Raw genomic sequence first — 1133326 nt, 5'->3', positions numbered from 1 at the left:
TGAAGGACATGGGGCCTGGTGGAAAAAGGATCCCAGGGCTGGCGGTGCTGCATGGGGGAGGCTGATGGGGAACAGCTGGAGCTGGACACGCACATCTGGTGGAGCAGGGTGAGGGGAGAGGCAATGGCTGCTGTAAGCACCATGCCACTGGCCGCCACACTTGGCATGGTGCAGCCCTTGAAGCAGCAGGGCAAGAGGGGCTGATGATCCACATTCAGGGTGATCTTGGGAAGGGGGCACGGCTCCATGGCCCAGCCCTCAGCAGGGATTTACCCGGTGGCGTTCAGGCTCTCCTGTGCCAAGGGGTCCTTGGGTGGAGAAGCCACTGCCTCTTCCGCCATTTGCATACATGTAAATAAGCAATCAACATAATGAGGGTGAATGCAAACCAGGCTTTCAGTTTGCAACCAAGTCCTATTTTTAACCTTGGAAAAGGCTTTCAGCAAGAAGCGGCAGGCCCTGTCCTGGTACCCATCAGCACATCCAGCCCTGTGGGTGCTCACACTGATCCTTCACCCCAAAACACCACCGAGCCCACAACCACCACTGGGTCAGTGCCTGTTGCACTCTGTTCCTGTTACCAAAGCAAACAGAAATCCCACATCTTTGTGGAAAGTTGGACCACACCACATCACACCCTGCCTTGCAGGAGCCTTTTCAGGCAGCTCTCCCACCCACCGAACCCCAGGTCCTGCTTCCAGCCAGGGTGTGCACCCCGGGAATGCCCTCAGCACCTTGGGAGTGAAAGCCCCATGCTTAAACATGAGGGTATATTTAGACAGTGTCAATTTAAGTTTGCACATGAACCTTATAAATATGAAAGCCCATCTCCACGAGATGTTTAAGATACCTCATCAGCCCTTGGAAAATACGCGGGAATATTAATTAGTCAGATTTGGGTATTATCTCATAATGAATAAATTAAGAGATGAGCTGCCTAAGATGAACCACTGGTGTTTCACTGGGCTTTGTTGCTTTCTTTTAAGAAAATTGTGTTTCTAAGATAATTCACTCATTTTAACCCAGGATGGCACAGGGGCTCAGAAGATGCAGCCACGCAAGGGCCAACCAGGGTGGGACACAGCAGACTACTCCTTACCTGAAGGGACCCTAAAAGCTGGTGCTTTACACCCCCTAATTTGGCCCCAGCAGGCTGCCTTGCCTCTGGAGACAGAGGGACAGGGGCAGGGTTGGAATCCTGTCCCAGCTGCAGCAGCCCTAGGCCCAAGATGGAGGTGGAAAATGCAACCCCACTTGGCAAAAAACGTATTTTTTGCTTCTTCCCTTCCTGCCCTCAATCCTCGCCTCCTGCCCTCCTGCTCCGTTCCCCTGGCTGCTTCACTCCCTCCAGCTGGGCCAGGATAGGAACTTCCCAGTTCTATCTGTAGAAACCCAGATGAAGGACACACTTCAAACAAAAATGCCAAACAAGAAATGGCTTTGTGTGCACCCGGATGGCCGCTTTTCCTTGCCAGGATGCGGTGGCTTTGAGGCCCTTCTTTGGGGCACCCTGTGTGGTCAGGGAGAGCTGAAGGGACAGGCAAGGCTCCCTCATAGCCATGAAAGCTTGTGTTAAGCAGTGAGCAGAGGCTGGGGGTCACTGGAGATTGCACTTCAAAGGGTGTCCATCACCCATGGGATGCTGCACTGCAGCCGCTGGGGTTTTGACATCCCTGCCAGCTCTGACACCATCTTCCCCTCTGATCCTGCAGCTAAAACACCCCTGGGACCCAAGGGACACCACGTGATTTGCAAGACTTTGGGGTGGTGGAGCAGTTTCCAGCTGGTGGGAAGACGCTGAGAAGGGGGCAGCCGGGCAGAGGGTGGGGACACCAGCACAAGCCTCAAGGTGAAGGTTGGATGGCTTAGGCGGTGAGCCAGGAGGCAGAGCCATGTCCCGTGGGCACAGGGAAGTGGTATCAGGGCAGCGGGGTTGGGATGGACCAGCCAGCAGCCGCCGTGGGCCAGAGCCATCCCGGGGCCCCCCCGGCGCGTGGCGGCTGGCGGGCCAGGGCGGCGCGTGGGTGCGGGGCGCTGCCGGCTGCCGGAGCTGCCATTGTTTGCCTTCAATCAAGATGTTTCAGGCAGAATCAAAAGCACCAACTGGGGAAATCATCATCACAAAAAATCTTGCGCCTGCAAAATAGGTCAAGTAAGACTCCAAAGAGAGAGAGCGTCTGATCTGCATTGCAAGGAAGAATAGCAACAGCTGTGATCTCCAGTATATATGGATGGGCTGGGGGGGGATAAATATATATATCCATGCATATGTATAACCGCTTACAGCTGTTGGGCCGTATGTTCATTAGGGCCAACTGTTTTGGAGGCAGAGGGATCAGCGCTAATCGGGAAAGGGAGTTTATCATCACATTCAGAGGCAAAAGTGTCAGGAGCAACTGCGGCTCCCCCGCCCCGCAGCCCGCACCAGCTGTGCCGCGCTGAATGCACCCAATTCAGGCCCCCCCAACCCCCACGGGCTGTGAGAGCTGCAGCTCCTGCCCCAGCTCCAAAAGCAGCCGCCAGCCAGGCCCAGCTCTCTGCCCAGTCCCAGACCCAAGCACTGTCCCCAGGTGCAGAGGGATTGCCATGCTTGTTTCCCCATTCCCCAGACCAGCTCTGCAAGCTCACGCCACCAACCCAGCCCCTCACAGTATGGACCCTTTGCTTATCCCTTCCTGGCTCTGGACTCACAGGTGCCAGCTATAAAAATGAACCCAAAATACATATAAATCCTCCTGTCTGACATCAGGGAGGGTGATGGAGCCGGGACAGGACAGCTGGCTCAGCCATCCCAAGACGTTGGGCTTTGTCTGGTCAGTTGGGACCCAGCTGTCGCAGCCTGGGGACAGCACAGTGTCCCAGCCCACAATGATGCTCTTGGCAGGGGGGGACACGCTGTCTCCAACAGTGTCCCCCTTGGCACCCCGAGCTCTCGCCAGACAGAGAAGCGTTAAAGCTTGCAGGCTGTGGCTCCCATTGGTGGCATAAATATTGTGAAGCCAAGTAGCAAGGACAACTTCTATTTAAAAATATCTCTCATCCAGGTGATTTACTTGCAGGGCATTCCTGCCAGCTCCTAATGCAGCTCAGACCTGGGGCCTAACCCACCTGCCAGCTCCCCTTCCTCCAGGTTTATTTACTTGGGACTGCGTTTGGCTGCCTGGCTGTGCCACAGCTCAGAGGCGTGTGGTCACAGCACGTTGCAAGCGGAGGGGCTCCTTCCAACCCTCCCTCTTCTGAATGAGATTTTTTTTCCCCCTTTTCCCATTAAAAATTATACAGATACTCATCTTGGTCAGACAGCTATATAGGAAATGCAGAGGGGGCACCCCCCACCCCATGCTGTTTCCAGCAAACCTTTGACAGCGTCCCCCAGCACAGGCACAGCCTGACCACAGCTTTACAAGAGTTTTGCTTCCAATCAGTACTGGGAAGGGAAATAAGTGAACAGATTGCAATAAAAAAATCCAACAAGCCCAAATTCAGCCAACTGAGCCCAAAGCTGCCATTTCGACAGGAGCCAATCACGAGGCTGCGGTGCGAGCTTGTTTCCACTTAAACAAACCAAAATAAAATGAAAAAAGCTTCAGCCAGTGCCTGGGTGGGTGCCTGGGTGGGTGGGCTGGAGCATGGCCGTGGCCATCGGTCCAGCTGCCCTGCTCCAATGTGTCCCAGCAGAGCAGGCCGGGCTGGGGGATGCCAACACGGCGAGAACGCGGAGGCTGAAATATCCGGCTCTGCTGCCACAGACCACTTCTCTGCGCTGATAAAGGCAGGCGTCCGGGGGTGCGAGGCCGTAAACAGGGAAATACTGGTCAAAGAGGAACAAAAATCTCAGTGTTTTTTTTCTCCTGCAGGCTACAGATTATTATTTTCTTTTTTTTTTTTTCTCCTCCCCACACCCAATCTGCTCGGTTCCTTGTCCTTACGGGAGCACTAAATTCATCATGTGGATGTGAAGCGGGGTTTGTGCGGGGAAGGGACCCGCAGTTTGCTCGAGCAGACGCATGCAAGGTCACACGCAGCCTCCCCATCAATTACCACATCCCACCGTAAACAGCAACAGGAGAGGGGAAGCGCAGCCACTTCGGGGGCCGGGGGCCGCAGGGGCCGATACATAACGTTGTGACAAGTCAAACAACTCTCAGGGTGTTCACTTGCCAGAGAAATATTTTTCACATCCAATCCATTAGGCAAACAAGATGAAAAAGTATTTCCTACTTCGCTAAAAAAATACCAGGACTGAGTATAAAGCGTGCCTTAAAAAAAAAGAGAAAAGAAATTAAGTGTGACCATCTATAATGTTTTTTTTCCAGTGGTTCTGACAGCCTTCCAGGCATCCTGACTGCACAGGGAGGGAGCTCTTGCTTTAAAGAATTCTAACAGTTTCTTGCTTTTTGGCCCATCTGGGTGTTGCAGGAACAGTAATGAGTCAGATTAGTTGGAAAGCAACAGATTTTCTTCCCTCCCTCCTAACCCCCACCCAACCCCATTTCACTGAACCAAACCTAAATACTTTGCTGCTTTCCTTTTTCCCCTTCCCTTTTCCTGCCAGGTCAGTGGAGAAGGTGTTTCATGACATGCTTTTTTTAACCTCCAACACAATTTTTGGAAAAAGAAGATCCTCCCAGAATTTCCCTTTCTCACTGGCTGACTTCTCTGATAGTTTTGGAATAGTGAATATCCAATGGAAAAACACTTCTTGAACAGTTTTGATCACTTCTAGTACCAGCAACCATTTCTGGTGGGATGACAGGAGTAATGGAAGAGCAGCTTTGCAGCCTGACTGGGGGCTCCTTGCAAAGAGACAATCCTGTCAGAAGATGAACCTGCTGAAGGAAAAAGGATCACCCCCAAACACCAGTTGTCTTTCTACTAAATTTTAATTTCTTTTTTTTTTTTTTGACAAAGACATCTAAATTATACACTGAGTAACAACAAGATCAGATATTGCAAATACCCCTTTTTGGTGAAATACAAAAAGGGAACATAAAAGAAAGAGCTTGCATGGACCTGACCAGCCCAGGGAATGCAACAGCCACCACTATTTGCTTTTGGAGAAGAGTGAGCATGTTGGAGTGGGCTGGTCTCCTCCCAGTACACTTCATAAAAAGAGTCTGGTGACCAGTTATAGTTTTGACAGAGAGAGAAGTCATTAATGTGCAAGAAATGTTATAGGTAGTGGGAAAAATGGGAGAAGGTGGCAAGGGGCTTTGGCAAGCATTCTCCAAGGGCAGGAGAGACAGTCTCCAGCAAAGCTGCAGTGGAGGACACGGCCACAGCTGGGGGAGGACATGAGTCCCCACACCCAGCACTCATGGTCAGAACAGCGGCTTGGACTCAAATTTTCTGACATGCCCTTGGAGAATTTCACTTCTCCAGCACCTCTCCCCTCCAGGGAACACAGCGGCGCAGCAGAGGCTCCTTTCATCTCTCACAAAGGTAGAACCAGATTTAATGATGTGAAAGTGAAGCACAGGGAGGGGAATTAACCCCTGTGACAAATATCCCGAGGTCTGTCTGTCACTCGGAGCCTTTAAATCATGACGGGGTTTCTTTCTACCAGAGGGGCTCTGGTTCAGCCGTGAGTGACCACGGCGGGGTGGGGTTTAACAGGCTGTGGTATGCGGGAGGTCAGGAAAGAGGAACACAGCGGTCCCTTCTGGCTTTAAAAATCCAGAATTGATGTGACGTGTGGCAGAACTCCACCCATACCAATGAGACGCTTGGTTCCCCCAGCCTCACTCTGAAGAGGGTGAAGCTGACAGCGCTGGGAGGACGGAGCCCTGCGTGTGCCACTGCCATAACCAGGGCGGGGCTGAAGGGCTGGCAGAGGGACAAGGGCTGCATTGATGGGCGGCGGGCGTTTCTGGCTGGCCCCAGACAGTGGTCCAGGTGGTTTTTAGCCAGGTGCTGACCAGGGTAGAGAGCCCTGCACAGGCCATAGCAGATGTAAATACATTCAGATAAGGAGCAGCAAGTGAACAGAACCTTAAATCCTTATACATTTTCACCAGGTTGCACAGAGAAACGTTTACAATACAATGAACATTTACAGCCATCACTGCAGGATGATATACTTAAGACATGGTCATTTTAACCCCCCACCTCCATCCTCCCAGCACAGCTCACTCTATCACAGTCTTCCGCTCTTACCACCCAACACAGGAAAACCAAATTAACTACTGGGTTACAGGTGACACTCTGGCAGGTACAGATGCACACAACCAATACATGTGGCTACAAGCATACATAACAAATGAGCCAGCAAATGTTTGTGGATCCTGAGTTCAATAAGGCAATTTTTCCTTCCCAACTAAAGTGATAGGAAAATTACCATATATTTATTTTATACACATTTCCAAGTTTAACCAACATGAGACTTAAAAAAAAAACCAACCAAAAAACAAACAAAACAAAACAAAACAAAACAAAAACACCCTCCAGGATGCTTTTGAGCCCCAGAAGCCAACTGTGCCACTGGTGGGTTGTCACAGACTAGGTTTGCCACTGCTAAAAGAGTAGGGAGTGGGAAAGCACCAAATCAAGTCCTATCCAAGTGTGAAAGATCAATGCCTGAGCCCCAAAGGGTGCTTTACCCTGCCCTGCCTGGGCGAGAGGAGAGATACCCAAGTATTTCCCTCTGCATCTGGTAAGCAATGTAGGCAAATACAAAGCTTGGGAACTATCTGTCACAAAGCTCTGCCACTCAGCCAGTACAAGCCTGCCCACAAGAAAGGGCTGCAATTCTTTACATTGCTTGTATCAGGCAAATGCATTATTTGCAAGGAAAAGGTGATGCTGGGATGAATTTTTCCTCCTTGGACTGACCCAGGAACATGCCATGCTCAAATTTGCAGCGTTCCCGACAAGCCTGCGCAGCTGGGGAGCTACCGAGCAAGCTGCATTTAAATGAACATCTCATCTTATGACTCCTTACTCAATCCATGTAAAGCCGGAGCTGTGTCACTTTGTGTCATTAGCGATTGCTTAACAGCTCACTTGAGTCCGCTCTTCCCCCCTCACCCCGCTCCCCAGTCGTCTGGTTTTTAAAGCAAGGCTCTGCTATTCCGGCATGCATGTCCTGCCTCCCTGCTGGAGACAGATGCACTAGCAGGGTGCTGACTCACGGACGCAGGCAGATTAAAGTTGGATTGCTAAAGCAGTTGCTGTCCCAGCTGTCTCTGTGCCCCCGGCCACAGCAAAGACAGCTGAACTACACACGGATCATCCCTGAACTGCTACTGTACATCCTGATGTATGGGGGGACCTGGAATGAGCCCCAGATGATTTTAATATGCCAAGCTGTAACACGTAGGCGGCCAGGGGCTGCTTCAAGTACAGTGCAGATGTTTGTGCCGTGAGCTGAAGATGTCCAGCGGAAGGGAGGAAAAAAGAGCTGGGAGCTCCAGGGGTGTCAGCCGTCTGCCTGGGTCCATGAGTCAACTCGCTGACGCGTGGTAAAGCCACATGCTTTAGTACATGCAGCTTTCCCCATCCTGCTCGAACGTTCGTCTCCAAGAGGTGGAAGGGGTAATGCAGTCCCCAGTCATTCTCTGGCCTTCCGCAGGCAGGCAGCAAACAAAGCTGGCAAGCAGGGCAGTAGGATTATTTTACCATCTGTGCATTAGAAACTGGCCCAGGAGTCACCAAGCTCGCTTCACACAGGACATGGCTACTTTGGCGTGCTAATCGTTCCCACTCCCTTGGCAGTTTGGGGCTAGATTTGAACTGGGGAGGAGGAGGTGAAAATCACATTCTCTTTCCTGTTTCAGCAACTGTCCTTTTAAAGGGAAGGCAGCCCAGGGAAGAATGAATGCTCGTTTTACAGAGCACTTCCCATCTGCTGTTCACCAGGATGCTCACCCACCATCCTGGCAATCCACAGCGGGCACCAGGCTGAAGGACCTCAGGCTTTGGACAGCCAGCCTGCCATGGAGCAGTCCCCCAAGTCCCTGGAAGCGCCAGGCAAGGCATGCTGAGGTTGTGGGGTAGGAGAATACATTTTGCACATTTCAAAGAAGGAAACCTGGGACCTGATATCTCATTCTAGAAAGTAATCATGGACTTAATTGCATTTTCCTGCAGAGTTGCCTTAACATCAAGGGAAAATCAACAGGGATTGTTCAACATCAAGACTAATCTCACATATGGAACTTATTGAACGGAGGAACAACGATTTTGCTGGCTCAAGGTGAAATGCTGGGCTAAATTCTCCTTCAGCTGCGAGAAAAGCCCTAGGCACGCTCATCCTGCATTATTTCAACTGTAAAGAGCTTCAATTATACACATATAACCCTTCTCTCCCTTCTACAGCAGTGTCGCAATGCAACAGTGCCTCGTTATCATCAAACTCCTCTTTTATGGCTATAGGAATATGTGGAAGTCTTCTACCCTTGTTACACAAATGACTCCTTAGCAGCTTTATTTTAAGAATCTACCCACAATTGGTAACACAACTGCATTTTATCTGTCACTAAGGGGAAGCTGTGACTGATGCCCCAGCCTGTCCTCAACAACCACGTGTATTAGGGCAGCTCCTATGCATCTAAGCCACTACTGTAACTCACCACTCCCTCTGCTCCACACTGAATCAGTCTTGCTTCTACTTACAAACTTGCTTGCTAATCAGACATTTAATACTACTTATGCATAAGGAGGAAATATGCAATTCCTTTATTGGGATAAAAAAAATCATACTAAAGAGCAGGTCAAGTTCCAAATCCAGCAGTAGGTTTAAACCAGTGTTGCTCCCTTTTTTCTCTTCCTTTTTTTTTTTTTTAACAGCTGTAGCTGTGCACAGATGGAAAAACATTTGGTCAGAAAGCAGCAATTTAGTGTTTTCAGGCTAGAATTCTGCTCCCACCACTCCTCCATTTCCATGCAGCTCAGAACGCTTTACTTCTTCTTAGCACTGACATTTTTGCACACCCAGTTCATGCCATCCTTCAGACAGAGAAAGGTAATGTTAGTCAAGCAATGGGAGGAGGAATTCCCCAAGCCCACCCCACCACCATTCTGCAAGCACCGAGTTCTTCCTCCTCATCAACCCCCTGCCTGCCCTTCTGTCCCCAAAACCACTGTGGGTTAAAAAAATAAGTGCTTCCTTGCTTGGTAGATGTTGTCACACAGAGGTTATTAAATCTTTCATCTGATCATAAAAAAGTATCATCATCTCATCACGTCGTTATGTGTAGGTCCTTCGAGGAAGGATCACTTTGCAGTCAAGGTACGTCAGTGGCAGATGAAGGCTCAGTTCCAGGTTCAGCTACAGATGATTTGTGTAACATCAGGCAAGTCATCTTATCTTTGAGTCTGGATTTTAGGGGACTGTTTGTTATACAGTCAGCCCCCTGTTAAGAAAACAGCTCTAATTCTCTGCTCATCTGCAAGCCTTGAAATCCAGATCCATGAAAGCCACTGCAATAACCAGACCTGGACCCTGCTCCTCAGGGCCCCCACAGAAAATGGACACTCAGGCATCCTACAGGGGTTCAGTGAGAAGCTATGTGGCCATGTTTTAAGAGGCTGATACTCTTTAAGGTATCTCTTTAAAAATGTGTGGATGACTTCTCTGGCCAGTGCAAGCAGGATGGCAACACTTGTGCTGTGAATACCCGATTTGTGAGTTTATTGCTGAGATCCCAGAATGGGATATGCTATTGAAAGTTAAAGCAACACTTCATCTGCTCCTGTCATTTATTTGTTAGGAAACATGCACAATGGAGTACAAGATGCATGGTCTCTTCATATTGGTGTCCCATCAAATCCCTTACCTCTATCCTACCTAAGAGGTATCTCTGCGGACAGGGAGGCTGAAAGCAAAAGGTAGGGTTTTAGGGATGAGAGGGGAGCAGCACATCTTTGTGTTTGGAAGTCAGGCAAATGTAACCTCAGTTCAGAATGGAGGGATTTCTCTGTATTATGTTCAGTGGTCATTTTTGTATCATTACAACAATAACATTAGTTAGACCCTAAGAAAAGTCAGAGCTTTTGGGCAAGCATCACTGCTAGCACCACGGTAGCAGTGTTGCTGGTTTCCTATACCCTTGTTGCCAGACTGCCAAAAGATTGCCAAGGACCTCAACTTCTCCAAGGACAGACAGCCCAAGGCAAAGTATGGCAGGCCTTTCGGGTGAGCTGACATTCACTGCCATGCCTCTATGTTGTCCCTCAGTCACAAAGCTGGTGGCCATGTCAGAGGGGAGCTAAAGAGTTAAGAGGGAAGAGAGGGAGTCCTCAGGGCTTAATCAGAAGCAGAGAGGTTCTCACTTGAAAATACCAATTCACCTTGATAACTGTGCTATGTGACACTTCTTATCTGAAGGGGAGCAGCAACTTTTGAAATCAGCCCTTGTTACTGTGTTAAATAAAGAATAAGTGAGCCCAGTTTATGCTGGGGTGCACGAGGCCCTACACTAATAACACTTCTAACTCTAACCTTGGGGAGGGTTGGTGTTTCCAGTTTCATTTATTTATCTCCCCAGCAGAGATCAGTGTAAAACAAATTGTCTGAAATCCTAAGAGCAAATGGGAGAAGATGAGCGGCAGATTCATTTTAAGGCTCGGTAGCTTTGTGTCTTCCCCTTTCAATAACACTGATAACCTAGGTGTAAAACATGTAATGCCTTAAGCAATCAATAGCATGGTTTAAAGCTTATCACTTTAGAGAGAGAGGGACCGAGTGATTCTCAGCATGAGGAATGCCTGGGCTTAACAATGGGGCTAGAAGGAGAGGTGTCAAGCCTTTGACTTGATTGTGTGCTTTAGAAATCTGCATGATTGCCTGCAAAGAGTATAAATAAATAAATAAATAAATAAATAAAAATGCTCCCACAATGATTTCAGCTTCCCCTGCCTCGGAAGCAATAATCACATTTGCACACATCATGGCATACAAGGCAAGCAGAGCTCCTCATTCATTTTGAATGTAGGTTTATTTGCTGAACCAGAACAGCTGAGACAGCTTAAAGTAATAAATATCAGCTGACACTCTCTGCTATTCAGCACAGTAATCCCAGAAACAATACATCACTGCAAAACAACAAACATGCATCCTATCTTCTACCTAATCTGACCACAACCTGAATTCACAGTGATTAAAACTCTGCCTGCTGCCATTGGGGAGCTTGGCAAGGGGAAAGGCAGACCATTGCAGCACCAGCGCAGCGAGGGTCATAAAGCAGAGTTTATGATGGGATTTACCATGCCTGGGAGCCTGGCTGCATGAAGCATTTAACGAGGGCAAAAAGAATGACATAGCAAAATGCAAGAGGAAAGGTGAACTCCAAACATGCCTGAAATATGTAAGTAGGTCACCAAACTTTTAAAGCAGGAATAGATTTTAAAAACTCTCTTTGGCATGAGTAAATTGACAGAAAAAGAATCACATTTAATTGTAAATATCCCCCTGCCTGACAGTGATAAAGGGAAAATTAACATGTTCAGATGTATGAGAAAGGTGTATGTGAGATGCCTTCCTCAGCTATGTCTGCAGCTTCTGGTGCAATTTGTTTTTTGAGGGGAGGGGTTGTTGTTCTGCAGTGTCCCCAGATGCTTTGGAGAATACCAAATGCAATGGAAAGCAAAAAAAAGTAAAAGGTACATCTGTAGTTTTTCTACCTAGGGTGTGAAGCAGGACAGTGCATTGATAAGATAGAGAAATCCAGGGAAGTCACTACAAACACAAAGAGCTGCTATGGGAAAGGCACATGGGAAGGAGGAAACAGTGCTTGAAAGAGTCAAGTCCTCAAGGAGTCAACCGTTGTCATCCTTTGTCTCCGCACACTCTGTCCCTATATCTGCATGTTTAAAAGATGGTTCTGTGAAGAAAGTATAATCCCTACAGTAACATTTAGATCTTGACAGATGTCCTTGTGCTGCTTTGTTGAGACACAGAGACATTGGCAGGTACTCTGAGGATCCAGGCGGATACAATATTAGTATTCCAGCCTCAAGTCAACCCTGGGAAAACTTAGCCAGGGAAAGATTTCAGATCTTTCAGCTTTGCCTCTCTTAGCTCTTTAACAAGCAGCTAGTAAACTTTACCAAAGCAAAGAGAGAGAACCCCAGGGAAGAGGATAATGCTCCTTGCAGAGAAATGCTGCTCACACAACCCTGCCTTGCTGCAGTCCCATCTGCTATTGTGCCAAGGGAGTTGTACTCCAACGCCCTTTGGGAAAGTACTGGTAGAGCCTTCCCTGGGAGAAATAAAAAGTCCTGCTTAAGATTAGCCCGCTGCTTGCTCATTCTTTGCATTATCAGCTTTGAGGCTATGGGAATGAAGTAATCTGACTTCAAACACAGTGAACAAGTCCTTTCCACCCCATAAAAAGCATTGCAATTTCTGCTCCCCTGCAAGCCTGGGATCAGGCAAGGCCACAAACTTGTGACCCCTAATGTGACCTTAAGGACAGAAAAGCTTAATCCTTTCATGTAATCCTCTGTCTGCCATAACAAATTGGGTCAGGCAACTGCAAAATTCTCAATCTCTAGCATTTTTGGTATGCGTTAGTTTAACTGTCACTTTCTTCTCCCTCTGCACAGCCAGGACTGTGCCTTCATTATCTGTCATTTCCTTGCACCTCCAGTGATCATACAGGCTCATTCTTACAGGATCCTGCCAGTACATTATCCATTAGTTTTTTGGGTGAAAGCTTATTTTCTTGTCCTCTGAGACCTTGTATCCCTGGTGCAGTACTGTAGACTCCCTCCTTAGCCTACTTAAAAATCAGAAGACACTGCACTGTAATCTGGAAATATGGTTGCTTTTCCTCAACATGCACAGGCTCTGCCTGCCCCAGGAAAGCTGCTGTCACCAAAATTGGTTTTAAGTCACATTTACAAATAGCTCCAGAAACTTGTTAAAATGTGGACAATCCCCATCCAGCCTGTCCTGGCTAAGACTAAACCTAAGCTCTGCAGATACCACGTTGGCAGAGATGTTCTTGCTCTGAATCCTGCCCTTATGAAAGTGTTGAATTGCAGCATAGACATAACTTAGGTCTTGGGCTTCATTCTCAACTGGGTTGAAACAGCCAGGGAGGAGACAGAGGCTCAGCCCTTCCCACAGTCCTTTGGGCCAGATGGGCTCTGGCATAAACTGGAAAAGTTTAGTGGCTACTCTCAGTTTCACTGGCTTTTAATGGTCTCCAGAGGGTCATTATGTTTGGGAGACTCTGGACACAATACGCTGCATCATCATTCTGGAGGACAGTTCCTCAGGGCAGGCTGAACTCCTGTGGCCTTGATTGGAGAATCTTGTTTCAGACAAGAAACAAGCTGCAGAGCAAACATCAGTCGCAAACCTTGAGTCATATTGAATATGACACCCTGGCCCCTAAATAACACCTCAGCAAGAGAAGAGGCAGCAAAGCAGAGGGGTCCTGCTTGCTTTCACACCACCCCGGCTGGCCAGGGTGGAATGTATGCAGCTTTTGCACACCAAGGGCTACAATGTGAGATCTGGTCACAAATACAACGCCAAGAGAGCCTACGTGGCACCAGAGAGTTGCTGTGAGGCAGCAGCTCCCTTATGTTCCTCTGCTGTCATCAATAATCACCTCCCTCACTTGCTGTACCCTGTGCCAGGGTCTTGGTGTAGGCTGGTCAGGACTCGGTTCCAGAAGCAGAGCCCAGATGGCTGTGGCAAGGAGAAAAGGCTTTCTTGTTTTTTAACTGGGGCTGAGTATAAGATCAGACCCAAGCAGACATTTTGCTTGAAAAAGCTTCAATGGCACCATGAAGTCTGATTAACAAGACAAGTGCTGCTCATGGTTATAGTCAGGAGGTAATGAAGTCTTCAGCTGGCATAACACAGGCTGCCAGCTGGCATCCAGAGACACTGCATGGAGTTTCCAGTTAACCCAGTCACCTCTCTTCTGAGCCTGCTCAGGACACTGCTAGGCCCCTTTTCCAGAATCCCTAATGGTTAATTTTAAAAGAGAAGATAACTATATAGATTCCCCCCTTAATTAAGAATTTTATTAAATAACCCATTTCAAATAATAGTTAAATTCTCTAAATTTATATCATTCTATTAACCATAATCTAATCTCATTAACCTTGAAATCCCCAGTCTTAAACTACCCAGTTCTATACACAATGGTGCTAGCTGCTAAACTAATTAAATGACCTTCAAACTATTCCTGCTTCATGTATCAGCATTATTTATCTTTGCTCATTGCTCTTCTTTCAAGCTATCACAAACATCTTCCCATATTAACTCTGTTTCTGCATGTGCTCAGTACAAGATATGCCACCACTCTTCCTTGCAAAATTCACCAGCAATGTCTCCAGTTCTACTCCAACTAATACATTCCATCACCTGCGATGGTTGGTGTGCTCATTCCTTGGCTTTCACTCTGAACACCTGATGCTTCAGTCTCCATTTATTTTGTTGCTACTCATTGTCATTTCTCAAAGAAGTCCTTAAAGTGGTGACCTGAGACTTAACCACACATGGAAGGCTCCTGTTCTGAGCCTCTGGTATCTGTGGCCCTGGTGTACCACAATCTTCAAAAACATCTTTCCTAATCTCACTCCTTAAACAAGTTCTTTGATTCTCCTAAAGTTTGACCTCTCCTTAACATCCCAAGACTGAGGACACTATTTTTTCCTAGGCTGGTCTGGGTTTACTTTAAAAGCCATCTCCCCAAACATTTTGTTCAATTTGCAAGGAAAGGGAGTGCTTGACATTCTTGATGTCTGATTTGACAGGGCTAAAGTTATGGCTGAAGAGAAATGTAGGGGCTCTTCTTCTACAAGCTATAGAGAGTTTGCGATTTTCCTGACTTTTCTGCAGTAATCATTTATGGAATAAGCTGCAGTATTTATGGCAATGAGAGTGACTACAACAAAGTGGGATGTTATCTAGCCTGCATCTAAACTAATTTGTGTAGATAAACACGATGAACAAAATATACAGGCCTACAAATACTTTTATTTAGTTCTGGTATTCTGTTTTCTGGAAGTGAATGCAGAAGCAGATTTCATTTCCCTGGTAGAGGGTATTGGGCTGAGTATTTTACACTACTGGATGATTAGGGATGTACTCTGCTCCAGGGACGAGGCACGGTAAGAAAGTGCTGTCAATGGAGAAGTATGCAGCCCACTCCAGAGAGCCCACAAATCTGCCTGAGAAGGAACCACATTTCAAAACCCAGGAAGGAACCACATTTCAAAACCCAGGAACAGAAAGCGACACTTTGTATCGTTTACTTCTTCCACATCCAACACACATCTCTGAATTTCATCTGTCTCTTTACTGCCCCTTTCCAGCTGGACTGATCCCTTGCACTTCCATAACTTAGAGAAGGGCCTGAAGTGGGGAGGAAGGTGACCTATGTTTGCCTGAAATCCTGTCAACTGCAGCCTCATTTTCCTGATCAGATTTCTTTGGATTGGAAACTTCAGAGCAAAGATTAGAGCTGAAGCCTTTCACAACACTGGCTACAACATAGCTGAATTTGTAGCTCAGCTAACTACAGGTCCTTTAGGGAACACCACCTACTGCATTCAGGTTCAGGTCTGAAAATAAGGTTGAGAATTTTAAATCAGAATGGCTGTACTGGGTCAGACCAATGATTCATCCAGGCCAGCATCCTCTTTCTGGATGCCAGAGGAAAGATCATGTAGAAACAGGATCTTCCTTACTCTGTTCCTCCCTCCCAGTTCATGGTCCAAGCTGCTCCTCAGTCAAAAGCTGCCTCTAGATCTTAGTGGTCAGTGATTGCCTGTACATCCCTTCTTCAGAAATTTATTTTTCTGATACCTCTTTTTCTTTTTTTTGGATGCCTTTGGTCTCCCCAACATCCTCTGCCAACGAGATACAGAATTTAATCATGTAACTTGCAAAGAAGCATTTATTTTTATTTCTTTTAAACCATTTTCTGATTATTTCATTAGGAACACTCTTCCTCTGGCAATGTAAAAATAGCATACGGTCTATCTGACATTTTTATACCGTATTTTATAAATCTTGAAGACGTTCCCACTCGCTGTCCTCTCTCTTCCAAACTGCTAGTCCTGATTTATTTATTATCCCTGTATACAGATGCCACTCTGTGCTGCTGATCATTCCTGACAGAGGATCCTCAAATCTCTCCTAATTCTAAGCAGATACATGGACCATATTTTTTTCTGATTAGGGTAGTTAAGAGCCTAGAAGAGGTTACGTAGAGAGAATGTGGAATTTACATGCTTAGAGATACCTATAACTTGACTGGACAAGACTTTCAGCAACCTCTTCTAGACTCACAGCTACCCTGCTTTAAACATGAAGTTGGTCTAAAGGTCCTCTGAAGACCCTTGTATCTATTTTTTTGTTGGACTCTATGATTCTATTACTTCTAAAACCTTTTTAAATGTTGCAGAGACAGAAATTGAGGTCATGGGCCCAAGGTATGGGCTCACAATGATTTTAACCTGCTAGAAAGGATGTTTCTTGTTTGCTTTCTTGTAATTGTCTAGCATTTGAATTTTCCTCTGGTCTTTGCTGAGCTCTGTTCCCAAGGATCTGCATCTGAGTAATGGCAGCTAATTTTGAGTGCATCATCGTATGTGTGTAATTAGGATTGTTGTTTCTCATGTGCATTATTTTGCACTTGTCAACACTGAATTTAATCTGCCATTTTACTGCCCACTCAGCATGGAGGGCTGCTTCTGTGACTCTTCACAATCAGCTTGAGATCTGACTATCCTGAACTGCTCTGTAGCATCCGCAAATAAGGTTTTACTGAAACTACAGTGAAGATAAATGTCTTCACCATTCTGTTTCTTTAAATATCAGTGAAGGGAGTACCCAGATTTCTAGCTCTGCAAATACTTCATTAATTCAGGAAAGCCTAAGAGTGAAATAAACAAACCTAGGTCCCATTTACATTACAAAGAGCTACTATACTGCAGGAACTGACTACATCACAGAAGCCCAAAACATAACTATTACAGCTCAGCACAAGGATACAGTGCAGACCCTTGGGTGCATTTTTGCTGCCCCACATGCTAACATTAGAAGTGGTCATTGCTCCATGTGCTACTCTTGCATTTCTCTGGAACAGAAAAATTGATCAGTTTTTCTCCCTAGTGCCTGGGCTTAGTAAAATGCCAAATGACATCAGTAGCAAAGGTAAATCAGATTTCTAGAGTGCACACTCGTACCAGTCAAAGGGTTAATAGTAAAAGACGATTTGTTTTGTGAGAATGATTAACCTGACAGCAGTCTCTTTAAAGGAAATCAATGTCTTCATCTTGGCCAGCTAAAGACTCCTGGGTAGGGAGGCAGTCGCTCTCCCCTTTACCAGGGATGGAGAGATCCCAAGGGCCCACAGCTCTCCCTTCCCTTTGCACAGGACCCAAGACACACACACACACCCCCCCGCCCCGCGTTTTGTACTGCAAGGCTTTGGCTGTGCTGACCCCCATTGGTGAGGCAGCCGGTCCAGCCCCACCCTGCAGATCAACAATCTCTTACAGATGGCCTGCTGGCACAGCAAGCCATCTGCAGAGCCTCACCTGTACTCCCTCTCCCGAAAGAGCTGAACAAGACTGGATCTGCCAGACTCTGTCCCGGATTGTGTGTAGGTTCAGTCCCTCGGCAATCTCTGAAGCAGGGGCAGCCGTCAGCAAATCCTGCTTGTTAGCAAATATGAGCACGGGGACTCCACTAAGCTTTTCTTCATCCAAAAGCTCAGCCAGCTCCTGTATCATTTACAAGGGAGTGGGGTGGGGGGAAGATGGTGAGAGGGAAGGGAAGAAAACCTTCAACCACCAGTGCTTGTCTCTAATTAGAAATATATTTAGGGCAAATGCTAGAAGAGTGTGTTCCAGTAAAACCTAGAGCTTATTATAAGAGAGCAAAAATGTATACAATCATCTCTGCCCAAGGTTCAAAAGCTATTTCTTCCAATTACAGGTTAGAAAAATCTTCCTTTAGGTCTGAAATTAGCAGTTGCCTTAAAGGCTACAACTCTGTGTTTTACCAGTCTCTGATCCAAGGAGACCAAAACTGATGAAACAGCAAAAAACCCCATGTAAATTGGCAGTATGAGGAATCTGTCCTAAGTTATTGCCTGACTGACGCTTGTACCTGAGAACCGTTGACACTGGCCCTGATATCTTTGCTAATCAATCATGAGTTTCAAGGGGTTGTTTGAAGTCTTAATCACTGCAATTTAAACAGAAGAGGATTTCCCCACCCCCACCACCCTCCCCAAAATGGAAATCTCCCTCCCACAGGAAAGTGCTGATGCTTTTAAAGGCATTGGTTAGCTGAAGACAAACTAGATCAGCCTTAATAGCTGGATTTTGGCTCCATATGCACAGCACACATTGGGTGGCATCTTAAAAAACGGGTTTATTCAAAAAAGGTTGACTCAAAAATATTTTTTTAATAGCTCAAATCTGAATCTGCAGTGGATCAATGGTGGCTGAAATACTTCATGTCTAGGTTGTGCAATGGTCTCATGTGAAACCAGCACTCAGTCTCAAGTCACTTCCCTATGGGAACATACAACAAACTCAGCAAAATACGAACCTGTAGGGACTGCTGGCATGGCAAACAGATGAGTACAAGAGATTTCTGTGGCCTCCTTATTTAGCTGGAAAGGTCTCATGCACTCAGATAATGTTCTAACATCTTTTATCCACTGAATAGAAACTTCTGGATTAAACAAGTGTAGTTGGAGAGATGCTAAACTGCAGTGGAAATACAACTTCATCTCACCAAGAGCAATGTTTGGTTTGGAAGTCAGGATGAGAGGATGGAATTATAAACAGAACTGGCTGGGAATTTTTCAAGAAAATAGGTCTTTCATCTGATATGGCTGATTTATTGAAATCAAAAATGTTTGCAGAAATATGAGGAGGGGTCTAGGCTGGCTCCGCCTGACTCGGGCAAGTGATCTAAGCTGTTGCTTCCTTTCCATCTCTTTTGCCCAATGACTATTTAATTACTGATATAAAACAAAATAGCTCCAGCAGGGGAAAGATTCCCTCATTCCTACAACAACCAACAGTTCTGCTGTTAGGGTGTGTCTGTGAGACTTGAGAGGCAAAAGATCAAGTGTCTCCTTCAAATCAGGCAGAGCAGAAGGCTTTAATCTACATCTCCCATTTCTGTGGGGTAAATCTATTGCTAGCTGGTTTGGGATGTTGTCACTTTCTGAATTTTACACAACAAAGTTTAAAAATCCTATTTTTGTTTCAACCTAAACCAAAAAATGTTACAAAATGTCAGAACTTTGCAAAATGGAAGTCTTATTTTCTGGCCAGTATTAGTTAGAAAGTTCTTAGCTTTTTTTCAATTGCATCCAAAAGATGATCAAGTCAATAAGATTTCCATTTCAGCTTTGTAAATAAGAAAATATGATTCCTCAGGGTCTTGGTTTGGCAAGATTTAAAGGACTTAGAGAAGTTTGTGCTTTCAGTATTAGGCTCCATTTGCTATTATTGTATAACTTTAATGAACACTGTTCTATTTAAATGGAATTAGGCTACCTATTTTCCTTGTTTCACATCTACCAAAATAATCTGTATTGATGTTGAAAGGCAAGTCTCTTGAAATGCAAATTTCCTTTATAAACAACAAAATCCTCTTCCAAACTTTTGAGAGCAAGGGGCACTCAGAAGCACTGAGTTACTTCAAAGGAAGCTGGGCATAAGTAACTTACCTGACCTGTTTCTTCAAACCTCTTCCTATCTGCACTGTCAATGACATAGATCTGAAAAAAGAAATTACAGGAAAAGTTACTCTTCCCAGAAGACACTCTTCCACAGTAGCACACGCTTAAGTGAGATGAACCTACTAATTACGCTTTTGGGCACAAAGATCCTTGCTATTATTTGCAGCAAATGTTGACAAAACTTCATGATGTTCTGAAAGGAGAAGAACCACCTCTTTTAATACCTGGGGAGTGGACAACCATGTGGGTAGAGTCAGAAAGGGGCTGGCAGCAGTACTGGGCATGCTGTCACCATGTCCGTAGCATAAATTATCTGAAGAGAACAGGAGACTGCTGGTATTGTTTCAAACTTATTGTTACAGGCCAAAACTGAGCATAGGAGGGCAAAACCTGGGGAACCAGACATGGCCTTTCATTCCAGCCAAGTGTACAAATACTGGCCTGGTGTGACTGTGCCATGCTGCCCTCTAGTATCACCTCCTCAGTAAGTCGCCAAGGCACACAGTGGCACTCAGGGGACACATGAATGTGTTAGGGACATCGAGTTCATCTCTATCAAGCACTCCTACTGCAGCTTCCTGGAGAGAGTGGCTGGGTGTGAGGGCTGGATTCAGCCTGCAAGACTCCATCTTCAGCTGCCTTCTAAAAAAATAGGGAACCTCAGTACAACATGCAGGCAAGAATAGACTAGTAACTATTTTTCATTGCTTGATATGTGAAGGTTTTTGAAGAAGGATGCTGGGACAGCAAACAGGGACAGGACTGGTGACAAACACGGAGCATTTTGCTTCCAGTCGCTGCCATTCCCCATCAGCAGTGATTGAAGCTGCTAGCATGTCAGCTTTGGTGGCTTACAGGGAGCAAGTGTCAGCCTGGTTTTCAGGGCACAGCACCCCGCCATCAAGATAAATGGCATCCTTGCAGGCAGTCTCAGCATAAGACTCCATGCTTCCAGGATAATTTCAACCAAATAGTAGGGGAAGATCTCTAGCAGCAATATCTGTTAAACTACAGGCACTCCCTTAATGAGCAGCATTTGAGTTGTTTGAAATGGGACCAAAGACGCAGCAGGAGAATCTGTATGCGAGGCCTGAGGAGGTAACCCAGCAACCTCCCAGCCGCTCTGCAGTTCACTGGGGGCTAATGTGCACTGACAGAGGCTGGGGGACACGCGGCAGGGTGGACGCAGCTGCGTGGGGATGCGTCAGCAGAGCACCCACCCGGTGCCACGTGATGGGCACCAGCCCGTGGGCATGGTGAGACACACAGGCCTCTCCCTGCAATGTGATCCCAAGCACGTGCACCAATACTGGATCAGCTACGCATGTCCTCCCCACCCCTACCAAGCATCCACCCCTATGCATCCATTTAGAGTAGAAAACACAGAACAAAACAAAGGAAGAAGCTGCAGGGCTGGCAGTTGTGTTCCGTGGCAAGACTGGTCTGTCATCTGTGCTCCCTCAGGACATCTCTGGGGAAGTCCACAACACATGAATGCAGTGGTCAAGTGCTGCTTGTGAACTGAAAGGTGGCACCTTCCATATTACGGTGTTTCTCTAACTGGGAAGGGATAGCTCTGGGTCCCATCCGGTCAGGCTTTCTCCTGCACCGCTCATTCCTCACTAGGGAGCTGTTTTGTAAGATGAGAACTAGAGACAACAGTGCTTGGGGCAAAAGCCACAACAGCACAGCACAGAGAAAGTAAAGTATGTGCCGAGTGCCTGCTTCCAAACCAGCAAGCACTGTGCCAAATAGCTGCAGGTGCCTGTCTGAATATGCAATCAGCCAGATATCCACACCTTATTTGCCTGAGTTAAGCTTCCAAATATCACAGGTGTGTGATGCAAGACCAAGCTCTCATTCAAAAGCACCTGCATGGATTTGAATTTGTAATTACTTCCTGCTTTTTAATACTCTTTAGAGGGTCCTTTCTGTTTTATGCAATACAGTTTAGAAGAGAGAAGCAGGGTGTCCTGGGAACTGTAGTGTATCTCATGTCCAACTTCCATTTATGGCCAAGGCCACACAAGAGCCTGCTTTTGGCTGTGGTGCTTGGTAACAGATTTGAACACCATATTGGAGAATGGAGATTTGAGAAAGAAATTCCTGTAAAGCTGGGTACCTCCTTTGAGAAACAAGCCAAAACACAACCTGGAGTAAATGGGTTGGGCAGAAATTGCAAGTGATAGGACTAGACAAAGAAATAGCATGAGGGATAAGTTGGCTCAATTTATAAATGCACAGTCTGCATGAGGCTTGTCAGAGGGTAAAATTACTAGCTAAAACAGGGGTGAAGACTGGCAGAAGGCAGAGCGAGCCACCAGCATATACGTGATCCCAGTTTTGGTGTGTATGGAAAGAGCAGAGCACTGCCCCAACATGCCAACATCTCCCAGTTTGGGACTGGGTGTCAGCATGAAGTGCAGATAGGGGAACTCAAGTCCATCTGTGCAGCGGCTATTTCTCTGAATTTACACTGCTGCTTCCCCCAAACTGATTCTGCTTCTATACACCCATTTTCTTACTCATATGAAAAGAAGGGGTTTCTCTGTACATTGCTTTAACTGGGGTGAGAGAGGGGCAGAGAAAACAACTGCTTTCATCTCCTTCAGTCTTCAAATTTACCTTTATTTCTGCACCTCCCATTCAGCACACACTGGGAAGGGTGAAAGCCCACAGGCCAGTGTAGCTCATTGACTTTGCCAGCACAGCCTTCCAGATATTGTTTTGTGGTTGCACAGCCTCTGCAGCCTGAGCACCTGCCACAGCAGGCAGAGATCCCAATGCTGCTGCTTTGCAGGGCTGACCTTGATCTTCACACTTACTGCCTCCCCACCACACACAGTGCCAGAGCCTGGGCTCAGTGGGCACAGTCGCCTCACACCATGTCTCTGTCCTCAACAGCCACAGAGGACACCATGTGTGTCCTGCTCGTTTCTCAAACCCAGATCTTACCCCATGGAAAATCTCACAGTTCCTCTCTGCAAAAGCAATCAACCGGGTTTATGCAGTGGTGGCTGTCCTCAAACTTTAGATTCCAAAGAAAGGCTCAAAAATTAAGATTGGCAAAAGAGAGTATCAAGGATTTATTAGTCACATTTAAATAACAGCTTAATTTGGACAGTGTTTTCTAAGCCTGCAGGCACAGCCAGTCATTTCAGCAACTGGACACAAGCCTTGGTGAACACAGTCTATTCCTAGTTATACTGACCCTTCCATGAAAGTGCATTGAAGCTCGTGACACATTACTGAGTATGTGTGTGACAGGAGGGAGGAATGTGTCTTTCTGAGAGAGCTTCCCACTTTCCCATAGGAGCCTGCAGACCTTGACTTTTCTCTGTTCCCACAGGCAGTACTGCTTGGGGCAGAGAGAGGCCTGCAGCCCCCAGTCTGCCTTCGTCCTGGCATATGTGGCCGCATTCTAGAGGTGATCTTTGATACTAGCCAAGGCAGCACCTGGAGGGTCCCAGGGCAATGTCCCCTGGCATGGAAAAACAAAGGTCCTGCACTGTAAATATAATTGTGGTCATCTGTAGCTAATTGTAATGTAATTACAGCAAAATTGTCAAAACCATTAAAAGACAGTCTTATGATTAAAGGAGCAAAAGAAAAGACAAGGGGTCTTTCTGTGTCCCTCAGTCAAAAGCTTTCCCATCTGATGCCAGTCAGACCATTTAATTCTTATGCCTCAGTTTCCTCACCTATAAAACAAGGGCACCATACTGACCTATCTCTACACATGATGTTTAAGTCACTAATGCCCATGACAGGCCTTTAGAGTCTCCAGTGAAAGGAGCTATAGATAGGTAAAGTAGACGTTATTAATGTTTTCATTTGAAAGAGACTGAGATGAGAGGAAAGGAACTGACTATAAACAGCACCATCCTGTGAAAGTAAAAACATGCAACTGAATGATTTCTGCAAACATGACTGTATTTTTCTTTCTGCACTCAACCAATCTTGCCATTTAGCTCAGAATAACTCCTGTTACAATGGCAATGGTGTTGCTGAGGGCTGGGACATTACATTACTTGTTTCTGAATTTCTGGCGGAGACCTTGGAAACCAATTGCATGAACACAGCATTCAGCTGCAGCCAATACTCACAAGGATATCAGTGTTTTCAAAATAGTTCCTCCAGTATGGTCTGATCTTCCTCTGTCCGCCTATGTCCCATACATTCAGTTTGAAACCTTGAGACTGTACACTTTTGATATTGAAGCCCTGGAAAGAGGAGAAACAAAGCCACACAGAGCATAAACCTGAATGGCTGGAGCATGTTTGTAACCAGACATTAACACCTTAAATATCCCATGCCTACAACGTGCAGTGAGATGGGCTGGGCAGCCACAAAGATGGATCAGCTGTGGGAGAGGCACCAGCATAAGCAGCCGCTAAACCATCAGTTTGTCAGTGTTCTTGGGTCAAGGGTTGATGCTGTCATGGCTATGGAGACATATGATGCAGTTAGTGCCCTGAGAGGGCTCAGGAGGGTGGGTGCAGGAAGAAGTGGGAGAGCTGCAGATAAGGAGAAAACAAGGGCATTGTGAGAAGCAGGATTGAGCTTCTGAAAGCTGAGTAGTCAGTCACAACTAATATGAAGCCAGAGGTCTCAGCTCAATTCGACACGACACAGCTAATGCTGGGCTTAAAAGAGCAACAGCTGCACGTCTAAAGGGTCCATTTCATCAATTAGGGCACCAACTGAAAGTGCATTCAAGTAGAAAAACAGGATGTGGCGTGGGCTGGCAATGTGCTGCTACACCACCCAGGGACCAAAGCTTGGAATTAGGGTGCCAGGGCTGAAAGCTTTGGGAGGCAGCTACAGGGTGGGGGAAGCATCTCCCATAGCTCTCTAGCAACCTCCGCTGGAGCAATGCTGCAGTGCTTCTGATGGGAGCCATCACTCTCCTCCAGCCCCAGAGCTCAACAAAAGGGCATGAAAGACATTAGGGAGGTGCACTGGTATATGCAGAACCCTTGGAGCTGGTTGGGCGAAAGAAGCAAAGAGACAAAGGCTCGTCCAGTGCTGCAGCATCCACTCTGTATGTCCCCTGTTTGGCAAGGACAAGGAACGAAGACACATCCATGGAACCCTAGCATGACTCAAAAGCCTTTTGCAGGACTCCACAGCACTCATCCACTTTTGCACTATCTGACCGATCTGGCCTGAAGCTCTCTGGCTCCTTCAGGAAGCCTCCTCTTAGGCAGAAAAGACACAAACTTAATGGTGCACCAGGCTCCAGTTGTTCCCCCTTTTACTGAAAGACTCCGATGAATCATTAGAACTTTGTATAACGTGGCAGGTGGGACCACAGTAACTCCCTCAAGAAGGAAAGGCCTTCCTCACCTGTGTTGGGGTGATGTGGCTGATGTCCTCTGATGCCAGCTGTTTCAGGAGCGTGGTCTTGCCTGCATTATCCAGTCCCAAGAGGAGGATTCTCACCTCCTGGTCTGGGGTGCTTTTTAGTTTGCGTAGGATTGACAGTAAACCCTAAATGCACAAGAGAGACCACAGCTGTTATTTCCCCAAACTCCTCCCTTGAAAAAGATTCTGTCTGGTGGTGGGTCCAAGACACTCTGAATACCTTTCTGCAGTGCCTATTCCCATTTCATTGCCTACTCCTCCCTTTGCCCCTATTTTCTTCCATCTCAGAGTATTAGCAAGGTCTCAGCAGAAATGTCACGCAGTGGAGTGCCCTGCTGGCTGCACTGCTTTTGTCACACAGCTGTTTGGCATTCCCTGTGCCAGGGAGACAGTGCCTATGTGCAGAAGCTGCAGATCAAGTCCTTGCAAGCTCTTAATTACTTTTATCAGAGGGAAAACTGCATTAATTTGATCTGCCTACTAGGTAACTGCAGGTTACTATGTACCTGACATTGGTTCTTCTCATAGTTTACTCCCTGGTCATCTCAAACCCCGTTTATCTGTCTACAAATTGCTGAACCTATGGGGCACGTGCAGTTCTGATTTTCAGGATGTAGCACTTAACAACTGTTTCAGATCACCACACATCCTTGCTAAGAAAAGCACAGTGGATTCCAGTCATTAGCCAGGTTCAGCTCTCTGAGCTGATAGTATCACTCAGGATTAGGAAACAGAATATGCAGGTCAGCTCATTTACAACCATGCACCTTACAGCAGCACACCCAAGCTTTTGTCAGTGCCACCAGTCAGAGACCAGCACCTCTCTAAAATGGCTGAGAAAATATTCTGGATCCTGGCATGTAACCAAGAGATGCAAATAACCCCATTTCCACTTGCCTCTCACTGCACAGAGCAGCCCACCCCACAGAGGAGGGGCAGTTGCAGCCAAGGGGAGAGGTGCAGGCTGTGACACCAAGAATGCCTGGGTGTCTCTTTTGGGCACACTGCCACACTGCTCTGCAGCCCCTGCATGTCAGGGACCCTTCCTCAGAGCCCACGCAGCACACACCACACTGAGACCCTTCCTGCAGACACAGGTGCTCTTGCTACTAATTCACCCGAGAAAATCCAGGAAAGAAACACACCTACAGCTCCTCCTGAAGTCCTCAGCATTCCTGTTCTGTCTCTCCCAGACAATTCCCTTGCTGAAGCCCACTAAGACCAACAGCCAGGAAGAAAGTTCAAATATCAGCAGAAACCTGAGCCCATGGGGCCCATATCTCAATCCTTTTTGTTTTCCAATAGCAAAATGGAGACAATGCTTCTTGTCGACCTGCAAGGGGGTAATCAGTTAAATGTCTTGAAGTGTTGTGTTGCTATGAGGAACAAAACCCTCTAAATATTCCTGCTGAGAGCCAAGGACTGTTTGAGCCTTGAAGGTTGCTCCTGATCCCCTCCAGATTGCAGCAATCAGAAACTTGTCCTCAAGATAAAGAGCCGCACGTCACAGTACAACTGTCACCGCTGCAACGCGTCCCCCGTCTCCAGCAGTGTCCTGCCCACTTGGGGAGAGCCCAACCTCAGCCATTCAGCAAACTCTGCTTCTGACTGTTCACCTCACTCCCAGGTGGGAGTGCTTTGGAAAGGACTCAGTACTACAGGTCATGATGCTAAAGCTTTTAGTAACGCTCAGAGATTCAAATGCGTGCAACATCTGATCCACCCCTGTAAGCATTTTTGATTTCAGAGTAATTTATTTGGTTTCTGTTAAATTATCAGCTACAGCTCAAAAGACATGTGCAATGTGTAAGAAACAGGGAGGAGAGAAGGAACTTCTTTACTGGGTTTGAAAGGTATCCGTAGAAAGCTGCAGGATTGCCACTGTTGCTGTTCTTTCGAAAAGCACTGTGGAAAGCTGAGGTTCAGAAAGCCTGTGCAAGCAACAGCAAAACTGCATTCTTACTGCCCAATAAGCAGGCTCAAGGTATCACCCATTTCATAGGTGATAGGCAGGTAAAAAACTGGGAATCCAGGCCCTGCTCAAGAGCTGTGAGTTAGAAGTGGGCTCTGCTTGGCAGAGAAGTGCCGTGCCTGCTCAGTACAGGCACAGTAAATCCCCAAACAGCTTTTAGTTGAAGTGTACAGGTCTGTAACACCATGTACTGGGCCCTCAGGGCCAGATGCTCCCAGCTGGCTCTCACCCATGGGCCCATGGCTAATGAATTTGAAGGGCTCTGTTCAGTGCAGCCAGTCACTGCAAGCTTGTCTCCCTGGCCACAGTGCCCAACCCATGTTCTGCCCTGATGATGATCTGCACTTCCACACATCAGAGGGAAAAGGAACAGCAGCAAAAATACCTCTACCGGATACTTGTTTATATGCATGTCCTAAATGCCCTTGACATTATTCAAAAGCACAAGTTTTAACTGCATGACTAGCAACACATTTTCTTTTCACCTGCCGTCAAATTTACAGTTGTGTTTGTTGGCTTGTAAATCCATGGATTTCAGCTCACTGTGGACAGACTCCATAGGAGCAGGAACTCTAAAATTCACACATTCTCCTTCCTTTCTACGATAACACTGAATTTCCCATTCTTATGGGCCTGACCCAAAGCCAGTGTACATCAGCCAAAGCACTACTGCCGACTTTGGAGAGCTCTGAATCAGGCCCTATTATTTTAGTTTATTGCTCACAGTTAAAAAAAGAAGCTGTTGAAATGCTAATCCTATTCACAGCTCCACTTGCTAAGAGCAGAGCAGTGTATCCCAGAGCAGATCAGGATTAGGTGCCTTTATATTTCAGAATTCAACTCCAAAATACTGAGCGCAAAGAAATGTATTACAAAGTATTGCTTATCTACCACAGAGCAATTCTCAAGGGTCGGGAAGAGGAACAGTTGTAAATGTTAAAAGAGCTTCTCCCATTGTAGATGGATGCTATTTCTGGGCTAGTATGACAGCCTATGAGAAAACGATCAGCATCGTTCCATATTCTACTCAAGTGACACTGCTGCATGGCTGATCACAGGATTATCGCGGGTAGCCAATAGAAGAGAAGATATATATAGAAATAAAAGTATTCTCTAAGGTATAAAGTAAGCTGATTTAAAAGGCTGGAAGACAAGCAAGCCAACATAGAGAAGTGGACTTTATTTCAGTAGCTGCCAGCATAGGTTACACGGTCTGTATATACAACTTAAATCAAGAGCCAAATAATAGTATTGGTTCCTGTGACTGTTACTATTTTGTAAACAGTATTTAAAATGTGCATCAGGCATTCTCCCTGTAGTTAGCAAAGATTTAAAACTAAGGAAAGCCAAGCCCACATCGGTTTCTTATTTTTTTCTTTTTATTTATTTATTTTTTTAATTTGCCTTATGAGCACACTGGCTAGAAAGACAGAAGGCATTTCCTGACAGCTTAGTAGACTGGAAAAAATAACTCAGCAGAGTTCCCTGCTGCATGCCACCACTATGTGGGACAAGCAGCTCGTTACACACACACTGATGGACAAGCACTCCTCTGCTGGCAAACACAATGCTGAAACTAAGGGACTGAGGAGTCAGAAAGCAATGCCTTGTCATTGATGGGAGATGTCAGGTAGAAAGACGTGAAATGGGAAGATCTGGTGCAAAGAGGATGCACATAAGCGAGAGGAGGAGCAGATTTTTGAAGCAGGGCAGGAAACAAATGTCTCATGCTGGGACTTAGCCAGTGGCAAGAAGGGAGGATTCCCAGGGTGCCAGCATGGCAGCCAGGCCAGTGGCACTCACTCACTGGAGTGGTCCAGGGTGAGAAGCAGGACAAGGCTTGAGCAGGCCAGGATAGACATGAGGTGGCTGAGGAGCTGCAGAGATGCCTCACAGGAGTGTAAGGGCAGCGTGTCAGCTGCACAAAACTAAGCAGACTGCGGCATCTGTAACAGAGAAGGGAACTGCAGATGCTGCTCAGATAATGAACAGCACAGCATGGCAGCGTGTGCAGCCTTTGGAGAAGGGCAGCCAGACAGAGCAACCTCAAGGCTGGGCACAGTCAGCCAGCAACCATTTCTTGGTCACCTCTGGGTTAAGCAAACTATGTCTTATATCAGATTGGCTTGTTTAAAAACATCTTTGTCCTTGGTGGAGAGGGTTTTCTTTACAAGCACCATGAAGAGACAGACTGATGGGGTCAGCAATGAGGAGACTGTATTTTCCAGACAGTGAGAGGGGACATACAATAAGAAAAAGAGACTCCTGACAATTACTATGAAATCAGAGTGGGGCATTAAATTCGGAGACGCAGCTAAATGGGCAAGAGCACTCATAAACACATCAAGCATGAAAGCAAAGCTAACCATCTTATTAACATCCTTCAGAAAACAGGGATGTGTGGTTTTATGAAAGTATATTATTGCTAGGTTTAAAATACCTACCAAATTATCAAAGGACTTTCAATTATAGCTGCATGCAGTAATCCTATTCTCTCTCTCAAAACAAGTCCTACATATATAAAAAATACAGTGGCATTTATAGTCCTCACTAAGTGTTTTGCGAGTTTATTCAGTTTTAAATCCATGCTGTATATGGGTCTCTTGAACTAGTTGATGCATGTAACTACATCCTGTACCACAGAAGCCACTGAAAGGAAGATTCACTTTACAGGCCAAAGCAAAAATTGGTTTGGGACAAACAGAGCATTGAGATAATCTGTTTAAATATTGTATCAGATTGGCAGTATAAAGCCATAATGAAAGAACAATTTTCCCCTGTATTGAGGACTGGATACATGGGGCATGGGTAAAAAGCGTGGCCTGCAAGCTGCTGCAAAGCACAGTTGATTCTTATTAGGAAAGAGAAGTAAATGTATTCTGTTTAACTTTATTAGCCACAAGGCTCAGATAATGAATTTAAAATAAAACCACCCTCAGTCACCACCAATTGCTGATCTACTAGATGTGGATATTTAGGTAAAATCAATTCACTTCACCAAGATGCAATACAGCCACAAAGCTCAGCAGCTCAGACTGCCATTATGACCACATCTCCCCCATCTCTACACCCCTGCAGAGATACCCTCTTCCCCACTACTGCAACCACAAATCACTCATCTTTGTCCTCAAGACTCATCTCAGCCAAGCACATTTACATTGAGATGACAGCTCGGGTCTCCCCACAGCTCCCCAGCACTGCTGAGCTCTATTCTCAAACTTCTGTGACTTTCCTACAACCATGGGAGAAACTTCACAAAATACCCATAAAATCAGCCCATGATTCTTCTGTTAATTCCTTCTCTGCCACACCTACAATCCTTCATGAGGTTTAGGCAGCAAACATGTCAAGTTCAAACCTGTCTTGGATTCTACTTATTCATATCAGTTGGTTATCTCTCACCCCAGACAGAACATATTTCCATGGCATGGCAGCACCTCCATGCTCTGCCGGCACAGCACCTAGCACAGCTCCAGGCACCAATTCATTCACTTTCAATTGAGTAATATGGTAGCAGCTCACTATCTTTGAAGAGTAAGTTAAAGACGGAGGGTACACGTGACAATTTCAGAAAGTCATGCAGGAGGAGCTGACACAGGGAAGGATGAGGGGCTTAGCTGAGCCAAATATCCTGCCTTGCACAGTGGATATATGAGGCTACATTTGTCATCCAGGGTGCAATCCTGAACACACAGAGCTGGAGGAGGGGAGTCCTTCCTGACAACTGCACTGATTAGCTGGTGCCCTGAAGAATGACATCTGATTACCTTTATCTTCGGCTGCAGAACTGCAAATGTCACTAATGGTCATAAAATCATCCAGTCTTTTTCAAAACACAACCAAAGTAAATTAATCTATTGAGCACAGTTTATTCAATACTTCTTACTCTGGCAAAACTCCCAAAAAATCATTTGCTTGCTGCATGTCTCCACCATATGGTGTCATTCAATGCAGACTTTTTTCCTGCATTGAAATCCAAAATTTAATGGAGTCGAGTCACCTACAGAGTTTTTCCAGCTCAAACCTACTAATGTAGTTTTCTGTCAAAGAGGTCACACAGCACTCTCCAGTTTGATACATAAACCAATACCAGCATGAATCCTCCTTTCATAATTAAAATCAAACTCCTCTGGTTTCAGCAGGTTTGAAAGAAGTATTTTGCGCTGTGCAGAGAAGAGCCAATGCCCAGCACTGGACAATGTCAGCAGTCGCTGTCTGGTTTCAGAACTTCAAAGTCCTGGCCAGTGACTGGTATACTCTCCTATCTGCAGGTGATGTCTCGTATCAACCTCTCAGCAATCAGAAAAATAAACTAAAAAACATGACATTGAACTGTACTGAAAACTAAAGTAGTGAGACCCATAATCCTTGAAAGCATTTTTATGGGGCCATTTTAAATAGAGCCTTACTGCCAAAGAACAAGGGACAAAAGAAAAAATTTCTAGGTATGAGGTACACCTAGAGCAGGCAAGACACAGATGCTGGTTTTCCTAGAAACATGAGCTCAAGACCAGGAGAAAGATGCCTGACTATGCATTTAGCTATGCTGGTATTTTATCCTCTTCACCATATGTCAGCTAGACACTCTGTGACTCAGTTTCCTCAACTATAAAACAGGGCCACACTTTGATAAATCTGGTTTTGACAGAATGATGTCATCTTCAACCAATGGTTTTAGAAAAACACTGGCCATCCTCTGGCCCCAGCATCTATCAATAACATACCATGTCTCTTTGTAAAGATTGCTATTACAGTGACGAGGAAGCCACAAGATGTGCTTCACACAGCATTTCCTAAACTTTGGAAAGCAGCGTATCCTTTCATGTAGCAGCCTCCCTTTGCCCTTGCCATGCACCCACTGCAGATGCTGCCTAATGGTGCCAAAGACTTCACCACTACACATCTCTTTGTAGTTTTATGGTTCATCCTTTCCTCTGTGCTCCAACTATGACCTTCCACAACCCCTGCCCCACAGCTGTGAGAAATGCTGGTACGCTCTGCAGAAGAAGACACTTCCCCACTGTACTTACTCACTTGGATGAACACTGAAATAATTTAAACCTCAGCATTAACCCTCTTATCACTGGAGTTGGAGCAAGCAGTCATTGAGGGGAGTTTAAGCGCTTCCCAGTGCAATCAGGACATGGCAGGAACATCCCCATGAGCAGCTACCACTGCTCAGATGACACACAGTAAATTGTTACATCAAGCTGTCTGGATGATTTCTGACTGCTGACCCACACCCTCAGACTGCCATAGCTGCTTTGGATATATCTGCTGCTGTTTCAGAGTTTCTACCACAAATGATTATTCTGTTTTAGTGAACGTTGAGAATCTAGAGAGATAGTGCATTGCTCTCCAGTCCTCTGCCCAGTCCAGCCAGCCCACCAGGCACCCCAAAGTGCCACCCACCCTGCCTGAGAGGCCATAATTCGAAAAACAATTCCAAGAAATGGAAAATAGACAAAGAGGCAGTAAAATGTTGTATCAAATAACACGAACACTGGAGAACACCCAGTCCACCCTCTCCGCACACAAAGCGCCAGGATAAGAGCAGCCAGATCCCAGACTACACCAGCTTATCATGACACCATAAGGCAGAAGAGCAGATCTGGCAGCTGCAAGCCAAATGTGTCCCACAACGCACTGCACTGCTGGAGGCAGCTGCCCTCATCTTTACAGCAGATGTCCATCCTGTGATGGCTTTGGTGCCTGGTGTGACATGCCCCATCACCAACTCATCTAAAGTAGAGCAGATCCCACAGGCTTTATCTCAACCTCCTTCTCTGTGGCCCAGCAGGTAGGGATGCAGCCAGAATTAATCCAGTGAAGATGAGAAGCTGCATTTGGTGCTCTTGCTTACATCTTCTCCCATGCATGCATCCCTCTACTTGCACGAATCCAACTTGTGTCCAGAGGGCTCCTGGACAAAATAAGGCTTTGCCCTTGGGAAAGCTCCTTCCCCGTTGCTATTTCCTTCTGCTTGCGCTATCTCTTCATGCAGCATCCTCATGAGTGGCTCCACATCCACAGCAGTTCTCTCTCACCACCCCTCACCCATAGTTCTAACCCCTCCTTCCTGTCCTCACTGCACTTTGCCATCATCCCACTTGTTTCACCCCAACTACTCTGGCACTTAAACCCAAATTGTTTCCAACAGCTGGACGACTCTGTCCCATCATCCAACCTTTCTCCAACCTCAGCTTAGACTGCACTACACCCTCACCACCTCGCCTGCCTCCCAGCATTGCCCTCTAACCAAGACACCCAGTTTTTTTCTGCAATCCATGCTGCTACCTCTCAAACAACTTATTTCTCTCTTCCAACACTCATTTTCTCTCTGGGACCTTTCTTTCTCTCATCAACATAAAAACTCCACTTCCAGTCTTTTCCACAGTTTATTCTTATTTCTTCTTTTCAACCCAGACTGTCCCACATCCTGCCAGCCCATGGCAGAAAACCCCAGAGCACATAACATCCCAGCAAACTATCCTAGTCAGCCAAACATTGACTTGGTTTTCCCACTGACTCACTCACCAGACTGTCTATCCCACCCAACTGGCAGTTTTCTTTCAGTCCCTGAGCACTTTGCCCTGGCCATCTCTGAACACCTAACCCCTTCACCCAGTCTCTCTCTGCCATCCCCTTCTAAGGCTGTGTATCAAAAACCAGCCCTTCCACCTCAGCAAGCTTGCTTCTAGCTCCCTCAATTCCTATGGCCAGGATTGAAGTCCTAGGGTGGCTTCCTCCCACCTTGGCTGGGTTGTCCAGTGCCCCTTTAGAGCCACAGCTGCTCCCAGACTCTTCATAAGCAATCTCTGAACACTGCTTTCTATCCTTGCCAGGCTCTTCCATTGCTCCTTCCCTCCTCAGGCCACTGCCATCCTGGTCCCCAGCTCTCCAAGGCACCCACCCCTCCATCACACCTTTTACACCTTGACTGAATCAACTCCTGGCATGCTGATTCCATTCCAACAAAGACACCCCCCCCCCCCCAGCATCCTTGAGCCTCTCAGCCTCTGTCTAGAGCTGATTAGCAGAATCATAAAATCAATTACATTGGAAAAGACCTCTGAGATTACCAAGTACATTAGAGCACGGCACCAAGTGCCATGTCCAATCTTTCCAAACCCTCCCTAAACACCTTCAGGGATGGTGATTCCACCACCTCCCTGGGCAACTCCTTATATTGTCTAATCACCCCTCCTGTGAAGAAATTCTTCCTAATGCCCAGTCTGACCTCCCCTAGCACCGTTCGAGGTTATTTCCTCCTGTCCTGTCACTTGGGTCACTTCTACCTGAGAGAAGAGGCCAACCCTCTTCTTTCTACAACCTCCTTTCAGGAGCTAGCTGGAGAGTGATAAGGTCACCCCTGAGTTTCCTCTTCTTCAGACTACACAATCCCAGCTTCCTCCACCACTCCTCACAGGATTTGTGCCCTAGGCCCTTCACCAATTCTGTTGCCTTTTTTGAGACTCAACCACCTTTTTTCGTGTCTCCCATAATGTCTGTATGCTGCCAGGGCCTCAAACCCTTCCCTGGCTGGAGGCCCCAGACTTATCCTGTTCTCATCCCTTTGTATGGGTGACCAAACCTGCACAGCTCCAGGCTCCTGTTCCTGACTGGATGCCCCAGATGGGCACTCAGATCCCAGGTTGGCCCTATCCCTGGGTGGGTGTCACACAGTCACAAGATGGGTCAGGCTGCAAGAGACCACAGTCAGTCATCTGGTCCAACCTCCCGCTCAGGCAGGCTCATCCTGGAGCACATGGCACAGGATCGTGTCCAGATGTTTCCGGCATATTTCCAGTGAGGGAGACTCCACAAACTCTCTGCACTATCTGTTCCAGTGCGTGGTCACCCGCACAGCAAAGCTCTTTCTCTTATTCAGGTGGAATTTCCTGTGCATCAGCTTCTGCCCGTTGCCTCCTGTCCTACTGCCCGACAGCACCGAGCAGAGGCTGGCTCGGTCCTCCTGTTTCCATCGCCTTGGTACCCCCCATCATGGCCCAAGGCCTGCCCGTACCTGCAATGAGCCCGGCCGGGCCCGACAGACCCTCCGAGCCCCACCACCCCACCCCCCGCGAGGGGATCATCCGCGGCTTCATGAGCCCCCGGCCCCGCTGGCTCTGGCGCTGGCCCGGGCCCCCGCCTCGGCCCCGCTCGCCCCCGCCCCGCTCACCATCCTCGGCGCTGCCCGGGGTTACCATGGGCAACTGCGTCACACCCACCCCGCGCGCCGACGTGCCCACGCCAAGGGGTGGGCCAGCGGCGGCTCCGCCCACGAAGGGTGCATGCGCACGAGGGGCCCTCCCGGACAGGTGGGCGCGGCCCCTCGTGGCTCTGTGGTTGGCTGAGGGCGGCCACGCACCGGAGCGCGGGGCGGGTGAGCGCCACGTGGGCGGGCGGAGGGAGAGGGGCCCGGGACCGCAGGTGGGGACACGTGGGGACGCGACGGGACGGGACGGGCAGGGCAGGGATGGGGGTGTGCCGAGCCGTGCCGAGCCGACGTAAGCCGTGACCGAGCCGCGCCGGAGGTGTGCCGGGGCTGTGCCGTGCCGTGCCGAACCGAGCCTGGAGTGTGCCGAGCTGTGCTGTGGCTTACAGAGAAGGGCAAGGAAATTGGTGAAGAGTCTGGAGCTCAAGTCTTATGAGGAGTGGCTGAGCTGGGAGTGTTTAACCTGGAGAAAAGGCTCAGGGGGACCTTATTGCTGTCTATAAGTACCTTTGAAATGAGGTTGTAGCCAGGTGGGAGTGGGCCTCCTCTCTCAGGAAACCGCTGACAGGATGAGAGGATATAGTGAGAAGCTGTGCCAGGTGAGGTTCAGGTTGGACGTTAGCAAGAATTTCTTGACAGAAGGATGATTAGATGCTGGCAAGGACTGCTGAGAGAGGTGGTAGAGTCACAGTCCCTGAAGGTGTTCAAGGAAAGACTGTGGCACTTGGTGCCATGCTGTAGTTGACATGGTGGTGTTTGGTCATAGGTTGGACTCAGATGATCTCAGAACTATTTCCCCAACTAATTCATTCTGTGATTCTGTGATTCAGCCGTGGGTATGTGGTGCTGCACCCCGGGGAGCACGCAGGATAATGCCATGGCAGTGCAGAGCAGCATTAGAGGGATGTGCAGGCTGGTGCCATGTGGGGCATAGCACAGTGTGGGGGTGCCGTGCTCTGCCTACACCGGGGCTGCAGAGTGTGCCCCTGTAGGAGTGCCTGCAGGGCAGCCTTGTGGAGGGTTGAACTGGTCCCTACGGTGCTGTGCAGCACCATACTACCCCAAGGAGGAGGTGCCAGGTGCTGTGGGGTGCAGCACAAGTGGGGCGACCTCAGGCAAGCAGTGATGTGTGAAGGAGCAGCCTGACTGCAGTGTTCTGCCAACAGCAGGAGTGCAGGGGCCTCCTGGGCTCAGGGCTGCTGAAAGTCCAATCGTCCTGTTAAACATAAACCTGCCATGGCTCTCACCCAGATAACTGCTCCTGTGGCTGTAGCAGGTGTGCACTCAATGAGCAAGCAAGACAGGATCCTACTGAGCAGCCTTTTCCCCCTGCCCAGACCTACGCCAAGATGGACACAGTTTCCCTTGGCTTCAACATTGACTCCCCACGCTGGGACCAGAGCACCTTTGTGGGGCGCCTGAAGCACTTCCTCAACATCACCGACCCTCGGACAGTGCTGGTGCCAGAGGAGGAGCTGGACCGGGCCAAGGCCCTGGTGGAGGGCTGCAGGTGAGGGCAGGGGTACAGATGGGGCAGGTGCTATCCCTGTGTTCCTGGCCATCCCAACCACTGTGCAGTGTTGCCGGGGGATGGAGGCAGTCATTCTCAAGCAGGTACGCTGTGATGTAACATCTCTTGGAGATAATTTTGGGGGGATTTTCCCAGGCTTCTCCCAGGAGCCTCAAGCTGTGACATGCATCCTTCTGAGGAGATGTTTCCTCTGACTTTCATATGGTGCCTGGAGCTCTGTGCCTCGGCAGTGCCGGGTGCTGACGGGTCTGTGCAGCTTCCCCTGATGGGCTTTGGGCTTGCAGGGCCGGGCTGGTGCCACCAGGAAGCAGCCAGGAGCAGTTGCTCTATGCCAAGAAGCTGTACGACTCAGCCTTCCACCCTGACAGCGGTGAGAAGATGAACTTCATTGGGAGGATGTCCTTCCAGGTGCCGGGCGGCATGGCCATCACTGGCTGCATGCTCCAGTTCTATCGGTGAGCTCCTGGGTACACCAGGTTGGGGACACAGCTCTGACAGCCCCCAGCCCCTCTCGAGGTCCCTGGTGACACGAGCACAGCCAGTCTGCCTCCTCTGGGGCTGGGTGCTGCCCAAGGCATGCCCATGGCTGCTGTGGTTGCCTGTGTCCTGCGGACAAACCCAGTGTCTCTGGGCTCTGTCCCCAGCACCCAGCCTGTGGTAGAAGCATCACAGATCTCCCTGGCCCCTGGCATGGCTGGAGATGGTCTCACCTCACCCTGAGCTCAGCTGAGCTCTTCCCAGAGCCCCTGGAATGACTGATACAGTCAAATCCTACTTGATGCCTGCTCTTGGTCTGTGGCCCATAGCAGTCTGGAACTGAGGACCAAATGTGCCCTAGGCCAGGCTGCTTAAGCATCCTCAGCCCCTGCTGATACTTCCCTGCATTTCCCTTCTCCACCCCCTGCATTCCAAAGCATGCTTAGACCCTCATCTCCCTATATCCCTTCCTGTTCCACATCAGTGTCCCTGAGACACCAGTAGAAACCCAGGCACCCTCGTTCCCCAGAGCCACTTCTGTCCCCATGTATTCCCTCCTTGTTGCTTGCTTTGACAAAGGCTTATCTCAGCCCAGCAGAGGATGGCTGCCACCCTGCTGAGAGCTGTGTCTCCCATCCCTGCCCAAATGTCTTGCAGGACTGGGGCCCCCCTTCTTATGTTCCCTAGGGCAACCAGAACTCTTGGGACCATTACCCAGCTCTGCCAATGGCTTGTGATTTTGCCACAGTTCCTCAGTTTTCCTTTGGAGACACCATGATGAGTGGACTGCAGGCATCTTGGCTGTCTCCCTTCCAAGCCTGGCCCTGGGCAGAGGCCATGTGTCCCTGACAGCCCTTGGGTGTTCTCCTGGTCTCTTCCCTCCACAGGACAGTGCCTGCTGTGGTTTTCTGGCAATGGGTGAACCAGTCGTTCAATGCCTTTGTCAACTACACCAACCGCAACGCTGCCTCCCCCATCTCTCTGAGGTGAGCGGGCCCCCCAGGATGGAGTGTGTGCATTTGAAGCAGCCCTGGATGCCCTGTAAAGACCCCCTATGCCATGTCTTGGGCACAAAAGGAATTGGGCTGAGTCAGAGTTGGTAATTCTGTTATCTCCCTTCTTATAAAAATCACTGTGCAGGCAAATCGGGGTGGCTTACGTCACAGCCACTGGTGCAGCCCTCGCCACTGCAGTGGGACTCAACCTCTACACCAAGGTATGCCAGGCCAGGGCCAGCTGGGGCAGCTGGGTACATCCTGCTCTCCTATGTTGATGCCAGCCTGTTTCCCACAGCGAGCCCCCCCCTTGCTGGCCCGCTGGGTCCCCTTTGCAGCTGTCGCTGCTGCCAACTGTGTCAATATCCCCATGATGCGGCAACAGTAAGTGTCACACGTGGCTGGGGTGCTTGAGGGACCCAGCTATCTCCAAAGGCAAGCTGTGGCAGCCGAGCTCCTGGGCTGCCTGGCCTCCCTGCCTTGGGTTCCCATCCTGGGAGCTGGAGGGAGGTGAACTGGGGTCTGTGCATTTGCAGTGCTGTGTCTGTGGTGGAGGGTGCTGGGTGGGATGGCTCAGCCTCCGCCTAGAGCAGGAGGGGGATTTTCAGCTGAGGATAGCTGTTCTGGAATCTGTGCTGGAAGATCCCTCAGACCCAAAGATCTCCTGCATGTCATAGGAGAACCCCAGTCCATGGTATCCTGATGCTGGGACACTCCAGTTGGGTTTCTTGTGGTGACCTGTGGCTGCTGCTCGGGGTTCCCCACAAGTCACGGCACAAGGAGCTCAGGTGCTGAGTGAGGGACTTGTGCCCTGGCTCAGCTGCCTATCCGGGGCACTGTCTGTCCCTAGCACGGCCAGATTCTGCTCACAGCTGTGCCCTGAAGATGGCAGCATCGGCTGGGTTGGGGACTGCGGTGCCCCGGGGTGCTGGAGCCCTCTGCCCTGGGGGCATCTGGGGTTGCTGGCATAGAGGACTCCCCTGGCACCCCCTCACCCTGCTGCTGCGTCCTCATGTTTTCTCCACTCCTGGCTGCCTGTCCCCTTCAGGGAGATCATCAACGGGATCACAGTGACAGATGAGAACAACAACGAGCTCGGCCGCTCCAGGGTGAGTCTGAAGATGGGGATACGGGTTGGGGTGCGGCGCTGCCAGGGCTCACTTGCTGATTTTGCTTGCAGAGGGCAGCAGTGAAGGGCATTGCGCAGGTTGTGCTCTCCAGGATCACCATGGCAGCACCGGGCATGAGTGAGTGTGGGGGCAGGAGGGTGTGCAACTGAACTGGGGACTCTCCAGGACCCACCACCCTACCCTTCCCTGCTTTAGTTTCCCTCATGAAATAGAGGGAGGGTGGCCTTGCATGCCAGATAGCATTTGCTCTCTTCATCCAGCCATTTCCATCACAGGCCCCCAGCCCCTTCCATGCCAAACCACAGCCTGGGAGACAGGGGGTGCTCCTATGGCAGTTTGGCCCCACAAGGATGCATCTTGTGCTCTCTGGCCCTAAACCCTCACGCTGCAGCCCTCTGCTCCTGAGACCCTTGACATGCTGCAAGCCCAGAAGGAAGCACAGGAGCATGAGGAGCATAGACCATGCTGCCCAGGTGATGGATGTGTGGGGGTCTTGTGTCAGGTCCTTGCTGTCAGCAAACACCATTACCCCCAGCATAACTAGCTGCTGCCATGGCCTCCAGGTGGGTGGTCCTGCTGGGACAGCCCTGCAGGCTAACTAGTAGGATAGCTGTTCCAGGATCTGGACTGACCTTTTCTCTCTGTGCCTAGTTATTTTGCCCATCATCATGGAGCGGCTGGAGAAATTCACCTTCATGCAGGTGAGTGCATGTTTCTCCTGCCAGTGGGGTCTGTGGTGCTCCAGCCCTGCTTCCCACCTGGAGGTGAAATGGGGAGTTGTAGAGCCCAGCTTGCTTTGCTCCCTACTTCAGTCATTGATACACCAGTGGCCTCTCAAGTGACATGGGGAGGCTATGGGAGGGTGGAAGGGTTTGGTCCACACCAGAGGTGTTGGACATTCAGCCCTGCTGAGGGGAGAAGTCTGCCTACTCTGTGAGTGGGTCTTGTGGTGAGGCGAGGGACTTATTCCTGGCTGTTGTCTTGCAGCGGATCCAGGTTCTCCATGGACCTCTGCAGGTGCTGCTCTGCGGGGGCTTGTAAGTATCTCACTGCTCAATTGCCTGTGAGTATCCAAAGCTCCAAAGGGATGCTTGAAAAAAAACTTCTTTCCCAGAGGAGACTGAAAAGCTGCTTACCTTTCAGCTTGGGCTTTCTCCAGTTATTGGGAGTCATGGGGTGTGAGCAGCACCTCTTAGGCTGAAGTCCGTATGGCTGGTGGGCAAACAGGCTGGGATCCCCAAGATTGAAGCTCTGTTCTTTTTTCTCCCACAGCCTCCTGTTCATGGTGCCAGCAGCCTGTGCCCTCTTCCCCCAGAGATGGTACCTTTTCCGCTGCTTCCCCCTTCTGCATGGGATCTCGGGAGCCTTCCTCCTCCCCTAGTTCTTCTCTGCCAATCCCAGGAGAAGCATGATGGGCACCTACCCTTCTGCCCAAGGCAGTGCCTGCCTGTACATGCTGGTGCCCAGGGCAGCAGGAGAGCATGTGCCTGCCCTGCTCTGTGAGCTCTGTGCTGGGAGCAGCAGGACACCCGGCTCCATGGGCAGGTCTCTGCCTACCAGCACCAGGAGGGAAGGGTGGTGCATCTTGCCATGAGCCTGCAAGATCCTTGGGACTGCAGAGGCCTCAAATGACAATGAGGAGGGAAGGTGGCTTGACTGGTTGTTGGGGAGGAGGATGATGGCTCTCAGTGTGTATCCCCTCTCTCCACAGCTCCCTTGCACTGGCAGACCTTGAGCCGGAGCTGCGTGACAGTGTCATGGCCAAGCACGGGGACAAAGTGTCATATGTCTATTTTAACAAAGGACTGTGAAAGGAGACTACCTCAGGAGCCATCGCACCCCTCTGGCCTCCTGCCACCACCAATCCCACATCCCCTGAGCAGAGGCACAGCCCAGTGCAGTCCAGCCCAGATCTGCCCCCCCACCCAGCATCTTCTCCGCAGCCTTCTTCCACTGTAGAATCAGGATCTGACTCTGTGTGTCCAAGTTGCAGCACTTTGGCTTGTCCTGAGCCATCCCCATCTGGTGCTGGCCATTTCCCAGCCTTCCCATGTCCCTCTTGCCCTGAGGGATGCCTGTGCTTCCTGTGCCTTCGTTTGGCCCAGACTGTCTGGGCCTCACTGGGTTTGGCCCCACGAGGCATAAGGCTTTCTCCCTTGGGGCTCAGAGCACAGTTCTACCTCCAAAATCAGATATCCTGCCATTGTACCAGCAATCAAACCACATTCCTGCCTTAAACCACCACAGTAGCCTCTTCCCAAGATCTGGATCATGTCTTGGCAGGTGTGAAGGGACCTGTTCTCGCTGCACCATGGGAGTGACCATCCTAAAGTTCAGAGACCAATGCTTGCACTATACGTTCCTTGCTCTCAGGTTCAGGTTGTATTCACTCTGTGATTGCCATAATCCAGGAAAAAAATAGCTAATTTCTTTAGCTCTAATTTTTTTCATTCCTCTGAGCACTGTCACCCTTGTCCTATATCTCTGGTTCCCATAGTAGAATTATGAAACTGCAACTTTAGGGGACAATTGTCTCTGTCCCCCTTTTGACTTTGGGTAGAAGACACAGAAATCAGAGAATCGTTAGGGTTGGAAGGACCTCTGGAGGTCATCTAGTCCAGCCCCCCCCTGCTGAGGCAGGGTCACTGGAGCAGGTTACAGGAATGTATCCAGGTGAGTTTTGGGTATTTCCAGAAAGAGAGAATCCACAACCTGCCTGGGCAGCCTGTTCCAGTGCTTTGCCAGCCCCAATGTAAATAATTTCTTCCTCATGTAAAGGTTGAACATCTTGTAGTTTAGTTTATGGCCATTGCTCCTTGTCCTGTCACTGGACACCAATGAAAAGAGTCTGGCACCATCCTCTTGGCACTTGCCTTTGAGACATTTACATGCATTGATGAAATCCCTCTGAGTCTGCTCCAGACTAAACAGGCCTGGCTCTCACAGTCTCTCCTCATAAGACATGCTCCAAATCCCTCATCATCTTTGTGGCCTTCCACTGAACACTCTCAAGTAGCTCTTCTCTTTCTTTTCACAGAGCTATCAAGGCATTAACTCAGGCTCTGAATAGCAGCACTGCAAACAATGGAGGAAGGTTGAAAAATAAATGCGGTGGTTTCTAAAAAACAGCTGTGAGTTATGCTTCTGGCTCATCCCTGTGTCTGGTTCTCTGGGCTGAGCTGGTACATGGGTCTTATGCTTGCCTTGGAAGGGAAAGGTGTGGGCTTTGTGACTGACCAAGCATCAGAGTCTGTGAGCAAAGGGGCCAGAAGGAGAAGAGTGTAATGGGTGGCATGAGCTCTGAAACGCCTGGGCATTCAATGGCAGCCTTCCCCAAGAGGTTCTTGGGGCTGCAAAGTCCCATGGCAAGTGACAAAAGGTGATTGTGCTGTGCTCATAGTGACACTCATCCTCTTGTGGGGCCTGGGAGGATGACACTGGGTGACCCTTCCTACACCCATACGTGCTGTTTATCTTCATGGCCAGGCAGAGTTTCATGATGCTATCTTGGGTCTTCTATGAGGCCTCTCCCATCCCAAAGGAGAGCAGCTTGAATGTGCTGCAGCCTTGTTTGGGAGAGAAAGGAACCCAAGTCCTGGACTAAAGCCCTTGCTTTCAGTCAGCTGTATGCAGGCTCTCTGCTGATGAACAAATAGCCCTTGGTGGGACAAGTGTGTTTCTAACAAAGCCATGTGACGAGGCTGCTCTGAGAATCCCATGGCCCAGTGGATGATCCATACTCCTCCCTCCAGTTAGGGATACTCTGATCTCTAGGGTAGCAACATTCTCACATCAGCCACATGCCTGAATAGAGACACATTACCCATTCTGCTTCAGACAGAGTAGCCAAACCCAAAAGGCACTTCTTGAAGTGCCAAGCTCTAGCCACAGCAGATTTGCTTCTGCCAAAGCTGCAACAGGCAAAGGATAATGTCTTCCACCACATATAGCTACTGGTAGAAAGCTGTAGAAGAGATCTGAAATAATTAACAGCAGAGCAGAAAGTAGCAAAACATGTTCAAACTTGTATATCTGTTTCCTGGGCATTATTAGATCTCTTGTTAAAGCACAGTTAAAGTAATTGATAAAGACATGAAATGAAACAGATGTCACTCCTGTTGGGAGTGGAGAGAAGCCACAAGGAGACATCTCTGCTCTCTGCTTTTCTTAAGCTTCTTAGCTCATGCTGCTCTTGTCCTATGCCCAAAACAGTGTGAGGACTTTCAGAAAAGTACCTGTAGCAGTCTTTTGGGTCCAAGGTGCCTCTGGCGGGCTTGGGAGCATGGTCATGTTTGTAAAATTATGTGCTGTAGCACCCAAAACCTGTCCTTTCCCTGTTTTTGTTGTTCACCTTTCCTGCCTTGGTAGTTTGGAGGGGTCCTGCAGGGCAGGGAGCTTTGTGGCCAACGATTCTGGGGCAGCAGCCGCAGTAAACCAAGCTTGGGACCATGACAGCAAAGCCTCAGCTGTTTGGCCACTGCTTTTTTCCTGTCCCCAGCCATACTAGAGGGGTAATGGAGCACAGAGACCCCCTGAAGTGCTGTTGCCATCTCACATTAGCTCTTGTCCTGCCCTGGGGAGTGGGACATGGTGCAGTTTATTGTTAATGGACAGAGTAAGAGATTTGCTCTGGGCTTGTAGAATTTCTGAGCCATCCTCAAGACAGGCCTTCCCTCCCACCTCCCTGAGCTTATAGCAGTGGTTTTTCTCTTCAGACCAACAAGGATTTATGCCAGCTGACAGTTCAGCTCAGCAGGGTTTCTCGGTTTCTAGGTTGCAGCTGGAATCTCCCCCCAGGATTCAAGTCATCTCAACAGCTCACATCACTCTGGACATGGTCACTGTGCCTGCCAGCCCTCCCCAAAACCACATTAAGTCTGTAGCCTGCCTTGATCTCACCAGGGAGCAGAGGAGTTGGTGCCAAGCTGTGGCCAGCCTGGCCTCCGCTTCCCATTGCAACAGGAAGGAAACCTCATTGCAAAGAGTCAAAGCCAGAGCATCCCTCTTGGGAAGAGCAGCATGTGTTAATTGCTCTCCAGCAATGAGTCACACCTGATCTGGGCTTGTCCTGTGCTCCCCTGAACTCCATGCCTTCTCCCTGCTGTGCCTCTAATTTCAGGGCTAGCTGGGAACAGGAATAAAGCTCCTTCAATAACTGTGTGTGGCAGAAATGTCAGTGTTCCAGCATGTTTACAACCTCACTTTAAATGGCAACCCCTCCAAAGATGTCATGTTGGTCTGCAGCAGAGCCTGAGCAGGGGCTGGGGAGGCTGCTGGGTTCTCCTAAGCACTGGTAGTACCAGCAGGAGGGCTTGGTCAGGGTGGAGGCTGGGATTTGGCTGCCACAGGAAGAGGAGCAAGCATGGTTAAGGTGTGATGGGTGAACGCTTGCTGGCCCACCCTAGTAGCAGGTGGGTGAGCTGATCTGGATAGAAAAAAGACAGGGCAGGAGATAAGATGAAGATGCTAAATCAATTATTTTTTTCTGGCCTTTCTCAATATGTTATCTGAGCATCTGATGAACCTCATCATGCCAATCCGGCATGGAGACCGTCTGGCGCGCTGGGAGCAGCAGTGTAGAAACCCTCTGACACTGCCCCAGAAACATGGGCTGTCTCTCCTGAGCTGTAAATCAATGCCAAGTGCTGATGCCCCAACTCCTGCTTGGGAGTGTACTCAATCACTGTGTGGGGACATGCTGGGACACAGTCACAGTGGGAGATCCTCTTCTCCATGCTGCTTTTGTTTCCCAATGGTGTCGGCACCAACACATTGCTACCCACTGGACACCTTGAGTCCAGTGCCATGCCGCTGCTGCCATCCCTTTCCATTCCCGGTGTTCCCCAGGTCCGGGCGGACTGTTCGGGTTTGGGACAATGTGAGTAGGGAGGAGGCTGAGCAGGGGTCATGATGAGCAGCAGTGCCCAGCTGAACGGAGGATGAGTTCCTGGCGGCCACAAGGAGGCTGTGGCTGAGGAGGAGGATGCCCGTGAACCCCCTTTTAGCAGTGTCCAGTTGTGCTCACTGGGTTCCATTGCGGTGTGAGTGCGTGCGGCCCCCGCGCCCCTCTCCAGCCAGTTCCGCCACTCTCAACATGGTGCCAGAGTGCGACCTCAGGCTCCCTCCTCGCTCTGCCACACTCAAAATGGCCGCTCCCTGTTCGCAGACCCCGCCCCTCCCGGTTTTGCCCTAAGCGACATCTCGTTGAATCAATGGCAAGCCCAAAGCCGCGTCGGCCGCCCAATAGACGAGTGTCGAGGGCGGGTCCGGGCGCGGGGTGCCCCTGGACTCCCGTCCCGGGCCGCAGTCGGGCCGGGGAGGCGGGAGCGGGGGGTGGGGGGGGATGGCGAGGAGGGTCCGCGCCGCCATGGCCCTGCTGCTGCTCCAGGCCCTGCCCGAGGGGCTGCCCGCCGGCGCGGAGCCCGCCCAGGTACGGAGGGGCCGCTCGGGGGGGTCTGGGGTCGTGCCTGGGGCTGCGTCCCTGGGAAAGGGGGCGGCTGTGAGTGCGGAGGCTGCGCCGGCCCTTGGGACAGGGGCTCCGGCGGAGCTGGCAGGGTGTGCATGAGGTGCCAGGGGGAAGAAGAGGCTTTTGGGGGCCCGCCTAAGGTTTGGGGAGCCCCGTCCCTTGAGTGGAGCTGGAGGAGACGCAGAGTCTGGGGGGTCCTGTGTGCCGTGGGGATGGAGAGGTGGTGTAGGGATGCAGGCACGGGTGGCAGTGCCGCTTGCAGGGGCTTTGTGCGGCAGAGTGGCTGCAGGACGAAGGAGGAAGGTGTTTGACTGGACACCAAGGGAAAGGTGGCTGTAGTGAGGGCAGGAGACTGGAGCTGGCAGGTGCGCAGGGGCCTGCGAGTGGAGGTGCAGGTGTCTTTTGGGGGGTGGTGACAGGGAGCAAGGTGACCTGTGAGGGGACAGGGCTGAAGGAGGTTTGGAGTGAGCTGGAGGGTGGCAGTGGGGCAGCTGGCCAGAAGACATGGGTCAGCAGGAAAGTGAGACTTGTGTGGTACTGCCCAGGACAGGTGAGCTGGTCTTTCCTTGACAGGAACAGTGGGGAAGGTTTGGTGCAAACCTGTGCGCAGCGGGAAGGAAGTGTTTTAGCTGGGATGAGGGGGACCAGGCCTTGTCTTTGTAGGCTTTGACCACCCAATTACTACTTCTGTCATGCTTGGAAAGGGTTTTAATGAAGTTGGCTCCCTCTTTTTTTTATCTCTTTACTCTGTTTCCTGTCTATGCTGCAATATGTGCTGTTCACATCTCCAGTGATGGTCTTGAGTCCAGCTGTGTAGACACCTGTAACTTCTCCCACCTTGATGAGTATATTCAGTGACATTCAGTGAGGACTGCACTTTGCCGAGCAACCTATGTACAACCTGGATCTTAGTGGTTTACGGAGTCAGCATGTCTTTTTCACCCCTTGGAGAGCATGGATGGAATATGATGACTACTGGTTTGATATGGTGTATTCTGTATAAAGTGCAAGTTGCAGTTTGCATTTGTTGAAGGTCAGAGATAGTGAGATGCTGATCTGTGACTGTAGGTCACAGGTGCCATGAGGTGCATTGTGCTTAATGTCACAGGGATGCAGATGGATGTGTCCTTCTGGAAGGCGTCCACTAAAATACTTCTCAATATTTCTGCAGAAGGAGGAGGCGAGGAGTTTGTCTATTATTACAGATGTTATGCCTCTTTTGAATCCTGCTCTTCTTTTGGAGGTGTTGAGAGCACCAGATCTGCTTTAAAAGCTGTGTAATTTGCTGTCGGTAGAGCCATCCCAAATTCCCTTCAGTCACTCTGAGGCTAAGGCTTGGCTGTTGTTGCCCTAGGGAGCCAGATGCAAGATTGTGTTGAACTGTGTGTTTTCCACATTGTCTCAACTGCCTTTAATAGATAGAAGTCCCGGTGCTTGCTCCATTTCACCTGCAGGCTGAGGTACATAAACTAAACGTAAACAAGCACATCTCAGAACCATTTTGCTCTCTGGTTGTTGTGGTACCCAGCTGTGAGCAGTGGTCAGGTGGTAGAATTATCTGTATGGTAGCTGTGAGTCTCTGCAACCCTATACATGCTAATAAAAATGTCATACCTGCTCTGAAGACTGTGCAAGATGTTCCCTGCCTCAGACAGTTTATACATTAGTCAAACAAATAGGAAGTATAAAAGGAGGAAAGGAAAAAGGAGGAGAGCATGGAAGCAATTGTACCTCTGGATTGCATGTGGAATAGTGGCATCTGTGACTTGTGGATATACTCTCTCGTCAGTGCACCAGAAATAATCCTAAAATAATATGTCTTGAGTGGCACAATACAAGAGAGTGGGGGAGAACAGCTTTGGTTGCCTACATTTTCTCTAAGAGCACTTGGATAGGCATGCATCTTTTACTCATTTCCTTTCCATAGTTTGTCTATATAAAACCCTCACAGCTTTTTTTTAGATCTTAAATATATACTCTGTCTGTCAAAAGGCTGCTATTATCTCACTGCACACTAGAGATTGACAGCTGCCCACTCAAAAACCAGAGTGGTAATATAGGATCTTCAGAAATTAGCATGTAACAAAACTTCATCTGCTGGTGTTGCCTTAGAGCCTGATTTCATGAGAACCAGTGAGTTCATCGAGAAGATCCGTAGCAGGGCAGTGCCAGACCTTGAAGATCTCTACACCAAAGATTCCTGTGTTTCTACTTGAAACCCTGACAGCATTTGTCTCTTGTCCTCTCCAGAGTGCTGTTGCCCTTGCTGCCTCTGGTGACTACTGCCTACTTCCATATACTTTGCAGACATTTGCTATGTCCCGATTGCTTCTGCTGTCAGGGAGAGCTTCTTGCTCAGGGTCTGTGCCTGTGCCCACTTGCCTGGAAGAGCTGTACCACAGACCCGGTGGTCTACGGCTGGGCTGCAAGAAATGTGTCCTTTAAATAATTCAGGAGGTGGAGCTGTACTGCCTTGCACTGAACAAACATTCAGGAGAATACACTGTACTCTGCAGGAGTGTCTGATTTTTCAGGTTAGAATAAGTCCAGGCTGCCCAGTATTGAAGACCTTTCTTTTAACTAAGGTGTATCGCAGAGAAAATGATGAGCTATTAAATTATCCTCTATCCCAAGTCCAGGTTTATCTGTCTCCATGACTATTCATTGCAGTTTCACTTGTAATCGGAGCATAAAACTTTGTTAACTCGAGTGGAAGCATTTATTAGTAGCTTACAGGCAGAAGTATTCCAATTATGTTGTAATAAAATCAGGAAAAACATCACAGGAAGAAGAAATCTAGCCATGTTCAGTAGCAGCTGTAGAAGTAGAGTCATAGCACACCTCAGCTATGTGCTTCCTCTCAGTTTGAGGCAGAAGGAAATAAGAAATTAATATATTTCAAATGACTGGATGAAATTTGTAACGAAAAACTTAAAACAATAATCATTTTTCTATTGTAGTTTGTCTCCACAGGGCAGAAAAAAGGTTATTTGACCATCTCAACTATCTGTCTGCTTCCCATGCCTGCAGCTTAATTATCACATAGTTTTCTCAACTGTTGTTTTCTTTAAAAACAAGAGATTTAAGTGAATGTTAACTATGTGACAAGTCTGTGGAATCCATCTTTCTCTAATAAGGTGGTTTTAAGCCAAAATCGGGCAGAAGCATATTCTTAAAGAGCGATTTCACCCCAAATTAAAGAGTTTGCTTGAAGTACTGTGACTTGAGGCATGATTCATCATATGTAACAAAGAGGACAGATCCTTGCTTTAAGGAATAACTCAGCGTGACTGTCACTGTGGCTAACACCTCTGTAACACAGAGTTTCTGTCCAAGGCTGTGACTACAGCTCGATTGCACCAATGTGGAGTTACCTCGCTTCATCCAAGACTTGGCTGGATTCATGCCCTTTCAGAGCATCACTTCAGGTAGTCTGTGAACAGAACAGCAAAGTTTCAATTCTCATGTAACAGGCTCCTCATCTGTGAGTTTAAAACAATGTTTTTGATTGAGGTAAAGGTAATTAGTTACAACTGCACTTCTGTGTCTCCTGAAATGCACCAGGTTCCTTCAGGAGGAGAGCTGTTTGTGTAACCATAGGATGTATTTTGCCTGACATATCTTTGTGACTCTTGGTTTTTAGGCTTGCTAATATCCACAATTTTGGCAGGAGGCAGCAGAGATCAAAGTACGTGGTGTACTTGCTCAGAACGGGATCCTCTAAATAATTGCAGGCTGGGTTAAGGACTGCTTTTTCTGTGATTATTACACCACTGTGAACTCCAGTGTCTCATCTGTATAGCAAGCTTTCCTGCTGATTAAATTTTGTTTGAGAGCTGCACTCATAATTACACAAAATGCTGTAAGACTTTCAACTTGCATCTCTGCAGCTGGGCAGCAGAGGGAAAGCCTGGTCTGAAAATGTCCAGTGAACCCTGTGGAGGAGAGTGGCAGATTTCTTCACTGAAGTCAAGGCATCTCTGTGTCTGGGACCTGTCATTGCATTCTGAGAATTTGTCTGCCACCCTGCAAATATTATTTAAAAATATATATATAGCACCTCTTTAAGAATGAACTTGGGCAACTGTTGCAGAGTTGTGGTGTGCCAGAAGGGAACTTGGAAGGTTTCATCTACCAGACTTTTTTTGCTATGCTTGGGGGTTTTCCCATCCTCCCAGCCTGCTGGGCCAGGTCAGTCACATCTGGCTAGTGGGAGCATCCAGTACTGAGTGTCCCTGAACATTGGCTCTGCTGTATGAGGTGCTGTTCTGCAGAGGGATCCTGCCCAAAGTGGTGATTTGCCATTGGTCTGTTAGGGAGGCAGAGGATGGATTCATTCAGTGTTTGGCCACATTTCACAGCAGTTATTCAGACCTGGCTAAAACATCCACTGAACCCTTGCTTTGATTCCCAGAAGTGCTGCTCCTCTAAGCATCTTCAACAGCTGCTTTTCTGCTGGCTAAAATGGAACTTTGCTCTTTTATATGTCTCTGTCAGCCTGTATTAACTTACTGTTGTTGACGTTCACCTTAATCTTTCTGTGATATTAGAAAAGCGCTAATGTTGATAATAGTTTGTGTTTCTTTATGTTCCTCCATATGGCCATCCTCTGAGGTAATGGGCAATATATTTACTAAATGCAAATTGCCCACCTTTTCTTTTTGCCTTTTTTTTCCCCTTTAAGTCACATTGGGAGGATTGGCAGGATTGAACAGACTTTTGCTTGTGGCAAAAAGCTATTGTTGGGCTAATGATCCTGTGGCCTACTTCTCCATGCAGTGCTGTCACGGATGTGCCCTGTGGTTGTGGCTGTGCCTATGCAAAGGTCTCCTGGTCAGGCATGTCCACCATTTTCAGTAACGCCGAGCTGCACGTGGCCTTTTGTTCTGTCTCCTGACAATGTGTACCTGGTACCAGATTTGGGGATATTCCTCTGGTCTGAGCTGCCCTGCTTCACAGGGTAAGAATTTGCCCTTTGGTTAGCTGTATAAGAATCCTCTGAGCTTATTAATGCATATAACCACTGACTTTATGGCTCTTAAACATTCCTGTCTTGCATTTGTTTCAGTGGGTTCATGAGTCCAAGACAAGCAGGCAAGCTCTGCTGCTGTTTTTGAAGTGTGGGGGAAAGGACTCAGCGTGTCAGATCTTAAAAGCTGTCTCTGAGGCAGGGCTGGTGACAATCCTGGAAGGGCCATTAGTCATGGCAAGGTAGAGATGCTCATTGCACGTGGCAGGACAACCTGATTGTGCCAGGTTTTGGTCTGTGCTTCTGAGTGAGAAGGAAAAGAGCTCAGGGTGAGGAATGGTGTTCTTGTATGAGTTCATTGAGAGATGCTGACAGGGAAGTTGGATCCCTCATTCCCCCTGCTGTCCTGTGTGATTAGAAAGCCCACAGCAAAGATGTGACATTTTGAGATGCCAACACCTTGTTGCTGTGGCAGTGGAGCTCTGACAGGTGATTGTGTGGCTGGGCCTGTGAAGAGTGCACATAACAAGCGTGCCTGAAATAACAGCTGGCTGGAGAGGACAGGCTTGCCAAGCAGGAATTGCATGCCCCTACCTTGCTCGTTAAAAGAAGTGTGTTGGTGTGGCAGTCACAAATGAAGCTTTTTCCATGGTTTCAGCAGCAGATACTGTTTGACTGCAAAGGAAAGCTCAAGGTGCTGCAGAGACCTGCTGTTTATCTGCTTGGACAAGGAAAAGCTTGCTTCTTCTCTAATGATGTGATTATCAGTGGGATAACCACCTCCAGTATTATTTTTAGATGATAGGTGTGGTCTGTGCAGTGGCTTTTGGAACTGCAACAGAGCAGTTCGCATGTAGGGGTTTGTTAGGTGCAAAGTGAGGTCGGTGATGGTGGCAGACTGATGCAGCAGGACAAACATTTAATGCTAATACTCCCTGGCATGCTGTGCCCTGAACATCTGCAAATAGAAGGGAGAGACTGTTATTTTGTGTGGAGGCAGCTTGTGGTGCTGCTTGTTTGCAGGCCTTCTCTGCTGAGCCAGTATCCATCCACCTGGCATCACCCAAGGTGGGTCCAAACTCCCACAGAGAAAAAAAGGATGTGAGAACTGGGTTGTGTAAGAGATTCAGATGCAGTTTTCTGACAGTTCCTTTTTCCCAAGCACTTTTATACTGGCATATTGTAAACCAAATCCAAACACTGACAGTGCATGGGGAGCTTATGAGGAAGTGACTGAGAGGAGATCCCCAGTGCAGGTGCCAAGGGGACAGTGCTTTGGCCAGCAGCATTTTAAATGGCATCTTGCTGACAGTGGGTTGCAGAGGTGTCGGTGGATATGGGAAGCAGCTACCAGAACTAACAAGTTTCAGGGTGCTAGGTTTAGGAAGCAAGAGACAACAGGGACCTTTCCTTTTCTCTCAGAGGATGAAGACCTTGTGTTCCTGACTGCAGTCTTTAGGACTAGCAGAGGATAGAGTGAACCTCAAGAAAGGAAAGATTTGCTAGCAATAAAGAAGAGGTTTCTCCCATCTTTCCTCTTTAATCTTCTCCATTACTATGAGGCGGAAGTTTTGAATTGTAATGGTGATGTGTTTTTATTTCATCTCTAGTTTTGGTGTGTGCAAGGCAGTAATAAAAATTGCAGAGGCAACTCGAGCAGAGGTTGATGGGGTTTGGTTTTTTGTTTGGGTTTGTTTTTTTTGTGTGTTTTGGTTTGGGGTTTTTTGTTTATTTTGTTGCTTGTGGGAATTTATTTTTGAGATCTGGGAAGGAACATGGGAAAAGCAGAAACTAACCCTCTCTTGGCTCTACTTCAGGCTGAGGGAGCTTGTCAAGATACTGACATTTGCTAAGTGTCCTGGAGAGGGAGAGAGAGTGACTTGAGCAGGAAAATGGATTTTGTTAATGAAAGAAGATAATCCACAGGAGAAGGTGAGCTTTATGTAGTTATCAATGTCCATCTCCCCATCCATTCTGAAGCTACTGATCACCTTGAATGAAATTGGATAGGAAGATGCATAAAATTTCAACAGAATTCCTGAAAACAGATAGGCATAGAAACACTTTTAAAAACCAACCAAACAGGGAATCCTTGAGTGAGAAGCTACAGTAATGAGCTTATTAGCACTGGGAAATTTGTGAGTTGGGTTGACTGACATGATACATGTCCTGCCTCTTACCAGAGCCTCTGCTGGAGCTCACAGTTTGTGAGCCTGCAAAGTCAGTCAGCCTTGTGAAAAACACTTATGGGAGGTTAGCTCCAGTGTTTACAGAGCTACTTTTATTTTTCATTTTGTCTCTCACTGGCTGAAGAGCAAATCGAAGTTGAAAAGGTTGATAAGTGTAGAAACAGCTATGAAGAGTGTGTTTTGCCAGGAATCTCACCAGCCATCCTGAGCCTTCCCTGTGTTAAAGGGGTCAAGTGTTCCTTTGGAAGCAGGGAAGGCACTTGACCATTAATGACTTGCCTGCAGACAGTACAAAGGCTTTTTAGTGAGCAGAACTGATTCACTCTTTTCTCTCCTGTCCAGCATGCAGATGTGACCAGCAGGACAAGTACTGGACAAGTACTGTTGTCCACAAGACACCTTTTTTTTTTTTTTTTTTTAAAAAAAAAAAAACTTATTCTGGAATCACAGCTCATAATCAAGACCTTCTCAGATAATGCTTCCAGTCAAACAATGGTGCAATTGTGGCAGCCACACCAGAGGCCTGATACAGAAAGAATGCAAAATATGCAGAAGTCATCTTCCTTTCTAAGTTCTGTATTCCTCATTCTTTCTAATAAGCTTTTTATTTGTTTACACTGTCTCAGGAGTTGCTTGTTTTTTAAAAAAACAACCTCTTTCTCTGTTTGGGATACTCTTTAAATCCCAGGTGATGGATGACTGCCAACAGGAACCCACGGGAACCGCATGTCTTCTGTCTCCAGCAGATGATCAGGCCATCCTGTTGCATAAATTATCCTCTCTGACAGCCATTCCACTGGTGGTGGGCAGAAAATTTGTCCCACAGAGCTAGCAGTCGGTAAAAGCAGCTTTTAGAGCTAAGCTAAGCAAGAATTGGGAGTGACTGGTGTGGAATGAAAGGGTTAAATGGCGACTGAGATCAGAATGAGCCAGGAGGTAAGGGAAGGACCGGAGGAGGTGGTGGGCATAGTACAGGGGTGTTGTAAACACTGAACAAAACCTTTGAGGAAGGCAGAGTCTTCAAGGCCACAACACTGGGCTGGCTTCATCCTGGGCTGACTTCATCACATCCTGTGTATTAATTTTACCTATAAAATTACCAAACTTGCCTCTCTTCTTGGGGGAAGGAAAGAATTTTCTTCAGATATGATCTGAAAGACCTTCACTCTGCTTGGAATGCATGTAACTACCTGAATGCATGTGAAAGTCATGACTCATGTCTGGGTCTCCTGTGTGCTGAATTCCTCCTTTTCTTAGCGGTTGCCTCATTTGTTGTTTGCAGACTGCTTTTCAAACTGAATTCCTAAGAGGAGGAGGGTTATGCCTGTGATGTCTTCTAATTCCCTTGTCGTTTTGACTTCTGTCTTTTTAGAAGATGAAAACTTCACAAACAGCTTGAATTTGACTCTCCAACCTCCTGTGATCCAAATCTTAGATAAAACAGGCTAGCAGACATCTTGTCATTGCTGATTGTCTTCATTTACTGACACTTAGCACTTGAACTCCAACAGAGCTTATCTTAAATCGCTGTGTCAAAAATAAGAGCTCTTATTTTGCTCTACTTTTTTCCTAGCTATATTGTTGTCTTTGTGTCTCATTGTTTTGCTCCTTTTTCCTACTCATCTCACTAGGAATTTTTGCATCTCACATACTTGGTTATTAATATCACTCTCATGTTTGTGGCTTACTGTTTTTACTGAGTTTTTACTTTTTCTTGCTTTTCTGCTCTCTGTATCTCTACTTTCCAGAGTCTGTGATCATGCTAAACCAGTGGTCAGGCTGTCAAAACAAGAGTTGGGAGATTTTTCTCCTCAGACCTATTTTGTGCTCTTAGGCCCATCATTTGGCTGCAAAGTCCAAAGATCATTCTGCCAAAGATGAATTCAGGAGGTCTGGAGCAATCGTTTTCAGTTCTAAAACTTGCAGTCTGCTTTCTCTAGTTGGACTGGCTGGAGAAGCAGTCCTCCTTTATTTTCAGCATGATACGTATTTTTTGAGAAGCATTATGCCAGGAAAACTTTAGTTTAAAAGCCAGACAAACCTGTTGCTGCCTTGCTTCACCTTTGCTGGTATGAAATGTATGAGCTTGCTGTATTCCTGGTGTGGATGAGGCACAGAGTAATCTCCTTTTTCACAGCCTTTAACAGAGCAGATAAACTTTGGGCAACACGAAGTGGTGGTTTCTTGTCTGTGTTATGCTATCTAACAGTATATAACCAAAACTCTGCTTGCTGTAATCTTAATCTAAACTATTTTAGAAGTGCAACCAAAGGATTAAATACATTCATTGTGTCCTAATAAAACAGGACAAAATCTGTGTATGCAAGCCAGTGAACAGTTTGGCTTCAGCTGGAAAATGTAGAGGTCTTCAGGGGAGGAAAGCAGCACTAGACAAGATGTTTACAGTGACCTGGCTGGGTGGTGTGGGCCCCTTGCATCTCGATCTTTTGGAAGCAAACAAATGGAGGGTGTATTTGTGCGTACGAAACTGTGTACCTTGCATGAGTGTAGCCTGTAGGCTGGCTGAGTGCTGCTGTTGATGTAGCCTTTATCATTACACAGAAAAAGTTAATTTTACAATTCTGGAAACCTTAAGTTCTTAGTGGCACTTCACAAGCTGGGACAGACTCTGAAATGAACAACCCTAGATTTTGTTTATTTGTGTTCTTGTGCTGAGAGCTCTTATTATCCGTGGCTTTTCTCTCGCACAGGCACTGCCTGCCAGCAGTCCTTTCTCTGAAGGCACTTTCCTTCAGGACAGGGTACAAGGTAAAACTTACTTATGATTTCAACTAGTGTCTCTAATAAAGATCTGGTCTTTAACCATACTTCTTTTATCTGGTTCATTTACAAGTCTTGCACTGCTTCTGTGTTGGTCAGCTTTTTCCCTATCCTGGCAGCAGGAGTCTTGCATATGCTTCAGTCATGAGGGCTCTTGAGGGTGAAGTGTCTTGCTATTTACTTAACCCAAAAGATTAGTGCAAAGGTAAACAATGGGGGGAAAGTATAATTTTTTTTTTTTGTTTAGCTGTTGTTGTTTGTTTTGGTTTTTTTAGCGTGAATTTATAATTATTATTAGAATTATGTTCTTTAAAAGCCCCAATATACTCCCTTTGACACACAAGTAGTTTTGCAAGAACTCTTCAGTTGTGATCCTGGCTTACCACATGATGTTAAAAGAACTTCACATTTCTCATCTACAATGGGGACGTTAAAATGGCAAATGTAGTATGAACTGTATTTTTTTGTATCAGAATACCAGGGGATTGTGTGGTACTCATTGTATAAATACTGTGTAATTTTTGTCTTCAGTTGGGTGTCTGGGTGAAAGTTTTCAAGTCTAAATTATTAATTGTTAACTAAGAAACACTTGCTTTTCTTCTGCAAGGTTTTGGTCCAAAGGTTTTTAATGTGCTCAAGTACTATGGTCAAACTTTACCTAATTGTTGAGATTCAGTTTTATTTATTGTTTTTGGCTTCTTCTGTACGTGAGTGGAGACTGATCTATTTATCTGGAAAGCATTACTGTAAATAATCGACATGTGAAGACACATGAGGATTGAGCTTTAGTGCCCCTCACGAATTGCACGTGCTCTGTTTACTGCATGGAAAACAATTAGTTCAGGTGAAAGCTTTTTCTTCTTTGCAGCTGAGTTAATTGGTTCTGTGGCAAAGTCTAAACGTGGAATTTCTTGTATCTTATTTCCCCTTGGAGACAGCACACAGAGATGGAGGTTTGGAACCAAAGCAGCAGGTTCAGTGAGCAGTGCAGTTGAGAGAAGCTCAAACAGGCTGAAATGCAAATGCAGAATGTGAAAAGGGAGTGCAGAACCCAAACTGGCAGTGCAGACTGTTTTCACAGATGCATTTTGGCTTCTGGATGCTTAGTATAGGGTAGTCTCTTTTCTAGACTTTTGAACTGCATATCAAAATGTTCAGGTGGCCATGAACCACGAGAGCCTGCCATGCACACATTGGGAGTGAAAGGGAGAGGGAGCCTGGAGCAGGTTGCCAGCAGATCCTGATCATTGCGGGAAGCTCTTGGGCTGGGCAGGTAGAGGAATGACTTCCAATTGCCCATGAGATTTAATGACAAAAGCTTGCCTTGCTTGCTTTGGCACCAGGAATTTGACTGCCCAGCTGCTGGGAAGGCTCAGACATCTGTGTTAAATTCTTTACAGGATGAGATACGCAGCCTTTCTGCAAAGAGTAAGATCATCTGATGTGTCTAAGGAGGATATTTTTTATGTGCACACTGAAATGACATCCTTCATTTTCAAAGAAGCATGTTTCTTGCACTCTTGCTATTTTACATTCTCCTTTCATTTGATGATGAAATGAGCATTCTAGTTTAACTTGCTAGTTCTTTAGTGCTAACCTGTCTTCTACCCAAGTGTGTGTGCCTTCCATGGAGCAGAAGTCTTTCAGATAATCCTTCCAGATAGTCCTTCCCCAAAGAGGCAGAAGGCTATTTCTGTGTGGGTGGTGGGTGTTTGTTCTTGCATTTGTTGCTCTCATTAAAGTGAGAGCTTGTTCAGTTTGTGTCAAAACACTTTTGATCCTCTTATGTAAAGGGAACACTGGGTATCCTACAGAAACGACCTCTTTAAAGTGCCTTGCAATGTTATGCTTCTACACGATGCTTAATAAAAGTTCGTAAATCCATACTGGACTGGAGGCCAAGTATAGTTCTCTGTATTGTATTCTGCAGCACACACGATTTATTATCAGTTGATTGACCTCATGTGGACTTGTCCCTGTGTAAGTAGCAGCTAAAATCAGTGGTCTGAGCACCAATCTGCAAATTGCAGACAGTAGGTTATTTAGTGAGAATGCTCCACAAGCCTCTTGCTGCAGCATTTTCAGTCAAAAAGGTCACTTCCATGAGTTTGTGCACAGCTGAATTTAATGTTCTTTCTCAGCAAGGCAGGCCACACTGGAGAGTGCATAATTATAATAAATACAACTTTGTTCTCAGCTGAAAAATCCATCTGAAATAAATTTTCCAGCCCTTCCAAGAAATGCTTTTAGTAAGATAAATAAAAGCAATTCTTGCCGATTTCACATTCATTCAGCAGGAATGTTGGTGGGTGTAGGGTGCCTCCACTTAAGCCACTCATCACAGTGCCTTCTGGGCTCAGTCATATTCAATAGCTGGCTAAGGACAGCATTTGCAAATTGTGTTTCTCACAAACCAATTAAACCCAAGTTCATTATTTCTTACTTGGTTTGAATCCTGGTTATTATTTTGAGTAAAACTGTTCTTAGCAACAAGTACAGAGAGTTCAGTTACACTCTCAACTCGGACAAACTTTAAACAATGCTTTGATAGGTGCATCTGGTTTTTGGGACATGCATTTATTTATACAAGCTTTTGTGGCTTATTTTCTGGTTGGCACTTCTGTGTAGTCAAAGAAGATTTGTTTTCTTCTGTGTTCCGTTTCGCAACAGTGGAAATACTGAAAACGTCTCAGCCTAAATATGGAAGGAAAACTAGGAGTTGATATTTTCCTCCAAAACTTCTAAGCAAGTACTTTTAAAAAAATCCCCTCTTTGCTTTCATCTTTCAAGAGACTGAGCAGAGTGTGAAATGACCTATCCTCTCCTTTTTTTTTTTTTCTTTTTTTTTTTTTTTTTTTTTAACCTAGGTGTAGCAAAGAGGCTCTGCTAGTTGATTGGGATACTACCAGTGGAAGCTGAATTTTTTCATAGTTCTCCTGGGTTCACAAGCAGGTCTTGTTACCTTTGAGGTTTCAGAGGGGCTCTGCAGGATGGTCCTTAAATGTCTTTTTTGCTTTCCTTGCAGAGACTCTAGATAAGCAGTTTCCAAACTCCTCCACTCAAAGCTACCACAACTTTTGGTTTAGGAACTACCTGGTTCCCAACTGGTCCTGCTGTTGTACAGCTGGTTTTTGCTGCAAGGTCACTCTTCTGCAGGACTCTGCTGGGATCTATGAGACTGCAAGGCAGAAAAGACTCACATGGCAGTGTCAGTCGTAAATGAAAGATAACACAGTCATTCTGCACTTGTCCTGAATTTGGACAGCCCTGTGCTGTACTGCTTGGGATGAAGAACTACCTGCATGTAAGCTGTGGTACCTGCATGTAAGCTGTGGTACCTGGTATCTGTCTTGTCTTGTTTTCTTTTCACTTTGGAGAGAGGTAAGCATGGAGGCCTTTCTAAAGGAAAGAAGAACCTGATATCTAGGAAAGAAGAAACTGTTGACTTTGAAGGGGAAAAGCAGAGGGAGGTCACTGAAATCTGAGTAGTCTGACTTCATTAAATGCAAGTGATAGTCCTGGGTCTGAGGATGTGGGGTGGAAATTCGAATTTACTTTCATTCACCTTCTGTGTGCTAAATTAGATAGTCATCTCTCAATGCCTTGGTATTTCTTCAAGCTCCAGTGGGTTTCCATTGACACCAGAGAATGATCAAAGGGAAATACGCTCTCTCTTGCTAGACTGGACTTGTGCCTTATGGTCACATTAATTTAATATCGATTGGGAGCAGTTTTAATCAGCACTCAGATCATGATGGTCTGCCTTTTCTTCTCAATGTATTATTTTCTCTCCTTGCTTGTCTACTTTATTCCACTGCCTTCCTTCTCCTATGCAAGTCTTTGTGTTCTCTGTTTTATCTGTTGAAGCTTGCTTGGCAAGTGAGAAGGCATGGGAAGCTCACTTAAACTAGGATCTCTCCAGGCACCCTGACCCTATGCACAGACATGGTATGTTTTGGAAAAATTTTCTTAAGTTAGAAAATCAGCTCTTGTTCAAAAATGAAAACACATATTGATCACCACCTGAATTTCATGTAGGTTGTGTAAACATGTAATTTGCGTTGGATCTGGGCATTGGAAAATATGCAACACTGTTGTCCAGGAAGTTCCAGTGCAAGAAATGTGGGGAACTTCAGAAAGTCACATTAACTCTCTCCTTGGGGAAGTGCCTCAGAAATCCTGACCTCTGCGTTTCTGCTATGTGTGTGACGCTAGTGGAGATGATCACTTGAGCAGTTGCAACATTCTTATATATGTGAGTTTGAATGACATTATGAACTGTGGAAAGAATAATGCTGTGCTTCCCAAATCGCCCCACAGAGACTCTCCCTGCCCCTGCAGATAAGCTTCATCATCAAAGCACACTCTGCTTGCATCAATGCCGTGTTTCCTGTGGTCAGATCACAGAAACCTGTTTCTAGGGGTCTATGCACTTGAATTTCTAGGGGCTGTGGTGCTCTTTGACACCTCTGCTCTTTGCCAAGCCACCATCCAGTGTGTAAGGTTTTGGGCTGATGTAGATACCCTGTTCCTGTCCTCATCCGCTAAAGGTTTCCTGTGCAAGATATTAGTTTTACTCTCCTCTTTATCAACCCTGACAAAAGTTGTTACTTAAATGTTGCTCAATATTTTCAACATGATTTTGGGATGACTGCTAATTCCTTCAATGCCTTGTTTTGTTTTAGAATTTCTAATCCCATTTTCTATGACTAAGTTCAGTTGCGTGGTTTCCCCAGCAAGGATTAGGGCTTACTGCTATAGGTACGTCATCCTGCCTTTGAAGCTGCTTGCTCATGCTTTCCTTGGCAAGCTCTGGCAGATGTGCTTGGGAACAACAGAGATGGTATCTTTTTGAAGCTGTAGAAGGGTTAATCAGAACCATGTTTATGAAATCAGGTTGCTCACCCTTACAAGCTTTTACTGTGATCTTTTTGAATGCTTTTGGAAGATTTATCACCTGCCATTGTAATTTCTATTATATTTTCCTTTCCTTTCTTGAAGCTGTTTTAATGCTATGTGTGATATTGTAAAAATGGTCTATGATAAGTACCTTTTCTTGGCAAGTCCTTAATTGCACATCTCTTGGATGCCAACTGGAGAACGTGACTGTCTTCATGTGGATGGCCTGACAGTTCTGGCTGGTATTTTTGTGATGGCTGAAGGAGTGTAGAGCAGCTGAAGCACATGTGTAGTTCCAAAACAATCCCAAGCAAAGGACTTTCATCTCCCAGCAGGCAGATTGCTGTTTGTACAGATGATCCTTCTCAAGAGCCTTTTTGTAGGATTGGTCACACTTGTGGCTGAGTTTGCATATGCGATGGGGAGAGAGGCTGACGGCTGTTCATGGGAGTATTATTTTTCATCAGGGAGATTAAAGATATTGCTATTGATGAGGAGATGGCTTTGCAGATTCTTCAGTGAAATGGAGTACCTGCACATATGCAGTACTTTTTGAAAAATGTTAAACAGCATCTGCTCTCTGGTGGGAATTGTTAATTGTGCTTTTGGCTCTATATTCCTCGCTGGCACGTGTACCATTGTGAAATTTTTACAATCAAATAAAATATCAGAGAATGGTTCTCTTCAAGAGGAAGCTGATAGCTGCCTCTTTGAAACCAGGTGAGAAGCATGTGCTTGCCTCACTGGGAGCTGCACTTACATGCACTGCCATAGCACCAGGACATTGATGCAAGGCTCCTGGAATCCAAAGAGCCTGCCTGGATAGTTCTGGTAGGGTAGATGTTATGATGCCAGGCTCTGCAGATGTACATGATGCAGTCAAACAAAATGTGAAAACTTTGGTTCCTAGTAAGTTGTCTCCAAGTGAATTTATTTGTGCATTTTCATACAAAATATTTCTTCAGTTTTAGTAAACTTCTAAAGCCATGACAGAGACTATTGGGACTTGTGTTTACTCCTGTCTCGTAGTGAATGCAGAGCTTTGCAAGTACTGGCTTTTGGTACAAATTAATGTGTTGTGTGCTTGTAATATGAGGGTCTTCTAGAAACCCATAGGAATCAATGACTGTTTGTGTTTTCTTGCATATTAAAGTTGTACAAATGTAGACTCTTACTTCTGAAGATTTAATTTCTTCCCAAGGAAGTATCATCTCCTGGGATTTAAGTATTTGCTGATGCAAATCTCTGTGATCACAGTTAAAGAACTACTGAATGTCACATCATTAGGTCACCAGTTCAAATCTAGCCCAAAGAGGTAATGGCGATTTTTACACCCCTAATGTCTTTCATCAGGATTTATGTTTACTTGCTTAAACTAAAATTGAAACATCTCCTATTCAAAATTATGGTTCAAGTGGAAAATAAACACTAGAAGCAGTTCCTTCTATAGCAGAAAATCCTGTTTGACTTGTGTGTTTGACAGCACACATTTAGAAGGAATAAAGGTTGCAGAGAAATGGATGCATTTAGTCAAGTCTAGTATTTTTGGTGTGCTTTTCTATGACTTTTTAATTGCAAGAGCTTTTGAATAAAATATAGGAGGATACAGATTTTGAAGGCAAAGAGATTTTGAAATTGAAAATCACTGGGAGAGTATTTTGAATGGCAACTGAAACACTTTTGGACAAAGTATTTCTGAAATTCTTCCAGGCAGCTGCTCTTCTAAAGAATGATGGTTGGTGGATTGGTTGGTTGTCTTTTTTTATTCTTTCTTTCTTTCTTGTTTGTTGCTTCCCGCATTCATGTCAGAATCCTTGTACAAAGCTGCAGTGCTAAATATGACCTCTAAATTCAGGTTTCTGGTCCAGAAGTGTGGACTTCAGTGTAGAGTAACATCTGGTACTTGTGATAACACATTGGACTGTACCTTGCCCAGGCTGCAGAGTGTTTCAGGGGTTCAGTTCAGCCACACAGGCCTTTGCAGCTCCGCGGTTCTTCTTTGTCAAGTTGTTACTCTGAAGTTGGGAAATCTTGCAGTCTCTTTGAGATGTGTTGGGATATGGAAAGCCCTGCTAATCCCTGCAGTCAGGGGCTGACCTCTTGTGTGCTGATATCTGCCTGCAGCCACCTCTCTTCCAACCTTTTCCTGAATGTTTCCTGAGAGCTCTGTGGATTGTTTCAGGGACCAGCTTGGCAATGTTATCAGGAATCAATAGCTGGAGTCCTTCAGGAAAGAAGGTGAAGATACTGAAGTATGAATTCTGGTGTCCTGATTATTAGAATCTGTTAGCAGAGACGTCAAGATGTGAAGAAGAGAGATGTGAAAGCTGGTACAAGTGTTCTTTTATTTGTGCTCCTGAGTTGAGAAATTAGGATTTAAGCTGGCTTCTCCACCCCAAAGGCTGTTGCATAGCTTCCCGTGCATCTCATGCCATGGGAGATCACTGATAACTTTTGTCAGTATTTTGAAGTACAAAGAGCAGGTTGTGAGATGTGGAGACAGAAAAATTATATATTTAATGGCATGCACAAATATTGCCTGTAGAAATTGACTCGTCACTGTGGCATTTTGTTATGAGGGTTCCAGTCCTGTGAGTCTGGAACATATGTTCTATGTATGGTTACTCTGTAAAGAGTCATGTGAAGGTCTGAATTCTTGGCACTTTGGGAGAAATTATGAGATAATTTATTTTCAATCCTGATATCACTTATTGCTACCGTATTGCTGGTTATCTCAGAGGCCATTGGCAATGTATTTATGGCTTCCTACTTTGAATATTCAGTTACAATCAAGTACGTCAGAAGCATTGAGTACATGAAACATGACATGTTTCTGCATCTCTTTTGATGTTGATTTTATAAAGGCAGTACTGAAGTTCTGCATTAGCAAAGGAACACCAACCACTAAACTATTTCTGCCAGTATTTTAAATCTCTGATTACTTTTTGGCTTGTAACTGATACCAGCCAGATAATTATGCATGGCTAGGAATTTTTCTAAATTATCACCTATCTTTTTGCTGGAGACCAAAAGAGGAAAGTTACTGAAGTGGAAAGAAAACTTTTTTTTTTTTTTTAAAGCTGAGTCATGAGAAGATTGGCAAATTGCAAGGTGTTTGCTTACTATAGCTAACAAAGAATACCTCCTTTACAGAAAATTACTAGAGTGAATTATGCTTTCAGTCTCCTTGATACTGTGGAAGAATAAAAGAAAATAGAGTTTTCTTGGGTTTTAAATTTATTTTTAATATGGACTTTTGGTATAGGACAGGGGTAAATAAAAGAAGATGCTTCTTTTTACTGACAGTTCTCCAAAGATTGACCCGAAAAATATGGTCATCATCAACAATTACTAGTTTTCATAAACAGTATGATTTTGTATTTGCTTTCCCTTATTACAGTCAAGTAACTAAATCACAGAATGTCCTCTTCTGAAACTTGTGAGCCTTTAAGAGTTCTGTCTGTTTTCAGTACGTATACAAATAGTAATAGACTGAACTGGTATAAAAAATGAAATACGTCAAATCTTCTGTGTAATGTAAAGTAATAGGTGTTCTCTGTAAACATTAATGACTTACTCTATTTCTGATAGAGTAAATTATGTTCTTATTCTGCTAGTAGAAAATGAAAGAATAGAAAACAGTGACTTTGGCAGACATGAAGCCTAGCAGAGTTTGAGAATGGATGACTAGTTATTTGGAATCCTAGTTATGTTTATTATAGAGGCTATAATTTGTCTTGCAAAAGAAACCTGGCTAATGTAAAAAAAAAAAGTGTTATCTGTCTTTTTGAAAATAGATTAAATAGGTTACATAAGAACATATTTGTCAATGGGAAGTAACCATAAACTTAGGAGGAGTGCAGGCATCAAGTACAGCTGAGCAAGACTGCAGAGAATAAAGACAGAACCTCCTCCCCCTTGCTTTTCAGGCTATAAGTGTGACCACAGAACACCTTTCATAAGGGTGAAGCAGGCTTTTCCATCCCCTTTGTGTGTGCAGTTTCTTCATGTTAAGTCTTGGTGCCAGGCTTTCGTGACAGACTGGGGACCACATGGAGTGAAGCTGCAGGTTGTCACAGCACTTGCACTCCTGGTGACAGAGGAGTGTTTAGGTGTTAGTGGGATTTGATGTAGGTCAAATGGAACATGAGAATTTCAAGGTGTCCCTGTGCAGATTTTTGTCAGATGCTGCCAGATGTGCTTTAGTGAACTGTTGCATGTAATGAGCAACCTTTTGTGATTGCATTGATCAAGATAGTACCTTGGGCGTGTTCCTCCTCCAAGGGGAAAAGCGAGGTCAGTGGGAATGAATGTTGTGCTGCAGCTTAGACTGGAAAGGAGGTACTTTGGTGTCCTGGGAAGAATAAATCTCAGACTTCTGCTGTTGGGCATTCACTCTAACATGGCATCTTAATGTTAATGTAATGCAGGTGACTTTCCTGCATTCCTTGTTGGGCTGCCTTGTTGGGCTGCCCTACCTGTTCCAGTGATGACCAGCTCTGTACTTCGTCCTCTGCTTTTTCCCTCTGGCAGGCAGTCCTTTCTTTTGGCCTGTTTTACGTGTGCTCCAGCCTTGCCTGCCATCTCCTGGCTCAGAATTGGGCGCTGTGTTGTTCCTTGTACATGTGGTCATGGGTACCACCCTTCAGAAAACTGGAAGCCTGGTTTTAAGTCACCTGCACAAGCTTTTTGGATGTTATGCATAGCATGAAGAGCCATTTGGATGTTGCTCTTTCAGATGTTTGGATATTGTGGTGGGAATGAAGGCAACCAGAAAAGCAACAGGCAGGAAAATCCTTCTGTCAGCTACATCTGCCAGTAGCCCTAGAGGAATAAAACTGTGATGTTCTCTGAACTCCTCCACCTTTCAGGTTAGATCTGCTTGTTTGTTCAATGAGTGACGAGTATTATGTTTCAGAACATGTGCAGAAGTGGGATGGTTACATGTAGGGCTCTCAAACACTCAGAGAAGCTAATGTTGGCATGCTCATATTTTAATACTGACACAGTGACATTGCTGGCAAATTGATGGCCAAATACAAAATCTTTTTATTTTCTTGCTCTTCTCCACAGTTTAACTGTCCTTAGAAGTTTATCTCTGATCAAAGGATATTAACAAAATCTTTATCTTCTTGGTTTTACAAACTTGGCTTAAAAATTCTCTACTTCAAACTTGGCAAACATTGCCTTAGTATGCAAACAGTGGAGATGGGGTAGGGGAAATCTCTTGGCTGTTGAAAAGCTACATATGGGAAAGTCACATGGAGGTTTCAGTATTTTATTTATAATTCTGCAAAGGCCTCTTCTTATTTGAAAAATAGGAGAGACCAAATTGTGGCATCTGGAAAGCAAACAGATTCTTCCATGAGTATTTTTAACACAAATATTAACTTCACAGATTGTGACACTCTTCTCCTTAAATAGCTGTTTTTAGCCTTCAAGATGTATAACTGATAAAGTAACATTGTGAAGAAAACTGTAACTCCTTCAGCATCTGGTTTTTTAAATCCTAATTGTGGAGCCACAGGAGATGCTTTGTTTTCATTTAGCAAATACATACTGAATTTCCAGGAAGGTAAAACTTGATTTGAAGTAAGCATACCCAGTGAAAACCATATGCTTTAAATGTTTGTCTTTTATTGAAGGATTAGAGTATTTATTTCAAAGTCTCTGTTTCAGAAGAGCACTAGTTCAAACATTACCATTAAGTAATACTTAAGTAAGAATCTTTTGCATTTTCAGATTTGGCTGTATATGTGAAGAGACATTTCCAAACACAAGTCCTTGAAAAGATTTTACTAGTTAATAATGCAACCATGAGTTTTATGTCGGCTTCATTTTAAGCAGTGTTTTGCTGATACCAGTATGAGAAAACTGTATTACGTGAAACTGCTTGAACAAAGCTAAAGAAGCAATAAAAGTGATCTGCCCAGAGGCTTTAGCATTCTCCCTCTGCTCAGATTGCTGAACATGACTAAGTCTTTGCAGAATGACATCTAAGGTTACACTTGGAGTCATTAGGTTATAAACAGTCCATAAAATGTTTTACATACTTCATGTTAATATTCCTCTGAAGATCAAGATTCCCTGGGGAGAAATGAGAATATGCACCAAAAACATTCTCAGTCTTGAGGTTTATCCACAACTTCCTAGATCACTAAAGATAGCTGTCTCATGAAGACATTATTGCAGAACAAATTTTTATGGTGCTCTGAGTGTGTATATATGGGGGGAATCTACTGGGCAGCCCCCTTTCATGTTTTTGCTGACTGGCTGAGTTGTAAATTACATTTGAAGATCTTTCTGACTTTAATTTGGTAGATTTATGTGAACCTTCATGTTCAAGAATGTTTTTTAGCTCCAGGCTGTGTTGGGAAAAATACATGGTAAAAAGTGTTCAGATCTTGACAGAATGTCTGAATTTGTGTTATTGAATAGATAGAGGGTTTCTTTCATTTGTTTTCATTCTTAGTAAGGCTTAGAGGCATTGGGGGTGAGTTCTTGACCTTTCTTGAAGATGCCTGAGTACCTCTGAGAGATCTGACCCACCGCAGGTTTGTGGTTTTTTTTTTTTTTTTTTTTTGTTTTTTTTGTTTTTTTTTTTTTTTTGGTTTTTTTTTTTTTTTTTGTTTTTTTTTTTTTTTTTTTTTTTTTTTTTTTTTTTTTTTGTTGTTGTTGTTGTTGTTTTTTTTTGGCCAAGAATAAATCTGTCTCTACTGAGAAAAAAATGGTTGTTCCTAGATACAATCCAATTAAAGCTGGGTCTGTGGGGAGACCCAGTTGAAATTGGGAAGATGGTCTGGTCTTTTGTTCTGGCATTAGTGTTGCCTGCAGATCCTGAAAGCTTGACATCTGCAGTGGTACAGCAGCAGCCTTGTGCTCCTTGCCTGTGTGGTCAGCTGACCTAGGGCAATGCTCTGAAATAAAACAAAACCTCCAGACCACCAACTTGTCCTTCAGAAACTAATCTTATTTCATATTCCACTGTTACTTTGTGAAATACTGGGATTTATAGACCTGGCAGAATGACTGGCACAGCTATCACATTACAGCAAGATCTGGGCTCTCAGTCAAACCCCTGACTTAAGTGGCATTTCTCATACCTAAGGACACAACTCACGAGGGATGTTCTTGGCATCTGCGTGCATGGAAATTTCTTCCAGGTCATCTAAGTGAGAGCAAAGAGAGGAGGACTTGAACAAGAATCTGGTGAGAACTGCTGTAAGCAGCAGACACTCCCAAGCTAGCTGCAGTTCATGGACTGTAGGAGCCACTGGTGCATCTTCCTCCTCTTGGGGAGTTTAGGAAGAAGAATTTTCTGTGTGTGTATTGAATTTTTGGAGGCCTGGCTGTTCCTCGGGGTAGTTAAAAAGCTGTCTGCAGACAACTCAACAGCATCACTTCACACTAATGAGGGTTGTGTTTCCTCCAGCCTGCCTTGAAAAGGGAAGTAGAAAGGCTCAGCTGTGCAAAGCTACAGGATTGCAGAGCATAAAACAGCCTAGAGACTTTTCTGTAACAGAACATCTCAAGAATAGATTAGCGGCATGTATGAGAATTAACCCTTGTCCTGTGTGCTTTGTCTGACAGCAAAGCTGCTTGATTTGTCTGTTGTGGATCTGGTTTCCAATCTGAATCCTTCAAGCATCTCTGAAAGTCTCTATTGGTAGATGGTAGATGCACTGAATGCCACTGGTTCTGCTGGCTTGCTTTGGCAGATTAAAGTTCCATTTCACTAATTGGTTTTTACATTTACAGAAGATGGGTTTAGCTTTTTGGATTTTGCTTTGCTTTGAATTTCCCAAGAATTCTGGAACATTTTTGATGGTCTCTTATTTTCTTCATGGTGACTTCAAGTCAGTGTGAGCTCATACTGCAATAGATAGTCCACTGCTGTGTTGACACTGTTAAAAGATAAAGCCATCCTGACAGTTCATGCTGAATTCTTTCCACAAATGGAGTATATGTGGTAAAAGTTCTTAACATTTTTCTTTCTCATGCCAGACTTGCATTTGAAAAGGATTCTGAAATTTATTATCATCTTCATTATATTTTGCTGATGTTAAAACTGTCTACTAAACCCAGCCATCTAGAACTGAAGGGACAGTAAAGACTTAACTGATTGTGTAAGTTAACCTTTGGTGTAAAAATTTTATTGCAGCTAGTAAGGAACACACAAAGGCTTAGGAAAAGGTTCTGCAAAACAGTGCTAGATATAAGAAAAAGAAAGGAATCGATCTAAAATGTAATGAGTAAAGCAAATGTACAATAGCTCAGTAACTGATACAGACTAAAAGGGTTTGCAGCTCTTTTGGTTCTTGAAGGAAAAAAACCCCAAACAGAAGGTGCACAAACTGCTGGCTGCAAATCTACATATATGAAAATAACTACTAAATGTATAGGGGGTCAGATTAAAGGGAAAAAAAAAAGAAAAAGTTAGAAAATTATGAAATGCTTCAGTCTCTACTGAAGTACTAGAATAAATCCCTGAAGATTTTATAAGCATCTCTAAGGAAACAGGAAATGAGCAGTGTGGATTTATCAGGAGCAACCTCATGGGAGGAGGCTGATTAATTTAATTTGGTTAATTCAGTAGATGTTTTACAGCCCAGCCTGAGTGAGGCAGCACACTAGTTACAGGATACTGAGTGAGGATCTGTGTCCAGGAGGGTCCATTAAGTGATGAATATTTGCTAAGGAGTGTCTGTGGTGGTGACTGGAATCCTGGAGGGATTTGTTCTGCCTCTCTGCCAGCAGTTTGGGAGACAAAGAGAAAACACTGGAGATGCAGATGGAAGATTGTGTGTGTTTTTTAAAACAGAAGAACAACTTGAAGAAATAGCCTGAAGCCTATTTCACTTTTCCCCAAGTAAAAATTCAGAGTACTTAGCAATGGAAAAAAGTTAAATAGTCTGGGATTTTGGACCAGAAATTGAATGCAGTTCTTTCAGTAGAAAGTCTTTAACATTGTAGAATTGTCCTGTACAGGTATTTTGTAATACTCTACACTAGTAACTGATATGCACCATTTTGGATCCCACATTTTAAGATGGGTTTAAGTTTCAGACTGAGAAAACCAGCAAAATCATGATTTAATCCTTGAAGTCTAGGAAATAAAGACTTCTTTTGTCTTCTGGAAGCAGCTTATAGAGGAATGGAACAATTTTCCAGGTGAGCTAAGTTAAGAAGATCACTATGATCAGTCGTCTTGTTTTTAGTGGAGAAGAAAAAATTACTGCCTTATCTTTGCACTAAGGCCTGAGTTAATGGGAAAGAACATTCTTATGTTTAAAGGGCATCAAGCACAGGAGCACATCCCCTGTTGAGGCAGTGGGTACACTAGTGATTGCAGTTTCCTTAAGAATAGGTTAGACAAATGTTGGTGCTTTGGGTGCAGCAAATCATTCCCAGAGCAGTTTGACAGCCTGGGTTTGCCTCCTTGATTTTCAAACAGTCCTGACTTTTGAAGCCTCTGTTAAGGAACAAGTGCTGAAAAGAGGACAAGTCTGATGGTCAGTCTGTAATGAAATCCACAACTAAATCCTGCTCACAAATGTTGCTGTCTGTCCCTAAGTTCTTTATGTATTTTTATCTGGAAGATGTCTTTTCAGTGGTCTAATGACTTTACAAAGTGCAGGCTGGGACTCTGAAATTAAATTGCGGTTAGTTTTCTCACTTGTTTCCAGGAAATGAGGGTTGGTATCCCCGTGCTCCAAAGGAGATGTTCAGAATTTCTACTACCCAAACGACCCCCAGCAGGAGGGAGTATTTCTAAAGATTGAAAATATTTCCTTGTCTTAATCATTCAGCAGTCACCCACAGGGCTGTGAGGTTTCTAAGTGCTGAGGGTGATTTCTATTGTTCACCTTTTGGAGAAGAAAAGGTTTTGCTAGTTGGGAGTTTGGAGGTTTGTTTTGGTGTTTTTCTGGAGTTTTTAAAATATACTGTTTTACTGTAGTCACTTTAATTAGCACCAGCTACTTTCCTGTAAAAAGGTAGGATGTCAGTCTGGTTTTGATCTGTTTTGATTTTTTTTATACTGGTGCATACAGACCATTTGGTTTATGCTATGGGAGAATTCCAAAATAAGCAATGGTTGCAGGAGTAAAAGGTCACTGGTTTTGTGATTTAAGAGCACATGCATGTCTGGGAGGCAGGCCTGAGCAAGGAGAAAAAGTAAGTGCTTGGTCTTTTCTGTTTTCCTACAGCCTACAACCTTACTGCAGAGAAGTGCATGAAATAAAGAGGTAAAACTGTGTGGGTCATCTGGTCCTGCTGCTCTGCACAGCCAGAGGAGCGTTCACTTTATCTGCCAGTGTAGGAAAAGCATTAATGGAAAATATTGCAGTTTGGATAAGATAATGCCCGTAAAGGCAAGCTATGGTTATCAACGTTTCTTCCCAAAATAAAGCTTAATTAAGTTTTTAATTACTACACTCTCCAAAATAAACTTATGCACATGTTTTGCATACACCTAAGAGGAAAATCCTCCAGATACCAGGAAGGAAGGGGAGTGAGACCACAGGGTGTCGGAGGTATCTGCCCTTGAAAGGACAAAGCCACCTGGCCAGCAGGTTTGTCACTGAAATTTAGAAACTGGCTGTGATTCCGGGTGCCGCCAGTGCCTTTAATGCTTAAGCAAAGTGCAAACTGCGTAATGCCAGGGCCGGTGCTGAAAGGCGACACCGGGACATCGCTTCCTCCCAGCCGCTGCTCCTTACGTAACTTCGGGCTTCCCGGGGCGGCCTCGGGTGGGCCGAGCCCGACAGGAAATACTTGGGTAGCCGGTGGCAGTTCTGCTAGGCATAGAAAGAATAGCAATTAATTGTATTCCGAGTCCAGTGGTTGTAGTTCCTCAGGCGCTGTCCCCATTCTGCGGTTAGGGAAAATGAAGCAGGATGGTGAAGCTGGTGATAGGAGGCACTGAATTTTTGCCCTGTGTGCTCGGATTGAACCAGTTTCACCTGCACCTGGAAACCTACATCTGTCAGCTCAGGTTCATGTATGGCACGTTTTCTCCAAACATCTCTCTTGTGAGAAATACGATTCGTGTATATATAAGGATGAGATTGTACTGTGAGAATGAGAGCTAATACATAGATGAATTCTAAAAAACTGCCGGAGGGGAAACAACTGGACAAAATATGGTGAACAGTAGGTGGAAAACTGAGCAAACCAGTAACTATATGAAACTGCTTATGTAAGCAAATAGCACGAGACTCAAAATATCAATAAAGAAGATTTCTGAAGACTTCACCTTCCTCCCAGTGATAAAAAAGCTAAAAGACCACCAAAAAAGGGACCCACACATGCGCAGCTTGTGCGGCCCAAAAACAATAGGCACCACAAGGAGAAATGGGAAAGGGGAAGGGTGGCTGCTGAAAACTGCTGAGAAATACTTATGCACATGTATAAATATTTGCAGAACTAACACATCGGTGTGCACAGTGGTAGAGCGAAAAGACTCCTTCTGCACTCACCTAGCTGCCTTGCTCGCTTTTTGCCAAACATGTTTTAATAAATAACTAAAATTTTGATTGGAGGTTGGAGTACAGGTTTTCATTTCTAACACTCAGGTTTGCAGAGCAGCAAAGTGTGTGGCCGCCTGGGGAGATTTTCTTGCTTTCCTGGTAAAGATGTCGGTCAAAACAGAACCCGTACCGTAACAGGAGAGAGATTAGATTTTATATTTATTCTCTTTCAGAGATACAGGTAAACTCAACTTGAATCTGCCCTTCACCATACACAATGCTGATTTATTCCTTACGTTTGTTTACTCATTTTTTTTCTTCCAAGTGCTTGGAGAGATCATAAGCAATGCAGTAATTCAAGTTAGGAAATGTTAGACAGTCTTTTGTTTAAAATGAGGTTTTCTGAAGTGTTTTTCCATAAAGTTACATTTTTTAAGGAAGTGTTAAACTGTGGAGTTTAAGACTGGATAGCTCTCACAGAGTTTTGTCTAGAGATTTAAAAGTGATGTCTTTAATACTGTTTTGCTGTGATCTTTTAAATGCTTGTGGCATTGAGCTTTCTTATTAAACTTGTGATTTCCTTTCATTCTTCATTTTGGTTGTATGAAGAAATACGTGATTTTCAGTGCCCTTCAGTTTGGAAGAGGAGAAGTCTTTCTGTCTTTTTGCTAGTCAGACCACCACGCCATTTGGAGGAGCTTTCCTCATGCTTGTGCCAAAAACTCCAAGCCTCAGCTTACTTGTAGCCATACATATGAGATTGTGATTCTGCTAGACAACAGAAATCCTGTAAAACTCCAGGTACTGCACAGCTCATTGGGTTGAGAGACTTTTAATTTTGGGAATACCATATTGTGGTACTCATGTATTTCCTAAGAGGAAGAAGATGCGGCTAAACCAATTGTTTGTAGTTTGAGTGTAGTTTGAGTTTGCAAACCCAGTCTCCTGCAAACCAGAATCTGTTTATCAGTGGAGAAAAAAGGCAGGGCCTGGAATGGAAAGTCCAGGGTTAATGGGAAGGTTCTTGAGGGTGCACATATGTAGAGAGCAATTCAAGGACCTTTACCTCAGCCTGTGCGATATTGCTCTGCACTGTAACATTGCCAAACCATAAAGTCCAGCAGTGTGCTCAGAAAGAGGCAGCTTCTGATGTCTTTTATTTTCTTTTTCTTTTCTGATGGATTTCCCAGAAAATCTGTTCCTCCAAAAGAAGGGTTCAAGCCACATAGAAGTGGTATTCTGCTGGAGAAACGTAATCTCATTAAGTTCACAGAACTTAATGAAAGAACCTCTTGTAAAACAAGCTGCAGAAAACAAAACTGCTGGGATTTGAGGGGAGCTTTTCTAAACTTCTTCAAGCTGTAAACTTATGCTTAGGAAAGGCCAACAAACGTAAGAGAGATCTGACTAGACTATATGCATAACAGATCCTCCCAGCAAAGTCTTACATGATGATAACACCTTTTTAACCAATTGTTTACTTCTTGTCAGGTTAACCAATGCACTGTTCCTGAAGCAAGAGCTGAGTGTCTTTGGGCAATCAGGTGCCCATTTGACACCACTGTTTCTGAGCAAGGTGTGGGTTGTTTTAGATTTACAGGAAAAGCAGCAGAGGTTAACATCAAATTACTTTGTAATTTGCAGGGATACCATCACTTCAAATCACAGGCATCTTCACGTGTGATTGCCTGTCCTGTCTGCTATCCGTTCATATCTCTGTGGGTGTTTCCCATAACCAACATGACTGTGCATCATGTGTGGGACTGGGTTTTATCTGAATATTGGTTTTTCACACAGTGGCACTTTGTGAGAGTGCAAATGGGGCAAAGAGCTATTAACTTGCTTGGGTTTTGTCTTCTTGCTCATGGTAATGTAAGGCAATTTGGCTGTTCCCTGACCTTTTGCTCTCCAGACTTCTGTCCTAGGTATATCTTGGTAATAAAATATAATGTAGCCACCCTTATCTTAAACAGATTGTCTGTTTTTGTGGCAGGTCCTTTATAAACACATTGGCAGACTCTGAGAGTTCATGCCCTGCCATATCTGCAGCAGGCTTTGGCCTGTGTAGTTGGGCCCTGCAGCAGCAATGCTGCATCCCAAATAATTGCTTCATGTATAAAAGTATCCTACTCTTCAAGGATCTCCAAGTTAAGACTGTCTGCTGTATAATTCTTATTGATTTTGCCTATGATGAAAAAAATCCATCTTCTAGGACCTCAGAAGGTATTTAGAGTAGCATTATCCCATGGAATCTAGAGGCAGTAGAAGAGTAAGGAAGATTAAAACCTTGAAGGCAATTCTAGTCACCCCAGCACTAGTGTTGTTAGTTTTGGCAAATCCTGTCTCAACAGTGAAGCCAGCTGCCATTTTGGCATCAACACAGAAAGACTTGGCATGATCCCCTCTGGCATCAAAAAAATGCTTCGTGGGAGCTGGCACCAAAGCTGTGAAACAAGGGTAAGTAAGGCCCAAGGGAAACGCCAAGCAGACATGAGATGAGCACTAAAAATAGTGAGTTGCTGTCATTTGTAGAGAAATCAAATAGCACTTTTAAGAGTAGGGCATCCAAGATCTCCATCAAGGTTGTGCTGGTAAGCATCTTTGGGACAATGTATGTCTGTGATGATGTGACCAAAGGGCACACACAGGCTGTATTTTTGGTACCCACGCGGTCTAAGACTCTAAAACTAGAACAGATGCTTACCGTCTTGATTCTGTGCATAGGGGATCCTGTTACTGTCTGCAGACTCTTCCCTGTCTGGAGCAGATTGTCTCCTCTTGAGCCATTACCAAAGTCCTGTTTGCATACATGGGCATCAGGAAGACAAGAGCTGTAGTGCCAAAAAGCAAGGAGCCAAGCTGGTGTCCTTGTACCACCCCAGATACACTTGCTCTCCTGAGACAGTCTCGTCAAATATTTAACAGCTGAACTCCTCACTCCCTCCTCCTTCTCCCCGTCCCAGCAGGGTTAGAGAAAACTGAGTAGGCTTTACCGTGACTTCATTACCCACTCCAGACTAAAAGTGAAGCCTGACATCTTCATGTGGGCATCTCAGGTGCCCAAAAACCTGAGAATGCTAAAGGGGCAGAATCAACCCTATCTCTTTTGAACCACTTCTCAGTAAGGCATTTTCAATCCTTTAGTCCCTCTGTGTCTCAGTGAAGAAGAACTGAAGCTTTTTAACACCTCTGGGCATGGGTGTTGAAGGAGTGGTCATACAAAAGTAGATGATTCACACAGATTTGGGCATTAGGGTGGCACTGGTGTGGCCACAGCTGTGTTGCTGTGAAGAAAAGCACGCTGGACCTGTGGCTGTAATTTTCTGCTCTGTGGGGAAACAGCAGTGGGAACAATGTCACTGAGGGCTGGAAATCTCAAGCTACACTTAGGAAAAAAACCTATTTTGGTCTTAGAGAAGAGCCTGGGCTTTTCATTGCCACCACTCTCCCATCAGCTGAACATCAGAGTGCATAGGAGTGTCTGAACAGCCTGGATGTGGTTGCTTTTATCTCCTTTGTCAGATGGGTGTTGGAGAGGACTCTTCTTGGGTATGTCCTCCACAACCACCTCTTGTCTGCTCCCTGCCCTTTCCTTGAGTGCCCTTAGGATAACTTGATACAGAAGGCAGCTTCAGAGGAGGGATTGCTTTCTGTACAAAAGTGCAAAGGGAAGTGCTTTACTGTTGGCATTTCTTCGCCCACAAAGCAGCAGTGGAGGACAGGCTCTCACTGAAACAACAGATGATGGAGTGGGTAGGGGCTTCCTCTGTGCTGCACACTTCTTGAGTTCAGGGCTTACACACAGCTTTTGGGTGGAAATGTGGCACGTATTTGTACTTGTCTCTTGTCTTCTTGGCTGACAATTGGTGCTTGGGATTCAGTTGGAATTGAGAATCAGTTGGAATCAAGCATGAGCTGTTGCTATTGGGGCTCTCGGTAACACTGAGAATATTTTGAAGTACACAGCCTCATCCTCCCTGGTTAACCAGTTACTCAGAGAGAAAGACAGATAACACCCATGACGTTGAAATGCACTGTCTCTACTTGATTAACTTACTAAGCTGTAAAGTTTTCTGCACTTCTGAATCACTGAGCTGAGAGAAGTGGCAGCCTGTGGGGAAGAAGCACAGCTTCTCACCACTGCAAGTCCTTGTGCATAGTTGCACATTAAAATTTATTGATCCATCAGACTGCTGATCCATCAGGTTGCAGTGCTTGGTCACCCGCCAGTTCCAACATGTATGGTGTCTCTTCCTGAAATTATTCTTTCTCCAACAAAGATTAAGACAGTTTGGCCTGAAAAATAGTAAATGCAATGACTCCAGTGTTCTTGTTTTGTAGTTGATGTGCATGTGGATTGAGGGACCCACTTTACGTACTGGTAAACAATACAGTGATACTAGACAGAGTGAAAGGTTTGTTTTGGGCCATTTGTCCCCTGAGCAAAAGAGTAGATATTCTAGATCCTGCAGGTACTGGGAAGGTACCAGACTGACCTCTTCTTCTTGGTCCTCTGGAATTTGTTGATGGCATTCTGGGTGGGCTGTGCCAATGCTGTGTGTTACATGAACCCGGGACACCTGGTCCTCACACTGGAAAGTCATCATGTTCTTGTAATTGTATCATTTGGGTGGGGAAGTTGCCTTCACTCCTCAGGGATCTACAAGTGCACAGGTGGGCAGACAGAAATGGTTTGTAGGCAGATTTAGCATTGCATTTCTGTTCCAGGATTGGTGATCTCCTAGTGTCTCATGCTAGTTTTGCTAGCAAACAAGTCCCTTTAGAATATTTGCTGTCAAGGCAGATGGAGTTTGTTGTTCCTGGATATTGTCTTATTCTAGAAAAACAGAGATCTGCTTTTACACCTTTCTGAATGTTTCTTTCCTTTTTCTTTATTCTCCAAACCATCTCCAGGATGGGGAAGATAAAGTCACCTTTGTTGAGGTTGATCTTTTCACACTGTGTTTTGAGTTCGAGCCAAATTTGTAAAGTCTCAGTCCTAGCACCCAGAGCTGTAGGCTGACTAACAAAAATGGATAGCTGGTGCTCCAGAAACACTGCTCTCATCAACCTGAAAATAACAGAGTGCACTGGGGCAAATGGAAGAATAATTAGATTAAGTTGTTCCAGCTTTATGGTCAACCTGTGTATGTAGCTGCAGAACTGTGCTATTAAAGTTTAATCAAGAAGATACTACACATCATCTGTATTTACTGTTCAAAACCTCTCTCTGCCTAGGACTGTAATAGTGGAGCAACTGAGACCAGCCTCATGCTTCAAGCCTGACATATTTGAGGTGTACAACATCAATATTTGTTGCAATCATATTATCATAACTGGATCTCCTCAGGGTGTATCAAAATGAGTACTATACCTTGTTTAGTTACCAGACCTTCTTGTAAGCATCTCCCAACAAACATGGAAAGTGACTCTAAAATGGCCCAAACAACTTCCATCGTGTACTTCACTTGATATCTGAGGTCATGAGGCACAGTGTATTGACCTGTGAAGGCACTGAACACCATCCTTTGCTGGACATAATGTTTGGGGCAAATGACATGTTATGGAGCAGTATTATAAACTGGTAATGCCTAGAAGCTTCTATTCCCTCTTTTCCAGTAGAAATCTGATGAAAAAGCAAATTTTGAAAGTAATGTAGATCCCATAATCTGTCTTGACATTAGTCCTGACTTTTCAGAGCCCTCAAGAGAGTGATCTACTGAGGGACTGTGTGAACAAACAGGAAACTTGTGTTGGTTTTGTTCATTGTATCTTGAATAGACACACTTTTGTGTAGCTTTTGCAGATCTTAAATTTCAGGTTTGTATAAAGGAAGTGGACCCATGCTGAGCCTGCCTTAGAGCTGCTCTTGCTTTCATTAAAATAATTATTATTTCAGCTCTGGTTTCCCCCAAGCAGAGAGCAATAGAAAATTAGAAGGGTTTTGGAAATGGGCAACAAGCAGCTGAAGGCTTTGGGAAAAAAATTTATATTAAGAGGATAGGGGAGATTGATATCTTTTATAAGAAGATAGCTAACAGGTATGGAGTAATGAATGGGTGAGAAGATGGATGAGGACTTCTGTTACCACCTGCTAATAATATGAAAGTCAAATTAGAAGGTGGTGAATTCATTCCTGATGAAAGAAACTATTTTTTCACGACCACTGTCTATGAAACTCACTGCTGGCAAGGCAGAGCTTTGGGGCAAGAACTTACGAACTTAAATAAAAAAACAGAGGAGGGGGTAAAAGGATACCAGTTGGTATATACAAAGCAATTGCAACAATTAGGAGAACCTAGGTTTTATAAGGGTATGAGCTGCCTTGTCCAGTTCTTTTATTTTTTTTCTGTCCCTCTACAGGGTTTTTTCCTGTAGTCGTCTATAGCAGAGTTTTGGAGCATGTTACTGGCTGCTGTCACTCAGGGACTGCAAGAGAGAGTGGCTGCTCCTGCTGCAGTCAAATGTGGTAATGCCTGCTTGCAAACCACCTTTTTTATGTCAGTCTTTCCAGGATTGCTAAATTCACACATAAATTAGGATGCTTTTGCTTTTCCGCCAAGTGACTGCTTTTGATAGTCCTTCACAACTTGTCTTAGATGTGGAGTGACGCTTTGCTTTTTGAGTGTGTGCTGGGGCAGAGGCAGGTGGTTAAAGTTAGATTCCTTCTGACAGTAGGGATTTAGAAACTGCTGCATTGGCTCAGCCCTGGGATCTGCCTAGTCCAGAGCTCTGGATAGCAACAGCCAGAGTCGGATGTTTCAAAGGCCAGTGTGAGGCCACAGAACAGATTACTAAAACAGAAAGCTGCCCTTTTATATCACTGGTGTTTGGCCATAGAATTGGAAAAGCAAATGTTGAGCGTTTGTTTGATCCAAGAGCACGAAAACTGGAAAATCCTATTACCTGGCTGATGCTAGTTAATGCTGATGTTTTGTATCCTCCAGGAAATAGCTTCGTTGCTTGTTTTCTCTTAGGGAAATCAGGGATGTGCTTACCCTTAAACAGTATTTTTAGATGGTGCTTTTAAGTTGGTGTAAAAATGAGTAATGCTTGCGTGTAGTCTCAAAGCCCAGTTGTGGAGAGGACACAACAGAGTGGGGTTCTCATTTGGGAAACCACTCTGGGCTGGACTGAGAGGAGACAACAGTGGTGGTCACTGAGTGGTCGCAGTGGTTGCAAAATGGGTGTCTTTTTCTGACACTGCTGAAAGCTGTCTAGCTGTTGGGTGGTGAAAGGTGTCTGTTCTGCTTTTGCCTTATTTTTTTTTTGTGTTTTTTTTTTTTGGTTTGTGGTTTTTTTGGTTGTTCTTTTTGTTTCCTCTTTTTTTATTTTTTTTCTCCTGCTTCATATTAGCATTTGCAAGAACGTGATGTGATTACTCTCTCTCTCCTGAAGTACTGAAATTACTATTAAAACTGCTGCTAAAAAAGGCATTCGGTGAACTCACTATGGAAAAAAAGTGTATTCTATTCCTTGACATAGATTTTAATGTGTTGGGCTCCAAACCAAAGAGCGCACAAGTCAGGGGAGTTTGTCCTCTGTCAAATATCCATGGAGCTGCTACTGGGGCATATGGGAGTGGTGATGGTGTCCCAGTCCCACCCCCCCCCCCCCCCCCCAGACAGACGAGGACAGCTGCTGATTAAAGAGAAGAAGGGAAAAAAGATGTTGCTGAACTTTCAAAGTGGAGGTAGAAAAGGGAGTTAAATTTAGATTACCTTCTGCAGTGTCATCTTCTGCACCACCGAGGAACTTGCTGTCCTCCTTGCTTGGGGGAGGACAAACAAGACATGCCATCCTGGGCACCGGATGATAAATTTGTTTATAAGGCTTAATTGCCCCTTGGCATGAAAATGTGAAATGAGCTCAAGTAGAATGAGAAACCTTTTGACAGAGCTAATCAGATTTTCCTTGGGGAGAGGTGGATTTGAAACTCTTCCCATCACCTGTCTGATGCTGCAGGGGTCCAATCCTGATCCTTCTGGAATCAGGGAAGTTGTTGCTGTTTCTTTAGAGGGACAGTTGTTATCTGGAGGGGCTGAGAGTTGAACAATGCCTTGAGTCAGAAAAAGTGGAACGGTGGTGGCAGGCAGAAGGTGCCATGGAAGTGCTTTGGATCTGTGAAGACTACCCAGGGTCTGGAGGTACTTGGAGAAACCATGGCGGTGGCTTCTAGGACTTCAGTGCTGTCCAGCAGGCAACATGAAACGTGGTTTTCTTCTCAGAAATAGATGAGCTGTCTATTTTTGCTTAATGAGATTTAATCATTACCATGCTCATGACAACATTTTTAGTAGACTGCCCTCCATTGCAGCATCCCCTTAGCAGGGAGAAGAGCATTTTTGCACTTGTGCTCCACCAGAGCTCCCTGACAGGTCCCGTTTGCAGCGACCTGCCTGGTGTCACCCAGCAACTCAGCAGTCTTCAGGGCTGCTTTCTTTTTTTTTTTTTTTTTTTTTCTGGGGTGGGATGGGACGGGTTTATTTTATTTGTGTTGGGGGTTTTGTGTGTGTGCGTGTGTGTGTGTGTGCGCACGCATTTTTGCATTTTAGTTTTTTGGGTTTTTTGTTAGGTTTTGGGGTTTGTTTTTTTATTTTTTCAGAACTGCCCGACCTGATGTCATTTCCCTGTTGCAAACACCCCGGCTGGGCTGTGTCTGAGATATGTCACAGGGAGTGGGAGGAGGAGGAGGGGGAGCCAGCGAGTGCGTGCAGTGTCCCAGGACCCTGTTTATTTAGCATTCCCAGCTGAGGAAGCCTTGGTTTAAATAGCATCGGAGGAGCGGGCTGCCCACAGCAGATGAAGAAATGGTTGCTGTGGGGCTTTAAATTCCTGCCTTCCCATGTGCTGGCGTGGAGGATGAGCCTGCAGAATGCCTTTCCTCCTGGGTCTCAGACAGGTAACCAGCCGGCTTAAGTGCGGTGGGAGCTGCTTGCTCAGGTGGAGAATGTGACTGATTACTTTTATTTTTATTTCCCGCACCTCTAAGGATATGATTTCTGACTTTCCCAAAACGGAACTGTACAATCGGCACTTCCTCACCGGTGGTGTGTGAGCGGAGAGCACAGTTGTGTGAGAGAGGCTTTTTATTAGCAAGGAAGGAGCAAAACTGTTAGCCAGGGATAGAAACTTCCTTGTTGTTGTTGGAGGCTTTGCAGCAGAGTGGCTCTTTGTGTCCTGCTCTTGTGCAGTTTTTTGTTTGGTTGGGTTTTAGGGTGCTTTCCACAGTCCTTAAAATGGAATTGCGTTTACATTTCTTAAAAACATACCAAACTTTGAACTTGTACGGGCATTATCTTGTATGTAAAACTGTTGTGGTTTTTTTTTTTTTAAGAAGACAAACCAGAAAAAAACCCCATAAAATATGCAGAAAGAGTATTTATATGTGCATCTGTTTGTGTGTGTGTCTCATCTCTAAGAAAAGTCACCAAATGAGAAATGGCAATGTGCTGTGACCCGCAGCTTGGTGATTTTGTAATTGTTTTGAGAGAGTTTGAGCTTGAACAAGAAACTTGGGATAATTTAATAGCTGGTAATATCGAGTGGAATGAGAAATGGTAGCAACTGCTCAGCTGCTCTCTACTGGAGGAGGTGCCAACTATGTGTTCCTAGGCTGGGGAGAGCAAACCCTTTTTTTGGTTTGGGAGGCACGTCTGTAGGGGAATCTAACTGTAAACTCTTTCCAGCACTGCTGTGATCTGTAACCCACAATAAATAAATACTGAATGATATCAGAGTGCTGCTTGCAGTTTCCAATTTAGAATTAAGAAGTCGACATTGGACCATAGCATGCTTTAAACTACCTACTTTCAGTTGTTTAGCAGTGCTTAAAGACTTCAACGCGCTGCTGAGTAAACAGTGCTGTCTCTTTTTTTCTTATCAGTTCGGTTTTGGTGAAACGCAGATCTCTCCCCACCCCCACACCCCACATCCGAAAACAGTTTTACATAAGAAACTACCTCTAGCACAATGACCTTCTGTGATTGGTGCAATAGCTATAAATAATAGTTCACTTGTTAGCACTCAGGGCAAAGAAACTTGCCTTAAAAATTCAGAACTGAACCAGAGGAGGACATTCGGGCACAAAGGCTGAATGGCTTTAGGTAATTCAAACTGCAGTGAGATGTAGCTGCCTCAAATGCTGAGATTGCTTCAGGTTCATGGGTGTGTTTTTCTCTAAAGTTCCTGTTTTTAAATAGTTCATTTTGCTTTAGAGAAATGTTCAGTGCAGTTGGGGTGCTGCATAAGGTGTTAAAGTAGAAATTAGGCTTCATTTGCTGGAACAGTGAACGTCTGGTAGTCTCAGTGGATGAATGGTACTTTTTTCTCTGCTGGTAACTTTCAGCATCAACAGAAGCATTTACAGGAAGCAGGAAAAAAAGGTGTTGCCTCAAGAACACAAGAGCAAAGTTTTTGACTATTTTTATACACTGATAAAGGATATAGTGAGAAAGAGATGCTTGAACTTTTCTTAGCTTTAATAATTTTTAGTCTTAAACAATTAAATCTGAGTATTTGCGATTGTGTCCTTCATGCAAATACTATTCAGTAATTTCTTTTTCCAAGGGTTTTTACTGAACAGTGCTGTTTAATCGAAAGTGTGGGAAAAATTCAGGAATATCTCATCACCTCCATTGTTTTTTGTTTTTTACTTGGTACTTTCGGACTGTAAACAGTTGGCTGTCTGGGATGCCCTTCGTTGTTCTCACTCAACACAAGGGATGCTGATCCTGGGCTGCAAGCTCAGGGAAGAGGTGCTGAGTGGGGTGCCCTCCCATGAGCTGTGTAATGAGGATGGAAGGATCAGAGTGAGACCTTTGGCTCCCCAGGACCAGCAACCCTGTTCTCTGCACCCCTGGACTTCACTGAAGAGCTGCTTTTCTTGGATATGCCTTAATTTCTTCTTTGGGAGCCAGCAGCATTGTAGCATTACAGATGGACCTGGTAAAAGTAAGGTATCTGGTTGATTTTGGTTTTTTTATTGTTGTAGTAGGGATGCTATTTAAATGCCAAAAAAGCTAAGTCAGCACTATCTGGCATCAGTGCACTGTGGGTGCTTTAACTCCCATCCAAGGAAACATGGTTGTAGAGGATCTCTGCTTTTAGTTTTAAGTGAGCATTTCCTCCTAAAGGTGAAGGTGGAAGCTCGAACACGTTCACCTAGTTCACTGCATAGCAAAAAAATGAAAAAGAAGAAGATGTTGGAGTCCGAACATTTTCAGTTTTAATTTTAAGTGCTTGAGGTTTTCATCAAGGTCTTCCGTTTGATGGTTTAAACCAACAACATGCAAGACAGCCTCCCCAAAGCTGTAATTTCCTAGAAGTCTAGAAGTGTGTATCTTTAATGTGAGAGGGCTGAGGACTGCAGCTGGGAAGCTTCTAGCAAGGGGTGAGGAAGTAAACATATTAAAACGCTAATGTGTAGTTGTGGGAATCTGAAATTGAAACTTGCTGTAAACAAAAATGAAAACAGCTCTTACTGAAATATATCAAAGTGTCCATGATCTGGGAAAGGATAGTGTCCGTTTAAATATAGTTGGGGTATTTGTCCAGGATAAATGGATGCAACAAACCAATCTGTTCCACAGATAAAGGTTAATAAAACCTTGGAGGTTCTGCATCTGCTGGGCGTGAGGATGGGTCTGGTGTGGCTGATTAATCATGGTGATCTAAATATAATTCTGATGCTGGCATTAGCGAAGCAGTAAATGTTGTGGATTAGAATTCCCATTTTGGAGATCCTTGTTGTGCCTGAGACAGCTCAGAGGCATCATTCCTCCCCCACTTATTATACTTCTAAGTGTTTGGATATTTGCACTTACTACACTTTTTTTTTCCACATTCAGCAAAACAAAATTTTTGGTGGTGACTTATAAAGAAGCGTCCAGACTTGATTTATTTCCTGGCCTCAGCTGTGTGTCATAAGGCAGGGTTACAGGAATCTGTCCCCTCTTGTGCTGGCAGGGCCTGGTACGTGAGGTTCCAGTAACTCCCAGAAATCAAAGCCACTTTCATCTTTGGCAGTCTTAGGTGTTTTTGTTAAACTGAACCCACCAAAGACATGACCCACTTGCTCAGATAGTGGATTTTTTGCTTTTATGTTCCAGAGGACTAACAGGTGTAATGTTTATGTAGGCAGGAGATGTCTGGAGGCTGTGGTGCAGGCTCAGCTACATTGGTGTCTGTGGGTCCTGAGCTGCCCTGGTGATCCAGGGTTCCCCAGCAGTTTTGCCTGTCCTTGTTGTGATCCCACCTGCTGTCCTTCTCTGAAGGGTTCTAGTGAGTTTTTATTTAATATTAACTCTGATTAGGATCTGGGGGGCTGCTGGCAAATCAGGAATTGTAAACTCTATGGCAAGATGGGGTATTCCAGCATAGTATTTTCAATAGCAATTTTAACCTACTACCACTTGAGTGCCTTATCTGACAGAGATCATTTTCTTTGGTAGCTCTGTGTTTGCATTCTCATGAGCTGTTGCTGATGCACTTCGCTAACCAGCACTAGTGATAGTCTGATATGTGGGATTGAGTAACAGCCAAGTGGGAACTAATAAATAGTGGATATCAAATAGTTGTTTCTGACATATTTAATATACTAACAACCACTTCTATTCTGTTACTCAGAATGTAAAGAATATATATGGTTCAAATACTGATTGTGAGTTACTCAAAATAACGTGTATTTTCTGAGTGTATTTTTCTGAGGATAGTGTCACTTGCTTAAATCTATCCTGCTTGTTATGGGTGCGGCTGGATACTGAGAGCAAGGGACTGGTGCCTGCATTTAATGAGATTAGTGAAATAACTAGGTCAGGATTTTGATTTATTATTAAATAGATGCTTATTACCAAAGTCCCTATGAGAGCTGTGAAACCAGAAGGTCTGGAGTGGTCACAGGTTGAGCCCAAGTCCTGTTAAAACCAGTTGTATCTTGCCCTTCAGCAGATACCATTTTGCATTGCAGTCTACCTTCATCCTGTTGCTGGGCTTATTCTCTTGAGTCTATCTGTATGCCTCTTATTCAGGCCTTCACTCACCCCTGTCATGCTGTTGTTATTCTCTATCTCTTCCTTTTAAACTAGTAATTTGCGGCATTGTGTCCTGACGAATGCTGTAGTAAAGCTTGGAGAAATGAGGGCATTAGAGTAGGTCCAAAAAACTAGCTAGCCTAGGAGACAGGAATGGCCTATGAACTGCTGTCAGTAAATGCAAATCACATTTCCAAGTGTTGCCCTGGGTATTACCACAGTTAGGATGAATGGATACTCTGGCAGTTTGAATGAGACATAGAGACCATATAAAGGTGCTCATATTTAGGGTAATGAAGTCTGGATTTCTGTGGAAAGAGGAGACAGAGCAAAAAGGTAAAATGGTTATTAGATTTCGTGATGCTGGCCACGGCTGGTTTTGGTTACCTGATTAATGCCAACTGAGGAGTCAACTTCTGTAAGTGGTTGGCTGCCAACTATTCACTTCTGAGTGGGCTGTGGTGTTTGTTGCTGCAGTTGCACATATTAATTTTCAGCTTGGAAAAGAGCCATGCCAGCCTGGAATTTGCTCATCTTCATCTTTCTCCCTTCTGACTTAGCAGCAGTACATGCCCAGGTTAACTGCTGACTTTTGAGAGTAGAAAAGAGAGAAGTGCCTTGATCCATTATGGTGATGGAAGTCAACTGTCAATCAGTTAATTCCCTTCATTTCCAGCATTGGCTTCAGACACAATAAATCCTAACAGATTTACAACTATTAAACCCAACTGTTTACTACTGAAAACCTTTACAAAAGTAGGACAAGGAGGTCTCTTCCATCCTTCTTTGCAGCAAGGAGCAGCTCAGTCAACCTACAGACCTTCAGGAATGGCTCTTGTCTCGATTGTGCCCCAGATTTTGACCTTTAATTTGTTACACAGACCTCCAGTAAAGGTCTAATACTAAACTGGAATGTGAAAAGAGTAATTGGCTTTTTTCCTTGGCACTGACGTTACTGTTTGCTGTGTCTTCAGACGTGACAACATACAGCACTGCCTTGAGCTCTCTTATATCTACCACTGCTGGATATTTTAAGGACTATTTGTAAAAGCATTTGACAGCAAAAGTGGACTACTGGCAGAGTTGTGGAGTTGTCACTATGGTTGTAAGTTTATCACAAATGCCAAATATCGACAAGAAAATAAGTTAAAAAAAGAATCTTACTCACTGTTACTTTTTAAAGGTTATGATATTTGAAAACTAATTCAAAATGCCACATCTTAATACAAAGAGACTCTCAGAACGCACCAGGTGAGGTCTTCCCAGCTCAGCCAGTTTCATGACAAAGAGCCTGCACCACATATCACAGATCCTTTGTGTTGGACTGGACTGGGAGGGAGCACAGGCTCCGCATCTGCACAGTGTTCTCCCAAAAGCTCCTGGCTTTTTGTGTGTCAGGGACCGAGTGATTCCAGCTTCTCAGACCAGGCTTTAAGATGGTACCACGGAGGCAGTGATGGACATGCAGCCTAGGGTACAAGCTGATTTACAGGACAAAGTGAATCCACTGAAACTAGCTGGGAATCTCCTAGGCTTTGCAGGTGGGAGATAATGGATGGCATGTTCTGGCTTCTTAGATGTGAAATGAGACTATTCTGCTCTAATGGAGTTGAATGCTCTTTGAGAGCAGAACTATGTAGATCCTGCTTAGTAATCCTGCCTGGAGGCATCTGCAGTTAGCTGAACAAAGGCTTGGGGGGAAGGGATGTGCTGGCTTGCCTGGACAACAAGAAAACGAGGCTCTCCTTCAGCAGGGAAGCCCACTCTGGAATGTAATAGCCACTGGCTATTGGGAAAGAAAGTGCTTTTGGAAAGAAACCCTCCCCCTTCCTTGTTTTCCTAAGGCTACCTTAAAAATACTCCAAAACCCCTCTGCAGTAGTTCAATAAAAACTCCATGCTTATAAGAATGACTAAAAATTGCTATTACAAGTGCTGCTTGCAGTGGAAATTAAAAACAAAGGGAGGTCAATAAAATATGAATGCTCCAACTTTGCTTCTATAAGGGCTTTTTCCACCATATGTTTTTTCCTTATCTATAAAATTACTCTTTCAGCCCTGTGCCTTGTCTGTGGCTCTTAGTGTGAAAAAGGAAATACATGCTTTCATAGCACAAGTGCTGGGGATTTTGTTTCCAGGAGACATTTAGATAACTGTATTGCTGATACATCTTAAGTAGTTAGTTTGGCAGCCTATGACACAAAGAATGCATGGGAGAAGGAAGTAGAAATAATGAAATACTACTGGTATGAAAAGTGCAGCCTGAGATTTAAATAGAAATTGAAGTCAGATCAAAGAGCTTGGAAGTAGGTATAAATTTCTGCAAAGAATGTCATCGTCTCTGTCATGGCCAGCGTGGCTCTACATAACCTCTTCCTTGACTTGCAAAAAAAGGAGCAAACTATACAGTGGCTCAGCTTTTCACAGAAACGAGTCTTGACTTAAAAGAGGAGACTGAAACACTTGTTCCAAAGGAGTCACCTGTAATATATCCCAAAAGAATGCTCTCCTTGTTCCAGAATCTTTCCCTACTAGACTTCTCTTTGTGAGGATCAGTTGTGTTTGCCTTTTATCTCTTTCCCTGTGCCAGGCTGCATAACCCAGTGTTAGAGGTAGCCATGCTCCGAGCAGTAGTAGGACCATGTGAGCTGCTGGGATCCTTTCCAAACCAAATTATTCCTTGATTCTGTGAAACCGTTTGGAAACCGGTGACAGTTCTTGGTCCGACATGTGGCCCCCGAGTCTGACAGCTCCATGTTCCCAAAAGCCTGTTGGTGGCTGGGCTGGCAGAGAGCTGCAGAAAGGCTCCAAAATGAGCTGCTTGGACTTCGAGGAGCGTGGCTGGTGGTTGGCACTGCAAGGGCTTCAGAATCCCTTGCTGTTCTGGACTGTGGGAGCTGAAAGCCAACTGTGGGACTGTTTGAAGGTACAAGCATATGTGCATTATCAGGGAAGAGCATTTGCCTTGCTCAGTGTGTAAAGAAGCTCTGGAGAGTAAGACTTCTTCTCTGCTCTAGATGGGAAGCAGGATGTTGCTTGAGACTTATCTCCAGGAACAGCCGTCCTGACTGCTCAGGATCCTCTGTTGAGAATGTCCTGACACACCTGTTGTCCAGCTGGGTTAACAAGGAGCAGCCCTGCACATAAGCATGTGTGGAAAAGTAATATCAAATATAATGAGGTTGGCAAAAGGGAGTCAGTAAGTTCACATAAAAGGATGGTGTGATGAAAGTCTCTGAAATAGGACTGCTGCAAATCTTTAAGTGGGAAAAATATTGTTGAAGGTATTATGAGTTGCTGCTGCCCAAAGACACTGATTTGTTCCTTAATGCTACTCTTTGAAGCAGGCAGCACTGAATGGATGAGATTTTTGGGGAGTAAACCAGAAGTATTTAAGGATGGATCAAGTGTGATGCAGAGGAGATGGTGAAATGGCACTGTGAGACTGGTTTTTCACCAGCTTCATGTGATTCATTTGCTGGTTCATCAGGTCACATTGATCTTCATGTGTCACAACCACAAACCTCAGCCAGTCATCCTCTGACTTGAGCATGTCAACAGGATTGCAATTTTGCAATGGCATATTAATTTCTCAATTCTCTTCATATGAGAGCCAAAATCTATGCTGTTCATCAGTTACATTTGCTCTGCAAGGCCAACAAAAATGAGGAAAAATGTAAATAAACTAATAGGAACAGATAAGAGAATAGATGTGCCCTATTTCTAGTTCTTTTGCTGGTTAAAATTACAATTTTTGGAGTCAATACTGTGCTTGAAGCAGAAAATGTTGTGCTGGCTCAGCAATATCTCCTAACAGTTGCCACCAGTTAGAGATGGAAACACCTCCTTACTGTATGGGAAAATGGTGTTTCTACTGTTGGCATGCCAACATCTCAGGACAAGAACCAGATGTTTGCTTTAGCTGCCTATCGTGTGTTTGTCTCGCCCTGAAAAATAGAGGCAGGTACCCCCCAACTTTTTGCCTCTATGGGTGAGTTTTAAAGGTGCTTTTTAGAGCCTTTTGTGGAAATCATTATATCCATGGAAGGAAGGGAAGCAGTACATCATATGCTGAGTTGTGTTTGCTGAATTGTGCCCTCACATGATCAAAACACTTTCAAAAGTTGGTGTGACTTCTTGGGAGAAAAGAAGTGGCATGGGGTGTTTCCTGTGGAGCCTCAGATAGCAGGAGGTTGTTCTGCTCTTAGAAGTTACGTTGCTGCTGTAATTTGGGTGCTCAGGTGAGAGACCTGTGTTGGGGAGGTGTGGCTCCAACCAGGGTGCTGTGTGGTGGGGAAGTGCTGGTGCTTTTCCAGGTCCCCAAATACACTGAAAACTTAGTGCTGGACTCTTCTTTATTGAATCTGCTTCCTCGCATCACTTGTTCAGTGAGGTGGTTCAGCATTTGAAATAATGCACTTGGTGTTTTGCATGTGTGTTGGCTCCATAGAGGTTTGTGAGAAGTGTGGCCATGGTGCACTCACACAAAAGAGAAGAACAGTGCAGTTCAGCCAGTGCTGGGATCCACAAATGTGCATCTCTGTCTCCTACTGGTCAGGTTTTGTTGGGCTTTAGTGGGTTGGTGTTTTCTTATTTGCAAGTTGGTAATTCCAAAATTATTTTTTTCAACACAGCTTTCAGTATAAACCTTCCCACATTTTTGTTTCCTTATAATAAATTTCAAGTAAAAGAAAGTGAAAATAAGAACTTCGTTACAGTGGTTTTAATTAAGATTTGTTTGTTTCTTAAACTCCATAGTGTTCTTTGAACTCCCAGGTTGTTCCAAAACCTATTAGAGGATGTACAAACCACAGCCTGTAAAATTCTTCTGTTTTCTTGTGTTTTGTACTTTTCCCCAGCCATGTTTTCAGACTAGCAGGAAAACACGGGCTTCTGGGAAGTGATGCACCATGTGGGGAGCTGAGACCTCATACCATAGGCCTTTTCCATTTTAGGTGTCTTGAGGACCTGCTGAGTGATACGTTACAGCTGATTTGGCTCTGCTTCTGGACTACTTTGCTATTCCAGGAAGAAGTTTTACAGCAATGCTGATCTCACATAAAGCACATGGCTAATTACAAAGGAATCATTTTAGATAGGAATCTTGTAGGAACATATTGTAGTTGTCATTTAGATCTAAATGAATCCAAGCAGTCTTTTCTCAAATTATGACATTCCCTTTATGAATGCTTTTCTTCACTTGGCATTCAGCCCCAGTAATACAGTGATATTGTGTACAATGTGGAACAAATGTCATCTCTTCTTTTAAGAGAATACTTGTCTCCCAAAATGTGGTAACTTTTAGTGGAAAAGGAGAGGGATGATGAGACAGCAGCGCTGACTTGGGTATGAGATACATGGATTTTCTTCTGAATGGTCCTTTGAGTTTTTTTTTTTTTGTGGTCTGTAGATGTCTTTTCACCTCCATATGTATTTTAGTTTCCAAAGACCATAACTTGTACTTTTCAAATGCTTTCAGATCATTGAGTAAAACATTTGCAAAAGATACTGACAAAGCATCTTAAAAGTGTGTCTGTTTAATTTTAGGACAAGGAAACCTGCATGGGTGTCAACAATCAAAGTTACATATGTGAAACGGGCCACTGTTGTGGACAATCCCAGTGTTGCAACTACTACTATGAACTCTGGTGTAAGTCCTTCCGTTTTGTATGGCTTCCCTTCCTAATCTGCATGGCTCTCATACCATACTGCAGGTCTGGCTTGTGTCCCATGGGGTTTTGTATTCAGCCATTGTGCATTGCCATTGCATTTCACTACAGCACAATCCAGAGCTGATGTGATATGACAAGGAAATAGGGTTGTCACAGTGGGTGCCTTCTCAGGAGTAAGGGGTCATCTTGCCACTTTTGTTTGCTCTTCTCACTGATTTGGGTGCTCAAGATGACATTATACAGGAGTGAGGAAACCAGCTTGAGGGAGAAATGCTGTACACACAACACTAGAGCTTGACACACTCAAGCAAGGAATTAATTCAGTGTCTTTCATCTTGTCGGTTTAGTTCTTTGCAAGCACAACAAGTTTAAATCTGGTATATCTTTTTAAGGATGTCCTTTCAAGGAGGAGGGCCAGTGTGCTTATTCTCTTCAGGACTGTTCAGAGTCCTTGTGTTGAGAGAGTCTTGGGTAAATCCTGTGGGTTTGCAGTGCTTGAATACCATGCTGTATGGAACACACATTTCCCATTGCAACCCCTCTTATCTCCTCCTTCCCAAAATGTGAGATTTAAAAATATGAAAGTTTCCAGCAAATGGTTGAGTGACTGTACCTGCTGAGTCCCCTTGGATGGCAGCAGGCAGGTCAAAGCAGGTCGCCAGCAAAACTTGATTAAGATATATGGAAAAATGGAAAGCTGAAAGCATAAGAAAGTAATAAATGCTGAATTTCGAGGAAAACTAAGCTTGTTGAGTCTGATGGTGTCTTCTTTCTTGAGGAGGAGCACCAAAGGTTGAACACTGATGTTGTGCTGTTGTACTGTCCTGAGCCTAGGCTGGGAGGGCATCTCTGCTCCTGGAGTTTGGAAATGTGGTGCTCTGAACATTGTACCCTTGCATTAGAGGCTGGAGATACCTTCTTACCATACCCAATGGTATCTTCTAGTTTTTATGCAACTGCACTTTCTACTTAAACCCTCTGTTGTGCCCACAGTTTCACTTCCCTGAAGTAGCTTGTGTGTGGAAATGTGTTACTCATACAAAGACTGTCCCTTAACCTGGATCCAAGGACAGGAATAGCTGACACGTCATCCTTTCGTCTAGAAATATGCTTCTGCTTCTTAAATTAGCCAATGAAGTATAAAGGATGTGGTTATATACTGAACAGGACTTTATAGTAAGCATCTTCAAGACACACTGTGCTCAGACTCCAGCAGCTGGCTGTGTAGATACTAATGGCAGGATTTCAATGTCTTGCAGACCTTTTACAGCAGGCCTTTTTTCCCAAATGTCCAATCAGTTCAAGAATCAATTCAGGATACGGGGCCAGAGGCAGCTCCAGAGACCATAGCAGACTGAGAAACAGACATGAATATACTGGAGCCTTGGAGTGCCTGGATCAGATTGTTGCAGTCAGCAGCACAGGCAGGACAGATGGCAGGAATTTGTTCAGACTAGAGGGGGATGCATGGACAGAGCAGAATGGGGAAGGTCAAACCCAGTTTTGAATTTGTGTGGGTGGGAATGTAGAGGAAGATGCTTGTGTGCAAAGGCTTACAGGCTCCTTGGCAAGCAGGATCTAAACTGAGCAGCAGCATGAAGTGCAGCTGCACACTGGAGCTGGTGACACAGTCCCCATGTTTCTCCCATGGACATCTTGAAAGAGGGGCTTAGCTGAATTGCATATAAACAGTCTTGTCCTAGCAATAGCCCCCTGCAATTTTAATGGGATAGTTTAGCTCTCTTTGTGCTCTCAGTATGGCACAGACTTTTGTGCTTGGCAGTGCCTGGCTGCATCATAAAAGTTCTTGGAAGGCAAAACCAGATTTTGTTAGAAGGAGTCAGAATATTAAAGGCTTCTTTTTAGAGCAGACTCACAGGTCACACTGAGATAATGAAAGAAACATATTGGTCACACACACTGATGGATAGTTAGTTCCTCAGGAGAAATAGGTTTCTGTGTGTTCACATTCCTTCTGCCTCACAGAGAGCATCGTGTACCACACCAAAATGAGGGGAGTAATTAAACATGAGACCTGTTTTCTAGGCTTTTTGCAAATTCAGGCAAACATCCAGCACTGATTTAAAATCAGTTAAATGTTTTCAAAGCTTGCTTTGCCATTATGAATGGTAGGAAAAAAGTTTCTTTTGGATGGGAAGGAGTCATAGAGGGAGCACATCCTTTAAGTGTAAACCCATATTGTAGAGCTAGTGAGCTTAGCTGCTGCTCAGGAGTTGTGGAGTATCTTTGATAGGTACATATGCTGAGACACTCTGAAGGCCTTCAAGGTGAAAAGTGTTGATAGTAAATGTGAGTAGTCTTAATATGAGCAGTGGCGAGCAACAGCTTTACATGCTTGGGAACATGTTAGCTTTTTAAAAGTTAATAATAACTTCTGGTTAATGAGCAGTTAACAGAGCAGCACCTTTTAAGTATGGCTTCACAGTTGTTCTGTTTTGATTTTAACCAGCATATGCATGTACTGAAGTCGCTTTTGAGAAGTTTTTGCTTCTCTTGACCTTCTCAGACCACCAGTGTGTGTTTCAGACTTCTGTGTGCATGAAAACAGACCTTCTTGCTAGTCCTGTTGAATTAAATCCTGGATATGTCTACCACCACAGCTTTGTGGGAAGAAGTAGAGGAGGATGGCATTTGAAATGGAAAAGAAAACTAGCTTTGCTGAACATGCATTCTGAAACATGATCCTGTTTTGTGGCCACTTGGAATTTTTCCTGTACAGAGGACCTTTTTTCCTGTTTAGGAATTTGAGGGAAGTTTGTCTTTGAAAATGACTGATCTCAGCAATTCTAGGCAGCAAGAAAGATTGTGGTAATTTTAAACCAGTCATTGAGGGTAGTGGAATAGGATGTAAAATCAAGGTATTATTTTGTTAAGGGGTGGAGTGGAGGAAGGGAGAATATGATATGCCAAGCAGGTGGATGGCCTGTATTTAAAATTAGATAACAGCCCAGTTCAGATTCCCCATCCATCTCTTAAAAAAAACAACAAAAAAACCCCACAACAACAGTGCTGTGTTGCCATATAACAAAATTATATTCAGATGTATAGATATAAGTCTAATAACTATGTAAAGGTCTAATTTGTTCTTCTAATTCTTGAGTTCTAGCTCAAGCTTGGTAGCTGGTAATGTGGTGGGGGGAAAGCTGCATTATGTCTTTTAATTTTTCTTGGAACATAATAATAAAAAATAAAATGGAAAAATTTACTTTACTGTTGCATTTCCTCGCATAGGGAAAGATGTTTGCATGGTGGAAGATCTGGGTCAGCATTTTAATTGAACAATTTATTTGGGCTCCCCAGAGAACTCATGGTCCCCAAGGGGGAGAATGGCAGCAGCCACTGGATTTTGCTTCCCAACAGTTTTTATTCAGGTCTCTATGATGTGATTGTGATTTGCTGGAGTTTTCCAAAGTTGGCCTTTTTCCAGGCCTGACAGGTGTCTTATTGCTTAAACATTTTCAAAATACAGGGGAGAAGGTAATCGAGGAATGTAGTTCCTGAGTTTTGCAGACTAAGAAGTAAGGCTCAGAGGTTCTGAGTTTTCCCAGGTTTGAGAGTATGATGTGGACTGAACGCTAAATCCAGATCTCCTGACATCCATCCTCCTGTCTCTCCTTGTCTTTGGAATCATTAAATGATTCCAGAGCTCTGAACACAGCAAGCAAAACTGTAGAGAGTACATTTAATTGTGTGGTTGGAAAAATAGTACTCTGTGCTTCAGGAATCACGGGGCATGGAAACAGGCAGCTGCTCACTGCTTGCAAAAAGTTGCAGGATTTAGAAGTTCAAGGGCTTAGCTGGGTCATTTAGGTGCTGTACAGCAGCCCAGCATTGGCAATGAGTGAATGTTCTTAAATTGCTTGTGCTTTTGTTTCATTGTCTTTTTTAGCAGTGATACTGAACCCCTCTGTTTCTGAAAGAAAGAAAGAAAAAAAAAAAGATCTTGACTGTTTAAGTCCTAGTGGAAGGGTTGTACAGGAAAAAATGTTCTGTTTGCAAGCAGCACAGTCAATGTTTTTGCTGATTTTGAACATTCTGCTCATTTCTGCACGCTTTCCCTTGGAATCTCTAGACAGCTCTTTTCCCAAAAAGCATGCTGCCAGAAAATTCTGGCAAGGATCCGGTTAGTTGCTAAAACTAAAGCAACTGCTGTACCACGTACATATTCCAGGAGGTCAGCTTTTTAATAGGAATTTATGTCCAAGAGTTTGCTGCAGTCTTCAAAACAATCAGTCAAACAATGCACCAGTCCCATGTTTGCATCCTTACCCTGTGTTGTCTTATCCCATATCTTTTTTCAAAGAGAGATTTTTGCTGGTCTTTGCCTTTCACCCAGCCTTCTACGTGGTTGTACTCACTTCTCTTTCCTAGGTTTGCCAGACTCCCCTTGGGCTGCTCCTCTTCAGCTATGCTGCAGCAATAACCCTGCCATGACAAAGCTTCACCAACGGTATAGGACAAACAACAGATGTCACAACCACACTGAAACTCATAATAAATGGGGTTACTGAGGGAGTTATTTCCTGATTTCCTTGGACTTCTTGTAGCTTAATCCAGGCAGCCAAATCACCTTAAGTTTGTTTTGGTCTGGCTCAGTAAAATTCCCACATCCAAAACAGAAGGCAAGCTGTCTAGCATATCCTGGCTGTGCAGATACTGACTTTTGCCCTGTGTGGCTGCTTCCCCCTGTGCTGTGTTAAACAGCGTGGAAAGGCAAGAGAACTTCCTGGTGTTGTTTCACCCCCTGCCCTACATACCTCCAACCCAGCTTGTCACAGGTACCTCTAGATCTGTTGTTCTGAGGTGCTTCAGGACATGGTCTCAGCTGGATGTTCCACTCTGGTCTCTGTTATTGTTCAACGTGCATTTTACCAACACAGATCTCTTGGGTGGGACTGGACTTACAAATGTGTCATCTGGAGCATGGGAGCAATTGCCCATGGAAGGCTCACTCCCTGGGAGAGAGGCATAAAAGCAGTGTCTGCAGTTTTACTGACTCTCATTGCACGATAGGCAAAGGATTTTTTTGAAACTTTTGTTTTTCTGTCTTATCTCTTTGCAGTGGGTGTACCATATATAGTGGACACTATTCTGAAAACTAGAAACCAGTTGCAGTTAAAGTGCATCTCCTTTTGTTACCAGTTTGGGAGCAAGCGAGCAGGAGTTGGAGATGTCTTCAGCTTTTTTCTTTGCCATTGTACTCTACAAATACTCAGTAACTTTTTCCTGCAGTGAGGTCAGGCTGGGACTGCAGTTCCAATAACTTAAACTAACATAAAACTGTCACTGAAAGTCACAGTCTTTCTCTTGCTGCTGCTGCTGTGTTTGCCAAACAAGTTTCAACCTGCTCTGGTTCCCTCAAACCAGTTCAAACCACAGTTGTTGGGAACTTTGTGCCGGCACAAGAGGTGCTGGAGGAAGCAGCAGGAGGTATGGTTGAGACAGGCAGGAGAGGATCGCATCATTTAGTGGCTTCTTTTATTCCTTCTTAAATTGTTCATGGGCCTATGGCCTGGATCCTTCATCTGGCATTCTTGAGCAGCAGTGTTGGCTCATGCCTGCAGTGGCAGATGATGATGTGACCTCTCTGCCAAAGGACATGATTAAACCCAAGGGCATCCAGGTTGTGGTACCAAGTGAATTTCTCTTCCCTTTTTTCATTATAGTGTTGGCCCTGCAAAAGACAATTTTTATCCAGCCATGACTCACTGTGAGGCCACCATTTGGGACACTTAGTCAATGAAATTGTCCCGCTTCTCCTTCTGTTCAGAACCAGCTCTCATGGAGCCTAAGCTATTACCCAGATGCTTGTCAGGCAGACACAAAGGCACTTTGCAGTATGTTTTGGCTTGCTTTTAGGGAATTTCCTGCCAGTAGAGCCATGGCATTTGCCCAAGTTTGCCATGAACTTGAGGGCAAACTTCTCTGTTCATACCCTTGGAACACTCCAGAAAACATTTTCCATTTTGCACGGGATAAAAGGAGCTTCCCTCAACGGCATTGCTGATGGCAACATCCCAGGCAGCAAATACAGTACAGCATCAAAGCAAACATTGCTCCCTCCTTTTTTATGAGGAAGGAGTGCTCTGGTTTTTAATTCTTAAACTGTTTTATTCTTACTTATTTTGAAGTTTAAGCAAAACTATGGTTAGTCTCCTACAGGACTCCTAGAAGGAGTTTTCTTTGAAGCTTTAAGCATGTTCTTTCACAGCTGGTGGGAAATACCTTTAGAGTATGACCATGTGATGGGGCTGCCTTTCCCAAGAATGCTGTAAATGTAGCAGCCTTTTCTTTCCTCAGTATTTGCTCTGGGTGTGAGAGATGGCTTTCATGGGACCTAATTCCATTCCCAGGTGTTTCTGCAGCTCCCATTCTGACTTCCTGAGCTTCGTGTTCATGTCAGGCTTATAGCTCTGAGCTTACTGATTGGTGCTGCTTCTTTTACTTTTATGAAAGATTTTGGTGCTCTGGCAGGGAATTCTCGTGGCAATAATCAGCTCCTCGGCTGTGTCTGTTTCACCTTTGCTTGCATCATTATCCACCTGTAGGCATCACCAGTGAATTTAACACAAAACATAGCAGTATTTCTCAGGACTTGGTCATTTTCTGGGCTGGAAAGTGTTGCAACTTCTCACTCTTCCATAAACCAAGAGAAAGACTGAAATTGCCTTCAAGCTTAGTGGTCTCCTGGTGCCTGTTTTGTTCCAGACTGGTACTTTGCTTCTGCTCAGGCTGTCCATCAGAAGTTATATTTCCAAAGTCACTGTTTTTTATCTGTCACGTTGTCCTCAGGTTGCCACAAGCTTTTGTTCCCAGTGGTCACTGCCAGGTGGCTATGGAAAATATTCTCAAATAAGACATTTTATGGCAAATTTGGCTCAGAATGTGTCTCCCAACTATTTTTCTTTTTCCAGTGAATGCAGCCATAGCTCAACACAATGCTGCTGAAAAGCAGCTCATACCCATTTGGGAAGAAGGTGCATGTTGAAGAGCAAGAGGAAAGTGTTTGGCAACAGTGAAGGCTTTTGGGGACATTGAAGACAATCAGAAGCTTTACTTGGCTTTTAGAGGCTCTTTAATGCTAAACTTTAGTTGCTTCTGTACATCTTACCCATTTTCAGCACAAGGCAGAATTGGTACCTGTTTTTACCCTGAAGGAGGTGTTAGTGTGTGCTGCTGCTGTGCTTGGCCCCTGCGTTTCCCGTTCATCTAGTGTTGTCTTTGGGTGAATTTGCAGTTTCCCTCCTGCCAAACGAGCTGCTGGCTGCACAGGCCAGTAGTCTGCTCGGCTCACCTCCCTGCTGCTGGTTTGAAGCCAAGCTTCACCAGGTGTACAAATGCACAACTCAGGCATGAACATCTTCACTGTTTACTCTATACTTTTAGACATAATATTTACAATTGCACTTGGCCTTGGAGCATAGCTTTATTCCAAATAAATGACCATACTATATATTTTCTAGGCTTTTGCAATTTTCTGCTCTGCAGCCAAAACTGCAGCTGTGCCCAAACTCCTGGCAAGGGAGTGTTGTAGAGCCTTTTATGGAGGCCCTGAACTCCCAGCACTGTGCTGGGCTTGCAACCAGAGCTGCGCCCAGTCCTTCTCCCCAGACTGGTGCCTCTGCCCAGGTGACAACCAGCGAGCCCCTCGTGTGCCTCAGCTCCCATGGGTGTTCCATCCTGTTGCTTCTGATGCACTGGGGGCTTTCCATCCCTGCAGTGCAGACGTGCTGTTGGGTGTCGAGGTGGGGACACAACTGTTAAAGAGGATGCCAGAAGCTAGGCCAGCAAATGGCTCTGGTGGGCACTGATGCTGATCTCCTGTGATCATCCAGGCAAGTCCTCCATCCAGGCTCGTGCTGAGTCAGGGATTGAGTAATTCCTAGAAGCTCTAGGAAGTGTCAGCGGTTAATGAAACCAGGCAATAATGTGGTATTAGTGGGTTCTTTTTCTGGAAGTTCTTGTGAAAAACAACAGATCTCATCCACTTGCATTTGCGAGCATGCACAGACCCTTTGCAGGAGAATGAAGGTGGTGTTCCTGGCACCATGGCCAGATTGCAATCCACTGAATTACGGTGTGTTTATTTAAATGCCACCTGCGGTTTCAGTAGAATCCAACATTAATTTATTATCCTCAACTGCTGTGTGTTGTTACTGCGTATTGTTAACAGAGTTGCCACACCTCTTCCCAGGAATGGCTGAGCTTACTGTGACCCCTACTCTGAGCTTGTGCATCAGGTGGTGTGCAAAGCACTTTGGGGCTTTTTTTGGAACAGGTAGAGAAGTTTTCTAAAGGAAAACTTCTTTAATCTTCTGGATGCAGGCTTGGGTGGGAGCAGTTATTCCCTGCAGAAATATTTGGCTGCTACAGCTGAGACTGCTTAACGGTGGCAGTTCTCCAGGACATCTTAACTAATTAAGTGCTGCTTGCTACCATTGTATCTAGACTCCTTGGGAAAGGACATGATCAAATGTGTTAAAAAGCATCTGTTTTCATAAGTGTAGCTAAAATCGCTGGATAGCTGGGTGTAATTTTCTATTGTTACTGAACTCATGATCGTGGGCTGCTCTTTGAAAATAAGGAGTACTTAGAAGATGAACTGCAGGCCTGCCTCAGTGCATGGTGGCATGCTGTGCCAATGACCTGGTTTTGATGAGTGTATTCTTGCATCCTCAGCAAGCAAGAGCCAAGGGACCTTCTCTTAGTGAGAAATAAAGTGTATTTATTGCTGAGAGTCTTCAAACTGAGACAGTTGAAGTATTGCATTTGTGTACCAAGATTTTGGCAGTGATAAGAGGCTACAGGAATGGTTGCAAATGTTTGGCTTTGGAGGGAAGGGTGGACTGGATCAATCCTTTTAGTTTATATAAAAAGGCTTTTTTTAGAAACAGGAGGGTATTTGGAGGTCAGTGGCCACATTCTCATTTTGGTTTGGGAAGTGCAGAGAGCATCTTGAGTACTTTGTCCTTTGCTTCTCTGGCGTGAAGATCACAGTCTCCTCTCTGATCATTGTGGTACAGCTGAGCAGGCTGGCCAGAGAAACTATCCAGGAACCTTCATTTCCAGCCAAGGAAAAAAAAAGGCAGCGGGAGCGAATATGTAACACCTTCATTTGGTAGCAGGTTTTGATAAGTTTGGTGGTAAGGCAGGTTCCAGTTGATTAGGGAAATAGATTGCATAAGGCAGGAGAGAGATTTCAATTTGCTGTGCCAAAATACACGAGGAATTTGGGTTACAACACAGGGAGGTGAAAGTCCTCACTCAAAATGCTCAGAGACACAATATGGCACATCTAGTTCACCTACAAACAGCCCAGTGCAGGTCTCGGAGATGGGTGATACAATCAGTTGTCCTTTGTCCTAAGCCAGAGCAATACTCCTTTCATTCTTCAAATTCCTAAACTGTTCACCTTTCTCCACCTAGCTCTTAGCAGAGAAAACATTGCAAACATAGTAGGGGATGCTGAAAACATCAAGGTATTGTAAAGGCATGACTAGAGGACTTTAGTGGCAAGAGAAGAGCACTTTGATACCACAGAATAGACTGGCCATCCTGAAAAGGGGCTGTGGCATTAGGAATCTCCATTTTGACTGCTTGGGAATAGTGAAGAGTGGCAGAGGTGTTACAGAAAGAAAAACAGTATTGTGATCTCTAGTGAGGAGTGGCTGCCAAGCCTATGTGTTCTTAAGGAAGAGCTCTCCCAGTATCTTTAGTATCTTTAAGCTTTATCCTGAGCTTAAAAAAGAGCTTACAGAGACTGTGGGTACGTCGAGCTGTGGGCTGCAGTTGCAGGAGACAAAAGCCTAATCAGGAATGAATGTTCCAGCTTTTTCAAGTGTGTCTCGGAAACATTGTGTAGTGCATGCAAGTGAGAAATTGGTGGAAAGGAAGAGTTATTCCACATGTTGGAGGGTGTGGGTAAAACTCAGGAAGTGGTATTTTAAAATTCCCTTTTAAGGAGCAGTGTACATATGGTACAACAGTGCACAGGAACCACCCATGACCGCAAACAGAGCAGAAGTTAGGTTTCTTGAGGATTCAGAGAGGGAGGCTAGTTTAATTTAATTTTGGATAATTTAAGACTTTGAATACAAAAATAAGTTTTAAAAATATTTTGAGACATTTATGAAAAAAGAGCATGTTTTTGTTAAACATAACAATGGAAGATTTGGGCTGGAAATTAAAGAGCAGTGCAAACAAAAGCAAAACATAGTGCTTGGGGTTTTTCTCTTCTTCTGTGGTCAATCTGCAGAGTGACTTTTGTGTCTTGATTGTTATTTTCAAACCAAAGTGGCTGTGGGAGGCAAGCTCAGTACTATTCACAGCTCTGCTCATTTTTGTTTAGGAGAAATGGTAACCAAAGGGTAGGAGCAGTGGAGGAGGGAGCGCCCTGTCTCCATATTTGGTTCTTCTCCAGAGCTTACCTATCGAACATGAGCCACATTGTACCCAAGTGCATTCAGAGTTACCCATCTGTGGCAAGGCTGTTGGAGTCGCAGCGTCCCACACAAGCAGGAAGGTCAGTGTTGAAGCCTTCTGGCCTAACACATATTTCTGCCTTTAGAACAGTGCAGGTTCAGATCCAGGCTTTCACATGATCTTGTCCATTGGCTTTTTGGGGTTTCCTGGTTTTGGATGCAGCTGTCACACAATGGCTAACATTTGCTCTCCTCTGTTGCAGGGTTTTGGCTGGTGTGGACCATCATCATCATCCTCAGCTGCTGTTGTGTTTGCCATCACCGCCGCACCAAGCACCGCCTCCAGGCCCAGCAGCGGCAGCACGAGATAAACCTCATTGCTTACCGGGAGGCCCATAACTACTCAGCCCTGCCCTTTTATTTCCGTATGTACCTCACACTGCAGTGCCTGGGGACCGTGGGGAGGACAGCAGCAGCGAGTTTCCCATGTTAGGTGGAAGGAGGAGCAGTAACTGGGCTCAGCAGGAGGCTGGGCAGCTTTGCTGGCTAACCATGGCGTGCAGAGAGGAGATGGTTTTGGATGCATTTAAACCTCTTTGAGTCTGGAGTTGGACCACACCAACTTCAGCACCTTCACACCCACCCCTGAGAGTGTGATGTTTCCCTGGGTGTTTTTCTGCAAAGCTTCCTAAAATACCTCATTCAGAACTTTGTGGATGTTCCTTCTTTCCAGCGTGGACTTGCTGCTGGTGGGACTGAGGTGTGAAGTGACTTCACAAAATTTGGTCACACAGACGGGGAGAAAGTGGAGTCTCAGCAGAGACTCTGCTGGCTCCCACCTTGTGCTGTGGTTCCCAAGCCACACTGCTGGTGAGCAGCCCTAGGACTGCATGAAGGAGCTGTTGCCCACAGCTCAGGGAAAGTACAATCACTTTGTGCTCTCCTTGTGTTCTGCTGTGCTGTGCTAGAACAGCAAGTCTCCTTCTGACTGGAGGTACCACAGCTGAGGTTCCTGACAGACTGTTGAATTGCACGTATGAACTTGCTTTTCTTTTTAAACTCTGGCAGTCACCTCAGAAATCATCCCCAGCAGCCTTTTCCTCCCCAGCCCCAGGGATATGCAATTGCACATGGAAAATTGCAGTGCTGTCCTTAAATGTTTCCAGTGTTTTAAGTACATTCTGTCTATATAGACTATTTTGTTGCCTCTTAAGAAATAAACAGTTTTTTTCATGGGTTTTAAAGGCTGTAAATACAATAAGCCAAACTCTTTTGCCAGTACTGCCAATTTATTCTGACTGCACCAGAAGAATTGAATTCAGCATTAAAAAGTAACCAGAAGCCAGGATCTCCAAGTTCTTTGTAACTGCTCATGTTTCTTCATATTTGCACAATGCTTTGTGAGATTAAATCTTTGCTCTTGAAAGTGGAAATTCAGCTGAGAAGGCAGTGTTAGAGAGGGCTGGGGAGCTGTTCCCTCCAGCCAATACAGGCCATCCTTCAGCATGGTTTGTGGGGTTGTATTGGGCTACATGATCCGAGGAGGTTTGCTTGGTAGGTATAGAGAGAACCAGGAGATCAGGCTGCTGTTCCCAGTTGTGTCCATCTCCTGTAATGGCTCCCTCCTCTGCTGTATTTGCTGCTTCTCTTAACACGTGACATGCCTTACGTGGGACAAGTTCTGGCATTCCTTTGTAGAGCCTGTTGTGCTGTTCAGTGGGAAGGTGCTGGTAGGTGGCAAATGTTACACTAACCTGTATTAGTGACCTGTTTCCTGAGATAAGATGCTCTTGAAATAACTTCTACTCCTTGCCTCCCACTTCTAGGGTTTTTGCCAAACTATTTGCTACCTCCCTATGAGGAAGTGGTGAACCGACCGCCGACCCCCCCGCCCCCGTACAGTGCCTTACATCAGCAGTGTGTCCCAGCAGGCAGCAGTAGCACAATCCCAGACACGCCCAGAGCCCTGCAGCCAGCACAGAGCAGCTCTGCAGCACCCAGCAGCAATAACAGCAGTACTGACAGCACCGGGGCGCCCGGCCGCGGGGACCCCGAGCCCTCCACCACCGTGCTGGGCGAGAGAGCCGTGGCCAAAATGCAAAGCATGGAGCCCGGCAGTACCAGCACAGGAGCCGAGCTAGTGGAGAGGGCCGGTCCCGATAAGGATACAGAGTGCAAGGAGGAACTGCTGAAAGGTTACAGCTCTGAGAGCTTAGAGCAGAGCAGCGCCATTCCCGACACCAAGGACAAGACGCCGGGCAGGCAGCGCCGTTTCACCGGCGACTCGGGCATAGAAGTGTGCGTGTGCAACCGGGGTCATCACGACGACGACCTCAAGGAGTTTGATGGGCTCATCGATGATGCTCTGGACGGGCCCCTGGACTTCTGTGACAGCTGCAGCGGCCGTCCCCACGGGGATGAGGAGGAAGGGCTTTTCAGTGCCACGGAGGAGCAGCACCGTGAACACAGCCACCACCACCTGCCCCGGCAGCCGGTGTGTGTACTCTTGAACACAATAAATGAGCAGGACTCTCCAAACTCTTGTACCAATAGCTCCCCCAGCTAAGGAGTCAGAGTGGAAGGGAGAATCGGGGGGGGATAAAAAAAAACCTAATAAAAATGGAGTAAGAGGATTAAAACTTTAACAGGAGGAAAAGGTGATAAAACCTTATTTTTTTGTTTATTTTTCTTTGTCCCCTGCAATATAATATGGGGACTAGACCTCGAAGGCCCAGCTTGTGGGGGACGGGTCACTCTGGGTTTCATTAATCGTATCTGCCCTGCTCCATGGAGCAGGGACTGATGTTTCTCAATGAGACCTTTTAAAAAACGGAATTTTTCCAATGGTGATTTTGGTGATGGTTATTATGAGTTTGTTGGTTTTAGTTTTCCGAAATACTGCTTTATCTTGCAATCAGTAAAACTCAGCAAATCTCACCCTGGGAGGATACAAATCACCATAAGGCTTCAACCTCCAGGTGTCTTCCCAGAAGCGAGCAGCTTCTGACAGTGCCGGCAGTCAGTAGCCCAAGAGTTCTGGTTTGATATAGTGCTCTTGAGGCATTGGGGATTTCTTTTCATCTTTTTTCCTTCCTTTTTTTCTTTTTTTTCTTTTCTAATGTTAAGTTTCCCTGAAGCTGGTGAATGCCCAAACACATCAGCCCTATAATCTCTGGTGCTTCAGTGTTTTAAGACAGCAGGTAGGAAATTTCCCACTTGAAGCTGGTGACTGAAGGACCAGTTTCTTTGAGAAGGAGAGTTAGTCTGCCTTAGGCAGTTTGAAAAGAAAGGGTTTGCAGAAATTTGCCTTTATGTGTCATTTTTAAACGCAAGTGTGTTCCTTCAATGCCTCCAAGAGCACAGTTAGCAGTAGAATCCAGGCAGCTGGGCTGCCTTCCAAGTACTGTGGTCTCCGAATGACCTTTTCCCGGTGTGCTGCAAAAGGGCTTGGCTTTATTTTTGTCCTTTTTTTGCACCCCGATAGCAGCACACTGGAGTTCAGATGACAAAAGAACAGGGCTCTCCTTGGCCAGCGTGCCTTCAAGCTTTAGTGATGCATGTTGAACAAATGGAGACGAGAGCTCCGTCCATTGCGAAAGGGATGATTTACCTTGTAGATGTGGAAGACCTGTGCAGTATTTTTTTTTTTAATCCAAAAGCTTGGTGCGATTCTAATTATGACCACTAAAAGAAGTGAATGTCTGTTTTCTTTCTCTTTCTTTTTGTTTTTTTTTATGGTGGCAACTGGCTACTGTATAATGTCTGTGAGCGTGTATGTATGACTGCAATCCATGCATGCGAGTCCTACTGGTAATATGAAAACCTGCTGTAAGACTGCAAGAAAATTTACTGTAGCTTTGCTTTAATAAACAGTAGAGATTTTTGTTAGTAACAACCTGAAGGAAGAAAAAAAAAAAAAAAAGGATGAGCTGAAACTAACATTCCCTAGAGTGCTCATGTGGAAGAGAGCACAGTTCAGACTGTGTAACTTGTTCTTGGGATTTCTCCCCGTCCCTTTTATAATTGTGGTCGTCCAGATCATTACTGTTTTGGGGAAAAAAACATTGAAACCTGAACTTGGACATACTCAGATCTGATTGATTGAAAACCAAAATCAGTTTTAACTAAGGTGGAAACCAAAATATAATGCCTTTTCTGATAACTTGTCCATGTGTATGTGTATCATTTTGTGAGCTAAGAACAAGATCTGTCTTTAGTTTGTGAAATGGTTTTGTTTTTCTATCTGGAGGTGCGTTGGCACTGCCTGGCTACAGAGCAAGGGAGGTAGTGCATGTGCCAGCGTTTTACCAGCACGTTTCAGGAGAGCACTCTTACCTTACAGGGTTTGGAAGAATCTCCTTTGCCCATCACAGCCTTTCTTTTCCCTCAGAACAGCTGATAAAGACAGCTCTTCAGTTTTTGTCTTAGTGTGCTCTTAACAATGAAGGACTTCTGATTTGGATTCAAGAGACCTCATTCCTGTATGTCTGGAGCCTGGAAACCTGGATGAGTGTTAACAGAGATGCCCTGCGTGTCCCGCTGCCTGGGGCTGGTCACTTCCAGCTGTGTACACTAACCACATACATCTTTTAAGAAGATAATTAAAAATCCCCAGTACCACCCCCAGGAATTCTGTATGTATTGGCACCTGGTTTTGTTCCTCGCACCACAGAGGAAGCCAAAAAGGCACATAAGGGCATGGGAATCCTCTGGACATGGAGGCAAGTACCAGTAAGCCGAGCTGATGCTTCTAATTTTAAAAAGTCATGAATAAGCAGTAGTGTGCCTTTTATGACTCCTGGAGTTTTTTTGGCATTTAGAGGCCATAAAGAAGTAAATGGGGTGCAAACCATGTCTCTTCAGCTCACAAGTGCCTGAGGAGCAGGACTGTTTATGGTTTTCAGTGCTTTAGGATTTTAGACCTGCAGCCAAGGGGCAGCTGGTGTGGGGAGGAGTGGTGCAGGGCAGGACATGGGGCAGGTGAGCTCCTTGGAGATACCCTGGCTGGTGCCTCTTCAGGCAGGCAGAGGGCTCTCAAAGCTCCAGCTCTGGAGCTTTAGAAAGGAGCTTGACCCTCACATGTATCCCTGTGTAGGAAGCCAACATGGCCCAAAAAGAACTCTTCTGCAAATAAACACCTAAAATGCTGTAGGTCTAAGGACATGGGCAGATGTGCATCTCCAGCACTGGAGCACCAAACCCCACCCATTCCCAGCTATAAAGGGGTGTTTTATTGGGAGTCATGAATAGGTCTTTTGAAACTGAGTTGCAATAATGCAGCAGGTTTGACAACAAATTACTGTCAATCTAGTGTTCAGTGTTCTGCTTTACAGTGTGCTCTAGGTGTGGCTGCCAATACTCCTTGAAGTCTGTTCTTGCTGGAGTCCATGGCAGTGTGGAGCTGCTTACACAACGTTTTTGGCCCCTGAAGCTGGTTCTGAGGGCAAGGACCCAGCAGGTGTCCTGGTGGGCTGGGGTTGCGTTGCCTGTGGAAGGTGATGGTGGCTCAGTGAGAGTGTCCCCTGGGCACAGCAGGGGCTCCTGGGATCAGTGGGTCTGATCTCCTACACTGATCTCCTTGGTGTTCCCCAAGGGACTCGGCAGCTCTGCAATGATGACGCAAACACATCTACCGAGAGCACTGGTGTGATCTTCCTGCTGTATATCATTGCATGTTTGTACAACCCTGTGGATGGAGGAGGAGGGAATTCTGTCTTGATGCTTGCTGGCAGCCTGCTCTCAGAACTTTGCCTGCCTAACTGGAGGCTAAGGAAAGCCGAGGTGCAGTTAAGCCTCAGTGTCATACAGTCATCAAAAGCTTCCTGGGGCAGGAAGCCTGGAGAGAGGCAGAATGAGCGGCTCCACTGTCAGCATGAGGCTGTTCCAGCGAGCGATGGGAGTTTTGGGTTCCTTGGGCACCCTCACCACTTGGGGATGTGAGTCAGAGGTTCTGAGTTTCTGCTCTGCACAGCCTGGGCTCTCACAGCTGTATCTTTTCTGGATCTCTGCATGCCCTGGCTGGGCTCATCCCAGCCTGACCTGCTCCCGGCAGTTTGGCAGGGAGCTGGGGCACAGTCCAGCTCTGGTAAGTAAACTCCTTTGCTGTCCTGAATGAATGGTTCTCCCAGAAGACTGCTGCTTCCTGCACCCCCCCCCCCCCCCCCCATCACCTGTGCACACATCCTAGGGAGGCTTTTGCTGCTGTTTTATATTTTGTTGTTGTTGTTGCTTTATATAGGAAAAGCCTGAACCAGGCCGGGACTGGGGGCAGACAGGCAGCCCCTGGCTCAGGCAAGCCCCACAGCATCCCACAGTGGGCAACTTGGGAAGGCGAGGATGAGTTGCCTCTTCATCAGAGCTGATTTCCCCCCATCTTTGCAGCACAGATCTGTTTTTATCAGATGGGACGGGTGCCCGCTGCGGGGCCGTCGAGACGGTGGTGCAAGCGCTGCAGTCTCTGTTCCGGGTGGGTGGGGGTGGGGGGGTTAACAGGCTGCCGGCTTCCTTCTCGATTTGTTTTCGGCCGGCAAACAGCTGTGTCCTGAGGTCTGTGCTTATTCAGCTCTCCTGGCGCCATGCCTGCTGCAGAACCTGCAGGTATTCCAAGCGTCTCCTGCTCCTGCTGGGATGGCCATCACTCTCCGGCAGAGCCCAGGGTCAGCCGGTGCCTGGTGCAAAGAGAAGCCTCTCAAACTTGGAGGGCTTCTGAGCTGAGCCCTGTGGCGCAGCTGGGTCGGACAAGTGCTCTGGGGGTGGCTGTGCCCCCCAAAATGAGTTTGTACAATGGAAAGGCTCAGGCTTGCTCTGCCCAGTGCCCTCAGCAAGCTGCATATCTGCTTCATGGTGTACCCACGAAACAGTGTGGGAACAGCCATGAAGGAAAAGCCTTCATTCTTTCCATTGTCAGCAATTCCTTCCTTGCAGACCCCCTTTTCCTCAGGGAGCTGGAGCCAGTGGCCCAGGTGAAGATTTCTGGTGGAGCCAAGGGGGTTGAGTGCAGCAGCACAGCCCCTGAGCAGCTGTCAAGATAGAAATACCAGCCGGATGATTCAGCAGTGTCTGCCCGCGCTCCCGGAGCGGGGGAGCAGCCGTGCCAGGGGCTGTTTACCAGCTCACAAAGTGCCACGGAACTGGTTCTGTGCACTGAATTTCTCCAGCAGCATCTTCTCCCCGTGAGGAGGAGGGGGGCTGGGTGGGGGTTATGATACCCTGCAGCAGGGCCCAACTTGGGAAGCTGGGATTTGCAGCACATGCTGGTCCCCTGGCCTAGGACAGCACATGCCAGCCCTGGCAAATGGGGAAGGTGGACTGTAAGAGGCTGTGGCTGGAGGCATTCTCCAGGTTGGAAACATCCCTGGTTCAAAGGTCTCCATCTCTGCCCCGAGGTGCATGCTGGCTTTTAGCACTTGTGTGAGTGCATTTGCAAACAGCAAGGTGTTGGCCCTTTGTTCATTCTGGCAAGGAGAAAATCCCTTACCAGGAGCAAAATCAAATGCCTTGGTAAATGGGCACAAATGTGCTGGAGGTTCTGTTGATGCTCCTGGAGGCATCACAATGCTACAGGAGACTGGAGTGGAGCCTTCCTGCCACTGACAGGATCTGGGGCAGGGGAAGGACAAGGCTGGCATGGAGGTGCCAATCCCCAGGGAAGCCTAGAGCACTGTGTTTTCTCAAAGCCCATTCTGAGTCCCGTCCCCCTTCACCTATACAGCTTCAGTGTGTCATAGCAGAAGTGGAGGGATTGGAAACCCAGTGGCACCCCTGGTGTGATGGAAACAAGCAGGAAAGCAAGAAGGTGTGTGGGGCTCAGCCCTTAGAAGCCATCAGAGACTGTGCAGCAGCAGTGAGGCTGGGCTCCTGCTGTGGTCCCTCTGCCCAGCTTCTGGCAGGTCAGCTGCCTAAATCAGCCTGGGGATTGCCCTTGGGACAGGCATGTGCATGGCAGTTCTTCCTCCAGCTCCTCCCTATCACCCTGAACCCCGAGGAAAATTGACAGGGAGGAGGAAGGATGCTCCAGGTGCTGTGCCAAGCTGCAAATGCATTCCCTTCATCATCACCCCCTTGCCACAGGCTGTCAGGACCCATTTGGCATTGGATGCCAATGTTGAAGGGGCTGCATGAAAGCCAGGTCCTGGGGGTTTGAAAGAACTCATACACACTGAGCAGGAGGTTCAGTGGTGGGGAAGTTTATGTCTGTTTTCCTGCCTGCTAGCAAGAGACAGAGTAGGGAAAAAATGAGGGGGTGTGCAGTGCTGGGGCATCAAATTGTGCTGGGGCTCTGTGGGGCTTTCCCCTCTGTCTTGGCTGCTTTCCTTCCAGGGGCCCTGAGCCATAGCTGTGCAGCTATTTAGTTAAATATTAAGAGGTCAAGTAATAGAGAACCAGAAACCTAATTACACGCTGCCCTCCATGGCACAGTAGTTTTTGGCAAAAGCAAAGCAAACACGGCCCCTTGCGTTACAGGAAGGTTGTGCTGCTGCTGGAGCGATGGCCAAAATCCAGCCAGACAGTGAATGCTCAGGACAGTGAGCAGGCAGGAGCTACCACACTAATGCAGAGAGGCCACAGCCTCCCAACTGAGCACAGTGCTCCCAGCAAATTGTGGGGCCACCATACATCTCACACTTAACCCCGTCCTCCATCTCCTACCCAAAAAAATAGCTGGAGCCATGCTGTGTTGGGAATAGCTTTATCTGGACAACCCCCATCCATGGGGCAGCCTCTGTGATCCCCCACCCCCTGCCTGGGATCCAGGGCTCCTCCCCATCATGAGGCAGCTCTCCAGGCCTCCCTCAGTCTGGCCTTCACCTGAAACTTCTGCACCTGAAGCACAACACCAAACTTGCCCTCAAGCGAGGGCAAGGGCTGGTCGTCAGGGCACTCAAGTGTGAACCTCTGCAGCACCCAGGCAAGAAAGAGGAAGAGCTCCATCTTGGCCAGGACTTTTCCCAGGCAGACACGGATCCCAGCTCCAAAGGGGAGGTAGCTGGGTGAGGGTGAATGGATGTACTGGCCCCGCTCATCCAGGAAGCGGCCTGCAAGAGTAAGGGGCACCACTGGCATCAGCAGGGTGATCCCTTCTGCCTGAGACCTGCCCGAGTTCATCACATATGTGTCCCTCCCAGGAGATGCGAGAGCAGAGAGGTGTGAATGCCCCAGACAGGCAGGAGCAGGATCCAACCTCCCAGCACCAAGCCTTCGCCAGGGCGCAGCCTCTCCTGCTGCACCCACCCAGCCATCCACTTGCCCAGGAGAGGATGGGGATCACACAACCCACCAGGATTGAACTCCTCAGGCTTGTCCCACTCCTTCTCGTCGTGGTGCACGGACCAGAGGTTGATGATGACCCTGGCACCCTTGGGGATGGAGTATTCCCCAATGCTGCAAAGCAGACACAAAGTGAGGCAGTTGCTCCCTCCCCACAGTCTCTGCCCATGACCTGGATGTGCCCCAGGGAGGTCTCACCTGGTGTCGGCAAGGGACACATGTGGGATGAGCAGGGGGGACACGGGCCGGATGCGCAGCACTTCGCTGATGGTGGCCTCCAGGTAGGGCAGCAGTGGGCGGTCGCTGAGGTGGGGGTGACGCACCAGGCCAATCTTGTGGTCCATTTCCTCCTGGATCTTCCTCTGGATCTGGGAGGAAAGCAAAGACTAGTGTGAGAGCCCAGAAGCAGGGTTCCCTGTGCACAGTGGAGTACACCTAGCATCACCAGCATGTCCTGTCAGGCTGTGTGGGGCAGAAGTGCCCACAGCCTGAGCCTGCTTATCTGCAGAGCCTGACTTCTCTTTCGGCACCTGACTTCCCCAAAACTCCCTATGACATCCCTGGTGCTGGAGGGAATCCAGGCCCCTGCTGTAGGGTGCAGGCCTACCTCAGGATAGTGGAGCAGGTAGAGCACAGCCCATTTGAGCACAGTCGTGGTGGTCTCCACACCAGCCCCAAAGATGTCCCCCACTGTCATGAGGAGGTGGTCGTCAGTCAGCTCCAGCCCTGGCTCCAGAGGGCTGTTGTTCTCAGCACTGAGCCTCACTTGCAGGAGGGCATCCATGAGGTCCTTCACAGTGTCTCTGCAGAAAGCTTCCTGCCAAGGGACATGCATAAGCCAGGCTGTCCCGGGCACAGTGCCCACCACCTCAGCACCAGCATCTATCTCCCTGTCCTGGCCCTGCTGGCACCTTGTGTTCAGTGAATTTCTGCTGGAGCAGCTGGTCCCGGACCTGGAGGCATTTCTTCAGCAGGGCCAGGTCTTTGTTGGGAAATATCTGAGGGAGAAAAGCACATTACAACAGGCTGCAGCTCAGCAGAGCCCCTGCAGGCCCCCAAGCAGCCACTCCGTGCCCACCAGAGTACTGGCTCTTGTGGGTCACCAGGACAGGGACCCTCCTAATTCAGGGGGGATCCTACAGGACACATCCCAGTTCCTTCCTCTCATCTGAGGTGAGAAGAATGGGCAGTGTACATGTTCCTGCTCACCTGGAGCCAGGGGAAGATGTCCACCAAGCTCTCCTTGGCCACGGTGTCCACGATACCCTGGCTGTACTCCAGCATAGCCTCGAACTCGGGGTCCCCACGCTGGTATGAGGAGTTGAAGCAGAGGGAGCAGACCACGTTGGTGACAGCCCGTGTGAGCTCTGGGGCCATGTCCAGGGCTGTGTCCTGCACAGCGCTGAGTGTCTCGCACAGGGAGGCAGCCTCCCGGCAGACTGGAGTGGAGGAGAGGCATGCCAGAGGGTGATGAGGGAGTGATGATTAAGCCAAGGGGGTGAAAGGGGCAGCTGGAGGCTGGAAGCAGCAGTGCCCTGCTCATTCAGGGTATGCAGCCTGCAGAGGGCAACCCCCTGACAGGGTTGGGCCCTGAGGGGCTGGCATGGGCAGAAGGGACAATGGTGGGTGCTGGGGAGGAGCAGAGAATGGAGATGTGCAAGGACATCCTCCTGGGCGGAGTGGGGAGCTGGCTCTATGACTCAGTTTCCCCATCTGTGAGTGAGGGGAACTAAAGTTCAGGGTAGAAAACACATGGAGAGGTGTTAGTAAAGTACAGGGGATATAAGGAGGGGGACCGAACCTGGCAAGCTGAGGGGATACCAAGGGGCATGGGCTGAGCCACTGTCTTTCCATGGTTCCCAGGGAATCAGGGCACTTAAGAAGAAGTACAGCGTGAGAGGGAACCAGAGCTGGGAGAAAACCTGGGGCTGGAGGGAGGCACTTACTGATCCTCTCGAGGGCAAGCGAGCCCTCCCCGAACATGGAGAGGGCAGTGTGCACCAGCTTGCGCTGGAACTTCCAGAGGGGTCCGTAGCTGGCAAAGGCGATGTCCTTGCCTCCCCGGGACAGCAGGTCCGTGGTCACCTGAGGGACAGGCAGTCCCAGGGTCACCCCGCTTCAGGGCATCCCAAGGGGCATGGATGATCATCTCACCCCATCCTAGAAATGGTCTGGGGGGCTGGAGGTTAATGCAGGCAAGCAGAGCACACAGCTCATGAGCTTTGCTTTCCCCCTGCCAAGGACTGATAAAGAGGTTTGGGGCTCTAGGATACCCAGGGAACTTAAGGGGTGCAAGGAGCCTGGTAGTACCCGAACCCACATCCCCGTGCCCCAGGGATGCAGCCAGCTGCAGGAAAAACAGGCACCCTTGGGATGGAGGATAACGGGGCTCACCCTGGGGAACAGGGTATGGAGGGACTGCCCTGCTCCTACCTTGCTACAGGCAGGATGGAGAGGGGACACGGACCCAGCTGCGTGCCTGTGTCTTTCTTGGGAGCGTCCCCCGCCTCACCCCATGCCACAGTGGGAAGGGGTCCCCAAAACCTGCTGCCGACTCACGGTGCGGGGCCGTCCGGCGAAGTCTTTGCCCTTCTTCAGCAGCACCTCCCTGGCGTGCCGATAGCTGTTCACCACCACCACGTAGTGGGAGCCCATCCAAAGGGCGTAGAGGCTGCCATAGTGTCCCTGCAGGCGCCACAGCCGCAGGTGGAGCTGGGGGTGCCCGGCCAGCTGCAGCAGGCTCCCCACCAGCGGCAGGGCCGGCAGGCTCCGTGGGCGCCCCAAACCTGTCCCTGTGGCCATTGCCAGGGTGTTCCGCCTGCGGGCCAGCCCCCAGGTGCAGAGCAGGGCCAGGGCCAGCAGCAGGGCACCCAGCAGCGGCATGGCGGGCCCGGCTGCAGGCTGCGGCGCGCGGGGGGCCCTTATAGCGGCTGCGGGGTCGTCTCCTTGACTCTGAGGCGGGCTCGGCTCCTTATCGGGGGGACGAGGAGGGGGGAGCCTGGCGCTGGGCCCGTGGCCAGCTCTGCAGCTGTGGGCACATGGCGGGGGGCGAGGGCAGCGGGGCCACGGCCACCCTGGGTGGCCATGGGGGAGCTGCTTCCAGCGTGCTGGGGGCCAGGGGATGCCCAGGGTCGGATCCGTCCTTGGAGTTCCATCCCCAGGGCCCTGTGGTGGGCCAGGGCTGTGGGGATAGCTGAGCCCTCGAGGTTTGTCCTGGGTGCCCTGAGCACAGTCGGGGGGTCTGGCGGGGCACCGGAATCCATCCCCAGCCTGGGAGCATCTTGGCAGATCCGGGAGGGAATGGGCAGCACTAGAAATGCCGATAAGCCCGGAGCATCCCTGATCATCAGCTCTCATCAGCACTGGCTGGGGAGACACGGGTAGCACTTGACACTGCTGGGAAAGCCCTCGGCAATGCTGGTCAGCCCCTGGTACAATTGATTAGCCCTGGTCAGTACAGTACAGCACAGCCTGGTCAGCGCTGGTCAGCCTTGGTTTGTACTCGTCAGTGCTGAGCAGCCCGTGGATGTCCGTGCCCCAGGCGATGAGGTGTCCTGGAGGAGTTCTTTGGGAACAGAAGCTCCTCCCGGCAATGTCCCCGGCCACCGCAGGCTCTGCGCCTTCCCGAGCCTTCCGGCCCCCGGCGCTCGCCGTAGCGGCTCCCGGGGGTAGGCGGTGCGGGGCACGGGCGGGGTAAGATGGCGGCGGGGGGCGCGGCGGATGCCCAGGCTCGCTTTGGCCACTCGGTGAAGGGGCTCCTGACCGAGAAAGTGACGAGCTGCGGCACCGACGTGATCGCTCTCACTAAGCAGGTGCTAAAGGGCTCCCGTAGCGCCGAGGTGAGTGGCTAGTGCCGGCGGGCGGCCTTTTACAGGGCCGGAGCGGAGCTGGGAGCGGGGAGAGCGGCGCACTGCATGCTGGGAGCTGTAGTCCGCGGAGGGGAAACATCCGCGTGTCTGGGTAGGGACGGGGACAGCGGGACCGGAATGCGGGCACGGCTGGGCACTCCTCGGGACTCCGGCGGTGGCAGACGGGAGGGTGCTGCCAGCTCTCCAGGGTGACAGGTGGGAGCGGTGCCTCAGGCGCTCCCGATGGATGTGCTCTCACGGCACCGCGGGGATCCCCGCACGGTGTCACCCCAAGTGTCACCCTGCCAGCCGTCACGGGGACCTTGGGAAACGCAAAGCTGCAGCGTCACAGCCTGGTCTGTCTGTTTGTCTTTTAGCTCTTGGGTCAAGCTGCGAGAAACATGGTGATGCAAGAAGATGCCATCTTGCACTCGGAAGATGTGAGCTGTGTTCTTTTGCTCGAGCAGCAGTGTTTCTAGGGACAGGAGGAGAGGAGGGTGGTAAGAATAGTTTGCAGCCTTGCTACCAGAGCCCTGGAGTGAAATACATGGCTTCAGGCAGCAGGGCTGATGGCAAATATAATTTAGTGCTTTCTCAGACCCAGTGCTGCTGCACTCCTGGTGTCCTGCAGGCTGGCCAGTCCTCAAGCTATGCCCTCTCTGACAGAAATATTGAGGGACTGTGGGCTGAAACAAAGCCCACGGTGTCTCTGCCTGTCACTGGGAGAGGAGAGGGAAGTGTGCCGCTGCTGGAGGAACTCCCCAGGGCATTAGGACGGCTTGCACTGTGATTTCTGTTGGCATTCATTCTTTGTTTTATTCTCCACAGAGTTTAAGAAAAATGGCCATAATAACTACTCATCTACAGTACCAGTAAGTAGAGGATACCAGTAAGTAGGTGTTCTCTCTTGGGGGCTGAGTGGATCCCTCAGTCCTTCTCTGTTCTCCATAGAGACTTTGCATGAAACTGGCAGTTCAGGCTGATCCCTCTTTTTCAGTTCTTCAGAGCTGAGCAGGCCCTGGAGCTGGAATTTTCCAGCCCTTTTCAGGCTGTTTTGTGGTAGGAGCTGAAATTTTTGCCTCCTGTTTGCCATGCACTGTGTCTCCCATGAGTGTGTATGATGCACCTGGGATTAAGAAGGAGAAGCCGGTGCTGCTGCTGTCCCCAGAACTTAATCCAAAAACACCCTGGAGTTTTAGCCTGTTGAGCCTTTGTTCAATATAACATAAACCATGACTGAGATTTTGTTTTTCTAATGCTATTTTTGTCTTTCTTTTTCTCATCTAGGCAAGAGGCAATTCAAAAGAAGTGAGTTCTGGGAGGACCTGGGGGACACATGTGTGGGGGTGGAAAGGGGAAGGAGTTGGATGGGGGAAAGCAAAATGGAAAGGTTTTTGCAGCTGCTTTTGTGGCAGGTGCTGGCCAAGCAGGATAACGCTTCAGTATTGTGAAGAGATGAGAATTTGATGAAGAGATGGGATTCATACCAAGACTTCCTTTCATTTCACTGATGTGATAGAGCATGTGAGGCTGCTTGTGAGAGGAAGTGTGGTGGGAGCAGAACTGTGTACAGCAGGGTGCATGAAGTGAGGTTTACTTTGTGGGGACACAGAGGGGGTCGGGGGACCCAAGGGTTTCTCTTTGCTGTACTGTCAGCTCTAGAATATCTCTGGTCCCTCGGGCACAGGCAGCACAGCACAAGTCTGGGAGCAGATCTCACCATGAATATCCTCTTGCTTGGTGCCTAGCGTGGAGCGCTCGTCAAACCTTCAGGACCAGCTGAGTCACTTGCTGAAATGAAGGGCATGAGGAAACTCAACCAGCACTGAGGGAGTGAAGCGTCCTCTCCCTTCCAGCCCCTGGATTCAGAACTATGTCTGGATGATGCTGGATGTCAGCTGAGATATGTGTAGAGTCTTTGTTTCTGGGCATGTGGCCCCTTCTTGTGTGCCTGCATCCACACCTCTGCTCTAGAATGCTCACCCATACACCTGCACCTGGCTGAAACAAACTTCCCTGAAACTTTGCTCCTCCCAGTAATTCCTGTGTCTGCTTACTTCCCATGTAGTGTGAGGTGCTTAGCCCACACCAGCACCCTTGGCAAGAAATGCTGAGTTGAAGCATAGCGTTTAAATGCAGGTGCCTGCAGTTGGCCACTGGTCTATATTTAGCCACAGAGATGGCACAGAGTGCAGTTTATTTAGGGCAATTTAATCAGTGTGAGCTGTAAGTGCTAGGGTGGGTGAGAGGTGCTTCAGTGTAGGCTGAGGTGCCAATCCCAGCACAGAATTTCTGAAACCAGGAATCTAAGCACAAACATCTGCCAGTGGCCTAGCTGGACATGGTTTGGCCATCATCCTCCTCAGAGGTTATCTTATTTCCCTCTCTGCCAGAGTTTGGAACATCATCCCTTTGCCAGCCCATATGTGCTGCATTCAGCCTTCAACTGCATTCCTTTTCCTGGGCTGCTGCTCCAGCTTCTGATGAAGCAGCCTTGGCTGTGGTGTGTGTTGGTATCTCGTTGGGAAGGTATCCAAAGGCCCATCTGGGAAGCAGGCAGGAGAGCATCACAGGCTGGTGTGCTCAGTTCTGTACTGCTCTGTTGAAGACTAGTGACATGTTCATGTCGAGGAACAACTATAAATACTGTGTCTTGTTTTTGTTAAGTCACTTAATCTGGAGCACTTGAAGTGCACGGGAAGCACTTGTTTCCCTGAGTGTGCTTTTCACCAGCTGATAGAAGCAGGCAGGCTGAGAGCTGACACTGGCCTGCCACATTCCTGTTGGAATGCTGCTGGAGTCTGGCTCCTGTGCTGCAGAGCCTTCCTGGGCTAGATTTCACCATCCCTGCCAGTATTTTTGCCTTGGGTGACATTCTGACCCCAGCTTTGCAGGTGCACTTTGGGAGTGAGAGTTTTCTCTGTGACTTTCTTGCTGGGAATAAAAGCTGTCCTGACCACCACCAAAATGCAGCAGTCTGTCCTGAATTCTGTTGCTGCCAGTCCCTGTGCATCAGGGAGACTGTGAGGGGTGGTGGGGCTCTGCCCCCCCAGGATCCCCCATTCTGCTTCAGCTCAGAGGGCTTTGCAGGAGCAGTGTAACCTTGCTGCAGGTGGCTTGTCCCTTCCAAGGCCCTGTCCTCTGCAAAGGCTACAGCAGTCCTGTGGCATTAAATTCATGTCACCCGAGCAAGCAGGGGCAGGGCTGCATCATGGAGCTGTAGAGCTGTTGGGGAGCAGGCAGCAGGGTGGATTTTGGGGGTATGGGTGCAGCAAGAACCATGAATGATGGCAGTGTGCTCGCCATGGGAGTGGGGCCAGCAATCCCTGTGTCCAGGGACACGGCAGGGCCGTGTGCCAGGGGCCTGGGCAGGCAGGAGCCGGTGTCAGGACGGAAGCCAGGCCTGGGCAGTGTGGGATGCTGGGAGAGCACAGGGTACTGGGGAGGAGCGTGGCCCAGGCTGGGCAGAGTCCGACTGAGGCGCTGCAGCTGGAGGCAGTACGACAGCCCAGGGCCTCTGCCAGGGGTGCTGGGGCTGTCCTTGGGGCCAAGGGCTCTCTGCAAAGCAGGGGAGGGCGAATCTACCCTAGAGGGATGCTTTGGGGGCTTATCTCTTCAGGGCAGCTGGGCCTGGGATTTTTTGGGGTGGGGGGGTGTTGTCAGGTGCTCCCTGGAGCATCCTATTAGACTGCAAATCTGGGGGAGTTCTCAGGATTCTGCTGGGGGAGAGCAAAAGGTGCTCTGGTATCTGGGAGAAAAGGGGGATTCAGAGCCCTTGGGAGTGGTGCCCATCTCTGTGGTGTCGGCCACCAGCCCCACATTCCCGTTGCAGTGGCGACTCCCTGCAGAGAGCAGATCCACCAGGAAGTGCAGGTGAGAGGCGTGGATGGGAACCGGTGGAGGGATGGGCCAATTGGGCAGGGGGTACATGCCTGGGCTGTGCCAGAGTTTCTGTTGCCGTTAGAGGATAAAACTTGTTTCAGGGTCCAGATGAAAATGCCAGGTGCAGTTGGCAGCTTTGTTCCTGTTGCACACAGGGATGCGGGGGCTGAGCAACCTGGCATTTCCCTGACCTTGTTCCCTGCACCCTTCTCAGCCACGGAAATGGTGGTTGCAACCTGCAAAGTTACTGAAAACGGGAATTAAATTCCCTCCTTCACAAACACATCGGTGCATGTGAGCAAAGGGAGCTGAGGAGGATGGGGGCAAAAGGATGCCTGATCTTAGCATAGATTTTGGCTGGTGGAAATGAGAATTCTAGTGCCAGAGGACATGTAGGCATGTACAGGCCGAGTGCAGGCATGGCCCTCATGTTTTAGAGCATGTGGAGCTCCCAGGGCTCAACTTGGCACAGTTTAGTGGCCTCTGTCCTTCCTATCTCAGGATTACTATGGCAAAGAGCTGCAGAAGTCAGAGGACCTCAAAACCAATGCGTGCATCACCTCAGCCAGGCCCCTTCCCAAGATGGTGAGAGATGCTATGGAGCACATCCATGAGGAGGTGCTGGCCAGGTAAACCCCAGGGTCTCTCCTCCACTGCCACACCCCATGGGCTGCAGCTCCTTCTCGGCTGTGCCATGGGGCACTTCCATCCAGCTCAACTCAGCATCCACCCAGGTACTACGGCTGTGGTCTGGTGATCCCTGAGTGCCTGTCATCGTGCCAGATTCTGGACCTGGGCAGCGGCAGCGGCAGGGACTGCTATCTGCTGAGCCAGCTGGTCGGGGAGCAGGGCCATGTCACCGGGATAGATATGACCGAGGGCCAAGTACGGCACAGATTTGGGGCATCCTCTCATCCTCCCAGCAGCACCCCCCACAACATTCCCTTCCTCCTGCCAGGTCGAGGTGGCAAAGAAGCACATTGCCTACCACATGGATAAGTTTGGCTACCGAAAGCCAAATGTGGAGTTCTTCCATGGTTACATGGAGAAGCTGGGTGATGTCGGACTGGCTGACGAGAGCTACGATATTATCGTGTAGGTGCTGTGCAGGGCACAGTCACCCCCAGTCCTGATGCTTCCCGGGGCTGTGGGCTGGGTCTTCATCCCAGTGGGTCACCTGCTTCAGAAGCATGTGTTAGAAAAAGGGAAATCCCAAGCCAGAATCTGGGCTAGAGTCTGGGAATATAAACTGCCTTTTTCACGGTCAAATTGGTGTTTCCAAATCCTGTGTGAAGCGATGGGACACACAGCAGCTGCTGGTGCTAATTCTGCAAGAGGGTGCAAATAAGTCTTGGTCTCCTCCTCCACAGCTCCAACTGCGTGGTCAACCTTGCCCCTGACAAGAGGGCTGTGCTGCAGGAGGCCTTCCGTGTGTTAAAGGTGATGGTGGGCTGGTGCCTGTGGCAGCAAGGCAGGCTTGGGATAGTCCTGTTGTTGGAATGCCACAGAGAAGCACCAAATGGGATCCAGCAAGGCGGGGATACAGGATGGGGCCAGGGGAGGGCAGCTCTGCAGAGGGTCCCAAACAGGGTAGGAATAGGGGATTCCCCATTCTCCCTGCCCCTTTTGTTCCTTTGCTTCTTGAGGTCTCCTTTCACTCCTTGCTGCCCTTCAGCCCGGGGGAGAGATGTACTTCAGTGACATCTATGCCAGCCAGCGCCTGAGCGAGACCATCCGGAAGCACCGGGTGCTGTGGGGTGCGTAGGGCTGTGGGGTGGGGGTGACATGGAATGGGGGTGCTGGACCTTTGCCTCCATCTCCCATGTCTGTGGTCTTATGCCAGGAGAATGCCTGGCAGGAGCCTTGTACTGGAGAGACCTGTACAGCATTGCTGAGGAGGTGGGATTCAGCCCCCCATGCCTGGTCACAGCCAGCCCTATCACCATTGGCAACAAGGAGCTGGAGGCCATCGTCGGTAAGGATCCAGCCAGGGAGTGTCAGATCTGGGAAGCTGTGGGAAGCTCTGCTGGGATCCCAGCCCAGGTGTTCAGTACCCAAGCCACCAACCTCTCCCTTGTAGGCAACTGCCGCTTTGTTTCTGCAACTTTCCGCCTGTTCAAGGTGCCAGGTGGCAGCTGTGCCGGGCCAGGACAGGTCATCTACAATGGTGGGATTGTGGGGCACGAGCAAGAGCTGGTGTTTGATGCCAACTTCACTTTCAAGGTTTGGGGAGGCCTGCTGGGGCTCTGTAGGGAAGAATTAAAGCTGATGAAACTGCTACTAAGCAGCATCCTCTGTGATCTGGGGGACAAGTTTTGGTGAAGGGGATGGTGGGTGGGAGCCAAGGGGCTATGTAAACCCAGGGGAGTGCAAATGTACAGGAAAGGGAGACAGATGCATGCATTGCTTTGTGGTAAAGGTAGAAGCAGGACACCTATGGTGGCTTCTCAGAATGGTTTGAAGCCTGGTGCTTGGGTTTTGTGGGTGTTTCTTCAGGTTTTGGGTCGAGATGTGCTCTTGCTTTCACTCTCCCCATCATCTGGTTGGGTGGCTGGAGTACCCTGGGACACAAATCCAGGACCACAGGCCTGTGACCATTCCTCTGTCCCCAGGAAGGAGAGGTGGTGGACGTGGATGCTGAGATGGCTGCAATCTTGCAGAGCTCCAGGTTTGCGGAGGAGTTCCTGATCCGAGCTGGCGGAGCCAACGCTGCAGCACTGCAGGGCTGCTGTGGCAAGGGAGTGAAGGTCAGTAGAGGGCAGCTCCGTGGCTGGGTTAGGGAATTGGGACATGGGTGTCCCATACCGTCAGAGTTGCTATGGGGTATCTGAAGGGCTGTGACATGATATCAAGACACCTGAGTCCTTCTGGGCTAGGCAGGAATTCATGGGACACCAAGAGTGGTGCCTGGTGCCTGAGTCAGGACAAACTGTACCTCTACCCAAGTTGGAGCCATTCCAAGGTGGGGCCTGCTCAAACCACCCCAGTATGTCCATGGGGACTGGTGAGGCTGACACCTTGGACTTCCCTGAGGTCTCCCAAGGGGAGTCATCCTTCCCCTGAGGGGATGGCTGTGCACAGCCTGCCTCAGGGAGATGGTGGCCCATCCCCACAGTTTCTTCCTGCCCATTGCTCTCCTTCCTGCTGATGGAAGAGCAGGCTGGCCCTGGCTGCCAACCCTGACCCTGCAGCACAAAGCATTCTATCTGCTGGAAGCCTCTCTCTTCTCCTTGGTGGTCCCTCCAGCCTGTAGATGGGCCAGGAGAGACAAGGGAGATAACACCCTGCAGCTGCATATCCCTGAAATATGTACAAAATATACAAAAGCCTTGTACTTAGAAGGAGAGATTTTCTCAGGTCCCTGTCCAAGCAGGAGGCATTTCTCAGATAAAAGCAAAGCAAAAGTCCTAGACAAGCTCTTGGCTTCTTCCTTGCCGCAGGGAAAAGCAGCTGGAGTGACCCAGGAGCTCTCCCCCATGACAGCTAAGGAAGGTCTGCTTGGGTTGCTCTGCTGGCAGGGATTAAGCCAGGGACAAATGCCACTTTCTGAGGTGCCTCTTGCTTCCCACTGACCTGATTCTGCCCTGGGTTTTTCTCTGTCCTTCAGGAGAAGATCCGTGATCCCTTCCAGCTGCTGGAGCGCCTGACAGCCCCAGGTCCTGCCTGCTATCCTGGTGGCACCTGTGGTCCCCCAGGGTGCTGCTGAGTGGCAAGTGGTGTCCCCACACCACTGTTGGAAGTCAGTGGGGCGAGAGGATGTGGCCCCAGTGACATCTTCCATCAGAGAGCAAATACATGTCTGAGCTCAAAGGCTGTGTGCTTGTATCTGCCACAGGGCCATGGGTGCTGTGCTTCCCTGGCAGGGCTGATGGGGCAGGTTGTGCCTGGCTGCAGTGAGGGTCTGTCCAGTGGGTCCCCCCACTGTGGGGCTGGCAGTGGCTGCCAGCTTGGGCACACAGGCAGGGACAGTCTCTGCCCTTCAGGCTGTTCCAGGAGATGGGGATTGCTCTCTCTTTCCCTGTGCAGCACGACTGACATTTCTGTTTTACCCTGGGCTCCATCTAGTTGCAAAGCACTGAGTCCCCTGCAGGCATCGCACCTGCAGTTGTGCAGGGAAATACAGCAATTCTGGAAAAACAGAAACACATCCAGTTGCATCCCACAGCAGGCAAAGAGCAAAGTGCAAGGGCTTTTAGGCTGTGGTGGGAGGTAATGGGCTGCATTCCCGGTGTCCAGCATGAATCCCACCTGGATTCATGCTGGACCTGGGCTGCAGAAGGTGTTTGGGAAAGGCTAGGGGCTGCTGAACAGCTAAATTTAGAAATAAGGGACCTTTTCCACCTCTCCTCACACAGTGATTTTCCAGAAGGGACCAAATTTCCTATCTCTGACATGTAAGCATCATCTTGCTGTGTCATGGGGCAAGTTAAGAAGCAAAGCCCAATAAAATTTGGGTTCAAAAAGAAGCAGTGGTCAGTGCCAAGGATGCTCTGTTGTAGCAGCAGCAGTAGCAGTGGCTGAGGAGGGTCCAGGTGTTCAGGACACCTGAAATTGTTCTGTAATTTTGTGGAATTACTTCACTGATGGGACCTTGGGAGGAAGAAGCCATTTAATACACACACCCCACCCCCAGCCCTCTTCCAAGATTACTTAGGAAGACTTAATCCAAATTCCCAAACAGCTCATCATGGGAGGTTTGCAGCAATTAGCTCCTGCTATCAAAGACAACCTTCCCAGTGGGTGATCAGGTGGGGCGGTCCTACCTGCAAATCCCTTCATTAAAAAGACATGAGTCCCTGGCGTGGCCTTTCAACTTGCCTGGGAAGAGCTGCACCCACAGCGAGATCCCCACTCTGTGCATACAGAAAAAGGCCACAGCTCAAATGTCACTGCATTTCCATAGCATTGTGTTTTTCCCAAATTCTCAGCATGTCAGGCAGGAAGCAGCTAAGAGAACTTGACTTTGATGTGGATCATTAGAATCCACGCTGTGGATGCAGTGGTGTCCTCTCTGCCTGGCTTTACTTGTGCATGCACAGCCTTGGGGTTTTCAGCTCCCAATGTATGAAAAGAGGAGGTCCAGCAGCTCCTTCCCATGTCAGGAACCCCAGCGTAATCTGTCCAACACCCCGGTCTCTGTATTTTGGTGATTGTAGAGATGGCCCAAATCCTGTTCCCTTAGTGTGAAACTCTGCAGCATTGGTGTTCTCCCTCGGCAGGCAGAGAGGGTGTTGTGAAGGCAGCAGCCAGAGGTTGTGGTGGTCTGATTCACTCCAAGGGAAAGGATTCCTGAGTCCCTGCTAACCATGTGGTTAACATGGTGTCGCTGAGGTTCAGAGACATCTGCCACTTCCTTAGGGGAGCAAGCCTGCAGAACTTCCCTTGGGATAAGCTCAATGTTTGGGCCCATGGAAGATTTGTGACAACAGCCCCCAGAGCATTGTGCTCTGGTCCACACTGTATTGGGTTGCCCAGCACAATTTATTCTTCCATTTTCCAAGCACTTAAAGAGCAGGGAGGCTGTTTTACTGCCTCTAAAGCGTGTCGGCCACCACAAACCACACTGGTTGCTCCCATGGCTGTTCGTCTCTGGCTCTCCAGGACGCTGAACTGTTTCCTGGCTCCCTCATCCTTGACGGACATGGAGTAATGATGGCCAGGTGTGGGGTGTGTGCTGTCCCAGCTGGGATTGAAGCACAGCAGCCGAGCCTTGGAACCAGCCGCGTTCTCAGGGCGGTGGGACACAGTAATTTACAGGTGCATCCGTGAAATGAGGATGAGCGAAGCGGGACAACTGGGGCGGCTTTGGACAGCCTCAACGGAAGCTCCAAACCCCGGCTCCACTCACCCTACGCCCCAGCACGGCGGAGCAGGGCAGAGGTAAAGGAGGAGCGCGCCCGTCCGTATTCAGTATTTAATGGTTAATTCCGCTCTCAGGCGCGACACAAACGAGGACATGTCGGGGCGGTGGGTGCCCGGGGACCGCGGTGCGACAGCTCGATTTCTGAGCACCGCACGGTACTGCGCCGGCGGCGGCTCGGGGCCGACTGGGGAACGGGCAGAGCTGAAAGAGCCGCTCTCGCCGCAGCAGATCCTGGCGGGAGGTACCGGGATGCGCCCCGTCGGGCCGGGCCTACGAGGCGCGGCGGGCCGCCAGGGGGCGCCGCGCGACCGCCGACCGGGGCGGCGGGCGGACGCGGGGCGGCGCTCCCGGGCCGCTGAAGGGGGCGAACGGTGCGGCGGGTACGAGGGGAGCGGCGGGGGGAAGCGGGATCGCCCGGCCCGTTTGGCCGCCCCGTGCCGCGGGGCTGCCGCTCCCAGGGCCGCCGCTCCCGGGGCCGCTCCTGCCGAGCGCCGCGCGCGTCGGCCGCACCGCACCCCCATTGGTCGCGCCCTTCCTAGGGCTCCGCCCCCTACGGTCCCCAGCGCCTCCCCCATTGGCCGCGGCCGCACGGCCGGCCCCACCCCCGCGCGCCCGGCGTACACACCGGAGTCACGCGCCCCCGGGGCTGGAGAGGGGGCGGTGCGGGTTGGGGGCGTGGCCTGGCTCTGATTGGCGAGCAAGCGGGCGCTGATTGGTGGCGCCGGGCAGAGGCAGCTCCCCCTCACGGCGGGCGGGGCGGGGCGGGGCGGGCGCGGGTAGAGGCGGCGCTGGTCGGCCCGGCCCGGCAGTCGCCGCCCGTCGGGTCCCGCGGGCAGCTGAGCGCGCGCTGCGCCCGCCGCCACTGCCGCCGCCGCCGGGGGAGCCGGGGCACGCCGCAGGCGCCGCGCGGTGATGCGGGGCCGCGGCGGCGCTGAGCCCTGACTAAAGATGGCCGTGCTGCCCGGTGGGAATATGGCGGGGGGCGGCCGGGGGGCGCGGGTGCTGCTCTTGCTGCTGCTTGGCGGCTGCCTGGGCCGGCGGCCCCCGCCCGCCTCCGCCGCCGCGCCGCCCGCCGCTGTCGTGCCCCCGCCGGCGGCGGAGGAGACGGTGATCATCGGCCTGCGGCTGGAGGACACGGACGACGTCTCCTTCATGGAGGGGGGCGCGCTGCGGGTGAGCGAACGGACGCGGGTGAAGCTGCGGGTCTACGGGCAGAACATCAACAACGAGACGTGGTCGCGCATCGCCTTCACGGAGCACGAGCGGCGGCGGGGTGGGCGGGCGGCGGCAGGGCCGGCGGGGCGCGGCGGTGGCGGTAGCGGCGGCGGGTCGGCGGGCAGCGGTGGGGCCCCGCAGCGCTGCGGCATCCGTACCTCGGACATCATCATCCTGCCGCACATCGTGCTCAACCGCCGCACCTCGGGCATCATCGAAATCGAGATTAAGCCCCTGCGCAAAACGGAGAAGAGCAAGTCCTACTACCTGTGCACCTCCGTCTCGTCTCCCGCCGCCGCCGCCCTGGGGCCCGGGGCTCCCGGAGGGCTGGCAGGCGCCGAGGGGCCGGCGGGACCCCCGCCCTGGGGTGAGACCACTTGGATCTACCATGACGGCGAGGACACCAAGATGATCGTGGGCGAGGAGAAGAAGTTCCTGCTGCCTTTCTGGCTGCAGGTCATCTTCATCTCACTCCTCCTGTGCCTCTCGGGCATGTTCAGTGGCCTCAACCTGGGCCTGATGGCCTTGGACCCCATGGAACTGCGCATCGTGCAGAACTGTGGCACGGACAAAGAGAAGAACTACGCCAAGCGCATTGAGCCTGTGCGGCGTCAGGGCAACTACCTGCTGTGCTCCCTCCTGCTGGGCAATGTGCTGGTCAACACCACGCTTACCATCCTGCTGGATGACATTGCCGGCTCTGGGCTGGTGGCCGTGGTGGTCTCCACCATCGGTATCGTCATCTTCGGCGAGATCGTGCCGCAGGCTATTTGCTCTCGGCACGGCCTGGCCGTGGGCGCCAACACCATCTTCCTCACCAAGTTTTTCATGATGATGACCTTCCCGGCCTCCTACCCTGTCAGCAAGTTGCTGGACTGTGTCCTGGGCCAGGAGATCGGCACGGTCTATAACCGTGAGAAGTTGTTGGAGATGCTGCGGGTCACCGACCCTTATAATGATCTAGTCAAGGAGGAGCTCAACATTATCCAAGGAGCCCTGGAACTGCGCACCAAGACTGTGGAGGATGTGATGACTCCCCTCCGAGACTGCTTTATGATCGCTGCTGAGGCTGTGCTCGACTTCAACACTATGTCCGAGATCATGGAGAGCGGTTACACCCGCATCCCTGTGTTCGAGGGCGATCGCTCCAACATCGTGGACTTGCTCTTCGTTAAGGACCTGGCTTTTGTGGACCCTGATGACTGCACGCCACTCAAGACCATCACCCGCTTCTACAACCACCCGCTGCATTTTGTCTTCAATGACACCAAGCTCGATGCCATGCTGGAGGAGTTCAAGAAAGGTGGGCTTGTGCCTCTGGTGGGGGTGTGGTGGGGAAATGCTGCTCTGTGGTGGTCAGCATCCACCTACTTGCAGCAAGGGTGCTCCTCAGGGGGCTCTCAGATTCCTGCTCACCAAAGGCTGTGGGAAGGTGTGTTCCAGACTGTAAGTGAACAATCTGCCACATCTGCTCCTTCCCTGGGCCAGAAAGCTGATCCACGGCTGGGATGTGCCCGCAGCCTTTTTTCCTCCCACTGCACTAGGATGTGTGTGTGGGCATGGTGCCAAGCAAGGTTGTTTTCCTTCTTGCTTTTCCGCTCATCTGTCTGTTATAGTGAGAACCACTAATGGGAATCTGCGCCCATTCCTTGGCTGTGTCTTCTTTGTGCTTTTTCAGCTGGCCTGATGGGGAGGAGTGGGTGGGCTGCTTGGGTGTCTTTCAGGCTCAGTGCACACACGTGCTGAGATAAACAAGGCATTTTAGCTTCATTCACAGGCTCAGCCAGCTGACCTCAGCTCTCTGCTCCTGTTCCAGTTACTTTGATTGACACTTTGATCTTGTAACTCATAAATCATTTTGATGTCTTAAAATATATTCCAAAGCACCTGCTGGTGCTGCACTTCAGAGTTACAGCTCGTTTTCCCCAGGCTACCCTGTGTTTCAGGACTACAGGCTCAGTAGAGGCGTGACCCTTTCTGCCTCTTTGCTGTAGCTTTTACATCAACAGGACTGAGGCTTTCGGCCTTTCCCTTGATTGTAGGTGGTGCTGACTTGACAAATGCATCTTAATTCTTGTTAGAAGCTCTTGCTTATGAGAAAGGAAAAAACATCTTTGTTTCCTTTTAAAATCTGTTCCTCACTGCAAGCCAAATAATAATTTCTGTGGCCTGTGCAGGAGGGAGCTTTCAAAGTAGTTGTGAAATTTCGAACAGTTTGGATGTGTGGACTTCTGTGCTGGAAAAAGAAAGGTTATTTGGAGTGCCACCAGACTGTTTCTACCCTGGGAGATCTGATCAAACTACCATGGAACAGCTTGGTTCCTGGGGTTGATTTGCTTGAGAGAGGAAATCTAGTGGAGAATATTTGAGCTCACTTTTTGTTAACTGCATACATTACCTTGGAAAAAACCTTTGTGAGCTGGTGAATGTTCTTTCCAGGTAAGTTTAAATTACGACTTAAGTTTCAGTTGCTTTTTTTGTTCACATGCTAAGCTCTTATGTCATGGTATTGGATGTTAAGCATCCTGCTTAACTCAGTTCTGGGAGTTTGAAGGGTTAACTCATCTTAATTTCATCTTTGTGGATAGAGGATGAACATACTCCTGCTTTTTACTGACAATGCAGCGGTGGTTATCTTTATCTCTTTCAGCCTGTGTGTAGAGATGAGGAAATCTTACTTGGTTTTGAAGGTGTTGAAGGAGAGATGGAGATCCTCCTTCAGCTGGGGTTTCTACACTGCAGGATCTGCAGCTTGGATGTGGGAAACTCAGTGATGTCACTTAATCGTTGGCTGGTTAAGGTGGATTTTGCTGCATGTGTGAGTGAAGGGTAGTTCTTCTTCCCCTCTGTCCATGTTGTTCAGACTCCAGATAGCATAATAGGGTTCTTAGCCTGTGGTGAGACTTGTGGGTGTTTTCTAGTTCCTTATGCAGCAATGTGTCTGAATGAATGCATGTTATGTTTATTTCCCTGGTCTGAAAGGATGGAATGCACTTTTGTGTGTTAGCATAGCAGTCCTTTTATTTAACAGCTGGGAGAATTAGGTGTGCACTTTAATCCTGCAAGAGTGGCTAAGCCAAATTCTTCCTTAGAGTTCCTGAAACTGGTGTTTAAAATAGGCTGCTTAAAAATTCTCCTGGGTGGTTTGGAAGGTGCAGACTAGAGATCACTTTCTCTGGTAGCCAGTCTCTTGCCTGTGCTAGGAAACATCCCAGTAGCACAAGTTCAGGATGACCTCCTAATGTGTGTGTTCCCTCCTGAGATTCCTGAGTCCTGGAATAGTCTCTGTAGTTGGGAATTAATTCAGACTTGTTTGAGCATACTTAAATATTTACTCCAGAGTCACTATGCTGGTTGGTCTGTTATGGGCAAGCCCTGTGTTAGGATCAGCTTTGTCCTAACTGGCTTCTCTTTAAAAAGTGCAGATATAGTGGAAATAAGTGGCTTCCTTTGTGTCCTTTCAAATGAATGTAAATAACTGATAACTGGCTTGATCTGGCATAGCGCACTGTCTTTTGCAAGAGCTCTTCCAGCTTTCTTCTTCAGGGCAGCCTTGCCAAATTCCCATGAGAATGTACAAATTAAGGGTGAGAATCAAATTGCATGTTACTCTCCAGTAGAGTGTTGGAAAAAAATAAGCTTACAGTTTTTAATCATTTTCTTCCCATCACATCGATCTTCTGCCACAACCATCTTGCTTCAAAATTCCTAAATGTGTCTTTTTTGATACCCAGGCCTCTGCTACCACTGTTGGGTGCAACAGGCAGCTCATGTGATAATGCTGTCAGTTAATATGGTTATTTGAGGAGAGAGGATTTTTTTTTCCCCAGCAAGTTTGGTAATTAGCTGGGTAGGTGGGGTTTTGAAACTCACAGTTTGGGCAGAAGCAAAACCTTCTTAACTTAAATGTGGAATGGAGGCTTATAAGGAGACAATTAAAAGCCAAACACAGCAGGATGTGCATCCTTATACTGTTGCAGATGAAAGTAGTTCTCTGGTTGTTACTAGTGCTTAGGCCAAACAGCTGGAGGATTTGGTGGTGGGCCTATTATTAGCATTCTTTGACCACAATTGCAAAATAAGTATCTGTTTCAATTCCATGCTGCCAGGCAAGAAACTTAATTTTAAGAGAGCTTCAGCACATTCCCACCCCCTTGCTGCTCTAGTCTCCTAAAGTGTGAATAAATATGATTCCTGCAGCAGTCCACAAACAAGCTTCTTCTCTAAAAAGCATGATTTACTTGCAAATAAATAAATAAGTGGCTTTTGAAATAGGTGTGATTTTTCTAAAAACGAACCTTAAACTTCTACCAGCGCTATCAAATCCACCTGTGTGCAGGTTGAGCAGACAGTGTTTGAGTTCAATCATTCAAATTCAATGCAGGGGAGTCTAAGGTACCTTTTCTACTGGCCTAGGACAGGACCTGCCTGACTTTTCTCAGAGCAAAGCAGTATCTCATTTGAAATGAGTTCACTCCCAGCTAATCTAATGTTGGCCATTGCTGTAAAGGGGAGCGAGCCGTTACCTGTTCCAGGATTGATTTGTGTTGTGGTTTCTAATCTGCAGCAGGGATCAAATAAGCCACAGAGTCATTTTTGGAAAGAAGCTGATGAACAGTCTCCACTGATCTTTTTCTTTTTGACATGTGTGGACCTTGCTTTTAAAATTTTTTTTTCTTGTTTTCTTTTCCTTTTTGACAGTCTCCCTAGGTCTCTGCTTAAATGCTCTCTGGCACTTGCTCTTGGTGTTTTTCACAGGCAGATCTCTGCCTGTGTGATCCTAAATACAAAGTATTCTATTTCTAGCTCTGTCAGCTGGAGCTGCAAAAATTCAGCTTGAAAAGCCTCATGTTGTAATACTAATATTTCAAGATTGGCCCACCTTCTGCAAGCCTTTTGACCCACCTTCTACAGCTGTGTTCCTGGTGACCTGGATGGCTTTGGAGTTTCTCAGTTGGAGTCCTCCTTATCTGGGGACTTTGAATCATATGTTTTGATCTTGTTTATATCTGTTTCCACTATTTTATACAACAGATCAGCGCTTAATAACCTGTTGTAAAGAAGCCACAATAACTGTGCAGCTCTCATTTTCTGAATCACATGGCAGCCTTGAGAAAACTCGTAGATTTCTTATTAAAATCATTGCCAACTGGACCGTAAAAGATTTTTTTTTTTTTCCTAAAAACATTGTCAGATTTAGCTTGATGATACTTTCTTCAGGCTCTGTTGGTCTGGTATTAGTAGCATGAATGTTTGGTGGTTGATTTAGAGTGGACATTGGGGAAAAATGTTGTCCATTTCTATTCTAGTTCCTCCTCCCCATTGAAAGAAAACCAAGTCCCAGCAGCCTGAAACATAAACTCCTGACTTCTGAGTGCAGGGAAGAATACCTAGATCTACTTTTCTATTGAGCACATAGATCCTCATTTTGGAAACAGGTAGGATAGCAAGTAAGTTGTAGCCCAGGGATCTGAAGTTTTCCATTACTACTGTTGGTCTGAGGGATTTTTTTCTATTATTAGGTCACTTGATCTAAGGGGCTTTTTTTTTTTTTTTTTTTTTTTTGTTATTAGGTCACTTATGTTTCTGGTGCAGCTCTAATCCAGGTTTGTAGGTGGCTTCTTTCCTGGTTCCTTTCAAGTTTTATGACCTGCTGAGTCTGAGTCCAGTCTTCCCTTGAGTAGCTTTGATTTAGTAGGTCTGAATGCTCACTTTCTGGTTTATCTAGCAGGTTGTCTGTCTCCTGGGCACTTTTTCCGTGTAACCCTGTGACTGCAGCATTATGAGAGACTGGAAGAAACTACATAAATCCTTTCTGGGATTATGAAAGGCACGTAAAACTTCTTGGAAAACAATATCGTTTTCAAGGCTGCTTAGCTAATAAAAGGCACCTCCTCTGATCCTTTTGGGGAAATTCATATAACAGAGAGTGTTGAGGAGGTCCTGTGTGGAGACTTTTCTGTGTGAAGAGAGTAGGGGAGTGGTAGGTGGGAAGGAATTTGCCACCAAGAAACAGAAGTCTTAGCATGCTATGCCTGCAGATTTATTCCCTGAACAAAAATTGCATGTGGGGGTGGGGGTTGCCTCGTGACAAACTGTTCCTTGGCTGTCTGAAAGCACAGCACCCGCAGGTACTGCACTGCCAAGAGCTGTGCTGGCCTTGCAGAGCTCCTGGGGGATGCGTGCTCGTTCCACTGGAGAGCAGCAGATGTGGGTTACTGCAGGCAGCCCTCCTGCTGGTATGCTGAGGGAGAGGCTTCAAGGGGAATGCCTCAGGGAGCAGCCCCAGTTCTTCCTGGGCTCCCTCCTGGGAACATTTTATAGGGACCAAGAGAAGAGAGGCTACTAGGAGAGCAGCCTTGGTGAGGAGCCCAGTTGTGGAGTCCTTTTGCTGATGAGAGTTGGAAGAAACATGTGTTTCAGGTGGCTGGCAGGGAGAGGAGGAAGTGAATTAAATGGCTTGAGCAGCAGAGGTTTGAATTTGATGCCTGTGTTGAATATGATTCTTTAATTGCTTTTTAACCAATTTGACATTTGACAAACACAAGAAGTTGCCGTTTCCTCCCCTCAGCTGTTTGCTCAGTTAGCAAATGCTTTTCTGTGCTGAAGCTGGTGGGAGTGAATTCTACCACAAGTGAACCATGCTCCTATCTGCTTTCTCTGTGTCCATTATCTGTAATAGACACAGATGTAAACTTCAGGTAGCCAGTTTTGGAGCAGGATGGACCAAAGAGGCAGAATATCAACTTCTGAGGAAATTCATTAGTGTAGGAAACTGATCAGGTAGTTTAACCATCACAGTGTCCTTCCAGGTCCGTTTCATTTTTTTCTCTGCTGACATGAGGTTCTGAGGAGCAGGACATTTTCTCAGTGAACTTCAGTTGACTCTGAGGGCATAAGAACAATAACAGCGAATCCTCTGCAGTAGGTCATTTCTGACAATGGCTGGGGCTGCTTAGAGAAAATATTAGAAAAGAGCCAATTTATTTTGTTCCCCACGGAAGCTTACTGATCTCATCAGGCTGTGATTCAGGAAGTTCTGGGACTAAAGATACTGTCTTTATTAAATAGCCCTAGATGCTTATTTCTCTCTGTGAACAAGTCTAATCAACACTGAACCTTTGTCAGCTCTTGCGCAGAAACAAACACCAGTAGTGGGTGTCTCCTGCTGTAGTTGTGTAGTGCTAGTGGCAGAGAGAGATGGGTCTGGAAGTACATTTCTGATTGTCAGTTCTGTGTGAAGCCATCCAAAGGAAAGTTTTGTTTTGTCATGCTATGGTATCACTCTAGCTGGTAATTTAGGAAATGAGGGTGTAAGCCACCTCACACTTAATACGTATTATGAGTCTGAGTCTCCTCCCTGTTTTATTGAAGGAATCATTATAGTGGGGGGAAAGTATTGTGGAGGTTATTAGGCTGCTTAACTTGAAGCATCAATGCCACTAGACTGTGACAAGAGCTGCTCATCTTCCTGGTGTTGTCTGGTGTCAGATTTTGTCTTGCTCACTTGGAGGGCACACTTCCTCGTGCACAGGAATCAAGGCCTGGAGTATTCTAAGTCTCACTACTTCACCTCTTTTAAACATTTAATGTCTGCTCAATATTAAGAGTCCTAAGTTAGTTTTACAGCAGCTTAGTCAGGATCAAGTAGGACAAGAGTGAAAACAGTGGCCAAGCAGTGTTAAGCGTATCTATAGACTACTAAGCTGTGCTTTTTTTCATTACTACCTAGCAAGAGCTCACTTTTACATTCGCTTATGTGCCTCTGCAGAGCTGTGGTGCAATTGCCAGTCTAGGTAGGCCAATGGCACTTCTACTGCTGAGTCCCTTCCAGTTTCACTAATGGAGCTTGTAAAACTAGCCCTCAACACAGAGTACTCTGAACCATATCCCAGTGCATGCAACCTGGCACTCTTGTTAATTTGACAAGGTCCTGAATTACAGCCTACCAGCTACAAATAGGAGTGTAAATACTTGGTGCTAATGAGCTACTGCCCACAGCACATGGCTAACAGTCCATACCAGGTGGTTAATCCAGCCTAGCTTTTCCCAAGGTCACAGAGTCATTTCAGGACTATCAAGCAATGGGGTCTTGTTTCACTTTTTACCACAGTCTTAGAAAATGAGACTCATAAATCTGTCATCAACCTTCTTCTCGAGGATTGCACCTTTTTCCTTGGCCAAGAAATCTGCATGGCCCAATAGTTGGTAGAGTAAGGTATGCTGGGAATAAACTAGGGCTAGGTGTGGTGATATACAAAGCATGTGTGAGAAGGACATGGAAAGACAGATTCGTTAAAGAACTATAAGGGGAAGAGATTACCTCATCAGTGTAGGTGGTCTTAAAGAGAGGTAGATGTAGGGAAAAGAAAGGAAAGGCTTGGAACAGGTGAGGTGTTCCTATAGTGTTCTAATTAGCTTTTTATACAACATAGATTAATAAAGCTCTGATTCTGCAAAACATATTGTTATTAATTGAGGCAGAGGAACTGAAGTTTTCTCATATCTTTTTAAAGAATCCCAAAGTGCAAAACCAAACAACAAGAAACCCACTGAAACTCCCTCTAATGTTATTATTCCAGGACATCAAGCCATACAGTGTCTTTCACAAAGTGAGCTTAAAAGAACTAGGTCCCTATTTGGCACTCTGTCTTGAAACACAAAGTTGCAGTAGTAGAAGGAGAGATGGCAGTGGCATCTGTCGTGCTTGGAGAGGAATTGAATGTTCTTTTGACTTGCCACTGCAGTTGCATGTACCAAATGTTCTTAACACAGTGGTCAGGTTATCTTATCTTTGCATTCTTGGTTCTCAATAATAATGAAGCTTTGATTTCCTAAAATTGTCTCCGTTAACTCTTTCCTTTTTTTCTTTTTTTTTTTTGTCCTCTTTTATCCAGAAGTGTTTTCTTCCCTGTTTGTGTCTTTGTCAGTAGTAACTTACCACTCTGAAGGGTCATAGGTAGGGATCCTTGGAAATCTTTGAGCCGTTGTTGTTGTGTTTTCTGTTAAAATTGTCTGGGAGCCTTCCCGAGTCTTGGTAGACAGATGGTTTTCACTGAAGTGAAGAATAGCTTCCAGAATTTTCCACGCTACTTTGCTGTCTATGGGGCATGATAAAAGTTGTTTGCCTTTGAGGATTGGGTTGTTGTAGTACACAGTCTGTAATGCCAGAGGTGTTTCTTTGTCTTTTGGCTGGCCTGTTGAAATTGGGATTCTTACATGGGTGTTTGTGGTTGTTTTTGTGATTTAAAAACATGACTCAGACTTGCTCTTCACCTACTGGTGATGATGACTTCTTGAATGGGCTAGTAAAAGAATACTAGAAAAACAACTTGTCTTGTAACCTACTTGTCTTAAAATATCCAAGTCCTAGATTAAACAAAAACCTCAAAGCAACGAAAGCTTATGTGGTTGTGACTTAGTTGTCTCTCTTTATATTAAAGCATTCACTTGTGAATTGTTTGGTATAATAATTTCAGTTTCTATGAAACAACAGCCCTTCTCATCAAGGAATTGTATTTTGAACGACAGAGTAAGTATCAAACCTGTCAATCTGGGAGCTGAAACCTGATCATTGTGGAGGCTGCAAGAGTTTAAAAGTTAAAGGAATCATCTGCAGTTACTAATTAACCAGGCAAGAGCTTTGCTTCAGCCAAAGGCACTGGGTCCTGGAGATGAATGCATACATTCAGCACAAAAGATCTGTATAGTTTTGATTTCTATAATGCTTTCTGTTGGGGTTATGTCATTGTTTTGCTTGCAGTCCCAAAAAGAGCTGCTTTTCAAATGAGAGTAGTGTGGTAACATTGCTCTCTGCAGGATGAACTGTGCCCTCAGACTGGGCTCCTGCTTCCTTGGGGTTCTTTCCCACAGCAAGTGTGAATGAAAGTTGAGGTTTTCTTTACAGTGAGTTTTTTTATGGTGGTATAATCTCTTATAGTGATGTGACAGAGCCTTTTGTGGCATCTGATCTTAGTGGAGCTGAGCAAGTCTTTATTTTCCCCATTTGTCCATGGGTAATAAGGGCAACAAAAATGCTGATTCTGCCTTGCTTGGATACCCTGCTGCTGGCAAACAATTTTAGGAAGGATCTTGCCATTTCTGATTTTCTTCCAGGACTCCACCTCCAGCTTTCAGAAGATTGTCCTGCCTACCCTTTGCACTGGGGGGTTCAAAGTGCAGCCTGCGGGACCCCTTTCCATGCAGCAGTTATGTGAGGACAAGGACGATCAGTTGCCTGCTTTTATTGCTTGTGAATTGCTTGTCAGCAATTTCTAGGTTCCTACAAATAGGAAGAAAATCTGCCAGTGTGAACTTGCTCTTGATAAAAATTTACAATCTGGCATTGAAAGCAGGTGTGGCTGTGGGTTTTAGGCAAGCTGCAGGCTTAGTTCTTCCTATCTTGCCTGGGACATCTTTCCATTGGAAGCAAGAACAGCTCTTTCAGTTACAATTCCCATACACAGCAAGTGCAGACAGGGACCTTCAGCTGATATTACAGGGCATCTAGTAAAGAGGCTTCAGTTCGATTTTTTTTTTACTTGTGGAAGTAGGCCAGAATTGTGAATTAGAGTTACTCAGTAGCTTTAACTTGAACTCCAAGGGACATCACTAAGTTTTTGATTCAATGTGGATAAATTCGTCTGATATATTTTGCTCTGTGAATTTTTGTGGGTTTTTTTTTCTTTTCCCTGCTGTGTAACCGAGGTATGTGTACAGATAAAGCTTTTTGGTTTTTTTGACTTTCAGCTTTTATTTAAACATCTTGATGCAGTTTGTGAGGATTGAGTGAGGGGGAATCTCTCAAAGTATCTTGAAGAATCACTGCATTAGGTCTTCCTTTTCCTCCAGCACAATAGAGGAATGAGAGATGCCTCACTGGAAGCTGGGGCAGTGGACCTGTGAGTCCCTCACATGTGGACTGCATAGTTGTAGAGGTTTGGGATTTATGCTGTTTTTCAGATGTGATCTTGTCTTGTTGTGTGCTGGTTCCCTACCCCCATGGGGAATAACTTTTATCTTCTTGTTGATGTTCTAATTTGCCTGGAGCTTTTTGGAGTGGTTAGGTTTGAAAACACTAATTTCAAAACAGTGAATTTCAAGAACTTCACACTGCTTACAGGGAGTATTTTTTTTTTCCTTCTCTTAGTGTTGAAGGATTGCTTATACTATATGGATGGGATTTCTCCTAGAGAAATCAAGATCCCTGTCCAAATCATTGTCTATATATCTCTCTTAATAAAAATGCTGTACAGTGTACTTCAGACTCAATGTCAGCTACTAAAGGTTTGAATGCTCACTTGCAAGAGAAATGGGAGACTTTCTTGTATGTCATGTAGGGAAAAGGCAGTTTCTCATCCTTCTGCACTAGTATGTTTGTGTTTCCTTGTGAGCCTTACAGGGATCACAGCACAATTAAAGCTCTGATCCCATATGATGGACCCAGCCACTCCATTGTAATCAGGACTGGCAGTTTTCTGGGTCTTTCTGCTCATTTGACAAAGGCCCAGAGGGGATCTGTGATCCCTAATACGAAACTGCTTTACCAGTAGTGTGCTAGTTTAATTCAGCTTGCATTGTGTTGTCTGAAGGCTCCTAAGGAGAACCTGGAAATAGAGAATGCACAGTTCACCCTGTAGGCACTCTTGATGGGGGGTGAAGCTTCCCAGTGTGGGAATCCCCTGAGGTTTGAGCTTGAGGAAAGCAGCTGTGGCAATGAATAAACTTAATTACCTTCTGGATTCAGGCCCCAAGAATTACAGCAATCTGTTGCTTGATGCCAGTCATAGAGTTGAACCTGTGAATGTGGTTGTAGTATGTGCAGTCAATGAGCAAGCAAATAGAGTAGCTTTCTTTTTTTCCTGTTTTCTTCAATGCCCCTGGTGTTAAGGGTGGGGATGAAGGTTTCCCTGTGCTTTATGATGCACCATGGATGGGAATCCCAGTCTCTGCTCCTCCTCTCTGCATGGGAACACTTGCTGTGCATGGGATGAGAGGTCTACCAGGAGAGCTCTCATGTCAATGGCTCTATTCTATTAATGTTTTTTTTTTCTTTTCAGAGCAGCTGTTTTGAATTTTCCAGTCTTTGCTGTAATCTTTGAACAAGCTTTGTTTTATTATGAGAGAGAGACTGCAGAAGCGTGTGGGGTAGAGTGAAGACATGCATACATTTCAGTGTTGAGGGCATTTTCATTTCTGATTCCTGGCCTGGAAACTGGGTTTAAACTTGTTGCTTGCCTGCTGTTTGAACGTGGTCCAGTGGTAAGAGGCTTTAATACATTTCTTCTTTGCAAATCATCAACCTCACATCTTCCAGTAAAGGAAAGAATTTGGGAGTACAGCTTCCAAGAGCAATAGCCTTCTCAGCCCTATGCAATGCACAGGCTCCAACCAAAAAGTTCCAAGGAAAACACTCAGAAAGGGGGAAGTTGTCTAGCTGTAATTCCTGATGGTTTTGTATTTAAACTATTTGGCTTTCCAGAGACATCAATACATGCTTTCTTCAGACAGATATGCAGCCATCCTGGAGGTAATAACTATGTGGGCTATCTTAATCCAAGCGTGTCTTAGAGAAATTAAGAAAATTTCTCTTACCAAGTTTGTATTGATTATATAGCTCTGTTTGCTATTGGTCCCACTACCTGATTGATCTCTACTTGAAACACACTTGAAAGTATTGGAGGCTGTTTCTAGGTACCCTGTTTTCTACTTGAATCCACCTCCTGATCAATAGAAAAAGTTGAGTGTCTTGAGCAGTGCTTGAAAGGTTTAAAGGAAGGTGCTGAGCAAAGAGCCACCATGAAGAAGCTGGTAGGCTTGGGGATTTAGTGGTGTCTGTGTCTATTTCCTTTGACAGCAGTGTCCTGTTTTTAGAGTGAACATTTAGGAGGGAATGAAATGCTTTAAGCTCTAAAGATTCTTTTAAGAAATGAGATTATCTTAACCATCCTCTCCAATGCTGCATTTAGTGGTTGTGACAAGGAGTGAGTGTGTGCTGTGGTTAAGCGTACTCTCACAGTTAGAGGCAGCGTGTAGCTCCTGAGAGGAAAAACTCTTGCTGTGGTAATGCTTGTGAACAATTCTCCTAACAAATGACTGTTTTCTGTGACTTTGAGGATGACTGGGTCTGAAAAAACAAAAACAAACCAAACTAAAAACAACAAAAAAACCCCTTAAGATAAGACTAGATGCGGAAGTTCTTACAAATAGGAACAAACTTGTTTTGGGTTTTTTTCTTTTTTTTTTTTTTTTTAAATCGTTGTAAAACTGAGACTTAATTTTGCTATTCTTGCATTTTTTCCTTCATAATGGAAAAATGACCCAAGGAAATCAGTGGCATAACTGCTTCAAGTGAGTTGAGATCTGGGCAAGGATAAAGTGGTGGGTTTTTATCTTTTGGACTTCCTAGCACTGTCCAAAATTGTAAGTTGATTTTTGTGCCTTTTCTTTGTGCTTCAATTACTTTGCTGTAGAATGAGGACTCATTTTTGTCCCTTTCCCTTATATCAACTGAATTGGTTTTGTGGGAGCCAATATGTTTCAGCTTGTCTACTGTAATTTAGGTTCTATAGCAGGAGTTTGGTTTAATGTTAATGTCATAGCTTCATTGCATGATGATTGCAACTTTCTTTATTTAGCCCCTCCAGAGACTCAGATTTTGTTTCTCTTGCCCTGAATTCCTTGACTGTCAATGTCTTCAGCATTTTCTCTCTCCTTTTTCAGATCAATGTGTAGTTCTCCTGGCACTATTTGTTGGCAGTAGGTGAGGAAAACCAGAAAGAGACTAGGTGATAGATGAGATGAGGCCATCCACTAGGCACGTGTGTAGCGACAGTTAAGGTGAATGTCCCATGATTAGTGCTCTGTTCTCTGCAGTTTTATGGCTACTAAAATTGCTGCTGTGGAGTTCATTGTTGGGTGCTTTCTTACCTCTTACTGACACAGAGTGGCTTGATATGTTTTTTCTTTACTATGTCAGAGATGCCAGTTATCCTTTAATCCTGTGCTGCTTGACTTTTGCTTTCAGACAATTTTAAACTAATGTCCAATTTAGGATTAGTTCTGTACTAAATACTTTCCTGTTTTTCTAGGCTGAAAACCTACTAAGCAAGTCTTTTAGGTGGCAACCCTGTTAGTGCTTAAATTCTCAGTGTTAAGGAATATGTAGGTGACTGTCCTTTTTTCTTGTCGGTGGTGAGGTGGTAACCCAAGTATGATTAAATATGTTGGTTCCCTCATGAACCAAAAAGTCTTGAGCTCTTAATCCTGGTACCACTGGAAGAGTTGTTCTTGCACCATGGGCAAGTCAGTTATGCCAGAGGGTTCCTTACTGCACCCATTCCAAGGAATCTTCAGCACCTGGCTGAGAGGGATGCAGTGACACAGATCCAAGTCTGTTTTCTCTTCTGGTGAATCCTATTGATTTGGGATAAAAATGATGGCTTAGCTGGCCTCTTCCCTTTTTCCATGTGGGGTGATGTGGGGAAAGCGCAGCTCACCAGGTATTTGTCAACAGCTAAGACTTCTCCTTGTGATGGTCCCACCCTGCTCTGGGATGGTGCAGGCAGGCTCTTGCATATGCCACTCGCTGTTTTTTCTGAGGGTGTTGACAGACTGGGTTCTGTCATTGCTCTGGTGGTTGTTCCCTACGGTGGACTTGACTCTGTCACACAGAATTGAAAGGACTTGTGTCCTGATGATACCATTATCCTATGTCTCTTTATTGTCTCTCACTGTTAGTGACTGATGTTTTATTAAAATGTCTGTTAGTGCAGAAACTTGGTGTTGACTCATAATCCAGGGCACCATCTTTTCTGGCATGAAGAGATGTGCAGTGCTTGTGATCTTAATGACCTGGCTCTATATTGTTTTCTTTGACATAGGAGATAGGAATAGGAGGGAGGAGGTGAGAATTTTCCTGCTTGTCCCATTCAGAAAATGGATGTGACTGGGAAGGCTTGATCTGTTTTCTCATCCTTCACCTCTTCACTCCTTTAGGAGTTAGGCTTGTGCAGGGAAGGTGGGGACAATGGTTAGTTCATTCTTCCTTTGGACTCACTAAATGAAGAGGTGAGTGAATGGTAACCTTCATAAAGTGCAAATTCAGAAGTGTCATTGAAAAAGCTGCTACCAAAAGTAACAGAAATAGATTTCTAGTTTTAGATAAAATTATTTTTCCTTAATTTTTAATGCCTTTGTGTTGGAACAGGGAGCCAAAGGGAGTGATGGTGGGACTAGGTAGGGCAGCCTTTGCAGGCAAGGAGATGGGAGTGTTGCAACCTTTGAGTTGTTAACCTTTTGAAGTGGCATGGGGTAGATGTCTCATTACCCTCAGCACAGGTACGGTTTTATCTGTGACATACCAAGCAAATTGCCTTTTGCCTCAGAGACGGTGTAGGGCTGTTAAACCTGTTTGGCTTCGAGGCAGTCATTCTGTGGATTCTCTTTATCTGCCCCTGTGAGGGTCAGGAGGCATGCGGAGGCCACCCTCATCTTCCAGGTCTGATGCCTGCTCTGCAGGACCAGCGCTTAAGGCAAAAACTCCTGTGTTGGGTTAGGGCTTTTTTAGTAAGTACTTTCAAAAATAGCAGTAGATGGTCCCTCCAGGGTCAGGTGAGGGAGCTGCAATGCTTGGAGGAAATCTGCAGCCTCAGTTAGACAAACCAGGGGCTGCTTTGCCTAAGGGCAATGTTTAAAGATCTAACTAGAGAAATTGAATGTTAAACTAGGTTTGCGGTTTGATTTTAAATTTGATGCCAAATTCTGGTAGCCAGTTGTCATCTTTTTTTCTTATTTCCCTGTCAGAATAAGCTGTTTTTAACGTAAATTACTCACTGCATTAGTGTCAGTCAAAATGTTAACTTCAGCATGAAGAAACAATTGATCTGAATAATGATCTCTGCCAAAATGCATATGTGGGTAAGTGTTTCTTGGTATGTCACATGTCTGTAGCAGGTGGCAGTAATACTGAACAACGTGGTGAGCATTTGTTTGCTTTTTTTTTGTCTCCCAGCTATTGAAAACTCCTGTGATATTGTTGAGACAAGCCAGTATATAGGGGTGGTTGAGGAGAATCCGGAAGCCTTGAGAAGGGTGGGAAAGTAAGAGAACTGCAACTGTTCAGTACATGGGAGAAGTTTAAAGCATAAAACACAGAAAATGCAAATAATCCTAAAAAGACTGGTAAAACCTACTGATGAGAATAATCACTAAAGTGTCTGACCTCCCTCTGCTGCACTTGTCAGAGCTAACATGTTTCTGCCTTGGTGTTTGTGCTTGCTTGTGTTTTTGGTATGTGTCAGTGATCCACTTAATGTTACCAAAACAGGTGCCACATAGACACAAGCTGAAAGGCTTTCTTACTGTTCCACCAAAGGATATGACTCATTGCCAAAGGGATGGTTCATTTTGCAGAGCAACTAAACTAAAAATATGGAAATTTTCAGGGTTGCCACTGATAACTCTTCGTTTTAGATATTTTCTGTCTTATGGATGCAACTTTTGACTGTGGGCATTGGTCTGTTAGGAATTGACTTGTGCTAAGTTTAATGTATGAGAATCTCATAATGCAGGTGACTGCTTGTTAGGGGAAGTTGAGCTAGATTTCAACCTGTAGAGGGTTATTGACTTGATATTTTAATCTGTCAGCTCATTCTTCATTCCCCTTCTCTGTTTGGATGTTGTCGTTTTGAGATGTTTTTGGAAAGAGTACTGGGAAAACTTGCAAACATTTTTCAAACAAAAGATGGTTTGTCTTCATGGCTGGGAGGGTTCATTTGGACACTTGCTCTGATTTTTTTCTTTTTTTTTGTTTGGAAAGCTGAAGTTCTTAGAAGTTAGATGGCCTTGGCTTTCTTTGTTCTTTCCTCTGTCTCAGACATCTGTATCTGCTCTCTCACCGAGCTCTTTATCTTACTTGGCTTTTCTGTGGATGCCTGGAGGCCTTGGCTCAAATTCTCTAGAGTGTCCACTGGTTCAAGAAGCCATTGCTGCTATCAAATTACCTTGACAGCTGTTGTCCCATTTCATATTTGCCATCCCCTCCCCCTGGCTCCCTTGTGATTTTTGGCAGAAGCTGTGGCTATTGAGCAATAAAACTTGGATCTGAGAATCGTGTTGCTGGTGGGAAAATGAGGTGAGAGCATACTAGTTAATGCCTTGCAACTTGACTTCTTGCTGATGTACAATCAGTAGCATCTTTATTTGAAAACAAAACCTACCACTAGCTATTCTGTTGGTGGATTGAGTGGATGGTTCATTTACTGCTCCTCTGGAGTTGAGCCATAGGTGCTGGTCTCTTAAAATAGCACACTCTATAGCTAGTTGTTTAAGACCAGACAAGCTCTTGATTTGGAGCCCTTGACAAGTGCCTATGCTTAAGGACTGCAAAACTTGTATATTTATGTTAATGAAAGTAATCCATAAAGGCACATCACCTTCATCTTAGTTTTATCAACGATTCTGCCTGTGTGTGACCTGGAACAGAACTCCTGTAGTGCTGTTTTAGTACATATTAGAAATGGCCCTTTATGATTTCGCTTGGATTTTAATTAATAAAAATATAGCTATAACATTTATGGGCTCTCCTCCTGTGTGTGTTTGGGGATTTAATTGCCATTTTATAAAATGCAACAGAAAACACTTTTGACAGTTGATGGAAATGGTAATGATCTTGGGGTCAACCATTGTAAGAGAGCTGCCATCTCTGTAAACCTCCCCTTTCAAGATATTTTGTGTTTTGTTGTCAGTTGTTTGAAAAGTTGGCTGATGCATGGCAAGCTTTAATCTCTGCTGATCGTTCCTCTTGTCCCTGTTGGAACATGTCAGCAACTAAATTTTGTGTAACATACTGGCAAAATTAGGAAGGAAGGAAGGAGCAGATCTTAATTGGAAAGATGACTGTCAGAAAACAATTAATGTATCCGGAACACTCAGATAAGAGGAATGCATATAGGAAAAACATAAAAAATTCTTGTGCTTGCAATGTGTTTGATTTACTTGCTGATAACATCAGTGTGAAATGTAAAGCTTGTAAAAGGCTGGATCGGACCAGCCTTAGTGCTTGTCTTACAGCTCCTAAATTGCTGTGCCAAAGTCGGAAGACTCGGCTCCTACTGAAACATGTGCTGCTCTGTTTTGTTCGTGTCTGGGGAGAAGGGTACTTCAAACAGTTGCTGGCTGGCTCTGCTGTGTATGAGTGAAATCATGAGTTTAGAGTGGCTGTAGCTGTGAGGGCTGGGGCCTTGGTGCTCCATCATGGTCAGAGCCAGTGGCACATGATATGGTCTCAGCATCTCATGTGCTGTGGAGTCCTCTTGGGCCCAAAGAATGGCTGGACTTGTAGTGGGTTCAGCTGTGAAGTCAGGGGGAAAGCTCAGAAAACAAAGGGTTGACGATGATCGCAGTTACATCAGTACCCCCTGGAAAAGGAGCAGAGGTAAAATAGAGAATGGATTACATCTAGATGAAAAAAGCATAAAACTGTAATGTTTGAGTTGCAGGGTGGGATGCATGGGTTTTCTGTTGACGTGTGGGGAAATAACATTTTACTGACTATCCTTTCCCCCCCCCGAGCGAAAACAAACACTCATAATGCCTCAGTTTGGTGCAAAACTTGATTTAAGCAAGGTTTTGTTTGGGTTTTTTGTTTTTGTTTTTTTTTTCCCCTAATTTTTTTTTAAAGGAAAACGGTGGCAATTTATCCTCCCTGCCCCACATTCCTGGCTATCCTGGCATTCAGCATAGGTTTAAACAAGATGCTCCTTGGCCTGATCTCCCCATGGAGGTTTCAGAAAGCGCTGGAAGGCTTGAGCTTCCTGCGATCCCTGGCATGTCTTCCGTTACGCAGCTACGGTTTTTGTAGCAGTAGGGGACTTGTTAGTTTTCCAAGTGCAGTTCCCAGCCAATGTGTCCGCTCTGCGGTGTGGACTCCTGCATGTTCAGTGTTAAAATAGTTCTATAGCTTTCAGGCATCTTGCATTTCAAATATGGGTGGAGAAGCAAGTGTTGGCCTTTAAGGCAGAGGTTTCAAAGCTTTCTGATATCAAAGGCCATGTTGACAACTTGGCAAGCGCTTGTGGGCCCAAGTGTGTTAGATCTTTAGGACAGGAGCTGACTTGCTGCAGGCATTGGAAGGGATGTTTTGCATTGTTTAAATGTATTGTCAGGTGTATTATGCCCTTTCTCTGCCGTGTGGCTGCTGAAACGTCTCCTCCTTTTGTGCTAGGTTCAGCTCACTTTCCCAGAAGCCAGGGAAGGGGTTAATTTGCTATTACAGCTCACTCTAGCTTGTCTCTTGCTGTCCAGTGTCTTCTCCCTAAAACTGCTCCTGTGGGGAATCCCATCTCGGGAGCCCTCAGCTGTAGCAGCTCACACTGGCTGGGGAGGGTAGAAGGGAGCGTTTGGGGAAAGCATTCAGCTCAGCTGGCAGGTGGCAGGGTGGGAGGATGCATCTCAGCTGTGAGCCCTTTGCAGCCCTCTCTTGGGTGTGGGAAGCAGGTAGGGTCCTGCAAACTTAGAAAAGCAGCTGGTTCTGGCAGGGCAGAGCTTGTCTATCCTGGTCAAGGTCTCAGAGGTCTTACCAGGTTACTTGCTGCTTGTTGACTGTTTGAAATACCAGCGTGTGTCGCTTCCGCTCTGCTCTTGTGCTTTCCAGCCTCGCCGAGCTGCAGCTCTGCCTCCTTGCGTTGGGTGCATTACCTGCCTTGGTTTGCTGTGGGATTTGAGCATCTTGGGTGCTAGACAAACACTTCACCAGTGCTTGGTGCACTGTGCTTGCATCTATAAGAAGCTTAATTTTCTCTTCCTGTGTGAGGCAAGTGGGGTGAAGAGGACAGTGCAATGGCACAGTGCAGAAAAATAAATGCAGTGCATAGAGACATACCAAAACTTTTCTTACCTCAGCCCTGTTGTAGCCAGTGTGGCTTTGAGGTGTGGAGTGCACCCAGGCTAATTGTTTGAATCACTGTCTGGTTCATGAATAGAACCTGTCCTGCACTGAGCTCTGGCCGAATGGCTGACTGGAAGGAGCAAAGCTGGCACGGATGTTTCAGCTTTTAAATGCAGTCACAGGTTTTGGTCTGAGGTCAAAAGGTACTTTAAGAGCTACATTGTTTTGCATGAAAGACTAAACAACAAATCTGTAGCCATGTGGAGGAGAAGCTAGTTTTCCTAACTCCTAGTCATGTGCTTTCGCCACAAAGACCCCGTTTCTTCTTTTACTTAACTGAAGAATTCCATTAGATCAAAAGCTAGTTAAGGAAAATAGAGCCCCATGTGGTCCTGTGTGGTTACTTAGGCAAGTGCTATTTTTAGGAATCCAAATTGAGTAAGCCCTGATTCTTACTGCTGTTAGAATCCATGGACGTAAAATTAAAACTTCTGTCTTCATCTCAGCTGCATGTAGGCCACTAGGCCCCAGCCATCCGGGTTTTTTTTTTTTTTCCTTTCCCCTCACTTGTGCCTCCCCCAGCACATTCCCTGCCTTGCGGGGATTTTTGCCTTTCCAAGTGAGAATTAATCAGTTCTTTGGGCATGGGAGACTTGGAATAAGGCAGGTAGGAAGTAATGAGTTGTTCCCAGGTTGTTCCCCTTGTTAATGAGCGCTTGCCCTCCAGTCCAAGGGTTCAGCCTAAATCTGCTCCACTTCTCCTCACTTCAGCTTTTGTGTCCCAGTTTCATTGATCTGCAGATGCTTCTCACCCTTACCAAGAGCAGAGAGCCCACCAACACCAAATGTGACATACTTGCAGTTCTTTCTTTGTAGTGCTGCTGAAGAATACTTTTTGCTCACAGAATTTTGTACACAGACCTGCTAGACCTGCCTGATAGCATTTGGGATGGTGGGCATTGATAGAAGTAATACAGTTAGTTCTTGTATAAAGATATAAGAATACAGTTTATTTTCTGGAAATAGTTGCTTGATGGTGACCAGATACCTCTCATGCCCCAGCTTGCAACATGCAGAGGTTTCATTGGTTATTTTTGTGAGTATTCTTCTGAGTAAAAAAGTAGCAGGGAGGTAAGGCAGAAAAAGAAGCTAAACACTGAGAAAGCTTTGGCTGCGTGGCACCAGGGGAAGCCTGCTGAATCTTTTTGAGCTGACTGAAAAGGCTGAAAACTGCAAGCGCTACTGTATTTGATTAATGCTGTTTGCACATATTAACTTTTCCATAATTTCTTTTATCTAAAAAATGTGAGGAAAACACTCTGTCACAATTTTAAGGCCCTTTTTAAGAGCCTGGAGATTTAGCTAAAGGATTTGATTGACAAGTGAGAATCAAAAGTGTTCTGAATTTGAGAAGACCCTGTGTTGGCTGATAATTTTCTCCAGGTTGCATTGGTTGACATTAACTACTTGCTAATATTTCATGTCAGGATGGGATATTAGTCAGGGATGATATTTGTCTGTATTGGTATAAATGCAGTTAGATGGGCAATGTTTTCATAATATTTCAGTTTTCTCCATTTTGAGATCTGGGTTGAGTTTGGCCACCAAAAGTGATTTTACCAGTACAAATGGTGCGTTCCTTTGGGTACCCCAGGTACGTGTGATGTGCACAGAGGCCACAGGTGATTTGAACTGAACCAGTGCCCTAAAACAGCACCAGGAAAGTATTAGTCTTAGAATAGTTGTGGATCAAAATATCTTTGATTGTGCTTAGAGTATGTAAGGACTGCTGTGTCCTGGGTAGTATGGATGTGACTGTGTCAACAGATAAGGCTCAGGGGTATTTAGCAGATACATGAAGATCTGTTGGCTAAATGATTGCTTTTCCATGTGTTATCAGCTCTTTTCTATAGCTGTGACAGTCAGTCACTTCCATAGGGCAAGAGGGTCTTCAGATCAGAATGTGAAATCCTCACATGCAGAAGATTGGTTCTTGTGGCTGTTGAGGATTGTACTTGTGACCCCCTTTCATGCTGGGAATCTCAAGTCTGTTTCAAGACACCAGCTTCCCACTGTTTGCTTCATGTCCTGCTTCATGCTTATTATAATACTCTCATATATAGCTGCTCTACCTAAACTCAGCTTTTTGCTGAGTATTTGTTTGCATAACCCTCAAAAGGAGGTTGTGGTTAACTCTTCCTCAGGGCTAGAGTAGTTTTCTGTCTGGACAATTTGGGGGCTTTATGGCTTCCCACCAAAGAATGGAAACACAAATAAATAATCCTCAATTCTTTGAAAAATGTGGAGTAGTTAAGGCTTAACTGCCCTTCAGATGGATTGGGGATCAGAAGCAGCATCAGTTTTTCACCTGCTGTAAAGGTCAGCTGTACAAAGCTATAGGACTGAGCCAGGAATTTTTGTCATAAAATATTGATTGCTTTCCTTGCGGAAAAGGAAATTGAGGTAATGTGTTCTTACTGCAGTCTCCTTGCTGCAGCTTAGCTATAGAGCAGACCACTGTCACACCACAGAATGGAATTAAGGGATGTGATGTCCTACAGTGACAGCCACTAAACTGACTGGAAAGATGTGATGACGTCGAGTAAAGTGCACATGCATAACTTTTGTCCTTGCAATTGGAGATGAAAACATGAGTTTCTGATGTTTTCAGTCATCAAACAAACTAGTTTTGTAAATGTGCCTCTACCCCTGTCCCCAGCCTCTCACTTTCTGGGTGGCACTGTAATGGATGATCTTGCTGGCTAGCCTGCAATTCAGTTTTGTGTGTTTTGCTTTCCTCCCCAGTGTTGTTTCCCTAATAGTATTTTCCAGTGATTTGATGTTTTGTTCTTAATTATTCTTTGATATCCAAACCCTGTATTTTGTGTGTTAACTTTGGGTGTGTTTTCACCTGAAAATCCTACTGGGAATTGGGATGATCTAGGTATGCCTTGTAGAGTGTCTTTACTTTTAAAAAAGATCCTATTTAAGGACTTGTCTCTTGCAAGAGGCAAGTGAGAACTGCATTTTAAGAGCAGTTAAATCCCAATGGTGTTTTTTAATTGTTTTCTTTTGGCGGAAGTGTATTTTGGTTGGGTTTTTTTGTTGTTTGTGTTTTTTTTTTTTTTTTTTAAGAAACAGCTGTGGAGTATTAGCATGTAGTGTTTCAGAGCATTCAAAGCAGAATGAATGCAAAAGGTGACTAACAGAGATGTGTGGGAGCAGTGGTGTTCATTCTGTGTCGTATTTGGCACCAGCCAAAGTGAGTGGAGAGGGTTAGTCCCCAAAAAATTGCCTTAAAATGGTTGATAGCTTGGCTGATCTTACTTTGCTGTTGTTCTGTGTTCCCTGCTATGGGAATGGAGTGACTGCTGCTTCTGAGAGTTTCATGGGTGTGAGAAGGTGTGCAGAAAAAAGAGTTCTGCAAGCAGCTGGCAAAGAGCAGTTCAGCTGCGAGGGCTTAATTCTTGCACAGGCACCTGTCAGGTAAAGCACCTACAGGTCTTGTTCCCCAGCAGAGGAAATAGTGAATATGAAGTGGAAAAGACCGTGTTGAGAATTATAACATCAACAGATTGCTTTGCTGTGTGCAGGGAGAGCTGACTCACACCAACCTGTGTTACAGCCTGCTTTGGGTAGAGCAGTTGGAAAACTGTGTCACTTCAGCCCAAGAGAACTGTAAGATCAGAAGTGTAATATATTAAAATTACATCAAAGGCTCTGGGAGATTTTAATGAGATCAGCCCCATATTTATTTTCATGGTTAGGAACAGAAATAACTGAATCATGTCATGGAAATATTCTGGAATGAGGAGATGTAACAGCCAAGACTGTCTCTAAGCTGGTCAACGGATTTGTTAACTCCAGGCAGGCTGCTTCATTTTAGGGTAGTGAGAACTTGCAGATGGAGGATTTAGGCAGAGCAGAGACTTGGCTAAGGTCCCAAAATATGAAAATCAGGTGAGCATGGCAGAGTGTTCTTTGCATCAGCAGCAGGGCTATACCCTCTTTACTGTTCTGTCTCTCTATTAGTCTGGGTTTCCAGGATGGATGAATCCAGTGTGCTGGAGCCAATTTTGGGGGTGGTTGGGCCCAGCTCCCCGTGCCAGGTTGCTGCAGTGATAGCTTACCCCAGCTCACCTCAGCTCCCAGGGCAGCTCTCAGCTTAGGTTTTCCTTTGCAGCTAACTAAAGGGACTGCAGTGGGGTAGCACTGCCAGTTGTTTCAAGGCTTTCATTTTCAAGGGTGCTTCATATTGCAGGGGAATTGGTGCTTTTGTTGCAGCCCCCAGAGGGTGTCAGGGACCACTGCCATCTTACTATCTTCTTCTGTCTTCCTTCCCCCACTTTAGCTCTTGGCAAAGCTCTGGGCCTGTTGGTACTCATGTGCCTGTGGCGTGTTCAGGATGCTGCAGGATGTGTGTCACAGAGCTGAGGGTGTAGAGCTTTTTGTGCATGTGTCAGCAAACCTTTCCTAATGGTTGAGTTTGAGAAGGTTTCTGCACATTCTCTTGATTTTCTGTGCTCTCCTGGGGCCATGTATGCCACTGCTAGTGCTGCATGCACTGTATTTGAGCAAGTAGGAACCTAAATGTTTTCTCCAGGCTTTGCTGAAGGAAAATGTTGGTTTGTTTTGTGGTTTTTTTGTTTTTTTTTTTTAAATTTCCTTTGTCTGAAATTAAGGGGGATGTTACTCTGCTGATCTGTTTTGTTGGAAGCAGGGCTGCTGCCTATGTGTGGCTGTGATAGGGGTGAACTTACCTGCTTTGGCATTCAGCTCAACCTGTAAGGTTGCTCTGCAGCTTGTGGGAATTATCTTTGAAGGGCATTTCAGTGACAGCAAAGCTTTTTGGCACTGGAGCTTGAGTCCTACCCTTGTAGTTGTGGGGAAATGGATCAGTTCCCATTGGACTGGATGGTGGATTCATCCCAGGGAAGCCACAGACTGAATGAGCAATGAATGGCATTTGCCAATAGATTTGCACTTCCCGAATTAGTGTTGAGACACTGGTGGCTTGCAAAGATGTAGATGTTAGGCAGGAGAAGTCTAGTTTTCCCATTTTTAAGCCAGGCAAGAGTATGAGAAATGGAGACATTGTGAAGTGGAAACCACTTCTGTTTTCAGAGTGACTAAGCTAGGAAGCCTTCAGGAGGATTACTTCTTAGGAAGCATTTTCAAGGTCCTATTTGGGAAATAAAAAATAGTTCTGTTCTTTTTCTAGCGTTATGTTACTGTTGTTGCACTGATTTTAGAGTTGAGCCTCCAAGGTACCTGAAAAACTGTATCTCTTTTTGGTAGCTAACAATATTCTCAGAAAGTTTGCTTGGTTTTCCTGCCTCTGAAATGCTCTTCCTCTTGCCTTCAGCCACATAACATCTGCCTTATTAACATTATATTTTCTACAGAGTGAGTTATGTTCTGAAACTCGGTAAAGGCACAGAAGAGTTGCGTGTAGTGGAAAGTTCTTTTATAAATAAATAGAGAAATTGCATTTAAATAGTCCTTTAGAACTTTATTTTTTTACATGTCCTGAAGATGCATATAATTTAATGTAGGGGGCAGAGGTCAACATAGCCTTTCAACAAGTAGATAACCAAAGAGAATGCAAAAATTTGTCTTTAGCCTTGGTTAAGACAATGGAGTAAAACAACGTGTTTTTTGTTTGGTTGGTTGGTTTTTTGTTTGTTTTTTTTTTTGTTTGTTTTGTTGTTGTTTTGGGGGGGGTTATTTTTTGTTTGGTTTTTTTAAGTTTTCTCTCCCTTTTGGACAAATACCACCTCAGATAGGTGAATTCTAAAAGGAAAGCAAAGAAATTCTGTCCCTGAAGTAACTGCTCATGGCATAATGCTTCTATTCTTCCAAGAGGCAAGTTGCTTAGAAAACTAAGTTTACCAAATATTAAAACTCAGTATTATTCTACAGTACTTCACAGTTTAACCTTGATGTCTGCATCCACAAACTTACAGTTCTGTCACTTTTAACGTCTCAGTGGACTTAATTTTGTGCCTTATACTGGTACTTTCCTTTCGTTGTGCATATGGCATGTTAGGAACAACACAGTTGTTGAGACAATTCTCTGATCTTTCTCATGCCAGAAGTGATACCTGATCTTGGTCCTGCTATGCTTTGTAATGGCTAACATTGTACACTGAATTATACTTTAGTGAGCTCTGTTGCCTTGGAGAGGGCCAGTGATACCTGTCTGCTGCTTATAAACATTTAGGTTTGTGTAAAAAGAATAAATGACAGACACTCTGCCAGAGAATGAGTAAATAGGGGGAAAGAGGAAGGAAGATTTTGAAATGCGACTTGGCTCTTAGTGCTGCAGATCTTTAGGTACCCATTTTCTGTGGACTTTGAAGGGAGCACTGCATCCTGAAGTGGATTTGATACGAAGACACTTTTGTGGAGCAGTGTTAGCCCGGGTCCTGGTCTTGTACATAGACACAGAAGAGAATTCCCTCTGAGGACTGGATTATCTTTCTTCTGCCTTCTTTGGATGCAGACACGGTTAGACATCATAGTTGGTCCCTAAAACATTACTTTAATCTGTCTTATGTCTGAGAGGAGATGCTTTTCAATTTCAAAAATGCTTTAATTGCCTTCCATATTGTCCTTTTTTGGCTTAAATGGGACATTTAAACATGACTGCCAAAGATTGAGTCTCCGGGCTCTTCAAAGTAGAGCATGAAGGTTTTCTTCATGCTGAAAATGCTGTGTTACACTTTGATAGAGCATAATAAAATGTGACTGCCTGAGATGAGCAGTTGCTTCATTGTGCATGACAGAGCAAATCAATTTTCCTCCCATTGCTTTTCCTCTTGGGAGATAACATGCCAAAATAGTCAGTACCCTGTACTATGAATGTTCCGGGAGAGACAAATTGTTCACTGAAGTTAGTGGGTTTTTTCCCTTTCCATTTTTTTCTCTCCTCCAATAATGGTTTAAATAATATTGCCTTTGGAAGTCTTAGCATAGGATTTCAGATATCAAAAAATTTGTTGTGGGTTTATTCCTTCACTAAAAGATTTTTATTGGCTTTTTTTCTACTGTCAGCTCAAATATTTTCTTGTATTTGGGAATCAAATAGTAAGTGTGGCTGCTCTGAAAGGTTTAAGGTTGTTGTGGAGGAGGTTTGGCACAGCTATGTATGTTCTGTCTAAAAAGAGTATCTTCTGGAAAACACAGGTCTTCCTCATTTTCTAACTTTACAGGATTATACAGTAATATAGACCATTAAAAGTGTTGTGGTGAACTGGCAAACAATGCTCTTCAGGGAGAGAGAAATGAGATGCAAATCATTTCAGTCTGTCAAATTTTGTGCTGTAGAAGGAGCAATGCAATCTAACATGAGTCACTGTGAGTTGTAAACAGAGGTAATTTGAGTATGGAAGCTATCAGTGCATGTGGAAGAGGCCAGGAAATGTGCTGAGCTTTCTGGATGTGCAGGACTATGCAGAGCAGCATTTCTACAGGTGATGCTATTTGGTTTTCTCTGTAGTCCAGTGTACCAGGGAAGGTATCAAGTTTTCAGGAAGGGTTGAGTGCTTGGAAAACTGGCTCTCTGTGAGGGGTTGGTTTGAACAACCAAGATAGCACCTGAGAAATATAAGCCATAGGATGAGAAGGGACATTCTTGAAATCCGAGAAGTTAACTTGGCTGGTGGTACAAGTACCTGCCTGTGTACCTGTGATTGGCTGGGATTTTGGGTGTTGTGTTTTTGTTTTGTTTGGGGGTTTTTTTCTTCCCTTCCTAAAACAGCCCTGTTTCTGCTATCGTAAAAGGATGAAATAATAAATCTTCCTCACGACTTCTTGCTTTTCCTGTGGTAGACAACAGTTTGACTGCAGCACAAAGTTAGGGAAATGTCCTGAAAATCTCAGAAAAAAATAGCATGATCAAGAATATTATTGAATAAACTTTGCATTATGAGAAGGTAGAACCTAAAATCTGGCAATTTGAGTAACTGTCAAACAGCTACTCGTAGAAGCTCCTACTTAGCAGTAACTTGTCTAGAGGGCCAAAATGCTGCTGTTTATGCCTGCAGATGTAGGATTTGTAATAATGGAATAATGGAATCAGAACCAGGTGTGTCACAGATGTTGGGACCTTAAAATAACACATTCAAGGCTTTGTCTTGGATTCTTCTGTAAGACATTTTGCACAACTGAAAGTGAAAATGGTACATAGGAGATGATGGACAAAGGGATCCTTCTTGATGTGTCAACCACTCTGGGTTTTGGTGTGTGTTTGGAACAGATCTGCAGCTGAAGGCAGAGCCACTAGTGAGCTGCAAGAGCAAAAGAGACTGGTGGTTAAGATATGTTTAATATGTGCTGGCTTTCTGGGCCTGGTAGGCTACAGGATGCTGTTGGCTCTCTGATGAAGAACTTCAGATGAATTTCAAAGAGATCTCTGAGGTTCTGTGAAGACTTCAGACTGAATTATGCATGCTTAACAAAGACATTAAAACCAATTGAACTTCAAGCAGTAGAATCTGGTGTGTTATAATGATACCACATATTGTGTTATTATTAGATCTGCTGAAAAGGGGCAAAGTGAATAATGCAGAAGTTGGAGTTTGAAGCGTCTTAGTAAAAGTGCATCTCTTGAACACTGTCTTGTTGGTTTCTCGATAGTTTACTTGCTAAATGTGTTAAATGACAGCATTTCAGTCACACACTCTTTTTCCTAGATTGAGCTAAGGGGAGAGGCATTACTTGGTTTTCTTGGTGTATGAGGTTTCATGCAGACTCTTTGTAAATGAAAATGAAAACATGCCTAAACATGAGGTGAAAAGATGTTACAGAATGTGACATCTTTTTAGTGATGCCTTTGTGGTCAAAATAGCAACAACCAGTGGTGCAGCAAATCTCTGCTATCTCCACAAAACTGAAAAACTGAGACATCAATTAAGTGACTTATCTAAACATAAAGCTTACTTTTAAAAATTCTACTTTCCCAGGTTATTGCCAAATGTCTGTTTTGAGACATCTGAAGCCAGCAAAACTGCTGGAATGGGCTATGGATTAATTAGTCCAAAGTGAAGGCAATGCATGCATGTGTATTTTCCAGTCAGGCTGATGGTGTTCTGGTCTCCCTTTGTGGCGCTTTGTCCTTGTAACCCAGTTGGAAGATTTCTGGTGGAAAGAGATCCTAGTGTGGCTCCCAGTACCCTGTCTGTTCAGTTAGCTTATCAACGTAATCTTTTAATGTTGCCTTCACCAGAGGGGGAACCAACACAGCATGAGGATAAAAGCTGCTCTCCATTTGTTTTATCTGTAGCCATTAATTAGAAACCGATGAAAGAAGCAGACTTCGTTTCAAGGCTGATTCATTCTTCTTCATCATTCAGGCATCCCGAACACAGAAACGCTGCTGCTCTATAGCCAAGTAGAGCACATAGCTGAAGCTCAGATAGCTGGGTTTGTTCACACAGTGACTGAGGATTTATACAAATTATTTAGATGCTGCGCTTCCTGATTGCTTGTAAACAGAGGCTCTTGCAGGCATTCTGAGAGGTCATACTTTATGTATTTGCATGCCTTAATCTTCCAAATGGCTGGTGGTACAACTGTGTGCTTAGAGCCTTGGGGGTTTCTAAGTGACTTTTGCCATATATTACAAATTGCTTTTCCTACATCAAAATAATTTTGAATACTAAGGGTGAGGGAGGAGATGAATACATTAATGCAATATGGTTTGCATCTTACTGAAGTGTGTTGATAAGACTTCTGCTGAGCTCTGTGGTGTGTAAGGAGGGGATTGAGTACGTGTCTTTTCCCACTTGTGCGCCTTGTCTAAGAGTAGCAGTCGCATTGAAAGTCTGCTTTGTCTGTGTCCACAGATCAGTCACGGTGAGGATAACTCCATCATGTGCTCTCTAATTACAGCATTGCATTCAATATTTTCCATCCCTTTGTAGCCATATAGGACGGGAAAGTAGACAGTCTGTCTGGAAAATAAAGGAAACTCAGGCTTGGAAACTCAGCATTGCATTATGTTCCTCTGTGGTTCATCTGCTTTCAGCCCTGACTTCTCTCGTACCATCTGCCTGCTACAATTGCGCCCTGGATTTAGCTGAAGAAAAGTATTTGTAGTGGAATGAGGCAGAAGTGTGAAATCACCTTCTGTGTCCTCATGAATGCCACTGAATTTCTGGGCTGTGTTATCTTCCTGCAGCCTCTCCAGTCTGCAGAGATATTTTTCTGTTTCTTCAGGTATTTACCAGTGTGGGGCCTCTAGAATTCTGAGTTCAGCCAGTCTGGAAGGATGTTTTTTATTGCTGGGTGTCAGAATTCTTCTGGAGAGGTTAGATTGAGAGAGATCAGAGGATATCCTATGAGGATGCAGACACAATCTAGTCTGATAAAACATTATCTGAAAGAGACATAACCTGTTATCCTGTAGAGCTTGTCTGTTTTTGCAGGCTAGAGAATGGGTACAGCTACTGTAAATGTGGATTTTGAAGATAAATAACTAGACTTGATACTTGCATGGGTTTATATATTGGCTCTATTTCAGCTTCTTCACAGAGATACCCTTAACCTAATACTACTTCTAGTTCTGGTCCCTGGGGCACTTCAGAGAAATTCTTCATGTCTATGAAAAATATAAAAGCAAATCTAGGAAAGATGTGGTTTCTTTAAATTAAGGCTAGTCCCCCAACAACCATTGTTCTGGGAAGTCATGGTCTCATTGCTGCTTTCTTGACCTGAGCAGAAGCAAATACTGATCTCTTAGACTAACATACCACCTGCACAGCACTCAGCAGTTCCCAATACACCCTTGCAACAATGCCTGCTTCTGCCAAATGGCTGAACTCTGTCTAAAGTTAAGTGTGATCAATTCACCTGGGTAATTTCTACTGGAAGACTTTGAATCAGATGGGGGTTCTTCAAGATGCCTGAAGGCATCTCTGCTTATATTTCCTCTAGTTTTTTATAGCAGCATTAAGAGGCTATTGGGATATGGTTCTCATCTAATTCACTTCTGTGCCTCTTTCTAAGACTAGGTAAGGGAGCACAGAAACTGGCACAATGTCATACAACAATTAGGGTTGTAAGAGGCCTTTAAAGATAATCTAGTCCAGCCACTTTGTAATGAGCAGAGACATTGTTTACTTCTGTTCAGCTGTGCTGATACATTTTTAAAAGTATGTACTGAACTTTACTCTTCATAGCCATTAACTCTGCCCTTTCTAAGGGCATCCATTGGGGTGCTTGGTGGCCAGACATCCATGTCTGCTCTCCCTGCTCCTTCTACTGCAGGGATGCAGCCAGAGGGGACCATGGCCTGCAGAACCACTTGCCTGTTCAGGTAGAAATTCAACTCATTTGTTGTCCTTCAGGATACTTTTGTAAAGGTGCTTCGCTAGGTAAGAAAGATGTTTTTCTGAATAGGCACATATCCAGTAAGCACCCAAAGCCACGATGCAGAGAATACTGTGCTGTGGCAAACAGTACTGGTGGTCGAGGACATTCTTTGGGTAGATACATTCACAGCGATGGGCCTGCAGTTTAGCAACTGCAGTGAATTCAAGTGGTCACTGTGGCAGGAAAACAAAGCAGAAAACACAAACAAAACTTTTCTTGGGCTAGCATAGAACAGCAATGTGATTTAAGGTGGAAAAAACACCTTTTCCTCTCCTTTGAGTGCTGTTATTTTATCTGTGTGGTCTCAGTAGTGGCGAAGATGATTGAGGATTAGAGAAACTGTATACCAGTGATTCCTTCTCAGGCTGGAGAGGAGGAGCTAAATCCTTCTAGGGTTTGTGATCAAAGCAGCAGCACTTGGAGCTGTGTCCTCTTCTTATTTCATGTTGGTCGCTAGTGTAAGTTTAGCTGGCCTACCAGGGTGGATGGGAGATGTCACCTAGTGTACAATTTTATGTCTGAGTTGGCAACCCCATGGGAACTGGAGCTTGTTACAGTGATGGAAGCTTTATTGGATGCTCTTGATGTCACTGAGAGGGCAGGGTCTCTTTCTTGGCAGGAAGCATGTATTTGACCTTTCACAAAGCTGTGGTCTTCATGCTGGTGGTCATTAATTCCATTCCTTTTAAGGCAGTGGAGAGATTATCTTGATGTCTGAACCTTCCTTGACTCCTGCCGGATAGCACTGACCTGGGTGTAGTCTGGAGCCTGTTAGTCTGACTGTCACTGTCTTCTCATGGCAGTCCATTGAGACCCAGTGTCTGTTCTTGTGTTGTTAGCTCTTGTCAGCTGTCTCTGTAGCTGTCAGGTGGTGTTGACACACCTTTCCTCTTCTCTTAGGTGATCCCCACAGACCAGTGTTGAGTAACTCTTATCCCCTGAAACTGCCTGACGCCATGGTACTGTCAATACCTGAAATTGAAAGAGGTGCATAAGGTAGCCCTGTCACTGAACTTTCCCCTCTCCTCTGTTTTGTACAGGTGTGCTCTGAAATTCATCCTCCATAAACTCTGAAACTCCTCTGTATTAGATGTAGTGTATTCCTTGGTGTATTTGGCCATCCAGGGAGTATTAGTGTGCTTCTCCTATCCTGTATTGGAATGAGTCTTACTTGGAAAACAGATCAAGTGAGTTGTGCATGTAGAGAAGATGGAAATTGGGTTGAAGCCTGTTGTCAGGGAAAACCATTTTCTCTTTTCCTCTGAGCCATTGGCGTTCAACTGTCCCTTTTGCAGCAGCAATGTCTGCACAGTTCTGCCGTGATCCCTTTTCCACCCATCGTGATAGGTGTCATGATAGGACAAAATGATAGGAGGTCAAGCCTCAGGGTTAGGTTGACAGAGGTGACAAAATCTGTCACCAAAGACAAGCCTGTTTTGTTTAGATGACATGCAGCAGTCCCTTGAGATGACCATGGTACTGCAGTGTCTCTTGCTGTGACAGGAATCTTTTGTTTTTTTTCCTATTTAAAAGATTGTCTCTTGGTATTTGGAGTTGTCCCAGACTTTCAGTTTATTGTGGTTTGTGTATAATTATGTGATAACAGTAACAGCTAACACTGCTTCCTCAGAAACTGACCTCTGCAGGGTCCCAGTGAGGGTGAAACTGCATTTTGCATGTTTGTATCCTCTACAGTGCAAGTAGCTTCTCATATGACTTAAACAACCAAGTGGCAAAGTGGAGGTTCAGAGTACAGCTTGCCCCTTTCACAGCAATTGATGTGTGTAAGAAGTGTTTAGAAATTACTTTGAACTTGAGCAAAAAGCTCCTGATGTGGAAAAAGGTACTTGCCCGTGTGTCATGGCAAATACTTGGAATCTTGCTCCTTTGGGACAATGATTTCTCCGACTAGTCATTGCTAGAAATTCTTTGGCAAAGAATTGGTAGAATGGTGTAACATTGCAGGTGCCATGGCTAGAAGTAGGAAGCACACCTGTTAAATTGTTACTGTTCTGGAAAGCAGCTCAGCAGCCTTCTTTGCAAAGACTGACCCTACTGTCCTTATTCTGCAAGTTCAAACCTGATAACATGGATGCTGAGTCCGAGTTCCACAGAGATGACTCGGACCTGACTTCTATAAATCATCAGATAAAATTGATATAGTGGCTGTAAATAAACACAAATACATTCTACTTAAAACAGGAATTCAGAGTTTTGATCCAGTTGCTTATCTTGGAGCTTTGCCACTATCCTAGGTAAGTCTACACAGAAATGTTAATAAATATTGCAGGTATAAATTGACTTTAATCCTGGATGCAGGATGGAATATTGAAGGGGGAGGGGGAAAGCAAGTTGCAGGAACTTGGAGGTTACTTAGAAGACATCTGCTTATTGGAGAGGTGGAAAATTACTGTGAGAATATACAGCTTTGGTGTTGTAGGCTGCATGCACTTAATTTGGGGCAGGTTAGTAGGGAACCATCATATGCTCAAGGAGTTAAGTATGCAAATAATAAACCCATCCATGGAAATGATGGGCCTTAATCCTGCCCCCAGACTTGCACAGCCAGTCAGGCTTCCCATAGGAATAAAAAAGTGCTGTTACTCTGCAGACTTCATAATCTTCAGCTGAAACTGTCTGAAATATCTTACTGCTCTAGGTTTTGTAGTCAGTTGACTCCCACTTCATTTTAAAAACATGGTGAGTAAGTAACTCACCCTTTCTCTTTTATTTGGAAACAAAGTGCAGCATGTAACTTGTGCTTTGTATAGCATGCAACCATGTGTCCTAACTTTTGGTGTGTATTGTTTAAAATCAGGCTTCTGTCAAGCACTTGCTAACTTTTTTCCTTGCTAAAACCACTGAACTCCATAGACAGCCTTCAAGCAGCTCGTCAACCACTGACTTCCCGTAATAAAATACGTTGACTAATGAAGCTAAGCTAAGAAGTAATAAACTCTAACTGGAATTAGGAATTCTACTTAAGAATAACAAGGAGATTATTTTTGGCTTGTCTTATCTGTTGTGTTATACCAGAACAGTATCAAATCCATAGCAATGTCACCAGTTTGCCCGACTTGATCATCTACTTCACCTGATCTCCTGCAAGCAGAGCAAGGAGTCACTCAAAAGCAATGCAGTCTTTAGTGATGACTTCTCCATAGTATCTGTGATGTAAAGAATGAGTTCATGTAATAGTTACAGTTGGAGTTCAGAATGGAAAAGGTCTGGCAGTCAGCTCTGCAGGTTAAGGATGCATCTCCTTAGCTTACAGCTTGATTATTGATAAGGAATAAGCAGGGAAAACTGACCCTCTTTAACTATTTATTCCTGCTCTTTATCTTATAAGACTTCTTTGTGGCTTTACTCTGGACTTTCTGCTCAGTGAAACACTGCCTGCAGGCTTGTGCAGGAAGGTGGGGAGGGGAAAAACTTAATGTATTCCACTCTCTAAGACATTCTCCAGATGATTTAATAGCTTGTCTTCAGCTGCTTTTCCAAATTGCCCTGATGCTTCAGTGGTAAGGTCAGTACCTAGGACAGGAAGAGTGCTGATGAACATGTTAAGATTTGCATTTATTCTAAGCCCTTTGGAATAAGGGAAGTTTCTGCTTCCAGTTTTCTGCTCTTTCAAGCTACTTGGAGAGAGTTATGTCGGTCATGTATTCATGTTTAGAACTGCGCTAGGGTCATGTGTTCATGGTCATATTCTGTGGGGGCAGCTTGCAAATTAACCCTGCTTTGATATCCCACATCAAATAGGAAAGCATATTTTATGTCTTTCTGAGCACAAATACAGCAAATCTCCTTGCCTTCTTTTTCAATAGGGCTGAAAATCTGCTGTGTCAGAAGCCTGTCCCATAGCAAGGTTGTGTTGTGTTTCTGGCAGCTGGAAGACTGGCTCTTTTGGCCTCTCTTAAGAGTCTGGAGATGGTCTAAATTTTTATCTGACTTGAAGGAAGGATCAATACTGATAATGTTTGAAAATTCTGCACACGAGGAAGGAGTTGATGCATCTTCACCCTGATACTTCTGGACTGATTTCACATCAGACATGTGGCTTCTGAATGGAGCTGGTGTGGGAGCTGTGTTAGAATGCTCTGTAGCCTTGCTGTAGAGGAGTTTTTTTGATTTTACACTTCTGAAATGTTGATGCTCCTGTTCATGTAAAAACAACACTTCTTTTTTCACTGGATAATGACCAACAGGCTTGTGTGGATATTAAATATTAAGTCTTACTCTGAAGACGTAGCAATGCTGTGTCTTAAGCAAGAGCTACTGCCTGCTCTTTTCCCTCCATTCCCACAAATTCCTCTTCTGGTAGAGAATTAGATCTGATCACAGTGCATGGAAGCCCTTTAGTCATAACTAAAGTGCTGCAGTGGCAATTTCTGTTGTGGCTGTCTAAGCTTATGCTCCAACTCTCAAAACACTTAACATGTGAATCCTCCAAAACACTTGGAGTAGTTCATGAAGCAATGGCTATTGATTAAAAGAAAACAAACAAAGTCCAAATGCACCAGTAAACAAGATTAAATTTCAGAAATAGTTGTTTTTTCAGAGGAGGGGGGGAATTTGTTAGTCAGTCAACTTACATTGTGCTTAAGGACCTATTTTTAAACAGAAATAGCTACATTAATATTCACTGCTCACATCTGGTCTGTTGTCCCTGTTTCATGCCCAAACATAGCAGCTTGTGCTTGTGAATTGCTTGAATTTTGCAAGAGCTGTGGCTGACTTTTTTTCTGACTCCTTTTCTTCATCCACCGAACGCTCAGCAGCGGCACCAAAGTACATGTCATACCCCTCAGAAAGTGCTGCTGCTTTACAGCTTGGCAGCAGTCATACACAAGCCAGCAGGAAAATAAAGATGACCTTTGAGATTTGATGCTAATAGAGCGATTGTCCTGACGTGTAATCCCAAATTTCAGAACAAATACCTCTAGTCAGCTTCATTGTTAATTGACACAATTGCTGCTGGTGTGATCTAGCAGTAATAATAATCTCATGATGGGCTGGAACATCTCTGCTGCCATCCCTGCTAATTGGGGCTGGGTGAGCAGAGTGCACTGCAGGGATGTGCTGCCCAGCAGAGCATGTCCTGGCACTGACAGCTGCCCAGGGTTGATAAGAACACTTCACTTCTCTTGGTACCAGAATTGCTGAAAGGCACAGTCCAAGGGGTGGATGATCCTGACACTTGAATTTTCCTTTTTCGTAGATTGGCTGCCTAGTAACATAAGCACAGCAGCTGTTAATATATGCAAACAGTGTGTTGAAACTTCTATTCATACTGATTTTTATAAACCAAGTTATGTTCTAGTTATGTGTGCTGAGCTTCCAACAAGGCATGCCATGCAGCTGCTTGGCTTATTGATCCCAATCACGGCCTGATGGGAGTAAATTTCCCTAGTGTACAGACAGCAGCTAAACTTGTGCTACAGACTTCGGTAATGCAGTTTCTAACTTTGTCAGATCCCTTATGGAGAAGTCTCAGGTAATTAGACAAAGTTCTACCTGGTTGCTGATTTAAGACCCATGTTGGTACTTCTATTTTTAATCTAAAAAACTTCAAATAGAAGAAAACTTACTGTATTATCTACTGGGGCTGTGAAGGAACTTGAAGTCTGTGGGAGAAACTGAGGAAAAATGTGTCTGGAAGGCTTTCTTACATTTCTGGCACATCTGCATCTGGCCTTTCTGCCCCTGGAAAAGAAACGTTAAGAGTCCTTAAAAAAATCTGTAGCTCTCAACTTGTTAGTTTTTCCTGGAAAAAGCAACTTTTAGATCCAGTATGTATGTTGCACAGCACTTCTTGGTGTGTCCTGCTGCTGTTGCCAGCCTGACCACAGGTGATGGCTGCTCTGAAGCTTTCCATGAGACACCTGGGTGTGGGGGTTTTGTGTTTTGCTTTGTTCCCTTTTTTTCCTGCTTTATCTGTCTTGTGTCTTCATCTTATTTTGTGTTGTGCTGGGGAGCAAGATGCTTTATTTTTGAGGGGAAAGGAAAGGGGCAAAACTGGGACTGGTTTATCAAAAAGTTGGTAGTGTGTTCAAGCCTTGCCACCACTGCACTATTTGCTGTGCCTGGTTGCATTCCCACAGCTTAACAGAGACTGTGGAGCTTTTATTAGTAATTAGCTCGTTGTGGCTTTAGGGCTTTCAGACACGAGTAGTTGTTTTCATTGGGGGTATTAATTATGAATCACAAACCTGTAAACAGCTATAGCCAAGAATGTGCACGTTTGCAGATATGACTGTTTTGCTGTTCAGCCCTGGGTTAGCTCTGCACTGCCCTCATTGTTGTTGCAGAGAAGTGTATGGAAAACATGTTTTTAACCTCCTAGATGCTATTGAATTCCTGCATAGCAGTCTGTAAAACTGTGGGAAAAATGGCCTGCTTATTTGTTTTCTAAGCAATCTGATTTAAATATGATGGCTTGAATGGGTCAAAGTAAGGACTTCGAGAGCCCACTTCTCCAAAGGCTTTGCTTTAAGATCTTCATATAAATACACTTAAAATTATATGATTTTAATCTTCTGGGGGAGGAGGGAAGAAGAGAGTGTTTACACTTGGCAGTCTTACCAGCCTGGCATTGCTGATACTGACTTTATTTCCAGAATTGTTTTCCTGATTTTCTGCAGGCAGTTCTTGATTAAGAAATCAAATTAAATTATCTATTAAACTTGTTAACAGATCTTTTTACTTCAGCGTAGCTTAATTTCTCCTCTTTAATGTGGGATGAGCTTGCTCGCTACTCAGAGAGGTAGGATCCATATATACCAGGAGTCTTGGGTGGTTCCTGTGGGTGGTCAGATCTAAAAAGAGTGGATAGCAGGGACTGGGGTGAGAATTCTAGTAGAGATAAAGACATAGTTGCATTTCTGCAGTGGAAATGTGACCCATATAGTCAGATTTTCACTGCACCTCGAACAACCCAAACCATGATTACTGTTTTTTATAGTTCTGTGGTCATGAATTATGAGAAAGCAAGAACTATTTCTCAGTGCATGTTTGAGTTGTTGATGTCTGACAATAACTGCTGCTATCTGGGGAAGAGCAGTACTGCCCTTTGCTAGCTCTTCTTTCATCACTAGAAAAGCTGCATCTTCCTTTGTTAGACCCTGCTTCATGTGCAGTCCATGAGAAAGTCTGTACTAGACAGGTTTTGAGGGATACCAGAAGACTAATTGGTGGTGCTAGGCTTGCATTTTTTCCAAATACATTTCCTTCTCACCTTCACTTGTTCTTCTCTTGATTTTTACTAAGAACTCTCCCAGTACCTGCCTAAGAAGAAAAAAAAAAACAAACTAAAACAAATTTGACCTTGAAATGTTTTGTAGAGGTAATAAAAATTGAATCATAAGCTGGCTTTTGAGAAGTAATTTTCTTGGATAGATCCTGAAAGTGCTTTCATTACTGCCGGTATCCTTTCTTTAAATGTATTTCGTTTAGGAGAAAACACAGACAATGTGTGCTAGCTAATTTGGAGTTTATTGCTAAGTATTTCTCTCCTTTACATTTATGTAAAAGGCAAAGGTAAGGTGTTTTTATCCAGTTTTCTCTCCTCCCCTTCCAAGAAACAGATGGCCTGACCTGTGTAATGCTTTAAGTGTTGGAATTGGCATCAGTGTCTTCTTAAGGATTATTTTTAAAAAAACAAAACCCAGGAAACGTATCTGCTCAGTGTGAAAGCTGGTCTGTACAAAAATAGCAGGCTCACAATATGTGACTGAGATGATTCCCTTGACCTAAATAAGGAAAATGATTACCTGACATTTGGAATGTGGCTTTGCTTCCAGCGTTTCCCCCTGCTGTCAGGTGGTACTTGTACCTACCTTCTCCTTCTCTGCCTGTGAGCACACACTTCTCAGCAGTGTTGCAGCTTCAAATATCTCTGCACGCTTGGATTTACAAGTCTAAGTACATCTAAGTCCTGGCTATTATTTGAATGGCAAGGTTTTTGCTGGAAGTGAGGCTGGTCTGATAGGTACACATGCACCAGGAAGGAAACTGATAGAGTTGTTGATGATGGAAGGTAATCTTGGTATGGAGGGTCAACCACGAGTTTTAATTATGCCTAAATATTTGTTTCCTTTTAAAGTTAATATTTCCTGAGTATAAAGGTAAGGTTGTTGCTATTCTTAAATACAGGCAGTTGATTAATTGTTCTTCACAATGTGGTGGAGCCCAAGCCCAGCAGAGCATAGATTCGTATTGTTTTCTGTAATAAGTGCATTGATCTCTGAGGGCTATTGTTGGTGAGGAAGAAATTATCACAACTGAAATCTGTTTAACTCTGTTAGGTTTTACTGGTGTTGTCATTTCAGTTAATGAGATTCTAGATTGAATCTCAGAATCAAATCAAGTTTTATCTGTGCATGGTTGCTAAAGGAGCATTTGTTATAAAACAGGCATGATTACTGTGGCTAAGAGAAAGGAGTCGATGATAACAGATCCTAAAATAGTGTGCTTTGATAAAAAATGAAGATGCTGAGCATATCCTGGTGAAATATCTTGGGAGTGGTCCTTGTTTTCATTTGTCATTATGATTCTTGGTAGTCTTTATGGATGCACTCATTGCTTTTATTGAATGAAATTGCTGTCACACTTGTAATTTTTACTGCATTTTTAAAACCTTGCTTCAGTTTCATACTGCTGTATGGAAATGTTTGACCTGAGTTGGCCAGTGACTAGCCAAGAAGATACATTTTGAACCTTCATTTGCTCTTCTTACCATTTGCTGTACACTATAAAAAGAATAGGAAAAATTCTGTGGGCTAATTTCTGCTAATAGCCAGACATCACCAATAGCCCATGAACGGAATTGCTGGGGGCTGGAGGAACATCCTTTGGAAGGCTGCTGACTGCTTGCTGTGTACTTCTGTTCCCTTGGCACCTGCTGTTGGCCCTGCGGAGAGAAGAGTTTCTGGTCTGTGGCGTGGTCTTGGATCACACTCCTTGCAGCTATTTCTACAGAAAACCCATCCTACTCCGCTGAAGCTGTGGGCATAGCTCTGCTCTGTTAGCGTGGATTAAAGATGATGCTTTGTGCTCATTAAACAAGGCTGCAATGGTGGTGCAGGTGGAGAAGAGAGATGTTTTGCTCTTTATTGCATTGCTGCCTTTCTCAAGGAGAACACGAGAAGATTGTCCTTTAGGATGCCTCTTTAGCCTACTGGTCACCATGCTCTGTTCTGAATAGAGTCCGTCACTCACTTCTCATTGCCCTCTGTGGACAACTGTCTTGCTGCAAGTCCCTTGTTTGTTGGCATTTCCTTAAACAAGGAGCTCTGTGTAAAAGCATTCATTTTGTTGCAGCCGTCTTTAAAGAGAGATGTTTGACACATTTCTAACCGAGGCCAAGCAGTTGTTGAGCAGAGTGAAAGTTGTTTGATCTTGCTTCTGTTACAGTATGTGCTACCCTGAGCTGTTACACTCAGAGCAACACTGGCTTCTGTTTCGTGCGGCAGGTCTGCCCAGGCAGCTCACCTAGGCGATAAATAACATGCTAATTGCAACAGAGCTTGACCCCTGGGCAGAAGTGGAGATGGCTGCCTTGTGTCACTTCGAGGGAAGAGTTTCCATATAGGCATTTACCCAGTGGAGTTAATGAGCTGTGAACACACACTTCCCCTGGTTGTTGTTCACTGTTTGTGTCACCACAGCTCTGTCGCTCTTGTGTGTGTCCTAACTTCCTCAACTCTCCAATCTTTGGGATTGCATCTGTGCCAGTATTCTGCTTCTGTGTCTATCTGTCTATCTTGTTTGCAAGAAACACAGATTTTGGTGTGATTTAAAGTCAGTTGTAATAATTTTTTGTTTTATATATAACGTGTCCCTCTTAGTCAGGCAAGCAAACTTTTAACTGAGTTTCAGGCATTCTGTAGGTTTAATTTAGTCACACCCACCTTAGGATAGTTTTGCTGAAACCTAAAATAATTTTGCTATATGTACTTAATGCAGATATTTATCTGCTGTTTCAGTTCAGGCCTAGTGGTGATGTTCATCCACAGTGATGTGTGATTACATGTGTGGACGCTTACAAATGATCATCAGCTCTCTGGTATTTTGAAGGTCTTTTTGTGCGATTTTGCAGACCGTGGCATTTTGTATGGGAGTTTTTGGGGACATAAGGCTTTTGTGTAGTTTTTGGGGATTTTTTGCAGGTAGGTTAGTAATGAGAAGATGATTAGGGCACTAGGGAATAGCTTTCCCAGTGGAGCTAGTATGTTCTAATGAATCTTGTTCATGGGGTGTACTTTTAATCTCATCAAGCATAACTAGCAGGTCTGGTTTGGCAAAATTAACTGTTCTGCCAAGGCTTTGAAGTCACTAATGTTGTATTCCCTTCTCTTAACAAACCCCATTACACTTTCCATAGTCTGACTGTGCATTTGGCCAGGCTGCATTGCCTGGGGAACAGGGATATAGATCAGCGATTGTGGAATAGCAGGACCCAGAGTTATCTAGGATCCAGGAAAGGCGTGATTGAAACCAAGAATGCTTAGGAGAAGAAAGTTTTAGGAGCAGGTCTTCTGTGAAGGCTTACATGGATAGAGCTTTTTTTTTTTTGTCTGTGTCTTGAATTAAGTATATGACAACTTTCAAGGGATTATGAAATTGAGAGGTCTTTGATTTTACAGTCACTGTGAACTTTTCACCGAGTCTGTTGGAGTGGGCCAAGGATGAACCATGAAATTCTTTAGCAAGACAGGCTCATCTTTTCTTCTATTTTGGTGGAGAAATGGTTCTTGTGTGAAGGCGTTTGATGTGGAAGTTCATAGAACTTCCCTGTTGGAAAAGAGCTGAGTGTCTAATTAGCCAAAAGACTTTAATCCTCCTGCCAGACTACCTGCAGATAAGCCTTCAAGCAAAGTACATGTTGAATTTCAGCTGGGAGTAGTATTTGGAAAAATTAAGAAAATAAAGCAAATATGATACATTGCTCTAATATACCAAAAACTTAGTCCCTTCCTCCTCTTGCTCTCTAGACCTTCATTTTGGATGTCACTTACTGTTTGGATTATGGTATGTTATTTCAGAATTTCTAATTAATTCTTATTTGAATTTACACCACTGTGACTTTTAAGTACTTTAATGGGAGCTGCTGTTATCTCTGTAACAGAGGAAAGATTCTTTCCCCCCCAGCCCATCCAAATATTTGAGTTCTTTTAGGAGGGCATCACAACTGAAAGGTACAGTGCTACAACAGTTTCTACTTAATTTCTATAGGAGCTACTTTCTAATGCTAATTTCACGCTTGATAAATACAGTCCCTTGTTGCCTAGGCAGCAAGTAAGGCACAAATGTTCATTACTGCTCTACTGGTTAATGAGTCTCTAGTGTTCTGAAGAAATTAGAGCCAGAACTAAGTGGGTTTACTCACTTTAAGTCACCCCCAGCCTAAGAAACCAATCTGCAAATTGTTTCCAGCTCAGATGTGGTACCTGAGCGCAATAGTGGTTGAGTTAGCAGAAGAACTTAAAGAAGTGTTTGGTACAGCACCACCAGAGTAAATGTGTGCAACACTTCTGCCTTGGTTGTTCTTTTCAAGGTCTGCTGGTTTACAAGGATGTCTTTGCTATGAACAGCAAAATATATAAAATTCTACAACTGAGATATCTAGAAATACACTTCTTGTCAACATTCGTAGTCTTTCTTAGCATTGTCTGGCTTGGCCAAGCGAGCCTGACAGTCTCTAAGCAATTTCAGAGTCATATTTTTGTGTGCTGACAGAGCTTTGTGTCCTGTCATTCCTAAATTTTCTGTAAAACAAATTAGGGCGTACTTGGTTTGATGTCTTGAAGCAACAATAATATTTTCTGATATGAATGTGTCAAGGTAGCTTTTGCCAGTGGCTGGTTTTGCACCAAGTTCTCAATTTCCTTTTTTCTTTTTTCTTCAGATCTCGTTTGTATAGATTTGTCCAAGTTGATTCAGTTCACATGTAATTAAGGCAAGAATTCCTTGGTGTTCAGTTGGTTGACAGTGGGCTCTGCTTGTTGACCTTTTCTTTGGTGACTCAGCATGGAGAGCTCAACACTTCCCTGCCAGGCAGAGAACATTGTTAACTTCTATCCCATTATTATTTTTCATTTAAAAGCTAATTTGCTCTTTTGCCTTCAATCCCTGTCATACACATTATTTCAACTGTTAAATAATATGAGAGTTTGTCTTTGGCAGGCTGCACATGTCATCTTGCCTTGGGAAATCAAAGGGGAAGATTACATAAGAGCTGACAGTGAATTTGGCTCCAGAATGTCATTAAACTAATGAACGTTGTGTTTTCTTTCCGAGCCACAATATTCTTGAGTTCAAAACTAAAGTCTTTTAATGTGTAATCTAGGGTGCATGTAGGTGAACTGCAAAACTTCAGGAGCTTTCTGATCCTACACTATAAACCAGAGCATAATCCTTGGTTTAAGAACTGGAAGTACAATCCAGACATATGGAAGTTAGTGGTTCCTAAGTGAATTTAGAATAATTTAATTTTAAATTTATTTTTCTGTCTCTAAAGTTACAGCTCCTTAAATTTGATGTGGGCTGGTATTTGCTCTCTGAAGGACTCCCATACTGCCAATTTGAATGCAGGAAAACATTGTCTTTATTTGTGCGAAGTGTTAAAAAAATTTATGAAGAGGAAAGACCTGGTACAACCACTGACTTATTACATGGTTTTAAAAGCTCACGAAGACCTTACAATGAAATTCTATAACTGTAATACGTGTATTAATTGAAACATAAAGCTTTGGCCTAGTATTGCTAAATTCACCTTTTTATCATTGGAGATCCTTAATGCTTCTATATAATGAGAAGAAGGGAAGTGATCACTTTCATGTAGTTCAAAAGCATAGTTTTGTGTGAAGCAGCAGTTTCCCATGTCTCAGAACTTTTCCGTTGATATTTATTGAAATAATATATTTGACTGCACATGGGGTTTTTTTGCACCTGGTTCTGCTGGCTTTGTGCTGGGGCTGCAACATCATAGCTCTGTTGTTTTGCTGTGTTATAAACACTGTAACTACTAAAACATCAATACAAGTCAGAAAGCATTTTGTACCAAAAAAAAAAAAAAAAGTCTTGCAGTGCTCTGTTGACTCTTGACATGTTTGAAAGTCTGCAGTAGGCAGGCATTTACAATTCAGAAGAGAATATAATAGGATGCATGGGTGTGCACTGCTGTGTTTAGGATGCTGTTTGCTATAATGCACTTGATTACTCCTGCTTAAGAGAAGAAGCTTGTTTAACACATAAGTCATGTTGTAATTTTTGTTGCCATCTGTTATGAGAAAAAGAATATCAGTGCATTTAGAGACATTTTCTCTTTTTGAATATATGAGAACAAAATTGAGATTTTGGTACTTAAAATGAGCCTGTTCTGAAGCAAAGCCACATGCCTGAGATGAATAGTGATGGTGCCATGGAGCAGGTCCATAAGCCCACCAGTTTGAGTTGTCTCTAAGTTGAAAGATTTGGATCTTCGTGCGTGTGCATTTCAACAACCCTCATATGAACAGAGGGTAGCTTTGTTTGAAGTGGGGCCCTTGTTACTTACCTCAGACTTCAGACTTTTCTTACATAGCAGGGAAGTTTATTTTGCAAAATAATTAGGATCCCAGGGTAGATGAGATGCTTGAAACTTCTACACTTACAGGTGTACTGACTAGTGCAGCCCAGATATCAAGGGTAGATAATGGAAAGTACCAGATAAAATAGTGGCATCAAGGATAACCAGATTTGTTAAAAATAACTGGGCATTTGAATATATCAGCTTGGGTAAGAAGCCTGATGCAAAGATGTAGCCTATTTATAAGACACAACCATTATAAGTAGCTGTGTGTTTATTTTTGGGTGATAGGGTAATTTTCTTTAAAATGTACCATTTTTTTCTCTTAAAGCTGTGGCAAACTTTTCAGGGCTTCTGTAGCCATGTCTGTTCATTGATCTCCTGGTGCCTTCAAATTTGGATCTAGTTTCTTTCCATAGAACTTGTCCCTGTTCCTGTTTCTCCATCAAGAAACTGTTGTTTTGTGCAGGATCAAGGCAAGTGACTAATGTTCTCTGAAAATCTATTCAGATTCGGAATCTGCTTAAAATTAAGAGCAAAATAAGCAGCACATGCTCCTTTTGGATAACTTGGTGCTTGCAATCTTGTGCTTGTGCTGCACAGGCAGAGTGGTCAAGCTGGAAATTGGAATTGCAATTGAAAAATATATGGTCCTATTTACTCAGTATTTAAACCTGTAGTAAATCTTATTTACTGTTCTGCTTGCTTTGTATGCATAGCCTACCCTGCTCAGTATTCAGAGGCAAAAAGTGTATTAACATTTAATATAAAATGCTTCAATCTGGACATAGTGTTCAAGGTGCTTGCTAAGTGTACAAAATGTTTTGTTCAATGTTCAGGGCCACTGCCTCAGGGAAAACGATTCCAAGTATACTAGAGCAGTGTGGTAAGATGTGATGGGCTCCTCTGCCACCACCAGCACCAGATTAGTGAATCTGGGTGGCTGGATGAAGTTGGGTGGAGTCAAAGTCACATCTTGGTGTCCTCTCTTTGCTGAGGTGCTACCAGGTTGTGTGTGTGCAGTCACACATCCCACTATACCTTCTCTGCCTCCAGGCACCTGTGGCTGCAGGCTTTACAGAGGCAGAAGCACCATCCTTGTATTTAGCAGCATTCAGCTGACTTATTTTCCTTGAATCAATCCATTTTATTCTTTTAACTCTTCTAACTTAATCTCCACAGTATCCTGAGACACTCTCATCCATGGCTTTAGTGAATGTGGCTGCCTACCTCCTTGATTGTTTTGACCTTGTTATCATGCTTTGTTTTAAAAACACGAGAGGAATAGGAGTACATTTGGAAAAGCATTTAGGAAGGCAGGATTTGAAGGTAATCTAAAGTGCTATCTTGGCTCAAGATAGGTTCAGCCTGCAGCTAGTACAGTGCCTGCTTCTTTAGACTTCTGTACTGGCCAGCCAGAATACTTTGTTAACCTGTTCTATTACCACCAGATGTGGGGAAAATACTATTTTAGAAATTAATTGTAAGCTGCGCTATAAACAAATATCCAAATGTGAGTAGTTTCAGTGTATTAGGTAAATAATGACCATCATTTTACTGATTCAGTCCATGTGTAGTTACGTGATAATCCTTGACTTGCCTGGCTAAATTCCTGTTCACCTCCCCACTTACTGAATGAACATTTCTTTTCTGAAAAGAAGATAAGCATTGTCTCCCTTTCTATTTATTTCTTCCCCCTCCTTTTCCCTCGTCTTTCAATATCAGTGTTGGTTAATGGTATGTGAGAATTTAAAAATTCTTCTCCCTGCTTAGTTATTTAGTTAGTTTTCATTGTATTCCTCTAGGACTTTGTGACTTGTCTTCAAAAATGCAGACCAGGGGCATAAGACCATAGTTGAAAGGAGTATGACACAACCTATAACAAGGTTTAGCTATGTATTGTTTGACAGAAGATGGGTTATTTTTATACCAACAGTTACAGAGAGAGCTAAGCTGACTTTCCTTGGGCTAATCTTAAAAACCCAAAATACAGGAGATCCCCGTGCTGAGATTTTCCTGACTGCCAAGGGCCTGAAGCTATCACATCCTGTCTATTTGTGCTAATCTGCTGCTCTGCTTAGGATAACAAGCTACAGGGTCTTGCAGATCTCTCCTGGATTGAGTTGTCGCTGTAGCCTGTTTTCTGCTGTAGACATGCTCTTTGCATGTGCCTCATGGATACTTCCAGTCCTATATAGGATCTGCAGCTGGGAGTATGGTGTTGTAGGGCTTGTCTCTTGGCTGGAAGCAGATGGTGATGATAGTTTTCCTTAGTCTTTTTCTCCCAGCACTTTGTGTCTTGGTGTAGTTTTCTGATGAACTTCAAAGTGATTATAAGTTTACTAATTTATTGTTGTTTTCAATCTCCAAAGGACCCTCCTCTACTTCCCATCTTGTAGAGCTAAGAGTAAAATTTCTGTGGGTGTTTTCAAGTTCATTTGTCTCTTGCTTTGTCTGGCACCATTCTACAGTTTTCAGGGTGATGCTTAGTAGCTTTGAAACCAGATCAAGCTCTTGCTGACCATTTGTGCTGTGTTGTTTTTACCCAAGGTGCATTATAGTTAGGGTAACTTAAATGATGTCTCATCTTTCTATCTGGAAATACTGTTCTGGTGAAAGTTGACACTGACTGTTTTATCTAGGTTTTCTGAAGAAACACATCCTATCGTTTATGGATGTCTGCTTTTTTTTTCTTCTTTTTTTTTTTTTTTTTTTTTTAAATATACTGTTCTCTTTATACTGTTCTCTTTGTGCTTTTATTGCTCACTTTCTCTAGTGTTGTCCCTAAATGATATGGGCGATCCCAGGGTACTTTGCCCTCTGAGCAACCTTTGCCTTCTCTGTGGATTTTGAATGTGTTCTTTGTAGTAATTCTGCTGTCAGGATGTTATTTCATCCTCTGGCAGCTACTGCAACATTAAGTATGTAAACTTCTTTCAGTGTCAGAGGCACATGGGCACTGAAAGCAGAAAGGAGAGGCCTCAGGTGCATGTAAGGGAAAGGTGATGCTTGGCCTCTGCATAAGCCAGGTTATATTTCAGTAGGAAAACTTGCCTTGGACCAGATAAGTTCTGTTATCTCTTGAGCTATTTCTGAGGCAGCATCAGACCACAGTACCTCTCCAGGTGCATATTGTTTTCAGGCAATTGAGAGCTCCCCTGATTTGATGTGTGTACTTGTTCTGCTGCTGCTGGTTCACTGCCTGGCATGCTGAGAGCCACACTGGGAGGGAATGATAAAGTAAAACCATCTGTGAGGGCACCTTTGTGTTTATTACAGCAGCAAGGGTTGGTTATCCTAGAATAAAGTATTGTGCTGTAAAGATACAGAATGCAGGGTAATGCCTGCCTTGACTCCTCAGGACTCTGCAGTCTGTGGTCTGGGGAGAGGTCAGTGATATTTGGCACCATAGCTACAAGGAGGCTTTTTGGGAGCAATGGTTTTCAAAATTAGGGCTGATGGAGGGCCATGAAGATTGGTCATGTGAGAAAAGAGCAGACAAGCAAAGATGAGGGCACTGCATTCAGTTAAAGCAGAAGAAAGTATGAAGGTTTCTGAATTGCTCAGCTGCTTTCTAGCTGTTTAGCTTCTCTCTGTAGCCTCGTGTCGCTGGGAGGAGAGAAGATGCTGGGACAGCCTGATGTCTTGTACAGAGCTGTAAATTGGTCTCACTTGTCTCATTCAGAGTCCAGTGATATCTGGAGTGAGATGAACAGCAAGCCTCCTCTTCCATGCTCCAATGCAGGGACACCCAGGTCTGTGGTCTATCTGGGCTAAATGTGCAGTGCCAGGGATACCTTTCAGTGTTTGCAAGCATCTGATCTCATTTTGCACAAAGGGGCATGTACTTATAACCCAACTGGGCTCTGAACCTTACGTGGCATCCAGCCTGTGGCTCTGATCTTGCAAGCATGATGTTTTTTGGTGATAATACTAGGTTTGAAAGATTTCTGGAGCAGACTCTCTTTAGTGCCTTTTTTTGCAAAAAAATACAGACTGGACTATGACCAACCTTCTCATTCTGGTCGTTCCATTTCCAGAAGTTGGTTAGAAGTAGGCTGGAATGAATGTGTGCCTTGTCCATCTCCTCCCCTCTTCTGCAGGGAGAAACTCTGTTTGAGGGGGAGGGCATGGCACTGCTCGAGCTTGTCAGCTTCATGGGGGGAGGATCTGACCTCACTGCTATCTCATCATGGGGAAAAAAAAAAAAAAGGCAAATTTAGTGACTCTCTGGAAGGAAATTGGATTTTTGTGTCTAGAACTGTGCTGAGGTTGTGGCTCTGCCTTGCTTCTGCCAAATAAGCTCAGGATAACTAATGAACTTGAGCAGAAACCTGCCTGCAGGAGCTGCAGTGGCACTTCTTGCACTTTACTATTAATATCGGATTGCTTTTTTGCAGCTTTTCCCTTTCAGGGTCTTGCTGCCATTTCTATTCTGCGTCCTACACCTTCCATTTTTCCTTGCATTTTCTGTTCTCTAACCCTTCCCTTTATACACCTGTGTTTGGTGTTTTTCAGTTTGCCAGTGCCTTATTTCTGTCTTGTGAACTTGTTCCTTTCTGCATGTTGCCTGTGTCTATGTGTCTTTGTGTGTGCAGTGCTGGTAACAGTGGGACAGGCAGAAAAAAACAACTCTGGAGCTGTAACTGTAGTGGTTAAAAAGGTGAGACCTCAAGTTCTCCTAACATACAACCAGGTTGGTATCCCTCCCTCCGTTATCCTGGTCCAAGGCGTCCTCTTCACCACCCTGCCCAGTGCAGCTGTGATCCAGTGGGTGACCAGGGCTGTGTGATGCTGCGTGGGGGAGTTCCTGGGGCAGCTGTTGTATGGCCAAATGCACAGAAATCTAGCTGGATGGAGAAGTAAAACCTGGACATCTTGGGAGGATCACAGTCACAGTTTAGGGGCTACAGGTATGTTCTACTGCACAAAAATGTAACAGTAATGACTAGAAATCCCTGAAATATGCAATTTCAACTATAATTGCTTGTGGCTCCTCTGGCTTTTGTGGAGAACTGCCATTTGACAGTAGCTGTTTTCCATGGAGATGTCTTGTAGTGTATTCAGTGAAGAGCATCTTCTGCTGCAAGCTCTCTATAGGTTTGAATCACCTGAATCCCAGGATTTCAGTGGGAAAAATCTCCAACAGTGTTTGTGCTATCTGTAAGCGATCTTGTGAGCTCAGATACCTTGGGAGATGGAGAAAGCATGGCAAGTGCAACAGGGCTGTCTCAGGAAGCTGTTCACTCCTCTTCCCTGCTGCCTTGGTGCCACTGCGGTGACACAGGCACATGCTGACACAGAACTGGTGGCCAAATGCTTCTTTCCCTTGCTCCAGTATTAACCAGCTGTCATTTGTGGCTGCAGACTGCAGTCCCTGCTCCAGCTTGATCAGTGGACAGCTTTCAGGGAGGGACTGCCAGAAGAGAGATAAAAACAGAGTTACAGGGAAGAGGCACTTAGAGAAATTCCTGTTTCCTCAAGATTTGTGGCTGTCTGGACCCACAAGCCACCAAAAGCAAATTTTCCCAATCTGCTAAATCCCTTTAGGAGAGGAGCAAAAGAAGTCTTCTTTCCATGGAGAATGGCTACATGGCTTGGGAGTGCTGCTGTGTCCCAGAGGATGCAAACCTGAGCAGTCCCTATCCAGCTTGCCTTCTTGCTGCCTGAGGGAATGGAGTCTGATCTGTCATTAATAGCATTTGAGTAACTTTATTTAAAAAAAAAGTAGTTTGGGGGTTTTTAAATGCCAATTGTTTGTTAGTGTCCCGCTAATTGCTCTCTGTAGTATTATGGCTGTTAGCTGGGAAAGGTTGGCAGAAAAACTCCTGACTCCCTCCTGTAAGCTTCTTGGTCTGGAATTGCTTACGTGGTTTTGGTGCTACAGTCTTCACACTGCAAAATTAGGTTTATCCTCATTTTCATGAATCTTCTGTTTTATCACATGCCATTTGTTTTTGTCATGCAAAAACCAAATCACTGTTCAGTTTAACTGAAATACAGGAGGTAAACAGTACAGATGGTAGCATAAGTCAAATCTTGGACTAGCTGAATTTTAAATGTTACAGAGATATAATTTGAAAACTTTTCATAATAAATAAATAGAAATCCTACTCACCAGTGGCTTACTGCATCTGATCAAACACTGCTAATCAGAGAGAGAAAATGGTGAATATTCAAAGGACCTGCTGAAGTTGTGTGATCCAGTCTGGCTGCTTTATCATCCACTTGTACTCTGGCATGTTGGGTGCTATATCTGGACCCCGTGTCCTATAGAGGAGACATTGCACTGTCTGGAGCTGTGGGTTTTACATGTGGGAAGGATGTGCTGGAAGGACAGGCAAGGGTTTGTGTGTTTTACTGTCATTTTGGCTTCACAATATGCATTTGAATGAGTGCTTAGAAGTGTCCTGAAAAGGCATAGAGGACCATCGATGGCTGTTGCATGGGATGGATGTGGAGAGCATTGAAGGCTTGATCTGGTGAATATTCTAATGAAACTGCCATCTTGCACCTCCATGGAATAAATATTTGATGTGAACAGCACCTTATACTTTAAGGTTACCAGTTTCCATTTCTCTGTGGTGTTGAGTGGCTGTCCTGTGACAGTCTCTATAATCAAACATGATAATTCCTAACTCCTTAGGCTTGCTGTGTGCAAGAATGAATGCTTGAGTGGGCTGTCTAGTTGTGCCCGGGTCTGGTTTTGACTGGCCTCTGGAGGAGCAGCACAACCTGGTGCTTACACCCCTGTCAGGGGGAACAGGACTGTGTGCTGCAGGAGGAGGTGCTGAGGCAGAGACTTTAACTTCAGTCCTGCCGTCCTCATGTCTGTGAACCTTGTCCCTAATTATAACCTGAAAACTGTAATATGAAAAGGCTGTGTAATCAGCCTTTTTTTGTCCTGCCTGAGAGATTGAAGTTAAGGTACTGGTAAATAGGAAACAATCTCTGCAGCTGGGTTCTGACCCTGTCAGACATGCTTATACTCACTGTGGTTCTTTCTCAGAACTTCCAGTAAGTGCAATATTGGAGGCTTCTTTAAGCCTTAAAATAAAACCTTGACTTAAGGAAAAAAGTTTGCATCCTAATTGCATTTTCTGTTTAGTCTCACCAATAAATATGTTAGAGACTGCTCTCCCAGTGTTCAGCAGCCCCAAACTGCCTCCTTCAGCCCTGGTGACTCATACAGAAAGGCCAATTCTCAAGATTTCAATCTCTTGATGTCCTTAGAAAACCCCTTAGGTCAGTGGCCACCCACACAATCCAGTAGCCAAATGAAAATTGAATTCATTATGAAAAGATTCTGTTGTTGAAAGGCCAACAGTGGACCAAGGGGTTTCTTGGAAATGTGTTTCATACCTGTTCCATTAGTAGCCTGTCTTTTTAGCCTTTTCAGGACTCTGAAATTCAGGCCAAAAAAAGGAGCACAGTGTTCCAAGAAAATGAAGGAAATTGGGCAATGCTGATTGCTGGTATATGCTAGTGTCTCTCTGGAGATCTTTCTGATCATGTTAAAGAGGTAGGAATTTTTAAAATCAGCTTTATTTTTTGTAAATCTTCAGAGTTAATTATTTTTCCTCTGCCAGTCTAATTGCAAAAATAATAACAGCTATTTTGATGGATCCTGCATGATTCTTCTGCTCCAGGTAGTCTGAGGCTCTCTGATGTTTTGAAAGCACTCTGAATGTTTATAATGGCAGAATTGGAGGAAATTCAGTATACAAAATGAATATGGAAATGAGTGTGTAGTTTGATAACTGGTGCTTCGTTGGAGAGGCAGTGGAGGGCAGGCAGTTGCCTACAGGAACTATGGGCTTGGGTGGCATCCAAAAAGATGCGAAACCTTTCCTGTTTCAGGAAAGGGGTGGTTGCAGGGGAGTGATACATATTGGCATATGTAACTTAGTGAAGTAATGCAGGGACTTTTGATAAGGGCTAGAGGAACAGCCTGCACATCTTCTTGGTAGCTATTTTGGCTCATAACTTTTTGCTGGTTCACTGATCATGTAACCATTCCATCTCGTTCCCCATCTCAGAAACATACTCCTATGTGTATGAAATATTTCTGCATATCTACATTGATGCCATCCTACTGTTTTTCACATTTTGGGGGTTTGTCTTATCTGCCTGCTGCATTGCCATAACACAATTATTCTACACAGCTTGCTGCTCTAAGCAATACTTTTTCATTTCATTCTTTGGTGGCTGCAGCAAATTTTTGTGAGTGCTGTCCTGATTGTAGGTTTTTTGTTTGTTTTACCCTTTTTTTTCCCAAGAAATCTTTAAACATGTGTTCCTGACAGCTTTTCATAGAATTACAGAATGTCATGGGCTGGAAGGGACCTGAAGATCTAGTTCCAGCCCCTCTGTTATAGACAGGGGTACTTTTCACTGGACTAGCTTGCTTCCAGGAATGGGGCATCCCCAGGTTCTCTGGACAGCCTGTTCCAGTGTCACCACCCTCACAGTAAAGACTTTTTTCCTAATATCTAATCTAAACGACTGTCTTTGAGTTTGAAGTAATTTCCCCTTGTCCTGTTACCCCAGACCCTTGTAAACAGTCTCTCTCCATCTCTCTTTTGGGCTCTCTTCAGGTCCTGGAAGGCTAGAATTAGGTCACCCTGAGGCCTTCTCTTTTCTGGGCTGAACAATCCCAATTCTCTCAGCCTTTCCTCTTAGGTGAGGTGCTTCATTGCTCTGATCATCTCAGTGGTTTCCTCTAGACCTGCTCCAACATGGTCCATGTCCTTCTTGCATCTTTCAGGAGGAGGATGAGGCCCATTGTGCTTTGAAGGGCTAATGGGTTTGATTGGTGAGTAGTAAATTCTGGGGGGATTAGTGGATGGGTAAAACTCAGCCCAATCACCTCTAATCTTATTACAGAGCTCAGCTGATTAAAATCAGTGGTGATTCTAATGGGGATACAGCTTTACCTAACCCATTTGCAGGTCTTCATGGACACAGTTTTGGAAGCTGCCCTGTGCTGTGTGATTCACTTTGTTACCTTGTACCTTACACAGTTGAACCTTTCAAGAACTTAGTGTGTAAGCATCACTAATAATAGTATTTAATTGACTGCAACAGTGCTTGGATTTTACCCTCCTGCTTTCCTGTAATAAAATCCTCGTTAATTGGAATATGTTCCCATGGTTTCTCTTGAAAATTTAAAATCCTTGAGAAAAGAAAGAGGAAGTGAGTCTATTTGTTACGGAGGAGAAACTTGCTGGCTTGCCCAAAATCAGTGCATCTAGAAGATTAATACATTTTAATAGCAAAAGAAACACTCCCTGTGTTTACTCTGTCTTGGATATGACCCTTGGATATGACTGATCCGATTGGTGCCACATCCACCAGGAGAAAGTCCCAGTGCTAAATAGTGCAGTGGATGTGACAGCCTGTTAGTGCTACATGTGCCATCGTTAGCTGGGTACAAATAATCCCTTGGATAAGATGGAAACTTTCAAGCACCTGTGCAGCCTTAAGCGTTTTCTTGTTTCTGTTACTTTTCCTGCAAGCTTTTGTGGGTGTTGCTCAGTGAAGGTCTGTGCTCATAAATTGGTATTGGTGCACTGAGAAGACAGAAGAATATTGGTCTGGAGGAGATTTATGCAAGATCATAGAAACACTGAATAATTTGGATTGGAAGGGACCTTCAAGATCATTTTGTTCCTACCCCCTGCCATGGGCAGGGTCACTTTCCACTACACCAGGTTGCATCTGGCCCCATTCAGCCTGGTCTTAAACACTTCAGGGATGTGGTATCCATAACTTCTCTGGGCAGCTTGTTCCAGTGCCTCACCACCCTCTGAGTCAAGAATTTCTTCCCAACATCTAAACTAAATCTCTCCTCTTTTAGTTTTAAACCATTCCCCCTTTTCCTATCACTGTCTGCTTGTGTAGAAAGCCTCCCCCTCCTTCTTTTTATAAGCCCACTTTAAGTGCTGGAAGGCCTCAATGAGGTGTCCCTGGAGCCTTCTGTTCTCTGTGCTGAATAACCCCAGTGCTGATGAATCAGCTACAGAGTGGAAAGAGAGTTAGGTTCCCCTGACTCCTATGTTTCATTCCAATTGCTGGACCATCCGCTCATCATGTTTTCATGGCTCAAGACTGGGTTCATGCATGCAGTCACTTCAATGCTGTGGAGCTCATCTGTTTGGGAATTTTAACTATGGCTGACATCCACCTCCCACTTAATTTCCAAAAAAACTCATGGAATTACACATTCCAGTCTTCATAGCCAGAGCTTGTTTTCCTGCAAGCTGCCTGGCTGCTGGGAACAGGGGTCCATGTCCTGCCCAGCCCTTCAGGAGTGGGTGGGAAAGGACTCTTCCCTGAGTCAGAGCTTCTCTGGTGTTGTATAAAAAATAAATTATCTGATTTGTAGGGACCATCATTTGTGATGCAGGAAAAAATACATTTTTCAACAAAAAGACCCTGAAAATCTCTCAAGGGTCAGTACCAAATCTCAGTATTGGATAGTACCCTGTTGCAATCATATTCCTGGAATGCTCTGCCACCTTTTGGCCCCACTAAGACTCTTCATTTCAATGTTGAGAGCTGAGGGTAACTGAAGAGATACTATATATACACTTTCAAGGTGGGTGAGACTAAAATAGAACCTCTTCTGCCCTTCCTTTTCACCCTGAGAAACCCAGACCTCTTTGAGAGGTCAGACAAGTCAGTGTCTGCCTAATTCCGTGAAACTGCTGCTGGAGAGAGACCAAGGGTGTTGAATGCCATCTTCTCATCTTTCATTCTACATCAAATGTATTCAGTGTTGTAAATCACCACCACCTTCTCCACATCACCTTTGCCCATTACTTCTGTTCCCTTCTTGAAGTGGGCTGTGGATGTCTGTCCATCAGCCTGTGTATAGCTGTGCCTCATATCCCTTCTGCAGCAGAACTGGATGGGGCATGTTAGGATTTTGAGGGGTTTTTTTATAACCTTTAACTTGTCTCAATTTAGATGGATACTAAATCTTACCAGTCACTGTGTGTGCCCAGCAGTTGTATCTGTGTGTGTGTGTATGCCCATGTGTTGTATGTGATCTTACATATACATTAAATGTGTTTCCATAAAGGGTTAAACATTTCTTTGTGAAGTTAAAAATTAATTCAGTCCAAGAAATACTGCTATAATTTGTATAGCCTAAACTCCCCAGGCCTTGAGGAACAAGTAGCTTTTTCTGGCTGATAAAGAAGAATCAGTTTTTCAGTGATATAACTAATTCATGTCTTGCTCTGTGCAGTGCTGGTGAAGTGAGTTTTAGGGCACTATAGTCAAAATTATTATAGGTGTAAAAGTGACCCTTCCCATACAAATAAGATATGTTTGAACTTGGATTTCTCAATTCCAAGGAGACATCTGTTGCAAGCTTTAGAGGAGGACCCTGGACAACTTCACTATTTCCCTTGTACCTTAGAAGATTTATATTAATCAAAGGATTTGGTGCCAGAACTCATTTTTCTGCCAACTGCTAATTGCTGGGCACTTTGGAGCAGTGATTGCAGGGAGCTGTTGCCCACTGGGGTTTCTCCATTGTTTCTCCCAAGCTGACGTAAAATTAACCAAGGTACTGAGAATGAGGGCAGCATACTTGGGAGAGAAGGGGGAATTATGCAAAAACCTGGCAGATTTTTTTAGAGAAGAGGGATCAAACTAAGGAGCTTTACCAACACGAAGCAGTGTTGGGGTCACTGACCTCTGCCAAGATGTATGCCAAGTCTGTGGCAGGCTGGCTGCCTGTGGTATTGTTCTGATGGATTTTTCTATATAAAGCACTTTTTCATTAAAGAACGTGTATTGTATTCAGCTCAGGCTGCATAAATATCTGTTATTTTTAAAAAAATTGAAACTCAAATCTTTCATGTTGTACTTAGGGTTTTTGATTGTGATGCAACCTATTCAAGTAGTGGTAGCTGTCTTAATGAGACCTACACTCAGCCCATGTGTCCTTCTGAAGTTTAAAAGTCATCAACTGAATTTGTTGAGGTCACTGGGTGAACACTCAGAAACGGAACTTGTTTGAAGTAGTAAAGCAACTTTTGGTGACCGTGACATCATAGGAGAGTATAAAAAGGAATACAGAGAGGCTGTTTTGATTTCTGAATTTTAATGACCAAATGAAATCAAGTTGGGAGCTGAAAAAGCAGGGTAAAAAAGTAAGAGACGTCCATCCATGAATAAAGGAGTGGGATTGAGATGATGGCATCTGCTGGTTCCAAGAGCTGATTATCATATGCTTCAGACAAGTTCCTTCCCTGCAGACAAAATCTCCTCTTTGATGCAACAGTTTTAAAATGTAAATCATGTCCAGGTGAATTTAAGCATTTAAAGGCTATTTATCTGATGTAGTTAAAACATGAATTATTAAAATAAGATTAAATGCTGTCATCTTTTACATGTAAATTCAAGTCTGCTTTCTTTCTGGTTTGATACAAATTTTAAGTTTAAAAAACCCAAACTTCTAGCACCATTTCATAACACATAAAGAAGTCAGGAGGAGTAAGGTATGCTTACCTTGTTCCTTAAACAGATGTGGTTTGTGTGATCACTGAACCATTTGGTTCAGGACACTGGGACAGAGAGGGATGCTTGTTCAGCCTGTCCTGTTGGCTGTCCCTGTTGCTAAATCTGAAACCACAGCTAGAGGTCTCCCAGTAATTTTAAAGATCCAGGATGTTTGGAGGTTTCTAACGCCACCCAGGCTGGTAGCAAATACTGTGCATCTATGGCAGAGAACCTGGTTTCTTATTCAAACTATCTGTGTTTCTTTAGATTGAGGAGAATGGAATTTCAGTTCCTGGGGTTCTTAATAGGAATTTTCATTCTAAGTTGGCTACCTCGTTTTCCCTGTCTGAAGTTCTGTCTGATTAGCTGACTGATGCCTTGTGATTTACTGAAGCTGTTTTTTTACCCACTGCTTTGTAGTCTCTGAATGCCGCCCTGAAATCCTGGTTTTAAAATAGCATGAAGCATTAGTCTCAAACTGTAACAGTTCACAAGATATCTGCTAAAATCTTGATCTGCTCTAACCGTGAAGCCAAAGAGGAACAAGATGATGTGTAACATGTCCTTATTTTAAGGACTGGTGTGTTTTTTTCATTACCTGAAGCACTTTAAATGATCCCGAAGAACGCTACTACTTTTCCAAGTTTATCCTACATCTCTGAGGAGACCTCTCTGGACAATCTATTCTGTTGTTTTTCCTTGCAGGGAGGAAAGTTTGGAAACTGGTCCTAAACTGGGTTGTACCTGCTTGCTGTGTTTTGGTTCTCAGTGGATTAGAGGAATCTGGATTGTAGAGCATGGTATTACTGTATGTGTGCCTTGGAGGAATATTTGTACTCTGTTAATACATGTTTATATCTTGCAGAGTGAGCTGCTTGCTTTTCTGGCTGTGGACATCCATGTTTCACTCTGGAGATATGATACCTGGAAGACCCCAAACAAAAAAGCCCACACTAATACTTGGAAATTTTTTAATCTGTTCAATCTCCTTTGAGATTTTGGCTTGCAAATTTGGGGGTGTTGGGCATTAGAATAATGTGTTGGAACCAAAGCCTAAACTACTGCTGTTATTCCACAGGAGATGTATAAGTAGAACTTTCTTTCTCCTCACTGGGCATTGCCCAGATGCTGCTGCTGTGTAAGGGCCTGTAAGGCTGCATCTTTACTTTCTTATCTGTTGTTCCTGATTTGCCTGTAACAAACCCGTAAGGCTCCTTTACTTGCTGCCTCTCCATTCAAAACTGTTCTGTCCGCAAAAAGAAATTAATTGCCCAGAGGCATAAGTACCCTTAAGTAATTTTCTTTCCTGGTGAGACCGAAACAACATCTTTGCAGCTCAAATCCTTTTCCTACTCTTTTTCCTGTGTGCTGTCAGACCCATAGCACTCTGCTTTGTCATGAGGTAAGAATGTGTAGAGGTCAGTCACTGTATCCCAGCTGAGTAGGGGACTTCCAGCTCTGGGAACACAGCTTCCTTAGGCATTCTGACATGCCTTTAGTTATTGGCTCATTAAACTCAGGGAGAGTAAGTACATGGTGAGATTTTGACAGGTAAGACTGATTTAACAAAACTGACAAATTAAGTACCCATTCCTGTGATCAGTTGCGTATTTAACTACTGAAAGCACAGCCTGTTAGCAGGAAAAAATGGGGTTTGAAATTGTAATATTTTTCCAAATCTTTTTTGAAATGTGTGTACTTCCTCCACATTCTGGGGGATTCCACACTGGAATTCTTTTACTGAAAGCATTGAATGTGTGGTGAGTGCTTATGTTGTTTCAAACGTGTATCTGTAGAGTAAGTCAATACAGCTGTTGGGCAAAAATGGGCCCGTATTTATCTCTTGATTTTAATGAAACAAAGACTGCTAAATTAAAGAACTTTTAATGACTGAAAACAACACAGAAAACCCTGCTAATAAAGACCGCTTACTGCTGAAAGCCTGTCTTGAAGCACCAGGTTGACTTCTCACTGATATCCCTGTTCAGGTGTTTTGGAAATGCTGCAGAACTCATAACTCTGTGAAGTTTAGTGATGAAAACTCCTTTTCCATTTCAAAGAAAAATCTCATTTTCCAAGCTTCCCAACAAATCTTGAACATTCCCCAGATCTATGAAAATGACAGATCCCATCAGTCGAATGAAAACATTAGCTAATAAAATTGGATTAATGTTGATTTAAAACAGGACCCTGTAATTAGGAAGTTCTTGCAGAGTTGGGTGAACTTGTCATCGTAACATCCTCAGGCTACAAGTAGGGTTTGACAGCCCTGCTGGGACAGAATTTGAAGTTGTTAAGCTTTACTAAAGCACTTGTTTTTCTGACAGCTCAATGAATTACATCCATAAAAGGCAGCATGTACCGATAGATAATGTGGACTGTCCGTGCCTGCTTGTGGTCTGCTTGGCACTGTTTTTTTGATCACCTGTTATATAATCCCTGTCTAAGCTAGTTCCCCTCTGGGGTGGAAGGAAGTGAATACTCTGCTTTTGTACTCCAGGGTACCCTTTTGCTCCCAAGGAGACAAACTACTCATGGAGTAAAGTTGGAAAGTAGTGCTATACTATTGTCCAGTATCATTCTCTAGATGGAATTAAAAGAATACCAAAGGAAAAGTCAGGGGGTGCAAACATCTATTTTCATATATCTATTGTTGCTGGAATTAGAATGTAGTCGCCCACAGTACTTTTAGCAGACATAGTGCCATTAAGTTGTTCTTTCTCTCAGTATTAAGAGTTCTTACAAAGAAATAAAAAGGCCAAGGTTAGTAATGACAAGTTCTTAATTTTAAAAAAGGCATAAGAAAAGAAACCTCAGTGATACAAAATTCTTTCAGAGCTGATGTAGAGCCCCCACTGTTAAAATTAAGGTCTTAATGCAGCTTTAATGGAGCAGAAGGAAATTCTTTGAGTGGTTTTGAGTAAGAAGATCAATTCCAGATGCATTATTGGACTTTATGAGCTGCTTGAATCTTTAAGGTGCTCTGGAAGGGAAAAGCATGATACAAGGTTAGTCAAAATTACTTTAGAAAGTGCTGCCTTGCTGAGATGTGTTCGTTATGTTCCTCAGCCTCCCTTTAAAATTGTTGGTGTTTTACATTCCAAGGTATGCAATGGTTTGGTTTGGGTTTCTTCTTATGGGGTGCAGGAAGGTGTGTTGGAAGTTACAAAATTATTTATTTTGGGTGTCCATACAAGCGTGTATCCTGTAATGGTGCTATCACCTTTTGGTACAGGAGGTCAGGGCTTGGGGCTCATGGGTGTAGTCAGCACGCAAATAACAGCAGTGAGAACAGACTGGAGAGAATGCAGTTATAGCCCCAGTGAGCTCCCTCTGTCTACACTCTTTTGGGAATTAAAAATGCTGTTTTCAGTCTATTGCATGACGTAAGTCTCAAGTTTGGACTCAACAGATCCTAGCACCATCTGTTGTCAAGACACCTCTTGATGGCAAGAGTGAGACAAGAAACCTGCCCCAGTAGCCTGTATTTCTGTCAGCTTGGTTTTACCAATATCACTGTCTGTAGGCTGTAAACTGAGTCAGGGAATAGAATTGGATTAAAAAAATTATCCCCCTCTAATGGTTATTTTTGAGTGCTGTTCATTCCCTATGCTTCCCCATAGCCCCTGGTACAGGAGCTTGCCAGGGAAGCTGATACGCAGAGCACTTCTGTCTCATTAAATGACATAGTCTCTATTGATGCCTGTCACTCAGTGCACAATCCTTCAGTTTTGAATTTTAAATCATAAATCCTTGCTGTCACAGCTAAAGGACAAGGAGTGAAAGAAGCAAACTCTTGCAGCTTCAGCAGTGATGCAGCCCTGTGGGGGGCAATCAAGCTGTCAGTGTATGTCACAGTGGGTCTTTTGTACTGGGTCACATCACCCTTTGGCATCTGGAAAGAGCTGGGTTGGTGCAGCAGGTGGTTGTGGTTCATGCACATATGCTGTTTCCTGGTCCAGTATTCTGGAAGTGATGATTTCTTCATTCTTAGCTCTTTTTCCTTGGGTAACTTTCTCAAGGGGAAAACTGCAGTGTCAGAGTTAACTGAGAGGCAGCTGTGGAAGTGGTTATGATGTGCTAAGGGAGGTGGAAGAGGCAGCAGGACAGGGCACACAGGAGTGACAGTTTTGTTACTCTCTGGTAACTAAATGGGGTGGGGAAGATGCTGTACTAGGGTGTGATTCTGAACACTGTAAAACCCTTGGCAGATAAGGAACTAAGGACTGCACTGTTTAGAGCCATTGGTGGCCAGCGTGAGCTAAACCAGCTTCACAGAGCTTTTGTGAAGGGAAGTTGGGTTTTACAAGCAACAAATTATTAGCAGTAAACAGCAGCAGGATAAAAGAGATTGCTTATATGACTCTGTAACTGGTTAAAGCATCAGAGGTAAAGATGAAATGATTGGTTTTCTTAATGAAGAGGAGATGTTAGTGCAGTTTCCTGTTTGTCTGAGCTGAGAGTTTTAATCTAATCAAGTGCAGTGAAAACCAGAATCTGACAGAAGTGCAGAAGGACTTTGTGATGGTGAGTGTTAAACTGTAAGGTTAAATACCTTGAGGGAAAACGTAGAGTCAGGAACAAATAAATGTGGGATCTGAGTCAATGATGTATCGGAGCTGAGAGAGTTGAACTCTGAAGTTACTAGAAAGGTAGGTATGGCCTCTGGTGAGAGGGAATTGGTCTTGCAACACAGTAGGTACTTAGAGAAATCTTGGAAATGGCCTGGTTTCTGAGGAGAGTTTAGGCTTAAACCTGGGGTGCTGCTATTCAGCAAATCCCAAATGCCAACAGGGAGTAGAGGGGCCCATACTGAGACTGTAGCTGGTGCACAGACATAGACAAGCACTTAGGGAAAGTGAACCCTGTAAATAAACTGGTCTGCAAGCTTGGTGTCTTCCCCAGAGTTTATTCAAGAAACAGCTTTCTGCAGCTTTGCACTCAGTTGTTAATTGCATGAGATCATCCTCTACCCACTCAGGGCCATGAGAATGCACTTTCTATTAAAGAGAGCCAGGTTTTTTTTATATAAACTGAAATAACAGGTTTTGGATTTGATGGTTTCTGAGAGGCAACTTTCACATCTAGTGGGGGAATCCAGAATGCTTTTAGCTCCATCACTCCAAGAATCTGTTATCCATCTATGACTCTCACTAGCTGTAGCTGGTGATCCTGCCTGCCTCCTTGGGATTACCAGTGTGAGTGAGGGGATGGAGAAACGAAGGAATTTAAAGCTTGCCTTGCTTAGCCTAGGTAAACAAAGGACAAAAATCAACATATTTGTTCTCTATAATGAATAAGAAGGCTAGACCTGAGAAAAGAGAAGAGCAAAGTAAAGAACAATATAAGAGCAAGAATCAGTTGGTCTAAAGTGGCTATGGATTATTTCTGCTGGAGGTGGGGGGAATGTGCTTTCCCTTACAGCAGTCAGGTCTGGAATGGCGTGGCAGTCATGGGAACAAGATCACAGCAAGATGGTGTTTAAAAAAAGGGCTGTAAAGCAATTTGTCTATAGCTAATGCCACATAACAGCTCATCCAGTCCTGCTACTGTGTGAAAAAGTAAGATAAAAGTTGTAAATAAATTAGTGTCTAGACCAGTGTTTTCACCTTGGAAAATGGGGAATATAAAATTGTTTTTACTGAGGGGATGAGCTACATACCCAGTTAAACCTCCCAGACAAACACAACCTCATTAGAGCTATGCTTGGCTGCTTATTCATTTGTGGCATTTGTGATTAAATGCTTAGGAAGACAAGACTCATTTAGTATTCCCTGGTGAACATTTGGTTCAGGCATTATGATTTTGATGGAAAAGCAGCTGTTGACCAACAGTGAATTTAGCTGTGTTGTGAAAGAAAGAGCTGATCACAAGCAGTTGATAACAAACTGAAAGGAGAGGATAAGCTCCAATCACTCCTACCACAGAGGAGCTGGGGAAATACTCTCACTTCCTCCTCCTTTACTATCTGCTTATAAGCTCCTAATTGGGAACAAACTCACATTTTTTAGCTGAGGCTCAGGATCCTGCCTAGATGAATAGCCTATCATGTCTAATTACTCTTTAAGAACTGGGATGGAATTTGGGCAAACTGAAGGTGATGAGACAGAAATATGCAGGGTAGTCAGCATTCAGTTACAGTGCCTTTTGGGAATTTGATTAGAATAGATTTTTGTATTCTATAATATAAGTGTGGTATTGCTTTATTAAGTGCAGTGTTACTTGGCCTGTGACTAGTGTTCCTAAAGTCTCTTGAAAGAAGTGGTAGGCTGTGATGCTGCTATCAGGAGATCTGTGGATGTGAATGCAACTTTGTTACGTCTTTAGATTTTTTGGAATTGAGCAGGGTTATTTCTGATCAAGAGTAATCTCAGAGCAGTGAAGGTAGAATGAACATTCCCCCTCATTTTACTCTGAGTACTGGATCCCAAATTTAGCCAGTGCTGATATTGCAGACACAATTCTGATAGAATTCTTTTCTAGTGATTGAAACTGATGTAATGATTGCAATTTGTTGGTATTCTGTTAATTCTAACCACATACTCTTCTCATTTTTATCATGATTTTTTCTTTTGTAGTTTCAGTAGATAGTTATCTTATTTTCACTTCGTAATAATGTGGTAGACAGTCTAGACAAGAAACTTCTTGAAAAGAAACCATTCAAGAAACTTCTGCTTTTGATGTAGATATGGATAAAATTGCTATCAGTAGGAGTATTTAAGTACCTGTGATGCCCTGATATTCAACAAAGTAGGGATATCTCTAAGGGTCCCTCTAGTACTTTCTGAATTTAATTTTCTTTTCAGGGTCTAGAACTCAACACTTAAAGGTCTTGGCTATAATTATTCTCTTTGGAAAGTTGCAGGAATTCTGTATGTGTATCTAAGGGCAAAGTTTCACCCTTCACTAATGAGAATCAAAAAGAAAAGGATTTTAGTAGTTATGGTAGGCTGTGATTAAATACTTATCACATAAATTTGTGCAGCTCAGAGGAAATAAAATTAAGAAGCAGCTGGTGAAATATAAATACGCTATAGACTGAATTTGCTGCTAATTATCATGAGCCTGTTTGAGCCAAGTGCTTTCCCTCTTCATGCATGCCTTGGGAAGTGCCGAAGCAATGAGTTATTATTCTTACTAAGAGCAAAGGGTAACATCTACTGCTGTATTTTCTAGTCAGTGTGTTTTTATTGGATGTAAAACAGTTGCAGAGAAAGTAATAGAAATACCACACGGCTGAGAAAAAGGATTCTGCAGATTTTATTGCATTTATCCAATTACTGACACTGGAGCCCTGACTGTAAATCTTTGGACAGAGACTGGCTTCTTGTGAGGTTTCTCATTTGCCTCCCATAGGAATTGCCAGACAAGGTCATAACCGAGGTCTGTCCAACCCACCGTCTTATCTTCAATAGTGGTAGGGACCAAATGCTTCAGGGAAATGTGGAGCAACGATTTCTGTGTTAGGACCCATTTTCCTACTAGATCACATCCCGGTCTACAGTACAGAAGGTTGGATGTACAAAGTATTGTGATCGCTCAATGTTTGATGCTTCTGATCCTCCTCAGAAGACCTTTTCAATGAGAAAGCGGGAACCTTAGAGGACACTCAGCTTCTCTTTGGTGACTCAGCACAAATCTAAATTGTTTTGAGCTTGTTTTTTCCTAAAGGGGTATTTTGGATAGTGGTACAGTGCCATCTGTAGGGAGCTAGTTAAAGAAGCACAGAAAGACATAAACTGGAGTGACTGTGTAGGAAAACAGATAGTAAAGGGAATGTCCAACTGCTTCCCATTCAGCCACTGTACACTGTATTGCATACACACTTGGATTTTAGTGGGAATAAGCTACAGTTGTGCACCCATTAGGCTCAGTGCTGGTTGTTGGCCCCAGGATACCCCATATATGAAAGTCTGACAGCCAACCTGAACTAAACCAAAAAGTGGTCAGAAGCTGAAGAGTTTATAAATGGGGCTGAAAGTTCTAAGTACCTGGAGTTTCAGTAACATTTTCTTATGTGGATGATTTAAGTGAAATGTAACTTCTCTGCCTGGGATCTGGTGTGAATTTAGCAAAAGGACGTAAGTCCTCATGGAAATCCATAGATGTGCTTGGCATAGACTGGCAAAGAAACAGGATTATGGCTTTACATGTCCCTTATATGGTTATGCAGTGTTGGTGATACAGACTGTGACATTGTCTCTATCGCTGAGCCTGAGCATAGCCCACACATTCCTTTGATTCACTTTGCAGGTCCATGCTGAGTGGGCACCTGTGGGCCCACTCTTAAGAATTTCTAAGAATTTGAGGAGTATAATAACCCCAGGGGAGAAAGTTTCACTTGGTGCTGCTGGGACAAATATAGATGATGCTAAATAAAGAGGAATGCAGGCTGAGATCATCTGCAACATAGGAAATAAAAATTGCTTTGCAATAATAAGTGACAAAGTTTCTCTTTCAAGGATATCAGTCATCTATTTCAAGAATATCAGCCAACTTCTCTTCACCTTTCACCTCAAGTATCTATATGTACATAGGAAGGTTAAGATGGTACTTCCCAGACAGCATGCCTGATTTTTTTTTTAATTTGCCCAGATGTCAGCCTTCTGTCTTTTCCAGTTTATTGTCTTTATATGTGAGGCTCTGAAAACACATATCAGATATTACCCTTATATCTCACAGATTTGTTCTAGCAAGAATTATGCAACTTTTCAGGCAAGCCCTCCAGACTCCTGTTATAAAGTGTTGGTATAGAGACTCCCATTTAAAGTGTTCTGTTGGTCCTGGTGTGCTAAGCAGTGTGTTAAATGCTAAATGTCCTCATCACTTTGAGAGAGGGCTCTTAACAAGGGCTGGCAAATGACCGTTTCATTTGCAGTCTTTGTCTTAGAGGGAACTTGCCATCTTAATCTGGGTGCCCTGTGTAGCTATAAAGAGGCTGCAGAGTAGATTGTGGTCTGCAGCAGAACCAAGGCATTTCAGGCTCTGTGCCTGCCTGATTAAATGCAATTGCTCTTAGTTCTGAAATGGCCTTTCCCATGTTGAGGGTGGAGTTAAATACCTGCAGAGGTGCTGCCTGGACCTCAGGTTTCCCAGCTCTCCAATGTTTGATGTGTTGAAGAAGGCAATGCTTCCCTCTTGCTTGACTCCTGCCCTCTGTCCCCATGACCTGCACTAAACTGGCACATTTTGTCATCCCTGAATAATATGTTTTCATGCCTGACATTCAGAGCTTGTAAAAGCTATCTCCTGGATCTTGTGGGGTAGTTGAATATTTGTTTTTCCAGATCTCTACAGGACCAGATGAAGGCAATAGCTCTACTTTTCCTTTTTGTTTTTCCTAAGGTCTCTTCCAAGTGAATTCTTCCAAGGGAGGAGCTTTGCACCTTGTGTAAGTGCAGAGTAGTGTTCTGAAGGAAGCAGTTGGGTGAAAACCTCTACTCCCCTAGTAGAAGGGACAAAACATTAGGTAGGAGCTCTTTGGATGGGAATCCGGGACTCTTTCTGTTGACAGAAGTCTTCTTATGCTTTGATTCAGTTTCTTCAGGAGAAAGAGGGAAACTGTCAAGCTTCTAGGAAAGTAGAAGGAATTCTCTAGCTATTCTTTTGATGCTTGAGATTACCCAAAAGTTACTGCTCTGATGAGGGTGCCTATAATATTGTTAACGCAAAACTGCATTTTAGTGAAATATTGATATTGAGCAGTTGGGGATATGCAAGCCATGCTGAATGATTTTGTCTTCCATTTAGTTAAAAAAAATCTAGAAATTCTAGTTTAAAGCATTGATGATTGTTCAAAGGTTCACAAAGGTTCAAACCAACAAGTAAATATTTGAGTAGACAGACTCTATTTTTTTTGAAAGCCAGCTTTCAAGTTAACTTGGGATCTGCCTGGGAAAGGGGTTTTTCTTCGCTCTTACCAAGTCAGACCTACCAATTTTCCTGTTGATGGAATGTTTTATAAATTAGTGTGTTTTGCAAGAGAGGGTCAGGAAAGTGTCAGCTTAAGGTTTATGATGGAAACCCAGTGACATCCTGGCTCTGGAGGGACTGCTGTTCCTTCACAGGGAGATTGAAGGAGTGTATATTCCATGGTGGGTCAGGGAGTGTGGGCTTCAGCGTCCCTCACCTGAGTATTAGCACAGGGCGAGCTGCAAAGGGATGGTCCACATGCAGATGTGGACGGGGTGGAGTCCTCTGGCTGGAAGGTCACTGACTTCTTCTCAGAGGCTGCGTGACCGCTGGGAGCAGAACAGCCATGAGCTCTGAAGCCTCAATGCCTACAGAGACGGGGAAAAACGTAGTGCACCTTGACGCCAGCAGTGCAAGACTAAATGGTTGTGAATGGAACAACTTACCAGCAACATTTTCCATTTGCAGCGCCATGGTGAGGTAATTAGCCCAAATGAACTCAAACTGCTGGAAAACTGCAAGAGCAATGGAAAATAAAAAGGTCACTGTGCATTGCAGGGGTTAAACAGCTGGACTTGAATACCTGCAGTGCTCTCTGCATTAAAGGGAAAACTGCAGTCATTCGGTGGGTCTAATAACTCACAAAAGAACTTCTGAGATGCTTATAACTTTTTGTTTTCTTCTCTTAATTTCGTTGTTTGAATCAGAATTCTTTATAATTCTCCATAAGTTTGCCTTTAGCTTCATGGTTGGTGAAAATTCATCAGTGATGACTACCCCATGATTATGCATGTTAGGGCCTGGTTTCAGCAACCATGCCAAAAGTAACAAACAGCACAGTGGCCCCTCTTCAGCATCCCTGTCCCACCAGTCTCATGGCAAAGAACTCTATTTTTAAAATACCTTAATTTTTTTTTTTTAAAAAGAGGACAAAGCAGTATGTGTAAGCTGACATTTTCCATTAGTTTTTTGCTCAAAGATTACTTCTTTAAAAGGCCAAAGTTGTGAATTTTTGCTTTGAAATTCTGTTTTGGCTTAGTTAGAAATCTGGTATTTAGCACTGGTAAGGGGAACAGGGTCTGTCCTGAGTGTGTTTTTCTGCCATGAACTCTGTAGTGTTTCCCATGAAGGAGACTTAGCTCACAGGTATCAATTGATGCTGTTGCTTTCTGAAACTAAGAACAGGATTAGAGTAAAGAGGCTTTCAGTAACTGAGCGTAATTGCTCTAGAGCCCTTCATAGTAGAAATAGGAAACTGCTGATGAGAAGTTATGAGGGGATAGGAAGGGATATTGGATTTGGAAAGCAAGCTTACATGCGCACATACTCTTGCTTAAAATCTGTTACTCTCTAAGTCTGCTAAAGGGAAAGTGTGAACATTTGTACTGTTTGACCTACTGGGCTGTTGCTGTCATGCAGAGTGGAGGCTTTGCTTTGCTATCTCTGTTTACCTGGGGATATGTTATTTTTAGAGAAGTGGAGCTAGCAAAGAGAGCTCCTGGTTTTGTCCATTTGATAATTCTTTCCTTTGATTTCTGCCTGTTCTTTAATCCAGTGGCAACTGTTTTTGCCACTGTAGATGAGTTCTTTACCACAAGCAGCTCTGCTGTTTTCAGCCTGAGTACTGAAGACTGTAAAAGTGAAGAAGCCCTACAAGCCCTCAAGTAGAGCCCTCTCTTCCTTCGTGTCCTCTTACCCCTCTTCAGTTCACATTTGTTGCTAGGAGGTGGAGTTTGCACCTTGTCTGTGCCTTGGTTCTCCCCTCCACACCATGTGATAGGCTTGTGACAAATAGTTCTGATCATTTCCAGTGGAGGATTATAAGGAGAGCAAATTCATATGCAGGTCAAATTCCTAGAAACATGGAGGAGAAAATCAGGGGCTGTATTTTCAATCCTGTTAGAGACAAGTGAGCCATGAGAGATTTCTCACCAGTTCTTGAGTGTTCTTACAGCCCCAACTGGAGGTGTTTCTCCCTGAAAATTTACCAGAAAAATGGAGCCGGAGTCAGTGGTGGTGGTTTGAACTGTATTTCCAAGGGGCTCTGTCTCAGTTGTGTGGTTTTTCTTTCAGATGGTCTTGCTCTAAATTACTTTTGGCAGCTGCAGGTACTCCTAAGCCAGAGAGTCCTCAACTCGTTATGTCCTAGTTGATCTTTCAGCTTGTTAGAGAGCAAGGACCTGCATCTTACTGCATGCAACAGAGCAATTGATAACCACCTGATACATGTCTGGTGCTCCCAGATACTAATATAATACAGAAAATTCATGGTAACGGTTAATTGCAAGCTTACTACATGCCTTTCTTTGAAGGAACAGTAATAAAAAATTTAAAAATAGCATTCTGTTCTGGTATGTGTAAAGAAGAGTCATCAATTTGAAATGCTGGTTGGTTGTATCTGTATGTATACTTCTACCCTTGGGTCCTCCTATTTTTATTATTTAAATATAAAATTCCTCTTTTTTATGTGTTGTTGTGTCAGTCCCACAATGGCCACCCCAGTACTTTTCCATACCTATTCTAGTGGTGAGTCAGAATGGTGATCTTTTTTCCCAGATGATGCAGAACCCAAAACTACTTCTGTTTTTCTTTTTTCCCGACACTTTGAGAAATGTCATTTGTTGAGGTGGGGAAAAATGTTTTGTGTCTACTAACAAGTAAGATGTGAGACTGAGTGAGTGAAAGTTCTTTTTGGAAATCAGTTGAATCTCGTACTGATTTAGGCCTGATAAGAAGACTTATCTCTGCACACTTGATAAGCCACAGCAGGTCCAGGGACTTCTTTACCACACATTTGCATTGGTAAGGGGCTGTTCCATCACTCTGTGTAAACTAAACCACCATGACTGACCAACTCTTCTTGCAAAAGGGATCAGTACACTCCTGCCTTTGAGTTCATGCCCATACTGGTACCAGTTGGGTTGGTGAGCGGGGAGTCCTGCAGGGCACATGCCACACATGCAGTCCCTTTACCTCTGTGAATCTGTATCTGGGCAGGGAGTGAGACATCTCCATTCAAGGACATCAGTGTGGCTGCAGTGCAGTGTATCACATCCCTGCATTCAATCCTTCTCTGCCTAGATGGCTGCAAAGAGAAAAATATTTGAAAATTTAAAAAACTAAAAGCATCTTTCTTCATAATTTTGGGTAATCTGTCTGTTAAAAATTACTTTCCCAGGTGGGATTTTCTGACATTTTCTGGCTTGTCTAGGTTTAGTGGGTGTGCCAGATTTTAGCTACTTTATTATGGAGGAGAGAGTATCTGTGCCTCTTCCTCAGTAATCTCAGTCAGTTTGATCTGTTTGGTTTGCTAACCTCGTGCTGCTACACAGGACTTGCACTTCATAGAGCAAAAGCTGAACAGAGTGATTAATGAGCTGGGAGGATCCCAGGGCTGGCCAGCTCTCAGTGGCACGTTTGTAATTCCCTCTCTCTCTTTTCCTGAAAATCCTAGAATGGGCTATGACTCCATGTTTGAGCAATGTGCAGGAATATGTAGAAGTGAGGTCCAAAGCAGAAGTCTCTTGCCTTTCATTTTAGGCTGTTGAGTTCCCTTCTGTATTGTCCTCCTCAGAACTTAGCAGGCTAAACCCTTATACTTGGGATGATGTTTGTCAAAACCCCCATACACAATCCCTTCTTCCTGCAGATCCAACTCTTCTGAGAGATAGTCCCTTATCATAGAAGAGTTTGGCTCGGGGCATTTAAAGGTCATCTAGTCCATGTACCTAAAGAGCACAGCAAGCACCAAATTTCCTGCCTGCCCACCCAATGTCCTTCCTGCCAAGCAATGATCTTGCATTGGAGTGGAGCAGGGACAGTTCACTGGAGAGCCCCCCTGTAGTGAGGCTTGGGCAGCTTTCAGTCTGGTACTCCGTGTGCTGGGACCTTCTCCCATCTGGAGCCACAGGTCACATTCCTCCCAGCTCTTACTCTAAAGCAGGGGGTTTTGGTTGCCAAATAAGTGTTTTCAGGCAGGAAGGAATGTTTTGTGGAGGGGATTTACCTGTTAGTAGATTAGGCTATCCCAGAGTCAGTGGCCTTGCCAGCTCCAAAGAATCTGCCCACTGCTGCCTACTTTGGAAGCTTTTCTCTCTTGCCTGTCTTGCAACCACGCTCTGCAGGACTCTGCTGCTAGTGGGAAATTTGCTTGTTTCCCCAAAGTTTTGAGCAGGTAAGTCTAGGAAGGGTGCTGATCAGGACTCCTGTTCTCAGGGATGTTGTTACACGGATGGGAGACCAGAGCCTAACTTCAACAGGACTTTATAGCATGTTGTTGAATCTTAAGTTGTCCCAGGACCTCTGAATGACCAACCGTCAATTAACTCTGACCTCATGTGGTTTCAAAATCTGCATCCCATTGCTGTGGTTGGACTCTGTCTCAAACCCCTGACCACAGTTGCTATTTTTGAGCAGGGATGGAAGGCTGTGATCTTCTGGAACTCATTAGCTTTCCCCACAGCGTCTCTGCCCAGCTCCTTCCCTGTCCATCAGAGACATCGCTGTGTTAGCATGGACGGCTCATCCTGTTCATTGTTGTTGTGGCACAGCAGGACTGCAGCTTGAGATACCTGTGCTGCTTTTGTGTGGTGCTAAAGCCTCTCCAAGGGGGTTCACTGACTTAGGAAGCAACTTCCAAGCACAAACTGCCTGGTCTTGGTGTTCTCTTCCTTCACCGTGCCTTGCCCTTCCTCTTCTGTTCATGTTTTTCTTTTTCTTGGGGACATCCAGTGGTGTGTTTGACCTCCTATGGGTCAGGGTAGAGCTACAGGCATTCCTGTAGCTCCTTCCTCAGCAGTCTGGCTGTCCACACCACGCTTGTTTTCCCATGGCAGCTGACCACCTGCTGATGTCCAGCTCAGCCTCTCCTTACAGAGCGTTAACTTGATTATTGGATTTGGGATTAAAATAAAGGCTCTGGGAGCACAGCACAGATCATGGCATTAGTCCACTAAGACGTGTGCCTATCAGCAGGGGTGTGTTTCCCTTGGGTTTCATATTGGATTGGAAATGCTTTCTTTTGGGGGCCAGATTGTCATTCTCGGGCACCGTGGTCAGTCTTACTGTCAGCCCCATGAAGACTAAATATCTAAAGGAAGTGACAGAAATAGATGTGTTTGTTTCCAAAGCAAAACCTTTTGGTCCAGAGAAAAGATACCTGCCTCTTGGGAAGGAGGAGAAAACTGCCATCTCTCCTACTTATCTGAGCTCAAGGTCTCTTGTCCTTTGTCTTTGACTTGTTTCCCATCGCTTATCATTTGCTAGAAAAACATTCCAGCATCTGTGCAATGCTAGACCACCAAAAATGATGAAGAGATGGATGTACTGCTGCTTCTCTATTTATAGGAAGAGAGAGATGAACCAAAAATGAGATGGGAAAATCCAAATCTTTAAATACTCTGGGAGAAATTGATGGAAAAAGGGCTGCTTTCATTGTTCACATGGTCCAGGAGACTTTCTCGTGAATAGCTTAGCATAACCCCATGGGCAGCTCACTCATATGACCAAGGGGATTTCTGTGTGCAAACCCCCCTCTTGTTTTGATGTATCTTACTTGCTTCAGCAAGAAACTGCTACAGGAGTTGTACTTTCTTGTCCTAGTGTGTTCTTAACTTCCATCTTTCTATGCTCATCCTCCAGAGTAACCACATACCAGAGACCACATAGCACTACTGATCCTTTCCCTCATATTCATGCTCTTCTTTCTACCTAAGTTTTGCACATTTTCATTCCAGTCACCATTTCATAATCCCTTAAACAATGAAGATATTCCCTGTCTCCTTTCAGAATAGCAGGATTCTGTAAGATGTCTTTTTGTCCTGTCAGATCAGTGAAATCTCTCTCAAGCTCCTTTCTTGCTGTATTTCCCCTTCCCATTTTTTAAATAATTTCCAGGAGCACCACAATCTTCCCTCAGATCTCCTCTGCAAATCAAGTTTTGCTATTTTGCTATGGTGTTTGGAAAAACATATCTTCTATATTAAATGGAGACATTGCTGTAGTATTTTCTTGCAGATCAATGGTTCCTCTAGATCAAAGATTTGGACCTCATGCTTTCTGCTCTGTCATCAGGTTGGCTCAGACTCATTGCAAGGGAAAAAGGAACTGTTTTCATTCTGGGCTTTTGAAAGGGTGTTTCGTGGCAAGGTGTTAAACTGGGAAGTGTAAGGGTAGAGTGTGATGTTGCCTTGAATGCCATGAGGAATTTAAGGCACATGATGGAGGCTGGGAACCTTGTCATTTTGGGTGAATGAAGGGTGGCCAAGAGCTTCCCATTTGTTCTTGGACCATTTTAAATGTCTTGCCCCTGCACATCTAGGACAGAATCAACCTCAGCTGTGCTCTCTGCCTCAAGATCTTTGACACTGCTCCTTTTGCTCATAAAACGTTTCCTAGCATTAGCTGCAAAGCCTTCCCTCAGATCTCATCTCTTGTGATTCTGGCAGGAAGCAGCCATTTCGCAATGGTCACGCCACCAGGCCAACTTGCTGATATTTATATCTAGTGAAATGGTACATGTGATGAAACACATCAGTGCTTGAAACAATCATACTCTCCCTGCCATCACCTTCCTGCTCCTTCCACCGACTGCTCCCTTGCCCCCAGTGAGGCTGGGGAATGCTGGCCTCTCTCCTTCTTGCCTTGCAATGGCTCCCACGTGGATTACTGTACAGGAGCAGGCAAATTACTAGGTACTCTAATGAGCTGGGGCAGAGATGGTGGTTTGAGCATGGATTCAAATCCTCCCACAGTGGAAATAACATGAATCTAATATGCAGTTCTCAGAGTTCCTCCCTTTCCTTCCCTTCCCCTTCTGTGATATTTTGTTTCTGTTGATAATTCTCTAAATGCTACCTTTAACAAAACCACTGTCTCCAGTCCCTAATTTCAGCTTCAGCTTTCCTCAGAAATATACCCATGTGGGATGCAGCACTGAGTGTCCCTCTCAGTGTTGTGTTTGATCTCCCTTTCTGCCCAGGCTCTCTGGTGACCAGCGCTCCATGCTCCCTCTGGCCTGCAGCTCTTCTGCTGTTGAGTTCTGTCATTTGACCACTCTGTGTGATGATTGGTCTCCATGTTCATCATGTAACCTCAAGCTAAAGTCACAAGGAAGAATATCTTCATTGTGTAGGGACCTGTAACAATTTGATTTCAGGCTCTTATGTCTTGGTTATTGTATACTGTAAGGAAGATTGCGTAAAATTTTCCAGAAAATTATGCAGTGTGGTGAATTTATTTTTTTTAGTTTGCTTCCAAGGACTATTTTAGATGTCTCAATAAAAGATATCTTAAAAACAATAAGCCTTTTGTCAGTAGAGAGCTCAATGTTAAGGCTTCTGCATTCCCACTGAGCATTTTTAGCTGTCCATAAATTGAAAAAGGTTGAAGACCATTGTTGCCATCAATTTGGCAAGTCACTTTCTTTGAGTTATTGCACTGCATAAATATTTTACTGTCCTGCCAAGAGCTGTTGTTCTGCCAGACATGTCATCATCTCAATGAACAATAGATCTGAGCTCCTGATCACTTGTAGTCTTAAAAGAACTTGGTGTTCCTGTGAAGCTGAGTAGATGTGCAGTTCCTGGTCCCAGGATACAGAACTATTCTTGTTCTGTGGTCACCACACTGATCTAGTCTTGCTCTAGGTTAGAGAATGCTACCCTTGCATTGTGCCCTGAATAGCTGAACCAATTATATAATTAATTATTTCCAACCATCAAGAAAGTTATAATGCTGTGAAGTGGGACAGAAATCTGTACAAAGTTTTGGTAAGAAAAGCCTGACATGTTGCTGTTTCATTTGCACAATTTTTATTGATCCCCAGTCCTGTTGGCTTTTACAATTATTTGATGCAATAGCAGTTACAGAGGAAGAGAGAATACAACTTAGCATCAATAGCTTTTTGGTAAGAAGGGAATCCCGTTGTAATGGAAATAAGCAGGTGAGATGCCACAAGCCTTTAAATATGGAAATAAATACTGTAATTTCTGTAAAGCCATCTGCCACTCCTGTTACACACAGCTATTGCCCGAGTCCCTTCACTAAGCTCCACAAATAGTGCTTTACATTAGTTTAATTTAGAAGAAAACCTTGATCTGCTACTCATTCAGGTCGTGCAAATGTTCTTTTTATTGATGGTAATTGTTGTGGAACCACTACAGAAGCGTGTGGCCTTTATTGCTGAAAACTCACCTTCTCACCAGGGTTTTGTACTCATCAAGGAAGACATTCAAGCAGGGGGTTTGGACTATGTTAAAACAGGCTCCTGGGACACTTTCAAGTACTGAAGTGGATAGGATAGTGCTTGGGTAGATGTGATGAGATGGGTTTGAGAGTTGGAGTATTCTTCATCCATTTTACTAATTCCCCTGGAGGAATGGAAAAAGAATTTAGATTTTATCTCTTCTAAAAGATGTCTCTCATATTTTCTGCTTGTTTTGTTTCCCTCAGCTTAAACACCAAAATGGATTAGTCAATTTTACATTAATCTTCTGGTTAAATGCAAGAAATGGGGTGTTTGGGACACCAAACCATGGAGGAATAATTAGAGAGTAGAAGTCAAACCTTTCAGAGTTGTGTAAATAAGTTTTGAAGAACTTCTGTCACCTTCATGTAACTACCAAAGTATATTTTTTCCATACAGATAGGGTATTGCAGTGTGGAGCACTCTCAGAAGGGCAACACTTGTGGTAGTCATTTGAAATGCTTTATGTTAGGGAAGCTGATGGTCTTCTGTTCCCCAGGAGGTGAGCTTTAAAAGAGGACCCCAGGAAGACCTGTTTGTGCCTCTCTTGTGGTTCATGACAGATTTTGTTGGAATGCTGGAGGAGAAAAAAAAAAGGAAAACAGTGAACTAAATGTCTCTTCAGTGAGAGCATCTTGGACTTGTCTCCTCATTTGTTTACTTTGTTGTTTATTTCTTGTCAGAGAAGTTCTCAAGGGAATTTACCATTCAGTATTTCATGAAGAGCTTATCATAAATCCAAGAGGTTTTTTTCTGCTTTGTGTACTTTATGGCAAAGCTTCCTGGAACTTTAATTCTTTTTGTTGTTGTTGTTGTTATTGTGTGTGACTTCAGTTCCATGAACTAATATTAGTTACACAGTGAGGAGACATCTATATATAAACATGGAGTTTTTTTATGTTTCCATATATACTCATGTTTCTATATATAAGCCAAATCCTTTCATAGGAATATTTTAAAATATGTGTCACATTTTGTTGTGTATTTTATGGTGGGAAAGTGTAATCGGAAAAAATGCATTTAGATCTTGTGGGACAGTAAGGTAAAATAGCTACTTGTGTGAACTGGATCTTTTTTTAGATGCAGACACTACAGAAATAGCCAAGTGATAGCCCCTCTGTGAACTCCAAATGCATTTTCTTCTGCCAGGGCTCACTGATCTGTCTAACCCTTGTAAGGACAGGGATGCAGTGACTGTGGCCAGGCTCCTGGAAGGATGGGGACCTTCACAAATGAACCTGCTGTATGTTGAGATACAGAGCACTAGATCATATGTAGTCCCTAATATTTAGACTAAATGTGTATTTGAGCTCTACTCAGAAATAAATGTTGTTTCACCTAAACTGTGCATGGTACAAAATCAGGGTTTATATAATCATTTTTATTCGTGTCTTTCTAGTAAATTTGTTTGGGTTTTGTTCTTTGCTATTGTGAAAGAATGACAGCCTCTTCCTGCAAGTGGAAATTATACCAATATTTTGCAGTTTGTTGTTTTCTGTGATTTGGCGGCTGGCATAGGGACTGTGCTTCTACTGCTGTGAAGGAGGCTGCTTGGGGGGATTAGTGGAGGTTTTTTTGTCTGGTTGGTTTTATTTGGTTTGGTTGGGATTTTGTGTAGTTTAATCAGTTTGTTGTTTTTTATTTTCCTTACCTGCCATAGTCCTCCATAGCTTTAAAAATAATTGATCTGCGAAAGTCAGAAATACCATGTTTCTGTAAGTTTCATGAAAGTGTCTTTGTGGGTAAGAGAGAAGATTTTTCCTCTTGCTCCCCTCTGAGGCAGAGATGCAAGCTCAGCCCTGACCTGTTCTTTCAGGCAACATCACCTGACTCTAGCTGCATTTGTGGCAGGATCTTTCTTGAACAAACAGAAGATGCAGGAAGAAGCTCGAGAGTTGCAGACCCCAAGAAAAGGTCTGGCTGGTAATCTTTAGTTTTCCAAACTCTAGTGTCCCAGTCTGTGGATATTCTTCTGTGAACCACATACAGTGACAGACATCCATTCTGCTATTGTTGATATGCTAGATAAATACTGTTGTTTATACTGTAGATTTAACTGCAAGTCCTCAGAGCCTAGTAGACTGGTTTTCTGGTTGGGATTTGTGCTGCTGTGGTGTACCCAGGATGTTTGGATCTGCAAGCAGTCACGGAAGATAGCATGAAGCATGTGTATTGTATGTTGCGTGACTTAGTTGTCCATGTCTCTTCTAGCAGAAGTTTGAGCTATTTTACTTTAGCGTTTATGGGGATGTATAAAAATTCATCCTAATCCTAGCTAAAAATAAACAAATGCAAGGCAGAAGTCACGGCAGTAGGACACTGTTTCTCTGAGGCCATTTCTATGCTCAGAGTGTTTTAGGGATGCTGGTATTGCATTCTTAATGTGGGTACAGTTTTATGGGCAAACATGCACGGATTGCTTGAGTTTTAATTCACCCTCTGCCCTTCACAAGGGATGCTAAACTGCCCTGTGAAGGTGGGTTCAGCCGTGGTAATTGAGGTTGTCTCCAAACCTAGTGGAGTTATGCTTCGCTGTAACTTGTGAGTGTTGCAGGAGTTGTTGAGTACATCGCATGAATGGATTGAAGCTGTGTGTACCAGATAATTCACACAGACACTTTTGAGCCTTTGTTGTCCTGAGATACCTGGATGCAATGCTCTTGCATGGTGTTAGAGCTTAGACAGCTCTATCTATTTGGCTTAAGCAAAATCAAAGAGATGCTCTAACACACACATTTGTGAACAAAGGTGAGCAATCAGTAGAGATCTGTCCCTTGCCAGAGGAGATTAAATGAAAGTGTTCTGCTTAGATCAATAACCCTATTCCCTATGAAATGTTATGCCACAAAGCTTGTTCTAGAGTAAAATTGTCAAAATAAACAGTCTCAGATGTCAGGGATATTAAAGCTGGTAGTTAGGTTATTTGCAAGCAAATACATTCAGATTAGTTTTGGATGGGGCTAGAATAATGGTAAAGATTTCTGCAGGATAATAAAGCAGAGCTGCCTCTACTACATCTTCCTTGAACTAAGCATCATGAAAGAAGCAGTATTCTTACAGAATTCCTGTTATGTCACTAAAATATTACAGCTCTTCACTTAATGTAAATATTTGACAAGGAGAATTTGAATAATATTGTAATGTAGGTGTGAGTGACATGTTATCCCCTGTCATCAATACCCAGTTGGAGAACTGCTGAGCAGTCCTGAGTTAGTCTTCTGGAGCAAGGGAACTCTTCATCACAGAAAAAATACCAAGTGGCAAGTTCACAAATTCAATCTCTTAAGACTCCTTTTTTTCCTCTTCATTTATCTCCAGTGTCTTCTTGCTCAGGGGCAAGGCTCTTACTTCACCTTATCTCCAGTTCTCTCCAGTGGCTGTTGCTGATGGAGCAGGGCTTTGCTGTCTTATCTGAGAGGTTTCCTTCCTCCTTCAAGAGCTCTGGACAAACACAGCCTATCAGAGGGCTATGCAGGGTGCCCCCCAAAAAAACACTAATTAGATGGTTGTTCACAAATGGAAATTTTAAGAAGTTTTTTATCAAGTCAGTAATTAAAAGTATTAATAGCATAATAGCCATGGAGATTGATCTTTGAAGTTCCCATTTCTGAAATATGACCCAGTAGTGCCATTTTTCAGAAGATTAATCTTGCCTTGTGTGGTTGAAAAGATGATGTTATATTACTAATTCACTTGAAGATCTTACATTTATGAGTAATTGATAACTCCTAGGAACAAAGCCAGGCAATTTACATTTGTTCTTGGAAAAGAGTAAGAATGCATTCAAGTGTACCATCAGGATTGTCATTCTTTCACACAAGGCAGTTGTCTGTAATTTTTCCTTTTCCTGGGGATGAGTCACAGCATTTGAACCAATTCTTTCGGCCTCTTTGTGTGATGGGCTTTAAAACTAACACAAGATCTATTTAATTTTGCATTTTGCTAAGGATTTAGAGGTTTTCCCCTTCTCTGTATATTATTGTATTATTATTTCGCAAAAAACCTGCTGTTTGCAGGCATTTAGATATCTGTGATGCCCAGTTCTGAAATCACAGGTGCTCTTCTGTACTTCTGCTTTGGTGTCCAACAATTACAGTATGTCTTTGGGTGGTTTAAATTGCTTCCTCCCCCTCCCAGTATCCATAACAGTTGCTGTGCACGTGTTCTCAATGAGGGGGCATGGATCTGGATCCAGCTGTGATCTTGTGTCATTGGCATGGATCTGGATCCAGCTGTGATCTTGTGTCATTAGCTGAAATTGCACCAAAGCAAAATGAAAACGTGACCTATGAAAGCTTGAATCAGTTGCTCCTACGAAATCCCGGGTTCTGTAGTTTTGAGTGCCTTGGCACTTTTCTACATTTAGCTGTGCCATACATTTAGTTTTTAAGAGTCACTTTCCAGCCAGAGGATGTTCCCTGTTCTCCCTGAATTTGCTGGCAGTGTGAAGCACAGTTTTGTGGCAGCTCTTCCTGCAGTGCTGCCCAGTGGGACCTGACCCAAACCAAAAGCCAGTGGAAGAAGGTGGCTGTGTTTCTTGTGTCTGCAGGTTGCTGCAGTGTCCTTGGTGTTGTGCTGCACAGCTTGGGAGTTGCTCTGTAATGGCAGAGTGTGAATCCCTGTGCCCATGTTGCGTTCCAGAGAAACAAATGTGCAGTGTCAGAGCTCACGTGGCCCCGATCCTGCGCTTGTGCAAAGTCAAGGTCACTGGCACTGGTTGTGTTTTAGGGCTGTGTTTATCCCACAGCTTCGGGCGCTGTGGCAGTGCACACACCTAAGTGCTCTTGGACTTGTACAGACCCTGCTGGATGAAGGTGGTGTCACCAATTTAGAAAGTTAACAGGGTAGCTTTTTGTTAATCTTCCTCTGGCTTCTACCACAGTATAAATTTGAAAGCCTTGCACTGAGTTTGAAAAATCTGATGGCGCCATCGACCAGGCTGGGTTTGGAGCTGCTGGAATTGCAAACTGCATGTGATATAAATGGCCTGAGGTAAAACAAGTCATTAAAATAGAATATTAATGAACTAAGATGCTGGTAACACAAGAACCCTTGTAAATTTATATCCTGAATAGTGAATTAAAAGTAAACTATAGCAGCTGATGATGATAGTAAAAAAAAAAAAAAAAAAAAAACAGAGAGAATATATCTAGCCCCCAGTTCCTTTCATGACCCACAGTCCCAAGATGCTGCTCTTCCTTTTCAGCTCATGTTCTTTGCTCTCATCATGGTTTAGGTTCTTATGTAAGCATGCTGGCCTCAGCTAACCTTCTCCTAATGTCCAAACATGTTTCTGTTGTGCCTTCTAGTACTTTACCTTCGTCGGATTTAAAATCCCATGGTGTAGATGCCAAAATCTAGAAGCTCCCTGAATTATACCCAGTCTGTTCTAGGAATTGAGGTAGGCAGGATTAAAGGATGGATTAGATCAGTAGGATTTTTGGCTGCAGTGATATAGAACAAGGCTGTTGTTTCCGTTGGTGTTGTGTTTTGGTAACCTGAACATCAAAGTCATCCGAGTAAATCGTTGTTTTGGATTGGCTTCTATTTTTGTTGCTCATAAACGTATACCTGTCGATGTTCTTGTTTGCATTTAGTGGATTAACTCTTGGTTTGTGGTAGCAGCCTGTTGGACTGCAGGAGACTAAGGAGGTGACAGTTTCTCTCCTGAGCTCTTATGAAGGGCTCAAGAAATTGTCCCTCCCCTAGGGCAGGGAAGTCAGAGGAAGTTGGGGTGGGACAAGTCATAGCAGCAGTGCAAAGCTGCAGGAGGAGATGCTGAACAGGCCATGGCAGACAGGGGTCATTGCTCTGGATCCTAGGCTGAAGGACACATCTCCCAAATGATTCAGCATCCAGCTAGCAGCCAGGCCCCACCGATACCAGAATCCAGGACTCTCTCCATCTGCTGGACTGAGGTCTGGGGAGGTCCTGGAACATGGAGCTCAGCAAACCCAAGGTTTTGCACTCCCTCTGCTGGCAGCACGTCTGGAAGCCAGTGCCTGCTCTTCGTTCCTGAAGGAATGCTGAAATCAGTGGGACAATCTTGAGCAAACAGGGAAGTAATAAAATTAGTATGACTTCTTTTTAGGGTGCTTGAACAGTAAAAAAAAAATTCCTTGTTGATCGTGCTGTGAGGTGCCAGTCAGTGAGGAGATGGATTTCTTACACTTCTTTCCAAAAGGTGCCTTGGGAAGTGGGGACTCAGCGGAAATCACATCAGCATAAGTCACACTTCAGTGTCTTTTGAATCCAGAGTGGAACACTTGAACCATGACCAAGAATGACTTCAGTATTCTGTTTGCTTGCCTTAAATTTTATCTGAACTTTTTTGTTCTGTGTCAGTCCCAATAGTCCTAGGCCTCTCTCCAGATTCAGTATTTTCTCTTCTTGTTGCCACCTCTTCTCTCAACTTTAGTTTGCTGCACTTCTGAAGTGGTTCCTTAATTTTGTTTTTATACTTCCACTCTGTTTCTCATCTCAAGCCACCTGTGTCCTGGTGTCACATCCTTGTACTCAGGTTAGAGCCTCAGACTGGTGTCCAAAAATACTTTTGTTTTTGGGAGAGGTTTCTTTCTCATGTGTTAGGTTTTCCTTCTCTTCCTCTCCTAATTCAAATCCAGTGGATACTTCTCTAAGACGGAAAAATCCTTCTAGTTCTGGGAAGCAGCTTAACGTTTGTTCATTTACTAGGCTGAACTCAAGAGTTCTGGCCAGCACTGGCAGCAGCCTGGGTAGTGGTGTGCATTTTGCACCCTCATGGACCCTGGTTATTGTTAACCCCAGCCATATTCAGCACAAATTTCCTACTGCAAAAGCACTGCCTCACTGGGAAATTGCCATGCTGTTCATGGCAAGGGAGTCATTAGTAATGTTCAAGGAGTTTCTGAAACTTTTTCTCTCTACTTTTCAATTTTATTCGTGATGCCTGCCTATACTTGTAACAGTTTTCCCTAAATATTCTCACATCTGATTCTTCCCTAAAAGTTCTGCTTTGATAGCAGAATTCTGAGTTTGAATTATCTTTTTTCCTTACACTCAAGTTACTTCTGGCTCCCATCTAATTTCTTTTTCTCATGTACCTATGGAGACTTCCCAGCTTCTGATCTGAGTTGGTTGCCAGGCTTGGTTCAGTTGCAGGTAAAGCTGCAGCTTTCTAGAACTGTGTTCTCATGTTCAGAAGCAGCAGCAAAGCAAATTAAATTTGCCAGTGTGTCTCACCAAGATCCTACCAGAAGGGATTGAAGGGAAGGCAGCAGCAGCAGAGTTGGAGTGCCTACACCAACTGATAGGCTGGTGTAGATGGAAAATGTTAGCTCATTGCTTCTCTTCCATCTGCCACAGGTCACTGGAGAATTACTGAGTCCTTTCTAGGAGCTTTGTCCAGTCAAGTTTTCAAAGTTGCAAGTTACTGAGCTTCTGTCGTTTCCCTTGGGAAAGTATTCCTTACAAATACAATTCACTGTCAGGAAGTAATTCTGCAACTCTCCCTGATTTTTGCTTTTTTTGGTGTCCTCCCACTAAATGGACTTTAACACAAAGAGTCTATTTAAAGTGCTACTTTTTTATTTTCCTGTGAAGGCTGCTGTGGTTTCTAGTTAATGTTTGTAGGAGACTGAGCTCTCTGGTTTAAAGGAGAATCACTGTATTCCCAATGGCTGTGTTGATACTTTCACTCATTTCCTTTGAGGGTCTGGATGATTTTCATGTGGCTGTATTAAATGAATGTTAGTTATGACGCTCCCTTCCGAAATATGTATTAAAAATTATATGTTTTACTGCTGAAAAGAGCAGGATTTAAAAAGCCTAGTCTAAACCTAGATTATGGTTTTGCAGAAGTTTTGGATTTCTCTTGATTCTGTGAATGGTATTGTGTTATGAACCCAAAGACAATGTGCACCAGTTTGTGCTGTGTATTTAGAGAATGTAGCAGTCTGATTGCCCCATTGAAAATAATCAAAGTGAAAAAGCAAACAGCTTGAATGCAAATTTCTGCTAATAGAAGGGAGATTTAATGTTCTTGAACTGTGGTGCAGAGAAGAAATTTAGGAAAACACTTTTTACTTTGGTATAATTGCTTGCAAGCCAGGGCTACTCCAGAGGGAGTTATTTTTAATGGATAAATTATACAACACGTTTTAAAATTGATTGTATTGAATAATGTGCTGTCAAACCTGTGAGTCTCACTGACAGACCAGTGTTTACCTTTGTACAAATCAGTCAAAACAAAAACACTTCGGTAAGTTAGCAAATTCAAGGGCAGCTAAGTACCTCATGGGATTTTACTCCATGTCATTGAAGGCATATTAAACAGGCTATGGCTTAATGTTTCAGGGCAATAACCAGCAGCAAACTGACTGAGATTTAACAGAAATGGACTAGCCTGATTCTTGTTTTACCACAAACTGACTTAACAAGAATCTTGCATTTTATAAATGTCTACAACAGCTTTGATTTAACACTGATTTTTCTTTTTGAATTTTTAAAGGAAACCAGGGGGCTTTAGTGAGATGTGCTGCGTGCAGGTGGAAATAAAACGTACAAACCCTCCCAGTTACTGAGTTCATAAACCTCCTTCAGCAGAAAGAGAGGCATTTCAAGTTGCTTTCTCATAGTGTAAGCTTATACACATCACTGCAGGTTGTGGCTCACTGCTTAGAGCCCCTAAGTTGCACCTTTGCTGTTGGATCACTCATTCCTAGGAACCTGTGTTTGCTCTAAATCTATGACAGCAGTATTCAAATTTTCTGCAGCATAGTCTGGCTAGCAGCATCATTTTGTTACTACATTTGGTCACATACAAGGCCAGGTTGTGGCATTCCAGATCAGTAAAACTTGCTGTCTTTATATATCCTTATGTACTGAAAGTTTTGCAATTTTTTTAGAAATTCAGGAGTGAAAATTCAGCAATGAAGTTTGGCCTGGGATTTCAATCAGACCTCCCTTCAGACTCTCATAAAATCACTGGCTAATTTAGGAAGGGACTTTTGGAGGTCATCTGGTCCAACCTCCTCTTTGGAGCAGGCCACCTTTGAAGTTAGCTCAGGTCACTGAGTTTTGAATACCTCCAAAGTTGGAGATTTCACTGCCCCTCTGGGCTCCTGTTCCAGTGTTTGACCACCCTCGTGAGGCGCAAGTTTTCATTATTTAAAGAGAGTCTCCATGTTTGAAATTTGTGGTTTTTGTCTCTTGTCCCATCAGTATCTAGCTTAAAGGACTCTAGTTTTGTGTTCTCCATAGCCTCCTATGAGGTACAGAAAGACTTCTAAGTCCTTTTAGCCTTTTCTTTGTGAGACTCAGTCAGTGCAGTGCCTTCTGCTTTTTCTGCACATCACAGGCTCCAGCCCACCTTAGGATCCATCCACGGAAACAGTTTGAGTTTCTTGATGTCTTTCTTGTGCTGGAGAACCCTAAACGGAGTGCTGGTGCTGCAGGTGTGGTTTCACAGATGTCACATAGAGAGGAATAATCCATTCCCTTGACCTGCCAGCTGCACGTGTGCTGATGCCAGCGCACAGTTCCTTTTCATTGCTGCAGGGGCACGCTGCTGACTCCTGTAGTGTGTTCACCCAGCCAGTGCCAGCACATGGGGTTATTTTGTACCAGGTTTATGACTTTGAATTTGCAATTATTGAACTCCATAATGTGTCTGTCATCCCATTTCTTCTGTCAGTGGGGAAGTGACATGTCAGAGTGGGGTGGGTAGAGCTCCATCCAAATGGCAAAACTCTTCATGGAGTCAAGATCCTGTGACCAGAGCAGACCTGGAAGAGATGTTTTCATATCTGGTTTGAACTGCATGACAATATTCTTGAAGTCCTTGCTCTAGATGTATAAATGCCTCAGGATCAATGGGAGAATTTCCCCCTACAATATATTTTTCAAGAAATTGTCATGGTACAGTAAGAGAATGAGTATTTCAGGCATTTCTTTGTTCCAGTCTGTTTTATGTGGTCAGTAAATCACATGGACTCCCAGGAGCTCATTCTAGTTCACTAACTCATGTGGATTTAACTAAGCATCTTCATGTTTCTTAATTAGCGTAATAAATTAATCAGTAGTTCTACAGAGCAAAATCTAAGCTGGCTGGCAGGGTTTTGAGCAATGGGATGAGACTGGATGTATGTTTACCATGGATTTTACTGATGTTTACTGGATGTATGTTTTACTGTTTGGTGCTTTAGTTGCCTGTGAATGTAACTGAGATATTAACATTTGTGTCAGCTGGTGCCTTGGGCTGTGTACAGGTATCAGCTCCACACAGCCCTTGGTGGTGTCACTGTCTGTCACTGCACAGGGGGAAGCTGAGGCAGAAAGCAAATGCTGCCTGCTCGTGCTCACAGTAAGAGCTGTGGGTCACACATCACGTTTCTGCCTTTATTGTCAGACCTGGCAGTTTTGCAGAGCTTCCACTTGTTAAATCTCATTGTATCAACTCTTAAAACAAGGGATTAAAGAAGCATTAATGTCATCTATGAAGTGTGGTTAGAGTACAGAACTCCCCATACTCTGTTTAATTTGTGTTCTGCTCTCAAAGCCCTAAGAATTTTATACGCAGTCCAGATTTTCTTATCTGCTGGATATTTTCTTTGTTCAGTTCCCTACCAGATCTGTACTGTATGTCTTTAGCAATGGAAAATACAAGCTGAAACCACTCATTTTCAATTGAATAAAATAGTACGACAATTGCCAGTGGCCTGATAAAGTCTTTGAATAAAACTGTAGCCAATTTCAGTTTCAAACACTCAGAGGAGTCATTATTTTACTTACAGGCCACTTTAACAGTTGAGCACATGCTGTGTTGTGCTCTTTTACTATGTATAAAGAGGTCTTTGCACTCCTAGCTTTTCTTTTAGCCTTTTATGTCTTGATTACTTCCATACGTGCAGGGTATTTTGCAGTCTTCTGTGGTGAGAGGGCAGCCAGTCTGGGAATGCATCTTCATAACATCTCCATCACCACCTCTGATGTGTGTTCCACTGTCTGGTGATTGCTTGAAAATTATTGGATCTGGGTCAAAATGAACTTGCAAAGACACAAGAAATGTGATTTTCAGATCTGTTCTGTGTTATCAAATAATTTCATAAGTGTTGCAGCCAATAGAAAGGAAGGAGAAAACTTGAGAGCAAAAGGCAGCCTTTTAGGGACAGCTTATTAGATTGGCTTAAATTCATCTGACCCCAGCAAAGTGTTGGGTTGAAAGTCTGGAGCAGGAAAACTTGACAGTCAGGAGGGAAGAAAGGATAGTGTCACCCTGTGTGTGGGTAATTTATCTGTTCTTAGCAGATAAATTCTCTGTAACATGTAGTTTATTTAATAATGAGCATAGAACTGAGTATCGATGATACCCACCCAAATCCAGTCATGATGACAAGTTTCAATGGTCTTGATGCTTTGGATGATAATTAAAAAACCTTTAAAATCAGAGATCATAGCAGGGACAGAAAAAAGTGTCTTTAGCCTTCTTTTTCGTTGTGGAAAGTGCAAAGTGCCTGATACCTCTCCATAACTCCTGTCTTACCAGCTCACTTTGCTTAAGAGGGCAGATGCTGGTACAGATTTTGGTCACTCATCTCACATTAGGTGCTGTTGGTTGGGTCAGAGTCTTGAAGCTGCTTGAATGGGGAAAACACAACATGTTTTAGTGATGCTGAAATCTTGGTGGGGACCACTCTGATGGGAAGGGCTTGCAGCTTTTGTTGTGGATGAAACTTGTGCACAGCTTCCCATTGTATTCCTCAGGTCCTTCCGCAGTCCCATTTTCATAAATCTCTGATGTTGCTTGTAGATGTGTTCAGGACTCCATTGTTAGAAAGACTTCATTTCAAAATTTCAAATTTCACCACTTAGTTCAGTATTTTCATAGGCAGTGCAGAAGTGAAGGAAAAGGCTAGAATTTGATGATTTTTTTCAAAGCTGAAACATGAGTTGATAGCATTGCCTTTTGGCATTTTTGTTTGGCTGGTTTGTTTTGTTTTTTTTTAATTTAACCCACTTGAACAGGTCTTGCCATTTACTAATATATGAGAACAGATACCCTGATGAATTAGCACCTGAATAAGCATGTACTAATGAGCTGCTGTGGTGTGTGATAGAAACAGTTTTTGAAGGAGCAGTGTCTTTTTACTTGAAAGCAAATATACTAATACCTGAGCAGGCACTGGAAAATAAATATTTGTTTTGTCTGTGGAATTTTTTTTTTTTTTTTGCTGCAGTTCTTATTTAACATTGTTATTGTTGAAAGGATATGATTGGAGTAATATATTACAGGGGAATTGCAGTAATAATAGTGCTTCAATATTTCATGTTTTTATGAAATCACTTTAATGCTGTTCATTGAGCAGTAGAAAGAGCTGGAAGTTTTGCAAGGAATGCAGAGACAGAAAACCCATAAAACCTGGCACAGTGAAAGACTTTCTGTATAATATGAATGTTGGTACTTTAAAAATCACAAATCATCTTTCTATTAATTCGCTGTAGAATAAGGTCTCCTCAAGATAAGACTCAGCAGTGCTGTGTAGTTGGTATTTAAAGTATGTCCATCTGCATCTAAACGAGTAGCTCCAAGACAATCAGATTATGCAGTAGTTACTTTGGTGAGAATATCGCCTAAGTGGAATGGAAACTTCATTTTGAGTCTAATATTAGACCCTGCTTTGGAAAATTCCTTTTAAATGATCACAAGCTGGGAATAGCAAAAGAATTTAACTTTCGACAGACAGCATTCACCAAGAATTTGTTTTTAACTGCTTATGTTGGGTCCCTGGGAAAGCAGATGTGAAAAACTTACCAAAGTGAATTGACTTGACCTGATGCAGTGTTTATATCAGTAGTTGATAAGTTTTCCTCCCTTGTCTAATTTGTTCGGGATATTTTCATTCTTTAAGCATGACTAAGTCTGGGTTGGAATAGTTTACATGCTTGTTAGTCTAATAATCTGAATCTTAAAACAGGCAGACATTATTGCATATAAAGGGGTCTAAGCAAAGTTGAACTATTTTGGTTGTCTTCCACAGCTGGGGATATTTTTTGAGATCAGAAGGAAGAGTGACACTGTTTCTTACCCTCCTGGTAGTTCAGAAAGCATAATGATATCTGTGTATTTGTACTGCAAAATGCCACTTACTTTTGGTGGACCCTTTGAATGAATGCTGTTATTTATGCAGCTTTACAAAGGAGTGGTTTTCAATGGCAGCTGGAGAAACTGGCAACCAAAGGTATAGAGGCCAGTTTGAAGGGTCATGATGATGATATTCTTACTATCATCATTCCTGTCACAGAAAGGACTTCAGGAATTCACTGTGCATGATGCACAGATCAGGAATGTTTAGAACTACTGCTTAATCTCTTCTTTGCTTTTCTCTTTGTTGATCAGACAATTGCTTTGAATATTTCAGTTAATTAATTCCTAAATAAGGTGTCATTACCCCATATGGAGAATATATAAATAAATTATTTTTGAGGAGGAGAGGGGAAAAAGAGGAGCTGATGGATGGGGCTGACTTCTCCCTAGCTCTGTCCTGTCCCTGTGCTTCTGTGGTTAGGTTACTGTTGCTGTTTTTTTCCAGGCTTGAGGAAAACATCCATGGGATGTCACTGTAAAGGAGGGCTCCAGCCTGGCCTTCCTCTGCCAGTGCATGAGACAAGAAGCAGAACAGCAAGATAATATGGTGAATTCAGTGCCAGGGCGACAGTTTTGTGTGAAAAGACATGAGAACAACACCACTGATCTCTTTAGCTCTTTTTTAGGGCACAAGGTGCATTTATGTGGTGCAGGAATGTGTATCTCAGACAGAAATCAGATTATGATTTTAAGCATCTGTTAAACTTTACCCCCTTTTTCATAAAGCCTGACACCAACTTTTTTGTCTTTCTATTTATACCTGCATGTCTCCACTTCTGCTATAATTTCTGATGCTTCAGAAATTTCTAAAATGTCTAAATTGCTGATCTGTCTCCTTGCAGGCAAGTCTCATCTGGCTATAGTGCAAAGAGTAAACAATGAAGGAGAAGGTGATCCCTTTTATGAAGTCCTGGGAATTGTCACTTTAGAAGATGTGATTGAAGAGATCATCAAGTCTGAAATTCTGGATGAAACAGATCTATACAGTGAGTAGAAATATTTGCAATTCGTTTATAAATAAGAAGAAAGGCTCCATCCAGCAGCAATTGTAGCTGTATTTTGAGAGATGTTATGTTGCTGATTTAAAATATCAGTAGTCAAATTGTTGAGGCAGTTTCCTTAGCAAAATGACCTGCAGATCCCTCAGATGGTCAAAGTAATTTTTGTTTTTGTAGCATGGGGACCTCACCCTTTAGGCTGTGTTAATTCAGAAGCAGGACAAGTTTCTATATTTTTACCAGGAAAGTTTACATCGGCAACAATCTGCTCTCTCCTGCCAGCTCTTCACCACTGAGGCTTGTTAAACCTTTCTGTTACAGTGGTCATGATCTCCCACATTTTCCCCTCTTGTCCCTCTCCCTCAAGGCCCTGTAGTCTGTGTACTACCATACTTCAGCAAGAGGCAGGCAAATACCATGCCTCAAGGAAGAGGAATGGAGTCTCTTTAGAATATCTCTCACTCACTGAGAAATCTTGAGAATGGAAAGCCTTCCTCAGGGCTGAAAACCAGCCTGTCCTAAATGCCTTCTCTTTTTATCACTCAGCACAGCTCTTTCCTTCTTTGTGTTAATGTCTGTTAAGGGAGACGATGCTGCAGATCAACCACTACCTGGGACTTGAGAGATCTGGACCCTTTTCTTCCCCAGATTAAAGCTTGGCCAGTTACCCAAAGTGTCTGCTTCTCCCCCCATCTGCACAATCTGGGCTGTGCACACAGGACTTCCTTTCAGTCATTCTTCATCTGTCTTATCTGTGGTTTGATCACTTGCTGGCAGATGCTATTTTTCACTGTGTTTGCGTGCAGGGATGTCTCCAGATTCTGTTATAGTACAAATAATAATTTTTAGTGTCTTTAACACTGTTCAGCTCCCCTTTGCTTTCTTTCTCTTTCCTCAAAGAAGGGATTGGAATGTTTCTACAGCATTTTTCAGGCCAACCCAAGCATCTTCAATCCTCCCTCCAAGGAGCACTTTATACTGCGGGGTAGACTTACTTGTTTTTGCCTGAAATGCTTTCTGTACCTAGTCAGTATTTTATCAGTATTTGTGTACCCAAATGTTCATATAAATCACAGTTGTGTTTCACCGTGTGCTGAACAGTCTAATTACTATGTAAATCACAGAAGTCCAGTTAGTATTGATTTCTTTTCATACCTTCACAAATTAATTGTTGGGCTAATCAGTTACAACATAATGCTTTTGCAGGCTGAATTCAAGCTTCCTTTTATACTCCAGAAAGATCCTATCCTTATTTACCTTTGAGCTATATACATGCATCTATGAGGGAAGGCACTGCATATGCTTTCAATTTCCACCCCCCCCCCCCCACCTTGTTTGTTAAGAGAAAACACATAGATCATGCAGTGTTGTTCTTCAGGTAAAAAAAAAAAAGGTTTGCCCATTAATAGGATGTTAGAGGACAGGGAAACAAGAATTTAATTTTAATTTTACTACCTGAAGGCTTCCTATATTAAAAAAATAGAGCTGGTGAACATTGAGTTCACTTGAAACTCTCCTTCCTGGGATAATTTTTTACTATTGAAAACTCCTCATTCAGAACAGGAATGAGACTTCCTAGGCTTCCTGAAGGATGCAGGAAATTTTAGGCGGTGACTCCTGCTAAGTACCATGAAGAACTTCTAATTTCTTTACAAAGCACTGGAGATCATTCCACTGTTTAGACTGAAGGATATTGTAGCAGTAAAGGAGAGAGCAGAAATCCCAAGAAGCTGTGAGGATCACAGGTAGTGTGAGAGGGTTTGGACTTGGGCAGCCAACCTCCAATTGGTTTGGTGATGAGAACATGTGTGAGAACATGGGTTTACTGAAGGTACTTCATTGTCCATGATATGTTAAGGCAGGTTATTTTTGGTGTTGATATCATAGTGTCACTGTTAGTAACCCCACCTCTGATTTTGTTCATTATTACAGCAGTCTGGCTTGCTCCAGCTCAGAACAAGTGAGCTTGAAACCTTTGGACTGATTTGCTCTGTACTAGGTGTTTACTTTAAAAAAGAGCTTTTGAAAAATTCTGGCAGCGTTGTTGCACTTTGTTCTGAAGTTTTAAAAATGTTTTGTTTTGCTTTGATGGAAACTTGAAATTTGATGAAATGGCTGACCTTGTTGTTGGAGCCATGCCTTTCTGTTGTTTCCATGAAAAAACATTTGAATTGTGTTAAAGTGGTAGCAATAGTATATTTACAGGTTTTGCTGAAAGCTGCTACTGCTGAACTCTGCAGCTGAATTTCTGGACATTGCCAAATAAATGTGTGGTATGTTGTCATGTGGCTTTATTCTGCTGTCACTTGCAGAGCTGTTGAGAGCAAGGAGAAGAGGGAGCAGGAAAAGTTATTAAATATGTCTGACCCATCAACATTTGAGTAGACTGAGTACTTCTGAAGATTAAACTTTGTATTGGGGATGCTGAAGGGATGGAGAGATGATGTTTCTGTCATGGCACGTGACACATTTCAGCCCATATTATATTGAAGAGCTGCCAGTGTGTTTGGCTCTTAGTACTGTAAAGTTGTAGCATTTTTTTCATGGTTGGCATGCTACAGGAATCTGTCCTCTGCTGCCATGGCTCTATTATGGTGGGAGAGCATTTCTCAGCTTTCTCAGAGAGAAAGCTGCATGTTCTACGTTAGACTGCACAGACTGCTTGTTAATTCTTCTGGTCCAGCTTTGACTGGTGGCCTGTCTTATTTAGCTTTTTTTACCTGAAGATGAGTTTCATCATCTTTTTGTATTGTCTGGAGCTCACTGCAGATGTCTTCTCTTTCCTAAAGACAAAAAGCACAGGAGGAGAACAAGGACTTTCCCCAGCAATTGCCAGGGTGCATTTGCAGTGCCTGTCAACCTGCCTGCCTCTCCAGCTGAATGGGTGATCTGAGATTTGAGCTGCCTGTTCTGTAGCTGTCTCCAGTCCAAGCTGGCTCTTTCAAGGAAATTCATGCAATAATTAATCATGTTATGCATCAGGCATCAAAGTTTTGGTTATTACAAAAGATGTCACAACCTTAATTTTGTTTTGACCACTCATCCTCTGGAGTTCCCTGCGTCAGCCCAGAGTTCATGGTCAGGCTTGTTGCCTATGATTTGAAGGAGAAGTCTAAAAATTCCCAGAACCCACTGAAGATGTTTGCAATATTTGTTGATATCTCACCAGAAGTTGTAGTGAGAGTATCCCTTAGGCATCTCATTGTTCCTGTTGCAGAACCAAACAGCATCTCAACACTCTGTAACCAGAGATCACTTTGGCATGCCAAGATAACTTCAGTGCCTGCATCTCCATCTCACCAGAGAAAGGACACACAGGGGATACCTGGTTCAGATTCAATTACATCAGTCACAATCCAATCCTTGGTTCTTAGGTCTTACAAGAAGCTCAAAAGTTGTTTGGATAGCAAAGAACAATTTAAGATGATCCCTTGCAAAAATAGCCAAGATAATGGGTTTAAACCATGTGGTTCTGCTATAACCATGTAACATTTTTCTTGAGGGAAGATTTTTGGATAAACTGCCAAGTCAAAAAATAGGAGGAGTTGAATTGCCCATCATTTGAGTTAGAGCCAGGGTCATCTTACCTTGATGACTGTTTTGGACAGAAAGATTTAACACATCTTCCCACTGTGTGATGCAGGTCTTGTTTTCAGGAACCAGTAGTGCAGTGTGAAGCCTGCAGTGTTACAGCTCTTTTAAAGGAAAAGCACAGAGATGTTTCCCTGTCCCAGGGCCAACACTTGTACCTGTGATTTTTGCCTCCCTGAAGAGAGCAAGGATGAAGCTCCTTGTGAGAAAACACCTCAGATACAGTGCTTTTAAAATAACATTCTCTGAGCTTTTCAGAAAAAGCAATTTCTATTCTTCTTATATCTTACTAGAGATAGGACCTAGTGAGAGCTTCTAGGATACTTTTTTCCTATTAATTTTCCATTGCTTTGGTATGCATCTCTCCTTTAAGTACAGATAAGGTGTGTCTCAAACTATATTCCTAAGGCAGGGATTGTTTTTAGTCTGTAGCCACTCCCTTCAGTGTTTTCTATTCCTGCTTTTGAAAGAAACTGCAGTCCCTGATGTAGTCCAAGTCCTGGGTGAAGTACTGCTAGGGTAACAGGGTTCTGCTTTCAAAGAAGAAAAAGGGCATAGGTCATCATTGTTCTTCTCCATGTACCTGGGAACAAGTATCTCAAACTTTCTGATTTGCACTGCTCACAGAATACACTCTAGATACCTCAAATAGATAAATTGCTCTTAGGACAGTATTGCTGTTAAGTCTGTGATAGTCTTGTAGGGAAGGCATGTTCATAGGAAGCTGAGGTTCTAGATGTACTCATGTCTAAAAGACTAGGTAACTTGGGAAAATCCAGAAGCCTATAAATTACCAGTATTGTGTATTTCCAGGCCTCAGATTCAGCCACTCTGAGCCTAATGTAATCTGTAGCATGTATTTGGACTTGTAAAGGGCTCCAGATCTCAGTGGCTTCCAGTGTATCACTTTAATCATCTTTGTGTGTATAACTCAAAATCTCAGCAAGCTTATGGGAATATGTGCAGTTTCACAATGTCAGCTTCACCTACACCTCTTTGTGTTCCTGCCCAAATCCTGTGCCATGAATTGATGTTCCTGTGGTCCCTCAGAAGCCCAGTCATTTTACACCAGTTGACTAAGTGGCTGATAGACAAGTAGCTGCAGTATTCTTAGGGTCTTCCCCCTCAAAGGCCATAGAACCTGAACTGTGTCTCATCTTTGAGGGGCTCACAGGAATTGGCTCAACACTTGGGTTTCCTGCACTCTGTGGTGCCTCAGAGCTGTCTGACCACCTTCTGATGCTTACAGCCACTGCCACCCTACATGTGGTGTCACCAGAGAGGAGCAGCCCCCTGCCATCTGAGCAGGGACCTCTTCTCCCTGGAACTGATGTATACCATACCCCAACATACCCAGAGCTGTCCACTTACCTGGTTTCCTAAACATTTTTGGGGCATCAGCTCAGGGGGTGGATGGTAATTCCTGGGTTGTCTGTGTGTCTTTCACATTGTCTTTCACAAATGTAGATTCCTCACCACAGAACCTGTTTTAAGATGCAGATGAACCAAGTGGCAAATTTTTAGCTGAATAAAAGACAAGAGTCCAGGATCACTAGCAGACAAATACCCATATCTGAACTCCTGAAGCTATTCTGTACTTTATTCTGGTGTCAGTGCCTGTAAAGTAGCCAGAGATTCCCACTCCAGGCTGTGCATCTTGCCAACTTTTGCTGAAGTTTGGACAGGACAAAAGAAACTGCATATATCAGGCATTGGGAATACTTCAGCCGAAGGCATGCAGATTTTGCCACAGCTGTGCAGAGTCACTGAAGCCAATGGTGCAGCAAAAGAAATAAGTTATTGTCTATTTCCTCTGTGTACATGCTGGGAGTTTTCTAAGGAATGTATATGTAAAAAACAGCTATCACAGGTATGCTTGTAAAACAGCACCTTTTGATGTTGGGTAGTACTGAGCAGGACTTTTCCTCACTTGAAATGTAGCATGCAGAGCTGCTCTGCAATCAGGTGTTTGCAAGCAGTGACTTTCCCCTGACCAAAGTGACAGAGGCTGGGGTGCCTGGCTGTGCAGGACAGGGTCCCATGGCCACACAGCTCCTGACTGTCTGTGGTTTGGGCTGTGTTATGGTGAGCTGGGCTTTGCAGAGGGGTCTGCCTGCACCCTGTGCTCCGTGTGGCCACCCTGGCTGACTTTGGCCAGCTCAGTTTGTTTTGGACCCCATTCTAACAGAAATCACTTCCTTCCTTTCTTCTCCCACCCTCCCTTCCCCAGCTGATAACAAGACGAAAAAGAAAGTGGCTCACCGGGACAGGAAGCAGGACTTCTCTGCCTTCAAGCAGACAGACAGCGAGATGAAGGTTAAAATATCGCCGCAGCTCCTCCTGGCAATGCACCGGTTCCTGGCAACAGGCAAGTGTGGGTTATCTCTTTCTGTGATCCTGCCAGAGCCTCGGAGGCAGTTTGTCAGCAAAGGCCGGTGAGGTGGGTGGGACAATACAGGCGGGAAGGGAGGCTGGATTGTGGGGTGACAAATAATGCCACTGTTGTGTTTTTCTTTTTAAATTCTCTCCTCTCCTGTGTTCAGTGTCGGCATGAACCCTCTGAGACATATACCAGGGGTGGACCAGTAACTTTAAATTGGTCTGAAAGGTAAGGATGAATGCCAAGTGCCGCACTGCATGTCTAGAGTCCGTCAGATTAACGACTAGCAAGTACACCCCATTAGGAAGAGCTCAGGGAACAATCCAAAGAGGACTCGATACCACTGGCCAGCTGGCTGTAATTGCACTCTGGCGCCTTCTCCAGAAAGAGATGCTGGACTTTTTGCAGGAAGGTCTAAACCTGTTCCATGAGACTTTGACTCCAAGTGAAAAACTCTCCTGACACATTTAAAGCAGACTGCACGGGTGGTTGAACTGTACTCTTTAAAATGGATTTCTGTCTGGCTTGTGTGACCTCCGTTGATGACTTCAGAGGTTTCAGAGGACAGTTGTCTCCATCCCAGAACACCTTGATGTTTTAGCCCTTGGGTGGGCAGTCTGGCAGAGAGACCAGGGCCTTGAATGGTTTCTTGCGGCTGGTATTGCCTTTCGTCATAAACTTGGTCCTTTCACCTCAGAGATGAGGCCTTTAAACAGGAGAGCTTGTGGAAAAATGCCTCCCTATTGCTTGTGCTGTCTCTCTTTGACATATAAAGACTTGGTACATGCAGGCGTTTCAGACGGTCATATTTTCGCTGCCATGTTCAACATAAATTCGTGGGTGGAAAATTATAAAGTTGCTTTGTCTGAAGTTTGCCAGCTCCACTTGGACATTAGTACTTCCCCTCCTCTAAGATGCAGTAACTGCCTGCCTAGATGCTCCTAGTCTGTCTTCATGCTTTATTTTGCCTCTGTGACTTGAAAGAAATATGTACATGATTGGTTATCACATCTCAGCTGAGGGGCAGTAATTCCTTAGAAGGCTTCGACTCCTACGGCTCATGTGCACATGAGCGTGTCCTTGGTGAAAGGAAGCAGTTCAACAGGAAGATGTGGATTTAACAGCAAGCAAGGCGTTGTTCATGTAGTGTACAAGATTCCATGGAGTTCCATAAACACCTGCTCAACAGACATAGTCTTACAGTGCTGCTTCTCTACTTGTTTTGTGGATGAAAGGATTGTGTAGCTTAAATACAGGTCTGTCGGTGAAGCCACTGCTAAGAAAGATGAAAGCTACTGTTCTGGTTTCTCTGTTCTAAATTGAGAATAGTTTCTTTAGCAGATGATGAGTTGTTAATGGTCCTGTTCTAAAATGAGGTGTTGGGAAAGCTTGTCAATTTGCATGTGTAATTCTCGTCGTCCTTGGCTTACCTCTCCCTCACACGGACGAGCTTTTCTGCATCAATCAGCTCCTGTTGGAAACACTGAAGATCAAGTGGATAGGGATTGTGTTCTGTGTGTCAGGCATTAATCCCACACGGTTTGAACTGACTTGTACTTCTCTCACTTTGAGCAGCATTTCCCATATGAGCCATGGCAGCCCCAGTTGTGTCTGACTTGTGTAAGAGCATCTCTCTAAAGTAACTTCCTAGGGCCCTAGCAGTAATTAATTATTTTTTTATTTTAATAAAGTGCAGTAAATGCAGTGACTTTAATAGATTTTAGGGAAGGAAAAAAACAAATTCAGAGGTTCTCTATGCCCCAACTGTAAAGCTCTTCTATTTATAGAACTCTGTGACTCGGAACTCTCAAGAGGGCAAGACCATCTTCTTTTCCCTTTCAGATGAAGACATGATTTTTGGTTGTTTTGAAAAATACTTCAGTAATGGAAGTTGGGGTGTTACTGTGTTTTTTTTCTCCCCTTTTACAAATCTAACAGTCTCAAAAGACAGGAAACCTGCAATTCCATAATGGATCTCTCTGCATCTGTGTGTCTTTTATAGGCAAATGCTTATTAACGAGTATTGCGAACTTCTTGCCAGGCATATGAGGTGTAATGCCAAGTTGTATCTTGTGTTATAGAAGTAGAAGCATTTGGTCCATCCCAGATGTCAGAGAAGATCCTTCTCAGGCTGCTAAAACATCCCAACGTCATCCAGGAGCTGAAATATGATGAGAAGAACAAGAAAGCCCCAGAACACTACCTCTACCAGCGAAACAAGCCTGTCGACTACTTTGTTCTCATTTTGCAGGTCAGATATGCGATTGTGTAGATATGTGCAAAACTTTTAATCTCCTGATATAGCCCCCTCTATGCCTTTTCCAGTTGTTGAAGTTTGTCTTCTTTCAAACATGGGAGGGGAACTATGGCTCCTGGGAACTGCTTCTGCCTCCTTTATGACCTTGCCAACCTTGAAGAGCTCACTCAGCTGCTTTCACCCTCCATTAAACCAGTTGTGAAGGATAGAAAGCACTTCCCACTTTCAGTCACCTGCCAAAAGTTACTTAAGCTTTCACTGTCCCAAGGGTAGATAGTGCAAAGGAATCCCCACTGACGCTGCTTAGAAAATAGGGGTGCAGAAAATGCCACTTCATAGGAATTTGGCCAGCATACTTTATCTGCTGTGCCCTTTCCCTTTGCAAAAGGAGGCATGGGGTGTGTGATGATTTAGAGAAATGACATTTTTCTGTTCAGTTTTGAAGTCTGTACCTGAGGTATAGTGAGAAATGCAAGTTTCAGTGGGGGCCTTGTGCCATCTACTGAACTGACATCACCTCCTGCTACAGCTTGGCAGAATGCAGACCCTGGGATCCCTGCCATTCAAGCCTTTATCCTGCCCTGAGATCCCTGCATTGGTGTGGCTTTTAGATTGGAGCCCTGGGTGGTGCAGGAGGACTGTTTTCTGTGTGTTCTGTACAGGACTGCTTCCAGTGCTGGCATCTCCCAGGTTTTGTTATCAGTCAGGAATGGTTGAATGGCTTAGGTAAAGCTTTACACAGAAATTTAGTTTCTATCTAGCACCATTTAAACAGGAATAGTAATTTCAGAGAGATTTTGCTGGAAATGTTCTCCTCTGTCCTGCATAACTGAAAAATCAGTTTTGGTTGTAAAAACACAGGCATTGTAGCTGAAATTTTAGCACAGAGCTTGAAATCTTAACATGGTCTTTAAAATAGAAAAGGGGAGGGCATGAGTTTAAACACTCTGTGATAAACAGCTATGAAAGCACTGGGATATTATCTTCTGTTGTTTAATTTTTTTTTTTCCCAAGAGTTTTGAGGAGCCACTGGTAGCTCTTTAACTGCTCTTTCTAACATGCTGAATTGTTACAATCTGAAATATTCCAAAGGCAAGATAATCCTCCTGATGTAATGCTGCAAAGATGTAAATTGAGGACATGGGGATGCAAAAGAACAATCAGTTCTTTCTGAGCTATTTTGCAATCAATAAGTATTTAGCAAACACAATTTGCCAGGTCTATAATGCATTTGGAAAAGTGAATGTTGCAGTAAATACATACTACAAAAATGGTAACAAGGTTGGTTCTGCCAGGATCAAGAGGGAATAAATATTCTGCTTTTTTATTTAAATGGATTTAGGATTATTCTCTCACACAGAGGGATCCAGAATGTCTTCACAGTAAATGCATGCCAGTAAACAATTAAAAGTATATTCTTCTTGTATGTAACCAGTCTTTGTCTTGGTGACAAAATTGTACCTTTTGGAAGGCTTATAATGAAGAAATAAGCTACTTTTGTGTCATAGAGTGAAATTGGTTTTAAAAGGGATTTATATGAAGCTGTTGCTTGTGATAGCAGAAAAGTAGATTTGTGAGCTGGGCACTCTCTTCCTGCTAGGCAGATTTTGTGGTTTTTTTTCATCTGGGACAGTTAGATAAACTTACTTGCTATTGGGGCTCATGCAAGTTGAGCTCATTATCACCTTTTTCTGCCCTTGTCCAGTACTGTAAATTTAAAGGCATGATTATTTATTTTAGATGGAGCTTAATGAAATAAACACTTAGAGATAAATAATACCTTCTGGCCTCGTTTTCACCCAATTGTGTTCAGATGATGTTCAGTCTTCTTAGTACACCTGGGATGGGCAGTCTGTCTCCCCTTCCCAACCTAGCCAGAGGAAAAGCATTGCAGGTAATTATGTTGTTTGCCTGAAATTCAAAATTTTGTATTGTTCAGCCTGAAAGCTGGATGAGATCTCTTCTGTCTGCAGTGGTGTGCTGTGAGTCTCAGTGCAGTAAGGATGGATGGACATTAAAAACAAGGCCCACAAAAAAGACAATTACTTTTGTCTACTTATGTACCAGAGTGACTGAGATGTTTTACAGCTCTGTGTGATGTGGTGAGTTCTGTTCTGTAGTCCTGTGTAGGACATAATGTTATAAATTTGGTTGAGCCCACATCAGAAGCAGGTGTACTTGCATGGTAGTGTAGTTTTGTACAGCTTGGGAAGCACTAAGGGTCATTTGTAGGCAAGACTCTGCGAAAGAGCAGGATCTTAACGGTACTGGAATCTGTAAAACTGCTGGAAATCAAGACCAAAGTTGCCCCAAGGCTACTCCTTCAGGAATAAGGGCTTTATTTCTGTGGGAATCTCATCGGTGTAGGCAGCCAGCCTCCTCACACATTATCTCCCATCTCCCTTCCTGTGTTTGTCTTACAGGGAATTCTGTGTGAATGTGAGCTGTGCCCCAGAATATCTAGGTGCTTCAAGATCCCAGATGATTTAAGCTTGTTGTGCTACTGCTGGAGTATTTTTTCACTTCGCAGTTAAGGAGAACAGCCTGGCAACACTTGGAGCAGGACAATAGTGACAACCTAAAGCTGTGTGGCGATCCTGATCCTGCTCCTCTTCAGAGACTTATGGTGGCCACAAGGCATCAAAGACCAGGCTAGCTCAGGGCACAAATCCCTGTTGCCCTTTGGGGTCTGTCCCTGTTCAGGCACTGTTACAAACTGCAGGGACCATGACACTGCTTAGGGATGTTGGGCAAAACTATCTTTCAGGGTTCAAGTCTGATCTTGTGCCTTGAGACCCATGGTCCCTTTTAATTGCAGCTCTCTCTCCTTTTCCTTAACAGGGGAAAGTGGAAGTGGAGGCTGGGAAAGAGGGGATGAAGTTTGAAGCTGGTGCTTTTTCCTACTATGGGGTGATGGCCCTCACAGCATCACCAGGTATGTCCTCTTATCTTCTGCTTCTGGAACAGTCTGAGCTCCTGCACAGGCCTGCCCGGCTGTGTCTGTGGGGGCTGATGGGATTGTCACCTCCTTGGCAGCACAGCCTGCCACACTGTCCCTGGGGCGACTGGCCGGTGTCAACGCTGGCTCTGGCTCCAGCACCCAGCAGTTGGCAGCGGTTTGCCAGCTCCTGGAGGATGTGAGTGTTGACTTTAGCAAGGGATGTGGTTGGTACTGGTGGAAAGCTTTGTAGTTTTGTTCGTGGCAGGGTAGCAGGGAGTGAATTAACAGGAATAAATAATTAGTGGCAGAGAGACATCTAGTGGTGCGAGGAGCAACCGCCCGGTTCGGCTGGGGATGGTTCTCTTTACCAGTCGGTGCCTCAAGCTGTCTTGAGAGAAAGGATGGAGCAGTGCCAGAAAAGCAATTGCTCCTGTCAGCTGGTGTGAAAATGTACCTGAAAAGTCAGTGAGGGGGAGGAGGTGGTGTCTGAGGGTAAAGTGTGAGACACCTACCAGCGCACAAGTGGTAGCCACACAAGGCACCACTTCACTGGCACTGGCAGGCTGGGGAATTCCCATATAATCCACCAATTATTAGCTGGCTTCAGTACTACATTTCAGCATTTGGTGATGTATTTTATTGCCAGAAGTGTTACCACTTATGTCTTGACCTCAGCTAGAAATGTACAGCCCTGCTGGGTGAGCTGGGGCACTGGAGCTGGTGTTGGCCTTCTGCTGACACAAAGCCACTTGTTCAGCTCCAGGGAGAGATGTTTCTCATACTGAAATTGTGTCCTGTCACATCAGGGTTTACATTCCACTTGAGAGGCAGATTGTGTTAATTGTACACTCAAGAGTGCTTCCCTTATATGTGTGTACCTGTATGTACAATATCAAATAATGGTGGAATGGAAATGGTATTGTGAGTTATGAGTGTAACCTTTTAAGACTCTACAATCAGCAGCATTCTCTAGACCTCTGTGAGCTCACTTCTACAGACAAGACTAATTCCTTGATTATGTGCATTTTAATTTGGTCAGTAGCTTATACTTTTTGAGATTTGAGAGATTTTAAAGCATGCAGAGCACTGGTTGGATTTTATCTCAGTAATAACAGCATGTTCATGAGGAATTGTGACGTGTACAACTGCATCATAGCCTCAGCTTTGGCAATATGGGCCAGGCATGGAGCCAGGGTGATCAGGCATGGTCACTTCTACCAGGCTTACATTTGGAAATCACCTGTGGCATTCCTGTTTTGCCAGCATTGTTCAATTTGAATGTTTTCATGTGTTGTTGGGTTTTGGGTGTTTTTTTTTTTTTTTTGTTTTGTTTTGTTGTGTTGTTTTGTTTTGTTTAATGTTCCTAACCTTCCCCACAACCATGCCAGTTGTCCCTAGTCCTATCAGGTCAAATGATCTCCTCTTTGTGGGCCCTGAAATCCATCTTTAATTTCACCATGTCACACTTAAGAATATGCACTATTGTAAAGCAATCTTGGCCAATCTTGAATTTACCTTAAATTGGCTGGCTTTGGTGGCTTTTTTTGGGGGGGGGGGGGGGGGGAGTGGGGGGGCGTTTGGTTTTTTTCCCCTACCTGTAGCAAATCTCTCATTTTGTTGGTTTTGCCTCCAGGTTCAGGGAATTTATTTTATAATGTCTTGTGGCATCATGGGATTTCTGCATAAAAATAAGTTCCTGTTGCTCTGTGTAGACAGGAAAGCTCAGGGAAAGTATAAGTTATTGTAGAATGAAATAAAACTTCTCTTGTGTCCTAAATAAACTACACATGCTTGCTCCCCCTACCTGGAAGATGAAGTCGCTAACAGGAGAATAAAACACTAAAACCAAACCACAAAAAGCCAAAATAACCCCACAAACAAAACCAAAGAAAATAAATTAAAAAAAAAAAAAAGGAAAGAGTGAAGCTTTTCTTTTTTTAACTATGGCTAGGGAAGGATTTGCAATAATGGTGAGCAGTACAATACCCATCCCAATAAGGATGAGCTTGGAGAATCACAGCCTTGCTTGATATTTCACTGGAAACTTGAAGTATCTTTTGGTTTTATTTCTGTGATTTGACTCCCTTAAGGAAGAGCACCCCTGAATGTTTTCTGGCTTGTTTTAATTCTTACCTTCTGGGCTGGAGTGGGCACCTCTGCTCCTTTTGAACTGTTTTAAAAAATGAGTGTACCTTGATGGACTGTTTGGTGCTGGATGATCATTTAAAATAGCAAGTGAAAATTATTTACTTCACTCCAATTCCTTGGTCTTGTTTTTTGTTTTATTCCTAAATTTGATTGTGTTTTTTGGTTTTGCTTTTGTTTTAACCCTTTGCTTTTTCACAGTTGATTTGCACTTCTGGTTTTAGTTTATCAGTTTGTCAGCTGGCTCCTTCCCCTGTCGAATGTGGATAGCTGCCACCTTTCTGGTCGTGATCTCATCCTTTTTCTCTCCCTCTTCTAGTTCCCTTGTCCCTGTCTCGTACCTTTGTTGTCAGCAGAACAGAATTGTTAGCAGCAGGTTCTCCAGGTAAATCTGCATGCTTCTATTTTCACCATTCTTGTGACTGCCCTGATGCCATGAAAAGTCAGCTGCAGTCTGTATTTGTCTGACCCCTTTGCTCGTTAGGGAGAAGTGCAGCACAGAGTTGTGCCTGACAGGTAGGTATCCTGAACTTTTGTTTATGGTAACTGGTCAGTCATCAAAGTGGGATGAACTAAAAATGCATTTAAGAAAATGTATCTGGTAATGTGTTCTTGTTCTTTTTTCTCATATGAATGCTGGTGGAAAATTAGGAGGGGGAATTTTTTAGAAGAATGTATTCTCCCCCAAGATGAGGCATAAAAAATTCTGAGGAAAATATGTTCGGCAGAGGGAGAATGTCTGCTGTTAAACTGCCATAAAAGGAAGACTTACTTAATGAAAGTGTTTTATATTCTCTTGTGGGTAAATTCTATGGTTTGTATACAGTCTAGCCATTTCAATTCCTGGAAAGCTTTGAGCTTTCTCTCAGTGAGGTTAATGTCCTGTGCCAGGGACTGGCACTGTGATCTGCTGAGTGGATGGATTTGCAGTGGAATGCACTAGAAGTTTGGGAGGATTTTTCTGGTTCCTGTTGTGCTTAAGACCTTTCATTGCTGTATCACCAAATTGACTGGCACAGAAATTCTTCTGGAGTACAGAGACCAAGAAGGGAACAAACTGGGCCAAAAAAGAGCTCTGAGATGTGATTGAGAGATTGTAGATTGGGAAATATCAAGGACTGAGCTTTCATGCATGGAGTGGTTGGGAAAAACGGAAACCCATCAAGAAAGTCTGTAGGAAGAGAAGAATCCTAAAATAGTTTGGGCCACAGTGAGCATATGTCTTCCTTTTGAAGTTTTTTCTGTTTTTTTTTTTTGTCTTTCCTCAGTACTAAAAACAAATAGAATATGATATGCATATTTAAGTGAAACATATCTTAAACATTAATGCATGTCATGCATTTTATACACTTTCACTATCTGCTTCCTGTATTTCACCCTCTTTCTTTAACTTTAGAAAATATATTTCATCATTGGTCCCTAAATTATCTTCAGGCACGTTCTGAACAAACTACAGGTTGTTGCCTTTCAGGGTTTTCTTTTCCTGCCCTGTTAAAGTTTCATGCTACTAAACACCAAAGAAGGGAGAGAAATTTAATCGTTCTTTAATTGAAGTATCTGATGGCTCTCCTTTAAGCTTGGCAACTTCAAGTTTCTTTCTTGTTTTGGTTCTTTTGTTTTGCCAGGTCTTCTTCTTTTACTTTTATTTTTCCTTTTCCATTCTACAAATAATTATACACTTTACAAAGGTTGTTTCCAGTATAAATGCCAAGCATACTTTCATAACTTTTCCCCCAGTTAAATAAAAAAAATACAAAAAATAAACAAAGGAAAATAATAGTGTGAAGAATCTCCTTTGTAAGGAACTGATAGTGTAAGCCTGGTCACTGTGGCAGTGTGGTTCCAGTTTTAATGAAACTCAGCCCTTTTGTGGGGTGCTTACGAAAATAATCCTGTTGTTTAAACGTATATTTGTAATGCACTTGTACTGATGTCCTTCTTGTGGCTTGTGCTCTTTATCCCCTCTATAGAAAGGTGAAGAATATGGGAAAACCTGGGTAGTGAAGCTCTAATATGGACCTGCCTGGTGTTTGTCATCTGTTCTTTCTGTGCCCTTTCCTCTTCATTATTTTCTCCTTCCCTGGACTGAATGTGATCCAGAACTTATGTTGTTTCCCTCACATTTTTAGGAATAATACCTTTTTGTTCTGTCCTTTTGTCTCACCTCTCCCTTTTTTTCTTGTAATGCTTTGCCATGTTGCTCTATCTCCTTTGTTTTTTTATTGGTAATGTACTGTAAGATCCCTGGTGGAAAGAAAAGGCAGGTGCAAGTCGCACTAGTGTAAAGTTGTTCCAGATGGAAGCCTTTATGCCAAGCAGCAATGATGCTGTTCTTGTCACACACAGCCATATTTTGTATATACAAAGATGTGGGAAGAAGGAAAAATTCATCCAGCCTTCACAGTTCCTTGTTCTCCAGTGGGAATTTCAGCATCAGGCCCTGCATGCAGGTAGAGTTTTGGCCTGGCAGCAGTTATTGCAGCCTGCTGTGGCTTTCAAGTTGACAAGTTGGCACAGAGGAAAACCTTGCAAAGCTCTGAGTGCTTCCCCCTAAGCCTACACTTGGTGTTACAATAGTGTAGAAATGGTGGGGAAATTATCAAGTTGTCAGAACCTGTATTTTTTTGTTCCCCTTTTTAAAATTGCAAGGAAGATAACATCAGAAGGATTTAAAGTAGGGAATGAGAATCAGGACAATTCTGCATTCTTAAGTGTTAGGTTTAGGAAAGGCTGGATTCGGAGATGTGGAACAGGCTGTCATGTGGACAAGGAGATACTGTATTTCTAGGGATTGAGTGGCAGAGGTAGGGTTAAATTTAAGGGAGGTTTTTTTTGGGTTTTTTAAGAAATAAAATTATATGTAGAAAAGTCTTTAAAAAAAAGAATTTGAAAAGCTTGTAAATATATGTTTGTTGATTTGCCCAAAGAGACTTTTTATTTTAAGATTATATGGAAATTATCTTTCAGCTTGAGAATGGGGATCATGTGGTAAGTAGCGTAGTTTACATCAAGTTTGAGTTTGGGCTGGCTGAATGAGTTTTAAGTGCATTAAGATCCAAAAATTCTCTCACCCCAAAGATAGTTCTTTGATCAGTATGTAACTATGTGTGTGCCCAGGGAGCAGCCCTTCTGCAGGAGGAAGGACCCCTGTCTTCTGGGTCACTGCGTGGGTGGAAGCCACAGATGCAGAATGTCTGTGGTGTCCCAAAACCACTTTTGCTTTGGATAGACTGTATCCAGTCACACTCACAGGGGTCTTCACAAGTGAAACCCTGCAGGACTTAAAGACCAATGGTGGAAAATTATGTCTGTAGTGTTCTCCTTTCTTGGACACAGATTTTTCTCTGTGGTGTGGGCTGTTTTGCCTGTGTCACTGGCTGGCATGTACTACATAGAGTTTGCTTTCCTTCACTGAGGTTTTGCCACTTCAAGCACTAAGAGGAAATGTTGAAGTAATTGTCATGTGCACAGCACTCTGGTCCACTGAGGGCTCTGTTACTCCTACTGAAAATGTCTGCTCTAGCTCAGGGAACAATGCATATGTAGGTACTAGATGGAATGAAAGGGGGTAAAGTTCAGCTGGGACTGACTGTGGATGAAAGTAACAATGTAAGAAAAAAAAAATATTAAGCATGGTCAGACTATCAAGATCTGCTGTAAGGGAGCCTTGGGAAGTTACCTTTCTGTGGTAGTTTCTGCTCATCAGCTGAAGCACTGTGTTCTCAAGGCATGTCTGTTGCAGCATAAACAACTTCAGGTTTGTTTAGGGCATACTCAGTGATGCTGGCTACTGTGTACCATTTTTCAGGATAATTTGATTGTTTAGCCGCATATCTACTTATGAATGGATTAAGCATTTGCAGTTCATTTGTGCTACGTCACAATTTATTATGTCCCTTTGAAACTGGTGACTTTAAAAGTTTTCTACTTGATTTAAGAAATCTCTTGCTCTTGCCTGTTTCTTAGCCGAAAACAAATCTCCACCTCGGCCCTGTGGCTTGAATCACTCAGACTCTTTAAATCGGAGCGATCGCATTGACGCAGTGACCCCGACGTTAGGGAGCAGCAACAACCAGCTGAACGCGTCCTTCCTCCAAGTGTATGTTCCAGACTACTCAGTGAAAGCCCTCACAGACATTCAGTTTGTCAAGGTAGGAAAAAAGCTAGAAAGACCCTGCTGGAAAGTCGTGTTTGGCTGGTAGGATGGAGAGCCTGGGGAAGGGAATTCCCTCTAAATTCCTCTGTGAGTAAATGGCATTATGAAAGCAGCTGTTTAAAAGTTACTTTAAACCACTTTTTTTTTTTTCCAATATCTGCTGTCCACTGTTTTGTCTTCACTGTTCTTCTCATTTGGACTTGTAAGTAGGTTGGTCACATAATTTTCTGGATTTCAGGTCCTTTGAGGAAATATTATAGAAAATAACCTCTCTGCTTTTAGTCAAACCAATCCTTGTGAAGCTTTTGGATCCATCTGAAATGGAGACCTTTTATTATCAGACCCTGTCCCTTTTCTAAGGGATGAGACATTTACTGTTGGTTGCAGTTTTTATTCACTTCTGACTTTGGTTTCAGTTTGGGGTTCTTGATCTTACTTTCCGACTTGCCATCCTTCTTCTGCTTGGAGAAGTCTTGGACATTTCTCTTTATCTTAACTTCACATGTATTAGGCTCATGTCTCATACTACCAGTGAGTTGCTGCATGAAATACAGCTCTGTCCCCCAGCATGGTGCATCCCACGCTGAAATGTGTGCGAGTCCTGTGGGAGAGGAAATCTAGCTGAGCTGAGGAACAGCTGATGCTGGCAGCAATTCCTGCCCAGCTGGCAGTCCAGGGAAGCTGATGTCCCATGGCCAGAAGTTGACATTGATGCTTTTCTTAAATTAAGTGCATGTTCACAGTTTGTATGCAACTCAAGTGATTTGTGAACTTAGCTTCTGTTAGTTAATTCAATGTTTAGAATGTGGAAATAAGGTAGACATACTGGAATGCTTAACTGAGTATTCTGTATCCAAATTTTAAAAGGAGAATGAAGTCTTGCTGTCAAAACTATGAGATGCGAGCGTACTGGTCAATGGCTCAGTCCTTCAAAGATTATATCAGTAGATATTTATCAGTGAACAAGTGATTCTCACTACAGATTTCAATGGCTAATCTGATTTATAGAACAGCTGCTCACCCTGTACTGGTTTATATGGAGTCCTTCCAAATCTCACTGTGTTCATACTAAGACTAATGAATGTTAATGAAACTGTCCTGGTATCTCTGCAGTCAGACTTGCACACCTCCTGCATCACTCTGCTTTACGTGTAGGTCAGAGTACTCAACATTAGTGTTTTCACTGTGCCACATGGTCATTCATTCAATTAATACCTTGTAAAACCAGGGTTGTGACCTGCTCATGCATGTTTGGATTTTGCTTTTGGAGTTGTGACCTGGTCCATCTGACTCTGTCCATTTCCAGTCCCTCTTCTTGTGTTGCTAATGAAATATATGGTTTTCTGTAAATCATTTCATCTCTTCCACCTTCCTGCCTGCCAAGATCACCCACTGCTGTGGGTTCATGGGGCTGCCAGTGCACATGTATCTTGCTGCCTGTCCTGGCTGAGCAGGTTGGCCTGGAGGAGTTCACAGGGCTGATTGCTTGTGACTCCAAGAGGAGTTCTGCCTTCCACCACCACGTGCAGATGTGTGAGGCTTCCCTGTCCCTGGGGCATCGTGGGCACTGACACTCTGTGCTCTAGGCCAGCTCCTGAAATCACAGTTCTGCCGAGTGCAGACAGTTCTTGCAGAGACCAGTGGAAAACTTCATGGGTTGCTAATTTGGACTCATCTCTGTGGGCATCCCAGTGTTTTCTAGAATCAAATGTCCTTATGTATAAGGCTGTAGCTCTGTTTGCTGGCCTAGACAAGAGCAGGAATGCTTGTACTCTATACTTGTACTATAGAGCTGGCTTGGCTCTATAGGGACACTTAGAGCCTCACCAGGAGCTCACTGAAGTTGGGAGAAAGACTTCACTGATCTCTGGTTCTGGTCCTAAAGGTGTGCATGGTTAGAGGGAAATGTAGGTCTGATTCAAAAATCTCTGCATAGGAATAAATCCCTGCCTTTGAACAGCATGGTGATTGCACAGCACTGTTCTTCCACCCTCCCTGGAAATGTCACCATGTTGTGGGTGCTGAGCTGGGATGCTCTAGGCTTGCACAGTGCAGGGATGTTTTATGGAAACAGGTAAAGAGGGGTTGAAGTGTGGTCATCTGGACGGGGAGGAAACTTTATCTTCTCTGTGTGTTCCACAAGAGATGTTGAAATGTAGATGACTTTTTTTTGTTTCTTCCCTGTTCTTGGAGCAGATCTCAAGACAGCAGTACCAAAATGCCCTGATGGCATCCCGGATGGACAAAACACCTCAGTCCTCGGACAGTGAAAACACTAAAATCGAACTGACTCTTACGGAGCTGCACGATGGTTTGCCAGACGAGACAGCAAACCTGCTGAATGAACAGAACTGTGTGACTCACAGCAAGCCCAACCACAGTATGCACAGTGAAGGAGCCATCTAGGAGCTGACTCCCCACAATCCACCCATCCCATCTCCTCAGCAGGACCAGCCCTCGCTCCTTCCTGCCTCCTCCCCGAGTGTGAACACCGTTAGTGCGTGCTTGCAACACTGCTGCATCCAGTGTTCTGAGACCAAAGACTTTTGCGTCCGTTCTGGGAGCAGAAGAGGAAGAAACAGGAAGAAAGGAGCAAAGAGCAAGAGAGACTAAAGACCCAAACATAATTTGGGAATGGTGAGCCACCCTTGAGAACGATGAAAATTCTTGCAAAGTAGAATTATGTTTATTTTTTATCTGTACTTTTGATCCTTGTTGGGTTTTTCCTCCTCAAATGCATATGGGGAAGTTTAAAAGCTCCCCTATTATTTTTTCAAGAGAGATCATGTTTTTAAAAAGTATTTTGAAGAGTTTTAAATTGTTTCTGTCCCTCATGAACCTCAAATGGGCTCTGTCATGGTTTTGTGAATTGGCTCCAATGTCCTTAGGCCTCTTCTCACCCCTCTGTGGTCCTTTTTGTTGCCCTGTTGAAAAAGTTAGTAACTGGTACTTGTATGTTATTTGTGTCCTAAGAATGAGCAAGCTTCAAGGAACCTCTGGTTTCAGCCACCTGGAGGACCAAGACATGAGGATTATTATATTCTTGCAGTTAATTTTCAGGGAAGGTGTGGTTACTTTGCTATTTAATAATGTTTCAAGTTTCGGAAAGTTTCTTTGTTAAACAGACAAAAGCATTGTTACACTTACAGTTTTGTAACCTCCAAAACCTTTGTGTGTGTTAAAGATGATACTGGGGGGAAAGGAATTAATTAGCAATACTGCAGTCTGGTGAAATGAAAGCTGGGTGTGATATTCCATAGTGAAGTAACTGGGTGATTTTTCATTGATTTTCCTGACAATTGCATGGTGAAGTAATGTATGCACCCTGAGACACCACGTCTTTAAACACTCCCGTGCTGTAGTGGTCTGTGCACCATTACCTTGGCCAGAGCAGATGGTCCAGCCTTTGCTGAGTATCAGGACATCAGTCCCTGTCCCCCCTGTAATCTCTAATATTAACACAGAAGATGCTGCTACAGTTACACCCAAAGTACATGCTCCAGGTGACAGTAAACCTCTGCCAGTGCAAGGATGGCCACTGCTGAGGAACCAGAGCCATCCTCTCCTCTCCAAGGGCTGTCAAAACTTTCCAGACGCGAGTGTATTGCACTTCAGGGATTCAGAGAGGTTCATTTCCAGGCTGTTCCCAGCCACATTCATTCCCTTGAGTGGATTTAGTGCATTTCCTTCTCTGTTGCCCCTTTTAACAGCCATTGTAGGGATTAGCAAGGTAGCAGAGCAGAGATCCTCCCTCCAGTGCAGGGTAACACCTGCCTTGGGCAGCAGAAACCAATTCCTCCACCCCAAAAACCTGGATGCAGACTGGGTGCCAGCAAGAGACACCCTGTGGCAGTTGTGCATCACCCATTTCCATAGATGGAGTCAAAGATCTCAAATGAATAAAAAAGGAAAGTTGTTCTCCCTCAGTCCTCTCCCCTTCTAATGCTGTCTCAGACAAAATGTGAACATTGTCCTCAGTATCTGGACTGATGAATCAGGCTTTGTGGTTTCTCTGTTTCAAGACCCTGCTATGGCCCCTGGCTGTGTAGCATTTCCCTTTCTTTACACATGGATAATCTCTCTGGGGACACCCAAAGAAGCCCCCAGTCCCAAATGCAACTGCCAGAGCTCTCTGTGCCTGCAGGCCTGCCCCATCTCTCCTGCTCTTGGGCTGTGAAAGGCACTCACTGCAAATTCCTGTGGTCTGTCTGTGTGCCTGGTGGCTGGAAAGGTGCAATATTCCATTGCAGGATCTCCCTATGGGAATTGGAGTGTGTGGTGTCAGAACCAATTGGGTTTGCCTGTCTTCCTCCTCTTCCTCCTCTCTCTTCCAAGCTTCAGAAAGCAGTCCTAATTTTTGCTGTCCACTCTGCTGGGAGCCACCCATGAGGATGAAGTCCCTGCAAGGGACATAGAAATTGCACAGTATCCAACTTGTTCAGTGAGGAGGAAACAGGCCCTCCAAAGTCTTGCTCTCACATGTAGCTTTTTGACTTTATCCCATCTGAAAGTGTTTTCTTAGCCTCCATCCCACCCTTGCTCTGATGTGCACCAGCCCAGCACTGCTGAGAGCACAAGGCTTGGCAGCAGCATGGGCTGGCCTAAGCCTTGAGCCTTCCCAGAGAGCTGCCAATATTGCACCTTTCTCAGAGAGCAAAATGTCCAGATGTTACAGCATTTGCAGTTTTTATCTAGGTTGCTGAATGTAAAAGTTTGTTTGACACAGTGGTGAACTTGAGATGCAGTATCCATTTTGTCAAACCTGCCAAAGGAGGGAAGGCTCAAGTCAAGGCAGCTCTCTCCAGGATGAGGTTGCTTGCTGGATCTGACTTCTGCTTCTTCTGGCAGGTTAAGGATTTGTTTCAATGTCTGTTTCCCTTTTTAAAAAAAAAAAAGAAAAAAAAAAGAAAAATACAAAAAAAAAGCGCCAGTTTTTCCAACCAAAGCCATGTGATCCCAAAGCAAATGCCTCCTGCTTCTGCCCATGCTGCACTGCTCCAAAATTTGCAGGCGATTTTTTGCATGACTGTTTTTCATCATTTGTACAGATCAAATAATGGAAAGTGAAGTAATTTCACTTAATTTCTATAAAAATAGTTGATTATAGATATGTTTCATATGGAAAATACGTACCTGACCCAGAGGGGTTAGGAGCTGCTACTAATTAGCTTGAAGAACAAAGCATGGTCCTCTCCCTGGAGGGGAAAAAAATCCAGTGTCCCTGTTCTCAGGGTATTTACAGTTTTACTGTTTAACAAATGCAAGGGGTTCCCAGCTCTCCTGGTGGGAACCATCACAGCAGAGGAGCCCCGTGCCCAGCTCAGGATCCCTCTGAGCCTTGGGACGGTGTTTGTGATGCCAGGGCTTGGCTCTCCTGACTGCAGTGGAGATGCCGTGGTACCTGATCCGTGCCCTTGCAGGGGTGTCCTGCCCGAGCAGATCTGCCCCCTCTGCCTCGCGGGGCACTCGGGTGCCGTGCTGCAGGGCCGTGGGGACGCACGGCTGGTCACCACAGCGCAGGGCACCAGCTGGTGGCTTTGGGAATCCTTGGACTTGACCTCAGACCTTGGCCAGGCTTTGACTTGTAGAAAGGATACTGCATCTTCCTATGTCAACTCCTGCTGCTGCCTTTGATCCCCTTACCCGTCTGCCTCTGGGTGCAGGCAGCAGGGTGGATGATGGCCTGTTGGCCAGGGGAGGCTGGGAGGGCATCTAGCCATGGTTTCTACTGTCAATACAATTTTGCACAAGAGTTCTTTGAAGTGAGATTTTCAACACTAATATCTTAAATGCACAACTGTGAATTATATCTTTTACACTCCTGTTGGTTGAATTTCCTTTAAATGAAATGAACCTGAATCTGTTGTAACTATGATTTATTTTTTTAAATTCTGTATTGCCAAATCTTTGTAAAGAGTGAAGGAATGTTCTTGCTTTCCAGGGAGAATCTTTCTCCAAATGAGACTGACTCTGATGATGTGGAGATCATATGAAGCACGTTAGTTCTGAGAGGAGAGGGGCTCAGTGAGGGGCTTAGCAAACCAGCCTCAGCCACTCTGTGCTGCAAGTTCAGACCCTTCAGAGTTTACAAAGTGCTTGTTGTTCTGTTCCCAGCTTGTCCACTTCCTGAAATCCTGGTGCAGCTGGAGACTGCTGCCCTGGAGGAGCTTTGGTTGGGTTATCCCACAGTGGGATGAGGAGTGCTGGCAGGCTGGCTGGTGGGCAGGGGCCCCAAGGCTGGTGTGGCAGGAAAAGGTGCTCCCCCCGTCTAGATGTAGCAGGAAAGGAAGCTCCACAGGGCAGATCCTTTTGCTCACCACTTCTGTTCCAAACCTGTGTCATGTATAGTTCCCTCTCACATTCTTTTTGCTTCTGTAAGCTCCTGCTCCTGACTGAGCAGGAATGGGATGATGCTGAGACCTGCGCGGGGGCAGCTGGAGCTGACTGCTGCAGGCGTGCAGTTCTTAGGCCTGTTGGAAGAAGGGTTAGCCACTCGTTCACATTGTGCTCGCTTTTCTGTTCCTCCTCTCTTCTCCTGGACTCACTTCCCTTTTCCTCACCAGTGGGGGCTTTTTTGTTTGTTTTTCTTCTTTAAGTGCCTTTTTGTGTGGGTGGGGCTGGCAAGAGTAGGAGTTTCAGGATGTGGCCCTTTGCACTCAGACCTGGAGAAAGCTCAGGGCTAGCAGGGCGAGTTGCCCCCATGGCCTACACACATCACCCATTGCTGCTTCTCAGCCTTCAGGGCCCAGCTTGGATGAGGATGAGATTTGGCACTGGTGGTGTCAGGCTCTGCTTCAAATCAGCCCAAAGAAAACCAAAGAGATAGCTTTGTGTGAGGGGCTGCTTGGGCAGTGGTGGTGCTTCCTGTGATCTCTGCAGAGCTCAGCCAAGGGGTGTAGGGGTGCTGATGGCAAAAAGCAACCCTTTCCTCCTCATGAGCATCCTGTGTAAGCATCCTACGTGATGGAGAACACAGCCACATTCTCCAGGACCCCTTGGAATTTGCATCTTCCTTGTGCAGAATTACATTCTCTATAGAAATCATTCCCACATGAAAGATGTACCATATTTTATACAATATCTAATACACACATCTGTGGTTGTAAATCTAGTACCTGTGTACCAATTATCAAGTTATCCAGTGTCTGGATTACCAGTAGAAAACTGGGGCTGGGGAAGGATGCTGCAGTGTACCTCTTGTGATGCTGACTTGAGGCTTCATCCCAAAGGTGCCCACCCAGCACTGAGGGGTCCCTGTGTCCACACTGTGCCCTCTCCCAAGGCAAGAACCCTGTCTGTGGTGTGGTACAGCCCCAGATGTGCTGCCTGTGCCACCACCTGGCTTTACACTGGGGCTCTACATAAGTACATGTTCCCTGGATACTGAGGGTTGGTTTGGCCCAGCAGTGAAAAGATGAGCTTAACCAACACAATCAGGGATCTTCCCATGACGTGGATGATAGAGCAGCCTTCATCTGTCTTAGCCAGCAGGGAGGACAGGCTCTGCATCACAAGCTGGGCTGGGCAGCCACCTTCATCCCTGCACTGCTGTTACGCTTGGTCCATCAGCTGCAGGTCTCTTGTTGGTGTGATGTCTGTGGTGATTCTGGCCTCGCTCCCATATGTGGGCAGCACAGGGGAGCTGGACATTCATGGCTTCCTGCAGAGCCCCCTCAACAACCCTCTGTGGTGTCTTCCTCTTCACCTCCAGGTGAGCCTGGCTTCATGCTGGGTTGTGTTCCTCTGGGGTCAGTCTCAGGGCTGCATCCACATGAGGAGATGCTGTTGCTGTGGGTCCAAGGCAATACAGCTGAGCTTTTCCATCTGGTGTTGTGCTTTTCTTCCTGAGCTTTAGGGATGGGAAGGGTTTGCTGGAAAGCTGCCTCCAGCCAGTGGCATGGTACAGGTGGCAGATGGGGTTGTTTCATACGTTGGTAGCACTGAATTCAGTCAAACTGATGTCTTCTTCCTGTTATCCTAAGGTCAGACTCTGTAGAAGTTCTTCACATTGGAAATACGGTACTCAAAGCTGCTGATCTGTCTCCAGCTGAAAAACATCATTCTCCTCTCAGGTTTTGCCTTTGGGCTCTGTTTTCCTCTGAGTGGGGCTGATCATCACTAGGATCCTGCAGTGGATGGTGCCCTGGCTGCTCTTGCTCCTTCAGTGCAGATTTCTGGCTAAAGGAGTGTTTGGTGTTTGATCCTCCCCCAAAAGCAGAGGTTTGGCTGGGCTTGGCAGAAGTGGCCTGCCATGGAACTGGGCTAGAGGTTTGTCACCCGTTGTGAGCTTGAAACATGAAAAGGCTGCAGGTGGCTCCAGCGTTCAAGGGGTAGATTTGATTTCTTTGTTGTCTTCTCCTCCGGAGAGCAGCGTGGCAGTTGGTTGGTAGCAGGATTTGCTGGGCAGGAAGGGCTTGTCCCAGCATTTGGTGTTTGGTGTAGCAGTCTAGCTACACCAAATCCCTTCTCAACTGTTTGCTGATCACAGAACTTTATTATAGGAGGTGGTGTTTTATATTTGTTGAACCAAATCCTTTTAAATGCAAGAGAAAAACTAGTTGGTGTCAGATGCCTTTAGTTGGAAGTGCCAATATGGAAATCATGTCCCAAAGATCACTGTGGAGTGGGTGAGGGGTTCCTGATGAGCTCCTCAGCAGTGACAGACTGTCCAGGCCTAGATCAGCTCTAGTGTCATTCCTGCTTTAAAATCTCAGGTCCAGCAGGCTGGGCTGGGCTGGGCTGGCTTGGCTGGTGGGTTTTCACCCAGGGTACGTAGCTCTGTCCTTCTGCATTGTGCTGGCTTGGATTCAGCAGTGTGGCTTCTGTGACAGCTGTGTCCACATCGGCCACAGCTGCTCCTCTGCTCCGCTCACTGGGCTTTAGCTGAATGTTCAGGAAGGTGAGAAGGAGGGGCAGCAGTCAGGAGCAGCCATGCTGCAGCCATTCTGCCTTCATTTCTCATACTGAGGAGATGCTGCTCAAGGGACACTGCCTTCCTTGGAGATCACGTGGAATTTGGTGAGTGGAAACCCACCACAACCCCAGCAGCAGTGCTGTGGTCCCATTTGATCCATGGTCTCCTGAGCACAAGGGTGGCTTACCAGCAGTTCAGGGTCAGGCCCTGCTGAGGGACCTCAGAGCTTTTTGGAATATTTTTTTTCCAGCAGAGCCAGCCTTTACACCTGAATCACTGAGCAGGTGCCTGGTTGCCAAACACAGTTAATCTGGAACCCCAAATACTTGATATGTGTTCCTGGAAGCCATGAGCAGCTGGTGCTCAGCAGCCAGAGGTCTCACACCAAACCTTTCTCCTTCCTGGCTGCCCTGAGCCCTGTCCTGGTTGCTGCTGGCTTGGCCTCGGTCCCCCCATTCCAGAGCATTTGCATGGCTGTCTGATCCCACTCCAGCCAGCTCTTCCCTGTGTCTTATTTGCCATCATATGTAGTCTTTGCGAATTGTATCATATTGTACATGACTTCGGGTTTCCAGAGTTGTAGTATTCTGACTACAGTATTTCCGTGTGTGTACATAAACCTGAATAAGCACAACTGAAATCCTGAATGAAGTGTATACGTTTCATATACTGATTGTCATACAAATTAATTTTATAATTATTCCAATTTTGTTGTAGATTTCCAATCTTTCCTATTTATTTTGTACCAGATTTATTTGTATATTTTGTGATTTTGTTTTAAAGCATTTTGTTTATTTCTATTCTTTTTAGATAAATGATGATTTTTTTTTTCTGTTGAACATTCCAGTTTATGCATTTTTCCCTCCTCTATGCTCCCCCCTCATTTCCAAGGGACAGATTTGGGTGGTGGGCTGATGTCTGTGATCCTGTACCCAGATCTCTGCTACTGGCACATTTAACAGTCTTTTATCTCCACTTCAGCTGCCAAGAGCCACAGAGAGGCCGGATCTTTTTCCTTTAGAGGCAGGTGTTGCTCTTCACTTTGGTGGGTCTGGGCCTGTATGTCCTCAAGCTGGGGAGGGCTGTGCTGGTGGCTTTGCTGATGAGGGGCTGGCTGGGAAGCTGGTGGCAATGGCAATCAGCTGACTTTTTGAAGTTCCCTCAAGGGTGAGGGTCTTTTTCTTTCAGTAATAAAAACCCCTTATTTACAACTTATTCTCCATAGGTCATGTTTGTCTCTAAGTGTAGATGGCGTCTGTCGGTAGCGTGTGCTCCTGCCAGGCAGGGTGTGACGGGGTCTCCAGTGTGGGATGTGGCTGGGGATGGGTGAAGTTTGGTGGAGTGAGTCAGTCCATCTCCCTGCACTTGGCTGCTGCTGCCTTCTCCCCCTCATGTTGGGGTTTCAGCAGTTGGAGCCTGCAGCAACAAAGACATTTCTGAGCAGGAGAGCGAGCCTGTGCTTAGTCCCTTGCACACCATCCCCTCCAGCTCGCTCTGGTGGAGGACCAGCTCCTTTTCTGTGTGTCCATACTGTGCTTCTGCCATCCTTCAGGCCCTTGCCTCCTCATAGCTGCTCTCCCTGCACCCAGCTTTCATCATGCTCAGCTCTTGAGCTGCCAAACCCTGGGCTGGCAAGATGGGCAGCAGCTGCTCAAACCTTGTGGGGATTTTTTCTGGGCATCCCTGCTTCTGTGCTGCAGGATGGCTCCCCATAATGGACAGAGTGGCAGGTCCTTGAGGACTCCTGCTTCCCTGTGTGTACCTGTCCCTGGCAGCATGATGGTGGGATGCTACAAGCATGACATGAGTAGAATTAATGTGGAGGCCAACTTTTGGGGCTGGCTTTGGTGGTAATGAGCAGTAGGAAAGAGGAGCAGGGTAGAGAGAGCCCAGGACGTCTGGAAGGGAGGGTGTAAGAGAGCAGATCCCTCTGGGAAGGTGGGATGGGTTTTGGCTGCTAGGTCCAGGCTGCTGCTCCAGTGCCCAAAGCTGTACCCAGAGTTCAGTGTCCTCGAGGCTCCAGGAGTACCTCCTGCCATGGCCAGGCTCCACAGCCTAGTGGTCCACAGGGCTGCTGTCCTGGGGGGAAAGAGCCCTTGCGCAGGGCCAGGGTGGACCAGTGGCTCTGCAGTTTGAGTATTTCTTTATCCATGTTTGCTGTGTTGGGGCTTTGAGCCAGAGGTTGGAATGGCTGATGCTCAGGGAGTGGCACAGAGCTTTGGACCCTCCATCACAGTCAGGCATATCCTGACACTGAGCTGGGTCTTGCTGTGCTGGGTGAAGAGGTGGCATAAAGGAAGAGGAGCTGGGAGCAGCTCTGATGGCTGTGACCTGGTCAGAAGTGGCGGTGCCCAGCCCTGGTGTCTGCAGGGTGTAGCTAAGAGCCTTGGGTTCCTGATGCTGGTAGGGTTTGGTTTGTGCAGCCCCTGTGAGCCCCCTCAGGCTCCATGGAGCAGGGAAGGAAGGTGATGGGGAAAGTGGGAGAAACCCAAAATCAGGTCAGTGAGAGCTGGGGGTAGGGGGTGAGGCCTGTTCCCCCCATGCTCACTTTGCTCCCACAAGGCTTTTGCTGCAGGAGAGAATACTGCTGGTAGGCAAAAGTAAAGCATGTCTGTCCCTGGGCTGGGAGACAGGTTGCAGAGAGAGCAGCAGGAGCTTTCCCTGAGGCTCTGCAGAGTGACTGGAGACACAGGCACTGCCAGGCCACCAGCTTCTGGGAAGCAGCACCTGATGCAGATCAGCCATGGGCAGCTGCCTGAGGAAGGTGTGGGCTGGAAACGGGCTGTGACTGTCCCCAGTGCCAGCCAGGACAAGGAGCTTCACCCTGGCTCTTTGTGACTACAATTTCGTGGTGGAGCCAGTACAGGATGGATAGGATAGTACAAGGCCAGGCAGTGCCTGTGTGTCTGTCAGGATTTGCCCAACATTTTCCCACCATGAAGTGAGGGTCAAATACTTTCCATTGCTCCAGCCTTGAGGACTCTTCTCCCTATCTCAGTCAGAAATAGCCCTGGGCTGGGAGTGAGCTATTTGTGGTGACTGATTGGGAAGGAGGAATGCATGGAGCTCCCCAGACCTCCCTTTCCACAGCCACATGCCTCCCCCAGCTGCTGAGCTAAAGCTTAAAAAATTCAAGTAGCTATACTTGGAGAAATGAAGTTTAAACATAGCTGAGTCCAGCATGGCCTTTGGTAAAAGGGCTCAGGAACAGCTCCCTGGAACCCTTCCTGCAGCCAGCCTCACTGTGGGTACATGCTAGCTACTCTGCAGACCCCAAAACTGAGGTGTCAGGGACTCAGTGCTCTGGAGTTTTCAGCAATCCCTTAAGTATTGAGTGTTGGTCACCAGCTGTTGTCATTTAGCGTTGCTTTTCTGTCTGGCACTTTGGGCCCTGGTACTGAATATCATTCTGTGGTGGTGCTGAGGGCGGGACCTCCTCAGGTCTGGTTTGGTTGACATGAGGAGTTTGTAGGGGAGGGTTGAGCTCAGCAGTGCCCAGGGCTGCCTGTCTTAGCTAGGCACAGCCTTGTGTGGCAGCACTGCCCTTCCCTGGGTGTTCTTGTCTAAGCAGGTTTGCAGCTCCTGGTGAGCACAGGCTGTGCTGTGCCCTGCTGCCACCCTGGCCATGTGTCTTGCAGGGGCAGAGGGGCAGGAAGTGGTCCTTGGTAATGTCTGTGGGAAACAGCCCTGGCAACACACAGTGCTGGAGGTGGTGGCAGTCTAGGGATGTTCCCCTTCCCACCATGAAAAAGCCCTTCCTCACTCTCTGTGTCCAAGATAAAATGTTTCTCTGCCCTCCCCATGCTTTCCTGGCTGATAGATGGTGATGACAGAAGCCTCATGGCCCACCATTGCTTCCTGGAACAATGTGAGGACCAGGTGTGCCCTTACAGCAAAATCCACTGACACTGCTCCCCAGTGCTTCACATGACGAGTTCCCAAAGATGCTCTCACTGTTCCCCAGTCACCCGTCCTACTGGGACCCCACAGACCAGTCCCATCTCTTCCCACAGACTCCAGCACAGCCCTCATTGTCTCAGCAACACATTGCAAAGCACCAGGCATTTCTTAGAAACATCATCATTTATTGACTTGAACAACTGCCACTAGAGCAGCAGTGTCCTGCTCAGATGTTGGTGGTGTGGTTTTTCTTCTTTTATTCTCTATTAAGGTATTTTAAAATGAAAAAAAATAAATGAGTTTATGGTACTGAAACAACAGTCAAATTCATTACAAGAGGGCCCTCGTTGTAATCCCTTTGCAGCGAACGGCAGAGGCTGGAGTAAGGGAGGCTGCACCCATGACTCGGAGGAAAACCACAGGGCACTGCTGCCCAGCTGTGTGCCAGCTCCATGCCTTCCCTGGGCTGTCTTTCAGGCACAAGGACTACCTGCCCATCCCTGGGACACCCCCAGTCCCCACACAGCAGCCGTCACCCTCCTTGGCCAGGGACGCAGCCTCGCCCACTGTGGCCGGCACTGAGGCTCCGCTTGCTCCGCACCAGACCAAAGACCAGGGCAGCTGCTGGATGGCCCCACCCTGGGGCTGGCCCTGGGGCATATCCTGTTTCCTAGTTTAGGGCAGGCCCATTGTGGCCTGCAGCCTCTGGCACAACAGGCCCTTTCACTCCGGATGGTGGCTGGGGTTGGTTTTGGGATGCTTCACTTAAAGGTGAGAGGACAGAAAGGTCAGGAGGAACACAGGGTGACTAATGTAATACTAAAGCAGCAGCTTCAGGCTCCTGGGTCAATATTTACTGCTGAAACTGGAGGAGTTGAGAACAGAGTGTGCAGCTCACCTGTTTGAGAAATGCCCTGGAAATTATGCATCACATGCCAAGGGTGAGAGAGCTTGGAGACACTGGGAGAGGATAACAAGCGGCTACGAGGTGAAACGTGTATGGCAGCAGATGTGCAAGAGCTGGAATCTCACTGCCATCCATGATGGTTGGAGGAGTCAAACCACTTACACAGAGAAACTCACACCAACAGAAGGTAAACTGAGTGCTGGAAGGCACAGCAACACCCTGGCTAACATGGGGAAAGGGGATTATGTAACCCAGGAGCAGAGAGTTAAGGGCAGCAACCAAACAGGCAGCAGGATTTGGATAATTTTGTCTCCTGCAGGGCCCAGCACATCCCTTCTGTTTCCACAGAGAATGTAACAAATGTCAAAAACCGTTCACAGGACACTGTTCAAATGAAAACCAAATGAAACACACCATGGGACAGGCAGAAACATGCAGCATCCCGAAATGTAATGGGAGTAGCATGACAGCACAGGCGGGCAGTCCAATCTGAATGCACCACCCAGTTAGAATCCATCAGCTTTTTGAACCGTCTGCAAAACTGAAAACAAGGGTCTCCTCCTAATTAGTGTTAATTTGTTAGAAGTTTCCAAATACTTTCAAAACGTGCCTTTGCAAGAATCACACCCCCCAACCCATCACCCCAAGGGCCCCAACAACAGAATCCATTCCTGATCACTGCTAGAGTCATGGTTTATCTTCAGAAATACTTGGGTTTTTTTCCTTCTTATTCCTCTTCCTCCTCTTCTTCCTCCTCTTCCTCTTCCTCATCATCATCTTCATCGTGGCAATGTGTGATTTCCTGAGGTGCCTGGGGGAAGAGGTTGGGTGGTTTGATCTCACTGATGGAACGGGTCAGCTGGTGCCGCTTGTAGTCAGAATCTTTGAAATCCACCGAGGTGCGATTGCGTGTGGCCATCGGCGACTCCTTCTCATTGATGTCGACGTGCGTGTGCTCTACTGTGGACTCGTGTGGCATCTGCACATGGAACAGAGAGAGGAGGTGACAAGGGGTGTCCCAGTCCCAGGCTGCCTCCCTGAGACACATGGACAACAAACCCCAGAATGCAACCATTTGGTCTACAGTCTGTCAAATGCCACCAAACCCTCCAATGTGCTGTTGCATCCTGTGGAAGTGATCATGGACACAAGCAAGGGCACCTCTGGGACCCCTGCCCACCTCCCTGGGATTGCAACTCACCAGAACATGGGCGGCTCTGAAGAGGTAGCTGAAGGGGTAGTAGAGGAGGTTGATGAAGGAGGCTGCATAGAGGTCAGCGTAGCGCATCACCTGGCTGGCAAAGAGCGTCTGCCGAGAGCCGCTGCGGAAGAGGCTCCCCATCATCCCATAGCACATATCCATGTCGTGGGTCACTTTCTATGAGGACAGGACAGGTTAGATCCTGGGCCAGGCAGGCAGCACCTCAGAGCCACAACACTGAGGCAGAGTGCCCCGAGGGCTAGGGGCTATGTGAGACCTACAAGGATCTCCAGCAAGGCTTTCTGTGTTTGTATCCTGTGGTGCTGTGCCCCGGGTAACAGAAAGGAAGGTGGCAGCAGGCTCAGGGCCAGCACTGCCCTAAGCTGGCACCCCAGGGCTGGCTGGGCCAGAGGCTACAGCCCCTCTGAGTCTGTGTGCCACTGCATTGTGCTGCAGCAGTTAGCATCCTCAGCCAGTGCTGCTTGCAGGAAAAAGGAAAGGAACCCTATTCCAGACCAGGCTGCCTTTCAGGAGAGCCAGTGACACCAGAGATCTGAGAAAAAGTGGCTTTGCCAAGCCTGCTATGCCCACCCAAAGGCAGAGCAAAACATTTCAGGACTGAGCAGTGGGGTTGGGTTGTTAAGCCCTTTGGGATCCAGAAGGATGAAAAGGGATTTTGATGATTGGTACCTTAATGCGTCTCTGGATGGAGCTGATGTCGGGGCGTTCATTGCTGCTACTGTCCAGATGCCTAGTTACAGGCGAGAAGGTAAATACATGGTGTGAAAAGTCTTTCAGAACCAGATGCTGTGGGACGGGGCTCAGGGGAGGGAGGCTGGTCTGGAGGGGAGGTTGGTCTCGTGGGCAGCAGTGCCATTAACCCAACCCCAAGGTTTTGTCATTGCCGCTCGTTAGCTGGGAGAGGCAGCAGGAATTGAACACTCACTTGTACAGCTCAGCCAAGAAAATGTCCAGACTCTGCAGCTCTTCAAAAAGGGCTGGAAAATCCAGAAAAGAAAAGGGGAAAAGGGTAAGTTTAAACTATAGAAATGAAAAGTGCTGAAAGTGAACCCACTCCCCTGCCCACTCCCCTCACATGGCAGTAGAGGGACACTGGAGCAGGGACACATCTCATGGCCTCTGGGCAGTGAGAGGGGTCAATCACATTCTGTGCCATAGGAAGAACTTTGGGCTTGTTTTCTGGTTGGCCCTTTTGTTTTCGAGGCTGAACCTTTGCAGCTCTCACCAAAGCCTTCCAACCAGCCACGGGGCAACTTGCATAACCCCCAGCCCTATTTACACACCAAAGGGCAAACCTGGGAGAAAAGCAGGAGCGCTGGAGGATGGGAAACACACAGCACTTTGGCGGCAGAGCAGCAGAGGAGGGAGTGGGAGGAACGAGGAGGAAGCAGCTGGTGAATAGGGACTCCCTGCAGATGGGAGAGCAGTCATGGCTCAGGCATTACAGGGAGAATAACCCAGGTATTGTCAGATATTTTTTAACATAGAAGCCAAAGCCACATGTGTGCAGAGGAGGAAGAAGTTCTGGGGTTACTGATGAGGAACAACTCAACCCCACCCAGCTGCAGCTTCTCTCATGGCCAAGGCAGCACTTGGCTGATTACACAAATAGCCAGAGAAAGAGCACAGGAAAGGCCTGGGACCCCAAGGCCAGCCCACAGAGAGGCACCCCAGCTCCTGCCACCAGCATCCAGACCCAGTGAAAAGGGCCAAAAGGAGAAGTGGCAAGCCAGGGTGATCTCTCCCCTGCACCCCTAAGCCCTGGCGATCTCAGGGGTGCAGCATCAGACAAGCAAGAGCAAAGCCTGGCCAGGGGCTTGCCCGGCTCCTGACCGCTTTTGTCTGTCCAGACGTGCAGCTCCTGCGCCAGCTCAGGGATCACCAGGAAGGTCCGCCAGCCCTGGCGTTTCTTGGATTTGAGGATGTCTCCAAAGATATGGTCTCCGATGTACAAGATATCCTTCCCTTTGGCCCCCAGCAGGTCACAGACTGTATCCGAAGAGCCTGAGAGAGGAATGGCATGGCTCAGAACAGTGCACCAGAACAGGTGCATTTTCCTCCCAGAAACCTCCACTGCTTGACCATGGCTGCCCTGGACACTGCTCGCCTGCCTGGGAGCTCACCCAGGAGCAGCTCTGCCTGTGCACATCCCTTCATGAAAGGCAGCAACAGAGGCCATGCTGCATCCCCCCACCATGTGAGAGTAATGGAGCCTTGGGTGTCACAGACAGCTTTGTATCCATCCACTGCCCTTCCCTGGCTTGGCAGAACCTTCCAAACATGTTCACACTGGTGGCAGCACCTTTAAGTACAGCTGGGGACACCGCACTGGGCTAGCTGCAGCCACCCCTCCACCACAAACCCCTGCAGGCATTTCCCAGACCCTCTCTGGCAAGGAATAAAAGGACATTTGAGGAGGAACAGGTCCATCTCTTCCCTGCACTGTGCAGCTCTGATCATGGAGAGCTTCTGCAGTGTGCAGAGGGCACAAAACAGTGTGCTTTGGGAAGCTCAACCTTGCCTGGCACACAGCTGGAGTGGCTGAGGGCCATGTCAGAGCCACTCCACACAACATGAAGGGCTTCTGCCTCACCTCCCGAGTACACAATGCCATGCTGCAGCGGGCCCGTGTAAGTACCAATCTTCAGCTTCCCGGTCACCTGTGGAAGGAGGTGTTGTGTTAGTGCTGAACAGCTGATGGTCTGGATCCTTTTTCTATTGACACCACTGATACATCACTCTTCGTCTGTCTGACTCCCAAACCGCCCAGAGGTAGTTTTCCTACTGTCACCTGCAGTATGTTAGGGAAACCAGCAAAGCCTTGGGGTGATGGGGTTGCTCAGGAATCAGTAAGAGGAGATTCCAGCCCACAACCTCTAGAGTAGGTCCTGTCCAAACGCTGCATTGCTCATTGTCACTGAGAGATGCCATACAGGAGGTGCAGGAGCCCTTCCAGCCACAGAGGAACCCCCAATGAGCACTCACCGTGTCCACCTGCCGCAGTACAGTGCCTTCCCCAAAGAAGAGGGGTTTTCGTGCATCCACCAGGATCAGGTCAAAGTAAGACTGCCATGGCCGATGGGCACTCCCAGGCTACAAAGGCAAGAACAAACCCCAGAATCAAGCATGACACAAAAAACCACAGGGAATTTCACTGGAGTGTCACTGTCCATAGCCAGAACCTTGTGACATTGCTGGTCCATCAAAATCCCTTAGCTCATGCTTCCCATGGGACAAGGCTGGGTTGCCAGCACCATCTCCTAAAGCATTCCCCTTTTGTCACAAGCCCATCCTATCCCAGTCCTAGCAGTGGGGGTTGAGGACATGGCGTGAGACAGGAGAACAGCACTGAGGGCACAGCTGTCATGTAAAAAGATGCTGTAAATGACACCCTGCCACTGTTCCTGAAGGTGACATCCTGCACAGATCCAGACACATGCAACTCCATGGCTTCAACTTACAAGGCCATGATGGCATTTTTGCCAAGAGCGGGAAGATGCCTGGATTCTATTCCACAGAGCATGGCTTTGAATCACAGCCCTGCCCAAAGGATACCAAGCCCTTTTGCTCCACACTTCCACACTTTGTGAGATCAAGACCACAGCAAGGGGCTTCTTTAGCTGTCAGTTGTGGGGAGTATCTAGGCTCTCAAAATTTCCCTCTTGGCTGCCTTCTGCTTTTAAAGCAGTGTGAGAACACATCTTTTGAACATGAGATGGCCTCTCACTGGGAGACTAAAAGAGCAGTATAAATTTGTATCATAAACCCTTCTCCAAAAGTTGAAGGGCTGAGTTTTGACCTCAGAAAAACAAAAACAACAACAAAAAAACTGATTAAAACTTTTGGAGTTTAATTAAGGCACAGCACAATCAGCCATAAATATTTCTGCTGTTTTATTAAACGACTTCCTTTCTATCCTGGCTTTTTTAACAACGTCTAAACCACTCAGCCTTATTTCTAAGAAATCTGGCTACAAAATGCCACAGTTGAAATGTTTTATCACTGAAATAATGTTATCGTTAACACAGATTATCATTTGAGACCAGATGATGCCCCTTTTCTCTTTGTTGTATTGTATTTGCTTTGATCCCATTCAAACAGGACACAAAACAGCAAGTGTATTTTAACCAGATTAAAGCAACTAATCCCATGCAGCGGATGAAGCAGGATTAAAATGCTTTCCAGCTACACAGATAATTAGGCACATCAGTGTCTACTGCAACTGCAGTCTAGAATTCACATACCTTTGGTCCATGTGGAAAGTCAAACAAGTAAGTCATAATTTTCTAAAAGAGAGAAATAAAATATTCAAATATGTGCTTTTAAACATTTATTTGTGAAGTTTATAAAAGCATACTTTTCTGATTTTATCTTTTCACATTACAGAATTTTATTTGTAGAATTTACACAGAATTCAGCATAAGATTTAGAGACAAAATGAATGGTACAGGACAATGATAAGAATCAAAACACTAATAATATAATTATAAAATCAAATAACACAGTTGCCTCAGAAAACTGCACACTGCTTCAGTCATATCTTGCAACGCTTTAAAATGGCATATAAATCTTTGGATTAGCAGTGTTGCCAACATCCTGACGTTCACCTGGAGCTGGAAGTAAGTGTGTTTATTTCTCAGCTTAGCAGACAGCTCTTTCTGGGTCTCAGACCTCTCCAGAATCTTGGTTTGGTGACCTGTCTGTACTCAGACTATCTGTCTCACTTGAAAGGGAAAGTCTGCATTTTAAAGGATGCTAAAATCCAAAAGTGGGTATCACTTTCCCTTACAGCCTTTGAATTACTGAGGAACTGAGTGAAGCACAGAGGGACTTAAACCAGGCCTGTACTAGCTCAGCACCAGAACCAGGACAACAAAAAGTGACTACTTAAGACTTCATCTGCACCCACCACTAACCCTTCCTACACACGGATTAGAAATCACACAACTCTCCACCAGAAGATGTCCAATCAAAACCCTTCCAAATGACTGGCTGGCTTATGCCTATTCCATGATATCCCAACCCAACAGCTCAAGCAGCACTTACGTCTGTGTATTTATAGTCGCTGTTTGTGACAAGAAACACCTTCCCCACTTCATTCATGCGGCTGAGCAGCAGTGGCAGCTTCCCCTGGAAGCCAAGGGGAGCATCCAAGTCACACACAAAAGTTACAGACATTTATCACGGGAAAAACACTCAACTATGATCCCACCAGACAAAAACAAGGCAAATCAAACCATCGAGCAAGGAAACTCACGTGTTGTGCACTGGCCAGAGCCAGGACAGCTGCTGGTCCATCCAGGTAACCCCTCCAGAGCACAGCCCAGGGGAGGAAGGCGAGGGGGAAGGGCTCAGCAGGGCTGCAGTGCCTTTGCCAACCACAGTGCCAGGCACCCTGTGCTGCTCCCACCGATCTGCTCCAGCTCCAAGTCCGTTCCCGAAATGGGCCCAGAGGCAGGTGAAATCTGAGCTCACGAGCCACAAGTTGGAATGCATTATAATTCCAACCTCAAATTAGGGAGAATTTATTCCTGGGGCTATTTTTATTGAATCTGAAATCTCAGTCCATTGCCAAAATAGCTGATTACCTCACTGAACACTTACCTAAGAATTCTGTAGGCGTGTAACTAGAAACAAGGTTAACTGCTTTAAAGTGATAAACTACCACAGAGCTCATCTAAACTAAAAAATACTTACTCTGTAAGTGGTCCAGAGGGGCCTTCCACACTGCAGAGGTGGCAGGAGTAAGGGAACCACTGGAGCTTGCTCAATTAGATGTGCTGAACACACATTTTGGGGTTATCAAGAGACTAGACACCGGTGAGTCTTTCAGGATCTTTCCCTCATGGCTAAGTGTAACTTTTTTTGTCATGTGGCTAAAAAGATGCTCAACTGTTGCTTTTTAAAGAGAGGTTTGCTTGGGCAAAAAAACATGGGCAGGGAACACAGCTGCTTTCACCACTGAAAGAAACAACATCAGCTTTGCCAGTGTGTTCACCTTGGTAACATTTCCTCTGGCTTTTATATTTTACGTATAAAACTATGCACATCAATACAAAATCATATGGCTCACTGGCTCAGAATAAAGGCTGCATCTGAACTTTCCACTTTGCCTTTGGTTATTACAATAGAAGTCACAGCCTTATCTATTTTGTGATTTAGTAAAGCAAATCAGCATGTTTATTTCTTGCCTGCTTAATCAGTACTAAATGTCATGTAGTGCAAGTAAAGTAACTTCACACTTACATCTTTCACCACATACTTCTCCAGATTCTCAAGGGTCTTTTCCTTAAGAGATCCCTGAAATAGAAACAACAGAACCCAGTGAGGTCATGGAAACTTATGATGTAAGAGACAACAAAGTAATGCCAACTTTCACACTTTAAAATGCTGTGAAAGTACAAACCAGGGCGAATCTGAACCAGTGACTCTAGAGATGAGAGGCTTTGAGTAGCAGGGACCATCACAAACTCTGTGATCCATCGATTCCCTCACCATGGTAAATAATCCACTTCAACAGCATTTTAACCCTTTCAGAAGGGAATACAATAGAAACAAACAAAAAATAGATTTGCCATACCAAACAAGACAGTTAATGACCTGTCTCCAACACTGACCATAATGCTTTAGTCAAAAGCCAACTCCAACATGTATCACTCAACACTGCATAAGGAAAGAAAAATAGATTCCTGACTTCTGCATGGGTAAAAGAACCACCACAAGAACAACTGTGAGCAGAGTTCTCCTGTGATGGTTCTCCATCCCACCCAACAGACTGCTTGAATGAAGGAGAACAAAAAAATCAGGTCTTAAACCGTATGTTAATGCTCACACAACTATATTGTAAATTTGTACACAAGTGTATGCAGAAGATTAAATGCTTCTCTCTAATTAGAGAACAGCTGATCTATTTTTCTCTTTAATGCCAGTACTTTTTAGACAACATAGGATAGTGCCAATGTAAACAACTTGCAGTAGAATACTGCTTTAATAATTAGGACAATGTAAAAGTTGTGGACTTGAAGTGCAAATACCCTCGTGGCATCATGCTCTAAAACCCTTGAATTACAGTACAAAATGAAATCTGAGCACAATAAAAAAGAATAGGAAGCCAAGCCAGATATGTTCCCATACTAGGAGGGCAGTTGAGATCTTCACTTGCTCCCACACAACTGCAATCTATTATTTGCTCACTAGGCGGCAAAGCAGGGTCCTTGCCCAGAGCAGAGAGAAAACTAAACTCCGAATTACAAACCAGCCCCTGCAACCCAGTTACAACCACACACATCCCACGGAGTTCTTGCAGTCACCTTGTAATGAACCCAGTCAACAGCATCTCTGACATCCTGGAACATACTCCTGAAGGACATGAAGAGATCTCCATCCTTAAACCCTGTTTCACAGCTGTGAGGAGACAGAAGAGAGGTTCTAGCAGCCAGTCACAGCAGGTAAGAAACCACCAAGGAGTGAGACAGTTCAAAACGCTGTTTGCAGCTTGTGTTTTCATCTTACCATCATGGATTCTTATCTGCTACTTAACTGCAGCTCAGACTTGAAAGAAGGCTACAACCACAGTTTAACAGGAGCTGTGTGCTGCCTAGGAATATCTGTGGCTCCACAGCAGCACCACAGCTTTCTATGACTGAAACACTTACTTCTCACCCACAGTACAAGACTAAAAGACTGCAGACAATTGCAAAAATGCCATTTGCAGCATTTAACAGAAGATTAATGGTACTGAGGGAATAAACAGAGTGGTGCTCTTTCTCCCTCTTTCCAGCACTCAAGAACGGAGTGTAATGGAAATCAACTAAATGCAGTGCTGCTGAGAGGAGGAACTTCTTCTGTGTTGAACGCTTAGAATTAACATCAGAAATTACAAGATACTCTGGAGGTATCTTTGAGACAACATGACAGTTTACAATGGAAGAAATCAAGAAGGATTACACAGAGCTGTATTTATTATGACAGCAATCATCATGCCTCTCCTGAGAAAAGGTACTTCACCTGATGGATTGCCAGCATAAACAGTTCCTCTGCTCCCACGTGAAATCACATTAAACCTTTGCCTTCCACTCACATATATGCAAAGATGACCCATCACATGAGGTGATGAAAAGCACAGCAGCATCACATTTACCAGTTCAAACCACAGCTTGTTTTCATGCTTATATGTTTTTGAAAGCAAGGTAAATGCTCATGATGCACAAACAGCCTTTTATACCACACTGAGCACTTCACCTCTAAGTGTGCAATGTCCTTTATTACAACATGAAGCACTTGTGGTAACGGGCTGAGGAAATTCAGCCGTTCAGTTACCAGTTCAGACATGGCTCCAATGGACACAGGTCCAAAATGAACTGAATGGTGCCTGTAATCACCCTGTAAAAAGTGTACAGTCCTAGAAGCTGCCCCAAATACCAATGTCAGTCAGGATTTGGTACTGATGTACCCTGTGAAGGAAACCTCCAGCCTCTGCTGCACACACAGATCAACTTAGCACCACAAAATTATAGGAGGCCCACCAAAACCACTTGAGGGGCTTCCGCTGATACTAAGAGCAGCTCCATCTGTGCTGTACTGCTCTTGTAAAAAAAACAAAAAAAAAAAACCCAACAATCTTACTGTTCCATCACCATCTCAAAGTGGAGGGAATACGAACCTCGTGTACCGGTCACAGTTGGTAAAGAAATCCACCAGGCAAGCCAACAGGTAGGTCTCTGCAAGAAAAAAGAGTGAGATTTTAAGACAAGGATAACATCATACAGCCAGCTAACTTTAGACCTTGTGCCCAAAGGAAGAAAATGCATGTTAAAAAAACCCAAACAGAAAAGCAGAGCATGGCATCAGCAAAGTTTTACCGGCTTAAAAGGCACAGAAAGAGGCCTGTGTTGGCTCACAATAGACTCACCTGGTAGATTGAATAATGTGTTCAAAATGTAAAACCTATCTGTGTCATCCCTCTGGATAAATTTATTTGGATATTGCTCCCGTGTTTCAGGCCTGAGAAAAAATAAAGTGGAGAAGAATGAAATCACAAAACATAATGGAAGATAAAATGTGCTGACTTGCAAAACGGAGCTGTAGGAGGGTCCTCTAACCAAAATCTGCTGTGCTTTAATCAACACCCAGCCTCCCCACATGCACTGCTGGCACAAGAGCAGAAGTGCATCCAGAGGTCTTCCCTGGGCTGCACTGACTCCAGCAGAGCCAGGGCAAAGCCCTCGTTGCTGAGCCAGCAAACTGAGCAGAGCCCACACAGGGACAGTGGTGGTCCAGAGAGTGGTCCAGAGTCCTACAGCTCGACCTTAAGCCCCATGCTGACAGCTAGGAGGATGCTTTAAATCATCTGCGCTTTCACTGTCTGCTTATCTTAAACTCTCCCCCACTTTCCATGTGTTGCTTTCCACTCTCCCAGCAGATCTCAGCCAGGGGCATGCAGGGCTCTGCTGGAGGATTGCTCCGGGTTACTCATCAGCAGGGTGGTAATGACTGAACTCATATCATTATTCTGGTCTCCTTTATTTCTGGAGCTACTAAAGATCATTTTAGGCTCAAAGAGGAACGTTAAGTGCACATTTAAGGGCTTTTTTCTAAATTTTGGAGTCCTGATGCAAAGACTTAGAGGCAATGACAAGGTTTGTCACCCTGGTGCCCCTGAGCTTGCTTTGCCTTCCATTCATATGCCCTTGCAGCAGCAATGTGGAAGGGAGGATTTGCTGGGACACATCAGGAACATGGCACTGCAGACACTTCTGCTTCCTAAGGCACCTTCTCCAGGACAAGAAACACAAGCAGCCAGGGAAGGCTGCAGGAAGTGGCATGCAGTGCTCAGTTCTGACACCCTCAAAGGTCAGAAACACAAAGGGGTAGAGCAAGATTGTTCCTACCTCAAGCCAGCTCATGCCCTCACACTTTCTTAGCAATGGCTGTGGAGCTGACAGTCTCATGGGGCACAGGTCCACATGCAATGGCTTTGTCTTGACTGACAACCTGCTGATGTTAAACTGTGGCAGGACAGGTGAACAGCCCTTGGAAGATCCCATCAGCTCTTCTCCACAGCACACGGTTCCTCTAATCCTAGCACAGCCCCTTCCCTTGTAAACATCTGGGCTGTTGCTGTACCTGAGACCCTCAATTCATCCACAGCTAATCCTGGAGCTGTAGGAACAGCAACACAGCTTCTGCTGTTAGCAGAGTCCATGTGACTCCATATACAATGGGTGCCCTAGGGATCATTGAAACAATAGAGTGTATTACATGAAAAAGAAGAGCCTAGAGTCTGCACTCACCCTCTGAGGAAATTAAAGCCATGTGCACATACTAGGAGGTTCCCATAGGCATCAACTTTCAGCAGGTTTCCATAGTGGGTGTCAAACACCAGGCCTCTGTTAAGAAAGCAATTTAGGATGTGAAAGGCAAGTGCAATAAGGGGTGACCATTTTTAACAGCAGCTAGAACAGCTCTAGAACAGTTTTGCTCACTTGGCATGGGGCATCAGAACAGAGCTGCTGTTATGATGCAGATGGGGTCCCTACTGTCCCTTTTACTGGCAGCAGGTGAGCAACCAGAGCCCAGCACAGCCAGGCAGGAGAGATACCTGACCTACTTCCCATGGCCCCAAAAGTGTTTAACCTGAGAAGCTCAGCTGTGCATCCACCAGTGAGCTGTGGGCTCTTCCACAGGGTCACAAACCCTGGCACCTGTGGGGCTGCAGGGAACAGTGTGGTGTGATAAAGGAACTTCTCTCTGCTTTTTCATGGCTCTGTCACAGACAAAGCCAGATGGGGTGTGTGACCATGGCACAATACTTTGGACATGCCCAATTCTGACTCTGACAGAATTCTGTCTCATTTATCTAGCAGCTTGCATCTGGAGAACACAGCCTTCCCACAGAGACATCCCTTCTGTCCCCTCCTGGGATGAAGGTAGTGGATTTAACTGAGCTCTCGTCACAGGTTTGTGAGGGGCTATGCCTTGTTACCAGCAAAGGCACAGCCAGCAGCAACTCTTGGTGTAAAACACGCTGAGAGGAGGGAAGGAAGGAGGGTGCCAGACTGAAACTGGAACAAACCGATAGTCCCTCTGGTCCAGTCTTTTGTAAAGAAATTCCAAAGAAGCCAAAGAAGCAAAATCCAGCAAAGGCACAAGTGGAAAGAACTTGAAGGTGCAAGAGTTAGATCAAAAGTTTTGTTCAAAACAAACAATACCCTTTTCATCATTTCCACCAAAATAAAAAAATAGGAATTTAGTAATTTTGCACCATTAACTTAGTGTGAAGTTATAAAATCAGTAAGTTACTAAATCAAATGCTTTTGACATTTGATGCATCTTGACAAGAAAATTGGATTGGTCCCACTTCTATTATTGTTTACTGTCAGCTTAATTTTCAGGATGTCTTATGCACCACAACACTGCTAATTAAAATCATCAAAGAAAAATGTTCTGAGACATCCCAGCAGCCTCTTGGACAGTAATGGCTCCTTCTCCCCCTGATTTTGATTTCACTCCCAATCCAATTGTGTCTCTGCTGTCTTTGCTTTGAAGGGCTATTTTTGGACCATGTTTTCAGTAGGGTTCTTTTATTGCACACTCCCTTTTTGCTGTCAAGGGTTCATGTATGCAAAGGTCCCCCACGTACTGCATTAGTCTTCTCCCTTCCCCATGATCTTTAGGCTTCACATCCACAACTCAAAACCTGGCCTCACATGTCACCTGTGAACTTCACAGAACAAATATTGGAGGCCTCGAGCAGGCAGGGTCGGTATCTGTTAGTCATTTACCTGGTAGGGAATGCAGGATCATACACAAAATTGAGCAGCTCATGAGGGTATCCAATGGAAACTAATCTTTCTACGGTCAGGTCAAATCCAAGAGATTCGTATTCAGGGGATTTATACACTGTACCAAGATGAGATTTCAGTTAGAAAATTTGAAAACAGCTAGGGGGTTAAACAAGAAGGCAATTAAAAGTAATGTACCCATTCTCCCTCCTCCCTCCTCCACATACCATTCTCTCCTTGGATGCCTGGGGTCCCCGAGCCCAGAGCAGGGTGGAATTAGCTCCTGCCACAGGGCTGAAGTGAAGCAGAGCTGCAGTTTGAATTTCAGCAGCAGAGTGCACCAGATGAAATATCCCTCAGTTTATCAAAGCTCTCTACATCAGGAAAAATGTATTTCAAACAGCAGCTCCTCTCTCTGCAGTCCTGTTCGGCAGATGCATGAACACTCCCTGTTCCATCTGCTCCAACAGGGTTTTGGTTTGCTATGTTTTTGCAAAGCCAATAAAGAAACCAATAAATTGTGGGAGCACATGTATTCGAGGTTAGAAAGCCTTAAATTCTTCTCTTCTGTGCTACTGTTACTGCTCTGGATACAATCCCAAAGTTTAGTATTGCTCCAGATTTCATCTCAAGGGAATTAATGTTTGCTGCAGACTAAGTTAGCATGAAGGTAGAGCTGTCAAGTTAACATATGATTTGTTTGTTAATAACACCATATGGTACTGCAAAAAATCTGTTCCTTATTACCCTTGTACATCAAAATGCTACTTTTTTAAGCAAGCTCACTGCTCTCACATGTCAGAGGAGCTGCTCATCTGGGACACACACCTTCCCTTTGCTCCATGCAAAAGGAATGGACTTGTTCAACTAAGTCATTCCTACCATGTGGCCTCTCTTCTTCCTGCAAATGACCTTCCCATGTACTGAAAATGTTACTGTTTAATCACATCATTAAATTACATCTAAAAGGCAATCAGGACAGATGGAAATCACAGGGTTTCTCTGGCAGCGTGTTTATGCTCACTGCATGTCTGCAGAAGCCCAGAAGATAAGGGGCTAATGTGCATGTTTCAAACACTGAGACAGCTGGACAGTCCTGAAGCTGACCAAGGATTGTTGGCAATAATAGCCAGGGATTGTGGTAATAACATGTTGTGAGAAAGAACAAGATGTGGCTGGAGAAGGGGGCTATGTGGAGGTAAGGGCAGCACTTTTCTGGGGCAAATGTCCTTGTTCTGGCTCCCAGAGATAAGCACAGCACAGCTCAAGTGCAGGAATGAGGTTGAGAAGTGGGCATGGACTGTATGGGGGAGATCAAGGATCACCCAAGACCCTCTGATCCATTTCCTGAAAGGTCTGAAAGAATGGAGTGCACATGATAACTAATTTCCATAGAAAGCAAGAGCCCTGTTTTCAAGGTGAGGAAAAGTCATCTATGAGAAGATAACCCCACAAAGCCCAGGTGTGTGTGTGTGTGCCCCAGGACACTGGACATGCCATCAGTGCTGTTGCCAGGACTGCTGATCTCTTTTTCTTTCTTCCTTTTTCTCTATCTTCCCCTCTTTAATTCATCTCTTTCCCTCTTCCCTTTTACCCTGCCCCTTTATCCAAACCCCACTGCTGTGTGCTTATACTAGAAGGTCAGGGATTAACATACCAATTTTCATGCCAAGTGCAATTTACTGATAAAACTTTGTAAGCTTCTGTGGACCCTCTGACTTTTGTTGTTCCTTTCAACCATAAGCACCTACAAATCCCAGGTGCTCCCTTCCCCTTAGGAGTGAGACACCATAATGTTGCTGCCTTAAACTGGTGCTAAGATAAATAAATACAACCCTTGACTGCAATGAGGGTTACCATGGGTTCAATGGGTCCAACTGCCTCCAATACTTGAATATTTCAAATTTAGCTGAAAATGTGCCAAGTTACACAGTAAACTCATTAGAGGACAGACTGCTTTTCTTGAGAGAAATCTAACACATTTGTGGGCCTAATGTTATATATATTAATAATCATTGTCTACACTGCCCAGTAATCACCAGCATATATATACACTGTGGGATACAGAAGTTTAATCTGAGAGACGAAAGAAAATATATAAAATACTAAAAAAAATTTAAAAAATTAAAAGGCAAGGATTTTAGATGAAACAAGACTGTCAAAAGACTGAGATCACAGTACCCGTGACAGAGGGCTTCTGTTCCTCTTAAAAACCTAAAAAGCACCAGAATCCCAAGAATTAATTTTCCCCATTAGACTAACAGCATTAAAAATATAATAAGCAAACCTGTAATGGTCTTAAACAGATAACTAAAATCAGTAAAGCAGTTATCCAAATCACCAAGCAATATTATACCAGTGGCAAACATCAACAACATGGCAACAACATTCAATGCACGTAGTCTTTTCTATCCTTTAGAAAAGGAAGGATTGATTAAGCTATAGATAGGAATAAGCAATCAAAAAGTACAGCTAATGAAGAAAGCAGTGACTGACAAGGCAATTCTGGGGAGTGAGCTAGAGTTGGAGGGAGCAATAGGCAGTTAGGTGATGAACGTAATTGTGAGAGTGACACCAGAGCATCATCTGGAACAAGGAATTCCTCTGATTTAGGACAGTAAAGGCACTTCCCAGGGAAAAGTCCTATAAGTACACCTGCACATGTTCTCAGAATGTGAAAGCTCTGCAAGGCTCCCCTTTATGAGAAACAGACTCCAATCCCCCCCTCTGTCCATGAAGCTGCTGCACTCCTCCTTCTTAGCCTCCTGGGAAATTGACCCTGCTACCAACTTAATCTATAATACATCACTTCCAAACAAAACTTTTCTCCGAGTAAACCCTGGTCTTTCTGAACTCACCAACCATGGTGATGCTGCCCAGACAGGAACCTGGGCAGGAGCACACTGGCATCGCCTCGGGACAAGCAGAGATTGTTCATCAACAGCTCCAGCAGAGCCTTTCCAGGGAAATTGTAGGGTTTTCTGATGAGCAATCTGTATCTTTTTAACTCTCCACCAGGGAACAGCTGTGTGGGACACAAGGTCAGCTGCTCACAAAATACCCTCACACAAATTGTTTCCTTTTGTATTTGCCTCTCCCTCTTAGGAAATCACCACAGACCTCCTTTCAACTCTCTAAGAAAACAAGCTGAAGGACCATTAGGAAAAAGGCTGAAGAAGAGGTATCAACCTCAGCCTTCATCATCTCAAGTCTCTGATGAGGCAATACATTAATTAGGATTAATCTAAATGTTTCTTTAGGGGGGACAGTTATTCTTCTTACTTCTCTCAGCCCTAGATTTTGCTTCCTTTATGTCTCTTTGAATAAAACTAAACTATTAGCTCATTCATGTCTCAGATCCCATCTCTATTTTTCTACTACTATACAATATCTGGAAAATGGGAGCCTTCTCTTTGACACATGAACTAAACAGAGACACAGGAAACTGGACTGGTGAAAGGGACAATAAATGTTCTCTAGTTACCAGCATACTTACAGTTCCAGATAAACTTTGCTTTAACTAGACACACAGCTGGGAATGAGAGCTCCCTGAGCCCACCCTGACAGGACCCTACACTGCAGCACTGGCTGCATCAACTGGAACCACAGTCCCCTGACATTTCTCCTAAGCCTATCTGAGGAACTGGAGCTTCCTCTGGGCAAACAAACAATCCACCTCCTCAGATCAAGAATGGAGAGGCCAACATCGCTGCAAGTATGGCAGCACATTTGGGAAAGATGCCGCAGTTACAGGTGTTACTCCATTATCTCAATAGTGTACTCGGGACTGGTTGTTCTCTCTCATGTCTTCAGGCAGCCGTGAGGAAACAGAGTAGAGAGGACAGATCAATACTTTTTTTCTGAAGCTGTAAGATGAAAACATGGTTTTAAACTTTGCTGGAATATCCCCTCCTTCAGACCTGGCTGCTGAATCCTGGTACCTCTGATGGAGATAGTTTGTGTGTCATGGCAATGTCATGAATTCTGCCATTTGTCATGCAGCATCCTGTGCCCAGCTCTTTCACCCAGCTGAGAAGGGCCCAGTCTTTGAGCATTCCCAGCTCTGTGACAGGGGAGGAGGCAGAGCCACAAACACATTTTCACACCGTCCTTGCCCAACACACACGAGATGACAGTAAAACCAAAGCACGTGCTACAACTTGTTCTGATTTCTTTTCCTTACTGCTTGATGGCCACGTCTCTGCCACAAAGCCAAGTCTCCAGCTCCAGAGGAATTGCTATTTTAATAGTACTGTTCCAACACAGGCAAATAAATGCTTCAGCAGCACAGGGCAATCAGCACTCGGTGCTCATGGATTATGCAACCAGGGTGGAAAGAAAACAACTGAAGGTTTATAAAAAACAGAAGCCAGCTGACAGTATTCCAGCTTCCTCTTAATACCATTACTTGGTTTATCAATACACCATTAAAAGGTAAAAAGCAGTACCCCAGAGTGAACACTGCAAGCCTTCAGGTCTGTGATGAGTGCAGGCATCCCTGACTGACACAGGACGTGCTAGGAGGGAAGCTGATCTGGAATGAGCAGGGGTTGTGCAGTAAGGTATGCAATTCTCATGCATTTGTGTGGTTGTGTTTACCTTTGCTGCCAAGACACATACAGTTACAATTTTATAGCCTTCCTGAAAAGGAAAAAAAAATAAAGAAAAAGAAAAAAAAAAGCTCTCTACAGAGGCTCCAGCTTATGCAAAATGCTGCTGCCAGGATTTTAACTCACATGAGGCAGATGCAGATTCAGAGTGTCACTCCAGGCTTGACGGAGTTACACTGGGTTCCCCTGTTAAAGAAAAAAATCAGACTGATTTTAAAACTGCAACAGCTCTGTGCCATGTGGGACTGTGTCTGCTGGAGCTCTGTCCTCTGGCAAGCTCAGAAGCTGGCCTGGCAGTTATTCCAAATACACTTACAACTGATTTATAGAAGAGGCACAGTTGGTAATTGTGCATCTGCAGGCAAAATTCTGTCCTCATATCCACAAAGCAGTTTTACATCATCAGCACAGGGATAATTAGGAGAAAGAGGCTACAAGCACATGGCCCAAGTGATACAAATACTTCATGTTTCTCTCAGACACAGAGCAACTGATTCAAGAGAAGGTCTTGTGCTCTTTTTGGGGCTTTGCTGTTATTGTCCATTCCTCAGTCAGCAGCAAATTACTCCTTTCAGGACACTCCCTCTCACACCATACAATGCCTGCACATGTCAATGCAGGAGACTTGGGAGACTGAGTCAGGAGCTACTCTGGGAACCTGAGAAGAGAATTTTGCCCTACACCTTGAAGGTGCTCCCAGCTAGAGCCTCGCACACCGGGTCACTCTGTGGTGCATGTCTGCATTTAAATGTACATTTGGACACGCTTTTACTTGGGCTTTCGCGGGCAAAGCACTGCAGGATAAACCAGCACCAAACCTGCACGCGGAGCTGCACTGCAGTGCTCCCACTGGCAAGCACACACAGGGAGAACACCAGAGATATTTTGCAACTTACAGGTATGCACAATGTAATCAAGAATTATCTTTGAGATCAAATTTGCACTAAATACAAAGCTGAACTGGTTGGAATGATGTTGCAAAAATGACTCACAGAAGTATGCAGACCTCCTGGAAGGCTTCTCTGAAAATAAACGTTTAAAGACTGTTTTGTTTCAAAATGAATAGCTGGAGAAGGCTGAAGTGCATGTGATGGCTCAGCTTAAGCTGTGGGGAGGAGAAAGCCCTTTAGGGGCTGCCCATATCTTCCCCTTGTTTCTCCTACACACACAAATTCAGGCAGGGAAGCTTCTCATTCAAGATGTAACATGGTTTGTTCCAGGGCTTGCCAACATTTCTTGCAGGCTACTCATGGATCTTGGGAGAGAAGCAGGAGCTGAAGTTAAAATAATGACCCCTTTCTGCATTGCTTCAGTCATCTCCCATTTGTGAGATGTATTTTCTGTCTCAAACTGCACACCTGCAAGCAGTCCTGCCTGCCATTTTATTTCCAATCACTATGGATTTGGTGCTGGTAAAATCCCTGAATTTGGAACAGTGACAACATACTGATTTCCCATACCACCAAGGCAGCTTTGGGAAAGCAGCTCCCCTTCACCAGAACCTTCACTTAGGAGGGGAAAAACAAGCTCAGGAGGTTGTTGCAACAAAAGCCTGCAGGGAGAGCAGCTCCTCCAGGCAGAGAGGCAGAGCCAGGACCACTACATGATGACCTCGAGTATCATTTGTGCCTGCCTCTGTTTTTTCCCCATCTGTTGCTCTCTTATGACACCCTATCACCTCCTGAAGGAGTTTCATCCCTTCCATCTGCCAGTTCCTCACCTGCATTTCCTCGCAGCCGGAAGGAAAGAACAGCCCAGGGAAAAGTGCTTGTGATGCCCCGCGAAACAAACCCACACTGTCAGAGCACTTCAAGGGAGCAGCTGCTTCCTGCAGGTGGTGCATCCCTGCTCTGATCCCTTGGGCACACACTGTCTCCCCTCTTTCCCCAGGCAGGTGCTGAGAGCACTGTCTGTGCTGTTGACTTTCAGGTACCCAGATAAGATCAGTATTTATTAAACTAGAGGTTATGACCTCCTCCAAAAGGGTCGCAAAAAGCTTTAACAAATACTCAATCTTCAGAAATGTTACCCACTCTCTGGGTTCTCCAGAGGTCACACAAAGACAGATAAGCTAATATGTACACAGATAATGCATAGGGTTTTGCCTTTTCTCTGAAGCACAGGAAATGCAGCCCAACTACTTTGTGTTAAGTCTTGAAGAATTGAAAGAAAAATAACTAAAAACAGGTTTTTTCAGTTGCTGCTTATTCTCCAGTGAGTAAGGCATGCAAATCAGGCAGTTAGGGACATACAGGGGCAAGATGGAGAGCTGGTATCCAGAGTTACATGTCTCAGGCACGGCATGCATAACTGGGCTTGTACAAATACATTTCTGAAATTATACAAACCTAACTTAAAGAGAACAATCAAAATGTTGCTCTGAATTGCACCACAATTAAGTAACGTGTAGTGGGTTTGGTTTGCCAAGTATGCAAGTATGTATTAGGAATAGATTTATATCAGTGTTGTACTGACAACTACTGCTTAGTTGAAGCCTTGAGGACTGAGATCCCCTTTTACAAACCCATTCCCTGTAACAATATGATTATCTATGCAACCCTGCCTCAACAATGTCTATCAAATGAGATCTTAGTGTCCCAGAACAGGATAGAGCTAACCCCAGAGCTCTCCATTCTGCCTCTGCACATGGCTCCAAAGCCAGGCACTTAGTGTCCACTACACTGTGTCTGTGACAGTCACCCCTCCACACCACCACTGGCTATTTCACACAAACTGCTCAAACTCATCTCATCCCCTGGCACTTCTGATCACCTGACCTGCATTACTTACTTACACAGGAAGGAATCTGAAATGTTTAAGTTTCACACCTGGGTGTTAACTACCCTTAGTTCTGACAGTGCAATCAGACTGCTCAGCTCTGATGAGAGTCCAGACTCACGCTTGGCTTGCACAGCCTGGCAGGGTGCTGTCACTTTGCACTGGAAATAAGGCTGAGGATTTTCTTTCCCATGACAACTAGAAACCCTGCAGAAGTACCTGTACTGTGAGACCCTCTGTAGACACACTCAGCTGGCTTGGCAACCCCAGGAATGGGGGATAAGCACAGACCTCCAGATCCCTCGGCCTTGCATCTCTCTTTCCAATGGCACATCAAGTGTTACCTCCAACTCCTGCCACAGCCACTGAAGGCATTTCACTTCACAGTATCTTCAATGGACATGAAGGGAAAAACACTCCTATTTAAAGCTCTGCTGTGTCCAGCAGTGGTTGGGTCATCTCTGCCCACATAAACACGTGTGCAGGCAATGGAGTTGAGTACCTCTGTGCTGTGCTGGCCTGGGAGCTCAGTAAACAAACTGACAAAGTGGAAACGTGCCTGTTTGCAACCACAAGAAATCCCAAATGAAACCCATGGGACAACTCATATGTTTTCAGTTAGGAACGTGGTGAACTTCTGACTTGACATTTATTTATGAACTCAGCTGAACTGTGACCATAAAGGATTTGTCTACAGTCAAATTCAGTTGAAAACCAATTAGGAACAGACCCCAGTCCTCTTGACTCCTGGGGTTTGACTTTAAGCACTAAACCATAAATTAAAATGTACGGTACTATGGAAAGCAGAATTGCAGCATTTTAGCCTATATTTAAATTGACTTTCCATAATACCAAACAAAATGGGTAGTAACACTGGTTTGTTTATTTGAATTTTTAATTTTTCAGTCCAAATGAGAAGAAACTGCTGCCATATTGAGTATAATTTTCACTTACCCATAGAAACCTTTTCAAACACAGAAAGTGACCTGTGCAGTAAGACAAAGCCTAGCTTTAAAGCATAATATTTAATGTCCCTTTTCTATTTCACTAAAAATTATGTATTTGTAGTGATCAGCAAAAAATACCTTGACAAAACATCCAGGTGCATCCCAGAATAGTTTTGTATGCTTAACACACAAGTTGCTCTGCCCTTCGTGAGCAGCCAGATCTTGCAGAGCGCCTTTGTGCCCACAGATGTTTTTGACAGTAAATCTGATAACAGAAACTAAGGCAAGGGTCACTAATCATCAGAGGGTTGAATCTTTCAGATGTGAGCTTCAGTGGCTCCACAGCACCCTTTTCTGAAGACCCAAAACAGGGGGCTCTGGGTGGAAACCAGAGCTCCCCTGCAGAGCAGCAGCAGGGCTCTGCAGTCCCCAGCCACAGCAGAGCCCATGAAGCAGTGACGCACCCACTGCAGCCTAAGAGCAGTGGAAAATTCCTTACTTCTAATGCTCCTGCTAGCATCCCCAAGTGCACAACACAGCTTTCAGCTCTAAAACCTCTAACCTGGAACTGTATCAGCTCCCCTTCTCCTGCTGTGCATGCTAACAGGGTGTGTGAAGACAGAATTTGTTGTTGCTTCAAGGACTGACACAGCACTGTATGTGCAGCCTGGCTGTGAATTGCTGGGTCTACACTTCAGGTTGTTCCTAGTGCTGTATTTCTACTTGTATCAAAAACAAGTGTTGTCAAGTATCATCAGCTTTAACTCTTCCCAAAGTAGACTTATTAATGCTCTCATTGGTAAATTCCAGATATTTTTAGCTCTCTGCTGCTGCACTTTGTTTGCCTTCGATGTAACAAAGATTTGGGTTGTTTGAATATGCCTCAGAGGCTGGCAGAGCAGAGCTTAGTGTTGGAAAGATTTCTTCTGCTGAATAAAAATGAATGGCTTGAGGTAAGAACAGCAGCACTGAGGTCACATTGTGCATGTTGAGAGAAGCAACTCAGACTCTGCATTTCAAGGAAGCTTCAGTTTGTCAGTAGTTGGTATAACCTTCCTTTGCACTGGATTAATATTTTAAAAATTACTACAGAGCCACCTGCTCTTTCACAGGAATTTTTTACAGTTTCCCTAACACAAGAGAATGCTTTTCATGCTTAACAAATGGCCTTCACAATTTACCTCTCTCAGACACAGCCCACTGTGAGTTATAATCCCATATTGGAAATATCCCTGCATTTCCATGGAAACAAACTACTGTGCCAAAATATGGGCTTAGTTCTTCAATAAAGACTTACGAACAGGGAAGAAATAGTTGCTTGGGCTTCAGGTCCAAACATAATTTGCTAGCATCTAGAAATAAGAAACAAATTACTTAAAGTCCTAGTAGTCATTAATGCAATACATCTAAGGCAATTTTCAGGCTTATCAGTGTCCAAACAGATCCAGCTTCTTATTTTTCTCCATATTCACTGAAGAGAGTGAGCCTCCAAGGCTACACATTTGTTTAATAGTGTGCACCTGGGCTTAGATGCAGTACAAGTGCCCATGCTGGCAAGAAGCCACATACAGAAGATCTTCTGTACTGCTAAAATAAGGCATTCACAAAGCAATGGCACACATGTGATCTCAGAGTTAAAGCCTTCTGTACTCCCAGCTTTGGTTCCTCCTACAGAGTAAGCTGTTTGAGTCATCACAAGGGTATTTGCAACTTAATAGTGCTTCTGTTGTGGTATTAAGATTACTAGATAAGGGGGTCGATTAGATTGAAAAATGCCTCCCTATTTTCATCTTCTGTCGAGACTAGAGCTCGCCTTGGCGTACTAACAGCCTGCTGACCCAGCTTGGTGTTATCATCATGTTTTTAAGAGCAAGAAAACAGAATATAGCAGCTTTTGGAACTTTCCTTACACTGTGAAGACTCATTCTTTCGGCAGCTTCTGTTTATCACTCTGATTCTTCAAGAATCCACGGACAGCAGATTCGCAGTTTGTCAGTCAGTGATTTACTGGGACAGAGCAAGCAACACATGCTTTCTCCACGCCTCATTCCCAACGCCAGCATGTGAGAACCCACAGCTCCAGACCTCATTTGCTCATTACACAGCTTTAAATGGTCAGGCTCTGAAGAGCAGCAACACAAAGAGAGCAGGGACAATAACCACTGCACTGGTATTTGGAAAGACATCCAGCTCAAAGCATACTTGGAACAATTTGGCTTCTCCATCTGCCTTTAGCTTTAAAACACCAATGGCTAAACCAGCCTCTGAAATCTGCAAAATCTGCACCTGTCAAGCTGGCAATGTGCAAATGTGAAAAGGCAGACAGCAGATGTGCAACAGTCAGGGCATCTCCCGGTCCTGGCTAGGAGAGCTGGAAGGCTTCTCCTGAACATCTACCAATTCCTTTTTCCACAAAGAACTGTATTATCTAGCAAACTGGGAAAGAAGCAAAACTGCTTAATATCTCCCCAAGAGAGCCTCAAAGCCTGTAGCCCTTACATCACAATGAAACTAAAAGCAAATATTTAACCTAAGCAGGAGAGCCTCGATAGAACATTTGCATTAGAGTTCAGCACTAATAAACAGACAATAACAGCACATGAACTGACATTCAGATAAGCTGTAGTTGTTTACATTACAAGCTCAGTAGTTTTTCAGTTCAGTCTTTCATGTATAAAACTCCCACATTTATAATTAGTTTTTCATTTGTGCAATCCAGAAATTTTTTCATGCAAGGTACAAATTCATGAGTCACATTTCTCAGTTGTGCAAACTGAAACACAGGAACCTGATAGACTCAGCTACAGCAAAAATAGTAGATGGACTGAAGAACCAGTTCTCACTTCTGCTGTCACCTTTTCTCCTAGATCACACACAGCAACAATCCAATTCTGCCTTCTGGCTGAGTGTATCTTTTCCAGAGTCAACAGGTAAAGAAAAGCATTTTAAAAATAAGATGAGGGTGTGAAAATTTTTCCTCTTGCAAATTGCAAGGATGGCTTTGACACGAACACCTCCCTAAGGAAAGGGCAAAACCTGTTTATGTGTGTCACACTTTGGATGGAGCTGGGAAAGACTAAAGCTGTCTTTCCCATATCTTTTCCCATGTGATGAGAAGGGAAATGCTACAAGCTGAAAGCATAAGCAATTCTGCAGTAAGATCCTCGCAGTGCACCAAACCTTGGCATTAAATTGGCAATGTTTCCAGGACACAAGCTGTATTCCAATCAGATTATGTTGCATTAATCACATTTGCACACAATAAAACCAGTATTTTTCAAGCTTCATTTCCCCTCCTTTTTTATTGAAACCGTTTTCAGCAGCCATTGATAATTTCATTATCAATTTCTGGAGAACACAGAAGCAGCAATGAATTAAGCACAGGAAAAGCATTCCAAATGAAAGCATCCTGTCTACTGATATTACCTCTTATCTACTTCAGAGATGGAAGATAAAACTTTCAACGAGGCTGTAACTTTTGGAGAAGAAGAGTAGTCACAGAGAATCTTTTCAAGCACAACTGAGTTTGTTATTCTTATTATCCCTCTCCATCTGCCAACAGCCCAGTGTGAAATTACAGCCACTTTCGGAACCCCACTGCTTTAGCTCTGCTCCTGTCAAGGGACATCTATCCATCACCTTGTGCAGCCTGTCCCATTCAAGAGCTGGTAATGCCAAGGCCTCCTGCATTATTTGGATCCAGATCTAATAATTAAGTGTAGCTCACACTGAGTAGGAAGCAGCCAAATAAAATGCTGTGTGAAACCGATCTCTCTCTGCTGCATTTCCAATGGGTGTCACCCACTGAACTCCTCAGGCTCACATGAGTGTCACAGTGAAGACCTTCCACTGACATGCTTTTATTTTACTTTCTGCATTTAGCAGTAAACACAAAACGGAGAAGGCTGTGCATCTTTTGGGTTGCATGCAACATTTTCCTTTACCAAAGCACAGGAAGTTTTGACATTTCTGGTGAAAAAAGGCAGGCAGACCAGAATTGTTAGTGACTGTTGATCTTCTGGCTGGATAAACAAGCAGAGATGAATCATTCAGATAATAAATGAAATTACTGTTTAGCAAACAAAAAATAACTACAAAAGGATCTTCAATCTCTCTAATTTAAACAGGAATCATTCAATAATTCTCAGTTCTGTCCAGAAAGCAAATTCAGCCCTGGGTGTAATGCCATGGCTTCCCAAGGAGCCCGGGCACCACAGGGAACCAGCACAGCCTCGCTCCCAGGATGGCAGGCAGCAAGGTCAGAGGCAAGGAATGAAGGGCTGCATAACATCACAGAAACTTGTCTTAACCTCCACTAACAGCAAGGGCTGAAATAGCTGATGACTCTTGCTTGTGTCAACTGCTGCAACACTTCAAACAGCAACTACTTAACTAAGCACACAAACCACAGTCAACCCCTGCTGCTCTTCCTGCTCCTTCCACTTGTCTCCCAGTAACACCTAGCTTTAAAAAGCATTATTTTATGTACTAAATGTGATTCCCAAACAGATTGAACAAGAAGGGGACAGCCAGTTTAACAGATTTCTGAGCCTCTAGTATTAGCGCATCCAGAACACAAACCCAGGGAGATTTGGGAATTACTCACCCCATGAGAATACAACAACAATCCTTTACGGGAAAACAAGAAATCTAAAACCTGTGAGAGTTATTTCAATTTGCTTTCATTTTATTTCCCAGAAGCCAAAATTAATTCTTGATGTAATCACTGTGATTACAAATTCAGTTATTTAAGGTCCATAATTTCTCAGAAGAAAAAGATAAAACCTTCAGGCTCTTCTACACAAAAAAAAACCTGTTTCCTCAACCCAACCATTAACAGTATTTCTCAACCCTATGCAAGGAAAGAGGCAACCACAATCAGGGAACACAGGAACTATCTACAAAAATTAAAAGTTTAACCTAATTTTGGCTTGAAAGCAAACAAAACCACTGTGGAAATGCTGTATCAGACAGCCTTGGATTCTTTTAAATTCTGAGTTAATAGGTTCTTTAATTAAATGACTCTAAAAAATACTGCTTTATAAAATAACACATGAAATTGTACTTTATGTGTAATGTAGCATGCTGATACTAAAACTTCTCTCAGCTGACATTCTCAGACATGCTGGTAGTAGAAGATGATCACTGCAGTGTGTGCATGGTAGCTGTTACTATAGAATTCCAAAAGGAAATGCCATGTCCCTACCAAAATTAAGATTATTCTAGACAGCAAAGACGGTTATGGTAAGTAGATCTGTGCCCTTAAATTCGTAAGGTGCAAGAATAAAACTGTCTCAAGCTTCTAAAGTTCAAAATACATTAAATGGTTCTGACTTTTCTGGTACTGAATCACCTCCTAAGGCAGACTTTTGGGGCTACCAATGATCATTGATTTGGAAAGAAGAAAGAGACAAGACAGGACTACTTCTTTACAAGACAGGTAATTCAATATGTTCGATTATCAAAATAATCATTCTTCTGAGCTGGCAAATGTATGACTGTCATCAGTCTATTTCTGATGTGAGAGTACACAACAGAAGGGGATGTCACATACAGATTTTGGCAGGGTCAATGACTCTGCCTGCCTTAAGTCGTTGAATATGAAGATTGTGCCTGGGATATTTTAAAAAAACTTTACAGAAAACTGGCCTTGCGATGTCTGAAAGTATAAATGCAGAAAACTAGACGAGGAGCTAATGACACTGGAGAGGCCTCTGTCCTTTTCCTTGGCCTATTTATGTGTTTTGAATGGTCTCCAAAAGGCTTCTGCTCAGCATGCACCATCTGGTATGCAGATACCATTTCCAGATGTTAAATTACACATAAACTGGCTTTTTATATTGCTTTTTTTTCTTTTTTTTTTTTTTTTTTTTTTACTCAAGACAAGTAGTGTGTCCATGTGAAAGAGTAGGTAAAGGATAACATGACCAATCAGAAAACACAACAGGGTCTCATGAATGCACTGACTATAGCATATTATTGTAATACTTCACTTGTCCCACTTCTTCATTATCATTTCAAATTAATTTATTATAATTGTAATCATATTCTAACACTGCACTCCTTAAAGTCCCTGCAGTGGATAAGTATTTTTTCTTGTATATAAGCTATAAATAGCTAATAGTGGTCAGATAATAAAAGCCCACACCGAGAGGAAAGGATGACTCTGAGACATAAGAAAATAAATAGGCAATTTCAAAGGTTAATTTCCAGTTTGAGTGGAAAAAAGTGAAATAATACTTACCAGTTATAATATTTTCCATCTGCAAAAGGCTTTCCAACCTAATTACATTCTCATAACAGCTAATGAAATGATCTGCGACTATTATCTCTGTTTTACCATGGAAGAAGCCACAGGACAGCAGCTTACCCCAGAGGGGTCCAGATTTTCAGTTTTCAGCTCAGACCACATCCCATGTCTTTTTCTGCCTCACGCCCAGTCACTCAACTCCCCAGAAGGCACTGACTCAGCTGGAGCACTGTGATATTCCAGCCTTGAAAGCCCCAGATTTTTATGTCCCTGGTACTGCTTTAGGATGCTTGAAACATTCAAGAGTTTTTTCCTTTCATCAAATTAAGCATAATTTTGTGGATAACAACACATTTTCTCTATGATAACAGGAACAAGGAACATTTGAGTAAAATGAACAGTCAGATAAGTGAGGACAGTGCTGAAGCTCTCTTTCCGTCAGGATGAAAATTAGCAACAAACTTCATGCTCCACACCAGCCCCACTGGTATCACCCGAGTCCTTGGGAAGTGCTGCCATTTCCTTTGCACAAGGCACAGAAGTTGTTTTTCTGTTACTGAAGTGAAACCCATAAACCCACAACTTTTCTTTTTTTTTTTTTTTTAAACATTTATTCTTGAACAACTGTTTTTCATGCACCCCTTAAAAGCACTGCCATAAGACTGTCACAGCTGGGAAACACAAACAGAAAGCATGTGCCTGCAGTCATATCCAACACAGATTAACAATGATACACTTCATTACTTAAAAAGTGGCAAGATGTACCAATAAGGTGTTTATCAATCAAACCTGTTCATATGTAACTACTTCCTTGTAGATAAAAGAATACAAGGAACTGATCTAAATATAAACTGCAATTACCTGCAACACTCTCCAAAACTGCTCCTTGCAGTTGCATCATGAGCCTATGTAAACCTTCCTGCCCTTCATTTAGCCTCTGACCCCAGCTCTGACCCTCACACTGTCCCCAGACACTCATCTCTCATTCAGCCATCATCTCTCATTCCTTCTCACAGTAACCAGATGACCATAGCTGACATACTGCATTAACTAATCTATTATTAGGTTACCCGGACACTCTACCTCACATTTTCTCAGCTCATATACACAGCAACTCTAAACTGAAATATTAATAGTGATAGGAACTTCTTATCCATAACCTTGGAAGTGGTAAAGAGATAGAAGGCAGGATGGTACATGACATCCTCAGTTACAGCCTGTGTGATACTATAACCTAGGATAGTGGGAAGTGAGCTTTTCATCTTTTCCTTCCTTAAAATGCATAACATGAAAGTCTGACTATGAAGAAAATGGTAGCTTTATTTCCTCTTATCAAAAGTCAGAGGGAACTTGCCTGTTGAGTATCTGGAAGATGGAGAAGTCATGCAAACAATTTTATGAAACTAAAAGATCTCATGCAACCTCCCAAAGCTTATCTGTCACAAAGAATGGGCAAAGTTTTACGAATTAACTCGTTCTGCTGACACAAGCCACACCCCCTGCCATGCCTCTTCTTGAAATGAGTCACTGATGTGGCTAGCCCAGGTAGGGGAAAGAAGAAAACCTATTCAAAAATTACTCTCCCAGGACACAGGAGAACCTGCTGACCAAAGGTGTAGCCTGCTGTGTGCAACAAGGATGAACGAAATCACTTTGTTATTCAAAGTCAAGCATGCACAAGGGGCCTTGTCAAAATACTTAGTGGAATCTAAGGAAGAAGACTTATTAAGCTTTGGTTTTCTCCACACCCATAATCACTTGAAACTGTACCACAGTAACATGGCTTGTGACCAAATACAGCTTGCAGGTTACAAATTTAAGGGAAACACCTAAAATGAAAGCGCAATGAATAGTGAAATATACATTTACTAATAGAAGGAGCACCTGTTAACTGGAGTAGCCCAATGAGCTTTTTGCTGTTCTTTGCTTAGCTAGAAACAATATTCCAAACTAAGTCAGTATTCAAAAAACTTAAGAAGATACTCACCAGCAAGTGTATAGTCCATATCAAAACCGAAGCACTTTATCTTTTCCATGGCTAAACTTCTGTTTACAAAGACCCTGAAAAGAGAGAAGAAATATCACCAGATGTACGAGCATTTTCAAAATACTCACATTTTAGAATGAACACATTCTGCCACTGTCAGGATGTCTGGCTTCCATAGGTCAAAATCAGGAAATATACCTGAAAACAGAGTCAAGTCTTGTTTTTTGCGAGTTCTCCTGAGGCAAAGCCATGACTTTGTGGAATTATTCTAATTATTGGTATGCTGTCCAAAGACATACACGCATGCATGCACACACACACACAGCCTTCCATGTGACCTGCAAAAATTCCTAAGAATACCAGTGCAAAACTCCTGAAGCAGAATTCAGACCTCAAAGGATATGAGACTGGAAGCAGTAGATGCAAAGCAATAAAATTTGCTCGATTAAAACAAATTATTAGTAAGAGGTAAGAAGGAAAATAATATTTCTGTGAACAAATCCACAGCATTTGCCTCCTCTTTGAAACTATATCTGGAAATTCAAAGCAAACCCAAACAGATCCATTTTTATCAATACCGTTAAAAACATTTAATACAGCTCTGAAAAAAAGCAACTGAGAAAAATTTTCATACACAAGATATTCCATTTATACAGTGATAATTTTTATTTATAACTCCTCTGAAACTTGGCAACTGCTATTTTGTAAATTTGACTTTTACCATTAATGCTTATTATAATGAGACACTAGGCTGAATACTTCCAGGCCCTTTTAGATGACAACATTAATACATGATATCCAATTTAGTTCAAATAAATAACACAGTAAAGAAATAGGTCAGAGAATACGACAAAAGCTTTTCTTGCTTCCTGTTCCAACTACCACAGTAAGTAAGCTGCTTATGTTTCCCCAGAACTTTAAAGCATAAAGCAGATCTGTAATTCAACAGGACTTCTTTCCCCTGGATTATCTGAACTTTAAAAATGAGTCAGAAAAAGCAGATCTGTAATTCAACAGGACTTCTTTCCCCTGGCTTATCTGAACTTTAAAAATGAGAGTCAGAACTGGTCTGCGGGAGGGAAGCTGAGCTTTTCAGCACCCATCTCAGACCGAAATCGCATCCACTGCTCGAGCTGTGATGCCAAGATAAAATTCTCCCGTATGAGAGAAGTCCCAGAGCTTTTACTTGCATTCTGATTTCAGCATGTGAAAATTCTCAAAATATTTACTAAGTGCACTGCCCTCAGCACAGAAATTATCCTCTTAAGATGCGGCATGGGCAGCGCTGCCGGGCCGGAGGCGCGGCTCGGGGACAGCGAGACACAACGGGGACAGCAAGTGCAGAGCCGAGCGCTCCTGTGTTCGGGAAAGCTGGGAGAGCTGGAAGGGGCCCCGAGGAGGTTCTGCTCCTGTGTTCAGGAAAGCTGGGAGAGCTGGAAGGGGCCCCGCAGAGGTTCTGCTCCTGTGTTCGGGAAAGCTGAGAGAGCTGGAAGGGGCCCCGAGGAGGTTCTGCTCCTGTGTTCGGGAAAGCTGGGAGAGCTGGAAGGGGCCCCGAGGAGGTTCTGCTCCTGTGCTCGGGAAAGCTGGGAGAGCTGGAAGGGGCCCCGAGGAGGTTCTGCTCCTGTGTTCGGGAAAGCTGGGAGAGCTGGAAGGGGCCCCGCGGAGGTTCTGCTCCTGTGTTCAGGAAAGCTGGGAGAGCTGGAAGGGGCCCCGTGGAGGTTCTGCTCCGCACGCACCTTGCGGGCAGGTGCCGGCACAGCGCGCCCGTCCCGCCGGTGCTGCCAATCCGCCTGAGCCCGGATTTTAACAGCAAAGCTCACTCCAGGCTGGTGTTCAGTCCTCTTACCTCATCTCTCACCGACGTGCTCCTTGCTCAGCTCGCAGCAGTCTGATTCATCTACTTGTCTGAATCGTATTACAGAATTCCTTTAAAGCTTCCCTGGTACCCATGCAATTTTGCTTGGATCTGATTTGACTTCAGAAGATCATTATGCCTGAACCAAGCCTTAAAGTACTGTATATATCTTCTTGGACAGTGTTCTAGAAAACACATCTGTGGCTAATTTAACCAGTCACTGGATATTGTTGTTGTTCCACACAAATCCACTCGGAATACAGCTTCTCTGGCAATAGTACACTTTCCCCCTAACCTTGCACACTCTCTCTGGGAGTCACTGTTTCCTGGCAAAGTGCCTGCCTTTGACAATGGGGCTTGTCACTAAGAGGCCTTGGAGGTTATAAATGATGCTCTTTTCTAATAGATTTATGTAATACCTGAAGAAGACAAAGTGATAGGATGAACACTGGAAACCGGTAAAGAAATGCCTTTTGGAAATATGAGATGGGCTCTTAACTCACTAAAATTCTCTCCTGAAATAGTTGGCTTTTGAGTAGGTGGAGCAAATTATCTGAATCTGCAATCTGAATCCATGTTTGTCTTTTAACATCGAGACAGTTCTGATTTACAAGAGACCAAGGAGAAGCACTATTTAGTACTAAATGCAGTCTGATACTTTGTATAATGCATATGATTACAGCTGCTGCTGCTGTCAGGAAACATTATTTATTAGCCAATTCAGGCACCTAATTTCTGATCTCATGTATGTGCAGCTTGTTTCTGAGAATGCAGAGCTTTAAGAAGGAATAACATACCTCCAGAAGACACTAGCAACATTTTTTGTCTAATCTGCAGAGTCCAGTTCTGCTCTTGCCTTTTGGCTTAATCCCTGCAGCACAGTTTTCTGACTGTCTTTATAGGAAGCTAGCAAGAAGGGAAATTTAAAGAAGATCACAAGATCATTTCAGAATTGCAACACTTGGTAAGTTTCCCAAATGAGGACAAAAATCCCAAAGTACTAAGACATAGCTGAATGCACTCACAAAAAGGGTAATATGACAGTGCCTGTGAAAGGCAGAAACAAGGGAGCCGTGACCCAAGAGATCTGTTCCAGTCCAGCTTTCCCGTGTTTAAATGATGACACCAAACTGACCAAAAAACACAGAAAGATCTCTAAACCTCTGATAGATTGTCATCCCTTGCTTTTGTAGTGTTTAGAAACTGAACCCAAAACCAGCATACCTTGAGACTGATGATCTGGGAATGTTTTCTGAAGAACAAAACAAATGGCACCCATTAGTATATTTTTGTTCCAAAATAAGTCTTTTGACTGAAACGTGAAAATTACCATAGCAGCACCCTTTGGGAACAGCTGGTGAAGATGCCTCTTTCTCCACCAATTTACACTTATTGCCTATGACCTATAAACTGCACTGGCAGGGTCTAATCCCACCCCAACCTGGCAGATTGCAAGGCATCCTACCACCTGATCTGATGTGGTAATTACTTCACCCACCAGTGCTGCAGTGAGACAGAGAGCAAATATTAAAAAAAGCTAAAGAAAAGAAAGCTATTACACAACATGTTCAGGACAGGAAATGAGAACACTTTAATCAATTTAAACTTGCATATGCCTTGGCTGATTAAATGCAGACTAAACAGTGGTAAAAAAAAATAAAAATAAAAAAGGGGGCCATTTTCACTTCTCTTGTGAAGGCGCAGATAGATATTGGTTTACTTTGTAGGCACTCAGGACCTCAGTTTTAAATCCTGATAAAGAAATCTCCCAAGTAGCTACTTACAAATATTTACTCCCAGAAACTGACTGGCTTAATTTGGGGCTTTACTCAAAGTAGTAAATATCTGCAGTGTCCTAGCAACTAAAATTAAAAGCTGAGATTAAATCTCTAGTACAGTTTCTGGCAAGAACCAGGTGTTTCTCAGAAGCTGCAGTCTTAGCTCATTTACACTCAGCCTGACTACAAGAATACCAAATCAAATCATAGCATCACAGAATGGTTTGGGGTCAGAAGAGACTTTAAGGATCATCACATTTCAAGCCCATGCCACAGGCAGGAACACCTTCCACCAGATCAGGTGTCTCCAGGCTCCGCTCAACCTAACACTGGGTCTCTTTAGCTACAAAAAGGTTACATCTCCTCAGCATAAATACTATAGAGAATTTACAAGAGCTGTTTTTAATGACTATAAAGCAAGAGTAACCTGAGGGCCCTAAGAACCTCGGGCACCTGAGGGAAAAGATCCTCAGGTCACAAAAGGAAAGGATGAAATAACAAGTTTTTTACAGCTCATCCAGATGAACATAAACAAAGAAGCTTCCAGGTTACAAACATCGAAATAATGTCAGAATAATAGGAAGACTATAATGATCTAACATTTTTAGGCAAGGAAGTTTTAACATAGAATAATTTATCCACTTGCCAGAATCAGAAGAAATCACACTCTCCCTTCCCCTGGATTTGGTTTTTCCATTTAGAAAATAGACACTTTAAGTGGAAGCACTGGAGTTAAAATTTACGCTGATCTAAAAACTTAACAGCACTGGGAAGTAAGACAAAACAAACTGCAGGCACAGCATGAGAACACCCTCTGCATTCCCTGTGCTGAGGCAGAGGTGAGTATTGCCTAAAACCAGCTCCACACCCAGCTGCACCCAGAGCATCTCCTTAAACAGGACACTGTCTTTCTCTTGCCTTCACCCTTTCCTCCTGATGAAAACCCAAGCTTTACATTTCTATTATGAGAAATATCCCTGTGAGCCTCCTACATTTTGGACTCCCAGTGCAGTGTGGCTGGAGTGTCACAAAGTGTGGAGGATGTGGGGAAGGTGGCTGAGGGACCATATTCCAGCTCCATGGGCTCCCTGAGCACAGGTGGGACTGGGGGAACAGCGCCTGGACTTGGGGTGGCTTAGCCTGGCACATATCCCCACCTTTGGACAAAAGGACTGGAGGAGCTGTTTCAGGGAAACCTCAAAGCATGTTTCCTCCCTAATGAGTTCTTCCTCAAAGATTAAACCCTGCAACTTGGCTACAGCAGAAGGCTCTCAATGACTCCAGTATTTATTTTCTTTTTGAGCTCTACAGATTGTGCTGGGTAAGAGAAAAACATGTTGTATTGCAAGGAAGAAGGAACTGCTGAGCATGCAGCAGGGGAATCACACAGTCCTGATAACCACAACTCTGCAACTTATAGTGCTTTATATTTTACAAGAGAACTGATCTTGGTTTTGTTACTGTTCTTGTCAATCAATTCTGAAGCCGGAACCTAAATCCCAACTCTTCTCAAGTAACACTGGAGAGCAGCAAACACAGAGAGGGAGAAATTGTTTTATTTGTGCAAAATCTCTAAAGGATTGTATGCCCTAAATTAAATTGGCATGTGTAACAGTCTCGTAGTTTACAAAAAGAAACAAAATGCACAGAATTTTACAATTAAGGAGGAACATGGCTCACAATTCCTTATAGCGAGGAAATGAAAATGAACAATATGAGGCAAGGTTTCTGGAACACAGCACTTAATAATAATTATCCAAATGTGCCTAGAAATATCTTGCAGCAATTAGCATTTTTCTGGGCAGTATGTTTCACTGGAAATTAAATAAATACAAAGAAAACTGCAACACTGCTGAGTGGAACAGTAAATACAGTGGGAGCTGGCTAAGCATGACCTACATGTGTATTTAAAAAAGCCTGTGTTGGACCACTGGGCTTGAGCCAACCACAAAACAGGGCCTAACTAGCCAGAAGGCTCAGATTCCCACTTACTCAGGGTTTAGGAACTTTGGTTAATCTTTGCTTTATGGACAACTTCCATTTTTTAATATGCTAGAAGAGTTCAGAAGAAATAATGGGAACTAAATGGATTAGCATTTAATAGTCTCCCACACCCAAGTTCCCCACGGCCTCTTTAAAAAGGCAAATAATGAAATAAACATCCCTCTACTGTTATGACAACTCAATGTTCTTAGTACGACCAGCTAGTTTCCAGATGTGCTCTGCTTGGGGATTTGTGTCACTGCATGACATTACAGTTCTGGTCACAGATGACTTCCACCAGCAGCAGCAAACTTCCCCACTGACCTTATTTATCTGGTACAAAGCATGTGAGCAACCTAAAGAAGATACTGCCATATCATCAAAATATCTCATGTTTGAATGCTGGATGTTTTGGTAGCTGCCTTAGAGAAGAAATAAACGGCTTTAAATTTTCAAAACCAATGAAACTGGCTCTTTTGCTAAATCGTGCCTCTTTAGGCAGGTATTGACCATTCCATATATTAGTTTTTATCACACCATTTTGGTTTTATTTTTTAATTCTCGATTTTTGGGTTATATTTTTTATTCCTTCTTCAACCAAAAATGAATATTCTGAATATTTGTAATCATATTTAGAGATTGTATTTGGGCTTGAGATAACTTTAGGGGATGAAATAGTATCAGACAGAGGAAACAAAAGAAGGGCATAAAAATTTCCTGGCCACTTTTAGTAACGTTTCCAAGCCCCACAATTTCACCAGTATGACTGTCCTTGCACAGTTATAGTGACATGAAATGGAAAATCCAGTAATGACTGGAACTTCAAAGCATGATGAGGCTGTGTTCAGAAACACAACTATGAGCACTTCCCTCTGAAATTCCACAGGAATTAGATGCAAAGAGATAGCATTGCCCATTTCTGTTTTCTTTGTTTGGGTTTTCTTCCCAGGCAACAGCTAAGTGCCAAGAAGCTCACATATGGATTCCATCCCAAAATAACACTTGTCTGCTCCCTGAAACTATTAAAGCTAAGGATCATGGGACATTTACAAAGTAATTTCTTTATTATTAATTTGGCAAGTGGTGTGCTTTTTTATAAGCTCACCCGTTCTGCAGTCTTGACAGTCCCTCTCCCTGCTGCAGTGTCTAAAGCACTAAAACAAAACAGAGAGAGCCACATGCTGCCCTCTGTCACACACATGCCACCACACAGGTCCGAGGATGTGGCCAGCAGAACCTCCAGAGCTACCCAGTACATGGAAACACCACACATGGTCTGTCCAAATGTGTTTCATGAAAAGAGCACTTTCAGACTGGTGAAGATTTGTTCTCATTTTCCACCTCAATGAATTGATGATTTTGAAGCAATTTTAAATACAGCCAACTAAACAGATGAACAGTTTCAAGTCTCACAGCCTTGTTTATACAACATTTCCACCTGTTTGCAATCACTGATGATCCAGTAACAATTAAGTGAAGAAACAAGATTAGCAGTGAATAGCCCAGAGTCTACAAATTTGAACAAGCTAAAGTACATCTTTAATCCATGAAATCAAAACAACCAATTGGCAATCCTTTTGCTTTGTCATTATTAAAGTATACACTGTTTTTAATCCAGAATCTCAGTGTATAGTAACAGCTAAAATCACTTATATAACCACCATAAGATATACTGAAAGCAAACTGAAGTGCAAAACTGTGAAGCAACTTATTTAATACTCTGTCAGCATCAGCAGGAGAATTTGGATTAGGAATCATGATGCCATATGCCCTGCACTAGTCAGTAAACAAAGAGAGCAAGAAAAAGCCCCAATAATTAAAACAACAACAGAAGCCTCGCATTCAGGATGAGAAGACTCAAATTATTCTGATGAAAAATGGTAGAAGCATTCCCAAAGCCAGTATGTTTAACAAAAAAGGCCATTTCAGCCTTACTGCTCTGTTAAGCCAAAACCACAGATAAATAAATATAAGTGCAAATACCTGTTTCCTGGATCTTGGTAACTGTCAGTAACAAGAGTGGATGGAACACCAACTTTTTCCATTATTTGCTGTAACTAGATGGGGTTGCTATTTAAACCCTAAAGAGCTACGTGAGATAGTCCAGAGGGTGCCTAGAAGTGTTCACTCCAAGTTAAAAAATAGATACTAGGGCAATTTGGTGGCTCAGAGTCAACCTGGTTCTTCCCTAATTACAATCACATTAAATGACAGTACTCCTCCAGAACAAATGATCTAGTGATTATCCTCTACCAGGAAAAGTCAACAAGCAGCACCCGAGGGAGGTGGCCTCACAACCAGGCACACCAAGGAAAAGCCTCCCAAGAACTATACATCCATTTTATTTCTGAATTAAAATCTGTGCTGCTGATAGCACAGTAATGCAGTATCCTCTTACCAGTGACCTCTGCTAGAGAATGAGTAACATGTAGCTTGCAAATTAATTCATCTTCAGACCTCACCTCCAACAGGTGCCAGCAGTGTTGGGTAACAAAGTCTGGCAGCAACACCAGCTAAGCAAAAACTTTCATTAAAGTTGTTAGAAATTCCCTGAAGATAAAACCCCACCATTTCTCCTCCCCAACAGATTTTTCTGATTCTCTAGCTATAAAAATTTGATTCTGAACATTCTTGCCCATGGCATTCAGATATGATTACGATACAGTCATCGTACTCTGAGTCAGTATGCACTACACCAGTTAAACCAGTCTCCACTGGGACTTCTGCCAACAATTATCACATGTTGAACATCCATCCATCAATTATGATACAATTAGAAATGCAGCACCTGAAAAAACACATTCCAAGTAAGAATGACCACTGTAAACTATGACTATTAAGAGTGGCATCTTCAGAGGTAATTTTGAATAAAAGTTTCATGACCACAAGAACATTTATATATATTTTTAAGGTAAGCTATTTTGCTTTTGGAAGCTTTCCCCTTTATTTCATCTGAATTAATTTACAATTCAAGCATATCAAATCTGGTGTACTTCATGAGAACAAGAACATTAAATTGTTTGGTCTAGGTATCCCTACTGGTATTTAAGTAAGCATGAAGCAAACAAACAGTGAAACAAATTTTTTAAATTTCACACTTCAGAAAACTAAGCATTCCCAGCAGCATTTAGAAAATCTGAATGACTGAGCTCAACTAGGCTTTCAACAAAAGCTAGTCCACTTATGCTCATCTGTAAATGTGGTGTAGCTGCCAAGCTCCTCCAGCCTTTCATATTGGGCCCATAAAATAACTTTGACCAGCTTTAAGGTAACAAAAGCATAATAGGTTTCAATTCAATGTTCTTATTGGTTTTGCTTATAAGTCACTTTAGATTCATGCTTTCAAGGATCTTTCCTTTAGCTACTGGACTAAGAAGAGAGAAAAAAAAGACTGAAAGAAAAAGAGAAGAAAAAGAAGAGAAAGAAAATAATCTTGACAATGACACCTTGTATTTCTATTTCTCTTTTTTCATAAAATTTGCGGTGCTTCAGCAATATCCAAGAGTCAGAGCATACCTGGACCTTAGTGAAACACATCTACATCCTACAACTCATGGCTGTGACCAACACACGTATTCTGCATCTGAAGCATTAATAAAACACTAAAAAATATAATATCCAACACCAAGGGGAAGTAACTTCAGTCATACTCTATCATGTGAAATTTGCACTTTTTAAAGTAACATTACATCTGTTAACACTACAACCATGAAAAGTACCAGAAATAGAATTCTGACAACACTCCCTCTGGAATGAGGTTGTTTCTGATTCTCACAATACTGGATTATCAAAATAACTCCCATGAAACTGGTATACCAAAGCCATTAATAGCACAGATTTATACTACAGTCTTGGTATCAGGTTCTCTCATTCTCTCCCATTGCCTCCCTCCCTCCCTCTCACTCTTTGAAAGAGGATAGCAATTCCAAAACAAAAATGTGCCTCCCCTTAATGTATTTCCAATGTTGTGCTTTCCATGAAAATCTGAGATGCTAGCAGCATTTCTGCTCAGTATGTTTTACATATGACATTTCTACATGCTAAAAACAGGTACCTAAACTTTACCACAGACTAATTTTGGGTTACCAGATCCCAGCTCCTAGTGGGAAACCCTCCTTTATATGACTGCACTCCCATCCTCCATAATGAAATTCTTTCTGAAAGTAAGGATTTCTTACACAAGTAAGGATAAACATGATGAGGACTTGAATGTATGACTTCTTAAAGACAAGCACGCCTTCCTTTGGATCCTGTACAACATTTAGCAAATTGTCAGCACTTAACCACAACAAATGTTAAGGAAATACTTAGAAAAAAAAATATGCATTACTCTGACTTGATTTCCATCAATCTGAATCAGCAGTAACACAGCTGAAGTTTTAAATAAATTTATGACACAAAGGTAAACCTGTCAATGATTGCAACAAGGTAAAGATTTTTTCACAGGGAATGGTATAAAATCCTTGTCTTTTTACATGCTCTATATAGTTATATTCATTAAACGCTTCCACATCTGACAAATCAGCTGACAGATTCAAATAATGCCACCACTTAAGACTTGTTGCTCAAACATATTAATTGGAAATTGGAAAGCTTCAGAAACTCAACACGGGATCCATTATTTAGCCCTGGACACTGCAACTTGCAGAACCTGGCAAATCCTAAGATGCACTAAGGCTTTTTCCCAAATTAGATTCCACTTAAAGAATCAAAAGATACCTAACAGTTCCAAAACACTTCCCCAGAAATACCACCAATGTGAATCACAAATGCAACATGGCATTTAAGCATGAGGTTGAGAAACTTGACTTCTGTTTCTACATCAGACACACATTTCCCCTTCTGCTGAATATCTCGATCATCACACTGTATGACTTCTCAAAATAACCAAGCTAAACTTCAAAGATACACCTCCCACAGACAGAATACTGACAATTACTAGATGCTGTTGTTTTTAACTCTGTAGCAGTCCAGACATCTGATAAGGAGACAGACTTCATCCATCTTTTATATGCTCTATGCTTGGAACCTTGAGAGCTGTGGACTAAATTCTTGGCTCAACCAAACCTCCAATGTGATCTTGTAAAAACAACCTAGTGCCTGCACTTTGATTCCCAAACTATAAACTAAGAGTGATAACATTTGAACTCTTCTTTACTTACTGTAATTGTTTTACAGCAAAGATGGTTTTAGGTACACCTAATAGTGAAAAGGCTGGGCCCTTGCCTAGTGCTCCTGCATGCTCCTTTGGTCCCACAGTTAATCACACTAGGTGTAATTCTCAAACAATTTCTGACCCCATTTGATTTCCTCCTTATTCATATTTGTGCATTCCAGTGTCTAAGGCTCTGCTCTCCAAGTGTGCACTGCAATAATTATTACAAAACTTCTGAGTATTTACTGACTTTAAAGCTTCTATCCAACATCTGACTCTGATTAATCTTTTCAGTAAGAAGCATATCCTCTCTCACTCTAGTACATGTATTTCAACTCAGTTGTTTGCAAGTTCCTGCAGGACAATACTGTACCATCTCCTAAGTTCTCTTCTACAAACACTTCCATGCAGAAGAGAAGAACAACCTTCCTGTTTTACTAACAAGCCAAAAAAAACCCCAAGAAATGTGGGGTTTATGTTTAGTTTTGGAGCTTCACGGACGACTCACCGGTGATAGGCTTCCCGGCGGTACTTTTTCAGAGCATGTCCATCCATGTTTGCAGGGAGATCTGCTGCATTCTGAAGTCGGTCGCTCCATGAGGTTGTCATCTTCAAATGCTTACTAATTTCTGAAAGAAATAGAGAAGATTGCTTAAGTTCAAGGTTTGTTTTGCCAGAAAATTGTCTGTTTCCAGGTATGAAGGAACTCCTGGGCCACTCAGGAAGTCTTGAAAAGTGCCCAGTGGAATGACCTGAGTATGCAGGTCAAGTAAGATGCTGCTCTTTGAGATGTTAAAACAGAGCGCTAGGAAGGCTGTTCTGCATGGCTGCAAAGATATTCCTATCCACTGTGGTGAAAATGCATTCACAAACAAACACATTTACAAAGAGACCTTGTTTTCAATGCTAAAAAGGGGTATTTTTGATGCTAGAGTTACCAATATGCATTCGCTGTAGGTGACAGAAAACCCTTAATACATGACATAAATTCAGCAATGTAAACCATACAAGCCCCACTGGGACTGACCTTGCCCCTTTTACCACAGAGTGAAAACAAAGAGCCTTGTCCCTGGCCATTTGATCTGTAAGCAAAGACAGAGCTTCAAACTGATGCTAAATTAGCAGAAACAATTGGAAGGAAAGTAGAAAGATGATCCTTTGTCCTCTGCAGGTCAGACACATTCAGGCAGAGCAAGAACGCACTGTGAACCTGTAACATGAGTAATGCAAATACTGACCAGCAGATCTTCACAAACATGAGCACCCCTTCTCAAGGGCTGGCTGTCACAACCAAACCACACACAGTCCTCATCAGGAGGGCCCAGTTGTGAGGAAAGAGGGGCACCTTTCCCAATTCTGCTATTAGCACACTGGGCCAGTGTGCTTGCTTGCTCCTCCAGCCAGACACATGTGCTGCTGCATTCCCTGGCACCAGGTGGGGTTATGAAGCAGCCCATGGTGGATCAGTTCAGCTCACCAGTCCAAGTCCTCATCTATCAAAACCAACAGACCAAAGGTGAGGAAAGGCTAGTAGTCCCCACTGGTCAGCTGAACCCAGGCTGAATACTGCTCAACCTGCCACAATGCTGTCATTAGAGCTGGTGGGAAGAACAGGGTGGGACACACAACCCACAGTGATACCAAATTAGATATTACATGAAACCACATTCTTGTGTAACCCACACAACTGCTGGACTGAAGGCCTTGGCTTGTTTGCTCTTCTTAAAAGAAACAAAACCACCCACAAACTACATAGGTAATAATACAGCAACTGCATCTGGACACCTCTAACACATGACTGCATTCATTTTACAGAAGGAAGTTTAATGATTCCAGCAACGTAGAGAGCAGAGCAAGTGTTCAAACCAGCGCTAGAAGTCACAGCACTCTCAGTGTCACACACATGCTCCTCAAGGAAATCTGTATAACGTTTTCATTTTAAATTCTATTAAAGAGCAACAGTTCCAATTGTCACAGCACTTCATAGTATATTTACCTACTAGCTGCTGGTCATAAACATCAAACAGAAAGCAAATAGCTTGTCTGTAAAAAAATATGTTCCTCCTCCTCTTCCAGCATTCTCTGCTTGTCTCCCAGTCACTATAGCCAAGGTTTACAAATGCATCTTCTGCCACATCCTAAAGGTCACCAAATTCAGGCCCTGGCAGGCAGCCCAAGAGACCACATGCCATTACTAAGAGCTCTCCCCCTGAATTCCCTGCAATACACCCAGGAGAAGAGGTCACCACAGCAAGAGGGTGACTGGCCATTCCAGCCAGCCACAACTTCCACAACAGGGCATGCAGAGAGAATCAGCTTCCAAAATAGCCCCAGCCACAGCTACCAAGGGCTTTACAAGTAATTACCAGCTATCTATTTAAGCCGTGCCCAAAGGCAGAGAGAAGGCAGCACAGGACACAAAACTCAACGCCCCTCAAGCACCGACCTGCTCCCAATTTCACTGGGAAGGCAGGGCACCGCCTGCAGCAAGGCTCCTCTGGGACAGCAAGGGCTGCTCAGGAGAGGAGCAGTGTCCCTGCAAGGCTCACAGACTCAACCAAGACATGCAGCAGAGGGGAGTGATCTCAACACAGCAAACTACAGAAAGGACTTGTGCTCTCTGAGGGTGGAAAGCACCTACCCCATGGACATTTCAAGATGGTCCAGATGATCACCACCTTGGTCTGTTTTAAAGCTACTAGCCTAGAAGTCCAGATTTGGATCCCAGAGACATACTCATTGAAGACTCTAAAATGCACACTAAAAAGCTCTGAAAAAACTGTTGCGTGGCTGGCCTTAGAAAGCTCTGGGTCTAGATCTTCCAAACAAGTCCAAATCCAAGCTCCTGCTGTTTAGAAGGGGTACACCACCCAGGCAGACACATAGAAAGATTCAAAGATTTACACCCACAAACTATACCAGAGACATTGTGATCTGCCAGCCTCTTCCCATTTATTCCACTTCCCATCACCACACCACCATACCAGATGGTGACACAGGTACTAAGCTAGGACTGCTTCCAGAGGTTATCCATGCCAGACAGCTGACAGTACACACTGATAGTATCCTACAAAATGCCCTACAATCCAGATGGCAGGAGAATTTTAGCAGGCTACCTTTATAATATCCATTCCAAATTAAGGAATCAGTGAAGCAGTTTGAGCTCCTATGTGATGAAACCCTCTTCTACAGTACAAGAAATCAGACAGCATCATTTTGTGTGTGTTGAGATTCAAAAGTCTGAGACTTGAGGAAACCACAAAAATTTGAGTGTCCATAATTAAGCAAAGCAGGCCTGAATTATTTTAATAATCCAGCAATATTTTGCTGTAGATGCAATCAACAGAGTCTGCAGGCAGGACAAGGTTTGTAGACAGAGGCAGTATCTTTTATTAGACCAACTGGTATGGTTGGAAAATATAGACAGGCTCTTGGGTACACAAGCCTACATGAGTTTTCAAATTCTAAATGTTCCTCTAATGAAAAATATTCTTTATTTTCAGGTTTTTCCCTGATTTATTAAAATATTTCTTCTGATGTTCACACAGCATTAAGTAGCAAAAAATTATGCTACAGGTTTCTATTACACATACTCAAAGGAAGGCTTACAGCTTAGCAGGCTCCACTGACACTGTGACAACAGCTTGCTGCCCTGAAACAAAACAGTGACAACTGACAAAATATATTGTGAGGGATCTTCGCCACCCAAAAGTCTTACTCATGCAAAAAGCCCCATGGACTTCACTGAAATTATTCTGTGCTTCAAAGGTACAAAAATCAGCCTGCTTGCATGGGTAAGAAACCTGGGACCTGAATGCAAATTCCCTCTTCCAAATAGAGAGAGAAAAACAAGGATAGAATCACTCCATACGCTTGTAAGCCACTGGAATAAACATCTAAGAGCAGGCACAGCCGGGCAGGATTCTCAACTCTAAGCAACTGAAATCTGATGCATCTTTCTTTAGTTACAAATCTATTTTTGCAATCAATAATCTGTAAATAGCTTCACATAAAAATAGAAATCTTTACATAGATAAAACATGTCAGAACACATCCCCATAATTTATTGCAAACATGCTCCTTGCTTGTGCTGTCTTAATTAAGCATCTGATAGCATTTCTGGCACAGGATTCCTTCTGAAAAGGTATTTAAATCTCAGCTCCAAAGTTTGATACAGTTGTTGGCCAGCACATATGCTTTGGTCCAAAAGAACGTGAGATTTTTAGCATATATTTTGAATTAAATCCGTTTGTCAGATTTTAGATGATTTAAAGTATTATCCATACTGTATTTCTTCAAATACTCATATAAATTAAATAAAATGCTCCAAAGCATTTCCCTTCAAATTTTACTGTTACTTTTTAAATCTTTTTTTGGGCAGCAAATAGGTAGAAATTTCTGCACCTGATAATATCTGACATGTTCATGCTAAACGCACTGACTGCCTCTTTTTTTTCTGAGTTCATCTTGACACTTTGATGATGCATTGCCAAATCAGAGGCACACACACTAAAATGCAGAGATGAACAAAACTAAACTCTGGTGACAATCCCATTATTTCAAGGATATTCTCTGAGAGCTTATACAGCCGAAAACAAAAGCATCCCTAACTAAAGCCAAGGTTGTAGCGTACTCACACTGACTCACCGTGCACTACATCTGCCTCTTCTCACACGTTCTGCTTCAAGAATCATTAATACCTTGGCAGCACAGCCCACACACGTACGTGCACAGGGGAAAGCGAATACAGGGAAAGCCATCACACCCAACATTCTCTCCTTAGGAGCTCTGTGTCTAGTCGGAGCCTGTGGGAGGACAGACGAGTCTCGTGACACCCTTGCCAAGCCTGGAGCAGCTCCTGGCTCCCCACTGCAGCACTGCTCCACTTCAAAGTGCTTTGTGGGGTCTCAGCAAGGGAGGAGTGAACCATCCTAAAATTCTGAGGACTGGCAAAAGCAAAGGGAGCTGGAATAGGGCTGGCTTGTTCATGACTCATGTCAAATTCCTGGTCTGGGTCATGACACAGCCTCACAAATAGGGCAGGGGAGGGGAAAAGTGATCTTTTCTGCAGCTTAGAGGACCATCCATGTAAGTGTGGTTAGGAAAAGCAAGCGACTCCCTTTCTGGAGCATTCCACTCCCTCCACTGAGAGCAGAAGTAGCTTGCACCTCGTTCAGGCTAGACACTTGGGACAGCAAGAACTGAGGAGGCGAAATCCGCTCAGGTTAGCATCGTACCTCCTCCATTCTCTGGGATGGACAGCAAAAAGTGGCCAGGACTGTGTCATCCCCCTCAATGGCACCTCCCAGTGCCACTGTGTGAGCAGGGGCTGGGCAGGCTCCTGGCCTCACCACAAGTGCCATTCTCACACCTGCAGTCCCAAAGCACTTCACCAGCTCCCGGTCACATAATACATTTACAGGCAGCAAAAGTACTGTCCCCATTTTGTCAACTAAGAATAGCAAGGCACAGAGAAGGTAATAACACAGAACAAGTGGGAATCAAATGCAGAAGCACTAATTCCTCAGTCCCTGTGCTAAAAGTCAGTCTGAGTTCCTAGTGCTGTCAGGATGAATCACAGGTACACTGCATGCTCCTAGCACAGTATACTTTTACACAAATTCAAATTTCAATACTTGGCATCAACTGGCAGACAGAGAGGTCAGCCTGTACTTGTGAATGACAGAAGCTACAGAACAGCAGGCTTCTGATGGGCTCCAAGACATAGGGATTGCATGGAGGCCAAATGATGCTTTGATTTTATTCTGAATTGCAGCCCTAGACACTACCTCTGTTAGTTCATATAGCTCCTTCCCTCTCCTGCACAGCCCTGTGATGACAATTCAAACCACTTTTGTCTTTTACTGCCAATACTTCTGCTTGATGGCCAAAGGGAAACTGTTTCCAAAAGATGTTTTTAATTAGTGACGCTTTCAGAAAATTACTGTGTCCATGACTTGAGAAATAAGCAGCAATGCTTGTAAATTATCTAAACCAGAAAACTGACTCTTTTTTTCTCCTCTCTTTATGTCTAAAGTTAAGTTCTTCACTTGAAGATCTTCCACGTCAGTGTGGTTGCCTATCTGACAGCAAGGCTTCATGTTCCGTATGGCAGGACGAGCAAAACACATCCTTCATATCAGAATATTAAATTACTTCCAAGAGACACTTCAAAGTGTACTCTCACTCATGGTAATTAAGGTTGGGTTTAAGCAGGATAATTCTGTATACTGATTACAGGGTATTAAAGAGGTAGAGAGATGATGTTAAGAAGCTGTTAAGGTTAACCACAGACACGTGTAGTCAGTTTATAGGTGCCACTTGTGGTATCCAAAGATCCACTGGATTACATTAGATTGATAACACTCTCCTTGCTCCACGGATCATACTAAATCTCCTAGCTCCAAGCCTACAATCTCTGACACTGTCTCTGACTCTTCCTACAGGAAGGGGGTAGCAGTTACTCTTGGACACCACCACAGTGCTTACATCATGAAGCTGCTTTTTCAAATTTTTTAGTGAAATTGGTAAAGCATTCATTCCCAGTCGTATGTTCATTTGACCATGGTCTGACTGATAGACAATGGTAACTCATGGACTATTTCTGAATGGGTAAGATATAAGAAAGGAGAATTCTACTCATCCAATTTATTATGGGATTTGATCTCATTTCAGACTGAATTTTATCTGTTTTAAAGCCAGATACTAAAGTAATGTCTGTGTATCAAATACACTGTAAAATATATTTAACAAAACCCTATTTATTTTACATGGATTTTTTAATCATAATATTTCTAGTGACAACCACACCCACAGAATGACAGTGCAGCTCCTAGAGCTCCACCAATACCCCAGGACCCAAATTCACTAGACACACTAAAACCCAGAAATACCTTAATTTGGAGTTTCTTCTTGAGTCCATCCATTTCTACCCATGAAGTTCTGTTCTTTCAGGAGTTCCAAGAAGCACTAGTTCATTAAAATATTTTAAGTATTGTTTAATTACCATCAGTGTTATGGATAGCTGGAATAGAATTTTAAAAACTATGGAATTTGCAGTGCAACTCTGAGGAGCAAACCTCAAATCTGACCCTCTGAGTACCATGAGACTATCCATTCTCCTCCTCTATCTACAAATTAGTTTAATGCCTTGAAACAGGAAGTCCATTCTCCAGTGAGCTAATAAGCATATTTTCTGCATTCCATATAGCTCGTGCTTCTCACTATCTCTTCCAGAATTACCATATTAGTTATTTCAAATTTACTGCTTCTTACACAAAGAGTTTGTTAGGGGTAATGGTATTTGTCCACTTCTCTAACTCTAATGTGCCCCATCCTTCCAGCACTTAAAAAGAGAAGGGCCACACTTAAGGAAATGTGAGACTTGATCCAGAAGCACAAGAGCTACGCCACAGAGAAGAATTAGCAAACATGAGCTCCCAAAGAAATGCTGCAGCTGCAGGTCAGATATGATCCTTGGATGTACAAGACTACCAAGCAGGACGCCATTGTCTTTCTCTGTCACTGACACCAACTCTGCTGGAAAGCTGTCTTCAGCCAGCTGTCCCCATCCAGAATGACACTGATTATACTGAGAAAGAAGTAAAGCTGGGAGAGACAGTAAGGCTGGAGTGGAAGGCTGCCAGTGTACAGAGATTAGCTCTGCAGGTGATATGAAAATGGTCTAGAAGAATTTGCACACAGGCAAGCAGCGTGACTGTGGAGGGCTCTCAGTTTAGCAATGACAGAACAAGACCCCGTGACTGGAAGTTAAATAAATCAAACAATACAAAAATATTAACAGAGAGGAGAGTTAGCAAATTTCTGAAATACGTTTTCCATCATCAGAGGGCTCTAAATGAAGTGTGTGGGTGCTTTGATCAGCCCTTTTTGTTTTCACAGAGTCAAGAATTAATGCAGAAAAGTCAAATGGTCTGAGCTATACAGCACGGCTATCAAACTGAGTATCATGCCTCAGGGGACTCTTCCTCACCTCATACCCAAATGCCTCAGTGGATATCAGGCTGATGCACAACCAGTATTCAAAAGAAATCTCAAGAGAGTGGTTTCACAGGGACAGAAGGTGAATGGATAAACGAAGGCTCTTCTGAGCCAACACCAATAGAAACCATTCACTCTGATGGCCCTGGGAAACTTCCTCGGGAAAAGGCCTTCAGCAGCCTGCAGCAACCTCTGCCATGGAGGTTCCCAAACTGCTGTCCAATTGAGCACCTGCCAAAGGCAAGCACAAAGCTGGCTACAATGATGTTCTCACTGCCTTTTGTTTCCAGCTGTTAAATTCCAGCAAGAAACAGGTAACACAATTCAAATACTTTACTCACATTGTTTTTCCCCCTGTAAGCAATTGCTCTAGTTGCCCAGAGTCCTGAAAGATTAAAAACTAGAGATGAATTCGATCCTTTTGTTGTCATACAGCTCACCCTATAGAAATTATTTATAGTATTTTTATTTTGAAATATTTATCAGAATTCCCATATATTTGCTTTAGCTGAAAAATTGGGCAGTAAACTTTGATGCCAATGCCCACAACAGGAATTCAATGTTTGATTGATACCTGCAAATACTATCTTTGCTGCACAGATGAAGTCTGACAGTGTGCCAGCCAAGTTGTAGGTTAACACAAAGATCACAAAAGGCAGAAATGTCAGCAAGAAAGTATATACACTGAGTTCTGCAAATCAGAAAGGGAAGTCAAGATAATTTTTTTTTTAATTCCAACTATGTTTTTTTACATCAGAACAATGTGCTGGCAGGAATAGACAAATGTAATCCCTGGTACTCAGCAGTCAGAGCACTGCTCCCCACTTTCAAAGGGAACTGCCAGTTTCTCTTCCCTTCTCTTGTCACCCCTAAGTAGTACCACTGATGCTCAGCCTGTTCAAGGGTCTATTCCCAACTGAAGACAGCTGAATGCCATGTGAGTCACAGTTCCCAAAGGGAAGAACAAGATGAGACGTGCCATCCCCAGAGAGAGAACTGGGAAGCCATCCTGCCACATACCAATTTCAAACCAAGGAGCAACTGCCACTCTAACCTGCTATTAAGGATTACACAACAGTAGCTCTTTTGGCAGCAGATCAGAGTGTTTCAAAACAATGATGCTTTTCCTTAGATTCCACTGGGTTTTGGGAAGCAATCACGTACCTAACAGGCCTTTCCAGAAGCATGGGAGCAACTAAGAAAGCATTTGAGATGCACAACTGGGCTCAGTGGCAGTCATTCTGAGAGCATGCAAGCAGGACAGCTTGGATAACGCAAACAGCCAAAAGTTCACTTCATCTTCTAAACACAGAAGCTGAGGGAGGACATTTTTATTTTTTGCTTACTGGCTGAGCTTACTAGCAAAAAAACCCTTCTCTCTGAAGATCACATCCCTGTTTCATTAATATTTTATGGGCAAAGCAAGGATATTGAAACTTCATTCTAGTTTTTTTCTAGTCTTTAAAATGAAGAAGGATGATTTTTTTAGAGACCCTTGAACCCTCTTCCATGCAGGATGGGCCCTCTCCACACATTTATGGGCTACATAAACAGATGTGACAGCAGAATCAACATCTGAACCATCTCTGCAGGCTGGAAATATGAACTCACATCTCCCTCCAGCCCCAGCAGAAAGCATTCCCTGCTCAGCCTCAGTGAAGAGAGCCAACTGGCTGGTCAGCCTGAGTCCCAGGGCTCTAGACACAACACTTGCCAAGGGACACGCCACTGAGTAAAGAACTGGGGAACACTGGCTCCTCTTTCATTAAAAAAAGGGATTGGAAAAAAACACTGAGATCAACAGCTGAAAACAATCCAATAATTCTGAGAACTGCTCTGTCAAAACCAGTGAGAACTTTCTTTCCCTGCTAAGAGTTTTCTTTCCCAGTGCCATTCCCTCCTCCTCCCAGTTTCTTTAAGGAAAAAGCTGACCAAATGCTCATATACTAACCTGGTTTCTCTTCTTTTTGTAAACTTACCCAATACCAAGAGACAGATCTTTGACAGATAAACCCATCTTTCAAAAAAAAGGATGACTATGGAACTATGCCAGACATAGAATAATACCCAGCAAAGCTAGGGACTTCATACACAAAACTCCAATAGCCAATTTTCAACTTGCTATTTTTTCACAAAACCCAAACGAAAATAATGAAACTCCACAGCTGTAAAGGGCACTGTGAAAATAAATACAGAGATAATTTAGTAAGGAGGATCCTGATTCTCTGCCAGCCTAACATACAGGGCTCCAGACACATACTAGCCTAATAGACTTCCTGCTTTCATCCATAATAATGGTTACCCATCTCCCTTCTAAGAAGCCTTCCCTGAGGCTGATCCAGCCTTTCAGGTGAGAACAGTCTGTGTGCAGGCTCAGCTCATCAAAATCCACCCTGGGATAGCTCTCATACTCTCCTGAAGTGCTCACAAAGGCCAGAAGTACAACATCCTCCTGCTCTGTGTTCCTCCTAGTTCAGTACCTGCAGGTACTCCTGCCCTGCAACGTGCAACACACAGAAGTCCTCTTTCTCCCCAAATCAGAGGCTGGCCAGTACCTAGCACTCACTATGGAGACAGATCACAAGGGCATGTACCCAAAACCTGCCCTGCACTATGCTCTCTGCAGGCAGCAGCTCCCTGCTGACATGAAACAAGCCACACAGACCTACCAACCCAGCAAGCACACAGATGGAAAGTCAGGGAATGTGAAGACTGTATGTGTTTGGAAGTGCTCTTACCAAGTGAAGTTCCCCTCTCCCCATAAGGAGAACAATTCATTACTTTTCTGACCTGTTTTTTTAATCAGAGGCAAATATAGTAATTATAGTCTGCCTGATTACAACTGAAATTACGAATCTGTCCTAAGGGCACAATACTGTCCCCACCTAGATGTTATCAGTCCCCAAATCTCATTTAATCTTGAAGATGTGTAGTACTGAGGCACCACTACAGGAAACTCCACAATTAATTTTACAAGTACTTTCTTTGCAGCATACGCAAGCTCTTCCAAAAGACTGCTAATTTGTACAACTTTTGTTAGGCATACTATATGACTAAATTCATCAGTAAAATAACTGAACATCTATGATGACTTTGAGCTCTTGCTAAGTTTCTGGTTTCTCTTTGATAACCTAACGGACTCAGCTTTATCAAGTGATTCCAAAGACCTACATTAAACCGTTTTCCAACTGAATCAAGCTCTTTTCTTTGTAAACTTCTTATAATCTGTCCAAGCAAAACACAAACCACTACGTTAATTTGGGGAAACAGCCACCTTTCAGCTGTTCAGGTCCCTAGATTTTAATATTAAATCAGTCCTGCTGACAGAGGAGACTGTTCCCTGGCAGGAGCAGAGGAGGACACAGAGTGTTGTCTCTGCATTTGTCTCAGCACAAGCAGTTCTCAGAAGGAACACGATAAAGTGACAGATCTACTTCATCAGCTGCAAACTGGAAGAAACCTGCCAGCCTGAAGGGTGAGAGAACATTAACAAACAACTAAGAAGGCATCATCAGCACATCACCTGAGCTGAGAGTTCCCAACACTGAACCTTCCCTCTGGCCAGGACTCCTCTCTTCAGGGAACCTCAAGTACTTTGTCAACGTAGACTTGCAGATGCATTCAACAGCACAGTCTTGTCCTGCTGCAGATGAGCAAACAGCTTGGATCCCCTGGGTTCTGAGACACCTTTTTAAAAATCTGTCCCTAGCAGAGCAATATGAAAAGCACTGATTCACCCAGGACTTCTTTTTCAGCTGTTACCTGACCTGCTGTAAAAAAAAAGAGCTGACAACACACCCAGTCAGCAAAAAGCCTCCTGGGCAGCCACAGAAATGCCTCCTCCTAATTGCTTTCAAATCACCAAATGAAAAACCCTCAGCCTTGCTTTGAGCGTCATAACATGAGAACACAGTTCTCTGCATGTTCTAACCTTTCCAATATTTGTTCCTAACCCCACCAGCACATATTGATTTATGAGGCCTCACAGTGTGTTTTATTACTGTCTCTCTCAGTATCTACTCTCCACATGTCTGTGAAGAAAAATGAGTGGTAGATGAGTAAAACACTGTTAGTTTTTCATCATCTGTTCCCTCCTGATTGCTCAAGTTTAGCAAGCAGAGTATTTTGGCCTTGGCTCATATAACTGCCAGTGCAATATTGAAAGAGAAGTTAAAACACATGTAAAACAAGAGGTTAAGAACCTACCTAATCTCTTATCACATGATAAAAAAAGGAAAGGTTAAATTGCAAATGTGTTTTAACTAACTCTTAGAAAGGCTACAGCGTTATTTTGATCAGACATGAAAAAGTCCCTAAATTATTGAAAGCTATAGATAGACACTCCATCTCAGATCACAGAAAGTAAAATTCTTTCCAATTTGTATAAATCTGCTCATAAAATATCACACAGATCTGCTGATGATTCCAGGGATGATATTTTAAACATACTTATCTCTATAAAATCATTCTATTCCAGTACCACTATAAGGACGATTCTATTAAACAACAGAACATGTGCAAGACACATTCTGCTCAGGATGTCTGCAGTCACCAAGTGGTTAAGGGTACATGGAAGCTAATGCCTTCCAGAGGCTAAAATCACACAATCAACTTAAAAGGACTTAGCAGAAGGTCATCTGGTATACCAGTATCCGCTTAGGAGAGACACTTTTGGGAAGAGCACGCATTTTCAGGTAGAGAAGATGGAGTTTATCTCTACTTACCTGAACCACTTACAGCTCTAGGCAAAAACACTCATTTTTTATCCTTTTTCCTTAGCAGAGCTCTACCTAGCCCTGTCTGCTGAAGTCTTGCTTTCAATTACAGGTGGAATACAGTGGCCTGATGACCACTTCTTCCTTCAGAGAGACCTGGTTCACATGTTTGCATTTTCCTTTAGTCTATACTTTATATTCCTTTTTAAATTTTTTTTAAACAAAGGTAAGCAATAGGGAAATGCAGCATGCTCAAACACTGAAAGACTTGAGACAGGCTGTCTTGCTGACCTGCCCTTAAACATCACTGATGCACCAACTGATACTTGCAGCAGGAAGCAGAAAATGAAATTTGACTCCTGCCTCAGTTTCCAAACAGCAGAACTAACAGAAGATTTACTAGTCTGGCTTCCTTCTATACTAAATTCATCTTTCCAGCTTCACTCAACCACTGGTATTCAATGATGAGAAAGCTACAGGAACTGAACTGGAAGAGCAGTTTCCAGGGTCAGTCTCGAGTTAACTGATGCTCAGAACACATGTAATTTATGGTCAACTGATCATTTTTTTTCTCTAGAGAATGAATTCATCCTGACCCAAAAGAACACACAGAGTAACACTATAAAAGTGAAACTGAACAAGCAATGAAAAAGAAACAATTATGCAGCTATTGTGGGCATCTATTCTTAAAAGCTCTCAGGGAATACTGCACAAGGTGTCAGAAAAGATATGATTTAAGCAGGACACTTGGGACCAAATTTCACAGCCTGTTCCTGTGACTTTAAAGGCCACCTACATATTTGCACAGTCTTGAAATGGAATTGCTTTGTAAAATCTAAAAAGATCAGAGAGAAACATTTGAAATACCTTTGCCAACTCGTCTAGCTATTCCTTGGGGGGGGGGGGGGGGGGAGGTATCTTGGAGACAGACAAATCAAATAAAATCAACATTAAAAGATTATTTATTTTTGAGTGTAACTGTTCTATTTAATGACTTCCAAAATTACCTATGCTGCCTGCCCTTTGGTAGCATTTATTCTTAGATGTTGTTATTGGTAATTGCTGTGTTATGATTACAAAGCTCTGGCATAAACCTCAGAACCTCTTTTGGGTTTCTGAGAGCAGAATTTTCACATGCTCTTCTCTGACCTCATGTTCCTAATTATTCACTGTGCATGCCTACATGTAACTCACCACCAACTGAATCAACCGAAACACCAGAAGATTTCAGCTAGTTGAGAGAACTCTAGGTGATTTACGCTAAACCATCTTGAGTCTTTTGAATTTACCTTCCTTTCCAGATTACTTTACAAACTGACTACAAAGTTTCTCTATTATACACCAGGGCCAGACACACCGCATTTGATGCAAATGCCAAGAAGAGCATGGTCCAAGCAGTATAGTATGAGCTGATTCCCATCCACAGCTAACATTCTCCAAAGGAGATGAGGAGTACTGATTTCAGCAGCAAACACAGCTAAACGCTTCCTCCTGAACCCAATGGACACAGCTGGAATGCAGCTGTTCCTACCAGAGCAGTGCAGGCAGCAGCTGCTGCCAGGGAAAAGGCAGCAGCTAGCACAAGAGAGGGACAACCCAGCCAAGAAGGTCTCAAAATCCAGATCTGGCCACTACAAGCGCCAAAACTGGACCACACCAGTTGGAAAATATTCTGGGGAAGCGTACCTTCCTGGAAAGTTCAGTGAGAAGTTGTTTTCTGAAAATCTAGCAAGAACGTATCTTAAGAGTTTTATCTATTATGCCAACCTTAACAGGGAAAACGACAAGGCCTGGGTCAAAGCCAGCTAACCCAAAGGCCCACTCTTAAATACACAGTGGAAAACCACTCTACTTTAGAGCCTCCTACGGAAGTATTTGTCTGTACCTGACCCTGTACAGGAAATCTCTGTTTTACCCCTTCCTCTAAACCAACTGCACCAAGCAAGGTTCAATGGTAATCTTGTAGTAACCACATAAGCAAAATAGCAAGTCTTTGAAAATATCTGAAACACAGCTAGGAGCTGGGAATACTTTATAAGTAAATTAAGCTAAGTTTGAACCACATAATGACTTCAAGGAGCCTTTATTTTTAAATAAATAATTTGTGGTGAAAAGAGCCGGAATGGCAGTTATAGCAACCACAACTACCTTCTTATTTACAGGCTGGGTACAACAGGAGCTGCACTAGAGTACACTGCTTCTGCATATCTGTTTCTACGAACCTCACTTTGGAGCCACCTTCCAATCTCAGAAGAATCCCATCTCCTTGGACCTCCCTTTCTTCTTCCATCCACCTACAGAAGCTCTGCCCACACATTTTTCAGTTTCAAAAGAGAAATCAACAGGTTTCAGTCCCAGCATCACTTCTATAGGTGTCTCATTACTGTGGCTTCTGCTCTCCACATCTGACAGACTCACTCACACCTTTGCAGAATTTAAGTCAGTTTGAGCTGGAATGATGCACAGGGTAAGAACCCACTTGTTTTCTTCCTTGGTTGTTAAGAGAAGCATGTAGATGATCACAGTGGAGTCTCCAACCTCCCCAGGTTAGTCACAATGGTGTCTCTAGTGAAACCACCAAAAAAAGGCTGACTGTGCTGGTAAATCCCACAGCAGGTACTCATGCTGAGGATGATAAATTAAGGTCACCAGCAAGCCACAAGTTTAACCTCTTCCATGCTGTACCAGACTTGAAACAGTGACACAACTAAGAGTTCTGGCACACAGCCAGTCACTGCTCCTATGTCTGAGGACCCAATTTTCCAGGAATTAAGAGTCAATCTGCTTTTGACTTTAGAGTATAGTGCACACGCAGTTACACGTTCAGGTAATAGTAAAGATTCAACACAGATTGTAGTGGGTTTTTAGGTTGAATTACTCAGGCTCCCTCCTTGATCTCATACTGCCGTATAAAAAATTTATTTCTCCAGTCATGGCTTCATACAGGCAAGTCTCCCCAGCCCATTTTTAGCCCTACAAACATATGCATGAGATTTAGTAATTACATTTATGTAGGCAGATTTAGATTGTCAGCTTCTTACAGTGGCTACCTTTAAGACTGATACAAATTTTTCCAGATATTACTTAAGGTCTGTTTACCATACATAAAGTTCTATTTATTGTATAGACTGGACTTTCTCTGCAGTTGTGTTAAAGAAGCAGATTCATGTTATACGCATGATCTCTGTGTAGAGTGCAAAGTCCCAGGTTTTAGGAACCATTCCAGTTAATAAGTCATAATGATTAAAAAACAAAATACCCTTTGCTCAATGCTACAAGCATCATAATCATCACACATAGTATTTTATTTAATATCAAAAGAGACATTTTAAAATAGGAAATGTATCAATGTGCTCTTCAAGGTACTCATAAAAGAATACGATTCAGCACAAAATAGCCAACCCTTGAAGACTCAGATTGTGGCCATTCCAAATAAAATTCAAATTATATTTGTGCTGCTGACACTAAATAAATAAAATTTTAAAAGCAAATGCAGTAAATACAATAAGTGAGGAATTCCCATAAACATCTCTTCCCAAATACATCCCGAAGAGCCAGGCAAGTCTTCCCCTCCCAGGCACATTCTGTTCAGTTTACTCTCCTATTATTCTCACTGCTGAAGAAGCCACAGCTGTTTTATATCAGTGTTTGTGGGCCACCCCCAGGCAGGGACCTGGTGCAGAGCAGGCACTGCAAGCTCATCCCAAGGCACATCACTCAGGCTGTGCCCTGCTGGGTACAGCACTGTCCTCAGTTTCCCTTGGTAGAGCCAGAGTGCCCTGCTCTCTGCATGGCTTTAAGCTGGATGGAATGTATTTATTACCCTGAGGTGTTCTTTCAAAGGAGTGAAGACAAGCCACAGGCCTGCAGAACAGCGAGCCAGTTCCTATGACAACTTTCCACTGCAGCCTGGCTAGAGACCATCAATTCACTTTCCCCAGGCCAAGCAGCTTCTCCGTGGTAACACTGCTTTGTGTAGGATTGTCACCAGTGCCCAAGCAATGGCAAATTCCATGGTACTGACCCACCCAGACTCCACAGCACCCCCTAATTCAAAATTCCCGCAAAAAACCCCTACATAACTGCACTTCTGTCCCTTGCTCAAGATTTTCAGGGAAGAGCTGTGGCCAGCCCTTCTTCCTGCAGCTCCTCTCAAGTCTGTATCTACAATTCCTGCAGGATTCAAAGGCTGCAGACCCTCAGACCCTCTCATCCTGTCCTGGAGCGCCAGACCTGCTCTGCAGCCAGCCTGCACCATCCCCAGATAACAGCTCACACTGCAACAGCTCACCCACCCACCTATCACTTTTCAACAAGCATTAGTTTATTGCACTGAACTGCAAGAGTTATGATGTGATTAAATAAAGCTATCTGATTTTTCAATAAACATCATTTAAACACCGTATTCTGAGTTTGCTTCCCTTCTACTTCCAATGCAAAAATAATATACTGGTATATATTTGAAGGAAATAAAACACTCCTTTCAGTGCTCCCCAAAAAGCACAATACTACAATGTTTACCAGTAAACACCACACCAAGCTTTCTGTTAAAAAAAAATCCCCTGAAAGTTAAAAAAAGTCTAGGATAAATATTTCTAGCAATTTTAAGAAGGATCTATTAGCTTTCTCATCAAGCTATATTAGGAATAAAACATGACAAGGAGTGACAGTTTTAGGGGGGGATATATCATCATAATCATTATGGTGATTAAAAATTGCCTACAAACTGGAAATTTGCCTGGGAAAGTTTCAGCCTGCGTCTGATTTTCGCCAGCGTATATCCTAGAATCATCATATAACACTACTGCTACCAGTGCAAATATACTAACAGGCTGCCAATTTCAAACCTCAGCGGAAAACATCTCTCCCATTCTTACAGCTTTTCTCCCCATTTCTCTCTGCAATTGTACTTTATTCAATAGAGCATTCTAAACGCAGTTCGGTGGTGCATTAGCCATACAATTTGTTTGAATGACACTGTACAGAGTAAAGGTTGTATTGTGCTATATAATAAAACCACGTCTATGCTTGAACAAACCCCAACTGCTGTTAATCAAACCAGCAAGTTCCTGAACGATCTTTTGGACACTAGACTAATGGCAATAGATTATTTTAAACAGCAGTTCCACTCTAAAATATGTTTAGGTTGACACAGGCTGACAGGGACAGTGACAGACTTCCTGAGCTAAGCTGACTGATTTGCATGTAAAACACTGGGATTTTTGCTCAGTGCTGGAACTACAAATTCAGCACTTGAACCGCAGATCAAAATGCAGTTTTGTATTTTGTTTCAGGTTTTCAGTGAAACTACACAGCCCCTGAAAGGCCCTAAAAATCTTCATATATTCAGTTCAATCACTAGTGACAAATGATTGTTTGGATCAATACATTTCAGTTGCAGACAGTGTTACTCTGAACTGACAGGGAGACGTTTCTAAGCGACTACTTAGGGATCATTTTGCAATCTTTGATGTTTAAGCAATAAAAATTACAGAGCTAAAAAAAAATATTTTAAAACGTGAGCGATTATGGCTTGGGAGAAATGTTCTCAAGACCACGTCAAAGAGGAGCCTTAGCATCCAGCTTGGCAGCTTTTAGAAACACTAGCAAGGGAATAAACTTCAGCGTTTCATAATCTCAGTGGTTCCAGGAATTTTCAAAACTGTGCTACAAGAAGCAGTACTGTCATATTAAGTCATCTGGTCTATCAGAGAACCAATGTAGGTTTGTTTCCACCACACATTTTGCAACATTATTTTTGGCATGCAAGGAGGGATTAAAAAAAAAAAAAAGTAAGCAAAATGCGAGGAAAGCAATCTTACACCGGTTTATTTATTTATTTACTTGGTGCCTCGGTCCTGGGTTATCGGCTCCAGCCTGACACAGCCGGACTGCCAAGAGCAAGTCAAACGGAACGGAGCGGGAGCGGTGACAGGGAAGCCTCGCCCCGACCCGAGGCTGCCCGGGACCGCGCCGCTCCCTCCGCGCCCAGGGTCGCGGCAGCGCCGCTCGCCGCCTCTCCCAACAGGGCTGCGGCCGCCCCGGGGGCACCTGCGGGCGGGAAGGCGCCGCCGGGACCCTCCGGTCCACGTGGGGAGGAAGGAAAGCGGAAACGGAGGCACCGGGTGCCGGCCCCGGCCCTGCTCACACGCACCGTGCCGGGGGCTCGGGCGACGGAGCGGGCACGGAGTCGCCGCCCCGTCGCGGGCGGGCGCAGCTCGGGAGGCTGAGGCACGGCGGGAGCTGCCCTTCCCGAGGCGGGACGGGGCGGCGGCGGCTGCCGGGGCAGGGCCGGGCAGGACGGAGCAGAGAAGCGGCGGGCGCTGCCCCGGGGGTCTCTCCGCGCCGCCCCGGCCGCGGGCTCGGCACTCCCCTCACCGGGGCGCGCGCCCGAGGGAGTGGGCGCTGCCCCCCGCCCCCCCCCCACCGCCATCCGCCCCGGCGGTCCCCAGCGCGCTCCCGCCTCGCGCGCGCCCGCGGCCGCTCTCACCTCCCGCCGCGCTCGGGTGGAACTGCCCCGCACCAACTGCCGCAGCGCCCGCGCCGTCCGCACTGCGCAGGCGCCGTCCGCGCCCCGCCCCGCCGGCAGGGAGCGCGAGCAGTGTGCGAGCCCCGCGCCGGCCGCACAGCCCGCGGCCCAGGGACCGTCGGCAAAGTGCGACACCGGCCGCCGCTGCAGGGGGACCGGCGGCGGCCGCGGGGATGAGGAGGAGTCTGGAACGTCCCCCGTGTGAGGATACACTGCGGGAGCTCGGCCTGTTCCGTCTGGAGAGGAGAGACTGAGAGGGGTTCTCATCAGTGCACGTAGATGTCTCAAAGGCGGGTGCCAAGAAAATGCTGCCAGGCTCTTTTCAGTGGTGCCCAGTGACAGGATGAGGAGCAATGGCGAGAAACTAAACCACAAGGAGTTTCACCTCAGCATGAGTCACAGAATCACAGAACGGGTCTAGTTGCAAGGGGCCACAGTGGAGTGTCTGGCCCAACCTCCCACTCAAGCCAGGGTTATTTGCGACATGGCGCAGGATTGTGTCCAGATGGTTCTTGAACACCTCCAGTGAGGGAGACTCCACAGCCTTCCCGGACAATCTGTACCAGTGTGTGTTCACCCACACAGCACACAAGTTCCTCCTCATGTTCAGGTGGAGCTTCCTGTGCATCAGCTTCTGCCCATTCCTCTTGTCCTGTTGCCCGACACCACTGAGCAGAAGCTGGTCCATTATCTTGACACCCTCTCTTCAGATGTTTTTACACATTAATGAGGTCCTGTCTCAGCTGCCTCTTCTCGAGGCTGAACAGACCTCAGGCTTTCCTCATAAGAGGTGCTCCAGACCCATAACCTTCTCTGATGAAGAAAAACTTTATGCTGAGGGTGACAGAGCACTGAACAGGCTGCCCAAGGAGGTTATGGAGTCTCCATCCCTGAAGACATTCAAAACCCAGCTGGACATGTTCCTGTGTCACATGGTCCAGGTGACCCTGCCTTGTCAGGGGAGTTGGACTGGAAGATCTCCAGAGGTCTGTTCCAACCCTAACAATTCTGTGATTCAATGTAGCAAGTGACAGAACAATCCTCAGCAGCTTCCTCCAGGGCCTGGCATCACTTCAGACAAAATCTGGCCTGCACCTCCCTGGCCTGCCTGAGCTCCCACAGTTCTGTCAGCCAGCCTCTTGTTGCTGTGTGCCGCATAATGCTCATTTTCAAAGTCCCTTAGGAGGCTAGTTTGTGTTAGTTTGCCATTGAGTTACATACAATACCTTGAGTTGTGAGCTTAAGGAAGCACAGGCTTCAGTATCAAATAAAACCCTAGTCACTCTACTTTGACATCGGCTCCCCATGCTGCACAATGTTCATTTATTTTTAAGCTCTACAATGGCTGAGAGAGCCAGAGGTTCAGTTAAAATGATGTGATTAATCATTGATTCTCTGGGGAGTGTGTCTTCAGCGTGGGCTGGGACAAGGCTGAGGTCAGTGTGTGACCCATCTGCTGCCAGGACAGTGGTGAGGAGGTCCCCAAGCAGCTGAGGTGGCAGGGGGTGATGGCTGGGGGCTTGAGGGACAGTGACCACAGCAACATGCAGGTGTGTCCCATCCCAGTCTACTGTGAGCACAGACTACATCCCTCACACACCATGACCATTAGGTTGGACAGGCTAAGAGGATTATTGTGCAGAGCAGAAACTGCCCTGTGACCCATGCTGGGTCAGCACCGCCACAGAAACTGCAGAGCAAAACAACCATCCCCAGAAAAAAACAAGCCTCCCTTTTTCTGTCTGTTTTTCCTGACCCTGGAGGGGTGGAAAAAGCCTCACACTGGGATTCTGGCACCTCAGGTTGATCCCTGCCAGTGACAAGGGTGATGGCAGCCATCTATCTACCCCACCTCGTCCAGGCCCACATTGCTGTACCAAGCCACTGGAATACTCTTTCAATCTCCTTTCCCATGCCTCAGTGGTAGCTAGAGGCTGGGACTGTCTGCCTCACTCTGGCAGCAGCTCTTTTGTCCCCATTGCCATGATGTTTCCTTTATCTCCCCAAGGACTGCCTCAGCTTTTCATATTGCCCTCTACTCTGCTCCAGGTGATAAGGCTCTGCCACCACCCTCTGGCACAGGGACACACAGCTGGGCAGGGTTTTGTTGACTTGGATGCACTTGGCCCATTGTACCTCTGCAGGCTCTGTCAGCCTTGCTCCATCCCCTTCCAAGGGGAAACAACCAACAGCAGCAGAATTATTAGTTCTGGCTTGTAGCAAAGCCAATTTTCGGTGCCAAGCCTCTGGAGAGGAGGCACTGCCTGCCAGGGAAGCTCAGCCTGTACTTCCCAATACCCTGGGACATCTCACAGCACCTGCACCGGGCCCCCAAGCAAGACTTTTCACTTGGAGATGAAGCCACCTATATTTGTCTTTTCCATGCATCCTCATGGCAAAGCCCCTCCTGAAATGTCTGTGTGTGCATCTTTCCAACACAAAACTGCAGAAGAGTCACTGAAGCCAGCAAGGATGATTAAAAATGTGAAATGGCTTTTCTGCAAAGGAAAATGAAATAGACAAAAACCTTTCAGCCTAGGAAAGAGGTGAAGTGGGGTAACACAGAGGTCTGCAAAATTCTGCAGTGGGAGGTGGATGGGGAGAAACCATATCCCAGCTCTTCCACTGTGTTCCACAAGCCAGAGACATGGAATGAAGTTAGCTCCCAGCCACTCTGAAAAATGAAAAAATATATTTTTTCTTAGAGTGCATTATCAAACTGTGGATTACAGAACACAATGGCATGCAGGACATGAACTTGCACTGATTAGATAAGGGCCAGCACACAGAGATGTGACTGCTGTCTGGGAAGCCCCAGAGCTGCAGACAGACAGAACCAGAGAAGTTATACTGAAGAAGCATTAATCTCCCACTGTGAGAAACAAAATCCTGAGTTAAAGGGATCCAGTACAGCCATTTTCCTATTTTTATTTGTGTGTGTGTGTGTGTAATTAAGCAAATGCATCCATTCTCATATGTGTATTTACCACTCACATGTTTTCTCCCTGCCTTTGCTGCCCTGATCCAAAGAGCTCTCCCTCCTGCAGGGGGTCAGACCCACCTATGCCACAGGAGATCTGGCAGCAGTGTCCTGGAAAGACACTGGGATATGCCTTTTTCCTACTGCTGGCAAACATTTCCCTCTCACAAAGCCGCTGTGGTGAGGATGGGTGGTAAAACAGCTCTCCAAAGCATTAGTTTCACGGGCTGTGCTGGCCAGGAGGTGTGTGTCCCATTGCCATGTGTACATAGCTCAGAGTATGGTTTTTCTCTGTGACTCACAAGCCCAGGCAGTCTGCAGCGCAAGAGATAAGTTGTTTAATGAGCCTCGTCAGCAGGCAGAGGCTGTGCAGAGAATATCACAGAGCTTTAAGGAGTCCTGCTGTCTCACATGCAAGACATGATTTTTGAAGTAACTAGGAGGTATGGAATGGTCCTGGGTAATTTAATCCCTAATACAACCCATTGTTGTTTCATTGATGCAAAATTCTTGGCTATGGGACTATTTCTCTTTGGTTTTCTGATTGTTTTCTAGCCTTATAAAGTTGCCTCTGATGCCATGTGTCTTTGTGTCCCAACAGTTCTCAAGTGTCAAGGTTTCCTGATGCTGAACACATCACAGGCACTGCCCTGCTTTTGGTTTATGCCCACTTGTCCAGCTTGTCATCTCATTTCAGGTCTGACATTCCACTGTTCATCTTTTCTCCAGCCACTGGGTCACAGCGTTGTTCTGCAGGACAGCAGTGCTCACTGCAATTTAGTGACTCTGACTCTTTGAACTCATTCAGCCACATGGTTCCAGCAGTCACATCAGCAACTGGCACAGGTCTCAACTGTTTCATTCAGCCTCCTGTGTGTGTAGAATGATGTCAGAACACCTCGACCCATTGGGAAGCAAAGGGATTATCCCAGGGTCTTTCCCCATGGAAGTCAGCAGTTCTACTACCATGTAGTTCTTGTGCTGGAGGAGACTGACACTCCCAACCCAGCTTTTAGGGTACATATGTATGGCAGTGCTAAAACAGCATAGGTGAAGAAGGCAGGGTGAGCTGCACTCCACTTTTTCATGACAAAGAGAATGACAGAAGCCTCTGTCATCAGTAATAAGCATCAGAGCAAAGTCATCAAAGCAATGTCATGCACATAACTAAGCAGAGCTGGAAACTTCCCAGTTCTGTGATCAGTTACTTTCAGTAGTAAACCCTTGACTTAGGATATTGTAATGCAAAGTAAGAGATATTGAGGAAATGGTAAAATGCACCTGTGTGTGGGGAGTATGTGAAATAGCTGGAAGAAAAAACAGACCGAGGAGAGGGTTTCTGCCCTGGCAGTGTGAGCTAGGCAGCCCAGGCCAGGACGAGCCTTGGCAGCTCCACCTGCACCAAGGCTCTCTGCCTAGGATGCTCTGCCATCAAAACATGAGCTGCTCGGATTATGCAAGTGTGCAGCTCACGCTGCAGCTGCACATCGAGCTACCTGCACTGAAGGTGTTGCTCAACCACAGCAACTGTTCTTTTGGAAGTCACAGCTCTCTCCAATGCCAGCTCTAGCTTGTTTGTTCTCACTGCTCCTTTTCTGGAACTCCCTCATGCTGTCCTCTGGTCACCTGTGAGGACAAACAGGGATAAGTGGAGTAGAGGAATGGGGCATCACTGCAGATCTCTGTGGCACAGAGATGCGCAGCAGGGGAGAGGATCCAAATATTTGCTCATTTCACTATGTTTCTCTCACTTAAATCACAATTAAGTTGTTTTTCCATCTCACAGATGTATTTTGTGCTGTTGCTCCCAGAAATCAGTCACTTCTCACTGATCTCTTGGAGGTCCTGCACTGTGGTGCAGGCAGTGCACTTGGTGTGGAGGTGGGGTGTGCATGTACCCACCTTCCTGTCAGTGATGCAGCCCTGGGTACTCCCAGCAAACCCTAGCCAGTGGGAGGACCCAGCCTGCTTGCGTGGGCAGTAGAGAGATGGAAGTGTTTCAGTTCCTGGGAAACAACCTCAAGGCAAAATCCTCCCTGTGCATCACCTGTGGTATATCTGAACTGATCATTATCAGACCTTGTCCTAGTCACACCTTCCTCCAGGCATATCCCCAACTCTGCACCCCAACAGCCCCCGTCAACATCCCATGGAGATCTCACACAGCCATAGGCACCCTGGTCCTTACCAGAGAAGAGGGGCTGGAACCACCCCCCCGCCCCAGACACCTTCAGCCCAGACACAGATGCACAGCACAGCTTCCCTTGAGCACTGGAGGGGACAACTGGGTATACCCCAGCAAGAGTGATCTCTGTGTGTGTATATGTGTGTGTGCATCTGTGTGTCTGCCTTTTGTCTCTCTGAGTGCCTGCCTGACTCTCTCTCTCCACCTGCCCATTTCTGCCTGCTTCCTTCTGTCTCTCTTCCTTTCTGCCTCTCCTTGTCAGTGCATCTGTGCGTCTCTCTGAACGGCTGCTTGTCCCTTTGTCTCTCTGGCTCCGAGCATGTGGACGTATTGTGTCTCACTGCGAATGTGCCTGACTCTTTTCACATGCCTGTCCATCCGTCTCTTCGTGTGCGTGTATGACCTGGTTCTTATGCCTGTGTATGTTTGCATGTTCCTTCTGCGTCCGTGGGTCCGTCTATACCCACCCCCCCAATCCATTTATCCGGCCGTCCCGCTCCGTGCCCCGCCCGCTGTCACAGCCCTTCAGCACCGCGGCGGACGGACAGCTCCTGCCGCCTCCTGCTGCGGCGGCACCGCACCGCACCGCACCGCGCCGCACCGCACCGCACCGCACCGCACCGCACAGCACCGCACCGCACCGCACCGCGTCGCACCGCACCGCACCGCACCGCACCCCCTCCCCACGGGAGCGCTCCGCCCTGCGCCCCCTCCGCGCCGCGCCGCGCTCCGCCCCGCCGTATATAAGCGCCGACACCGCCGCCGGTCCCGCTCCGCCGCCATGAGCTACAGCGCGGAGCCGGCGGCGCTGGCCGCCTCCTACCGCCACCTCTTCGCGGAGGCCCCGCGGCGCTCCGAGATGCCGGCGGGCCGGTGGGCGCGCCCGGGCGCGGAGCCGGAGGCGGTGCGGGAGCGCGGCGCGGAGCCGCGGCGGGCGCGGAGCAGCGAGAAGGAGCAGCTGCAGGGCCTCAACGAGCGCTTCGCCGGGTACATTGAGCGGGTGCGGGCGCTGGAGGAGCGGAACCAGGCGCTGGCGGCGGAGCTGGCGGCGCTGCGGCAGCGCTCGGACGAGCCGCGCCGGCTGGGGCAGATGCTGGGCGGGGAGCTGCGCGCCCTGCGCGCCCGGCTGGAGGAGGCGCACGGGGAGCGGGCGCAGGCGGCGCTGGAACGGGCGCGCCTGGCCGAGGAGACGCAGCGGCTGCGGGCGCGCTGCGAGGAGGAGGCGCGGAGCCGCGCCGAGGCGGAGCGGGCGCTGCGCTCCCGGCAGCAGGCGGCCGAGGCGGCCTCCCGCGCCAGCGCCGATCTGGAGCGGCGGGCGGCGGCGCTTCAGGAGGAGCTGGCGGCGCTGCGCAGCGCCCACGCCGAGCATCTCGCCGAGCTGGGCGCCGCGTTCCCGGCCGCGGCCCCGCCGCCGGCCCAGCGGCCCGACCTGGCCGCGGCGCTGCGGGAGCTGCGCGCTCAGTACGAGGCGCTGGCGGCCCGCAACCTGCAGGCGGCCGAGGACTGGTACCGCGCCCGCTGCGCCCGCCTGCACGAGCGGGCGGCCCGCAGCCAGGAGGCCGTGCGTGCCAGCCGCCGGGAGGCCGGCGAGTGCCGCCGCCAGCTCCAGGCTCGCCTGGTGGAGATGGAGAGCCTGCGCGGTGCTCACCAGTCCCTGGAGAGGCAGCTGCAGGAGCTGGAGGAGCGGCACAACGCCGAGGCCGCCGGCCTGCAGGTGAGCCGGGCGGCGCCGGGAACCGTCACTGTCCCCTCCCCTGGCACCGGGCAGCGCCGGTACTGGGAGGCACCGAGCATCCTCCTCCCGCTCCATCCGCACCAGTCGGCACCTCCATCCCAGCAGCATCCCACCCTGTAATGTGTAGTACCGGGAATCTCATCCCATGCGAACACCCGGCGCGGCGCCCCACCTGTACCCGCGACCCCGCACTTTCTCTGCCCTGGTCCTTTGCAGCGCTGAGCATCTCCGCGGCCTGCGAAGTGATGCAGAGCAGCTCTGTCCCTGGCAGCAGCCCACCCCCCCCCCCCCCCCCTCAGTTCTGTGCAGCGCTGGACACCCCGGCCCCATGCGATGCTGCCCCCGCCCCGCATGGCTCAGCACCATCGCCTGTGCTGTCCCGATCAGTGCCGCGTTACACAAAACACCCCCACACAGAACGGCACCCACCCCCCCTGCCTTGCGCAGCACCCACCCATGCAGGCAGTGCCCCTGCAGCGCTGCGCAGCGCCACGCATCCCCGCATCCTTCCCAGCATTGTGCCTCTCTGCCCTGCACACAGATCCTGCCCCATCACGGCATTGCCTGTTGCCTTCACCCTTTATCCAGAGGCAAAACCCCACAGGGCAGGTTTCGGGAAGGATGGCCAGGACACTCGGTCCAACTCTCCCTTCCTGCAAGGGAAATCACTGCACACGGTAGCACTGTTTGGGGCATCGATCTGTCCGTGTCCTGTCCCTTAAGGATCAGGTCCAAAATTGCCTACACATCGTTGTGGGTAATTCCTCGAAGCTGTCTGCCCAGGCTTGGCCCTTTGCCCTGTGGCCTGGCTCTTGGCACCTGCACTGCAGAAATTGGAACTCTGCAAAGGTTAAGTCTGGAGTTGCAGACATATCCCAGCATCTTTTATGTCTGTGGAATTGCTCATGTAAGACAGACACTGAGCGCTCCATCTCTTATTCCATTTTTCCATTATTGCAGTATTGCCATGTTTTCTTGTTACAGGGAAATGTGCATGATTTACAATAAAATGAATCGTGAGATTGTTCTATTACATGGCTGTTAAATGATCTGTAATTTCTAAATCAAGCCATTTCCTTTTAAATACTGAAACAACTGCCTTTAATCATACCTGGAGGGCTCAAGTACTGCTTTGTCATTTCCAAATTTTGCCAGGTGCTCTAGAATTCATTACTTAGTTCCAAGCTGCTTGCAAGCTTCCTGAATAGTTGAGGTGGTCTCCAACAATTTTTATGGAAATAGGCAATATAAAATATTTTCTATAGTGAAAAAAATATACACAGTAATCTTAGATACTCTTGATGCCATGTGAAAGAGCAGCCTATCAATTGGGGAAAAAAATGAGGCAACTGGATTAAACAGCACCATAATTGAAATTGCTTTAGTGACAGCATGGCAGTGCTTTCCTATATGACCCTCAGGATCTGCTTTATGTGTAGCAATACTTAACAGTGTTTTGAGCAATGTGTATATGCTGCACCTAAGTAATTTCCCTGGCTGCAAACAGTGGAGAAGGTTTGGAAGCGTGTCTTAAAAGAGAATGCTCCTATTGTCTGAGCTTTTAAAATGATCCTACTAAAGCAGGGGCATGTCTTCATAATTGTGGGTTGCCCAGTCAAATATGATCCAACATGCAAGAGCTTTTTTTTAAGGGAAAGGTTTGCAGTGGTGGTGGTGGTGGGGTGTTATTCTACCAGCTAGTACAGCTGGGGTGTGGAAGACAGGTGCGCACCAGGAACAAAGACAATCAATTTGGAAAGATATTTTTGTTCATGTGGACTACAGGCAGAGGGAAGAGGACTGGAGGCACAAAGAGTCACAGAAGCAAGAGTGGAGCTGTTCCAGGGTGGGATCATCACAAGTCATGCCTTCCTGCCCTGGCTCAGTGCAGAATCAATCTGCATAGGAGCAGAGGCTTTAACTTGCACAGCAGCAGCCGTGCATGTTCTGGGGCTTTTCAGCTGATGCCCCAATGATGTCCTCAGAGGCACAGTTTCTTGCAGATCTTTTGCTGTGGAAAATGGTCGGGGCAGCACAGGTCAGAGCAGAGACCACAAGGATGGCTCCTAACTCTCCTGCAAGGCTGATTGTGCCCAGATAATCCAACTGTGACATGCTCCATGCTGCATTCAGGATGAGCTGCTACTCTGAGGGGCTCTGCTCAAATGGGGCCCACTGCATCACTGTCAGCACAGCTCCCTGCTCCTTGGGCAGCTCCACATGCCATGACTGCCTCTGCACTGTCCATGAGGAAGGTTAGGCAGGAGAGGAAGCTGTGGACATGATAGGAATGGGAAGGGCACAAGATGAGGATGATATGACAGGACAAAGATCATTTGCTTGGAACAGAGGATCTGGAAGCAGTTGAAAAGGCCTGACTCTGGGAGGGGGGCAGGAGAGTGGAGGTTGGCAGTGGCCATTGCAGGGAGCTGTAGGAAGGGCTGCATCGTGCCTTAAGTGCAAACTGCTGACTCATTCCTGTTCCAAATCACGCTCCTCTGGTGGCACAGTGGGGCAGCTGGCAGCAGGAAACCTGATTGGGAAAGGTTTCACTGCTTTCAAGCTGCTGCTTAGATACCTAGATGCCTGCGGGAAAAATACAGACTGCATGCTTTCCGAGGAAAAAAAAAGAGAAGAAAATATTAGTCTCCTTTGTTAGCAGGAACTCTGGCCCTGCAGTCCTCCACATCACAGGTAGTACTGGTTATAAGGGACAAAGGGCAGGGCAAAGCTGACAGGAAGGATGCTAGAAGGACACCATTGTCCAGCTGAGCACCCTGGCCCCTGTCTCTGTAACCTCCCCAAATCCCTGCATTCATAATCCCCCACTCTGGGGCTCTGAGGCATTTTCCCAGGAAGGTGACAGACATCCCCACCTGGAGGGAACGCCTTGCAGCAGCACCTCTCCTTCCAGCTCCTGGAAGCTTGTCTCAACCCTTCTTAAGCCCTGCAGATGGAGACTGCAGCCTTTCTTTGCTGCTGCAGTGCGGGGTGCTTTTACTTGTCTTGTTGAGCCACTGCCTCTACTTTGATAATGTTTAAGCCAAAAACTTCTCTCTGTAGCAGCCTGCCTTGTCCCCTGCAGGACTGACACTCCCTCCACCACCAAATAATGATTTGCCCATCTCACACACCCCGCTGCAGATGGGAGAAACTACATAAATCCATCAATGACTAAAGCCTCCCCCACTGCACACGCTCACAAGCCATGCCTGGTCTCTGCCTGCTTCTTCATCCCTTCTAGCATGAGATTTCATGGTCCCAAGCTCCTGGTGGGATGTGCCATCAAGTGCCCACTGCAACTTCCCTGTCTCTACAATGGGCAAAGCAGAGTGGGACTGTGGGAGAGGTCCCTGTTCCAAAATGCAGGGCTGAGCACCCTTGCCTTTGCAGGACACCATTGGACAGCTGGAGGATGACCTGCGAAACACCAAAAATGAGATGGCTCGGCACTTGAGGGAGTACCAAGACCTGCTCAATGTCAAGATGGCCCTTGATATCGAGATAGCTGCTTACAGGTAAGGCTGCTCTATTCCTGCTCTACCTGGACTTGCTCTTCCCAAGCCCAATCCCCTGACCCCACTAAGCTGGGGTGTTTTCAAGGGCCCAGAAAATACTTGAGTATACACACAAGGAGCACTACAAGCATGTTGTTAATCTCTGCTGCCTGGATGTGCCACACTTCTGCCTGGGGAGCAGCCACAGCTCCATGTCCAGCTGTGAACCACATCCCTCAGCCATCCCAGAAGCAGTATTTTTAATGGGGACAGTTTGGGTTGGAAACTTGTCTCTCTTGCAAAGTTAAAGGTAAATACAAAAGGCTGTGCTTCAGGTATTTATTTTCCTGATGTTTCTGGAAAGGAAAGGAGGGAGAAAGTTGCTCTCATGTACCCCATATTGCAAGTCTTCCAGAAATGGTTGACCAAAAGATGATTTTGAATCAGTCTCATGGTGCAGTGTGCCCTGTGGGGATGGCTTGGACTTGCCTGCATGGCACACCTTGCTCTCAAGTTTTGCAGATGTTTCACATCCCCATACTAACCTCTTCCATTGTGATGTGCTTTCAGGAAGCTGCTGGAGGGAGAGGAGACCCTCTTCAACATGGGAAGCAGTGGCCTTCCATCACTCAGTTCCCTTCACAGCCCCACTTACTCATTCCAGCCAAGGAGCTTTAGTTCCTCTACTTTGTCCTTCAAAGAGGAGGAGCAAGGAGAGGTTATTAAAGTGACCTCTAAAATATCATCCAGCAGGGCTGATGTGATTGAGGGGACCATAACCTCTGTCAAGAAAAGAGGGAGGTTAAACCTGCATGAAGGTATCCTTGCAAATGCAAAGATGTAACCATCCGGACCCTGTTCACAAGCATTTGAGGGGGAACAGTCTCCACTCGGCCTTGAAATTGCTCCTCTGGGCACAAAGCTGCACTTGGCTCGCAGGAAGCTTCCCTTGAAAACACATAACCCCCCCAGGGACACCCAGGGATGGCTTCCTTGCGGGTCCTGCCACACAGAGGCCGAGCTTGGCACATTGCTCCCTTTTAAATGTGGTGGGGGCACACAGGACAGGTAGCTAGAGATGCATGTTGGTCGTTGTGGTGGTGGCACATGGACTCAGAGCACTCCCTCTCTCCTCCAGCCCTGGGCAAGGGGCAGCCAGCAGGGAATGCTGCTGAGCCAGCTCTCTGGGGAGGGGAGGGAAATTCAACATGTTTACTGCAACTAGTTTCAAGGCTACATACCTTCATCAACTATCCAAATCCATGTACAGCTAAACTCTTCCCTATTCCTCAAACTGTAGCCGTCCACTTTTAACCCTAGAAGCACAGAATAGCCATACTGGACTGTAACCACACCTGACATCTGATCTCAGCCACGTATATTTTGAACTATAAGGAATGTTAAATTTTCTTTGTACTGACAGCTCTTGATTTCTGACAGCACATGGGGTTTATAAGCAGCAGGCACAAGGCAGGGAACTGCTACATTGGAGGTAAAGGCACCACCATGCTGTGGGTATGTGGTATCACTGTCTCCCAAATATGAGGGTCTGAGGGCCCCTTGTTTGGCTGCACAGTCTTCACATGAAAACCCTGTGCCCAGATTAGCATCAGCCAGCACCGGGAAGCTGCAGGACTCCCGAATACCAACCTGCAAAGCATCCTTGTCTCCGCTCTAACTGTTCCAATGTGTGCCAAATTTGATGTAGGATTTAATAACCGTAGGTTTCCTTCAATGCCTTAAATTGCCAGCGATCGCTTTTGCAAGAGCCGGAGACTCCACGTGTTGTGTGTCAGTGCCCTGGCAGGGTTATCATCACCAGACCTCGCTGCCCTTGCAGTGCTGCCAGAGTAGTTCCTGGAACCAGCAAATCGTTTGCTCGCACTCTTTCCTCTTCTATTGTAAGGCACAAGTTAATAATTAAAAAAAGAAATAGTTGTGTGGATCAAACCGAGCTATTTTGTCGTCTTTGCTGCTGCATCATCTTGGGAGCTCACCTCAGTGTCTGGTCCTCAGCTGGTTCAGTGCCCAGCAGTCCCTCTGGGCCCCTGTGAAGAGCTCAGTGTTGGGGTACAGCTGCCAACACCTCCTGCTGGGCTTGCAAGGTAAGGGCTGGACCCACCCATGGCAGTGGGGCATGGCTGGGGCTCATACCAGGTGCCTGTCGTGGTGGCCCTACTGTGTAGAAGAGTTTATGGCCAGCTGGCTGAGGGATCAAGGTCTGCCATGGCCAAATGCACCCTCATTTGCTCAGAAAATGGACTCTGAGGCTGTGATTTGCATCACACCCCTGCCAGTTCAGTCCCAAGGTATCTGTCATTTCCTCTCCATGTGTGTGTGCCTGTGTGCTCAGGGGTTAGAAACAGCCTCATGCTTTGCACAACTGAAGATAAAGTGATTTACACAAGAGCAGAGGGTGCACCTACCTCCCAAAACTCAGCAGTCACAGGCGCTGTGACCAGCAGCGGCTTATATTTGGAAGAGGCACACATTCTGCTTGAGATGTGGCTGTAGAGGGAAAAAGCACAGACAGCTTCCTGCTGGGTGGTCCTGCCAGATCACACTGTCCTGTTGCCTTTCCATTCCTGCTTTGTTGCACCATGACATGGCAATCTGTCCCAGAGCCTCAGGGACACAGTGTGACAGTCACAGGCTTTGCCACCAGAGCTGCAGGCCAGGAGCAGCACAGCTACACCTTGATCCTGTCACACTGATAACCTTGGGGACCATGTCCTGGAGGGGCTGCTCACTGTGGGGAGACAGCCCTGGGGAGGGCAGCCCTGCAGGTGGGTGAAGCAAGGGGCACTTTCCAGAGGCAGAAGAGGGGCCCCAGGGCATGGCTGGAGCAGTGCAGCTCACCAGCAGCCCTCAGCAAAAAAGAACAGAGCAACTTAGGGTGCCCAGGCAGAACCTAGGGGAGCTAGCACTTGCAGAGTTAAGTCCAAGGCACTGGCACATAAAACAAGATCAAGAAATGTCCAAATATCTCCTGGCTCAGCTGTCAGTTAGGAAATGCAAACAAACAGTATTTCTCCTAGTCCATAGGGGGAATAAAAAGCAGATGTGACTGTGCAGCTAATGAAACATACTCTGAATCTCAAACACTCTCCAGCACTGCTGCTTTCTGTCCCTTGAGCATAAGCAGCCTGACCCATTCTTTGTTCCCAGCGCAATCCTCAGTCAGAATTCCTGCTTGCTCAGCTATCTGGATGCTAATAGTGAAGCTGGGAATTTTACTTTGGTGATATCAGTGTAGAGGGGCTGCCAGTGGAGGAGCACAATGGAGGAGCTGCAGGAAGGACAAGAAACTATTTTAGAAAATGGCTGCAGTGCGAGGGCCAGCCCAGAGATTTCCTGCATTTCAGTAGCTCTGCAGCAGTTTGGTGCTGTCTCATGGTGTTAAACTCCAGAGGTGAGAGAGGGGCAACAGGCAGGGAGGCCCATGTCTACACTCTCACTTTCTTTATGAGAAGAAAAATGACAGCAAAAAGGGACAGGCCTGCCTGAACATGTTGCCAATGCTGACCTCTGACTATCTTCATCCAGACCTCCTTTTCCACTGCTATCTTCTTCAGAGTGGCTCCTTTTACCTGCCTGCTTATATGCATCAGAAGGCTTCTACAGTGAAAACATAAGGTGGAACAGGACAATAAATCCTCCTCTGTGGTCCTATCTTTCTAACTGGTTAAGCACCCAGGCTGCCAGAGGGAAGGAGTGAGTCACACTGCAGATGTTGAAAGATTTATACCTCTATAAAACTTCGACCTCTTGGATAAAAGGCAGCTGTGGACACAGACTGCACCTTCAGCTCAGGAAGCAGCAGAGCACAGCTATTTCTCCATTATACTGCATCTCCTTCATCTTTATGCTGGGGAGAACTTGAGCTTCCACACAATGAGACAAACTCCCACCACTGAACTGGCTGTTTGTTTTTTCATTGAATGCAGATGCTGGCCCATACAGCGGAGATGTAGAGCTCCTTGAAAACAAAGTTGCTGCACACGGAGAAGTTTTGCTAATGATGCTTATCCATCTAGATGCTGCAATTCATTAAAAGTAAGCCAAAGAAAAAGCAGCCAAGTGAAAAAAAATCCCTCAAACCCCAAAAGTTTTCCTTTGGCAGGAATGCAAACATCTCCTTTTCCAGACTGAGGAAGAATGCTGTAATTCAGCAAGAAGGAATCAATAAGCAATTCAGTGCAGTCTCTTCCGGCACCTTTGGCTGGATCCAGCCAATTCTCTCTTTGCCAGCTTTTGGCACAAACACCTCTTTAAGGAAAAGAGCTTCCTCCTGCAGAGAGTGACCCACACAGAGCCCTAACACCAGCAGCCAAACACATGTCTCTGAATGATCAAATGTCCCCATCACTGGGGTTTGACACTTTGAAGCAGAATTTATGTCAAAATAGCACAAGCAATGCCAGCTCATTAATGCAAGATTTCACAGGTCTATGGAATAAGGATCACTTGGCAAATGCAGCACAACATGCAAACAGGGCACTGCTTTGGGTGGGGTGGGAGAATTTTCATTGATCCTGGTCTGTTCCAGGGCTTCCAGCTGAACTAAAAGGCTGCAGAGCTGGGGGGTCAGGGGGAACACACTCCTACAGATTTTGCAGGGGTCTTCATCCAAAACCCAACTCAATCAGAGGTGAGCCTGCAACTCTGTGACAAGCAATTACACCCTTGTTAAAGCAGACATTGTGCTGGCCAGAACTGACATAGAGCATAACATGAAGAAGAAACAGTGTCCATGATAAACATCGGCTTAGACAGAAGGGCAATATCCAGAAAATGTCAGAATGCGATTCCAGAGTCCCAGGTACACATTCACTTCCTGATGGCAGCAAAGCTCTTGAGGTTCTGTATCAGTTCTGAAACAACAGAGGCCCAAAGTCCATTCCTATCACAGCAGGCTCACTCTGCTCCTTTGCCTTTAAATCGAGAGGCAGCTGATGCCTGTATGCCAGAGAGCACAAGGAAAAACAAGTTCTTGGCCCTCCAATGTCCAGAGCAGCCTTGTAAATGCTCTAACAGACATGTAGTCATTCCCTAAGATGATGCACATGCAGACCAAGTGTGGTCTGTAAGAAAAAGCTGAGCTCACACTGAAAAAAGTGGTTTGTAGTGAGGCTCAGAACATCATTAAGTTTAAGGAAATTTTCAGTGGAAATGCAAAACAAAAACCAAACCAAAAAAACCCCACAACACCCTAAGCCCCAGATATGACACCTCATTAGCAAATTCCTAGTCTACCAATGAGACCTGAGAGATGTATGAATAAGAATGACTGAAGCAAGCCAAAATGATTCAGCAAGCCAAAACATTCAGGCTAGATTCTTAAGGAAGCAAGGATTACAGGATCATACTCTGACTCCATGTCCTCTTTACCCCCTACATCCTCCCCAATCATTTCTTATGCTCATCAGCTTAACTTCAGCCACATTTGAGAGCACTGGAAGTCTCAAAGATACCAAACCCCTCTCAGTTTCATGCTATCAGGTACACAGGTGAAACACCCTCATGGACTGAGAAGCTGAGATTCCCCTACTGGACACCAGAAAATCCATTCAGGGGACTCTCACAGGAACACACAATTTTCCCCAATCTTTGCCAAGTCTCCACCACCCACTTTTCTACTGTTAATGTTTTCTTTGGAAGAAAACAGACATTTTAAGCTTTCATTTCCAAATAGACTTTTTTACCACACAATTAGAAAATGCAAGCTCTTTTCCACTTTGGGAACCATTTCTTTTGCAGACCACTGCCATATTGACACAAATACACTGTTTTACATTAAACCCAAACCCAGTAAAGATGTCAATATAGCTCCAGCAAGAATTCTGCAGTTGTAGGGCAGCCAATCAATATTGCATTTAATCTCAGATGCAATTACCATTTCTCTCTCAAAAAATAATAAAATTTTACTTGTCCAGTGATTAAACCTGTATTGATGGCAACATTCTAAAACCTCAGTCAACGTAAATATCCTTTGGCTCATTCAACAAGGGTCTCTTAGAGATTACATGGTAAAATTCCATTTGTGGCCACTTTGCTTTCTGATGAACTAATTGGTGTTACAGAAGAACCACAACGTAGAAAAAACAGATAAAAAGCAGAAGTGAAGAGAATGCACCATTTGCAGCACTCCTCCATTTCTCAGCAAGCATTTATGACAGCCTAAAAGGTACATTTTAAAGAACATAAACACTCAGGCTGGCCCTTGGTGCATTCTGTTGAGCATATTAAAAGATTCATGGGGACAATGTGACAATCTCTTTAAAAGAAAGGCATGCAATACATAAAAACTCCTGTATCTGTTAATAGTCTTTCTCTCAGCTGCTGGAATGAATTCCTCCACTCATTTGTATTGACCACAGATTTCATATTAATGATATTCCACACTGAAAAAAAGTAAAACCAGAAACGTCAGGGATGTAATTTTCCTACTGACTGTTAAAAATATATTAATATAAATCATCGCACATAAATGATTAATGATTCCCTGAAAATAAATTCAACATGGACTAGTATTTGACAAACTTGAATGGTTTTTCAATAAAACTCTTTGGTTGTTTCAAGTCTACAGAAATAAGCTTTAAGAGCTCCCCTGGCTCATGTGTGCCACAGTCTGGTGTTAGTGCAGAGCCAGGCTGGGTGCACTGCCGTGTTCAGGACATAAATGACAGCTACCCCTGGCCATTGCAGGTCCCCTCTGTTTAGAGGGTTCAGCTACACTTTTCACCTGTCTCTTGAACTTTATCATCTTCTTACCCTGAACCTGTAATGAACACAAAGAAAACAGGCAGAACATAACCAATATGACTCACAGCTTGATTGTAGCTTCAATCTGCATTCATAAGAAATCTGGAAACCAAGGCTCATCATCTCCTCTTGCTGCAAATTAGCAGGTCTGTACAGGAATTCAGAATTATGCTGCATTCATAAGCAGCATTTAATAAGGATCTGTGTTAGCCATGATGCTATTAAGAAGGTAATGAGAAAGGAAAACCAGAATGATCTCATCAAGTAAAGAAACAATAACATCTGTAAAATAATGAATGAGTCCAATCACACCTTCCCTCAGTTCCAGAGCACAAGGCTGGCTCATCTCCCACGAGGGCAGAGATGCCATTCCATAGACGGCCTGTTGTTACAGAAGCTCTTCTATCATCAGGACCAAAAGTGACTGGAGGGAAGCCAAGGTTAAAATGAGACCAACAGACATAAAAGAGCAGCAGGAGAGCTGAAAGAAGATTGGCACATTTTAAAGCAAGCAGGCTGATTATGCAGGAAACCACAGAGCCTCAGCTCAGCCTTGGCAATAGCTAAAGGTCACCCTGCTGCATATGGATGTGCCCCAGGGGATCTGCAGCACTGGAGAGAAGGAACACATCAGTGCCTTCAGGTGAAAGAAAGCAGGATGTTCAGCCACAAAAACTATGCTAAAAATACACTTTCTGAAGGCAGGTGAGGAAGAAACAGAGAGAAGTGGACAAAAGGGAAATAACAGGTCACTAAGCATTCATGCCAAATGTACCACAGGCTACAAACATTTGATCCTCCTCATTAAACCACTGAAAGGGTAAAGAAGGGAGTGTTGGCCTTCTACATTATAGCTGGCATGTGATTTATCCTACAGAAAAATCCTTTGAAGGTATCCGTGAGGCTTTTTTTTTTTTTTTTTTTGAAAAGCAGAATTTGACACTGACATTAGTGCCAGTGGCAGCACGGCCCTCTTGGGGCCATGCAAGTCAAATGCATCCTAGAATGACATTAATTTGAATTAACTCTCAGGTTCTATACAGTTGTTAAACTCTGCACATGTAGACGTGAAGTTCAAGCTAGGGTTAAAGGTGAAATTGCAATGTAAAATGTGGTTATACTGATAATGATTTTTTAGCACAGAGCTATAAATTTGAAAACAAACCCTTGAGTGACAATGGAACAGGCAATATTGAGTATTTGAACCAGATGCCTTGATTCCAGTGGCAGAGAGTCAGTTCACAGGGACTCGAGAACAACAGTCATAAACATGAAAGACAATAATTGAGAAGCGGCTTTCATGAAAAGGTGTTCTTGTTGATGAAAAAGGGGGTCCTTTAACTACACAAGATTATTTTGCCTGTATTTCTGTGGAGAAATTACCTTGACTTGTTTACTGAGCTATTTTTCACCAAAACCCTCATTAAAAGCAGAGTCCCAGAGATTTCATGTTACTCCAGCTAACAATACCACACTTAGCTCCAGTGCAGACTCTGGTATTGAATTACCCTTACCATTTAGCCTCTTAACTGAAAGTTTTCATTCTAACAACTCCAGAGCACATTCAGCAGTTTCACTATCATCCACTGTAATTCTGAGGCTGACAAAGAAAACATGGCATGGAAACACAAGGGCTCAATTTTAAATTGGCTAAAATAAAGTTTATTTTACTGTTACAATATATAATCTTTTATTAACACAACTCACGAGGTGTTTACAAAATAATCTCATTTTCTGCTGCATTTTAAACACTACTTTTATACAAACTTTAAAGGTAAAATAGGAGTTTGTAGCTAAAAAGGCTTTTTGTTACATTTCTTAGAAGCATCACGAGAATTATTTCAAACAAAACTGTTTTTTTCTTATGGTGCCACCTTCACCGACAAAACAATGTTTACTGTAAAGACCGGAGGGAGGATTCATGACAGCTTTCTTTAGACAAAGGAAGCCAGTCCTCTTAGGCTGACAGTGAACAAATACATTTGAGCCCTTGCATCCAGGAGGGCCAAAGGAATCTGGGAGTGCACTGGGAAGAGCGTGGCCAGCAGGTCAAGGGAAGTGATCCTGCCCCTCCACTCAGCCTGGTGAAGCCACATCTGGAGTGCTGTGTCCAGTTCTGGGATGCTCAGTACAAGAAAGACACAGCTCCTGGAGAGGGTCCGGCACAGGCCACAAGGGGCTGCTCCACTCCTCAGGGACATTTAAATGTCCCTCACTGCTCCTGGCAATGTCCCCTCCATGCCTGACTGGCTGCCAAGGGCTTCCAGGTCTGGACGGAGCTTGGGGCTGCTGCTCAGGTGTCCCCAGGCTCCACAACCCCTGTACAGCTCAATCAAACCCTCACCCCTGGATTTAGCAGTTGTTGCTGCTGCCTCACCAGCTGACTGAAAGAAATGAAGGAGGGCTGAAAGAAAGAAGGACTTTTTTACAGCGAGGGTGGCAGTGCACCCAACAGGCTGCCCAGGGAGGGTGTGGAGTCTCCCTGTCTGGAGACATTCCAAACCCACCTGGACACATTCCTGTGTCACCTGCTCTGGGTGACCTGCCTTGGCAGGGTGGTTGGACTGGATGATCTCCGCAGGCCCATTCAACCCTCACAATTCTATGGTTCTGTAACTTAGGTGCTCTGAAATGCCTTACAAAGCAATCTTTTTCTTTTCCCTGCCCTGACTGTAGGGAAGGAGCCTGGTGCCTAATGGAAGCTTTCATGAATCTCCACACTGATGATGCAGTATGCAGCAAGACCGTAACACACAGAGCTCTCTGGTCCTTAATGCTGCACAAGACAACACAGAAATCTTAAACAGAAGAAAATCTGAAGTGTTACAGTTGTCACAAAACCTAGTATTTTAACATGTTAAAATTAAAGTCACCTAACATCCTCTGTAAGTCTGGTAGTAACAGGCAGGTATTACATTACTCAACCCTGGTCTCCACTACAATGCACTAAAACACATTAGGAAGAGTGGAAAAAGTGACCATTTTCACAACTGCTGGAGAGGTATGTGCTAAAGTGAATGGATTTATGCTCCTGACAGTCAAGTCAGTTGATGGATTTTACATGATAGCAGAATCAGGTTGACAGTGATTACTTTATATACAGCAAGCAGGTAGAAAGAGGTGCTACTTTTTTTTTTTTTTCCATGCATAGTTTAGCCAGCTTACAGCCAGCTCATCTCCATTCAAACCAGAGATGCTTGATCCACCATTTGGTATAAGCCAAACTACCAGCAAATATATTTCCAGTGCAAACAAAATTGTCTTTCTTCAAGAAAAACAACAAATTTAATGCTACTTCTCAAAAAACAATGCTTATGCTGCATCATTTTCTACTTATTTTGGTCTTTGTTTCTGAAATTTCCTTCCTCTCCCCAAATCACATCCAAAGACATATGATTGATCACAGTATACTTTTTTTTTAGGCAAATGAGTGTCTCTTCCCCAAAACAAATTATACTACTCATTGAAGATCATCCCTGAGAGCACTGTTCTAGATAGACACTTAGATAGCAAGACAAATCTCAGACCTTAGAGGAAAAAAAGGCTGTTCACCCTGTGAAATCTTGTGGTTTTAGAAAATAAAAAAAATCAGCTACTTTGAGCATTTAGTTTCCCTGAGCTGAGTGAAATTTGAAGACAGTAATTTGTAACATGAAGCATAGCAACATCTACAGCTGTACTTACAGAACCTGCAATTTTTTACAGTGGTAAAGTCAGATGTTACATTACAAGCACACAGCAGTTAGTGGTGGTTCCTCTCACTTGCTTCCTGCCACAGGAAATGCAATGGCTTCTTTGGTGAGAAACAGCAGTGAAGAAGCTCCATGACTTCAGATTCTTTTGCCTTCTGATATTCCAGACAACTTTAAGTTAGTGGAGATACCACCAGGCCATAGTGCAGTACAAGTAGACCATCCTAGAGAGAACAAAAAGAAACTGTATCATAGCACTTTCCCTTCTCCATGAGGCATTTCTGTCACCACCTGGTACAACAATTATTGCATGGCAGGACCCCAGGTACAATCTCACCATGTTAATACCTTCCATATGGAGATTGCAACTTTTCAAGTATCAAGGCAAATAATTGTATTCCCCCTCCTCTTTGAGATGGAAAAGGGTGTTAAAAAGAGCAAAATCTGGTACTACTATATACATTTATTAAGTAATAAATGCATTGGATTAAGAAAGTTCCAAAATACAAACTGTTAAATGCATGTTTCTCCTCTTCAAAGACTGCTTGACATAATAAAAAAATCCCTTTCACCTGTGAAACAGGACACTTCTGACCCCTTAGTCTTATTCATGTCACTCAATTCACAGGCAGCTGCTGAAAGGCCTAGCAGACCCACTGGGAATCTTGCATTCACCTATTTATATGGACAGACTTTAAAAAAAGTTCTCTTTTGAAGAGAGAACTACATTAGTACCAACTGACATGTTAGAAATTTTACTGTATTAGGTTTCAGATATTCTTATCTGTTAATACACAGGACGTAAGATAACGTATTAGTACCAACTCACTAACTTTTCTTCATCTTCTCATCCTGTTAATAACCAGGAATCCATTGCTAACTCCTGAAAGGATACAGGAGGAGACAGGAGCTTTAACTGACTAGGTGATTAGCATAAATTGGGATAGTAGCATTGCAAGGTAAAACAGGTTCTAAGAGGTTTCTCAGGAACCTCTAGGCACATAAAAATGTTGCTATACCTTCCCAAAGGTCCCTAATTCCTTGTGCCCACTAGTTTCTTCAAAAGAGAAACATTCAATGAGTCAATAAGACACTTTATTTTTGGAGAAAAAAAATGTGGTCAAAACCAGTTTTTCATCTATTTTCCAGTTTCTTAAAGGAAATAAATATTTATACAAGAAGAAAATTCTACAATGTATTCTTTGATGAATAATTTTGAAACAGCAGGTTTGGCAGTAGAACATTTAAAGGAAATAGCCCTGTTAAAACCCAAGGCCAAACCCACTGCAATTCCTTCTCTACAAAGAAAAGCTAAGAATTACCCCAGTACTGACACTTCTTACTCTGTAATTATTCATTTGTAAAGTATTACACATTTCTATCAATGTTCAGCTTTCTCTAGATACTGTTATTAAAGGGAAGTCCAAACAGGGAATGAGCTCTAACTCAGACAGGCACAGAGAAAAAGCAAAGCTCTCCAGTGTCCTTTGACACAAGTTTGTGACCCTGACCTAAAAAATGACAAAGGATCCCACCTGTTACACCCAACTATAAACTTTAGAGTGGAAATGACAGCCCAAAACATCAGAGCATACACCTCTTCTGATGTTCTAAGAGCAGCAGCAACAAAAAGTGCCCCACTTTCCAAATTCAACAACCTCATATCAAAGAGTGAAACACTTCCATAGGAAATGTGTGCAAGAAGGTCACAGCAATTAAATTAGAGCACAGCCCTTGCTGCCTAGCTCAAGAGACCAAAAAACCAGCACAATAGCACTGGGTTACAAAAAGGTGAGAGCTACAAAGAGACCATTATAATCTACCAAACCTCTGTGCCAAGGACATCAAGGAAGCTACCTCTTTTAGCTTTTCCCATGTGCAAGCTCATTATATCCATCAGTGATGCAAAACTGAGAAGGCCCAGTTTTAGTCAAATGAAAATAACCAGAAGCTTGGATCAGGTTGCATTTGTGCAGCAGATGGGAGGAAGGTAATACAGTGAAGAAGCTATATTCCCATTTAGTTAATAACAACCTTTCTTTCTCAGCTACTTGATCAAACTCTTAATTACAGGCAGATCTCAATGCCTGGTAACAAAATTGTCCCCTTAAAAATCTCTGTAAGTGTCTTTGATCACTCCTTGCAGTAAAGTCCACAAGTTTTACACTGTTTAAAAAAGAAAAAAAGCAAAGTTGTTTCTTATTACATAAATTCTGTCAGTGAGTTTTTAATGGTTCTGCCATAAACAGAACTAGAAATCCTACTTTCAGCTAATTATGAAGATTTAACCAACAACCCAATTTCAGAAATATCAAAATATCTTGACATCTACAAGATAAAAACATGATTTATTCTTGATTATTTTTTAGCCTTCTATCAGCTACTCAGAAATGAACATGTTAATTGCTTACATTCAACCACTAAAATTAGTTGCCCATTTACTCCAATTAAAACAACTCAAATAGGTTACTGTGGGGTCAGTAACAGGAACATTTATTTTATAATCACATCACACTTGGTCTTCCCACACTTGTTGGAAGGGCAGAAATGTATCCAGAAGAACTAAAATCCTGCTAGATTGCACCTCCAGGAGACTTTCATTTACTCAGGCTCTAAGGCATCCGTACACAGTGCTAGTCAGTAGGAAAAAAAAAATACAACCTCCAAAATCTTCACAAACAAATTTTAAGAACCATTCAGTGTAAGTAAAAGCCACTAAAATAATCACACACAACATATGTGATGCTGCACTGCAAATGCTAGCAAGAAGGAACATTAAAATTAACGTATTTGCTGAAGAGAAACTTACCTGCATTTTTATAATCACTTTTCCCATCAAAAAGAATAACTGCTGACATGAATGAACTTGCAAGTGAAAAATGTGACTCAAAATAGCAGCTATTTTTCTCCTCTAACAGTGGTTGTACTCATCTAAATAAAAGAGCCCAGTGTTTGTTCCTTCAAATGACTTTCTGATGCAGAAGTAGCTACTGAAGCTGTTTCCTTTGCATGGAGCATCTACAATGAACCTCAGAAACCTGTAAATGACATCAGCAGTTTTGAACAGTCTCAGCATCCTGGTGAGAGCTGTTAGGGACATTCCAAGCTCCAACACTGATTTGGAAAGGCTGGAAAGTTACAAAGGCACAAGATGCCCTCTGAGTTTAATGTAAAATTCATCAAACGTTCCTCTGTAATTGTAGTTTCACTGGCCAGGACAACTGTGTCCCTTACTGAATTTCAGATCCTGGTGAGAAACCAACAACCCTCACCATTTTAGACTTGACCCATCTGTTTGGATTTTTTTTTCATGGGTAATTATCTAAAAATGTTTTCCAAGGTTTTTTTTTTTAATCCTAGAAATATATCTTCTTGATTTCTAAAAAAAAAAAAAGTATTATAATGTTAGACTAAAGAACGTGAAAATGTCACAATTATTTCAATATCAAAAAAGAAGCAACATTCCTACTGTAACTATTTGGCATCCTTAGAGATTGTCTAACAATATGAAGAGAAATTAAAGATGAACCTGGTTTTCCAAATTTCCTGTTTTAAGTGACTATGAAAAAACAAGACTTCACAATAAGATGTTTCTTTTCTATTTATTTGTCCAACAGAGAAGCCTTGAGAGAATTAACTGCTAGCATACTGATTTGGCAGTAAATGAGATTTGAATCATCACTGGAGAATGCATCCCAAGACAACTGCTCTCCTCATGGAGCTGCTGACTGGTACTTTATCACTAAACATCAATCAGGCAGACCCAGTTCTGACAAGAAATTACAAGAAATGGAACTGCTGCAGTATTCCTTGAAATGCTCCCCCAAGAGCATTTCTCATACGTGAAAAGCTTTCCTGCTATGCTCAAGTCTAAAACCATATATGTGACTATACCCCAGGACTGAGAAATGTATCATCCCCATGCCATTTACTGAAGCTTTTAGTAGAGGGCACTTCCATCACTATGTGCTGATTGCTGAATTTACTTACAATGACTCATAGTGTTAGAAACAAGTTTATTACCAGTACTCACTTCCTCCCAGTTTCTATCCCCTGCTTCCCAAACTGGATTAGGTTATGTTTTTGTCTCTTCTTCATGCTATTATAAAACAGCTAAGACATCAGGTGTGGCATTTACTCCCTTCAACTAAAGAAACAGCACAAGCCTCACAGATTTTAATGTCTGCCAACATTAACATGAGCAAACTACCTCTGCCCTGACTCTGAGACTCCTCCTAATGATTAATTTCCTAATGAAATCAGGTACAAGTGATGCAAAGTCCAAGATATCTCAAAATCAGCTTTTCACTTCCTGCCCCCAACACAGCAGCCTTCCTGCAGCATAAGAGAGCTCAGCAGGAATTTTAAAAGTAAATGTTTGTGCACATGTGTGCACAAACAAGTGAGAAGAGCTGATTTTGCTACTATTTTAGCTGTTCTGCTATCTGCTAAGATTGCTTTCCAAATAGAATACCAATCTATTTCTTCCCACTGTACTAAATACTAACTTTTCAGACTTCCAAGTTCAGACTAAGATACAATTTACCATATATCACAGTTTTGCATCTCTATTTTACGATACACTTGGCAGAGTACTTCACTGTTTCTGCAGTACTTCTAAAATGATGTGATCCTTTAAAGATGCTTTGAAAAGATTCACAAAGAATTTTTTAAAATGCATTCTTATTTGAAAGCCAGCAACCTAAAGACAGCAAGTTATCAACAAGAAATAGCTGGTCATACACTCATGCTGTGACCAGAGCCAATACAATATGCATCAAGCACATTTACTGCATTCATTACCCTCTATCTTTGGTTTGTGTTTTTATAAGCAAGTTTATTCTCCTGACCCAGTCACAAGTATAGCCTTATTTGGGAATTGTCCTCTGATCTCCCACAGAGATGCAATTCCCAGAGAGGAAAAACAAGGAATGTTAATGGAAAGAATGGTTGATACATCTTTTCACTGGTAAGACAGCAACTTATTCTGGGGGAAAAAACACCCCCAAAACAGAATCCAACACAAACCCCTCATATCCAGAACACCATGAGACCAAGAAGAACATGGTACACTTGTCAACTCTACTTACAAGATAAAAATGATTTTGCATAAACTGGAGAGATTTTTCTAAGTGACTTCTTCAGACAAGCTGGTGCAACCTGAGGGCTTAAGAGAGCTCTTTGTTTTGAAACAGAAAACCTGGAACAATGCCCCAGCGGCCACCTACCTGTACTGCACTCTCTCCTATGACTTGACGAATTTCCCTCAGTGTCTGGTAGTGCTCCAGCAGGTGATCACCACATATTATATCCACCTGTGAAAAAACACAAGCATGGTTAAGTCCAACTTGCCTTTGGAATAGCATGACAGTATCCAAGCCCTTTCAATTTTATTAGCAGAGTTCAATGCTAGCATGTTAGACACTAAAGCCATCTTTACCTCTGCTGTCCAAATGTATTTAGCATTCACAGCACTACTGCACTGCCCTAATGCCTTTCACGGCCCTGATGTGGGCTCACTGCTGAACAGAGAGGACAGTGTATTGTTTCACTCAGTTGGTGTGTCCACTGAAAGAAGTTATTTAGTAATAGCTGCGATTAACAGGAATTTACATCATGTATTAAAATGATCACACGAACATCTGTCATCATTCATCAGCTGCAAAAGAGGGAAACTTTTTTGTGCCACCAACAACAAAAAAAAAGCCATTGCCACCCTCATTCTTCTCTTGAGGGAGAAAACATGTGACTAATTCCCCTTAATACTGTGGAAGAAGTGCCTTAATAGAAAAGAGCATCTTGGTGCATACCATTGTCAGCAGTTACATCACACAGTCCTCCTTCAGCATGCACTCAGTCAGTATTCCTGGGGTGCAGCTACAGGGCATACTCAGAAGTTCCATGCAATGTCCTCTACTATAGTTGAAATCTGTCAGGGGTGCCTGCAATTCCATGGGAGGCACTTTTGTTTAGTAACTGCCCATGAAAACAGTAATTTTGTGGAAAACACAAACCTTTATCAGGTATTTTAAATTCCTTGCCTTGATTATTACAAAAAATAGGCTTGTCTATAAAGTTACCATGGATTTACTGTGCATAATGTAGATCCAGTCTCTAATGTTCCAGATTAGAGCAGCTAACACTGCACTGTTTTTCTCTCTCAACTGGAGCTGGCTTACCTTTTCCTTATGAGCAATTTCTAGACAAGGAAATGAGAGTGCTCTCACTTGTGAATTGACAAGAACTCAAAAGTGAAGATAAGAGCATTGACAATGAATTGCCTAAGCTCTGCCCCTGCAGCAGTTGGGGAGCACACTGCAATATCATGATGTATTGTCTTATACAGCCACTCTCCACCACAGGATGTGCTCTGTGCTGCAGCTATTCCACTCCCCCAGATTTCTCTTCTGCAGGCTGACCCACTACCACTCTCCTGTTCTTCATGGGAAGATTTAGTAAGATTCATGCTGGCAGACCACATTGTCCTGAGACTTGGGAATGCAGGAATTCTACTCCTCAGAGATTCAAAAATGACTAATTTACTGCACCACCTGTATTGTATGAGAATGATGCAGAATGCTCTCTTCAGGTTTGATTCTTAATGTGCAGAAAATGTAAACTGCCTAGCAGTACTTCTGCTTTTAGCTTCCAGGAGGAAGCCAGGAAGTAAAAATTTGTGTGGGCATAACAGTAAATATTGATCATCTATTGATCCATATATACTCATATATTTAAGATCAAAATTTCATGTATTTAACACAGTACTTGAAAAATTGATTTCTTTTCCTTTTGGAAAACTGTCAGCAGTCCTTTCTGCTATGTTCCATACATTCTTAACCTCTACAGTTACTACTGCAGGAAGACAAACATGACTGCTTTGCTTTCCAGAGATATGAGTTTAATTACTTTTGCTTTATAAGCTTATGTCTACAACTTTTATAACATTTTATAGCACTGAAAACTCGATCTTGTTCCCAATGAAACCTAACACATAAATGTTTTATATATTCTACAGAAATAGAAAATCTAATCTGTTTGACAAATACAGGACAGTCAAACAGACAGTCACAGCTGCTGACAATCTCTTGAAACAGAATTAGAATGCTTGTTTGAAAGTACACTGTTGTACCTGCTGCTCCAGCTTCAAATGGCAGTCATTAAAGAGCCAGTGTCTAACAACAAATTTAGAAGAATTTTTCACATTTACTGTATTAGAGTTCTCTGAATACCAAATGATTAATCTCCTAATTCCAGCACCAAAGCCTGAAATATTGCCTACTAATTGCTTTGCTACCATTCATTCTATAAGGACAAGAGAATAAAGCATACAATGGAAAAAATAATCTCAGGTCAGTGCAAAAATAAGTTGCGAAATGTGTCTCAGAGGAATCCTTGTGTCATACAGGAATTATTATGTTCCATTACAAAAGTGGCACCAGCACAACAAATGCTATGTATTTCCTGAAATTTCAAATGACTGGTAAAATTGAAGCCAACTAGTACTGAGTGCCTGAGATAGCAATGACTTTAGCTTGACATTTTGTTGAAAGGAAACATGAAGGTGGATCTTCTGAAAACTCAGTCAATTCTGTTAAAATTCTTATTAAAATAAAGTAGGTTTTCCATTGTGCTATTTCTTTTCTTTTGGTGGTATGTCTGCTATTAGAGCTATTTCCCTAAAAGCCACCGTAACAGACAATTATAAATTCATGCTCACTAGGTAAGACAGAAATAAAAACAGAAAAAGTTCATGCAAGGAACACTGCACATAAGACTCATCCCAAGGAAGAATTTGGCCCAGAAAGCAGTAGGCTTCAATCAATATTTTCTATACCAACTCATACCACCCAGGGAAGGACAAGGAAAACACAAAGTATTAGAGACTGACATGAATATTTGGGCTAATTACTCAAAAAGCTGTCAGAATTTCCCATTTCCTCTAGCTGTTATTTATTTTCCAGAGGCCCTGAATGCTTTTATTTCAGGGTCTAAGACTGCCATAAAGAAATTGCATCAACAACTACACCATGTATGAGCACAGAGTCCTTTCTCCCAATCTCCCCCAAGACTGTAGTTCACACACTTTTAGGAATGCACATCTGGTTACAGAACATATCTGTTCCATCAGCTACATTAATGAATTCTGAGCAGCTGTGCTGCAAGTCTTTCAGCAGTTTCTCTCATCCTTACAGAATAAATAGCAGGAAGGAATACTGCTGCTGCAAGAGGAGCTCAAATGAAATCATGCTCTAAAGAAAACTTCTGATACCAAAGAAAAGAATCTATTGGGTTCCAAACATCACAACCTGTATTTAGCTCCTATCAAATGTTACCTACTTAACTATTACTGCCAATTCCAGTTTCTAAAATATTATTTTCAACCTCTCCCAACAAATTCCAGCAAGAATATTCAAGACAGACTTTGTGATTAGAAGTATACATAAACACATACAGAAAATTAATTGTTGCCCAAAGCACAGAGTTCAAAACAAAGCATCAGAAAGAGTAAACTCAGTCTGCCAGCTCAAGTGGTAGATAAAAAAAAATGAAGCCTTAACCTTCAGATAAATTAGAGAACTAAAACCATAATCCATTTGCAAATGCAAATACAGAAGTCTGAAAGTAATTTGAAGCCTCAGTGTAAGAAAAAAGGAACAAAGGCAGTAGCTTCAAAACTGCTTTTCAGACTTTTATATATACTGCCACACACAAGCCAGATGGCTTATTTCACATTTTCATTAACCTAAATCCATTGTACTTGTGCAGGTCAATGAAGAAGGGCAAGTATTAGCTCATATTCCACATGAAAAGATTAAGTCAGAGATGTCCAAGCAGAGCCAGGAGTTCAGGGGTTGGGTAACATACCTTCTATCACCTGGTCTCCAAATCAGCTCTAACAGGGCATGACTGAAACATTCTCAAATAGTACTTATGCAGACTGTTAAAGTAAGCTGATATTCAGTAGGAACTGACTGCACTCACAAAACAACCACACCTAGTGTCCTTACGAGAAGTTTCAACAACAAAACCAAAAATGCAATTGGTATGCTGAGGAGATAAAGGAGGAAACACTCTGTGCCTTCCTTACAGTCAAATCTTTCTAAATCCCAAGCAAGACACTATCCAACACTGTTGAAATAAATTTTCTGTAGATAGATGCAGTAAAAAGTACTGCAAGTGTAGTGCATTTTAGCTCAATATGTCTGAAACATAAGTTCCTGAAAGAAACCTCCAAGCTTCCCAAGGAAATCAAATTCTTGGACTCCAGTCCCAAGCTAAATAAACCAAACTCAAGATATTATATATAAAAATGGATTATTTTAGGTAATGAAGAGAGTTGGAAATTAAGACTAAAGAAGTAATATTAAAAGGAAGAGCTTGTTGTCCAAAGTTAGTATCCATTTCTTTTTTAAGAAATACTTTGGGGAAGCTGACAGGAAATGAACTTCTGCAGTCCTTAACACTTCCAAATATTTAGAGCAAACTAAAAAAGCAGCAAAGAATCATCTACATTTAAATTCTTTGCATATATGATTTGTAACCTAGTTCTCTAAATCCTTCTGCTTGTGCTAATTCAGAATCAGGTTCTTCTTAATTTTGTTCTACAGTTTATTAACCATCCTAGGAAGCTGGAGTAAGACATGATTCATCTTCAATACAACATCTGACATCTCTTTCACTTTCTGCATGTTTACCAACAAATCATCAGCTTCAGTTCTGTGTACTGTCATGAGAAGGTAACAGCTCAGTACATACACCCCTTTAATCTTACTCCCCATATGACAAAGAAATGATCACTCAGGCTGGAAAAAAAATACTTCCAGCTTCATTTCCCACATTTCCATTTTTTAAAAAATGAGCCTAGATTTTCAAGACAACAGTCATGATTTGGGGCATAAAAGTCAAGTTTGGAGGTTTCCAATGATAAAAAACCCAAAACAAAACAAAACAAAAAAACAACAACAACAACAAAAAAAACCAAAACAAAACAACCAACCAAACAAACAAACAAAAAAACCACCCACAAACCCCAACAAAAAACTTGCTGAAAAAAAAGGAGCACACCATTTAAGATGAGAAAAAAAGGCAGCCAAGACATTTTTCTGTAGAAGGAAGAAGATTTATCATATCCTCCAAACAGGCAGGGCTTGCATAGAAGAGATCAAGGATTAGAACCAGCCAATGATTTTGCCTTACAACACAATGGCAACCTAAATAATAGTAGAGATAGGAGTGACAAGCTCAGCCTCAAGCAACATCTTGAGAAAGGAAGTTTATGAAATCATCAGCTTTTGAGAAGTAGTAACATTTACCCACAAATAGAGGATTGTACCTGTCTGGCAAAGTCCAAGCAGAAAGTAACTAATGGCTGAAAAATTCTCAAGTTCTCTAACAGACGGTCTAAAGATTTTACAATGTGAAAGACAACCAACACACAGGCCCAGGCTGATTTTGAAAGATGGACACCTGCAGTTTCCAAAGAAGGATGCTCAGTGATCCTGAAAATTGAGATTCTAATGTACTATTTAAGAAAATCCAAACAACCAAGACAATTCCCTCCCCTCAAATAAAAAACAACTAAAGCAAGAAGTTCCTCCAGCCTTATTTTGAGGATACTTTTATTTGTTTAGAGTATCAACTTGCCACCATGTAAAAGCTACAGACTCTCACTGAGAGGAAACCAGCAAATGAAAATACATTAATTCCTCTGCAGGATGAATAATTTATATCTGATTTGCTTTGTCACCACTGAAAAGGTAAGCAGCATGAATACTTATTACTGAGGCACACGATTCTACAGCTATTGCTGTGAGAAAACAGCCCTAACTCAAACCCAGCACTAAGCTTCTCCCATTTACCTATTCACATTAGCATCAGCTTGATCTTTCAGGAATTGACAGCTTTAAGAATTATTTATACATTACAGAACACTTGCACTTTCCCAACTGAAGGGCTGCTGAAATACACTGAAGAACTGGAAACTGTTTTGACATGCAGTTCCTCTCAAAATGATTGAGAAATATGAAGCTAAATCCTTTTGTACCATATTCTGCTCCTTTGAATTCTTATTTGGAGGAAAGTGTCTGTATTTCCATTTATACCTTTCAACACATCTATCCATAGTATAATTCTTTCTTAGCCCTTGTTTGCCTCCAATTAAATTTTGCACCTGCCTCTGCCTTTGCACGCTCCCACATTCTCACTTTCCTGCCTAGTTTTATCTTTGAAACAGCAGAATCTCTTGGCTTTAAATTTCATTGGCTGAAATTTTACAAGGCAATTCAGAAATTCTGTCCAGTTAGTACAGTACTACAAAAATCTGAACATGTTGCAAATGAGTTAGAAGAGTTGCTCCTTACAGATCACAACACTGCAAACAATCAATTTTTTAATGCTTACTGTATAAAAAACCTCTAACATTACTTCTAGAATCTAATGAACAATGGAACTCTCTGTCCAAAGCACAGACAACCTGTGACTGCTCCAGCAAGTGATGTACCTGACAAGCAGGGTCTAGATCCATTTTTCTTCTGAGGAATTTCTCCACATGTCCAATTGTTGCCTCCCCAGAAACACGCACAAACTTCTTTTCCAAAGGCTGCACAGAATAAACAAAGATTTTAAGTTAAAGTTAAATGCTTTGGCACTAATCCCTCATAAACTCCAAACTCAAGCAACAGCCCAATAACAGGGAAACATTTTTGAACCCTTCTGAGATCTACCTGCAGATTAGCTCATAGGGAATGGACTAAATTCATATTAAGACTCCAGATGCTGTTTAAACATTTTAAAAATAATAAACAACTGATCATTTTTTAGATGTTTTGAACAGCCCTATGTTCTGTGTGGCCCAAAAACCCTAGGATAAATATGAGAAAGGAAGGGGAGGAGGTAATACTGAAGATGAAAAAAGATGAAAAAAATACTGCAAAATATCAGGATAAAAAGAAGAAAAAAACACTGGGTTGGTGTGATGTTATACAACAGTAAGTTTGAAATATACTGTAATACAAGATTGGTAATTATTATTCTGATGAATGCTCCAGCTGCACCCAGTATAAGAAAACCAAACTAAATTAAATACACTCAGGATGTAATTATTTCTGAAGTAAACAGTAAGACAAAAAATTTAATTGCATTTGTACCTTAAAATTCCCTGTGCCTTCATTAGCTCTGAAAAAACAAAAGAGTAAATAGTCAACATTGCTAAGATTATAAGTTATTAATATTCTCAAGCCCTTTATTATAAAAGTGACTTATTGATTTATGAGTCTTGCATATTCAACTTACTTTCCCAATTCAGGCTCCTCCTTTCGTTAAACTTCTACACATAAAATAATACTGGATGAATTTATGTATCTTTTTCTCCTACCCTTTATTTTTCTGCTCCATTTTTCTTGTGAATTCAGCTATTTATGATGTTAAGGTTTGTAATATGAATAAAAACCAATGCAGCCTAAAGCAATATTTAAACACAACATAACACTAATTTTCATAGGAGTAGGTTGCAATATTGATGCTGCTTAAATATCCAAACTTCACGATCCTTGATACTTCAAACCCTAACAGTACCTAAGACAGTACCTAAGAAGTTGCTGACAGAATACACCCAGGCACTTAAGGGGCTCTCTGGGCAAGATGTTGACCTTCCAGACTGTTCATATAACAATATTAATGCTAATGCTATTTAGGAACTCAGGAAAGCAGCATGTTTCTCTGGAATGTGAAATACATACAAAGATGGCAAATAACCAGATTTCCAGCCAGAGTTCAGCCTGAGCATGTGATCCACCACTGATCACCTACACTCCACATATCCTTCTCTAGTGCAATGTGTAAATTTCTCCATTATTAAGGCCAATACATGACATTTCATTATTCTTGCACTGCATTAGCAAGGAAGTACATATGAGAGAGGAAACAGTGCAGTATTTTCATTGCCCTGGAGATGGCAAAAAATCAAACATTGCCATAAATCAGCTGACCATTTGCTATAGCAAACTAATGTAACACTTGTGCAGACCACACTATAACACGGCACTTCAAGTTACTGTGATTGAGTATCTCCATCTCTAAATACGTACCAGGTATCAGATAGAGCTAAGTATATCTGCCATGAACTAAGAAACAAACATAAAAAAAACTCTTCCACTACAGCTGTCACTTTATTTGATACAGTTCCACAGCCAGAGGTGACCACATTACAAACTGTAGAGACACAGTGTAGACAGTCAGACTTTCAAAGTAACAATTTCTTTTGGCTGGTCCAATCTATTCCAAGTTTTCTTCATCAATCTCTCATTGCCAAGATAACCTCTTTGATTTTGATCATATAAGTTATCAAAGGTTAAAAAAGTCACTTTAAAAACACAATGTAGATGGTGTTAAGCCATCATCTTTTTTTGTTAGAAACATTCTGTGCTTCCCTCCATATAAATAAGAAAACCACAGTGGATAGTTCCACATGGTATAGTTAGTATTTGCACAGCATTACCCGCTTTGCGGCCAACGCTGGACGTTTAAAAAAAAGAACTACCAAAAAATCAAATAGATTCAAAAGTCATCTTGTTTCTCAGGCAGATGCAAGATTACTGGGTTTGAGGTCTAAATTGACTTCTGCAAGTCAGGCATGAAGGAACACTGAAACTAAGGCAGGTACGTAGAATCACAAAGTTAAAAACTTTCTGTTATCTGAGAGCTGCCGAGTGCTTCCTCCGAGCACATCCAGTGTTAACAGTGCTGCCACCTACAGGTACCAGGCACTGGAACAGACAGGGATTTCTCTGTTCAGTCTACTGAGACTGCACGATCTTGTTAGAAATAAAACACACCTACATTTTAAAACTATATTTCCTAAGAAGCTACTTTTATAGGAAGATACATCTTAAACTTTTAATTATCTGCATCATCTACCTGTGCATGCACTGGCTGCCGCTATTGCCCTGTAAGTTAAAACTGGTTCCCCACTACTATTTGAGATGGAAGAAATGCACGTTTAATAAAAACCAAGAGGCAGTTAATGGTTCATCACATGCTAGCAGCACCCTCATGTCAATCAGTTGCTCCTAAATTTGCCCAAAACTCACCCAATAAACTCCAGAAGTATGGAAATGTCAAGTTCTGGTGGGATCCGGAACACTGAGCCCAGAACTTTTCGAGGTCTTCCTCTGCTTGGTGGAACTGGCTGTGGGACAGCTAAAATATTCAAGTAGCCAAAAATGCAAAGATAACTTGAAATAAAAGCAACATAAGATACTAACATGCACTGAGCAAAACAGAATTGCTCACCAAGTAAAAAAGCCCATGCAATTAATCCTCTTTTTTTATTACTAAATCAGCTCTTCCTACATTCTGTGCTGTGTATAGCTCTCAGCACAGCACTCTCCAAAGAGCTTTGTTTGATAGGAAGACACAAAATAATTAGAATAATCCCCCCCCACTGTTTAGCAGACTTTGAAGCTCTCATCTTTACTCCTTTGTAATATCTATTACTTATTAAGAGCCAGAAAATTGCATTAATGCACATTTTAGATATATTTCCTGGTTGTAAGCAAAATATGTAGCTTTAAATAATTCAACTATGATCAGGGTTTAAGTATTGCCAATTCATCTATTTTTGTAATCTGAGATCTGTGACAAGTTATAATGTCCAGATAACTAAGAATCCCATATTTCCAGTAGTACCTCCATTTTCAGTTGTGAACTAATATTTTAAAGAAAGCCCTTAATAATAAATTATACGGTAAGTAGTTCTTAACAGCATTTCTTAAAGTGATTACAGCTCACCTGGCTTGGGCACTTCTAATCCTCTTTCTTTATAGAAGTCATGCATTTGTTTTTTCTCTCCTGAAAAATTGCACAGCACAGATTGAATTGTTTCAGATGCTGCGAATATCCATTCTCATTACCAATTTTCAATGGTTAGAGCAGTAAAAACTTTCCAAGTTTCTATAGACCTTTACCATTGCTAGTATTTCATGAGGCTGAGACACTTAAGAAACCCAGACTAAAATTTTGTTAGTAAAAACTGGGAGAAAAATCAAAGAAACTGGCCATAAACAATACTGAAATAGCTCCAAGAACTAGTATCCTTCTGGCTGTCATGCCTCATGACATGACAGGGTATTTTATAACTGTTCACATAGAGCACAGTACTTTTAGACTGTATTTACATATATACATGTATTTTTAGGTATACACATATTTTTTATGTGTATGTTCATGGTATACAAAGCAATACCATCTATAGTCCATAGATATCCACTAGATTGCATATCTCACTCAGCCCACCCAGGGGGACTGTGCAGGAACACTGGCTCCCAAAATTGAAGATAAATGAGAATAGACAGTGAACACATCTAAAATCGGACAAGTAAATACAGCAATGAGGAAAAAATAAAAACGTTTGAGACAATTGGTCTTGGCATTTTTTTTCTACTGAGCCAGGTGAGCTTTTTACACAGAATGATATGATACAGTTCTACTAAAGTAAGAGGAATGACAAGTATTATCTGCATGTTTATCGGGCTACAGTGACAGCTGTGCTTCATGAGATAAGGTACACACCACTACCACAATAGAATTCAGCAGCAAAAAAGATGCTAGCTGTCACAGTTAATTCATTACAACTTATAAGCAAACATCACAAAACTATTTTAAAGAGTCCAGAGTAGAAACAAGGTTTTGAATTACTCTGTTTTCTGTTCTTTTCAATCTCTAGACAGTAATATAACAAAGAAAGGGACTTACGTTCCTCCAGATTGACAACTAGTTTATAGACTATATCTTGCAGTTGTCGGTCCAGTCTATGAAATAGGGAAGAAGAAAAAAAAAAAGTCTTTGGTGCAAGACAAAATGGTTCCAGTAAACTGTAACACAGATGCCAAATACAACATTGAAATGGGATGTACATGGACTGAAAGAGCAGCAACTTCACATCTACCTCACATCTCTCTAAATACTCATCCTCTAAATACTCATACAGAAGAGCTCCAACAGAAGCCATGTAAAGTTTAAAGCACAACCCTTAATGAACAGCTCAAGAATCTAAAACTCAATTTTTGGAGTTAATAAATATACCATGCTAAAAAGTCATCATCCTAAAAGGAGATCAAAAGCAAATAGTTAAGTGTTTGTATCACCAGTAACACTTAGAAAATGTATAAAAGTACCCAGGGTAGGGTAACAAACCCTAGAAATGGCTACAAACTAGATAAAGCAATAAAGAGAGTCTTTTTATCTTAATTATTGTGGTGAAACTTATACTAGTGAAGAACAAAATGTGTTTCTTGTAACCATTCCTTTGTTTCCAATAGAAAAGCAGTACAAGTCTGTAAAACAAAATATTGAAAAACAAGTAGCAAATCTATAAAAATGGGAAAAAAATATTACCTGATATTATAGAGGGGCTGTGTCTGATGTACAACAATATTGCACTTTGGACATCTGTTGCTATAGTAGAAGTGTCTCACAATGCAGCTTTTACAAACTGTAAAGAAAAGAAACCCCATAGGGGTCACATGTCCATTACAGAGTGCCATCTGTTCAGGCAAAAGGGGTAAATACACCCAGACTTCCATACAAAATTTGTCAGAGACAAAATGGAATCACTGAATACTCCCAATCCAATGGATGCATGGGAAGTGAGTGTTCAATGTGCATGTAGAATGTGAGTAGAAATAAGGTAGAATACTGACTGTTGAAAAGCACCCAACAAGCACTTTCAGTAGAAACAAGGTAAGAAATCATAACTCTGCCATTTTCATTGTGTTTTACAAGTTCTTGAAAAATTTGGAAGGAAAGCTACTAAGTAGAAATACCTAGAATATAAAACCTACTATCAAGTCAGGTCCCCATCAGCCTGAACAGAGGAACGTTTTCCATAACATTTACCAGGAAAGTTCTAAGACACCACCACAGTTGCATTTGCAACATAATGCTGTCCTTACTAAAAGTTGTCCCTCTTTGTAAATTGCAAACTGTGCTGAATACTTAGTGCTATTGAACAAACTAGCAAGTAGTGCTCCAAAAAAAGGCAAAAAGAAGCCCAAACAAACAAAAAAAAAAACAACCAAACAACCAACCAAACAACAACAACAAAAAAAAACAACAACAACAACAAAAAAACAAACAAAAAAAAAACAGAGAGAGAAAATCTTCCCTCTATGCAGTGTGAATGTTTGGGAGATTTAGTAAACCAGGATTCTTGGATTCACATATGAACATGGGTGTGGCTGAAAGAGTCAGCTTCACAGAAGGTGTTTAATTAGTTTGGAGAGAAAAGAGTTCTGTTAGCACTGGGAAAACTGCTGGCACTAAGACTGATGGGGAAAAATAACAGGACAAGCACATTGAAATCAGTTATTTATTACCCACCTATTTCCATTCATCCAATTATGGGCAAACTGCCCCATGGGTGCAAACCACTGTTTTTGTATCTGAACTGGTATTTCCACACAGGCGCTTTTGGAGTTTTGTAACTTTACAAGCTCACATCAACAACAGCTTAGGAAACTTTCTAGTCCATTAAAAGCAGAGCCACTCAACTTTCTTTTCTGTTATACACTCAAATTCCCAGAGCCTACTTAAAAAAAAAAGAAAATGTATGAAGTAGCTCTGCTTTTGTTTTACTTGGGCATTATCTTTTCCTACATCTTCTTCCTTCTTAATATGAAAAGCTAACTTCATGATTGATTGATTTAATAATTTTCCGATGCTTAAAATACCCACAAATATATCTTGCTTAAGGAACAGAATAAACACAACACACATTCACTTTGAACAGAGAATTATTTTTCTGAACTCAGAACATTTCAACAGCTGAATTAGTTTGAATTTACAACTAAACCCTTAGATAGGCAATACTGACAGACACTTACAGGTGTGCAGACATTCTGTAATAGTCGTAGCGTCGATAAAATAACCTTTGCAGATGGAACACAGGATGTAGGGGGTCAACTCTGTGAGGTTTATCATACGCTGCAAACAAAAATTGGTAAGAGTTTGAATACACAAGGTAAGTAATGAAATTTCCTGACTGCAGCTTCCAAAATACCATAGCCTTAAAACCATGGCAAAAAGTGGGATCAATATGTTACAGGAATGGGTTTTCCTAACAGATCAGTTGCTTCTCATATACAGGTCTTTTCTAAACACTTTTACCTAGTCTTCTAAACTGAGCTTTTTGACAACAGTAGTCCAATTTGTTCCATTAATCATACCTAAAAAGAAAACTTTAAACAATAATTTTGGGAAAATTTCTTTTGGATAAACTCTTTTAACAAAATATCACATAGCCAGGAAGCTTGAAGTGGATAGGGGTAGTAAACAACATTATTATTTGAAAATGCTCAGCAATGCCCAGCTGGAGTCCCAAATCAAGATATAGAGAGCGTTTGTATGACAAGAGACAGTCATCTCGTTTGTACCCACAGTTACGGATTACACAAAGACACATTGAAGCAAAGGCTGAAATTTCACTGCTTTGAATCCTGGTCATGAAGAACATTTACCAGGAATGCACGCAAGTAGTTCCACAACAGCTTTTCTGGCTGAATAATACTGTTTCAAAAATAACTAATTTCTTGAATAGCGACGATCTGAGATGTGTCTGAAAGAGGTGACACGTTAGATTCTTACGTTTCCTCTCGTCTCAAAGCCCGACTAAAAGGCTTTCTTTCCCTCAATAACACCATTCATTTCGCCCACGTGCTACCGTCTACCACCCTCAGCCACGCCGAGAGTTTGTAAGGGCTTCACTTAAATGAGACAGATGAAGTAAATTTGGGTAACAATAAAATAAATGCTAAAATAATAGAAAAAATAATAAAATAATAAAAATTATTAAAAGCCCAATACCACACGCGGGGCACGCCGGGAGCGGGGCCTGGCGTGCCCCGGGCACCCTCCCGCCCCCTTTACCTCCCGGTCTTCGTCCGAGTCGAGATCCCCGTCATCCGTTCCGAACCGAGCCCTGGTATCGCCCTCCATCTCCTCCTCCTCCTCCTCCACCTCCTCTTCCTCATCGTCTTCGTCGTCGTCGTCCTCATCGCCGCTGGACTCCGAGCGACCCCGCTCAAACTCGAAGGGGAGGGAACGCGACCCCGAGCAGCTGGGGGCCCCCTCCATGTCCCGGTCCTCATCGGCCGGGCCCAGGCCCTGGCCCCGGCCCGTTCCATCCCCGCCCGACACCGCCGGGACCCCTGATCCGGCGTCTCTCTCCATGTCCACAGACCGGGGCTGGCACGGGTCGCTCCACGGACCGGGGCGCATGCGTGAGAACTCCACGGGCACGCTGGGAAATGTAGTTCTAAAGAACGCACGGCTGCGCTACCGCGCGTGCGCTGAGCCACAGCCGGTTTATAGATTATATCCCCACGAGTTTTTTCTCTTAATTATTTTTTTCCGAAGCGACTCGCCAATGAACGCTTAATTTGTCCCGAAAGACTCTCAATCACACAATACCAGTTTAATTCAAAATAAGGTTTTAATTCTGTAACATAATTAAATTGTTACAAGGGACCTTAGAGATACCTAGTTCTGACCACTTGCCATGGACAAGGACACCTTTCACTAAAACAAATTCCTCAAAGGCCCATCCAACTTGTCCCGGAACACTTCCAGGGCTGGTGCATCCACAGCTTCTCTGGGCAACCTGCGCTTCACCAGTCTCCCAGTAAAGAATTTCTGCCTAATCTAATCCAAACCCGTTTTCTGTCACTTTAAAGCCATTCTCCCTTGTCCTGTCGCTACAGGCCCTTGTCCAAAGTTCCTCTCCAGCTCTCTTGTAGCCCCTTTAGAGACTGGAAGGTGCTGTTATAGATGAGGAAAAAAAGTCTTGATATTTAGCAAAGTTTCGATTGCTTTATTTGATATAGACAGAGCAAGAAGCGCTGGGGAACGTGAGGGGTCACTGCCCACTCCATGCTCTGTCGAACCTTGGTTTGCAGCTCCTTTTTATAGTGTGGTTTTTCTTGTAGTAATTAACAATTGTTATTTTTTTTTTGTTGTCATAATTCTGTCAGGTAAGCAGTGGTGGTCAAAAAGCATCCGTGGGACCAATGTGTGAAATCTCTAGACAATTTGTCAAGTAACCATCTGGTTTTGGTAGATAAAGAACAGCAGAAGTGGAAGGTCAGGTCTTAGCAGATAGGATGCAATTCATTACACAAAGGCAGGAAATCTGATTTTGCAAAATCTTTCAGGCTATGGGAAAACCTCGTTTTACAAACTGGTACCAAATACAATTTACTTAGAAAACACAGTATTCATAACAGGGGGATTTAAACAGAATGGTTTTAATAATATATTTCCCTTTATCTAGTTCCATATCTTATCTAAGTATTCTGGTTTATGCAAACTCCAAAACTTCTATGATTAACACGAATCTTTTATCAATTACCACATTGCTGTGATGTCACCCTGGAGGCTTTTTTTCTCTAGGCTGAACACCTCCAGCTCTCTCAGCCTTTCGACAAGTATCACTGAATCTCTGTTTAACAGACACAATTAAAAGAAGTACTAGAAATATCTGGACAACACATCGGCCCAGCCGTAATTAAGTTAATCGGGCGCCCGGCCTCTAAGGGCACAGAGGGCACAAAGTCCCAGGTCCTCCTTGCTCTGCTCCAGGGAGCTCCGGGAGCCCCGCGGTGCCCACCCAGCGCCTGCTCCTCACACCAGCCCGGCACTCCGGCCCCGCTGCCACAAAGCGCTTCCACAGCGTCGCAAAACGAAGCCGCGCGTGCCTGTGGGGGCAGCGGCAGCAGTGCCCTTCCTTTGCCCTCACTGTCGTAACGGCGGCCGCGCCTGGCGGCGGCCGTACGCCGCCGGCGAATGGAAGGCGGCGCAAGATGGCGGCGCTGCATGAGGAGCCGGCAGAGGTGGCTGCGGTGCAGCCGGACCCCGACGCGGGGACGCCACCGCCGCCGCCCGCGGTGCCTCCCGCCGCCGCTCCCGCCGCTGGCCCGGCCGCCACGGCGGAGGGAGAGGTGGCGGGAGGCGGTGGGGATGCGGCACCTGCGAAGCCCGCGGCTCCTGGCCCGGCCGCCTCCCCGGCGGCGTTGGACCGGCAGACGCTTGTGGCTGTTCTGCAATTCCTGCGGCGCAGCAACCTCCGCGAGTCCGAGGAGATCCTACGTCGCGAAGCCCGCCTGCTCGGAGACGATCTGGGTGCCGTCGCCCTCAGCCCCGCCAGCGCCGGGCTCCTGGGGGGCTCCGGCAGCGACGCGGACTCCGGCGAGGCGCTGCTCGGCCGGGCCACCAGCGCTGCCGCCGTCGCCATAGGAGGCAACGTCGCCACTGTCGCGACTTCCAGCCCCGGGGTGGCTGCAGTTGCCGCTGTGCCGCCGGGGAAAGGTGAGGCCCGCGGGGTCTGCGGGGTCAGTCCCTCTTCTCGGCGGGAACCCCGGGAAGCGGGGAGCCCATGTGCTGCTCGCAGCCTCGGGAGCTCTCCGTTATGGTCGGTGTCAGGTTCTTGGTGCCACCGAGAGTCTACTCCGGCCTTGCGGGAGGTCCCTGGATGTCTCATTTTCCCGTACAATGCGTGGAGAAATCCGCATCTCCTGGAACAAGGGGCCAAAGACAGGGTGTCTCTTGAATTTGCAGGGAGCATTGTGAAGTGACAAGTGCTCCCGCTTGTCTTCGTGTTCCATCACAACTAGAGTAGCAGATGTAGAAGCAGGAACATGAAGTTTCCATGGTAGTTAGTGGGGATTGTGCTGGGTCTGGCCACAGGGATGAGAACAGAGGTCTGATACACAGGATGTATTTTGGTGAAGGAGCCGTGGGATATTTGTAGATGAGGCTTTCTGCCTGTTGAAAAAATTTCTTTATCAGGTTTCTGAGTACTTGGGATGTTCTTTGGATAATTTAATTCTAAGTGTTAATCAAGGTGTTCTGCAACGCAGCTTTACTGAATAATGGCATTTCAGGAACTGCTAGTCTGAGTCCCAGTGAGTGTACAGCATTAAGTCAGCTTGTTCTTGACATCACCAGGTATGATTGTTTTTATATAGAAGACAAAACAATGGAAGTGTGTAATAAGTGCTGTCTAGAACAGAACCAGAGTGTTAAGTATCCCTGCTCTGTGATGGCTGTGCAGTGGTCTTGGTGAATTTTTCACTTAGTCTACTTAATTTGCTTGTTTGCTGGAAACAAAATAATTATAGTGGGTATATCTTAGCATTCTGCTCCTTGTTTAAGAGTTTCTAGCCCTAGCAGTAAAATAACTCATTCTGGTGATGTTAGTGGCTTCTTTCTTTACACTTAAAATGCTGGCTGAATTAGGCACTAAGTACCTATTTTACAGGCAGCTGTTGGCAGGGAATGTCCAAAAATGTGCTGGAGAGAATTGGCTGCTGGACCAATGTGCTCTCACTTGTATTGTTTAGACTTTTTATTGTTTAGTGCTGAACTAACACAGGACGTGTATTGCTCACCTGACCAGGGGGTTGTGGCCACTGTTTGTTTGCTGGCTCTTCCAGACTGAGCAGCTGTTGTTGTTGGCTGGTGCTTTTGCAGTCGGAGGCGCGGTGGTTGTGGAGGATCAGCCGGACGTGAGCGCGGTGTTGTCAGCCTACAACCAGCAAGGGGACCCGACGCTGTACGAGGAGTACTATAGTGGATTGAAACACTTCATCGAGTGCTCCCTGGACTGTCATCGGGCAGAATTGTCTCAGCTCTTTTATCCTCTCTTTGTGCACATGTACTTGGAATTGGTCTACAATCAACATGAGAGTGAAGCAAAGTCTTTTTTTGAAAGGTAATTAATTTTCATTTGTACATTTGCATTATTTTGTGTTTGCTGCTTTGGCTAAATCTGTGAGCTATAGTAGCATAGATTTATATACGTATATGTGTATATGTATTATTTTTCTTCTCTAAAGTTGAAGAGATTTGAAATCTCAAGTAACAGTGTCATGGGTTGTAGTAACTCTTCTTAAATTCTTTTCCAATCTGTTAGAAAGATGTGCAAACTACTGAACTGTGCATTGGCAGAGTTGGTACCATGTTAATGGTGTGCTGATGGGCTCCTTGCTGCAAAAGTATTAATGAAGAGATTCTGCATCTTTAGGGAAAGATGGGGTGGGGTCAGTTTTTAGCACTGGAAGGTTGCACTGAGATGCCAAAATAATGAATGCTGTAAGTATTTGCTGATATCATAGCATGTACATGGAAGTGCTTCAAATGACATTGATGAAATTAATTTCTGGCTAATCTATAACTTTACTATGTACTCTTACTATGTTTCACTTGTTTATCACTTGAGAAGAAAATAATATTTGTTTTGTGGATTCAGACCAATTGTGAAATACTTCAATCTAAAAGGATAACTTTGTTTCCCTTCAAATGGTTCTGTAAATAGTTGAAATGTCCCTTGCCACAACTATTATATAACAATACTAAGTGTTGTGAGTGACTTAGTAACTAAACCTTTTATCATCTATCTTAAATTGTTTCATTAGATTTCATGGGGATCAGGAGTGCTATTACCAGGATGACCTGCGTGTATTGTCTAGCTTAACCAAAAAAGAACATATGAAAGGTAACGAGACCATGCTGGATTTCCGAACAAGCAAGTTTGTGCTGCGCATTTCCCGTGACTCTTACCAACTCCTGAAGAGGCATCTTCAGGAAAAGCAGAACAATCAAATCTGGAACATTGTTCAGGAGCATCTTTACATTGATATTTTTGATGGAATGCCTCGCAGTAAACAACAGATAGATGCTATGGTTGGAAGCTTGGCTGGGGAGGCAAAACGAGAGGCTAATAAAGCAAAGGTAGGAGACAAAGATTGTTGCACTTTTTACAAATGTCCTTGTTTTTTCAGGGAGACACCTTAGTATAGATTGATAGTTGTAACTTGAGATCTTAAAAGAGAGCATGAACAAAGGAAGGGAACTTTGCTAACAGGTGTTGACAGGAATAGAGAGATCAAGATGTGTTGCTGTCAGTTGGGATGAAACTGCTGAACCCTTTTGAGAGATAACCTTTTGTGTTCAGCCCACTAAACTAAACTTAAACTAACTCAGTAATTACTTTGGAGTTTTAAAATGGACACTTGGCTATTTGGCTACGTCTTTTGTACAGCAGATAGTAATTTTGACTTGCTACCAGTTGTTACTAAAAGAGCTATATGTGCAGTACCACAGTACTATATAAATAAATGAGGTAGGGTGGGGATTCTGCTTTAAGGAAGGGCTAAAAGATTGTGGGAGAACTTACAGTTGTCCAGATCAGTTGGCTGGGTAAACCAGTAACATATGCTGTAATATTAAACAGAGCAGCTTTAAAGGAGCAGCTCTCTTGCTTGGAATACTACATTGAAAAGTTATCATTTGAAATTTTAGTTTTCAGTAAGGAGAGCAATTACTGTTTTGTCTTGTGTGTTTTTTTTATCGGCTTGTAGGTTTTCTTTGGTTTATTGAAAGAACCAGAGTTTGATGTGCCTTTGGATGATGAAGATGAAGAAGGAGAAAATGAGGAAGGAAAGCCAAAGAAGAAAAAACCTAAAAAAGATAATGTAGGGTCAAAAAGTAAAAAACAGGACCCTAATGCTCCTCCCCAAAACAGGTACCAAGGAAATGAGGTGTAGGGTGTAGAGATATCTTTAAAATCCAGTCTTGTCAAGCCAAATCTGCATCTCTATTCACATGGCATTTTTATCTTTTTGGCTATTTTGGCTGTACACAGCTTTAGCCACAATACTTCTAAGGGAGGTCATGGAACCGTTAGCGTACAACCCTTTGTCACTGCCTATCAAGGCAATCTAGATTTCCCTTGATGAAATTTGACTTGGTTACCCACTAATCTTTTCAGGTCCTTCTCAGTTTATCTTGTTCCTGTACCTGTCTGAAATTCTGAAAGCTACTGGCTCTCTTTCTTGTCAGTTAGTCTTCAATGTAGTCTTTCATTTTTTCTAATTCTTGTTTCTTATTTGAATACAGAGGTGTGGGATTGCATACAGAGGTTTCACTTTCTTTGTTTGGAATAACAGTAAGTAAGGTGCTTTTACTTGGTAAAAATGTGTGTTTCTTGTGTAGAATTCCTCTGCCAGAACTGAAAGACTCTGACAAGCTGGATAAAGTAATGAATATGAAGGAAGCTGCGAGGCGAGTGCGTCTTGGACCAGAGTGCCTGCCCTCCATCTGTTTCTACACATTCCTTAATGCTTACCAGGTTTGTAAAAGAGTTTGAGTAATAGAGGAAAGGGGATAAAAATTATGAGTATCTCGCTAAGGAAAAAAGACATAATAGTGTTGGCAAGACTTACTGGAGTATTTAGATTAAGCATTGCCAAGTTTACATTCCAAAATGTTCAAAATTCTCTTCAAAGACTTCTTAAGCTATAAAATTTCCATGTTCCTTGGTTTTGCTTGGATTTTGCTATAATTCCTTCCTTTGCTTGTCCTGCCCTAAGTGTTTCCTACAGAACAAAGTAGATTTTTTGCACTGGAGTAGTGGAAAGCAATACTCTTTCTCACTACTGACTGTACTTCATACGTAAAGCTTTATTTTTAATGGGGCAAGAATTGGTGTGTGTTTATCCTACAGTAATTCTATTTTTGTAAATTAGTCAAATTACCTTTTTAATAGTTCTTAGGATTTTGTAATATTTGCAATGTATCGTGAGACATGCAAACAATGTAACTGGATATTTTGATTGTAGGGTCTGACTGCAGTGGATATTACAGATGACTCCAGCATGATTGTAGGAGGTTTTGCTGACTCTACTGTCAGAGTGTGGTCTGTGACTCCAAAAAAGCTACGTAGTGTGAAAACAGCTGCAGGTAATTAAGACAATAACACTTAATAGGCACACACATAACTTGTGACATTTGTGTTCTGCCTGAATGGGGAAGATATCTGTGGCAGGAGAGCTGGCTGCATTAGTTAGATGCTTCACTCTGAAGAAATAATATCTGCAAAGATATATGATTACATCTTACATACTACAATTAGAAACAGCTTTAAATGAATGAGAAATCTGTTCATGTATACCTGCTATGAGGTGGTTAGTGCACAGAGCTTGGAACTAGCCATTGTGCTTCTTAACTGGATGGTGTAATAGACAGTTGGAGTTAGCTGACTGGGGAGAGGGACTAGAGGTGCCATGAGGGAAAGGAGGGAACCCTGGGAAGGTTGGAAAAGAATGCCCTTAGCTAAACACCTACACAAATTCATGGAAAACAGCCTGCTTTAATTCTGCTGTTTGTGTAAAATTGTGTTGTGGTTGAAGGCTGGATACTGAGCAAACATTTCTTAATCTTGATATTTAACTGAGATGATATCATGGTGATATTTATCTTTGAACTTCTGACAGTTATTCTGATACATGAACTTTGAAATCTTGCAGACCTCAGTCTCATTGACAAAGAATCAGATGATGTCTTGGAGAGGATCATGGATGAGAAAACAGCAAGTGAGTTGAAGATTTTATATGGTCACAGTGGACCTGTCTATGGCACCAGCTTCAGTCCTGATAGGTAAAAGTTTACAAGCTCTAACTAGTTTGCTTGTCTTCAGTTTTAATTGCATGCTGTGAATGAGAACATATTCTTAATGCAGCTTTTTCCAGGTTAAAGCAATTCTTGCTCATGGAGCTTGTAAAGAAACTGTGGAAATGCTCATAAAATTCAGAGGTTAAGCTCTGTCAGCTATTAGTGAAATCAACTAAAGCTGATAATACCAGCACTGTTTTGGAGATTTAGGACTTAAATGGCAAAACTATAGTTTTGCAAACTGTAGTTTAAGCTGAGTTTTAACTAACTGATACATAGAGAAGAAAAATACTGCAGCACTAACATAACTTAGTGTTGCAAAACTTAGTCTCATTAGCTCATTGTTGCACTTCAAGTTTCTTATATTCTATTGAGACTTTATTTTCACAATGTATGGAACAGAATCTTTAAAATAAGAGATTTTAAACCTTTGCGTAATGATGGGAGTCTGGACAGTGGAAAAGAGGTTTAAATGTCTCAGGTTTTGCTTTTGCATGTGTTTAGTCAGGAAACAGCCACCACAGACAGGCAGCTGAGAAGTAAACTTTGTGTGGGACAAATATAGTCTATAATTATTAATTGAGAATAAGATCATGATATGAATTCTCTTTTGGGAAATCATGAAATTTTGTTCAGAGTTGTAATAGAAGACCTTTTAAAAAATAATACAGTGTAGCAGTTTACTAGTACTTTTTTCATGTAACTGGAATTCTTGAGTAATGACCTCCTCTGTGGTGTGTTTTGTTTTTTTTTTTCCCCGCCTTGTTCCCCTCACTGTTAAGTGCCATCAGAATTAATCATCAATGCCAAATCATCTCTTTTTTTTTGCATAAGGGCCTAGGTCTGGATTCTGCTTGAACTGGTTATTGTTGCTTACTGCACTGAAATGCTGATTTATGGGTGACATGCCAAACTGGTGCTGCTGAGGGGACACTTCTATGGACATCTCACAGTGTTTATGCAATATTTGTATCGCCCCCCCCCGTGTAAATTTGATACATTATATGCTATGTTTCCTCTTATGACAGGAACTATCTGTTGTCCTGTTCTGAGGATGGCACCGTGAGACTGTGGAGTCTCCAAACATTCACGTGTTTGGTGGGATATAAAGGACACAATTATCCAGTTTGGGATACACAGTTCTCTCCTTATGGTTATTACTTTGTGTCTGGGGGGCACGACAGAGTGGCTCGGTAAGAAACTGCCTGTGTTTTTTACGTGTCTGGGTCAGTCTGTGGTGGATCAACCCTGAAAGTCATTAGCTGATATACTCTTGCCTACTGTATTGCTTAACATAAATTTTATGTCAGTTAAAATACTGAACAAATGTTTTAATGTTGTTTTTCTATTTTTTTCAACATGCTTTATATTATCTCATGGTTTTTCTATTTTTTCAACACACATTATCTGATGATTAAAGAGATTATGTCCTCCTAAGTGACCCTGTGATTAGAAGTATTCTCCTCTAATTGTTGAACAACCTGACAGAATATTCTTTTTCTCCATTCTGAAAAGTATATTTTTCCAAAAGACATCCTGCTGATTCAGTAAACTGACCAATAAGAAATCACTCCACAATTGCTTTTTTTTTTCTCATTCTGTAACGTCACAGAATTGTGAAACAGTTTGGGTTGGAGGGGACCTTTAAAGGCCATCTAGTCCAACAGCCCTGCAATGAGCAGGGGCATCTTAAACTAGATCAGCCTGCTCAGAGCCCCATGCAACCTGACCTTGAATGTATCCAGGGATGGGGTATCTCCCACCTTTCTTGACAAGCTGAGTGTTTCACTACCCTCCTTGTAAAAAAGGTCTTCCTTATATCTAGACTAAATCTGCCTTCCTTTATTTTAAAATCATTATCATTTTTATATCTAGAATAAATCTGCCTGCCTTTATTTTAAAATAATTATCCCTTGTCCTGTTGCAACAGGCCCTGATAAAAAGTCTGTCCCCATCTTTCTTCTAATTCCCCTCTAAGTACTGAAAGGCCACAACAAGTTCTCCCGAGAGCCAACTTTTCTCCAGGCTAAACTGTTACCCTTTCCTCATTGCAGAGGTACTTCAGCCCTCTCTGCATTTTTGTGGCTTCCTCTAGAGCTGCTCCAGCAGATACAGAGACTGAACTTCTTTAGGGTTCTTTTATTAACAAAGCTTTTCTTTTCAGTCTGTGGGCAACAGATCACTACCAGCCATTACGGATCTTTGCTGGCCATCTTGCAGATGTGACGTGTACCCGATTTCATCCAAACTCCAACTATATTGCTACAGGCTCAGCAGACAGGACTATAAGGCTCTGGGATGTTTTGAATGGGAATTGTGTAAGAATATTCACTGGACATAAGGTAAAGGCAGATCACTGACAGAGTGAAAGTGATTTTATTTCTGTGCTGAGATTCTAAACAATTCTGTTCTGTACACAGCTTGACTGACTGAATGTGAGTAGACTTAATTAACTTGTTTTGCTGCCTCCCCCTGTCTGTTTTAGGGACCAATTCATTCATTGGCATTTTCTCCTAATGGACGATTCCTGGCTACTGGAGCAACAGATGGAAGAGTTCTGCTGTGGGATATTGGACACGGTTTGATGGTTGGCGAGTTGAAAGGGCACACTGACACTATCTACGCGCTCAGATTCAGTAGGGATGGGGAGATTTTAGCATCAGGTAAAATTCACCAGGTCCACTGTATTCCGTAATTCTGAAGAGGAATGATATAATTTGTTCCTTAAACTGAGAAAGACAAAGTAGAATCACTTGCTTAGCAAAACCAGCAAGGACTGGTAACTTTTATGTGAGCATTCAGTACGCTATATGATGCTTGCTATAGTCTTTTGCTTTCTGAGCTTTAATGTTTGCTAACTTGCTCCCCAGAACCATTTTTAATATACCATTTTATTAATAAAATACTTTAAACTGTGGGGTTTTTTTTTTTAGGTTCAATGGATAACACAGTTCGTCTGTGGGATGCTGTAAAGGCATTTGAAGATTTAGAAACTGATGACTTTACTACAGCCACTGGACACATAAACTTGCCTGAAAACTCACAGGACTTGCTACTGGGCACATACATGACCAAATCAACCCCGGTTGTTCATCTCCATTTCACACGCAGGAACCTGCTGCTGGCTGCAGGAGCCTACAGCTCACAGTAGATCAGGAAGCTGAGACTGACTGTGCCAAGTCATCACAGTAGTGACCTCAGGATGTGAGACGAGAGGGAATGTCTCGAACAAAAGGACCCCACGAGTCCATTGCAAGTAATATGAAACTGTAATTAGTGCAAGCAGCATTTCTCAGTTCTGCTGTTTTATATTTATTTGCAGTTTGAAAATGCTGGAGATTGACAAGACATCGTGGCTGTAAAAGAAGGAACTGTTCGTGGTGCTTTTGGTAACATAGATATGTACATATGAAAAGAGCCATCTCTTCCCAGAGGTGATACCAAGCTCTGCTGAAACTTGTGATAAGTTAACAGCCTTTACATGTGTTCTCAGATTTTTTTAAAGCACTTAATTTATGGTTAGCAAATGTTTCATCAGTCTCAAACACAAGCAAAACTGTCCATTTTCAGGAAAGAATGTAGTTTGATTCACTACAGCCTGGTCTGGGCAGCAGGCGTGGTGAGATCATAGCAACAACCCGGGCATTGACGGAGCGGGCCCGACAGCCCGATGCTTGTGGGGAACTGCTGTGAAGCTCCGTGTATGGTTTTTATGCAGCCAAGTACTAAGTCCTGAAAAGATTTCAAACTCACCTGCTCTTTTGAGGTCTCAGAAACACAGATCTTGTTACTATTTTCAAAGGTAGCCAGTGCTGTCAGTGTGGTAAGCAACCAGAAGCGCAATGTGAACTTTTATTTACTTTCATACTTTATTATATGAGAAAATAAAAAAAGGGCAACTAAGGCACAACTGAAATAGTCACTCTAAAAAGTGGACTTAAACCCTTTACTTTGTGTTAGATGTAAAAGAATATTAATAACCTGTATCCTTTCTGGATAAGGTTTAACATAAAAAACAGTAAAACTAGCCAAGAAATTGAAACATTATAGCAGCATGAAAGGATAAGTGCATGGTCAGTTTGCTTTTGAAGGGCCAGCTTGTCTGCTGAGTGACAATTCCCACCCACAAGATTGTACTCAGTGAATCTTCCTGAACTAACAATAAAGCTGTATTTTATTTCTGAAGAAGAGTAACATGCAGAACACTGGGGATAACGTCAGTGTCTTTGAACTGAAATGTCTTTGAACTGAAAACACCACCACCAAAGACCAGGTCCAGTGGGGCTTGGGTTGGTTTTTGTTCTTAATCTCTTACAAGATCTGTGCAGAGAAATCTGTTTTGTGTTCATTACTTCACAGTAAGGACTTAGACACTTGAACAATCTACTGGCTCTCTTGTGAAAATAAAAACAAGACTTGTAATTTCTAAGGTCAAGTAAATGGAGAACTACCTCCTCTTTCAACTCATCTTTCTCTTAGAGTAAAGGTATACTACAGGCATTATACATCAAAATAAAGTGTGGAAAATTCACTAGGAAGCTCACCTAGACGTTTTCTTCAAAGAAAAAAGGGTAAAAATTATTTTGATTCTTTTTTGTGTAATGATACCTCAACAAAATTTCATAGCTCTCAGTATGACCAGTTACATTTAAGTACAATTTTGACAGCTTAAAGAAAACACTGCCACATTCTGCCTTTGTATTTTGTACAGTTTTATACTTTTGATATTATAATAAATACTAAAACCACATAGTTTGTGTCTATATGGTACATGAAGATATTGACCTCCCTTGATGGCCAAAATGGAAGTGAGAGCAGTTTGTATCTGTGACAACTCTGCTAAGAGAAACAAAGTAATCAGAAATGTTAGGTTGACCGTAGCTGTTCCTATAAATCTTATTCTAAAGGAAGGTAACAGCTTCTAGCTCCTGACATTATTACACTCTTACAGCCACCATTCTTTAGTAGGGGAAATAGAGAGCATCAAGACCCTGTAATTAATTTTTCCATTTTTTCCAGCATTCATTCCTACTTCCTGCTGTCCTCAGTTTAGGAAGGGTATTTGCAAGCTTTAGCATAGTTCAACCCCTGCTGCTGGCAGAAATGTCTATCATCTAACACATCAGCACTACTGGGACATCTAGGGAAGGTACCAAGTGTTAATTGAGCCATAAAATACACTGTGGAGAATGTGATAGACAGATTTTAGTGCTGGGTAGGAAGGAAGCTGCACACACCTAACTGGTAGAGCACCTCCTTTCACAAGAGACAGGAAAAGCAAGCACTGGACCGTTTGGGTCACTGTTCATGAATGTGCAGAGTTACGAGAGCTTAACATCAGCAAGCTAAGTCATTTTCCTTCCCTCTGCAACAGAAGCCAGTAACAGAAAAAGCTCAAATACCATAACTGGGTCAGCCTATTTTCAGAGATTTTTCATCAAAACCAAAGCAGTTCTGTGCAAAATACAGACAACTGAGGCAGAAGACATCAGAGTTTCCATGCAAGCTACTAGCTTGGAATGTGAAATGTGGGAGCAACCAGGTGGCTGCAAACTATGCAAGCTGTGCAGCTGAGGTCCTTCCTAGGTTACTGCTTGGTGCTCAGAACACCTCAGGAAGTTTTACAACAGCAACAGAGTTAAGACAGTAATGACACGATCAGATGCTCCATCTCTATACTACAAGCAACTATTTTTGACAAAGGAGGAAAAATGAGAAGTACCACACTTTAGTTTTTTTTTTTGGACTGTTTCATATTTCCCATGAAACAAGTAATTATTTATATTTTATTAGCCACAAGTTATTAGCTTGCATTACATTGACACAGATTGGAGGCCCAGTCATGCCAGGAACCTGCCAAGAGAAAAAAGGTCATACATAGCAATTCTTGCACAATGTTAACTGAGCATCCCCCTGCCCCAAGCCCAAACTATTTTAGCTGTGAGCAGCCAAATTTCAGCACACCCCACAAGAAGTGACTGATGTCCCTTTAATATACAACAACAATGCTAAAGCTTATTGTTTTATACCCCTTTCTTCCTATGATGACAGCCCATAGGTTTTGCCAATATTCCATTTTGGTGAAAATTCTTTATTTGAAAGTGAGTCTAAAATTTTGTAACACGTGGTTGTTGCTATACAAGTCCAGTCACTTCTGCATGGGCCTTGAATAATCGTGTGCAACATACACAGCTCCATCATATGGTGCTCTTTTACTCTGTTCAAATTAAGGTTTTAACAGACTGCATTAATCTCTACTTAGAATTCTAATACAGTCAAAAAATAAGTCCTTAAGTACTACTTCATTATTTCAATAACCTACAAATTAAGTTATCCCTATTTTACAGCAAAAGGGCAGACCAGAGGCACCTAATATTTGTAGGCAAAGCTTGATGTATCTTGCTGCAACAGCCTTCTGTTCCTCCCTCCCTTTATCCCATCCCTAGTCCCATTTACCATATCAGAAGAACAAGAATATTGTAACCCATACTTTCTGCACTCCCTTTAATTTCATTCACAATGCCCCCAAATAAGTTGATGCCATAGTCTGAGGTTTAAAATGATAAATAGGAAGTCCATGTGCCTGTGTTTCTGCCTCTCATTACACTGTATTATTGGCAACTAGTCCTTTGTTGCTGCTTCCTGAGCTGGCACTGAAGCATTTTAGTCCTGGAGGAACATCAGCCACTTACCTTTTACTTATCTGTCACAGCAGGCGTTTGCTTCTTAGGCCTAAACTTGAAATACAAGATAAGGAGTGCAACACCTGTGTATGTTGCTATTACATACTGGAAAACAGAAAAGTTAAATTTAGTTTCAGTCTGAGCCCCAAAAAACACCATTGTACAAGCCTACAAAACAAAGTACATAATACATACATTCCTCCTGCCTATCATGGTATAGGAATTGAAGTACTTCTGAAATCCAGTGAATTGGTGTTGAGATCCTGAGTCATGGCCAGCCATGGCTGCTTGTCCTAACAAACAGTACACAACAGTTAATTTAAAGTGACTTGGACAGGATCAATAAGAAAATCAAACTGATCTCTACTGAGCTTCATAATTCCATTGTCTGCTTCTATATCTGCTTTCAGGACATTTGACAAGTAGTGGATATACATAAGGAGTAGGCACATCCAGAACATTCTCTCCTGAGAAGCATAACAGGTGATGGGAGCAGATAAAAAAATAAAGGGTTCACTGCACAATAAAAGCAGAGTGGTTTTTTAATGTTTAGATTTTTTCTGATATTAGATATTTCTGATATTTAGATATTTTTCTGAAGAGGATGTTATGTTTAGGACAAACATCTGCTGCTTTTCTTCTGCCGAGCCCCAAAGGCGCCCCACACCCGACACAGTTCCCCAGTCCCGCAGATGCTGCAGCCGCCGGTGCCCCTGCAGGCGCTGCACTCACTAACACTCCTATGTGCCATCTACCTCTTATCTAACACAATCCAGCAGCGTTATCTCTGGCCTATAACCAGCTAAAGCGTTAGCTCGGGTGACCGGGTAATAGTTAAAAAGCTTAACGAAACAGCCCCTCTACACGTCTGCCACACGCTACTGGAAAAGGCTTGAGAAGCCAAGGTCATCTTTTCTCGTGTCTGACGGATGAACAAGCCTGGGCAAGAGCCGAAGAGCCCTTCCAAGGATGGGAAGGCACCCCGTGACAACACGAATCCCGTTTTCCGGAGGAGCCCGGTGCCCTTGGCCGGCTACATCCACGACCCCGCGCTCGCCTCGGACCGGGGAAGGGATGCGGCAGCGCCCAGGACTCGCAGGGAGCGGCGCCGCGGCTGAAGGTCTCCTGCCCTGCAGGAACAGGACCCAACTCCGACCCGGCACCCGACCCCGCCCGGGCCGCCCCGCTGTACCTCGGCCACCGCCGTCCCCGCCGCACTCTGCCCTTCGCCTCTGCCCTCCCACAAGATGGCGGCGGCGGGCGCCGCGCGCAGCCCCCGGGCGCGCCAATTGGCTGCGGCCCCCGGGGCCCCGCCCGCTCGCCTCTGGCGGCTGAGACGCGCCTCCGTCACTTCCGGTCGCCCTTTTCCCTCCGCCCCGCGCGCCGCTCCCGCCCGGCGCCGCGTGCGCCTCCCGCTGCCTGGGCCGTCCCCATTCCCATTCCCATCCCGATCCCGGGAACACTCCTGATCCCGCGCTTCCCCCGGGCAGCAGCCCCGGGCAGGTAAGACGCCAGCTCTGTCCGCTCCAGCGGAGTCGGCTCTGTTGCCGGCCGCGGGAGGTGTTTGTGTTCCTTAGCGAGCCCTGGTTGAAGCGTGCCTTGGTGGGCTTTCTCTTTATCATGTGCTTTCTTTTTAAAGGAATTCTATACGTCTGACAGGTTGCCTCAGGTTTGACAACGTAGGGTTTCAGCGCTGTTTTTTGTGGAAGCATTGTTGGCTAATAATAAGCAATGGTAAAAGTGATAGTATAAGCGCAATAATAATATAGTACTAGCGACTACTTTTATTTATTATTATTTATTAGTAATAGTAACAAGTGAATTATGGCCTAATAAGCAAGGTGTTTATTGATTGAAATAGTAAGGTTAAACACCTATTTTATATACATATACTTACGGTATAGACAAAGAAGTAGCAAGTTATATTTATCATACGTAATTAATTCGTAAGTAGCATTCGAACAGTAAAAATGCACTCCAAGCTTATGTGGTGTTTTGCTCACAGCTTTCTCCTTGATGACTGAAGCTGGTAAATCCAGCCACTGAATATAATAAAGACTGGTTTAGAAAACATACGGTTAAAGCAATTTTATTAACATATATATGGTGTATCTCAGTGCCTTAAAAATTAATACTGTAATACTTCAGTGAAACTCTGCAGTCGTAAAAAGTGTTATGAATGTGCATATTTAGATGATTGAATCGCTTTATCATAGTCAAATGTTAAATCCATTTGGATGTGAGTTTCTGTTTTGTCACTGACTAACTAGATCAGCTGTCCAAAGTCTTTCTAATTCTGGGGGTAGTTCACTCTTATATCACATCAGTATTTGTGAGGAACAAGCACAATAACTATGTTTAATTTCTGCTTTGTCGTTTGTCCCAGAGCAGTGCAAGCATGGCATCCATGGAAGAAAACTTCCCTCGAGGAGGCGTCCAGAAGAAACCTGCAGAGGGAAAGACACCCAAGCCAAAGTTAGAGCGGGACAATTTGTTTGATGTACGTTATTTGCATATTCTTGATTAAATTCTCAGAGCTCTTTCACTGTCAGAATTTGATGGTAACCCTCTCTACCTTTTACTTCTGCAGTAAACTACAACAGGGACTCCCAAAAATTGATGTCTGCTGACATCCACCATCCTCCTGATCCCTGAAAGGTCCCTGGTATCTGTTGCGTCTTGAATACGATGACTGAGAAAGTTCAGTCAAAATTATTGACTAGGCTATAGCTTTTAAACTTTTCCACAAGTGTCCCAAGGTGCTGCATGGTGAGCCTGCTGTTACTGGTTACAGGCTAAATTGGTCTTTCTGTTAGTAGAGTGTGGTGCAGATCTCGTGAACCACTCTTTTCCATTTCCGTTTCCAAGGTTCAGCTTTATAAATGATCAGCCCTAAGGAGATGCTTTGGAAGACTTGCATGTAGACAGACAGCAGTTAGCAAGATGGTTCTCTTTTTTCATCCAAATCAGTATTTTATTCATGGCAGCAGAGTTCTGCCATAGTGTAAAGTTTGTTTCTTCATCCACTTTTATTTGTTTAGCTTTCTGTGCTTGTAATCTGCTTTAGGTTCAACATGAAGAAAAATCCCAGAAAAGAAAAAGGAGCCAGAAGGATCAAGGACAGCAGCAGGAAAGCAAGAAAAGGTTCAAGGCAGACAAGGCAGCTGTTGCTAAAGACAATATTATGAATATTGGACCACTCACAATTGAGGTTGGTGCATAAATGTTTGATTTTGTGTGCCTCTCTTTTTTTTGGGCTACATAAGAATGGCATGTTTTTCCTCCCTAAACCTGCCAAATATATCTGTGATCCAGCACAAAACTTAACTTCTTACCCCCTATTAACCCCTGTTATTTGCCAACTATGCTATTTTTCCTGCTTTCCCAGGTGCTCAGTGAGGGGATGCTGCTCCTTGGCTGTATAAAAGAGGTCAGTGACTACGAGCTTGCCATCAGCTTGCCCAACGGCCTCTCTGGATTTGTCCCAGTCACGCAGATCAGCGATGCCTATGGCAAACTGCTGACCAAGCAGGTGGCCCAAGGAGAGCTCCTGGAGGTGAGACCTGGGACTGGGGCTGTGATCTGTGCTTGGAGCTAGAGTGTCTTGTTAGTACCTCAGAACCAACCCTAAGGTTTTGCTTAGGAGCTGGACATGGACTAACCTTGGTTTGGAGCTGGATTTTCCAAGCAAACTTTGCAATTTCCTGGTTACAACTGACTGCTAGAAAAAGATAAAATTAAATAATCAGTTACCCTGCCTCTCCGGTGTCAGCAGTGCCCAAGTTTTCCCAATATGTTGTGGAATGTGGGATTAGCACTACCCCTTTGCTGGTGGTGTTTTACCCTGCTGAAGAGGGAGGCTAGGTTAGGGTCACTGTTGGCTCTATATGTTTCTTCAGCTCCAGTCTCCTGACTCCAGCCCACACAGTGTTTTGAAGCAAAGCCTCTCAGTCTTGCTGACATGACATAGTGTCATTCCTGCCTCTCTGTTGAGATCCTGGTGTCTGTGGCATTTCCTGCCTGTTGCTGTAATGTTGACAGAGAAACAGGACTTTCTTCTGGGATTTTGTTTTCAAAATCTGCTTCAGTAACAAATTCCAGCCTTGTATTATTTAATATTGTAAAAATTGTTTGTTTCTCTGTTGATCATGTTGCTGGGCAGGAGTTAAATTCGCTCCCAGACATGTTTTCTCCAGGAACACTGGTCAGGTGCATCGTGACCAGCATTGAGAAAACTGATGATGGACGTCGCAGTGTCAAGTTATCAATTGACCCCAAGAAGGTTAACAAAGGCCTGAATTCTACAGCACTAGCAGCAGGCATGGTAAGTTTTCTGGGTCTGCCACAGCCTCTCTGGGCTCTTGCATTTCAGTTGGTCCTTACATGGGATCAGAGCAGAATGTGGAGCTGCTCCCACCATGGAAGAGACCTGTAAGGAGAGGGTGGGTTTAATTCTTGTCTCCAGGTTGTCATCAATGAAATTACCTTTCTTTATTCTTTCTGTTTCAATATGGCCAAGTTATTTGATGATGTCTTTCTGAGTAGTTTTCTTCGTTAATTTTTACAGAGAATAATACATAACATGGCTTGCAGAAGGGCTTGGTTGTTTTTGTTTTGTGTTTTCTGCTGTATGATTATATGCACCTGCTATTTTTGAGCATCACAATTATTTTCCTACTAGTTTTGAGTTCCTTATGTGCATAGCTGGATAAAGGTAGAGTCAAGACCTCGCTGCTAGGCGAGCTGTGTAATAAGAAAGAATGTAGTGTTCTTGCTACTGCTCTGAAAAGCTCAGTTCTCTGTCCATACAGAACAATGGAGTACTTGGGTGGGGAATCTCTTACTGTATGCTCATTCTTTGAGGACCTAGCTGTTTCATTACATTACTGGGTTGCAATGCTTTACTCCCAACAGCTGCTCTCTGGCTCTGTGATGAGTGTGGAAGACCATGGCTACCTCATAGATATTGGTGTCACTGGAACTCATGCTTTCCTGCCTCATCAGAAAGCCAAAACTTACATCAAAGCACTCAAGAAAGGTAAGAAGTATTGCAGGAGGATCTGATGGGTTAAAATGGAGATGGAGAATGACACGGATTAGAGTTTATTATATAATCTGTGGTGTTAGTACACCTTGGTGGGATTGGGTCAAGGGTGGAGTCTTTGCAGGTTGCTGCAAACAGCAGTTTTGTGGCTGGTTTGCAGCAAGCCTTTGTGTTTCAGCCCATGATCTGACAGACTGTTCCAAGCCCTTCTGGCAGTAAACTTGCCTTAGATCAACAGGGAACTCTGTAAAAGCTTTGGAAAGAGTGGGAGGAAATACTGAATGTTTCTGGTAGAGATTTTATGCTGTGACTTGTGTTTGTAGGGCCTGACTTGAAAATAGGCCAGAACCTGAACTGCCTCATTGTGGAAGTGAAGAATGAGGGCAGAGTGGTCTGTTTGTCCATTGATCGATCGGAGGTGGCTGCATCCATTGCCACAGAGCGACAGAACTGGACACTCTCTAATTTATTGCCAGGGCTGGTGGTGAAAGCTCGAGTGCAGAAGGTAAGCTCTGGTTTGGGTTTCCTTCGTTGAGTTGGTTTCTTTTGAGTGTTTTTGAAAGCAGGAGACAGGTGAAGCAGAGATGAAAATTTATGCCCTGGAAAATTTCTGGTTGGTCTCAATTACTTAGCAGTAGCAAACATAATCTGCTAGACACTCTCCTCCACTGTATTCACCTGAGGTCTGATCTCAGTTCTCGCTGGGATGCCCTGAGTATAAAGGCTTCATACTGAAGCTGGTGATGGAGTTTGATGCAGAACAGGATTCATTTTGTGCTTTCTGGCCTTTACTGCTAAAGTATTCAACAGGATAGCAGTGGTCTTCAGAGTACACACAGCATTAGCAAAAAACTAGATGATTGTTTTTTCAACAGGGTGTGCAAAGCAGAATCGTTAGCAGTTTTTCTGTCTCTTGTGATGACTTGTTGATTGACACTGACAGTGCTGTCTTTTGAAATGTGTGGATTGCTCTCTGTGCTGCATGAAAACTGAGTGCAGGAATTTTTTTGTCATCTTTTCATTGCTCTTCCTAGCTGGCCCCACTTGGGATGAAAATGACATTTCTGTCTTACTTCACTGGCATTGTGGATTTCATGCACATGGACCCAGAGAAATCCATGAGCTATTCTCCAGATCAAGTGGTAAGGAGGGTGGAGGATGCCTGGAATTGTTATGTTTCTTATCTTCTCCCATATTTCTATGGCATTATCTCTGAAATCTTAAGGCTGATAGTTTCTTTCCTGTCTTTTACTTGAATTACTGTTGTGGCTGCTTTAAAGCTGTAAAGAACAAAGCCATTCCTGGGAGACTTATTTGGGAAGCCTGGAGATTTTCAAGGGATAGAAACATAACTTGTGTGGTCATGTTCCCCTCCCTGCATTGATACCAGCCTAGTCTGTAAACAATAGACAAAAGCAAAAATCTAACAGCTTGGTGAAGCTGTTAGAAGCGAGTGATGTCTTAGTAGCAATACTGGAAAGTGCTTGTACGTGGACAGAGAGTTCAGGTACCCAGCAGAATGTCTATGAGCATGAGTGAGGTGCCTTTGTCCTCTTCTGTTTAATGAGCACACTGTGTTTCCAGGTGAAGGCCTGTGTGCTGTCTGTCCACCCCACGTCGAGGGCCGTGCGGCTCACGCTGCGCCCGCCTTTCCTGCACGCCGGGGGAGCCCCACGCCAGCTCCCCGAGCAGCGCATGGGGGCAGTGCTGGAGGAGGCCACGGTGAAAGCCTTCTACAAGCAGTTTGGGGCCATCTTTGAGCTTGATGATGGCACTCTTGCGTTTGCACGGGTGAGTGCCAGGCTGGCAGGGCAAGTCCTCCGTGTCTATCTTAGCCTGCTGGGAAAGGGGGCTAGGAGAGGGTTTTATTTTTTGCCTTTATGCTCTTTGTGAGATAATACTATAAAATTAAGACAGCATGTCAGGCGTTTGTTAAATGATACATCCCCTTGTTTGAATTCAATGTTGGAGGGTTGTTGTGGAAGAGCTGATGAAACCTGCACAAAGAGAATGTTAGAGGAACAGATTTCTCAGATGCTACCACTTCAACCTAAGGCCCATATCAGAGCTTCCACTTGCCAGGCACTCACTTGTAATTCCTTTTTTTCTAGCTGAAACATCTTTCAAAAACCAGAAAATCCTTTAAACCTGGGGCATTTAAGGAAGGTTGCAAACATAAATGTCGGATCATTGACTACAGCCTGATGGATGAGATGTGTATTATATCTCTGAAGCAGTGAGTATGATAAACACTTTCAGAAAACTGGTTGAAGAATTAGAAAGGTGTTTGCGAGTGGAAAATATTACACTGCTTTGCTGGACTGGAACTTGCCATTTGGGGTTTTTGATTTGTATCTATGTTGTGGCACATCGGTTTGTCTGGGCATCCTGCATGTATTCACCATGCTCTGTGGAATTGGGACCCCATCAATATTGTCGTTGAGCTGAGGCACAAAGAGGCTAAATTAGTTCTGCCATGATTGTGTCAGAAGACCATGGCTCAGCAGGAAATCAGTCCTTGATCTTGCAGCTCATTTGTATTATAAAGTCCCTCTTAGTACTTCCACCTTTGTAACTTCAAGCAAAGCAATGGGTTCTGCTTTCATGAGGCCATAACTGTGTGACTATCACCTGGAATGGAGCCTGGTGAAACTACCTGAACTTTATGTCCCAAGAGGTGTTTTGGGAGATTGGTCAGTTGGAGTAAAACACTGCTCTGGAGTTGTAGAAAACTGGGGAGTGTGTGGACTAATGGATATTTGGGACAAGTCAGAGATGGGACTGTCTTGTCTTATCCTGGATTTCCTTCAGGATGACTGACTGATCTTCTCTTTCTGTCTCTTCTCTAGTCAGATCATTGAAGCACGGTTTCTGCAATACCAGGATATCCACACAGGTGATGTGGTGCAGGTGAGCTTCTGAAGGACCTGAGCATGTTATACTTTAAATAGTGATCTTGCCAGTATATACCCCTTATGCCTAATATGTGTGTCCAACTTCTGATCCAGACTAGTGAGATGAAAATGAGAAAAATCTTGTCTTGCAGGACTTGATTAATGGAATGAAATACTCTTCCCATTTTGTTCATGTTTTTATTCTTAATATGGCGAAGGCAATGAAATTTTATCTATGGTCAGTCATTTATTTGTGGCCATGAATACATTTTTAGAAAAACTTGAGTGAAAATCTAAAAGTTGCCTTGCAGTCAAAGTAAAAGTTCATGTATGAGCAATCACAATGAGTTGATGGGCAGAAAGTTACACATGATTGTTATGTCTGAGTCATGGCTGTATTTGATATGTTTCTGGAAACAATTCTAGTTTGCTGGCATCAGTAGGGATTTTACAGTAGTCTATGCTTAAAGAAAAGAAGATGTGCAACAACCGTATGAAGTATATAAAACTTAACATGTCAGATTAGTTGGGTGGAGTGTAGTTTGGTCTAAGATTACTGTTTTTAAAATGTGGTTAGATTTGGTGATTGTAGGTGTTATAGTGTCTTGGCTGTTTCCTACCTGACCACAGTCTGCTTTTCATGCTGAATTTACCCATTCTGTCCCCTATTTTGGGTTGTAGGGCAAAGTGCTCTCTCTAAAACCCATTGGGATGCAGGTGAAAGTGGCTGATGGGATTAGAGGACTTGTGCCATCCCTCCATCTCTCTGATGTGATCCTGAAGCAGCCTGAGAAGAAGTACAACATAGGAGATGAAGTCAAGTGTCGGGTGAGAGCTGCCAGACAAGGTCTTCAGCTGCTTTGCACTCTTTATTTAGCAGCTGGATTGATCAGGCAAGGGCAGACATGCTTTTTGAACCTCTGTACTCTGTTCTTGTAGGTGCTAGAGTGCAATCCTGGAGGAAAGAAGCTGATCCTTACTCTAAAGAGAAGTCTTGTCCAATCAAAACTTCCAGTCCTCTCAAATTATGAAGATGCAAAACCAGGCCTGATCACACATGGCTTTGTAGTGTGTGCAAGGGAGTTTGGCTGCATTGTGAAATTCTACAATGATGTCAAAGGTCTGGTCCCCAAGAATGAGCTGGGCTCAGAACCCGTATCTTGTCCAGATAAAATCTTCTATGAAGGCCAGGTAATTAATGTACCTCCGCTGTGCCATGTGTGAATGTGAATGCAGTTGAGTTGGCTGCAACGTGGATTTTCCTGAGGAGCCAGCTACACCAGGATGTATTTATGTCCTTTTACTTTATTACTTAGTTGTGCTCCATTTAAACAGGATAGGCTGTAAAAAGGTCAGCTTTTCTTTGGGTATGGCTGACTTGCCTTTGTTTCTAGGCTCTCTGTTCTGCAGGAGAACACAGTCACATGGTATGTGACTTAGAAGTCTGGAGTTCCAGACTGCTGTTTCTCCTAAGGAAGTTAAAACTCTTACGTTCAGAATCATAAGTATGATGTTTTCTGCCTCAGTGTTACTCTGGTTATCTTGTTGATTTCAAATTACAGGCACTTTAGGAACTGTCTAGTTTTTGTTGTGGGCAGAGTTACAGAGATGTCAGCCATCTTCATTATGTTTTCTGGTGCTTTTCTTTGTCTTTAATCCTGCTTGTTGGCTGGCTTAGGAGGAAGATAATGTTCTTGTCAGAATTTCTGACTGAAGATCTGGAGATCTGGATATTATTCTCAACTCTGCTACAGACCTGCTACGTATTTCCACAAGCTTATTTAATGATTATGTACTTCTGTTTTCCATCTGTGTGTTCAGAAGGACATTTGTCTGTGGTTGAACCTGTTAAATTCTAGTTACTGGCCTGCTATCCTCAGGTGTGAGAGAAAAGTGTACTCTCTATGTATGTCCCTGTCTTGTTTTGTAGGTGGTTGTAAACTGAGGAGGTGGGTCAGCTGAACTTAACTTGTGTTTTACTTTTTTTTTTTTTTCTGCAGGTTCTTAAAGTAATGGTCTTAAAATGTGAGCCTCAGCAGGAAAGACTCTTGTTGTCCTTCAGATTATCAAGCAAGCCTGGCCCTGAGGACAAATGGAAATGTACTCCGAAGGAGAAACAAGAAGTGAAATACCAAATAGGAGAGGTATTGAATTCAACGACTGATTCCTTTTTAACCTTTTCCTACTAATTTTCCGTATTTGGTATCACTTTGAACAACTTTGCTTTGACAAAGCTGACGGTGATCAGGATCCTGTATAGCTGGGAGGCATCGTCAGATCCTCTGCAGCACATCCCATCACATCCCCTGTGCATCAAAAGAGATGACTTCAAAAACATTTGGCATTTTATATCACTGTACTTGTTCTCTTTTCAGATAGTTGATGTGAAAATCTTCAAGAAGAAAGATAATGGGTTAGAAGTTTCCATCTTAGGAGATGAAGACAATGTGGTAGCCTGGATCCCTACACTGCACCTCTCTGACTTTGTTGCTACCTCCAAGCTCCTGTGGCACTGTCTTCAAGAGGGAGATGTACTGCCCAGAGTTATGTACCTAAGTGACAAGGGAGAGCACATTGTATCCTTTACCACCTCTACCAGGCAAACAAAGTGGGGGGAAGAAGGTATCTCTCAGGATTCCAGAGTATCTGCAGCAAGCATAAGGTTACTGTAGTTAGAGTGAAGTGGAAGTGCCTGTCATGCTAATGATACTTCCAAGAGGCATTATAACTTGGGCTAGAAGTGAGGCTCAGCTGGGGCTACAATCTCTTCAGAACTAAGTTGTGAGCTGACTTGTTTTCTCAACCAGCTTCTGGGCTATTAAGCCTATCACAACCTTTGGAAAAATTTTGCTGTTTTTATATCAAAAATCTGAACAGAATTGTTAGGAAGTTGATATTTCTGCTACTGTGAAGCATGTATCTTTAATGCTGAGCAGTTTAAGAGGCATTAGTTGCTGAATTTTTGTGTAGGAAGATCAAAACAGAAATTGGAATTACAGCATTTAGAGCTCCCATACTCTCTAACTTGCATCAAGTGCTTTAGCCCAGTGGTTAGCAGCAGTGAGAGATTTGCTTGGCATCGTGCTGTTTTCATTCATCTTTTCCCATTTTTCTTAACTGGCTGTTAAGATCTTGAGTAGAAAGTCTGCAGTGATTTCTGCTGTACAGGAGGAGCAAGTTGTGAGAAGCTTCTCTGAAATCCAGCCTGGCATGTTGTTGACTGGTTATGTGAGGAATGTGATGCCCTTTGGAGTGTTTGTGGAGTTCCCTTTCGGTGTGACAGGACTGGCACCTAAAGTGGTAAGCAGTGCTTCCACTTCAGTAAGCAGCATGTGTGTGATCAGGCTGCTTGAAATATAGTTTTAGCAAAGGCACGGTCACAAGGAGGGAGCAACTGGCTGCAGGCCCTCCATTTGCACAGCTTCCTGCTGCAGGGTAAAAGGGCTTAGATTTGCCTTTTGAATCACTTCCAGAATAAAATGAAGCACTTCATTCAAGTGAGCTTAAGCTTCAACAAGGATTTCATGTGACCTCAGTAATTCAATTTAATTGATGAGTTTTTCTTAGTCTTTGTTAATTTCTCTTATGCATTTACATGAAGTGCACCTCAAACCCTTCTGAACAGCACTGTGGGTGGTTGATCAGGACCAGCTGTGCTCAGTAACCTTGCCTTCTGTTTCCTTTGCACAGAGCATGAGTGACAAGTTTGTGACAGACACCAAGGACCACTTTGTCGTGGGACAGACTGTGATTGCAAAGGTGATGAGCATTGATGACGAGAAGCAGCGTGTGCTCCTCAATCTGAAGGTGTCTGAGTGCAGCTCAGGAGATTCTGCTGCAGAGAGCTTTGCCCTCCTGAATCAATATTTCAAGGAGCTGAAAGAAATCAGGGACTTGTTGAGAAGAGGTAAAAGATTGTAAATGTTCTACTAAAGGGTATCAGGTTAAAAAAAAAAGGTGCTCCAGAGGAACAAGAAAAGAAAAACATTATTGAAAGAAAGCTCAGTTCAAGCAAAGACTTCACTTTCCAAAGTAGTTTATTAGAAAAAGGATATGTGTGCAGTGTCTGACATTGACAAGAGGCATTTTGTAAGTATAGTTGGAACAAGCCAAAGAAACTGCTCTTTTCATTGAAGTCTTTTAAGCCTCTTGCATTGATTTTTGGTCAAGTGCTTGTGATAACCCAAACACAGTACTCACATGAGGATGAGTTTGTTCAAATAGATTTACCAACATGCATTTACAGGTCCTCCAGCAGGGGTTCTCTCACATGCTGTTTTTCTAGTGTTTGTATCAAATTCATACTTTACCTTTTTAGATTCTTCCTATATCTGGTACTTTTTAATGTTTGTTTCCTGTAATTGTGAAGTGACAGGTTGGTTTGTGCTTCCAGTGTTTTGCTATCTATTTTGCTTTCACTTTTTTCCATATGCAGTGCTGGGTGCCAGTGTTCGTATAAGATTGGAAAATATTCCCTCTAAAATTAGGTCCATAATGTCACAGAAGGGTTTCCACTTTGATTAACTCTTACAATTTACTTTGTAGGAGCCTAGGCTTTATTTTCCCTTATGAACGCAGATGAATGCTTCATGTACCACTGAATAAATGCAAAAGCTTGTCTTTGTTTTGCAAAGAAACAACAAAGGTAAAACTGATTTCCTGCTTTTTCTTCCCTTTATTTAGGAGAGCCCAGCATTTGTGAGTTGGTGCCTGGGAAGAGAGTGCATCTGGTTGTGCAGGATGTGAGGGAGGATGGCTCAGCACTGTTCAGTGGCAGCTCTGCCACAGGCTGGACTGTAACTGCTACCCGCTACCATTTGGGAGGTGAGGGTCTTTCCTTTCCTTGTGTTGGTTTTCAGTCTTGTACTTTGAAACCTCTTCCAAAATGGATTCTGCTGATGAGGAACTATTAGGGAGAAGTCTGATCCAAGTAGGGATGGATTTGAAGAGTAGTTAGGTTTCTCAGTGTCTTGCTGGCCCATTAGTGTGATTCAGTAAATATGATATAAACTTCTCTGTGCCTCTGTTAATCTTGTCTCATATTTTGAGCATCTAGTTTGTGCTCAGAGATCCTTAGTTGAACCATATTATATATAGACAAGTATGAATACAAGCTCCAGCTTTCCTTTAGAAAGAGCATACTCTGAGGAATATCTATCTGGAATTGCTGCCAATTTTTCTTGAAAAATCAATGACTTTAAAATAACATAATTGAAAAATTAAAGAAAGGTGTCATATTGAGCAAAACCAAATATATACTTACTGAAGTAATGAATATCTTGCAGTGAAAGCAAGATAAACCTCTAACTTCAGCAGAAGTAATAACCCCAGCACTTCTATATCAGAAGAGTTTCTTTTTTTTTACCTTAGCAACAGGTAGACTGATGATAGTTTTGTGCAAATGTTAGGACGATATTTTTCGATTATCTTGACCTTGTTTTTAGTCAGCCTTGTCTTTATTTAAGAGTTGTGTCTTCACAGAATCAACTTAGTTTTTCCAAGAAAGATCAGATTTTTTCCAAATACAAAGCTCTTTTTTTTTTTTCTCATTGCCAGTAATGTTGGAAGAATCTGTTTCTAAATAAACTTACGTGTTTGTAACTAATTTGGTTCAGGTACAATAGTAATTAAGCAGTCTTTGGTCTTCAGGAATGAAACCTTTCATGTTTGTCATGTACCACTATCACAGTTGATCAGAATTCTTCATTGTCATCAGGACATAATCTCCTTGTTCTCATTGTAGACAAAAATATTGCTCCTGGTGAGAAAAGGAAGGCATTGGTTCTTCATGTTGATGCCCTCACATGTGAGGTGTATGTTTCTCTTCGGGAAGAAATTGTAAAGCAAAGACCCAAGCGAGTGCGTATGCGTTCAGTTTTTGGGTTTGTGTGTTTCTGTTTGTCTGACAAACTGTAGGTGATGAATAAATTTCACGGGGGGCTGTTTCCTCTTTTAGAACTGTGGGAGGTGGAGTGAAGGGAATCAAAATCTCAGCAGAAGTCACTCTATCTGTCCGTTTCTGTCTAGCGGCTCCGAGAGAACTCCCAGCACTCTGTGGTGGTGCAGCACATGACAGAGCACTTTGCCATCGTGTCTCTGCTGGAAACAGCCCAGCTGGCAGCTGTCCCCATTGCCTGCCACTTCAACGACACCTTCCGCTTCGACTCGGAAAAACTGAGGGTGGGACAGACAATCTCTGTGACCTTAAAAGCAGTGAAGGAGAACCACCAAGGAGTCTTGTTAGCAGTACAATGCCCGGCCAAGAAGAATGTTTTTGTAAGGGTGCGGAACGAGTCAGAGGCAGCACTAGAGGAGATGCTTCCTGCTGTGAAACACTCACTCTCCCCGGGGGACATTGTTACTGGTACCATTAAATCTGTCAAACCGACCCACGTCATTGTTGTTATTGATGACAAGCTGACAGGTTCAATCCATGCATCCCGGATTCTGGATGAAGTGCCCATAGGCTCTTTTCCAACTTCTACTCTGAAAACCGGTCAGAAAGTGACTGCTCGAGTCATTGGAGGTAGAGATGTGAATACTCACAGGTAGGAAAACATGTGCGTGGTATTGCTTCTGGAGGGATGCTAAGGATGAAACAGTTTGTGTTACAATTCAGGTCATCCAGGCCCTCTGTCAGCAGATGCTATTACAGCTGCCTTTACTGGGATAGTTGAGGGCTGATGAAATCTGCTGTTATATTCTATCCCAGATCCAGCTTTCAGTAAATTAGCTTTCTACCTGTGTTGCTGTATTTATCTTGAGTATAGGTTGCAAGAAAAAAAGATCTTTAAACGCTTAAGATTCAGTGGAAGCCCTAAATTCAGGCCCTGGGGACTAAATCTGCTGTGGCTTTTTTGGTTACCTAAATTACTACTGAAATAGTAATAGGAAGAACTGGAACTGTAAGACTCTGGTAGTTTTAGGGGGCTTGCAGCTGGGTTTTTTTTGCCAGTGTAGAGGCATTACGTGTGCGTGACTGGGGCCTGGGGAGATCATGAGAAACTTGGATCCTTTTCCTCTTCTTAGGTGCCTACCAATCACCCATCCACACTTCACACAATCCATTCCAGAGCTCAGCATTCGACCAAGGTAAGTGTTGGCCTCTGTGCTGTCTCCACATGCTTTACAGACCTTGTATCCTTGGCTGTCCCATCCCTTGTACCTCATTCATGAAGGATCTGACCATGAGCAAGTACCTCCACATGTATGCAGTGAGGCAAGGCCTCTTATTCTCTCTTTCACACTGACTTGGGTCCTGTAGCTGTGTTAAATATCACAGTGTTCTCCTAGCACATGATTTCCTTTGAATGTCCTTTTGGCTTCAGGTTCTGCTAGTCTGGACTCTGTCATGTCTGTTCCTGTCAGAAAGATTTCCTCTTATGATCAGGGAAGAATTAATTCCTGGCAGAAAAACTGTATCTGGGGAGGGGTGAAAGACATTGTCACGGTAGTACTAGCTCACCACGTTCCTCTGGGTTTCTAACTTCCATCTTCATCATTAGGACCAAAAACTGTTTTACTGATGTCCTCTTTCTTTTGCAAACAGTGAAAAAGAAGGGGAATTCACAGCAATGCTGAACCTTAAAGAAGAAAGTTCTCTCAAGGAACTTGGGCTCTACAGTGTTGGGCAGACAGTCACCTGTTTTGTAAAGAAGGTGAGGTCAGAATCTTTTTAGGAAGTGTGCTGAGGGAAGCAGCAAGTGGGCATGACCTTGGGGGGCCTTAGCTCAGACCTAAATACTGAAGATTATGGTCTTCATTAACTTTCAGAGTGGCCCATGACAACTGCAGTGTCTTATGGGGAAAGTAGAGGAAGGAAACAAAAAATTTCTGTACTTGATGGAGTCAGGCTGATTGTCCTCTTTGACATGCCTCTTTGACAAGTGATGCTGTTTGTTGCCAGCAGGCTCTAGTAAAATGGCTTTTGGGTATGCCTCCAGCACAAAGTACACTCCTGCTGATCCCCTGTGTGCACTTGCCTGTGAACCACAGCAGTGCTTGCAAGAACAGAATCCAGCCACCATTTTTGCTTGGTGCAGAGGCCAAGGCTGGACTAGTTCCTTTTAGCTTTAAAAACTAGTGACAGATTTCTGCCAGGGAAGATTTTTTTCCCCCAAGGTGTCATGGTGTCTTCTCTGGTTATTTGGTGTCTTTTTAGTATAACATGCTCAAAAATTGGCTGGAGGTAGAAGTTGCCCCTGACATTCGAGGAAGAGTTCCTCACCTGCTGCTGTCTCTGAACACCAAGGTAAGAGGCTATTGCTGTGAGCTACACAGACTTTTTTCAATATGCTTGGCCACAAGTATAAACTCATAACTCAGTGCTCTCCCCTTTAGGCATTGCTGCCTCTTGCTAAGAAGGTACAGGTACTGTGCCTGTAGCTCATTTGGCTCAGGATAGCAGAGCCATTTGAAGTAGTGCTGAGCTATCAGTCAACTGCATATCAAAGACTTTTATGGAAAGTGTAAAGGTTCATAGGGGAAACACTAGTCAGAGTTGTGCAAAGCTCCTTTTCTGGAAATAAATGTAAATGTGTCCTTTATTTCAGGTCTTAAAACATCCAGAAAAGGCTTTTAAAAATGGCCAGGCAATATCAGCTACAGTGACTGGAACAGATGCCACTGGAACAAACCTCTGCTTGTCACTCACAGGTATTGTGGAGCTTTAACAGCAGGACCCCACCACATGTGATGCTTTACTCAGAGCTGGGCCTGCATTGACCCCTCAGGTGAAGATGCTGCACTCCAGAACCAAGCTGTACCTCCCTGTAGAACAGAACTAACCCCTGGGACCCTGACCTAGATGTAGCAGCATCTAAGACAAGCGAGGTCAGAACTCTAGAATAAAGAATCACTTTCCTAGTGTTGCAGACCGAAGCCCTCCTCTGAGCCCTTCTGAACATATTCCCTTCTAATCTCAGACATGCGGTGGTACATTTATCAACATTTGTCAGTTATTCTGGATCTTGGAATTGTGCAACTAAGGGTCCTTGTCTGGGCTACGAAGGCAAGCATGGCTGTGAACAGAGATTGCATAGACTGCACCTTACTAGAAGTTTGTGGGTTTGATATGTGGCTAGGCAGCTAAAATTGGCTACGTGAACTTACTAACCTCTGTTGCTTCGTATTTTCAAGTGTTACGGTGCCCTTTTCCTCCTTCACCTTTTCCAGGAATTCAGTCACTGGAGCAGGATACCATCTCTGTAGGCATGGTAATTAAGGTGACTCCACACACTGGCTTGACCATTGCACTGCCAGGTGGGAAGACTGGCAAAGTCAGCATCTTTCACTTGAGTGATACTTACACAGAGGATCCTCTGGGGAACTTCAAAGTTGGCAAGATTGTCAGGTCAGTAATTGTCTTCCTTGTTCCTTCAAGCTACAAGGCTTAGAAATACCCTCCTTTGGTGACAGGCTTTTCACTGCCTTGAGATAGTGCTAGACTATAAGGTCAGTCTGTGTAGGTAAGAAGTGATGCTGACTTCACTTACATATGTTTGAGTGAAAGTCTTGTATTTTCCATTTATGAAGAAGCCCCTTTTCAGCTGCCTTCATGGACTGTCTTTTTGAGAGTAACTACTATGTTAGCTAAGGTGCTGATGGGGCTAAGGGTAGCCAGATGTCTCGGTTCTGCAGTGGTTCTGGGGGCTGTTTGGCAGTTGAGTTGTTTCTCCATTTGTAATGCACAAGTAGTTGCATTTCCCTGCTTCATGTACTTGTTGGGAATGTTGGAGAGTGCAATGGGCCAAATGATTTCAGGTGTAACAATGTTTAACATTTTTGTACTGGCAGTAGAGATTGAGTAAATCAAGTAGACATGTTTCAAAAGTCATTTATCTGTTTTTATAAACTATTGTGTCATGCTGGTTTGTGTTAGACAGAAAGTGCTCCAAGGCACAGAGTGCTTTGTTTCTTTTTCTGCTACTGCAAGTATTTATTTTCTACCTGTGGCCTTTTTTTAGCATGTGAAAAAGCTTTCTGTTTTCTCCCCATCCTCTGCCATGCAGGTGTTACATCCTCTCCAGTCAGAATGGTAAAATCCAGTTATCTCTCCGGCAGTCCCGGTATGTTGTCCTTTTAGTCTGTTCATCTTCTACTAGTGAAAAAAATAATCATGACATGCAGTTGTTGTTTGTTTGGGAAGATCAGTGAGTAGTGTTAAAAGAAGAAGGAATGCATTTTTGTAAGGAGTTACACTTGTTCCTACTTCAGAAAGATTTTTTCCCGTGTATCGGCAAACATTGAAGGGTCTGACACTTAACATGAAGCTGCTCAGGAGGGTTCAGATTTAATTTCTGTTTCTTATAGTGTCTACGCCTGCCTTTTTCCTTTTTGTTTGCTTATTTGGGAAGAAAATTCTACCACTGAATTTGCAATACAAACATGTTATGTTTCAATGTTCAGCTGCATTTTACCAGTTTTGATTTAAAAATAGACTTAGCCCTAAAAGTCTCTTAAAACTGAGCCTCATGGTTTGTCTTCCATATGGAACAAAAGTGTGGAACTAAGTATCTTAGAAATGAGTGGGGAAAACACTAAGCAAATGCTATGCAAAATTTCCGACAGCATTTCACTCTCCTCATTTTCTTAGTGTCATAGAAAGCCAGGCTGATGTGTTTGGCTTTATTTTCAGCAGCATATGTATTCCCTAATGCTATGTAGAGCTTGGCAGAGATGCAGGTAGTCCATTAGTACAGTTCAGTAAACTGAAGGGTGTCTCTGATCCTTTATGTTTTCCAGAGAATACTAGCTTTTGTTAATAGTGATCTATTTTCTGCTATCCAGAGCAGAATGTGGATTATTTAGACAAGCACTTTAACTACTAACCTCTCTTTTCTTTTAGGCTAAATCCAAAGATAAACAGCAAAGTGGAGGATATTGAAATAACAAGTATTAAGGATGTTAAAAAAGGCCAGCTAGTGAGAGGCTATGTCAAATCAATCACTCCATCAGGTGTATTCTTTGGGTGAGTAGCCTGAGAAAATTATTCTGGCAAGTTATGTGTCTTGGAGAACTTATTTTGAGTATACAATTGTAGAATCTTGTTTGGGGATGGTCTCTGGCATAATGTGAAGTTGCAAAATGAATTTACTCTTGGGAATCAAGATGTCATGGATACTGTCTTAAGCCTGTGAAATTAAAGTAGGGAAAGTTATTGAGACACTTTATAGGACTCGTGGCGCCACAAATGTACTTTATTGTTCTTTCCTCCTGCTGTAGAATATTTTTTTTTTTGTGTGTTTTCTTCCTTCTCAGATTGTCCACTTCTCTCCTGGGCCGAATCCTGTTCCAGAATGTTTCCCCATACTTTGTACAGAAACATTCCTTATACAAAAAGTACCTACCTGAAGGAAAGCTGCTCACTGCCAAAGTACTTGGGTAGGTCTAATGTTCTTTAAAATGGACTATGAATTAGAAGAGAGGAGAGGATGGATAAAAGGGAGGATAAAAGACAGGAAGGTTTGAAAGAGGTTCAGGTCCTTGCAGTCATTGTAAGTTCTCTGTTTTTTTTTTCTTATTCTTCTGTCCTGCTACTCCTGGCGATGCACCACAGGGTAAATAGAAAAGAAAAACATATTGAGCTCTCTCTCCTGCCCGAGGACACTGGCATGCCAAGTGTCTTGCCTGAATCCCTAGGCCTACCACAATATGGAGCAGAAGAGAAAAGAGAGGCAGATAATGAGGAAAAAAGAGAAGAGCCTAAGCTGAATACGAAAAGGAGAAGAGGAAATTATGAAAGTGGTCAGGTATGGGTGTGATTGCTAAAGGATATGCTAAAGGACTTTTTTCATTAAAATACTGGAGTGACTGGGAAAATCCCAGTATCATCCCAGAAGGATGAGGCTGAGAAATTATATAGACTAGGAAAAAAAATTAAGTGTTGGAGATGACAAAGGTCAAAAACTATTCCTTTTGGGTGGGAGCTAACTGAGATAACAGCCCAGTTGTGTTTCCTGTCCCTTTGGTCTTTGCACCCTACGAGGGGTGATTGTGGGTTTGTTCTCCACTGTGTCTGTTACCAGAGAGAGTAGTGGGGGATGCTGTGCCAGGGCACTGCCCCCTCTCTGCTGTCAGGCTCTTTACTTTGGGATCAAAATTGCCTTTAAGATCCTCACAGTTGTTGCCCTCCACCGTCTGCTCTTTTCCACTTGTTCCAGGAGGCAAAGCCAAAGAAGAGGAAGATCTGCCCAGCAGATGAAAATGACAGTGGAATTGAGGTGTATTACCGTGAGGAGGAAGAGGATGACCAGGAAGAAGAGGAAGCTAAAAAGAAATCTAAGGTGAGAAGTTTGGAGAAAAACCCGAGCATGAAATAGCCTTCTAGCCCTATTGATATGTGTCAGTTTGACTTTAAGACAATAAGTATTACTGCTGCAGATGGGAGTGACACAGGCTGGTGTTTGTATCATATGAAAATGGCTTGAGGTGGATGGAATTTAAATTACAGCAAAGCTGGTCACAGAATTAATGTTTTTGCTGATGGGCTGTTTGCAAGTACAAGAAGTCAATAGTACTGAATGGAGAGATGCCACAAGCAAAGAGCAGTTGTCTGATCCCAGTTTGAAAACTTAAAATTAAAACCCAAGGGATTTTCTGTCTTCCTCCGAACAGGTAAGGAAGCCTGGTGAAGCTCCCAGGCTGCAAGTTTCCATGGGCTTCACCTGGGATGAAGACAATGCAATGGATATACCTGTGCTGGATCAGAAGGAAGAGAGCTCAGAGAGCGAGGAGGAGGAGGATATGCAGTCCAAGGTACTGTGTAATTGTGTTGTCTGCACAGGAGACACCACACAGTGGCTGTAATGTGATGTTTTGGTATTTGCATGTCTGTCTGCCCTGTAGCAAAGCCTTTTAACCCAAGGGAGCACCTTTGACAGCTGACACAGAACTTGTTCAGCTATTTTGAACACTGACTTTAGTAGCAGAAACCTCTGAAGAAGAGGAGAAAGAGCCCAATTTTAGCATGGCTGCATGAAAAACAGGTTTTTCTCATGTTAACATGTCATAAAATTAAGCATTTTAGAGCCTAACAAATGTTTTTATGAAACCATAACTTTTTTATTTAATGTCAACTCTGTTTTTTACTTTCCTGAGTGTTGTAAATTTACAGAAAACCTGGAGATGAAAAACCTTTCAAGTCAGAGTCCTCTTATTTAGCAAAACACCAAAAAGCCCGAAAAAAATCTTCTTTTATGCTATAACCTTTAGAAGGGTTTTCCATTAGGAGCAATTCAGCAAAATCAGAAATAAGCTCCTGAACTCCTTTCATGTTTGCTCTTCAGGATTTCCCCTGTCCCTCAAAACTCACCTCTGTAGAGGCAATGAATGGCTGATGCTTTATTGCCCAAGGTAACAGGCAGAGAACTATGGCACTGTGGGGTCCAAATTTGGACCTGAGTCACCCTAGTGATCCAGCAACATGCCCCAGTTTTACATGGGGAGAAATTGTGTTGGATTTTTACAGAGTGAAGGAGGGTGGTGGTGAGTACTGGCCTGGAGGGTAAAGATGGAAGAAGGAGAGGGAAGGGCAGTGTGGATTCTGCAGTTGGGGTGCCAGACTAGCAAAATACTTGGCGCCTCGATGTATTTTATTAAACAAAAAAATGCATGTCATGTACAGCTGCTCTTCTTTGAGGTGTGAACTGTGTAAGAAGGGGTGGGGGTGTGTATCATTTTTATCCTCTATTAACAGTTGGCCTCATCTCTTCCTGTGAAAACTGCTTAGCCTTGGATGTACTGAGGTCTGGCTGTGCTTTAGCTGGACCTGCCTGTTCCCCCATTAAGTGCCTGCCCTTCCTCAGTTCTCTTGTTTTGCTCTTTCAGCTAAAGAAACGAACAAAGAAGGAGAAGGAGCTGGAGAAGCAGAAGGAGGAGAAGGAGCTTTGCAAAGTAGAAGCAGCTCTGATGGACCCGAGTCGGCAGCCCCAGTCAGCGGATGACTTCGACCGCCTGGTGCTGGGCAGTCCCAACAGCTCCATCCTCTGGCTGCAGTACATGGCTTTTCACCTCCAGGCTACAGAGATTGAGAAGGCCAGAGCCGTGGCAGAGAGAGCACTTAAAACAATCAGTTTCAGGTAATAATGGAGCTCTGCTTTTCTTTGCCCCAAGGAATAAATCATGATGGGGTAGCTGTGGTGGAGAACACCGGTAGTATCAGCGTAAGTCTGTGTGTGTGGAGTGACAGAATCTGTTTCAGTGAGCTCAGAAGGATTAAATGGTAGCAACTGTCAGCTGGCCCTTTGAAGGTTTGGCCTGAGTCACCACCACTGGTCCACAGCTGACTTGCTGCAGGTCAGAGCTTAGGAGCTCCTGAAGGTGGTACTGAGTGCACAGACAGTGCACAATGCTTCTGGGCAGTCAGAAGCATTCGGAAGAGCATAATGCTGTCAGTGATGGCCTTGGATCAAAACATGAAACAAACGGTGACACTCCTTTTGCTTTTGCCATAGGGCTGTACCTTAAATCATCTCTAGTGCAGGGTTAAGTATGTTGTGCTTTCTTGACTCAACCTTCTGGTTTTTAATTACAAACAACGACGATAAAAAAACCATATTGTGAATCAACTGCTGTGCTCTATTTTAAAACTGGTGTTTCAGGGAGCAGTTTGTCCTTTTTCTTGTCCTGGAGACATGCTACTAGTCAGTGAGTCTGTGCAGGGTAGTGTGCATAACCTGGTGAAGACTGGCAAAAGGCTGAATATTCTTGTTCACATCTGCTTTAAGGGAAGAACAGGAGAAGCTGAATGTCTGGGTAGCTCTGCTGAACTTGGAGAACATGTATGGTACTGAGGAGACACTGATGAAGGTCTTTGAGAGGGCAGTTCAATACAATGAACCTCTGAAAGTCTTCCAGCATCTGTGTGACATCTATGCCAGTTCTGAGAAGTACAAGGTAAGACAGTACATGCAGATCCCTGGCATGTATCCCATTCAGGCATGCCAGTAAACTGCAAATGCTGGCTGTGTAAGCTTTCAGATGTCAGATGTTGGGCCTGTCCTGTTCTTAATTGGAATTAATGGTTATGATTGACAGTGGGCAAGGATGCATTGATGCCTGCTTTTATGTCCTAAGTGTTCAGAGATACCCAGCCTAAGAATATGAGTCTTAAACCTACAAGGCTTTGATATGAATGTGTGATCTAACCCAATTCTGTCCTTACAGCAAGCAGAAGAATTGTACCACACAATGCTGAAGCGTTTTCGTCAGGAGAAATCTGTCTGGCTGAAATATGCCTCTTTCCTTCTGAAGCAAGGCCAGGCTGAGGCTACACACAGGCTTCTAGAGCGTGCTCTCAAGGCTCTTCCCACCAAAGAACGTAAGTTCTATCTGCCCCAGCCTTATTGAGGTCCTTAATGTAGACAGGAATGCGCTGCTCTCTGATATCTCTGCCTGTGACAGCATTTGTAATAAGTGAAAAGTGCAGCCAGCTGACTCTCAGAGGAGGGGAACTTTCAAGCTGGATGTCACTGCTAAATGCACCTCTGCTAAAGGCACCAAATAGAATTTGATGTGACGCACAAGAACAAAGCACCCAAAGCAAAGGCAGCTTTGAGTTTTACAGCCCTATAGAAAAGATCGCTTGGTCTAAGCCCATGTGTGCTGCATGATACATTATGAATATAAAAATAAACCTCTCTCTCCCACAGAGAGCTGAAACTGGAAGTTAACTGTGACCCTTCTGTATCCCACTTTGATCCAACCTTCGTCCAGAACCTCTTTACAACAGAGCCTTTTGTCTCTGGGTAGAGGAGTGCTGTCTCTGTGCCTGTCTCTGTTCTGTGTAATTCTCACTCATGTTTGATCATGTGGAAGAGAATTGCTGTGATACCCTAACATGTCATTACTTTTTCCAGATGTGGATGTAATTTCAAGGTTTGCACAGCTGGAGTTCCATTCTGGGGACACAGAACATGCCAAGGCCCTCTTTGAGAGCACTCTCAGCAGCTATCCTAAGCGGACAGACATCTGGTCCATCTACATGGACATCATGATCAAGCATGGCAGCCAGAAGGAAGTACGGTGAGTTGTGATGCAGCAGGCTGGGAAGGGGGAGAGCACACCTAAAAAGAGCAGAGGTACCCTGCAGTGTGAGGCTGTATAGGGCTTCCCAAAGCACAGCAAAAGGGATTTTTTCTTTTTTCCACAAAACTGCGCTGTGTGGAAGTGCTTATCCCTGCTGGGACTGAGGAGATTCCGAAGAGTTCCCACAGGGCAGATGGGGACTGATTTGTAAGTTGTGGCCTGCATGACAGAAATTGGAGGCCTTGCACTGAGGTTCACCTGTCCCTCTGCAGGGATTGCCTTGTATCTGAAGGGTGAGATCAATCTTGAATAATCAGTCTTTGTATCTTGTAACATCAAAATGGAAAAACATATTTTTCCATTTTTTTCCCTGAGGTGGCAAAAGAAAGTAATTATCCATATCCACTTAATGATTGCAGGGTCCAATGCAGCATCTGGATCTTTGTTTCAGTTGACCAGCAGCCATAGCATTCTGCAAGCAAGCAGAAGGCTTCTTAGAGATTTTGGCCAATTGTTGGGAATCTCTTTCTTCAAGCACCAGCACTTTGCAACATTTTAACATTTTCCCCTGAATGTTTCCCTGGACTTTCTGCTCTGTTTTAAAGACAGGGTACAGGGCTTGTATTGAGTGCTGTCACTTGAGCTGAATCACTTTGGTTTCTTGCAGAGACATCTTTGAGAGGGTCATACACCTGAGCTTGGCACCAAAGAAGATGAAATTCTTCTTCAAACGCTACCTGGATTATGAGAAAAAATTTGGTACAGCAGAAAGTGTCCTGGCTGTTAAAAGAGCAGCACTTGAGTATGTGGAGACCAAGAGTTCCCTTGCTGACACCTAAAAGTGGTGCAAATGAAAGCAGAGAGACTTGGCTTTTCATGTGTGGAGTTCTGCTGTGACTGTCCATGGACAGTGAGTTTCTGAAGAGTATTGGTCTGTGACCAAACCAGCTTGGAAAGAGCAAACAATCAAATGAAAATATTTGATAAATGTTTGCAGCTTTGTCCAGCTGTTACAAATAATCCTGGTCTATCAATTGTGTGTTTTTAAATACAGACTGTTTTGTAATCAAAAGAATCATCAGCCATTCCTGTTTTACTTTCCTGGGGAAATGGTGCAGTTATGACACACTGCTTTTAAGTACAGCAGTATCTTATAAATTGATTTTTCTCACTGTTAAGATGGCAGAGAAGATTCTTGTCTTTTGGATGAATTAATGCTTCAAAAGAAGCAGGTGCCTTTGTCTCAGGTGCCTTTGTGCTCTAGAAATTGGCAGGGCAACACTGGGTGGTAGCATAATTTAAGATGGAAGGAATCTCTTGATGATAATCTTCAAGCTCCTGCTCAAAGCAGGGGTCAGCAAGACTAGGTTGCTCAGGTGCACTCCCATTTTGGTTTTGATTTCCCCAGAATGGAGACTTCAGAGCCTCTCTGGGCAACCATCTGTTGTAACAAGTTGCTAGGGATTGATGACAGAAAAAAATAGTGATTTTCAGTAGTCGTCTCTTAAGAGAAATCACTGAAGTCAAAGAAAAAAGCGTTTTTTCTGAAAACTAAAAAGTTATCCCAGTGTAACCTTCTGCTTGGAAAAAGCCAGGTATTTTGGATACTTAAAAAAGCTGTCCCTGATGTCAGTGCCTTATGGTCCATATCCTTACAATTCTGTATTCCTCTAATTTTCCACTGAGATGTGGATATGATCAGCCACATTTTACAGAGGAGGAACTTGAGGCAAGGAGAAAACAGGGTATGCAAACAGATGTGATTATCCAGTGTAGACCCCAGCAAGTAGATGCCCAGCTCTGAAATGCCAAACTTGAAGAGTCTTACTCATTGTAGGTACTCTAAACTCAAAACCAGAGCTCTGCAGGAACCAGCTCTTCTGCCTTTGTGAATGCCCAGTGTTGGCAAGGCTGGATGATTCAGCATTTATTTCATTCCCAGGTCCTTTGGGATTCAGAAGCAAGTCATTTCACTTCTTGCCCCCAGGGAGAGCAGGGTGCTGTACTCAGATTTTGCTTAATGGTCTTGTAGTGGAGGAAGCTGACTGCAACATCCACTAGCAACTGCTGCTTTTTTAAAAGAACACAGCTTCAGATGACAGTGGCTCTTTCTCTTGGTTTAATTAGTTGCATAATAGAACATGTAAATAAGCGTTGCAATAGAAACCAAGATCCCTCAGAGGTATTGTTTCTTCTTCACTACTGGGGCTATTATAGTCTCTGTAGTAGGCAGGAAAAGTGAAAGACCTGTGTGTAATTGTGTGTACTGGAGGAGCCTGGTTTGAACCCATCTTGCTGCTGGGAGCTGTGACCTGTGGGCTGCTCTGTGATGGGATTGTTGCTGGTCTTTGGAGGAAGAGCAGGGGGTGTGAGCTTGCAGCTTGTGTGATCCTGCAGGCTGGGAAGATAGGTGGCTCAATTTTGCTCTTGGCATTTCAGTGAGAAATCTAACCCGGCTGCTTGTGCTTGTGTGTAAAACCGTGTGGGTTAATGTTCCTCACCTCAGCATTGTCACTGGGGACACTGGGTGGCAAACAGCAGGGGTATTCCCAAAGCTGTCTCAGTGGGGACCATACTTAGGGTGGCAGAGGAGAGGAGAAAAAGCAAATCTCTGAAATTGCAAACAAATTTCTGAGTGTAGTGTCTTGGTTCACTCCTCTCTGACAGCTGTCCACTCAAACATGCCTCTCCAACAAGAGGGAGGGAAAACAAGACAAGCTGGACAAGTCCCTAGTCCATCCCAGGACATGGAAAGAGAGTGGATTTAATGCAGGAGACAAGGGATGTAAACAGAACAAAAGGTGACTTGTGCTCATGGTTTATTCTTAGGATAAAAATCCATTATTAAGCATTATGTGACTTATTCCTTTCCTTCAAAGGAGGGAAGGGGAAGAGAAGGAACCAGAGTGGAGGTGGTTCAAAGGAATAGTTAGGACTATCAAGGAGGAAGGCCGGGGAAATAAAGAAAGTAAGAGGAACTCCGTTTTGTTTCAGCAAGTTACCTTGTGTCTGCTGGCTGTGTGGGGGTGGCGTGTGCATCTGCATGTTCCTACTCAAGGGCCAGTGAGAAATGCAAATGAACTCCCTTTCATCTCAAGTTAATGCAATTTCATTTAACTCCCATCTGATTATTTCTGTGGATTAGTTGTTGGTGAGGCTGAGAGCCAAGCCTTCCCACAAATGCAAAGCAAATCCGTAGAGAGGCTGAGCAGGGATCCTGGGATGCCTCGCCCATTCAGCGGTGTTCCAGCCTCTTTATGTGAGGGAATAGCCTGCAGCTCTTTCTTGCAAGACACCATACTTGTCAAAAGCTTTTTAAATAATTTTCTCTCCTTTGCTGCAATTATGTATCCTGATTTGCAAGATTTGTGCTACTCACTGCAAAAATAACTAAAAAGCCATATTACTAACTTGTATATGTGGTAATGCTTTAAAGCATTCTAGGATCATCTGGATAAAGAAGATCTGAATCTTTAATAGAAAGAAAAAGTAAGTTCCCAGTCCTTGAGTTCAAAGAGAATGTTAAATTATGCCTTTTATGCCCCCCTGGAAAAAACTCAGAAGGCAATGAAAAATAACTCTCATTTAATAATGTATTTCAAATTTCCTTGTTTGAAAGCCCCTCTGAGTTCTGTGTGTTTGAGCTGTTTTTTGAACAATTTAGGGCTTTTTGGTAAATGGCACAGTGTAAAAGGAAGTTTTACCTATAACAAAACAAGTAGGAAGAACAAACTTTTCTGTTGTGCCAGTTCTTTAAACAGTGTTGGGTACACAGGACTGACCCTTGGGAGAAAAGGGACTGTGCAATGCCAGAGGTGGAGCCTTGAAGCCATAGTCACACAGCATCATGGTGAGGATAGTAATTTTACACCTTTCTGGTTTAGCTTTCCCAGAGTATGACCAAGTCCATAAAAGAGACCTTCTGCTCCAGGGGCCAATTAAGGCAGTTGAAAGTTTTAGAAAATTCCATATTAGATGGGTAGGGAGAGTGCTGCTCCCCCCTCCTGTTCCTGCTGTCCCCTTGTTGCTCCAGGGCTGCAGTCCCAGTGCAGCTGATGGGTGAATGTAATGTGCTCTTTGGGCTGGCAGCTTTCTCATCCCCTTCCCCTCTGAGAAAGATGCTCCATTAATACAACTACAGTTACATGGTATATACACTATATGTATGTTTATATATACATATATGTAAAGCTAATTCTGGTTGAGGTCTTCCTGCAGCTTGTAACCTAAACAAAGGACTCTCATCCAATGGTTGGATGAGAAATACAATGAGATGCAGACAGTGCTATGGGTACTGATTCCTCTCAATCTCCACCTCACTACCTTGCCCCAAAGCTGTTCTGCTGATGGTGCCTCCTTCGGGTGTATAGGCTCATGGTGGCAACCATTTGGGTTCATTAGAAATTGCCAGGCACTTTAGTAAGAACAAAGGGAGTTTGGTCTCTTACCCAAATTTCAACTTGGTAATTACAGAGTGCCTCTCTGAATACCAGGCATATTGGTGATTCCTCCTGCTTTAGTCTCTGTTATTTGGTGTGTGGGTATGTTACTGACCTATTCATTCCCAGGTGATATTGCATCCTCCTTGCCTCAGGAAATATCTTGGCTTGCAAAGCAGGATATAACCAAAGGTGTGTATTCTATCACCATCTATTGAAACCAAGTGGGTCAGTCATCTTTATCTCTTCCACAACCTATCCTTCCTCCAGGAAGATATAATCTGTTAATGGGCCATTGAGTCCCACTGTATGAATGATAAAATTACATCATCCCACTGGGAGATACTCCATAGGGGGAGGAGCCAAGCCTTCCCTACCTAGATAAAATCTGAGATTTGGAGCATCAGAGCAGCCTTTTTCCACTGGATTCCAGAGAAAAAACAGACCTTTCCACATCATCACTGAAACTTCAGAGGAAAACTGCACTTTCTACAGGAGCACTGCTTCAACTGAACCACATCTGTTACTGCCGGAGGACTGCAGCCACCAAAAACGGGACTGCTACCAACACCCTGACTGACGGGGTGTCAGGTTGTATTCTGACTCTGTCAGTGTTTTGGGTTTACTCTTTGTATTACTGTATTTTTATTTTAATTTTCCTAGTAAAGAACTGTTATTCCCATTCCCATATCTTTGCCTGAGAGCTCTTTAATTTCAAGATTATAATAACTGGGGGGGTATATTTTCCATTCCAAGAGAGGCTTGTGCTTTCCTTAGCAGACACCCGTCTTTCAAACCAACACAGGGATTTACCCACTGATTCCTTCTTTTGCCTGCAAAAGAAGCCTGTGAAGTCTGTAAAGTGCTCTGGGACCTGCCCAGCATCTGCTCTTTGCTCCCCTGTGTCTCTGGGAGCAGCAGTGAGACTGTTGTCTCCAAGGGAGGTGTTCCCCAGCTCAGGGTATTGCTTTTCAGTCTCTGCCTTGAGACTGCTGATTCCTGTTTACCTGCTGAGAGAAGTAATCCTGCTGGGAGGAATGTTCCCAGTGCATCCCTCAGCTGAGCACTGATACAGGCAGTCTGGGGAAGTGGGGTGCACATCTGTCTTAGGAAGCTAAAAACAGCAGTTCGTGGCCTTCTGGGGTTGGCCCGTTCCCTTCCACCCCTTTGGCCCATTTGTGGAGGCGGCTGTAGAGGGGGAAGCCCTTGTTCTCCCGGTAGATGTAGACACCTGTGATGGCATTCCACTGGGGGCTCGGCTGGACACCCTCCACCGGGAACTCCTGCACCAGCTCCTTCTCCTCCTTGTCCAGTGCCACAAAGCCAAAGAATTGTTTCACATTCTTGGCTGCCAGGATCCTGGAGTGGACCTCGGCCGTGCGTCGGAAGAGCTTGTCCTCGTTGGAGCGGTACTGGGCCCAGTAGGACTCCTGCCGGTAGCTCAGCGGCGAGCAGCAGTGCTTCAGGCACTTGGTGAGGAAAACCAGGATGGCGACAATGCCGATGAGCAGCCAGCCGAAGAGCTGAGAGAGAAGAGAGAGGCTGCATTAGGACAAGGTGGTAAGTGGCAAGGTGGTCTTACCCACTCCCTGTGGCTTTCTCCCTGGTATGCCTACCTGGGACTCATATCTCAGCCTCCGTGTCACCTCGTCCCTGGACTTGGTGAGGTTTGCAGGGACATCCCTACAAGGGAACTTGGCCAGCACCTCGGCCCCATACTCAGCCGGAAACTTGTCCAGGGAGGATGGCTTGACAAACTCGCTGAGGGCGCAGATGTAAGCTTCCCCACGCAGCAGTGAGATGACTGACCAAGTGATGGGTGCTACAGACGCCCGGCCCAGGATGGAGCCGAAGAGGAGGAAGGTGGCAGCAGCAGAGAAGTTCTTGGTGCCACGCTTGTGGCACTCGGCCACCAGGTTCCAGGTGTGGTTGTTCCACATGACACCAATGAGGAAGAGGGCCAGGGCTGGGACACCGATGGCAGCCAGCCCATAGATGTAGTTGCGGGCAGGGGAGCAGGGGCAGTTGAAGGCAACAACTGAGAAGAGCTCCTCGCTCCCCACTGTGCCCAGGGCCACCAAACCATTGAAAATCATCACATCTTTGCTCTTGAAGAACAAGGAGAGGAAGCGGAAGTTCTCGGCGATGAGGGCGGCCATCTCGTCCAGGGGCTGAGAGGTGGGTGCTGCAGTGGGGGCTGTGCACTGAGGAACACTGCAGTGGGGGTTGAAATGGCCTGGTGCTAGCTGATGTGCAAGGAGCTGTTCCAGGAGCAAGACACCTTTGCTGGCGTCCCTTCTTCCCACCTACTCTCCCAGCCTCTGGAGCTGGTTGCTGATACCAGGGATACTTCAAAAGGGGCTGAAAAGGGACTTCACCTAAGCAATATATGAAACCTTGGCCATTTTAGTTTCCCACTAAGCCCTCCAAAAGCTTCACTACATCAAAGATCACAGGTGGCACATCTCTTTCTGTCCCTCTCAATTGCATGTTCGTCTTCTTTCCTTCTGTTTGGTTTTAGTCACCTCCCACAGAGGCAATTACTGTCAACATCACTGGCAAAGTCTTGATGATCTCCCAAACCTGCAATGAAGGAGGACTCCATGTTACTGGGAAAACTGGACCAGAGCACTGGCACTAGAATGTGTCCCCAGCCCTGCCACTGACTCACACTAGCCCAGCCACATGTGGCACATGGATGCTGGGGTTGTGCTGCTTTGAAGGTGCTCTGTGTGGCTTTTGCTTCCCTCTTTTGAGCTGATGAGTTAATATTTATTAATAGACACACATATGTGAGGAAGGGAGCAAGGGGTACTGTGAGACATCCAAGCAGATTTAGGAGCACAGAAATGGGACATAGGAGGCCCAGGCAGGAGCAACCTTTGATGAGAAGGGTGAAGGGATTCTTGGGGGCTGTTGCTACCAGTAAGAGAAGTTACTTTGCTAGAAAGCTTATCCTGATGTCCCAGGGTACAAACACCAAATGCTCATAGGGCTGGGACAGCAATTATGTGTGAGCTTTTGCTAGGATTAAGTGTGGCAGGAAGATCTCCCATCCTGCAGTTGACTGGTATAATCGTACTCCCTGTCCTGCTCTGCTCAGGAGTCCCAGCTCAGCCTCTTAATTGCTGCCCTGAGATTGAGCCCCTCAATCTGCAGCCTCAGTGCCAAAGATGCTCTTTGATGCCTTTTGCCTGTGTTATACCCCACTGACAGTGCTGCAGGCACTGATTTTTTTTAAGGTCAGGGAAATAACTGGGGAATGGATCCACACTCTCTGCAGCGATGTCCATTCTCCCATCCCATCTGCAAGCTGGATACAATTAATTTATTTGCAGACTTTCCATTAGTGCTGCATCCCCACAGGGTTTCTCCTCAGGAGACCTCAAGCACCTTGCAAGCTTTGGGAACCCTCACCCCTGTGGCAAAACTCACTGATCTCAGAGGAACTGCTGTCACCAGGGCTGCTGGAGACAGGAAGGACTTGGTTACCCAACTAACCGTCTCCAGCAGCTCGCACGGTGCTGGAAGTACTGGCACACATCTGGGGCTACCTGGGAGCCATGGCCCACAGGGCTGTCCCAAAGTCTTCCCTGAGCCACCCCAACTGCAGGGACATTCAGGCAGAAGAGACAAAGATACTTTAATCCTTATGGTCTTTTGCACAAGGCTTGCTCTTACACTGTGCTTTAAATCACTACTCTGCCTCAGTTAATCTGCTGCCCCAACAAATCCTGGTTTGCTCCCTTTCTCCATGGAGCAGGGGTGGGGAACGGGATCAGAAATTTGGTCTCTGTTCTTTGCTGTGTCTAACCTATGGCAGCCCCTTTAAAGTCAGACTGTAATATTGCTGAGTTCAAATGTAAACAGCCCTTAATGTATTCCTGCAGCTTCCCAGTTTTCCATATGCAAAACTCCCTCTGCAAAGGAGACAGACCAGCTGAAAACTGCCACCACGTGATGGGGAGCCAGGCCTCCATCTCCATGCTTGGTGGAACTCCACGTTTGCAGCCAGATGCTAAACCCACAGACTTGCTCTAGTTCAGGCATCTGTTGTTAGTTACCCACAAACAGCCCTGATAAACATGGCCCTGTAACCTTCCTGACAGAGCCTGGAAAACAGCAAAGCAAAAAGTCTGAGGAGCTGGCAAAGAGAAGTATTAGCCATTTAGAGGTTACCCTTTCTCTGCTTGGTAGTCTTGGTCTGGGAGAGAGGGTTGGGTAGAAAGGGAGAAGTTGTTTTCAGTAGGTAAGTTTCTAAGAGCCTCTATTTCTTTTCCCAAAATATATATGAAAGCAAGAAAAAATTAAGTCACTTACTTGAAAAAGTTGTTGAAACCAGTTCTGGAGCCTTCTCAGCACTTTCTGTGTTTTTTTGCTTAGGCTCTGGTCGTGGAGGGTTTCCATCAGCTCACAGGGCTGCGCAGGAGCTGGGATGCAGCCAAGGCTGGTCTGATGGGTGAAATCGAAGCTTTTGAAAACAGCCTTAATACTTTGCAAAGGCTTCTGTATGAAACGTGCCCTTCTCTGACGGCTTTTGAGAAGAAGGGAGGAGGTTCTCAGGCCCTGAGCTCTTGGGTGGGGCAAAGAGGTGCTTGGCTCTGTGCCCGGCTGAGTCACTGGAAAAAGCACATGGTTTTTCTCAGACTCATGATGCAGATGTGCAATGGCTGGCCGGGAGTTTGCCTGGAGAACGGCAGCGATGAGGCAACTTGCAGGGACGCAGAGGGGAAAGGGTGGATCCCCCCAGCCTGGGGCTTGGGTGCAGCCCCCACAGTCCCCAGGTGACACAGTCATGTCGGTGGGAGCCACTCCAAGGTCCCATGAGAAGGGGCAGAAACTTCTGCTCAGCACACGGGAGCCGGCTGAGCCTGCGGGACGGATCCCGCCTGGGTGGGTTTTTGGGGCATCGCAAGCTCCGTGGGATGCCAGGTTCCACTTCCCCCCCACGGGACCGAGCCGGCCGGGGGCTGAGCAGGGCGGGGGCCATGTGTGCAGGGCTGGGCACAGCCCGATTTTTGGCGAGTGCCGTGCATTCCTGCCTGGGTCAGCTTTTCCGCTCGCCGCTTCCTCTGTTTGAGCGATGCCTGCGAGGAAGCCGAGAGTGCCTCACTTTCTCTTTGCTCTCTCCTCTCCACCATCTGTCTCTCGGCTCCAGCTCCTGCACAGCCTGTTGCAGAAGCCGGAGGTCCCCATCTTCCTTCCCCATCCTCCTTGCCATCTTGTCTCCGGGGTAAAACTCAGCCCTCCCCAGAGAATGTCTTCAGCACACAGGCAAATCTTCAGCAACACCCACGTTCCCCTCCGCCCCGAGCAAATCTAGGCTCAGCCCAGCGCTGGCAGCTCAGCCCATAGGATTTTTGGACCGTCTTCCTTCCTACCACCAGGGCCGGGGTCCCCGGGCGGGTTTTTTCCGCTCCCAGTTGTTTGGGTGCGGTGCCTCCCTCGGCTCTCCCACGCCCTCGGAGCCTGCCTGGGGCTGGCTCCCCTGCCGGCTTGGTGGGGACCGTGGGGTTCGCTCCACGCTCAGGGCGCTGCAACAACCCGGGATCAGCACCGGGACTACAGCCCGGCTGAAATCCCAGCAGCTGTGTCAGGTTCCCTTGGGAAGGCACTCCTCCCAAAGGCAATGAGCAATGCCTCCGGATTCCAGCCGGGAGAGGAGAACCTGCCTGATCTATGAAGACTCTGAAGATGCTGAATTTACTGCATGGGGGCAAACCTCTAATCCTAAAAATCTTAGTTAAATTAATAACTTAATAATGAATAAGTCTTAGTTAAAATAACTTAGTTAATCTTAGTTCTCATTGCAAATGCATCTAGTTATTTTTGGTACCTTAATGGCTATGCCATGAAGCCTCCCATCCTTCTGTGCTGTTTGCCATCGTGGGGACTCTGAGCATACATTTCTCAGTGAGCCACAAACGGCATCGAACTGCAAATAATAGGAGTGGAAACCGCCTTTATCTTTTAATCTCCTTTGCTTTGTAAATCAGGTTTTGTGCCTATTAATTTCTGGGCAGGTGCGTTAATTAAAGCTTGGGTGTGAAGATTAATGACCAAGCCATGTCACGCTCCTTTCTCTTGGGAGTTGGCCAGATTCAGCCTGCCCTTGACTATGGGCTTGCTAAGATGCTCTCACAGCAGCCAGGAGAATTTCCTCATCGTTTTCATCCTTTGTTCTCTCCTCCCCAAAGCCTCTGTGAAGTTACACACTGATAATTAAGGTTTAGGCAAATGACAGTCACCTCAGTTACTGGCCAGTCATAATAAGTTGTTTGAACAAGAACACCACAGCAGAAATTTCAAGTAGATGAACATCTCAGAAGGGACATGGCAAGGCTAAAACTCATCCCTCAAAAGGGGTTTGTCTATTGGTAATGAAATCAGGGCCACTAGGAAACACTCTTCCAGGCTGTTATTTCTATGGTCACCTCAAGGGCCTGCATCCTGTCATCCTCTGTTTCTATGGAAGTGGGCAGCCACCTTGTATTGTGTAATGTTGGCGGTGACTTCCCAGCTTCTTCTCTCAACCCCGGGGCTGGCTCCTGCTGGTGGCCATGCACTGGCAAAACATTTCAACTCACACAGCCTCAGTGCCTCAGGCTCAGCCTGGGGGCTCTTCCAGTCCTTTTCATTGCATCCAAGTAAAGAAACACCAACAGCTTTTGTAAATAGCTTCTATAAATCCTGGTGTCTGAACACAGAGCTTGAATGGTAAGCCTGAATTATTTATTTGGTAAGCCTGAATTGTTTATCCTTAAACAAACACCCAGGCAGGTTTTTCACAACAATCTTTGTGTCAGGGAGAGATACAGGAAAAATTGTAAGAACAAATTGTCCTGAGATGGATTTGTGGCTGGGTGTTGGCCTGGCCCCTTCCCCACTCCCTGCTGCTGAATGCTAGCTGCTCTCCTTATCTGGACACTTCCCTCAAGGAGCATCTCTGTGGAATCGTGCATTTAATTGTGAATTTAATGGTGCCTGTAACACCAACCACACTGTTTCTGTCACATGTAGTGTGATATGGGATGTCTCTTCACTAGCTCTTCACTGCTTTGGTCAAATTTATTTTAAAGCTTTTCTTGGCTTGGAGCCGTGTGTCTGTGGGGATGTAGTGTGTGGAGGGGTAGTGTGATCTTTTAGCGTTTCACAGCTTGGCAGGAGAAAGGGGCACTCCCAGCTTGTTTCCCCACTAGGGGATTTTTAATACTGCCTAAACCCACATGCACTGCTCGGTGCTGAGCATGTCATGAAAGAGAGGAAGTTTTGCACATCTGGTAGTGTCTGTCTTGGCAACTGCCAGAACACCAACCTGGTACTCAGTGGTGTGGGACACATGGCACATCTGGCTGTCACATTGCACCCTTCAGCATCCCTGGGGCTCGTCCATCATGGCTTTGAAAAATTGTCCCTCCTGGCACAAAACTCATTACCTGAATTACTGATGCTGTAGGACTGGATGTGAGAGCAGATGAGAGCAGATGGGATACACTGCCACCACTGAGCCCGTTGGGTGCCTGTTCCCTGGAGCTGTTGTGGCACTGGCCCTTGCCTGTGCTCTGGCTTCTTCTGCCCTCTCTGCAGCCCATCTCACAAAAATGTGATTCTGTCTCTGCACAGCTCCGTGGGCCCTCACACCCAGCTGTAGTAGGCAGCTGTCTCTCTTCGGGGTGCACAGGGGTGTGGGGGGGGCTGCCCTTCTCCTGCCCAGCCATTTCTAGTGGGGAGGGCAGGTGGGTGGAGGTGCAGTGGGGGCTTGCATCTGTGCCAGCTCTTCAGGGCCATGTTCATGGTGCCCTGGTCTGTGATGCCCAAGAGCTTCTCGGCAGCTTCCCCCACATCAGCAGGAACTTTCCTGGGCAGGTGGAAGCGAGCAGCCGCTAGGTCTGTGCTCATGCCCTCAAAGAACTGCTGGATGCAGACCTTGGCAAAGCTCCTGGCATGCTCTGCACATGTCTCATCGAACAGCTTGCGCTCGATGTCGATGTAGTGGGACCAGTATCTGCTCTTCAGGAAGGCAGCCTGGCTGAAGCAAGGCCGAAGCGATCTGACCAAGAAAGCCAGAATGGTCATCAGCAGCACAAAGCACCAGCCCAGAGCCTGCAGGGAAGAAGGGGAACTAGAGCTGTCACAGGCAGGCAGAGCACATGCCCAGCAGAACCAGCCAGCAGAACCCCCCTGGTTTGCAAACAAGCCTGACTCCACTTTGAGCTGTTTCACATTTGGCTGGGTTTACACTGCAAAACTGCAAAACATAGGACAAGGAGGCCCTATGAACCATTTGCATTGAAATTTTGTTCAGTACATCCACATAGGCAGCGGAGCTTCAGCAGGCACTGACCATAAGTAACACCAGGGCTGAATCCTATACCCAGCCCTTGGTCCTTCCTCCAACACGATGGTGCCTCACCTAGGTCTAGGATAGCCTGTGTCCTCTGACTTGCAGTATTGTCCCAGACACTCCCTGGTTTATGCAGCTGTCTACCTCTTTTTTCTGAGCTGTTTAACTTAGTAACATCTACTGTGAGTGAGCAGCAGTGAAAGCTCCCCTGTTAATGGGGTCTGACAGGAAGGGTGAGATGAGGGCAGAGCCAGGACCAGTCTGTCTTGTTCACCATCAGTCTTAGCTCAAGCTGCCTCCAGGCTGTACTGGCAGAGCTCATGAGGTTCAACCCTCCTGGAATTGCAGCCCCCTAAAAGAGCACCTGGGTGGAGTTCTATGTGGGACCTCTTGTTTTTCAGCTCCCAGTGCTTTCCAATTGGGGTCTGCCCAGGAAAATCTGCTTTGTGTCTTTGGAGAAGTCCCTGTAGCTCCATTTCTCTTAAAGAGGATAATAACTCCTGTCTGTCCTAATGAGGTCAGGCAGAAGGGCTGCCCATAAATGGGAGTGCATGAGTGACAAGTGTTTCAGACTATCCTGTCTCCAGCATGGCCAGAAGCAGAGGGCTTGAGAGGAATTAAGCACAGGTCAAGTGATTAGTGGCATCTTCATTTGTGGTTCCCTGGGATGGTTAATAAACACACATTGACTGTTCCCACACAGCGGCAGGAACAAGTGGCAAAGATGGTTATCGGCCCTTTGCTTGCACATGTTGTAATAAGAAGCAAGAACAACTGATGGGTTATTGGGGAGGGTGACAACCTACCAGCCACTGATCCATCTCAGCCCCTTCTGAATTTGCTCTGAATAAATACATGCAGATGGTTTGCCTGTCACTGCTCTGCAGCCCCGGGCTGCCCAGGCAGGAGAGGGAGCTAATTATCAGGATGACCTACAGCTACAGCCTCTGCATCACACTGGAGGCATAACTCCACAGAGCTGAGTCTGAACACCTTGTACCCCTGCAAAATCACCAGTCTCTCCTGTTGCAGCTTGATTGCAACAAGGAGATTCTGTTGGGGGAAGAGCTGAGGCTGGCAGTGCCTAACCCCAAGCCACCAGTGAGAGCACAGCCGTGGTGCCTCTCTTACCTGTGAGATACAGCGCAGGTACCTGACGGCCACTTCGTTGGCAATGAGCTGCTGCCCATTGTAGATGTCCCTGCAGGGGATTCGGGCGAGGACCCGCTGTATCTCCCCTTGGGAGAGGCGGGGGTAGCTGGCATTGCCCAGGCTCTCCACAGGCACCGAGGTGCAGAAGGCACAGGTGATGCACTTGCCATCCAACAGTGTCACCGACACCCAGACCACGGGGGCGATCAGGGCCCGCTGTGCCATGGAGCAGAACATGTAGCGCAGGACAGCCGGGTCCTTCCCCCGCTGGCCCTGCGGCCGCCTCCACTCCTCTGCCAGCATGGAGATGTTGTTGTTCAGCACAAAACCCAGCAGGAACAAGATGAAGGGGGGCACCAGGAGGATGCCCAGCCCATAGGCCAGGTTGTAGTGTGGCAGGCAGGGGCAGCTGAAATCAAAGGCTGAGTACATCTGGGTGCTGGCAAGGGCCATGATCCCACAGATGCCATTCATGAAGGACTCCTGGTTAGACTGGAAGAACTGGAAGATCATCCGAAACTTGTCCATCTTTGCTTGATTCCTTCCCCCACCAGGGTCCAAGCTGTGGCCTCAGTTTATTTCATTCTTTCAGATTTCCTCTTCAAAGATGACATCACCAAGTTTCTCTGAGGTTCACTGTTTCATTCATGCACTCTTACAACCCCATTATTTAAAGTAGAAAATTCAAGTATTATTTTCTGATGATTTTGCTGCCTACAAAAGTTTAGAGCTTGCTTCCTCCTGCTCTTCTTTGAATCTGGGACCTGGGTTGTTTCTGGTTTACAAAACCTGATTTCATTCTTCTCCACATCCCCATTTCTGCAATCTTCCAGCCACCAGTCCTCTTTGCTGGAGGGTGCAGGTGTTACCATGGCTGTGTCCTCCCCAGAGCACTTTTTGCCCTGGGCAGAGTTGGCTGATTGGCCTCTGTGAACCTGTTTGCAAATGCAGGAGGTGGGTGCTCCTCCCAGGACTGAATAGGACACCCCACCTCTGCAATGCTGGCACACATGGAAAAACTGGATTCTAGAGCTTCCCCCCTCCCTCCGTGTGTCTGCCTTGCCTCAGCAGCACCTGTGGCATGCACCTTGCAGGTCCGCCAGCCCCTACAGATGTAGGCTGCTTCACTGGGAAATACCTCTTCTTTTTTATTCTGCAAAGGGAAGGGAAAAGGAAAAGTAGAGGAAGGAGAGGTAACAGTTAGGCCACGCTCAGCTTCTACAGCACAAATCTAAAAGAAGTGGATGGTGTTGATGGTGTGCTCCTGCATCTCAGTTCCCAGTTCACAAAGCAGCCTTGGTGCACTTGGTTGCTCCCTCAAGCTGGCCAAAAGGTGGGGGACTACTGTTCACAGTCTGTAAAACAGAGATGGTGGCAGTGGCTCAGTCACTCCTGTCCAGGCACCACCTGAGCTGCTGATGTGAGGATCAAGATACATCTGACTGGGCAGCAGTGTGACTGCAAAGGTGGCTGGGGGACATGTCACCAAGGGAAGCTGTCCATAGGTGGGTGGCACAAGGAAGACACAGGAGAGGTACCTTCCCCCAAGGTTTTGCAGTGTGTCAGTGCAGATGTAGGAAGCCAGACCAGGTGTTTTTACCATTAGTCAGTGCTTCAGGCTCTGAGTCTGCCCCGCACCAGTCCCGGGGCTCAGTTGATTATGCTGAGTTCACCCTGAGATGCCACCACAGAGGTGAGCACAGAATGCGTGGGTAATACCTGAGTAGTCTTAGCTCTGCTTGCTGTGGAGAGGTTAATTGCATGATCTCATCAAATGGGAAGAGATTTTGCTGCATGAATATAGATGAGGCCTATTGTATTGCTAGCTAAGAGCTCAGACTGGCTTCTCTATTCACCTGGAAAATGGCTTTTTGAAGGGCAGTTCACATCAAAGCCTTCATGAATCAGCCTTGTAAAAAGCTGAGAGCTTTTTGATCTCCAGGAAACCCTGCCTTTTATTAAACATGGATGAAAGGCCTGAGTCTGCTTGTGTACAGCACTACAACTCTCACTGAAGCCAACAATAGGTCAGTGGGAATAAAAAAAGAGCCCATAGAAGACAGTGCCTGGGTCTTTCTTTCCATGTTGCTTTCCATGTTAGGAAGGACTTTGTTTTCATGAGCTTCCCAACAGAAAGTTCACTCTAACTGATTTGCAGGGGAAGGCAAAGCTGACGATTCCTCCCAAATCCCAACTTATTTGTGTTCTGGAAACCCTGTCCTGAGAGAGATGGTACATGCCCAGGACCCGGTCCTGCACCTGCACACCAAGACAGACTCCAAGGTTTGGAGTTGAGGGGGGCTTTGCATGTCCCAGTCATTGTAAAATATAGAAAGGAGGGATGTGAAAGTAGTAACAATTCCCTTCAGGAGAGTTTAGGAAGTGACTGGGAAAGTTGTCTTTGCAGTCTGCTCTGCTGTTTCACAGGCTCTTGGCAGGTGATCCTCGGAGGATCCCTAAGGATGCCCAACATATCTGCAGGTCAGGCATCACAGCAACCCTGAGAGACAGAGAGATATTTCTGTGTTGTCTCTGTGTGTCTCTGAAGTGTGTGAATGACCCTCTCTGCCCCAACTTCCACAGGAGGGTACACACTCTTAATAGAGCTGGTGGGAAGGAGACCTCTGGAGATTTTTTGGTCCATGCACCACTCCCTGCACAAAGCACATTCAGCACCACATATAATTGGGATATGAATATTTCCATAGATAGAGGTGCCCTAGACTTCCTGGGCAAGCCTTTCCATCACCCTCAAAATCACTATTCTCTTCTGTTTAAATGAAATTTCTTGCATTTTGGGTCTATTGTCTCTTGTCCTGTCATGGGGTGCCAGATACCACTTTCCACAATAGACAAGAGTTCTTGGGCTTTAGAGGAAACACAGCAGGAAACTCAGGGAGGCTGGGAGGAATGAGCACCCAAGGCCCCAGCCAACTGAAACTGCTCCATGACCAGACCAAACTCTCCCAGCAGCACGTGAACCTTTGTAGACCTTCAAAATCTGTGGCAGCACCATTAAATCCTCCTGTTTTCTCCCTCCTGGTACAGATAACAAATCAGTTCCTCTTTCCCTTTTTTGCATTTCATATTTTGTGGCCACACTGGAATGACTTAAAACCTGAGAACATGGAAAGCAGCATGCAAAGGGAACTGCAGACCTCAGCTCTGAGCGTGTTAGGGAAATACCCAATTTGACTAGTATGGAATGGTGAGTCCAAACTGAGCAGCAGCTCAGATTTGTGATGTTGTGTCTGATAAAAGTAAACCAGAGATACAATTCAAAGTGCAATGCTGATTTCAAATATGAGCTCAGAAGCTCTCTGGATCTAAAGAGCTCTTGAGGAGAAGACCACTGTGTTTTTCCCTACCAGCATGAGCCACAGCTGGCTCTGTGCACTCTCCTAGCATATCCAAGGGAGCTCAGGGACTCATCCAGGTCTGATTTTGCTATGCAAATAAGAAAAGCTCTGCAGCCCATCCCTCTGTGCCCTGCAGCTCCTGACTGGGCCTCAGTGGGCCAAGGGGTGCAGCTGCCCATAGCTGGGCTATGGAGTTATTTTGCCTACCAGTGTTTTACCCAGTACATCCTCATTCTCTGGCCTGTGGATACAAACATCCTGGGGAAGAGGTGACCCACCTGCCAGCAGCTTGACAATTCAGTTTGGGGGATTAATATGCATTTTCATTTTGATCCCTCATTTTGGATTTAGTCCCAATGTGGTGGCAGGTTTCTCTGCCCCTATCCCACCTTCTTCTTTCCTCCTGGAAGCCTTGCTTGCCCCACCTATCCTCCACACACACACAAGGAGACATTTCTTCTTTACCCCCACCTCCTCCCAGCCTTTCCACTTTGCATCTCTCCCTCCAAGAGACAAAGTGGGCACCAGTGTGAGGTTCAGCCTGGAGGAATAGATAGGTCGGTTCTGGGTTATTTTGCAGCAAAGACTTTAATGTATCCAGGCAGCAATGCTGGACAGAAGTACCAGTCAAACTGGCACCATGTACAGTGGAGGCTGGAAAAGGCAGGTGAGAAAGCAATTATCATTAAAGGCTCAGAGATAGTGTTACATTCAAACAGCTTTGAAACTGTGGATGGCAATACCCAAATAAGTGTAGCATGGATGATCCTCTGGATAGGTCAGCTTGTACTCAAATCCAGCAGGGGGGTGTTTAAAATCTATGTTCTGACTTCTCAGGCAGAGTAAGTGTTCCCTTTCCATGGCTTAGCACCAGTGCTTACAGCAGCTACCTAAACCCCAGCACAGCCCCGTGGTTGTGTTAGCAAAGCCTCCTTCTTCTGTTCCTTCTGCAAATCCAACCCAATCCAATCCTTATTCAGAGGTGTCTTCAATTAAAGTTATGCTGCTCCATGAATTTCAGTGCAGATGGGAAGACATAGGAGGTGGTTTTTCCTTTCTGAGTAAATATGTTGGTGTGGTACTAAGAGAGTTGCCAATTAAATAATTTCAGTGTCAGCTCTGATAATCCTTTGAACCAGGTTTCACCGGAATGGACAGGAGCTCCTCACACCTCTATGTGTGTATGGTTTGTGTAGGCAGCCAGATGTTGCTGCCATGGTTAAATCCTTCCTCAAGCCAGAACACTTTTATCACAGCTGTAAGAAGCTGCAAACTCTTTGACACGACAAAAATGCCCCACATTGCCCTTGGCTGAGAAATGTCATTAACAGTGACTGGGACCCTTGGACCCTCAGAACTAGCTGACTTCGGAGGTTTTGCAAGGCATGCCCTGGAGTGGAGCCTTGGGGCTGGAGTTTTGGAGGAAGCTCTGAGCACCACTGTCATCTGCCTGCTGGTCTTTGCTTTGTGCAGATGTTTGGCAAGGCTCCTTCTGTGTCTGCAGGACAAAGCCCTCTTTACACACTGGTGTGTGTGGGGAATTTGGAGTGGGTGCTGGTGTTGTCTGCCCAGGGCAGAGGGGATCTCTCTCGCACCAGGGGATGCCTCTGGTGTGCCTGGCTGACATCCAGGGGAGGTTTCTCATAGTACCACGTTTTCAGAAGTTTGTTCACCTGGTCCTGATCTGTGATGCCCCGGAGAAGATCTTCCTCTCCTTCAGCCCGCTCTCCCTCCCTAGGCAAGCTGAAGCTGTGCAGTTTGATCTCTTGCCGCATGCTTTCAAAGAAGTGGAGGATGCATTCGTGAGCAAAGAGCCGGCTGTGCTCACAGCAGGATTCCTCAAAAATCTTTTGCTCGATGTCAATGTAGTTGCTCCAGTGACGTGCCTGCAGGAGGGTGGCCTGGTTGAAGCAAGGTCTGAGCCAGCGGGCAAGGAAAGCTGCTATGATAAGGATCAACAAAATGCTCCAGCCAAGTGCCTGTGTGATAAGAAGCAGAGATGTAGGAGCAAGACAGACACAAGGACAGGCAAGAGCTCTTTGCCTGTATCAGTGAGACAGGGAGTTTGTGTGGCTGGAGGGGAAGTATGATGTGTCTGGACTCCTGTCTTTGATCTGTCCCTGTGGTCCAGCACCCCATACTGCATCCAGAGGGTTGGTGTAACTTCCTCCCAGAGAGTATGGGATATTTACCTGTGTATGAATCATTCAGTAAGGATAACTGATTGGAAAGTTGCCTGGAGCAAGCAGGCATTTGCTATGAGCATAGCAGTGCCCCAGGCAAAGGGGACTTTAGTGCTCTCCTTTGGCATTTCTTTATCTCTGGTGATCTTTATCTGCCACCTACACTAACTCCAGGGTCCAGGGGTCTACGGGCAGCTCACTTTGATAAGAAGGAAGGGGTTGTTTTCAATGACCTTCCAGCAGTCCTGATACCTGACCTGGCACTTCTATACCAAGAGCTGAGGCCACTCAGGGGTCCACTCTCTGTTGTGCCCTGTTCTATTACTTCTGAACAATCTGTTTTCATCTTGCACTGTCCTTAAAACAGTGGGTCCTGTCTGCAGGGTGAGCAGTTAGAAAGATCTTTTGACACTGAACAGGGCTTTAGGAGACACATCCTTTATTATCTGGTTTAGAAGCTGCTGGTTCTTTTATTAAACCATTGATCATTTCTTTCCTTTTCCCTACCTGACTCAAGATTATCACTTAGGATAGCAATATTTGGAGGCAAAAAGAAGCCCAGAGCAGCCTTGCTCCCAGCCTGACCACAGTGAAGTGTTGGCAAATCAAGGAAGAGCAGGAGCAGATGCCACATGCCTGGTCACCTCACCGCCGTGAGAGGCTCTGCCAGCAGTGACCCACCTGAGACCAGCAGCGCAGGTACCTGGACACTGCCTTGCGGGACGTGTTGTTACTCATGAGCTCCTCATCCTTGCAGGGCACCTTGGCCAGCAGCTGCTGCACCTGCACTGTGCTCACATTGGCCATGCCCACAAACTTTTTGGGGTCCATGGAGCCACTGAAAGCGCAGATGAGGCATTTGCCATCCAGGAGGGTGACTATGATCCAGACAACAGGGGCAACCATGGCTCGCTGCATGACGGAGGAACACATGTACCTGGAGCAGCAGAGAGAGAGGTGAGTGGGTTAATGCTGGGAGCCTTCTCCTCCTCCGGAGCCCTGAGGGATGCAGGCTGTCCTGTGCCAAGCAGTCTTTCCAGACCCAGGGAACTTACTCCCAGGGCTGGCCTCATCATTGCTCCAGCTGATGCTTCTTCTGCCTTGGGATGTTTTTGTTGGTTCTGCCTCTCAGTGAAACCTGCACTACTAGCACATGGCAGCGCTCTGTGTGCTGTCTGCACATCATGTGCTTGCCTTGACTGTACCCTTATGTCTTCCATGCACAGATCTTTGTCAGCTCTCCCCTGTCTTCCACATTCACAGTTCCTGTTTTCATCAGTTTCAATCTGGAAAATCCCCTTTTTACTGCAGCCTTTCTTGCCCCTCTCTGAGCCAATCTGTGTATTGCACAAAACTTTGCGTGTAACAGATGGAATATGACTCTCCTCACCCTTCCACCAGTACAAATTGGTAAAAACTCAGGTGAAGGGAGGGAGACCATGAGACTTTTGATAAAGAATGACTGTGATCAAAATGCCACACTTTCTGCATATTTAAAAGCAAATGCCTCATCTTTTAGCACATGGAAGCCCCAGGAAACACCCGTGAGCACATGACAGGGCAGCAGCATAAGCCCAGGTGTTGAGGCACTGCTGCTGTCTTTAGCAGGGATGGAATGAGACTGCCTTAATTTCTGCTGGATGTGAACGCATTTACCATACCCCTGCCCCTCCAGAGTCATGGGGACAGGTCTCAGGAGACAAGCTTACCAGAAAATTAATCTACCAGGAGAATAAAAGCTATGGAGAAAGACAGCTAAAGAGGAGGTGAGAAGAGGGATGCCATTGCTGCTGCTAACCCCACCTGATGACAGCAAGGTCCTTCTTCCTGTGCCCCGGTGGTCGCCTCCACTCCTCCAGCATCACCAGGGACTGTCTGTTGAGGATGAGGCCACACAAGAAGAGGATGATGGGGGGTATGAACATGATTCCCAAGCCATATGCCATGTTGTACTGGGGCAGGCAGGGACAGCTGAAGTCAAAGCTGGTGTACATCTTTACACTTGCCAGGGCCAACAGCCCACAGATCCCGTTCATGACAGACTCTGAGTTGGACTGGAAGTACTGGAAGATCATCCGGAAGCGGTCCATCTCCTTCTTTTGGCCAGAGGTGCTCCTCCTGGGAAATCCTTCTGCTGCCACAGGGCAGGGGGCACAGCTCAGGCCCCAGTGAGCAGGAGGATGAGGATGGAAGAAAGTTGCTGTGGTAGGGGGAACACCCTGTGCTGGGGCTTCCCCACTGGCACACAGCTCTCACAGATTATCACCCAGTGCTTGTCTTCCAGGGCAGTTGTAGCTTTTCTAGGTGAGCTGATGGATACAGCCTCCAGCCGCCCTTTTCTTCATCTTGTTTTTCATTTTCAGAGGCGTCCCACTTGGCAAGCAGTGACAGCCTCTAGCAGTGCCTGGTCCCTCCCTCCAGGGGATGGTAACACTCTAAGGAGAGCCATTGGTGGATGCCTGCGAGCTGCTCTCTCTGCTGATTGAAGCCTGTTGAGTGATCTACCGCCCAGGAGAAACCAGGGGAATCAAATGAGCTCACCTGTGTTCTGCTGCTGCCCCACTTCTCTTTGTGTGTCCCTGGCCCTGTGTGGGGCAGGGGGGAAGGCAGGGAACACACACCTGGCTCTGAATGTGCTGCATGGCTGCAAGCTCAGATTTCCCTATGAAAATGGGCTGAAAGGACCAACCCTCTAGTCATGAGGATGTTAGAATCGATAGCTTTCAAAGCCTGGAGCAGCACCTGGGGGCAAAAGCTGCTCTTGGCTATGCATCCTATATATACTGGGATATTTGTACCGTAATACATCCATGTCCAAGGCTCTTGCACTGGGATACTTCTGGCTCCTCATCAGAGGGCACAATGCAATCAGAGCAGCTGTTTCTTTTGTCCCATGGGACTGGATTATCATCTTCATCATTGTTTTGTCTCAGAAGTTCATTTTACAGGTAAATAAAACTCATTATCACACAAGGAAGTTCTGGGGATTTTCCCTGACGTATTGAACATAATTTTCCCTTCTCTAGCTTTCCTCTGTAAACATTTACAGGTTTCTTCTCAGCTCAGGTTTCCAAATGCATTCAGGAAGAGGGGAGGAAAAAAGTGCATTACTTTTAACTATTTTGTTTAGGAAGAGAGGAATTATCTCCACTGAAATACACGATCTGCCAGCACTGGGGCTTCTGCCCATGCTGTCTCCCACTGCAGGACTGGTTGCCTTGATGGGATCATGTTGAAAGGGATCAGCAGGAAGGAGGTGCCTGTAGTTGTTCACAGGCACACACAGATGAATCACAGATGAATGTCATCTTCTCCAATCTGAACAGTAGCTCGCACAGTTACTTTAATGAAATTCATTTGCCCCAACCATAAAATTTGTGCTCTCTTCTACCTGAGAGGGAATTGCCTGTTAATGTTCTTCCATCAGCAATAAAACCCCCTGGCTAATCAGCTCATATTTCCATTTTGCCATTATAGGACATCAGGACCCCTCCACATTGCTGTTATAGGGCATCATGACCCCTGGCTGAACTCCATAGCTGATTTTTAGCAAGGGTGCAGCTGGTTAAGTTGGTTCTCAACTGCTTTGGTACTCAGTGGATTTCTCATTTAATGGCTTACATTTATGTGCTGACTCGGCTTCAGAAAGTGCTGTGCACTCTCTGTAGAACAATTACTTTAGAAAAATCATTTTGCCTTTCCAGCTCTCCTGGGCAAAAACATAGTAAAGGCTAAACTGGTCCTTTCAGCTCAGGAAAATAAGATGTAAAAAGAGTAGGAAACCTCCTCTGGACAGGACAATCTATAAGGGAATTTTACTTCTCCCAAGTGCCATCTCCTGACCTGGATATTAGAGGTCTGTAAAGGATGCCTCAGGGTGTGCTCTGTTGTGATTGGGAACTCACCAGTGATTCAGAGCTGAGACATGGAGTTGTTGAACTGTACAGGAAAGGGAATATTCCTTAACTTGCAGAGAAAGTCATTCACAGCTTCCTGGGGAAAGAGAGAAAGGACTATTGAGGTAAATAAATTGCTAGAGATGGACAAGGGTTCAAAATGTTTCTCAAATCAGTGTTTATCACATTTGATTACTCAGTCCTTAGGACAAAAGGAAGAGGAAACAAGGATTAAAATAATCTCCTCTCTTCCAGCAAGTGAGCCTGCCCCATTTCCCCAGCAGTAGTCACCCTGCTGAGCCTGCTGTGAGGATGCCTGCAGCTCTCTAGGGCATCATCCTTAGGCCCTCCTTGATAGCAAATCTCCAAAACCATGCTGGAAGCTGTTGTTTCTCAGTGCATCTTTTGGAGGGCCAGGTTAAACAACCCTGTGCTTTTGCCTCAGCACTGCAGAACATAGAGCAAAGGAGGGGGCCTCCCTTCCCTGCCCCTTTATGGGAGTAAAATACCAGCTGTAGGCTTTTTGCCTCAGGTGGTGGGGAGGGTGGCGGGTACAGGTATGAGAAGTATCTCTGGTTTTGGGGACAAGGATGATTTCATCACCAAAATTTCTATTGGTCATTTTAAATAGGATAAGGTCAGCAGAAAGGTATGGTTGGTTTTGTGGCTGAGCCTGTGATCCTGGAGCAGCACTGATGCTGTGCATGTGTGGCTTCTGGGGGTGTGCACATCCAGAGCAAGTCCTTATCCATGTGTTTTGGTGGGGAGCAAAGGCCAGCAGTGCAGCTCACACTCCAGCCTCCCTTTCCTCTGCTGGGACTGGACCATCTTTCCCACAGGAAATCCAGTGTCCAGGAGCAGACATTTCTCCCATCCTGAAGCTTGCTCTGCAGGAAACTGGCCTTTGACAAGAACACTTTTCCCAGCAGTAGGGAAGGACCCACAGGGCTCCTGCAGGAGCATGCCTGACCTGTGGCATGGGAGGTGATGGGTTACCTCACTGGGAGCCATTTGCAATTGTTTATAACTGACAAATTGTTTAATTACCTGGACTGACTTTTTTCTTTCTGTCCTGAATGTGTGCCTCAGGCAAAAACTGTTACATGGATTGGTCAACTGTTCCTTAGATGATGTAAGGGCATGAAAAAAAAAGTACACACACACACACAAAAAGCACACAAAAAGAAAAAAATGACTTCTTGTCCCTTGTTAAAAATGTGGGGTTGTACAATTGTTCTGAAAATGCACAGCAACTCTGACATCCACCTAGAGGCACCGTCCTGCTCTAAGTGGGTGCTGCAGTCAGGGTACCCCCCGAGCACCACAGATCACTGAGTTATTACTCTGCTCATTTTTGTGCCTCTGCTGCTGGATGATAAATCAGGATGCAGAACTGTCCCAGCACATTCACAGACTGCAGGACATGGCTATGAAATGAATTTAGTTCTGAATGTGTCTTGTTTTCCCAATGTTCTGGCTCACTAATTGTCACATGGGGATGCCACCTCCACAGGGTGTTTGTTTAAAACAAGCACTGTATGGCCACAAGGAGCAGGTACTAAGCAGTGTGTGTTCCTTACCTCAGTTTTCCTTTATGGAGTTTAGATTGGATCCACATGAGCTCTTTCTCTGGGTACTGGGAGGGTGAGTAAGCCACTGGTGGAATGTCACATCCCTGTGATGTGGGAGCACCCATGCTTTCCCAGGTCAGCGTGGGAGGACTGCAGTCCAGTCTCTGTTCTGGGCACCTCTCAGCTGGTGAACTGGAAAACCCCTTCCCCTTGGCTCTGTTTATTCAGAGGACAAGGGTTAGTGCTTTTTCAAGGCTTACAGGAAATTTGTCACCTTGTGTTTGAGTGAAGGCCATTGCCACTGTATATGGCCTTTCCCAGCAGCAGTTTTCTGTTTCTCTGCAGCTCAGGTGAGCCTGTTGCTAACACTTGTGCCCACAGGGAGACACCCTGAGAGCCTGTCTATACTTGGCGAGCAGGTTGCAACTGAGCTTTATCTTCTGTGGCCTTTTCCAAACAGTTTGGAGGTCCAGTCTCCCACTGGTATCCAAGGACAGCAGAGCAACATGTTTGCCTTCTTTTTTTCTCCAAATCTGGCAGAGGATTTTAGTCCTCGCTGCTTGGAAATCATTCAGCATCCTCAATTTATCACATCAGAAGTCAACTTCCATTTCAATTGCCCGTGAAGATGGACATAGGCAGTATTTCCTCCTATGCAGGCTTCTGATGGTCACAGGAAGCCGTGACAAATTATACCTGAATCTGTGACTATGTGGGTATTTTTGCACAGCTGTGTACTCTGTCCAGGCTAAGCAAATAATGAGTAATGACCATTAAATGATTAATGAGATGCTAGCAAAAATAATGGCAGCATTGTAAAATGTAGTTTGTCTTCACTAATGATGTTCTCTGGAGATTAAATACTCCTGTGTTCTGCCTTGTAACTTCATTAAGGCACCAACATGTAGCTGACTGCCTGTGAGGAAATACATGGCTTAGTTATGTATTGTTCTTCTTAAGAGCTCATTATATATTGCTGTCCTGGCTATTAGTACTTTGCTTTTTGGCTTACTTAGAAGCCTTATTTCTGATCTCTGTGTTATCCCAATCTTGACTTAACTCACACCATTTCTGACTGACAGGGATTTTTGTAAGGCTGTTTATCTGCTTGGCTTGGAGCTGATGCTGCAGTGACATCATTTGAGATAGAGTCTCTTCTCAGCTAAGAGGGAATTAGGGAATAAGGTGGAGAATTAAGAAAACAGACGGATCTCTAAACATCGCAGCTCAGTGATTTTTCAGACTTTTTCTGGTTTGTTAATGCTCACATATATGCTGGGGGGGGCATTTTGTTTGTTTGTTTGTTTATTTGTTTGTTTGTTTTTTGTTCTTTTTCCCAGACACTCAAAATTAAGCTTCAGACCTGGGGGATCCACAGTTTTTAGGATGAAAACCACTGATAACAAACTTTTCTTAAGAGATCAGTTTGTCTTTAGTTTGCAGAGATGTTATAGAGACTGTTTAGATGTTTAAAAGGAAATGGGAGTTGAGTGACAAAACCCATCTCAGTGCTATAACTTTGGGCTTCTGCATTTGGATTTAAGGCTGACCTCGTCTTTGTCCAGTGTGACTACTCTAGGAAGCAGACCACATCCTTCTGTATCTGGATTCATGGCTTTTAAGTCAAAATTTCTCTCTGTACTGTGTTATTAATTCACTGAAACCCCTTAGGTAAGTCATATCTAAAAACTGATGTTGCAGAACTTTTGGAAAGAGTGAACCTATACTTCTCTAATTTGTGTGTCAGAAATGGAAAAATTTGTAAAGATGAGAAGATAAATTTATAGTTAATTTTGCCCTTTTTTTTAACTTGAAGGATGAAGCACAGCTGATCGTGTTTTCCAATCAGGCATTGGGCTATGAAGCATCTCCAAGTATCACTGCTGTATCCTGTGGTGCAGGAGCTTTAAAATTGGGGAGTGAAAAGCGTCTACATGCAGAGGAATTAGAGTGGGGGGAAAGGAAGGAAGGAAGGAGGGGAGCAGAGCAGAGCAAAGCCTCGAAACGGTGAGGAAACAGCTTTTCTTGGTGCCACAAAAAGCAGCGCAGCGCTCTGAAGCAGAGTGTTTGAGAAGAGCGAGCTGGTGTCCTTGTCCTTAACTTGCAAGGGGACCCGCCACCACAGAGCGGTGCTGCGGCTCCTCCGGGCGCTGCCTTCCGTCCCTCCCCTGTCCTTCCCATAGTACTCGGAGGCAAGAGGGAGATTTTTTCAGGAGTGCTGAGCATCCCTGGAAGCGGTGCCAGGCGGATCAGCACAGCCAGCGCTGCTGTGGTGCGCTCAGGGATCGAGTGGTCAGAACTCCCGTGGCACCGATGTGATGCTGGAGCACAGGTGTCATTCAGGATGCTTGGGTTCATCTCGTGTATGCATCTCTACTACAAATATTTATGAGGTTTTAGCAGACGTCAGGCATTTTCTGGGCCGAAAATGTGCTAGAGCAATGTTAAGCCTTTCTTATATGCTGCAAAAAAATTGCAAAGTAACTGAGAGAGAAGTAATCCCACTGTCAGGGCTGGGTGGTGGTCAGGATCCACTCCTCTCTGCTGAAAACCATCGAATCGTAGAATATTGCCAGTTGGAAGGGACCTGTAAGGTTCACTGAATCCAACTCCCTGCTTCTGACAGGGTTAGCTAAAACTAAATCAGGTGTCTAAGAGCATCATCCTTGAACTCTGTCAGGCTTGGTGCCATGGCCACTTCTCTGAGGAGTATATTCTGACTGACAACCCTCTTAGTGAAGAACTTTTTCCTAATGTCCACTCTGAACCTCCCTGAGATCTGCCTCTAGGAATATTTGCAAATACAGAGGTACCCATAAAATAGAACTAGTTACTACGGGGATTTTTTTTTTAGACCTTGAAAAAGATTTGCAAAAGGGAAAAAGAACCACAACATTCAGAATGGAATCCATGAAGCAGAGTTTCCCAAGAAAAGTGAGGTATGCATGAAGACATTATGAGCTAAACACTGCAGGTATTTTCTTGTTGCAAGAAAATCCAATATCTCTCCACAGGTGTTAAAATGAATCTTGTCTTGGTGTTCCTTGGTGCTCTAAGGTGGGAGATTGATTCTTCCAGTGCCTTGTGTCTCATGGGAAGTGATGGTTAAAACACCCTGCCTCTGAGAGAACGAAATACATCAGTATTTAAATTGGTTAGGATTTGGATTTCGAGTAGTTCTAGGTTTCCTTCAGGCACCAGTGCTAATCTGACCTTGCCTCAGACAGAAAACGCATGCTGATTGTGGCATTTCTCTGCAAAATTCCCCAAAACCAGCATCGCTTTCTCATCAGAAGCCTGCAGTCACATCCTTTGACAGCCTCCTTTGCCAACCACCCCGGGCCCCGGCGGCCGCAGCCGGGACACAGTGCGGGACACAGCCCCGCACGGGCACCGCTGTCACCAGGGATGGAGCCCGTGCGGGAAGCGCTGAGCTGCTCTGACATCTCTCCACCCCTGGCTGCTGCTGCTTTTCTAAAAGCCTTTTCTTCTAGACAGAAATCTCTCTTGTTTTGTGGACTCCTGTGGAGCAGAGGTCCTCAGCTGGAGAGCGGCTCTCCTTTTTTAGGTGGTTCATTCAAGAGTGGCAGGATTGTTTAGAAAAAGGACATCTTGATAATCCAGGCAAATATCAATATTTTCTCTCATAGCTCTTGTCCTTGTTTGGTACAAAGGAGCTTTTCATGTATCTGGGGTTCAGGTAACAGCTTAAATATTATGGAAGTTGTGAGTTTGTGTAGACACTGCTGCCTGGCCATTAGTTCCTCTGAAGAGTAATAGGTGACCTCCAGTCCTAAAAAATCCATGTTCTGATATAAGAATATAATTTAATTTTCCTACTAATGCCAGGGCCTCCTGACCTAAAACACACATCCCTGAAGCATTTAAAAGTTGGTGCTTCACAGTAGCTGCAATTCATCTTCCAGCAGAATTAGAGTCCTATTTCACAAAATTTTTTTGTCATCTAGCTCGTCTTTATCTGTGTTTATAACCCACCCACACATAATTAATCTTCCTCTCTGTGTTTATTGATAATATTTGTATGGCTGGGTGTCTCCAGAACACTATGAACACAAATGCAGTTATCTGCAGTTATTCTGACTTTCTCACTTGAGGGGCCTCTCACCTGCAGCAGATATTCTCTGTGATGGCAAGAGACTTGTGGATGGTCTCTGTGGCAGATTTCACTTATGCTTGACCATGATAAATGGGAAATTAACAAATCCTAGGAATCTCAGGATGTTTAGACTTGAAGATATGGTTTTCCTTTCTCTGCTCAACTCTGATTTCATCTCTCTCACACATTCTGACTTTGGAATTTTTTTCCAAGCTTAAAAGCTCATGCTCTAACACCTTTTCAGAGGGAAGATTGGAGGAGGAGGTGTTTGCAGGTGGGTATATTGCTGCATTGATGGACTCTGGCAGGTTCCTGCTCGCTGCCTCCTGCTACATAATCATGAGGAGTAATTGATGCATACTCTTAGAAGAGGCAATTCCAAGACAGCAAAATACTTCCTCCAAAATAGCAGGTAATCTTACAGAAACTGTAGGGTAAAACCCACCAACCATTCCAGCTGCACCAGCATCACCACCACTCCAATCCACCCCCTGACAAGCTCTTGTAAAGACCTAAGGAGAAAAACATGCCATCGTCAGAGACAGATAGTTCATCACAAAGGAGACTCTGCCCTCTCGGTCCAGGTCCTCCATGCAGAGCACAAAATACCTTTTAAAGACAAGATTATGAGCTGCAATTTATAACTTTACTTAATACTAACAATCGTGGACTCAGCAGAAATGGTCTTTTAAGGCACACTGCAATTTTCCATATCCTCTGTTCCAAGCTAAATTCTTATGGTTGCACAGACAGTAATTACCTGCAGTGCCTTGTGTTCTGCAGAGGATAATCATCTTCTCATGCTGCCTTTGGGAACATCCCTAACACCTCTAACTCCTCCTGTCTTTCCAAAGCAAATAGCTGGAATCACACCGTGTGGGATGATGGGATCCTGTGGCATTGGTGACAGCCATTCCTCTGCTCCTTGAGGTTTATCTGTTGTAACAGGGCCTTGGGTATGGGTCTTTTCCAAGAGTTCTGAATACCCCTGAACTGTTCTGTGTTAAGGTCTCCTGGAGAACTCAGTGTCTTGGCTTTGGTACCACACACAGACTAAATGTCCTGTTGCAAATTAATCTTCAGCCTTTCATCAAGATTTCTCACAGCCATATTCCCCCCCCCCCCCCCCCCCCCCATGTCTTCCCTTCCTTTCTTGCCTCTAAACCTCATTACATTTTCATTTTTATTTAGCAGAGTCCATCTCTGCAGAGTAGTGTGCTGTAGTGACTCTGAAGGGCAGTACAGAAAACATTTGGGATCCACATCAGAAACAACGATGGAGTGACAGTATAGGTGAATAAGGAGCTTCATGAGAGTACAGATCCCTTTCTGGCTTGGTATCAGCCAGAGTCCTCAGCAGTTAAAGGCTTTCTTGCCACCAAATTCCCAGCCATGAAGCATCACCTTCAGCCCAGCTCTGTGCCTTTGACCTGTTTCTGGTGTTCACCTGCACCTTCTCAGCCATCTGGCATTCCCAGCCTCATTGTCAAGAACCACCCTTGCTCCTTAGAAGTGAATCATCTCTTCGACATTGAGGATGATTTTGGGGGGAATCAAGCCAGCATACAGTGGCTGCAAAGCAAGCACAAACTGGCTTCTCTGGCCCTGGGTATGCACAGCACCCAGATCTGTCTTCACTCGGATGTTTGCTGGCTTACAGCCATGGTTTTCCACCCTGGGCAGCAGTGCATAACAGTTAAGCCATATATATGTAAGGCAGGGATTGCACTTTGGGTTATTTCACATTATCACATTCTCAGTCTCTGAATCTGGCATGATTGTTTTTTTGTTGCCCGTGTGCTCTGATAGCTAGAAATGCACTCTGGAAGTAGACAGAAGCATTGCAGATCCAGCTCTTGCTATCGAATTCATTCCTAAAATGAGGATAGATTCCACCATAAAGGTTTTTGACTACTGCAAAGATGGAGACAGTGAAGAAAAGAACTGTAAGAATAAAAGCAAACAATAAAAGCAAAAGAAAAAAAGAACAAAAGCAAAAGTTTGGCAGTTTGCCTTAACTGCTAGCAAGACTGTAACTAGGGCCTTGACCAGTTCCATTTGTGCAAAAGAAGGAAAAATGGTGGATCTACGTTCATAAGTATCTACTTTGCCTTTTGGATCAAGCAGAAGAGTATCTAAGAAACTCCACTGACATGGAACTTGCAACTCAGCAAATTCAGACTGGAAGTTGTAGGATTTTAACCCACAGTCATTAAAGCATTGCAAAATTTAGCCTAATAGTGTAATAGCTTTTCCATTGTTTGCAGTCTTAAAGGGAAATTTGTTCCCTAAATGTCTCGGAGACACTGAAAATATTGTCAGTAATTTAGAGGCAGAGATGCAAAATTTCCTTTTGAATCCAGTAGCTATAACTCATGCAGAAGCTTTTAGAAGAGATAATAATGTCAGGAACATGTTGTCAGTAAATGAGAGCTGAAAATCTATATCTGCTCATGAAATGAATAATGATGGATGCTGCTCAGTTACGAGGCTGTGATGCTGCCTGCAGGATTTTGGTGACAGCGTGAACAATGTGAATGGTGCCGTTTGAATTGGAGTATTTATTCATATGGAAAGGGGATATTTAGTCCTTGCATCCCTGTTTATCAGAGCCCAGTGACAGTATCTGATTTCATATTGTGATCTGTTATGCAGACTGGAAATTCTGAGAAAAGAACAGATCTGACAGTAAGATTATTCAAATAAGTGCTTGTGCTCTCCCCTGTTCCTCCCTGGTTTAGTTGAGCATTTAAAGAAAACAGTTTTGAAACTCATTCTAGCTAATCCTGGCTGTTAAACCAAAATTAAGGCTAATATTTGTCTGGGGAGTTAATCTTCACTACTGGGACCAGATTGTATCCTTGGAAAATGAAATAGTTGTATCTAATTCGCTGAGTGCAGCAGTTCATTACATTATCGTGGTGGAAATCCTCTTCATGCTCTACAAATTGAGAGTCAGTGGAGCTTTATGATACCAAACTTGACATATCTGAGTTTGTGCTGGCTGGCTCCCACCATTTGCACAACGAGCAAAAAGAAATGGTGACTTCAGATGCTACACATCCAGCAGGGCTCTGTAGAATGGGTAAAGAAAGCTACTGCTGCAGTTTCCAGGTCATCTTTTTGAGATTCAGCCAATTTCCTTGCAATCTGCCTGGAACTCCCTGTGTGGATTAGGAAGGAATTAATGAGCAATCTCAGTCTTTCTGGGGACCTCTGAGGGTGGTGTTCAGGAACTACACAGGGCTTGACTGACTTGGATGAGAGCTTGTCAGGAGGACAACACATCCTGCTTCTATGGCCAGCTTAAGGCTGAGTCAGATGTGGGAAGACCATCTTGGTTGGCTCTTTGATTTGTGTTTGTGTCATTTTGTGTGGTGGTGCTGGCTGTGTGCAGGCTCTGCAGACTGTGGAACACTGGGAGATCAAAACACAGACTTTTCTTACTGTTTTAAGTTTATCTGGACTTTGAAATCCTTGGGACCTGTGAAGACACACTGCTAACCTGTAACCAACTGCTAACCTGGAACCAAAAGTATCTAAGAAACTCGACTGACATGGAACTTGCAACTCAGCAAATTTATGGAGAAAGGAAATACCGATCAGTATACCAAAGCTGTTGGATCCCTTTGATAATCTAACCCACCATTTAAGGTACTGAGGATGTCAAACACATTTAGAGGTTCAGACTAACATCCTTAATACATTTCCCTTTTCTTTAACTCACCACATTTAGTAAATATTATCTTCTTTTCCCAATATTCATCAAGCATGCTGACTTCTCAGCATGATGAAAAGCTGGCTTGCAATGAACCATTTAGAAATCTGGGCACCTCCATTGTTGATTTATGCAGTAAATTCCATTAAGAGCAAATATTTTGATACAGAAATAGAATATGAGGTTGGCACTGCCATCTGTCATCAAAGTCTTGATATATCTGTCCTTTAACTTACACCCATTTAGATCTGGAAAGAATGTAGGATCATTTTTAGAAGGCAAATATCCCTTAGAGTCTGTGTTCTGCTACAGTAGACTGTGCCACCTCAGTAGCAATATCCACCATCTTGACAGAAATCTGAAAGTGAGACTGAAAGGAAGGTCCATTGTCTAACAGAAGGTTTCAAGGGAGAAATTCCTCAAAAGTTAAGTGAATAGGAACAAAAAAACTTCTATAAACTGGTCAGTCTATGAAGGTGGCAAATTCACTGTAAAGTGCTAGGGTGAAGTCTGTGGCTCCTATTGCTGGAAGTAGGGGTTCAGGCTGTCTGACAGCCAGTGAAACTCCAAAGGGAAGATCAAAGGCTTGACTACTAGCTGTGCTAAATTCCAGTTAGATTTCTCTTGTAGATCAAAGGACTCTTTAAATAGGGAGGAGCTGATTCCCCTGGAAATATCCTCTGCTCAGTACTGGCCTTTCATGTAAGCTCCAGCTTAGTGGTGAGATTTGGGCCACTGGGATGTGGCACAAATGTGCCCCTTGAAGCTTTCTGCAATGGGAGGAAGCAGCCTTGGGGTTGCTCTGAAATCCACTTGGGGCTCAACAGGCTTCACTGAGTTTCCCATATGAGAAGCACAATAGACTTGAATTAAAAGGTACTTAAACCCTCCTCACAGAGGCATTTCCAGAGCATAATTGTACTTTCATGTCACAGCTCAAAAACTATGACCAGTATATGTAGAAGATATTAACATTTTCTAACCACCTGTTTTTTCTCCCTGTTTTTTTTGGTTTTATTTTTCAGATGATTGGCTTTGAGCATAGCTCACAACAAATACCTAAGTAGCACTTTGCAAAATGGCTGCTGAAATATGTAAAAGCCTTCTCTCATGCAAATCCATTGCTGATGAATGGGAGAGCTACAAATGTAAAGGTCAGAAAACAAACAGAAATAATTTAAAGCATCAAGATGGCTGCACAAAGCATTTTTCCCATTCTGCACACTGTGCAGCCAGTATGCCACAAAAGATGGACACTTTTTTCTGTCCCAATCATATAAAACAAGTGTCTATATTTCTTACATAAGAGGTGACATGGGATTTAGTTTTCTCAGGGAAAAAGCAAAAAAGTGGATGATCACTTGTCATTATTTTTTTTTGATTGCTCTCTGAGACTAAGCATTTTATGAGGCTTTATACCTACAGAACTTTTTTCCCTTCTTCACTTTTATCTATTATGTCTAGAAGTGTCTTCACATACTCTTCTGGTTTCTTCTGTGAAATCTGTTGTCCTGTTAGACACAGAAACACACAGTTGTTCACCTATGACTGAGAGTGGTCTCTTTTCATCCTGTCCTATTTGAACTCACAAGGCCAAATTTACTTCTGTCCCATCTGAGTCTTACATCCAGTTTTCATAAGTTTCCAAGGTGACAGCAATGGTAAACCTTCCTGATATAGTGGCTGCAGGGTATTTCATTTTGGGATGATGCACGCCACATCAAGAATGCCTGTTTTATTCAGGCAGTTTAAAATAAACAAATCAGGGATGAGCCCAACAAATAGATGCAATGAATATCTCCCAGATTATCTTTTCTCCCTGCAGCATGCAGATCCCTGCATTTCATGGATAGGTGTGTCTTTTTCTTTCACATCTGTTGGAGTTCTGACGCCAGGCATTTAATTACAGCAATTAAAGCAACAGATTTTGAGATCCTTCTTCAGTATATAAGGGGAGGAATTAGATTAATGGGTATGTAAAGTCAGCCAGGGCCTGGTGGATCAAACCTTGCTCAGGAAAGGATGAGTGGCATATTTCCATTCTCAGAGCCATTGATGCTTAAAGTGCCATATTCTCAGCACTCTCACTTGTGTGTCAGCGAGTGGTCCAGGCTGCTGGACACCACGAGTTTCAAATCCAAAAGGGATTTGTGTTTTTTACTTTTGCTTTGTGTTTTATCCCATGACACTTATTCCCTGGGTCACACCTCCTACTCTGAGCATCTTCTCAGAATATGAATTCTGATGTGTTTGCCCACATTTCAGGGAATGGTGGCTCAGGCTTCATCTCTACTCCGGTTCTTCTGATTTCTCATATTATTCTGCAATTGTGATTACCTGGTTTCTTGTGAAGCCCCTTGAGGGCTCATGTGCCAAGAAGGCACAAACATAGGCCGTAAAAAAGGAATTTTAAACTACATTTGCTTCATTGTTGCACAGTGCTTCAGAGTTAGAGACCTTTGCAAAATACCCAGAGTCCTTAAATGCAAATGCACTCATCTGACCTTGCCCCCTTTGCAGTCTGAAAGCACCCCTGGGTACCCAGTCTAGAAGTTGGTTTTCTGCCTGGTTATCATCCAGCACATAGATAGTACCCTCCAGTCTCTCACAAATCCTCCTCCACATCCTGTCTCTGGTCTTTCACACATGCCTGAGCTGAACAGCTGCAGCTCATTCTTGCACCCAGCTTTTGGGTAGAGAATTGATGGGTGGTTTTGTGACTTTTGTTCCATGAGCAGGTGTGACTGTGCAGAGCCTTTCTGCTTGTGTTTGTCCATAATTATAATCACGATGCTGGCTGATACTGACTTCAGATGAAATTCATGAAGTAGCTGCATTGTCTCCATTGACTTCTAAGTACAAATTACAAACTGGAAGTCAGGTGCCCATGCACAAATTCAGAAAGTGGAGAGGAGTTTTAAGTCACTCTAAACTCATCCTGCTCTGTCTGTCACATAGCATGCTCTGCACCAGGTCCCCACTACCTGGCAGGGCTGGTACTGAGGAGTTGCATGTCTCTAATTAGCCAATTCAACTGATACCATTAACACACAAGGAAAGTCCTGACTTGCTGCTGTGAAAGCCCTGCCGTTTTGGCAAGCTGTTTCGATGTTCCTTGTTGCTAGTGCACAGGAAAAAGGCAAAAACCCAGAATCAGTGTGATCCTGTTTTGTCTATCAAGGGCCCCTGTGATCACAGAGCATATTTCTCACCCTGCTCAACATTTTTTGCAGGAAAAGCTGACAAGTTGGCAAGGACAGCAAGAAGCTCCTCCTTTTCTTACTCCTTCTCCAACCAATATAAGGAGCAAATTCAAAGATTTTGATAAAGGTAAACCAAGGTACAATCACAACAAACCCCTGGTGCTGTTCTGCATTCTTCCCCATGGTGTCAGCTGCAGGCTGCTGTGCCAGGCAAAGAAAAGCCCATGCCTCATGGTAGCTGAACATGTTGCTAAAGCAGGTCTATAAGGCTTCCTCCTTTCACTGATGAAACTGTGCTTTACCTTGGTTATTTGGGTTGAAAAGGGAGGTGGTTGAACACAAAACCCACCAGCCATGTGGGGTATAGTTTAATACTCACACTATGGCACCAAGGTTAAATTGGTGCCTGATATCTAAAACTCAGGGTGGATTTGGTAGAAGCAGAAAGCACGTGGTCCTTCTGGGACCAGGTCCACCACGTGGTGAGCTACCACACCTGGCACAGTTAGCAGCCTGCACGATGCATGTGTGAGTGCCTGTCATTTAATGGATGACTGTACAGAAATCTTTCCTGTGCATTTACATGGGTGTTCCCTGTGACTCCAGTCCAAAACTGGTACCTTTCCTTTTCCAAGATCTCTTTTATACAATGGAAAGATGCCTCTTTCCATTACAGTTTGCCTTACATTTACATCTCTTTCTGCCGCATTAAACATAAAACTTCCCAGAAAAGTGACAGTCCTGGCTCAAGATCTCCTGCAATTCAAGGACAGGCAGACAGATTAGAGAAAAGAAATGGAGAAAGAACAGGTGGCTTTGTTGTTGTTGTTGGTTCAACAGGATGGAAGGTAATGTATGATGAGGAGGTGGAATTGCTCCTCTAAGGGCCATTCTGGTCTTGTGTCACAGATTACAGAATATTCCGAGTTGAAAGGGACCCCCAAAGACCATCAAGTCCAATTTTTAAGCAAATGGTGCATACAGGGATTGAACCCACAACCGTGTCATTAGCACCCATGACCTAACCAACTGAACTCGATTCAGGGTCATTTGTTTCCTTTTGGGCTCACTGTAATGAGCTAGCTGCAAATACAGTGTCCATGTTCACTCACCTCTGCTCAGAGGGCTACAGCCACACAGGGCAGTTCCCGCTCACGTGGGATGTGTTTGTATCACAGCAGCTTTTAGAGGACACGCGTTCAGGCAGTGCCCCATGCTGGTGCTTCACCAGTATGAGCTCCTGACCCTTCACAGATCCGCCAGTGAAGTGTTTCCCTTTTACCCCGTGTCTACCCCACCCCATTTCCCTGAGCTTGACTGGAACTTTTCACTGCTTTGAGCCCCTGGGCTGAGTGGTGGCTACACACACAATTTAATGGGTAGGTCCGGGACAAGACAGGATCACTCTCCCCTCTGACTAGCTGCCTACTTGTCCACTTGCCCTAGGACTGTGCAAGGAGCTGCTTGCACATCTTCTTTGCCTTCCCGAGTGTGGCTCCAACATGTTTGTATCCATGAGAATCCCAATTGCTTTAGGACAGTTGCATCCCACCACAGCCGGTCTGCTTGGGTGAATGTTCACGCATGATGCAGCTCCTTTGAAGGGCCTGGATTCCGGGGTTCGCCAAAAATTTCCTCTCTGGAAGGAGGAGGCTGGAGAAGCGGGTTTAGGGCCAGCAGGTGTGAGGAGGTACCGGGGTGGCAATGGATGGGAATAATGTCCCTGATCATACATCTGCCCCGCGGGGTTTGTGGTCTGGGTATCCTTGTGCTGGGGGCGAGCTCGGAGACGCTCCGCGTGTCCCCACCTGTCGCGCCAGCGGTGGCACATCTGGGCGGGGCGGCGCGGCCCCCCCGGCGGAACAGCTGTGTCTCCATGGCGACGGGCGAGGCGGGGGGGCCGCGGTGCCGCCGCCCCGCCCCGCCGAGCCGAGCCGAGCCGAGCCGAACGACCGCGGAGCCGAGCCGAGCCGAGCCGAGCCGAGCTGGGCCGAGCCGAGCCTAGCTGAGCCAAGCCGCCTCGGAGCTGAGCTGGGCGGGGGGCTCGGCGGGCGGGACCGCGGCTCTCAGCGCTCTCGGAGCCGGCGTTGCCCTCCGCCCTCGCCGCTACAGCCCCCGGGGAGAGCGACCTTGCGCGGTGCCGCCCGGCCCGGCCCGGCTCGGATGCCGCCATGGGGAGCCGCTTCTCCAGCATCCCCGCGCTGCCCCGCGGCGGCCAGAGCCGCCTGCACCGCGCCCGTCACCACCGCCTCAAAGGTACGGCTCGGTCGGACCCCGGCCCCCCGAGCATCCCCCTCGACACGGGCACGAGCGCTATCCCGGGGCACCTGAAGCAGCCCGGAGCGGGATGGCTGCTCTGAACACCCCGGGATGGGATGGGCACCCAGGCAGGACACAAATTCTGGGTGCCGCAGGACCCCAGTTTGGGATTAGATCCCTAGGTACACAGAGCACCCTGAGTACGCCACGCCGGGCAGGCATCCCGGACACCTTGGGACAGGCTGTGCTCTCCGCGGTGGGATGGCTCCATGCCCGGCAGCCCGAGCCCTCTCGCGGTGTGAGCACCCCTGCTCTGCTCGCAGCGCTGTCACTTCCCCGGCAGTGCCCCATGGGTGGCTGATGAGTGCACGGGTCTTTCCAGGCAGAGGTATCCTAGAAAAGCAAAGGTCAATAATTCGGGGAGTAAGACCACCAGGAATCCCCGAGTGCTTACTGGTGAATGAAGGCTTTGCTTTGGTGTCTCTTCCGAGTGCTCCATGGGACTGTCAGTCCTGCTTGGAGGACGGCAGGGAGTATTTGGGGTTTCTTGTCAAGCTGATGTGGCTATTCTGTTCCTTATAAGGATGCTTTTCTGAACTCCTGGGTACCTGTTGGTACCAAATGGGATGGGGGTGACTTTTGTAATGTGGACAGGAGAGCCTGCCAAAGGTCTCCTCTATCTCTGCTCTTTTTTTACCACCTTTTGCTGTGACTTGTAGCAGAAAATAATATATCGTTCATGAATGCAATTTTCTCGGGTAGCTGTACACATACACTGTGTGTGTTCAGCACTACCGGTGCCTCTTCTCTAAGAAGCCAAAGAGCACTGGCTGATGGGGGTAGAGGATGTCACACATCTCTCTGTAAGCAGGAAATGAGGGAAGGTGCTGTTCTAATAGCCGTTTCAGATTATAACTTGTTGCAGCTTCCTCTGTGTGCTGCAGAATTTGCAGCCACCAGTTTAGAAAATAGAGATGCTGCTGTTCACCCTCATTTTTGCTGGGCTTTTGGATACTTCTTTGGCATGGTCTAGAGGAGTGGAAATGGTTAATGATGAGCTCGGCAACTGGTTGTTATACAGAAGGATTTTCTGATACTTGTGTTATTCTTCTGCTGAATCTCTCTGTCCCCTTTGTCTGTACTTGAATGATTTGGAGCAGTTTTGTGAACCGAGGGTGGTTTTATCATGGCTGTTTGTTTCAATGGCCATGCAAGGAGATGCTAGGAATGCTCATCACTCTGTCACGGATGAAGTCAGTGAGAAACTCAGACCAAGCAATGGAGGTGCTTCAAATTAGACTTGAAAGGAGGGGAATGCTGAATCCTAAACAGTAAACCATCATCCTCTATCAGTGCAAACATGAAGGCACACACAATGCTGTAGTTGTTGGTATGCAATTGTAAACTGCCAGGGAGGACTTGTCTCTTTAAGAATCATGCTGTCAGCTGGAAGTCTTTCTGGAACAACCTTAAGCAGATCAGAATTTATAAACTGAAGCCAGAAGGGACACTGCCACTTAATCCATTAACAGTGTCTTACATGAGATTTGGAGGATGCTCTGTATGAATCACCTGATGGGGGGGGGGGGGGGGGGGGCGGAGGGGAGCAGTGAATTGTGTGTTAATGGCACTTTGTTTCTATATTTCTTCCTTCAATTTACATTCTAATTAATTTTCTACTTGTGCTGAGACAGCAAGCAGAAATATTCTCAAGAATGTCATGCAACAGAGCATTGAAATAATTTTTATTTGGAAAAAAGAGTGAACAAGGCATTGCCTTTGTTGTAAAAACTAAGCAACTGCCAGGGACAATATGTGCCTTTTCTGTCTTTTTTTGAAACCAGACTGCCTCAGGTCCTACGTTTAAATACAGAATAAACAAGTCTGATTGCATTTGACAGGTTTCTATAAAATGGTCTCAAGGCATAGCAGTGAAAGTATGAATGTCACACAGTTTTGTTACATATCTGCCATTTAACATTTTGTAAAGTATATTTTAGTTGAAGGTCCCCAGTTGTTCTTCCTTCACTGTCTGGCTTAGTGTTAGGGATACTGAACTTTTATAAGTTGGCCACCATCTAATACTTTCTTACTCTGTGACAACCTCTTCCTAACCTAGTGCCACGGTGACTAGGACTCATTCTTGCTTAAGAAGAAGCTATGATTGCATTGTTTCCTGAGGTGGTTGATGGACTTTGAATTCAGTCCCTGTACCTTATAAGTTCATCTCACCTAAGTAACATCTCTGCATATGGTAAAGTTGTCACCCACTTGTGCTGGAAATTTGTATCTTTCTCTTAGTCCTGCTAAAAATGGTCACCTTTACTTACATAAATCTTCTGAAGACCGTGTGGTACTTTTGGTGGTGTTGAAGGCATAACACAGAGATCTCACAAAGACTGACACAACTGGCAGAATATTTGCTTTGCTTTAGATGGTTGTGCAAAAGGGGGCAAGCACACAACTTGATTCTCAGGCTTCAGCTGCAGTTTTAAAACCAGGTAACTGAAATAGGCAGATCTTTATGAAGGCACCTGCAAAACAAAACTGGAACCCCAGGCTGATGATTTTAAAATTGCTTTTGAGTAAGGTAATATTTTAAAATTTAATATGTCCAACTGTTTATAACAGCACTTCACATAACTTCACTAGGAACCACTAGACTCGAGCACTTTAGAATTACCTATTCCAAAGCAGGATGTCATATCTGGACTATGAATCCAGATTTTGGTGCCATAGTTGTGCCTACAGGCTTTGGCTGTTTTGGAGACAGTGAAAACTGAACTCCTCCAGGACTGCAGGTGATCTGATGTCACAGTCCTGATATGGCTGTTAACCTTGAAGTCCTGGCCAGTGATTGGAAGAAGGTTTTCACTTGGTGATATCGTGATGGGGAGGTTGAGGTGAGATTATTTTCAGAATTCCTGTGAGTATTTCCTTTCCCATAGCCCAAATGTAGTTTGTCAGGGGTGACAGAAGGTGATCCTTTGTGTACTTTCCTAATGCTGTTCAAAAGATTATGATTATCTGGTAGCAATCTCCTTAAGGATGCAGCCAGATAAACCCCAGGAAATTTTTGCTGTCCACCCTCTCTGAAATATGGTTTGTGATAACTATCAAACAAGGTGTGTATGGCTGTTCGGAGTGGAGCCAAATAGGAAAACTTCAGTTGTATCTAATCTGAATTCCGAGATGAAAAAGATCAGCCTTCTCATCAGTGGCTCTGTGAACTGTGTATTTACTTGTGTCAGGGCAGTCTGTGTTGAACTGTTCCAACCAAGGAGACTTCTATTATTTCTCAAGAGATGCATCCTCAGTTCAACCCGTCTCCCTCCCCCAAGGTTCTTCCAAGACAGTCTATTCAATCTCCTCTACTAACTATTTTTTCTAATCCTGGTGTAGCTCATTAAGCTCCCCTCCCTGACTAGTGTTACATCTTCCCAGTCTCTGGCTTTTGCATTCCTTCCTTGGGCGCTGCTCAATCTTGCTGGAAGTGTTTTAACTCTTTCTCCTGTGAGGTGTGGGCTGTGTGCCTTGTTTGGACTCCTGGTGTAGCTCCTAGATGTGCTTGTCCAGGATGCTAGAAATGAAGTTTTTCTAGTCCTTGTGTCAGAAGCGAAACACAGGACTTGTGTGCCATCTCCTGTGCTCCATGGACACGTAGCTCTTTATCCTCATTTGTCTTGTGTGCTCAGCTTCAAGAGGGCTTAGCCATTGCTGTAGACAGCAGATCAATATTACATTGTAAAAGCTAAGAAGTATTACTGTCTTCTCTCTTAAATCCTGTCCTCCAGCCTCCTACTTAGGTTTGGTATTCTCTCCTGAGCCTCTCTTGCCTTAAAGAGGGAGTGGATGCAAGCAGGATTTCTTCCTGTTGGTTTTCTCATAGGTCAATGCACCTATGATATTTATGCAAAAGAATGCATGTGCAGTATTACAGAAACAGCCCCAGCTGTCAGGGATCCTCTTTTCAGCAGTGCTGATTACTCATGGGTTCTTCTTTTTTAATTTGTGTTACAGTGGCATCCGGAGGCTCCCATCAAGGTCTTAGTCATGGTGTGCTGGGTGCTCCTGTGGTTGCCTTATTGCTCATTCATCCAGATAGCTTTTACTCACGGGTCTGGGTGATGTCTGTAGGATGATTTGGGGTTTATACCTTCAGAGTATCATATGAAGCAGTCTAGCACCTCAACAAAACATTTCTCAGTCCTTTCTTTTGCTGGGACACCTGCAGTCAGAGTCAGCAGTGGTTTGCTGAAGAGTGTCATCACTTCTCTAGCTGCAGCCCCCAGACTGGCAGACTGTTGTGCAGTCCTTGACCAAGAGGGCAGATACTTTCCTGCTTTCCCTCACCCATGGTGGGTACCAGTCAGGATTACACAGTGTTTGCCTGCATTTCTGCAGCTGCTGTTCCAAACATTATATCCCACTGACACATAAACATGTCAGACTTTTTCCCCATTTCACTGGTGCTTTATGAGCTTCTGAAATACACATAGAAGATAATAATCTGGCTGGTGTAGGCATTTCAATAATTGTGTATTGTTGAAATACTGTCCTGCTGCCAGCTCCATTTTGTGCACTCACTAGATATAACTAAGGGGGGAGTAAAAGTTTATGAGCAGCTGTTGCTCATAGGGTTTAGAAGTTGGGGTGCATCACAAGCATTTTTAGGCATCACAAGCAGTGCACTGGGGGGATACCAACAGTGATACTGTGAGATAACCTCAGCTCCTATTGCTGTCATAATTGGTTCTTCTTTGAAGTATTATATTATTTTCTTCCAGCCTTACAGGGTCAGAAGTTTCATCATTCAAGGCTTTGAAGGATGCCTCCTGCTTCCTGCCCTTCTGCTTTCACTCTGTCCTGGGTGTGCTTGTCAGTGTGTCTGACCTGTCCGTGTGTCGGGGTTGCGGGTATAAAGTTTATTCTGCCTGAGGTTGTCAGGTTTGTATGACCTTCTCCCAGGTACTAGATTTTTTCCCAAGATACTGATTTGATTTATTGCATTTAAACTGCCTAAAATTGCTCAGTGTTTCAAACACAGCAGTTTATTGATCTTACTTTTCCTTTCCTATTTTCTGTTTCATAAGGTGCTGAAGCCTGTTGGTGAAGGAGGTACTGCTGCTGCTTTTCACAAATTTCCCAGGAAATCATGTGGTTTCTTGCTCATGGGTGGTTCTCTGTATTTCTCAGTGCAAAAAAGTCTACTTTTGAAAACCAGTAGGAACCAAAACATCAGTTGGATGATTTAGCTAAAAATATTAGTGCCAGGTTAAGTAATTAAATAAAGCAAATTAAATACTAGAAATTATAAGGGAATCCAAAGAGAGGAAAATAGAGGCCATTAATAGATTGTTGTGTAAATGTGTATATTATGTGTAGTTCTGGTTCTTCCCATTCCAAAATTTCAGGAAAGATACAGAAGAACTGGAAAAGATTCAGAGGTGAGCAACAAGGATGGTCATAAGTCTGGATTAATTTCATATTAGGAATTATTGAATAAACTAGGACTCTTGTCTCTGGAAAAAGGGACAGCTAGAATGGAAATGACTGGCAAGTAAAGAAGGGGCAGAACTTCACCGTTCCCTGTCTCTTCCAGTACAAGAATTAGGAGGACATCAAATGAATAAAAGGGGACTGTAGCCATCTGCAGTAGGTAGTTGCTCAGTAGAGCTCATTATTGGTGGATGCTATGGATGCTAAAAAGGGCCCACTTTTAAGAGAGATTGGAGGAAGTAATGAAAGAGGAATCCTTTGAAGTTTTTGACAGACAAAGACCACACATTTGCCCTTCTCGTTTTGAGTTCCCAAGGGCATCTTCCTAAGGCTACCTGTGTTTAGCTGATAAGGATAGTGTTGAAATGAGAACTTAAAACTTCAGTGAAAGGTGCAGCTGGGTTGTTCAGACATTGCAGTGGTAGATGGAGGGATAGAGCCTGCTCTGGTGTTGGCTGGTTTCTAGCTGGATCCATCCTTTTATCATAAGCATCCCTATCTGGTTGTTTACAGGGTGGTTCATTGCCATTTCAGTGTCAAAGTCTTACACAGAACATGCAGGCTTTATTTGGGAGGCAGAAGAGACTGTAACTGTGTCCCTGTACAAGCTTTCTTGGATGTGATTTTGACAAATACAGTTGCTTTTCCATTTGTGGGCTCTTGTTGTGTATGAGAAAGCAGGCTCTCTCTGCATATAGTGACCTCCTAATGACAGAAACCCAAGTAGCCCCTACTTCATTTTGTTTCCTACACTGTTGAAGTAGCAGGTTTTGTGGATATTCCCATATCTGGGAAGATTTCTAATACAGCGGCTTGGAAGATTTCCAATTTGGCAGCTGTTCTTACCTACTGCTGCTAGGATAATTGCAGGAGCCAGCTACTTCTTCATCACTCAAATTGTTGCCCGCGGCAAGTACATAAGTACACATTGTTTTATTTACAGTGTGTACCTTCAGGGTGGCTACTTATTTCAAGCTGGGGATCCACATGTGCTCTGACTTGGTCTGCCTTGAAATTTTAGGACATCTGATGAATCCAGTTCTGAGCTGTGTCAAGGAGTGGGATCCACAATACTTGTGTTTCAGGATTGTCTTAATCTAGAAATGGTTGATCTGTGATTAACCTTAATCACAGCAGTGTGCAGGTGCTCGGTGCTGTGCTGTGAGCTGCCAAATCCCCAAGTAGTTTCTCACTTTAATCACAGCAGTGTGCAAGTGCTCACTTTTGTGCCACAAATACTACAGCAGTTTTGGGGGTGAGAGCTGAATTTTAACTGAAAGTTAGGGTCTAACAGTGGTTAAAACTTTTGTTGTGAGTGTGATGTATCCATGAACCTAGGCTACCTTTTGGCCTGCTTAACCAGGGCATTGCTAAGCTGAGTAGCTGGAGAGGAGGGCAGACACTTGGATACTAACCCATACCAAGATCTGGGTTGCTGCAAAACCCTGGTTAAAACTGAGGTGGGGGTAGGTTTTCATCTCCATTTGTTGATGGGGTGCACGAGATGGTGAAAGCGTGTTGCTGTAAGGTGCTAGTTCATGTTTACACTATCAGTTATTTGGCCTTTCAAGTACAGGATTAAAATAGGATTTTGTTTTAAAATTATAGGGCAGAGGATGCCATGGTAGTATTATGTTTATACAATCCTCCATTAGTCCAGCTCAGCTCAACTTTTTTCTGAAGCATAGGGAAGGAATCTCAGCTCTCAGAAAACTGTCAGGTTAAACTGTAAGGGATTTTTTATGCAAAATTTTGAAAAGTAAATATTAATAGTTCTTTGCCAGCCTCAGAGATAAAATTCCATGGCAGATTTTTTCATTTTAAAAAACCCACGTGATGTAAACTTCAAAAAAAAAAAGATTTTAGTAAAAATTTATTCTAAACTACAAACATCACTTGTGGAGTCTCCCTCCTCTGTTGTTCCTTCATATTCAGTATATGAGTTTCACACTGATAACACTGACACTTTCCAGATGTTCCTGCATGGGTGTAGGCACAGATTTCCTATTGACTTAATCTCATAATTTATATGATATGACCACAACACATCCTATCTCTAGCGTCAGTGCTTGGGAAGATCTATTCATCAAAGCAGTGACTGGGGTGCTTTGTAGCTAACTGGTGCCGCTGGCAGTAACTAGCAGTGGGCTAGGCTTCTGAAGAGACAAAGGACAGATAAGGCAAGCAGATCTAGATATAGAGCTTATTTACCATCCAGGTTCCATATTTTCATCAGAAGGTTAGTTCAGGTGATACCTCTTTAATATAGCATTAATTGTGTTGGTATAACTCATTATTTCTTTGATTTGGTTAAATGGTGCCATCGTGTTTCTAAATATCTTGCAAGATCATTTTTGTCTGATTAATGCCTATTTTTTATACTTAACAAGTATTTACTAGGCAGGAATGGAAGAGATGGTTTCCCATAGAAATATTGAGTCACTGTAGAAGACAGGACACAAATAACTGTAAATGTTGCAAACAGAATCTGTTTCTTATGTGAGTGAGTCACTTCAATAGATGTGACAGAAAATGGAAAAGACAAAATGTTCCTCACTAATTGATTATGTTCATCAAATTCAGAAAGAGGATAAGTAGTTGAAATTTACTTCCTTTGTTAAAAATGTAATAGAAACATAACAAAGGACCTGGGTTACCTCTGATGTTAGTGCTGGATTTCTACATTCCTGCTCCCATTTCTGTATATCATTTAATGTTCCTGTTTTAATGGTATGACCCCTCAATCACATCCCTAACAAGCAGGAGATAAAATAAAGGTGCAAAAAGTTATCCCTAATTAAAACCTTTGGGTTTTTTTTTTTTTACAAGGTTTAGAATTGAGATGCTAAGAGATAAGTGCTGACAGATGAGAACTTTGCTCCTCTGCTTGAAATCTGCCTTACATTAGCTGTGTAAGGAAGTTCTTACCATCTGCTGGGTGGAGATCATCTGGTACTCTGCATTTCCTCTGGATACTTCTCAGGTTCTACACGTTGTGTACTGGAGGGCTTAGCAGAGAGGTGAAAAAGTAGTTCAGGTTTCAAGCAGAGCAATTGTGCAGGTGGGACCTGTAGCAGTGAATGCAGTGAGCTCTGGCTGCTCTTGCCCATGCAGAGTGTGTTTGGTGGCTGAGCAGACACTGTCAGTCTCCTGTTGTCAGTTCAACATGAAGCCCAGGAGGAGAAATTACAGATTGATGGGTGGGAATGATGACTGAGGGTGAACCCCGGTTTGGAAATGTTAATGCTACATCCATTATTAATAACCTCACTGCAAAAGAAAAAATGCTTTGCTGCAAATGAAGCTGTGACACAGAGAAGTAGCAGGCAAAATTAAACTTTTATTCTTGCCGTGGTCTTACAATAAAGGTTTTGTGATACACATCCAGCAATGCTGCTATAAATAGTGTCGTTATCTAATCTTCCAGCTCAGTGTATGACAGAAGATTACAAGTAAGAAAACAGTTCAGTGTAGCTTTTAGCTGTTTCCCACTGGTTCCCTTGCTCCTGCTGGAGCATTATTACTGTGTCCCTTGTAATTCATATGGAGACAACATTATTCAGAAGTACAGAATGTCACCAGGAGGAGGAGAGTTCAGAGAAAACCCAGAAGATTTATGGCATAGTTTAGATAAGGCCATGGAAGAACTGACATGAGGGGAGTAATGACAATTTGCAGTCCAGCAGCATTTCTGAGGGGGTGCTGAGAACTTCTTCATGCCAGCTCCATCGGGTCAGATACAGAGCAGAGCATGCTTTAATAAGGTGTTCTACACGCTTGATTGCAGAGGGAACCCTTTTGCTAATAAATAATCCAGGCACACCCAGCTCTGGCCACACTGGTCTTGGACCTGATCCAAAACCAACAGAAAGTCCTTAGAAAATTTCACAGAGGCGCAGTTAGCAGAGAGAAACCTCTTTTTCCTTTTGATCTTATTTCTCTTGGGAGAAGGAGGAGCTGGTTGGTAGACAGGGAGGTTCCTTTCCTCCCCTCTCTGTGCCTTGCTGGTAATGCAAGTCTTAATTTCTGACCCTTCCTTGGAGATTCCCCTGGCCTGTTTCACATGGCTCATCTGAAGCCACTGATGAGCACTGGGTCCTGGGAAAGCTCCCCTGCAGCAGAAAGAACCTTCTTCATTCTGTGTGTGTGGACACAAACAACCCTGTCCTACAGAGGACTGAAGGTCACTTTCTGAACTGCCATGGAGTTTTCTTGAGTGACCATAGGAGGAGGCATGAGGCAGTATGGCTGTTGTAGATCTGGAGCCCCATGCAACTTGAACCATCCTCTTTTTTCTGTTTGAGAGGATTTAGGAAGACTTTGAGTGATTTTTCAGACCCCAGCACAGCTCATGTGCTGCAGGGTGTCTTTCCCACCATGTGCCTTGGAGGAAGCTCTCCACCAGCACTTATCCAGCCAGTGGAGCATGGTGGTGGGCACAGGTGTTCTACAGCCATGGGCAACTGCAGAAGTCTTCTTCTGTGCCTTCATCACTCCTTCTCATGGACGGGCTAAAGCAAGCATAACACTTGAGGAACTGAACTTCACCACAGCTGTTGCAGGGAGGGAGGAAAGAGCTTGTGTCATCCCCTCATCCTGAAATAGGCTGACCTGTAGCCTGGTACTGCTAGGAAATTCTTTACCAGTCCAGATTCTGGTATTCCATCTTAAATTCCCAGGCATAAAGAATTACAAGTGCTGGCAGGTGAAATGCTGGACATGGTCTTTCTTGTGCTGTAGCCTGTTCAGCAGGAAGGAGTTACCTTCTCGTGATTAGATTCTCTAGGCAGATCAAATTTGCTGTTGGAACAGAGATTTTATATATAGTAAAATGCTCCCAGGTGTGCTTTTTAGTAGTGCTTCTGGGCTAAAACAAGGATTTATTAATAAGAGGCACCCAAGCCATATTATGCACTGCCCCAGAGCTGGAACAGGGTGCTTTTGCTCTGATTCAGGGAGCTGATTGAATTCAGTGACAGATGCCAAGTACTTCTGTCCTTGTCTATCTTTTAAATTTGAAAGTGTTAAAAGCAAGAGTTATTTTTGGAATAAACATATTAAATAGTGATGGAGAGCTCCATCTCAGTGTTGGGATTGTATTTTACTGTTACATGTTGTTGACCAAAATGTACTGCTCAGACCATCAGAACAGAAAATTGTGGGGATAATACATTGGTCTAGATTTGCATCAGAATACTGGATCTCAGAGAGCCCAGTGGCTTTGCTTGTGACATTGCTTGGTATCATGAAGAACACAGTAAAATTATATTTATTATATATTTACAATAAATACAATACATTGTCACACAATTGTAATATTTCTGGTAAAGTTCCAGAGAGCTGTCCATATTTCTACATTAATATATGTGTGTGTGCAGGGGGGCTATTTGAATTTCATTATTTTTTATTGTATTGTCAAATGTCCAAACTCTAGAGAAGCTGTTAATTGCCTTGGAAACCATTGCCATCCTACCTCTTGGTTGCTCACTCTCCCTCCTACCAGTACTCTTTTGAGCTTCTATAGTTAATTTATTCTGTAACATCACCTAAAATAGCCCCTGGACTTTATTTTTGTTTATAGCTAGTCATGTATAGTTTAAAATTATTTCTATTTTATTGTCATCTCCATAATGAGTATTTTGCCATTTTATTTAGGGTAAAACAAGTAATTTTTATTTAGCTGTTTAATCTTTCCATGGGCCATCTTGAAGCCCTTGAATGGTGACTCTTTACAGCTGAACCAAGGCTCAGGGTGAGGATGAACAGCTGACCTATAAACTCCAGGCAAGTTGTCACATTTCCAGTGCCTCTGAGCCATCTTGTGCCTCAAAAATTAATGCTGCTTACAAATTGACTTCTGCCGTGTTCCATCAAATGCTAAGATGCTGTAATTATTTATGACAGTTAAAATCTCCTGATGCATTCAAATAAAAGCCAAACATATAGGGAAAACATGTCCTGTGGAGGAAGGTTGCAGCATGAAAGATGACTTGTTTTGACTGCAGGTCACATTGAGGGCCAAGCTTAAAATACATGTAAGAGATGGAGACTAAGATGTGCTAGATTTTTAGGGGAAACTCCATTGCTGTTGTCATTGGACTATTTTCAGGTGTTTGGATGAGTGAATGACCCAAATATAGTTTAAGCCTGTGACTATTCCATTTTAATAGCAAGGCAAATACAGTAGGTGAAGGCTAAGAGCACTGCATCTAATTTAGCAGTGTTGCTTTAGCAACATCGTGCAGGATGCAAATAGTCTCCTTGGTAACACTTCCTAAGTGTCATTAGATGGGCCATGGTTATAAACACGGAAGCAAATCAGAAGGAGAGACATGCTCTTGTGCTGTGCCTTTTTATAGCCCCAGACATCACGATTAGCAGGATGGCAAGAGGAGAGAGGAAAGCTGTCCTGGGGCTCGGAGCGCTTGTGAGCGTTTGTATGTTGTGGTTTGGAAAGCCACACCAATGGTCATGGGGTTTGCTGACTTGGTTTAAATAAAAACCTTTAAATAAAGGGAGGTGGTTGATCCTGCCCTGCCCAGTTGTCACAGACATATTAAATGTCTTCATGCCTCTCCAGCAGATGTAGATTGCAGATGTTAACACTTCCCCCCTCTAACGGCACGTTTGAGACTTGGTGAGTTTTGAATCTACAGGTTGAGAAGGAGAGAGGAAAGGAGACCCCAGAGCTCAGTGTGAGTGTGACTCTCCCATGCTCACCCTGGAAAGAATGTGGAGGTTCAGGTGGTGGTGAAGAATCTGCTTCTGGGCTGGGATTAAGTACAGCATCTGCTCCCCTTCTGCTGATTTTGCCAGTGGATTACCTCTCCAGAACTAGATTTGGCTTTCTCTGTTGAATTCCAAAGACCCTTTCCTAGGGGTCAGCAACAGAGTAGAGATGAAAGTGAGAAATGGGGGTTAATTAGTGCTCAAAACCAGGGCAGCTGCTTCTCCTGTTGGTCTTGCCATATAGAAAAGGGTCATGAATTGAGGTAGAATCCCACTGGTCGGTGCCTGAGGAACTCATCCAAGGAATGTGAATGCCTGATGATGTCAACTGGAGCACATGAAAGACAGTAGAAGAAGCCAAGTCCACAAGAGCATCAAAACAGGTTTATTCTGGTTTGGGATGAAAGTCTGAAAGACCAGATGGTTTATTTTCTCATGAACTTGACCCTGTGTTAGTAGAGGCAGACAACTGGTAGATTTTTGCATTTTTTTGGAAAGCCTCTGAACCGAAGCTAAACCAGACCATTTCTGCAAAACCCCTCCTGATCTGTAACCTTCAGGTCCACCCACAAATCCATGGACTGGAGACTGGCCAGTCCAAGCAACCTCTTTTCATTTCAGTGGTGTGTAGCATTTTGCAATTTAGATACATGGCAAAAGACCTGCTGCAATTTTCCCCATTCTAATAGAAAAAGGAATTCAAATATTAGTAGTCTCTTTTCACAAGGAATACTCAGAATAAGCAGAACAACCGTCCCCCACAGCCTTTTTTTTTGCTCCCTAATCCTCTTGGAATGTATCCATCTTTGTATCACTCATATCTCCTGCTCTCTGTTGTAAATGTCAATGCTAATTAACGAGACCTTGGCCCTCTGTGTAGCTGAGTAACAACCCCAGGTTTGTTTGTGAGATGGGTGCCCTTCCATCTCCCCAGGGGATGGCACTGGGGCTGTTGGCCCTGTGTGTGACAAGCTGCAAGATGCAAAGCCTGATACACCTCTCCACCTCTGTAGTGTCGCAGGTGAAGCCCTCCTGAAGATGGGTGAGAGAAGTGTTTCCTAAACCCTTTAGAGATTAAAATTAAATTTATGGGGTCCCCTTACTGAACTGCCTGCATCCCACGGATGTAGGCACCCATGGATGGATCTCATCCCATCCCATGTCATCCCATCCCTATGCTGGGCTTCTGAGACCCTAGTGGAAACACTTGTGAGTTTTCTGCTTTGAGAAGGAAACACTGGAGTCACTGGCCCACAGGATGCTATTCTAGTCCTAAGGCAAACAGCGTTCATGCAGTGGATCCTGGGACTGATGTGAAGGTGAAGTTTGGCTCTGCATACAAATTGTTCTGCAACAGAGGATCTGAGTAGCTGTTCCTCACCACCATGGTCTGTGGCTTAGTAGGACATGAGAATTTGGACAGATGACTCTGCTAAATTGTAGCTCAGCTCTCAACCTGCCCTTCCCTCTGCTCTATGCAGAATAGAGCATTTTTCTCCAGGACAACTGTAGTCGTGCCACATGTCATTTGGAATCCTTAATTGTTTGTAAGGCATAGTGTTTTAAACCAGTTTGGGATAGGAAAATTCTTTCTGTTGCAGAGAGAAGGGTTATAGCTCATGCTTCCTGGTGAGAATCAAAGGCAGGAGGGGTAAGTTTTTTTATGCATGCCCTCTCATGGCACTTCAAGTCTGTGAGTAAAAATGTATGGGGGGCAAGAACAGACCTAAAGCCTCTCCTTGTCATTGCATAACACGTGTCTCTATGGCCCTTCACTGAGCTCTGTTTTTGCAAAGCCAAACATTATACTCTCTGTGATGATTTAGAGCTGATTCTAACTTGGTCTGGCTGGAGAACTGAGTGGCATTTTGTACCCAAAGCCACCATAAAAATACAGAACACCATATGGGACATTAGCACTTTCTTGTTGGTCGCAGCCCAGGGTGGAGTTGAGCTGAGACTCAGTTTCCATGACAGGTAGGACCACAGCAGCTCAGCCAGGTGTGTGCAGTCCTTTTTCAGCTGTGGGGTTCTCAGCTGGGTACACTGGTCTTGTCCATCCCCTGCATGGTTGCTGCAGCCACACTGCAGCCTTGCTGTGAGCCAGCTCAGACATTTCTGCACATGCACCACAATCTTATCCTGAACAGCACCTCTGCACAAGGCTGGCTCCTTGCCCATTAGGCAGAAGGAGTGATGCTTTTGTATTCCCTGCCCTGCCTTTTTGTGTTCCCTGCAGCACCTGGGTTTTCCTTGGAGATCTCCTATTCACACATGGAGCTTGCCTCTGTTCCTGGGGCTGATGTGATTGCAGTGTCCCACAGTGAGGCTGTGAGCCAGAAATCCCCCAGTCTCACCTCGTGCACCTGAGTCCAGAGGGCTCATGCCATTGTACAATTGCAAACTTCCTCAAATCAGTGTTTCAATACAAACGAGGCAGTTCTGGCTTTTCTGAGACTTTGTGAAGACTTTTTTTTTTTTTTTTTTTTTTGTGTTCATAGTGGCAATCAGGAGTTCCACACCTAGTTGTGGCTTCCTAACCTTCAAGGAAATCCCTTATTTTCTCTCTGTCAGTTGATGCTGATGTTTTTCCATGCAGCCTTGATTAGAGGCAGGGGAGCAGGGATCACGCTGTGGCTCTGATGAGGGATGCTCAGTCCCATTGGGGCAGTGACAGACATTGCTGTCCAGCTCCTCACCTACACTGCTCCTGTCCACTGTGCACTGGCTGCCCTGTGTCTGCCAGCCAGGCTCCCCCAGGCAGCCACAAAGGGCCAGAAGTGCTCCTTGCCCACCTCTTGGTAAAGGGGGGTGGTCTGTAGATGAGGACTGAAGTGTGTCCCCGTAGCAGGATGGCATCCCAGTGCTCAATCCAGCCAAGAGACTCTTCTCTCTAACCCACCTGTCCCAAATCTGGCTCTTGCTTTGCTGTCTGTTTCTGTTAAAATGCTTCTTTTTGATTTTCTTAATAAAAAATTAGAACAGATCACTTCCAAGAATCCTTCCCAAGTAGCTGGTGCAGCCACAGGGCAGCTCTCCCTTGGACACAGAAGTCTCTCATTCAGTAGTCACCTCTGAGGACAGCTGACTTTTGGCCACTTCTCTGCTTGCTCAGATAGGGGAGTTCTCTGTTACTTGCCAGGCACTTCTCTGCAGCTGGGAGCTGCTTTCACAGCATGCAGTGACCTGCCCTGTCTTGGACTGTCACCCTTCTCTGTTATTTTTAAATTTTTAGTGGCCTTTCTTGTGCAATAACATCAATTATTTTTTTATTTGATAAGCATCTTCTTAGCAGAATATTAATGCATATAATTAAGATAGTATTTGGCTCTTGAATCACACTGTTCATCCTGAAATTGTCTTAATTATGCAGCTGCTCCTCTAGAATGAAGCCCTCTTTGTTTAAAAGCTTAAATATGGAAAAAGGGACAAAATTTCTTCCTCCAAGGAGAAAACCTCCATTTTAAATTTCTGGCTATGTTAGAATCAGTGGCTTCTTGACTTCTCTATTTTAAGGAAGGTGAGAAATCAAGGGATTAATAATGCTGATTTTTGTTTTAATCCTCTACTTGGAGTAAACCATAAATTCTCTTGATTTATTTTGTGGTGGTTTTTTTTTCTCTCTCTCCCCTTTTAAATTTTTTTTTCTGCATTATTTAGGGTAAAAAAGCTTGAGGATCTTGCATTCTTTGAGTTGATTCACATGTGGTTCCTCTGGTTTTTCATTCTCTGACATTTGGGAACTCAGGCACCCCTAACAGCCAGATGAAATCTATCAGATAAGGCACCTGCTTTTCACCAGCTTCCAGTTTATGAAGCATAAACCTAGCTTTGACATCTTTGACATGAGCTTAACCTCTTGGTGTTATAATAACATGTTAAAAAATGCCTCAGACAGATCTATGGAGTTACTTCAGCCTTCTGCAAGGCAGCTGAGAAGTTATGTTCAATTTGCTGTCAGTTCTGCTTTAAACATTGCTGCTGCAAACTATCAGCCTCTCCTGTGAGTACATTCGTGTTTGGAATGATGCAGTAAATCAGATTATAGCTGTCCTTTATTAACTCTGATGCACAAGATTTCGGCACTGGAGGTTTCATTCAGAGAAAATGAATGAGGATAGTTAAAGTCAAATATAAATAGAGCTCATTAAAAAACAAACAAACCAGCCTCTGTTTCATTATGTGACTCTTAATTGTACCATGAGTGTAGAAGTAGCTCTCATTAAAGTCTCCTGGCAGCCGCCTTCTCTTCACCTCCTTCTGCAAACTCGCCCACAAACTCCTAGGATTTCCTGGGGACATGAACCCAATTTGCACCTTGGAACGGACACAAAGGGACAAGGCAAACAAAAGAAGCCTGTGTGTGTATGTGCACTCAGTAAAAAGAGCATAACCTTTGCCAGCCCATCTGCATCTGTGCAGGCTACACCACTCACCTGCACCTCCAGCCCCTTTTCTACACTCCGGCAGCGTGCAGCACTGTGCTTACCTGGCTGGAACCCTCTGAATCCTGCTCCTCTGTCCCGTGCCTCAGCTGGGCTTTGTTCTGGGGGTGCTGGTGCTGCTGTGGGCCCAGCTCCACGCTGTGCAGGTGCACAGCTGCAGTGGGAGCACACGGTGTGGTGGGGTCAGCATCAAACCCCAGCTGCCGGGGCAAAGCAGCCCCTCTGCGGCCCCTTGGCCGCCGCAGCAAAGCCCAGCATTGCCTATAAAATGAAAATAAGCTCCTTATTGCCGAGTGCAGTCTGTGGGGAGCTGCTGCCATTCCCTCAGCACAGACACAAGAAGGGTTTAGAGTCTGCCTTACACACTCGCCATCCCTGTGGGGGTGGGTTTGTTCATTTCTGGTGGGGTTTTAAGTACATATGTTTTGGGGGAAGAGGGAAAGTGAAAAAGCGGTGATGGAGTCAGAGCATGGAATAAATCCAGCTTTGGTTATAAAATACAGTGTATAGCAGTCTGTGCTGAAGAAGGGAAGGTTGCTGAATGGTACCCAGTGCTTCCAATTCAGCAAAGTACCATCAACAATTACCTTTAATGAAGCTTCAGCTATTGCCTTAATGAACAGGACGTGCTACCTTTCTGATATCCTGAGTGTGAAGGTACAGTGAATGGGAAAATAGTCTTGGAAAGGCTACTGGGCAGTGTTTGAAAGGAAGACCTGTAGTTCTGGAAAAATAAGCTGCTTTTTGAGCAGAGTTAAAACATGTTTTCTTTTAAAAAGAATCTATTAAAGACTGTGAGTCTCATTACTGCTCATGAAATAGCACAAGTGGGAGACTAATACGCTTCTTGAGGGAATAAAACTGAAATACCTCTTGAGCAAATCTATTCCCAGATGGACAAGAGAGCTCAAAAGCAAACAGCAACTTTATGCTATTTACAATTGTACTCCTGGATCACATGTGGAGCCTGTAAGGGCCCTGGCAGTATCAGCTGAACTTCTCTCATGGTTTCCCCCTGAAGTTCAATCCCACTATTATCATAAACTCAGTCCCAGCATTACTAGCACTGGGATCACAAGGTCACGAAGTCCTTGGTATTTTATAGCAATGCATCATCTACTCCTTGTCCCTGCAAGCTTAACTAGCGTGATGCCTGAGTGCCCATCACAAGGGCTCCCACTGTTCCAACTTTATGGGGAAAATCATTCCAGAGTTTTAATTAATTTAAATTCATAATCACAGAGCAATTTGGTGTGTACAGATGGAAATCAGCAGACAAGTGCTGGTATTTTTATGTATACATATGTTTTACAAAAAGAGTTGCAGTTTACTAGAACCTGGGCTGGACTGTGACTGTTTAATTTAATTACTGTTCGCACAGAAGTAATTTGCAAAGTGTTAATTTCTGAAATCAATGCACTCCAGTCCAATAAATATTTAATGCTTCCATCTGCCGTTTTTAAGTTAGTTACCAACCCTGATAGATTAAGTCTGTGAAACAGTTATCTGCTGTTGACATAAAGAATGGTTTTGAGATCCAACTTTCATGGAAACCTGGAAAAAAGCAGGTTTCCCAAACCCAGTTTTGTTCTCTTTATTAGGTTAAATGTGGTTATGGACAGCATTGCATGTGGAGACATGTTCATAGCAGGCAGCCCAGTGTAGAGTTACATCTTAATTTTATGAGGGAAAATACATTGAGTCTTCCCGTAAGACTGTGACTGCAGGTCCTAGGTTTGAATTTTGGGAGGAGTCTGGTTGGAGCATGTAGTATCTTTTCCACTGGGAATAGCCTAATAAAGTGAAGGGCATGGTGGCAATTCCAAGGAGGAAAGAGGAGGTGAATCATCCCTCATCCCTCTCCCTGCCATGACAGGAAGGAGCACACGGGGCCGTACAGGCAGCCTGGGGTCCCGTGGGTCGTGGCAGGATCTCAACCTCACTCTGCAAAACTGGATGTGGCAAAACCTGGCTGCTTCTGGCTGTGTGACAAACTATTTAATTACTGATATTCATGGAGAATTTGGAGCTCTGTGGATGGGAATGCCCCCTGTGCCAATGCAAATGTACCACTGCTCGTGGTACAACACAGGGCCCTCAATGATTAGTTTTGTTTTACTGTTTTTCTAGTACAATTATGTTTAATTCATGTGTTGTTTCATCAAAGTGTCTGTCACTCAGGGCTTGGCCTCATCTTCTTAAGTAGCTGGATATAAAATTACAATGTGCTCCTCCAGTGAGACCCTATTTCCAGAATATCATCACATCTCTATGATGACACAGGTCTTTCTGTTTAGCTGAATGGATACACTGAATCATCATTTTAAAAAATAAAAATCTCTTGAGCTTGGCTCATTAGACTTGCGACAAATCCCATACTGAGTTAGTCTGAATCAGCACAATAAAGAACCTGTGACTTTTAACATTTCTTGTTGGGTCAGGACAGACTGGTAGTGTCACAGGCAATTCAAATTGCAGAGCACAAAGCTAAACAAGACTGATTTTTCAGGAGGTGTTCTTTCTTTGAGCCCTTCCTCAGCCTAGTGGCAGATTCCAGGGGTTATTTGGAAAGTAGTGGACTTGCTGAATGACCCTTGTGTCCCTCTGATGCCTAAAGCTCCTGGAGGAGCATTGCTGCCAGCACCAAATGCTATAAATACCAAATCCCAAAGTGCCCCTGTGGGCTGCTGTGGGATGGGTGGAAGGCTGTGCCTGTAAATATGAATCTGTAGTTTAGATAATGGTTTTAGCAATGCATTCAAATTACTGCCCAAAGCTATTCCCTGTTGTGCCCTTGCTTGTGAAAAGACCAACCCAGTCTAAGCCTAATGGGACCCTAATGAAATTGTTTCCTGTAGCTTTATGCTGTACAGCTGGATGTAATAACTCCAGCTAAGGCACCAGGGACATGCAACAGCAAAGTTCTCATTGCACTTGATGAGGCTGCTGCAGTAGGGGATGGACAGCTGTGGGGATGGGTATGTGTGTCAATCAATCTATAATGAGACTTCTGGATTGAAAAATTTTGCTGGATTATGGAAGAAGCTTTTGAATTGCTACTGTGATGGGCTCCCCTTGTGTAATCAGGTACTACAGTCTCTTTTTGGCTTTCATGTGGGTGGTGATGTGCCAGAAGGGAAGAAAAAAAGAGAAGCATGGGAAAAAGTGTTGGAAGCAGGATTTGCAGTATTGCTTTGATACGAGTCCCTATATTTTATTTGAAGATGGCTTTTAAACTTTCTGGGGCAGGTGCTGAGTAGTGCTCTGTGGTTTGATGAACCAGCATCTAACCTCAGGAAATCCCCAGCAGCTGTAAACAAATACTAAATTAAGTAATCTTCTGGCTAATGGCTGTTCCTCTACTGCCAGTAAAATGGTATCCTGGGCAGTTTTCTTGCTCTTTTATCCAGTTTCTTGAGGGAGCCAGGACCCCTGTAGTCAGATGAAGTAAAGGGGGACAGGAACCATTGACTCTAGAATTGGACGTGTGCATGGTGGTGGGGCATGCCCAAAGAGTATGAGGCACTTTCTGTCCCCATTATCTTTTTTACAGCAATCTCTGCAGGAGAACAGAGTCTGAACACTGCAGAAATCTGCTTGGTAATGTGAGACAGCATGGTCTGCTAGTCACAGCAGGGATTAGTGGAGATAAATCCCTGTACTTGATGTTCCCAATTCTCCCATGCAGATACCAATGCATTTCACCTCTCTGCACCTCAAAATACCTGTATGTAGGGATAAAGGAAGGAGAGATTAGAGATGTTGTTGTTATGGTATAATTTGAACCAGAAAAAAGCTGCAGGAAAGAACCAGCAGTTCCCAGTTCCTGCTACTGTCATTTAGACCCAAATTAGTTACTCAGTGTGAATTCAAAGGAGGTTGGAGGTAGTCATTGTTGGGTCTGCTGTGGGCCCCATTATACAACTGGTAGCTACTCAGGAAAACCTTTTTCACTGAAAAAAAATTATTCCTTCCCCCCCCCACCATCTTATTTTGAAAAATTATTTTTAATTTGCATCCCTGAGTGGACTTGCTGTGCCACTCAATGGATCCTGAGGCGAGGGATGTGGCAGGATGGTCTGGCCAGGGAGAGAAGCCAAGCTGTCTGTGTGGAAGGATTGTCTCATGTGGCTTTGCTGAAAGTTAAACTTCTTTGGGAGGATGGTACTGAAGGCATGTCTGAACTCAGGGTGTGTGTTGCATTTGACCAGCTTGTTGCTTTAATTTGATGAGCTTTTGAATGATTTAGGGAAGATTCTCCTCCGGCTCAGACCTCTTCTGACCTCTGTGCAAGCAGGTTCCTCCTGGAAATGACAGCATGTGCATTGATTTACAGGGCAGTCTCTTGCAGGTTCCTGAAGGCTGGTTTCCCAGGGGTGTGATCCCCATTTTTGTGAGCAATAAATATATCTGTGCATCAGGGATTCAGCAGGAGAAGCCAACAAGGCAGCCATGTTCTAGTGCTTCCATCCATGTTTCTCCACCTCTGGAACCTCTCTCCCGTCTTGCACAGAGGCCAGACAAGATGCTGGGTTTGTGGAACAGTGGGATATTTGCAAGACAGTACTTTGCCTCTTCATCATCTCACAGCAGAGATTGTGCTGCCTCTGTGAGCTTCAATCTAGAAACTTGCTTCCAAAAAACCATGTTAGTATTCAGCAAAGAAAACAGGAGTGCTTTCTTCATTGAGTCAGCTCAAAAGACTGGTGTGGGTCAGCTATTGTAGGAAATAAAATGCCTGCTGAAAAAAATAAGCATTAAAAAAAAAAGTTCTGTTTTAATTATTTAGGTTCAAAAAAATAAGTTGATTTAAATGGGCAGGGGCTGTTTCAGGAGAGCAGTGTTGTGAGAGCCAGCAGCCCCCCAAGCCTGCAGGGTGAGATCCCTGCACAGAACTTGACTCCTGTGGTTTCCTGCAGGGCAGCCAGCACAGAAAGAACCTTGTAAAAGAGAGGAGGAAAGACAAGCTGGGGAATAACAGCACTTCCATAATACTGCACTTCCTGTGTATCAGAGTAAATCTATGATTCAGGAATTTAATAGTACAAATCTGGCTGATAACTGTTTTGGTAAATAATAATAAGAGAGCTGTGACAGTTCAGCTCTAGCATGACTAATGCAGGGATTCTGTATATCTTGAAGAGAAAAATATACCAGCACAGAAAGTTCCTTTCTGCTATTTGTCATGTGTGCAGATGTCATTGAATATTTGGGCCCATGCAAAGGGATCAGCAAACACACACCTTTGGGTCTGTTTTAAGCTTTGTTAAAATACCCTGTTTCTATGTCCTGAACATCTGTGCTTGATGCGTTTCAGCTTCTCCCCATCGTTAACATGGGAACTGCCTCTCTAGCAGTCAGGGGGATAGCAGCGCAGGCAATCTGTTTCTCCTTTATGACATTAGCATTGGCTAGTGTTAAGAGACCTCTGCAGCCCTGGACAGCAGTAATGGTTAGTGTTTTTTTGTTTTTTTTTTTTTAATCTAATCACTAAGAGAAGCCAGAGATAGGTGATAAACCTGGCTAAGCATCAAGTGCTGAATGACAGGGCTTGTCTCTGAGCAGGTGGGGAATAGCAGGTTCATTGCTCTGCCTTCCTGCACCTCCCCAGGCATGCCTTATGGCATTGAAAGCTTGGAATTGTTTTGTTTTGGGTGGAGTTAATTGGAATGGGCTGCTGAGTTAATTGGAATCAATTGGAATAGATGTCTAAGTTATCTCTTTCAATCTGCATATTAATGCCACCTCACACTCTTCTTCTCTTTCCATCCCATCAGAGAGCAGAGGAGGCTGCCTGGTGGTGTTCATGTGGCAGAAGTGGGTGTTGAAACTCTGAGACCTGGCTTCTCTCCCCTCAGTGCAGTAACTGCTGAGAAATACTGCCTTCCACTAACACGTTTGATTTGCATTTGCCTCCTCTGGTTGCTGAGGTATCCCACCTCTTTTTCTTCCTGGAGAGACATTGATGTTCTTGTGTGACTAGCTCAGGAAAGGTCTGCCTTTAGCAACAAGCAGATATTGGGAGCTCTGCTTTTAACTGCAAGTGTGAAGTTTCTCATCCATAGCCCAGATGAATAGCCAGCTGTATTTTCATGGAAATACTGCTTCTTAGAACAAAGAATATAACATAAAGGCTAACTTGGCTCTCATTTACTTGGATGAGAACAGGTTCTGGCTTTCAAAGTGTTAATAACCAGTGTTGTTGGAGTTTATCTTACAGCAAGCTAGGAGCCCCCTCAAGGATTATGGTCCATGTGCTCTGGTGCAGTGAGAAATATACAGGCTTTGCCTTGGACAATGTGTACTCTTTTTAAAATTGTCTCCTATAGATCTTTATGATTTGCCTGTCAAGCTTTTAATGAGCTCTGTGTTTAAAGAGACAGCTTTAAGTATCCAAAAGTTCAGTTTTATTCTTCCTTTGTTTTGGTTGTTTCATTTAAAGCAAAACTAAATTAATTAAAATGGCCACTTAAGTAAGGTAATGTTATTTCCAGCTTTCTAAGAAAGTGTTGGAAAGGAGAAGTGCAAACCTTTGCTAGATTTGGCAGCTACGTTGGAAACTCTATCCCTGTGTGAGAGTGCATTAAAAATAATGCTCTCTGGCAGCTCTTTTGGAGCCTGGAAGATTAAAGGTAGTAACCAGCTCTGCATCACGGATATCTTACATTAAATCAGAAATCACAAATATCTTAGACTTACTACTCAAACTCATGGGGAAGAAAGCTCCTGATCACACTTAATTTTAATGCCGTTTCAGTATTGCATGTTCTTCCTTTCCCCCCAGGCACCATGATAAGATTTGTGCTTCAGACAATAGCACAGGATGAGCCTCACTGTGGCTCTCTGGTGGACAGTTGCTGTGTGCTAAGTTTGCCTGCCGCTATATTGTCTCTTCAGCTGGGACTTCAGCCAAGTTTGTAAGCCGAGACAGGGCTCAGCCTCTGAGTTTGGACCTAGCTCTTGAGTTTCCTCCTGGGGGGCCAACTGGCCAAGTGTTGGATACCAGCTGTACCATCTCTGCTAATAAATCATACTGTCTCAGGTGATAAAAGTGGGTTTCTAAATCTAGGATGCCAAAGAAAGTGGTAGTTGCTATGCAGTGGGAAAATAGATTTATTCTGCCCCCCAGCTGTCAGTAGAGATGTGTGCTATTGGAAAACATATTTTTTTTTTCCTTTATGCTTCTTTCCCTTTTTGCATAGACTTATCTGTTCAATGCTTATCACGGTGCAAGAGTATTAGTAAACATAAGCTTGTTAATAGTTGGCATTCTGATGCTTGACTGGAGGGAAGATCTACAGCTTAAAAGGGGATTGGAATAATAAACCCCCAAGTGTAACCTATGCTCAGGAAATAGCAATGGTTGCTGTTAGCCTGGAGTATGTTGGGATTTTCGTGTAGCAGTGAAATAAGATCCTTGAATGAGAGCTATACATTGTGCTGGGGCTTTGTGTCTGGGGTTGTGGCTTCTGTTCCTTTTCAGTGATGTGTGACCTGAAGAATTGCTTTGCTAAGGACACTGAGAGGTGCTGAATTTAGAGGTATCTTTACCTACAAATTCTCTCTTTGATTCCCTTAAGCATAGGAATCAGTCACTTTGCCTCTGCTGTAGACAGGGTAATTTCTCTATTTTTAAACTCTTTGTTATCCTAACTAGCAATGATAATTATTCAATAGTAGCATCCTCTCAAAAAGAAAAAAGAAAACCTTTTCTCACTTCACACAAAGGTTGTAGGTTAAGCAGAGCTGGATGTGACTCTGGAGGGGGGGATGAAGGCACAAATACTGGCTTGACAAGGCTGTGCATTCAGAGACACAGTAAAATGCACCAAGTCTTCAGATCTTGATCCTTTTGGGATCTTCACAGAGGTTTAATATTTCTCCCTTTTCTCTTGCCCACACATCTCGCTTTGATTTCAGTGCTTTCAGCTTGAACCCTTTTCTCTGCCCTTCGTATCAATGGGGCAAAGCGTTTTGTGCAGCCAAAAACACCGTAACCTCCTGAAGAATGGCACCGTGCTCTTTTCCCCTTGTCTTCCCCCAAGGCTGTATGTGTGTGATGGTGTCAGAGCCCTCTTTTCCCACCCTCTGTCCCCCCAGTGCCTGGTTAAGTACAGCCCCTGTGAATCGGTGACTCACTCTCACTGCAGAGCCTCTCAGCATTATAACCCCCCACCACCCCCCAATCACAAAACCAACCTGCAAAGTAATCTTTCTTTTCCACCAATTTTCTAATTTTCCTTCTAGGACTCTGGCTTTGTTTGCAGTTGGGCTGAGAAGCCCATGGCCACCTGCAAGGGACAGAACTGTCACGTTACTTTTGCTTCAGCAGCCCCTAGTGGGGAGAGTTAATGTGGCCGCAGCCGGGGCAGGAGTCCTCCTGTGCTGTCACTTTGCTGGCTTTGTAGACCACCCAGAGGAGCGATTTAGTGTCTGGAGTCTGAGATGAACCCTCCTTTAATCTGTGTTATAAGAGAAAGCTGACGAGTAGGAGAAATGGCTATTTTTTTTCCTTAAGTGGCCAATATGTATTTTTCTCCTTTGTGTTTCGAATGTGTAGGAAATTAAACTATCTAGAGGTGAATGAGTCACTTTCATGAGTCACCAATAGTGGGAAGAGGGGATTTAATATTTGCGAATCAGAAGCAAAAAGTACAGTCTGTTCCCTGCTTGGTGTGTGAGAGAAAATAATGGACAATTTTAAAAAGCTGTTTTCTCCCCAAAAGAAGAATAAGAATGAGGTTTCAGACTCTCTAGCATTTGGGGGTAAATGGCTGCCACTGCTCCTGGTGCTGTGGTCCTGCTGGTCCCTTGACTGACTGCAGCCAGAGGTACTTCTTTACTTGTGGCTTTTCCAAACCTCCGGACTTCTGTCCCATATTGTTGGTGGCTTTCTTGGTGTGACCTTGGGCATCCCTCTCCACTGCTTGTCACACAAGTTCTCCTTTATCATATGAGACCTTTGCCAGTAACTTAAAATGTACAAAGAGCCAGACTTTGTGCTTCCAGCAGCCTCTTTTCTCCCCCACAGAGCAAAGACTGGGCAAGCACAGGCAAGTGCAGCAGGAGAGGAGGATGAGCAGAGGTGGGAAATCATGCCCTGCCATGCTGGTAACTCTCTCAAATGCCTGGTTGGTGGTGCCCAAGTGTGAAACCACCTGCATCTGACTCGTCTCTCCAAGGCTCTTGGGTCGTGACTCAGCCTTAGAAGAGGAGGAGGAGGAGGATGTGCAGGGCCTTCCTCCCGTGCCCACCAGCTGTCACTGTTGCTGCACACACTCGGATGGCCAGTGCCTTCTGTCTGGCTGGGATTTACAGCTGCCCCAAAGCACTGAGCTTGTTTGGCTCATCCCTGGTGTGAGAGTGTTTATTCACATCTTAACAACTTGTTCCTAAGGCCTCAACTTTATTGCCTACTAAAAGGCTCTGTGAGAGCTCCAGAGATAATTTTAGTTCATACACATTTTTCCCCCCATCTTGGTTGTAACGAATTTAGTTTTTGGTTGTCTTTTTTTTTTTTTTTTTTTTTTTTTTTTTTTAGGCATTGTTGCAGAACTAGAACTCCCTCAAAGTGCTTCTCTGATTAAACAATGGTTTGTAAAACGGAGGGGGTTGGAAGTAATAGTGAATTAGGAGAAGTGGTCACAGCAGGATCTGTCAGGCTTTGGCAGCATGCATACACACACAGATACCCACATATCTGTCTCAGTGTGTGTAGGCACTCAACTTCTTCCACCTTGTATTCCATATGAGTTTGCCTTGAATTAATGAGAACTGCTTGTGCTTGTAAAGTGAAGAAGATGGATTTTTGCCTCTCCAGTGTGAAATGGCTCACAGATGGAAGTATGGAGGTGTTTGCTGAGGGCTATTCTAAAATTACTCTTAGATGCAGTGAGCATCTCTTCAAGTATTGCACTTTCGCCATCTAAGCTGAAAACACAGAATTTGATTGAGTAGGTGTAGTCTGGACACCCGAAAGAATTTATTCTCTTAAGGAGTGGTCCAACACTGGAACCCACTGCTCAGGGAAGTGGTAGAATTGCCAACACTGGAAGTGTCAGATTAGATGACCATAGTTGTTTTCGAACCTTAAAGATTCCATGAAATTAGCCCAAGATTCACTCTATGATTTAAGTGACCTTATACCAATATTGTAATCAGGTTTTGCTTGATTTCAGGTATCTCAGAGCTTTACACTTGAAAGGACTGTGTGAGCATAGTGTTACCTGAAGTTACTATTTATGTACTTTGTGTGGATTATGCAGCAGCAAAAAGCCCCATCATGCTGGTTTTTTACCTGTAACCAAAATGTTTTGGATTTGAGGACCCAATACTTATTGAACCAGGTTCTGCTGTGAGAGACACAGATGTAAACTGGAAGTTCTGCTGTCCCTCAGCCCTGCTGCTTTAGACTTGCAGCAAAGACCAGCATCTGGCCTTTAAAATGTAATTCTGGTAAAAGCAAGCACCAATCTACACAATTTTCTGCATTTAGATTAGATCCTGCCTTGTGCCAACATAATCCAGAGGAGAAAGTGAGTTCCTGACAGAGACAGATGGAAAATCCCAATCCCTGCATTGTGCTCATATACTTGCTGCTGTCTCCTTTCAAACCTGTGATTTCTTGTTGGTTGCCTGTCTTGAAGCTAAGTGTTAAGAACAGAAAATTGATGTTTTTAAATAGTTTTCTCAATTGCTGACCAGATTAGAAGCACTGAATAAAAAGGGGAGGAATCAGTGGGTACATGTGTCTGTGCATAACCAGACCTGTGTGGGATGTCTCCTGGGAAGAGCTGGGTTGAGCTTTAAATGGGTCTCTTGCACTCACATTATTGTATCAGTCTGACCTCTCCTGTGCCAGGTGGCTCTTTGGCCAGAGGGAGAAAAGGCACCTTTCCCATCTGCATTTCTGCTTTTAATTTGGCAGTGCAGAGGCCTGGTTTGCTGCCAGTCAAGTAGCTGTGCTCACAGCCGTGCCTGCACCCTCTGCATCGCTGTGTCTGTGCCATGGGCTTGGGGATAAAGAAGAGGCAATTTGTGATCAAAAAAGCTGTTTCTTTTTCTAATGAGGTATTTATACATGCAGTTCAAATAAACACAACCAGAAATGGAGCGTCCTGATGTGTGCTTTGAAAATGTGGCTGGACTTATGGATGTGGAAGGAGGCTGATAAGGAGTTTGGTCTTTTCCAAGCTCTCTTGGTGTCTCTCCTGCCTGCAGCTCACTGCTGCTACTCAGTGCTCCTCCAGACTACTTTTAATTCTTTTCTACTGGTGTGGTGACTTCTGTCTGGGTCTCCAGGGAGCCAGCAGTAACACAGGTCATGCTCTCTGCATAGCAGCAGTGGTGGAATGGATCCTTATCTGGGATGCCCTTTGCTTCTCTGCCTGCCGCAGCCCCAGGGCTTCCCGCTGGGGGGTGGGGAGCTGACAGCCCACTGCACTGGGTTTTGGGAAGAAAAAGGCTTCTCAGTAACTTAATTATGAGTCATATAATGTATTAATGGAATTGATGGAACTTAGTCTTGATTTAAGCAAGAGGAGCTGGGGATGTGTTTCCTCTAAGTTTTTGTGAATGATGGGGTTTGTGCCCTTGTTGACTGGTAGGACCTTTCTTTGTTTTTTTCTGCCTCTCTCCCTCTTTTTTTAGCTGCAAGCACTCTATTGAAATTCTGTTGCTGAATAAATGTCATATCCCAGGCAGTATTTTCTTTATTTTCCATATTTCTTTGCCATGTTGAAGCTCATCATGTTTATCAGGTTTGAATAAACAGCCTGTGGCTGTGCAGAGATGGGGAAAAGCAAAGGAAGGGTTAAGGAGGCAATATCCAGATCCTGCCAGCTGGAATGTGAGCATATGTCCATGTGGCAGGCAGAGGTAAATTCAGTTTGTCTAGGCTGAACCTGAGTAAATAAGCTCTGCTGAGATGTGGTAGTATTAGGTTGAGCTCAGTGTTGCACAAAAAGTGGTCATACAGCTTCCATGTGGATTAGTGGTCAGACAGAGTAAGAATGCATCTGTTCAAGGGGTGCAGCCTAAAAATAGTAAATTCAAGCCTTGCAGCACTAAATAGCAGTCCTGATAGTTAGAAAGACTACTGAAACCAGTTAAATAGCAAGAGGGAAATGAAATTACCAGTTCTGATTTTCATTCATGACAGCAGTTAAAAGAATCTGTATGGTGCAAGTTTGCTGTAAAGCAGTGAAATGTCCCTTAATCTGACATTTAATAGATCAGCTTTAAAATAATAACAACCTGACTGTCACCTTGGCAAAAATAATGGGGAAATACAACAGAAAAGCTGCTGTGGGGCCACACACTAAGCCTGGTTCACGCTGGGAGAAACTGGAGAAGACGTGTGGTTGCACCAAAATGTGACTCGGAGCTCGCACATGTTTGCTCCTCACTGAATCCATCCCAAAGACTCTTAAGAGAAAAGAGATAACCCGGTGCTGCATTTGCTGTGCTGTGGTTTCCAAAAGAGGCCGCTGGCTGCAGGACTCCCCTTCATCTGCACTCTGGAAACAAACAATCAATTTTTCATTTTTAGTGGTTAATTCTGAAAATATGAAGGTCTGTTTAGTCTTGTCTCCCTAACATAAACCAGCCAGAACAAGGCAGCTTGAGGGGAGTTTGCAGCAAGTTCCCTTATTTGGAATAACAGCCACTGGTGTAATGTGGCAGCTGTGGGACATCCCCACTCTGGTGGGGCTTGAGGGGTCGGGATATTCTTGTGATGGATCACAGGGCTGTGTTGGAGGAGCTGTGGGGGCAATGGGCACATCTGAGGAAACACAATGAGGCAGATTTTGTCCCAAGCTCTACTTATTACTTGCACCTAGTTTGTAGGAACAGATGTGAATGGGGTCTGGAAAGGTGAAATGCAGAAGAAAATAAAATTTGTGTTGAGCCAAACTTTTTCATAGAACTTCCATGGCTATGGCTTTCTGCTTTTCTTCTGTAGGACATAATAGTATCCTACAAGGTCTTCCAGGAAGAGCTGCTGTCCCCTGCCAGTCAGGTGCTTGTGGGCAGGTGCGACCCTAACAGGATCCTTGTGTCGTGGCTGTGACCAGGCTGGAGTGGTGGCTGGCTGGCTGCGGCTCTGCTCAGCACCTGCTTGTCACTGCCCTCCTTCCTCCTCCTCCTCCTCCTCTCCGCAGCTGTTCTCACCTTGTTGCTCAGGAGGACTTTGATCCTGAAGAAGAGAATGGCCCTTTTGCATGTTGGATTGTCCTTAGTGACCTCTCTTTTTCTACAGGCTTCAGATTTTCAGTAACTTGCTGATTGCATGAACTTGTAAGTCTTTCAGATGTTCAATTATCTGTGGTCTGAAATGACACCCCTTTTTCCTTGGCAAAAGGGGAAGTGAGTTCTCTGAGCTCCTGCTGAATGTATGCTGAGAATTAGGGTTTGGTGAGCTGGGCTCTGCTCAAAACATGAAATGTTCTCCATGTTTGAGGTCTGGTTACTATTTACCTTTGACAACAGCAGAAAAAAGTGAAGTGCATTTCATTTGCATATGACTTTCAAGTTAAACTGTTGCTTCTTCTGCTGAACTATTAATTTACGCTCCCCTTTAATGCTATCTTTCTCCATTCCCTCCCTTCCTCCCTCTCTTCCTCCCTTCCTCCCTTCCTTCCTTCCTTCCTTCCTTCCTTCCTTCCTTCCTTCCTTCCTTCCTTCCTTCCTTCCTTCCTTCCTTCCTTCCTTCCTTCCTTCCTTCCTTCCTTCCTTCCTTCCTTCCTTCCTTCCTTCCTTCCTTCCTTCCTTCCCTCCTTCCTTCCTTCCCTCCTTCCTTCCTTCCTTCCTTCCTTCCTTCCTTCCTTCCTTCCTTCCTTCCTTCCTTCCTTCCCTCCTTCCTTCCTTCCCTCCTTCCTTCCTTCCCTCCTTCCTTCCTTCCTTCCTTCCTTCCTTCCTTCCTTCCTTCCTTCCTTCCTTCCTTTTGTTGGAAATCCATTGCACACTTGTTCTATAGCAGATACTAAGCACATTTATAATATGATAGTACTTGGATAAGCATTCATCACTGAAAGAGCCTGCTTTATTTTTATTTGTTCAGTAAAGCATCAGGTTCAGATCCCAAACAAATTCTGTTTCCTCCCAAGATATTTTTTAATATAGATAAATTTGGTTTTAATACAGCTGTATAATAAATTTGCTCATGAATTTGAAAGGCAAACTTGCCTCTATAGGTAGATATTTATCGTTTCATAGTTTTCTAACCAAACTTCCATAAATGGTGTTTTAAGCACTGTCTAAATTATTTCCATGCCGTCTCAAATGTTTCAGGGACTGTTTTCACATCCTAATGATGATTTTAGGACAATGGAAGTCTGTCTTGCCATGAAGAAATGTTTCCTTTTCACACAGCTTTTAAAAGAAGTAATTATAATAACTTGTATTCCTGCTCAAGGTGTTTTATAAAATCTCCTGCTAGTTCAACAATCCACCCCTATTTAACAAAACATTTAAGTGTGTATTTGAATTATACTTGCTAGAAGAGAATTAATCAAAGTTCACATGTCAGGAACAGGAAAAAATCCAGAAGGATCTACTCCCCGGCCCTTGAATTATACTGGAGGATCTCAAGACATTCCTGTGAGTGCTGTGGCTGCCTGTCCAGGGTTTTGGCCACACATTCATTCCAAGATTTCTTCTAGGATGAATTAAGATGGAATTGGAGGAGCCAGAGCACATCTGATGCACTCAGCACTCTGTCTGTTCAGCATTTGTTAAATCAGTAAGTTTTGGAGGAACTGCTGTGATTAGCTCATGTTCTGTGCTTGAAGGATGGAGCAACGTGGGGGAGTTGTCCTGGCTCCGGGGACAGAGGCAGCAGGGTGCTTCTAAGAGCTCCTCAGTCCTGTTCATGCTGCATCATCCCACACCATTTTTGAGCAGCCAAGCTCTTTGCTTTTGCCTGCTTACTCAGATGGGTGGGATGAGATTTTGTACATTTGCTCTTTTTCCCTAATCTTTTCCGTACTAGCACTTGGTCTTAACTGACAGTGAGAACCACAAACGTTTAATTTCCCATTCCACCCACCTTTTCCATTAAAATTCCCACTTTTAGGAAGAGCAATAGTTACAGATGCCTTCAAATTGCACTGCTCTCTCTGTAAACAAAGAGCTGACATCTGGCATATTTTGAAGTTGCTTTATTGAATCTCAATCATTCCTGTAAAAAAGCTGGGTGTCTGTCATACCTCAGTGGCAGTGAACAGATGGATCCATTCCTGCAGGGACTGAGGGGTCAGGCCCTTCCCCTGTGGTGGCCACAGGCTGGAGGGTTGATGTCCTCAGGGCTGGTCCTGTGGAACAGGGACTGTTTCCACAAGAGTGGGAGGGTGCACACACACACTCACAAGTACCTTGGTGCTGCAGTGCTGGTGAGAATCACGGAATCACAGTGGGTGATGGGTAAACATAGATGGAAGACACAAAGTGCTGTTAGAGTTTAGAAATGAGTCAGTTTTTGGGTGAAGCCTTGTTTTGGTAGACTCAGATGTAGATTGACATGAAGCTCAAAGTATCTTTTCCAGATTTAAAGGTTCTATTTTCCCTTTATTTTTTCTTTTTTTTTTTTTGTTCTTCTAGCTAGTGTAGCTTGTTTTTTATTCCTACCTAGTGTAGTATGAAACTCTAGAGTTTTGAGTGTGAGCCAGGTGTTTCATTTTTAAAAACTGGGAGATAATCTGCAGAATTTCCCCCATTGCTGTATAGCTAGAAAAAGCCTCAAAAGCTTCAAGCATGATGGTGTGGAAATCTTTGTACAGCTTGAAATCCAAAGACAGCCAACGACAGAGAACTGGGAGCCTGAAGAATGGTTTTTAACACCAAGGTGATGTCAGCTTCCTATTCCATGTAGCAATCACCTAATTGCTGCTGTTTGATTTAAAATCACATTTCCTGCCTCCCTTATTGTTAAATGTGGCCTTAAAAATCATTAACAGAGTCTATTTTCACATCTTTCTGCTGAGGTGCAAAGTGTTGTTCCTAATTTACAGGCTGGAGGATAGGCAGAGGAAGGTAAAATGATTTGTCAAGGATCATAGAGGAGGGTTAGTAGGGGCAGGAATTGATCCCAGGTATCCTAAGATCTCACTTTTTGCTGTATTTCTGAAAGCAAATTTTCTGCACTTACTACAGGAACTGACAGAGGAAAAAATGTTTTTTTAAGCTACATTATAAACACAATTCCTTTTCAATATGTGTTCGTGCATATCCTCTGACGAACTATGACTGAAATTTATTATGAAGGGCTGTAATTCTTGCACATCAGAGGGGGAGAAATGAAATATTGAACTTAATCTCTATAGCATATTCCATATTTTCCTTGCTTTTGGTTACATTTTTGTGAGGCAAACTATGAATTCCCTTGCCTATTAATAATTTATTGTTACTGGAACATAATAATGTAGAATGCAGTTCGTCCAGGAAAAAGCTTCAACAGGGAGTGAGTCACTGATGGTAATAAACTTCCGTTCCTCTCTCTCAGTAGACCATAGGACTGTTTAGAAAAAATGTTTTTGCCATGATTCCTGAATTGCTTGTGCTCTGTACAGCAGCTGGTAGAGATAAAACTGAACGGAGCTGGGCAGACTCCCTGTCTCCCCTCTATTACTATAGCATGTTTCTGAATCATACACAAAAAAATGTTTTGGTATGTAAAAGTGACTTCAGAAAAGCAACTCTTGACTAGAAAACAGCCAGCAGTGAGCAAGGATACATTCCCAGAGGGTGATCTTGAGTGTGATATCTACCATATCTATGGTGCTGAGGGGGTTAGCAATGCACGGCTGTGCAGCGCTGAGCTCTCCAGCATTACCCTTCTGTGAGAGGTGTTATCTCCTAGGAGCCCTGGGGCCTTCAGGAGGCAAATCTGAGCTGAATCTGAGTGTTTCACAGCTGCTTTGGTTGGGGTGCATCTTTGCATGTCACTGTCTGTAACTTCCATCTTGCTTGGTGTGCTAGATCTCAGTTGCAAAGGACTGATCTCCTGTTTGATGGAGCATGTCAGGCATATTCCCTGCTCTGCTGGATCCAGGTCCTCAGAAGCAAGTGCCCCATTTGGGTCCAGGAGAGTGAAATGTATTTCTGGCCATGATCTTTTGCTCTTCCCATGAAGAGGCTGTATGATTAATGCCCAGATAGATAATAAACACCTTTTGAGGATGTTGGCTCTATTAAAAATGGCATTGGTGGGCTCATGAAGGGCATAAGCATTCCCTAGTCAAAGAATAGTTTCTCTAGCATGGGTCTTCAATATGTGGTATGAAGGGGTAAATGCTTTTAACAAAATTTGCATCATCTTTTCCATCAGAATACTTTCAAGGCTTCTGGTCCTCAAAAATGCTTCTGCACCAACAGGGGAGGGAGCATCATGGTGTTGCTTTCTTGGAGCTGTGCTGTTATTATGAACTGAGCATGTAACCATGATGGACAAATTCTGTACAACTCATTAGATGGTGTATTTTCTATCTGTGCACAAGCTGCCAGACATGTAAACATGATGGGCAAAGGTTTTGCAACCTAGGCCTGAGTGAAGGAGTTGACATAGCTGCCATGTGAACTGTAGGGCTACGGCTGGACAGCCACTTTTGTAGCCCAGTGCAAATGGGAAGCTGTATTGCATAAACAGTAAATGAATCCAGCTTTTTCTGAATAATGCTTTCATTTCTCCTTTTTCATGTGGTGGCTTTAGTTGACAGACTTTGTGATTCTGTTATCCTTCAGAACGTGTTTTTGTTGCAAACCCTGCAGCTGGGCAACTTTGGGTTTTGTGGTGTTATCTGTAATGCTACCTATTGCAGTGCTTGTACAAGCTTTTTTTGCTACAGGAATAAGCCTTTTTTGTTTTTTCAGGAGTTAATAAGGTGTTATGAACTACCTCATCATATTTATCAGTGTTTAACAGATTTCCAAATCTTCTTTCATTAGAATCCTCAGTAGATTTCAAAACAAATTTTCATAATTGTTTGCCTTTGTGTTTCTCCCATGTACAGCACCACTTGTGCAGTGGTGCCCAGCAGCAGCACCGTGGCTGGGTATGCAGTGTGCCCCAGGTGAACAGCCCACAGACAGGCTGTGCAGCTTCCTTGCTGTTATCATCTCACCTACAGGGAAGCTGAAGGACCCATCCTGATCAAGCATCTTTGAGTTTATATCTCCTCTGCTGAAAGTAAGAAGTTCTCTTTGAAACACTGTGACACTACCATGAGACTGATGAAGCCTCACAAAAAGAACCACTTCCTTCCCTCCGACCTTCAACCACCAAGGGCTTTTCAGTTTCACACAAAGCTCCTAGCCTACTGTTAGGGATTTGAACATCTTGCAGATACCCCTGTACTTGGCTTCCTGCTATGTACTAGTCTGTATACCAGCATCTCATGCAGGTCAAGGTCACAAGCAGACTTCTTGCCTCTTAGTCCAGAAGATACCCTCCTAAATATTTGGTGCTGCCCACTTCAAGCTCCATCATACCTGTTGTGCTCTGCATCTTTGTTCTCTCCCTTAGTATGTGCAGGAAAGCAAATTGCACATACATAAAAAAGAGGTATTTGCATTCACAAAATGGGTGCTTGTGTGTTGCACTGCATGTCCTCTCAAGTGCTTCCTCAGTTGTAGCAACACATGATAGATTTCAACAAAACCGTGCTTTATTGAGATCCCCACAGATATGCAAATCCCACCTCCAATGCAGAGCTGGTCATTCTGGCATTTTCTTTATTCGAACTCCAACTGCTAAGGACTTGGAGGTGTTGAGTTTAGTGCTGTGCTGCTGCAAGGAGCCTTGTCAATTCATTGGAGCAAATGGTGCTGATGGGGAGGTTGCAGAGGTCAGAGCAGAGCTGGAGCAGGTTCTCCCTGAAGCTCCTAACATCAGCTCAGTGCAGTTCTGGGCACTGCAGGGGAGTGATGCTGCTGCTGCTCACTGAAGTAGGTATCACTTAGAAACTGCTCTGCACCTTATACATGGCTCTTCACACTGCCTGCTTTTCCTCTCTTCTTGTGACCTGGAGCGGGATGGAATGTGTATGCTCTGTGGTGGTGCTGATAAACAGTTTTGTGGTTGTTAAGATATTCTTCAATGCTCACATTTATCCATGAAGCAGCCAGGAAGGAAAGGGCAGAAGGTAAAAGAAGACGGAACACACTTTTTTTGGCACCTAGATGGTTGCTGGATTGATGGGTGGAAAGCATTGTGCTGTTGGTACAGGGCATGCAGTGTGCAAGTGTGAATTGCAAGTGCAGGAGTACCCTCTTTCCCCTGGGTATGTGATGCATCCACAGGCAGTGTTGATGCAGGGTTATCACAGACTCCTGACCAGCTGTAGCAAGCTTGCATAAACCCCAGGAAATTTGGTGTCAGTTCTGGATAGTCTCATGAATCTTAAAAGCCTTGAAAGCTGTGTGAATAATCTCTTAACAAAATAAATGCAGTGTGCTGCAGGGAAGGATGGCTGGATGCTGGCTGTCTGCTGTCCCCTGGTCTTGCTGGCTGCTACTTTCAGCTGCCCTTGTTGCCCAACAATGATCCCTGTTCCTATGAGATGTTCTCCTTCCCTGGTCCTTGCTGACCGTACTCTGCAGTGACTCAGTTTTTCATACTGATCTCTTTCCACCTGTATCAAATTTATTTTTCATTATTGTTAATATTTTTCAAATGGACAGGTTTCCTTTCCCCATGGAATTTATTTATTAGGGGTCTTTCCTTTAGAATGTACTGAATTTGTATCCTTGAAGTCTGCTTGCCCTCTGCTGTCTTCTGCCAGCTTTCCTATTGCCTCTTGTTTATTTATCAATTCTTCCTAGTGATTACATTTCCTAATTAGAGTGTTCTCTCATTTCACTTGGTGTGCTGTGTCTCTCTTTGGGTGATGTGACTGGATGTGCATCTGTCCATCAAGTGATCCTATGGATACCTTGACTAACTTCCTCCCAAACACAGAGTCATCTGTTCCATAGAGTCTAATTACTGGAATTATCCTGAATATCCTCATAGCTGTTGGTTTCTTCCTGTCAGCTCAGCTACTTCTATCTATTAATGGACTTGACTGATGGAATGTGCACTGCTCTTAGTCAGCTTTTAAAACAATTCCTGACAATTAACTTGTTTAATAATTCTATCCCACTTTTCATATAATTTTGAATTTTAGAAGATTGAATTTATTTTATGAAACAAGTCTCTTTTTGAGAATTTTTTTTCTATAGTTGTCACTTTCTGACATCTGGTAAAATATATCCATCATCACTCATATTTTCCCATTAATTCTCTTTCCCAGCTAATTTTGCTTGTAATTGCTTTCCTTTTTGTGACTTGGGTCTTTTTCTTATATGTATTATTCTGTAATTACTGTTTTGAACCTACTATATTTCACATGCCATATTCAATCAAATTGAGGAACTGGAGCACCTGGCTGCTACTATTTTTATTCTTTAACTCCTTTAACTCATCTGTGTGGAGATGAGATCTGGTGTGGCATTTCTCCTCTTACTGGAGACCTCAGGTGAACACTCAAATTACATCTTAGCTTCAATTAAACACTTGGGTCTTAGGAGATGTGGACAGGAGCTCATCACTGCTGGGTCAGGCACTCACTACTATGGCTCTGTGTCCCCCAAGCAGCTGCCAGGCTGGCACCCAGCCCCAGTGGGACACTCCTTGTTGTCCTTACTGGAATCTGTCCTGCAAAAGTATTTGCTCTGTCTTCTCTCCACTTGGCTTCTCAAGCTGACAGCATCCAAGATCCTCACTGTGGGTGTGAGGAGCCAAGCAATTGGCTGGTGGTTTCCTTGCTGCTATATAATGAGTGAAAAGAACAGCATCTTACAGCATCAGGGTAACTCAGAAAGCACCAGTGAGCTCCTTTGTGTTCTGCTTCTTCTCCTGGAGAGTCTTAAAATGTTTCAGTTATTTGGTGAAGTAGCCTACTTGTCACCATCTCTCTGTATTGATTATCCTTTGTGTGATAAATAAGATGCACTTTGTGTGATAAATAAGATGCACTTGGGGCACACTCAGGTGTGGTGATGTTTCTGAAATGAGTATTGCTAACAAAACTCTCAGGGGTAGATTCACCTCCATTGGGGGAGAAGCTGTAGTGTTCTACTGCATGTTTCAGCAGACTCAGAGCCTGGACATCACCAATTAGTGTGGCTCACTTGCTGGGGGTAATTAGTTAAGTAACTGGTTATGTGTCCATGTCTGTCTTCAATCCTTTAACTGGATCAATGACTTGACCTAGCAGAGCAATTCCTAATTCCTTTATGAAACTTTGCTGAGAGCCTGGACTCCCTGTTATCCCAGAGACTGCTACTTTTTCACTAGTGGCTCTCCAGGAAAGTGGCTAAGAGCAGCCTTTAGAATTGCTGTCAAGAGCGATATTAAAGGAATATTTTTCTTATTTGAGGTGAAATAGGTCTTTTAAAAACAATGAGTTGGTCAGAGAAAAATCTCTCAATCAATCAAGTACCTGCAGGACCCCTCTGCCTATGGTTGTTTATCTTAGCCTGAGCAGATGAGCTCTGAAACAAAGATATGAGGTATGACTGCTGGAGACTTAAATGAGAGAATTTATTTTTAAAGATATTAAAAAATACATATAACTAAAAACTGTATCAAATAAGATTATCTGAAAAATGCCTTTGTGTGTTGTTTTTCTAGTAACTTCATATCTGAGGCAGGCTTAAATTCATACAATTGTTTTAAGGGAATCACTTCATTTGAGTGAAATCTGCAGAAAGGTAAGTGCACTGTCTGTTGTACCAGCAGACCAGACTCAGAAGCATTTTACCTACTGGAATCCCAAAACAATCTTAAAGATTAAGAAGTCATTTGGAATTGTCAGGTGTGACTCAATGGAGAGAGCAGCACAGTGCTGTTCTTGGACAGAAGAATTCGAGGGTGCAGATAAATATTAGTGCAGTGGGGGTCTGGGAGGCAAACTCACGAGAAATGATGTAATTCTGTTGTAGAAGAATGAAATTTTATGCTCAGGGGAGCTGGCTGAAGCCCCACAGCTGGACTGGGGGAGGGATTCCCCTCAGTGATTGGGATAACATGTTCAGTTTTGGTCAGCATGCTTTGAGAGGGGTGTGGAAACACTTGATAGAGCCCAAAAGAGATGAACAACAACCATGAGGCAGAGGGAGCTGTTTCTGATTATAAAACTGTAGAAAGAAGTGGATTAATTTCCTGAAGGGGGGGGTGAAGTCTTTGTTGGAGAAGGCTGTGAGAAAGGGCAGAGCAATCCCCAGTCCCTCAGCAACAGGGAAGGGGCAGCCAACTTCAGTGGAATATTTTAGTCAAATATTTTGGAAAAAAAAACTTCTGGAGGTAGAAAAGTAGGTAAGCACTAGGACTTGTTACTGCAAAATAAAACTGTTTCACAGGAGGTTCTGTTAACCAGTCAGAACACACACATACACCAGGTCCAGTTCCTCACTATACTTTGTGCCTTATTCATGCAGCAGCTCACTCTGTCCCTGCTTCCTCACATCCATCCCTGTGTGCTCTGTGCCTCCAGGATGGTTGTATTGATGATCCTGGGCTGAGTCCTGGCAGAGGAAATCCATCACTAATCCATGCAACAGCAACAGCAGTGTCACCAGTGGGAGCAGCAAGAATACAATGGTTAAACCCTGACCTGGTGGGACCACCTTGGGAGTGAAAGGGTGCTCAATCCTCTGGAAGAGTGTTATATTATAGGATTAGGGTTGATTTGCTTAGGGGTCAAATGGGCAATCCTGTATTTCTTTTAGGAAGCCATAGCTGAAATCTAAATTACAGGTCTAGTTATAAAATCTAAAAAGTGAAAAAAAAAAAAATCACTCCTACTCGTAAAATCAGTAAAAGCAATTTATAGGCACCTTGATAAGCTTATCTCTTGCCAGTGGAAAGGAGGAAAAATCAGGTGGCTGGTATGCATGTATCTTAAAAGTTCAAAAAGCTAAGAAAAGTAGGCAGGTTTTAGGTCTTGTCTTAAGGAATTTGCTTTCCTTTCCTCTTCCTTTTAGATGTACCCTTTTATACATCTGCACATCTGACACAACAATGATTTTTCTGTCTCTGATATAGGAAGTGTATTGGGAGTATCACTTGGGAGCTTTAATGTTTGACTCCTTCAAACTGCTAAATAACTGGTTAAATTGTCACAAATTTTGATCAGATTTTGAATCCTCCTAAACCCCCTCTGAAGCCTCAGGAGTTTGACTGCTCAGTGCTGTCCAGCTTGCTGTGAGTATCCAGCCTCTGAAAACCAGGCCTATTTGTTTATTTGCTTTGTGTGATGCTGCTTGGTATTGTGGGATGGGATGAGCTCTGGATGCACCTCATCTGGTGCTCACCCTCCACCTGTATCCAACCCCCAGACACTTCACAAGTGTCTGCACTGCATGGCAGGATCCTGTAATAGGAGAAGTTGTCAGGACAGAGCAGAAACCAGCTTTGTGAGAGCAGATAAGAACAACTTGCGCTGGAGCAGCAGATGTGACTGTTGTTTTGTACAAGTAGATGATACCCTAATCCTCTTAAGGACAGCCTGGGCAAAATCCCCTTTGTGACATTAGGCACAGCTCTGGGCCAGGTGGCCCCAGCTTCTGTAGCTGCTTTGCTCTGAGGAATCTCTGTGCTGCTGCTGCTGCAAAGCAGCACAAACAGCCTCACTTCCAGGTGTGGGGCAGAGCCCTGGGGACAGCCAGCACCAGGGCACTCTGACACCTTTGGCCAAGGGCAACTAAGCATTCCTGGGGGGCTTTAGGGCCTCGGAGTCTGTGGGTGTTACTACAGCGTGCTAGAAATGCTCTTTCTAGCAGTCGTGTATGTAAGAGGCTGGTAAAATATTTGGCCAAAATAAAAAGTGAGGTGAGGGAGGAATGGGATAGTATGGGAAAAGCTGAATAGTGTGAGGTAAGCTGGCACAAGGAATATTGTGAAAAACAAAACTCACTCTTTTGGTAAAATTTGAAAGGTTTAATGAAAAGACAATAAGAGAAAGAAATAAAGCAAAAGGTTAATATGGCTGGGTGCTTGGCAATCAGCCAAGAGCACACTTGCTACTTTGGAGACACCCCTTAAATACCTTTTCCATTACACTAGCCTGTTGCATATTCATAGAACTTTATGCATATTCAAAATTTGTTTACAAACTAGTTTACATTTTCCGAGAACTGTTTAGCATGGCCACTCCTTGGGTCCGCCTTTTAAAACCATGTGTGTTTTTTGGTTGTGGTTTTAATACATCTTCTTTATCAACTTTAATTTGGGCTTTAGCTTTTTTTTCACAGACAGTGAGTGGTGATAACTGGCATGTCAGCAGCAGGGTCTTCATCATCTCTTCACTGGGTGTTATCCCAACCCAGCAGACAGTTCAAGCATACTATCAACTACTAATGCTATGCCTAACTTCTGCTAATAGCAGAAAATAAAAACTATATCCATACAGCAAAGCTATTTTAGCATTATACGTACAGCATTCATCTTAATACTTGTGAAAAGCCAATAATAAAATACGCACTTACAACAAATACCTTAGAGCTCCCTCTGCCTTTCTCCAGGGAAAGCCACTCCTTTCACTGATATGTCTGGCCTGTGTAGTTGCAAGCTAAGTTTTTTCTTGTGGTTGGATTGTGACTAGGGTGGTGAAGGAGAGTGACCAGGAGGTGAAATGGAGGTATGACACCTGTTATATTTTCCCTGCTATGTCTAAGACTTTCTATGTGACCTTGGACAAAATAGTTCATCCCAGAACATGGAAGGGACTCCAACACTGCAAACAGTCTGAAACAAGGACTTGGAAACATTGACATTTCTCCCACTTGCCTTAGTTGACATTCATTGTACAAGTCAGTAGTGGTCTTTTAGAAAGTGTTATTGTCCATTAATAAACCAATTTATGGTTTCATGCTTAATAAAACATACCCTCATCAGAAGTCAAAACCTAAGCCCCATCCCATTGCTTTCCTTCTTGGTGCCCTTCAGTAGCTTCTTCCTTTCCACATTTCTTTGCATCACCCTCAGTAACCCAAATCCTGCACTTGTCTCCCTCTTATTTGGTGCTACAGAGAGTGATGAGACCCACTATGAATGTCATATGCTGCCTTTGTATTTTTAACATAGTTCTGAAATTACTGTGAAGACAAATGACTTTGAGATTGTTGTTTTTGTTTTCCTTTCAGTTTGGTGGACACCACTATTTTTGTCCTTGCTTTAACTAGACAAAGAATTTTGGTAAGCCAAAATTCATCTTTGGAATGACACAAAATATATTGTGGGACATTAAGGCTGTTGAGTTCTCTGGATTTTGGTGAACATAGTTCTGGGGGGGTGCAGTTCTAAAGTTTTTACTTGGGCAGATCTCCTGCTGACTCATCCAAGAATACCATGTTAAAGTCATCAAGAGGAGATCATATCAAGAGGATACAAGACTGTATGTGGTATGTTTCTGTAATACATTTTTGTGCGTCCAAAGCAACTGGTATTAGCTTTATTTCTATGTTTTCTGAATTATTTTTGCTTTCTTCACCACTCTTGCTCATCTGTTGTAAAAACACCCTTCCTGACATGAGAAAGGAGACAAAAATTTCTGGCCTTGCTTCCTTTGTAAGAGATGGTGATGGCAGTGTCTCAAGTTGCTGGTAGCAACAACTTCCTTCTGAGGGAGAAGATAACAATTTGTCCAATAAAACTCAACATCCCTTCTGTGGTGACACGCAGCACCCTCACTTAGTCCTTGTAACTCAAGATTCAATTTATGTAGAGCTGGCACACTGCAAGCATTTCTAGGCTGGAAGGTGTTCAGCATCCTAGTGTCAGTCAACTACTGACTCTCTTCCACAGATTATATGAATAATGTGTAAAATGTAAGATGTGTCACATTGCGAAACAGTTTTCAGATAGAGGCTGTGATTTTCTTGCTCTTTTGTGAGTTTAAAGAAACTTAGAAATTTCAAAAGAGCTTCTTGCTTAAGTTTCCTAACAGTCTGCTGAAAGTCTGGTACAGCCATGGAAGCCCAGCTCCATGGATCAGCCGTGTAAGCAGGAACAAGCTGCCCAGGACTTTTCTCTCTTAATTATCTTTCCTCAATGAAACTTCTGTTTGCAAAAAGAGACTACAAGAAGGAAAGGAGTCTGGGGCCTGAGCTTTCAGAAACATGTTGAAACAAACACTTGACCTGAAATTTGGCCACTCTGGGACCTATTCCTGGCTCAGCTCCTGCCTTTGAGGAGCTCCAGTTTTTGTGGTCTTAGGTGCATTTCATGAATAGGTAAAAAGATTATAAGGAAAAAAAAAAGCAGTATTTTCATTAAATTAACTTTGCCAAGCTGTAAGGATGGAACTGTTGCAGCATTATATACTTTTTTTGGCTTCAGTAGAGCTACTCTGCATTTCCACTGATACAGAGAAGATCTGAATCTGTCCTCTTGGCTGCTCCACTTCAGCAATCGATTCTAAATCAGCCTCACTATCCAAACATATAGAATTAAAGATTTGTTACTAATTATATAGCTGTAATTCCTGACTATTTTTCTTCCTAGTTTAGTCAAAATCCTTTTGACATTTAGCAGATTGACGTTCTCTTTGCATCTCCACAACAATCTGTCCCATTTGTTTAAGAAGACAACATTTTTGGAAGAAACTGCAGCATCTCTGCTGGAAACTCAAGTACCTGGCAAGAAACTCTTGAGTTACTTGTTGAGCTGGCCAAGTTCTGCTGCTATGCTTAGTGATGGGCAGTTGTGTGATCTCATCTGTCTTTGGCTGTCTGGGGTTCACCTTTTGTTTTCTTCTGGAAGGCTCAGGAAAAAGCAGTGTAGATTTCAGAGCACTGCAAGAGCTCTGTTGCCCTGGATGGTTCAGTCTCTGCAGTGCTGACTGCTCTCTGTGGTGAGAGGTGATTGATGCCAGCATGACAGACACATGGTCATGTATCCAGTGTGTTTGCACATTTCCTCATTTCCATGGGATAATGACTGCTTTCCAGTCAGACATTGTCATCAACACTCAGTGAATATCTCACCCACCTCAGGGAAGATATAAAGTGCTAGATGATGGTTCCTGTTTCCATAGGTCTGGGGGAGGCTGGGACAGTGGGAAATGTTTCCATATTAGAGTTGTCACTTTATATTTTAAGGGTCTACCTAGTTAAGAACTAAACCTGTCCTAGGCTAAGGACACAGGATCTGTTTCCTCTCAAACCAAATAACTACTGAAAGGCAGTTATCACTCTGAAAATAAACATGGTTGAACAATTTAACCCATGGTTGGAGGCACCCAGCTCTACCTGGGGACTGTATTATTTCAGCCACCTGGGTTGCAATCCCTACTGCTGTCCGACAGTGCTCCAAGAGGCCCCTAGCACTCTTCTTTCTTATACCTGAGTAGCTTTACTCGGCAAAAAAATTAAAATTTCTTTCCACCAGTTAGTGGTGATGTGATCTGTCAAAGAGCCTTGAATATGAAAATACCTTGAAGTGTGTAAAATTTTTTTAAAGAGATTTTTTTCATTTGTTTTCTGTTGTGGGCTGACACTCTTCCAGGTGTTTACACCCAGTAGATTTCACATTTCACAGTGATCCTGCTGACCCCCACTGGTACCCCTGCAGATCAAGACGGGGATGAGTACATGATGTGTGCTGTGAGCAAGGCTTAGCTTTTTTTGGTTGTTTGTTCTTTATTGCTGTAGTTTGGGTGACTGCTGGCATTGTCCCATCTCATTGGGCAGATCAGTTATCTTGTAGGGTCAGCTGTGCTCATTGCAGGCAAAAGTGGATTGCAAATCTATTTTTTACATAATCAACTGCTGAGCAACCGTCACACTGACAGGTACTGAATTCCAGGTTAGCCACACTGAATATGCAAGTAATTTTGCTACAGTTTTTTTGGGGGGGTCTTTTGTGAAACATACTGAGGACTTGTTCAAGCAGTTGGTAACACCCAAGGGTTGCTCAGAGTTCAGCCTTTTAGCAGATACTTACCTTATCTGTACTTGTCCCTATTGGAAGATCACTGTTTATTCTCATTTTGAGCTCCATGATTTGGATAGCTTTTCCATATTGCTCATTATAAATTATACTTAGTGTGTTTCCATTTGGCCTGGATTCTTCTCTCTTTAAAAGCTTATTCCAGGATTTGTTCACTATCTCTGTTTCATATTCAATTGTCCCTTTTATAACCTTGGTGAGAATTTACAAGTAATTTCAAGCCTTGTGTCCAGTTTCAGTTTGCATCCCCGTGCACAGACTGCTGTAGATACAGCAGTTAAAGCAGTGATGTTGAAAAGTGGCGATAGACTTAGTTGCAAAGGCAACTTACTGACAAGCTGGCCACTGCCTAAATTTTAGAATGACATGGAGAAAACATGAAAGCTGTGTGATATCACAGTAGCAATCAGTAGCTTTCAACAAAATATTTACTGATGGATCCACACTTGTCAAAACCTTGGGGTACAAAAAGGCTGAAATAGATAAAGAAGTCCTTTCCCTCTTGCCTGGGGCTTTTTGACTTCATCTAAAGGATAAGTTCTTGTTTGATCTTGGTGAAGAGTGCATGTGACTTGCCTAGGTGTTGCTCACTCTGCCTGTTGCTTTGCTGTCTAAGAGGACATTTATTAAGTAGTACTCTGGCAGAAACTTACACTCTTTTATATAGTACTTGTCATTTGAAGATCTCCAAATCTGTCCAAAGTGGAGGAAATTTATAAACTTTACCTTGTAAATTTAGAAACTAGGAACAGACAGACAGGGTCAGAAAATCATTGCCAGCACTGGAAATAGAACCCAGTTTTTTGAGTTGTAGTGTCTGATCTTGCTAAAAACTAGACACCAGGTGGGGAAAGGAAAATTATTCTTAATTTCCTTCTGAACTGATCTGTTGCAGTTCAGTTGCTAGGCTGCCATGGTCTCATATTTACCCATGCAAAATAACAATCAAAAGCTGTTTGCAGAGTGTAACCCAAACCATTGCTTTGTATACAGGGGCAGTAAAGCATTGCACAACTTAGGAGTGCCTGTGCACGCTCTGGGGAGGGCTGGGTCATGTGGGCCAGTGTTGTGCTGTAATGCAGCTCCAGCTACGGAGCTGGATCCAAAATAATGGAGACTGTTTGCCCGTAACGATGTACGGAGCCTGGCAAAATGATGCCTTCATCTTGCTTTGATCCAAGATGTTGCTGAAATATACATAGTATAATAATGTATTTTAGATGCAAAGGCGGTGAACTTGTAAGAAGCAAATGGAAAATCCTCACGCACTGCAGCATGCAGTGAACCTGCTATGCTGTCTTGCTTCCACAAGTCATTCACACATACTGTTTCACTCACTGTTAGGAAGTAAGGAAGCCCTTTCAAACCTAATTTGCAACTGAGTAGAAGAAAAAAAATAGTTATTTGTGCAGAATAGCTTCAGAGACTGCATTCTGTATGCATCTGGCTTGGAGAACATTACTGCTGCTTTGAAAAACATCAGATACTGTCTTACTGTGTGAGGTAGTATCTCACTGGGAAAGACACTCTCCTAAATTCCAGCAGTCCACTGTTAGAGAAAATGAAATTAATTTTTCATTCTTGTCTCTGGTGTAGTCATTTCCTTTCTGTGAATCACAATTCACATCGCTAGAGAAGGCTGGGACAGAATGTACATTTCATTTGTACCTATGTTCTTAAATTGGTCCCCATCACTGCATTCAAACATCTGCTCCCTGGGGAAGACCATTTGCTTCAGTATTTTGATTTGGAAATTGTACTGACATAAATAGACAGCAGCATCAGATTCAGCATCTTGAATGCACTTTCCAGTCTTTGCATATCTTCAGGCTATCTGCTAGGAAAAAAAATTGAAAGTATTTCCAGTGAATCCACTTAGATGCTAAGTCATTTAAATTCTCAGCCTTTTTAGCCATTGTTGTAACCAGGCATTTGAATAATGGCACAGAGAAGTGTTCCCTGCGACCCCAGCATGTGGTCTGGTGGGCTTGAGGACAGCAACTTAAAAGGATCCCTTTGTTAAAATGGGCAAGCCATCTCTGAAATGGAGAGTACCTAGATCTGATTGGAGATGGTGGGTTCTGTTCTTATGGAATAAAACAGCAAAATGCTCTTGTGTCACACTGAAATAACAGGCAACTTTAAAAATCCCCAGGGAAGGAATGTGTCCAGCCACTCTAAGAGCAGCCAGGAGTCTAAGAGAGCACACATCTCTTGCCTTTTCTCTGTGATAGCTCTGGGAATGTTTTGCTAATTCTGAAATGGGAGCTAATTGGATGCTGTAGACCATTTTTGCAAACTGCTGCTGAGATGACATGACAAAAATTCCCAAATTGTTGTTACTCTAAACCAAAGCGAAGATGTGTGCTGTGCTTTTCCAAAAGATGTCCCAGCAGACTTGTGTTAAAGACAGCTTGTAAAAGGTGGCCATGCTAATGTGTTGTCTTCTTGTTATATGGCATATAACCTAAAAATCTTTCTTTGAGATTCTCTTGGTTTGGTTTGGGGTTTTTTTTTAAGTTTGGTGTATTTTTTTCCTGATGGATGTACAGGTATCTTGAAGGCTTTGAAGTATGATATAGCATAAGAAAAGTTGCATTCTGCTTGACTAGTTATTCTCTTGTATATTTATATCTAATTTTTCTACTGCTGCTCTGCTTGTGTCAGGGTAGATGTAAGAAATAATGAATAAATTTAGGATGATGCTAAACAGAAGCTATACCTCTGGTGCTACAGCTACATAATTTGACTTAGTTACTTCCAATCATGGAAGCATGTATATATTTGTAAGGTACTGAGTACCTTGGCCTCTTAAACTGTAAAACACTTAGCATCTCTGGGATTTTACAAAGCACATGGCTATTTTCCTTTCTCATACATGTTCTTCTCAGCTGTATGAAAGTGTGAGAAATGATTTAGAGAGGGGATGAGCTCAGAGGATGGCGTAGGTCTGTTATAGCTGTAGAAAAAGGGCAGGTGTTCTCTGTTGGTGCTGTATCTCTCTGTTCTAACTCCTCATGACTCATTTGCCACATAAAGCTCCTGGACTGAGCAGAGGCTCTGGGGCTCCCTGCGATTACTTATTTATCGAGCCACGGCAGAGCTAAGCCTATGAGTACAGAGCAGACTGTGGTGCTGAGAAGAGCAGCTCACACCCACCCTGCATAAAACAGTAACTCCGAGTGGCATTTAGTTTCCTTGTCTCCTGTTTTATAGGACTTAGCAAACAGTGCTCTGCTCCACATGTGGCAAAAGGGAGCTGACCCAGAGAGAAAAGCGGCCATAAAGGAGCAGCAAAGGCTGTGGGCAGGTGTGCTGCCCCACTACCACCCATCCTCGTATTTGGGGGAGAAAGCCCTTCTCTCCTTGTCTTTTCCTTGGCTCCCCTTTGGATAGAGCAGTGGTAAAGATGAACTTGGGCATCCCTGAGTTGTCCCCTGTCCCAAACCACAGATGGATGACCAAAAACCAGTTTGGTGACCAGAAAGAAGATAGGCGTATGGAGAGACTGCTCCACGTGGAAAGAGAGTGAGGAATGACTGGTGAGATCCTGGTCTCCACCCACAGCCTTGGTCTGTCTCTGTCAGCAGTCAGAGCATGTTCTCTCCAGTATGAGATGTTTTGTTCTTCAGCCTCAAAACAATGAAGTGCCTTAGTCATGTTTTGCCAGCAGCTGATGGCATAAACACAGTGAAATGAGTGAGCTGCATGGTAAGAGGGTGCTGTGGACATGTTATCCTCTGGGTTGGGCATGGAGCAAACCCTATTAAAGCTGTGGGTTTTTTTCCAGATTTCATTGCTGCTGACAGTCAGTCATCCTCCAGAGTCCCTCTGGATACTGCAGATAGCATGTGTCAACTAGAGTGGCTGAGCAGTTGACCTCTAGGAAAGGAGATTTTGCTTTTGATCACTTTTCACATCACAAGCAAGAAAAATCACACTTGAAATGGCCACTTTGCTAGGAACATGAGCAGGGAAGCCTGTGGTGGCTGCACAGAAGGTTATCCCTTGAAGGTGGCCTGGGAACAGTGGGAATGGTCACTGTGGGCTGCACTGGCACCATGGACTGGGTGCTCTGTGTGCAGTGAACAGTTTGAGTGGTCCCATTCTCAGTTCCTTAACTGACTTTGGTAAACCCATGATTTTTATGTGTGTTAGTTAGCTAAAATTTCTCTGCTCCTGGTTGAACAATAATTGCTTCTGACCTGTTAATAATGAGTTTTCATTCACTGCTCATTTCCCTGGCACATGACAGAGCCCTTCATGATAATGCCTCTTCTTACTGGTTGGGTGATTTTAGCTGTTTGGTTTGGGAGGGGAAATATACTTTCTCCAAATATTTCTGTTAGCACAGTTTTGTTTGTATGTGCATTAATCAGTGATGAATGCAACTTATTTTTACATATGGTGGGTTAATGTTTGCTGTTAGTGTTTCAGACCACTGTGAATGTCTACGGCCTGGCTGAAGGAGAGCTGTGATATTGTGGCCATGTTGTAAGGCTTGGGCAATGAGGAGAGGCATTCGTGCTATTTGATTTTCTCATCTTTTAACTTTAAAGTAGGTTCAAAACAGTTTTTTTGGTTTTTTTTAAACTTAATTTTATAAATCCTATTTGAATAGGAAGAAATAGTGAAAGAACTTGCTCCAGCAGGGAAGCTTCCTGTAGATAAACAATAACCAGAAAAGATGCTGAACTTAAACGAAGTGGCATTTGCAATGATTGCTGTTTCTCTGGGGCTAATGAGGAACTTGCCAAGTGTCACAGCTGGTCTGTTAAAAAGTTCTTTGTTGCTTGGCTTTCATCCCCTGTGGGAAGAGGATAGGGGAGAGGGCAGCTCTAGAGCAGTGTGTCCCAGTTCTGTGCATCTGACACTGGTTGGCCCTCACTGGGGATCTGACTCTCAGCTGGTCAGGGGTGGCAGTCTGAGGCCCTCAAAGGATTTGGGATCTGACCCACCTGTGACACCCCTGGCCCTTGCTGGCATGTTTAGATGTCAGCATTCATCCAGCATTGCTCTTCCTCCTCTCCGCACCTTGCCTGGTGTTGGAGCTCTCTGTCTCCATGGTGCTTCTTCATGTTACTCTTTGCTTATTTAAAAAGGGAGAAGAAAGCCAGGTGGTGTCAGGCTCCATTGTGTGTGCTGCTAATTCACCCTCTTACAGTCCTACTCTGTAATTTTCCCTGTGACTAAAGGGGAATCATTCCACCTATTATTCAAATTTTTTTTTTCTTTTTTAACAAATTTTTTAAAGTGAACTCCCATATTTTCTTCTTTGGAAGACAGAAAAATGCTCATTTTATTCTTTTGATTTAAAAGCATGAGCACCTGACTTGTTAGGTTAAAAAACAGATGGTAGAAGCTTGAGGAGTAGTGTGCACACACAAAATATCTGCTGTGCAGATAGTATTTAGAAAATTATGGTATCAGGGCCCATTGCATCCCACAGGCTGTAAATGTGGAAATGTCCCTAAAAAACACAGCTCCCAAAATAGCATGTAACACCAACTTTGACTGCCCTGAAATGCTAGGCCTGGATCTAGTTGTGTTGGCTTGATAATGGACTGCTGCTTAGCTGAAGGTTAGTTGTTTAGGGTTTGGTTCCTTACCCCATTTGTCTGCTGTCCCCCAGTGCAGGTCTGCTGCCTGCATGACTAATCCATTGAGTATGCCTGATGTGATAGTCCAAGGCCTGTTTCTCTGTTCTGCCTTGTTATCTTCATTATATGTTCTGTGCTCAGAGAGATATTAATTTCTGAATATCATGCTTTCCATAGTGACTGCTCAGCAGCCATCTCATCATGGTCTAAAAGATACAAGGCCAGATGCTTTCATTTATACTGGATAAGCCTCTGAGGCTTATACGATCAGCTCCCAAACAATAATTTACAGAAATATTCTGCCTTTTGCATTCCAAGAACTTAAGTTTAAAGGCTACTTCAACAATAAATTACTTAAAAAAAATTATCCAAATTATCTTCTAAGTTGTATTTTAATCTATTTTAATCTATTTTCTATTTTTCTCACATATTCTTCTGTTTGGTATCTTTATAGATTTAACACGAGTGTCCAACTGGAAAATCTCTTTTTAAATATGAGTCAACATAACCAGCTTTTACAAGCATCAAAACTCTCCAGATTATGACACTTTTGTACTGTGGAAATGAAAATTGGAAATCATATGCTGCCTATGGTATATTATTTATCTCATAGGCAATTAACTACAGCAATTTGTATGAATCTGAAAAAGCAAATGTCAGATGTTGTTTCCATTTCTGCTTTTGTTTTGCTTCACTGGCAAAATTCTTTCTGATTTCAGTAGTGGCAGATTAAGCCTCACATATGTTTAATTTTCATGAGCCAGCAAAAATGTCTTTCCTCTTCATTGTGCCCATTTCTTTTAAATGTTTCCGTGTGTCTTTACACAACTGTCCCACTCAAATTTCAACATCTTCCAAGTCTCCTTCCTTGGCTCGAGTTGTCTAAATCCCAACAAGTACTGGCTCAGACTATGGTTTTACCCAGCTAAGGGTCCATCCCTGCTGGGGGAGACAGACACTGCTTCTGTTTGCTGAAGGTGAAATAAGGCGTTAAATAAAGATGGTTTTCTGTATTGCCCGAATTTTGAGCCTGTTAGGTGTTTCACAGACTTGCAAATCAGCAGATGGATAAATGGTGTCAGCAATACAGTGTAGGCTGTGAGGAAAAAGTAGTTACTGAGCTTTAGGTTAGCATGAACAATATCCAGAAGGAGTGATGAGCAGGCAAACTCTGGTGTTTGAGCATCCAGGACAGGTGGCTCGCTGCCCTCCCCGAGAGCAGCTAGTTCAAAGGAGAGTTGCTCAGGGGCACTGTGGTATGAGTCTTGTACATATTCTCTTAAATAAACCTCTGCCTTGACAGCAGTACTAGGGTTTGTCTTGAAGCAAAAAACTAATGTCTGGGAAGATCACAGACTGCTAAGACATGGATCTTCAATACACCTGAACCTGTTAAAAGGACCGTCATCTGAAATACCTCATGTGCATATGGTGTCCAGACCTGTGCTGCTAACATGGAGCATGCAGAGGTTTTTATCTTGCCGTGCCCACGTCTAATGCTCCGACCTTAATCTAGATGGACAGAAAAAGACTTCTATTTCTTAACTACTCTACATTAATGAAAAACATTCTCTTCTGTCCTCTCACTGAAGCTGAAGGGCAAATAGTCTCTGAAGTGGGGGTGAGATTACAATCAGACCTTGAACGAGGTCTTGGAAATGTCAATGGACTGAGTCTGCTGTGTGTGAGTTGGAAGAGTGGCAGAGTGCAGTTTGATGAAGATCTGGTTCAAGCTGGGGAGCACTGAGAATTAGTTGTCTGTGTTTACTTTTTGGAGGTAAAAGCTGGGTAACAGGCAAGTAGGGATTCCCTTGGGATGTGCAAGTGTCTCCTGTGGACAAGGACACGCTGCTGCCACTGAAGTGGTGTTGGTACTGGCCCCTCAAGTTATCCCCTTGAGAGGAGATGTGTGAAAACGTCCAGTTTTGAAAATCTGGCAAAGAGTGTGGTGGCTAATCTACTTCTAGAGGCAAAGGTTAGAATTTACTTTCAATAGAGCAGTGTAGGTGGATCCTGGGTGAATGCTTGGTTAAAGAATTCCAGCATTTTGATGACTGTCTGCAATTGTGCTGATAAAGCTGTTGAAGATGGATATTTTGTCTGTGTGGATACATAAGGCTAAAGTGACAGGAGTCATCATAAGCTGGCACGAAACTGCAAAAGTGAAAATGCTTTTGTGCAACTAAAACATCTCCAGGACATAAGAACAGCTGAGTTAAGATGACCTGATAGGGAGAGAGAGACACGTTGTTTGGATTGGTGTTGTAAATGATGTAACTGCTGATTTTTACTAGCTTGGGGTATGGCTCACAGGTCACCTTGAACAAGCAAATAGCTGCTCAGAATAGCTTAGAGTTTTTGAGTCATCCTGTGGAGCATACACTTTGGTCCTAATAAGCAGTATTTATTCCCCATTGAAACTCAACTTCTTTGATTCTAATCGCAAACATTAGTTTTAGCCCCTCATGCTGAACAGAGTTCAGGGGTATTTTATCTTCTCAAGAGACCAGTTGTGCTGGGGTCAGATCCTGCCTATTATTAGCAAAGTGTGCATTTAATAAAATATCTTGTTTATATCTAAGTTAAGCATTTTTTTTTCCTTAGGTGTGATTTAATGTTTCTCTTTTAAAGATGTTTTTCTCTGTTCCTCCAAAACCAAATAATAGTTTAGGAGACCACAAGAAGGAGGGGTGGGAAGAAGGAGACATCTAAGTAAAACATATGTTGAATGGGAAAAAAATCAGTCATCCTGGGTTCTGAGTCTGTGATTACTTCCACATGCCTGGACCGTATCACTGTGCTGTGTGCCATTAATGTCATTAGATACTTTATGCCAGAGTGGATTTTTTGGATGTGCTGGTGAGATTGCAGGACCGGGACCTCGATGGGTAAATGTTCCCAGCGCCATGTGGGCACTGAGGGGGTGCTGCACCTTTCCAAACCCCCTTCTTGTGCTGTGTGTGTGGGCACATGCCCAGCCAGCCCAGCAGCCCTTGAAGTGCCAAAAACTGCCTGGCTGGTTAAGGAGCCTCCAGGCAGGCAGCAAAACTTGTCCTCAGCTCTTTTTAAGAAAAGCTGCCACGAAAACTGGCTAATCCAACCCCATCTTGTAAAAACTGATTTTTTAACTGGTGCTTGGTGCTGGAAGAAGGTTGAAAAGAAGCTCGATGTTCCTATTCAAAGGTGCCTGTGTATTAAGAAGAAATACCAGCCTTTCCTCCTTATTTTTGTGAAGGCTGATTTGTGAAAATGCACAAATGGGATCCATCACCATTCCCTTTGGTTCATGGTGAAAGGAAAAGAGATTTGATTGCTCCTTCCAGATAAAAATACACAGGAGTCTTCTAGGCCAGAAAACAACTTCCCCCCCCCCCCCTTTCTTTCCTTTTTTTTGTTGTTATTTGAGCTTGCCAGATTGGTCTGCTCTCTGCTCTCCAAGTGTGTGGGCGGCACAGAAGAGGTTGCTGAGACAAAGAACTGGGGGAGGGTGGGAGGAAGGAGAAGTGAAAAAGACCTTTGGATTGGAGGCATGGTGTATGGGAGGAAGAGGCACAATGGCAGGAGCAGTGTTTTGGTTTGTGGAAGTTTGCGGCAGATCAGAAGAAGCTGTGGTAGGTCAGAGACACTCAGTCTAGATGCTGCAGTGGTGAATATATTAGCATGGTTTAGATCTTAGGGATATGGACATTCTTCTGTGTTTGGTAATATGAGTCTCACGTCCTGCTCTGATCCCTTCTCCTGGAAATGGAGATGTGGGATGGAGAAGTGACTGGAGGGAAACATTACCATTGCTACTTAGTACAATATTTGCACTTTATGTTCATCTGCTGTGTGCTTTGATAAAGTAACTATAAAACAAGTGGCATTTGTTGAAAGTAAAGCTATGATTTTTTGTACTGATTAAATCCTATTTTCCTGAGCTGAAGAACCAAAACTCTTTTCTCATTGCAATAGTAGTTGCCCCCAATCTACTGCATCTGGCTTGTGACCTTTCATGATACTTCTGTGAGACTAAGTTCGAGTCAACACGTCTTTTAGATTGAATAATAGAAGAAAGGAGTCAAAGGACGTAACAAGGGAGGAAGGCTAAATTTCGTGTAAAATGTGAAATGCCACAAAGAGTCTAGGATGGGGAGGTACAAAACATCAGTATCTGGTGAGGGACAGCAGAAGACGAGAGAGCAGTGAGTTAAAGATGAACACAGGGAGTGGGAAGGGGCAACATCTGAAACAGGCATGACATGGTTAGTTTGGTATTTGCACCAGCAAGATTCCTCTCACCAGGGCTGGAAATTCACCCTTGCCATGCATTTTGTCCTTGAAGTATTTGACTTCCAGCTCCTTTGGTTCCCTGGGACTAATGTAAAAGAGCGTGTGAAAGCAGCTCTGTACGGGGGAGGTCTGTAAATAAATCGCTTTTCCTCTGAGATGGCCCTGTAGCAGGAGACAGGGAAGTTATTGGTGTGGAAAGGGATGCATGAGGAGCCATTCCTGGATGAGGATCTCTGACTGTCCTCTCTGATCCCAGGAGCCTTCCAAAGCCCAGGCTAAAGCTTTCTGTGGGCACACACAGTGGGGGACATTCTCGCAGACATGTGGTGTGAGCCTGCCTGCCCATCTTGCCAGCCCAAAAGGTTTCTTTTGGATCCTGCTGCCCTTCACTGTCCTCTCTGGAGGACTTTCAGCGGGGTAATAAAAAGGTGTTTCTCTGCTGGGCTAATATTTACACCACAAACATACAGTGCCTTTGCTTGGTTACAAACATCCCTGCATGTAAGTGAAAGGCTTTTCTCAGAAAGGGCAGTACAGGAAACAGGTTACTTACTCTTATCATTGTACCTGCTAAGTAAAATCTTTAGAAACTGCAATTCTTTGGCAAGGGAACAGTATTAAGATTACAAACTCAGGCTCTCAAAAGCTATCACGTGCTGAAGTGGAAGTTGTCTATCTGACCTTGGTGCTGGTGCTTTCTGATTACCTTATTTACCACTTTGGTTTCACAGAGTCCTGCCTCTGCCCTTTCCAGAGGTCATTGAATGAAGATTTTTAGAGTGAATTAACCTGTTGCTTGAAAAGGTCCTCATTTAAATTTTTGAAAAAACTCGAAATGTGCTTCTTTAGCTCAGGCAGAGAGGCATCACCTTTTCCTACAGGAATATTGTGAAAATGAATGTAATGTTTGCTCTGCAGTCACATGTTAAAGCAAAAATGCCATAAAAATGCTGTTGATTCTGGCTGGTAATTTAGTTTTTCAGTGCAGAATTTGGATGTTGCCTGTGATAAAGTATAAACGAGCTGCTTATATAATACAAAAGTTATATCTATTATACCAGTATTCCCTGTAACTTTGTGTGGAAAGACATTATACTTGTGTTGCTAAAGTCTGCTATAGTGTTTTATCACGTGATACCATTCAAAGTTTCCAAATATTTAATAGCCACAGAACTGGGCTTGAAATAACACATTTCCTAGTCCTGCCATGTTGTCATTGTGCTGTACGTCCAGTTGAAGTAAAAATAAAGATATTCTCACGAGATTAAAGAAAATATTTGTTTGAAGGTAGAAACTTCAATTTTCTCTCTAGCTCTAGAAACCTAAGTCAACTTCATTCAGGTGAGTGTTATAAATCAGCACTTTTCTGTTTTTTAAAATTACAGTTCATCTTCTGGTGAAATGTTTTTATATTCATTTTCCATTTTATTTGGAAAAGCCTAAGATTCTTTTGAATCTTGTTGTGCTTGAAGAGGTAATGTGAAATGTCAGTGAGAGGCAAAGCTATTAATTTAGCAGGGAAATAAAAGTCAGAGCTGGAGGCATTTGAAGGCCTAGTTGGTGTCATGCACAACATGATACTTGCCCTCAGGAATGGGCTTCTGGAAGACTCCAGGGGACCTTGCCCCAGACAGACACAGTTTTTCTGTATAATTTTGAAAGCTCCTGGTTAGCTCAGTGCAATGTTTTATTGCCAGGAACATCTTACATTGAATTCAGTGATTTTAGTCCTTGCTTCCTCTTAGTTTCCCACAGGGTTTTCTTCATATATTATCCCAAAAGTATTCAAGGATGAGGGAGCGCTCTTGGCTTTTGGTGCATTAATTTCTTTCCTGACACCTTCACACACTGAGTCACTCTCTTTAAAGATAAACCCCCCCATCCAGTGGGGGGTTTGTGAGCATGTACGTGCTGATCGAAAAATGTGCAATTTGGCCTGAGGTCAGTTCAGTTCCTTTCCGTAGAAATCATTCTTCTTGCTCAGCTTTCTGGCCCTCTCCAGCACTGCTGTTTCTCTCTTCCACTCCTGCCGACAGTCAAGCAGGGAGGTTTGATAAAACGCTGAGTGCTGGCAATATTTGGGTTAAGACTTGGATGTCCTGTGACAGGTTGGGCTTTGCATAAACAGGGGAGACAGCCCTTGAGCAGTGGCACCTCCTTCACTGAATCAGTCCACAACCTGGACCTCCATTACAACACCTCCCTGATGTCTTTATTGCCCTGCCAGAGACAGCCTTTACCACTGTGCTGCCCTGGCTCCTGTCACTAAAGCAATAACAGCTGATGTCTCATTTAAGCTAAATGCAAATGGGGGTGGTTAGTCAGCCTAAAGATTTTTTCTGTGTTCTTAAATTCCCCTTCCTGCTGTGCCTGCAGAGAATTGTATTGGGATAATTGAGCCAGCTGGGTTAGTAGTTGCAGTGCTGCACTTTGTAGGTATGAGTTGTAATTTTGATTTTAAGAATTTAAGCCAGAATTTTGAATTTCCTTTGACTTACACTATGAGATTTGGCTTTCGTCCAGAGCTGCAGCTTTATAATAATGCTTAATAATGACATAACTCATTATATTCCCAAATGGCTGCATAAAGATCAACTTATCAGCATATTGCTTGCTGCAGTAGTATCTGTGACTTGGCATTGCAGATAAAGGATTGAAGGTGGAGACACACCTTTTGTCTAAGTCACCTCTGTTAATAATAAATAAATAAAATAATTTGAATAATAATTTTATAAATTAATTAAAATAATTTAAAATAATGATTAATAAATAATTAACAATAAAATAATAAAATAATTTAAAAAGACTGCATAGAAGGCAAGGTTTCCTAGATGTTTCTTGTGTGTGCTGGTGAGACATTTTTTCTTTGATGGTTTCCTGCTGAGAACATAATTTTTACTCTAAAGTTACAACAGCAGAGGTTCCTGAAGGAAATCTGTTTTCTGTGCAGGTGAAGTTTCCCTCTAGTAGCAGTCAGAGACTCATGCTGAAAAAAGACCTAAGAATGTGTTCCCATAAATTATCCCATCTTCCTAGATGAACTCCAGTAACTGAGAGCTATTGCATTGAGTGAAAAAGAGGAATTTCTAGTCAATCTGTTTGTTACCATAAAGTCAAGTGTAAGTGGTAATAGAGAAACTGATTGCAACTTTTAAACCTAAAAGTCATTAAGAGAAGATTCCATGTATCTGGCAAATATTAGAGTGATTTCCAGAGTTCCCACCTTTTACCCATGCTGATGTTCGAGGAAACTTCAGACTGTTTCTTGTCTGGATGTCTCTACCTGCAGCACAGTTAAAGGAGATGAAACCCCATCAAGAGAGGTTTTATTTCTTGTTTTGTCTCGCTAACGAACTGTAAACTCCAGTTCTCCATAGAGTCAAATCCAGTTCCAGAGGACTTCTAGCTGCATGAGGCTTGCATGAACTGGATATTTATTTTCTTGACCTGGCCTATGCATAAGTATGATCTTTTCCTTGATCTCCCTGAGTTGGAGTTTTCATCCTTTTCTTCTTCTATCTTTATATCTTTTTCTGTGTCTCCTCCTGTGCAAGACAGCAGAGCTGGTTCTCCCTGCTGTTGTTCCCTGCAGGTGTCTCTTCTGCTTTCCCTCAGTCAGGATTGAATGGGCTGTTTGGCTGTGTTGGGATCTCTCTTCCCAGACCATGATGGTTCTTTGGCATCCTCCTTGCTGACCTGCCAGCCTTCTTGCCAGCACACCAGGAAAACAGGTCATAACCCTTCCTGGCCACCCTGCCTGGTACCCAGGGCAAGGGATTTTGTCCTGGGAGGGCTGGGAGAGGTGCCCCATTGTCTGCTCAAGGCTGCTTGGAAAGATCCAAGGTTTTAGCTAATACACGGCTTGATGACCGGGGATCTATTTTCAGAAGTGCTCTGCAGCCTCAGCATCCTACTCTTGTGGTTAATAAGTATATTTAGCAAGATCAGACACTGCTTCAAAATACTCCTGAAGCAGATTCCTCCTGGCTTGGACAGCAATACTGCTGTTTGGCTGGAGTTTGCTGGATGCAGTTCACGAATGGAAATGGATTTAGGGGCTGGGTTTTTGTTTGGTCCAACCTAGTACCTTTGCCAGTGTTTTAGAAGGGAGTGCAAATGGTGATGTTATTGATTTTTATACTTGGCACCAAAATGGGAGGCCTTGTCCTTACTGACAAGGGCAAAGAAACACCCCAAGGGGACCTAGAGTGTATTGACAGAGAGACCTGTAAAACAGGAACAGGGTAATAGGTAGGTTTTCCCTTTGTATAGAGGAGAACCTGAAACATGAAAGACTGAGGAGTAATTTGGAATAGATAAAGGTCTGAAATGGGCTTGGAGGTGACCAGAACAAATCAGCAGTAAGTTTCATGTGATCTGTGAAGGAAAGATTTGCCATATGGCAAATAATCCTCAGGGAATTATCACAGAACAGGGCAGACTGGCCATTCTACTGCTGTGGAAGGCTCTGAGGGTGTGTGTCCCCCAGGAGCTGCTCCACAGCAGTGAGGGAAGCTCAGGGGTGGGAGGGGATGCTGGACTCTTTTAGAAAAAAAATCCCAATTTTAAAATCAATTGAAATTGCTTATAATTTTCTGCCAAACAGGATGACTCATTCTGGCAGTCTGCCCTCTCCACCCTCCCCTTCAGACAAACAAATAAAGCCAATAAATTGCAAAAAATAAAATAATCAGAAAAGATAGCAATTCACAGTTTTCCTTTTGGTATATTCAAAACAAAGGTTTGTTTTTTTTTTTTTTTAAGGACATCATTTCAGAGCTGGATTGAATGACCGTAACTTGAAAAAATGAGGTAAAAATAATTCCAAAAATGAAATGCTTAATTTTGAGTTAAAGAAACATTTTGTTCAGTGAGACGCACAAAGCATTCATTTTTTGGCCAACATGAATTTATATTTTTTCTCTAGCAATCTCTTGGTTGAGGCAGTGAACCAAGAAGTCAATTATTCGGAGAGCTGTAGCAAGATTAAGGTAAGGATGGAATGCAGAGCTGAAATGAGAAACTGAGGGAGAAAATTTGGGATTGAATGTCCAAGTCAATCTTCATTTCTCCAAGTGAAACATGGTATTTGATGTTGTAAATTTCTGGACCCTTTGCCATGAGCTTGAGCGGGTGAGGTGCCCCCCAGAAGATGAAACCAGCAGTATCCTTGTGGCATCTGCGGGTCCCCAGAAGCCAGGGAGCAGAACAGGGTGCTGTGATGGGTTGGTGTGACCTGAGAGATGTCCTGCACCCATTGGGGTGTGGGGGCCACACCACGGTGCTCCTGGGGACGAGTCCTCACCCCACCCGCCGCTGCTGTAAATGCAGCATCATCTGGGGGGGGGAAAGATTCTTCTGCCAAGAAGCTGCCATGAGCACTGCGGAGTGTGACTTTGGGCAGGATGAGCAGAGTGCTGCCTGCACGCTGCTCAGCTGAGGAAGAGCTGCTGCTCGGCTCGGGGGTCCGGGTGCACATCTCGGCTGGGCAGGTGGGAGCAGTGGGTGAGCCGGTGGTGGTGACTGGATGGAGGGCTCGGGAGAGTCTCCTCTTGCAGTTTGAAAATGCTGGACACAGCTTTCCTCAAGCACGCAGCACTAGTGCAAACACCCTGACTATACTTTTTGGCTTGGGCTTTTTTTGCACTGCCTTTTTTTTTTTTTCCTTCCTTTTCTTTTTGATGGTTTTTTTTTTTTTTTAATTTTTTTCCCTCCAGAAGTGCTGAGACCTCAGCACACAGACGTCCTAAGCAAATAATCTTTACAACACAGGCAAGAGAAAATCTTATTTCCCTTTTTTTCCGGTGGCAGAATCGAGGCAGTGGGATGGCAGGATTTGCCCAACACTATGGTAAGAGCTGGGAGGCAGGGCTGCACTCGCGGCTGCACAAGTTTGACTCCCGCTCCTTTGCAGAGAGAAGAGCGACCGCGGCACAGCATAAAGATGCATGAGCTAGTTTTAAACGAGCCAGCTGGGATCTGCTGGGGCTGGCTGTGGCAGCTCGGTGCCTGCTGTGTTAATTTACCCATAGAGCAGTGGACGGGAGAGATGCAGGGAGAAGAGTGAGTGGGCAGGGGCGTGCGGTGCTGGAGATGGAGGGGAGGGAACGAGCAAGCTCCTGCACGAACTGCGGGATGCAGAGAGCAACCGAGGGACCGTCCCTGGCTGCGGTCCCCTGCGCACCTCCTTGCACCACTCTCGGCATCCCCCTGCTTTTTCTGACGCTGGCCATTATCCATCAGCAGAGGTAATGAGCTGGAGCGCAGGAAGCATTGTATCTGGGCAGAGCATGCGAGCCCCGCACAAAAGAGTTTACGGGGGGGGTATTGTTTGTATTACTTAAGTCTGTCGAACCATTCTGCGTTTCGAGCTATTAAATAATTAATAATTAACCTTCAAACGCCGCTTGAAGACTGGTGTGATGATGTCTGGCAATAAATTTTGTTTAACTTTTCCCCCATTCTAATTTATTCCAGGGTTTTGCAGTGGGAAGCGAAAGTTTCACACCACCAGAGTCGTTTGGTTTTATAAATGAGTTCTTAATTTTTCTTTTCTTTTTTTTTTTTTTCCCTTCTTCCCCCCCCCCCCCCCCCCCCCGCCGTGGGGTCAGCGGTGCCTCCCGCTTTGTTCTCTAGCGTTGCCGGGCTCCGTGTACCGCCGGGTTGGAGCGCGGCCGGCAGCCCCGAGCGCCGCGCGTGGACCGCGCGGTGTGCGCGGGGAGGGGGACACGCTGCATCGGTGAAACGCCGGCAGCTATTTCAGGAAGCCGCGAAGTCTCCTCCTTCTTATGTAAATAAAGATGACAGCTTGGAGCGCCGGTGTGGGCGGAGGCTGCCGGCGCGGGGCAGCCGGGTCCCGCGTGGGCCGGCGACTGCGGAGCGGAGCCGGAGCCGGAGCCGGGCGGGGGCTGCGCCGACATGGGGGGGCAGGTGACAAGAAACCTGCTCTACGGTAAGGACCGACCGCCCCGCCACCGCGGGAAAGGTGCGGCGGGGGATGCGGGGGATGCCCGACTCGTCCTCCCAGAGCATCCCGCTCCAGGAGCGGGGCTGGCCAGGGAGGAAGCCCGGGCTGGGATGGGACTCGTCTGGCTGCACCACGGAGATACCTGCCCGGGCAGCGCTGACCGGCATTGCCGTGAGGTGTCAGGGTCGAAGGAGAGGTAGCTGTGTCCGTGTGTATCCGTGTGCGCTGTCTGACAGCCGCGCCGCGAAACGCCAGCCCCCATGGGCAAGGTTACTGCCGGGCAGCCGAGCGGGCTCTCGGAGCGCTCACCTTATTTCTCCTTTCCACCAGCAGTTTCTTCTTAGCTGAATTGGTAAGGTTTGGAATGGAATTGCTGGTGTGAAGCTGAGGCTGTTGAGTGAAGCGCTCTCCCTGGGTTTGTTGGGCGATGTGCAGCGGGGCGAGGGAGGAGCTGGAGAGGGACTGGAATACCCTGCATAGGCCAGCGTTAACCCAGAATGTGAATCTATGGACAACGTGCAATATGAGCCGTGTCCCTGCCTGCACAAATCTCGTGCAATAAATACTTCTGTGAGAATACTGCAGTCCTTAGTATTAAACTTGTGTTATTCTCTGAAATGTTCTGTGTGGTTTACTAAGTGTGCTGCATGCTCAGTGAGGTGTGAATGGGTTTTTCAGAGACCCTTCCTTGTCACAATGGTAAACATGGTTATGAAAGACACAGGTAAAGTGCCACATGAGTTTGGAGTATTTCATAGCCTTTCTTTGAATAGAGGTACATGAGGTATATACATTTGCACTGTGAATATTCATATCACAGCCCTGGTTCTTCTTATATTTCCTACCAAGTCCAAACCCTATAGTTTAAGGAGCAAATGGACATAGTTAGGAAGTAGATGACTCCAAAGATATTTAGCAAGATTGATAGAGATTTTTGTTCATTGTTTGTGTTCTGAAGTTTCTGTGGCCTGACCTCATTTCTTATTTAACCTCATGATATGCATGCATTATGCAGAATAATTGTACCGGTGGGTCACAAAAAAAAAAAAAAAAAAAAAGCACAGGCTGTTGTCTTGTGATTGCAGTTGCCTTTTTCTTGTGATTATAAATGCCCTTTCCCCTTTGAAACATTATTTCAATGAATTTTAAAAAATGTCAGTGAAAGACTAAAAAATATATGTTTCCTCTGTGTGCCAGGGTCTTGGCATTCCTGTTGGGGCCTTCTCCTGCCTGCAGCTGGCAGTGCACTGCACAGTAATCTTGCAACTTTTGCCTTTCAGCAATTCTATTCCAGCAAGCATGCTTCTCTAATTTTTATCTGTTGGGAGATGAAGACTAATGAGGTGATGTGGGTAATTAACTCAAATTTTCCTCTTCAAACAGAGGGGCTGCAGGCTGTGTTGTATACAGAGGTGGTGTGTTGCTCTGTTCAGCTCAGTGATACTTGGAAAAAAAAATAGGGATTACATTAAAAAATATCATGCTACAAAGGCACATTAACAAAAATAGACTACATCTGCACTTGTGGTTTGTCTGTGGCTACTGTTCCTCCAGTTCCATCTTTCTGTTGAATATTTGTGTTTCAGATGTGTCTCAAAATAGCTGAGGAAAGAGAACAGAATCTGTATCCATTTCTCATAGGTTTAATTGAAAGTGAATGTAACGATACTGAAAGGAGTTGTATTGATGGCCTTGGGATTGACAATCTTTGTTTTAGATAGCACAGGTAATCAACCAATGTCCTCCAGACATTTCTGGTGACCTCTCCATGTTGCAAGAATGAGCTGGAATTTTTGCAGCACCTAACTGTTCACTGAAAATTAGCTCAGGTGGGGTGGTGCTGAACATGCTCTGCCCTGATGTAAGAACAGAGGTTGGGTCTTGGCTGACAGCCTCCTGAACGTGAGCCAGCAGTGTACCCAGACTAATGGCATCCTGGCCTTTATCTGCAATAGTGTGGCCAGTAGGACTGGGACAGGGATTGTCCCCCTGTGCTGGGCACTGGCAAAGCTGCACCTGAAGTGCTGTGTCCAGTTCTGGGCCCTCAGTCCAGGAAGGACATTGAGGTAATCAAGTGAATCTAGAGAAGAGCCACAGAGCTGTTGAAGAGTCTGAAGTGGAAATAATTTGAGGAGCAACTGAGGGAGCTGGGGTTGTTTAGCCTGGGAAAAAAGAGGCTCAGGGGAGACCTTATCACTCTCTACAACTGCCTGAAAGGAGGTTGTAGTGAGGTGGGGGCCAGCCTTTACTCCTAAGTAGCAAGATGAGAGGAAATGATTCCAAGTTGTGCCAGGAGAGGTTTTGATTGGATATTAGAAAGAAAATCTTTGAAAGGGCAGTTAGGCATTGGAACAGGCTGCCCAGAGAAGTGGTGGAATCGTTGTCCCTGGAAGTGTTCAGAAAGCATGTAGGTGTGGTGCTTAGGGATATGGTTTAGTGGTGGACTTGGCAGGGTTGGTTAGGAGTTGGTCTTAGTTATATTAGAGGTCTTTTCCAGTCTTAATGATTCTGTGGTTCCAGGTTTCCAGTAGTCAACTGCAACCCCACACAGACCATCATGAGGAACACCTGGCATCATTTTACTCCCTTTCACTTGCAAATCTGCTTTCAAACAGCAAAGATACACAGCAATCCTACTGGATAGAGGAGACTCAACATCCTTTGGCTCAAGAAAAGCCATGAGTGGGTGACATGTCATGCGCAGGGTTGCATGGCCATGGTGGTGACCCTGGATGTCCCTGTACCTGCAGTGATGCTTGGGTCTACTGAGGGCAAGGCAGTGCTGCTGATCCTATTTGAGCCATACCATGAGGTACACGCAGGCATCTCCCTGGGTGAAAATGCTGCTTTCTCATTGATACATGGCTGCAGAGCCATGCTCATCTGCCCTAACGGTGGAGTTGGTGCATGCTGAATGGGCCCTGAGTCACCTGAAGGAAAGTTTCCCACCTGATGGGAGTGGGAGGAAAAATAAGCTTTTAGGTGGTGTCACTAAAGCACCAGCTACCTGAGCTTCCTAGGAGAGGTCCACTTCTGACTTTATTTCCCACTACCAAACAGACCCCAATGGCTTTGTACCATGAAAAGCATGGCTTGTACCTTTGTTTTTGAAGGGAGTCATCTGATGGCTTGAGATGTTGGGTCACAGGACTATACTCTGTGCAGTTCTGAAACCCACTGAGGCAATCTCCATCTGTGTCCCTTTGCCTGGCACTGTGACTGTCTCTGTTCCTCTTTCCCATTCCCTCTCACTTTCCCACCACCCTCCATAGATGTCCTTGTGGTGTTTTCCAGAGCTGTCTATGCAGCAAGAGGAGAAGTTGAAATCGGAGGTTCAAAGGTAACACCACCTTGATGAACAGCATGTTTACTTGCTATTTAAAATGTAATATCTATATATGCAGTGCTTAACACTATTTTAAACAGGAACTGTTGATAGGGTTCCTTGTGATTCACAGAAAGCTGGTTTCTACAAGAATGACTGTATACTACAGTATTCCTATAACAGAGTCACGGTTTATTAAATTATTATATTAAACTACTTGCTAGCTAATCATGCTTGAAAGAAATGTGAATAGATGCGTATGTCATGTTACCTGTATTGTTCTTATGAGTTTGATGCAACTTTCATCTGCTGCAGTAGTTTTTCGTGCCTCTGTATGGCCATGAGTGAGGTGCTATTTGTAGAGGATCCTATTCTTGATTTTAGGGGCCAAATCTAGGAGATTCAGTTGAAGGAAAAAAAAATAAATCCCCAAACACCTGGGTACTTTTAATGTGTCTTTCACTAGAACCAAACTAACACAACGTGATGATTTAGCCAAGGAAGCTGCTGCACTGTGTGGGAGAGGGATTCAGTGTATGTAGGTGTGCAGAGGTTAGTGATGACACATACACATCTCTTCAGAGGGCTTTTGAGTAGCTAGAGTGTACACAAGGTTAGTCCACGTGTGTGTTAGTCCACATGCAGGGGATAAGTGAGTCTGCCTACCTGCAAATTTGTTCAATAACTCTCCCTACTACCACTTGTAATTACTGATAAAACTTTTGTTGCAGGGTTTGTTTCACTTTTGCTTTAGTTACATCACCAGCATTCATCAGAGTTTTGCTGTGGAATCATTTTTACAAGGAGGAGGGGAGAAGTTATCCTGTGCCACGTTTTTCAAACTGTAATTGTATGTCATCAATATAATTGCAAAGAAGTCCCAGGTGAGAGTATGTCTGGTTCTTAGCCCTGGAGGTGGTGCTGACTGACAGGTGGTGTGATTTTCAGTTGGAATAGCAGAGTTTTTAAGCTGCTTGTGGAAGGTGCTCTGTAAGTTGTGAATCCAATATAAGTAATAGCTTGTGTGTCTTTGTGTGGTTTGTACAGAGGATCACAGAAGTGTTATGCATGACCAGATTTATACCACCCATATGTAGGTCTGGTGAGCAATGCAGCCTCATTTGTGTGCTGCAAAATGGAAGAAGGAAGCAGGAATTAGGTTATAGAAGGACTTTGTCCACACTACGTGGCAGTGGGCTTTTGGGTGACTATCTGTATTCACTTCCTATTTCATCAGGATCTCATTTTCCATGGACTTTCCTTTCCTTCCTGGCTGGTGACTTATTACTGTACGAAAGAGTGTGAAGCCCTGACATGATCCTTCCTCCACATATTGTTCTCCTGGAAAACAATTTCTGAGTCTTGTTCACACATGTTGGTGGGAGATCCAAAACATTTGGGTGCTGTGTGGAAGCCTCAGCCCCCATGACAGCTGCTGAGCAGCAGCTGAAGGGCTTTGGGGAAGAGCAGAGGGTGGAGGCCATTTCCCTAGTGAAAAATGGCTGTGGTGTGCAACTTCTTTCACTATTACTTTGCACTATAGAGCTCTATTTTTCTTCTCTGAGAATTCCTTGTAGAGTGGTAAATGGTGTATCTATATGCACGTGCTGAAATCAGCCCCATGCTTCATTTCTCACTGTCTATTCATTGCCTGTATTGCAATAACCATTCTAATTACCACATTTTACCCTTGCAGTTAATATCACTAAACAGTGTTGTTCTCTAATACACATATATATTCTAATTTAATAATTTCTATCTACTTACACCTAATTCAAACTGTGAATATCCTAGAAGAAATAAGAAACAGCAACACCGAAAACCCACGAAAAGCAAACAAAAAAAACCCAGCAAAAAACAAACAAAAAAACCCAAAAAACCCACCTATAACACCAATTGCTATAGTGAGATTTCAGTGTTGATTTATATTCAAATAATCTCTGAGTTATTGCCTAGATTTTGGGATAACTTGTCATTTGATGGAGTGACTGGTGATAATGTCAGACCCACTAAGGGATGAACATGTCCTGTATCCTTCAGACAGTTGCTTCTTGGGAACTAATACAAGACTGAGGAGAAAAGGTTGTTTCTAAACTCCCTCTGCTTTCAGCACAATTGCCATAGAGCCCTGAAAGCAAAAGACTCTGTCTGTATGAGGAATTAATCCTGTTCAGGGTTGGATTAACTGGTGCAGAAGGCCTTGGGCAGGGTGCCAAAACAGTGTTGGCATTTGCTGAAAGTATAACTTCCAGAGACTATTTCAGTGTGTGCCTGTGACCTGTGAGTCACCTGCCAGTGTCCCAAGGTGACCAATAATAGAGCATTACCAGCTGCTGACAACACTTCTGACAGGAAGTGTAGGAACTCTGTATGTGGAGATTTTATGGGTAACCATGTTCGCACTTAAAAACTGCTTTCCTTTTTATGAAAGGCAAATGAGTCTTTCATTAGCCATGGCAGTTTTTGAGTATAGGGATCTGGCTCCAGTGGTGAAAGCAAAGACCGTTCCTGTTCTCATTTTATCCTTTGCTTTCATCCCATTTTCTCATTAACTTTTCTGTCAGCTTTGATGCTCTGTTCTGGTGGGACCTTGGGACTGAATGTTGTTTGTCAGATTTTGTTGTCTTATTTGTCTCCTCTTGGACTGCTCCTTTCCCTCCTCTATGTGAATTTATTCTTAGCTCTGATCCTTCTTCCTTACCTCTTCCTTACTTCTCCTATTTTCTTAAGAATTATGGGTGATACATTAATATATCATTTGATTAGTTTAGAGGCAGCAGGTGTCTCTTCAGGAAGGTTTGTAGGATCTATTGACATGTTCTAAGGAATCATTTGCATACTTAATCAAAAGCAAGTGCTCCCACAGCCTGAAAATTCATGTTGTTAATAGTATAAAAGAAATTTGCTAAACAAATATGATTATCATTGCAGACATTAGCAGGAATTAAGAATTATATACATATAATCTCAAAACTGATATGGCTGCTTTAGTTTCAGTAAAGAATTTTGCATTAATGATATCTACACGTGCAGAGGGTTGCATCAAGAACAGTCTAAAAAATTGACCCTGAAGGAAAGGGAGTTTCCTGTAAAGTGAAAGCAAACCAAAGGGTGGAATTAATGTTTGCTCTCAGGAGTTGTCAGTAGCCAGTGATGACACAGCAGAGTGCTGAGCTGTGTGAGTATGACTGTGAGCCACAAGCCTTGCAGTGCATGTGCCCATGGTCGCATATGTTTCAGCCCTGTGGGTCCCTGGGCTTTCCTCTGGGGTTGATCCCTAGGATCGTTGTTGTCCTTTCGTTTTTCTAATTGTCTATTCCCCTGTGAATCAATGTTTGACTTTGAAAATGTATTTCTCTGAGTCCAGAATGAGTCAGAGCCACCTTCTCTGTACTCTTGTCGAGTTATTCTCACCAGTATTTCTGTTCCTTGGCTCTGTCTTTGATTGTCTCTTGAAGGGACACTGTAAATCCTTGGCATTAAAAATAACATTAAAGATGTCTGCAGTTGACAGTTCTGGTTTATCTGAGATTTACCGTGGGCCTGATAGTTGAAAGAAGGTGGGCTCAGAGTGAAACATAATTGAGTGGATGCCTGAACATACTTTCCTTATTAGACATACTGATGACACTTTCATTTTAAAGAATAAGGGAAGTAGTAAAATGGTCATATAATAAACGCTGTATACACTGATGAACATGATACAGTGTACTCCTGATTGCCTCTCCCCTAACAGCCAGCATCAGCAAAAACCTGAAGTTCTTGCCCTCTCCATCAAGTTAAAATAACTTTTTCATGAGAAACCTTTGTGTGAAACCAAGGCCCCTTGCTATAAAATCAGCTTGTTTTTGTGGTTCAATTTGCATCCTTTTCTACCTATACCAGTAAACACATCCTAATACAGAGAGGGAGCATGGAGGGGTCAACTAACACATGTACCCATGGTCTGACTTTGCCCCATCACATTGTACCTCCCAGGGTGGTTCTGCACAGAGGCTGTGTCATGCAGGTCCATGCCAGGTAACCTTCCCAGACATGCTGGGTCTGCTCCCAGGGCTCAGCAACTTGCTCACAGGAGACTTTGATGAGGTCTGGAAAACAGAAAAAGACCCAACGCTTGTCCCAAGGAGGATGGATGTGACTTCTCTGTAAATTTTGCCTGAATAGTAGAGGCTGATCCTGTCTTTGACTACTCTAACAAGAAAGTTCCCACAAGTGACTTGCAGATGGCTCAGTGTGACTCTGAAAATGCTGGTTTAGTCTCATTTCTGGTAAAGTCTTTGGGTTACCTTTCCTGGCTGACGCTGCCAGATTTTCTCTGTGATAAGCCCTGCTGTGCAGCCACGTGGCGCCATGTGGATGCAACACTGAAAGTTTTTGGCCAATAGACTTGTCAGTAAAAGCAGGACCTGCTGTGAGATACTGGGGTGGGACTGAAATTGTGTTTTTCAAGAAACTCTGAGGTTTGTGGCCTGGCTTAAGCAGAGCCTGGGCAGTACTTGTTGAACCAGGAGGGAGTTTGAAGGAAATGTGTGCCTGTATTTGAGTTGTGCCTTGGCAGGTCTGGGAATTGGTTGTGGGTTTTTTGACTCGGACTCCTGCAGGAGCCTGTTTGTCAGTTCCTTGCAGTGCTCCCTAGCAAGTGAGCCCTTAGCTTACTTTATGAAGCTCAAGTGATCCTCAGACTACTGCAAGTCCCATACCTGTGTTATCAGCCAGAGGGAAGCAGCATGGCTTGAGGAAAGTGGATGGGTTTGATCCTAGGAGAGCTCTCCACCTGTAGAGAGGAGGTTTCTGCTTACAAAGCAGGGATGGAAAGGTGCTGTGCAGAGTCCCAGGGCAATGCGATCCCCTGTTTGCAAGAGTAGAGGGGGATTTGAGCCATAAATCACACTGTGGCACACAAAGAAGCCATTTTAATTTCAGTCTCTGCTGGAAGCACCACATGGAAAAGAAAATGTGATTGGTATGAAAAGAAATGTTTACGTTTCTAGGAGCAGAGACCTCCCAAATAATTAGTATCACTTGACAAACTGCTGTTTAAAATGCAAGTGGTTTAAGTGCTGCAGCTCAACAGGCATTTGTCAGAGCTCTGGCGTAAATGCGATCCCTTGCTCTGGGTTGGTTCCTGCTGTAAAGTAAAGAAGATTTCCGGTAAACATCTTTTGCTTAAAGAAAATTTCTCCATGGTTTCATCTTTTCCTTGGTTGGAAAACCTAAATGTTAGAAAGTGGATAAATGGCAGCTTGGTGGCAAGAGTGTTTGGGATACTGTTTTGGAATGAAATAAATCCTGGATTTTATTTTCTGCAGGCTTTTGGTCATAAGAAAGATAGAAGTGTTTAATTTTCTTTAGCTTTTGAGAGGAGGAGAGTAAAGGAAAGGCTTTTAGGTGTGAGTTTTGAAAACCTCAGCTTCATCTCTGATCTGCCTATCTCTAATATTCACTGACTCAACTAAAAGTACTTTAAATAAAACCTTACTTTTCTCTTGGGCTATTCGAAGACTGACTGAAGTCATAAGGATTTTTAAGAATTGGAATTTTTCAAAGGTTAAAAAAATGGCAGTTTATAAAGAGACTGAGATAAAAAAGAAAGTTTTTTAAAAAGTTTCTCTGGAAGATGGAAATATATGGTTGCCTATAATGTACTGAAGTATCCCAGATCAAGAAGACTTCTGTCTTTGCACACCAAATAGAATCAGATATATAAAATAGAGCTTTAAGGATCTAATTGCTTTTATAAAGGCATCATCATTGATGATACGACTTTCTTGCAACTTGCAAAAGGAGAATTGCTCAATTAATTTTCTCATTATCTTGAACTAGTTCAATGCTGCCCTCTGTTTTTCCATCTCTGAAGGGTAAGAGACTATTGTTTGTGTTGCCTTCTTGTTTTATGATTCTTATGTGCTTGGAAGGAACCCGCATTTGGGAGTCGTGATGGGTGCTTGTCCTGGAAGGGACAGGCTGTGACCCAACCACACAGCAGGTAACAACAGTTGACCCTGGACACTGAGAAGCCAAGAGAGATAACATTCAGTCAAACTATGGTGAGAAGTAAAGGAGAAGGAAAGAATTATGGGAATGACTGGGAGCTGCAAAGACCTGTGTACATTGGAGCTCTAGGGAGCAAGGACTTTATTTCTCCGAGGAAGCTGTGAGCAGGCATTTCGGGTTATGTTTTGTGCTGCACCTTGTGCGCCCCTTTTATTTCTCCTTATATTAAAGATTTCAGTTTCTAGCCCTTTAGTCATTCCCATCCCTTTATTACTTATTTAGCCACTCTGCAAAGACTATCCCAGGATTGGGCCCCGACAGGTGCTGGTCTCATACAGATCTCACATGGAACAGGAGCTACAGCATGGTTGGAGTTGCTGTTCTTCTTCTCTTAAGCTCTCTGCACATCAGTGGCTTTGCAAAATTGACCAAAGAGACCTTGATCAAGAAACATGGCTGTGACAAGGTTCCTGGGCAAACCTGTCTCCTTTCTGAGCAGCTCAAGGCACTATTGCTTGAGCCGATTCAATGTCTTGATACTGTGTCTCAGTATCTCAACACTTGGATTTTGGATAGTTGCTGACTGTAAAACGATCTTACTCTCTTTGGCCTGTGCTCTTCTGTGCTTGGCTCCTAGCAATCAGGCTTAGGTAGGACAGTGGGCAGTGCTGTCTTTGGGATGCTATGGAGGACATTGCATTGTGTTAGAAATTAGTTCCTGAAAATGGAGATGCAGTGATTTCAGTTCCCTGCATTCTTCCTATACAGGTGTGCAATGGCATATATCAAACAAAGGATAAGACATCCAGGCTATCTGTAGCAAGGGTAGAAAAGATAAAATTCAGAGAAATATCCTACAAATGTACTACAGATAGATTTGAAAGAGAGTTAAAGTCATTCACCATGTTTGCGAGAGCTGACTGCAGCTCTCACAATGCTCTTCACCAGAGATCCTGTAACCTTAGATGTTTTGCTGGGAGATGTTTCTATCCTGTTAGTTGCAAAGTGGCTACCTGACCTCTCTTTACCCACTCATGAGTTATCCCACAGAGGCTCTTCTGCTCTGAACCCTCATATAGCAAAGCTGTTCCTTGGGGACTCCTCATCCCAAGCTGATTGCAGCTTCAGACTGACCAGTGTACAAGAAGTTGCTTGGAGGTTCAGAAGTTCTTTAGCATTTGTTAACTGGAATTTTTTTTAGATTTATTTACTATATATATACATGACAATACACACTTTCCATCTTCTCTTAATGCTGTGCTTTGGAAAATCCATGCTTTAACCCTTGTGGACTGACTATCATTTTTGTCTTTAGTGGTGTGGCAGAAGCAGTAATTTTGTGATACACTCAAGGCTGGTGCTGCTGGCTCAGTGCAGAGTGGGGTGTGTAGTACTGTGTGAGCAGCTGTAATAAAGTGTGAATATGGCAAATTACCCTTAATAGCCTCAGTATTCCAGAGATTTTTGATGTGTACCCTCTGGCAAAAAAACCAAACAGATTGATAGTGATTTGGGATTTGTGCAACTTCAGTTTGGTAACAGATACTTCGTGGTTTTCCTCTGTGTACTCTGTTTACAGCAGTAGGTTCAGATTCTGAACTGAGGTCTGCTTTTGGGTGCAGAAAACTAATCAGGGAAATGCCTCATGGCCCAGAGGTCTGGATTTGCAGACTCCAACAGCTGCATCTCTCCGCGCTGTCAGGAAGGCACATCTGTCAGGGATACAGTGTGGTCCTTACTACATTATAATTTAGTGCTGTGGCTTAGAAAAACAGGAGCATTTATTTACTGAAAAAAATCCCCACACCCCCCCCCAAAAATTAAAGCTCCACTTATCTTTTTTACCAGAAGAAATGTCCCTTATCTGAAATGACTAAAAAGGATGTTATGTGCTTTTTTTTAAGCTAAAAAAGGCAAGGCAAATGGATGGATGAGTTGGTCTCCACACTTAATTGCTCTTTGCTTTTCTGAAATAGTGTATGTGTCTTTCCACCAAGAGAATAAAGTCCCCTGAGCCCTTTAGGCTTGTTTCCAGTTCACACGTGATCTTCAAGGCAGTCACACTATGAATGTGGCTTCATCAGGAACAATGCTCTGACTTGTGTGGCATCAAATTTCTTCCTCTTTTCACTCTTATCAATACATCAATATGCAAAAAGGCCCCCTGCATGAATTGTAAAACAGTGTGTTGTTCCTATTCCAAGCTGGCTTGCTTTGCTAGCCCATCTCTCTTCCTTCAGCTATTTAGAAATGCAGTCAACTTTTGATCTTCATGATGTTCCTCCTGTGTCACCTACTGTATATTACCCAGCTTCAGCAGATGGCAACTGGTCATCTATGTCAGGAAAGGTCATGCAAGTAAAGCTGCAGCAATAAAAAATTGATGAAAACTGAATTATTGGGAAGTTTTTTCCCCGTTCGTACACGCTGATGTTAAATTTCAAAGCCAGGGTGGCAGAACTTCCTTGGTGTGTTCCCACAGGAAACACTGGGGTACCTCCTCTACAGAACAACTTGAGGGGTTGGCTCTGTTACCCAAATCATTAGAAAATATTCATGGAAGGTTTGAGAGGGTTCTGTGAGGGCTTGTAATGAAAGGGCTTGGACTTCTAGTTTGGAGTGTATTTTTGCCTATGCAAATCAGAGAGGATTAGAACTAACTTCCATGTGCTATTGTGGTGACAGAAGCGGTCACCTCCTGCTGTCCTCTGGGGCAAGGAGTAGCACTGGCCATGAGTATGGAACAGCATGCGTCCTGACAGATTCATTAAAATAACAGAAAATCAGATAAAACATGTACTTGCTTACGAAGTTATGCTCCTCTTATTCCTATTTCTTTTCTTGTATGCAGCCTGTAAACAGTTCTGGGCAGGACCTATCTCTTCTTTCTCTCTTTGTGAGATTCAGCATGAGGTGGTAGCAAGCAGGTAGGATGAGTTTTAAAGAAATAAAACAGGTCTACGTGCTCTGGTCCTCAGGCAATAAGGATTCAACACCCTTGGTCTTCTACTGGCTGACCTATGGCAGCAAATGCTACGGAAAGCAAGTTCCTGGATGGTCTGATGCAGCAGCTGTTTGTAGCAAAACATGAAGTGATAACTTCATGAGTCTGGCATGGGTGTTGCTAGGAAGGATGGTGGAATAGTATTCACACTGGTTCTTTGAATAAGCACCAGAAATACTGTTTATTTTTGTTAAAGTAAACTGTAACTTTATGGTTTGACTTGCTGGTGAAGTTTCATGTTTTAATTCAGTGGTCCAAGTTCAAGTTCTGGTCTGCTAAAGAAACAGAGTTATTTACTGGTAAAGGGTGTTGAAACTGGTGCAAGTGATGTGCTGCAGCGCCAGATGAGAGTGGGAAAGTCAGTAATTTAGATTCCACTTGTGACTGTGGTACAGAAAGTGCAGATTAATGAAGGAATGTGCGCATAGAGGGCCAAATTCTTGCGTAAAGGGAGAAATGTTGCCCTTTCTCCTGGTTTTGCCTCAGCAGTACTTATATTATTTGCCTGGAAAAAATAATATTTTAATGGTGTAGCAGTTAACACTTCTAATACTACTGGAGTCCACCCTGCTCTGGGTAAAAGTTCTTGTTTGTAATTTCTATTTGTGCACTGAAGTTGCTGAGAGCAGGGCTGGTGCCCTGCCCTGGGCTGGGAGCTTTACATCTGAGCCTTGTGCAGGCTCTGCCAGGTGCACTGGGAGTTTAAGAGGCTGATGGTGGGAGTCAGGCATGGAGCTCTGTGCTTTCATCCCAGCAATGTACCTAAAAAATGCCATTTTGATGACAAACTTTTGCCTCATTTAGTACCCAGTGCAAGTTACTTTGCAGGAATACGTTACAGATTAACTAGTGGTCTGCCAAAATAAATCCATCTCTTTATAGCTTTGTGATATTGGAGAGTCTTGGTTAATCACAAGGGCCTGTTGTGCTTTAGGAGACAGGGAGTTGTTTGGGTTTTTTTAAATGAGAAGGTATGAAGCATGAGGAGAACAAACCAGGGTAGTTCAAGAGATTGAAAACAAAAAAAATAGGAATAAACATAAGTGAGAGAGAAATGTGCTGGATAAAGTGAGGCCAGTGAAGGAAGGGGAATACTTGAAAGAGGGAAGTGGCTGAGAAACTAATACTTGTGAGGAGAAGGGAGGAGAAGGAAGAAGGAGGAAAGGATGGCAAAGAAAGCAGAGAGGAAGGCTGTATGTTATGTGAGTTTTCCTCAAGGGGAAATGGACAGAGGAAGAGAGAGTGGAAGGGAAGAATTAAAAAAAAAAAAAATGGTTCCTATAATCTTGAAATATTTAAGAGGATGTTAAATATGGTCAAACAGTAAAAGTAATAGTAAATTTTGACCTGCCTGATAAGTTGCTAGCTCAAATAACCCCTTACTTTTAGGATTTATTCGCTGCCAAACAGGAAATAAAGCCAGTGGAATCAAGGTCTTTTGGGTCTAGTCAGTGTGGAACAAGACTAGAGTTTCAGGTAACTTTTCCTTTGTAAGCACTTTCATATTCCATTTCACAAGAAAAGAAACCCTACAAAGCCCCCCAGCAATAAACAGCAGCCAAGTGACCCTGAGTAGGTATATATTTAAAGAAGTTCCATTTAGGACTGCTTTTGGACTTTATATTGAATGGAAGTCTTTGACAATTGGGTAACTGATGCAGATGGAAATAGTTTGGAGACTGTTCTGACTAACACCAAAGAGAGCAGTGCAATTTTCTGATGCTGAAGAGCACTGCAATTTTCTGATGCTGAAAAAGGGAGATTTTCAGTTGTTCAGAAAGAAAATAGGCAAAAAAACCCACCAAAAACATAGGAAAGACATACTGGGTGACAGTATTTCCACAGCTGCCAGTCTACAGGAAGGAAAGAGCAGTGGCTTGAGTTTGGGGACATCGACACACCGACACACCAGATAATTTTGGCAAAAGATCACTGCACCTCACAAGTTTAAATATGGAGGGGGTAAGGAGCTCCTGGAAATCATGCTCTCAAGAGATCCTGCAAGGAAAAATAGCAGGGGACTTTCAGGAGGAAGGGTGTGAAACAAGAATGGTTCGAGCACTGTGTTTTTAAAGAAGAATACACACAAAATGACCCAACTTTACAGTGTCTTGAAGGGACTCTAAATGGATGTTTTATATTAGAAAAAAGGCACACTCCAAGTGTAATTATCATATGTGATTGAAGAAAAACTGCCTTCTGAGAGTCTTTAGAAATGGCATTATTGCACAAGACTTCATTATATGTGGTACTGAACACGATCTGAACTCTCCAGCTGGGTAAGAGGAGATGCTCTTCCACTGCTCTACCATTCACTCCAGTGCATGCCTTTCTTGATTAGAGATGGTTTCTGATTAGGGAGCTGTGCTAAACAAGACACTCCGGATATGGAAGCATCCTCCAGCTGATCATCCAGATAAGAAGCATAATTCAGATATACTCCACAAAATTCCCTGTCTCTTTCCACTCATGCAAAGAAAAGCATCCTATTAGATTGTAAATATGCAGTGGGAGTAACCTGATGTGGGCTTCAACATCTTGGGTCTAGGGGCACATCTTTGATTTTATACAGGTACAACTCAAAGGAAATTCAAGTGCTTGACTTCAGAATCAAAGCGTCTTTAATTTTCTTTGCATGGTTTTGACAGTAGGCTGCACCATTTCTACCATCTCTTGGATTTTGGTTCTACAGATCCATTTGTTTGTCTCTACTGCTCTTATATTTGCTTTCTCCTGCTCTTCATTGCTCCCACATCCTTTCTCATTCTGACAAATAAATGAAGTTTTTACCTTGATAGGTTACCTCTGTTTCTGGTGAACTCTCAGTATTCAGACTTTCAAGCTATTACAGTGTAGATGGAAAATGTGCCCAGGATAGACTTTCCATTAAACTGTATTTAAATTGGAAGAGAATGCTGGCACCTCAACAAGTATTCCAGAATTAGATCCCAAAATACTGAGGCTAGCTAATCTTTTGGAAGAACAAAAACTCTTACTGATTTATATTTAGCAGAGGGAATGCATTTTAAAAACACAGCTTATATGAGGCCCCTTGAAGAAAACATCTTTTACATTGATTTGTAGTGCATGGAAATACTACGCAGCTGTAAAATATTTGCACTTGGGCTCTGCTTTTATGTCACTTATTATTTTATTTTTTTTTTCAATATGAACTGTCATGAACTCTCTGAGAATGGCTGCTCTGCTGACTGTGGCTGTGCAGTGAGACAGGGCTGCCTCTGGGGCAGCAGCTTTGCTGTTCACCACATCTGTGCCCAAGGTTGCAGGAGGGGAAGGGGAAAAGCAGCAGTGCAGGCAGCACCACAGTGGGAACACCTGGCTTGTGACTGTGAGGCTTTGGTTCAAAGTGGATGCAAGGTTTGTATTTGTACCCTGGGACCTGTGTAGAGAGGGATTAAGGGCTGCTGGCCCTAATCTCAGCAGCACAACTCTAAGAAGAATGTTTGCAATGAGTACTTGGGCTTGGTTTACGTGATTATAAATTAGGAGGAATTCTGTGATGTTAACGAAAGTCTAACATTTTCTGTGCATAGTTCTGATTCATACTAAAGAAATGTGTAACTGGGGTTACAGCAGGTGGGAGAGATAAATCGTTTATCCCAACTGGGCAGTTCCTGGAAAAGGAGCTATGGCAAGAATCAGATTTGTTAATGCAGCGAGTCAGAAAAGCAAACATAACTTAAAAATTCTAGGTACTCTTATGGCCAATAGTATATCATCTTATCTTTGAAAAGATATGGATTATCAACAGGACAGAGTATGGAAAGTGCTGGGTTTATTTCTTCCTTATGTCCCACCATCTGCAGCACAGACAGATCAGCTATCACCCTGGGCAAGCTGTTTCTATTCCCTTGAAGCATCAGATATTAGAAAAGGAGATTACCAAACTGCACATTTGCAGGAGAAGGATAAACAGAATTTTTGAAACATCCCCAGACCATAAACCTAACTAGACTTGCTTTCTTTTGTTAGAAGACATAAATATATTATTACATTTCTCATTAGAGTGCTGACAGAGCCTACCTGATCACAGCAGAGCAAAAATGTTCTAAATCAAGAAATAAATCTTAGATGCTTCCAGAGCATGATTTTTTACTTTGATCTTCTCATTTCCTACTGACAACATCAACCTACAATAGTAAGTTAGTAAGCCATAGTGAGAATAATGAAGATGCAGTATAACCAAGATGCAAAGAGAATAAGGTCAGAAGTGCCGCCCTGCTGTCAAAAACATAATTATTGCACATGCAAGTTGTTCCTGCCTGTGGATCACAGGAGCTGCTGGAAGCTGCTGTAGGGTGAAGAGGCTGCTGCTGATGTAGGGATGTCAGTCCCCTTTCCATGGATTTGTCTGGAGCTTGGGTGTGCAGCTTCCAAGGCAATTCCTCCTGCCCAGCAACTTCCAGAGGGGCAACTTCCTGCTCTATCTTTACCTGGCAGACAGGAGCATATGGCTGCTTACTTATACTCTGCTGTTCTTATGTGCTTAGTGGGCTTATGGTCTGCAGGGGCTCGGGGGGATTTGCATGGGGAGAGGGCAAGGAGGGACCTGCAAAGGGTGGGCTGCATCCAAGGGGAGTGGTGCCAGAGGTCTCTGTGGTGTGTCACAAGTTACAAGAGTAATTGAATTTTTGGGAACGACTGACAGATATTGGGTAAACAGTTCCTAATTAGGGACCAGGACATGGTTAATGCTTACACAGCATCGTAACCAAAGATACGAAATTTAAAAATTCATTTATAAGGGGAAGAGATTTCTTCTCAACAGCCTTATGTGCATATAGAACTATAGTCACACTTTTCTTCTTCTGTTCTTCAACAAAGAAAAGGGCCTGATCAGCCTTGGTATTTTTAAGTGCTTTCAGAGCCGTCAGCTGGATTGCTCCTCCTGGAGATGGTGTGTACCAGGGTGTGCCTCCACAGCTCAGTCCTTTCCTTCTGCCTCTCCTGCATTTTGAGGATCTTCCTCACCTTCCTTCCCTCATCTGGCAGAGTCTTCTCTAGGCTCTGCACAGAGACGTCTTCTATATCTCTGTGTAATTTTAACAGCAAACATTGGTTCAGCCTTATCCTTCCTGTAATCAATTAACAGACTTACTTCTCATCTGAAGTACTTAAATCTACTTTGACCAACCTTAACTTCTGCTCTGAGTATTTTGCCTTGTAAAAAAAATAAAATATTAGAAACAACTCCGGCTTATTATAACTGAAGCAGAGCTCTCCTATCACTCCTCAGCTCTTTTACCTACTTTTTTCAAGCTTTACAAAAGTTGCCACACTCCTGACTCCTACTGATAGTCAGAGCCTGAGCATTGTCTTCAAGCAAGCTTTTGTAAATCCTCACATCCAGGTTCTGACCAGGGACTCCTAAGTTGAGGTGTTCAGCTGTGTTGCTAAAAAAGCCCCAGTCCCAGGTCACTGCCTGGCACTCCTGCAGAGGTTGCTGTGTCTGTATGTCCTGTTGGACAGGACATGTCTCTGCTCCTCATATCCAGCACTGCAAGAGGTAGAGAGCAAATGCACATCCCAGCTGAGCAGAGAGACAGAGGAAATGCCAGTGGCTCTCTCAGCTCATCCTCCTAAATGCTCTCAAACACACCAGTATCATGAGTCTTGCAGATCCCACTTGCATCTATCCCCTCTTCAGGACACAGCCTTTCTCCTTTCCTTTCTGTTCTGAAGCTTTGAAGTAATCTCTCCTGCCCTTGACAAAAAAAAAAAAAAAGTCTTGCTGTGCTTGTATTTATTACAAATTTCACCTGTTGCACCTATTTTCCTGCCCTTTTTACTTACTGTCACTTTTTGAATTTTTTCCACTAATTTATTTTTTTTTTCTCTATGAAATGAAAAATCAGCTTCTTCACTTTGAGGGCTCCACACAAATTAACCACCCCCTTCCCACCACTTGTCAGTCAGGTTTGAAAGATGGATCTGTTGGAGAACATCTTGCAAACAACTCCAGCTTCTGTTGCCCTAGTTTTGTACTGGGTGGGGGGAGGCACAGTCTCACAGATGCTGTAAAACTACCCTTGTTGTCTTTCATATCTTTACTATCAAGACAATTTAGGCAACTTTGCATTTCAAGTTAAACAAAAAATAATAATAAGAAAAGGCTGGTATTATCTCTTTACATATGCACGTGGTTTGTCTGCACCTGCCTCTTGTCTTGTAGTTTGCAATTTAAATGAAAAATCTTACATTATGCACGACCCTACTCGCTTGATACATCTTGTCACCTCTAAAATAGCACAGATGAAAATAAGTTATGTTTTGGCTTTGACTTATTTAGGAGTCTTGGATGGGAATGCTAGATTTGACCAGCTGGCTGAGGTCCACCTTGTAGATTTCCCTAATTCACTAAAGTTTAACCCAAAATGCTCCTTAATTTGGATTTAGCACTCTAGAAATAACCCTTTGTATTTCTATCATTGAATACCCCAACACTTGTAAAGCTGTAGTCATTTCCTGTGGAGGATAAAAGGTTTGCTTTGACTTCTTGGTCATCTTACCATTCAAACATGAGTATTTTACTGTGGTGACAGGGTCATTGTCCTCCTACAGGTCAAGGGAGAGTTGGATATAGACTGGAGATACATTATTACTTATTCCCTCAAGAAAGCAAACATGTTTTCAAAGGCAGTGAAGATTTGCATTAATTTATGGTTCTCTTATGTGCACATGCCCTTGGTCAGGCTGCATGTGAGAAAACAAGGTTTGCAACTCCTTTCAAGTTACCACTGGTGTTAAGCTAATGTTTATTTTTAGTAAACTGTATTTCAAATTGTGCTTTTAAGAATCCTTTTGCAAAGCCTAGCACAACAATTTCAATATGTTTTCTCCTTCTGAGCTTTTTATTAACAAATACAAAGGATCACTGTATCTAGTTATGCTGTATTTCACTGATAATTTTCAAAAGCATTGGTCCAGCTCAAGAAATGGTTAGGATTGCAAGAATTCATCTCAGTTGATTTTTTTTCTCCCTGTGCTGCTACTAACTACCCAGCTTTGGAAGGGCTGTGTGGATACTTCTTCAGGGGCAGGCTTTTTCTTCTGCACTTTGTGGATGTCCCTGTCCCCACACCCACACATGGTTTCCTTTTCTTTCTTCTCAAAATCCATCCCTTTAAGTGCTTATCCAGTAAGGCCACCTGCCAGATAAAGAACTGTCAGCCTCTTTTGATAAGATAATAATTCTGAAACACTCTTCTCCATTCACAGTGTGGTGTTTGCCCTGCATGCTCATTTCTCTTTCACTTGCCTGCAGCTCAGGGACCTCTGTCCCCACCCCAGACCTCTCCTTCTCCGCAGGCAAATAAGGATATGTCATTTCCATTTGCTACTGCATGTCAGTCTTTGGGCTCTGTTTTAAAGTCCTGTTTTCTGTTTCTTTCAATTCTGAATGATACTTATTTCACATTCTGTAAGAAATTTATCTTTAATATCTTGCAGTCAGTTCTCAATCTGAAATGATTTTTTACAGTATTCTCATAAACGCCTATTGAGATATTTTCAACTGGCAAAAATGTATTTAAAAAAAGTAAGTCCAGACATTTCTTGCAGCATTTAAGAAATCCCAAGCCTTTAAGATTATGCCTAATGTTTGCAGAGCATGAACACTTCTGGTGAAAACCCTTAACAGGCTTTGAGCTGTGTTTTTCTAAGCTGAGAGCTCCCACTGTTGCCCTGTGTGCAGTGTGTTGTACCCAGGATGTTGAGATCCAGGAGACCAGGGACATCTAATGCTCAGGGAAGGAGGAATGTGCCACCTTTGGGGAAATACTCTGCTTTACCAAACAGCTCCAAAAAGGATACACTTAGGAGTGGGACACTGAAGGCAGAGCAATTCAGCTGTGTTATGGTGGGATTCATGTTAGCATCTCCTTCACCTCGGCTCACTGAAAGGTTCCAGAAGATCCAGTCCTTGGCCTTGTGGCTCAGGGGAGCAAGTGGTACTTTACCACTATTGCTACGCTCTTGGCAGGGCTTATGGAATTATGGGGAGGTTGTGTTCAGGGCTCCAACCCAGTGCTGGAGGTAATAGTTCAAACAGCATCTATAACCAGGCATGAATGGAGAAAGGAAGCCAAACCTAAGGAGTGAGCAGCTGCTGTTCTTTGTGACCCCCAGCATGGAAGCTGGAAAGCTGTACAGGATTCCACAGAGCACCTCTGGGTCTGCAACCTTACCACACAGAGGCTGTTTTCAGACAGGCATGATCTTTCTCTTGTGACTTTTGTCACAAGGTAGCAGTTTCAAAGGGGTGATAGCAGAGAACACACCTAGTTTGCGAAAATCTGGTCATACTGGAAGGGATTCAACCTTCTGTTCTTGGGGGCATGAGGTGGTCTGTAATTTAACAGGTTTTAGACAGTACTCTGAGGAGATTCTGTCTGTGGGCCTGCTGCAGCTTGTATTGTCTTCTGATCACCCAGTCTAGTCTGTGGGAAAAGCCAGGGTGCCCCTCCCCAGGTCAGCAGTGACCTTTCCAAAGCGAAAAGGTCAGGCTCATGTGAGCTTCTGCATCCTGACCTTCCCTTGTCAAGCTCCCCCTTCATGCAGTCTGTTCTTCCCAAAGGTTTCCCTCTGTGACCTGCCTGCTCAGGTTAACCTCTACTTTTTCTCTGTACTCTGCACCTTATTTCTCCTTCTCCATGGGTGAGGAACAGGAGAAGGAAGTTGACATATTCCATGTCACTTTTAGCATCAAAAACCTCTCCATTGATTAATCTCTCCCATAAAGCATTAATGAAAATGTTTAAAGATAACAGCCCTGCTGTACAACCTCCCTGCTCTGTTCTGAAGGAACAGCGCTGTTGCTGAAAATGGGAGGAAAAAAACCCAGCAGGGAGATGAGAAGGCCAGAGTGACAGCTGCTGAAGTTGAATTATAATGTTATCATCAGAAGCCAGCATTTTAAGTTCTGCTGATAGTTAAGCACACTCAGCCTGAGGATGTGCTGTTTCAGCTTTGTGTAGCTACAAGGTAAGACTACCCAAAAGGCTGGAAGGAAAAGCATCTGGACTTTTTATTGCAAAACCAAGTGTTATATTGGAGCATTATTTATTTATATTTTATAAAAAGACACAACAGTGTCTATAGAAAGACACAACAGTGAGCAATTAATTTGTGTGAAGAATATAGATAATTATTTTCTATAGCTTGCATGTTTGAAGAGTACTGTTTAGTCATGCACCTCTACAGCACAAACTGGCACAGTCTTAAGGTCATATTTGCTTTTGTTGCATCCTTCAGTCTGTCACAGAACAGTCCTGTATTCTATTGGTAGTCTGTTTCCAAATTTAGGAGTATTTCCTCCCAAACATATGTGCATGATGTAGTGTGTATGTGCACACAAGGAAAAGGAAGCAGATGACTTGTGTTCAGTAGAGTGATTGTTTTGAGCTGGAACTGCTGCAGGCTCTCTGTTGAATAGAAACGTGCCAGTCCATTCATTCAGGAATGAAATTGCTGTCGTGGCTGTGCTGATCCTGTGTCAAGTCTTTCTATAGAGTTGTGAGTGGAGACAGATGTAATTTCTTCCATCCTTCACAGCCTTTCTCCCTCTTACCTTTCCTCACTGTAATCATAGTGTGCTGGTCAATGCCTTCATGAAATGTGGGATCTCAGCTGAGGTTATCAGTGGAGAGAGGAGACTGGATGGGAGTTGGTGGAGAGTCCAGGTGAGTTGCTGCTGAGTGGTGCTTGAGGATAAATCAGCAGTGTGTGTGCCTGAGCTGGCACATGGCACAGGTGGATAAGGCACCCAGAGTCACATGGAGGCAAAGATCAGCGGAGTTGCTGTTGCAGAGGAGGTGTGAAAAAAATGGTCAAGTTATGTAGGAGTCCTCTGTAAGTGGAATATTGTTCCCTAGGTGCGACATCTTTGATACAGCAACTTCACAAGTGCTTTGCTCCAGTTTTAGCACCAATTCTTATGCTCTCTCCTGGTCTGTGGCCTCAAGATGGCTTGTGATTTCAGTGCTGAGGTGCAGTCTCAATGTCATGCTCTGTACTGTCAGATTGTCCAAACAGGAGTTTTTAGTATCCTTGCAATCTTTTATTGCTAAAGATGGTCTAAAATCCCTCAGTGGTTTACAGTTTAAGGATTTGGCTAACTTTTCCTTGTTTTATCTATACTTTTTTGTCTGAAGTAGCTCTGCACTTTTTTTTTTTTTTTTTTTTTTTTGGTAATTGAAAATCTCTATAGTACTCACAGTAGACTTGAAACCCTTTTTTCCCCATTCTACTTTCAGATTCCATTGGTGGATCATTCTCAACCTCTTCCCACCGATGCCACCACAAACAGAAGCACTGTCTCCCCATCCCAGAATGTGGGACTCTGTCCATCAGCCCTCTGCTTTTCCATCCTCACACGAAGGGATCCCAGATCATCATGGACACAACACAGAAGGTGGTGAAGCGCCAGGCTAGCTTTTGCAATGCCATTACCTTCAGCAACAGGCCCATTGTTATTTATGAACAAATCAGGCTTAAGGTGAGTAAATTACACCTTCAGTTTTTGCCATGGGAGCTGCTGGGAATGAATACTGGGATGTACTGGGCTTTGGTGCTTGCAGCAGATCTTTAGCTCTTCCTTGAAAAGCACAGTAGTCAGACTTAAAGATCTGCAATCTTCACTGATACTTCTGCTTTTGTCACTGTAGTTCTTGGAGCCATAGGTACAGACTGCTGTAGAAACTGAGAACAAAAGGGAGATCCACCCTCCAGAAATACTTACACTGACTTTAGACAAGTACAACAGATTAAATTGAGATCACTTGGAAAGCCAGGAGATAAGAGGTAAAAAACGACCTGGTAGTGAAGGTTATTGCTCGAATGCTTGGCAAGAAAAACAAAAGAGTTTGGAGGAAAAGATGAAAGGAGCAGTCTGTGCAGTCACACTAGCTGTCTAAGAAAAGGACCTTTCTGGCAGTGTGCTGACTGCTTTGTTGAATCAGTCACCTGATAGCATTAAGATCAGAGGAGAGAACATTGCAGGAATCACATTTTTCTTGTTGGCACAGGCTGATTTCACTTCCTTTGTATCTGTGCTAGCTGAGGATGGAGTTTGTACCCCTGGTACCATGCCATGCTGCAGCTGACATGGGAAATCCAGCTCCTCCAAGACAACATGCCTCCATGAACACCAGGAGCTGCTTTCTGATGAAGAAACTCCTGCTTGTCCTTAGGAACTGAACCACTTTTCAGATTATCAGCACCTTAAGGAGCTTGGGACCCTTGAAACTTCATCCACAGATGCTTTCCAATCCTTATGCCCTCTAGTGGGGCTGCATTTTTCTGTTCATAGCTGATTTCATGCCTTTATTGGCAAAAAATAGGTCATCTTCTTTGGCCCCTTTAGTTCATGGCACACATGAATGATCTGACTGTAAATCCTTCATTTGTGCAGAGGGATTTTGTCAGCATATAGGTACCCAGTTTGAATGATTTTGCTGCTGCCCATTTCTAGAGGTCCTGGAGTGCTGAGTCCTACAGGAGCATATCAGCCTTCCCTGCCTCTTCCCTGAGGCCAGCAAAAGAGCAAGGAATGAGGAACATGCCTCCTTTGGGAAATACGTGGAGATTTCAGTGATTTCAGTCTCAGGTCCAGAGACAGAAAATTCCCTACAATAACAAACTACAGGTTTGTTATGCTTCCTATGGAGCTCTTACTGCTTCTATGCAGGCTGGAAGCCTAGCAGGAATCTCTCACATTGCCTGATGAGATTTTTCCCATGTTGGCCATCAGTTCGGACAAGCAATTGCAACAAATAATCTGGGAAGAGATGAAAGCAGCATTTCACTTTTGAAGACACATCAAGGATTTGAGTGGATTTAGTGGTTTAGGCAAAGGTTCTGGGTTATTTCTTCCTCATTCTGAAACAAGGTATCTGTCTCTGAAATTTCACACTTGTTCACCTCTGTGCATTTGGGGATTTTAGCTTGCATAACGTATGTGAAGGATATGCATGCAAATCTGCACAAGAGATTTATGAGCACAGCTCCTGTTGACTCCTGTGGGAAGATCTTATGGGAATAATCAACAAGCTGTAGCAGAACTTGTGCTCTAGGGAGGGATGAAATGTGAAAACATCCTTACTTTTGTATGGTAAGTCCATCCTGTAAGCGCCTTGCTATTGTTTGTGATTGTGGAAAGCAGCATCTTGGACCTTCTTACCAGCCACAGACTAACCATGGACCCTGTCATTCAGGTCCTATAAAGTCTAAACTCCCTCTGGAAAATTGAGACAAGAAATAAGGAGATTTCATTCTGCTTATTAGCTATTGTATCTCAGATTATATTCTGACATTATTTTGTAGCTCTGGGAATATGGGAATATGAGCCTCAGAGACAAATGCTCCAGAATGGTTTCTTCCATGTAATTTGGGGCATTGCTAGGAAATATAGTTGTCAAAGATGGCATAAGGCAGTAAAGATCAGGAGCCTGAACCTGTGAAAACAGCAATGGTTTAGCAGTTTGGATGTTGATTCTGTATTTTCATCCCCTTTTGGTACCCGGTAGACCTCCCAGGCTTTTCTGCTAGCAATGGCTGCTGAAATGAGAATTTGATCCATCATTAACTGTTGCCTTTTTTAGCAAAACTGTGTACCCTTTGTCCAGCTGTGTCTAATTCTTGGCAGGCTTTATACCTGATTTTAATTTGGATATTAGTTTGCCTGTGGTCAGACTGTATTGAGAACTGTTTATAGGTGCTGATTAATACATGGAACATGTGAAGCCTCAATTACCATATGAATATTTACTTCACACTGCCTGTGATTGCTGTGAAGTATTGGCAAGAGACTGAATTGTTCAAATGACAATGAGACCATATTTATCTTAGACCTGAAAGCTTTTAGAGCTTGCAGTAAATTTGCTGCAAAAAATAACCCAGGCTTCTTCTTGGAGTGTCTATGTTATGTTTCCCTGTTTTGTCACGGGCACGCCCTGTTAACCCCACTTCTACTGGGGACATCCATGATGCCATCCCACCTTGGCCAGGTATATAAAATAGCAGATCTATTTCAGTCCTTTTTATTGTCATCCCAGTGTCCATCCCACAAGCAGGAGCTTCCCATGGTTCCTGGGACCGAGGTCAGTGCTCAGGTGTTTCATGTAAACAGTGTAGGTGCCTGGATGGACTGAGTAAAAAACAAACAAAAACAAAAAATAAAGAATGGCACTCCCTTAACTGAAAAATTGTGTGTCGGTAACTTTTTTTCTGAGCTCTGAGTTATTTTCTCTGATACTTTAATTATAAACCAGAAATCTCTAGGCCTTTGAACAATGTCTTTGTTGTAAGATTATTGTGACCCCAGGGGCACATGTTCCAGATTTGCCTTGGAGAGGAACATATAAAAGAAAAGCACAATATTTACAAATTTGATTAGCAGTGAATTCAGAATTCCAAAGAAAACGTCTTGTACAATTCCTTGGTGACAATTCTGTGCTTCCAGTCAGGGACATGTGATGCCGCTGCCAGGCTTTTGAGAACAAAGTCACGCAGTCCTGGACAGTTTAGTTTCTGTCATTGCCATTCATCTGAGCCATTAGTGCTTTGGCAGAGCATGAAATTACAGAAAGGCAACAAGTTTTGTGTGACACCTGGTGGGTGGTACCTATCCATGTTTCTGCTCTTGTCCTGTGGCCAGCAGGGGAATTGCTTGAGGCTGCCAAGGCATTGATGGAAGAAGACTATCTCAAGTGCTCTTGTGTTTGTTGTAGGTTCAAAGTTCGAGCAGATTACAGTGATTGTGTGTCAGCTGGCATGCAGGAACTGTCCTGGCCCCACATCAAGGTTGGATCCAGCATCCTTAGGTCTTTCATGTCATAGTCTGGATGCTGACAGGCTGAATCCCTTTGAGAGGAACAATTCCTAGCAGGTTCATACTCAAACAATAAAACGAGAGGAAAAGCTTCGCCAAGGACATCATCTGAGGACCATACTAACTCTGGAAGACTCCTTGCCTCCATGGGAAAAAAAGAGACCTAGTAACTGGGTAGTGTTTTCAATGTGCTACGTGTGTTCCTGTGGGTTGAAGCTGATGACTATGGAGGTATCTGATCTTCTGTCCTGCTGTCTATCAGATACAGAAGGATGGGTATGATACATGAACCATTCCAAAAATCATAGCACATGTTCCTGACCCCAGAGACACTGAGTAATTGCGTACTGACAGGGTAGGGTGTAGTTATGCACACCATACTTCACAAAACACCATTCACAGCTGAAATAAGTAGGTTTTCCCAATCATAAGAGAACATCTATTGTTGCTTCAAATTTTTGTATTTAACGAAGTCAAATACTCTATATTGTGCTTTCCCCCACACAAGTTCTCTGCTGCAAGGCTGTGATTTCAATATGTCATCCAATATGACAAGTTAAAAAAAGGAAAGACTGTCTTTTACTTGCTTGGGAAACCCAGAAAACCCTGTGCTGGTAACTGTGATTCTGGAGCTTTTCTCTCAGATCCCATCATCTGAGCACCATGGGGGAAGAGCTCTACTGAGATAAAAGGTCTTGTGGCCATTTTTGGCACATTTTGTGAGAGGGTTATTCTTAGGCCAAAAGGAATTACCCTAGAAATAGAAATGAATCATCATGCAGCTGTAATTAAATTTCACCTATCCACATGGATTTAATTTGATTTATTTAGTTTTAAATACGGGCATTGTATCCGAAGTGTGCAGCAGCATTGCTGTGTGCAGCTGAAAAAGCTACAGCAGTGTTTGGTGGGTAAAATGTTTCCTAAATCTGATGGGGTTGTCTGCATGCTGGCCACCAATGTTCGGTGCATAAAGCCTATAGTGTGTAAGTTGATGTTCAAGTGCCCAGTTGCTGTCATTGCTGCTGTTGTCTTTACAGATCACTAAAAAGCAGTGTTGCTGGAGTGGGGCTCTTCGACTCGGCTTTACTTCCAAGGATCCATCGAGGATTAACCCTGACACTCTGCCAAAGTATGCGTGCCCTGACTTGGTTTCCCAAAGTGGGTTTTGGGCCAAGGCTCTGCCGGAAGAGTTTGCAAATGAGGGTAACATCATAGCCTTCTGGGTGGACAAGAAGGGAAGGGTTTTCTACCAGGTGAATGACTCTGCTGCGATGCTGTTCTTCAGCGGCGTGAGGACGGCAGAGCCCCTCTGGGCCCTGATCGATGTCTATGGGCTCACCCGGGGAGTGCAGCTCTTAGGTGAGTACCTGGGTCCAAGCACAGAGGTGATGCTAAGACATCCCTGACAAAGGCCCAGCCTGACACTGCCCTTGACACCCCTCTCGCTGCTGTGACAAGTACAGGGAAACAGCTGTTGTTCCTGCCTAGAGCATCTCAGGACCAGCCTGGATCAGTGGGTGCTTGAAACTTAGCATGTAAATATAACATCACTGAGAAATGGGAAACAGCTGCTACAGTATAGCACTAGAAACCATCTCTAAGTAAGTGGATTTCTGCTCAGAGGTGTAGTTCTATCAGAGAATAGCCTGGAGTGTGTCATATACCTCGTAAGACTTTATTTTTATATAATCTTTTGCTTTCCCTGTGCAAAAGTGGAGAAGTGCATTTTATGTGCTATGGTTAAATCCTTCCTGGATGGCACTGGTATGATTTTTCTGTCAGGTTTAATGGACAGATTTGAAACATGGATATCTTCCAAACTACCTGAGAGAATATGGAACCTGAAGGTTGGCTGTACCATTGGGGTTGGAAGATGAGGAGTGCTGAGTGCCTGTGCACTGCCATCCTCAGCTGAAATGAAGATAGTTTGTCATTCATGAAGACTCAGTCCAGATGTACAGGCTGCCAAGGTTTGGGCTATTTGAGTTTATACATCTTAGAAGAACTTTGAAAGAATCTCTGAGGTCTGAAGGGCAGCAAGGTTTCTGGGCGTCCAGGAGTGTCAGCACACAGCCTTAGAGCTGGCTTTGCATTGTCCCTGGGAGGAAAATTGCAGCACTTCTCCATGTAACAGTAGTTTCATGGGTCTTCTTTTCACCATGGAAAAAGTTAGATGGTACCTTCAGGAGCTGAAGTTCCTTCTACAGACGAGATGATCTGAGACTAAGAGAGATCCTGGCTTTTCCCTGCCACACAGCCCTTTAATCTCTGTTAAAGCTCTGACAGCTTTGTGCTGTATATAAAAAACTTCAATTAAACTTCTGACTGACAGTTCTGCCTCTTTTCTTCATTCTGTGCTGTATTAAAAATATGGTGGCAGTACTAGCCATAGCAGTCAGCACAGCAAGGAAGAGGTATGTTCAGGAGATGAAGAAATGAGACTGACCTTGTTGCAAAAAATCCTGGCCTGAGATTGCACAAGGCAGAGGAATTGAAGAATTTCTCAGCAGCTTTTTTTTAGGTGCAGAATGATTTATCTTTTGTTGTGAATCAGCTTGAATCAGAGCCACTAGGCAACTGTTCATAGGCCAAGGTAGTGATATTTGAATTGGGATGGAGAATTTGGGCAAATGTCATGCTAAGGGTTCAGTTAGGAAGAGCTTACCAATGACTCCAAGTGCTATGGCTGTTCTTGTGAGATTTGGCTCCTCAGGACTACTCTGCCTGATTAATGAGGGTCCATAACTCTGAATTATGTGTTTCCTTTCAAAAGACCCAAGAAGTAATTTCCTATCCATCATCTTCCCCCATGTTGTCCTAGCATCTTCCACATCCCCTTTCACAAGGAAAATGTGACTTCTGCCAGCCAGACTTGTCTCTAGTCCTAGAGGCTCCTGACTCTTTGGTGGTTATGAAGTCCCTGAATGAAGCAAGCAGCTTCTGAGTTTACACAGTTGGCGTGGAGCTCAGATGTGTATTTATAGCTTGTTCCAGCAGTCTTCAGCAGGCTTTAAGCCTGAATCTGTGCTGAAACAGCTTCCACCCAAGTCCTCTCCATCTCCATTCGTTATTAAACAGCACTAAAAGTCAGAGAAGGGAAATCTGTTGTTGCCCCTGGATCCTATAGACATTCCTGTTACTATGCTCTGCATGCCTGTTCTAATGTAGCAGACCACACATATAGCACAGGAGAACTTGCCAAAAACTCCTGGGACTTGACAAATGAATTTCATAGCTTAGCTACAAACATATGGTCGAATTCAGCCTGGTATGGCATGCAGGGCATCTGATGGAGGCTGGGGATGCTGGAGCGGTATGTTGAACAGAAGAGCCTAGCATTTCAGATTCCAGTTCAGTGATTTATTGCCCCCTAACCCCAAACATGTTCCTTGTTCTTAAGTCTCACTATTTTCTCAACGCTTGTAGGGTTACAGGGTCAGCTGCACCTCTGCACAGTCTTCATTTGCTTTTGTGCATAAGAATCTGACCAAAAAACTTTACCATTTCTGGTGTCTTTCTGTTTATTGCAGAATTACTCCCTCCCCACTCCCAGTAATATAACTTCACTTCCATAATGAGACTTGCCAAAGGAAAGACCTGCAGCAGTAAGACTTGTGTCTCTGCAAAATTCCAGTTCTGCAGGGAAATGGACAGTGTGCATTTATCTTCCCAGAAGTGACAACATCCAAAACTGCACATTTTTATTTTGCTTATCTGCATTACATTGGCAGATCACTTCCAGCCTAAATAAGGAACTCAGTAAAACAGGGTAATGACTAAGGCTAGTGACTGTTCCTGTCTTACAGATCTAAGAAAGACAGACTTGAATGAAGGGAGGCTCCAAACCTGTAAGAGTTAAAGAGCAAACCTGTTTGCTCTTGCCAGAGCAAAAGGTGTCACCTGCCATCAGCCTTGTTACCCAGCTCAGTCCTACTTCTCTCTCTATGTGCATCACAGGCATTGCACAACATTCTGGCATCACAAAAAACCAGCTGGTTTGTGCCTTAATTTTTCATTTTCTTGTGCTTGTGGCTTTACCCACAGCATCAGCCTTACTGCCAATTACCCATGTGTCAGTACTGCTGTCACTGCACAGGTGTATGTGGCTGTCACAGATGTTCCTGGGTCTGTCCTTGCTGTATGATCAAAGGCAGAGCCTTTTAAGCAGCTTCTTTGCCAGCTGGATTTTGAAATGAACTAGGTGAAAAAGGCTTGCACGGTCCACTGCACTGCAGCCAAGGGGAGCTGGACCTGAGCTGGGACCATGGTTTGCCTGTCACTGCTGGAGTGATTCAAAAGGAGGGACAGGTTTTAATCCACCTTGAGGTGGCTTCAGCGATGAGGTTCATTGTGCTGACAGTCACAGGTGAGAGGCTGCTCCTTTCTCTCCTCTACCCGCATTATAGAAATGAAAAGGCTTAAATTCACCCAGGAATCTGGTCTCCTCTGACCACAGTGCCTCAGCTGGTTTTCTGCCACAATGCAAGGGCTCACATAGAGGAGTCTGTGGCAATGGAGTGCATACATGTTCTGTGTTTTAGGGCATGAGTTTCAGTGTAGGTGCAGGCTTACATGACCTGTAAACATGACCTTATACAGTGACTCTCCTGCTGACATGCTCAACTTGCAGGCAGGATGGTTTACAGCTCTGCTTTCCTTTTTGGGCAGCTAGTTCTACACAAGTGCACTTTTACATTCCAGGGTAATTTAAAGTAATATTTACTAAAAATGTGGCTTGTCCTTATGTTATCACTTCAACATACACACATGCTCATTCACACATTTAAAAAGAGTCCGAGAAAAATGGAATATAGGCAATCTGCTGCCTTGCTGCTATAATAAAGCATCAAAAAAAGAAAAGGAAAGGCACAGCTGTTTAAATTCTGGAGTCTTCAGAGCCATGGAAGAAGGATAGCAGTCCATGGGAACCAAGTGGTGTTGTCTCATACTAACCTGCTTCTTTCAAGCACTGGGCTTGAGCCTGACATGTGCACGTTCCACGGATTCACTGCAGGACAGCAAGGTTGGCAACTTCCCTCAGTCACGTGTACAGTACAGCATGATGAGTGTTCTCAGCATTTTCCTTTTCCTTTGGTGGGGGATTACAGGCTTGTCTCTTCTGTGTGGTGCCTTTTTTAAAATAGCAACTTTTTTTTTTCCTTTTTGAAAAACACTCTGTTTCTTGGGCAGTGCCATTGCAGCACAGCATTGCAGAGTGGTTAAGATGAGAAAGGCCCTATGAAGAACATCTAGTCCTACCACCTAGTGCCTTTTCTTTCAAAACACAATGCAGGTGCTCTAAAAGTACAGAAAAATGGGGCTGCAAAACAGTTATGATTCCAGCATACCTCACTACTCATCCTGTTTCCAGTGGGGTGATGTGAAGTACAGTGTGCTCATTTTCCTTGGTCCCATTCTTTGCTAGTATGATCAGCAGTCACACCCCTTTACTGTTTATTCCTCTGTTCACACTCCTCTCCTATCCATCAGTATTTTCATTCATGCAGTTTTTCAGACTATTCTTGGTCTTTTACCAGGACAGACTTTGAAAATCAAGGATAATTTTATTTAGATTGGCACACTGAGAGGCACCTGTTAAAAGCTAAATCTCACCACATCTTGTAAATATAAAAGATGTGAAAAACTAGTAAGACCTTGCAAGATTGGAAAATTTTAAATGCATGTGTATTGAATGTGCATATTAGATTCATCTGAAGTAGAAGCCTATATAGTATAAATATGTATTTCAGTAATAAAAATATGTACAGATTCTAGGAGAATTAAATGGAAGTCCGAAATGTATATACATTTATAAATGTATATGTATTTGTAAATATACAAATGTATATTGTATTAGATACTTGAGAAATCTCTTCTTTCACCAGATCCTCTTTCTAGCTTTATGTTTGCAAAGTATCTAAATCAAAATGTGAACTGATCCTGGATGGAAATGTACCCATCTTACACCTCAAGCTGGTGTCTTTTTGACAAGGAAGTTGCACATTTTGTAGGGAAAGAAAGAAATGTTTTTCTTTCTTCATGCTTGTCAGTTCTTATGTAGCTTGAATCTCTAGCTCCTGGCCAGAAGAAGAAACATTAAATAAGCCTTAAATGAGGCAGATTTATGGGAAAATTTCAGGTGTTAATGGTATAAGACTGATGATAAATCTAATTTATTGCATGCGTCTGCAGTTTTACTGTATGGTTATTACTATTTTATTTTCCAAGTGCAAAGCTTATATTCCATTGCCCATGGGAATGCATTTTGTTGCTATTCTGACACGTGCAAATAAGCAGACTGATGTGCCGGGAGTACTTTGCACTAAAAAAAATTGGATAATCAGATACGACTCCAGTGTATTTTTATAGGGTATTGTTGAAAGTGGAAGCTATAAACAATTAATCCTTTTTGTGGAAGTCTGTGACTATCTGATGGAGAAGCATAATAAGTGCTTAAACAGTCCTACTTAATGAAGGCAAGATAGACAAGACCTGCAAACAGTCAGTTGTCCTTGTTTTTCCCCATCTCCTAAGGGGAGAGAGAATTCAAATTGCTCATAAAATTTTATTGTCTGTAGCTGTTGTCTCTATGGCAGCTGCAGGAAGCTCTCTAACACAGCTGAAAATGTGAAAACAGTTTAATAAATAACTCATCTCTTGCCATTTTAATTAATCCCTGCTTTGCCTTAGCACCTCTGGAGGGAAGTCTTTTTCCAGATGCAACAGGCACCCAAAAGTTAGCCCAGGCAGCTCTTTGTGCTTAAGGGTTTGTCTGTCCTCCAGCTCTGCCTGTCTAGGTTGTGATGATGAGGCTGCTGGACACAGCACTTTCAGGCGAGCTAGAGCTCCTCTTGGCTGTGTGAATGCAGTGGTTTTTTCTCCTCTTTTCTCCTCTGACTGTCAGCAGTGCAGACTTTGTGCCCGTGAGCTGGGGAAGGCAGCGGCCGCCTGCCCTCGTGGTCAGCATGGGGCGTTTGGGCTGAGCAGCAAGTGGCAAACACCAAATAAGTCACAACAGGCAGATGCCAAGTGAAATGAGGTCTCTGAGGGATCAGCATTTCAGGCACACAGGGTCTGGACGAGGTGTTGAATTACAGAGTTGCACAGAAGCTCTGCAGGTTACTGGTATTTCCTCAGGTCAGATAACCTGATGCTTTCACCTGAAGCATCTTTGCCTTAGCAGACCTCTTGGAGGGGAAGGCATTGCCACAGGTGCACAGAAAGGACAGAATCTGACACATAATGAGCTATAGGGCACTTCATATCCACAAAATGTCCACATCAGCATCAGGAGAGCCTGCTGGGTAGGAATAAATTTAAAAGGGATTAGTCTGGCTTTTATTGCCCACACTGAGAAAAATGGAGGCTGCTACAGTACAAAATGACCAGTGGAAAAATACATTCTGTGCTATAAAGTTTCTTTAGTTCTGGCAAGCTGAAATATTGCTCCTAGCACAGGCAAAATGGGCCACTTTACCCATACAAACTCAAGGAAATATGAAAACCCTGACAATTTTAAGTGGTGTTTATGTTATGCGTATGTCACAGTTCAGATGCTGGTACTGAAAAGATAGGCCCCTATGTTAAAAAAAAGTAGAGTCTTCACATTAAATATCTGCTGTGATGATTGATTTGGCTGTTGCTCTAAGGAGGCAAATGTTGCTGGTTTACACTAAGAAGTTTATCTTGCCTTTGCTATGTGTTAGAAGTGTGGAAAGTAGACTCTGGAAACAGTGGTTCCAATTAAAAAGCTTTTGACTTTCTTTTACTTCTACTAAAGGTATAAACTACTTGAATAATTGCATGTATACTGAATTTATTACACAGCTATAGTTAGTTACAGACATTTCTAGCATGGACAGGCCCTTAGAGAATAATAATCTACCACTAAGGAGCAGTGCATTCTTTTGAGAGATGTTTCAAAGAATTCCTTACATTAGCAAAGGTTTTAGCTTTCTGATTTAAACCATTAGGATATCTATGCTGCTTTTTTATTAAAAAATGCACTCTTAACTGATACTTAATGCCACATATAATTGCATTTTACTTAGTTTGCCTAATATAGTTCCTTTTTTAAAATCTGTAAGTAATAGATGTCTTTAAAAAAAAGGAGAGAATATGCTGGGAGAGGAAATTTTTCTTTGTAGGTTTCTTAATACCTTCCTCAATTCAGCCAAATAGTTTAAACTGTTCAAACCTTGGGCCATGATGCTGAAAGATAATTCCTCTTCATTCATAAAGCTATAGCTTGACAAAAAGAGTGCATTTGGAGCTGGGGGTAAGTTTTGGATGTGAATTGAGTGATCTGGTAAAAGTATAAGCTCTTATTATGCTAATCTTGCAATTCCAGCTATTGCAGCTGTTCCAGCTGTGGAGGCCCTTTCCCCTAAGCCTGTATGACAGATGACAGCTAAACACCACTAGTATGATAAAACTAAACACTGTCTCTGTGCAGTATGTCTCTGCTGGCCTGAGATAGCACTTTATCATTTCAGTGTCTAATTGGCCTCACAGCTGCTGAATATGCAATGTACAAAGGATGTGAATTTTTTTATCCCTGTAGGTGTCTGGGTTATTAAAAAAGTTGGACACCTTTACTAAAATAAAAATGAGTTTTCCATCCATATCAGCAACAGAGCTAAAAATGAGGTTGCTCTGTAGTCCAGTATCCTACTTTTTTTTTTTGTTTCCCAAGCCGCATAAGCAGAACTGTTGTCGAGTTCAGTATAGAAGTCCATACCTATAGCCCAACTTTGCTCTCGGTTTTGCCAGCCTAAACTTGTAGCTACCTGTGGAGTCACTCTGGCTTACATTATGAGCAGAGTCTAGCCCTGGGTTTTTGCTCACTCATCCCTTCTTTTTGGCCAAACACACTGAGCAGCAAAAGCTCCTCCAGACCTTGTCTGGTTTATTGTGAAGAAAACAAAACATTTTGACTGTGCTTGATTTTTGAATCTGTGCTGATTCAAGACAGAACTTCTCCTTCACAGAATCGTAGAATGGTTTGGGATTGAAGGGACCTTAAAGATCACCTAGTTCCAATCCCACTGGCATGGGCAGGGATGCCATTCACTAGATCATCTTTAGTCATGCTGAGCTATTGCTTCTATTCTAAAGGTTTTCTACTTGTGTTGAATCCACTCCCAATTTTGATGCAGATGTTACATCAGCTCTGCTTGTGATGCAGCTGATCCTGCAAGGTGCTGTGCTCAGTGAGAGCTTGGACTCCTCTCTCCTATTCAGACATTTGGGAAAATCTCAATCTTGCATTCTTCTATGGCACTCTGTTAATTGCATTTTCATAAATATGTTCTTCTGACAATATTTTTTAAGTCTCCCCTCTGTTGTGGCTTTTGGTGAAAATATCATACCTTGTACTGACATGCACTAGGTAAGTGCTTCCTCCTGTTTTCTTGGAAATTATAGCAGGGCAGTATTGGCAGAACTTTGTGAAATTTATGCAAAGCATTCCCTGTCTGTTGGCTGGAACAAAATGTCCTGTCACAAGTTTTGATTCTCAGACATTAGCATCATTTTGATGTTAAAGGCCTTTACATAATATTTTTTTAAAATTCCATTCCATCTGCTCTTATTAGATTTAGAAATTAAAATTATTAGAGATTGTAATTTTTTGGTCTCTAGCTAAGGATAGAAGATTGATAAAACAGATTGCTAACCACTGACTATGTGTTTAAAAAGATGAAAATCTCTTGTGATGCATCTGGCTACCAGTGTGACCATTCAGACGATTAATTCTCTTCAGGAAAAAAAAAGTTTAATTGCTCTATCTTTTTAAGAGGATAAAGACCACTCCAGGGAAAAAGCTCTTCAAATCCAATAATCCTATTCCCATGCTAGTGCTGTGCCAATAAATACTGCACCACTTGCAAGGAAAGATCTGAAGCTTCTAAAATCTTAAATGCAGAGTGTTCTCTTTGCCTGGCCAAGGCCAGAGGACCCCAGTGCCTCTGAGCCCCATAGGTGTTCACTTGAACTAGGAGACTGGTGACAATTTGTTCAATATGTTTCTGAAGGCATTTGCATTTCCTCCTCATTCTGCAGTGGTGTTTCCCTGGGTGCTTTTTGTTGCTGTCTCTGGTGTTTGTAGGCAGCAGCCATCGCTCTCCTGAGCCCTTCCCAGACATTGTCAATCCACTCTGTTATCCCAGCATGGCTTGTGTGAAAGCATCTTTTTGACAAAAACACTGGGCCTTTTGGTTTCTGCCCCTGTTTGTAGCCCTGTCTGTTCTAGATAGATCTGGATCAATGTTTCCATACACTGGAATATGTATGCTCATGTCAGAGGTGAGCCTTGACACTGCCTGCGTTTGTCAAAATGCATGTTATTGCTTCATTCCTGACGTGGTAGAGTCTTAAGATCTTGTTTATAACACCCCTTGGCCAGGTGAATGGATATTGGCCTCATGATGGAGATTCCAAGGACAGCTGGAAAGAAAGCTGAACTAATGAGAATTTCACTGTGGAGCTGCAGGGACCCACAGTTTCAACTCAGCCTAATAACACACTCAAGAGAAATATATAAATAATTCGGTTTTGAGCCATAATCACTATACTGACTATTTTAATGGCAATTTATAGTGCTTCAGTTTTGGGTGTGATACCTAAAAGATCAGTGCTCCACAAAAGCCAGACAAGATTTGAAAAGTCAAAGTAACAATCTGATGGTGAGGCAGAGCTAAGGGATGAAAGCTGGTGGAGGGAAAATTCAATGGGAAGTAGAATACTGTATTTTTAAAGGTGTGTAATTTCCAGCTGGGCAATTGGAATCCATTCTCCTGTGCTCAGAAGACTGCATAGGCTGCAGGGTCCAAATTCAGCAGGATGGTAAATTTCCTACCCACCTCCATGTGTATGTAGTTATATGGTATGCCAGAAATCAGGTATATGCTTGAATGAGTATGTTAATTCACATTCCTAAAGATAACCATGTGCTTAAGTTCTTTACTGGATCCTTTTCTTTGCCATCTGCTTGTTACTGGGTTCTGTGCAGGGCTTGCTAGGTCAAAACCTGTGGTCTGTGGTTAATCAGTAATCAGTGGTTATGCAGGGATTAGCCTCTGTGCTTAATGGTTTTTCTGGGCAGCAAAGACTCTTTTAGGAAGAGGAGGAGGAAGAGAGAGAAGAACATCAGTAGGAGGGGCTGAATGCACTGTTGAAGTTGGAGGGGAAGTAGAAAAGTTGCCTCCAGGCAGTGCTTGATTTTCTTGGAATATGTGTCTGGTTTCTGTGCAGGAAGGTTTAAGAAGGTGTCCAGATACCTGAGGTAGGGAAGCAGGAAAGTGCAAACATGGAAACAGTGTGAACTGCTGTCTGAAAGCAGTGGAAAGACAGGTGTGACAAAGAGAGATCAGGTTGTATTGATGGGCAAGACAAGGACAACCCAGTGACCAAGATGCCATTCTTTTCTTGGCTGGTTATTTCACTGACACCATTTTGTCTGTTTTGGCATTTCATATGGCAATTCATAAGCCACAGACTTTTTTGTTGTTGTTGTTGTTTGTTTTTGTTTTTTTTTTTCCTTTATCTGGACAGCACAGGATGTTAGGTGTGTTTGAATTACTTTGTATGGGTCACCATGAATGTCTGGCATGGGTTAGGGTTAGCACATGGTTATGTGGTGGTTATGTTATGGTTAGTTAGGTCAGCACATACTTCTGATAGTCTCTCTATCATAAGGATCATGAAGATACAGGGGAAAACAACAGTGGACAAAGAATCTGAGTCAGATTAGTTTCTTACATCCTGAATTAGATTGATGGCTCTTAGTTCTGCTCTTGATAACACCTGTTCCTCTTCATTCAATGGTTCTTTCATCATATGATTAATTTATTATGGAAGTATTTTTGTTAATAACAAATACTTACAGAAGTAAGTATCAAAGGGTTTATTTGTATGAAGGTGAGCAGTCTGTATGAGGAGAGATGAGAGATAGTCCTTTGTTAGTGTTTTGCAGTGGGGCTTTCATACTTCTCCATCTGTGACTGTGGAATTTGCTGCCAGATGAGCTCCTATCTATTGAGTTGGACTTTAGAGTCTAATCTTCCACTTAGCAGCATCACTAGCTTGCTTGGCTGAGAAAAAGCCCCAAGCAACCATCTCTAAAATATGTACTGAGTGCAGTTATTTTTCCAGCAGAGGGTTTAGTTACAATGGGCAACCTAGAAAATGAATTTAAATTAATAGCAAACATGACTTTAAAAAGAACTAGCTATGCTGACCTGAATAGTTGCTATGGGCAAACATTTAGAATTTAAATAGCCTGATTCTGATTTAGCTAGATTCAGAGTGAGATCATCTGACATCTGATTTACTTTAGGAGTTTTTCTGATGACCTCAAAAGCAAGAAAAACAAAACAAAAAAACAAAGAAAACAACTCTCTCTGAGACAGATATGGGGTGGATGGTGGCCACTCGAGAAGGCCAGGCAGCCACCTCTTATATATTTAGCTGAAGCGTAAAAATCAGCAGTGACTGCAAGGAGATTCTTGGACTGATCTGGGTAGACTTAAAGATAACTTTGCCATCTCTCCTGGAGATGTGTCACTGCTGGTTATTCTGTCATCAGCGCTGCCTGCAACGTTTTTCAGCCAGTAGTGCCAGATGTTTGCAACTGCTGTCTCCTCCTCAGGATGTTCCTGTTGGCAGCTCTTTGACCAAGCTGTTATTTTATGGTATATTTAGTTCTTTTCTATCTTTCCTCACTGTCAGTCTATACAGAACAATAATCATGTTTTCTTCTCTACCACAGCCTCCATATCCTCCTGTCATTCTAAAAATACTTCTCTGATGTTAAATCTTTTCCAATTATATGATGAGAATTAATTCATTCTGACACAGCCATGAAAATCTGATTCACTTCCTTTTTTTGGTATCTCAGTCACAGCCCTTGATCACAAATCAGCATGAGTCAGAATTTCCCAGGTTATTATTTCCTCAGAAAGGCTGATTGCAACCCCGTGTCCATATTTCATATCCTTTTTCTGACTGAGGTGGAGCAGAGTAGTGGAGGCTGCAGTAATTTTGTCTGCAGACCTGTCTGCTGTCTGCATTTGATGCCACAGGTGGAAAAGGTGACACCAGAGGATATCCCACAGCAGTCTTAGTGTTGCAGTTTTGCATCATTAGGGAGTTGAGTCCATGCTGGCTCTACAGTGTAAAGAAGACTACAGAACCCGTGAGGATTTATTACTCTGGAAGCTCAGAAATCTTGGTTCACAGGTGGGGATGGGACACAGTGGCTTTGTCAGCATATGCCAGGACATGAGAAGTAGGTAATGAGTTTTTAAAATGATCCTGTCTAAGCACTACTGTGCTTAGATTTTCTGCCAAAGCAGACTGCCCTGAGATGTTTCACATAGATGGGTTTGGAATCCTTTTAGTTTCTACTATTTAAATTAGTAGCTTATCTGAAGTTGCTAAAAGTACATCAGAATGACAAATAAGGAGGAAATACTCTCTTTGGGGCCCTTATCATTAATTTATTATCTCCAATAAATTTTTGTTTCTCGATGTTATGGTTAGAGGCCAGGAGTGCGTGGACTGCCTATTGAAGGGGTGGATTTTTGGTGGAATGCTGTCCATCTGTTTTGTTGGGCTGTGGCCAGGAGGGGTTTGGAGGCATGAGGAGGCTTCCCTTTCCTTACACAGAGCCTCTGGCAGGAGGAAATCCTGCTTCCACTCGCCTTTGTACCTCTCCTTGTTCTGAAGGCTTTGCTGTCAGTGAGCAGGAGCTGCAAGGGCTGCAGGAAGAAGCAAGCGAGACCCCTAAGCTGCCCTGTGGGATTTGTCACTGCAGAAATTCAATGTCCAGCTTGAGGGCTAAGGAAGTATTTCCATATGTTCTATTGATTGCTGCAGTTTCCTTTTGTGTTTCTCTTGAGTTCTTCAAATAGGGCACTGGTAGCTTTAGTACCCACTTGGGGTTTTTGTTTGCTTGTTTGTTTCCTACCAAGCTCTGTGAATATTTTTTTTTTTTTAACATGAAAAAAGAAAAACAATGCCCAGAGAGAGATAGGTCCACTATTTTTATGAGGGAAGACTATTTATCAGGATTTAGTTGTGCAGGAAAAGCAACCAGGCACTCGCTTCAGGAGAAAGCCTTTACACACTGGTGTGAGTACAGCAGATCAATAGCTAATGGTTAACAGGGAGGGACAAAAAGCCATCCTCAGTTTTAGTGGTAAAGGATTCTGGTTGTAATTCAGGCTTAGATTACTCATTTTTCTGGGATATATTACACAGATGCGTTCATTTTGCAGGACAGGGATACTGCTTTTCTCCCTGACAGGGGACTCTGGGGACTTCAGGGAGAAGGGGGCTTTCAACTCCTTTGAGTTTTTGGACTCCTCACAAGCTAAAGTGGGTAAGCCAAGCTGATGCTCTGACAGAAGTGCCTCATCTTGGTTTGACTCATGTGCCTTGTGAGTGTGTTTCTGGTAGAGACCTGAGGTATTGTATTATGATTTGATTTTATATTGTGTTGCACATGCCAAAGGCAGTGCTGGGCTGCTGCTGCCCTGCTGGACACAATGGTTATTGAAGCTTAGGTGAGTGAACTCAGTTTCCCCTAAAGTTTCCAAACAATTCTAGGCTTTATTGGTGAGGAGAATTAGGATAAGATGCTGGCATGTGGGTGGCCTGTGTGAAGCTCATGCATTGTTAATCAGCCACATAATTTCCCTTAAGTGGCAAGATGAGATTGCTTTTGTTTTAGGTCCAATTGCATCTTCATGATAGGAGCAGAGATGAGACTCTTTTGTCTGCATTACTGTGAACTACTTGTCTGGGAAATTAGGATGCTGTAGGTTAGAGATGCTGCCTGGGAGCTTGCTCATGACACAGAGACACAATCATATGCTGAATAAGCAAGAAATAATTACCCATTCCCTTTCTCCTTTCCCCATAAGAGATGGGGAAGGGTTTGTTTTCACTGGAGCTTTGCCTGTGTAAAGGCTGCAGTGTGCAGCCAGTGTTTGCTGTCACACTTAACTTTTGGCATGTCAGAAAGCAGCTTATGATGGAGACCAAAAGCCTTCTCTGATGGTGGTAGCTGAGCACAGATGGGACCTGGGGGAGCCAACCAGCCCAAACTGAAAACACTGGAAAACAAACTCCTCACAGATGAGACAACTGTAGGACACTGATTTAGTACAACCTAATAGTTGAGCTTCAAATGCCTTATAATAGAGAACAAATCAGTATACTTCTAGCTAAAAACAGAGTGATAGCATAATAAACATAACCTTCCTCCAGGAAGCATAAATCAAAAGAATTATTCAAAAAATACTTATGATTCACTGCTGAACTGTGTTTTACAGTCTGAAAACTGCTATGCTTTGCTTTCATAAAGTCATGTCCCTTAATCGAAGTTGTTGCAATTAGAGGGAGTGGTAATGAGCCAGAAGGCAGCAGAGTGATGCTGCCTTTTTTTGCAGATCTCTACCGCTGCCATTTTCATAGCGTGAATAGCGATGCTTGGTGCTGGCAGAGAAGCTCCAGTGGATCAGTGCTCCAGAAATTAGAAATGTTGTGTTTTGTAATACACCCCCACTCCCCTAAACCTACCATGTTGTTGAATTCCATCCACTTAAAACAGAGCCTATGTTTAACAATAATTTAAATCATTACCCTGCCTGTCAGCTCGGAGTTAAGGGGCTGTGCGACTGCAATTCTCTGTTTAGAAACTGCCTGGAATAATAACTTTCAGATGTCTCAAATATGCACCACTTATCTATAACATCTAAATACAAATGTCTCCCTGCTGAGCAAGCCCAACACTGTTTACCTATCGTGTCCAAACCATTCCAGAAGGTTTGCTTGGCGTGGAGCGGAAGGCCCTATATCCGCAGCTCCGACAGCACTGTCAGTGTAATGTTTTTCAACTCCTCCTCACCCTTAGGTGATTGCAAAGAAAGAAATAGCCTAAGGCTGGGAGTGACAAGTGAAGAATGTCCCTGCGTGTGCATCGCCCTTCCCCCGCCCCGCTCCCAGGGTAGAAGTGCGCTGGGAGCAGCCGGGATGATGCTCACGCCGCCGGCTCCCTGCCAGCTGCTCTGGGATGATCCGAACGCTGAATCCCGCTGCCCCGGCCGCGCTGGGGCCCAGCAGAGCCCAGGCGCTGTCGCCAGCTTGGGGGCCCCGGGCTCCTTGTCCTTGTGCAGAGCTCGGTGGGACCTGTCAGGTCCCGTTGAACATCAGGCTACGCAGTTGGCTTGCGCCGTGTGCTCCCCCCGTGCCAGCCGTGCGATGGCTGCGAGCGCTCAGGGTGAGTCGCTCGGGGAGCTCTGGGGTGATGGGCTGTGCTGTGCGGCTGCCCCAGAAGCTCTTAAGCAGGGAAAACTGAAAAATCTTCCTTGCTTCACTATGTCCGACCTGTGGCTTCATATTGAGGAGCCCTTGGGACTTTTGGGGGCTCTCTCAAAGGCTTGGAGTGTCTCGTGCCACCCACCTGGAAAGAGGGGAGCTCCATCCCCATAGCTGGTGTTAGGTACCAAAGGCTTCTGAACAGTGTTCTGCAGCCTAATGGGCTACACTGTGTGGCTTCCAAATTTCCTAATACATCCTGGAGAGCCCCACATAATGCTTGGGCTTTCTTTCCCTTGGGCACACAGAGCAGCACCCTTAGCTGGTGTGCTCGGTCCTGATGCGGTGAACGAAGGTTAAATAAAGAGAAATGAGAAGCTTTTAATGCACCTTTGCGTCATCTTTGGTCCCTAGGTGAACACTGAGGCACAGCTCTTGTTCATATATCAGGTCTACGATAACTGACATTCTCTTTCTGGGGCTCTTATTCCTTTGCTCTCAGTTAACTCCTGCATTACTTGTGTCCAGCCCCTGGAGTGCTGCTGCTGATCTCCATGCTACACAACAGCAGGTGTTTTGAAATGAGCACTGAGGGGCCACAGTTCCTACCAAATTGTTTTACATGGGTATGGTTATGGAAGCAAGCCTTCCCTCTTGTCCTCTGTGCTGCTACCTTTGCAGTCAGCTTGGGCCCACCGTAGTGTTTTTAAGGATAGCTGTAATTAGTGAAGTGTGCAGCAGCTGAGCTCAAAGCATGGTTTCTTCCTCCTTTTTCTTATTGCAGACTTCCCTGTAGGGATGTGGCTTGGAGAGGAATCCTTTATAGTTTGCTCACAGCCTGGTGAGGCTCAGTACCTGATGACTTTTCTTCATGCAGCACAGCTGCCTCCTCCTACATGAGTATTCAGGCCAGTTTACTTGCTTGGAATTACCAAACTGTATTTCTGTTCTGTCTTCATCTTGTGGATATTGTAAGTCAGATTCTTCTAGTTGTGGTATCTCAGGACAGAAACATGCACAGGCACATGGCTTGGTGCCTGCTTAGCTTGCTGGAGCAGCCTTCCCACCTGCTGATCCAGCACTGTGGTGATGGAGGAGAAGTTCTGCTTGGGGAGCTGGAAGCTCTGCTGTGCTCAGGAAATGAGCTGCTCTGAGGTCACTGTCCCTCTATTCATCCTCCCACTGAATAGCTGGGGGCTCCCTCTTTATGGACATATCCCTACATACACAAGCATCAGGTAGAGAATGGGAATGTGAGCAGCATGCAGGATCCATGGGCTCTCCATCCACAAGCTGGCTCCTCCTGCATGCTCTTCCACTCCTCAGCAGATTCTCACTGATATTCCCATGATCACTTATGCCAAAGCTCCCGGAGCAAGTTAATGCAATAGAAAAATGTCATATATTTAATCCATTGCTCTTCTGTGTATCTGTGCTGGTGGAGTGTGGCAGTGAAAAGCTACCTATGTCCTCTACACAGAGCACCACATATACCAGTGATTCTCTGATACTTGTTTGCAGCTTGGCCATGGATGCAGAAAAATAATTTTCAGACACTGATGCTGCCTTTATACTGTTTGCTGCTCTAAATTTGCATGGGGTGTTTGCTGTCCAGACAGAGAGAAGGCTGTGGTAGCAATCCTGGCATCTCAGATATCTCCAGTGAGAGATGGCCAGTGACGTTTCTTCCCAAGCAGCATCCCGAGGTGACACAACAGAATGACAGATGGTGTTGGGTTGCACGAGAAGCATTGCTGGCATAAGGGGTATAAACAGCAAGCTTGAGCCCACGTGATCAAGGCCAATCAGTCTCTGCATGGAGCTGTGGCTAGTTTCAGTTGCTGGGGGTGGGAATTGTTTGCTATTATAAGCTAAAGGTTCAAAGCTGAATTAATCTCAGCTCCTCCAAAACCTCCAGTGCTCTCTGATCTGGTGTTTTGATTACCTGAACCCATTTTAAATGCTAGCTCAAGCGTCAAGCCCTCACATTTCCATTTAGCTGTTCAAGGGAAACCATTTTAAGAGCTAGCCAGCTATTCATCAGGATTAGGCCCTCCTGGAGCAACTTGGATAGCATGAAAGCTAAGTGCAGTGTGATCTGAGCTTAACTTGGAACATCTAGAGGCACTAAAAACCATTTGCTTCTGTAACCGAAGCGTGCTCCTCAGCCCCCGCTCTTCATCCCGCTGGCCATGTCCAGGACCAGAAGAGGAGGGGCCGAGGCACAGCCTGCTCTCCTGTTATTCCTGGCCCTGATGGAAACTGTGAGAAGCAGGAATATCAGCAGGAAGCCCTCACTTCTGGAGCTCCCACCCACAAGCTGACGTGAGCCCAGAGGAGAAAGGGATCAGTGTGCTGGGGTGCTCACCTGGCTTCCCCACAAGGTGCATCCCCCCGTCCCAGCACTGCAGCACAGAGCACAGTGGCCTCCCAGGAGACCTCTGGAATTCCGGGGAAGCAGGAGCAGTTAATTTGTTCTTTATTTATTGTCTAAGTTTAGATAGCTAGTATACTGCTCTGCCAAGTGCCGAGGAAAAAAAATTCTTCGTTCCATGTTGTACGTTTCTTGGAGGGACCCTTGCTGAGCTGCCAGTGCCCAGGCAGGCAGTGCTGAGCAGGGCTTCATGTTGGCACTGAAGATGTTTTGCTGATGGCTTCAAGACTTGGGAATGCACATAAGTTTCCTCTCATATGTCTGCATATGCATCAATAAGTTTTGCTTACTTATTTTCCTGTATTTAGTGGGAAAATGCTAGAAAATGTTTTTTTAAAAAAAGTTTAAAATATTAAGTTGAATAGATTAGGGTTGTTTTTTTGCTGTTCTGCTGGCTGGCAGTCCTATCCAGACTTCACCAAGATTTCTGCAGGAGGGTAAGGCATGCAAAAAAAAAATTGAACATTTAATGGCTGTGGTGGAGGGGACCTGTCAAGGGTGATGCTGGCTGCTTTCTCTGTAATCACTGAGATCTGAAAGTGGGAACTGGAAATCCCTTTAGAATCTGGTTTCTGTAAGCACTTTGACCCTTTGGATTGGCTGTGGAGGCTCCTGGGACAGCAGAATTTATATAAGACATTTTGCAGTGTCATCTTCTTTTTTCAGTTTTGGGAAGTGTTGAGGCTGGATGGAGTTCAGCGGGTGAAAGGAATGGTTCTGTTGCATTTAAATAATGCTGCTCCTTGTTCCTGAGGCTTGTTGGTTGCTTTACAGGGGGAGGCAGGAGAGTATCTGCTTTCTGTCTGTAGGACAGTGACTATTTTATTCACAGAATGGTCTGAAGTAAGATAAATCACTGAATCTTGTAGAAATCATGATGGTGAGACAAAACCTCTGACTAGCTGAAAATAATGGCTTTTTGAAGCTCTCTCTAGAAATTTTTACAGTGCTTTCTCTTTATATATATATGTGTGTGTGTGTGTGTGTGCAAATGTAAAAGCAAACAAACAAAATACTTGAAACACTGCACAAAGATTAGAAATCTCCCAGACTTTCAACATTTTCATTACAAAGAAGGGGAAAGTAATACATTAAGTTGTTTGCACTTTTTCAGTTGTCTAGCTAATGCTATAGTGAAATATCACAGTGCATTCAGCTGAAAAGGGAATTCACCTAGGACTGCAGGTCAGATGCAGACAGCAAAGAGGAATTGTTGAAAAGCTTCAGAGAATGGTGAGAGCAAGCTCTCCACTCTTCACTGTCCACCTGGGCATTACATCTCAGAGGAGATACTGCAGCTGAAAGGGACTGTCAGCTGTCCCCACTGCTCAGTCCCTAAAAGGGAGCAGGAGGTCTGCTAGAACCTTCAGCATATACAGAAAAGGAAAATAAGAGAATTGGTCTCATCTCTGCTTTTGTGAAAAATAGAGAATTATCATGTTGAAAGTGAAGTAAAACTGTGAAGGAAGAAGTTTAGCTTTCGTAGTTTATGTATTTAAAATACTTCGAGGATCTGTAAAAAGAAGAAGAAGGAATTTGCTGTGGTTTCTGTTGTGTTGGGACGGTTCTCCTGGTGCTGTGCTTTACAGTGTTGCACAACAAGCACAAGATGCAACTTCTGTGTAAGAGGAAGTGTGGCAAGTCTCTTGGACACTTAAATATCTCTTGATTCCTCTCCTTGGACATGTATTGGCATGATCTTGTGGTTCCTTCTTCTCCCCACCTCCCCAGGAAGAGAGATACCCAGCACTGCCAGGAGAGCCTGGACAGAGATGGAGCCACATGGAAATATTTAGGCTTCCCTCTGGATGGCTTTTACAGCAGGAGCAAGTGTGAAGACAAATATCTTACAGACTGTTTCCTCCCTTCACCCTGCTCACCTTCAGGCATGGGACGAAACATTTCCAACTGATCACATGCAATTCAAGAAGTAAAAACCAGAGCAGGACCTGATGTGCTTGAATTTTAGGCATCCTAGTGTTTTGTAGATCATAGCTACTCCGTTTCTTTTTAAGAATGGGCAGAAGATTCAGCCCCATAACTCTGCCTGCCAGCATGAAGTCCATCACCTATTGTTAACTGAACTGCCAGGAGAACATTTGGGTGTGATCACAGTAGAGCCTCATGTTGGGAAGCACCTTGGCAGTATTGCAGTATAAGATGGTAGATGCCCGTAATGAAGAAGCACTTAAAAGTCATGCCAAGTATCTCCTTTGTCTGTCAGCATCATCTTCCACGAGCAGGACTGTGCTTAGTGCCTTGTGTTTCTCTTTGGGGAGCCGGAAGATACCTCTGCTGAAAGCTGAAACTCAAGTCTGAGCATTTGAGGCATGAGACATGAAGTCTCTGATGATTTTACTTAGCCACTGGATAGTGAAGACAAATTTGGCCCTTGTAGAAACTTCAAAGCAAAGAGCTGGCTGAGGAGGGAGAGCTGATCCCAGCATTTCCTCTAAAAGCAGGAACTAAGAGTCCCCTGCAGCCCTGGGAAGGCTCACAGTTATGTTGAAAGTCTTTCATGCTCAGCCTCAGGAAGACTGCTGAAACAGCAAGGACTGGGTGGACTGTGACTGTCACTCGTGAATTGTCGGTGACTGTGAAGACTACAATAGATTTATTTAAAATTTCATAGACTCTGTTTCCAATTTAAAACTACACAGATTTCCAGGACAAGGTCAGCTGCTGGTCACCTGCTCCCCAGAGAAGCGCTTAAAAGGGCCTTTTCTCCCTTTTAACACCTTAAGCCTTTCAACATTTAGCAAGGCAAGTGTGGGATTTGTCACTGAGGGCTCCAGGACCTCAGTCCCTGCAGACACAGGGGAGTATTCACAGCATCAGAAGCTGTACACAGGAGGAGAACTCAAGCCACAGATCACAGGGATTGAAAGAACTCCTGAAGGCTCTTTGGGGAGGATGGGGGACAGGAACAGAAACTAGGGAGCCTGGCTTTCTGCCCCTTATTCTTGAACACAATTACATCATGCCCTGTTCACATGGTGCAGTTGATGACTGAAGATGTGGCAAGAGAATAGTGGGAGGGAAGCTTTGGGCAAGTGTGGGACCAAGAGGAGTGAGAGGCAGAGAATGGGAGGAGACATACTTAGAGTTGTGAGTATGGAGTGCCGGGAGCCTTAACAGCAAAAGCAGAAGTAGAAACCCCACCAAAAGGGCCATTACAGAAAACACTCATTCTGCTTATTTTGGAGAATCCATGTATTTTGTTAGAACACCCTCACAGGACAACCTGCCCAGTGTTTGTAATCTGAAATCCTGTTGTCTAACATGTTTTTGTCAACTTTTTCCAACCTATTGTGTAAATAGCTTCTATTTTAACATTTTGGCAAACTGCTTCCTGGGAAAAGCTTGATCCCTCCACCACTCCTTCAGGGTCCTATTGTCCGGGGTCTTATTTTTCCTTCCTGTTTCACGTGAACGTGCAGAGCTCTGACAATTGCACTTTGTAATCTTGAAATGTGAACGCTTTCCAAGTCTGGAAGGAGTCTCTCAGTTTTTGAGATTGACCTTTGATTTCCAGTGACAGCCAGGATGGATTTCTGCAATTTTTCATGTTGCCTAGGGCCTGACATTGACTAATAGGACTGGATATTCAGCAGGAATGTCAGGAAACCTTCAGTGATGAGATTTATTCAGGCTGTCCATGCATAGTTCCAAAACTGTAGGGCTGAGTTCCTGTTTGGGGTTAAGAGAACTGTGTTACAACATGGGTGAACTTAGACCATTGCCCCTGCTTTCATTCCACACCTCCCCAGATCTCTCTGATTAACAGCAAGCAGTCTGTTCTGCTTCAACTACTGCAGTAAGGACATGCAAAATCACATGGTTTTCTGCTGAAAACTAGCAGCAATTCCATTGCATTTGCCTTTTGTTTATCTTTCTTAAGAAAACAGCAGATTCTGCTTAGTTTTACTGAACGAGTCCATTGCTGACTGGAAATTACTATCTATAAAAAAATAAAAATATAGCAAGATGTAGGTCACTGTGTTTGAGAAAGGTTTCTGCAGAGCTTCTGCACTGATTTAATAGGGGGATGTGTGTGGGAAACAACTTGCAGGAACCAGGCTGCATCTGTAAAAGCAATTTTACATTCTGGTTATGTCTTTTTGGCCCACTGGGGTTGTTGTCAGCATTCTTGTGACCTGCTCCTTTTGCCCCTGGGTTCTTGGGAAGACATCAGAGACCATCAGAACTCTGCTGCAGGCACAGATTCTTCAGGCTACCCCAGGGGTTGGCTGTGCCACTGAAAATGGAGGGTGCCAAGTGCCCATGCCATGCATGGTGGGGGACTCTGCATGATCCAGATTTGTCTTGGTGCAGCTTCATCTTTTCCAACTTAGCAGATGGGGGCTGCAGGGGAGAGAGAGGAGAGGAGAGGAGAGGAGAGGAGAGGAGAGGAGAGGAGAGGAGAGGAGAGGAGAGGAGAGGAGAGGAGAGGAGAGGAGAGGAGAGGAGAGGAGAGGAGAGGAGAGGAGAGGAGAGGAGAGGAGAGGAGAGGAGAGGAGAGGAGAGGGACTCTACAGTTTGTCAGGAATCTCTGAGGCCATCTACAAATCTGCAAATGTAGATAAATGGAATAACGAGACCCTCACACAGAGCTTGTCCACAGAGCACTGATGATGCAGTAGGACCTGATTACATTTGGGTTCCTACTTTAAAACTCTTATTTCAGCTCTCTAGCTGTCCCTGAGTACAACCTCACATGACTAAACAAAATTGATTTTTAATAGTTGATTCATTCTTTCCTTTCTTCCATATCTAGGGCAGAGGGAGAGAATGAAACAATTTTTTCTCCTATTGGCCAGTTCATGTTTTTATTTAACTAACTAGCAGTGGTTGCAACTAGGGGAGAGTTTGATCTGTGTTTTTATATAAGTGAAGCAGTATGTGAAAACTGTCCTTTTTTATGGTAAGTTTCATAAAAAGACTATTACTATTTTTACAAACCACAGATTTTGATCTGACAGTATTGTTTTCAGCACAGGATTGCTTTGAACCAACCACTCATCCTCCTTTGTCCTTTAGGCACTGCAGTGGATTTCACAGGAGTTGAAAATCACATTTCCATCAGTTTAAATACTTTCAGCAGCCGTTAGGGGCCCTAGCATGGCTCTTCCTTTGCACAGCAGCCAATGGGATGTGTGAAATATTTGTTTTCCCTTTTGTCCCCTTTACCTGGAAGGCAGGGGGTGGGCTGCAGAATGCTGATCCAGGAGGGAAGGTGTCCTGACCTGCTTTCTTTACAAGCTTTGGCACTGGGCATCCTCCTTGCCTGGAGAGCATCCCCACCCTGGAGGCTCCATTACTATAAAGGATCAGCAAGCATTTACTTGGATATTTTAATGCCCCGTTGCGCCCCTGGGATCAGAATCTGACCCTGGTTCAGGCAAAAGAAGAAACAAGCAGCTGCTTCTCCAACATTCAAGGCAATGTGAGAATTTCAAACCTATTTCAAAATAAAGACATTCATTTGGGCATAAACAATCAGTCACCAGAGAAAGATCCTCAGAGAAATTTAGCTGCTGAATCCTTGACCTCTAAAGGACCCCTAAATATAGTATTGTATGCAATGTGCCTCTTCTTGCGGGTGAGATATTAAGAGCTTATTTATTTATTAGAAAGTGGTTTACAATGTAAGTAAATTAGTGAGTTCCAAGGCCCTCTCTCAGCTGCCAGATGCTGGGAGGATGTTTATGGCCACTGTAAATAATTTCATGGCTTAATACAAACACATTTTTAGAAATCAAGGGCTGATGACTTCATGTTTATAGTGCAGTTGAGGATTTATCAATTCCTCCAGAGTATGAGAAAGAAAACAAACAGTATTTCAGATATTTTAAAAAATCATGAAAAGAAAAACCCCAAAGGTATCCTTCATTCACAGTGCTGTGGGCTCAAGTCTGCATTGCCTTGGCTGAGCTCTCCCCAGTCTCACCAAGTCAGGGAGATCAAGAAATGCACAGCATCCTTCAGAACCCAGCCCATGCATTCTGGACACTGAAAGGCTGGGGTTTCAACAGTACAGACAAGTTTTCCCTGCACTGAATTTGCAGATCAGTTTGCTGCTGCCGAATGACCTTTCCCAAGGTCAGCTTTAAATGATAGAAATCAGATCCTTCCCGGTCAGCAGAGCAGCAAGGTAGAGAAGACAAGGGACTTGCTTTATGTTGTGGCTAAAAAGTAATAAGGACTGAGCAGCCCCTCTGGGGTCCAGCAGAAGGGTGGCTCCAGAGGAAAACCTGCTTTCCGGACATAAGACATAGAATGAAAATGGAGCTGGAGGGAATTTCCTTTTCTAGGCATGTGTGCAGCGAGGAATTAGAAATCGGCAAGGTGACGTCAGAGCGTATGTGGGATGCTTGGTAGAATTTTTGTGAAAAGTCTCAGTGCCTTGGGGAGGGATGGGCAGAAATGAAGTATTACAGATGCTTCATTTGAGCTTTAAGTCTATTTTCAGCCTTTGTGTGGATGGCAGTGGAGAGCCTGAAAATATCAGCAGAAGCTGTGGGCTGCTTGTGTCATGGTGCCTTGTGTAGCTGCACGTTCCCGTGCTCTGCTCTCCATAGCAACATATTTTCAATGTAAAACCACACAAGCAGCTGAATAGTTATGAGCATTTACACTCTCATGTGCATGGGGAAAATTAATGATGCTGCTGAGCTGCTGTAAGGCAGAAATGGTCCTTGCTTTAAATTGCAGCCTAAGCTGTGCTTTCAGTCTAGTGATGAAATTAAGTTAGATGATGGGAAGTGCTTAGGCACATGAATTCACAGGCACTTCACTCTTTTTTGGGAAAAGTCACCCTTTTTTAATTACCTAAGAAATTCTAAGGGCAGAAGAATGCCCTGGATCTATAATAGGACAGTTAGATGGCTTGACACAATGAGGTTTGCCTTGGCTAATAGTGACAATTAATTAAGGGCGATTAATTTAGGGCAAAATACTTTTTTCTGTTTTGAGAAAGCAGTCAATCCTGGTGCAGCACTGCCTCAGATCTGGCAGTCTGAGGTTTGGGTGCTCTTATTTCAGCAGTGTCAAGTTTTTGCAGTGAATATTGTCTGGTACCATGCTGATCCTTTTCCTTGATAGTGCTGGATTGCCCAGCATTTCTTGAATACAGCTGCGGGTGCTGCAGTCTCCAGCAAAGCAGAGGCAGCTGAGCAGCACAGGCAGGTGAGGCATGGCCATGGGCATGGCACTGGGATGGCCAGGGAGGTAGATGGATGGAGCCTGGAGGGTTTAGTGGCTATTCCTGGCCATGCCTGGTTCATGGTTTCCTTGACACATTCCCCTCCTGCCAGTTTCTGGGACCAGCAATATCTGTGCTGGTAATGGCTTTGAGGTGTTTTGGCAGGTACCAGAGTGGCAGAGTGTACCCTGAGTGTGTTGTAGCTGTCAAAGGAGCTGGCTCCCAGGCTGTGCCTCCAGCTGCCCACAGAGCAGGCATGCTTAGCAGGATGGCAAACAGGCACAGAGACAGTGACAGCATTTGACACGCCTTTGCTGAATGGCTGGGAGTGCTGGGGAACAAGGTTGCTGACCTGGAAAACAAGCCAAGATTAAGAAATGTCAAATTTTCTGGGGAGAAGAGGGTTTCCCAGAGGGCTGAGAGGTGAAGAAAGTAGACTCTGGAGGTTACTTTGGGATGCTTAATTTCAAATGGACTGTGAAACCTGACATAACACTTGTGCCTCTTGAAAGGGCCACCCTGACACCCTGAGCTGGGACTCACCTCCCAAAACTGGACTCTGGAGCATGGGCAACTACTGACAGGATGACATGACTGTAGATGTGACTGTCCTTCTGGGGACAGAGATGAAGGATGATGTCTTCTAATCACAGCTTGTAGGGAGCTCCTGGCAGGGTTAATGTAGCAGTGGGCAGGGTGAGGCAGACACATGAGCCACACTGTCCCTATAACTTGCACCCATAGGTGCTGCAGCTGTCTGTGCCCCAGCAAAGCCACTGTGTGAGCAGCTTTTCCTGTGGTTAAAAATTCTGGTAACCCCATGGGTGTTTTGTTTGTTGTAGGTGTAAAAGTGAACCCAGCAGCTATCCTGTTATTTATGTTAAATGTTTGTTTCATGTTGCTCACAAATATGAATTTTCAAGGTGCTGAAAAACTCACTTGGGAAAGAATTGGCATTGCCTGAGTCTATAAGATCACAGGCAGCTGCAGCAGCTTTGGCAGACCTGAGTGAAATGCTTCTGGCGGGACAAATCACTGAAATGCAGTGGGCAGCAAAGTTGTCATTTATCACTATTCCTGCAGATTTGGGCTGTGGTGGCAGTCCCTGTTCACTTCTATGCAGACAGGGCAGTTTTTCTGCTGTGGCAGCTCTTCCAGCTGCGAGGCAGCCAACGAGACAGAGCTGATGTGGCAGAGCTGGAGGGCAGAGCCTGCAGCATGGGGTGACCCTCACCTCTCCCCAGCAGGATGCAGCATCCCAGATGCACTGTGCTGGCTGTCTGCAAGCCAGCAGACACACTGCATTTCTGTTCTCAGTGCTGTCACTCTGTCCCCCTGCTAGTGACAGTGTGTGGTGTGTTGGCTGTGGGGACAAGGCTGTAGTGCCTTGGAGTTTCTGTAATTCAGGTGTGTCTTTGCCTACTCCAGCAGTCCTGATAAGCCCCATGATTCCTCCATGCCAATTTAGGGACTAAATGCTGTCCCCATTTTCCCCTAGATGCCAGGCCCCGTTGGAAATGGTTGGACTGCCAAGAGCAGCCCGTTTTCCTTGTTGGCAGCATGGAGCAGGACTTGCATGTTCGGCGCTGTGGCCTAGTGGAGGGAATGGTACTCAGCCAGGAGGGATTTCATGGACTTCACAGCTCTTCAAAAGGGTTGTTAGCTCCAGGGTGGAGGGTTCAGCTTGGCCTGGAGAAGCTGAGGAACCCATCTTAGCCAGGGCTGTGCCATCCCTGAGCAGCTGCAGTGTAACAGACCAGCAGGAGGTTTGCGAAAATGAGCAGGGATGCAGAGCCCTCTCCGTGTTTAATAGGAAGAATGAAGAGCTGACAGGGAATATAGGCAGCATCTCACCAACTCACCCTGACCCTTTTCCCTGTGTTTATTGTACCCTCTCACTGTGTTATGTCTAATAAGGGCCATAAGATCCCCTGGGATGGGACTTCCCATTTTTAACTGTCAGGCACAAAGCACACCTAAGCCACCTTGCAAATAATCTTTCTGTGCAGAGGGAAACATGACCCTGGAACATAAAGGAGTGGCTATGGCAACCACTGTCTGGGTGCTCTGTGTCTTCTGTGGACACAGAGCAAAGGGGCTGGGGACACGGCTTCTCCCAGCCTGGAGCAGGGTGTGCACAACTTCCTGAGGCCCTTTCTGCACGTGGCCATTGACTTCTTCCTGGGCATAAGTCATCTCTGTGCCTTGTTGAGATTTCTTCTTCTTTTTTTTCCCTTTTATTTTTTTCCTTTTGCATACTTGGATATAAAAAAAAAAAAGTTACGGAACAGAAATACAGCCAGTAGTAACCCTTTCTTCTCTGTTTTAGATATCAGGAGAATTTGACCACATCCTCTGCTTATTCTGCCTTCACAAATGATTTTACAAGTTTAGCTGTGTGACTTCCCAGGACCACACTATGGTGGGTGGGAATGGGTCTGGATGTGAATTATCCAGGCTCTGGCTCTCATCACTGGACTACATCTGTGCTTGGAAACAAAGACAGTTATAAAGTCATAGTTGTTACAGTACCAGCAATGGTGGGATTGTACTGAGCACAGTGGGGAGAGGTTTTTTTTCTCTAATATCCCAGACAGACCTAGGATCAGTCCCAGATTCCTTTGAGCAAGGTGTTACTGGTGTTGGTGATGACATTTCGGTTGATGTAAGCACATCAAACTGCAATTTTTATTATTATGTAGCAAGGGTTTGATAGTATCTTACAACAGTTCAAAGCAGGTGTAGAAAGGTTCACAATAACATTTTCACCAACAATTGCTTTAAACTTTGATGCTGAAGGAGGCAGAAGCTGAAGAGAAATGAGTCAATTAATGGAATGAGAAATTCTTGAGTTTTTGAGAATCATTCCTGTATTGGTTACCAGATTGGTTAACAGATTGAAATTGGACAATGGATAATGATCTGTGGATGAAGTGGATCCTGTGATCTGTGCATTCAAATTATCTTTACTGATAGGCAAGATTTTGAAACTTTTCTCTGGGGTAGGTGAGAGTGAGATTTGTCTTTTGCTTGTTAAGGAGTTGGTTGAAGCTCTGGTAGCAAGATTCAACTCTTTAGTTCCATTAGATCAGGGGATCAAAATAGTTTTTAAAGAAAACACAAGCCTAATGGGCATTTGCCATGACAAAATATATGAAAAATTTGTTAAAGAGATTACTTTCTCAGTTATATACCTTGGTGGAAGTGAGCATGGACTCTTTCTCTGGTTCCCCCATAATTTTGTCCAGCTAGGACAGCTAGAGTGGGAGATCTAGGCTTAGTTTCAGGAAATCTCCTTTGCTGTTCTCTCCACTGGCACAATGCAAAGGGACAGATGGAAAGTGTAGTTTAGCGAAGAATTTTTTTGGTTCTGTGGAATGTAGTTTTTAAACCTTACCCTGTGCTCCTGGACTGCTGATATGCTTATGTTTACATCCTGTTGCCTTCAGTGGCATGTAAATACATGTTTAGAGGAAGTGTATGCTGAAGTGCTGTTGTGACATGGAACATGCCTAAACATGTACAGAACTTTCCTGAATTGGTTATGACAGCAGCAATTGTGCAATTTTGAAACAAGCTCATCAAGCAAGACCTTGATTTACATGCTTCCATGCACAGCTATGAGAGTGCACCCTGCAGATTCCACCAGCCCTGGAATAGGAGTGGGGTGGATGGGGTGTAATGGCTGTACTGTCATTTTGTACATGTGGAAAATGAATCAGAATTTTTTTGAGAGTTCCTTCATGCTGGATTATTCTTCTTATTATGGGTGGAAATTCTCCAAGAAAGAAATATTAAAAAGAATTAAAACAAATAAAATATTCTGGACAAATAGCACTATATGCATTCTTTCAGATATATGTTTGTTGGATCTTTAGATGAGGAACCCGTTTGAAGGAGGAGAGATATCTGTAAGCTTAGTTAGTCACAGTTGAAAAATTGAAATACTTTTGGCAAACTCTAGCTGTTTTCTTTCCCTATTTTCAAAATTCCGTATTTCAGTGTTGAGTCTTGAAATAACATTTTAATTTTGAAAAATCACTGGCAACAGTGATTTCCAAATGAGCTTCAGAAACCAACTGGAGAAACTCTTGGTCCGATATTAATTTGTTTGTATACAAGGAAGTTAGATAAACTGAACACTCTTCTTCAGGTTAGCCCAAAACACTGTATGGTCACTTTTATTTTTTTTTTTTTTTGTGTAGCATATGAAATATTATGTATCATTAGTGCATTTCATAGGCTGCATCTTCACTGGAAAATGTGCTTTTAGCCCTGGTAGGTGAGTTAGCAGCAAAATCCTTGTGACGTCCAGGCAGTTTATAATTTAGCAGTGCTTTTCTGAACCAAACAGTGCTGGAGTGAGCCCAGGCTCCTGGGATTCCTAAGGAATTGAGTCTTCCCCAGTTCAATAAACAATGGTTCTGGGTAAAACGCTGGCCCTTGGAGAGACCCTGACAGATACAAAGTGGTTGTTGCTGGCTTGAGTTCTCCTTCAGCAGCTCTTTGCAAAACCGTCAGTGATGGCAGGAGCCTGACACTGGGAAATGTGGGGAGAAGCTGCAGAAGGAGCCATCATCTCCATGGCTGCCTGAAGGCACAGGGGTAAATGAAAGAGTGAAAAACAATAGATGCAGGAAGGGAGGATGATAAATGGGAAGGAGGCAGGAAGTTCTTGTTTTGAAGAAAATTGCTGTCAGGTGGTTCAGGGGGTGAGGGGATGTGTCTGATGCAGCTTGGAGATTGGCTGTGAGCACTGAGATGCTATGGAAATGTTTGCACAGTAACATAAGATTTGGAAATAGGGTTGTGGGAAGGCCCATAGCAATCTGCAGCAGAGCACATCGAAGTAAAGTTGTGGGGTTAACACCACATGCAATTGTGATCTTACCTGAACAAGTGAAATAAGAGGGTCAGAATTCCTAGGAGGATAGGAAGGTAAAAGGGATGATAGTGCCAGGAGTAAGCAACAGGGTCAGAGCTATGAGAAGAGAGCTCTATAAAGTTATTAGACAATAAGGACTTGCAATTATTGCCCTAATTTCTCATGAAGAATGAAAAAAAAAGAAAAAGCAAACCAAAAACCCAGAGCTTTTCTATAGAGAAATTTACATTTTAAAGATCAGGAAACATCAGCTAAAGTGACAATTGACTGTCTCCTGGGAGAATTAAGTCTATTACAGGTAATAAAACAAGTAAAAAAGGCTTTTCATCTATGGAAATAGTCAAAGGAGATGCTTGTCACGCTACAGAGCGAGACAGGACTGAGATTGAAATAACATTGGTATGGTCCTAAAAGTGATGATGGTTTTTCTGTGGTTTCCAAGAGGGATAATAATAATAACTGATCATGGAGTCTAGCAAGCCTGAGGCATGGAGGTGAAAATAGTTAATTGGGGTGGGAGTAGAGTTCAAAGACTTCATATGTGAGTGGGAGATGAATTGAGGAGTGAGTAACAGGGTCTAGGTTGTCTCCACAAAACCCACGGCACATGGTTTCTGCTTAAACTATATTTCTCTGACTTTAAGGGGAGTTAGAAAACCCATGAACACAACAAAGGGAATCAGACCAGGAGGGGACAATATCCAGAGGTGGCTGTGGCAGTGGATAGGCATATCTTCAACCTGAAGGATGTTTGTCAGTCTTCAAAACTGCTGGCTGGGGAGGATGAATTTACCCCACATGAAAAGCCTGAATGAAGCTCAAATGTGTTGTTTGTAACTCAGATGTTGCCGATACCCTGCAGACTCTCTCTGAGCATCAGCCTTTGTGGAAAAGAAAACAAATACATAACTATAACACACATATGGAAGTTTGTTCTTCATAACCTACTGTCAGACTCTTTCAGAACATTCATATTTTCTAAGGAGAACAGTAATTTATTTCAGTTTTATGAGGCTAGTTATGCTCTTTGTGCTGTTTCACATGTGCAAATCAATTTGACATGCTTACAGATGTTAGGCAGAATTGTATGAATATTTGTTATGAACCAGAATGATTCAGAGCACTTTATTAGATAATACATGCCCCAAAACTACAATTTATCGGTCCATGTGTAAGACTGTGTGCTTTCATTCCTTGGATTTTATTGAAGAATATGCAGATCAATTCACTTACTAAGCTGGCCTGGGAACTGCAGTCGCTCACTCTGGCTTAAAAACAGTCACAATTCTCTAAAGCTCAGGGATTTTTATTTTCCCTTTCTGAATATTTCATCTTGGAAACTGGCAGCACATGAGCTCACATCCTTTTAGAATCCAGATAGTTTGTTTGGGTTTTTTTCTGTTTTGTTTTGCTATGATATATTGTCAGTAGTATTGGTACAATGTTGACAACCCATGACAAGAAATCTGTGAGAGTCACAGCAAACCAAGGGCATATTTGTGTTCTTAGAAAAGTACTCTGAACAGATCCCAAGGGTTTTCCTGAGATTTATTTGGCAGGACACCAGCTGCCTGATGTAGCATTAAAAGCACCATTACCTCAAAGCAGGATTTGGTGCTAAATGGCCACAGGAAGTCACCAGATCTGCATAATAAATTTATCAAACACCTAGCTGCTGGTAACAACTAAAGACTGGGTTTATTCTCTTCCAACCCATGTTTTATCACCTCTCCAAAACTGAGTCATGCAAACCAAATAGTTTTAGTGCTCAATATCTCCCAAAATGCCTGTAAAGAAATGCTGATTTTTATCCAAGTAAATGCAAACACAAAGCAAAGATGAGTCCAGGGAGATGAACGTAAGCACTGTTTATTTCCAGTCATTGCTATTAAAGTGGCAGATATTTGTAGCCTTGCAATTAGTTCCACAGGGGCAATGATCTGCTTTCTTTTGTAAAATAGCTTTAAAATCTGGTGACAATTTTTAGAGTGAATCTGAATTATTTCTCGCACAGAAGAACTTCGGCTTTGGACTCTGTAACTCTTGAGTTTTGACTTCTGCCCCTTGGTGGAAATCCTCTCAAATGCTTCCATCAATATTGGAAAAAGCATCTGAGTATCTTGTAAGAAAGTTGATTAGGACTGTGTTGGTCACTGGCAAAAAAATGGACTCACGTGATTTAAATATCTGTCACTCCTGCAATGAAAATGGCTGATATGAAATGTCAGGTAATTTGCATTCCAGGTTGCAGTGGGCAAGAAGCCAATATCTGCACGTAGCAATTAACTCCTGCTTTTACCACGTCAGTGCACATGAAATGTGTGTTTGCTCTCCATTGACTGTGCCCTGATAGCAAATTGGCGTGTTGGGAGGGAGAAAATCTGGAATAGTGGTTTCCATGCTGACCATTGGGATCTGTAGTGAATGAGGAGTTCCAAGAAGGTTGATTTTTGAGGTGAGAAGAGCAACCTGCACACAGAAGCAGAGGAGCAGCAGATAGAGAATAATGCACTGATGAAGAATTAGGAAATGAGAGGATATACCATAGAAAATGGAGTGGTTTTGTTGTGCACTGAGCTAAACCCTAAGGGGCTTCACTTGAGAGTTCTGCCAGAGGAGCCATCTATCCCTTTGGACTGCTCAATCCATCCCACAGTTTCCAATCTATAAAATAAGACCATTAATTCTTCCTGCCTGCCACTCACCTCTTATATATCCTTTCTGTTTACATGGTGAGGAGTGTTTTCTGCTGCAGAGCCTGGCAGCTGGGTTCTGATCTCAGATGCAGTTTGCCCCAGAGCAGATTTTACTGTCTCTTAAAGAGCAGCCTGGCATCTTCCATAAATAGCTGGTACAAGTGGTATTGTCTGTTGGCTGTAGTTTTGCAAAGAGAGGAGCCAGAGCTCTCCAGTGAGAGCAAACGGGAGCACCTCCATTTGAAATGGGATATTTATACTGTCAATAAAGTAGTGAAATGCACATAGCAACATGTTGTGTAAGTAGACTTTAACTGATGTCCTTGATTTGATGTGGGTGTTCAATAAGGAATGGTTGATCAGAGGCAATAGCTCAGGCAGTTTGATTTCTCAGTTGTTCATAAAGAGAAATGTACTTTGTAGAAGTGAATTCCTAAGTAAATGGCAAAAGAGGTTTTTAGTCTGAATCATTCCTTTGAGGGATTTAAAACATTTGCCTCCCACATGCTACAATAATGCTCTGAAAGTGGTTTCATTGTATGGTCCGAGAAGCTGCATTCTGGCGCCTGATGGTTTATGAGAAATAAACACAATGGAGTGGTCTCGGATAATATAAATTCCCAGTTTAACAGTACAAGCAGTAAGGGGAGAACCTGTGTACAGCATCAGAGCAGAAGGACCTGGCTGGGAACATGGGACTCTGCAGCATTATGCTGAGCGTGGCAGATCCCAGTCTCCTCTCCAGACCTCACATGGAGAGTGAGAGTTCATAAAAAAACAAATAGTTTTATAAGTATCTCCTCTCACATAACCAGCAGGGAAAAGCAGTTTGGACATGCTCCGTGAGTGGAGCTTTACCTCTTAATGACCAGTGAGCAGGGCTTTAGCATTCTTCACTTCTCAGTTTTTCTCCTGTGTTTATTTTATTTTAACTAAGGATGATTTTCGCTCTCCTGCTTGCGTAGTTCCTCCTGCTACAACAAAGCAGTTAGGATACACATGGCAGAGACTGAGGGAGTCTAGAACAAAGCATCCCACAGTGGTGAGGATGTCTTTGCACCATGAGTACACCAGGCTGCATGAAAATCTGCTTCCAGTCACCCATTAATTTGGACTCAGATTTTGAATTCAAGGCTGCAGAATGGTCCTTCTCTTCCCAGACTCAGCTACAGGTGCTTTTCTTTTTTCCACTGGAGGTGATGCTGTGGGCTGGATGCCATACACACATCAGGCATGCTGGCAACCAAAGGAGTTTGAGAACAGGTATTGCTCCTTATCACCAGTTGCAGTGATCTCCATCCTTACTTTAGGAGGGATAAATGAGAATGTAAGTTGCTTCAATTTTACCACATTTTCAACCCTCAGTCACCTTAAAGTACATAAGCAGTTGGGCTGTAAATAACATACAGAAATTGTTCTTCTACAGTACTTCTGCACTGTAGCATGGCAGCCCCCAGCAGTGCACATCAGCTGGCCAGGACTAAGCCAGCAAGGGAGCAGTGACTGCCACAGCACGACAAAAGGCAGCTGAGCTGCGATTAATAATGCACTCCCACGATGGGGAGTATTGTGAGTGACAGAAGGTTTCCAGATGCACAGGTTTATTTCTTGTCTTACGACTGGTTGCTTTCCCCAATTGCCCTTGAGTGTGATGCTATTTTACAGTGTGGTACATCTGCCTCATATTTCAAACACCTCTCTCTGCAATGTCAAAATCCTGCCAAATAGACTGTTTGGTGCATTGTTCTGCTGTAGACCATGGAGGAGGTACTGCAAGATTACAGGTGTTGGAAGGGCAGCTGTCCTCCCTGAGTAACTCCTTGTGACAGGTAGAGCTGGTCGTGGGAAAAAGAGCTTTCATCTGCACTCCTGAGCGGGAATGTGGTAGGAATAATACAGGATACATGCTTGTGCAGGTTCACACTGAATATTCTTGCAGGGGCCTCTGACTTCAACGTGTCTTTTTGTAGCTTAGTATCCCCTGAGGTTCCTGGGTCATGGAAATTATACCATGAGCACCAGTACTCACTGAAAATACCATTACCCAGTGAAGTGAGGGATTAAGAGAAGAAAACTGAACTTGTGAAAAAGTAAAGCAAAGAACAGAAGGAAGGAAAGCCATGAGCCTTCAGACAGAAAGAGAGACATTACACCAGCAAAGTTCTGGCCTTGCCAATTTTTTACTCTTAGCTTAGTAGCTGAGGACAGAAATGTTGTCCAGATGCAAGGAATCACTAGGCACTTCCTTGACTTCTCAGCATTTCTCTCTTCTGGGAGGAAGGGAGGATCATTAGAAATGGGATATGTTCTTAAAGTTCTCACAGAATGGTCTGATTCTGTTACAAGTTATTCTGTTATAAGTTACAAGTTATTTTTTGTAGTAGTAAGTCTCAAAGTTGGTTTATTTACACTAGGTGTTCCATATCTCATTCTGGAGACTGGTTCCAGACCTCATACTCTGAAGAATTACAATTCATGGAAGTTGTAGGATTGCATCAATTTCAGGAAACTGATCAAGAGGAGCTCTGTGTCCCTTGAGCTGCAGTTAAACACAGACTGAGCTTCCAGCATGCGTGTGCATTCAGTTGAGTTTGCTCTGCTGTCGTAGATCCTTTACAGGTGCATGAATACTGGCTGCTCATGACCTTGGAAAGTCAAGCCTTTGGGCAATAACAGACAGTACTGAAAAAGAAAAAGAAGAGGGAAATGGTTATTTGACAGTCTGACAGCATCACATCCCCTTCAGGCGTGTGTGGGGCTGAGATGATCTGTGCATGCTGGTGTATTCAATGTGCATGTATGTGATCTCTGTAGTAAATATGTATTCTACATATTAACATAACACATGCTTTAAGGAAATAAATTATTTTGAGGAGACAGCATTTGGCAGTGGTTCAGAAGAAAGGTGGTAGTGAAATACTTTTGATCTGAGTGCAGTGATTTCAGCTGCATCTCTCTGCTCACCAGCTCCTTGTAAAAGCTGTTTTAGAGTGTTGCTGCAGTTGTATTGAGCTTACACAAAGTGGGAAGCTCTTCCATGCCCTCTGAGCAGGAAAATGGAAAGCTTTGAAGCCCTCTGGGCTGAGGAAGATACTTCAAATTATTTTACGTGTAAGGAATCAACTGCAGAGAATCTAAGTTTTGCAGATGAACACCACTAAAGAGAAGAAAACAGAAGGTGGCTGAACTATTCAAGTGCCGTTCATTTCTACTTAGATAAATTAATTACTCCTCCTTACTTTTTTTGTTAAACAAAGCTAGAAAATAATACAAAAGCATTTGTGAAGATAGGCAGCCTTTAAATTCAGTGTCTTAGATTCTCCGGCTGCGAAGCAGAAAAATCTGTAGTTAGTAGAAATCCTTTCCACTTTGGCTTTGTCTGTACTCTATGAGAAACTTTAAGTCTCAATATCCAGAAATAACATCATAACTGTACTGATGCAGAGCTCAGCAAAACCTCTCTGGAAAGCTACTGGGGCAGCCAGCTCCACTGAGCTGCCATGGTCAAGGCCAGCTTGGTGGTGGTGTCCCAGGCCCTGGGTTTATGCTTGCTCTGGTGGCTTGGGGACAGCTGTGCTCCTCACAAGTCCATCTATTCTCACCCAAGGAGATCTCTCAATTGACTTTTCCCAAAGAAACACTGCCAACTGTCTTATACAAGAAATTTTATAACCTTGGATGTTTAATGAAGGGAGGAATGATTCCTAAATTCTTCAGGCTGAAGCCGGGTGGTCCTTGGTAATGGGCTGCTGAACCCATTTTGTGCCTTACCCGTTTCCTCACGTGAAGTCATTCAGTGTTTTTGATGTGCCCCCCAGATTTGCCTCTGTAAATATAAGTGCTCCTGAACAAAGGAGTCTCTCCTTTGTAGGCACTAAAGATCACTTGTAAATGTTCTCCAGGGCTAAAGCTGTGTTATGGGCCACTCCAGCATGAAGAGCTTAATCTGTATTCAGCATGACTAGTTTGGTCTGTGTTTAAAAAGTGAGAGCTAAAGCTTTAGAGGAAGAAAACAACTAATTCCTGGGCATCTTCTTCTGAAAGAAAGTGGTCAAAGTCACCTCATTTGTTCCACATTTCACCAGAATTGTTCTTGTACAGCCCTTGGCCATTATCACTTATTGTGGGTAAATAACATTCCACATTTCTTCCAACCTACCTACTACCCCAAAAGATGAATCCCACTTTTGTTTTGATTTATATTCAATGGGATTTTTTTTTTTTCCCTTTGGCTGGATATTTTGTAATGCAGGCCAGAATCTCTTAGAGACTCATCTCTAAATTTTCACAAACATACTTCAGAAGCCAGTAAACTGCAATCCTTTCTGCCATGGTTATTTGCAAACATTAATGAACTAAGTGTCACAGTTGCTTCTATATGCTGGAGACATCTTATTCGTTAAGTGGCCATGCATCTGAGCTACTGAGGGATTTAAATAAAATAGTTGGATATGTAACCCCGGTTTGCTATCACTGTCATGTGTCTTGTCTGCAGAACTCCATCTCTCTTAACCTCTTTTCAGATGGAAAAAGATATTCTGTCCAGCAGCCAAAGGGAAATGCAAGCATCCTGGTGGAAAACAAGCTGTTTCAAAACCCTGGCTGCAAGCTACCCACACATCACAGTTGTCAGCCAGGCTGCACATGCATAGTTACAGGGAATAAAATAGAGAGGACCTTCTGTTCCTATTCAGAAAGATCTCTATCCATTCACCTACACAAAAGGATTGTCATCAGCTGCCAGTATTAATTTGTTCTCCTATGCATGTTTCCGGCTAAAGGAGGATAAAATAAGTCCAGTCCTGCTATCCAGCAGCAGCACATGGAATGCAAATGCTAGCCCAAATGTTTCAAAGCATTACTGCGACCCACTTCTAGATTACTTGGGGTAATTTCTCATTTTATTTTTTCCTCCTTTTCTTCCATTAACTTCTGAGAGGCTGAAATATCACTATGCAGAAAATCAAATATGAGAAACAAAGCCCATTTTTATTTTAGGACTCTGCTTCTCTTGTAATAGTAGTTTATTTAAAGAGGAGCCTGGAATAATCCAGTTTAAGCAAAGCAAAGAGCTCTACTGAAGCCAAACCTTGTGTGGGTGTGCTCTTGTCAGGACTCCCAGAAGAGGAGGACAGGAAAAGCTGTTAGTCAGACCTCAGATATTGCAGGAGATGTTGGTTACTCAGTAGCTGGCATTATTCCTTGGCACACCAGTACAGAGCTGTAGTAGCTCTGGTGTATTGGGGAGAGTACATCCCGTTGGGAAAATCCTCAGATAACCTGATGTCCTGTTCTTTGTTGTCATAAATTCCCAAGGATATGTGGCTGGAAGAGGTGTCCACTTCAAGGACCTAGCATGTGCTTTAGGGACAACTTTTTCTCTTCCTCTTGTTCCACCTTGTGCTGTTTGCAGCACGTCCCACGCTGGGTTCTGGTGTGTTGCTTTGTGTTGTGTGGGGTGGTGTCACCTCCTACTATTTGGACCTGGGCTCAAAGCCACAACAGACTTCAGTCCAGTTGGGTCAAAGCTTCTCACAGTGTCCCAGGAGTTTCCCACATACTCAGTTTTCACACAAGTGAATGGTCTCCTCATGCTTCTCGGAGTTCAGAAATTTGGACATAAGAAGGAATTTTTGCATTCTCTCAGATTTCTTTATAATTTTGAATGAGGTTTTTTTTTCTCAGTATGTTGCTCTTTAAAATTTATCGGACAACAGTGCAGCTAAGGATGTGCTAAATATAAGTAATTTCAGCATTAAAGACAGGGGAATATGTTCCTCAGAAAAAGAATCAAATAAACTGATCAGTTCCTGAAGAAGCAGGTATACTAACAAAGAGGATAAAGTGCAATTTTGTCTCCACTTGTGGATTTGAATGCTTGAGAATCATCTTAGTTATATATCTGTGGATTTGAATTTTAATTATTTGGCTTGGAAATAATAAATGATTGTATTGTATTTCTAAAACACTGCATATTCTCAAATTCTGCACTGCAAAATTCATATCTGTACTGCTCTGCAGTGAGAACCAGACCACTAATGATTAGTTATAGACAGGAATATTAATTAAATTTCATATAGTGATAAATAATACAGAGCGGAACATAGCAATTTCTTTTAAATTAAAAAAATGTGTAGCTAGATATTTATTTCATCAGTCTGTGAGAATTACTGTAAAGAGGGCATGAAAACTTGGAGCCTGTATAGATATTGATTGGTATGTTGAGTGTGTCTTTCAGATATTTATCCTCTGCTTTCCCTCTCCAAGGAGAGCCTCCCTTGGGCAAGTCTTGCCATTGATTTTGAATCTGCCTGCTCAGAAGCTGGAAATGTTGTTGCTGGTGGGGAAAGTGCAAGAACAGCAATTGATTGCAAATACATTTTATGATATGCTCCCATATTTCAAAGGGGAAAATTTATTAATGGCAGCAGGTCTCTGATTCTCCCTTTTAAACATATCAAACAAACCTGTATTTTTTCAAGCTCCTGGCTATTTTAATTTTCTCCAGAAGTGACCCTTTTTTTGTTTTCTTTCTCCCCACAGACAGTGAACTCATCCCTCCCGACTGCCTGCGACCCCGCTCCTTCACGGCCATCCGCCGGCCCTCGCTGCGGCGGGACACGGAGGACACGCGCCTTTCGGTCAGCCTGTGCGACCTCAACCTGCAGGAGGACACCTTCCATGTGACAGCCACCACCTGCCCCATCCCGCAGAACTCCCTCAACTCCCAGCACTCCCACCTCCTCCCGTCCCAGCTGGAGAGCGACCTCCGCTTCCACCACCTCCGGGGACCCCACGTCAAAATCCTTGATGACCAAACCGTGGCCCGTCTGGAGCACGTCCGGGAGGAGAGGACTTTGGTGTTCACCAGCAGACCCCTTCGGATCAACGAAACCATTTTTGTCAAAATCAACAAGTCCAACGCTGTGCGCACAGGGACGCTGTCCTACGGGTTGACGTCCTGCGACCCCGGCACCCTGCGCCCCAGTGACCTCCCCTATAACCCCGACTCCCTGCTCGACCGAAAGGAGTTCTGGGCCATCTGCCGAGTGGTGGTGCCCCTCCAGAGTGGAGACATCCTGGGATTTATGATGAATTCTGATGGTGAGCTGCATTTGAGCCACAACGGTGCCGGCATCGGAATGCAGGTCTGCGCGGACTGTTCCCAGCCCCTCTGGATGTTCTTCATTTTACATGGTGCCATCATACAAATTCGATTGCTGGGTATGTTGGACCCCTTTTTCCAAACCTTGTGCACAAGAATGCAAGGGGGGATACATCATTGGAGAGGGAGTGAACGGCTCTCTCCCTGCTCTAGGATGAAGTACAAATTTTGGTTTTATAAAAAGAAAAAAACATGCAAAGGCACAAACATAGCATATGGGTATGAGTTACAAGACTTAACCTCCTTGCACCCTTTGATGGTCTCAAAGCTCTTTTCAGATAATGAATTAAGCCTCAGGGACCTGCATTAAAGTACAGATGAGTCATCACTGACCTAGGAGAAGCAAGGAAGGCAGAGGAGAGGTGCTTTGGGTGAGATAATGTAAGGCATAGCCAGCAGGAGAAAAGAGATCTGATGCCCTTTTCTGTATGTTAGATGTCTGGGATGATGGACTCCAGAAAGAGGGGTGCCCTTGCTTTCCCCAGGCTTGTATGTGAGAGGCAAGTCAGCCAACAGAAAGGTAACCCAGTGGTTCACAGAGCATGGCACTGATCATCTCAGCAGGAGAAAGGTTTCCTTGTCCTCCAGCCCTTTTTAAGGCAGTGTAGCTGACACAGGTTCATAGACCTCTGAAAAGCTGGCCTCTTGGTATTTTTGCTGTTTTTTCAGCTCTTTTAGCTGACATACTTCATTGAAATGCTGCAGGTCACAGTTGGAAGGTGTGGAGGGAAAAGCTTTGAAATAACATTTCTTAGAATCAAATTTACTTTTTAGTGTGTGTGTATATTAGACCAAGTATAGGATGTATTTGATCATTAATTTGTACCATATCATGGTACTGCTGGTGTCAGTGTCAGACAGTGAAAGATGTATTCTGAGAACATGATGTAATTCCTGGTACCATTCTAAATGAAGAAGATTTAAAAATGCTCCTTTCAGTTTATACTGTTATATAACTTCAAGTATACTTATATTCCATTTTGCTAGAAATCTTCCTCATACGTAACAGCAAAAAACACCCCAACAACCTGCCTCTTCATCAAACTCAAAAGCCAACCAACACCTCCTTTTTTAAGGATTTATAGACAGTCTTTAAAGGTAAATTGTGAACACACACACATCTGTGTGCAGGGTCCAGTTCACCTCGATCACAGTATGAAGTGCCTTGTATAATTTGTTTGAAGTTGACCACAGGCCTCTGCTGTGAGTGTTTTGTGGCTGTTAAAGGCTCACAGAAGACAAATGTAGTACTGCAATTTATTTCCCGGAGCCTGAGACTCAATCCCTGCTAATTCAGCCTGATTACATTTGTTGTGGGTACTGTACATAATCCATGGTTAGCTCTGCTCTCCACCAGCATGTCATTGTGATAATGGTAAGTGAAGTCAAACAGAGCCCACTAAAGCAGGAGATTAAATGCTCCTGTGTGCATTAGAAGGAAAGCCTACTTAGGTCATTGAGCTGCTGGTAAAACTAAAACATAGACCAGTGCTTCCTTTTAGATGATCAGTAATTCTGGCAGTTTGGCACAGAGCAAGCAGCCTGTTTGCAGGGAGCTCTGAAACAGGGGCAGCATGGATGTGTCTCCCCAGAGGGACAGAATCACATCCTCATACTGAATTTGACAGAGCATGGACATGAACACAGACCTCCTGTGTAAACCTCCTGCTGTGCACGCCCTGCAAAGGTCCTCCCTGCCTGATCACAAGTTCAGCCTGAACCAGCACATCCCCAGTGCATGTTCTAGATAAGTCTACACTTGTATGCATGAAATGAAATATGCAGAGTTGGAAAACCCCTCGCTTCTTGTGTTTGTGACCATGACAGGCTTTTGTGGCCTCGGTCACTGGTAAAGAACCTGAAAATGGGCTATTGTTCCTTAGTGAGATGTAAGTGAAAAGAGCTGGACTTGCTGATCTTGCCTCTCTCAAGGAAAGTGTACAGCTTTATGCACATCAGCTTGGGAAGCAAGGTGCTATCTCCAAGTTAAATGCTATGAAATTGAAGCTTGCCTATAATTTTAAACAGATATTAAAATACGAATAGAGCTTTTCCTACCTATATTTCCAGTATAACAGTGCTGGGAGCAGTGCAGTCACAATATCAGTACAATATCAGTGTAGTGCAACTGCCCAGAGAAAAGCACTGATGCTGTCCCAGCTGCATCTCTGCAACTGCAGTAATTACATGGACCAACAATATTCTGACAAAAGGCAAAGAAAATAATGAACTCCCATCTCTAACTTGGAGTTTTATTAGGGAGGTGCACACTGTTTGCACTGCAGTGGAACAGATTATGGTGCTTGCCATAATATCTGTCTTTATAATACTAGAAAATTTAAGAAGAATGTAAATTGTTCATCTTTCTAATGACAAGCTCCATCTTCAGAATGCAAACAAGAGTAACTTTGTGAGATCTGTCTTTTGTAATTTGAGCTTTATGTCACAGCAGAAGACATTTATAGTAATCTTTTCCTAGTTTAAATAGAAAAGGTGAAGTTACGTATCCTTAAAAGAAATGATACTCAAATAGTGCAAAAGGCATAGTTGTACCAAACCTGTCCTAAACTGCAGATTCTGTTTCTGGGGTACACCATTATGAGATTAACCAAAGCAAAATTATACAGTGTTAAAGGAACATCATCACTACAGCTGACTGTAAAATGAAATTGCTAGGTTTGCTTCTTCTCCAGCTTTTCAGGTTTTTTTAAGAGGATGGAGAGCCACTTTTGCACCTAGAGGAGGTTTATTTTTGACTTGGAGAACAAGATGACTCCAGGTATTGATCACTGGACACTGTATTTCATGCCTGGACATTGTTTATTTAGTCCTGATGAAGAGCAAGCTCAGGTCTCTGCTGGCTTGTGACTTTGCCATAGAAGCTGACATTTGCTGACTGCAGTTATTCTACAGTGCTGAAGATACAACATCTATTTCCTAATATCAGGGGAGACCATCTCTAGCCAGGCTAGTGATCTTACAGGACTCTGTAGGAGAGGAGGGCAGTGTGGGGTTAGCTGGATAGTAAAGAATTCTGACTTCTGTTTTCTTCTTATCAATTTGGCATCATACACTGGCAGTATATTTGCTGTAAGAGAAATGAAACAGCCGAAAATAAAGATGAGGTTGGAAACACTATTATTCTTCATGCCATCCCAGCAAAAGTAAAATAAATTAAATCCAAGCCCCACTATAATGCAGTGAGAGGCCACAGTCATCTGTAGGGGAGGCAGAAGATTGCAAATTTGTTTCAAAGAAAAGTTTAAAAGGCAACTTGACCACAGGGAGGAAAGATAAATGAAAGAGCAGGGCACTTTAATGTAGCAGATAATAGCATAAAAAATATCAAGCTGCTGGGAAATGAAGGGACACAAATTTAAATTAAACATAAATGAGGGTAATTAACTATGGGAACCAGCTATTGAGGAAGGCAATAGATCTTTTTTGTCAGGGAAGCCCTTCTAAATATTTTATATGTTAAGTGCTGGTCTTAGTTTAGTAATTCTGGGGATTATGCACATAAAAACAACCAAATAGAAACCCAGATCATTAGACATGTAGAAATGAAACAGTCTTTGTGTATCCTTTAGGAATTTCATTAGTTGAGGCTTGGGTTGTTTTTTTCTCAGGAATCATTCCTGTACAGTCAACAAAACCAGCCTATTAAATTTGATTTACTGCTCTCAGCTTTTGCTGGTAAGCATTTCAGCTCACACACAGTTGTATTGACAGCTCTGGAAGGTTGAAATGAGCCAGTCTGGATACAATGGTCCAGTTTTGGTCAGGTTTTGGTGGTGTAATTCATTTATGAAGTTAAATTGATTGACCCCATAAGGTTTCAAACTGTGTGACTCATGTCTGGAGAAGCTATCACAGCAATAAGTTTATATATTTAATGTTTGAGCATCCAAATGGTTGGGGATATTCTTTCATTTTCTTTTGTCTCAGAGTTGAATTGCTAGCAAGTAAAACAACTTCCTTTTTTTTTCCTGTGGTTTTGGTTTCCCTTGTGAATTTCAGCCTTTCCAATAATACCGAAGCTTTCTTTTGAGCAGTGAAATAACATGTTCCATCAACAGTCACTGTAATGAAGCCAACTTGCCAACTTATCTGTGTCCTTTCTTTCCATGCACTTCAATAAATCCAGCCCCACCAGAACAGCTGCAAAATATAGCAGCTTTCTGGAAGTCTCCTAATGTTGGCCAAGAGCCAGCCCTAGGCTCGAAAAAAAAACAGCCCAAGAGGCAGCATTTGGGGTGGTGAGTCTGAATTCACATCCATGCTGGATAAATGCAGTGTGTGGGATACCTTCCCACCTCCTTTACTATGGACACGAGCAGGAGCTCCTGCTTAGCTGCTCGTTGAAAAATATTTAGATATCAATTGTTGCTGAGGTTTGTATCCTTCTTTCAGACTTTCTTGAAATTGGACAATATGCTCAAAACTGAGGGGGTGAGGAAGAAAGATCTGATGTGGGACTTGCAGAAAAAGCAGCTCTGTGTCCTTGGTTCCTTGGCATTTTTGACAACAGCAGTGGTGGGCAATGGACCAAATTGGAAATACCATGGGACACATTTTGCTGGCAAAGTGCTCTTTGAATCAGCAGTGAAATTTGATCTGAAGTGCCCTTGGTGCCAGTCTGAAGGAATGCCAGCTGCACTCAGTCCCAGTTACAGGCAGGCTTTACTCAGAGCTCTGCCCATTATGGCTCTTATTGGTGGCCAAACTTACCAGCCCTGGTAGTGCTGCCTGTGTTGAAATAGCCTTTTTCCTGGAGCTGACTGGAAAGTTTTGAAACTTCATGGATGAACAGAGTAGTGTCTTGCTCAGGTGTCAGAGAAGCAATCATTTACCAGGAGGAATTACTTTGTCTCTCCTGTGATGTTCATCACACTGCCCTGTCTGGTTTTCCTTGACTTTTGCTCTATCCAAGGTGAGTGACCGACTCACCACAGACCACTTATGAGTCACAGACCATTGGAGACTGCCCTCTCCTTTCTAAACAATATTTTTTCTCTGTGTCCCAGAATCCCTCACTTAATGTTGCTGATACTGTTCCGGCAACTACTGCCTCCAATGTATCCCCAAGGGAGACTTTCTCCTTTTTTCTCTTGTCTCTGCTGTGGCACTTGTCTGGCCTGATCCTCCTAAAAATCTGTAGGACTTCTTGGGAGATGATCCCATCTTACCTTGTAGTTCCAGGCTTTTGTCCATGCCTGTGTAAAGAAGATTTTTATCCTGTGGTTGATCCTCGACTGTCACAGGGCTCCAGCATCCCATGGCAGAGTCTGTCCCTTCCAAAAACCTTCTCCTCTCTGGGTGCACTTAGATACTTACTTTGCATGTGCAATTACTGCAGTGAGCACACAAATTATTTAAATGATATTTGGTATGTGTACTTGTTTTACACACTGCCCATAGCACAGACTGTATGTAAGTTTGTAGAAAAGTATCTCGCACAGGTGAGGAGCATCCAGGATCTTGGTTCTCCAGCTCTGAGTTCAGAAGCCTCTCCTGTCTGAGGGAAGATAATTCTTGGCAGTAGCAAATCACAGTCCCTCATCTCTGATCTCTAAGGTGGCAATTACATTACCCATTTGGAATTTTGATCCTTCTCCAGCTTGGTTTGTTCCAGTGACATGGAAATTGTTGAGTTAAACACAGCATAAGAGAATTCTGATAAATGCCTAGACACTGTTGCACAGAAATGCACATAATGAATATCTTCCTTTAACAGTCTTTCAATTAGATATGCCCCGGAGTTCTATCTTCCATGTTTATATTTGTATGGAAAATGGCCTAATTTAAGCTGATTGGGATCTAACAGTCCCATGTTGTGTGTCATTTAACAGCCTGGAATTGCTATGCACTTCAGGGTACAGGGTATCTTATGGAGTTAGAGACCATAAAGGGGGAAGGAGGAGAGTTAATATTCTCTGCCTCCTGGAAGGCCATCCACTTGTATTAATTAATGCCTCATCATAAATACTCCTACCATGTATGGTTGACTTTCATTCTGAGTGAAGTACACATTACTGATAATAAGTTGAAATAGCTGCAAAGAGAATACAGCATCCTTAACATCTTTAATCAAGCCTTATGCTCGGCTTGATTCTAGCACTGCACAGAGCTCTCCATTCCCCTCTTGTTTTATATTCATTGTTTCAAAGGAGAGTTAGCACAAAGAGAAGCTGCTGTGTGAGAGAGGACAAGTGTCCTGGTTTGAAAGACAGGTGTCCACAAGGAAAGGCAGGAGCCTCTCTTTGAAATAGAGAATGTAAACCCCCTCCTTCCAAATTATTATAATTTTGAAATTAAGGGGTTCTCAGGCAAAGATATGGGAATAGGAATAATAGTCCTTTACTAGGAAAAATTAAAATAAAAATACAGTAATACAAAGAGGAAACCCAAAACACTGACAGAGTCAGAATACAACCTGACACCCCGTCAGTCAGGGTGTTGGTAGCAGTCCCGTTTTTGGTGGCTGCAGTCCTCCTGCAGTAACAGATGTGGTTCAGTTGAAGCAGTGCTCCTGTAGAAAGTGCAGTTTTCCTCTGAAGTTTCAGTGATGATGTGGAAAGGTCTGTTTTTTCTCTGGAATCCAGTGGAAAAAGGCTGCTCTGATGTTCCAAATCTCAGATTTTATCTAGGTAGGGAAGGCTTGGCTCCTCCCCCTATGGAGTATCTCCCAGTGGGATGATGTAATTTTATCAGTCGTACAGTGGGACTCAATGGCCCATTAACAGATTATATCTTCCTGGAGGAAGGATGGGTTGTGGAAAAGATAAAGATGACTGACCCGCCTGGTTTTAACAGATGGCCCATTAGCAGAGGATATCTCCCACAGAGATAAGGATCACTGCCCCACTTGGTTTCAACAGATGGTGATAGAATACATACTTTTGGTCACATCCTTTATTGCAACCTAAGACAACAAATTATAACTTGGAAAACTGGAGAGGTGGATACAGTCAAATGCTTGACTTCCCTGTCGTCAGTGCCAGCAATGTCAGTGTTAATGCCTGCTCCTGGCACCTTGTACCATACACTGAAGATCTCATCACACATGACACAGAATTAACCCGCAGTTGCCACTGGTGGACAGTGACATCAGCTTGTGTTCTGAGGTATGAGCTGGTATCTGGATAAAGGCTGGGTGAAGCAAACACACCTCCTCCAGCAACAGCCACAGGGCTCCCAAATATCTTGTCCTCTGCACATTCTCCTTGACAAGAGCAGGAACTATTATCATCATTAGTATAAGAAACAATTACTGGCTGCAGTGAGATTTTCATAGTACTTAAGGTATAGATTTCCCTCATCTCATTACACCTTTGCCTTCCTACAGTAAATATACAGGATAAGGGATTCCATACCAGCCTCTTTGACTTGTAACTTGTCTGTCAGGACAAATAAAATCTTCCTATTCTTTGATCTAACACTAGTGTGAGTTAGTTATTCTGGCTACTGTGAGAATCACATAGCAGACTAAACTCTTTGATTCTTTGTCAGATCCCTTTGCATCCAGCAGTGCCCATGGAAATCCAGAGTGCTGGCCAAGAAAAGTGAAAGTATTTATTTCCTGTATGCATCTACCACCCTATTTATACCTGTCCATCCTGGAAGAGCACAGGGCTTAGAAGTGCTGGGTTAGGCAGCAATTTTCCTTTTGCTCACAGAACTACCTTTGCTGTGGTCTCCCAAATACCCTTGATTTGGTTTTCTTAAACAAGATAGAAGCACCAACTCCCATTTTTTTGTGGTTTCAGCTATTTAATCCAGGCTTCTTCTTTCTTTAATCTCTTCTTGAGTGTAAGCATGTATCTGGGTGCTTTGTTGCTTTAGTGTTTCTCAGGTTGAGAGGTAGACCTCCAACTCTGTGACTCTCACTTCAGTTCAGCCAGACATTCATTGCATGGTGTCCGTTCCCTCAGGATTTTGTAGGATGTAAGTGCTGAGTGAACTGAACTGAACTTCACCTGTCAGGTCAAGAAAGGTGCCCTGTAAGTTTGCCGTGTGCTCTTTGCTTCCAGGGAGCACACAGGGTTTGGGCTGTGAGAGCTGCTGATTCCAAAAGGTCCATGTTGTTTGGAGCTTTCATGTTTCCCCTGCTTAGCTGGAGTGTGCCTGTGGCTGCAGGAGGGTAATAGCTGTGCTGGTGCCCTGCTGCCCTTCTGGACCCTGCAGACAGCAAGGCTCCACTAAAGCCATAAAGCACACTCCTTTTCTGTTCCTCATGATAGTCTGAACTGTTGTTCTCCATGTGGTTTGGATCTAACTTTTACTTCCTCAAACAGTGCTTGTCTGACGCCCATCTGCAAACACAGACCTTATGGTTTTGCATGTAAAATCTGCCAGGCTGCTTTTTGACCTGTTTCTGGACATTTCTTTAGCATAATGAAAAATCCCTTATGTTTTCATGGGCCTGTGAAGGACAAAATGCGTTATTATTCTATCCAGAACAGGTTTTTTTAATCCTTTAGGAAATACTTGAATGCAAAAAAGCCTGTGGATCATCAGTTGATGTGGGTCACCAGGTACTGATGTACCTGAGAGGCAGAGCAGCACAGAGGCTGGGCTCTGAGAGCATGGTTGGCCAAAAACCATTGAGTCCAAGGGGAAGGAAGCTCTGGTTTCTGGCCAGGGCAGTATTGTTCCCATCACCGTGGGAACACAACAAATGGATCTGTAAATACATGTATTTTACAGCATTCAGAAATGATGGATATGCTCACATCCTTCCCTAACATTATCGTTGATCTTTAACTACCACATAACCAGGCAGCAGCAGGTGCTTTGTTCTTTTGTTTTAGCACGATGGATTCAGAAGTCCCTGTTGGGCAAGACCTGAGTGGCCCTGGGGGACAGAATAGCTTTCCTGCAGCCTTGGCTGGAAGCAAGAAAATCTGAAGAGAATATGGATGCTCTGGATCCAATATCCAGTCTCAGTAATGTCACAGCCCACTCACTCTCAAATAGCCCATGTATTACAGGACAGACCTTCTAAGAGAGATCTTCACATGAGCTCATAACCCACATTTGTGCCAGATTTTTGAAAGAACCTGGATCCTGTTTAGATAACAAAATAAATGGCCCTGTTACGCCGAGTATTAAATACAAGAAAGAGTATTGAACAGTTTTTGAGACAGGGGTAAGAATTTCAGCTGACATGCTTAAACAATCTGTCTCCTAACAAAAGGAAATCACATTGAGAGTTTTAACAGGCATCTAAGTGACTGTGACTGTCAGGTACCCAGTGCTCACTAGACTGAAATGTATGAGAAGTGTAGAGATCTCTTGAGCTCCCTTCTGGTCTGCAGCCAGACCTGAGCAGCTGTACTAACCTGCTCCTTGTGTGCTGGAAGCTCTGGGGCCTGTGCATATTTTCAATATTGAAAATCTGTGATTGGTATTGATAATTACCCGATTTTTATTATCTGTCCTATTCATGCAGCAAATGTGTTATAAAAGGGAAGGGGCTGTCAATATGCTCCCCATGAAACTCAGCATATGATCGAGTTACTATGTTGCATAAGACTCTATCTTCCTTAGAACCTATGGAAGGAGACTCCTGTACTTTGTCTTTTAGGAACAATGTTTAGTGAAAATTCTGGAATAGCTGTCATGATGATTATGGGTAAAGAAAGCCCATAACAATGTTGAAGATCATCAAACTATGTGAACTGTGAGTTGGATAGCAGTGGACATTCACTGACTGCATCCTGTAAGCCAGGAAAAACAAAGTTTAAGTGAGGTGGATTCAAAGGGGGGGGAAAGGATCATTCTGGAGTGCAGACAACTGGTTCTGCATTATTGTTATAGAAATGTATGTAGAAATAATATTTTTATAAAACAATTGAGAGGGAGAGTTAATTGAAAACTGTGGTTTTAGGGAGCATTGACTGTATATGGTCTTCTTACCATTGTAAGTCCTCCAGCAGTACAGCTCTCCCCAGACAGGAGAGATGCCATTAGGAAAGATGCTTAGAAGTTGAGACAGCCTCAGGAGATACCCTGGAGAGTGGATTGCAGTGTTCTGGGAAATCACCCTGTTCACCACAATAGATACAGAGAATCAAAAACATCTCTGACAGCCACAACTGCTGTATTTTGGTCACACAAAGAGTAATTATGGATTGAGATAGCTAGTCTCATTAAATTGTAAATGCTGTATGGGATCCCAAGAGACTACTTACTTCACTTTCCTGTCCTGAAAGAGCTCTACTGATAGAGATGCCATGTATCTCTGGGAAGTCTCATTGCTTTACAGTGCTTCACTATCTGCATAATGTCCAACCTTAGCACCTTAGGAGCCTGAACCCATGATTTCTTGTCTTATCCAGAGTATTCATGAAGAACAGATTGTTTCTTTACTTCATTCATCAGACTGTGAAAAAATGTTGCCATATAAAAATCATAGAATCATACAATATTTTAGGTCAGAAGGGACCCCATGGAATTGCCTAATCCAACCTCCTGCTCAAAGCAGAGCTAACTTCCAAAGTAGCACAAGGCTTTGTCCAGTTGAGTTTAGAGTACTTCTGGGGACAAAAATACCACAGTGTCTCCAGCTTCCTTAATCAGCCTCACATGACCCTGGATTGGCTCAACATTTTTGTAGCAGGATGGTATTGTTGGTTTATGGTCTTGGTAACATCCAGCAATTTCTAGGCCTTTTTCTGTAGGATGTCTGTATTTCAAATTAAATGGACTATTTCATTGTCATGTGTTTATGTAGCTGCTTATCTCTGCTTTAGTGCTGAATTTTTGCATTTGACAATCAGATTGAATACCATACCATTTATTTCTGATCCTATTTCCAGTTTGGCAGACCATTTTGAATTACAAACTTTTAGCATTCTAGCAGCCTTTCCTGGCATGATGTTGTCTGTACATTTCATGGTAAAGCTCTCTTCTGAAAACATTTCTGGAAACATAACACCCACTTTGGTGGGTGGACATAGAGGTTCAATTTGTTTGCACCTCTCTCCCGGAGCAATAACAGTAAAAGAGCAGAAAGCATCATGATGAACTAGAGAAAGCATCAATCTGCATTGGTCTTTGCTAATAATTGGACTTTGTAAAGATAAAACAACAAATAGAATTGATTCCAAATCTATTTAAGGGTGATTCCAGTGTGTTCAGCATGTTTGAGATCAAGCATGAGACAAGTCAGCAGCAAAAACAATTGATCTGGAGGATTTAGAGAGAGAAAGAATGTTTAAGTTGACTTAGTTAGAATTATTAGTTTTTTAAGTCATGGTTTGAAAGCTGGCTCTTGATGGGAACTCCGTGCACACAATGAGCATGTTTGGCCTTGAGCACATGTGTCTGGTTTTAGTTAAGCCAGGCTGGCCACACTCATTCCACTCTGCTCATGATCTCATTCCATGCTCCTTGTCATGGTATCTGCACACCATCCAGCAATATATTAAAGCATGAGTAACGTGTCTTATGTTGATTATTCTGTCACCAAGGGAGAAATGTGTCTGGTGTGGTAGGGAACTCAGATTGTTTTAAACAAAGCTCTATACTGACACTGGAGGAAAGTCAAGAGCTGTGCCTTGTATTAGGAGGAAGAATTGGCAAAGTGTCTGCTGGCCCTTGGGTAAGGCCATTCTGGGACTCAGACCAGCTACAACCAGAGAAAACCATGGTTCCTACACTGCTGAGCTTTCACTGCACTGTGGAAAGGCCATTTGCCCTGCTGCCAACATGCTTCATCAGCTCATACGCTGTGATACTTGGGGCACCTCCAAATTCTATTAGTCCAAGAAGAGAAATGCTCCTAACAGCCTTTATTTTGCCTTTAATGAAATGACCAGGTTGGTGTTAGAAATGCAATGTGCTGTCAGCCGAGTGGAAGAAATGTCTCCAGGCTGTAGGGAGGAGTGGAAAGGCTTGAAAAACTTGTTCAGCTGCTTGGTGTTCATATCTGTGTGTGCAGTGAATGAGCTGAACCCCGTGCCCCTGCTGGGCCTGTGTTCAGAGTGTGTTGCCACAGGGCAAGTTTTCTGCTTCGGTCATCTGTCAGACTGGAAGGGAAGGGCTCTTGCTAGCAGCTATCATTAGAGGCTGCATCATTCTCTTTGTTTATTTACTGAGCTGCCCCAACTGTGTGATAAAGGAAGTACCTTTCTACAGTATTGCAAGTAGAAGAGCTCCAAAGCCCTTTATAGAGTCTAATTTAACTTCAGCTTGTGCCTGGAAGCAAAGTGTTCCTTTTTTTGGGTAGGAGTGAAACTGAGGGACTGAAGGCTAAGGCTAATTGCTTATTTTCTCATACCCAGTCCTCAAAACAGATTTTGACTCAAACATGACCCCTTCCCAGTTCCTTTCACTGCTCAGTCTTGTTCTGCTAAAAAGAGCAGGAGAACCCATGCATTTCCTATTTTGCACAATCCACACCTGGCACTTGCAGTCCCTGTCTCCCAGGTTTGGGCAGTAGCCTCCCTACAGATAGGAACTTTCTGGCACATGGGGTTTCCCTGACCTCCCATTGCTGGTTTTTTTTCCCTCTGGAGAATAGTCTCCAACTCATTGAGGACACTGTGGATCCAAACTCTCCGTGTCTCTGGCTCCTTATATGGTAACATGAAGAAGTCTGAGCATTTTAGCTCTGATTTGGAGTCACCCTGGTTGTCTTCTCAGCTGGGCAACTTTAAAACCTTAGGCAAGCTGGTTCTTACAGGAAACCATCCCCTTAGTTCAAGCATGTGTGTGCTGCTGTCTCACCACTGGCTTAGTGAAGACCAGGCTGCCATGAAAGTCCCCTACAAAACCTTTGCAGAAGGTAGAGTTTTAAGCATTCCAATTTTTTTTTTTTCCTTCTGGAAGGGGCTTTAAGATATGTGTTGTTATAACAGCAGAAGAAAGAGGTTGAGATGGAAGGAGGATGGCAGACAGGCTGTGGGACAGAGGTGGCTTCTCTGGCAGAGGGCACACTAATATGGAGTTGATGGTGGGTAGTGAGAGCAGGAAGTGATGGAGCTGGGGACATCTAGAAGAGACTTGAAGAAGCTTTGCTCTCCTGAGCCATCACATCCAGACATGCAAGTGGAGAAAACATTCCTGAATGAGGGAAAGGTGTCCTTGTTCATCTTAGATCCAAAAGCATTTTGGCGACTTATCCCTACCTCTGACAGAAGCCTCAAGAAAGAGGCAGAGCAGTGAGCATAGCTGAAGTTTTCCTGATTGCCAGACCCTCATGTTTGTTTCTGGAAAGTCCTTAAGTGACTTTGAATGAATTTATTGAAGCCTAGAATGGTGCAGTTTTGCACTAGGTTAGCAAAGTGTGCTTTGACAAAGTGATGTCTTCTTGTGCTGGAGTCCAGCCCACCCTTCTGCAGGCTGTGTCCTCTACTGCTACAAGCCTATGGCTGGCTCTAGTACTGGGGGCACATACAAGCATGAAACCACATGGGAAGTAATTGCACTAAATGATTTGAGACACATTTAAGGGCAGAAACAAAGGGTTATAGTAGCTGCGGGAGATCCAGCAAATTTCAGGGTTTGTGGGAGTTTGATGTCTCTTCAGGACCAGCTGCTAGCATTAAACAAAGGCATATGAGGATTCTTTTATATCCTCCCTAGATTTCATGCTGCTGAGACCAATCCTGACAAGCACTGAGAGCTGAAACCCCTTCCACATATCCCCAGTGCCTTGTCAGCCTCAAGTCAGTCAGATTTTTAAAAGTAACCATGGAATTCTTCTCTCACGGTGCAGGTTCCACCATATTAGCTGAGCGGCTGGGATTGTCGACACCGAGCTCGCCCACATCAACACCCAATTCCCCCACTGTCCTCTGCACTGGTGTTTCTGGGCCCTTACTGTCTACCTGTGGCTCTGGCCCCCTCTTCAGCTCTATCAGTGGTATGAGTGGTGGGATCCTCTGCTGCCTTTCCTTTGCCTCCCTTCACAGTCTCACACTTGTCTCCCAGAAGGGCTCTAAAACCACAATAATCAACAGATTATTATTATCCCATCAGCTCCCCTGGGGAGGAAGGGAGAGCCTCTGCAAGGGCTATTTTCAGTCTGTTTTATGTGGAAGCCACTTGGATGCCTAGACAGCAATATTTCTCTAACCCTTTTCGTCATGAAAGCTCCCCAGGGAAGCAGCGGATTTTCTACTGCATGCATGGCCCTGTGAGGCAGAGTTCTTCTGGAGACTGTGTGGCACTGACACATCTCATGCTAGCTTGGACTGGAGCTGAAGGTCTGCCTACACCTCTCCATTCTCCCTCCACACACCTTCAGTAAAACACAGTGTTGCTATTTCTAAATGTGCCAATGAAGTACAGTGATATTTAGATGAATGCACATGCAGTAAAACAGTGTAGGCTGTTCTGCAGCACTTTTAAAACTCCAGACACTTGCATGATCCCAAGGCATTGATGGTGGGATATGTAACTTACCAAATCCTTGTTGCATGGGAGCAGCTGTCTCTTGGCTTGGTCTTCGTGGGCAGCAGACCCCAGTAGATGATGTCTTTCTGCTGCCTTGAGCCTTGGCATGTGAACCAGGACTCTGTGACTATGACAGCAGGTCACAGGAAAGAACCCTGGTCCTGGAGCATGCATTTCTGCTAGGGCAGGGTTCCTCCCTCTTTGGCTGCAGGGCAGTAATTACCTTGGGATATCAGGAAGCAAGAGGAGTGACCATATTTTTTTTTTGTGTTGCAGGCACAGCTCCCAACTCTCCAAGCAGCTTGCCTGAGTCACCCATCTCCCCGTCTGTCTCAGGGCCCTGGGTAGATGAATGCACCATCTGCTATGAGAACATGGTAGACACAGTCATTTACTCCTGTGGACACATGTGTCTCTGCTATTCATGTGGGCTGAAGCTCAAGAAGATGGCCAATGCCTGCTGCCCCATTTGCAGACGGGCCATCAAAGATATCATCAAAACATACCGCAGCACTTAGAGCAGCAGCAGATGCTGTGGTGGGGACTGGTACGTGGGGAGGAGGCTGTGAAACAACACAGGCTTTGGCCTTTATTCATCACCCAGGAGATTCAAAACCCATCACCCACCACCACCCTGACCTCCTCTTCCATCAACAGCAGACGAGACAAGCTTAGATGCTGCTCTTCTACCCCCCAAGCACACCCTGGGGCTGAAATCCAGTGTCAGGGAAGTTGCAATGGACTACTCTCCCTTGTGGATCTTGAACTTGATCTCAAAAAATGCCAGCTGGTGCAATCATCCCTTTCTACACCATGCACAGCAGAGGGGAGTCTCCACTCTTTAGCATAGACAGCAAGTGGTAAAAGGTTCAGTGCTACACATCTCCTTCCAGAGGCACCCCACATGCAGAGACAGCTTAGCAGAAGAGAAGAAATGAATGTGTTTCTGTGTACAACCAACCTGACCAGAGGAGGCTCCTTGGAAAGGATGAAGCAAGGAAAGAAATGACCCAGCAAGGGAGGTGCAGTGAGCACACTCGTAGCAAAGAGGCTTGGGCCAGTGCAGAAAAGAACCCAAGATTTGTGAAGCAAAACCCACCTCATGTCTGCAGACAGAAGAGCAGACCCATAGCAGCCTCTTGAGGGCTGTCCCCAACTACACCATTGCCATTCTCTGACAGAGGCTTTCATGGTGGTTTTGGCAGTGAACACTGGCAACAGCTCTGCTCCCTCCCAGCAGTGTCAGCCACCTCCTGTCACCACCCCGTTGCATGACGAGCAGCTCCTGAACCCCACCACCACCAACCTGCGTGGTCTGCACGCAGCACAAGGGATTCAGCAGCGTCTCTCCTCCCACAGGCCTGTGGGAGAGGAAGACATAACTCCCTCACCTTTCTCCCCCTACCATCCAGACAGCACTTGTGAGGAAAAACCCCAGCCTCACCGGGGAAGAATGTATAAACCCACACATCTGTGGGATACCTTTACTTTAAAGGGTAACTTTTATCACTGTGCTTTAAGACAAAACCAGCCAGGTGGTACTTAGTTCTTCACAGCCACACTGGCAGACACAGCTGTCCTTATGTTTTAGGAAGTGAGGAATGAGAAAAAAATGACTTGATGGATTTGGTTTGCTTTGGTTTATTTAAACAAATCTCCTTCTCTCCTGCCTGAGCCAGGAACCCAGCTGTGCCCAGCAGGGACAAAGATGGCTCCCATGGCTCCCATGCAAACAACTGCTGCTCAGCCATGGAATAGGTGTGACCCAGGGCTGCTGGCCCTTGGGCCTGGCCTGGGTGGCTTGGCAACAGCAGGAGCTGTCTGCCTCCCTTCCCAACCCATCTTGCTGCCTTCCTGGGCTGCAGGGGATGGAGGGACTGTGTTTGGGGAGGGGGGTGGGGGGCAGGGCTAGGGTACCACAGCAGTGGAGTTTGCTCCCACCACATCATGCATCTGGCCAGACCAGGAAAGGCCATAGAGCCACACCCTTCCTGCTAAGCTTTTTCTTGCACCCGAGCATTTGGCCATTGATGGGATAGGGGGGAACAGTGCGGTGTAGGGATAGCAGTGTTTAATGCACAAATGCACTTACTACAGGGGACATCATGGGCCACCCCTCCCTCCAGCACCACGTGGGTTTTTGCCACCCACACTGGTGAAGACAGCTCCTAAAAACACCTGGAAAACACATCCTCGCTCTGTCTCTCAAGGAGATGCAAAAAGAGACTACTCACTGGGGAGCGCATTGTAGAGCCTTTCTCTGAAGGTGTCACCATCACTGCAGCCTACCCAGGGGTCTGCAGCTCCCCCCAGCCTGCCCCTTCCCTGCAGGCAGCACTAACTTGAGCACTGATACTCTTGGTGACAGGGATTTATGTTATTTCCTGGCATACCTCTGATGTACAGCCCAAACCCAGCCCTGCCCCCCTGGCCAGCTGTCAAAAGCTCCAGAGCTTGTGGCTCCCATTCCCAGGTGTCCTCACTGAGGGGCAGGAGGAGGCTGGTTGGCACAACCTGGGGGAAATCAGAGCAGCCCTGTGCAAGGAGCAGAGCACAGCTGGTCCTCAGGCACACAGCCAGCTCCAACTGTGACCAGCACACACAGGGAGCTTTTTTCAGTAGTTATACAAACTCCAGTGTGAAGATTTCAAAAAGGAGGAACGCAAAGGGGAAGAATATGTTGATGAAATAGTGGATGTGGGGAAACGTGCAATAAGCAGCCTCCCGAGCCTTCACCACAGCAGTGGAACCAGTCCCCCTCCCTGCAGGGAAAGCCAAGGGGTAAATTTTATTTTTTAAGAAGTTCCACCCATGGGTACCAGTGCAGTGGTGTAAATTCCCTTTTCACCTTTTGAATTGAGAGTGTTTTAATATATTAACTGTGTTTGTTTTACTGTGGACCAAACTCTAGGAGTTAGCAGAAGCTGAAAGCTCCCCCAGCATCTGAGTTCAAAAATTGGGGTTCAGTCCTACCCCTGCATAGGCTGGCCTCCATCTGTAAGTAGGGAGGAGAAAAAGGCTCTCTCCAGGGAGGAAAAAAGAAAACAAACCAGCAAAACCAACAAAAATAACAAAAATCCTAATATTTTGTTTTGTTTGACTGGTGTAGGTTCCCATGTACCTCTGTGTTGTGTCATCTGCATTTCATTGCTTTACTTTAAGATGTTTTGTGTTCTGTTTAAAGACAAAAATAACTCATTGTGAAAAATTGGATAACTGTGATTGTGAATAAAGTTGATTTAGATATCCTGCAGCAGCATGGGTGATGAGTATTTACCACTTCATAAGAGCAGCAAAATATGATGGGCAGCACAGTGAGAGGCTGGGGTAAAAACAAGGGTGGCATGAGAGCCTCTTGTTTAGGGGGAAATGGGTGGAGGGATCTCAGGCTTTCCTTTAGTGCTTGAAGGTGGGAGGGCATTGGGAGGTATCCCCTCGGTGTACACCACACACATGTATGGAAAAAAGGAAGGCACAGAATTAAAAGCAAGGGCTAACAGCATTCCTGAAAGCTTAGGCCCACACTCCTGAGCTTCTTCATGCCCTCCCCAGAGAGAAGTCACAGCTTCTTTACTCTCACTGCCTTGTTTACAGTCTCTTCTGTAACCACAAAAAGTGCCCTCCACCAGCAGAAGAAAGAGAACATGTGCTGTGAGGAAACCCAGGACACGCTGCTCAGCCTAGGAAGGGGCAGGTAGGGTGGCTGAAGATGGGGCAGAGCAGTTCCATCCCAGCCCTGAACTGAGCAACATGTTGAAAGGGCTCACTGACAATCTGTGCTCTGGCCAAGTGAGAGGCTGAGGTAAGGTGCAGATGCTTCCTGAGTGTGCAAGGGACACAAGGACCCAAAGGGAATTTGGATTCTCCAGAGGTCATGCCAGTTCCCTCAAAATCCAGTCCTGCTGCAGGTATCTGCTCAGGAGCACACCTACAATACAAGAAATGTGAGACTTTCTTCTCATTTTTTGTTTAACTATTCAGTAGATGAGAGACTATCTGGATCACGTTCTTGTCACGGGACATATTTGAAGTGGCATCTTCTCCCTCAGTGTGAGTGCTCCACCTGCCAAGGGCCAGGGACATTCCAGGAGTGGTGTCATCCCAGGAGTGGTGTCCTCAGCCTCTCCAGCTGAAGCCACTCTAACAGTTCCTCAGTAGCCTAAAACATTCCAGACTGGGTAAAGTGAAATTACTTCTCCAACACCAGCCTGAGGACATCCCAGCTGTTGGGACAAGGCAAGTCTGCACAGCTGTGTGCTGCCCTCGAAGAGCTGTTCCAGCTCCTGCTTTCCCTGGGACAGGAGGACCTCTAGTGGGTCTGGAAAGAATCCTCATTCCCTCAGGAGTAAGGGACACGGTTGCACAACACAGAACGCCCTAGAAACGGGCGGCACTGACTTGCTGGACGTGCTGAGCCGAAGCACCACCACAGATTAAGATGAGTGAAGTGCTAACACTCTGGGCTCAGATCTTACCCTTCCTTCCTTGGCATCAGCAAGAGGCATCGTGGCACATCTGCCAGATTTCCCAGCCTGTGCATCCCCTCTTGCAGCTGCCACGTGCAACAGCCCCAGGGAGCTTTGCATCCTCATCTGCTGAGCACCGCTGGAGTCACCCAGCCCTGCCCTCCCTCCCTCCCCAGCCCATCACCACCACCTCACCACACCCAAAACAGAGCTCCAATTTCGCCATTGTTTCCCAACTACTCTCCACCAAGCCCAACTGTGGTGCAGAAATGACCTTCCCCAGCGAGGATATCCCAGCAGCGCGGCCCTCCCGCTGCTTCATGCAGGGCTATTCCCGGGTGTCCGGGCTGTTCCCGGGGTGTCCGGGCTGTTCCCGGGGCGTCCCGGCTGCGGCACAGCCCGCGGCGGGCGAGGAGGAGGCGGAGGAAGATGAGAGGGAGGATGCTCGGAAAGTGGTCCAGGAGCTGCAGCGCTGGTTCCGCATCGCCACCTGGTGCTCAGTGCCCGGCCGGGAACTCAGCCCCCGCTCCTCCCGATTTTAAAAAACACTGCAAATACACTTAAGTAGGACCAGAAAAATTCAGTCTTGAGTGCAGCACAATTCTGTTAGTGGTTCTCCGTGAAAAATGGGCAAGAGAGGAGCAATTCACAGTGAGTTGCGGTGTACAAGGGGATACATTAGTAAGCAGTGATTGCATCAGCCCCCCTAAAAACCCTTTTAAGTTGGTTGGCTCACTCAGCACAAAAGGGAAGAGGGGGCACAGTTTCCAGTCACACTTGCCACTATGTTTGTGCCCAGGATTGTGTGCTGCATCAGATTCAGTTCCTGGCATCCTTCAGAGAGCTGGGGTGTCTCAACAGGGCTCCTTGTGCACCATCCACCTGCATATCCCAGCACAGAGGAACATCTATGGTCAGGCTAAGAACTGAAGAGCTAAAAAACAACCTTGTTACCCCTCTACTATTACATCCCTTGTTATAACCTCCTCCCCCCATATATCCCCTAATCCACTGCCTTTGGCATCCCCAAGAGATGCCCCTGCATAAGGAGAGGGGATACATTACCAGTTTTACCCATCTGCTGCTTTGCACAGCAGTGACCTTCCACTTGTTGAGTTATTTGGGCCTCCAACCTTCAAAGGCAGGTAAGACAAGTCAGCAGTGCCCAGAAACCTTGCAGGATCAGACCTTAGTATCTCATGCTCAAGCACCACCTGCTCTGCAGACTGCACACAGGGCTCATCACACCTTGCAGAGCAACTCTAATCACAGAACCAAAGGACCATTTTTATAAAAGTATGATTTTTTTCTTATTTTGAACCTATCCTTCTCCAAAAAAATCCTTCCTTGAGTACTGTAAACCTTAAGAAATCGCTCAACACAGACAGAAGTTCTTCATGTTTGAGGAGAGAGGTGACTTATCCATAAACTTTGTGGAACAGGAAAAAATATAAAATATACAGCATATAGTTACAACTTTGGCCAGGGAACAAGACAAGGTTCTGTATTCATTTAGCCCAAGATGAAATTTGCAATTGCATGAATGCACAAATTACAAGTTATTCTGGGAAAGATAAATTCAGTGGAATTCAAGTGGAATCAAAACAGTACTGAAAAAATTAGAAGAAAAACCCCAACAAAACGAACCAACTGGATCACAATTAAAAAGGTCAAAAATTTATTTTTCCTTAGGGCATAAGAGGCATTGTAAACAAAATACCAACAAACAAACAAACAAATCACAAGTCAATTCTTACAGTCTGCAAGCATTTGAAGATAGAGTACCCTTTTCCCACCTCCCCCCAAACACTGCAAGCCTGCTCAAATGGCAACTGGCAAGAAGCCTGGGCCCTGAAGTCCAGGGAGTTTTGCCATGTCCCAAGCTGGGACTAAACTTCTCATGTAAGAAGGACACTGCATCTGTTTTATCAAACACTAAAAAAAAAAAAAAAGTCAAACAAAATATAAATATTACAGACAAATATCAGATTTAGCACCACCTTTGGTCCAAGCAATCAATGAACTGGGAGATGACAGGTACAGTTTGTTTAGGAAGTCCTTTCTGCCTGAGTCTTTGAAAACATTAGAGGTTCACATTGCAAGAACTTGTAATATCTCTGAGGAAAACACTTCTCAAATTCTGGCAGGCCCTCACAACCCCCCAAGGTCCTGCACACAGGGAAGGGGGAGCATCCTGGCTGGGCAGCAGCACCCAGATCAGCAAAGATCACCCAGATCAGCAAAGATCACCCAGGTCAGCAAAGGCAGAGCCCTGTGAGACATGGCAAACACTGTGCCAAGGGTCTGGTCCTGCTTTGGCCCAGCAGAGCTCTGACTTCAGGCATGGCTGAGGACCAGGAGGAGCAGAGACAGCATGCATCCTGAATTTCTCTTTCCACTAACATTTGCCACCCTCCACCACCTGTCAGACTGTGGCACCTGTGAGCTGCCAGGGTGGGTGATGGCAGATGCTTGGAAGGAGCTGAAGTTTCCTCAATGCAAGTTATTTCAGCATATCTGGAATATGCAGATCAGGAGTTCTTTTATTAGTTGTAGTTCACTCCAAGGCCTCTTTAGGCTCATCTTTTCCAATACACACATTCCCATCAGATGCACGGTTCTGAATTTTTGCAAAGAGGTGTCACTGACCAGTTGCTGTGTCACAGCACTAGTGTATGTCAGGACACAGTCAGAAGGACCTGTGATAACAAGGTGACCTAGAGGAAAAATCAGGTTCATAGAGCACCTGGCAATATTTTAGGGTTCTTACAACTCCCTCTCCTATAAGCATCAAAAACTCAAATTGTCTTTTCCTTTCCTGCAGTAATTTTTGAGCAGTCCTGATTAACCATCTTTAAATGCTGTTTAGTTCCAAAATAATAACAGCTCTAACAAATGCCTATATAGAAATGCTGAGATCTACTTTTAGGCACAGTAATCTGAAATCTTTGTTCTGCACCTTCACATGTACAATTGCCCAAAACAGATGGTGTTTCTCTTTCTCTGGTGAGAGACCCATACAGAGTTTTCACCTTTACAGACAGAGACATGATTAAAATCATCCAAACAAGCACTTGTTTTTACTTCACTGCTTCAGAACACGCTGCTCTAGGGAAAAATCCCAAACCTCAAATACTTTTGCAGTTCTCTGAGCAAACAGTTGGTTATGGCACAGAGAGGAGGGCAGCCCCTCTGAGTGCATTCCCTGTCCCACACAGGGCACAGCCATGAGGACAGCACTGAAATAGTTCTGGACTGGGCACTGCAGTCAAATAAAGTCTGCAAATCTGGATTAAGGGAGAGATTATGTTTTTCACAGCTCATTCCCCCACCAATGTCATATCCAGAGCAAATGAAAATATTGCTCTATGATGATTTCATTAATTCTTGCTGGGACAAAGTCACACTTCTGTTGTCCCACTCACAGAAACAGGCCCCCAGTACTGTATATATCAGCTAAATCCTCACAGGTCCCAGCTGATTCGTGCTGAAGCCTGAGGGAAATTTCAAGAGAGACACTTGGCAAAAAGGAGACCTACTCATCTTTTGGTTTTGGCCCACAGAAAAGTTGCTCAGAAAAGTTTTGTTAATTAGTACTCTAATCTGCATCAAGTCTTTACAAATGTTTACACACAGACTCAGAGACTGGCCACAAGAAGATCTGTTTTGTGCCAGTTCAGACAGCCTGGGGCATCTAATCCCTTACTAACAGTAACTCTTGCCATCTATGGCAAAAGGCACTGTTAAGTGCAGAAAGTGTCACTTTCCTGGATTTCAGTTTTACTGACATGACTGAGAAAGCCTTTTTTTTTTTTAAATCATGCATATGATTTCCTTTCCTAGGAAAACCTCTGGAAAAACACATCTGGATCCTTGCAGGAGTTGTTCACTGTACAGTTTTATCCAACTGGTCAGCATCTCAAGTCCATTAAACAAAAACTGAACAATGCTTGAAGCTACAGTTATTATTTCTGTCTCTAGCTCACATTTGCTATGATATGCTGTGAATATCAAGATAACTGTCACCTCTCTAAGAATGAATTAATGACCAAAAGCTTTAATATCTACATGATCAACAACATTCACTCCACTGCCTTCAGTGGAACTGGATCAGAGGCCACAACAAAATATGGTCCAAAGCTGTTACCGCAAAGAAGGATTTCCCCAGATTCATTTTCTTCCTCTCTTAGCTTAACTTGCAACCCAAAACAAACTTAATGGTCTCCTGCCCATAAACTCTCTTAAAAAAAAAAAAAATAAAAAAAACCTTTCAGCTAATTCCTTCTCATATTTACTGCAACAGAAACCACACCAATTTCTAAATCTTTTCCCAAGCAGAACGGACAAATTGGTTCCCATATTAAAAACAAAACAAACAAAAGACAAAAAAGTGTCAACCAACTTGACCACACACACGAAGACCAGCCACACATTTCTCTATCTCTGGTCACCAACATACTCTCCCAAGATTCCAAGCTCCCACCAGGAACATTCCCACCACCTAACCACTAAAAAATGTAGCTGTACACCAACACAGAAATGATAACAGCATCTAGTTTTCAAGGTCACATGAAGAACATCAACCACCCAAGAAACCCATTGGAAAACTTCACTTAGACCAGGCCTAGATCCATTTTTTTTTTTTTTCCTTTTTGGTCAATTAAAAATTTGGGTCAGCAAACCCTTGAGAAGCTTCCAGTCCAGACATGTGCCATTGCTCTGCTAATAATGCAGAGGAGCACAATAACTCAAACAAATTTCAGCCTTCACCAACAAGTTTAGGTTCCTACTAACTACTACCCACAGTTTGCAGAGATAATCTGGGCTAATTAACATCTCTGGAAACAGCTACAGATGTACACAGCCATCAGAGCTGCTTTCAACACCCACCTGGAGTTATCTGCATCTGAACTTTAGCCTAAGCAGCAATCAATCAAGCTGCTGGCAGGACTTCTCCTGACATGACATTTGATACTGAGCCTTAACTGAGGAGGCTCATCTACATGGTTCTCCCTAAACACTGCTAGCAGAGTAATAAACACTGCTGTCTGCACTTAAATCTGCAATAAAGGAACAGCACTGGTGTTACGTGCAAGTCAGCCAGACAGCAGAAAAGCACTTACTCTGTGCACCACAGGCCCCACAACACTCACTTTGGACCCTCAGTACAAAAAAGTCATTGTAATGCTACACATGCTCTGCTTTTGCAACATTCTGTGTTTGAACTCATCACAAGTAATGAGCAAGACTTTTCAGCAAGCCTGTTCAGCATGACACAGAAAAATTCCTCCTAGCAACTGGAAAAAATTCTAACTTCCTCTATCCCTGAAAGTCCAAGATAGGAAGTAGTTAAGTCAGCTATTCACTGAGATACTTCATTTTTAAAAAGGTTTATTTTTCTTTTTCATTTGTTCCAGTTTACTAATTGCTACAGGCCAAGCTCCAGTGACTGCACTTTTCTGCTTCAAGGGGACAGAAATAAACTGAATTAAAGTGTTCTGGGGGATCCAGAGTCAGGACAGAATTCTATGCCCCTCTAGTCATCACCCAAGGGTGACGATGGGCTTTTGTTTATTTATTACTGCTTCCCTGGTGACCCAGAAGCAGTTCAAGAACAAGATCTCCAGCCACAAAAGAACTGCTTGCACAGAGAATGCTGTCATATTGCTTACCCTTCAGTCACCAAATACAGAGTCAGTAACAACTTTGATGGGAAATATGTGGAGAAGCCTGAAAGTTTTACCTAAATATTAAATGTTATGCTTTAAAAATTTTCTTACAGTGCCAAGGGATCTCCCTTCCACCTGTTTTTCTCCTCCACCAAACAGGGACCAAGACAAGTACCACTATAACTCAGAGCATCAGGGGAAAGTCACTAAAGCCAACATTTTTCCAGAAGCACTGCTAGCACAGGGCTGCTCCTGCCAACATGGACAGGTCTAGAACAGCCATGCTTGCCCACTCCACCAGCTGAACCTCGGTGTATGCAAACTCCCAGACACACAAACTGCCTCAACTACAAGAAGCATGCAACCTATGTTTGTCTTCTTTTGGTGGATCGGTGGCTTCAGGATACAGATTATCATAGTATTTTAGGGAGTGAAAAAAATCAACTTTTATCAATAACAAAAAAATCCTATCACAGAGCAGTGATGTATTTAAACCATCTATACAGAGAAAGTACCTGCAGTGTCAGACCAAATAATTAATGGCCTTATTAGAAACATATTTTTCCTCATATTTTATCTATCTCTCCCCTGCCAATATAGTTACTTCTAATTTACTTTCTAATTTCTTTCCAAATGATCAACATAATTCCCATAATTTTAATTCAGTAACAAACAGGAGTCTCAACTCAGGACAGTAGTGGCTTATGCTGACAAGAACAGGTCTGTAAAACGCCAGTGTGAAGCTTTAAACCAAATTTATTTATAAAAAACCCAAACACAAAACCAAAAAATAATTGCACTCTCCAACTAAAATCAACACTACCTTGATGCAAGAACAAATGAAGAACAAAGTTGATGGGACCAGCCCAGCCCTGACAATATAAAATGGGGGAAACTAATTTGTTCTGACTATGCCAGCCACGTCTGCACGCAGTGCGGCGCAGCTTCTGCTCCAGGAATTGCTGCAGAGTCCCAGCCCTGGTGCAAGGGCACCCAAGAGAAAAGATCTCCTTGTCCTACCCTTGGCACACCCTGCAAAACTGACACCCCAAAGGAGAGTTATGGGTGACTTTTTACAGACACCCATGCTTTGCTCCAAATTGGGTTGAAGATGGAGGAGGAAAAGCAGCAACGGCAACCTACATCCCAACCCAAAGCCAGCTGACTGGGAGCTTCTGGATCCGGCCTTATGTACAGTACTTTATTTGAAAATTACAGACACACACAACAGACACAACTACTGAGCAGCACAGAGGGAGAGAAAGAGCGACACAAGCACTGGGCAGCATCAGCAGAGGCCATCAAACAGTTCAGGAGTGCAGACACATTCCCCATGCATCATCACAGTGCTGGTCCCTGCTTCCAGCAAGCAAAGCAAATGAAAACAAAATAACTTAGACAAACATATGCTCTCAGACGATCATACTGGTACTGTTGGCAGCTATCAAACACTGCACTAATACACAGCGCTTCACTAGGTGGCTAAATAGCATCTGAAGCTGGCAGAGAAGGAGCTGCTGGTGATGGAAAACCACCAGCAAATAGCAGCAAAGCTCCAGCTGGTTTTAAAGAGCTGCAAGGTTTGCAGCACAGTGGATCATGGCAGGGCAGCACCAAGGCTAAGCAGTCCTGTGCACCCTTTGGAGGTGTAGGAATGGAGTGCACAGAGCTTGCTTTTGCTGAGAACGGTCCATGCTGAGCACCCACAGAGGTCTTCTGTCAGTGTCACTCTACTGATGCTCGTGGGCTTCTTGCCAGTTTAGACAAGAGCATGTGAAAGAATTAAGTTGGCTCCTCAAACCCAGATTCCTAACTGGTAAAGTATTAGAGGTTTTCCAAAATCATGTGTTCGATACTATTTCAGTACAGCTGCAGAATTCAGTTTTTCTGTTTGAATGCAAAGGTCTCTGGTAATATTAAGGCTTTTTGACGAACTTAAGAACAGCAGGACAAAAATTAAGCAGAAAACTGAGGTACACCTCCTCTCCAGAGTAATGAACTAGAGCCACAAGAGATGTACTTCCCAGAGCTCAGACAGTCAAGTGTTCTGGCTTTCACATTTCTCTTGCACCTTATAAAATAGTCCAGTTTTTAAAAGGTAGTAGATTTTGCTGCTACCTGTAAAGTCACATTATTTCTGACATATGGAAGTTCTCCTTCCATTCAAATCCATTCAGAATTTAAGACAACACCTCTTTTGAAGAGCAAAATTTCTGCCCAACTTTATTTAGGACCTGAGAGATCCACCTTTGCAAGCCAAGAAATATGAAATCAATATCCAAAACATCTGTGAAATTCTGCAGATGAGAATTAACCCAGATAAAAGGGAGACTTTCTCTTCTTAGGTTAACAATAAGGACAGAAAAGAAAGGACCTGTAAAAATATTCCCATAGCTCTTGTAATAAATACAAGTAACAATACAGTATCCAACCTTGGGACTACACCAGCTGAATTATTTTCCCTTCTGAAGTTACCACCAGTTCTGAAGCACTGCAGAGGACGTAACCAGCAGAGACAAACCAGAAGACAGAATCATGCATGGATGACATACAGAGTGTTTCAAGCATAGCTCAGAATTCCTGTATTGATAAGGATGTTAATGCACATTCTATTCATAATCCTGGCAACATGCTGCATAATCCTGATACTTTCACTAACAGGTGATGCTTTTTCATGGAAAGCAGCCATTCCCAACCCAAGCCACCCCAGCTGTCAGTCTCTACCTACCCAAGGGTCCTGTTTTCATCCAGTTGCCCCCTCCCCTGCATTTCCCCTTCCCTAAGAGTGCATGAATAGAGAATTGCAAACATTTCACACTGCACGTTCCACTCCAAGTCCTGGATGAGGGGCCTGTTTATTCTATGAATATTGCACTTATCCACTCATTGGATTTGCTTTTTCTCAATAACGCAGAATATTTGGGAAAAAATAGAAAAAATAGTAGGATACAACACAGGAAAATATGAGTTATTAACAAGCTAGCTATGAAGACCTAAAATTAAATAGTACTAGTTCTATTCTGTTAATACTAGTAATATGAAAATAATGAATGCTTTCTCAAATTCCCTTGTTTTTCATATAAGATAAAAGCAGTAACTTTCTTTTTAACTGAGGAAAGCAATGAATATATATTACAATAAAATATGATTCATTAAGATCTGAGAGTGATGAAAACTATTATATAATGCCTTCGTCAAACTTTATAGCATCATAATGGAAGGAGTCTTTGGAGTTCACATCCACAAGGGACAAATGCGTTTTTTAGCTATACCCATGCAGATGTGAATTTCCATTTTGAAGAGTCTAGTTGCAAGACAATTCCAATCTTTCCTTATAGTGTATTTGCTGTTATTGAATAAATCCGTTTAAAAACTTCCTGTTGACACATCAGTTAAGTACCCCAACACGTGCCCATCATCTCTTTGACCTTGAAAGTTTTGGCTTGCAAAGGACTGGTACATATGACTACGCTCACCCATTGCACAGGGTGACAGCTAAAACTGTGAAGAGGAATTGCCTTCCATGGGGAAGGACTCCTAACAAAATGCATGACTCTTGTTGTTATGAGAAAGTGTTTTGAAAGGGGAGACAAGGGAAACCAGCAAATAAACTTTTCAGGCATTATATAAACCTCAATAACGAACTCAGAAGTGCTCATTATTATTAAAGTTGCAGTATACAGCAAGATGCAATTTTCACATTCTTTAATTTTGTTCTCTGGCATTGGAGTTTGTAATTTCTGCTGGTCCAAATTCAGGAGTTTTTGGAAAATACAAGGAGTGGGTGAGAGCAAGACAGCAAGAGCAGCTGCCTCTCGCCCCAGAGGAGGGCCCCCTTCAGCTGCAAATGGCTTTACTCAAGCCCTGCAGACTCTTCCTCTTAACAATCTGGTTCAGGAATAAACCAGAAAGAGAAATTTAAACAGTACTATTGATTTCTGCATTGAGTGTTCACTGTGGTGTACATTGCATTTAAATATTGCTCTTGATCCAGTGTCAGTTCTGACAAATTTAGTAAATGAAAGGCAACGTTAACATTTTTAGAAAAGAGCTAAAACAATTCTAGCACTACACTGTCCTCTGAGTATTCTGCCAGGTTTTCCTGCCCTGCAGTCAGCTTTTCTGATGTAGCTTAAGGCCTTTCCTTCTGTTTCACAGCTAATAGTGAAGGGCTTGCTATTTTGGGTATTAGTAGAACTGACCAAAATGATGGAAAAAACAATTATTTTCCTGCTATCTCTCAGTTGAAAGAATCAAAAAAAGAGAGAGCATGTCAGTGAGAGATGCTATGACAATGGCAAGACAAGAGTGGGAAAAACTGCTTTGGGAGTATTTGTTTTAATTTGCCCTTTTAAACACAAGCAGCCAAAACAACTACCAAGTGAAGGGAAGCCCAAATGGAAGCTTTTCCACCAGGGTGGAAGCCAAGTGATGGCCAGCAGTAATTTCTGGCACCAAGTAGGCCATCTGCACCCCATCCTTTTTGCTGGTACAGGTGAGGGTAGAGTGAGGCCACAAATGTGGCTCTGCAGCCCATCTACAGGGTCTGGCCTCTTCTCAGGAGGACACGAAGCCTTTGAGATGGGATGAAGCAGCAATGAGCCCGGGAGATGCTGTGTGAGTGAGAAAACCCTGCCAGTACTGCTCACACTATGTCACCCTGCCCTGCCTGGAGCACTGCAAACCACCTCCCTGCAGCAGCCAGAGCTGGAGAAGCAAGCCAGCAAGATGCAACAGGAGTTGTGGGATGGACAAACATCTCTTACAGAGCTAACTCAGGAAGATCCTGAAGCCTCCTAGCCTGAGCCTCATGGAGAACTTGCACCCACCAGAGCCAGCCCTGCGCAAGGCACACGGCAGCCAGGCACTGGAACCGTCTGCCAAAAACACCTGCGCCACCCCACACCCTTCCTGGACTCCTGCACTTCAGAGGTGCCCTGGGCTTGGCTTTGCTGGATGCAAATGTATTTCCAGTAGTCTGGGTTCTTCTGTCTTCTTGCTGCTCCTCCCTCCTTGGACAGGGGCTCATGTCAGGCCATACCTACTCAGAGAATTCAGTGGCTCAATGCAGAAGATCTGGGAGCTGTGCTTTACATCCCCCCAAAGAGATGACCTAGTGGGAATGTCTTTAAACAAAACTTTAGAATATTTTAAATAATAAGTTAATTCTTAATAAATATGTGCTTCAAGAAAATGATAATTATATACTGCACCTTTAAATAATGCACTTAGTTCTCTGCATTGGCTTCCATTTTGGTTTCTTTGATTGTTAAAGTGCATTAATTCAAAATAATGAACCACTTCCGCATCATTATTGTTAAAATAAATCATAACATTAATAGGAATCACTAAGTCACTACTATTAGTACTGCAATCTAGCAGATAATTCTATGTATTGCTCTATTTAATACTGTCCAGCAGAAGAATATAATACTTCTATTATAATCTCACAACAGCTCCAGCAGTCTTTTGTGGCTGCTACCATACTAGTACAATTAAAAATGGGGAGAAATATGAGACAGGGATACAATGTCTCAGCTACACATCCAGTGAGATGAAGCTAACTGGACATATTCTTCCACCTCATACGGTGAGACATTAAGGTACAAAGAGGACCCCGCACTGTGATATGAGCTGTTGTGCAGTTACACCTCCTTCTCCTGCCACCACAATTTAAAGGGATCCCAAACAGCCTCCCCTCCCCACCTGCACGCAGAGAGCTGCTCCAACCACAGCACTGTTTGCAGCCTGTCGTTGTGGCACCTGGATGTTGTTTCAGCTACTGAAAGGACATCAGCCACATTAGCTGTAGGCAACTCTCTCAGTGTTATCACATCAGCCACATTAGCTGTAGGCAAATCTCTCAGTGTTATCATGGAAATTAATAAAACCCCCAAACCACACACACATACACACAAATTAATAAAAAAAGGAAAAGGAAAAAAAGGAAAAAGACAAGAACAACATATAAATTTCCATTTCCTATTTTTTTTTTTTTGGCAGTGAAACATCCCCAGTAACATATGGTATTATTGTGCTGTTTTATTCAGCCCCAGGATCCCAGCTATTTTGAAGCCTTTATAACCTTTAACTTCCAAGCCGAATAGTATGAAACTGGTGGAAAAAAGGACATGCAATGCTTTGTGTAAACCAGTAGTGAAATGGTCTGCCCACCCCCCACCCCCCAGAAGAGATTCACAATGCTGTCTATTATTTAAAGGAATTAGATATTGATCTTGAGTGATTAACAAGACCATTTTAGGAAAACCCCCAAGCATGATTTCCTTAAGCACAGTAGGGATTTAGCAAATTATGTTTACAGTACAAGGCTACCTCACAAATAACTCCATATTCCTAGCCTTTTCCAATGGATAGCTTCCATTTCCCACATCACCCACACCATGTGGCCACATTTCAAAACATGAGTTTAGAAAGGCAAACAGAACTGGAACTAGAAGAGGCAGCTTCCTGGTTAGATGCATTGTAGACCAAATTGCTTTGATATTAAATCCCTGAGCCTGAGAAGCCCAGGCCCACTTTCCAGTACAAATGTACTCTTTGGATTCAAGTGGGAACAGAACACATATTTGGCTCCTACTTCAGTTTTAAGTATTTTCTGGTAAAACCAGACACGCACACACAAAGAAAATACAGTAAACCCAGAATGCACAGAAAAGACAAAAACAAAACACCAAAGCAATTCCCCAAAAATATACAAATTATGTGCAGACCGAGTTTGATGGCTTTTTTTTCCCCACTCATTGTAAACACTGATGTTGCAGAAGGTTACAAATATTTCTCACTAATATCTTGGTGGGTCCTGCCAGCAGTCAGCACCCCTGGATTTGGACCAGAGGGCAAAACAAGAATTAACACATCTGACAGCTTTGTCTTTAGGGTCTTAAGGGACTCTGTTGACTTTTATAACTTCTGAGAAACCCAACTTTGAGAAGAGAATCAACCAGTATCACATGGCAGGAGTCAGGCACAGAAACCAACATGAAGCCTACACAGCAACAGACGTGCTTAAGCAAGGGGTTTGAAGGTTTGTTTTTACAAGCACCAGTAGGCATCACTGCCCTTGAACACCTGAAATCCCAATTCAAAGAACAAGACAGAATGAAAGGAAACAGAAAGCCCCCAGCCCACACCACCTGATGGCCTTTTCTGGTCAGTTAGCCGTGACAACACTGAAGACAGACACTGAAACTCTCCATGATGAAAAGGCTCCAACTCTGGACCTACCAACTGTTTAGTTAAAAAAAAAAAAAAAAAAAAAAAAATCTCCAAAGGATTAGAGTCCCTCTGTGTTTCAGAAACTTTCATTTGCTTCTCACTGTAAGTTGCGGAAAAGCATTCAAAATTCTTGGGTGTTCCACGTACAGACAAAAATGAGGAGAAAGGGAGCCAAGATTGTAGAACAGTTTGGCACAGAACTCCCCAGGTAGATGCATGTGTATTTCTCTCACAAAAGGCACACATTTGGTTTCCTATCGATAATGGGAAGGATGGGATGTCATACCCTGTTACACATACAAGATTATTAACAACTTCACAAAAAGGCATTTGACTATGCTGCATCTTCCTTGCAGTTGCTTACAACATGTAAACCCCACAAACCTCTCCAGAACACGGCAGATTTGTTCTCATGTGGACTTCTTTGTACAAACTGGAGCACAGGGAAACGTCTTTTTGTGTAGCAATTGTTTTTTCCACATGTACACAGCAGGAACAGTATAAATTAGGGAGGTTAAAGATATTGCAATATTAGTTCTTTTTCTCCAAATAATTTGAGGGCACCCAGCCTTTGAATGGCTTCACACCATTCATGATCTGGCAGTACCACCAGCCGTTTGGGTTCCTTTCGAGGACCTCCATGCAGACACCTTCCTGAAACCCTGCAGTCTCCTCATCCCCTTCATAGTCTGCAATGGAAACATAGATGTCCTTGAGATTGTTGTGGATGAACTGGGATTTCTCAATGGGCTTTGGCCTGACTGTGGACACAGGGATCCCATTCCTCTGTGTGGGGAGGTTGGAGGTGGTCTCAGAGCTCTCCGTGCCCAGCCGCTCCGGCTGTTTTCCCTTTGTGTCACCAGGCTGTGCCCACGCGTTGCTGAAGGAGGAATTCCGACGGACGGTCCTAAGTTGATCTGTAGTTGTTAAAGACTCATTTCTGCGCAAGGAGCACGACAGGTTGTTATCCTTTGGTGGTGGAGACACAAACACTGACTGTGGACGGACAGCAAGCTGCCTCACACCATTCCTCATTTTAATTGGCCCTGATGCTTTTGAGAAGCCGCCAGGAGGTTTGTTTGGGATGGGTGGTGTTGCACGTTTGCTCTGGTTGATGGTGTTCAAAGCCTGAACCCTCTTTTCTATCTTCTCTAAACTGTTCGACTTGTTTTCATTTTTCCTGTTCCTGGCAAAAGAGGAATCAGTCTCTGCTGATGTAGTTTCTCGCTGGTTATCAGGGAGAGCCAAATAATGGGAAGGAGCCCAGCCTTCCATGTCTCCATACTTCAGGTACCACCATCCACTGGCCTGCTTTTCCAGCACTTCCACTTCTACTCCTGCTGGGAAGCAAATTTCAGAATCCTGTACCTTTTGGTATGAGTCAGTGGTCACATAGAAACATCTGGAGTCATTTTCTTGCTCAGTTTTGGCTGTATGGCTGGAGCAGAAGATGCCACGGGAAGGAGCTGTGATGAGATCAGCTGAGCTTCTCCGAACAGGGTCATCCTGGCTCTCAGAAGCTGTGCGGGGGGGGCTCGCAGACTCTTCACTTCTTGAACCTTTGAGTCCACCTCTGAGCTGCCCAGTTGGCCTCAACTGACGCCTTAAAGTGCTAATATCCATCTTTTCCTGGCTCTGAGAGTCTGCCTTGCTCAGGAAGGGTTTGGGCCTAACGATTGGCTTTGCTTTGATGGAAGGACTCTGCCCAGGATCTTTCTTCACGCTGGTTCTTGGCACACTCCGTAAGCCAACATCTGAAGCTGATCTTGGTTTTGTTTCCTCACTCCTGGAATAGTGACATTTTCCAAGATCAGGCTGAATGTTTTTGTCTGTCTTGAGCTTCACGAGTGATGATTTAGGAGAGCTGGAACATGGAGAATTTCTTTGGATTAAGGAGAGAGAGGAGCTTTTCTGAGAATCAGAATCCCCACTAGACTCCTTATTGGACAAAGCATCTTCCACATAACGCCTGAACCCCTCGTTCTCATAGATGGTTTCTTCTTCATGACCAACTTCTTCTGAAGACTCTCCTACTTTGAACTTAGTTTTCTGAAGCGATGACACAGGTGAGGGCTTCAGGGGCTGAAACAGTCGTTTTTCAGGAGTGCTGTCTTCATGGTGACTTTCACTCACTTCACACTCTGAGTCAAAGCCAAAAGCAGGCACATCATACTCAGGTTCTTCATATTTCAGCTTGTGGGGAGAGTCCTGGGTATCTCCTGAAGAAACCGCTCCAGGAGTTGTTCCTTCTTCAGAGTCTTTTGGTTTACTGGGAGGGGCTGGGGGAGGAACCTTTGGGCGGGTTAAAGTACTGGTTCTTCTGTTCAAATTCGGTTTCTTTCTCTTGTCAATGTAAGATGCTGGAGCCCATCCTTCCTTCTCTCCAATCTGCACATACCACCAGCCACCAGAATTCTTTTCGATAACCTAAGAGATAACAAGGAACATGCTACTTAGACAAAAATCTCAACTCACTGCTTCTCACTCCCCTGTTTTCAATCCACTCCCATGCAACAGATGTATATAACAATTTTTCCAGATACACCGTTAAGGCTCACCTCAGCTTTTTGTCCTCCACGAAAGCTTATGCCATCAGAGATGCATGACTGGAATTCAGCAATGGTGTAATATTCCACTTCCACAGAGGGTGGCTCTGGTGGCTTGGGTAACTGAAAACCCTATGGCAAATAGGATGCTTTGTTCATTTAAACCAAAGAAACAGTCAGCTAAACAGCAGCATGGAAAAAAACCCTGCTTTTATTCACTACGACTCTTCCTTCTTCCTGCGCTACTTCCTATTGGTAACTGCCCAGCTCTCCACAGCAGGAGCTGATGTATTGATATGGGCTAAAAAAGAAAAGCCTTTCAACATACGCACTGTTCATACCACCTTCATCAACTATTAAAACTGTAATAATCTTTACCTGAATAATAAAATGTTTGACTTGTGTGTGATAAAAGTGTAGCTGTCACTGCAGTCACACCAAGAGCAGCCCATTTACACTGAGATTCTGTCCAGAAAGAGCCAGCTCTGGATGACATGCCACAGCTGCAGAAAATTGCATTGCAGCAGACCCCTAACAGATTCTGCCTATCATTAAATACAATATCTTACAATGTAATCCCAATGAATTATTGCTCTTAATCTGCTGCTGGACTTTTTAAACAAACTCAATTAATCAGTGATATGAGCTAATGGGCATCTCTTGTAACAAGAAACAAGGATAGTATCATAGATCCCCTAGCTTTGCCCAGCTGAAGTGCTAGAAGGAAAAGACTTTACTGTTTGATCAAAACAATTCTGGTTCCTCCCCATAACGTGCCCAGAACCTCTACTCAATCCCAACACAACCTTCATAAAGGCTCTGTGAGAAGTGGGACACTGCTATTTACAGCTAGTCTGGCAGTATATCACTCCTCTAAAATCTAAGTGCCTTTACATTAAGATGCCACATTTTAGAATTTGCTACAATTATTTTTAAGGTGATAACTGGAAAAATGGTCCTTTCAGGAATTTTGATATTGAAAGCTTTTCAGATTAGCACAGTGCCCATCTGCAGGCAGCTAGATGACGGTGAAGCTGCACAGCTTCTATACTTCACTACTTAGGGTCCTATGAAAGAACCACAGGTCAGTCAAACACAGGACAGGCAAAGACACAAAATGATCCTGAGCCATCAATGGGAGAAGGGCAAATCACATACTGTTCTTTATTCTCCCACTCCTCCATTTCTAAGATACCCTTTCTGTAACTAACAGTTGATGTTTCATCACACACAGCATGTGGCATTTCACAGAGAATGCATCTGTGCACCTTAGGAACCGTGTCTAACAATGTTGTAATCGGATGTTTCTGCAATATAAATGCTGAAATACAGCAGAAGCACAGCATAATAAAATGCCTTCAGATAATACGATGGTTTGGATTAAATGAAGATAATTGGAAACAGCAGATATGCTCAGGGTTTCACATATAATATCACTGTTATTTTTAGCATGGGATTAAGTGTCATGGTCTTGCCAAAACAAAGTAATTGAAAATAATGCAAAGAAAAATAGGAAGAAAATGCTAATATGCTACTCATATAGTTTGTTAAGAAGCATCTTAGCCATTAGCATGACTTTTATATCAATACACTACTGACTAATTCTTATTGAAGAGGACAGTTCTAATCTCAAATTGGTACAAAATTCCAGGATTCTAACTTTGGGGATAAGAAATCATAGGGGGTCTAGTTCCTATAGCATACATCCTTCCATAGGATATTGAGCCACTTCAAACAGGCACAAGAGTGAAGCGTAGCCACCTCAGAGGTGGTAGCAATGGAAGGAGGGGACACATCCCCAGTTGCTTAAGACAAGAGAAGGTCAGAAATTTCTGGGCTGAGAGGAAATTTTAACCTTCTGAGTCAGCCAAACAAGTTTTAATGTCCATACACAAAGCACAGCAGCTTCATTGTATTCTCACTTCAGACCTGATTAGCTGGGGCAACATTTTGAATAACAGAAATCCTGATTTATCATTATTATAGGATGCCCTGAGACCTGCTCAATACTTAAACAATGAAATGAACGGGCATGTAAAGAAAGGATCCCTCCCACCTCGTACAGGTGCACAGAGTCTCACAAAGCACCCAGACACCTACCCACTGCTAAGATAAACCATAAACCAATACACACCAGACTGGACTCTCTTCGTGGGGGTGGCCTTGTTCTTAGATTTGGAGAACCTGAGCAGGGAAGGGAACAGGGAGAGTTTATTTAACTTTGCAAGTACTGCTAAGCACATCTTTCAGCAGCTCTCTGCTGTTACACAGTTTGAGCACAGAAGTCAGTATTTGCAATATTTAGGGCATGTCTATGAAACAAGATGGAAAACTATGAGGGTATATTAGAAATACCAAGGTATCTAAGCTATTCATCTCTGCTAAGCAAACAAATTTGAGAGGAAATCACTGCCAGAAGGTAGTGGATTGTATTTTCTGCTGGAACTGACCAGCTCTATTGGAGACTGGACATAAAAGGACTGGCCTAATACCTATTTTCCCCTCAGCAGTAAAAATAATTCACTAAACACTCACACTGTCCTCTCTCCTAGTATTTTGCCATTCCTTGCACAGAATAGTGTCAACATCTGCATTTTGCAGATGAAGTAGTAAAAACATTGTAGCAACTTGCCGCCAGGAAAGCAGCAGAACAAATTCAAGAGAAGACACAGGTGGTCTCCTCAACTTGAACATGCTATTGCATCATCTTCATTCCTGGGGTAGAAGGGCACATTTTAGAGCATTCAAAAGGAAAAAAAAAGTATTCTTTGGAAAAATTAACAAAGTAAACACATGCAGGCTAAGATAAAGAACCACCAATCAGCCCTTGTATAAAGTGAAGTTAAATTTTACCACTAGTAGTGAAGGACCACCTTCTGGAGTCCCTCTTGATACATCTACATGCAATGCAAAAGTCTGTTTGTGTGGGACAGGCAACACCAGCACTCAAAGGCAGAGAACAAGCATTCATTGCAAGCCCAAGAAAATCCAGACTACTTTACTGCCTTACTTATTTGAGCTCTTTGTGGTGCTATCCTTGCTATAGCTGGGGAGCCCTGGGCCAGTTTGGAAGCCTGCTTGTCTGGAGTCGTCATGGCATTGCCATTAGAGTCATTGCACAGGATGGGCAAACTGATTTCCTTCTTGGTGATATGAGTTTCTGCAGACTCATTTTCTACTTGAGCTTCCTTATCAGTAGATGATTTCTTGTTCAGCAGGTTACTGATCTCCATGATGTTTCCTATGATTTCCACTGGCCCAGTTAAGTTCTTTTTCCTAGATGGAAGATCATCTTTAGCCTTCTTCAGGTATGAAGCTGGAGCCCAGCCTTCTTTGCCCAGATACCTGGAGAGGCAAAAGGAAACACCATCACATCAAACACAGCCTTCTCATGCATTCCAGGAAGAACAGCTAAAGCAAAAGTGATGGATAAAAACATCAAACAAAGTCTGCAGTTCTCAAACAAGATTTTGTAGTCTTTATTCATTTATTATCTACTGATTAGACATATCAAAGTCAGTTGAGCCAGCAGTGAGCTGTGTAGCTGAAAGCCACTAATAATCCTAAGGAAGGAATCTCTCTGGACAAGAAATAGTTACACACCAGGTAAAGAGCTTCACCAATTTGTTTTATGCCTCCCCTAGACAGCACTATGCAAACTCATTATTTAAAAGCCAACTAGTAAGTAAAATATTTCAATAGTTTTTAAACTTCCTAGCTTCCAGCTCAAATTGAAAATGGTTTAAAATAAGGGTGTACAGCACGTACTACAGAGAACTATGCCTGCAGTTTAAGATCCTTGTGCAAGCCTCCCTCTCTGAAACTATAAAGAACATTAGCCCTCCTTCCATAATTCCCAGCTCTGCATGAGCAGCTTTTTGTCATGGAGTATATGGGACCCTTAAAATACTGCAGCTTCTCCCAGCACCACAAGATCAAGAAATAATTTGCCTGAGGAAAAATGGCTTTGATAGAGACTTGTTTTCCTGAACAAGCTAGAAGCAATTTGAAGAAATAAACTGGGAAATGTGAACAGACACCTGAATCCAGTATGTGTTCCTGAAACACCATCCTGAGTTGATCATGCTACACTTCAAACTGAGGTAATTCTTCTACAGCTGGGCTTTACGAAAGATGTTTTTTTTCTAACTCCTGCCATTCCTAACACCTCAGCAGGGATTTCAGATTACAATCAGACTCCAGGGAGAACCATGTGGAGGAACTCTGCTTTCCCTAATGAAACCCTAACTTGCTACAGTAAGACTCACTGAAAACCTTCTCTCTAATCTCTCAAGATATCCAAAGCAGGCACTTGAACTCTAAGTGAGAAAGCAGGCATCATTAAAATCCTGGCGCTCAGGAAATCTGCAGGAAATACAAAGGTTAAAACAGTAGAACTCTAGGGTTCTTTATTGAAAAGGGAGCCTCATTAGACAACAGAGGAAGGAGCTGGGGCATGTGGGATGTGAGCAAATAATTTTCTGGCAGGTGAGCATCTTTGCCATGACAACACTTGGATTCTGAGGTTTCCAGTGAGATCTCTGCATCAAATCTCATCCTGGTCTCCCTCACCACATCCACACACTTGAGAGTGGCTCTCGGAACTTTACAGGGAGAACAGGAAAATGCAGTGTAGATTTGATTCTCTAGACTTCTTTATTACTCTTCCTGTATAAAAGCAAATGCAATTGTTGCACTTCTAGCAATGACTACAAGAACCTTCCTGTCCAAAATCCTGCCTTTTCCTTCTCACCCACCTAAACTAGACAAGATGGTAGAGATTCTGCTTCTCCCTACATACTTGCCTCCTGTCCCACATTAAGGTGGAAAAGATTTAGAATCTCTCCTGGTCAGGGAGTTTAGTGACAAGTTTTTCCAATAATTCTGATGTCAAAGGAAAGCATCCCAAGAGCTCTGAGCTTTGTGTAATGCATGGAAACTAACAAAAAGTTGCAAGCAACCTGGCACTAGCTTGATTTGACTTCAAAAAGATACACAGCATCCATTGTGTGTTACTATGTCAAGAAGCAATTTGGATCTATTAAATACTGTCCTTTTTGAGGCTTTTCTGCTATGCCTTAAACCAAGCAAAGGAAGGAGAAGGAAAAATTACAATACATGCTACAAATTGAATCAGGCATAACCCAGTGTCATTTTCCAGTCCTGAAGACTTTTGGTTTAATTCCCTTTTGCAGCTGACAACCCTTTTGCAGATCTGCTGACCAATGCTCTCTGCTGCTTTTGCATCAAGTACGTTTTTTTAAAGGACATTTGTGAGTTTATACAATGTGGAGGTGTAGAGGTCTCTGTCTGTGAGAAAGCCACAGTGGTCAATGCACTGAGCACTCCAGTTCCAAAGGTTACTTTAAACAGAGCTTGATTGTGCAAAATCAGCAAGAAAAAACATTTTACATCCATCTTAGTTTGTGGGAGACTTCACATGTTTAAGATCAGAAGGGCAGCCACAGGCAGGTTCTGTACTGGCCTGTTAGTTCTCCTGCCAGTTGTATATATTTGGATCAGCCTGTGTAACCCCACTGCTACAAACACCTCTGATCTCACATAGCTTCTCCCAATGAATAACAGCAACAACAGATGGACAGTAAATAACTCTGGGCAACACACCTTTAGTAAGAGGCTGTTGTAGGCTACTTCTTACTGTGTTAGCCAATTCAACCTGAAGTTAATGCTGGGCAGTAGTTGCCAGAAACTACCAGTTTATTTCTGCAATATCACAAATAAAAACTACTTATGCAATTGAGATATGCTTACATTTTTACCTTAGTCCTTGAATTTGTTAATCTTTAAGCCCTATGAAGAATAACCCTAGAAGATTCCTTGATCCTCCGTATTTTATAGGTGAAGGAACTAAAACAACTGTTAATCAATTTCAGCAAAGTCCTGAACCAGTAAAAATTTTCATTTCACATCTTAAGAGTTGAATCACAAGTATCCTTCCTTCCTTCCTTTATATGCAGAACCTAATGGAGACATTTCAAACCCCATCCTAGATTCCTCCTCATTTCGGTGCTGCTAGCACCTCCCAGCTGCACTTCATTCTCATGGGCTGAGGCTCAGAGCAACCACAAAATGAAGGAGATGAAGTCAAATAACAAAAGCTTTACTTAGCACATAGGTACCAACTGCAGTCAGTCCACGTGGGCACCACAAGATTGTATCTACTGCTGTCACCTGGAGGCAAAGTATGATCTAAATGATGGATGCTAATGCCAGCCATGGGCACACTGGGAAGCAAAGATCTACTGAACTCAATACAACAGTAAGCTGGATCCAGGACAGAGCCTTTCTTTCATTTCTCCCTAGTCCTGATTTTTTTTTTTTTTAAGTCATAATGCATGTGGGCCAAAATAAAGGCAGACACCACTATTGCCTCTAGCTTGCGCAGCATTGCATTGGGAGGGTCTCAGAATTAGGTGCAGTGATTTGGTTCCTTCATGCTTCCAAAACCCTCCTGTTTATATTACATGAAGGAAAAAACGGATTAAAACCATAGGAATGTTTAAAAAAGTTAGAAGTGCCTCTGTAAGTCTGAGAGTCACATCTGCTTTCCAGCTCCAGAGCATTGGAATTACTCCAGAGGGAAGCAAACTAGGGAAAAAAAAGAAAAAAAAAAGAAAAAAAAAGAAAATAAAAAGAAGGACAGGAAATGAGGATCAGCACATGGCCAAGAATTTGTAGAAATTACATATTTAAGGTGGAACAAGCTAATGTCTTTAAGGTGGATTCAATTTACAAACTACTGGATTTGTTTTTCTCTCTACACATTGAAGTGTGTTCAGTCTGTTATCCTGCCCAGGGTTCAATTGCATTCTCCTTCTGCTCCCTCTCCCCTCACACTCACAATAGGAGAAGGAGTTGCTCCTTTGAAGGCAGTCAACACTTAGAGAAGCAAATTTCTGCAGGAAGGGAATTCTTTTCTGAGGGGTATCTAACAGTATTCAGGGCAGTTTACATGTAACAAGCAGCACAACAAGCTGGAGATCAGCTACCCAGGCTGCAAAGGACCAGATTGTAGGGATGGATCACATAATCAACATTTCTGGTAGTGTTACCCATGGAAAAAAAAACAAACCTATTTCTAGGAGTTTAATCCTCCAGCAAGAAAGTAGCACAGTGCTCCAAATAAGCAGAGATGAGCACATCTGGCACCCAATATACTTATCACACATATGGGCAGCACATAACATCTTCCCACAAGAGGGGTTCCTCAAATCAAAATGCCTCTTCCAAAAAAGCCAAGCACATGCTGCAATCCCCAAATATCACAGGGTGGCTGGGGCTTGCACTGTCCTTCCATCAGATTGCCAGGGTGAAGATGCCATGGAAACCACTGCAGCAAGTGTCATCATGCTCCAGAAGGCACTCCTGATGTATACAAAAATGAGTTGACTCGAAGGAGTGTGTGAGAAAAAGGGGGAAAAATTCAACTAATTGTAGGAGTGTTAATATGGCAAAGGGAAACCTACAGAAGCAATCAGGCTGCACTGCAGAAAGAGAATAAAAAAATAAACTAGAGGTGTCTTGCAATGGTTCTCCCCTCAGAAAAACCTATGTGCTCAATTCCCCTATCTTTGGAAACTTTGGATTCCACTTCTCTAGATGATTAACAGAGAAAAAAATGTGACCTGACCAAACCCAGGCTTTTTTGAGTTCCTCCTGTCTAGTGTGCCTTCCTGGCTCCACTGCTATCTTTATTAGCTTATTTGCTCCATGGGATTATTAGAAAACCGATATTTTTTTTCTTCTAAGTAAGGGAAATCAAGAAAAACAAAAACATTGCTTCAGTCAGCATTTTCACAGTCCTCATTCACAGCCAGTAAATCAAGGAGCATTCAAGCAAAAGTAAGCTATAACTTGGGGAGGGAAAGAGGGGAAAAAAATCACTTTAATTACATGTTGAATGGAAAAAGATGACAATATGAGATGTTCTGCACTGCAGAGAGATAAACCTCCTTGTTAAGCTACCTGTTGTATCACATCTTGTTTGAAGAGAAATGGGTTGTCACAGCACTGACAGGTTCATATGCAGATACAAGACAAGGGGCAGAACCACAAAAGTGCATTAAAACCTAAAAGCTGTGTGAACCTAGATGAAGAAAGCTCTCCTCAAGTGCTTATCCTGACACCCTACATCACTGAGACAATATCTAAACTAAAGTCTCCCCATGAGCATTTACAAAGGAGATTCTTTAGTCAAAACTCTCTGCTAGGACTGCTGTTCCAAATACATAACAAAATATGATACATAATAAGAACTTCACCTGCCCTTGAAATGCAGTCCCCCTACATTAGGAATATCTAACGTGGACAGACAAAAATCAAAGCAAATCAGCTGAAACCATTGGTAAACTTGCAAAAGGGCTATAGCCAGCAATCTGTCTCATATCCCTGAAAGTAGCACTACCTGCCCCAAACAGATCACAAACAGCCTTTCAGTATTGCTATAAATAGATTTAAATAGGTTGCAGAGTAACTCTTATGCTGGAAAGACATTAAAATTACATAAAACAGAAAGCCTTGTTAGGTCTCACAGATCTTAACTCAGATATGGGCTTTTAACCTGAAGCAAGAAAAAAAGCCCTCTAAAACTGGAACTTAAGGCATTTCCTCACTGGAATGGTCCAAAACCTTTGCAGACACTGTAGTGTTACTTTAGTCACCATTGTGTCATCTCAGACTTTTCTTTACATTTCTTCAAGAGGCATTATGAACAATTTGGGCTTCCCTGTCCAGCTACAGAATGATTGAACTGCTAACATTCAGTGAATGCTCAGAAAAGCTCATTGTCACAGTTTCTGTAGGTTGCACAGCTTCTTTACCTGATGTACCACCATCCTTCCAGGTTCTTTTGGATGACCTCCACGGTGACCCCTTTCTCGAACCCAATCTCATCCTTCCCCTGGCTGGCGTACGGCTGGATGGTGACATATTTCTCTTCTGGTGAGGGGAGAAAAGGCAACATCAGTTAGGGTCAGGATCAGCCCAGCTGTTTTTCTGCACTGCTTGCTTTTAAACTGTTATGCAGCGATTACGTGAAGCCATAACGAAAGGCGGAGCCCTGCTCAGGGGCCCACTGGTTATTTATGCTGACGACATGACAGATAATCAGCCCCTTGCCACTACCCCGCTGCTGATAATCACAAAATGCTTCCATGCCAATAATGACACAAAGTCCCCAGAGAGCTTCCCCCCCTTTCTTCCCGCCTCCCTCCCCACTCCAAGTTCCTCGAGCGGGTAAGGGAGAGGATTTGAAGCTGGACTGAACTCCCATACTGTAACTTGACAGAATCAATCTGGCTGCCAAATCAGCCGAGCATCACCGCGGGAGCTGCAGCCAGTTGGCTCTTTGCTCATGCACATGGCTGCACGAAGCATTGTGTTACTGAAACCCAAGTGCTGCATCCCCAGAGGGACACATCTCCCCTGCCCAGAGGGGCTGGCCCAGCACACTGCTCTTCTTGAACCTCCCAAGCAGCATAGGTCTACAGCAATGAGCTTGAAATGTTAAAAAACAAACAAACAAACAAACAAACAAACAAACAAACAAAACTGGCAAAAGAACAAAAGAGGTTTTCATATGACAGGAGACGATACAGCATTTGCATCCATGGGTTGTGAAGTGTTTTAAAAACATACTTTTACTAAACCTCACTCCAGAGAAATGCACGTGTGACAGTGGTGAAGGAAGGCCAGAACCAAGACACACAATTCAAAAGCACAGACTGGATTTCAAGTATGGTGCTTGAGCCAAAAGCTTAACATCCTTATTCATCTCCAGCATCTCTCCCCTTCCCAGCTGGGCAGAGGTTTTAAGCAGACTTGCTGAGAGCAAGCCAATAAGCAGAGCAGAGCAGGCACTCGTCAACTTCTTCCACCTACCCAGGAGTCATTTACTGCAGCATTCCCATCACACTCAAGGTCAACCTTTCCCTCTGGAGCTTAAAAAATTACACCAGCCATTGAAAACTGGAACTACCATCCTTCCTCTGCAGCAGCAGACATGGAAAGTGTCACAAAACCCCTCTCCCTCAACCCAAACCATGGTGCACATGATAGCATGAGTTTCTGTAGCTAGATTAAAGGCAGGGAAGACAGGCAATTAAGTTCACCCCAGCCAGCCTTCCTAGCACTTTCTACCAGCAGTCACAACAAGGCAGGGAAAGGACAAATGGAGGGCTGTCAATGCAGAAGAATGGGCAGGAAAAGAAGTGAGTCCAAAGCTCCTCATCACTGCAGAACAAAGGAGCTATGAAAAGGTTGCAGCAGCTTGAAGTGAACACTCTTTAAGGGAGTAAAACAGATTCAAGCAGCTGTTTGGTTTTGTGGCTCAACTGCATTTTGTTGCTGGGTGAAGCATGGAAACTTTAATCGAAAATAAACCAAAGCCCTTACTGAGATAAAGTAAGCCCTTACCTCAGGAAAGGGAAAATAATGTTGACAGAGCATCTAATGGCAGTGAATTTAGCAAAGCTACATCTCTGAAGTCAAGTTCCCTTGACTGGTCACATTTAGATCCTTCTAATTCTGATGGGGCAAAATCTGTCAAAACCTTTGCTGCCAAGAGGAAAAGACTGCTGCTCTCCCCTAGGGGGGCTGCTTTACTGGCTTATCACTGCTAAGAAATTCCAGATAGTTTGTAATTAGCACCATCAGCATATAACACCTTCCCAACAGAAATACTCCACTACAAGATGGGGCCTGAAAAATGAAACCTGTGAAATGAAATCCCAGCTTCTAAGTCACAGGATAAGACAGTTTTCCTAGCTAGGTTTCTGCTCTGGGTGGTAGAATGGGACTAATTTTTCCTCTATTTTCAAGTCTGCTGCACAAGGAGCTCTGTGTCTGGTTTCCACTGCATGCAAAGCATCAAACTGAATTGCAGAAGACCCCTGGGCAGCCGGATCTAGTCCTTGGAAGGGCCAAGGGAAAGTTCAGAGCTGCTCTGTCCAGATACACATTGTTTCAGACACTTCCAGGGATGTTTCTAGGACAGTATTACTGAGCTAAGCATATATTTGCTGAATCTTGGAAGAAGGCTCTCTTTTTTTCTTTCCCCCATACCAAAGCTGCTTTACAACCCAGGCTGTCAGAGGTCACCCTTGCCACTACAACTCCCACAGAAATTGCTGTGTTTATTCTATTTTTCCTCCACACAAACACCAGGCTCTGCTTCAGCTAAAGCCACTGTTCGGCTCCTCTTGCTGGGCAGAGTGGTCTCACTCTTCAGGGATGTGGCTTCCCTTCTTCTGCAGATAACCATGCATAGGGTGCTCAATCCTAGCTTCCAACACAACTCTCCAAACTTCTGTGAGGAATTGAGACAGTGGTCACCCATCGAAACCAACAGCAATGGAGGCTGATCACTCAGGAGAAACAGTAGGGCTCTTCTGAACTGCCACTGTCTCATTCTGTCCATGAGCACCTTCACCAATTACATCTTCTGACCTGTGGCTTTCATCTCAAGACTACTGCTTTTTGAGAGAAAAGCCCTTTAGATGACTCCTCCCTATACAGAAGAAATAAAAAAAATTGAGTGCATGGAAATAGGGAGGGGAGAGAGAGAAAAAGGATCTGCCATGAAGCAAGACAATCAAAAGTGTTAAAAATCAGCTCTAGAAAAGAAGGTCCCATAAAGTTTTTGCTTAGCTGCTCTATTTTTAAGCCTGCAGACAAAATCCAGGAAGCCGCCATTATAATTTCCCCTTGCAAAGTACTTTGACAGCAAAAACTACATTTCCAAGATTACACACATTTGGTTTCTGTCAATGCTGCAGGAGATACCACAAACATACATGAGGTTTGTAACTTAAACAGTATTCTGGAGATATGGGCCCCCTTGTAATCAAAGTGTAAATTCTGTTTTATTTCTCAAAGATTATCTCTAGCCAGTGGACACTTTGTATAAACCAAGATTTGCAGAAGGGAGCAGGGGAGCTCTCAGTGGATGTGCCACTGAAGAGGACTGATAACAGCATTCAACATATCAGATTATTATTCAAAAGTCTTTAAGATAAGATACTTGACACTTCATGACTGATACATAAAGTTACTGTAAAGACTTAACATAGACAAATGAGACAATCAGCAGAGCATCAACAGCAGAATGACACTGCTCTGAGTTACACTGACAAATCGGATATATCATGCTGGTTTCAGTCAACTTCTGTGACAGGCAATAGTATAAAACAGAAGTCAGTGAACCATCCCAGACCTACTATCGAAGTAATATGCCCAGATCTACAGAGAGTACAAAAGCATATAATTTTGGTTCATTAAGTTTTGACTTAAGAATTACCAAGTAAAAAAAAAAAAAGACAAACAAAAGGATAATTTATATTCACCATCTGCAGCTTCTGTTACATCAACCTCAGTGTAGAGGTCAAGTGGGCAGAATAAACTTTACTGCATGCTACAAAGCACATACACCAGCTAAAAGGCTGCATTTAGAAACTATGGGATAGAAGTCCTACCCCCTCTGAGATAAAATTACAAGAAGGCAGCTCTCTTCTGAGTGACATCAGAGATCTATTAATTGCTCAATTAGCCAACTTCACTCACATTTCTTTAGTACTAATTTGCAGGCCAAAGACACCTTCCCCAGCTGAGCTGAAGGAGGTTCCTCTGGATTTTGAGCTGCCCTAGTAAATCCAGACAAGGCATGCATGAAGAAGCAAAGCTTGTTTGGCAAAGAGCTACAATACACATCTGTCACATCATGCATTATCCAACTGCAACCTACTTAGGTTGGAAGGAAAGGATTAGTATGGGTCATTCTCTCTCCTCCCCAGGCACAGACACTATTTCAAATATGCACAACCAGAATTTTTGCACTATTACAACCACACAGTTCATACCTTGCTGCTCTAGCTGTGCTCTGTCCAGCCCTCCCAGACACTGTGGCAACCCAGTGCTCAGTCCCCTACTCATCCCGAGCCTCAATTCTCTATCAATGTATCTTTCTCCTCTTTCCTCCTTCCCAAAAGAAGGCAGGCTTCTATTCTGCTCTTGTTCTACATAAAAATCTCCTGAAGAAATACAGTAGAGAATTGGGACCAAAATATAGGCACAGATCTTGGTGGATCACTGGGAAAACAGCATAGACAGCAGAGAACACTACCTATGTCCCTGGGACAGCCCACAGTACTAGAGAGGATTTTTTCTAGCCATAAGGATTTTCCTCCAGAAAATGTAGCACAGGTACAGTTATCCAGCTGGAAATTGCACACATATACAGGACAAAGCATGTGAGCTGTACAGTGTCCTGCATTACAGCCAGATACACTACATGGTCTATACAAAGGTACACTACAGACCTGGTACCAGGAAGTCACTGGTATTTGAGTGTCAGGGGTCACTTTTTTCCACAAGTCGTTAACATCTAATATCCTTCTGTGGTCACTAGAAGAGGACAAAAGCAGCAAAAAGGAAAAAAAAGGAGAAAAACACTCCACCAATAAAAAGAACACAACCATTTCGTGTTCCTCAAGCAACACCACAGTGTTTTGCCAAGATGAGGCCTTTTCTATATATAAACAGCAATAGCTCTAAAATTAAAAAGCCATTTTAAAACCAGTTTTTGAATGCAGAGCAGAGTCAAGACAACCCATACAAAACCTGATCTAAAACCTGGCTAGGACAGTTTAAGCACGCCCATGTTTCTTGTCCCACCCATTTTAAGATGCAGCCTAATGAAGTGCAAGTTTTCACATAAAAAGAATTTATAATACAGCTATTAAACCATGATGTGATTTACAGCAGAGCAAGATGACCTGCAGCCACCTTGGCAATGCTCATCAAGTAGCAACAGGTCACTTCTGCAGTCACAGTGTAATGAGGACTGAAATATTTCTTCTGCCTTGCCCAGCCTGTTCACTGGCTGTGATAGAACATACTGGCTGCAGAAAATGAGGGATGATACATTTGACTTCTTAAATGTTAGGAGGACTTAATGACAATTATTTTTGGATAACTGCAGACCTTGATAACTGTGCTTTCTGTTTTTTCCTTTTGTGTAGGATTGCAGCTTATACATAGTGAGCAATTTGATACATTCCAAAACATTCCCTTTAAACAACCTATTTCCAAATAAGTTTTCTTTTGTTTCACTGATGTATTTCTGTCAAGTAGTAAAAAGGGAATCTCAGAGGAATTTTTAAGCATAGGTTATGGCATTTTCCATACCAAGTGACCTCTTAGGACACCTCTCCCACAGGAAAAACCTCAGGACAGCTACCATGAAGCTCCATTCCCTCCTGAAGAAATTGCACCTACTTGGCTGACAAAGCAAGACACTGAACCGACAGCCTGTGAGGCTCCTCCAGTCCCATCTGTCAAACCAGAATTCCATATTTTGCATGTGTGACTGTGCACACACACACACTCTACATTGAAGTTACGAGGTGTCTTGAAATGGCAACTTGGTCCCTCCTCTGGCTGTCTGGATTTATACTTAATGTCAGATCAAGGAAAGCAGACCTGTGGTTTTACAGCTCGAGTTGTAACACAGAACTTCAGTAGCTCTTTCCAAATCTTCCTTATTCTATCTTCACAAATCTGTAAGCACTGATTTTTTCAGATTCCTCCTGGTCTCTCACCAAGGTGATAGACTTGCCCCAACGTTTTCAAAGTCCTCCACCATTGCTGCTCCTCACTAGCCCTTCATTGACTCTTGCACAGCCACTACAGCCACCTCCTGCCTGCCTTGCTCCCTTCCCAGTCTTTCAGCACACGCTGCTCCTGCACAAAGTTCTTGGCACAGCAGCCCTCCGGCATTTCAACCATACTCCTACCAAATGCATTCCCAATTCAGTTGTTCCATCTTGAATTTTCAAGCCTATATGGTGTGCCTTGCTTTAATGCCCTACTACACACACTCACACGTTCATGTGGGTTTTGCACTCCTTCAAATTCTGTGATCTTTTCCCACTCAGCCTCATGCCTTTCATATGATGCCTCATCAACCTAAGCAGGCTCCTTCCTTGATGGTGTCAAATAACCTGAAGCTCTCAAATCCTTCCTAAAATAAGCCTTACCTAGCCCGATTTCCTGCCTTACCAAACAAGCTTAGTTTTACTCCGTCTCTAAAAGCTTTTAAAAATACTGAATAAGGATCATTTTACACTGTGAACCCCCCTTTGGTTGCAATAAGATTCATGCCAAACTGCCACTTGCCCACGTTCCTTTGATGCACAGATCTCCTTCTCCTTGTTTAGGCTGTAAACTTTTTGGGACAGGAGCCTTGTCTTTTAACAGCTAAAACACCACACGTGTTTCCAGCCCTGCACAATCAGTCTCATCTTTCCCAGGCAAACAGCCAGTGCTCAGACTTTTCTGCTTCCAAGTTCTGAGTACCCCATTTTGCATTCCTCTCCTTCACCTCTATTTTGTAAGGTTTTCTGCCTCCATTAATAATTGTTGAAGTTATCAGCAGCACTTCAGGAGCCAACCAAATAAGGGAGTCATTTCCTTTGCTCAGCTGGTGCTTGTACATGCCCCCAACTTTCTGTGACCCCATCCTGGTTTGAAATGCCAGTAGGGGTAGGGATAGAGGGGAACTGGGCTAGCCAATTAATGATTTCTCAGCAAAATGCAACAGCCCCAAACCTACATCTTCCAAGCCACAGAAGAATTTTCTTTCAAAATACTTTCCCCTCTGTCAGCAGTCTGTGTTTGCCCTCCCCCCCTCCTCCGCTCCACCCCTCCTTTGTCAGACCTGTTTCTGGAAAAAGTCTCACTGTTCCAGAAAGCAATGCATTAATTCAACATGGACTTTGTTTTACTTGCCTAAATATGCAGAGAGAGAATGACTGTCCACAGTTATCAAATGTGTTCATCTGCAGACAGAAGCTCTTCAGCCTTTGTCCCTCTTCCCCTCCTGCTTTTTTATTGTTTTAAATAACAGAAAACCTTATGCCAACAGATAGAAAAAACAATAATGACATTTCTTCTAAACATCTTTGTATTGTGCGTGCTCTTACTTCAACCAAGCAAGGAGCAATAGCCATTTACTACTTTCCTTGGAGAACAGAGTACCAAAACAACCACAAAAACTGACAAAAAAAACCCCAAATCAAAGAAAAAAAAATAATGAAAAAAACAAACCAAAGCAAAGGAGAGAACAAACTAAGTCTGAAGCTGCTCTGTGCTGGTTTGATTTAGCACAGCAGTGTCACTCACAGCCCTGAGCTGTGATTGACAAACATTTCATCACCATCAAGCACAAGCAGGGAAGAGTGAAAACAGAGTGAAAACAAAGGGAGAAGTCCCATGGAGGGGGCTGCCAAAGAGGGCTGAGCAGCTCTGGTGAGATACAGGAAAGGGAAAGAGTGCACAAGCACATCAGCCAGGCTGGATTACCAGCACTGATCCAGTGCTCTTTCCACAGCTACAAAACTGGCTGCAGAACTACCAGTATGGGCTAGGACATGGGGTTCCAGTATTAAAACTGACTCAGGATGAGGTTCAAGTATCAACACCACTGGGTTGCATTGCTGCCTTCTCCCTGCACACTACCTTTCCCTATCAAACTCCTTCTCTCCTTTAAGACAGGCAAGCAGTGGGAAGTTCTAACTTTAACTCTTTCAATTAACTACTTGTGCTAGGAGCTCCTCCTAAATAATTGGCTCATTTGGCAGAAATTAAGCCCACGTGTCACTATATTGTTGGTATGAATAACTTTAAAGTGCTTTCTTGCATTGTAACAGCTCCAGTTGAAAGCACTGGGCACAAAACCAAAGCAGCAATGACTTAGGTCAGATATCTGGCATAGAAGACAGGTATGTAACCTCCCAATTTTACCAATCCAGCTGTAAAAACACAAATGACTTTTCATTAAATTACCCTGTAAATAATACTAAGTTCTCTTCCAGGGGAAGTTCCCAATAAATGCATGTGTAGAATTGCTATTTAACCCTGTACAAAACAAGAACTCTTCAGCTTGCAGGTCTAACAAGTATCAAGTCTGAGGAAAACTACAAACTTTCAGGCTTCTCATCACAACCCATATTTGTATTACTGGAGTTTCAGAATGTATAGGAAAAAGCTTAGAAAATGTACAGCATTTAACATTAAAAAACCCGCAAGCTTTGCAGCTACATAAGAAACACAAACCAATGTAATCTCTTAGATCTGGGCACACCACAGACCATTTTAAAGAGAAAAGTTCAGCAACAAAAGTCATCTGTTTCTCTTTGTAGAAACAGACTACAGCTGTTCCCTTTGCAGTTTTTTTTTTAATTTTTAAAAAAGAGCACAACCATGATATTCAACAATTTGTCTTTCATGTTTCTTATTCACAGACCTAGTAACACCGCTTCCAAATATCTGGAGGTCAGAGATACCTGGCCTCTTCAAATGGTTTTGGAAAGGGTGGAAATAAATAAGCCATATGCTATTCCCCCCCCCCCCCCCCCCCCCCCAAATAATTCTCTCCCATCAGGCAGCCTAACAGGGAAGCAACTACTCTTCCCTTCTGCACTCAGGCTTAGTGTTTTTATAGTGAAGTTAGAAAATTATGCCCTTCAGAAAATGCTTAATTCCTTTGATTCTGGCCTTAAAGTGATTCTATGACAAGCCTAACTGATAAAAATGCTTATTAGTGGTACTCAAGCATAAATACAAAGGGAGGCATCCTTTACAGCTTGCTTTTAAACTCCAGTGAACTCCTGGAGCTAGCCCTTCCAGCAGCAAGGACTATTTCAAGCAGAATATTGCTGGGTGGGAAGAATTTCAGCCAAAATGTTTAATTGAGTTCGTTTCCAAGGCAGAGGCCAAGTAGGGAAGGGGAAGCTGCTCTGCTTGTCTTGAACAATTCTGGCAACCTCCTGTTTGAACAACTTGAGTTCTTCTGTGCTTTAGAGCAAGGATGTGACGGGTGGCAGGGGGGTGCATATGTACATTTCATACATTCTGTCATTTCACTGAAAACCCACCCAAATTTGGCCTTGCAAGAAGTCTTCTGGGCTGGGATGGGAAGATGGGAGAAAATCTCTCTTGACCTCATATAAACTGTGCTCTGTTAGAGAACAGCAGGCTGGACACCCAGAGAGACTCATACTTTCAGCAATAGCAGTTTGGAAGGCACAGATGTCTGTACAGGCTGCAGCTCTGCAGGATTATGAAGCTACTGTCTCCAACTTGTGCCCATTTATTCAAGTCACTTTCTGTACTTCCAATAAGCCTGCTCTTGTAAGCCCTCCCTCACCTATCATTTCTTATGACATTAAACAGCTTATTTTTAGCCAGCCTGGCTAGCTGTGGCTGAAATAATTGGAGAGACCTTATAGAAGCAGCTCAGTCACTGAGAGTGCCCCAAACCTTGGACAGAATCATAGAGCGCTGAAGTTTGTGCCAAGTCCAAGTGCCAAGATTCAGTTTGAGATAAAGCACATATTCTCCAACACCCTCAAAACCCCAGCCCTGCTTGGGCCTAATAGGGAAGAAACTGTAATGAAGCAAGAAAAAGGCAAGGATGGAAGAGATTAGGACAGCCTGTACTGGGGAGGACTGCCAGGGAGGACACTGGCACTCATCAGAGGGCAGGTTTGGAGAAGATGCACACAGATGGTGGGCATCAGAATGCAAGTGGGATAACCTGGGAATGCAACTTAGGTCCCTGAATCTTACCAGCTGACTGCTAAGGGACTGGTTATGCAGTCTTAATATTTTATTTAGCTTTGTTTGCAATACTGTATGAATATGAAAGAATGCATTTGTTTTCACTAGTAAATAAATTGTTTAGGAAACTGATTCCCATAAATTCTCCCAGTTAAATTGCCAGAAAGCATCTAGCAGAGTTTGACAAGAAGTGAGTAGCTCCCAAACAGCTGGGGCACAGGAATAAGCACTTCCTCCCTACCCCCCTGCCCAGGACAGTATGTGGACTTATGAAGGTTTTTTGGTGACTTCAGAATGCATTTGGTGGCTGAGACGAAAGACCTTGTCTTTTGAAAGTAGTTTCAGTTGCTGCAGGGTCAAACTACAGCAGGAAGAACATTGAAGAACTCTTGTTGCTTTTGTTTCCTCAATATAATTTGAAACAATGTTAAAGGGTCACTGAAATCTGGATCTGCTTGAAACGGGAGTTTGCACATAGCACATCATCAAATCCAGCAGGTAAATTTGCCACTTTAAAAATACATTCCCTCCCTAATAGGAAAAGGCACCTTTCCATTAACTGGGAATCATCTCTTGCACTTTTGGATCCATTCCATCAATAAGGTTGTCTGAAAGTTACAGAGGTGCAAATGTCCCCCCTTTCTTTTCCAAAGTGCAGTAAACACATCTGGATGATTTTCCAAGTGGAGCAGGAGATAGACAGGATACCTTTGTTCTGGGCAAGATGATTTACCTGCTCCTAAGAAATGCTTTGTTTAGAGGGCTCCTCAGACTTTACTCAAATGCAAGGTGCACCCCCCTACCCTGCCATACTCACTGTTAGACCAGCAAAAGCTAAAAGAACACAGAACAAACCAAACCAACTAAAATGCTTCTAGTGGTGGCATGTTAAATAATGCAAAAAACTCCCCAAAGTTCTCAAATCTCTCTGTAGTGCCAAGCACTGCTTGCAAGGAAGAGAGGGGACTGCAACTGGAATGATTTTCATCTTTCCACACCACACACTTTTCCAGTGTGCACATCTCCAGCCACGGCTTTTTGGCATTCAACTCATTTTAATAGCCCTGAAAGTATCATTTGTCCTTACTGAGGCAGGAAAGACTGAGTACAAATATGCCCAAGTTAAAACACAACAGATGTGAGCTTCCCCACCAGCACAAAGAGTCAGACTGCAGAGCTACCCTTGGTTACCAGCCTCCAGTTGCTGGGGTGACTAATCCTGGCTCCAAGACACCCTCAAGCTGTCATGTATGAAGTTCACATCTGAACTCTGGAGCTTTGGCCCCTCACTACCAAAGTGCCAAAGATGCAGGTCCCGACACACAACAGCTGAAGCTGCAGTGTGGCTTTTGGTGCCCCCAGAGTGGCTGGTGCCAGAGGAAGCTATGAATTCACCTCGACTCTGCTGCCTGTTGACTATCCCGCCCAGCGTCCATCGCCGGTCCAGGCGCCTCAGGTGAGCCTTGCGTCGCTTAGAAACTAGTTTGGAACATGGATGGAAACAAAACAAAGAGAAAAAAAAAGAAGAAAAAAAATGATGGGAGGGTGAGGAATAAAAACAAAACATGGTATTTACAAGCACTGATCTTGTTAGTGGGAATGGGATAGGTGGGATGTAGATGTTTTGTTTTAGTTTATACAGTACAGTGGAACAAGTTAACTTCTTGAGCTTGAGCAATGCCAGCCATCCAGAATTGTCACAAATTGCCATTCTTACTATTGGCTTTTCTTAAAAAAAAGTAATTATAATAAAAACCTCAAAAACATATACACGCTGCAAAACAAGCGGCACAACTAAAGACGACTTGTCCAAGGAGAGTGCAGTGGCAGGACACAGCATCATTGCTGTAGCATCTCCTAATTCAGCTGCATAATCTTTGGGGAACTCAGCCTATTGCATATGACATCAAACACAACAGGGCTCTAAACCTCTCTAAGAAAAATTATCACACTATAAACAAACCCACAAACTCTTACGTAGGTTCCCTCATAACAGCAGCACTCGGGAAGTGAACCCAAGTGAAATGTGTCTGATGTGCTTGCAAGACATGACTTGCATTCATTGCCACAGATCGTTTTCATGATCCAAACTTCTAATACATAGATTATGATACAAAATAAAAAACTAACCTTACAATTACTGAGCAGGCTCAAGAAGCTAACAAGCCAGGACTGAGTGTTAGTTACATACTCAAACAATAACTTATGCTTTAAGTATAAACAAAGACAAGACACTTATGGAAATGGCACTGTGAGAGCAGCTGTGCACAGAGGACACCACTTGTTTTCTGGACCACATACTTAGATGTGCATTCAGTTTCTTCTTCTGCCTGTACAGGTATGAAAGACACTGGAACCATTATGACTGGCAGAGAAATACAGACAAACACTTCCATTTTTTCCCTTCAAGAGCTTCCATCCCAATTTGGCAACTACTGCATGGCTGCTTGGTGCTGCTGCAAAGCAGTGCAATACAACATATTGCAAGGTAGTGACAACTGAAGTGCAAACAGAATCATTTTACCAGTGGTGCTTGGAAGCTGTTAATAAAATTTGATATCACATCATTAATAATAATTCAATTCTGTACATCTGTACTTATTTAGGGATTAAACCCTTATAATGGAGTAGACACCATTGTCTTCTAGAACTGTGTTCTGTAGTCAATCAGGCACAGAAAAATTATTTGATTGGGAAATCATTAGCTGGACAAGAAAAAAAAACAAACAAAAAACTTCACCGAAGAGTGGCTTTTGACTTTTTGTCCTTTTTATCTGTCAGGGACATAGATCAGACTTTTACATCCAGCTCACTCTCCTCAATTTCTCCTTTGCTGCAAGGCCCAAAACTTTCCACACCACCCTAAGTGGAGGTGTGGTGAATGGTGTTGAACAGGTACATTATCTAGTCTCTGGTACTCTGTACTTCCCCTTTGATCCTGCATTGGTCAAAAACCAACCACAATTTTTCAGAATATAGAAGATGTAGTTTTGGCTCACGGAAATCAGTGATCCTCTAGGAAGCCCATGGAGGAGCCAAGGATGAGCAGATTTAACCTGGTGACTTTTCTCAAATCAACAGGACATTAGACTGCCAGTTACACACATGCTACACAAAAGACAACACAGGACACCTCTCCAGACACACAGATTATATCAGAGAGAGAAGCTAAGTTGCAATAAGGCTGCGTGTGTTAGGAAGTTTCTATACAAGAAAGGAAGAAATTAAATGCTGAATGTAAAGGCTTGCAGGATGGAGGGGTGCAGAAGGAGTAGAAACCAGCTTAAGGTGTCAATACAGAGCAGTCAGCTTGCTCTCTCTCACACTGGTAGTTTGGAGGATTTAGCCATCCAGGAAGATCCCTTGAAAACTGGGTCACACAGATCCACCACACCTTGTCCTCACAACATACGGCCATCCCAAGTGATAGCCCTTTTATACCACAATGATGCTTTTGTATGAACCAGGGTTTTTTCCTCCTTAAAAATACTGAATTTTAACATTTGATCCCAGACTTGGACTTGGTTGGTCATGCCACTGTCACCAGAAAGGCTGCTTATTAGCAAGTGTCTATACCTTTCCAGAGATTATTTTAACATGTTTACTTTATCAGCTCCTGTAGCTGTTAAATGTTTCCCTAGATTGCTTTCTGATTGTTTTCCAAGCCTTGCAAGATGGTGTAGGTCCAAACACAGGCCCAGGTAACAAATCAGCTGTCTGCCTTCATCCCGACAAAAACGTTGTGCAAGCTCAGGTGCAGGGAGGAAACACTTCTGTCTTTCTCAAGGAACAGACTATTTAAACAGAGACACATGAAAATATTACTGCTATGTAGAGGCAGAATTATTAGAAAGATGTGTTCAGACCCCCCATCTTTACTGGGCCTGCCACAGCAGAGCAGACTTCTAGGTTTGCCTGGCTTGTGGACTTGTTCCAGGCCTGTTCAAATGGGGAGGGACAAGGGGCTCATGCACAAAACTCCCTACGTCAGTGCTTCTGCCCTTTCAAAGTTGGGGGAGCAGAGGTTGCACAGTTGCAGGAAGCCAGTGTCTGTTGGAGACACTCAAACTTGTGTAAGCTCTAAATTCTGGGGCTAAGGCATTTAATCCACTAAAAGTGCTTTCCTCCTCAGTTACATCAGAGCCCCTTTCTCCTGCTACTTGGAGAGAGCAAATTTTCTAAGTACAGTCACTCTGATAAACCTTTTTAAAGTAATTAAAACTCAAGTAATGTAAACCCAAGTAATTTTTTCCTTTCCTACAAAATAATTATATGGAGAAGACAAGCCCAAGTAAAGAAGAACTGGAGGGGAAGAAACGAAGAAAGTAGGAAGTCTCAGCTTAGATGGTTAATAACAGAAACCAAAGTTACTAAAAAGCAAGTAGGCAAAATCTGGGGCACACCAAAGCAGCTGCAAAGGTTATGTAATTAGATCCGTAACTGAGATGGAACTGAGCAGAAAGGGAAAGGCAGTGTCAGGTTTCGGCATATCTGGATTTGGAGTATGGCAGGTAGCAGGGCTGCTGACCATAGGTGAAGAGACCAGTGCAATGGATTAAAAGGGATCGAGTGGAAGGAGATAAGGAATATTTGTTGCATTTTCCATAGCACAGGACACACTGCTGTGTGGCAGCATCCCTATGCAGAGTATACTCCAGAGGGCAACATGAAAGGAGGAGGAGAACTTGAAATGAAAGCAGTTTAAGCACTAAGGCTGTCAAGCATGCACCATATTTAAGAGTCAGGAAAAGGGAGGAAGCTGCAGAGCAACAGACAAGGCATTCTTCAGTGGTTGCAGACCAGAGCAGTAAAGTTTTTTTCTTTAATAACAGGGAAACTTTACTCACTGCTTTTGCATCCATTAAGATGCTGCATCATACCAGACTGGTTCCTGGCCTACCAATCTACAGCCAGTCTGTCTCTAAACCAGGATATGGGTAGACTTGAGCAGGGAAAAATAAGTTACAGAGACAAAGATTTCAACAAGCTGCAGATGTCACCCTTGGAACCCAGCACAAAGTCCTGTTTTGCCTGCGTGCTATTTTAATGGGCAAATGGTCACCCCGACACATCTCTAAGCCTCCTGCCTGTGCTAATGAAAGGTCATCTGAGTTTCCACATACATTTTACATAAGTGTTACGTCAAGAGCATCTAGATTTAGCAACAGATTCACTAGAATGGAGCAAATCATAACAAAAGTGTCCTTTGTACACAGTTGCTACATGAGAAGCCCATTAGGACATGGTTAGTCTTTCATAATGGAACTGAGGAACATGCGATGCTGAACTATTCCACTTCTGGAACCTGAATTAAGCATCTTAAGTAAAAAAGAAAAAAAGCAGTGCAGCTAAATACATATAACATGACAAAAGCCATCTCACTTCTAACAGAACAAGGAATGAAACCATACCAAATTACCTTTCCACACAACCACTGACCATAGCAAACAGCAGTGAAACTAGTTTCAAAGATTAATTTAAAGGAAATTAATGAGAAGCAACCATTAAAGTTAAATCTCACTCCTTTCAATGGCCTGTGGCTCTATCATGCATCTTCTTCCAATCAGAAGCTCTCACTTGGGGGAAAAAAAAGCATAAAAGCAAGCAAATACCAATTTTCTCTGGGTAAGAAAAAGATTCTCATACCTTCCCCAAATTTAGATGTATTGATGTCAGAGTCATCTCTGGTTCCATTTTGAGATTCCAGGTATGTAGCAGGGACCCATCCCTGCTCCTCCGCTGTGCTTACAAACCACCAACCTACAAAAAGAAGCAAAAGAAGTTTCTCAGTCAACATTTAGAGGAACAAGAATAGTAAAATGCTACAGAGAAGATGGCAGAGTCATCAGCTCTGGTGCATGTTTGAGGCATTCTATAGCTTCCTAGAACAAGAAAGGGTTTACTGCTATTATACCATTTCTATCAGATCCTATCCCAGTGGTAGTGTGCAGGCTTGCTAGAAAAAGGGTACAATGAAGCAAATATCAATTCATTTTAAGAAATTCCAAATCCATCCATGACAACTGTGACTCAAGTTCTCTAATTCAGTTTCTCCAAGCTGGTCTTGCTACATATACATCTACAGTATCAAAACACTTTGTATGTGCACATATGTGAAACAGTACAAACACTGCCCAAATCCTAATATGAAGTATTACAAAAGGCAAATGAGGGAAACAGCAAAGACATTCATAGAAATACACAGATTTCAGAACAGGATATAAAAGTGTTTCTAGAGCACTTGTAACCACAGCTGGTATTTAACAAACATGACCTGAATTCAACACCCTGGGAAGCTGGAAAGTACTGCACAGGACAGAAAAAAAGAGAGAAAAGCCAGCTGAAATCTGACTTCAGAACATAAGCACCAGTTATTTATCTTCCCACCTGAACATCCAAGTTTCAACCAGTATCTACAAAAATGTTAAGTATTCAGCTATATATGTGGATATAACCTTCAGGTCATATCTGTGGACGGATGAATAAAATTAAACGCATGCCGATTTCAGATTAAATGCATCTCAACTATAACTATCCTTGCCTCTTTTCTTGCTTGGTTGCAATCATTTATTGAATCCTTCAATGGTTTTGACATAGAATCACTCACCCAAGAACTTGCTACTCTCAGATATGAGCGTAACTAGATTCTTCTCCACTCAGATAAGGTCTGGGTTAAGACAACAGGAAAATAGAAAGTCTACCAGGTAAGCAAACCACTTCTGTTGTTTTCTCTGATACCCTAGTTTCCCCAGAAAACATAAGCTGCTTTGTCAGGACCATACAAAGTGCTGTCCATTACCACCCTTCCAGCTTCCCCAAAGGAAGTTGGGAAAACAGCTTTTTCTGTACATGCACCTCAGAACAGTTTAAAGACTTTAATGGCTGTCAGAAACACAGCAAATTTCACAGAAGCCTGCCTGTGATGAGCAAAGGTGTCACCCGGGCTGTAAAAAGATGGGCACCAACACTAGTGAGCTGTGAGGTGGGAATGCATCTCTCCCACAGCTGGGATACCACAGCCCAGCCCAGCGAGGAGGGAAGGAAAGTCCACTGGGCTCTGCTGCCATGCCACATGCAACTGTCTGTAAGAGAAAAACCATCCTGCTGAAACAATGCTCAAGTGTTTGTGCTAAAAGCCACCCAAATTAATTCCAAATCCTGTCACGGAAGATTTTACCAGAGAACAGTAGCTACAAACGCTTGCTTTCCTCCCTGAGGCATGTGGCTGGGAGACAATGTGCCCCAAGCAGCAACCCCTCACATACCCCTGGGCAGCTCCTAGGCAGCTCTATTTATTTACGCTCCAAATTCAGACACAGATTTCCATCTTCTGGCCCAGCAGAGGTTTGGAAACTTTGCTTCATGAGGCTCATGGTTGGAAAGTTTAAATTTAGTTATTCTCCCTCCACAGGAGGTGGATTCTTCTGCCACGAAGTCCACAGCAGCGAACACACACTGGATCTGCCAGACATGTTTCAGAAACACATCTTTATGGTTATTCCTTATTTTGCCAGTAACATATCAACATGGGTAGCAAGCACAGTTGAACATACATTTATAATTAGGCACAAAATATGAGAAGCTGGCTTCCAGCTGTATTAATTAGACTGGAATAGTTTACGTAAACTCTTCCTCAGAAAGAAATTAAACACAAGCGCAAAAAGGACTTGCCTATGCTTAAAAACGTACATTTAGGCCAAATTCAAACCATGGTAAAACCATCTTTGGAGGGCTGGATTGCACTTCCTTGACACCAACCCTGTGCTAGCCCATTTCACAATACAGCTCCTCTACAAAACCAACAGCTAGGTTTGGCTCACTAGCCTCAGTGCCAAGCTTAGATCTTTTGCTTAGGGCCTGAGTAGCTGAGCCTCCATCCATCTAAACATGACTCAGGCTAAAGCTCCTAATCACCACAGAACTCATGAAAGCCACAATTTCTTTCTAAAGATTTCCTTTATAAACTTTGTTCAAGAGTAAAGTATAAATGAGAAACCTCTGCAGCTACTGAGAAATCACAACATTTGTCCAAGTTCATGGAAAACCAGCCCCCCACTCTGAAATTCTCTTCCCCCATTTCAAGCTTGCTTTTCAGAAGGACAGAAGAAAGGCTTTAATATAGCCCATTGAAACAGCATGTCAACAGAAAAATGTATGTTTTGCTTAAACAGACTCAACAACTGAGAAGACTGAGAAACTTCCAGCAACACCCCCCAGCAGCAGAGAAGTCACACACGGGTGCTCACAAGCAAGATGTGCAAAGTCTCAGAGTGGTCAAGCAACCACAGTTGAGGCAGCACATACCTTATGAAACCTAAACCTGAATTATAATGGCACATCTGAGCCATAACCCTACAGAAAGGAAATTACAGCACAGTACAAGAATTGACTCCCAGCAGAAAATTGCTGCAGTGGCAATGCAGCCTGTGCATGACAGCCACAAATTGCAGAACTCTGCCCTGCTGATCATGAAGTACTTGCTCTGCACCATCCCCTTATTAGAAGCATTAGGGCAGCTGCTGTTTTGGTACCACCACCTCTTCCCCCTCTCACCCTTGGGCTCATGGGTATTCATGGTTTGCAGACAAATTCGACAGATTTGGCTTATTTTACACCATTACAGTCCTCGCTTTCTGCAAACCATCCCTTGTCCTGTCCCCTGCCATCTTTCCCAATCCAGAGCATCACAGAAAACTTGCTTTTGAAACACAGAACAAAACATTGCATTTATTTTGAGTTCTCCTTCTATGCTGGAGTTTAGCTTGACTTCACAATTCATTATTAAAACCATTCCGCAGCAACATCTGCAGGGAATTATGCAAAGTTATCTCTGTACACTGCCAAGCCAGTCTGAGGTTCACTCTTGCACTCACACCATCTGCAAAAATCAGGCAGTGCTTTACAGCTTGAGTTAACCCTTACAGGTGCCCCTGTCTCTCAGTCACCAACACAACTCTAATGCTGATGTGGCATGGATGTCTAGACTGAGACTCCCAAGCCCTAACCTCTAACAATGATTTAAAGGGAGTTTGAGCTTCACAAAGGCACAAAGAGAGTTGTAGCCACTGCATCCAGACCAAGTTCAACTTGAGCTTTCCTGCTTTACTCCAACTGCCTTAACACTAAACCCTAAAGGAACATAAATTTTTAATGTAGGAGTGCAATTTTGTCCCCACATATGTTGCTGCTTTGGTTGGCATCTGCCAGCATCCCTAAGCTGCAACAGCCAAGATATCTCCCCATTCACAGAGTCCACCTAGGCTCAGATAACTCCCAGCCATTTCACAAGTCACCAAGAAAGGACCAGTTCCACTTGACAGGCTTATAATCCACGTGGCAAGATGGTGATTGCAAAATGGATTGGTCACACTGGAGAATGACTAAATAACAAAAAGGCTTAGATTCTAAAAAATCATGTTCGTCCTTATAATTGTATTCCCAGGCCTCTTCCCGAAAGGCTTTTGCAAAAGCAAAAGGATAAAGCAAATGTTAACCACAATGTGCACCATGGGAAACTACATGATCAAAGGAGTACATTTTATGCCAGTTTTGCTCATGTTTGCATGCATCCTTACCTATCCATACTTCAATGGAAGATACACACCAACAGAAGAACAAGTTATTCCCATTAAAGCCCATCTGATCATAAGATGCTACAAAACACTTTAAATACATAAAACTGCAGGATCATGCTGTACTTCAGTTTCTAATTCTCTCCTCAACCATTAATTTCTCTGTAGACTTCGACTGTCATTTTATGAGCTTAACTAAAGTAAACAGGACTGATAGCACCACTGTAAAAGGGCATGGCTATTTCCCCAGCATGAGTAGACTACACATTCTTCTAAACAAATACTTAAGTAACACTCCACCTCTCAAGAGTCTTGGAAAAATCCCACTCAAGCAGCAGTCTGGTATATTTGACACATGGTCTATAGGCTTCAGAGAGCTATTAATTTTTAAGTCCTTCTGTCTTGGAACACTCTCAAAAGGCTTTTTTGAACCAACAACATAAATTGCCCTACAAAGCAGTACTAGGTGCAGTTAGGTCACTTCCAGACCAGTCACACAGACTTTTTCATGCCAACAGCTGATTACTTCCCTTCAGAGATATGATCTGCTTCATTAAAAACAGCTAAGATAAGGGTGCTGCTGCATAGTTGAAGGCACTTGCTTTTTACACCCCTCCAAAGCTCTTGCCACACAGTACATATATATTTGATACACATAGGGCAGTCAGTTGTAATTGCCTCTGACGGACCTCTGAAGAATATGTAGAAGTAGATGTACAAAGACACCAGAAGTAGTTTTTACAAGAGAGATTTTCTGCAGTGAGCTTATTCTCACACTCCTGTGTCTGTGTGCTGTTAGTATAATTGTCCATTCTGGCTCTGCACTCTATAAAAGGCTTTTTCAGTCCCACACATTTGGAAAAGGCACAAGGTTGAAACCACTGAATTCATATGAAGGCCACTGCCCAACTGCTGAGAGTTTCAATCTTACAACTCACAGAAGAGGCATCTTTCTTTTAAATATGGAGATACATGCAAGAGATCTTTCTTGCACAGAGCTGACAGCAGTTTAGGGTACAGAAGTCTGTGAATGACTCACTGCAAGGCAGACTAAGGCTGTCATCTTAGGATGAATTTTTAAAGCTGGTGAAATATTAAAGGCAGCTTTCACCTCAAGACACATAATGCTTCCCAGGCTGTGTGCACAGCAGACTTCGCTGCAGTCACCACTCAACCATGGAGCAATGTTTATCTTGTTTTAGAGATGAAAGTGGGGCCCAAAGACATGCCCCAGGAAGAAACACGTTCATGGAAGACATCTTACTCAAACACAATTAAGATCCACAGCACAGATTCATAGCCTTTTATTTGCCACATATTTATGGGCCATAGATTAGGATTCCAGATCAACCACGTATTATGATCCTTCCAGCCAGTTCATGTTCTAGAGCTGCATGCTGGGAGCCTGGTTCACATGGAAAACCCCATTTCCAACAGGAAGTGTTGCCACCCCAAATGTCTGTGCCTCATTGCTCTAACATTCAAGAGTGAAGGCTGTTGCCTTGCAACTACTGTGGTTGCACTCTAGGTACTAAATCCTGCTTTAGGAAATCAGGAATAAAATCTAACACCCCAAGTTACTGCTTAACTCCAAGAGGTTTTTTAATTTGCTGCTGAAATACCACAAGAGCCCACAGTACTCTGATAGGGCAGAGCTGTTGGCTTTTGCATCTAAGAGAAAAGTGAAAAAAGGATCACACCTGTTCCTCCTTTCTTGGTAGCCTGGTATGGGAATTTGGGGATTCTATATTGGTTATGAAACAGGTCTTCCACCATAGCATTAAAAAAAGGAATGAAGAGCTACAAACACAGAGACTCCACTTTTTTTTTTTTTTTTTTTTTTAAGAGCACTTCTTGTTTAAAGAAGATAATTAAGATTTAAAATGAAATAAGCAAGCATTTTCCTCCTGGTACCAATAACCCCAACATCTGAAGAATACACCTTAAAAACAGCACACATATTCAATAGTGGTCATACAGCCACAGGATGCAGTCTGCCCAGCAAACTACCCTCAATACTTAAAACTTAGTAATAGTTTTAATATTTAGTGAAGAGAGTACACATTGAAGGATGATGACAGGCTCCACACTCCTTTGCCTTTGTAAACTAAAAATGCACAGGTATGCCTACAAACACGTAACAGAAACCTGACCTTAAGAGCATCACCCCGGAAGCCTGACAACCCAATACATGGACAGCCCTAGAAACACTTTTCCTCCTTAGAGAGGGTCTGAAAGCAGACTTATGTTCTCATCAGAATACAGGCTGCAGCAGTTTTTGCTTAATTTGTTGATTGAAACAACACTTAAAGGCTTCCTGAGGAGAGGAAGAGGATGAGGAGCGGATGTGGGTGGAGACTTCTGGAAGGCTGAAATTTGTTGATATAATTTTTTGGCTACTAACACAGCATCATTTTGCCTTATGGAGCTAAAAGTTGGGACAAAAGGCCAAGAGCTGAGACCACAGTTTTCTTTCTCCACCAATATTTGACAGTAACTGCAAATGCTTAGATCTCAGCAGCAGCATAGGGAATTGCAGCCCTTGCACTGCTTTAGATGTTACTAAGTACAAGAAGAACATAATTGAATCACAGAGTTTGGGTGCTGTAACATACTCATCCTGCAATGACTGGTTACTAAGGTAAGTAGCTGGATTTGCTGTCCTACTCCTTCCAGTCTTCTTCCTACGCTTCTACTGCCAATCTTGTGACAGTTGTCACATTTGAGACTCCTCAGCTGTGCTGTTAGCAAATCCCATTGCTGCTGTTCCTATGGCTGCAGAGCTGGCTGGCATGGAGAGCCCACTGCATGTGAATAAACATGCTAGTTAATGGTGCCACAAAGGCTCTTCCTGGGCCCAAGCCATCTGACTTAGGTGTGTACATAAACGTTTGACACAGAGTCCCAAAGTGCATCACAGACTCTGGCTGAAATATCTAGCTTGCTCGAACTGTTTTCACATCATGCTATGTGCATAAATACACATGTATCTGTGTGGAAATTCACACCCTGACCTCTGCACTCAAACACATATTATCCTTGTCTTCTGCTGGGACTGGAATTGTGTTTCCCTGTACTTTTGGAAAAAAAACAGAAGTGATCAGAACATGGGAAAAGTTCATGGGAAAAGAGAAAACTGGATAATATACAACTCAGCTCTAATACTTTATGGGTTACATCATTACCAGAGACGATGGATATTCTGAGTATTAGACAACTAGGAAATACCACATTACTGTATTTATTCAAATCTTATAAGCTAGTAGGCAACAAGCCTTCCAGAGGTGCACATTTGGCAAAATACTTACATATTTATCTCTCATTAGAGTGACACACACTTCTTGTGTCTATGTGTATAGGGAGTTCTTCAAGTATAGCACACAGTTTATCTTTGTGTTCTGATAATATAAACTGATAGTTACAGACTCCAAGTGCTGTATCTGCAGCTATTTGCTATGGCCCAGTTGTTAGCCAGAGGCTTCCCCTCCCTGCTTAAAAAATGGCCTCAGATTTGTGTATTGACACAGCTGGAACAAAGGAATCTGCCAAACACGTTTTCTAGAATTGGCAAGTACATCCACAAAGCCATCACATTATCCAGTACAAATTACACATTGTGTTCTTAAAGCAAGGGAATCAACACACTACCTACATTAACAGATACAGAAAAGTCTTTGACATTGCCTGTAAATCCCAGATCAAGTCCCATCACATTCCAGGTCACCAGATTCCCTTAAATCATGAAGCACTCCAGTCTCCCCAAGACAGAAGAAGATGAAAGCATCACTTGCTAAGCCTTCCCACGTCCAACTCCAAAACACACACAGCCAACACACTCAGGGTGTTGGCCAGCATCCCCAGACCCCTCACTTTAGGGGATCCACAGAGCAATCAAGTCAGCCAGTTCTACAGGTCAGTCAGCACCCAAGAAGCTGGGGAAAAAAAAAAAAAAGTTTTCTAAGGCTCAAACATCCTAATGCCTTCTAAAAACAATTTTTAAATAATCTTTCCCCTCCTGCTTTACTTTCATGAACACCTAATGGTGAAACTATCTGTGCAATGTCAGCTGCATTCCACATAGTCCAATGCATCTGTGTATGTCCAACCCACAGTACCAACTCAATTATTACAGAAAATACCTGGTTACTGATCACAGATTTTCCTTTTTTTCCCCCCATCTGATCTATTTGGATACCACATTTCCTGTCTGACCTCCAGTTCTGGTCATATTATACATATATTTTCATCTTCTCTTGAATTCTTTCCTCTTAGGAAGTGACAGACTTAACACTGATCCTTCAAAGGTGAAGTCTTTGTGATTTCGGTAACCACAAGGCAAGGTAACATTGTGGTGATCACACAGACTGAACAGCCAGTACAGAAAGTTCTGCATTAAGTGTCTATGGGCATCAAATGGTACTGGAGGGTTTCTTTCTTTCTTTCTTCTTTCCCTTTCCCTGAAGTTTTGTTTACTTCAGCAGGTCCCAGGAGTTGGCCAGTGAGGAAACTGCCTGCTGCTAACATCTTCCAGTACAACCTTCCTGATCATGGGAAGTTCCTGGGCTACTTTCCTTTCTTCATGTTCAATTACAGCCCAGAACTATTAATTTTCTCCTCCAAAGGGACTTCTGTCCTATATCTCCTTTTGTATTGCCATTGTTACAAAGATGCTGCTCAAGTAGGAAAGTTAAGCAAAAAATCCATCTCCCACCCTTCCTTAAAACCTGTCCCCTCATCTCCTCTCCAGCAGCCTTTCCTTTAAAGGTTGAAATCTACAGACTTGAGGTTTTAATGAACCTGCCAAACTGATGTTGTCACCATGTTTACGTAAATCAGTAATTTACAAAAGCTCCCAACCACAAGTGGATTTGGCTGGGGTACAGAGAGAGGAGGACTCCAGCAGACAGGGCAGAATATACAGAAATTTGGTAGGCAAACCCAGCCCATGGCAGAAAAATAATCCATTGCCTTCAGGAAGACTACGCCGGCGTAGTCAGTGCCTGCACCAAATTTTCCAGATCCATGAACAAGTGATTACAGTAAAGGCATACAAACAGATGGATTTCCACCCCACGGGGCATGGGGAGCTCAGCCCTAGAAGCCAAGGGAGACTCTATTAGTTATGACCAGTGGTGGGGCTGTATTTTCTGTGGTCAGCCAACAGGGCGCAACCATCAAGCTGGCAAGTAATTTCCTTTACATTCACAGGACTTAATCTTAAAGAAAACACATTTATGTTCAAGCCTTCTCTAGGAAAACATGAATAAGCTTTCAAATAGGCCTCACAGTAATCTTGTCCAAAGATTACCAGTTACTTCCTATTGGTTTAAAAAGTTACAGACCCCTAACCCTAGCTGATAGGAAATGGCCTTTACAGGCAGCAAAGAATGGCAAATATTTACTTCCCATACAGATTGACAAAAGTTGCTTTTATTTAAATTTCTTATTCTGAAGTCTGTAGAGAATGTGGTGTCAGTTGCTTACTGCGAATTCCTCATAACCACACAGAATCAGAAAAAAAAGAGTCAGAGAACTAGGAACAAAACTTAGCAAAGTACCAAACAGCACTGCAGGTGCTAGAGTCAAGATCATACGGGAATTCTGTATTTCATTTAAAAACATATTTGCTACCTCTGAGGCACACTTTGGTTTATATCAGGGCAGAACAGGGCAATGCTACACAAGAGCTTGAAGCAATAAACAAAGGCTACATAATAGCTAGCAGAAATCTGAGGGTAAAGTAATCAAACAGTGATATTATACCAGTTCAGTCTGAAGCACAGCTGAATCACTAGATTAAAAATGCTAGCTTTTACAAATAGCTTTTGTGGGACCCTTCTGAACCACAATACTCCTGCTAAAGGAGCAGAGACACCTCGGCTTGCTGCAGCACCACTCTGCAGCACTCAGACAACCTTCTCTCAAATAGCCATTTCCATGTCCTGGCTGTTCCTTGACGCTCTTCTGTCCAAACACAACTTCTGTCCAGCTCTATCTATTAGCTAGATCTGGCGAGATCATAGCCCAGATGGTGTGCTATCACAAACACTTATGGAGCAATATCCAATGCTCTGCTCTCTCTCTGACACTGCTTCATTGCCTTTCTCCTGAGCTCTATTCAAGCTGTGCTTCTGCAGTGACCCTGGGAGCTGAGCCTCAAAGAGCTGCCTGCACAGGGCTGCAGGAAATGACAGCTTCGGAAATGAGTACCAGAGTGATGAATAGCTGGCAACAGGAGCAGCCAGTGCATTAGTGCACTGTCAATTAATAACCTATATCCTACTGAACAGGAACATACATGAGCAACAGTATCACTGACACACCCCAGAAGAGATTACAAACCAAATTTTCTGAGGGGTTTTTCCAGGCTTCTCTAAAATTTAGAAACTTAGACTTGTTACTAGTTCTGGTTCAGTGTGAAGCTGAACTGGTCCCATTTGGAGCAGATTATGGAAAACTAGGAAAAGAAAAAAAACTGAGAAAAAGATTTGCCTTTTATCTCTATTCACCATGGAGTCCCAGACAATGAGAATAGCCTGTGCAGGTGAAACAGAAGGGGCTATTGATCTTTAAGGAAGGGGTAACTGGGATAATTCATGTAGACTTTAAAAAAACAAGCAGGAATAACTGGGGTATCTGTGTCCATCAGCTCTACCAAAAAGGTGCATCAGCAGCATAAGAGAAGGTGGTAAATACAGGAAAGTTACTGAGGCAAAAATGGCAGGTAAGACAGCTTCCCCCCCAGCTCAAAACCACTCATATTGCAGAAAATACTCTCTACACAGCCAAGTAACTAAGCACTAATTTCTACCTTGTTCTGGCTTAGACTCTGGATACAAAGACTACACACTTGGCTCAAGCCTCTCTGCAGGGGTTTTGTTACCTGGCAGTAAGCACATGATTTCCCTGCAGCTTCCCTGGTTGCCTCACCTGGGACCTTGATTTTAAAGACTCATGTTTAGACTTTGGTTGCTCCTTACAGACTGGAAAGGCAGTCTAGACTCAAAGCAGAGAATCACTGTCTCAAGAGACCAAAAACACTTCGCTGAGCTAGTCTTGCACTATGGGAACATCAACATCAATGTTTCTATTAACACCTCTCTCGTGGAAAAAGACCACACTGTTGGTGGCTTCAGATGCTGGTCTGCCTCCAGGAAGGTACTATTAAGTGCACAATAAGTCAAAGTCCCAGTACATAAACATTTTCATTTTCTGACTCTTCTTTGTCTCCTGAAGCTTAAACAAAGCCAGAGCAGGCACTAAGCACAGATTTGCTGGCAACAATCAGGGAAGCTGATCTTCTGATGCTAAATAAAGGTTAGCAAGGCAAATTAATGACGTGAGATACAGAAGAGCTGTCAATCTCCATACATTTCACGGAGCTGAGAAAAGACAAATAGATCATTGTGAGGCTTATTCCTTTCCATTAGGAATAAATCAACCATGAAACAAGGGCAAGAGTAATGCTGTCCTTGGGCAAAAAGCTGAGATTTGCAGACCCTCCATTACAAACACACAGGCATTATACAATACAGCACCATTTAAACTAAATAAGCAGCACAGTAAGGGATTACCTAAACCTGTTAGACAGATGATATAGAGGCACAGTGTTTATCTTTTCAACAGGGAGTCACTTAAGCTTACCCTATGAGTGCATGCTAGATTAAACCCTTCCCTCTCCCCAGCACAAGGCTACCAAAAGAGGAAATGCTGGAGTGTCTGTAACTACCCCTGGCAAGAGCCTGCTGCAAGTGCTATGCTTTCATGTATCTCCTGCTATTCCCCAGTCGGTCTGAAAACATTCAACAGAAAACCTTCAATTCAGGCATTTTGCAATCTTGCACTTTTCAGGATCTCACTCTTGGCAGATTGATGGCTTTATTTAGGGGTCGTTTTGGGGATTCTTCTTTTTCTTATTTTTTTCGCCTTCTCTCAAAGCATATTGATTTCCCCTTCTTGCTTTAGGAAAGGTCAGTGATGGAGCACAGAGGCTGCACATTCACTGCAAACTGAGAAAGAGGATGGTCCTGCAGCTGGGGAGCTGGCCCAGCTTTTGGGGAACTCCCCATAAGAGAGCTGAGAACCAGACCAATTCTTTACATGGGAGGAGTTTTTCCCTCCCCAGTTTCCAAGTCTTAGTTACTTCCCTTCCCCTCCTCCACCACCCAGAACTGAACAGCGTTTCCTTTGTCTGTTCCCTATGTACAGTTCCATTCTCTGGAGACGGGGCCTAAATGTCTAGCACAACAGGACCCTGATCTCAGCTGGGCCTTAGGCACTGCCATAAAAAACAAACAGAGATCACAGAAGCATGGCTCTTGCAATGTAAAACAGCCTGGATAGCAAATAAGTCTTTGGATAGGTCTCTTAGCTGACATACTAATTACACTGTTGGAATGCTATGCTTTCACAAAAGCTTGTATGGTCTGAAAGTTTATTCCAAAACATCCCGTTTAGTGACTATGAGTGCATTTGGAAAGGGAGCTGGAGTTCACTGCAATGCTAACAAAGTATATGCAACACTGTACCTCCAGCAAGACCAGGGAGACTTCTACCACACTTTAGGATGACTAATGAATTGAAGTTTCCTTGGCATGCTTCCCTCCCAACACATGTGGGCAAAGATTACAGAGTGGAAAGAACCCAACCTGGGGAGAAGAAAAGTGCATACTCCTGTAGCCATTAAATCCCTCCTGGGGAAGGGGTTTTCACATTGCATTTCAGGGATGTCTACCCCCTTCCCTTGTCTGCATGGGCTGTTTGACACAGACACACACAAAATTCTCAGACTGCAGCTCAGTAATACACCATGCCATGCAGCTTGCAAAAGGCCAAGACCACACATTTTTGGGAAGGACAACCATTATTTCCACTTATGCACAGATTCCTAACACCAGACATGAATTTCTTGGTCAATATTCTAGTCAGCAACTGACACCACCTGAAGGTTCAGCATCCTCCTGATATTCTTCTCTCCCATGTTAAGTCATAGCACAGCTCTTTTGTGCTCATTAGCCATTTTCACAGAGATTGTGTTTTCTTTAGCTGAGTCATTTGTCATGAACTGCTAATCCAAGTCAGTGAGTGGGGTTGCCCAGTACCAGCGCATGTAGCCTTCCAATCTGCTCTGCTAATGATCAGGTTAATCCAGATGGCAAACAATAACAGGAACTGTTTTACCAGAATTTGGAAGTCAAGCTTTACATGGTACTAACATTAAAACTTAATTCCCTGTTCTATAAACAGTTACATTTGTTGGTTACCTACCACCATATACCACCTCAGTACTAAGACTAGCAGCTACTTGCTAGTCCACACATCAAGCTGAAGGAAAATGAAAATTCAAAGGAGATTCAACATCTGCTCTGTCCTCCTGCATCTCCCGGGCCATTAATGCCACATGACCTGGCTTACCAACACTGTGCTAACAACCTTCACCAGACTACCCACACTGAGGAGCATGTTTTTTTTCTGTAGCTGAAGTTACACAGACAGGCTATTCCAGAAACACAAGCACTGGCCATCAGTATCTCAGGAATTACCCTACAGGCATCTAACCTGCTTCTCAAGATACTTGTTTAAAATGTATGTGACAGGAAGGTGGAAGGATTCAATCTCATGACACTTGTCTAATTAGTGGTATTTTTTCTAATTTTTTGCTGCACTTCAGCTTCACTTTTTGCCTCTCCAACAGCAGAGCACACCCTTACAATGATGGAGCCAATGGAAGTTGAATCTGTCTTCAAGCAGAGGTTGTCTTTGTTTCTAACCTGTCTTCAGTCCAGAGCTGGTCCTCATGACCAGCACTGCTTCCTCACGACTACAAATGAATGGAGTCTGTCATCATTCATGTGATTTCCACCTCTAGTTTTACAGTTTAAAAAAAAATTCCCCAGCAGTTTACTTATTTATAAAAATAGGAAAGTTTTTTTGACCTGGATTATCCGAGTAGGCTGTAGTGCAGGAAAACACTGAAATGGCCTAAGCTGCATGTTCAACTGCAGGCTTAAGCACTTTGCTCAGCTGAGGAGCAGAGCCAAGGAGTGAGCAACACCTTTAAAGAGATAAAACCCCATCTGTGAGGAGCCACTTGCTTCTTCATCATGGTGCCATTAGGCCTTTAACTCATCACAGCTTTGCACTGTCACTTGCAGTCTTCCTCCCTTTTCCCTTTCAACTCTGGCTTTTGGATGAGCCTATGCTTATTTACCGACAGCTCAGTTTTCAAATTCTGAGCCAAAGCCAGCAAAGAAGATCAGCCTTCTCCAGATGAGGTCCTAGAAATTAGCTCCACAGGCTTCAAAACAGCAAGGTGACAGCACTGTATTTGCTTCCTCCACAAACTCAATGAGGATGTGCAAAGGGCACAGGTATTGCATGGTATGTGAGAAAGATAAAGCCTTTATGACAGGAATTACAAAAGGCACTCCTGGCCCAAAGAAATTTAAAATTAGACTAGGGTCAGGGAATGGTTTCAAGTTGAAGTTCAAGGGATTTCTTACCTGCTGCTTAAAGCCACTATATCTTTGATGAAGCATTGGTAATTCTATCCAGTTGTGAAGTTAACAAACAGCAACAGAAGTCAAGCAATAAAGGACTCTCACAGTCCTTCCTTCAAGCACTGCTAGCATGCCTTAAGGTTTATGTCTTTACTGCAGTTAAGTGCTGCATTAGGTCGTCAGAATATTTCTGACCTTTAGCTTCTGAGAAGTATCATTAGAGCAGACCAGTGATTTTCCTGTATTTATTTTTAAAACAAAAATAAATATGCAGAAGTGTGAGCAAAGTGTGACCTCAGATCATTGTTTCTGTGCCTGTAGCTGTACCATTTAAAATGAGACCAATCAAAAGCAAATGAGATCCCTTTATGCAGAGCCTGAAGTCTCAGGACCATGACATTTCATTCAGATATCACAAAGGACTTCTTGCAAAAGAGATGAGGTACTGATTAAAAAGAAAAGTGGCTGATGCACCCCCTGCTCACTCAAGCAAGCTGTAAGTTTGAAGAAAAGGAAAGGAACAAAATGAACTTTGGTTTGACTCCTCTGAAATTACGCTGTGACAACGACTCCCTGCTGCCAGCACACACTCCAGCTCTGAGAGCAGGAATGGTGGTGTCCAAGCCAAACACGCGTGTGGCTGGAGAGACTCACAGCAGCTTAGACAGCTCTTCTTTGTACCAATACATGAAATACATCTGGGGCACCCTGGCCATGTTAAGGGCACATTCCTTGGCTGAGCTGGTGCTTTTTGAGCACCGCTGCAGGCACCAGCAACGCTCATCTCTGGAGCACTGATACAGCACTGCCAGCAGCTCCCCAGGGTGGCAGATGGGAATGAGACTTGTGAAACAGGCCTGAACTGTTGGTATTCTCACTCAGGTTATCTGAATCCCAGTGTAGAAAACATGCCAAAAGCATCCTTACTCTGAATCACAACAAAATGCTTAGTAAGAGGCTGGATTCACAGAAAGCAAGCAAAGACAGTCCTTTGCCATTGTCACGGTGTCCTGAGGAGTCTACTCAGATCAAGAGATTAAAATTTATGTGCAAGTCCAGTTCCCACCTCAAAGTCCAATACTTCAATCATATTGTGCGTCTGGAACCAAGATGTTGCCACTCCAGACACAGTAACTCTCTAGAGGGTCTGCTCTCCAGAGACACAGGCCTGCAAATAGCCCCTTTCTCAAGGGGGTTGGGGGCTTTTTTGTGGTTTTCAATTTCTTTTAAAAATGTGTTGTTGGGGTTTTCTTAAGGGAACAGAAACATTTTTCTTTCTAATGAGAAAATAAAAAGATATACAATATAGAGCTCCCTTATTATCCATTTCCTTAAATATCAGAACTTTTTTAGTCACTTAGTCACTGGCCTATGAAGAAGGTAGGAAAATTAACACTGAGTCAGAGTTTAATGGCCAAACCCAAACTAAATGCAACAGGCCTTTGGGTTTATACACTTCAGCTTTTTAATGCATTTAGCAGTAAAACTTTCAACTCTATACCATGAATGTCCAGTTTAACAATAGTAAATATAAGTTACATTACTGCTCATGTAAATCAGAAGTAATTTGATGAGGTAGCAGAACATTTGAGAACAGACATCTCTACCAGAAGGGAGCTCCTGTCCATGCAGCACAGCCTGACTCCAGCACCTTCCATTCCTCCCCATGCCAATCTCGCCAGAATATTCACACTTTGCACTGGTTTCAAGTTTCCAAATCAGAGCCTTTGCTGGATTTTCAATTTTTAGACCCCCCCATGCCAGCAGGAGGGAAAAAAAAAAAAAAGATTCTGAAGAATTTTAGTTTTTCCAGACTGCATACCAGGTTTAATTCCTTATTCTCTGTTACTATTGTCTATAAGCTCACTTGACAATTTTCAACTCTTCAGATTTACAGCCATTCCTAGCAAAGTATTTCATCCACAAATAAACGCAACCATCCTTTTTCTGAAGGCAAGAGGAAAATATATAGAAAGCACACAGATGTTTGGCAAGCACATCAAAGCTAGGCTAGTCAGTACAAAAACCCTCCCCAAAACCCTTGACGTTCTCAGTGCTTTAACAATACAATCAAATTTTAAATACAATCAGAGGGGGTCTCCAAATGGTTACATACCATCTACAATAATCAATTAATTGGAAATGCACAGAAATTTGGACTACAGAGAGCTGTACAGTAAATTAAATGTCTTCATGTGCCACTTCATTCTGTGAGACCAGGCACACTGAGTCTGAATAAATCTTTGTTTTTCACATTAATATGAAATTAGATTAGGTTGGCCAGTGACATCAACTCCTGGCCAGTAGGTATCAACTTACTGTCTTTGGCAAAGTCCTACTCCTGTGATCTCTGCACAGCTGGAGAAGATGGTACTTGGCTCCTTGAGCCCTGCAATTCACTGCTGTCCCAAGTACAGTCACTTTAGATGCTCCTGGATCTTTGGCGAGCAGAGAGCACTTTACCCTCCAACAATATTTCATAACTTCAGCACGTAATACCTTTTCCAAGGGAGGACAGATGTGCAGGAGTGGTTTCAGTCTTCCAAGAAGTTTTCCATCAGGATCTTAATTTTTCTCTGGCTGTGCAGTCCAAGAGCATAACCACAGCCCCTGCAAGGCTGAAGACAGGAGGCTGCTGCTCAGGCAATACCTGCTGCCAGCAGACCATCCAGCTGCCCATTTGCTCCTTGGGTTTGGAGCTGCAGCTGGGAAGAGGCTTGCCAGCACACAGCTACTCCACTATTTTTTGAGTATTTTGGAAAGGGCATTGTAGAAGAGTAGCTTGAGCCCAGCTTGTCCTACAAGGGAAATTTCACCCAGAAGCCATTATGCCAAAAATTCAGGTTTTGCAAGGGATTGAGAGGTATCATATGGAATGGGTGGGGGAAAGAGACTATTTTCTTTTCAGAATACCAGTTGCAGTAAAGGAACCAGCAATAATACCTATCTGCACTCCAAGTCATGGTTTTGGGTTGTTGATTTTTTTTGTTTTGTTTTGTTTGTTTGTTTTTAATTTTGCAATCTTTGAAGAGGAGAAGGACAAAGATGAACATTCTGAGCTCAAAAAAATTCACTTTTGGCATGCCAAAGCCAGCAGTAGAAATGCCTGGATCTTCCACAGTGGCTTGGATATGTGCCATTGTAAAAGAAGCCACTTCACAGTCAGCTCTGTCCTTGAGAGAACACACTCCAGATCATTCAGCTTCGGGGGGAAGGGGCTACTTCCCTTCACTAGAGAGCCCCAACCTCTATGCGTGCACATGTACTGCCCCTACCCAAACTGACAGCCAGCTGTTCAGTCAGCCTTGGGGACTGAGGCCACAAACAAATTGTCATATTCCACAGAAAGACACCAAATCCATGATGGTGTTCAAGGTGGATCACTATTGGCTAAAATAGTAGAAAGCCTGAAAAAAAGCAGAAGGGAGAAGAATCTGATGGGAAAGAGGATGGTTGCATCCCCAAAATACCAGTGAAAAGTTAGAGGGTTTCAGTAGGGGTTTGGAGGCTGAAAGCTGAAGTGCAGCCACAAGTTCACCTTTTCAATAGCTGCATTCACCTTAGGAAATGTCTGTTTTTGCAAACATTTTATTTGTTTTTGAAAATTACTATGAGGACACATTAAGTTTTGCTTACTATCCCTCTTTTTTTTTTTTTTTTTTTTTTTTTTTTTTTTTTTTCTTCTTCTTTTTTTTGGCCAGGAAACCCTGATGCTGCTACCACATGATTAAGAAGTCGCTCAAATTCAGCAGAAACCAAACACTCCAGTGTCTTTGGCTGTAGTCACTCTACAAAGAGCAGTTGGTATTCTGTGACATCTGACAGTTTTCCTCTCATCCAAGACTGACATTAACCAAAAGTCTCCTACTCAAAACAAAACACTAGACAGAACACAACCCATATTCCTTTTTTGGGAAAGTCTGGATTGGAAGCCTAATTTCTCATCTTGAATCCATGTGTAGCTGTTTAAGTGTAGTTCAGGAGCCATATGACATTTACAGTTTATGCCTTTGGATTCCATAGAAAGCTAATAAAAGAGTGAGAATCATCAGTAGGATGTACTACAAAATGCAACACAAAGTAAACTGGAGCAAACACGGATCATTTCATACCACTGCTGCCCACCAAGGACCTTTTGCAGCACAGGACAGATACAGTTTTGGGAAACAGCAACTTCATGACAAGTTGAGAGCTTGAAAAATCCAGTTTTTTGAAGGGAGTGTGGGTATTCTGCTCCAACCTGATCCCAAACCTGCTTCTCATTTTCACAAGGAACTGTACTTGGATTTTCCAGAGTGGCTGCCACCTATTCAGAAACCAGCCTTGAGCAGAAATAGCAAGGCTACATGGCTGCCAGTTCTTCAGCCCCTGCTTGGTCACGCTGTAAAGTCCTCTGCCACTGAAATCCTTCTACCAGCCTTCAGATGGTAATTTCTGAACACTTTTGGGCAAAATTCCACCAACAAAATACTATTGGTTTGAAACAGAAGAGGACAGACAAACATCCAAGTACAAATTGAAAGCACCTGCTCAAAAGACTCCACTAATATCTCAACAGTCCTTGACTAGTCAACACCTTACATTTTTAAAACCTACTTCTGCCACGATTCTTGGACCCTTTAAACCAACATCATCAAATTCCACTACGGATTTAGACTTCACAACGTGACTTCTCTTCTCCAAGCACAGAATAAGAGTCTTGTGAGAAGGCTTCACTTCTGCCAGCATGCACTTCCAAGTTCTCCAGCCCTGGACAGCAGAGATTCAAAACAAAACAGGATAGCTGCGTAACAGCGGTCAGCCTCCTACGCACTGTGGAGCCTCCTGGCTACCGCTGCCTGATGGATTTTGGGAGCTGTCAAACAGAGCTGGGCCCATCTGCCTGCCTGCAGCTTTTGAACTGCATGGCTTGGGTCACCACGTGCCATACCAATGCAATATTCTGTGCTGTGCAGATAGGACAGGATGCACAGATCAGTCATTTCAGGGAAGATTATGAGGCTGGACAAACACCCAACTAAACAAAAACCTGATATGGCCCATCCTGAGAGATGGAGAAGTGCACACAGATACCATGCCCAGAACTAGAATGATCAGGAGCTACTTATTGACTTGAACAAGGCTGATCTCCGGACCCATCCAGTGGCAAAACTGTTCAAGTCCAGCCAATCAGCTGATCACTGTTTCAGTGCTGGCATTCCAGAAAGGAAGGCAGCAAAAGAGCAGAGAAAGGTGGATGGAAAACATGACCAGCAATGCGACTCATTTTCCTCCTCCATACTAGAAGTTAACACAGACAGCAGAAAGCACAAGATGGAAAAATTATTGAACAGCGAAGAGGGCATGACAGAAGGATACATCTGAGTAGCAGACATCAAGAAAGCAGTCGATTTTAACTATCCTTTGCCTTTCAGGCCACACAGCACCTCCCACAACTAATGCACCTGGACTGTTTTCAAGGATGCTGGCCACACACTGCTCACAAACTTCATGGGATTAACACTACAGCCTGTGGGATGAATCACTCATATATCTTTTTTTATCCCACACTAAAGTCTCAAAAGGAAGAAAACAGTGGCTTGCTCATAACAGAATTTCTCTCTACTCTCCAAAAACATGCAAAAGACTTGTTACAAATTGGATATTGCTAAGGCTACAGATACATTCCAAAGGAGTATGCAGCACCAAAATAAAAGCTCCTGAATTACTTTACATTGTTAGCTGTACTGTCTTCTGCTGTTCTTTAGCTATTTGTTGTATCACAAATAGAAGCTATCTGTCTCAAGTGTGAGCTGGCTATTGGTGAGCATTCAGGGGAACTTGCCTTATTGGGTCACTTTCTCCCAGAAAGGAGGACTGTTCAGCTTCAGAAGTCTAAGATAAGTAGTTCTGACCTCAGTTACAGTTTCTGTTCAGCAGTGGTAACTGAAGTTGTGAAATTTGCTTTCTGAAGTGACAGCTGTTTTTACCAATCAAGGTCAGGTCTCAGCTACAGCAACTGAGGCTCTTTCCTGCCAACTCAAAATAAAAACACTAAGTACCAATAGATGGATTGACTCCAGAGCTCTACCTTGTAAGTGCAATTCTAGTCCAGCCACCAAAACCTGATGATGACACAACTTTGCAGCTACAGAAAAGTGCCTCAGCATCACATTGTCAAGGTTAAAGTAAAATTTCAGTCCCAAGAAACACAGGATTTTGGTTTCCTTAAACTGAGGAACATGCTGTGTTACAATTCCTTAGATTAGAATGCACTCCTAACAGGAGAAATTAAGAGGAAGATTAAGCTCTCACAAAAAAACCATTAATCACATTAGGTTTCTTGACAGAAGGTATAGGAGATTAGCAAAAAGGAACTAGAGACATAGCAGAATAAATGATACCCAGGAAGGAAGTCACTAATCTCCACCTGCACTCAGTTATCCTCCTTTCAGATCTTCCCCCCCACGTGCATTTAAGGTTCCACCAAATTTACCTGGGTCCACTCAAGTGGTCCAATCAGGAGTAGGCTCAAATAAGAGGTAAAGAAAACACAGAGGAATTATTATAAGATTTGAGAATATGGAAGAGAATTAGTAGGTTTGGCAAGTTTCAGCTGTAGCAGATGGTTTTCCTGATGTACCAAGGACCTGGCCGTGTTTGTTTACAGAAGCCACAGTAGCTCACCTGGGAGCCTGCAGCCATTGCTAAGGTACAGGTAAGTTTGGCCCAATCACTATTTCAATTCCTGTCACCGCAGTGCCTCCAAGACATACTTGCCAAGGGCAAGTGCATGCCCAAGCACTCAGCCTCTGCACATCTACACAAAATTGGTGGTAAAAGGGCCCTTGCACAACTCAAGTGCACGGTGCAAGGAGGTCGCTACACTGGCATTGGTCACAGCATTACAAAGGGTGGCTATATCTCATCTGTAATGGAATTTTCTCAGAAACCACCAGTGTTTTCCCTCAAATGTCTCTACACAACAATTCCTGGTATCCAGAGCCAAATTTAAACCAGTGGCAGCAGGGATCTTGCAAGACATCCCCACAACCATTCAGATCCCAAGATCCCACATGCACATTCTGCAGACAGTGTCCTTATTGTGGGATGTTGGTTTCTCTTTGGGATTGTTTGCTGGGGAGTCGCTGGGGTGGCATAGGGAAAGCAACACCCTTTCATGTGGCTGACTCTCAAACCTGGATACTTCTATGAAAGAGATACTTAAATTCCCAGTTCTCAGTGAAGTGGAAAGGTTCACACGCCAGCCCCAGAAGCTCACTTCTTATTTTAAAACCAACAGGCTAACAGTCCAGGAAGTGTATAGTCAGCTCTAAAAATACAAAGACATCTGGAATGACCAAATGTGTAATTTAACTTGTAGCTGGTACAGGAACCAATTTTGCTTGCTGTGTTCAGGAGGAGCAAAAGAGGCATTTTCTACAGGACTCAGTTATCCCATTTGCCTGGCAATGAGAAAAGCATCCTGTTTCTGGTCATTCTACTTTTATTCAAGGACAGTTTGGTCACAGACTACTTGAAGCAAGGCAATAAATTGCAAGTTCACCCTAAGCACAGAGCCATCCTGTAATTTTGATTCTTCATACTCCACAGAACATTTCCTTCTTGGTAACAGTAAGGAATTTGTGTCAGAATTAAGAATAAAACATCAAAGAAACTGTCCTTCAGACTCCTGATTCTGTTTTCAGGCAAACAAGCAAGCTTCACCTTCCCTCCCAGGAGTCAGTGTATGCAGTTTTGTCCTTGCAGACACGCAGAAATGCAGAGGCTTCAGAGTGGCTTCCAGGACACTGAATAAACTGGCCTTGAGTTTAATCCTAGGGTTTCAGCGGTCAGTGATGGATTTTGGCATATTCACATTACCCATCCTAAATCTCCAGCAATACTCAGTTAAGACAAATGGATTGAGTCTCTCCAAGCAGCTCTGCTTTTCCTCATGCACGGAGGCCTCCAATAAGATCCAAAAGCTATGAAAGTCCATGCGGGAGATTAAAGTGCCATTTCTGAAATTACCAATGTTCAGGCCAACAGTTTAGGTTTTATGTTAGATGCTGTTCTTCCAACCTTAGTGTCACCACTGCATGGAGATTTACCCTGCAAACCCCTCCCCATCACTTCCACTGTGTTTGAGTAGAAATCACATTTAGGGCTTTCATACCTTCAGTTTCAGCCCACTGAAATTTGTCATTCCAGCTCCATTCCGGGTTTGGTCCCTAAGACCTATCATCATTTAAGAAGGATACATTTCACCTGCACATATGGTCATGATTTGAGAGCCAGCACAGTGCCTCAAGACCCAGACATGAAATCATGAAGGTGTTACCTTACCTTTGTCAGCACAGACCACGTGTGCCTGGCAGCACTGGTCTGGCTAGTCAGGCTGCTGCTAATCATGAGAAAGCAACTTTCTGTTTCATCTAAGTATCAAACCAGTCTGTGATTCTTAAACAAATATAGCCGTATTAATAAAGAAGCAGGGGTATTAATAAAGGAACAAAGTGAAGCTAAGTCTGCAGCATGAGTGCACCCAGCACTGCCCTTACTCTCCGGCGGCTGGGAGGCAGGATTGCATTACAGTCAATCCCACCAGCACACTGACCAGAAAGGGTGTGCATATGGTGGGAGAAAGATCAGCTGGAGGAAGTTCTGCAACTAAATTAAAACAGCTTTTCAAAGCAACAGGTTTGGGCATCCCAGCACACACTCACACTGCAGGAAAAAATAGAAGATATGGACTCAAGCGAGGTCTGGGAAATACTTGCTGTTATCACCAAGATGAAGTTTGACTACACTGCCAATACAACTACAATCCAGCTTCATTAGAAATAAAGTGATGTCCCACTGCATGTGCAACTTTCAGATGAAGTCACACTGTGACAAGACACAAAAACCTGAACTTGCCAGTAAATGTAGTAACATGAAGCCAGCCAGCAAAACAGAGCCCCAAGAAATCCCATCTCATCTGCTGCCTCTTCTAGAACTGCTCCGGTTAATCCAGCCACAAGCCAACATCCTTCTACCAAAAAAATAATGAAATTCTCCACCAAGAACGCCAGAAAGTCTGATGTCCCAGTCGAGGGGGTGGATGGGAAGAGCCAACATGCACTCCTTGTCAAGTCACCCCCTAAATCTCATTGTATTATGGCAATTCTAAGCAAGGCAATTACTCCTATAGGTTTTGCTAAATCTGAAGATGGACAAGAAACTGGTTTGTGGCAAAACTGAACTCTTTTTAACATGAAAACCAAAAGCATGGAGTTATGTTGCTGGTCATAACTGAAGTGCGTCTGCTAATGATTAAAGCTTCCATTTTGCTGCCAAACTATTATTGGAGCTGCTTATTTGCTGTGCAGCTTGGGGAAAAAAATCTCTTCCATCCTTTACTAATCTTGTCCTCATCTGACACAACAAAAATGCACCATCAGTCTTTTGCTTATTTTGAAAAACAGGCCTGAAAGTCACTCCAAGAGCCAAAGTCTTTGTGTATAATTATTGTCTTTATTAACTAGAACAAAGGGCAGAAAACGTCAGTCATTATGCATTAAATTTAGTACTTTGAGGGCTTATTTAAAGACATTTCACTGACCTGCTTTCTTAAAAGAAATGTTGATATAACAAAATACTATTAAATAATTCAAAACAAATTATTTTTTAGATTTTTTGGTTGGTTGTTTTTTTAAAAAGCAGTCACATCAGAAGGAATGTAGCTCACAGGGTACCAATGGGACTCATTGGAAGGCCTCAGCAATAATACTTGTATCTTCTTGGCCCCAGGTAGTTCCTTGCAGCAGTGCTGAGCTGGTGACCTATTTGGCTGATAGAGGAAACTCAATCGTTAGCAAGTGTATACATTCTAATATGAAAAGCAGATTTTCCTTGGAAACATTTTCTTGAGGCAGGTTTCAGGGTCCTGAAATTGGCAGTGACTGCATAAACACAGAAGGTAATGAGTAAAGGCTCCAAGAGGGGATGCCATGAAAAATTTTTTCCTTTTCACCCTGCCATCCTGGGCTCCAAGCAGGGTATGAAGGTGAAACAGGGAATTTAAACATCTGCCTGAGCATAAAGTCTCAGCAGAGGAGGATTACATGAGAAGGGAAAGAGGAAGAAACTAGCAGGCAGCTGGAAATTTCAAAATGGAAGTTTTCAGAGGCCTGGTAGATATCCTCCTATTCAGGAGTAGCTGGATGTGCTGTATGGCAAACTTAGAGGTGGCAAAGCCTCTGTGCCATTACTTCCACTCCTACCAATGTGCCCTGTTTGTCCCAGGTGTCTTTATGCACAACTAAGTCTTCAAGTCTGTGGTTTCAGTGGGCACATCCCACCCTCTCCCCAGCAGAAAGACTAGCAGGGCAGTCTCAGAAATCCTGGAACAGATTTCATGCCCACAGAGTCCAGACAGGCTTGTTCCCTCTCTTGCTCCTAGAGGAGGTCTGAGTGGTCTCAGTGCTTTGGATATGGAGAAATCAAAACAGATGCAGATGAGAAACTATCTTTGCAAGGGCTGACATAGATTTTTTTTTTTCCCCTTTGAAATATACTTCTTGTGGTCTGAAGACAAGAAAAATCTCCTCACATGATGACCTGGCAACCAAGTGAGACCTCTTTCAGTCCTGCCTTTGTGAGGGCTTGGCCCCAGCAAGTGGGCTTGCAGGGAAGTTCCCCTCTTTGGGCTCCAACTCCCATTTCTTGAGAAATTAGAGAAATGTAGATGTTCTCTAATCTACTATTACATTGGAGATCCAACCACAATTAAATGGGTAGTATATTGCTCTACAGAAGTTGAAAAGGGAACTTGTTTGCTTCAGTAGAATGCTGAGAAGACAGTATGGAAAAAACCCAGGCCTAGAGATAAATATTAAATACACTAGGAGACTTCCTATTCACAGCAATCACCCTTCTCCCGAGCTGTGAGAAATTTAGAGGTGTGGGAGAGTTGTCCCACAGAGGCATGATATCAGCTAAAGAAAAGCCAAATGGGTGCAAAAGTCAAAGTGGCTGGCCTTTAGATGTTTCCACAAAATGGAAAAAACCTACATAATTGAACTAGCCCTGTCAGAACACCAGTTGCCCAAGATTAAGACAAACAATGGGAGTAAGACTAAAAAAAATTAATTTAAACCACATGCTATAGCCCAAAACATTTGAAAAAATATGTTCAAGAGGGACAGTTTCAAATTGGAAGATATTTGATCATGTCTTAATCTGGAGAGATGTTTCTTTAAAACTATTTAAAAGTGAATACTACATAAAAGGGATCTGATAGGTAGTGTTAAGAATGCTTTAGAGAAACATGACCCCATGTCATCTTTTGTGTCTCTATAACTTGTTAATCACTCTTTTCCCTCTATAGGGGAATGAAATAAGGCAGTGTTGCTTGGAAAATAGTAATTAATTTCATACTACTCTGAAACCTTCAATTATGAACCCAAGGGAACACCAGTACTAGTGAACTTCTGAAAGGCTTTATAAATACACTGAAGGTCACTTTAGTATGACATTGAGCTGCTTCCAAACCAAGTAGGAGCCCAGATAACACAAGCCACAGTCAACAACTCCATCCCAACAGGCAAAACATCCTCAGCAGCAGAGCTCCAGAACAGCCAGAAGGTGTCCCAGGAAAGTTTCAGCAGAACGAGGCACTGCAAAGGGCAGAGTTGTAGCAGACAGCCATATTTCAAATGTTCTTAATGGGCTTGTCATCAAGGAGGCAGAGCAAATACCAACTGCAATTTGAAGCTGGGCAAAGGAAAACCAAGCAAGGAAGTCTTTGAAATGCAGAAGGGCTGTCCAGAAGAGATGGAAATGTTACAGCACAATTAAAGGGACACTCTCCCCTTGTCACAGGGTTGGAACGAATAGCCCCAGCAGAAAAGCAGAAGCCTGCCTTAATTCCTTGGTACAGTCACAAAACAATAGGCATTTCAGGGGTGGCAGTGGAGAACAACCTCATTTTCCACACTGATAGAGAAAAACTACAAAACAGAGAACTAACAGCCCGGCTTTGTTTCCAACACAGAGAATTGCTTTCCAAGCTCTTACACAGAAACAAACATCAATTGCCATGAAAGTTACTAAGTGGGGTAGAGGAAGGTATTTAGACATCACAAGATAGCAACATAAATATCACAAAACATTCATAATTCAAGCATTTTTTTTTCAATGCAGCAACATCCCAAGCTCAGCTGAGGTGCTGGTGTGGTGATGTTCAAGAAATAGGCAGGCCTAGGAACTTCAGTCTTAACCCCTTATCATTCACACTTAAGTACAAGGCAGCCCTGCACTGCGGCTCAGAAATAACTACTTCAGAAATGCTGTGGCATGATTCCTTTCTGGACACAGTAAATTCAAGTTTAATTGTTGAAAATAAAATGAGGGCTTCAGCCATACCAGCAGGTTTTGACTGCTGAAAATAAAACAGCCAGAAAAATAAAACAGCTACCATCCTCCTTATCCTTGCAGAAGCACAGAGTTACAAATTCAACCAGACTAGGAAAAAAGCAAGAAAAAGGGTGTTCAGAAACTATCTTGCAAAACAGCCACCGAAGAGTTCAGGGTAGGCTGTCAAGGGCTGTCTCCAGCTTACTACATCTGCTAAAGTCATTAGACAATGTCACCCCACCCTTGGGCTCCCAAGGGCAAGAGCAGAGGAGGGAGGGCTCCTCCTCATCTCCTGCTGACCCAGCTGTTTCTGGTGTGAGTGTAAATTCCCTCCATCCATTCAACATTTTGCAAACAGGCCACTGGAAGAGGGAGTGCCTGTTTGCAGAGTTGGTCAGGCACTGCATTCCCAGAAAGGAGCTGATTTCAGGAGAACTTGGCGAGAACAAATCATCACATCCAGTTTTACCTCTCTGCTCTAAGCTTGTCCCAGGCTTCCCTTGGAGCCAGCACAGAACCTGAGTTAGTGCAGATGTCTCTGCTCTGCCTATCAGTACTCCATTTCCACTGACTACTTTAAAACAAGGCACCCAGGCACTCCCCAGAGATAGCAGTTTCCAAGACAGCTGAAATTTAAAATAAAACCCACCCTTTGCAACCAGATGTATCAAGGATGCTTTGGTTATACTGCTGCAGAACAAAGCAAAAGAACAACCAGCCTTGATCACTGCCTCCAAAAAGCCTGAAGACAAAGACACTGCTGCAGTGAGACAATCAAGGGCTACTGAGTGTCCTTACTCTCCACACAGACAGCTCTGAAACTCTGCCTGCCCAGAGAAGGCTCTCTCCAGCCCTGTCATGCAAATATTTGAAAGAAGAAAGCATCTCTGCTTTGCCATCATTGTCCCTGTTTGGAGAAAAAACTTTTATAAACACTGTTTTTTATGACATTAAACAACTTTCCAGTAACTCCTAGCCAAAAATTCCACATCACCCACCCTGCCTCCTCAGATGGTCTGTGTTAGACTGCATTAGTATGTACATTGGACAGAAACAGCAACAGCACAGGAACTGATTCATAAGTGGATCAAGTATCCTCTGCTGCTGGGTGGGTGCCAGAAAGGCAGGACACATGGTAAGGCAGCACTGCATTCAGAGTGGACACTGAAGGCTACACACCTTTGTTTTTGAAGAAGGGGCTTGGGGTGGTCCTTCCTTAAGCTTGACTCTCCTTGTTAGAGACTTATGAACACTGGTGCATACAGAAGCAGCTAGACAAGCTGACCCAGATACTTAGCAGTGGCCACTCACCCAAACCTGTCCTCTGGGATAAAGCCAAGGGTGCTAGAGGAAAAGTGTTCAACCTACAGAAGTGTTTGTTTCTTCTCAAATTCCAGGAACAGTTCAAGGACCGACCAAGAGAAGGGGCTGCTGTATGAGGGAGTATTTACTTTTTATACCGTGACCTTGGTCTCTTACAAGGCTTAAAATTCAAATACACAGACACAGTGGGAAGAAGTGGAAATGCAGAGAACTGAAGTAGTTTCTCAGAGCAAACAGCAGGGCAAGGCTGTGTGCACAAACAGAAATCAAGTCCTGCATTATATCTGATGAATTACACTTTCTTGAAATGCTATGTAAAGGAAAAAAAAAGAGCTCACTTTCTAAAGAAACTACACACACCAATTGCACCTGAAATAAAGCGTAGTCTTGGCACTTATTATGTCTGGTAGCACATCTGACCACTGGATGCAAAGCTATTGACAATTCACAAGCAAATTAGAAAACTGCTTTTGCAATTTGGTGTGGAGCTGCAGCCACATTTGAAACCTAGAAATCTGCTAGACTGCCACTCATCTGTCAGAATAAACAGAAGTGTACTGGGTTTGGCCAGCTTTTACAAGATAATACTAATGCCCAGAGACATCTGCTAGTAGTGCACACAGTCCATTTTGTGTATAAAGGGGGGATCAGGAAGACAAAGACCTAGAAAAAGAGGTAGAGCAGCAAAAAGCAGATGCAAGATAGAAACTGTGACTTCTACAAAATTTAAAGCCCCTTACAAAAGCCACACCAACACTAAAGAAAAGTGACTAAAAATCAATGTTACTTGCAAAAACAGGCATGGCAGAAGGGATATAAAGATGCAAGTTTGGTCCATGAGTTCCAAGAAACCCTATTTCTCTTACAACACTTAAAGGGTGTGCCTTTAGCCAAGATGCAGCAGGTAATCATGAAAGTAATCTTGGTCCCTTCTGGTACCAAACAAATCCCCTTACTTAACCCTACAAAGCAACACCTTCAAATAAAGGGTGCTGTGTTCCCCATGAAGAGCCAGAAGCCTAACTCCAAAGCCCTCAATCTAAGAAGAGGGAGCTGCCAATTCAAAAGCCAGTGCATCCCCAGGAATTGAGAGTGGTGGCCTGTGTCCCTCTCCTAGGTCACAACTGCAGCCAGTGAGCAGCACCAGTGAAACCAAATGGTGCATCAGAGGACATTGCCAGGCACACATTCATCTCCTGATACTGGGTGGACAACCAGCAAGTCCCAGGTCCTCTAAGCCAGGACTCCCAGATGAGCAAAGATCTTCCTCAGAGCCAAATCCCACATCCCAGATAAAGAGAAGAGCAGCCTCCTTTCCCAGAGATTCCTTTGGGTCCTGATAAGGTTACACTAACCATAATAGCCTTATTTTATGTGTTACATGTACTGTAACATTGAACATTGGTCTGCAGTTATGTAATTGCAGTCCTGCTCAGCCCAGCTGAAAATGCCATCCCACCATGCCTCCACCACAGGTACGGCTCCCAGGGGAGAGAAAGAACTTCCATCCTGCCTGCAAGCAGAGCAGCAGCAGCAGAGGAGAGGTGCTCGGGACTGTGCTCAGACTTCGCAGTCTGTCAGGTTTTCCATTGCACACACTGCCGGCACAGTTTATAGCTTGACCATTTCAAGCCACATCCACGCAAAACTTGGCAGCGAGAGAGCTGCTCTGGCCCTCCCTCTTGCACCTTAAAGAAATCTGTCAGATTCCTGCTTTAAAGTCACAACGTTTCTTATCTGCAACAGAAATACATGTTTAAGTTGTTCCACGAGGCTTTTGTCGGTTAAGGTTTAAAAGAAATCTATGTAGTCAACAGACAGGACCTACATCAACTATTCACATAGTTTTTCTGAAACAAGTCAGAAATGTTTAGATAGTGTTGGACAGAGCAGGTTGGTTACACCATGCCTTTAAACAAATCACAGCCACTTCTAGCAAGAAACACAAGCCCTGTAACTACAGGTCGTTCCCAGACAACATCTGTAGAGACTGTAAACCACATTTTTTCTCCTGATGCATTTGTGACCAGTGCTACATGCAGATTTTCCTCCCAGCTAAGGAAAAAAAGAGATAAATATTCATCGGATACAACAGACACACCGAGTATTTTGCTCTTATAAACAGAATTAAGGTCTGAAGGACAACTTTTGTTGAGCCGAGATAGGTGTTTGCTGCAAAAACCAAATGCTGCAGCCTGAGAGCTGGTACACTACTAAATAACTCATTCTGAAGTACAACAGCTTTATTTAAGTCTAGCAAGGTTTGCTTCCACTGTTAGTGCAGCAATAACCAGGTTATAGTGATCCAAAGTGATTCACAACTCAGATTAAGAGTTTTGGACATTGTTTACTGCATATTTACACTGACTTTGCTCTTAAGTCATAATACTGGACAGAAGTTTCAACTTCAAATAATGTCTAAGTAATAACTTTGATTAGCACAATAGTGAAGACAACTTATCCAACTCCTTCAGTGAAAGAGAAAACCAAATGAGACAAGGCCCTACCAAATGGGCTTGTACATATCTACCTATGGGACACCTTAAATACCATCTCTTATACGAGAAAAGTAACACTGAGTAATACTATACAGTAAGTATGACACACTTAAGATGAAGCTAAAGAAGCTTAATGAAAACCAGATAAGCTTCAATAAATCAAATACCAGATATTGCCCCCCCCTCCTTCTACCTCTGCCCGATACACTGGGCTTTGAACAAGCCCAACTTATATCCTTTCAGGAGAGCACACAATTTGGAAGCAAACATCAGAAAATATGCTAACTTTAGCTCAGGCCCTAGAAGTGTGCAGAAGGAAACATCCAGCAGGATGTGAATTGTGCACCATCATTTGGAAATTGATTGTGAGGTTCTTGTGTAAAAAACAGGGATATTTGACCAGAAAAAAGGTGTTTCTTTCATACGAAACTCATGCAACAAAGCCAAGTTAAAGTTTTTTTGTGCTCCAGAAAACAAAAGAACCATTTAAGTGTCCTTGGCATCAGCAGGCAGCCCTATTCAAGCAAGGTTTTAAAATGAAATAGTCATCTGTGACTTTACATATCTAACCTCCCCAAAGTACAGTTAAACACCTAAAAAAGACATGATAGCTATATACATGCCTATACATCCAAGGAAGTTCAAAATACTGGCCCAACAGCACATCCAACAAAAACTGTCCAGTCTGACAGGACTTCTCAGCTGTAAGTGAGCAAGCTGTCCAGTCACTCTTCCTTCCTTTCATTGAAGACATTGTCTCTGCTGCATGCGACATCCAAAACACCTTGCATCTCCTTTGTATGGATTAGAAGAATGAGACCAATTTATGCATCACAGGTAGAGTTTCACAACACTTCCAAGGCCAACATAACCATACAGTCAAATGAACTATTACACATGTGCATAGCCCAATAATCTTATTTTCTTGAAAATTATATCCCTGTGTTCTTAGAGGTCATAACCACATCTCCTAGGTTTGCTTGCTTATACTTAAGCAGATACTCAAACTCAAGCCATAATTCATAGGTTTTGAAAGTTGACTCTTGAGAAACTTTTGCTAGTTTTATTACATGCTATCCAAAGGTTCAGTTGTAGCTGAAGAGACAAGAAGACATAGTATTGAAGTAATTCCTGTGGTATCCCTAACCTAGGGGAGAATTAAGAGACTGTTTAGAGTCCTGTTATTGTAATAACTAAACCATGAGTTCCCTTTCAGAACAGTTAAAACAGGCATCCAAGCAAGTGATGCTCTCTCCATCACCAATCTGTGACTTATGAACTTATCTGTTGGCTTTTTTTTTTAAGGCTATAGATATTTTTATCCATCCACAGATATAAAGAGCAAAATCACAGCATGGAATTTCAGGCTTCAGATTTCCTTTCTTGTTAACATGGACATTAAAGAATCTGGCTGCCAAGCATCAGAATATGGTTTGAAGAAGTATAATCCAAATTCAAGGATGCTCTATGAGAAGAGTCACATTCCTGGACCCACTGATTAATTCAAACCCTGACATTCTCCATTTCTATCTCCCCATACCATGTGGTTCAATACAATGTGGTCTGAACTGTGCAAAGAACAGAGGCCACACTAAATGAAATCACAAAGGAACTGTAACTGGAATTCAGACACTTCTTACATTATTTAACAGCCCAATTAATTCCCTTGGCTCCATAAGCCATTATCCAAGACAAGGACATCATGAATATGAAAATAAGTTGCCACAATATAACCAGGCTTACTCTGATGGAAGAGACACCCACTACTGACCATGAGAAGCTGCAGGCTTGGAAGGGAGGATCCTTGTCCACTAGTTCAGACACAGTTCAAGAAATGAAGACATTTTTCCCTCTTCAATCATAACTATTACTTTAAAGTGGGGCACATGAGAAGTTTGGTTTCTATTAGTTTTGCAAGTGATACGGTCAGGACTCAGGAGATGGGTATTTCTGTTCACACTAGCCAGTGCCTTTCCACACACAATCCTCTTGGACTCCCCACTAAACCACCAGCCAGCAAATCGCTATCACTTTGAGCTAAGCAAGCATGAGGCTTTCATACAACAGAGAAATTATCACTCCATTAAAAGAACAAAAAAAAATACAGTGCACAGTTGTCTTTGTGGATATCCTGGCTCAAAGCTCTGGAAGCTCAATTTGAACCTTGGATCAGGGTACCCTAAGTGTCCCCAAGCTCTGCTGTGCCCAGCATACTCCAGAGCCTGCCAGTGGTGAAAGCCCTGAATTTGGAGATACCACAATGTGAGCCTTGGCTTGAACAGATCCAAATGTCAGCAGCTCCTCTGGACGAGGACACACAAATCACGAGTGGGCTGGAAACCAGTCGTGGACAACAGCTCTGGATTAATACACAAGGAGTGCTGGAGGGGAGGAGGGGAGCTGCTGAAGACAGGCAGTTATTCAAACCAGCTGCTAAGCCAGTCCAGCCACTCACACGTACACAGTCTCCTGCATGTGTTCTGCCCAACTCAAAGCTACCAGGCATCCAAAAGTTAAAGTACACAAAAGAAATCTATACAAACACTTGCCAAAAATATCATTTTCCAAGTGCAAGCTGGTTATTCCACGCATGGCAGAAGGAGATTTCATCTTGCTTTTACATGACAGCCTTTGCCTCTTTGCCACAAAATTCCCCAATTAACACTTCTGCAAGAAGTTTTGAAACTGTGCACAGCCACGTATTTATCTACGCACATTCTCTCCCCTCCTACTGAGTTCTGGGCCACGGGCTAAGCTGTCAAGCCAAGTTTCATCCCAAGCAATTTTTAAACACTCATCCTATAAATCCTCTGCGAAGGGAGTTAGTAATGGAAATACTGACAGAAAGTTGAAGAGACAGCAGGGCAACTATAGCAGCCTACTATACATCAGCTTCATTAACTACAGATCCTTCTCTCCATCACCTTCATTTTCCATTAGCGTACCTTGGCTAATTAACACACAAAACCTATGAAACATTCTTACAGTAGAAGGCAACATTTGGCCCCCAGCCCAAATCAACACCGAGAAACTTCAACATTCTCTGCCAGACATAGTAACTGTACCAGATGGAGCAAGCACACAGCTAACAAGTAGTGATGAGGAAACTGAAAGCAGAGGAACAAATACAAATATCAGACCATTGGAAGAGGGAAAAGCAGCAAATATAACTTACCGCTTTCGTTTTTCTCTATGACATCCACAACTTCTCCAGCCTGGAGGCTGATCTCAGAGTTCTCCTGCTTCTCATAGTTGGACACCACCACATATTGCTCCAGGATCATGGGTTCAGAGTTAGCATCAGCACCTGGGGAAGGGAAAAAGCAAGCTGTAAGCCAGCTTCCAGCCATGGCTCCTTGAGAGCGACCTCCGTCCATCCGATTCACAACAGGCCAACTTGTCACCAGAGCCAAGCGAATCAGCAAACAACCTTGGCTCGCAGCATATCCCCAAATGGCTGGCCATATAGAAACAGCCTCCTCTGGCCCACAACCCAGCAGCACAGAGGGACATTGGAGAGAAGAAGAAGAAAAAAGGGGAGGGAAAAAATGCAAAAAGGAGCCAAAAAAAGTGAATTAGTTGCACAGTTTCATGATGTGTTCTGAAAATAAACCTCTTCCCAACATGGTTTCCACAATCCTTGCTCCCATTCAGAGAGAAAAATCCTGGGCAGAAGCAGTATAAATCCACAGCTGAGCCATCCCCCCAGTAAACCCAAAGAAGAAACAGCTCTCCCCTTGGCGGCTCAGCTCCTTCTCCACTCTAAAGGCTTGAGCTGAAAGTCAAGAGGGGGCTGTAGATGCCAATCATATTCGTCTGCACTGCAGCCCTTAAATAGAAACACATGAGCGGGACTGAAAGAGGGAGGTGGGGTGGAGGGAGCGAGGGGAGGGCGGGGAAGAGTGTTTACTTGAAACAGAAGGAGAAGAAGAAGATGAAGAAGAAAAGTTCCAGCGGCAGATCGCTGCTCAAACACGGCCGCCCCCGCCTGCCCCACATTCATTCCCCCGGCACAGCAGCCCCGGCCGGCCGGGGCTCGGCTCCATCGCCTTTTGGAGCCTCGCAGCCACCCCCAGCCTCTCGATTTCTCCTCGGACCGAGGGTTTTCGGCTGTCAGAGCCATTTATGAATGAGAGCAGGCGCTCACACCAACAGGGGCCAGGAAAGCTGCAAAGTAACGCTCTCCTCCCTCCCTTCCCCCACACCACTGGTCTTAAAAAAAAAAAAAAAAATATATTTCTGACTTTTTCACCCCCAAGCCGAAATCATGCACTTAGGGGTGGAGCCACGAGGCAGGCACAGCACAGTGCCAGATGTGGAGGGAGCCCTTGGGCTGCTGCATCGGGGCTCTGCAGTGCAATACAAACAGCGCAGACGGGGCCTCTGCACTGCCAAACCCCGGCAGACACCGGCTGTGCTCGGCTTAAATCCGCCTCGAAAAGGCAGGAAAACCTCTCCGTTTAGGTTCTTTACTTCGTAAGAGCCAACACGCCTAACTGCAAAATTATTTTACAGGTTTTTCTCAGTTACAGCGGTTTGGGACACCAGCATTATTATACATTTTACACATTAAGAGGCAGTTCCTGTTGCTCTGGATTAAGATGCTGATTGAAAGGGAGAACAGAAGCAGATACACAACTTACTGAATGTCCCAATTTACACAACAGGGATAGAGTCAAGAGCAGACTCTGAGTTTTCCTGAATTTCTGATGACAAATTGGCTACAAGAGATGGAAAGGAAGCAGCATGGTCCACCAGAAAAGTCAAGGGACTGACAGCCAAGCACAGGATGCTGGGTGCTGTATTTCCAAACTCAGCATGTTCATATGTGTTTGGATTGGAGATGCAAAGTGATTCTACAGACAAGTAATTAGCATCCCTGCCAAGAAAGGTAAAGAATGCATCAGCCATTAAAACAGCATCCTGTGAAATGAAAATCCTAGGAAAAAAAGCAATTAATTCAACTGTTTCCTGAAAGGAAACACTATCACAATGCCTCCCTTGGACCAGGTTTAAGAAACTCAGAAAATAAGAAGGCTTCCTTGCTTCCTAAGCATGCCTCAGCCTCTCCTCAAATTACCTAAGTTAATTTTCTTAAAGAGGAGTCATCTCCTCTAGAAGCTTGTGTTTAAGAGATTTAGCTTTTCTGTAGATAGTTGAACCACAGCCAGTAGCAGGAATAGTAGGAGAAGACCATGAACTGACAACATGGAAATTTATAACACAAATTTTCACCACAGCTGTCTATTCCAAATAAGCATCATGTTTCTCTTCATGATCAATCAACCTGACTTGTGCACTCTGGTTTGAACTAGTGCTAGCTGGGCTACCTAGAGTACGATGAGATGCTTTCCCCTGTTTCACACTGCTTCCCACAGTTCTTTTTCCAGAATCCAGCAGTGTTATAATCTTCATTCCATCTGCTTAAGTAGTACCTATAACCTCTACTTCGTTTTAGTCTTGAGATAAATATAAGTTTTTTAACCAGAAACAAAAGCTATGTACCTATGCCTATGCAGGTGCACCAGCAGAGAATTCAGGGTGCAGAAAGACAAGAGGGACCAAAGAGCAGCAAGGGGAGCAGGGGACATGCAGGAAGCTAAGTGCTAAACCAACAATTCAAATGCCTTCTTTCCTCCAACCTACTAGGCAGTTTTTATGGGAGTGGAGTAAGGAAAAAAAAAATAGAAAATACTGCATTGGATTGGTGGAAGGAGCAGTGTTCATGTAATGCACGTGTCCCTGCTGGGAACAAGGAGAGGACCAGGCTGGAGCACAGGCTGGCAAACACCCCACCAGCAGCCACAGAGGCCAAGTCAGGGACCCTGTGCCAGGGGAATGCCCTTGCCAGGAAACATGAAGAATCAGCACTTCAAATCCACCTCCACAACTCTGCTTAAAAAAACAAACAAACAAACCAAAAAAACAAACAAAAAAACCTGAAACCAAACCAAAACAAAAAAGGCACTTAAAATAATTTGGCAAGATAGGCTGTATCTGCATTCTCATATCTGAAACCAAGCAGGGCTTCTCTGGGTTACTCTGTCCTGCCCTGGATAAGGTAGTCACTGCAGGAGGATTTCGTTGTCACTACAGTGGCTGGAGGAACACATACAATTAAGAGATTGTTTTAACAGATGCTTGTATAAGTGCTACAGGGCTCCTATTAAGACAAAAAAAAAAATAGGGTGATAAATTCCTTGGTCTAGGAAGTAACCAAGGTCAAACAAGCTTGTTCATTTACAGCAGCAGCAGATCATGCCTAGAGGATATCCCCCTTTCGAGGTGTGGGGTCCCTGTGGCTCCTGGAGTGATGGTCCCCCAAGATTAGGTATTGCACACTTGGGAAGATTTCAGTAAGAGCAAAGAAAGGAAGAAGAGGAGGAGGAAAGACAGAGAAACACCTCCTTCCAGTAACCAAAAGCCTTAACCATTTTCAGGGTAGCCTGGTTTGGGTTGTTACATTCCCTTCCGGCACAGTCAGTGGAATAAGGGACTTCAATCCTCCTCAGCCTTCTATCCCCAACAAGCTTAGATGAATTACTCCTCAGTGACACTCAGGATGCCCACAACATTGCTGCTACACTATGTCAGACTCTCCAAAGGGGATTCAAAGAACAAGACAGGCAACACCACAGGGAGCCCAGCACCAATTACACCCTCTGCCGTGGGCGCTTCCTCATCCCTGCCAATTAGTTCAGGTCTAATTTGTAACACAGGACACAGCGTGCATTGAAGAGTAACAGCCTGCTCAGTGTGAGCACACCAGAGGAGAGGGATGCAGCATGGCACGAGTTCCCCAGCAAACTCACATGCAGCTGCAATGCCACCCTGACACAACAGCCCTACTTTTTATAAAGCGTCTTCAGCCCACGCAGGAGAAATGGAGAGTATAGGATAGGATAACACTGATGTGCCAGGAAAAGGTCCCCCTCCTCTCCCTCCAAAAAAAGCAGAATTAGTGCTTTGGTTAAGCTCCAACTTGCAAACCCTCCCCAAAGCAGAGCACAGATTGCTGGCTGAAATAAAGAGTTTGCTTGCCTCTCCATTTCTTTTTGCCTCGAGTCCGTTTCCTGGTTAAAGTCTTGAGGATACCCCTCCTCCTCTCCATAGGGCTCCACTTTACAATCCTCCCGCTCCTCACCTCAGCACTTCTCTTCCTGGGGTGGAGCAGAAATGTCATTGGAGCTTGTCCATGCCCCTCACAGCTGGCACTATTAAGTGACACATTTTCACCCTGTCCCCCTCACCAGGCAGTGAGGAGGGAGCATCATTCCTTCTGCTGTACTCGGAGACCAGCAACTACTGTGAAAGACTCCTAAATAAGAGCGCAGAACGTCCGTTCCAACATCCTCCTCCTCCTCCTGTGTTGCAACAGCTAAGACCTACGATGGTTTTGCAATAGCCAAAAATGAAAACCACCAACTGGAATCCAAAAATAAAATCATCTGGATATGGGAATGTGAGACTCCTGATCTTTGCCAGATTACTCTGTTGTTATCAGGCTATAAACATGTCTGCTTTCTTAATCCATACAGTGCACAGGCTTTTATATTGCCCTTTCATGATTATCAATCAAGTGTTTACAGATTGAGACTAAATGAATTAGTACTGGGCTGGTCAGTGGAAGTCCTGCAGAGGCAGCCAAAACCACAGAAACGGCCAGTGAAGGCCATAAGGGTGAGTCAGAGCTGAAGAACCAACTGGCAGGTAGTCCAGCCCTTGGACATGGGCACAACTGCTGGGGACATGTGCAGGGTCTGCTCTCTGGGGTGTGTGGCAGACACGGCCCTGAGTGTCCTGGCATTCCAGAAGATAATGGCAGAGCTCTGCACTTTTCCACACACAGGGAGGAGTAACTGCAGTAGCTGGGATCTAGAGCTGCGGTTTCTTGTTAAAGCCAGTTATTGAAGGGTAAACTTTTATGTATCTCTGGAAAACTCCTTCTGGGGAAGGATGAAGGGAAAAAAACACCCAGAATAGCTGCAAGCCTACTTAAAATCCTCAGATCAGTCTAACCCCTTACAGCAATCACACACCCAGCTCTAAACACATGGAATTCCTTCCCCTAAAAACTTTACCCCTCTTCTTTCTTATCAGAAGGACCACATGACTATAATAAATAAACATTAAAATTGCATGTTTTCTTTAAACCTTCCACCCGAGATTTAATGGTATTAAGGTAGAGAGCTTAGGTCTGCCTAAAAATTGGGTTAAGTGTGTATTGCACACAAGATAAAACAGACTTTGCTGTGTAATGCATGTGAAAGTGCACAGGAGTTCATCATATCACAGCAGTGTTGGAAAAGCAGTTCTTAAAATAACCAGTTCCTAGAGTAAGCAGTGAGATGAGAGTAATGAAGCCTGCTACAAATCTCTATGGAGACAACATGGATTCAGATCAAAACTGTGTTTCCCAGTCTAGGATCTCTCTTCTATTCAGTGAGAGGGTTTTTGTTTTGTCTTGATGTTTTGAATTTTTGTCAGTTTTTTATTCTTTGTGTGCCCTAAACAACTGGGGCTTTGACTCATCTCCTAGATGCTCCTGCACTCCAGCCTGTCATGCTTCAGCCCCATTGCCACTTACCAAAATTCAGACTGTATTTATATATCAGTTACTCCTGGAGGTGAGACTACTACTGCCACAAGCTGCGAGCGAAGGGGATTAATCTTCATCCCCCTCAGTAGATAGCAATCCTCCCAATCCTAACAGTGTTTAACTTCAGAGCTCAGAGGCTCTTGGTGTAGCAGCCCTGAGCCACAAAGCTTTAGGGACAGAGACAAAAGTTCATCACCTCCCACATTTACTTCAGAAATTCAGTACAAATCCAGTTTCAAGGTCTGGATTACTGCCAATTATAGAAGAAAATAAACATTAGAGCAAGTCTGTCAAATTAGACTTAATAATTATTAATACACTATGATTTCTGTAGCTATTTCCTGAGCTTGGCTAGCTATCTCTTTTACAAATCATGAAGACACCCTATTGCATTTTCAGAAGATATTTTCACAAACAGGTGACACCCTGCTATTAGGGAGATGAGTGGAAAGAAGAAAGGGAATGGTTTGGATCAGACCACCTAGGTAATGCAGAAGACTGAAAGCCAGAGAAGTTTGGCCCAAAACCTTGTCCAAATCCCAAAGAATGCCTGAGAATAAAACAAGATTGATCATCATGCACCCAGCAATGGCCAGGTCAGCATGCAAACCCTCTCACCCCAGGCTGGCAGCTGTGATTGGTGTACGAGAAATTTCCTTCTAAGTGAGCATCCATCCAACCATCCGCCTTCCTTGCTCATGTGCTCTGCAAGCCTTTCAGGACATGGGGCAATAGTAGCCAGAGCTCCAGCCCTTCTTGCTATCTTTTTGGTGAAACATGCCAAGATCTGGTCTAGATGGTAACTCCATGACCTGCACCAAGTCTCTCCTAACCTCCTGGGCTGCTGCTACAAACAGCTATAGGGGGCCCACACCAACAGCACATATTGCCACCAAGAAGAGATTATCATCAGCAATCATAGCAGCAAAAAATTAACTGGATGCCTGGATTCATTGCCCACCATAACACACATGTAGTAATTTCTGTCACTTCCAAGAAGCAAGATCTGGGTGAGCCTTCAAGAGTCTGCGACAAGTGGCTACTTCAAGGTAGACTGTGGCTTCCAGCACTGGAGTGTGTGTGACACACAGGTAAAACCAGCAGCAAAACACAGCCCCCACGGGGAGTGCCTCAGGAATGAGCCTGGCCCATGGTAAATAGCAGGAGCTCTCTCAAGCAGTTGCTTCAGTTCAGTTCTTCCCTCTTTACAGCCCTCAGCAGCATTTCCAAAGAAATCCCGACCAACAGAAAAATTCAGTGCTGATCTTTGCCAAGTGAAGCTTATTGGTCTCAGGATTTTTATTTTTTTATTTTTGATCTGCTAGGTTTTAAAACAGAGCCAAGAAAAATTAGAGGCAGGAGGGTGAAAGTAAAAAGTTGAGTCCTCTTTCCACTCCTTCTTGGAAAGTTGGCTCTCTGAACAGTGATTCCAACCAACTAGGTTACAGGTAGCAACAGTTAAGAATCCTTAAGTATTTTGCACACAAATCTGTTAAACTGCTTTGAGATTTTCACACAGCTGCCAAACTGGGTCTTCCACCAGGCTGAAGTCACCAATATACTCTAGCATTTGCCCTAGTCCTGCTCAGTGGTGCAACACATTCCCATCCCTCCATATGGCACAAAGCAGACCAGCCAAGGATTAATAGCAGTTAGGGTGACCAAACTGGAGTCCCACCACAGCACATCCCAGAGTGTGGCTGTGTAGCACCCATCTTTTTCCAAAGTACAAAATGAAACCACTTCAAGGTCTTGGTTAGAGTCTCCACTTCATGAAGCAGGTTCATAACCTCAGTGAGAGCTTGGGCAGCATGGAACTGGCTTCTGTTCTCCTCTCCAAACCACAGCCTAGCTAGGACACACAAATGTACTACACAGGTAAAGATCACATCTAAATTCAAGTCTGATCTACCAGCTTGGCATATCAGGATGTAGCCTATGGCACATCTGGACTGAAGAACAGCTATTTTTGGAAACAGAGGATTCACTTGGATGAGAAACTGAAAGACCACATGAACTAGAACAGCATGGGGAGCTAAGTACTTGCCAAATGAACATAAGACTTTTGAGCAGCACTATGTATCAACATTCACTATCTTGAGCACCATGCAATGCAATGAATCACATATATTTGCACACTCATCATGCACAGATATTTTTGCCAAACTAGTGACATGCATTTAGCTAAAAGCAGTAAGCAAAAAAGAAAAAAAAAGTATCTACTAAAGATTTTGCTTATTTGCCCTTTGAGATGGCTAAAAAACTTGGCATTCAGTTTGCCATTTTACATATGACAAGAAACAGTCCCAACAGATCTACTGAGTCAAAGAAACCCAACCTCACCCCCCAGCCAGTTCTTGAGGGGTTCTTGTCATTTTTCCTGAGGGACACTACCTCTTGTGTCTCCTCCTTAACATGTTTCCTTCTGAGTCTCACTCTGTTTTTCTGTCTCAACTCTTCCATGACCTATGAAGCAGCAGGTTCCTGTGACTGAATACTTCAGATATTTCTTCACTTTTATATCCAGTTACCACCCTCAAATTAGATGTATGCTGCAAAGATGAGGCAGAACCCCCAAGGATATATTCAACTTCTGTCAAGAATAGCATTTCTGGAATCACAGCAGTCTTGCTCACTAGAAACTTCAGACAAGCAAGCACTCATCCATCGAGGATGGTGGGATTTTGTTCACATACTTTCAACAGGGCATGAACTTGAATATTTACCAAATCTGGTATGGAAATCAGCAGGAGTGTTCAATGTTTCCTTGCCCCAAGACCCACATGTAGCTTAAACTGCTTGAGTGATCAGCCCAGCATCCTGTACAGGCATGGGATCTATCATATGCGATCTCTACTTTTAAGTCTGAAGGAGAAAAGAATTCTTCTGTGATATTCCATGTCAAGTGACAAATGGTTGCAGAAGAAATCCACTGGTTACACAGCAGAAGTCCTGATTCCTTATACTATAAAGCTTACTTTTTGCCTTGTATGGGACTACTGCTCCCTAGCCCCTGACACCTCACCTAGAACCTGTTCCTCTTCACCCTCCGCTTCCTCCTCCTTCCTGACTCATTTCAACAAGGAAGCTGATGCTCCCTTGAATATTTGTCATCTTTATCGGACTTTCAGCTCTTTCACATGAAACCACTTCTATTTATTGGGGAAACGCAAAGAGCATGCTTCTCTGCCTTATCCTGGCCTGTAAAGTTTCTCCCACACAGAACAGTGAGAGCACAGCTGTGCAGGTACTTAGCTGGTTGGTCAGGCTCAACCTACCACAAGAGGGAAAGCTGCCTTGGCTTTGAGTTGGGCAAAGAAAGCAAAAACCTGCAAACACCTAACCCCTGCTAGCAGCAACATCAAGGTAAGGCAGTCATCAGAAAAGGAAAGCTCTTCCTTACCAGAAATCATGCATCATGAAAAACCAATACACAAGCAGACAACGGATCCTGGCTAACCACTGTCAGATTAACATTCAAGACAACTCCAAAACTACACACAGATTGAACTAGAGAATTCTTGTTTTATTAGCATGCAGAACATCAAGACACAAGAATTTACCTGGAGTGACACTCTTTTTTGGAGTCTCAGACAAACTGGACATCCAAACTTGAAATCCAATCATAGGACAGCCATAAAAAAGGAAAGTAATTAGAGACACAAGAAAACAGTCAAAATCAGTCATATCAGGAAGTCTGAAAGTTAGAAAAAACAACTTTAAAAGAGACATTAAGTTTTTCTTAAGAGTAATGTTGGCATGATGCGGACTCAGGAAGGTCAAGTCATAAGAACCACCCAGTTAATTTTTATGTTTTAGTGGATTTGCAGAACTTATGAAACTGATATGTAGGTGATCCAATTCTGAGCTCTAAGACTAAGATATGCCCTGAGTTTATTCCCAATAGCTCAGAAGACATACACCAAGAGACAGGCTTATTAAACCTCAGACCCACAAAACTATTTATTTTTGCAGCTGTTAATCATACCCAAAAGAAACATAGACAGCTCGCAGAGACTGAGCTTAGCAAACACATATGAGTTTCTACAAGCATCTTATTACCCTGGAATTGCATTAAGGAAAATAACAATAGACAAATAATACTCCATGGAAAAGAGTACAAAGCTCCAATAAAGGTACATTCAGAGTATAACTTGAAATTCCATTTTTTAACCAATGAATGAGGCAGAGATCAAGCTAAGAAGAAAGCTGATAAGAGTTGCTGCCAACAAGGTCAAAAGGTTTCCCTCCCCCTCAATGAAATGAGGTGGAAATGCTTAGCTTTGGAATTTGGGAAAAAACTTCAAATGTTAAGTGTTGTTTTTTGTTTTTTGTTTTTTGTTTTTTTTTCCTTTAATACACTGGAAGTATGTTTTGAAAGTTAACAGATTTCCCCCCATTTCTAAATAACAAACGTTCCCCTTCCGTGGGATGAAGGAAGAGAAGGGCAGCTATTACTCTCTCCTTGCCTGGGAGAAGAGACATCTAGAAAGAAATGTTAATATGACAGTCTAAGAATTTCGTAAATTCTGGCAACTCCAAAAGACAATTTGAAAATTTTAGTTGCAATGGGGAACCCTGTTCTGGACCCAGCAGTTTAACAACAGAGAAGATGCCCCCATCAACCACCTGCAGAGAAAAGTAGGCTGTACTGGTGGCCTTGTCCATCTGTTACTGTCTTTTGAATTGCAGAGTATCTCCAAGACAGTAAAAAGATTAATATATAGTAATGTAATAGATTCACAGGATAGATGTAACTGAGGAATTAATTGCTAGCATGATACAAATGTTAAGAAACAGCTTTCAGCCTTTCCCAATGCAAACCAGAGGTCCAAGAAACACATTGCTGTTTTCTCAGGGTTAAGGGAATGCTGAGGTTTTGAAATATTTTCTTTAAATTAAGGACACAATTTTCATTGTGTAGGTGCACTACCATTCAAATGGATTCAATATTTTGACTACTTTACAGTAAACTCTCTATAGTGGCAGCTTGGAGAAAATTCTGGTCTTTCAACCATCCGACTCCCAAACTCATGTGCTGCACTGTCACAGTACACTACCAAATACATTGGGGTAAATAACAATAATTTACTTTGGATTACCATTGAAGAAAAAGATGAAAAGGGCTTTGCATTGGTGGAGTGCAACAGGAAATAATCTGGCAGAGTAACTTGTGCTGTAGCTCATGAAGGGACTATACAACGTGTTTATGTTATAGAGTTGGGGCATGCACGGGAAAGGGTGTGAAGGAGTTGTTGTCAGCAACTTGTCTATTAGCTTTTGAATAGACTTCCACTGTCTTCAGAGCACAATTACGAACTTCAGTTAGCTGTCAGATCTTTTTCCAGGCAGAAGAATCTGAATACAACAATGATAAATCAAGCAGATGATGTATTGCAGGAGTCACTGGGAAAATTTCAAAGTTTTCCCCCACCCAAGCTGCAGCAAGAGATGGAAACAGCCTAAGTTAGAGGAAATACACTTCATTTAACACAAGTTTAGGGCTACTCTGGATCTATCTGGCCAAGAAGAGAGTTTAAACTTAGATCCACAGTAGCCATATCTACAGACACCCATGTGAAATCTCACCATAAATAAGCCAATTCTGTTAGCCATTATCAATTATTTTTTTAAAAAATCTTTTTAAAGAAACTATTTTTTCTCCTTGTCAAAACTATTGGCTTAAGCCAGAATAGAAGGGCAATGTAAGTATTAATGGGTAAACAATCCCACAGGTCACCAGTGTTGGCTTCCCAGCCCAGGAAGCAGCACAAAAGCAGCAGCCCTTCCGAGCTGCCCCAGCCTGACAGCAGCTAGAAGTGGATGAGGTTGCTTCTGAAGCAGAAGACAGCCAGCATATTTCAGCTGCTCCTGCACATCTGCTTAGTATTAAACTTCCTTCTTGGGGATTTTTTTTTTTTTATTCCAAGATGTTTAAGCTCTAATTGCTACCAGCTTTTAAGAGTCCCCACTACAAATAATAAAAAATATCAGACATTAGTGATAGATTCCACTTCACAGAGAGCTCAAACGAAGAGCCACGGCGGGAGCCAGCATACGGGGAGGAGGTCAGAGGCCTCAGAAACATGCTGTGCCTGAGCCAACAAAACACAAGCTTTGAACAGCCCCAGGTTTCCCCTTTAGGACAGGGTTTTACTGGAATTCTGCATAGGGCTTGGACCTGGTTTCCAATGGGATTGGTAACAGTAAACGAACAAACCTTCGCTTCCTGCCACTCCTCTCCCTCACTGCCACACGGCTGAACACTGGTGGGTCTCAGATCACTTGGAAGTGCAGGGGAGGGAATCTCAGTATTTGGAAGGAAAATTAAAGTTGCCTGCTCAAAGCAGGCCACTCCTAGGGCAATGGCATCCCAAGTCTGCTCTTAACACCAGTCCCCACAGCCCTCGCTGCTGACTTCAGTTGGAGCCAGAACAAACTCCTCCTACCAGAATTATTTTTAAAAGCTCAAAAGGAACATGGATCCATAAATTACAGCTGAGTCACGAGGCTGAGGCAGTTGTGAAGAGCACAGAGGAGGCTTTCCTTCAGGGCCACACTGCACAGAAATAGCAGCACAGCAGGCGTGTCACTGGAAGCGGCTGCTGAACCCCATTCCATTGCTTGAAAATACTGCCACGATGGAGTTGGGCAACCCTCAGACAAGTCAAGGGGGTTTCTCAGGTGAGAAAGAAAAGGAAGGAGTTGAAGGGGCAAAAAGCTTTGAAGACAAAATTAAGCTGGTTGCCATGGTGAACATGAAATATTTTATTCTAGATTTAGGCAGAAGCTTTTCTGCTGCCAGTGAGATTGGTTTGTTCGCTGCTCCTCCCACCACTGGCAAGAGAACAGGCGCCAGACTGCTGGGGTCTAATGCCTGATGCTAGTGATACAGCTCCACTCATCTCATTTTAGCAGCAGATTATTCGTCTTGTGTACAGCTGGAGTAGAGCAAGCTTCCACAAAAAACTACAATAGCTGGAGTCAGTCTAGAATCAAATGCATGAGCTCAATGCTACAAAAATCCAAATGCCACATTCATAGTACACATCAGTAGTGCACATTCAGGTGGGCCCCTGCCCCAGCAGGTGCAGAGGAACTCCTCCTTCATGGGCATTTCAGCAGCAGCTGCTGCTGCAGGCTCCTTTTGTCAGTAACACTGAAGTGTTCAGTTCAGTGTTGAGCCCAGCATCCATGATTTAACACTGCTGCCAGCACCAGGAAGGACATTGTCCTACAGAATCACAGATTTCATCTTGCTGGGGCTATCAGGGACCTTTATAACAAGCTTTTTTCAAAACAAGTGTCTATATAGCTGTCTAGCATGTTAAGTAAGCTACATATTTCCCAACAGCAGTCCTGCAGTAATCATGGGGAGTTGGATCACACTGGTCACAAATCTCAGTGTACCTGTAGTTCTGGCAATGTAACCCTTGCCTCAAATGATTTCTGTGCACAGCTGAGAAATTAGCATGGGCCAAAGACAGGTCCCTACAAGCAATCTGGATGTGGCTACCTTGCTTTGGAGGGCAAAGAGTTTAATTATACAGGCATGGCCTGTTCTTTGGAAGTTGCCTTCCATAGGAGATAACAGTCTCAGGGCCATTTAACAAATAAAACTGTTTTGTTCTCATGAAGCCCTACCTTTAACATCAACTGGGAATACCAAAATCTCCCAGCTGTTATGGTGCAACTGAAACTACTGAAGAAAGGATTATAAGAACAGGTGGCCATACTGAAGAGATACTGACATCTGGTCCATTTCCAGCAGTAATCTGTTCCTGAGGGCTCAGGTGGGACACCTTACTGCCCCAAGCAGGTAAAGAACCCAAAAGCAAGGCTCAGTCTGCTCAGTCCAGGGCTTCTTGCTGGGATTTTGCCTCCACTTTCCGAAACCCTTCTTGCTTCCTTCCTGCACTCCTCAGACAAGCAAAGGAACAGCATCCCCCTCCTTCTCCTCCTGACAAGGTGAGGCTGGCCAGTCAAGAGCAGAAAGCTCTGTGAGGAACCCCAGAACTGTGGGGCTTGTTTCTGCTTCCACCTGCACACAGTGCACCATGATCAAAGCCTTGTGACCCTCTCCAAAATCTCCATCCGCCAGGCTCACTGACCATCCTTTGTCAGCCTGTCTCAGGTTCTCTCCTCTAGTCCCTTCCCCTTCAGCTGGAGCTTGACACGTGGTTAAAGGGAAGGCAGTAAAATGCAACAGTACTAGACTAGAGGAGGAAGACAGAAATACTTGGTGTTGCTAAGCTACCCTAGAAATGGAAGTACTTTTACCAGAGAATTATTCTGATACAGAGTCTATGTGTAGTTTTACAAAATGTCTGGAAAGAGAAAGAATGCACATAAGCCTTCATCTGACCTGGAACCATTGCCACACATTCTTGGCTCACACAATTAATTCATTCAATCAGGCAGAGAACAACAGATAGTCAGAGAAATGGGAGGATGGCACAGAAAGGTTTCAAGTGTTTTGATCTATCTCACACATTCCTACTCAGGGCACCCTGTTGAACTGTGCCATTGATGTTTCTCTCCCCAGGCTCCAAAGACCTAAACAAAACCAACAATTGTGCCCCATGCCTGGCTCAGTGTGAGCCTGGTCAGACATTAAACTTCTTAGGTACCACAATGGCAGATTCATTTATTACTGTAATTGCTGGTCAAGCAGCTGTCCCACACCAGAGTAGCTTAAATAAGCTTTCCTTGCTCATATTTAAAATAAGTATTTAAGATAGTGGTTGAAGGAATATACGTATATTATTTTTTCCCCAATACAAGACTGCATTTTAAAGTAAACCTCTCATCCCTGCAGAGATATTGCCTCTTCTATACACTTGAAGCTGAACATCACCTCCACTCCCATGCCATCTGTTCAAGAGGGCTGTATCTTGAAAAAATATTTGGCTAGTAGATTATCGAGCATGCAAACCCAGCTAAAGTGTCTGAGTAAGAGGATTGGCAGCAGGCATTAAATAAAGCCTTTAATTTTAGTCTTATTTACCAAGTTCAGCTTCATCATGATCAGCCTGGGGAGGGCCTGTCTGTGTGGGGGGTGTGGGCAGAGGTGCTGGGCTGCAGTGACGAGCACAGCCAGCACCTTCCTGTTTCCCTGGCAGAAATGATCCCACTGGGAGCTGTCAGGCTCCTTGCCTCCCCAGCACCACCACTCTGCACACCAACCTCAGACCACGTCCACTTGCCACGTAGCCTGGCGTATGCTAGACCCACACATACTGCTTGGAAAATGTTCACATCTGGCTTTCACGTGACTCAAGCATGCCTCAGAAATTCATCATCTGGATAACTCACTCCTACAGGGGAGAAATCCACAACCAGGGAGCCCTTTCCTGAGCTGGAACAGAGGAGTGGGGCCAGAGGATCGTGTGCTTGACAAACTGCACAGTGACACGCTCACAGCTGCATTTTCACAGCCTCATCCAGTCCTTCATCCTTTCTAAAAGTACAAACACAAAGAAAACTTAGTCCCAATTTTCCACTCTGTTTACTTCTTTAAAAACCCATTTTAATCCCATTCGAAGACCCAAAAGTATCCAGGACTGTTTAGTTTTTGTTCTGGCAGCCTTAGCTCACATTAACTCTTTCCACATGGCAAGTGGGGATTGTTTCCCACACGATCCCTGCGGTACAGCCCCTGCACATACAGTTTTGTACCAGTTCCAAGTTTTGCTGGGAAGTGCCTAGAATATCTGAATGCTAATCCACATCTACAGCTGTACAAACTGAGAGCATCACCCCTTTGAGGAAAAAACCAGCCTCCAGCAATGCCAAGGAGGAGGGCAGAAAAGCCCCAGACGTTGCACTTGGAAACTCACAGGTATGTACACATGCTGTGTGGCTCAAAAAATGGAGCAAGAGTCAAGTCCCAGCTGTGAAGCAGCCATGCTGCCAAGCACAGAACACTCAGCAGCATTGGCTGTCCAGGCGGAGATTACCTTTCATCAGTGAATACATTGTACCTCTTGCTGAACACCTCTAGAAGTAATGCTTCCAGCCATTTCTGGTTAGGTGAGACACTCCATACAGAGTGAACCAGAGAGGATTGGTGCTGTCACACAGCCTGGACACAGGCCAGCTAGAATGGGACAGAAGTGACACCACTCCTGAAGTTGGACCCACTTAGGGAGTAGTATTTGAGGGGTGAGGGCTCTCAATAGGCTAAGGACACACACCCTACATCCAGGTTTCCAGAATCTGAGGACAGACATGCAAGTGCTCACCTGCATGAGACTAAGCTACCCAAAATGCCCAGGGGAAGATCATCTGCTCTTCTCAGCCAGCCAGAGCCATCTGTGCTGCATACAGATTTCTGCAGTGGCTGAGGATCATCACCCTCTGCTCCAGCTCTCAAATGCACTTCTCACCTTGCCTTATCCAGCGTGCCAAAAATCAAAATACCAGTACTCTCTGTGCAAGAGAGGAAAAACCCACACAGGCAGCGTTAATGCCATCTGCCATCAACAGACAGAAGAGGGAGGCAGAACAGGAGCAGATGGAGAACAGAGAATTTCTTAAAACCAAGAGAAATGCAATTACCCCTAAGGTACCAAGTGCTTTCTCTGTGCTCAGCTGAAGACTCTGAGGCATTTGCAGGGTTCAAGCTGTTCTGCTATGGCTGTGCTCAAGCCACACCTCATTTTTTCAGCCCTCCCTGCCCTTTCTCCTGGACACAGGGCTCTCTGCAGCACTGATGCTGAACTGGGAAGGGCAAAGAACACAAACACATTCTTTTCCCTAATCCTGCACCCTGTCCCCACACTTCAGTTTAAAAGCCAAGGAGCAAAACAAAAAACCCACACAACATACAAACATCTCTTTCTCTCTTATCCCATCTTCCACCCCAGCATATGGGCCACCCAGAAGATGACAGTGATCCTATACATCTAATGGGCCACATGTCCTGTCAGCAGAAAACTGAAGCAGTGCAAGATAGTCTCCTATCTGCTCCTCTCTTCAGTAGCCTCAGGCAGAAGTCCAAAGCACTTCAGTTCAAGCAGTGACTTTAAAAATATAGTGTACAAGGAGAAGTGTGAGATCAGCTTTGTTCTGCCAGAATACTACAGACTGGATTTGGAGCGTGGGATTGGAGTGGACAGATTCACATCTTGACTGAAGATGCAGAATTGGGTGATACACACAGATGCGGCAAGGACATGAAATCTGCCTGTCTTAGAGGCAGCTCTTCCTCAAATCCTGCTTTCTGCTAGTGCACTTGAGCAGAGGAGCAGTAGCCTTGCCTTGGAAAAAAACCCAAACCCACAAAATGGATGGTCCTCAAATTATATGAAAAATTTATCAACAAAAAACAAGTGTCCAGTCTCCTTTGAAAAACAAACAACAAACAAACAAACAAAAAACCCAAAAAAACCCCAAAAACAGGAATGTGAGAACCAAAATGTTCTGCCAGAATCTGCTGTTTTTAAATTCCATGCAGTAATTAGTACATGCAGCCAAGAAGGTTAATCGTATGATGAGGGAACAGATCACAATTCCTGATCAAGAGCAATCTTGTCAGCACATGCTTGGGAAGTTATAAAATAGTGACTGGCAAACAATCTCACCCAGCCATCCTCATCAACAGGCCAAATGGCACCAAGGAGCCAATCCACCATCACTGCTTCTCCCCTAATTGTAGCAAACAATGCAAGGAGCACAGTGCACACGTGCAATTCATCAGGACAGAAAACAAGAGCACACGCCTCAGTCTGCAGGGATCATGTCATACCACAGATTTCTTACAAGGATTAAGACACCAAGTTACATGATTTAAATGTTCCTGGGACATTGCCATGGGCTTGGACAGACTCGCATCCCTATTCACCACCTTAAAAAAAAACAAACCACAAAAACCTTCCAAGCTAAAGCTTTCAGAGGGACTATAAAGAGACAGACTTCAGAGATAAACACCATGAGCAAAATGACTCAAAGTAACTTTTGAGTTAAAAAACATATTCTAGCTTTGTTGCTACCACCTGGGCTCAGATTCACTAAGCAATGACCAAGCCCCTGCTTGGGGCAGGTAGTCCCCAGCATCTGCTGCAGTAGCTACCCTGAGAGAAGATGCATTGCCTCGTGCTGGGATTGACCATGGTAGGCAATTGGATTTTTCAGCCTCTTTAGTTACACACTTAGATTTGGCTTCTTTGAGAATATAATTAAAAGGCTTAAGAGTTCTTCTGACTGAGAAGGTAAAACTGAGACAGATTTCACAGTCAGCTGGACTAGTTAAGGCGTGCCCCCCAGTTCTAATACTAGAACTTTAATACTAAACACCATTCTAGATGACATCCCATGAATACTGCAGCAATCTTAAGACAAAGGAAAGGCAACACTCTATGTCTCTTGGAGCAATCCTCCTTCTCCCTCTATTGCAGCCATTTCCCACAAATACTACAAAATACCTGCCAGGGCTGGAGGCTGTGCATTTCGTTCTCGTCCTGTACCTATGTGCAGCTAAATGCTTGCCACAGGCCTGTGAAGCTGGTAGAAACCTCCACACTCAATTGCATCAACCAAGCTTTGTTCCTAGGGTCACCACCTCAGTCCTGCAACGGGTAAAACCAGCTCCAGCCACATAGCCCTGCTGGTCCAGCTAGGGGCTCACACATTTGTGACCCTGTTGAATGATTAAGCACAGAAGGGGTGGCACATGCTATTCATTTTCTCCACGTTGTCTTAAAGGAGGCAGCTCAGACTAAGTCAACAAAATAAAGCTCATTTATAAAAAGGAAAAAAAAAAAAAAAAAGAAAAAGAGAGCAAGACTTGCCATGGAGCTCTAAGTGCAGGCTAGACACATGCAGTGTCTAGGATCAGGAAAAGAAAGGTTAAGCTCTGAAGGACAGAAAAAGCCACAGGTTGAGCCTTTTCCCTTGGTAATTACAAAGGAAGCACAAAAAACCTATCCCAAATAATGCCAAGAAATGGAAATTAAGGCAACTCCCTGAATCTGACAGAGTGCACATCCTTACTGCATGAGAAGAAAGTTTCTCTAGTAATGAAGAATTAGGCCAAAAAAGCAACTTTGGCCATCAGCTCCACCCATAATTCCTAGGCAGCATCTCACAAAGTGATCAGCCACAAGGGCCCTTGGTGTTGCTAAAACAATCTGCTTGTTTCTCACTTGAGGCCCTACTTCTTTCATTGCTGAAACTCCCTCAACTCTGCTTAGTAATTTCCCCATTGAGGGAAAAGACAGCATTACAGACATTTCTATAAAAAGTTTGGGAAGCTTTTATTTACTTGCCAGCAGATATATCCTTCCTAGTTTTAGATTACAGGAGGGAAAGAAAGCAGTGATCCTTGGCTGTGTGTAGCCATAATATTACTAGTACAAAAACTGGACAGGGAAATCCAGCTGAAAGATGATTTACTCATTCAAGGAAGTCTCATCAGCATCCTGAGGCAAAACTGTCTTGAACCAAATCATTAACTTAATATTCTAAGTGCTCAATTATTATTTAAAATAGACTTCAGCTGCCAGACTCAGCCAAAGTACAGACAGCTCAATGCAGACAGGATCTGAACAATGAGGGAAAGGAAATACTGCAGGACTGATGGAGCCATAACTTCTATATTATTAAAGCTTATTTCCCTTCACTAGGAGGAGCATCCTACAGCATAGCAACAAGGTGCCAGAGGAAGCCACCAAGCAATGGCCTGAAGCCAGCTATGCCCCCAGCAGCAAGGTGGGCAGTCAGAGCAGGGGGAGTTTCGTTATGATTTCAGAAAGGGATGGACAGCAGTGCTCCTGCCTGGGCACATGGAAGGTTGTGACCACAAGGGCTTGGTCACCTACAAGGCAGATGATGGAGATCACTTTGAAAGCACCTCTTGTGCTGGATCTGACCTCACAGCTTGCAAAGAGAATGCTCTCAGTAGTTAAGGAGCACTGAGACTCCATAGAAAAGCTGTGAAGCCCACACCAGCTCCCTATTGCCACCAAACACCAGGTCCCAGATGCTTGCTTCAGCTTCATGACTGGGATTTGACTGCTTTGGCATGAAACCAGCCAAGAAAGAGACTCAGCAAGGGGAGAGGGCAAAGTCTTACTCCAGGAGTCTGAAGCTTTCTCTAGCCAGTAAGGGGGTTTGTGAGGTGGGGGACACAATGACATCTTTGGGGAGAAACACTCTCCAACTGGTTTTATAAACTATAGCAGGATTAGCAGATATCTCAAGGGTTAATTAGTTCACCATGCACAGATGGTAGCTGGTAGGGTTTGCAGAATGGATTAACCTAATCTGTGGCTTGTTATGTACCATCCAAATATCCATTCCTAGACTTGCAGCAATTCTACCCCTTTTTTGATTTGAGGACAGAAAAACCACACAATGGATGCCAGTATAGAAGTAATGCCTATTTTAAGTGACAAATGAGTAGCTGTTCACTTGGCCAATGCAACTGACAAGTTGGAGCTTGAAAAGTAATTCCTTCCCATTTTGCTGCAGAGGGTCTTTGGGTGGACCAAGAAGAGACCATTTGTTTCAAGTGTCCAGAATATGCCCATGGTAAGCACTCCTCACAGTTGTACTGAGGGCTCTCCAGCACTGACAGATGGTCATAGAGCAACAATTCAATTGCCTGGAAACATGAAGGCAGCTTTCTGAGCAGCTCTGCAGTACATGAGATAAAGCCCCCCAGGTCCAAGGTACCAGCACATGTGGCATTTCAGGCCACAGCAAACACCTGTGCCTTCATAGAGCCCCAGTGAAGCTCCAGGTCTCTTAGCTGGCCGCAGGTTAAAGCATTTATAATTAGATCACATCCAAGCAAAGGACTGTGGGTTTACACGGTCCTTTGCACAAGAGGAAGCCTGGCTCAGGGCTGGCATGCAGAGATGCCCCAGATCAGCACAAGACTCCCTTTTGTTTAGCTAAGGACGTGCCACACTATTGCATTTGGTTCAGAAGGTCTCAAATGTTTACAACCAGCATCAACTGCAGTGGTAAATGTTTCCATAACTCCTATTAAACTCTGAACTTATCCAGTTTCTCCCTGCTCTAAGGGGTGAGCAGAGGACTAGCTAGACACTCACTCTGGCAAGGCAGAGGTCAGGGTAGAGGTGATGCTGGCTGTCTGAGGCATTCTCCGAATGTTTCTGCAATCAGCCATGCTCCTGTCATGCCTGCACATGCCTGACACACAGCAGCTGTGGGATTCTTGCTGGACAGTGTGGGACAGCTGTTCTCGCACCCAACAGCCTCCTCCCAGCACATCTTTGGTCAAGACACAAGATATTAATAAAGCCTCATTTGTTGGGAGGTGCTTCCATTTAAAAATGCCTATATGTCTCTTGTTTAAAGATGCAGTAGTTCCATGATCTGCACCTATGGAAGAAACTGCATTTCAAAGCTATTTGTTATCTTAAAAGACCATCATATTAACCTTGAAAAATCTGTGCTTATTCACCCCATCCCTTTTTCAAGCTTCATAAAGCTGGTCTTTGTTAGAGGCTGTAACTGGCAAGTCCCTTGGCATATTCCTTTGCTCATTGCGTGCACACTCCCACAACATCCAGCTTCAAACAGAAGGAAGCATTCCTCTGCCATTCTAAAATCAAGCAAGAAGATGGCTGAGAACAGAGTCCCTTTATGCAGCTCAATTTTGTCCATAGCACTGCTTCACATTCCTCTTTGCACAGGGTAAGTGGAGAAGGAGTGTCCCTCAGCTCCACTGTTTCCAAGCACAGCACCAAAAAGGAAAGAAGTCCCAGAAGGAGATCTGGCAGCATAAGGAGCTGGGACAGCCAAAGGAGGGAGCCCAACCTGAGTGCCCCTCACAGGGATGAATGACCATGTCACTTGGGGCTCTCAGGGCAGGGGGCCAAAGAGTCCAGCAGGGGAGAGCATCCACAAATGGCATCTCAGCTACACTGATTCAATTGCTTTTCTCATGATGTCATGGCAGATCAGCTCCAACATGCCCCCAGAGCCACAGGAATGGAGAAGCAGCAGTTTCCTTCCACTCCCAAAGCAGTACTTCGCATCTCTTGCACATGAATTGCAACACTCTTTCATGTAAATTGGTGCACTGAGCCCAAAGCTTTCTGTGTCTCCTAATGCTGTTCCAGGTCAGTGCTAAATCAGGTTGCCCCAGAGACTTCAGCAACGTTTTTCAAAGATTTTTACATGGTTAAAAGCCCCCAGTGCTCAGGATGTGGCACTGCACCAGGAACTCCCACACTCAGCTCTGCCTTCTACCAAGTCACTTGGATTTTTTTATTTATGGTCAGCCCCTCTAGAGAAGGTGCTGCTGCCAATTTAATTCAGAAGCTGTTATGAACAAACATAATTTTGTTCCTTAATATTATATTGAAGAAGTCCTAGAAGTGCAACCCAGACAGAAGCTTGGCAGGAGATTAAGAAGACCAAGCATGCCCTAGTTTATTTGTGAAACCAGCATCTTGTACCATGCTTACCTACTCATTACCACATCCCACCTCAGGGAAATTCAAGGAAAGATACCAAAAGTATTGGCCTGCAAAGGCAGCTGCCAATTGATACACAGGTCATCAGGGTTAAGCAACAGCTTCTTTTTAGTGCATCACTTAGCTTATTACAGGATGGCAGCTTAAAAGCCCTCATAATTAACCAACAAATCAATCTAAGCAGTGATATTCACTGAAGTCCAGTATGTTACATTCATCTTCCCTCTCAGAGACTAAGCCACTGCAATGTTTATCATCTTTAAAAGCAGGAAGAAATAAAATCCTCCCCTCCCTGCACACAGGCCAGAGTTTTCCAAGAGTCACTATTGGTTAGAAAGGCTTCTCTCTGGATGCCCTGAATGCAATTTGAAGCATCCAAGATTCCAAACAAAGTCAATGAGAGTTGCAGGTGCTCAGTGCTACTTAGGGAAAAAAAAAATTAAAAAAATTAAAAAACAGAAAGCCCTGACACATCCAGCTCAGAGCAGCCAAACCCAGAGGCCCATAATTACACATCCCTATTGAAAACACATCTGTAAAAATCACTAAGAGCTACATGGGGAGGGGAGAAATTGGATTTATATAGTTTCAAATCAGGCTTTTATAGGACATTTCAATCCAGGATTTTAAGAACAAAACACTGAGCTACAGCCTTTGAGGCAGCTCAAACCCAGACACAAGCTCTGAGAACATTTTGCATCAGAAGCCTCACCAATACCTTTCGGAAAGGCATGATAAAAGATTCAAACCAGCACAGAAGAAGATACCTTTCCCCTCCAGAAACGATCCCCAGCTCTGACTCTGCATTTTGACCATTTGCAATGAAAGAGAAAGAAATGTAATACAATTATCCCCTCACACTGGAGACAGAGCTGTATAAATACAGTGAGAGAAGAGCAGTCATTTTATCTGTAATACTATATAAGGTGGGTTTCTTCTATCCAGTGCAAAGGAAAGAAACTGATGCTTATCTCCAGCAGGATTCAGCAACAAAAAGTTAAACTGCTGCACAATTTAATGCCACACAAAATAAACAGAAGGGGAAAAGCAGGGGGTGAGGTCCCCTCTAGAATCACGCAGTACATAAAAAAAGCCTGGTGTCTTACCTGATTTTCTCTTTGAAGATCCATAGTCCCTGAAAAAAAGACAACAACAAATAGACATGGTTAGAGCTGGGAACGGTGGTGAGAGAATGGGTGCCTCCCAAATTTCCACCCATACGCTCGAGGGCTCGCGCTGCGCCCTCCCCGCCCCGGAGCGGAGGTGAGGATGGCCGGGCATGGATGGGCGGGGGCCGGGGGCGTCCGGCAGCCCCGGCCCGTCAGCAGCTCCAGCCGGGACTGCCGCAGCACCGGGGGCTCGGGAGCATGTGATCAGCCAGGCAGAGCGAACCATCCACAGCCCGCAAGGCAGGGGAGAGAGGAGCCGTTTTTTCCCCTTTAAATTGTGTTATTAAGTGCACAGCTTCTGGATTAACCCTTAACGTGTCCCCCCCCCAGGAGAGGAACGGGAATATGAATTGTTTGCTGCAGGGATGCGGCTGCTCCAGGCTGAGCTGGCGTGGCTGGCAGTCCCGAGGCTAATTAATTTGTGAATAACCTCCGGTCCTCTCCTCGTTATCTCTGGCAAGCGGTTGGGAAAGCACAAGGGGAAAAACCAACCAAACCAAACCAAACCCCAAACTTTGTCCTTTCTTCTTTCTTCCAGGACAGAACACGCACCCTTACTTTTCCATAGTGATTTAAAGGGTGCTGGCGCCTCTACTCATGCAGAACAGCTGGAACTCCAGACAGCTGCTATGGGAGGGGAGGGGAGCTGCAAGAACTGATTCGGGATAAGTAAAACTGAGGACAAAACGACTTGGCTTGTGGCTATGCCTTCCCTCGGTGCTCTGGGAGTCTGTCAGACCCAGCCTGGCGTGGGCTGCACGGGCAGCGCCAGCCCGGGCGGCACCCCGCACACGGCACTGGTCATGTTGACAAAATCACCCCATGGCAGCCTCTCCTCGCACGAATCCCACACCAGAACAAAAGGCAGAAGCCTCTACATTTTGGGGGGCTCGGCTGTCACAAGTGGGGTTTTGTCTCTTGTACTTTGCTCCATCCTCCAGAGGATCAGAGAGGGATTATCCCAAAGTGTTTATTTAAAGAGAGTTTGGGGGCTCAGCTGAAGAAACAACACATGTCTTGAGAGTTATGTCTACCCGTACATTCCATTTCTCACAGAATTTTGTGTGCATCCCTATGCCTTACACGTCTAGGATTTGCTTCCAGTGAGTGGTAATAGGGATTTTTTTGAAAGGTCTTTCAATTTCCCAGCGTCTTTTTTACTTCAATTAAATGGTTGTTTTCTCAGCCATATCTGCAGCTGTATTTGAAGTGATGATGCTACTGTTCATGAATAAGTTGCTTCTTCTACAGAAGTGATATCATATGCAAATATAATTCCTGCTATATGGTGCCTGAAACAGAGATCCCTCAGACCAAGCCAGGGATGGTACAGTCCCCAAAATGCAGTTCTCTACCCCAGATTGGCTCCCATGGTCGGTCTGGAGCTTTGTGGAGCTGTCATACAGCTCTCCTGGCATGCAGAATTCAATTCACATTATTAGAAATGAGGTAATGATTGATTGACATCGTTAATTAGAATAAATTAATTTATCATTATAAAATAGTCATTTGCATCACTACCACCACCCAATTCACAAGGCTTAATGAAAAAAAAGAAAAGCCAATCAACCTGCTGGGCTAGTTCTCCTCTTCTCATTTAGTCTTTTTGTAAGTTTTAAAGTCAACTTTAATTGGGTTATGATTTTGGAGCTCCTGAAAAAATTCGTACCCTATGTCTCCATGTCTTGTTACTTCTTTGTACACCCACAAAGCAGTATCAAATAAAATGAAGCTTGCAATAAAATCTTCAGCTCTGCAGTGAAACTCTGAAGTCCAAAACTTGTTCCTCCCAGCAAGGACAGATAAAAAAATAGAAAGTAAAGGAGGCATAGCAAATAATCTCTCTGGCTGTGCAAAGTGCTCTTTGTGCACGTATTCTTCACCTCTTTTCTGCTAATGAAGAAAGCCTGTGTTGCAGCTTTGCAATAGAAGCAGCAGCAGCAAGGAGCCCTGCCTGACTTAATGTTTAACTTTTTTTATGTCTTACTATCCTGCATATGATTCACTGATGTATCTTCCCTCTCCCAAGTGATGATATATAAGGTTAATACCTCTCAGCCTTGCTGTTTTCAATGAAGCATTAGTGTGAGGCTGAAGTATTGGTTTATGTCTCCAAACCAATAAAGAAAATTATTTAATGGTTTCTCTTAACTGTAACAATTTCCAAGAAGAAACTCTGATCTCCTGCAACCCAGACTGCACCTGGCACACCATTAGTCCTTAGATCAGACAAAAAATGTGGTTTTGCAGAAGAAAAACCCTTCCAAGGAAAGGTACAATCTATGCCATATCTATAGCTACATAGGGAAGCTCACTTTCTTTTCACCTCTTGCTCCTTTTATCTTTTCATCTTTATACACACACATATTTCCATTCTTCTTCCATTTCTATATGAGAACAGACACCACCATCCTAACTCCACTGCCAACTATAGCTACAAGAATAACAACAAAAGCAGCGGGTGGAACTAAAACTAGCTCTGGCAGGTCCCTTTTTCATTATCCAGGATCACTCCATACTGAACAAACACCTTTCTCAAAAATAGCATATTTCTAGCCTTTTTTGAATTAGAATCAAGCAATTTTGTTTGAAGTCTTCCTGTGGGGCACCACCTTTAGCTGATGCTGAGTCTCATTACTGGCAAGGAGAATATTTCCTGCTGTTAATGATATTAAAACATTGCTGGTGTCAAGCATATCACACAAGCTGAATACACTCTTCTTCAATGACATAGGGTAGGGAAGCTGGATATCCTTTCTCATCAGCATTACCCCAGGATAACATTAGTAATTTGAAATCTAGCAATGAATGTGAAAGGAAGACCATGAACATTGCTATAAAGCTGGCTGCCTTGTTGGCACATTAAGCTATCCACAGTCATCTGGAGATTTCTGAATCATAAAAATACCTTATGTTGAATTAATATGTCACTTGCAATCTAATTTAAACATGAAGGTTGTATTAACAACATTGCAGAAAAGTTTTATGGCACATCTTTAGGGACTGGCTTTGCTGCTGTATTCACTGAGAGTTAATGAACATTGATGTGTGTGTACATGTGTTTTGGTCTATCTAAATACATACAGATACACACAAACAGTGGCACAATGGAAAAGTTGTTTAAAAAGTGAGGCGTATCCTGATATTTGTTCAATAGAGACAAAGAAATGTTCCAAGTGGAGAAGACTGGAGGTGACTAGGTGCACTGGTGACAGATTGTGCCTATCTATTTTCTAATTCACTTTGATTTATATCTGTCCCAGAGGGTTTCTCCTACATAGCCTGCGGAGATCTGGCAAGTTAGCAGAAGCCTCCTGCAGGACCAGCTTCCCTTGGAGGTGATGGGTTCAGTCAGGGGACCTCATCCCTGTGCAGCCCATGGTGCAAAGGCTCTTTTGAAAGTTTCTGTCGCTTGCTGTGGGACAGCAGACCCAGAAAGTTCATTCTCTGGGATTCCTCCTTTCCCAGGTACGTCACACTTTAGCCTGGGGCTTCTGCCTGCCAGTAAAGAAAAGCTCAGCTTCAACTCATTTAGCAAAGATTTCAGACAACCATGAGTTTCAACTATGAGGGAAAACAGTGCCTGCAAAACACGAGGAGCTGTCAGACCCACAGAGCAGCACGGCTGGGGGAGCTGCACAGCAGACATTGCAGCAGACAAGACAGAAGCTAAAGGGGGAGTAAATCATCTTTCTGTCTCTTTCTTAGTGTTTGCTGTCCAGAGGAGATGAGACAGTGACAAACCCTGAGTAATGGAGGTCAGCCTATATCCTTGAGAGTATTTTAATACATAAAATGAAATTGTTCCATATTTGCTGGCTTCTGTTAATTCATGTTTAAATACATTGCAGTCATTTCTGTTCCCAGACTCCTTAATTCCTAAAAAAGTCTCTAGTGGCGTGGGCAGACTGTGGTGGAGATATATGACATTTCAAACAACTCAGATTATCATTTAATTACCAATGATTTGCCAGGCAGATTAAAAGCACAGAAGATATTTTTTACATGTTTTTACAAGCAAGTCCACTTTCTCCTTCTCAACACTTAAGTGTGCAGTCAGTAATGAAGATGGCTTTTTCACAAACTATTTTTCTTAGCACTACTATTGGATTCTGTGACACTATTTTTAAAGCAAAGCAAAGTAGAAAAATACTTTGCTGCTACTCTTTACATGCACAGAAACTTGAGCCTGGAGAATACACTTGCATCTTGAAACTCTTCTAACTGATTTTCCTTAACAGCCAGACTGACATTTTCTATTTGAGACAAGGCACAAAACCAGGTGTGACTGAGAACTGTCACCTGCCTGTCACCAAGGACTACGGTTAGAGGAATACCTAACACCTCAGTATTATCCAAACACACAGGAGCTATGCAGGGAGTGCAGGGTTGAAATTCATACTCATGGTACTTGGAGTGCAGAAGCTGAACCATGTGCATGAAGGCATCTCCATTCCCACTGAGCTCTGAGACACATATGACATGTAATTAAGCAAAACTGACTCTGTATGTCATGCACTGGGAATAGAAACTCAAACACATGCTATACAAAAGCTATACATTTTCCCCCTTCAGCATTCCATCCTCTGATATCATGAAACCACAGTTAATCTCTTCCCCAAGCCAAAGAAACAGATTAAGGCTTTTTTTTTCCTTCTTCTTCTTCTTCCTCTTTTTTTTTTTTTTTAGAAAGTATTTTGTTGATTTCCTGATATAAATTGTTGCTTTGTGGAACCCTCTCCAACATGAATCTGTCCTTTCTGAGCAGAGGTCGAGCTCTCCAGCCCTGTGAGAAAGGGCCCCATTGTGGTGGCCCTGAGAATCTAGAATTCCTTGCCACGAGCAAAAGGGACTTGTGGGGCAAGAGGAGAATCTGTCGACCTGACTTCAAACCCAGGCATTTCTCACTAGCTGGATGTGTTCTCTGCTGCTGCTAAGAGTAAACCACTGTTGTGCAACCACATCCTTAAGAGAACAGGGACAAAACAAACGAGAGGATTTTGCCTTCCTGTCACCTTTCTGTTGTCTTCACAGTGTGTCTGCAGAGCAAACAGCCAAACTTTATGTATATACTTCTGCTTAGGCTGCGGTGACTTTCTCTGCATTCCATTATAAAAGTTATTTGAGCCTGTTTGGCTCACCAGGACCCAACTGGAGATCCTGATTTAGTGCTTTAGTGACTTCTTGAACCCAGTGTGCTTGAACCCAGCAATGTAAAAGTTAACCAAAGTTCTCCCTGTGAAACTCCAAGCACAGCACTGGAAAACTTATTTATTAAGTACAGAAGAGATCTCCCCTGTATCAGTAACCTTATCTTGCAAGGAAAAGCCAAGGTTGGAAGGAGATGGACACTGTCTCCTCTCCAGCAATGCTCCCTATACCTGAATCCGCGGACTTCTATCATGAGACCGAAATGCAGGACAAGGAAAGGCAGTACCCTGTGTTCTGCACTCATCCTGGAGATTAGCCCCACACAGCACAGCTTGAGCTCTGCCACCAAGTCTGAAGTGCAGGGGCTGAAGACAGCTCCGAGACAAGTGACATCCTCATGGGCAATCTCAGCCTCACATGGACACACTGTGTTTGAGAACAGCAGCCACCATTTCTTTCTTTATGTAGAGTGGATGTTAGAAGGACAAGAGATGGGTTTGAGGTACCCAACCCCTTCCCTAAATGAGTAAGAAATGCCACAGATTTCTTTCCCAAGATTCCTCAGCAGTGAAGTTGATTGCTTGGCTCCAGAGAGCAACTTTAGTATTTGGCTCAGGCTAAAGAAATGCAGAATTAGCCTCTTGCATTTTTCACAATTATATTTTTATGATGAAATTAACCTCCTGGAGGAAGACAGAGCTTTGAAAATGCACATTCAGCATTTCACCAGTCAGTGAGATAGATACAGGGCAGGGTGCTCTGACAGCAAAGCCCAGCCTCTCTGGCACCAGGGAGACATGGCTCGGCACAGGCTGGGAGCTGCAGAACGCTGGAGCAATGAGCTAACGCCATGTGATCCTCTACTGCAAGGCCTCAGCAGCCTTGAAAAAGACAACACAAATGTTTATAGCAAGTTTTTCCTGGAAAGAAGTGTAAAAACAAAGTCTTGCCTAAGAGTCATATCCTCATCTGTTTCTGGTTTACCTTGTTTATTCTTACAGATGTCAAATTTCTCCACAGGACAGAAAAACGTATTTACCTTAGCAAGAACTCTGGGTGGAGGTGTTCTTCACCTCCTCTGAACTGACCCTGTTTGTCCCCTGTGGGGAGAATGAATTTATCTCTGTCTTACAATGATCAAGCATGTGTCACTTTATTATACCCTTTATAGCACAAATGCTGAGTGATAAAAACAAGTTAATAAAAATTAATCATTCTCATGTGCAGGTTTTCCAGTTGTGCCCTTCACTTGGGAATTTTATTACAAACAGCTTCATGCAGATACAACATGTTTAAAAGATGCATCTAATCATAGTTACAAATTAAGTACTGAGTATCAGAGTCATAAATTCAAATGTACCTTGTAAACTGGTTGGGCTAATGAGCTTGCATATACATCATATGAATCTGATTAAGAGCTTAAGAAGTCTGCACAGGCTTTGAATCCTTACTTCATTTTCTTGAGCCCCCCTGGTTTGAGAGTGGGTGCCTCAAATTCTCATTTCTGTAGATGTGGGTCCAACCTCTGGTTAGCAAGCACATCGTCTTTGGGTTTGTAATATGCAGCCCAAACAGTCCCACTGCTGTCCCTCTGCGGGGACATCTTCTGCTGCTTCAGACTAACTCTGCCCAGAGCTGTGTGTGTAGTGCCTGGCCACTGTCTCCTCCATCTCCCTGTCCCTATGGATGACCTCCCCAAAAGGAGACATCACCCATGGCCCACCAGGCTGTACCTGCTCATGAGAGGCAGGATACCATCACCTCCACCACAGCAATGTCACCCCCAAAATGCTCATCCCAGAAAGTCCTTGGAAATGGAGAGAGGAAAGGAAGAGGAAAAAGCTCCCAAGTGACAGACTAACAAGTCTCAACCCCAGACACAGCTTGTCCAAAAAGGCTTTTGCCCCTGAATTACTGCACCAGGAAGAATAGTTGGAGCACAGCAGTTTAATTCAAAGTAAGAGAAGAGCTTCCGCATGTAACACAACTGAATCATGGTGCTCACTGGTGTTAGACTTTGTAATCACCAAAACCAGGCATGGGTTCAAAAAGCAATGAGATAAATTCATGAAGCAAGGATAAATGGTGGCTATTGTACTCTATGCTCTGGATGCTTTGACCCTAGGAGTCCCAGAGAGGCTGAATGCCAGAAACAGAGGATACATAAGGGAAGCTCAGTCTGTATTTGCTTTGTTTCTTGTATTGGCTGTAAGCCACTGTAGGAGACAGGAGGCCAGATGGGGCCCAGGTCTCACCTAATTGTGGCCTTATAATATATTCTCCTGTAAAAGATCAGACTGGATTAGGATAAATTACATCCAAATCACATTGCATTACTCAGCACATTAAATTGTCCTTAATCACGTACTTTGATGGTCTAGAATCCTGCTTAAATTTACCTCCTGTGCATATTTCTGTGCCTATTCTCTTGAAATCACTGCTGAATTTCAACTGTACATAACCAGGCTCTAATGAAAAGCCAATAAGGCTCTTTGATCAAGCTTTAATAGAACTCATCATGGGGACATACTCTACTGTGGCAAATGGTTTCCTCATCCTGTCTCTTTCAGAAATGTTTTGTGAGCCTCTAAAAGCAATTTAGTCCTGATTTATGTTAGCTAAGTTATTTCTGTTGCACATGTGAGTTACAAGAAAAGGGCTCTCATCTCTATTTGCTACACTGTTCAGGAAATCAGTTATAAATGCTGCAGTGCTTTCAATGTCTCTGACTTCAGTGCAGCGGAAACCAGCAATATGAGTGAATGCTTCATCATCCCCAATTCTCCCACATGTGTTTCCAGTACTTAAGGAGGCAACTTATAGGATGTTTGGGTTTTTTTTGGTAAAGGATACTGAGATTCCCTTGTCTAAGCTGTTTATCTAAGTTGTTTCCAGCAGATATTCAAGGAAACAAACATGCAATTCTTTGATAGAGAGTATATGAAACATATTGATGACTATGTAATAAAATCAGGTGTGCAATCAATAGGAGTGAGTCACCTCATCACACCTTTAGAGGTGAGGAATGTAGAAAGGGTGACTGAGCAAGCTCATGCAGTCAGCCAGGGGTGCAAAGCAACCCAAAAATTTTGATGGCTTGACCTGGCCTGCCAGTGGCATCCAACAAGCCCTGGGCATAGGTTAGAGCAGGTCTCTTCACACCAGGGGACAGATGCCAGCAGGAGTCACTGAGAAGTGCCTGTGGCCAGTGGTGTAAGTGCTACAGCTGCTTCTGCTGCTTTGCTTATGGAGTTGTGAGCAAAGACATTCCCAGATCTTCTCACTCCTCATCTTGGGCAGAGAGACCTGACAAAGGAGAAGTGACCCAGACAACAGTGGTTTGGGCTGCCTTCCTCCTGCTCTCCCCTCCTGCTCTTGAGAGAAAGCCCTTGGGACATGCAATTCCCCTTGACCCTCATGCACCACATCCCACCTGTGAATACAGCTCCCCATGATGAATCAGGGCTGGTGATATCAAGCCCTTGGAAGACCCACAGGACCAGGACCTTTCAAAGGAAGACAAAGCAGAATTTCCTGTCTGCCCCTTTCTTTCTGCCTCCCAAGCCATGAGAATACCCACTCACAGCCTTCTCTGAACACTCTCCTTTGCCCCATAGCAGCCTCACAACCACCCCACTGTGTTTGCCTCATAGGTCCCTGGGATTCCCCACAGCCCACCCCAGTGTGTGCTGGCAGCAGTTCTCATGCTGGAGGCTCACACAGGGAAATCCCAGGCTGTCACTGGCATTTTTGACATTTTAAAGTCTCTAACTTGGCAAAGTAAGAAATTATTTACAGGCATTTCCAGACATGGCCCCAGCCCTGCTAGACCTCTGGGCTCTCAGAACAAAGGAGAGTGTGCCAGATGCTTGGTATTGGACAATTTTGCATTTTATTTTCCGGTGGTGCTCTTCTGGTGTGTAGTATTGATGCTTGGATCTCTCTGTCTTGCTGCTCCTAGTACACGTCCAAGGGCAGTAAGACCTGAAAGATTAAGACTACAGTGTGCACAGACAGCAGATGGCTATTGCATCTGTACTTACTCTGCATTGCTAAATACCCTATTGCCCTACCTAGTTTAACATCTCCTTTTAGTGGGAGATCTCTCCCGACTTTTTAAAATCATCTGTTGCACATATGGTCCTAAGAACAGTAAATATTTTTTCCAAGAGAGGTAAAAACTTAAGATGCATGTGGAAAGACAAGATCAAGCCCACAGTATGAACTCCGACTTCATCTGGTGACTGTAGTCTTTCCTTTCCTCTTTACATTTCCTTCAGTTAGAGCAGGGAGATTAAAGCAGGGCTCCTTCCCAAATGTGCCTCAGCAGCATGTCCTCAGTTCACTGTCTTGCAACATCGAACATCTTTCCAGGATACTAAGCAGTGTAGTTCTCTATAAGACACCAATTTTGTATTGCTTGGAATTGTTTTATGCGTATTTCTACAAAACAGCACATGGAAATATCTTTCAAGTCATAGGGTTCTTTAATTTACTAGTCAAGAGGCATAAATCATGGCATGTAAGATCTAGTGCAAGTTCATGAACTCTAGGAAATTTCTCTAATCACTATCCTTTGAACTGAGCTTTTTCAGACACTGTAAAACTCCAAAACATAGCTGGTAAATGCATCTAATAAATTTTGCTGGATTGGCAACTACTAAAAGAAGACTTGTCTTCCCTGATTACCTACCAGGATCAGGCTGCCTTAAAACATCCTCTGTGATTCTAACATTAAAACATAAAAGAAAAAAGAAGTCCTGAGCTTGTCTTGCCCAATATAGGGCAAGATTGGGGATTCATTAAATTATTCCAAATTATCACTGACAGGCATCAATTATGGGAGAAAAACAGACACCTTCCCTAAGATAAAACCTTTCAACCACTGTGGTTACTTTTCAAGGTGACCAAACCCCTTTCAAATATCCAATTCTGATAGTATTTATGCTCCCTAAAAGGTAAAAGAGCTAAATTAGATGACACTTGCAAAGAAGCATCACAAAGTTTCCAGAGTATTCCACCCTGAGAAGTATCAGACCCACTGAAAAAGGATCACTGAGCACTCCAGAAGTAAACAGAGATGGTCTTTTTTGTAACAGGGTATGAAATAATAAATTTTAAAAAGCCATGTACTTCAAGATGGTGTAAGAGATTATTTCAGTCTCAATGCTCAGTTCATTTTAGGAAGGAAACAAAGAAAACAGCTATTTCAGCTTGGACCACAGCAAGATTCCTGAGACTAAAGACAGACAGATATATCCTAAGTTTTATAGTCCCATACCCAAAATTATTAAAACTTCCAGTGAATTTTGCTTGATTGGTATTTGATAGATTATAATACTGAACTTAAAATTAACTTTGCAGAAGCAGAAGTTGATTTTGCTATTACTTGTATGGACCCATCCTAACACTTTCTTTTGTGGCTTACTCAATTAAAAGGGCAAATTAAAAAAAAAAAATGTTACCCACAAATATATGCTTGCATACTTGCCTCAAAACACCTCAAATCATGTCAACTGACTTTGTAAGGTAACCAGCATTAAATATTAAATAACTCTGGAAAACAGAAGACAATATATTTTTATATGGATTACAACATACACAAATTGCACACACAATGAAACAGTGCAATGTCTGGATAGACAAAAATTTTGCTGTCTAGTTCAGATACAAATTTGGATGTTTTTCAGACATGTTCATGCAGGAAACTGTCAGTTTCTCCTTGTTCTTTTTATGTAACTCCTGTCCAATTCTGCATCCAGATATTAAATTTTAATTCACCTTGTACATCTCCAAAGAGTGTGTGTCACATTTCCAATATCTTTTTCCATGGTCTATGTTCATGAAAGGGAAGAGGCATAATGAATGAATGAATGTAATTATTTCCATCCATTCAGCTGGTTATAGGAGCAGAACAACCTTTTAATTCAGCTAAAAGAGAAATTATTTGTTCCTTCAAAATGAACGATGATTCAGGGAGTATTTTTCGCCTGCAACACGAGGGATGTCTATTTTGCAGAGCTAAATGTCTATTGGCAGCTTATTCCTGCTTTAACTGTTCATGTTATCTGATAAACAGGTATCACATGTGGGCGAAGGGAAAATGCCATTGATTGTCAGGCATCACACCCCCTCCTTTTCAGTTGTTGATCTCACTTGCTCAGTAGTTCTCAAGCCTGGAATATCAATGAGGTTCTGCAGATGTCATGCCCTGCAATCAGCTTTTGTGCACTATTTTCTCCCTGTGTTACCTGAAATGCCAGAAGCTGACAATAAGAAGCCACACTGTGAACAGGAACACCACCCTTCCTACGAGGACAGGCCATGCTGTGTCTGGCAGTAGCATCTACCACAGGATGACAAGAGAATCCCTGAGGTCCTGGGAGGTTTCTGTATTCTGAAGTTCACACTGTGGTGTCCAGTTCCAAGTCTGAATTCGGTGCTATTTTGAATAATCTCTCAGTAGGGTAAAATACTGTGAGATTCAAAACTAGAATTCAAAACTTCAAAACATCTCGTGGCAAACCAGCCACGAGATGCAGCTGAGGGGATTATGAATCAGAGCATGAAACAGAGTGCCTTACCGCCAATAACCTACTTATAACAATTTATTCCCCAGTCATTCTCTAGGATGAAGCTAATTCCTGAAGCCTTCTGCTTTGCCTCTATTCCCTTTGCAGCACCAGCTTCCCACCCATCCCTGCCTCGCCACTTTTGGCCTCCTGTGCAGCTGACTGCCTCCCTCCCCTGCTTACAACACACACCTCACTCTAATGCAAAATGCCTCTGACCACTAGCTGAACACCCTGGGCTTGCAAAGAGCCCACAAAAGCCAGCTCTGGCTTACTCAGCAACAGCATGTGCAGCACCAAAAATTCAGCTTCAAGCCTTCAAGCTCTGCTGTGCATCCCAGCCATGAAGCAGTGCCTGGGGAGCTCTGCGGAGATGTACCTCATGATTAGATAAAAGCTTTTTCCTTCTAATTATTGTACAGAAGGAAACAACGGTCTGAAAGAGAGAAGGCCAGGCACATCCCCTCTGCTGGTTGTTTACGTATTTTCATGTTACACTAAAAAATGCAAGGTTTTGCTGTAGGGAGTAAGTAGCTTAATTTTTTTACCAAGACCCTTTTCTCAGTAAAGACACAGAAAAGGGAAAAGTGCTTTGGTTTTTCACAAAAAGAAACATTTTTTAAACAGTGCTGAAAAAATCTTAGAGCCTTACGTGCACCAAAGCAAATCTGTAGTGGTGATGGGAAGGAAGAGATTTTTTTACCCACCTCTCTGCTCCCACCCCAGTGCCTGCAGGTGGGAACATCATGCCCAACAGGTGCCTGAACTGCTCCAATCAGCAGTGAAACAAGTGCAAACATAATACAGCAAACATAACACAATGCAAACACAACACCCTGCTCCTCATCCCTCCTTTGCCTGCCTTGAGGGTCTGCAAAGGGTGGGCAAGGAGGCTGTGAGAGGAGCCAGCCTCTGGAGCACAGGACAGAAGACACATGAGACACACCACACACACCATGATTGCGACTGTGGCTCACACCACCTCCAAAGAAAATCCATCTCTCACAGAGGACTTGAAAAACAACTGCAATGGTGACAACAGAGCTCCAAATGTGTCTCCAGGTGCAGTTTTATTCAATGCTTAAAGTCAGGAACATTTCAGAAGGAAAGCTGCAGATAAGGCTGGGAACAGATCCTACGTGAAAGAACTCAAGAGCATCCAGCTGCTAATGCAACCACTGCCATGTTATCTTCATAGCTGAGCACCCAGGAACTCCAGTGGATCATTCTCCTCTGAAGTAGGGACAAGATGCCACAGCATTTCACAAGAAGAAAGTTGAGCAAAGAACTCGTGGCTGAAAGTCACAAAGAGTGGAGACTGGGGTGTTTAACTTCTCCAGCCCTCAAAGACTCAGTCTAGTGCTGACCTTCATCCTGTGCCATAGTGTGACTTTAAAAATACATTGCTCCTCTTAAAAGTGTGTCACAGCTCTTAGAAGCATGAAAATCAGGTTGTGGGTGGGAATAACTCCACAGTATTATCTTCACAGTGTATATATATAAACATATATATTATACACTTTTGAGCAACAGTCTTTAAAATTCCACTTTGCAGAAAGCAAACTTTTAGCACTTCAGGAGTTGAACAGACTGTTATTATCAGGGGCTGGAAGGAGAACAGTTTTAAGAGGTAGGGGTCCTTTTCTGTTATTCTTTTTTAGGAAACATAATTTTTTTACAGCTCAGCTTTTCTAAAAATAATTATTTTATGAGCAGCCACAGCTCTTCACAGAAATGCCACACCCAGTTTGGAAGAGATGAGCACTGAATGATTTGACACAGCCAAATACTCAAAGGAAAAGAAGCTGCTTACAATTTATGATATGCCTTGATAGCAGTGATTTAAAAATGCTAGTGTTTCATTCCAGCAAATGTTCCAATAACAAGCACAAGACTAATAACCTGATGCCTTATCAGAGTTGTTCGCAGGTCAGATAAAATCACCACATTATACCTGCAGGATCCAGTATTTCAAAGACAGCCAAGTTTGAGTTTCTCCTGGGCTTTCATTCCCACAAGCCATACGTCAACACTATTGTCCCAAAATCTGTCCTGACACCGAGGTTTGTCTGCTGACAAAACCTGCTTTCAAACCTCTGAGATATGTCTGGGCTGTCCCACCTCAACCACCTGAGCTTTTTCCTCTATAGGAGGGAGCAGTGAGCGAGAAGAAACGTTCAGTCCTCATCAGGCTTTGCCAAACAGCTGGCAAAGAATAACTTTAGAAAAACTGATACTTAAGCAACTGTGGAGTAGATTTGTCAATTTAAGAGGGGCAGGATGAGATCACCCATTGCCTTCTGTTGCCTTTTGGCTGAAAACAGCCAACAGACAGCTGGATGACCCCTGATCCGGCACTTAAAACAGTCGCAGAAAAATTTGCGTTTCATCATCATGTTGCGTTTTTCTCTTCTTCTTGCAGGCCTTCCCTTGGCTTGCTCCAGGGTTTCCAAGCCTGTATCACATCCCTTCACACCTGCTGACATCTGTTCACATTTAATGTTGAGCAGTAACAAATACTTTTCTTAAATTCCTTCATTTAATAGAAGTTGCAAATTTTTCAGAGTTCCTCCTTACTTAAAACTTTTTGCTACATATTGTGGGGAAATAAACCAGATTGTGCTCTGAGGATGCAACTGCAGGAGCTCAGAGGTGTGTGTGGTGGAAAACTTACTGAGTCAGTGCAGACTTGGGCTGGTGATGCTGCTCCATGGATCAAGACATGCAGACAGGATTTCAGCAGCACCTGCACTTTTCAATCATTTCCTTTGATAAGGGAAAGGGTTAATTTCTCAGAGAATCCTGTGGTGCTCAGACTTCCTCATGCTGCCAGCCTGTGCTACCCTTGAAGAGGCTGCACAAGGACCATCCAGACAGCCCTGTGTGATGTGAAGGGAATTGCTGCTGTTACTTAAAATAATCTGACACAGAAATGAGGCTCTTCTGGGACTATCCCACCTGTCTGTGGATGGGTATGGTTGAAATTCCCTCTCCTTGGGTACTACAGAGCAGCAGCAGCACCTGCTCCAGCCCTTGGGGTGAATTACAACCATATCTTGGGCTTAGGCAAATTGAGTTTCATCCTTTACATCTGAAACTCCTCTCACCAAAAGATACAAAGATGTACTGGGTGCATTCACATTTAAATATTACACTGTGATGTGTTGGTACCAGCACACATGGTCCTTCAAGGCTCACACGCTTGCAAGAACAACTTTTGAAATTCATAGAATCACAGAAGCATTTAAGTGGGAAAAGATCCTTAAGATCATCAAAGTCAACTGTTAGCCAAGCACTGCCAAGGCATCAGTAAACCATGTCCATAAGCACCACATCTACCTGTCTTTTAAACAGCTCCATTATCCTTCCCTGAATTCAGCTCAGCACCTCAATGTCCTTCTTGTAGTAAGAGGCCCAAAACTGGACATAACACTTGAGGTTCAGTTTCACCAGCGCCCAGCACAGGGGGACAATCACTAGCCTGGCCCTGCTGGCCACACTATTGTTGACACAAACATTAATAAAGCATTTTACAGATCAGCTTGCCAAACTAGATGGATTTTTTGATCTGCTCTAGCTGTGAAGCGATTTAGCAGAGTTTGCCTTACAGTATGTGACTGGGAGAAGACTACAGAACAGTGAGATTAAATGGCAGTATTAGAAGAAGTTGAGCAACAAAGTTTACGGAGAAACTTTTATTTCGGCTTGTGTTACATCCTTCCCTCCTGGGGCCCATGTCTGGACTGTCCCCTGGACTCCTTGCACAATCATGTTAAGTCTGTCAAGTGATAAATGCCCAGAGACATAGTGATGCTCTTCTTCCCCTCCTTCTGCAAGATGCTGAAGAGCAGCTGATGCCTCGACAAACACAGGCTGCTTAGGAATGACTTCACACCCAAGCTTCACCAAAGGCAGCTTCCCCCTCCTTGGTATCACACAGAACATTTGCATTCTGATTTATCGCTTCATTTCATTTTGGTCCATCTGTTCCTCCTGGCTCATTTCCTGTTATCTGGTCAATACTTCAGAATAACTTGACTCATTTGTAAGATGAAGGACATCAAGTCAGGCCCTAGGAGCAAGGCACACAAGGAGAGGCACAAGGGGGGCCCTGAGGTCCCCAAGGAGCAGGGGCTGAGCGCAGCTCATGACAGGCTGCTGCCTGATGAGACTGGGGCTTGATCACTATTTCTGCCCAAGCACTACAGCTGTGTCTGCCACCATGTTTTCAGCCATTTGACAACTGGTGACAAAGATGCATTCAGCCCCCTCCTGGCACTAGATTAAATTTTCCCTGCTGTGATACACAGGTTTTTAACTATGTGTGGCCAACTCCTGCTATGACCAGCTTGCTTTGAATGAAAAGTGGTAAATGTGCTTTATCCCTGTCCCCAGCCATAGCCCAGGGTCCCTGTCATGTGTCAAGGGCAACTGACCTTTGCTCTCTGCCCACTGAGTCCTAACAGGACTCATCTGGTGCCCATTTATGCTTAATTTCATGCTCCTTTCTTTGCCCCACTGCTCTACAGCTCCTTGTCTCTGGTTAATGTGTTAATTGTTATCACTTTGGATCAGCAGACCCATAGCGGGGTAAGGGTCAGTGCTTACTCCAGTGAGCCCTCTTAGCCTGCCTATCCTTGCTTTTCAGACCAGATATCATTTTCCAGGCATGTTATGGCTCACAACAAAGTCCTGGCAGCACCCAGCTGTCACGGGACAAGGGCTCAGACACATCATCATCTCCTGCATCCTTTTTCCCTCTCCAACTGGAGTCAGCTACAATGTGGAGAGGCCCAAGCCAGCCCCATGGGGACACCAAGCTTGGGTGGAAGCCTAGACGCCAAGGCTCTGCTTTATCTCTGCCTCAGAACAGAGCACAGCAAAAAAACAACTCTTGGGACACTGCAGTGACCCATTAAAATTAATGGGGTTAAATCATCCTGGTATAAGTCACCAACTTCAAAAGATTTACACAAGGGATGAATCAGGAACCATTATTTTTCTTCTTTGTGCCTTTCAGAAAGATGATCTATTTTCCAGACTGCTATGCTCAGCTAGTCTTTCTAACTAAATTAACTACTCTCTTGTCGGTCTCTTATTCCATGCTCTTGTCTACTGTCCAAGTAATTCCAACAACTGCTCACCTGCTCTGTTTTTTCCCTGTGCAAAACAGCCCTCATATACTTCCAACTGGCCTAATTAATTTCCCTTTCTAGGGGCAAATGAAAAAAGACAGAAAAAGCAACCCCCCAAAAAAGTTTCACTTGAAAAACCACGAGGGCTACATACCCTCAAGGCACATTTCTTCTCTACCCTTGGTTGCTAAAGGTAGAAGGTAGGAGTTGTAACACCTCTACCTCCCTTAAAACAACAATGCACAAAAACTGCCTGATGTATATCACATATACTCTTGCCTAATAGGAAGCACTTATTTTAACTAAGGAGGTGCAGGACAAGAAGACAGACAGAGAAGCCTCACGTGGAAAAGATACAAGCTACCAGCTACTCTGTCATCTGGAAGCCAGCCTTGATCCTGAGGAGGCTCATTCAGTAACAGTGTCAGTGCAGATGACCTTCAATTCTTTCAGCAAAGAGCTCAGTAACTTTAAAAAGCATAAATCAAAACTGTTAAAGTTGGCATATGATTTCACAGGAAGAAATTGCCTTTTGGGGACTGCTTTTTGTCTGCCAAATTCACCCAGACACAGAACCACATATGGATTTCTAACCTGTACAGGTTTCAGTGGTGATTACAGTAGTGATTGTGGTATGAACCATGCTAGACATATTATTTTGGGACAGCTGATGCATTAGAAGTAGACAATGAAAACCTCAGAATGAATTTGGTCTGTGACTTAACCCACCTCCATAGTTCCCAGGTATTCAGCTCTGCGGATTTTGGCACAGGAAAAGTGGACTTGAAATTCAGCTCCTGAACTGGTTTCAAACTTTGCTGAAAGTCTGGAGGTGTTCGATCTGGAATATTTTCTAGTAGCTCCCAAAAGAGGCTGCTAATTTCTCAGGGTGAGGCAGCAGAGGATGGAAGGAACTCGTGTTATTTCACTTTGCTCTAAACGCACTGCAGCCATCTGTGCAGCCGCTAAACCACAGGGCCTTGAAGGAGCTACAAAACAGTCTGACTGTAAAGCCAGGCACTGAGAAGCAGTCACTGCCTGGCTAACACAGCCTGCTGGTACTCCTCAAACCCCTGGAAGAAATGCTGCCTGACAGCTGCTTTCCATCCCCCGTGCTTTGGCCCCACCGTGTCCCCGCGAGCGCCTTTTACAGCCCTGCTTAGACATGTACCAACCACGTACCGAGATGAGTAACGGACTAAAACCAAAAATACAGGGCGATCAGGAGCTCCACAAAGCTGCTTGTAAATCAACTAGCAGTGGCATGTTTCCATAATAAACAATCCGTTATCGCGTCGCTCCGTTCCCACCGAGCAGCGTGCGCGGGGCAGGGAGCGCAGGAGCCGCGCTCCATCTGCCGGCCTCGCCCGGCATCCGCCGGGATGCTGCTCGCTCCCACGGGCTCCAGCCGCCGTCCCATTCCTCCTAGCACGGCGGCAACATCTGGACCCGCGCCGCCCGTGATGCGAGAGCGGCTCTGCCGGGATTTACACTGGTAAGGAATAAAAGCCACAGCGCCTGTGTGAGAGGTGCTGGGCTGTTGGCTGGCGCAGGGCCGTGGAGAAACTCTCCCCAGCTGGGGCTGAGAAGTCGCTGCAGTCACCTCCGTGAGACAAAATCCATCACCATGCACAAAGCGTGCAAGAAGGCACGTTGGGTTCAGTGGGTGGAAAGCAGCCTGGGAACCAAAAGGTTTGTACTTCCCCTACAGGCAACAACACCTTCATTTCCCTTGCCTTGACAACCTCTTTTTCCAATATCCCTGGACAAGCAGGGTTCCGTAACACTATAAAGCCCTCTGCCTATCAAAAGGTGAAATGTATTTGTCTTAATATGCTTGATGATGACATGGCAAAACTGTTGATACCTGAAAATACTAAAGTATGCAGATACATACAGCTGGCAAGAGTCTGGGATGGCACATGCACATATGCTCGTGTATTTCATGCTTGTAAAATATGTATTTCCAAAGGATGGGCTTGGTGGCACTACCCTGTCACCAGCAGGACTTTGGGAAGTCCAAATGAGAGAGCACAGAATCATTGTGTTATCCATCAGCCACAAGTGACCTCCGCTGGGCTTGTCTTGAGAGCTAATAGACAGCCTAAGCCGTGAGCAGGGAGACCAAGCAGTTCCCTTAAAGCAAATCTGCAGCAAAGAGAGAATGTGAATTCAGGACTTCTCCACCCTTTCCTCCCATTCATCCCATGAGTCCTCTCACACACAGCCCCATCCAACAAGGCTCCCACTAGGCAGAGACCCTGCCCATCCAACAGCAAGGGCAGGCACAGGGCACCCTCAAACCTGCATCAAACAGCCTGTTCCAGCTAATTACATTGCGGCAGCTAATGGGCTTTAAAAGCCTAATTCCTCATTTATTTTTCCTGTGTCACTTTTAATATAATGGGGACAAAACAGCTCCCATCATAGTTTTTGAGGTATCAGGCAATTTAATTTCTTGCTAATCTCTGAGCAGTCATAGCCCTTTTGATGTCTCACCCATGTTTTAAAAGGATGTGGCAATCCTGACAGTTTAGAAATGTGCATGTAATTATGAATGCTAATGCAATTAACAGTGAAAGACTCATGCTTGGATCACAAACCCAGCTCTCTTTCAACTCAAGCTCTCCTTGGAGGCTTCCAAGTAAGTGGGTCAGATAGCAGTACAAAACTCCAGATAAAGAAAACTAATGCTTAAGTGATAGAAAACACCAACCAAATTCTTCAAAAAGCCCTGACTAGGCACTGTCAGAGAGATTAAAGACAGGAGCAGCTCCCTAGCTATAAAATGTCAGGGTCGAATTTCATGTAGGGTAACTCATGGTGGAGTTACCATCCCTGGGGATGAGAAGGATTTGCATCAGCAATGAACTGCAAGTGAGTCTTACCCCTGTGCTGAGTGCAGCTCCAGGATTAGTGCCTGTGCCCCCTGCACAGCACATGCACAGACAGAGCAAGGGATGAAAAATTCATGATCAAGTTTATGACAAAGCTCCCACCGAGGATCAAAGCTGCTGCCCCCAGCAACACGCACTGGCCCCAGCCAGCTTCATATACTACTTTCTTGAATTTTCTAACATGGGAAAAGACATCAAAAGCCTTGAAAGTGGAAAAGCACATCTCCAAGGAACACCACCTTAAGCAGACAGGCAGTATTGAGGAGTAAGGGGGGTTTTGTAAACACTCTACAAACATCACGGGCACAAAACCAGTCCACTTCCCAGAAAAGAAAAAAACATCAGTTGTCCAAATCCAGCAACAATTAGCCCAGGGATATCTCATTTGAAGCTGACACTGCCACAGCCAGGAATGCTCGGCACTTGGGAGGACACACCAGTTAATACAAATTTCATTAATTAAAGTCAGTGGACTGAGACTGGTGCTTCTTGTCAGAAGCTTTAAGGAAACTTCTCTTCCCAGACCTGGCGGAGCACAGGCAGCCAGCTCATATCAGAGCCGTGTCAGCCTGTAGCTCTGCAGGCTAGGTCAGCATCTCCACTGCTGGGGGATGTTCCCAGGTCCTCCCTCCCTTCTTAGGACACTGACTTGCCAGTGCAGAGTAAGGAGGCACTTTGCTTAGGCGCAGCCTCTCCTGTGAGGAGACATCCTGTGGCCAAGGTAGGCTGCTGCCCACAGGAGCTCAGCTGAGAATTGTTCTCGGGTGCTCCTGGATGGTGGGAGGACATAGGAAGGGCAGAGACCCCAGCTTCCCAACAGCAGCTGGACACAACTCCAAAACCTAGAGCACTGTTGCTCAGGTTTTTCAGTTCATAATTACAAATATATTTTCCTCTTAAGACCATTTTGCAAACAGTTCATAACTCCGTGGCTTGCAAATTGCCCAGCTCTGGGTCAGATTGTTTCTTTCAATTGTGAAACATCAGAAGTCACTTGATTGAATGAGATAGTGAGGTCCCAGGCTCCTCTCCCCCTCCCCCAGTAGAGGTCATTCTTTCCTTTTCTGTTTAAATCTTTATTCTGCACAGCTCCTGCCCTTGCACAGTCTTCCATTTCACCCACAAATGAAGAGTAATTTTCCTTCAGAGCAGCATTTGGAGATCTTTGATTGGAAAGTTGCCCTTGTTCCATCATTTTTCAAAACCTTTGTGCTCCAACTTGCTCCCTGCTTCAGGTTAAATGAAGCAACATGGATAACAGTCTTACTGCAAGGCAGGAGAAAGGCCTGGCAGGGAATATTTCATTCTGTTTGACAAATTCCTGTAAAGACTGTATGTCATCTGTAGGTACCAGTGTGATGGAGAGGGAGGGATGGATGGATGGATGGATGGATGGATGGATGGATGGATGGATGGATGGATGGATGGGAAATACAGGACAAGCAGAGGCAGTTCCTGCCATCTAGGGAAGAGCCATGCCTGGGAAGCTGTGGAGGGAAAGACCTGCTCCGAACTTTGTTAAGGAGCATCAATGTGATGAGGCAGCAGTCCAAGGGAGCTGCAGCAGATGTGGGGTGGGGTTTAATCCTTCCTGGGTCAAGCAAGGAGGCCAAAACCTGGATTAATGTACAGTGGGCCAGGTTGCCCTGGCAATACTATTTGGATGACAGCAAACACCCAGATTAGATGCTGACAACTCCCCTAACAGGATCACGCAGGAAATCTGGCCAGAAGAGCTGTCACTGACTTTCACAGCCAAAAATATGAGCAAGCCAGTGACACCTTCCACGCTGAAGCCGTGCCGAGCACTCTGGCACAGCCAAAGCTGGGGATGAGAAAGGTTTCCCTTTCCAAGTTGGCTCTTTAGCTTAGTGGAGCAGGAGCAAGGAGAGCCTGGTGATCTGCACAACTTCCCAGGCCTGCAGAGACAACTCAGTCTAGTACCAAGTATTAAGGAGACAATTAGATAATCTTCAATCTCTTCCATATGCTTACAAATATCTGATCCAAGTGTGGTTCTGGAGTTGTTAGTATTGATGTCCAAGACTGCAAGTCTGCTTCTTTCCCATTCCCTCATCAAGTCTTAAATGTAATGGTATTAAATACCAAAAAAATTACTATCATACAACTGATGGAAAAAGATAGGGTTGTAACACCTAATAAGAAACCAGGTGGAAAAGCTATTTCATATCTGTTCATAGCAATATGTCACAGCTTTCCCACTGCTGTCTAGAGAAATTTCTGCTCTCTGGGACACGAGAGCCAAGAGAAAGTCAGCTTCACCAGCTGAGCCTGGCAAGGGGGTGAGGTAGAGCATATCCCTGGAGAGAGCAGAACACACACACTACCCCATCCAAAATCCAAAATGCATTTTTTTCCCATCTCAGCTAGTGTTTTTTCTGCACAATAAATGCATGTAAAGCATCATCTCCCCACGGCGTGGCAGTAGCTGCCTGCAGAGCCTGTAACTCAGGGCCTTCCCATATCTGATCCTTGTCATCAAGTGGAGCTGTTTATACTGCAAGCTGTGCAACAAATATGGCTTTGCAAGAGGGTTGGAGAGTTCTGCAAAAAAAACACCAAGTGCAAACCTCAAAAGTTTTTAGTTATTTTCAGACATAGGGACAGTGAACCATGGCTGTGATAGAAGGACTGTACACATCTATACATACATACACATAAGAGCAAAATATTATTTCCTGCATCAAACATCTCTTGACACATAATGGACTTTTGGCTAAGTTTTGTGTGAAAACCTGCCAGAACTCCGTGCCCTCTGGGGCAATGTTGAACACAGAGCATTCCGTGGAGAGGGAGGGGATGGATGTGCCTGTTAATGCCCCTGGCTGCCCTCCAGCTGAGGAAGTCCCTCTCCTGGATTTCTGGGAAGGGAAGGACATGGGGCAAGTGAAACCCTGCCTGCCCTGCTGGGAGCTGTTTGTTGTACCAGATATTGCTGGTGAGGGATGCCAGACTGAAGTGGCCTCTCTCAGGTGAAGCTCTTTGTAAAACAGATGCCAGCAATGGGAGGGAGACCCTGGACACCAACCCAGTTTCACAGCAGTCTCATCATAGTCTGCAAGAATGAAGGACAGGACACATGGGAAGAGCTTGTGCAAGCCTGGGATAGGAAGCTGTTGCCTCCCTACTGGTGAGTCCTCTTGCTGACATAAAGGGTCCAATTCATTCCCTGGCACCTGGTCTCCATGAACACAGCCTTCACCTGCTTGATCTTCATGCTGCTCTCCTCATGAGTCCTCCCTGCAGTGGCAGTCACAAGAACAGTCCTCTCCCCACCCTGCTCCTGGGAGCACCCACACCCACACCTCAGGCTGATGAGCTGTGCCCATGCATGGCCCTACACTGCTGGATCTGCTGGGAGACCAAATGAGTGGTGCCACCACTGACTGGACTGAGGGGAAAATAAAAAAAGGCAATAGAAGAGACAAGGTGCTCATCAAGGAGGGGGCACAAGAGCAGCAGATGAGTCCCATAAGGTATTACAGCATTTACCTTCAAGTAGTGTTAATTCAATAAATGTTACAGACCTTGGATTAATGAACCATTTTCAGCCAGCAGGGCTCAGAGGACCTATGGGCAATCCCCTAGGCTTGGGGAGCAGTGACATGCATCTTGCCCAGGTGCCCCAAGTGTTGCCAGTCTCAAACTGAGGTTGCTCCTACATGCTTTACCTGTGGCACCCTGCTCTGCTTTCAGAGCTAAGGAGGCTTTTGGGAATCCATCCCTAGATCAGCGACACAGGACTTTGCAATGAAGGGACTGGTCTGGTTCCAGCAGAAACTTCCAGCCCAGCACAATTCTCTTTCCAGCTCTCATGTAACCTGTTCCTCAGGCAGAGGGGATGAAGGGACATGCTTACTCTCCATCTCCTTCTCCTTCACAGTGGAGACATGAATGAGGAATGAACTGGGTTGAGACAAAATCTGGGTAGGGTCATGTTGGACTCTGGTTTGTGGAGGAGAGCAGGGTCCTGCCCAAAAAGCTGCCACAAGCCGAAACCTGGCCAGCGTGTGGTGGCCGGAGCCCAGGCAGGAGACAAAGCTGCTCTCTGTGGCACACAGAGCCTGGTGGGCAGTTCACTGGCAGGCAAGGATCAGCTTTCCCCACACAGTACCTGCAGTAACAGGAGCTGCTCGAATGCACCCATGCTCTCAGGCAGCCCGGTGCTAACTTGCCTCTCCCTCTCATGTGGCTTGGATGGCATTTCCCTCAGTGCTGCCAAGCCATGAGCCCTGGTCTCTCTGGGACACGCGGGTATCTGCAGGCAGGGCTGGCAGGGCTGTGTGCTGGGGTTGGGGAGGCTCCTGTGCTGGGGCGAGCTGCAGGGTGGGGGGCAAAGGAAAGTGGGATGGGCTCCTGTCCAGCTGCCCCCAGCAGGGCTGTTCTCTTGTGATAAGAACCATCCCTCAGGTCAGCTGTGCTGCAGGAAGTTTGTTCCTGTCACCCCATTTCCCACCTCCCTCCCCTCTCTCTGCAGGTTGAGGAGGTCGCAGCCCTGGAATGTGCAGAGGAAAAAGGGACACAGGAGCAAGCTGCCTCTGCCACCCTCTCCCTAGCCAGCCCCCAATGCCTGTGGCAGGACCCTGCAGCAATGGGCTTACAGAGAGGAAAGCCTAAGAGCAGCTCTGTGGGTTTGGTTGCCTTCTGAGCACAAGCCTGCAGCAGGCTGCTTGTGGACAAATAAACCATCACCATTATAAATCCTTTATTTATTCCATTCCATTTCCCCATCCCTCCGCCAGAGAGTTTGTCCCTGGCACTGTGCTGGGCAGTACAAACAGCTGATTCAACACCCAGCAATAGAAGGGAAGAGGTGGGAGCCCCAGAGCTGCCCGTGCTTGACACAGGACTCTGCTGGCAAAAATAACTTCTCTCCCCTTTAAGAGCTCCTCTGCGAGCACATCTCCCCACAAAGTGGATCCTCTGCATCCTCTGATGCTCTCTCTCCTCTCTCCGTGCTGAAGAGCAACAAATTAACATTTCCATTCTTTCTCATATGGGTCACTGGGTTGAATGAGAGGAGGGAGAATGTTTCTTACACGTCAAGTCGGCACTTTGCAATACCTCTGTTTCTGTGAGTTCTACACAGGCAGGTACAAACCCTTCCTCCAGGTCAAAACAGCAGAACCCACCAAGCACAGCAGCAGAAGCAGGATCCACAGTGGTGCAAAGCTGAGTAATAAAGTGCCCCAGCTCATACCTCCACAAAATGCCTAGGGACTGATGTATCCTCAGGGTAACTCAGCTGATATCAACAGCATTATCACACACAGTGTCTGCCCAGTGACATTACACAATCTCTGTGAGGTTGCTCACTGTGCAAACACCACATCAGCCCTTGCAGCAAGAACCAAGGGTTTGTTGCAGAATCTTCCCCAAGTGCTGGACTTTGCGGGCAAACTGTGGGGTTGCCATTGCCGTTTAAGGGAAGTCCTTGCAGCAGAGCACAGGGAGAACTTCGGATGTTTGCTGGGTTTGGGAAGCCATTTGCAAACCAGAATTATTACTTTCCTATTATTTTCTGTTATTATTTCCTCAGTTCAATCGGCCAAGGCTGGATAAAGCTGCTGGTAACATGCAAGCCCACCACAACCAGTGTGTTAGTGCTACCCATTATTTACATTTATCCATCTCATGTAGCTGTTTGGCCCAAGAGATGTCAACAGACTCAAGGTCAAAGAGAAGAGAATACAAGAGAAGAGATTTCTTCCATAAATGACTGCACCAAATGCATTCATGTTCCCTAGGTCACAGGAAAAACCTCTATCCAGAGAAAAATGGTTCTAAAGGTTCTGTGAGGCTCAAAAGACGTTGTCTTTCCTTGCCTTACTTCTTTTAGGTGTCTAAACACTACAATATCACTCAGTGTTCCCATGCTCCTGAGGATCAAGATCCACAGCATCAACACTTCCGCACCCAAATGGGTTGCAGCTGAGTGCCTGTCACTCCTTCTGCCAGCACACAGCATCCAGCATCAGGGACCTGGCATAAGCAATTCCCTAAATGTGTTTGCAGTCAGTAGTTACCTGAGGTTTTTGCTCCTATCTCAACACAGCCAGAAGTAACCCACATTTTAATCCTCAGCCTGAAACAACAGGGAAGGAAGAGAAAAATATCCATTTTTTGCAGCCAGGAGCACTCTCGCTCCAGCTACAAGCACATATTTTCTCCATTTCTTTCTTTTTAAGCAATTTTTCCAATGGTGCAACATTTGAGATGACACAAACTGGATACCTGAGTTTCAGTCTTGACAAAAATCAAATAAATAAAAAGTGATAAGAGTAGGTTTTGCAGTGTCAAATTCAGCTCTCCAGAGGCAAAGGACCAACTCAGATTACCAGTGCTTCCAGTCTTCCCCCCACTCTTCCCAGTCCAATCTCCATCTCTCAATGCTTCTGTGAAGCCTCTCCTATTTCAGTGCTATTTCCTTCCCCCCCAGCAAAGAGCAATTATTGATGGTACATCAGTCCTAATGGCCAACCCTAGTGGGGGCCTGCATGTCCACTGCAGAAACACAAACCTGTTTCTGCCCCAAACTTGCAATTGGAATAGCCAGACAGGACAGAGGCAAGGGAGCAGAAAGCCCAAGCTGAAGAAGGACAGTGCTGGCATCAAGCTCAGCTGTGAGTCCCTATCTCCCTTGGGTGAGAGGTGAAGGTGAAGCGATGGTCTAGAAGGACTGTCTGGAGCAGAAGGAGAACTGGCCCAGTGGAGGGAAGCCCAGAGCTGACCCAGGCTGCTCTCTCAAGGTCCAAAGGCCTTGGCTCAGCTGCTTTACAGCTGTTAGGGCTGGCTACAGTTTGGGTGTTTTTAATCTGCAGTTTCTTCCCTCAATCCAGTCAGGATGGAAGTGAGCAAACACGTGAAGCAAGAGGACCACAGCATGCTCCCAGTGAGCTTTTGGGACTATGGCACCAGAGGTGGCCTGGACCAGGTACCACTTTCACACCACTGTCCCTCAAACACCACTGTCTCTCAAACACAAGTCCTGCCCCTGTTCCTACCAGCTGGAGTCTGGCTGGCTCAGTCTGGCTGTTTCACATGTGATCTCCAGGATCACAGAGGAGCTTGGAGGCTTGGATGGACAGAGGATGGATCCTCTTTGCCATCTGTCTGAAGGAGAAATGCAGCTTTGACTCTTGGACAGAGTCTGCAGGTGATTCCTCACTCACAGTGACCCAGGTAACTTTTGCCCTGCTATTCATTCACTGATTCCTTAAAGCCTTGTCCCGAGTCCCACTGGCAATCAGAGCAGACCTTGCCACAGGCAGCAGCAGCAGCACAGAGGAAATACATACAAAGTCCAGTCCTTTTTATTAGACTTTCAGAAAGGGGAGAATTGCTACAAGCATCCTGTACTGAATCCAAGAAATTGCAACTCTCTGCTTCTTATTTCCACCACTGCAACCTTAGATCAAGTGGCATTTAGAAACCAACAGAACAGAGCTGAAGGTCCTTGCAACCTGCAAAGCTCAACCAAGAAACTCATCCCCAAATGCTGGCAGTGGCTGCCCCAGCTCCAATGATCCCCTTGGAGGCTCTTCTGCCTCTCAGCTAAGCACAGTAATACTGCATTACATTTATTCAGACCATATGTAATACACGCAAGAGCCCATAAAAGCTTAAACAGCACAATAAACATTTGGAAAAGCACAGTGACCAGATTTATGGGTCTGGATGCCTGCCAGCATGACCCACCAGAATCAGATCCTTAAGTTTTTGTATAAGTCCAAGACATACACACAACACAAACACAAATGTGCTGTTATCCTTGTAAAAAAAGATAAACAGCCCCCAAAGCCTATCCCCAGCACTGGAACATGATGGCCTTTCACTGCATCTGATTGGACTTCGTTTAAATCAAAGCCATAAAGAAGGTCTTGGCAAGGAGAAATAAATGTAGCACGACAAAACTTCACCTCAGAGCACACTGTAAAACTGACAAAGAGGGAAAGACAAAGAGATTTAGACACTTAATTTCCACTAAAGGGGAGATGAGTCTTGCTGTAGAAAAAGAGCTGTGCTTTGCCAAATTCCAAGAAATTTTTGTACAAAGTTTCCTGCACAGGGACAATGTGATACCTCCTGTGCCACCTACCAGTTTGGAGGAAGGGGGTGATTGCTCAGCAGAACAGAAGATGTGTGAAATGATGACAGATCCCAGGGTGTGCAAAACATTTTCACCCAAGGAACTGCAAAAACCTTGAGCTTTGAGTACAAATGACTTGGGGATAGTGAGAGCAAGGCACCAGTGGGATGTGGAAGTTTCTCTATTTACCAAGCTTAAGAACAGATGAAAGAGTTCCAGTTCCCTGGCTTCTTGGGCATTTTATGGCACTAGTTTTTTTTACCTCTTTTACATTTAATAACAGCTATGACTAAACACATTATTTTGAATACCTACAGCCCCTTCCAGTTCACAAAGATGCTTCACAAGCAGGATTTTAGCACAGTTGTGAGCATTCAGTGCTCAAAATAGAAACCAGGAGTCCTGGCTCCTTGTTTTGCACCCTCATCCAGGGCAGAACCCCATCCCCAGACTTAAAGCAAAAGGAAAGAGATAAAAGAACAGCACAAGATACTGCTTTTGAGAAACCTGCCTCATTTGTTATGATAAAGGAGAGCATTATGGACTAGCTGGCAGTACATGGAAGGAGTTGCCCACCTCCCACGCATAATTTCCCACAAAATGTTTTTACAAGTTTAAGATGAGCTGCTACATAAAATTATACAAAAGAAAGACTAAAACCTGATGACAGATTTACTCACATAAGGCTCAGGACGTGATGATGCCCTCGCTGTTAAAGGATCAGCTCAGAAGCACTGCTGTGCTTTGCACATAAACTGCAGAAAAAGGCTGTTTGTGTTTATCTGCTGCTCTGGGAGGTGGGTTGTACACTGAGAACAAAAGCCACATGCAAAGGCACATTCTCTCACCCACTGGCACGGCCACGCTCAAGGACAGCTTTGCTTAGGACAAGGTCTATCTGCAGCACCAGTGGCCACGGAGGATGGAGCAGGGGGGCTCTGGTCAGAATGCTGCAGGGTGCCAGATGCTAGGAAGGCCACACCTTTGGTAACCACAGAATTAGTGAGAAGGCACAGAGTAGTAAAGGGTCCTGCAGGAGGAAAAGATGTGTGGAAGCAAGGGCCACTTGGTATGGGGAAATGGAGTATGTGCCAAGGGAATGTATCCTAGTAGCTCCTGGGAGGGAGGAGTGGTAGTTAAAGGTCTGTGCAAGGTGGCTGTGCTCATGTTAGCCCACAGGACAACTTGCACAAGAGGAAGGGATGGGAAACACAGGACAGGCAGGGAGAGAATAAAGCCAGGGGAAGAGCAGTGCACTGTTGACATATCCCTCTTCCACCCCCTTGGGAAGGAAAGCTCTACTCAAGCTCCAAAGTATACGTCTGTCTGGGAGCTTGAATGGCTCCAGCTGAACCTCCTTGCACAAACAGGGGCTAGGGGTACCTCCAGCACAAGCTGCCAGCAGGAAGGGACACACAGGACAAGCAGTGGGGCAGGCAGCTGAAGCAGAGAACACCAAGGGACACCAGGGGACACCAAGGGCTGCTTCTGGACAAGGACGTGCAGATGGAGTAATCAAGCCAAGTGTCACAGTGAGCCAAGCCTGCAGCCCTACACTGACTGATTTCAAACAAAGTGTAAGCCCCTGAGCAATTTATCCTCTACAGCAGACTGTGCTCCCAGTTCTTACAGAGATCTGGTTGAGGAAGAAGAGGGAGACACAGGTAACCATCAGCCCTCCTGACTCCCTTTATACTCACACAATCCTTTCCAGAACTGCCATGGGGCAGCTGGGCACAAATGTAGGTTCCTCTTCTACATCACAGCTACAACCCACCCTGCTCTCTGTGCTGTGCTGGCATATGAAGAAGTGTGGACTGGTTGTTGTGTCAGTTCTACACAGGTATCTGCTGTTCATCTCAGGGGAGGGACTTCAGATCAGGCAATTCACCAGTTTGGGGAAGAAGACAACAGCATGAGGTTGATCTTAAGCTAAAGATCCCCCTTCACATGCTGATGAGCAGGGGGTGAGTGTGTTTTTTCTTGGAGGACTGTGAGATCAGTGATTGAAGTAGAGAATTCAAGGGCATCCTGAAGGCTAGTCCTCCTGTAACCTAGGGCAAACTAGTTCAATGTTTCTTTAGCACATTTTCCTGAAATATAGAATTTTGCAAAAATTGACATTGACACTGACCTGCTCCTGTAGATCCTGAAGTTATATATCAACAAGTCAAACTGCTGGCATGCTAGGGGTGTTTGCAGAGGCAAATGGCAGAAAGTACGCCAAAAGTCACAACATGAGGCTAAAATCCAGACCTTCTGGCTCCTGTTCTATCCTTGGTGATCTTTTAAAACCACTTTCATACTTTTGCTTCCCTAGTTCTAAAATAAAACCTGTATTTCACAGCCTAGTTGAGAGGGTTCATGTTTGGGCCATACCTTGAGGTGTACAGTGAGATAAGTCTATAGAAGGGCAATGCAGTACTATTGTCATTGTTAATACTGGATGATTTACATGATGCTTTCTTTTCAGTATTATTATTAGGAACAATCCCTGGGAAGATTTTTGGTTTCACTAAAAAAAGAAATAAGATAGATTATGGACAGCTAGGGACAAAAATAATCTGTTCCCATGTGATTTGTGCTATTTAAAGGGACATAATACCTATTCTTGAAAAGACCAGTTTCAGAAGACAAACAACTGACATTTGTCAGCATAAGGAAATTTGGAAAAACAGAACTAATGCCATTTTTCCATAAGCTTTAGCTGTGCCTGAGATGACCCACAGTGAGGCAGCAAGTGGGTGGAAGCATGCCCTGTGTGACAGAGCCCAGCCATTTCTTCTGTCAGAACACAAACAGGGAATGGTTTTTCTAACCATTTTTTGGGGGGAGGATCTTGGTTCCAAGCCAGGAGGTTGAAGGGTGAGCAGAGCAGCACAGGGCTGGGTGCACAGGGAGAGTATTCTGTACCACATTCCCACATTTCTGTTCACTGTCCCAGCTACAGTCAGGTGGGAAAAAAAGTGATGCTGTCTGTTCAGCCTGAATTCCAATTCCATACAATGGGCTGAGTTCTCTTCTGCTGTAATATCTGGTGGTTGGACAGAAGCCACTGAGCTAACAACATCTGTGCCTCACAATGAACAACAGTTGGAGGCTCCAAGAAACTGGCAGAGAGAGTGGGAATTTGCCCCAGACAGCACGAGATAAAGTGAGAAAGTCTTATTCCTCCTGCATTCCTTCTGCATCCTCCATGGCCATCTGCTGGGAAAGCTGTCTACTGGAATCCAGGGGTGCAAGGATTGGCTGAGGTGAGTGTGGGGATGGAGCTGAAGAATGTGAGCAGACTGAGCAGGGGGACACAGCTGTGAGTACATGGATTTCCCAGAAGGGGAACCAGAGCAGGATCACTTTTTGTTTGGACATAGGGCTCCTGACCCTTATGCAACTGCTGGGAAGCATTGATCTTGTCCTGGACTACAACCTGGAGGCAGTTTATAGATGTCCACAAAGTGGAAAATCCCAAGCCACAGACTCTAGAGTTAGTTTGTGTGCAGTTATATATTTGTGTTTTGCTGAGGGAGCAGTTAAAACTGCAGCAAAACCATTGGTAAAGACAGAAGACACATTCAGTTAGTGCTGGTGCTGCCCATACAGTTCTTGTCACTAACAACCAGTGGGAAATCATCAAGAGATGTCTCAGACACAGCATTCAATGGGAGATGCTCAGCACGTCATCCACTGCTGTCTCATTTTTTCTGAACATTTAAAACAAAACACTGGGGCAACTACAGAGAAAAAGGCTGAACACAGAAAAGTAAATTTGCTGTTCCTTGTCTATAATATTAATAGGCATATTATCTAATTTCCTTGGCTTACTGATCCAGCAACTCTAGTTACAAGACAGGATGGGATTTCCTTGAGGTCATTCCCCCAAACTGTGTGAGTTGTTATTTTCCTGGCTCACCCACAAACAGAATGGTTTGCTCTTCTGAAATACTAATGTCCAACTGTTGAAAGGTTTTGCCAATCAAAACATTGTGGCCTTACCCCATTTTAATAATCTAAGGCATCAATCTCCCCTTTCCTATTTGTTTGATGTGTTCTGCACCCTGCTGAAATATCCCCTCCAGACCGCCCTGAGCTCAGGCTCTGATTGAAGAGAGATGCCATGCATCAGGCCTGCAGCTTTCTCTCTGAAATGTTTAGCAGGGGATGGTGGTAAAATGTATTTATTTTCATGTATTGAGGAAAGACCATATATTCCAGCCCCTTTTTTTTCCATCACTCAGAGATGGGCCTGAGGCCAAAACGGTGCTGCTAAGCTTGTTTTCTATTTAAAACCTTCATTTTTATTAATAACCCTTTACAGCCTACACACCAGCACTGCGGGAGTTGCATTTCCGTGTTATGTCATCGTGAACCGTTATGTATTTAATTCCTGTACCCACAAACCCATATGGACATCATTAAACATGCACCATAGAGCATTAAAACTGTGTTCCATAAAGTGTGATTGAGAAAAAAAAAAAAGAGCTATGAAGTGGGGATTTCTTTTTTTTCTTCCTAAGGTCATGGGAAAATGGAGAAGTAGGGGAAAGAGAAAAGGTTCAGCAGTGCTGCAGGTTAGCTCACAGCTCTCCACGCCTGCAGACTGAACACCCAGCCTGCTTTATCCACCACAGAAGATTAATTACCCAGGAACTCCAGGCTGGTGATGATGAATTTCTGTTTGGCAGACCATAGAGACAACTGCTACAAAAGTTACAGTTTACAAAACAGCAAAAAACCTTGGCAATTTTCTTTCTGCCAAGTTAGTCTTCCATTACTTCTTTTCTCCTAAGACTTGCCTTTAGCAAGGCAAAAGAGCAGGTTTCCCCCATATTGCTGAGGGTCTGCTATCAGGGCCACTAACACATATGAGGGTGGCAAAGGGTTTGCTCCCAGTTTCTGTTCCAGCCCCAGAATGGCTCATCCTGGCTGTATGCTATGCAAACAGCTAATCCAGCAATGAGGCAACTTGTCTACCTTCTGTCATCCCTCTGTTATCTCATATGTGGTATTGGGGGTGAAAAGGTATGGGGAAGGGAGAAAGTGATAGAAAAAATACATCAGGGAGCAAACAGAATAAATTAACAGGGTACCAGTGGCACAAACAGAAGTAAGTGTGGCAATACTGAGGGAAATAGCACAGAACATATTGAAGAAAACAATATCCAAGGGATGTAAGGATAATGAAAAAAAGAAAACACAAAAAACCCCCAAAAAACAAACACACCAGAGACAGCTAAAAATGACACATGAAAAGATGTGCCAACATGAGCCAGAGAAGCTGACGCAGTCAGGGATAAAGCAGTCAGGTAAGAAAGCAAAGAGAAAGCAAGAGATAAGAACAAAGCACAATGTAAAAATGTCCTAGTAGAGATTTTGGTACATATGTAGAATAGGAGACAATAAGCAAATTGCCTACAACACACACTAGACACCTTGCAATGACCTAGTCCATTGTACCAGAATGAAGCCTGCCAAGCCATTTGATAGATGAATTCCCTCTGATCACAGAGCAAGTGATGGCTGAAGTGAACAGACCACAGTGAAAATGATATCTGACAGGATTTTACAGCTAGCACAGCCAAACAAAGGTGCTCTACATAGCCTTGTGCTTTTTGCCTTCTTTCAGAGAGCCTGCACTGCCTTATGGAGACCGTATTGATGTTTCATTGATTTTACAGCCTATGCAATTAAAAGGCCCCTCAAAGATAGAGATGAAGGTACATATCTAATTGCTTTAATACCCTTTTTAGTTGGGTTTTGCCATTTTTTAAATGAAAAGGTAGTAAAAGTAAATGCATAAAAGAAGCATCCAGGGCACACACAAATTATTTACTTGCTTATATCAAACTTCTAAAATATCAGACCAGTTAAGCCTTTCTGCTGTTTTGTGATATGTGTGTTAAGGAGTCTCCAAGAGTGGATGTTACCTACCCTAACCCTTGGAAAGCTGGTGACTTATTCCAGTTAAAGTTATGTTTGCCCCACTGCCTGTGTGCACATACTCCATACCTGCCCATCTCCAGGCAAGAAAGAAGAATTAACATGATTTTCAGAGGGGGATACTGATGAATGTATCTCCTCTGTATCCCAACCCTCTCCAGAATTTTTCATTCCCATCAAAGAAACATACTCATACATACACACACAAATAACCCTGGGTGCACGTGTGCTCCTGTTGAATTCAATACAGTTACTGTGTAGAAAACTACCCACGTGCATTAATGTCTGGGGGAGGAGGAGGAGGAGGCTGCTCTGGGAATGAGGCTGACAGCAAGTTTAATGTTATCTAAATGTTAGCTGCATTACTCTCAAGGTGAAATGTTTTTGACACGTGTCTCTGTTGGTCTGTGTCCTACTTCAGTCAAAATCAGGAATTTACTTTGATGTTTTGAAAATAAAGCCTTAAAAAAAGAAACAGACCTGACTGGCAAAACTATTTCTGGAAACTTGCAAAGGATCACCAGAGTCTAAGCTGTTAAATACGGGGTTTTTTTTGTCTATTTTGGGTAAGTCCTCTCTTAAACTGATCATCACATATTCTACTTACAAGGTTCCATGGCATGTGAGTATATCTGATCTGAATGAATCTGAAGTGGAGATAAGATGGGAGATTTTCTGAGCATACATTAGGATAGACAAAATCACGTCAGAAAGCAATGTTTGTTTGTTAAAGCCCAAAATTCTCTGTTTGCTGATATTAATTCAATCTTCTCTCAAACACTGCTTATTCTGCCAGAGATCAGGATGTATCAGGCAATAAACCTGGGCTCAGTAGTTTATATACCTGTCCACAAAAAAATTAAATAAATTAAATATAAACTACTTGTCAGGAATCTGCAAGCACAAAATTTTCTGATTTATGAGGATGCCAAATGATTGAGCCAAGTCTGTATTAAAAAAAAAAAAAAAAAGCCTTAAGAGAAAGCAGGCAAAAAGGAAGAAAAAAGTACTAATTATATAAATCACTGTAGACTGGCCTTCCATAAGAAGGGGAAAGGGACTGCTCTTATGATGCCTGTTTCATCCCTTGCCTAACAATCCAAAAGCACATAACTTTCAAAGAACTGCATTTTTTTCACATGCTGGAAGCACCACAAAGCATCCTTCATCAGCCTGGCATTTTGGCTGTTCTCCTTCTACAAATGCTAATGCTACATCTGGAAAAAGCAGCAATCCTCTCTCCTGCCTGAAAGCCTCCTTTTATCTCCTCTCTCCTCAGAACTCCTACTTCTTGCAACCACTCACTCTGACATACTACTTTATTGAAGGGCTTTCTGCTCATCTGCTGAACGTCTGCCTCTTATTAAAACCCCTGCTCACCTTTGGAGCTCTCTCACGGGTCACTCTGCCCTCCCTCAGCCAAGCATCTGTAACACAACCCTCTCCTCAACGCTCAGATGAGCGTGAGCACCGTAACACTGAACATCAACAGAAGCTTATTTATCAGGGCTGGCAAGAAAAGCATCTCATTAGCTGGGGTGGACTGTGCAGCTCGGCCACGGCGGCTCCTCCTCCCCCAGGGGATGACACCGATGCATCGGGAGCATCACTAACACTGCTAAGTGCGTCCCACAGAGTCCTGCTTTGTGCATTGAGACTGCGGCAAACAATGGGAGAGCTTTCCGCTGACCTCTCGCTGTGAGAGTTTTCAGCTGTTTGCAGCGTTTCTGCAGTACCCCGGCCCTTGGCTTCACTGCAGATACGCGTGGAGGTGAAGGAGCTAAGCCAGACCCAGCGAGATGCCTCAGCATCCAGGTCACCAGCTGCAGACTGCAGAGGTTATGTACAAGCTGAAGAACCTTGCCATTGGGACTACAGAAAGCGCTCAGTTCTCTCACCCACATGCCACCCAAATTTAGGAACTGTGTTGCTAAATTGTCCCATCTTGTAAGAAGAAACGTAGAACACTGGCAAGATGTACTGGTTCCCACTACAAGAGTAAAAGCTTCCCCAGTTACTCATTTTGCATTTGCCCTTATTTTCAGGGGTTGGTGACAGGCTTACACCCCACTTTCTGCTCCTGAATAGCTGAATAATTCTCCTCACTTGGGGGGAAATTCACAGCAAAATCCTTCCTGCTCCTCTTTTATTTCCCAAAGATTCCCAACGCCCCAACCAAGGCTTGCAGCAGGGCTTACACTTTAATGCATTCATGAGTTCTTTTCCTGCTTGCCAGTTGCTGGTGCAGGAGAAAGGGATCGTGCACATAGCTGACGCTCTCCCAGAGCTGCCTGCTGGAAGAGTTGAGGAATTCTGTAGGCAGCACTGGACACACCACAGAACTGCCAGGGGCAGATCAAGTCCTAACCCAGAGACCTTGGCACCACTGCAGAAGGGGTCACCTGAAAAGCTGTCTGCCAGGTGTCTCTGTACAGGTTTGTTCACTCCACAGACATCCTACTGTTCAGTAGGGCCAATGAAAACTATCTGATTTCAGGGATTTGGGACCACACTTCAACACAAACTGAGAGGACCATTCTTGGTTAAACGTTTTCATGAAAAGAAAGCTCCTCTTTTTAGTCAATTTAGAGGATAATCCACATCTCCACAAAACAGTGTGTTTTGAAATACGATTAATTTAATTTTAGCATCCTCAGGAACTGTGCAGCTTCCCTGGCAAGACAGGACAATGCTGGTGAAGTTCTAATCCTTAGGAAAAGGACAAGCAATCTATCCTATGGAGAGCAGCAGAGACGGCAGCCTTGCTAATTCACTAGTGCACCAGGAGAGCTTCAAGCCTCTGATGAACACTGTCCCTGGCATGAGTCACTCACACTTCACTCCCAGCACTCTTGGACGGGAAAGGAAAAGGTTTATCTTTTAGATATGGTGCCCCAGCTGTTCTAATTCTACAGCTGTTGCCATTGTTGCTGACTTCTCATAAAGCAAAATAGACTTTTTTGGTCCTCCACATTAAAGATTTTCTTTTTCTTTTATATTTTGAAGCACTAGCTATCTCAGGTTACTGGTGATTTTTTGTGGTGGCTCCCAAATGAACCTGAACTGCTCTGATTTTTCAAACCCACAAGACTGTAATTGAAAGCAAATGTAATCAGACATACATAATGTTTTGAGGTTCACCACAGTGCACTGCAGTCAGCATTACTAGTGACTATTAAAACTTCTTGGAGCTGGGAAGCAAATACAGCTTGCAAGAATCCAGCATTTATTAGATTATACTAAAGTATTGCAAAGCCACAGTCAATCCTCTATTCACTATATATCCAAGGTCTGTTTAAATGAACATCTTCCTGAGCTTAGGCCAACTGTTTCAAGAGATGAATAAGGAAACAAGGAAAGAATTCTACTTGTAACACAGCAAATTCTGAAACCCTTACATCACTGTCAATCTCAAATTGTCCATTACTGTCAGCAGGGTCATTCCAATCAAATTTTGGCATAACTGGAAAGAGGCCCAAAAACAAAGGGTATCTTTGAACCCAGACACACAGCTTAGCTGGAGATAAGCAGTAGCAAATCCCTCCCATAAAACTCCCAAACAAGATGCAAGCATTAAAAGAGGGGGTGGTGGTGTAATGGGGGGGGGGGGGGAGAGGGGGTGGTTAATTGAATTCCCACTGCCTCTTGAGTCTGCACTTAAAAGCAGGTCTAGGGTTATCTGTGAAATTTCAATTAAATCAAAAGCTTCGATAACATGATAAGTCATTCCAGAGTTTGGAGTCAAAACACATCGTTATTTGATCCTCTGCTTGTGTTTCTGGGAACAACATGCATGAAAGACAGTCAGCAGCAGACCAGTCAGGAAGATGGAAAGGGTGGAAATGAATCTACTAATAGATCACTGTGTCTCCTTCAGCCAGAGTCACTTGAGGTCTGGTATTTTTTTATATATACAGAGTCCAAAAGTCACCCCACTTCTCAAGAGACAGAAGACAGAGCAAAAGAGATCACCTCAGACACGTGCAGCACTCCAGGCGATGACTCCCTACTGTTACAAAAGTTGGGGTTTTTTCCCAGGCTTGCTATAAACAGGATTTTTACCTGCAATAGCACTGGGAGCTGAATACAAATCTCTGTGACAGAAACAGAACACTGAGGCCCGTGTATGTAATGGAATAGATTTCTGGCACAAATCTGATGGCCCAAGATAAACAGGTAAAGACAGGTACTCTGAAAAATAATAATATGATTCACCAAGCCAGAGCCAAAACCTAGATCTCATCTCAATAAAATACAGGAGAGGCAGCAGCACTCTAGAGAGACATGACTTGCTTTACTTGTTGTTCAGCACCCTTTGATTGCTAAGGCTTCCTCCTCTCTCTTCAGAGGCAACTGCTGGATGCAAAGGGCACTGCCAGAGACTCTCAGAGTCCTGTTACTGAGGAATGTCATCTCTACTTACCAGTGTTTAGACAGCAATGCTTCACCTTAAATAAATGTGAGATTTCAACTCTGCCTGGCTTGTGGTGGCTCACAGAATTAAAATACATTGTAAGCAACACCTTCCCTTCTCACATATAGAACAGCCTGATAAAACCCTATCAAATGTAATGAGATGCCTTACCTTGCCCCCTAACAGTTCAAAATCACACACAGGCTCACACTAGACATGTGTACATGAGACAAACACTCCTTTTATAACCAATGAGGCTACTGATCCTCAACAGCACAAAAAACAAAGGGACTCTCCAGACAAGCAATGTCAAAATTACACAGCAATCAACAATAGGAAGAGCACACCACTGAAAAATCCCATCTGATCCCAGGCACCACTGGGGCATAACTTACCACCCTGGCAGCAACCACCCCATTGAGCATGTCTGTCCCTAATGCCCTCCTCTTCAGAGTGAAAGATCTTCATTAAACCATAGTGTGACCATATCATAGACATAGCAATGACAGGCTGTGTTCTTCTCCATGATATAATCCTATCTGCAACGTAAACTGCCTATTCTTGCTTTCCAGAGATGTGACACACAGGGGACAAGACAGGCTATACTCAACTCTGTCATGTTATGAATAGAAAACCCCACCCCAGCTCCTCCTGCCTGGCAGGTGATGAGTCAATGGTGACAGTGTGCAATTAACCTGCCAGCAGGGGCTCAGCGCAGCAAGAAACACAGATAAGAAAAGGAAGTCCCCATTCCTCTCCTCAGTTCCAGGCTTATCCACAAAGAACATCAGGACCAGACACTTCTCTTCTGCATGGAGATAAATATCTCTTTTGTGTCTATCAGCACTGGCAATTCAACCCAATGGGCTGCAAACCAAGCATCACTTGCCTTTAAGCAGAGAACTCCAGCAGATCTGTGGCATTGAGCCAAACCCCTCTATAAGTGCCTGCTCAAGGATAACTGGTACCTCAAATCCTTCAGAACAACCTTGATAATCTCTGAATCCAGTTATTTTGGTTCTGATCCAATCCTGCCTCATTAGGCCAGGTTTCCCCCACTGCCATAAACTAATAAATTCACTGTTTTGACTTTCTAACTGGCTTTGCATCTAGGAGCACCAGCAGAACAAGCTTTCCTGACAGATTTTGGAAGTAATGTTTCTTCCAACACTGAGTGATGATTTCTTAAAACAAATTATTTTTGTAACTGGTCATTTCTAAAAGTGTATGGGAAAGTGTATGAAAAGGATGGGGTTTTTTCCTTACCAGAATTAAATCCTCTTAGCAAATCTCTGAAACAAAACTCTGCAATCATTCTGCAGGTAGAGGCAGGAGATGCAACAGGCCTTTCCAACATCACAAAAATAAATCAATGAGACAGTAAGGAGCAGATTTCCCAGTGCCCTGCATTAACCACTCAGCTTCTCCAGAAAGAAGAAATTTTATGGTTTAAATTAAACAGTAAGTGAACTATTACTTTCTAGTCTACAAAAAAGGCATTGGCAAATTATCAGCAGTGATGGCTGAAGGCAAAGCTCTTTAGGATATGAGAAAAATTACTGGACAGGACAAAAGCTCGTGCACCAATAGGTCTGGCATTTAGTTTTTCTAAAGGCAACATCTCTGCATTTCAAAACACCTCTCAGCCACTACTCTTCTACAGTGAAAGAAAAGAATTTTTTTTTAAATTTGTGCTCATAAACAGTGAACTTTAACTAGCACTGACACTCTCTGGTGTTTCACGCCAGCAAGGCAGTGCCCAGTGCTGCTGCTGGAGCTGCTGGGTGTTGGCAGGGCTCTAATCTCATAGTCATACTGATGAATTTCAAATAAGTCTGTTTATTTTTAATCCATCCTGTGCCCATGACAGCATCCCACTTTTAAACCCTGCAGCCTGCTTATAACCAATCCAGGCAAAAGCTATTTCTGTACATTTGGCTGCCAGTGCTGAGTGTCAGTACATTAAACTGTCTTTGCTCCTCTCAGCTCTATGTCCTTTCACAGTCAGGCCTAGAAGCATGAGCAACCCAAATGTGATACCCAAGGCAAGGGATAAAAGCTTGTGTTGCTCCAGCTGCCATTTTTCTATAGTTTTTTTTTTTTTTCTTCTGGTTGCTGAACCTATTTCATTTAGATGCTTTCTGTTTTTCCCCAGGATTTTGTATGATATTTATCTACATGTAATTTCTTTTTTCATTTTCTGAAAGAATAGCAAAAAAGATTCTAATCTTTTCTCAGGAAGGTTGAGTTATTTGCTGGTATCACCAGTGCTGCAGCCAGTAGCAAATTTCAATACCTTCCATTTGATACTCCAGTCCAAATCAGTTTATATGCTACAAACAAAAGGGAAAGTCCCATGTGAAACTAAAGAAGAGAAGGAGTAATCAATCTGTTACTTCCTTATTTCCAATCCTGCAGTGGTTTAGTTTATTTAAGATAAGTATCTCCATGTGAGACCTTCCAGAGATGAGGAGCACTGATGGGAGGCACTGCACACAGGGGGAACCACAGCCCCACCTGACAGTGGCCGTGTCCCAGGGACTGAGCTCCTGCTCTCTGGGTCCCAGGGGCACAACTGGGCATCAGCCACACTTGCCTCCTCTATTCCTGGGCTGCCTGACCTCTTAGCCACAGATTGTGACAGTCCCACACTGTGAGCAGGGTACTGTAAAGCACTTCTGAGATATAAAAGCTGAAGAAATATTTTTTCCACAAATTTAGGCGCTGAGGGCAAATATTTCTAATAAATACAGCCCTAAACCAAGCATATTTCAAAAAATAAACACAGGTGCTCTACTACACTGAGATGCTAAAAGAGCTGTGGTACCTAATTCCCACTAAAATCAGTGAGAGCTGGGTGACTAGAGTTAGGAGTAGCCAAGAAAGGCTCTTGGCAATAAGAGCCCTAACATATTATTGCATCCTTAGCGACTTAAAACTCAGTGAATAAACAATTCTTTGAGAATATTAAAGTTTTCTTCCCTTCAAGACTGTGGGTTTTAACTGCCTTATCCTGTCACAATTTTTAATCAGAACTTTTCCCACGCTGTTTTTCATAATTTACTTCCCAGGTGAAGAAAAATCAAATAAAAATAAAACCTCTATCTCTTCTGAATTGGCATTTCTTAGGGAAATTAATTTTCATTCTGCTTCTCTCAAGCGGAACGGATTTCCCAAATAAAATGTGTGCATTGAGCAGTTACAGTAACAGTGCCAAGTTTGGACTGTAATGCCAACTGTCACCAACTGGTGCTGACCACATTCCTAAATGATGTGGAAATTATCTGTACTGTAAGTCCTGTAAGAAAGGGCCATCAGAAAAAAAGAACACTAGCCTTCCTCATATCACATCTGCTCAAAGACTCAGCTGTCCAATGTATTGGGAAACACAATTCAAAAGCGATAAAATATAAATGAAATATAAGCAATGAAATATAAGGGATGAAATGTAAGAGAAAATATTTTCATAATATCAAACAAATCAGAATAAATACAGATATTTCACACATGAAAAGTTTTCCTCCTCTACCAATAGGTAATTGAATTGTTATTACAGGACAGATCTGGATAATTGTATTTATACAATTTCATGACATAATTTCATGTGCATAAACACAGTCATGCTTATGCATAGAAAACTGTGTATTAGGGAGCTGTACTTTAGCACCAATACACTCATAAACTAAAGCAGCTTCCTTAACATGGTCACTCCATTTCCCTGGATATTTCTGTTCAGTATCCTTATCAGGAATTTGTAACACACAGAGAACAAGAGGAGAACCCAGCTTCCATTTAACAGTGGCATCAGAGCATCCGAGTGTTACACCAAGACTTATTTGATAGAGATATGATCAGTAAAGCTCATGGCTACAGACCACAATAGAGCATTTCTGTTCTTTAGTAAAGGCACCTTCAGCATTAATGCCATTTTCTGCATGAACCCTCATAATATGTCATATACCTATAAGTCCCCTAGCTTATCTGGATTAGCATATTATTTGAAAATTGCTTTATGATTCTTACAGGAAAATTATTCTCAGATATTGAACACTGCTTTAAATTCAGCTAATAATATTATTAGTGGTGGTTTACAGAGAAATCTTGTTTGAGCCTGCATGTATTTCTGTAGGGAGAAGTATTAGAGAACTTGAATCCTTGGCTCTTGATCTGCTCTTTAGACTGGATCTAGACACAAAGAAAAAACAAACTCTCACAAGAGTGGTCTGGCTGTGATATTTTGAAACTCGCTGCAAAAAAGCCCTAAAACCAGAAAATCATATGCAATGTCTTAAGTGATTAATCCTACTTTTTGAGTATTTCTGTTATTTCTAGTAAAATAGAATCATTAAAAAAATTGGTTACTGAGATTTTGTTTGTTGACTGTGAGCCCTGGCCTGACCTCAGCCTTGAATTGAAATCCCCAGCAGAAATCTGAAATTAATCTACCTCTGGTTTAGCTACCAGTAATTATAATTATTACCAGAAGTATCCAGTAAATGAATGGTTTTCAGTGACATGGTGTTTACTTAGAACAATGGATAAATAAAAACACACTTCCTTTCTTACCTCACAATGTCTTTTCCCATGGCAGTGCAGGACCTGGCATGGTAAAGGACACAAGCCCAGCCATGTGCCTACAGACACAGGTTTAGTGTTTGCCCAAACACTAAAATGTCACATATTGGAAACTTAACCAGTTGAAAACTGCTCCTCCTGTACCAGGGCTGATGGTTTGAAGCTTGCTCTCCCTGTGGCTAATCCAGGGGGTGGAGGGAGAGCAGTCAAAGCAGCTGCCCTGGGCACACCTTCACTGGAGCTCCCAAACCTGCCTGGCACATCACTGTTCCCATGGCCCACCAGCTCCCTTGCAAAAGCCATGCTTTCACCATGTGAAATAGCCTGAGAATGCTCCCAGACCATTCCACACAGGAATTTAGTGTCCTCCTATGGCCTGTCCCATGCCACATGAAGGAAACCTGCTGTTGGGAGCTGTCTCCACCAGCAGGAGCAGGCTCAGAGGAGACTGTCAGCCAGTACAAATGCTGAGATTTCTTGAGACACCTCTCCAGTTCTCGGCCTGTGAGCTGCTGTACCCAGGAGAAGATTTAATGGGCTGGAAGAAATACCTTCTGCCTATTGTCACAGGACTCAAAAGCCTGGACCATCACCAAAACAGGAAACAGAAAACCTAAGCTGTGAATCCAACCAAACAAATTGGCCGGATTATTGCAGCATTGGGAAAGCCCAGCTTTCATTGCAGCTGGATTCTGTGTGCTCAGCACTGAGGGCAGTCGGGGCACGGCAGCAGTAGGAAATTACTCTGTAGGGAGCAGCCAGCGAGCCAAACACGGCACAACCCGGACAGGACTGCACAAAGAAGCAGGAAGGAGGCAAGGGTAGGGCACATGAAGGGTTGTAAGGAGGAGAAGAAGCCATCAACACATCTGTAAAAGTGCCTAAGGAGCTACCGGGGAACTCTGGTGTCTTTCAGGATAATAGGAGCAGAAGTGAAGACCTCAGCTTTGCGGCCAAATTAATGCAGCACTACATAGATTAGTGCACCATTGCAAGCCATGGCTCAGCAAATAAAGGCATGGACACTTCTCTGCACATCCCAGCTGCAAGGTAAACCAGACATTTTTGTGTCTTCTCCCTTGAAGTTTAAACTTCCACTTATTTCTCTCTGGAAGCACATGCTTAGCCACTGACACACAATAACTCAATGGACTCTCTGGGCTCAACAACCCAAATGCCCAAGGGACTAAGGTCACACTCCTGAAAATTAGTTAGTTAATTAAACCCTAGGTCAGGCTTTGTCTGCCTTTTCAAGCTGCTGCAGAAAAGCTGAGCAGGTCAACATGAAACTAAAGATCATCTCGTTGTGCAAGGCGACATGAAGGCAGCACAAGCTATTCTGTTCACCACCCCTTGGTGGCTGAGTCACTTGCTTATTGTTCTTTAACCCAGCAAACTGAATGTCAATGTCTATGCTGACAGATCAACATATAAACCAGCTCTGTGCTGAGCGCTAAAAGAAGCAGCTGAAGAAATAGATAAAATAATTAGGATAGTCTAGATGATGCCTCCAGGCTACAGTCCTACCTCCAGTGAGAGGAATGATGAACCACAAGGTCCAGGGAAGACTGAATTCACGGGGCTTGGGCGCCACTGGCTCACAGTTTCTGAGGGGCTTGACAGAGTAACAAAACAAGGGAATAAATTGGGATTTCTCTAGAATCATGCTCCTTCCTGCAGTGCCTGCTGAGGTTCAGAATCGCCCTGGAGGTGTCCTTCCCCCACACCCTACACAGTGGTCCAGTGAGCCTCAGATCTCCTCCCCTCCCCCTCAGTTCACAGAAGAAAAACACCGAGATGTTTCCGTTGGCTTTTACATCATCTTTTTGTAGAGTCTAATCTTCAGTTTCAACAATACATCTTTTGTGAAGCACTCCCAGCAGAAACCTTAGACACCTTCCCTAAGATCTGTTTGCTTACAGAAGACGAGGTAGGATTTGTTTAAACCCAGCTAGATTAATGTCTTGCAGACATTAGTGAAGTGAGATTTAATCAGGTTATTGCTCTACATTTTCCAGGGAAATAAATCACACTTATTACTAGGTTGGAATAGGATGCAAGGCTCAGGCTGAGAACATACACTCTTTTTCGCTTTTCCAGAGGGGAGGGAAGGCGTAAGTTGAAAATTCCTGCAAGGCTGTCAAATAGGCCCTCTACAACTTTGAGCAGGAATAAAGGACACAGGCCATAATGGTTAGTGTACATTTGGGGTGGACCTGGGTCCTAGTCCCCTGCCTTGCAGAGGTGCTGTAGGGTCTGCATCAGTACAGAAAGCAGACAGGAGTTTTGAGCAGACTCATAACATCCTCCACGAGAATTCCTCCATAACTCTCGGGACCTAACTCCTCTTCTGGGTGTCTGTTTCTGTCTGGCTTACAGGGATGTGTCTTTGCATCACAAATGGGGTGTTGTGGGATCAAGCAACCTTTGCAAACATACTTGCAGACCCTAAATAGAAACGGTGATAATCAGCAGGTCTCAAGAGTGTGACAGGCTTATTTTGTTGCAATGTTTTCTAAGTTTGCAATATGTGTTTAACAATGAACAAGCAACTATATTTATTCTTGCCAAACATTTTTCTAAAACAAGGCTAGATAGGAAATAAAAAAGCAGCTCTTTATCCAGACTTTTGATTTAAAACTGCTCTTTCCTTCATTCATGAAACCAAAAAAGACTTTGCTCTCAGCAATGCTAGCAGTATTTTCTGTAGTACACAGCTCTCAGAAATGCTAGCAGTATTCTCTGTAGTACACATGTTAATACATCTCCTTGTACAAACCCATGCATGTGCAAGAAATAAAGTCTGGGAAATCAAATTGCAAAGGTACTCCTCTCTTTTTTACCAGCATGGGAGCAGATAGCTGAAACCAATACAAATCTTTCTGCTAACTACAAGTTTTCAAGTGCTCAAAGCCCATAAGCTTTGCATCCATTTCCCCTTTATCCAGTGGACTGTGCAAACACAGGAGAAAGCAAATTACGGTAACACAGCAATCAAGCTTCAAATCATGCAACAAAGCAGCACAAAACACAATGGGACCAAGTCAAAATCTTATTGCAGACTACAATAAAAATATATCCTGTTTGGGATGAAAGAGAAAAGGAAATACCAGGCAAGGCAGCACTGCTGCTTGTAAATACCCTCCTGCTAATGCTTTCCCTGGATAAATTAGTCCTATGAACCCTAACTGCATCAGCATCAATCAGCCTGTCTGCTCCAAGGTAAAGGCTATGGTTCTGTCTCGTGTTTAATGAGAACTCTTTCCCTCCTCCTTTTCTTGGCTTCCTGCTAAGAAAGAATAGACTCTCCAGAGACAATTTTGGATCTGTACCACAATCTTGCTCCCTACTGATAACTAAGTATCTCTGGGCAGGAGTACATTTAAAGAAGCAGCTGGTAATTATGAGCCAAGTGCTTACTGGCAGGATTTCCCCCTGCTACTGAGCCAATGCTTTTTGGGAGCTAAATGACTCTTTGGTGATAACTATCAGGTAAAACCCACAAACCAGGGGAGGTTCCCTCATTAGAACCATGAGCAAGAAACAATGCAAAGGTGGGTGGAGGATGGCTGAAAATTGTGTCTGAGGGTTGCTTGACTTCCCTGTCCTCCACTCACCCAGAGTGGTTGTATATAACTGCTGGGCCTTTTCTAGGTAGTGCTTGAAAGCTACAAAATATATTCCCATGTCTACAGCAGTAATAAAAACAAATGACCTTTTCCTTCCAGATAATCAAAATATACTGAGCAGCACTGGAACACCATCACAACACTTACTCTTTTGGAGGGTTAAGGTCTTCTGGGCGAGCCTCGAAGAACCTGAAGACTTCATCACACTGTGAAATATGGGGAGGAAGCCGAACCAGTGCCTGCAAAACAAAAAGTGAGAAGCATTTAGACATAAGCCAAGTTTGAAACATGGCCTCAAACATCTAAACTACCAGGCAAAAGGAGGCAAAACAGTCCTAGCAGGGGGAAAGGAATACTGAAGAACAGCATCATGCCTGGCTACTTACCTGAGAAGAAAGGAAACAGCAAGCCTTGACTGCAAATGTCAGGTAGGAAGCAATGAATTCAGATAACAAACAGTTCTCACAATCAGCCAATGTAATTTATTTTGCCATGTGCCCAAGAGCAGAATTTGATCCATAAGTGCAAAACCATGACACTGCACAGATAGGTGCTCTGTGGCTGGGACAGTCTGTGACATGGGCTTGTACATCACCTCAAACACTGAGGTTAGGGCTTACGGGCCTCATGTCAATGCACACAGATTCAACACCCACTCAGACAACAGATTAATGTGCTCCATAAAGCTTTACATTAAACACTGTCCACATAAAAAGCAGAGCTTGCTAAAAAAAAAAAAAAGAAACATAACCAAACCAAACAACAATTTGCTCCTAAATTAACAGAAAAAGAAGTTTGATTAAGCATCTGAAAAAAACAAATCAAGCCCAACCAAAACAGAGAGGCTTTTTCTGCATGAAGAAGGTTGCACAGCACATCCTGGCTAACAATGTCTGTGCACTCACTTTGGCAGAGAGACATAGCACTTGTCACATTCACCAATAGCTAAGCACAGTCTGGGCATCAACCACATTATGTTGAAGTGTACTGGAAAACAAGACCTAAAACAAGACAAGTACACAAGGCAGAAACATGCTATGAATTTACTGTTCAGAATCTAGAGCTTTATGGTGCCAAAAGAAGTCAAAGAACTGTCCCCAGCCCGCAGAGATGGGGTGGCAGCTCTCAGTGTCATGACTCTGAGACTGCCTCCAGAAATGACAAGTAGGAGAGGAAAAGGGGCTGGACTTCACCTCCTCCTGCGCAAAGTTATGCTGAAAATAGGCCACAGGTTAAATATAGACCAAGCTTCTTAGAGTTGCTGTAAACCTGTTTGACAAAATGGGATTGTCTGGATCTTCTCCTAGTTCAAAGTAGGACAAACAATCTTGAAAGATGGATGAAAAACTGCACCAGAACTAAATGAAGATGCATTAGGGTGAACAGGTTATATTAACCATGAGACATCTGACTGATCTTGGTCAGACACACCAGAAGCAAAGCACAACCAAAGCACAACCAAAGCACAAAGGCGGGACAGAGAAGTTGCTTACCATCACAGATGTTTTTAACCAGGCTTTAGAGGTGGCCAGATTTGTTTCCAAGACCACATCTGCTTGGGAATGTGAAGGAAAAGAGTTGGAAAAATCCTGCTATGAAACTGCAGGTCTCCTGTATTAGATGATGGGGTCTTGTTTTGAGGTGTTCAGAAATTCAAAGTCAAATGCTTCCACACCTAAAGCTCTCCTTTGTGAAGGGATGTTATAAGAACATTAAGAAAAATCCATTTGGTATCACTAGGCCTGTGAAAAATGAGGCTCTGGCCTTTAATCATGTGGAATTGCCCTATAGAGCTGTAAAAGATGCCTTGCAAAAAGGAAACAGCATCAGATGAAGAAGCTGTGCAACAGCTTGGTGGGTCCAGGTGCCAGGGTAAGCACCACTGGCTGCTGCACTAAGGCAGGATGAAACTGAACAGCTGGAAAACTCAAGCACTTTTTTGGGAACAACGGATGCCCTGGTCTCCACCTCTGTTTGTTCAAACTTGTCTAAAAGTGTAACAAAGGTGTGAGCTCTGTCTTTATTCCTACTGTACATAAATACATGCATCCAGCTGGCAAACCAGGAATAACACTGGGAGTCAGGAAGTGCCCAGGAATAGTAATGACCACAGCATGTTGAAAGAGAAATGCCTCACCAGCACATAACATAAACAACATTTATTCATCTGCACCCCAGCAAGAGACAGCAAAGCAATGCTGTCTAACCAACAGTGGATGGAGCTGATAATTAGCTCTGGCTCTACTACTCACACCCTTTTTGGTTAGGGCGGGTTACTTAACCTCTTTTCATCAAATTCAGCTGGGATATATCTTCAGTTACTCCCTTGCAATGGTGAGCAATAACACTTACCTAATCTGCAGAAAGGTTAGGCGGCTCAGATATTCAATATCTACAGTGTGTTTTGGAGTCCCAAAGGGCTCAATCTTGCACAGTCAATGGGGCAAGAGCAAGCACCGCGAACGATACGTATCATTACTAGAGAAACACAAACACCCCAGTCACACCCATTGCAGGGGGTCTCGGACATCAGATGCCTTCTCAAAGAGTCACCACTTCCCTACAGGTGCTCACCCTTCCCAAGAACCAGGCTCCAGATGTCAATACTGAGCTGGAGCACAGAGTGGGTTTTCAGTGATGGAGGAATGCAAAGCTGCTGAGGAGATTTTTGTTTCTAAATCAAGGGAAGCTTTGGGAAATCTGAACGCCCTGAATCAGTGTTTGGCTGCCTGGAAATCCCCAGAAGTACTGTGGTGCTGAGAGCTCAAGGGGGATAACTGAAAAGAACCTCTCTGACTCCAGGCTTTTGCAGGGAGTGGATAAAAATCAGCCAGTCATTTCCACACCCAGCCATCCACCTTCCCACCCTGGGGCAGGGTTGGCTCTTCTGCTTCTGAATCATCTCCCAACATGCTGCAAGTTCCAGCCTTATGCACAGAGACAGACTGAAATCCACCCCATAGTAACTTGCCATTGCATGTTTTTTGGGAAGCTCAGGTGTTAAGTGCAACCAGTCAATTTTTACATTTTTTCATCTTTTTTTTTAAGGAGCAAGACTCAAATAAGCGCTAAGTGCAACCACGGGTATAAAACCAATCAGGATCTTTCTATTAAATTTTGAAGAGTTTAGTGAGACAAATGTCTCTTCAGCAAATATACAACATTTATCATGAACAAGGCCAACACGATTCCGGTGAGCAAACAAAAAGTGCACTGAGGAGATGAGGAACACCACTGCCCCTCTGCAAAGGGAAAATGCAAGCTTGTGGCATTTCCAGCAAGACAATTCCAGGGCAGAGCTGCAACAGCCTGAAGGAAAGACTGCAGGGTCAAGGGAAGAAGTGTAATGACAAAAAGGAGCACAAAGGACAGAAAAGACAGGGAAGTGACATTCTTCTGGGGATGTGGAAAGCAGAGGTAAATGCACACAGCTACAAACAGCAAGCATCCAAGAACAGCAAGGAACTTGCACAGGAAAGTTGAGAGATAAAAAGTGCCAGCAAGCAGAAGTCAGCCCTGCACAGGCAGTAAGTGCAAGAGTACTATCAGTAACAGCACGTTTCCTTGCTTGGCGTGCGCAGGCGGACGTGTGCTGCTCAGCCTTCACACATCCCTCAGGAGATAGGATTTTATGTGTCATGCCAGCCTGTAATGATTCTGTCTCTGTATTACAGGTTACAGACAGTCTTGCAGAGCAGGTGACTCAAAAGGCTATTGAAAAGCTGTAACATTAGGCAGGGTGCGAGCAGGCAGTCAGTGCTGGGGATGGCCAGCTACTCTCAGAGCACCAGCCCACCTCTGGAAAGCTGCTGTGTGCTACACACAGCAATCAAGGCCAGCAGAGCACCAAGCACAGACAGGGGTTCATTGCTTAAGATTACATGAACTGGAAACTGCATGTGGGACTGTATCACAGCTCAAAGGCTTCATGGAATACATGGGATAAAACCCTGCAGGAACTCGTAACGAGTGCTGTGGGTTGCATTTATGCAGGTATGTTTATAAAAAACTGCTGCAGAGATGTGTATATGTAGAGATGCACAGCACATGTGTGTATGTGTGTGTGTGTGTATGCACAGAATGGTATTTACCCCACTGAACTTTATGTGTCTTAAATGGGAGACTGGTCACACTTGTCTATCAACTTGTATCATTGCTAGATAAAGAGCAGCATCTTCAGAGGGTGCTTTGTCTACCCCCTGCCACAGGTGTTTAGTTCTGGAAGGGGTAGAGTTATGACTGCACAGAGAGAGAAATGTCTGTGTACCTGTCTTGACAGGTTCAAGGATTAAACCTTTTAAGAGAGGCAGGACTGAAAGACCAAGAGGGAGATAATTACGTTTGTGAAGCATGGTCTCTCAAATAGTGAACATTACTAAAAGAATGACCAGTACTTCCTGGCACTGATGTGACTTGCTCATTTAGTTTTTATTCAGGTGTGTCCATTTGGGTACTCAAGCCTCACTACAGAAAAGGCCCTAAGCTTCTACTTAAAGCCATATCCAGCTTTATGGGACAGCATGAAGGCATGTGACAAATCCAGGTTAGTGTTTATGACAATGGGTCATTACTTCTTAAGGTCTTCCCTGCACAAAGATGCTTCCCTCAATTAGGATCAGCACATGCATATGAAGTCAGCAAATTCCGACCTGAATCTTCCCAGAGGGCTGTGAAAGGACAGAGAGATGGTTTTGTGAACCACTGACCTGAAAGGCCTTTCTTGTAGACAGGATAGTACATCCTGGACAAACACTCACCAGAGATGTGTTTGAGAGATCAAAAGCCTCATAAATAAAATGCCCCTTGGGAAGGGAGGTCTATGAAGTTGCTCTTTCTTTCACATTGGCAAAAATTCCTAAATAAATGTAGAAAATCAGGCCCGATGAGCCCAGAAGACCTTAAATCACACTAAACTAATTCCAAGCCTACAGTAAAGAGGGAAATCATCCAGAGAGACTGATTCCAGTGGGCAGCACACATTTACTGGCAAAACACAGTTTGTTTGGTAACTCACTCAGGTTACTGGTAAGGACAGCCAGACTGCACTTTCATGTTCACAGATGAGAAAACTCCTGGAAGTCTTCCTGTGTATCCATCCCACTCCTCTCGTTTTCATTGCAACTTCAAAGTTTCTTGCAGCCTTAGCAAAACCACTGACCTAGTTACCTCTGTGGTGGCATTTTTCTAAGCTGCTACAATGCACTGGGAATAACTCAGACATGAGGGGTAGAGAGGTTGAAGCTGTAGGGTCCAGAGGGATCATGCCCCTGACACAGAATTTTCTGCAGACCTCCCCTTACTGCCAACTATCCCCACAAACTCTAAGACAACCTCTGCCTGTTCCTGGCACAGAAACCACAAACACATCCACACAACAGGAGTAAGACCTGCTTCTCAGGCATGCAAATTTCCACACTCACAGACAGTCTGCAAAAACAAGACAACAAATGGTCAAACATTTGTATCCCCCATTTGTGCTACAGCTTTGCAGGACAGGTCAAATGGATGGAGAGCTCTTATCTTGCAAAAAAAAAAAAATGCCATGAACTTTGCATTTGAACCTCCCTCCCTCCTCTGCTGCCACACAGATTCCAGTGGACAGAGGTCTGTTGTTTTGTCAGCTTCACCCACATCATTCCAGCATAATTCTCTAATTTTTTCAAATTTGTCAGCCTACCCATTTGAGGAGTAACATGGGACATTAGCTTTGAACTCTTATAGAAGTGCTACTGAACTTGTCAAAATTATGCACTTGCTCTACAGTTCCATACAATTCTCAAAAGAGTCAAAACATCCACTGGAGAGGGGCAGAAAAGCAGAAAGTGAGTAAAAAGGCAAATTAAATACAAATGAAATAAAAAGACACTACATCAGGCACAAGAAACCTATGTACCAGAGACCACTGGAATAATATTCTGGTGAAGTCTCTAAAGGTTTGTGATACTCAGCGCTGAGAACCACTGTGGCTGTTACTGGAGACAGGAAACACTGGGCTGGGGGAAACTGGGCTAATTCAACACTGCAGGGTCTCTGTTCACAACAGCAGCGCCTATCAGTACATGGATTAAGTAAACAGCTTGGCTTCAGGGACATATCCAGCCATGTCTGGGCAGCAGCGGCAGACCTGAACCAAAGTGAAACCATTCTGTGATTATATGACCTGAGCCAGACTTCTCCAAGAGAGAGAAAAGGAAACGAGGAGAGCAGGAATCACAGCACCACAGTGTGAACGAATGTGCCAATAGCCACAACACATCCCTTGGCCATGACCAGTGGACCCCAACAGGCCTGCCTGGGTCAGGTCAGGTCTGTCTGGGGCACACACAGTGGGGTCCCAGAGAACCAGCTGCCCGTGGTCACTGCTTTCACTGCTGGACGAGAAAGTCCCTGCTTTCCCCACCAGGCATCTGCTGGGTGAACCCTGACATCAGCTCCTGTCACCGGCAGTTCCTGTCTGAAGGAGGGTGGCTGGGGACCCACTGAGACCCTACATATTTCAGAAAGAGCCATTTGGCTGCCAGCAGGAAGACAGTACACTAATTGTCACACAAGAAAGCCTGATCTCATGAGAGAAGACTTTAATCGCAGCTTCCTCACCCCCAGGGTGCAGATGGCAGGGGTTTCACCATCACCACCACCACCCCCAGCACGCCTCAGGCACTTTGGCAATCTGCTTCCAATTTTGGATGAGCAAATGTCTGACTGGAGAAGTTCTTGGGAATGCTTTTTTTCCCCCCTCCACCTGCTCCTCTGACTTTCTAAAAATGGAAAGAAAATCTCAAGGGAAATAAGAGAGGAAGTCTGGGGTTTAAATAATGCGCTGATGGACTCAATACCTCTGCAAAAACTGGGAATCCTACTTGCTTAGAAACGACTTTTATTCTATTGACAGAAAACTAATTATCACCAAATCATAAACTCTAGGCTGGAAAGAAACGATTAGGTGGCTTAATCTTCTCAACAGAGACGTGCTTTTTGTCCAACAATAAATTTCCAGGCTTTCAGTCATGAGGAGAAGCACTCCTGGAAGACACAGGTCCACCCTCAGTGCTGCACCAGCCACTGCTGTCCCTCATGTGGCACCAGGGGACAGACAGGCAGAAAACAGAAGAAAACACCACCTTAGTTGTGCCACTCTGCCTGTCCAACTCCTGAATCATTGAGGCTGATGTAGAAATAAAATCCACATTTAGGACAGGCAAGGCTTAGAGCCTCTACTGAGTACATGAGGCACCCAAACCAGTACATAAAGTTTGCCAGGGAAAATGCTGTGAGGACCTTGGGAACAAACAGCAGCCTGTTTCCATTTCCACCTGCCCTGTTAGTCTTGGTGGTGTTTGGGAAGGACCATTCCTCCCTGTGATGGATGTCAGCACTATGCAGCAGGGAAATGCCAGCCCTGAGCCCCCCAGGCAGGGCTGCCCTGCACTCCCCAGAGCCCTTACCCTGCAGTACTCATCAATGGGCTTCAGCCTCTTCACTGCTACGTCTCGGACGTGGCTCCTCCGGAACAGGATCTTGCCTAAGGAGAGAACACATGAAAGGGGAGGGTTAGAGACATCACCTGCCACGTGGGATGGCACAGCAGCACCAGGCAAGCAGGTCAGCAGACAGAGTCTCATCCCTGATTCCAACCATGGCTGTCAGCATGAAACCTGGATGACTGCCACCAGAGTCCTGCCTCTGCAAGCTGCTTGAAGGGGACCCAGAGACTTATGGGACAGAGGAGGAGATTCTGATTTCATCCTGTAGAGCACACAAAAGGTTTTGGTTCCTTTGTGGTGATGGCACTATCCTGGAATGGACTGACACTATGTTATGACTCGTCCTAATTCAGGGTCACTTTGGCATGTGCATGCTGGCTGTGCAGGAAGCATCACTGGGCTCCAGCTGCTCCCCACTCAGCTGCCTCCCACTGTGGATGCTCCAGCCCTTCCAGGCAGACAAACCACACACCCAGCTCACAAGCAAATACAACACTGTTGGTGACAGAGCCCTTATAAATCTACACAGAGAAACCAAATAACAGAATAAAAATAAACAAACTCTTTTTTTGAAACAAAAAAAAAATAACCTCCACATCCTTACTGGATGACATTTCTGCAAGCAGTTAAGATTAAATAAACAACCTGGTTTTGTGTGAAACTGATTGTAACAAAGTTTATCAAAATAATCTAGGAACTGAGTTTCCCCACACACAAGGATGTCATAGAGTTGGTATTTTTTTGGCTAGAAGGGATTACATTTTCATATCCTTTTTTGGTGGTTTTCTCCCCTTTCCCTTTTGTACTGTATTTCTTTTAATATAATGAGACAAGAATAAATTGTATGTTCTCCTTGTGGTAGAAGAAAACAATATCTACCAGCATTATTTAGTCCATGAAATGTCTATGAAAAAAAACACAGCATCTATACCACACCCTGCTCCAAACTTCTTCTGCCAACAGGCAAATAAGATACCCATCCATAGATTATGAGATAAGAAACTGGACTACGAAATCAAATCAGATCCAAAATCTGAATATGCATCTTTGACTTAATCTTATTACACAATCTGAGAGGTTAATGAAATGGCAGCCTTTGACAGTCCAGTAGCAAAGGCTCTAAGTGTCCCCCACACACTGCCCCTTTTGGTTGCCTTTTCCTCCATAGCTGGTAATCTGGAAGGTGCTAAAGCCTTTTGTTTCACACAGGAGAAAGTGGTTTACCTTTATCCCTAATTCTGGCAACAAAACAGTTTGTGCTGTGAGGTAAAGCCATTTCCTGGTGCCATCAATTTATCTCTCTGGGTTCCCTGTGGTTATCTCATTACTATGCTGATGTTGAGCCACCCCTGTAGGATGTGATGCCTTGTGGTCACAGGAAATCTTCAATGGGTGTCTGAGACATTGCATCATCTCAGCTTGAGCAATTCTGTCAAAAGCAGCTGGAGAAGGAAAGTGGCACTTCCATCTTCCTGCACTGACCCAACCTGAACACACTGAAGCATTCTTGCTTTCCTGCTTCTCTGGTTAATGGTGAGAATTACCTGCCTTGAGGATCACACTTTACTTGTACTGCATAACTGCAATAAACTGCTTTTTTTGGGGGTGGAAAGAGGTAGGGATAGCTATAGAAAAAGGAGTAGTTCCTTTCTCAGTGTTCCAGAAACGCTGGTGTGGGAGATCTTGGGGGTTTTTTTGCAACTTTTATAAATATACTGCAAAGAGAAAATGACATTTTGGAAACATTATCACTTTCTGGCTTTCCTGTTTTCAGTTCAAGCCATGAGTTGAAAGTTGAATGGGTGACCATATAAAAACATAAAGGAACCAAAGATTTAAACACATGAAAGATCTCCTGTAAATGCAACTCAGCTTTTCTAAAAGTAATAATAAAGAATGTTATATTAAACAGAGTACAAAAAAGACCCCAGGATATGATGAATCTTAATACAGTCCTTAAATGGAGATGGAAAATATCAGGGGAGCTGTGGTGTTAGGACAAAACAAAGCCCAGAAGGTGCTTCCAATTTTAATTCATCAGCAAAAGGAAGATTTTCCTTCTACTACTGGAAACTGGAAAAGGCTCAATGAGGCCAGTGGGGAAGATCTGTAGCTGCCCAGTCCAGAATGGTATTCAAAGCTGAGATCTGGAGAATACTGGGTATTTTAGAGCACCATGGAGTTACAGTCAACAAAGAAAAAACAAGAAGAAAAACAAGGATGCTCTGCAAACATATCCAGTTCTGATTGGCAGCAAGGACCCCTCACAAATTCTGGAGGTCTCCAGGCAGAGAAGTCTCATTGAGAGAGTCACCAAAGTACCTCTAAGAAGGGACAGCTTCCCAAATGCCCAGTTTCTTCCCTTGTCTGGGAAGACAGGCCGTGCTGATAGAAGCTCAGTCGAAGCCACAACAACTGCAGACCCAGTGCAAGTTACTACTGCTCTGTCCAGTTCCCCATTTTCTCCTGGCCTTCCTCTGAAAGCAAGGGAGGTCCCACAGGACTGGAAAGGGAAGGGAATGTGAGAGACCCACGCTGTATGCTCTTAACCATCTCCAAGTGAGTGCAGACCCCATCAATGGAAAACTTTGCCTAAGAAGGGAGGTAGTGTCACCATAAATCCAGGGAAGGCAGAGAGCTGGGCAGCAGGAGCACATCAGCCAGCAAGGAGCCCTCTGGACAGCACTGGAAGGGAGCATTTTGCCCAGCACCGACAACAAGGGGAAGCTCCAGGGTGGCTGACAGATGCAGAACAGCCCAGGCAATTTCCTTGCAGGGTGGAGTAGTGGTTTATTTGCCACTTGGCTTTTCCCAGAGGAAAATGAATTTGTAAGGAAGGGACCTATTCTCTGTGAGTACACAGAGTGCTGCTTCCTCTCTCCCAAATTTTACTGCAGCTCTTTTAAGCCTTCTCAGGCACTACAGCCCCATTTTACAGAAGGATAAGTGACTTTTAACCACGCTGCAGCCCAGCTAGGAAGTGAACAGGAAGTCTGTCTCAATTCAGATGGGAAGTCATAGGTTACATGAGATGACTCTGCCTCATGCAAATATTTCATTCACTGGTGTGCCAGGCTTGGACAGGGCCAAGGGAGGTCTGGCACATGTTAGGAAGGGCACTGAAGACAGCAGCAATTGGAAAGAGAGACGTGGGAAAGACAGGGCTCCAGCTCTGCTGCTAATGCAGGATAACAGTATTTATTTTTATCATTTTTTCTTTAAAGAAAATATTATTCCTAGGAAATTAACATGGATAAGAGGCAAAGTATCAGGTTTAATATAGCAGAGGATATCTTAAGTCATCCCTTCACCTCTGTGTGTGTATATATATGTATAAATACATATATGTAGTCTTTAATTTCACGACCACACACCTCTTCTCTCACAAGATCTAAGTTTCCTCCTGTGCACAAAGTGGGAATAATAAAGCTATGCAGGATACTATCTGGCAGCTGCTGATTCTGTAAGTTTAAATGTATCCTCAGAATATCACTTTATTCCTGCAACACCTCATACTTGGAATAACATAGACTTCTAACAAGTGCCACGAGGTTTAACTGCATCCAAATACTCTGGAGCTCCCATTAGCCCACAGGCCTGTGCTGAGTACACCAGAAGGGTCCACAGCCTAATGGTTTGTAATAGTCAAGGATGTGGTTTGTACAGGGAAGAAGCCCAGCTCCTGTGGGGCTTGGTGACACTGTGGAGCATGGTCTCGAGGCAGGACAGCACCACACAGCACCAGGCAAAGAAACACTGCAAGTAGCTGAGGGGATGCCTAGCAGGACAATCCTGTCTTTCCTCTTCAAGAAAGGGGGACATATGGTACACAGCCCCTACAATCAGTGCCAGCTGTCAGCAGCCACTGCCCTTGACTAATGATGTGCAAGCTCTACATCTCTAAAACAAATCTTCTGATCACACCTTTCACCACCAAGGAGAGGTGCTGCACACCTATGCCTTGAGACATTCTAGGGATGCTTTTGTGATCTTCCCACCGTTGTGCCAGTGGCTGAGTCCTGAGCTGCCAGCTCTGCTGCTCCTTGGGGCCAGACAGTGAGTGGCAGCTGCTGCAGGGGCAACAAGGAGGCAGAGAAATTGTTTTTAGCTCCCTCACAAATCTGACAGAGAACAGATTAAACTCTTGGTCTTTTTCTCTGATTGCTGAACTTGAGTCTCATTTCCAGGTATGTCTGGGTGATGGATTGGCCTAAGGACACCAATTGTTTGATGCAAAGAGCCTCTGCCAGTGACTAAGAAGAGACCAAACACACTATCAAAGGGATGATGGACAAATGCGTACTGACGTTTAATCTTGAATTTCAAGCACTATCACCACACTTCAGAATGCAGTCCATGAAGCAAGCCATATGATAAATATTCTACAGTGGACAGCCTGAAGACTAATGGGAGCATTAAAAATTATGTCTCATCTGATTTACGTTTAAACGAGACGTGCTGCCTTGACTGCAGCAGCTCCAGCTGTAGAGCTTCTGTCAGTTCTGTCTCCCAGGAGCAGGAAAGAACTCCTGCTTCTGCCTCTTCATGTTGTTCTTGTTACTGGGCTGTTGATTCTCTGCCTTTTTTTACCTGAAAACCTGGGAGGTTCCAGGTCTGTATGTATTGCCAAACAATATGTCTAACCCAAGATCATCTTCTCAGAGGTACTTGGGAGATGAGGTCAGACTCTTCTTGCAGTTACACTGCCTCAGTTGCACAGCAAATAAAAATAAAGAATTTAACCCTCATGCAGTTACAGGTTCTCCTTTTGAGCTAAGAAGCATCTTCCAGTGTAACTTAAATGATTTTGCTGCTCAAGTACTCTTATGAATTTTTCTAATTCTTATGCACGGCTGTTTGAATTATTTTTATACACCAAATAAGCACAGGCCTGCAATCAAATATGACACAAATTCCCCTCAACTTATTTAAGCTGTGACATCCACCTCAGGGTCCTGCCAAAACTCTCAGGCACCTGACACACAATCTATCTCCCAAATGGGGCACTTAAACATACACTGCCAACTTGCAGTGTAAAATAGACAAATCAACAGCACAACACTAGGGAATAGAACAAAGAAATTATTTTTCTCATGGAAGTATGTGTGATTGGCAATCAGATGGCAATCTGATAGCAGCCAGAAGGGAGGTGTGTTCCTTACAAAATATTATCTTACTTATAAATGGGGATTCCAGTTTCCATGGATTGTTTCACCCATGATTTCCTGGAGTCAGAAAGTCAGTGCCAGGGTCCTAACATTGATGGCATTTGCTCCTGACAAAGAAAGGGGAGGGAAATGATTCATAATGTTTCCACTGGTGGGAGGGGGAAGGACTTTTTTAATAAGTAGAAACTCGTGACAGTCAGAACTGTTGTCTGAACTTGTCTTGCCAAAGAGCCTCAGTTGATAAAGGCCTTTGCTAATCAGCAGGAATTACTATGGAAGGTGACAAGAGGTGATGGACACAGATGGGGCAGCCAGGAAAGCCACACAGGCAATAACAATATTGCCCTGAGATGTGGGGGATGGTGGGGACAGTGTCCTGCTGCCCTTGGATCCTGTTTTTAATGTGCATAAGCTGCAATGTTAAAGAAAATCACACAAGCAATAAAGCATGGGTAGTAACATGGCTTGTATAAAAGAGTATCACCAGGAAGAGAAATCTTCCTCCATTAGAAGCGATAAGCAGAATACGCCCTTACATGAATAATTAGAAAGGAAAACCAAAGACAGGCAAGTGGTGAGGCTGCATTCCCTTCCAAAGAGCTCCTACCACTAAACCTGGCTGTTTTGCAGTGTCTGGAGGGGTGACTATTATCCTCCAGGGACAACAGCATCAGCTCCAGAGCAGCTTTGCTAGTACACACTTTGTGAATTCAAGCACCAGGCTGCTGGAAGGAGAAAATACATGAATGCTGACACTGAAATTCAGGAGCAACAGATGGGGGCCATGGGGTGCAAATCTCAAGCCATGCTCGTAGAATATTTTGCATAGGCCAAGAGCTACTTCATATTGCTCTGTGTCCTGCTGCTATCATCAAAACAACCCATTGCTACTGTAATCTCCTCTTCAGATGTCCCAGCTGCAAATCTTCCACCTCTCCAAACCAAAGCAGGAATCATGGTGTAGGCAAATTATAGAGTTTGGTCTGGAAAGGGCAGGCAGAATAATCCTTTCAATTCTTTCACTGTGGGGCAGCTCCCTGCACATTGATCTGTGAGCACCAGCAAACCCAAAGATCCATCACCACTTCACTTAAAACAACTTTATCACTGGAGTACAGGAAAGTAAAGCATCTACCCCACAGAAGAGGAGAACCCTTAAAACTGAACTTCCCAGTCTGTGGGTGGTTATAAAATGTTGGAAGTGTTGATTCAGTGGGTCAGGTCTTCAATTTCTGCAGTGAAATTGGTGCCTCCTCGAACTACACAGCTCAGCTTCTCCAAGGGGGAAAGTGAACTCGTGCAATTGCTGGTTGCAAGTGCTACATTATCCTGCAAACAGCCAAGAGCTCTTAATAGCAGAAAGCAGTCAGTGTGTCTGAGGGCATAAGGAGGAGGATGTTCACACCTGCAGCCAGCAACTGGCGTACCCTCACCTGGAGGAACCAACACAATGATAATTCCAAGTCCCACAGACACAAGGAGCCAAAGGAGGGACAGGTTTTCCAAACACCTGAGAAACTATGCCTTAGGAAACATCAGGGTTTCCTCATACAGAGGATGCAGGAGTGTCCTGCTCTCTGCATAATCTTTGCTACACTGTAAGCAAAAGGCACAGAAAATCAGGAAAGCCTATGCAGATCCAGAGCATCATCCTTAGCTATGCATGTTTCTCCCCTAAGATAACGATCACATCCACCAAACTCTTTGTTTCATTTTGTTGAACATCCTCCAAAAAGATGAATTTCCAAATATCCAGACCAAGACATTTAATGTGCAAAACCACCAAGGCTTAAATAATGATCAAGCTATCTGGACTCTGCACCAATCTGACCAGAGAAACATTAACCACTACATCTCATTGCTGAAACACTTGGTTTTCCTCCTGTAACAGCTGGCGCCACTGTCCTGCCCTACCAAATTAGTTAGTGGCTCCTAACCTGTGATTTCCAAATCATTAGGGCTCCACAGACCGCAGAGCTATGTTCCAGAATACCTTTCACTCCCTGGGCAGTGTTGGAATGACGTGGATCACTGTAGGTTGGCCCAACAAGTTTGGGAAGCAGCAGCTCCTGTGGGTATTACACATTTGCTGGTGAAAATGGTTGCTTCAGCTGAGTTAATTCAGCACCTGACTCCTGAGTAGGACAAGGCAAGAACCTCTCAAATGCCTCTGTACCACCTTAACCATAAAAAATACTCTTCCTAAAGGGCTAGACCATGTCCCTGCAGCTACACTAACAAAACTCTTCCTCTGCTCTTTCCAAACCCACTTCAAGTAACACCTTGATGACTGAGGTCTGCTGAAGTCACCACGTGTTTTCCTACTGACATTGAGTATATGGACCCTCAGGAAAGTACCATATGCTCCTGCCTCAATCTTTTAAAGCAGAATCCTTAAGGAACAAAGCCTATTAAAACATTTGCACTCTCTTATGAGACCTGTCATTCATGCAGGAGCTGGTGTGACACTAAGCCTGAGACACTATCTCAGATGCCCTGGGCCAGCACCAGCCTCGCTGACAGGAAGCCTTTGGGCTACATCCACTGGGATAAGAGACCCAACAGCAGGATCACTGCAGGGAGGTAGATGTGTACCACACCCCTGCCAAACTACAGTGGAAAAGCACAGTAAGGTCCCAGCCACATCCTCTGGTGGGATGGGCAATAACATTGCTTGGGAGACTCCACCCTTAAGCTGGTTGAAAACTGGAGCACCGAATAAAATAATATTTGCACTCATACCACATAGATCAAAGTTATTATTACAGGGAGGTTGGTCATGCAATAATGTGGTGCCACAGCATGTGTTCTTATAGGAACATTGCAAGTGGAAATTGAGGGGTAGGGACGCAAAGGTGGCTTCACAAGGTCACAAAGTGAGCACACGCTAATGAAAGCCAGTCCCTAGATCCCTCTGCTGATCACATGCAGAATGAAAATACATCTACCTTGCTATCTAGGGCCAGAAAAATCTTCCTGTTAATTTGTTTTCATTGAAAACAAATTCTAAATTTCTACGACGAAAGAGCCAAACCTCCAGTGGAAGACCTTGAATAAGTCAGCTGCCAGTTTACACATGTCCCATATTGTAGGAGATGAAATTCAGCAGTCAGATTGGCAGGGACAGTGCTCAACAGAGCAGCTGTGGTATTTGGAAGGCACCAATTAACACAGAAATTAAACAAAGAAACAACATGGCAGCAAAAAAACTAGATGTCTGTGCTCGTCAGAGGCTGGAACTCACTAGCTAGGATTTCAGAATGCTGTAGTAAGAAATGAAATCCCCTATGCTTTGCAAAGCAGAGCACTGTTCTTGTTTCTTAAATCAAAGTGTGCTCCTGGAGTTCTCTAGATGAGACTGCTGACAAGTTTTAAGCTGAATTTTCACTAGATGACAGCAGGATGTTCAGAAGAAGCTGCAGAACAACAACCAGACCAAAAGTGGCTGGCCCCTGAGTCAAGAAGCTCATCTGCAGACCAAGAAACCATCTCAAACCACAGGCATCATCCTCTGGTTCCAGACACATCTCTTCAATATGTCTTACTTTATTATTAAGACAATCTCTGGTGGGGATTTCCCGCCTGCTCTGATCCCTGATAAAGCTACTGCTATTTCAAAGGCTCACAAGCATGCACTTTAAAGCAGGGATGACTAGTTTCTGTTTCAGAAGGGAGATAGGCACTTTTATTTCCAGCACACGTTGGGGCTCTGACTGGTGCGGTCACCTTTGCACCAACCGATGCCAACTTCGCAGCCAGACCTGCACCCCTTGCTGCCTCCTCAGAGCCTGCAGTGCAGTAACCCAGCTGGGACTTGTGCCTACAGGTATTGATTGGATCTGGCTAAGATAGAGATGATTTTTCCCATAGAAGCCGAGCACAGCGCTGTGCTTTGTATCTGTAGCTAGAAATGTGTTGATAACACCCCAGTGTTTTGGCTGCTCCAGAAGCAGCACTCACACAGCCTCACAGCTGTCTAACATTGCCATCACCACCACCACCACCAGAAGGATGGGGTGGGCAAAATCTTGGGAGGGGACATAGCCGAGAAAGTTGACCCAAACTAAACAAAAGGATATTCCAAACCATATGACATCAACTCAGTATTGAGTGCTGATAGAAAGGAGGAGAAAGGAGGGGCGTTCATTATTTATGATACTTGTCTTCCAGAGTAACCATTACACATAATGAAGCTCCACTTCCAGGAAAGTGGCTAGACGTGGCCTGCTGATAGGAAGGAGAAAATAAATCTTTCATTTTCCTTTGCTTCCACACGTGACCTTTGCTTTCACTGTATCAAACTGCCTTTATCTTGACCCACAAGTTGTTTTTTCCCATCTTATTTCCCCTCTGCCTGTCCTGCTGAGAAGGAGAGTGATACAGCAGCTTTATGGGCACCTGATGTCCAGCCAAGGTCAACCCACCACATCACATTGCCATGAAACAACCTTTGGGTCAGGTCTGGGGCCAGGCCACCCAGCAGCACCTCTTCTCTAACTCTTGACCATGAAGCCATTCCTACTGCCCCTTCCCAGCTGATGCATGCAGGGTAACCCACTCCTGTGGCAGGCAGTGCACATGATGGTCCATGTGGGACCTGCAGCCTGCACCAACATGAGCCAGTGTGTGGTCACTCAGCTTCCTAGGGACAGCAAAGCTCACTCACACTGCTCCACCTCGGCTGCATGACTCCAAGTGCTCACACCAGCACTTATCATGGCTCAGCCAATGCACAGGAACAGGGAAATGATTTTATAATTATTTATCTGATAACCAGCCTCCTTCACACCCAGCTCCTCCATGTGTGAGCACATCAGCTGCTTCCAGCTCAGGTCACTTAATGCAAACTATGTTCAAGTGTGACTTGGCACCAGCAGTGCCTGCTGCTGCCAGAAGACAGTGGAGGACAATCTAAAAAATTCTTTTCAGTTCCTCCACGTGCAAGTAAATGCAGTGTTAAGGCTGCAAGAGTACAGAGCTGCTGCCCTGGACCTCAGGATGCTGAACATTCCTGGCTGCCTTCTCCTGGGTTCAGCAAGGTGCTTATGTGTGATCAAAGGAGGAAGCAGCACTGTCAGATGTCAACAGCTTTGCCCACTGCAGAATAAAAAGCCTCTTTCAGAGATTAATGCTCTGGGCAATTACTCACCCCATGAAAGGAAAAGTGTCTTCAGCCAAGGTGACACCAGGACCCTAGGACCATGCACACTTTTGTTTCCCTTTCACAGTTAATATGGGCTTCTCATTTCCCAGGGAGAAGAAAAAAAAGGTGGACTGGAAACTAATGTTTTGCTATTTTTTTAATGAGGATTGCTGGGCCAGCAGCATAAAAACATGAAAACAACCCCAACTTTATTGCTAAATTAAAGAAAAAACACTAACATGAATAGGCACAGAAATCTGAATTAGGAATGTGAACTGGTAATTACCCTTTTGGGCCCTGATTAATTGCATTTGAAGCCACAGAGACACTGAGCCGCCAAATGGGACTGACTGCTAACAAAATCCACCCCACAAACAAACCTGTCTTTCTCTCCCTGTGCCACCACACAGGAATGGCAGCTCCCCAGATGCTGTCTGCCTTTGTGTCCTGTCGTGCAGTGCTTTTCAGGTCTGGATGGAGTTACAAAGTCCCACTATGGGGTACCTCAGGTAACCTCTCTGAGGTGGTCCAGCCTGCAGACTTGTGGTCTCCCAGTAGAAGGTCAAAAATGGACAGATGCCATCTCCTCCACCTCCAGATGGAGGGTCACTATCTCTGTGTTCAGCTGCAGCAGTTCGAGAATGCAACCCCACTATGGGTTATTTCACACTAAAAAGGGACAGATGATTTAATCCACTTTGTTGCAGTGGTGTAGGAGTGTTGAATTTGGTAGGGCCAAAGGTCTCTGTAATCCAGCTAGGGGTGGACAGTAAAAGACAGGCTAGGAATTCAAGAACAAGGTACAAGTAGTGGATCCTTCTCCTGATACACACTTTCTATTCTTGCACAGCAGAGTTTAGACAATTTGGGAAAAACAAAATATCTTTTAGCAACCAGTGTTGGCTTCATCCTACAGGAACTGTTCTAGTGCATTTTTGAATTTACAGATTTTATGGTCCCTATAGAGTCCTCTGGAAATGAATTTTGTAACTTAATCACACATACTTCCTTTTGTTCATTTTAAGCTTGCTTTTCAGATTTCACAGGTTGCACCTGGTTTTTGCATTCTAAGAAATAAAATAAATAATGCTTTCTTCACTCTCAAATTTTTGGTGATTTCACAACCTTCTACTCTATCCCAACCATCACACTGTTCAAGACTAAAGACTTTTAGTCTATTTACTCCTGTCCTACAAAAGCCAATTCACCTCTCTAATAACTTCTGTCATCTTTCTCAGCACCTAACTTTATTATGTACACTTTTCTGAGAGGCAACACAGACCTGCACATAGTTTTCACAACGTGGGGAAATCTTGCATTTCCACAGCTGAACCTCTGGGTTTTGTTCCCCATTATTTGCCTAATTCTTTTTAACACCACCTTTGGCCTTCTGACTGCTGCTGACTGCTGAGCTGCAGTTTTCATGGAAACACCCTCAGAGCTACTGAAATCTCCTTCTTAGATTGCAGTGGTTCTTGTCCCCCTCCCCACCACTTTGTGCTTACCACCACCAAACAGACTTTTTACCATGTATATTATGAGATCCTCCTCCAATGTTTTTCAGCCAGCTCCAAATTTGATTATCCTAAGTGAATTTCACAATCAGCCAAGTTAGTTGGGTCACTAGCACCTCCTAGACCAGATTGTTCCAGAATCCATGCTGGTAAATCTGCGTATCTTTTCAAATAGGAAGTTTTTAAGTTCTCATCCCCAGATGTTTAAAAAATGTTTAAAAATGCAGGCTCATTGTTCCCTATTAGCTTTCAATCCCCTATTTTCAAAACTTTTCTGTAACATTTTTATTTCAAATGTCAGAAACCAAGGACTGTTGTTAATGTCCACAAATGCCAAAGCATCCAGCCTTAAACAAAGAAGAAAAGCTGCTAATATAATTATCTTCTTATTGCTATTTTGGGAGGCACAGTAGGTTTTGATAGAAATGGAAGTAATAGGATCTCTTAAACCATAATTTACAAGCACGTCTGTCTTGAACAATTTTCCACATGGGAAATTAACCACATTCTGCCTAATGGGAGGAAAAATATCCCTTTGCAGTTTGAATCGGATTTGCCATGGTCAATTGGATGTGGGATTCTTCTTTATCCCTACTCACAATCTGAGGTGTAGTGCTGACATCCAAGATTCACTGTGTTAGATTCCACATATGAAGGTATTTCACTGGTGGGTGATACTTTTATGCAATGCCCACAGTTATATAAGTCAAATATACCAGCACAGTACAGCTACAGAATGAGATTGTAGCAGGTGTCAGGAATTGTAGATAATTACTGCAGAAACTACATCCCAGTAAATTTCAGTAGCAGCTGCTGTATAGTCCACACATACTTTGGTGTTAATTCTGTGAAAAATAAATAATTGGGCCAGATTTAAGAAGCAGGCAGCACATATTCCTTCACCAGCCAACACAGATCACAGATCACCTGGACCCAGGTTAGGTGAAATGGGTCATCTGCCACTCAGGACTGCTCTCAGAGACTCAGCTGAAGCCACCATGAACCCACATTCTGATTTGAATGTGTGAAATAAGCTTCCAAGTCACACAACTTCCTAAAAGAGTCATGGTCCTTGGGCATGTACCTGTATCTCAGATACAACAGGAGTGAATTTAGCTGAGGCAATGACTGCCTGCTTGAAATCACAACACCAGAAGCTCCATTTGGTACAGAAGTACAAGATCTCTCAGCAGAGTCACTGCCCATCCAAAGACAACCCTGGGCATGAGGTGCTGGGAAGCAACACTGGATGCTGCAAGACACTAAAGGCTGGTGCAGTGCTGCAGTTCTGAATGACCCAGGACAAGGTGTCAGTGGCAGCTCAAGGACTCATAGGTCTCAGGTACCATGTAGACATTTATTCCTGCAGGTAAACTCCTGCAGACACCACAAGGAATTGAAGGTTCCTCATGCGCCAGGCTGTTGACTCATCTGGAAGCTGGCTGCTCTTTGTACCTCCACTGGCAGTCAAGAATGAGCTGTCCAGAAACTGGGGCTGGCCTTCCTTAAAGCTTTTACTGAAATCATTTGCCAAACTTCAGGTTTAGATTTTAATCCCTTCCTGTCTCATCATCAAAAACCCATTGTGCAGAGCAGATGTCCTGGTGACGATTCATCTCCACTTCTTGGAAAGTCCCAACTTGTTTCTGGTTCCAGTGGAAAAGGGGTGAGAAAGAGAGACTCAGAAAAGGTGATGGAAAATAAACCAGGAAACTAACACATCAGCTGGCACTGAGATAAAGAAGGTGTTTCCAGGTAGCAGAAAAAGATCTGTGTCTCTGGAATCCCTTGACTTTGCCATTAAGAATCAGAACACAGAGTTACCCAATATTTCTTTAAGGCTGAAAGACTAAAGGAAAACAGGATGGCTTGAAGTAAAAAAGGAGTAATCATATGACTGGAAACTATGAGTGCCCCTAGCCAAGCACCCAAAGGAACTGAGTAATGTTCATTAGTCAGTGACTTTATTGGTACTTGGGACTTTCAAATTCTGAGCAAGATTTAGACCAAGAAGGTATTCTGGGGCATGCTACTCTATTTATGTTTGGATGGAATTCAACCTCACCACGCATAATATTTTTCCATGCTGATTTATGCAGAACCAGCCCTCACTTTTTCCCTACGCAGGATAAGAGTGGGTCCCCCTCTTGGGATCAACATGGTGGAAATGCCACCATGTCCCAGCCAGCAGCATGAAGGCAGAGGAGATAGCTGAAGAAGAGTGGTTCTCTTGCAAAGAATCAGAAGATATTTTCCAAACTATTTATTCCCAGAGCAGAAATTCACTGTCCCAGACACATGACAAACACAAGAAAGTCCCCAAGATCAATTTGTTCACAACCAAAATGCTAGGTTCCACTGTGGCTTATGAACAAGTTAATAAATAGCAGGGAAGTGCCAAGCACCTGAATTAACACTGGGCACCTGTGCAAAACAAAGTCTAGGTCACGCCTCAAAATTATCTGGCTGCAAGAAATATAGAGCATCAAAGGCTGTCTGTTCTGCAGGATGGTGATGCTATACTTGCCACAGAAATTGTGGGCCAGATTCAACTGCTACTAAGATCCTGTGAATGCAGGGATGGGTATGGAAAGAAAAGGAAAGTGGGGCTAGTGGAGACGAGCACAGAAATTTCTCAGGCACCCAAAAGCCCACAGGAGGCAGCAGAACCTTCCACTGCACCCATCCACAACACAGACAAAAGAGTATTTCCTGCTAAGTTACATAAAACCGGGTAGCTGCAAATGGATTTGAAAGATTGGGCTTTTTTCTTTCAGACAGGCAAGAAGGAGGAAATAAAAGTATTTCTTGCAACTGCTACAATGATTGCTCTGTGACAGGAGGCTTTCCGAATGCAGTATTCATACACGTACGCTTGAAAGAGCACATACAGCTGAGGTACTGGTGTTGTGGTGACACAAGTTTTACTGCTACCACTTAAAAATCAGAGTGGTGTTGTCCAGAAATCATAAAGTTTTGATTGAAAACCAGAAGCAGCTTAAGAAAAAGATTATATTTTGACAAGTTTCTACTACTGGGTAGACTAAAATCCCTCTTTTTGAGGCTGAGATCTTACAACCACAAACTAGTCTTACAACTCCTCCACGTCCAGCTGCTACAAACTCTGAATTAATCTTCACGATCTTTTCAGCGTGTGGCTCCAATGAACCAAATCACAGAAACACAGCACAAGAACTCAAGAGACCAGCAAATCCATTACCTTGATTCATGGTACAATCTACCTATGGCACTACTCGGGAAGTCTTTAACCTGTAGTTACAGACCTCCAAAGTGGAGAGTCCTCATCTCCTCAGGCCATCCAAAATCACCTCTCCAATGTACTACTACAAGGAAGGAGGATTGATATTCAGTACATTTAGGACATGAAGAAAAGTTTAGGTCTTATTTACCACCTTATTTTTTATTTTATGCAGAACAAGTACCAGATAGATCTTTTTCAGAGCTGTTTGTCTTGTTCAGGAGGCAGGTTTTTAAATTTTTTTCTCAGGGTGACTCTGTTTTCCACATTGCTTATTTTAGCTCATATTTTATAAATTTTTGTTCATGTGCCAAGAGGGAAAGACAGGTGCATTTCAGATACTACACTAGAGATTAATTTAATAACTATTTCTTGGAAAAGAAGGTGTTCTTTTTGAGCTTTTTGGAAATACAAAAACAAAGAATTTAACAAATTTCTGATATTTGGAGGACATATAGAACATTTCATTTTTAATGACAAACAGATCAGTCTCCTGAAGATCTTGGGACAGCTCAGCTGCCTGGGAGTGATTCAGACAGGTCACTTCTGAGTCAGCTCAACTAGTCAGACTGCTTTAGATCATTGTATAACCCCCAGGAAACCTGCATCAGAAATGAACCACAGCATAAACCCAGAGCCCACAACGAACCCCAGACATTGCAAATGGGGAAAAGAAAAAAATTTTCTTGGCCCTTTCCAGATATTGCCATAGGAAAACTGCAGAAAGGGAAGCACATATTTCCAAATGGAAAAGCCATTAATGAGAACAGTCTGGCCCTAGGACTCAAACGGATCAGAACCAAACTGAGCGACATTGGAGCCGGTGTCTCATCGCTGTGAGTGAGAAACCAGCCCGGCTGTGCCACGAGATTAGAAACACATGGAGCATCAGTGATCCCCTGGGGGACAGCAAACCGCTCCAAGCCACAGATGAGAGCAAAAAAAAGACATGAGTGCAGAAAGGACAGTCTGACAGACCCTTCATCACATGCTGGCATTGAGATGGACCCGAAGGACTTCAGAAAGGGACACAAACACCTGCACTGGCTACTCTGCAGCACCACAAGAAGCTGTGTGTGGCTCATGGAAAACAAGAGAAGCTGTGTCCTTGTGCCGGAAACAAGCTACGTGCAAGGACAGAAGCTAGAGACAGAAGTTAATGAGACCGGAGAGGATTAACCCCTCTCCACAAGAATCCACGGGTAAATACAGGTTTTCCTGCAAGCATACTGCCACTTGGGGTGATAGCTTTCCTTCCATTGTATTAAAATAGCTAACCAATTTGAAGCAGAAGTCAAATTTCCAAACACATGAACAAACACACACCGGGAAGACATTGACACTTCAGAAAACAGGAGTCAGGGTCAGATGACACTTGGGCTCTTCTGAAAATTTCCTGCTGGAGCATTTCACAGTGTAAAACTACCCTGCAATAATTTGAACACTCCAGTCGGAAAAGCCAGCTGCTTCCCTAGGTCAGCCTGACACCTGCTCTTGAGATCTTTCACTTGATAACCCAAAACAATCATCTTCTTGGGGAGGAGGATTCCACTGCCTTCCCCAAGATACAGAAAAAGACCAGTTTGTGACCCCCATATACCAGTGGGAGGTTCCCTGCCTGCACCAGCCTCTGCTTGCACGAAGCTCTGTTATATGAGCCTGAGAGCTTTGAAGGAGAACAGAATGGGAATAAGGGACTATAAATCACCTGGGTAAAGAAGTACTTGCCTCTCCAGGCACCCTCAGTCCTACACCCGTACAGTTCTAGTGCGGTACCAATATCAAGAGAAACTGTGCCTTTGGCAGCCTAATCTAAAACAGACTCCTGAGGGAAAAAACTGGATACTGCCAGCGTGAAGGACTGGGCTCCCAACACCTCCACCCCTTCAAAATCCACTGCAAAAATCACAGACCACCCTGAGCTACTCCACCAAATACCTCAGTGTTCTGATGCCCAAACCCTCACCCCTCCTTGCACCCCCCCCCACCCTCCTGTCCTCTGAGGCTGCAGCAGTGAACTCTCCTCTCTTTGTTACACTACTGCACACAGCAGCAGCCAAGAAACAGTTTTTCCTTTGCAAAGGAATTGATTCACCGTAATGTAGCTATTTCACTCTCTGGTAATTAAAAAGCTTAAGCTCCAACTCACACTTCCAAGCGTTTGCTCAGATGGGAGGAAAACTAACAAAAACAGTCAGAGGCATCACCAGAACCACCCCTGTGAAAGGCCTAATTCCCTATATTGCTTTAATTAAAAGTGGATGAATAGCAATCTCTCAGCCCAGAGACCTTTAAGAGAAATAAAGTCAACCTATAGGCTTACGAAAATAAAACAGGAGGATGGAAACAAACACAAAAATTCTGCCAGTTTTAAGGCTTACCAGAGGATTATAACATCTGGACTCTGTTTTCAAGGGGAGGTGAACTGAGAAATAGATGGTGTAGAGAGGACACAACCACCTCTTGAAGTGAGCATTGTGCACAGGGAGCTGTTGATGGGAGAAGAGGAGCAGAAAGCTACAGAGAGGCAACAGCCCTGCCCACACATTTCTGTCTTCACAGCTGCCTGGAGGAACACTCCTATCTGCTGACACCACAGAAAAAAAGGATCTGGTTTAATTGCAAAAAACCAAAAACGGGCGAGGGGAGAAAATCCAAATAGATGATGAGTATAGCTGACCTCCAGTGAAACAGAGAACAAGTTGTGAGGAATAATCTAATCTGTAAAAGCTAAGTATTTATCATCACTCCTACAGAAAGAGACCACCCTGCTCCAGAGGATCTCTGCAAACACATGTGAGCAAGGAGGCTTTTAATACAGCAACACCACCAGTGAGGGCATAGGTAACTACAGAAGGACTTTACTGCTGCAGTATTTGAGTGCTATACAATGTATTATGGATTTATTATTCTATTGCACAGGAAGACATGGCAATTCTAGTTCGTCTCTCTTCTTCTCCCGTACAAAATGTGTAGATAGGCTGGAGGTAGATTTGGACCTCATTTATTCTACTTGAGCCCCCAGATCTTCTATTTCCTATTTGTAAAGAACTTCTGGCAGTGGGGAAAACTAGTGACACATCTTGGGCATAATTAGTATCCAAATATGGGTTTCACTGGTGATTCTGAAGTAGGGGGGAAAAGAGAAATTGAAACCAAGCCCTGCTCACCTGGTCCCACATGCCCAGGGTAAGTGGGTGCAGGACATCACCTCGGGCTTCACTGCAGCAGCATTGACACAAGCATGCACAAAATGAGCCAAACACAATTGCTTTTCCACTTGGGCCAGAGAAAATTGAAACCTTCTGAAAGTCACTTTGTCTTAGAAAGAAAGCAAGTTTACTTTGCTTAGCTTTATTACAACTTAGCCTTCTTATCAGTTTGGTTTCATTCTTAAGTCATTTTAAACCCTAGTATCATATAATCTGGCAGCTACCCAGTGATGGGTTTTACACAGAAAAACATAGGGAAAAGGTTTTCAAAAGCATTCAGACCCACTGTGACTGCTTCTGCTGAAGTCAACAGTAAATCAAATGATACCACGGGGAGCAGAGATGAAGGCTGAGCAGGCTTGACACTACAGAAACTTATGGGTGGGATTTTCAATATCTTAAAAACTGATTACTAACAACAAAGTATATTAAAAGTAAAGAGCTAAGTTGTGACCCTGAAAATATTTACATATGTGCCTAGCTCACAGATTGTAAGTAATTATGGGAGGCCTGATTTCTCTCACTTTCTTTAATGAAAGCCAGGAATAAGGGCCCAGATGCGTGGAAAACCTTGGCTCATGGAAAGGGTCAGTTACAATGATTTTGGTGGAATTACTCATGCTCTGCAAAGACTTTGAGCACAGGCATGCACACAGCATGACTTCTTAGAAACACCAGGATCTTCCTAAACCCTCAGCTGCACACTGACATGCAAACACACCAAATGTGAGATGGGACTTTTTGGGCTGTGATGGTGCTGGACAACAGCATTAAAATCCACTCTCTTCTAATTGACTGTAGCAAAACTTGGACCAGAAAATGAAGGCTAGTCAAGAAAAACTGGAGGGGTGTGTGTGTTTTATTATTTGTGCAGATCTGACATTGTGACATGAAGCAACCTAGCTTCAAAGGATGAAACATAATTATTAACAAAGTATTGCACTGAGTATAACCATTTCCAGGCTATTATACAAGCCCAACTGAAATAATATTATGGGTACAGGATTATTCTTGTTCTCTATTAATCCCAAGAGGAAGAACGGTGTGACTTCTTTTCTCATCCTGACAAAACATCTCAAGACACTGCTGAATCAGACATGTTTGCAACTTAAGAGGAAATAAGCAAAAATGTTCAGCTTCTATTCCTAAGTGTGAGGATTCATTAACAGGAATGTAAAACCAAAACTCATTTAAATCCCCTCATTATTCACCATATAAATCCTTAGATTGTGTAGTTGCACTGGAATGAGGGGAAAAAAAAGATTTAGAGGAGGTGACCTTCCCAGCTATTTGTTTCCAGGCAGTTTCACTCACAAGTTCCTGCACAATACAGCAGTCTTCCCTACAAACGTTTCAGGGGAAACTTTACTTGCATAAAGGCTGCAACTGTTCCTACTGAAGTGAAGCCGTAAAACTATTGCACTTGAACCAAAACCTGATAACAGCTTAATGGCATAAAGCAATATTTGGACTAAATTGAGCCTGATCATATCACTCTAAAGTTCTTTCCCAAGTTAAAAGGCTTTTATTTATAGTCTTTACTTACACCCAAGAGACTTTGACATATTTTAACTAACCTGCCTTCCTTGTCTTCTTAACCTTGGTCCCTTTCCAAGAAAAAAAGATGTCATCTGACCACGAACAGGGTTTGATTTCCAGGAGCAGAATTAACCCACAACAAATCCCTTGTGTTTATTCACTGAGTGATGGTGCATGTTCTGGGGAGTGAGCTTAGTAAGTATTTCCTTGATGAAAGGTGTGGAGGGCAACAGGCTAGAGTTACCTCTCCTACCACATCAACCACTTCCATGAAACAAATCTTTGAATCCCACCTATTCCAACTCGTCTGGTTTCACAGACAGCTCTGAGAGAGCAGACTACAGCAAAATCCACCAGTGGATTGGTGTCACACCTACTGGGACTCACTGAATCTCCTCACACACATCACCCCATTCTGACAGTCACCTCAGGCTGCTGCACTGCAGAAACAAGGCTTAGGCTATACAACCCAGGTTCAAACACAAACTGGACAAAGCAAAGCACACCACAGCCTTCCCTTCACCTGGGTGTGTAATGTAAACACAGGAGGTGTGTAATGCCCCAGTGGTCAGAATTATCCCAGTGGTCAGATATCACTGCAGCCACCACCACAGCATAGGGGGCTAATGCAAGGACAACTCAGCAGTATTTAAAGATCAAAGAGAGTCAATTCACCCTCTCTTTGACAGGAATGGAAAAAATAACATTTTTGTCTAGGGTTAGGGAAAAAAATTGAAAACAAGCATTATATCAGGTTGAATAATGCCATGACCACAAGAAAAGCCTTTTCATGTCTCTGAGGGTCTTTTTTTTTGACTTGTGTCCAAGGGTCTTTTCAATCAGATCTAGCGATGTGCCTCCGAGTGCCTCCTCTGCTCACAACATTGCTCATGTCTGCTCCAGAGCTGGCTGGTGGCAGGCATGTGACATGGGGATGGCATCACACAGGATGCTGCAGTCCCCAGATCCTGGACACCTCAATTGCCTGCAGCAGCTTTGTGCCTTCATTTCCCAAACACCTTTCTATGGTTGCTCTGTTGCCTGAGAAGGAGCAGGGGTACCAGTTACCTCACTAGCAGGAGTATCTGACTACCTTGTCTTTGTTAGACTTTGTTAGACCAAGAAATGGGAAAGGAGGCCCAGACAGGTGATTCAAGCAGCTCTTAGTGGTCCAGCAGCACATCCCTGGCTGTGGGAGGCAGCAGGGAGCAAGTGGGTCAAGCAGAGCAGTATCACACTCCAGCAGAGCAGCATTTGCTTGGCAGACAGTGTCCTCCTTCCTGCTGCAGGCAGCCCACTGGTGGCTCCTCAGCCCCTGTCACCACGTGCCAGAGCCAGCAGCAAGCAGCCCCTTCTTCTCCCAGACCCTGAAAGAAGATGGTGGCTGAGGCATTGTGCAAGAGTAAATATTTACGTAGCCAGGGCCTTCCTTCCCCTGCCCTGTATTTTTTCCCCTTCTTAAAATGTCACAGATCAGCTGTTTCCATAATTGTGCAGGAAACGAGCTCCCTGCTGGTTGACAGCTTAACACTCACGTGTGCTGGGTCTACTGTAGCTGCACCACTCACCTCTGCTGCTGGCCCCTGCATCCACCCAGAACCTTCGGAGGATATGGCCAGAAGGGAAATGGGACAGTCATAGATGTGGCCACAGAGCTGCTTGTGACTCTGGCAGTCCTTCTCACAGCTGCAGCTTAGAGAAACCCCTACTCCCTGGTCCACGGGTCAGATCAGGATCCCGGGAGACCTGACACTCTGTTTATGCTGCTTCAGAGCAAACATCCAAACCAGACTGACAGAGCTTCCTGCCTGCACACAGTGGCAAGCGCACTCAGGAAATTCAGGCATATTTCAAGCTTGCGAAGACTTCTTTGTTCTACAGACAAAGCCTTGTTCACTGGAGATGTTGCTAAAAGGATTATTATCTGTAGGAGAATTCTTTTCCCAAGAGGAAATCTGCCAAACACACAAATCTGCATTTGCTGTTTTGTAGGAGGTGGGAATACAGGAGCATTCTTCCTTCTACTCTCCGCATCTAATGATTTAAATAGACCAGCCATGACGACACTGCCCACTGGGAATAGGCCCAAATGCCTTACTCCTGTACTCCAGTCTGATAATTTTACTTCTTGCCTGAGGTGACACCAAACCACGAAGCATTTGGTGAGAAGAGTTGGAAGATTTTGGTGGGAATCACATCTAACAGTGCACTCAGTGAAAAAGTGAAGTAGGTCCACCAGCCTGAACACCAATAAAATCTCATCATGGGCAAACCAGATTATCAATGTTTTGCTTATTCCAGGTCAGCTCTGTGCTGTTCAGAGCCATGAATACAAGAAGCACCCTGCAAGCCTGAACTTGCTGATGCTTAGGATGTAAAAGCAGAAGGAATATAATTTTCTGCTCTTTATTTAGAGGTGGCAAAAGCCTGATAGAAAAGGACATGGTGGAAGTGCTTAACTTCAGACCCACGGAAATTTGAGGGCAAACATTAATTACCTCAATCCTGCATACAAGCCTGGGGCCTGTATTAGCACCTCTCTGAATGGAAGAAGTTCAAGAGGATTGAATTTCCCACTTCTAGGACTTACTTTCCTTTCCTCATCTACCTACCTCTGGTTTCCTCTTTCTAATTCCCACATTATTTCCTTCTCTCTACCTCAGCTTTCCCTTTAAATGGGACTAAACTCTAAAAAAAGAAACCCCACATGGGAATACACACTGCCATGGGTTATTTCATTATAGTGAAAGTAGATTAACTTTGGCAAATCCCCGCCTGCAGTACCCCTTCACTCTGCTCCTGAGTATAAAGATCCCCTTATGAGTAAGAACAATGTTCATGAGAGCCTGGAAAAAGCTGCATTGTGGATCAGGAAGGTCTGCAAACACACCACACTAGAGAACATCACCACCTAAAAAGCTCAACAGACGGAGAAAATAAAGTAGGACAAATCAAGCAGTGATTTCCCAGGTTCATTGTTTCCAATCTACAGGAAAAAAAATAATCACAACCTATTTTAAGCATGTGAGTGTATAAATAAATCAGCTGGCCTTGCCAAAAGGCAAAGTGGGCTGAAAACAGATTCAAACATAGGTCTAGACTATTACTTAGCTGTGAATCTCAGCTGGGCTCTTCTCTCCTGCATTGCCTAGGCAACTTAAATTTGAACACAACAAAGATAAGATTAGGTAGATAAATAATATCCAGAGAGAGTATCTAGAGCCTGTGGGGCTGCAAAGCTATCTGAGTCCCTGGCAAGCTTGACTACTGCGTTAAAAAGCACTTTCATTGTATGAGCCATTTGTTGATGGATTGTGGGAAAAAGTCAGATTTCAGACCTGAGAGGAAGACAAGCAAACCCTTATATAAAGTCACCCTCTCCCCAGCCTGTGGGTTGAATGCAGAATGCTCTCAGACTTGCTACATACCACCCACTTTAGATTACAGACTTGCAGAGTTATTTTTAAAAAGTAATTATAGTAGTAGAGGGCACACGCATCTGGAATAGCTGCCTGAGGAAACGATGAGCCAAATGCAGCTCAGACTGCTTTTCAAGCCTATAATTGTGTTTATTTATTGCCTTTTAAAACAAAAATCAAAGTCCAACTAATTTCTGAGTTAAAAAGTCTGTATACTTCCCCAAGGAGTCAAGGCAGCTAGACTACACTGAAAACCTTCCTTGGCCTTTCAGTCTAGCATCAGAGCTGAAAAAAACCAAAAAAAAAAACCCCAAAAACCACCCCAAAACCCCATTAGTGCTGGCTTCAAGGAAACCCAGACCCAAATCCCTTTTCATTCATTGTTTTCCCTAGAAACTGTGGCTTGATTATTACAAAATCCTCATCAGGAGATTTAAGTGGTCTAATGAGAGGCACATCATGTTTTGCATATGCTGATTTCTGCCCAGAGGTAGTTTCTGGTTGAGCAAAACACAAGTTCTTAACCTGTGTGAGAAGAGTGGGTTTACAAGTCCCAGGAAAAGATTCCATAGCTTTTTTCTATTCCACCCCTTCATTTCAGTTGTCAGCTGGTGGATTTGGGATCTGTATGCTGAGAAAGGACTCAGAAGAGACTGAGAGAACGGGTACTTGAGCAGAACAGGTACTTGAGCAAATACCAGCGTTATTTTTTCCCGCTTTTTCTTCCTTTTGTAATGGAATCAGACCTTTGACTCATGCCCTCTTAATGCTCAAAGACCTTGAGAAAGGCTGGATCTGTGAAACAGCCTCAGCAAAGCCAGCAGCTCCCTGCACTCCAGTCTGGGGGGCTCCTTACAGCTCCCTCCTCAGTGGGCAGCTCTGAAAGCTGGCACTGGCCATGCCTTTTCCACAGCTCTTTCAATAGGCAGCAGCCTTAGGGCATCCTATGACTTCATACTTGACGACTTTTCTTTCAACCAGAAAACACTTAAACCCTAAAAATATCTCCACAGAGCCTAAAGAAAAGAATATGCCTGTTCCCCTCAAAATCATCAATCCTCTCGCTGCTTCCTCCCGGCAACCCCTGCTTTCCCTTCAAGCCCAGAGCCGACAGGAAATCCATTCTCCTCTTGTGAGAGACAGGAGATGAATTTTCCACAATAGCTCTCCTAGCAAGGCAGAAAATAGAAAGACACAATAGAAACCGTGAACTCAAACAATAGGAGCTGCTGAAGGGCAGCTCACCAGAAGCTCAGCATCACCCAAGTCCTAAATAAGCTGGAGTGGAAAGAAGCCAAGGACCTGTTAGCTGTCTTGCTAACACAATATCCAGGCTCAAACATAAGTTGGTTTTAAACGTGGAGGCACTCTCCCCTTTCAGAGAAGGCAGGAAAATGTAAAATACATATATTAAAATAAAATTGCACTGCATTATGGAATGGCTCCCAAAAAGATTTCCATAGCTCTTCAAGCCCACAACATCTCATGCCACAGTACCATGGTCACCTTTCCACCCTCTGGCAGCTTCTCAGAGATGGAGACAGGGGACTGAAGTGCTGCCTTATTGCAGGTGGTAGAAGGGAATGGGGGTAGAGCCCCTCTTTCTTCTGGGAGCTTCTTGCCTCATATTCAGAAAAGTGCAGCAGAACATCTTGGCTACTAATGTTACACAAGTAAGGCTCAGCAAACCAGATATCTGAGACTCTGTAGTATGTGTCTGTATGCTTATCATGCCTGTAAGACTACCCCTGCATATTAAAGGAACACTGCTTCAAATAACTTAATTCATATTTTAACCTAAAACATAAGATGTGCCTTCATAAAGGGAATTTTAACTGATCTCTCCTGGGTTTTTTAATCCTTATGCTACTTTTTGACTGGATTTGAACTGCTGCAACACTGTTCATTTCTGAGTAGGTCAGAAATGAAATTCTGAGGTATTCAAAATGACTCAAAAAAAAAGTTTAAATCACTTACTAATAACTTGCTGCCCTGGCTCAGATTGATGAAGGATAGAGTAATAAAAAATTAAAGACAAATCTGAAATTTGCACATAATTTGGGTATACAGCTAAGAATTACAACATGAAATGCATTTCCTTTTAAATGCTTTGCTAGCAACCAGCTCTCCAAGGAAGAAAATAGCCTGCAATAAAAATATCTCTAAAAGTTCTAAGGCTCCTCCTCCTTGGCCAGTGTGTGCCTTACAGTCATCATCCCCCTGCCTCCCAAGGTGGACGGAATAAATGTTGAAAGCACTTTCCTTGCACTGTACCCTGCTGAAATGCAGCACTTTTGACAAAATTACACATGGCCAAATCCTAATTTTGCTGCTGCTGGTCGCGACTTGCACAGGTCGAACATGAACGGCTGGATCTGAGGCTCACTGCAGTGCTGGCTGTGCGAGGATGAACCCAACCTCTCTGAACAGAACACTGCTTCTCCTCCAGCCCGGAGCCAAACAAAGGGCAAAAAACTGGAATGTACAAAGGTGAGAGGAAAAAAGAATCCAAAAACAAACCCCACTCTCATCACCGTGGACAAAATTCTGCAGTTGCAAACCTACTGAAGCCCTTTTCCTCAGCTTCATCTTACCCAAAAGACAACACTGGAAAGGGGAGGGAGAAAAGCCAATCCCAACACCTCAGAGCGAAACCCAAAAGCAGACATTAGCACCTGGGATGCAGTTCATCGGCAGATCTCCTTCCCCACTGCAGAAGCGGGGAGTGAGGAAGCGGAGGTGAGGAAGGTCCCGGCCGGCATTGGCGAGAGGCTATTCCCCATCCTCCCGCATTGTGCAAACCGGGGAGGCTCCCGCGGCACCCCCGGGTATCTGGGCGGTGCTGGGACAGCGCCCGAGCCTCTCCGAGCCAGCCTCTCCCTTCCCGCAGCCCTCCTGACTCACACCTGGCTCTGCCTCGCTCCTCTTGCCCTTGGCTGCAGGAACAGCCTCCAGCACGGCCCGGGCTGCGACACACCGGGAGCCTTGCCCAGAGATTCGGCAGCCAGGCAAAGCCCTCCAGGCAGGGATCAGCTCACCCCACTCCCACACACACTGTTCCCGGCAGGAGCAGCTCGCCACAGCTCTGGAGCAGAGAACAGGGCTGAAGTCGCACTACCAGCGGGGATCTCTGCCGCCCTGAACTTGCTGCCTGTCCTTGAAACGCCCCAGCAGGCACACAGTGTGCTCCTCTACCAACGAAGAAGAAAGTCCCAGAGACCCCTCTGGGGTGGCGCCGGAGCGTTTCCCTGCTCGGGAGCAAAGCAGGTCAGCGGGGCACAGCGAGGTGACAGCAGCTGGGTGACATCTCATCCCCCATGCTGGCATCCCTCCCAGCGCCCTGGGACGCAGCCACCAAGCTACACTGGCAGCACGCCCCCCAAAATGGATAATTTCCTCTTTGCTCACCCTAGTCAAGGCAGGAGGAAATCCTGAGTGGGGGAAAAAAGTAAGAGAGAAGGTGCCTCTCTGGTAGAAGCTCCAAGCACTGGAGGGACTGGAGCTGGGCTGGGGCGCTGTTCCTCCAGCTGCCCGGCCAGGCTGGTAGGGCAGCCTGCACTGATCATCCTGCTCACCTGGGACAGGACTCCGCTTCCCAAGAGTTAGGAAAACCAGGCACACAAAGCAGACTCCTTGAACAGGATGTCTCCCTCTCCAGGCAGTATGGAAGCTGCAGAGCAGACACCCACTGAGGATTTTCCCCTCCTGGCACATCCTATGCAAAAACCTCCTGTCTCTTCAGAGGGGGTCAAAAGTGGTTTGAAGTCTGGCAGGGATCAAGCTGGAATCTGTGTGGGGAGTGCAAGGGGCTGCCATCATCAATGGCCAGCCCTCCATGCCATGACAAGCCCGAGCCTCTCTCCAAGGCAGGGATCTGCAGCCCAGCAGCCAGCAGGACACAATGATTTCATGGCATGTAGCGTGTTTTCCCCAGGGCTGCACTTTGGAAGACACAGAGGAGCATCAGAAGAGCTGACATCCTTCCAGCTTTGTCTCCAGATGGCTCTCCCACTTAGTGCCAAGAGAAATGAAAAACAATGGAAGCCCTGGAGTCTCGGGTTGACCACTGCAAAACTGTTAATCCCAGAGTTGCATCACCCTGTCTCTGCCATTTCATTTGCCACTGTGGTCTCCAGAAGCTCAGCAGACAAGCCTTCTCCTTCCCGCTGAAATTCCTTCATTAATTACCTCAAGATCCCTGAAAAAGGGAGCCCAAATCCATAACCCCTTTTCCCCGCTGATGCAGATGTAAAAGTACCTGACAAGGAGGGAGCAAAACTGCTCATCCACACTCCAAAGATCATTCTTCAGATATGCAGCACGAGAGGTGGTAGAGAAATCAGTGTATTGCAAATGGGCTCAACCAACAGCCACACTGGTACATTCAGACAGCACTTTCTATCCATGTCTTCTTAGATCAACAAACTCTCTTTGCTCTGGAGATGGTTCTGCAGCAAATTTTATTCTGACTCTTCCACAGTCAACCCTCCAAAGTAAAACATTCATACCACCAGCTACAAAAATGCTCTCTGGCCAATCCACAGAGTTTCTTAAGCAGTTTTCTTCTGCACAGCCCCTCCTTATGCAGAATTTTCATTAAAAAATATTAAAAAGGGAAATCAGAGAGAAGAATGAAAAAAACTCACAGGAAGAAGATAAAATGAGGAAAGGAGATGAAAATGTCACTTTTGCCCTCTCAGTATGGTTAAATAAATTCACCAAAAAAAATTGAAGGCAGGGAAGTCACTCTCAAAAAGTAAAACAAAACTACAAAATTGTCCACAGGACATTTTCTACAGGACTACCTGGCACTGTTCATAATTTTCTTGCACCTCTTCATGGCACTGAAAGCTGTAGAGTCTTTATTTGTGTAAGGGAGAAGTGAGGCTAAATACATTTGAAGAAAAAAATTGATGAAAATAAGATAAATGTGTCTGGAGGAAAGAAATGCACTTTCCTGCTGCTGAACCCAGTATGGTCTTTCCTTGGGGGGCAAGGCTCTGAACCCCATTACATTTTCCTTGGTTTTACAGGTAAAAGGTTTCCAACACAGTCAATCACTAATTATTATTTCAGGAGAGCACCAACAAACAGGAGTTGCAGGTTGGAATATGTCAACTTCCTAAGCCAGAGCTGATGGGGGGACCCGTCCTACCCTGCAAGTGGCACAGCAAACCCCGGGCACTCAGAACACAGCATGCAGAGCCACTCCAGCTTGGCTGAATCAGGCCCACAATAAGCAAGCAGAACCATAACATCTTCATAAAGTAGGATTTAAGTACAAACATCTGCCTTGCCACTTTTTAATTAAGGGAGTTTATAGCTAGATATTCGTTTCTGTAATCCACTGCTCCAGCTACAGAAATGCCATGCGTATTCTAATTGTGGCAGCTAGTTTATTTAACAGAGTTTGACATTGTTTGACATTTAGCTGAGTCACCTTGTTCCTGGGTAAAGCAACAAGGGCTGTTCAGCAGTTCAACAAGAAAGAGGCAGAGATTCTATATCAAAAGTAGAACATATATCACAGAGATTTTAAATTAAATACAGCTGAGGTCTATTCTGTTCTGGCAGCTTCTTTCTTTGGGACACTAAGTCAACCCAAATGTTTTCCAGATATAACTCTTCCCCTCCAGCACATGTGGCACTACCATCTCCCTCATGTTCCTGGAGGGTGGGAAGGGTAGGAAGTGTTGTAATGGGCATATGGGGTTTATCTCACCCTCTGCAAATATCACACACCCGTATATAAGGACATCCAATCACTAAGATCTGCACAAAGGCTGAGGAGCAGCCACCTGCAGTCAGCCAACATTTTTCTAGGACAGAATAGAACAGGTAGGCTGGTGACAGCCAGTGCAGGAGGAACAAATGTTACCTGCACACAGGAACTCCCTACAGCACTTCATGTGAAGCCATTTGCACTCCTGTACAGTGCTTTCAAGGATCTCAAAATGCTTTCCAATAAGAAAAGCAGGCCAGCAGTATCCATTCTTATCACAAAGAGGTTTCATAAAGTGACGTGGCTATGAGTTTGTTGGTGGTAGAGCTAAAAACAGAGCCCACTCTTAGACTTCTCATCCCAGATAGGAAATGGATGGCAACACCACCTTCCTCTGGCTACAGAGTCTGGATGCAGCACAGAACACTGCAGAGAGCAAACCCCGAGCCTGGGGCTGCTTTCCACAAGGTGTATGGAGGCTGCCAAGACCCTGCCAGGCAGCTGTGCTGTCCTGCTATGGCTCTGATGCTTGTGTCATGTATTTGTGCTGCTGGTTTTTAAGTCCCTACTCCCCAACACCTTTGGAGCTGTGCTCACCACACATCTGGAGCAGCAGCTTTGCCTGCAAATAGCATTAGGGACCACAGCATGTTCCTGGAGAGGACTAAGCCCTCCTATCCCAGCTTCTCTCCACAGACCTTATGGGAAGAGCTGGGATCTCCTTTTCATAGCAAGAGAGAGAATAGACCTTTTAACAGGCTGAAAATACTCCATTTATCCTGGCAGGCAATGCAGCAAGCCAAACCTAAGGCCAACAGCCAGAATCGTGCAGTCAGACAATAGGGAGCTGGCCAGAGCCTGCATTTCTAAGAGCACACTGTGGTCTGGCTCATCTCCTCCATGCCACCCCTGCAGCTGCTGCTGGAAGAAGCTGTGTAGAAGTGTGTGCTGTTACCCTGAGGACAGGATATCCATCATGTTCATGCTCTCTGTGAAAGGTGTCAGAGGGACAGTGGCTCACGCTAAAAAGATAAGTAAGTATCTTCTTAGCCAGCATTGCAGAGAAATCTCTGTTTGCATTTAACCTTCCTTTAGGCTCCTTTCTATTGCAGGGGCAACTCCATTTATTCATTCCTTATTGCACAGTAACAGTGTCTGCAGAGCCACAGCATTCAGAAATGACAAAGACTGACTCTGGTCCCCAGTGGTATCCCAAATGGTGGCTGGAGCTCAGGCTGCCTGGTTGCACTCCAAAGACACATCAAATCCCTTTGTAACAGGGCATCAGCCAGCCTGAATCTGAATAGCTGATGCAAGGTCCCCTGAGAGCCCTAAACACCATGCCAACTATTTTAGGAGGAGGTGCAGGTCTGGTATCACAAGGCTGGGTGTATGAGCTCCCAGGGAAAAGGCATTTATGAGAATGGTCACAAAAAGTACTAAAGGCAGTAGCCGGGGAGCTGTGGTCTCCAGCTGCTCTCCATCATCTTATTTAGGGCTTTCCCCATGGCATTACCTGGTAGAAAAGGAATGATTCTTTGCTTGGGATCTTTCTGGCCTCCTTCAATAGGAAACTTGTCCAGAAGTTGCATCTGCAAAGGAAGCACAACAAACATCTTAGGGGGAAACATGGACCATCTGCATAGGGACCAAGGAATCTCTTGGTTTTGTGTGGTTTAAGACAAAAGCAACTGCAGGAATTACTTTGTCTTGTTGGAGGGGAGCCTGTACTTAAAAAGGTATGATACAGTTCACTCCAAGAAAGGGAGGGCAAGTTTCTGGCAGTACAAAGGAGCTGGGACAGGGCCCAGGCAGACAGCTGAGCCTAGCCTTGCTGTCATTCTAAAATTAGGCTGCCAGCTTTTGCTACAGAACACATGCCTTGTCTCTAATACACAGCCTGCCTGTGCTGGTGGAGCAACAGGTTGTACCCATCCATCTGACAGACCACCCTCCTGGCTAAAAATGCTGTTCAAGCCACCAGATTAAAGCATATCTAGTAAAATACCTACTCTGCTTTTATGGCAGAGCCAGAAAGACCCACTGCACTTGTCCAGTAAGAAAGAGCTCCTGTTCTTCCAGGGAGACAGAGATGGGGTTTTGGGGAATATCTTCCACTGCAGTCCCTACATGGAGGACAGAGAGCAGGCAAGGAGGCCTCAGAGAGCAAAGCATCCCACACAACACCAGCCCCACAAATGGCCTGAAAGAATAGCACAAGGTGGATGTGCTCTCAGCCCAGTACCTTTAGCACATGGTTTCCTAGCTTAGGAAATCTGCATGGTGATGGGACATTCCTAAAGGTGCCCTACGATATATCCTTGGATGATGAGACCTGATGGACAAGTGTCACTGAGGCTGAAGACCAGCTGAAAGGCCTCAGACAGAAAGATGCACCTGCTCTAGTGACACCTTCATGGACTTGCCTAAAAAAGACCAACTCCAGCCCTGAAAACTGCCAGAGCCTCTCATCTCTCCCATTCACCCTCTGCTACCTTTTGCTCTCATTTAGCACGTGGTGCTACCAAGACAGAGACCCAAATATCCACATTCTGTCTCACTTCTCCCCGAGTTTCCTATGCATGATGTCTGTATGATGCTCAGTGTCCCCTCCCTGCTCAGAAGCCATGGCTCCCTCAGGCATGGGGAACTCCAAAGCTCCTGCCAGCCCCAGGGCTCCTTTCCAACAGACCAGGAGAGACATCATTCAACTCTCAGTCCACAGCTCCTGTGATCTCTGAGGAAGGCAAGGAAGGAAAAGCAAGCAGTGGTCACTTGCCCTTGCAGAAACCCCTATCTCCTCACCTCAACTGGATCTACAGTTCAATACAAATACACAAAGCGGCAGCAAGAGCTGGGGGAAGGGAGGGGGTACTTGTCAATCAGCATTTAATCTCATCAGTGCTAAGAGTCCAACAGGGAGCCTGTACAAGTCAACAGTGGTTTTGCTAACTCGACAGATTTCCTTTTAAAAATATTTTTTTGCTAACTTAGGGAAAAAACAGGTTTTTTGGGATTTTTTTACTGGTTTTGTTTTAAGCACGCAGAATCCTTCTCGTCTTCCACAGCACATCTCCAGTGTTTTCAGCATATGGCACAGCAAACCAAAGATCAAGAGGAAACTCGGGAGTAGAAGGAACATCTGTGCAGGAGAAGAACTTAAAAGATCCCACATGTTTCCCCATCAGGGAGTCAGCCTGGTAAATAAATAGACCATAGCTTTGCGGATTGTTAGCTAACTCGCTTTTCTGCCTACAGAGACACGTTTTTTATTGAAAATGGGAAATTTTGTTTTCTTGTAGATAGAGCTCTGGGTGTCTGAGGTCAGGCATGGGCAGGAGCTTCCTTCAAACAAAAGCGGGTAAAAAAAAGAGGGGGAGGGAATCTCTACCTACTGACTTGAAGTTTCACTGTTACTACACTTTTAGCCAGAAAGGCAATTCTCACTTTACTATGCCAGTGACTGATGGAAGCTGGAACTGATACAGTCAAATTCCCAGGGTTGTTCTTGGAGTTAGATTAGCTTGGCTAATACAAGCCTTTTTAACCACATCAAGAGAACCACAGCATGTATAACTTAGTGCTATTTATCTAAAGGGTGGATATCAGCAAAATAGATACAATAAACTGAAGCTGGAAGAATTTGGATAAACTTTCCTAGACTACACTTTCCACCTCAGCTCTTGCCTCCACTGGGAAGGTCTGGATGGCAGGGAGCTGGGGGAGGCAGGGGCTCTCCAGAAGCCATGGATCCTTCAGGATGTTAAAGTCAAATAAGGCGCGACAGAAGCAGGGAGCCTTCCTCAGCATTTTCCTGCACCCAGTTCTGCTATTCAAAGCCAGTGCAAGTTGGAGCTAAAGTCCTAGGAAAGCAGGAGTCTGTATCCTCCCACCCACAGAGAAGGATGCAAAGTAGAAGATGAGAAAGAGATGTATATAGGAGAAAAAAAAACATCAGTGGATCTGAATGAAACATCCAAAATCTTCCAAAGATGATGGGGTGTCCTGAGCCAATGCCTAATATTCCCACTCAGCCCAGCTCTGGTAAGAGGAGACAAAGGCAGTAGCTGGGAATGAAGAAAGTTAAGGGCTGAACTACCAAAACTACTCCTGGTAGGCATAGCCCTTGGCTCACATGATTAACAGACAAAGACCAATAAACAGATTTTCAGTTCTCTTAATTAGATGTCTGAAGAGCATCTGAAAGTCGAAAACTCTTTTGTCTGTGGCAAATGTTTTTCCATTAAAGGAAGTTATTCTTGTTATAACTGCAAATACGCATATGAGTGATAAAAAAACCTTTCACTTAATGCCCAAGGTTATTCTGCTCAGACATGGGCAGTCTCCACAAGTTGTTGCTTATATCTTTGATATGTGACAGTTAACTTAGAAACAAAGTTTGATAATTCAGAAAGCAATTATGTCACCTGGAGCAAAATCATCCCAGTATGAAGGCAAAGAAGGGAAGTCTGGATGCAGAGTCCCAAAGAATTGAATTAGGGATGTAGTTGGCTTTGGGCAGACAGGAAAAAATAGCTGGGCAGTGCATGTTGGCAAAACTGGAGGAGCTTGCTTCATCTGCTTACAGTGAGGAAGAGCCTCCAATTGCATGACTGGTGTAGTGAGCAGAAAGAAACCTGTTACCATGCCCCTGTATCACAGGGTGGGGGATCCGTTTGGAAACAGGGAGAGTGTATGGAAACCAGGAAGTGAGCTTTCCATCCATTCAGGCAGCATGTCTGGAGTCAGGCTGAACAAACACATCCCACTCTCAGTTCTGGCACGAGAGATGTATGTCCACAAATAGCTCACCACCAAAACTGCCTCTCCAGTCTTTGTCCCTCCAAACTGCTCTGGGTTTGCTGACATCTTTCCTGCCAAAGTCCGGCACAGCCCTGCCTTCTGTTGCAAGCACCTTCCTTCTAGTTTCTGCCCAAGACTGCTTTAGAAGTCCTGCTGTAAAACTTATGGTCCAGATTATGACTTTCTTGCAGCGATCAGCAAGTGATCATCAATTAATCTCATTAAAAATCAAGGGAATTACTCATGTGAGTTGCTGCTATTAAAAAGAGAGCAGGTTCAAGAGCACTGGCCTGCTCCACTCCTTTCTATTTGTATATAACCATGAAATCACTTGACTTGCAAGAATGAAATAGGAAGATTTCAGAGTATCAACTCAACCACTTCCCCAGGCATCCTCTTTCTCGTGTCCTCTGCTTCAGGCCACCTTTACTTAAAATGCAAACATGCCATGGAAGAAAGAGACGCTCCTTCACACAAGAACCATTTGGGTTTGCCAGGTAACAGCATCTCTGGTTATTTCACTTCTGCTCTGCTGTGAAAATAAGATTCTGCCCCTGTCTGCCTTGCAATGGTAGTACCTGGTTAAAAATCTTAAAAAAGAAGAACAAGCGCCCTTTGAGATGCTACAAGTAGCGTCTCTGAGGATGAGAAGCTAAGCAGGAGTTTACTTACTACATAATTTACTTACTACATTTTACCTATCTTGGTTAAATTTTAATGAAACAACATTTCTTTCTGCTGCAGACATAAGGATTTACAGTACTGAAGATGAAGAGGCAACTTCTCTTTTGAAGGAGAGGCTTTTATTCTGCTGCAAACCAACCAGTGCAGGGGACATAAACATATAAACTGGTCAATGGCTTGACCCTGTGGCATTTGTCAGCAGGAACTTTATTCCTGGTTTGGTTTTGAGGTTTTGGAAGTTTGTGTCCAAATCCAACTCCCTAAAATGAATCTACTGAGACAGTCACCTGACCCCCACCTATGCTTTATACCACAGACTATAGATGGGTTCCTGCTGGGCTGTTGGTTCCTCCCCTGCTTTCCTTGCAGCAGTTTTAATTCTTCTGGTTAGAAGAATTAAGTTCTCCTCTTAAAATGTGCAAATGAAGACATCCACATAACCTCCTAGTGTGGAAATCTTTCTGGTTCCTTTTCAAGTGGATGCAGGTTTGCCATGTGCACAGATAAAAATCAAAGCTCTGCAGGAGGTAAGCACTGCAGCCACAGGGAGATTTATTTATAACAAAGATCCTGGGGATGACTTTCATGCAAGCCCCTTACTTTGGCAAGCAAAACAACATCAAATGCAAAATGCTGAAGGACTCTGACCTTCTACATAGAGATGAAGCTTCTCTCCCTTCCCAGGGTACAATTTACTCGTGTCCCAGAGAAAGAGCAGTTGAAAATCAAACCATGACCAAGAGTAGAAGAGTTTTTGCAGGATGCCCCTAGAAACCCTGGCTTGCCACCTTAACTCTAGGCCACTCAACTGGTCCCAAAACTACAGTTCTTCTTACACTGAATGCCAAGAGGCACATCAGCTTCTCTTTTTCCAAGTGCTCATCAGAAAATGCATTTTTCATTAAAAATGAGGTAAACTGATAAACTGACAATAACTTTAATTTAGACACAGCTGGACTTGAAAGGTAAAGTATATGAGGACAGTCAGGCATCAGGCACATCCCTTCTCACAAGGCTGATCTGATCTGAGAGTCCTAAGCAGGAAATAAGGGCTACAGCCAACTGGGAGACAAGGAAGAGGAGATCTGTGCATGTATGGGGTTGTATGCACACTTCTGAGAGTCTGCCAGAGAAACTGGAAGAAAAGCAAAGATACTGCCAGGGATCTGAAACTAGTGATGATGGAACTCACACCTCAGCAAGAGGGGTTAAGGGCACCTCCAAATCAGAAAAGACTGTAAATCTCTAATGCAGATAACACACGCTTAGATGAGAAGGAGAGGTAAGATACCAGAATAGGAACTATTAATTAAACCCCTGAGGAGCTGCAGTAATTTCCTTTCATTTCGAAGTTGGAAACCAGCTGTGATGCTTGCTGATGGGATTGATGGTTTTAGCATCATCAGCTATATTTTGAATTATAAACCATGTGATCTGCAAGAAAGGGCATGGCCATCTGCAAGAAAGGATGGGTTTGAATTCTGTCATCTGTCAGAGTTTTCTGGTGGATAAACCCCTCTGGTCCTGTCTCTGGTTTTGCACCAGCAAAATGTGAGACAGATCTCAGGGAGGTGGCATGAGATTTAACCAAGAGCCATCAAAGGCTCTGAGCCTTATGCTACAAAGCAGGAGTCAGAGACTGAATTCAGAGGAACTACACTCATCTAAACCCAGCAGGACAGAAGCAAATGGAAGATGTATTATTGGTGGTTTTCAGATAGGATTGTCCTCTCATTTGTGGAAATGGATCTCTGTCCATCTATAGCATATTCAAAATCCTGGTTAACCAGGGAATCCAAAGGGGTCTTCCACTTAAGGAAGATGGTTGGCCACCATTTCCAGAAAATAGCTCTCATGCTGATAGGTAACATATCAACATTTAAATGTCAGCAGGTGAAAGCAAGCAGGAGAGTGGAGAACACAAGAGACCATCTCCACAGATTCACCTTCTACACACTGGTCTAGAGATGATAATTTCTTCCATTGTTTGGTTTTAGAACAGGTGTTCTGCTAAGGTCAAGCAGTGGAGCATCCAATGACATAGGTGGAAGGACCTCATTTACTCCAGCTCAGGATCATACCTGCAGAAATCAATGACAGAAGGAGATACATGCAGGGAATGAAACTTCTGCTGCTGAGGCAGATCCCTCCATAGCATACAGATGTTAGAAAACTTCCTCTAGATTTCTCTTGAGCTTCTTTTTATTTCTCCTCTGCTTCACCCTCTCACAGGAACAACAAACCAGTTCACTCTCACAGACACAAGACAGCAGGAAGCCTGCTTAACTCCCACCCCTTCAAAACTGGCCAGAGCAGAGCTTATCTGGAGCATAACACCAATGAGGAAAAGTTTGCAAAAGATCTGTGGGTGGAACAGAATGAGCCCAGTGGAATTCATCTGTTAGCCACTCACACACAGAACTGACATCTTACACAGCAGAAGGACATGGAACTCCATCTCTTCCTAAAGCAGTAACGGGTTCCACAATGCAGCAGAAATAACTATATCAGGCAGCCAGTGACACTGGCTCCCTTGTGGTGTTACATGACGCCACAGCATGCAAGAGAAACACAATAATTCAATCCCTGAGAACCAGCAGCAACTGCTCTCCTTTTATTTTGAAAGAAAAAAAAATACAGCAAAAAGCCATCCAGATAACCAGCTGACATGCCTGACAATTAGAGCATTATAGGATATGTTCTGAATTAAATACAGTGCAATCCGTGAGAAAGTCAAACAAAAGCAGGAAAATGCATATAAAATAAAGAGAACAGACATTTACAGCATGGTGTAATCCTCAAAGGGAAAATGCCTTTCTCAGGTCTGAAAATTTCCACAAGAAACCTTGGAAATCTTACAAACCTCTCAGTATCCAACTAAAACAGGCAGGGGAGGAGAAGGCGGAGAGCAGAGACTGGGGGTCTTTCCCTAACACGATCCATCAAAAGAGGGAATGCTGTTTCCCAGCTGAGACATTTGGTATTTTTCATAAAGAAATGCAGCTTTCTGTAAAGGCTCCACAGAATGAGCCCAGCATTTGTGGCTAACACAGCCTGGCAAAACATTCTGAGATGCTGGTTTGGGATAACAGAGGCACTTGGTGCATCTCTGAAGAGCTTCTCAGAAAGCCCACACTGTCCTTCCACAGAGCAGCTATTGAAGTCTCCTTCCAGAAGCATTTTCTTTCCCCAGTGCTAAATTAAACTGGCCTCATCCGACTTAACCACATTGGAAGATGCTTGGACAAAGGCTACTTCATACTTTTCCATCTATCCATGGTGATTATATGTCCCCTGTTACTCTGGTATCTACAGAGTATTTGTCCCAACAGCATCCCTGGGAAGTAAGGCCATACCACAATGCCTGTTTTAGAGAGATGAATGCTGCAGTTATGTGGCACCACAGGATCATGCAGAGATGTCAGAGCCATGCTAATGCCATGCCCCATCAGGTCAAACAGCTTCTGGGGAAGGCTCATAATTTTGCGATAAGGTGCAAGCAATTTGCCAGATTTTTTTTCGGGGCTGATACATCCAGAGCCAGCCCAGGTGCTCAGGCTGCACAACCTAGGCATGTTCTAAAAGGCTCACTACAGGTCACAGGAAAAATCCTGTCTGGAAGAAGAGCTAACTTCAAAAGAAGAACATATTTCCTTACATCCTGCAATTTTTTTTATCCTTACAAAACCCAGAGGCTTTAAGTGTTCTTTCAGATTGCACATAAACAGCAAGAGACCAGCGTGTCCCAGTGAGAGACACTGCAGTAATAATGCCCTTGGACACTCAGCTTTGGCCTTCAGACAGCAGAACTGCATCTGACAGCACTGTCAGAGCAGAGGTTCTAGTTTTAAACACAATGGTGAGTCTAAGAGCTTCACTGAAAGGGAGCAAAGCACCAAGGTCACTGCCTTTAATCACTGCTTCCTACACCACTTGGGCATTTTAAAAAGTATTTACTCTCCATCCTTCTTTAAATTTCAACCCTTTCAAGCCAATGACTGTAATACAGTGTAGCCCCACTAAGACTTTAAGGCTTATCAGTTCACTCACTTTATCAGGCCACTCTAAAGGCCTCACAATGCAAAAACTGAGAGTGCCTGCCCTAAATTCATTCAAATAGGAGCAGCTCAACTCAGCTTCACCCAGCACAAAGGCTGGATGGATTGGCAGGAGGCTGCTTTGAAAAACCCTCAGGTCCTTAAAGAAAGCCCTTGCAGCAGCATCAAATACTGCACTGCAGCTGCAAGCAGGGTGCTTGAAGAGGCATCCCAAAAGCAGCACAAGGGCCATTAGCAGAGTGCTGGTATTAATTGCATCCTTACTGTTAGCAAAAACACACACCAAATATTGTCAGCATGATTTACAGTCTGTTTTGGTTTTACCACTGTTTTGTTCAGTGCTGTAAGATCCTTTAGGGAACCAAACTCCTGCTCTGCTCTGTAACAGGACAGATTTAGGATGGCATCTTGTGGGAACAGAGGCTGGCCCTTCATTGATGGGTCCCCTTGTTTGCCAGCATGACTCTTCCTGAGTTCAGGCAGTCCCCAAAAGGGATGTCAAGAGCTGTCATGCAATGCCCTCTTCCACCCTTCCTTACTCCTCTCTCATAAAGACATACGATTTTCATGGGTGTTTTAGGCAGGGACTACCCAGACAGCCAGACTCCATCTTTGCAAACTGATTTTGTTTGAGCTGGTGCAAAGCTGGCACAGAAACTCTCTGAAACCGAATTTATACATTGGATGGTCATTGAACTTGCACCCACAGATTACATCCTTAGAGAGTCTTCTGAATTGTTCACACAGTGCTGACCATAGTTTTAACAAAACCCTGTTAAAAACACACCCTCATTTAAATTGCTAGAGTTTTGTGAATCTGCAAGATACCTCCCTGTTCCCACTACTAAGAGAGAGATGAGACTTGAGCTCCAAACGTATGAAACTTAATTCCTCTGTTTTCATAATCTACATATTCTCTACAGCCTGTTAGCTTTACTTGATATATTGTCCCCTAGAAACCACGAGTAACTTCAATATTGAAAACAGAAACAATAGCTCTGAACACAATGGCACATTTTACTATACAAACTCCTTCTGAAATGGTATCTACTCATCTCTGTAGGACACTTCTCATAGCTCTGGGGAGAGCATCTGCCAGAGGAGATCGACCGCCCAGCACAGTACAATGAGGAAACTGTGCCAAGCACAACATAACCACAGGTTTTAACTCCACGCTGGGAGGAGACTCCTTTGTCTTCTTTTCTTCCTCTCTCCCTACCTCCAAGCCCCAAGATGTTTTGCCTGCGTATCTGGTTCCAAACACATGTGTATCTCATCTTTAGGGGGATTTAGAAAGGAGTACAGACAACAAATCCCACCACTTGAGTGGGCAGAGGGCTGCACAGATGTAAGAGATACCTTGCTGCAGGCCTCCAGGGCAGTAACAAGCAGCCAGCAGGACAGGAGGTTTCCAAGAGCTCGGGGGCAGCTGTGAGCTTTACACCCCAGCCCCAGCACGAGCCCTTCAGCTCACGCACTGCCCAGCCTTGGGTGACATGCTGGCATCTATCCAGGATGCTCATGTAGCACATAGGGACAGCAGAGGTGGTCAGTACCTGGGAAGGGCAGATTCCAAAAGCATTAGCTGTCCAGCTGGGCTTACAATGCAGGGAGGAAAGGATTTACACATACATATAGAATACAATGTGAGAACAAACCTAGGTTTGCAACAATCTGTGCAAACTGGTGCCTACTATAATGGCATCTCAGAGATTGGTTTCTCTCCGTAGATTTATTTCTCGACAGGAAGGACAAAATTCATGGGTATCAGAAATCTGTTTTAAAGAGCCCTTCCATCACTAGCACAAGAACACAACACAGGCACCTGAGCTGCACAGTCAGACCCACACCAGCTCCCTCTGATCCCTGCCCCATGCAGCATGGACAACTTTCTCTCTTTAAAAGCAAAAGGAGAATTTGGGTAACATCTGAGTTCATAAAGTTCATGCCCAGAAAGAGAATCCCAGGGGATCGGGGACCAGAACTTCCCAAAAGACCCAGTACCCTAAGAAGGGAGGCTAGGACTGAAATATTATTTTTGTAAGTACAAGTCTGCCTGAGGACTTTCATTAATTTAATTGACAACAAAAGCAAACCCTGGGAAAATAGATGGGCTTGGATTGTGGCCATGGCTGTGTGTGCTGTTCAGAGTGGGGTGGGCACTCCAAGTGTTTACAGGGCCTCTGTGTTACGCTCTGCATGCTCATGCCCTGCTCTGGGATTTTCATTCAGATAATAATCATCCATCTCTGGACACATTCCTCATGGACCAGATGCTATTCTGCGTATCATACCACTAATCACATGTAATATTTGGCAGAGTAGGAAAAGCACTGATGGAGGTCTTTGACAATGATAGGGGTTATTCTGGTCTGTTTTTATCTCAGTAGCTTTAAAGTGGCATGGGCACATTGTCAAAAAATACTGTCAGGGCTGTGACATTTCCAAACTTGCAGATGAAAAAACTGCTACAAGTTATGAGGGAGAAAGAGCACATGGAGGCAGACGCTTGCATCCAGGAGGAGAGGGATTCTCCTTTCAGCTGTCCTTCCACAGGAGGTTTCCTGCCTATATCCCTGCCTGGTGGCATTGGCCACTGTCTCACTCTGATGGTGAGACCATGGTCAGCAGTACCAGGTGCAAGAGATACCCAGCACACTGTTACCCACCACAGGCATCACAGTGCTGCCTTGAAAGCCAGAGCTGTTGTGCCCAGCCCTGCCAGGGCAGCAGCAGAGTTTTAAGCCAAGGGTGGTCACAGGGCCATGTGGGCTGAGCACCGGCACCCATGGATTCATCGGCAGCTGGGTCCATGTCCAGTTTGTCAGTGAGCATTTATGCCTGCTCTCCTCGGGCAGATGCTCTTCCAGTAACACCAGGAGCAGTGCAGCACCAGGAACAGTTTGTACTTAACTAGGCTTGCACTCAGTCATAAAACAAAAACACGTGTTCTCCAGCTTGCCTGGCCAAACATGCAAACCATGGTGGCCAGCTGAAGGGTACACACTGGGTGTGCACTGGTGCAAGGTATGCTTGGGTGATTCAAGGAAAGGGCGCTGGGGAAAGCAAGCCACAGGAAATTGTAGCCACAACAACCCATCACATCCAACAGCTTCTTCCCAAATATTTCTGAGGGGAAGAAGGTGTCCTACAAACTACTTTGATAGGCAGGCTGATGTCCATCCAGAACATCCAGCAGTGATGATGCAGATTTCTATGCCTTTCCACATCTTGTGACCAGCTTTAGAAGCTGGATGGGGCAGGCAGGCAGGGCAAACAAGCATGACAGTCATTTGTGCCCTGCTGGGCACTGTGCAGGCATCCAGGGCTATTTCTCATCCTCCCTGTGAATTTGCACTTGTCTATTCTCTCCTCTTCTCCATCACACAAAGCCACAATAAAGGGACATCAGAAAGACGTCCAGATCGTGGAAACATCTTCAAAAACGTGCTGAAAAATGCAAGCTTAGCCAGCAAGATGCCGGTACCACACAGCTCTCTTCTGCCCTAGCCCCTGGCTCCGGTAGGAAATTAACATTTCACAGACTCTTCCTGAAATTAGATGAGGATATTTTGTCACAGAAAGTATCCAGGAAGACACTAACTTGCATCAAAGAGAGTCAAGGCATATCCAGGCCCTGTAATTCCCCCATGAGCATCAGCCAAACTGTCTGATGGCACTGCCCTATTAGACCTGGTTGCTGGTTTTGAAGGTCCACATGATCCTTGTGTCCTCTATATGGTTATCTATCTTTAGCACCTCAGCATTATGGCTGTAAGGAATCAGGTCTAGAGAACTCCCATCTGCAGAACCCACCACTAGAAATTCAACTAAATAAATAAAAGAAAAAGATACCAAGAAAGAAGTAAAGTGAGAAGGAGGTAGGAGAAGGAATGGCATATCAACTGCTTTCTACAAGCAGCTTCAAAAATTGAGTTCCACATATGCACCCTGTGAGAGTAAGAAAAATATCAGAGCACAGAATAGCCCATTTTCCATCAGAAAGCAAGACACCAGCCCCATCAAAGCACCGCTACTGCCAACTTCCCTTTGTCATCAAACATGGGCAGAAGATGCATGGGAGAGCAGCAACTACACTCCTGTGGCCAGCACAGAGAATGCTCTTTGCCAGCAACCCAGATGCAAAGTTATCTTGCTTAATTAGGGCTTCCTTTGGCTCAAGTAACTGACCAAATAAATTACACTACCAGACATACACATACACACAAATAACTATTTGGCTGAGCCAGGTGCAGACAATTGTTTCTAGCCCTTCATCTGGGACTGGCGCACATCTCTGCACGAGGTCAGATGCCAGAGAACATTGTGCTGGTGGCCAAGAGCGAAGGAAAACCTGAGAGTGGCTAAGGAACAAGAGAAACAAAACTCAGAAGAAATTTTTTCCATCCTAACAGGTGCAGAGATGTGATTAAATGTGCTTCAAAACTCAGGCTTTCAACACAGCCCGAGCGCCACACTGCAGATTCAGTATGGTTAAGGAGGCTTTGAAATCCCACCCCTGCTTTGAACCCTGCAGATCCGTATCAACCTGGAGAAGGATTTGAAGCTGGAGGAAGATGCTCATGTTTCGAAAGCAAGAGCCAGCAAGGGAGGGGGGAATGTTCTCCATTACAAGAGAAACTGCAAGAGCAGCTTGGGCAGGTGATCCCCTTTGCCTGAATGTGCAACTGAACAGTATTAAACACTGTAAGTACAAGAGAGACTTGAAAACAAAAACAGATTTCCCTTCCTAATCATACTGAGACATGCAACAAGGTAAACTGCCAGACAGCTTCACTTGCCTTTCTGTTAAAACTGAGCAAAGGAACAGGATTCTAACACCAATTCTGATAACAGATGGGCTGACACTGTAATATCTCATCTACTTAAAAGCATCTCTCATATGTCAGAAGTAGAAAAAGAACTCCAGACTTCATATCCTGACTCTGAATGAGCCCCTCGAGGTATTGCTTCCATGCTTGATCCATGCAGAAAGAACCTATTTCTATCATCAGATAGGAACATAGAGAAAGAAGAAAAAACTGAGATGAGGAAGAGATACTGCTGGAGAGTTATGATATTGATTCTAAGTCTAATGCTGATTTGCAGGAGTCTGACAGTTCTGGGATCTGTGCAGGTGCTCTGTGTACCTGCAATGAGATTAAAAAAAAAAAAAAATCAGTGTAACCACTTCAAAAAGCAACAGAAAGCCAATTTCTGCAAAATCAATGATTTCCAGGATGCAGAGGCCACTTATCCATGCTTTGGCACTCATGCAATGGTGAGGTTTTTTTGATGATGCCACTGAATTTTCAGGCACAACTGAAATCCCTCCCCTGGCAAAACTTCTCTTACACTTGCCTCCCCAGCTGGGAAGTCTACAGGAGCCATTATGGTGCCCCACTGACAGAAGTGAGCATACAATGATTATGTATTTAATTACTGTATTTAATTAATTACCTACAAACTGGCTTATTCTCTACTGAGAGGGTGGTCAAACACTGGAATGGGCTACCTAGAGGAGTGGTTGATACCCTAGGCTTCTCGGGAGTTAAAAGGCCAGCCCAGAAGTGCCCAAGCATCTGGACTACATGGTCATTTTATGTCCCTTCCATCTGGAATATTCTGCTCTAATACTGAAGGCCTGTAGCATAGACATACAGCAAGACTTTCTCTATTTCAAGTTTATGATAATCTCAAAAGATGACAATTTTCTGTGAACTTTTACTGTCCTTGGAGCAGAACCCAATACCCAGGACTGAATTTAAAACTCCACATGAAAACAAAATGATCAGTCTGAGTTCTTGACATGACCATGGTCACCATTGCATCTGGTTACCTAACAGTCACATGTTAACTTATCCTCTCAAATCCATGGAATATGAACTATTTCAGAACATGGAATCCAAAGGAAAAAAATTCTATAATGCAGATCTCCTGCTTTAGTCAGGGCAGGGGAAAATTACAGTATCCTGTCTTGCAGCTCTTATGGTGCTTTCACTGCCTGAAGAAAATCAGACAGAAGGCCAATACATATTTTGTGTCTTTAGACTAAGAATTACAGTTTGCACCAGTAGAAGTATGAGAGAACACTGTTAAACTTGCCATGCCACAGAGAAGAAAAGCCCCAGTGCTGGTGGGCTGGAGCTCATGGAAGCTGTGACTGAGATCTTCCCTGCACGGAGCTGTAGCTACTGATCTCCCAAAGGCAGGACACAGCCACTGTCCAGCACAAGTGGTTCAGTCTTGAAGTCTGCCTTTCCAGTTGTCCCAATCTCCCTTCCTTACATTGGTAAAATACTGCTGGCAATGTAACACGCTGATTTCAACAGAGAGCTCCCAAGCTTAACTGATCACAGTGAACAAAGGAGTTATATCTTTCCAATGATCTTGCAGCTTCTTATGCCTTTTCCAGCCACTAACACCAGCCAGACATAGCTCTGAGCTGGTATGTGCTCCTGAAATACAAATAAATGAGCAGGCCGCCATGAGGGAAGGAAAGAGTTAGTTTTCCATTCTGCATATTGACTTGAGAGCCTGATGTATTTGAAATCAATTTTTTAAAATATATTTAAAGGACTCTCTTTTATAGAGGGACTTTGTAATGACATGGAAAATTCATAGCTCCCAACATCAAGCCATGGGTGGAGGGAGTCTGGAGTATGAATTAAAAATAATGTGGTTGTTTGCAGAAATTAGCAGAACCAATTTAAATCCACACTCCCCTCCCTCCTCAAATAATCACCCTGTGAAAAGACATGGTTTATGGAACCCTCTGGAAAATGTTCCTCATGGCCTCCATTCCAGACCCAAAATAAAATACATTACATGGCAGCAAATACTTCACCAGGGTGCTGCTCTCTCTTCCCTCAACCCATGTCTCCCATTTGTTGCTAATTAAACGAAACAGCAGGTGCTTAGACCACAAGCGCAGCAGGGCTGGAGAGAGTGCAGTGATTAAACCCCCCTGGAATGTCTTCTTGGAGAGCTGCATCTTTCCAGGGACTGGACTCTTGGAGGAAAGATGAGATTAGAGGCGAGGGCTGGGTCAGTCTTTGGCTGTGAGCTCCATGATCAGAGGGTGCTTTCGAAGGACAGTGGCTCACTAGAAATATAAAGGTCTCTGAGCGAGGTGCTGGTGCCTCTGTTTTGCCAAGCCACCTTCCCAGCACGCTGCTACAGGGTGCACACAACAGAGTGTGCTCTGCCTCTGGGCTGGAGACATCTCCTTTCTCACCCAGCTGAGACCCATCATAACAATGCAGAGCAGCCTCCCCCATACCAAGGCATGTCTGGGCACCTCAAATCTTCAAGCAAAGATTAGCAATGCAGTCCCTGAGGCAGGAAGCCATCCCAGCCTAGCTCTGGGTGAGGCTAGGGAATGGATAAATCACAAGTGAGTGTCAGAGCTGGCCAGGAGAGCTATGGGCTGTGTCTGAACATATGACACACCAGGTCATGCTAATGAGATGTTCCTAGTTGCCACCCAGAGCAAATTCTTGCAAGCCCAGAGAATGATTTTGTAAGAGTAATCCACTCTTTGGGATGTGTCCTTACCCCATGACTCCTGGCACATCCATTTACCTGCTGCCTCTGTGCTGCAATCTCATCCACAAGGTACTCTGTGGACACAGCATGGACTGAATGCCCCCTAGCTCATCCACATGAAAAAGAATGATCCTTGCTGCCACCAATGCCATCACCAAGTTTCATGTCCTGAGACCAAAAATCAAGCAAAACAAAAGGCAAATGCTGTTCTGTTATAGATAGGGCAGACATGGTGCTGTTAAGAAAGAGACAGGCATGGAGCTTTTAGGGGCAGCCAAAGCTGAGCAGGCCATCAAACCCGTTCTTCCTGCATCCTGCTCTGGGGTATCCTTGTTTTGCCCCAGTGAAGTCTTTGCCCTGCTGACCATGTACCCCATCAACAGCACCATCTCCCTCCATCCCAGCATATCAGTCTCCCATGGAGACAAGACAGGATAACTGTAATCACCCAAAGGCCACCAGTGCGTCCTGACTCGGGGGACCCTAAACCAGTTACCAACTGGGATAACATAGTACAAGCTTAGAAATAAATCCCTCATCCCTTCTACAAATTCCATTTCCGACCACAAGACTCCATGGGACCAGGACATAATCCCAAGAACGAAAAGCACTATTTATATTTCTGCTGAGCACTTCACTTCTGTTTGGTCACTCTGCTGATGTTTCACTTCTTCACCAAACCCTGTCAGAAATGGCTGGGGGCTCATGGGGAGGAGAGGGAACGTGGTCATTATGGTCTGGCTTAGCTACTGTAATACAGCTAACATTTGGCTCTGTTAAAAACACTCCAAGCCAAAGACTTCAAAGCATTTTACAAACATTAATGAATAAACTTTCTCCAGGAGGGCTGATTATAGCCCCCATTTTATAGGTGGATATTTTCAGATAACCTTCCTGCCACACCAGAAATTACCTCCTCCTCTTACACACTGCAGACTCCGAGTTCCTAATTACGCAAAAAACATTTCCACATTAAGGCACTGAAATATATTTTTACCTAAGAGTGGAATAGGATTCAGCATGAGGTTTCCTAACAACAACAGGCGGAAACTGACAGTCCTAGTGGTCCTGCAGCTCACACCACATCCCTGCTCAGATCAATAATCCAGGGCTTTTCCACACCCAGAACCAACCTGAAACTTCATAGGACTCCTTCCTACCTTGGAAGCACCTTTTTCAAACTTTTCCCTTTACATAAGAATAGCCAGGGACCACCTTCATAGAGCACATCACTTGCTCCATCTACCTTAATCCCAGAATCCAACGACAAATTAATCTCTACCACATCCTGAAGCACCAAATGCTAAATCCTAAATCACATGCAAGCAACCAGCACCCTCTAACCCTCAGCATGGTAACACAAGGAGCAGTGCACAAGGCAACAGAGGTTTTTGCAAAGCTGCACCATCAGTTACCAACACACCAAAAATTACCAGACAGCCTGGACTTGTTACATGGACACAGGTGTTCAGCATGTGCCATCCCACAACACATTTTCTTCACCACGGCACATGCCAGTTTTGTTCAAGCAGCGGCACATCACTGAAGTGACCAGGAAAAGTCTGGACTTGGATGTCGAAGATTTCTAGACAAGAGAGAGGCCAAAACATTCCAACTCACTGGGCTGCCAAAAGGCAGAGATTAGCCAGATAAAAAGAAAAGTCTGTGAAATAATTTTTCCACGTGGATAAGGTGTATTCCCTTCTAAGACAAAACTTTGATCATTAAATTCAACCTATCCCTTTAAAGTAATTTTTTTCCCTCATATCATTTTACTTAGTCGTTTTCTGGTTTGCTTTCAAATTTATTTCCATCTGGCATTTCCCCCTCTCTTTCACATTGTTTTTGTGGTTTGTCCTTCACCTCTCTCAACACACCTGGCTGTAGGGAGCAGCTCAGCACGTCTCACCGGTTTTCTTAACACACCCTTTAAAAAACAAATGCATCAAGACCCAGACACATGGCTCTGAAGTTACCTCCGTTTGCAAAAGCACCACTAAATCGATTAGGATCTGCCCTTGACTGACCTCGTGAATCAGAGGCACCCCTGCATCAACACTGATGCCTCAAGAATGGCTTTAATAGAGTACCGCAGAATTACAGAAATTATCTTAAACAAGCTGGGATGCTTTTCTGAATCTCTGCTTAGCTCTTTATGAGCTCTTTCACAGCTCCTGCCATCAAGAACTTGTCAGCAACTTGTTTAAGTGCAAACCTTCTCATTGGACTGCAACTCCCTGCCCTGCTCCCTTTGCACCCTCACAGGGTCCTGGATGGGATAGCTTAAAAAAACTTTAATTATGGCCACTTGTGTGGGTCAATGCTCAGTGGCAGGTGTGGACTCAGCAGGCTGCCAGCCAGGCCAGTGCCAATGGATCTGATGTGCTGTAAGAATTCAAGTCCTTCCTCCCTGCACACATCCAACAGACCAGAACCCTCCTTTTAAATGGAAAAGCAAACGGTGGAGAGCACAGCCTTCAGCTTGGCTGAATGCTGTTCCAACAGGGCACCCAGGAAGGAGTGTGCACAAAGCTGTGCTTCTCCCAGTGCATCACTATTCCAGCTCTTTGCGTGACTTCACCATGTGTCTGCTCATCTCTGTGGGTTTTACTGCCCTGACCGCTCCACTTCACTGCTTCCCCTGAAGGGAGGGAAGTGGAAATTGCAAAAGGCAGCTCTTCAGTGGGAATACTTGCATTTGCACAAGACATGAAACTGCTCTGGTTGAGGAAAAGAAGAACCATGCTGACTTGAGGCAAGCAGGAAGGGAACAGGTGCAAACAAACTCCCAACTTCATGCTCCATACATTGATGATGAAAAGATCAGTCATTCAGATGCTATGGGGAAGAAGTAAATAGCACCTGGTGTTCATAGATCAGGCTGGGGTGAGCCTGATCAGGAGCAGTCCCTATGGCAGGACTGTACACAGTCCACAGTAGAAGAGATGCCAGCTGATGTTTTTCTGTGTCCTGTAAGCAAACCATGGTGTGACAAGACCAAGAGCTACTGCTCCTTCCAGACAGGGCCTTCCCACATCTGAGCCTGTCAGAGCAGAAAGCCGGGAGGGGTGAGGTGACATGGAAAAGAACCCTGACAGAGCCCTGCATAAACCCTCCATTACGGCCGGGCAATTTTCTACTTGCACTTAAATGCAATAATGTAAATAAACTCCCCATAACCCTTCCAGGGCTATTTAGGACGTTTGCGAAAACAACCAGCTCCTCTCATCGTGAGCCAAGGGATGCGAGCACAACAGGCACTTCTCATCTTGGTCTCCACACACTTAATGAAAGTGAAGGATTGTATTCCCTGCACAAAAGCCGAATTGTGTTTCGGGGCTGGGGGTGTGAACTCTGTGCAATTTTCCGGCAGTATAAATAATTGAAAGCTGAGTACGATTAGAGCAGAGTCACAACGTAGTGGAGGGGGTGGAATTGTCATGCCCAAACTTTTGGGGCTTGGGTGCTTTGGGGAAAAAATAGCCATGGAAAAATCCTGCCAAGGAATTTCATTTTTACACAGATGTTCCAGAAAAAAAAATAAAAAGGCTGATCATGATCTCTGGTAAGAGGAAACATGCTAATAAAGTGGCACTTGGAGAATTTGCTGTCCGTGTGAGGCCAGCAGCCCCAAAGCTGAGGCTTTGGCTGGGGCTGGTCCCACAGCCAAACCACTCTCCTGTGTTTTATTGTTCCAGCAAACAAAACCTGGAACAAGGATAACAAACAAGTGGACTGCTCCCAAGGCTGAGCTTTAAGTCCTGCTGTGGAGATCTGTGAGGAAAGCTTCCAGCACCAAAATAATGGAGATGGAAGAGGGATAACACAGGAGGTATACATGGAGTCTTTACACACTCTGATGAGGAAAGGCCTTCAGCCCAGTTTCTATCATGATTCTGCATAATCCCTCATACGAGCTACTGTCCAGGCACAAAACCAGCATGACTGGATCCCATACCAAATCTTTTCACCATGGTTCAGATTTTTTTCACAATTTCAGGCATGTTTTTAGATTTCCATGAGCAGCACAACCTGGCAGGGACACATCCTCCTGATACATTGGATTTTTAACATGCAAAGCAACCAACAGCTATGAAAATAGGTCTGAGTCCTCCACAGCTGATATAAGTCAATTCAGTTCATTAGGAAGAACTTGTTGCTTTTCCTCTCTGTGGCTATATCCAGGAGCGTCCTTCCCACAATACAGGTCCCGCAACATCCTCACAGCCTCCATGCCAGCAATAAGTGGGGGATGTTGGTACTGATGGTGAGAAGAACTTACACAAACCAAAACTCTAGAAAGCAAGGGAATAATTTCAGAAAATAACACTTTTTAATAACTTCACCGTGTTCTGTGCCTGCTAGAGGCAAACCATGTACAGTTAAAAGGACACAGCTAACAAACTTTTTGTGATGTTCCCAATATTTCTTAAAAAAAAAAACTCAAACAAAACTCATTTGCCTAACTACATATAGAGCCCAGACTACCGAGACAGAGTGCAATGAGTATCACCTCTGCTCTTGCCTTGCTGCTGTCAGACACTGAGGAGTAAGCTAAGCCACCACCTCACTTTCTAAGGTCAGCCATGTCCTGGCCAGAGAGGCAGACTGGTGCTGAGCAGCAAATAACCACCCTGCAGAAGAAATAACTGCTGCAGATTAGGGGCAATATTCAAGTGTCAGCTTTATGCTCCAGAATCCAAGTGAAGAAGTACAAAAGGGAGAGTTCCCATAGGCTGGGCCACCTTCTCAGCTGTGGGTTCTTTGCCATTCAGTAGTCATTCTGTGCACCTCTATTGTAGGTAGGCAGGCACTTTGCCATTTCTTCACCATGGCTCTCATCTTCGTCTGACTTGCAAAGTCTCTTTAAAAACAAACACTGGAAGCTGAACAGATTGTTTTGTCAAGCAAACATTTAAATAATGATGGAAATTAGAATTATAAACAATTCAATTTATTAACTGAACACAAAGATACTACCCCAAGCCAGCTGGTATCCGAAGGCACTGAGGGCTAGAAGGACAAATGGTACTTAGGTAGCCTTTAAATCAGTGGAGACAACCATTCTCCACTCAATAACCGTGTCAGCTATTAATTTTTTTCCCAGGGGCATTTCAATTCCCCTGGGAAGGCCTGTTACAAGCTTGCTGCTGGGGTATTTTTCTGAGAGCAGGCATTGAGTGGTCTCTCCTACTGAAAGCCAAGTCTTGCAAGTGTGGCTGCACCAGGAGCTCCAGCGCAGCTGCCAAAACACAGGAGGCACAGGCAGTCCTCACAAATGGCACAGGGCTCCTCCTGGAAATCTGGTTTTCTGCATCCCTTGCAAACCTCGCATTGCAAGTCCCTCCACGCACTGTCTGGAATAACAGCGGCAAACAACTGGCCTGTGTTTACTCAGAAGAAAGGATGTGCCATTTCTCCCCAAGGAGCCAGCACTGACCTTTGGGAACAGACATGTTGACAGACCCATGTTCAGATTTCCTCTGAATTTTCCCAGTCTTCTTTCAGTTTCAATAATGCCCTTAAGGAAGCTGTTTATAAATGAAACCCTACAGCTGTTGCAGTAACTCCATCCCAACATTTCCAAGATTATCAGGGATGTCAAGCAATGGATCTAAACCTGATGGGTCAGATATGGAGCCAGGCCCCTGGTCTGGAGAAGGATTTCACAGCAGCTCTCAACATCTACAGCAGGGACAGGATGCTGAGGCCCAGAATCCCGCACCAAGGGAAAAGGTACAAGGGGAAACTTGATCCTCGCAACCCCGACCATGCTGGCCAAGGCCAGCACAGCCCGGAGAAGAGGGAGGCACATGCAGAGCCCAGCAGGAGAAACACCAATTTCACTGTGCACTTGCACCACAGCCTGATGCAGTGATGTCTCCATGCTGCTTCACCCCTGCCCCATTCAACTCCACCTTCTCCTCCAGCTTTCCTGCCTGTTTCCTTAGGCACCCACAGATGCACACACGCAGCCCAACAGAAACACCCACTGAGCTTGTCAGAGGCTGGGAATCCTTCAACACAAACCTCCCACGCTGTGAGAGGGGCAAGCTGCGTCTCGCAGCAGCCCTCCTTCCCTCCCCTTCCCTTCCTTCCCTTCCCACAGTGCCAGCCAGGAGCTCCACACAGGGTGGCACCTACACAAGAGAGGGGCGCCCGTTGCAGAATGACCCTGCTGATCTGGATGGCTGGGAAGGCCGGTGGGTGACTGCTCATCCTACTGAAGAGACCTGGTGGGTTGAGGGTTGGGAGTCAGCTTTTGCAAACACAGGAGAACACCTGCCCCATTGCATTCTTACCTACACTCTTCACCACTGCTAAACTCAGTGCATGCTTGAGCTTGTCCACTCACTACTCCTGCAGAGCTAAAAGCATGAACAACATGAGATATTTAGAGGCCCCACAAAAACAATCATTACCAAGTTAGACTGCACTGGACCAGCAAAATTAGGGCTGCAGGTGTCCACTTGGGCAATTAAACCAGACTAACAGCTGGAGAGAACACACACAATTCCATCGGAATCACAGAATTCCCTCTTTGCTCTGCCCCTGAAAGCCTGCATGCCAAAGCCACCAGGTCCTGTTTCAAATCATAGTGACACAGTGAAATCCAGTGTGCTCAGGCACGTGGCACAGTTACAACCAAACTGGGAATGAGAGTGGACATGACCCTATTCGATACAGCTTAGGGTAATGGAGAAAGGGATGTTGTCACAGAAGAGTGTAACAGGAGAACAATTGATAGCAGCAGTGTTCATGTGAACTCCAGTCTGAGTAAGAAAAGCATAGATACAGATTGCAATTACTAGTTTTTATATTACCATTTTTGTTTTATGTCATCTTCAATGCTCTGTTACTCCATTATAGGACTATAAAAATCAGGATGAACTGAGCAATAACAAATGAAGCTCTTGTTTTTTTGTCATCTGGATGAAAACAACTTACATGTCTTTCCTCTTCCTGAAAAATTCTTCGTAGTCTTTACTTTTTAAATGTTCCAATTGGCGGCTAGTGAGTTCCTCTTTCTGTGCCACTTTGAAGAAAACCTGCTTAGATCAGCAAACAACGTTGGGAGGATAGTATTTTGTGATACACAGAGCCAGTGCTTGAACCTGGAGCAGAGCCTTGTTTATTTGCCTTTTCAATATTGTGACATTTCAGACATCTCCTTGCAGCCAAACCGCCTGTGTGTGTCATTGTGTGGAGAGGCTGAGATCTGCCTACCTAACATTCCTGCCACAGCTCTGGCAGTGATGCTGTTCAGCTCCACGCAGCCAAACACACCACGTGGGATCGTGGCATGCTGCTACATCCAGCTGCTGCGTTTTGCCTTGGGGAAAGCTGCATTACACCTGTTGTGAGAAAGGATTCTCCCCCAGCTCTGCACACAGAAACCCAGCCATCCTCACAGAACAGAGCTGAGGTCCTTCTGCTGAGGTGCTGCTCCTGTTCATGCTCTGACTGCAGGCACTGAGTAGCACAGGCATGGAATCAGAGGAGAACACTTGAAGTCACTGGATAAAATGCAGCACATGACCACTGGTGATTGAAACTGAGAGACCAGGCACAGATCCTCGGTCCCATTTTCCATGCTCACTTTGTTTCTCAGCAGTGGGGCCAGCACCCAAGTGAGGTCATAATAGCTGTAAAAAGCCCAAGGTGGTACTGGGCAGCTGCAAGGGTGATATGGGCAGAGGTGAAAGACACATCCTTCATACTTCTCAGCTGCAAACGTTGTGGTTGTTTTCCAGCCCAGTACGGCCACTGGGAGGGTGAGAGCTGCCTGCATCTCTATACTTCTTCACGTTATGCTTTGGGCAATTATTTATGCACACACTCAACTGCAAATCTCCATTCTGCTAACAGCCTCCAAAAGCACTTTCCAGCAAGAAAAACACGGCCTTACATCTGCAGATGTCTTTTACTGCACAGTAGAAATGCCAGGAGTTATCCTTGCTATCCCAATAAAGGAGTGTCCTTTCTCAGCTCCTTTGGGGACAACAGTATCATTACTGAACTATCACCTCAGGACAGGACTCTGCAACCACCACCAGCAAATCCATTGATGATGATGGAAGACCTCAAACAGCACCCAGGGAATGTGTCCCAGTGAGCCACCAGCCTGTCACAAGGGTCAGTGCTACTGACAGGTGATGTTCACATCACTCTCCTCATGCTCCTCTCTTCTGCACTGCAGGCAAGTGCAAGAAAACAGCATTCAAAATACTGCATTAGGAGGTAGCTTTGACCCCACATGGTGCTCAGGTGCAAATGTCTCCCCAGGGTGAAAGACATCAGATAATTGGATCTGGCAAGCAATTTACAGTAATGCTTTCATCTATGCAGAGTTAATTCAATCTTTTCAATCCTATTTACGGAAACACTGTCACCCACATGTATTCTGCTGCCATCATTTGACCCATGCTCAGGAGCAGATGTGACTTGGTTGCACAATTAAATGATGCAGCAATGCCCCAATTTAATTTAAAATCTGTGTTTACAGATATCCAGCCCTCACTGAAGTAGCACAGGGCTGACTCTTGGCTTGCTGCTTTGGGTTCTGTTTGTTGTACTTCTTACAGCTTTGTGGGGCTAACAAATCCTATGGTATGACCAGCCTTACTACCCTATTACTAAACTTAAAAAAAACCTGACTCCAAATTCAAGCATATGCACTGCTGAAATAACACAGACTCAAAACTCTCCTTGGATATGAATCCTTGGGACAGAGCAGCCTCCTATTTGCAAATTCTATTAGGCACTGCAGGCAGTAAGTATTGTTAAAAATGTAGATTCTACTAATGCTACAGCTCCCAAAACCACTGAACCACTTCCCACAGAGACAGCCATTTGGGGAAGGGTGGGCTCTTTTTTAAAGAAACATGAAAATGGAGCAGTGAAATTAATTATCTGTATTCCTCTCTCCTTGCTCCTGGGCAGCCCCCTGGGTTTCCCCATGGGTCATATCCAGTGTCACTGTCAATGCCAGCCACTGCAGCCCTGAGTAAGTCATTACAAGTCAGCCCTTGTTCCTCCACTTCCAGTCAAGAGCAAATGAGACACGTGCAGCCTTTGGAAGCCCTGAAGTGCAGCTCTGTCGTTGACACAGCAGGGTGAGTGGAGTTGGCAGAGACCTGTGGACTCCAGCTGTTTTGGACATGAGTGGTGCCCATGAATTGGCTGAGCATTACTCCCTGAAATTTGCTTGATTTTCTCCTAGAAGTGCCAAATGGGGATAATCAGGAACATTATCAAAGTAGATTGATTTTGCTAACAACACCTTACCATGTATGGTATCAGATTGCAAACCCCACGTTCAACCAGTGCTAGGTTAGAAGTTCATGCTTCCAGTAAAAATCTAGAAAGCACAAGTCATCCCAAGATCTGGAGCTAATTTCTCTTTGAGCAAGAATCTCTGCACATCAAGCCATAGGTTTCCCAAAATGCAACAGTACCCAAAGTCCCCCTTAGCATTCATTTGCTTTTCCAACTCTTTGCAGGCTTCATTAGAGTTGGAAACAAATTTCTTTTCAAGACCCAAAGCAGTTTCCTTTGCCTTACCTCAGAGATGCTGAGGCATAATCAAAAATCCAGAAAGAGTAATAGTAAGGGGATAAATAAAAAAATCATCTATCACCTTTGGGAATCTAAAAGTACATTATAGCAGCCTGAGAACATAGGGTGTTGTCCCCATCTCACAGCTGGGAAACTGAGGCACAGATGGACACAGTGGCATTGTACAGAGACATGGCAGGACTGTGGACTCTCAAGTGAAGACCTCAATTTCTGTAACTCTGAACCTCATGCTGCAAGAGCTAAAGAGGCTGTTGTAGAGGGCTGTCACTGCTTATGCAGTGTTGGCCCTGACAGAGATCTCTGGGAGGGAAAAGGGTTAAAGAAGGGAATTTTGTTACTTTCTTGTAGTATTTTCTCGTGGGGGGAGCAGCGTCATGCAAGCAGGAGTTTTCCACTGGCTAGGCCCCCTTGCACTTATCAATGGGACCTTTCAGGACTCACTCCCTGATTGAGACATCATTTCCTGTCCAACACACTAACCCCATTGATAACTCCACACTTGATGGGAACTTTTCAAACCTACCAGGAAAGGCCAGGAGACCCAAAACAACATAGACATGAAAACAGAACTGGAGCAAAAAGAGAAAGAAAAGAGAAAAAGAAACAGTTTTGGCCACAATTCACATGCTGACAACAAACGTTTGTGGCTAGGGAGCTGTGCATCTTTAGCAGGTACAGCAGACACAGAGAAGATGCTGACATACTCTTACAGCAGTGGGACTGGCAGGCCTGCTACTTCAGCCCAGTTAGAAATGGAGATGGGCACAAGAGGAAGCTTAAGAACATCCCTCTCTTGTCTTCCTGCCACACAGCAAACAAATTAGGACTGGTTCTAGAAATGATAACATTTCACCCAAAAGGCCAGGAGGCCATAATAACTGATACAGCTCACAAAACTGCCTAGAGACTTCAAGTTTCCAAGTACCAAAAATTAAACTAGAGCTCTTTAAGATACCCCAAACAAGAACCTTTTTTTTCCTGATTTATCATGCGAAAAGGCTCGGTGTTACTTTTCAGGACACAGCACAGTCAGCTGCATCCTCAATACTGACCCTGAGGACTCACTTGGTATTGTAACCTCAGCCCAGCTCAAAACCCAAGCTCCGGTCCAAAAAATCAACCTTTTCCCCAAAGTTCAAGAATCTCTCAAACCACAGCTTTTATTTTTACCCCAGGCAATTCCTTTTGCTGCCTACAAAGCTACAATGATACAAAAATATCAGTGGATCTGGACTATTGCCAAAAGGAACACCAGCCCCAAAGCTTTCCCTGCCCATGCAGGTGCCTGGGAGCACTACCAGAAATGAAGCAGCTGATTCCTGCTTTCAGACTTTGGTCAGCAGCTATCCAACAAGAAAGCTTCTGATGAAACCTAAACAGACACAGAATAGAGCAAAGGAGCTGTACAAAACAGCAGGAGCCAGGACACTGGCTGGCTTGGTAGGTGGTTAGGAAGAGAGACTGGAAAGTTTCCACTGCAATCTCCATTACTGAACTGCTGTAGGAGTGTGCAAAAGCTCTGTTGTTTTCAGTTACTTGGGTAAGTAGTTTCTGGGGGCCCAAAATGTAGCGCTCTCTCTGTTTTAAGAGTATCTGAAGTATTTAAAATTAGATCCTCTCTTTAATAGTAACCATTCATGAAAATGTCAGCTTTAAATGTCTTCACAGTGCAAGTTACTCACTGTGAGCATACCACCCACTTATCTTATACCCTACAAGGGCAGAGTCTGAAAAGTTTCAAGATCATGACATGTAACAGACCAAACAAGCACAAAGCCTTATTTAAAGGCACTATTAACCCAGCTCGAAACATGACTAGAAGCATGAATAGAAGTAATATTTTATGTTAAGACAGGACACACTTACCTGAAGGTCAAAGAACTTGCTGTATCTCCGGTAGATGATCTGGGAAGTCAGGTCAGACCATGTTACGTTGATGATATAGACCTGTACAGGGAAAAGAAAACACAAATCAGCCTGGGCCACAAGCACAGGATACATGCAAAAGCAGAACAGTCAACATAGGTTAATTTCAGATCTCACTGGCTGCTCCCACTCACAGTGAGGAATATAGCCCTGGGAGCAGGAGTAGCTTAAATTAAAGCCTGTTGCAGCCTTCACCAGAAACCGTGGGGGAGTACTCTGTGCTCTCCCACACATCCCCATTAGCAGTTCCCACCAGCTTTGCTCCACCTGGGATAAAAGCTCTAATTGAGCAACAGCATGTTTTCTGGTCTGGGGTAGCACACCCCACCTTCTATCCTCTTTGGAGGGTCCCAGGGCCAGCTACAGGCATGGCTGGGAGAGCAATTCCACCCCTGAAGCAACAGCTTATCATGAGGTGCTGATCTCCAGCCCCACACTCCAGGTTGTCTTTGTGCAGGAAGATGTGGCTGTCACCCTCCCCAAGCAAGGAGGGCCTCTGCTTCAACAGGAAATTCAAAGGAAACAGCTCCACAGGTTTTGTGGAATCACAGCCATGCAATACAGGTGCTTACTCACACCTGTGCACGTGTGGCAGAAACTGAGCCCTGCCAGGGCACACAGCTCTTGCTGAGTCACATCAGACCACCTGGCACTTTTGGCACCCACTGGAAGGTGATGCAAATCCGGACAGTGAGAGTGACACTGTTTCCTTGCATTGATGGAAACAGCAACAGAAGCCTGGAATAAGCCCAGGATTTCCCTTGTCCAGCCCTAGTCCATCCCCAAAACAATCCTCTTACAGAAACACTGTTTTGCCAGAAGCTGTGATGAAAAAATTACTCGCACGCACATGTATACATATACACACACAAAAACTTGTACATGTACATATAAATACACACACACAAAACACAACAATATTTCCTTTTGACCCTGGTACCTCCAAAATAATTTTTTAGGAAGTTAAAAATGGGCCAGGTTTTGCTGTATCAGACACTTGCCCCCAGGCCAATGCCAGTCCTGCTGCCTTGATTATAGATCTGCAACAAGACTTCAGCAAACAGGATGGAGCTATCAAGGGTGACCACGCAACATTAATATAATGAAAATCACAGCTAGGACAGCTCCTGGGCCTTTAAAGCAATTTTCAGGTTTCACATATGGACTGAGATAATGATCTGGCAGAGGAAATAGGAAAGCATTCCTCCTCCCTCAGCCACAGCACTGTGACAGGAGCTCTCACTTTTGCCATGGTTGTAGAAGTGAAGCTGTCTGTCTCCAGCAACGGGGGATGGATAAGCATCACCATCTTCTCCATCTCCCCCAAGACACCAGACCATCTTCCAAGCTACTGATTCAGATGCTTCTGTACTTTCGCCAATAAAAATTATTGCGTGAAAATCCCTGGAGGGTGTTGAATATTGGGCTTAACAATACTTTTCCAAGGACCACCAATGGACTTTTTTTTCTTCTTTTTTTACCAGTAGGAGAGGTATCCTCCCAAAAAACACAGAGATCCTGCAGCCATACTTTCCTCCACTTATTACAACAACATTCAGTCCCCAAGGCAGTCCCCAGCTCTGCCTCCCATCTCTGCAGCCCAGTTTCATGGCATTCAGTAACTGGAGATGCTGAGCACAGGCTGTTAAGGAGATCTGGGCCCTTTCTCATGTTGGTATTAAACATATCTGCTCTACCCACCAAGGCAGAGACCATCAAGGCTGGCAAGGGGAAGACTCCTAGAGGTAAGAGCCTGACTCTCAGCAATCACAGGTTGCTCTGCTGCATCTCATCATTCTCCTGGAAAATCAAACCACCCAACCTCCTTCCTGCAATGCCAATATACACAAGGGTGACATCAGCACTGCCCTGCCACACGGAGGGGTGATAAGCCTGTGTAACATGAAGATTTCAGGTCTCCTTTAAAGATCTTACCCATGCAGTCAAGGCAGAGGAGTCTGAGCCTGGGAAGGAAGCTGCTGTTGCCAATTTTCAAGCCGGCCACACTACACTGAAGAATATTTTTCCATGTGTTTGTTGTGGGAAAAAAAAAAAAAACTTTGTAGCTTCACTCTGAGCTAATTCACACACAAATATTTCTACTCGTTCTCTGTCCAACAGCTACTTTCAGATGGAAAACCCATTTGATTAAAAACAGATCTTGACAGATGGGAGCTGAATAGGATCCAAAAGCAACTTCAGATACTGTAATTCTGGCCCCGAGTTCTCACAAAGAGGATGAGACAGGAGGAGAAACATATTGCACATGTAAATAAAGATTATAGTTTTTCTTTCATTATGCAGCTTTTTTTCAGAAACTAGAAACAAAACACATATGCCACAGATATCCAGGCACTTGAATTTCATGGCACTTCAGGCTTCTCCATGCTATTCTTCAGAACCCACAAAAACCATGAGTTCCTGGATTAACAGCCTACAAGTCTGCTTGGTCAAAACCTAATGCAGGCAGAAGTCAATCCTGCTTCAAGATTCCAGTTTGGTGGTGCAGTAAGTGGCACAACACAAGAAGGGGAAGAGTTGGATGCACAGGGATATTCTGGGCAAGAGGTTGGATTTATTTGGTGCAGGGGACAGGTGTAGAGCAGCACCCCACTGCATGGTGCAAATACATCCCCAGTTCTGAAATTCAGGCTCTGTGGGAATTAAGCTACCACAGACTTCAGTCAAGCCAAAATTTTGCTGCACATTTAGGACAGCAATTTAATCTTTTTGAGCCTAAGTTCTCCTCAAGCTCAGTAAGTGATGGATGGGGCAGCATGCAGATACACTGACTTTTATTTCATGGAAAGATTACTGCAGAAGCAAGAAAAGCCTTTAATCATAATCTGGTGCTGTGTGAAGTGAGAAACCAGTGGGCTCAGAATCTGCTTGGTGGGAGACAGGTGCAGAACCTAAAACAGCTATTGATCTTTTTTGCTTGTTTGCCCAAATCAAATTGCTTCCCAAAAGCCACCATTTAAAATAATGGGGTTTGGTTGAAAAAGATTTGTAAAATGGCAGATTATAAACACAAGGTCTAGAGGTTTCAGAAGGCTTAGATATCACATTTCTCTCCCTTAGAGATCTGAGTTTGGAAGTTATTTGCTTCTGCTGCCTTGGTCAGATGCTTTTCATGAGCATCAAACACTACATCAGCTTACCTCACCGTTTTGGGTTTTTTTTCTCAGATCTTAAAATGAGTTGCTGTGAAAGTGATCAACAATGTCCCAAGAGACAGAGAGAAAAGCAGTCCTGGGGGAGCCCAGGGGCATGCAATTGCAACGGGACAAGGAGGCAGCAGGAAATACGGGATAAATGGGGAGAGTCATCCCACGCTTGAACGCCCAGCAGGGCCAGCATCACTCTCACAGCTGCTTGCAGAGCCAAGGGAAGGTTTTCTGTGGCATCCAGCAACTCCCCAAAACTGAGCCACACAAGCCACCACACCAACATGTAGCTGATCCTGCCCAGAGAGAGTCCCAGCCCTTGGCACATTCTGTCTTGATAAAAGAAGATAAAATCAAAGTACCTTACATGTCTTGGAGCAAGCTCTTTCATGTAAGTACAGTGCTTCCCTAAACACAACTACACTGTAACTGAGATTCCAAACTACTACAGTAATTAATTACTAAAGGCAAAGAGACCTGCTTTATGTATCTGCCATGTTTATAACCATAAAGGAGTCAAAACAGAGATGCTATTCAAAAGCTTCACCTTAAAAATCCTTAACAAAAGGTCCTTAACAACGAACAAAAATTGAAATACCAATGACAAACAACTCACCGCACAATCACTGGATGCTCCAGCCACTAAGAATGTTCACTTTTTAGTTTCCCAAGTTCAGTCTTTTTTTTTATCTATTACTGTATTTTGAAATAAATCTTTCTTCAGAGCAAGAAGCAGGCCTTTCAAGACTGTAGAATATTAATCACGAATTCAGCTTGATAAGTAGCTCTTAATATTCATGGCTTATGAAAGAAGGTATGGGGTGCCAGGGGGATTTTATCAGCTGCTAATTATTGTTGTTTAATTCTAGCTCTGGGAAACTTCTACTTTACCCACCACAGAGCAGAAAATTGATTGTAAACTCAAGTCATTGCTCCCCCTTTACTGCTTACACAAGCAATGAGGAGAGATGACTTTCTACTACAAAGCATATCCACTCTAACCTCACTGGGCATGACCTTATTGTTGACTGTCTTGTTTTCAATGGAAAATATCCAGCTCTAGCCAGCACAAACCCTAGAGGTAGCAAATTCAGGTTATTCTCACGTGACCGATTTTTCCGTTGTTTTTTAGAGGCTAATGTCTTGTTGTCTACAGCCAGAGCTGGAGTGGAAGACAAATGTCTGAAACTGGTCGTCTGATGAAACCAAGCTAAGAACATACACAAGTACAAGAGCTATTGGCAAAGGGAAGATTGAAAAACAGAAACCAGAAATAGCCCTGCGCACATAAGAGAGAGTGTTGCTAACCTCTAATAAGTAATTACAGTCAATACCAACTATTAAGACAGGTCTGTGAATGCAAAAGACAACACTATGGTGCAGTTTGTATGCAGATACCATCACAACATCCCCTTTTATCCTGGGCAATGTCAGCTTCTTCAAAGACTCCTATTAAAGAGTTGGATGTTTGTCCCCCTATGAATCAGGTTTGAGTTGGAGAAGATACTCCTCCCCTGCATTCAGATGCTATCACTGCCTGTGAGCTGGAAGCTTTCCACCAGCACAGCTCAGCATATGAATGCTCCCTGGTCCACTTCTATGCAAAGTCAACTCAGCTCCTGCAAGGCTCAAAGCAATTTCAGCTGCTTCATTTACCTGAAGGAGTTTGCACTAAAACAACTTAAACTGCAGCAAAGTCAACATACATATGTGTCCTAAATTACCAGAGTACAGCCACTGCACCATCTCACTGTTTGCATAACCCTTTTAACGTCAAAGATGTGCTGATGAGCACAAATTGGTGCTGGCCCAGATCCAGATTTGAAGTGGTATCAGCCTAGAGACAGCAATTTTGGTACCCACAAGACCAAAGCTGCAAAGCTGTTCAGCTTCCTAATGTGGTTTCGTTGATTTTAGGTATCTTCTTCCACCCCATAAGACACTGGCACCAATAGCTGGGGTTTTTAGGTATCTTCTTCCACCCCATAAGACACTGGCATCAATAGCTGGGGTTTCCCCAGGATAAGGGACCCTAGTGTCCTCAATTTCTGCCCTATACAAGAGCATGGCAACAGAAGGAGCAGAATGCTCCAGGAATAAGTACAGAGAATGCGAGCCATTCTCACACACACATCACCTGTGCCTTCACTTGGCTTGGATCACATCTGGCTCTGGATTCAGTAAGCGCAGCACAGGCTTCTTGCCCAGCTCACTAGCATCCAAAAGGCCCTAAAAAGCACCTTGAGACCTGGGAAATTCCCACAGAGATGAAGTCAGACCCCCAGCCACAAGCCAGTGGTAAGTCCATCAGTGGTGCCATGCAATGAGGTCACCTTTCAGCACGATGGTCTCCGAGGTACTGCAGCTCAGCCAGAGCAGGGTGGAAGAAGAACTATTTTCAAACCCACTCCAGAGCTGTTCTCACTCCAGGATTTTGAAGACTGAGCTGAGAAACAGAGATGAGACTTGGAAGAAATATGAGACCCAGGGAGCCCCAGACAGGAAAGGTCCTTGCAGGGTGGTTTCTGCCAGGGCAGGATGCCTCAGAGCAGTCCCAAGGAGAGGGTGATGTGGGCTGCACACAGGTGTGGGGTGTCTGGCTTCCTCATGCACCAGATGTGGTTTCACAGACACCCCTCTACCCAGCTCGTGTTTCCATTACCAGTGGGGAAAATGTAACTGAGAAAAAGCCAAAATGACCCAGGGGTCTCATGGACAAATGTTGCACGTACCTAAGTCTTGGAAGCAAAGCAGAGTTACAGTATGCTGGGAGAGAACAAACTGAACAGCTCTAGCATTTTCCAGTTCTCATCTGTGAGCAGCCACCACACAGGCAACTAAAGCAGGACACAGCAATTCCAGCTTCCATCATAATTTGCAAGCTAATTTACAGTCAAAATAAACATACAAGTGAAGGGAAAGAAAAAAAAAAACTAGGAGGGGCAATGCGAGAGTTTTCCTTTCTCTACTGTTTTCTTTTGTGGATCTTGTTTAATCTCTAAACTACAGTGTAAAAGGATTAATGCTGGATTAATGCTGCCTCTCTTTTTAGCCATATCACACCAAATCTGAGTACACAAAAATCCCCTCCTTTCTAGTTCCTAATCTAGTCATATCCTTAAGACTCAAATGGGGTCCGTTCTAGTTTAGAAAACCACACCACTACTGCAACCTACATGGACACAGATCTTCCTCTTGATGGAGCAGTAACCAGGGTGAAATCTGTTTTTCTTTGCCAAATCCCAGTACTTAAAATCAAATGAGAATAGCAAACAACTGCCTCAAGCCAGCCAGCAGACATCCCTGAAACACAGGAAGAGGAACTCATTTGAGTATGGAGGCACCTGGCTGGATGATTTTGCTGGTTTCCTAGCTTCAGGGGGACAGACCAGACACAGAACAGGGCTGTGTATGAATGTGGAATCCAGCTCATCATGTTTACACAGGCAGAATAAGACAGTACGTAGCCTCCCATATTTTTCTCATGCACTGATGAGGTTTTAGAGCCCATAGTTCAAATTCTGATTGTCTCAACTTCACCCCTCAGGTTTTTGGCATTTACCAACTTGATTTTCTAAACACTGTCTTCAGGCCTTTCCATCACCTTCCTGCTGAGAAGATGCTAAGTTGTCCCACACAATCAGAGCAATTAGCCAACAGCAGAAACCCTCCCTGCTGTATTTCTCTGCACAGCCATGTAAATGACCATGAGAGGCATAAGAAGGTAAAAAGTGGAATCTGCACCCATGATTTGTGGCAATAACTTGACCAGAGAGCTGCAGAACTGGAACAGCTGAGAGCCCTGCAGCATGGTTACAAACCACCTCTGAGCCTCTCACCAGTCTTGTTTGATTGCTTCATTTAAGTTCATTCTTGGGGCTGAGCGAGCAGAATATGATGTGTCAGATTCTTGCAGACATGCAGTATCTGTGCTGCATTAGCAGAGTTTTGTTTGTTCTTAACTGATATCCTGGGTCATGTCAAGGACCTGTCAAGGCTGTCTTAACTCCAGCATATCCAACAACTACAGCTTATGGAAAGAGAGAAAGAAACACAATTAGTAGCGACTGGTCACTTCTGCACTGCCACTTCCCAGCTTCTGGAAGCAGATCAGCAGCTTCCCTGCAAGGGGAGGAGACAAAGGAAGTGGACAACATCCACCCATTACATTTACATGTGTGCACGAGGGAGAGGGAGCATCTGTGCGGAGTACAATGTGGACTCATATTTCTGTTTCCAGTCTGTCTCAATCCACCTGCATTTACTTTCCACATGTGATGGAGCTATTTGTAAAGCAGAGTAACTACAAGAATCATTTTCTGCCATTTAAGAGTCGTCAGGTTATTAGAAAACAGAACATCTAAGCCTACAGAGCATTAGAATCCTGAGTGACAAATGTTAAATGGAAACAAGAACATACAGGCGCTCTGTGAAACATGCCTCCCTTGCGGCCCTCTCAAATGCCCTACGCGGGTCTGAAAGAGGCTGTCTAAGGCAAGCAAACAAAAATAATACAGCTGCTCTTGGAGGTAAAGATTTTTCAGCTTACTGCCTCTTAAATCTGGAAGCCATCTGACTGATAAACTATTTTAACTTAATGCTTGTGCCCCTCTCCTCAACAGATGGTTGGTGTTTCATGGCAACCCTAAAATATGAGCCTGTCCTGGTCGAAGAAGAGAATCTCCATTCAAGAAAAAGAAACGATCAACAGACAAAATATAATTTTAAACCCTCCAAGTTTCACTGACCAATTTTGAATACAGGAATTACATCAATTTCACTAAACTGGTTTTAGAGATTGATTTGCAGCTGAAGTTGTTCTGAAATGAAATGTATCACGCACAAAGAGTACAGCTTAATGTGGAAACCTCAATGTCACTGCTGGATGGGGAAGTGAGATGGAGGTCCCTCTAAGCCAATCACTTCTCAACTCTTACATCATCGTGACAGTTGCAAGGAAAAGGATAGACACCAAGGGGAAATCACATTTTAAAAAATTACTTTCTAATATGAAATTACTTAATTCCCCTGTCCTTCTTCTCTACAAAGGAACAAATCTTAAAAACTGACTCAAAATTGGCTTCATTCCCCTCCAACTGAAATGAGTTTTAACAGGAAAGTATTGAGGCAGATAGAGCATTTTTAAAATCACTCCTTAGTTTAAAACACACCTTGTAATCTTCAGCTATAAGAGAGCACTCTGCTGTTATCAGTGATGACCATTCAGATGAGGGCAATGTTTATTAAATATATAAAATTATATATTAAATATATATTAAATCCAATATATTAATTTAATTTAATATATAAAATGTATATTAAATCAAATCCTGACCCAAATGGGTACAACCTGCATCTGATTTTGACTGCCTTTACAGCATCATTACAGAGGCCAACAGGAAGAGCTTAATTCACTTCCTTCATGGTGCTGGATCAAACCTCACATGAAAGCAAGATTGGTAAAGTATCACAAGGATGCTGCTAAATCAAAGAGGCTTAAGAGAGAAGCAGCTGAATTAATTTTGGCACAAGCAGAATTGACTTGAGGGATGTTCAAAATAGGACGGGTAGAGCTCTGCTCATATTTCAAGCAAAGGGATCTTTGTCATCGAGTGCCCTGGGGCTAGGGATACAGGAATAGCTTGGTCAAATGAGAACTAACAAAAACCTGCTTGCTACTGTTAAGTGCATCAAGATTGACAAGACACAGAGAGAGACAAAATATGACATTGCTATTTTCTACATAACACCAAGTCTCACCCACCTCTGCACTGAGTTATTTGTGCCTGTGGGAGATCTCTTGGAGCACCTCTCTGCCCTGAGAACAAGGGCCCTTCTTGTTCCAGCTGGCTTGGACTGATGCATTTCCCCAGCTATGGAGCTCATGTACAGTGCTGGAGCACGCACAGCTTGTGGGCACAGGCAGACACAGCACAACACGGTCCCAAAGCGGTTTTGCTGCGCCTACAAACCCTCACTCACACAAATGGCAAATACTCCCTGCCCAGGCTGCCTTGAGGTCGCAAAGAGGCGTTGTTGCTACAACCCAGCCTCCCTTTTGGTTTCCAACATCCAGGATTCCTGCTCTGCAGCAACACTTGCATGTAGTTTATATTAGCATGCAAATCTTCCGGCTTTGATTTGTAACCTTATGCATGACCCCCAGTTGCAGTGTTGGAAAAGCAAAGCAAGGGCCTGGGAAAATGAGCAAAACTCCTCCAGGCCCTACCAGAACAATGACAAAGCTCTGGGACATTCTTAGTCCAAATAATGGAAATCTCCTGGGATTTTACCATAGAATAGTGGGATTTTTTTCTTCTCATTTTGAGTAGAGGGAAACAGAAAGTTAATGTAAACCAAGAGACCCTCGGATTCACAAAGCCAGACCTGAGGGGCACAGTACTTTAAGTGTGAAATAAAACAACTCTGAAACAAACTCTTCTAGTTTCTATCCTAGTTGTGCAATTAAGTTTTTCATGCATGACTAAAGGATAAAACTTGAGGCGAAATCAACATCAACCCGCAAAGCATTCCAGAACTGCCAGCATAACATGCTGACAGATCATAGAATGGTGTGGATTGGAAGGGACTTCGAAGACGATCTGGTTGCAACCCCCCTGCCACGGGCAGGAAAACTGCATTTGCATTTTAAATGCAAAATTATAGAAGAGCAACTGAAAAAAGGAGTGATCCTCAAAACATAAACACCATTCCACAAAACTTCAACGCACATAGATCTTTAATTGTACTGCATGACTATACCTATATGTATCTATATATCTATAAAAATATAGAAGAATTAATGTACTTGTTCTCTACAGAACAACCCTGACAATGTAAAACCAATTCCTGGAAAAAAGGGAACAAATTTCCACAGCCCCAGAAAGACACGAAGCTGAAGTCACTGGAAAAATGTCATTCACTGTAGTGACCTTTGACTTCAGGCTTTAGAGAAATCCATGTTTATTGTGGGGAGAAGAGCAAAAAAAAAGAAATTATTTTGTGTCCTAGTCTTGCAAATAATGCCTGAATTGCACTGCAAAATGCCTAAGAGGCAAACATGGAACACCCTCTTTATTCCAACCCTCACCCCCTGGCCTTCTGGCCAAACCAGGAAAACCAATGCAAGAGTCCTGTGCAGAATGGATTCTCTCTTGGAAGGGGACAGCACTCAATTAAACACAAAATTACCTTCTTCCTGTGGACCTTCAGGGTTTTCAGGAAGATACTGTGCCAAATCCTCACACCCTCAATCACTGCTCTCTGCTAAGTTGAACTATTGTCTCTGCCCTTTCCTTCCCTCCTACTCTTCTCACAATCATCCTCCTTTTCCCACGCTTGGCTTCCTGCCTTCCCACTTGCAGGAACACGTTCTCCCTCCCCAGCCACGCAGGACCATCACAAGCAGTGCAAACCCATCCCTCCCCAACTCTGCAGTCACAGCCTGGGCCACACACAGGCAGAGGGACACTCAGCTGTGCCCAGCAGCTTCCAGACCGCCTTTATCCAGCACACCGGGAGGAGCCAGCATTGCTCTGCCCTGCCGAGATGCACAGAGATGGCAGAGATGCTTCTTTCAGCTCGGAGCAATACCGTGCTTTGGGTATTTCTGCTCAAAATGTCACTTCTTTAAACCCGGCAAATATAAGGATCCAGCAGCAGGAAAAGCTGTTTAAGTGCTGGGCACAGGGATGGCTGCTGGACAGGACAGTCACACTGTCTTACTTCACCCCCAGCTGAGGAACAGGGACATGAGTCTCCAGGCTGTACTGCAGCCAGAGGAGAAAGTTGTCCTACTGACCTGCACTGCCCACCAACCCAACCTGCTTCTCTGCAGTTTGTACACGGGGTACAAAGGAGATGGGCCCCTAAAAGAATGCTAAATTAGGGTAGGTGGTGATTATCAGCAGTTGTGACCATACTGCCAAAGGACCTGATCACCAAATCCAGCCCCATACTTGGCACAAGCCACCACCTGAGCTCCTGCTGTGAGCCTGGACTCTTTCAGTGTAGAGGTGAAGAACACCACCAGGAATTTTTAGTTACTCTAAGCTGGGCTTTGTCACTTGCACAGCTTCCCCCCAGAGAAAAACTCCACATCTTCTCTGGAGACATGCACTGCTCTTGGGTGATGCAGCTTCTGTCAGAGGTGCCAGGGGTGGCAAACAAATTCCTTCTAGTTTCACAGCTCAGGCACAAGCCTCACATACCTTGGGAGTTAGTTTTGAAAGGAGGGTATGTGGCTGCAAGTCAGCATGCGTCCCATTAGAAATAAGCTTTTTAGGGCCATGCCCATATTATATGTTCTATCAAAATCACTAATAAAACACAAATCATCAAAACTACTGCATAAGTTTACATTTCTGTCAAATTTAGGGCTTACAGTGCTTTAGAACAATAAACAAACCTCTTCCTTTCACTCCCCAAGCCTGAATGTTCTCGCACTCTTAGCCACTTAAAGGGAATTATGAATGTTGCACAGACAAAAGCTCTATTAAATCTGCTGAAGTGTCCACCCAAAGCCCAGAAAGATCGCTGTCTGTAACAGCAGGCTTTCAAGAACTAATACAGCTGCACTCAACACATCAGCATCTGGAGACAGCAGGAATTTGTTAGGCAGAATGTGGACAAAAACTTCTAGTTTTACGCAATCCTATGCTGGGATCTCAAACTGGCCAAAGCCACTCATCTCAGATCCTTGTCTAGGCAGGTGGCAATGGTACGCATTGCTCTCCAGCGGTGCCTCTTCCTCTGCCTGCAGGAAGAGGCAAATCCAGGCAGATATTCAGCATCCACAAGGCTGAAGTCAAGGTGGATGTTCAGTAAGGAAAGGCCTACATAATGCAGAGATGCCCAAATTGACACTGACCCGTGTCTCCTCCATGATGCAGCACTATCAGCCCTTGGTGGCCAACAAAGCAGCTTGGTTGAGTCAGCTCACTGACACAAAGAGCCCCAAATCTTTGCTGGGCACTTGAGCTCTGGCCCAGCATCACTGATAGTGATGTAACACTTCCACATGCCTGACCATTGGAAAAAAAACCCAAAAAACAACAACAAACAAACAAGGATTCAACTCCAATCCTCATTCAAAAGATTCCACGTTTTTATCCTGGGTCCCCAGAGTGATTCTAAATTCTAATTTATGAAGTGCTAAACAGGAAGGAGCCAGGGGCACCACTGTAATTTACCACGAGGCAGATATGTGAAGTGGAGGGAGAGACAAGCCCTGTAGCCATCCCCATGCAGGGATCTCTGCTCCAGGGCTGGCTGGCCAGGGGGCAAAATGAGCAGAAATAACTCACCCTCCTGTGCAGGGCATGAAGCAGTGGGCTGAGTGCCACAAAACCCAGGAGGTGTGAATTACAGCATCTTAACTCACACCCTGAAGTGTCTTATTGCAAAACGGCTCTGGGCAGGGGTAGGATTTTTTATTTCCAATGTTGTAATTCCCCTGTCTCTTCTCTCTCCCCCCACAACCACGCCTCCAGTAGAGGTACATCCAAAGAGGATCAAATCTCACCCTCCTCAGCCCTGTGAAATGCAAGCAGAACTAGCAGGACTTGGCCCACTGTGCCTTTTCTTAAGGCTTCAGTAATATTAAATTAATACTCTTTAAATATAAAACACTTGTTGCCTTGGAACAATGCAAAGATGGATGTAAAATCACTGGATTCATGGATGGGTGCTATGGGTGGGCTCTGCTGAAAGGGAAAGCATCCTGTGTTCTAGCAGAATGCCTCCATTTCCATCTGCTTCCATGCACCCCTCTGTGGCAGGAGCAGATGGGCTGCCATGAGATGCACAGAAATGTCTCAGGTTCAGGGCCCCATTCTCCATGGGCCCAGCTCTGTTTGCAGGCTGCTGATGGGAGCTGGCTCTCCACCTGTGTGCTCATAGGCAAAAATAAATCCTTGCCCACACACCAGCAGATGTAGGGTGTCAAATGTGAGGGCCTGCCCTCAGCAATTCCACTGTGCCACCAGCTCCAGGATTTGCCCTGGTGTGCCTCAGGAAGAAGGAATGGACATCGTGGACACCCCTTAGGTGGAGCAGCAGAGTGATCCATCACTCCGGGGGCCAGGAGGATAGAGTCCAAGGTTGAAAAAATGAAAAGGGGAAAAAATCTGGGACAAAAATCTACTAACAGGTTAACCAGATTTGACTGGAAGCAGCAAACATGGAGTAAGTGTTCCACAAGGCATCCCAAACCCTGACTGACACAGCCACTGTGGTTGCCCTCACTTGACAGAAGGGACAAAGTTGGACAGAACGATGGCAGGAGCTCTACCAGACAAGAAAGCCACAGGCTTGGGTACCAGAGAGACACCACTAGGCTCCCACAGTCTCCTCTCCCTATTAACCATCCAAATTGCTCTTGAGGGTAAGCAAAGGAGGCCAGTTGGAAAACAGACTGGTTGTTTTAGTGGAGGATAGCCACCAGTCCTGAGACATGGCTCACCACAGGACAAAACCACACCCCAACAGCATTCTCCAGGAGTGTCTCAGAAAGCCCAGACTGCCCTGGATGGGACAGACAGGAGTACAGTGTGGGCTGCATGCCTGTGTCCCATGCTGCCTGTGCTCCAGAGGACACGATTTCTTCTCCCCAGCTACCTGTGAGGCTTCTCCATCAATGTAAAGACAGCCAAAAAGTTCCTCAAGGCTTGTAAATAAGGAGGCACACCTCACTTGATGGTGAGATTTTTCCTGTTCTTCATGGTCACAAAAAATCCCTTTTCTGAACACTAAGTGATTTGTTTTGGTCCCACGGATAAATAGCATCTCCTCAGGACCGGAAATCTTCCTACAAAGTGTAGGGCAGAGACTGAACAGCCTGTGGAGATCACAACAGCAATCCCTTGGAGACTGAGCCTGCCAGGGTGCCGAAGGACATAGTAAACTTTAAGAAAGGGCCTTAATTCCAGAGATTTCAATGGGATTTAAACCTGCACTTGACTCTTGTCATTGATTTGCAGACTATGACCCTCAAGGTCTTCCTCTCTGTCCATTTGTCTCAAGAAGTGATAAATTACAGTGTCCGCACTTCTACAACTGTTGATTTGAGGGTTCTGTGAAAATCCTAACTTGCTGAATATCATCCTTCTGCTATAATTCCAGGCTTTCCCAAAAGCAGTCTATGCAGTTGGTCTACAACCCTGAACAACAGTGCTTTTCCAGCCTTGCAGAGATGAGCAGGAACCCTCCAGCCCAACATCTCCACAACTCCAGCACACATGAATTGCTCCATACCCTAATTTCACACATCAGTTACAACCTGCCAACTTTCAGCTGGAGATGACTGAATTCTCTCCATATTGGCTCACTTCTTGCCACAGCTGCAGCAGCCCACACAGGCTTCCAACCCTTGTTAAACCAAACTAGCTGTGGATGCCATAGTGACAGTAGTGCAGCCTGGGGAGGGATCTGAAGCAGCCCCTCCATGGTGGCAAGAAAGCCAAGCCATGACTGCAGTCACCCAGCAGCCAGGACTCTATGGAGAGGCTGCCACATGGCTCTGGTCTGTCAACTGCGCTGCTTTTTAGCTTGAAACCACAAAGAGCCATAGTCAGCAAGCATGTCACCAGCTCCCCAAGTCAGCAAAACATTATCACAGAGAGAAATCACAGAAAACAGAAAAATGTCACACTTCTACCTGATTAGCCCCATTGCAGCCCCATGCATTTAAGAAGCAGGACAGACAAAACAGGCTAAAGTTTTTTTCAGGAGTTCAGAGAGATTCTGTCTATGGGAAAGGGGTACTAATTCCCATCTGCAGATGTGGCCACTCAAACAGGTCCACCAGCACACTTGGAAACACCTGAGAGGCTGACTGGAGACCCAGATACCTTCTCACTGACATTGGAGCTCTCCTTAGCTCAGAAACTAACTCCAAAACACCACTGAACTACAAATCTCCTTGGCAGGGTAAATTATCAAAGCATGATTTAAAAGTGAGCTCCGAAGTGAGGGAGCTCAGCCAACCCCTGCATCTGGCCACAATATTGAGAGTCAATCCCCCAGTTAACAACCACAGACTCCATCGAGGTGTGACATTAAAAAACAACCCAAATAATATCCTAGCCATGTCACTTTATTCTTTTTTTCCCTTGAAAGGACATCTGGCATGCAAGCCTTGGGTTTTCCCTCATCCCAGAAAAACCGACAGCCACATTTTCCAGAGGTCTCTTTTCCCTACCCAGGGAGTGGAAGGGATGCAGTCAGTTAATGCATGGCTCCTAACATTTTTCCAGTGAGCTAGCTGGACTCCCATTCCCTTCTCCCATGGAGGAACACAGTTGCTATAATCAGCCTGTAGCTGGGAAGGGAATGGAAATACCATTCCTGTCACTGCCACATAAAAATCAGCAGCTGACAGTGACAGATTGCAATGAACCTACAATCCCCTTTTGGAAGGTAAAGCATCTCTCTTATCTCACATAGAAAAACCCTTCAGAAACAAGTGTCTCAGACTGGACATATCTATCTATAGTAACAGTCTGTAGATAATGTTACTAAAACTAACTCAAGCAAAGCTTCCTCCACGTCCAGGCTCTTGCAGGTACCTTTGAAACCCCTTTAGAAAAGCAACTCACAACAGCTCTGGTGAAGCAAACACTGATTTCAGCTGTACAGCGTGAGGGATGCAGCTCTTGTGCTCCCAACAACTGTTCTGTCCTAGCAGGCAACAAACCTGGTAACAGTGGAAAATATTTGTGCAGCCTTTCCTGGTTTTAGATTGACATGAGCTGAAATTCTCTTCCAGCTTCATGTCCTTGTGAATTTTTCAGCTGCCAAGAAACCATCTTTTCACCAGAAGGAACTGTGAAAATGGGCTTGGTTATCTGTCACAGCTCCAGCAACCTGACCAAACTCCTCATGGCAAAACCAGGTAGGACTCAGACCAAGCCAAACAGTAAAAAGACTTTAGCTCCTACCCTCTAGTGAGCACAGGGTCAAGGGCCACTGATGCCAGTGGGACAGATGTGAGGATGGAGCTTGTGAGAAGCCCAATATGAGCTGTGAAACATTGAGGAGTTTTTTCCCAGACATTAGAACATGGCCTGAAAAATAACCACAGTGTTTCCAATGGAAAACTGAATTGAAGTGATGTGACTGAAAGGGAGCCTTGTTTGGAAGCTCCAATCCAAGAACCAACTCAACCTTGTCACTGGCTCAAAGCTGAGGGGATGGCATTGGACATGAGGGGAGTAGGAAAGGCTTTTCCAATAAGGGAAGAAAAGTTTTTTGAGAAATTCTTGCGCTTCGGATTTAAAGACCATGAAACAAGGAGGTGAAATGCAGAGGGAATTCACAAGCTTGAGAATACCAGTACCTGCACACACAGCTGGGACATGTAAACCTGACAGTGCCAGACACAAGACAAAAAAAAAAAAAAAATTTGGAGGCAACATTTTTTTCCAGGAAAAAAGAGCAACGTGGCTATAAAATAATGAGTTTTCATACCAAGTTTATTTCAAGCCTTGTGCTACAGGTGGTGCTGGCCTACTGACTGCCAAGCTGGCTACTGTGTTTCTCTTCAATCTGTGATACTTATTTGATTGGCAAGATACTATTCCAGAGCTATAAAACCCTCCTGGAACATTCTTCCAATAAACCAAATTCCTTTTCTTAGTAATCATTTTATTTGACTAATTATTAGCAGCACTTGGAACAAAACAGACAGCACAGGCAGAATCCAAGAGGATTCAGTCCCTGCCCAGCAGCTGTTTATGCACTGCCTGAGAAGGACCAGGACTGAGGTCTCCATCTCAGCTCCTCATCCTGGACAGCAGAATAAGCAGAAGTCTACTGGGAGCATGCTGGGGAGCTGCCTGCTCTAGGGAATGATGCATTCCCAAAGTCAGTAACATCTGACTTAACTTTATGTCCTGCCTGGGCCTAGCAAAGATGCTCTCTTGGGTACTTGCCTTCAAGGAGCAATCCTGTCTATCCATGTCAGCATAGGCAAGTTTTCTCTTAGAGGGTGCAACATCCCTCTGCAATGAAGAAACTGCCCTTTGGCAGGAATGGGGAAGAAAAGAAGTTCTACTTTCCCTACACAAAGCAAACAAAAATTACATTCCTTCCATTTCTCTATCAGCAACTGAAGATATAATCTGGATTCAGTACCTGGGAGACTGAACTGCTCTGCAGCCCACAGGGAAGCAGCCTGGTAAGGGAAGGTCTAGTTAAACCCAGACAAAATCTATTCTAGGGGCACTGGAGAGCAGAGATTGAAACCCAGGAGTTGCAAGGCAGTTATTCACAGAAATGAAGAGGAACAACTTTGTGAAGCAAGACTCAAGGGCACATTCATATTTAAATTCACAAATAATATGGGGGGCCATGTTGCTGAAATGCAGCAGTGCATTGCACCCCATGCAACCAAAGCCACCCCTCCCAGCAGCAGAATAAACTCCCTGGAGTCTCTCTGTGGCACACTCAAGTCCTGTGGGATATTCCTGTGGGATATAAAAAGCCTGCTGATTCGCTGGTATGGGGCACAGCAGCTCAGTCACTCACAGGGGTTTTCTCTTGGAACACTTCTCGTCTCACTCCGTGTACAGGCACATAGACTCACACAGCCCCCCAGCCCAGCAGGGATGGGATATCCCTGTACCAAATGCTTCAGAAAGTTCAAACACCAGGCACGTCTCGTGGGGTGAGAGCACAGGCTTCAGCCTCCCAGACCCCAGCCCACCTCCAGCTCCACCTCTTCTCCCATGGTGGCTTGGGCAGCATTTCCACTAAAGTCCTGTGTTTCCACAGACCCAGGTTTGAGGCCCAGAGCAAAGACAATCCTGGGATGAACTTGCCCTGCACAATGTGTGGAGGGCAACATAGTTGTCCCCAGAACAATGAATGTGAGGTTTAAAACACTCTTGGGGGGGGCAGGCAGGGGGAAAGGACAATATCCTGAAGCATAAAACCATGATAAGCACATTCGTTTTGCAGTTGCTCAAATATAAAGCCAAGCCCTGGAGCTCTGCCAGCAAGTCAGTATTTTTATGACTGTAGCAAAGCACATGATAAAAACAAAAACCTTAAGGGTCAAACTCAGTGCCGGGATTAGTAACCAGCTGAAGTGACTAGCATGATACCAGGTCTGAACAGGATCCTCTGATCACTTAAAACTTGTCTGTTTTTTACACAGAAAGCAGTCATGCCTGAAACCTGTGTGCCAAATTCCTCTCCTTCAGCCTGTTCAGGTGGGGAGGGCTTTGTGCAAAATCTCTAAACCATCCCCACCAACAAGCACCAGCAGTGCCTGCAGCTGTCTCGCATCATGTACATCACCCACCAGAGCAGAGCAGACTGTCAAGGCCCTTCCCTTGTCACTATTTCAGTCCTCTAATGCAGACACTTGTCCCTGTCAGGACTGACCCCACAGCAGTGGAATATTTCCAAATATCCCTGCATTAGGCACTAATGGTATGACATGCTCACAGGTGAAGCCTGCAAGCTTCAGGAGAAAAGCAGGGCTCCCTTCTGAGTAGACCTCAAAGTTCTTACAAGGAGGACTAGATATCTTTAATTTATTCAGAATAAGGAATCAGCCAACTTGTGCTAAGGGATTTAAAAGAAGAAGCCGCATCAGAGATTCTGAAAGACTTAAGGATCCTTTCATGCTCCATCAGAAACTGTACGTAGAGAAAGGGATTTCACTGCAGAGCAAGAGATCCCAGCCCATGGAAACTGTGTCCATGACTGCCAGCAGCTGAGACTGAAGGAGCCACTTGGGAGCCCTGCTTAGACTGTGGCTGGCTTCCCAAAAGCCAGCACGGTCACCCCAGAGTCCCAAGATGGTTATACACCTGGGTGCCACTTGCTAGCACTTACTGCAGCTCAGAGAACAAAGGGTTTGCAGCAGCTCTGAGCTGAAACGCCAGGAATTCAAACCCATCAGAGACCCCTTCTCACCCTGTGGGTATCAGTACTCTGTGCCTCCCTCGGGAGAGGGGTGGGGCACTGGGGTGGTGGCATGTCCCCTGCTGCCCAGCAGGAGCTGGATGGATCCAGCAGGACACCGTGCCACATCCCCCCACTGCAGCCTCCTTCTGCATGAGCACGGAGCCAGGGCATCCAACACAGACCTTAACTTCCAGCTCAATTACTCTTTTATCCAAGGTTACAGGAGGCTTCCCTATCAAATCATCTTGTGAGTTTTAATGTAAGAGATCAGAGAGAAGCTTAAGGCTTGGGTTGTTTGCTTCAAACACTGGATGACTTAGTTATTTCATCCTCTTTTAGGCTCCCTTTTATGTTACACATATAGATAATTTCTTCTTTTCTAGGGCAAAATTGGGAGTGATTTCCTTTCAAAAAAAGCTTTTTAACTAAATAAAATTACTCATTTATGGCATTCAGCATTTTTCAACACTGATTTTAGTTTCTGCAGAAGATGCAGTATTTATTTCAGAGGATGAAAATTCAAATAAAAGCTTTTTTACACCTTTCAGCAGGAAAAACATTTTTTTTTATTGAGCATTAACTGCAATGACAATTCTCATTTGTGTTATTTCACTGAAATGGAAGTTAAAATACACAAATCTAGTCAGTTGCTTCCACTGCGCACAGAAGCTCTCTTAAAATAGGAATTAAGGACAATATGGAGGTTTTTGGTAAGTATACATGCCATTGTGACCAATTTGCATATAATGACAAAATTACAGCTGAAGGAAAGCACTGAGGAAGGAAATGACTGTGAACAGAAAGAGAAAAGTCTGGTTTGTCACCCACCACTTCTGTCCCTAAGCTCTGACTTTATTTCACACAAGCAGACAAAAAGCTCTTATCCTACAAAGTGCTGAGCATGCTCTACTCCCACACACCTCTCCATCATCAAGCTGGATGGATTTGGGGCTGCAACTCAGCCCCAAAAACACAGCAAGATGGCACCAAACATCACTTTCTAGACTGCCTCAGGCAAGCTGTAATTTTGATTAAAGAAGAATTTCTAGCTTCCTTAAGCAGTCTCAGCTCCCACTCAAATTTTTCTTTTGATCTATCTGCCCCCTTCATCAGTGTTTTAAAGAATTAACGGTGTTGTCTTCCCTCCTTCCTGACACTGTCTGACCTGCAAGGCTTGGCTGGGGCCAGACTCAAAGAACATTATACAGGAATATTCCTCTTCTGATGCAGTGTGTTTTTGTGAGAGATGATGGGGTTGTATCACACCTTCGCACAAAAGTGGAGAGCAATTCTGGGGAAGAAAATGCAAAGAGGAACTTCTTTCCAGGAATAAACCAACAACTGTTACACGCAGCATACGTATTAATTTCATTGTTTAGAGCTACAAATTGTCTGATGATACAATTCAAAACCACCATGACTTTACCTTCTTCCTTATCCTGAACTGGTATCAGCAGGAAGAACAGAGATCTGACCACACTCCAAAAAGGAGGTGTAGCCTTACCCCAGAATATACTTTAAATATACTTCATATCTTATAAATCACAAGGCTGCTTTAACACATGACTCCAGAACCCCAGTGTCACTGCTGTCAAATCCCCAGTCAAGGACAGCAGGCAGAACACAGAACTAAACTTGCAAGTACTATCTCTCCTTGTGACTGCACAGATCACTCGTACCTCTATACAGGCACCAGGCATTTGCCAAGCTGAAAACATTCCAAGGCAGAAAAATGCTCCTACATCCCCCAAGACTGAAGTAGGGTAAACAAGGAAAGGACAATAGCATGCATGAAGCTAAAAACCACCAGTGGCCACCGTGGCCTTCATTAAGGTAATTCTGAAACTCTCATTTTAGAAAGATGGGGGGGAAAGGAGGGAGAAAAACCTCAGGTGATGATTGATTTGCCAACAGCAGTGTGCAGCAAGGGTGAGGACAGAAGCCATGTCCCCTGATACTTGAGTTGCTGTGAGAGATGCTTCACCACAGCTTTTTCCCCCAGAGGAACTGCTCTCTCTAAAGTTGCAGTTCAAATATCCCTCACTTCAGTGGGCTGAAATTTCAAAGCATTTCAAAGATGAGCCCTTCCATGAAACCCCATCGTCATGTTGCTCTCCCTGCTGCCTGAAGGAGATGATGCTGCTCCTATCTTAACTGGGGACATTAACAAAACAAAGACATTGGTTTTGAAACAGTTTCATGTGCCCATAACAGACCAAACTATGGAAAAGCCAACAGATACTGGCTTGCTGTCCCAACTGCAGGCTTTGAGCATGGAGTTCTGGTTCTATGGACCAGTTTGTGTATCCTGGAGAAAGGAGGACTGTAATACCTTAGTGACATGGCATGGGGACAGACAGCCCTGACACTCAGAGACAACAGGCAGATCCCAGCTGGCTTTGAAGGGGCAGGACAGACACTCCAGTGCAAACCCCAATATGCAGGACAAGAAATTAAGTAAATACCCCAAGCTCTGTGCTGTCCCAGCTACACAACAAAGGGGCAGGACAGCTCCAGCACACCTGCACAAGGTCTTGTGATGGCAGAGACCTGTTTTCTTCATAAGCAAAAAAGCAGGGAGAACAAAAAAAGTTAAAAAAAACTGAAAGCAGATTGTTCTTTCTTGTGTTTGCTATGATGATTTTTAACACTTAGCATTCACAAAGTAAGATGTGAGAGTCCAAAAAGCTGCTTAAGGTCACCTCACAAATGTGCCAAAAGGCAAAGACCTTCAAACCTGAGGGATGCACTGAATTACTGTCCATGTAGGACTTGCATTACTTTCTTTTCCTGCCTCTTGGACCACAGCTATGGAGTTTGCAGCAGGTGCCGTGCAGAGGAAGCTATAAAGAAGTGGCTCCCAGGCAGACACCTTGGCACTGCAATTACACTGAGAACCACACCACAGGATGGGTCAGCACCTCTGGTGGCTCAGCTCTCCTAACCAAGGAGTGTGTGGGGACTACCAGGTGAGAACTGCAATCATGTTTTTGGCACTAGACATCCCTCACAGAGACTCAGACCAGACAGTGGGACAAACCTGCGTGCACACCTCAGCCATGTCAGACAGACCAAAGGCACCGATCATCTTGTCCTGTCCTCCCATCTAAAAAACAGAGGAAAAAACAGTACTGACCCTTGGAATTGTTCTGATGACTAAAGAGCCAGGTTCTGGCACAGTGCTGAAGCTGACTCTTACTTCTTGCTAGGTCTTATTCTGAGTGTAAAATTAAACAGCTCATTTTAAAAGCAGCAAAATGACTCCCCACTTCAGAACACAGTTCTCAGGGGGGAAAAAAATAAAGTTTGCAATTTCAGCAGGGCAATGCATGAGATTGTCTGTTAATTACCAAAGGAAAGGCAGCTGGTTCAGCTCCTGCTATCTTAATCATTTTCCTCTCTTTGATGTCTTGATCACATCTTTTGAACAACATGCTTGAAGCATAACACTGCAGAGAACACTTATTTTCATAATGAAAGGGAAATATTTTGCTTCATGAATAATATTTAGTTATCCTGATAGGCTGCACTGATAGGGCTTCATATATTGTATTTTCAAACTAATGCTGAGTTTAAAAGGCCTGCAGGGCAGTGCAAGGCTTCTATCAAATGATAAATATGTAATCGCTGTACGTGTCCAGCATCCTTTAAAGTGATATCAAATGGTTTCTAATAAGATGCAAGCACCCAAAACTTTCTTGTCCTAAAGGCATGAAAAGGAAATTCACTTGTTTCTCATTTTAGTTTTCAAAGTTAAAATTTCTAGGCCAAATGAAAATGGCATTAATCCTTTGCACAGTGTGACAGCATTTCCACTGTTGGAGAGAATACATAATCAAAAACTCTCTCCCACTTCCCACAGACACCAGAGATGGCCAAAAATCTGGAGCAAGCACACAGTTTTGAAAGCTGCCAAGAACAGGATGGAATTCTGTGAGAGTTGCAGTAATCTATAGAAAATATATTAGCGTGTTCCTTCACACAGCGCTACAGTAACAGGAAAAGCCAGAGGATAACCCAGCTACACATTCATGGCACCAAATTCCTTGGGAGGCAGCTGGCCATGAGTGCTGGGACAGCAGCTTTCTACAGCTGCCTGCATTTAGGAGATCTTTGCTTAATAAATGGGCCCCATTCAGTGTGGGCTGAGATTGAATTTATTCTAACTGTACATCGGAATCTGAAGTCAATAGGGATATCCCCAACAGGCTGCACACCAGAGTAAGAGGTAGTGAAGCATGTAGGAAAACTTGCTAAAAAGATGTTCAGAAACAGGAAAAGTGTCTTCAAAAGGTTTATGACTTGGGCAGAAAGTTCAGGGTTATGGCAAAAACTCAGCCTTTGCTCTAATTCTCTATGTACAGTTAGAGTCTTGATATTACAGGTTACACTGAATCTATCTAAACAAAACCTAGCTGCAGAGGAGTGACTTCAGGATGCAGACTTTACTTTAAGCACAACACCCATTTCCTCACTCTTTTCACTTGAAACCAGATGTTTTTAATATTTGTGTGTATGACATCTACAATTTACAATGCAGACCCTGGTCAAACTTGCTGAAACAGTGAGTAAAACTATGGTTAAACTACTTCCTATATGTGAAAGCACTTTGAACATTGTGTGTGCCACAGAGACTGGTGAGTCAGAGGCACAACTGCTCCTCAGCTGAAGTGGTCAAATCTGCTTCGAACTGCAGCTGGGCAGATGTGGAAGGCAGCTGGTCACTGCTCACCAAGGCCTGGTGCTGCCCCTTCCCTCCTGTGGTTACCACCACATATCTGCCAGAAGTACCAGGTGTGCTGCCCTTTGAAAGTACAGAAGAGGAAAGCCCTACAGGAAATGTGCTCTAGTTAATCCCTACTGGTTTGGGAGGAGGGAGGATGTGACCTGTGGTTGGGAGTAACTGGAAGAGATGACACGTTACCCCAGCACAGGATAGCATCCCTGACCACAGGTCCTGCCTTCCAACCAACATCAGAGCTTCTCTTCCAAAAAAGGAAATAATTTGGGACTCTTTTGGCTCCCTGAATTGGCTAAAGTCTCAGAGGAGCATCAAGGCAAAGAGGTTGCAGGAAGAGGATCAGGGCTGCCCCTGGCTCAGCAGCACTGTCACTCCACACAGCAGGAGCCGGACTGGCTCTGGCACCCAGACCCATCTGGTCCTCTGGTGGGAGCTGTATGGAGTATTAGAAAAGGGGGTGTACACCATGTCCCCAGACATGGAGTAACAACCTGAAGTTACTCATACCACCAGCACATGGGAAAGAACAGGGACACAAACACCTTCCCAAACACCCTTGTCCTTGTATTTGCATGACTCTAGAGCAGCTTCAAAAAGCTGCTCACTTCCATATTCAAAAGAACCTTCCTATTCCACATTCGGGTGCTGCAGAGGCAGACCTAGTCTGGGCAGCCCTAAAGCCAGCCCAGATTCCTGCCCAGGTGACAGAGGCCTCCCATGCTCTACTTGGCCTTTCTCCAGCAAGGTCCAAAGAGTGGAGAAAGGCTGGGACCAGCATTAATGCCAGCCAAGCCAGTGGGAAGCAGGGGAAGGCACTGCCTGGGATTGAGCCACACTCATCCTGCCCTTAGAGCAATGGTGGGCACACAGGGCCATGGCCCTCCACTGTCCTCCTTGCTGGGAGCAAAGACACACACACCCCTCAGCTACAGTTTCATTCTCTAATTTAGCACTGCACAGAGAAGAGTTCTACCCAGCTGGTTTCCAAAAATAAATATAGACTGAATTTTGTTGCTGGGGCAGCCCCCTACATTCACAGAGCCAGTAAGGGGCTACTCCCTGTATCCCTGCTGTCCCCTGACAGCTGAGCCATCCAGGAGCTGGGATGTGCCAAAGAAGCCCTCAGGGCTGCAAGGCCAGCTGAGAGCCCTGGAGAAACTGAGCCAGTGCACCCTGCAAAAATGTCAGGAACAGCTGCTGCAGCAACTTCAGTTTCTTGCCCCTACACATACAACTCTCCCCCAGAACAGGGCAGCTCAAGTAATTTCTGTCACCAGGGATTTGTGCTACCTAGGGAATGCTAAGCATGCAGCTGAATTCTGATTTAAAAATTAATATTTATTAGGAAATCACATTTCTACTGGGTTAATGATACATTTCACTAGAGGAGTTTTAGGGCATCCTAAGGAATATTACTGTATCTCTAAATATGATTGAAAGACAGTGTGTTTTGTAATTTGGCCTATTTTCAGCAACAGTAATGAAAATAGTTTTTATATCCTATTTCTCCTCCTGCCAGCATGAAGGAAAACTCTTACAGTCTAAGACAACAGCAACTAACATAGGATAATAAAACCACAGATTATAGAAATACGAAGACACTCAAAAGAAATCAAATTAGAAGATGCAATTTGAGAGAGGGAGGCATCTCACGTTGTGATAACAGACTCTCTTGCTGGCAAATCCATAGCACTCCATGGCCAGAATTGTCATTAGCATATTACTTTAAAAAGATCTATTAAGCCAGGACAGAAATGAAAATATTTCCCCACCACAAAAAACAGTGAAGCAGTGGGAGTTGCAAAAGAGGCCTTTGATTCACCCTTAATTCACCAGATGAATAATTTCATATTGAGCAAACATCAAACCACAATGAAGAGATACAACCAAAAACTCCCAATCCCTGAAGCCACTTCAGTTGGCTCACTAAACCACGCAACACTGATCACACTCATCACCAAAGTGCCATGATTTACCTTATTACACGCATTAGTTAATTCATGGCATCTTTGCATAAACCTTGACCTGCACTGCAAGACCATTTGACCCAGTTTGTCTACAAAGAAAGCAAGTTTGCTCTACCATGTATTTGAGAAGACTGAGTTTGAGGCAGGGTGAGCTCCACACTACACATGCACTGTTACTTATTAAGTTGCAGTAAATGGCCCATGAAATTTAAACGGAGATCAAAGGGAGACCAAATCCTGCCCCTGCAATTTTGGCAACAGCATCTCTTTGCAAGATCATTTTGAGCACATGGAGTCAAAATCATTATTATAGTTCACTGCTCAAGCATGAGTAACCTCAATTCCTCTGCCCAGCAAACCTTCATGGGCATAAGGTGGAATTCAGATGTGGCAGAGTTACCTGGTGAGAGTGAATTGGTTTTCTTCCTCAGCTGCACTCTCCCAGTGAAAGAGAACTAACCAATTTTTGAAAAATCACATCAGAGAAAAAACTTCAGAGGAAAGAGTTTTGCAATAAATGTTCTTAATTTTAAACCCCTTTCTATAATTTTTAAGTACCAGGGTAACAAAAAGTCTAGTAAGCATTTTATAGCCAGAGCAAGCCTCTCTTTATCCAAGATGAGACAGCTGTTGGCAATCCCCCAGCCCAACTCCTGCTAATCCTCATCTGCCAATGAGGCAATATGACCTCAGGAAATGGACCCAGTATCTCAGGCATGTTATCATTAACATTGTCCTACCTTCCTACTTTACAATTTGTTTCTGTTTTTCACAGTAACACAACATCTCTGGGGAGGCTGGAGAAGGAGCCAGGCATCTGCTCTTTGACCCAGGTGCTTGTAGCTGTACCTGACACAACATGGCTCATTCTAACTCAAGGGTCCCAACCATGCCACTGCCCAGGAGATACTTTTTTGTCTCCCAGCTGGTCAGTGCAGAGTGCTGACCCCAGCTCCTCAGACCAGCAGCTGAAACAAAGAGCTCCTTGACGTGTTCAGCAACCACCTATAACACTACTAAGTACAATCCTTGTTCTTGCCCCAGAACATACTCAAGCAGCCAGAGCAGAAGTGGAAAACCAGAGTCACACCTGGTACTGGCCAGGACCAGCTGAAGGGATGCTGGCATGGGCAGCTTAAAAACTTCCAGAAACATGGCAGTTTCTACCACACCATCTCCTGAAAAGGCAGTCTCACAGAGGCCTACAAACCCCCAGACAAATCCCAGATCCAACCTCTTGGGACCACTCTTTCCTAAGATCTGCTCGGTGACAAGAGGCAAGTTTCCCAAGTGCCAGGTTTCCCATCTTGCAGGAATTAAAAAAAAAAAAGAAAACCAAAAAAAACCCACTAAGAACCACACCATTTCCATGCAGGACTGCATGGGTTTCACCAGGGGTGCATGAGTGTTTCACAAGTCTTGGAGAAGCAGTTAGCTGTAACCACAAAGCATCACTCCATTCTAACCACCCCTGGTTCCTCCCCACCACCCAATTTGACTTTCTCTACACATTAACCCTTTTGACAGAAACTTAACAAAGGATCTGCCACCAAACAATCATCACTATCCCAGCTCAAATGTCCCCCTTAATGCAGAAAGATGGTTTGTAACCTTCTGGTTTTGCTTTTAGCTAATTATATCCAAGCATTGTAAGAGCTTCCCTCATGATCTCCTACACTTCTATCTATTGATGACACTGTCACAGTAAGCACAGGTTCCAAAGTGCTTCTGTAGTTTCACTGATGTTTGTGGAGAAGTGCAAAGATACCAACTATCATTTTAACAAGTGATCTCTGCATATTTTTCTTCCACTGAACAGTGAACTTAAGTCCAAGAAAGCCTATGTAACTTCTACCAGCTCTTCTGAAACAGACCACAAAGCTCAGTGTGAAAACTGCCTTAAAACATAAGGGACCACGTTCCCCACTGGGGTCTCCCAAAGAAAACAGCCTCTAAGGCAGAGTTCAACATCTGAAGGGCAAAATGAGTCTCAGTGTGCTTTGATGAAATAGGCTGCAGCCATCCTAAAGCCTCCTTAGTTCACTGACACATCTTGTAGGACTGATTTGTTAAAAAAATGGGCACTGAGCGTGCCAGAGAAGACACTTGAGAAATCTTCATGTCAGGTCCTGGAAATGTTCCCCAGCACAGGGGGATAGAGAGATACCAGCCAGGAGGATAGCTGGCCAAACATCTAGGGTCAGGGACAGCTTTGGACAAGGAGCTCAGTACTTTGGAATAGAGTCAGCACCCAGCTTTGTAAAGGGGACAGCTTCAAGTGACACTAAACTGAATGGCTATAATAGATCTGTAACCTCAAAACAAAGACTCACGAGGACTGAAATCCCAGGGGTTGCTATGGCCTTTTCCTTACCCCAGAGAAAAATGCCAAAAATATTTAAAAATAGCAGACATGGAAGCTGAAAAGAGTGTGTTGGTCTGAAACATCCCAGCATCATAAACCAGCCTACAAAGGAGCTTGCTGATAATTGCCCCAGCTATCTGCACTGATACACGTAAGATGCGGCACATCATTTCTGTGTCTGCTAACACTGCAAGCTCCAAATGTGACCCTGGCTCTCTTCCCCAAGCACTGAGAAACTCTTGTTATGTTTGGCTCCCCCCTTGTCCTCCCTTCACAAAAACAACACGCTTCTACAGCATCAATCTGGAATTATTTACTGTTGTTGAAGCTCAGACAGAAACCGCAGGCCACCTCTCCTCTCACCCAAGCAGGACGTGCAGAGATTGTCCAAATGAGAGGGGGCTTCACCCAAGTGCTCCAGCAACCCTGCCAAGAGTGTCATCAGGCAAGCGGCTGCCCTCCAGAACCATGCCCTTCTCTCCCACTCAATTTCCAAGACCTGCTGTAAAACAGTTTATCAGTGCTATCAGAACATTAAATAGACACCATCTGCTAAAAATTACCTTCATTAAAGCTAACGTGAGAACATAATCAGCCACATTTTCTCTCCTTTGCTTTTGTAAGAGGAGTGTCACTTGCAAGGCTTTGGACCAGCTCTGAAACTCCCTGCAGGGAGCAAAATGAAACTGTGAAAGAACCACAAGTCACAGACATCCTCCCTCATGCCGACTCAGCTCAGGGATAGGACAGGCCCAGGAGTTTATCTACTCCAAATCACACCTGGCTACATCTGGAGAACCACCCCATCAAGGTCAAACTTACTCTTGGCAGCTGCATCTGGCCCTTGCCAACATGAGCAAGGCTGTGCCCTGCAGTGCAAATAACCCAGCACAGGCTCAGCTGCCCACACTGAACTGCTGCCACTGCCTGGGCTAAACAGATCACCTGTATCCAATCTGCAGGGACTGCAAAAAGTGTGAGGCAGGAAAAGCTGTTTGCCCTCTGCCTTTGAGGGTGGAGACCAGAGCAGCTTGGCAGAATGAAGGCTAAGAAGGGAAACAAATATTCTGTAGAAAGTAGTGGAAAGAAGCAATACAGAAGGTCAAATCAAACAGAGTGAAGAAACCTGTTTATGCAAAAGGCCAAAACTGGTGTGATACGAGGACACTTGTGAATAATAAAAGGAAGTCACTAACCACCAGAAGAAATTTGAAGCTTCTAATCAAGCCAACCCAACCACCCTGAAGGTACTTACGTGGGAATGCAATACAGCATTAATGACCTACATCCGTCCCAGGTCTGTGTTCTACAGTTCCATGATCCACTCAGTACGTTCAGCCATAAAAGACATTTTTTCCCATCAACCCATATTATCCACTAAGTCTCTTGACAGCTCTGAGAAGGCACTTCTGCAGGAGACAGACATACTGCTGCAAACACAATGCTCTCCCTGTCTGATCTGCCCACCTTGCAAAGAGGTGCTGATGTACAGTGTTGGGGGACCCTTGGATGAAAGGCATTAGGTAAGTACAAACCCTGAATATATATTAATAGTAATACCAGACATGGTATCCCTAACAAAAATAAACTGCCACTTGACCCAAGGCTGGGAAACAGTAATCTGCCAAGGCCCAGATATGCAACATTAGCCCATAAACACATGATGGGATCCAGAAAGAAGTGCATGGAGCAGAGGAGGGAGCTGGAAGTGATGATGGGAGGGTCTCTTCTTCACAGCATGCACTGTGCTTCCTGGCTTCATCTGGCTGGGACTCAACAGCTCTCACTGCTACGAACAGCACAGAGCAAGGCTCAGCAGCCTGAGCTACTGCCATACACCTCAGGGAGATCTGGGAAGGCACCAGAAGATACAGGCTTGGCCAGAATGAAGCTGGACTTAAGTTCAGCATTGAGTTTTTAATAAATTTAAATGAAAAGTGCTTAACAGCAGCCGAGAGAACTCCATGTGCTTAGTCTTAAGCAGGTGGCTGGTAACAGACTTTCTGACCCAAACACATGACTTGACTGCTGTGTTTAATAGCAGTCTTCTCCCCAGGAATCTGTCAATTCCTAGTTGGAAACACTTTTCCTTTCAGTCTTAGTATCACTTGTCAACAAAGTGTTAAAAACGCAATTACATAAATAAGATTGAATTGTATTCCACCCCATACCCAAGAATTCCTCACTACCATCAAGAGCCTGAACCTGTTCATCATCTACCTGGCCTGTATTAGAAGAATTAATGCTCTGCATTCAGATGAGCAACTCCCCTCTTTCCTCTGCTTCTAAACTACTCCAGCTGATGCAAGATATGATTTCAGACAGGTTTGGTATGAGAAAAACTGGAGTGTTCCCAGCCCCAGAAAGACCAAGCAGAGATACAGATGGGAGGTTTGTCTGTTTCAAGCAGATTAGGTCCTGACCAGTGAAGCTAACTTTACAAATCTTTTCTTTCATATCCTTCACAGAAACAGCTGGAAATAAGTCTAGAAGCAAAACAAGGAACAAGAGTTACAAGAAAATTATAAATGGTTTTCTTTGATCTGTGGTGAGTGCTCTTTCTGAAAACTATGGAAGTTAATTTATAATGTTAGCAATTTGACAAGCAATCTTTTTAGTAGGAACTCAGCTATTGTGTTTTGAAACAAACAGGATCTAGCATGGGCAGGACCCTGCCTGTGACTATGACTTGGCTATTATTTTATCAACTAGAAGCAAGGCTGGGCTGCAAAACCCTTCACCTTGTTTTACATGTAGAATCCAAGAGTTTGTCTTGGCTAACATAACCAGAAGATTAAGGTTTACAAACCAAGGCATTTTTGCTAAGCAGGTACGGGAGCCCCATCTGACACGCATATGTTGGAAAGTGCTACCCAGAACTGCTAGACCCTACACATTTCCCATAAACCATCACAGGTTTTTGATGGACACAGAGACCAGAACACGGGCAACAGTGGGAAAAAAGGCTGGGAACTCAGATAAAGCCCCAAAGAGAATGGACACTTGCTGATGACAGCACTGCAAAGTTGTCTTTGGTGCTTGGCTCCTGGTAAAACAATGACATAATGCTGTGTTTACTAGCAGGGAAATCTGAGGGTTGGAAATGGATCTGTGAAAAAACCACTAACACGGTTTTTTGACAAGCCAACAGATTAACATCTATTGTCACTGGGGCAAGGCCAAACTCCACTGGAAATGATCCAGGAGTTTGATGTCACCGAGAGGCTCACAAGGACGTCAGCTGAAGAGCATTCCCATGTCACCTCAGCATTTACTGCAGTGCTACTGCCTGAAGAAACCACTGCCTTCTGCTTAACCCTTTCTGTTACATGTACAGTAGGGAACACATCGGCAGTAGGGACCACATTTGGCAGTAGAAGTTTGACCCAGATCTGCTACAGTTCATGTTAACCAGATGCAGAAGGTTGATAAAGGGCCAGGCAGGACAGGCTGCTGGCAGATAAAACACACATTTGACTGTCAGACCTTTGTTAATACTAACTAAAGTCTCTTTTTCTAAAAATGGACATAATTTCTTCATTTGACTCCTTAGGATCTTTTCAAGTCACCTGTGAACCAAATCACATGGCCAGTTGCACCCTCACCCTCATCTGAGTCAAAGTCGTTATCATAACCCAGCCAACGCCTCTCACACACAGGAAGACAACGGCCAAGAAGTCTTAGCTCCACACAAGATCCCAACAAAGGATACCCAGAATCCCATAAATGACAGTGCCTGGCAGAGAACAAATCTCACTCTTATAAGATGAATCAGGTCCCTGATGGCTCAGAATCGCTGTAGGGATAACATGGTGGGCAGAGCCCCACCGAGCCCTTGTCACACAGGGAAAGTGTTGGGTCGCTTTTCCTCAGGAGTAGTAAAAACATCAGTACCATGCTCTCAGTCTTCCACAGACCCTCAAATCCCAGAGGAAGGATCTGGTGATTGCCCATAAGATGCTCTTAAGTCCAGGACTACTGCATTTGGCAGAGCACCTAAAACTCCAGAATTAAGACAATGGGAAATCACCCCATGCTGTGGGCAGTGTTAGTGCTTGCCAGAAGGAAAGAATTGGAAGAATAAAAAAGTTTCTTAGGGTCTGGCCAGGACTGTGGCCTCAGCTCTAATGGAACCAATTGCAAACCACTTCTTTCCACCTCAGTTCTCTGACCAAGCTCTCCTCTTGCTACAATGCAAAGATCTCACATGAAAACTCCCATCCCTACCAAACACCTGTACACTCCCTCAACATAACAAGAGAAGAATTCTGTAAAACAGCAGCCCCAATGGTCATTCTGGCCAACACCAGGACATGCAGATGTACAATCTTACAGCTGAAGGAGTGGTAGAAAACCCAACACCATGGAAGGCCAAGGGGCTGAGCAGCAGTCCCTTGCTCCCATTCCAAGCTGTGAGTCCTCAGACCCCACTCCTTTGGGCCAGAGCCCCAGTTATTTCAAATCAGGAGATCCCTCCAAGACAGCAGTGCCTCACACACCTGTACACAGTCACCCTCCGGTGCCACCAGCAAATTGCCTTTGCTGTTCAAGAGGCCACTGGTCCTTACAGCCAGAGGACAGAGGGAGGTTTCAGGACAGATGGATGGACTCTCCTGCACAGACCACACCTGCAATCTCCAAAGGTTGTTACCCATGGAAAATTCACTGACAGTATTTTTAGTTTAAATTGAACCATTTATACTAGGAATGTCTGTATTAAAGTATGAAATGCAAGCTACAGCTGCCCAGCTCAGAAACAGGTGGAAAGCTGCTTCTTTAAAACAGTCCAGAGTTTTGACAGACTGCTGCAATCAAAAAGACAGCAGCAAAAGTTTAAACAGAAAATTTCTTCTTGAGCAATAACAGCCAAAAGACTCTTCCATATGCTTCAAGTGAGAGTATTCCAGAGGCTGTCTACTATACTAGATTCCTTTTGAGTAAAACATCATGGGTTGTCTTCATAAAACACTTCTTGCTGAAAAGGGGTGTGGGAAGAAAGAACTTTTAAGGACATCCAGGGCTTGTAAAACACATAAGGTAAAGGATTTCTACCTTCTGGTACATAGAAAACCAGCATGGACATTCCTCTAGAACCAGTCACTTTTTGTTCTTCTCTAACAGGATCTTGTTATTAACTGAAAATAAGCAGCCTTTTCATTAATAAAAAGCCATATTACCATCTGTGCTGCTTCAGGGATTCTAGACAGTTTCACCTGATATAGACATATTTATAAAACACACACACAGAGCTTCCTTCCTATTGCTGGCTTTCCTCTGTCCCATCCCAGAAGCCAGCTCCAGAGTCTGTTTTAATCCCACTGAGGAAAATGCTGAACTGTCTTCCTGTGACATGTCTGGGCAATGGGAGGAGGGACATGCACTTAATCTGCTCTCCATGGCTTTCTTCCAGAAAAATACTTCACATGTCCTTGTTTTTTTGCTTTTAAATTCTAAGTGACTTTAATGCCAGTGAAAGTTGCTGGAGTGATAGCTCTGGGAAACTGCAGGCATTAGCAAGGGTGTGCCAGCTGCCCTGATTCTGCAGAAGACCAGGAGCTCACACATGCCATTCACCACAGGAAAAACCATCCCTCAGCTCAGGCTGCTCAACATGAGGCAGGTGTCAAAGCATCAAATTTTCAGGCAAAGGAAATATACTGAGCTCAAAGCAGCAAAGTACTTGCAGGGCATGGGAATTGAAAAACCCTTAAAACTGATTTTCAAAGCATTTTGCTTGGGGTTAGAGGGGTTTACTGGCAGGCTTGCACCTGCTAGAGAGGGGGAAATTTGGAATAACATTCTAGGCACAAAAAAAAATACACGCATGAGTTAATGTATAAATAATAAATAACCTTACTCAAAGAGTAGGAAAATCTCACAGGATGCTGAAGGAGCAATAAGAAATCTCATCTTCATAGAGTCAGGAAAGCACTAATTGAGATGTTCTCTTGCATCAAGCCCCTAAGGGTACAAGAATGCTTGGAAAGAAGGTTTCACCTGTGCCAGGGAGCTTTCCTGACAGGTAATGAAGAGATGCCAGAGAGACATAAGACAGCAGCAGCCTACTGCCAAGGGCTGCTCCCAGAAGAACATACTCCATGCTTCACCTCAAATACTTCCACAGACCCTGGGACTCCAAGACAGGGAAGAAGGTCTAGGAGGAACAGGCTCAGAGTCAACAAGTATGGCTGGGATCCTACATGTGTGTTTCCTCAGAGGAGAATGTAGCTCTTACATCACCCCATGAAGCACTGGTCTCACTCCCATTTCCCAATGACAACCTGACCTCGGCCATCTCGGAACCCCTGCTCCCAGGGGAAGCCCTGCCAGTAGAGGAAGATGACCCAAACTTGGGGGTTTCAAAACTGATGCCAGCAGTCAGCCCTGAGGTAACACCTGCATCTTTACATTTTATAAAAGGTGAGTAAATCCTGCTGGCTTTGCAGCAGAGCACACCAAGATCCAGAGAGCCTAAAGGCCACACTGGTTAAAGGCTCTTCTAGCACACTGCACAATGCCCTGTGTGTATCACACTGGACGTTTGTTCAAACCTTTCTGGGTGATCTATGAACTTCATGTGTTAAAGTTTGCATTTACGGGTATATGGACAGTGGAGAACCATACTTTCAGTATTTCTGGGGCAGCTTGGAAGACTTCTGTAAAGGAGACAATAGTAGTGTGTAGCTCCTGTTAGAACACAGCTATGGTTAGTAGAGATTTGGCATGTTTCTCCCTGTGAACAGAGATAAGGGTGTTTTCCTTGTAAATAAGTTTACATCAAGCCTATAAAGCCATGTTACTGACTACTGTGAGCATCAGAGCCCAGTGCATCCCTGCATTTAGCCAGCGTGGTTTATAGGAAAAACAAAACACGTCCCATTGGTCAGAGAAACAGTGCCAGCAACATATCAAAACACATTATTACTGCCACTCAGGTTTCAAACACGGTATGTGTGGGACCACACACACATTTATGGACCCTTAGAGTCTATGAATATTTCATTCTGCTCAGTGAGTTGACTCTAACAAACTAAACAGGTTGCATTACACTAATACAGAATTACAGCCTTATTGTGAAGCCATGGTACACCCCAAGCAGACAGCGTCTACTACAACCAATTTAGAATATAGTGCAGCAAACCAGTGATACTCTGATGTACAAACATGTGATACTCTGATGGAGACAAATCTGGGGATGTGTATTCTAACAAAAGGAGAATGCTCCCAGTCCAAGGACTTGGTTGGTTACCTACACATTGAGCTCCTCTTCCAAAAACTGGAATAAGGAGCTTTGTCAAAACCAAAAAGCATGAGAGCACCAATTAACAGCCTCACCACCCTCAAGCACTGAGAGGTACTACAATTAATAGAGTATTTATTTGCTATACCTTCACTGCAGGGTAATCTAAATGTTATCCTTCCTCATGACCACGTTTTGCAACAAGGCCTAAATGCTGACCAGACAGTACCTTGGGTCATCTCTATGCCAAGTCAATCACCTGCTCAGCTGGTTGAGATTGTCTCACTGCTCCCACCTGCCCGTCCCTGTGTGTCATCACCTGTCCCTAACAGCCTAGTGCAGACACCATCTTTCAGACCTGTCTGCACACATTTTAGGGCAAAAGCATCCTTGCTTTGTAAGAAATGCTCTTATGCATTCCAACCCCTGTCCCATATATATAAATACATACAATGAGAATATCATAAAATTGACAGCTAGTGAATGTGAGCTTGAAGGAATAAATTATTATTATTGTTATTGTATATTTATCTTGAAGGTCGAGCAAAGAGTGAGAGCACTAAAGTGGGAAGGCTCTAAGATGAAAGATATTTCACTTTAAAATCCTTTCAGGTGAAAAAAAATCACCTGGTCTCCTTTTGCTTTACCCCCTACACCCCATATATGATGATGTGTCTATCTGGAAGAGAGTAACAAACAGATCCTGGAGACTGATTTTTTTGCTTTTAAAGTAAAAACAAAGGAAAATGCACTATATTAAAAAACTTAGTAATTAAAATCTTCTCAGTAAAATTTTCAATAAAGCCTCTCTAAAGGTGTGAACCAAAGCCCAGGAAAGTTACTAGGAGGGTTTTTTCCATCAACTTGACTGTACTTAGCTTTGACACTACCTGATTAAACAGCAGACACCACCAATTTCAAACAGTAAGCTACTGTGCTGCTCTCTGCCTTCTCCATGCAATATTTACACAGCATGCTCCAGGCAAGAAGGTGTCTGCTCTGGCTACATGAAAGCATTCAGCCTCACAATGTCACCCAACACACGGTGCTGTCAGCCCCTCTCGTGATCCTGCTCTTCCCTGTGGTTTCTGGGGACCAGTTCCCTTTGCATGAGAAGGCACAGATTAAGAGGATACAGCATGAAAAAAGGAAGATTAAAAAAAAAAAAAAAAAAGAAAACCCATTTCACATTAGAAGGTCCAGCTGCTTCCTCCCAAATGACTAAATTAGAGAGCTCGTACGTCACCTCCTGCCTCAGGTAGGGTCACATTGAATCCCTCTTCCTGTTTAATCCATATAAAATGGGAAATGGGTTTTGAGGAAGACAATCATTGAACAGGAGAGTAGTATTTTTTCAGATTGTGTACTTTGTATCAGGTAATTGCAAGACTGCTTTGAAAGCCAATGGAAATAACATAAAAAGCTACCACACACTTCACGGGTGGCTTTGGGTCAACCACTTAACTTCTTGCCTCATGTTCCCAATGAGGGTACCAGCACATACTCTACTTTGCAGGGACAGGAGGAGGCATTACCTTAGAGCTGGCTTTCTGAAGGCTGGGGCTGTGGGTGAGATGAACAGACAAGCAGCTCCAGGATGCAGGAAGTCTGGTCTCCCTTTCCTATTCCAACAATTGCTTCCTTAGGATGTCTGTTCACCTCTCTCTCCATTATTTGGTGTGTCAGTTCCTCTCCCTTTTAACTCAAAGCAGTGAGACTGGTGTAATTTTACACCGTGTACAACTCATCAAGTTGAATTGCACCAGTGGGCTCCAGCACCCACACACTGATCCCAGACAGGGCTCTCGTGAAGCCAGAGGTTACTCACAGCTGTCAGCAGCCAAAAGTATTTGTGCTGTCTCTTAGGACATCATCTACCTGGCAACCAAGACCCAGTGAAAGTCAATAGTAGCTTCTTCATCGTTTTTAAAAGGGAACTTGGAGGCTTTGGAGCTTTTGACCCCAGCTCATGGACTTGCTGAAAGCTTTTCCCTGATCTTTCATTTGGCTGCTTTCTCAGCACACTCAACCACAGGGGAGCCAGTGCAGGCAGCCTGCTGTGACATAAACCCTCCGGATTATTTCATCCTGCCCTGACCACCACACATCAGGACAACTACCATGTCTCTCTTGATATATAATCTATTCCAAAGGCTAGAGACAGCCATTGGCTTTGCAAACTGTTGAATTTAGGTACCACTGTCTCTTGGCTGAATGTTACCAGCCCAAAGCTCTGCTGGAAGAACTGGGAGTGCTCCTTGATCTGCTGGGCTCTCCAACTGCATTGAAGCAGCCTTGAGTTGCACAGGACAACTCATTTGGTGAGACAAGCAGGGGGAAAGCAGCTCCTTCTCCCAGGGCAGCAATTCCTTCTCCAAGGAATGCTAACACAGGAACAAAGATCCTTTCCACTAAACCATGTCCAGACTCTCCCCATCAGTGCTCACCACTGTATAACCAGCAGATTGGAAAAAAGAGAATAAAGCCATGAAGATGCCTGATTGTGTTGGACTTACTCGAATCTGAACAGTAAAAGTAGGAGCAGCCAAGAGACAAGGAACAGAGCCTGAGCTTAGCAGTACAAGATTTTTCTTCAAAGCATGCTGACATTTTACAACAGGTCATTTGTGACAAGCACACTCACATTCTCCTGGGAGCAGTGCTGAAACCCTACACAGCAGAACTCGATCCCTTAAAAGTCAGCAATGCCAGTACCCCGGAGGTTAGCAACCATATCCACAGACATTCCTACAAGAGATCTCGGCATTCAGAGGTGGCATTAGGTAACAATCACCCTGGGGAGGAACTAGGACAGTATACAGGCATCTCAGATGACTGAAATCAGCAATGCACCTCAGTCTAACTGGAAGGAGGCAGAGCAGCCACTTGTAAGCCAAGTGTGTTTTACCTTACTTTTGTGCTGGACAAAGTTGAAAAACAGACAAAGCCCAACTGCAACAGGAGTAGAGCAGTGCTGAAAGAGAAAATCCCTTCTGATGTATCCATCCCTGCCCTTGGGATGACACAGGCACACTTAAGAGACCTCACAAATGACCTCAAGCATATAAACGTCTGGTGAGATAATGCACATCAGTAACTGCTCAGTCCTCAGCAGAAAAGCAAGTGGTAAGAGAGGGGGGTGGGGGATCCTGTTCTTCTGGCTTCTAATGAATGTTTGCCATCACCCAGGTCTGCAAAGCAGTGAACAGGTGAAGGTGCTAACCCAATCTCATTTCCCTGGGAGCAAGATTAAGCACATCTGGTAGGCAGAGGCTCCCTGCAGGGCTGCTAAAGGAGACAGACATTTGGATAAAAGGGTAAGCTATCTGCCTAAAGATAATCTGGGAGCAGAAAGAGTGGAGGGGAGGTATCTTCTTTAAGATCCCCAATGGATGGCTGAAGGAGGTAAGCATCAACAGTGGATCCTTTTAAATACAGAATGCACTTTTGGTTTGGATCATTTCATGCTTAGTTCAGGCAATCACAGTTTCAGATCAAAAGCCAGAGAAGCTACCCCACAGATGAAATATGATCAACTGAGAAAAGAGTTTCTGACTGTTTATTGCTTAGCAGGGGCCAGAAAAGCAATCTGGATTTTGCTACCACCTTTTTCTTTTCAGAATGATTAACTGGCACCTTCAACCATTAACTGCACTGTCCTAATCCACCCAGCTTCACTGCAGCACTGCTCAGCCAATATGTGACCCCTGTTGCATCAGGGGTCTTTCCAACAAACCCAGACTTGACCTTCCTGACATTGTTCTTGTTAAAAGAAAAGGGAAGGAGGAAAGCAAGGAGATTTAACATTTTTTAAAGTATTTTCAAGTGCAAATCAAATTTTAAAAGATCATCCGTATGGAGAAAGAGGAAATTAATTTGGAAAGCCAAAAGCTCTAAGAGCAGCAGTAGCTTGTGCTGGGGATATACCATACAAGAGGCATGTGGTTATTGATCCAACCTTCTGTTTATCCTTTCACATGCTGCCAGCCACAGCCCCCAGTCAGTGAGGTGGTGGTGTGCTACCCAGTTGCTGACAAGGATGCATAGGGAAGCACTGCAGACTCCTTCCCTAGTAAGGATTTCCCAGAAGACAGTAGAGAACTGGCTGGCTTCCTATCAAGTAGCACTGGAGCCAAGATTTTAATCTATTCCCACAGGCAGAGCCCTATTCAACTTCCAGTGAGGTATTAAACTCTTCAGAAATTTCACACACACAGGATCATAGCAGAGGATATGTAAAGCTGTCTTCTTTCTTTAACTTTCTTGTGTCAAGGCCACAAAAGCTGCGCTTATGTCACAAAAAAACACCTGCTCCAGGCAATGATTCCTGGCAGCTAAGCCGTGCAGGGGCTTACGTGCTACTCACATTTAGCCCTCTCCACGTGCTCACAATGCCTAAGGTGTGCCTTCATCTCTCCACGTTCCACTATGGTCCTGAAAGATCACAATTAAAAGGAGAGAGAATGATGTTAAAACACCCGCAATACTTAGGTCACCATCCACCAGAGAATCATACTGTTAATCTGATGCCAAGGCACATTTGCATGGCCTGAAGTCTTGGCAGGAAGACATTTATGGGTGCTGGAGATAGAAAAGCTTTTTGATATTTCAAAGCCACACAGGACACAGAGCATAAAGCTTTGCACTCGCCAAACTATCCACACACAACAGAGAGAGATAAATCCTAAGCGATGCTTACACTAATCTTAGAAGAAAATAATTGTTTCATGCCAATAAAAAAAACAAAAAACAAACAAACAAACAAAAAAAACCACAGAACCAAACTAACAGCAAACAGTGGGTCAGGCCCAGGGAATTAAATTCTTTGAAAGCATGGGTTCACCCTCTGTGAGTTACTCCAGCCAAAGCCAGATGATCCTATTGTGCTGAATACTGTACAGCCACAGATGGAAACTAAGTAGGACAAAAGGCACACACACCATTAGTCACCCAAACCATTTAGTCTGTGGGGTTTTGGCAGAGAACAGGACATATGGAGGCATGGAACTGTTGTGAAGAAGACAATATTAGTAAAGGGGTACAGTGAGAAAGTTGAAGGGAAAGACAAACTTGCCACTAGAAGCATTAAAGAGAACTTCTTTGAATAGTCTATGTTACTGTTTATTAACATGAATGACACTGATCATCAAGGGAAAATATGTGTTTTACATGTAAACACAGGAAATATTTTATTTCAAATCCTGTAAACACAGAGTTGAAATCCTTGTTTTCTGGTCATTTTCCAGCAAACAAGAAATGAACAGTATCAGTTTCTCTGGCAACCCAAGAGACTGGCAGAAATTGGAATCTCTTGGATGATACTGTTACCATTTCTTTTGTATGTTTTGGTGCTTGGCAGATGTACTTCTCTGATGCAGAATTGCCATCACCTTCCATGTGAGATAACACCCTGAAGCTGTTTCAGCCACAGTCCACAGCAGAGCCTGCAAAAACTAAAGATGCTTTTCCCACCTGGAAACACAATAGAGTGAACACACAGGTCCAGCTGCAGCCTGAGAGGATATAACACCTAAAACTTCTACTCCTATGAATTGGATACAAGATGCTTAATTCTATGGTAGGTGAAGCGCTTCAGCTTTACAAGTCTGCATCTCCCAGCGACATAGTGCCCTCTAGCCTTAAACAGGATTACGCTTTAAGCCTCAGAGGAAAAAGCTCAGTGATATGCAACACTAATATAAAGGTTTAAGTCCAATCTTTGGCCTTATCTTTTCAACAATCCATTCAGCTGCTGATCAGCTCTGGAGAAATCTGGCAGACGCACAATGTCAGGAAACAAAGTATACTCAGAGCCATTTCACACCAGATGCAATAGCCCCTCAGGCTTTTCCTTACCAAAGCTGGAAGATTTACCTTCTCTATAGACAAAATCCAACTTTCTGTGTTCTAAAATACATGATGAATCTTGAGAAACAGTTAAAGGATTTGGTGCAACTAAAACCCAGAAACAGCGAGACAGAGAAAAAAAGATACTTCTCTACTTAAGTGGAGAGGGAAACGCTACTGACTGTATGCTGCAAACTCCTTCGGTCAAAGACACCTCCACATGATAGGCTGCAACACAGGAGTCCGGGAAAATTGTTTAAAATTCTCCTCTAATGCTGTGCTATTGGCAGTAAGGTGTGAAAGGAAGAAGGAGAAAGAGAGATAAAAGAGATCAAAACGCCGAGTCTTCCTTGGTAAGCATGCAGACAAGCTGCCCCTTCAAAACAAGGTCTGAATGTAACTTAGGGGTGAGAACGAGCAAAGATGCGCTCAGCACCGCCGGCTGCCGACCCCGACCCTGCCGCAGCCGAACCCCGCTCCGCTCCCCACCGAGCAGCCTGGCCAGGACAGGGACAGCCTGGGCATCCGGGAGACCTGCCCCATCCTGTCCTGGGACTAGTGAGGAAGAAGGGAAGATCCACCTTCCGAGGGGAAGGAAACTTCAGAATGGTAGCATTAAAACGAGCCAAGAACCAAATGGGGTGAAAGAGAGTGAGGAAGAGCCGCACCTCCACAGCAAGAAGCCGCGGGGAGTCCCACGGGCGCCTCACCTGGGGCCGGCGTCTCGCACACAGTGAGGCGAGGGACGGCTCGGGACAGCGCTCCGGGCACCGCTCCGGGCACGGCTCGGGACAGCGCTCCGGGCACCGCTCCGGGCACAGCTCCTCGCCCAGCCCGTCCCCCCGCACACGTGCGCCCCCCGGGCCCCGCCGGCACTCACGTAGTGCTTCGAGGGGTTCCTCCGCTTCTCCACGTCCACCACGTTGGCGTCCAGCACGCTGTAGGACAGCATCTTCGCGCACCCCGGCGGGGCTCCGCCGCTCCCCGCCGGAGCTGGCAGCACCCTCCGCCGCGCTGCCCGCCGCGGCGATGCCGGGCGGGCGGCAGGGACACAGGCAAGGGAGGATGCCCCGGTGCCGGCTCCGCCCCTGCCGCGGCGGCTCCCCGCTCACAGCAGCCCAGCCCAACCCGGCTCCGCTCCCTGCCCGCTGCCCCGGGGCTGCGCGGCCACTGCGGCGGCGGGAGGGGCCGGGCCGGAGACTCCTCCCCCGGGTGGCCCCGGGGGGCTCTGGCGGGACGGGAGCCACCGCCCCCAGTGCCGGGAGGGCTGGCGGCTGCCCCCGGGAGCCCCGCTCCCTTCCACAGCGCCTCCGGGCCCCCGCAGAGCCGCCGCTCTCTGTTGAGACTCCGCGGCCCTCAGAGCCCTCCATCAGTGCAGAAAGGGTCCGAAATACCCTCCCGAGCGGCCAGGGCCACGCCGTAAACCCGCCAGTGAAGGGCCGAGCCCGCTCCCGCCGGGAGCTCGAGGCCGGCCACCGCTTGGGAAGGTCCCCGCTGTCCTGTCCTTCAGGGACGCACAGGTATCACAGCTGGAGGAAGGTTGCACGGACCCTCTGTTGTGAGGTTTTTTAGAGCTATAAGCCTGTTTCAGCTCTTTGTACATACGTGCACAGGTAAATAGGTATCATCTTCCTCAGTACCGCTCCAAGAAGAATTTGCCCCAGAAATTTCAGGTTGGGTTTTTTTCCCCCCCCTTTTCAATAATGCATCATTACTTTGCATATGATTATTTTAAAGTTACGTCAGAAATGGAAACTTCAGTGTGATCTTCCAGCCCTCAGCTTGTTTTATGACATTCATTAGCTATTCACCAAATTAACTTAAGTTACTAAGATCTCCTTTCTCTGAAGTCTTTTGCCCATGCAAATTTTCCAGTAAGATTCCAGAGTATTGCTGACGGCTCAAGACCTGCCAGCCCAGGAGTACAAAGAATACCAGCTCCTGGCAAAATAAGCTTCTCATTTACAGTCAGAACAGTCCATCTCAAGGTCATTTCCTCTGACATGCTCTAGGCACAATTTCTGAATCAGAATTTTTACAGTGTTACTGGCCCTGAAACAATAACCATGAGACAGACACCAGAGTCACAAAGCCTTAGGTATTTAGGCCAGAAGGCTGGCATTGAAAAGTGGATGTTTCCAAAATATAGCAGGTTTCCACAAGCAGCTTAAGGGGAAAAAAAAAAAAAAGGCAGGAGCAGCCCCATCAGTGCACAAGATATCAACTACTGCCAGGTGGGAACCAGGTATCTGCTGACAAGGACAGATGCTCTGAGCCAGCCTTCTCCTCCCTCCTCAGCTACTATACAGAGTTTACCAAATGACCTGATATAAAACCTAAAATCCCAGCATACCACCTCAGGAGGGGCACAGGTATACATGAGACAAGGAGGGTGACAGAGAGGAAAACTTCATGTACCCACTTCCACTGGCACTTTTGAGGCTTATCTTCTTCAAGATACCCTCTTTTCTTCTTTGAGGCACTTCCCACCTCTAATCCTCATGCATGACACAAGGCAGAAGAACAATTATTTACATTAGAAACCTTTGCTGTTTAGACTGGCCAAGAAGTCCCTGGTGTGCAGAGCAAACAAAGAAGATTCTTTCTTCAAAATGTAAATATTCAAATAACCCATTGATAAAAATATTCCTGATGTGGTCAGGCTTTCAGATCTTGGATGCCTCATCCCTGTGAAACATCAATATACATCACACATTCCATCCCCTTCTCCTATCACCCTGTCCAAAAAAAAAAAAAAAATAAAAGGGTCCCCTCCATTGTTGAAAACACTCAGGGTTTGTTTTAAAACAGCTTTCAAAACATGTCATTGTGAGGGAGAGACAAAATGCGTAGTTCTCCAAACACCCTGCCCCATCCTTCCTGACATTCTTACTAATTGGCATCTTTTTACTGATACTCTTCTCATCTGCTCTTGTAAGGAAGGAGCTTCTATTTTCAACCAAACCTGAGACCAGTGCCTTGGGGTTTGTGCCCCTTTGGTGTGTACCCCTTTCTTCCATGGCATCTGGTCTGCTGTTCAACTTCCCTCTATTCAACACAATTTGACTCTCCTCAGCTCCAGACAACCCATCCCACCTGTGAAGCCTGGCCAGCCTTTGTACCTCTGTCCCCCTCCTCCATCATCTGACAGTCTTGTGCTCACAGCCACCTCCTGCTCTCCTTGTTTGCTTGCTGCATCTGTCCATGCATGTAGGAAAAATGTGTGTTGCCAGGGGCATGGATAGTTCTTTTAAAACATGTACAACACCCAGTCTAGTGGGAGTCCCATCTCCACATATTGCAGAGCTGGCAGAAAAATAACCAAAACCCCTTATTATGCTGTAGGCTTAGGAAAATCTGCTCCTGTCTTAGGCAGCAGCTGGGAAATTGAAGCTGATGGCACTTCCTAGCCTTGTGTTGGAGAGCTGGGCTCCGGCTGCTGGGGCTGGGTGAAAACAAGCCTGGGTATGCAGTGAGGAGCATGGCAGGCTGGGTGCCTGCCCAGCCCCACCTGCACAACAGCCTGTACCTGATCCTGGCCATGAACATGAGGCTGAGATACTGTGAATTTGTAGGAAAATAACCAATTCTGGAGATTTTAGTGCTAAAACTCTTAGTATTTATATTTTTGTTTCTTAAAGCCCCCATTACCAAAGTCCTATCATTCCATAGGAATATCACTGCTATTATAACAATTTTAACAAATATATTAATATAAACTTCTGATTTAATAACTCACCTTCAAAGACTCATGCTTCTGATAAAATTCACCTGAGGAACACCCTGAGAAATTCCGTTTCTGAAGGTTGAAATAAACCAGTTATTTTTAAATTTTATTATTTTGCTAGGTGGGTATTGGGGCAAAGATTCTTCTTTCACTTTTTTTTTTGAACAAGCAGGTAATCACATTAGCCTCACAGACCTAGTGCAGCTACACGGCAGCCTGGACTCTGCTCCAATTACAGCAAAAGCTGATGCGTGACAGAATGTGTGTGTGTGATGTTGTCAGAGCTGGAGCATGACTTGAGTTTTCATATTTCAAGAGGACTCTGTCATGCTGGCAAATTTTTCGTAAATAAGCATTTGAGTTGTAAATTGAAAACACTTGGATCGTTAAATCAGTGAGAAAATAAAACAAGGGACAGACTTTTCTGTGCTCCATTAGGGCCATTTCTAATGCCTCTTATTAATTCATGGCATGTCACTGTAGATAGGTAACTGCCCCTGAATGTTAACCATGCTGGGGTCTAACAGCCCTGTCTGTGGGGGCTGGACTTGTTGTTCAAGATGATTTTCCTTTCTGTTTTCTAGCTGGGCAGCCAGGTGGAACACAGTGTTTTCCTATCCCACTAACTGAAGAGAATCTAGCGGTGCTCAGCACCCTGGGGGGGAAGTAAAATGCCATGAGCTCAGCCCCTTGGGGGAAGGGGAACTGTGCAGTGCTGTGCATGACAGATTAGCCACACAACTCATTACTGGCAACTGGAGTTGCATACATAATCTGCTAGACATGGTACTAGAGATGTGCCCCTTAGGGTTTTATTGGCTCTGATGTGCAACAGCACAACACAGAGCCTTTGTTACACTCCCATCTCAGCTTCTGTACTTACAAAACCTCAGCTTCTTAAAAAGGCTGCTTTCCATGCAGTCCTTCCACTTCAGCATTTCAACACACACGGCTTTTGATAGGAATGACAGGAATGGGAGAGCCTGTCTGGCATTCAAATCTCAAACTCTGAAACAAAGCACAGTGTGACCTTTTTTTTCTTATTTTTTTAAAAAAGCCAATTGCATTTAATCTTCTTGGGAGATTACTGCTCTTCATATGAAATTCACTCTGGAGGTAAATAGGCCCAGCTAATATGGAAGAAGGCAGCCGAAGAAACCAGCAGCAGTGCTGGCAGCACAAGACCCCCCTCCTCTAGCACAGTATCTTTGTGCCCCTTCCCCTCCCAGCCTCCTCAGCAGAGTGTGCTGCTTTGTCAGCCTCTCTGTGCAATTTAGTATGATGGAAAAAACAAAATAATCATTCCTTCTGCAGGCAATTGACATGTTTTTCCAACGGCATCACAGCTTTTACTTACATTATGAAAGAGCTGCTTCACCCTCTGGACTTAAATTATAGATGATCCTTTCCTTGAAGCAGCTATCTTACAGTTTAACCCTTTAATGACTAACGTTATTTTTCAGTCCTCTCTTAGCAGTTGTGGATGAAGGATTTCCCACTGTGGTATGTGCCTTGCATGGTGTTTAGAGTGGCAGCAGCACATTGCACGCTGCTTTTCATCCATGCACACCTTGTACTTAGCCATTTTTACAGAAGCTTTGTAGATATCTCTTGAAGCACTTAAAAAAATAAAGCAAGCCCAAGATACACTTTTCTTTATTTATGATGTAGGTGTCAAGCTTATGTTTGAGACAGCTGAAGTTTACCAAACTGATCACAGTTTTGGATTTGGATTCCTCAGCTTTCTTCTTGGATGCTATCCCTGACTTCAGCACACTCACTGTTCTCAAAACAGCACATTTTAAGACTGGTTTCTGCCTTATCCTCTGCAAAAAATGTGGTAATCTCCATTATTGAAAAGATGGGCTTGTTTAAATAAAGTCAGTCGAGGAAGAAATTTTCTTTCTTTGCATTTTTTTCCCATCTGTGTTACCTCTGCGCATACATACATGGACACCAAGATTTAAAATTTCCACCAACCCCTTTTGAAATTTCAATTTCCTTGTTCACTGTTTTTACTCATTCAACCCTTTCTGAAAACAAATAGTAATTTTATTTGGCTGCACAGTCCCTAGAGAAAGTAGAAAAAATTATCTGCCAATATCCAAACCAGAAAATTTTTAACTGACAGACTGTGAACTATAAAAATGTACAAATAAAACCTTATGAAAAGTTGCTCGTGGAACTGCAGTTTGAGCACAGGTGATGGGCACATAAGCTTGGCACTGTGAGAAGAATCTGTAATATTCAATCTCTACCATTCAGTAGTGGAGTGCATTAACTTTTTGTTTTGTTTTGCTACCTTCATGCAAAAGCAAAGTGGCTTTTCCAACTGAAAGACTTCTGTAGGAAGAGCACTTTTGGATCTCCTCAACAGCAACATCATGCCATGGGTAGACACAAAGAGTTTGGTTTTTTCTCCCAGTCATTAGACTGGGGTTAATAGGTTTACCTACTGGTTCGTAGGGCAGTAGCAGAGATGCTTGAAAAATAAAATGACCTGTAGGATGTGAATTGCTTGTAACAAGAAATGAGATCATCTCCCCCCCAAAAAATGCCCTGTGGAAAGCAAAGTTACAGTTTCTCTAGCAGGGCCTGATGCAGGTGTGCTTTTCAGCTTGGAGCAGCGGACACACTATCCACATAATTCCAGCTGTTTATTTGGATCCAGACATGTGTAAAGCCCCAGCCATGCAGCACCAGGAATGCAAGCCTAAAGAACCATTTCACTAATGAACTCTTTCTCAGCCACTTTTCTGGTGACTGAGGCACAAAAACCACATGTGAGACAAGGGCAGCTTTACCTTCAGGATCATTCTCATCAATTCATAACAACATCTGCATGATGATTACATTATCCTGAACATTTTGGTCCTCAAAGGCATGTTCGTGGCCAACTTTGACTTTAGCATCTAACTTTGAGCACCAAAGGCATTGGTCTTTTAGGAAGGACAAAATACTCTGCAGAACAGACCTTTTCAAGGATAGTGTAATGAAGGCAGAGGAAGAGCATATAAATACTGCAGTGCTCTATGTAAATTTGCCCAGCTGTTTATGCTAAATGTTCTCTTACTCCATTTTTCCTGACCTCATTTCCTCCACTGCCTTCTAACTGCAGTAAATAAAACAGTACAAGTTCTTGCTTTCATTACATGCAACACCTGCTGCCTGTTCTGAAACAGGTCTGCAACAGATGTCTACAGCATCATTAGGCAATTATTTCTTTAGCCTTTTCCAGCAGGACTAATTTCCAACATCTTTGTGTAAATCCTCCTCCTTTGCTTCCTCTGTATTTCTCATCCTTTCCTGCATTCAGGGTTCCAACAAAAACTCTTCTCTATATTGTTTGTCCTGGATCACTGTACTCACAGAAGGACAGAGACCATAACTTCTTTGAATCAGGAATTAAACTGAAGATATTTTACTGGGGCAAAAAAGACAAGGTGAGGACAGAAAACAATGAGACAGATTAGTCAGAAGTAGTAGCAGGCAGTAGTTCAGAATACCAGCTGGCTTGTTACAGCTCAGGGTTTTTTTGTGGACAATACGGCAAAGAAGAGTTTTACATGAACACAAGGACAGCCCTTACACTCTCAAAGCAAATGACCAATATTGTCAGCAAGAGAAAAACCCAGCCCCAAGCACTCTTTTCATTTTACCACTTTTGTTCTTTGCCAAGAAGAGCACATGTTAGAATCTGTTAGGCCTGCAGGACTTGCAGGACTCCATTGTTGGGGAAGACATTTGAGGGTATAAGTTACTCCCTTCTGTTTCCACATATCACTGTAATATTTGGCTGGAATCTCCATTTCTGGGAAGAACTGTGAACTTCCCAGGCCAATAACAGACTTTGCACATACTGCATTTAATTATGTTAGTTGCTATGCAGTGACATACATTTGCTATTTATCTTACCTTGCTTCCAGCAGAGCAATGTGAAGGTGGCAGAGAGCTCCAGTTCTAGCTGGTAGGGAAGGAGTGTGCCTTTCTTGCAGTGTATAACAAAAAAGCAAGCTAAAACAAGAGCTGTAGGACATGTTGTGCCAGGTTCATTGGCACTGCGGTGTTCACTAGTTAACACTTACTGAAAATCATTCCTTTAGGTTATTTCTTTCACTGGCAAATTCCTGGATGTGCTATTCTCAGGCAATCTTGTTAATCTGGGCTGGTTTAAACTTGTAAATTGCTGTGACTAGATTAATATAACCTCCATTGCACATTAAAAGATATTAGTGGAAATAGGTTACTGTCATCATTAGCCATCAGTTGCTCAACTTTGTACCCCAATGGATCTTTACCAGATTTTAATGGATTTGCACTTTGCCATCATGGCTTAGGGCAATATCTGTGAGGAAACTTCTGCAAAAACTGTCCAATCATTTCTTAAAAGAGCACTTGCAGAACAAGTACTTCTTGTGGCAGCTTAAGTTACAGGAACAGGTTCTTTGGGAATGTTGTGTGTGTGTGGTTTCTCTGGTGTTTAACTTTCTTCCTTCCCTTTGATGGAGGCACTGATTTGGGCTTCCCTCTTCTATCAGCGCATCCATTTCCTAAAAATGTGCCAGACCATAACAGTTTAGGGTCCATCACACTTCTTAACTAGCCAAAGTCACTTAGGATGGTGGGACAGAGGTTAACAAATGCCCAGACACACATATAACCACATCAGAATAGAGTAACACACAAGCTAAAGAGAGATACAGTAACTGGGAGACATACAAGCTAGAAGTCCACATCAACTGTACAGATCATGTCTGCAATGAGATCTGCAAGGACATGAAAGCAGTAGGGAGAGGCAGATAGCTTCTATCAAGGGTGTAACTTGTTCAGGTTTGGGCAAGACACAGCTCCTTTATTTTTTAGTTATATTTTTTTTTAACTTGGATCCTGCAAAAAAAACACCACTAGAATATTTAGGGTGAATATTTAGGATCTTCAGGAGGGTGATGGAAATCTGGGTGGCTGAACCTTCAGGATGGTTGGATGGGAAGAGCATTGTTTTCCTGAAATTGAAGCTCTTTCCAGCTGCAAATTTCTGGTGCCTAGACAAGGAGCAAAGGACAGCCTGCTGGAATCAGAACAGGCTGTGAACAGTGCCAGGTCAGTTAGGCAAGGAGATTATTCTGAAAGTTTCAATTGCCAGATGTTGACAAGGATATTTGAGTTAGGAAAGATAAAGGGAACAAAATAGATGAAGGGATTTTGACAGGATCTGTGACTGTGAATGAAATGAAGGGCCCAAGAGATGAGACAAGAGGGGAGAGTGGAGTTCAGGAATAGATGAAAGAAATTAGGGGGAAAGTCTCTGTGCCTGGCAGGTTATATTGCTGGGAACGAAACCCAAGATCCTTGGCTCAGCATCTCCCTGCTGCCCACAAGGATCCACAAAAATGTTGCTATAGTGCTGGGACTCCTGTAGGATGGTAACCAATTATTGTAACTGTTCTTTTATCTTTGTGGCTGAACTTTTTTTTGCTCTAGCCTGGAGGGTTGGGGCAGGAGGACTGGAGACTGCTGAAGGACAGCAATAAAGAACATAGCACTGCACTGACAGGAAGTTTCAAAATTCAGGGTGCCCATGGGATCTGAACTTGCTCCCTTCTCATTTAGAGGTAAGTATAAAGATACAAATCTTAGCTAGGCATATCTTTTCCCCACAGGATCAGCTTACTCTCAGAGTAAACCAAACTGCATTTCTTTGACAAACAGATTTCCAGTACTTTGTCTTGTAATTCTCTTTGTGGCTCCATGCCTCACTGCCTGCTCACTGATGAATTCTCGCTTTGAATAATGAATTAGCAACTCCTATTTATGGTGTTCATCACTGGAATACACAAGCATACATAGATCCAAAACAGTAACAGCTTTTAATACGTATCCAACATTTAACTTTGTAATTTATTAATTTGAAAGTAAAGCTTAATTTCCCAGGCCGGTTGTGTAAAATGCATGCCCTTGTGGGTCCAAATTTACAATCCAAAAATTTCAGAACAAGAATACTCAGAACTCATTTATCTGTATTTCTATTTTTATGAAGTCATCAAAGAAGTTGTAAGAGGAAATAGGATTCCAGAAAAAATATGATACAAATAAAAACAGGGAGATCATCATTGTCCCATAGGCCTTGGAGAGAAAGATGACAAGACAAGCAAAGCAATATGCATGGAAAAAGAGGCAGAAAAATAGAAAGCTATCAGTACTAATAGAAGAGCAGCTTTTTGTAAGTCCCACTCCAGCATCTATCCATTCACTCTCTCCCACACAGCCACAGAGTTCTTCTCTAATAGCTTCCATAGAGCTTTTAATGACTAGGATTACAAAAAAAATGGAGGCTTATGCCCTACAGGGAGTTGAATTATACCCAATTTAGAAAAGGGGGAAACTGAGATATGAAGCAACCTCATCTCTTCTCTCACGTAAGCAGAGGGCAGGGACTGAAGGTAAAGCTGTTCCTTTGTTTCCTTACCAGAAAATCACAGTGCATTTCACTAGAATAGAAAATGGAGATTCTTAGGTAATTTTGTTCTCAGGTGCTGCATTTCTATAGAAACTTACCTTTTGAAGGTAACATAAAAATGCTGACTGCTTTTAAAAATTCCATCTTCCTTACCTACCTTTTACTGCCCTAATTGTTGCTATGGAAACTGGAACTGGCACTGAAGCAGTCCTACAACATGAATTCTCACTTGTCAGTTTTACATAAAGTAAAAAAGTGCCACCTTCTAAGTCCTTTAATAAACCAGTAATAATTGTGTTGCCTAACGAGTTTTCAAATTAAACAAAGCAAGAAAGCATGCTTTCACTGAATGCTCTGCACAATATTTCGTAGGTGTGGTCTAAGAATTTTAACAGCATGCATGATATGACTCTGTTGGTTAAGGATATGATCCTTAAACAGAGAGACAGTTTATTTGCAGTAAAAGCCCTAGTGTGTGTAGTTCGACTTACATAAAGGTGACTTATACCAACATGGGTATGTCTAGACTGCTGTCACAGAAGCACACTGTAGAGATACTGAGTGAATGGGTAAATCAGCCTACAGTGAGCTCTGTGCTCCCACAGCTCCTCAAGGAACTGCTGTGCAGGCATATGCATGTTATATTCCCTGTAGGTGCAAGAGGGAATGCTCTCAACCAGAGTAAGTGTTAACCTAGGCTGGGTGGTTACTGTGAAAAAAAGAAAGAAGGCGAGCTTAAGATAGTCAGAATCTGTGTATCTTAGATCTAGGCTCCTCCATTAATTTTAGCTTAACCTTTCACTCTGGTAAAAACTATAGGCTCCCTTGTGTTTATTCATCTTACTTCTCTGAGACAACTCATCTGAGAAAAATCCCTTTTTCCTGTTCTTGGGGAACAAACACAATCAGAACACACCCTCCATCACAAGAATTAACACTCCCAGCAAGGATCAACTTCCAGGCACAGGTTCTTTCCAGAATAACTTACCCATGTTTCCTGAGTTAAGTTCCTACCACCTCATCTCCAAGGCTTTGCAGTTGTTCAGTGCTTTTGAACTGCAACAGGGGCAGGACTGATGCAGATACAAGTGTCTGCCCTTTCTACCTCCAAGTATAGAAAATCAGTGGACAGGGATTTTAGACAAACTTAACACAAAGAAACACATTTAAAACACAGTAAGTGCAGCCTCAGAATTGGTGGCAACAGAATTTGCATGTGTAACTACACAAACTGCAAACTGCAAAGCCCAAAGATGTAATCCTATTTTGGTATGAATTTATTTTAAAGAGATCCTAAAGAGCAACATGATCTCCAAACTCTCTTTTTCTCCCTGAACTCATCTAGCCCACACACTCAGCTGTCATGCTTAGGAGAACTAGGGTCTTTCTTCTAACTTAAGAGAGGAGATCACCTTTCCCACTGAGCTAGCACTGTTCCATTTAACCCTTTCCCAGCAAAATAAGCTTCTTCTAATACAGAACATTTCAAGAAAATGGCCAAGACAGTCTTTTAAATTAGATTCCATGCGCTTCCAAATGGTGTGAAACACCTCATACTTTCCTTTAAAATATCCTCAAATTCATGCCAAATAAGCAACTTAACCATGTGTACTGCTTGATTGTGGGCAATTCCTGAAGTGAACTTGAATTTAGGAATCAGTATTCCAAGCTACTTCTTCCACAGATAGCCTTGTTTTTAAGCATCACTTTAAACTGATCAACAATCAGAGCTGGAATTTAAAAAGCAAATCTCCCCAGTGGCCAACCAGATCTTCTCATAGGCATAAATTATAGTTTCAATTCCCCTCAGTACCACTTCACTCAGAATCTGCCTTCTTTCCCTGATTTACAGAAATATTCAGGGTGTGGGGAAGGAGTGGGGAACAAACAGTCTACAACTCTTCCTTAATCCTCTTTTATTTCCTTCTGCACAGGTACATCCCTTCAGCACCTGTTCAGGGCCTATATTTAGATCTGATGAGAAGGTACCTGACTCAGAGCAGAGCAGCAATGTGAGGAGTAGGGAAATCTGCAAGGAAACCAACTCTTGAGTCCTTCAGCAAGCAGGGAATATACAGCAAATGAATGATTTCACACATAGCTCTCTCTATTACCAGAGGCCTTAAAACTTACCATCTCTTTAAGGCCAGAGTTTTTCACGGGCCTCTGAATGCAAATGCCAAATATTTTGTCATGCCTTTCTCTTAGCCCATATCTCACTGCAGCCAGGGCTTGGAGTGAGGCAGATAATATAACAAACCAGAGAGCTGGCACACATGGGGCTAACTCACTGGCTTTCCTCATGCATATGGTTTATTTTTCCCTGCTATGTCAATCCTTATAGGGCTTTACCACTACAGCTGCCTCCTGGGAGTCTGCTATTGCAACTGTTACAGAGAAGGTGCAGAAGAAAGGATAAATTCAATCTTTTGTACTCTTTTCAAGTTAAAGGTATCACCTCCACACCATAAAGTAAACATACTAATTAAACAGACAAGCCCCTGCAGCAACATTTAATTATTTAATTAAATTATTTCATTATTATTTAATTAAATAATTAAATTATTTAATTATCCTCTCAAAGGATAAATATTGAACACCTTTGCTTTTTAACTGTTGCACATAACAGAGTTATTCCAGATCACACATCTCACATGGTAACCTTCTTTAGGCCAATGTTGTTTCATCTATGCCTTGTGTTCTTCTGCAAGCACAGATATGGGCAGTATTTTACCACAAAAGTGACAAAGAATAAAGGACATGAAAAGCAACAGGCAGAGGAAATTACAGTGGGTCTCAATGGCTTCTGTATTTTCTTTTCCAAAGCATGTAATTTATGTTTTGTCAAGTAGGAAGCAAATGAAAAAGCAAAACAGTAGCTGATTTTGAGAATTTTGGTCTGAAGAGAAATACAACAAGCATCAGTAGTACAGATGGGAAGGCAGAGGAATGCAGACATGCTTGACAACCAGTGGGCAAGGCTGCAGATGGAGAAGGGATGCAGGACCCTATTCCTGAATATTATTTTACAGAGAATGGTAAGGATTGCTTTAGTAGTAGGAAAGCTGTCCAGATTGAGGAATACATATTCACAGACACACCAAGCACTGCCAGGAAGGACAAGCAAATCCTTCTGTTTGTGTGTTCTTTCTCTAGGTGCTAGAAAGTTCACATAAAAAGAAAGACCTGCAGCTATTGCCATATGAAAGCTCAGTGTTTAAGCCAGAAAAATATCTCCTGAGATGACCACTGCTGTAAACAGTGAACTTCAGCAGTGACTTTTCTTTAGGCCCACTGGACACAGATGTGAGGATGGTCAATGTCTCATCCTACTCCAAGGAAAGAACACAGTTTCTTTTCCAGTTTCCCTGCTAGATTAGAATGTCCAGAATCAGTTTGTTACCCCTTTCACTAGGAATAGCAAGGAAATCAGCAAAAATACTAAACCAAGCATTTGAACAACTTCTCTGCAGCTGGACAAAAATAGTATTTGGAGAATCAAAAGGCTCTTTTTTATCCACTATCTAGATCATACCAGCTAATGACAGCTTCTCACAGTATCTCAACCTCTCTTTCTTATATTTTGTCTTTAAAATACCATAAAATATCCTTCCATAGTGCTGACAACATCACTGTTACTCTCCAGCAGTTCCAAGACACGGTGCATCACCACTTCAGCCAGAGAAGGGTTGTAGCTCTGCCGAACACAACTCAGGATATGAAGGAAATGGCAGCCTTTTTCAGCATCTGCAGAAAAAAGGAAGATGCAGCCAGGCATGGAAGAAATATTTCAGTCTAACTGTCTCCTTTGAACTATCATAATACAGATCAATCATGAAAAAACCCAGAGCCCTAGATACTGAAATAGACACGCATGTACTCAAAAGAAAGAGATCCTGTCTGTGCCTACAGTTCTCCAATTATCAACTGTTCCCAGTGACTTTTCTGGGAAGTGTCAGGGCGGTAACAGTAGTATTGAGGGTGAAAGATAACCCAGTCTTGCCAACTCTTAACATACAAGGCTCAGTACAGCTTGATGAGGAGTTTAACAATGTAAGGGTCTCTCCACTGTCCATGTATGCAGACCATCCAGCTTTTGCAACTTCAGAATGATACAAATGAAAGTCATTTTACTGAGACCCGACCTCACAACTCTCGCAGCACGGCAGGGAGGTGCGTGGCCAGGGCCTGTAACCACTGGCCCAACACTGGCATCTTGTGGAAAAATTGACGCACTGCAACTGCATTAGCTCGCAATGCTATTCCATCCCTACCCTGCAGACCGCTCAGACAATTACAGGAGTAGAAAGTCACAGAACCACCAGTATCAGATTTTTTTTCTCCTTTTAAGTGGAATTAGCCCTGCAATGTACAAGATAATAGAAGTTTAAAATAACCCCCTTTGCTAGGAGCAAGCACAGAGGTCCCTCAAGGCTTGCATACATCTATTCTGTGCCAGGCAGAGCATTGTCTGGAGCTGTCCTAGTGATCACTTCCTCCAACACAGCCTGTAACCCACTAATCATCAGTGCTGCATGCTCCCAGTCCCCGAAGTGCTGAAGTTCACAACATATTTCTCTGCAGCAGCTGACAATGAAAACAGACATAAATCAGATATATCAGCACAAATTATTTTTCTTCTCCTTAGCTCACGTGATGCAAAGCAAGTTTTATAAGGGTACTGAGAAACTGCTATGGGCCAGGGAAGGCTCTATATTTTGGGTTTTTTTGGTTTTTTTAGTTAATTCTCTAATCTAGACTCTGCTGAGCCTCAGAGCTGCCTTAGAACCTGCTGAGAAAACTCACTGGTAGATAGTGGTAAATAAACAGTTCAGCCCAATTCTGATTAGGCTTTGAATCAGGCAGAAATACTTCCTCAGAAGTATCCAGCATGAAAAAAAGATATTTGTGGCCAGTAGCCAAAAATGTGTCTACTACCCTGGGAGAGAGAACTGGAGAGAACAGAACAGTGCCTTTACCTGGTCATAGTGACTGTTATTCTAAACAAAATGGGTAGCTGTGCTTTGCATTTGCCATAGGTTCATCATAAGAAGGTCAAATTGCCCATCCCTGATGCAGAGTAACTTAAATCTCAATGAATTACATTAATGACTCAAGGGTTACCTAAGAGCACAATGTGTATTTTTCCCCTAGATGCTGGTAGAAAATGGCACTTTGGGGTAGCTGCAGGTGGGTACAATGGCTAAGTAACCCCAAAACACCCCTGTCCCTCTTTCACTGACATCCTGGATTCGTGCTTTTGTCCAGCACCTGAGGGAAGCCGGCTGATTAACTGTCCTGGCTTGTCAACAAACATCAGAGGGAACTGAGTTACAACTACCATTTGCCTACTGCAGATGTCTCATAAGGGGACATTCCGACTTATTTAATTTTACTTCAAGTGGTTCTGGCTTTTGTCCTCTCTACCAGTAGCCCAATCTAAGCCTAAAATCTAAATAAAACAGAGAAACAGAGCAAATTTATAAAACAAAGAAACAAACAAACCAAAACCCAAATCCATTTTGCACAGTCTGGAGTCAAAATGTGCTATCTGGCCATATTAAGTTTTTAGATGGACCCACAGTGGTCTCTCATGAGTGCATTTAAAATCAGGAATTATAAGTGGAGCAAAAGACTAGGATTGTCATGTAGGCACATTACAGATCAGGGCTTGTGCAGCTCTGAGTAGGCATGCAAGATTTTTTTTTTTTTTTTTTTTTAATTTGTACAATAGTTTCAGACAGCTGGGCTGGGCCTGGGAATGTGTCACAGCTACAACAACGGGGCAAGGCGTTGCCTGGAAAACTGGCAGAGAGGAAACTCATCAGAGAGAAGAGTTTGATTTATCATAAATCATCCTTCTTGTCATGGAAGATTACTATTACGCTTGGAGGAAAACGGGTAGGAATTTCTCGCAGCAAACAAGCAAAAGCCCTAGAGGTGAATGGCAGCGTCCTTGTTTTCTCCCGGGGAGCCTGGCGGGCGCTGGGAGCGCGCTCCCGCCAGCAGAGGGGGACCGGCAGCCGCATCGAGCTCCGCGCTCTTGCATCATCCACCGACAGCAAACACCCGCCGTGCCCTGCTGGTTTCGAACGAGGTTCTTGGCTTTGCTTCTACTGCCAATGACCAGGACATTGAAACGGCCCTTCTGGAAACCAGCAGTGGGGCACTGACCTGGAAGCTGTCCTCTTTACAGTGGGAAACTAAGTAAGAGGAAAGCTTCAAGGAGAACAAGAGGGTTTGTAAAACAGCTGCTGATTTTAAACCGCTTATTAGGGAAAACATGGCTTTGAGGACCAGGACTCTTCAAAGCCTTTTCTGTGACTGATCTACAAATTACTCTCTGCTGTTGACTTTCCTGACCGAAAGAACTTCCCAACTTCTCATGGATCACAGAGTACTTCACCAGTGTGACAATGCACAAGAAGGGAACAAACAGGCGGCGGTCACTCAGTGCCTCTGTCAGCTGTATAGAGGTTCTGGCCTTGATAGTGGCACAGTTATAAAAAAAAAAAAAAACCAGGTTGCCAGGAGAACTAGCTGATGTATAAAATGAGCAAAGGAATGATTTGTTTCTTAGAGAAATGATGCTTGCATTTGTTAACTGGATAAAAGACAATAAAACAATGGGATACAGTAATTTGTTGCACTGAAGCACCCTCAGGCAAACAAGCCCATATTAACCTGCATGCCAATTGTAACATCTTCTCCCAAGACCTTGTCTACAATTGTACCACTTCTTACAGGAGACAGTTAAAACTCAAACTTGGTGTTGCCTCACTTAGCCTTATTTTCATTGCAAGATAACCATCATATTCCAGGTCCTACAAGTACTATTGTAGTCATGACAGTATAGGGATATGAGCAATTTAAGATTTTATGCCTTATGTTCCAGTCAGTCATTTACTCTGTACTGAAGCACATTCTATCCCTCAAATAGCTGCACTCCGGCAGCAAGTGATCCCTGCTGACACATTCTATCCCATGAACTTAAAGACACTCTGTGGCAATGTACCTGTGTAATTAGCACACATTCAAGTCAAGCCTAAGTTATCACTATGGCAATAAGACAATAGTTTGAGGGACAACCATAACTCAGAAGCCACCTGAGGCACCTTATCTGGAAAGAAATAGACTTTGTTCTTCTGAAATCCTTAACTACAAAGAAAAACCAATTGAGCTTAAGATCTTCAGACAATATCCTACTAACTTAAGCAAGTTTTATTGTTGACTTAAAGGAGGCGGGGATTTCACCTTTCTGCACGGTCACTTTTGTGTCAACTCCCCTGCAGAAACTGAACCAGCAAGATTTGCTACTTCTCCAGAGTGCAAAGCAACACCTTCTAGGTGGTGACCTGACTTCATTACATTTGGTTCCTCCCAAAATCCAAGTATTCTCAAAAGATACAGATCTAAGATAATGGCTGCTTATTTCAGATCACAGAGGTTTGCTCCCTGCTGGGCACACCTGCTCTTTCTCTCTCCATGCTCACAGGAAGCTGCTGCTGCACTCCTGTTTTTAACTATACTGATTAGCTACACCAGCAACAGCCCAGGTTCAAGGGTGAGGACCAGCATCATATCCAGTCCAGCAGCAGGAGGAGGTATCATCATCACTATACCAGCACCAGCTCATCAGAGCTTGATCACTCTGCTACTTACGCCTGGGTTTTTGACAGTCTTCTTTAATCACATCAAGGGTCACTTTAAACAGCTCCTTATCATGGTCAGTCACCTGAAGAAAAAAGAAGAAACTGGCCTTGTTGTTGAAAAATAATCCAATGTCATGGTGTATTCTAAACTAACACTTGTCAGAATTATACTCTGCATTTTATGCTGCCTCCAAGACTAATAATGAACATCAAATCTTCAGGCAATAGTTTTAGTGCTATTAGCAGCATCCATGAGTTTGGTGAAGCACATGATACAACTAAGTTTGACCCAAAGGAGGGTGACTGACTCAGCAGAACAGCAAGCTTGAAACCACTTTGATAAGGAGAACCGTCCCAGGCCCCAGGTTTCAGTGAGCTCGGCTGGATCAGAGCAGTTTGGCAGCCCAGTGAACACAGACAGAACTTGGAAATACTCAATGCATGATACAGAGGTACAACCAACAGTGAAGTAGGCTGCAGAAAAGACTTGTGAGAAAACTGAGAGCACCTGGATGTTCAGCTTCTCTTTCTGAAACATTTCTACTATTTCTGCAATATTTTTATTGTTTTTACTGATCATAAAAGTCATACCATCAAACTTGTTTGCAACCACAGCTCAGTTCCTTACATAATATAAGTCCTTGGAGCTGCTAGGTTTCTGGAAAACAACTCCTTTTTCTTGTAGCATCTTTATTGCTTCCTTAAAAACACTGTGAATCCTTTTGGAACTGGAGTTACTTTTTGACTTCACCTGCATAGGAAGAAAGGAATGAAGCAGATGGTGAGAAATCTCAGCCCAGCCAAAGTTATCAGCAAAAGCTCCAGATGCTTTCAAGAAGAAGATGACTTCAGGTCCTTTGACATGATTTTTGTTACACATTTTTCTCCATTTAGAAATTCAAAAATCCTATCTGTTATGTATGAACTAACCAGTATTTCTGAGCTTTAAACAAAACCCAAACACCAGAAGCTTGTACCATTCTTAAGCAAGCACAGTCTCTAAACTGCCTTCTTTGTGATTAGCAGCTATTTGGTGCTGAGAACTCTTTTTTCAGAATATACTTGTGATGCTTGCAGATCATTTGACTTTTTGTTAATCAAGCTTTGTTCACTTTCAGAGTTTTCCTGTTAATAAGGGTAGCAAGAAATGAAAATCAGTATTTTGAAAGGTGGTATTCAGGAGGAATCCAAGTGTGGAGGACTGGATTCCCATGTCTTGATTTCAGAGAAAGGAGAAAACTGAAAAAAACAGTATTTGTTTCTTGCCCCCTCTGTTTCCAGATTTTTACCAGCATGCTCTGGTCATGCTCTCAAGCTTCCCCACAACCAAATGAAGTGAAAGGATAAAAAGCACGCAAGAAATTAAGACAAGTATGCAAAATAAGGAAACAAAGGATTCAGTTTTGAGAGTAAGTGGGAAATTAGTTTCTTGTAAAAGGATAACAATGTGCCTGGAAATCTATAAATGAGGTTATTTAGAACACAGGGTTCTGTGTTTGGGACATATCTAACAGAGTAGAAGGAAGGAAGGGGAGGGGAAAAATACCAGGGAAAAACAGGGTTTGTTTGGAAGTAGAACAGAGCTAGGAGAGTGGAATGACAGCTAGGGAAGTAGAAGGAAATAATTAGTTGTGGAGAAGGCAAAGTATGGGTAGATAAGAGCAAGACTATGATTTACTCTTCTCCATCTTCATCTGCCCTACTGTGTCCTTCAACCTCCCATTTATCTACACAGACTTCTTCAGTTCCCCAATTGCTGTTTTCTCATCTGTTGGGAGCACACTATGCTCTCTGTGGTTTTCTGTGAGAAGGGAGCTAGACTGCTCCCCACAAACCACCATGTGATAACTAGAACCACACTAGAGCCATAAGAGCAAGATTTGCCAAGCCATTCCTTCAACTATCATCATAAATACTCCCACCATGTTCTGAATAAAAATATCAGACTTCACATATCCTACTTCACTCACCAGAAACAGCTCAGAAGCCTTGGGAGTGAAGCAGGCACTCACTATGAACTAGAAAGAATGTACATGAATATGCAAAATGGACACCACAGGAGCAAAGGAAGAATATCTTTTCACAGAACCATTCATTCAATCCATTTGCAGCTCTCAAGTGACACTCCAACAGCCTGGAAGCTGATGTATGTAATGGGGAATAGTTTGGGGATCCAAAAGGGACATTGGTGTTAGCATGCATTACAGGTTTCTCCCTCCTGCTCCTCCAGATCACTCTCAGGATTTCAACAGGCCATAATCACATCTGTCTCCCTGTTTCACAACAGCTAATCTCTTTTTCCTCTCAAATCACCAGTAAAAATAATTGCCAAATACCTCAAGAAAATTAACACAGAACAATGGCTTTTATTCTTATTCAGTTTTCTCTGCTTCAGACTGGAAGATCCAGTGCCTGAACCTTGTCTGTCCTCCCGTCCACCACAGCCATCAATCTGGATAACAACAGACTCTACTTCTAATTACAAACTTGGCCATCATCTGGACACCATTCCAGCAACAGCATTAATACCACTATGGTTCTTCTCTTCATTGTGCTGCTTCTGATAAACTGAAGAAACAAACATAGCAGCACGAAGGATTAAGTGAAAAGTGAATATTTGCTCACAGAAAAGCACATTCTCATAGCCATATTTAAAATGAAGAGACTGCCTCTCACTCAAATGCAGTAATAAATCCTCAAGAATGTAAAAAATTGCTAGCAAAGCAACCAACTCATGACTCTGATCAATTTTTAATGTGCTAGCAAACATTTGGGGAGAAGAAAAGATAAAAATATTTCCAAAGAAGCACAGTAATTATACTGTTTGGCTTACCACTAAAATCCTGTCAGAAAAGAGAGATAATTAAGAACAGACTCTGTGTGAACTGACACACAGCTCAGCCCGGATGGATACTGAAACAGAATCACTAAGAATGCAAGTCAAGGCACTGACAGAGTGAAAGCAGTGAGGCCTTATTATAAGTAAGCAGCTGCTACATATCAGCACTCTCTCATATGTGCTGCAGAATCCACAGAAAAGGGCTTCATTGCAGAAGGACTGTTCCTTAAAAACAAATTAGGGCTCCTGCCCACTTTAATAATACCATATTATATATTAATACAAAAATATCATATATCACTGGTGTTTAATAATACCATAAAATGACAGTAAAAATTTTGGGGTTTCTCCTAGTGTGCTCCAGAATATGCTTCCTCCTCTCCATTCCTCTGGGCAAAACAGCAATTAAGTTCCTTTGTCAACACAGTCTAAAATTGCTTAGTCTGCTCTTTTGGTCCAACCCAAGTAACTCCAGCATCTCATCCTGCAAATTCACAAGTCAATAGCACTTCCCCCCAGTACCTCTCACAATATTCACACCTTCTTTTGCAAAGTGCCCCCCTTGGGCATGCCTTAGCTTCAGAGTGCACCATTTCACATTCTCTGAAGTAGTAACAGCAGGGTCTTTCCCCTCTCTTCCAAATCAGGTCCTTTTCAAATAAATTAAACTGTACATCCCAGCATAGGAGCATTCAAGAATCAGTCATCCCTTTTGCAAAACACATCATATACATGTGTCAGTGTGTGTGTGAGTAACCTGAGACAGAAGCAGCTATTAAACAATAATTTTACTATCATTACCTCACTCCCAAGACTGGCCAAAGGCTCTGTAGCAAAGCCAACAGAAGAATCTATGTATCCAGAATTAAGTTGGTATACTTTAAGCAATATATTCCATCTAATTGGCCTCACACAGCTTAGTGGGCTGGTGCTGTGCAACCAGTTATTCTCAGATCTTTAAAACAAGACAAATTCTCTGTACAATCAACAATAGGTCAAAGAAAAGAAGTGGTACAGGAATTAGTTAAGTCTGTTCAAAACACTGGAACTATGTAACCTTTGACTCATCATGAATCACACCCTGATGGTGTTAAAGCTTCCTGGTATACATATGTGATTCTACTCATGGAATCACCCTTTGCAGTTTCTCATGTAATGTTTAATCCTGGGCTTAGGCAGATGGCAATTTTCGTAGTAGTGATCCTGGACATGTCAGTCCTGAAGTCCTACGATAAGTTTTGCAATATACATATTTAAAGCAGTGGTGAAGCTTCCTCAAGAGGCAGAAAGACAAGGACACTGCACCAAGAACTTATCATGAACTGTGTTACACCTACAGTACAATGTACAGGGTGGACACAGACAGTGTGAACAACACTGTACAACTTCCTGCTTTAACTACTTCTCGTTGGTGACCTTGAGATAATATTCAAATCAAGAGAAGCACAAACTGCACACTCTGGAAAGCACAGCTCAAGTTACATGTCCAAGCCAGTGACATTCACGAACTGGAATGGTAGCACTAAAATAGCACACACTATAGCTTATGCATGGCAGAAGGGCAGAAATATTGTTAATCAACTCTGGCTGGTTTAAAGCATCGAATTCAGCTGAGAAATTGGATGGATCCATTTAACATGTAGCTTTCTTTAAAAAAGGAGCCAAAGGCTTGTCCATTTACTAAACATAATTGCCTAAGTCGAGCAAGTACCCTCTGGAGGTTCTCTAAGCACAAAATTACTTTTTCTTGTTTTACTTGTAGTCTTCCTTCTGGTACCCACCCTTCCAGCCTCAAAAGTCACTTGTTTTAAAGGACAGGAAAAAGGCTACACCTTAGGGATAAATGGGGCACTGGTTATGCAAATTAAAGCTCCAGTGGCTTTAAAACTCATAAAAGATTTGTTAATTTTTAACTATTTTTAAAAGTAGTTGAATTCTCTTCCTCATAATCTGTAGACTATAAAATTAAATTTTCCCTAGTATATGTCTAAGAAGAGGAAATTATTTCAGTTCTGCCAGGTGCATCTGCTAGAGAGAAATTTATTCTGGAGAGGCAGAAGACTGCACTGCTAGGGAGGGAGCAGGACTGAACAAAGGCATTGCAGGACATGTATGGGATATGGACAGGGTTCAGCTACACAGTAATGCTGGAAAGGAACACAGAGATGCTGCCTACCTCAAACTGTCCCAGCTAACTGCTTCCATCTTCACCCTCTGCTCCACTCTACTGCAGTGACTCCACAGCAACTCATGACCTCCCTGCAGAAAATATTCCATGGGGAGACACCCTCCCACTGTGATGAACACCGCACAAGTACTTTAAAAGTTGGGAAAGAGATGAAGGGGGTGTACCACCTCTTCTAGGACTACAGGGAAAGGAAGAGAAAGGAAACAAATAGTTTAACAGCAACTTGTGCTCTAGAACACTGGAATAAGGATAAAAAAATAGCTATACATCCAAATAACTCATCCTTTTACATCCAGGAAACGTGCAAGAAGTGAACAAGTGTGTATACTGTGGCATGGCCTAATTAGCTGAGCTGGCTCTGCAGCTCCTGCCTTGTCAAATAGGCCCAAAATAACATTGTTCCACATCAGCAGCACCATTTATCCTCCTGGTTTGAGGGCAGTGCACAACAAAAGACTACTGAAGAGAAAAGAAAGGAAGAGGATCAGAAATCAGATCTATTACACTTACTTTTGTGGACTGAACTGGGTACTTGACCCTTTGCCAATTATGAAAAGTGACACCTTCTAGAGAGAGAGTAGAGGAACAAGGAAATACATTTCCAGAGCATTACTAGGCACTCCTCTTAAAGCATTCATGCCACTTGACAACTGCATGTCCTTTCTTATGCAAGAACAGATAACCTTCTTTGCAAGAAGTTAATAGTAAATGACAATAGGGAGAACTGCAATTTCTAAATAAGCATTTGTAAACCCAAATTCCTGGGACATATGCTCACATCCTTGCATCAGGGTCAGGAGCAACTATTAATTATGATGATAGTTCTTCATGACTGCTAACAACACTGATGCTACATTATTTTTCTTGGTTTAGGGTTTTTGAGGTTTTTTTTGTTGTTGTTGTTGGTTGGTGTTTTGTTCGGGTTGCATTTTCTTGTTGTTTTTTTTTTTTTTCAGTCTTTCTGTGTTTGTTCTGCACCAGTTCCTACTTTAAATAGCCTTGTAAATTATTTATTTTGGTCTTTCTATAAATGCTGAAACGTTTAAGTTTCCAGTATTGGACGCAATGGCTACTACTTCCTTTAATGTAAAGTGTTTGGAAACTTCAAATACTGTTCCAGCTAGTTTAAAAAGTACCAGGTGCTATGTTGGATAATCTACTAGCAAACTTCTTTGTCTAAAATGAGCATAGCTCCTGTTAGTGCTAAATATCCATGTTTGTTTCAAAGCAAACCAGAAACAAATGCCTTAAATAAAAACAAACAAACAAACAAAAACAAACAAAAAACCCCCAAAAAACCAAAACCCAACCCAGATACCAAGAACAGTTCAACAAGGCCAACAACCAAAGAGCTACTTTTCATTATTATTTGACCTCATCTGCAAGGGGCTGGTTTTTGTGTTATTTTGTTTGGGTTCCTTAAGAATTAAACAAACATTAGATGTCAACCTAACATAGCACTTAACATTACAGTGCACATCAAACTCAGGGTGAAAACGGCTGCCAGGGATTTATTACTCTACAGAAAACCAAAAAGTAAACAAATGAATCACAACACTCTAGCTTAAGTTTCAATTGCCATTACTTTCATGGTAAAAGATGTACCTGTAAGGTTTGCAGAAATTTATCACTTCATACCTGTTGAGAATCTGCTTTGTAATTTATCCAACTAATACAGAGTAATATAAAGCCATTTTACAAAATGAGTTTTGTTCTGTTTCCCATTCTGCAGCTCATCAAGAGGTTACTAACTCATTGGAAAGTTTCTTAATAGTTTGGTTACACACAACTTCCTGTAAACTGATTTCAGTTTAATCCAAACATCTCACATGCAACTTCCTGTAAACAGATTTCAATTTAATCCAAACTTCTCATCCTTTCAATCATGGTCTTTCACAGTTAGGGACTTCCAGTGTGAGAAATGTATAGCAGGAAGCACCGTTCATCCACTCATCATAACCTCCTCTTGAAAGCTGCATCTCTTTAATTAATCAAATCAATATATTCAGCTTCAAATAAGAAATAAGATAAAGATTTTGTGTTCCCTTCTCATGATCAAATTCAGGATCTCAAACCTCTGCCCCAAAGAACACCTTGAAGGGATCTCTTTTTCTGACACTGCTACTAATTGTAAATCTAAATAAAGTAGTGACTGTTGCAGGCTGTAAGACTGTTCAGCCCTAACACAAGATTACCCCAAATAACAGAACGTTCTTACATTACTTTTTTCAGCCCAGTTTTATATGTCCAAAGTAACAAGATTTCCTCAAGATCTGTAAATAATTAAAGTGCAAAGCTAAAGCACTAGTGGTTTTTGAATCCTCTGAAGACACCAGTCTCTATTTATGCTTTTAAAAAAGTACACTGTATTATTTACCCCCACTAAAATTTTGGAACATACAGGTGCATTCACTCACCTCCTGACAGCTGGGGCTGGGTAGATGCACACCAGTCAGAGACACCAGAGAATCAACTGTCTCCAACTCCTGCTGGTAAAAGGTCTGAATTTTGTTTTCTAATAGAAAGCCTTGCACTTTCTCATGCAGCATATGGATTGAGAAATTCTGACTCTCCAGGCCACTACAAGGATACACAGAACATGTCAAAAAGCAAGAAATGGGTTTTAGAACAATTACATAAAGTCAGTCCATTAGACTGGTTTCAAAGGGCAAAGGATGTTTTACCATCCTTAAAGAACTTGAATTTAAATCCTCATCTAAAACTGAAGATTTTTATAAGCATAAACATTTAACTGTTCTTCTTCAATCATTTGCTGTTACAATTTTGTGAATTTAAGATCTACAGTCTCTGACATAGCAGTACATGCACCAGGCCTCCCATTAAGCATCCAGCTACACTGAACTGAGTACAGGAGTGGGTGTTTGACTCAGTTTACTGAGGTTATGTATTTGTGATTTGACAATGGCAAGGGCAGGAAAGCATTTCAGTGGAATAGCTCCTTAACCTTACACATTGAACAATATTAGGCAAGAATACTTCTCCAACCTCTCTGCTAACCTCAGTGCCAAATCTTGCTCTAAATCCCAGCTTTTTTCACTACATGAAAGAGGTCTGTACACAGTATTTTACCTTCTTCCTAATATTCACTTCAGTTATGCATTATATTTATTTCCTCAGATTATGTACAGGTATCTCATCTGCATGGATCACCAATTATTTGGGAGAAAAGCAGACTGCTACTGTACATTAATGCAGTCTAATTCACAGTCAGGCCCTGTTCTACTTTTTTCCAGAGTTATTACAACAAGTAAACAACCATAATATCCCACACTTTGCCTCAGGAGCAGTTCTGGATACTGCATTTACCTCTCTGTTTCCTCAGGGCCCTTGAAAGGTTTATCATAAACTTCTCTGTAGAGACAGGGGAGTTCCAGCATTCTTGAAATCTGGACGTCACACACGGGATCATCCACTTTATCTGGAGAGGCAATAAGAACATGTAGACCTGGCTAGGACTGCCATGTAATTTTTTAAGCAAGCAAACCTGAGGCAGCACAACAGAGCTTCACAGCCAGTATTAAATTGGCAAAATTTGTTCACTGTGGTTTTTATAAAAACAAACCACAAAGGCCAATCCTTCTTTTACGGTTTACAAGGAGGTAAAATGGCCTGTTGTGGTGCATTACAGATTATGCTTTTGTCTGACAACTTATTTAACCAGAATTTATGATCTCTATTTTACCTTTCAGCAGCCTTTATCCATTGCATGAAGTTAACACATAGTAAGGAGCTTTATTTGGGCCAAAGTAAAAGCAATTTAGAGGCCATTTGAATTGCATGGCTCTCTTTGGTATTATTACCAGCCAATGAATGGGTTGTATATACTCATAAATCCTCCATCTGGAAAGGAAGGCTGAACTCCTGTGCAAATTTAAGCTAGAGCTGAAAAATCTAGACTTTTTATCTGACTTACACAGGGTTTTTAAAAGACAGGCTTTTCTTCACTAAAGAAATAATTCCAGTGTTACCTCTGAAAGATCTCACTGGAGAAAACCAACTTACACAACAGCACAGACACGGAACTGAGAAGTTACATAACTGGAAGCTCCCAGAGCTTCCCGTGTGCTGCAGAGCCCTGCTGCTCAAAGAGCTGTCAGACACAGAGGCAGCACCTGCATGCAGATCTGTGCCTGAGGAACACTTCTCCCTCATCCTGCAGAGCCAGGCTTCAGTGGGACACTGTCCATATGCTGCTGCCTGTTCATGGAATGGATTGTACAGGCTGTGACAAACAGCAGCCACTTCTCCAAGAAGTGGGACACAGAAGGTCACCAGCTCCCTTCCCATAGGCTTTGGCTGCTCTACTTCATCACAGAGAAATCTAAAAAACAAATCACTCTTGCAGACACCAATCACAGTATCTGCACAGTATTCTTGTATGCAGGCTAATCAGCTTTTACAGTTTTTCCAGGAATGCCTCATTTACAGGCAATCTAATCTCACACATTACATAGTCTTGTCTTCTAACCTTATGCTGCTACAATTGAAATAAAGATATACACATGAAAATCCTTAGAAAAATAAGATGCCAGAAAACAAAGTGGAAAATATTCACTTAATTGCATACAGCTCAGATATTTTCACAAATTCAGACATCTTAGTTACATATATCACAAATTCGTAACACTCACAAAAACATGAAGCCTGAATTTCTCTTTGTTGCCTATAGGTTCGGATTTGACCTCTGACCCTAACAACATCTCCAATCTCCAGCTTGGTTTTCTGGCTTATTGTTTCTTGGAGCTTCTTCATCTGTTCAAACACACTGAGACTGCTAGGTGTGCTTGGATGACCTGCAAGAAGCGAGGGAAAGGGAGTCAGGCACTAAAGTCAGTGCATTAATTGTCCTTTTGCACTTATCCACCTAAGCACCACTGGAATCAAAAAAGGGTAAGGTCCCAGGGAGCAAAACTTGTGGGTGATAAAGTTAGTTTACTGTATTATATTTATTTAAATTGTTCACCTGGGGAGAATATAAAATGGAGAAGATACTGATTTACCACTGAAAATGTCATAGATGGGTTGCAAAACTGAAACATAAATTTGAAATAGTTTTTGTCATTTTTTATTTTGTTTTGATTTTCGGATGAGAGGGGAAAAGTCAGCTAAACTTTTTATGTAAAAGAAGAATGAGTCATCTGAGGTAGGGACAAAACATTCATGTGATGCAATTTGATGTCTACACTGAGGTGAATGAAACTGAGGTGAATGCAACTTGACAGAACTTCACATTTACATAACACAACTTCATAGGACAGCAAATCCTTCCTAACTTAAAATCTGATAAATGCTCCAAGTATCCCTGATCACAATTACAAAAGGCTGGAAGAAAGTTTCCTATGTCCCCTAAGAGCTTTCTTTAGCAGATACAAATGAATGAATTTCCATTCTTAGGATTGTGTCCATCCAAGCATACATCCATGCATCTACTGATGTATGTGTAAAATAAAAATACAAGGCTGAAAAGCCTTCTTGGCCCTCATTCTATTTCAAGCAGTATTTAATGCAATTCCTTTTAATGCATGTGAGTTCCTCATTTAAGTTCCTCAAAACTGAAAACTGATTTGATTGTGTCTCATGTCTCCTTTTTTTTTTTCTGGTTTTTTTTTTTTTTTTTTTTGAGAGCTGTGCCAGATCATCACTTCTCTCCAAAGTGAGAGCTGTCTTTTACATTCCATTTGGGCCCATTTATACTACCTGTCATATGATTGTTAATATAAGTATGAATTATCTGTCTGTATAAATGGGCTTGTTCCATAGACATCAGAGTTCTTAACTTTCACATCAAGCTTTCCTCTCTCCATTCTATTAATATGTATCCCTAACACTGTAGATGACACCAGTAAGATTTATTTCAGTAGGATTTATCAGCTCCATATTAGAGTTGTCAATCCACTACATGGGCTTCCAACAAGATCTAAATTAGAAAGAATTCTGTACTTTGATCTACAAGAAACAGCGGGAGAAAAAGCAAAGAGACAGCCAGACACTAGTGAGTTGTTCTGTTAGTAAGTGCAATAATACATTCATTTCAAATACACAATTACCGCACATTTAGGACTTGCCCAAACTGCAAAAGACCACTGGCATTCTCCCACTGTGTTTGAAACTACTTTCAAGTTCACTGATGACAGTGTCTGTATGAGAAGGAGTATATGAATACAAACAAAGCAAGGACAAATCGTGAAACCATAATCACAAAGGCAGGTCAATGGACTGACTTTGGAAACACAAACTGTGGCACATTTCCAGCCTAGTTCCTTACCAGATGAAGTCACAGAAAGAACAGGCAAATTCTCTGAACAATGTCACAGCATAGAACTGAAATATCATATTACTCAAATAAGGAAAAGGCAGGGACAGGACATAATGTAATGGTTTTATTGGCATCACCCTTGAACACAACATAAAAACGAACAGAAAATTCCCAAAATGTCCCAGGCAATATATGTGGTGGTTTAAAATTTAAAAAAAAAATAAAAATTGAACAGTTGAATTTGCTCTTGTGCAAGTTTGATCACTTAATAAAGTATTTAAGAGAGACATAAGTAAAAACATACAGTCAAAACTGGACTTATTAATTTGATATATTACCTGATAAAATTGTTTCTGCTACCATGGGATTTTTCCAGCAGACACAATTTATAACTCCAGTACTATCATCCACTGCAAAAAAAATTGCAAGAATTAGACTAGGAAAGCAAGCAGTCATGTTCCAAGAAGCGAAGATACCTAAATATGTAGGGAGGTAATTGCAAAGGCTATCTCATTCCAACTGGGTTGGAAGGTAGAGTAGGTATCCAAACTCTACTTACATATCTGAAGTAATTTCCACAGTTGTATCTGACATGGAAGTAGCTCAGCACCAGATGTGCATATGTGCATAGTCAGCAAAGTAACAGGCATATTCTCAAAGAAAGATCATACACTAATTCAAATTATGAGGCTTCAATACATATACTGAATACTAAGGGGTTTCAATCTGGTTGTCAGGGTTAGAAGAATCAGCGTTGAAGGCTGAAGTCAGACGAATTAAAACAGGAAACCAGGCACAAACCACAGAAGCATTACTGTTACAGTGAGAAAACAGCACTTCAATATTTGGGGATACAACCATTTGAATAAATCAGGAGTGCAGCTACCTGCAGCTGCATTGGTTTCCATGCCAATATCATGCTCAGACTCTGCTGGTCTTTCCAATATAAGATGATGTCCAGGCAGCAGAAAGGCAGCTCCTCTTGGCAGGAAGGACAGAAGACAGTACATGGCTGTGGTTCTGCTCTAAGCCAGGAAATCCCAACTTAAAGTGTAGGTGCTGGTGGCATGCATGCCACTTCCGCCGCTGAAAAGGCTCAGCATCTTCTCCTGAGCTGTTTTTCCTGTTTTGCCATTGTCCAATGAAAATAAGTTATGATTTCTGCTCCAGGCACTGCATTGTCAATGACAGCAGCAAAAAGACAAAACTCAAAGGAAACTAAAATCTGTCAGAAGAATCAATTTTCTATCAATCAAGAGACTGTATATAGATGGCCTGTGCAACAAACACTCCAAATGGAAAGGCACTAAATGTCTGACAAGGATCATCCAGCCAATGCATATTGCTTCTTGAATGTAACATTTCCAAGACTGAGATTTCACTCCTCACAAATGGAAACCTACAACTTTCTTCTGCCCCTTAAACCAGGTCCATGACTAAAAAAGCAACAGCAATGTTTCCATGAAGGTACTGATTGGTACCTGCAGTCAATTCCTCTGGGAACCATAGCAAAGCAAAATGCCTTTGCATTGTCTCACGTGTTTTCAAACAATCTCTCTGTTTGGGGGGGGGTCTAATTTCAAATCATTGTCTTGCCTTTCTGTTTCCAAGTTTAGCTGCACATTCCTATTAGCAAACTTACACCACTTATAAGATGCAGGCAATTCCAAATTCCACCACAAAAGTATGCTCCTCTCTGCTATCTGTGTTTTGAGCTGCTGTGTCTGCAACAATTTCAGCAGCTTTAATTTTGTACCAGAGCGTAGATAGCAATCTGTTGGTAGGATTTCCTCTCCTTGGTACAGACAGACAGCAACTATTTTAGTAGGAGTCAGAACCCTCATAAACCATGCCAAGCCATCCATGCAAGCCAGCAAAGGCAACAAGAAGCAGGGCAGATGACATTTCACTCTTGCATTCCCACAGTTACTAGATGTTCCTGCTTGCACCAACCAAGACAGACAGGCTTCCTAAGAAGGGCTTGGAAAAAAACAAATAAGACTGAAGGATTAGGAGGCCTGACCCCTCCTCCTCAATGTAACAGCTGAAAACAGAGTCCTGGACAGACTGACCTGTACTTGACCACACAAGTAATCTGGTAGCAGAACAAGGTTCTGAAACAAAGTTTTGCAATTTCATAGATGAAAGCTTTGAGCAAAAAGACAAGTAACTCCTGGAGTGCAGATGAATGAGATCTCTTGCAATTGTATTTTAATTAGACAAGAAAACATTAATCTATTTTAAATGCACTCGAGGGTTCTACAAACTTTTGAAAACTTCCTGTGCTCCTTGTGCCGCCCTTCCTCATCTCTTTGGGTTTAAACTTTTGTTTATTTGGGTTTTTTGTGGGTTTGCTTTTTGTTTGTTGGATTTTTTTTTCCCTGGCTTTTGATTTTTTGGTTTCTTTGATGCTTGCTTAATTATTTGAGGGGTAGCTCAAAGACACCAGTTAAACGAGACAATTGTGTAAATTTTTATTTCTTTATGACAAAAAGGGTATGGCTCTTGTCAGGCCTGCATGAACCTACTAAGATGCTGGTGAAATTTTGTTTTTTTAAATTTGATTTTAAGTCAACTGCCTTTCAGCCTTTCAAGTCAGTTTTGGAGTACAAAGAAAACCATGTGATGTTTGGTTTTGTTAAAAAGGAAAGGGGACATAGGAGGTCAAAAAGGTGCATGAGGTAAAATATGAACTTGATCAAAGCTGTGTTTTAATTAGATATCTTTTTCCTAACTTATAATAATAGCAAGAAAAAATCAAATCAAACTATCAAAATCAGATATCACACAGATATAATTTTTATTTTTTAAGCCAGGAAAGAGTAAATTAACTCTTTTTTAAAATTATAATTTTGTCATGAGTTCTGGCTGTAGAGTTTTCAACAGAGAATCTAAGATTCTTTAAAGTGAGAGATGTGTACTCTGAAGCAAACAGATAGGAAATGAGGGAGGAGGACCATGGCAGGGACACAAAGACATTTCAGTTCTCTATCAGAGGAAAAGTACAAAGGGGGAGTTGCTTTGTAAGTCACTTTTAAGCAGATGGAAAGTGAGCAAGTCCTGAGCAGTGTGTGGCACTCCAACTGATGCAACCCCTGTGACTCACTAGAGTCTGTTCAACTGAGAGATGCAAGAAGTTACAAGCAGGAAACTGTCTAAGAAGTTACAGTTTTGCACTGACAGAGTCTGCCTGCCTGAAAGGGAGGGCAGGCTGGGGAGGGGCACCCTGGCAGGTAGCCTGAAAACTCAAACCAGGAACTGCTGGAACAAAGAGTGGAGTTGGATGTGAAAGGACAGCAGGAAGCCAGGCTTACTGTGAGCTGCACTTGAAGGTCTGCTGATCTAAGGCCTTAATTCCATTACTCTGTAGTTTCTTTTTATTTCTATTCCTCCACTTTCTGCCCCAGTCAAACATTTTCAACAGGTTTAGTTGTTAAACTGATGCTGAGAGCAGCATGGAAATCCCTTACCCATAGAATTAGTTTTGTCTTGGTAATTTTGATTCTGTATTCCTGTTGTCATGAAGTGATAAATGGATTTGCAGTCAATGCCACTCGGCATCAGTTTGATACTGGGGAACCTGGGACCTGGTTAATTCATCAGCTGTATCTTCACAGTACTCCCAAGGGTCAGGGAACTGCAATTTTACAAGCAAGAGAATGGGGAAGGAGAGGCACTCTGTGACTCACCTCCACCAGGTGAAAACTCATGGCAGAGGAAGACACTGGCCATAAGGGCTTCAATAGGATCTGTGCATTTGGCTCCCTCTTCCTATTGTGAGGTGACCTCCCCCCACCTTTTGAAACTTGCCACATCACCACTGCTCCATTCTGGCTTTTTCTCCAGATGTAAAAGACAGCTGAACAAAATGACAATCAGATGTTTCCATGTTCATAAAACTGAATACTGGGAAAAGCAACACGGAGGAGACAACTCCCAGCTGGTGTTGGCAAGGACTGGTACTATGATGCTTGAGTTCATTATTTTAAGACTCTTACTCTTGTGCATCTAAACATAAACGTGCTCTTGACTGCTATTAGAAGTTGGGTCCAAGATATGACAAGACATAAAAAAAGTCAGAAAGGATTTCTAAGGTTCAAATATGGAAGAAGTGATTTCCCATTTGTGGGCACTGTTAAATATATTTGCATTGGACCAAAGGGACTGCAAATAGGAGAGGAAGGTGACAAAGCAACAACCAAAATTAAGATCTGCTACATGACCCCACATGAATCAATTACTCTGTGTTAACTATTTAATTCTCTATTTTTGAAGTGGAGATAAACAGTAGCTTCCCTACATTTGCCAAGTAATCTCAGCTGTAGATATACATTATATTAGGATAAAAGCACATTTGTTTCAAGAAGACACAATGACCAAATAAGGAAACCTTTCAGTTCTAACAGTAACTAACATAAAAGGCTGATAAGTGCAAGAAGAAAGAAAGACATTTTCCTTACCTCCACAATTATAAAAGGCATCACGCTCCTTCGTTTGAACCACTATCCCAACAACATCCACCTGTCTTACTGGATGTCCATTATAAAAGAATATACCTAGACACAAAATATGCTTGATTAGTGTAACTATTTCTTTCAACATCCTACCCTACACAGTCACATTTGTCAGTAAAAAAAACCATATTTTCTTACATATTTAATGTATCTTAAATTATACAGTGCCTACACAGAAAAAAATCCCCTGTGTCACTGAAGACTACGAACACTAAAAGGAGAAAGTATCAGCCGTACTTAGGATACCAAAAGCTTGCTTTTGTAGCATGTCAGAATCTTATTAACCTCTTGTTTTCTTGCACATTTGGATCTGAAAAACAGTGTGTTTGCTGCAAGCATTAGGGGTCTTTTGTTTGTTTGTTTTGTTGTTTCATTTGGGGTTTTGTTTTGCTTTGCTTTGTTGTTTGGTTTGGAGGTTTTTTATATCTTCATAAGGCTTCAGAATAAATAATAGAACACAAAGGAAGCAGTTTGAGCTTCTCACAATGCAGCTGTTCCTGATTAAGGCAGAGCCTCCAAAAGGAAAACTAACATAATTCTGTCTTTCATTTCTAGAAGAACAGGAGCCATGGGGGCAGGGGGAGAGCAACAGCCCTCTCAGACTACAGAGTACCCTACTGCAGTCATTGTGGACTGCGTCCTGAACTTCAGTTTCTGAAAACAAACGTTCTAAAAACATCCCTTCAAAGCTATTTTTGTGCATCTATAAAGATAACTTAAATAACACTTAGAAACATGTCCTGGAAACAGTGAGAAATCACAGCCTGTGATTTCAGAGTCAGACTCTCATGGCACCAAGGTTGCCTCGTTCTGTAATCCCTTTCAAGAGAGTGACAAATGTTGTTAACAAACACTAATGCAAACATCATACTGAGGCTTCACGGTTCACCAGCAGGAGGAAAATAGGGCAATAAGCTCCAAATATACCCTGGGCTGGCTAGTTTTCAGTGAATGTGTTTTCTTCAGTTTTCAAATACTGCTGCTTTACTGAAATAAGCCATCTGGGATGTTCAATAACTGTCTTCTGAAAACTAGATAACTCGAGGGACTCAGAAGGGAACATTTGGCTCTATATACCGTGGCAAGTGTTATTCTTACAAAGGGAAACACAGCAGCAAGGGAGTCAGAAAAATGTTCTGTATAAAAAAACCCTAAATCCAAAATCCAAAAATAACCTGTCCTACATAGCTAGCAGCCTTAAATGAGCCTGGAATTAACTTTCTTCACACAAGACAGAGAGAAAACACAAAAGTTTCAGAAGAAATCAGAGGTGATCAGCCAAGCAGCTCATAAGCAAAAATCCTGCTCGTAAAAATCCACTGCAGTGTTTTGAGGATGCATCTATGGCTATTATCTCAGATTTGGCTATACTAATAGTGCACTCACTGGTCAGGTCTGGCATAGAGAATGTTTAGCAGGTCTGTCCACTTGTCTCTCATCTCATTTACCAGGGCACAAATAAACACTGCTACAGATACCCCAGTGGGGATGCTCCCAGTGTATGTAGCCATTCACTGAATCTTACAACATGTCTGTAAAAGGTCTGGGCTAGTTTCAGGGTAAGTTTGTAAAGCAGAGAATCCAAGCTTCTGATTACGCAAACAAGCAACATATTATTATGTTTGTTTCACAGTCAGTAAGCTGAGTTTTGGCAGATGACAGAGACCAAATAAAACTGGTTCACTCCATCCCCATAAATTCACATAGAACTCCACCCTTACTCTCAGAGAAACTACCCAAATTAATTTGAAGAATGAAATTACATCTAACCCATTAAGAGCTGTTGGACTTGATGACTTCAAGGTGTAAGTTACTCCTGGCAGTTTATTTGTTCAAATTAAGTCCATATTGATAGCAATAAATATATACTAAATATTTGAAGCTGTGGACAAACACATTCAGTGAGATTCCTAATACCCCAGTAATCAACACACAGAGCAAAATGCCATCACCACAACAGCCACAGCAGTGCTACAGGGGGCTATAAATACAGAGCTCTCTAGGGCAAGTGCTGGTCATGTCTGTACCAGCATTACTGTGCTGTTTGCCATTCCTTTAATTATTATTACCTCTTTTTATGCTATTTGTAGCTTCCCTTCTTTGTTGATAAGCTGTCACAAAGCAGTGGTGCATGATAACTCTGAGAAAAGCTCATTTCCATTATGTGATTATGTGTTACAACCAAGTTTGACACCCACTCTCATTGCAAGGCTTCTAAGACAACACAATTGCTGTTTTTATCTGGGAGGTTTTCCAACCTTCTTGTCACCATTTATAGCAGCAGAGTAATTGGCCAGGTTTACTGCTTCCCTCTGCGTTGTTTTAAGGGATTAGTCACTGTGGCATCAAATCCTAATGCTTAAAAGTAGAAAGAAAAAACTCATTAGGTCATTCAGTCCATTTCCCCAGGGCCAACACAAGACCATTTTGTACAGTAAATTCCTGGCAATCTGTACAGTCAGGATATAAACAATCCCAGTGAAGGGCATCCCACCTTCTTCCTGGGAAGGCTGTGCCATGGTCTAACAGATGTCATTCTAGGGATGCTTTTCCTGACATTCAGCCTGTGTTTCTTTCCATTCTTCCTAGTTACAACTTTTTGTTTTGCATTCATTCATTCTTAATTACCATTACTTAATGACTGATTTATAGCCAACCATATATTTAGCTTCAGCTGGTCTTTAAAAGCTCATTAAAGGCAGGAAGCATTGACAACAAACACCTACATTCTTCCTTCCCCAAAAGGTATTAATTTTAGTGTTTTTGTTGTCCTATCATTTGTTGCCAACAAATAATATACACTGAAAAATGTCTGGTTTGGGTACCAAACAACACCAGGAGAATGAACAAAATTCAGGATGTTGGTTCTAGGAAATTTCATTTTATTTGAAGTTTGGTTTAGAAAATGATACAGGATTGCAAGCAAGCTTAAATGTGCAGAGTGCCAGATGCACAGGAAGTGGAGAAAGCTCAAATGTACCAACTGTAAAGGCTGATATCTTGACATGACACGTACCACCTCTTTAGGATCATCTTATAAAAAAAGCCAAAGGTAATGACAAAACTGAAAAAGTTCCTGAAGCAGAAGCCAACTCAGTTAAGTAAAAGAACAGGAAGAGAACTAAGAAGAGAAATTTAGGCAATCTGGAGGTAAAAAAAAAAGAGCAGGACTGTACTTTCTAGGACTGTTCCTGCTATCATGAAATGTTTGTTGGTGTTTATAAGGTTAATTAATTCTGAATATATTTTCACATGTGTATGTACTAATGTTCAAGTCCAAACTACAATCCAATTCTGCTGGCATTGAATTGCGTTGTATTTTGTTTGAAAACAATTAAAATATCTGTAACTGATGAAGAATAGCTTTTACCAGATGCATTTCCTACACCAGTACTACCAGAAACATTTATAAGACAGTTTAAAAAGGCCACTAAATAAAACTTACTGTACAACAAACATCAACAACAGTCTGTAGCCTAGTTACTGCAATGGATTTAAGACAAAAGTCTCCTGCCATGTTAAATAACAAAGACAGACAGACAGACAGATAGATATACTTGTATTTGTGGTTTGTGATATATATAAAAAAGATTGCAAGAAGAGCAAGAAACCCCACCAGTCCTTCATTTCTCCAAAAATAGCACAGCTGCTACCCTTGCTGTTAAAGAAAACTGAAGAAGAATAACAAAACCTACAAGGCTAAGCATATTCAAAGTGCTAGACAGGTGTACTTAGTCTCCGTGGACAGAAAAAAATAAAAATAAAAAACCACAACCAAAACATCAAAACCAAACCAAAGACATACACTGTGCTTAGGGCTTATTGCTTTTCCTCATTAATTCTAACTTATTTGGGTTCCTCCCTGATAATCCTGCACCATGTGAAGCTTCAGTTGGGAGTAATGAACCCTTGCACAGCAGAAGACACATTGCAGTCTATTTAAAGTCTGTGTAGTGAAAACAGCAATTCAAGGTCACAGCCAAAGCTCACATGTGGGTGACACTGCAGGACACAGACTGCAGAGCACACACTTGTGGTCCAGCATGGAGGCCAGAATTTACAATAAGGTTGTTCCAATGTATGAAGAATGTCATGTATCTAACATATAGAAATTAAAGAGACAAAACCTCAAAACTTGTATCTGTTCTATAATGTATTAATATCTATAGGAAAAAGCAAAATCACACATCCAGCAATGTCATCAACTGTCAGAGTCTTCCAGAAGATGTAGAGACAGTGGAAAGATAACAATATGTAGGGCCAGAAAAGACCAGCATTTTTTAGAATTAACTTTATCAGAATAACAAGCACCACCAGACAGAGGAAACACAGCATTACCTTAATGTAAAAGAGGTTCTTGAGAGAAGCCATTTTAAGAAATATATTTTATTTTTCACATACAGCCTTGTTCTTGGAACTGTTAAAAGACACTAACATCACTTAGCTTAAGGGTATGGAAAACTACTTTACTGATGTTTGTGTTCTTCAATCCCTTGATAAAAAGCACCAAGTAAATCAATTATAATACTGTGTGCATCATAATCCTGCACACATAAATACATACCTGGCACCTGTTTAGATTCTCTCATTTCTGTAATATCTTTAATATAGAGTCTTGCAAATGCAGAAAATACAGGATCAATCCCCCAGCGCAGAGAAGGTGTCTCTTCTTCATACTTCTCAGACTCAGACTGCATCCAAAACCTGTGAACACAGAAGGACCTGAAATTGTTTTCTACAACAGTGAAGAGCTGTTCACATATGCCCCAAACTAAATGAAAAAATAGCTCATGAGTTTACATGCAATAACACAGCAGAGCTGAGGAAGACACACTGGAGTTTATCTAATGTAATGCAAACTTATATTTATCTATCAATATTTCATGTGTTGCCACATGAAATATTCAAAGTATCAATACTCATGATTTGTTTGAAGTACTGAGAATCTAGCAACAGCATTCTCCCCAGTAACTTCAAATGAGATAGAATTTCAGGGATTTTTCCTCTCCCAATCTATAAACAGAGAATTACAGTCAAAATTTGATTAAAAGAGCAGGATTGTGAGATCCTTAGTGGTTACTTTCTGTACAGATGATTATTATTCCCCCCATCATTCTCTTTCCCTCCCCCAACATATTATTCTCATTGTTCATCCTGTGCTTTATTGTGGAGTTGAGGGAGGACGACTTTATTTAAAACAAAAGCAGCCATCCCTTCTTTATTTTGGGCATGTAGTCTCCCCTAACTTTGAGATTGTTATTTTCCCCTTTTACCCTTTCAGATTTCACAGTTTAATGCATGCCATCTTCTGCCATTACAGATCCAATTCTCTCCTTATCACAGTGTTGATGTCAAAGACCCCAGCACAAGATTCAGAAAAATCCTCATAAGGATTTGGAAGCTGAAAATACTTTCTATCAGCTTCTCCTGCATAGATAGCTATGTTGCTCCTGCAAGGCTTTCCAGGTCACCTTCCAGTGGGTGTCAGCCCCTTGCAGCTCGAAGTCAAAGGTGCCAAGTGGACTGATTTTGAATAGTGTGTTTGGCAGCTCCAGTCTCCGGAGAGGAAGCAGCTCCCAGTGATCTCTGCAGTCTGGGAGAAGCACTGGTAGCTACTGATGGAAAGACAGCATGCCATGACCATCACGACAGCACCTTGCCTCACTGAGAAACTACACAGCTTGGATTCTGAATGGTTTCTGTTCTAATGCTTAAACTTTCATTTGAGGCAAGGGAAAAGAAAAAGGGTGTAGCACAAGCCAGAGTGTTGCTGACATCTACTCTATACTGTGTATAGAATTGCAGTTGATAATTTGATTCCTGTCAAACTTTTTTTTTTTTATTTTACTTAAGTGAAAAAAAAAGGTCAGTATTATTTACCCTTCCTTGGATTGGACATTTCTTCCGTGAGATGTTGAAAACATTTGATTTAGTCAGTTCCAGCAGTAACTTCACCATTGAATAACAAACTGAAATAGTTTTGTTTACACCAGGATTCATGTCTCACTACAGACAGCTCTCCCCAGTCTTTCCTTTTTGCACATGCAAGATCTACTCAAAAATGTCCCACCACCCCTTTCTCACTCAAGTCTCCCCGTGAAGCACCCTTTTTCTGCTGCTGAATTGAGACATTGCTCAACAGAAATTTAGAAATTAAGCTATCAAGTGCATGATCTTAACACAAACTGCTATTCCTCCAATGGCGATTCTTTGTATACTTGCTACAGTCTATTTCAAATTTAGACCATAACGTTTCTCAAGGGAACAAATGGCTTGAACCTGTACTTCACTTGGCATGCTCATTCTTTAAACAAAATTAGTCTCCTCATCTCCTTTTGCTTGCAGTCTCTAGTACAAAGTTATATTCCTTTCCACTTCATGCCCCCCAATTTACAGGCAATGGTTACAAAGCCTGTCACAGCTCAGCACCTGTTCTTCCTCTCAGACAGACAGCAGACTGAGATAACCTGCCAAAAAGAGACAATCAGGTAACATGTCTGTCTAACCTTTTGTATTTTTGGTAAACAGACACTCCTTGGGGCAAAAAGCAGAAGTCTCCCCTGCACATGTGCGCATCTGAGGGGGAATCAATGAAGCAGCTCCACTGGAGACTAAAAATATCTGTATTTTGGCATTTTATAGCCACTTGTCAAGCCTGAAATGCCCAATGTTAACAGACCAAGTCCAAGCCACACTTTTAACTTAAATGAAGCATCTCCCCAAATTTTTTTACTGCTTCCCTGTTCTGAAGGGAGATGATTTCTGCAGCAGAAATCTTTCTATCTCAGAAACTACTGGAAGTTAAATGTCAAATTCTGGAGCTTCCTTCTCACTCCCAGGCTGACAAAACTCTTCCAATCATTTATCTTTTGATATATAATAGTATCTTCCCATAACTTTTTCTTAAGTTGGCACAGGAAGCCTCTCCATCCTGAGGTTTATTAATGAATCATCCTGGCAAAAGTGGAACTTTCCATTATGCTACAAGTGTTTTCAGCTCTTAACTGGTACCATTGGTGATATGCTATCAGCAAGGAAGATAAGAGCTGCCCTTATGTAAGCTGCTGTACAACCAAGATCCAAGGGGCAAATAGGGGCATTGTGGAGATGCACAACGTTCTAATCAATGAGAACCAGACAGCAAACAATAGACAATTCTGAAGAGTTACTATACATACAAATGCTTAAGGATTAAACTGGCTTTTGCTGGGAGATGGTGATCAGGCTTAGCAATAGAAACAAAACTGTGCCCTAGAAAAAGGTCATTCCTTTCTGCATTTTGTTTTAAATGCAGTGTAATGACTTCAGGGTTGCTGTAATGCAAGGAATTCAATCCTGTTACAGGAGAAAAAAGGCAACAGAAACATCTAGTCCACAAGTTCACTAGACAGAAGATACCTGTATTCTATTTTTAACTCCAGAAAAAGGCTATGAAGGCATAATCAAAAACAAAAAAATAATTAAGTTCTTCTTGGGAGAATAACTCTGTTTGAAGGGCAAAAATCTAAAGCTTACATAGCAGGTATCTAGACACAAATAAACAAGTCTGAGATGATACCAACATATTAAAATAGGGCTGTCTCTTCCACCCACTGCTATCAGTGTTAGCTATCCTGACTCTACTGAGAAGTCAACCAAGTCCATAATCCCCAGAGGGATCTTGTGAGCTCAGCATGGTATTATCCTAGAAGGAAAAGCAAGGACAACTGGCACCCTTCCCAACCATGCCACCCCCCAAACCCATTTTCTTTCTTCCATCTTAAGCAGCCTACCTGGTAGCCTGTCTCAATAGCTTCCCATTTAACACCCTATTGATGTTATTCAGTATATGCTATATGTTATATGTATGATGTTATTCACCCTATTTATTTAGTCGAATCAGCCCTGGCCAATAAATTTTTTGGCTCACATTCTCATGCCCACTATGTACCTTTTCAAAAAAATGTAAACTGTCTTCTTCCAATCCCAGTGCAAATGAAACCTCGAAGAGTATCTGTTTTAATGTTTCTTGTTGTCTTTTCTCCAAATTTGATTAACAACCAAAGCTCTCGGAGAAAATTGCCTTAGCTTGAGATGAATCATTTTGAGCCAAGAAAATGGGTCTGGCCAGAGGCTGTCTGCAACTGCTCTGCAAGTGCTGGAACACTGCTGCAAAAACTCTTTCTCAAGTTAGCAGTAAATCAGAAACAGAGAAGTTATTGCACTAATATAGGTAACTTAAACATCCTACCAGGCTTCCACTCTTCTCCAAAGGCTGCCACCACCATGCTAGTAGCACTGACAATTTACGCTGAAAACAGCTCCTAAACTGCTGGAGTTGCCAACCCAGTGCATTAAAACAACTTAAAGTCACCATTGGTTTACTTGAATAAATTAGACCAGAAACTGTGGCTGTCAAAAACTGCTTCATAGGTCAGCCATTCCTGCCACAGACAAAGCAACTTGTGGAGAGGAGCAGAGTCAACAGCTGGGTTGTGTAACACCCTCTGTCATCTGAATTGAAATCATCAGTGTCTGAGTCAACACCCTATGTGACAAATTACTATTATTCAACTCTTCATGATCAGCAGAGGCAATTCCAGCATCGTACAGTCAAACCCACCATTTTTCAGGAAATGTTTTTAATTACCTATAGCCACATACAAAATTTTAAATTAAAACCAAATAAACCCATTGGGTTATTGTACCAGTAAATCTTAATGAACTGGGCAGTAAAGCTTTTGGTTACAGTTAATATGGAACAAAGATTCTAGACATGAAACTCACCCATATATTTTTGAAAATACATAATTAAAAGAAAGTGTCCAACACCAGTAAGATTATGACAGACTCTCTTAATGTTCTGAAAACAATCTGAATTTTATTTTGCTGTGGAAGTAAATCCTTTAACTGTATCAGAACGCTGCCACACTGTGTGTGGAACACTGTGTCAAATAGTCCAGTGGTTGATACACAGAAAGTAACTCAAAATAATTTTGAAATCTCAGATCTATTCAGGACCATCATAAACTTTGTGAAAATACCTAAAGGCTGAGATTTCTCATTTGGAGTGCCAAAGGAAGATTGAGACCTAATTGTTACTCTTTGAAAGACTAAGTTAGCTTGGCACTGACCTTTGACTCTAGTCCTGTTACATTTGTTGTTTGGTTTTTCTACGTTATTCCAGAATTATTTTTGTTTTTTCACCTTCAAATACTCAAAGCATTTTGTTTCTGAATGCCCTTCTTGTAGAGAAATGTTTAAACATCCCGAAAGTCAAATTTATGCAGAATGTAAGGCACGGGTGGGGGGGGGGGGGGGCATTGAGCCTATATATTATTACAGTATTATCTGCCTTACTGGGAGAACTTTGAAGAACAAAGTAAGAACTTCAAATGCAAGAACAAACATTCTGTTCTGCTTCTCTAATGCTCATCACACACATCCCATCAGCCATCACCCAGAAAAAGTATCAAAAGGGTGGGTGCTTTGTATCAAAAATTCTCAGCCTGCTACCCTCTGAGTATCTTTTTCAACTGGGCCTTCTTTCTGAGAACTGGGCTTCTACACCTGAAATCAAGCACAGGATTTCTTAGTCATACCCAGGCTGCTCTGAACTAGGCTTTAAACAGAAAAAATTTAGACATACCAAAGATGTACAGATGTTTCTCAGTTCCTTAAGACAAACTGTACTGCACAGTCCTTTACACTGCTTCCTGTGAATAATCTGAAGAGTAGGTTCTTTTCAGCAAAGGAAAGATGGCTCATAATAATTTATCTTCATCTGCTAAACTGTTAGAACCTGCTGAAGATCCAGAGATTGTCCTTTATTAATCTTTGGTTTAAGCAAATTTTGTAATTCTCTGAGGGTGTTCTGAAATAATTAATAATTTACAGATGCTCCATCTGAGGTCTGTCCAAATCCCATCACTGAGAGCTGGCATAGGACTAATACAGAACAATCCCAAACTGTTCAGAAATACCTGTACTGTAAAATGAATACCTTCAGTAACTCCCCTCCCTGTGGAGAACAGGCAGCTAGGCTTGTTCTAGTTAGTAATGATCTTTGCCCATCTTTAAAAACTTGTTCCAAATCCCATTGAAAGCCAATAAATGGACAGAACATTATTTCGATTCTTGAAAGAAAATACCTCCCTGTGGCTGTAACTTGTTCTATGAATCACTGTCACAGTTAACATGATAAACTCATTATTATTTCCGACTTCTTAGTATGTAAAGAAACCAACAGCCTTTTATAAACTAATTTAAGTGTCTCCTTAATTGCATTTGAATTTGAATAAATGCCATTTCCTACCTCATGCTCTGAAAGGAAGTCACTTCTGTATACTCTTATCCAGAAAGATACATTAGTGCTCAGTCAGAAGTCACAGGAATTATTTTTCATGTAGGTAATTTTATTTTCTGCTGCAATTCAGTCCATGTAATGTAATGGGCTTTTTTGGTTTAATCCATAAATATTGCACAGTGTACTATAAAACATAATTTTGAGGATTAGCTATTAAAGACCCCTTCTGCCAAAAAAAATAAATGTTTCAGGGCACTTGAGACAAAAAGCACATCACATCACAATACTCCGTGCTGTCATAAGCAAGTGCTAGTGGCCAAAGTTTGCACAGACTATTGTGGGACACACAAAAGCTGCTGTTTGGCTTAACAATTGACATATTATTGCAGCTCCACTCATTGCTGCTGTACCAAGATGAGATCCTACAGGAAACCAAATTCTACTTTACAACATAGTCAACTAGTTTTTGCCTCATTTTCTAGGTAAAAAGAGAAGAACATTGCACACACAGAAATTATTACAAACATGGTTGCAATACAAAAATAATATTATGCAATGAAAAACTTTGCTTTTTTCAGTAAAATCATTTATTACTTTAAAGTCTAGCTTTACAATAATAACAGTTGGTATCTCACATTCTGTGTTATTTTCCCTTTCTGCTAGTTGACAATACCCCACTGCAATGTCTCTTTTTGGGATATTACTAAGAAATCAATATTCTTTAGTGTTATCTTTCTGTCAAATCTTCCTTTATTGTGTGTGTAGGAAATGTTCCCTATTTGTCAGAATGGTGTATTTTTAATAATAATTGTAGGAGGCATAATAAACTTCCTGGTTATGCTTACCACATAAGCAGGATTGGGTCTAACGGCTGGCCAACCATAAAAAAAATAAATTAAAAAATAATTAATTTTCATATTACAGAACAAGTTATTTGGTCCCAAGATTCCAGAGCTGATCAGGATCACAAGAGAACACAAAGTCCATCCTGGAACAAAAAGGCTCCTGGGAAACAGTGAAAGAAAATCAGGATTTACAGAAAAAAATGCAGCAACACATGTGAGCTTTTTGTTCGGACATTTTTTGTGCCAGTATTGACTGAGAGCAATACTGAGATGCAAAGCTATCTTTATCCCTTAATATATTTCTAATCCTAACTACAATGTGAACTAATGCAAATTTGAAAGCCACAAACAAAAAGAACAAATCAGCTCATGACTGCTACGCAAGAGGAAAAGGTCTAATTACCATCTGGAGGAAAGGCAAACATGGTGCAGCATTTGCAAGACATGCTTTCATGTGACTTAATTAATACTTTTAATATCCATCAGATGAAGGGGGCTCCACAAGTTTTAAAAATTTGCTTTGTGTTCATGTATAGTTTTGATCAAATAGATCTTGTTTCAAATAAAATATAACCTCAAACTATTAAAACAGTTTGAAGGAATATACAGCATTATAGCTAAGAGTAGTAGTATTTTAAAGGACACTAATTTAAAAAAACAAGAGTGTTCTAGATGGACCTAGTCCTGTGTGGTTCTGTGGAAGATTGTTACAGTCATCACAATATGGGGAGAACTTCTACTAGACTAACTACTATATATAAAAAATGCAACTATCCACCAGTGAAGCTTAGTATTTTGGTATTAACTGAAAATCCACATAAAAGGAGATTTTTCAGTTAAATACAAACCAAAAAGCGTAAAGCCTTCTTGAAAAGCTTTATCATGAGGTTCTGAAGTTCTTAATTGCATTAGTCAGTTAAACAAAGAGAATCAGCTATGTAAGTTTCAAGTTGTTGATGCTTTTCATTAAATCTGATGTTTGCTTCTCACTCCCTGACAAAGATATATGACTAATTCTGAATATCAGTCCTGAAGAGGGTTTTCTTGCAGATCAGCTGGAAGCACTAAGAAAAAAATTTTTTTTCTATAGCTTCAACGAAGTCAACATATCAAAACTTGAAGGCTTTTGACATGCCATGTTTCCAATAAATATTCTTGTACTATCTGTTGAAATAGCTGATCCTTATTCAAATTTTGATACTTATATTATTGATTTTTCTTCTGCCATTTAATTTCAGATAAAGTCTATTCAATAAAACATCTCAGGTTTACTTGGAAACATTCAGGTAATTTGGCAATTTTTATATTTGCTCTGTCATTATTCCCATAAGTGTTGCTGACATCAAGACATATATTCCAAGAGTTCTGCTGGCATTGGTGGCTTCATAGGTAGGAAGAACTCCCATTATACTTTACCAGGAAAACTCACCTCACACAGTCAAACACTGTGATAAAGATAAGTATCTAAAATGGGGAAGGTGAATTGGCTTGTGAAGGTACATTTCCCCATTGACTGCTGAAAAAGTATGGCAAATTTAGATTAGACACACAGACTCTTCTGAAGCCAAAATTAGATCAATCCTACTCCTAAACATTTTAACACTCAATTTTTTTTTTTACTACAAACATCGGGTAATATCCTTATATGTTGAAGCTTCCAAATGCCATGTTTCTATGGCAATTCTTAGATTAACTGGTTCTGCAGTAAGGCATTAGAGAAACCCAAACCATGTAATAAACAGCAGCATACCCAGGGTATTGACAGCAGCCTGAAGACTGGTTCTGGCTAGTGAGATACGGGTAAGCTTTTGAGTGTCCAACCTCTGGTATTATTTTTTTTTTCCTCTTTATATTATATATGACTGAACTATTCCTGTTACTCATAAAATACCAAGTACTAAACAAAGTCTCTTTTTTGTTCTGTGTAACAGAAAGAGACGTTTCTAAGACACAACTCTAGCAATGGTACATTTACTAGAAAGGCTTTATGAGTGCTGTGTATACAGCACATACAGGACAACCAAGGGATTGGACCCAGACAGCCCAGCTTTGGGGAAGGCAGGTCCTGCTTGACCAACCTGACCTCCTTTTATGACCAGATGATCCACCCAGTGGACGAGGGAAAAGCTATGGTGTTGTCCACCTGGACTTGAGACAAGTCTTCAACACTGTCTCCCACAGCATTCTCCTGGAAAGGCTGGAGCCATGGCCTGCACAGGGGCTCTCTGCTGGCTACAAAACTGCCTGGATGGTCAGGCCAGAGCATGGTGGTGAATGGTGCCACAAGGTCTGTCCCCAGGGACCAGAGCTGGGAACAGACCTGTTTAATATCTGTATAAATGATCTGGATGACAGGACAGAGTGCACCCTCATTAAGTTCATAAAACTTACCAACAGTAAGCTGGGCAGGAGTGTTGATCTGCTGGAGGCCAGGCAGGCTCTGCAGAAAGATCTGGGCAGGTTGGATCAATGAGCTGAGGCCAGCGGTGTGAGGCTCAATGAGGGGAACTGCCAGGTCCTGCACTTGGGTCACAACAGTCCCATGCAGGGTTACAGGCTGGGACAGAGTGGCTGGAAAGTGGTCCCGAGGAAAAGAACCCACCCAGGGGCACTGGTCAACAGCAGCTGATCATGAGCCAGGAGCTGCCCAGGTGGCCAAGAAGGCCAGTGGCATCCTGGTCTTTATCAGAAACAGTGTGACCACAGGACCAGGACTGTGATCATCCCCCTGCACTGGGTTTACTAGAGTGATCTAGAAGCTACATTGGTTAGAATTGAAATGAGCCCAATACAGCACAAAGCGTTAACTTTGGGAACAGATCAGAGGAGATATGGCAGAGCCTATGAAAAGATGCCACCACATAACTGGAAAATGTCAATAAAAACACAGGGTACACTGACTGAAGAAAACAGAAAGGACAGCGCCGAGTGCCAAGGGTGACAGACAGATTAAGATGGATGAAACAAGAATTACACTTCAGATTTAACCACAAACAAGCCACCTGTGACCTTACAGCACTTCAATGAGCACAGTCACCACAAAGAATCTTGGAGATCAGTGAAAGTGTGGGTGGACAGAAAGTCAAGACAATATAAAAATATACCATTAAATACTTTGAAAGAACTGCAGACAGAATGTAGGTCTGCAGTGAAAGGGCAATATATGCTGCGAAGAACACATTTCAAATTAAATTTATGAAGTGTTTACTTTCCATTAAGAGAAACTGGAGCAGTTTAAAAGAAACAGAACTTAAAAAGGGAGTTAGGAACAGTGGCAAGTAAGTGATTGAGTCAATGAGAAAGGATGGTGATATTAAGTAGCAGAAAGTATAAAGCAGACTTCTAATTCATAAAGAGATGAAAAAGACTGTTATAAAGAGTTTACAGCTATTTTAAGACAGTATATTTGTTGCACAATCAAGATAGTTCTTTAACATCTTTAACATCCTCCTCGGACATTTAAAGGAAGTAATGAATTTTCAAAAAGCATTGCTTTAAATTCCTAAAGGAGAAATTTTAATAAAATTCCCTTTTGCCTTTTTATCCTCACCATCTGGAAACATTTACAGTTGCTAAAAACTCCTGCTATAAGGAACAAGAACCACACACACAAAATCCAGGCTTCATACAGCCTCCTCCAAACCAGGAAGTCACAGCAAATTGGGAAGGATTTGCAACTAGCACTTAACCTTCACCTTACGGAGTTTATTTTTAGGATTGAGTGGCAAACTGTAACTCAAGAGTGAAAGAATAAGGAAAAAAATGAGACGGAGCCACAGTTTTCCTTTTCACATATCCTGGTTTTATCTTGAATTACTTGTTCAAGAGTAAGAAAGAAAAAGTTAAAAGCAAAGCCTTATCACTAGATTAAGTGCTCCTTTCTTTTATCTTTTATGTACAATCTTATATGAATTAAAAGCTCCTTGGAAGAGGAAGACTGTTTATACAAGTCGAAGGCAACACACGTGCAGTACCTGCTAACATCCACTCATTGGTAGGGTGGCACGAAGGTTCTGCTCCCAGCGAGCCTCTTTTGTCACACACAGCCTGACACACGACAGAGAATGCTGTGTGGGAACTGTGCACAGCCCAGTGTTCATCAACAGAGCGGAAGCAGAACCAGGCCCTGTTATCCCAGCCCAGAACTGTCAGCTCAACTCCACTCATTCACATATAACTGATGAAATTCTCTTTTAGTTTTGCATTTCTTTCCAGTTATTACAAACTCCAACATTCACACATAAGCACCCCCCACCCTCCCTCCATTGCCATTAACCCTGAGACTAAAGAAAAGATAAACCCACCTAAATACAAGGAATTCATATGATGGCTTTGGATTCCTTTTTTTTCCCCTCATCCTCTATTAACAAGTCAATTTAAATAAACCTACAAAAATTAGTCCCAAAGCACTTTTTATCCAACAGAAAGCAAGTTAAAATCAAAATATTAAATTATAAATATTAACAAAAAATATTATTTGTCATTGTATTTTAATACCCAAATCAACGCTATCATCCCACCTGAAGGGGCAAAAGAAAAATTATAGAGAGGAAAAATATATCGAAATAGCTAAAAATGTAGATATGAGAAGCTAAACTGCTGCTGGCAACGCTCTGTTTACTACTGCATTTGGTTTGAACTATCTGAATGAAACTTGTGTATGAAGTGAATAGGTGGAGCCAGCCATCCAGATCACAGAAGATAAAACAGCTCCTTTGGATTGCAGTTCTTTCTTGTCTTTGCCCTCACACACATACACAGTCTTGACTTTAACACCCTCCTTAACAGTTTTACTTTTTGCAGCCAAGCTGTCAGTACAAGGAACCCACAAAGCCCAATATCACTTTTGAAAAACAAACACTGATTATTACAACAAATCAGTTTAGCAAGAGTACTTGAACGGCTCTCTATTCATAGGGTGGGACTACCCGTGAAACTGATTTTATACAGCTTAAAGAAATTGACTCATGACAGAACACTGTTGTTCGATTCATAAACGCTTTGTGTCAGGGGCATCTCAATGCCTTATTATTATTACTGAATTTACACACGGACTACGCTCCTCATACAGCAAACTACTGTCACGCCAGTAAAGTGGTCTGGGGAGTGATGCACACCAGAGGCTTGATCTTTAGAAGCTCATCATGCAGCTTAAATTAATAGCAATTGCAGGCACTCAGGTTCATACGAGGATACGGCATTACACGATTTTCCCTGGGTGTTTGTGTCACCGTCAGATGTCTCTGAGGTCTCAGCATCGAGCTCCTGCCTGTGACAGCCCAAACTCTGTCCCCATGGCTGATAATTGCCCTTAATCCAGGCAACGGAAACGCCTCTCGCTTTCAAGTGAGGAAACGCCCCACATTTGGGGGCACGTACACAACACAACTATTAAAATACAATTATACTTCACGGTGAGGAAGGAATCATTTGTGGGAAGAGAAGGTTGTGAGATAAGGAAATTCAGGCCTGTCCCAGTGATTAAATAAGATACCGAAGATACCAAATGGGCAGCACAAGAACATTACACCCTGCTAAAAAAGAAGATAAACCAGTAGCAGATCTAGGGACAGTACCGGACAAAAGAAAAAGTCTTCCAACGTCGTCTTTTGCTACCATCACTTTCCTCAGAGCTCCACGTCCCAGCCCAAGGCCCGCAGGAGGCACCACCTGCCCACACAGCGCTCCTGACACACAGGGGGACCCCTCACGGCCCTTCGGCTCCCGCGGCGGCACCCAGCAGCACCAAGGGGAAGCTGTCCCCCGCCCAGGGAACATCACCCGCTGCCACAGGGCTGTCGCCACCCTTCCTGCACGGGAGAGCGGAGCCACAAGGACAGAGACTCGGGCCGTCCTTCGGGATCAGAGGAGAAAGGGGCCCTCTCCCACACGCCCCTCGCATAGCGGCACACAGCGGACTACAGGGAAACAGGACTGAGGGAGGGACAAGCACTCGAGCCTCACGCCAGTGCTGCCGTCCTGCTCGGAAACGCAGCGGGGAGGGGAGGAAGCGCTCCCCTCCATCTTGAGCCCGACACCGACTTACCCGCCCGGAGCCTCCGCGCGCTCCTATTGGCTGGTGCCGCCGCGGCCGCGTCACGTGAGCAAGGTAAGCCCCGCCTCTTCCCCCGCCGTTACCGAGCCCGAGCCGTTGGGGGGGAGGGCCGCACGCGTGCCGCCGGTGCGGCGCGTGCGCACGCGCGGGGGAAAAGGGGGAGCGGCGGGGGCGCGCGCTGCCGCGCGTGCGCAGGCGGCGGAGCGGCGGGAGGGGCGCGAGGCGGTTCCGGGAGCGCGGGAAGAGGGGGGGGGCGGGATCGCGGGGCGCACGCGCCGGCGGCGGGCGGGAGCGAGGGCGGAGGGGGCGGAGGTGCCGCCCCGCAGGAAGCGGAGCCGCCCGGGCCCCGCTCCGCGAGACGGCGAGGGTGCGAGCGAGTGGGAGAGAGGCCGGCAGCGAAGCGTCGTTTTCCGCCGCTGTGCCGCCCCGGGACTCCGCTCCGCGAGGGCACCGGCCGAGAGCCTGGAGCGGGGCAGCCTCCGCCCCTCCCTGCATCCGCCCCGTCCTGCGAGGCGGGACGTGACCGCTCCCCGCTGCCCGGCGTGCATCGACTGCCCCCTCCCAGCGGCGCCTGACCCCTCCTCTGGCTCCGCCGCCGCCCGTCCCGAGGAGGGAGCCCGGCACTTGTTGCTGCCGCGATGGTGAGCGGCCCGGCCGAGTAGGGACCGTCGAGCTCGTCGGGGAGAGCAGCGCCGAGCCCGGCCCCGTACGGGGCATCGCGGGGTGTTGTCTCCCCGCAGCGCCCGGCGGTGACGGCGCTTCCCGGGCCACGCCAAGACTTTGATCCCCGCGTGGGAATCGCGCCCGGCATCGCCACCCACGCCGGGTGGTCCCGGCGGGCGCAGGGGGCACCGCCGCCCGCCCCATCCCTCGGCTGCGGCCAAAATGTCCTTCTTCAACTTTCGTAAGATCTTCAAGCTGGGCGGCGAGAAGAAGAAGAAACAATACGAGCACGTCAAGAGGGATTTGAACCCAGAGGAGTTCTGGGAAATCATAGGAGAGCTGGGCGATGGTGCTTTCGGTAAAGTGTTCAAGGTAAGGGCGGGCAGCGCGGATCGCTTGTGTTGCTCATAGCTGAGAAAGGACTCGGAGCGCTGCTCGTGCCTCCAGCGCTGCCTCGGGCTCCCTGTCTGCCGGCTCCCGCACCTCGGGATTCCTGCTGGCAGCGCCGAGTTCGGGAGAACTTGGCTGGGCGCTGAGCGCCGCGGGGGAACGCGGCCGGAGGCAGAGCGGGGGGATCCCGGCGCCTCTTGGCCACGGAGCCTCGTGAAACTAAAGATAGAAAAGACCTATTAGGTCATTGTCCCGCCTTCTGCTCCACCCTGCCCGCTGCTGGATTGCTCACTTCTCAGTGTTTCGGGTTTTTTTGGGACTTGTATACAGTATGGCTTCTAACCTTACAAAGACTGCATTTTCTTCGATCCGAAGTTCACAGTTCATACTTTTTTATTTTTTTTTTTCCCTGTACGGAAGGAACCCCATGACCAGTAAAACTGACTTCTGTGCTTCATGTGTAGTGTACAGAGCCAGGCTGTGGTCGCTTTAATGGGCATTCTCTCATCTTGTTCCCATGTGGAGTTGAATTGAATAGCTGTGTTCTCTCGGCTTTCCCCGTGTGATGGGATTCGTGTGTTGGATCTCCTAACTTCTCTCAGTTGTTTGCTCTTTAAACCTTTAAGTGCGCTGGTACAAGTAGGGTTTTTAAGGATGCTTATCTAGAATTTATCAAGCCAAGTAGACTACAATGACATAGATATAACCCTGTAAGTGTTTGACAAGACTTCAGCTTTCAGGAAAACCTTCAACTACGTTGCCTCTTTCTAAACGGGTGTTAATGCTCCATGTTTGGTTTACGGATAAAGTGGGAAAAAACATCCTGATGGATAAGCATGAGAAAATTGGGAACTGATAATAAATTGAAGTTCTGGAGCAGGTTCTGGAGACTAAGAAAAAAATAGCATGAGAGGATGGCATTTACTGTGTTTCTGAGAGCTAATTTGGTCAAGAAACATTTATATTTAGAGTACTGCATTTGAGAGTTTATGAAATCTGGGTACTCATGAAACTTGTGCTATTTTTGGTAGAAATTATTTCAGATTCTATTGTACTGTGGTGGTGTCACCTGTTTGTAAATTTGAGCAGAAGTGCCACAGTAAGTTCAGAATGTTAGGTGGGGTCATTTCTCCCAAGGAATTTGTGTCAATGTTCTATATTAAGAACATCTAGTTTATTTAGATGCTGGTGTAATACACAGTCTAGATGGTAGTTCTCATGTCATTTTGGAAGTTTGGAGTTTGTTTTTTTGTTTTTTTGTTTTTTAATGGCTGTGAATATGTCTGAAGTCGCTCTATCATAAAGCCTGCTCACCACAAAAACATAAGATCTGTAACAGCACTTGCAGAGTGTTAAAGTTTTAATTCGAGCTTCATAGTGCAGTTTTGATTCCCATTTTCTGACTATATGCCTTAGACGTAATACTAAATGTGTTTTCTGCCACATGCACTTCCCCTCCCATCCTCAAACCTCTTCTCACTTTATCTGTAGGCATGTCTGTATTAGCAATAGTGGTTGAGGAAGGTGTCTGAGCATGGCAGCTGGTAAAATTTGCATTTCAGTGAACTCTGTACACAAACTGGAGAATGTTTTCCACTTGGATGTCGTTATTCACTTCGAGATTTATTTCTGATATGTCACTTTACTGTTGGAATTGATCATAGGCAGAATTACATGTGGTTACTCTGGTCAGCTTGTTGAAATTGGTCCTTTATAAGAATTAACAAGTGGTATTCCTGGAAAAAAATTCTCATTTAATAAAAAGAAGCAGGTTGCTTTATGTGTTCATCAGCATTCTTTTTCTTTCCATATAGTTTGAGAAGGCGGCTTACACACAGATACAAACAATACTTGTGTTCCTGAGTGTGCTTCCCAAGAAACAGTGTGGAAAGCAGGAAAGGTGTGTTAGGATGTTTGTTCATGGATATGCACCCCAAATGAGAAGCTGCAGGAATAGATATTCAATTACTTCACGAATTTTGAATTCAAAACTATAAGCCAGAACAAAGCTCTCAAGAATGCCTGAAGCCTTTGTCTTTAGGTAATGGAAATGTGGGGGTTGGGGTTTTCATTTTGTGTAATGGATTTTGTTTTATTTGCCAACCCCCCCATCACCCTAGTGTCAGTTACATTTGCCAGAAGTACATTTGCCTTTGTTTAAGATCTTAGGATCTGTGTGTGACAGTGTTTTGGCAGATGTATGTTAAAATGGAATTGCCATATAAGTAAGTCTTTGTATACTTTGAATTTCTAAAAAGTAGGTTAGATTGGTTGCATGCTATGATTTCCCATAGAGGGGTAATTAGAGGGGTTTAGTTGTGCAACTGATCTGCTGAACAAAGTGTCAAATATTTAAAGAACAACTCAAAAACAACTCTAAATGATTCTGAGAGTACTGGGAAGTCTCGCAGATTAAATTATTTACTTAAAAATGCTGTCCAGTGATGATTAATTTTGTGTACAGAAGTCTTAAGGGCATTGAAAACTTGTGATTCATTCCCCTTCTTTGCAATCAAGTACAAGGATCTTGGTTAATTTTTTTACTACCTTAGCCACATTTCTAAAAGAGCTTATTTCCTTTGAAGATTTTTATTGCAATGTTCTAAGGCTTTTTGAGTTCTGACAATTCATGCATTTGTATTAATGGATTTTTTTAGTGATGTTTAGAAATACTCTGTTTCAACTGCTGTTGCAAGTCTCTTGTGATGAGAGGAGCTCTGTAATTGCAGATTACTGATGGTAAAGGTTTATAGCTGTGTAGGACTATTTATTCTGGCCCTTTTCAGGCTCTTCAAAGAGGCCACTTTTAGGCTGTTTTCTTTTCACTCTTGTCTAATGAATAATGGTGTAGTTTTCTGTCCTTTTACAATTTATAGATCCTTGCAGTCCTTCAGTGTCAGGTGATGGCCCTTGAAGAGAATTTCCAGTTTCCTGATGATAGAATTTTTTTTTCCAATCTCTTTTATGTGCTTTTCATGGCTTATTTAGAATTACTGAGTGGACTGCTAGAGTTCTGATGGACGTTGGACACGCATAATATTAGCACTGGAGGCTGATTTCAACTTTGAAATTTGGCAGTCGGACACAACACCTAAAACACAAGAGTGATAGTCTGAAACTGCTCTTGATTTGATCAGGTTAAGTGCCCTGAGAACGTGAGCTCTTATTGTAATTATAATCAGTTTGCTTTAGAAAGTAGTTGTATTATTATTATGTCATGTTGCTGTTTTGTGTGTTCTAGTACCCTATTGTGTCAAATCACAATTCTGTGCACATTGTAAATACTGCTTTAAGGTAGATCAGTGTGTTAATGACTTTCATCAGCTTTAAACTATTTTCTGAATTCCCAGAAGTAAATGTTCAGATGATGTGAAAACAGACCTTTCAAATGCCTGATGTGATCCTTGGCTCTTTCTTGCAACAGATATCTGCATTTTCATTAATGATGTTTATCTTCCTCAGTTAACCCTTTGAAATAAACCAAGTCTTGGGCCTACATTTCAGTAAAATTTGCCAGCCTCTTTTAGCAGTAAGAACATTGTACCCTCATAACAGAAAACTTATATTACAGAAAGGCATTTTCATAGTGTCTAGTTGTTGCCATCTCTGAGCCCTTTACTAGAAGATAGTCCTCCAAGAAATTAATGTACTTTTGGCCATGATTATGATTAATATGGGTACCATCTGCACAAGTGTACTAATTTTTAGTCTTCTGTGGGAACAGATTCTATAGAGGTAAAACATATGTGGCACTATACAATATAAGACAGTAACTCTATATGGTATGTGTATATAGGGATAGTATATAGTGTATATATATTTCAGTTATTATTACGGAATCCCTTGGACTTGTATGGCTTTGAATTTCATTCATGCCTCTTTCTTTGAACTGCAGTGTTCTGCCCCTTTAGAATATCATTCATTACACTAAAGCTAACATGTCGGAAGCATTGTGTATGCAAAATTCTCATAGGAGTTCAGAAAATTAAACGAAAATGTCATGTGAAGTTACTAGCACAAGTTTTCCAGCTCTGAGCAATCAATTGATGCTTGGTTAAAAAAATCTGTTTTTTCTTTAGGTTCAGACAAGAAATTTCGTGCAAGCTGATAACCATATTAATGGTGAACAGCATTACCCAAGTGCATTATCTTCTGAAAAGTATAACTACATTAAGTGTTGATAGTTACTTCTGTTGGCAGTAGTGGCCAGCACCATCTTATCTCTGGCTGGTGTTGCTTCTGCAAGTCAAATAATCCAATGATGTTGCTTCATTTAAGTTAAGCTTCTGTATCTGCAGTTGAAACCATTTTATCTATAATGTACCTATATGACTTACAGGACAGTTTGGTTTTGCCTTAATGTCTTCTACAGCAAGTAGAAACAAATAGAATTTTTAAGTAGTAGTGATTTAATAAGACTGGACCAATTATATCGTTTAATGATTGTGTTCTTAATTCCTTTTAATGTCTAAATATGAACTGCTAGTAGCTGCTTAGAAGTACTTTTTTTGTGTACCACTAACATAATAACTTGCTTTCTAATCCTAGAAAATGCATTCATTAGTCTGACCTATAAACAAATTAAAGACAGAGCAAGGAGAATTTATACTTTGTAATTTCTTTGGTTTTACAGCACACTGTTCTGCAGTGGGATATTTCAATTTGAGGTAATCCAGATGATAGTAGTGTACCATGCTGCTTCCTAGGGTGGATATCTTTTACATTGGTAACCTAGGAATCCCAGCAACAGATTTTGACCACTTCGCTTGAAGCACAGATAGCCTTTGTTTTTTCTGTTCTTCATCTTTTTATTTAGGTGGTGTCATTATTACCACTAATTCTTTAGAAGAATTTGGTTGAGCTGTTGAAACTTTATGGACATTCCTTTATGAATCATATAGTCCCCTGGGGAATGATGTTGCTTGAGTTTGTCTGAAGTCCTGCATGTTTGGCACTAGTTGGAAGATAAATTCATGTTTGAAAGTTTCCAGTCAAGCACGGTGTTTCACAAACAAGTTCCAAGTGTGACTCTGCCATGAGCCCAGACCTGGAAAGAAATATCAGGTGTAAATGTTCTAAATTGAAGTTAAATGCAGAATGAATCAGTGGTGCAGAACTCTTGGCAGTTTTGATTAAAATTGTTTACTGTACCAAATATGTTTTCTTCTAATTTATTTTCATTCATAATTGACTATATAAGTTGACCTCTCATTAAACTGGAACAGTAAAATGTGCTGTTGCCCTCAGGAGATGTGAATTAATAATATTCTCTTAAGTGCTACGTTGCTTTGTTTAGCCATTGAGGCATTAGTAGATAGAGGAGAAAATGAGAGTTGATTTACTCTCAAGAGAGTAATGGAGAGTAATGTATAGGGTGCCATATGACATTTTAAATATTTAGTCTAAGTAAAATAGAACTACAACTTTACTTAAAGATTGCTATGAACAGTAATCTCTGTAAAAGTAGCCTGAGTATGGTTGGGCTGCTGTGAATGATGAAAAAAGATACATGACAGTTCATAGATGGCAAACGATTGTAATCTTGCTGATCAGCTTGGTGCCTGCCCCACAATGTTATCTTCATTTCCACACTATTGCAGTTTTATCCTGATTAGAAGATAACAGAAAAGCAAAAGGCAGTATGGCTGTTTAAAACTCTGGGAAATCTGTCAAGGGGAAAGCTTTACAGAGCTCTTTACACCTATTGTCACTCCAGCTGAGTTTTCGGAGGAAATGGTAGTGTCAGAAAGTCATCTGTAAATTGCAGACTGAGATGACTTTCTTACTGAAATGGCTACTTGTAACTTACTTTTGCTTTTTGTCTGTAGCAAGGAAATAGTCAAAAGGAGAATAGCACACATCTCTCACTTTTTGGGCATATTTGCATCACTTGGCTTGAAGTCAGCTTCACAATACTTAACTTATGAGTAATTTATTGTCTGTTGCATTTGGAACTAAAACTACAGACAAGTCTGGAGGGTAATTATAGAATGCTTATGATCAGTTCTTGGTAAGGCAGTCAGGATCTTTTCAGAGGTGTGAACATAGTTATGTAAACTGTTTAAAACTCTAAGGAAATAGGAAATCATTATTTGATTTTATTGATGTTTATTAAATTCCGTGGGTTTTTTTGTTTTTTTTTGTTTTTTTTTTTTTCATGTCATCTGATAGTTCATATTTCCTAGCTAACTGTGTAACTGTTTGGACTGTGGTTTCTTGTCTGGAAAGTAAAACTTCAGATTTCAGGCATAAGCTAAATGTGACTATTTCAAGTCAAACAGATTGCAGAATGAAGCTTCTTTAAGATGTTCTGACTTGGTAAAATAATTCTATCTTAAGTCATGTGCAGTCCTTCTAATTAAATAATTCTGCTATGGATTTTGGAGGGAGTTTTGTTGGTTTTTGGGGTTTGTTAATGGTTTTGTAGACAATGTGGTTAAACCTTAAATCATTGGCAGGGTCCTCCAGGTCTACAGTCCTCCAAGTAGTAATACACTCCAGTGTTGCAGAGCAATAGTTGAAAAGTTTCATTTGGTAATGACTCAAATCCCAGTTTTGACCCCTGTAAACAGTATTTTAAAATAATTTGTTTGGTTTGCATTTGCAAATATCCCAATTCCTGGTTTGGGATTTCTTTTTGTTTTTTGTCATTGTTTAAATTGAACGTGCTTATTAATTCCATGTTTCATGGGCCATGACCCATGTTTTGAGAATCTCCTAAGGTTGTAAACATAATTTTCCTTCGATGACAGTTGTGCCTGTATTCAAGAGGAGTCTGTAATTAAACTCTCTGATTTGAGATTTTAAATACATTCCTTGAGACCCTAGTGGCTGATGTGTCATTTATAAATACTTCTAGTCTTTGCTTCTTTGTGCTTCCCCAATAACCTTTAATTATATTCAGAGTATACACAGTTGACAAATTCATAGTGTCTCGCCTCTTTTGCTTATTATCTTATTTTACAGTAGCTGCCAAATTACCCAACTACAATGCTTGTGCTATCTTTTCTTTTGATTATGTTTGGACTGTTCCAGTTTTCTATGTTTAGCGATGGAAAAGTCATGAAACTTGCAGTTTCAGCCATGAAACAAAGCAGATGGAATTAATAGCACAGAAAGCAGATTGATTTAATAGCACAGAGTAAAAAAAAGTGATGTTTTATAATTTTTCTCCAAAGCCATACAAAATACCCTTTCTTGTTCATATTTAATGACTTTATAACATGATTACAGTATGGAATGCTTGAAAGAAATTTTAAGTCTCAGATATGTCTCGAATATTTCATGTGGACAGTTTCTCCACTTACAAATGGGAATGAATTTTTTTTAGAGAGAAAGACCCAGTACCAGTGGAATATGTTTCAAGGATGTCAGGCAATAAAAATTGTCTAAGTAATATTCAATAAAAGGTAGTAGGCTACCTCAGACAACTTTGTAATGGTATTCACACTTCAACAGAAAATGAAGGCTTTACTGGAAATGTTAATTTTCCACTGGCACTTCAGATTTTCTAGTGAATGTATTCTACACTCATGACACAAACCAACTGAACTATATGTAGCAGAAGATTTACCTAAAGCAAAAAACAAACAAACAAAAAAAAAAAAAAACCCAAACATCTAAGACTCTTTTAATGTTTAATTCACCTGCTTAAACTGCCATACTTGGTTTTAGGAGGATCTGGCATTTCTTGAAGGAGTTCTCAATGTATATAAAAGCAAGTTGTAATACTAAAGTTATAGATTTGTCCTTGATGTGAGTCGTTTTGTTTTCTTTTTTTTCCCCAACCATTTTGGGTGAAAGCTGGATTTTTCAGTATTTTGTGGGGTTGCATGTGTGTGTATAGAGAGGTTAATGTAAGGCAGCTAAGCATGAGTGGTGGTTTGGAAGCTAAGTGAGACATGAAGTATTTCCCTTCTACCTTGCATGTTTACATTTTTTAGCCATTTTCTAATTAGGTGACTGCCTATAGCCTAGAGCAAGAAATTGCTGAAACCTAGACTCATGCTTGGATCAAGTTCCACACAAAATGTAGCTCTAAGAGTATTCTGACTACCTGAGGCATGCTATTCTATGATATGATTTTCAAATTTTACTTACTTTTTCTCCTCATGTTCTTCTCCACAAAAACATAAGACCACACTGCAATAGTCAAATCAATTTCTTGATTAGTGTTTAAAATTTGCTAAATCTCTTGTTACTACAGAGGACTGACTGTTACCTTTAAGTGTCCATCCTGGAAATTTATCTGTTGTTTCAGAAAATTTGAAAACTAAGGATGTCGTCGTGAATAAATCAACTTTTTTATTTTACGAAGAATTTTTCTGAAGTTGCAATAATGCAGTTATTCAAAATGAGTGGGTGAACAGAAAGTGAAGTTTTTTTGTTGGGGAGCCATTACCCCAGAACTGAAATCATGCCTACATCACAGTTGGTTTACTTGGTAGGGAAGCAATGGTGAAGCCTCATCCTAGGGCAGAATTGGGTTTTAATCCATCTAATTTAGTAACGAGTTGGGAGAAGACTGTTCCTTTGCTTTCTTCATCTCTCTTTGAATGGCATTTTAGATCTGAGACTTCTCATTTAAGGAGGACTTTAAGGAACTGGGTTTTGTCTCTAGAAATGTTTAGTCATTGCTGTGATTCAGAAAGTGTTTTGAGGAAAGTTACTGTAACTTTGTCAATGATAGTGTAATAATTTGGCAATACTTTTTATACAGGATTTTATTCTTTCTTTATCTCCTAGTTAATGTTCTCCTGAAAAAGATTTATGCTGTAAAAACAAAGGTTTTCTTTCATCCATCCAGACTGTGCATTGTAGAAGAAAACTTTTCACTTGTATTTCTAAATAGTATTTTACCAGGAAAAGAGTTAGTACCTTTGTAATCAAAAGGCAGTAAAACCATAATGGAGAAATGTTAATTGAGTGCCTCAGCAAAAAATAAAATGTTGCAGTTAACCCTCATCTCCTTCACAACCATTGTCTCTATCAGGATTTATTCAATTCATAGGGCTGCCTCTTTTTATTTTGTAAAGTTCAGTCATGTTCCTGCCCCACCTTCAGCTTTTCCTGTTTGAATTGAAGAGGCCCAGCCTTTTAAATCTGCTTATTATAAGACAACTGCTTGGCTCTCTAATAATTTTTATTGTCCTCATTCTCTTACTTGCTTAACTTCTGTGGATGCCACAAATCTTTCAATTCACCATCCAGGCAAGCAGTTCTGCTATTTATTGCTGGATAGTCAAGGGTCAGAAGCTCAGGTCTGTGCAGCTATAGCACACTCTGAGCTGTGATCATCGTGGGGGGATATAGTCAGAATGATAGTTTGAACAGGAATTATCCCCAAAAATAAACTCAAATCATGCCAGTAATGTGGAGAAATTGATACTCTCAGAGTTAAGCCACATTTTTTCACTCTTTCCAACTAGTTTTTGCTATTAGGGGAGTGTACTAACCCAAGTTTAAAAGTAACCTGTCTGCTGTTTTTCATCTCTCTGGGAAGGAAAGAGTGAAAGCTTAAAAATCACCATTTAAACAATACTGACAAGTGTTTCAAATTGACAGGGATAGCTGGGGTACCTGACAATGTCTCCTTTGCTCTTGAACTATATCAGGAATTTCAAACTATCTCTTGGTAGCAAATACAGGTGTTCTGGCCAGCATAAGAACCCAGTAAACTGGCTGTTGATTTTGTATGTTGCATTTGAATAAAAAAACCAACCCACATGCTGGCCTTAGCACCTGAAAGTGAAATATAAAAAAAAAAAGGAGCTCTTATTTCCTCTACTATTTGTGGTGTCTGTTTCAGTGTTTATTGATGCTGTTGTAAATTTGTAGTTTTTAGTGGCCCGATATAGGACCTCACTTGTGCAATATAAAGATGATTCTCCTGAATCCCTACAAAGTACTAAAACAGTGTGGAACTATTACATTTACTAAGTGAAACAGTCAACAGCACATTGTTGTCCAAAGTGATTTAGTAAGTGCAGGAGTGGCATTGAAATGATGAGTGTCAGGGTCTTATGTGACTCTTTTCCACAGCAGTTTCCGATGGTGCAGGTCCACGCAGGCAGGGTTCTGGCAGTGTATTGGCCTTCCCACATCCTTCCTTGTGACAGGCCTGGTGCTTGCCAACCCCGTGTTGATCTGGTTCAAGGAACTAAGCCATGCAAAAGCTGATTGTCCATGTAATCTTCTTGGCTGTCCAGACCAGCTCACGAGAGGGCCAGAGAAGTGACGCTGTTAATATAAGGGAAATTTGATGGGACAGTGTCACGTTGGTTTGAATAGCTGTAAAAGGGTGGCATATTAATATTCTGGAGTTGTTAAGGTATGTCAGCTGAACGCTTTTTGTCAGGACAAAAGAACAAATACTTGTTCTTATTGTAGGAGCCATTTGCTGTTAGCAACTACTAATAAAAATGTACTTGTGGGAAATGCTGATGGAGTTTTTATCAGCCAGTGGTTCTGCCCCTTAGCACCACTGATATCCAAGCTAGGTGCATTTTGTTAGCATGTATTTAACTGCAAATTAACTATAAGCCTATGATCCCAGTTTTAATTCAGGTGGCAATTCTCTTTTCTACTTTAGGTGTGCTGCTAGAAAAGATTGAAAACCTTTTAAGAGTTCATATTTGGTACTGAATCTTGTATGAGGAAAGTACAGAAACTGAATTGAATTTCAGAGTGTGTAGGGTGTTTTGAAGCAAGAAATGGCTTGGATAATTTTCCAAAGGGAAAGGAATTCTTCATTCTCTCTCACTGTACAAATATACAACAAGAGATAGTCCTCTGCCTCAAAAAGCTTTCAGCCTAATAATAAGTTAAAATAATAAACATGAGGGAGACAGGGAGAAGAAGAATTAAGAGACAAAGTTTTGCCTTAACAAGACCTTCTCCTTAGAGCTGTGAAACATCACTTCTTGGGGAAATGGACAAAATAAAGCTTCCATAATTCCATGAAAAGTAACACTGCCACACTGTTAGGAGGCAAGAACAGTGCTTCCTCCTGAACATCTTGTGTGCTTAACTGTTTGATGTTATCATAACTCTCAGCAGTTCTGTCAGAGGAAGAACAATGTTCCAATGTTACGTGAAAACCTTGTATTGATGAAAGTTTGTTAGTTGCAAATATCTGAGTAAAGCAGTTGGTTTTCCTTTGCATGTTTTGTGCATTGAGCTTTTCAAAGACTTTAAGAATTTTGTCTTGATTTGTTCATGTAGATTTCTAAAAAATAATTTTATCAAGTAATGCAGTTATTCCCATGGATATTTGTGTTTATCAGTAGCATTCTAGGTAAATTCTGAAAAAATACACTAATCAGTAAAATGTCAAACAGCAAGTGCATAAAAAATGAGCATTTTTAAAATATCATCTGCAGCATGCTTCTAAATTAAAAATTTCCTTTGAAATCTGCTGATAAGTAATAGGATGTGCATTCATGTAGTTTCTCAGAGTAGTCAATTTTCATAATTGGTTAGTTTCTTGAATTCAGCTATTAAAAAAACCCCAACAAACCAAACAGTTAATCTGAAAGGCAGCATCAGAAAGCAGCATATTTCACTACTGTGTTGAATATGAATGAAGTTCATTTACAGAAGCCAGGATGCTATTTTTGTGGTACTTGAATAGCCAGTTGTCAAGGAATACCAAATATTTATTGAGAAGGCTCTTTCTCATCTCTTGAGATATCATACTTGCAGCACAAAGGTAGCCAGCACATCTAAAATGTGAGGCATCTTTTGAAATTTCATTTTGTGCTTGGGAGGTGCTGTGTAACATTAGGGTCAGGATTTACAACACAGGAGAAACTAGTGGCAAGTCGTATACTACTGGCATTAAATAACATATACCAGCAGAGTGAATTTTAGAATTATTAAAACTTATTATGGTAGGACTGACTTGAAAATAACTTGCTTGTGTTACAGAGTGCTAAATGACACTGGCTTAACTGTTGATTTCTTTGTTGCTGTTGCTGTCTTTGCAGTTGGTTTCTGTTAGATTGCCTGAGAGATGTGTGTGTAAGGGACCAATTACTCCCTTCTAGAATTCTAAATTAAAAAAAAAATATATGAATATCATAAATAGAAAATGAATTTGTTTCTGTAACAATTTTACTTAAAAGTGAGAGATAATGATGTGCAGCTTTTTTAGTTAAAACTTTCTAAAGCTACTTCTTTCTTTTACTCCTTCAGAAATAGAGGAAGTTTCTTTTTAACAGACTAGAGTATGCATGATGCAACAGAGAATATATGCTTTGATAGTTTTGCAAGAGCTGTTGCCATTTTCAGTGGCATTCATGTATTGTCTCATTTCCTTGCCCTCTGTTACAACTGCATCTGTTTGTGAAACACTGAATCTTAAACTGCCTATATAGTTTATATTTTTCCCTTAAAAGATACAAAGTATTCTGCATTAGTCGTTCATTTTAGGAGGGCAAAGAATGGAAAGGGGTGAGGATGCTTCATTCATCTAGTTTAATTAAATCTTTCCCCTCTGGCTATTTAGCTGTGCTTATTATGAAATTTGAATATGGCTCACATTGTAGTATCAAATTATACAGAACCTTTTCTCAAATGGGCCATATATTTGAGCTGGTATGATGTTTACACTTTAAATGACAGTTAAGTTACATCTGTAATACATCATCACCTTCTGCAATAAATGCATAAAATAAATTGTCTTAGTGCAGGTCTTTTAATGCCTTCCATTATATGAAATGTAGAGTTTTTAATAATATTCTTTACTTTTTTGACAGCAAGTTTTTTAAACTTAATAACCATGCCACATTGCATTTCTATGACTATGTAGTTTCCCTAGTAACATGTCAGAAGGCGTTTGTTGAAGGGTTCTTGAAGCCCAAAGAAATTGTCATTTTTCTTTCTTTATTATTTTGTTGACTTGTTGATATCCAGTTAGCCAGGACAGAATTTTCCATGCTCAAATCCGATGCACTGTTTTTTTTCTTGTTTTACCATAATGAATGGCTGTGCTGGGTTAGCAAACAGCTGTAGCCATCTTGTATCTGATCTGGCTAAAAAACTCTGGGCAAAGCAGATCCCAATTTTGTTTTGTAACTTAACTCCAAGGAACTGTGGGTTGACTGAGCCACTCTATAAAAAAAAAAAAATGATAAGAAAGAAAAAAAGGAGTGTACTAGAGTGTACTATCTGTGTATGTACACTAGTCTGCAGAGTGTGAGTAAACAGAATGACTTGGTGCTATGTTACACCAAAAGACTCAGTGGTGTCTCTGTCTGTAGAAGGCTCCAGAGTGAACTTTTACTCCAAATGTTTCATTGGGAAAAGAGGCGAGCAGGAGTAACACTGGCTGTGAGCTCCAGTGAACTAAAACTTGTTACAGATGTTAAATGATTAGAAGCAAGATTATAAGAAAAACTTCCCACGTGGAGAGCTTGGAGATTATTTTAAGTCCTATATTCAAACAAATAGTAAAATTATCAAAAGAAAATCATAAAACTCTCAATCTGGCAGTGAGATAATTTTCTGATAAAGCAAAAGTCTGAAAACAGCTTCAACTCTGACTTGTTTGTCTTAATTCTAGTGATCAGCTGAAGCTACTAATTATGGTTTGATTAAAAATTAATTCTTGATGATACTGTTTCTTGGAAGCATTCCTAATTACGTCACTTGGAATAAAGGTGTATTTATTATTGGAATAGACTGAATTTTAAGCTGTAGTCACTAAAATAAATAGGTAAGCATTAAGCATTGTGTTGGGTTTTTTCCTAATGACACAAAACCAAATAAATAACTGTAGGATGTTTGTAATCCAAGATGAAGATCCACTGTGTTACTGTCTTCCTGGGAGGTTTTAAGTTAGTTTGGGGCTGACATTGCTGCTCGATAAAACTGAGAACCTCTGCCAGCAACTGTTAGTGTCCTCTGCAGGGGAAAGATACTGGCAAAGCAGCTTAGTACTGTGGGGATAAATCTCAATTTGTCACACCTCCCCCTTCTCAAGTTTAGGAGTTGACTGTAATGCACTATTGTGTGTCTTAATGCTGCTTTAGCAAGTAGGATGTACAGTTATTATAACTGAATTTAGGGAAAAAATATCACTCCTTTGAATGTACACCTGATACTACCTAATGCTTTAGTTACAAATGTTTTCCCAATGTTGTCAGCTGGTTTTCCCTGTTGCTTTTATGAAAGCCATCATGGAGCAAGAGTAGGGAAAATAAGATATATTATTATAGAACATCATAGCTGTTTTCTTCTTGACAGTATTTAGAAATTTTTTTCTTATCTTTTTACTCTGTGTTTTAAATGTATTTGCTTAAATAAGAATTATGCTGGAATTTGGTATTTTCTCCTGTGTTAAGTTTATGCTAAAGGATTGTTTCAGTTATTTTGTACAGATTTGCCAGTTCAGCTCATGTACTTTTTAAAGATGAATATAACTATTCCTTCTAATTTCAGTGGCACAAAGCATGTGCAATCAGGATGGGAACTCTGCTTAGCTAGTACACAAAACATCACAGAATTAATGAGAATACTTAGCGGGAAACATGAGGTTAAACATGAAAGTTATATTTCATACCAATCCCAAAAATAACTTGTGGAATCCTCAGAAACCAACTGTGGAGGAAGCAGAACCACAGTAAGTACGAAGTACAAGGATAATGTTAAAAGAGTGAAGTTGTCATGGAAACAGCTCCCAAACGAGCATAGCCACAAAGGCAGCACCAGACCACACGATCATAAAGATGCTTCAGCAGTCAGGGTTGAACCCTGGCCTCCACTTTCATAGGAATAGTATTTGCTTGTAGGAAATAGAGGCACTTTTATCTGTATTGGTATTTCAGGCTTCCCCCCTCCACCTGTGGCATTAAACAGGGAAACTGAATTCAGTTAAGTTCTTTTTAAGTAGAAGAAACTGTATAGTAGGTTAGCTGTGATACATTGTACAGACTGGGAGAATGTTTGGCTGATCAGCTGTAGTTCAAGGGTGTATCATCTTCTTTGGGAGACACTGTCCTTTCATTATCTTTTGAATAGATCTTCTGTAACCACCATTTCAGCAAGTTTTAGTATGTATAACTGAAGTTAGCTGTTTTTTAATTCCTTGGGCCAATTATATCTATAATGAAACATAAAATTGAAATTATCTCCTTTTAAAAGTTTATCACTACTGCGTCTTCCAACATCATGCAGTGCAGATTCTTCCAAAAAACAACTTCTTTGAAATTACTGACTCATCTTAATTTCCAGAAATCTGTGGTAGTTGCTGTCTTCTTCATTGGCTGAACTTGTGACTTATTGTTAAAACTGTGGTTTAATACTGCAAGAGTAGCTATTTGCTCTTGAATTCAAACTAATACTTCAAATTAATTTTTTAAACATTTAGTATTAGAATTCATGCTTCCTTTCATCTAAGGTAGACAACTTCTTTTCTAAAATTCACTGATGGAGAACACCTTTCCATGTTTTTGAAAAGAAGTCTGAACACTTGATACTTGTCAATCATGCAGGATTTCTTTAGTTTCAGAACGTACAGGACATTGTTAAATGTGATGTAGGAAACTTAGAGAAAACAAAAGTCCACTGCAGTTGTTTCAGTAGGTCACACTACTTCTTACATTTTTATTTGGTAGAGCTGCTAAAATTTAAAATGAGAGCCATTTTTTTTCCTTAATTCATATGTTTTAAGAAAGATTGAAATCTCTGCTTTGCAGTAGCTGAGAAAAACAGCTCCTGCCTTTGTGTTGTACAAGGCCAGCTTTTCAGTACTGATTACCCAGGCACTGTCAGAAAATTTATGTGAAGCTAGATCTGACAATCCCAACTGTACACAAAAGTGGAGCTTTTTATGTGGGAAAAGCATCTTTTGCTGAATAAGGATGTGTGTGTATTTTTCCCTTTCTGACAACTTTGATGATCTGTGATTATGACTATATGGTTTTGTTGAGAAGAATGAGTCAGAAAGAAAAAGCTTCTTAATTGATTTGTTTTCCTGCCTGCAAAACATGCAGTGGGGTTATGTAACATCTCACGAGATTAGGCATCAGGAGGAAAGGTGATGAACAATTTTCGGTCTTGTATCTCAGCTTTGTTCCTGGCTGGCTGAACAAGAGGTGAAGGATGTACTTTTTTCAGTTGTAAATATTGTTTAATTTTTAAAGCTGCATTGCAGAGGAGATGCACAGTTGGGAAGGAAATGTTTGCTGGCAAGAGGAAAATTAAACAGCTCATCACAAGCAAGGCTGAAACTTCATATTGGTCATCAGAAGATGAAAGGCTATGTGTTATCTCTGAGCTGTAATCCTATTACTCTGGAGCAGCAGCTCTGCTGTCCAGGGCTGGGAATATGCAACATCTTGGCCTAGTGCCCAGATAGTAAACTACCTTTTAATACTCTGCTGTCAGTCTCTTCACAAAGCTTCTGCCTCTAGAACTTATATTTAGTTATATGATACCATGCATAATACTTCAGCATTGTTAGGAAGGAGTCACTAATTTCATATATTTGTAGGCCCTGGTTTTGTGTGGAATGGTTATTCTTTCTTGAGACATTTTCAAATATCTGAAATGCTTTTGTGCATTAGATGTACATTGCCATTCCAGTGTAAAGGATTTAGATTCAGACAAATTAATTTGAATGTTGTAATTTTTAAGATGATTTGTTCTACACAAGCCTGCAATCCACCTTTATCAAAATATTTAATTTAGAATTAAGGGTGTTTTTCTGTGCATTGACAGTTGATGAGACTGTGCCATCCCTTGCAAGAACCATGCTGAAACGTACAGCTGGTTATTTCCTTGTGCATTCTCTCTCCTTAAGATAAAATGTTTGATGTAGTAGCCTTCGATATATAATCCAAGGAGGAGTTTTACTGAAAGGACTGTGTGTTGTTGCATATAACAGTTAATAATATCCATGTAATCTTGCATTAGTCAGGTCTTGAGGGAATGAGTTATTCCAATTTGGTTTTCATCCATTATGTATGTATCTTTTGAAAATATCAAATTTTGCTAATGAGTCCTTCTACCCCTTTCTTCCTTGTCTGCACATAATCATTGGAAATGCCAGTTTGTATTTCGTAGCATAGGACTGAGGTTTAAGTCAATCATAGATGCAGAATCAGATGTATTTAAGCAGAGCATTTGGAATGAACTGAATTAGTACTTGAGAGTTAAAATACAGGAAGAAACTGCTGGGCTACAGCTACTCAGAAGTTCTGCCCTTTCAAAACATGTCCTGTAACATAAATGGTGGGTTGACTTCAAGTGTTGGTATACCCAAATGCAGAATTTCCACGTGCAAATCGAGACTCTGTCTACACAATAATTTTTGCTCCAGCTCTGACCTTTGGAGAACGTTTTGTGGAAGAAGAAAGACTTCAGACAAAGTCTAGAGAAAACAAACATGCCCACACGAAGTTGCAATTGATTTTTGTTCCTCCTAATCCAAAAAGTTTTTTTTCACTGTACAGTACAGTGATTCATAAATCGTGTGCATGAGCAGTAAAATCCTTTCCTACACAGTTCAAAGGAGCATGTTACTTACAGTAAATCAAATAGATGGGTATTTTTTATAGAATGCATTGTGGGGTGGAGATGACTAATGCTTTATTCAAAAAGAACTTTAAAATATATAATTTTTTTCAGGTGTAACAATGTATACTTCAAATGTGTCATCATTCCTCAGAAATTCCCAGTGGAAATATGCTAATTCTAAAGCTTTTTTCTTTTAAGAGCTGGAAAAAAAGTCTGGCTCTAGTCCTACAAAATTTTACTATTTTAAGTCAGCCAAACATTTGTTTGGTTTATAATTGTTCAGATGCTCATAAGGATAATCACACTGTCTCTATAATAAATCATGGTTTGTATGAGGTGTTTTAATAGAGCTGCCACATGGAGGAAATCATAGAAGCTTACTCAAAGCAGCAAAACTTACTTTAAGCAAAAGGATGTGGGAGAAATCAAAATACAAATTTATTTCAGTAGGAAAAAAACAATATATGTTGTAAATGCAGCAAACTCCTGAGCATGTAATCATTCACACTAACTTAGCAAGACCTTTCTTGCTCAAAGGTGAAACTGAATCTGGAAGCAGTAACATCTGTTACCTGATGTAGATGGTTTTATTTAAACAAAATATTATTGCCATTTTATAGTTTGTAAGCAAATTCGTGTAAAAATTAATTTCAACTTTATTCTTTTAGGCATCTGTGAGGGTGCAGTGAAAAGTGTGTGGCTGTGCATGCTTTAAAAAAAGTACATTTACAGTTAAATTTGAGTTATTTAGAAAGGTGCTTTAAAAACCGTTTTTTTCTGCACATGTAAAGCTACCAAGTCTAATTCTTTTGTGGTCAGACATCTGTTTCACTTTTTGTGTTTAATTTACACTGCAGCTGTGGAGTAGGAAGGTTGGTCTATCTTGCTACAAAGCATGAAACCAAAACAAATGTTGTTTGCGTTACTACGCAGACCTTTTCCTTTTTATTATTAGAATGTGTGTTGGAAAACTTGTCAGTAGTTGGTTTTCAAATGATGTTATACAGATTCCTTATCTGTTTTCTTAAACGTGGGAGTGCAAATATTGAGGTTGGGAAGATTTGGTTGTTTTTTGTTTTGGAAAGAATATTGAGATAAAAAGAAGTGTAATGGAAAACCTTTACCCTCAACATGAGATGAATCAGCTGTGACTATGCTTTATAAGTGTGTTTTGCTGTTACTGCTGTTTTACTGAATGTTAATATAAATGTTTATCTCTAAATATTTCATTATCTTTTGCCACATTGAGAGAATTATTTATCGTTGTGCAAGTAATAATATTTAGTCCTTCAAAATTATTCTTAAGAATTCTTATTTGCTCTCTGATATCGGCTTTTGTCTGATATTGATATAAAGTCATTAGGTGACTAAGCTCAGGTTTTAGGGTTTTTCCTGTGTTCTGTGCTGGGATCAGCCCAAATCAGTTTGGGGCCATGTACAATCCACACCAGCAGAGACAGGATGAACCACCTAGTGATGCTTCACATCCCAAGCTGGAATTCCCCTTCTAGGTCCTTGTCTGTTGCTGCTTTGGAGAGAGCCTGTGTCCCTCCTTTCCATTTAATTTAATCTGAATGTCAAAAACTCAGTGGAGTAAATGTAGGACTTTGCTCCATGGTCTTCACATACAAAGGGTGAAGCAGACTTTGGTCCTGCACTTCCTTTATTCAGAAATAACTATTGGAAATGTCACTACTTGACAAAATAGTGTTTTTATGATGGCTTGAGAAAAATACACTTGTTTATTTAAAGCTTGGAAGTGAGCATTCTTTCAAGCGTAAGTTAACAAGAGAATATTAGAGAGTGTATATATTATTTTGTGATTAGGTTTCAGCAGTGTTCTGTTAATGAATAGTATTTCCTGGTTTCTGCTCTGTAGTTGCCTATCACTGCAGCAGCCCCAGGTCCCTGCTGTGCAGGTGAGAAGGATTGAACTGGGGGCTGGTGGCATTTGCAGTGTCCCACCTTCCATGAGCCCCATCTGTGCGAGTCCTCCCGGGCTGCTGAAGCAAAGGAGCAAAATGCCCAGACAAACTAATGATGGCTCGGCAGCTCTTGAAGCCGGGAGCTTGGATACAGCCCCTGGCTGAAGAGGAGCAACCTGCAGGTTCCTGGGGAAGGAGCTGGTCTCTGGGAACAGCGGTGCTGCCACAACGTGGGGAGAGTCAGAAGGGCAGAGACAGAGGGCAGAGGCTCCTTCCTGCTCCTTGCCGCGTGTTAATAGATGGTGTTTGAGGAGCAGCACAAAACTCCTTAGTAAGGCAGCAGTTATCATGAGCTATTGATGACGGCTTAAATAATTAAGCATTTTTCCATTTTGTCTACTTACATTTTTGTTTTTTGTCGTTTCTTGGCCTTCAGAAAAGTCATTAAACTTTTTCTACTAGATTTTATCTCCTCTTTAATATGCAGATCTTCTCCTTTTTAGAGGAGGAAACTAGAGGCACAGAGTTGTACAGCGGTATCAAGAGAGAGTTGCTTTATTTGTGGGTTTTTTTTGCTGGTGCCAGTTTTCTGGTGAAATTCATGTACATGTATGCTGTGCCTTTACAGGCTCAGAACAAAGAGACAAAAGTTCTGGCTGCTGCAAAGGTGATTGATACTAAATCAGAAGAAGAACTTGAAGATTACATGGTGGAGATTGATATTTTAGCATCCTGTGATCATCCTAATATTGTCAAGCTCCTAGATGCTTTCTACTATGAAAACAATCTGTGGGTAGGTATTTTTCAATTTTTAGATGTTTGTTCTTATTTCAAAAGGTTGTTGAAATGACACTTTTTTCTTTATCAAAATAATATTAGTCAGATTTCATCTGGGTTGTCACTGTTGGGATAACTACTCAGTTTCAAAACTAATTTGTAAATTGTGAGTATGACTTAGGAAAGTGTCACTATAAAATTGTGCTACCCTGAGTCATTTGGTCAGGGGTTTGAATCTAAAATGTGCAAATTAGCAGTTTATTTTGTGTATTGAGAGAGTTCTCAGCTAGTGCTTACTTCTAACAGCACGACTCAAATTTCAATTACATTAGCGTGATTTAAAGTGAGATTCAGAAACCACACCTGAAAAATAAATAATGTGCTGAAAAGGTCAGCCTATGAAATACATACTTGAGATGCCAGTGAGCACTCTCAGGAAGGACAGTTTACCAGGACTTGACCCATCATTAATTTACTTAAACCCTGGGTATTTGTACCTTGATGTGCAGTGAGTGTGTGCACGTCCCTGCTGTGCCACATCCTGGGTGTGTGCTTGGATAGCTTTAGCTGTGAGAAAATAGTTTGTACTTTTAGGTAATCCAGTGCAATATTTATGGGTGCTTTTGGAATGGTAAAAAGAATACATGGGTTGGGGCTTTTTTTAAGAGTTTTTACTTCAAAAAGATACTTAAAACGAGTAAAAGAAGATTTCCTGTGAGACTTACAGATAAGCTTTATCCTTTGAGCAAATGGTGGAAATGTAATACCATGTTTACTGATGCACATTTGTTTTGCTAAGCTCAAAATTTGATGATCTCAGTGCAGAGTAACATATTATATAAAACAGTGGCATAGTGAAAAAATGTCTATGCATAAAGATCAGCATGAAAGCAAGCAGGCATAGAGGCACAATATGAAACTGAGTGGGTAGACTTCACTGGCAGAATAAAGATAGAAGCAAACACTTGGAAAATAAAATTGGAGCTGCATAGTTACAGTGAAATGCAGGGGCTTGAAAACCACAAGGATAATGATATGGTAAATAAACAGAATTTAGTGGGGGCAAAAAAGAGAAGAATGATAGTTGGACATGAAATACACTTCTGCTGTCCAAGATAAGAAACATGATTTCTCTAGCAAAGAGACGTTTGTCAGACCAAACTGACAAGTTTTAGAGAAATAAATTCATTATGTACAATTTCCCACACTTACCTACTTGGCACACAGAAACATGTAAATAGAATAATGTTTACAGGATTTATGAAGAATTGCATTATATAATACATTGTTGGTACCATTGTTGTGGGGATTAATTGCAATAGTTATTTGAAGTATATGTGATATAAGTGGTGTATATACAAGTGTTGTGGTACAAGGTATACTTTGAGGTTTCCTCTTTTATGGGCAATTATATGCAGATTTTAAAATCAGTCTACAGAAAAATAAATATACTATTTCCAAACATATTGATTGTTGAGATTCTGACAAGAAATACTTCTTAGCTCTTAGAAGATTATAATATCTAAAGTTCAAATTAAAGAAAAATAGAACATAAGGAAGAGTGGGGTATCAATCTTGGATGAGGTTGCCTCTTTAGTCTTCCCTCTTTCTCCTTTTTATGTATTCTTTCTGTCATTCATAGCAGCTTAGTTTGTGCTCAGAAATAACTGCACTATATTTTTGTTTCAAATGGAAGCTCAGAACTGGGGATGAATTTGTTCTGGTATTATTACATTCTGGGATAAAGGCCTTGAAGTATTGTAGGCACAAATGAAAACTAAGGAAAATTAATGTAAATATCTGAACTTAGTAATTTTCTGTAGCTTTTAAGAGTATTTTTCTGTATTTTCATCTCATCTGAAACAATACAGGAGATAGCATCAGCTACTGGAAAATCATTTAGGTCTTGGACTTTTCAGTCAGAGAGATTATAGTATAGAAGTAGAACTTAATAACCGAGAAATGAGTTTGCAGGGATTATGTAAATCACATTACAAGGAGTAGGTTTAAGATGACTGTGTCATTATGTTTTATAAGTTTTATTATGCTGTTTTATAGCTGGATTAAAACTTTTGTGTGAGGGTCTCAAGGCATTTTTCAAATAATTTGCTTCAGCAGCATAGCCCTACCTTTATCTGGGTAACAGTACCAGTGTTTTGCAGGTTAGTAAAATAATTTGTTGAGGCCATATAGTCTGAAACTCTGATCTTCCAATAATGCTCCCTTAATCAATGATTCAGTTTGGTGGAACTATTTAATTTCTAATTTCTGTATTTTTTTAATTTGTTTATATACAGATCCTGATTGAATTTTGTGCAGGAGGAGCAGTAGATGCAGTAATGTTGGGTAAATAAGTTGTTTTAACTAATAATCCTAATATCTTAAAATGATAATATATACTGTAAGACTTGTTTCATATGTGTATTGTTTTGATATGCAAATATTTATGTAGCTGGTGTGCTATATGTTTTGAATGTTGTGGTTTAAAAATTAGTATTTACACCTGTATCTTTCATTTTTAAAGTGTTTATTTACTTTTCTAGACACATTTTTGTCTCGATCCTTTAAGTGAAAGTGAAGTGTTGTTCTCTGCTTACGGAGCTCTCTGTTCTCATAACATAATCTGTATGAGCCCTTTTCAGGATCTCATTCTTCTCCTTCCAGTGCCACCTTCCAAACTACATTGTGATAATTCTTTATATTGCATCTACAAGTTAGGGGGTTTTCTGTGCTCATTCCTCAAATTAAGTGAATGCTAATACCAGTAAGTAAAAGATCTGGTCTTTAGCATCTTTCTGTACCACACAAAAGAACCAGTCTCTAAACTATGTTGTTTTTTCACAGTTCAGATAGGTAGGTATACATAATTCATAATGAGAAGGGGGTTGGGTTCAAAGAATAAAACCTTTCCTGGAAGGAGCAAATATTCTAAGATAGAATTTTTTTCTGACATGTGATGCTTAGAATCTGTCAAATTAGCTTTCCCCTATATTACTATAGTGTTTGCTATGAACGTGTAACATAAAATGCAAAAATGTCATGATTATTTCTGTCTCTCTTGTAGAGCTTGAAAGGCCATTAACAGAGCCACAGATCAAAGTGGTGTGCAGGCAGACACTGGAAGCACTGAACTACTTGCATGAGAATAAGATCATCCACAGAGATCTAAAAGCTGGCAATATTCTTTTCACATTAGATGGAGACATTAAACTGGGTAAGCATGTGCAAATAAAACTCTTCCCTGGAACTTTGCATGGTCTTTTAATTCTATTTTCCTTAAACTGTAGTTTGTTAGAGTTCAATATTAAATGCCAGTCTAACAATGAGAGGTTTTTCAGAAGCGAGTGCTTTGGTGCTGTCAAGGGAAAAAAAAAACAAAAAGGCCTTGAGCAAATATTGTGACTGTGCTTGTCACATCTTTCATACTTCAAATTCAGCACAAGAAGTCATCACAGGTCGCACTGTTTCTTAGTATAAAGTTTCTGATCATACTTAGCTTTACTGTGATAACATCAGAACTTCAAAATGAAGTTGTTAGTTTGGAAAGGGAACGTTCTTCACAACCACCAAAAAGCAGTACCCTGTACTGTTGTCTCTTCCTTTGAGAGAGACATAATAATCTTAATTACCCAGCTTAGTTTTTCCATGCTTTTTTCAATCGTTTGTTGCACTGAAATTAAGACAGAACAGTATGGAACAAAATTAATGCATCTTACTATTGTTGATTTCTGGGGTTTTTTTAATCTCACTTTAAGCAGTCATCTATGTTTTCAGTGGATGAGGATTCCTCCATGCAGAACTGACAAAGGGCTGCTGCTGGTGAATAGCATCCCTTCATTCAGCCAGGAAAGGGCAGGAATTATCTAGATACACTTTGTTTCGGGGGAAAATATATCTAAGCTGTCAGCCTTTACAGTGGCTCTACCCATGGCATAGTTCCATGACATCCCTGCCCACGCTAAGGTTTCAAAGCCTTCCCTCTGCATGGTGTGTTATCAGTCGTATTTCTTTGGATGCACAGAGGGCAAAGTTAAGGAGAATCAGAATATTGCCACAGGCAAATGGGGTTCTAAATTCACAGGCTTGATACTTTACTGTTAAATGTAAGCAACATATATCCAAATTCAGAAATACATCTCGTCCCTAACTTGTACTGGTCATAGTCTCATCAAGGTACTGTGCACCTTCTCTGTTAGGAAACTGAGAATATTTAAGAACCTGCTTTGTTGAATTGAGCAGTTCAGTGTGATTGTGCTTTTCCATGGATTCCTTCTGTACAAGATTATTGCTTGTACACACAGTCCTGGCATCTGGCTTTCTTTTAGTCTGCAAAGTATGTAACTTTACTACTGTAGCTTTTTTTCTGAAGCCTGAACATTTAGTGATGCACTTGGGGTCATAGGCCTGATGTTTAAATGTAATAGAACCACTGTCTTAGTTTCTTGGCACTGCTGTAAAAGAAACCACAGATCATAGCAGGAGTCTCATGGTCAAAGAGAATCATTTGTTTCAGTTCATTTCCTCACATGACCTGGCTTCTCCTCATACAGACTTGGAACTATTTTAAGATTTTGTCAAGCTTAGCTGGTACACAGCACCTTGCAGGCTGTTAAGATACTACTTAACAGTTCAGGCCACAGGGAGATTTCTTCCACACGTGCATTTGGTGATGCATTCAGGATTTCTAATTAAGATTTCTAAAAAAAGGCTGGATTTAGTTAAGAAAAATGTACAGCGTCCTTTGGAGGAGCATTTTGCTCCTTATAAACTACTTGCATTTGGATTCTGTTCTATAAAGAAATGGGCAATTCCTTATTTTACAGATGTGTGAGTGGCAAGTAAATTTCTTTTATTGTATTTTATATGGATATGAGTTTTATTATTTCAATACCTGTAGTCCCTCAAAATTTCAGTTTTTTGCCTTTGAACCAACAGATTTTAGTCCTGATTTTTTTTTCCAAAGAGCAGAAATAGACTTCTCAAGTATTAAGCCCATCAAGTAATTTTGTACAGATTAAAGATGGCAACATATGGCTCTTTGTCCCTTTGCTGTAATCTCTAGATCTTCATTAACAAAATTACATCTATTATAAGGATATACCACTTATTTAAATGTCTTCTTTTTTTTTAAGTGAGAGATGTAGTGCTTTATAGACAGCTTATTGCAAAGAGGTAAAGTTGTTTTTTTGGCTAGGTATTACATGAAAAGTACATATACAAGCTATTAGATATTTATTATAAAGTGAAAAATTGTGTGGAAAGAAACCTGTAAGATGAAGGGGAAATGTAATGATGAAAATTTGACTCTTGAAATTAAAAATTTAATTAATTGTTGAATTAATGACATAGTCAATGCCATGTTTGATGAATAGAGACTTCTTAGGCTAAATAAATTAATTTCTAATTAAATTAATTTAAAATGCACTTTTTTTCCTGCAGTAAATACATATTTTGCTTTTGTCCCATACAGCCCAACAGTAGCATTATGGTTTGGGTTTTATTTTTTAGAAACGCAGAATAAGTTTTATTCAAGATATTTTATTATAAAAGTTATAAAACCTTGGCACTCGGCTATCAGAACACAAATATTTTTATCTCACTTTGAAGTTTTAATACTGAAGAATGTTTGCTCTGGAACACAGACCATTTTAAAAGACAATTGTTAAGTTAAAAAAGATAGTATGTTTTCCACCACCCTGCTAATAGTATTTGACTGTTTGCTTTAAGCGGATTTTGGAGTATCAGCTAAAAACACCAGAACAATACAAAGAAGAGACTCCTTTATTGGTACACCATATTGGTAAGTGCACTCTTTTGCTGACTTTTTAGTATAAACTAGTATCTTAATGTTACTTTTAAATTGATATTGCAAGCTTCATAACTACTGTGTAAACATATTGATGGCAGCACGTGCTTCTAACAATGCTTCAGTGAATGTCTATGTTTAGAACTGTTCTCAGAACAGATTAAAAAACATGTTTTCATTGAACTTGGTTGCTCTCTTTGCAGGATGGCTCCAGAAGTAGTAATGTGTGAGACCTCTAAAGACAGACCATATGATTACAAGGCTGATATCTGGTCTCTTGGCATTACTTTAATAGAAATGGCTCAAATAGAGCCACCACATCATGAGCTAAATCCCATGCGAGTGCTGCTCAAAATTGCAAAATCTGATCCGCCAACATTGGCACAGCCTTCAAAATGGTTTGTATTTTATTGACAGCTTTCCCACCCCAACATAAGCCATTCCAAGTAATTTGTTTGCTAAATTTGGTGAGCACAGCTCTATTGAATTCTGTGGTGTAGCTTTATGCATTAAGGCAGGTCCATACAATCCCAATATGTGTTCGTACAAGTGTGTATACATGTATATGTCTTCTCACACAATTTTAACTTTTTTTGGCCATAGTTCTGTATAGAAGCTTCTATACAGATGTATTTTACAGGTTTTGCCTTAAAATGTATGTGAAATAGCTTTTTTACAAATGTAGTAACGGATCTGAAGACCATCTAAGAAAGATTGGGTCAAAGGAAACTAAAGCATTTTTATACTAAGAAAATACTTTTAAAAGCCACCATCTATTTGGTTGATTTAATATCTTCACATGATTAAATTAGTGATACAGCAGATGAGGTATGTTAGTAGTCCAGAGCAAAAAGTAAATTCTTCTGATAATGGACAAACCTTTTAAATATTATATTTGTGCTGTTTTGGTCTTGGCATTTCTGTATTCCCTTTGTGTTTTCCTGAATCAATAGCAGGACTTGAAGTTGCAGTGTAGATTCATGTGAACTTAAAGAATATTTCAGTTTGTATGCTAGCCTGATGTTAAGACAGAAGAACAACCACTGCCTGTTTACTTGTTGTGTAGGTCATCAGATTTTAAAGATTTTCTGAAGAAATGTTTGGAAAAGAATGTAGATGCAAGGTGGAGTGCAACTCAACTTCTACAGGTAGGAAGAGTTAATTGTTCAGAACTATTGTTTAAAGGCAGGCATATTTTGTATTTTTCTAAAAGCAGAGTGGTATTATAGTAGCTACTTAAGTATTTTCAAATTAGGTGTTTGCCCACAATCTGTTTCTAAAATTGATTCTTATTTGGTAAAATTTGATTAAATGATAGCAAGCACAGATCGGGTTACTAGTTTAACATATTTTGCTGTAATATAACTAATGACTTTGTGTAAGTAATTATACTTTGATGCTTACAATGGGTGAAGGAGTTGTTTAGGTCTGTGGCCAGTTGCTGACAGGTGTTTTAACAGCTTTAGTGCTCAGCCCTCCTCTGTAATGCTGTCACTGCAGAACAGCTGAACAGGAATAGATGTGACCAGGTACATTTGATTGTGTTTAACGTCAGCACCCATTTGCTTTATCCACAATCCATCTGGCATATGCTGAATAGATTTAAGTAGAAGGGCCAATCAGAGAAAGAAAATTCAGGCAGTAGGAGAGGAACAAGTACCTGCTTGCTCTTAAAGAAAAGGGTAGAATTCTAGTTCACATTAGGAAAAGTTGTTACAGAGGCAAAGCACATTTTTTTTCTAGGAAGCATATTTTCTAGATAAAACTTGTCAAGAAATAATTTAACTGTGGAACTGAAATGAAACATAATTCGAAGAAAAATAACCTGTTTAAAAATCTTTCTACTTCTATTCTTTGGATTGTGAAAAAGGTCAGTATATTGTATTTTTAGCTAGTTTGTTAGACTACTTATACGGTATATTTGAATACAAATGTTTTTATTTTAAGACTTCTGCAGAAAAAACACCTTGTAACAGTTATGTTAATTGTGAATCTTCAAATGTGAGGTAACCAAAGTAACACTTCTCTGAAGTTATATTTCTTTCAGATTATGATTTTCCCACTGTATACTATGAAGCCACCACTTAATATTGTGCTTATTTTTTTTTCACTAGCATCCGTTTGTTACTGTTACTTCAAATAAACCAATAAGAGAATTGATTGCAGAAGCTAAGGCTGAAGTTACAGAAGAGGTTGAAGATGGTAAAGATGAGGATGAGGAAGAAGAAACAGAAAATTCTCTGGTCCGTTTAAAATTTACTTTTTTTACTATCTCATTGCCAATTTCCCATGGAGAATTCAGTTTCAGTTGTATTAGCCCAACTTTGACTACAAATAAAACAAAATCTCTGGGAATAGCATCATAAACACATTCTAAACATATTACAAAATAGGTAGCCAGCAATTTCAAAATTAACATGTTTGAACTCCTTAAAAGCTACTTGTAAATAATATCTAATAAGGACTAATATCTTAAATTTTTTACATGTACTTGGGATATTTTTAAAATGAGATACTGATTTTTATGTAAATGGTTTTAAGTCATAATGACTGGGTGAATGAGGAGATCTGTGTTTAAGAAATGTATTTGACTGTTATGCTGTAAACTAAGTTTGCGATTTTAGAGTGTGGCTATCAAAGAGAAGGAAAAAACCCACATATTTTATAATGAATGTGGTTCTAAAGATGTTTTAAGAATCTGAGTGTGAGTGTGGTTGCTCAGAAGGAAAAGTGTGATGTCCAGGGATGGGGTGCAGGTTGGCCAGGCCGTGTGCTCCCTGTGCCTCCCAGAGCTGCTGTTCCTGCACTGCTGAGAAGCTGAGTGCTCCAGCAGGTGCCTCCATTCCCCCCTTGCCCATCAGCACGTTCCTCACATCCCTGGGCCTGCTTACCTCATTCCCAGCCCACCCCATGGGCTCCAAATGTGCATCCCCAGCAGCTCCCCTCCTGTGGATCATCCACTGCCTCCTTCCTTCCTTTGGTGAGGTACTAAACCATCTATCCAGGAGAGCTGGAGTGAGCCCACTCTGGGACTCAGTCAGGTATCTCACAAGCAGCATTGTAGGAAAGGGTGAGGTAGAGCCCTTCAGGTTATTTACTTGGAGTGGTTTTAAACACTCCTGGGTGATCAACACAAATCTGCTAGAACAATCACACAAAGAAATATTTAAAATAAAATTGTGACTTAAAAGGAATTGGTTTCTTTGTGCTTGGGAAATCCTTAATGTAGGAAATGCACAATCAAACCTGTGGTTGCTGCAACACCTAACCTAGGATGTTCCCTATGGCAAATCAGAAGCTTGATCTGCAAATTACAGGGTTGTAGCAGTAAATACAAACAGATATCACAATCACTTTGAAGAGTGAAAGAGCAATTGTGGTTAAAATGATGTTTTATTACAATATTCTTCTGGATGTCTCTGTGGAATCTGATAACATTTATTCGTATTCTGGCAGTGGCAGTTTCTACACTGAGGTAACTGTTTCTGGTATAGTTCTGTACTGCCACTTAATCAGATCTGCTGGAGGTTTTCACCATTTTAACGTGGTTTTAACATGATTACAATCAGATGAAAAGTTTTCAGGCATTTTTAGGAAAGAACACAAAGTGAAGCAGAAGGTCTTAATATTGCATTTTATCAGTGCTGCACTAACCACTAGCTACATTTTCTTCCTTGCCCAGCTTGCACAAAATTAAGCCTTTCAAATGCAACTGTAGCTGAGACTGTTGAGGAGCTGAACTGATTTTAAAAAAAAAAAAGAATGTGAAAAGAAAAAGACCTTCGAAGAGTAACTGATGACTATGATCCCTTTCCCTTGATCACAGCGAAACTTTCTGTTCAGAGCTTGTCTGCAGTTCGTGGTTGTTCTGTGATAGTCCAAGGGAAGGACTCTGAGGTTATCAAATTCATATAACTGCATGTGAATACAATACTGATCTCTGTTCACATATTCTTCCATAAAAGTGTGCTTTGATTAAGTTACAAAATGATGGAATGCTTTTCTTGCTTTAATTTTTTTAGCAGTTACCTGCAGAGAAACGTGCATCCTCTGACCTTAGTATTGCCAGCTCTGAAGAGGATAAGCTTTCACAGAATGCATCTGTCCTGGAATCTCTCTCTGAGAAAACAGAAAGTAATGCCATTGAGGACAAAACAACTGGAGACGAATCTGAGGACATCAAATTTAGGAAAACAGCTGATAACATACACGATACTGGCATTAGCGATGTTAAAGTGCAGAATGGTTCTTTGCCAACTGGTGAAGATGAACAAGGCAAAATGGTGCCTGCAGAAAAGAATACAGAAAACCTGGAAAAAATGCATGAGAATACAGAACCCCTGAAAGGAGGTAAAGAACTTGATGTGGAAATAAAGAATGAACCTAACTTAAGATTAGAGAAAGAAAATTCCATGGCAGATGAACAGATAGGCGATAACAAACTGAAAGTCGTACCTGTAACTGAAAATAGGGTAGAAAGTGAAGAAGGCATTTCTAAGGAAACTGGTGAAAAAGAAGAGGAGAAGAGAACGGATCTCTTGGATGGTGAGGAAGAAAAGGTCCCTGCAGAAAACAGAGATACAGAGCAAAAGGAAGACAAAGGTATAGTTCAGAAGGAAGCAGTAATAGATACCACTACAGAAACTCTGCCTAATGCTACAGTTGAAGTGTCCAATGAAGAAAAGGAAATAATAAAGCATGGAATTGACAATGTTAAGGAGATAGGTGCTGTTGCTGGAACACCCATCAGTGATGGGGATAAAATACCTGAGCTGGAGGATAAGCCAGTGGAAAGCCAGGCTAAGCAGGTCCATGAGATAATCAGCTCTGAAGAAACTCTATCAGAAAGCCAAGATAAAGTGATCGAAGTAGACAAGAAACTGGCAGAAAGTGAAAATGAGGGTATCAGTAGTATAAACAGCACAGAGGAAATAAAGGTCAAAGACACTGGAAAAGACATCATAGACCAGAAGGCATTACAGAACAAACCTGAGGATATTCCTGATAAACTGGTGGATAAACTGACTGGTATGGACCAAAATACAGGAGAACGTGGACTTGAGAATATCCAGGAAAACAACATCCAGGTGGACAAAGAACATCCAGCAGTTACCTCTGATAATCTTCAATATGCTGTCAGTGAACAAGTTGATGACTCTGAAGTCACTCCAGTCCCCAGTATCAGTGTTAGCACTGAAGAAAATGAGAAGGTGAAAACAGATAATCAAGGCAATACTGAGACACTACAGCAACTGGAATCAGAGAATTTGAAGGAAAATGATGCAGATTCAGGCACTGGTTCTACAGCTGATAATAGCAGCATTGATTTGAACTTGTCCATTTCTAGTTTCCTTAGTAAAAACAAAGAGACAGGATCAATATCTTTACAGGTAAGTGTAAACATATATTTTTTAATGTAAAATCTCATGTGAGTGTAACCCTGAAATTATCTCCAAGTGTACCTTCACTATGAAGAAAAGTATTGAGGGAGAAACCAGTATGGCATATGTATATATATGTGTGCATATATATACCTACACACACACAGCTTTGTAGAAACCAGAGTATTCTAAATTGCACAGTGCAACAATGTCTGGATTTTGTGCAGTTATGCTAATCAGTTTCTTACTGTATTGCATAATAGCATAACACATAAAAGGAAGTGTAATAATATTAAACATGAAGATTTGTGGACAGTTGTAGGTCAGAGCTGATACTCAGAAGACAAGCTAAATACACAGAATTCCTGTTTAATGGGAAAAATCTTCTGGAATATCTCATACTGAATTCCTGTCGCTTCCATCTTCTGTCTGTTTGGATTTGGGAGACCCAAGGCAGACATTCTGCTGGATTTGTTTATTCCAGTCAATGTTCTCCTGTGGTTGTACTGTGTCCGTGCAGTTAAGTCTCCGTGAATGAGCTAACTCAGAGGAAGCAAATTTCAGTCTGTGAACTTTATTTGTAATCTTTGTATTAATATGAACATAGCCATATTAGGGTAGTAACTGTGTAATGTGGGCTTGAAAGGAGCAAAAACAAAACTAGAAAGATAACCAAACAAGAACATCATAGATTTGCATAGCTGTGCTGAACACGAGGGTGTTTGCAGTTGCCCTGACACAATGGAGATGGTACAGTTTCAGCTGGGGTCCCTCTCTTCTTGCAATGAAACAACAGCAGCTCTGATAACTCTCCAGCTGTCAGCAAGATCATTATATGATTTTTGGCTAATACATATCAATAAAATTAAACTCACTCTATGTCCAAAGCAAGAAGGAAGCAGGTGAGTAAATTGACCTGGTTTTTAGAATTAAATACCTGTTAGTGACTGAGGAAATCATGGTCAAAAGCAAACAGTAAATGCAGCTGTCTTCAGCTCTTGAAAATGAAACTGCATCAGTTCTCTTCAGAGTTTATCTAGCTTAATTATTTTTTTCTTCTGGTACTTTGCATATAAATAATTGCAGTTTGCCTTTCCTTATGAGAAAGTTCCAGTTTATTGGAATTTTTCAAATTCTTACTTGATTAGTGAGGCACCTGGTAAGTGACAAGGACTCTTGATTACTTTATAGAACACATTCCCAGAAATATTTGATATAATTCAATATTAAGAAAAAGGGGGGAAAGAATATAACTTTAATAAATACATAACAAGTTACTAATGCTTAATTTAGGAAACTAGAAGGCAGAAGAAAACATTAAAGAAAACTCGGAAGTTTGTCGTTGATGGAGTAGAAGTGAGTGTAACCACATCAAAAATAGTTACTGAAAATGATTCAAAAAGTGAAGAAATGCGATTTCTACGGTAAGTGTTTCTAAAACTAAAGTTTTCAAGAGGTTAGCAGCTGATACTTTTTTTCTTTGAATAAAAAAGGGGGCTAATGACCTTACTTCAGTTATATTTCAGGATTAATTTACCTGTTTTCAGTAGAAATTAATGTAAAGTGTTTCTTACGACAATCAGTTCAAAATTAGTTTAACTGGTCCCAAGTTGTCAATGGCCCTTTTTGTCTTTTGCCATTTTCCACTTCTTTTGTTTTTCCATCAGTATTATGTGTTCTTTGTCCTTATTAGACGTCAAGAGCTCAGAGAGCTGAGACTTCTTCAGAAAGAGGAGCAGAGAGCCCAACAGCAGCTCAGCAATAAGCTTTTGCAGCAGCGAGAGCAGATGTACAGACGTTTTGAACAGGAAATGACAGTGAGTTCCTGCATTTTGGTGCTCTTAAAATACGACATTTTGATGGAGTAGGAAGAGTAGTGCTAGCAGCAATCAGGTGTTTCCTGCCATGATGGCTGTAGTTTAAGCCTTCGTTCTTAAATAAAAGGCAATATTTTCCATTGCGGGGTGCCCAGCTTGTGCTGGTGCTTGCCTGCCATAACAGTCCATTACTACCATTCCCTGCTGTGCTACAGCACTTCACTTAACACGACTTAGCTTTCTAAAGAAAGGTGCCAAATTATTTTTACAGAGTAAAAAGCGACAGTATGATCAAGAGATAGAGAACCTGGAGAAGCAGCAGAAGCAGACAATCGAGCGCCTGGAGCAGGAGCACACAAATCGCTTACGGGACGAGGCAAAGCGCATCAAGGCTGAGCAGGAAAAGGAGTTGTCCAAATTCCAGAATGTGCTGAAAAACAAAAAAAAAGAGGTAAGAGATGATGATAATATGGAAAATAAGGAGTATGGGCATAGCAAACAGCTGAGGTTAGGGCTCCAGAAGCCTTGTCAAGCCCATGCTGTAGTGAGGTTTGGAAGTGTCACTATCAGTCAGAATTCTTTATTTTGTTTAACTGCCTAAAGTGAAATACAAACAGCTGGCAGGAAGCTTGAGGTATTGACTTAATCTAGAAAACATCATCAACTTAGATAATTTTATTTTTCACAGAATATTTAATGATATATTTTCTCTGAAATACTAAATAAATGTATTTTCATAAAGATTATGAAAAATATTTGAGATTTCTACTTTAAAAAACCCACCTATAGTTACTTAGTAAATACCTGACAAAATAGAATTTCAAAGACAATAATTTCAGATATATTTCATTTTTGCTAATTTGTTTGATTTTCTTACTGAACATGTGCTGTTATTGTTAAGAATTTCTTTATGTGAAGTGACAGCAGTAAAATGGATTTGGTTTGTTAGCTCAGAAGGGAAAGCAGGAGAGAGAAGTCTGGATAACCTAAAATATTTTACAGTTAATTTCATAAATGTCATACAGTTAAGGCAAAATGACTGGCAACTTGTGCAATTACTTTACTTGCACTGGATTAAGAAAAGGTGATATGTTTCCATATGGATTTTGCATCTTAAAAGCTGTTTTGTTTCATTTTTTGTTCAATTGTGTAGTGCCCATTTGTATATAAATGGCTCTAGCGTTTGCTCTAATAGTTACTAGACTCAGAGATTTCTTTAGAAAGCTGAACTGTCAATGTTTTTGCATAGAATGATCCTGTAGCACAAAAGTGCATTGAAAAATAAGTTGTATTCAGTTTGAACTGTATGCTCATATGTAAATAACAATTTTTCTTCTTTTGCGGTACCTCTTGCATTTTGAGTCTCTCTTTGTTCACTGGTGATTGGGTCCTACGTGGGAAATGGGGAGAATTTTGCATATTGCTCTTTGCTAAAAGCAGTTCTTTCATGGACATAGGAATAGCATGTGGTGGTTTGGACTCTGTTTTCTGATGATGCTTCTACTATTAAACAAACAGGCATTTGTCTCTGGGTGCATAGTTTTGTGTTTAAAGCTCAAAATGGTGATGTACAGTTTGAAGGAAAATGCAGCTGCTGCTCTAAAACTATCCATGTTATATTGGAGTGTACAATGCTACATTTTTGTAATTCTGAAAAAGAAAACTCATCAGCAAATTAACAGATTAATAGTCAGTCGATTTAGCCAGGTTATATTTAGTATCTTTCTGCTAATCTTGTCTAATTCACCGTGTACTGAAACACGTTCCATCCCAGCATACGTGTCCTGACAAGTTTCTTGAAAACACTCTTATTTGTTGGTGGGTTTTGCTTTAAATTCTTCAGAACCAAACACTTGCAGCCAAATAATGTTTTGTTTGCTTGTCTGATTACTTTGAAGACACAGACTGTGTAGATGTCATTTATGGTCAGAGACACTAATAATGGCATCTTGTAAATTCAGGTTAGATACAGCGTCAGAAATAGCTGGTTTTCAATGGAAGTTGTTTTAAGCTTCCAAATATTTTTCACAGCTTTATTTGAGGTAACATCCTCTGTTACTCTCTAGTCCTTTTGCCATAGTGATTCAAGAAAATACCACTTTGCAGGTGGTGGTTTTCTTAACTATTGACTCTCCTGGAAGCTGCATGGAAGCACAAGAGAGGCACTGCCATTTCTGAGGGCACTGGGCAGCATTTGCATGCAAAAAGCACTGGCACATCCCTCCTCTCTGCGCTCTTGGCATGCATAAAGCACCTATTGTTCTTTCTCTTTTCATTAAGCTCTTTCAGTAAACTAACATCCCTGCCACTGAAGTAATGCATGCTTCCCACTACCTCTAGTGCTTGCCCTGCATGTCTCTGTGTTCACAGTAGTGCTTGCTGTGGAGACAGAGTGTTCTTTTTGCCACCTTCTGCATGCTTATATACACTGTAGGTTTTATGTGAAGTGGAGAAAGCACCAAAAGAGCTGAGAAAAGAGCTCATGAAACGCAAGAAAGAGGAGCTTGCACAAAACCAGCATGCTCAGGTAACAATGGCAGCTTCAAGCTACTAAAATACAAAAGGCAGCAGTATTCACACAGCTTGATGATTTCACTTCTTGTTGAGTGTATATGGAACTTAACTCAGACTAACCCTACAAACTGCTCTCTTTCTTCAATACTCCCATGTCATATCTTAGACTTAACTGGGTAGAAATGTAGGAGCAGTGGTTGCCAGGTTTGTACTGTAAAGTGTAGGATTTTGTGTTCTCTACTGAAAAAGAATGGTATTTTTCTACAGGAGGTTTATTTACAGTGCTTTTACAAGTGGTAAGTACTCCATGGGTCCTTCAAATTTTAAAGGTTATAGTCAGGAGGAAGTTTTGAACTACACAAGTGCAGAGGAGGAAAATGTATCTAGTATGTAAGCACGAGACATTTTGTTTATAGGAGCAGAACAGATTAAGTAAAATGTTATTTAAATGTCAAAGTGTAGGTGTATGGAAACTTTACAAAACATCATCTGTGATTTCATGCCTTCAGACTTGCTGCTTTTCTGTGACCCAACTGAAAAGAGGGCTAGTGTTTTAGAAAAATATTGACATTGTGGTGGCCACAGCTTGTACAGAGTGAGTTTGAACCACAGCAAGAGCAGGTTTGGATCGAGTAACTTAACGATTAAATGTTTATGTGAGTGGCCTAGTAGAAAATAATAGCAACTTTATTCGATTATGTGTTTAATTTAAGAGGGGATTTCCCAGGATAGAAGGTGATTGAGTTGCAGTACTTTCCCCATACCGAAGATACCTGTCTCTAAACTCTTTAAGGAAACAAAAATCTAACTTTTCATAGTGTTTGTAGTGACACGGTTAATTTCTGTTGCTCATTTCAATTTGTTGAAGAGAGGTGAAAGAAGATTTTAAGTGTAAAATATCCTTACTTGGAATGAAAAATACTAAGCAAGGTGCAGCTGTTTAGTTTTAGAATATCTAGAACTTTCATCAGCATCTACTTGTGTGATTAGCCTTGACATTTCAAATGTTTTTTACTAATGTACAGCAGATCTCATTTCTTCTTTTTTTAAGAATAGAAATACATTTCACTATATTATGACACAGAATTACATTGTGTCCCACAGGGTGTTGCTCAGGTTATGATTCAGTCTTTTCAGTTGTCTTCATGTACACTTTTCAACGCACAAATGCAGGATGTAAGTCTTAAAATGCAACACAGTGAAAGTTTATCTTCCTAATTTTCCAGATGTGTGCTTTCGTTTCTCCTTCTGCTCATATGTGCTGATCAATGTTACTGCTGTCTCCAGACTGGTTAGCACCAATTTAGGTAATTGGGCACTATCCATAGTCAAAAGTTCCAAAAGACAGTAGTTACTCAGTCTGAGCAAGACACTGAGGGTTCATATGTGCAAAATGATACTTGCTCAGCACATGTGAGGAACATTGTGTGACTTGTATGATATGTGTGCAGTGAAACCATGTATTTTAAAGATGTTTGAGTTTATTTTAAGATAGCAGGTATAAAACTTCATAAGAGTTATTCTGTCAAGAGAGCAGCGATGATATTTAAGTGATTAAATGTGTAAAGCTCAAGCATAATCACTTTTTGACCATGACTACACTAGAAGAGCTTTCCTCCACTCCCTCCAAATTAAAAATCTCCCTGCAAATTAAAGACTGAGTTAAGTATGTGTTTGTACCCTCAGAATATTAAACTTGTAGTAGTCTTTTTATCCTTTTCATGTATAAAGGGAAAAACCAGTATTTTTTGTCACTCCATAAATTCAGTTAGGTGTGTCTGACTTAATTTACGGACATCACCTTCCAGTTCTTTTTGTACCCTCAGGTCTGTTACTGTCAGCTTAATTCACTTCTGTTTTTGTGTTACCTGTCTCAGTATAACTCTGCTGTCCACCAAGATAACTTTCTGTGAAGATGAAAACCAGGATTCTTCTGGTCATAATAAAAAGTACTTTTAATGAACATTTAATTCCATTTGGTATGGACTTCAGCAACCCACCCTAGCTCTGACAAGACCCTGCCATTGTCCTTTCTTTTGACCTTGGTATCGTGCTAGAAGCGTCTGATTCGATTTCTTGTTCTTAAGGCAGGTGTGAGTGTATCTGTATGTGTGTGCATGCTTGCATGCTCATAGCTGTGGTTTTTAATAGTTGCAAAGAAGAAATGCAGCAGTAGGTCTTGGGACATGGGAGGGGGACTCAATGCTGCCTGCTTTTCATGAAGGGATGTAACAGTGATACACCTGGATAACAGGAAGATGCAGGTGATAAATCCCTTTGTGAGGAGCCAGCTCAGCTCGGGTGTGAGCAGGTTACGGCCGTGCAGAACCATGGGGTGTTTGCACAGTGGTCCTGCAGAACTCCCAGCCTCAACAGCCCTGCCCTAGGGACAAGATAAACCACACAGATCTGAAACCCAACTGTGTAAATAAACAGGTTTTAACTAATCACTCAAAGCAGAATAACCATACATACCTTCATTTTCTTACATACATGAATAATTAACCCTTTTTAGAATGAGATCAACTTTAGATTGAGTATTGTCTTTGTCTTTGCAAACTCTAAACCTGCAACTTGTTCTGAGGAGAGACAAGAGATGGAATGAGTTGCAGATGGCTGGCTAGATTGTTACCTTTGATCTTATTTCTGAAGGTATTATTTAAACATGAATATGCTCTTACCTACTTTGTACATAGAAAATACAAAGATGGACAATTTGATAGCCAAGGCACCCTAGCTCAAACTTCCACCGATGTATTTGTTTTCATATATAGCTAATGCTGAGAGAACTGGGAGTTTCACTGACATGTAATGTGGTTCGAAGGACCCAATTTAATTTACTTTTATTGGTTGTTACCAGGAGCAGGAGTTTGTGCAGAAACAACAACAAGAACTGGATGCATCTCTGAAGAAAATAATTCAGCAGCAGAAGACAGAACTGGCCACTATCGAACGAGATTGCCTCAACAACAAACAGCAGCTCATGAGAGGTATCCAACACCAGGCTTCTCTCTTCAGAACAGGCACTGGTGTTTTAGTAAAACAGTGGTCTTTCTTCACTCTATGAAGTCAAAAACCTTCATGACTAATCTAGAACTGTAATTAAAACATTGCTATGAAACAGCATTTTTTATAAAATGCACTTGTAGGTCACCAGAGGTTGGGGAGTATGGGATGGGGTTGCAATTCCTGAGCCAACCTTTCTCTTCTTTTCCAGCTCGTGAAGCTGCATTCTGGGAGCTGGAGGAGCGGCACCTACAGGAGAAGCACCAGCTCCTCAAGCAGCAGCTCAAGGATCAGTACTTCATGCAGAGGCACCAGCTGCTTAAGAGGCATGAAAAAGTTAGTGTTTACTTTGACACTTTCTTTTGTGTATTATAATATTCATTTTTTTTTATCAAGTCTTAGGATCTCTCCTGGTGCTGTTTGTTTGCACAGGCAGGACCCAGACAATTATCTTGAAGCTGTTAATGTGTTCTGTTGAAATTTTAAAAATCTTACTTGAATGCCTTAGTAGTATATAGAAGTATAAATAATGGTATTTTCCCTTTTGATTCTCTTTTTTAAAAAAAAAATCAACCAACCACAACATCAGTCTTTTACTATGAAAAAATACCAAATTCTGCTTATCCCCCAAAACCAGTTTTGATTTGTGTTTAAACAAATCTGTTCAGAAGTAACTAATCAAGGAATGAAATTAGCAGAATGAACTGGATTAGCTTCTGGGCAAGTAGTTGACAATTGTCTCTTTATAGCTGAATCCTTATTTTGCACAAGGTGTTTTGGTTTCTGTGAAATACGTGAAAGCAAATAGTTCAATTTCTGAAATGTAAACGAGTAGGAGGTGTTTGAGGGTCTCTTGATGATCAGAGCATGAGCAGCTTCCACTGAAGTCTTGTTCTGTCCACTCTGGTTTAATCCCATGTGGGCTATTGCTTTCCCCAACTTTTGCAGCAAATTGCCCCTCCCCACAGCTGTAGCCCAGAAGTTCTGTTACACAAAAAGTTTCTTTTGAATAACAGGCTTTGTAAAAGGCAGTGCAGGAGTTGAGTAAGTGCTGGTAAAATATGTGCGTATTTACATTTAGTAGAGAATTTTCTTTGGGTTGGGCAAGATCCAGAACTCTCTAGAAAAAGCCCCTCCTTCCCACTGTTACTACTGGGGTTGGGAATGGTTTCTGCTGAGAGGCAGTGACTGACACAGGGGACTTATTGATGAAAAGAGATATGCACGCTGTATAGCATCACAGTTACTGTGTAACATTTCCACGTGGTTAACATTTCAGGAAACAGAACAAATGCAGAGGTATAATCAACGCCTTATAGAGGAGTTAAAGAACAAGCAAACTCAGGAAAGAGCCAGACTGCCTAAAATCCAGCGAAGTGAAGCGAAGACTCGGATGGCCATGTTTAAGAAAAGTTTAAGAATCAATTCATTTGCCTCTCCAGACCAAGATCGTGAAAAAATTAAGCAGGTAATTAATAAAATAACATTTAATAGTTTTAAAAGTGTAAATGCTGAATGTGATGTAAATGTGGGGATGGAATAGAGGGCACTCTCACAGGTTCTCAGATGATACCAAACTGGGTTGATGCACTGGATGGGGTCAGAGGAAATCATCCTTCCCTGCTGCTCTGGTGAGAGTATTCTGAAGTGCTGGGTCCAGTCCTGCACTTCCCAGTACAAGACAGAGACAGATTTACTGGAGTGACTTGTGCAAAGGGCCTTGAAGATGGCTCACACTCAAGTGTCTTGTTACACAAGGAGCCACCTGGGGGTACCTGGGATGCTTCAGCCTGGAAGAGAATAGGCTCAGGAGGTCTTATCCATGTGTATTAGTACCCTACAGAAGGAGCAAAGAAGGTGGAGCCAGATTCTTCCCAGTGATGCCCAGTGATAGGGTGAGAGGCGGCAGCCATGGCTGAAATACAGAAAAATCCAACTTCAATGTGAGAAAACATTTTTTTTAGTGTGAAGATAGTTAAGCACTAGACCAGGTTGTCCAGAGAGCTTGTAGAGATGCTCAGAACCCAACAGGACACCTCCTCCTGGTTGACCCTGCTTTGAATAGGGAGGTTGATCTTTGCAGGTCCCTTCCAACCCCAACTGTTCTGTGATTCTGTGAAACATTTTAAAGGATGCTTGATTTTTGTGAGCTTTTGAACTGAAGCTGTAGGTCTTCACTCATTCTTGAAAAGGGAATGCTGTGCAGAGGTTGAGAGGTTTACTTTCTAATGATGTACCACAGCCATAAATCATGGTTTCATATGGTGAGCACTGGAAGGATGAAGAATGTGGAAAATATGGTCTCCTGTAGCTGTTTAACACCAGCCTTAACCAATGCTTGCAGCTGCACTCCTGTGTCACAGCTTCAGAGGGAGTCTGGAAGTGAAATGTGCTGTGTTTTAAGGAAAAATCAGAGTGCAGACAGAGAAACGGAATTAAAGTGTAGGGCATTTCCTTTGTCAGAATTAAAAAAGAAAAAACAGAGAAAATGATTGCTTAAATCTTCTAGAACTGTTCTTCTCAGTATGTGTTCATTCTATTAGATGCAATTCTTTGACTCATGCAAACTGTTCATTCAGAGGCACAATATAAATAATGCCTTATTTTTAATCTTAGTTTGCCGTTCAAGAAGAAAAGAGGCAGAAGAATGAGAGACTGGCACAGCATCAGAAACATGAAAACCAAATGCGGGACCTTCAGCTGCAGTGTGAAGCAAACATCAGGGAACTGCATCAGTTACAGGTTAAAAATAGATTATATTAAATGACCATTGAGTGAGAAGGCTTGGGTTAATACCAGGTGCAGGCAAGGCAGAAACACGTTTTCTTTAATTTTTACTGGATAGAGTTTCTTCAGCTTTGTTTTCAAAGGTCTGTAGTGCACTGCTTTGCCGGATTCATGTGTTCCCATCAATTAATGAGGAATAATTTTAAATGCAAGAAGAGCATGAACCAGAAGCACATGATCACTTCTGGAGAATCTGTCAAGTTCCCAGGGCTATTTTCTGTAGGCAGCATTTCCTTTTCACCTGATTTTGCTGGAATGTCATTAATCAGAACAGAGGTAGGCAGCACCAGGCATTACCCATGAGAAGATTGCAGCAATACAGGAATGAGGAGGTGTTTTTACCAAGTGCTGCCTCTTGCACATGAGCTTCTGGAAGGTACTTAGAAGGAATTGTCTCCTTGTGATAAGGAGCTCTGATTTGTCTCTTTTGGTATGCATTTTGTAAAAGTTTCTGCTGGATACCAGAGGCCAGATCTCCTTTTCTGTTAAATCAGCTTTTCCCAGTTTCAGGGACACAAGGCAGTTTTAAAGCATTAAATGATCACCTGCTGATAACCTTTGCTTAGAGAAATCGTGCAATGACCAATGAAGCTCATTCTACTCTATTCACCATCCTGCAAAAACAGACTGTGGCTGTGCCACTAATATGCCCCAGTAAATCCCCAAGTACTGTGGGAGCCTTGTGAGAGTTTCAGCTCCAGTAAAATTGAGCAGATTAGGGCTGCTCTGAGCTTCACAAGGAAAACTGGACCCTTGCTGCACTCAGGTCTAGCCAAGTTGTTTGTGTTGCTGTGTTTCTGTACTCTGCATCAGACCCATTCGGGATTGGAAACCTGGAAGCACCACCATTGCACTTTTTTAAGAGCAGTTGGCAGAGACTTGAAGCCAAATAATTGTTTTTCTTGTCATGCTTCTAAAGTTGTCTGAAAGTGAGGCAGATACCAGGTACCTTAGTGAGGGAAATGTGAAGCCGAGGGGTGGTTTGAGCCTTTTCATAGGGCAGTTCTGAGGCTGCTTCTGTAACCACTTTTGTTCTTCTCTAAGCTCCATTTGTTTTTCTCAGCTCTTGGCACCAAGAGTTGAAATATTTCCAAAAAACAGCTTCCTTTAATGTAATTGTTTTTAATAAATTATACAGACTGTCTTTAAAGAGCAAAGCAGAAATGCTGCATGACCTTGAAAAGCATCATTAGACAGTGAAACACAGTCTTGAGTAACACTCTCAGCAGCTGCCTTAATGATGCTCAGCAGTGTACTTGGATTTACGAGTATTTCTTATCTCAGTTGGCTCTGATGGAGAGATCAGCTTCTGAAAACGCAGCCTCGTAACATACTTTCATCTTGTAATTATTCACGTCACTATTTACATGGAATAAACTAATTAGAAAGAATTAGGACAACATATGTCACTGTACAAATGTTGAGTTGCCTAATCTGAATTAGTTTTACATAAGGATTATCTTGTTTTAAGAATGAAAAATGCCATCTACTGGTTGAGCATGAGACTCAGAAGCTAAAAGAGCTGGATGAAGAGCACAGCCAAGAATTGAAGGAATGGAGAGAGAAATTGAGACCGAGGAAAAAGGTAAATGGAAGCAGTTAATGAATCAGGAAATTATCAAGGGTTTGATCTAGAAAATACAGACAGTACAAAAGTATTGCAGAGGAGGAGAGTCAAGCTGCTGTACTTCACTGTATAATAAAAGATTTTAAAAATTGCATAAGCTGAGCAAAGGGCAGGTGCACCAAAACAGGCTGGGTGTTACCAGGCTCTTTGCAGGGCTCCCATCTGTGTACAGGTCTGAATGGGAAACTTATCTGGAGGTAAATCTGGGGTTAGGAATTTATTTCAGAGGCCAGTAGGTTTTACTACAAAAATTGAGTGACATATAGCAGACATAGCTGGTGGTGGAGGTTGGTCTTGGGGGATGATTTTATTTTAAAAGGAGCTATATAAGAGTTTCATGCAGTTCAGAGATAGATCAGACAAAATGTCTCTGCAATAATGGGTTTCTTGTACTTTGCCTTGTTAATCCTGTGACAATCTGATTTTGGTTTTAGATGCTGGAAGAAGAATTTGCCAGAAAACTGCAGGAGCAGGAAGTTTTCTTTAAAATGACTGGAGAATCCGAATGCCTTAATCCTTCAACACAAAGCCGGATTTCCAAATTCTACCCAATCCCCAGCCTTCACTCCACTGGGTCGTAGCTCTGGGAACTTCTGTAGGTTTTTTGTGTTTGCAATTCTCCCTCCTTACGGTCTAACCCGACTTACCTGCAGCGTATGAACATTGGAGACCTCGCGTGTCTCGTTTTCAGTGGAGACAATCAGTGTCAGGAGCTGTTTCTTCACTCCCCTGAACAGAAGAAAGAAACCAAGTGTTGGTGCACAATGGTATTGTTACATCCTACAGATGTTTCAAGACTAAGTGGGCTTTTTATCCCAGTCTCTAAAAGTACATTACCAACGGTTTTGACTTTAAGTCTGAAATATTAATTATGCTCTTTCTCATCACCAAAAAAAATGGTTTCTCATCTGAACATTTAAACGGTGTAATATTAGTTCTACTACTGTGTTTTTAAGCATCAGATTTCTCCATGAGAGAATTCCACAATTGAAAATGCCACGAGAGGTTTAAAATTTCATAATGTGAGCAGTATCTTCATGGCAAGGACTAAAACTAATTACTAAGAACATGCTAGTAATCAGAAAAATGAACCTTTATGTTTAAACACAATTGGCAAAAGCCTTTGCAACTTCTTTCAATAGAAACCTCTGGCATAAATTAAACTGAGCTGATCTCCATTACATGTTTTGTCCATTAGTTCCATAATGAAATGGGGTGCTAGTTTAATTAATACAGTGCCTGAAACACTTAGATATGCTGATCCTGGCAACAGGATACTGTTTTGTCATTTAAAAACACAAAACTCCTTAGCATTGTTGTTACTGTACAAAACAAGATTTCTTGCTGCTACTGCCATTTTTGTTGTAAATCCTCACCCTAAAATATTTTGCACTAAAATATGTAAAGGTGAAAGAAATGCTAACTTTAAAATGCAGTTTATTATTTTCTTTAGCTATTACATACAGGTGGTTAGTTCTACAAATTGAAAAGCTGTAGAATGTATTTTTTAGAAAGCAGTGTGCAAAATGCACGTGGTTTCTCTAACTGTACCTGGAATGGGTAGAGCCATTGTTCTGTTCTTACCAAAGCCTGTTCATTTGAACTCCATTGCAGAAGTGGATGTGGATGGTCATATTTATAAATAACCATGGCTAAAGTCTGATTTCACTAGAAGTGTTAGATTCCTTTTTTTTTTTTTTAATTTTAGTCATTTTATTTTAAGGAAAGATTTAAGTTAAATATATAGACAAACTCCTTTATGAAGCTGGGTGTTTTGCTTTTGTGTTGCCACCTACTAACATAGGCAGGTTTTATTTTTTGGGTTTCTAGATGTACCATAAGTTATTTACCTGACTGATCTGTAGTGGGAAATGTGTCTCCTATAGTCAGGTAGGGAAATACAGCTGTATTAAGTCACTTTTGCTGCACTCCTTTTGGTGGATAGAGGTTGAGTCATATCAAGACAGTGTATAAGCTGTACTTGGGTATGTTGGAGCTCCATCTGTAAAATAGTATTTGCTTTCTGTCTTTTGAGGCCTGACTTTCTCTGATCTCTTTGGGCATCAAATGCACCTGTTTTGTTTTGCTTGCTTGCTTTGACCGTGCAACTGGTGCCCATTCCATGGCATTCATTTCATGGGAACAGTGTTGCTGCATGGCAATGAACTCAGAAATTTACATAGGACTTGAATCAGCTGTGGTTGAAACCTTGGATACTGAAGTCCTTGGATGTTGAACCAATATCTTCTCAATGAAGACACTTAATTTACAGCACAGTAAAAAGAAAATTGGAAAATGCATGTTTTAATTTAAATTTTGTAACTTTTTGATAGCATAATTACTTTAATAGCTAGCCTTGATTTCTGGCATTTTATTATTTTAAATGTGTATTGTATACTGTTGTAAATTCACACACTGTATCTCTAGAATGTTCTCTGTTGCTAAATGCAAAGTTTTTTGAATTGTTTGTTTAGTAGGGAGAAAAAAGTCTTGGAAGACCTTTTGCTTTTTAAACTCCACCTTCATAAATTGACTGTTATTAAGATAATATTAAATAATCTTCATCTCTATTTAACAGAATTTGTTTGCAATTTCATATGAAGTAGGCTCAGTGCTTTACCTAGGGAGTAAGCAGGGCAGGCAGATTTCCTCTTCTGGATTATGTCTACATTCATTCCCCATTAAATCCTTGCAGAGAAATGTTAATAATCTTCTCCTTATGTTTTTGGCAGTTTCAGTGATACATTGCTAATATGTATTGGCATTCTGTTTACCTCTGTCTGAATCTCTTACATCTTTTATTTGAAGATCATTTTCACACAGGCCGTGCAATCTGATCTCATTGTAAATTGCTCAAATAACTGTAATTGAGCTCTGGGATGAAGGGAGGGATCGGATGGAAGCCTTGCTCAGGTCTGCAGGTGGGGGGCCCTTTGCGCTTGCAGCCTTGTGAACTGGGCTGAGAATTGATACCAAGCAGGAAAATACATTTTCTGAGTGATAACAAGAACTAGCATGGGTACTTAGACATCTAGACTGATAAAATTTGGTTTAAGTGTTGCAGAATGTGAGACAGGTTTTACAATATTGTATCAGTGTCAGAAAATTAAATCAAATTAATTTAGTCTGACATAGGCCTAAAAGACATCTCCTGAGATGGGAAATCCAATCTCGGTGCTGTCTCCTGTCACCTCCCTAATGAGTGTTAGCAGCTCCATCTCCAGGATGGTGAATGGTGTGTTTTCTGCAGCCAAAACAACGTACTTACAAATCCTTACTGTTTGGTAGGCCACAAATCAGTATTTGCTCACCATTGTGTTTTACTACATTGTAAATTCTGTCCACAGGAAAATGAGCAAGGCAATAAATCCCTGGGTTGTAGTGCAGTGTGTGGGTTGTCCTCCTGTGTTTGCAACTGATCCTCACAGAAAACCTGCCTGCAGGGCCTCAGCCTCACACCATGTGCTTCCCGAGCTCTGAAAGTGCATTTTGGCACTGTGTATGGCATCCAGGGACATCTGGGGCTAAAGGTCATTGGGTGCACCTGCTGTCCCTGTTTTTAGGAGATGCTGGCTGAGGATGGTTTAACAACCCAGGGGAAAATGGGCTCTGGCAGTCCTTGATCTTCTGAAGTTCCAGGGGAACTTTGCTGTTCATTTTATGAAGGAATACTGCAGCATTTGATCCTCTCTGATTCCCGTAAAAGAAATATTCCTTCTTCAAGCACTCTGTCTCTGGTGTACACACAAGAACTATATACAGCATGTGAAGAGGTGATGCTGAAGTTATGATTGATTATGTAGGTCCTGATTCATAAACATCTTCTGAAGGAAAACCTTTATTTGAACTGGCACCTGAATTCAAATTCCCTGGTGGCAGGACTGCACTGTCCTGACCATCAGCATTCACTCAGAGGGATTTTTCACATCACATTTAAAACTGATGTTCAGTCTGAGGTGCATCCTTTTTTCCAGGTAATCTTTTAAGCTAATATTATTTTTAAATTGCATTAATTGGTGCTCAATATCTAATCAATCACACAGTTAAAGAAATAATTCTTGTGTTCCAGAGGACTTTATGACAACTCCATTATACTGAATTCTTTTCCTTAAAAATTAGAAACACAGCACCTTAACTAAAACAGAGCTAATCAAAGCAGCAATGAAATTGCTTCTGTCACATCGTGTCTTTCTTGACAGCAGTATCACATAGTATTTCAGCTGGAGAATCAGTTTAAACTTCCTGTCTGCCTTGCAAGTATTTCAAGCTTGCTTTGGTATAGGAAAGATTCAAATAAGGTGTTTTAAATTCAGGAACTTGAGTCCACTTTTAGGCAGCCTGATTTTCAGAGCTGTTGTGCAGCTGCAGCTCCCAGGACCTCAGAAATACATCATTGCTGAAAGCTGAAATGTACAAATAAGCTCAGTGCTAGCTTGTTCCACTGATCATCTGCTTCTTGGTTCATCTGCTGTGGGGAAGAGGGGCAAGTCTGAAGACAGTGACTCTCTGGCTGTTGGAGGAAAGGGTGGGAGCAGTGTTTAGGACCATCACTGTGTTGATAAGTTCTACGTTAGCATTTACACTCTGGTCATTTTACATCAAAATCTGTACTTCTGGTTCTCTGAAACTTTCTTGCATTGATGTGTCCATGCACTTTTCCCATTCCCAGACTACTTCTGCCATCTTCATGGCAGCTGAAGTAAGATCAGAGAGAATTAACCTTTCTTGTTCAGAGGCCAGGATGCCCCATCATTTCTGTCTTGTGAAAGATGAGAACAGATAATAGAGAAGACAACGGAAACGGTGTTTCTTTTACAGAACTTTTACTTGCATTGCACCCCCTTTCTCCAGCTCAGTCCTCATGCTTTGTTTCTGTAGCTCCTTTGCACATCTGGCTTTTGGGCAGTTGGGGTGGCAGAGGAAAATCCCTTAAGCACAAAGATGCTTAAGCCCAACCCATGAGAAAGGGCTGAGTCCAGGGTTACCCTGATTTTACAAAGTCTTCCACATTTACAATTAAATGGTAAAGCCTCTGGTAATGAGAATCAGTCCTAAAATGGTGGAAAGAACAGAAACTAGGAAGGGACACTGAGTGGCATGTAATGTTGAACTGTCACCCCATTTCATGTCAGGAAGCCAAGCAGAGCAGGAGTAACCTGTGACAAAACATGCACCTGAGGCACCGCCAGCCTCATGTTCTCCCAGCAGTTGTTTGAATGTTTCGTGTTAACTGCAAACCAAGTTATTTTTGCCTTACTTCTGTAAGCAACCAAAAATAATGAGATGGATGAATAATTTGCTAAGGGTCTCTGTACATCTTGTGGAAGTGAACTTGCAGTAGCAGCCATACAACAGTTTTGGGGGAGGTTGTCTTGTTTTTCAAAGTAATTTTATGTCACGGCTTTCTGTAGAATATTGTAATAATTCTGCTGTAAATACAATAAAATCACAGTTTGCTGAGATTGCCTCAGTTCAGTTGATGGGAAACTTGCATGAAATACAAGTGATTTGTAAAAATGTTTAAGTGCAGGGGATGTTTTACAATGTTTAAAATAACTGAGTATAAAAGTATTTGATCATGTGCCATTGTATTTACCATTGTACCTCAGACCCATCTCAGGTGCCTCACCCTGCCCCACAGCAACCTGCAAGTACAGAATGGCCGTACTGAACAATTCAGGGATGAGGTTAAGAGCACACTTTAATTGGGCTGTTTACATTAAAGATTATTTCCCACCAGTTTTTAAAAAACCAGAAACAAATACAAAAATATTTTTTAAAGAGAAACAAATTATGTTTAAAAGTGCTTTGGTTCACCCCCTATGTGTGTCCTGTCTCACTGTGCTGCTATAAATGAGTGCCACTTGGGGTTGGCAGGGCTTGTGGAGAGGGAATCCCAGGGGGGAAGTTTCTCGTGGGGGCCTTGTGGACTCATCTGATCTCTGACAAACCATGTGTTTGGTGGGGATGGGATTGTTTTCTTTTTTCTGTATAGTTGGCTAGTTGTTAAAAACCCTGGGTTTTTACATTCCTGGGAGTAGTACAAGAAGCCTGGACATGGTGAGATAGGAAGCCCTTGTCAGCCCAAGGACATGAGCCTGGGAGCTCAGGGGCATGAAGCCAAATATCAGTAACAGGAGCGAACACCCACACTAGGACCATACTGAACACACATATGAGACATTCAGATCTGAACTATCAACTCTAAGGGGTCAGCTGAGTGGTGAGGATGTTTTAGCATTAAGGCAGTGAAGATTCAGGCTAATTTGTTATAGGCTGCTGGGAATGCTGCCCTGTGCAGAACTGAGCTACCTCTTTTCTTAAACACCAACATTTCTTCTTTTTCTTCTGCCAACATACGGCTGTTCACCTGGGGACCAGAAAAATCAAAAGGAGAGTTAGGTGAAAAGACTGTAAAATTTTAGACAAAAGATCCAAACCAAATAACTGGGGCTGTGTTTTCCAGCTATTCCCAGGGGTGAGCTGGTACCACTCCCTGACAGTCAAACCCAACTCCCCTGGGGATGGCACATGTTCCTACCTTTTTCTCCCTTCTCTCCTTTTGGTCCCCTGTGCCCTTGTCGTCCTGGTGGGCCCATTGGCCCAGGGTCACCTGAAGGAATGAGAAGACCAAGTTTGCCCTTGAGCACAAGTGACCCACAGACAGGGACAGGCCAGGGGAAGGGGCACCAAATCAGGACAATGTTTTGGATGAGATCCTGAAGGTGCCACCTTCATTGTCAGAGGGTGTGGCCTTTGACCTCTGTGGTCACAGTGCTACTTCTGGGCATCACAAGGCTGAAGAGGGAAAGAATGGCAAGCCTTACCTTTGGGTCCACGAAAACCCCTCTCCCCCTTCTCACCAGGTGGCCCCTGGATCGCACCATGTGCTGGAGGGGGAAATGAAGGAAAGAGTCAATGAGTGGGAGAAACCACTGCCCACTCAGAGAAGCTGTGAGTCATACTGGAAGGACATTTCTCTTGGTTAGATGGGATTAGAGGGACAGCAAGGTTTTTAAACTGGGTTTTGGTCCTAACAAAGTCCGAAGGACAGGCTGTGATGTCATTTTCACCAGCACTGCTCTGTCACTCAGGCTGTCACTAGGGCTGGAGCTGGCCCATGCTCAGAGTAGGGAATCTGAGAACAGAGTGAGCAGCTGGCTCATGTTTTTGTGTGTGTGCCTGCCCAGTCATGTTAAAACAGGCCACAGAGCTTGTAAGTACAGGGTTTGGGATGAGTTTCTGACAAATAGTGGGGAAAACTGATGTCCTTCCTAATGATAAGACTGCACCTCCCCAGCAAAGAAAGAGGAGATGGAAAGACCACCCACCTTCAACTCTGCACTTTGACTTTTGCAGTGTGCAGAGGTGAGTAGATCAGTAGTTATGTGAGAGGTTGGGGAGATCTAATATGCATGAGCCAGAAATGCCAAGTCATAATGTCACTCACTTCTGAAGAAATCCATGAGGTCTGCGGTGACATTGCCATAGGCTGCAAAGACCTTGCTGATGCCAGGGGGACCAGGAGGGCCTGGGGGACCTGCAGGTCCCTGTGCAGTATAAGACATCAGGTCCTGGAGAATACCTCGGCCTGTGGAATTAAAGATGTCATTTGAAAGGAGCTCTGGGCTGGGAGAACTGTGGCTGCATGCTGAGGCAGAAAGTGGAAGGAAGAGCTGTAGGCAGCAGGAAGGAGAGGGAAGTGAACAGCATGACCAGGCTGGGATAGGGAGGGTGAGAATGAGTAGGCATTGCACTCACTCTGCAGGCTCTCTGACACACGGAGTGCCAGCTCATTGTAATCCAGGGAACCAGTGAAGGAGTTGCTGTAGGATCTGCTTGACCCTGCTGATCTGTGTGATTCCTCCTCTGTCAGCAGCCCATCGAAAGACCCACCAGTGCCCATGGATGCATCATAAGCGCCATCGCTGCCCACTGAGGTGTGGTAAGAGGACATGCTGCTCATGGAGCTGCCATAGGAGCTGCCTGTGCCCAGCGAGCTCCTGTGGGAGCCCTCAGCACCAAGGGATCCTCCATGCAAATGTTCAGAAGCTCGTAACCCTTGGTAGGATGAAGACATAGACCCAGACACAAAGCCACTGTCTCCTTTGGGTCCTGGTGGTCCTGGGGGCCCAGGGGGTCCTGAGATGTAGCTTCGAACTTCATCACCTGCAAAATACAAGTGGGGAGCTTCATGGACACCGGGCTTAACAGAGGTTCTGCGCTACCACCTGAATGAAGACTGGAGTGTCAAGTTCTGTCCCACCAACCATCACAGTGACCCTTGTCCTGTGACATTTCTCAGGCAGCAGATACACGTCAACCTTGAACTCTAAAGATGGCAAGACACCCTCCTCCTCGCCATCTATTCCACAACTCCATGTGCCCGATCTTGGGAATGTGCCCAATGATTTTGCAGAAGGGTGCACTCTTCAGGCCAATTTCAGCACCTTTGCCAAAAGAGCCATTCTGTGACCAGTTTTCCAAAACCCAAGTGTTTTTGAAAGCCTGCCTTGGATGACTTGCCAGGATGAGCTCAGACCATTGGTGCTTCACAGCTAGCACAGTGCTACCTTTCAACCCCTCCATTATCCATTCTGTGGGCAGGTGTTTGCCAAAGAAAATGCTTTTCCCATGGTAAACTCTGCTGGTGACCTTACTAGGGACCCATGTTCAGCACAGGGCAATTGTAACTTCCCAGTGCTTGTCCCTGTTGTCTCACAACACAGACTTTGGCCGGCAGTTGCACTGAGAGGAGAAAAGCCTACAGGGTGCAGCACACTCCTGTAGACCTGGTTGTAGAGGGAAAGTGTTGCTGGAGTCCCAGTTCAGGGAAGGCTCCTACAAGGAATGTCTCAGGTGTGGCAGAGCCAGTCACACACAAGGTAAAGCATGTCTTGGCATGTGTGCAGAAAGGATGGATGGTGTTCCCTTACTCTTCAGGTACTGGATCAGCTCACTCCTGAACTCATCGTTGTTGGTGATGTCAGCATAGGACAGGAGGCCGGTTCCAGAGAAACCTGGTGGTCCTGGAGGGCCAGGAGGGCCAGGTGGGCCCCGGACTCCAGAAAGGGAAGAGTATCCAACATCTTGAGAGAGAGAGAGAATTATTTTCCATCAGTGAGACGATAAGGAAATTTCACATGTCTGGGGATCTTGAAAGTTTAAAGGCTCCAACCCCAACTTCCATCCCTTTACAGACAACATTGACATAAATTCTTTTCTTTACAGTGACTTTGTTCCCAGTGGGCAATCACAACCCTGCTAAGCTAAATCTCAGCCTCAGCCCCCCAGCATCTACAAACAGAATCACCCTACCAGTTGTGAGAAAAACAAGTGCTTTACTTTGAAGGTAGGCAGAGACGTCCTCCAGAGAGGTGCCTGGTGATCCAGGGATGCCTGGAGGTCCTGGGGGGCCTGCAGGACCAGGGGGCCCAACAACACCACTGAATTCAGAGTCTGTGAGACACAAGGGAAGAAAACAAGTCACCTAAACAATCACAACCCTAATGGATGTTCCTTGACGAGACAGGTTATACCATATACAGCCAAACAGAAGGATTTTTTTTTTTTCTCTCCAGTACCTTCTGGTGCAGCCTTCTTGGTGCACCTCTCTCCCCTGCATGTAAATGTAACATTGGACAGTCAGGTGATTCCAAAGAAAGTAAAGTCCCTATTTTTAAAACAGACTTTTAAAGAGGCATAACAAACGATGCCTTTATGCTGCAGAGTTTGGATATGACAAAGGGCTCCTTCATGCCCATCTCCAAGACAGCCCCACTGCTGTTGCTTCTCACAGGAGCATGGTGATCCAGCTGCAGCCCCCTGTGGGGTGTGCAGGTGCCAGCAGAGGCCTGCAGTGCTGCTAAGGACAAAGGATTGTCAGAGGGTTATTTGTGATGATAGGCAAAAAGGGAAATTCTGTGACTAAGGCTGTAAAAAACATCCTGGGGACACACAGAACGCCATGGCAGGGGAGTGAAGAAGTTTGCTTACTTCGCAGGTATGCTGTCATGTCGCTGTAGGATATACCAGGTGACCCTGGAGGCCCAGGTGGTCCAGGCAGTCCAATGCTCATCCCAGAATCTGCAAAATCAAACAGATCCACATTATCAGAGCAGGCTGTTACAGTGTGAGCAGGCAGGCTATGGGGCTCATTCAAAGGGCTTATTCACAGGCAATGCGGGAGGGGCTTTCATCAGCAGGCTGTGCCAGGAGCCAGAGCTCAAACCTTGTTCTGGATTGTGACTTTGCCCTGACAATCTCAAGGACACCCACAGACAGGCAGGCAGCAGGCTTCTATTCCTGGCAAAAGTTCTGCACCTCATGAACCCCTGACGTGGTGGGGGCACCCCTGTCTTGCAGCTCAGCTGCAACCCACAGGCTGATGTATGTGCTGCTCTCCCTGTGTCTGCAGCTCTGAGGCAATGCTCTGCACTTTGTGATTTGTTTTAATGAAATGTCCCTGCTAACAAAACACAGCTGTCCTGCCTGAGCCATTGGAGTGCTGCAGTTTCCTGCTGGAAATTCCCTCCATCTTAGGAGCAGTCAGTAGTGAGATCTGGTCCCAAAGAGCAGTTTAGAGAAACTAAGCATGGATCAGGCTGTGTTTGTAAGCAGACAGTTGCAGCTACCAGGATTAGGCATTGCAGCACTGCTGCTGGGGATGCTCAGAGTCCTCTCTGTCGAACAGTTCTTATGTGCCATATCGCCCCTTTACAGATGGGAAAATGAAGCAGAGACACAGAATTTGTTTCAACTAACTTCTGAGAGTTTGTTGCCTGAGCTGCCTTGACACAAAATGGGCACAGACCAACTCTTTCACAGGGAAATATATCCTGACCACAGAGAAAAAGGTTAGAAAGGCACTTAAAGGTGTTGATAGGACTTCTAAGAGGCTAAGATGAAATTTTGTTCCTAAGCTCGATTTTTAGCAAAGAAAGGATTCGTTACTAATCTGTGGATGGTATCTTAGCTACAGGGTATCTTTGTTCTCTTCCAAGTCTCTCACAGTCACTGTGAGGAGGTCTCTGTCTATAGGGATTCACACAATTAGCACTGGAATAGTTTCTATTGACTTCACAGCATGAGCGTTGTGCTGGGCTCTCAAAGGAACAGAGGGAAACACACACTAATAAAGCCATTACTTGACAAGTAGCTGATAAACCTCCTGGTCAGCTCATCATAATCCAGTGACAGAGACATTCCATCTCCCCCTGGCCCAGGAGGTCCGGGTGGGCCCCGAGGTCCAATGAGATACTGACGAATTTCTTCTCCTGGAAATGAAAACAAGCTCTTTTAAGGCTGCCCAGCTGCTGCTCAGACACCAAGTATGAAGAGTTCCCAGCCTGTGAGCTGAGTCCCCACCACCAGGGAAACCATCAAACCTATGGATGCAAAACTCTTTTCCTCCCTCTTTTCTGAGTGAATTGCCCTGCACATGGTATCAGAAACATTTGTGACAAGACTTGTATTACAAAGGTGTGAGGAGGATGAGAATTTGGATTGCTTAAGGGGCCTCCCTGTGGTCTGTTTTTTCAGGACAACCTGGACAACTTTTTGGATAAAGGGAACAAAAAGCAGATCAGCTGGGAAAGACCATGTGGACCTTTGCGGCACTTCAGAGCCATTTGGAGCACAGTGCTGGCCAACATCATCAATACCTTCAGGGACAGCCAAATGACATCCTGGAGATTTACCTGTCAGCCCACATTAACGGTGTGTATAGAAAAGAATAGAGCTGAGGATCCCTCTCACCTTAAGAACAACATAGCAAGGCTATGGGAGGAACACAGAGTGGGGGAGCTGAAAGAACACTCTGAAGCAGCTGCAGGTAACTCCAGTTGCAGACTGGAGACTGGAAGGGAAAGGCAGATCTCCAGGATGATGGGATGCTTTACCCTCAATCCCATGTTTCTCTTGAGGGTGACTTACTTTGTAGCAGGTCCAGAAGTTCTTGGTACAAAATGGATGTAGTGGATACTGAGCTAGAAAATGACTCATAGCGACCTGAAGAGCCTGTGGGAATGAAAAGGTTTTACATGAGAAAGATGAGACAGAAGGTAAAGGAGGGGTCAGGTAGGAAGAAAGGAAAGATGAATTAACTGGTAGAATGGTCTTCCCATGCCCCCAGCTATGAAACAGTTGCAATCTCTCACCTATCCTTGTCATCTCCTCATCACACGCAGCTGTGTGCTCTGTGCATTTCTGATTGAGATTCCAGGCTACTTCCAAAAGCTCTGGGAATTTCATCCACTTGAGGAGGGCCCCAACCACACAAGACAACCTCCAAATACTTGAGACCACATATACTAAATAAACCCACCTCTGTTTGGGTCTTTGGGGCTTCAAAGAGTCTAACAGCAAATGTTTAATATGAGACGTTTTAAATAGAAGCAACTGCTAGTTAATCTAACCATTAAAAAAGGACAAGGCTCAGAGGACACCTCAGCTGTGTGGAATCCTGGGCCTAGACTGCTGAAGATGAATAACCTGGTTGGGGTGCTGCTATTTAAAGACTTATTTATCCTCTGGTTCTCACCTCCTAGGTGCTGCACAAGATCAGTTGAGGGCATGACTCAGTACAGAGTTTACCAACATGGTGCTTACTTGTCATATAGCTCATGACACGGGTAGCCAGCTCTGCATAATCCAAGGTCACCCCATCCGCAGTGGTGATAAATCCAGGTGGGCCTGGAGGACCTGGAGGGCCCTGGGCACCAGTGAAATAATGTCTGATGTCATCACCTATGTAGAAAGCCCAAGATAAGCCCACATTACTAAGAGGGAAGACTGACCATATGCACAATTACCAGACTCTCCTCCTCTGACAAAGAACAGGACAACAGAAGGACAGTTCTAAAGAGGCCACAGTGGACAACAGCACTTCACAGTATTCAGCAGAAATAAGCCCAGAGTAACAGGGCTCTTGTTCTAAAAGAAGAGGGACAAAGGCCCTAGGGAACAAAAGAGAGATAAGCATACAACTGCTGATCCACAGCAAAAATCTCATTATACTCACTCTTCAGGTAGTCAGTGATGTACTGCTGAACCTCTTGAGATGAACCTCCACTTGGGCCAGGAGGACCAGGTGGCCCAGGAGGTCCTGGGGGTCCCTGAATTTGTCTGGATCCACCTACAGAAAGTATTGTAAGAAGAATGAGTGCTTTTGGCACACTTGCATTAGACCAAGTGATAGCAAAGTGTACTTGCATTAAGCCCTTCCCACAGGCATGAAAAGATCTTTGGAAATTCAATATGGAGGGGCTTCCCCTGCATCTTTAAATGCAGATGTAGCCTGGGTTATTTGGTAGTACAGTGTCTTCAATTAATTCAGCATCTTATAATTCAGCCTGGGCAGGGCTGAGTCCAGAGACATTCCTGGCTTTGTACAGGCCGGCCTGGTGGGTTTGTGCATTGGAGTGCAGTGCTATGCAGAATATAGATGGAGACCACAGAGCTCAAGCTCATTAGTCTAACATCACTGCCCTACTGCTCCCAATCCCAGTCAGCCTGGGCAGCACCAGTTCAAGAAACTGTCCACAGAGAGGCAAAACTCCAGCTCAAAGGATTCCCAGTAAGCTGGAAAAAGAAAACTGTCAATTCTTAAATTTTCTGATTTAAGGCAAGCTGTGCAAAAAGAGCTTTATGAACACAAATCCCATCAGAATTAGGTTGGCACCCACACTGGTAAAAGTCAAAGGAACTTTTTCAAAGCCTCCACCAGGATATCAGCATTCCTTCTTAATATCAGAGCAATGATGGTCTGGCCTCTTACCTCGAGAAGCTCCTGGGATGCCAGGTGCACCTGGGACACCTGCATCACCTGGAAAAGAGTGAGGGAGATAGACACTTGTAATGGGTGTGACTGCATACTTGGTCGTGTGAAACAGTTGAGCTACATGTTGTCAGAGAAGCAACTACCCAGCCCTTGCAATGACTGTCGTGAAATGCCAGCCATGGCTGCTTTCCTGAGCCTTTTGAGACCTGATCAAGTGCCTTGTGCTCACAGCATTTCTACTGGTCCTGCTTTGCCTGAAAAAGCAGGGGTGAGCACAGTTCTAGTTCCCAAAGGACTGGGTTGTTCCATCCTTTAGTCTCAACCATGCTTGGATGTGTGAGGCCACCCCCCAAAAAAAGAAAGAAGATTTTTAACTTCACCTTTTGGTCCAGGTGGTCCAGGCGGGCCTGGGGGTCCCTGTATGGTGACTCTTTCACCTGCCAGTTGCAGAAGGAGAGTCAGAGATTCACAGGAATAAAATATGTGGACCAAATCCTGGCTCTACTAAAATTAAGTTAGAATGAATAGAGCAGGATTTTGGCCTGATTTCAGCCCAGGGACTATGAATTCAAAGGAGGAAAGGGGGCACAAACTAACCGTGGGAGGAGAATGCTGAAAGGCCAGGATCACCTGGTTCTCCTGCATGAGACACAGATATGAAGGAGCAGTCATACAGCCAGGCAAGCTACCCTGAAACTCACTAATACCTCCTTACCTGTGAATCCCCGTGGACCTCGTTCACCTGTGAAGAGGGGAGCAGAGGAACAGTGTTAGGATTTGCCTTATTCTCATCAGCAACATCCCAACCCACAATGCAGCATATCATCTTGGCCTTCACACTGCAGGGGGGAAATGGGTAAAGGGAGCAGGCCCACATTTTCCTGCCAGCTGAGAGCTGAGCTACACTTCACAGGACCACCTTCTTGCACTGACCTAGACTACAGTGCATTTTGCAAAAAGTCTGTCCCCTTCAATGACAAATCTGAAGTTCTGAATGTTCTTGTGTATAATGGACTTGCAAGGTTGGGATCTGAATATAGCGACTGCCTTGACACCAGTACTGGAGGCTAATAAATTTCTTTGACAAAGACTGACTCGTTTTACAGTGGACAGGAGTCCTACTTAGTGACAACTGTGCTAGCTTTCTTACAGACAGAAAAAGGCAGGAATTTCTGCTCCTAAGTCCATCTTTTTTTTCAGCCTAAGGTGCTGAGATCCCTTAGATCTCTAGCACTTTGGTTATGCAGCACGATATACCCACCTTGGTCTCCCTTCGGGCCTGGTGGTCCTGGTGGACCTGGTGGGCCTGTGAAGAATGCTTCTGCAATTCAAAGAAAGAGATTTCTTTATGACATCCAACAGAACATGAAATGTTTCTTGGGCTCCACGTGGTCCTAGCCATATATGAGCTCTGTGGAACCCCAGCAGGACATTCCCAGGACCAGCTGACAGAATGAGTGGCCAGAACCTACCAGAGGCGGACATGGATGATCCTGGTCTCCCTGGTGGGCCTGGAGGTCCTGGCAATCCTTCTCCTAGGCAAAAGAGAGACAGAAAGGCTTCAGGAAGGATCAGCCTCAGCAATGTAAGTAAATGAACATAAGAGCTGCTACATCTCCAGGCATGGCCTTAGCTAGAGTATTTCCCAGTGTAGGCTCTTACCACTATTTTCTTCACACATCTATGCCTGATAGTTACTTTTCACTATCATTTGCCACCACAGCAGAAAAGGACAGAGAAACTTCTTTCTTTGTGGTACTGGGTGCTTATCCCATCACACACCCAACCTTCTCCCTTTTCCTGCTGAGCAGAGAGCAAGGAATGGGGTTCTGCTCCTGTCACATGTCCTCCCACACCTTCCCTGTTCTGGCTGAGAAAGGGAAATCTGTGTTACAGGATGGGGCATGGGATATATTCCTTATGATAAGAACCTCACCATCTATCTGCAGTTGAAAGTTAAGGCTGGACAAATAAGAAATATGGAATTGATTGCAGTTACCTCCTTAGGCAACTTGAAAACTTAAGAGTGTCTTCCTAAAAAGTATGGCTTTTACTAATTAATACTCTGGCTAGAACCCTCTGCCAAAGCAAATATTCTTTGTTGGGCAGAATCTTGCTGCAGTGAAACCGTATTGGTAGGAACCCACTATGTGGCATTCTGCTTCCAGCCCTAGGTTTTGGAAAAAACCTCCCACTTTCCAGTTTGGTTTCAGAGGAACAAGCTCTTACCTGGGGGACCACGAGGCCCAGGGGGTCCCTGCACAGATTCACCTGATGACAAAAGAAACAGGGGTATTAGGGAACATCTACTCAGCAAATTGCATGGCCAGAAACATGACATATTGAGTGAGCATTCCCTGCTTAGGCTCTGAGCTATGTATGTTACATACCTGGTGGTCCAGGGGGACCCGGTGGTCCTGCTCGCCCTTGTGAATCTGCCAGCACTGTGCAAAAGAAAAACACAAACAAGAGGAAATTGTTGCTATGGAACTACTGCTGCTATGGAAACTGTCAATATATTGCTGCTAGAAGCTCTTACAATCAAAGGTGGACTAAGATGGGACCTGGGTGACCTAAGCCCAAGATGAGGCAGAGGAGGGAGAGGAGAGATGTGTTTGGTTAGGACATAAAGCAAAATACAGCACTGAGCAGGATATTGGAAAGCAGGAGGGAAAGTAATGGTTGTTGAAAGGGCGAAGGACGCAAAGGCTAAAGAAGAAGGGAAAGAAATTCAAGGAGAGCAAAGATTCTTTAAAGGAGGCAAGTTCTGGGAGGGGAACATAAGAGAGATGTTATTTAACAAGTAGCTGCACTGTGTTATCTTGCTTGTATTGTGCCATGTACCCTCACCTCCTAGCTGAGGCACAAACTCAAAGTTCAGTGATGCTGTGATCCAAGACTCCTGAATGGGGAACTGGACAGTACTAAAGCATGGTCTGAATCTGAATTTACATGGTCCCATTTGGATGGTGATCAGGCAAGGGTCATTTATAATTTTATGGCCTCTTCTACCTTGCTGCAAGCTTGCAGAGGTCCCAGATCCTAGGGATACCAAGTGCATCAGACATCTAGTGTTGCACAGAGCAAATGCTTCTCTTGGGAAGTTGCTAAATCATTCTGTTCTGCTTCACTTATTTTAATCTTAAAATTTATATTTTTTTACAAAATGCTGCATTTTTTTAAATCTTAAAATTTATTTGCTCCCCTGTGAATTCATCTTTTAATTTGAAGAGAGATTATTTCTGTTGCTTAGATTAACACGCCTGTTCAAAGTGGTTCTTATCTTACAGATGGCTCCATGCTCATACTGCACAGAGAACTGACCTGTGTGAACTCAGTGTCCAAAAGCTCTCAGCTCTGTGAGTATCTCCCCTGTTAGTGGCTGCTCACCAGCCACCATTCCTCAATTTCCCTTTCAGTGATGTGGGCCTGATGCCATCTGCTTGCTTGTGAAAGGACTTTGGCACTTGCCCAACATCACATTGAGAAGAGTGAGTTAGGGGTATCTCCTGATAGCTGTGAGCAGGCATTGAGGCTCTGACACATCTTCAAGTAAAGGAGTGAAAAGGCAGGGCCACTTACTTTGAGATGCTAATGATGAGACTTCTGTTCTGATGGTTTCTATCACAGCTTCACCTGGGGATCCTTTCTCACCCCGTGGACCTTTTTCCAGGGGAAAAAAAACAAACAATGGAGAAAGGGAGTTATATAACTGAGAGAGGGTGACATTTGTACCTACTCTGACAAGAGGTTCAGACTTTTCTTAGGAGAACTGGGAGCATGAACTCAGTCCCCAGATCTGAGGGACACTGCCTTCAAAAAATGAAAAAAGTGGAAATTACTGCCCAGTTCACTCTAACAGGATCACAGAAAAACAGCTAAGAAAGGTTCTTAGGGGTCAGCTCTATTCAGGCACTTCCAAAGAGATGCCTGCCCAATTGGCATCACCTTCACAGTGACATTAATCCCAGTTTGGCTGTAGTTTGTTCTCCTGCCTTTCAAAATGGCAGGAGGTATCCAGCTGGGCTATATCCACTTGAGAAGTGCCTTAGAAATACCAGCTCTCAGGAAAAATAGCGTAAGAAAAAAAAAAAAGACATTTGCAGCATCCACATTACACAGGCTCTTATCACCTTCTTACCACCCTCCTTCTACCCCTGAGCAAAAAAAAAAAAAAAAAAAAAAGGAATTCTTTGTAAGATTAATTAAGCCAAATAATGCAACAAAATGAACTGAAAGGAAGAAATTTGAGAACAAAAGGGAGAGAGAATGTGCCAAGGAGAGAATCAGAAGAGTAAATTAGAGAATTAGAAAAAATGAAAACTAATGAATTCCTTTCTCTTAAGAAGCATAATCAAAGCTGAAGGAAAATGGTACCTTGCTGTCCGGGGAGACCAGCTGGTCCAACAGGACCTGGTTTCAAAAGAAAAACCAAATTACATTAGATTTTACTGGTTGTGTTTTACAATTGCAGAAAAGAATCAATAGGACTTTTATAAGAACTGAGGCTATCAAAATATATTTTTCTACAAAACTAAATGGAATTGCTATGGGGTATGAATTCATCAATGTCCCATTGATTTTATTACTTGAATTTCCATCCCCTGGCAATTAAAATGCTTTGTGCCTCTTGGACTGGGGAAATAACCGGAGTTCCATTGACCACAACAGAAAAGGAATGCAGAAGGCCTAACCCTACTCTCTCATTCCATACTTCAAACTGAGACTGTCTCTGCCAAACCAGCTCCAGGACTAGCTCCAGGCACAGAAGTGCCATGACACGAGAATCAGGGCTCAGGAACTTTGCTGCCTGACACCAGCATGCTGGAGGGCAGTGTCTGACTGGGACAGAGAAGTCTGAGGCCCGAGCTCATGCACTGGCTAGCCAGTATGTGTTCATGAGAAAGATTTACAGATGCTTGTGCAGGAGTTCTGCTGCCTTGAGCTCAAAGCTGAGACTGGAAAAGAAGCACTTCCTAATTTCAGCAACAGTGCTGGAAAGGGATTGGACATAAACCTGCCTTCCTGAGCAGTGAAAGAGCTTGATTCTAGTCTCTGGATTTGACCTGTCACTATTTTGTACTCATTCATACTCACCTGGAACACCTGGGGGTCCAGTGAGGCCAGGTGGGCCTGGGGGACCTGGTGGGCCTGGCAGAGTAATAGCTGATGAACCCTCTGAAAAACAAACACATAGATTTGCACTTATATTCACACATCCAGTGAATGTGTACAAATCTATGCTTAAGGAATACCACATCTATAAACATATTCTCCCAACACAGGGAGCCCCAGTACAGCTCTGACACACAGCTCAGACGAACTGAGGAGGCACAAAAAAACCCAGATAAAACCCTCCTGAGTCAGAAGTATGACCCCTCACAGCACTACATACCTGCATTTACAACTTTTCCTGGAGCTCCAGGTTCTCCTAGGAAAAGAAAGGTGCAAAAGTTGCGGTTGTTTATTTTGTTTTGGTTGTTTTTTTGGTTTTGTTTTGGTTTTTTTTTTTGGGGAGGTGGTTAAGAGCTATAATAGGCTCAATAACGTTGTACTATTAAGGATGTAGTTTCTGTTCTTTCTGCCCTTGATCTCTTGTATGAGAAGTCGCAGCACTAGAAGGTCGGGGAGGAAGCAAGAGGGCTGTGCTAATCCAGAGATTAGTTGATCAGTTTTCCAAACACAACATCACAACATCTGCCAGCATAGGCAATCGCCTGGGTTTATCCCAGGCAGGCACACAGCCTCCACTGCAATCACCAGGCACCTTACTCATGCTCAGGGTAGAACCGGGCTTCAAAGGTTTGCTCAGAGGAGAGCTGTAATGCCAAGTCCCTCAGCTCATGTCCTCACGGCTGTCCGTGTATGCTCAGGGAAGCTTTGGCTACCGTGCTTCTCAAACCTTCCCTTCCCAAAGCCACTAGATGCCACTGTTGATCCACTGGTTAGTGGAGCAGCTAACCCTTGCTACAATGAAATGAGCATTAGGGAAGAAACAAAACTCACCTTTATCCCCTGGTCGGCCTGGGCTGCCAGGAAGTCCTGATATGAGGTAGACAAACAATTTAAAATGGTTAGTGCAAATATTGTTTGCTCTATGTTTTTCAGGTACCACGACTGTTTCACTTGTAGGTTTATGGAAGAAGCTCCCTACTCAAGACCCCAGCTTTCAGCCTTCAGAAGCAGGTCCCTGAGGACTTTTATAAGCAAGTGGAGGAGCAGAATGAGCTGCTAGTATCCCTGGGCTTCCCTGGTCCCACTGCTCCCCAGATGACAACACTGCTTCACAGATTTACCTGTAGCTTCTTTTAGGTACTGCTACCTGTCCTGAGGCTCCTGGATGAATTCCCTGATGAACTGTCCCCCTGCAACCACCTCTGCTTACAGATGTCACATCCTCTGTTTCCATCTCTATTGCTACATCCTCTCCTTTCTGTTTCTGCTGCTGATTAGAAGGACTTTTCAGTGATCCATAGGGAACTGAAATGTTATGTTTTGGGGAAAGGCAAATTTTCAACACTCAAAAGTCTTGCATTGCTCAAAAATTACACATCTAGTGCAAAACCTTTCTCAAAAGCCAAAGGAGATGCAGAAACCTTGGGATATCACTTTGAAAGCCCTGAGCACCACAAAGGGGAAATTATAAGAGTTTTTTTGAACCCGTATTAAAGCGTGTCATTGATAAATTGGAATATGGTGGAAAAGCCTACCTGGTGGTCCTTGAGGTCCTGTAAGACCTGTCAGAAAAAGGCAAAAACTCTTAAGATGTCAAAAAAATTTCATGTGGGAAAAAGACAGACAGGGAGAAAAAGATTACATTTATGTGAAATTACAGCACACAATTCACAAATAGTGGAAACTGGTCTAGTAACTGGTATGTAAATCAGCTCATAGCAGCTGATGTTTGCACTGTGGGCAATTTTGGGATCATAAAGGGTCTAGATTCTCTATTTTCCTTTCATCACCACCTTAAGAATACAGAGATCCTCTGCCAGACTTAAATTCAAATTGAGACTAGAAATTGACAAATTCATCTGTGTTCCTGACTGAGCAAAAAGCATTTTTGTTCTCTGTATACTTTTACCTGGCTCTCCAGCATCTCCTGTGGGTCCTGGAGGGCCTCTGGCACCTGGCATTCCCATAAGACCTGGTTCACCTAGGGATATAATCACCATTAACAAGACAGAAGTCACAGACATACAATCTATCAATCCCTTCAATCTTGGCTGTCCTGCAGCACTTTCTACCTATCGTATTCTCACAGACAAGTGGCCATCTCCATCATCAGTGTCTGGGAGGGGAACACCAATGACAGAAGAGTTCTGTAAAGAGGTAACTGTCACAAGTTTACAGCCTGCTCCATTATATGTCTCAGTTCCATGTTTGCAGGTTGACTCTGCAGTTCTGAGACAGAAGACCCCAGAATATGAATTTGCTGCCATCTTTCTCCCACCCCTTTTACAAATCAACCTCCTGCCAAATCAGAAAGTACTTGCACTTGCACCTCAAAGGAAGCCCTTACCTTTTTCACCTGGCTTTCCGTCACGACCAGCTTGTCCTGTCCAAAGAAAGAGATTGTCAGGGACTTCTGAAAAAGTACCACAGTTATCTTGTCTTCCTCCAAAGTGGAGGAATCCCTAAAACCAAGAGTAGCTTTTCATCAACACATTCCATCTGAAAGAAACCTTGGCTGCAGTTACTGAAGATCCAGGAAGCATTCACTCAAAACTTAAATGTAGGACATCTTTTCTGAGTGTACAGACTAATCACAGCTGTCTAAATGAAAGATGCAGGATCACAACAAGCATGATTACACTTCCATGTTTTTTCCTTGTCTGTGCTCACAGAAACACAATCTGGGTCGCAGTGACATTGCCTCACATACAAACACAGCTGCTTTCTGGTACCCACCTACAGGTCCTTTAGCTCCTGGCTCTCCTGGAAGTCCCGGTATTCCTCTTGAGCCTTGTTCACCTGTAGCAAAAGAGTATGAAAATGAATCAAACAACTCTTGGACAATTCTCTCAACAGTATTTGCTGCTTTGCAACTGAAAAACAGGATTGACAGGATATCCAGGCCTCATGATTCACAGCTGTCTCTGGGCATTAGAAATGCTCAAGTGACATGAATACAGGGCATGTGAGAGAGGATTTGCCTAAAGCTAAACACAAAGATTGTTACCAAGATTACTGGAATCAAGAATGGGATATATTTGTTTATAATTTTGGTGCAAAAATAAAACTCCTATAACCAGTAACATCATTATAATGTTTCAGAAAGCTAACTGGGATTGGCTGGGCTATACTTTTATTAGGTTAGCTGCTACTCCAATATTTCAATCTACTGACCTGTCATTCCACGAGAACCCTTCTCACCCTGATCACCTGTGGTACAAAAAAAGGAAGCATTCTGTGAGATTGCTTCCCTGTGAAATATTTCCATCAGAAAAAATAAAGTCGGCTTTCTGACAAGAGCACAGAAGAAAAAGCCAAAGATGGGTAAGGGTAAAACCCATGGACAGAATCCATATCTAAAGGAATCTAAAGAAAATAGCCACAAAAGATACCTAATTGGTTAACATACCTTTGGGTCCAGGGAGTCCACTTGCTCCTTTTTCACCTGAAAGATACATGGATGATTTAACAATAGTAATAACAAGTCATAAGGGAAAGGCATTTAATGCATCAAGAAAAATCGTAAGGGAAATACAGATTCTGTGTTACCAGAAAAACTCAAATGGGAAATCCTTTTCCTTTAACACAGCTTCATCCATACAACTGTTTTTCCTCTATCAAGACTACTCTATTACCTCTATGTCTCCTGCATTTCTCAACACATGCTAGCAATCACTGACTAAGTTTTGTTTGGCCTCCCTTTTCTTCAGTCTTAGGCTTTTCTTTGCCCACAGAAATCAAAATGTGACATGGTCAGACCACTTCTGCTGCTCAGACCAGTGCTAGAAAAGCACCTTAGCTAGCGGTGCTTTAATTGTCAGAGGGAAGAGAAAGTTACCTTTAGCACCTGGGAGTCCTGCTTCACCTCTAAATCCTTGTAGGCCAGGAGGACCTGCAGAAAAATGAGATGGGTGGTTTTTCATTCATTCCACTCACCACAATGCAGCACTGAAGCAGAAAAACCTATGAGAAGCTGTCACTCTGTTTTTGTTCTCTCCAGTCTCTAGATGACACAACAAAGGAATGCAGCACTCACCTGGAGGACCCTGTGGGCCTGGAGAACCCATCAGACCTGTAAGGAACATGGATTTTCTTTTAGTAACACCACAATCAGTAAATGAACAAATTGCTTTCAGTTTGCCCAACAGCATCCACAACCCAACAGGTATTGGAATCCAATTGTGGATTGGAATTTCCCCAGCCAGTAGAAGAACTTGCATTACTGACATGCCCAAAACCAGGACAAAAAATTTAGAGAACTTAGTCCTTGTGACTTTGGGGAAATGTTTTCCACTTAAGTAAAGAGACCCAAGACATCCATCTCAGCTGAAATGCTGGGATCTGTGCTTCAGACCATTAGTTCACTTTTCTGCAGAGCAACACAAGTGAAACAGGACAGCTGAGGTGCTGCTTTACTCCTAACCTCTCTGCTATGTGTACTCTCTCCATCTTCACATTTACCTTTTAGGCCAGCAGAACCTGGGGGTCCAGGTGGCCCTGGAGGACCTGGCTCACCAACAGCACCTGCAAAATAAGAGCATGAATAGGCATGGTACAATACAGCTGTGATCCCATTTTTCCATTATCCCATCTACTGTTATTCTTTCTTTGGCAAGTATCATGAATAATCTGCTCATCATTTCAAAGCACCCAAATAGATATGCATTGTCCAGGAAAAGAATATGAGCTCACTGGGCTTTAGCAAGACAAATCTCCCAGCGTTGATGATCTGGATAATAGGGAAGAAGATAACCTTCATGGTAAAGTGATTTTGGTTCTGTCAGACTCAAAGTTGACTGTAAGATCTGGGAAATCAAAGCAATCCTTGTTTTACCCATTATAAATCTGGGTGAAAAAAAATCTTTTAGGCCATATTAACCTGTACTGGGAAATGTCTAGATATGAAATCTGGATTTGAATAGTGAAATCAAATCTTATTACTGAGGTGTTTCATTAATCAGGACCAAACTCTTGCTTTTGTCCATCTCTGTTTTATCCAACGAGACACTTGGTTCCTACCTCTGTCTCCTTTTTCTCCAAATCCAGGTGGTCCTGGCTCCCCTCGAGGTCCTGGTATCCCTTCTCTACCTCTTTGTCCCATGGGACCTTCTATGCCAGGCTCACCTACAGGAAACAAAAGCCTTGCAAAACCAGGCCTTGGGCAAAAGGATCCATGGTCAGCTCCACTGAGGAAGGCAATGATCACACCAGCCAGGTGTCTGTATTCCCAGGCCATGTGTCAGTCAGTTGTGAAGGACTCACAGCACTGACAGAGATACTCACCCATGCTTCCCTTCTGTCCTTTTGGTCCTTCTGGTCCTGCATGCCCAATTGGACCAGGAATGCCTGGAAAGAAAACACAGTAAGCATTCCAAGTTCTTGACTATGTACCAGAAAAAAATAACATGCAACTTAAGGGAACCTCAAACCTGGAGAGATTAACTCTAGGGGAAAAGAATATATTACTCATAAGGAGGGTACTTGATCTCTTTAGAAGAACACAATGCATATAAAAGCACAGGAAAGCTGAACCAAGTACTTATGCAGCTGTAGGACTCTTTCAGTGGTAGACTGGAATCTTCACAACCCCAGATTCAGCATGTTCAACTAAGAAGTCTGGCCAAAGGCTTTGCTTGTAACCAAGTCTCTGAGATGTGTCTGTAGCTCAGCACCAAGGTATTAATCAAGTGACTTAGTCTGTGCTAAATATTGACTCTTTAGAAAACCACCTTGATCTACATTCAAGGAATTTTGCAAGGAAATGCAAAATTTATTCGTGCACACAGTTATGTAAGTAAATGTCCTCCCTCAAAGAGGAATTGAACTATAGCCCACCTGGGACACCAGGAAGTCCTCGATCACCTGTAGACAGAAACAAAGAGACACTCAGTGGGGGAGTAAGTCCTCTTTTTCTGTCACTTTGACTAAGCCTCACCCTCATAAAAAGAAGTTTATGTTCTTGGAATATGTACAAGTTCTAGTGTCTCCAGCAATTTCCTCCCTTGTATTTATGCAAATAATTGAATCATTTACATCATGCAAAACCCTCTGGGCACTGAAGCATACTGTGATTAAACCAGGTAGAGCTTGGCTTCAGGAATGAGCTCCATCCAGGCGAAAGGATCTTCTAGATTCAAAGTGAGATCTGTTATCTCTTCTACTATGAACTCGATTATTTTTTTGACCAGAAAGCAAGAGGAAAACTTCAGACATCACAACAGTATCTGAATCAACATCAGCTTCTCCAAATTCTGGAGTAACAAAACACCATTCACTACCCAGGCCCTACAACAGACTGCCAATCTAACTGAGAAAGCAGGTAACACCAGACTCACCTTTGGGACCTTGTATTCCCATGTCACCTGAGAAGAGTGGAAAAAAAAAGTTGAATCAAGAGATATCCTATGACTACTCATTAATTTTGTCTTCTAGTTGCTTTCCCACCTTTAATAAAATACAAAGGAGTTATGGCTAAACAGGAACTTCACACTTGAATAGTACAGGATCAGACCCAACCTGGCCTTTCACACTGGCACAATGCAAGACTGGGCTTCCTGCATTGTTCAGTGTGGGATCAGGGTCTCTACAGTTTACACAGCAAACTGGCAGGAGCAGGACAGTGATTGTCTCCCTGCACTCAGCACTGGTGAGGCTGCACCTCGAGTGCCCGTGTCCATTTCTGGCTCCTTACTACAACAAGGTCTTGAGGTACTGGAGTTGAGTCCAGAGAAGGACAACAGAGCTGGTGAAGGGTCTGGAACATAAGTCCTGTGAGGAGTGGGCTGAGGGAGCTGGGGGTGTTCAGCCTGGAACAGAGAAGACTAAGGGGGGGACCTTACTGCTCTCTACAACTGCCTGAAAGGTGGCTAATGAGCTGGGAGTCAGCCACTTGTCCCAGGTAAAAAGCAACAGGACAAAAAGAAATTGCCTCGCTGCACCAGGGAGGTTTAGACTGTATATTTGGAAAAATTTCTTCACCAAAAGGGTTATGGGGAATTGGAACAGGCTGTCCAGGGGAAGAGGTTAAGTCACTGTCCCTGGAGGTATTGAAAAGACATGTAGATGTGCCCTTAGGGAGGTGGTTTAGTGATGGACCTGGCAGTGTTACATTTATGGTTGGACTCCATGATCTTCAAAGTCTTTTCCAACCTAAACAATTCTGATTCCTTTTGTTCAAGTATAGGCCATCTTTATCTTTCTCACTGCTAATTTCCCCTTGATGCAACAACCACCCCAAAACTGCGCATTGCCAGAGTCAAGGAACGGGACAGGGGAAGAGAAGGACTATATGGTTGTACCTTTCTCACCACGTTCTCCTCTCTCCCCTCGGAAATAGCCTGTAACAGGAAGTGAAAGGGATTTTAGAGTGCATTGTACAACAGAAGAGCTACTCATTTCAAGAACAAGGATCCATCTATTTGAGGCTACAGGCAGCACAGTTGGTTTTGTGAGTTTACAGTAAATTTGTTTTCCCAAATACATGAAATTTCTAAAGATAGGGAATGTTGGCTCCTCTGTAGTTTATGTTTTCCATCAAGAACTAAACAGAAGTAAATCACCTTTCCCTTGCTAACAAAAGTAGCATAAGAAATAAAGTACCAGTTCATTTTTTGAATCTGCTCACCTCGTTCTATTTCCTTATTCAGTCTGCTCTTCACCATCAACCAGACTGACTCTTCATTTTCATATGGGAAGGTCAAGGAGGGTGAGTTACCATGAAGAAAGTCTACTCTTGAAACATCTTTTTCTATTTTTGAATTCCCTTGGTTAATTGCCAGAAGGCCACCATTGATTTTTTCCAGGTCTTCCACACGAGATTTCAGCTTTCTCACTTCTTCAGCTGGAAGATAAAGGAAAATGCTGGGGCACATGCTGCCAGATATGCATGCCTGAAATATCACCTGCTATCACAGGAACATGGCAACTGTGTCATGTAGCTATGGCCACTGAGTTTTGCAGAATTTTTGTATTTCTTTTCCCCAGCAGGGATATCTGGAATTTAAATTGCAACTTTGGAATCTGTCAGTCTCAGAGCAGATCTCAGGAGCTTTCCTACCCTGCTCTCTCCAAGACTATGTAACTCCTCAACAAAGATTGTATTCCTTATCCATTCTTTCTGTCCATTTGCAATATCTCAGTAGCAAGTCGCCATCAAGCTGAATGTTTTCCTCAGTCCTCTGGCTTGGTATCTCTGGTGCTTGGGATTGTTCCCAGCTTAAACCTTCTGTCCTTCTATACCATTCAACATTTTTTCCTCAGTTATTTCTTACCCAGAGCAATGAGTCCAAAAAGCAATCCAAGGAGAAACAACCAGGCTAGAAGCAAACCCAGGAGCCATTTCCACCAGCTACAGCAGGAACCACAGGGACACCAGGATGGTGCTGATCCAATTGCACCTCCTGCATCACCACTTCGTATTTCTGGAAGAGAGAAGAAGCAAACTCCCAGTTAATTAATAGTTCCTTGACTTCAGAGTTGAAAATCTTCTACAATAAGGACATCAAGGTCTGATCCATTATACAAAGGGCTATGGAAAAAATATCTTTACACCACTCTGTGCAGATGGTGAGTGTAATTCTAGTCCCTGTGGAAGCTGGGAACAGTATTTCCAAAGGGAATTCAAACAGGGGACAAAAACACTCAGTGTATTTTAAAATAACAGCTGGAAAACACGATCACATAGGAGTAAATTGTTCGTACAGATCTGAGCCATAAATGATAGCAATAGCCAGCATGGTCTGTCTAAGCCCTCTCCTACCCATAAATCTGTCCCAGTAGGATGCAGCTGGACTGTCAGCTATCTGATTTTCTCTAGTCATAAAAAATACCCCAACCCTCCATTCATCTACAATGAAATCATTGGTACCAATTTCTCCGGTAGCCTCCTGAACATCCCCTCCCTCTGATTCATGGCTCAGAGATCATTCATGTCCCTCAAGAACAACTGCTTTTTTGTATATTGTGCTTTGGTGTTTCTTCCAATGGAAGTCTGAGTGGATTATCACTTACCGGCATAAGTTTCTTTGTCCCTTTTTGGCATGGATTTCAGCCCTCCTGTTTTAACAACAGTAGAAGAGGTTTTACCATTATTTCTGTGCATGACAAAATTTAGAGTGTGGGCTTCAAAGGGAAAGGTAGTAATGGAGGCAGAAGGAGAAAGTTCTGTTGCATTTCCGCAAGAACAAACTCTTACCATTTGCATCTGATTTTAGGCCAGTATCTGTAGCATAACAGGAGGAGGAAAATCCCTGCTTCTCTTTCTTCAAGGTGTCTTCTACAAAAGATCCTGAACAGGAACCAAATATAATTAGACATATTAGACATTATTACTGACCAGAAGTTAAATCAGGCCTATCTCCTTTCATTGGTAAAAGGCTTATTTTTCTTGGGAAGACAAAATAGCTCTGCCTCTGTAAACCAGACCTAAGCTTTTTTCTCTCAAAGCTCCTGAAAGATCCCAAAATATCCTGAGGCACACTCTGGAGCTTCAAACACAAAAACCAGACCCAGGTTTCAGCTGGCATGGTTAAAATCTGCTGGCCTGTCAGAGGTCTTATATGATGTACAAGCCAGGTGTAGTGCCCTGAATGCTGAACTTCCCTTATAGATCAGTCTCCCTTTCTCTGCCCTCAGAATAACTACATATCCTGAAAAAGGGATGCTACCTCCATTAAGACCAGTGTTAGAAGCACTAAAGACTTTGCCAGTGTCCTTTGTCATGACCAAGAGCTCCATCTCCTTTGCTGGTGCCTTCTCTTTCTCCAGCAGCAGGAACTTGCAGTCTTTGTGCAGAATGTCATCTCCCTGGGAGCTCGAAACAGTTCCTCCTGGAATATTTGTAAAACATGGTAAAGAGGAGATGACTGTGGGCCATTGAGCCCAAAACTACAGGCCACATCACTTCTGTTCATAAAAACAGGTGGTCACATTGTGATGGGGGTTGCCACTACAATAAGAGCCCTATAAGAGACATACAGGTTCCTAAAGGTAACAGGAGAGCTGTGCATATCATTAGGTTTCTTTGGAGATGTGCATTTCACTAGCAGGGGAGTCCCTGCTGCCAGAAATGGAGAACATCTGGAATTCAATTGTATGTAGAAGTGATTTGCTCAATGAGCTCTTTGCTCCTCAAACACACTTCCTGTGGAATCAGAGAAACTCAGACAGAGAGAGATATTCAGGGGTCAGCAGGGCCAGCACAGGTCAAGCTGAGGAGCCCATCAAGCACTGCCAAGTTATTCTGTTAAGCACAAAGCACTCCATATCCCGGGAGCCAGGCAGGGTTAGGAGACATTGAACTGCAGTTTACTCAGGTTTGGCACAAGCCAAACAAGGTTCAAAGCCATCACTGGTCACTCCTGTTCTACTAGGCATTATGAAGTATGTCTGGAATAGTGTACAAACATGGATTTGCACACTGACACAATACTGAAAATCAAGATAAACAGAACTGTATTATTCCGTTACTCTAGCAGAACCTGGAGTAAACCTTTATTAGAAATGTTATCATAACTTCTGTGGTCTTCATGTCTATTTTTAAGCCTCATCTTTGGGAGTCCTTGGATTACAAGGCAAACTTGGCTTTCTTTACACACACAGGAAAAAAAAGTGCAATTTATAACTCTCAGAGTTGCAGAAAAGAGCTGGAAAGGATGAATCCTAACTGTTCAAGGACAGAGGGTTTCTTTCATTAAAAAAACATAATCTGATCATGTATAAGTCAATTCCTTCATTTTTGAGCGGCTGAAGCTGGTACAACTGAAAAATTATTTTTAAGAGCAACCTTGAAAATGTTTTGGGTTCAAATGAAGTACATTTTCACGTGCGCTCTTCTATCCAGCATCCTGCCTTCTGAGCAAAAACAGCTCAGAGTTAAACAACATAAATTACTACAGAGATCTGAATCAGACCAGTTCATTTGCTCATTCTTAGATTCTGACTCTTTTCAGAAAGGTACTGGTAGGAGACTTGGCTAGTGACAAGCTATGGCCCTGAGTGTCACTCAGCTATGCTGAGTCTCTAACTCATTTTTATGATATGCTTGTACAAGGCCATGCCTAAACACCTGTGAATGATACACACCTGCTGAGGCAGACACACCAGTACTTGCCATGGTGTTGCTCTGAGAAGTGTTCTTCACCCCATATGCTGCAAAGAAGGAATTCGACAATGACAGAGATGAAGGATAACAAGGGATCTACACACACCAAAGCATTTAAAAAATCTTTTCTCATTCAGTGTTCCTAGGACAACTCAAACAACCAAGGGTTTCCCCAGCAGGCAAATCTAGTGTATCAGCACTGGGAGCTGTTCCTGCATATGCAAAGCAGAGGAAATGTTCCTCTATATCCCTTTGTACCACACTGTGCCACACAAGAAGATGGTGATGAAGGGGCCCCTGTCAAGATGGACTTTCTAGTCACTACAGAAAAGGTGGGAGAAGGAACACATTGGTGACCCCCAGCTTTCTCTACGCTTACTTTGTTGCTGACCTGTGGAGGCTGCTGTAGCATTCTGGGTTGCAGAAGTGGTGCTTGGAGACAGGTTGTTTTGAACTCCAAATACTGCAAAGAAAAACATTGCAATGAGGGTTATAGGAGTCCTGGAGTGCAGGTGGCATTCTGGTTAAAACCCAAACAAAACCAGTGATAAAAAAATAATGACCTCTCCCAACAAATTTCACCAGCTTTCTGGAGGCACCACAGGCCTGACAAAATGTTTTGCAACCTAGTTCACTTGTTTTGTTATTGTTGGCCCAGGACAATAATGGTGATCATTTTAAAACATTATCTCGAGCTACAATGTAAGGCCACTCTCATGGTTGCATGGACATTTCTGCAGGTGGGGCAAAGAGCTGCTGACACTCAAATAAGGAATAGGAGAGAAAATGGTACATAGGTATTATTTCACTGTACTTGCTGCCAGAAATGCAGTGCTGGCAAAGTGTGAACAGAAGAATAAGCTGACCTGTAGAGGAAGAGCTCAGGCCTGCATTCAGAGTATGATTGCTGGGAGCCAGGTTATTTGGAACACCAAAAACTGCAAAAAGAGGAAGTGAAATATTATTACTTCTCTCAAATTATAAACCATAAATCCAGCATCCAAAGGTCAGTGGCACGGTCCAGAAATAAAGAGTCAACTTGGAAATGCTACTAATGATAATGCACAATAATTGTACAGAGGAAAAATCTTGAAAATTGTGACAACAAACCACCCTTTTACTGAACTGACAAAGGCAACAAATTTCCACCTCAGACAAGATGGGATGATGTGACAGTGAGAGAAAGTAAAGCTTTTAATAGTATGCCATCATAAATCTTGTGTTCTCTGCAACTGGGAATGCAGAATCCCTGGCATTTAGAAATGGGCCTCACCAGTTGTAAGAACACACAAAACTTACTTATAACAATTTGTGTATATTAGCCATTCTTACAATAGGCCAGGATAATCCAAAATTAATTTGAGTCTAAACTAGCTTTTATAGGGAATGTGAGCTTGACCTCACTGATAAAGATGTCATGAAAATTTAGTGATAGCCAGAGAGCCAGGACAATAAATCCTCACAAAGAAGGATTTTCAGATACAGTCAGTGTAGAAGTAGAGAGCACCAAATTACAGAAAACCAGACAAAATTCAAGCATTCATCCCTTGCCATTTTGATTATTCCATCAAATTATTATTATTATTATTATTATTATTATTGTTGTTGTTGTTGTTTTAGTCTGTGCTGTGCAAAAAAAACCCAGCTTTTGACCCAGTTTCAGGATAGTTCCATCATTCAAATCAGGGCAATCCAGGGAGCATACCTGATCCTGTAGAATGAGACATGGCATTGATCAAGGAAGAGCTGTTATGGTATCCACCAAGGGAAGACCCAGCAGGCAGAGTGGAGGACCACATGTAGGAAGGGAGGGCAGTATTCAGTATGGTTGTGTCATATGTCCCCGACACTGTAAAAAACCAAACAGACAGAAATGGTTTTCCATGCACTGAAGGTTTATAGGGCAAACAACTTACATTTCAATTACCCTCAGAGTCAACCCAGTGACTTCAGGTCAGCATGGCATAACTGACCTCAAATGTCAGTTTATTACAACCCACACAAATTTTAACCAATGGAATAAAGATGGCCTGATAGCATGATCATTCCCAAAACACCTTGAAAAGATTTCATTGCTTATAAATCTTACGGTACCAGAATAAACCACCCCAGTCTCCCATTCCATTAATAAATCACCCTGGGCCATGGGACGTATGGCTTTTCCTTCCCACATATCTCTGATTGGTTCAATAGTGTATTGGACTAAAATTCTGGTTTAGGATTGGGATTCTGAGTAAGATAAAAGATATTGTTCTTAGATACTGGTGGAAGACAATGGCGTCAATGTCAATACCACTTCCTCAAGCCCTGTCATGAGGTGTATAAATAACTTTAAAACACTGTAGTATTTTAAGTACCTGAAAAGTACTCATCCATCCTGTCCTGGAACACTTTCAGGGATGGCACATCCACAACTTCTCTGGGCAACCTGTGCCAGTGCCTCACCACTCTATAAGTAAAGAATTTCATCCTAATATCTGATCTAAGTCTGCCCTCTATTTGATTTGAAGCCATTGCCCCTTGTCTTGTTGTACAGTTCCTGATGAGGTATTATCAAATGGTATGGCTAATAAATCACTCACTGAAATGTCTTCAGTCCTATCTCTGTCTCACTTGGAGATAAGAGATCAAATCACTCTCAGACACATTTGCTTAGAGCTCTTATCTCTGCTAGAAATACCTCTGAATTGAGGCTAGTGGCAGAAAGAATGGACTCATTTGTTTTTGGAAATCAGACTAGTCACTAGAAAGATACCCAAGATGGCTCTTGCTACAGCAACACCTGGACAGTATTCCAGCATTCTGACTCTTTTTCTGTACAGGGACACTATGTGTTCTTATCTGGGTGTTCTTAGCAACTGAGTACTTTTTACGGTAAATGCTGTTTGGAATGACTGCAACATTGCTAAAGCCAGGTACCTGACTGAGAGCTCTCAGTGACCATCTTCGTCTCCACCACAGCCTTTTTTGGTATCGGGAGTGTACTGGATGGTGACCGAGTAGGGCTGCAGCTGGCAGATCGACTTCCTTTCAGCAAACGTTTCACATCATCCAACTCTGTCCCTAGTGGGAAAAGCAAGTGTCCAAAAAACAGTGTTCCATTGATCTGTAATCTTGCTCTGGATCTAAATAATTCAGTGGAATTTATCTGCATGTCTACCAAGTTGTTACTTTCTGGGGATGCCACTTATTGACAAAGCTCCAGAGGATGTTTCTGGGACTAAGTACCATTTTACATCTTTGCAAGAGAACCACCTAGCCCACAGCATGTTTTCTTGTCCAGAAAGGGGACTCAATTCCTTTAACAGGAAAAGACCTAACCCTAGCAGCAACACCCTCTATTTTATCCCTGATACCCTTGGAATAACTTACATCTGCCAGAGGGAGATGCGCTCTGCAATCGGACTCGTATTTCACTCTCTGGGAAGATAAAAAGCAGATTATGAATGCAGAGTGAGATTAATTTGTGCCCTGGGCTGGGAATGAATCTTCAGGCTGAAATTAATTCCTTCCTTCTTGCTGTCTATGTTCCACCTTGCTGTCTTGCTGCTTAATCTAAGCAGTACTGGTGACCCATGTGAATTTGTTGGAAATGGGCTTGAGCGACTTTTTGTTTTGGGGTCACATTTTAATACTTTAAATTCCAGGGAATTACATTTCACTCATTGATGGCCTCTGCTGAAGTCAATAATGCTGCTACTATCAGATACACTGAAGGTCTAATTATGTAGTCCTCAAACTGATGTTCCCACTCTTCACAAATAATATTTTTATTGTCCTTGAGATCAAAAAATTTAAAGAGTCAAAAGAAGTTTACTAAATACACAAATTCCCTACTACTTTTTTGGTAAAACTGACATATCTACAATGGGCTATATGATTCAGTCTCTTACTACATGCAGATTTCTCTTTTGGGTCACTGAATGTAAGCAGCCCAGTTTTCAGCCCACATTCTCACCAGGTACTCAATGCTACTACCTTACTTTTACTGGACCTTTACTGTCCAGTACAGGAAACTAAAAAGTTAATGTTTTTTGGCTGGGGTAGGCCTTTAAAATCACTTCCCACAAGCAAAGTGGCCAGCCAGAACATGTGATACATGCTCCTCATGATGAAATCTGACAGTGCATGCACTAGAAAAGAAATACTATCTTGGCATTCACATGAAGATGATGGCTTGGAATTATTTTCCGAAGTAATATGAGAAGCTGGACCTGATTCTCTGGTGTCTACTTTATCATGCATGGCCTAGTTCTGCTGGGAACTCAGGTATGTAGTGTGCTAGAGGAGACTGTGGCAATCTGAGGCAGAATAACTGGGAATGTGACACTCTCCAGGAGGACTGTATGCAAGACCATGCTGTGATTTATACCCACTGCTAAAATTAACTTGCATAAAGTAACATTATAGTTTCCTCTTCAAGCAACTGGAAACAGATACTACATTCTTGGAGACCAAGACAATCCTTCTTTCTCCAACACTGTTAATAAATTATTAGAAGAGCTGAATGATTTAAACAATGCAGAGATTTACAGTGAGCTGGCTACACAGATCACAGTAAGTCTGCAATTTCCTCAACCATTTCTTTCCTACAAGCATGAGATTATTTCAGGGTATGGCTTTACGGTTTGCAAGACAGATCACAGTAGGAGAAACATGAATGCAATTACTGTAAATATGTCAGAGACTGATCCCAGAGCATGGATGGAGTAAGGTTATGGTAGTGAACAGACAAGATGGAAGACCATGCCCTGTGCCCTCAGATACCCAGGTTTCCAAGTAGATCCTCCTTTCGGACACAGTCTGAACTACCATGACCTTCACTAAGGTAAATTTTTGCACCAAGCTTGTTTAAACAACTGCTTACAGATTTAGGGTTCACATTTGAACTGGTGTAGATCCAGCTACCTCCTCTGACTGCTCTACATCTGGATTCCAAACTGGTGGATTCCAGCTGAAGAACAGATCTATTTAACACACCTGAATTATGCTGAACTGAAAAAAGGAGACTTCTCAAAGAATAGCATCACTCACCTCGACTTTGGCTTCTCCCTCTTGTAGAGGCAGATGCTGTGAACAGCAATGAGAGAAAAGCCATATTAGTTGTTATGGCCTGTGACACTTCTGAAAATCAACACACTGATCTTGCTCAGGGTGCTTATATTCCAAGAAGTAACTTCTTGGAGCACAGCTGGGAGAACTGAACCATTGAGAGCTTTTAACAGATCCCTTTTAGACCATAAAGTATCTTAAAGAATCAGTGGCACCTTTAGCCTTTCTGGACCAGATGTTGTTTCTTTTATACAGAGAAATGTTTTTTAAGACGGTGATGTCCCATTTCAAATGGCCAAAAGGAAGTTAAGAGGCCTGTTGACCCCACTGACTAATGCTGGATATTGTGAAACACAGCCTCCGCTATGAGACAAAAAATGACCCAATCATAATGCTTCCCTGTCTTCACTGAGTAAAATAAACACATCAGAGTTTGGACAGGGCAAGCTAATACCTGCCGACAATGTTCAGAGTAAATATATCACTTGATAGCAAATTCATTTTTCCATATATACTTGATGAAGTCTAGAAATGAGCTACTGGAAAAGTATATCCAGCAATGACTCAAAATCCTAAGAGTCTGGACTTTCTTGCTTGCAGCTGTTCTCCCAGCTATTCTAGATGGGTGAAGGGAATGCCATGAAGTATCCCATGTCTATCTTCTCCTGTCCATGTCCTTTATCATACAGGGAGCATCACAACTGAGAGTAGCAGATATACAGTATGCACCCTCTGTTTGAATATGATCAGCTAGAGGCCTGACTTTCAGCTGCAACGTAAATTCGAAATAACTCCTCTGAAGGAGCTGCATGACAGCCCAATATAGAGGTAGCATAGGTAGCGCAGGACACAGAAATGTGCAAAAAGCCATTATGGTCATCATCTTATATGACCTTGCCATAACATTCAGAGGAACAGCTCTAAAGAGGACATACCAAAATCTTTTCTGGGGAACTCAGGAGAAGAGTTTGCACTGGAGCTCCCTGCAAAGAACAGAAAGGTGTTCATTAATACTTTGCACAAGAACATCAAAAGCTTTCAAAACATGTCTTCCTGGCAACTGTTTAATCTCAGTGGGCAGCAAATATTTCCATTTAAAAAAAAGAGCTATTCAGGTTTCCCATGAAAGAGCTGCTGATGTCTTTCAAAAAATACATGCCACAATTCCTTTTAGGAATGAGCATTACTCTTAAGATAACCAGGACTTAATCATTAAATTGTGCCTCTGATGGCTTATTTCCTAGGAAAACCACAATGGTATTGGGGACAATTCTGCACTAATATGACCTAAGAGTGCACTGAACATTGCCTCCCTTCTATGGCATGTTCTGTGATACCTTCATACGTTGCATGGCGGTTGACATAGGTTTTTCTTTCAAATGTTGAGCCAGGTGATTTGGTGAGAGTAGAGCTGGGAGACTGGGCTTGTCTGTAGCTGGAGGATGATGATGTTGAATTCAGTCTACCACTTCCACCTATAGTTAAAAGAAAACGCCCTTAGCCAATGGAAGAGAAGCCCTGGCAATACACTCTGGATGCCCTGGCTGCTTTATGTTACTATCTTCTGAGCTGGACAAATTTGCATTGGTGTTTCACAACTAGAGATGGACAAGAACAATATCAGGGTCCAACTCTGGCTGTTCTCAGCATTCAGGTTCGAAAGAAGTGTTGGTTATCACTCTGGTTTCAAAACAAATCTTGTCAATGATATATATGAAACTAGGTTCTGGCCTATGGCAATAGTAAACCATCTCCCCTGAGTGGAACAAATCTAGCTCTGGATGATGCTGAGTTTTGGTTAGGATATACATTTACTTGCAAACTCAAGTGTTATATGACATAGGATACAAAAACTGGGAGATTGTTAAACCAAACTCAAAGTGCTGAAGGATGCAGTTTATGAGATAATGGAAAGAAGAGATGAGTCCACTTTCCCATAAAGCAGCTATCCACACTCCCACTTGTCCATTTTATGGAGAAGTGATTGAGGAATGCATCAGGCCCAAGACCGCCTGGAGGTTATTAGCAGCTGTTATATGGAGACAGAAGAAACAATTTCACATAATTAATATGTTCATACTCTTGCACAAAATCTAATGCTGGAATATGATCAGGGTGCAGGAAAAAGGAAGCACTGTGATAAACTGCAACCAATCTATGCTGATCAGCAGGATCAAATTAGATATTGTTTATCCAGCCCTACAAAAAGCACCAAAGTGCCTTTTGATCTCAACAGCATTTTCATTCCAACTTCCTCTCTAAAAAGACCTGTTTTGTTCTGTAGCTTTTCCATTTAATTAAGAAGAAAGAATTACTGTGACAAGTAGGCCTCTGTTGGAGGCATTCTGCAAGAAAATGGGAAAGAAGGGGCTCCAGAATGCTCTGTGAAACTGCAAGAACTCAGTGTTTCTGAAGGTTACGTTCTTTTCTCTTCTTCCACATACTGAAAAGAAATCAAAGGAAGATGGTAATCCTGCATAGTCCTCTGAGTTTGCAGGACTGGGTTCAATTCTCACACTGGTGCCAGTCCAGACAATCAGAACAACATCTGCACTGGAGTTACTTCACATGTGCCCTGAGGCAAAATTATTCCACACTCTGGCCTTTAACTAGCATGCAGACATCTGTCAGATCTCTTTGGTAAGGCTAACTTTCCCCTTGAGCTTCCAAAGTGCACTTCACTCCCTTTAGTTTGTCAGCTCCCTTGGAGCACAGAGAATGTTTTCCAGGAGAGTTGTACAGTCAGTCCCACTGGGGACAGAGAAGTGTGCCTGGCTAGGAAGCTTAGTCTTTAGAAACCTTTGCTGTGACAATCTAACAGCTGGGCAAAGAATGCTGTTAGAGAAGAATCCTGGTTTTATGCAGTAGGCAGTACACACTGATTTAGCACGTTCAAAAAATCTGGCAAAATGTTCAAAGTGCTAAAGCCATGGACACACAAACATAAGTAAACATTGTCTATGAATTTCTTTATTAATATTCTACCCCCAGCAAGATCGACAAAAAGATTAATCAAAACCGTCTTTAGAACAAAAATGGTCAGAAAGATTGATTTGGAAAAAACTGAAAGAAGGGAAATTCAGTTTCTGAATTACTTATTAAAAACAGTAGGAATGAAATTTTTTGTTGTTCTCTTGAAAAAGGTTTTCCCTATGGAAAACGGGACTTTTGCCATTTACTCACCCATTCTCAAACCCGGCTTTAGGGAAGGAATATCTTCATTTCGTGTATGTATTTGCCACTTCTACTTTGATAAATCCTGTTTGCCTTACCCCTGGCTCACCCTACAACCCTGCCTTGAATCTTTCCTCAGCCCATTTCTGCTGCTTTTGCTCTCTGTTTCCAACTGGGCAGTGCTTTCATTCCTTACTTGAGGTCACATAGCTGCTTCCATGGATATATGACCGCTTTTCCACTCCACTCCCTCCAGTGTGGGATGATGTTTTGAGACCACTGCTACTGCTTCCTTCTAAAAGAGAGGAGCACAAAATGAGACATTCTCTCCAGGAAGGAGATAGGAAGAGCAAGGACATGGCAAGAGAAGGCAACCCAAAGTTGCCCACACACTCAATTACAAGTACAGTTTCATATATGGTGAGAGATAGAAGTGCAGAGAAGTGTCTTGGCAGAGCAGACAAGCATTCACACTCCACAGCCAGCAGGTTTGTAGTCAAGTTTTGCTTCATACATAGACTGAAAAATACTCCTGTTAACTCTCATCATAAATGAGATGATGATGCAATTCCTTGCCAATTCAGCTGCAGCAAACCGGTCAAGGACATGGTGGGATAAAGAGAGTAGAGGATTCTTCCCTATTTGGAGCTTGTACTTCTCTGCAGAGATAGAAATTACCTAGGACCTCTGATATTACTGAAAAGATTCACTCACTGTTGCCAGCTGGGTAAGATGACAGGGAAATAATACACTGCTGCCCCAGCATTGGAATCTGCAGACCCTTTACTTTTGATTCTTGTTCCTAACTGACAGTCACCATTGCAGACCCTACATCTGGACTTAAATCTTTGCAGAGTCTGGTATTCTAGTCTTAGTAGAGTATGTGGCTTTGTTTCTGACAATACTCAGACAGGTTGTCCCCAAAAACTACTCCTCTCCAGTAACAAGTATTTTGGAAGAAAGGCATTTCTGAAAATTGCTTTCCTTTGGGTACAGATCTTTATGCACTGAGACCTGCTGCATCCAATGCTTTATGGAAATAATGGAAATAATGCAGACAAGTAAATAGCATGGAGAGGCGCAGAAGCAATGCCATGACTGAGAATTACTTACTGGGTGGCAAGGATGTCAGTCTTGTGGTTACAGTCTCTGTAATAACTGAGGGAAGAAAATGGTGCAGAATTAATGGCATGTTAATATAGCCAAACAGGATCAATGTTCTACCTATTCTCCATGCAAAAGCATGACTTGTTCAAAGAAGATTGACTCATTTAAATAAACATCCCTTAAGACCACACTGCCTGAGGCTGTAGCTGTAGGCTCATTATCACACAGTGGTGTATTTCTTTGCAGATCTTTCTAGCTCTGAATAAGAACATTACTGCCATGGAAGATTTTTTTGTCTATGAGATCCCTGTAAAATTTCTGGGCACTTCTGAACCACAGCTATTGCTGTAACAGCAAAGCCCATGGCCAGACCCCTTAGTAGCTTCCTACTATTTAATTTTCATAAGGTCAGTATGTTTTACTCAAAGCTACCAGACTATTTCTAGGCCACCCAGGGCATTGGTATCAGAGGCAGGAGCAGCATCCCAATGTCTGCACTACTGGTTAGAAATGCTACCACAGGGAAATCATTTGATTAAACAATCAGGTCATGATACACATCTCTAAATGTCTGATCTTGGCCCATTCTATTCATTATTCTGACTTCAACACAGAGATCAGGGCCAGGAGCAGAATTTAGTTCTGAACCTCTGGTCAGCATTTACTCCCTTACAGAAATGACCATTTATTTCTGGGATTTCTGGGGTGTGATATAAAAATTTCAAATCTCTTCCTTACGTCTTTCAGTAACTTCTGATCCATCTTGCCTCGTTTTCTTTGTTACAGAATCCATATCATTGCCACCTGCAAGGAAAATAGAGGGACTTCACTCAGAACCCTGTGAAGAGTAAGAAATGACAACAGGTCCCCACACGTCCCACCATTCTGCTCACTTTGGGTGGGGACTAGACTGCCTGGAAGATGTCTGTGCCAGGGAGTTTACAGAGCCCTTCCAGAGACATATGATTACTACTGATGGACTGCCACCTACAACACTGGATTCTGCACAAGGCAGCAGAGCTGAAACACCAGGAGGGGCTGTAAAGCCAACAGGTGAGAGAGAGGCAGTTGAAGCAAGCCCACTCAGTTTAGACCGGGATTTATAACCAGACTACACTAGATTATGGTCACCAGCTGTGCCCCTATAAAGGTTTGATGAAAACCAGTGGATCCAAACACTACTGCCTGCACATCTGTTCTGGGCAGGACTCAACAGTACAGGATTAACTGTGCAGGCAAAGCTGCAGGAGTAAGCTACCTGCACCCTGCCAGTACTGCCAGAAAAATGTCAGCAGATACACTGCTGCTCTGCTAACAGTAATAGTACATTCTCAGGCTATGCTGATGCTAAAGGCACAACACTGACTTTAGCAAAGTAGAAAAAACACTGAAGCTTTGAACTAGCTATTTTTGGTAGCAAGGAACTTGAGGTAGGAAGTGCTTTATCTTGCTTTACAGGTAAAGCAGCAACAGTTTGGAGACCCTGTCAGTGGCTTTGGAATCTGATCTACTTTAATGCCAGCTCAAGTCAGTCTACACAGTGTTGGAATTGATGCTGTGAATGCTGTGTACACTCTTCTTCATTACTTGGATCCCTCTCTAGTCAAAATTACAATCTCTACCAGAGGCATGATTGTCTGCCAAGGCAGGAATACCACAAAAAATGTGATTGTGGAAAAGAGTCACCATCTAGAAGAGAAAACACTTCTGTCACAAGGAACCACACAATAGCTCGCTCCTAATCTTGCTAAGATAACATTTCATCTTGTGCAGCCACAGACAATGAAGAGAGAAGAGATTTTAATTTACACACAAACTCACCATAGGCCAAAACTATTCACTGGATTTGAAGTCTTCTCCTTAAAACTGAAGGCCCAGCTGTATCTAAACCAACAAATTTAAGAGGCTGAGTCTAAAAAAAGTCTTGGGCACAATTCCTTCTGGGTTTTAAAGGCTACCTTGATGTAGAACCTAAGACCATGTCTCCTTTCTGTTAAATTTGAGTTTGATCCTCATGATTCCTCTTATTCTTCTGTAAACTGCAGTCCCCTTGATGTTACACTGCCCAGGCATAAATACTGACAGAAGATGCAGCAGACAATATCCAACATTGAGATTCAGTTCTGTCTTTAACCAGCTCCTGCTATTCCCACAGCTGGACAGGAACAATTTGAGTGGAGAAGGCACACTGCCAGCCAAGACACCTTAGCTCCCCAGGACAGAGTCATCTAAACCTTGCAGAGAACACCAGCCCTCACTCTGCACTGCTGACCATGAGCTTGTCTAAACTCCCCTGTAAGTGGTACTTCTGAGGCCACATCCAAGTCCTTACACAACCTCGTGGCATCAGGATGATGCTCAGCCCTTAAAATGCTTGCAAACATTAGGCATTTCCAAGGTGTTTTCCAGGGTGTTGATTACAACACATATGCAAGACTTGAGCTACATGCATTAGGAGAGTTCCTCCTCCAGCAGGGTAGCAGTCCCCTGCAACAGAAGGGTTTCTGGTCATTCACTCCAAGGAAAGGCATTATCTCTGCAAGTCTTCCTTACTGCATCAACAGTGGAAGTGTCTTTCAAGCTCTCCCCCTAAAAACAGATGCTAGAAGCTGTTGTCTTGATGACAGCACTGCTGGCTTTATCAGCGTTTTTGGCAAGGAGCAGAGTTTTGTACTTGGAAACTGCTTTCCTACGCCTTTGTAGCCCCAGAACTTCACTTTCTGGTATTGGGAGATGGTGCTGGTTATGGATGCTGGAAGAGGCCATCACCACCATGGAGTGAATTAATCTTCTGCATCTTTGTCTTCCCTTGAGAAAGGGAAGTATCTTGCTGTGATATCAATTAGGAGAAAAAAATAATAAATTAAAGTCCATCTTTGGAGCCATGCATGCTATAGTTCAGCCCCAGCACACAGTGCCTTTGCATGTGTACTTGGCACCTGGATGCCAGCAAACTGACTAAGCTGCATTTCCATTACCTGCCAGGCCTGACTCATCTCCCCAGCTCTTATCTGGAGTCACACAGGCATAGCTGTGGGCTATGTCTGTAGCACAGCAACAGTGCTGTTGAATCAGACAACTCATCCGCAGTCATCTTGGGACAACAAGCAGCAACTTGTGAAGTGGGGTCACTCAAACAGTGCAGGAAGGTAAGACAGCAACACCATGGCCGCTTTTACATAAGCTCAGGGGCTGTAGTGTGCTTGTGGCACCCACAGAAACAGAAAACTTGCAGCCATTACTGGCACTAGGAACCAGGAGAGGTGTGGCACTGCCATACTTGTGCAGGCTGCTTCTTCTCTGAGCAGCACTGAAACCAGGATAGTAATAACTGCCCAGGACTGCAAGACATGCTCACATCTGTGCTTTCCACAAAAGCCTGGCAAAGCAGGGTACCTCTTGTACCCCTTGTTCCACTTCACTGCAGTGCAGCACACTGGCAAGGACACTTAGCATTCTGAGATAAGACATTCAATCCTCTCTTATCTTTTCAGAATCTAGGCATTGTATGCAATGGTAATAAAGTTTATTACTGATATTTTTCAAAGGGGAGTGGAATAGCCACAAAGGTGTGCTTTGGTGGAAAAATAAAAGCAAGCACATTTCAGATACTTTTATCCCTCCACAATGTTCTTCCAATTTTCATCTCACAATGCCATTACACTCATAGCACGTCCTTTCAGCTCTCTCCTATCTCTAGAGGTTCCTGTTGTGAGACACTGCTGTGAGAAAGAGGTACCTGCAGGCACCGAGATTAATAATATTTAATGTCAGCAGAACCTTTTGATCATGAATACTCTGACACTCAGCAGATGCCTCCCAATGATACCAGTGAATATGCCTCCCACCATATCACATGTCATTTAGGGTGCCCCTTCCTCTTAACCAAGCCTTTCAGCCGCCACTGACCTGAAGCTAAAAGAGCTGGTTAAAAAATGATCCCTTATCTCTTTTGATCCAACAGACTAGAAATTTGATCTTCTCATTCTGCTCTAAAAGCTGTTACTTTCAAGTCATTTTATCAGAACCAACACATTCAGAATTGAATAAATCAAATCATACTTCCAAATCTGCTCATTTTGTAGGCTAAAATTATACAAATTCCAGGGAAGCAGGTTAGATGCTCAGCCAAAGCTTGGACATACTGCAGGAACCAAATTGTACCCTGCCCACAGCCTGTCCTGGCTCTTTTGACACCAATATATGCCTCACATCTCAGACCACAAGCAACAGCACTGCCCAGACTTCACTCTGCTCTGCCAGACACCTTCCTTTCAAAAATATGTCCTCACCATCTCTACTTAACTGTGCTATTCAAAAAGAAATAGGCCATTCTGACCTACACAAACTTCTTTGCTATGGCACAGAAAAGGAGACAATCTGGTATTAATGAAAAAAGTGTTTGCAGAATGGGAAAGATCTGCTGTCATCATTTCACAAATGAAGCAACTGGTCATGGAAAAGTAACTTCCCTAAAGTCACTCAAGTCACTCTAAAGGTAGGAAAAGGCAAATCTTCTTTATGCCACTGTGGTCAAATTGCTGGACTTGCCATAGAACATCCAAAGATTCAAACTGATTCTGAAATCACACTCTTCTGACTTACTGTGACCAAAACACCTCAGAATCTTCTATGACAAAAATACAGCACAAAATACATGATCAATGAGTCACTGCTGATAATAAGCTCCCTTCTTTGAGATAAAACAAAGTTTGTCCATGGCAACACAAACTTTCACCCAGAAGCAGTTCTAGGCATTCTCAGGACTACAGATTTATTCCTCAATATTACACCATGCACCCACCATCTGAAGCTCCAATTTACAACCACTACTCCAGCAACCTGCAGATCTGCTCAGTTTTAAAAAGAGCCAATACATGATCTGCATTTCACTATGCCAGCACAGAACAGAGAAAATCAGCTAAACATTATCTATTTTGCAATAGTTTCACAAAATGCATTAAAAATGTACCCATAACTTGGCTTCACATATTATTTCTCCCAGCAGGTAAACTCTTTTCACTGGATACTCACTTCAAAAGAACTGTATTCACTGACAAACAGAATCACAAAATGACCCAGCCCTTAAGAAAACTTGTTTTTATATTGTATTCCCTACAGAAAAATGTAACAACTCCTTTATCTTGACTGAAAAGTCAGCCTTGTTCTTAAAGGAATCAGGAAGGCAGAAAATAAAGGATTCCTTTTCCTGTCTTTTTTTTTTTTTTAGTAATGTAACTTACCTGGAGTGCTTTGGTTTTGAAAGCTTTACTGAAATGAAAAACTTTTTTTCTTCTCAACTGCTTCCCTTCTACCAAAAATTTGCCACCTACACTTTATATCACGTCCTTCCAAGGGTGTGCAGAACCTGAGTGATCATCCAAAAATGTTCACCTCTTCTTTATTTATCCTGTTTTATTCTCGCCTTTCTTTTGCTTTTCTATTCCCATGCTCTTATACAAGTCCCAACAAAGGCGTGTCGTGGTTTCCTGCCTCACCCTACCCTTCAAATTATCTGACACACTGAAAACAAAAAAGATCTGCCTCCAGGAATCAAACTTTATTGAAAGTAAAAATGCTCCTTCCTATTCGCCCAGATAGGTTAACTATTAAGATCCCAGACAAAGGTATAAAGGCTTATGTCAGGGAACATGAACATGTATAGCAGTACTTTCTGATGCATGATCTGAGATCTGTTTGGGAATTTTCTTGCAGGAAAGTACAGAGCACTTGCTGATGCCACTGCAAAGCTGCCTGCAAGTTAAGCATATTCTGCTGCTTGCAAATACCAACTACCAGCTACTGCAGACTGGCAGAAAACAATTCAAGTCAGTGATCTGAAGTGTCTTGCCAGCTCTACAAATATTTATCTCTATTCAGAAGACAGCAACATTAATAAATAAAAATACATCAAATTAAGTAAGAAAAAATTTTCTTCCAATTTTCTACCTGCAAACTTCTCACTGCAAAGGAACTGAAGCAGAAGGGCAGCTATGGTGGGTTAAAGCAAACCTGCATCCAGCTTAGGACCCTGCTTTCTTACCACAGCTCATTGCAACAGCGCTGGGAACACCAGCTGACCAGGACAAGCACGTGCAGATATTTTCCTGGTGTACAGAGTCAGAAGCGACAACACTGCAATCATTCTTTGACAGATGGTTTTCCATTAGTTTGTCCATTTAGTTTTTGAATCTGTATTTTATATGTACAGTGTCCTACAGTAAAAGTTTTTATAGCCTAACTATACCTTGTGTAAAGATTTTTCCTCCTACTGAACATAACAGAGCCATTCAGTGCCCCATGGTTCTTTGCAAGAATCAGAATTCACCTTGACTTTTCTCACTCTACCCAGTTTCCGAAAGATTTGTTCTGCTGAATAGGAAAGAAGTTAAAACTTCATGCAGATTTTTGCCCAGACTTTTAGAGAGGGTGTAGCCTTGGACTGTCAAGATGGCATCCTATTATTTTAAGTTCCATATTGGAAATTTCCAAAGGTGTGTAGGGACTTGGCTGCTCTACTGCATTGCACTCCACTCTACTCCAAAAGCTATGTCCTGTGTTTTTGATGGGGATCAAGGCCTCTTTAGAATTGATCAATGCATCTCCTGAATCCCAGACCTTGTATTTATATTTAACTTTAGTCAGACAGATCTTCCCTGCATGCAGGAAGCATCTATTACTCTGCTTTTGGAACACTAATCAAAGAACATTTAGTTGCCTAAACAAGCTGCATGTGGTAATTAAGTAATTAAGAGGTGTAGAACTCAGCCAGAGACCTGGTCAAACTGCACTTGGCTTTAAGCCTTAACCAAAAGGATGAAAGTGCCATTAGCTTTCTGAACTTCATGCTCTTTGAACATGACAAAAAAACTGTCCCTCTTGTCATCAATTGCCCTAAAACCTGCACTTCATTCATCTTATTTTGCATTCACTTTCAGTACAATCCAGTGTCTGCTTCAAACACACAAGCTCAAGGCAAGAGCACTGAATGCACTGGGCTATTCTAGATCTGTAAAGCCTATCTGTATGAGGGAGACTTACTGGAATGGCACACAGACTTCACTGGAGCAAGAGACAGGACCTCACATTTTCAAAGTTCTCAGGATTGGAGAAATTTCCACCCTCCTTTACCTCTGTCTACCAGTTTTCTTTATGTGTAAACAAAATGAAACCATTACAATTTTGATAAAATAAGAAAATTACAGTATTATAATCCCTGCAATGTTGTGACAAAATCCTGGTTTAATGTTTATATGTAAACATCCTGTTTAATGAAGAACAAAGTGCTCAAGGAGCACCTTTTCATGAGACATTTTGCCAATTTCTCACTGGGAAGTTAAAGAAGGTGAAGGTAGGGTGTAACATGAAGGTGATTTAACAGGAAACTTTAAAAGAAATCACATCTTGAGAGCCTCTTGAGAACTGACTTTGCATTTAACAGGGATAATATAAGACAAGATGGAGTTGAGAGTGCTGCCTGCTGAAACACATTGATTAGTTCACTCAGGTCCCTGCTGGGAAAGTGTCAACATCAAGGACATAATTTAGAGAGGTCCTGAGCTGCTTCACCTTTTACTGAAGTCAGTGATTGCCTCAGATATTCAGAGTCACTGTAAGTCAGATGTCTAGGGGCAGAGTACAAAGAATTGCAGCAGACCCAGCTTCAGGTCATCAGCTGCCACTCCTGCACTAAAAGTGCTGTGTGGACTGGTGGTTAGAGAAGGGGACGCACTGTGAGATCCTCTTGGAGTAGCAATCACCATCATCCCATCCCCTATCCATCCTGCTCAATTTTGCTTGTAAGAAGCCAAAGAAGTCTGCTGAGGTAGAGACATGCTCCTGGTGGGTGTACCTGGGAATGTTCTACCAGACCCAAGTAGAACTGCTTTTCCTGCTTCCAGCACAAGAAGAAACTGCAGAGACACTGAGCTTTCAGTCAATGCCTCAGTCTGGCAGTGAAAGACATCGAAGAAAAGAAAATCATAGTTGAAGAATCACAAAGAAATCACAGTTGAAGACAACACCATTTTCCTGGTGAAAGATGCTCCAAGAGTTTACGGCACCCAATGCTGGCACTGAAAAAGCTGAGAAGATGAGGCAGAACTCTACTCTGCACATTCACTGATCCTGGAGGTGAGCTGTGCTACATCTGAATCACTTCTTACTCTGCAAGGGGAGTCCAAATATAAAGGTTCTCAAAGCTGAACCACCTTGTTTTGTCATGGCCATTATCTAAAAGCTTAGGCTGTGTTCATGATTTAGAAGCAGACAAGTAATGGTAACTTGTCACCTTCAAAGGAAGCTGTGGAGCAAGAAATAAGGTGCACATTGGTCTCAATTCTGTCTTGACTGGCACATAAATTATACAACTCGTGAATCAGCTAAGAAGCTGATTGGAACAGTGCAGGCCCACACAAGGATGGTTTGCACCATCACGCAAGAAGAAGCCACACCTATTTCTGTATAGCAACTGTAGATCCCTCCATGCTCTGGTTTTACACAAGGTAGCCAGGCAGTCACTGAACCAACCAGAGACTCTTGAGTCACCTCTTGACTCAATGCCCTGAGTCCATGGTTTGCACATCACTTGGGAAACTCACCATGAGTAACCTCGGGCATGAATAAATGCCTTGTTGGGAACTGATCATCTCTTCTGGGGTGCAGGGAGGCGACTAATGTCAGGATGCAAAAAAACATTGTTAACTCTATCTCTCAGGTCCCAGAATATTTCAGTGATCAAGACTCTTGGCTGTTCGTACTCATTAATACAAAGATTGTACAGCTAAGGACTGCCTTTCCTCTCTCCTTCTGGCTTTATATAGCGTTCCACATAGCTTCTCAGTGCGAACAATAAATAACAATATTTATAATAAAGTTATATATAATAAAGTTATAATACATATTATGGAGTATTATAAAACACAGTTGCTCAAAAGTGCAGGACAAACTGAATTGTACTGGCCCAGAAAGGTGGGGCTGGACTGTTCTGCTGGCACAGCAACTGGGAGGAAGGGGCTGTAGACTTGGGCTTGCTGCTCTTATTATCACCATGTAGACAGAAGGAGTAGCTCTTTTCAGCAGCTGTAGACAGCTGTGTATCACTGCTCAGAGACAAGTCTGTACAGACATCAGGGCCCTGGAGCTGCCATGGTGCTCTGCAATACAACTGCCTAATAGTTACTAGCAAGCCGCCCAGTCCAAGGACTGGGGATGGACATGAGCATTGTCCTGTGTGTCTGGGACTGCTTCTGATAAAGTAAGTTTTGGTGACAGACAGATCCAAACAAAACACACCTGTGACCTCTTAAAGGCTCCCTTGTCCTCCATGCTGCTTTTTCTGCACATCAGTGCCTGGGCACATTTTACATCTCCGTACAGGTCAGGCTGTAGAGGAGTTGGCTGGCAGAGCCAGGAGTCATCACCCATGCCAGACTCACCTCTAATGGCACCAAGGTTGTGATGCAAACAGATCTGCGTGCAAAGGTGACCCGCTGTCATCTCCCCCTACCCCACCTCCACATCCCACCGCACTGTCCCCACAGAAATTAGGGAGCTATCCCAGGTGTCCTGCACTCCACAGCATCTGCCACATAACAGGGCTGTGAAGCAGATAAGCCTGATCACTGCCACTCTGAGGGGCTTCACTTCGAGTTTAAGTGAAGTAATTTGCATCCATAAGATTCTTCTTCTTTGCATGATGAATAATCCCTTTCACTTTGTCCTCTAGGTAAGAGCTGCCTGCAACACATGCTGCACATGGCAGCACAGCTATGAGCTGAATGAGGCTCTTGTTTATGTTGGTAGTTATTCCCAATGAGCCCACTGCTCAGCTCAATCTGCTTGGTCAAAGGGAACAAGTCCTTGACTATTTTACTTACCATATATAATTCAAGTTGCATTCAGAGAATCAAATAGTTTCCTGCCCCCTGACTTTTAGAGAACTCCTGCCTGTTTGAAAGTTCACCTGTGAACCCTTGAAACAGTTTTAGTACCAGTGCCTTTTAGACAAAAACTATGTGTGTTAACCTCACATATCAAATGTTTCAGGCAGACAGCAAAGGGACACAACCAGTACCAGATGACCAGGCTGTGGTGATGCCAATACACACAGTGGAGGAAAGTCAAAACAAGCCATTTACAAAAAACTGGCACCATAGGAAAAAAAACCAAAACAATCAAACAAAATACTTTAAAAAAGTCTTTCTGGCAGCTCCAAAGAAAGATATGATTTGTGAACAGCTCACCAGCATATCCATAGTTGAAATTTCAAGTAATTGGTATATCAAACAAACAATTCTACCAGTTCTACCTGCGCCAGTCCAAATCCTTCAGGTTTAAGCACCCTTACAAAAAGCAACACAGGGAGAATTGCAGTGCAAACTTCATACAAGACAAAAGCTGGAGATAAAAGGTGGACAAAAGCTCTGCTTATCTAGGAGATCTGCCTCAGAAAATTATAGGTGTTGGAAAATAATCATTATTTCTGTCTACAATCTTGACAGAAAATTCAAAACACATATTGGCAAAAAAGTCCTGATGAAAAATCTCTGGCAGGCTCACCTACAGTTTGTAGCAACTCACCTCCTGTACAGAGGGACAGATTCTCGTTAGCAGGATGGTAAATGCAGGGGGCAGTGCCTGAAGGGTCTCCAAGAGCAGTTTTCTTTTGCTTTCGCCTTTTCCAGCCCTATACATTTCTGCCCTGCCAGTCCTTTTCCCTGCTAAGTTTCAAAGTGTCATTTTTGGATCAAGTATTATCTCACAATCCAGGAATCTTTAGGAATAGAAGGGTCACTGATGCTATGTCACTCAGGTGAGTTTATGCACAGAACATCTCTTGGAACTACCTGGGCACTGAGAATGAACTGAAACACAGGACTGTGCTTAAACCCCCAGCTCAAACCCAGTTCAAGGAATGCCAAGCACTTAGGATCACTGCTGGACAATAAGTGAAGAACGCACCAGACCTGTTACTGCAGGGACAGCTGAACTGCAACCTTAGTCTGAAACCCACAACAAAATGAAATCAAAACACTCTTGATTTTTTTGTGGAGAAGCGAGAGAAGGTCATCCCAATGGTGAATATAGTTACTTGGAACATGCAAGCATGTACTGTACAGTGATTTGAACCTGTGATTTTCACATCGTTCTCTCCAACTCTGTGATTACACAGTCTGTTCTGGGCTGAAGGAGCTTTAAGAAAGTGCTTCATTTAAAATAATGAGATTTGTTTGGGAATTGTCAAGCTTACGTGCAAAGTTTCTGAGGAGGGAAAAGGAGGGGAGGGCATTTTAAAAATATTTTAGAATAGATGTTCTCTGTATATCCTGGGAAGTTCTGGCTTTCCCCCATGGAAAATGAAGACTGAGGCCTTTCAGCAAATTTCCCAAGTAAGAATTTGAATGGAAGGCTGCAGAGTTCTACAAGATTTCTGCCCAGAGATGGTCTCTGTCGAGATCATCCTTCTTCTTTGCTAGGAAGGTACTTCCTGTGATTAGGCTCTCAAGCATTTCAGGGCGGTGCTCACTTTTTGCTGCCAATGTAAACAACAGAATGAAAAGTCCCTGCTGGGCTACTATGGTGTTCCCTCTAAGGGAACATGCTCTGCCATAAGCCCTGTTTATTGCCACCGATCATTATGGATTTATCACGGATTGGAATTTATCACAGTACAGACTGGTGTTATAATTAGGGATGGGCATTTCAGCTCACACCAGCTTTTTGTTCTCCTGGGTTCTTCACAACCATAAATCAATTTCCAAACATATGCTTATCTGAGTATTGCAAAACAGTTTTAAATCAAGAGACTGGTTTCCATTAGCATAAAGCTGGATTGGGCTTGTTCCTGTTGCATTTGATTAGATCTGGATTAATAACACACAATAAAAGAGCAATCTGCATCTTATCTTGGTTCTGAAGGTGACATAGCACTTGTTATAACTGCTTGTGGAAAGAAGGTGTGTGAAACTCCTTTTATTCCTGTTTCTACTGCTATTTATTTGTTGAACTGGTCCTCAGAAAGGCTTGAATCCTTGGCTGCTATGATGCTGCACCTGCTTTTCCTGGGGCACACAGGCTCAACCTGCCATGTGCAGGCTTGCAAAGCCCCAATTTAAATGGCACTCCTTTATTAGAGGATACATTCCAGAGGCATAAAATATTATTATCCGATACACATGACTAGAAGTCTGCTGATCTTCTGCAGGACTGCAAGCACAAGATGGGACATGAGACTCTCAGCAAAACTGCTCTCCAGAACACACTCACGTGGCAGCTGGAAGCTTTGGACGTGTTGTCAGAACTGAGGCTAGAGACCCTTCTCTCTCACACTGCAAAATTTCCGAAGCAAAGAATAAGTCAAACTTTTTGAGACAGTAGCTCTCACTGCAGTTGACTCTTCTGTGGAAACACTCCTACATTATTGAAATTATGTTTCCAACACTTTTCTACCTCTTCCAGTCTTCAAGAATTCCTCAGTATCCTCCTCAAGACAGAAATATTAACAGTCTTTCTACTTCTTTCACAATGTGCATTTTCCTCATCTTCTCTTTTTAGCAAGTAGTTATTGGAATTTATTGATTCTTAGGTTTTGTGGTCATAGGAGGGAAGCTGTTATTTCAATTCATATTGAAACAGAGTTCTGTGAGTTTTCCAAATTTAGTACTTCAGCAACTGTGCCCGTATTTCCACCAGAACATACTTGTGTCTTGACTTTTAGGGTCAACTGGTTGTTTACAAAAAGACTCCCTTATATGATGTTTTCAGAAAGCATAGTGGTCTTTCTTTCTTCAACTGGTCATTGAAAAAGTTTGGAGAGAGTGAAGTGCCTACAGTTTGATGCTCACTCTCTGATGGCTACTCTGGAGATAACATAGATCTTTGCTCTGTTCATGAGGAAGTTGGCACAGACTGAAATTGGATTTTTTTTTTTTTTATACACTGGGATTTACTTTTACAATCTTGGTGGAAAAGTGCAAGATTTATCCTTCTCAAATTCCACTGATAAATATGGATTTTTAAATAAATTATTTATAAAATTATAGTAATTATTAGTAATGGATATTAATTATCTCTTTCACAGTGTCTTTCACCTGTATCTTGTTGTGGTAAAATTACAGGATTTGTGGACTTCCTTCTCTTTTGACACACAAAACTTCAACAATCTTGATCAAGTTTCTCATCTACATCCATGACCCTGACACAGCATTCCTGACTATACAAGTCTTCCCACAGAAACAGAACAGACCAGCTCCACAGAGAACAGTCACAATACAGACTCAAATACTTCTCTTCAGAAACCATTTTGAGAAAACAGATACAAGGATTAAAATAAGCTAGACTTCACACTTGCTTTTTTGTCTTGACACTGAGTCAGTTAGGAACAGACATTTGTAAAAGCTGGAAACAGAGGCTTGAGTCACAATGCAGGTAGAGACACACCATTTATCAATAGTTAGAATAAGAACAAATATTTGAGCAATATTACAGTAGCAAAAAGTCATGGTTTATAGCTCATTAACACCTGTTTTTTAAATATTTTTTTTAAGATCTCTCATTGTTCTTAAATACAGGACATCTAGTTTGCAGCCTTCTTCTCATGTGGGTTTAAAGCAGTTTTCAGCACCATTCATGGTTATTTTGTTTATGCTCCCATTCCCTTAGAATGTTTCTCACTTTTCATTAGAGATCATGCTTCTGCAAGCCAATCTCTAGCCAGACACACCTTTGCCATACAAACCACAAGTGATATACTAATTCCAACCAAAAACCATGTGTTCAAAAATAAACAAAGAGATTTGTGACCCAGAAGAGAATAGATGAGTGTGAGCCCTTTAATATTATTTATTTCTGCCTTGTAAGAACAGAGGCAGAATCCTAGAATCACAGATTGGTTTGGGTTGGAAGAGACCTTAAAGGCCATCTAGTTCCAGGCCCCTGCCGTGGCAGAGACCCCTCCCACTAGACCATGTTGCTCAGAACCCCATCCAACCTGGGCTGGAACACTTCCAGGGATGGGGCATCCACAACTTCTCTGGGCAATCTGTGCCAGTGCTTCACCACCCTCACAGTAAAGAATTTCTTCCTAACATCTGATCTAAGCCTGCCCTCTTCCAGTTTGAAGTCATTCAGCTCTTGTCCTGTCACTCCCTGCGCTTGTCAGAAGTCCCTCTCCAGCTCTGTTATGGGCTCCCTTCATGTATTGGAATGCCATAATTAAGTAATCTCAAAGCCTTCTATTGTTGACCATGCAGTCTCTGGAATATCTACCCATGAGTGCCCATGGTGCAGTAGAAGTAAGAGTAGTAATAATAATATAACAAGAGCTATTTTTTTTTTTTACAGAAATCATGCAGCTCTTTCATGCTTGGCAGTCTTACAGTTAGCTCATGTGTAGTTAGAACTCTGACAACCCTAAGCCGCTGTATCTATCACAACTCATTTAATGGAGCTGTCACTCTTTGCTATGATTAAAATTACAATGTTAAGGTGACAACTGGAGGACCAGCTCTCCAATATGCCAGAGTTGATGGAGATGTTTTTTTCTTTTCAGAAAGACTCATTTCTGTGGAGTTAGGCAGGAACACTATACTTCATTTTTCCTGTAACTTCTTTCACTCATTTCTCTTGATGATCCCAAGCTGGCTGAAGGTCATACTGCCTTGCACTAGGGTTTTTTTCCTGGAATAGCTCACTATTTTTGGTAAATGCAAGTATTACAATTTCAGTTGCAATGAGTAAAACAACAAAGATACAAACAAGGAATATTCAGAGAAACATAATGAGCAGAAGCTGGCTTTACTGTGAAAGCCTCTACATAATCTGGTTCCCAAGCTACAAGTGACTCTTTTACTCCTTCCTCTCCCCAGTCAGGGACAGCAGTGGTTCTATGACTCCTTCATATAATGTCACCTGTAAGAGGATCTCATTTTACAAATCAGCTTTTCTCCAGTACCAAGAAGGTATTTAAAATCAAAAGCAAAAGGATGAAAGATGGCATGATGGCAAGTACACTATGTCCCAGCGGCTCAGCTGGAAGGGCAGAACCCTGGTGAAAAAGGAAGCCTTCCTTTTCAGGACTTGATCACTGACAAGCAGATTATTTTTTCTAAATAGTCCTGAGGAAAACGTTTGCAAGTGAACACTCGAAATTTGACTCCAAGCTATTTAAATTGCCTTTGCTTCCAGTTTCTGGCAGGTTTTCTGACTTGGCTCTGAACCTTTTGACTGTGCCCATCTCTATTTTCATGTCTCTGCTTGAAAAATCCTGTTTTTTATCCAAAGTACATAAGTATTGCCTTTTCCAAATGCCAGGTCTGTTGTTTGTCACTTCTTCTCAGCAAGATGACTGGCTGAAAACTTAGTTGTTACTCAAACTTTTCATTTCAAAGCCATTCAGATTCTCATTAATTTGTTTCCATCAGAAGTTTGTCTTGTGAGACCTGTGATAACACGCAGCTTTCTCTTATTAAAATCAAGGCATTCTGGGTTCATCCTCACTCCATATGTTGTGTATTTCAAATGTTCCTGCTGGCATGGAGCTTTTTGGGTATTTTTATTGTTATCACAGGGTTGCCAGATGCATGGTATGGTGGCTGCCTTCCTTATCCAGTGTCTGCAAAGGTGCTTTTTGGATTCTACTTCAATAATATCCATTATTAAAGTTGCCAGCTGAAGGCTTTGGAACTATAACACCTAAAGATGTTTTTAGTTTTCAGCATAAATTAAAGAGTTCAGAACAAAATATTTACACCTCCTCGCCAAATATTAAAATTTGTACTAAGAAATCGTTCTGTTAGGCACAATGGCAATATTAAACTAATGGATAACACAGTAAAGGTGGTCATCTGAAGTACCCTCACTAACAAGTGTTTGTATTTTTTGGAGTTCAGTACACTGAGTTCACTGAATAAATTTCATTTTGAAAGATGAGGCCAAATAAGAGCATTGATCCACTGCTCCCACTTCTGTCAGAACAGCATTTGTCTAAGTCTATATGGAAGAACACTGTAAGAGGCTTATACACTTACTTCGGTGCACTTGTGTAATTTTAAGCACATAAAATTACACAACTGTGGAAAATGAGGCTGAAAAGGCCTTCAGTTAGGCTTCTTGTCCATCTCTCTGTCCAAAGCCTACCTCCACGTTGATTATGCTCCACAAATTTTTCTTTAAAACACTTTTAAAACTTTCCATGAGATGTCAGAGCCTCCTGATGTGATCTGCTCTGTAACTCCCATACTTGCTGTTAGAAAATGTCTGGAAGTTCCAAACAAGTATCTTGAGCTGACCATCACTTCCTTTCTTTCCTGCTCACTGTAACTCATCTCCTTTCTTGCTGTCACCTTTTATGTATTTGAATGCTGTTGTCACATATGTCACAAGGGTTTTCAACACCAAATGAAGCTTTTGCTGTTCTAGCAGCTTTCCTCAGACACTGAGTTTCCTAGACCTCCAACCAGTGGGAACTACCTCCAGCCTTCACATGCTTAAAGCTATACACATATTTAAGTACTGTGTTGAGCTGGGGACTTCATTTATAGTGTTGCCCAAGGCTGTCAAACACATGCTGGTCCAGTTTAATTGCATGACATTTCAATTCATTACTGTTTTGATGATAAATCTGGCAGCTCTGCAAATGTCTTTTAAATTGTAACTGCAGGTAAAAACTACCCTATTTTGCTAATGAAGGACAACCAGTGCCAAACTGTTGTGAACCTTATCTACCTGACCAGAAGGCAATGTTTAACTTACAGTTTCACAAGGTATTTTCTTAAGAGTGCAGACATGAACAGTATACATTGGAAATTGCTGTTCTTAATATGCCTGGAAGCAAATTCATTTGCCAATAAACAGGCATGCCCAATACCTAATGCATAGTGAGATTGATACATATATCCCTATCCTCATCCATGATGAGGTTCAATCCCCCCCATCTGAGAACCCAAAATGCAGCAGACAGAACAGCATCTGTGGCAGCTGACACATGCCAAGTGTATGCAATCAAGCAAAATGTAAAGAAATCAACAAGCCAATACATGTACATAAAATATTATCATGAAAACCTAGGCAAACAGAGACCAAGTGGGAATAAGACAGAATGGAAACTGAGACAGCACCTGCCAGAGTCAAGAGCAATCAGCTCACAGGTGGGAGGGCAGTGAACCATGGCTGGGCTGGTGTTAAAGGGGCTATTAGAATTGCATGCTCCTACCTCTGTTCTGTTTACTTTACTATTTGTAGCTATTTGCAGTGCCAGCAGAATCCTTCAGCTTTTACTAAAACCAATGTATAGTGTTTGCACAATGAAACCATAACAAACTAGTAAAAAAAGAGCAGCATCTAGAAGCAATAAAAGTCAGGTGTATGATAAAAGAGTACAGTTCCCAACACATAAACAACTTAGCAATAAGTAAGTGTATGATCTAAGACAATTGTTTGCTGTGCATTGTGTGAATGTGCAATATTCATCAAATATGTCTGTGTCAAGTATTCAGGAATTGTCAGGGACAAATGCAAACTTTATTTTAAAGAACTGGGAAGAATGTACTAAGAGCATTCCTTCATTACTTTTCCCAATACTTTACTTAGGATCTTCATTTTTTTTAAATCAGTGGAAAAACACACTCAACATTCATTTGTGGAATATATTCTAAAGATGCTCTCAACACACACCCATCTTTTAATGAAAACCTTCCTGATCTGGTAACCAGCCCTTGGGATTCCTTCACCTGAGCTGATGAAGTCTCAGTTTAATTACCTACAGCATCAGTTTGAATGTGGCTGGGGGACATAAATGTAGAGGGAATCTTGGAGTACAGCTGCATTAATTCTAGTAATGGCTTTAACAGACCAAAACACTGAAGAATGCTGCATCTCCTACATAGCTGCTTCCCACAAAAAAAGCACTTGAGCATTCAATCTTATCTCACTTTACTTTCCTTTCTTCTACCCAATTATGCAGATGAACAAAATTCTTCCAAATTAATGAAATTGAATTAGTTGTTGATATAAAATCATCAATTCCCATGAAATCAGCTAAGCTAAAGATGAAATTGGCTCATGTGATTTTGCTGTTTAAAAAATAAATACAGCAATAATTAACAACTGCAATAGAGTTTGTCATGGTAACCTCAGGGTGTGAGGTTTGATCCCCCACATTTGGATGCTAAATCATTGCAACTTCTCCATCACATGTGTGGGGATGGCTCTCACACATAGATTTACTTAGAAAAGTAAATCCTTCTTCGTAAGGAATATATAAGGCACATCTTTCCTATTCTGTTCCTCCTTAGTGGTATTACTCCCATTCTCTTGGTAACACACCCAAGTCTTAAAAGTGCATCACTGAATGACTTCACCTCTCTGGCCTGCTCCTGAGGCTTGGCAATGTCTGGCAATCAATCTTTGGTAGACTAGAATTTATAATAAAAGGAAAGCTTATTGATTATTTAGCTTCTTGAGGTTCTTTCAGCCTCTCCACTGCCTGGTGGACTCTTCAGAGTGCTATACCTCAGGTTGGTTGTCTGGTGTCAAAATCGGACTGCAGATTTGACGGTGAAAAATCTGGAATGAGACTGGAAGAGCTGATGGAGATCTGGCTGCAGCACTGAGCAGAAAGGGTAATTTCTTCATTTGCAGTTTTCCTGGCGCTGCTATGCAGGGGCTCTGCCAGCATAAGATTGCAGCATTGCTCTCAGTGTTGGCTTTAGAGATGTATTTGCACTTCCTGTATGAAAGATGTACCCATGTTTACCAGAGAAGCTGGAGATAGGTAAGGAGAGCTATTTATTTGTACTAAATGGAACATGAAACTCCTTGAGAAGGCACAATACCAAGACCTTTCAGTAACAGATACTGGCACAAACATTCTCTCTGGAGAAGAGATCCTCCTCTCCTTGTCATTTCTCACCTTTGCCTATTGCCCTTTGTTTGTTTATTTTTGCTTTGTTTTTCCTGTTGTGTTGTTAAGCACATCTTTTGAAAAGCAGCAGTTACAGCTAGGCACATTAACTGGAAATGGAAAGTAGAAGTAGCTCTTGCCTGTTATAGTGGTATTTGTGAGAAAGCAGATCTCTAGATTTGAGAGAAAACCTTAGGACTAGGAAGTTTTAAACCAGAGACAGTTTCATGGCTTCTAGGCTTGATTTTGCATAGTTACAATCCCACTTTAAGGAAAAAGAAGTCTGACCCAGAATTCCTCACTGAGATGGAAAAGAAACATGTCACCAAAGAAACATGTCACGTAAGACTTCCTATCCAGACATCATGTGGACATTTTTAAGACTATCCATGCCCAGTTTCACAGTCTCAAGAACAGGCAGGGCATACACCATGTAAAATTTAAGTGATCTATCTGCTGATCTAAATCCTGAGGAGACTTTCAAGAGAAAACTTGTCAGTGCACACCCATGTGCTGAGTTACCACCAAGTATTTAACAGTGATGAAATAGCTTATTCTGGCATATGTTACCCATTAAATCCTTGTAATTAACTCAAGGGAAAAATGCACTAAACTTTAAAGCATCAAAACAACTCTTTCAGCTGTGAATGAACTGCAAGATTTCTCTTTTCAGAAGAGAAACAGCTGTCATCAAAGAGGTTGATGACAAAGAGAGCTTCTTCAGTGTCTGTTGATGTGTGTGGTGAAGGTCACTGCAGCCAGGCAACAGACTGGAAGTTACCTGTGTTACTGAAGGGAAAAGGTCCCCTCAGTTACAGCAGGTGGCATTTGTTAGCTTGGTTCACTTAGCATCAGTTCAGTGTTCCTGCACTCCACAAGACAAATGTTCTTCACCCAAAATACAGTTGCCTTAATGTGTTGAGAGGGAGACTCGCTGGCTTTCCCACACAGTGGGAAACACACGAATGCAGGCAGCTGCAATTCCAGTATCCTCAGCACCACATGAAATAATACCATCAGCTGACTCCATATGCCACACTTCCACTAAAGTTCCATCAGGACAGCAGATTTCTGCTTCCCTTCAGTTCAGCTGGAACTTATCCAATGACTTCAAATGTCACAAGGGCTAAGCTGCCCTTCTGCAGGAAGGCAACACAACAGTAAAAATAATATAACAATATTCACTTGAAGCCACACACTCATCAGTAAAGCTTTCTGTATGTCTGTGTAGAGAAAGAGACTCAAAACACAGTTAGGAACACATATTCAGATGGGAATATGAGTAGAAAACGTGCACTGAAATTGCTTTGGAAATTATTGGAACAAAAGAAATATAGGTCATAAACACTGAAAAATTTATTTCTTAATGAGCCATAACTAGCATAAACAGTATATTTCACTTAAGAAAAAAGGGAGAAATCAAAGAAGCTTCACTGCCCATTTTACTTGCTAAAGGAAATACCATCTGAAGACAATGATGTTGTCTTCCCTTTAGCTATTTTGGGAGGAGGGGTGATAAGAGTATTTATTGAGTTCCCATTGTTTTTGAGTATCTTAAATATTTTTAATTTTAAGAATTTGCCTCAACCTTTATATTAATAGGTGACAGTTTCTTATCTGTTCACAAATTTTGGTGAATTGCCAGCCTCACAATTCTGAGGCAGCTGTCCTTAAACACGTGATTTGGTTTGCACAAATATTCCACAGACACATCCCCCATCTCACAACAATCATGCACACTCAAAATGTTACACTGGTTATTAATTGTATGGAAATCAGGACAGAGTTTTAAGCCAGCTCTCACTTGTGAGCCTGATTTACAACATAAGGTGGTGGTAGTGCCTGACAACACTGCCACATTGAAATCTCAGCCCTCTAGATATGACTTTATTCTCAAGATGGAAAACTGCCATGAACACTTTAATACTTCATCCTTATGAAAATACTTCTAAAATTTTACTTTATAAGGCTTTTTCTAGCCTCAGGTAAATGACCTAATTCATTTCCAGGGATGTATTTTGAAACCTTGCCTGCTGATGCTGCAGTTTGGTAGAGCATGCTCAGTAGAATGTTTATTTGTTCTAAAACAAAAAAAAAATAACCAGTAGTGCTGCTGATGTGATGATGGGCACTACTCACTCATATCTGCACTCAGAGCAACAGGGAAGCCCCCAGAAGCTCAGGAAGAAGTCTCCATCTCTGCTTACATGCTCACTGGATTACTTGTTTGGTATACTAGTTTAGTCCACTGGGTCCTGCCAAGGCCTCCAAACTATAGGTAACTGCTCAAACCAGCTTGTCTGCGCTTGCAAATAAACCATGTTCACTTTTTCAGCTCCACCAATTCCAGCAGTATAGATTAATGTGAGCAACCCAAGAGTCACCTGCACACAGCACATATATACTCTTATATCAGGTATGAGGGAAAATGAAACAACTCTTCAAGCTCTGCTACAATTCAAATACTTCTAACACAAAGATATGCTCAGATCATCAGAGATGGCAAAAGCTGTACCAGGGACTAGTTTGGGCAAGGGCTCAAATTTAAAAGGCTTGAATTTTCTTAAAATAATGATCAATCAGTTCTTCAGCAAAGACAAGAACACTGAAGGTCTGGTTTTTGCTTCCTTTTTGCGCTACAGTCTCATAAAGACTTCATACTGTAATCTTTGACTTGTTATGTCAGAGAAAATCCCAGAGACACAATCGTATGCCAGCCCCTTGTGTTAGCACTGTGCCTCACCCACTCGGTTATTCACACATGCAGCAGCGAGAACTACGCGCTGCCCATCTCGCCTGGCTCTTACATTGTCTTTTGTAACAGCAAATTGCAATGCCCCTCAGCTACAATAAATCCAGGCAGTTTTTCTTTTCAACACAGGTACCTCAACAATTGCAAGCCACAGATGTAAAGCAGACAAGGTAAAAAAAAAACTACTTTTGATTTAACTTATGCTGATGTAGTTCCAGAGACTTCGCTTTTAGTTACTGGGCATTTGCACCATTATGAGAGCAGAATCCATCTCCCAAGGACAGGTTTTGCTGTAGTAAACTGGTTTTACTCCAGGATTCTGGTCTATAAAGTCCTTTCCTTGGTATATTTACATGGCTAAAAGCAAGTCAGAACACCTTTCAGAAAAGTGAATTGCAGCCAGCAAAAACACGATCCTAAGCTGATGCAGAAGTGGGTAGGATTTTAAAACTTTCTGCAGCAGTTAGTGGTTAGGTACAAAAAAACACCCCACCCTCCTGCCCCAGGCAAGAGAAAATACGCAGACAGTGCAGAGTGTGCTTCATGCAGCAGAATACATCACTTGGCTTTAAGTAAGATCAACAGATTTCAAAAAAATTACCAAAGGGGGTAATACATATGCGCCTTAAGACACAGTATGTTGACTAACATCCCAGATACTCAGTGGGAATATTTAGGGGGAAAAGGCCTGGTGTTGTGCCAGCAAACTGTTAAATGAAAGTATTGTGATGCTCCTGACACTCTGGAGGAGATGAATCCATAAAGTTCAAACTGGAGTTTCTAAATTCAAAGCCAGTATCCTTTACTATTACTTTCCATTTTGGCTTTGCTACTACAGATGATGACCATAGGGGAATTAAAACATGTCCTTGTCCTGAGAATGCTGGTGTGTCAGCCTCAGTGCTCTTCTGGTACCACAAGATTATCAAGAGGGTACATGGATTACATCTTTCACTTGTGCAGCCAAACTGGTGTACGCTAGGGAGAAAAAATAATCTGATCACTAAAATGTCAACACAGAAATCCCAAAGAAAATACTAAGGAGCACATTTTCCTTTTGGTTCCCTGGGGAAACTAATTTTTCTGAAGAGAAGTGGTATGTTCAGCAAATAGAGATCAATAATTTTATTACCCGGCGCACAATTCCCTACACTTTTTTTCATCTTGCTTACCCCAAACTATTCTGATCACAAGAGGAATCAGAAATCAAACAATAGCATAGTGCTTAATAAACACTGTACTGCAATGAATGTGCTACTGTGTGCACATACTGATGAGCTTAACTAAATAGCATGAGAAACACTGCAGTGTGCCATAAACATGCCAGTATCAAGGATACATGGATAATCTGTTTTCCTCAAGAGAAACAGATGTGCAGTTTTTGAATGTAAGGTTTCAATCTGACTCTGGTTTGCCATCATTAAATTGAAAATAACATAATATCCATCACTATTGTGCTTCTGCAATAAAAATACTGGACAGTCACCGGATAGTGCCTGATGACACTCTAGTTCCCAGCTCTGTCAGGAGCTTCCAGCCAAGCGTTGGGCAAGTCATGTTTTTGCAGTAGTGTGTAAACACCAGGTAAATTCATAGGTAAATGGAGTAAACACAGCTAAACACGTAATACCAACCCGAACAGGGTGTTTTCCTAGAGTCATAACCCATCAGAGAATACTGATGACAATATTTCCTTTCCTCTGCTCTAGATGTAGCACACTAAACTCATACACCCAACATGTGGCACCACTGTACTACATTCCCAGTCCCAAACAATCTGCAATCTCACTTGAGGTGGGGCATATGGGCGTTGCTCTAATTAAGTACAATGATAATGCACAGGATGACTTTTTCATGTGCTATGTTCCTGTTAAATCTTATTGGAATCTCACCTGGCAAATGATCTAAAATCTCAAACTTTCTGTTGCTCTTGTGCAACTCATCTGTTAACATGTCTGTACAACAGAGCATGAGTAAAGTAGGGACCATCCTTGAGACTGAAGGAAATACGCTGTAAACTTGGAGACAGGTCATCGCAAAGCTCCAGAGTATCTGAGATCCAACCCTCTTGATAAACTCACAGCAGAAGCTCTTATCAGCACTTTCACTGTTGCACTCAGGAGTCCATTTTTTTACATATTTAAAAATTAAAATATTTGCAACATTAAATTAACCGAAGGTTTAAAAAAAACAAACTTGAAACCCAAAAAGGGGCAGATTTTAAAAATGCAAACTTCCTGAACACTTGGGGTATAGTTCAATGGGGGTTTTTTTGGTAAATGGATACAAAAGATAGTTCACCACCACACAATGTAAATTCCCACATTTGCTACTGAAAATATTATTTCTAAATCAATTTTATCCACAGATAAAATCTTATACAAGGTGTAACCTAAAGGCCTCAAATTCTCAGATCTCCCAACACAACTTTTCATAGATGGGCTTTGAATGCTTTGATACCTTTTACTGTTGGAGAGTAAAAGGTTGCTATCATCCCTGTCAAATCCTCTTTGAAGTGTTTGAATCTAGAAAAACTCATGGTCAAAACTACAGCAACTGCTAACCTGTTATCACACCTACAACACTCAGTGCTTACTCACCTCTCAGCTCAAGACTGTCTCTGGTCTCAACGGAGATGGGAGTTACACGAGGTGAAGAGAAAATAGAGCATCCTCATCTGTAGCTGTGAGGAGGAACCACGCAGGAAATTAATGCAGTTCTGACACACAAGCTAAGGGCATGATCCAGTGAGAGCATGTGGGTGCCTGTACCCCATGTGCAGCTCTCAGCACAGCTGTGTGAGCCATCAGTGCACAGCTTGGGCCGTTCGGCTGTGGGCAGTGCTGGAGGAACCACTGGGACGTCTTCCCTAAGGGCTGGGAGTTGCTATGGCTTCCAGACAGTTACAGCTGAAAAACACTTCATACTAATCAGTTTCGAGAAAAGTAAATCCACATGGGGAAGCCAGGTGATAGATAGGTGATAGCTGATAGAGACAGGAAGATCACTCTTGCTTCAGCAGCGCCTTTGAGCATCAGGGAACTCTAATCCTGAATTGCACAGTGCAGCCACAGCTGGAATTGTTCCTTGTCACAGTCACAATCTCCCAGTTCTCCAGTCAAATTTCTTCATTTTCTCTTCTTTCCCACAACCATGACAGTGCTACTCAGGTCACACATCTCCCAGTGCGTCCCTCAGTTACATTTTTTTCCCTTACGTGAGGAGACAGTTCCTGGGATAAAGGCTTTTGCAGATTGAGGTGGAGAGTTGCGGTTCCCTTGTCTGTGACAAAAGGGCATACTGTGTTATACATGGTGGGGAGCACTCCATGCTGAAGCAGAACCCTCCTGCCCAGCACAGGGACACTTGCAGGGACACTGTGTTATCATCTTCAGCTAGGCTAAGGAAGGTTTAGGTTGGCCACCAGGAAAAATGTCTTCACAGAAATGGTGACTGGAACTGGAACACACTGCCCTGGGAAGTCCTGGAGTCACCACCCCTGGAAGCGTTTAAGACTGAAGGTGGCACTTGATGCCACGCTCTAGTTGACACGGTGGTGCTGGGTCATAGGTTGAATTCGATCACCTTAAAGTATTTTGCAGCCTAACTGGTTCTGTGAGGCGCCACCTTGGCCTTGGCCCAGACTCGAGCCATGGGGCAGCGGGGCCACGCCGGCCTAAGGGACACAGCACCGCCTGGCATGCCCAGAGGTAACAGCAAAGTCTAGGAAGTCCCCGGGGATGCCCCGCGTTTCCCGCTCGCACGATCGGGATCGGGATCGGGATCAGGATCGGGATCGGGACCGGGATCTCCCTCACGCCCCGCGCCCGCCCCTCAGCGCCTCCCCCAGCTCGCGCCGCTGGGGCACGCGCAGGCGCGGGGCCGGCCCTGCCTGGCCCGGGAGGTTGGAGCGTGTGAGGGGAGCGAGGGACGGAACCGCGGTTACGCCGCGTTCTTTGCTCCTTCACTCCGGTCCTGGGGGTTTGTGCTCCCTGAGGGGCCTCCCTTCGCTCCTCAGCCCTTTGGGTTCGGTGCTGTGGCTGCATTTTTGAGGTGCAGCGGCTCAGAACGACCTCCACGGGTCTGTGGCCCTGCTTATGGGCTGCCCGGCCTTCTCTGTCGGTGGAAAACTAGCAAGGCAAAAGCTGTATTGAGTGTTATCAGAACCTTTTGTTGCTGAGATAGTAAAAGGAGTGAGTGCTGTTACATAACGTAGCTATAAGCAGGAAAACTGAGGGCGCAGTTAGAGACGTACCCAAAGTGCAGAAGTCAAGTAAGTACTGAAAAGCAAAACTGTCTTTTCCTCTTCTGACTCAAATTTTCTTTACTTGCTGGACAGAATTTTTTGCGTGGTAAACAGCATTACTGCTTAAGAATGCCAAGGATTCTTAGCCTAAGATAAAGCAAAAGGATTTTAAGAGTGCAAGAGATGTGTGAATGTGCTGCCATGTAAAAATATTAGCAAAACAGTGGAAAAAGCATTTGTTATAGTAATTTGAAAATGAATTTGCATTAGTAAAAACAGAGAATTTGGGTTTTTTTAAACTATCTTTTAGGCTTGAAATGATTTTGCTCCTTGGAAAGACTTATTACATATTTGTGGCATACAGTATATATAAGAATGATATACGTTTTTTTTTTGGGCTCTTGGTCACAAGAAGAAATAATAGTATTAAACTTCCATTATATTTAATGGATGCTGTGGGCTTCCTATTTAATTGATGGATTGCTAAAATACCCAATTAACTAGACTGTTTACTGAGGTCTGGGGTTTTTTAATAGAGTACCGTATGTTCCGTTTTGAACAGCTGGGGGGAATGTTGACTTCTGAGATAAATGAGGAGCCCCATCCTGTGGTATCAAGCCAGGAAGACTAGGGTTGCTGGGCTATTAAGGCTTTGGCATACTGCAGCTTTGGCAGTTTTCATCTGTGAAGAGGAAGCCCCTTGTGCCAGCCCTGTGTTGCTTAGTTTTGGTTTCCAGGATTTTATTCTTGAGAGGCTTCTGTTTTGAAACTCCTAATTGCAATTTGCAGGTGAGTGGAGGTGTAGCTGTCGATTTTCCAGCTGCATTCTGGTCATTAGTAGGTGGTTCACAACTGCTAAACAAGTTAAACATGGCCAAATCGATTTGAAGTTCGTTCATGCTGGGAGGTGTGACTTAACCATTTTAATTAAAATGCCTTTCTGAGAGAGCTTGGGATGCTTCCTGTTAATCAAAACTTCCACCTGTGTAATTACTTTTTAAAGAAGCATCCCCAGAAGGATCAAATGAGACTGTATTATTTTCAGAGAACTGGATGCTCAATTATACTGTTCTATAGAAAAGATTAATTGTTTATACTTGTGGACAACAAAAATATTCCTGGCTCCACAGAGCTTTAGGAGCAAGGGGAAAAAGAATATATAAAATGCATAGTAAAAAACTTTCTGGCAGTTAGTAGTGTCACACATCCTCTCAAAGAAAAGCTGTTCACAAAGCAATATGCTACTTAGCACATGAAACAGTTGTGTAACTTATGCAGATGTCTTTCTTGAACATGTCAATTAGAAAATAAGCCTTAGAATTTCATATTAGAGCTTTTTACTCATTTCTACAGCCACATGGCCTGTTATAATCAGGTGACAATGATGCCATAATTCATTCTGTCATTTAACAGAGACTGTTATTCATCTTGAGATGGAAGAGTCAGTGCTGGATAAATTGCCATCATTGTGCAATACTCCAAAGGATTCTGGGGCAGCACCTGCACAGAGGACTAGTTCAGGGAAACAGGTATGAAAACTCACTACTTTTCCAATGATGTGATTCTTCATAGTAACAGAAATGCTTGTAGAGTCATCAAGGAGTCAGAAAGCACTGAGATGCTGCTTGCTGGAAGGCTAGAGACAGGCACCTTATACCTCTAGCTAGGAGGCTGTGCAGGTAAGGAATGTGGCTGGTATACTTTGCTTTGAAAATGCAGATGTTTGCTGTGAATACAAAGTGATGGAGCAACATAACCCAAATGTTATACTAACAAATTTAAATACTATGTAGGGTGTGTGGTGGATTTTTTCTTGTTTGTTTTAACCTGTCATCTTCATTTTTCTCAAATCCTGGTTTTCTGGGTTGCTGTGCTCTCAGCATGACTTTCTGTGAGTTCTGCCTGCAGTGAAACAAAGTACAGTGCTTTCAGTTTGTATATTCTCCATAGTGGTGAGCTCTGCTTTGGTCTTATCCCAGCATGTGAAATGGTCATACTGTCACACTCAGCATCCAGATCTATGCAGGACAGGCCTGGTTTGAAAGTATTCAAGTATTCCACAACTAATCCCTCACTCCTGTATTTTAGTGCATTTCTATAGACAAAAATGCTAGACACATATTATAAAAAATAGTTACTTTGAAGAAAAAATCTTTTTAGATGCTTGTGAAGTATCTCAAAGCATGAACAGGTCAAAATTATGCAGGTATTTCTAATATGCTCTAGAATACAGATGTTTTATGCAAGTTTTAATACAGATGTATAGGATGGAACAGCAGGAAAAATAACCCTTACCTCCATTAAACTAGAGGGGAAATTGATAGAATAAAATTAACCAAGTTGAAATACGCCGTATTTCTTTTACACAAAGACTAGATGAGTAAGTTTGCCTCAATAGAATACAGGACTTTGTCCAAGAAAATGTGGAACTACATCTTGCCACATCTTGCAGCTCTGTGTGCAAATACATGTGAAAGGAAGAAGTTAACTTTGTTCAAGTTTTTGAAGGCTATACAGAGAATTAGGAAGTCTGACTTTACAATGGTAATTAAATATATTACATATTCTGTGTAAACAGTAATGATAGGTAAACAGTTGTTTGAGATTTGATGAAAATTTAAGGTTATTCTGACCACCTGTGTTTTTGGGTTTATTTATTTTATTTTTTAGCAAATGAGTGCAGCTCTGAGGGAACGACTAAGGAAAACAAGACGTTCATTTAATGCCAATTTCACAGTGGCAAAGCGCCTCAAAATAGACACGGAAGAGAAAGACACTGCTGGTGCTGACACAGGGTGCTTGCCAGAGACAAGTACGGACTGTTCCACATTACAAGATGGGTCTGAAAACCTGGAAGGAAATGGCACTGGACATACATGTTTCAAAAGTCCCGCACAGGAGAGTGATCCCTGTGGATCAGCAGAGAATTTGAATGTGCTACAGGATGATCTTGGTCAGCAGCAGTCCCTTGAAGAAAAAGTAAAGCTGATGAAACAAGTACGGGAGAAGGAAGAGCTGCTTCGTAGGCTCAGACTGGTGAAGATGTATCGATCCAAGGTGAGGCAATACTCACTGGTTTTTTAGTGTGGTGCTTGTGTGCTGCCTCAGTTTAAGGCATTTTATAAGAGTATCTGCAGGGTATCAAAACCCCATTATGTCAGCAGATGATGACTCTTTTTTTTCTTTCTTTTCCTTTGTCCCAATTTCAGAACAACCTGTCTGAGCTGCAGGCTTTGATAGCAAAGTGGAGAAGTAGCACCCAGCTGATGCTGTATGAGCTGCAGTCAGCCTTTTCTGCAGATGGCAAGAAAGTGAGTCTCACTCAGCTCATCGATACTTTTGGGTTAGAAGACCAATTACTGCACTACAGCAGAACAGAAGAGGATTTTGTAGATGCATAATCTACAGCTGCAGAGCTTTCTTTGCACAGACACAAAAGCAGAAAAGACTGAATACTTTCTTATTATGTCAGAAGTGTTGGTCAGACAAAGGACTTAATGCTTTGGGGTTAGGAGGTTTTCTCCAGAGATACTTGTAAAGCTATGTACATACATACAGTAGGCACTGTAAAAAGCATTAGTTAATGGAAAAAAAATCAAACCGGTGATGTTTTGGAGAATCTGGCTTAATGACTTGGTCAGTGAATTTTTATTTAATAAAAATTAATTAAGTCCTAGTTTAACAGGTAGAAAGCAGTCCATTTTTTTATTAGTCTCTGCATGGTTGCTGGTATCGAAATAACTCAAATTTTCAATTCTGTTCATGTTCAGATGGGGAAGAGTTCGGTTTGTTTGTAGGTACACCCATTTGCAAATGTCTTCCTGGTGCCAGTCAGCCAATGAAGGCTAATGACAGCATTTTGTGAGTTAAGTGAAGATAACTAATTTTGATGATGTTAATATTCCAGAGCCAAGATGTTCTCATTGTCTTTAACCCTACTGAGGGAAATGTGCTGTAAATGTAGTTGCTTTCAGGTACTGTTCCAGACACTCTCTTCAAGGCTGCTGTCTCAAGCATTCTGCCACAGCCTGAGGTAGTAGAAGGGAAGGCAAGAAAATTGAAACCAACTTTCTACTTTTCTACTACATCTGAGAGCCAAGGTGTTTTCTCTCTTCAAATAAATAAGAAAAACAAGGCCTTGTTTAATGGGATTGCTTCAAACACAGCCTCATAAAACTGAATAAATCTTTGCCATTTCATTTATTGTCCAATAAATGCCTTTTTAAAAAGTTTTTTTTAATTTAACTTGAAATTGCTTTTTTTCTCATCATGGTCACTCCTGTTTTTTATTTTCCCTAAAACAACTGCTTCTCAAGTATGACAATGCATAAATCTTAACTACTTTACAACTCTCCCTGCTAGGAATCTTGTTTTCTTATTGGTTGTACCCTACCTCTTCTGTTTACAGGTGCTATATCCTGTTTCCTTAATAAGGGTGTAATTTCTTAGCTTAAGAGAAAGAAAACCAAAGATCATACAGAACCTTTTAACCATTGGTAAGGCTCGTTAGGCTTCAGCCTGTACCTACATCTTGTTCTTAGGAATACTGACTGTTGCTGTCCAGAGAGAATGCAGAACTACCTTTATTGCAAATCACATTTTGAGTATTAAAGCACTATTTCTCTGCCTTTTTAGGCTTGTGCAAAAAGATGATGGCACCTGGTGAAGGGGCCAGTTATCTTCTCCAATGTCCTTGGTGCATTTGGAACAGTGCTGCTTCTAGGGCAGTTCTGGCAGAAAGACAAAAGGAGTTGTAATATCCATACAAATCCCAGTTAGAGATGGTAAAGCAAATAAGAGAGGTACAGGATCACAACTGAAAGAGCTTTTTCTTACAGATGTAGAATTGTAAGCTAAGGTATCAAAGCAGTGAACTAGGTTTAGATGCCATGTGAATTTATGAAAGAAGAATTGACACACACCATAGAGCAGGGAAATCAAAAGCAGGGAGAATGCCCGAGTAGGTACGTAGGGCTCCAGCAGTAGTTAACTATCACACATTCTTTATTAGCTGTTGTGGAGGGAGCTGACAGGAGAATACACTGCCTCTCAGTGTAAAGGGGTGGGAGATGGCAGCAACTAGTTGAGGATGCCAGATGCTTCCAAACCTCATTTTCCTGTGATTCTGCCCCTGGCAGTAGCCACAGCTCCTGCTGGCTGTGGGTGATTATACCAAGATAAGGCACAGCTGCCTTTGGTCAGGATGAAGCATCCCTACATCTGCTCAGAAAACTATACCTGTGCCATCACAAAGGCAAATTATTATTTCAAATCCACAGATGTGAATTGTAGCAGATGCCAATCGATGGATTTATCTTTAAAAAATTCTACAGTTCCATATTGCAAACAATGGACATACAAATACACCTTTTCTAACAGTCTACAATTCCTTGTATCATTTGTTTTCTGTAATGAGCCATATGGTTGATATAATAAAACCAGTAGAAATAAATCTCATCAACTGAAATATAATGGGGGTAAGACCAGGTGTAAAAAATAGAAATCAGGCAACCATGCATCTTTCAAATGGAAGTTATTTTTCAAGGAATTGCAGAAGAAACAATTTGTGGAAAGAAGAGTTCAGGGAGAAGAATCAGCTGTCAAAACTCTTCCTTAGATAAGACCATGGTATTATTCATCTACCTAGACTCTGATTTTGAAACAATATGGCGTGTTCTTGGTTTCCAAGTTCCAGCTTCTAACTGAGGAATTCTAAGCTGTTTTTCCTGTTCCCTGGCAAGGTCCCGTAGATATTTCTGCTTCAAAATCTCTTGGTAACGCTGCCTCGTGTTCTTTTCAGAAATGTCCCGTGTGTCTGTAGAAAAAAAAGCATTAGTGTTAGCCTGTGCTCACAGGGGATATGTAGTCTGTATTAATATGGGACCTGTCCTGGGGTTATTCCAAATTCTGTATAAAATAAGCAAGCATTTTATAAAAGGCTCACAGGTAGGCTTAAGAACCTTTATAGTACTGAATAAAGCAAAAAAAAAAAAATTAAAAGGCACTAGGCATGCTTTCTTTAGCTTCTAGCAAGTACCCACTATTTTGAAAATCCGTAATTGTCTTCCATTAGTGGAAAGATTTCTATAAGTTTTCCTAAAAGTGAATACTATTCTTAGCTCCACATTACTTCCTCCGTTCTCTTGGAAGGGTGGGAAGAAGCCTGTTGAACAGCTGTCAGAAAAAATGAAAGCATGTTGCCTAATGAAGTTATTAATGACTGTAATACTTTGACTTGAACAGTTTCAGGAATTCAGTCAATTAGCTTTGGTTAGGCGGGCCACAGGAGTCTCCAGGTAACTCTTCAGTAACTGTGTTAGTTTTTGCAGGAAGGACTCTGCTCGCTGTGCACATACAAGAACAGACAGGCATTCCTTGCCCCTCAGCTGATGGTGGCCAGCAGCACTGGCCAGCCTTGGTGGCCAGCAGGTGGCCTCAGCACTGGCCAGCCTTGGAGTTATTTTCTGAACATCCTTTGCTTGTGTCTTGAAGTGCATCACTGGACTCACCAGCTGCCTTGAAGATGTGCATCCTTTCTGACACAGACACAAGCATTTCCTTCAGCTGCAGGCTGAGCTCGTAGTTCGCCTGCTCTTTTAGACGGATGCGCTTCTTCAGCTCTCTGACTTTTTTCTGATGGTTCTTCATATTCTTCCTGTGCAACTGTCCATTTTGAGATTAATAAAGCAAATATATGAGGTCATACAAAAACTGTTCGGAAAAACTTATGATGAAAAGCTAGAATTTCAAGCACTGTGCTGTAGCTTGATAAACTTTCATGTATGTTGATCTGACTAGTAGCACATTGTAACCTTTACTTTATAAAGTGTCTTTTACACATAGTATCTCAGTTTATGGAGTTCTAATTTAAGGAGCAGCCAAGGGATAATGAGGTATAGGTCAGGAATAGAGATATATTAAAGATAAAACTTGAAAGGCAAAGGGAGAAAAGGAAGTCAATGGAATCCATAAGTTAAGGACATGCTCTTGGCTGCTGGGAGCTGCTAAAGCTGATGGATGGGCCGTAAAGGGACAAGATAAATACTAAAGCTTTAAGAGGAAGAGGAAGCTGATGCCAACTAGCACAACTTGGAGAAAATCCAGTGAAACACTTAATAGTAATAATTTGGTGAAATACATTAGGTAGCCAGCAAATCAGATTGATGTATCTTCTTTTGAATACAGAGGGGAGGGATACATTGCTGGTAGTCCTGCAGAGAAATATTAAACAGAGAAGATTGAAAGAATGCTTCATTAGAAATGGAAGAGTGACTTTTATAGGCACTGCTGTGTAAGAAGTGATTAGCAGATCTGCATTCTGCTAATGCAGATGTTCAGCATGGGAAAGTATTTAATTCCAGTAATAGAGCAAATAGATAGGCTTTATCTCTGCAACAATGCATGTATGATGACTGCTTCCAAACATTAGAGAACTACTGCTGTAGACAGCACAGCTCAAGCTGAGGAAAGTCTTGAAAGCCAGATGGACAAATACATTATATATCTATATCTATACATCTATCTATCTATCTATCTATCTATCTATCTATCTATCTATCTATCTAATATGCTATTATGGGTGTACTCCAACAGTCCTTGAGTTAGCATGCCTATATCAAACTTATTCTTTGCAACACCCTTGCCAATGAAGGCAAGGAGCTGCATTTAAACTAAGGCTGTGTCTCTCAGATGTGGTAGTTCCCTTAGATTTACCTTATCCATGACTCCAAGGCTCTGCTCCATCCCTGCTAAGTGCTGAGCAATATGAGTGTCGTAGTTCTGCACAGTTAGGAACTGAAGAAATGAAACCAGAAAGAAATTACCTTATGCCTGTTAATTCTCAATAATCCCATTCTTCTATAAAGAAAATCATACTATGTGAAACTCAGAAAAAATGGAATTCTGCAGCGGTAAAGCTTACTAGTGATCATAAAGGGACCTTGTAAGGATACACTTGGAAGCTGAGTGAGTGAGTACTAGACTGTGCAGCTGTTAAAAAGGATGTTATCTATTATATATTTATAATAGAAACAAGGGCCAAACAAGTATGCTGAGATTGTCAAAAACCCTGAGCTATGCTTTTGCTTATAATGTAATCTAAGCTAACACAGCTGGAGGCCTAGGAGAGTCTGTCATTAGGCTTGAGAGGAAAATTGTTATTTTCTATCTAGTCCTAATCATTCTTTCCTCTTTTATTGTTCTATCTGCATAGTAATTGATATATCAGAGAATTTACTGATTTTTTTCCTTGAGCACACTGCTACTAAAATACATCTTTATCAAATGACAAATCACAAACCCCATAATGTTTTATGGATCTATAAGAGGCAGTAGATAGCTTCCTGTAGATGTAGATTCATCCTTCTAGAATACTGTCCCACCAAAGTGACAGGCAGAATTCTGTGGACTGCTCTAGTTAGAGGTGGAGAAACAGGCAAGACCCAGAAGGGGCTCCATGCCTACAGGATTGAGCTTCTTTCATTCACTGCTTCATTAACAGCCCTCATTCCAAATGGTCTCAGGTCCTTGCCCACACACATTTATCTAAGCCGTCTTTCTTTCCATTCCTGTTGTTGGGGTATCTGTTACCTTGTCTTTCCCACTAACCCCATACTTCTAATCAAGAAGTGACATAAGTCCATTCCCTCAGGGCATTCACATTCTGATTAAACTGTTAAATGCCTTTACTATGGGCAGTTTAACTCTCTCTGAAGGGCAAGAGTTCTGCTCATCAGTTTAATGAACTGAGCTAACAGCTGGTTATAAATGGTGATAAATTTGCCACAGGAATTTTTCAGTGCGCTGTCATATCACCTCTTTGGAAGACTGTTCTGGTGATTGGTGTTAGTTATGAAAGTCTTGTTATTCAGAACAAGCATTTTGTGAAGCAGCAATACAAATGAAGATGAAGCAAAGCATATGTTTTGAATTTTCTTCTAATCTTCTGATTGAATTGCAATATTCTTACCTTCTGTCCAACACTTTGCTTTTTCTCTGTGCTTTACAGCTGTCCCCATTGCTGTATCTCCAGCCTGCCCATCCTTCAACATCCCTTCCTCCAAACCTTTATGCCACCCACATCATCAACATAAGATTTCCCTACACTCTTCTGCATCACGTACTGCAGTTCCCTCGGGCTTTCCCTACGACTTTTCTTCTTCCTTTCTTCTCCCAGTGGCACCCTTGGCTGTGTCCCACAACCTTTACCTCTTTTTCCTGGCCTGCCAGCTGGGCTTGTTCAAAGCCATGTAGGTGCTGACATGCTGGCCGGCTGCACCCTCCTGCCTGCCGGGCATGGCAAACAGAATTCCCCGTTCTGCCGCTGAGCCAGCAAATGGCAGTGAGAGGCTGGGACTCGGTGAGCTCCCGTCAGAACGCTCAGCCTCCGGGTACAGCTAAGTTACAGTACTTCTGTGCGATACCAGATGGGGGCACCTCAGACCTTCCACTTAAAAAGGACTCTGCTCCATTTAAGCGGTCTGTTCTTTGTGGCTGCAAAATCCTGATTGCTTATTCAACGCCAATTTTGAGACAGTAAGAGTTAAGGCCAATTTTGCCTTAATTTTCACTGTAATATCCCAAAGAATTTTATCACTGCTCAATCTCATGAGTAAGACTTCCCTTTGAAAGCTGAATTGTTGACCTATTAGGAATCACGTTTCTCTAGTAATAAGAGATTTATGAGGTATAAATATAAACGATCTTTCTTACAGGTACAGGCAGCATAATTTTCTGCAGTTAAAATATTAATCGGTAAAAGCAACTCACTAGCTGGCAATCTTTTGAAATAGGTAGTATTACAATATTCCGAGCCTTCTCTTTCAGATCTTCTATCTGCATTTTCATTTTCTTGTGCTCCCATTCCAGCTGTATTATCCCTTTAGAGAACTCTTTATATTCTACCATGGCAGTAATTTTTTTTTCTCCTTGAGCCTAAAAAAATAGATCAATCTTAATTAACACACTTTACAGATTACGGAATAATTGTTTGCAACAAGATGGGCAACTTTCCAAAGTCATAATTTTAGTCAATTAAACATGTTATATTGCAGTCTCTTTCCAGACTTTGTTGCAGATGGTTATCTTTTAAGGAAGTTTATTCTCTTTCATGCTCTGTGTCACAGCCTTAGGTGATAGAAATAGATGAAGAAAATGACAACTAATCTCTCCCTCCATCTATCTTATATAAGAATGGAAAGACATTTTAGGTCTACAAAATACAAGACTGCCCTGTTTAAGGTATTTTGCAGATGGTACTGAAGGCTTTGTGCAGTAGTTTTTGTACAGCTAGAATGTCTAAAAAAAGAACATTTCACGAGGATATGAAAAACTGTTTTAAGTATCATCACCAATCTCACCTTACATAAAACACAATAATAATTTTTAAATTTAATGTAAGCCACTATTCAAATGCTTCTTAACATGACTTAGTTTGCCTCAAGGGAATTTTTGGACTCGTGCCCATGACATTAGCATTTTCTAGCTACAAATGTGTGTGTAAGTGATGGTGTGTCTAAATAGTCACCATTTCATTGATCTGAACTGTACTGATCAAACATCAAGAAAGCAGTCTGCACTGCAATCTTTACATCAAGAGAAGAGACATTAGAGAATTCTTAATAGCTTCTAGATTACAGTTGAGCCTGCTGGTGTGTTGTAATGAATTGAAACTAAATGTCAAATTGGAGAAAAAGCTGAGCCTCTGAAGGACAATACATTTGTTTAGAAACCTTAAATTTCCTCCAGATAATGTAAATTACCGCAAGACTGCAATTCAGTTCTTCAACAACACTCCTATCAATGAGAACAGCATCACTGTAGTCTGGGATCTGAGTACTTTCCAATTCCACCTGTCCTTGTTTGAGCAAAAACTGGACAGTCAAATTCTGCTGAAGCTTCATCTTCTCCTCCTTCAACCTAAAATGGCAGAAAACAAAACCAGCATTTATTGATTTCAATGGAATTATATAAATCTTCCCATGATTCTCAACATGTATATTTATTACTGGTAGGTGGTATGTTCATGTAGGGATTACTCTTTGACAGACTCTGTCTTCTGTTTGCTGCTAAAGTGACTACAAAATCTGAAACTTGTGGTACATTTTATCCAGATAACTTATGTTAAACTTATTCAGTTTAACATACTCTAGCACATTATCTGACTGAAAATGTTATTACTCAAAAGAAATCTTAATATCAATTGAAAAGAAAACAGAAGAGGCCTCCAGCCAGGGCTCATTTTCCTGTATATTTTACTTTGGAATTTATTCTTGAATGATAATGAATGTGAAAATTATGTTATATAGATGAAAAATATCAAATATTGCAGTTCCAAGCAGCAATGACACCTAAATAAAAGAGTGCTGAAGAACAGACACCAGTGCTGGTGTATAATTTTGCTTGTAACTTTTGGTTCTGTGTTAGTGGACTATTAAAGGTCAGCTGAATATAGGAAAAGACACAAAATTACCAAGTGAGTTCTTGGAAAGTGTTCTCTATTTCTGACTTAATCTTCTCATTTTCATCCACTCTTCTCCGGTGACAGGCCTGCATCTCTGCCAGTGCTAGGGCCTTCCATTTCACCTACACAAGCAACATTGTGACATTCCCAACTTTTTCAACTTTGTCAGTGTGTCAGGGGAAGCTTCTTCAAGGACAGAGAAGATAAGTTCTTAAGAAGGTAACTGCATACATAAATATGCAGCCCAGTATTGTGAGAATCTCAGTTGATCATATGAGACAAAAAGGTTACAATCCTTGTACTCTGCTCAGGAAATTATTTGTTCATATATGCACAGTTTATTCATGTGAAGGGAAATCAAATTTGCTTCTCTTTTGGTCAAATTTAATGTATAGCTATCTCTGCACAATTCAGAGTTATTTGTTCATGCTTTTATAATGAACAAATGCATCTCCAGAAACACCTTTTGTTAAGAATTGCACTTTATATTCTGGAAAATTATTGGAATGCATTGGTGCAAGTGTAGAATGCTTATGGGAGAGATTGACTTCAATTGATAATTGGAATCAAATACCTTATAGGCTTTTTTGGTATGAATAGAGGAAAGGAAAATGATGGTTTTTTATTTTTAATGAAACCATATCAAGGTCACAATCATGATAAAATCCATCCATATTAATATGCTAATTTTTCCTCTTAAGAACGACAGTTAGAACTAAAGAACAAGTTTCCTGTTATGCTGAATTGAATATAGGCAGAACAAACTTTCAAAGGCCAGTGGAGTATATGTATCCTGCACTGTTATTTCACCACTAGCTTGACCCTACATGAGAACTCCACTGAACTTTAAGACTCAAAAATATCAATAAGTATACAGGCAAAATAAAGAATTTTACATACCAGCTCCTCACTCTTTATTTTATTTCGTCTGGCTAGACAAAAACGTTTCCACACAGACTGGTTTAAGCCACTAGGCATGTGCTCAGGACTATCCAGTTCATCCATGGCTTTCATTAAAAGGGAAAGTGCATCTTGGTAATCCTTAGCTGATCCCTTCACATAGGGGTTAGCTGCATCAAGGAGGGTTTCTGTCCTTGGGATCCTAGTGTACACACAAAGCACAGACAGGATGTACTTTGTATTTTTCTCTTGCGCAGAAGAAGCAAAATACTAAGAATGTTTCATATTCTCAATCTTTTGCAAAAGGCAAATAGGTAAGACTATAAAAAATAAGAATGTTGTCTTGGAACATGATGATTGTTTAGATTGCATTTAAAATCGATTTTGTGGAGTGAATGAGGAAATGTATATTCAAAATAACAATTGCTAGTGTGATGGGAAATTAGCTCTTGTTAACTATCCAATAAAAAGCAGGCAATATAATCTGGACTGTTAGAATAAATAGTATTCTCATTCTTCACTCACAAGAAATATCAGTATTTAAACAATGGAGGGGATCTTACTCTGGACGATGTTTGTAAAGTTGTAAAAGTTCCTCAAGGAGATCGTCAGGTATATCAGCAAACTCCTTTATAAAACCAAGTTCCAGTCTCTGGGGGTGGGGAAGAAAGCTTTCTTGTTACCACAATAGTATTTTTTTTAAAGTATCAACCTGCCCATATCCTAGAAATACAGGATACAGTGCTTTTCCAAGTGCTCCCAAACATCACAAGAATCTGCATTGTTTCATAAATTCTTCTACGCACACACTGTCCTTTACTGCCTGATTTCATTGATCAGTGAGTTGGCCAGAACTCTTGCTTACAGAGAAGTACATTCTTCTCATTATGAAGATACATTAACTTTTGAACTTACACTTATGAGCAACATTAACTTCTGAAACTCCTTGTGTCCGAGAGTCTCACCTGCTCTTCATGTAATGCATCTTTATAGGGGCCCATGTAAGCCTCAACACCATATTTTGCAGCCAGGATTTTTCTTGCACCCTTGACCTATAGTAAAGCCAAAAGATTTCAGGAATGAAACAGCCAACAGAAGCAGTGAATGGCCATTCACATACAGTGATGAAGCTGACACCTTATTTCTAGAGATAACCTTATGAGCTATTTTAAGTCATTGTATAATGCCTTCGTCAGGGGTCACTTGTAGATACTTCTAGAAGATAAAGAGCTGTGAAATTAAAGCAACCTGCTGCTTAAGAATGTAACAAATTTATGTAAGAAATACAAACCTTTTGAAACACTGAATGTAATGACATATGATGATATCTTTTTTTTCTATAGGGATTTCTTTTTACTTTCATGTAATCTCAGTTAAGAGCAGTCAAAAAATCTCAAATGTTGTTCACTGGAGAGTTCTTAACTTCAGAATGCAATTTCCCCATTGTCATGGCAGAGTTCTGCTATGTGTCAGGATACTAAAGTCATGTTTTATAGAGACTGTTAAATGCTAATGCTCTGCTGGGGAGACAGTTTTGCTGTATTTGATAGTTTTCAGGGACCAAAAGTTGTACCAATGGGACCATTTAGAAAATGAAGAAAAAAAAAATTAAAAATTTTAAGATCGTTAAGATGGTATGCATTTGACCTCAGATGGCTTTAAAACTAGTCCAGACAATTCAGTGGTGGGGGCTAGATGCCTGTTTGGAATCCCTCCCTGCATTTCACAATGGGCTGCTGCCAGCTCCAAACACAGTGCTCTGCACAGGCTGAGCAGGACATCTGACATGTACATGGAGGCAGCAGGGCATTATCTGTGGACTCATGAACAGCTCCACAAAGACAAAGAAAGCAAATGGGATAATATTCTCCCAAAAGCCAGAACCAACCTGCAGACTATAGTAAGAGACAGTAAAAGACTTGCACTGAAACCCAGATCTACTACTGTACTTTCAACTTGATAGCAGGTACTAAAGAATGTTATATGTAGCAAACAAATAGCAGTATGCCCTTCTGAATGTATGAAGTTTTACCAAAGAACTCCAGATGAACTGAGTACCTATTAAGAAAATCAGAGGTATTTATAATGTATGTCACCTGTACAAATAAAAAAAACCAAAAACAATGACCCTGTGAATTGTCAGAAGTCCTTTATGGCAAGATTTGGTTTGGAAAGAGCAAACTTCACATGAAACTGTACTGTAAACATTACATTACTCCTAGCACCAGCATTCCACATGATAACTTACTTTTTCTTTCTTCTTTTTCGTAAGGAATTTATGAAGTCCAGCTTCTCTGGTGTCCAACTCTTCATCCAGCAATAAAGCATAAATGAGACTGACTATTTTGAGTTCTTCCTGTGAAATGATTGTAATAAAAAAAGTTAACATTTCTGCTGCACAGAGGCAGAGATGAAAAATGAATGCTTTTTGCAATACCTGGTAGATGGCCATATCTGATTTCAGTTTCTTTTCAGAGAGTTTGCATACAATCTCATCAAAATTTTGTGTTGTTTCCTTGATGGAAGCTTCAAGTTTGTTCCATTCATTTCTCAGAAACTGAGGAAGGGAAGAACAAGAGCAGCAACAAGCAGCAATATTACATCTGGAGGGATAAATGATTTCTGATGTCTCTCTTTATTATATATATATATATATATATATATATATATATATATATGAGATGATGGAGAATGCACAATATAGAACTGTATAAATCAGCCAAAAGACCACAGAAATTACTAGTTTGGAAAGAGAGTTCTGCCAGGCTACAAAGTTATGTTGTTCTAATACCACTTTGAAGAATAAATATAATTGTATTATTTGTGTATGGCATCAGCAGCTCTGGGAATGAACCTGAAAAACATATTTTAGAAATACTGGTACATTTGTGAAGGAAAGCTACCTTCTTAGCATATCACAACTTTTACAAGTTTTTGCCCATAGTAATTGTTATAAGTGGAAACTGCCTAATTCTGTCTAAGGTAGGATTTATTTAATATGCCACATGATGTTTGATGACAATTTCTTAGTTTATCCTATTTATTAGTATTCATTTCTAGAAGTTGCTTCTGAGAAAGACTGGAAGATTTGGTCATGAGCACTGTGAACAAACCTATCTTTTCCTCATTTTAATTTACCTGTCTATATTCTTCTTTTTCTTCATTCAGTTCCTTGACATTTTTCTCATATTCATCAAATATTTTCTTTTCTTCTTCAGTCCAAAGATCCTCAGGTCTAGATGTAAAAGAAGGTGGAGGAATATCCTGGAAATATTGAAGAAAAATATGCTTAAAAAGCAATGTTAAGGCTACATCAGCACACTAACAAACTACAGCATGCCCCAAATTTAACAAAAGGTACAAGCCTTAAGTCAAAGTAACATATATATTCTGTTGCTCTAGTGTATATATACACTATAATTACTTGCACAAGTAATTTTGTTGTGTGTGTGTATATATATATGTCATGCTAGACTCACTGGCTTACGGGAATTCACTACTGGATCATGCAAAATACAAGAATTTGGTACTCAAATACTACTTGCAGTACAAGATACACCACATTTTCTGTTTCAGAACCCCAAACCTAACTCCATGCCAATGTAAATTTCTATGTGGAGTCCTAATTTTCCAAAACAGATCAATTTCAGAGGAGTGCTTGGGTCTGCCCTACTCTTTTTCTGTGGTACTCCTTCACATCCTTTCCTTCCTCCACTGTTGTACAACCTATATTTGGTGAGTTAAATGAAATACAGTGTTTTTCTGTTAAGATCACAGCCATGGATGATTTACCCTTCCCTCAGCAATACAGTTGTTATAATGGTAATATATTAGATAGATGATACATTAAATAGATGATGTTCCTACAGTATTCCACTGTGATAGGAACAGGGGTTGATAGGTAATTCTACACAGGCAGTAGAATATGGTGGTCTTTTTTTTGGTGTAGGCTCTCTTAAGGAGTCTATCTGGTGATAATGCAGTTCTACAGTTCTACAGCTTTCTTCTGTCACTGAGGTTGGAGTTATTTGCTGGTTGAATTTCACATTGCCAGAAGAGCCCACAAGTTTCCTAAAGGACATGGCAGAAACACATCTCACCATTTTCAAAATGTCTTCCTTCCTGATTTCCAGCACTCCACCCATCATGTCATGAAGAGCACGCAGTCTTTCATCGTCCTCGGAAGAACCACAAAAAAAACTTGAAGCTACAAAAGGAACTGTAGCAACTGCAAATTTTGGGGATGGTAACAGTGTTCACCTCTGGATTATTCAGTATGTCACTAGCAGACTGATGCTTTTTGGGACTGTGTGTAAAACATCCCAAAATTTCCATTTTTTCTGGTAAAATATTCATATGCCAAATAATTACTAAAACTGCCATTGTGGCAGTTTTGGAAAGAACACAGGCATAGGTTACTCCTGGCCAACTGACAAGCTATGATGAAGGGACATGTAGCTGTGTATCTGTTTTGGGGCCAGAACCATCTTAGTTTTTTACAGATGCATTTTAAAGCCAGAGGAAAGCACTACACTCTTCTAGTCTGAACCACAGAGAACAAAGGCTGCTGAATCAACAAACACTTACCAAACACAAAGCTCTTGGTTGAGGAGTAGCATGAATTTGGACAGGTATCTAGTTCCCAACCACCTGATATAGTATTTTAAATTGCCCCTAAGCACATGTTTAAAAACTGAGTCTAACACTACCTTTTCTCCCCAGAGCTGACCTACGTAGTTCTGAATGTAAATAACAATAAGAAGGAAAAGGCACATATCATCATTACCTACCAGGTTAAATTTATTCTCCCATACTACATTACTGGAATGCTTCAGTGCTGCATTAATTAAATAAGCCTATATAAGAAAGGGACACTTTAATTACCGTAGCAGCAAGGCGTCTTTCCCTTTCAAGCTTAGCCAGCATTTCTGCTTGCTCTTTCTCCTCTTGAGTCATGTATTTCTCAGCTTTAATCTGAAGGCAGAAAATGAAGTTCATATCAGGGTTCTTTTCTCCAAATGTGGTCACAGTGACTAAGAACCTTTGGAAAAATGCTGGTCCTGGTTTTGGCTGGGATGGAGTCAATTTTCTTCCAAGTAGCTGGTGTACAGTGCATCCCACAGCCTGGGGATTGGTATGTTGGTACCAATTGGTTGGTGTTGAGCAATTGTTTTTCATTTGCATTAGTTATTTTGCTTGGGTTTTATTTCTTTCTCTTTTTATTATTTTCCTCTTAATTACATTAATGACTATGTTTTAATTGCATTGATTACATTATGATTATCACTGTTGTCATTATTATTTTTTTTTCAGTTATGAAACTGTTCTAATATCAACACATGAGTTTTCTAACTTTTACCCTTCCAATTGTTTTCCTCACCCTGGTGAGATGGGGCAGTGAGTGAGCAGCTGTGTGGTGTATAGTTGATGACTGGAGTTAAACCATGACAGTGGTGTAATACAAATTCTCAATGCTTGCAGTATCTCTGCTCTATGACAATATTCCTCAAGATGAAAATTCTCCTTTTGAACAGATACAGAAACTACATTTAAATATCCTAAAGTATAAACTACCATAACTTTTGTTAAATTAGTTGTTTTGCTTATGCCTTTTCTTACAGTGGGATAACATGGACTGGTGATAGAGCAAAGAAAAATGGGAAAAGATCGACCACATGAGCAGGTAAGATCAGTGGCATATACTGCATAAGAAATATGTTGTTCCTTTGTAAATATTTAATTGAATTTATAAGTACATTATTAAGTATGCTCTAATACTTTGATTTTTAGTTGAAAACTACCTTGTTTCAAAATGGCACTCAGAGAAAACAGAAAAACCCTTAACTATGGAAACAATTCCTGAAAGCCTGGGTTGAATGTCAGGAACGAAGAATTTCTATCTAATTTATGGACATTTTGAAAACTTTTAACATCAATAAATTAAATTTGCATACATTTTTTCATTTCAGATGGACTCGTTAAGGCTTTTCTCCCTAAAAAAGAAAGGAAAAAAAATGAGCCAAAAAGATGATTTTAAGTGTACAGACACATCTTCTTGAAGGTTTTTCAGTACTGACACAATGTCTGGAAATGAGAAGAATTAGAGAGCTGGGTTTGAATGGGTGAAATACAGAGATGTATTTTTCAGACACCTCTGAATCCTGAACAGTGAGTGCTCGCTCTGGCATCTCGTCATCTGTAAGGACTGGCTCCCACACTTCCACTTGAAGTTCAAGCTGTTCCAAGATTGCTTGGATCTTCAGGTTTCTTTCTTTCACTTGTGCTATCTCCTGCTTCTTTTGTTGTACAACTATGTCAAATTCCTCATTAAAAGCAGTTTTCACTTTGTAAATGACATCCTGAAATAACAAAAAAGGAAACATCAGTACTGTTCAGGTCACATACATCCATGTTTATGTACTACTCCTCAAGCCATTAGAATCATGAATGTGTGTATTTGTGTGTGTGACAAGGAGATAAACTGGTAAACCCTTTTTGTGAAAACTGTAAGTGTAGAGTTCAAGCTGTGTTAAATGGACTTAGGCAGATGAAATATTTTTTTTCCCCTAGAAATTTTTATTCATTTTCTTCTACACTACTTGGCATTTAAGAAAGAGTCTGAAAGAAATATGCTGCTGCCAAAGGTAGATAAACAATTAGGCTTTTTTTTGGCCCATTTCAGCTGAAAGAAGGAGGAACTTCAAAGAAAAAAAGCATGTGACCTATAAATCTAGAGACTGTAAATCACAGGTGCAGGGAGGCAGAGCAAAGGATATACTTTCCTGATGCAGCCTGCAGCTTCAATAGGCTTTTATGTGATTCTCTGTCCTATTTTCTATTATGTAAGTAAAATGTGCCCTTGTGTTTGTTAAACAAACAAACACTGGAAAAACTGACTTTTTAAGAACACCTCAGACCTTATAATCATCTAAAAAAGCATGTATTCTTAGTGCATAAATTCTTCTTTTAGCATAAAGAATTGATCTCAACAAAGAAAAGTAGAACTTCAAAGAAAGTAAAGCATATGTCTCTTTTACTATGTCGATTTACTAAAATGCACCATGAAAAGGATACAGATACCCTGAAATTGGATAACCAATTTCATGAAATCTTGTTCTTCCAAACCCAAGCTGGCAAATCCACAGCACTGTGTGCATTTATCAGCTTTTGTCTCAGTTATTCAGAGAGTGGTGTGACTCTCCATTGTTTAGTGTCAGTATGTCCAAAATCTAACAGTGGCTGTGACTGCTGTAAAAACCAACAGATATGAGAGTGTCACTGCAGTAAAACAGGTTTCAGAAGGTATTACCTTCAATAATATTGTCTGGTTGAGTTTCTGCTCCTTAGTGTGTAAGTCACATTGGTGATATAGGATAGATGTGTTCCCACCATATTGAGAGCTCAGGCTTCCATTTAGGCAGTGAGGTGCACCATCATCAGCCACTTCCTCTGCTGCCTTCTCTCCTTCTTCCTCAGATAAAGCAGTCTCAGAGTCAGCCTCAAGATTTTTCTTCTGAGCCTGCAGATCAGAAAAATGGCAACTGTGTTAAGTTTGTACACGATCCAGTGGCACACAGTGAAAAAAATTCTAGAGGTTATATTCTTCAATTAAGCTCAGTGATCAAAATAATACAAGTTGAAATTATCATATCTGGAATACTGGGTCCATTTGCAGTTTCCTCAGTAAAATAGTGGGAATACTGAAGCAAGTCCAGTGATAAGCCAGTAATATCAGTAAAGATTTTAAACATTTTACATGTGAGGACAGACTGAGAAAACTGGAATTGTTTACCCTTGGAAAGGAGAAGGCTTGGGGGGCTCTTTTTCCTGCAAGGGCTGTGAAACATGAGAAAAGGTAGCACAGAGAGCTTATGGGTCCTTTCACCATGGAGATAATCGAAGCCTCAATGGACAAAGTCCTGACTAAATGCTCCAGGGATGTTGGACTAGATAACTTCCAAAGGGCTCTTCTAACCTCAGCTATTCTGTGATTATTTAAGACTATTACTGTTTTTTGACAATGTTTCACCTTTATTCATGTTTTTTAATTTTTCAGCCAACTACAGCAAGAAAATGGAATGTAGGAATGTAACTAGATAAAGAAGTGATAAGATGCCAGATCAGAAGATCATGATCTGTACCTTAAGATTAGCTGTTTCAGTCCTCTTTAACTGGAGAGCTTTCTTCAAAGTTTCCAGCTCTTCTTTACTACGTTCCTTCAGTGGGTAATTACTCACTTGACAATCCATATGGAAGCACTGCTCAAATTTAAAATACAAAAAAACCAAAGTAAGAAGTTCTTCAGAATGCTTCTATCAGTTCATTTGTTCAATACCTGAATGCTAAACAGTTACACATTGCTTAAAATCAGGAATAAAATTGAGGATCAATTAGTACAGACAATGTATTAAATACAGTTCTAAAAAATAATCTATTTTTTCTCTTTATCCATCTTTATCCACAGAATTAAACCAGAACTAGTTTGTTTGGGGTTTTTTGTAAAATGACTTGGTCTTTCACTACTCTTGGGATAATCCAGTATCACCAGTTTGACTCATCTCCCTCTGTTTAAAACAGGCAAAATCAGGATTAAATTTTGCCTTTATATTCTCTGTAGCAGAAGTCATATAGACTGAAAAGAAAAACAGCATTTTCTTCTCCTTTTAGCAATACTGTGTAAATATATTTTCTGAGATCAAAGAATTAAAGAGTTCCCTATTTGCTTATTAGCACTGTTTCCACCTTAGAAGGTAAAATCCTCCAGACAAAAATTAACAGAATAAAAGATTTCCTTGAGCCTTGGGAAAGAATAAAGTTTTTCCCACACCATAAGCAAATCAGAAATGTGTTATTTTGTGTCTGTACCATAAGGACTAAATAAACTACTGCAGAAGATGTCTTAGAAAGCAGACATTACCTTAACTGCACGTTCTTTTACGCACATGACATCCCAGCACTCATATTTGATTAAATCTTGCAAGTAGCAGTACAATAAAGTCTCCATCTCAATCTCCTTCCTCACCTTTGAAAACACAGAAGAGAACAGGATGTGGTGCAAAGTAACAAGATATGGACAATTTGCATTGAGTTACTGAAAGAAGACTAACAAATGAAATGAATTATCAATATTTCATCATCTTAGACTATCACTGCTATCTTCTCCAAAAACTATCTGCATAGTACTGAAGGCATCATTTTCTATGAGAAGAAAATCATTCTAGAACTTAAGCAACATGCCCAAGGCCACACAGTGAGATTTATAGTTTCCGGCATAAATCATATTCAAATTTGCCTTGTCTGCACCACCTGCTTCAAAAAGTGACTTTACTTTTCTGTTTTTCTACTTCTCAGCAGTGAACAGCAACTTTGAGATAGCCCTGTGTTATTTACTCATTTCTCTCTTTTCCACGGATAGTTCCAAAGTGTTCCCCCATTCTGCCGTACCCTGGCCACATTTTCTTCAGCCTCTGTTTGTGCTCGTTCATGTTCTTCTAAATCCAGGTTGAACTCCCAGAGCTCAAGCTTCTCAGTGTCTGGCACCTGCTCATTTTCATGCATCATTTTCTGAATCTGTTTTTTTTTTTTAAAAATAAAAAAAGTAATTTGAATGTGAATAGAGGAAGTGCTAGTTTTAACACCATAGAACTTGATATCAGTGAAAATAATTTTAATTACCTGCACTTTTAACTGCCTTATGGGAAGAAACAGAAGAAAAAGGAGAGGACACTCTTTTCTATAATGGAAGGTTGTTGAACAAGCAGAAATTAGACTGCTGAGGGGACAGATAGCTCAAGGTATAAGGGTGGTACAAAATACTCATTTGGAGCAAAGGAACCTGAGAAGCAGACAGTAGCTCTTGGCAGTTTCAGCACTGGTCCCTGAAGAAACACATCGCCTTAATATCTGTTTGCTCAGAGTTTATGACAAAAAATGTAACTGAGTACTGGAGCTCACAGCCATAAAGGAAGTGTTCTTGTAAACAAAACTGGGAGGCTGAGCCATTACCCTTGTAAGAAACTCACAGTTTCACGCAGCTTTTTAATTCCCATTTGCAGCTCTTCCTTTTGGTTAGCAAATCTCCGAGTCTCTTCTCTCATAACCTGACATACAACAAATGCATGGTTGAAAGGCAAAAAAAAGGCAAGAGAAAAAACATACTGAAGTAATCTAAAGGAACATTATCTGTACAGAAAATAAAATGCCAGAGGGGTTAATAACTGAAACAGACAGAAACCTAATTCAATAGAAGGATCCTTAGAACTGCACAAGTGAAAACAGATTTTACAGCCAGGTCACATTGTAAACTGGATGTATGGCAGTAGCGCTCGAAATAAAGAAAATACTAAAGAAAGACATAATTACAAGTGCAATGCTTACAGACACATTGCATAAATTCTACTCCCAGAATTTTTTAATCCTTAGATTTTTCATTGTTGAAAATTTTCATTTTTCACTGAGCAACCTGCTTGTTTTCTGGTAATAATCTTCCTGACAACTTTTTGACAGGCAGTATTTAAGTTTCTAAAAGAACTGAATTTGTCAGGCTTTTTCCCCCCTTCTTTTTCTTTGCTTTTTTTTTTTTTTTTTTTTGTACACTCCTTGTTTAGAAGTGGTCTTCTGGTCTTCAGAGCTCCTTTTGTGCTAGGCACCTTCTCTCATGTGTTTGTAACCTTGGCCTAGAATTTCTAAAAGCCTAGATCACAGTGGTTAAAGAAAGGGCCAAGTGTGAGAAAAGCTTTTGAAACTAGATCCCTTCACAGCAAATACTTTGGTGCCCTAAGTACTAATGACCCTTGAAAACTCTGGCTTTGATTAATACTTGTTCTATTAAAGTACCTTCTGCATTTTCTGGCCTATCCATGTCATGTCATCGGTATTTGTGATGTTTTCATCTTCTTCTGTCACCTGTGCATTAAAAGATTTCAGTGTTGCCTCCTGATGTTTATATTAAGGATATACCATCTAGCTCAGGTACTTAGAGAGCAAGTGAAAGGAAGTAGGAAATGAAAGAAAAAGTGGATTCCCATTAGAAACACCACCAACTCCACCACCACCACCAAATTAAACGGTGTTACATTTTTGTTGCCTAACCAGTCCCCAGATCTGATCCTGCAAACCCTTGCTATCATGCAAAGCCTTTTAACTGACATGATTGACTGGACTAAGCTCTGTAATCACTATTTTGATTGATTTCAATGGAAAAACATACAATTATTAACACATAGTGTATAGCAGTAACATCACACTGGGAAGGACACGTAATTTCACCTGAGGAGAAACTGACTTTCACACAGTTTTCTGTGACTGAGGAAACCAAGTGAAACTGAAGATGTGAATATCATCTTCACATAAATACCCTATTTCTTTGATAGTACTCTTCCACAAATTACTATTTAAGCATATTTCACCTATCCTCAGGGGTATTCTTCCACTTTCACAAAAAGATCTATATATTAAAGACAATTTTTATCATGTACAATCTTAGAATAATGATCAAGCTCTTTTTTCCTCCTGTAAAAATAAAAAAAGCACATTAGATTTCTTTACTGGAATTGATTTTGATGTGGATTCTGGGTCAAACTTCCATTCTGCCATAGATTTTAAAACAGAATTTTCATCTGAAGTAGACTTGTTCAGTATATCATGTAGAGATTGCCAGTAAAGAGCAGCTTCCTCAGCTTCAGTTTCCTTTCTCTCCCTGGTAAACAGAAAGGGAAGAAATGTATTTTTGCATATTATGGAAAAGGACAAAGTAATAACTATCCTTTATAGCACAATTATTAAGTTGCTTAAGAATGGTTAATCAATATTTTAGTATTGTTTGAGTTCTAGAATTGCATAATTAAGTAAACTCTCCAAAGAAGTAAAACTTCTGAAAGATGGAATACCCATATTAGGAATATTGCTCTGACAGAGTCATCTTTAATCTATGCATCTACCTGAACATCTGTTTTCTTACAGAAAAGCTGTACTTTCAAGTGTCTCTTACTCCTAATGTCTGCTAAGAGCTCTCTATAGCCACAGTAGAATTCCAATTAAAGCTGTGATGTCTCTTTATCACTGAGTTAAAATAGTATCTCAGGAGATTACATCCCTTACATCCCCAGAGAGCCCTTTCCAGAGCTGATTTCTGAGTGATAAGAAGTATCACGTAATACTTCTCAGAAGATACTATATATCTCTACATTGTGCTGCAATCAGACCCAAAGTACAAGACCTCCTGAGCTAGGGAGGCTAGCCTGCCTCGAAGGATGAGAGAAAAGATTTTATTTCTCTCCAGTTCTTCTCCTTACTTTGAGATTAAGAAAAAGAAAGTCTAGAATCACAAGCAGATGCACAAATTAATCTATCAGGATACAAGAAATGACACAATTGATATTGGTCTGCCACTTTTTACATACTTCCATTTCAGACACACCAGGGCACAATCATTTTCACCATTTACTAGGATGAAATTGCCATCCAGGGAGAATACCATGGATCTGATTCCTCCTCCTTGGTATGAGTGACAATGCTTTTGAGCAAGTATATCCTAGAGATGTAACAGAAGCAGTATCAGCAAATACATTTTTATAATGGAGTATGTCTTCAAATTATTTTTATTACTTAAATTTTAAAAACATTTTAATGGGTTTTTTATTATTTTGAGATAAAAGTCAATACAAAACAGCAATACAAAGCACATAAAATACCAGGGATTTTAAGTTTAAAAGGTCTGACTACACATGGGACAAATTTGAAGTATATTGATTTTGCAGGAGGTAAGAATAGTAGCAAAGAGATCTACACTAAGATTTACTGAAGAAGGAAGTAGTGGTTTGTATGACTGCAAACATATGCATTATAAAAACAATTGTCTTGTATAATGCTATGTCAGTTCATTTTCATCATAAATTTTTCTCAAACATCTTCTATTCAAGTGAGGAATAGTTTACAGTTAAAGGAAGTAATTTTCACACTTCTGTCTCATAAATCAAACAAAGCCTGTGCCCAGATGCCCACCTACCAGAGTAGAAGTATTGTAGATAAATAAAACACCATCCTTGGCTGCTGCTGCCAGCCACTGGCTGTTGGGTGATAAACAGAGCAAACCTGATCCAAACTGTTTGCTAGGGATCTTCTTTTCTGATGAAAATACTGATGGATCTTCCAACTTATTCTGTCAAACAAGCAAAAGGTTAGCAGCAGTTCAGATGGTATCTATGCCATTCTGAGAAAATTAATGAGAGGTTTATGGGTTACCACATGCATTGCAGTTTTAACTGTTGTTGGATTACTGAGCTGAGGAAGTAGTGCCATTGCTGTGCTGCTGATTTGCTTCTCATCTCTGCAAAAGGGTCTGGATGCAGTATGTTCAAACCTGAATTTCTTGGCTCAGAAAGGATAGGACGTGTCAAGGAAGAATGGTGACCTTTAGAATTCACTTTTTTACCTGTCTTGACTCTTGAACTGTGGGAGACCTGAGAGCTGCAGAGAGCTGCAGCTCCTCAGCAGGCAGTGACAGTGGCTTCCTGAAGCCTCACTGCTTCATTGTGAGACTGGGATGGGTTTGTGTCTGAGACTCCTGGGCTGACAAGTGCACAGTCCCTTCAGGAGCTGCATGTCGAGGTTACTCAGCAGACTGCACAAACCCACAGCTCCAGCACAGCGGCCACCTGTGAAGTGCCTGCAAGTTGTGTGCATTTTAAGAACCAATATAATAGAACAAAGACATTACTTTTGCCAGGTTTCTAAGCAAGTGGTGAGATACTGAAAATTGATGTATGGATGGAGTAAGTATTTTGAGTGGAGAGAGGGTTTCTTTAAGATAATATCCTGCTATTTTCATCTACAGCCTTTGTTTGCTGGTATTTAACCACCACCCAAAATAATGCAACTTCAGAGAGTTACCTCTTCAGAGAGGTGGTATTTACAGATGAAAGGTGCACAGGTGCAGTAGCCATACACAGTGTTATCTTTCAGTCTGACTGCTGAGCTCAAAGGGCAATCCAGATGATACTGCTCCTTTTTCAGCTCACTAGCTTTAAACATTCCTTGTTCGTTCACGTACCTATCAGTATCTAAAAGACAAAACAAAGAGGGAGGAAGAGGCATGACTACCACGAATACAGGTGCTTTGTGTATCATGTAATTATGAACATGATCCTCATCAAGGAGTGAGCATGATATGAGTTTTCAGGGAAGAGACTGGAAATTAAGATACTTAGATTTAACACCAACTCAGTGAGTTGTGCTGATGCAGCACACTGCAGTGAAGCAGAGCAATATCTCTACTGGCTCTGAAGAAGTACTAGAAACAGTTTAACCACAGTGATGTGACTGTCTGCATACATTTGTATATGTATGCATTTATATATGAATAAACTTATTTACTCTGCTTCTTGAGTTTTATGTCACCAGTGCTAATTAGTTGGCATACAGGTTCATGTCACCATTGCCTTCATCTAGAACTTGTTTTAGGAATCTCTGCTATGAGGAACACACAGCCTGGGTGGTACTGGTTAAAACACTGCAATTTACATCTTCAAAAGGACATTTTATTATTTTTAGTTCCCTAATTTAAGCTTTAAAGGAACACCTGAAATTAAGACTGATAAGGCACCTGATATAAAATTGAAATTAAGACAATAATTGTAGATCTTCAGCAGCTTTGAAAATAAAGCCCCATTTATACATCTAAAAATAGACACAAAAATAAGTAGAATATTGGTGATTTTTAAAGAAAATAATAACTTTGAAAAATACAAAACTACTTTTTGAAAAGTTTGTAAAATGTAGGGCCTTTTAAAATTTTTAAAAATTACTTGAATAAACAACTTGAAAATCTGACACTAGGCTTATTGCCTTAGAAAATATTAGTATATATTTCAATTTTTACCTGTTCTGATTGCTGAAGGCAGATGAAAAATTTCCAGTCTTGCTTGTTGGACCTCTGCTACATTAAGAAGTACCATCACTTCAGCTAAGTCATTCTTTAAATCAGAAATTACAGAAAGATGGAGCACATCATCTTCCAGCACTGAAGCAAGTAAGGAACACCAATGGAAATTGTTACTGTGGCATGGTAACATGTTTTTACTACAATATCCTGTGACACAAAACGTTCTCCATTGGGAACACAGCTCAGGAGTGCTGCATGCCCTCAGCTCCACGTGAGGCACTGGGTGCTGGGAATCCCTAAGCACCAGAACATTATTATTACATTAAATAGTCAAATCTGAATTTACCTCCAGCTTGAATGGTGAGCAATTCTGAGGCTGTTTGCTGATAACTGCCAAATAAAGTACAGAAAAACCCTCCCCTAACAAACCCTCCAGACAATGAGAACATGATCAGGCAAATTACGAAAGTTATTTAAAGGGATAAAATTCTGTTTGTTAAACCAATTAAAATGATACAATACTTTCCTTGATACTTAAAATTATAGTGGATATCAATACACACATATATTATCTGTAAGAATATCATTTTTGGAAGAATAAATTCACAAATTACAATTTTTTCTATGAGTTAAAACGAATAATGTTTTATTCCTTACTATCAACCAGCAAAGCGGACAATTTCAGCAGTCCTCATGTTAAAGATGTCTATGGTAGAAATTTGCAACAAGAAATTTCACACAATGATCATAACCTAGAGTTTTTTAGTCCAAATTCTCACAAAGTTCTTTAGTTCTTTGCCATCACTTTAGTGCTGGAACTGTGATCAGTTTCTCATCTAATAAATTCTTTTACCTGTGACTTATACATACTCTGAAAGAAAGCTAATATTGGTACATTCCCTAACTAAAACTACAAAGGGAAAAAAACGTAAAAAACCAAAACCAACCAACCAGACTCCCCAAAACAAAAAATCTCAAAAAGAACTCTGGCCCTTACAAAATAGGTGGGAAGAATATGTTTAGTCCTCCAAGACCATGAGTAGAATGAGGTTGAATGGCTTGTCCTGGCTGACAAGTATACTTAAAATGGAGAAAGTAGAGAAAAGAAAAGGTAATTAATGTTGCATGTATTACCTATATATCCCAGAACTTGGAATAATTTTGATGGATGAGCATCTAGAATAAAGATGTGTCCTTCTGTAGCTCTTGCAATGAGGAACTGGCCACTCTGATCATAACTAGGTAAAATGCAAATCCAAGTAGAAATCATTTAAATGCAGTCAGTAAAGGGAGTCAAATAATTTCACTCTCATTACTTGCTGACTTCACTGAGTGTATAAACATAAATTTCAGCTTCTGGGTTTACAGGTTAAGGGCCAGATATAAAGTCCAGTGCTATGAGTGCAGTTTCTAATTGAGTGGCTGGTCAATCTAAAGCTGATCATACTCCACAGCAGTCTGCATTAACAGCTTTGTTAAGTCAGAATTTCTTTTACATTCACTTTTTCTAGAAATAAAACTACTACAGAGATCTTGATACTATCTTGGAAGAAAAACATCTTTGCATTGATTTTGAACAAGTTGCTTTCTGTGTCTATTTTTAAAATTCTGTCTTGGGTAGTTGTGAAAAGGGATACATCTGAATCTCAAATAACAGGCAGATTTATATTAAAGTTTAACAGTTCAGAATCCATTCTATCTTTTGCAAAGTAGAGTAAAATACTCTCAGATTTTTCAATAATTGGGGGGGTGGGAAACCCAACCAACAAAATACCCTGACCAACAAAAAAAGCCTTTTAGATCACTAGAGCTAATTTCAAGAGAACTGGTAATCTCCAGAACTTTAATGAATAATTAGCAATGGTAGCAAAAATCTGCCATATAGAAAGAGATGAGCAAAAGGCTTATACTTAATTTCACAAAACCTTAAATTTATATTCAGTGAGAAATAACCCTCTAAAGTCAGATACATGGAATTGTGCATAATTAATGCATTTGGTGATTTTCAGAAAGGATCTTATACATCAGTGTCTTCTGTGTTCAGTTAAACCTTCTTAAAATACAAATTTTTTACATGTCTCTCATATAAATCCTGCTACTATCTCTTACAAGCAATTCAGAATATGCTGAAAAAACTTAGAAGCTGTTAAAATATGTTATTTTTTAATTTGCAGAATAAAAATGTCAAATTTTTTTGTTCAACTAATACCATTACTGAAGTAGTAAATTGACAATATTTCTGTCCTACTAACATACTTACTGCAAAGACAACACTGGAAGTTTGGAAAGAGAAGTTCTATGAACAACCCGTGGAGCTTCAGCTTTGGTAACATCAAGGAAACAGATTTGACCTATTTGGGTCCCTATAGCAACACTGTTGGAGGAGGGACAGCAAGCCATAGAAGTTGCCTAGTTGAGAAGTAGAAGATACTTAACAGTTCAACATATTTTTTATATGCTATGCTATTTGTTAGTATGCAATTTCTTTTGCTCTTTAAGAGTCCCTAAAATTTGAAGAAGAAACCCCAAGTGGTTTATTTAAAAAACATGTTTTTAACAAAGAAAATATTTAGAGACATAAGGGAAATTTTATCTATGCTTTGTAGCTATACATCAAAAGTTAATTCTGTTCTTTCCAGAGGAAAAACAACCATTATATCCACTCTGCATATTTTAAGTGAAAGGAGTTTCATCTAAATTAAAGAATGAGTGCACTGTTGTGTGTACAGCTGTTAGAGAAAGGGATTTTTTTCCTTACTATGTCAGATTTCAGAGTTTGACTGCATCTTAAATCAGGACAAAGCATTAGCAGTTTGAAATACTTTTATCAACTCAATTCTTAAAGCCTCTTTTTCATTATCAGCCAAGGCATTTAGCTTTTATACTTTTGAAACTTTTCTATTACTCATTAAAAAGAAAAGGAATACTATAAAATGTAGATATTTTTTATAAAGATGTGCTTAAAGACGCAACAGGAGGACATTTGGCTGAAATGTTTCCTCTGCTTTGCAGTCAAGATAAACACATGACAGGATTAGCTCAAGGAAACATTCTGAAAGATAATATTTAAATCTCATCCATGGGTTGCTCAAAGACATTACTGAGCTGTCCTCAGCACTGATTGATCTAAATCTGTGTAATATTATGCTATCAATTGGAAAATACAGAAAATTTTAAGGATCGGTCATGATATAAACTAATGGTTACATGTACCTCAATACCAAGGTTTAGCTTGCTGAGGAAAGTTCCATCTTCCAAGGACCAAACTTGTACTTCACCTGAAATTGTTACAGACTGTTGAACAGAGAAAAACAGAGTCAAAAGAGGATGACATAACCAAATACTCCAGAAGTGATTAATGATCTCCTATAGAATATAGATTCTCTAATTGATGAGCATAGGAGATTAAGGGTTACTGTTTCACTTGGGATTATTTAGGTTTTCATTAAATCCAGGTGCTGCAAGGTACACCTGCTTAAGGAATACTTTAAAAAATTTGCATGCGTTCCTGCAGCTTCAAGCAGAACGAGACAATTTAGGGCAAAATTTGTTAGCTTGATCAGTATTAGCACTCCTGCCATTCTGCCAGCAACAGAACAACCTTCTTAGAATTTTATTTGGATAGGAAAGGCCTTGATGAGAGGTCTCATTTTCTCACATCAAAAATGATGGAGATCAAAACAATACTTGAGTTCTTCCTATATCCAGGTAATTTTGTAATTCCACAGTTACAAGTAGTAAGGCTTACAAGAAGTAAGGCTAGAGAGCATTCACACTATTCATATACAGTCAGGTAAAATTTAGCCCTCCTGTGCTAATGATGAACAAAGAGTAAGGCCCTCTTTGTCCCTGAACCCAGCACAGAGATATCTCTCAGGACATTCCAATCTGTGCAGAGGGCAAAAAAGATCAGTAGCAATTGATGGACATCAGTTCTCTAAACTGAATCCATCTTTTGCTCAGCTATCTTCCTGAACAATCTAAGTCACACAAATCAGCAGCAGAACCAATACAACATATATTATCCAACCTGCATTCCAAGGCAAGTTCTGACCCTTTTATAGACTATAGCTAAATGAATGCCATTTACTTCCTAAATGAGAGGTTTCACAATATAACAAATATCAGAACAATCCTGATTTCTGCAAGGCTTTTCATTTTGTGCCTTAGCAACATATTGGTTACCTGAAAAGAAATACTTTTCTAAATTAGAAATAATACAATTTCTTACCACACAGTAGTTGTTCCCTGGAGTAAGAAAATCAGCTGCCAAAAAACAACTGCTGGATGTGTCCAAGAGTTTGACAGCTTCTCCACTACGGACAGGTCTATAACTATAAACTGTCCCCTGACAAATAAAGAGAAATAATCCATCACTGGACTATGAAACTTCTCATTAGAAGCTTTCTAAGACTTAAAAAAAAATCCCCCCCATCTTTCTGTGCTTCACTCTTTAAACTTTTATATTTGACTCTAACCTGAGGTAAAAAGTGCCCAGCAGGATTCACCTGAGTTCAGTGGATTATATTAATTTACACTGGCTGAAGATGATGTTAGTTCCTTTTAGAGCACTCCAGCTAACCACACTTTCAAGAAGTTTTGTTTCACAATCTTGCTTTAATAAAATAATTTAAACACACCCAATTTCATGTTACTCCAGAAATGAAAAAATATTCTACACCAACACAAAACTTCACGTCTGTACAGAGAACAACTCTACTGCAGAGTCAGAGTAGTTGATACACCCAAGCAACACTTTTCTCCCTGTGCAGGGACACATCAGGCCTGGAATTCAGGCCCAGAAGATTCATGACTTGGACACATGAGAGACTCTGAACATGTACTCAGCTGTACACCCACAAGGATTTCTGTTGGGAAATCTCAACACTAGCTTAGGTTTATATTAGGTTAGATTTATATTCCACCATCTGTAGGAGACAATTGTTCTGTGCTTCATTAAAAGTCTTTCCAATTCTCAGTAAAAACACAGAATGGACTATGTTCACCTCTGATATAATTTGCTGCCTTGCATGATTACATTAAACATTTTGTACTAATAGTATCAGCATATTCATATAAAATCCCAGGAATATCCCATTATGTAGTGCTGTTATCTCAAATGTTGTACCTGGTCAGTGACAAGCAGCAGACTGGTGTAATCAGGAGAAAATATGAGGCTGGATATGGGCTGTGAGATATCAGCACAGATTTTTATCTCATACTGCAGATCTTTGATGTGATAAAAGATTAAAATGCCCTCCTGTGCAGAAAAGTACAAATTCACGTGAGGTCTATGTCACTTATACTATCTGGCAAACTAAACTGCAAGATCTTCTGAAAATCACTTGAGCAGCAGTGTTTAACTGCATCCCATCCCCAGTGGCATCATTTGTCTTTAGTATGTTTAAATCAAAAGGACTCTAAACTGAAATAATAAATCTGTTGAACATGAAGGTGTTCTTCAATACAATTCTTACTGACAGTCCATGTTTGATAACAGATTCTCTCATTAGGTAATACTTTAGATTTCACATTGTTTTTGAGACACTGTAAGAATTTGTCCCTCACTTAAGCAGGAATGTACAATGGCATTGTCAGACTGGGTTAGATATTGAGTTAGATTTTACACAAAATAATTTGATAATTCTATTGACCATTTTCTCTCCTTTCCTATTTTTTGTCTATTCTCCTTTCTGTTCCTCTACAGTATTCTTAAATAAAACCAGGATTGTCCTCTGTTATTGCCTGAGTACAAAAATGGAATCTTTTCACACTCTGTGTAAAGCCTTAACAAAATAATATAGTCAACACCAGAAAAGAATTTTATAGTCCTGCAGCCCCTCACTCTTTCCTAACTTCTGTCTTTGCAGTGAACTCTGCAAATATACTCAATTTGAATGTAGATTTTCACACACTCAGAGTAAGTTAAAAGCATAAAGGACGCCTTACACATCCAGCTGCATATAGTCCCTCATTACAAAATGCCATGGCAAGTAAAACTGGTTTCTGCAGATTGCTTGGTTTGCCACCTGAAAGCACAAAACCAACATAAAATATCAAATTTAATTTATTTCAACAATGTGTTGCAATTCCAAATCTGGGATAATTTACTATTTATTTGTGAGTTAAAAAAGATCATAGAGTCATTTCTATAGAAAGGGTTCCTAGAAGTCCCCTAATCCAACTTCCTGGTCACTACAGAGCTGACTTCAAACTCAGAACCAACTTCACAATTGGATTATGTTGTCCAGAGTTGTATCGGCTAAGATTTGGATATACCCAAAACCAGAAATTCCATATCTTCTCAGGGCAATTTGTCCCAATGTCTGACTACCTTCACTGTGAAAGTATTTATTTCCTAATATATACCCAGAAAGCCTGTTGATGCAAACTGTGTCCTTTTATTGCATCTTCTCTGTAACCTTTCATTGGATAGCTAAAGCAATAGTAAAACCCATCACTTCCTTTTCTCCAGGCTGAACAAACACAGTTTTCTCACTCCAAATTTGTGTGTCATGTACTAAGACTGTAACAACCTTTGTGGAAATGTGCTGAACTTCACCCCTCCTGTGTTTTTTGTACTGTGGTGCCCAAAACAAAGTGTTTTAGACCACCCCCCCCCCCCCCCCAATAAATCCTAACTCAGATAAATTATGAGTGATTGCAGTTGTAAACAAATGCTAAAACTAAACAGTAGGGAACCTATTCTAGCACCACTTATTCCAATTTAAATTAGAACAAACAGAATTTTTTCCACTGCCACTGTTTCTCCTGAGGCTTTTAATTTGGCTGTCTCTTAGCACAAAAGCTATTAATCTTTTGTCATGTAAACACACATAAGATTGCCAACAATGTGTCTTACAGAGGCCAGTGTGAGATGAGTTTTTCTAACCAGTGGCTTCCAGCTGTATTAACCTACAATTACTCCCAGACATCAGCAATGCTGCTCAAAAAATCTATTAGCTTCATTTGAACGTGGAAATACCTTTCTTTTTCTTCACTTCTCTACGAATATACGACACCACATCTGCTATTTTCTGCATGAACTCTGCACAAAAAAAAAAATAAATTATAATGTCAACCTTGTTTGTAGGTCAATATTGCAGTACAAGTCAGCTGTATTCCACTCTACTGAACAAAAGGCCACGTTCAGTATGCTAAATGAAAAATGTGCATTCTTCCTCAATATCTACCATTTCTACCACCTATGCAACTGAGCAGGCACAGTTCTGTTATTCAGCTTACAGGTGTAAAAAGGAGATAACATGAACTTGGTGTGGAGAGTGGAGATGCAGATTTATCTTCCTTCTAGTACCAAGTTATGGTATTCTTATTTCTAACAATGATTTATTTTTTTTAGATACACTTACCAGGAAAATTCAGCCACTCTGAAAACAATGCCTAAGTGAAATGTTGTGGCTGCTTATAATTCTGTTTGCAGCACCATATCAGGAATTCAGCATGTGCTCAAAGCTGGCCATGCACTTAAGCATTCTGCTAAATAGATACAGATTGCAGTCTGTTTTAAATTAAGCAGAAGCTTCAGTATAATATAAATACATAGCATTTTGTTATACAATTTTAGGACAGGACTCAAAGACAAATACACAGGGCAAGAAAAAGCCCAGATGGCCAATATTCTTGTTGCCTTCTACTCAACTAACAAAAACAGTTCTGGTCATACCTTAGGTTTTTATTTCTTGATGATTTACAACTCCTGATTTGCTAAATTTAATAGTCTAGTTTCAAAAAGAAAAATAAAACTGGTTTGTTAGGCTGTTTTAAAAGCAGCCTTCCATTTTGGTGTTAACTATCAAAAATTAAATCGGAGTACTTGCTGCAGCTTCAAAAATCATGTACTACATGTAAACAGAAGAAAATAAGATTACCAGGAGATTAGCTATTACCACTAATTCAGTGCTTGTTGGGGAAACAGCTCTATGCTAGGAGAAGTATATTCCAGTACTCCTCCTAGACCTGACCAAAGTATGAACTTCATGTGCACCACAGGACTGACACCTTCCATCCCATTAAAGGATGACGTGGTACAGATTGCCTAAGGAACAATTTTTGTTGGCTGTGTCTCAGCATCATCCATTTACGAGCCCTCTGAATGGGCACAGAAGGGAAGTGGCATTAGCAGAGGAAACACCTCAGGATTATGAGAAAAAGAAAGTCTGAAATGGGTTTCCCTTGACATGAAACTTTAGTCAGTCATAGCCTGCTAAAGCTCCCAAATAAAAAAGACAGGTGGAAATATATACAGGGCACACAAACCACGTTGGTGAATTGCAATCAATCAGAGGTCCTCCCATTCCAGAATAAATTAAAACAAGACTTCTTTCTTTGAATCCAAAGATAGCTTCTGTGCTTCATATATTCTGCAGTAAAGCCTGGCAGTGTTTGCAGCCTTGTTTTAATTATAGGATAGTCTATTTAAGAGCTGGCACTAGGGAATGCTATTAAACCACATTGCTTCAGTTTTGTTTTTTGAAGACTCATAAGCCTTCAAAGATCACTTCTAACTTTATCTAACACAGCAAATGAAGACTATACAACATTTCATGCAAAACAAAATAAATTAGTGGTACTTAACTAGTTGATAAAAGGTACTGGTATTAGTACTCCTATTAGTAGCTAGTGTATTAATGGTTTAATGTTAATCTAGGAGGGCTGATTAATAAGATCTGGACTCCTGGAAATATAGTTAATTTAATAAATTTTGATGTATTTAGGTTTTTTTGTTTGTTTTTTTGTTTTGTTTTTTTTTTCATTGGTTGGTTGGTTGGTTTTTTTCCACAAAGAAAAATGAAAGTGAGTTATTGGGTGTTAAAAACACCCCCACATAATCTCAAAAGACATTCTCATATGTTTACTGTACTAATAAAAAAATACGGTTCTACAAAACAGCTTTATAATTTCTGTAAGTACCAAACAGAAGAATGGTAGAAAGCACAAAAAGCTTTCACCTATCTACTTTCTTCCCTGCTTGAATAAGACACTCAACTATTTCTTACCAGGTGGAGCTTTTTCTTGCAAAACAGAAACACTGTATTGCTCAGCATCAATTGCCAAAACATATCCTTCTTTACAGCCCATGTATATTTCTGAGGTTGCAGTCCAGCAGTGGGCAGTGGGATGCACTGAAGTCTTAATACAATTTCTAGGCTTCAGAATGAAAATAAAAAAGTTTAATCAACAACTGACAAATATCTGTACAAGCTGTTACATACATTTCAAGAAAAGGAAAAAAAAACCAATCATCACCTCATAGAGTTTGACATCACGTTTAACATCAGCATTATTTTATTCAGTCATCCCTTCACTGAACCCAGTAACTTAACAAAAACCATTCTCAAAAAAAAGTGTATGTCTGGAGATAGTGGTGAACTCACTACTCACTCTAGACATTTGTTTAAATGATAAATTATATTTCCAATTAAAAACTGTGCATTTTTAAATTAGCTATCTATATTTTTAAACTAAATAAATCTGGATTTATTCTCCAGCACTTGTATCTGTTGCAAATTTATCTCTAGCTTGGAAATCCCTCCAGTATCTTCTGTATCCTCACAAAGATAGTGATCCACCATAACAGGGGCATTTCCCAAACTTTTAATGACAGAATTATGATAAAATTCAGCACACTGAGCCTTTAGAGGGTTCTTCAAATGCCCCAGAAGAGCACTGGAAGCCCCAGTTTAAATGGTTACTTATTATGACCTCACCATAACAAATGCCTTTCAAACTTGTTAGAATATTCTTCTATTTTATAGCCAAAACATGAACATGTGGTTCTTGCATACCTGGCAGTACTAGAACACATTTTGTTTGAATAGCTTATCTTATTCTATAATCCAAATCGCTCTGTAAAACAGCCCTATCAATCTTTGTGTCATCTGCAAATAAGTGCTAGAAATATCCCTGACCTGGACTTCCCATGTGCCTTGAATTTTTCATTTCAATAAAATAACTCTCATAAAACTGTCCTCCACAAACCACAAAGAACAGAAATTCTCCAGCAAATATTATTAAAGACAGAGAGGGGCCTGTTCAGATACAACAGTAACAGAGGTCATAAAAATACCATGACAGAAAGAAACAGATTAAAAAGAATTCAGGGAGGGGAAGAGGGGGACAAAACACAAGAAAACCTTGGGAGAACATTGAAAAGAGAGAATTGAAAGCACCGTGCATATGTGCAGAAGTGGTGAGGATCACTAAACAATATGATGGGTGAAAAAAAGATTATTTAATTCTGTAAAACACCTGTGTCTCACTAAAGGTTCTATAAAAAGAGAAAATATGGATGGACTTGTGATGACAACATAAAACAGAGATTGATAAATACCAAGATTTCATTATCAAAATATAGCAAGCCCTTGTAATATGGTTGTGGGTAAATAACTTACGTTCTATTTATGCTTACAAAGTATTTTTAGTTTCTCAGGGGAAAAATGTTACGAAAATAGAGTATATCAATATTTACTTTAGAATCAAGTATGGCTGACAGTAACAAATTTATAGCAAATAGGGCTTTACATCACTCAGAGAAACATCTACTGTAGGTGTTTTCACTGATTTTATAAGGCTTGAACATCACAAATCTTTGGGAAGGTTGTAACTGTACTTCTGCAAAACAGAAGCTTTCTGGGTAAACACAATTTCTGCAACGTTCCTCTGTACCTGCTGCCATGACTATCTATCTTTACACATAAAAATATGCAAATCCTAGGATGAGATTATTTAAATCCCAAACCAGTTTGCTTCTTGGACTTTGCATTAGCACACTGGTTAATAATAATAATAATAATAATAATAATAATAATAATAATAATAATAATAATAATAATGCTGTCTTTTTTAACTTCTCTCTCTTTTGAGTAGCACCTCATCAGGGAAAAAATATCCATGATGAATCCTTATAAAAAAAGTTTTATAAAGAGACAATGGAATAAAATTGGTGCTAGAGATGAAATCAACTCATTTGGGCTTGATTGTCCCACTCTGCTTTGCACTGGTGCTGCCTCGCCTTGAACATTGTGAGCAGTTTTAGTCACTGCAATATAAAAAAGAAAACAAACTATTAGAGAGTATCCAAAGGAAGACTGGGAAGATAGCTGAGGGTTTAGAGGGGGAGCTGTATAAAGAGCAGCTAAAGTCACTTGTCTGTTCAGCCTGGAGAAGAGACCGAGGGCAGACCTCACTGCAGGTCCAACTTCCTTGTGAGAGAAAGAGGAGGGGCAGGCACTGATCCCTGCCCTGCGGTGACACTGACGGACCCAAGGGAATAGCCTGTATCAGGGGAGGTTTAGGTCGGACATTAGAAAAAGGGTTTTCCCCCAGAGGCTGGCTGGGCACTGGAAGAGGCTCACAGCACCAAGGCAGACAGAGCTGAAGTGTTTGGACAATGCTCTCAGGGACAGGGTGTGACTCCTGGGGATGGTCCTGTGCAGGGCCACGAGTTGGACCCGATGATCCTTGTGGGGCCCTTCCAACCCAGCATATTCCGTGATTCTGTGATAAAGCACATTCAGCGAACTCCGATCTAGAAAAATCTCATGCAAGAAATAAAAGGACTGAAAGCCGTAGGATATTTCAATTCCTTTCCCTCTGCTGCCCCACTGTGGTTACACTCGGGTATGTAGCCAGCCCCAGGACGTGGTTCTGGAGTATGGAACACTGACACACTTCCCAGAAACAAGCAGACTGGCAGCGGGCTTGCTTTTCAGTGCTTCACTTGACAGGACATAAACATGTGAATTCCCTCTATTGCCAGGGCTTAGAAGATCTCAGAGTGCTCAGTTTTTCTGCTCGGTGCGAGATGGAGTTTATGTGCACAGGCACGCCTGGAGGACAGAATTAGTGCTGTAAGGCACAATAAACTCAAGTCCTAAAAAAAATTACTCAGCTACCATATCCCGGAGCAAGGTGAAAGCATGCCAGAAAGAGATGCATTGCCTCCCAGTGTTAAACTGTGAGTGTAGAACCCCACAGTTTAGTACATAGGAAACGACATACCACCACTACAAAAGGAACAAAAGCCTGTATTTCTGGAAAAAAAAATAATTTCTAAGTAACTTGTTGTTCATTACCTACCAATATTGACAACCATAATACACCCATCTAAGAAAACTGGACAGTAAATAATTCTCATAACAAATATCAGTAAGTAACTGTCATAAATAAATATCAAAATATTTACCATGTAATTTGAAAGAAAATGAAATCTTCCATTATTTTGACTATTAGAACAGTTTATTTTTACTCCAGAAATATTTCTATGGACAAGGAGAACATAATCACATTGAAGATGCTAAAAAGAAATCTAGGTTTTTCTGAAGGCAGCTGGGAATGCAAAGACCCTATAGAAATCTCTAGTACTATATCCAGTATGGTTGAAAGTACAAACTTTTCCATGTGGAATAGTTCACAAAATGGTTCTGCAAGTTCAAGCATAAGAACTTACTACTACTGAACAGAATGACATCCATTGAAGGACAAATTTTATTGAGACTCATGGACCTAATACAGGAACTGCTTTTCCTCCAATACCTCTTGTAATTCACTTTACAGAATAAAGAACAAAGTGGGGTTTGCAGAGCTCATCATCTGCACATAACCTAAGAGGCAGTAAGGCAGAAGAAAATAGCAAGGCCCCCTAGATGAGCATGTATTATCTTCACTTTCTATGTTCTAAGTGATTTCAAGTATGAGCAGTTCACATGTATTTAGAATTAAAGGACTTTTTTTATAGTTCTTGATTGTCCTGAAAATCATTGGGAACCAGTTACACAGTTAAAAACATCTACCATTGTGAAAACATGAGGCAACAAAAAGAAGATGAGGTCAGGAAAACATAATTTCCTGGGTTTATTTTTTGATTTTACTTTGTACACTAACACAGAACTCACATTTGTCTACTGAGAAGATGTAGTATATAATGCCAGTGTCAACTTATGCAAGCTAGTTTTGGTGTCTCATATATATTACAAACCACCAAACAGAAATTGATGGTCTTAATCTTAGAAGAGATTACTAGATTTTGAAATTAAATGTTTTCACACTTCTAGTTGGTAGTCACGTGAAAATAAATTTCAAACAAAATGAGAACACTTTTGAAGCCTCTAAAAAGAAGCACCTCAAGGGAGGATAAAAAGTAAATAATAAAATACAAGTGACACAGATCACAAGGTCCAACACAGTGGTATGGGAATGTATTTCAGAAGCAGGGGTTGCTGTCTGGAAAAAAGCTTTCAATGCTTCCATAGCTTGAGGCATTTTCAACATCAAAAAGAAAGCAATCCCAAAGGGAAGTAAGGATACATGAGGATTACTATCAGTTTAGCTGGGAATAAGTTTTCAAGTTTTCAGCAGGTCATTTTAGCTTGGGCACAATTAAATGCTGACACACTTCATACTGCTTCTGGGATACAGAGTCAAACCTCCACTACACAGATATATGCTAGGACCTATGTCAGACATCTGAACACTGTATTGCACTATGCAGAAGCATTGTGCTTTCTGAGTCTTCTGGCAAAATGGATTTCAGAAATATTGTTGAAGTAACAAATCCATTTACTGGGTTGTACGTATTTAATAAGCATTAGAATTACAAATTCATTAACACCTATTTGTATAGAAAGTATATTGACTTGGAATAGTAAAAAGGGAAAAAACTCAGTAACTACCACAAAGGTTTCTGCTTCATCTCCTTGCAGTCCAGCAATGGCTGAAACTGGCAAATCAGGGCCATAGTATGGATCATCATTACGAGAAGATGGGAAAAACAAATCCTCATGAGGACTCATGGCCCCCTGATCATCAGGGAGCTCCACAGGGCTGTGAAAAGGCAAAAGACACAGTCTGATGAGAATAAATATGAATGGCAAATGCTGATACATAACAGAGAAGCTGTTTCCAAAACAGGCTTTATTTCTGCAAAAGTGATGGAGGAAAAATGAGTATGCCTATGTATTTACATATGCATTATATGCATTCTGTAAAGCCAAAAGGCACAAAACCCTTCAGTATTTTTTTAAGATCACAAACTAAGGCCTTGTTTATACTTTCATTAGTGTAATTGTGTAAGTGGCAATTTGTTGATTACATTAATAGTTAAATAGATTAAACACAGTTGGGAATGGTAGAGTAGCTGCCACATCGAAGCACAGGTTTTATGCATCAATGACTCCAACTTGAGTGATACATGCTACTTTTATACCAACCTCAAAAAACATTTTTGCATAAATAAGTTCTAGTTTTGCTGTGCTCAGTGAATTTCATTGACAGAGCCATCCTCTCTGGACCTATAAATTAGTCACAGAAGTTGGAAATCACATCAAAAACTGATACTGTTTTTGGTACAATTTGTGATTACAGCAAGATATTGTTTAACTATGTTTACCGGGAACAAATTGATCCAAATTTGATGGCTTCATAACTACAAAAGCAACGCTCAACACAGCCATTTACAGAAAAGCAATCCAGGCATTATCTTTATTCAGTCACACAGCTTTTGATCAAGGCTGCCAAAGCAGCTGATTAGCATTAGCTTCATGGTGTGCATAATCTGGTCATGTGAGTACCAAGAAATTAAATAATAAATTTAATTCGCTTGATGGACTAGACAGATTTACAGTGGTTGTGATTTAGCAATTACTGACTGCAATTGCTAGGTGAACTAAGTGGGACTAAATCATCTGCAAATAGATGTGTGTTGCTAGTCTTTGTTATTAAAATACACTTGCAAATGTTGCTCGTAGCCTGAGGGGTGCTCCACTCACTGTCGTGTAAGGTGATACTCGTCCTTGCTCCTTTCAATGTGCCAGATGGTAACGGAGCTCTCAGCAACAAAACACAGATGCTGCCAATTCATGGGGTTAAAACTCAGAGAGGTTCCTGTTAGCCCTGGCTGAGACTCACTGCAGAGGAGGATATTTTCTTGCCAGTTCCTTCATTAAGGAGAATAAAAGAAAATAAAATCCATTAAAACGTTGAAGGCAAAGGTCTGGATGGGATTAGGACTGATGTTCAAGATCCAGTTTGGAAAACAAGTATTTTGTTACTGACAAAAAATTTCTGCTGTCAAACAAGTAAGGTCCTCTTAAGAATAAAAAGGATGTGGTTAATTAGCCACACATAAAATTATTACTGCTAGAAAATTATTGCAAAACTGACATTTTGAGAAACATTATCAGGCACTCCTTTTTGTGAAAAGACCAATGATCATGAGAAATGGATTTTTTTTTTCCATTAGTTAAATCAGTGACTATCAAAATGGGCCCAAACAATTAATTCTTCAGCGCCCCAGCCTTTCTTTTTCCAATCTGTAACATAATGACTGTAATGCTTGCAGCTGGAAGTTGTGAGAATGAGGAAACAAACTATATTAAGCCTATGATTATGGATTAATTACCTAGGTAATACAGTAACTGTGTTGTGAGTGCAGACATACAAGCTATAGTTGCATTAACTAACTTGGGCACAAACCAGGGTAGAGTGTGTGTGGGGCTGTTATGTGTAGCTAACAGAAGCCTGGGAATCTTTTCTCTGCTGACTTTTCTTTTGTCCAGCATAACCTATTTTATGGTCTCCTCATCTAATTTGCATATTTTTCAATATTCAAATTAATATTTGATGGCATTTGCATTTTGAGGTGCTACCCAAGAACTGATTCACATAATTTGAAGAAAATGGTTAAAACTGTTTCTTAATTTATTGGACAATCTGTCTGACTGTTAATCTAAATAACATTTATAGTATTTGTCATTATTGCTGAAGGGAGAAATCTAAAATGCATACACTGCTGTAAATGGATTCAGTATAATCCCTTAGCCTTGCTGTAATAAATTCACTCACAGAAATGATCACAAAGCAAACAATGGTTAACATTTACAGCATGTGCAAAAAATTGGAATTATTCAGTATGCAGTAGCCCTCATTAAAATTACAGGAAGCTATAAGTTACAATTATGACTTTAAAAGGTATCAGCATATCTTGCTTTCTAAAGATCTTTCAGTATGTTCTTGTTTCATACCTACCAGATAACACAAACAGGGTTTTATAGTAGATAATTTATCAAGATATGAAACTATAGTGAAACATGTATCTGAAAAGGAATCCAACATTAAATTTCTCCTTTGAACAGGAAAGAATAAATATTAGGGATACAATATCTCAGATGAAAGGCATCTTTTAGTTATCCACAAGCTCTTTATACTTGGAGAATGACATCTTTCAAAATATCTCTTATACCTCTGATTCCAAACTAGCTGCTTTAAGTACTGGGGCTGTGCAATTGTCACATAGTTATGACATCTAATGCTCAACACTGAGATTTCTGAAACCTATACAGGCACATATCTTCCATGAATGATCAAGGAAATCCAATCACAATAAATGAAGGTCCTGATTTCACAGTAAATTCATATATCTCTGTTCAAATTATTACACATTCTAAGCTTAATATTATAATGTAATTGTATTTTGTTACTAAATTCTTTGTGACTTAGGATAGTTTTTATGACAATTACCTGCTGATAGTTGTAACATGCTGATGCAAACTGGTTAAAATTGTATGGCCTTGGAAATTACTACTACTTTAAAGCATTTAAACATTTCTAGGTATTTCTGCTTTTAAGAATAATCTGGAGAAGTCTTTCAGGATGGTGCATTTTTGTTTAAGAGCACACAATGAACACACTGGACCACATGTGTTACTTCTGCTGTAGGTGACAAGTGTGTCAGCTGTCAGGCCAGTAAGCCTTTGCTGGTTTCCAATGTTCACAGGCATCCTTCTTAAACTACTATCTATGAGCAGAGTTCACAGCAAACATTACTCTTCTTCAGAAGGGATAAAGAAGAGGCATCTGTAATAGTATCTACTCTCATTACTCTGAAATTCTAGGAGTTTCTGCATCTTCACTTATAATTGTACAGGAAAAGATCGTCAATAAACTGAGACTATAAAGGCTATTTGTTACATGTCCTTGCTTGCCTTTCTCCTACTCCACCCTCCCCATTTATTTTGAAGTGCTCAGATTTGAGTAGTCCCATAAGTCAATGGGAGCTTGCTGGCAATGGAGGCAAGAGCAGGATTGTATTTTACAGTACAATTAAAATATTAAATATTCTACCTTTCTGCATCTGCACTGAATTATATAATATTTCACATCAATGAGCAGGAAATTATGATCTAACCCAGTGATCCAAGTTAGTGTCATCACTGAACAAAATTAAAAGCCAGAACTAAGATCAAGCAAAAGTAATTAAGAGGACCAGTGAACAGTCCAGGGGGACAAACCAGTGCAAATCGGCTTTAGAACCCTTTCCCTCTTCTCAGCAGGCAACTTTCTTCCACAAACAGCATGGTGCTTAGCTTCCAACAGTGAACAGATAATTAACAGATCTGGAGGCTCTGGAAGCACTCCATAAAACAAAATTTGGAAGAAAGTAGAAGATAACTTTGCTACAGCTAATGCTAGGCATTTTGCCTAGTGTCTACTAATGCTAGAAAATAAACAGCAATTTTGGTACAGAAAGTTTGCAGACAATGATTAGTCAGGAAAAAAAAAGGCAACCAGTATGTGTTCCACATTCGTTATCTTAATCTATGATAAAACAGTAGTCACACAAAAATATGAATTAAATACAAATGGTATAAGAGAATTTTTTTTACTCTTACCATACTGAAAGAACAAACTCTGGGATTGAAGAGTAACTGGCCAGATACGGGCCTGTAAAACTAAATGCAAGTAAGGTGTAGTCCAGCTGAACATCACCTGAAAAGTAAAAATAAAGAACATGGTCTTTGATTTTTCCAGATTTCATTTTATAGTACCACAGATACTCTTCTCACTTCCTTTATATCCATTTTAACTCTTTAAATCTTCTTCAGGCCCTTGATTTCTTTGCTTCACTGCAGATTATTCTTTTGATTTGATCATAAAAATGTTCCCTATGTATCACTGCTTGGAATTTTTTCAATTTCCTTTCCAATAATACCTTGAAATTGTAAAGTATTTTCCCAAATCCCATGAAATCCTTTGCAGTCATAGTTTTATTCATATACATGAAAAGGTAAGTATTATGATCCTTATGTAAATGGCAAGGGAACTGAAACATGACCAGGGTAAGCAACTAAACCAAGGAGAGAAGCTACACAAAGCAGGAAAAACCATACATTAGATCCTGGACTCCAAAGTTTAACTGGAAGAACCCTCATCCCTCACATCCTGGATTTATCATCTGGTTTTCAGCAGTCTACATGGAAGTCTACTGCAGTATGATTTTATTGCTTATTCGGACTACATTTTCCTAAACCTAATACGATCATATTTCATAAAACTAATATATGGTCATATTCCTCTCTAGCTTAAACCTAAATAGAAATAGTGCAGTGGAAAATTCCTTGCACTGCTTTCCATGAATCTCTTCATGAGACAGTTCCCTGTCACATGTCCTGTGACAGGGACAAACAGTCCCTGTTTTCTAAGTTGTACAAAAAAGCCCCACAACTTCAGAAACTGATGATTAAAGTATCGTTTTGATGAAATGATGATGATGAGGGTTACCACATCACTACCTTTTAATTCTGTCAGTTTACTCAGTTCTGGAAAAGCGTAGATGTGTATGAGGGGATTCAGCTTCCGGTCGGAAAAGGCCACCACTTGATTGTTGGCATTTGCTGCAAAGGCTCCCACCTGGCCAGTCTGACACTGCACTGCTCTTGTCTTCTTTGTTTTGATGTCCAGGAAGAGGATGTAATTACCACAAGGGTAGCAGACAGTTTGATTGTCGACAAAGGCCAAGTTCTTGTTTGAGAATCCCTGAACCCAACTGAAAATATAGCAACTGAATGTTAAATAATTCATCACACATTTCTTAAAATACTGTGCAAAAGGGAATGTTGTAGCCTAAGTTACACAGAACTGATAACTGGGAGTTGTTAGACTTGACCTCACCAGTGTTGCAAAACCACAACAACTAAGATCTGGTATTAGGAGTCACTAGTTCAGCACTCCAAAAAACATACAGTCAATCTTACCTGATGGAGCACAAAGGACTGGCATAAGAACATGGAGAGATGCTTTTATTTCTTTGCTTTCACTAAAAATAAAGTCAGGCAAGTTCACAGGTGCTGGTTTTGTACTCACATAACCCAGCAAAGGGCATAACTTCGAAAGAATTGCACAGGTATGATCCATTCTTGGAATCCAATTGTAGTTTCCTTAATCTTTTTCCATCTCATACCCATAAAATAAAAAAAAATAAAGGTCTGCTTATATGAAGCAAACCAGGAGGACTGTTCTGCTTTACAGACTCCAGTATTTTAACATGGTAAAACTCTGGAATGTAAACAGGATGTGTTACACAAGGACTGAAATAAATTACTGAAGAGGACTCTGTTTATGAACTTACAGCATGTCAACAAATTCGTAAGTGCTTGCAGATGATTTTACTTTTCAAAAAACATGTGGACAAACATCAGGGTCGTCTTACCAAATGGATATTTGTTTACCACCAAGTGAGGGTATCAGTTTAGCCTGCTGGTACCATGGCAGGAAAGTTCCAGCAGTGTAAGAGATACCTGCTGTGTACAACACTGCTGTTAGCATCCTCTCCTTGAATTATCATTCAGAAACATCCCATCTCTGCTTTTTTCCCCAATTCTCTGATTTTGACCAGGAGAGGCCTTTGTTCTCTGCAATGACCAGAAGCATTTTTACACTCTTTTCACGCTCAGTTGCTGATCCTTTGTACACTTCAGAGAAAATGGTACTAAAGCCTCAGCACTCTCATACTTATGAACATTTTAAAATTACTGGTCTTGAGATAAATTTTGTCCAGCAATAACTTCCCAGTATCTTTTCTGAGGAGTTTCTGCTCTTGGCTTCTTTTGCTACATAGGATCAAGTGAAGCCAGAGAGGAGTGGGAGCACTGACAATGTATTTGTGGAGATGAACTGAAAGCCATGGCAACAGAGGAGACATTTCAGCTGATAACGTTTTTCTGGACCTTCCTTCATACAAGAACAGATTGCCATAGCACGAGACCTCTCTGAACATGCTTACAGAACTAGCTCTATGCTTTTCTGCAACATTGTCTGAATCAGGTGCAAATAAAGTATTTCCAACTTCTGTTTGTGGAGGTGAAATGGAACTTGGAGAACTTGTATGCAGGGATAAATTATTGGGGGTGGCAGTGCAATTTATCACTCTATACATCCAGAAAGGGCCTGAGGGGACAAGGGTGCAGGCTGTTAAAAGAGATAGACAGACAGACAGACAGACAGACAGACAGACAGACTTCTTTACTGTGGTGTGTGAGCGACCACACACTGGAACAGGATTTTTCAGACAGGCTGTGGAGTCTCAGCTCCTCACTAGAGCTCCTCCAGAACCGTCTGGATGTAATCCCATGCACCACGCTCCGGGCTGACCCTGCCCGAGCACGGAGGTTGCACCAGGTGACCCACTGTGGTCCCCTGAGCCCGCCCAATTCCGTGATCCTGTCATCCGTGCCCGTGCTTCTTTCCCTCTCCCGCCGGCTGTCGTGACAGACCCCGACAGCGCAGCTTCCCTCCCTCTCCCTGTCTGACCGCCCTGTTCATGGAGCCGCCGCGGGGTGAGCACAGCGCAGGACACGGCGCACGCCACCCGGGCTCAGCAGCGTGTGGGGGCTGTGGGGGCTGTGCCGGCCGCCCCCACCTCACTTCCAGCGCGGCCTCCGCGGCGCGGGCAGCTCCCCCGGCTCCGGCTCCCTCCGCACCCGGCCCCGCCGCCATCATAGCACGCCCGCGCCCTGGCAACAGCAACGACGCCTGCGATTGGCCGGGCTCGGAGCACGCAGTTGATTGGCCCGCGCACCCCGCGCCAGCCAATCAATGAGGACGGGCGGGTATTTAAGAGCCCAGCAGAGGAGTGGCGGTTTCCTCCCCGGAGCAGTGCAGTGTGAGGGGTTTTGTGGATGCACTTGTTGGTAAGCGGGGGTAGCTCTGCCGCTGACACCTGTGGCCGCTTAACCGGGGCACTCATTGCTACTGAATCTAAGGAGAAGATGCTGAATTAAATGCAGGAGTGCATCAGCTGTGGGGAGAGAGTGTGGGTTCTGTCTCTTGGTCCCTGCACCTGGCTCGGTGTTATCTGCCCGTCTCTTTCCGAAGTCACCATCCCTAAAAATGTTCAGAAGGGCTCTGGATCTGGTGCTGGGTGATGCGGTTTAGGGATGATAGTTGATGATCTTGAATGTCTTCCAACCTTGAGTATTCTGTAATTCTGCAAGGTACAGAAGTACTTAGATTGTGTACAATAAGGCTCCTGAAGCTTCTGAGTGAGCTGCAAAGTTTTCCACAGGAAAGAAGAGAAAATACATCTGCAACTCTTCCCTCTGTACTTGAAGCTTTTAGCTTGGTAGCACAGTAAGAACCTCCAAGTATCTAAAAAATAGGTTTCCTTTCCTAAGGGAGGATTGCTATTTACAGTGTGTTGCTGGTTTTAACTTGCTGTTACTTCCCTGTACAGTGGCAGTGTGCAGTTTTGCAGTTGTGGTGTGCACTCCCAGTGCTGGAGAGCAATGAATGGAGAGTGGCATTTCTGTCCAGAGGCAGCAGGATAAGCTCATTCCTCACCTCTAGTCTCCACAGGCACTCTGTGTGCCTGGTAACACCAGGAAAGAATAAGGAAGTGGGTTTATTTTCTTTGGTACTTTTGAGGGCCTGTTGTAGCATGTGGGTCTTGTGATGCTGGTTTGGATTCCTACATGCCTGTCTCCAGGCTGTGAGTTGGCAGATTGCCTGTGTTTCATAATGCCTATGAGAAATTTCAAATTCATTTTCTCAATTTTCATCACCCAAAATTTTCCTGACTATTTTCTAAGGATAGGTACTTAGAGGACTAAGGACTATGTCCTCTAACACAGTTTTTTTTGTTGTGGTTTTTTTTTCTTTTTGTTTTTTTATGGTAGGAGGAATTATTTTGTTGGCAAAGAGCACCTTATGTACAGGTTCTGTTTGTCTAAGGGCATGGCAGACTTGTGCAACAAATTACCACTCCCTTTCTGTGCTGAGCTGCTTAATATACACATAATCAAGCAACTGTGACTCAACAAAAATCATGTTCCTCCATTGCAATGGATAATGTCTCAAGGTTATGGTTGTGTTACCAGCAACCATCTTGGTGTTTATCTGCAGGTGACATCACCACAGAAAATATTAATCTTTGTGATCTGGTGTTTGAGGCCCAACTCCAGTGACAAAACCAAACCAAAACAGGTAGGACTTGCCCCCTGTGCAAGCACAGATCCACTGATGAGGCTGGAGAATGCTCTCTCGGCCTTGGGGGTTTGACAGAGGAGTATGTGTTGCCAGGAAGGCCAGGATTTTCCCTCCCTTTGGCAAGAGCTGTGCCAGCTCACTGGTCCCTAAAGATGTCCCATTTTCTATTAATGTCCAGTGCCAACTTGAAGATTGGTGTGTGGAGCCACAGGAAGGGAATCACTTCACCTGTCTGTCAGATCTGCTTGGACACCGTGTGAATATGTGCAAATCATTGTGAGGAAAGCACCTCCATTTCCATTATTGTCCTCCAAGGAAAGCTGGTACAAGGCAGGCCCTGGTGCCATAATCTCAAGTGAAGAGGGAGCAATGGAATAAAGAAGGCTTCAGTCTGTACTTTGGGTCTTTTGCTCTATGCATGCACTGATGATCCCACAGAGATCCTGTTTGCAGAAGCAAGCATGAATCCCTCTATAGCTGCACTGCAGTAATTAAGTAAAATCTTTTGCTATGCCCACTTGTGTGTTGGGTTGCTGTCTCTTCTCGGATTTTTTTTCATGAGGCAGAACATCTGCAGGAGAGAGGAACCCTTCTTGTTACCGTCGAGGTGGGGCTGGATCGGGTTTTGGAGGGTGGTTGGTGATGCAGGAGGACGCACTGAGGGGATCGTGCTATCTCAGCAGCGGCTGAAGGCACTGCCATAATAAATAAATACATAAATACACCTGGCCCACGAGATGGAGTTCGGCCGTGCGCGTCCCGTTTCCACCGGCTGGGGCAAACAGGGAAATCAGAGAAACGCCACAGGGAAAGCTCTTCCCGTCAGCTGCGGCAGCAGCGCTTCCCGGGGACGAGACGGAGGGAGGGCAGGCAGGAGGGGAGAGGCGGGGCCGGACACCCGTCCCTGCGGGCGGGCGGTGCCGGCGGCCCTGGGGCTGGGCTGCGGAGGGGCGGTCGCGGATCCGAGCGCCATCGCGTCGGGATGTCGGGCGATCAGTCCCGCAGCCTGGGCAAGGGTAAGCGGCGGGGCCCGGCACCGCAGCCCGGCTGGGTGCGTGCCGGCGGTGACCCCTTCTCTCCCGTCCCGTCCCCGCAGGTAGCGCGGCGCCGGGCCCCGTGCCCGCGGGGCTGCTCCGGCTCTACAGCATGCGCTTCTGCCCCTACGCGCAGCGGACGCGCCTGGTTCTCCGCGCCAAGGGCATCAGGTGAGCTCCTCCCCGCACCCCGGGGCCCAGAGAGAGGCCGGCCTGGCTTCCCTTCTTCCCTAAATTAAACATCCCTGGACGAACTGATTGAGAGCAGGCTTCTGTCCGTGATTTTCCTTTAAAGCTTCAATGAGTAGGCTGTGTATGAAATCAGCTGCATAAAGGCCCGAAGTAAAATCCCTAAGCTGGTTTTCTTTTGTAAATTCTTGCCTGTGATAGCTTCCCCTGGGTGAAATGTGAGTAGAGACATAGCATACACTGGTTTTTTTTTTGTTTTTTTTTATGTGAGTGGCCGTGAGAATTCTGGAAGCAATGAATATTCAGTGTTTCTGTTGTGTTGCTGCCCAGCAAAACACACTAGTGAGTGAATGACCTTTTTAAAACAGGAAATGTGCTGTGTTCCTATAACATTGCTCTGTTCTTGTGCTGTGGTAAGTAAATGAAATTCAGTGCTTCTGTTTGTTTCTTTTTCAAGATAGCCATGTCATTTCAGCATTGTTGAATGGGGTCTAATGTCTCCTTCAGGTACAAATAAAAATTAACCCTTTTTTCCATCTTTTTCTGGTTCTACCAAGTCCAAGGCATGCCAGCGGTTTGTTAGCCAGCACAGGGCTGGGAGTTTATGTTGGAATAGGGAATACTGGCAGGTCTCTTAATAGTAAGGTGAAAGTTGAGTTAGTTATTTTTGGCTTTTACATGAGGGTGGGTTTTTTTTGGTTTTTTTTGTTTTTTTTTTAACAGTAGATGCAATAAAACCTCTGAGTCAGTTTAATTCTGTTTTTATTTAGTGTCTTTGAACTAATTTTTAAGCTTGGAGGTTTGTTGTAGCATAGTGATTCTTTAGGAGTCTTATGGCTACCTAGATGTGATAGTTGCCTTCAGTTGTTTCTAAGATTCAGCTGTGTTTAGCAAACCTTTGGGCTTACTAGGAATTTTCTGGGGTCACACATATAACACAGCATATATCTTCTGTTTTTGTAATACAGACCTGTCTCCTGTGTATTTTTTTTTATCAGTATCTATTTGCATTTACCCTAAGCACTTGTTCTGTATGGGGCCATAGGTTGGGAAGATAAGTAGGAAGGATGCTCTACTGATTTTGTCTTTGGTATAAGGGCAGGTTAAGGTTCAGGTGCATTTCTTAATTGGGGTGTAGCTCATTTGCAATCAGCTGCTTCTTTCTTAGACTGCCCCTGAGCTCCAATGTGATAGGTGTGCTGAGTGCTAATCTTTGTTTTTAGCCCGGCAGTTGGGTGCTTGTTAAACTAATAGAAGACATGCATACAGTCTGCAAACAACTCATTGCATGTCAGTGCATGCCTTCTTCAGCAAAGTGTGGCAGTATTTCAGTGTCAAAGGATTAGTCCTGCAAACAGCTTCAGATAAAACAGGGGAGTACAGGGCCTTGAGGGCTGAGCCTCTCAAGTACTGAACTGTTGAGGTGACTGCATTTCACCATGGCATGGGATGGACTGCAGCAGAACTGAGTCTGTCTGGATCTTGTTTCTTTTGCTCTTTTAGCCATGAAGTAATCAACATCAATCTGAAGAACAAACCTGACTGGTACTTTGAAAAGCATCCCTCTGGGCTGGTTCCTGTTCTGGAGACCAGCAAGGGCCAGCTGATCTGGGAGTCCCCAATCACCTGTGAGTACTTGGATGAAGCATTTCCAGGGAAGAAGCTGATGCCTTCAGACCCCTATGAGCGAGCCTGTCAGAGGATGCTCTTGGAAGACTTCTCAAAGGTCTGTGTGATCAGAGTGGGACTGGGTTTCTGACTTTACTATTGCAGCAAAAACTGCAGCTCTGTTGCTGATGTTTCATCCTTTAAGGCAGGTTTTGTGTCTGGGATGAGCATTTAAATAAGCAGAGGGGATATTTGGGGCCTTTTGCTGTGGGCACATACAATCCACTGTCTCTATTAATTGCTCCCAGAGTTATGTGCAAGGATGGATGCAGGAAGGCATCCAGGCAAGTGAAGGTTTGTACAACTTAGGTAGGGTTTTGAGCATTCTACAATAGAGCAAAGTTAAGAGACCAAAGCAGCTGAAGATGTGAGATCTGGGAAGTGTCAATTGCTGTATTTTATTTATTCTGATCCTTTCTATGGGAAGTACTGTGTGAATGCAGGATGTGGGAAGTGCCTGACTGAGAGAGCCTAAAACCATGGACAAGAGATGGCATGTGGCTGTAAACATGGGACTTGTATAGGGAGGCTGGTTTTGGCTCACATTTGAGGTTGGAGCTGGTTGACTGAAATTAACCTTTCTGTCCTAGCATGTGATTTGAGGAGTCTAGGAAGTGAAAGAAGTCACTTGGATATGAGGCAAGAGAGAAAGAAACAGAAGATGCAAAGGGATGTGGACAAAGTAGGGGAATAAAAGGGAGAATATATTTGTAACAGGCCTTTGTAAATAGATCGAATGGAAAGAGGGAAGTGTGTTGCAAGAAAGAAAATGTGCAGATGGGAAACACTCTTCACTATTCTGTTCTTGCTACAAGACTAAAATCCATTACTGTTTATATTCATTCTTCCTCTAGGCTTTTGCTTGCCTTTTATGAAGTATAGAAGATTTTTATCTATGGACTTTATGTGACTCTTTAACGTCAAATATCTTAAGATTTAACTTGCATTTAATATCTTAACATCAAAGTTAACATTTTTATGTTTTGAGTGACTAAGTTGTATTCTTGTAATAGGTGCATTAAGAACTTTTAACTTTCCTTTGTATAGATAACATCCTTGCTTTTCAAGCATGTTTTGGCAGTCAAAGATGGACAGGACACCACTGCACTGAAAGCAGAGATTGTTGAAAAGTTTGGCAAACTCGAAGAGGTGAGAGTATTTCTTGATATCAAGCAAATTGTCAGCCTTTTTATGTTCCCTTTCTTCCTTTCATGCTGTGTCCTTTGGAGGTAGATCTCTCATTTAGTTGGTAGTTACAACAAGAAACAATCTCTCAATTTATTGCTCTCAGCCCAGAATGCACAAGGGCACCATTAGAATAAATTTCAAGTAGCAAAACTGAACTTTAGCTAGCTAAACTAAACTTTATCTAATGATAAAAACTCTGTAGACTTGTAGACATTTTTGAATTCTAGCAGACTGCTGTTGTCTTGGATATCTTTGTTGTGCTTTAAGCGAAGGAGACCTTGCAGCATGTACTACGAGCAAGGGCTGAGGAGTCTGAGCTACTGAAGAGCATCTGTGCTGAAAGCAGTGCAGATACCTTGGTGCTGACATAAAATCTTTCTCATTCTAGAGCTTATTTTTGGGGGTGGGTGGAAGCAGAATGTAATGTCTGCCTTGTAGAAATCCAACCCTGGACCATGTTCTGCTACCAGTGGTGTAATGCAACTTCAGTGGAGCTCCAGGAAGTGTCAGGTGGCTTTCAGGCTCTATTAGCTACTTGACAGTCCGTGTCACTAATGGTTCATGGCTAGTCTGAACAGCTGTTGGGCTTTTCTTTGTCATGATCCCATTCCTTCTGTCTTTAGAAACCACAGCTAATGCTTGGGTGGATCAATGAGGAGGAGTTCTTCCAGAGTATTTCTGGTGCAAAGCTGCCAATAACCTTTTAGTATTTTCCTAGTTCTCCTAATAGTCCAATGCATTCTGCTTTCCCATCCCCTTGGGCTGCCAAAACACAGTTGTTTCCAGGGTAGTCTTGTCCATCTGATCAGACTGAGGGTGGAGCAGTGCAGGTCATCAGTTCCTGGGGGAAGCTGTGTATTTCACTTCCTTGAAATACAGATGTATTAAACATTAAGGAAGGATTAACCTTCTTCCTGCTTGATTAATACTGTGAAATAACTTGCTGTTCCTTCGGTGTCTCTGTTTTACTATACCCTTCATGATTTTGCAGCTGATGGTCAGCTGTGAATAGGAGGCCAGAACAGAGCCATGCAAACTTCCCTCAGTGTATTGCAAGAGATAATCCAGAGGGGAAGTACTTTAGAACACTTCTGTGTTTCGATTTCTGCTGCCCGGCAGAGGGAACTGTGTTCCCATCTCTGCCCCTCTGCAGCTGCTGGGTGTGTTCTGCCAGGCACCTGGGAGCTCAGACAGCTCCATGCTTCCTGAAGGGCTGCTTTAAAATTTCTACTGGGTCATGGGGGCTATGGACAGGGAATAAATGCCACATGAGTGTATAGGGTGGTGTGTGTACAAAAAGACCAAGATTTGTATGGTCTTTTGACTTCCACTTTTAAACACCAAAGTGCCTGAGAATAGAACACTAATGAATCTAGAGTCACTTATCTAATGAAAGAAGATTACAAGGTCTGGATGGTCCTTAAAACATATTAAAGTTGGATGACTTAAAAATGCATCAGAGTCATAAATGTAACAGGAGAACTTTCTGCATGCTTTGTGGCCCTGCTCTCTGTGCTGAGCTGTGAGGGGAATCTTTGTGGTGTAAGTTACACTTGCTTCCTGTTGCCTTTGCACCTGGGATCAAATGCAGTTTGAAATGTAATGTTAGGAATGTGTCCTTGACACCACTTGGCCGCAACTGCTGTGGGAAAAGAGTCCCTGCTAAAATGGTGCTCTAATTTAGCAGGATGATGAATTTAGCTGATTTAGTACTCAAGAAATGCATGTGTGCTGCTGTGTTCAATTAATCTGTGCCATTTATGCTTTATGACAAGCAAAAAATCATAAACATTCTGAGCTAAATTCCTCTTTGTGCACATGCTGCAGCTTGCTAGTGATTAATATTTTGTGACAGTTTTGAAACCTCTGGAGAAGAGCTGGGCTCAGTTCATGAAATAGCAGGTGTAGTATTAAGATTAACTATACTGACTAGCTCTGACTCTGCTAATACTGTGTGCACAAGAGAAATAAATGTACTGTATCTCTTTCGTTTGCTCACTGCTCCCTGTAGTGTGCCTGCCTTCCACTATGCGGTGGGGTTTTTGTACAGTGTTCTGCTGCACTTTTCCTCTGGGGGGAAGCTGACCTGTCTCACCCTTCACAGGTTCTGTCCAAACGCAACACAGTGTTTTATGGTGGGGACTCAGTCTCAATGATTGACTACCTGATCTGGCCATGGTTTGAACGTCTGGAACCATTCCAGCTGAAAGAGTGAGTACTTTACCTGGCTTCTGGTGTGTTCTGAAGTGCCTCAGCGTCAATATTCCTGGTGTACACTGCAGCAGCGGGCCAATCCTGGGGGCTGCTGAAGAAAGCTTGTATTGTGTTGCAGTTTTGGGGGAAGCATCCTGCTCTAAACTGGACTTTGTAGTGGGACAGAGAAAGTAGTAAAACGGAACAGTTCAAGTTGTTTTGTTTCCTTGATGCCTTCCAAATTTTCCATTTGTGTTACTTGGTCTCTTCCTTTTTCCTGTAGCTCTTTGAATCACACCCCAAAGCTCCAATGCTGGGTGGAGGCCATGAAGGAGGACCCTGCTGTCAAGGCTACAATAACTGACCCACAGACATTCAAAAACTACCTCCAGCTGTATCTGAAGAACAGCCCTGAGGCATGTGATTATGGGCTCTGAGGTGCCAGTAGGAATGTGAAGTGTTAGTGCTGTTTTTCAGTGTGGGAAGTCAGTGTAATTTGTAATTTTGGGGGCTCTTCTGTGGTTGCATTTCATAATGGGGAATAAATCTGTGCTGAAAAGGCTGAGAAACCTTCTGTGAACTCCACTCCTTCCTGTTGGAGGAAGGATGTGCTGGCTTCAAGCAGGAGAAGGAAAGTCATTGTTGGCCATGAATATTGCATAAAGGAAAATACCTCTAATCAAGAGGTGATGGTCTGTAATCTCTGGCCTCTTTGTAGGCATTGCAGTGGGCAGTCCCTGAGCTGGTGCTGTTACCTGATTTAAAAATTGTAATACTGGTGTCTTGAAAATGAATAAAAAGCAATGTTGTCTTCAAATAGTTTTTCCTTCTTGTTTCTGGGCAGCTATTAGTCACTGGACTGGTTATACAGAGAGAGGAGCAGTGTACTGTAAAAGCTAAAACCGATAGTGTGGCTTGTGAAGTTAAGATGTGATATCTAGTGCAGACTGGTTGTCTCTTCAGACAGCTCTACTGCCAGAGCACTCACTTTGCAGCCCTGCCCACCTACCCCTGCTGAAGTCATGTTTGCAGCAACCATCTAGTAAGGGCTTCCAGTTTTGGTTGGATATGCTAGGGGAGAGTGTATGGTTATAATCCTTCTCTGCCCTTCTGAGGTACTGGTGTGTTTATTCTAGGTTCAAACCTAAAGGCTGGAGTAAGGAGTAAAGCCAAGAGAAACAATATCCTGAGCAGAAGGACATTTATTTTCTGTTCTCGGAATTTAAAGCATTGCTCTGCTTGTCAAGGTGTTGGTAAAATTAGAGAATAGAAGTAAAAAGGAGTTTAGTCAGAACATTATGCTGGTGATGTTTTGCTGCTGGCAAAGGAAAGAGTATGTTGTGTTTCATCAGGTAAGTGGCAGGATCAGAGCTTTTTAGTTAAACATCTTTGAAGCTATCCTGTATGTTAATATAGCCGTGTGGGGACAAGATTATTTGAATCACAAGCAGTCACAGGAAAAACTTCTTCCTCTCCTGTTTTTTCCTTTTTTCCTGTTCCTATCTATGACTCATTCTCATGTTGCTCAGTTCTGTATGTCTCTCAGACCACTAGCATCCCAAACTAGCCATGATTCCAGGGAATAAGTACAAAGAAATAAGGTAAAGCAGTGTGACCAAGGGCAGGGCTGTGGTTTCCATGGGGCTGAGTTGGTTGTTATGAGAGACCCAAGACTGTTCCTATCTGCCTTCCATTGCAATGAGGTGAGTTAGCAGACCAGAATGTGGTGGTTCATGGTTTTCATGGTAATTGAGACATTGGGAGTCTTGGAGCTTTTCTGGAAGAAAAGTAGACTGATCTTTTTCCTGTAACATGTTCTCCCCTGGCATAGTAACTGAGGTGGTGCATGCTTGTGTAACTTCAAGTGGGAAAGTGATTTGATGAGGAAAAAAGAACAAGCAGGAACTTGGTCTGTCAGCCTGTGGCTACTGGAGGGGCTTGTTTATGCTCTTACTAGCTTTAATTCAAACTATGCAGCTTTCCCCCTCCTGTTTATCTTTGTGGCTTTTAAACACATCTGGCACTACTTAGAGAAATAATAATTATGCTGGTGTTCCTTCCAGAATACTGTAGTTTATACAAAGTTTCCAGTTGGGATGTGATGCTACATGTGTTTTGTAGATTGTCAGAGGACCCAGAGGATGCTGAGTGCTGTGAAGTGTTGTCAGGATGTGGATCTTGGCCCTTTCATTAGATGAAAGCAGCCTTTGAGCTTTATAAAGCCAATGTCTCTGAAGCAGTGTTGGTGGGATCTCGGTGGCAAACTTCCAAGAATTAACTGCAGAGTATTTTAGTTGTATTAGCAGCTCTGCTTTGTGTAGGGCTTGTTAAAAGATGTTAGAATAGTGCTAGAAATATGTTACAGTTTGCTCCAATGTGTTACTTGACTGTAATGGGAGATGTGACATTAGGGAGATGCAGTAATAGGTTAAGAGCAGAGATCAGCATCCAAAAACTAAAATGGCTCCAGTCAGACCACGGTTACCCAGAGACTGTGTTATCTGTATATAAAAAAATGTTCTCCCTGTCTTTATTTAGTGGTTGTAGTGTACCATTATAAATGTGCTACTTCAGCAAAAAAAAAAAAAAAGTAAAATATTCTGCCTTATAATCTACTATTAAATATATGTGTTCTAAATCCCCAAGCAGACAGCTGAGGTCTTGAACTCATTACAGCACAGTAAGAAATGCAGGCCTCAGGCAAAGTGTTTTTAATGTGGTATTGAATATGCAATACTGGCCCAGTCTTGAAAGCAAAAGACAAGTTATGTGGAATGGACTGGCTCTCTCAGGGTGGAAGGTTGTTAAGGAGACATTTGCATTTTCAGTTTTGGTCAACAGAAGAGAAAGATGGAATTAGGTAAGGAAAGGATCAAGCAAATGAACAGCTCTCCCCTTTGGTCAGAGTTCCCCTTTAAAACCACCTGTGGATCAGATAGTACAGTAAGTATGGTCTTTACTCACCTTCTGCTCCATGTTTTGCTCTTGAAGATTGTTAGTGTTCTTGCTTTAAAAAAAAGGTGCTTGTTTGTTTTTGTTTTTTTTTTGTTACTGTGCCACCAAATGTAACTGATACTAGCACAGGTTAAAAAAAGATAAATTCAGTGTCAAGCAAACAAGGACAGAGTCTGATAAAAATAGTGAGTTTAGTAGCATGATGGATAATAGATACTTCAGGTTAGCAAGGCACTGGGCCTTGTTCTGCATTTGTAGGATGTCCCTAAATCTACACTGACGTCCTTGAGATGTTTGGTACCCTTATACAACATATGGTCCAACATTTATCCGTGATAATTTTAGGATCCCTTATGTTGAAGCTGAGAGAAAGGTAGAATGGAGCCAAGACAGGAGGAAGGAATGGGGATCCCAGATTCTCAGATCTGGGAAGTTTTGCTGAGTTTTGGTTGAATTGAATGGGAACCTACCTGCATGAATGGGACTGCAGCTATAATAGAAGGCTCTTGCTTGGGGAAATTGTTGAGAAGTTTATGTCTAGGGAGATACTAAAAGGGCCAGTGGTAGTAACTGGAGATACTGGTTTGAAAGCTTTCAAAAATAATGTATTACAGACACCTGGAACACTTGTGTCAACTCCACACAGATGCCAGTGGATTTGTTGCTTTTTCTAATCAATCAAAAAGTAAGAGAAAAGGAAATCTCAACTTTTTGCTGTGTTTCACTTAATCTCAGTTTCTTGCCATGCTTCATTTAGCAGCTGTCTGTCCAGCTCACCAGACAGGCCTGGCTGTGAGTGCATGTGTTGGGCATGTGGTGTTGGCACAGTGTTACATGTCCTGGGACTGCTCTCCCCAGTTTTCCACTGTCGTGGCATCTGTAATGTTCCCTGCATTAGCAGGATTTGAGAACTGGCTTTTTCTTATCCTCTCCCCTGTCTTTACTAGTAGCCTGATTATTTTACCACCGTTCCTTGGACAGAGATGTCACTTGGGAATGGCTCATGAAAATGCAGTCTCTCTAAAGTCATGAGTTCAGGGGCAACTTTACTAAATCACACCATTTTCTGTGAGATGGAAACAGTCTTTTCTACTGCTGGTCCAAAGCCAACAGGGATGGAAGTTGGTGATTTGTCTGTGTAAAGTAATGATGCCACGTGATGTCATTAGTATTTTTCCCCTTCTACAACACTTTGATTTACTAAAACAGGAGTTTCAAAACTTGGCAGTGAGATGCAACTGTGCTTGGGGTAGAGTGTGACAGCTGTTTAGCAGTCTGCCATAACACTGTATCTGAGTCCAGGAGGGAGTGAGAATGCAGGTGGCATGAAGGGGCTGATGTGAGGAGCCTGTGCTGTGCCTCTCACAGCATCTTCTGGTGAGCAGGAAGCAGCTTGTGAGAACTGTAGCATGTGCTGCAGGTTTGTGTCTTAGAACCACCACCCTTGGCAAAGCTGATGGAAAAAGCTATCTCTCCAGGGAAAAGGGAGCCAGGAATAGGGGCACTGAACAGCCACAAGCTGGGTAGGGAACAGACAGTGTTTCCTGTAAGCTGCAAACCATTTGCATGAGTCACCTATGTGACTGCACAGCAAAAACATAGGAGGGCTGAGAAAAAAGGAGGAAAAAAGCTTGTCAGCTTCAGACTGCCTGAAGAATCAACGAGGACCAATGGAGACATTATGAATTGCTACTGTCCTTCCTGCAGCTCTCTGCAGCATCCTTACTACCCCAAAGGATGTTTTTATGCCTTTCCTCCTGTCATTCAAACCATCCTCAGAAGGGAGCTCTCAATCAGAATGTGTTTTGGGCCAATGCACAGGTTGGAGTATATTTTTTTTTCCCTTACACATTCATCACAGAGCTCTTTTCTGTGCCTGTTTAGGCTTGGAAGCAGAGTTTGTCTCTTACTTGTAGTAATTAAGGCATGGTGATTAATCAGGTGTTTGTGGGAAGACAGCTCTGATATAACCTGTGTATTCAAGCCCACAGATTAGGTGCCTCAATTCCTCTCCATATGCTTTATGTGTCTTGACTGCCCTGTGCTGGTCTATCTCTGCTCTGGAACAAACCTTTCACTTCCAAAGCTTTGCCAGGTGTGGCTCTGGCAGGTGAGTCAGCGTGGGGCTATGGTAGACAGCTGTATGTGGACAAGCCTTGCTTTTCTCTAGTTTTGCACACAGGAGTTTGTAATACTGACATGAAGTGATAGCCCTGAAGGTGAACTGAACTGGCAGGAATATCCAGAGAGTGCAGAGCACCTCTGTCCAGTGGGAACACCTCTGCCCGTGTGATGGAGGCAGGAGGGGCTGCTGTGGATCATCTGAGCTTACAGGCACAGGAACCACTCAGGGCTGCCCTGCCCTGCCTGGTGTGAACAGGCAGGGATGAGATCTAGAACATTTTCACAAGCTAAACACCATCTCCCTGAGGATTTGGGAAATCCCTCTGTGCTGTCTGATTCCCAGCAGAAGGCTAGAGAGCAAGACTGAAGGTTGGGAGCCATGGAGTGGATTTGTCTTGATGCATCTGGGGAGGTGAAGTGGCCGATGAGTCAGGCTGTGCACTGGGGTTACTGATCCCAGCTCTGCCCCCTGGGCCTATATTGCACTGTGTTGGATCCTGAATGTTAGGTTATCTGCAGAAAGGTGCCTAATTGGACTTCCAATGGCATTATAAGTGTCATGGCTCTTCTGCAAAGTAGGAAAATACAGACAGAAACTTAATCTTGTCTCCTTACATGATTAAGTCTTTGAGTTGAGACTGTAATGGCTGTGGGCCCACCAGTGGATTTGAAGATAGTTTCAAGTGTAAAACAGACTCCTTTTCCTGCTGAGTGCCTAAGACACCTTTAAGAACTTCACTGGTTTTATTTATATTTTTGGGCACAATTTTTAGCATAGTGCCACAGTCAGACATTTTACAGGCACTCAAATATCTGAACAGGCTTTATTTAAATGTTTCACCTCAGCACTTTCTGTGCTTCCCCCTCAGAGCAGATCAATAAAGCTAATAACTTTTTTTTTTCTCCCTCCTCTTAACATTCTGGGTGAGCTCTGGTTTTAGCTAGACAGATTTATAATTACTTGTAAACTCAGAGCCTTTATTTGCAGAGGTGCTGCCTTTGAATAATGACTGAGAAGCTTTGTTCTCTGCAACCAGAGATTTTACATCAGCAGTTGAGGAGTCTCAGATGACACTCTGAAATGTAACATAACTGGAAAATGAAGTTTCTTTTGAAAAACACTGTAACAGGAATTGATCCACAGCAGGGGCTTTTTCAGATTTCTGTTTTGAGACCAGACTAGTCCAATAGATATGATGGGAATAACTGTTTGCATCCATCTTCCCTTAAGGCTCTGCTGCAAAGTTGGGTGGATCACTTTGAGAGTAGCAGAAGCAGTAACACAACTCTGCATTTTCTCACAGCTATTTCTTCAGGTCAAAGAAAACATGAGTACCTACCACCTTTTACTGCACTGGGAACATTTAAAATGCCTATTTTGTGCTTTTGAAGCAGTATGAGAGTCTTTATCTCCTATCCATTTGCTTGCTTGCTTCAAGATTATCAGAGTTTTTTTCTGAGCTCTATCCAATTGAGTGAAAGTTGTTTGATGGATTCAGAAGCTACTTGGAAGGAGATGAAAGCATAGGCCCTCTTTCCCCTGTCCCATGTGTGTGAACACACCAACTGCATAGGAGACTGGCTAAAAATAACCTACTTTATGTTGCCATCAGGAATTTATAATTTCAGAAAAAGACAGGACTGCCTGGAAGTTTGCTTGGAAGGGATGCAACAGCTCACATGTTTGGTTGAACCCAATGACTCAACACCTTGAGATATCTTTTTCCCAAACAAATAGAATCTAGTTAAATACAAGTTAAAATCTGATCCTATGCCAGTGGCACTTGGGGACAGACCTGTGCTAGCTTTTAGTCCTGCAAGCAACAAACCATAATGCAGAGTTGAGCAGAGTGGATGGAACATGCTCAATATGTGGGCAAATCCTGAGCAGTATCCCATTCCAAGACCAGTGTTACCAGTTTGATCCTTACTGGGACCGTACCAAATTCATGTTAGCATGTTTGTGAGTTGCCATATCCTCTGAGATTGCTTTTCCTATTTTTTTTTAATAGCACATGTATTTCTGTGTGCTTGAAATAAAGGAGATTGTATCTTTGCTTACAGCTACCCCATGAGTGGTAAAAAGTCATTATATAAATTTTTAAGCTAAAAACCAATCTGTAGTGGGTGGCTTTCTTTCTGCTCTTCTTATTTTATGACAGATAATACTGCAATAGTGGTCATGGGATTATGGTCCAAAAATCTGCCAACTGCCCTTCTGAAAAAGGATATTCTAGGGATGTTACCCTTTCTGTTCCACAGCAACACTGAAGCAGTAAATTGAGGCAAAGAAGTGTTCTAGAAAATCAAGAGCTCAATGGAGAAAATGTTGTTGAGCTTGTCAGACAGCTTTGAAGCAGGATGGGTTTATTTTTGCTTGGTTTGCATTTTTTTTTTTTTGTTCTAACAAAGTTATAACCAAACCAAGACTGATGATCCTTTAGAAGTGTCTGGTTGACCCTGAGAAATTGTAACTTCTGGCTAAGCAGATTTGGGCTGCAGCTTCTAAGCTAGCGGCTTCTCAGACCTGCCCAGTGCAGATTCAGCCCCAGTGAGCACTGGAAGGCAGAGTTATTAAAGATGTGCAAGGCATTCGGTGGGGCTGGAAGACATTTTGCCAAGGTAACAGTGGTGCTTTTATTATATGAATTAATAATTAGCTCTGGGTGTGCTTCCAGAGCCAGAGCATATTAGAATATTAACAAGGAGGTGCTACTCCCTTAAACCAGGCAAAGGAGTTAAGCAGGGGGCTAAGTGGTGGTGGGTGGTTGCTGAACCTGGCTGTGGATACCCATAAAATAAGAAGGTAAAGAGGATTCCTCTGGCTGAAATGGAAATTCAGGAGATTCCTTGTTCAGCCCATAAGGGCAAAATCTATCAGCGTTATTTAGGGCTTGCCCCGAAAGGGTGTTTTGGACCAGACATATTCAGAGTAATTACTCTGATTTCCTGTGGATTCATATTCTCAAGAAGAATGACATCCCTGGCATTATTCTGGAATAGTGGTCCCACTTTATCTTCGTGTCACAGTTTATTCTGGAATAATTTCTACAGGGATTCAGGAATCCCACAGATTCTTGTGCTGGGATCATACTGCAAACATCCCCACTCCTTCCTTCTCCTCTCTTAGAAACATTTTGCAGGGAACTAGAAACAGAAGAGATCATGCTCATTTAGATTTTGTACAATGCTTCCTTTATTATAAATAAAGCTGCATGAAAAGATCTATACAAATTCAACAGTGTCCTGCTATGGAAGCAGCAGTTTAAGTACAGCATTGTCAATCAAGGAAGACTTTAGTTTCTAGAGTTCTGGTGTTATTGCCCATCTTGGCTGCAGTGCCAAGATTCATCTCAGTACTACAGTTTTGCTTCTGAGCTAACATGTTACACATGGACCCCCCACTTCTAAAAAAAAAAAAAAAAGTAATAAATAAAGCTGTTTACCAGGTAGGGTCCTATGAGAGCCAACCCCTCACTGAGCAGCAGCAAAGCTGTTACAGGTGCCTAAAGTCTCATTTCTTCACCACAGAGAAAACACTGCAGAGACTCTGCATTAAAAACGACTGGTGAACAAACACCAAATCCTGCTGCTTGAATACTGGATAAATTTTTGGATAATTTTGCTAAACTACATCTTTATACCCTGTATATACCTGTATACAGAGGAACTTGGAGAAACTCTTTTCTGTGGTTGCTTAAGAGTAAACACCCAACACTTCCCTTCAGAAGACGTTCAGCTCCTGTACAGCAATAATAACCTTAGACCAAGACATTTTCCAAAGGCAAATGGCTCCTGAGGCTATGCTTTAGATGAGTGGCTGCTATCAACCCACCACTAATTCCACTGCTTTGACAGAGCCTGTAATAAAATATTTAAACAAGTTGAGGGCACAGGGAGTGGCTAGAAACCAGTGGAAAGCACTGGGAATTCATCTGTTGCATTCACCTGGTTAGCAAATGGCAAGAACAGTACTGAGGGTCCAGGACAGACCGTTTACCTGTCCTTAGGTTGTCTCACGGAGATACAGGCATTGCCAAAGAGATGTTTATTACTCATGTGCCACGTGCAGTTTGGTTTTCAAAGAACATTTTTCAATTTAAACCACAAAATCTCACTTCTACTCCCATCCCTTAAAGCTGCTTCCTGTGATTACCCACCCAGATTTCAATCAAGGTAGAACTGCCCAAGGGCAACACTAAAATGTGTTAGGACATTTTTACTGGCTGGCAGCTGATGGAATGGAATTGTCTTGTAAACCTTATTTTGTGAAATGTGAGCATGGGCTTTTACTAATAGACTAGTATTTGGCGGGCAAAGATTTGATCCAGGAGAGACAAGGAAGTCCAAGGAATGATGTGCTTCACATCATGGCCTCCTTGTACCATGGCAGAAGCGTGGTCCAAAGAAACACTGTGTACCAACCTCTCCTCTGATGGGACATGTCTGTACCTTTGGTTTGCAAGGATGATCTGCATTCTGAGGCTGACTGGAGCACAGTTTATCATCACAGATAACATTTCCCCCCAGCACATATGAGTGGGTCCCCTCACAGCCTAAATGCACAGAACAGATAATTTTAAAGGTGCTCAGGGCAAAATGAACATATTGCATGTAGGAAAACTAAGCCAGGTAATTTGCTTTCAGTAGAATCAAATCTATAAATTACTTGATTCAGCTCCAGCTTCTGTTCAGCTAAACCTCATGAGAACACTTCAGGGTCAATTCGGGCATACGAGAGAACAGGCATACAAGTACAGCAAACAAACAAAAGATTCAATCCACTTATCAGTTCAGGTTCCCTTTGAGTCTGAGCAGGGTGCTTGGGGCTGTGTAATGACGAGTTTGGGCACGTTTACAAGCTAGCTGCAACTGGTGTTGCAAAGCTTTGTTCTGACATTTTAATAGGGGAGTTACCTTATTCTGTTCAACAGCCTTTTCTTCTCATGCTCCCCCTGCTCAACCTTATATAAAAGTTATTTTTCAACTCTGAATGTCATTTCCTGAGAAACCTGGGTCACAATTTTTTTTCTGTTCTTTGGACAGTCTAAATTTAGACTCCTGACAGGAAATGGCAGAGAAATTCTGATTTCTCTCTGGCTGGGCTGGGAGCATATTTAAAAGCAACTTCAACCACAACTGCTCCAGCGTGACCTGCCCGCCAGCAGTCCATGTCAAGCTGGATCTGCTACAGGCACTTTGCAGTAAACCTGGGCAGGTGAAAATGGCAAATCACCTGGGTTTGCAAAAGACTTACACAGACTCCTATGTAGCCTCCAGGTTCCAGTACTGACCCATCCTCCCTGTCCTTCTGCTTGTCACTACCTGCTTGCCATGGCCCCTGAGATTGCTCCTGCTCTCTTTCCCTCTGGGAAAAGCCTTCTTGGCTGTACTGAGGAAAGCCAGGGATTTACAGCACTCGTTAGCGTCAGCAATTAGTCCTGCCCTGTTGCTCTCCTGGCAACCTCCCAGGCACTCATCAAGGATGCTGAAGCAAGCACTAATGATCCAAGACTTTTCCTACAGCATTACCCACCAGCTTCTTCCATTCCCACCTACCCCTTACTTTCTGTTCAGAGATCCTATTTAACTACCTGTGGTAATAAAAGCCACATAGCTCTGTCACCATCTGTACTTTCTTATAAACCAGGCATGGAGACAGGAGTTAGAGCTTTCTCTGCCACTGTTTGTGAAATGTCCCTCACTAGTGGTGGGACAGAGAAGAGCAGACACCAATGAGGTGGTGAAACAGTTTTTACCATGAAAAAGGAAGAAAGGACAAGTCTGTGGAGAGTTTGCCTATCAATAGGATAAGGCTGGATAACAAGCTTCATGCTGTATGCTGTCCCCAGCAGTGACAGAGGATTGAACCTTCTCTCTGATGTGAGAGGATAAAAAGGGACCTGTGGAGTGATGGTAAAAGCATCCCTGATGGGTCTTACCTCACAGAACAACCACCCTCTTGTAAACAGGATCAAGGGAAGCCCTAGTGTAAAACTTCGCAGGAAATTCTAGTGTGAGAAAATGGTAGGAAAAGCCCCTTAGCACTGGAGGCCAGGCTTTTGGGACAGGCATAAAGCAATTACACACTGGGGGCCTGGCTTGGACCCCACACTCAGGAGGGTGAGGATCTCCTGAGTCCTCTTCTTCATGAAGCAAAGCCACCTTGCAGGGACTGGGCAGCCCACTGGCACAGCACTAACACGCTTCCTGTGGGATTTCAGGCATTTCCATTCCTGCAATGTTTGTTTTGGTTATTAAGCACATCTCAAGATTCTCCCCTGGCCTGAGAGCCTGCAGCAACTCTCCTCCTTTGCACTCCCACCTCAGCAAATTACAATCTACTAGTACAGCTCCTCAGAACAGCAGTCTTTAACAAGATGGAGGAGAATGTATAAAGTAGCTTTTGCCTGCATATGTGGAGCAGAAGGGCTTCAACACAGATCACAAGGCAGCTGCAAGCAGCACTGCTCAGGTCTACTACATATGCATCTTTTTCATCCCTTCCTTCTCCTTCCTGCTGGCCTTGGCCTTATTAAAATCACATGCAGAGAGTCATACTCATTTGGAGGGTGAGTGTTCACTCCTGCTACGGGGCTTCTGAGATTGGCTTCATTATAGGATAATTTTGGAGAACTGCTTCTTTTATGAAAGCAAATCTTAGAGCAGTCATAGAATCAGAATAGTTTGGGCTAGAAGGGACATTCAAAGATCATATAGTTCAAACCCTGCTTTTCCTTTCTCTCTAGGCTGTTCTTATGCCTTAGTGCCCCAAGGTAAGGAAAACAAACAAACAACCCAAATGTCAGAACCCTATAGTAATGTTTCTTTTATCTAAGGTAGAAAAGGTTCCTGTTCATTGATCCATACAAAATGGGCAGGAATATAAACCACTAGCCATGTTACCATGGAAGACTCAAATGAAATAGTCTGAAGACACAGACCCTGCTCTGCTACATCCTCCCACAGGAGAAAAAATGTGCAGGGGTCTTTTCAAAGGACAGGAAAAAGCCATTTAAGTTACTATTGCAAGTGCAATCAAGAAGGCTCTTTTTTTTTTTTTAAACTACAGTTCCCTTTTGAAACTGTGCTTCATTTAAGGATCTTCATCCAGTCCAGATCTTGTGCATGATCCTCTCCACACCAGCATGTTGACTTATGTTGCACTTCCCATTGGTGAAAGGGCTCCTGCTGTCTATAAGCAGAAGGGCTCCTTTGATTCCATGATATCCTGTCTCTGATTCTCCCTCCCTGTTCTTATCTCCCCCTTCTGAAGGAAATGAAGTATTTGGCCACCATCACATTCCCACCCCCATTTGCACTGCAGGCATCTGAATAAATTACTTATATTTGTTGCTCACCACTGCTGTAGCATGACTGAGGCACAATAGAAAAAACATACTCTTAGCTGCATAAAACCAAGCACAGCAGTGGAACAGATACCTACTTCAAAATCACATCTTCCAGTTTCTCCCTATTCTTCTCCTACAGCCTCATCCTTTCAGCAAGAACCATGGCCCAGGACTGGTTCAGCTCCAGACAAGAAGCTCTATTGGCAAAGTCAGCTGTCTCCAGGAGGCTTCAGAAAGTTGCCCTCTGCACCTGTGCTTAGAGTTTGGCTTTGGTTAAAGGGGTTCCTTACGGATCCCGTTGGTGTGTGCAAGGGGAATGTGCACTGTGTACTCATTTATCAGTGCAGACATGTTCCTGAGCATCTCGTGGAATGTGTCCACCATCTTCCTGTATATGTCCCTGCGTAGCACAAAGGGACGGAAAAGGTTGAGAGGCTCAGCCCTCTGAAATATGATGGGGAAACCCAGCTCTGCTGGTACATTCCCATTGCCAACAAAGAAGTGATAAAGCTTTTTTTCATGCAAACATTTCTCTAGGAATTTCAGCATGTCCTGTAGGCGCGCCTCCAGCTTTTCTGGGGCCCAGTCTTGACTGGGACGTGCCTGCAGGAGATGCAGCAGCACTGTCTTCAGGTGGTAGTTGGTGAGCCCGCTGGGACCTGTGAGGCTGCATTGCTTCCCATGGAGGAAGGAGAGGATCTGAAGGCAGCTGACGTGGCAGGCATTGGCAGGGAGTGTTTTGGAGACCAACTGGATGAACCTCCTCTCATACACTGCAAAGGTGAGAAACCAGTGGGTGCTGGAGGGAATGTCTGCTGCCAGGCTGCTCCGAGGGAAGTGGGAGATGAAGTAAACATCAGAGTTCTCATATTGCACCACAGGGGTTAGGTTGAAGGCAATCGATTTCCCTGATTTAAATTTTATCTTCAGGGCTCCTGGTGAGTCCAGGAGGCTGAAGGAAAGGTCAAATTCATATTTGTGGGAGATTCTGTTCCAGGCCTTGGTGACGGCAATCTGGAACCACTTCATGACTTGGTCGGCATCCAGATATTGAGTATTTTTGAAGCACAGGAGGTCTTCCATTTCACTGCTCGGCCTGGTACTACTGACCTGGCTATGGAGGAGGCACAGCATATCTTCCCCTAGTTTAGTCTTGTCACAGATGCAACCCGTCGCATCCTCACCTGCCCTGCACACCTTGATAGTGCCATAACCTTGTTTATCTGGGGGAAAAGAGTCACCAGAGCACCAGGTCTGGCAGCGAAAGCAGTAAGGCTCTGGGGGGGCAAAAGGCACTATCAGATCACAGACGAAGGGTTTACGCACTCTCCAATTCTCATACATGCTCCCCACACCCATGCAATCTTCCACTTCCATGTCAGCATCCCGGTTACAAACACTCCTCAAGGCCTCCAGCAGGTCATCTGCAAAGCCTTCCACCATCTCCCGCATCCTGGCCATGTCTCCGGTGGTACCCAGGATACGCTTCTCATAGAAGCTGGCCAGGACAGCCTTGTCAGGGAAGGCCACTCCTTTAAATGCTTTCCCCAGGACTGCCATGTCATCCTCTTCTCCTCCTATGTCCTGCCAATTCCCTTCCTGGAAATCCTGCCTCCAGAGCTCGATCAGCAGGAAGATGACCATGGAGAGGGCAGTCCACATATCCCATCGGACCTTTTCCTCTTTGCTTTCCTCTACTACCACTGCAGCCTTTTCCAGAGCCTTCTGTGTGGCTTCCTGGTCTGCAATTTCCTGCTCCAAGCGCAGCTGCTCCAGCCGCAGGCTCTCCTCCCGCTCCTTCATCTTCTGGATGATTTCTTCTGTGTTCTCAGGGATGGTGCCATTCTCCTTAGGGAAGAAGAGCGGGTGGTTGACAATAGCTGTAATCACCAGTAGGCACACCCGGAAGAGTCCCACAGGCATGGCAGTTCCTTCCCTGGAAGAGAAAAAGGTGAAATGACCTACGATTTGGACTATATTCCCTCAAGTGCAAAAATGAAAGAAATTTCCCACTGCAATAAGAACACTGACATCCTTTCCAGCCCTGGAAAAAATGCTTGAATCTAGAAACCACCAAGTGCGTGCCCATTTCTGCAAGTTATCAACCAGCTTCTCAAAGAGGCTTTATCAGCTGATGCCAAGGATGAAAGCAGCTCTTATCAAATGAACTTCGAAAAACAGAACTCTGAAAGTACTTCCTGCTGTCAACCCACTGTGATGCTGTTGGGCAGTATGGGAAGGCATGCCCAGCCTTTAAAACTCCCTGGACAGAAAAGGAGAGAAAGAAGCAGGCAGAACCTCCCCAAGTGTATAAAAGCAGGACTGGAGATGAGCACTGCTTTTCCTCAACATAAAGCTAATACTTCAGATGTGGCAGTGGCTTAGGCAGGTCTGTCCTGGCTACCTTCCATGTTAAGCATGTCTGGGAACCCACACAGCCTGCCTGGATCAGGGCAAATTTCACTGCCCCACTGCTCAGGTGCACCTGGGTGGGAACAAGCCTGCACAGTTTTATGCTTCTAAGCAGGCATTACAGGCAAAGCTCTTCCTGCCTTTCAGCACCATCAGGATCAGGCTGTGGCAAACCCTCCTGGCCCCCAGGATGCCTCATAACTGCAGTCCCCAGAAAAAGGGTAGAGACAAGAGACTCTCCTAAAATGGAAAGGGTTTCCTTTTGCCCAGTGGTTCTAAAAGCATCAGGCTGCTTATTTTTGGTGCACATCTACACTACCAACCTGTGGAGGACATTAGTAAACACCATGGCTTTGATCAAAGCCATCTCCCCGAAGCACCCCCTAAACAGCTGTGCTTGCAGCCTATTGCACTCCTATTTGCAGTGACCTCAACAAGGCTGTGAGCCACATCCTAGCCAAGTGCCAGCAATAGTCCTGTGTGTCACCCTTAGCACAGGCCCCTGCATGACTGAGACTGCTATGGTGTTTTGGAGTGGCTTTGTGTGGTTACTGGCTCTGCTGCTCCAACCCCACTTTTAAAACTTTCTGTGCCATGGGGCTCACAATGAAAGGATTTAATTCTCAACTTTGTGGGACATGGTCCCATTGCCAGGGTCTCTGCCTGGTGGTGACAAGGCCTCCCAGAGGGCTGTGACAGATGGTGCTCAGGCTAAAGCCTGGGCTTCTTCCTCCCAGCTGGCATTTCCACTTCTGGAGGGCTGGCATCACTATCAAGAGCCCAAGTGACAACTCAGGGCAGTACAATCTGAAGTTGTCACCCATTGCTGTGATGCTGGAAGCTCACCAGTCCCTCTTTCTAGCAAAATCACCTCTCAGTCCTAGCACATGGAGATGAGAAGGACAAGATGGACAAGCAGGGCTACTTTTTCTTCCAGCTGGGAAATTTTAGCACAGCCGCTTTAATGCCTCAAAAGCGCTTGAGAGAGAAGGGGTTCTGTTACAGAAATAAAGTCTACCAATAACATACTTCATCAATCAGACCAGAAATAGCAATCTCATTCCCAAGTAATTCTGCTGTGGGAATAAGGCTGTTTCACAGAGAGCCAAAAGATGGTGAGGCACTCTGTGTGCTCCAGCTCAGGGCTGCAATTCCAACTCCCTGGAATAGCTCCTTCCTGGCTTGAACCCAGCATGTTTTGGTGCCTCAGCAATCCTGCTGTCCCAGCATCTGGGCAAGAAGGAAAATATCTCTGGCAATCTCATTTATGCCTCCACAGGGCACACAGAAAAGACAGATCCACCTCAGTGGACCTTGTTATCGTAACTGCACAACAAACTGCTGGTTTTGATTGCAGGAACCTGGATTTCCTCAATGTGAGCATTTACTGTACATGGGAACTGCATCCTTCAGCACACAATTATCTTTGCTTATGAGAGGGCTGGGACTGGAATAACAAGGGAAGGGAACAGGATTGAGATGCATTGTCCAAGCAGCAAGAAAATTCACACGGTGCTCAAGATAATGCTCCATGCCCCTCCCTGTGTAACATTTACCAACTACCCTTTTCTTAGATCCCATGCACATGCACAGATGAATGTTCTTATGCAGACATTGCTCCGGGAATAGTTTGTGGCCCTATCCTGTCCTTTTTTATATTTACATTAACTCTTTAATTCATCAGGCAATGAATTAAAGCTGAATTAATGCCCAAATCTGGGTGTTCCAGTTATTCTGTGAGCTCCACACCCGGGCACATTTTAAAAATAAACTGGGGGGGTCACCCTGCACTGCAAAAGGCTTTATCAGTTTGCTGGGGCAGGGCAGGAAGTGCTGGCGAGTTCCTTTGCTTAGTGCTATGCTCTTGCAGACCACGTGTGCCTTCCAAGCTTAAAAATAACATGGCCAGGGGCCAGGTGCCTCCTTCTTGCAGTCTTGACCAGGATAACATCACTGCTCTGCTAGACCACCGTCCCTGCAGATGAATTATTTTACCATTACCACATTACTTCAAGGTGTGTAAGGCTGAAAGGAAAGATTCCTTAGGATCCTCTTTCTCATGCCCAGCTGCCCATGTGGGCACACTGCTGCCACAGGTTACCTGTCCCAAAGCTCTGCTAGCAGCAGAGGTTAGGCCAGACATCCCCAAGTCCATCACTGACTGGCTTAGCTGAATTCACTCCAGGTCACATTGACATTCTAGGATACCCCAGTTCACTTTGCAGCAACCTCTTCCCTCAGCAAGCATTATAGGCATTAACCTCTGGAAACTGGAAGTGACAAGTGATCTGAAGATCCCATTGATTTGCAAGAGGGATGTCTGTTTTCAGCCCAGAGTAAGTTCTGCTAGTCAAAACTGCCCTTTTGCTACTGCAGTTACTCACTCCAGAAAATGAAGCCAAACATTAACCTCAGTTAAGGCTTAAGGTTAATGCTGCTCAGTGACCAAAGTCAGTGGAGCCTGCCCTTGGCAGCAGCAAGGGTGGTACGGGCAGAGCATTCCCACGTCTCTCAGACACAGCTTTCCTGGCTAATATGAAAGACTTAAGAATACAGGTGAAACCAGTAGCACTGCCTGCTACGGCGCTCCAGCATTCCCCATAACAAAGACTGATCTTTTCCCTTACTTTTAACTTCAGCCCAAGCTATTTAAGCCTGATAAAAATACTTATGCCTGCTCAGGCTGAGACAGCTTTTGTGTGGGGAAGAGGGAGAGAGTCCAAACCTTTCCAAGCTTGAGACTAAGAAAGAGAAATGGCAATGTTTCAATCTACACATCAAATTTAGCAACATTTCAAATATGGAGGGAAAAAATAAAAGGTGTTTTTAAATAGCAAGTTCTCAAAGCAATCTGCGACCTTTTCCAAATTTCTTACTCTGACAGTTTTTTCCCATTTAAAGGATAAACAACATCTGGGCTCAGTAACAGGCTTATATCCTACCTACCTTCTGCAGACCCTCTTGTGGCAGTCCTGGGGCTCCAAAGACTCCCCAGAGGCTGCTATGGTCACAGGTAGGCACTCCTGTCAGCAGCCAAAGCAGCCCTTGCTCTGCTCCCTGTGCCAGGTGAGAATGCAGAGGCCTCTCTTTTCTCCCGTGGGCACAAAGCAGGGAAAGGTGCAGGAAGACCAAAGAAACCTGCTTGGGAAATGAAGAAGGGCCAGGGTATGTGAAACCTCACTGTCTTGATGTGAAGCTGTCTCTGCTCACTGCCCAGCATGTGATGCTACTTGTTCAAACCTGCCTTTGGCACTAGAATTAGTTTTCCTTCTGGGCTTTTCTGTGGCACTTACTGCTAGTGACTAGGGGCTTCACCCAGTTTAAGGTTAATGACCACTCTGCACAATCCTGGGAAGTGAGGGGGCAGACACCATCCCACCCTCCAGCTGGGAGTGAGGGTTCAGAGAGATAAAAACACCTGATCACCCTGTTGCTTGATTACAAACAATCAAGTGCATCCTGCAGCACTTAGTATGTTCAAAGGGTCCACCAAGAACACCTGCAGCCCTCCACCCTCAGCTCCCAGGCAGGTTAGGTCTCATCCTTTCAAACCTGGAGCTGCCTCTCTAGCTGGTGGATCCTGACCAGATCCAGAGCAGGATGATGCAGGGAGAGAAGAGAGAAGGAGTATGATAATGCTGCTGCCATGCAGTTCAGGCTGATGCCATGAAGCCACAAGCAGAAGGAGGCCAGCTCTCATGCTAGCTGATCTGAAAGTGCTGTGCTGCACAATTTACTAATGCTTGGCTTGCCCAGAGCACAGTTCCAGGCAGCACAGCACGAGGAAAGGGAAGCAGCACAGGAAAAAGCCTTCAGAGAGCCAGGCAGCAGCAGCTCCACCTTCAGCTTCTCCTCCTCTCCACCCTGGAGCATCACAGAGTTCATACAGGGTTTGTGTGGACCAGCCTGAAGCAGCTGCTGCCCTGTGGCAATGTGTGCTCTGCCCCTTCCCAAGCCACCCTGTCACAGGGATTTCCCTGAGGGGCAGCAAAGTTCTTCATGGACATGATGATGCTCAAGAGTCATAACAATGTCCTTCCAGCTAAATGTGTTTAACTTCTGACATCCCTAAACATCCCCAAACCCTTTTCCATAGCAGGTTCAGAACCTTCTGCTTCCTGCTCAATCTGGCAAAGGAAAGAAAGAGATGGCAGCTTGCCTCTGCAGGATGATGATGTGCTCTGAGCCCAGGTAACTCTCCACCTTCTCTAAAGACAAGGGAAGTACTTCCCTTTCATTACAGTGCCTTTCTTTACTCAGGAGATCCTCATGTAGCTTTTATTTTTCCAGCTATTTTATTCCTCTAAATTTTGAACCATGGTAAGCAAAACATGCTCTGTCTGGTGTTCAGCAATAAACAAGCCAGGAATGAGCTGAAGCCTTGATTCTTAACTTGGAAAAACACAAGTCAAGCCACTGAGTGCAGTTCAGTATTACACTGGAACACGCCAAGGCATCACTTTCAACACACTAGATTGCTTCCTGCAATTTGGCTGACATAAAAGGCAATGAATAGGTGGCTGCTCCATTGTATTTTGCTTTGGTAGGCTGCAAGAAAAGAGGCATTTCAAATAGATGATAGAAAATACAGCTGGTTGGGAGTCTTTTCTTTCATTGAAAACTGCCAAATTTTTGAAACCAGAACATTCATGGGAACAAATATGATTTCTGACTCTCTTATTGGGAAGGTCCTTGAGGTTTGGAAAGGATTCTGCTACTTGTTTTGCCTGCAGAGATTAACAGGTCCAACTAGGCACTAACCTGCAACTGGGACTTTCTTACTGGGAAGATGTGAACCTCAGTCTGAGGAGTTTCAGGCCCAGTCCAGTTGTACTTCCTCATGGTGGAGCTTCTGGGAGCACTGAGATTCCTTCTCTTGCCGTACAACAGTGAATAAATTTTGGCCTTTGAGTGTTTAGTCTGAAAAAAGCTTCTCCTTCCTTTATGAAGATGTATAAAGAATAAGTTTGCTGAAAGCCCTCAGTAATGCACCATTTCTTTCTCCATTTACAAGTACCACTGCCACCCCTGCAGTGAGATGATCCAGCTGCCACTGAAAGAAATCATGGTTCCTCTTAATGGGGGCTACAAGCTTTGAATTGTATGAAACTTGTTTCTTACACAACCCCACACAGCACAGGACACCCAGGACAGGCTCTTGCTCTCCCATCTCATGAGCATACAGTCAGCTGCAGCACACACAGCCCAGACAGGAAAATTAAGGGATAAAAATTCAATACAGAGCCTGAGCAGCACCAACTTGTGCTGTTCTTTCAGCCCCTGTGAATTAAGCTGTGTGCAGGATGTCAGTGGGATGAGATGTCGACTGGGGCAGAACAGTGCCAGCCACAGCAGCTCTAACTCACGTTCTGACTTGTTTTTCAGCATTAAATTAGTGCTACAGACAAAGCACCCGATTCCAGCTGCCAGCACAATCACAGTTGATTCAGCACAGACAGGTGGGACTGGGCTCTGGCTCTGGCTCTCTACCAAAGCCTCAAGTGGGGAAGGACCAAATGCACCAATACATGAAGTGCAGGGGCCTGGATGTTGAGACTGGAAACACAACCATGTTTAAAACCAGAACAAGCCAACTGGCCTGCCCAGGACTATGGCAGTCAGGTCTGGCAGAACAGCTGCCTTCCAAACTGTGCCTGGAAGCCACACCCCAGACTGGCTGCTTGGCCACAGCACAGCAGTTGGACACTGCTGTGTCCAAGGCCACTTGCCTGATAGCTATTGTTCTGCTGTTTGATTGAGAACATCAACCTTTCGTAATATCCGTGGACATCCTGTCCCAGGCCTGCTGCAGTGCCAACAGGGTCAGCTGTGCAGCCCGAGTCAGACATCCTGCCCAACAGGTCTGCCGTGGGCTTTAGGAAACCCTATTTTCCTCCTGGGGGTCACCAGTTCAGGTATTTCCAAGGAAATGCTGATGCTCATCCTGTGTACAGGACTAGATAGCCCTCTCTTCCCACGGGCAGGTGGGTTTGGGGGGGATAAGCACGTTTCGAAGGGCACTGGAAAACAGATAGTGCTGTGCAGCCCCAGGTCCAAATGAGGGATTTTGTCAGCTTCTCTCCAAGCAGAGGAGTGCTTGATTTGCTCTAGGAAAGACAGTCTCTTCTCCTGTCTTCCACTCATGTACTGCCTTTGCCACCAGGAAGCTTTTTCTGATGCTGTGTTAATTCTCCCTTGCTGCAGTTTGAACCCCCTAACATTCCAGTGCCCACTGTGGGTACAAGTAGGACAGATTTTTTGTTTTCTTCTTGCAGTAGCACTCAGGATGTTCAGAGGTACTCTTGTTCTGCCTCAGCTTTCACTGTATATGGATGCATTTACAAGCTGCTGCCATAAAATCCCATGGTCCTCCTTACCCCAAAGCCTAGACAGTGCAAAGCATTCTTTCTGGCTCAACAGGAGCTATTTGCCTTCTAGGGCTCTTTTCCAAAACCCAAAGAGATGTGGCACGTGTTAGATTTTCAGTCTCATCAGCAAGTGAGGATTTATTGGGCCCATTTCTAAGTCATTGTTTTTCAGTTCATATAGGTATCATGCAACTTATCAAAACACTAATCAAAACATGATCCTCTTCCTGCCCCAGAAGCCAGCAGTCACCATTAAAGGCAGCTTTAACAACTAGTGAATAATGCAGAGACACATCTTGTCCCCAAAGCACTCACTTGTCCCCAAAGCACTCACTGTTTACTCTGAGCAAGGCTGGACCCAACAGAGGGTGCCCATGGAGACAGCCAACAGCGTGAGAAGTGTTACTCAGCATCCTGCTCATTGCCAAGAAGGGGTTTTACAAATTGGAACATAGTGTTGGCTGCAGGAGAGACAGGAGGGTAAAAGCAGGAAGCGTGTATGTGACTCCCACCCACGTATTGAGCTGTTGTAGTAGGACCACAGCCAGAAATAGCTTGCCTTTTTAAACCAAATAAATTTTGTTTGGTTTTGTCTGTTATTAGTGAGGAAAACAACTGGAGCAGACCAAACCTGTGTGGGTTTTGTTGGTTTGGGTTTTTTTTGTTTGTTTGTTTTTGTTTATATAAGAGGAGAAGAGACACAGGCAAAGAAAAAAACCCCTCCTCCTCCAACCCAACATGATGGGAGCCTGGGCAACAGCTGGTCATTCCCCTGCACAATCTTTCATCAGTACAGATGGACAAATACCCCTGCTGTTCCACCAAAAGCCTGATAGTGTCAACCACAATGGATGGAGCACTGTCACTGCACAGATCCTCTTTGGCCTCCTCCTGGTGCTCATGCTGGTCCCTGCTCTGGCTGTCACCCTCAGCCACACAACAGCTCCTTGCACAAGAGGCAGCCATGGCTCATGGATCCTGCCTGGCAGTCACCTCAGGGAGAGGTGGTGAGTACAGAAAGAGATCAACTGTCAAGATGTTTGTTTAAATCTGCCCTCCTTTTCCCTGGTTAATTCTCAGCAAGGTGGAAAAAACCCAAACCAGTGTTGTTAAATCAGGCAGTGGTTACTCTGGCTCTCCTCATCCTGTGGTAAACGTATGCATCGTTGTACATTGAACTTAATCGTACACCCATTGGAACAAATGCTTTGGTATTAAAATAATTGGTGGAAACATCAGAAAGTTGATTTCCCAGCAGGGATACAGCTCTCCAGCACACCTCAGAAGAGCACATGTGAATATTGGCAGGGCTCAGACATGACTCGCAGAGTGATTACATTTTACATAATGTGAAACTATGCAGTCCCATTCCAGTCATGAACAATGAGTATTTACATATTACCGACAGTAGAAAGCACAGTAGTTGCCAGACACTTCCACAATGAGGTGCTGAACAAAAACACAGCAAAAAGAAATTATCATTGCAGGTTGGGAATTTGGCTGATCTGAGATCTACTCCATCACAGTCTTGACTCAGTGACAAAGCCACACTCGTAGGTCAGGAAACCTGCAGGCCCAATATCTACTTAAAAAGGACCCAAAACAACTGGATGGGACTGAAGGTTTGTGTGATATTGGACCATTGTTTTGCTAACTAGTCACTGCTGTTTGTATTCAAACAATAGGGAAAGAACTGTATTTAAAGGCTGGCTATTGTTGCCAAAATATCAACACAGAAATCAAAAGCAATGCTTTATTCCATTGCCTGAAATCCCAGTTTGTTTTTTGTTTGTTTTTTTAACACAATATAGCTCTTTAAATAAAGTAAAAAACACACCACAACCCAAGGGACTGTGAAAGCCCCTGCAGGGATGGGTAGAGGGTGTGGAAGGAAGAGAGAATAAAAGCACTTTTACTGCATTGCACCATTTCCTTGCCCCTCACCAGGATGATTCCCTGATCTAATCAAAGACACTGTGCACTGTACACAGCTTCTGAGGAAGAATCAAACCCTCTTACTTCATTACCCAGTGACTCTAGAAAAGATCAAGAGAAACAACACAAATGCTTTGGGAAGCAGAAATCTCAGTCTTGGCTCACTGGCCATAAACCCAAAAACTGCCAAGGCAGATGTAAGCACACAAATATGTTGGCTGCAGAGTACTTCTGGCTAATCCTGCTCTTCAAAATGAGTTTGAATAAATAAAAAGCAGCAGAAGAAAGCAAAGTCATACAAGAAAACAAACTGTCCCACTTCCGAACAATATTTCCATGAAGTTCATCCTTCCAGCATCCCTGGCCACCAACCCAGAGCCATTTTCACCCAAGGGGATGACTCAGAGACAGCCTATTGCCACATGTACCCACACTGAATAATTTTCATGTGCTCTCTGCTCAGTCCCCTCTTCTTACCAAGAAAAGGAAACATCTCTAAGCTCTTGTTTTGCTGAAGAATTTGTGAACTGAATGCTGGGAAGAAAAACTCTAAAAAGACTCAAGGGGAAAGTAGCAATGTAACTTGCAGTGCTGCAGCAGAAGTATCAAACACACATATATGAAGGTTCTGAGGCCACGTGGTTTTCATTTGGGATGTGTGGGGTGAGCACATAGGGTTGCTTTCTTTATACCCTAGGCACAACAAAGGAAGGCTTTGTTTGGAAGCCAAGGGACAGCCCCTCGGCTCACTTAAAGGCTAAGTTACAGCTATTGGGAACTGTGAGTCATAGCTGTGGGGCCCCTGCTCACAGGCACAAAACCCCTCTGCTGCAGCAGGCAAGGAGCAAAGCCTCCAGTTCCACTTGGGAGACCCAAATCGTCCAGGACTAGCAGCAAATACAAGGCTGAGCTGAGACCACTTGTTGTGGATGACTTAGCACACAAACACAACCCTTCCAGTCGACATTTCTTCTGGTAACTCTGATCAGAACCCTGCACCTATTCCAAGAGCACAGTGCAGCTATGAGTCAACAGGAAAGTGGGATAAACATCATCCAAGCACCTTCTGACCATCTTTTGACTTTGGCTGCAGAAGAGCATGGCCATGATTCTTAGACTGAGCATAGCCAGCTCACTAGGTGGGACCACACTAGAGCTCTGTCCTTAAGTCACCAACTGTGCCAGATAATTTGTGTCATTGTGTGTTACAGGAGGGGAAGGTCAACCGGTAGATTCCGGTTACCCAAAATAAAGACATCCCTTCATTCTTGCCCCTACAATTCTGGAAGATAAGGATAATTTTTAATTACCATGAATGAGCTGCAATCTGAAGCGCAGAGGTGTCTGTGCTGCTGAAACTTCAAGTATTTTCCCTCACATTTCCAATAGTCCCAAGCCATTTGGTTGCTAAATCCCCAGAGGCCTTTAGAAGTCGAATTCTCCTCTGAAACCACTGGCAGTAAGACACCTGAACATCCAGGAGGAAATAGATTAGGATTGAAGCATTCTGGAAGAATGCTTGAAGATACAGAAGACCAAGCCCCTCAGAGAAGCATTATAGTGTCAATACCAAGTGTGTCACTTTAAGCTTGACAACACCTCCTTAGCTCCACCTCTGGTAGGTGTTAACACTTTACAAGAGCTCAAAAAATAGGAGAAAAAAGAGGTCTGAAAAAGCAATAGAGTTTCTTCCCTCTGCCTACATGCATGGCTTACACTGTGCCTAGATGATTCCTGGCAAGTCTCTGTTTACTTTGTTCTGAAAAACTTCCAGCAAATCTCTGCCTCCCAAGGCAGTCTAGACAACTGCTCAGCTGCCCCTACCTGCAGGAAAGTCTCCTTATCAGCACATGTGCTTTCTCCAAAACAAGCTGTTTGGATCCCTGCTGGAATCCTGGCACAGGCAGGTGGTATCTTGTTTTGGGGAACTCCTTTACTTCCTTGAAGACTTCCTGGGAACCATTTGCTCCCACTCCTCATCAGGTGCTCACCACTCATCACCAAAGCCTCTGCAATTTGGAGGAGCTGAATGCAAGGCTCTCTCAGGCTGATTTACATTGTTTTTCTGGGTTTTACCACACACACTACCCTTTCATCTGAAGGCACCCACCATCCCCAGAGGCAACCCAGGGAAAGACAAGTTGGTTACACAGGTGGTTCAGCTGACACCTTATAACTCATGTCCCTTTTTCTTCTCAGGAACAAGAACCTTCTCTACGTGCTCTTCCCCTGGTTTCAAAAGGGAAGGAACAGTTAACAGTTTTCATTTGCCAGGCAACCAGAATAACCCTATGAGCTGGAGACTGTGCCTAACAGGGCTTAAACTCTGCAACAGCTGGCTGCAGTAGTCCTCATCCTTGCCAACACCATGCCTGGTTTTTCTGAGCCACATACATGGCAGTGGGATGCATCAGATGTTTTCCATGTAACTGCTGAAAAAGCATCTCTGCCTGGAGGCAAATATTGCTGATACAAATAATGTGCTAGATCAGCCAGAAAAACCTGCCTCTGGAGGAGGGATAATAATGAAAGATGGTGAATGGAAAGGAAAAAGAGAAAGAGTTTCATTTACACACAGGAGAATGGCAGTGGGCCAACTCTCACAGCTTTGATCGGGACTGGCTGGAAAAGCATGCCAGGGAGCTCTCTGAGCTGAGCTTTGCTAGAGCAGAGCAGTTGTTTGAACTCGGTGATGGGAAAAAGGGGACAGACACCACCCAGCACTGATCCAGAATAAATAAGTAGGAAAAAAATCACGTGGCGTGCATGAACTAACAGGTACTCAGGGCTGTAGCAGGATACTGTGGCAGCCAGGACTGCTGCTCTGGCAGCTCCCTCTGTCATCAGCTCCAGTTCTTGCCCTCTCACCACTGCTACCTGCAGAGCCTCCTGTCACACACTCACAGACACTCACAGCACTGCCAGACATCTTGGTTTCACCCAGTTCTCCTTTCAGTGGGTTTTTAGGGGTTTTCATACAAACATGAAAACTCTACACATCACTGGCTTGTGAAGGCACAATTTCCCTTCTTCTCCCTCTGCTGTCACCCTTGATCATCTGGAAATTGTCCAGGCACTTTCAGGCATCTGCTCTCCCTCTAACACTTAGAAGAGAGGAATTCCAGTACTTTCCCAGTCTAGGTAAGGTACTTCTGACAAGCTCTCCTCCGAAGAAGAAAATGCATCAGTAGCTGATATCAGCAAAGCTTTGGACCCTTTGGCTCCCCTCTGCCATCACTCTCTGACTAGTCCCCAACTGTACCAAGCAGTCAGGTAAGAAAAATTTAATTGAAAGTCCAAAGGAGAGAGACTTTTAACATTGATCTTCCACACTGAAACCATTCCCAAATTAAACCTTTGAAACATTGCTACTTTTGCTTTGCAAGAAGCTGTCTGAACCTCACTGCTGGGAACATTTCTAAAATATAAGCCACACCAATTTCCTTTCAGCATTTCTGCTGCAAGGCTCAAAATCTCCTAGTGAGAGCCCATCAAGAAGGTTTTTTAAATCACATAAAATGTGGAAGGAAGAATGACCCCTTCAGCACTTACCTGCTACACAGCTTTGCAGGTGCTCATTAAACTTCACATTACTACTATCACTGTGATGCAGAGAAGACTAAATTCAGTCACTCACCACTGAAGCGCAGCCAGGAAGTCTGCAAAACACAAAGAGAATGAATGAGGAAGTGCAGACAGAAGATGGGTACATAATGCAGTTATCTAAATCATGGATTGATTAAAAGAGAGATTAACTCACCCCCTCACCTAATAAAATGATCATAAAAGCTCAAGAGACCAGAAATAATCAGTTGAAGTGATCAGGGAAGAGTTAAAATGCTGCTTCTCCCATGGGAAAGTGTGTAGATCACACCATGGCTCTCTCTCAGCCTTGCAGATGCGCCAGCAAGCAAGAACCTCACTCCTCTGACTCCCCTCCTCACCCACCAGCACTCTCTTTTTAAAGTGGATTAGGGTCAAATGAACAGCTGCATAAGTGCAAGGGCTGGGACAGTTTTGTCTGGGATTGGTTTGTCTAGAAAAAGCTGTAAGCAGTTTGTAAGGTAGAAATACTTGCTTGGGGAGTTGGTTTTACAGAGCTAATGGGAGAAACAGAAAACACAGAAGAAGAGGCAGGAAGCAAGTGTAAGAGCACAGGAAGATGTGAAACACAGAACCGCAAAAGATAAACTACATTATTTTAGGATAGAGAAGTGAAGAAATTTTATATGCAACAGGAAACAAAGGCCCCCAGCCAGAAGGAGAAGACTCAACAAGCTGGTTGCAGGCAGACAACAGAGAGTTTACTCCTCCCCAGCTGCACACAAATGGGCAGGGGACAAGGAATGAACCACCCTCATTTCCAGCTACCACCACTTCAACCTTCCCACTGTCTTCATCCAAAGCCTGATGAAATGATCAGTGTGGGCTGAGCTGAGCTTTAAGCCCATTTTAAGGGCTCAGCATTAGGTTGATGCATCCTTGCTCTCTCGAACTCCTTCAATTCATCTCCCTCTTTCTATGTACCAGCTTTGACCAGACTGTGTGTACAGTTTTTCTCTGTTTCTCTCTTCCACTGTGAGGCCAAACTGGGCAAATGGACTCTGTCCAGCCCTCTCATCTTGCAGGGCCGCCGGTGCCTCTGCTCAACCAGGGTGCCACAACACCACCAGCAGCAGCAGCACAGACTGTTGAACACAGGAGAAAGACACCCCAAACCCCAAAGGTCTGGATCTGCACTGTAATATCCCAGGGGATATTTGTAAACCCTCAGGGCCTGCAGTGTCTGGTCTCATGGTGGCTCAGTGAGGTATAGCAAGTGTGTCTGCTTGGAGGGAAGGAGCTATTAAATGCTGGGCAGGAACTGCTGCTGTGGGACATACAATTCACTTGGTAAGATAATTTTTAAATCTCAAAAGAGAGAGTTTAAGTTAGGGTCTCAGCTATGTTTATAGATGTTGGAGAGGCCTTGACTGAGCCTTATGGGTACTGAAAGACCACAAAGATGTCTCTCCAGAACCTCCAGGATGAACAACTCTCTCAGTCTATTTTCATAGGAGAGGTGCTGCAGCCCTCTGAACATCTTTGTGGCCTCCTTTGTACCTGCTCCAATAGTTCCACGTCCTTCCTGTGCTGATGGATGATGGATTCAACACTGCGGAGTCCCAGCAGAATGGAGTGGGGGCAGAATGCCCTCCCTCGACCTGCTGGCCATGCTGCTTTAGATGCAGCCCGGGACATGTTTGGCTTTCTGGGCTACGGGCACACCTTGCTGCATTGGTCCAGTTTTTCATTCAGAGAGACCCCAAGTCATTCTCCACAGGGCTGCTGTCAATGAATTCTCCCAGTCTGTCCTCATAGTTAGGGTTGTCCCAAATCAGGTGCAGCATCTTGTACTTGACCTTGCTGCACTTCACAAGATTCTTGTGGACCTACCTCTCAAGTTTGTCCAGGTCTCCCTGGATGTCATCCTTTCCCTCTGTTGTGCCAGCAGCACCACTCAGCTGCGTGTCATCTGCAAAGCTGCTGAGGGTGCACTCGATCTCACTATGCCACTGACACAGGTATTAAAGAGCACCAGTCCCTGAGAGACACCACTGACTCTCACCTGGACAGAGAGCCAATGACCACAGCTCTCTGGATGCCAGCCAAATCCTTATACACTCAACAGCCAACCCTTCCAATTAATTTCTCTTCAATTTGGAGATGAGGATATCATATGGAATCACGTCAAAGGTCTTGCAAAGGTCTAAGTGACTTACATCAGTCTGTCTTCCCTTGCCAGACATTGCAGTCCCTCCATCATAGAAGGCCACCAGATTGGTCAGGCATGATTTGCCCTCAGTGAAGCCATGCAGGCTGCCTTGAATCATACCTTTGATGAAGAAGGCATAAGCCTTCTTAACCCTGCTTCCATGAAGAAGTCTGAAAAACCCAGGACAATGTTTTGAGTCAGCCCTACATGTCAGCCTCCTCTCCTTGACAGAAATGAAAGCTATCCCTCCTCCAGCGAAGCTCAGCAGCTGATCTAACCTTCAGGTCATGGCAGTAAAACCTGTTTGTTTTACTGCTGGTCAAGGTTGGCTCAGCCAACTTTGCATGGCCCACGTGTGTAAGTATAAACAAGCTAAAAAAAGAGTCCTGCTGCAGCTACACCCCAGGCCAGCTCTCCATCCCTCAAGCTTCTTGAAGGCTGGCCACCTGCCTCCCTGCTCACTCCAAGGAGTGAGCGGGCAGAAGGTTTTGCTTACACAGCTGAGCCCACATCCCTGCAAAACCTGGAATTCATGGCTTGGCACATGACAATGCTGCCCAGTGTACACCCTGGCCACACTCTGTCCCTCCAGCCTGGAAACCAGAGTCTCTACCTCTCTCCACCACCCAACAATTACAAGTGCTGATGGAAAATATGCTGCCTGGCAGCAAACCTGCTTTTTCCCCAGTATAAATGGATTGTAATAACACTTGGGAGAGAAAAAGCTGGCCCACCCAACAGTCCATTTTAAAGGGGATCTAAAGGAACAAGCCAGAAGCTTTCTTCAGCTTCCTTTTCCATTGCACCATTGCTATGGATTGCAATTGCAATTCCACAGAGCAGAGCGAGCAAGTCAGGACAGCATGGAGACTCATATAGGCTCTTCATGGAGCTCATATACTGTGTTAATTCATTTGCAGGCAAGCCCTAAGATACTGAAACCACAGTCAACAGGTAGAGAGGTGAAAAAGCCAGGCTAAAATTGTCCTTTGGAAAACCATACAGTTTTACTTAAAAAACAAACTCAGAAATTAGTGAGATCAGCTTGTGAAACACCAGTGCTAGGTTTCCGTGGATCACATTCCTTTCCTGTGTTAGTCATTGCCATGCAAGAAGAATCACAAGCATTAGCATCCCTCTGAGACATCATGCAGAGACGCACAAGAGCAGGACATGCAGCTTTTGGCCGCCCTAGTCATCAGATGGCCTGAACAATCACTCAGGAAAACCAAATTCCTCAGTCCCTGACCTGGGCTTTTTAGTCTGACTTAAGGGGGTGAAAGTAGTGTTAAAAAAAAGTGTTCCTGGTACACAGTTATGATCCAAGCAACAAAAAGAGGAAGACAGTAAGGTGAGGGGCCACCACCTGAGATCTTGATAAACAAGTTCAGTGCCCTTGATGTGCACAGGTCACTTCTTCCTTGCAGATGCCACTGGTATGAATAGTTTGATCACTGAGTCCTGTACACACAAGTCATGCAAGCAAAAAATAGTGTCATCTACAGCTGGGAGCCAAGAAACCTTCAGGGTAGGTCCCAGTACTCACACTGGTTCTCTGAATTTGGGAAATCAATTCACCTTTCCCCATCTGTGGCAATCACACTTAATATGTGCCGTTCCCATGTGAGAGCAGCATGAAGTATCTATCGTGCTGACAACAAAGTTGAAGAGAAGGCTTGAAGCTTTTATTCCTAATTTATAGACTCTTATTGTTTGAGGTCTGAGAGACCCTCTTTCACTTATCCTTAGGAAAATCTGATTTTAAAAGCAGATGCCTATGAAGGTAGCCAGAATCACTTTAGTCAGAGCTGCAGAAAAGCATTACCATCATTACCAAACCAAACAAACCTCACACAACACGATATGCTGCACTACAGTGGCTCTCCTGTCCAAGTGCTGCTTTCAAGGACCTTCACTTCAGGTTCTTGCCTGGCAGCTCATGGCAAACACTTGTGCCTGAAGGAGACACGCTGGGTATGGGCGAGGCCTACAGCACTCATTAAAAACATATTAATAGTAATGTTTGCTTAGAAACACTGCTCATCTTGCCTGACCACGTAAGAGATGCCAATAGCAACATGTCCTATTTTCCCGAAGGATTTGAGGATGGCAGTTCCCAAGAGAACTCCTTCAGTGGGATAGTGCCAAGCTGAACACGCAAAGGCCAGTAAGGCTGGTGTTCTGTGTATCAGCTCTACAGCTCTTTGACTTCCAGTATCACAGTCTTGGCTCACTCTGGTTCGAGCTACAAATACCTGCTGGCCACCTTCAGAAACATGCCTACACCCACGAAGAGCAGCTCTACTCAAAGTATCCCTCCATCTCCGCTGAAAGCTTCACTCCTTCTCTGTGTGCTCTTTAGTGAGATGTTTCTCAGAAGAAAGAAGTTTTAAACCCATGCCGAGTACACTGAACAAACAGCGAGGCTCAATGATGCATTTTGCACGGACTGTACATGTCCGAGGTCAGCGCTGGCCCCGGGACACCACGGGCTGAGTCCCCAGCAAAGGGCGATGGCCCAGAGGTCTCCGTTCACTCGGCTCGGTCCCGCCGAGTCCCCGAGGGGCTGCGGCCGCTCTCCCGCCTGGGCTGCAGGGACAGGGATGCCCAAAGCTCTGCAAGAACTTTGGTGGGTGCAGTGCCCCGTCCCAGAGGCCCGACCCTGCCTGTGCCCCCGTACCCACCGAGGAATGCGCACAAAGTCACCCGTAAGGAGAAGCCGGGGACAGCCACACCAACGCGACCCGCCGCGGGCAGCCCTCCTCTCCGCCCTCACGGGACCCGCCGCTCCGTCCCGACCCGCATCCCCCGCGCCCCGGACAGACTCACCGGGCCGGGCAGGGCCGGGCAGGGTCGGGCAGGGCCGGGCAGGGTCGGCCGGCCCGCTCGGGGCGCTCCGCGCACACCGGCGCTGTCGGCGCGGCGGCGGCTCCGCACGGAGAGGGGCAGGGGCCCGCCCCGCCCGCGCTGCCGCTGCTCTTTGGTTCGTTGTTTCTCTCTCCTCCTTCAAACTAGCCCCGCCGGCCCTAGGAGCCGAGCCGTGCCTCGGCGGGCGGCAGCGAGCTGTCTGATCTCCCCCCCGGTTCCCCCATTAGCTTCCCAGATGGTGTTGGACCGAGGGCACGGCGGGCGGAGAGGAAATACGCTCATCTTGCTTCTCGGATGTATTCTGACCTCCTGGTGGTCGTGCCTGAAAGTCAGGAAAAGCAGTTGAAACACGGAACCTCGTGTACTGTTCTTACCAAAGCAAAGGAGTAGATCTCGGAAGTGCTGAACCATTTTCGTGCTCCATGCTGGCACAAGTAAAAAGCTGTGGAGCTGCTAACACCCTTTCCCAGAAGTGGCCCAGAAGTGGTACCGGTTTCTCTAGAATCATCGTGTGTCCTGAGTTGGAAGGGACTCACAGGGTCAACTCCTGGCCCTGCACAGGACAACCCCACCGTGTGCCTGATGCTTTGTCCAAACAGTTTTTGAATTCTGACAGCCTTGGTCCTAGTAGGAATGAGGGAACTGAGGCACGGCAAGTGTTAGCTAATGACTGAGGCCACAGTAAAGCATTTTTGAAAGTGTTTTCAAATACTACCCTCATTCTAGAGTTAAAGGCCATCTTCCTGTATTTCTCACAGAAATAAGTTTTCCCAACAACCGTCAGTTTCACAGGAAGCTTAATACTAACACCTATGTGATTTAGGAAATTATATTGTACTCCTCCTCTTTCTAGAGCATTGCAACAACTGGTTTATATTACTACTGCTCTGGCATGTTGCATGTTCTCCACCACCACTGCTTTGATTTTTTTTTTAAGCTCAGATGGTAGCCATATGTGGCAGTGAGTGACAATCTGTGTTTTATGTTGCATGAAGACTTTGCATTATCACAAAGGCACCAGGCAAATGTGGTGGCACAGATTTATTCTGAAGCTGGCTAGCTCATGAGTGATAACTGTGACTGTTAAGTAATCTGTTCTTTGTATTTCCTGAAAGGTTTATTGAATTAGGTAATGGTTTTAGTGTTGTTCCAAGGGTTTGTGTTTGTAGTTGTGTATACACACATTATTTCCTCAGTATCCAAATCAAGTTTATTCAGTTTTATTAGCAACCTGGGTGTTATTGGTACATTCCTTCCTCATATGCCCTATTCTATGGAAATACCTCTAGCAAGAGCCATACTCGAATCTCCCATCTTCTCTGCTGCAGGACCCAGCCTGTCTGGTGCATTGTTTATTTCCCCTGGGACCTTCACAGCAGCAGGAGGAGAGAAAGCAGCTCCTTTGCCTGGATCATAGCTATTCATCACCTAAGCCAGAGGAAAATGTCTATTAAATATCACCCACATAAAGCCCAATAAGGTAGTAATTACTGATTCTGGATATATACTTATATGGATATACACATCGGATAATACAAGTCACTATACGTTACAGTAGCTATAACTTATATGTATCTGCAAAATTTCTCTGGGATACCGGGAAAAGACCTGAACATTTTTCACAGGAAGGCTCACATCTCAACAGATTATATTACATATCCACCATCCTAGATTCAGGATCTACTTTCTGTGCCACCTGAGATGGTATAAAATATTTATAACAGTACAATACACATCAATGTAAAACTCAAACCAAGACACATTCATTTGATTTGTGTTAGGGGGCTTTTGATGCAGTTCAGCAGTCTGAAAGAGGGAAAGCTAGAAGCAACTGACAACTCGAGGACATGATTCATTATTTGAGTATTGCTGCACTGCAGAAGGCTTGAGATCATTATCTTGCTAAGGGTAGTAATTTATCTGATAATGAGCCAAGCTCTGCTAACCTTACTCACATGCTGGGCAGGACCTAAAGCTGCAAGCAGTGGAATAACAGTACCATAGTTCTTCACACACTGGGACTTAACCTGTGGCTCTGTGATGTGGCTACTACTGCAGCAGAAATTAGATATAATAATATTATTTCTAAAACAAGCAGCAGGTGCAGGGCAAGAGCAGGATTTGGGTTGAGAGTAAAATTTTAGGTACCCTTCTCAGCTGCTCTCAGATATGCCGGATGATTGAGAAGTTATTCTTTCCTAGTATTCTAATTCATTACAAAACTATCAGTAGTTCCTTAAACTATTAGAAATGGTAAATTTAAAAAATCAAAGCATGCCAGAGACAACTTCCAGCCTGGAGTACACAGAGGGATTACATAAATGCTTCACACAGAGAAAGCAGGAGTGATAATCTTGCACTTGTCAGGCCTTGCTGGGGCCCATCCTTGTGTAAGCCTGAAGGAGACTACAGCAGGACAGTGCTTGAGTGGGCATAGCAGGAGCAGATCAAGGGGAGAAGGGAGTGGGGACTCCCACCCATGGACATTTCACACCTCCTGGATATCATGCAAGGACATGTGCAGGGAGATGGGAACACGTCCTCACAGCTCACCATACAGTGTCCTCAACTATCCCCTACACCTGACCTTATAAACATCTTGCATCTCTATGATTTCTCTACCCTTCTCTGGGTATGAAGATTTTTTCTAGTAGCCTCTTCCTTCCAAAGGAGTCAAGTGTCAAATAGTGAAAGATGCCTGACAAATTTTTCATGTAGGGAAAGACATGGTGGCTGAGAATTAAAAGGCTGAAGAATAAAATGTGAGTAGAAGAGGAATATGATATTAGGGCCTGGATATTGCTGCTGGAAGCCAAAGGCTCTTGGAAAGCGAATGAACACACTATGACTCTATACGTATTTGAAACTTGTTTTTAAATAGACCCAAGTGTTCCTGATTGGGAAGACAGCTATGGGTCAGAACTGGTAAGCAGGTAATGGAAATCACTGATTGAAGAAACCTGAGGGCTCTGCAGGGCCAAGTGTATTTATGTTACCTTGTAGGCTTTCCTTTATAGCCTCTCCAGTTATTAATGATGCTGGGCAACCAGGATGGGAGAGGTTACTTCTATCACATATATAGGAAGAAAAGTCCCCTCATCTCAGTCTCTAAAGCTAAAGGCCAGACTCATAGCATAAACCATAACACTGGTGATGCTAAGAGCCCACAGTGGACAGTCATGGTGATGGGGATCTGCAGAGCATTGCTTTCATCCACCAGTCTTGGAGAATTCCCATGTTTAGTTTGGAGGAGGGTAGAAGAGAGGAATTTTCTAACAAGTGTGGCATACCATAGTAATCCCAGTTGCAGAACTGGAGAACTGGGAGGAAAAACTGGGATGGAAAACTGTTCTGCAGTTTCAAACCATACTGGTGAATAGCAAGTTCAACTTAGGTTCAGGATTAATTAATTAATTTCAATTACTTTCCATAACTCTCTTTTTTCCTTTTTTTTTTTTTAAATATAGAGCATGTAATTATACATTATACCCAGACCACTTGTCAGCTTGAGCTTCTCAGAACTAAACAAGTCCTTTATTTGGGTTTTTTCCTATTAATTGAAACCTTTCTATGATTTAACTTCTTATGAAAATGGTAATGTTTCCTCTCTTGAGATCATTAGCTCAACTCTAGTGCCAAACATGATCAAAGGTTACTGTTATTTGAGATCTCTTGCATCATCTTTATGAACAAAGTAGGAAGTCTCAATCCAATTTAAACTGAACAACCGTTCTTGTTATGAAACTATTATTAAGTTTGAAAGTAACAGGTGGAGAGGAGACATTAAAAAAGAATATAGTAAAAATGTCAGTTAGATAATTAAGTAATTGAGAACCATACAGCATTTCCTTGTCAATGGAGAAAAAAAGAGCATTTTCACAAAGCTTTTGTTCCTTTTAATACTGCAAGACTGATGGACCTCTGAGAAGGCAATCTGGTTTGCAGAGTACGTCCCAGGATGTCAGCCCACTGACAGTGCCTGCAGCATCTCTGCTCTTTGGGGCCACGAAGCTCTGCTGGAATTCCAGATGCTGGGGAAATTACAAGACTTGCAGTGAGATTAACTGATATTTTTGTAACATATATGTAACGTATGTCAAACCATAATTTAATATTAGCAAATCGGTAGATAAAATTTTGCTTTCCTTAGTGGTAATTTTCCATTAATGATGTTATCTGAGTAAACGGGGCAATACCGAATTGAAATGCAGAGCCCCACGCAGGATCAGGTGCTCACCCCAGCGTCCCGTGCCGGGTGTTATTAGGGGATGTTTGTAGCCCGTGTCCGGGCCGGGATGGGCAGCGCGGTGCGGGTCAGGTCCGCGGGCACGGCCGTGGTGCGGTGCTGCCGCCTCCCGACAGCAGCGGGACTGAGGAATCGCTTCCACCCCGCGCTTCCTTCACCAGCTCATCCCGTCCTCACCGAGGCCACAAGGCTCTTTTTATACTTCCCAGAAGACACGTACTGTCATGGTCCCTGCCCCAAGTGGCTTACATATTCCTGGGTCATCTTATGATGAGATTTTACTTTGTTATTTATATCTCTGCTGCAGCCCATAAATCCTTACATGCAGGAAGTAATGGCTTATCATTTTCATGCCACTATAGTTTCAAACATGCCTTAAATTAACTGCACAAGGGTTGTGACCTCAAATAAATCAGGGAGCAAACATTTCTTCTCTAGTAACCCTTTCTGCATGCACACCAACACACCCCACTGATGCAAAACTCTCTTTTATGCACCTGGTGAGACTGGTGATTCTGCTTATTTACCATAAAGTAAATGTGTCTCTTGAACAAAGACATTCAGGGAAATAAATAACAATTTGTTCAGTGAACTGAAACCTTCTAGGTCTGGCTTGTCCTTGCTATTAATGGAGATTTATTTGTTTTTTGTTTAAGGTATGTATTTTTTCTTCTGTGGCCATTGGAGTTGTTACTCTTATAAGAGGAGAGGTTTTTGCAGAGCTGGGGACATATGCTCATATTAAAAAGAAGAGTTAAAAAGTGATCCCACTTGAAGAGCTCCACCTTGTCCAGAGGTTCTGTCTATGACATGAATGCATAACTTACAGCCACGACAGTCACAGCACCATAGCAGGAGGGCAGATGTAGTTATTTACATTTCACTGATGAATCTCAAGCATAGGGAATTTTGAGTGGCTGGTCCTGAGCTAAAGTAACTTCTTGCTAAGGTCAGAAACCTAGGTGTCCTCTTGAGTGTCAGTGCAGCTCCTTGTTTATGAAGCTGTTGAGGCATTCTCTTGATGTTAATATAAATTGTTGCAGAATTAATTCAATGTAAATATTTGATTCTTCACAGTCACATAGATTTGTGTCCTGGTTGCACTTATGTGCTATGAGTCATGATGTTTTAAGGTTTTTAAAAAAATGAGCTTTTGCATGAGTTGTCATTGACTCTTAACATCCACCCCACTGTCTGCACTCTAGTTAGAGACGCAGCTACCATGAGGATGGAACTTGCAGAATTTGGATGAATTTAGCTCAAACGGAAGTTGTCATGAAGACCAGTCTATACAGTCAGACTTACACAGTCTCAGAGGACACAGATCGTGAAGGGTTTGAAAAATGTAAGAGTAGAGTTATAGAATAGTTTGGGTTGAGAGGGACCTTTAAAGGCCTTCTAGTCAGAGCCCATGCAGTGAACAGGGACATTTTCAACCAGACCAGAAAGCTCATGGGAATATCTTTGTAAATGGGTATAATTTTAGACACATTTATGCTGTTACCTTCAAGCACAAACATGAACCTGAAGCCCAAAGGTGACTATCTCCCTTCCCATCCTGTTTTTTTTTAAGACATAAGAAACAGAATAAAACAATCAAAGTTGTATTTTGAGATGTAAATTGGAAGGGGTTTTTTTTGTTGTTTTCGTTCATCATATAATATTATTTTTTAAAAATTCTGAGCATGTTCCCTTCCTCCAGCAGTATTTTGCTCACAAAATTAAAATCATACCATTTGATATTTCATTCCATGTGCAGTTGTTTTATGTTAAAGATCTAGAAGTTTGATCCTCTTGATAACTGAAATCCTAGAATCAAGGAATTTATCATAATCTTCCTTGTAATTTTATTACATAAGAAACACGAGTACAAAAGAAAATGAGGAAAAAGAAGAGTACAAAACTTAGAAAAGGAACTTAGTTGATTTTTTTATTAGAAGTGTGCATTGAAATGATTGAATGTTTCAATGTATAGGATATTTTGTACATTAAGTCACACATCAAAAGAACACATTGTAAAATGTGTATTATTCCCCAGTTCTAATGGTAAAATCAGACCATTTGAAAGCATCCATTTGAAACTGCCTATTTTGCCATGTAATCAGTAAAATGAAATACTACAATTCAGGCTTCATTAAACCAGCAAGATAAAAAGTTTTTCATCATCATAATTTATTTCAAGTGGTACTTTAAGGTCCTAACCAACATCCATGCTACTAGGGAGTGTACACATGGTACAATACATTCCCTGCTCTAAAAGCTTTCAGGTGGAACAACTTGTGTGCTTAGAGAAATAAATCTCACCACTTCAGGGGTTAGGTGGGAGTGAACAGCAGCAGCTGATCCTTGAGCACAGCTCTGAGCCGCTGTCCTGCCTCCGCTTTTCCTGCACCATGGATTGTGCCAAGCCATCCACGTGCACAGGCTACTGCGAATAGCTGGGTATGATGATATGGCAAGAGGTCAGGCTCCAAATGCTATTTGGCATGTAGTGACAAACAAGGGCAAATGGCATTAAGCTGAAGGAGGGCAGGTTTAGATCAGATGTTAGGAAGAAATTCTTTACTGTGAGGGTGGCAAAGCACTGGAAGAGGCTGCCCAGGGAAGTCGTGAGATCGCCCTCTGTGAAAACATTCCAAACCCACGTGGAGACATTCCTGTGTCACCTGCTGCAGGTGACCCTGCCTTGGCAGGGCGGTCGGACTGGATGGTCCCCATTGGTCCGTCCGGCCCGAGCGATTCTGTGATGGAGCTGGCCCACCCTGCCGGCCGCGCTGAGCTGCTCTGCTCAGGGAGCCTTTTGGGCCAGACGGGAAACATTCCCCGGTGTCCTCGGTGAACATCCCCGACGGCCGAACTTCAGCAGCAAGACGGGGACACAGTTTTTGGAGGAGTTTTTTTTTTTTACCCTTCGGCGGCGGGGTGACAGGGGCTATCTACGTACGCGTCCCCGGCCCAGCGCGGCCCCGCCCGCAGCCGCCGCCGTTGCTACGATACCAGAGCGGCGCTGGCTGCGAGCTGCGGCCTCGGCACCGCCGCGGGCCCGGGCCGCCACCGCCCAGGTACCGGTACCGGCACCGCCCCGGCATCACCTCGGTGTCGGTACCGCCCTGGTACCGCCCCGATACCGGCACCGCCCCGGTACCGCCCCGGTACCGGCACCGCCCCGGCATCACCTCGGTACCGGCACTGCCCTGGTACCGGCACCGCCCCGGCATCACCTCGGTGTCGGTACCGCCCTGGTACCGCCCCGATACCGGCACCGCCCCAGTACCGCCCCGGTACCGGCACCGCCCCGGCATCACCTCGGTACCGGCACTGCCCTGGTACCGCCACCGCCCCGGCACCGCCCTGGTACCGCCCCGATACCGGCACCGCCTTGGTGCCTCACCGGCACCGGCACTGACACCGAGCCTCTGCATCGAGCCCGCCGCCTCCACCCGACGGCAGCATGGCTGAGGTAACCTGTAACTTGTCCCTCCCTCCCTTCTTGTCCCCTGGACAGAACGAAGGCTGCACCTCAGGATAAGCCCAACATCAGCTGTGTATCATCTGTAGCTATATGCCATGTTTATGTGTATTATGCCATGGTTATGTCACCTGTGTGAGCAGAGCTCAGTCATGTCCTGCGTTGGAAGTAGGAGCAATCAGGCTACTTGTACCCAGGCAGTAACTCTTAAATTTTAGGAGCAGCTGCCACATATAAGATTGTGGTGTGATTCCTGCCCTGCCTCCCCCCTCATTACTGCTTGTCTTGTAACTCTTTACAATCACAAGCATGAACAAGATCAAGACTGAAGTACCTGAAGGGACCCTACAAGAGAGCTGGAGAGGGAACTTTTCATGAGAGCATGTAGTGGGGATGGGACAGGACAGAGCAGATTTTAACTGAGAGTAGGTTTAGATCAGTTATTAAGAGAAAAATCTTTACTGTGAGGGTGGTGAGGAACTGACACAGGTTGCCCAGAGAAGTTGCAGATGTCCCATCTCTGGAAGTGTTCAGGGCCAGGTTGGATGAAACTCTGAGCAGCCTTGGGTAGTAGAAGATCCATGGCAGGGAGCTGGAAGGAGATGATCTTTAAGACCCCTTCCATCCCAGACCATTTTGTGATTCTGTGGTTTGGAGAGGAGGATGAAATGAGAAGAAAGCCATGAGTCCCAGAGCAGGTTTGAAGGAGGAATGTACCAAGTTTCAGCTTGCAGCTTGGATTGCTCCTTGATGCTGGCTGGAGTGTGCGCTACAGCATTAAAGTTGCCCTTGAGGTTTTCCTGCTGACAGGAGAGCTGCTTCCCTATCCTAGTGAGACCACCTCAGGGGTACATTTGCAAGGATTTGGCTTCAGAACTGAACTAGACAAAAAATGTCATCTGTGTAGGTTTAATAGTAGCATTTACCACAGAGAAAGGACTGGACTGTGTGGTATTACTGAAGCTTCGAGACATGCTTGTCTGCAAGTCTGGCACTATCTGGATAAAAATCGTAAACTAATCAGACTTTAGAGGGTAGAGAACTGGGCAGAATTAGGGCTAAAATACTGTGTTTCCTCAGTAGTTGATGCATTATTCAAACACTATCACAATAATGGTATTTTATAGACTTGTCTCTAAAACAGTTGTGGGACTCAATTACAAGAACTCTGGCTGGTAAAGCACAAGTTATTTCTGTACAATTGGGGGAGATGTGTTTGAAAAATAGCCTACAACATGCATATTACATGCTAGCAGAAGAACTGTTATTACAGAAAATTTTGTCATGATTTCTTATTAGCAGTTATACACTCAGTATATTACTTTTTTGTATTCTGGGTTCAGAAGTGAGATGTTGAATTCTTTCTGTTTTTTGATTATTTCACTCAGGAAAAGTCTGACAAACCATATCTAGAAGAAAGTGCCTTTGAAACACTGGAAAAAGACTCCCAAGAATTCATCAGTATACTGAACAGAGATGAAGCTCTGGAAAAATTCCGTGTCGAATATGAGAAGCTCCTTGCTATTATGAAGAAGTCTCGTGAAAATGAAAAGCATCTCATGGAGAAATGCAGGAAGCTGAGTGCTGAGCTTGTGGAGAAGTCATCTAAAGTAGCTATGCTCACAAAACTCACTAGTGATGATGGCGAAACTATATCATCATTGAAGTTGGTAAAGTTTTGAATAGAATGAAGTATGGTCTGAAATTGTTAGTGAAAAACATGGTAATAAAAAAGAACACTTGATTTTATGTAGAGAACTAGCTGGAGGACTAAGCATAGAGCTGGCATCTCCAGTTGTTTAACCTCTGCTTTGCTTTGTTTGCTCAGCCTAGTATATTTACAGGTTGCAGTCAAATTTTGTGTTTATTTCCACTAAACCAACTCTGTCAGCTTTCAAGTAGTCTCAAATAGTTTTTGTTTAAGCTTTCCCTCTGTAAATTGGCACATTTTCAACCTAATGTACAGTTTTTGATTCAATAACACTTTTGAAGGGCTGCATGGATGCTATTGCCAGAACATAAAAAAAAAAAAAAAAAAAATCTACTTTTTGTTGAAGTATGGAGTTTAGGCCAGGAAAGTGACAACTTATATAAATAAATGTTTCACTGTGCTTTTGAAAAGGAATCCTATATAGCATTTCAGTGTGATTTCACCAATTTACTCTGATGTGTTCTTTGTTATTATTGATTTAAACTCTGTCAAATCAAAGTGCTGGGCTCACTAAAAACAGTTGATGTTTTTTAGGCTTACAGTGAATTTTCACTGTCAAAGACCTAAAGCTGCCAAGTGATCATAAGACTGCATGAGGAACTCTTCATTCTGATGGTTTAAAAACTTAGCTGTGTGATACCTAGATAGGCTTTAATTTAACACTTATTTGGGGAACCTCCATGCCTTAAAATAAAGTATTTTCTTCTAGTAAAATAAAGTCCATGTAGCAATCTGGAGTGTTTTTTGAGCACTACAGAAACAGAAGTTTTTTGAAATGAAGTTTCCGTTCCTTAGAATTATGAAGAAAATACATTTAGAGTAAATGTAAATAGCAAAACTGTCATTTTATGGCTGTGGTTGCAAAGCCATGGTACTGCCCAAAGCCTCTTCAAGGAGGAGGAAAAGCATGGAAAATCTTGTTGATTTTCACTGCTGCTAATCAAAACCTGGTAGATGAATGTCAGGAACCATGATGATCCTTATAATTTCCTTTTTGCTGTTTCATGGCAATACTCTGTGTGCAAACAGTAGGAGAGGTGATCCTTCAAGATGTTCCCAAACTGAGGAGACACTGTAATGTCATAAAGCTGAGGAGTGGAAATGTTGGGAAAATAAGAGCCTTTCCAATTTCAGCAGCTAATTTGAAGCTCAAGCAGGGTGTGACTGAGCCATACTGCCTGCTATTGAACCCATTAAGTGATTTTTCTAGTGAAGAAGCTGCTTGACAATATGATCCTGCTTGAAATGATGTGCAGTGCACAACATGGGATATTTCATTTCTAGTGGTGTGCTTTGAGCCAAGTATACAGCTCATACTTTTTCAGTTTGGTTATGAGAATTGGTCCTTCTCTTAGAGGTTCAGGAATTACTTGGATATTGTTTAAAATGTTCACGTCTTGTTTGAGGTTTTGCTTGGTAAACCCTTTATATTCCATATCATACTTCCTTCTGAAGGAAAGTTCTATTAGAGCTGTAGTATTTCACTACAATTTTGTTAACTTTCAAAAAATGTGTTTCCCGTGTATCCTGGCTAAGTGTTGACGGAAGTTCAAGTGCTAAAGCAGCCAAGATTATATTCTTCAGTGCTAAGTTAAGCAATCTGTCCCACAATTTAATTATTTATAAACCATAAAAGAATCCTGATGGGGCCATTCCTGTAAAAATGGTATAGTTGCTCGAAATTAAGGCCCTAAATCTTGGTGACTTGATGGGTCATTTGGGTAAGAAATAAAAGTTTCAGAAGAAAAATTTTTCTCCATGTGAAGCCTGTTTGTAATCAGCATGGTTTGTTTGGGGCCAGGGTTAAGCACACAGAGCAGTGGCTGGCAGGACGTGGGTCAGTGATCATCAATAGCTGTTAACTGCCAGGTGATGGTTAAAGGATCTGCTTTGTAGCTTTAATAAACTGGACATTACAATCTGCTGTTTACAGTCATATCAAAGGAGCAAAGGGCCAAGCTAATCTTGAAGGGAGTCCAATTCTGTTTTTCATGGCCGGGGACACTGACCCACAAATCTGTGCTGGAAGAATGCTAGAAGAGGAATTTATAGGAGTTTGTACTGCCCTGCTTGAAATTACCAAATTTTTGATTTCCAAGCATATCAATCCAATGTAATAAGAAATCGTTTCATTAATTCTCAGTTTCTGAGCAGTGAAACTGATGTGATCTTTTGGGGTATTTAGCGAAAGTAAAGTAAAGCAGTCATACTTCCTAAGTTCTGCTTCACAAGTTCCAGAGTTTAGTACTTCTCCAAAGATTTTTGAATGATTCCAACAGCAAACATCCAGTGTACTTCCTTTAATTATGCAGACTGCCATGCATTACCTCTTTATCTTATGTACTGCCATGTATTACCTATGTATTGCAATTACCTCGTGTTGCTGACACATTGCAATCTTTCACACTGAATAACAACGTGAATATTTCTTCTGTGAAGATTTCCATCATCAAAATTGTGCTCCTTTTTACTTCTGGAAATAACGGATCTATTGATCCACTTTTACAGTAGAAGACACAACCAAGAAGTGACTACAATGAAGCTCAATTTTGCTAATGCTGAAGTCTGTAGAAAATTCTTATTTAGATTTTGCTTATTAGTGTTGCCATCACCTGTGTCTTCTTACTTCATTGATAAAAATTGGAATTATCAATACAAATTCAATATAATCGTTTTTACACACCAAAGATAAAGTTCAAAAAGCACAGCTTGAGGTGACCTCAAATCACTCCTTATCTGAATGGCCTCATTGACTTCAAGAGGTCACTCGTGAACAAAATACTCTCTGGAGCCACTAAAACTTTTCAGAGGCTGTATTGATTTTATTCCCCAGTTCTCTTCCCCAAAACTCCAATCATAATGATTTAATTCACCAATTTTAATCACAGTATAATCAGCCAGCAGGAAGCTCTGATTTAAGTAATCAGCTTTAATCTTATTTTCAATTTGCATTTTTCTAGAGAAAGCATAGTTGCCTCTTACTGGCTGACAAATTTGAAACATGTTTATTTACAATTATATTTTATGCTTTTCTGCTAGTCAACATGATACACTGTATCTTTGTGCTATTATTTCAGCCCAACATGCATTTATTTAAATTTCAGAATTGAACATTTTTATGTAAGATATTAATGAATGAAAAATTTATAATTTACTAGATAATACTAATGCTTTATGTATGATTATTGCTGCATTTAAAAGAAATTAGATCTCAAAATGTATGACATAAAAATTGATTTTCTATATAAAACTGTTTCAAAACGCTTGATGCATAAGTGAAAAAGCACATTTTTCAAGCTAAATTTTGAACTAAATTATCTATTAAGGAATGAAAATACTGTTTGTAGGTAGTGAGTTTAATTGACTGTAATTTTCAGAATTTCTGAGCAAGGAAGGCCCATTGTTTAACTCTTTATTAGTATGTGTGGAAAAAATGGAAGAGCAAAAATTCCTGATATTTAAGTTCCAGATGGTTTCTCAAATTTGGATATGCTGAGCTAGTTGAATTAAAAAAAAGGGAAATTTATTCCCTCTGCAGTTTGAAGAGGCTACAGATGTTATACTTTGTGCTATCTTCCAGAAAAATCTGGTAGCCTGTTACTTCTGCTAGATCTATAGTTTGATTTTTTAATTTAGGTAGTAAACAGCTAAATATTGCATATATTTAATTTTGAGGGTTCCATAAGTATATTAACAATATACCATAATATAGATGTCATAATTTAGAATTTAATGTTATATAGGGCTGTTTTTTTCAGAAACAGAGATGTCCATTACAATAAAGAATTTCTGTAAACAGTTTGCTATAAATTGAATTATTTTATTTTCTTCATTGAGGAGATGGTTTCTAAAGTATTTTTTTCCTGCCCCAATTTCATATTTAGCAAGTAGGGGTTGAAAAGAATATTATGGCCTGATATAATGATGCATCTATTTGGATTTCCTTGGGGAGATCCTAGAGTTAATGTAGAACTGCACAGCCACACTTGAGGTCTAAATCTGTACAAGTCCACGAAGTCCAGAACTCTGCTAGGAACCAGCTGAGAAAAGAGCATCACACTGTGATTTGAAGCTCAGGGACTTCTAGTGTAAAAGTTGTATCTTCATTATTTACTGAGACTTCAGGAACTTTCCTTCCTGTCCAGTCACTTGCTTAATTTATGCATATTTTTTAAGCAAATGATTCCAGAAGTGGTAGGAGTTTCATTTGAACCTGGCAAGGAATGATCCTTTTTTTTTTTTTTTTTTTTTGATTCATTAGGATCTGACTCAAGGGAGAGAGATGCAGTGGAAGTTAAAAACTAAAATGAATCCTCCTCCCCTATCCTGTTTGTGGGTATCAAACCCTAGGCTTGTGAGAGGCACACAAATCTGTCATTTAAGTAACTCCATGTGCTAAAATTTGGCATAAGAATTGTGCCTTGTCTAAATAAGTAGTTAAAATCAAATTACACTAATGTAGTAGTTAAAATCAAACTACACTACACAGATGAAAATGAACAGAGGCAGAAAAGTTGAGTAACATACTTTTCTTATCCACATCAAATTGGATGCTCATTGTCCTAACAGCTAATAGGAATTTTACAGACATGAGCTATTTAAGTAGGTGGTACCTTTATGGGCACTGAATTGCCAGTAAATTTTTACTGATATTGGTGGTACTCATGTGATCAAAGCTTCACAGAGTAAGATTTGATAGTGTTCAGATCTGTATGTTAAAGAAAATATATTTGAGCTTTTCTGGTGTAAATTGACCTAGCCTGAATGGCTCAAAATGTTTGCTGTGCCCTCAGCCAAAACAAAAGATACTAAATGAAGGGGAGTGTTATGAACCTAATCATAAAAAGGCACAAAAATCTATTTTCTCAATCAAGCAAAATGCAAGGCAATTAATTTCTAATTTGTGGTTATTTTAAAACACAATTTAATTTATGTAATTATTTTCCATTTCTTTCCTAGGAGCTTGAAAAGGCCTGGAAAATGGTGGATAAAGCCTATGAAAGGGAACAGAAAACTAAGGAAACGATTAATTCACTGAAAAAGGAAATTTCACGCTTAAATAATTTAATGAAGGAAAGAGCTGGACAGGACTACAAGTAAGTTTTCCTTAGGGAGAGGGAAAGCCTGATCCGATTTTCTATCATTCTGTACTTTGTTTAGCCATGTAGACACAGTGGAAACAGAGATCTTTTCTGCCTTTTACTTCTCTCATGAGTACACATTTATTTGTCTGTGTGTTTATGCAGTGATCAAGAAGAGAATCAGGGTCTGGCTGGGTTCATTCAGTATTGGATTAAGCTGAGAGATCAAATAAAATGAGTACTATGCACTTTCTTAGTATGTGTCATATTGTTTTATCTGACAAATGCTTCAGCATACTTTGAGAATAGGATCCTGTCAACATTTTTGCATTTCATAGCAGCAAGGTCAAGTAGATAAATGAAGAAGGCAGGACACTTGATTTCTCTTCTGTTCCTAGCTTTGTTATGAGGCTTTAACACTGTCGGTGTTCTTGTTTGTATTTTATATTTATACACTTTCAAGAGTATGTTTTGGTTTTTTTTAACCAAACATGCATAGAGGGACCTAGTGTGAGATGGAGCCTCTAAGCCACTGCATTGTGCGTGTAATAAGCATCCTCTGGAGCTGCTCAGAAGCTCTCCAGAATCTACTGTTTGTAGTATCAGGTCCTCAGAGACTGCTTATGCTTTAACTTTACGTTTAACCTAAAGATAAGATGAAGTGTATTGACCCTATGGCCTGTGTACGTTTTACTGAAATTGTTGACCCTCCTGATTATGGCTTGAGATTTTCATACTGTTTAAGGTATTTATTTATTTATAATGTACATGCAGGATATGTATGGGACATGCTTGTCTCTACACTCTCGGTGTTTCCAAGCTGCAAAAACAGGAGGTCTTCAGTGTGCTCAGACACTTCCTTCTCCAAGGAATATGCCAGCACATAAACCATTTGGGTCAATGAGAAATCCACTCCTTCACCTTTTGTCCCTGAAATGTTCTGGACCTGTTTACCAGCTTACCTTGTACCTAAAAGCTTGGTCATTCAACCTCCCTCTAGTATAAGTCTCCTTGAAGTCTCCTTTCTCTGGCTGCTTTTTGCATTTTCCTACAAGTGCCAGGAGCTGTTACTTTGCCAACATCTCACTCCTATTTCCAGACTGATGAGACCTGCCAGCTTAAAATTTCTTCTTGAAGTTCCTTCTGTATTGCCCTCCAGTTCTGTGCTTAAATACTCTGTCCAGTGATTAGGCCATGAGACTAACTCCTTTGCAGTTTTCAGCCTTGAAAACCCTATAATATTTTAGAACAATTAGTCTGCTTTTTAAGAGTGAGCTTGAACCTACAGCTTGGATTTCCTTTCATATTGTAAATGAGTCAAAACAGAGATACAGTTTTTGTTTTTACATTATGTGCTGTAAGATATAACCTAGTTAGTTGTCCCATCAGGTAAGGTGCAGAGAGACTGGTTACAGCAGTGTAACATTTTTGGTCCCTGACTAATTTTGCAGTGGGCATAGAAGAGGGATTTTTTCATCCCTGTTGCCTTTCTGGGAAGCAGATTTATTCAGACCCATGAGGATGTGATAAAACAAGAAAGAGTTTTGATTTGGTTGATGGTGACTCTGATCACAGTAGATAAAGCATATAATTCAGTTGACCATCAGTCTTAATACAGGGGAGTTTAAAATGAAAAAAAAAAAATTAAACTCCTCTTTCTGACAAAAGTCTTTCTCTGGCATAGGAGGAAGAACAGAAATGGCCTGTGACTGTGCTTGACTATTATTTCCTTGCTTCCAGTGTTGAGGATTTGCTAAGATTTCAAGAGGAGGTAACAGAAGAGCGAGACCAACTGTTATCAGAAGTTGTGAAGTTGCGTCAAAGTCTCAGTGAAATCACAGAGCAGCATCAGGAAACAGAAAAGGCAAAAAATGAGGCAGAGCAATCCATTTTGGAGGTCTGTACTGATTATCAGATGGTGATTTTAAGCTTTGTCCTGAGCCTTTCTCCACACTTGCAATTTATTTCCAGTGACTTATATGCCAGTTCTTTTGCATCTTAAACATTTTCAGGAGTGCTCTGCTGTGAATGGCTTTTATATTTTTCTGCAGTTCTAGGCTATGTACTTTGCAAAGTGTATTGTCTTGTGCCGGCTACTTCCATAGCTTCCCAATAACCCAATGAGGCCAAGGTTACTTTTTGTGAGTTGCAATCATCTTTAATGCTGAAGAAATGGGATCCTGTCACCTGTGTTGTAAATCTTTATGCCTCGAAAGAGACACTTAGAACATAGACTTGAAATGGAGATTCTCGATTCCTTGCTGTTGGCCGTTGCCATATTATGAGATATCTTCATTTTTAAGAATGTATAAAAATCTGACTGAAAAAAAAATGAAGTTATTTTCTCTCCTCTTCTTTATGGGAAGCTTTTCCAGATCCTTACGTTTTCATGGTTAGGGACCTCCTACATTCTTCTTTACACTGATTCTGGATTACTGTTTTTCAGCTTAAATATTTCACCACACAATTGTCTGTAGAGAGCAGCCATACTCCATCTCAGCTTTACATTAAGTTAGGCTTTCTATTTTTCTGACCATCTGAGTAGACAGTTGTTCTTTGTGATCAATATGTATGACTTTCTTGAAATGTATAGAGCAGCTAGAGATAGAGAAGGCTGAGGATCAGTGGAATAGCCAGTGAATGGAAAGTAGAAAAAGATGGAAGATGGGATACAGAACTCTGATACATCAAATATATAAGCATAATAATGAGAAATGAAAGAATTAAAGCAGAATATACATAGGGGCTGGAGCAAGACACCAGAAGAAAGGAAGAGTAGAAAATCACACTTAAACAAAGAACGGAGAACAGGTAGAAGGAGCATTTGACTTTCAGTTTTTTATAAATCACAAATAGGACAGTAATGATCAGTCTAGGTTTCATGCACATAAATTGTTTCTGTTTCTAAAGCAGATGACTGGGAATGTACTAGAGGAGAATAAAAAATCTTTGTTTCTCTGGTGGTATTGTAGCCATGAGAGAAAAGAGTCAAAACTTGTTGAATCTTGGCAGCCTTAATCTCCTGATACTCACTTCATCAACCCTTAAATTTACATAATTGTTACAGCATTTGTAATCACCTTCCATTCTCCCAGTATGAAATTATTCTCTACTTCAGACTGCTTAAACGACAATGTCTCTTTGAAGATCCTGTTGAAGACCCTGTCAGTTCTGGCAGCTTTTCATCTGTGGGCTCAGAGGGGGAGGAATCCTTAAGCAAAGAACATCTTTCAATTGCTGGTCCCTGGCTGAACAGAATATTTCCATATCGATCAGCCCCCTGTGTCTCCTCTCTGCTGATTGTGCTCCATCAAATTTTTGTGGAGGGAGGGAGCAGGAGTCACAAGACAGTCTATTAAATATGAGAAAAATTTCCTCTTTCAGAGTTCCCACATAGGAACTTTGAGAGTGGAAAGATTGAGACCAGTTGCGAAAATGAATGCTGGTTTGACATCTCTCTCTTTCCTTTAATATCAGTGTAGTAAGTATTTCTTCTAGTCAGAGAGTATAATAAAAAGAAAAATCCTTGCAATACAACATCAGGCCCCAATTAATTTTAATGCTGCATTCAGAAAGTACCACTTTGCAAGTAACTTATAACAATAAAGACATTTGTGCCACTCCATCTCCAGAGGAATGCTTTTATGTTTGAACTATATCAGACCCTTCTGTCTGAGTGAATTGACTGGGGTTTAACAAATTTTTTCATCAATATATAGGGCCCTCATGCACAATTTTTTGTTCAACCATTAGAAAACGTAATTACTTCCGAGAAGATCTGGCATATAGTGATGGTTGCAGTAATATAGAAGCTCTTGTTTTTAAAATCAAGCATAGTCAGAGAGGTGAGAGGACTTGTTTTCCTGAGTAAAAGGCAACAGAATTTAAAATTGTTTCCTTCTCTATTATTATAGCTTCAGCAAGACATCCAGCTGCGTCAAAACGAGGAGTTACAAGAGGCACGAAAGAAGGAAAAAATGGAGACTGAGCTGAAAAATCTTCTAGCTGAAATGGATAACAAGGAAGCTGAGGTCCAGAAGTTACAGCAACAAATAGAGAATGACAAAGACGAACAACTGACAATAGAAAATAATCTTAGAGAGCAGAAGGTAAAGTACATGGCATACTGTATTCATCACATCTAAGATTAGAGTAAAATGTGTAAGTAAGAAGAAAATGGATTTTCCTGAAAGGAGAGGGAGGGAGATTATTTTAAGTGATTAAATTTTAATAAACATTTATTTTTATATAAGTATTAATTTACTAATAAATAAGTATATAAAACTTGCTGACAGATTTCAGATAGATTTCTCACAGAAATTGGTAGTGGATTGCAATGATATTGTTCACCTTGAAAAATCACAGCACATGAGGCACAGTCTGTGAAGAGCATGGATGATCTATAGGAGCCAGAGACTGCCAGATTGGACTTCTGACTATATTGCCAGTTTTGCTATTGATTGTGTCTAGTGGCATTGGTAAAATAATTTTACCGCTGTCCCCTTCTTTCTTCTTTTTCACAATAAGTTTTATCTGCCTCTCAAGCCTGTGAAAGGGAAGGAACTGTCTTCATAAACCTTTTTGATTGATTTTCCTCATTCTGTTTCTAAAAACTTTATCTGGACATGGCCTAACATAGTGTTCTGCAAGTCTGGGAATTTTCAGGTTTTCGGTCCATTTCCCTTGACTTTAAGAAACTCTCAGAGAAGCAATTTCAGTAAATGGCAGGGGAGATCTCATCACTGTAAACCAGTCCTACCTCAAGGGAAACTTCCTTGTGAGTTGTTGTGTATCTTGTAAATTTATGACGTTTATGGCTTTTTCTCCCATTACGGTCCCTGAATCTGAGAAGGTAGAAGTTTTTGCCAATTTTTAGTCAACACAAAGTCTTAATAAACTATTCAACATAAAGAGCTAGAGAGAAGACTTGATTATCATTTCTCTGAATATAAATGATTTGATGAAGCTTTTGAAGGCAGCTCCATCATCTGCCATGGCAATCACATTGTATATACAATTCCTGTTACATTCTTCATCCTTTTTATAAACTCTTTCAGCCTTTCAAAAAGTAGATTTTAGGGACATTCAATTATCCAAACTGTCCTGGAAACCAAGAGTTCACATAAAGTGATGTGTGTGAGCTAATTAACCAGACTTCTGCTTTGTCTTCCTTGTCTGTGCTGGCTTGAAGGTGTCTGTGAAGGCCCTGAATGGTCTTTTGCTGAAAGTCTGTCCAAAACACAGGGTATCCAACTCTGCAAGGGTCAGGGTAGAGATCTTCAAAAGAAGGTGACACAGCTATTGCAATTTCCTCAGGTTATTGTCTGGATTGAATTGTAGTTGTTTGTGATGCCTGGTATTCTTTTATTTTTATTTTATTCAAAATTTGTAATGAAATAGCCTTTCTTGCATTGAAAATGGTTTGATACAGCTGCTGTAAGTTTTATCCCACCCCTGTCCAAGACTCGATAAAGGATTGCTTGAAACAGTGTTATCCTGACATTTGCAATATAAAAAGGAGTATTCCTGTTTTTTACACTAGATTCTAATTATTTTCCTTTAATGTTTTTAAGGGTGCAAAATATATTGACTTCATCAAGAGTGAAAAAGATGATGGTTGTTCTTTTCTCATTTATAGATGTAATATCTGCAAGGAGATTTCCAACAAGCAGAAGATAAATCTGGTAGCCCCAGAACTGAAATATATGTTCTGTACAGAAACCACAAAACCACTATTCCAGATGTTTTAACTGAAGACAAAGAGCAAAGTGCTTTGTCCTGGTCTCAGTAAACCATGTATCCAGAGAAATGTTATCAGCACAGTAATGTGGGAAGCTTGCTCATAAAACAGCCCTCTGCTGATTGAAGTGATCTGAATCTCATACTCATTTTCAGTAACTGTATGTAGCAAGCTGTATTATGTCATGGTCACCAAATGCCTAACAAGAAGTAAAATGTTTATCACCTGCGGTAAAGACCTGCTAAGCTTCTGGGGAAAAAAAAGGACACTGGATATGTTGTTCATTAGAAATTATGATTTCTCCATGTCATTATGACCATGTATCATATTTAGTAATATTAGTAATTTAATCAACAGTGAAGACTGGTTTTTAAGCAGACAACAATCTGCAGCAGCTTTTATCTCTTGGGTAGCAGGAAGGTTCTGTCTTCAGGTGTATATAGATATTATAATGAGATTTAGAAGAATGAATAGGATTGTTCTTTAATCTAACAGATCTTGAATGAAAAAGCTGGTAAGGAGCTTGAGCAATTGAAGATGAAATATCAAAAGCTCACACAAGAGAGTGAGCAGCAGAATGCAATGATTGATGATGTGATGAAGGACATCGGTCATAAGACAGCACAACTGAAAGTAAGTTCCAGAAGGTGCATCCTACCAGCTGTGTCATTCCAATGACATCTTACCACTTGGGATAGGGATGACTTCAGTTCTTGTCCTGATAGTTCCCCATGGGTAGTTTTGGAAGAAATGTGAGTGGTTTTTAGGAATAGATCTGGCTGATGCTGGATGCCATTCTTTCTGTGGCAGTACCATGGCCATGGTAGTCTCCAACCTTCTCATCTGACAGTGTAGCACCTGTTCTCCTGGAGTTGTTTCATAAAACACATGAACCAAAATGCACAACACACTCTGTTCATAAAGAATACATGGTCACAAACATGGGATTTCTTTTCGATCCTGAGATCTTCAAATAAGAGCAATGACTTTCTTAGAATGATTAATGTAATTTGAATGTTGCCAAAATCCATTGAAAAATGTTAATATATTATAGCAATGGCATCTTGGATAGTTTCCACTGAAGGGAATTGCTTTCAACACTAAAATTTGTTCACCCCCCCGTGTCAGCTGAGAAAGTAAAATATAAGTAACGAAGATGGTATTTACTTTCACATCTAAATGGTTTTGTTACCTGACTTCACATTACCTAGCAGTCATTTTATACAACTCAGAAGCAGATGAGTTTCAGTGGAGGAAGAATTAAAGGATTCCTGCATATTCTTTTTATGGTACTTTGAGAGCACTTGACAAAGGGTAATGTACAGATGTTGGATGCTATTATGCTATTTACCATATCTTGCATTTTGTGTCACCATTGGGCTTAAAACCCTAAACATTAGAAAATTTGGGTAGAAAATAATTATCTTCTTGAGTTTTATTGAATATAACTAAATCACCTGAATAAAAAGCTTGTTTGCCAACAGACGCTGTTAGTCTGATAGAAACTAACCCCAACAGATTAAAAGCTCAGTTCACAACTAATACAACATAGGTAATTCTGATTTGGATCCTTAATGGAGGATGGTAGATTTCTTTCTGTTGTATTTTATCAGGTAAACTCAAAACTGTTTTTCTCACCTATTTGAAAAGCAAATTACTGTCTTTTCCAGGTTACCAATACCATCATTGTTTAAAACTTTATGAACATGACTCACATCAGGGACTTTAAGAGTGTCTGAGGATTTTGATTCTATTATCTTGTCCTGATTTCAGGAAAAGTTGATGGAACTTTTTGAGTCGTGCACATGAACTTCTGGGAACAAAAAAAATAGAAGATACTGCCCAGTTAGTAGTTAAGCCAGCTGCTGAAGCTTAAGAGCCCTCATCATGATCTGGGGTGCAGTTTTTGTAGGGATTGTGCCTGCAATACCATCCTGCAGTGTGCTCTGTGCTGGGCAATGTGAATTGTCAAAGTGCTCTTAAACCTCTTGAATTGTAGTGAGAACTGAGGAGATTCTCATTCTCGCAGAGGATGCTTCATAGCAGGGTTCCCCTTCTCACAGAATCAGTATCTGTGGCTGAAAGTGGAATGCTGTAGTCTGTAATGGCTGTAAAACCTAGCAGTGGCACTGAATTAAACAAAGTTATACTTATTTCTTAAAAGGAAAAAGACTGATTGCTGTTGTGATTATTGGTTGTGTTTCCCAGTAACCAGTTATGCATTTTTTGATTGATTATTTTTTCCTCTGTTGTGTAGCAAATGAGACAGACTCCAGATTTTGCTTTTCCTTTAAAGCCACAGGCTATAAAAGAGATGGGGATAATACATACCTGCTATTTAGGGACATTCAATCAGACCACACTACAGATACCTTTCTCCTCATGGTCACTAGTGACTATTCATTTATTCATATTTCATTTTTAAATTAAAATTGAGCTGCCTGTTTTAAATCTGCTGGACTAATTGTGTAGTGCTGTGTGAGGTTTTCAGCTGGAGGTTCTTTATCAATCGTCTTCAGCCCTAAAGTGTAAGGTTTGATTACCATTTTCCTTTCCCAAGCTGGCTTTGTTTAAATAATTTTAAATATTGTCCAGTTAGCTAATTGTTTTTCTGCAGCTGACCCATAGCAATTACATGTTTTCTTCCTGAGCTTCATGGAGTAAGTGTACACGAAATAAAAAAGCATTTCATTCTTTCTTTCTGTGGATGTTTTCTCTCCCCTTTCCTTGTTGCTATTCTGTAGGAATTAGAGGATGAAGCAGCTCAGATGCGCCTTGAAATTTCAAAGCTGGGTAAAGTGAGAGATGTTCTCCAGAATAAGCTACGTTCTGCAGAGGAACAAAAAGTTGATGCAGAACATGAAAAAAGCATGCTAAAAAATCAAATAATCAGACTGGAGAAAGGTAGGTGCATAAGAGATAGGTGGATCTGTTTTCTGAGTTCTTCTAAGTTCTTCTAGGTACCCAAATCAGCATTAACATCACCTAATATGTAGGGTTGTAAAACCTGTTCACAGATAATTGAACAGGTTATGTAATGTCAAGGCTTTAAAAAAAGTCCACTGAATTGTTTCTGCATTTTCAAAAGCTGTACAGATTGAACCCCGAATTCATTGTCTTTGCTCTTTTTCTCTAGAGTTGGAGACAGCCAAAAAGCAGGCAGAGTCTGACAAGAGAACCACAGATGGGCTTGTGAGGGAAAGGGATATGCTAAACCAGGTGAGTTTGCATTGGTCAGATTGATAAGCCTCACAGCTTGAGAATGAAATGTCTGTAGCTTAGACATTCACGGCAACACAAAGATGTAGGATACATCACGTTCAGTTAAAGCCTTCAGATTTCCTTAAGCAGATGCACAAACTACTTTTCTGTGCACTGAAATAGTGGTAATATCCATAAACACACAGAAGATTTCTAAGTTTTAACATGTAAACCTTCAGGGAGTTCAAACTGCAAACCCATTGTTCGGTGTGCAAAGAATTTGTTACATCTGTGCTTTTACACTCTGTATCTTATGAAGTTTAGTACTAATCTAGGCAAACTGAGTGTTTGCTAATAAATGAACAACCAGAATGTTGATACACTGTGTAGCAGCTTGGCAGGCTGTTTGAGTAGTAATCCTTGCTTTTAGATCATTGTTTCCCATCAGTGCAAGGTTTTTGTACTGCAGTATAGCATCTCATGTTTATGGGCAGTCCTGAAGTGTTGCCTACTAAATTCAATGCTAAAAGATGATTTCTGATGTGCTTTATTTGGTGTGGATTCACTGTCCTGTGTCTTGAGTCTAGCAAAGGCTCTGATTTGACAGGTAACAAATACTTGTTTTGTATAGGGAAAGAAATTTTAAAGTGGGACCAGGAGGCTGATTTTGTAAAGATGATATGTTGATGTTTTCTGTTTAATCTTTATGCAAATTTTTCAAGTAAGCTTAGTTAATTTCAGGCTTGAACTTTCTATTTAAGACATGAGAAAGTAGTTTATTTGGCTTTATTATTAATGTTACTGACTATTGGCATGCTTTACAATCAAAATGCCTTAAAGCTGGTAAGGATTTTCCAGTCATTAGTTATATCCACTTGTAAACAATCCTGTCAACTTTATTTTTTGCAATGCAGACACTAGTGTTTTGACTTGAAATCAGAAAAAGCTCTGTTTAGCAGCTGTGCTAGAGATTTTGTTTCTTAAATCAGATTTAAGGTTCAAGTATTTCACCTGAACAAATTAGATAAGAAATAATATCATTGAAAAGTCTGTAATCCACTTTGACAATGGCATGCTTTTGTCATACTGGTGACAGTGTTGCATTTTCAGCTCAAGACTCATTATTTTTTGTTCCCTTTAGAGCTTGATCAAAGCTACCGATGCTACTCAGAAGCAGATAGATTTGGTGAAGCTCCATGAACAGTCAAAACAGAACTTGGAAGCAGAAATCCAAAGTTATAAGATAGAAGCTCAAAAACAAAGGAAGATTATTTACCAATTGGAGAAAGAGAGAGAGAGTTTCATCAATGAAACAAGTGAGCTCAAAGAGAAGGTAGGAACAGCTCTTTGTGCAAGGATTCTTTCCTGTCTTACTCTCAGAACTGTGAAGATGATATATTAATTTTCTAATCTCCCAGTGGGAGAAAGCTTGGATTGGTGGTCTTCATACAGTGTACAAGTATTTCTTGTTGTCAGTGCATGTTGCCTGCTACTGTTTCAGCTCTCTCGAGGGAAACCTTATCAATGGGAGAGAGACTTGGAGTCTAGCCATGTATTGCTCTTATTCAGCAATCAGTTGGGAAATGAAGCTAGGGCTGGAGTTCAAACCAAGGCCTCTTGACTTCTTATACGTGAGTCCCACAGCTGAAACTCTCATATGCAGTTGGAAGCTATACCTTGATTGTCCTGTCTTATCTGCAAAGGACCTTATCTTGCATAGGACCACTATCCTAAAATTGAGAGCAGTGAGAGCTAAGAGTTCTCAGCATCTTTGTAAGGTAGTTAATGTTTTGAAAGCTTACTCCACTGTGTGAAAACATCTCAGCATGTTCAAGATAGATGGCAAAACAAGTTTTCCAGGAGCAGCTGCAGAGAAATACTGCATAAAATTTATGTTGCTTGCTGCTGTTATTATGTATAACTTTATTCCTGATGGAGTAAAATCAGGAATGTGTTTTTAACATGTTCCATTAATTGCTGAGTATCACCTTGGAGAGCCCTCCAAGGAGCTCATTGATTTACTGGGATTAACTTTCAAGTGGTTTCAACTCAAAAGTTATTCACTATCTTTTCATGGTTAAATTATCCTTCCAACTTCATGTGACCAGGGGCTTTTAAATCATTTTGGAATGGTATATACTCCATTGCCTGGAATACCTCTTGTCATTTCCTTGTAAATAATATTCCACAAAAGAGAGATTTGTCTTTGTTGCAGAGTCATATTTTGTTTCTTTCCCTCATAGCGCATTTCTAACAGCGTAGATATGAGTTAAGAACATTGTAAACTAGGGCCAGAGAGTAATTCATAACACTCAGAACTACAAGGCTCTTTCTTTTAATTCTGTTTGGGGTTGCCCATATTATTTTGAGGGTGAGAATGACAAGCATTTGCTTGCTTACTTTTTCTTTTTTTTTCCCCTGCCACTTTGGGTGTAAATTTTCTATCACTTCTTCTAAGGCAGAGGCTCAGTAAATGGCTTGTGACACGTGAGCTGTTTGTATAATCCTGCCTGCATTGTGAATGCAAGTTTCCAAAGGACTGGCAGGCTTCCTTGGCTCACCCAAGGGGTAGTTCCTGACTCTGCTTAGGGGTGAAGAGCAGCAAGAGCAGTTTTGAGCATGGGAGTATGTGAGACATCATTCTTGTCCTTCAAGTCCAAATCAGGCTTGGAGGACATAGGATCAAGATTATTATGTAAATAGGTAATATTTAGGTTCACTGTTTGACCTATTCAGACTTGAGAAGCTGTGTCAAAACTGCAGGAGTCATTTCACAGCTGGTGGGGAATGAGCTACTGATGGCAGCAAGGCCATAGCCAGCCAGTGCTCTTCGTCACCCTTTGCCACCAACCTGGTTTTGCAGGAGGTTGCACCCCACCTTTGGAATTGCATAAGAGCTGGAAAAGAGCTAAACCCATCTAAGACCAGAGATGTAGCTGTACTGGCTCTGAAAGCTGTCTGGCTATTTATAGCAGCATGTACTTTACAGAGCTGCAGAATTCATCTTTCAAAATCATCATTTACTATTAACTGATGAACAGAGTCAGCAAAGTTATATACACAACAGTAAAATATTTTTGGGATATATATTTGAGAATTCATGCATGACTTCCTCTTCTAACTATTGCCTTGGATGTCTGCTTATTTTCAAGTCACTGCCATTTGTTGAAAAGTCTTCTAGATTATCCAGCATGAGTGAGAAAAAACGTCTGTTCTTTGCTCTTTATTATGTAGTCTGTATTACTGAGTACAGCTTCTATCAGATTTTTTCCTTTTTGAATTGAAATTCTTAAATTGTGAAATGTTGTTTTCTCTGTGTAAGGTTTAGGCTACTGAAAAAGAGGCAATGAAGTACACCTTTCAGTCCCATCTGAGCTGTTCCCTGTCTGTGTTTTCTGAGGGGTCAGAAAATCAGTCTTTAATATGTTGGCTTTATCCAAATAAAGCCTTTTAAAATGTTTCATTTACAGTTAACAACCTATCCAGGAAAATGAAAAGATACATTTCCTTTTTTAAAGTCACATAATCTTTTGGAAAAAGATTCAATAGGCATATAATTAAGGTCTTGGCAGCACTTCCTGGAGTGATTAAAAATGGATAAGCAAATAAGGACGGCCCCATTCCTGACATATTGAGTAGGTTCATAGAACTAAACAGGTAACCAGTAGTAGATGATAGTGAAGTGTACAGATAAAAAAACTATGAGGCCACAGGAAAAAAACTACCAAATCCTTTATGCATAGCTTTGGACCCTCATTGCCAAATCTGGGAGGTGTAGTGTGCCTATTGTCTAATTAGGAATTGAGGCTGCTCAGCCTCCCATGGGTCTGTGTTGTGAAACACTGCATGTATCTTTTCTGTAGTTACAAGAGAGAATTATTAGGGTTTAATCATTCCTGAAAAAGCCAAGTCAGCATGTAGCCTGTAAGCGCAACTCAGAAAACTTTGTCCAGAGTCTTACTGCACTTATATTGTATCAGAGCCAAGTAAAACACTTTCAAATGCAGTGACCTACTTTCAAATCTTGCTCCAGCCTATGATCACCACAGTGCAGATGGAAAACATGCCTTATTGATTCCTTCTCCATGCCATTACTATTGGCAGATTGTTTAAACAGCAAAGGAAAAGGCAGGAGTAGGTTGTGAAGTGGGACTATGTTTTTGTATTGCATTGTAAGCAGTTCCTGGGACCACCTGAAGTCAGCTACAACGTGCTGGAATTGTATTCCTGCTTCTGTAATACAATTTTTGACATTTAGCTCTTCCCTGTCTTCAAAGTTGGTTGGAGGTACCTGGTAGAATATTTAATTATTTAAGCTCCTGCCCCATAGTTAGGTCTCCCCAAGGCTTCAACTGCTAAGGAAGGGACAACACTGTAAACTGCAAACTTTGCAGTTATTGACTATTTGATGCTAATATATGTTTTCTTCTTCTGCTTTGACATACAAGCCTGAATTTTAGCTCAAACCTCTACTTTCAAAAGTGGAGTCAGGAGAACGGGATATGAACTGCATTTGGACTTCTCTCCTGGATTTTGTCTGTATGATTCCTCAGCTTTTTTCTAATGCCTATTTTTTCCCCTAGCTTTAAGGATGGCATTGTTTTCTCCTACTGGGTAATGAACCTGGTAAACTGTGTTCTTAATGTGTATACTTCTTAGTATTATTTTTATTTCTTATTTTTTTTGGTAGTGCTGAATTCTATCTGAATGCTGTTTCTTTGAGCTCCTCAGTTTTCAGCTTTGTATAGCAGGAAAAAGTGTTTTACTAATTTAGAATCTCATCATAATGATTAGCAACTATTTGTGTTTTTGCCACTCTAACATAGCAATTATATATTGTTATGGTAGCAACTGTTTAATGAAGGTGTCTATAAAATTTTGCATTTTTTTATTGATACTGCATGTAATCATCCTTCTGTAGTCTACAATCCTTCATTCTCCTTTGGTAATCTTCACATAATTATTTCTAATCTTTCATAGAAGCAACTAATGGTGATTACCTACTTATTTAGACCAAGTGTAAGTTACATTAACTGACTTTCTTATTATAGTAATTATATATGTCCAGTTTGTGATCCTCAGCTCTTTGTGGTCATGTGTTAATTTAAAAAAATGGATTGTTAGTATGTAAGAGTACATGCAGGACTTCTTGGAAAAACATGTGTGTTAATTCATCTTATCATACAGCTAACGTCCAACACAACATCCAAAATCTAGGTTTGCTTCATAAATAAACAAAGTCTATTCTTGACGGAAACTGTTTATGTTGATTTTATTGCACCCACTCTCTGGTGATATTTTCTTTCAGTAGCTTGTTGTTAAATTAGATATGTGCACCTCTATAAGTTTTGGTCTTGAGTAAAACCTAGGTATCCAATTAAAATACAATTTTGTCCCAGATAAGCAAGTCAGAAAGGTGAAACTTTATTTGGACTGGAGTAATTTTCAGCTGTAGTTAAAACTGTTTATCACAGTGATTTGAACTTGTCATTTTAGAAGAAAATCACAGACTTTGTCTCATCCTTCTAATCTTGTGATAATGGTTTAATCATGTTCATTTCTTTCCTTTTCTTTTGCTCCAGGTCCTCCATCACATGAAAGATCTTGAAATACATCAAATACAGATCTGTGACTATGAGAAGGAAATACAAATGCAAGGGATTAAATTAAAAGAGCAACAGAGCCTTTGTGAAACTCTGAGAACAGAGAGGACCCTATACAGTAAAAATCTGATTGAAGCTAAGGTAGAAGGATACATTTTTTATTTTGTTTCTCTCTCTGCTTTTGTTTGTTTTTTTTTCCCTGATTTATTTTTAATTTGTTAAAGGGAAGCTCAGTGGATCAATGGCAGAAGTGGTTTCTTGATTCCTGCAGGTTTTGGGGAAATTAATGTTTTAGGTCCCTGAAGTTTTATCTACATCATTTGTATTTGGACTGGAAATAGGAATCCACAGTCATTATGTGGAAATATCCCTGCTTCAAACCATGCATAAAATCATGGTACACTGGAGCCATAGAATTATGAAGCCATCCTGCCTCCAGTCTGTTTTATCCCTTTAGGAGTTGTATGCATGTATGTGAAATAGGGTATAAGGGGAATAAGATTGCCTCCTTAGCCCTGAATGAGTATGCACATTACTGTGAATAATGATTTAGGAAGCAGAGGGAACACTTCCCCAGCCGAAGTGGAATTTTCTGACAAGAACCAAATGCTTCCACCTTTCTTGTTTCTTTCAGAGAGTGTCATTTTCCTCAGGAGATGATTCTTTCCATTCATATCTCCTCCTTGGGGATCTCACTAACAATACAAGAAGAAGAGAACAGACCACTTAAGAATATATTCTGTTATTCTGATGTAAAGGTCTAAAATACTATACAAATCCTATTGTAATTGGCAGACATTGGAACCCTGGATAGCAGTCGTTTTAAGCCTTGGGTATTTCCAAATAAGTATTTATGATATAAAAATGTATAGTAAATTACAAGTTTATACTTAGGTTTGAATAAGTAGGTGTTTTGTTTGAGAAGCACATGGGAATGAACTGTCAAAGTTCCTAACCAGCTGTGTGTTGAATTTTATGAGGAATGCACCATTTTGTCATTTATGTGAGATATTTTACTTGACCTTAGTCAGCCTCTTGTAAGTGGATGCAGTGTTAGGATTCTTGCTGCTCCCAAACAATCTCTCAGGAGAAATAAGGTTGAAAAATCACAATACTTTTTTCCTAGTTCTTTTTATTTTAAAACACACAAAATATATTCATTTATTTATATAGAATGGGCATCTATGTGCTGAGTTAGAAAATGGAGCAGCCTTTTGGTCTTTGGGTTTTGAATGTTGCATAGTGTTAACACTATGCTGTTCACAGTTCCAGTTGTTAGAGGCCAATGTTTGGACTTGAATATTTTGCTTGTCATACTACAAAACTCTTCTAGCAAGTCTTGTAGGAGAAAATAGCTGACCCCAAAAGATCTTTTGGCCAAGGCAGTGTTATGTTTAGCAATGAGAAAAATAGGTATTCAATATTTGGTAACATGTCAGCCAGTCAGGAAAGGAAAAAGTAAAAGAGGGTTGTTTTAAACATTCTGGCAAATTCTTTCTTGTTTTGGGAAGTAAAATTTTCACATGCTTGTTTAGATAAATCTGAATGCAAGTATTTTTGGATTGCTTAATCTGAAATGATCACATGTCCACCTCGCCAGTGGTCTCCGGAGTACCATAATATTCAAGTCATTAAATTGGAAAAGACATTCTGGCTGGCTGTTAATACGATATAAATACCCAATGCTTTCATCCTGGGGGTTTCTTTTGGTGTTAGGAATTAAAATATTTAAGCAAGTGGATTAGGAGACCAGTTTGCAAAATTGTGTGTTCTTACTGTTCTGGATTTAATAAAGAATTAAGAATGTATTTGGGTGTGTCTGGGCTCTGTATGCTAAATCTCTGTCTTTCGTAACTCTAAAGAGTTTTATAGGCTGTGTACCAAAGACTGGTTTTTAATAACTTTTGCTTTCACAAAAGTGGCTGAACGTGCAAACAGCTGGGCCTAGAGACATATTAGTACTAATCAGTGCTTTCTCTGTCCTTTTTGGGTAAAGATTGCCATGACTGAAGATCTTGCTTAGCTATGTTAAGCACTTCATGCAAGAAAGCATCCCTCATTTGTTGAGTAAATCCACACCTATGGTAGATAGTGCTGCAGGAGCTTTAAGCTACCCTGGTTTGGTACTGGAAGAGGATGTATTCATGTGACAGATTATAATATCTTCTCTGTGAGGTGGTAGGTTCTAGCAGAGGAGTTACAGCCTCTAAAGCTCTTTCATTACATCCAGAAGAACATGTCTGTCTAAGCATTGAGTCTGTTAGCTTCCATTTCATGGCATATCATATGCTGTCCCTGTGCTGAGCTGAAATGCTGATTTTGTATAGGCAGGCACCTTTTTGCTGTGAGTAGAAGTATTTCTACTGACCTGATCTCTCTTCAGTGCTACCAGCCTTTTTGCTCTCTGTTGGAGCTTGAGGTATATGTTAAATATTTTCACAGAGCCTTCTCAAACACTGAGCCCTCTTTTGCACTTTGCACCTCTGTGCAAGCTAGCATATATTGGTATCTTACTGAGGGCTATGTTTACTCGCACAAAACCAGCTTCTCTCCAAAGGTTTGTGCCCAGCTACGTATGACCTTATTGGAAAAGCATGTTGTTAGAAGCATGAAAACAGATGGATGTGATCAGAATCTTAATGATTTGGATTGACTGCTAGTTCTTATAGTGTGTCCAGCACTTTAAATTAAATGTCTTATTAAACTCATGACTGATGGTCATTATTTTTTTCAGTGTATCTTTTAAAGGTTTTCTTAATTGAAATGTCATGCTGGCATAAACAAAAAAATTGTTGTTTAATGAAACAGTTTTGTTTTGTTGGATTAAAAAATGATGTCTTATAGTGGGTACAACAGATCTATTTTCATGCACCATGGCTACATTTTCCAACATCTAAATAGCCTGAACTCCCCATCACAAACAATCTCTTGCTTTAACCATCTCTGTAATCACACTTCCTATTCTATTAGGATGAGGTAGCAGAAATGAATATGAAACTGAAAAACGCCACACGTCAGCTAGATCAGCTGAAAGAGGAGCTCAAAGAAAAGGATTTAGCCCTTGAGAAAGCACATGTGGAATTCCAGCAGTCAGAGGATGAAAAAGAGTCATTGAAAGTAAGACCCTTGACACAGATACTTTCTTGCAAAGGGTGGATTCCAGGATTTCACAGACTGCATTGTGTTCTGAACTGTGGTAGTGGGTTTGCTGTATTTTAATAAACTGTTCTGTAATTCAAGCACAAGATTTCAGTACCATTTACAGATACCAGTTGTAGAAATCTGCGTATATGACAAATATAATCTTTGCCTTAATTATAGTAAAAGAGTCCTGAATTGTCTCTTGGAAGCTTTAAATGTCTTGGTGACAGAACATTTTTTACAAAAAGGTAACATTTGCTTGCAGAAATGTTGATTTTGTGGATAAACTGATTCTAGCAAACTTTTTAATGTAGACCCTTATAACTCAACTTTTTAAGAACTTTTTTTCTACTGTTTTAAAGTGCAAACCCCATTATATTGCACAATGTTGCATTTCTGTGTAGCTATCAAGCATTAGGCTGTTGGGAGTTAGGCTGTGCCTTATAGTAGGTCCCTCTGGACAGAAAGTTATTTTAATATTGTGGTATAAAGCAGCAAGAACCTGTCTTAAATCAAATGAAATCTGAGCTTCTTCTTCTCAGTGCTGGCTGCAGCCCATCCTTAGATAAGCTATTAGATTTGTGGTGGTATCTCAACCCAATTTGCTGTACTCTGAAAAGATTTATGGAATTGTGTTCACAAGAGTTTATTTTTAATCTTCACTAAGCACTAGGAAAAAAAAATACCAGGAAAAAATGCAAACAATATACCCCCAAAACCCGAAAGTTCCTTGTCACTTTTCACAGTGTTTTCTTTTGTCAGTTTATTGCTTTGCTTCAATGACTCCTTGAATTTTCAGCCTCTCTCAGCACATTACAGTTATGAGAAGATGTCAATAGGGCTTTGTAAAAGGGTGATGAATTTGTATTCTTGTACCTGATCTGTCTGAGAGATATTCTGTCTCTCAGTGATGGAGAAATCAAACAGCATCTAATTCCCTGTGTGCAGCTTTCTGCCTTAACTCGTCCCCAATTCTGTCTCCTCACCTCAGAACTGTCTGCCATTTATTTGGCATACATGATTGCTGCATGGTTTACCCACTCAATTATTCACCAGCAGGTTTGTCCATACACTGACATGACATTACTGACTTGCTTCAGGGCACCGTTGTCTTCTACCTCAGTGTCACTGCTGGGTACCAAACCAGAAAAGAAGTCAGAGGGAACTGATTGTCACAAACACAAAAGAACCCAATTATTTGTGTTGCAAGCCAGTATCAATTTATCCTTTTTGCTCTGATGTGAAGGCAGTAAGAAAGCTATTCCTGGGAAATAAGTTTAAAGAATGTGCTAAATCACAGAGGACTGGGATTCATAGGAATGAGGTTATACAGACATGCTCAGGCATCAACCTCAGATGGCATAAAGGCCTTAAAATGTGTAATCATGGTAAATCCAAGCTCTATTAAAGCCAGTACAGTGCCATGTTTTGGCTTCAGTTGGCCTTCATGCTGGGCTGCAAGTTAGAGTTGTTTGACGAAGGAACTGAATATTAGAAAAAATCTATCTGTGGTCCTCAAGATTGGAGCTACGGTCAAGTCAAGTGCTTAGTGTAATTTTGTAGTTGTTTATGCATATTTTTTGTTAGCATTTTCTGGAAATCTGAATATAAAATCTGACTTGTTATTTCAGCATTTTGTGTTCAGTCCCAGTTATAAAGCTATAACTTACATAAAAAATCCTGTTTTCTTCCTTTTAGTATAGTATACCAATAAAAGTATCACTTGCACTAATATTTCAGAATCCAAACAAGAATTTAGTTTGAGCTGGCTTTGAGATTTTGGTATAGGTCCCATACATGTTATTTTTTCTTGCTGTCTGTTCTTCAGTTCTTACAAATTTTCTGAACCAACTTCAAGTGAGCTATGCTGATTTACAGCAGTTTTAGACATGACCATTTTTCTGCTTGCACAGTGACTGCTTTTATTAATTTCCTTTTCTCTTACCTGATGTACGCAGACCCTTGTACTGTGGTTCTGAGCTTATTTAATCTAACTGAAAATCCTTGTGTGGCCTTAAGTATTTATGTTTCTCACTATACAAGGCAGTTCAGATTTATTTTAACTGAATGTGTTCCAGTGAGATTTGTCTATATGAGTGTTTGCTGACCACATCTAATGCCACTTCTTGTTTACAATTCATATTCTTCTGACATAAGGAGACCACAGAATTGTGATCTATTAAAAAAAAATATTATCCAGCTATGGCGAACACATGAGCAGTTTTACATTTGTGGCCAGCTTTTGTACAGTGTTGATTGCATTTCAGGATAAAGTGACTTGCATTTTTATCCAGTTGATGAATTCTGATGAGTATCTGACACTGACTAACAGAGCTATGTCTTGCACATATAGGAAAATGAGAATTTTATTAAAGAAAATAAGAAAGGAACAAGCTATTTTATTATGATGATGGAACTGTTTCTTTCTTAAATCAATGCTTTTGCAAGTGCAGCCTTCATCACAGCCTCATTCTTTCAGCACTGGATGATGCTTATTCCCAAAAGGCAGCTTCAACATCATCCTTTTAAAGGGTTCTAGTTGTGGCAAAGTCTTTGAGTTAAGGCTTGAAAGTTTTCCATGAAAATCAGCTGTGGTCAGCTAGTTCCACCTTGGCTGTAATAGCCTAGCAGTGATAAGAACTTCTAATAATCCAGGAAGACCCTATTATTTTTGATCTGCATCCATGCCTTGAATTATATACATTTTGTGACAGTGGGATAGAATGACTGGGCACATTCCAGTGTTTGTGTTGGTGCTATGCAGTTGCTGTAGTAGTGCATTGTTCCTTCTTGCCTAGGGACAGCCCCTCTTTTCACAGTCTTCCTCATTAAGACATCCACTAAACAAAGTGCTGTGACTCTTAAATCTTGCTGTTCCCTTCTGATTGCCACCAATTTTATTCCAGTCTGAAGCCTTTCTTGAGTTGATGCTGCTTTGGATTATACAGCAGGTATTCTTGCCCTTTCAGCAAGGTGAACTGTTCTTTCTCACATCCCAGACTGACCCTGAATAACAACTCAATTGAAAAGCTTTCTAAATATGTGCTATGTAATTAAAAAAAAATAAATTAGGCATCCCTGCATTACAACTTAAATCATTGTCATAGATAAGAATACTTTCAAATTTCTGTTGAGTATAAGACAATTACATTAAAATAGTATTTACAGTATTTTTTATGGGACTTCATGCCTGCTTATCTTGGGGATTAGTTCTGAGTAACTAAGAAACTGTGTATCTCTCAGGAAGGTGAAAGCATGTATGAAATACTTTAAACTAACTTTTAATTGTAGGTTTTTGTAAGAGGAAGTTACTAATGAACAGTTGTTCATCAAAATTCCTTATCTGCATCAGGCTGAACTGCTTAGGATGACAACACAGGCTCAGGAAACCAAAGCCTATATTGCAAATCAGGAGGCAGAAGAGAGAAAACTCTTTAAAATCATTGCTGCAGCTGATGCAGATAGACTGAAGCAGAAGAAGGAATTTGACAAGGTAGGAATCCCTAATCTGAGTTTTCAAATGCCCTGCATTCTGTTTCCTCATTTGCCCAGTGTATTTTTAAGATGAAGATTCTCAGCTACTGTGAATGTGGGAGTACTAAAGCTTTATAATGCCATTAAAACCAAGCCATTAAGACACTGAAGTGACCGAAATCTGTAGTTTGTACTATTCAGGTGATCGAACCCTTAGAGGGGAAATCATTGGGTTATTGCCATATTTCTTTAATAAGAGTGAAACCTCCTAATGTACGTGATTTTGACTGATACAAGTATCATGAGTCGTGATACTCCAGGATAGTGTGAAGGAAGTGCAGCCAAGTTTGTGGCTCTGCCCTGTGCCCACAGGTGCTCTGTGAGAGACATGCCCTGGGGACCCAGCTTATTCGCCGCAATGATGAGGTGGCGCTGCTCTATGAGAAGATCAAAATCCAGCAGGCCATCTTAAACAGGGGCGAAACCGAGTACCGGCAGAGGATGGAAGACATGCGCATTCTCAAGCTGGAGATCAAAAACCTTCAGCGAGAGAAAGGAGTACTTGGCAAGAGCGTGGCTAATGTGGAGGAGCTCAGGTAGGAAACCCAGTGCATACATTTCCGTAGTGACTGCACCCATGATTTTGTATTTGAGACAGAAAATATGGTTTATACAAAGTAAAGACTTGTATCAACATGCATTATACCTTGGAGGAGGGGTTTGTTTGGTTTGCCCTCAAACACAGACTGGATTAAATTAATTAAACAATTTATGAACAATTAGGAAAATTGAAATACAGTAATGAGCAAAGAAGAGATCTTGGCCAAAGTTGAAATAGTTTCCATATCTCCTCTTGTACTGTGAATTACTGCCTACAGAATAAACCTGTCAGCAGCAAAAAAGGCGTTCATAGTCCAGTGAGCTACTTAGTGGTACAGTGGTACAAGGCCTAGATTAGTGGAACTAATTTTGGTTAAACAATCCATAGACTATGGAAGACACTTGACATATTTAGAACAAAAATCTGTTTTCAGAGCTCTCTCCTTCCAGATTTAAATGAAGCTCTTATGATCTCTGAGAAAGGTTTAGTTAAATTTTTACTGAAGGTTTTCTTTCTTTAAAACAGCAATTTAGGAGCCCAAACCTGATTTATCTCCTTCTTCTCCAGCTTAACGCTTCTTTTCTTGTTTACCCCTCCTGTATTTGAGTTGTATTCTTTCCTGTGGTCATTTTCTAAGAATTGGTCTTGATTTGTAAAGGCAGTTATGGTTTAAGCAGATAACCATTGTACCAATTCAGTGTAGTTACCACAGTTTTGGGTGCGTGGATTTCAGCAGAACAAATTAACTTCAGTTCATGGTCAATCTCATTGACTCCAGTGGAATTATGCCAGTTTGATTTGGTGAAACAGAAAGGAGAACCGGGCACACAACATTAGCAATTGCAGTTTTCATCGACTGACTGCAGATAGGAATAGGATTTGAACTTGCTGCCCAAATGCATTCAGCCAAAACTCTGCAACTGTATTGAAACTCAGTGACAGTATTGAAGTGCAGTGTGCTGCATGCCATGATGGGTGGATCAATTCTTGCTAACTGCAGCAGCAATCTCATACTTTAATGAAGTCCAAAACCATCATGAAAACTGCCTGTTGAAAAAACTCCATTTATCACTTGTGCTGCTAATTAGCTTTCCTGATTTGCCAACTGGAAATGTGAGGGGTTTTTTTTCTCTTCCATAACCTTGTCCAACTTCTCGGTTAAAAAAGGCCTTTTTCTCTCTAGTGAGCTAAATGCAATTCTGAGCTTAGTAGGAAAAGATTCAGTGGTGGAGGAGGCATATGAAATCTTCCACCCCCTTTTGACCTTGGAGAATTTAGAGGATCCCATCACTGAAGTGATAAGGGTCAGATCATTACAAAATGTGCCTTTTTTCCCTGCCCTTCAGCCCCCTATCCCCACCATAAAAGCCTAGCTGTCAAAGAATCTTGGTGGTTCTCAATCAATTTTAAATTCAGCCACAAGTCACCTCTGAAATTCCTTGAGAAGATGCAATAAAAGAAATCAAAGTACATTTCTCTTAGGAATGATGTCCATCATACTTAGGTTCTAGAGTGTGTTTTATTTAATGGGTTATGTGACCCACGTAGATTTAAAACCTTTCAAACACAAGCTGTTAGATTCAACACAGTGGTAACTGGATATGACCCATAACTGATTTGTAGGTTGATGAACTAACTGTCCTTCTGGCCTTAACATACATGGGAAGATGTGAAGAGTGAGCTCCAGTATTCTGTGGAATGAGTTCCCCAGGAGTCTCTTTTCTTTTTTCATTCTTAATGAAGCAAGTAAAGAGGTCCAAGTGTGATATTTTATGGTTCCACCTGTTTAGTGGTATCAGTGTTGATATGTTTTGCTACCACAGTTTTGCTGCAGTGGCAAGTGGCTCTTTGTGCTTTCCATGTAGTGCTTCCTGTGCACCATAGTGCATGGGAGAATGATTTGTTAATGTCCACATTAGTGCCTTGTCACATTGAAGTATTTTTGGTGTGTTTTTTCTTTTTATTTTATGCTGGTCTTCAGATGGGAGTTTAATCACATGCAGAAGGAATTGTTAAGGGAACAGACTCGGTGCAAAATTTTGGAAGAAGAACTACAGAAGCCCTTGCAAGTTCACAGATGGAGAAAATTAGAGGTGATGTGTGAGGATTTTGTGTTTGCAAAGCCCCTATTACCAAATCAGTGGCCCAGCAAAAGTCTATTTCATTTACTGTTATGCAAATGATATGGAGGGACTGGACAGACTGAAATTTCTGTAGTACCAGTGGAATCCTTGCCTGCTGAATGCTTTCCTTGCACAATGAAATAATTTGTGTCACTTTCTCAATGAAAAATTGCAGGGGCATTTGTAAAGAGACAGTGAAGTTCTAAAGGGAAGAAGAATGCATTAGGTGGGCTTAGAGGGGGTGATTCCTTAACATTGAGGGTGAGAAATAAGATGATAGGGGAAAGATATAATCCTACCCTCACCAAGCAAGGAGATCTATATGGGAATGTATATGGGGAGAGAGCCAGTAATTGAAAGGCTCATAGAACAGGTAGACTGGAGAATGGACAGGTATGAAGTCAGAAGGTAAATTACATCTGCGAAAAAACAGAAAGAGGCCTCATATAAACAGTGGTGGACTATCAAAGATAGTCATTCCAGGTAATATGAGTTCAACTGCTTTACATAAACAGCAAATCTAAGTTTTCACATGATTTGAACCTGCCAAGTGAAGGGGAAAAATAAAAAATCCATCAAGCATAGACCAAATATATGAACATCAGTTGGCATCACTGGATATTTTTGATGTAAGTCAGTGCCATCTGAGATTTCTCTGTTGCATGGATCTCTGATCTTAAGCAAGCCTGGGTTGCTTAGCTTCTCTAATATTGAGTGATAATGTGCTCTGTCCCTGCAGAAGCTGAGCTGAATATTTTGACTGTGCTTACTAGCATAATAGTGAATTTCTGATCTTTCCATGCTGAGCTTAAATTTGGATGGTGTGATTAGCTTTTCGCATGGAACGGAGATACAGTGCAGGATGCTGAGCTATGTTAACAACATCTAGGTATAAACTCTGGCAGCACCTTGTAACAAAGAAAAATCAGGCCAGTCAAAACATCCAGTGATGGGGAGATGAATGTATGAAGAGACTGATAATGGGAAATCATGTCTTTCTATTCTAGGTAACTGGTTTGTATTTGGAACACAGAAAGGCCAGCAGATGGCAAGATACATATGAAGTAATCCTGATGGGGTTTTGGTTCAGTTCCTAATGAACAAACACTCTGATATCACTACAGTTATCACAAATTGGCACCATGCTTGGGCAGCAATATAAAAATGTACACAGACTGAGTGGATCATGGGGACTGGTCCACTTTTTAGCCTGGTTTCTCAGGAAATGATGTTGTGTTGTGAGAACTGCATGTGTATCTGTGTTAGTGTCCTAGTTTCACTTGAATTGATTAGTCAATTTAGATAAAATCAGACAAAAGATTAAGAGCAATGAGATACTGAGTTCCTTATAAGCTCAAGCAAATATAAGAGAGCAGGACTTTATTGGAGTCTTTACTGCAGTGTGAGTTTAATCCTTATGAGACACCACATGAGAGAGAAAAAGCCAGATGGGAGAGAGGTGTTATGAGTCCCTGAGTGAGGAAAAGTTTTCAGAGTTTGCCCTTCATTGAAAGATCCAACAAGAGAACACAAAGTACTGGGAAAGTAAGCTTTGCTGGCTCCTCCTCACAGAAATATTTCTTTGCTCCTTAGAGCTTTCTCCAGATTCAATCTGTACCAAAAGAATGAAAAGGAAAGGATGGAGAGACAGGCATCTACTAGCTCCTGGTCTTACAGGCTGTGTAGGTAGAGGGCAATAGTACAGTGCAAACACTCTGTCACCACTTTAAGCACTTGAAAGCACACATTGAAGAATGGGATTTCACATGCATGGACACTTTAGAACCCCATAATAGTTCATCAGTGTACCCCCCAAATTTGTTCCTCTTAAATTCTCCTTCTGTTTCAGGACTAAATTGCAGTTAGTCTTTCTTTTGTTCAGTTTCTCCTTAGAAACAAAGTCGGCACTATTTGAAGTTCTTGAACATCAGGAAGTACTTAACTGCACTGCTCTGTTCATTTGTCGGTGAACAGTTCCTGTTGCTGCTAAAATTGATATATTAAGTTCCAGGACTGCTTGTATACCTGCAATTAAAAAAAAACGAAACAGCTGAATGTGTCTTCCCCTAACCCCCTCCCCCCCGCCTCCCCCCCTCTCCCGCTTTATACTTGTTACTTTTGAACACTGAGATATTATGGTTTTCATTTGCAAAAAGAAACAGTAACTTGTTATCATGTATACTTTTTGAGACTCCTTTGCTTTCCTAGGCCAGTGACCCCACTACCTATGAGCTGATTCTGAAAATACAGAGACTACAGAAGCGACTTATCAGCAAGACAAGTGAGGTGATGGAGAAAGAATTTCTTCTTCAGGTACTGCAGCATCATTATTTTGTTGCATCTCATTAATATATTTGACTTAACTCTGCATTCTCTATCTACTGGCATGATCTTCCTGAATGTTACTTAGATGCATGACTTTGGATTTCTTTTGCATGCCCTTTAGATAGCTTTAGATGGCAGCACTGACTCACTGAAAGAGAATAAACAGCATCAGATTAGTTGATTTTTATATTCTGGTTACTGATACCTGGTCAGCTCTGGAAAATAAAACTAAAGGTTGGCCTTAGTTTATTAATGTCATAGATTAGTCTTCCAGTCAGTCTTATTCTTTCTGAAAGGATTTTCTTTGTCATTTTAAACAAGTTTGTTATGACCAGAACATGAAGGAAAATTCCTGATTGATTCCATTTGTGCTTAGTTTGGCTTTTTGCAGGGGGAATCCTAAAGAGTTTGTATGATTTTGATATGCTGCTGTCTGGGCATGTTTGATTTCAAGGTTTTTGTATTGAACTTTGCAAAAAAATAATTTTTTGTGGTAGCTTTTTTTTTTTTTAGCTGTATCTGATGTCCCTTAACCTCAATGATAGCAGTAAAATTTATGTTGTAGACTAAAGGAAAGACTGTATTCCTATAGTGCAAACATTGCTATCAAATATAACAGAAAAGGACTCCAAAGAGTCCTGGCTTTAACCAGAGGTATTAATCTGGTCTCTCTGGTGACTGTAGGGATAGCTACACATTACCAACTCTAGGTGTGATTTTACCATCTTAAATACCCTAATAGTCTTGATGTGTGTGTTGAGTATCACTCACTGGAGAGTAAAATGTGACCTGAATCTCCCTATCCCTTGAGAAGAAGCTCAGCAGATCTTACCAAAACAGGGTTTGTCTCTATTTATTTCTTCATAGGAAAACATTGATCTGAAATTTCATTTGAATGTAATGTATGGTGTATTATTCCTCTGCTTGGAAAAATGTGATCTTTGTTGCATAGCACTGAAAACCTGTCAGTGAAATAGTTAGTGTAAAACGTAGCAAAAATAGCTTCAAATTTACTGTGCTTTACCCATGCACAAACCAAATTCTGTTAGATTTTACGTAGTTTCTATGGCATATTTGGCCTTATCCTTAGTATGCTTCCATTTTGTTATTATCTTTATTTTCAGCTGAGGAACTGAGATATTGAGGTATTAAGTTGTCTGCCCAAGAAAATCTTTGAAGTAGAAGGTATTTGAGATTACAATACTGTATACTAGCCATAGGTATAATCTTTCTGTCTCTGCAATGCTCCTTCTATGGCAACTCTATGATGTTTTTATTATTTTTCTAGATTTAAGACAGAGTTTGGCTATATAAAATCTAATTGCTATAGTTAGAATTTCTAATGAGTTCCTTTGTGTGCCTAATTCAGGCACCAATTTCCTGTGTAACAACACTGAAATGAAGGTTTCCCTTGGAGAAATAATAGTGAAGGCCGAAAATACTATGCTCCACATTGTGTTCAGGGATTTAACATCAATGTTTCTGAGCTCTTTCCTGTTTTTCCACACCATTTTGAGTCCTCCACAATGACTGAAATAGGGCTCTTTCATATCAGGGTTTGGATATGAGGAGAAAGGGAGGACAACCCCCAGCTCCTTCCCTTGAAGGGCTCTATGTGCTACTGGATAGCTCACTGGCACAGTGACCACAAATTAAGTGTACTAGCAGAGCTGTTTCTGCTGGGTGTCTGGATAACCTGGTATAAGGCATTCTATTACTCTTTGGTCTGGCTGTCCTTGGTATGAGGATTGTATCTCTTTTGTAAAATCATACCCTGATACTCACCTATACAAAACCCTTGCTAATAACTTACTGAACTGATGTTACTAAATTCCAAACTGCTGTGGTGAAGGAGAGAGCCTAAGGAACATCTCCAGCAGAAGGAAATGAACAGAACAGTAACATCAACTTTCTGGAGAGAGCTGAGTTTCACATATCAGGAGGGTGGCTTCACTAGACCACCTTCTAGGCAGTTTGAAAGATTTGAAGTATATTTGAAGTGAAGTATTTGAAAGGCAGTGTAGTAGTTGATCCTGAATAAACTTCAGAATTATAGGAAATAGCAGTAATTGAGCACCAATTTCAGGAATTTTTAATTTTGTTCCCTCAGTATAATTTGTATGTTGAGAGAGTTCTTTTTTCTCTCTCTCTCTCTTTTTTTTTTTTATTTTATCCTGGTAAACCCTTCATGCTTAAAGGCATTCAGCATCTTGTCATTATGGGTCTCTCCTGGAAGTCAGCTCAGCTCAGTTCAGTCACTGCTCATTTGCAGGAGTGGGGGAATTGCTGATGACTGGCCTGTGCCTACTTGGCAGAATATTCCCCATATTCAGATTTGGAGCCTGCAGATTGAAGGATACAACTTATTAGGTCGGAGAACAACTGCTATCCCTGTGTTATGTTTGCTTGCATAAATCACCCTTCCTTACCCCCAGGCATCTTCATTCAAATCTTGTCCTGTAACAAGGGCACAGCCATTGGGTGTATCAGCTTTAAAATGATCTTAATCTCTTGCTTGCCATACATAGTATTTTTTCATTTGTGTGTGGCTAGCAAATAGGATATTTGTTTAAGGTAAAGCTTGTATCTGTGTCTAATGTGCATATTATGTAGCATAAATTCCCTCACATCAAAGTGTAGAGTAATAACAAAAACTTTATGTGTTGAATACAGAGCATTAAAAACACCTTTGGAGTTTAGAAATAACCCATGTGAGGAAATGGTTGAGCCCAGTGTCAGCAACCTGCAGTTTGATTTGTAGGGTATTCACTTTGCTGCATACTCACGCAGAGCTGTAATGTTTTTATAAGGGAAAATAATTCCATTTGTATTGTGTGCACTATAGCTCTGTCTTCTTTTACTTTTTGGTAAATGGTCTTTTAGCAAAAGTGCAGGGAACAAGGTTTCAGCTAGATATATAAATGGAAATTTTTGCTGGGCAAGGATCATAGTATATAGATTCCTGTAGAAAAGCACCTGCTTACTTTACCTGCTCCTGATGTCCATTTTTTAATAAAAAGGACGTGTCCTTTCTATTAGCTTTTTCATTGTTTTTAACCTGTCATTTCTTTAAAATTGAGGCAGATGTAGAAGCAAAATCCATGGTACGTGATTAAAAGAATGATTTACTATGTTTCAGTCAGAAAATTTAGATTGCTGGCAAAATGGGAAAAACCCAGCTTGACTTTAAAATCTCATGCAAAAATCTCTCTTAACCAGTCATCAGGGCACATTTTTTTGGATCAGACATATGTTGAGAGATAATGAATATGCAACATCCTGAATGTTGGGTTTTTCTAGAATGGCTTTTCTGAGTTGAACATTTTAATAAAGGTGGAAAAAGATTTCCTGTGTTAGAGAAATTAATAAATTATTTTCTTGTTTCTGGTTTATCTGTGCCCTGTCACCACAGCATTTGGGTTATCACATCTCATATACCAAATAAATAAGGTCATCCTGAGATGCTACTTTAAAGAGTAGCTGCAAAGCAGGTGGTCATACTCTCTCTTTTAATTCAGGCAATCTCAGAGTTGTGAGCTGCTCTGCTGATGAAAAATGCTGTCTTAAAAATCAGATCCAAACCCAAGGTCTTGAATACGTATGGTCAATAAAAATGCAATGGCATTTTTCCCAAACATAGGAAATGTTACTTCAGGGATAGCCAGTTTTCCTGTCTGAGTCATAACCTTCCTTCTGAATTTATGGAATCAAGATAGAGCATTTTTTTGGTTCTTTTCTAAACTGTTGAGTAACATTGCAGGACTTTGTGGAGAAATACATTGTGTGCTGTCCAGGAAATCTCACTGATGGATGAAGATCTTTGTGAACATGTGTGGGATGAATGACATGTGTTGTAAGGCCATAAGGAATAATTATTAATAAACAGGAGTGCTCAGCAAATCCTCACTGCAAAAATACTGTTGCTCACTTTGCACGTGGGGCAAATCCCTCGTGTGACTGAAGCTCTGCCTTGCTGTGTACTGAGCAACTATGTGGTAAACTCGCAGTGGGAAGTATTACCTTGTTAGGATTATGATTAGTGTGGTTTTACGAACTAATCCTATTAAAAGTGAATTATGCACTGCTTTATTTGTTTCAAATTTAGTTCTTTCTCTTCAGAGTGAACTCCTCTAATTTGATTTTATGTCTGACTGAGCAGAATTTTATTCAGCTGCATGTCTTGGAATGGATAACAACATAAAGATTCACATTATATGTCAGTTACCTCTTTTGTCAGTCATCTCAGAAGATTGTTCTTAAACGTAAGAGAAAGTGCAACCTAGATTATTTGTTCAGGGAGGCAAAGGCAAATGTCTCATTTAAGCCTTGCATGTAGTAGTGAAGACATTGTTTTTCTGTACATGTGTATTTTTAATCAGTGTTGTTTAACGCTGTCAGCAGTCAAAGCCCAGGACTGGGCAGTCAGGATGTGATGCTGTGCTGACTGTGTCTTGAGCTCATAGTTCAAAGAGTGCAAGGGCAAAAGGCATGATTAGCTCATGTATCTGACTCAGAGATTACAGCCACATAGCACCCACGTGTCCTTGCATTGAGCCAAGTTTTGAGCTAAGTTTCAATCACTCCAGAGAACTGACTGTCCCAGTGACAGAGAGTAGGAGGAATTGAAGGAATGCTGCTGCCTCCAGCCCAGTTCCATTTCAGGTATTGTGAGACACAGGGAGGGGAGAGTGAGAGACCTTCTCTGTAACCTTGGGCAGGCTACTTAGCTTTTGCATGCCTCACATCAAGTAAAAAGGGAATAAAATAATTTCCATTCTTGTACTGGTGTGTGAATGAATATATTAGAAACATGACTTAATTCCGTAGCAAAACACTCAAAAGAGGCAGATGTTTTATTTTATTTGTGCTAACTTGGTAGTAGAGCTGCTCTATCCAGTTTGAGGTGCTCGTTGCTATAGTGTCTGAACATGTACATAACCATCTTTACTTCTCAGAGCTGGTACTATAGTTTCATAAAGAAATCTGCTTTAGAACGGTGTGTTACCGTGTGGGTTTATGCAGGTTGGCAGCTATTGAAATAAAAGTTTTCTCCCATGAAGTGTAGGAGCTTGGGGATTTGCTTCCCTGTATTTGTTATGCATTTCCCACCCATTTATTATATAAAACATTTTTTCTTTTTCTTTCTTTTTTTTTTTTTAATCTCATGGGGTCTTTTTCAGCCCACTTTATGGCAGCCTAGTCCTTCTGAAAAATCACTTCTTTCATTAGCTTGGGAGTTTCATGAAGAATTTCTGCTAAGCTCTTTGCTCCTCTCACAGTGCTCAAGTAGCTTTCATAAGAGAAATATGTACTTAAATGCTGAATAAGAGATTTTCTCATCAGACAACCCACTAGGAAAAGTAAGAGAATACTCTCTTATCTGCTACCTTTGTTTTGGTATTCCTAAGGTCCAGATAGTTTTATCTTAGATGTTATATTTGCATCTTCAAAATGGCTGAGATTTATTTTACCCTGTCAAATTTGGCATTTATTTGTTTTTAGTGCCCGGTGTAGATTCTACTTGGATTTCAGAGTGTAACACACTTGCATGTTACAGGTAGGGTACAGAGTCCGAGTGGGGATTTTTTTGGTGGAATTGTCTATTTTCATAAAAAATAACTGCAATTCACTTCAGGAAACTAATGGCTGTAGAATCCCTAAAAGTCCCTTTTGACTGCCCATTATTGTTTCTCTGTCATCTTGTCTTTAGAGAGATTTCAGCAGAGGTAGCTTGGGAGAGTGCTTTGTATGCACTGAAACTTACAGGTGAACTGCAAAATCCACTGCCAAAATGCAATCCTTTCTTTACTGCTCCTTTATCATTTATATATGAAGTCAGCCTTTTGAAGGGATTTTCCATCCAAAAATGAAAAGGGAAAATTTCTTTTTAGCTTTTTATAGTGTAATAGGACTTGTTGCTTTTCTATCTCTGTTTCCTGGAGGATTTGACTTCCTCTGGAAGCACTGGATTAATACCCTATCTTGCAGCTCAAGCTAGCAGTTCTCTCAGCCCTCAATTAAAGGGGTGAGTATATTGAGCTCTAGGCCTTTTCTACGCTTGAAAGCCTCATTTCTACCAGCAAAAAATGTCTTTTCTGATTTAGGTTATACCAGCTCTTGAATGGCAGAAGACTTTCCTGCCAGTAAAATTGCATCTAATTGCATAGGCAGTAGCTGGCATAAACATATCAGCACAAAGGAATTTCAAAACTAACTGAGCTGAAATTGGGCAGAGCTGTCAAAAACCACAAGAAAGAGCTCTTCAGGTATGTAAACAATAAGCAGAAACAGACAAAATTATTGGCCCACCCTTAGATAGGAGAAGTGAAATAGCAACAATGATTTTTTAAAGGAGTGAAGTTCAGCAAGGACAAGTGTGAGGTCTTAGAGCTGGGAAATTCAACCCAGAAGGATTGAATCCTGTGCAGGACAGGCTGGGATCTACTTGGTGGGGGAGCTGCTCTCTGGAAAGGGACCTGGGCATCTTGGTGCCAACAAGCTCAATTTGAGTGAACATTTTGCTGCTGCAGCAAAGAAAGGCAACAGGGTGTTGGGTAAAGTCAACAAGGGCATCACTAGCAGAGGTTATTCCACTCTACTCAGCATTTGTCAGGCCACACACGGAATACAGTGTTCAGTTTTGGTCCCTGCTATATAAAAAAGATGGACAGGTTAGAGTGGGTCCAAAAGCGGGCCACAAAGATGATGAAAGGACTGGAAAGCTTGCCATAGGAGGATAGTCTGAAACTACTGTATTTGTTTGCCTTTGAGAAAACAAGGCTGAGGGGAGACCTTATAATCATGTTCCAGTATTTAAAGGGTCTTTAAAAAGAAGATGGAAATTTTCTCTTTACAAGGAATCACATGGCAAAGGTGGGGGTAATAGGTACAGGTTTCTCCTGTGGAGTTCTGATTGGACACAAGAGGAAAGTTGTTAACAGTGAGAGCAATTGGAAGGCATGGCAATGATCTCCTCAGGGAAGTGCTGCATTTTCTGATGCTGGACCCTTTAAAGATCTATCTGGTCAGGGTACTGGGCCATCTTGTCTAGGTATCTGGTGCTTTTGGTGAGAAAGGCTGGACCAGAAGATCCTTGATGTCCCCTTACAACCTTCTATTCTATCATTCAGAGATTAAAAAGGTGTCAATTTAAGATCTAATCCCAAAGTCCCTTGCATGAGCAGTCTCATTAAAGGGACAACAAATTTAATTTACTATTTGCTGTCTTAGATGTATGTTGGTCACCAATATAAGCAAATGAGAATGAAAGAAAGGTTGGAGTTTATGAATCTTGAGGTTTACTTCCAACATGGTATTCTATGATTCTGACTGAGAAAGCTAAGCTGCCAAAACTTCTAGCCACTGATCAAATGGTTCCTAATGGGGAGGGAAGGCAGAAAAGTGCTCTCCTGTCCTTATAAAAAAACTTAAGTGCTGCTATGTACCTTAAGGAAACAAGAGAGAGAAAAGAGTACCTGGTTTGAGGTTTGAGGTTATGACTGCAGTTCTAAGTTGGTGACTGGAATTTCAAGGGATTTGCATTGAAATACAGAAGTGGGAAATACCATAAGGACTCAGGCCTAACATTTACTTTTTGGCTTTCAGCTGGATATGAATCATAAAGAAAAAGTTTACTTCCCCAGTGCCGTGCAGAATTAGGCTGATGTGTCAAAGGCCCACTGTAAGAATAGCCTTTATTTATGCTCCAAAGACAAGCTCTGTTCTTTTTTCAAATGAAAAAAATAAAGTGTGACCATGAACTCTGTCTGCAACCCAGTTCTAACTTGTGATGGATAAAAAATATCCCATTACCGGCTCAATATTATGATGCATAACAGTCTACTGAATTAGTGCTATCAAAATAATTTCAGTCCAATGCCTGGAAACTTACTTGAACTGGAATTTCCAATGCAGTATGAAGTGACAAATGGAGGTACTTAATGCATCTAGTCATCCTTGAGGACTACTCTTAGATTCTTTCCTTCTTGTGGCATTTTTAAATTTTCCTTTTGTTGTGTTTGAAAATGTTCATTGCTAAACTAGGACTTTGAGTGAGGATTTTAGCTTTGGAGATGTTTTGTATTTAATATTGGTTTTAAATTGAAAGATTAATGTCTTTCATTGATTCTGTGCCGGGCATGATGATTTTTCCATTCAATTAGAATATCTCTAGTATCTTTTGTTCTGACACTGATAATTTTTCCCAATTATTTTAATTATTTATTTTTTTAAAAAATTGATTATGTAGCCAGTAGGGTTCTGTGACTAGGGCAGAACCACTCACACTAAGCAAATTATAGGATAATTGTGTTAAATCCTGGTGCAATTTACCAGGGCTTGTATGCAATCCCGTGATGATGTAGTAAGGAATCTTATATCACAACCATGAAAGGTATGAATCACCTATGTAGTCTTGAGGGTCTACATATCTACCTGAAAGTTTTGTGTAAGCTTTAATAATTCAATAGATATCAGAGGAATGTTCAGTTCTTGTCCTAGCTCTCCTCAGAAAGGAGCTGATTTCTATTTCTGCATATTTCCAATACACTTCTTGGCACATTAGTTTATTTTAGACCTTCTAATCTCAGTCCATCTAGAATTAGAAGATGTTCTATGTTATAGAAATTTACTGCATGATAAACTGCTCTTTAAAACACACTGACATTTAGATTCTTTCCCTCCTCCCACATATGTTGCAATTCAAGTAGAAGATAATAAAGTCTTCCCAGAAAAATAGCTTTTTTTTTTTTTTTGGTATGTTTGTTTAAACAGGGTTTTGAAAAAGAGGGTAGGGAAGTATGCTGAGCACTTTAATGTCACCAGGTGAAGATAATTGGCTGCTCTTTAGGGTGAGAAAATAATTTCCAATAAAAACAGTGCAAATATTTCTGACACTGAGAAATGGGAAGCAAAGAAGATTACCTAGTGATCAAACAAAATACTTCTGATGAACAGTTTTCTTAGATGAAGAGATAATTTTTACTGACTCTTTGTGAAACTACCCTACTCTCATAAACAAAACATATCTTCCATGATAAATGGTTTTGGACAGAAGCAAGGTGCAAGTTTATTCGAGAAAATAACTTCTGGGAATCTGCACCATTTTTAGCTCATCCTTGTATGTTTTGGTCAGAAATATTCAGATGTCATTTACAAAGCTGCAGGCAGAAGGAAAGTTGGAGGCAGAGGAAGTTGCAGGCAGAAGAAAAATCCCTTAGAGTTTATAGGTGGCAAATATACATGAATGCCGAATCTGTTTTACAAGTTTCTTAAAAGAATTGATATATTTAGTTGAGTTTGAGCTGGAAAGAGAACTCTAGTGGGTCATCAGATGCCATCCCTCTTCATCATGCAAGATTGTTTTAATTACACAAGTACTGTGCTTCATAGATGAGTGTCAAGCATAGTTTAGTGTCCTGCATTCTAATACATGTACTCCCAGTCCATGAAGAGGTTGTTATCTTCAGGTACACTGAGTTTTCTCCCACATTTGTAACCTCCTGCTGTAGTCCAGACCTGCTATTTCTTAAAAGCAAGGAGCAGGTGTATTGACACAGCCACCAGCATGGTGGTCCTGGGGGGCTGAGTTTCATTCCTGTGTGTCTTCAAGGAGTTTTAGTGAACTTTGGTAATTCATGTAACAGCTCTCTGTGTTCAGAACTCCTGTAGAATGAGAAGAGGATCGCTGCTCTCGTGGGAAGCAGCGTACAATATGGCTTCAGCATGAGTACAGTAAAGATTTAATACTATTCAGATACTGAAACAGGGATGCCATATGAGAACCTAAGACACAGCACTGTTATCTGTAATCTGCATCAGCAAAACAGAAACAGTGATCTCCAAAGTGTTTTATTCAAATACATTATGTTTGGTTTGAACCCAGAATCCTGAGTATGGATACCTTGTATCATGGATATCTTGTAGACTGAAAATATTTTTTAAAATGACCCAACCCTAAAGTTCTTAGTCAGAATTGCCCTTAACTTCAACATTAGTTTGCCAGAATAAAGCTTGGATAAAAAGTTCAGGAATTGTTCCAGTAAATAACAAATAACTGAAAACAGCCTTGTTTACTCCTCATTCCTGTGTTCAGCATGTATCTGAGAAGGAAATAAATCTGCTGTGCACCCTAGGGTAAAGTATATTAATCAACCAGTTATCTTGTTAAGGGAAAATAAATGACTCGCTGTGCTGACTGAATACATTGCAGCACACGGACTTTGCAGTGCTGTAGCAATCCGATACTGACTGTCAGCCATCCAGGATCTGCTAGAGAAGCTGAAATACTGGAGGAGTGCAGCAGCAGTGTAGCAATACATTCACAAGCCCGTATTCTATAGGGTGGGCCAGAGCTAGAGGTATGTCTTTAGTATTCACCCTTTGGCAGGTGTTCTTGTGTTAAGATAAGGGGTGCCTGCTCTTCCCTCAGCAGCAAGATAGGGACAATCTGCAGCATCCCAGTCAGTGATGGATTATCGTCTTGTATGACAGTTGCAACAACAGAAAAACCCCACAAAAAAAGTAATTCCACAGGGATGGACTAGATTTGTTCTATTCCAGTTCTCTTTATTTTCATTCTTACTGTGAATGAGGGGACACATGCAGAAAGATGCTGCAGCTAAGGTTGTTTTGCAGCTGTTAGAGGAAGGCAGACAGAGTCACTGTGGCTGGTTGCATTTTTTTAGAAGGCTGGCTTAAAATGGGACATAGGAGGACACAAACAGGTGCAGAAAGAGCCCTATTTCTCCGCTGTTCTCTTGAGACATCCAGAGATGTGCTGCTGAGTGCACAGGAGCCATGAACCTCAGCAGGGAGAGTCTCTGCCAAGCAGGGTGCAGCAGTCAGCCAACTGCTGCACCTCTTGGAGGCTCAGAGCTCAAGGCTTCCCATGCCTAAGTAGATACAACTGTAATCTTAAACGGGGGATGAGACACTTGAGCACAGCAGTTGTCTTTACATGGACATTACGATTCACTGTCTTTCCCCTTCCTTTAGTCCTATTTCTGTTTCTTTGAATTTTAAGAAGCAGGCAAGGAGAGCTGAAACAGAACTCCTTGAAGAATAGCAGAGGCTCAGCTGTAATTACAGTGAGTCTGAAGGAAGCCATGCATTAAAACATTCATGATTTCAGAATTGCTGTGTGTGTTTCTCAGATGTACTGTTATTTCTTAATAGGTTCCAAAGTGTAACAGGAGACTAGTCTTTCTTCCCTGAGGTACTTGACGTATGCAGGGGAACTGTGCTGTCCTGTCAAAAAGATGTATGTAGGCTTTCCTGCCTTGTTAGACAAGTATTGTAGATTTAAGTGGTGGCTTGACTTTGAGATAGCTGTTCAGAGGTAGCAGTTCCAGAACACCAAAGGACTTGAAGCAAAGTGCTCTCATCTTTCAGGAAAATCTAAAGATCCAAGTCAAGCAGGTGACTAAAGAGATGTAGGTGCCTAACTTAAAAATAGATGTTTCTAGAAGGAGCTCTGCAATCTCTCTGACCCTTCAAGGTCATCTGTCAGATCAGTCTGAAGTGAGAACAGAAGCTGGGTCTACTGGGAGTCCTCATGCCAAGCTGTCACTTGCAGGAACAGCTAATCATTATCAACAGAGCTGTGATAATTCTCCTTTGATTCATCTAAAATTTAAAAAAATCTAAATGGCTATTGAATAGCTGAAATACATGCTGTTACACTGACATTAAAGTACAGAGGTTGTAAGTCAAATAGTCTCTATCTGAAGAAGAGACTTAATTTCTTTTTTCTTAGAACCTTGTATAAAGTAATTATTGTACAGTAAAAGGTTCCGCATCATTTTCTTTGTGGACTTATTCATTTAGAATATTTAGAAACCTTGTTGATAAGATTTGTATCAACCTCTGATCTCCTCCAGGTCACTTTAAGACAATCTGCTACTAGAATGTGAAACAAAGGTTTGTTTAGAGCTCTCTTCAACCCAACTGTCAAGCTGCAGACACTGAAAATAGTTGGAATATTTACATCAGTCCATGTCGAGTCAGGGGTAATTCGCACCTTCAAGGAACAACTCACTTTCATGTGTGTATGTGTGTATATTTCTGCTCACACATATAGAACAGGAGGTAATTAATTGATAATCTTATGCAATGTAAAGTAGAAACATCATGATTGAATGAGCTACTCTGATTAATGATTTTATAAACTCTTATGTAATATCAATTGTAAAAAGGGTACTGCAGCTGTTATTTCAGCAAGACACATCCACGCCATTTTCTTTGGATAGAATGTTAAACTTGTGTCTCAGAGTTCAGAAGTTGAAAGGAGAGGAGTATATGTAAGTAATTTGTTTGTTCATTTGAAAAAAAATATTGTTTTCCTACACTCTTATTAAGGAAGAGCTGATAGTAACAGTTCCTAGCAATGGTAATAAAAATAAGTTGCGGTTGCACTCCAGGTGGAAATGTTCATTCTTTGTTGTTCCTGGAAGATGGTGATACTGCAGCATTCAGTCTTGCTGTTGCAAAAAAACAGTTAAGGGTGAAAAACTTAAAAGGTGCTCCAAGGTGGATTTTTGCTCTCTCATTAAGCTATTTCGAAATGCCAGTTAATTTGGTGCAGCTTGCTCTGTGCCAAAGGAAACAGATTTGCTCTTGAGAAGCATTATTATCAACTGGAGAAATAAGTCACAAGACAAGTTTGAATAGTGCAGATTTCACCAAAAATGAGATTATCCCATTATTTTCTTCAAGCTGGTGGTTTTCACAGGAAAACCCAAAACATCTAGTTAGTGTTGCTGCATTGTGAAAGGCCCTCAATGTCCTCTTTCAAACATAATTGATTTATCCAATAAAAAACCTCACATTGGACAGTTAATGAAGTGTCTAGGTGATAATGAAAACAGGAGCTGTTCTAGGGAACTGCATTCTTGCAAGGGTGTTTGCTGATGGATGTGGAATAGACAGGAAAGAGCAGGAGCTTTTGGAAAGTGTTTACAGAAAACGTTTATACTGCACATTTCTCATAGTGCTGGAGGCAACTTTCTTCTGTTACTATAAAATTTGTGAAGGTCACCATATGCTAATTTTTTTTCCTCATAAAACTTTTCAAGATAGATGTCCTGAGCCAATAGCTATTGCTAGGTATGCACAATAACAAATAAATGTAGGGCTTATACAGCTAAAACTACTATGACTAGATATGTAATCTGTATATGTATTTAATCCACATTTCTTTGTCCTGTTTAACACTTATGAAGAGGAATCACTGTCCCTTAGGATGCTCTGCTGCTGCATGGCATCATGAATAAAATGCCTCTGGAGTCCAGCACAGCATTGACATTTAGGTTACAGTGCCAATAAACAAGAAACTCCCTGTGGCACGTTGACTGACTTGCTATCCCCACCAAAGCCATGAGGAGCTGTAGAGTGCTTGCAGTTATATAGTTTTCTTCACCTTACTAATTAAAATAAGAATTTTCATTTAGGTTGAATGTTTTAGGGACTGCTGCCGTACACCACATTGCACACTTTTGCACTGCATCTTTATCTTGTTGAGTTTCTTCTTTAGCTCAATTGCTGGAGACAAGAACTGACGTGTTCTTGTAAACTGATATTTCCTCTGATGGATTTTGATGCCTTTTGGATTTTTTTTAAGCTTTTGTTGCATAATAGGATTTCTGTGGGTCTGGTGGAGAAGGCTCTTAGAGTGCTGCTATGCCAGATACATTTGTTGAATTATCTGTTTGGAAAGAAGCTGATAAAAATGAGGAAGCTGGGACTGCTGGGTCTATTTCTGCTTTGAATACATCTTCATTAAATGTATGGTCATCCATCCTCTCTGGTTCAGAATACAACCTTAGGCTAACTAACAAGATGTGCCATTTCCTTGTGTCATGGTGAGGAACAGGATGACACAAGATGGGGTCACATCTTTAGAGCTCTATTCCAGGCTGGGACTGGTGAATACTTCCCACTCCCTGTCAATGGCTGTGAATGCCTTGCTGTCATTTTGGGAATGTGTCTGATAGTACTGATGGTCCTTCTCACATGGAAAAACAAATGGGGCTGTGCTGGTCAGCAGCAATAGCTTCTTTTGAAGTAGGATTTTGTTGGAAAAGCTTCTTGTTGAAGATGGAGCCAACTTGTGACCACCTAATCATGGACAATCAACTGAAATTTGCCAAATGCTATCCAGTCTTCTGCAGAAGAAAATAGTTTTTCCTCAGTTTGCTGTAGAGCAAGCAGGCCAGGAGAACTAGAGAGTATGGCTGAGACAGCACCTAGCTAAATTTAGGGGGAAGCACCACTAACTTGCCCACCCTCCCTCTCCAGATTAATGGGTGAGAGACTTAGGGATGAAGAAAATTGTTGTCATAGCTGGACCTACAGACAGACCTGTGAGCTCCTCAGAGATCCCCTGGGGAGCAAATCTAAGACAGAAAGCACTGTTCTAAAAATAATGTGCCCTTTTATTTGCAGAATTTTTACAGCAGGTATTCACAGAGGTGCTGAAATTCTCTTTGGAATGCCTGAAATTTGACTGTAATCCTCAGCGTGAGTGTCCCAGTGTGCCCTACATACACAAAATGAATGTGCCATCATCTCTCCACCATCATCTTGTCTTAGTTTGTGTCATAAACCAGTGAAGCTCACTGATGTTATGGCTCAGTCCTACAGTCAAACATCTGCTGAATTCCATGGGACTTTCATGGTGGAAGAATCCCTTAAAAAGTTTTGTTACTGGCCTGGACCTGATCTGAACACAGGTAAATTACTCTTGCTAGTGAAGGCTAGTGGATTTAAAGAGATTTGATGGATCTTCCTTAACCTCAAAAAGAAGAGTTGTGCCTTGCAGTGTGTTTGTGACTCTTAAGTTCCTTGATCTCAAAGCTCAGAACTGTGGTAAGATGTGTGTTATGATGGCTCCCTGGTGTGAGGATGGAGGGAAATGTTAGGGGAGGCAGTTTGGGATGAGCCAAAGCAAGCCAGTCATAATGGTTTCACTTGATCTGTTACAGAAAACAAAGCTTTTCTTAATGAACTTGTGCTGGTATTTTTTTCTTGGTCATTTCTGGTTTCTTATATGTAGAGATGGAAGCACCTGCACATGCACCTTGTGACTCACATAGAGTTACCCTTGTGGTTGCTGTTTTCAAATTAATTGAAATTAATTTATTTCTTTTTAATTATTTGTTGGATCCTGCTGTAAAATTTCAGAAATTGTAGAAATTTCCATGAAATTTTGTAGAAATTTCTGTGAAACCTGTGGATATAAGGTTCTGCTGAGGAGGAAAGAAGTATCCAGGGATTTCTTTTAATGTTTTGCTGACATATGGTGATTCTAACCCAGTGACAAATAATTTGACCAGATGTAAAAGAGATGGACAGTGCTTAGCAAGGAAGGAGAGGATATGCATTATAAGACATCTGGTTCTTCCTCTGTTGGGTTATGGATACAATGTACACTGGATACCTAACGAGTCTCTGTTGCATAAAATAGATTCTCCTTACAATAGAATGGCATGCTTTGTCTCTAAATGAGGTTATTATATACACCATTGCACAGTGTTTGAAGAGCTTGGTCGGCCGTTGTAGAGGGTAGGGAGAGAAAAAAAATGGAAAACAATTGCACTTAAGATCTTCAATCTATCAATTGCACCGTTTGTCCAAATTACCATTACACTATTACAAAATACAAATATATGATACATTCAAGGTTGAAATGTTAATATTGACTGGCCAGATTTTGACAAGGTGGATTTTTCTTTTGCTGTTATTTTTACCTTGCAGTAAAATCTTAACTTCCTCAGAAAGAAAGGCTGGTAGTGGAAATACCACTATGAAGTGGCATGATAACTCTATACTCAGAATGAATAATCAATTTAGTATTTGCTGCTATGAAAACCTCAGTCTGAGTCTGAGGACGTTTTGACTTTTCCAGAGATAAACTGTGAACAATTTCATTTCTAAGGAACTCTTCCTCAGTAATCTGCAGAATTTAAGGACAACGCTTGCAAAAGTAAGGCATGATTTGAAGTGATTCCATTTTGGGTTCCCAACTTGTGACAATTTTAGTGCAAAGTTTTCAGCAAATTATGAGATCTAGAAACTCCAGACTCCTTATGCTCTTGAAGACTGGACACCTAAAATTTTATATCTTCAAAATAGCAAACCACTTCTGCAAAGCCTGGCTCAGCCACTGAGAAAGACCAAATGTAACAATTCTAGATGATGTGGTGGCAGCATTTCCCACATCAACAGATGAATTCTATGGTAAGAGCTGTAGAGAGAGCTTATAAAAAAGACAGTTAAGAGGGGCTTTGTCAAATCCAGTGTAAATAATCACCTATCCTACCTTCTTTTCTGCATTTTTGTCTTGCTCAGTTAAATCTTTTGTCTGCTAGTCTCCTTTTTCATTCCAGTTTTCAGTGTACCAGAAAAGGATGTGACCTTACTGAATAATATTATTTAATGATCTTAGTTTTTCAGGGTAGATAGTAAAACTATTGTAACATCCGAAACTATGAAGGCGGCTTTTTTCAGAGCTTTATTCCTTGGACAAAAAACAAGTACAGTGTCATAAAAAAGCAGCATTTCAGTACAGAAAGCTGTAAGTGGGTCCATGGTGTGGTTTCTTTTCAGGCATGGCAATATCTAACTCTCACAAGTGTTACTGTTCCGACATAAAGGATGAGGAGACACATGACAAAGAAAAATTACTTGGTAATTGTGCTAGTCATAATTGTTGCTGTTTATAATTTCTTTCCCTCTCCCAGAGCCCCAGCAGTTAAACTTAAAGGTTATATATATATAAATGTGTGTGTGTATATATGCTTTGCAGGATTTTCTTTGGAAGAAGTTACTCTTTTGTACAAACCTTTGCTGACATTTCTATTGCCTGCTCACATCCAGTTGGGTGAAGCTGTGATCCTTAATGTAAGGCAATGTGACTCATAAGAAGAAAGATTGCAATAAGCACAGTTTCTAGTGATTAATTTCCCAGCCCTGGATACTCTTTCAGTAACTGCTGAGGTAGAGAGTGCTTGCTGGTGCTGGTGTTCAAGAGCATTTCATTCGTGGTTTGAAGTAGCTGGATGTTTATCTTAATGAGCTCTCCCATTGCTATCACAACAACTTTAAATACCTTATGGCTAGTGAGTAAAGCTTGACACACAGGCAGATTTGTTTCTCCAAACACCTTCCTGGCTGAGTTGCAATTTCCAGTGAGGTTGATTTCCTCTCAGGCTGTGCTGCTCCATAGTAGTTTAACAAGAGCTCTCCTCCTCTTGTCTCTTCCATAGGAAAAGGAGAAGCTGTATGTGGAACTGAGGCACGTGCTGGCCCGGCAGCCTGGGCCCGAAGCCACGGAACAGCTGCAGCAGTACCGGAACGTTCTGCGGGAGAAGACGAAGCAGATCAAGGTAAGAGGTCCCTGGGGAGGGGCTGCAGGGAGATCTGCAGTGAGCAGTGTGCCTGCCCTAGTGTGTTAGACCAGGAAAGCCAGGTTATCAAGGCATCTCAAGGGACAACACAGAGCAGCAAACAAACTTTTTTTGCACCTTATGCTACTTTTTTTTCATTAAAATAGAGGAAAATTCTTATTACGATATGAGTTAGCAGCACAGTGCTCTAAATAGGTTTTTTTGCCCGGGCATTCTGGGATACTGCCAGCTTTTCGTTCAGCTTATTCTCCTTCCCTTTATTTTAAAATGTTAATATCTTTAAGAAGCAAATCAAAGTCATTTTGTTTTCTTTTTTAACAAACTAGTGGGAATATACTGAGAATCCAGTCTTAAGTTACTGTTATTTCCTTTGTCATGTGTACATGTATATTTAGATTTGCAGATTTTGTGGAGATGAACAGGAGCAACCTGTTCTAACCCCATCAGTCAGAAGGAGGAGTTCCTGCTTGCAAAAGAATCTTGTAGAGAATTTTAAAAGCGTAATATTAAAAAGTGAGTCTTTGATAGAATTCTATGATATTCTATGATATTCTATGAATAAACTGATCTTCTCTTATTCTTGCTTGCATGAGAGATCAGTCTCCCCAGGAGTTCATCTACTTCTGCAGCTCCTCTCTCTGTTGAAGTCATCATCTCCTGTTCACTGCATCATAATCACGTCTATACTAACCAGGAGGAAAAAATGCAGGAGCAGATGGGCCCTTACGAAACAAAGAGGCTGTTATGCAAATCTTAGCTTTCCATGGAGAAGAGAAACAAAGTAGAAAATGTAAAATAGAAGGCAAAGTTTAGCTAAACTGAACGTGATTTGAAGTTCTCCATAGGGTCCTTTTTTGTCCTTAATGCAGTCAATTGCTATTTTGTATTTCAGGCACAGTGTGCTGTAGCACAATGGTGTGCATGCCATTTTGGGGTGCCAGGTCAGGCTGTTACCCTTTTGAAAGAAAGAATGTGCATGTGCCTCTTTTTTGAAAATTTTACTGATTCACATGAAAGTGGCTTTGTATTCATATTTACAGTGCCTTTGCCTGTGTGGATTACTCCACTTAGCAGGGCATCCCTGTGAATAAACTCCATTATTATAAAATAATTCCCTGATTTATTAAGACCTTAGTTTTGGACTTTTGCCCAGCTTTAAGTCCCAGAAATTAGGAGCTAATGTATCTATTAATGCCATTGCCATAAATCTTGGAGTGTATTTTACATGTTGTATTATGGTTAAATGGCATAACCTTTATTTTGTAAGATGTTTTTAGGTGAGCAGAGGTGAGATAAATGAAACATCAAGATGGAAAAGGAATTGTGGTAGAAAAGGACCATGTCTTACATAATCAAATGTAAAAGGAGAAAGTGCTTGTAAAAGTACTCACTTTTGTGTAAGTGAAGCAACATCTTCTGTTTCTGCTGTTTGTGTTTTGTTTATTAGGTTTTGTCCTCAGAACTGAGTATGTATGAAACACAGAGCAAAGAATACAAACATGAAATTGAAAGACTTAACAATGAGCTTCTGGAAGTGAAAAAGAAATATCTGTCTCAGAAACGCAAGGAGCAACAGAAGAAGTATGGGAAAACAACAGTTTTGTCTACACAACTTTCTGAACAAACTAGATTTTTGTTTTAGAGCCTTTTGATCAGAATGTGGCCAAATTTGACTGAGGTGATACAGTTTTCTTGCCTAATTTTTCTGAATGTTAATTTTCCTCCATGTTACTTCAGTCTGGTCTGGATTTACTATGGTCCATGGCCAGGATAAGAACATCCATCAGAGATATTACAGAACCCTTTCTGCAGTCCAGTTAAATTATTCATACCAATGAGATAGTGTCCAGAGAACACAGATTAGTGTCTTACTCTGACATCTAAGCATAGAATTATAGAACAGTTTGAGTTGGAAGGGATATTTAAAGGCCATCTAGTCCAACAGCCCTGCAATGAGCAGGGACATCTCCAGCCAGATGAGGTGCTCAGAACCCCAGCCTGACCTTGAATGTTTCTGGGTTGGGGCATCTCCCACCTCTCTGGGCAACGTGGGCCAATCTTTCAGCACCCTCATAATAGAAAATTTCCTTCTTATATCTAGTCTAAATCTACCCTCCTTTAGTTAAAAATCCTTATTGCTTGTCCTATTGCAACAGGATTTCTGGGCTGTGAGTGCGCATGGCTGGCTCGTGTCCAGCCTGTCACCCACCAGCACCCCCAGGTCCTTCTGGGCAGGGCTGCTCTCCATCTGTTCATCCCCCAGCCTGGATTGATGCCAGGGGTTGCCCTGACTCAGGTGCAGCACCCAGCACTTGGTCTTGTGGAACCTCAAGAGATTCCCATGGGCCCACTTGAGCTTATCCAGGTCCTTCTGGATGGCATCCCATCCCTCAGGTGAGTCAACTGCCCCATTCAGTTTGTTGTCATCCGAAAACTTGCTGAGGATGCTGAGGGTACTGAGGGTGGGCTTTACTTTTAATGAGAGAGTTCTTAGATTTCTGCACTCAGATGGTGTGATCTGTTACCAAGTTTTTCTGTATGCACAGAAAGACTTTTGTCTTTCTACTCATTTCCATCCTCAGCCAGTGCCTTCCTCACACACTAAAGCCAATGGTTCTCTACAGTTGCTGAACATCATTCAAAGTTGCCTTTGTAATTTCTTCCTTAATACCCCTTCAGAGCAAACGACTTGATGACTAAATTAGCAAAATAATCAGTGATAAACTATGACTTCTGTCCATCTGCAAATTGCATAATGTTACCTTAATGTTTGGAATTAGCAACAATTGCGCAGTGCTAATGGCCTTTCTAGAGCTTTAGGATCAATATGTGAGGCTATCATAATGCCTGATAATACATTTCCAACAGCTAAATGTCTTCTTCACTGTAGATTTGAAATTTTCATTTCAGACTGGCATCATGTCTCTCTCTGTTCATAAAATGAGCCCACATTTTGTTGTTATATCTCATCTAGAATTAATTCCTGTCACAAACTTCACTTGTTAAAGACATAATTGCTTTAAAATAAAACAAAAAATACTGTGTGAGTTGATGGTGGCTGAACTGGGGCATGTTATACAGTGAAAGGAAAACCATATTGGAAGTAATTTAGTACTGGGTACACTGTTTATAGGTTTAGGAGAGAGACCTGCCACTGGGGCAGCTTGTCAGATTGTTCTTTTGGGCAAGCATGTCTGTAGTCTGATGAACATTGGTGTCTTTGTGACATCTGTGTTTTGGAAGCACATTCACTTCTGTTAGTGGTGCTTCTACAGGCTGGCAGCATCTTGTGGCCCCCACCAGAGCCTCAGAAGGCACCAGCACTGTGCTGCCAGCTCTGGTTTGCACCTCTCCTGTCTTGTGGCAGCCAAGGAGTGGTGCTGGGCTTGCTCTGCTCTGCCCCTCATTGCTTTGTACCCCAGTCAAGCCTGTTGGACTGCATCTTGTTTTGAAGAACACAGAGGCATAACTGGGCATACCAGTCCTGGATAACTGCAGCTTTTGCTGTCTCTAGGCTGTGCTTTTTGTTGGCAAGGGAAACAGCCTTGTGCAGCCCTCCTTCTCCAGCCTGCCAGTTGTGCAAGACACATCTCTGGCTTTCTGCCATAGAGAGAATCAGTTGTGCAGTCAGGTTCTTCCCCAGGGAGTCCTCCTCCCTGCCACACATCCATTCCACAGCACTACTGTCTCAGGCAGGGCTGGACATGCAGTGCCTGCTGTGTGGGTGCTGCCCAAAGAGCCAGGGCCATTTGCTCGCACAGTCTCGGATTTCTCTAAATCCCAGATGACAGAAAACCACTGACTTGATTCTCTATCTTGCTGGCTAATGTTAACATCATGTTTGAAATAAATGTAGCTGGCCTTGCTAATAAAATGAGGATCCTATCAGGACGATAGCATTAACAACATTATTGACTACCCTGGTATGAAAGAGAATTAATACTCTCAGATAACCTTATACAAAGTTATCATCTAAAGCTTTTATTGATTTGCACAAGATAGCTTTGAGTTGTGATTTAACATCTTGGTATTGAATAAATGCAGCTCTGCATGTGATGATGAAGGAATATAGTGACAGCAGGAATTTAACTTTGTTTTGTGTTAAAAATGAAAATTCAATGTTTAAGATTTTGGTTGTGAATTTGAAATCCTCTTTTTCAGCTCTCTGATTCTGAATGTTGCTTTTCCCAGTTGTCTTAGCCATTCTTTTTCTATCTCTTTCTATTTTTAACTTCAGCTTCTTGAACCCTTTCTGCATTACTATTTTCCTAGTTGCTTCTAGCACCCAGATCCCATTTTGATATTGATAATAATTTGTGAGAAAATATGAAGCTTAAATCCACACCAGAGACCTAATCCAGAAGTCCTATATATGTTAATAACTGCACGAAGGGATGTCAATATTAACTGGGATCTTTTGCATGTGGCTGGTTGCACATTAATTCTGCATAATATATTGTAGCATTCAGTTGCATAGAATTTTCCATACTGATGAGCACATCTGTTTGTTGTCTCTATGGGAGCATGAGGGAAAAATGAGCTTGGGTTCTGGATTATTTTCTCTCCACAGACTTGGAAGCCCAATAGTGAGATAAGATGAGATAAGCCATCTAATACGGAATGTTAGTTTTTAGTGCTGTCAGCTGGCCATCCATTAGGCCTACATTGGTACAATTAAAACCAGTTATAAATGGTTTTCATTGTCAAGTTCACCTGTGCCATTTTTTGCCTATTCTTCTACCTCTGTATGGATCAAATTTGGAAAAATATGCATAACCAGACATCTGACACAGTTTCTCCGAACTTCTTCCTATCCTGACAGTTATCTAGGGGCAAATAAAAAAGTAATGATTCCAGATGTGTTTTCTTTCCCTTTACTGGGGACTCAGCAAAGATACTCATGTCACGAGGCTAGATTTTGTGAAAGTGTGGTTGCACTCACATCTGTGTCTCAGTCTCAGTGACTGTGAAATAAAATAATGGTACTGACCTTCTTTATAAGCTTTGAGACTTCTGCTGTTATAAACTAGAACTTCATAAAGCTCACTCCACTTGGTTAATCTTCAGTATCTCAGGACCTCTCTCTGAAGCATCCAGGTATATCACAGTGAGTTTGGAATATTGTTCTTCATCTCTGTAGTGCTCTGCTTACCTCCCCAGCTTTGTAAGAGTGGCACCAGCTAACCCTCATCCTCTCCTTTTAAGGCCATCATTTTCAAGACCTCCTGGATTCTCAGATGGAGCAGCTCCCTGGGGCTGTCAGTGCACCTACAGCACACTGTTAGTTTTCTGCAAATGTCCCAGTCAGGGCAATTATCACTGGAACTTTGTTAACATGTGAAGACAGATAGCACTATATATTAATTAAAATTCAACAAAGCAAAGTAAACCTCCCCATTGTGCCTTTGATGAATGTAGCTGTTTGTTTGAAAACAGGCATATTCCAGCTAGAACAGGATGGTGATTAGAAATCTGAAGTCATGGAGCTCATGTACATACTTGCTCTAATGAGGTGCTCTGACCATTTTGGGGAGTAGCATAAAGAAAGCTCATTTATTTCTAATTTTTAATAATTCCAAACCCCATCAGTAGTTTTGCAATTATATCCAAACAGGCACCTAGTCTTGGAGGTTTAGCCTAACAGGCTTTAATCAACACTTTTAAAATGATCTCTTGATACGTGGTTGCATCAAAGAAACTCTGGAAGACACAGATTTCCTTAGTTTGTAAACATCTCTGGGCTGCAGAATGAAATATGAATTTTCTATTTCTTTGTTTCTATTTAAAGGGAGAAAGAGCGAGCCAGCATTGATACGAGGATGAAATTACCACCCCTCAAGACTGATGTACCTCACTTCAGTATAGGGGACTTGCCTTCAAGCAAACCCATTCCCAAAATTGCAGTCTAGGAATGCACTCATCTAGTTACATTCCTGTTCACAGTTTCTTGTTTGAGAAACTGTAATTTTGCAAGAGATTCAGAATCTACTGAAATCACTGTATCACCTTCAGGAAAATTTTGTGTATTGCATATAATAAAAAACATTTTTACACTGGAATTAAATTTAAATTTTGTACATTTTATATTGGAATTAACATAGTTCTTTTTACAAACTATGTACCAAATCTGCCCTTTTGATGCCATCAGACTCCTGCATGGATGTCATGGATAGTAGAGATATTTCTTCTTCAATATTGTGTCTCTATTTAGCACTGTAACACCACAAAATGCCTTAATATGTAGTTATTTCTCTTTTATCTACCTCAGTTGTAAGTACACACTCTATTTATCTTCTGACTCAAAGCACCTGAAAGAAATGAGAATAAAGAAAAGAAGAATTAATAGGCTGATGTTTCAAGCCCTGCTGAGCAAATGCAAAATTAACAAGTCTTTACTTAGATGTACATGTGTAGCAGTTCTCTGTGTGGGCAGTGTATAATAGGGTTTATGCAGTGTTTGCTGCAGTTGTTAGGAAGATCAAGGAAGTTTGTGGCCACAATGTACATTATTAAGAGCACGATTGTGTTTACTCTGGTAGATACAAAGTGACATAATTATGTCTGTTCTATTGGGGGGACTGTGCAGGCTCAATGGGACATGCTGTTCTCCCACACAGATCCTTCCGAGCGATTAAAACTTGGACTCAAAACGTGGCAAACTTTATACTTTAATTTCTAGACACTTGGGCATTTTTGTAACTTTCAGAAATTGTTTTTGTAATACAGCAGGAGCCCTCCAACCTTTTCAGCCAAAAGAGATTTAATTACCATTCATTAACAAGTGAAATAACAAAGTCACGGCATGAGGTGCTGAAGTATAGAAAACTTTCAAGCTGTAAAATAAAATGTTTTGAAACCGATTTGAACATGGAAGGTTTTTTTCCCTGCCTGGGGGATAAAACTACTTGTCCAAAGAGATATGCTGATAAATATTTCACATCCAGTAAAAAAAGCCCAAAAAATCACTTTGCAAAGATTTTGTTCCTTTCTTTGGTGGAATACATAATTAAATATTAAAGCTACTGTGGGAAACGTTAATGAAAGTATTTAATTCAAAGGAATCAAGTTAAATACAACAGGGATCTACTTTGCTTTTACACTGGGGACCAGAACACTTAGTCATCAGATCCATTGTATTTTTCTTTTGTCCCCAAAATAGCTGTTACTGCTTTATTCATTGTCAAGTGCATTATGCTAAAGTTATCATTTTAGGGCAGTCATGCTATCAGAATAGTGTCTTTTGTGTATCTGACGTGTCCTTATAGATAGAATAATTGACAATAACTGACGTGCACTTGAGTCTGATGGAATCCCAAGTAGGTTTTACTGAAGCTTTTAGAAGTTGATATTTGCTAAGGTCCTGAATACCCAGCCTGAAGCTGAATTTTGCTGTGCTTATACTGGCAAGTAATTTATATCGAAAGAAATCATCAAAGACACATTTATTAATTCACATGAACTAGAGGCACAGTTAGACTCCTTGCACACGGTCACTCTGCAGAGAAGCTGCTGATGTATTACACTCTAAAATGTACAGTGACTGTACATTTTAGTACAGTGAGAGAGTCTGAGTCTGTGTACATCTCCCACAGAATCACAGAATTATTTATGTTGGAAAAGACTTCCAAGATCATCCAGTTCCACCTTTGGCTGAACACCAGCATGTCAACTAAGCCAGGGTATTGAGTGCAATGTCCAGTGGTTTCTTGAACAACTCTTGAGCAGATGGTGGCTCCACCACCTCCCTTGGGCAGCCTGCTCCAATGCTTAACCACTTTTCAGTGAAGAAATTCTTCCTGATGTCCAACATGAGCCTCCCATGGCACAGCTTGAGGCCATGTCCTCTTGTCCTGTCACTTGTTACCTGGGAGAAGAGCCCCAGTTTCTGTCAGGTACAACTGCTTTAAGGGAGTGGTAGAATGATAATGTCTCTCCTGAGCCTTTTTTTCTCCAGGCTGAGTCCCTCTAGCTCCTTCAGTAACTCATGACAGAACTCTCTAAACCCTTCCCCAGCTCCATTACCCTTCTCTGAATACACTCCAACCCCTCAATGTCTTTCCTGGGGTGAGGGTCCCAGAACTGGACACAGCACCTGAGGAGTGGCCTCACCAGTGTGGCCTCAGTTTGTCTCTGTTTATTATCAGGGTTTAGGAGACAAATTGTCTCAGTGGTCAGAGGAAAGGAGGGGAAGAAGGGCAGATGGAATTTGTTCCCTACTTTCATATATTGTTATGAGTACAGTAGTAAAATAGATATTTTTCTGTCTTTAGTTGCACTTAATAGTAGCTTTTATTGCATGAGTAAGAAGCTTTTCTGTAAATTATTCTTGACCTAAGTTTCTCCAGTCTTTAAAATGGTTAGGATAGTATTTAAGAACTTGCAAAGGTAAATTCTCTTACATTGAAAAGGTGGCTAGTGTTTTAGATTAAAAAAAAATTATATATATATATATATACATATATATATATATGTAGGACTGCAAAATAATGTGACTTTCTCATACAACATGTTCTTCCAGCCTAAAAAGCTGGGAATTGAGTACAGTAAATTTCACCTACAAAGTAAAGAAGCTTTAACTTGTTCATCCACAATTTCAGGCATCAAGATGTGAATGTGTGAGCTACTGCATTCAGTTTTATTGCATTATTTACTTACTACCACGGAAACGAAATTCACAGGTTAATTCAGAAAAGAAGAAAAAAAAGGACAAGGAAATACAGTCATCAAATT

At 43.2% G+C, this 1133326-nt stretch overlaps 26 protein-coding genes across 32 annotated transcripts; 13 read left to right on the top strand and 13 right to left on the bottom strand.

Annotated features, from left to right (window-relative positions):
* Nucleotides 1-8754: 8754 nt before the first annotated feature.
* ARL3 (ADP ribosylation factor like GTPase 3) lies at nt 8755-33873 on the bottom strand. Its single transcript, XM_062496638.1, has 6 exons — nt 33772-33873; nt 25029-25172; nt 23786-23902; nt 19668-19718; nt 17512-17697; nt 8755-8946 (listed from the first exon to the last, which is right to left on the bottom strand). Exons 1-6 carry the CDS (start codon nt 33871-33873, stop codon nt 8899-8901), a joined length of 648 nt encoding a protein of 215 aa, XP_062352622.1. The 3' UTR covers nt 8755-8898.
* Nucleotides 33874-35728: 1855 nt separating this feature from the next.
* On the top strand, nt 35729-42455 carry SFXN2 (sideroflexin 2). The gene is made up of 12 exons (XM_062496195.1): nt 35729-35835; nt 36574-36746; nt 37052-37222; nt 38132-38230; nt 38385-38460; nt 38538-38623; nt 39288-39348; nt 39420-39486; nt 40021-40070; nt 40357-40406; nt 40642-40689; nt 41081-42455. Exons 1-12 carry the CDS (start codon nt 35806-35808, stop codon nt 41178-41180), a joined length of 1011 nt encoding a protein of 336 aa, XP_062352179.1. The 5' UTR covers nt 35729-35805; the 3' UTR covers nt 41181-42455.
* Nucleotides 42456-45712: 3257 nt separating this feature from the next.
* Nucleotides 45713-105444, top strand: WBP1L (WW domain binding protein 1 like). 3 transcript variants are annotated; one of them, XM_062496512.1, is made up of 4 exons: nt 45713-45799; nt 90722-90824; nt 101552-101713; nt 103115-105444. In XM_062496512.1, exons 1-4 carry the CDS (start codon nt 45713-45715, stop codon nt 103852-103854), a joined length of 1092 nt encoding a protein of 363 aa, XP_062352496.1. In that variant the 3' UTR covers nt 103855-105444. The 3 variants fall into 3 exon arrangements, with proteins under 3 accessions (XP_062352496.1, XP_062352497.1, XP_062352499.1); XM_062496513.1 differs by lacking the exon at nt 45713-45799 and adding an exon at nt 80604-81046; XM_062496515.1 differs by lacking the exons at nt 45713-45799; nt 90722-90824 and adding an exon at nt 80604-81046.
* Nucleotides 105445-110054: 4610 nt separating this feature from the next.
* Nucleotides 110055-113438, bottom strand: LOC134046257 (steroid 17-alpha-hydroxylase/17,20 lyase). The gene is made up of 8 exons (XM_062496591.1): nt 113115-113438; nt 112502-112640; nt 111765-111994; nt 111467-111553; nt 111163-111372; nt 110754-110923; nt 110566-110669; nt 110055-110323 (listed from the first exon to the last, which is right to left on the bottom strand). Exons 1-8 carry the CDS (start codon nt 113436-113438, stop codon nt 110055-110057), a joined length of 1533 nt encoding a protein of 510 aa, XP_062352575.1.
* An 815-nt stretch (nt 113439-114253) lies between these two features.
* On the top strand, nt 114254-117360 carry BORCS7 (BLOC-1 related complex subunit 7). The gene is made up of 5 exons (XM_062496304.1): nt 114254-114394; nt 114781-114843; nt 115232-115275; nt 115691-115711; nt 116152-117360. Exons 1-5 carry the CDS (start codon nt 114254-114256, stop codon nt 116201-116203), a joined length of 321 nt encoding a protein of 106 aa, XP_062352288.1. The 3' UTR covers nt 116204-117360.
* A 460-nt stretch (nt 117361-117820) lies between these two features.
* Nucleotides 117821-121991, top strand: AS3MT (arsenite methyltransferase). The gene is made up of 11 exons (XM_062496507.1): nt 117821-117929; nt 118236-118276; nt 118787-118914; nt 119020-119170; nt 119244-119380; nt 119656-119725; nt 119961-120042; nt 120129-120260; nt 120366-120508; nt 120898-121032; nt 121893-121991. Exons 1-11 carry the CDS (start codon nt 117821-117823, stop codon nt 121989-121991), a joined length of 1227 nt encoding a protein of 408 aa, XP_062352491.1.
* A 3105-nt stretch (nt 121992-125096) lies between these two features.
* On the top strand, nt 125097-235253 carry CNNM2 (cyclin and CBS domain divalent metal cation transport mediator 2). Its single transcript, XM_062496184.1, has 8 exons — nt 125097-126666; nt 214836-214979; nt 220813-220950; nt 223044-223213; nt 226061-226154; nt 228625-228690; nt 232272-232456; nt 234658-235253. The coding sequence occupies exons 1-8, from the start codon at nt 125097-125099 to the stop codon at nt 234865-234867; spliced, it is 2577 nt and encodes an 858-aa protein (XP_062352168.1). The 3' UTR covers nt 234868-235253.
* Nucleotides 235254-245524: 10271 nt separating this feature from the next.
* Nucleotides 245525-305760, bottom strand: NT5C2 (5'-nucleotidase, cytosolic II). The gene is made up of 18 exons (XM_062496273.1): nt 305737-305760; nt 287039-287159; nt 275760-275833; nt 259188-259305; nt 257697-257792; nt 256316-256407; nt 256067-256124; nt 254715-254808; nt 253651-253704; nt 252451-252534; nt 251649-251690; nt 250390-250497; nt 249998-250064; nt 249238-249408; nt 248330-248381; nt 248074-248134; nt 247384-247560; nt 245525-247161 (listed from the first exon to the last, which is right to left on the bottom strand). Exons 2-18 carry the CDS (start codon nt 287137-287139, stop codon nt 246910-246912), a joined length of 1701 nt encoding a protein of 566 aa, XP_062352257.1. The 5' UTR covers nt 287140-287159; nt 305737-305760; the 3' UTR covers nt 245525-246909.
* Nucleotides 305761-311721: 5961 nt separating this feature from the next.
* On the top strand, nt 311722-317016 carry INA (internexin neuronal intermediate filament protein alpha). The gene is made up of 3 exons (XM_062496492.1): nt 311722-312654; nt 316069-316193; nt 316743-317016. The coding sequence occupies exons 1-3, from the start codon at nt 311722-311724 to the stop codon at nt 317014-317016; spliced, it is 1332 nt and encodes a 443-aa protein (XP_062352476.1).
* A 7617-nt stretch (nt 317017-324633) lies between these two features.
* PCGF6 (polycomb group ring finger 6) lies at nt 324634-345901 on the bottom strand. Its single transcript, XM_062496582.1, has 10 exons — nt 345551-345901; nt 344509-344608; nt 343022-343118; nt 342380-342435; nt 341417-341476; nt 340717-340825; nt 338776-338803; nt 338130-338228; nt 331858-331944; nt 324634-326853 (listed from the first exon to the last, which is right to left on the bottom strand). The coding sequence occupies exons 1-10, from the start codon at nt 345899-345901 to the stop codon at nt 326803-326805; spliced, it is 1038 nt and encodes a 345-aa protein (XP_062352566.1). The 3' UTR covers nt 324634-326802.
* A 1580-nt stretch (nt 345902-347481) lies between these two features.
* Nucleotides 347482-357871, top strand: TAF5 (TATA-box binding protein associated factor 5). Of its 3 annotated transcripts, none has more exons than XM_062496487.1 (11): nt 347482-347986; nt 349157-349391; nt 350095-350410; nt 351040-351203; nt 351674-351809; nt 352300-352420; nt 352987-353116; nt 354160-354324; nt 355296-355473; nt 355617-355794; nt 356065-357871. In XM_062496487.1, the coding sequence occupies exons 1-11, from the start codon at nt 347482-347484 to the stop codon at nt 356280-356282; spliced, it is 2346 nt and encodes a 781-aa protein (XP_062352471.1). In that variant the 3' UTR covers nt 356283-357871. The 3 variants fall into 3 exon arrangements, with proteins under 3 accessions (XP_062352471.1, XP_062352470.1, XP_062352472.1); XM_062496486.1 differs by having other exon boundaries at nt 349151-349391; XM_062496488.1 differs by lacking the exon at nt 354160-354324.
* Nucleotides 357872-358898: 1027 nt separating this feature from the next.
* Nucleotides 358899-361064, bottom strand: ATP5MK (ATP synthase membrane subunit k). The gene is made up of 4 exons (XM_062496350.1): nt 361007-361064; nt 360010-360107; nt 359824-359919; nt 358899-358984 (listed from the first exon to the last, which is right to left on the bottom strand). The coding sequence occupies exons 2-3, from the start codon at nt 360094-360096 to the stop codon at nt 359827-359829; spliced, it is 180 nt and encodes a 59-aa protein (XP_062352334.1). The 5' UTR covers nt 360097-360107; nt 361007-361064; the 3' UTR covers nt 358899-358984; nt 359824-359826.
* Nucleotides 361065-361255: 191 nt separating this feature from the next.
* PDCD11 (programmed cell death 11) lies at nt 361256-384837 on the top strand. 2 transcript variants are annotated; one of them, XM_062496427.1, is made up of 36 exons: nt 361256-361317; nt 362201-362314; nt 362882-363025; nt 363203-363370; nt 363977-364138; nt 364729-364852; nt 365182-365363; nt 365893-366000; nt 366443-366649; nt 366970-367094; nt 367708-367768; nt 368434-368580; nt 368692-368943; nt 369753-369896; nt 370128-370328; nt 370882-371052; nt 371443-371659; nt 372436-372576; nt 373496-373611; nt 373780-374300; nt 374782-374844; nt 375302-375410; nt 375914-376003; nt 376305-376407; nt 376927-377104; nt 377763-377819; nt 378599-378721; nt 379012-379134; nt 379310-379502; nt 379914-380036; nt 380368-380508; nt 381580-381830; nt 382479-382647; nt 382918-383071; nt 383610-383775; nt 384446-384837. In XM_062496427.1, the coding sequence occupies exons 2-36, from the start codon at nt 362213-362215 to the stop codon at nt 384615-384617; spliced, it is 5508 nt and encodes a 1835-aa protein (XP_062352411.1). In that variant the 5' UTR covers nt 361256-361317; nt 362201-362212; the 3' UTR covers nt 384618-384837. The 2 variants fall into 2 exon arrangements, with proteins under 2 accessions (XP_062352411.1, XP_062352410.1); XM_062496426.1 differs by lacking the exon at nt 361256-361317 and having other exon boundaries at nt 362213-362314; nt 379310-379508.
* Nucleotides 384838-389323: 4486 nt separating this feature from the next.
* On the bottom strand, nt 389324-390376 carry CALHM2 (calcium homeostasis modulator family member 2). The gene is made up of 2 exons (XM_062496671.1): nt 389834-390376; nt 389324-389740 (listed from the first exon to the last, which is right to left on the bottom strand). Exons 1-2 carry the CDS (start codon nt 390374-390376, stop codon nt 389324-389326), a joined length of 960 nt encoding a protein of 319 aa, XP_062352655.1.
* Nucleotides 390377-395852: 5476 nt separating this feature from the next.
* Nucleotides 395853-398241, bottom strand: CALHM1 (calcium homeostasis modulator 1). Its single transcript, XM_062496871.1, has 2 exons — nt 397693-398241; nt 395853-396320 (listed from the first exon to the last, which is right to left on the bottom strand). Exons 1-2 carry the CDS (start codon nt 398239-398241, stop codon nt 395853-395855), a joined length of 1017 nt encoding a protein of 338 aa, XP_062352855.1.
* Nucleotides 398242-402589: 4348 nt separating this feature from the next.
* CALHM3 (calcium homeostasis modulator 3) lies at nt 402590-405345 on the bottom strand. The gene is made up of 3 exons (XM_062496636.1): nt 405059-405345; nt 403937-404192; nt 402590-403051 (listed from the first exon to the last, which is right to left on the bottom strand). Exons 1-3 carry the CDS (start codon nt 405343-405345, stop codon nt 402590-402592), a joined length of 1005 nt encoding a protein of 334 aa, XP_062352620.1.
* A 16586-nt stretch (nt 405346-421931) lies between these two features.
* On the top strand, nt 421932-565328 carry NEURL1 (neuralized E3 ubiquitin protein ligase 1). The gene is made up of 6 exons (XM_062496461.1): nt 421932-422016; nt 506120-506361; nt 510735-511056; nt 549783-550463; nt 564131-564277; nt 565087-565328. Exons 1-6 carry the CDS (start codon nt 421932-421934, stop codon nt 565326-565328), a joined length of 1719 nt encoding a protein of 572 aa, XP_062352445.1.
* A 17352-nt stretch (nt 565329-582680) lies between these two features.
* On the bottom strand, nt 582681-819527 carry SH3PXD2A (SH3 and PX domains 2A). The gene is made up of 15 exons (XM_062496397.1): nt 819456-819527; nt 777274-777354; nt 750252-750327; nt 719721-719797; nt 712423-712514; nt 665793-665821; nt 651799-651846; nt 642812-642943; nt 609010-609123; nt 604759-604842; nt 593568-593685; nt 587738-588072; nt 586862-586911; nt 584740-584859; nt 582681-584608 (listed from the first exon to the last, which is right to left on the bottom strand). Exons 1-15 carry the CDS (start codon nt 819525-819527, stop codon nt 582713-582715), a joined length of 3324 nt encoding a protein of 1107 aa, XP_062352381.1. The 3' UTR covers nt 582681-582712.
* A 12821-nt stretch (nt 819528-832348) lies between these two features.
* STN1 (STN1 subunit of CST complex) lies at nt 832349-865934 on the bottom strand. The gene is given in 10 exon segments (XM_062496303.1): nt 832349-832506; nt 836422-836494; nt 837040-837201; nt 843886-844002; nt 844729-844877; nt 846091-846252; nt 848054-848125; nt 852176-852271; nt 856794-856933; nt 865751-865934. Coding segments are annotated over 9 exon segments (1122 nt in total). The 5' UTR covers nt 856927-856933; nt 865751-865934.
* A 4365-nt stretch (nt 865935-870299) lies between these two features.
* Nucleotides 870300-914373, top strand: SLK (STE20 like kinase). Its single transcript, XM_062496262.1, has 19 exons — nt 870300-870449; nt 890541-890705; nt 892987-893035; nt 893754-893903; nt 896417-896489; nt 896699-896893; nt 897562-897643; nt 898610-898738; nt 900518-901885; nt 903170-903300; nt 903570-903693; nt 903965-904144; nt 906128-906220; nt 909068-909197; nt 909425-909549; nt 910493-910681; nt 911830-911955; nt 913472-913585; nt 914062-914373. Exons 1-19 carry the CDS (start codon nt 870300-870302, stop codon nt 914206-914208), a joined length of 3720 nt encoding a protein of 1239 aa, XP_062352246.1. The 3' UTR covers nt 914209-914373.
* A 5574-nt stretch (nt 914374-919947) lies between these two features.
* On the bottom strand, nt 919948-953809 carry COL17A1 (collagen type XVII alpha 1 chain). Its single transcript, XM_062496264.1, has 56 exons — nt 953755-953809; nt 953023-953067; nt 952106-952204; nt 950073-950210; nt 949671-949718; nt 948718-948753; nt 947056-947103; nt 946603-946746; nt 945389-945532; nt 944550-944621; nt 944075-944146; nt 943665-943730; nt 942248-942409; nt 941776-941868; nt 941592-941636; nt 940853-941002; nt 940207-940422; nt 939881-939919; nt 938918-938944; nt 938418-938444; nt 937866-937928; nt 937602-937706; nt 937044-937106; nt 936619-936654; nt 936421-936474; nt 935992-936027; nt 935757-935792; nt 935319-935381; nt 934930-934965; nt 934492-934563; nt 934118-934144; nt 933414-933449; nt 932803-932838; nt 932505-932585; nt 931785-931820; nt 930990-931070; nt 929798-929851; nt 929637-929678; nt 928880-928936; nt 928669-928728; nt 928123-928149; nt 928005-928046; nt 927788-927844; nt 927405-927452; nt 926649-926762; nt 926237-926374; nt 925562-925645; nt 924775-924903; nt 923624-923713; nt 922973-923086; nt 922564-922716; nt 921389-921796; nt 921078-921218; nt 920455-920517; nt 920169-920240; nt 919948-919997 (listed from the first exon to the last, which is right to left on the bottom strand). The coding sequence occupies exons 1-56, from the start codon at nt 953807-953809 to the stop codon at nt 919948-919950; spliced, it is 4530 nt and encodes a 1509-aa protein (XP_062352248.1).
* A 25696-nt stretch (nt 953810-979505) lies between these two features.
* Nucleotides 979506-982316, top strand: SFR1 (SWI5 dependent homologous recombination repair protein 1). Its single transcript, XM_062496790.1, is given in 4 exon segments — nt 979506-979704; nt 980329-980444; nt 981586-981972; nt 982125-982316. Coding segments are annotated over 4 exon segments (894 nt in total).
* A 2238-nt stretch (nt 982317-984554) lies between these two features.
* Nucleotides 984555-1026947, bottom strand: CFAP43 (cilia and flagella associated protein 43). Its single transcript, XM_062496635.1, has 39 exons — nt 1026871-1026947; nt 1024745-1024998; nt 1023845-1023941; nt 1020944-1021111; nt 1019849-1019999; nt 1015175-1015325; nt 1013143-1013205; nt 1012107-1012186; nt 1011286-1011417; nt 1010389-1010505; nt 1009371-1009451; nt 1008418-1008566; nt 1007292-1007395; nt 1006155-1006295; nt 1005167-1005336; nt 1004283-1004435; nt 1003678-1003808; nt 1002824-1002974; nt 1002113-1002181; nt 1001299-1001376; nt 1000721-1000846; nt 1000194-1000298; nt 999418-999534; nt 998586-998795; nt 997429-997635; nt 996161-996250; nt 995377-995454; nt 994415-994540; nt 993714-993833; nt 993525-993632; nt 992242-992328; nt 991840-991928; nt 991277-991478; nt 990386-990498; nt 989676-989832; nt 988684-988848; nt 986629-986709; nt 985425-985578; nt 984555-984730 (listed from the first exon to the last, which is right to left on the bottom strand). Exons 1-39 carry the CDS (start codon nt 1026945-1026947, stop codon nt 984555-984557), a joined length of 5028 nt encoding a protein of 1675 aa, XP_062352619.1.
* A 2470-nt stretch (nt 1026948-1029417) lies between these two features.
* On the top strand, nt 1029418-1035206 carry GSTO1 (glutathione S-transferase omega 1). Of its 2 annotated transcripts, XM_062496376.1 has the most exons (6): nt 1029418-1029451; nt 1029532-1029640; nt 1031162-1031384; nt 1032374-1032475; nt 1034619-1034725; nt 1034991-1035206. In XM_062496376.1, the coding sequence occupies exons 1-6, from the start codon at nt 1029418-1029420 to the stop codon at nt 1035142-1035144; spliced, it is 729 nt and encodes a 242-aa protein (XP_062352360.1). In that variant the 3' UTR covers nt 1035145-1035206. The 2 variants fall into 2 exon arrangements, with proteins under 2 accessions (XP_062352360.1, XP_062352361.1); XM_062496377.1 differs by lacking the exon at nt 1032374-1032475.
* A 7473-nt stretch (nt 1035207-1042679) lies between these two features.
* On the bottom strand, nt 1042680-1061426 carry ITPRIP (inositol 1,4,5-trisphosphate receptor interacting protein). The gene is made up of 2 exons (XM_062496528.1): nt 1061406-1061426; nt 1042680-1049074 (listed from the first exon to the last, which is right to left on the bottom strand). Exon 2 carries the CDS (start codon nt 1049059-1049061, stop codon nt 1047412-1047414), a length of 1650 nt encoding a protein of 549 aa, XP_062352512.1. The 5' UTR covers nt 1049062-1049074; nt 1061406-1061426; the 3' UTR covers nt 1042680-1047411.
* Nucleotides 1061427-1075163: 13737 nt separating this feature from the next.
* Nucleotides 1075164-1130505, top strand: CFAP58 (cilia and flagella associated protein 58). Its single transcript, XM_062496633.1, has 18 exons — nt 1075164-1075202; nt 1075580-1075861; nt 1080862-1080998; nt 1082724-1082880; nt 1084898-1085092; nt 1087219-1087356; nt 1089468-1089627; nt 1089860-1089942; nt 1091066-1091257; nt 1095507-1095668; nt 1098498-1098644; nt 1102021-1102161; nt 1102515-1102738; nt 1104725-1104836; nt 1107075-1107179; nt 1124456-1124575; nt 1126044-1126177; nt 1130385-1130505. The coding sequence occupies exons 1-18, from the start codon at nt 1075164-1075166 to the stop codon at nt 1130503-1130505; spliced, it is 2649 nt and encodes an 882-aa protein (XP_062352617.1).
* The last annotated feature ends 2821 nt before the right edge of the window (nt 1130506-1133326 follow it).

Source organism: Cinclus cinclus, chromosome 7, assembly GCF_963662255.1.
Source record: "Cinclus cinclus chromosome 7, bCinCin1.1, whole genome shotgun sequence".
Lineage (NCBI taxonomy): Eukaryota > Metazoa > Chordata > Aves > Passeriformes > Cinclidae > Cinclus > Cinclus cinclus.
This window is presented reverse-complemented; position numbering and strand designations above follow the sequence as displayed.

Coding starts and splice junctions, on each gene's coding strand:
- ARL3 (XM_062496638.1), bottom strand. CDS start 33,873: ATGGAAGAGCCTGGCAAGGATAGAAAGCAGTGTTCAGAGATTGCTTAT. Junction 25,173..33,771: donor CACTGGACAACCCAGCCAAG/GTGGGAGGAAGC, acceptor TTGTGCATTTAG/GGTTTACTGTCAATCCTACG. Junction 19,719..23,785: donor TTGAAAACACTGATATCCTT/GTGAGTATTGGC, acceptor TTCTTTTTTCAG/ATCTATGTCATTGACAGTGC.
- SFXN2 (XM_062496195.1), top strand. CDS start 35,806: ATGAGAGGATATAGTGAGAAGCTGTGCCAG. Junction 40,071..40,356: donor AGAAATTCACCTTCATGCAG/GTGAGTGCATGT, acceptor GTTGTCTTGCAG/CGGATCCAGGTTCTCCATGG. Junction 40,407..40,641: donor GTGCTGCTCTGCGGGGGCTT/GTAAGTATCTCA, acceptor TTTCTCCCACAG/CCTCCTGTTCATGGTGCCAG.
- WBP1L (XM_062496512.1), top strand. CDS start 45,713: ATGGCGAGGAGGGTCCGCGCCGCCATGGCCCTGCTGCTGCTCCAGGCC. Junction 90,825..101,551: donor CTACTACTATGAACTCTGGT/GTAAGTCCTTCC, acceptor CCTCTGTTGCAG/GGTTTTGGCTGGTGTGGACC. Junction 101,714..103,114: donor AGCCCTGCCCTTTTATTTCC/GTATGTACCTCA, acceptor TCCCACTTCTAG/GGTTTTTGCCAAACTATTTG.
- LOC134046257 (XM_062496591.1), bottom strand. CDS start 113,438: ATGCCGCTGCTGGGTGCCCTGCTGCTGGCCCTGGCCCTGCTCTGCACC. Junction 110,670..110,753: donor GTGTCCCTTGCCGACACCAG/GTGAGACCTCCC, acceptor TCTGCTTTGCAG/CATTGGGGAATACTCCATCC. Junction 110,324..110,565: donor GCCTGAGGAGTTCAATCCTG/GTGGGTTGTGTG, acceptor TTACTCTTGCAG/GCCGCTTCCTGGATGAGCGG.
- BORCS7 (XM_062496304.1), top strand. CDS start 114,254: ATGGCGGCGGGGGGCGCGGCGGATGCCCAGGCTCGCTTTGGCCACTCG. Junction 114,844..115,231: donor CCATCTTGCACTCGGAAGAT/GTGAGCTGTGTT, acceptor TATTCTCCACAG/AGTTTAAGAAAAATGGCCAT. Junction 115,276..115,690: donor ACTACTCATCTACAGTACCA/GTAAGTAGAGGA, acceptor TTTCTCATCTAG/GCAAGAGGCAATTCAAAAGA.
- AS3MT (XM_062496507.1), top strand. CDS start 117,821: ATGCTGGGAGAGCACAGGGTACTGGGGAGGAGCGTGGCCCAGGCTGGG. Junction 119,171..119,243: donor TAGATATGACCGAGGGCCAA/GTACGGCACAGA, acceptor TCCTCCTGCCAG/GTCGAGGTGGCAAAGAAGCA. Junction 120,043..120,128: donor GAAGCACCGGGTGCTGTGGG/GTGCGTAGGGCT, acceptor GTCTTATGCCAG/GAGAATGCCTGGCAGGAGCC.
- CNNM2 (XM_062496184.1), top strand. CDS start 125,097: ATGGCCGTGCTGCCCGGTGGGAATATGGCGGGGGGCGGCCGGGGGGCG. Junction 223,214..226,060: donor ACTTTGTTCTCATTTTGCAG/GTCAGATATGCG, acceptor TTTCCTTAACAG/GGGAAAGTGGAAGTGGAGGC. Junction 226,155..228,624: donor GGCCCTCACAGCATCACCAG/GTATGTCCTCTT, acceptor TCCCTCTTCTAG/TTCCCTTGTCCCTGTCTCGT.
- NT5C2 (XM_062496273.1), bottom strand. CDS start 287,139: ATGACAACCTCATGGAGCGACCGACTTCAGAATGCAGCAGATCTCCCT. Junction 256,408..257,696: donor GGCTTTAATTTCCTCAGAGG/GTGAGTGCAGAC, acceptor ATTTTTTCTCAG/GCCTGAAACACGGGAGCAAT. Junction 251,691..252,450: donor GCGACTATAAATACACAGAC/GTAAGTGCTGCT, acceptor TCTCTCTTTTAG/AAAATTATGACTTACTTGTT.
- INA (XM_062496492.1), top strand. CDS start 311,722: ATGAGCTACAGCGCGGAGCCGGCGGCGCTGGCCGCCTCCTACCGCCAC. Junction 312,655..316,068: donor CCGAGGCCGCCGGCCTGCAG/GTGAGCCGGGCG, acceptor TTGCCTTTGCAG/GACACCATTGGACAGCTGGA. Junction 316,194..316,742: donor ATCGAGATAGCTGCTTACAG/GTAAGGCTGCTC, acceptor ATGTGCTTTCAG/GAAGCTGCTGGAGGGAGAGG.
- PCGF6 (XM_062496582.1), bottom strand. CDS start 345,901: ATGCGCCCCGGTCCGTGGAGCGACCCGTGCCAGCCCCGGTCTGTGGAC. Junction 341,477..342,379: donor AGTTGTCAATCTGGAGGAAC/GTAAGTCCCTTT, acceptor GCAATTTTTCAG/GAGAGAAAAAACAAATGCAT. Junction 331,945..338,129: donor ATCTAGACCCTGCTTGTCAG/GTACATCACTTG, acceptor GTTTTTTCACAG/GTGGATATAATATGTGGTGA.
- TAF5 (XM_062496486.1), top strand. CDS start 347,482: ATGGCGGCGCTGCATGAGGAGCCGGCAGAGGTGGCTGCGGTGCAGCCG. Junction 352,421..352,986: donor TAGTGTGAAAACAGCTGCAG/GTAATTAAGACA, acceptor GAAATCTTGCAG/ACCTCAGTCTCATTGACAAA. Junction 354,325..355,295: donor GGGCACGACAGAGTGGCTCG/GTAAGAAACTGC, acceptor TTTTCTTTTCAG/TCTGTGGGCAACAGATCACT.
- ATP5MK (XM_062496350.1), bottom strand. CDS start 360,096: ATGGCTGGCCATGACTCAGGATCTCAACACCAATTCACTGGATTTCAG. Junction 359,920..360,009: donor CCATGATAGGCAGGAGGAAT/GTATGTATTATG, acceptor TCTGTTTTCCAG/TATGTAATAGCAACATACAC.
- PDCD11 (XM_062496426.1), top strand. CDS start 362,213: ATGGCATCCATGGAAGAAAACTTCCCTCGAGGAGGCGTCCAGAAGAAA. Junction 370,329..370,881: donor GTGACAAGGGAGAGCACATT/GTATCCTTTACC, acceptor CTGGCTGTTAAG/ATCTTGAGTAGAAAGTCTGC. Junction 372,577..373,495: donor TACCCGCTACCATTTGGGAG/GTGAGGGTCTTT, acceptor TTCTCATTGTAG/ACAAAAATATTGCTCCTGGT.
- CALHM2 (XM_062496671.1), bottom strand. CDS start 390,376: ATGGCCGCCCTCATCGCCGAGAACTTCCGCTTCCTCTCCTTGTTCTTC. Junction 389,741..389,833: donor GGCTGAGATATGAGTCCCAG/GTAGGCATACCA, acceptor CTTCTCTCTCAG/CTCTTCGGCTGGCTGCTCAT.
- CALHM1 (XM_062496871.1), bottom strand. CDS start 398,241: ATGGACAAGTTTCGGATGATCTTCCAGTTCTTCCAGTCTAACCAGGAG. Junction 396,321..397,692: donor ACCTGCGCTGTATCTCACAG/GTAAGAGAGGCA, acceptor TCTTCCCTGCAG/GCTCTGGGCTGGTGCTTTGT.
- CALHM3 (XM_062496636.1), bottom strand. CDS start 405,345: ATGGACCGCTTCCGGATGATCTTCCAGTACTTCCAGTCCAACTCAGAG. Junction 404,193..405,058: donor AAGGACCTTGCTGTCATCAG/GTGGGGTTAGCA, acceptor CTGCTGCTCCAG/GTACATGTGTTCCTCCGTCA. Junction 403,052..403,936: donor ACCTGCGCTGCTGGTCTCAG/GTGGGTCACTGC, acceptor CTTATCACACAG/GCACTTGGCTGGAGCATTTT.
- NEURL1 (XM_062496461.1), top strand. CDS start 421,932: ATGGGGAGCCGCTTCTCCAGCATCCCCGCGCTGCCCCGCGGCGGCCAG. Junction 506,362..510,734: donor ATGAACAAATCAGGCTTAAG/GTGAGTAAATTA, acceptor TTGTCTTTACAG/ATCACTAAAAAGCAGTGTTG. Junction 550,464..564,130: donor CATACAAATTCGATTGCTGG/GTATGTTGGACC, acceptor CTCACGGTGCAG/GTTCCACCATATTAGCTGAG.
- SH3PXD2A (XM_062496397.1), bottom strand. CDS start 819,527: ATGCTGTCCTACAGCGTGCTGGACGCCAACGTGGTGGACGTGGAGAAG. Junction 719,798..750,251: donor AATCATTCCTTTTCTACCAG/GTAATGCCATGG, acceptor TTCTCTCCTTAG/GCAAGATCCTGTTCCGGAGG. Junction 604,843..609,009: donor TACATCTAAATTTGGGGAAG/GTATGAGAATCT, acceptor GTTCCAAACTAG/TTTCTAAGCGACGCAAGGCT.
- SLK (XM_062496262.1), top strand. CDS start 870,300: ATGTCCTTCTTCAACTTTCGTAAGATCTTCAAGCTGGGCGGCGAGAAG. Junction 897,644..898,609: donor GTGCAACTCAACTTCTACAG/GTAGGAAGAGTT, acceptor TTTTTTCACTAG/CATCCGTTTGTTACTGTTAC. Junction 909,198..909,424: donor CAAACAGCAGCTCATGAGAG/GTATCCAACACC, acceptor CTTCTTTTCCAG/CTCGTGAAGCTGCATTCTGG.
- COL17A1 (XM_062496264.1), bottom strand. CDS start 953,809: ATGGATTCTGTAACAAAGAAAACGAGGCAAGATGGATCAGAAGTTACT. Junction 947,104..948,717: donor AGGGAGAAGCCAAAGTCGAG/GTGAGTGATGCT, acceptor TTATCTTCCCAG/AGAGTGAAATACGAGTCCGA. Junction 927,845..928,004: donor TTCAGCATTCTCCTCCCACG/GTTAGTTTGTGC, acceptor TGCAACTGGCAG/GTGAAAGAGTCACCATACAG.
- CFAP43 (XM_062496635.1), bottom strand. CDS start 1,026,947: ATGGCGGCGGGGCCGGGTGCGGAGGGAGCCGGAGCCGGGGGAGCTGCC. Junction 992,329..993,524: donor CGAAAAAGAAGAAAGAAAAA/GTAAGTTATCAT, acceptor GCTTTACTATAG/GTCAAGGGTGCAAGAAAAAT. Junction 985,579..986,628: donor GCCTTGGAGTCATGGATAAG/GTAAATCTAAGG, acceptor CAAAATGGACAG/TTGCACAGGAAGAATATGAA.
- GSTO1 (XM_062496376.1), top strand. CDS start 1,029,418: ATGTCGGGCGATCAGTCCCGCAGCCTGGGCAAGG. Junction 1,029,641..1,031,161: donor CTCCGCGCCAAGGGCATCAG/GTGAGCTCCTCC, acceptor TTGCTCTTTTAG/CCATGAAGTAATCAACATCA. Junction 1,032,476..1,034,618: donor AGTTTGGCAAACTCGAAGAG/GTGAGAGTATTT, acceptor CACCCTTCACAG/GTTCTGTCCAAACGCAACAC.
- ITPRIP (XM_062496528.1), bottom strand. CDS start 1,049,061: ATGCCTGTGGGACTCTTCCGGGTGTGCCTACTGGTGATTACAGCTATT.
- CFAP58 (XM_062496633.1), top strand. CDS start 1,075,164: ATGCTTGTCTGCAAGTCTGGCACTATCTGGATAAAAATC. Junction 1,075,862..1,080,861: donor CTATATCATCATTGAAGTTG/GTAAAGTTTTGA, acceptor TTTCTTTCCTAG/GAGCTTGAAAAGGCCTGGAA. Junction 1,126,178..1,130,384: donor CGCAAGGAGCAACAGAAGAA/GTATGGGAAAAC, acceptor TTCTATTTAAAG/GGAGAAAGAGCGAGCCAGCA.